The sequence below is a fragment of the Onthophagus taurus genome, unplaced genomic scaffold, assembly GCF_036711975.1.
Source record: "Onthophagus taurus isolate NC unplaced genomic scaffold, IU_Otau_3.0 ScKx7SY_16, whole genome shotgun sequence".
Classification (NCBI taxonomy): domain Eukaryota; kingdom Metazoa; phylum Arthropoda; class Insecta; order Coleoptera; family Scarabaeidae; genus Onthophagus; species Onthophagus taurus.
In genome coordinates this window covers 1,411,464-2,381,242 of record NW_027248941.1, presented here as the reverse complement: position 1 = coordinate 2,381,242, position 969,779 = coordinate 1,411,464, and the positions used below count along the sequence as shown (strand labels likewise).

The 969,779-nt window shown below is 30.3% G+C and overlaps 77 protein-coding genes, 4 long non-coding RNA genes, 2 other non-coding genes and 2 pseudogenes across 132 annotated transcripts; 47 read left to right on the top strand and 38 right to left on the bottom strand.

Moving 5' to 3' along the window:
- Positions 1 to 7,185: 7,185 nt before the first annotated feature.
- Positions 7,186 to 24,202, bottom strand: LOC111418680 (Ubiquitin specific protease 2). Of its 2 annotated transcripts, none has more exons than XM_023051314.2 (8): positions 24,035 to 24,202; positions 23,603 to 23,899; positions 17,276 to 18,407; positions 14,569 to 14,902; positions 14,285 to 14,513; positions 8,565 to 8,811; positions 8,203 to 8,510; positions 7,186 to 8,150 (listed from the first exon to the last, which is right to left on the bottom strand). In XM_023051314.2, the coding sequence occupies exons 2-8, from the start codon at positions 23,770 to 23,772 to the stop codon at positions 8,063 to 8,065; spliced, it is 2,508 nt and encodes an 835-aa protein (XP_022907082.2). In that variant the 5' UTR covers positions 23,773 to 23,899; positions 24,035 to 24,202; the 3' UTR covers positions 7,186 to 8,062. The 2 variants fall into 2 exon arrangements, with proteins under 2 accessions (XP_022907082.2, XP_022907083.2); XM_023051315.2 differs by having other exon boundaries at positions 17,978 to 18,407; positions 24,035 to 24,201.
- On the top strand, positions 16,420 to 17,434 carry LOC139432483 (uncharacterized). 2 transcript variants are annotated; one of them, XR_011642245.1, is made up of 4 exons: positions 16,420 to 16,516; positions 16,618 to 16,707; positions 16,826 to 16,907; positions 17,128 to 17,434. It is a non-coding gene; the product is annotated as an uncharacterized lncRNA (long non-coding RNA). The 2 variants fall into 2 exon arrangements; XR_011642246.1 differs by having other exon boundaries at positions 16,826 to 16,911.
- Positions 24,203 to 24,557: 355 nt separating the features above from the next.
- On the bottom strand, positions 24,558 to 65,386 carry LOC111418665 (alpha-tocopherol transfer protein-like). Of its 2 annotated transcripts, none has more exons than XM_023051289.2 (5): positions 65,301 to 65,386; positions 29,423 to 29,734; positions 28,940 to 29,195; positions 24,851 to 25,064; positions 24,558 to 24,788 (listed from the first exon to the last, which is right to left on the bottom strand). In XM_023051289.2, exons 2-5 carry the CDS (start codon positions 29,719 to 29,721, stop codon positions 24,637 to 24,639), a joined length of 921 nt encoding a protein of 306 aa, XP_022907057.1. In that variant the 5' UTR covers positions 29,722 to 29,734; positions 65,301 to 65,386; the 3' UTR covers positions 24,558 to 24,636. The 2 variants fall into 2 exon arrangements, with proteins under 2 accessions (XP_022907057.1, XP_022907056.1); XM_023051288.2 differs by lacking the exon at positions 65,301 to 65,386 and adding an exon at positions 30,044 to 30,192.
- LOC111418720 (Zinc finger protein swm) lies at positions 36,130 to 98,186 on the bottom strand. 3 transcript variants are annotated; one of them, XM_071201073.1, is made up of 14 exons: positions 98,102 to 98,186; positions 96,693 to 97,878; positions 92,272 to 92,749; positions 88,052 to 88,920; positions 87,057 to 88,001; positions 86,863 to 86,982; positions 86,419 to 86,571; positions 85,824 to 85,978; positions 85,274 to 85,428; positions 84,745 to 84,889; positions 84,372 to 84,438; positions 65,831 to 66,290; positions 65,301 to 65,611; positions 36,130 to 36,311 (listed from the first exon to the last, which is right to left on the bottom strand). In XM_071201073.1, the coding sequence occupies exons 1-5, from the start codon at positions 98,158 to 98,160 to the stop codon at positions 87,915 to 87,917; spliced, it is 2,679 nt and encodes an 892-aa protein (XP_071057174.1). In that variant the 5' UTR covers positions 98,161 to 98,186; the 3' UTR covers positions 36,130 to 36,311; positions 65,301 to 65,611; positions 65,831 to 66,290; positions 84,372 to 84,438; positions 84,745 to 84,889; positions 85,274 to 85,428; positions 85,824 to 85,978; positions 86,419 to 86,571; positions 86,863 to 86,982; positions 87,057 to 87,914. The 3 variants fall into 3 exon arrangements, with proteins under 3 accessions (XP_071057174.1, XP_071057172.1, XP_071057173.1); XM_071201071.1 differs by lacking the exon at positions 36,130 to 36,311 and adding an exon at positions 64,301 to 65,245; XM_071201072.1 differs by lacking the exons at positions 36,130 to 36,311; positions 84,745 to 84,889 and adding an exon at positions 64,301 to 65,245.
- LOC111418663 (odorant receptor co-receptor) lies at positions 43,693 to 63,601 on the top strand. Its single transcript, XM_023051286.2, has 9 exons — positions 43,693 to 43,933; positions 44,479 to 44,818; positions 44,886 to 45,058; positions 45,114 to 45,248; positions 45,309 to 45,445; positions 56,845 to 57,439; positions 57,492 to 57,591; positions 57,647 to 57,907; positions 57,970 to 63,601. The coding sequence occupies exons 3-9, from the start codon at positions 44,886 to 44,888 to the stop codon at positions 58,018 to 58,020; spliced, it is 1,452 nt and encodes a 483-aa protein (XP_022907054.2). The 5' UTR covers positions 43,693 to 43,933; positions 44,479 to 44,818; the 3' UTR covers positions 58,021 to 63,601.
- Positions 75,735 to 84,343, top strand: LOC111418666 (ras-like protein family member 10B). The gene is made up of 4 exons (XM_071201059.1): positions 75,735 to 75,909; positions 78,575 to 78,664; positions 83,345 to 83,526; positions 83,575 to 84,343. The coding sequence occupies exons 1-4, from the start codon at positions 75,735 to 75,737 to the stop codon at positions 84,169 to 84,171; spliced, it is 1,044 nt and encodes a 347-aa protein (XP_071057160.1). The 3' UTR covers positions 84,172 to 84,343.
- On the top strand, positions 78,707 to 80,252 carry LOC111418664 (uncharacterized). Its single transcript, XM_023051287.2, has 2 exons — positions 78,707 to 78,822; positions 78,879 to 80,252. The coding sequence occupies exons 1-2, from the start codon at positions 78,768 to 78,770 to the stop codon at positions 80,117 to 80,119; spliced, it is 1,296 nt and encodes a 431-aa protein (XP_022907055.1). The 5' UTR covers positions 78,707 to 78,767; the 3' UTR covers positions 80,120 to 80,252.
- Positions 91,294 to 92,270, top strand: LOC111418724 (uncharacterized). Its single transcript, XM_023051375.2, has 2 exons — positions 91,294 to 91,845; positions 91,894 to 92,270. Exons 1-2 carry the CDS (start codon positions 91,378 to 91,380, stop codon positions 92,248 to 92,250), a joined length of 825 nt encoding a protein of 274 aa, XP_022907143.2. The 5' UTR covers positions 91,294 to 91,377; the 3' UTR covers positions 92,251 to 92,270.
- A 51-nt stretch (positions 98,187 to 98,237) lies between the features above and the next one.
- Positions 98,238 to 110,090, bottom strand: LOC111418669 (uncharacterized). Of its 2 annotated transcripts, none has more exons than XM_071201075.1 (4): positions 109,962 to 110,090; positions 108,526 to 108,716; positions 108,356 to 108,472; positions 98,238 to 98,328 (listed from the first exon to the last, which is right to left on the bottom strand). In XM_071201075.1, exons 1-4 carry the CDS (start codon positions 110,073 to 110,075, stop codon positions 98,271 to 98,273), a joined length of 480 nt encoding a protein of 159 aa, XP_071057176.1. In that variant the 5' UTR covers positions 110,076 to 110,090; the 3' UTR covers positions 98,238 to 98,270. The 2 variants fall into 2 exon arrangements, with proteins under 2 accessions (XP_071057176.1, XP_022907060.2); XM_023051292.2 differs by lacking the exon at positions 98,238 to 98,328 and adding an exon at positions 107,737 to 108,305.
- LOC111418722 (sorting and assembly machinery component 50 homolog B) lies at positions 98,505 to 105,877 on the top strand. Its single transcript, XM_023051374.2, has 6 exons — positions 98,505 to 98,800; positions 98,869 to 98,967; positions 99,032 to 99,154; positions 99,209 to 99,304; positions 99,356 to 99,953; positions 105,343 to 105,877. Exons 1-6 carry the CDS (start codon positions 98,780 to 98,782, stop codon positions 105,798 to 105,800), a joined length of 1,395 nt encoding a protein of 464 aa, XP_022907142.2. The 5' UTR covers positions 98,505 to 98,779; the 3' UTR covers positions 105,801 to 105,877.
- LOC111418723 (cytochrome c1, heme protein, mitochondrial pseudogene) lies at positions 108,910 to 109,946 on the top strand (annotated as a pseudogene).
- Positions 110,091 to 114,839: 4,749 nt separating the features above from the next.
- On the top strand, positions 114,840 to 122,139 carry LOC111418721 (fatty acyl-CoA reductase wat-like). Its single transcript, XM_023051372.2, has 6 exons — positions 114,840 to 115,162; positions 115,609 to 115,931; positions 120,776 to 121,047; positions 121,098 to 121,207; positions 121,258 to 121,957; positions 122,010 to 122,139. Exons 2-6 carry the CDS (start codon positions 115,611 to 115,613, stop codon positions 122,083 to 122,085), a joined length of 1,479 nt encoding a protein of 492 aa, XP_022907140.2. The 5' UTR covers positions 114,840 to 115,162; positions 115,609 to 115,610; the 3' UTR covers positions 122,086 to 122,139.
- A 973-nt stretch (positions 122,140 to 123,112) lies between these two features.
- Positions 123,113 to 128,122, bottom strand: LOC111418695 (uncharacterized). Its single transcript, XM_023051338.2, has 10 exons — positions 127,932 to 128,122; positions 127,725 to 127,875; positions 125,243 to 125,495; positions 125,075 to 125,185; positions 124,782 to 125,027; positions 124,246 to 124,384; positions 124,038 to 124,194; positions 123,731 to 123,980; positions 123,446 to 123,659; positions 123,113 to 123,396 (listed from the first exon to the last, which is right to left on the bottom strand). The coding sequence occupies exons 1-10, from the start codon at positions 128,050 to 128,052 to the stop codon at positions 123,245 to 123,247; spliced, it is 1,794 nt and encodes a 597-aa protein (XP_022907106.2). The 5' UTR covers positions 128,053 to 128,122; the 3' UTR covers positions 123,113 to 123,244.
- A 232-nt stretch (positions 128,123 to 128,354) lies between these two features.
- LOC111418694 (alpha-tocopherol transfer protein-like) lies at positions 128,355 to 132,984 on the top strand. The gene is made up of 4 exons (XM_023051337.2): positions 128,355 to 128,756; positions 128,808 to 129,328; positions 132,627 to 132,729; positions 132,785 to 132,984. The coding sequence occupies exons 1-4, from the start codon at positions 128,648 to 128,650 to the stop codon at positions 132,934 to 132,936; spliced, it is 885 nt and encodes a 294-aa protein (XP_022907105.2). The 5' UTR covers positions 128,355 to 128,647; the 3' UTR covers positions 132,937 to 132,984.
- Positions 132,985 to 133,048: 64 nt separating this feature from the next.
- Positions 133,049 to 134,482, top strand: LOC111418693 (alpha-tocopherol transfer protein-like). Its single transcript, XM_023051336.2, has 4 exons — positions 133,049 to 133,488; positions 133,546 to 133,949; positions 134,030 to 134,140; positions 134,195 to 134,482. The coding sequence occupies exons 1-4, from the start codon at positions 133,371 to 133,373 to the stop codon at positions 134,450 to 134,452; spliced, it is 891 nt and encodes a 296-aa protein (XP_022907104.1). The 5' UTR covers positions 133,049 to 133,370; the 3' UTR covers positions 134,453 to 134,482.
- A 261-nt stretch (positions 134,483 to 134,743) lies between these two features.
- On the top strand, positions 134,744 to 154,098 carry LOC111418670 (Leucine-rich repeat-containing G protein-coupled receptor 4). The gene is made up of 20 exons (XM_071201074.1): positions 134,744 to 135,336; positions 141,052 to 141,180; positions 143,150 to 143,339; positions 143,390 to 143,464; positions 143,516 to 143,587; positions 143,637 to 143,708; positions 143,757 to 143,828; positions 147,267 to 147,338; positions 147,391 to 147,531; positions 148,051 to 148,122; positions 148,184 to 148,255; positions 148,313 to 148,384; positions 148,446 to 148,562; positions 151,668 to 151,900; positions 151,953 to 152,215; positions 152,270 to 152,614; positions 152,665 to 152,799; positions 152,849 to 153,753; positions 153,823 to 153,906; positions 153,961 to 154,098. Exons 1-18 carry the CDS (start codon positions 135,249 to 135,251, stop codon positions 152,909 to 152,911), a joined length of 2,283 nt encoding a protein of 760 aa, XP_071057175.1. The 5' UTR covers positions 134,744 to 135,248; the 3' UTR covers positions 152,912 to 153,753; positions 153,823 to 153,906; positions 153,961 to 154,098.
- A 1,018-nt stretch (positions 154,099 to 155,116) lies between these two features.
- Positions 155,117 to 156,714, top strand: LOC111418690 (Alg3, alpha-1,3- mannosyltransferase). Its single transcript, XM_023051334.2, has 2 exons — positions 155,117 to 155,462; positions 155,514 to 156,714. The coding sequence occupies exons 1-2, from the start codon at positions 155,186 to 155,188 to the stop codon at positions 156,683 to 156,685; spliced, it is 1,449 nt and encodes a 482-aa protein (XP_022907102.2). The 5' UTR covers positions 155,117 to 155,185; the 3' UTR covers positions 156,686 to 156,714.
- Positions 156,715 to 157,027: 313 nt separating this feature from the next.
- On the top strand, positions 157,028 to 174,060 carry LOC111418662 (uncharacterized). 2 transcript variants are annotated; one of them, XM_023051282.2, is made up of 5 exons: positions 157,028 to 157,154; positions 167,847 to 167,985; positions 168,044 to 168,107; positions 168,572 to 168,945; positions 172,712 to 174,060. In XM_023051282.2, exons 2-5 carry the CDS (start codon positions 167,854 to 167,856, stop codon positions 173,741 to 173,743), a joined length of 1,602 nt encoding a protein of 533 aa, XP_022907050.1. In that variant the 5' UTR covers positions 157,028 to 157,154; positions 167,847 to 167,853; the 3' UTR covers positions 173,744 to 174,060. The 2 variants fall into 2 exon arrangements, with proteins under 2 accessions (XP_022907050.1, XP_022907052.1); XM_023051284.2 differs by lacking the exon at positions 157,028 to 157,154 and adding an exon at positions 163,090 to 163,160.
- LOC111418661 (gamma-aminobutyric acid type B receptor subunit 2) lies at positions 157,244 to 164,143 on the bottom strand. Its single transcript, XM_023051281.2, has 10 exons — positions 163,780 to 164,143; positions 163,617 to 163,720; positions 163,266 to 163,403; positions 162,911 to 163,205; positions 162,207 to 162,439; positions 161,756 to 162,129; positions 161,452 to 161,708; positions 161,146 to 161,399; positions 158,930 to 159,040; positions 157,244 to 158,875 (listed from the first exon to the last, which is right to left on the bottom strand). Exons 1-10 carry the CDS (start codon positions 163,916 to 163,918, stop codon positions 157,451 to 157,453), a joined length of 3,330 nt encoding a protein of 1,109 aa, XP_022907049.1. The 5' UTR covers positions 163,919 to 164,143; the 3' UTR covers positions 157,244 to 157,450.
- Positions 174,061 to 174,122: 62 nt separating the features above from the next.
- Positions 174,123 to 175,259, bottom strand: LOC111418739 (uncharacterized). The gene is made up of 3 exons (XR_002706860.2): positions 175,097 to 175,259; positions 174,892 to 175,037; positions 174,123 to 174,481 (listed from the first exon to the last, which is right to left on the bottom strand). It is a non-coding gene; the product is annotated as an uncharacterized lncRNA (long non-coding RNA).
- A 2,548-nt stretch (positions 175,260 to 177,807) lies between these two features.
- On the bottom strand, positions 177,808 to 204,468 carry LOC111418675 (Ubiquitin specific protease 32). 3 transcript variants are annotated; one of them, XM_023051299.2, is made up of 13 exons: positions 204,299 to 204,468; positions 203,113 to 203,344; positions 196,559 to 197,088; positions 196,086 to 196,502; positions 195,738 to 196,020; positions 195,529 to 195,674; positions 190,787 to 191,889; positions 186,465 to 186,567; positions 186,147 to 186,413; positions 185,949 to 186,040; positions 185,033 to 185,394; positions 181,188 to 182,010; positions 177,808 to 178,953 (listed from the first exon to the last, which is right to left on the bottom strand). In XM_023051299.2, exons 1-13 carry the CDS (start codon positions 204,354 to 204,356, stop codon positions 178,303 to 178,305), a joined length of 5,067 nt encoding a protein of 1,688 aa, XP_022907067.1. In that variant the 5' UTR covers positions 204,357 to 204,468; the 3' UTR covers positions 177,808 to 178,302. The 3 variants fall into 3 exon arrangements, with proteins under 3 accessions (XP_022907067.1, XP_022907068.1, XP_022907069.1); XM_023051300.2 differs by having other exon boundaries at positions 185,994 to 186,040; XM_023051301.2 differs by lacking the exon at positions 204,299 to 204,468 and adding an exon at positions 203,962 to 204,123.
- A 1,358-nt stretch (positions 204,469 to 205,826) lies between these two features.
- Positions 205,827 to 206,181, top strand: LOC111418715 (ubiquinol-cytochrome C reductase complex subunit oxen). Its single transcript, XM_023051364.2, has 2 exons — positions 205,827 to 206,018; positions 206,083 to 206,181. The coding sequence occupies exons 1-2, from the start codon at positions 205,878 to 205,880 to the stop codon at positions 206,119 to 206,121; spliced, it is 180 nt and encodes a 59-aa protein (XP_022907132.1). The 5' UTR covers positions 205,827 to 205,877; the 3' UTR covers positions 206,122 to 206,181.
- Positions 206,152 to 206,818, bottom strand: LOC111418714 (mitochondrial ribosomal protein L18). The gene is made up of 2 exons (XM_023051363.2): positions 206,590 to 206,818; positions 206,152 to 206,538 (listed from the first exon to the last, which is right to left on the bottom strand). The coding sequence occupies exons 1-2, from the start codon at positions 206,766 to 206,768 to the stop codon at positions 206,187 to 206,189; spliced, it is 531 nt and encodes a 176-aa protein (XP_022907131.2). The 5' UTR covers positions 206,769 to 206,818; the 3' UTR covers positions 206,152 to 206,186.
- Positions 206,819 to 206,822: 4 nt separating this feature from the next.
- On the bottom strand, positions 206,823 to 207,593 carry LOC111418713 (COMM domain-containing protein 3). The gene is made up of 3 exons (XM_023051361.2): positions 207,417 to 207,593; positions 207,089 to 207,363; positions 206,823 to 207,036 (listed from the first exon to the last, which is right to left on the bottom strand). Exons 1-3 carry the CDS (start codon positions 207,544 to 207,546, stop codon positions 206,845 to 206,847), a joined length of 597 nt encoding a protein of 198 aa, XP_022907129.1. The 5' UTR covers positions 207,547 to 207,593; the 3' UTR covers positions 206,823 to 206,844.
- A 165-nt stretch (positions 207,594 to 207,758) lies between these two features.
- Positions 207,759 to 208,537, top strand: LOC111418681 (ribosomal protein L17). The gene is made up of 2 exons (XM_023051316.2): positions 207,759 to 207,842; positions 207,918 to 208,537. The coding sequence occupies exon 2, from the start codon at positions 207,938 to 207,940 to the stop codon at positions 208,472 to 208,474; it is 537 nt and encodes a 178-aa protein (XP_022907084.1). The 5' UTR covers positions 207,759 to 207,842; positions 207,918 to 207,937; the 3' UTR covers positions 208,475 to 208,537.
- LOC111418673 (cholesterol transporter ABCA5-like) lies at positions 208,533 to 222,066 on the bottom strand. The gene is made up of 18 exons (XM_023051297.2): positions 221,808 to 222,066; positions 221,119 to 221,498; positions 220,332 to 221,069; positions 220,047 to 220,276; positions 219,813 to 219,999; positions 219,616 to 219,759; positions 219,410 to 219,560; positions 219,168 to 219,358; positions 215,081 to 215,939; positions 214,780 to 215,028; positions 213,637 to 214,644; positions 212,552 to 212,826; positions 212,365 to 212,502; positions 211,952 to 212,310; positions 211,689 to 211,896; positions 209,322 to 209,413; positions 209,022 to 209,263; positions 208,533 to 208,969 (listed from the first exon to the last, which is right to left on the bottom strand). Exons 3-18 carry the CDS (start codon positions 220,986 to 220,988, stop codon positions 208,866 to 208,868), a joined length of 5,094 nt encoding a protein of 1,697 aa, XP_022907065.1. The 5' UTR covers positions 220,989 to 221,069; positions 221,119 to 221,498; positions 221,808 to 222,066; the 3' UTR covers positions 208,533 to 208,865.
- A 185-nt stretch (positions 222,067 to 222,251) lies between these two features.
- LOC111418684 (uncharacterized) lies at positions 222,252 to 226,498 on the top strand. Its single transcript, XM_023051324.2, has 5 exons — positions 222,252 to 222,876; positions 222,931 to 223,083; positions 223,138 to 223,294; positions 223,345 to 223,510; positions 223,560 to 226,498. Exons 1-5 carry the CDS (start codon positions 222,711 to 222,713, stop codon positions 226,227 to 226,229), a joined length of 3,312 nt encoding a protein of 1,103 aa, XP_022907092.2. The 5' UTR covers positions 222,252 to 222,710; the 3' UTR covers positions 226,230 to 226,498.
- A 1,530-nt stretch (positions 226,499 to 228,028) lies between these two features.
- Positions 228,029 to 229,097, bottom strand: LOC111418660 (GILT-like protein 1). The gene is made up of 4 exons (XM_023051280.2): positions 228,865 to 229,097; positions 228,675 to 228,809; positions 228,372 to 228,624; positions 228,029 to 228,321 (listed from the first exon to the last, which is right to left on the bottom strand). Exons 1-4 carry the CDS (start codon positions 228,931 to 228,933, stop codon positions 228,140 to 228,142), a joined length of 639 nt encoding a protein of 212 aa, XP_022907048.1. The 5' UTR covers positions 228,934 to 229,097; the 3' UTR covers positions 228,029 to 228,139.
- Positions 229,098 to 229,199: 102 nt separating this feature from the next.
- On the top strand, positions 229,200 to 236,851 carry LOC111418657 (Transcription elongation factor subunit Spt5). Its single transcript, XM_023051279.2, has 5 exons — positions 229,200 to 229,710; positions 229,834 to 229,971; positions 230,025 to 231,202; positions 235,328 to 236,290; positions 236,345 to 236,851. Exons 1-5 carry the CDS (start codon positions 229,283 to 229,285, stop codon positions 236,794 to 236,796), a joined length of 3,159 nt encoding a protein of 1,052 aa, XP_022907047.1. The 5' UTR covers positions 229,200 to 229,282; the 3' UTR covers positions 236,797 to 236,851.
- A 1,039-nt stretch (positions 236,852 to 237,890) lies between these two features.
- Positions 237,891 to 243,865, bottom strand: LOC111418674 (CCR4-NOT transcription complex subunit 4). 2 transcript variants are annotated; one of them, XM_023051298.2, is made up of 7 exons: positions 243,663 to 243,865; positions 243,087 to 243,278; positions 242,830 to 243,026; positions 240,569 to 240,735; positions 240,339 to 240,515; positions 238,702 to 240,285; positions 237,891 to 238,648 (listed from the first exon to the last, which is right to left on the bottom strand). In XM_023051298.2, exons 2-7 carry the CDS (start codon positions 243,192 to 243,194, stop codon positions 238,296 to 238,298), a joined length of 2,586 nt encoding a protein of 861 aa, XP_022907066.1. In that variant the 5' UTR covers positions 243,195 to 243,278; positions 243,663 to 243,865; the 3' UTR covers positions 237,891 to 238,295. The 2 variants fall into 2 exon arrangements, with proteins under 2 accessions (XP_022907066.1, XP_071057248.1); XM_071201147.1 differs by lacking the exon at positions 243,663 to 243,865 and adding an exon at positions 243,459 to 243,652.
- A 601-nt stretch (positions 243,866 to 244,466) lies between these two features.
- LOC111418708 (uncharacterized) lies at positions 244,467 to 246,766 on the bottom strand. The gene is made up of 7 exons (XM_023051357.2): positions 246,174 to 246,766; positions 245,544 to 246,121; positions 245,228 to 245,481; positions 245,092 to 245,166; positions 244,841 to 245,011; positions 244,629 to 244,789; positions 244,467 to 244,579 (listed from the first exon to the last, which is right to left on the bottom strand). Exons 1-7 carry the CDS (start codon positions 246,739 to 246,741, stop codon positions 244,530 to 244,532), a joined length of 1,857 nt encoding a protein of 618 aa, XP_022907125.2. The 5' UTR covers positions 246,742 to 246,766; the 3' UTR covers positions 244,467 to 244,529.
- An 18-nt stretch (positions 246,767 to 246,784) lies between these two features.
- On the bottom strand, positions 246,785 to 247,384 carry LOC111418709 (U6 snRNA-associated Sm-like protein LSm8). The gene is made up of 4 exons (XM_023051358.2): positions 247,259 to 247,384; positions 247,154 to 247,194; positions 246,964 to 247,091; positions 246,785 to 246,902 (listed from the first exon to the last, which is right to left on the bottom strand). The coding sequence occupies exons 1-4, from the start codon at positions 247,287 to 247,289 to the stop codon at positions 246,812 to 246,814; spliced, it is 291 nt and encodes a 96-aa protein (XP_022907126.1). The 5' UTR covers positions 247,290 to 247,384; the 3' UTR covers positions 246,785 to 246,811.
- A 355-nt stretch (positions 247,385 to 247,739) lies between these two features.
- LOC111418685 (myelin regulatory factor) lies at positions 247,740 to 261,559 on the top strand. 2 transcript variants are annotated; one of them, XM_023051326.2, is made up of 10 exons: positions 247,740 to 247,830; positions 252,861 to 253,032; positions 253,086 to 254,006; positions 254,074 to 254,194; positions 256,795 to 256,938; positions 256,999 to 257,651; positions 260,066 to 260,241; positions 260,297 to 260,409; positions 260,468 to 261,064; positions 261,124 to 261,559. In XM_023051326.2, exons 1-10 carry the CDS (start codon positions 247,788 to 247,790, stop codon positions 261,205 to 261,207), a joined length of 3,024 nt encoding a protein of 1,007 aa, XP_022907094.1. In that variant the 5' UTR covers positions 247,740 to 247,787; the 3' UTR covers positions 261,208 to 261,559. The 2 variants fall into 2 exon arrangements, with proteins under 2 accessions (XP_022907094.1, XP_071057121.1); XM_071201020.1 differs by lacking the exon at positions 247,740 to 247,830 and adding an exon at positions 248,718 to 248,855.
- Positions 261,560 to 262,173: 614 nt separating this feature from the next.
- Positions 262,174 to 270,079, top strand: LOC111418689 (bromodomain-containing protein 140). Of its 3 annotated transcripts, none has more exons than XM_071201178.1 (5): positions 262,174 to 262,249; positions 262,904 to 262,969; positions 263,284 to 265,275; positions 268,751 to 269,251; positions 269,305 to 270,079. In XM_071201178.1, the coding sequence occupies exons 3-5, from the start codon at positions 263,318 to 263,320 to the stop codon at positions 269,945 to 269,947; spliced, it is 3,102 nt and encodes a 1,033-aa protein (XP_071057279.1). In that variant the 5' UTR covers positions 262,174 to 262,249; positions 262,904 to 262,969; positions 263,284 to 263,317; the 3' UTR covers positions 269,948 to 270,079. The 3 variants fall into 3 exon arrangements, with proteins under 3 accessions (XP_071057279.1, XP_071057280.1, XP_022907101.1); XM_071201179.1 differs by lacking the exon at positions 262,174 to 262,249 and adding an exon at positions 262,540 to 262,596; XM_023051333.2 differs by lacking the exon at positions 262,174 to 262,249 and having other exon boundaries at positions 262,854 to 262,969.
- A 1,364-nt stretch (positions 270,080 to 271,443) lies between these two features.
- LOC111418687 (Rev1 DNA directed polymerase) lies at positions 271,444 to 277,304 on the top strand. Its single transcript, XM_071201180.1, has 5 exons — positions 271,444 to 272,151; positions 272,209 to 273,474; positions 276,025 to 276,306; positions 276,364 to 277,031; positions 277,087 to 277,304. Exons 1-5 carry the CDS (start codon positions 272,098 to 272,100, stop codon positions 277,223 to 277,225), a joined length of 2,409 nt encoding a protein of 802 aa, XP_071057281.1. The 5' UTR covers positions 271,444 to 272,097; the 3' UTR covers positions 277,226 to 277,304.
- Positions 277,305 to 280,445: 3,141 nt separating this feature from the next.
- LOC111418677 (vinculin) lies at positions 280,446 to 292,261 on the bottom strand. 7 transcript variants are annotated; one of them, XM_023051305.2, is made up of 12 exons: positions 291,967 to 292,261; positions 289,193 to 290,298; positions 288,681 to 289,141; positions 288,561 to 288,587; positions 284,357 to 284,880; positions 284,227 to 284,308; positions 284,102 to 284,134; positions 283,695 to 283,805; positions 281,743 to 281,793; positions 281,517 to 281,555; positions 281,308 to 281,432; positions 280,446 to 281,256 (listed from the first exon to the last, which is right to left on the bottom strand). In XM_023051305.2, the coding sequence occupies exons 1-12, from the start codon at positions 292,021 to 292,023 to the stop codon at positions 280,753 to 280,755; spliced, it is 3,120 nt and encodes a 1,039-aa protein (XP_022907073.2). In that variant the 5' UTR covers positions 292,024 to 292,261; the 3' UTR covers positions 280,446 to 280,752. The 7 variants fall into 7 exon arrangements, with proteins under 7 accessions (XP_022907073.2, XP_022907075.2, XP_071057137.1 ...); XM_023051307.2 differs by lacking the exon at positions 281,517 to 281,555; XM_071201036.1 differs by lacking the exon at positions 284,102 to 284,134.
- A 1,407-nt stretch (positions 292,262 to 293,668) lies between these two features.
- LOC111418678 (MAM domain-containing glycosylphosphatidylinositol anchor protein 1-like) lies at positions 293,669 to 294,939 on the top strand. The gene is made up of 5 exons (XM_071201058.1): positions 293,669 to 293,753; positions 293,811 to 294,128; positions 294,264 to 294,434; positions 294,490 to 294,767; positions 294,829 to 294,939. Exons 1-5 carry the CDS (start codon positions 293,669 to 293,671, stop codon positions 294,937 to 294,939), a joined length of 963 nt encoding a protein of 320 aa, XP_071057159.1.
- On the top strand, positions 294,844 to 312,513 carry LOC111418676 (GTPase-activating protein CdGAPr). 3 transcript variants are annotated; one of them, XM_071201035.1, is made up of 9 exons: positions 294,844 to 294,935; positions 294,984 to 295,150; positions 298,391 to 298,580; positions 298,637 to 299,201; positions 302,101 to 303,122; positions 304,884 to 305,160; positions 305,214 to 305,905; positions 308,303 to 310,127; positions 312,155 to 312,513. In XM_071201035.1, exons 2-9 carry the CDS (start codon positions 295,046 to 295,048, stop codon positions 312,225 to 312,227), a joined length of 4,749 nt encoding a protein of 1,582 aa, XP_071057136.1. In that variant the 5' UTR covers positions 294,844 to 294,935; positions 294,984 to 295,045; the 3' UTR covers positions 312,228 to 312,513. The 3 variants fall into 3 exon arrangements, with proteins under 3 accessions (XP_071057136.1, XP_022907071.2, XP_022907070.2); XM_023051303.2 differs by lacking the exons at positions 294,844 to 294,935; positions 294,984 to 295,150 and adding an exon at positions 297,005 to 297,285; XM_023051302.2 differs by lacking the exons at positions 294,844 to 294,935; positions 294,984 to 295,150 and adding an exon at positions 298,021 to 298,206.
- Positions 312,514 to 314,545: 2,032 nt separating this feature from the next.
- LOC111418718 (uncharacterized) lies at positions 314,546 to 341,264 on the bottom strand. Of its 4 annotated transcripts, XM_071201158.1 has the most exons (8): positions 340,936 to 341,264; positions 338,442 to 340,885; positions 325,707 to 325,810; positions 325,406 to 325,648; positions 323,663 to 324,041; positions 316,401 to 316,731; positions 316,103 to 316,348; positions 314,546 to 316,039 (listed from the first exon to the last, which is right to left on the bottom strand). In XM_071201158.1, the coding sequence occupies exons 1-2, from the start codon at positions 341,191 to 341,193 to the stop codon at positions 340,655 to 340,657; spliced, it is 489 nt and encodes a 162-aa protein (XP_071057259.1). In that variant the 5' UTR covers positions 341,194 to 341,264; the 3' UTR covers positions 314,546 to 316,039; positions 316,103 to 316,348; positions 316,401 to 316,731; positions 323,663 to 324,041; positions 325,406 to 325,648; positions 325,707 to 325,810; positions 338,442 to 340,654. The 4 variants fall into 4 exon arrangements, with proteins under 4 accessions (XP_071057259.1, XP_071057261.1, XP_071057262.1 ...); XM_071201160.1 differs by lacking the exons at positions 325,406 to 325,648; positions 325,707 to 325,810 and adding an exon at positions 324,617 to 324,969; XM_071201161.1 differs by lacking the exons at positions 325,406 to 325,648; positions 325,707 to 325,810 and adding an exon at positions 324,617 to 324,843.
- LOC111418717 (uncharacterized) lies at positions 315,885 to 321,157 on the top strand. Its single transcript, XM_023051368.2, has 3 exons — positions 315,885 to 315,999; positions 320,503 to 320,691; positions 320,747 to 321,157. Exons 1-3 carry the CDS (start codon positions 315,885 to 315,887, stop codon positions 320,893 to 320,895), a joined length of 453 nt encoding a protein of 150 aa, XP_022907136.2. The 3' UTR covers positions 320,896 to 321,157.
- Positions 324,035 to 338,106, top strand: LOC111418716 (inactivation no afterpotential E). 4 transcript variants are annotated; one of them, XM_023051365.2, is made up of 9 exons: positions 324,035 to 324,311; positions 327,176 to 327,664; positions 331,296 to 331,515; positions 331,609 to 332,034; positions 332,088 to 332,531; positions 335,639 to 335,862; positions 335,914 to 335,937; positions 336,043 to 336,175; positions 336,794 to 338,106. In XM_023051365.2, exons 1-9 carry the CDS (start codon positions 324,217 to 324,219, stop codon positions 337,982 to 337,984), a joined length of 3,246 nt encoding a protein of 1,081 aa, XP_022907133.2. In that variant the 5' UTR covers positions 324,035 to 324,216; the 3' UTR covers positions 337,985 to 338,106. The 4 variants fall into 4 exon arrangements, with proteins under 4 accessions (XP_022907133.2, XP_022907134.2, XP_071057250.1 ...); XM_023051366.2 differs by lacking the exon at positions 335,914 to 335,937; XM_071201149.1 differs by lacking the exon at positions 324,035 to 324,311 and having other exon boundaries at positions 326,696 to 327,664.
- Positions 341,265 to 343,217: 1,953 nt separating the features above from the next.
- Positions 343,218 to 344,275, top strand: LOC111418711 (golgi SNAP receptor complex member Gos28). Its single transcript, XM_023051359.2, has 3 exons — positions 343,218 to 343,308; positions 343,473 to 343,896; positions 343,943 to 344,275. The coding sequence occupies exons 1-3, from the start codon at positions 343,281 to 343,283 to the stop codon at positions 344,178 to 344,180; spliced, it is 690 nt and encodes a 229-aa protein (XP_022907127.1). The 5' UTR covers positions 343,218 to 343,280; the 3' UTR covers positions 344,181 to 344,275.
- Positions 344,276 to 348,645: 4,370 nt separating this feature from the next.
- On the top strand, positions 348,646 to 364,115 carry LOC111418702 (uncharacterized protein CG3556). Its single transcript, XM_023051345.2, has 8 exons — positions 348,646 to 348,804; positions 349,104 to 349,213; positions 349,266 to 349,530; positions 349,581 to 349,828; positions 357,507 to 357,667; positions 357,723 to 357,924; positions 362,960 to 363,307; positions 363,358 to 364,115. Exons 2-8 carry the CDS (start codon positions 349,105 to 349,107, stop codon positions 363,417 to 363,419), a joined length of 1,395 nt encoding a protein of 464 aa, XP_022907113.1. The 5' UTR covers positions 348,646 to 348,804; position 349,104; the 3' UTR covers positions 363,420 to 364,115.
- A 4,769-nt stretch (positions 364,116 to 368,884) lies between these two features.
- On the top strand, positions 368,885 to 378,338 carry LOC111418701 (uncharacterized). 3 transcript variants are annotated; one of them, XM_023051344.2, is made up of 6 exons: positions 368,885 to 369,332; positions 369,664 to 369,967; positions 370,295 to 370,598; positions 376,576 to 377,631; positions 377,682 to 377,867; positions 377,917 to 378,338. In XM_023051344.2, the coding sequence occupies exons 2-5, from the start codon at positions 369,705 to 369,707 to the stop codon at positions 377,865 to 377,867; spliced, it is 1,809 nt and encodes a 602-aa protein (XP_022907112.1). In that variant the 5' UTR covers positions 368,885 to 369,332; positions 369,664 to 369,704; the 3' UTR covers positions 377,917 to 378,338. The 3 variants fall into 3 exon arrangements, with proteins under 3 accessions (XP_022907112.1, XP_071057253.1, XP_071057252.1); XM_071201151.1 differs by lacking the exon at positions 368,885 to 369,332 and adding an exon at positions 369,428 to 369,601; XM_071201152.1 differs by lacking the exon at positions 368,885 to 369,332 and adding an exon at positions 369,426 to 369,601 and having other exon boundaries at positions 377,682 to 378,338.
- Positions 378,339 to 378,579: 241 nt separating this feature from the next.
- LOC111418698 (uncharacterized) lies at positions 378,580 to 390,749 on the top strand. 4 transcript variants are annotated; one of them, XM_071201156.1, is made up of 16 exons: positions 378,580 to 378,662; positions 378,734 to 378,828; positions 379,169 to 379,607; positions 379,659 to 379,933; positions 379,985 to 380,259; positions 380,311 to 380,585; positions 380,637 to 380,911; positions 380,963 to 381,246; positions 381,298 to 381,583; positions 381,635 to 381,921; positions 381,973 to 382,259; positions 382,311 to 382,587; positions 382,821 to 383,079; positions 383,181 to 384,044; positions 389,820 to 390,280; positions 390,341 to 390,749. In XM_071201156.1, exons 14-16 carry the CDS (start codon positions 383,245 to 383,247, stop codon positions 390,619 to 390,621), a joined length of 1,542 nt encoding a protein of 513 aa, XP_071057257.1. In that variant the 5' UTR covers positions 378,580 to 378,662; positions 378,734 to 378,828; positions 379,169 to 379,607; positions 379,659 to 379,933; positions 379,985 to 380,259; positions 380,311 to 380,585; positions 380,637 to 380,911; positions 380,963 to 381,246; positions 381,298 to 381,583; positions 381,635 to 381,921; positions 381,973 to 382,259; positions 382,311 to 382,587; positions 382,821 to 383,079; positions 383,181 to 383,244; the 3' UTR covers positions 390,622 to 390,749. The 4 variants fall into 4 exon arrangements, with proteins under 4 accessions (XP_071057257.1, XP_071057256.1, XP_071057254.1 ...); XM_071201155.1 differs by having other exon boundaries at positions 383,006 to 384,044; XM_071201153.1 differs by having other exon boundaries at positions 382,821 to 384,044.
- A 3,098-nt stretch (positions 390,750 to 393,847) lies between these two features.
- LOC111418726 (putative fatty acyl-CoA reductase CG5065) lies at positions 393,848 to 426,913 on the bottom strand. Of its 5 annotated transcripts, none has more exons than XM_023051378.2 (6): positions 426,824 to 426,913; positions 403,437 to 403,469; positions 399,112 to 399,442; positions 398,371 to 398,875; positions 394,348 to 394,780; positions 393,848 to 394,275 (listed from the first exon to the last, which is right to left on the bottom strand). In XM_023051378.2, the coding sequence occupies exons 3-6, from the start codon at positions 399,379 to 399,381 to the stop codon at positions 393,936 to 393,938; spliced, it is 1,548 nt and encodes a 515-aa protein (XP_022907146.1). In that variant the 5' UTR covers positions 399,382 to 399,442; positions 403,437 to 403,469; positions 426,824 to 426,913; the 3' UTR covers positions 393,848 to 393,935. The 5 variants fall into 5 exon arrangements, with proteins under 5 accessions (XP_022907146.1, XP_022907149.1, XP_022907147.1 ...); XM_023051381.2 differs by lacking the exon at positions 426,824 to 426,913 and adding an exon at positions 406,821 to 406,995; XM_023051379.2 differs by lacking the exon at positions 426,824 to 426,913 and adding an exon at positions 406,457 to 406,574.
- LOC111418725 (uncharacterized) lies at positions 408,515 to 409,666 on the bottom strand. The gene is made up of 4 exons (XM_071201162.1): positions 409,368 to 409,666; positions 409,179 to 409,311; positions 408,973 to 409,127; positions 408,515 to 408,898 (listed from the first exon to the last, which is right to left on the bottom strand). Exons 1-4 carry the CDS (start codon positions 409,476 to 409,478, stop codon positions 408,845 to 408,847), a joined length of 453 nt encoding a protein of 150 aa, XP_071057263.1. The 5' UTR covers positions 409,479 to 409,666; the 3' UTR covers positions 408,515 to 408,844.
- On the bottom strand, positions 412,650 to 425,484 carry LOC111418730 (fatty acid binding protein). 2 transcript variants are annotated; one of them, XM_023051391.2, is made up of 4 exons: positions 425,373 to 425,484; positions 424,973 to 425,062; positions 412,928 to 413,205; positions 412,652 to 412,872 (listed from the first exon to the last, which is right to left on the bottom strand). In XM_023051391.2, exons 2-4 carry the CDS (start codon positions 425,046 to 425,048, stop codon positions 412,819 to 412,821), a joined length of 408 nt encoding a protein of 135 aa, XP_022907159.1. In that variant the 5' UTR covers positions 425,049 to 425,062; positions 425,373 to 425,484; the 3' UTR covers positions 412,652 to 412,818. The 2 variants fall into 2 exon arrangements, with proteins under 2 accessions (XP_022907160.1, XP_022907159.1); XM_023051392.2 differs by lacking the exons at positions 424,973 to 425,062; positions 425,373 to 425,484 and adding an exon at positions 424,499 to 424,708 and having other exon boundaries at positions 412,650 to 412,872.
- Positions 425,777 to 427,786, top strand: LOC111418728 (calmodulin-like). 2 transcript variants are annotated; one of them, XM_023051387.2, is made up of 8 exons: positions 425,777 to 425,915; positions 426,037 to 426,130; positions 426,391 to 426,559; positions 426,613 to 426,756; positions 426,836 to 427,048; positions 427,118 to 427,174; positions 427,235 to 427,317; positions 427,619 to 427,786. In XM_023051387.2, the coding sequence occupies exons 2-7, from the start codon at positions 426,107 to 426,109 to the stop codon at positions 427,309 to 427,311; spliced, it is 684 nt and encodes a 227-aa protein (XP_022907155.1). In that variant the 5' UTR covers positions 425,777 to 425,915; positions 426,037 to 426,106; the 3' UTR covers positions 427,312 to 427,317; positions 427,619 to 427,786. The 2 variants fall into 2 exon arrangements, with proteins under 2 accessions (XP_022907155.1, XP_071057258.1); XM_071201157.1 differs by lacking the exons at positions 425,777 to 425,915; positions 426,037 to 426,130 and adding an exon at positions 426,187 to 426,340.
- Positions 427,787 to 430,923: 3,137 nt separating this feature from the next.
- On the top strand, positions 430,924 to 433,215 carry LOC111418671 (uncharacterized). The gene is made up of 3 exons (XM_023051294.2): positions 430,924 to 431,733; positions 432,801 to 432,956; positions 433,016 to 433,215. Exons 1-3 carry the CDS (start codon positions 430,977 to 430,979, stop codon positions 433,180 to 433,182), a joined length of 1,080 nt encoding a protein of 359 aa, XP_022907062.2. The 5' UTR covers positions 430,924 to 430,976; the 3' UTR covers positions 433,183 to 433,215.
- A 50-nt stretch (positions 433,216 to 433,265) lies between these two features.
- On the top strand, positions 433,266 to 433,337 carry TRNAC-GCA (transfer RNA cysteine (anticodon GCA)). Its single transcript has one exon. It is a non-coding gene; the product is annotated as a tRNA-Cys (tRNA).
- A 65-nt stretch (positions 433,338 to 433,402) lies between these two features.
- Positions 433,403 to 433,474, top strand: TRNAC-GCA (transfer RNA cysteine (anticodon GCA)). Its single transcript has one exon. It is a non-coding gene; the product is annotated as a tRNA-Cys (tRNA).
- Positions 433,475 to 433,584: 110 nt separating this feature from the next.
- On the bottom strand, positions 433,585 to 434,685 carry LOC111418729 (NADH dehydrogenase (ubiquinone) 23 kDa subunit). Its single transcript, XM_023051390.2, has 4 exons — positions 434,481 to 434,685; positions 434,302 to 434,418; positions 433,964 to 434,178; positions 433,585 to 433,907 (listed from the first exon to the last, which is right to left on the bottom strand). Exons 1-4 carry the CDS (start codon positions 434,515 to 434,517, stop codon positions 433,647 to 433,649), a joined length of 630 nt encoding a protein of 209 aa, XP_022907158.1. The 5' UTR covers positions 434,518 to 434,685; the 3' UTR covers positions 433,585 to 433,646.
- Positions 434,686 to 435,635: 950 nt separating this feature from the next.
- LOC111418704 (uncharacterized) lies at positions 435,636 to 438,047 on the top strand. Its single transcript, XM_071201194.1, has 3 exons — positions 435,636 to 435,790; positions 435,841 to 436,185; positions 437,784 to 438,047. The coding sequence occupies exons 1-3, from the start codon at positions 435,646 to 435,648 to the stop codon at positions 437,993 to 437,995; spliced, it is 702 nt and encodes a 233-aa protein (XP_071057295.1). The 5' UTR covers positions 435,636 to 435,645; the 3' UTR covers positions 437,996 to 438,047.
- Positions 438,048 to 439,249: 1,202 nt separating this feature from the next.
- LOC111418672 (golgin subfamily A member 4-like) lies at positions 439,250 to 461,633 on the bottom strand. 6 transcript variants are annotated; one of them, XM_071201192.1, is made up of 7 exons: positions 459,805 to 459,990; positions 459,533 to 459,624; positions 458,410 to 458,597; positions 457,043 to 458,259; positions 456,782 to 456,977; positions 444,407 to 452,355; positions 439,250 to 439,374 (listed from the first exon to the last, which is right to left on the bottom strand). In XM_071201192.1, the coding sequence occupies exons 1-7, from the start codon at positions 459,835 to 459,837 to the stop codon at positions 439,336 to 439,338; spliced, it is 9,714 nt and encodes a 3,237-aa protein (XP_071057293.1). In that variant the 5' UTR covers positions 459,838 to 459,990; the 3' UTR covers positions 439,250 to 439,335. The 6 variants fall into 6 exon arrangements, with proteins under 6 accessions (XP_071057293.1, XP_071057294.1, XP_071057289.1 ...); XM_071201193.1 differs by lacking the exons at positions 439,250 to 439,374; positions 459,805 to 459,990 and adding an exon at positions 461,484 to 461,633 and having other exon boundaries at positions 444,161 to 452,355; XM_071201188.1 differs by lacking the exon at positions 439,250 to 439,374 and having other exon boundaries at positions 444,161 to 452,355.
- An 87-nt stretch (positions 461,634 to 461,720) lies between these two features.
- Positions 461,721 to 480,285, bottom strand: LOC111418707 (zonadhesin-like). Its single transcript, XM_071201052.1, has 7 exons — positions 480,116 to 480,285; positions 475,163 to 475,751; positions 467,943 to 472,855; positions 464,918 to 466,808; positions 464,713 to 464,867; positions 462,271 to 462,542; positions 461,721 to 462,214 (listed from the first exon to the last, which is right to left on the bottom strand). The coding sequence occupies exons 2-7, from the start codon at positions 475,742 to 475,744 to the stop codon at positions 461,871 to 461,873; spliced, it is 8,157 nt and encodes a 2,718-aa protein (XP_071057153.1). The 5' UTR covers positions 475,745 to 475,751; positions 480,116 to 480,285; the 3' UTR covers positions 461,721 to 461,870.
- An 18,796-nt stretch (positions 480,286 to 499,081) lies between these two features.
- LOC111422590 (uncharacterized) lies at positions 499,082 to 593,987 on the bottom strand. Its single transcript, XR_011642240.1, has 12 exons — positions 593,891 to 593,987; positions 593,517 to 593,846; positions 593,242 to 593,424; positions 592,774 to 592,848; positions 592,570 to 592,721; positions 592,480 to 592,516; positions 591,204 to 591,290; positions 591,059 to 591,142; positions 499,763 to 499,807; positions 499,639 to 499,701; positions 499,513 to 499,584; positions 499,082 to 499,456 (listed from the first exon to the last, which is right to left on the bottom strand). It is a non-coding gene; the product is annotated as an uncharacterized lncRNA (long non-coding RNA).
- On the bottom strand, positions 505,841 to 507,365 carry LOC111420990 (uncharacterized). Its single transcript, XM_023054094.2, has 9 exons — positions 507,232 to 507,365; positions 507,101 to 507,169; positions 506,985 to 507,038; positions 506,840 to 506,908; positions 506,743 to 506,784; positions 506,573 to 506,662; positions 506,449 to 506,511; positions 506,323 to 506,394; positions 505,841 to 506,266 (listed from the first exon to the last, which is right to left on the bottom strand). Exons 1-9 carry the CDS (start codon positions 507,290 to 507,292, stop codon positions 506,085 to 506,087), a joined length of 702 nt encoding a protein of 233 aa, XP_022909862.2. The 5' UTR covers positions 507,293 to 507,365; the 3' UTR covers positions 505,841 to 506,084.
- Positions 514,743 to 515,609, top strand: LOC111420986 (uncharacterized). The gene is made up of 7 exons (XM_023054091.2): positions 514,743 to 514,874; positions 514,924 to 515,016; positions 515,078 to 515,200; positions 515,253 to 515,291; positions 515,346 to 515,420; positions 515,475 to 515,490; positions 515,552 to 515,609. The coding sequence occupies exons 1-7, from the start codon at positions 514,811 to 514,813 to the stop codon at positions 515,565 to 515,567; spliced, it is 426 nt and encodes a 141-aa protein (XP_022909859.2). The 5' UTR covers positions 514,743 to 514,810; the 3' UTR covers positions 515,568 to 515,609.
- On the bottom strand, positions 523,818 to 525,216 carry LOC111420989 (uncharacterized). The gene is made up of 7 exons (XM_023054093.2): positions 524,818 to 525,216; positions 524,717 to 524,764; positions 524,611 to 524,664; positions 524,441 to 524,551; positions 524,285 to 524,374; positions 524,105 to 524,230; positions 523,818 to 524,047 (listed from the first exon to the last, which is right to left on the bottom strand). Exons 1-7 carry the CDS (start codon positions 524,897 to 524,899, stop codon positions 523,950 to 523,952), a joined length of 609 nt encoding a protein of 202 aa, XP_022909861.2. The 5' UTR covers positions 524,900 to 525,216; the 3' UTR covers positions 523,818 to 523,949.
- LOC139432474 (uncharacterized) lies at positions 526,497 to 529,831 on the top strand. The gene is made up of 8 exons (XM_071201049.1): positions 526,497 to 526,610; positions 526,665 to 526,754; positions 526,821 to 526,874; positions 529,200 to 529,256; positions 529,311 to 529,355; positions 529,417 to 529,506; positions 529,556 to 529,681; positions 529,737 to 529,831. The coding sequence occupies exons 1-8, from the start codon at positions 526,550 to 526,552 to the stop codon at positions 529,796 to 529,798; spliced, it is 585 nt and encodes a 194-aa protein (XP_071057150.1). The 5' UTR covers positions 526,497 to 526,549; the 3' UTR covers positions 529,799 to 529,831.
- LOC111422081 (uncharacterized) lies at positions 537,827 to 540,632 on the bottom strand. The gene is made up of 9 exons (XM_071201051.1): positions 540,530 to 540,632; positions 540,415 to 540,480; positions 540,299 to 540,352; positions 538,476 to 538,532; positions 538,383 to 538,424; positions 538,241 to 538,327; positions 538,129 to 538,191; positions 538,008 to 538,070; positions 537,827 to 537,946 (listed from the first exon to the last, which is right to left on the bottom strand). The coding sequence occupies exons 1-9, from the start codon at positions 540,588 to 540,590 to the stop codon at positions 537,876 to 537,878; spliced, it is 564 nt and encodes a 187-aa protein (XP_071057152.1). The 5' UTR covers positions 540,591 to 540,632; the 3' UTR covers positions 537,827 to 537,875.
- Positions 543,962 to 545,419, top strand: LOC111422082 (uncharacterized protein PF3D7_1120000-like). Its single transcript, XM_023055287.2, has 8 exons — positions 543,962 to 544,286; positions 544,342 to 544,440; positions 544,491 to 544,610; positions 544,666 to 544,716; positions 544,770 to 544,910; positions 544,974 to 545,093; positions 545,145 to 545,219; positions 545,287 to 545,419. Exons 1-8 carry the CDS (start codon positions 544,031 to 544,033, stop codon positions 545,313 to 545,315), a joined length of 891 nt encoding a protein of 296 aa, XP_022911055.1. The 5' UTR covers positions 543,962 to 544,030; the 3' UTR covers positions 545,316 to 545,419.
- On the bottom strand, positions 548,150 to 549,749 carry LOC111422084 (transcription factor Ken-like). Of its 2 annotated transcripts, XM_023055290.2 has the most exons (3): positions 549,642 to 549,749; positions 548,688 to 549,587; positions 548,150 to 548,633 (listed from the first exon to the last, which is right to left on the bottom strand). In XM_023055290.2, the coding sequence occupies exons 1-2, from the start codon at positions 549,685 to 549,687 to the stop codon at positions 549,256 to 549,258; spliced, it is 378 nt and encodes a 125-aa protein (XP_022911058.2). In that variant the 5' UTR covers positions 549,688 to 549,749; the 3' UTR covers positions 548,150 to 548,633; positions 548,688 to 549,255. The 2 variants fall into 2 exon arrangements, with proteins under 2 accessions (XP_022911058.2, XP_022911057.2); XM_023055289.2 differs by lacking the exon at positions 549,642 to 549,749 and having other exon boundaries at positions 548,688 to 548,798.
- Positions 552,586 to 553,252, top strand: LOC111415466 (uncharacterized). Its single transcript, XM_023047163.2, has 3 exons — positions 552,586 to 552,693; positions 552,752 to 552,880; positions 552,931 to 553,252. Exons 1-3 carry the CDS (start codon positions 552,624 to 552,626, stop codon positions 553,032 to 553,034), a joined length of 303 nt encoding a protein of 100 aa, XP_022902931.2. The 5' UTR covers positions 552,586 to 552,623; the 3' UTR covers positions 553,035 to 553,252.
- On the bottom strand, positions 558,899 to 561,075 carry LOC111415484 (uncharacterized). The gene is made up of 4 exons (XM_023047186.2): positions 560,965 to 561,075; positions 560,301 to 560,909; positions 559,796 to 560,242; positions 558,899 to 559,732 (listed from the first exon to the last, which is right to left on the bottom strand). Exons 1-4 carry the CDS (start codon positions 561,020 to 561,022, stop codon positions 559,056 to 559,058), a joined length of 1,791 nt encoding a protein of 596 aa, XP_022902954.2. The 5' UTR covers positions 561,023 to 561,075; the 3' UTR covers positions 558,899 to 559,055.
- On the bottom strand, positions 565,801 to 566,865 carry LOC111415481 (uncharacterized). The gene is made up of 4 exons (XM_023047182.2): positions 566,751 to 566,865; positions 566,506 to 566,676; positions 566,339 to 566,356; positions 565,801 to 566,266 (listed from the first exon to the last, which is right to left on the bottom strand). Exons 1-4 carry the CDS (start codon positions 566,794 to 566,796, stop codon positions 565,890 to 565,892), a joined length of 612 nt encoding a protein of 203 aa, XP_022902950.2. The 5' UTR covers positions 566,797 to 566,865; the 3' UTR covers positions 565,801 to 565,889.
- LOC111415472 (coiled-coil domain-containing protein 42 like-2-like) lies at positions 571,375 to 572,540 on the bottom strand. The gene has a single exon (XM_023047172.2). The coding sequence runs from the start codon at positions 572,439 to 572,441 to the stop codon at positions 571,446 to 571,448; it is 996 nt and encodes a 331-aa protein (XP_022902940.2). The 5' UTR covers positions 572,442 to 572,540; the 3' UTR covers positions 571,375 to 571,445.
- On the top strand, positions 583,057 to 583,681 carry LOC111415482 (uncharacterized). The gene is made up of 3 exons (XR_011642247.1): positions 583,057 to 583,126; positions 583,178 to 583,333; positions 583,392 to 583,681. It is a non-coding gene; the product is annotated as an uncharacterized lncRNA (long non-coding RNA).
- Positions 583,884 to 589,762, top strand: LOC111415483 (putative odorant receptor 85e). The gene is made up of 6 exons (XM_071201053.1): positions 583,884 to 583,947; positions 584,001 to 584,244; positions 586,299 to 586,773; positions 586,830 to 586,931; positions 589,507 to 589,662; positions 589,709 to 589,762. The coding sequence occupies exons 1-6, from the start codon at positions 583,884 to 583,886 to the stop codon at positions 589,760 to 589,762; spliced, it is 1,095 nt and encodes a 364-aa protein (XP_071057154.1).
- LOC111422587 (odorant receptor 83a-like) lies at positions 589,837 to 594,985 on the top strand. The gene is made up of 4 exons (XM_071201048.1): positions 589,837 to 590,372; positions 590,421 to 590,982; positions 594,400 to 594,555; positions 594,608 to 594,985. The coding sequence occupies exons 1-4, from the start codon at positions 589,900 to 589,902 to the stop codon at positions 594,674 to 594,676; spliced, it is 1,260 nt and encodes a 419-aa protein (XP_071057149.1). The 5' UTR covers positions 589,837 to 589,899; the 3' UTR covers positions 594,677 to 594,985.
- Positions 594,899 to 604,996, top strand: LOC111415468 (glucose dehydrogenase [FAD, quinone]-like). The gene is made up of 4 exons (XM_023047165.2): positions 594,899 to 595,004; positions 602,957 to 603,218; positions 603,274 to 604,685; positions 604,736 to 604,996. The coding sequence occupies exons 2-4, from the start codon at positions 602,957 to 602,959 to the stop codon at positions 604,937 to 604,939; spliced, it is 1,878 nt and encodes a 625-aa protein (XP_022902933.1). The 5' UTR covers positions 594,899 to 595,004; the 3' UTR covers positions 604,940 to 604,996.
- A 5,867-nt stretch (positions 604,997 to 610,863) lies between these two features.
- On the top strand, positions 610,864 to 629,844 carry LOC111415476 (prestin-like). 2 transcript variants are annotated; one of them, XM_023047175.2, is made up of 11 exons: positions 610,864 to 611,047; positions 612,060 to 612,152; positions 616,227 to 616,330; positions 616,493 to 616,653; positions 622,163 to 622,477; positions 622,532 to 622,696; positions 622,748 to 622,852; positions 622,911 to 623,044; positions 623,178 to 623,340; positions 628,536 to 628,712; positions 628,771 to 629,844. In XM_023047175.2, exons 2-11 carry the CDS (start codon positions 612,109 to 612,111, stop codon positions 629,512 to 629,514), a joined length of 2,112 nt encoding a protein of 703 aa, XP_022902943.2. In that variant the 5' UTR covers positions 610,864 to 611,047; positions 612,060 to 612,108; the 3' UTR covers positions 629,515 to 629,844. The 2 variants fall into 2 exon arrangements, with proteins under 2 accessions (XP_022902943.2, XP_022902942.2); XM_023047174.2 differs by lacking the exons at positions 610,864 to 611,047; positions 612,060 to 612,152 and adding an exon at positions 615,749 to 615,975.
- Positions 629,845 to 633,150: 3,306 nt separating this feature from the next.
- Positions 633,151 to 634,986, top strand: LOC139432476 (uncharacterized). Its single transcript, XM_071201057.1, has one exon. The coding sequence runs from the start codon at positions 633,151 to 633,153 to the stop codon at positions 634,984 to 634,986; it is 1,836 nt and encodes a 611-aa protein (XP_071057158.1).
- Positions 634,987 to 639,575: 4,589 nt separating this feature from the next.
- On the bottom strand, positions 639,576 to 657,013 carry LOC111415479 (cilia- and flagella-associated protein 61-like). Its single transcript, XM_071201044.1, has 8 exons — positions 656,922 to 657,013; positions 652,514 to 652,754; positions 650,569 to 652,458; positions 644,321 to 645,100; positions 643,805 to 644,273; positions 640,226 to 640,336; positions 639,978 to 640,172; positions 639,576 to 639,911 (listed from the first exon to the last, which is right to left on the bottom strand). Exons 2-8 carry the CDS (start codon positions 652,705 to 652,707, stop codon positions 639,657 to 639,659), a joined length of 3,894 nt encoding a protein of 1,297 aa, XP_071057145.1. The 5' UTR covers positions 652,708 to 652,754; positions 656,922 to 657,013; the 3' UTR covers positions 639,576 to 639,656.
- On the bottom strand, positions 655,845 to 656,666 carry LOC111415473 (uncharacterized). The gene is made up of 4 exons (XM_071201045.1): positions 656,519 to 656,666; positions 656,280 to 656,459; positions 656,068 to 656,220; positions 655,845 to 656,004 (listed from the first exon to the last, which is right to left on the bottom strand). Exons 1-4 carry the CDS (start codon positions 656,624 to 656,626, stop codon positions 655,891 to 655,893), a joined length of 555 nt encoding a protein of 184 aa, XP_071057146.1. The 5' UTR covers positions 656,627 to 656,666; the 3' UTR covers positions 655,845 to 655,890.
- A 379-nt stretch (positions 657,014 to 657,392) lies between the features above and the next one.
- LOC111415478 (solute carrier family 35 member G1) lies at positions 657,393 to 658,727 on the top strand. Its single transcript, XM_023047178.2, has 2 exons — positions 657,393 to 657,480; positions 657,542 to 658,727. Exon 2 carries the CDS (start codon positions 657,545 to 657,547, stop codon positions 658,595 to 658,597), a length of 1,053 nt encoding a protein of 350 aa, XP_022902946.1. The 5' UTR covers positions 657,393 to 657,480; positions 657,542 to 657,544; the 3' UTR covers positions 658,598 to 658,727.
- A 5,446-nt stretch (positions 658,728 to 664,173) lies between these two features.
- Positions 664,174 to 674,891, bottom strand: LOC111415471 (ATP-dependent DNA helicase Q5-like). Its single transcript, XM_023047171.2, has 4 exons — positions 674,770 to 674,891; positions 672,867 to 674,709; positions 664,452 to 665,379; positions 664,174 to 664,400 (listed from the first exon to the last, which is right to left on the bottom strand). Exons 2-4 carry the CDS (start codon positions 674,667 to 674,669, stop codon positions 664,324 to 664,326), a joined length of 2,808 nt encoding a protein of 935 aa, XP_022902939.2. The 5' UTR covers positions 674,670 to 674,709; positions 674,770 to 674,891; the 3' UTR covers positions 664,174 to 664,323.
- A 4,133-nt stretch (positions 674,892 to 679,024) lies between these two features.
- On the top strand, positions 679,025 to 680,499 carry LOC111415467 (ubiquitin conjugating enzyme 10). Its single transcript, XM_023047164.2, has 4 exons — positions 679,025 to 679,269; positions 679,592 to 679,687; positions 679,737 to 679,923; positions 679,986 to 680,499. The coding sequence occupies exons 1-4, from the start codon at positions 679,243 to 679,245 to the stop codon at positions 680,138 to 680,140; spliced, it is 465 nt and encodes a 154-aa protein (XP_022902932.2). The 5' UTR covers positions 679,025 to 679,242; the 3' UTR covers positions 680,141 to 680,499.
- Positions 680,500 to 682,538: 2,039 nt separating this feature from the next.
- Positions 682,539 to 684,350, bottom strand: LOC111415477 (leucine-rich repeat-containing protein 47-like). The gene is made up of 3 exons (XM_071201034.1): positions 684,257 to 684,350; positions 683,146 to 684,203; positions 682,539 to 683,091 (listed from the first exon to the last, which is right to left on the bottom strand). The coding sequence occupies exons 2-3, from the start codon at positions 684,154 to 684,156 to the stop codon at positions 682,579 to 682,581; spliced, it is 1,524 nt and encodes a 507-aa protein (XP_071057135.1). The 5' UTR covers positions 684,157 to 684,203; positions 684,257 to 684,350; the 3' UTR covers positions 682,539 to 682,578.
- A 49,359-nt stretch (positions 684,351 to 733,709) lies between these two features.
- Positions 733,710 to 830,949, bottom strand: LOC111415470 (optomotor-blind protein-like). Of its 4 annotated transcripts, none has more exons than XM_071201027.1 (8): positions 830,536 to 830,949; positions 808,559 to 809,253; positions 776,088 to 776,201; positions 775,449 to 775,602; positions 744,259 to 744,405; positions 736,409 to 736,485; positions 736,045 to 736,101; positions 733,710 to 735,983 (listed from the first exon to the last, which is right to left on the bottom strand). In XM_071201027.1, the coding sequence occupies exons 2-8, from the start codon at positions 809,122 to 809,124 to the stop codon at positions 734,999 to 735,001; spliced, it is 2,100 nt and encodes a 699-aa protein (XP_071057128.1). In that variant the 5' UTR covers positions 809,125 to 809,253; positions 830,536 to 830,949; the 3' UTR covers positions 733,710 to 734,998. The 4 variants fall into 4 exon arrangements, with proteins under 4 accessions (XP_071057128.1, XP_022902937.1, XP_022902936.1 ...); XM_023047169.2 differs by lacking the exons at positions 776,088 to 776,201; positions 830,536 to 830,949 and adding exons at positions 776,253 to 776,366; positions 815,390 to 815,853; XM_023047168.2 differs by lacking the exon at positions 830,536 to 830,949 and adding an exon at positions 815,390 to 815,853.
- On the top strand, positions 758,785 to 759,853 carry LOC139432471 (piggyBac transposable element-derived protein 4-like; annotated as a pseudogene).
- Positions 830,950 to 912,470: 81,521 nt separating the features above from the next.
- LOC111416140 (peroxiredoxin 2-like) lies at positions 912,471 to 913,374 on the bottom strand. Its single transcript, XM_023048098.2, has one exon. It carries the CDS (start codon positions 913,251 to 913,253, stop codon positions 912,519 to 912,521), a length of 735 nt encoding a protein of 244 aa, XP_022903866.1. The 5' UTR covers positions 913,254 to 913,374; the 3' UTR covers positions 912,471 to 912,518.
- Positions 913,375 to 923,324: 9,950 nt separating this feature from the next.
- Positions 923,325 to 935,170, top strand: LOC111416246 (integral membrane protein GPR155 homolog anchor). Its single transcript, XM_023048217.2, has 9 exons — positions 923,325 to 923,496; positions 923,548 to 923,657; positions 923,709 to 923,998; positions 924,060 to 924,397; positions 924,457 to 924,578; positions 924,636 to 924,801; positions 933,232 to 933,820; positions 933,871 to 934,304; positions 934,358 to 935,170. Exons 2-9 carry the CDS (start codon positions 923,584 to 923,586, stop codon positions 934,850 to 934,852), a joined length of 2,508 nt encoding a protein of 835 aa, XP_022903985.2. The 5' UTR covers positions 923,325 to 923,496; positions 923,548 to 923,583; the 3' UTR covers positions 934,853 to 935,170.
- A 7,708-nt stretch (positions 935,171 to 942,878) lies between these two features.
- LOC111416256 (sugar-free frosting) lies at positions 942,879 to 962,235 on the bottom strand. 2 transcript variants are annotated; one of them, XM_071201112.1, is made up of 14 exons: positions 960,968 to 962,235; positions 960,670 to 960,918; positions 960,433 to 960,613; positions 954,923 to 955,063; positions 954,712 to 954,862; positions 954,438 to 954,653; positions 954,188 to 954,387; positions 953,913 to 954,131; positions 953,518 to 953,855; positions 949,351 to 949,488; positions 948,946 to 949,296; positions 948,728 to 948,891; positions 943,009 to 943,229; positions 942,879 to 942,950 (listed from the first exon to the last, which is right to left on the bottom strand). In XM_071201112.1, exons 2-14 carry the CDS (start codon positions 960,758 to 960,760, stop codon positions 942,941 to 942,943), a joined length of 2,421 nt encoding a protein of 806 aa, XP_071057213.1. In that variant the 5' UTR covers positions 960,761 to 960,918; positions 960,968 to 962,235; the 3' UTR covers positions 942,879 to 942,940. The 2 variants fall into 2 exon arrangements, with proteins under 2 accessions (XP_071057213.1, XP_071057214.1); XM_071201113.1 differs by having other exon boundaries at positions 942,879 to 943,229.
- Between the last annotated feature and the right edge of the window lie 7,544 nt (positions 962,236 to 969,779).

Below are 969,779 nucleotides of genomic sequence, written 5' to 3'. Positions count from 1 at the left end.
GGCGTAACCCCAGACGGAAGAGGCGTAAGTCATCGTAGGTCTGATAACCGCTTTGTAGAGTCGAATCTTCCGTAGAGGATCCAACTTACTTCGGCGATTTATCGGTTCGCCATCGACTCGATGTGACTTTTCCAAGTTAGTTTAGAGTCCAGAATGACACCCAAATACTTCGCTTCAGAACGTTCAGTACCAGCGCATCGGGAGGCATAATAATGTATAACCGAATAATCAGCTTTCCAAACCAACCCAACCTTTCTTTTTGTAGAGGGAAAAAGATCTTTTAGTCTAAGGACAGTTAGCACTTGATATGTGAGGCATCTTTGGAATCGCCTTTTAGCATACTTCAGAACGCTGACTGAAATAGGCCGTTCACAAAATCGTCATGGATCTTTGTCTCCTCGACAGGATATCCGAAGTCTTCCAGGTGACTTTGTGCTTGGTGTAAGGGAGAGAATCTCGCGATAAAACTGCAAAAGACGAAAAGACGTTGGGTGGACTAATAATAATCCTGTCATTATAATCCTAGATAAAATCCTGACATGGAATGGACATTTGTAAGGAGTTTTACACAAAGCTAGACTATCCTTGTGGATTTGTCGTACATTTTGTGAAAAAAATTGGGGTCTTACCCCTGAAAGACTTTACTGGCTCTATGTGACTGGTTAGACCTGTAATAAAATTACATACGAAGCAGCAGCTTGGTATACGAAAGTCCGATAGACTTCAGTTATCACTAAACTTTAGCAATGAATGTTATGCTTGGTTTATCTCTTTTGGATTTACATATAGAGAAAGTGGCTAGAACTACCATTTACAGATTTAAGCAATATATTCAAAACTGTTCCGACATGTCCTACCAATGGGCTGCGGAAAATATAAGCAGTGATCTTGTGCTATCAATCCCGTCTGATTTGGCGGAATCACTATCAGTGATTAATGCTCGATACACGATTTTAATGCCTGGACCAAAAACGCCGGAAGGTGTCGGGGCAGGATTATACAGCCAGACACTTCGGATTAAGCAAGCTTACAGTCTGGTTACGTACTGTACTGTATTCCAGGCGGAAGTATTTGCTCTTGACATGGATGCTAAAATCCTTCTTGAGAGAGGGGTGAACACCATGAGAGTACGATTTTTCTCAGGCAGTCAAGCCGCTCTCCTTGCTTGACTTTGGTAAAAGAACTTTAAACACACTGTGTTGTGATAACAGAGTTTCTCTGATCTGGGTCCCCGCTCACTTTGGGGTTGCTGGCAATGAAGCAGCAGGTGCGATAGAGAGGGCAGCAAATAAATGATAAGATAAGTTAGAAATTATGAAATGAAAGAAAAATTTTTGGTGATTTAAATAAGGTAAATACAACATCACATTAATGTGTAATTTGTAGATAAATTTGAAAAGATAATGATGATTTTTCAAATATATTGGAACAATAACTCAAAATTATGGATATGGTTGATGAATGAAGTATCACCATGCCATCGTATGACATATTCACGAAGATAAGGAGCTGCTACTTCGAGAATACAATCCTCACAGCCACTATAACCCCAATTAGAAATTAATCAGTTTAAAAGAACCAATCTCGCTCTCCTCTTAATATCTGCTGGAATACCTTTTTTATTAAGGTAGACCATCCTGCACGTTATTCCAAAATCGTGTCATCAATACTAATCTCTGCGGACATAATAATTAACCTTCTGCACTTCTTGAGTAATCGAAAACCTACGATTTGGGTGGACACGTTGTTTGGATGACACAATATTTCGGCTATTCAGGATTGTTTTGTCATGATATAGCGTGAATGCGAGGTCATCCAGCCCCAACAGTTTATAATTGGTGGTACAAATAAAAAAATTAATAAAAGTAATACGTTTCTGTTGAGTGCGTGTGGTTTGTAACAGAATTAATGTCAGATACTTGTAAACTCCTAATTCAGGTCATCAGAGTCTCGTTTATGCGAGGTTGATTTGAACACAAGAAGCACATGCTCTTCACTCAAGTTGATGCAGGGTAACCTCAGAGGACACACTTGATTGAAATTAAAACGAACCTTATACTGACAGAATACAATTTCGACCAGCCGTATAAGGTCATATTTAGAAGCAGGGATGATTTGACAAAAAAATCCTTCTTGGGAGAGGGGTGAAGACCATGACAGTACGATTTTTCTCATACAGTCAAGCCGCTATCCAGACGCTGCAGGCCGTGAAAATGGTGTCGGCTCTGGTTAATAACTGTAAAACAACTTTGAGTTGTGATAACACAGTTTCTATGATCTGGGTCCCTGATCACTCTGGGGTTGCTGGTAATGAAGCAGCAGGTGAGCTAAAGAGGTTGTGACGCCAAAGCCACCAGTTGGTGTATCATTTGAGTTGGCCAAGCATAGGATTGGATTGTGGAATGAAGAGGGATTTCGCCTCCTGAGGACCAGATCTCCTGGAATGAGACACGCTAACTTGTTTGTTAACATCGCCACCCGGTTAAACCCGGGAATATTTTAGGACTTGCTCGTAGCAACATTAAAGTTCTAATGGGTGTCTTTACTAAGACTAGCTAGTAGTATTTATGAGTAGATCTGAGACTTGTAGTATTTATTACATGAAACTTAAAATCGTAATTAATGTATGAAATGAAAGAGCAACTCAAACAGTTCCGTTTGTAGGTACACGTATGCTAGAAAGCGGTGGTAGCAAAAATGGCGAATAGAGAACAGAGAAAGCTTTTTGTGTTCTGCAGTTTGCAAAACACGAATATGTAGTTATTGTGCAACTTCATTTGGCAGCAAGATAGTACACGCGATTAGTTGAACGTCATGTATCGACTTGAAGTGTGTCGTGTGACGAATGGGGCTCACATTGAACACTTGTAAGCTTTCATTTCATGTATTAATTATGATTTTGATAATATCTACAAAGCGTAGTTATTAGTATCCGTTTGCTAAACCGTTTGAGACAGAAAAAAATGTTTTCTACAAAAGCTGTTTGACTCATCACTTTCTATTACGTAAAATTATTTTGACTTATACAGGGTGTTCCATTTCGGCGTAACGGAGAGTATGTAACTTTTTTTTAATGGAATACCCTATATATTTTATCATATTATGAATAGAATTAAATTTGTTTATACAATCGTATATGTTACTAACTCATAGCGTTCATAGTTCCTGAGATATTCAATTGTTTTTCCAAAATGTGTCAATTGCAGGATCTTTTTAAAAATTTTGCCTTGAATCTATGTCAGACAATAGTCAAAGCCAGTAGGTAGATGATAGTATTCAAAGATATTAGATGCACTATACAGGGTGTTTATAAAGCTTAGTTACTTTTGATGTTTTTCAAATGGCTTTTTCTTAAGTTTTTTAAATGGGACACCCTGTATATTGTGTGCTGGTTGAATTGGCCATCAAATTACCTTTAATTAATGATAAGTATGTCATATATCTAGCTTTAGTAGTTCTCCTGATATTTAGAATAGACTGCCTATGTATGACGTCACGTTAGTCGGTATAAGCTCCGCCCATCTCTATGACGTAAGGCTTAGGTTGTCTATTAAATTTAAAGAATAATGTGTCAACGGCTTCGACTAAATTCAGTTTTTGTGCTTCATTAATTCTTGTTGTTTGATTCTTTTCTAGTCATATTGCACTTCCATCAAATCCAAGATTCCAAGATCCATGAGATTGTTGATTTCCAATTGAAAATTAAGTAATATTATTATTCTTCTTCTTTTATTCAGGTTGTAACCTGTTTTTTACGCATCATTCATGGTGTTTCATTAGAGCTGGAAATCTAACTTCCTTGTCTCCCGGGATCTCTTAGCTAATCTTTGGTCTCTTGCTGTCTTAATCAGCCAGGTTTCTTCCATTCTTTGGAAGTATTCATTAAATTTTTTTATTTTTCCCCTAGCAAATCTCATGAGATCTCCGAGTCCACAAAATTCTTTTACAATTTTGTTCCTTACTCTATCTCTTCTTGTCTTTTCCACTATTATTCTTAAAGTACTCATCTCTGTTGGTTCGCATCGCAGCCATATATCTTGGCCATGAGGTTCGTGTATCGAGAGATAATAATCAAACAGAAGGATGATACTCGCATGGGCTGCCTACAGGAAACTTAGAGACATCTTCATGAGCGATATTCCTGTATATTTGAAAAGAAAGGTTTTCAATCAATGCGTGCTTCCTTTGGTTATGACATACGGTTCCGCAACTTTAACATTAACGGTGGCCATTACCAGGAGGCTCAAAGTAACGCAAAGAAAGATGGAGACGTCGACCACATACAAAATGAAGACCTTCGAAGAACTGGCGTAAATGATGCGGTCAACATTGTGGCAAAGGGCGGATCATCGTCGCAAGAATGTAGAATGAGCAGTGGTTACCTGATAATAATACGTCTTCAATCGTTGACAATTCCTCGTCTTCAACGCTCATTTCGTCATGTTCCTCTACATTTTTGTCCGAATCTGTTATATTTTTACTTGTATCACTTTTATATGTACAGGGTGTCCAAATTTCGATGGGTTTGCAGGGTATCTCAGTTATTATGAAAGATAGAAAGTTGCGGTTTTCGCGAGCCTGAGCTACTTTTTTGTGAAACTTACAATGCCGAAAACCAAATTTTCATAGACCTCTTCGTTTTTGATATACAGGGAGTATTTCAAAATTTACGATTTTCAGACTCCCCCCGTATCTCGGCTATCCGGAAACTTAGTAAAAAAGTAAAAACGGGTTCTAATAGATTTTTTCACGTAGAATCCAATGATGCACGTAGAATTTTTCTAGACATTACAGTTTTTGAGTTATAAACACTACTTAGGTTTTTTTAAATGGAACCACCTATATTTTATTTTTTTATTGAACTAGAATTTTTTCAAGCTTTTCAATGATATATAATACTCTATACTTACCTTTATAATTAACCTCGAAATTAAAAAAACCACATTATTTTATAAGTAGGCTATGATAAATTAAGTGATCGCGTTGCTAGGATACCAGGATAAACAAAGAATTTTGAAAATACTATAATATTAATTATTGACTTATTAAAAAAATGTATCTATTAAATTTTGTTTGCTAAAAACTAAACATTATGCAAATATGGCTTCAAGTTGCAAGAATTGTTCAAAGTTGTTACCATTTTGATGCACACATTGTTCACAAAGTTTAGTAATGCGTTTAATTGCATTTAGAATAGTTATGGGATGTTGCTGTAAATGTGAAAAAGCATCAGTTACAGCAATTTTCAATTCCAATTTTGTTCGATTCTGGGTGCTATATACCCGATTCTTGATATATCCCCATAAAAAGAAGTCCAAAATAGATAAATCAGGTGATCTTGCTGGCCATCGTGTTGGACCATGTGTGCCTATCCACCTACCAGGAAATTCTGCAGTTAGGTAGCGACTCACTAACTGCGCATCATCCAAAATCTCTGGCAAAGCCTCTTGCACGATGGCCAAATAGCGATTAGCGCAAAGGTTTCCTTCAAATATTTTGTAAACAATTATTGGCCCAATAATTTTGAATTTGGTTGCGCTCTTTCTGGATATCTGAAGTGAAACAATCTGCTAATAAAATGTTATTGCTGATAAATGTTGCATTCTACCTATTTATGTATAATTCAGCAGCTTGATTTATATTTTCATTTGCATGAATGTAACATGCTAGCATGTCATATTTTTCATAATTTTCATAGCGCTCCATTTCAAGAAAAAGATAATTAAGTTAAGTTAATTAAAGGTAATTAAGTAACACACGACTTATTGTTAGCACAAAATTCAAAATTAAGTTTGACAGTAATTAACTATATTTATTCCGGTATCCTAGCAACGCGATCACTTAATAGACAACCTAAGCCTTGACGTAACAGAGATGGGCGGAGCGTATATCGACTCCAAACATTTTCATAGCTAAGTGTGTTGCTAACGGTAAATCATCATATGCAATTTTTCAATTAGTGTTAAAATAAAATAAACTAAGTGACTTTTTATGACATTTTTATTACGGTTTATCATTAGCAACTGTGGTTAGCAACGAAATTGTTTGGAGTCGATATAAGCTCCGCCCATCTCTGTGACGTCAGGTTAGGCAGTCTGTTTATCATTGCCTACTTATAAAATAATGTATTTTATTCAATTTCGAGGTTAATAAATTATAAAGGTAAGTATAGAGTATTATATATCATTGAAAAGCTTGAAAAAAATCCAGTTCAATAAAAAAATAAAGTATAGGTGGTTCCATTTAAAAAAACCTAGGTTGTGTTTATAACTCAAAAACCGTGATGACTAGAAAAATTCTACGTGCACCATTGGATTCTCCGTGAAAAAATCTATTAGAACCCGTTTTTACTTTTTTATTAAGTTTCCGGATAGCCGAGATACGGGGGGTGTCTGAAAATCGTAAATTTTGAAATACTCCCTGTATATCAAAAACGAAGAGGTCTATGAAAATATGGTTTGCGGCATTATAAGTTTCACAAAAAAGTAGCTCAGGTTCGCGAAAACCGCAACTTTCTATCTTTCATAATAACTGAGATATCCGAAATTTGGACACCCTGTACTGTTTGGGTATTTACCCTGAGCCGGGGTAAGTACCCAGATAAATACCTACCCGCCGGGTATTTACCCAGCGCCCATCACTGGTTTTAGGACATAAAACATATTACTGCCAAGTATTTTGAAAGTAGTATCTATAGTGTGGCTAAAAAAATAAGGCGCTTACTCTGAAACAGGCTGTATAGCGCAATAAATGTATACACCCAAACCCTCTACTCTCCTATCTAGCCATCTAGATATCTCTTCATCATCCCCCTCCATCAACAGATACTTTGGCAGTTCCTCTGTCACTATCTCCCCATACCTTACATTATATTTTCCTTCCTGTATCTGTACCCTCCTCTCCTGCCATTTCACCTCTCTCCACCCTTTTATCGCCGATCCTAGTTACTGAATATTCCACTCTCCTATAATATCCTTCGCTATCTCCCTGCCCATATATCAACCTCCTCTCCTTATTCTCTCAGGATCCCGACCTTCCTAGTATACTCTTTGATTTCCTCTCCTTCTTCTCCTCCCTTTGCAGAACTTCATGATCTTTGTCTTTTACAATTAATTAAGAAGTTGTTAAGGGTGGGAAGTGAAGTGACGTGTATTGATAGAGCGAATTGGAATAAAAATCAAAGAATTTTTAATTTTTTGCAAACAATTTTAATAAGTTAGTGCTTATTTAAACAAATCTTTAGGTCAACCTCTTTACAAGATTTTTTCTCTTAATTTTACATTTGTTTTAATAATTTAATTCTTTAAACGTACAAAGCCTTGAACTCTGAAAATCTCAAAATTGATTAATTAATTAAAAATTTACGAATTTTATTAACTAAGCTGTACCATCACTTACAATTAAAATTAATTTTTGATCAATTTTTTTTGGTACAAATAAATTAATTAAGTTCATCCTCCTCAGAGATATATTTTTTTTAATAATTATATGCACAATAATTGAAATTATTTTAACTTTTAATTAAATCTATTTTTCTTTTATTATTAATTATTGTACAAGAATTATTAAAATCTCTTCCGATTTAAGAAAATATATTTTTGCAGACTAGATTTTCTTTATTACTTAATTATATTGACCTAGAATTGTTATTTTTTAATTAATTTGTTCATTTCTATAATTTTATCTCAAAATCTGGACGTTTTTCAACAAAAAAAAGTTTTAATTAATAAATAGGACGCAATAAATAGTAATAATTAAAAAAAAAAGATAAAACACTCAATAAAATATAAACTGTACTTTTTATGTACAAAAACACACAAGATTTTTTTTTCAAATTTTTTTGAAATAATTCTCTTTAATAAATCGTTTTTTAAATAATCATCTCATCTAAACAACCGTTTTCTTCTCTTTTATACAATAAAATTCATTTATATTCGTTTCGAATTCGATATTTAAAAATAAAAACGCCATGGCGTCTCCTTTTGGGCCAAATTAAAAATGTTCATCTCTTTAAAAATGAAAGAAAAAATTATAATCCAAGTAAATGGTATCCTCCTTTACTTTACAAATGAGATTTTTGACCATCCAGCTCGTAGAAAAGCACATAAGCTTCCCCACTTATTATATTTTTCGGAGAAATCAAACAAACCCTAAAAAATAAAATTTAAAAATCAATTAATTTTATGAAAAACGTTTAATTACCTAGAATCATTATATTCATGCCACGATTGCGAATATGGATGTCTACAATACGCCGTGTAATGCCCGCTGTAAGTTGTACCACTATGATTCGAAATTGCGTATAAATTATATCTTGATTGGCTGCGATTATCCGCCGCGTAATTACTCATATCCAATCCTTCCAACGGGAAATCAACGGTCACCGAGAGTTTCCCTCGAAAACGCTCCATCGGCGAAAATCGTTTTAAATGTATCACCAATATTTTCGGAAACTTTTGTATCGTAAACGATTTCGTACATTTTCTTCTTTCTTTACATTTAGAACATGTCTAAAAATCAATTTAATCTTATTTTTAAGAGTTAACGTTAATTCATTATCTTACGGGTTTTTCATCTCCATCTAAAGTTTCTTCCCGTGTAAAACTATCGAGACACTGTTGCAATCGAATAGGGCCTACTTTTTGAGGAATCGGCAACGAAAGATCCCAAAACGGGTCGAACGTAACCGAACAATGCCCGCAATGGGTGCATTTTAACGTTGATTTTAATTGACCGACGAAAATATCGACTATTTTTGAATTATCCATTCGAAGATATCTTTGCCAAGATTCCGCAGATTTTTCACTATCACTAAAAAAATTTTTATATATTTATTTATTTATTTATACAGTGAATCGCACTTAAGATGCAATAAAAAAAATATATTTGCATAGAAACCAGGACGCACCTACTTAGCCCCACATAAAATGCAATATGTCAATACATATATGAAGACGCATGATATTTTCTAGGTCTAGTGTTAGTTCTTGTTTTAAACTATCACTAGAACTAACACAAGATCTAGAACTAGAACCATTCGGGTTTAGTCTCTTAAATGCAACATAGCTTAATAGTACAGGTTAACAAGTAACAGGTTTGTTAATTGTTAATTAATTATTTAAATTACAAAAAAGAAAAGAGGTAGGCAACCCAAAGTGTACTGATGCATATATGGTTGCATAACTTTGGAATGATTATTTTGGCGGGAAAATGATAGATGGCGCTGTAAACATAACTAAAGTCCCTAGATTTACAAAGCTGCGCATTTTGGCTCGAAAGTCAAGCGGGAAATTTAAAACTATGTCGATCTATTGATAACATTACGCCAAAATTCCTTTTTTTTCGAAGAGTCGAAAGCCCTTCTTACTGCTAGTTTTGCAACTCCAAAGGCAATAAGCTGTCAAACCGCCATTTTGGCTCGAAAACAGGCGTCATGATCCGCGGTACTTTGTAAATCTAGGGACTTTAAACTAAAGCATGTTTGAAATAATTATAAAGCATTAATAAGCAGTAACCATAGTTACTAAACTACTATGTACTTGCATTGTCCCACATAAAATGCAACATAGCTAATAGTACAGGCATTGGGGAGTTTTGCAAAAGAAAAGTTGTGCTTGTAAAAGGTGACTCTGACATTCCATCTTAAGAAACGCACTAATTTTCTAGTTTTACACTAGCACTGTTATTATGTTGAATTAATTAACACTATACCTAGAAGTAGAATCATTTGGGTTTAGCCACACGTTTCTAAAAACGGCTAAACCCAAATGATTCTAGTTCTAGGTATAGCATTAGTTCTAGTTTTACACTAGCACTATTACACTATGTGGAACTAACCTCAAAATTTGGTTTTATTTTTGGGTTGGGTTGGTATTACTGATCGATGGGTTAAAATAACTTATTGCATATATTTTACGGGTTAATTATACACCTTTTTTGTATGAAACGTTTTTTTTCCATCACTTATAAATAACGAGTTATAGGAGAAAATTGTTTAAAATGTCAAAATTTCTATTTTTCTTAGGTTGCGTATCAATAAAAATATGCAACATATTGATATTTTATGCTAATTGACATTACCTACCACCTACCAGTGTCTTAAAAAGGATCAATTCAGAAATTTTTTAGTTATATACGTGCTCTTTTTTTAACATAAATGGATAGAAAATTAAAAATCCTTTAAAATGAACTCAAACTCGGCACATTTATCTCCAACCGTTATCGAGATATCTTAATTTTTTGCAAAAAAGATGGCGATTATTTGACATTTGACTGATTATAACCTAACTTTTTTTTATTTTAAACGTAAACATCAAGTTTGGTATCAAAGTAAAGCATTTTTGATTCTTATTAAGGTCATTTCAATATTTATCAAAAAATCGTTATATTTAATTTTGACATTTGACAGTTTATAACCTAACTTTTTATTTTTTAACCCAAACATATCGTGTTTGGTATCAAATTAAAGCATTTTTGATTCTGATTAAGATCGTTTTAATATTTATCAAAAAATCGTTATTTAATTTTGACAGTTTCTAACCTAACTTTTTTATTTTTTAACCCAAATATATCGTGTTTGGTATCAAATTAAAGCATTTTTGATTGTTATTAAGATTATTTCAATATTTATCAAGAAATCGTTATATTTAATTTTGACATTTGACAGTTTATAACCTAACTTTTTATTTTTTAACCCAAACATATCGTGTTTGGTATCAAATTAAAGCATTTTTGATTCTGATTAAGATCGTTTTAATATTTATCAAAAAATCGTTATTTAATTTTGACAGTTTCTAACCTAACTTTTTTATTTTTTAACCTAAATATATCGTGTTTGGTATCAAATTAAAGCATTTTTGATTGTTATTAAGATCATTTCAATATTTATCAAGAAATCGTTATATTTAATTTTTACATTTGACAGTTTCTAACCTAACTTTTTTATTTTTTAACCCAAATATATCGTGTTTGGTATCAAATGAAAGCATTTTTGATTCTTATTAAGATCATTTCAATATTTATCAAAAAATTGTTATATTTAATTTTGACATTTGACAGATAATAACCTACCTTTTTTATTTTTTAACCCAAACATAGTTTCGGGTTTAGCCGTGCGTCTGAAGACGCACGGCTAAACCCGAATGTTTCTAGTTCTAGGTCTAGTGTTAGTTCTAGTTTTCCACGAATACTATCACTAGAACTAACATAAGACCTAGAACTAGAATCATTCGGGTTTAGCCGTCTTGAGAGACGTGCGGCTAAATCCGAATGTTTCTAGTTCTAGCTGAAATGTTGGTTTTAGTGACAGTGCTAGGTAGCTCTAGTTAGCATTAGATACCACTGTGTTGCATATTTTTATTGAATTAAAACTAAAAGTAACACAAGACTTAATTTTATTATTATATTCGTAATCTTTATAAAATAACCTTTAAAATGAGTCCAAACATGATGCACTTATCTCAAAAAACAAAAAAGTTAGAATAAAAAAAAACATTAAACCCGAAGTTAGCAACCATAAAGATAGCAATTTAATTATTAAATATTAATACCAACCTTAATTTTAGATTTTTTTTATTATATTTTTGTTTTTGTGAGAAATTTTATAGACATTTTATAAAAATTAAGGATATGTCAAAATGACATTGACATTTCAAACCGGAAGTTGCTTATATCTCGAGTAATATTGGAATTAAACGTATCATATTTGAGCTCAAGGATTTTTAATGAAGATTACAAATATGTCAAAAATGAGGTTGACACTTTAAACCTGAAGTTAGTTATCATATAATAGATAAATGGACAACTTTATGGTGTACTTTCATGATGTATTCTTTATTAAAAAAATTTTAAAATGAGTCCAAACATGATGCATTCATCTCAAAAAGCAAAAACGATAGAAATGTACTTAATAAGAATCAAAAATGCTTTCGTTTGATACCAAACACGATATATTTGGATTAAAAAATAAAAAAGTTAGGTTAGAAACTGTCAAATGTCAAAATTATATATAACAATTTTCGATAAATATTGAAATGATCTTAATAAGAATAAAAAATGCTTTAATTTGATACCAAACACGATATGTTTAGGTTAAAAAATAAAAAAGTTAGGTTATAAACTGTCAAATGTCAAAATTAAATATAACGATTTCTTGATAAATATTGAAATAATCTTAATAACAATCAAAAATGCTTTAATTTGATACCAAACACGATATATTTGGGTTAAAAAATAAAAAAGTTAGGTTAGAAACTGTCAAAATTAAATAACGATTTTTTGATAAATATTAAAACGATCTTAATAACAATCAAAAATGCTTTAATTTGATACCAAACACGATATATTTGGGTTAAAAATAAAAAGTTAGGTTATAAACTGTCAAATGTCAAAATTAAATATAACGATTTTTTGATAAATATTGAAATGATCTTAATAAGGGTCAAAAATGCTTTCATTTGATACCAAACTTGATATGTTTACGTTTACAATAAAAAAGTTAGGTTATAATCTGTCAAATGTCAAATAATCGCAATAATTTGCAAAAAATTAAGATATCTCGATAACGGTTGGAGATAAATGTGCCGAGTTTGAGTTCATTTTAAAGGATTTTTAATTTTCTATCCATTTATGTTAAAAAAAGAGCACGTACATAACTAAAAAATTTCTGAATTGATCCTTTTTAAGACGCTGGTAGGTGGTAGGTAATGTTAATTAGCATAAAATATCAATATGTTGCATATTTTTATTAATACGCAACCTAAGAAAAATAGAAATTTTGACATTTTAAACAATTTTCTCCTATAACTCGTTATTTATAAGTGATGGAAAAAAACGTTTCATACAAAAAAGGTGTATAATTAACCCATAAAATATATGCAATAAGTTATTTTAACCCATCGATCAGTATTACCAACTCAACCCAAAAATAGATCCAAATTTTGAAAAATTAAGCCTTAATTTTAGCCTAACACGGCTAAACCTTAATGTAAGTTCTAGTGACAGTGCAAGTGTAAAACTAGAACTAACACTATACCTAGAACTAAAATCATTTGGGTTTAGCCGTCTTTAGAGACGTGTGGCTAAACCCAAATGATTCTAGTTCTTGGTCTAGCGTTGTATAACAATTAAAACTAGAACTAACACTATACCTAGAATTAGAATCATTCGAGTTTAGCCGTCTTTAGAGACGTGCGGCTAAACCCGAATGATTCTAGTTCTAGGTATAGTGTTAATTCTGCATAGTAGCAGTGCTAGTGTAAAACTAGAACTAACACTAGACCTAGAAGTAGAAAGTTTCGGGTTTAGCCGTGCGTCTGAAGACGCACGGCTAATCCCGAATGTTTCTAAGTTCTAGGTCTAGTGTTAGTTCTAGTTTTAATTGTTATACAACGCTAGACCAAGAACTAGAATCATTCGGGTTTAGCCGTCTTAAGAGACGTAGGGCTAAACAGAAATGTTTCTAAGTCTAATGTTAGTTCCAGTAACAGTACAAGAGTAAAACTGGAACTAACACTATATCTAGAACTAGAATCATTTGGGTTTAGCCGTCTTTAGAAACGTGTGGCTAAACCCAAATGATTCTACTTCTAGGTATAGTGTTAATTAATTCTACATAATAACAGTGCTAGTGTAAAACTAGAAAATTAGTGCGTTTCTTAAGATGGAATCTCAGAGTCACCTTTTACAAGCAAAATATTTCTTTTGCAAAACTCCCCAATGCCTACTATTAAGCTATATTGCATTTTATGTGGGACAACGCAAGTACATAGTAGTTTAGTAACTATGGTTACTGCTTATTAATGCTTTATAATTATTTCAAACATGCTTTAGTTTAAAGTCCTTAGATTTACAAAGTACCGCGGTTCATGACGCCTATTTTCGAGCCAAAATGGCGGTTTGACAGCTTATTGCCTTTGGAGTTGCAAAACTAGCAGTAAGAAGGGCTTTCGCCTCTTCGAAAAAAAAAGGAATTTTGGCGTAATGTTATCAATAGATCGACATAGTTTTAAATTTCCCGCTTGACTTTCGAGCCAAAATGCGCAGCTCTTTGAAAACCTAGGGACTTTAGTTATGTTTACAGCGCCATCTATCATTTTCCCGTCAAAATAATCATTCCAAAGTTATGCAACCAAATATGCATCAGTACATTTTGGGTTGCCTACTTTTTTTTATAATTTAAATAATTAATTAACAGTTAAGCTATGTTGCATTTGATGTGGAACAGTGCAAGTGCATAGTAGTTTCATAACTATGGTTATACTGTTATATTCAATCAAAATCTAACCTCAATTTTTCATCGATTTCGGTATGAATCGGAGCCGGTTTAGACGTAACCCTATTTACGTCTTCGTGGAGCCCCTCAAGAAGATATCTTAAAAATTCTTGGGCATCTTGTTGCGCATACCCCATAAAACGAGGCGCAAACCTTTGAATTTGCGATTTTAAAGACACGGTGTTAACCACTCGATCCATGCTATCTTCAGACCAAAGTTCTTTTGTAACTTGAGCGAACGCTAACAAACAAAATCAATTAATTTATTACCTAAACTCAATTAATTAATTAATTACCTTTAATCAAAGCCCCTTTCATACTCGAAATCGAGGTGTTAATTTCATTCGCGTATTGATCTTTCCTTAGGTACTCAAGTAAAGGTTTCGTGTTTGATAGGCACTGAATGACGGAGTTCATAAAACAAGTATTCCCGATATTTTTTAATCCGTTGAGACCCCCACCTTGGGAGGCTCCTCCCAATAACGTTTGTTTTCGGTCGTAAATCTTCTCTTCGTCACGTTCTAAAGACACCCGATTGTTATTTGCGGATGACGACGACGATGATGTACTAGCCGTGGCATTATTCCGAGTTAGGGTTCTGCTGTTTAAGGGTTGCGAGGTGGATAAATCCTGAAAATGAATAAATTAACACTAAATTAATAATTTGACGTAACCTCACTTTTTGATTTTTTTGTATTTTCGTTATAATCAAATCGAAACGGGAACGTTTCGCGCTATCTAAAAACCCGAGAATAAACCCGTAAAGGAGGCAACACAGGATTGTGCCCCAAAGTGTGTATAAAATGATCGGTGCGAATTTTTGAAACATTTTTGGCGGTGTTTTGGGGACTCATCAAAGATTTATTTCTTTCTTCTTTTGCGATAAATGCTAAATTTCTTTATTATTATAAAATTAAACGATTAAAAGTAATTCGCGAGGTAAAAATAAAACGTTTTAGGTTAGGTTGTTTTAATTAGATTTAGTTAAAGCGCCATCTATCAATGAATGTACCAATTTATGGGCCATCTATGAGTCAAACAATAGAATTACCACAATATTTTTTAAATTATTTAAATAATATAAAGCAATAAAAAGTACTCACTGTTAAATAATAATGTCTAATAGACATGTTTCGCGAAAAAATAGCTCGTTTGGTGAATTTGGCACGAAAACTTTGACACGTGCTCGGGGTTTTGCGCTTAAATTAGCGCCAATTTTTTTTTGTTGATTTTTCTACATGTTCGCCAAAGAAAAAGCGTCCGGGGGACGACGATCCACCTCGGACAACCACTTTTTCCTCAACTTTAATCTTGACATGTTTTTCAAAAATCGCATCAAAAACACCCAATTCGTATTAAAACAAAACAACGTCGCCAAATAATTCATAGCAACTTCGATAACTATAAAATCACCTACATTTTTTTTATTAATTTTTTAAATTCCACCACGTTTTCGTAAACGATTTCTTTAAATGTTTATTTAAAGCACCATTTGTAACAAATTGTCTTATTTAAATCGCAATTACGATTAAATAATTAAAAATTTACTTAATACCCAAGATTACAAGATATCTTGGTTGCTAAGTAACCAAGTAAACTTAACCTCAAATTCTTAAATTATCTTTGTTACTCACTGGTAGAGATACCTCGTAATCGAAAAGTCGCGTGTAATATCTCAATTTGTACTCCAATTTATGTAGACGAGAACAAACAGTCTCGAGATCCCTGTAAAACTGTCTCACAGCGTTCACGTATTGAGTTCTTAAACGTTTCAATCGAATCACTTTCCATTCGGCGCGTTTTTGACGTCTCATTAAAAATTATTTTTTGACTTTTAATGTCAACAAACAAAAATTAACATCAAAAATAATTAATTGAGGTTAAAAGAGGCATAATCTAAATAATTTTAATAATATGGGCATAATAATTTAATAATAAAAATAATTTTAGTGACTTTTATAAAGTTGGGGATTTTTTGTTTCTTAAAGTTTAATGCAGAACGTAAAATTAAATCGTTTTAATTTAATTAATTCATTCATGGAGCCAAAACACAACTACGCATTTAAACTAAATTAAATTATTAATCTCTTAATTACGTTATTTTAACCCAAATAATTAAATAAATTAATTCTATTTAAGGTTAATTTTTCAAAAACAAATGAGCGCAGATGACGCCACCATGAAGAAGTGTGGACGACTTTGCACGAAACGCTTACAAAGATTGCCCTAAAACATCATAATTAAGTACGTATTTAAATTATTTTAATTAATTAATCTTTTTATCAAAAAAATAATCATTTTTAATCGACATAACCCCCAAAATAATTTTAATTTATTCATTTCAGATTAATTTTTTAAAAACAAACGAGCGCACATGACGCGACCACGGAAGTGTGGACGACCTTGCACGAAACGCTTATGCAGATCATAATTAAGTACGTATTTAAACCGTTTTAATTAATTAATTTGGTTGTTAAGGCGATAATTAATTAATAATTATCGTTTTTGTCGAAATAATCCCCAAAATAACTTTTAATTAATTATTTATTTAAGATTAAATTTTGAAAAACAAATGAATGCACATGACGCCGACTCAAGTGACTCAAAGTGTGGACGACCTTGCACGAAATCAAATGTAAGTAAGTAATTAAATCGTTTTATTTTATTTTTTCTTAATTATTAAAAAGAATGCTAAAAAGAAGCTTTTGGGGCATTCTCTACCCGAAAAATTGCTTTTTATTTCATCGCGATATCCCAATTAGTTCCTAAGATACGAGACTTTTTAAAATCGTCCTTATCAACATAACCTCAAAAATTTATAAAAAATTATTAATTAATTTCTTTTTAATTTTCAGACTCAATCACTTCATCATTTAGGACTCCTTAATAATTAAAAATGGTAAGTTTTTACGAATTATTATAATGTAGCGATAACAAATTTAACCTCACTTTTTCAAATTCAAATTCAACCCTTATCTCTAATAAAAATAAATAAAAACTTACATGAATTTCACCATTTTTAACATCACCACCATTTAAATCACCTTTTTCGTACGTTTTAACAGGAATATAGGATGAAAAATTACTAACTCGACTCGAACCGGGTAACACAACGGACGTTGAGCTGGATGATATTCCCGGCGGGGCCGTTGCTACACTATTATAATCGTCGTTTATCGAAATGGTAATCGAAGTTTGAGCACTTTCTTCGGTTGCCGTCGTTCCATTTGACTCTGTAACATAATCGTCGTCCTCCGGGTCCACAATTGTTTGCGATTCTTTTAATGTTGCCGGTACCCCATTAACGATCACTTTAATTTGTGACGATTTCGATAACGGTTTTAATTGAGAATTAATTGTTGTCGATGATGATGATGGTAAGGTGTTATCATTATTTTTTTCGGATTTTTTTTTGACAATTTTTATGTCATTTTTTTTGACAGATTGAGTGTCATTTTTAGCAATGTCATTATTTTTAGTGTTATTTTTTAACAATAATCGATTTTGATTTTCATTTTTATTATCTTGTTGTAAAAATTTGGATTCGAATTTTTTTCTCAACTCGGAAACTGGTTTCGGCGGGGATTCCTCTCGATTAATCGTGGTTTCGTTACCATTCGAATCGTTATTTAAATTAATATTGTTAGAATTCACACCAATCACTCCGTTATGACCGTTATTGTAAAGCCCACTTGTTTTTATTACCTTATTTTGTGTTGTTTTCGATTTCACCCCGGTTCTAACTTCCAAATCTTTTTCAGATCTCTCCGAAGATTTCTCTTGGTTCGTTGTGGGCGGTGGCGGTTTTCCGATATCATTGATGCTTTTCGAGCGGGAGATCCGGTCCTGGTTGGTTGTGGTGTGTTTGTTTCTATGGATCGCAGGGACGTAATTTGCGGGTGAGTATTTACTACGTAAATCTGATAACGAATCGACGACGTTGACCTGGGTGTAACGATTCGAGGGGTCTCGGGTTAAAGAATTTTCACGCCGACTTTCTAGTATTGAATTTTCGCGAATCGAGCCGATTCCTGAATCGCGAGAAAGTGATTCGCGCCTGCTCGTGCTTAAATTTCCATCACAAGATTCTTCGTAAAAACGAGTCGTTTTACCATCTTCTGTTATACTTCCGGATCTAAAATAAGAATAAAAAACTCAAAATAATTAGTCAATTTGACAAATTAAAAACTTATTTTTGGTGGTATAACTGTAAAAATGACAGGTAGAATGACATAATTGACAGATAGGGCCAATTTGACTGATTAAAAATTTATTCTTGGTGGTCTCTTTAAAACTTATATTGAATTTAATTAAGTATAATGTTGTGGGAGGTCAGAGATGGTATTAATTGTGGTTGGGAAATTCTTCAATTTTCTAAAAGTTTATCAATTTTTGTTTTGCAAATGGTCATTGAACAGAAATTTTCATTTCTGCATACATTGATAATAATAAATACTTCTTTGGTCTTATACTTGTCACTTATGTTACACTGTAATATGTCAAAAAAATAAAAATAATAAACTCATAAGTGTCATTAAAATATTTAACATTTTTGATGACAGCTTCGTATGCCCAATGAGTTATTTCTTTGCAAACTATATTTAGCCCACTTCTAGTAGGTATTTAGTCTCCTCTAAGCAGTAATTAGTCTTCTGGTAGCAGCAGCTAGTCTTCTAGTGACAGTAGGTAGTTCTTTGCCAGTAGTACTAACCAGTATTAGCAGTTCTCTTCAAGCAGTAACTAATCTTCCAGAAATACAGCAGTATCTAGTCTTCTGGAAATATTACCTAGTATAAAATACTCTGCAAGCAGTAAGTATTCTTTTGCAAGCAATAACTTCTTTGCCAGTAGTACCAAGTTTTTCGAGGAGTAGATAGTCTTCTGCAAACAGTAGTCTTCTATTAGCAGTGTCTATTTTTCTGCCATTGCTATTGACGAGTAGTAACTAGTCCTCTGCAAGCAATAACGAGTGTTCAGAAAGCAATATCTAGTTGTGTAGTACTAAGATTTTCAAGGAGTAGATAGTCTTCTATTAGCAATATCTATTTTTCTGCCAGTAGTGTCTACTCTTCTGTCAGTGTTATTTAATCTTCTTGAAGCAGTATCTAGCTTTTTCAAGTAGGTAGTGTTCTGTAAACAGCAGTCTTCTATTACCAATGTCTAGTCCTCCATTCGCGATGTCTATTCTTCTACAAGCAGTAACTAGTCTTCTGGTAACAGTAGCTGGTTCTTTACCAGTAGTATCAAGTTTTTTGAAGGAGTAGATAGTCTTTTACAAACAGTAGTCTTCTATTAGCAGTATCTATTCTTTTTCCAGTACTGTCTAGTCTTCTGCCAGTGGTATTTAGTCTTCTTCAAGCAGTAACTAGTCTTCTGTAGGCAATATCTAGTTTTCTGCAAGCAAAATGTAGTCTTGTGGTAACAGTAACAGGTTTTTATCTAGTAGTACTAACTTTTTTGAAAGAGTAGGTAATATTTTGCAAACAGTAGTCTTCTATTACAAGTGTCTAGTCCTCCATTAACAATATTTGGTCATTCACGATGATTGTTTACTTTTAAATTCGGTACTACAATGTTTCGTTCATCATAAACAATCATTGTGGATCGACCTGTGTCCTCTTTTCTATTAATCTCCATTAGCAATATGTTCGTTCTGCACGCAGTCAGTCCATTTTTTTGCAAGCAATATCTGATCTTCTGGTAACACTCTAGTTCTTTGTCGGTAGTATCAAATTTTTCAAGGAGTAGATAGTCTTCTGCAAACAGTAGTCTTTTATTAGCAGTGTGTATTCTTCTACCATTGGTATTGGCAAGTAGTAATTAGTCTTCTGCAGGCAATAACGAGTGTTCATAAAGCAATATCTGGTCTTCTTGTAACAGTATCTAGTTCTTTGCCAGTAATACAAAATTTTTTCAAGGAGTAGATAGTTTTCTGAAAACAGAAATGTTCTATTAGCAGTATCTATTCTTCTGCCAGTAGTGTCTAGTCTTCTGGAAACAGTACTTAGAGTATCTAGTTTTTTTTTCAGAAATAGGTAGTCTTCTGCAAACAGTAGTCTCCTATTAGCAGTGTCTAGTCTTCTCCAAGGAGTAACTAGTCTTCTGCAAGTAATATCTAGTTTTCTGCAAGCAATATGTAGTCTTCTGGTAACAATAACTGGTTTTTATCCAGTAGTATTAAGTTTTTTGACGGTGTAGATTGTCTTCTGCAAACAGTGGTCTTCTATTAGCAATATCTAGTCCTTCATTAGCAATGTCTATTCTTCTGCAAGCAGCAACTAATCTTCTGCAACCAATATCTCGTCTTTTGGTAACAGTAGCTAGTTATTTTCCAGTAGTACCAAGTTTTTTCAAGGAGTAGATAGTTTTCTGAAAACAGGAATGTTCTATTAGCAGTATCTATTCTTCTGCCAGTAGTGTCTAGTCTTCTGGAAACAGTACTTAGAGTCGTCTGCAAGCGAATAATATCTAGTTTTTTTTTCAGAAATAGGTAGTCTTCTGCAAACAGTAGTCTCCTATTGGTAGTGTCTAGTCTTCTCCAAACAGTAACTAGACTTCTGCAAGTAATATCTAGTTTTCTGCAAGCAATATGTAGTCTTCTGGTAACAATAACTGGTTTTTATCCAGTAGTATTAAGTTTTTTGAAGGTGTAGATTGTCTTCTGCAAACAGTGATCTTCTATTAGCAATATCTAGTCCTTCATTAGCAATGTCTATTCTTCTGCAAGCAGCAACTAATCTTCTGCAACCAATATCTCGTCTTTTGGTAACAGTAGCTAGTTATTTTCCAGTAGTACCAAGTTTTTTCAAGGAGTAGATAGTTTTCTGAAAACAGGAATGTTCTATTAGCAGTATCTATTCTTCTGCCAGTAGTGTCTAGTCTTCTGGAAACAGTACTTAGAGTCGTCTGCAAGCGAATAATATCTAGTTTTTTTTTCAGAAATAGGTAGTCTTCTGCAAACAGTAGTCTCCTATTGGTAGTGTCTAGTCTTCTCCAAACAGTAACTAGACTTCTGCAAGTAATATCTAGTTTTCTGCAAGCAATATGTAGTCTTCTGGTAACAATAACTGGTTTTTATCCAGTAGTATTAAGTTTTTTGAAGGTGTAGATTGTCTTCTGCAAACAGTGATCTTCTATTAGCAATATCTAGTCCTTCATTAGCAATGTCTATTCTTCTGCAAGCAGCAACTAATCTTCTGCAACCAATATCTCGTCTTTTGGTAACAGTAGCTAGTTATTTTCCAGTAGTACCAAGTTTTTTCAAGGAGTAGATAGTTTTCTGAAAACAGGAATGTTCTATTAGCAGTATCTATTCTTCTGCCAGTAGTGTCTAGTCTTCTGGAAACAGTACTTAGAGTCGTCTGCAAGCGAATAATATCTAGTTTTTTTTTTCAGAAATAGGTAGTCTTCTGCAAACAGTAGTCTCCTATTGGTAGTGTCTAGTCTTCTCCAAACAGTAACTAGACTTCTGCAAGTAATATCTAGTTTTCTGCAAGCAATATGTAGTCTTCTGGTAACAATAACTGGTTTTTATCCAGTAGTATTAAGTTTTTTGAAGGTGTAGATTGTCTTCTGCAAACAGTGATCTTCTATTAGCAATATCTAGTCCTTCATTAGCAATGTCTATTCTTCTGCAAGCAGCAACTAATCTTCTGCAACCAATATCTCGTCTTTTGGTAACAGTAGCTAGTTATTTTCCAGTAGTACCAAGTTTTTTCAAGGAGTAGATAGTTTTCTGAAAACAGGAATGTTCTATTAGCAGTATCTATTCTTCTGCCAGTAGTGTCTAGTCTTCTGGAAACAGTACTTAGAGTCGTCTGCAAGCGAATAATATCTAGTTTTTTTTTCAGAAATAGGTAGTCTTCTGCAAACAGTAGTCTCCTATTAGCAGTGTCTAGTCTTCTCCAAGCAGTAACTAGTCTTCTGCAAGTAATATCTAGTTTTCTGCAAGCAATATGTAGTCTTCTGGTAACAATAACTGGTTTTTATCCAGTAGTATTAAGTTTTTTGAAGGTGTAGATTGTCTTTTGCAAACAGTGGTCTTCTATTAGCAATATCTAGTCCTTCATTAGCAATGTCTATTCTTCTGCAAGCAGCAACTAATCTTCTGCAACCAATATCTCGTCTTTTGGTAACAGTAGCAAGTTATTTTCCAGTAGTACCAAGTTTTTTCAAGGAGTAGATAGTTTTCTGAAAACAGGAATGTTCTATTAGCAGTATCTATTCTTCTGCCAGTAGTGTCTAGTCTTCTGGAAACAGTACTTAGAGTCGTCTGCAAGCGAATAATATCTAGTTTTTTTTTCAGAAATAGGTAGTCTTCTGCAAACAGTAGTCTCCTATTAGCAGTGTCTAGTCTTCTCCAAACAGTAACTAGTCTTCTGCAAGTAATATCTAGTTTTCTGCAAGCAATATGTAGTCTTCTGGTAACAATAACTGGTTTTTATCCAGTAGTATTAAGTTTTTTGAAGGTGTAGATTGTCTTCTGCAAACAGTGGTCTTCTATTAGCAATATCTAGTCCTTCATTAGCAATGTCTATTCTTCTGCAAGCAGCAACTAATCTTCTGCAACCAATATCTCGTCTTTTGGTAACAGTAGCTAGTTATTTTCCAGTAGTACCAAGTTTTTTCAAGGAGTAGATAGTCTTCTATTAGCAGTACTATTCTTCTGTCAGTAGTATTTAATGTTCTGCCAGCAGTATCTATTCGTCTACAAGCAATTAGACTTCTAATTAGTCTTCTGCAAGCTCTAACTACTCTTCTGCAAGCAGTAACTAATCTTCTGCAAGCAGTAATTAGTTTTCTGCAAGCATTAACTAGTCTTCTACAAGTAGAAACTAATCGTCTGGGAGCAGTATCTAATTTTTACCAGGAGTATATTGACTTTTGCAAGCAGTGTCTTGTTGTTCATTAGCAATATCTCTTCTTTTTTCAGCAGTACCAAGTCTTCTAAGAGCAGCAGGTAGATTTCTGCCAATAGTGTCTTGACTTTCACAAGCAATATTTAGTCTTTTGTAGAACTTTTAGAGTTTCCAAGGGTATAGACTACCCAATTTAATTTTCAAACGCATAGTTTTTGGTTCCTACTCTAACTCATCAATGATGTGTTGAATCTTGAAATGAATGAAGGGAGTAATTTTTGTAAAAATGCAGTTGTCTTGGTGTTCTTGCAGTTGTAAAATTGAGTACTACTTCATATAGACATAACCTACATTTTCAAATAAACGTCAAAATGACAGATAAACTGTCAAAATAAATATAATAAAAAGACAACAATTGGTATTGATGAAAATTCGAAAATGATTGATGAAATGTTAAAAATAGATTTTTTACCTTGAAAAAATTCTTCTACCATCTGTATCCGTATAACTTCTAGTGGAATACCTTTCGTAATAAAAATTAGGTGTATAAGTTGATGAGGGGTACCTATTTAAAGATGATGACCCCAAAGATGATCTGTACGCTCCGGTGACGCTGTTACGATGCGGTGAAAGTACAGGCATTTTTATTTTCCTTATATTCGACACAAAAAGAATTTTTAATTATTTTTTTCCATCAAGTTTTCGTTTTCCGTCCGTATTTCCCCCCCTTAGTTTCCTTATAATTCCAATTTTTTTTGCCTTATTAAATCTATAAAATAATAATAAAATTAAAAATCTATTTTTAAAATGGGAAATAAAATAGATCGCGATTTCTTTTTTACGAAGCGCGTTAAAATGACTCATCATCTAGTTGGTTTAGATTACATTTTTATCTCAAACTTACCGGTTTTGTTTCAAAATTTTTTTTTGCGGCGTTCTTTTCGGTGTCGGGTTACGTTCGATTCGGGTTAATATTCGAACTGAAAACGATCAATTTCGGTCAGAAAAACGGATGAAAAACCCAGTAGACCTCGCGTCGGCCATTTTGTCGTGACGTCATGGTTTAAAAACGGTCATCGCGGACGGCCTTGAGAGGAAATTTCACCTCCTTTTAATTTTTTTTCGAATCAATTTTTTTTATTTTTAAATCGTATGCATTTTATCTCCGGTTATATTTAAGTTAATTGGCACAATGAGGTTGAAATAAGTTAGGTTATATTTAACTTGGTATTTTAGGAGCATTTTAAATAAAAGAAAAAAAATAATCATAATAATAATAATAAGCGCCATCTCTTTTGCGATAGTCTAATTAAATTAATTTATTTTAAAATAAATAGATGGCGCGCTTTTTAAGAAAAATAAATTTATTTTATAAAATTGTGCTACAAAGCTATTAATTAAGTATAAAAAACTTGTACAATATAAAGTTTGAGCAAAAAGAAATTTTACTAACAACCATTAAGAAAAGCGAAATATGATATAAAAGGATTTTTTATTAAGATTGATCTAATCGATCGATAACTGCCTAAAACTTCCATCAACGCCGAATAAATCGTCGTAATTGGTTGGTTTTCCCGGTCTTTTTGATTCATCGGCTTTAATATTTTCTTGCTCTTTGAACCAGGCGGTGTTTTCATCTAATCTCTTAATCCAATCGTCTAAAAATTTTAATTTTGTTTATTAAGTTGTCTATTAATGTTGTAAAAATGAAAGAAATCACCATGGAATTGTTGAATTTTCCCAGCCGATCCGCCATACTCTTCCGGAAGAATGTCTTTCGGGACAAATTTATACAAACTTTCCATGTCGGAATGAACATGAATACGATTCCTAATTTTTTCTTTTAAGAAGGGTTTCACCCACTCGATTATTGTGTTTACTAAAGGAGATACGTTTACGACGTGGACTTCTTTTAATTTAACTGGGTATGCTTCCTAAAAAGAAATAATTTTAAGATTAATCCATTTGCATCATTTGGAGGAAATGACGAAGTAAATTATAATTATAATATAATCATCGTTCTATCTAAGGGAATGACAAGAAACAATACGGCGACAAGATATACGCAGCAATTTGTTAATTATCGCTTGAAATAGAAGATGGCGTTGGAAAGAATTTATTTGTAACATGAATCATAGTATTTTTAAAACCATTTCATATGATACCTGGGTCATGAAAATCGGAATGTAAATAACAAAGTTACAGTTTGGGACATTTTTTGTGTGCTTTTCTAATTTTGACAGCTTTTTAACTGATGTTTAAAGTTATTTTCATCTTAATTTAGAATTTAATTACACAAATTTGACTTAACTTGCAATTTCATTTTGAAGAATTAATTCAAAATCACTTTTTAAGATGATTTTGTCAAATTTTGACAGTTTGACAAATGTTTAAAATTACAAGTTGTAAGTTTTCGTCTTAATTTGGAAGTTAAATAACAAATTCGACTTAATTTACGGTTTTACTTGGAAGAGCTAATTCAAAGTAGCCTATTTAAGATAAATTTGTCAAATCTTGACAGTATGACAGCTTTTTGACGGATGTTTAAAGTTATTTTCGTCTTAATTTGGAATTTAAATAATAAATTCGACTTAATTCGAGACTTCATTTAGAAGAATTAATTCAAAACAGCCTATTTAAGAGAAATCTGTCAAATTTTGACAGCTTTTAAATTGATTCTGTAAAATTTTGACAGTTTGACAGCGTTTTGACGGATGTATAAAGTTAGTTTCGTCTTAATTTGGAATTTAAATAACAAATCCTACTTAATTCGCGACTTAATTTAGAAGAATTAGTTCAAAACAGCCTATTTAAGATAAATTTGTCAAATTTTGACAGCTTTTTGACTGATGTTTAAAATTATTTTCATCTTAATTTGGAATTTAAATCACAAATTCGACTTAATTTGCAATTTCATTTTGAAGAATTAATTCAAAATCACTTTTTAAGATGATTTTGTCAAATTTTGACAGTTTGACAGATCTGTGACGGATGCTTAAAGTTATTTTCGTCTTAATTTGGAATTTAAATAACAAACCCTACATAATTCGCGACTTCATTTAGAAGAATTATTTGAAAACAGCCTATTTAAGAGAAATCTGTCAAATTTTGACAGCTTTTAAGTTGATTCTGTAAAATTTTGACAGCTTGACAGCGTTTTGACTGATGTTTAAAGTTATTTTCATCTTAATTTGGAATTTAATTACACAAATTCGTCTTAATTTGCAATTTCATTTTGAAGAATTAATTCAAAATCACTTTTTTAAGATGATTTTGTCAAATTTTGACACTTTGACAGATCTGTGACGGATGCTTAAAGTTATTTTCGTCTTAATTTGGAATTTAAATAACAAATTCGACTTAATTCGCTACTTCATTTAGAAGAATTAATTTAAAACAGCCTATTTAAGATAAATCTGTCAAATTTTTACAGCTTTTAAGTTGATTCTGTAAAATTTTGACAGCTTGACAGCTTTTTGACTGATGTTTAAAGTTATTTTCATCTTAATTTGGAATTTAATTACACAAATTCGACTTAATTTGCAATTTCATTTTGAAGAATTAATTCAAAATCACTTTTTTAAGATGATTTTGTCAAATTTTGACAGTTTGACAGATCTGTGACGGATGCTTAAAGTTATTTTCGTCTTAATTTGGAATTTAAATAACAAATTCGACTTAATTCGCGACTTTATTTAGAAGAATTAATTCAAAACAGCCTATTTAAGACAAATCTGTTAAATTTTGACAGTTTGACAGATCTGTGACGGATGCTTACAGTTATTTGCGTCTTAATTTGGAATTTAAATAACAAATTCGACTTAATTCGCTACTTCATTTAGAAGAATTAATTTAAAACAGCATATTTAAGAGAAATCTGTCAAATTTTGACAGCTTTTAAGTTGATTCTGTAAAATTTTGACAGCTTGACAGCTTTTTGACTGATGTTTAAAGTTATTTTCATCTTAATTTGGAATTTAAATCACAAATTCGACTTAATTTGCAATTTCATTTTGAAGAATTAATTCAAAATCACTTTTAAGATGATTTTGTCAAATTTTGACAGTTTGACAGATTTGTGACAGATGCTTAAAGCTATTTTCGTCTTAATTTGGAATTTAAATAACAAATTCGACTTAATTCGCTACTTCATTTAGAAGAATTAATTCAAAACAGCCTATTTAAGATAAATCTGTCAAATTTTGATAGCTTTTATGTTGATTCTGTCAAATTTTGACAATTTCACAACGTTTTGACGGATGTTTAAAGTCATTTTCATATTAATTTGGAATTTAAATAACAAATTCGACTTAATTCGCTACTTCATTTAGAAGTATTAATTCAAAACAGCCTATTTAAGATAAATCTGTCAAATTTTGACAGCTTTTATGTTGATTCTGTCAAATTTTGACAATTTCACAACGTTTTGACGGATGTTTAAAGTCATTTTCATCTTAATTTGGAATTTAAATAACAAAATCGACTTAATTCGCCACTTCATTTAGAAGAATTAATTCAAAATAGCGTATTTAAGATAAATCTGTCAAATTTTGACAGCTTGACAGCTTTTTGACTGATGTTTCAAGTTATTTTCATCTTAATTTGGAATTTAATTACACAAATTCGACTTAATTTGCAATTTCATTTTGAAGAATTAATTCAAAATCATTTTTTTAAGATGATTTTCTCAAATTTTGACAGTTTGACAGATTTGTGACGGATGCTCAAAGTTATTTTCGTCTTAATTTGGAATTTAAATAACAGAATCGACTTAATTCGCCATTTCATTTAGAAGAATTATTTCAAAACAGCGTATTTAAGATAAATCTGTTAAATTTTGACAGCTTTTAAGTTGATTCTGTCAAATTTTGACAGTTTGACAGCGTTTTGACGGATGTATAAAGTTAGTTTCGTCTTAATTTGGAATTTAAATAACAAATCCTACTTAATTCGCGACTTCATTTAGAAGAATTAATTCAAAATCACTTTTTTAAGATGATTTTGTCAAATTTTGACAGTTTGACACCTTTTTGACGGATGTTTAAAGTTATTTTTGTCTTAATTTGGAATTTAAATAACAAATTCGACTTAATTTGCGGTTTTACTTAGAAGAACTAATTCATAATAGCGTATTTAAGATAAATCTGTCAAATTTTGACAGTTTGACACCTTTTTGACGGATGTTTAAAGTTACTTTTCGTCTTAATTTGGAAGTTAAATAACAAATTTGACTTAATTCGCGGTTTTACTTAGAAGAATTAATTCATAATAGCGTATTTAAGATAAATCTGTCAAATTTTGACAGTTTGACAGCAGAAAAAATGTGTTTTGCCTGAAAAGTAACATTACTGTAAGGAATAGGTTTATATTTCAAGTTATTTATAGTTTTAACATAAAGAGGGTCTCTTTGTTGCTGTATTTTGTAAAATAGTCTATTAATGATGTGTCTTGGGAATTTATTATTATATGCAAGCTCAAACACATAGTCAATTTTGTCTGTTCTTGTTAAATTTAAGTCTAGAAAATTATATTACATATTCCCTAGATACAAAAAACGTCGTCGACATATCTCACCCGTTTATTAATATTTTTCTTATGAGGATTAATGTTATTTATAATAAAGTTTTGTTCAATGTGGTCCAAAAAGATATCTGCCAGGTTTTTTTAAACTGTCTTATTTTAATATTTTAATGTGTTTTTCGTTCTGCTAGAGTCGACTGAAGATGAGGGTGTACCCTCGAAACTAGTCTCGATATAAATTTATTAATATATTCAACTTATAATGCAAATTGGGTTAATTAATATTTACCTGAACAATAACAAGGAACTTTTTGACCATAGCCGGGGTAAATTTCGCGAAATGAGTGGGGGTTGCAACTGAAGCATCTAAAATATAAACATCCCCTGCAACCCCAGTTTCTTCAGCTTCCAATCGAACATCCCCAATCATAAGAACAATTTTCATGGCATCCGCAACACTTAAAGCGCTGTAATTCCTTTCTAGCCCACGCAAAACGATTACTCGTTTGCCATCGGGAGTTAAGCCGGGTAAAGGTGGAATATTTCTAAAGTGACAAAAAATGTTGTTAATTAAATGATTGTTGTAATTGTAGGAATTTTTGTGGAGATAACAACATAGTTTGACGATAAAAATTAATAATTATTTCCGATGAATCGTTTTGTTCTTGACGCACACCTTTTATTATTGTTTACAAAGTAATTTTGTTATTATCTCCCTTTTTTTATTTTTAATTATCGGCAATTACGAGACAATTATTTAAAAAAAACGTACACAACTTTCATAAGATCCATCAATTCGGGTAATTTAATATCTCTATTCGTAAATAATTCCGGACAAGCAGTTCTCATCGTAAAATACATATCCAATTTCCTTTTACATTTCTCCAAAGAAAATTTGCATCCTCTCAAAAAGGTCATAATTCTTTGCTCATCCCAAGTATCAGGAAGATGAGGTTGCTTCGCCAACCATTCCTTCATCGTTTGAAGGTCAGCGTCCCTCGTATTAACATCTTCATTCAATTCCTTCCTGATTAAAACTTGCATATCGGCGTCGGGTTGAATTAAAGCCATTTTAATTTATTTCCTAAAACACGAAAAATTGATTTTATTAATCAATAAAAAAAGTGTTTCATGTTTAAAGAGAAAGTAGGGCTACTTTGTCTTAATAAAAAGTAGTTTTGAGCTTTAAATTACGTGCGAGGTGTATTAACAATGAAATTTTATGAAAATAATTGCTAAACCGTAACAATTTCTGGTTAACTTTCTAAAATTTTCAATCCAAACAATAAAAAAGATAAACCCACAAAAGAAATTTCACTTAAAAATCCTTCCGATTTAATTCTAACACAAAAACTTCGGCTTAATAAGGATAATTTTAGTTTTAATCACTCACAAAATTTGAAATAGATGAAATTAATAAAACTTATTAATCAAGTTAGATTACGTGGAACACAAAATTTCTTCAACTCGACTCAAACTCAACTTGACTGAGCGCTACTTGCTCGCGCACCTGTTTTATACATCTCATGATATACTCAGAAATTGTTGAGAGCCAATAGGAAGAGATTTTGAGGTGTCCGAAACGCGCCACCAATCGGGGAAAACGAAAACACGCTTTCACCCGGTAATTTCAAACGCTCCGTTGACTTGTGTATTTAAAACTTACACTTTGAAATAAACTTTTTTAATGATAAGATTAATTTAATTGTAATGGGTGCGTTTATAACGGTTAAAATTGTTATTTTGTCTTTTTTGTTGTATTTTTTTTAATTTAAATTCGTCACGGTTATTATTTTTTTTTGTTTTTAATTTAAAAGCACGTGTTTAATTGATACACGTAAAGATGTTCAATTAAAACGTTAGATTGTGTTATAAACGTTGGATTTTCATACCAAAATTATATGTAAAAGTTAATAAAATGAAAATTCACAAAGTTTTCACAATAAAAGGTATCGTTGTGAATGATTAAGTTGGTAATAAAGTTAGAAACGATTTTTTTGTGCTATAAATGTTCGATTTTGATATCAAAAATAATGTATCAATGTTAAAAAATGAAAATTCTTCATTATAAATTAAAAATACAGTTTTTTTTTGTTAGAAATGTTCTATTTTAATACCAAACGCTATTATGATGATGATATATTTGACTACAAAATAAAAATTCACAATATTTTCACAATAAAAGTTATTGTTGTAGATGATTAAGTTGGTAATAAAGTCAGAAACGCATTTTTTGTGTTATAAATGTTTGCTTTTGATATCAAAAATGATACATAAATGTTAAAAAATGAAAATTTTCACAAATTTGTGATTGTTGTGAATCACTATTTTCATTATAAATTAAATAATACAGTTTTTTTGGTTAGAAATATTCTATTTTAATACCAAACGCGATTATGATGATGATATATTTGATTAAAAAATTACAATTCACAAAGTTTTCACAATAAAGTTATCGTTGTGAATGATTAAGTTGGTAATAAAATCAGAAACGCATTTTTTGTGCTATAAATGGTCGATTTTGATATCAAAAATGATACATGAATGTTAAAAAAATGTAAGTTCACAAATTTGTGATTATTGTGAATCACTATTTTCATTATAAATTAAATAATACAGTTTTTTTGGTTAGAAATGTTCTATTTTAATACCAAACGCGATTATGATGATGATATATTTGATTAAAAAATTAAAATTCACAAATTTTTCACAATAAAGTTATCGTTGTGAATAATATGAGTTGGTAATAAAGTCAGAAACGCATTTTTTTGTGTTATAAATGGTCGATTTTGATATCAAAAATGATATATGAATGTTAAAAAAATGTAAGTTCACAAATTTGTGATTATTGTGAATCACTATCTTTACTATAAATTAAATAATGCAGTTCTTTTGGTTAGAAATGATCTATTTTAATACCAAACGCGATGATGATGATGATATATTTGATTAAAAAATTAATATTCACAAAGTTTTCACAATAAAGTTATCGTTGTGAATGATTAAGGTTGTAATAAAGTCAGAAACGCATTTTTTTTGTTATAAATGTTCGATGTTGATATCAAAAATGATATATGAATGTTAAAAAAATGTAAGTTCACAAATTTGTGATTATTGTGAATCACTATCTTTATTATAAATTAAATAATGGAGTTCTTTTGGTTAGAAATGATTTATTTTAATACCAAACGCGATGATGATGATGATATATTTGATTAAAAAATTAATATTCACAAAGTTTTCACAATAAAGTTATCGTTGTGAATGATTAAGGTGATAAATAAAGTTAGAAACGCATTTTTTTGTGTTATAAACAGAGCCCGGACAGTTTAGGAAAAGTGCGCCCCTCTACACGACACGAATTCCATGACAACGACGTAAGTACGTTGTTGTCACTTTTGACACCTTTTAAGTTACTCTTCAAAATTGAATTTCGAAGAGCGATGAGCGTACCTTAGCAAAGAACTTGCAGTGCAACATTAATTAATGAATTAATAAAAATACGCACTGAATTATTCATTTTTGGTTTTATTAAATTTATAATTAATAAATTAATTATAAATTATAATTTATTTTGTGACATAAGGTATGACGTATCCGACAGCTTCGCACGCTTCGATTGAATATTGAGACTAGAGTGGGAGGCGTTTTAGGATAATTTTCCTAAACTGTCCGGGCTCTGGTTATAAATGTTCGATTTTGATATCAAAAATGATACATGAATGTTAAAAAATGAAAATTTTCACAAATTTGTGATTGTTGTGAATCACTATTTTCATTATAAATTAAATAATACAGTATTTTTGGTTAGAAATGTTCTATTTTAATACCAAACGCGATTATGATTATGATATATTTGATTAAAAAATTAAAATTCACAAATTTTTCACAATAAAGTTGTCGTTGTGAATGATTAAGTTGGTAATAAAGTCATAAACGCATTTTTTGTGTTATAAATGGTCGATTTTGATATCAAAAATGATACATGAACGTTAAAAAAATTTAAGTTCACAAATTTGTGATTATTGTGAATCACTATCTTTATTTATTATAAATTAAATACTGCAGTTCTTTTGGTTAGAAATGTTCTATTTTAATACCAAACGCGATGATGATGATGATATATTTGATTAAAAAATTAATATTCACAAATTTTTCACAATAAAGGTATCGTTGTGAATGATTAAGTTGGTAATAAAGTCAGAAACGCATTTTTTGTGTTATAAATGGTCGATTTTGATATCAAAAATGATACATGAATGTTAAAAAAATGTAAGTTCACAAATTTGTGATTATTGTGAATCACTATCTTTATTATAAATTAAATAATGGAGTTCTTTTGGTTAGAAATGATTTATTTTAATACCAAACGCGATGATGACGATGATATATTTGATTAAAAAATTAATATTCACAAAGGTTTCACAATAAAGTTATCGTTGTGAATGATTAAGGTGATAAATAAAGCCAGAAACACATTTTTTGTGCTATAAATGGTCGATGTTGATATCAAAAATGATACATGAATGTTAAAAAAATGTAAGTTCACAAATTTGTGATTATTGTGAATCACTATCTTTATTATAAATTAAATAATGCAGTTCTTTTGGTTAGAAATGATCTATTTTAATACCAAACGCGATGATGATGATGATATATTTGATTAAAAAATTAATATTCACAAAGTTTTCACAATAATGGTATTGTTGTGAATGATTAAGTTGGTAATAAAGTCAGAAATGAAATTTTTGTGTTATAAATGTTCGATTTTGATATCAAAAATGACACATAAAAACGTTAAAAGAATTAAATTTCATAAAATTTTTACAAATTTGTGATTGTTGCGTCACTATCATCATTATAAATTAAATAATACAGTTTTTTTGGGTAGAAATGTTCTATTTTAATACCAAAGGCTATGATGATGATGATGATATATGTAATAAAAAAATAATTTTGACAAAAATAGTGATTATTCATGATGTATCTGCAAAAAATAAGCGTTATTTTTCAATTCTAAAATATTAAAGATTAAAATTCAAATTTTTAATTATAGTAGGCGAGGAAAACGCTAAATGTTACTTAGTTACTATAGCAACGTGGATTTACTTGTCATTTCATTCATGAATTTTACGAAACGAGTTTCTCGTTTAAGAAGTTCCGCATTACACAGTAAACATTTTTCAGGTGATTGATTAGGGACTCAATTCTGATAATTGTTTATGAAAGTAGCCCCAAAAAGAAGAACTTCTGCATCATTCGTATGGTCATGGTACATCAAATAATAATTTAAAAATTAATTTGAAGCTAGTAAGTATCGTATATTTTTAATTTAATTTAATTTTTCTCCAGTTTTTAAAAGTGAATAACAACAAAACATATAATAGGTATTCTCAATCGACCGGATATACGAAAATTAATGAAAAGTGAATCTTTCACAAATATGCTTTCGAACCATTATAACCACCTATGTGCATGGGACGCATTGAAACAAGTCATCGAAGGGGTTTAGGAAAGAACCGTGTACAGCAAGATGACATACAGACACGAGTGGACAACCCGAAATTATTTTGAAAAAATGCATCCATGACGTTAAAATTACATTTCCTGCATTTCCACCTTGATACCTTTTTGGCACAATTACCTCAGGAATCGGACGAACAAGGAGAGAGGTTCCACCAGGTGACCATGCCAATGGAAAAGCGATTCAAAGGCAAAAAATTGGATGCATTGCTTGCGGAGGTTTGTTGGTGGAGTTTTAAAATTGTGCAGTTTGAAGATGAACGCACCGAAGATGAAGATGACACTGAAATTTGTGGACACACTGAACAAAACATGCCCTTGAATATTATGTGTAACTCGGATGATGATGCAGACTCAGAACATGAATATGAACAACCTACTAAGAAAATAAGGTCATCAGAACCACAAGCGTCAACTTCAACGAGGATGAATAGTGACACTAATTGAAAATGTTTTAAATTTTGTTTCCATGCATAGATAACATATAAAAATCTTCATACATTTATTTATAACTGCGAAACTGTTGCTTATGTAGCGAAACGTTGTATGAACAGATTAAAGGAATTGTAATTCTTAATTTTTTTAAATTTGTTTCAGCTTATTCGGACTAGTGGTTCTCCAGTTATGACAAACAAAAGAGCCTAAAACGTGACAAATTCCCCTATACGATACTTACTAACTTCAAATTAATTTTTAAATTATTATTTGATGTACCATGACCATACGAATGATGCAGAAGTTCTTCTTTTTGGGGCTACTTTCATAAACAATTATCAGAATTGAGTCCCGAAATCATGTGTTGTACTGTGTTATCTTTAAATAAAACGGTAAAATTAAATATAGAATATATTGGAGTCCGTTTTGAAGATGAACGGTGTTTCAATGGAAAGTCCGTTCCCAGTTTATGATCCCTAATTTTCCTCTATTTCACCCAATTTCAAAAGAAAAGATTGCTGATGTCAAAAAACTTCTACATCTTATGTTTAGGGAAAATACTACCGAAGATTTCATTTATTGATACCGAACTGTTCTAATCTTACAACCAGTAAGTTGAGTAGAAGAAGATGACAGTTTATGACTGTTTAGTTCCTGAAGTTGTCCATATTTAATTATATTAATTAATACATTTCTTGTATTTTTAATAAACAAACTTTACTTGCTAATCATTTTTTATTGGTAAACAAAGTCAGGGATAAGATGCTGAGAAATTTAAATAAACTATTCAAAGTTTTTATTCGTTGGTACAAAACCAACTTATCCTGAATGGTACAAAACCAACATTATTCTGTCATATTCGTGCAAAACCATATATTATAGCCACTAGGTATTTACTGTCCGGATCCGCTTACTATAATCAAAATTTTGAACATTAGCGCTTACTATTTTCGAATTGAAAATTAACGCTTATTTTCTGCAAATACACCATACATGCGATACATCATTGGAAAGCTAAAAGTATGCTCTTTTCAGTAACATCATAATCAACTATAGTTTGTATTTAAAAAAACACAACTTTGTGTTGTATCTCAAAAATCATCAAGTATGTTTAAAATTTTTCAACGGCAGTATATTCTACTTAAAAAAGTGTCTTAAGAACGTATCAACCCCATTTCTCTAATTTGAAAAATAAACGAAATATGAGCATTTTTTGAAATCACGAAAATTTGACTTTTTGGCTATAACTTAAAAACAAAAGAAGATAGAGGTTTGGTGTTTGCGGGATTGGATTAGTCTCGAAAAAAGAGACCGGGACATGGCACCTACTTTTTTCGTATCTCTTATAGTTTCTGAGATAGCCTATAATAACACCCAAATTTGCCGACCTGTACATTCTAGGTAGTATACAGGGGTAACGTAGAAGCAAATTTTGTGAACCTACGATATGACTTTGTGTGTTTGATTTCACTTTATTAAAGATAATAACTTAATTAATTTAATAAAATCATTCGAACCTGACCTTTGCCAACCTCCGAATCGGCCTTTTAGTATGCTGACCCATACGGTCTTCGATCGCCGCAGTCATATGATAGTCATGTCGTTGTGTGCGCTCGAGGAATTCCCGCGGTTGGCATAATTTCAGCGATTAGAATATCGTGGAATCCCCGCGACCTCGAAATTTGGTGTTGATAAACTGAACTCTATAACAATTTATTGCTTTGTGAGTCAGTTTTAAAGTAAACTTATTAGTTGTCATAAGCAGTTTTGTTTTTATTCACCTCATTGAACTTTTTGTTTTGACAATTGTATTTAAAAGTTAATGTTGCTATGGTGCTAATGTTCTTAAGTCATTAACTCATTACAAAAACATATCGAAAAATTTACTTTATTTTAAAAATTAAAACTACTGCCTCGGTTTCTGAATAATATGTTATTAAAGATCTTGGACCACTGCCTCGGTTTTTAAATAATAACATTATTGTAAATTTTAAACTACTGCCTCAGCAGCACGACTACTTCGAATTCCAATTAATATGTTGTTATTAAAAAACTTAAACTACTGCCTCGGCAGCATAGCTGCCTCGGGTTCTCATTAATATATTTGAATTTCTATTTCTAGTTTATTTAAATGAAGGTAAATTTGCGTTTGTAATAATAGAAATAAAACAAAGTTTTTAGAAAACATAAAATAATATTTGTTTAAAACTTGTTTGAGCGAAAAAAATATCAATTACTTAGTTAATAAATTAAATTAAAAAAGAAAAATGGTTGAGGGAGCAACAAAATGAATTTAAAAGAAAATTATAGATGAGAAATAATGAGAAAAAAATGATCCTCTTTGAAAATTGTCTTAAACTAATTGTCCTTATAAAAAATGCATAAAACCGTTTCATTAAAAATTAAAATTTACCAATACGGATATTCATCGATTCCTTTTCAATGAAATTCAAGATGTTTTTTTTTCTTTTATTTAAAAGATCTCGCAAAGAAAATGTGTAATATATATGCAAGGATAAACTTGAAATTAACATAGACGTAATAACATAAATGAATTAATTAAAAAAATCTTTTAAATCGAAAATTATAAAAAAAAAATTATTTTATTAGTTTCTTCCAAATGAATAATTTTTGAAATTGAATAAAAATATTTAATAAAAAAAAATACTAAACTTGATTATTGGTAAACGCTGCGAAACAATATGTTATAATTCCCACTATGTAATATTAAGTAAGTTTCATCCTCATGGGTTAAAACCGATAATCGATAAAAAGAGATGTCGAAATACGAATAGTTTCTTAAAATTTGTTTTTAATTTTAATGCGCAAACAGTTTTAATGAATCGAATTTGAATCAAGGGAAAATGTAACAAAAAGGACACGTCATGCAGCGTTTAAACGTTGAAATGGGAAAAGTTCTTCCATCAAAAATTGTATTTAATAAATGGGTTCGGGAATAAATTGGCTTACGTGAATACATATTTAGAGAGAAATGAAATGGGGTTTATTATTTAACTTGGGAATAAATTATTTAGGTTAACAAAGAATACTAAAATCAATTTCTATAAAAATAAAAAGTAATAATTTGTGTCGATAACGTCGATGTTTGTTTTTACCTACATTTTCTGTTATTAAGTTGGTAATAAAAAAAAACTGTCAAAGTGACAGATGTCATTAAACATAGACAAATATTATTTTGTCATCTTATTCTTGATTATTTAAACTTTATATAACGGATTTCGGATATAACAAAATATTTTTAAGTCATATTATCAGTATATTTAAATATAAATGTTTCTTAAGACTTAGCCTAAGAATATAGCCAACAACTTCGCCATTTGTGGTTTTAAAGAAAAATGTTTCAAATAAAAGTTTCTTGGCGCATATTTTCGCGATATTTGCTTGTTTGTATTGTTTTTTGTTTCGTTGCTATGGCAACCAACGTTGTTATTTTAAATGGGATGCATATGTTTTTTTTGCACACTTTGATAGAATTGTCTCTATGTGATGAACATATCAAATCATATGGTTTTATAACAAAAAAACCGAGAAAAATACGTTTTTTGAAGATATTATCAGCAAATTACCATCAAAGTAGGCGCCGAAATAACGCCGTTGACAGCTTTAAATGTCAAAAAAATGACAGTTTCAACAATTATGAATACTAATAATGTATTAGGGTACACACATTTAATGTAGTTTCATAATTGGTAGCCGTTCACTTTTGGAAGATTTTTAACACTTCCGGTATTAAAGAATTTTTTTAATATTTTGGATAGTGTGGATTGTTTCTCCGGGTAAATATTATTGAACAGTGTACAAACTTCACTTTGAGTGCGTTTTCTATCACCGTACCCATACATCATTAATATTTGGATTCTTTGTTCGCTTAATTGCGCCATATTTGTTTAAATTGTAATTTTTTTGACATTTAAAGCTGTCAACGGGGCTATTTCGGCGCCTAAATTTTTCTTATACAACCATGGACTCACCCTCACTTGAGTGCAAGACGGACTGCTTGTCAGCAAAATACGTTTTCTCAAGAAATTACCTCACCTACATCAGTCCCACTGATGGCTCAAAAAGACGGAACGGGGCGGGAGCGGGGGTCTTTTCCCATCATCCTCGAATAGGCCTCTCAGAACCTCTAGGTAAAGGTACCTCCGTCATACAAGCGGAACTGACCGCTATCAAACTTGCTGCTGATTATATTGTTGACTCGAACAAACGCGGTAAGTGTTATACTATTTATACAGACAGTAGGCAATCTGTTTTAGCGTTAAGATAACGTCTGCACTAATAATGGACTACCATCTAGCACTGGAAGAAGCCACGGAACACAATCGTGTCACTATCCAATGGATCACGGGGCACTCCGGCTCTACGGGTAACAAACATGCGGATAGGCTGACAAAGCGTGCTGCCAGCAGAGTTCCCTGTGCACCCGAGCCGATAATTACCCCTTCATTAACTACTCATATCAACATGATTAAGCACATTACCCACAAACAAATCCTAAACGCGTGGGACAAAACTCCGGGCTGCTATCTTGCCAAGGATTTGTTAAAATGTCCTTCGAAATCTACAGCTCAGTTTTTCGTAGGGCTTGGGAAAAACGCCCTTCGATTAGCCACAGGTCTCCTCACGGGACACTGTAAGGTAAACAAGCACCTTCACAATATGAGCCTGTGAACAGGACGACGAGACCGCTAGACACATCTTGTGTGATTGCCCCTCGCTAGTAGACCTCAGAATGAGGACCCTCGGAGAGGCATGGCCGACCACAGATGATATCAGGAACTTACCTCTGAGTAATATCCTGGCCTTCGGTAATTCCCTAGGCTGGTTGATGTGAAAAGAGGTTATGCTGGGAGTATGCACAAGGGGTCCAATGGGGCCTAAGTGCGGTGTGCGGGAACGCATGCACTCCCGTTTCCTTACATTACTTTACATATACAACCATATGATTTGATATGTTCATCGCGTAGAGGGAGTTATCCCCTATCAAAATATGCAAAAAAACATATACATCCCATTTCAAATAACAATGTTGGTTGCCATAGCAACGAAACACAAAAAAGAATGTAAACAAGCAAGTATCGCCGTAAAATGCGCCACAATTAATAATAGTATTCAAGTTGAAAAACGAGTGGCGAAGCCACGAGTTTTTTAATGAATGAGTGCTTTAAGTCTTATGAAACGTGTTTTTTATGCTATTTTTTGTAATTCGCGTTTTTATTTTATTTTTTTTAACAAAAATAAAATAAATTTTGACAATGTAGGGAAATAGGTATGCAGTAGTTGGTAACACCAGTAACACTTGAAAATAGAAATTTGAATTGTCAATTAGAAACTGTCAAAACACAAAATGTATTCACCTGAAAAAATGTTTCATGTACAGGGTGTCCCAATTTCGATGTCCGCATAGGCTATCTCCGAAACTAAAAGAGAAGGAAAAGAAGTAGCTTACATGTGATGATCTCGTTTTTCGAGGAAATGCTAATGCCGAAAACTCCGAACAGCTATCGTCTTTTGTTTTCGCCCTATCGGCAAAATCTGAAAATTTTGCGAAAACGACAATAGCGAATATCTCACTTATTATCATAGATGGAGTATTATAAATAAAACATTATATGGGCAACTTTTTACGAAGAATGCAGTGGCGTAGGTAGAATTTTTTTCCCATCTTTTATTTTCGAGATTTTAGACGTAACTTTATTTTTTTAAATGGAAACCATAGTTGGCTATGACTTAAAATAATTTGTTATTTTCTTCTGATAACAAATATATATAGTTTGTGGGGTATATTTCTTATAGTTATTGAATAATTAACAAAAATTCATTTTGTTCCATCTAAATCTAATGTATGTATTTAAATGTTAATGTTGCTATGGTGATAACTATACATACTATGAGGGAATATAATGTATCAATTTTTTTTGTTCTTTCTAAAACTATTGTATGTATTTAAAAGTTAATGTTGTTATGGTGATAACCATACCATGAGGGAAAGCATTGTTTCCAATTATTGGCAAAGTTTGTAGCAAGGACAGTAGAATCTAACAGGACTGCTACACCGCAGTCTACGTTACACTATTTACCACGCCTGGTAGATAACTGTCTATGTTTTTAGAGGTTATATGATAGACATTAATACGTCTAAAAACATAAAACTTCAAAACTAATATAAATACGTCTAGGATATAACCTCTAAAAACACACAGCAAACGCATAGACCATAACAACAGCTGGGCGTGGAAAATGTTGTGACGTAGTTTGCGGGTAGGCTGTCACAACAATGGATGTAGCAGTCCTGTTAGATTCTATTGTCCTTGAGTTTGTAGTAGTATTTAAAAATTCACTAACAACTCTGGCATTATGTGCTGGTGTTCCGTCATATTGAAAATATATCATTTGAGACATATTTAGTGGCAAATTGTCGACCAAAGGCTCAATGTGCTGCCTTAATATATTGAGGTATTTCCCTGAGTTTAAGTTTTTATGGTAGATACTATATGTCAAAATTCTATTATCTAAAAGGGCACACCATACATTGAACCCCAATCTTCTTTGAACACTCAGAGACTTCATCGGTCCAGAAAACATTTTGAACAAACAGCAGATTATTTAATTTTTTTAAATATCATCTACAAAATTCTAATCTTCGATTGACATCTCCGGCACGTAAATAATGAGTTAGTCCCGCTTTGGATGGTTTATACTTATTTTTCTTTCATATTCGGGAGCAGCGGCTTTTGGGTCAAACGTCTTGTTGCAATTTCTCTTGCAGGTCATTTTGGTATGTTTTTGTATGTGGTTTGGGGAAGGACCAAATATCTATTAAATTTTCTGCTAACCGGCTGAAGGTTCTTACGTGCGGTTGTCTTCTTTCCGGATATCTTGTGAAATACAATTCTGCGGCTAACGTCGCATTCTTATCTGATAACATATAACATTCCATTATGTTACATTTTTCATAATTTTCGAAATTCATTGTAAAGTTTTATTCAGTTTTGTTATACTTTGACACTTAACATGCTGGTGCATCGTACCAGCACATAATGCCAGAGTTGTTATCGAATTTTTAAATACAAACTTTGACAATTATTTGATACATTATGTTCCATCATAGTATGCATGGTAATCACCATAGCAACATTAACTTTTAAATACATACATTAGTTTTAGATAGAACAAAATGAACTTTTGTTAATTATTCAATAAGTATAAGAAATATACCCCACAAACTATATATATTTGTTATCAGAAGAAAATAACAAATTATTTTAAGTCATAGCCAACTATGGTTTCCATTTAAAAAAATAAGGTTACGTCTAAAATCTCGAAAATAAATGATGGGAAAAAAATTCTACCAACGCCACTGAATTCTTCGTAAAAAGTTGCCCATATAATGTTTTATTTATAATACTCCATCTATGATAATAAGTGAGATATTCGCGATTGTCGTTTTTGCAAAATTTTCAGTTTTTGCCGATAGGGCGAAAACAAAAGACGATAGCTGTTCGGAGTTTTCGGCATTAGCATTTTCTCGAAAAACGAGATCATGACATGTAAGCTACTTTTTTTCTACCCCTTTTAGTTTCGGAGATAGCCTATGCGGACATCGAAATTGGGACACCCTGTACACCTCCCAAAATAAGAGAAATTGCTCAGTGTTCAATGACCTCATCATTGTGGACCTTGTATTCGATGCTAAGAACGTGTTTAAATATCCATAGACAAAAATTGGCACATTGACAACTAGCAAAATTAATGACGCAATGTCACCAACTTGAACTGGCTCCATAAAATGTTACTAAAATCTCATTACAGCATCGGATGCTGTAAGGAGTCTCATTACAGCACCCGTTTGAGTACTGTAATAGCTTTTATTACCGTCGCGAATTACAAAAAGAATTTTTTATTTGAAACATTTTTCTTTAAAACCTCAAATGGCTAAGTTATTGGCTATATTCCAGATATTTGACACACCCTGTATATTATTATTATTATGAGACGCACGGTTAAACCCGATACTTTCTAGTTCTAGATCTAGTGTTAGTTCTAGTTTTACACTAGCACTATCACTAGAACTAACACAAGAACTAGAACCATTCGGGTTTAGCCACACGTCTCTCTCAATGTTAGTTCTAGTGACAGTAGAAGTATAAACTAGAACTAACACTAGACCTAGAACTAGAAAGTTTCGGGTTTAGCCGTGCGTCTACAGACGCACGGCTAAACCCGAATGTTTCTAGTTCTAGATCTAGTGTTAGTTCTAGTTTTGCACTAACACTATTACTATGTAGAACTAACACTATACCTAGAACTAGAATCATTCGGGTTTAGCCACACGTCTCTAAAGACGGCTAAACCCAAATGATTCTAGTTCTAGATCTACTATTAGTTCTAGTTTTATACTAGTACTGTTACTATGTAGAACTAACACTATACCTAGAACTTGAATCATTTGGGTTTTGCCGCACGTCGCTAAAGACGGCTAAACCCGAATGTCTCTAGTTCTAGATCTAGTAAAACTACTCTTAGTTCAACAACAATCTAGCGCTGAATAACAAAACTAGAACTAACACTAGACCAAGAACTAGAATCATTCGCGTTTAGCCGTCTTAACAGATGTACGGCTAAACCCGAATGATTCTAGTTCTAGATCTAGTGTTGGTTCTAGGATTTTTTTCAATAAAAATGCAACGTAGTGCTACCTACCATAATCACTAGAACTAAAATTAGACCTACTACTAGAAACATTATGGTCTTTAGACGCATTTTTAGAATTAGTGTTAGTTCTACTTTTAATTCAATAAAAATATACAAATAACATTTAATATTACCTAGATAGATTTATCATCTATAATTTTCTTTTAACTCAATTTTTAGCAATGTTTCTTTTTTAATTTAATTTATTAACCATGTAATTAATAATTTTTCGCTCAAACAAGTTTTAAACAAATATTACCTTACGTTTTGTAACAACTTTGCTTTATTTCTATTATTACAACCGCAAATATGATATTACCTTGATTTAAATAAGCACGAAATAATTTATGTATTGACACATTTTTTTATTGCAACTTTTTTAATTGTATAAATTATTTAATTTCAGTTCGGACTAACGAAGAAATTGTTACATAAAGGAAGTAACGAACCAAAAAAGAATTCTTTCGGAATGGGAGAAGAAAGCACAACAACATCTGGTTTATATTGTAAATTCTACACTCACCGCGTTTTCTTTATACGCGAGCGGAGAAGTTTTTATTTTACGTAACGGTGAACAACGATTTTATTCTCGATGACTCATTCGAAACAGGTAATAATCTAATTTAGGCCAAAATATTTTTTTATTGTTTAAAACAAATTATTTCATTTTTAACAAACACAAGAAGTTAATCGTTTACAACAATCGTAATCCTCGACGGTTGGGGGCATTTTCGCCAAAGATAAATACGGGATGTTCATGTAACGGTATTTGTAGATTTGGAAAGGTGAAAAACTTTCTTCGTCATCAATCGATCGGTGATGAGGCGAGCGGAACTTGCAAATTGGTGATTGGGGGCGACGATGTGGGGGAACACAACAACACTAATAATAATAATTAAATAATTATTAATTAATTAAAACAAAGATAAAAAAAAATGACTTACTTGAGATAGTGTAATTAACCCAAAAATAACCAAAACCACAAAAAATTTCATTTTTACTACTTGTTGTATTGTTAAAAGATTTTTTTGATTGATTAAACGACTTCGTTAACCTGCTTTTATACGAATTAAAAAAATTTGTTTATAAACGAAAAATCACGTTTAAACAAACTAAAATTTATTTATTTTTTAATTTTATTATTGTCTGTTGAAGGTTAGATAAGGTTAAAAAGGATGAAAAAGTCATTAGAAAAAAAAATACTTAAGAAAATACGTTGTAAAATGAAACGAAACGAAACGGCCAGATGGAAATCCAGGAGAAAAGTTCTCATGGAATGGAAAGACGGGGTGGCAATCGTTTGGTTTCCGAGTTTCCCATTGGTACACGCTCGTCTCCTATTAATAAGTAAAAAGATAGTTGAAACGGACCTTAAATCGAATAAAAGGACCTTTCACTGACGTCCAGGTCCTTGATATTGAAGGATGTTGGTGGTGCGGCGTGGTGCGTGAGCAACTCATTTTAAAAAGACGATCTTAAAAAAAATCTTATCAAGGTAAAATAATAAAACTTATTTAAAAATTAAAATTTATTTAAACAAAAAATTTTTTATAAAATTTCAGATGATGAACTTTAAAGTTACGGGCCTTGTGGCCGATTTGATGCCCAACATCCGTTTGATGCAAGCATCGGGGCACTTCATGTTGAATTATTACGCCGACAACAGCGGTGCGTTGCATACTTTGCGTCTTGGTTATTGTTTTATGCATCTCTTCTTGGTTTTGCTTCAATACGGGTAATTATGGCAACAAATTTTGGATTAAAAAAATTTTAATTATTATTTTGCGCAGATTCACCTTTGGAAATCTCGTCCAAGAAAGCGACGACGTCAACGATTTGGCTGCGAATACAATCACGGTGTTGTTTTTCACCCATTGTTTGACCAAGTTCGTTTACTTCGCGTTGAGATCGAAATTGTTTTATCGGTGAGTTTGTGATAATTTTAAATTTATTTTTATGGTTACGTTTTTCGTTTTGTTCCAAAGAACTTTGGGGATTTGGAACCAAGCCAACAGTCATCCTTTATTCGCTGAATCCAACAACAGATATCATGCTTTGGCTTTGACGAAAATGAGGAGAGTTTTGGCTATTGTCGTCATTGGAACTTTAGCAAGTTGGATTGGTGAGTAATAAAACTGTTTATAATAATCTAAGTGTCAAAAAAATACTTAAATATTTTGCATTTGTTAGTAAAATTAAAAATTGAAGCCTAAATACTGCTTCTAGACGATTTTATATTAGTTAGTGTTTGTGCTGGTTAAGGTTGGCCGTGTATTATCTCAAAAAATACTCAGATTCATGTGATTAAGTCACTTAAGCTATATCATTTTAGAGTCTAGGAATCTCAAATATAAAGACTTGGAAGTTGAAAATGTCTGTGATTATTTTTTTAATATATTCAGAGCTTTACCAACTGTCTCGAAGTTTTCGTCCTCGTTCTTCAACACATTGTGAATATCTTCATTATTATGAAAGTCATACGAATATTTAAACATAACATGTTCGTGCTTGCTCAACTGCCGTTTCATTTTCATCCAGGTTGGGGAGTGTTAGAATGTAGAATATGTACAGGGTGTCCCGTTAAGCGTACGGAGCGGCTGTATCTCTAGAACGTTAAGGCCTAGAGGTTTGGGAAAAGAATCCTTATAAGCAAAGTGACCAAGAAAAATAGCTGGAAATTATTTTGAAGTTCGTAATTCGACCGCTAGGAGGCGTAACTGCCATTGAGAAACAAAGTTCCCGCTATCTCAGAAACTTAGACGATGAGCTACAACTTTGACAACATCATTTAATAGCTTGGATAATACCGCATCGCTTTTGTTTTGCGATATTTCTCATATCTGTCATAATAAGAGAGATGCGTTTTCATATGTTTACATTTTAATATCTCCTAGACCATTCAACCGATTTGAATATTTTCGGTGTTGTTTGAAAGAGCATTTTATGCTCTTTTTAAAGATATTTTCAGTAAGACCGTTTGCTTTAAAACAAATGAGCTAGAGGGCGTTATCTGCAGCGATTACATATTTTTGTGATTTTTGAAGAAAAGTTAAATGGAACGATACTATTTACTTCACAGACCCTTAGTCACCTTAAAATTTGCTAAATTTTAGTGAAAACCGCATCTCGATATCGCCACCCGTTCTCGAATTATAGAAGAAAATGTTAAAAACTCGAGTGCCATCAATCGGATCCAGCTACTTCATCGAGAAAAACAAATCACATAACCATGGTAACTGTAAACATGTCATTTACTAACGCAGAAGCGTATGATAGAGCGTATGATGATTTTGTCTTTTTAAGATTACGAAAAACTGGCAACGTGTAGCCCATTCAGACATCTCTATGAATTCGTAAATCACATTGGTGCGCAATCTCCGAAAACAATTGTCCACAAGATTTCTCAAGAGAATAATATCTCCACCACGTTGTTTTACATCAGGCCTTAACAGATACCGATTGTCTTATGTTCATTAATTAAAACACTACCGTTTTATTATACTATATAACTTTTTATTCAGTGTCATTCAGCGTCCATTACATTTTTCTATTCTCTTCACAGTCTCGTCTTTATCTACCTTACCACTAACGCCATCTACCTAACACCGTATACAACATCCCCCTTTTTTTATCTATTTCTACATTATATAATCCTTAAATCTACTTGGTCTTCTTATTTCTCTTCTTGTCCTTGTTTGTTGTATTTGTTGATTTGCTTGCTCTCCCTGGTCTTTATTCTTTACATTCAAGTCTATGTCCAAATCATTGTCAACCCTAATTTCAGGCTCCAACTCTGTCTTCTTTAGCTGCACTCTATTTCTTCTAATCACCTCTCCATTTTCCTTTTGCACCCAATATGAACGTGGTGACCTGTCCTTTTCTATTATCAATCCTTTTCCCCATCGTACATCTTTATTTTCAGTCTTCACTAACACCTTGTCATCCTTCTTTAACTCTCCATAATCTCTCGCTGTTTTGTCATAATATGATTTATAATATTCCTGTTTTAATCTTAGTTGTTGTTTAATTTTGTCGTTACTTATTTGTTTTGATTGTAATTGTTTGCCAGAAATTGGCAATCTTGTACGAATTTGTCTCCCAAATAATATTTCTGCTGGTGCTAGATTTAACTCTTTCAATTTTGTACTTCTATACATCATTAACGCACTATTAATATCTTCATTTTTTCTCAAAATATTTCTTGCCGTTTGAACAGCGCGCTCGGCCATTCCATTCGCTTGATGATGATATGGACTTGTTGTTACTATATTTATATCCCACTCTTTGCCAAATCTTTTGAATTCAAATGATCCAAATGGCATATTATCTGCCACTATTTTCCTCGGAATACCATGTATCGCGAATAATTCCTTTAGCTTTTCGATAATTCCCATTGCCGTTTTTCTTTCCAACTTTATAATATCTAACCATTTTGAAAACTGATCTATTACAATTAAGTAATCTTTTCCGTGATAGTATAATACATCCATTGATAATGCTTCAAACGGTCCATTCGGGATTTCTAAAGGTTTTAGTTTTTGTTTTGTATTAGCTTTCTGTGCTAATTCGCATTTTTCACATTTCCTAATATGATTTTTAACATCTTTCGTCATATTTGGCCAATAAATTGTTTCTTTAGCCTTTTCCAACATTCTACTAATTCCAAAATGACCTTCATGCAATCTTACTATCATTTCATTTCTCAATTTTTTAGGTATAATCAATCTTTCATTAAAAATAAATAGCAACTCATCGTTTTCATATATTTTGTTTCTAACAGCAAAGTATTGTTGTAGTTCTGTTGAAAATTGTTTTTGTTCCTTTGGCCAACCAAATCTATTAAAACTTTTAACTTGATTCAATGTTTCTTCGTCTTTAATCAATTGTCTAATTAACTCTTTTCGTTCATCGGATATACTAATATTATGAATTCTGTGAACTATATTTTTTACCTCATCTAATTCCTCTTTACCTTTGTGTTTCAAATAATTTCTCGATAAATAATCTGCAATTAACAACTCTTTTCCAGGAACATACTTTACAGTTATACTATATTTCAATAATTTAAGTCTCAAACGTTGAATTCTGATCGATTTTATTTTGTCAATATTTTGGTTTATAATCACTTCGAGAGGTTTATGGTCACTGATCACTTCCACCTGTCTGCCATATATGTATTGATGAAATTTTATACAAGCAAAAACGATGGCTAAGAATTCTTTCTCTATTTGAGGATACTTCCTCTCTGCTTCCGTCAGTGCTCTAGAAGCAAACGCAACAGGTTTTTTCTCCTGTAACAATACGCAACCTAACCCATCCTGCGACGCATCTGTTTGAATTTGTATATCCAGTTTTTCATCAAAAGTTTTCAATATTGGAGCATTTGTTATTTTTTCTTTTATTTTATTTAAAGTTTCTGTGTGTCTGTCACTCCACTTAAATTCTACTCCCTTTTTTAGCAAATTTCTTAAATTTGAAGTTAATTCTGATAAATTTGGAATAAAAGACCTATGATATCCCACTAATCCTAACAGCCCCTGTAACTGTTTTTTATTGTTTGGAATGTCTAACTTAGATATTGCTTCTATTTTATCTTTATCGATGCTCATACCATCTTTATTAAAATGATGTCCTAAATATTTCACATTTGTCTGTTTAAACTGAATTTTATTTTTATTGAATTTAATCTCATTTTCAGTAGCTATTTTCATTACTTTATTTAAAATTTCATCGTGTTCTTTTTCATTTTCCGCCATTATCAACAAATCGTCAAAATAAACCACAACACCTTCTATTTGTCCAAAAAGCTTATAATTAATTTTTTGAAAAATTTCCGGTGCACATGCCAAACCAAAAGGCAATCTTTTAAATTTATAAGTTCCAAATGGCGTATTGAATGCACAGACATTACTACATTCATCGTTTAATTCCAACTGATAGTATCCATCTTTAAAATCTAATACAGTATATATGTTTTTACCGGACAATTTAGCAGTAATTTCATCTAATGTTGGAATTAAGAAATGCTCTCTTACTATAGCTTTATTTAGATCCATTGGATCAATACACAATCTAATTGTACCATCAGGTTTTTCAACGATTACTAAGTTGCTTACCCAATCACAATTGTTTTCTTCAACTTCTTGTATAATTTCTCTTTTACACAGTTCATCTAGCTTGTTCTTCAATGGTTTTCTTATTGCTAACGGTACTCTTCGTGGTGGTCTTATTACTTTTGGAACCTCTGGATTAATCTTGAATCCTACTTTTGATTTAATTCTTCCCAACCCTTCAAACAACTTAGGATATGTCTTTACAAACATTTCTTTTGATTTAATCTCATCTATTATGTTTATACTAGCTAACTTAACTAATTCGAACAACTCACAAGCCTCCAATCCTAATATTGGTTTACTTTTTATATCTACTATTACAAAGCTAATATTTTTAACAATGTGTTTAAATCTACAGTTCATGTTTACAATTCCGAATATAATACCTGTTTTTTCCATTTTTTGTTTTTTCCAGCTTTTTATTCCTTCTTTTGGCAATATATTGACTTCTGCCCCTGTGTCAATTTTAAATTCTACTGGATTATTTTCAACTTCTATTGTTTCTATCCATTCCTTTCTTTCTCCTTTTTGTCTCACTTGCCCAATTTTTTCTAGTCCCACAGTATATTCTTCTTCACTACCCTCTATGTCGGTTTTTACAGTATAAACACTTTTTGCTTTGCACGCAATCGTAAAATGATTATATTTTTTACAATTATTGCATACTTTTCCATAGGCTGGGCATTCTTTATACTTATGTCTCTTCAAACATCTTTTGCATTTGAATTCTTCTTTTCTAAACACATCTTTATTTTTGTTTGTGTGTTTTTCATCATTCTTCTTCTGAAACCCAAACTTTTTTCTTACTACTTCTACTTTTTTATCCACTGATTCTTGAACATCTTTACATCGTGTTTTTGTCGCTTCAAACGCTCTACAAATTTCCATAGACCTTTCCATTGTTAATTCCTCTTGACTTAACAATTTTTCTTGCAATCCTTTATCATATATTCCTAATACAACTCTATCTCTTACCATTTCATCAGCATCTGTAAAGTTGCATGTTTTCACTAGTTTTCGTAGCTCTTGTAGGAAATTGTCAAATGGTTCTCCTTCTAATTGTTTTTTCTTATAAAATTTGAACCTTTCATAGACCACATTTGCCTTTGGATTGAAATACTTCTCAAACTCTTCCATCACTTTATTATATCTCTTTTTTTCTTCATCCGACAATTTAAAATTATTATAAATTTGAACTGCCTCTTCTCCAATCGAATTTAATAACAATGCTATTTTAATTTCATCTTTTTTGTTGTCTTTCTCTGCCGCTACTAAATAAATTTCAAATGCCTGTTTAAATCTTTTGAAATTTTCTGATACATTTCCGTCCAAGCTTAACGGTTGTGGTAACCTTGCAGCATCCATTTTGTGATATCTTATTTACCTTCTTTTCTTTGTCTTACTTTTCTTCGACGTTCAAGGATCTTGGCTATTTTCTTAATAAAAAAGTAGCGTACCAGTTACTTTCCTGACTGCGCCATGTCTTATGTTCATTAATTAAAACACTACCGTTTTATTATACTATATAACTTTTTATTCAGTGTCATTCAGCGTCCATTACATTTTTCTATTCTCTTCACAGTCTCGTCTTTATCTACCTTACCACTAACGCCATCTACCTAACACCGTATACAACACCGATTATGATAACAGACTGAACTATTACCATTGACTTTTAAATATGATTTGGGCAAATCCAAACCTTTTATCACAAATGCTATGTAAAGCAAGCTGATGTAAACTTGCAATAATATGCATTCTTGGTTCGAGCAAAACCCACATTGCTTTCACCCCTTTATCTATTGGGTAGACTAAACGACCGGACTTTTCAAGAAAAACCAATAACCAGGGAAAATATGACAAAACATTAAATACCAGTAGAAACGTGTCCAGGGCCGAGACTTAAGCTGCGCTTTTTTTTCGTCGAAACTAGATTAAATAAATGCATCGAGGTTTATGGAAGGCATTTCGTACATTAGCAAGTTATTTTTGCCAAAAATCTAAGTTATTCTAAGTGTTTTGGTTTATTTTGTTTTATTATTTCTAGCCTTCTGCAAGCATTTTTTAGTATTTTGGAAGCAGCTTTTGTGTTTTGAAAACAGTTTCTGTCTTTTGGTAACAGTTTCTAGACTTCTGCAAGCACTTTTCAGTATTTTGCACGCAGTTTTTGTCTTTTAATAGCAGTTCCTAGTCTTCCACAAGCACTTTTCAGTATTTTGGAAGCAGTTTTTGTCTTTTAGAAACAGTTTTTGTCTTTTGGTAACAGTTTCTAAACTTTTGCAGGCACTTTTCAGTATTTTAGAAGCAGTTTTTGTTTTTTAGTAGTAGGTTCTAACCTTCTGTAAGCACTATTCAGTATTTTGGGGTCAGTTCTTGTCTTTTGGAAACAGTTTCTGTCTTTTGGTAGTAGTTTCTAGCCTTCTGCAAGCACATTTCAGTATTTTGAAAGCAGTTTCTATCTTTTGGTAGCAGTTTCTAGTCTTCTGCAGGCACTTCGCAATATTTTGGAATCAGTTTCTGTCTTTTGGTAGAAATTTCTAGTCTTCTGTAGGTACTTTTCAATACCTTGGAAGCAGTTTTTGTCTTTTGTTAGCAGTTTCTAGCCTTCTGCAAGCACTTTTCAATATTTTGGAAATAGTTTCTGTCTTTTGGTAGCAATTTCTAGTCTTCTGCAGGCACTTCTCAGTATTTTAGAAGCAGTTACTGTCTTTTGCTAACAGTTTCTAAACTTCTGCAAGTACTTTTCAGTATTTTGAAAGCAGTTTTTGTCCTTTAGTAGTAGTTTCTAGCCTTCTGGAAGCATATTTCAGTATTTTGGAAGCAGTTTTTTTCTTTTGGTAGCAGTTTCTAGCTTTCTGCAAACACTTTTCAATATTTTGGAAGCAGTTTTTGTCGTTTGAAAACAGTTTTGTCTTTTGGTAACAGTTTCTAGACTTCTGCAAGCACTTTTCAGTATTTTAGAAGCAGTTTTTGTTTTTTGGTAGCAGTTTCCAGCCTTCTGCAAGCAATTTTCAGTATTTTGGATTTTTTATTCTCTCTTATTTATTTCCTAAGGTAACTTGATCCAATTAAGATATACGAATTTTTAACATTTTCTTTTATAATTCGTGAATGGATGGAGATATCGAGATGCGGTTTTCACTAATATTTAGCAAATTTTATGGTGATTAATGGTCTGTGAAGTAAATAGTACCGTTCTATTTAACTTTTTGTCAAAAATCACAAAAATTTGTAACCGCTGCAGATAGCGCCCTCTAGCTTATTTGTTTTAAACCAAGCGGTCTTACTGAATGTATCTTTTAAAATAGCATAAAATGCTCTTTCAAACAAGACCAAAAATATTCAAATCGGTTGAATGGTCTCCCTTATTATGACAGATATGAGAAATATCGCAAAACAAAAGCGATTATCCAAGCTACTAAATGATGTTGTCAAAATAGCTCATCGTCTAACTTTTTGAGATAGCGGGAATTTTATGTTTCTCTATGGCAGTTACGCCCCCTAGCGGTCGAATTACGAACTTCAAAATAATTTCCAGGTATTTCTCTTGCCCATTTTGCTTATAAGGATTTTTTTCCCAAATCTCTAGACCTTACCGTTGTTGAGATACAGCCGCTCCGTACGCTTAACGGGACACCCTGTATATTCAGAGCTTTAGCAACTATCTCGAAGTTTTCGTCCTCGTTCTTTAGCACATTGTGAATATCTCCATTATTATGAAAGTCATACGAATATTTAAACATAACATGTCCGTGCTTGCTCAACTGCCGTTTCATTTTCATCCAGGTTGGGGAGTTTTAGAATGTAGAATATGTATAATCGTTCTTGGCAGACTTCCAATTAGCATGAACACCAACGCCAGGTAGTAAATAAAACTTAGACGTTTGATGGCAACTAAATTTGAGTTGTTATAATTTAGGATATAGATCATGATAACTGATAACAGCTGTTTTCAAAGATTTTGACCAAATATTGATATAGTAGAAACCACGAGAGCTGGCAGTGACAGATCGCTTAAAAATGGTATGAATCAAGATATGGACGTACGACTTAGATTATTTCACCATATACATTTAAATGTAGGTTATGTTAGTAGGTTATGGAGGTTATATGTCAAACATTGTCAAAGATATTATTTAATGATTTTCCTTTCAAAGAAAATATTTTCGGCTTCAGATTCATGACAACGCTCACAAGACGTTTCGATTTGAGGTTATAATTATAGAGTTACATCCCTTAGAAGAACAGACGTACTTTTTCGACGTGGCCATTTGAATTGTACAGCAGACATATTAAACTAATGTTATCTCTTTCTAACACACATTACTCACTAGCGGTTTATCAACTACGTATGGCATTTGTAAGAGCGGAAAACGATGATTTATTGCCACCTCTCGTGGCGTCTACTATATATCTACTACAAATATTAAATGAGTTTGGAACCAAAGATTACATAAAAGTCACCAAATGCTTGGAAGTATGCTGACAACTTCGTAGTGATCGCGAGGGAAGTGGGTGAGATGAGGACAATGAGCGATGTGAAAAAAAGAAGAATAATGTTTGAGAGTTTAATAAAAAGTGTTATAATGTTTGGGTTTGGTTTGGGTTGGAATGGAAGAAGCAAAGATGTAAAGACCAAGTACTGGGGTGAGTTATTAGTAGCCCGGCGAACGATGGTTGCTAAATTGTTTGAGAAAGAAAAAATATTTATAACAAAAGTCATGTAAAGACTTCACGGAGTAACTGATAGTATGTTATTGAAGACATTAGGCGCACTTATCAGTTTCTAGGTATGTGGTGGCTTTCATGAAATGTTAATATATTTGTCTTTGGGTCCGAATTTACATAATCTATGCCTCGGGTCGGCCGACGTCTTCGAAGACGGCCGTGATCAGGTGTTTTTGTTTTGGGATGATTGACATTTATAGACAAAACTAACCTTACTCAATTTATTAAACCGGAACTAATGGCATAACAAAAGAAAACTGACCTAGATCCTCTTCAAGTACTACCAAGTCTTTTTGGCTGTATAGTTATGTATGTAATTTCAAATGGGGGTGAATTCCTTGATAGTACTTAATTCATAGTGCTTTATGTTCAAAATTTGGGGCCAATGGCACACCAAAAATGGATTCCCTTAAGTAGGCGAGGTTTGCTTACGTAACCTGCAGCCTTCTTTGATCCATCAGTGTGGTCTAAGTCACCAAAATAAAAATATATCTTGGTTAAATCTTAACCCTTTGCACACTCGTATGTCGCAAGATGCGTTTTACCGTTGCGCTCGTATGCCGCCGTATAATCGCCACAATACGTTTAAGCTTTGCACTCATATGTCGCCGTATAGGCGGCACACCATGTTAAACCACTTCAGTTCACATGTGCACCATTTTTGCGTTTTGTATATTACTCAGTTTTATAACTAACACGATTGGGTAAAGTTCGGTGTATTTTTTCGTTATATTTCGAAAAAAAAACATTTGAAATGCCCAAGAAATTTTTACAAGATGAAATTGAAAATGAGTTGCAAAGTAGTGACGAGGAATTTTATATTGACGCGCCTGAAAATGATAGATTGGATAGTGATAATATTAGTGAAGAAAGTGACTCTAGTAGTGGTAGTGATATTATAGTTACTAAAAGACAGGGAACCATACCTTTACCATCAAGTTCAAGCAGCAGTACAGAAGACGAGAATATAACACAACCTGGCAATTTTGGTCCATGGCAGGATGTCACATGCCACGATCAAGTACCAGACAGGATTCTGTTTACTTCTGGGGATAAAATGGTAGGACCACAAATTCTAGATACTTGTACAAAACCCATAGATTTTTTCAAGCTCTTTTTTACCGATGAGCTAATAATAAAAATAGTGGAACAAACAAATAACTACGCTAGACATAAAATAGCACAGAAGAGGTTGTCAAAACGTTCTACATGGCACACGTGGGTAGAGTTTACCGCATTTATTGGGGTTGTCCTAAATATGGGTCCGATAACCGTATCTAATATCCAAGAGTATTGGTCACAACAGTTTAATGCCAAAATACCTTTTTTTAGTAGCATATTTAGAAGTTTAGTGAGACCTGATTTACCTGTAAGTACAAGGATAGTGTTACATCTTTGTCAAAAATTATTAGACAATAACCCAGGATGTAAAGGATATCATTTTTACACCGATAGATACTATACTAGCTTGCCACTTGCAGAAGAGTTGTTAAAACTAAATGTTCATTTGACAGGCACTATTCAAATAAACCGCAAATTTATACCTGATTCTATCAAAAAACCAACATTTGCATGCAGATCAGGCAATTTGATGTTATTGGCATGGAAAGATAAAAGGGTCGTCACCATACTTACTTCGTGGGATATTTCAGGAACACAGCCTATCAACAGAAGAGTACGTGGAGGCAACTTACAAGTTGTAAATAAGCCAAATGTAGTGGTCAATTACAATAAATTTATGGGAGGTGTCGACCGCGAGACTCTTATTCAGCGTCATACTGTTTCCTGAGGAAGTCTTTGAAGTAGTGGCGAAAGTTATTTTTCTGGGGACTCGAAATGTCCAGTGTCAATGCATATTTATTATATCAAATTTCACAACGGGGCCAAAACAAAAAACCAATGACACATCTAAAGTTTGTTCGGGAATTGGTTAACGAGATGACAAAAAACTTTTGGCAGGGGTCCAAAACTTCTGGCAGACCATCATCTGTAGATACAGAAGAACGGCTAAATGGTAAATTACATATTTTACGCCAAAATGATGGGAAGTAAAAGACTGTGCGGTATGTTCTAACCCTAAAGTACAAGGCGGCAGGCGAGAAACTAGGTATATTTGTGACACTTGCACACGTAAGCCTGGACTACATATTGGTGACTGCTTCGAACGGTACCATACACTACAACATTATAAAACATAATTTTTTGTAAATTGTGTATAAATTTATTTAATGATAATGGTAGTGATTATGATAACGTTAGGTTTTATTTGTGTTTCTCTATCCTCAAAATTTATTATTTTTGTAATCCATTATTTTCTATTTAGTGTTTTTCAAGTTTTTTTTATTTAGTTATTTTTCATGTTATAATTGTAATAAATTATTGTGTTTAATTTGAATAAACATCTGTGTAAAAAAATATTTTTTAAAAAACATCCCATAGTTTTTAACATTAAGCGATTTTTTTTTTAATTTTCCCAAATTTTTATTTGGTTTTTACACTAAGTGTATTCACCAAGCAATATTAGCGCATTTAAAAAAAAATCCCATATAAAAAAAATTCCGAGTAGACAGAGATAAGTAGATAAAATAATAGTCCGAGTACAGTGTACTCACAAAAGGACATATATACGAGTGCAAAGGTTAATAACCATACCAATTTTTTTTTTTTTTTATTTATTTAGCATGGACTACAATAACATTTTTCGGGGACAGCACCCACACTCGCAAAGACCCCAACAACGAAAACGAAACGATAACCGAAGAGATCCCCCGCTTACTAATAAAATCATTTTACCCATGGAACGCAATGTCCGGAATGAAATACTACATCTCCTTATCCTACCAAGTCTACTACGTTTTATTCTCGATGCTTCACTCCAACCTCCTCGACGTCCTATTCTGCTGTTGGTTAATATTCGCGTGCGAACAACTCCAACACTTAAAAGAAATCATGAAACCCCTGATGGAACTCTCCGCCACCTTGGATACTTACGTCCCGAAGAGCGCCGATTTGTTCCGCGCGCCGAGCGTTAATTCTCAGGATAATTTAATTGATAACGACGCCTTGGATTATAACAATATGAAGAACGACGAGCTAAATTTGAAAGGGATTTATAGTACTCATCAGGAGATGGGGATTAATTACCGTGGGGGTAATTTGCAACAATTCGATAGCGGCGGTGGGGGAATTGGACCAAATGGATTAACTAAAAAGCAGGAGTTGTTGGTTCGATCTGCGATTAAGTATTGGGTTGAACGACATAAACACGTCGTTAGGTAAATTTATTTTTTTTAATTTTAATTAAGTCAAATTGATTTATTTTTTTAGATTGGTAACTGCAATTGGAGATGCGTACGGAATCGCGCTTCTCCTTCACATGTTGACAGCTACTATCACTTTGACTTTGTTGGCTTATCAAGCCACTAAGGTAATTTTATCATTTATGTCTAAGAATTATATTAATGATTTTTTTTAAATTTTAGATTGATAGTGTTTCAAAGTATGCCTTAACCGTTTTGGGGTACTTATTTTACGCCTTGGCCCAAGTGTTTCTATTTTGTATCTTTGGAAACCGGTTAATTGAGGAGAGCTCCTCAGTTATGGAGGCGGCGTATAGCTGTCATTGGTACGATGGATCTGAGGAGGCAAAAACTTTCGTGCAAATCGTTTGCCAACAGTGTCAAAAGGCCATGTCGATTTCCGGGGCGAAATTCTTCACGATTTCGTTGGATTTATTCGCTTCGGTAACAACCTTAATCAATTTAATCAATTTTTTTTGATAATAATTCGTTTTCGGTTGTTTTAGGTGTTAGGAGCGACCGTTACCTACTTCATGGTGTTGGTGCAACTCAAATAAATCATTAATGGTAAGCGACAAAAATTAATTAATACAAAAAAAAGGGATTTTTGTCTCTTAAATTGGTTTTGAGAGCATTCAATTGTGTCTTATTAGAGTTAATTTAAAAACAATTTAAATTTGCCACTTAACACAGTACCTGATTCAAACAAAGATAACCTCTTAAATTTTTAAATAAAAAAAATAAATAAATTAATAAAATATTAAAAAGAATTAATATTAATTATAAGATGAAAAAATTGCACTAATTTGAATGAAAATCACGAAAAATAGTTAATTTAATATTAATTATACGAATTTTAATGAAATAAGTTAACCGTTAATTATTTAAAGTACAAAAAAAAGTTAGGCAACTCAAATTGCATTGATGCATATTTGGTTGCATAACCTTGGAGTGATTATTTTGGGGGGGGAAATAATAGATGGCGCTGTAAAACGTGTTTGAAATAACTATAAGGCATTAATAATTATACAGGGAATTTCATAACTCGCAATATATGAACGGCAGTACTCATAGTTACGAAACTACTATGTATTTGCACATTGTCTCACATAAAATGCAACTAGATAGCACTAGTTTGTACTTAGATATCACTATGTTATATATTTGTATTGAACTAAAACTAGAACTAACACTGTTACGTATGGTACGTGTGCGTATGCTGTTGTCCCCACCACGCCTAAAATGAAGCCAGAAAGGTCGCCATGTTAGATGTACCAACTTAGCGGGAAATTCGAAATTCTTATACAGTTGACCCGTTTGAAAGCGGAACACCCTCGTAAAATTTGTATTTATTATCCGATTTCGATAATTTTTTTTTTAATTGTAGAGCGTAAAAAACTGTACCTTAGGACAAAGAGTGATATTTTTCTTAAAAAAACCAAGGCCTACTATTTCACTTTTTAGGTGCTAAAAATGAAGAAATCATATTAGGAAATTTTTTACAAAAAATCTGAGTACACCACTGCATTAAGCACCTTTTGAAATGGGCATATACCAAATTTCATCAAAAATGGTTACAAATTAACACCGTTACAGATAATTGAAAAATACAATATTTTATGAATTTATTTGATCAGATGGAGTAAACCATGACAAAAAAGGAAATAAAATACAGCCAATAATACAAAAACTATTTACATTTGTAACCATGGAAATAAAAAAATAGTTATCTAGTAAACCATGGAAATAAAAAAAAAGAATTGAATTCTATGAAAGTGATTTAAAGCATTACTTCTGTCAGTTTTGTGCTTATAAAAATTTTATAAAAAGTGTGCAATTTAGTGGTGTAATTATGGAACGACTAAGTGTTAGACACAAAGTTGAAATTGTACGCCTTGTTGGCGATAATATTCTTTCGAAAAGAAAAGCGGCTATAGAATTTAATAACAGGCATCCAGATATGCCTCCGGTTAGTGCTAGCACCGTTCACCGGGTAAATAAGGTATTCAACGATACAGGCAGTGTATCAAAACAAATTCTAAAAGTTCAAAATCCACGTCGGGAAATTAGAAATAATAATCAAATAGTGGAATATTTTCATAATAACCCTCATTCGAGTTTGAGAACGGCTGCCATAGATTTAAATATTCCATGAGAATGTATTAGAAGGTGCCTTACAAAAAATAAAATTAAACCCTATAAACCAAAATTTCTACACACTCTTGAACCAAGAGACGAAGAGAGAAGACTAGAATTCTGTTTATGGGCTCAAGGTGAATACTTGGAAAACAGAAACTTTTTAAGGGAAATTTTGTTTAGCGATGAGACCACGTTTACAACAAATGGCGTGGTGTCATCGCAAAATTCAAGGTATTGGTGCACAGAAAATCCAGAATGGATCATCAACGCAAGGCGACAGTATTCGCATAAAATAAATGTGTGGTGCGGAATACTTGGCAACATAATTATTGGTCCATTTTTCTTTGAGGGCAATTTAAATTCAACAAAATTTTTGTATTTCTTAAGAAATGAGTTTTCGAATGCGCTAAACAATTTACCACCTCTGGTATGTGCGAATATAAAATTTCAATTAGATGGGTCTCCCGTGCATAACGCAGTAGTGGTAAAGCGTTGGTTAAATGAAAATTTTGAAAATCGATGGATAGGAAGAAATAGTCATCTTATTGAATGGCCGCCAAGATCTCCTGATTTGACACCACTCGACTTTTTTCTTTGGGGAATCCTTAAACAGAAAGTTTACAGGTCAAGGACACAGTCGCTAGATGAACTGCGTGCTACAATAGTTCAGGCATGTGCAGACATTACCCCAGAGCAACTGAGAAATGTAACAATGAATGCACGAAGAAGGTACAATAAATGTATCGAACTTAACGGTGGATTGGTGGAAGCAACAGACATTTAACTAGTTTTTATTTTCTATTAATACCTTGAATGTTGTTTTTTTCTTCAATTTTTTGAATTTCTGTTAAATATTGTTAAATAGTTTTGTATTATTCTCTGTATTTTATTTCCTTTTTTGTCATGGTTTACTCCATCTGATCAAATAAATTCATAAAATATTGTATTTTTCAATTATCTGTAACGGTGTTGATTTGTAACCATTTTTGATGAGATTTGGTATATGCCCATTCCAAAAGGCGCTTAATGCAGTGGTGTACTCAGATTTTTTGTAAAAAATTTCCTAATATGATTTCTTTATTTTTAGCACCTAAAAAGTGAAATAGTAGGCCTTGTTTTTTTAAGAAAAATATCACTCTTTGTCCCAAGATACAGTTTTTTACGCTCTACAATTAAAAAAAAAATTATCGAAATCGGATAATAAATACAAATTTTACGAGGGTGTTCCGCTTTCAAACGGGTCACACTGTATATACTTATACAAGAATTTACATTATTATAAACTGGAAAGACAGAAAATAATAAACATTAATTTTTTTTTGATAAATAATTATTAATTATATGATATTTTAAAAGAACTTAATAATTTTTAGCCATAACCCTTATAATTAATATAAACTAAGAAGAAAATATTTAAAGCAATTCTGATTGATCACGTTAACCTATGCTTATAAATAATTGTTAGTTTATTAAAAAAAAACTGAACAGTCCTTAATAATAAACTTTACTTGAACTTCAATTGAAGACCTCGGTGTAAGAAGGGAGTAGCTCCATTTATCAAGACAAGGAGTTGTCCCCTTCTTACAGCGAGGTCTTTAATTGTTAATTCTAAGTCAAGTAACCAGAAACATTTTATGGACTGTTGTAAATAATCGTCCAACCTACCAAATTATAAAAAACATGTGTGAAACGAAAAGAATTCGAAAACTTTCAACAAAAATCAAATTTTAATAAAAATAACAATATGTTTATGAGAATTGTGAGGTTATAATTGTAGGTACAATAGAGACTTGAAACTATAGCTAAGTTCAGGTCGGTACATCCAACATGTCTGACTTTCTGATTACCCCCACCACCACCACATACGCCCTCTAGATTATATATAAGACCTCAATGACTAAATTTGAATGTTTCTATAGTTCATTTTTTTTTATAATACTTGTCAAATTGTTGTAAAGTTGGCAAAATTAACAAGGAATTTTGTTTTATCATGTTTTGAAATAGATACGTCACACTGACGTTTGAGCTTTCGTTATTCCGTGCATAAAAAATGTTGTGGGGTGTTTATTTGTCATTTACTTACCTAGAAAAGGTGTTTTGTTCTATTTAATTACTTTTTAGCACGTTTTTACAATAAATATGTACTTCCTTAAAATCGTATTTATCTACAAATTTATTAGTATTTTAATCTCAACTGTTTAGTTACTGAAAATGTTACTAAAAATCAGGAAAATAACGTAAATTTTATAAGGGTCCTAGATAATACCAACAGAAACCCTAAAAAAATTACATTGACAAGTATTATAGAAAAAAAACGAACTATAGTTCTAGGCCTAATGTCATTGACAGTACTAGATAACGCTAGTTAGTACTAGATATCAGTATTTTATACAGGGTGGTTCAGTTTTTAATCGGGAAACTTTACTAGGATGTAGTACTTGCTAAAATAACACAATTTTTTTTATATAAACATAGGGTCGCAACTCTTTTGTTTTCGAGCTATGAGCAATCAAAGTTGAGCCAAAAATTTACATTTTGTTTTGTATTTCGCTTGTAAATATAAACCGTAGAATTTCTCTAAGGGGATAAAATTCACCACCCCCTTGATTTTTTTTATAATAACTTTTTAACGCTATAGAATATTAACATTAAAAAATATGGGTTGTAAAGCTCATTCTTTAATGGTACTTTTTTCTCTCTTTAGTATTTTCCTTAAAGTTAATAGTTTCCATGTAAAAAATAAAATATCGTGCTATGTACTGCTATATGTCGCCATGTTTATCTAAAAGTTGCCTCATAATTGTTGATGATAATTAATAATTTTTGACTGTTATTAAGCAACAGTATCAATTTTTTAATATTGTTAAAAACAACGTAATTTGTTCAGACAGACATTAATCTTATTTATGATTTTTCTTATGCAAATCACAATTAATTGGTGTTATTTAATTAGTACTAGATCCTAGTAAGTGCACTACTTCCATAGCCAGCTATAAAGAGAATTTTTTTTAATAATAGCAGCACTTTACAGTAACTAAAGAGACAAAAAAGTACCAATAATGAATAAGCTTTACAACCCATATTTTTTTATGTTAATATTCCATGGTGTTAAAAAGTTGTTATAAAAAAATCAAAGGGGTTGTGAATTTCATCCCCTTAGAGGGCGCTAGGGAAGTTTAAGGTATTGTTGAAAATAAGATATTAACCAGCAGTACATGCATACAAAATTTCAAATTCTATGGTTTACTTATACCCGAAATAAAAGATAAAGTGTAAATTTTTGGCTCAATTTTGACAGCTCATAGCTCGAAAACAAAAGAGTTGCGACCCTATGTTTATATAAAAAACTTGTGTCATTTTGGCAAGTACTACGTTTTAGTAAAGTTTCCCGATTAAAAACTGAACCACCTGTATATTTGTATTGAACTAAAACTAGAACTAACACTAGACCTAGAACTAGAAAGTTTCGGGTTTAGCCGTGCGTCTTCAGACGCACGGCTAAACCCGAATGTTTCTAGTTCTAGGTCTAGTGTTAGTTCTAGTTTTACACTTGCACTGTCACTAGAACTAACATTAGACCTAGACCTAGAAACATTCAGGTTTAGCCGTCTTAAAAGATGCACGCCTAAACAGAATATTTATAGTTCTAGTATTAGTTGTAGTGCTAGTCTACTTTTATTTGTCATTCAAGATTGTTAATAGATTGTTGTAATATCAAATTATATTGAAATATTGCGTTTTATGTAGGACAAACAAAGTACGTATGTAGGTAGGTACGCGCCCTGGTTTCTATGGAAATATATTTTTATATATTGCATCTTAAGTAAAATTCACACTGTAATTATTAATAAAATTGTAGTTCCTTATAAAACACTATTGGTGTAAAAAAATAGATTTAGTTTTTATTTTCATTAATAAATAATAGATGACCCTAAACATCAAAAAAAATGTTTAAAATTATAATTTATTATGTTTATGAATAAATTGAATTAAAAAGCTTGGAAATGTTTCTTTGAAGTTAACCTTAATTTCCTTAAAATTGAAAATACTTCTCGAAATTTGAAAATGTCTCCTTGAGTTACCCTTGATTGACCTCTAATCAACCTTGACCTACTTAAAATTGAAAATTTGTCTCGAAATTTTGAGGTAGTCACCTTGAATTACCCTTGAATGACCTCTAATCGACCTTGACCTACTTAAAAATTGAAAATATTTCTCGAAATTTTGAGGTAGTCACCTTGAATTACCCTTGAATGACCTCTAATCGACCTTGACCTACTTAAAATTGAAAATTTGTCTCGAAATTTTGAGGTAGTCACCTTGAATTACCCTTGAATGACCTCTAATCGACCTTGACCTACTTAAAATTGAAAATTTGTCTCGAAATTTTGAGGTAGTCACCTTGAATTACCCTTGAATGACCTCTAATCGACCTTGACCTACTAAGTTTAAAATTTTCTTCGAAATTTTGAAGTATGTATTAGGAGGTATAATTTTAGGCGGCTTATCCGGTGACATCTATGGTTGAGTAGCTGAACTAACAATAAAGAAGGAAGAGAAATCTTTTTTCTCTTGATTAATGTCTAATCGACCTTGAGCTACTTAAAATATAGATCAGACGAAATTTAAATGACTAAAAAGCTACTCCGTTTAAATAAAAAATCGTTTTGTCAAAAAGGTAATAAATAAAAACGCAGATTTAAAATTAAATAGATTTTTTTTTATTAAACAAATAGATATCTACTATTTATTTGGATTATGATGCCAATGGAATGCTGGAGGAAGGCGCTTTAAGGTTGGATCTCATAGAATTAGTAAAAACAAAGGAGAAAAATAACAATTTCAAATTGGTACAAGGTCGGGAGTCAAAAGGAAGCCAAAATATTGAGGAACATTAAAACTAAGTGATAGTCACAATGTTACAAAAACTTAATTACAAAAAGATATAAATAAAAACTTTTCACTTATCAACTTTACGAATAGTGGAACCTAAAAAAAGTTCTAACGAACCAGTTACGAAAAACACCCTGTAGATTCAAGTACAAAAAAAAAATCTAGCTAAACAATACCAAGTTTTAGTTCAATAAAATATGAAACAATCTAATAATAACTAAAACTAGAACTAACATTGACATTAGAACTAGAAACATTCGGGCTTAACCACCTTTAGAGACAAAAATAGAAACAAAAATTAAATTTTTTAAATCAAATTAACTCAAAATAAACGAATCACTTCATTGATCCATTTTTGCCAACTTCACTAGCGCCATCTATACCCGCAACTAATTTTGGCAATAAAAAATCGTTGGCGGAAACCGCGTTAAAAACAAATTCGGCAATAAATCTCATTAAAAACAACCCTCAAATAAGTTGTTCTTAATAATAATAATCGTTGTGATAAATTAAAACAAATAAATCGGTGAATCAATAAAAATTAGTGAGTTAAACGTCTCCTTAAAAGGTAAGTTTTTTTACATCCCATTTAAACTCGACTTTTGGACCATCATTTTTTATTTAAACGACATCTTTAATTAATTTAATTTAAATCTCCCGCTCCAATCACTTCTCTACAGTCCAAAAGCAACTGTGCGTTAAAACTCACCGCTAACGGAGATTTTTTCGCCAAATCCGGAACACCAAAACCTTATTTAATTTATTTATTTAAATCCTATTAATTAATTAATCGGAATCGACTCACCGATAAGGAATCCTCCGATAAACGATGCGAAATAGCTCGTGTTGCTCCGGGCGTATTTCAATCCTCCAGAAACCAATTTAGTCCCCGGTAAAAGCGATAAAAACCCGCAGAAATCATCCATTATTTGGGTTAATTCATTATGGGCTTCGGCGTTGGAATTTTTCGCGTGTGAGGCCAATTCGTATATGAGTATTGTTGACCCCACTATAATCGCTAAAGCTCCGCTAATTGATTTTACGACATAACCTCCAAGAAATCCCGTTATACTTCCTTGTAGAATAACGTGAGTTTGTTTTGGTCTTGAATCATCACTAAATTAAAAAAAAAAAATTTAAATTTAATTTAAAAAAAAATTTTTTTGAGGTTATCTTTATCACTAATAAGATCGATAAAGGAAACTGTAAAATTTCATTTACGCCATCTATCGAGATTTTTTAAAATTATTTTTTTTTTTAAATTTTAACCAATAATATAAATTAATTCTAATTAACGATTGAATTAATTACAAATTAAATAAATTAATTACTCACTTCATTTAGAATAAATTTTGTGGTCCAAAAAATTTTTCACTCTTTCTCATTCTTGTCAACGTCATAAACATAAAAAAAATTGACTAATTTCATTGTCAATTAATTTTTTTAGTACTCAAAAACCCCCAATTTATTGAACGTATCCTCGATGGTCATCCCAATAAGAAAACCACCGAGGAAACTCACGCTAAACGTAGGGTTACATTTGGTGAAATCGATGTTACTCTGCGTGGACGTTTTCAAAAACGTTCCCAAAACGTCGAAAAATGCGAAAATCGGTAAAACCATCATCGATATTAAAATGTACTCTCTGCTAAACACTTCCAGGACTTCGAACAGTATTATTACAAGTCCCATAAGAAACGTGCTTGTTCTTGGTAGTTGTTCGGTGACGAATCCCGTGAAAATTCCGGAGATTAAACCGGAAGTTACTGAAGTTGCGTTTGGGTCCTTGAGATAACTGAAATGAAAGTAATTATTATTACAAATTTATTTAAAACAAATTTTATTACATCATTTTGTAGCAATTTTCACAAAGAATTTTTAAACACTCAAAATAATTACGTTGACATTTAAACGTCAAATTTTGTCAATTAATCCATTTCAAATGATAGTTTATATGAATACAAATATTTGATATTATTGACAGGTAATAATAATATAATAAAATAAATGTAGGCAATGAATGTTGTGTATATTATACAGATCTTTGATTATATATAATATGGATTGAGCTAACTGAATATATCTACTAACAAAAATGTGGCTCAAGGTGAATCGACGCAGATGGAAAGCGATAATGTGAAAGTGTAACAAAGATAGACATAAAACGGTACTAAACAGACAGGCGCATGCGCACAAAAGTGTCAAACCTCTTCCATTTGACGTTTATCGTTTTGTTATGTCACAGCCAGTCACACCGTTATGTTTAAAAATGTATTGTTTCGTGTGCAAAGTTCGCGATAATACAGTTTCACATCACCTGTAAGTATTATAAATAAATTAAAATTATTATAAATTTTCTATTATTTATTTAAAATCCAAGCCGAAATTATGGTACTTATATTTTTCTTCATTTATTTCCTAATTTAAACCAAATCAACAATTTACCGCCTATATGGGAACTGCGTAGCCTTTGTGCGTAGCAAAGTCTAACGGACTATAGTCATTAATTTTGTTTTAAATTTACCGCCAAAATTAACGCACGCCCATTATATGTCAGTACGCTTCTATGTCTATCTCGGTTCGATCACCTTGCGCAAGCTATCTCTCTCGTTGGCTCAATCCATATTATACAGCGTGTCCCGTATCTTCCGTATCAGAGCATTATACGGTTGTAGGATACATTATTCTGAAGCGATCTTTCTAATAAAATTTTTTCGAAATGTTTATAATAACCGCACGGGAACTGTTTAAAGGAATTGTTTTTCGTCCAATCAGCAGATCGCAAATCAGACTCAGGTAATCGGTGCCACCCTCGGCCGGTCCGCTACGCCGATGATAACTCGTTTCCCACGTGTACTCACCAATAGATTCGTCATGGAAAGAGAAATAAACTTTTTCGATGAATCAAAGTTGTCCGTTATTGGTCGTCGTTAAACAGTTCCCGTGCGATTATTATAAACATTTCGAAAAAAATTTATTAGAAAGATCGCTTCAGAATAATGTATTCTACAACCGTATAATGCTCTGATGCGGAAGATACGGGACACGCTGTATATAATCAAAGATACAGATAAATAAAAACCTGCCTAATAAAAACGCACGTTTAAAGCCGAAACTTCCAACTTTTGATTGCTATTCAGCGCTAGAGATTGTTGTATAATTTTATTGAACTAAAACTAGAACTAACACTAGACCTAGAACTAGAAAGTATCTGAAGACGGCTGAAGTCTGAGGACGCATGGCTAAACCCGAATGTTTCCAGTTCTAGGTCTTGTGTTAGTTCTAGTTTTACACTAGCACTATCACTAGAACTAACACAAGACCTACAACTAGAATAATTCGGTTTTAGCCGTCTTTAGAGACGTACGGCTAAACCCGAATGATTCTAGTTCTAGGTATAGTGTTAGTTCAACATAGTAACAGTGCTAGTGCAACCATGTGCAACCCCACGGGTTTAGCCCCACGTCTCTAAAGACGGCTAAACCCGAATGATTCTAGTTCTAGGTATAGTGTTAGTTCAACATAGTAACAGTGCTAGTGCAAAACTAGAACTAACACTAGATCTAGAACTAGAAACATTCGGGTTTAGCCGTGCGTCTACAGACGCACGGCTAAACCCGAAACTTTCTAGTTCTAGGTCTAGTGTTAGTTCTAGTTTTGTTATTCAGAGCTAGATTGTTGTATATTTTTGTTGAACTAAGAGTAATTCTACTAGATCTAGAAACATTCGGGTTTAGCCGTCTTTAACGACGTGCGGCTACCAAATGATTCTAGTTCTAGGTATAGTGTTACTTCAACATAGTAACAGTGCTAGAGTAAAACTAGAACTAATACTAGACCAAGAACTAGAATCATTCGGGTTTAGCCGTCTTTAGAGACGTGGGGCTAAACCCGAATGATTCTAGTTCTAGGTATAGTGTTAGTTCTACATAGTGATAGTGTTAGTGCAAAACTAGAACTAACACTAGATCTAGAACTAGAAACATTCGGGTTTAGCCGTGCGTCTAACTTTCTAGTTCTAGGTCTAGTGTTAGTTCTAGTTTTGTTATTCAGCGCTAGATTGTTGTATATTTTTGTTGAACTAAGAGTAATTCATCTAGAACTAGAAACATTCGGGTTTAGTCGTCTTTAACGACATGCGGCTACACCCAAATGATTCTAGTTCTAGGTATAGTGTTAGTTCAACATAGTAACAATGCTAGTGTAAAACTAGAACTAATACTAGACCTAGAACTAGAAAAAATCCGGTTTAGCTGTCTTTAGAGACGTGCGGCTAAACCCGAATGTTTCTAGTTCTAGGTTTAATGTTAGTTCTAGTGACAGTACAAGTATAAACTAGAACTAACACTATACCTAGAACTAGAATCATTCGGGTTTAGCCGTCTTTAGAGACGTGCGGCTAAACCCAAATGATTCTAGTTCATGGTTTAGTGTTAGTTCTAGTGATAGTGCAAGTGTAAAACTGGAATTAACATTAAACCAAGAACTAGAATCATTTGGGTTTAGCCACACGTCTCTAAAGACGGCTAAACCCAAATGTTTCTAGTTCTAGTTTTAATGTTAGTTCTAGTGACAGTACAAATGTAAAACTAGAATCATTCGTATTAATAAAACGACAAAAACTACTTCCTTTCTTTTTATTAATATATATGAGACTAGTTTCGGGCGAAATGCCCATCTTCAGCCAAATCTATAGAAACCTGAATTTACTGTAAGAAAGGTAAAAACTAATGGTAAAACTATCCTGGTTAAAATTTTACTATAATAACATCAACATTTATGTTTATCTCGATCGATCTTATAAATTAACACTTTAAATGTAAATTTCGCGCCACCACTTTGAGTATTTTTGAAATGTAGGAAACATAACCTCAAAATTTCGACAAGTACTCAACACGCTGAATGTTTATGTTTTAACTTTTCGAGGTTCTTTATCGATGGATTTAAATTGTTAATTTATAAGGTAAACATAAATAATAAATATAATATAAAATACATTATTATTATTGAAAACCTTGAACCACGACCTCAGCAGCACAGCTAAAAAAAGATTACTTTATATTATACTAGAATCACTGCCTCGGCAGCACAGCTGCCTCGGTTTTTAAATAATATATTATGATTATTGAAAATCTTGACCCATTGCCTCGGCAGCATGGCTGCCTCGGCTTTTTAGTAAAATATTTGTATTAAAGAAAAGTTTACTTTATATTAAGTACTAAAATCACTGCCTCGGCAGCAAAGCTGCCTCGGGTTTTAAATAATATATTATAATTATTGAAAATCTTGACCCATTGCCTCGGCAGCATGGCTGCCTCGGCTTTTTAGTGAAATATTTGTATTAAAGAAAAGTTTACTTTATATTAAGTACCGGAATTACTGCCTCGGCAGCAAAGCTGCCTCGGTTTCTAAATAATATATTATTATTATTGAAAATCTTGATCCACAGCCTCGGCTTTTAACTAAAGTATTTGTATTAAAGGAAAGTTTACTTATATTAAGTACTAGAATTACTGCCTCGGCAGCAAAGCTGTCTCGGTTTATAAATAATATATTATTATTATTGAAAATCTTGACCTATTGCCTCGGCAGCATGACTACCTCGGTTTTTAAGTAAAGTATTTGTATTAAAGAAAAGTTTACTTTATATTAAGTACTAGAATCACTGCCTCGGCAGCAAAGCTGCCTCGGTTTTTAAATAATATATTATGATTATTGAAAATCTTGACCCATTGCCTCGGCAGCATGGCTGCCTCGGCTTTTTAGTAAAATATTTGTATTAAAGAAAAGTTTACTTTATATTAAGTACTAAAATCACTGCCTCGGCAGCAAAGCTGCCTCGGCTTCTAAATAATATATTATGATTATTGAAAATCTTGGCCTATTGCCTCGGCAGCATGGCTGCCTCGGCTTTTTTGTAAAGTATTTGTATTAAAGAAAAGTTTACTTTATATTAAGTACCGGAATTACTGCTTCGGCAGCAAAGCTGCCTCGGTTTCTAAATAATATATTATTATTATTGAAAATCTTGATCCACAGCCTCGGCTTTTAAGTAAAGTATATGTATTAAAGGAAAGTTTACTTATATTAAGTACTAGAATTACTGCCTCGGCAGCAAAGCTGTCTCGGTTTCTAAATAATATATTATTATTATTGAAAATCTTGACCTATTGCCTCGGCAGCATGACTACCTCGGTTTTTAAGTAAAGTATTTGTATTAAAGAAAAGTTTACTTTATATTAAGTACTAGAATCACTGCCTCGGCAGCAAAGCTGCCTCGGTTTTTAAATAATATATTATGATTATTGAAAATCTTGACCCATTGCCTCGGCAGCATGGCTGCCTCGGCTTTTTAGTAAAATATTTGTATTAAAGAAAAGTTTACTTTATATTAAGTACTAAAATCACTGCCTCGGCAGCAAAGCTGCCTCGGTTTCTAAATAATATATTATGATTATTGAAAATCTTGGCCCATTGCCTCGGCAGCATGGCTGCCTCGGCTTTTTAGTAAAATATTTGTATTAAAGAAAAGTTTACTTTATATTAAGTACTAAAATCACTGCCTCGGCAGCAAAGCTGCCTCGGTTTCTAAATAATATATTATGATTATTAAAAATCTTGGCCCATTGCCTCGGCAGTATGGCTGCCTCGGCTTTTTTGTAAAGTATTTGTATTAAAGAAACGTTTACTTTATATTAAGTACTAAAATCACTGCCTTCGTTTCTAAATAATATGTTAGTACTGAAAATCTAAAACTATTGCCTCGGCAGCTCAGCTGCCTCGGTTTCCAATTCCGAAGAATTTGAATAAAATAAACGTAATTTTAAAATTTTTTTATTCATTGCCTCAGTGAGATAGCTAAAAGACATCCGCCGATAAAACAGATGGGATTTTTTTTTACGTGCCACTTTAAGTAATTTATTTCGGCGTGGGCGTGGTGTTTCAACGTGTCAACCAGGTCAATTTGAAATCGGTAACCCATGGCCGGAAGTAGATCGTACACGATTAACGTGACTGCCAGCATCTTGATCGTTATGTGATTGCCGATCGATGCGATACAAAATCCAGCCAAAAAACCAAACGTCGTCACTTTTAACACGAAAATTAAATCTGAAGAACTAAAAAAAAGTTTAAAAATCTTTTCATTTCAACTGTCAAAAATTTAAATGTCAAAAGTGACATTTAACCTCAAAATTTGTTTGCATCAAAATAATTTTTACTTACTTTTCGTCCATATTACACCCGAGAATACCAATTTTGAAAAGTAATTAAAATGATTGAGAAACTTCGTTTCGCCGGGAAGTTTTGGCAGAAAAAATCTTGTAACTTTCCCGGCGCGATTTCAGTTTTCTATTTTTTTTTTTATTTCTATTTCGTTTCCATTAAGCCCAAGAGAACCTTTTTCTCGGTTTTAGTTTTTAGTTCGACGCGCGTGTGACAGCCCCTCTAAGCCAGACTTTTCCACGTTGATTTTTGTTTACTCTTTTAGTACCAAACCACAATTTCCACTCCGGAAAGAAGCAACATCCGTAACGCGTCGTCGTGAATAATTTAAAAATCACGAAGAGTTCTCGAATCCACTTACAAAAGTGACGTTTTTATATAAAAAAAGTAAAATAAATATTAAATTTACCCCCAATAAAGTTGAGCTTTATTAAGCGTTTGAATGTAAACATCCCGGAAATTCATATTATATTCATATTTTAGCGCTTATTAAGAGCTTTTATCGAACGAGCATCCCCCCCGAATCCCCTTCTATAACCTAAAAGTCAAGTTTTAGAGGAGGGAGAAGTTTCGCTTTTCGTTTTCGCCGTGGACATAGTTTCAGTTCGGTTCGGAATTTTACACGGAAAAGTGATTCAAAAAATTAAATTTGTAACTAACTTCATTATGTTATTTTAGTCACCATTAAAATCGATAGATGGAGGTGTAATTGATTAATAAATTTTCGTGGAAAATCGTTAAAAAAAATTTTCAAAGTGGCTCAAAACACATCGAACCCAATTTTATCACCAACTACGAAACGAAATCTCGGTAAATAATTATTATTATTTCTTATTAAATCATAAGATAAGATAAAGATATTCCCGTTAATGCGAAATGTTATGTATATTAGATAAAAAATAAAAAGATGCCTGAAGACGCATGGTTAAAGCCGAAACTTTCTAGTTTTAATGTTAGTTCTAGTTTTAATTGCTATTAAGTGCTAGATTGTTGTATAATTTTATTGAACTAAAAATCGAACTAGCACTCGATCTAGAACTAGAAACATTCGGGTTTAGCCGCACGTCTCTCAAGACGGCTAAACCCGAATGATTCTAGTTCTAGATCGAATCTTAGTTCTAGTGACAATGCTAGATAGCGCTAGTTAGTACTAAATATCACTATTTTAATATTTTTATCGAACTAAAACTAGAACTAACACTAGACCTAGAACTAGAAAGTTTCGGGTTTAGCCGTGCGTCTGAAGACGCACGGCTAAACCCAAATGTTTCTAGTTCTAGTGTTAGTTCTAGTTTTACATTAACACAATCACTAGAACTAACACAAGACCTAGAACTAGAAGCATTCTGGTTTAGCCGTCTTGAGAGACGTGCGGCTAAACCCGAATGTTTCTAGTTTTAGGTCTAATGTTAGTTCTATTGACAATGATAGATAACGCTAGTTAGTACTAGATATCACTATATATATACAGGGTGTCTCAGCGAGACCGGTCATTAGACGTTTCTGGGGTTCTGGCCAAACAAAAAATTTGAGAATGCAGACTTAAGTATTATCAATTACATTCTCTTCATCTAAAATATTTTCAGATTTCTAGCACTTCCGATTATACCGGAAGTCGCCACCTACTTTATTTTTTTAAATGGAACACCCTGTATATTTTTACATATTTGGATTTGTCGGTTTTGAAGGTTTATAAATAACTTTACTTTCTGCAATTTGATTCTGCTGTTCTCGAGTTATTCGATTTTTTCTAGAAAAATCTGCTCCAGCGGACATTTGTTCAAAAAATCATAAAACACTCAATTTTTGAGATATCAATTTAGGATTCAGAACATGCTTAAACAACATGATGGAGTATGTTTTGGTGCCGAGAATGGCTGTCTAGATCGTTTGGTCACTTTACTATGACACGTTATCTTTTCGAAGTTTGGAAGCACCATAACTTAATTTTTTTAAATGGCACCCCCCATATTTTATTACTTAGTCGTCTTCGGCGACTCATTTTACATCTTTTATATTCCATAAGTCCTATGCCTAACATTAATAGTTTGGGAAATAATTAGGGTTTTTTGAAAAATGCTCACATATATCGATATTAACCTAGTGTGCCATGGAAAACAAATGTTTAATGACTTATTAATAAACGTCAAAGTCTGATTTACGTTGTTTGATGCTTTTGAGTCTAAAACCAGTTAAAATGAATATTAATAACGTAAATAATGAAGAAATCCATAATTTATTTTTTGTGCACGAAAAGTGCGACAAAGTTCTTAGTAGAACTTGCAGAATGTTTAATGAAAATTATCCACATTTATCTCCGATGACAAAAGGTAAATTTAGAAGAATAGAAGCAAATTTTTTGCATTTTGGACGAGTTAATCACGTGTTAAACTGACCAAAAAATGTAGTAGATAATGCAACGGAAGAGGTGAATACCTTGGCTTATTTCGAGCCCAGTCCCACACCTCAATTCGAGCTGCCAAAGAAGATCTGGGAATCATACTACGAACTTTGTCGCTCTTTTCATGCAAAAAAAATAAATTAAGAATTTCTTGATTTGTGTAAATATTACTTTCGTTATTGTTATCGATTTTAACTCTTTTCAGTACTAATATTAAGGGACATAACAGATAATTATTAGCTCACATGCATCAAGTGACGTAAACAAGTGAGTCTTTGACAAGAACTCATTGAGAAGGCTTGTTTTTCATGGCACACTAGGCTAAATATCCATATGATATGTGTGCATTTTTCAAAAAACCCTAATTATCTCCCAAACTATTAATATTAGGTATGGGTCCCATGGGATATAAAAGATGTAGAATGAGACACCGAAGACGACTAAAAAATAAAATATGGGGGGTGCCATTTAAAAAAATGAAGTTATGGTACTTCCAAATTTTGAAAAGTTAACGTGTCATAGTAAAGTGATCAAACGTTCTAGACCGCAGTTCTCGGCACCAAAACATACTCCATCATGTTGCTTCAGCATGTTCTCAATCCTAAATTGATATCCCAAAAATTGAGTGTTTTCTGATTTTTTGAACAAATGTCTGCTGGAGCAGATTTTTCTAGAAAAATTCGAATAACTCGAGAATTGCTGGTTCAAATTGCAAAAAGTAAAGTTATTTATAAACCTTCAAAACAGACAAACCCAAATATGTAAAAATATACAGGGTGTACCATTTAAAAAAATAAAGTAGGCGGCGACTTCCGGCATAAAAGAAGTGCTAGAAATCTGAAAATATTTTAGATGAAGGGAACGTAATTGATAATACTTAAGTCTGCATTCTCAAATTTTTTGTTTGGCCAAAACCCCAGAAACGTCTAATGACCGGTCTCGCTGAGACACCTGTATATACTATATATATATATTTATTGAACTAAAACTAACACTAGATCTAGACCTAGAAAGTTTCAGGTTTAGTCGTCTTTAGATACGTGCGACTAAACCCAAATGATCCTAGTTCTAGGTATAGTGTTAGTTCTGCATAGAAACAGTGCTAGTGTAAAACTAGAACTAACACTAGACCTAGAACTAGAAAGTTTCGGGTTTAGTCGTGCGTCTAAAAACGTGAAAAATGTGAAGTTGACAGAAATTTTCTTTTGAACGTTGTTTTCTCTGATAAAGCTACTTTCTACTTGAATGGTAAAGGTTAATTAATAGGCACAATTGTCGTTATTAGAGTGACGAAATAGCACGTTTAATAAGAGAAGGTCATACTCAGAGACCGCAGAAATATAATGTATGGGCTGGTATTATGGGAGAGAATGTAATTGGTCCATTTTTTATTAATGGAAATTTGGATGAAGATATCTGCATCTGTTAGAAAATCAAGTGTACGTGCCGTATGCCCTAATGGTATTGACAATAAATAACTCCATCAAGATGGTAGTCCTCCACATTTTAGTCCCGCAGTCCGAGACTTTTTAAGCTGTACGTTTCCAAACCGTTGGATTGGTAGTAGAGGCGACATTGAGTGGCCACCACGATCTCCTGATCTAACATCGCTCGATGTACGTGTATACAACAAAACCAGAATCAATCAATGATTTCGAAAATCGCATACTTGAAGAACCACCAATATCACTTGGGATATGCCCCCGATGGTTCAAAATTCCATCTATGAGCGTTTGGGTTATTGCGAGACCGAAGAAGGTTGACAATTTGAACATTTGCTATAAAAATCGTAATAAAACTGCAAAAAAGCATGAAAACATTTTATTTTCCCATTTGGTAGTCAACCCCTCATAATTCTTGAAACAATTAAGATATCGGGTTTTGGTTTATGGGGTTGTGTTTCTTTTTTCATTACCTTTAAAATAAGGTAAAACTCTACAGGGGTTGCTATTTAAAAATGTAGGGGTGGTCATCCCCTAAAAATTCCACATTGCATGGAACTTCTAAACTATCTAAGAATGTAGAACTCTTTAGTGATTCCCAAATTTAGTTCTTCACTCGTTCAAAACTTATAGCTCCGTCCCGGGAGTTTTGGGAAACCCTGTATATTATTATTGAAAACCTTTACCCACTACCTCGGCTTCTAAGTAATCCATTTGTACTAAAGAAAAATTTACTTTATTTTAAGAACTACAACTAACTACTGCCTTGGTAACACGACTGTTTCGGTTTCTAAATAATATACAGGTGTCCGGGAATGACGTGTATAACGGAAGACCACAAGGAACCTTGACCAAAAGTATGATGATTTAACTCAACTTATCTATATATAAAATTGCTTAGTTTAGTCGCTAGAGGTCTTTAAAAATTCATGATGAATAAAAGATAAAACGCAAAACAAACTGTTTTTGTTTCTAAAATTAATTATACCTAGCCAACTATTAAAAAAAAAGTTATTAACTACCTTAATCACTCATTCACGCTTGTGAGGATTTAGAAAATATTTTTTTGTGGCTAAACCGTTCACCCAACTAAAATTTTGTAAGAGAGAAAATAGTTTCTAAATAAAAGTAGCTATTCAGAAAAGAAAGATGGTAGTGTTTGTACAGGGTGTTAAAAAGATATGGATGCATAAATTATTGTGACAAAGTTTTTAAACACCCTATAATTTTCGAAATTAGAGTTTATTCCACAAATAGCTGTAGTCTACTGATACAAACACATGGCCAAAAAATCCATCGAGGATTTTTCGACTTATTTAAAAAAATTTTAAAAAATATATTATTTTTAAAGTGTTCTAGACGCTAAACTAAGCAATTTTATATATACAGGATGTTTCGGTGACTCGGGGAACAAATTTAACCATATATACTAGAGTGAAAATGATGACGATTCATGTAAAAAAAAATTAGTAAAAGTCATCAAATTTCAAAGATACAGGCCATAAAAGTTAGGAAATTTTAACACATTTTTCCAAATATCTTAAACACTATTTACAGTAAAGCGTTGAAATTTGGTACAGTGTAAATCAATGTCATGTAAAATCGTTAGGCAATTTATGAATTGGATCGGTCATCGGGAACAATGCAATACAGGATGTTCCTAAAGTTTGTTTGTTCAGAACTTTTTTATTTTATCATAACCGTACATTTATGTTTGCAGTTTCTAATAGCAAATTTAATTTAGAAACTTTTATTACTCTTAGATAATATTGATAAAAGTCATCGTTTTCGTGTTAAATGCAAAAATGTTGGGTTCCGATTTCATTAATAGCACTAAAAAAAAGAAATCTAAGTTTTTGAACATTTCCTTTAGTATTTTTTATTACTTGTCTTGTTATTTTATGTATGTTTTTATTATTCCTGTTAGTGTTGTCGTTTTTTTGTTTATTTTTTGTTGATTTTTAATTTATTGTTTTCAAATTCTTTTATTAAATCAACTAAAACAAATTAAAAATGTGATTTAGCTAAATCTACACTTGGACATGTTGCATACATAATAGTTATGACAGTTCGATTTTCACTTGTCATTGCCAAATCAGATTATTTATTTATTTATTTTTTTTTTAGTGTTATTGAATTCGGAGCCTAACATTTTTGCATTTAATACGAAAACGGTGGTTTTTATCAATATTCTCTAAGAGTGATAAAAGATTCTAAACTAAATTTACTATTAGAAACTGCAAAAATAAATGTAGGGTTATGATAGAATAAAAAAGTTCTGAGCAAACAAAATTTAGGAACAGCCTGTATAGCACTGTTCCCGCGTACCGATCCAACTCAAAAATTGCCTAATGATTTTACGTGATATTAGTTTACACTGTACCAAATTTCAACGCTTTACCATAAATAGTGTTTAAGATATTTAGAAAAATGTGTTAAAATTTCATAACTTTGATGGCCTGTATCTTTGCAATTTGAGGACTTTTACTAATTTTTTTTACATGAATCGTCATCATTTTCACTCTAGTATACTAGGTTACATTTGTTCCCCGAGTCACCGAAACACCCTGTAGATAAGTTGAGTTAAATCATCATATTTTTTGTCAAGGTACTTGTGGTCTTGCGTTGTACACGTCATTTCCGGACACCCTGTATTATTACTGGAAACCTTGACCTTGATTAATGAAAAGTTTACTTTATATTAAATACTAGAATCACTGCCTCGGCAGCACAGCTGCCTCGGTTTCTAAATAATATATTATTATTGAAAACCTTGGCCCACTGCCTTGGCAGCATGACTGCCTCGGCTTTTAAGTAAACTATTTGTATTAAATTAAAAAAGTTTACTTTATATTAAGTACTGGAATCACTGCCTCGGCAGCTTAGCTGCCTCGGTTTCTAAACGATATATTATTATTAAAAACCTTGAACTACTGCCTCAGCAGCAGAGCTGCCTCGGTTTCTGAGTAAAATATTTGTATTAAAGAAAATTTACTTTATTTTAATTATTAGAGACTGCCAAAAATCGTAATAAAAAATTTTTCCAAATCGCTCAAAACACATCGAACCCAATTTTATCACCAACTACGAAACGAAATCTCGGTAAATAATTATTATTTTTATCTCACACTAAATCGATAAGATAAACTATATATTATATTCCCATTAAAACCACCATTTAGTTTCTACCCATCTCAATTTCACCATGTTCATTAAAACATTCATTCTAAATTTAATAATTTCCGTTATTTATACCCGAGGTAAGTACCCAAAAATAATTTAAATCAATTCCACATTAAACAAATTTTCCTAAAAGCAAAATGCGTTATCGATATAACAACGGACATCGGATTTCCACAACCAATTCTATTAAACCGACAAAACAAATTTTATTTACCATCAACGGACGGGTTAATAACTTTAGAAGATGGTGATTACATCGGGGTTGGTTGCCCCGGATCGACACTAACGATTAATTTGGTTCCGTTTAACGACGATTTCGCAAAGTTTCTTTGCAAAGGTGGAAAATATTTACTCGAAGGAGGTTCCATCACCAATTTCGAAAGCATATCGTGCCAAAAATCAGTCCAGGCAACCGCAAAAATCCCCCAAGATGATAATAAATGCACTAAATCGTCCCCGATAAATCATATAAAAATCCTAATCGGGTTTCAATTCACTTCGGAATTATTTAAAAAATTTATAACTTTAATAACAACCTGCTTTGATACAATTGAAGAAAAAACGATTTATTCCAGTTTTAATTTAACCAAAAGCAACTTAATGCGACAATTGAACGTGAATCGACCGCTTAAATGGGGCAAAGATTATTTTACGATTCAAAATTTGGACGATTTATACACGCGGAATACTCAAAGAAAAATTATCAACACATTAATCGGATTGGACGAGAATGATCTTCAATACATAAACAACGTTACTTATATAAACCGTGGTCATTTAACGGCGATGGCCGATTTTATTTACGCCACACAACAAAAATCAACGTTCTTCTACGTCAATTCAGCCCCTCAATGGTCTACCTTCAACGGGGGAAATTGGAAAAACCTCGAAGAAGAAATCCGAGATTTCTCTGCAAATAACAAAGATTTAATTATTCACACCGGAACTTACGAAACCTTAACATTACCTTACACCATCGAATTAAAACCCATCAATATATATTTATCGTCTACAATAAACGGTTTTGAGAAAAAAATACCGGTTCCTAAAACATTTTGGAAAATAATTCACGACCCCGATACAGAAACATCTTTAGCATTTATCGGAATTAACAACCCACATCTCACAACAATCGAAGAATCGGATATTTTTTGTAACGATATTTGCGACAAAGTGAATTTCGCTCGATTCGACCGCAAAAACATCACAAACGGTTACATTTTTTGTTGCGAATTGGAGGATTTTAGGAATACGGTGAAGGATTTACCTGATCTTGGGGTTACGGGGCTGTTGAGTAACGGTTGCGAATGTTGTTCTTTAATTAAAACGGGATTTATCGTTTTAATTGCTTCATTTGTAACCGTAACGTTTTAAATTTCCAATTAAAATCTATTTACAACGCATTTTCATTATTAACATAACCTTTAAATTTAAATTGAACTGTCAAAAAAGAAAAAATAAACAGAAACAAACTGAGTTGGTCAAAATAAATACTTTTTTATTAAAATTTATTTAATTAAAATTGTTATTATTATTATTAAATTAATTTAGGTTTATTTAATTTATATTTGATTAATTTTTATTAAAAAAATTAAAAAAAATTTTATTTGGAAGCTAATTTGATTAAGTTGGTATTTCTTTTTCCCCTAAAACGACATAACCTAAAAAAAATCTAACCTCAAACAAATTGGATATAATTCAAGAATCATCATGTCGCTTAAAAATCGATAATTTTTTTCTAATCGACGGGAAATGACTCAAGTTTTATTATTATTAAATTAATTTAGATTTATTTAATTTATATTTGATTAATTTTTATTAAAAATAATAGAAAAAAAATTTTATTTGGAAGCTGATTTGATTAAGTTGGTATTTCTTTTTCCCCTAAAACGACATAACCTAAAAAAATCTAACCTCAAACAAATTGGATATAATTCAAGAATCATCATGTCGCTTAAAAATCGATAATTTTTTTCTAATCGACGGGAAATGACTCAAGTTTTATTATTATTAAATTAATTTAGATTTATTTAATTTATATTTGATTAATTTTTATTAAAAATAATAGAAAAAAAATTTTATTTGGAAGCTGATTTGATTAAGTTGGTATTTCTTTTTCCCCTAAAACGACATAACCTAAAAAAAATCTAACCTCAAACAAATTGGATATAATTCAAGAATCATCATGTCGCTTAAAAATCGATAATTTTTTTTTAATCGACGGGAAATGACTCAAGTTATTATTATTATTAAATTAATTTAGATTTATTTAATTTATATTTGATTAATTTTTATTAAAAAAATAGAAAAAAAATTGTATTTGGAAGGTGATTTGATTAAGTTGGTATTTCTTTTTCCCCTAAAACGACATAACCTAAAAAAAATCTAACCTCAAATTGGATATAATTCAAGAATCATCATGTCGCTTAAAAATCGATAATTTTTTTTTAATCGACGGGAAATGACTCAAGTTAGCCGTTACAAAGAAAAAATGTGGAAAAGTGTAAAACTTTGCGAAAAATCACTTTAAAGTTTCGACGTGACGTCATCGACCGCACTAACCATATATTTTTGCAGCACATTTGGTTAAAACGCATATTTTCTATAAAACTTTAACTTATTGTTTCCTGAATGGCAGATACTGTTGGCAAAAGACTAATTATTGCTATCAAAAGATTAAATACTGCTAGTAAAAGACTAAAAACTGCTTGGAAAGAGAAAATACTATTTCGAAAAGTTACCTACTGCTTCTAAAATGCTAGATACTGCAGAAAAAGATCACAACTTACTTAGAAAAGACTAGATACTGTTTTCAAAATAATACCTATTGCTTCCAGAAAGCTAAACACTGCTGTTAAAGGTTTTGACCTCTTTGGATAGCCGGAATACTGCTTCCAAGACAGTAGTATTGCTTTCAAAGACTTTAATAATTATTTAGAAAAGAGATATGTTTTCCAGAAAGCTACCTACTGCTTCCAGAATGTTAGATACTGCTGGAAAAGACTAATAACTGCTTGGAAAGAAGAGATATGCTTCCCAAAAAGCTGCCTGATGCTGCCATAATGCTAAATACTATTGGAAAAGATTAATAACTGCTTGGAAAGAAGAGATATGCTTCCAAAAAAGCTACCTGATGCTGCCATAATGCTAAATACTATTGGAAATGATTAATAACTGCTTGGAAAGAAGAGATATGCTTTCCAAAAAGATACCTAATGCTGCCAGAATGCTAAATACTACTGAAAAAGAGTAATAACTACTTGGAAAGAAGAGATATGCTGCTTCCACAAGACTACTTCCTGCTTTCAGAGCGCTATATACTACTAGAAAAGATTACGACCTGCTTGGAGAAGAAGATATTGTTTGCAGACGCACGGCTAAACCCGAATGTTTCTAGTTCTAGTGTTAGTTCTAGTTTTGCAGTAATATAGTTACTATGTAGAACTAACACTATACCTAGAACTAGAATCATTCGGGTATAGCCGCACGTCTCTAAAGACGGCTAAACCCGAATTTTTCTAGTTATAGTGTTGGTTCTAGTTTTAAATGTATTTAGCGTTAGATTGTGGTAAATTTTTATTGAAAGAAAAGTAAAACTAACACACAACATAACTTGTATAACTTTGTTAGGTTAGAATCTGTCAAATGTCAAAATCAGATTTAATTATTTTATGGTAAATGTTGAAATAACCATAATAAGAATCAAAAAGCATTTAATTTGATATCAAACATGACCTATTTAGGTTAAAAAATGAAAACGTTAGGTTAGAAACTGTCAAATGTCAAAATCGAATTTAATTATTTTTTGATAAAAGTTGAAATGGTCGTAATAAGAATCAAAAAGCTTCTAATTTAATACCAAAGATGATCTATTTAGGTTAAAAAATGAATAAGTTAGGTTAGAATCTGTCAAATGTCAAAATCGAATTTAATTATTTTATGATAAATGTTGAAATAATCGTAATAAGAAACAAAAATCTTTTAATTTGATACCAAACATGACCTATTTGGGTTAAAAAATAAAATGTTAGGTTAAGAATTCAACAAAAAACCCGCCATTTTGTTTTTCTTGACGTAATTTCAATATTTTCGTAAATATGTCGAGTTTGGATTCATTTTAAACGATTTTTAATTTCCTTTATGATGCAATTAATTAGAAACGATTTTAAAATATTAAAAAATTAACAACAAACTTTTTTTTATTAAAAAAGAATGTTATTTTTTCTATTAAATTCTTAATCTTTATTAAAATCCCTTTAATTTGATACCGAACACAACTAATTTCCGATAAAAATAAAAAAGGTTAGGTTAGGAATCAACAAAAAATCCGCCATTTTGTTTTATTTTGACGTAATTTTTATATTATCGTAAATAGGTAGAGTTTGGACTCATTTTAAAGGATTTTAAATTTCCTTTACGATGTAATAGGTTAGAAACGAAAATTTGTTAGGTTAAGAACCAACAAAGCTGTCAAACGTCAAAATATGACACTTTAAACATTAAATTTCGAACTGATTTGATTAAGTTGGTACTTTTTTCCCCTAAAACTACAAAACCAAAAAAAAAAAAATCTAACCTCAACCAAATTTGAAATTTTAGAATTGGACCTGGATTTCTTTGAAAGACGCCAACAAGATGCCCCAACGACTAAATCATCATCAACAGCAACGGAAAATCAAGAAAATCCTCAAAGCCCCATCGAAATTAGCCCTGAATCGGTGGATAGAATCAAAGTGATATTGTTAGGGGCCCCGATGGTGGGAAAAAGCAGCATAATCCAAGTAAGACAAATTAATGTAATTGAATAAAAATTAATTAATTATTTTTAGCAATTTGTTTGGAATGATTTTACTGAAGAATACATCCCAACGGATAAAAAACTCACTTATTATCCATCTGTGATAACAAACAATCGTCTCTACGAAATAAAAATAACCGATTTACCGGTAATACCGTATTTTCCGGTGAATTCGTTCTACGAATGGACCGATTACAGGTTTTTCGGCTTAAGAAACGCCTCGGCTTACATTTTAGTTTTCGACCTATCAAACCCCGAATCCTTCCAATACGTAAAAACAATTCGAGAACAAATAATGGAAAGTCGGAACGTTTCCAACGTCCCCGTATTAATCGTAGGCAATAAACAAGACCTCATAGTTAATAGCGAAGGGGTTGCTGCTGGTGGTGGTGGGAAACCACCTGCAATTACGAGCGGATCGGACGAGAGGCGTCGAGAAATTGTTAACGTTGTCAAGAAACAGTGGAAATGCACTTACGTTGAGTGTAGCGCCAAATATAATTGGAGAATCGTTACCGTGTTTAAAGAGTTAATTTCGATGATTGATAATTTGGATAGTCGTGATCAAAGCCCAATGTTGGATAACATACAAGATGCTTTAGATAGAAATAAATGTGTTATTATTTGAGGTTAATAATAATGAATGAAGTAATAAAACGCAATAAATTTCGTAAATAACGTTACGGACAATCTAAAAGAATCGATTACTTCTTTTAATCGTTTAAATCATTAAATAAAAGCTGTGCCATTTAGTATTAAGAAAGTTTTTGTGATGACTCAATAAAAATTTCTCCGCAATATATTCATTTTTAATAAATTTGCACCTACCTTTATGTAACCTCGAAACTTGAGCCAATTAATGAGGTTAAGCAGCACACAAGACGATTTAGCAAACCTTAAACAAACAAGATACCTAAATTAATAATAATCATTATCTTTTATTAATAAATTTAGTGTTATTACTATAAAATCCAACATTAATTAATTGTTTAAAAACACTTTATGAATAGCAACAACTTAAATCTGCAAATGGCGACTAAATAACAAATGAAAATCGCTTAATTACACCAACTATAAAATTTTTAAAAAAAATAACATAACCTATAAAATTATTTAAGTTGGTATCACTTTTATAATAAATTAATTATTAATTAAAATTGATCATTTTTAATGAATTAATGCAAATAAAAATGACACTAACCTTGATTGGGATCCACACGATAAATGAGCCGATTTATCTTTTTAGCGGAGATAACCTCTTATTTTATAATATTATGATTAATATTGTTGATTTCATCAAGATGAGTCTGAGATAAAGCAGCACACGAGAGGATTTTGCACAAACCCTAAACACAACAAGAAATCTTAACTATTAAGTGAGGTTAACACCAAAATTTTTAGTGCTACATTTACAATTTTATCTTTTATCGATAAAGTTATTATTTTATAACTTTCTTACCATTAAATCCCAAATTAATTAATCATTTAAAAAGCATTGTTTAAAACACTTTGTGAATAGCAACAACTTAAATCTGCAAATGGCGGCAAAATAACAAATGAAAATCACTAATTACACCAACTTTAAAATTTAAAAAAATAACAACCTATAAAATTATTTAAGTTGGTATCACTTTTATAATAAATTATTAATTATTTTTTGGAAAATTATAAAGCAAAATGTTTTAAATTGATCATTTTTAATGATTTAATACAAAAAAAATAACACTAACCTTGATCGGGATCCACACGAAAAATGAGTTGATTTGTTTCCGATTCATCTTTTTACCGGAGATAACCTCTTACTTTCTAATATTATGATTAATATTGTTGATTTCATTGAGATGAGTCCAACATAAAGCAGCACACGAGAGGGTTCAGTACAAACCTTAAACACAACAACAAACAGTAACTATTAAGTGAGGTTAAGACCAACATTTTTAGTACTACAATTACAATTTTATCTTTTATCAATAAAGTTATTATTTTGCGACTTTCTTACCATTAAATCGCAAATTAATTAATCATTTAATTGTTTAAAAATCATTGTTTAAAACACTTTGTGCATAGCAACAACTTAAAAGTGCAAATGGCGGCAAAATAACAAATGAAAATCGCTAATGACACCAACTTTAAAATTTAAAAAAATAACATAACCTATAAAATTATTTAAGTTGGTATCACTTTTATAATAAATTATTAATTATTTTTTGGAAAATTATAAAGCAAAATGTTTTAAATTGATCATTTTTAATGATTTAATGCAAAAAAAATAACACTAACCTTGATCGGGATCCACACGAAAAATGAGTTGACTTGTTTCCGATTCATCTTTTTACCGGAGATAACCTCTTACTTTCTAATATTATGATTAATATTGTTGATTTCATTGAGATGAGTCCAACATAAAGCAGCACACGAGAGGGTTCAGTACAAACCTTAAACACAACAACAAACAGTAACTATTAAGTGAGGTTAAGACCAACATTTTTAGTACTACAATTACAATTTTATCTTTTATCAATAAAGTTATTATTTTGCGACTTTCTTACCATTAAATCGCAAATTAATTAATCATTTAATTGTTTAAAAATCATTGTTTAAAACACTTTGTGCATAGCAACAACTTAAAAGTACAAATGGCGACAAAAAAACAAATGAAAATCGCTTAATTATGCCAACAGAAAAATTTAAAATGAAATGAAGCAATACGATTGGTCGAAAAAAATAACATAACCTATAAAAAATTTTGTGTTGTTTTTATGAAATAAATTACCACAAAAAATTATTTATTTATTAATTTGTTGTAAAATTATAAACCAAAATGTTTCAAATTGATCATTTTTAATGATTTAATGCAAAAAAAAATAACACTAACCTTGATTGGGATCCACACTAAAAATGAGCCGATTTGTTTCCGATTCACCTTTTTATGGAGAACCTCTAACTTTCTAATATTATAATTAATATTGTTGATTTAATCGAGATGAGTCCGAAATGAAGCAGCACACCAGAGGATTCATCACAAACCCTAAACACAACAAAAAACCATAACTATTAAGTGAGGTTAACATAAAAATTGTTAGTGCTACAATCACAATTTTATCTTTTATCAATAAAGTTATTATTTTTGCGACTTTCTTACCATAAAATCCTAAATGAATTAATCATTTAATTGTTTAAAAATCATTGTTTAAAACACTTTGTGCATAGCAACAACTTAAAACTGCAAATGGCGACAAAATAACAAACGAAAATCGCTTAATTATGCCAACATAAAATTTAATTTGTAAAATTAAGTCAGTATTAAAAAATAACTCACTTTGCAACAATTTCCCGTTATCTTCAAAATTGCAATTTCTCCTGCCTTGGTCGTAATAAAGACATATTATCCAAAAACGTCTTCCAATTTCTTTCGAAGAATCTTTTGAGGTTATGTTTTCTTTTGTGTAAATAAAACGTAATTGGAGTAAAATTAGATATAAAAATGAATTAATTAAGTTGTGTTTGACTCACCCACATCCATTTTTCCGTCTTCTGTTATTGAAACCCCTAAAATGTTGGAGAAAAACTCCTCAAATTGAAAAAAACCTCAAATTTGAGTTGGTTATAAATTGATGGGGTAGATGGCGCTATATTATAACCTAAAAAAATTAATTTTTTAAATAAATAAATTTGGATAAATGTTCTTAAAAGAACAATTATTCTTTTTTTGGCTTGTAATTATGCGTAAGTTCTCTCTCTTAACGTTTCTTTTATTTTTGTTGCCCCTTTTTTGTTATATCAACATAGTAAAATATACTATTTCCATTCAATTTTGCCTCATTATTTTTTTTAACTTATCTTTTCTTTCATATCATTCGATTTATCACTACTTCTATTTTTGTAATTTTTGCAAATCGCTTTTTTTTGAAAAATTTTTTGTTTTAACTTTTGCAAAATTCTTTTCCTCTTTTTTTTTAATTCTATTATTTGCGGGGCATTATTTTTTTTATGTCATTTCAACTCATCGTTACAATTATAAAAAAGGAAAAAATCAATCGGAAACATAATTCAATTATAATTACATTAATCGCTAATAAATTCCCAAAAAATCACATCAAAAAGACTTTTAAAAATTAATCGTAACTTTCATGAATAAGAATTAAGTGAGTTTTTGGTTTACAATTAACAAAAACATTTAACTATAACACCAAAACTAGAAATATTTGCTTCCTCGATCTTTTTTTATACAACTTTTACTCTATATTTTATTTTATTTTATATAATTATAGTTATTTTTTTAAATCATTAACACACCTTAACTCTTTTTTATCAAGTTTATCGAATCTTATCGTTAAACGATACCCTTAAGTGTAATAAAAAAAGAAAAAACTATCGTTTCCACGGTCGATCCTCATTTTCGTCATCCTCATCTTCATCATCTTGAAGAAGAGCTTCCTCCGACATTTCTTGAGCGAGCTAAAATCAAAGCAATCAATAAAAATTACTCAAACACAATTCAAACTCACCGAAAAATGTGATAAAACATTTTTTTGCTCATCACTTTCAAACCGAGACACCAAAATCTTCGTGGGCCGATGATCCACCGACATATTTTTAAATCGATTCACTTTTTTCGTAACACTTTGCTGATCGACCAAATTATTCTTCGATAATAAATGTCGACTCACAATCGGAGCTGCGAATCTCCTCCCACGAACACCTCCAGGCCCCCTCATCAATTGAGTTTTCGCCTTTAACTCTTGAATCCGCTTTTGCAACTCCGACGTATCAGCCCCTTCTTGTTGCTTCGTTATCAAATCTAACTCAGCGTCCAACATTTCTTTTTGCGCCTCCTCTTTACTCTTTTTAATCGGAGCCGGTGATTTGTGTGAGCCCCCGGTTGTCGATGAATTTGATATCGCTAAAATCGCTTTTCGTATCTCCTCGATGGCTTCTTGCGATTTTTTAATCGTTTCCATTAATTGTTCGCGATGCGGCCCCGCCGGGGTCTTTTCTAACTTACTTATCAACAATTTTTGTTGTTCCAGTTGTTTTTTTAATAATTCTTGTTGGCGTTTTCGGAGATCTTGAGAAAATTTCATCGCCTCTTTACGTTTCTCTTCTTGATTCTTTTTTAACTTCTCTTTGGTCGCTAAAAGTTCTTGATTCTTTTTAATCGCCCCCGTTACCAAAGCTTTCCTTTCTTCTTTAGCTGCAACCAACGCTGCGGAATCAACCGGTTTCTTCGGAGATTGATCCTCAATTTGATGATCATCCTTCACTTCCGCTTTCGGTTGAACCAAATTTAAGACTTTATTCGAATTTGGCGCTACAATTTGTGGGATTCCTAAACGGTCTTTTATCGAGGATCTCGGAGGCACATTTTCTTGTTTACCTACGTTTATTTATAACAATTAGATTAATAAAAAAGGTAACAACAAAAATTTTGAGGTTAGTTTACGAATTTTTAGTGACTTTTTTGACGCATAACCTCAAAATATTAATTTATTTATAATTAATAATAGAATGGATGAAATAATAAAGAAACGTACGCGTTAAATTTATTTATAACAATTAGATTAATAAAAAAGAACAAACATTTTGAGATTAGTTTACGAATTTTTGAGTGATTTTTTGTTTTGGTGGGTTTCCTATCCTTTTTTCCCCCAAAAAATAAATGTCTCATTTGACACGTAACCTCAAAACATTAATTTGATAAAAAAATTATTAAAAGAATGAATGAAATAATTAAAGAAACGCACGCGTTCGATTTATTTATAACAATTCGATTAATAAAAAAGAACAACAAACATTTTGAGGTTAGTTTATACATTTTTAGTGATTTTTCTTATTTGAAGAATTTTCTATCCTTTTTTTCCCTCAAAAATAAATGTCTCATTTGACACATAACCTCAAAATAGTAATTTAATAAAAAAAATTATTAAAATGGATGAAATAATGCACGCGTTCGATTTATTTATAACAATTTCATTAATAAAAATTAGCAACAAAAATTTAGAGGTTAGTTTAAGAATTTTGAGTGATTTTTTGTTTTGGTGGGTTTCCTATCCTTTTTCCCCCAAAAAATAAATGTCTCATTTGACACGTAACCTCAAAATATTAATTTAATAAAAAAATTATTAAAAGAATGGATGAAATAATAAAAGAAACGCACGAGTTAGATTTATTTATAATAATTCGATTAATAAAAAAGAACAACAAACATTTTGAGGTTAGTTTACGAATTTTTAGTGATTTTTCTTATTTGAAGAATTTTCTATCCTTTTTCCCTCAAAAATAAATGTCTCATTTGACACATAACCTCAAAATATGAATTTAATAAAAAAATTTAAATTTAGAATAGAATTATTAAAAGAATGGATGACATAATAAAAGAAATGTACCCGCGTTCGATTTATTTATAACAATTCGATTAATAAAAAAGAACAATACAAGTTTTGAGGTTAGTTTAAGATTTTTGAGTGATTTTTTGTTTTGGTGGGTTTCCTATCCTTTTTTCCCCCAAAAATAAATGTCTCATTTGACATATAACCTCAAAATATTAATTTAACAAAAAAAATTATTAAAATGGATGAAATAATGCACGTGTTCGATTTATTTATAACAATTCGATTAATAAAAAAGAACTAAAAATTTTAAGGATAGTTTAAAAATTTTGAGTGATTTTTTGTTTTGTTGGGTTTCCTATCCTTTTTTCCCCCAAAAAATAAATGTCTCATTTGACAAGTAACCTCAAAACATTAATTTAATAAAAAAATTATTAAAAGAATGGATGAAATAATAAAAGAAATGCACGCGTTCGATTTATTTATAACAAATCAATTAATAAAAAAGAACAACACACATTTTGAGGTTAGTTTACGAATTTTTAGTGATTTTTCTTATTTGAAGAATTTCCTATCATTTTTCCCTCAAAAATAAATGTCTCATTTGACACATAACCTCAAAATATGAATTTAATAAAAAGAATTATTAAAATGGATGAAATAATGCACGCGTTCGATTTATTTATAACAATTTCATTAATAAAAAATAGCAACAAAAATTTTGAGGTTAGTTTAAGAATTTTGAGTGATTTTTTGTTTTGGTGGGTTTCCTACCCTTTTTTCCCCCAAAAAATAAATGTCTCATTTGACACGTAACCTGAAAATATTAATTTAATAAAAAAATTATTAAAAGAATGGATGAAATAATAAAAGAAACGCACGCGTTCGATTTATTTATAACAATTCGATTAATAAAAAAGAACAACAAACATTTTGAGGTTAGTTTACGAATTTTTAGTGATTTTTCTTATTTGAAGAATTTTCTATCCCTTTTTCCCTCAAAAATAAATGTCTCATTTGACACATAACCTCAAAATATTAATTTAATAAAAAAAATTATTAAAATGGATGAAATAATGCACGCGTTCGATTTATTTATAACAATTCGGTTAATAAAAAAGAATAAAACAAATTTTGAGGTTAGTTTAAGAATTTTGAGTGATTTCTTGTTTTGTTGGGTTTCCTATCCTTTTTTCCCCCAAAAAATAAATGGCAAAATTTGACATATAACCTCAAAATGTTAATTTAATAAAAAAAATTATTAAAAGAATGGATCAAATAATAAAAGAACTACACGCGTTCGATTTATTTATAACAAATCGATTATTATAATAAGAAAAAACAGCATCAATTTTGAAGTTAGTTTAAAAATTTTGAGTAATTTTTTGTTTTGTTGGGTTTCCTATCCTTTTTCCCCCAAAAAAAATAAATGTCTCATTTGACAGATAACCTCAAAATATTAATTTAATAAATATATTCAAATTTAAAATAGAATTATTAAAAGAATGGATGAAATACTAAAAGAAATGTCGACGTTAAATATGGAAGAATCAACTGAAGAAGACAAAATCGTGAAAACAGCCCTAAAAATTTTAAAGAAAACCACGGAGATGATCGAAAAGAATTACACAGACCCAAAACAATTATTTAACGACTTAATCGAGGCTGATTTGAGATATTTCCTAACAACAGACATTGAAATTAATAGGATGGACCTAAAAGGCGTGTTAGAAATGAACGATTTATTTCCGATAGTCACAAAATGCGTTACAAAACTCTTCGAGCATACCAAAAACGAGTTGGGAAAAAAGGATTTGAGCCAAAACGAAATTATCGAGGTTGTAGGAACCATCGCAAACCTCACCTTAATCATGGAAATCTCCAATTTTAAAACCAAAGACATTCAAAAAGAAATCGAAAAATTTTTAGTGTTTTTGTTCAGATTCTTTTTCAATTTCGACGAAATAAATAAGGTAACAAAAATAATTTCGTAATAACTTAATCTAATTAATTTGTTTTAGTTTAATTTGTTAATTTTATGTGAAGAGTTGATTTTGGAGTTTACAAACCGCCACGAATCGCGCTTATTCATCCTAATTGAAATTAAAAATCGTTTCGAAACCATCAAAAACACCCAAATTTTAACGAATTTTAACATCAGCGATGTATTAAGTGGGATCGAAATTGAGTGTTTTATGCATTACGCGAACATCTTGCGGGAGGTGCTCGAAAAAAATTGGTTCACCCCCAATGGAAACAACAAAAAAATTCCAAAAGAAATTTTAAACGATTTAAATAAAATTTTGATCGAATTAAAACCGTATTTAACGAGATCGCTTAAATTTGTTTTTGATAATTGTTCAATGTACTTAATTTAATTAATAAATAAATAAACGTACCTTCGTTATTGGCCGAATGCCAAAATACTTTAATAAAGCGGTTATTTAAAACCGCTTCGGTGCTCCGATAGGCGGCGTTGGCTTCTGCATGACTTGAAAACGTCACAATTGCAGCTTCGGGATCGTTTTCGTACCCAACTTGAATATTGAGAATTTTCCCAAACTTGGAAAAATGATTGTTGAGGTGAGTAATGTTGTTTAGACCAGGAGGGACTTTTTTTAATTCCAACGAGCAATTCGCCGGGTTTTTTTGCCGTGGTCCTAAACGGTTGAAATCGAACCCCCTCTTTTTAAACATGCCATCTTGATCGTGTTCCGGGGGAATTCCAACGTTTCCGCCTCCCATAAAACCGGGTTGTTGGCGCCCGGGGAAATTCCCTTGGAATTGGTGATGATCGTTTTGTTGGTTATCGAGGACCGGAACGGGGATTAATTCGCGCTGCATGTTGGGTTGAGGCGGAAAAGGGTTCATTGGTATCTAAAAAATTAATTTTATTTAGATTGGATATGTTTTACCCGATTTAATTACAACGCGTTAAAGTTAGTAGCTAAAATTAAGCAATTTTGACACCAAAAAGTATCCACAACGCGATGTGGATATTTAATGATTGCCCACAATCGATTGCTTTCAAACATAGAATGTAGAAAACGAAAACACAAATGAAAATTTGGTGGCGATATTAAAAAACCTAATAGGAAGAGAAGCATTAATCAAATATGAATCAATTAAAACTGTGAAACCGGAAGAGGAGTCTGTAGTTCCTATAGTCTGCCTATATACTGCTTCATATAGTCTAAAAACTGCTTGTAGAAGGCTAAATACTGTTTGTAAAAGACTAAAAACTGATTACAGAAGATAGATACTGCCTAAAGAAGCCTAATTATTGCTTGAGATAGTATAGAAACTGCTTGCAAAAGATTAAATATTGTTGGCAGAAGATACGCACTGCCCATAGAAAGCTATGTGCTGCTTGAAATAGTCTCAAAATTTCTTGCAGAAGTTTAAATATTGTTGGCAGAAGACAGATACCACATATGGATAACTAAACAGTATTTTTAGAAGAGTAAAAATTAATTGCAGAAGACAGATACTGCTTATAGAAGAATAGATATTGCTTCAAATGGACTAAAAACTGATTATGTCTTCAGGTTCAATACTGCTACAGAAAAATAGGCATTGTTGTAAATAATCAAACTATACTTGAAAGAGAATAACCACTATTTTCAGAAATCTAGCAGCGTTATAACTCTTTCAGGTTTAAAATGTCAACGTCAATTTTAACACATTTGTAATCTTCATTAAAAATCCTTTAAAATGAGTACAAACACGACACATTTATCTTCAATGTTAATGAAGTTATGGTCAACTTCCGGTTAGAAATGTCAACGTCAATTTTGACATATTCTTAATTTTTATAAAATGTCTTAAAATTTGTCAAAAACAAAAATATAATAAAATAAAATCTAAAATTAAGGTTGGTATTAATATTTAAAACTTAAACTGCTATCTTCATTGTTGCTAACTTCGGGTTTAATGTTTTTTTATTCTAACTTTTTTGTTTTTTCAGATAAGTGTTTGGACTCATTTTAAAGGTTATTTTATAAAGATTACGATTTTATTATTATATTTGTAATTTTAACCTCAAAAAACAAAAAAATTAGAATAAAAAATATTAAACACGATGTTGGCAACAATGAAGCTAGAACATAATTTTTAAATATTAATACCAACCTTAATTTTTGACATTTTTTCTTATACTTTCGGTTTTTATGAATAATATTTATTTTAAAAGACATTTTGTTAAAATTACGAATATATCTAAATTGACGTTGACATTTCTTAATGATGATGACATATTCGTCAAAATTGGGGTTGACATTTCAAATCTAAGGTTGAAAACTTCATGGTGATAATTTCAACTTTAATTTTGATATATATGTACTCGTAATCCTTGTTAAATAACCATTCAAATCAGTTGGAATAAAAAGTATTAAACCAGAAGTTGGTAACAATGAAGTTAGCAACATAATTTTTAAATATTAATACCAACCTTAATTTTTGACATTTTTTCTTATATTTTCGGTTTTTATGAATAATATTTATTTTAAAAGACATTTTGTTAAAATTACGAATATATCTAAATTGACGTTGACATTTCTTAATGATGATGACATATACGTCAAAATTGGGGTTGACACTTCAAATCTAAGGTTGAAAACTTCATGGTGATAATTTCAACTTTAATTTTGATATATATGTACTCGTAATCCTTGTTAAATAACCATTCAAATCAGTTGGAATAAAAAGTATTAAACCAGAAGTTGGTAACAATGAAGTTAGCAACATAATTTTTAAATATTAATACCAACCTTAATTTTTGACATTTTTTCTTATATTTTCGGTTTTTATGAATAATATTTATTTTAAAAGACATTTTGTTAAAATTACGAATATATCTAAATTGACGTTGACATTTCTTAATGATGATGACATATACGTCAAAATTGGGGTTGACATTTCAAATCTAAGGTTGAAAACTTCATGATGATAATTTCAACTTTAATTTTGATATATATGTACTCGTAATCCTTGTTAAATAACCATTCAAATCAGTTGGAATAAAAAGTATTAAACCAGAAGTTGGTAACAATGAAGTTAGCAACATAATTTTTAAATATTAATACCAACCTTAATTATTGACATTTTTTCTTATATTTTCGGTTTTTATGAATAATATTTATTTTAAAAGACATTTTGTTAAAATTACGAATATATCTAAATTGACGTTGACATTTCTTAATGATGATGACATATACGTCAAAATTGGGGTTGACATTTCAAATCTAAGGTTGAAAACTTCATGGTGATAATTTCAACTTTAATTTTGATATATATGTACTCGTAATCCTTGTTAAATAACCATTCAAATCAGTTGGAATAAAAAGTATTAAACCAGAAGTTGGCAACAATGAAGTTAGCAACATAATTTTTAAATATTAATTACCAACCTTAATTTTTGACATTTTTTCTTATATTTTCGGTTTTTATGAATAATATTTATTTTAAAAGACATTTTGTTAAAATTACGAATATATCTAAATTGACGTTGACATTTCTTAATGATGATGACATATACGTCAAAATTGGGGTTGACATTTCAAATCTAAGGTTGAAAACTTCATGGTGATAATTTCAACTTTAATTTTGATATATATGTACTCGTAATCCTTGTTAAATAACCATTCAAATCAGTTGGAATAAAAAGTATTAAACCAGAAGTTGGCAACAATGAAGTTAGCAACATAATTTTTAAATATTAATTACCAACCTTAATTTTTGACATTTTTTCTTATATTTTCGGTTTTTATGAATAATATTTATTTTAAAAGACATTTTGTTAAAATTACGAATATATCTAAATTGACGTTGACATTTCTTAATGATGATGACATATTCGTCAAAATTGGGGTTGACATTTCAAATCTAAGGTTGAAAACTTCATGGTGATAATTTCAACTTTAATTTTGATATATATGTACTCGTAATCCTTGTTAAATAACCATTCAAATCAGTTGGAATAAAAAGTATTAAACCAGAAGTTGGCAACAATGAAGTTAGCAACATAATTTTTAAATATTAATACCAACCTTAATTTTTGACATTTTTTCTTATATTTTCGGTTTTTATGAATAATTATATTTATTTTAAAAGACATTTTGTTAAAATTACGAATATATCTAAATTGACGTTGACATTTCTTAATGATGATGACATATACGTCAAAATTGGGGTTGACATTTCAAATCTAAGGTTGAAAACTTCATGGTGATAATTTCAACTTTAATTTTGATATATATGTACTCGTAATCCTTGTTAAATAACCATTCAAATCAGTTGGAATAAAAAGTATTAAACCAGAAGTTGGCAACAATGAAGTTAGCAACATAATTTTTAAATATTAATACCAACCTTAATTTTTGACATTTTTTCTTATATTTTCATTTATGTGATAAATTTTAAAACATTTTATAAATATTAACAATATGTCAAAATGACATTGACATTTCAAACCGGAAGTTAACTTCATTAATATTAAAGATAAATATGTCGTGTTTGTACTCATTTTAAAGCATTTTTAATGTAGATTACAAATATGTCAAAATTGAGGTTGACATTTTAAACCTGAAGTTAGTTACCATATAATAAAGAACTTCATGGTGTTCTTTCATGCTTAAAAACACTACTACTACACTTTTTGGGTTCCACAACGCGTTTTAGTTACTTTTTGGTGTTGCTAAAATTGCTATTAAGTAAACCTAAATACCCTCAATGTGTTGTAAGTAATAATTAATAAGTTGTAGGTAAAAAGGAATTTGGATTTTGGGGGTAATAAACATAATAAATTGATTAAATTACGTACTCTTGGTCCTAACATGGGGCGAGGTCCTCGAAATCCACGATGAAAAATTTGTGGGGCTTGTGGATTATATTCCGAGGGTAAATGCCCCCCTCTTGGCGGCATTCCATGCATCATAGGATGCGAAGGTGGCATAACCGGGGGTAATAACCCCCCCGGGGCGACATCGACAGGTACAGGAGCCCCATTAGGGGCGTAAGTTGTTAAAACTGAAGATAAGGTGCTATCCTCGAGCACTACGGGGTCAACCCCGTGATCAAAGGGGCACATTTCCCCCCGCATACAATACCCTTTCTCATCATAATCCCTACATCGTCTTTTTCGCTCAACCCCGCCTTGTTGCACCACCACCGATTGAATACTTTGCGTGGTGCTATTTAATCGCAAATCCATATCGCCATGATTCGAATCTTGAGTCGGGGTCCCCGCCCCTGAATGCGAATCTTTTAGATTTAAAACGGTCTCTTTGCGATCTTTCGATCTCGATCTGCTGCGACTGTTTGATCTGGGGGGTGATCGATTTCGATATCGACCTCGATAATTATGACGAGGGCTCCTCGATCGCGAGCGAATTCGCCCCCCTAAAGACATAGAGCGAGATCTTCGCCTATCGTAGCGTCTTGGAGGCGATTTATTCCTCCATGGACGCGCTCTGTCGCGTTTTTCTCGGTCTCTATCGCGGGATTTATCCCTAGAACGAGATCGACGCACTCTATCCCAAGATCGCGATCTCGAGCGGTTCCTCGATAAACTCCGATGCCTCGAACGCCGCCTCGGCTTCTCTTCTTTCTCCGATTCGCTTTTTCTTTTTAAATCGGAAGGTCTCGCGGGGGGTTTCTCAATTATATTCGTCGTCGATCCGTTTATCGTTTCGTTTAAATTCGGGAGCTCACTCACTGGGATGATCGGCTTGATTTCTTTAATCGGCTGGATCTTTAGGGGGGAATTTCCCGACTCGGGTTTCGCCGCGATTATGTTTGGATTGGGGGGGTTCGCGTTCGGAATCACCGACTCCATGTATTCGCGATTATCGAGCGTTTTAAATAGGAGATTTACGAAATTTATCGTCTCACCTTGAAGAAACACTTCTAATTGAGATATCATACTGTCTCGGAGGGCTTCTAAGCTTTTATCTTTCTTCACTAAGGCGATTACGTAATTTGCCAATGCACTCGGATCCGCCTCGCACCTTATAAATCAAAAATTTGATCAAAAAAATGATTTTTAAAAATTAGTGAGGTTATGTTTGATGACCTCAATTAAAAACGAAAAATGATTTAAACAAAAAATGTGGTTAATTAATGATTATAATAAATAAAGTGATTATTGCCGATTTAAATGATTTTTGATAAAAATTTGGGTTTAAATCCGAAATTTTAAGAAAATAATGCTAAAATATGGAGATGGCTTACATTGGCTTCAGGACAGCGGTTAACCATGTTTTGAAAGCGTCCGGGTCCTGTATAAACATATTTTCTTGTTCGTTTCGGTTCTTAATCGCCTTGTGAAGGAGTTTCGAGCGATTTCCACGGGAAATTAGAAGAAAATCCACTCAAAATAACGCGGAAAATACGCAATTGATCACGCATTTACTGGATATGGTAATGGCAGCGGTACCAACATCGCGGGAGTTAACCCACTAAAAATAGAAAGAACCAACGTGAAGATGTCTATTTATAAATAAATAAAATAAATAAATTAATTAATTAAAAACGATTTTACCATTATTAATAAATCAAATCGATTAAAACAATTATTTTTTAATAAAAATTGACATTAAAAAAATAAATTAATTTAAAACTGTCACGTTACCAACATAGAAAAAAATTAAATGATAATTATGTAATTGCAAAATCGAATTAATTTCTATTAATTATTCATTAAAAAATCCCTCATTAATCATTACGGATATAAAAACCTTGAATGTTTGTAAATAAAGTTGGTGAAATCGCGATAATCGAGGAGGCATCACATCACAACATTAAAAAAATATATATGTGTACATCACTGTCACGCGAAAATCACATTTTAGCCATGAAAAATTAGCTCAAATTTGTTGTATATGTGTGTAATTTGTCTGTATCAATAAAATGGGTATCGTTCACGCCAAGGTAAGCCCCCAACTTCAAAAATTCCATTAAAGTCTCCACCCGGTTTATGACATAACCTCACTTTTTAGGATAACTCGGACCTTAAAATGCCCCAATTCGGCATTCCAAAAGCCGAAATTAATTACGATGAAATCGAAGAGTCGCGATCTATACCATTAGATGTACCTGTAAGATATTTTTTATTATAACCATAAATTTAAAAAAAAAAATTGATTCTAACCTCACTTTTAGGTCCGTGTGGACACAATAAGTATTAATGGATTAAGTAGAACTAAAGATGATATTGTAGAGGACGCAACGAAAGATATATTTAAATCAAAAAATTTCCGGGAGGTTCTTTATAATGCGCATAAAGTAATAATTTAAAAATAAAATTAAGTGAGGTTATGTTTCAAATTTATTTTTTAGGCGAGGCTTAAATTGGAAACTTTAAGTTGTTTTCGCAACATCGCGGTACATATTGATGTTAGTCGAGGTCCCAAAGCAACACCAGAAGGATTAGATGTAAATAAATCAAAAATTAATTCTTAATTATTTAAAAAAAAAATTTTTTAGGTTACGTTTCAAGTAAAAGAATTAAAACGAGTCGTTGGGGGTGTTAACACCGAAGTGGGTAACAACGAAGGATCCGTAGTTGTTGGATTACGCGTCCCGAACGCGTTTGGACGCGGGGAAAGAGTCTTCGTTGAGTACAGTTATGGTTCCCGGAAATCAAATAATTTTAGTGTGGGGGCTGTAAAACCGTTAATGGGGAAATACGAGCCGAAAATTTCAGCGAGTGTTTTTCAAAACGTCGCGGAGGTCGCCGCTTCGGGTTATAAAGAGCTTGAACGAGGATTTGCAGTTGATTTTGGGCTCTTATCGTTTGCTAATGTTCGTCATAACTTTCAATATAAGGGTTCGACGAGGGAATTGGGGGTTTTGTCGAAATCTTCGTCGTTTGAAGTTCGAGAGAATTCTGGTCCAACTTTAAAATCGGCCCTCGCGCATATTCTTACGGTGGATTTGAGGGATGATTTAATTTTCCCAGCTTGTGGAACTCTGTTTCAGTTAAATACGGAATTCGCTGGGATTGGGGGAAATATTGGGTTTTTAAAAAACGATCTTTACGTTCAATCGAATATCAGTGTTTTGAAGGATGTTGTAATTCAAGGTAATATTTTTTTTTTAGTTTGTTTAAAATTAATTTCAAAAAAAATATGACGTTTCATAAAATTGACATTTAATTTTGACATATTGATGTGAAGTTGGCTACAGTTGGTAACAATGAATTTGTGTCACTTTGACGTTTAAATTTTATTCAAAAATTGATTTAAAAAAATAAATTTATTGAATCAATTTTAATACTAGTCATGGACAAAGTACTCACATATAATGGACTATTATTCATTCAGCCCTCATTATACTCATATCTCGTCGTTGTAACTATGCAACCAATATCACACTATTTGTTTTATAATACGCAATTTACGTATTGCAATACTAGTACTGTGATGTTGGTTGCATACTTGTAATGATGACGTCGGGTACGATAATTAATTAACACACTGTATGCTCCTACAGTGATACAATAAAGTCTACATACAGCCCGGAAAATGATAATATGTCAGCTCCCAAAATGTAATGCAATGAAATTTTTTAACAAAACATGTAAGAAGTCCATATTATTTCCATATTTTACATAAAAACTATATAAATTTTAGCCGTCTTTAGAGACTGGTGGCTAAACCCAAATGTTTCTAGGTCTAGTGACAGTGCAAATGTAAAACTAGAACTAACTCTAGACCTAGAACTAGAAAGTATCTAAGTTGTAGGTTGCTCAGAACGATTGAAAACTGCACCAATACTGTGCAAAATTGCTTTATAAGGTAGCAAAATTTTTCAAAATGTTTCGAAATAGGTTCATAGCCATCTCATGTTATTCAAAATCATTGAAAACTGGCTGAGCATAATTTTATACTTGTCTAAATCATTAACAATTAGTTTTTAAACAATCCATGTTGCTCAAAATGACTGAAAACTAGTTAATAATCATGAAAAAGTTGTCTAAATGTATAAGGACTAATTTATAGCAAGTCCAGGTTGCTCAGAACGTTTGAAAACTGCACCAACATTGTGCAAAATTGCTTTATAAGGTAGCAACATTTTTCAAAATGTTTCGAAATAGGTTCATAGCCATCTCATGTTATTCAAAATCATTGAAAATTGGTTGAGCATAATTTTATACTTGTCTAAATGATTAACAACTAGTTTTTAAACAATCCATGTTGCTCAAAATGACTGAAAACTAGTTAATAATCATGAAAAAGTTGTCTAAATGTATAAGGACTAGTTTATAGCAAATCTGGGTTGCTCAGAACGATTGAAAACTGCACCAACATTGTCTAAAATTGGTTTATAAGGTAGCAAAATTGTTCAAAATGATTGGAAATAACTTCATAGCCATCTTATGTTATTCAAAATCATTGAAAAGTGGCTGAGCATAATTTTATATTTGTCTAAATCATTAACAACTAGTTTTTAGACAATCAGTGTTGCTCAAAATGACTAAAAACTAGTTAATAGTCATTAAAAACTTGTCTAAATGTATAAGGACTAATTTATAGCAAGTCCAGGTTGCTCAGAATGACTGAAAATTGCATCAACATTGTCTAAAATTGGTTTGTAAGGTAGCAAAATTGTTCAAAATGATTGGAAATAAGTTGACAGCCATCTCATGTTATTCCAAATCATTAAAAACTGGTTGAGCATAATTTTATAATTGTCTAAATGATTAACAACTAGTTTTTAGACAATCCATGTTGCTCAAAATGATTGAAAACTACTTGATAGTCATTAAAAACTTGTCTAAATGTATAAGGACTAGTTTATAGTAAATCTGGGTTGCTCAGAACGATTGAAAACTGCACCAACATTGTCTAAAATTGGTTTATAAGGTAGCAAAATTGTTCAAAATGATTGGAAATAACTTCATAGCCATCTTATGTTATTCAAAATCATTGAAAAGTGGCTGAGCATAATTTTATACTTGTCTAAATCATTAACAACTAGTTTTTAGACAATCAGTGTTGCTCAAAATGACTAAAAACTAGTTAATAGTCATTAAAAACTTGTCTAAATGTATAAGGACTAGTTTATAGTAAGTCCAGGTTGCTCAGAATGACTGAAAATTGCACCAACATTGTCCAAAATTGCTTTATAAGGTAGCAAAATGTTTAAAAATAGGTTTATAGCTATCTCATGTTATTTAAAATCATTGAAAATTGATTGAGCATAATTTTATACTTGTCTAAATGATTAACAACTAGTTTTTAAACAATCCATGTTGCCCAAAATGACTGAAAATTAGTTGATAGTCATTAAAAACTTATCTAAATGTATAAGGACTAGTTTATAGCAAGTCCAGGTTGCTCAGAATGATTGAAAACTGCACCAACATTGTCTAAAATTGGTTTATAAGGTAGCAAAATTGTTCAAAATGATTGGAAATAACTTCATAGCCATCTCATGTTATTCACAATCATTGAAAAGTGGCTGAGCATAATTTTATACTTGTCTAAATCATTAACAACTAGTTTTTACACAATCAGTGTTGCTCAAAATGATTAAAAACTAGTTAATAGTCATTAAAAACTTGTCTAAATGTATAAGGACTAGTTTATAGCAAGTCCAGGTTGCTCAGAATGATTGAAAACTGCATCAACATTGTCTAAAATTGGTTTATAAGGTAGCAAAATTGTTCAAAATGATTGGAAATATGTTGATAGCCATCTCATGTTATTCAAAATCATTGAAAAATGGCTGAGCATAATTTTATACTTGTCTAAATGATTAACAACTAGTTTTTAAACAATCTATGTTGCTCAAAATGACTGAAAATTAGTTGATAGTCATTAAAAACTTGTCTAAATGTATAAGGACTAGTTTATAGCAAGTCCAGGTTGCTCAGAATGACTGAAAATTGCACCAACATTGTCCAAAATTGCTTTATAAGGTAGCAAAATGTTTAAAAATAAATTTATAGCTATCTCATGTTATTTAAAATCATTGAAAATTGATTGAGCATAATTTTATACTTTTCTAAATGATTAACAACTAGTTTTTAGACAATCCATGTTGCTCAAAATGATTGAAAACTACTTGATAGTCATTAAAAACTTGTCTAAATGTATAAGGACTAGTTTATAGCAAATCTGGGTTGCTCAGAACGATTGAAAACTGCACCAACATTGTCTAAAATTGGTTTATAAGGTAGCAAAATTGTTCAAAATGATTGGAAATAACTTCATAGCCATCTCATGTTATTCAAAATCATTGAAAACTGGTTGAGCATAATTTTATACTTGTCTAAATCATTAACAACTAGTTTTTACACAATCAGTGTTGCTCAAAATGATTAAAAACCAGTTAATAGTCATTAAAAACTTGTCTAAATGTATAAGGACTAGTTTATAGCAAGTCCAGGTTGCTCAGAATGACTGAAAATTGCACCAACATTGTCCAAAATTGCTTTATAAGGTAGCAAAATGTTTAAAAATAGGTTTATAGCTATCTCATGTTATTTAAAATCATTGAAAATTGATTGAGCATAATTTTATACTTGTCTAAATGATTAACAACTAGTTTTTAGACAATCCATGTTGCTCAAAATGATTGAAAACTACTTGATAGTCATTAAAAACTTGTCTAAATGTATAAGGACTAGTTTATAGCAAATCTGGGTTGCTCAGAACGATTGAAAACTGCACCAACATTGTCTAAAATTGGTTTATAAGGTAGCAAAATTGTTCAAAATGATTGGAAATATGTTGATAGCTATCTCATGTTATTCAAAATCATTGAAAAGTGGCTGAGCATAATTTTATACTTGTCTAAATCATTAACAACTAGTTTTTACACAATCAGTGTTGCTCAAAATGATTAAAAACCAGTTAATAGTCATTAAAAACTTGTCTAAATGTATAAGGACTAGTTTATAGCAAGTCCAGGTTGCTCAGAATGACTGAAAATTGCACCAACATTGTCCAAAATTGCTTTATAAGGTAGCAAAATGTTTAAAAATAGGTTTATAGCTATCTCATGTTATTTAAAATCATTGAAAATTGATTGAGCATAATTTTATACTTGTCTAAATGATTAACAACTAGTTTTTAAACAATCTATGTTGCTCAAAATGACTGAAAATTAGTTGATAGTCATTAAAAACTTGTCTAAATGTATAAGGACTAGTTTATAGCAAGTCCAGGTTGCTCAGAATGATTGAAAACTGCATCAACATTGTCTAAAATTGGTTTATAAGGTAGCAAAATTGTTCAAAATGATTGGAAATATGTTGATAGCCATCTCATGTTATTCAAAATCATTGAAAAGTGGCTGAGCATAATTTTATACTTGTCTAAATCATTAACAACTAATTTTTACACAATCAGTGTTGCTCAAAATGATTAAAAACTAGTTAATAGTCATTAAAAACTTGTCTAAATGTATAGGGACTAGTTTATAGCAAGTCCAGGTTGCTCAGAATGACTGAAAATTGCACCAACATTGTCCAAAATTGCTTTATAAGGTAGCAAAATGTTTAAAAATAAATTTATAGCTATCTCATGTTATTTAAAATCATTGAAAATTGATTGAGCATAATTTTATACTTTTCTAAATGATTAACAACTAGTTTTTAGACAATCCATGTTGCTCAAAATGATTGAAAACTACTTGATAGTCATTAAAAACTTGTCTAAATGTATAAGGACTAGTTTATAGCAAATCTGGGTTGCTCAGAACGATTGAAAACTGCACCAACATTGTCTAAAATTGGTTTATAAGGTAGCAAAATTGTTCAAAATGATTGGAAATATGTTGATAGCCATCTCATGTTATTCAAAATCATTGAAAAATGGCTGAGCATAATTTTATACTTGTCTAAATGATTAACAACTAGTTTTTAAACAATCTATGTTGCTCAAAATGACTGAAAATTAGTTGATAGTCATTAAAAACTTGTCTAAATGTATAAGGACTAGTTTATAGCAAGTCCAGGTTGCTCAGAATGACTGAAAATTGCACCAACATTGTCCAAAATTGGTTTATAAGGTAGCAAAATTGTTCAAAATGATTAGAAATAAGTTGTAAGTAACGCTAGTTAGCATAAAATATCACTATGTTGTATATTTGTATTGCACTAAAACTAGAACTAACACAAGACCTAGAACTAGAATCATTCGGGTTTAGCCGTCTTGAGAGACTTGCGGCTAAATCCGAATGTTTCTAGTTCTAGATCTAGTGTTAGTTCTATTTTTGCACTGTCACTAGAACTAACACAAGACCTAGAACTAGAATAATTCAGGTTTAGCAGTCTTGAGAGAGGTGCGGCTAAATCCGAATGTTTCTAATTCTAGATCTAGTGTTAGTTCTAGTTATGCACTAACACTCGTTTAAAAAATTCATTAAATCACATTTCAGGAGCTGAGATATTATCATTTTCTGGAATGTATATAGACTTTATTTTAAATAATAATATACTATTATTAATTATTTAATTTTAGGAACTCTTGGTGGTGGATTTTTAAAAGGAATTGGTAATGATATGCAAATAGGAATGAGCGATATGTTCTTTTTGGGGGGACCTTTGGATTTGCGAGGATTTCAAATGAGAGGAATTGGTCCGAGAGCTGATGGGGATGCTTTAGGAGCCGAGATGTATTGGTCCGCCGGGTTGCATTTGTTCACTCCATTACCTTTCCGGCCGGGTAAAGGTGGATTTGGAGACATTTTCCGCACGCATTTCTTCGTGAATGCGGGAAATGTGGCGACTGAGAAATCCGAGGAGAAATATGTCGATCAAATGAGCAAAAACGTCCGATTATCGACTGGATTGGGAATCGCGGTCCGCTTGGGGCAGATGGCCCGAGTTGAAATCAACTATTGTTTTCCAATTAAGTTTAGCGATGGGGACCAAACCCAACCGGGGGTACAATTCGGTATCGGATTGCAATTTTCTTAAAATGAAAAAATAAGTGCTGTTATGTAGTTAGAAACTTGTTTTAAATAATATAAACCAATAAATTAAAATAAAAATAAGCTGGAGTTTAAATTTATTAACTAATTGTAAATCCCACATTTATTTAGATTTTTAAATTAATTTGTAATGAATGTGAACTCTTGGAAGTGAACCAGTTTCTTGGAGAGCGTGAAAAGTTGTACTAAAAGTTTGGAAAGGTTAGAAACTGGTGCTAAAAGATTACTAATTGCTTCCAGAATACTAGATACTGCAGGAAAAGACTACTATCTACTTGGAAACGCGATATACTGCCTCTAAAAGATTACTTACTGCTTTTAGAAAACAAGATATTGCTGGCAAAAGACTAATAACTGCTTAAAAAGAAGAGATACTCCTTCCAGGACTACTTACTGCATTCAGAAGACTAGATACTGTTTCCAAAAGTTGCTTAATGCTTCCAGAATGCTAGAAACTGCTTGCAGAGACTATGGGCTGCTTGGACAAGGCTAAATGCTACTAGAAAAAACTAATAACTGTTTGGAAAGAGGAAATACTGTTTCCAAAAGTTACCTATTGCTTCCAGAATGCAAGATACTGCTTAAAAAGACTATAGGCTGCTTGCAGAAGACTGGAAAGAGGAGATATTGTATCGAAATAATTATCTACAGCTTGCAGAATGCTAGATACTGCTGGAAAAGCCTAATATCTACTAGGAAATGCGATATGCTGCCTCTAAAAGACTACTTACTGCTTTCAGAAGGCAAAATAGTGCTGGCAAAAGACTAATAACTGCTTGAAAAGAGGAGATATTGAATCCAAATGAATACCTACTGCTTGCAGAATGCTAGAAACTACTAGAAAACACTACTACCTGCTTGGAGACGCGGGATAATGCTTCCCAAAGTCTACTTACTGGCTGAGATTACTAAAAAATACCCACAAAGTCCTTGGAGGTTACAAAAAATGGCGACCGACGTCTTCGAAGTCGGCCGAGATTACTAAAAGATAGCCACAAAGTTTTTGAAATACAGAAATACCTTCCAATAGTTAGATACTGCTGACAAAAGACTAACAATTGCTGGGAAAGAGGAGATACTGATTCTAAAAAATTACCTACTGCTTCCAGAAGGCTAAATACTGCTGGAATAGACTACTTACTGCTTTCAGAAGGCAATATATTGCTAGCAAAAGACTAATAACTGCTTGAATAAAGTAGATACTACTTCCAAAATGCTAGATACTGCTTAAAAAGACTATGGGCTGTTAGGTGGAGACTAGATATTGCTGATAAAAGACCAATAACTGCTTGTAAAGAAGAGATATTGTATCCTACTGCTTGCAGAATACTAGATGCTACTAGAAAACATTACTATCTACTTGGAAAGGCGAGATAATGCTTCCCACAGACTACTTACTGCTTTCAGAAGATATATACTGCTGGCAGAGCACTACTAATCGCTTAGAAAGAGGATATACTGTTTCCCAAAGGTATTTACTGCTTCCAAAATGCTAGATACCGTTGGAAAAAACTACTGCTTACTTGCAAAATCAAAATAATGCTTCCAAAAGAGTACTTATTACTTCTAGAACGCTACATACTATTGGAAAAAGACTAATAACTCTTTAACAAGAGAATATACTATTTCTAAACGTTACCTACTGCTTCCAAAATGCTATATGCTGCTGCTAAAAGACTATTAAATGTTTGGAGAAGATTCCACATTGGTACTAAACAACTACTAAGTACTTGAAGGATACTTACTGTATGCACAAGGCTTGATATTGCATTTAAAAAATTACTTATTGGTTGCAGAACATTACACTACAACTTCCCAGATGGGGTTCTACTAAAGTTTGAAGAAAATTCTAAATTTTATTAAAAATACATCGTCGGCGATGAACCTCATTTTTGGCTTAATGGCTTTATTAATAAGCAAAATACGCGTTGTATTGATATTTATTTTATTGTATTCCTTGTATGGTCAGCAACCTCGTTAAAGATTCCCCATTAAGGCACTGTGTTAAGTATAACTGGATAAAACGTATATTCGAAAATCTGCTTCCAAGTGTTTATATACAGTTGGCAAGACTGCTAACTCCTTAAAGAAGCCTAATTACTAATGGAAAAGTAGATATTGCTGTTAAAAACGAGTTATTACTTGCACAAGACTATATATTATTGCTAATAGACTACTTATTGCTTGTTTTTAATTGTTTTGAAGTCGCCCAAAGGTTAAAAAATAGCCACAAAGTCCTTGAAGGAATGATTTTGGAAGAGGAATATTTTTTTTATAATTAAATCCTTAAATTTTTTTTTTGAGGTTATGTTATAATTATAAAAATAGCGACGAAAACAAATCAACTATTGAAAGTAAACATCCAGTGTAAACACTCGCACACTTTTTCCCCATCCTTCCAATTTCCTCTGCTAATAAAAGCTTATCTTGGAAATTTAAAGTTGGATCGAATTCATTTAACACAGAAACGTTTTTGTACTCGATCGACGGTCTATTAAAGAAAAAATCTTTAATAAATACCTTAATTTGAAGAAAACTTACGTCAAAATATGATGCGCAATCCGTTCTAAAACACTTTCTTGATCTTCGATATGAAACGGGGTCCGAGATACCTCACAAATTGATCTTAACAAACATTCTTCTCCGTTTAATCCAACACTAAAACGATTTAATGAATTATTACGATAATTATTTGATAAAAAATTAATTACTTTTCAAGTATCCCTATGATGTATCCATACATTGTATCTCGAGATATATCGAAGCCTTGGTTCGATCTTGCGTAAGTTACCACTTGAAAATTGGTTAAATTATAAGGCAAATCGAAGTTGTTTTGGATTCCGGGGCTGATTACGATCGTTCTGTTTGGTAAAATAACAGGAACGGACATTCCGATTGTTAACTAGAAAGAAAAATTAAATTTATTAATAAAAATAAGTTTAGTTCGCGTCAAAAAATAAAATTGACAGGTTTACTTAACCTCAAAAAAAAATTGACATGTTATACAACCTCAAAAAAAAAAATTGAGAAGTTACTTAACCTCAAAAAATAAAATTAATTTTTGGAATTTAATGTAAATTAATTAATTAATTATTAATAAAAGATGAATTAAGTTTAATATTGGAAGATTAAGAAGAAAATTAAATGATTATTGACAATAAAAAACATAACCTCAAAAAAAAATGTCAAAATCGGTAAGTTTAAACAAAATCCTTTGACATTAATTAATTGGCAGATTAAAAAATGTCACAAACGCTACAAAAGCTGTTAAAAAATTCATCTCGAAAACGATGGTTAACAACAATCGGAGCAATCTCAGGAGTATTAGGGACCGCAATATACATTTTAGATAAATCGGTGAAAGCTGCCGATTTAGAACTCCACCCGGCTCATTACCCCTGGTACCACAACGGATTATTACGATCCTTAGACCACGCGAGCATACGAAGAGGTTACCAAGTGTACAAACAAGTATGTGCTTCTTGTCATTCGTTAAAACACGTCGCTTATCGCGATTTAATTAACGTATCGCACACGGAGCACGAAGCGAAAGAAGAAGCGGAAGCTGTTACGATTAAAGATGGCCCCGATGAAACCGGGGAGATGTTCGAGCGCCCCGGAAAGCTCTCCGATTACATCCCCGGCCCATACAGAAACGAAGAAGAAGCTAGATTTGCAAATAACGGAGCGTTCCCCCCCGATTTAAGTTACATAATCCCCGGAAGACACAACGGGGAGAATTACGTGTTTTCGTTACTTTTGGGATACATGGATCCCCCAGCTGGAATTGTTTTACGAGAGGGCCAAAATTATAACCCTTATTTCACCGGGGGAGCTTTATCGATGGCACAAACGATTTTCGACGAAGTCGTTGATTACGAAGATGGCACCCCAGCCACTGCCAGTCAAGTCGCTAAGGATGTTGTTACCTTTTTAAAATGGACCTCGGAACCCGAACACGATGATCGTAAAAGGATGTTGATACGAACCGTTGCGATTTTTGGGGTGCTAATCGCCTCTTTTTATTATATTTTGAAGTTTAAGTGGTCCACGTTAAAGACGAGAACGATTTTTTTTAACCCGAAAAACCCCAAAAGGAAATGTAAATAAATAAAGATTTGGAAAATAAAAATTTGGTTTTTTTTACCTGTAACACGGTGTATCTGGGAAATAATAGCAAAAATTTATCGAATCCTAAATTGTAATCGCACGAAATGCTTTGAATTATTGTTAATAAAAGGAGTTGATGTAACGGGTTCATTTTGGTAACTAAATTTTTTTTGGAGAAACAAACCTAACGGTTTTTTTATTGACTTTAATGGTTATATAGATTAAAAATAGTCTCACCTGGAGAAACGTTCCCTCGGGGAACAATAAATAACCGTTTAATCGCTTAAAACACATTAAAATGAATAAAATGAGTTTTTGCATTTTGTACGATGCAAATTCGAGTTGAGCGCAACATAACGGATGAGATGCACAAAGAAAGACGTTTTGACCTTAATTTGCTATCCGTTAAGCTTTTGTAATAGTTTATTTGCTCTAAAATGAGTTTTAAAAAATTCTAACAAAAAAAATTTTTTTTTTGAGGTTATGTGTCAAAAAATTTGACATCTGTCACTTTGTAAATTAATATAATTTATTTTAATTAATATTTAAGATTTGAAGAATTTAGGCAAAGAGAAGGTTAAAGTGTAAATAAATAACTAAGATGATTATTGTGTTACCATAAAAGCAGTAAATTAAAAAAAGGAACCAAATGTCAGGCGTACCAACCCAAACAAAATCGAAGTTTTCGGGTAGAAATTCGTAATATTCGCCCTTCCTTTGACATTAACGATATTAAATCTGCGATTGAGGTCCTTGGACATAAAGTTAATGGCGAATCAAATATACGTTGTGGAAGCACTAAAAATTGCCCAAAATTGTCCAAAAAATGGACATCACAAGTAATAACACCTATTGCTTCTAGAATGCTAGAAACTTCTTAAAAATACTATGGGCTGCTTGGAGAAGACCAGATACTACTGGAAAAAACTAAGATACTGTTGGAAAAGACTACTATCTACTTGAAAAGGCGATATGTTACCTCTAAAAGACTATTTACTGCTTTTAAGTGACAACATACTGCTGCCAAAAGACTGATAACTGCTTGAAATGAAGAAATACTGTTTCCAAAAGTTGCTTAATGCTTCCAGAAAGCTAGAAACTGCTTAAAAAGGCTATAGGTTGCTTGGACAAGACTAGATATTACTGGAAAAACTGAAAACACTGATTCCAAAAATTATCTACTACTTTCTGAACGCTAGATACTGTTGGAAAAGACTACTATCTACTTGGAAAGGCAATATACTGCCTCTAAAAGACTACTTACTGATGTCAAATGACAAGATACTGCTGCCAAAAGACTAATAACTGCTTGAAAAGAGAAGATACTGTTTCCAAAAGTTATCTATTGCATCCAGAATGATAGATACTGGTTAAATAGACTATGAGCTGCTTGAAGAAGACTAAATACTGCTGGTACAAGATTAATAACTGCTTTGAAAGAGGAGATATTGTAGCCAAATGAATGCCTACTGCTTGCAGAATACTAGATACTGCTGGAAAAGACTGCTATCTACTAGGAAATACTATTTGCTGCCTCTAAAATACTACTTACTATTTTCAGAAGACAAGATATTGCTGACAAGACACTAATAACTGCTTGAAAAGAGGAACACTGTATTCAAAAGTTACCTCTTGCTTCCAAAATGCTAGATATTGGTTAATAAGACTATAGACTGCTTGAAAAAGACTACATACTGCTGGCAAAAGACTAACAATTGCTTGGAAAGAGGAGATAGATTCTAAAAAATTATCTACTGCTTCCAGAACGGTATATACTGCTGTAAAACACTACTATCTACTTGCAAAGGAGAGATAATGCTTGCCAAAGACTTAAAAAAGGGACGGCCAACGTCTTCGAAGTCGGCCGAGATTACTAAAAGATAGCCACAAGTTCTTGAGATTCAGAAATATCTTGCAATAGCTAGATACTGCTGGCAAAAGATACTATCTACTTGAAAAGGCGATATACTGCCTCGAAAAGACTACTTACTGCTTTCAAAAGACAATATATTGTTGGCAAAAGACTAATAACTGCTTGAATAGAGTAGATACTATTTCTAAAAGGTATCTACTGCTTCTAAAATGCTAGATACTGCTTAAAAAGACCATGAACTGCTTGGGGAAGACTAGATACTGCTGGTAATAGACTAATAACTGCTTAAAAAGAGAAGATATTGTATTTAAATGAATAGGTACTGCTTGCAGAATGCTACATACTACTGGAAAACACTACTATCTACTTGGAAAGGCAAGATAATGCTTCTCAAAGACTACTTACTGCTTTCAGAAGACTAAATACTGCTGGAAGAAGACTACTAATAGCCTGAAAAGAGGATATACTGTTTCCAAAAGTTACCTATTTGTCGTCAGACTGCTAGATACTGCAGGAAAATACTACTATCTACTTGGAAAGGCGAGATAATGCTTCCCAAAAACTACTTATCTCTACTCGTCTTCGAAGTCGGCCGAGATTATTAAAAAATAGCCACAAAGTCCTTAAAGGTTAAAAAAAAAGGCGGCCGACGTCTTCGAAGTCGACCGAGATTACTAACAGAGTCCTTAAAGGTTTAAAAAAGAGCGGCCGACGTCTTCGAAGTCGGCCGAGATTACTAAAAGATAGCCACAAAGTTCTTGAAATTCAGAAATATCTTCCAATAGCTAGATACTGTTGGTAAAAGACTAACAATTGCTTGGAAAGAGGAGATAGATTCTAAAAAATTATCTACTGCTTCCAGAACGCTAAATGCTGCTAGAAAAGACTACTATCGACTTGGAAAGGCGATATACTGCCTCTAAAAGACCACTTACTGCTTTCAACAGACAATATATTGTTGGCAAAAGACTAATAACTGCTTGAATAGAGTAGATACTATTTCCAAAAGGTATCTACTGCTTCCAAAATGCTAGATACTGCTTAAAAAGACTACGGGCTGCTTGGGGAAGACTAGATACTGCTGGTAATAGACTAATAACTGCTTAAAAAGAGAAGATATTGTATTCAAATGAATAGCTACTGCTTGCAGAATGCTGCATATTACTGGAAAACACTACTATCTACTTGGAAAGGCGAGATAATGCTTCTCAAAGACTACTTACTGCTTTCAAAAGACTAAATACTGCTGGAAGAAGACTACTAATAGCCTGAAAAGAGGATATACTGTTTCCAAAAGTTACCTATTTGTCGTCAGACTGCTAGATACTGCAGGAAAATACTACTATCTACTTGGAAAGGCGAGATAATGCTTCCCAAAGACTACTTATCGGCCAAGATTTCTAATAGAGTCCTTAAAGGTTAAAAAAGGGCGGTCAACGTCTTCGAAGTCGGCCGAGATTATTAAAAAATAGCCACAAAGTCTTTGAAGGTTAAAAAAAAGGCGGCCGACGTCTTCGAAGTCGACCGAGATTACTAACAGAGTCCTTAAAGGTTTAAAAAAGAGCGGCCGACGTCTTCGAAGTCGGACGAGATTACTAAAAGATAGCCACAAAGTTCTTGAAATTCAGAAATATCTTCCAATAGCTAGATACTGTTGAGAAAAGACTAACAATTGCTTGGAAAGAGGAGATAGATTCTAAAAAATTATCTACTGTTTCCAGAACGCTAAATGCTGCTAGAAAAGACTACTATCGACTTGGAAAGGCGATATACTGCCTCTAAAAGACCACTTACTGCTTTCAACAGACAATATATTGTTGGCAAAAGACTAATAACTGCTTGAATAGAGTAGATACTATTTCCAAAAGGTATCTACTGCTTCCAAAATGCTAGATACTGCTTAAAAAGACTACGGGCTGCTTGGGGAAGACTAGATACTGCTGGTAATAGACTAATAACTGCTTAAAAAGAGAAGATATTGTATTCAAATGAATAGCTACTGCTTGCAGAATGCTGCATATTACTGGAACACACTACTATCTACTTGGAAAGGCGAGATAATGCTTCTCAAAGACTATTTACCGCTTTCAGAAGACTAAATACTGCAGGAAGAAGACTACTAATATCCTGAAAAGAGGATATACTGTTTCCAAAAGTTACCTATTTTACTATCTACTTGGAAAGACGATATACTGCCTCTAAAAGACTACTTACTGATGTCAAGTGACAAGATACTGCTGGCAAAAGACTAATAACTGCTTGAAAAGAGGAGATACTGTTTCCAAAAGATTAACTATTGCTTCCAGAATGCTAGATATTGCAGGAAAATACTACTATCTACTTGGAAAAGCGTTCGAAAAGCTTCGAAGACTACCTACTGCATTCTGAAGATTAGATACTGCTGCGAAAAAACTAATAACTGCTTGGAAAGATTAGATACGGTTTCCAAAAGTTACCTATTTGCTTTCAGAATGCTAGATACTGCTTAAAAAGGTTATGGCCTGCTTGGAAAAAACTAAAAAGAGATGATTGTGAGAATGATTGGATCATATCAGAAAGGAAGATATAAGAGAGGAATTGGAAATTTTCGCAGTTAACGATAAAATCAAAGAATATAAAGAGAACTGGATGGACCACGTGCAGAAAATGCAGGATACTTTCTAGGTCTAGTGTTGGTTCTAGTTTTATTTCAATAAAAAAATTAAAATAAATTAATCCTTAAAAAAATTGGAATAAAAAATATTAAGTTGGCAACAACCAAGTTAGCAACATAATTCGGCGTCAAACAGTTTATAACCAAAAAAATGTTTTGTTTTGGGGTTATGTGTCAAAAAATTTGACATCTGTCACTTTATAAATTAATATATATATATTGTTATTAATACATATTAATTATTTAAAAAATCTTTTATCCATGGTAAAACCTAACATGTCCATAAATATAGGTTTTTCCCCACGTGTTCATGCACAAAACAGAAAATCTACGTGATTTCAATTATGTATCAAAATTAGCGATTTATTTATGCAAAATGTAAAATAATCAGTATAAAACGGCGTACGCCATAAACAAATTAGCCATTTACAAGTATTTTCAATCGATTTAAGTGTACATAAAATAATTTTAAGTGTTTTAAAAATAATAAAAGAAATAATTCGTTTAAGAAGGGGGAGAGCCTCTTTTCAATTTTAAATCGCGCTCTTTCACTTCCATTGTTATATTTGTTTATAACTTTCACGTCGAGAACACGCTAACACTATTCCTTTATCATTAGTTTTCATTCGAGCAAGAAATTTGAAACTTAATCGACTCATTTTATGTTTATACCCGCAAAATACTTTGAAAAGAATAAAATTTATTTAAATAGGTAAGTTTTTTTTAAATTTATTGTTTTTATCTTAAAGAGAATCAAAAATCCTAAAAATCTAATTTTTAGGTTATGTTTTAAACCGGAAGTGAGATATCTCGGTTATTATTTGAGATAACTTAAGGGTGTTTGGGCTCGTTTTAAAGGATTTTTTACCCCCTTCAAGATAAAACGAATAAAAACTGCCAAAAAAGAATTAATTTTAATCGATTAAATTAACATTCAAATCACGTAGTTTTCGCGAATCTTTTTTTAAGGTGTAGAAACAAATAGAAAACTTTATGTAACTCATTTAAGATTCGATTTTCGAATACAAATTAGATTGCGCAATTCAAAACGCTTCCTTTTAACTTTTTCTTTTTTTCAAATCTCTATTTGAACTAAAATCGATTTCAATTTTGACAACAAACTTTCACTTCTTTAATAATTATCTTAATTATTTTTAGAAATGGAATCAAAATCGGAAATTCAAAATTTTTATTCCGGCGCTAACGTTTTTATAACGGGGGCTACGGGTTTTTTGGGGCGAGTTCTCGTCGAAAAACTGTTGAGATCATGCCCGGATGTTGGGAATATTTATTTGTTGGTGAGGACGAAAAAAGGAAAGAATCTGCACGAACGCGTCGAGAATCTGTTGGAAGATGTGATTTTTGATGGGTTAAAAGAGAACGATCCTAAATTTAGGCATAAAATAACCCCGATTGAGGGTGATGTTGCGCTAAAAGATTTAGGAATTAATGAGCAAGATAGAAAACTTTTAACTACTGAGGTAATTATTAAAAAAAAATAAATTAATTGGTTATGTTTTTGCTGAATTTATTATTTTTGTGCTTAATCAAGCATTTTTACTTGATTAATATTAATTAAATTGATATTCAACGAACGCCATCTATTATTTAATAGATGAAGTTAAAATTGATTCATAAACTACCGCCATCTATTGGTTTAAAATAGAACTATATTTAAATTTAATACCCCTTAGCACTTTTAACTTGTTCATTATTGTTAAATTACAAAATGTTTAATCAATTATTACCTTTTTTACCAAATAATAGAGATAATAATAACCTAATAAAGAAACATTCAAAACTTCCACAACACTCGCTTATTAATATCGTCAAAAGTCGAATAACTATCACTCCTTCAAGTTATTCTTCAAGCTTGTGTTATGATCATTGGAGTCATTGGATCTCAGTATCTGTTAGATGTTTTTGAAAATCAATATGTACTCTTGGAAATTAAAGCTTGCGGTCTTTATCCAATTGAGGTTGGTACTACTGAGGTTGTCGTGAGTCTCTAAGTATCTTTGTCAGGTCTCTTACTTGATTTGCTATCTATTAGGGGTCGTTAAAAACCAAACTTTAATACCAAAATAACTTGGAACCTCAATATCGAAATACTGGTATTTTATGGCAACATTGATTAAAGATAGAGATCCTAGAATATCAGTTTTGCCACCACTTCGAGAGCAATTTTGTAAATATCTTTGTCAGGTTTCTGGAACTATTGGATTAACTATCAAATGTTGGAAGGTTTCAAATTGCGGGAATACTTGGATTATCAGCAGTGACCTAATCTGTTCTAATCTTTCGGCTTTTATAGTTTCCACATTAAAAATGAGCACAAAAGCCAACTCGGCCGACTTCGAAGACGTCGGCCGCCCAGAATTTCACACTATAGAGATCCAAATCATGCAGAATGAAGATTTTCTTACAGCTATTAACTAGGACTACTAACTATCTCGAATACCAGGACGAAGAAAGACTTTGGGTGTTTAAATCACACAGTGTTAGTGTTCACTTTCCAGTTTTTCTCTTCTATATCCAATCTCCTCTTCTTGTGTTAGTCGCCGTACATTTTTTTCCTTTAGCTACCAGTCTGCTTTTTATCTCTGCAATCTTGTCTTTCTTATGAATATAGTCTCTATTCACGGACTCTTTGAAGATACAGTTCATTCAGATCATGCATTACTTGTACCATGCTAAGTCCATAGAATAAGAGTTATTCTGAGGCTGGGTCATTACTTATCAACTGCCTACAAGTGACTTAATAATGACAGAATATGAAAATGACAAATAACTTAATAATGACAGATGATTTAACAATGATACAATATAAAAATGACATATAACTGTTGCTGTCTTTCAATACGGCGCTTCATAGGACGCTATCAGGGGTTTGTTTCTATCTCTTTTAGTTTCGGAGATAGCCTATGCGTACAACGAATTTGGGACACCCTGTACATCACCAAGTGTATTTCTTTCATTATTGAATTTTTATTTCAATTATGAATCACGGCCGTCTTCGAAGACGTCGGCCGCCCCGGGGAATCCCCAATTCAAGGATTATGCGCATCAAGAAATAAAAAATAAGCGTCCGGAGGATTTTTGTCAATCCCAAACTTGTTGAGAGTCGAAAAAGTCGTCCAATGTCTTCGTGGTCACTTCAAATCCATCAGATTTTATATGATGTTGGTGTTTGTATTAATTGTGGTTGCTTTCTCCATCAGTTGTAATCTTCTTCTGGTTAATTTTGTACATAATCTGCATTCTAAACCGTTCCAACCTAAATGAAAATTAATTAAATGGCAGATCATCTAGCACAAACATTTCTGATTTTTTTGACAAAATACAACCTCGGCCGACTTCGAAGACGTCGGCCGCCCTGAAATATCTCTTATTCTTAAATCCAGAGATTTTATGTCAATTCCCAAGTTCTTGAGAGTTAAAAATCCAGCAGATTTCATATGAGGTTGTTGTTTGTATTAATTGGGGTTGCTTTCTCCATCAGTTGCAATCCGTATAAACTCGGTTTTTTGACGGCCAACATCTTCTGGTTAATTTTGTACGTAATCTGCTTTCTAAAACGTATCAACCTCAAGGAAAATTAAATGGCGGATGGGCTAGCACATGCTGTGTTAAGATATTAACTTAATTAATTTCCCCCCATCATCATGTTGAGATGTGCTGAGGAGAAGTGGTGAAGACTTCATTTCTTGGCAAAAATATAACCTCGGCCGACTTCGAAGACGTCGGCCGCCCTGAAATATCTCTTATTCTTAAATCCAGAGATTTCATGTCAATTCCCAAGTTCTTAAGAGTCAAAAATCCTGCAGATTTCATCTGAGGTTGGTGTTTGTATTAATAGGGGCGGCCGTCGTCTTCGAAGACGGCCGAGGTTGCTTTCTCAATCAGATGCAATCCGGATAAACTCGGTTTTTTGACGGCCAATATCTTCTGGTTAATTTTGTATATAATCTGCTTTCTAAAACGTACCAACCTCAATGAAAGTTAAATGGCAGATCATTTAGCACAAACATTTCTGATTTTCTTGGCAAAATACAACCTCGGCCGACTTCGAAGACGTCGGCCGCCCAGAAATATCTCTTATTCTCAAATCCAGAGATTTTATGTCAATTCCCAAGTTCTTGAGAGTCAAAAATCCTGCAGATTTCATCTGAGGTTGGTGTTTCTTTTAATTGGGGCGGCCGTCGTCTTCGAAGACGGCCGAGGTTCCTTTCTCAATCAGTTGCAATCCAGATAAACTCGGTTTTTTGACGGCCAACATCTTCTGGTTAATTTTGTATATAATCTGCTTTCTAAAACGTACCAACCTCAATGAAAATTAAACAGCAGATCATCTAGCACAAACATTTCTGATTTTCTTGGCAAAATACAACCTCGGCCGACTTTGAAGACGTCGGCCGCCCTGAAATATCTCTTATTCTTAAATCCAGAGATTTCATGTCAATTCCCAAGTTCTTAAGAGTCAAAAATCCAGCAGATTTCATATGATGTTGGTGTTTGTATTAATTGGGGCGGCCGTCGTCTTCGAAGACGACGGCCGAGGTTGCTTTCTCCATCCAGATAAACTCGGTTTTTTGTCGGCCAACGTCTTTTGGTCAATTTTCTACATAATCTGCTTTCTAAAACGTACCAACCTCAATGAAAATGAAATGGCAGATCATTTAGCACAAACATTTCTGATTTTCTTGGCAAAATACAACCTCGGCCGACTTCGAAGACGTCGGCCGCCCTGAAATATCTCTTATTCTTAAATCCAGAGATTTCATGTCAATTCCCAAATTCTTGAGAGTCAAAAATCCATCAGATTTCATATGATGTTGATGTTTGTATTAATTGGGGCGGCCGTCGTCTTCGAAGACGGCCGAGATTGCTTTCTCCATCAGTTGCAATCCGGATAAACTCGGTTTTTTGACGGCCAACATCTTCTGGTTAATTTTCTACATAATCTGCATTCTAAAACGTACCAACCTCAATGAAAGTTAAATGGCAGATCATTTAGCACAAACATTTCTGATTTTCTTGGCAAAATACAACCTCGGCCGACTTCGAAGACGTCGGCCGCCCTGAAACATATCTTATTCTCAAATCCAGAGATTTCATGTCAATTCTCAAGTTCTTGAGAGTCAAAAATCTAGCAGATTTCATATGAGGTTGGTGTTTGTATTAATTGGGGCGGCCTTCGTCTTCGAAGACGGCCGAGGTTGCTTCCTCCATCAATTGCAATCCAGATAATCTCGGTTTTTTTGTCGGCCGACGTCTTTTGATCAATTTTCTACATAATCTGCTTTCTAAAACGTACCAACCTCAATGAAAATGAAATGGCAGATCATCTAGCACAAACATTACTGATTTTCTTGGCAAAATACAACCTCGGCCGACTTCGAAGACGTCGGCCGCCCTGAAACATATCTTATTCTCAAATCCAGAGGATTCATGTCAATTCTCAAGTTCTTGATAGTCTAAAATCCAGCAGATTTTATATGATGTTGGTGTTTGTATTAATTGGAGCGGCCGTCGTCTTCGAAGACGGCCGAGGTTGCTTTCTCCAAAAGTTGCAATCCGGATAAACTCGGTTTTTTGACGGCCAAAATCTTCTGGTTAATTTTGTACATAATCTGCATTTTAAAACGTACCAACCTCAATGAAAATTAAACAGCAGATCATCTAGCATAAACATTTCTGATTTTCTTGGCAAAATACAACCTCGGCCGACTTCGAAGACGTCGGCCGCCCTGAAATATCTCTTATTCTTAAATCCAGAGATGTCATGTCAATTCCCAAGTTCTTGAGGGTCAAAAATCCAGCAGATTTCATCTGAGGTTGGTGTTTCTTTTAATTGGGGCGGCCGTCGTCTTCGAAGACGGCCGAGGTTGCTTTCTACATCAGTTGCAATCCGGATAAACTCGGTTTTTTGACGGCCAAAATCTTCTGGTTAATTTTGTATATAATCTGCATTCTAGAACGTACCAACCTCAATGAAAATTAAATGGCAGATCATCTAGCGCAAAGATTTCTGATCTTCTTGGCAAAATACAACCTCGGCCGACTTCGAAGACGTCGGCCGCCCTGAAATATCTCTTATTCTCAAATCCAAAGATTTCATGTCAATTCCCACGTTCTTAAAAGTCAAAAATCCGTCAGATTTAATATGAGGTTGTAATCTAGATACTTGGTTTTATGTCTGGCAAAATACAGTCTACTCCGAGATAGAATTAGTTTTATGGTCTAAAATAATACAAAATGTCCTAAATTTGTCCTTGGTTATCAGAATTATCCAACATAAAAAGTAATTAACTTATAATTTTAGGTTTCGATTGTTTTTCATGCAGCAGCAACCGTAAATTTCAACGAAAAATTAAAAATCGCCGTCCCCATAAACGTTTGTGGCACCCGAGACGTCTTAAAATTATGCCATGAAATGTCCAATTTAAAAGCAGTGATTCACGTCTCAACAGCTTACAGCAATTGCAACCAAAACGTTACGGAGGAAAAATTTTATCCAACTCCAATCCCTCCAACTAAGCTAATCGAGTTGGTTGAGGTGTTACCGGATGAGTTGCAAGAAAAAATTACTAAAGGGTTTGATTAAATCAACATAATTTGTATTAATTATAATAAATTTTTTTTAGTATTTTAAAAGATTTTCCAAATACTTATGCCTACACCAAAGCAATTGCTGAAAATGTTGTTTTAGAAGAAAGTTCTGGGCTTCCAATTGCGATTTTTCGCCCAGCGATTGGTAAATTAATTTATATTTTAACTCAAAAAATTATAATTTAATTATTTTAGTTACCTCGACGTATAAAGAACCAATAAAAGCGTGGATAAATAATTTATATGGCGCAACAGGGGTTATTGCTGGAGCTTATACTGGAGTTTTAAGGGTTTTGCAATGCAATGGAGATAATTTCGCAAATATAGTCCCAGCAGATATGACCGTAAACGCAATGATCTCAATTGCTTGGGACATTCAAAACGTAAAAAATGACTCTAATTCTAACATTCCGATTTATAATTTTGATTTAACATCGCAACAACCATTAACTTGGAACAGATTTATGACCGACACAGAGAAATATGGGCTTAATTACCCAACAATTCATGCAATGTGGTATTATTCGTTCTTTTTAACCACCAACAAATTAATTTATTTGGTATCATTCTTCTTCTTGCATTATTTACCGGCAATCTTTGGTGATTTATTTTTAATGATCACCATGAAAAAACCCCGCCTTGTTAAATTTTACAAAAAAGTCCAAACATTTTCAAGCGTACTCATTCATTTTTGTATCATCCATTTCCAATTTAAATCTTATAAAGTACGAGAGATGATTGAGAGGATGTCTGTTGAAGATCGGACTCTGTTTTTTTGTGACTTAAAAAAATTAGATATTGAGGAGTACCTAAAAAGTTTAATCCCAGGGATTCGAGTTTATTTATTAAAGGATTCTTTGAACACTTTACCACAAGCCTTAAAAAAATGGAAACGGTAAATTTAACGGTTAAGTGAGGTTAATTCTGTTTTAATTAATTTGTTTTAGGTTGTATTGGTGCCATCAATTCATGAAAATCGTAGCTTTATTGATTATTGTAAGGATAATTTTTTGGTTTTATTAAGTTATTTTTGTAACCTAAAAGTTTTTAAATAAATTTTGTTGTATTTACCTGAAATTCTCGTTGTTCTTGAGCTCATTTTTAAAGTTGGATTATAAGAATCTGGAATTATTTAAGAAAATTAAAGTTTTTTGAGGTTATGTTAAAAAAAAAATTATTAAATTTAATAATCAAGGGGGATTTTATTATAAAAAGGATTTTAATGATTAAAACTCACTTTTTTTGAGTCTAAAACATTTTTATAACTTAAATAATCGCTAAAAACATTAATTTTAAGCGATAAATTACGAAACGTCATTTTTGTTTGTTGTGATCGACTTTAATGCCAACCAATGCCAACCTCAAAAAAATTAATTTACTACAATTATTTTGAGGTTCTTTTCAAAAACAAAATTATTAAATTTAATAATAACGACGAGTTTAATAATAATAATAAGGAAGTTAATGATAAAATCTCACCTTTTTTGAGCCTTAGTTTGTTGTGATTTGACTTTAACACCAACCTCAAAAAAATTAATTTAATAAAAATTTTTTGAGGTTATGTACAATTTAATAATAGAGTTGAGTTTAACAATAATAAGGAATTTAATAATAAAAACTCACCTTTTTTTTAAGTAAATATCTTTTAGAATATTTATAAAACTTAAATAATCGTTAAAAAGATTAATTTTAAGCGAAAAATTAAGACGCGTCACTTTTGTTTGTTGCGATTGACTTTAACACCAACCTCAAAAAAATTAATTTAATAACATTTTTTAAAAAACTTATTAAATTTAATAATAAAGATGATTTTAATTATAATAAGGAAGTTAATGATAAAAACTCACCATTTTTGAGTCTAAAACCTCTTTATAAACTAAATAATCGTTAAAAACTTTAATTTTAAGCCATAAATTAAGATATGTCATTTTAGTTTGTTGTGGTTGATTTAATACCAACCTCAAAAAAATTAATTTTTAATTTATTTATTATTTTTTAACAATTAATGGATTTCATTTTAATTATGATTTAGGTTTAATTAAAAAAATGGTTTAAATTAATCCCCGGCAAATTTATTTAAATTGATTAATTTATAATTTAATTATTGTTTTAAGGTGTCAATTAACCAACATGAAGTTGGCTCCTTTTTAGTAATTTAATTTATTTATTTATTTTTAATATTTTAATCAATATCTAACTTTTTAAACGTTCCTTCAACCCCGTAAATATCAGCCATCGTTTTCGGCTTACCAACTCGTTTCGTCTCATCGGTAAACTCGGTATTTTCTTGATCGAAAAACTCTTGGCATTCAAACATTCGCTTTTTAAATGTAACTAAAAGCCGAAATTAGCACAAATTATTAACTTAATTAATTAAAATTACCTTGTAATTCTTTCCACGATGGATTTTTGCCCCCATATTCGCTCGGCATCAAATCCTTATCGATGTGATTATACAAAGTCTCGATTTTTGGGTGGAAATGGATCAAATCGACGTATTCCTTTTTAATAAACGGCTTAACGAACATAAATAACTTTTCGGTAACCGCCGAAACGTTTATTATATGAATTCCTTTAACGCGATGAGGAAAACAATCCTAAAATTAAAAAAAAAAAATTGGGAAAATGGTTAAGAGATGGCGCTGATTTAAACGTCAAAAATAATAACCTGCAAATAATAAGCCAATTTTTTCGTTGATGTTAAACTAACTTTCATAACATGCGATAAATTTAACCCTTCTGAGTCGAGGATTAAAACTTGATTGGGGACAACTCCTTCTTGGAGTTGAAATAGATTAATTGCCATGTCAAAGCCTTTTATGGCTATGTTGTAGTTGAATAAATCGGGGTTTGGGTCTGCGAATCTGAAGAAAAGATGAGTGTCCCCGTAAGTTTTTGTTGGGAGAATCGCCATACATCTAAATCAATAAATTAATTAATTTATGTTTAAAAGGATATTTAATTTAATAACTTACAATGAATCTGCTTGTTTATCAAGCGCTTTATCATTTAAATTCCTGTTAAGGAATAATTCTGGGGCGTGAGTTCTTGCAGTGTAAAAGTTTTCGATCAATACCTTCGCCTTTTCGATGTTGTTGTAAGCGCAGTGCAAAAAAATGATGAGTTTTAAATCTGAAACAAATCAAAATTAATCCAAAAATTAATTCGTTAATTAATTAATACCGTGAATTTTGGGTAAATGCGCTTGTTTTTGAAGCCATTCCTTCAAAATCCTTAAATCGTCCTTTTTTAATTCAGGATCCCTCTTAAATTGTTCCTCAACATCGGGTAAATTTGCAGGCATTTTGATAATAAATTCAAAATGTTATAATTTTAGGACCCAACAACGAAAAGTGTGATGACTTTGCAATAAACGTCCACTTTTATTGCTATTCATTGAGATTTTTATTTAAAATTAATTTCTTGAGGATCGATTTTTGATTAGATAAAACGAATCGAGGTCGTTGTTTTTTAGTTGGGTCACTATAAATGAGATGTATCAAATGGTGTCAAACACGATATCAATCAAAAAAGTCCCCTAAAATACCACGTAGAGAACTGCTTAAACAAATATAAAAGTTTTACTCAAGGTCAAGAATACTTTGTTATGAGATTTTAATAACTAATCTGATTATTGTTGATTATCATACAAAGATAAATGAGGTGTTGTCAATAAAATGAGATAATCATTAATTTATTACACAAAATAAAACATTTTAATCAATGTTTAATTGTTTGAATGACCCATCAAAACCAAATAAAGCATTTTCGGTTAATGAAATCCTTTTTGATTCATCCACGATTTCTTTAGCTTCCAATTTGAAATAATCGGCGTTTTCTCGCAAAGTTTTCTCCACACCCTCCTTTAATTCTTTTATTGAAACATCATTTCCCCCGTATTCTTTCGGCAAGATATCTTTTGGGACGTAATCATATAAAGAATCGACTTTGGGATGAACTTGGACCTCAAAAAATCGTTACAACAAATTTTTTTTAAATACTTTAAACTTACAACCTCCAATAACCCCGCTGTAATTAATGGTTTAATGATTGTGATTAATTTTTCGGTTAAAGACGAGGTATTTATGATATGAATCGCTCTTATTTTCGCACGAACACCTTCCTTAAACATTTATTTAAGTAAATAAATAATTAGTTAATCGAATTAATTAAAAATTACTTGGAGATAAGCGCCGTATTTTTGCACGACCATTAAATTCAATCTTAATAAGTGCCCTAAATGCGTTCCTTCCATGTCCAAAATTAATATTTGATCGTTTTGAGTTCCGTTTAGCATCAAATTTAATGTAAGTATCATATCGCCCATTTTAACCCAATTTGCGAATTGAAACACTTCCAAATTTGTATCTAATAGCTTAAATAACGAAACGGTGCAATCGTCTGGGGTCCGTTTTGGTAACATAGCTATTAAACTTTAAATAAAAAAAAATTTGTTATAAATAATGATTTAAAATTATTTTAGATCGATTTAAAATTAAAAATCGAGTTATTTGAGTCCAAACACGATGAGTTTATCTTAAAAATTGACAATGATACGAAAAAAATAAAAAAAAATAAATTAAAGATGGCGGATGTCAATGTCATTTTTTTAGGTTATGTTATTTAAAATAAAATATAGGTTGTTACGTATCAAATTAAAGGATTTTTAATTATCTTTTTGATTTTCAATAAATTTCCATGATTTTGTTTCAAATTTAATTTTTTAATTCTCAAAATAATGATTTAAAATTGTTTTCAATCGATTTAAAATTAAAAATTGAGTTATTTGAGTCCAAACACGACCACTTTATCTTAAATATTCGTTAAGTTACGCAAAAAAATAAAATTAAAGATGGCGGCTGTCAATGTCATTTTTAAGGTTATGTTATTTAATACAAAATGTAGATTGTGGGGTATCAAATTAAAGGATTTTGTATGCTTATCACGATTTCGACAAATTAATGATTTAAAATGTCATCTGATGATTCAAATGACATCTGTCAATGTCATATGTCAAAATTTCAAGAAACTTAATATAAGTATTAAAGAATTCTTTACGTTTCAAACAGAATCGTAAAATCAAAAGGGCGGATATGACATCTGTCAATGTCAAAATTTAACTTTTATTAATAAATAGTAACCTAGTCATGTTGGGTATTAAATTAAAAGATTTTTTGCGCTTAATCGAGTAACCGCAAAATCAAAATGGCGTACATAACATCTGTCAATGTCATATGTCAAAATATTAACTTTTATTAACAAGAAGTAACCTAGTCATGTTGGGTATCAAATTAAAGGATTTTTTGTGCTTAATACGATTTTGACGTTTTTAAAATAAAAAAAATAATTAGAAAAACAAAATGGCGGATTTTTATGTATTTTTTTTCGTAAATATGGGATGTTGGGTATCAAATTAAAGGATTTTTTACGATTTTGACGTTTTACAGTTAAAACAAAATAATTTAAAAATCAAAATGGCGGATTTATATATATCTTTGTTCGTAAATATGGGTTGTTGGGTATCAAATTAAAGGATTCTTTGTGTTTATTACGATTTTGACATTTTTAAAATAAAAAGAAATAATTCGAAAAACAAAATGGCGGATTTTTATGTATTTTTTTCCGTAAATATGGGATGTTGGGTGTCAAATTAAAGGATTTTTTGTGTTTATTACGACTTTGGCGTTTTTTACAGTTAAAAAAAATAATTAAAAAATCAAAATGGCGGATTTTTATGTTTTTTTTCCGTAAATATGGGTTGTTGGGTATCAAATTAAAGGATTTTTTGTGCTTATTATGATTTTGACGTTTTTAAAATAAAAAAAATAATTAGAAAAACAAAATGGCGGATTTTTATGTATTTTTTTCCGTAAATATGGGATGTTGGATGTCAAATTAAAGGATTTTTTGTATTTATTACGACTTTGGCGTTTTTTACAATTAAAAAAAATAATTAAAAAATTAAAATGGCGGATTTTTATGTTTTTTTTTCCGTAAATATGGGTTGTTAGGTATCAAATTAAAGGATTTTTTGTGCTTATTATGATTTTGACGTTTTTAAAATAAAAAAAATAATTAGAAAAACAAAATGGCGGATTTTTATGTATTTTTTTCCGTAAATATGGGATGTTGGGTATCAAATTAAAGGATTTTTTACGATTTTGACGTTTTACAGTTAAAAAAAATAATTTAAAAATCAAAATGGCGGATTTATATATATCTTTGTTCGTAAATATGGGTTGTTGGGTATCAAATTAAAGGATTCTTTGTGTTTATTACGATTTTGACATTTTTAAAATAAAAAGAAATAATTAGAAAAACAAAATGGCGGATTTTTATGTATTTTTTTCCGTAAATATGGGATGTTGGGTATCAAATTAAAGGATTTTTTACGATTTTGACGTTTTACAGTTAAAAAAAAATTAAAAAATCAAAATGGCGGATTTTTATGTAATTTTTTTCCGTAAATATGTGTTGTTGGGTATCAAATTAAAGGATTTTTTGTGTTTATTACGATTTTGATGTTTTTACAATTTTTAAAATAATCAAAAAAACAAAATGGCGGATTTTTATGTATTTTTTTCCGTAAATATGGGATGTTGGGTATCAAATTAAAGCATTTTAAGTTATCTTTTTGATTTTAAACTCATTTAAAGACTTACACGTGGTCTAAGCAATGTTTAATCGCATCGTAACTTCGATTAGCGAAAATTTCCGGGCACTTTGCCCGTATTTGGTAATAATTTTCGATGCATACTTTAGTTTGTTCCAAATTATAATCGCAACTTTGCAAAAAAAAGATTAATTTTAGTTCTAAAAATAGGAATCTGTTAAGTAATTTGTTATAAGTGCGAATTTATTATACTTGCCGTTTATTTTTGGTAAGTGTTGTTGCTTATTATACCATTGTTCTAGCCGATTAACATCTTCCTTTTTTAATAAATCTAATTTTTTGTACTCGTTATCGACGACAGCGAATTTGAAACCCATCACGCAAGTTTTAGAAAAAATTTAACTCGAAATCTGATGCATTCATGCAATACGTAATCGATAATTTTTTTGAGTGCTTTTAAGATTAGATATAAAGTAAACAATAAATAACAAAAATAATTTCATTATCTGCTATTTAAAACAAAAAAATTATTTAATTTAAGAAATTAAATCAAAAAATAGAAAAATAATAATTAATTCAATTCGCGTTCACTTAATCATCCCAAATTAAATTCTAATTAAGGCTTAAATTGAGCATTTTTAACTTCTAAATTGACTAACAATAAAAATCGCATTGTCACCGAAGGAATAAGCCATTTGTAAAGCGAATCTAACCGGATTAGCTTCGTTGAAAAGAAGACTTAGAAAATTTAATTTGGCTTAAAATAAAGAAATTAAATAAAAAAAAAAGTCGTAAACAGCACGAAATAGAGAATAGCGTGATTGAAAAGAGTTAAATTCCTGACATTGAATTGAACAGGTCGTAACTAAAATTATATATGCATTGTGTTCCGATTCGAGAGAGGTAAAATAGTAGCGAACAAACAACTTTATCACAAAAGAATTTTATTTCAACGGAAAATAATTTTCAAGTATGGCTTCAACTTTAAATGAATACGAAAAAAATAAAGAACTAAATAAGGATGATGTTAAATATTTAACGGAGTGGATTAATAAGCAACCGCATTTACCCAAAATTAACGGTAATTCTTAATTAATTTAATTAATTAATTTAATTTAATTTTTTATTTTAGAGCTCCAATTAATTTTATTCCTCCACAGCTGTTATTACAAATTAGAACCAACAAAAACATGCATCGAAAACTTTTACACCGTTCGAGGCCATTGCCCAGAATTTTTTTCGAAACGCAACCCAAAAGAAAATCATAAAGAAGTAATCGATTTGGTACTTTACCGCCCTTTGGAACTTTTAACACCCAACGAGGGCTACAAAGTGATTTACGCCCGACTTATAAACACCGACGTGGATAAATACTCTTTTCCGACCCAAGTCAAAGCTTTCGATATGGCCTCGATGTTAATGTTACACCTGGAGGGAACCCATAAAGGGTTAATTATCGTCACCGATATGCAAGGGGCGACTTTCGCCCATTTAACCAAGTTGAATCCGCTTCACTTAAAAAAATTCTTTTTTTATTTACAAGATTGCATGCCTGTGAGGATGAAAGGGTTGCATTTTATTAATATTCCATCGTGGATTGATAAATTAATGGCCCTTATTAAACCGTTTATGAAAAAAGAGTTATTAGAAGTGGTAAGTTTAAAAAAAAAATTAAATAAAGTATTTAAATTTTGATTCCATTCGATAAAGCGTAAAAAATCCTTTAATTTGATACCAAACACGACTAGGTTATCTCTTATTATATAAAAGTTACATTTGACATTGACATATGTCAAATACGCCATCTTAAATTTTACAAATTCGATTTAGTTCGGCTTGAAAAATCATTTAATTTGATACCAAACACGACTAGGTTATCTCTTATTATATAAAAGTTACATTTGACATTGACATATGTCAAATACGCCATCTTAAATTTTACGAATTCGATTTAGTTCGGCTTGAAAAATCATTTAATTTGATACCAAACACGACTAGGTTATCTCTTATTATATAAAAGTTACATCTGACATTGACATATGTCAAATACGCCATCTTAAATTGTTCAAATTCGATTTAGTTCGTCTTGAAAAATCATTTAATTTGATACCAAACACGACTAGGTTATCTCTTATTATATAAAAGTGACATTTGACATTGACAGATGTCAAATACGCCATTTTTAATTTTAAGACTCCTATTTAATTGTGATTAAAAAATCCTTTAATTTGATATCAAACACGATTATATATTGTAATATTTGATAAAAGTTCAAATTTGACATTTGACATTGACAGACGCCATTTTGATTTTGACAAATTTGTTATTATTATTCATAAAAAAACTGTAATTGAATGCCAAAGAGAAGCAGCTTAGTTCTCTCTTATTTCATGAAAGATTTTATGTGACATTTGACATTGACAGTTGTTAATTTGACAAGCGCCATATTGAATAAGAGCACAATTTATTATAAAAAATCGTTTAACTTCAACTAAGTATTACATAGAAATAAAATGCTTAGTGAAAAATAAAATTTGACATTTAAGATTGACAGATGTCACTTACGCCATCTTGAAAATGACATATTCTACTCGGTTAAATTTAAAAATTATTTAATTTTACACCAATTAGGATAATTAAGGAACAATTGAATAAATTTAATTTTTTTTTTAATTGACAGATGTCAAAATTACAACATACTATTTTGAAATGTCAAAGTTAATTTTTATCCGAGATTAATAATTTTAAATATGCTCTGATCACGTTTGGTATCAAAATGAAAGTTTTTTATTAAAATTTTTCAATATCAAAATGGCGTGACAGCTGTCAATGTCAAATGTCAAAATTTTTATTTTTATTGATAAGAAATAACCTAATCATGTTGGGTATCAAATTAAATGATTTTTTACGCTCAATTTAAGAGAATTAAAAAATCAAAATGGCGGATATGACATCTCTCAATGTCAAAATTAATTTTAATCAAATAAAAAGTAACCGATCATAACCCAATTACGAATTGACAAAGATACGCAAAAAATTAGAAAAAAAAAAAGATGGCGGATGTGAATGTCATTTTTTTAGGTTATGATATTTGAAATAAAATATAGTATAATTTTTAAAATTGTTTTCAATCGATTTAAAATTAAAAATCGAGTTATTTAAGTCCAAACACGGCCACTTTATCTTAAATATTCGTTAAGTTACCCAAAAAAATAAAATTAAAGATGGCGGCTGTCAATGTCATTTTTAAGGTTATGTTATTTAATACAAAAAGGCATCAAATTAAAGGATTTTTTATACTTATTATGATTTTGACAATTTAATGATTTTAAAATGTCATCTGATCATTCAAGTAACATCTGTCAATGTCATATGTCAAAATTTAAACTTTTATTAATAAGAAACTCGATTAGGTTGAGTTTGGTACCAAATTAAATTATTTTTTATACATAATTGATTAAAATGTATCAATATAAATAAAATGGTTAAAGTGACATCTGTCAATGTCATATGTCAAAATTTAAACTTTTTTAATAAGAAATAATCTAGTCATGTTTGGTATCAAATTATAGGATTTTTTATGCTTAATCAAAAAAAATCACAGAATCAAAATGGCCGGTATGACATCTGTCAATGTCAAAATTAATTTGAATCAAATAAAAAGTAACCCAATTAGGGTTGATATTAAAATAAAAGGATTCTTTATGCATAATTGATTAAAATTTATCAATATAAAAATTGTCAAGGTGACATCTGTCAATGTCATATGTCAAAATTTAAACTTTTATTAATAACCTAGTCATGTTGGGTATCAAATTAAAAGATTTTTTGCGCTTAATCGATTAACCACAAAATCAAAATGGCGTACATGACATCTGTCAATGTTATTTGTCAAAATTTTAGCTTTATTAATAAGAAATAACCTAGTCATGTTGGGTATCAAATTAAAGGATTATTTATGCTTATTACGATTTTGAAAATTTAATGGTTTTAAAATGTCATCTGATCATTCAAGTAACATCTGTCAATGTCATATGTCAAAATTTAAACTTTTATTAATAAGAAACTCGATTAGGTTGAGTTTGGTACCAAATTAAATTATTTTTTATACATAATTGATTAAAATGTATCAATATAAATAAAATGGTTAAAGTGACATCTGTCAATGTCGTATGTCAAAATTTAAACTTTTTTAATAAGAAATAATCTAGTCATGTTTGGTATCAAATTATAGCATTTTTTATGCTTAATCGAATAAAATCACAAAATCAAAATGGCAGGTATGACATCTGTCAATGTCGAAATTAATTTGAATCAAATAAAAAGTAACCCAATTAGGGTTGATATTAAAATAAAACGATTTTTTATGCATAATTGGTTAAAAATTATCAATATAAAAAAGGTGAAGGTGACATCTGTCAATGTCATGTGTCAAAATTTCAACATTTATTAATAAATAGTAACCTAGTCATGTTGGGTATCAAATTAAAAGATTTTTTGCGCTTAATCGATTAACCACAAAATCAAAATGGCGTACATGACATCTGTCAATGTTATTTGTCAAAATTTTAGCTTTATTAATAAGAAATAACCTAGTCATGTTGGGTATCAAATTAAAGGATTTTTTGTGCTTATTACGATTTTGACGTTTTTAAAATAAAAAAAATAATTAGAAAAACAAAATGGCGGATTTTTATGTATTTTTTTCCGTAAATATGGGATGTTGGGTATCAAATTAAAGGATTTTTTACGATTTTGACGTTTTACAGTTAAAAAAAATAATTTAAAAATCAAAATGGCGGATTTATATATATCTTTGTTCGTAAATATGGGTTGTTGGGTATCAAATTAAAGCATTTTTGACGCTTAATCTAATAGAGTCAAAATGGCGGATGTGACATCTGTCAATGTCAAAATTGACGTTAATACACTAAAAAACAATTAATTTTAGCTACAACTTCACTCCGATTTGGAAACTTTATACAAATACGTCCCTCAATCGTGTTTACCGAAAGATTATGGTGGAAATGCCGAGAGTTTTCAAGAATTAGCAAGTAAATTGATTAAAAATAAAATAATTTTTGACGTTTATTTCGAATTTTTTTGCAGAAAAACAAAGAGAGCTGCTTTTAGAGAATGCAGATTACTTTATCGAAGAAGAAAAATTAATAACCGATGAATCAAAGCGCCCGGGGAAGCCAAAAAACGCTGGAGATATTTTCGGTGTTGAGGGATCATTCAAAAAATTAAACATCGATTAAAATACCTTCCTTTCAAATAATGTCGCAATAAACAATTAATGAGACTTATTAATGCAAATTTATTCCCTTTCCACCTTTACTCACTCTATTAATACAAAATTATCACCGAATTGTAACCCGTTTCAAAGTGAACGTGCAAGAAATATCAATGCAATTTAATCTCGCTTAAAAAAAAAGAAAGAAACAATAAATTTCGATTACTTAAACTTTAAAGATTGTTTGTTGGGTGGGGGCGAAAAAATATCGAGAGAATTTTTGAACGTTGGACCCCTCTCTTTAAACAATCGCGTATTATATTCGTTTTTCTACTGTATTGTGTATCTTATCTTTATATTAAAATTTAAAAGCCGAAAAAGTGGATAATACCTCGACTCAAGCTTCGAATATCGATCATTGTTCAAATCGATTCGATTCGAGTTCGACGACTTCTCAAAATGACACAATTCGCAACCGCCGAAAGCGAATATAATAAAGACAAAAAGATCCGTAAGGAAGATGTCGAGGCTTTGGAGGAGTGGGCTAAAAAACAACCTCATTTACCCAAAATTTCCGGTAAGAAAAGATTTATTTTAATTTAAAATAAAATAAAGTTATTTAAAATAATTTTAGAGGTAAAATTGATCCAATTTTTGCAAAGTAATTATTATCGCTTGGAGGCAACCAAGACTTGCATCGATAAATATTACACGATTAAAGCCCAATGCCCCGATATTTTTGCAAACAGAACCGTTGATTCGGTTAAAGACATCATGAGCATCGTAACTGCCACGTTATTGCCTAAAAAGAGCAAAAATGGGTACACCGTTTTATTCTGCAAATTGATGGACAAAAACAGCGATAACTTCAGCAACTTGGAGGTTATTAAATACTTCGATATGGTCCTAAGCGTGCTTTTGGCCCAATTAGGAACTTGCGAGGGGCACGTTTTGGTCATCGATATGGAAGGGCTCAGTTTGAGCCATATCGCTAAAGTTAACATCAACGTGACCAGAAAATACATGTATTTCCTTCAGGTGAGATAATCTTTCCGATTTTAATCTTAAGATAAGACACAAAAGTGTTAACTCATTATATAACGCAACTCAATCAACAGGAAGCCCTCCCAATCAGGACCAAAGAGATCCACATCGTCAATGTAAGCGCTTTGGCCCAAAAACTTCTAAATTTAGTGAAATCTTTCATCAACAAAGACATTTTAGACGCGGTAAGTTAAAATTATTTCAAATTAATAAAATATTTAATTAAAAAATTTATTTAGCTTCACCTCCACACTTCGGTTGATGGATTATTCGAGTTCATCCCTAAAGATGCTTTACCAAGCGAGTATTCGGGACAAAATGAATCTTTGGTGGCGATGCAAAAAGAGGTGAACAAATCCTTGGTGGATAACCAACAATTTTTGCGCGAAGATGAGAAAGAAATCGCAGATGAAACTAAACGCGTCGGGGGGAAAGCTAAATATTTAGATGAAGAACCCGAAATGGCCGGAAGCTTCAAGAAATTGGATGTTTTTTAAAATTAATTCATTAAAAATTTTGACTTAAAACGATTTTTATTTGTACCCTTTAATTTTGGTTTGAAACTCGGCTAAAAATAAGTCTATTAAATCATAGATGTCGCCCTAATTTTTTTAATTTTAATTAATTTTTTTAAATAATTAAAATTTTTTTAATTTAATTAAAATAAACTTAAAAAATCTTACCTTTAATAAATCTAATCTTCTCCGCATCATCTTGAAACTTAGATCATGCGCATTTTGATCAGCATCAACAAGAACTTTTCGCTTCTCCCCAGTCTGCTTTTAGCATGCTTTTAGTAAGCAATCAACTCTAAAAATGATAAAAAAATCTATTAAAATCCTCATTAAAAAAAAGTTTCATCTAAATATTTACACAAACTTTTAAAATCGATTTTATTACCCAATCGAAATCGAAATTAAATTCGAAAAAGTTTTAAAATCGTCTTTTAGTTGCGTCGTAATAATAATAGTTAAATTAAATAGTTAAACAATCGCGATTATTAAACGAGATTTTAAATAAACATCAACCTTGAGTAATAATCTATAATCCTAATGTTAATATTTTCGGTAAATTTCTTAGCCCTACTTTTTATTGAAAACGAAAATCGTTTTGGTTGTTTTCGTGCGTGGTTTATAAACGCCGCCAGTCAAGTTCGAACGTGTTTCGTGGAACCACTTCTTCGCGAAGCTAAACTAAATAGGAGCCGTTAATGAACTTCGCTTCAAAGTAAATTTTAATTATTAATAATTACTATTAAATTAAATCGTTATCGTATTAAAATGAGTTTGTAAAATGACAAAAAACATGGTTAATAACTTTCTTGTAAAATTAATTTTGTGTGGGTTTTTAATTTGTAAAGAAAATTTCGTTGTGGGAGATGGTAAGTTGTTTGTAATATTTGTTATTTGCAAACTTAATTCCGAAATAATTGGATGAAAAAAGGACAACGTCCTTTGATTAGTATTCCCTAAGGAGGATTTACTTGGAGGAAGAACGCAGTTAATTAAGACCATTTAATAATATCGAACAAACAAATGTACTAAAACAAATAAAAATTAATTTTTCTAAAATATTAAAAATCAAACTCTGTATTAAAAGTTGTTGAGTCCTCAACTTATCTTAAGAATCTTTTAGAAATGTGATAATATCGACAGAAATATGGTCAAGACTATAATAAAGTATCATATATATGCAAAACGCCGAGGCGCTGGAAGTTGATATGACAATGACACAAACGTGATTAACACTATAAAAAAAACATTACATATATTGAAAACGCCGAGGTCGCTTGCGGCCGAGGCGCTAGAGTTGATATGTTGTCGACATAAAAATGGTCAGTACTGTAATAAAGCATCATATATACCCAAAACGCCGAGGTCGCTTGCGGCCGAGGCACTGGAGTTGATATGATATTATCACAAACTTTGTCAATACTAGAATAAAGCGTCCTATAATTAAAAAAAGCCGAGGTCGCTTGCGGCCGAAGCGCTAGAGTTGATACATTGTCGATATAAAGATGGTCAATACTGTAATAAAGCATCATATACAGTGTGTCCCCGGATAGGTGAAACGACTCTTATAAAATGTAAATTTTTTTCGATATTAATTGTCATCTTTTGGGGTTCATCCCTGCTTGGTTAAAGACTAATTTTGAACATATTTTCAAATTTTAAAAGACAAATGTTTGTTGACACTGAAGCGAAAACTTCTTGTGCATTAGGTAAAGTGCCTTTTCTCTTTACAGTATGGTAAAATATTACTAAGAAATTTTATTCAGAATGAAAAGTTAGGGCCATATGCAAATTTTCGGAATCATCGGCCTACTTTGATAAAACCCATTTTTGGTTATTTTCGTCAATAGTAAAACAAAAAAATAGTAAACTTTTGATTAAACGCCAACAAGTTGCCACATTTATCGGTTTTTCCCCGATTCCATAACACTGAATCACGTAAACTTTTTCCTCTAATGTTAACATTCTATTAAAAAATCACTTTAAATTTACTAAATTACAGTTTGACAGATTACTAGTGACAGGAAAGCAATTTTGTTTTATCCATGGCAGTCTTTGTTAGAAATAAAATTGTTTGATATGGATATTTTCAAAGTAGGCCGATCAATCCGAAAATTTGCATATGGCCATAGTTTTTCATTCTGAACAAAACTTCTTAGTAACACTTTCACGTACTGTAAACAGAAAAGATACTTTACCTGCCACAAAAAGAGTTTTTCTTTCACTGTCAAGGCTCACTTGTTTTTTAAAAATTGAAAATATGTTTAAAATTAGGCTTTAATCAAGCAGGGCTAAACCTCAAAAAATAAGAATTAATATCGAAAAAAATTTACCTTTTATAAGAGTCGTTTCACCTATCCGGGGACACACTGTATACCCAAAATGTAGTAGTTTAGAAGGGTAGGATGAAAGTACAAATAGGGTCAAAACGTGCCCTATTATGAATTAAACATATTCCCCAAATTTCATTTTTCTAGCATTTATAGTTTTTGAGAAATAAAAATAAATAAAATCTAATAAAAGTTTCTAAATTAAATTTGCTATTAGAAACTGCAAACATAAATGTACGGTTATGATAGAATAACAAAGTTCTGAACAAACAAACTTTAGGAACATCCTGTATAGCATTGATCCCGATGACCGATCCAATTCATAAATTGCCTAACGATTTTACATGACATTGATTTACACTGTACAGGGTGTCCCAATTTCGATGTCCGCATAGGCTATCTCCGAAACTAAAAGAGATAGAAAAAAAGTAGCTTACATGTCATGATCTCGTTTTTCGAGAAAATGCTAATACCGAAAACTCCGAACAGCTATCGTCTTTTGTTTTCGCCTTATCGGCAAAAACTGAAAATTTTGCGAAAACGACATTCGCGAATATCTCACTTATTATCAAAGATGGAGTATTATAAATAAAACATTATATGGGCAACTTTTTACGAAGAATTCAGTGGCGTAGGTAGAATTTTTTTCCCATCTTTTATTTTCGAGATTTTAGACGTAACTTTATTTTTTTAAATGGAAATCATAGTTGGCTATGGCTTAAAATAATTTGTTATTTTCTTCTGATAACAAATATATATAGTTTGTGGGGTATATTTCTTATAGTTATTGAATAATTAACAAAAATTCATTTTGTTCTATCTAAAACTAATGTATGTATTTAAAAGTTAATGTTGCTATGGTGATAACCATACATACTATGATGCAACATAATGTATCAAATAATTGCCAAAGTTTGTATTTAAAAATTCGATAACAACTCTGGCATTATGTGCTGGTACGATGCACCAGCATGTTAAGTGTCAAAATATAACAAAACTGAATAAAACTTTACAATGAATTTCGAAAATTATGAAAAATGTAACATGATGGAATGCTATATGTTATCAGATAAGAATGCGACGTTAGCCGCGGAATTTTATTTCACAAGATATCCAGAAAGAAGACAACCGCACGTAAGAACCTTCAGCCGGTTAGCAGAAAATTTAATAGATATTTGGTCCTTCCCCAAACCACATACAAAAACATACCAAAATGACCTGCAAGAGAAATTGCAACAAGACGTCTGACCCAAAAGCCGTTGCTCCCGAATATGAAAGAAAAATAAGTATAAACCATACAAAGCGGGGCTAACTCCTTATTTACGTGCCGGAGATGTCAATCGAAGATTAGAATTTTGTAGATGATATTTAGAAAAATTAAATAGTCTGCTGTTTGTTCAAACTGTTATCTGGACCGAAGAAGTCTCTGAGTGTTCAAAGAAGCTTGGGGTTCAATGTATGGTGTGCCCTTTTAGATAATAGAATTTTGCCATATAGTATCTACCATAAAACCTTAAACTCAGAGAAATACCTCAATATATTAAGGCAGCCTTTGGTCGACAATTTGGAACTAAATATGTCTCAAATGATATATTTTCAATATGACGGAGCACCAGCACATAATGCCAGAGTTGTTAGTGAATTTTTAAATACTACTACAAACTCCTTGCTACAAACTTTGACAATAATTGGAAACAATGCTTTCCCTCATGGTATGGTTATCACCATAACAAAATTAAGTTTTAAATACATACAATAGTTTTAAAAAGAACAAAAAAAATTGATACATTATATTCCATCATAGTATGTATGGTTATCACTAAGGCACGAAACTTTTGTAACAAAACGATACGATTTCCCCCCTCCACTTGTTCTCATTGGCTAGTTTTCTAGGAAGCCACTGAGAACAAGTGGAGGGGGGAAATCGTATTCTTTTGTTACAAAAGTTCCGTGCCTTAGTTATCACCATAGCAACAATAACTTTTAAATACATACATTAGATTTAGACGGAACAAAATGAATTTTTGTTAATTATTCAATAACTATAAGAAATATACCCCACAAACTATATATATTTGTTATCAGAAGAAAATAACAAATTATTTTAAGTCATAGCCAACTATGGTTTCCATTTAAAAAAATAAAGTTACGTCTAAAATCTCGAAAATAAAAGATGGGAAAAAAATTCTACCTACGCCACTGAATTCTTCGTAAAAAATTGCCCATATAATGTTGTATTTATAATTCTCCATCTTTGATAATAAGTGAGATATTCGCGATTGTCGTTTTTGCAAAATTTTCAGTTTTTGCCGATAGGGCGAAAACAAAAGACGATAGCTGTTCGGAGTTTTCGGCATTAGCATTTTCTCGAAAAACGAGATCATGACATGTAAGCTACTTTTTTTCTATCTCTTTTAGTTTCGGAGATAGCCTATGCGGACATCGAAATTGGGACACCCTGTACAAAATTTCAACGCTTTACTGTAAATAGTGTTTAAGATGTTTGGAAAAATGTGTTAAAATTTCCTAACTTTTATGGCCTGTATCTTTGAAATTTGAAGACGTTTACTAATTTTTTTTACATGAATCGTCATCATTTTCACTCTAGTATATATGGTTAAATTTGTTCCCCGAGTCACCGAAACACCTGTATATGATACTTCATTATAGTGCTGGTCATCTTTATGTCGATATCATATCAACTCTAGCGCCTCGGCCGCAAGCGACCTCGGCGTTTTTAGCATATAGTACGCCTTATTATAATATTGACAAAATTTGTGTTAGTATCATATCAACTCCAGTGCCTCGGCCGCAAGCGACCTCGGCTTTATGAGTATATATGATACTTCATTATAGTGCTGGTCGTCTTTATGTCGACATCATATCAACTCTAGCGCCTCGGCCGCAAGCGACCTCGGCGTTTTTAGCATATAGTACGCCTTATTATAATATTGACAAAATTTGTGTTAGTATCATATCAACTCCAGTGCCTCGGCCGCAAGCGACCTCGGCTTTTTGAGTATATATGATACTTCATTATAGTGCTGGTCATCTTTATGTCGACATCATATCAACTCTAGCGCCTCGGCCGCAAGCGACCTCGGCGTTTTTAGCATATAGTACGCCTTATTATAATATTGACAAAGTTTGTGTTAGTATCATATCAACTCCAGTGCCTCGGCCGCAAGCGACCTCGGCTTTTTGAGTATATATGATACTTCATTATAGTGCTGGTCATCTTTATGTCGACATCATATCAACTCTAGCGCCTCGGCCGCAAGCGACCTCGGCGTTTTTAGCATATAGTACGCCTTATTATAATATTGACAAAGTTTGTGTCAGTATCATATCAACTCCAGTGCCTCGGTCGCAAGCGACCTCGGCATTTTGAATCTATCATCTTTTATATAAATCACCATTTTAAATAAAATTAAGCATAAAACTATTAGTATAGCAAAAAATGGCCAATTTGTGTTTTGTGAATGAAGTTGGGGTTGATTTCGTGTAAATGTTAAAGCAGTCTTAAAATTGAATTATTAAAAATGATTAAAATCGAAACGTCACATTTTAAATTTACTAATAATAATGTTCGACAAGTTCAAGCTTGTCCGAAACTTTGGACATGTCGATTTCCAACTTCCAACGTCATATTTAACGTTCGAATCTATCGTCACGCTAAATAAACCGCAAAATCGATAAACTAATTGACTCGGCCAACTTTGAATGATCCCAATTAAGGACGGGCTTCATATGCAAATTTTTCTAATCAAACATTGCACAATTTAATACAACATTTTCAAAGAACTTTATTATATTTCGGGAAATATTTAACGTTTAAGAATCTTCCGCTTAAACGGTCAAAGAAAACCCGATTCTAAACTCAACTTCAAACTAAAATAAATAACGTAAATGCGATTTAACTCAAGTTTTAACACAATTTATATTTGTGTAAGTTTATGTTAGTGCGATTTTTGTTTTTTCAGGTGAAAACCGTTAAATTTTTTTTTACGGTTCGAAGCCTTATAACAAAATTAAAGAGAACTTACAAAATACTTTATATTTTCTCCACCATTTTCGCCCATTTTGAATCAAAATGTGCCATTAATTTATTAAAATGACAGTTTAAGAAGGGGAAACCTTTATTTATCGTCGTTAAACGAGCGAAAATTAACTCTAGATAGGCATCAATTACGCAAAACGGTCAATTTTGATCGATTACGACGATTCAGGAAGTTTAATTACGTTTCTTTCCAGAAAGTTCGATAAATTGCACCGTTGGTGAGCTTTTATGTCCGAATTCAACGATTTGTATCCCACAACATAAATTTTGTAACGTTTTAATCGATTGTCCGTATGGGGCGGATGAAAATCCGAGTTATTGCGGTTTGTTTAATATTTTATTAATTGGCAATTTCATATAACTCGCAATATATGAATGGTGTAACCATAGTTACAAAACTACTATGTACTTGCACTGTACCACATAAAATGTAACATAGCTTAATGGTACAGGAATTGGGGAGTTTTGCAAAGGAAAAATTTTGCTTTTGACATATTTGTAATCTTCATTAAAAATCCTTTAAAATGAGTACAAACACGACATATTTATCTTTAATATTAATGAGCTTATGATCAACTTCCGGTTAGAAATGTCATCGTCAATTTTGACATATTTGTAATCTTCATTAAAAATCCTTTAAAATGAGTACAAACACGACATATTTATCTTGAATATTAATGAAGTTATGGTCAACTTCCGGTTAGAAATGTTAACGTCAATTTTGACATATTTGTAATCTTCATTAAAAATCCTTTAAAATAAGCCCCAACATGATACGTTTAATTCCAATATTACTCGAGATATAAGCAACTTCCGGTTTGAAATGTCAATGTCACTTTGACATATTCTTAATTTTTATAAAATGTCTTAAAATTTATCACAAAACAAAAATATCAAAAAATTTAAAATTAAGGTTGGTATTAATATTTAAGAATTACGTTGGTAATTTCAATGTTGCCAACTTTAATATTTTTTATTATAACTTTGTTGTTTTTCGAGATAAATGTAGCATGTTTGGACTAATTTTGAAGGTTTTTTAATAAAAAATACATCGTGAAAGGACACCATGAAGTTGTCTATTTATCTATTATATGATATCTAACTTCAGGCTTAAAATGTCAACCTCAATTTTGACATATTTATAATCTCCATTAAAAATCCTTTAAAATGAGTACAAACACGACATATTTATCTCGAATATTAATGAAGTTATGGTCAACTTCCGGTTAGAAATGTCAACGTCAATTTTGACATATTTGTAATCTTCATTAAAAATCCTTTAAAATAAGCCCCAACATGATACGTTTAATTCCAATATTACTCGAGATATAAGCAACTTCCGGTTTGAAATGTCAATGTCACTTTGACATATTCTTAATTTTTATAAAATGTCCTCAAATTTATCACAAAAACAAAAATATAATCAAAAAAAATCAAAATTAAGGTTGGTATTAATATTTAAGAATTATGTTATTTATTTCAATGTTGCCAACTTTAATATTTTTTATTATAACTTCGTTGTTTTTTGAGATAAATGTATCATGTTGGGACTGATTTTAAAGATTTATTAATAAAAAATACATCGTGAAAGGACACCATAACGTTGTTTATTTATCTATATATGATATCTAACTTCAGGCTTAAAATGTCAACCTCAATTTTGACATATTTATAATCTCCATTAAAAATCCTTTAAAATGAGTACAAACACGACATATTTATCTCGAATATTAATGAAGTTATGGTCAACTTCCGGTTAGAAATGTCAACGTCAATTTTGACATATTCTTAATTTTTATAAAATGTCTTAAAATTTGTCACAAAAACAAAAGTATAATAAAAAAAATCAAAAATTAAGGTTGGTATTAATATTTAAAAGTTAAATTGCTATCTTCATTGTTGCCAACTTCAGATTTAACGTTTTTTCATTCTAACTTTTTTGTTTTTCGAGATAAATGCATCATGTTTGGGCTCATTTTAAAGGATTTTTCACGGCGATTACAAATATCTCAAAATTGACGTTGACATTTCTAACCGGAAGTTAATCTTAATTTCATTAATATTGAAAATAAATATGTCATGTTTGTACTCATTTTAAAGGATTTTTAATGAAGATTATAAATATGTCAAAATTGAGGTTGACATTTTATTTCAAAAACTAGAAATATTCAGACATGTTGCATTTTATGTGGGACAAATTAACCCTGGTTTCTATGGAAATATATTTTTGTGTATTGCATCTTATGTGAAATTCACTGAAAATTAAAAATGATTTTAGAATGATTATTTTAGATGATTACCATTTGGATGCGTTTTGGGATCGGATATTTTCCAAAAACCCCAAAGCGGTTAACGACGATTTGGATGAGAGGTGCAAATTGGAGTACGAAGGAAAATGTTTGTGTCGCCATCGCGATTTGTTGTGCAAAAATTTGGAATTAATCGAAATCCCGGATATAAAAGATTTTGAAATTGATATATTGTAAGTTTGGCGGAGTGGGGGGAAAAAAATTGTTTGTTTTTAATTTCCAGGGATTTATCCGGGAACACTTTCAAAGTTTTAAACAAAAAATTATTCGATGAGGTCCCCAACAACGTTCAAAAAATGTATTGTAACAAAAAAAAATTAATTAATTTTTTTAATTTATTAACTTTTAGGGTTATGAAGCACTGCGAAATCAACGAAATTAAAAGTTCCGCGTTTTTCGGGTTAACCCATCTCAAAGAGATGTAAGGTTTCGATTATTTTGTGGAACAAAAACTAAAATTTCGTTTCTAGATATCTAGATAATAACCGGATACAAAGCCTGATTGATTGCAGTTTCGGCGAAAACAACATCTTAAACACCCTGTAAGTGCCACGTACGTTAATTAATTAATTTAAACCGTTTCTCAACAGGGTTTTAAGCTACAATAGAATCGCCGACGTCCATGCGGACTTCTTTTGTAACTTAACTCGACTACTTAAGCTGTAAGCAAACTTAATCATCTTATAATATACGGTAAAACCTCGATATAACTTAATAATTAGACCTAAAAGTAGAAAGATTCAAAAAATAGATAGAATTCCGCATAGAAACCAGTAGTGTCGCCTGCGGTTTGCGGTTTGCAGTCTGTCGCCTGTCACAGAATTGTACCTTAACGTTGAATAGGGACGTTAGATATGAAATTGGAGCTCTTTTTGCGTAGATTAAAAAACAATTGAAATTCAAACGCAAAACAAACCAACCTAACTGTCAACTGTCATTTTTCATTTCTTAAAAATTAAATTTCTTTCAAAATATGGGTTGTTGGGTATCAAATTGAAGCCCTTTTAACGTAGATTAAGAAACAATTGCAATTCAACCTTAAAATAAATAGAGTCAACTGTCAGCTGTCATTTTTCATTTCTTAAAAATTAAATTTCTTTCAAACTATGGGTTATTGGGTATCAAATTGAAGCCCTTTTAACGTAGATTAAGAAACAATGGCAATTCAACCTTAAAATCAATCGAGTCAACTGTCAGCTGTCATTTTTCATTTCTTAAAAATTATATTTCTTTCAAAATATAGGTTGTTGGGTATCAAATTGAAGCCCTCTTTACGTAGATTAAAAAACAATTGAAATTCAAACGCAAAATAAACCAACCAAACTGTCAACTGTCATTTTTCATTTCTTAAAAATTAAATTTGTTTCAAAATATAGGTTGTTGGGTATCAAATTGAAGCCCTTTTAACGTAGATTAAGAAACAATTGCAATTCAACCTTAAAATAAATCGAGTCAACTGTCAGTTGTCATTTTTCATTTCTTAAAAATTAAATTTCTTTCAAAATATGGGTTATTGGGTATCAAATTGAAGCCCTTTTAACGTAGATTAAGAAACAATTGCAATTCAACCTTAAAATAAATCGAGTCAACTGTCAGCTGTCATTTTTCATTTCTTAAAAATTAAATTTCTTTCAAAATATAAGTTGTGGGGTATCAAATTGAAGCTCTTTTAACGTAGATTAAGAAACAATTGCAATTTAACTTTAAAATAAATCGAGTCAACTGTCAGCTGTCATTTTTCATTTCTTAAAAATTAAATTTCTTTCAAAATATGGGTTGTTGGGTATCAAATTGAAGCCCTCATTACGTATATTAAGAAACAATTACAATTCAACCTCAAAATAAAACCAGTCAACTGTCAGCTGTCATTTTTCATTTCTTAAAAATTAAATTTCTTTCAAAATATGGGTTGTTGGGTATCAAATTGAAGCCCTCATTACGTATATTAAGAAACAATTACAATTCAACCTCAAAATAAAACCAGTCAACTGTCAGCTGTCATTTTTCATTTCTTAAAAATTATATTTCTTTCAAAATATAGGTTGTTGGGTGTCAAATTGAAGCCCTCTTTACGTAGATTAAAAAACAAATGAAATTCAAACGCAAAATAAACCACCAGACTGTCAACTGTCATTTTTCATTTCTTAAAAAATTAAATTTGTTTTAAAACATGGATTGTTGGGTATCAAATTGAAGGTCTTTCTACGTAGATTAAGAAACGATTGCAATTTAACCTCAAATCCACCCACTTCAGCTGTCAAATGTAATTTTTTATTTTTTAAAATTAAATTTGTTTAAAAAGATGGGTTGTTAGGTATCAAATTAAAGCCCTTTCTACGTAGATTAAGAAACAATTGCAATTCAACCTCAAAATAAAACAAGTCAGCTGTCATTTTTCATTTCTGAAATATTAATTTGTTTGAAAACATGGGTTGCTAGGTGTTAAATTGAAGCCCATTTTATGTAGACTAAAAAGTCATATTTTCTATATCTCCACCAGATGGCGTCATATACGGTCATAAAAATCAAGATTTTTGAGGTTATGTTTTTAATTATAGATTAAATCAAAAAATTTTATGAACAAGATTTGTTTAGAATCAAATCAGCAATAACTTTTCTTAATAAAATTTTTTTCGATCGTTTAAATTTAATTTCCCACTGAATAGTACGGTATACATCATTCAATACATAGGTATATCATAATGTAGTGGTTTTATCGAAAAATATCTACATATTTATTTAATATATCATTCAAAATTGATCTTTTAAAAGATATTTTCGACATCTTCACCAGATGGCGATATAAACGGGTATAAAAATCAAGGTTTTTGAGGTTATCTCAATAATCATCATTTTTATCAAAAAAATTTTCTAATAAAAGTTGTTAAAAATTGAATTCTAAAACCATTTTATTAATGAAAAAAATCGATATCTCATATAGATGTCGCTGTTTTGATATAAAAAAATTATTTTTTGAGGTTATGTTTTTAATTATTGGTTAAATCAAAAAAATTTATGAACAAGATTTGTTTAAAAATAACTCAGCAATAATTTTTCTTAATAAAATTTTTTTCTATCGTTAAAATTTAATTTCCCACTGAATAGTACGGTTTATGTCATTTAACTCATTTAATACATAACAAAAAGAATTTTTTAACAAAAGTTGTTAAAAATTGAATTCTAAAACGATTTTATTAATGAAAAAAATCGATATCTCAATTAGGTGTCGCTGTTTTGATACAAAAAAGTTATTTTTTGAGGTTATGTTTTTAATTATTGGTTAAATCAAAAAAATTTATGAACAAGATTTGTTTAAAAATAACTCAGCAATAATTTTTCTTAATAAAATTTTTTTCTATCGTTGAAATTTAATTTCCCACTGAATAGTACGGTTTATGTCATTTAATACATATCAAAAAAAATTTTTAACAAAAGTTGTTAAAAATTGCATTCTAAAACGATTTTATTAATGAAAAAAATCGATATCTCAATTAGGTGTCGCTGTTTTGGTACAAAAAAATTATTTTTTGAGGTTATATTTTTAATTATTGATTAAATCAAAAAATTTTATGAACAAGATTTGTTTAGAATTAAATCAGCAATAATTTTTCTTAATAAAATTTTTTTCTATCGTTGAAATTTAATTTCCCACTGAATAGTACGGTTTATGTCATTTAATATATATCAAAAAAATTTTTTAACAAAAGTTGTTAAAAATTGAATTCTAAAACGATTTTATTAATGAAAAAAATCGATATCTCAATTAGGTGTCGCTGTTTTGATACAAAAAAATTATTTTTTGAGGTTATGTTTTTAATTATTGGTTAAATCAAAAAAATTTATGAACAAGATTTGTTTAGAATTAAACCAGCAATAATTTTTCTTAATAAAATTTTCTTGTATCGTTGAAATTTAATTTCCCACTGAATAGTACGGTTTATGTCATTTAATACGTACCAAAAAAAAAGTTGTTAAAAATAAAATTCTAAAACGATATCTCAATTAGCTATAGAACTAGAAACATTCGGATTTAGATGTACGGTTATATCGAGGTTATATCTAAGTTTTACTGTAAAAACTTTATTTATTCAACCTTTTAGCGACTTAAGTTTCAATAAAATCGAAATAATCCAAGAAGAAACGTTTATAAATCTACAAAATTTAAACGAATTGTGAGTATTAAACAATTTTTTAATTAAATTAAATTTAAAAAAAATTTTTTAGATACATTCGAGGAAATAAAATAATTAAAATCGCAAAAAACACATTCTCCGAGCTCCCATTAAGCGTTTTATCTTTAATCGGGAACAAAATCGTGTCAATTGAGAGATTGAGTTTCTCAAAATTACCTCAATTAACAACATTGTAAGGGTTAAATAACTCAAAGTGATTTTATGAATCAAAAAAAAAACATTTCCCCCATTATAAAAGCCATAAAAAGCTCTCACGTTCCCTATTTCATAAATCGTATCGCTTTTATTGCACTTCCATCACGCTATCTAATGTTTAACCACTTCAACCACGACAATTTAACTTTTTTATAACTCGCGTGACGCGAATCAACCAAAAATAATAAATTAATAAAAAAAAGTACTCAAATTTATATGAAAACAAAAAAAATCAAATAAAATATAATAAAGTTTTTCTAAAAGTTCGAATAAACGCGTGCCTCTTGGGTTTAATAAAACATTTCGTTTCGAAATTGTGAAGGAAACTTCCGGGATTATACTTTATTCGGGATTATACGAGTTCTTTTATGAGACTAGTTGTAAAAGAGCCACCATAACATAACAAGGTTGTTTGGTTAAAATCGCTTTGAGTTTAACTTCAAAAAATTTTTTTATTTATTTAATTAAAAATTTATTTATTTATTTATGTATGAAGAGATCTAGGTGAGAATAATTTAGAAAATTTATATAAAGGAACATTTCGGAATCTCTCGAAATTAACATCTTTGTAAGTTACTTAAAGTGTTGAATAAGAATTCGGAGCTAAAAACTCGATTCTGTTGTTGCAGAACTTTAAACGGAAATTCGTTGCGAAACTTCGAATCGGGGGTATTCGAAGACCTCGAAGCTTTAGTTTCATTGTAAGACGTTATTAATTAATATTTTAATAAAAGAAAATTTTTTTTTAATGATTTTAGGAATTTGGAGGGAAATTTTTATGAAAACCTCAACCAAAAATTATTTGCCCCGTTAAAAAAACTAGAACACGTGTAAATAAAAAAAAATAAATTAATAAAATTAATTAAATTAATTAAAAAATTTTTTTTAAAGATATTTTAGGAGATTTGAAATGTGCAAGGCAGTTCCTTTATTAAAAGATTGCAACCCGAAAGATGATGGTATCTCGAGTAGTAAACATTTGTTGCATAATCCCGTTTTGAGGACGAGGTAAATAAAAATTAATTTGAATTCATCAAATTTCCCGCTAAAATAATATGAGCCAATCACATCACTTTAATCCAAAATGGCCGTGGTAACTAAGGGTAACTAACGGGTAACTAAGCAACGCATATCATATTGACATTTTGCGTGAATTTTTAAACTTAAGTTTTTCAAAAAAATTTTTGGTTATAAAGGTGTTTCTTTTTTAACATAAATAAACAGAAAATTAAAAATGCTTTAAAATGAACCCAAACTCGACTTATTTATCTCTAACCGTTATCGAGATATCGTAATTTTTACAAAAAAGAAAATGGCGATTATTTGACAGTTTCTAACCTAACTTTTTTTATCTTTTAACCTAAATATATCATGTTTAGTATCAAATCAAAGCATTTTTGATCCTGATTAAGATCATTTTAATATTTATCAAAAAATCGTTATATTTAATTTTGACATTTGACAGTTCCCAACCTAACTTTTTTAATTTTTAACACAAATATATCATGTTTGGTATTAAATGAAAGCATTTTTGATTCTTATTAAGATCATTTCAATATTTATCAAAAAATCGTTATATTTAATTTTGACATTTGACAGTTCCTAACTTTTTTATTTTTTAACCCAAATATATCTTGTTTGGTATCAAATTAAAGCATTTTTGATTCTTATTAAGATCATTTCAATGTTTCAGCATGATATTTGGGTTAAAAAATAAAAAGTTATAAAGTAAGCTCAAATTTTAAATAATCGCCATTTTTTTTGCTAAATGTTAAGATATCTCGATATGGGTTGGAGATAAATAAATTGAGTTTGGGTTCAACTCCGAGCATAAAAAAGTTAGGTTAGAAACTGTCAAATGTCAAAATTAATATGAAGTTTCTAGTTTTAATTTTATTTCTACTAACAATCCCCGTATAACACGTCAAAATTGTTTTCATTTGATATCAAACACGATATATTTGGGTTAAAGTTAGGTTATAAACTGTCAAATGTCAAAATTAAATATAAACGAAAAATTTTTTTGGCTATAAAGGTGTTCTTTTTTAACATAAATGGACAGAAAATTAAAAATGCTTTAAAATGAACCCAAACATGACTTATTTATCTCTAACCGTTATCGAGATATCTTAATTTTTACAAAAAAAAAAGATGGCGATTATTTGACAGTTTATAACCTAACTTTTTTAATTTTTAACACAAATATATCATGTTTGGTATCAAATGAAAGCATTTTTGATTCTTATTAAGATCATTTCAATATTTATCAAAAAATCGTTATATTTAATTTTGACATTTGACAGTTCCTAACTTTTTTATTTTTTAACCCAAATATATCATGTTTGGTATCAAATTAAAGCATTTTTGATTCTTATTAAGATCATTTCAAAGTTTCAGCATGATATATTTGGGTTAAAAAATAAAATTAAAAAGTTAGTTTAGAAACTGTCAAATTTTAAATTATCGCCTTTTTTTTTGCTAAATGTTAAAATATCTCGATAAGGGTTGGAGATAAATAAGTTGGGTTTGGGTTCAACTCTGAGTATAAAAAAGTTAGGTTAGAAACTGTCAAATGTCAAAATTAATATGTTTTCTCCTATATTACATAATGCAACTCTAGGAATGTTATTTCCACTAACAATCACCGTAAAACACGTCAAAATTGTTTTCATTTGATATCAAACACGATATATTTGGGTTAAAGTTAGGTTATAAACTGTCAAATGTCAAAATTAAATATAAACGAAAAAAATTTTTGGTTATAAAGGTGTTCTTTTTTAACATAAATGGACAGAAAATTAAAAATGCTTTAAAATGAACCCAAACTTGACTTATTTATCTCTAACCGTTATCGAGATATCTTAATTTCTACAAAAAAAAAGATGGCGATTATTTGACAGTTTATAACCTAACTTTTTTAATTTTTAACATAAATATATCATGTTTGGTATCAAATGAAAGCATTTTTGATTCTTATTAAGATCATTTCAATATTTATCAAAAAATCGTTATATTTAATTTTGACATTTGACAGTTCCTAACTTTTTTATTTTTTAACCCAAATATATCATGTTTGGTATCAAATTAAAGCATTTTTGATTCTTATTAAGATCATTTCAATGTTTCAGCATGATATATTTGGGTTAAAAAATAAAATTAAAAAGTTAGTTTAGAAACTGTCAAATTTTAAATAATCGCCTTTTTTTTTTTGCTAAATGTTAAAATATCTCGATAAGGGTTGGAGATAAATAAGTTGGGTTTGGGTTCAACTCTGAGTATAAAAAAGTTAGGTTAGAAACTGTCAAATGTCAAAATTAATATGTTTTCTCCTATATTACATAATGCAACTCTAGGAATGTTATTTCCACTAACAATCACCGTAAAACACGTCAAAATTGTTTTCATTTGATATCAAACACGATATATTTGGGTTAAAGTTAGGTTATAAACTGTCAAATGTCAAAATTAAATATAAACGAAAATTTTTTTGGCTATGAAGGTGTTCTTTTTTAACATAAATGGACAGAAAATTAAAAATGCTTTAAAATGAACCCAAACTTGACTTATTTATCTCTAACCGTTATCGAGATATCTTAATTTTTACAAAAAAAAAAGATGGCGATTATTTGACAGTTTATAACCTAACTTTTTTAATTTTTAACACAAATATATCATATTTGGTATCAAATGAAAGCATTTTTGATTCTTATTAAGATCATTTCAATATTTATCAAAAAATCGTTATATTTAAATTTGACATTTGACAGTTCCTAACTTTTTTATTTTTTAACCCAAATATATCATGTTTGGTATCAAATGAAAGCATTTTTGATTCTTATTAAGATCATTTCAATATTTATCAAAAAATCGTTATATTTAATTTTGACATTTGACAGTTCCTAACTAACTTTTTTATTTTTTAACCCAAATATATCATGTTTGGTATCAAATGAAAGCATTTTTGATTCTTATTAAGATCATTTTAATATCTATCAAAAAATCGTTTTCTATATTTTCTACATCCTTTTAATCCTGTGTATTTGAGCATTTATTGTAGTAATTAGTTATTGGACTACCACCATTTTTTGAGTTATTATTATTATTATTTTCTAGCGTTTGGATAATAGCAACAGTAGGTTGTTTCGGAAACCTTTTAGTCCTAATCGGTAGATTCTTAGCAAAAACCAACAACGTCGTCCACTCACTTTACATAAAAAACTTAGCCCTCTCCGACTTATTAATGGGCTTATATTTATTCATAATCGCAATTGTCGATATGAAATACCGCGGCGTTTACGTCCAGCACGAATCCGCTTGGAGGCACAGCAAAACTTGCAACATTTGCGGTTAATAATCAGCATCTCAATACAATCACATATAATTTTAAAAAATTTCCAGGATTCTTAAGCACTTTATCGTCAGTTTCATCAGTATTCATCCTCTCACTAGTGACGTGGGATCGATTCATCTCAATCACAAAACCTTTAGCAAGGAAACAAGTTTCAGCGAAAACCGCAACGCTACAATTATTAATTTTATGGTTTATAGCGGGATTAATCGCATTTTTACCACTATCAAAAATCGATCCAGATTATTTTAAAGATTTTTATAACACCAATGGAGTTTGTTTACCTTTACACGTCCATGAACCTTTTCAACAGGTAATTTTAATTTTTTATTTAGTATTAATCTAATTAATTTTTGTTTTCTTGCAGGGTTGGATTTATTCAACGGTTATGTTTGTAATCATTAACTCATTGGCTTTAGTTTTCATCATTTACGCTTACGCCAGGATGATCCATGAAATTGAAACAAGCGGATTAGCTTGTAGATCAACCCAACAAAGCAAAGACAGAGATAAAGTGGCGAAACGTTTCGGAATAATCGTATTAACCGATTGTTTATGTTGGGTCCCCATTATCATCGTTAAAATAGCCGCGTTATTAGGGGCCGATATTTCGAAATATTTGTACGCTTGGTTGGCGATTTTTGTGTTACCGATTAATTCGGCGCTAAATCCAGTACTTTACACCTTAACAACATCAATTTTTCAAAAACAAGTAATTTTTTTCTATGGTGTTATAAAATAGATTTATTTCGACTATTTTAGATGAGAAAATCGTGCGCTTTTTGTGTTAAGAGGCGCAAAAAACGCGAACATCCTTCAGGGTATGATTCAGCGTCGAGTTTAAGTCTGGGTTTGTTTTCTTTGGGTGGAAATAACCGCAGAGGATTAAATTATCGGGTAAAAAAATGTTTAATTTAATTAAATTTATTTAATTCCCATTTTTTAGGGGACCCAATCCAGCTTAATGACAAGCAAAGAAAATTCGAGCAAAAAACCAACAGCTGTTTGATTAATTCATTAATTAATTAACATTTATCAGTGTTAAATGTTTCAAAAAATAAATTTAATGTTGTTAATTAATTCAAATACACAAATTTTCCCGCCACAAACAACGCCATCTATCAATAACCAACCCCACTATCTTAATTAATTAAAAATTAAATCATTTTCTTATTAATTTCAGGTTTTGTAATCGGAAAAGGTTTATAAATCCTTTTATACGATGATTTCCGCTTAGATTTTTCTAAATCTTGATACGGATCGACTTCCAAGTCATTTTTAATCTGATTAATATGATGTTTAACATCATTATTTGAAGCTGCGATTAATTTATCGCCCTCAATATAAAAGATATTCGGCGTGGAATCATCTAAAAACAAAAATTTTAGTTAATTTCATCAATTTTATTTCATACTTACTCCGAATTTTGTGCCGATGACTCTTATTGTCCCGAATTTTGTGATTACAAGCACAAAAAGTGATCAAAACCGCCAACACCGTCAACTTAAACATCATTTTTAACGAAACAACTAAAACAAAGCGTTGTTTATCGAGTAAAACTCGGCAAATATTGTTGTTATCTAAACAATTCCGCTTTAAAAGCCTTAAAACATTTTTCTTTGGAAAAAATAACATTTCCCGACATTTTTCGAGATAATAAAATAATTTATTACAAAATTCCACTTAAAAAGGAATTCCAAATTGAGCAAAAACATAATTAATTAATATTTAAGCGTATTTAAGAAGCCCCTCACAAATAAAACTTTAATTTTCCTCTCACGTTGGACAAAATGAACTTCAAATTCACCTTTTTCATAGTTTTCGCGTTAATTTTTGCTTACTCCATGGAAGGTGAGTATAAAATCGATTTAAAACTTGTCATAACCGAAATAGATTACCCAATTAATAATTTTTTTTTAGCAAAAACCCATAAAAAATCGCAGGAAAAGAGTTTAACGGGAAAATCGCTCCAATTTAAGCGGAATTTAAACCAACGCGATGCTTGTAAGTTAATTTTTTATCAAAAATTGGCATTAATAATCAAAAAATTGATTTTAGACTCAAAATATGACGGAAATGAGGAGAAATTTTTGATTAACGCCCCTGGACACGTTCAGCGGAGAGCTCATCATTAAAAAACGACCCTAATTTGTTGCATTAAAATGGTTTATTAATAAAAAATTTAATTTGAAAAAATTTTAGTTTTAAATTTCCCGCTGAAACACCGCCATCTATGGGGACTAATTAATACTTAATTAATTAATTTTGATTAAATTAACTAAAAAGTTACATTTCGTGATTAAAATTGAATTAAAAAAGCAAAAATAATTATTAAATTAAAAATAACTCACCAAAATAAGTCAACATAACCTCAATTTTTGTTTAATAAAAATTTGGGGGAAAATTGTTCGAAATTAGCACTAAAATCAACAATTTAACTCATAAATCATGTTAAACCACGCTCAAAGGTGATAATTAAGAATCTTTTAAAAGTTTTTAATCAACAAAAAACATAACCTTAATCACCAGAATTTTTTTTTTAAATTTGTTTGTACTTACCGAAGATACACCAAGATTACAATGATCCATAGCAAAAAGGGGCCCCCGCATCCACCTAGAACGCATTATTTTAATTCAATTTAACATTTTAAAAGTTATAAGTTTAATTTTTAAGGAATCGGAAAGATTCTTACCGCATTGAAAACAGCGCCATCTCACCACCACTAACTATAATAATGATGGTGGAATTAAATTTTTCTTCCCCCTTTATTCATTTAATTAATAAATCGCCTCTAAACCAATTTTCCCCATCGAAATCATCTTAATACACCTATAAATAACAATTATTTGCATTAAAAACTTAAATTAAATTTTCCGGTTAAAACACCGCCATCTATTGACAACTAATTAAACTAATAATTTTTAAATTATTGAATTTAAAATTAAATGATTAATTTAAATTCGCATTCCAAACACGCTAATTACCTAAATCAATTATTATTATTAATTAATACTTCAGAGGAAATAACAAAATTAATGAATAAAAAAATAACAAGATAGAAGCGCCATCTTTTATGTATTAATTAAAACACACAATTTTTTTAAATTAATTTAACTCTAAATTAATTAAACCCCCTTTTTAAACTTGAATAACTCCAATTTCCTTATTTCATTTCTTATAAATAAATCATTACATATTAATCTTATAAAAAATAATATTAAAAAAATGACAACTTAACCTCACTTTTTGAAGTAGTGAATTTTTTGGCAAAACCCTTCGAAAATGGCTCAAACTAAAAATAAAACTTCCGTTAATCGGGTCAGGAAAGCTTCGCCGATGTCGTTCGACCTAAAACGCTACTTAACCATGGATTTTATCAAAGATTTACTTTATAACCCCAAAAAATTGTACATAACGTGTTGGGCTTTGTTAATATTCGAGGTATTTCTAAATATCTTTATAATCCAAAGGATTAAATACACAGAAATCGATTGGATTGCTTATATGCAAGAAGTTGGAGGGGTTTTAAATGGAACGTTAGATTATAGCGAATTAAAAGGTAAATTTAGTGCCCGATTTAAGGTTTTAACTCCTTTTTTGATTTTTTTAGGTGATACAGGCCCATTGGTGTACCCGGCTGGTTTTGTTTACGTTTATTCGTTACTTTATTACATAACGAACCAAGGGGAGAACATCCGATTAGCTCAATATATTTTTTTATCGCTTTATATCCTACAAAGTTACATAACATTTGAAATTTACAAGAAAACTCAAAAAATTCCTCCGTATGCATTAATTTTATCTACAATTACATCATACCGGATACATTCCATTTACGTTTTGCGTTTATTCAACGATCCTTTCGCCGTATTCTTTTTTTACTTATCCTTAACGTTATTTTTAAGGAATCAATGGATTTTGGGGAGCATTTTGTACTCATTCGCGGTTTCCATAAAAATGAACATCTTATTGTACGCCCCATCTTTATTAATAGCTTATTTAACCAACTTAACGTATCTCCAAACCATCTTAAACCTCTTTATTTGTGGGGTGGTCCAATTAATTTTGGGCGCCCCATTTTTATGGGCGAATTTTTGGGGCTACATCAAAGGAAGTTTCGATTTGGGGCGAATTTTCGAGCACAAATGGACGGTTAATTACCGATTTTTACCGCGGGATTTGTTCGAAAATAAAAATTTCCACGTCGCGTTGTTAGTGGTACACGTCTCGTTGTTAATTCTGTTTTATTCGAGCGTTAAGAAATATTTTAGCGCTTATTTTACGATAAAATCGACGTTGGATGAGATAAAAACGAACACAAAGGGTGCTCGAAAAGGGAAAAAATTAAAACAAAGTAAAAGTGTTAATAAAGAGGAAGAAAAATTGAGTAAGGATCAACAAAAATTCATCGATAACTTTGAGAGGCAAATAAAATCAAGGAATAAAATTAAAAAAGATGAAGTTAAACCAGAAATTAAAGAAACAATGGAAGTCGATTTTTCTAGTGTAACTAGATTATTCGTTTTGCCGTTTTTTGTGGCGAATTTAATCGGGATTACTTGCGCTAGATCTTTGCATTACCAATTTTATAGCTGGTACTTTCATAGTTTGTTGTACCTCGTTCATTCGACTCCTTATCGGAAGCCGATTATATTTTTGTTGTTAGCGGTTGTTGAATTTTGTTGGAATACTTACCCCAGCACAAACATATCGAGCGCTTTATTGCATATTTGCCACTTTTCCATCCTATATGGTGTCTACAAAGTTATGAACCAAAAATGAGTTTTTATGAATAAAAATTTTTTGTTACATACCTTCGTTTTTCTTGGGTAACAACAATTTACGATGTTTTAGATGTTAACACAAATTATGCCTAAAAAAACGGCAAAAAATGATTTAAGTTGAATTTGAGCGTTTGACGTTTTACTTTTTAACGAAATGAAGTTAGTTGGGGAAAAGTTAAAACATTAAATTATAAAATAATTTAATTTTAATTGATTAAATTCATTATTTAACTTTATTTTAATTAATTAAATCATCACAACATTAATTATCGATAAATATAAAAGAATAATCATTAAAATCGGATTAATAAAAAAAAAGTTAAGTTGGTACCTCTGATTGTCAACAGTGTCAATTTAAAGTGCGTATAAAAAAGTTTTTCATATTAAAAAATCGTTTAAAACTTCAATAAAAGTATAAGTGATTGTGGGAAGAAGAAATTCTCGTCGAAAAATCGGTTTCCAAACGGGTGAGTTAACTTGTTTTTTAATAATTTTAATTTTTACTCTTAATCGGGTTAAATCTATCTTTTTTGGTAAATTATAAGAAAACGCTTAATTTATTTGATGTGAGAATGTGTATATTTCATCTAATAATCGTTTACTAAATGGAAATAATCTACAGGGTTGTATTTATTAATTAATTTTTTTTTTGAGGTTAGGAAAACAAAAATTTTTCTAATAACATTTTTCGTAAAAACTTAAAACGATTTAATTAATTTAATTTAATAAAATTGACAGATCGTAGTTCGTTTAGGTTCTTTTTTCACAAATATTCCACAATATCGCACTTTATCGATATATTCGGACAAGATCGTCCAAACGAATAGTCTATGTTATGTTGGGATTTATTCCTTTCTGTTAATAATTTTTGAAAAATCGGCAAAATCTCGCGATCTAACAATTCACTTTCAGAGGTTGCGTTATACATCGATTTCTCCTTTTTAATAGCACTGGGTAATGTTCTTGTACTCTTTATTGCAGCCACATTGGGGGTCGATTGAAAATACCCCAACTTATTACACTGTTGATTACAAATATTTGAACTCGCCTCTTTTTTGGGACTTTTCTCGTTTCGTTTTTGAATGTGTTTATTCCTTTCTGAGACGGATCTATGCATCGTCGTATCATCTTCTTCTTGATTAACACTCCGACTCGTTTTTTGGTGGCTTTTAACGCATCGATGTTGATTCCCGGTGTCCCAAAGTTCACTTTTCGCAACAACGTGAGTTCCGCATTCATTTTTTTTCTTCGCCGGAGTCGCCCGATTCACCGGAACGCTCACTCGGCGATAACAAACGTTCTCCTCGTGATCTTGGGCGTCGTTTTTGAGGCTACATCTCCGTCTTAGTTGACTTTGAGGTGTTTTTTCTTCTTGTTTCGTTTCGAAATAATCGTTTTTTTTTGTAAAACTGACCTCTTCGTAGATTTGGGATCCGTTACAAATCGTTTCGGTTTTAATTTCGGGTTGTTTCACTTCCGGTTTGATCTCGATTAAGTTTTGGGGTGATAAATTTCCGTTTAATTTTGGTTCTTCGAGTTTGGGAATCTCGAAACTGTCTTTGGAGTGTGATTTTCTTCGTTTTTGGCTATCTGAGCGGTGAAATGAGGTACAATCTTGCGAGCTAATGCTACAAAGTGATGTTAAATCGGTCGTTTCGGTTCCGGAAGCGGGGTCTTTTCGTAATAGCGGAACGGAAAGCCGATTTGTGTCGCTGGAATCCAACGTTTTCGATTCTAAAAGTTCTCGCGCCTCGTTTCCGAGGCGTTTTATGAGGAGTTGGAGTTCGTTTTCTTTGTCGAGGAGGGTTTTTCGAAATTTCGAATTGATCGCTTTCACCTCTTTCATCTTCGATTCTAATTCGGAAGCGCTCGAGTCTCTTCTACCCGTTTTTGACATTGGTCTAAGGGTTGGTCGGAATCTTTTGTCGATTGATCCCCCTGGGTTTCGCTTTAATTCCACCATTTTCGGTACAAAAACTAACCATAACGTTGCTGTTGTGCAGAAAATTACGAAAACTCCAATAATCAAAAACATAGCATCTTGGTGATCGACCAAGACCAAAGCAACCGCAGCGCCGCAAATACACATAATCGCAACATTATAAACCGATAATCCAACGTGTCTGCTATCGTTTAACGCAGGGATTGAGACATGCCGGGTTTCCCAGGCTAGGAAAGCACCAAAAATCTACACAAAAATCATTAAATTAGGTTTTTAAATATTAATTGATTCATTATTAACCATTAATAATCCTTTGTAGGCGTAAATCGACCCGATAAAAATCGTCATCTTTTCACTCGCACAATATTCATTCTCTGGGATGATTACAATATCTTCACTCGATGGATGGGGCTAAAAAACATTAAAAAAAAACATATTTTTAATCTAATTATTTAGATTTTAAGCCTAAAAGTGAAAAAATTTTTGACATATTTGTAATCGTCGTGGAAAATCCTTTAAAATGAGCCCAAACATGATACATTTAATTCCAATATTACTCGAGATATAAGCAACTTCCGGTTTGAAATGTCAATGTCATTTTGAAATATTCGTAATTTTTATAAAATTATCACAAAAACAAAAATATAATCAACAACAAAATGAAAAATTGGGGTTGGTATTAATATTTAAAAGTTATGTTGCTAATTTCATTGTTGCCAACTTTGAAGACTACTTTAGAAACTATCTAGACCCTTTTGGACATCTTTTAAAATCTTCTGGCTATCTTTATAATTATCCAGAAAGCGTTTATACACTTTTTGATATTCATGGCAATCATTAGAAAGCTTCTGAACTACTGTAGAAATCATTAAATACCTTCTGGACAAGTTTTGACGATTATACAAATCATTAGAAAGCTTCCGGACACTGTTTAACTACTATAGATGTCATTAAATATCTTCTGGACACCTTTTGGCGACTATAGATATCATTACACACCTTCTGGACACTTTTCGACTACTATAGATGTCATCAGACACAATTTGAACAGTTTTTAACGACTATAGAAATAATTAGAAAGCTTCTGGACACTTTTTGATAACTATAGGAATCATTAGAAAGCTTCTGGACAATTTTTAACTACTATAGAAATCATTAAATTCCTTCTGGACACCTTTTGATGGTTATAGAAATCATTTGAAAGCTTGAGGACACTTTTTCACGACTATAGAAATCTATCTAATGATTTCTATAGTCGTAGCTTCTAGAATTGTCCAGAAAGCTTTTAGACACTTTTTGATAATCATAGCAATCATTAGATAGTGTCTGGACACTTTTTAACATCTTTAAAAACCCACTGAATGTCTTCATAAATGTCCAGAAAACGTTTAGACAGTTTTTAGTAATTTTGCAATTCCCTAGATGTGCCTGGTCAACTTGGGAGACTTTTTGTCATCTTTAAAAACCTTTTTAAAACAGTTTTTTTAATAAAGAATACATCATGAATTTGTCTATTATATGATAATTAACTTCAGGTTTAAAAAGCAACCTCAATTTTGACGTATTTGTAATCGTCATTAAAAATCCTTTAAAATGAGTACAAACACGACATATTTATCTTCAATATTAATGAAGTTATGGTCAATTTCCGGTTAGAAATGTCAACGTCAATTTTGACATATTCTTAATTTTTATTTAAATGTCTTAAAATTTGTTGCAAAAACAAAAATATAATAAAAAAAATCAAAAATTAAGGTTGGTATTAATATTTAAAAATTAAATTGCTATCTTCATTGTTGCTAACTTCGGGTTGAATGTTTTTTTATTCTAACTTTTTTGTTTTTTGAGATAAATGCTTCATGTTTGGGCTCATTTTAAAGGATTCTTCACGACGATTACAAATATCTCAAAATTGACGTTGACATTTCTATCCGGAAGTTAACTTCGTTAATATTGAAGATAAATATGTCATGTTTGGACTCATTTTAAAGGTTATTTTATAAAGATTACCAATATAATAATAAAATTAAAGTTGACATGCTTCGAAACTCTTTCAAAAAACACCAAAATCATTTTTATTGAAATAAAACTAGAACTAACACTAGACCTAGTTAGCATAAAATATAAGTATGTTGCATATTTTTATTGAACTAAAAGTAGAGCTAACACTAGATCTAGAAGTAGAAACATTATTAATGATTTAATATACGTCAAATTTGGGTTTGTCATTTCAACAATTTCAACAATGAAGTTAGGGATATTGCATTTTAACTCCAAATTTTTTCTTTGGAGCCTCCAATTTCATTATATAGAGGTCTTACTGTATTTATCTCCAAAATCAGCAACTATAAGCTAACTTTTTATAAACGTCAAACTTGGTGGCGCCATCTCTATTTAGTTACAATAACTTCGCTTTAATTGATTAACACAATTTTTAGTTTTTTTTTAATTAATCGATACTAAAACACTTAACTAATAAAAAAATAAAGTCTACATTTATTTTTATACAAACTTACATGCGATTCTAAACGTTTAGTTTCCCGGTAAAAAGGATCAGCAACTTGCCAAGTTGTCATAATCACCAAATCAATGAATAAAAGCACCCCGACCACCATAAATAATTGGTAATCTTTAATAACTTTCTTGTTCAATTTAACGTCGGTAAAAATAGAATGAACCCTCCACGTTTTCGAGAACATCGCCCCAAAAGCCAGCGAAAATCCGGCCATTAAAGTCCAAGCCCTCGCCGTGCAAATATACGGGAAAGCTTCTAAAAATAAAATTTTAACACTTTAATAATCATTTTTTTCAAAAATAATTACCAACACTCGAAAGGCCAGAGTCTAATCCAAGGAAAACAATGCTCGTATATGTTAACATACACCCAATAATAATTAAATTATTTAATTGGGGGCTAGACATCTTTATGTATCTTTGATTTCGATACTTTATGTTAAACGCCAAAAACACAGCTGCCATTATAATCCCACAAACAGCTAAAGTAGCTAAAATTGCATAAACTGTCTTATTAACTCTTGTATGTTCGATTATCCGCAATGTTCTATCTTTTGGGGGGTGCCTAAAAAATCAAAAATTAATTAAAATCAAGTAAAATTAAATACATACTTTCCAATCCAACTCAATGGATCCCCCAGCGTTAAATCTAAATGATTCGTAACCGCGTTATATTCCCCAACTTTAATCTCAGAACCTTTTTGAAACTGTTTTAATAAAATGCTCGCTTTTCTTTCGTTATCGTAGAATCGTACTGGTCCCGTTACTCCTTCGAAACTCGTATTTGCCAAAGCGTTGAGAAACAATTGTTCCCAATTTGCGTCGCGATACCGGAAATCAACCACACTTTCGTTCTTTTTAATCCGTTGCGCTACGTTTTGTATCGCTAAAGCGACCGCCCAAATTCCGTCGTATGTGTAACCGTGAAATCGGGAGTATTCGCGACCTCGGCGCGAATTGTATTCTAAAAGATATTCTTCTGCGGTCTAAAAATAAAATTAAAGAAAAAAGTGAGGTTATGTTTTTTTTTTTGAGGTTATAAACTTTAAAATTGGTTTATTACGATTCCGGAAACGGTGATTTCTCCGCTAGTTGATAAAGGTAATAAATCGGTTAATAAAGTTTGTTCTAGCGCAATTTCCATCTCTTCGGCGGTACAATTAAAGTTTTCGGGAAGGTTTTTCCACCAACCGAGTGAATATGTCCCCATTATGATCCATTGGTACCGTCTCCCATACATTTCTAAGTGATAGGCTTCGCAAAATATCTCCCTCGCGTAATATTCATTGAAATTTCCTTAAATAATAAATTAATTATTTAAATAATTAATTTTTTTCGATCACAACAATAATTATTTTGACATTTTAATACCAACTGCTTAAAAAAAAATTAATTTTATTTTATTTATATTTCATTAATTATTGTTTAATTAATTAATTAATTATTTGTTTCATTTTATATTAATTAATTATAATTTTGATTAATTTCAATTATAATTATTTAAATAATTAATTTTTTAATAAAAATAATTGTTTTGACATTGTAACACCAACTGCTTAAAAAGAAAAATTTAATTTTATTTTATTTATCTTTCATTAATTGATTAATTATTTTAATTAATTAATTAATTATTTGTTTCATTTTATATTAATTAATTATAATTTAGATTGAATTTTAATTAAAATGATTTAAATAATTATTTAATTTATCGCGTTGCTTAGCAACCCAAAAATGTCAAATTATATAATCACAACAAACAAATCTAACCTAAAATAACTCTCGTATCTTCTTTCTTTAATTTGCTTAAAGCTGCGTTAACTTCGTTCGTAAAGCTTTGAGTTTCAACGACGATGTACCCCAAACTATCCAATTCAGCGACCAATCTGTTATGGGCCAAAGAATATCTCGGTTCGTTTTGGTAAATAGTCCCAACTCGGGTCCAATTGAATTTATCTAATAATGATAATCTCGGGGGGTTAAAAGCCATATCGGAGGGGACTATCCGAAAAAAATTGGGGTAATTCTTTTTCGTAAACATAGGATGAGTATCAGCGTATGATAACTAAAAAATTAACAAAGAAAAATTAATTTTTAGATTTTGAGGTTATGTTATGTTAATTACTTGCGTTAAATGCCACCTTTTTGATGCTTTAGCAATGGGATCGGTTACGTGAGTACAAGCGGCCCCAAAAAGCATTAATTTATGAGGTCCACTGTGCATCATATCGAAAAAAGCTTTAACTCCAACGGCTGCATTACACTAAAAATATGAAAAATGATTAAAAAATATAACAAATTGGTTTAAATGAATGGAAATGAAGGTGATTTTGAGGAAATTTGAATTGGGAATCCAGAGAACGGACTCAGTTTATGTCACAATCCGCCGCAACTGTCTTCCCGATCCAAAAAACCCGATTTATTTTAAATGATTAAAAAACATAACCTAAAATTTTTGAAAAGAGTCTTATCTTACTTTTGTATCGTTCCACCACATATGAAGTCTGTAGTTTCGTAACACAGATGAGGCCTCATTTACATGGTCCAAAGCTAATTTAACACTTGGCATAACTCCTCTACCTATTATTTAATTATTTTATTTATTTAAAAAATTAAAAATTATTTTTTTAAATTTTTACCAGTATCTGCATGTTCGGATTCTTTCCCATAAGGAAAAAAACCTGCAATATAAACATCGTGCCTCCTATTATCCATGTTAGGTTTCTGCGAGGCACAAAATTTAATCACAACGAGCACTAACAAGTTTTTGAGCCACATTTTTCTTATTATTTGAGGATAATACTAATTTTTTATTTTTACTTTTACTCAATTAAACTTGAATCGTTACTTTTGGCGATTAAAACAAAACATTTTAACGCGAACACTTCGGAAATGATTGATGTTTTGAATTGATTTCGGCTGATTAGTCCGCATTTTGAAGGTATTTTCGACCGAACCGCCCCCTGACCGACATAATAACGTTCGTTCTATTTAAAGTTTCGCGAACCGCCGTGTCCCCGCTATATCGATCGTTTAAAAGGGGTGGAAATCCAAGGGCGCATGTTCGTTTTATTATTTGAATGCGTTGTCGGTCAAAAATTAATCAAGAAATTAAGATTGTTTTAAAGCCGAGGCCGCTTGAGGCCGAAGCACTTCAATTTACTCCATTAAAAAGATATTAGCTGATTTATTACAATGTTATAGAGGCAGAAGCCGAGGTCGCTTGCGGCCGAGGCCTGTGATTTTCTTCGTTAAAGAGATATCAGCTGATTTACTACAATATTATAGAGGCAGAAGCCGAGGTCGCTTGCGGCCGAGGCCTGTGTATTTCTTCGTTAAAGAGATATCAGCTGATTTACTACAATATTATAGAGGCAGAAGCCGAGGTCGCTTGCGGCCGAGGCCTGTGTTTTTCTTCGTTAAAGAGATATCAGCTGATTTACTACAATATTATAGAGGCAGAAGCCGAGGTCGCTTGCGGCCGAGGCCTGTGTATTTCTTGGTTAAAGAGATATCAGCTGATTTACTACAATATTATAGAGGCAGAAGCCGAGGTCGCTTGCGGCCGAGGCCTGTGTTTTTCTTCGTTAAAGAGATATCAGCTGATTTACTACAATATTATAGAGGCAGAAGCCGAGGTCGCTTGCGGCCGAGGCCTGTGTATTTCTTGGTTAAAGAGATATCAGCTGATTTACTACAATATTATAGAGGCAGAAGCCGAGGTCGCTTGCGGCTGAGGCCTGTGATACTGTGATCTTCTTGGTTAAAGAGATATCAGCTGATTTACTACAATATTATAGAGGTAGAAGCCGAGGTCGCTTGCGGCCGAGGCTCTACATTTACTCCCTTAAACGGATATTAGCTAATTTATTACAATGTTATAGGGATAGGAGCCGAGATCGCTTGCGGGCGAGGCTCTAGGTTTACATCGTTAAAGAGATATTAGTTGCTTTACTACCATATTATAGAGGCAGAAGCCGAGGTCGCTTGCGGGCGAGGCTCTGGGTTTACTCCCTTAAACGGATATTAAAGCGTGGAAAAAATATATAACACAAATAAAATAAAAGTTGTCAACATCCTTGTATTGCCTGAAAGTGCTGTTAAGGATTTTACTGATCAAAGAAACAAAAAGTGTGTATCTTGCATACTTTCACAGTATAGCAACATATGGTATTCTTACATGGGGTGCTTTAAACGATATTGAGGTAATCTTGAAAGCTCAAAAAGAGCCGTAGAATACTTGCAAATGAGAGTTGTCGAACGATTTTCAAGGCACTAAAAATACTAACAATACCATCATGTTTTATTCTATCATGTTTGAATTACATACACACAGAAAAAGAACACGTACCGAAGAACGCAGATACACACAACTATCACACACGTCATGGATGTGACATATTGGTATCACTACATAGAGTTTGAAAGTCACAAAATAATGTCCATTATCAATCAGTTGAACTGTACAATGTACTCTCACCAAAATTAAACCTTTGAATATTGAAAAGTTCAAAAAAATACTGAAAGAAAAATTGAATATTATGAAAAAATACAAAATATTAATGTAATGTTAAATTTTTTTTGTGGACGATTTAAATGTAGTAAGGTTACGTTTTTGAATAAAGTATTATTATTATTATTAGTTAATTTATTACAATGTTATAAGGGTAGAAGCCGAGGTCGCTTGCGGGCGAGGCTCTGGGTTTACGTCATTAAAGAGATATTAGTTGTTTTACTACAATGTTATAGAGGTAGGAGTCGAGGCTGCCTGTTGTCGGGGCTCTACATTTACTCCGTTAAAGAAATATTAGTTGATTTATTACTACAGGTTTCCCAAAAGTAACGGTTAAAAACAATTTTTGGAGAAATCGCTGAAACAGGCCTAAAGATTTAAATTATTTGCAATTTTTTTGGTATAAATTTTAAATTGTTTTCGCTAATTTTAAACAAGTTAGTAGAGTTAGTATTTAGTACAGTCAAAATTAATATTTGGTAGGTACATAAGAAAATTTCCCATTCATTCGAGTAAGAAAGATAGCAGTAGCCATGCGTAACCGTGGCAACCAAAAGTTTCAGATGTCAAAAATTAATCAGTCTTTAATAAAATATCTGAAGCAATTGGTTGCCATGGTTACGCATAGCCACTGCTATCTTTCTATTTAAAAGATATCCTGTAAAAATCCTATAGACATCTTGTATACAGGGTGTTTCTGTAAGTCGTGGCTAATTTTAATCACAAATACTAGAGTTAAAATGATGACGATTCGTGTAAAAATTTTTGGTCTAAACCCATAAAGGGTTAAAGCTAGGTGTCCACTGAGAGTGTTTTATCTCTCCGAGAGCTTTCTCTCTAACAGTTCTCTCAGGACCGTGTCCACTAGTGAAATGGGTCCGTGCTATGAAAAGTAAAATTTATTTTCTTTTAGTGTTTGGTGTGTGTAAACATGGATGTAAAAAAAATTGCAAGTGCAATAGTGTTGTACAAAATTAAAAAAAAACAAACGGAAAAAATAAAAAGAAGCTGTTGGGTGAAACCATGGATTGGGCGTAGATTAGAGCTGGGTGTCAACAAATATCAAATTAAAAAGGCATTAAAAAGAAAGACTAGATGTTGCAGATGAAGCAGATTCTTCTTACTGAAGACTTCACACTACCACCAGAAGACGAAATGCTGTTGGTAGAAGACTAGATATTGCTGCAAAAGACTAGATATTGCTGGCAGAAGACTTAATTTTACTGTCAGAAGACCAAATTTGTTGTCAGAAGACTAGATATTACCAATTACAAATCCCGTTTAATTTTCTGTCCAATACTTGTTAAAATTGCATCCCTCACTTCCCGATTCTATGTTCTTTAGATGTGGTATTCCAAAGAACACATCTAACTTTTTTTAACGTTTTCTTTGTCATTAAAATCACCTTTGGATTTAACTTTTTAATTTTAATACAATCTAAAATGTGGAAACTCTTCTTCATGACATCGACTCTAGTAGATGAATCGATAAATGAAAATCTTAATCAAGAAGATTTTATGAATAACCTTGAAATAATCCATGAAGTTAGCAACGATGACAAATAACTGCCACACTTGACATAATATACAGCCCCATAATATTCGGTTACACAACACTTTTTTCGCATTTCTTCTTCATTTCTAATTCATAAAGGAGGTAAAATTTTTGGTAGATTTATTTTTAAGTCTACCTGTTACTTAATGTGTGTCCTACCTAAACCCTACCTAAAAAGAGAGTGATGTTTTCGTGCTAAAATACACCCAAATAAACCTTTCTAGACTTCCAACTACACAAAACAGAATAAACCCCATTGATTTTAAGGCGTTTCCGTTGTTGTTTTCTTTGGAACAGAAAGAAAAAACGGTTTTTAAATCGACCGAAACGCCTGGAATGAATTTGGGCGTAGAAAATTGTTTGAAAAAAGATTATTAATAAAAATTATCATAAAAAAATTTGGTTTTATTTAGATTTGAACTTGGATTATTTAGGTTAAAAAAAAATTAATTAAGCAATGTTACCAAATCATCTAATAAGGGGTTGTTTTTTTTTTATTAATTTTGCTTTTATATTTATAACATTTTTTTTTATATTGGATTTATTAAAAATGTATTAACTAAATTAATTAAATATTATTAATTTAATTCCTTTCTTATTAATTTAAATAATCAAATAAAAATCAGATGATTTTGACAGATTAGAGATGGTTGGAAATTCCTTCGCAACGAAGCGGAATTCATCCCGAAATCGGAAATGTATTTACGAGAAGAACGTTAAAGAGCCCCAAAACATGGAGTTGAGGAGGAGCAAAAGAGTCGCCGCGAAGAGAGTAACGGTATTTAATTTTTTTTTGAATTTATTTTAAATCAAATTTATTTTCGTTTTATTTTTAGATTCCAATTGGGTTTTTTTCGAGCGGACTTAAATCAACTTCGACTCGAAACAACAATAAAACAGGTTAGTTTTATTTAAAAATTATTAATGTAAAAATAATCAAGTTTGAAATAATCATTTAGGTGTCAAAACATTTAAACGCACCAATAAGACGGCGACTTCCTATTGGTGTCTTTGTTGTTTAGGCGTTTCATCTCTTTCTATTCTTAGTAATAAGTCTATGATTGGGTGGGGGTAAAAAAATCTTTTTTACCGACCGCTCTTGCGATCAGCAGTTGAGAGAAGGAAATCAGCGGAAATCAGTTGGTTTTCAAACTTCTAACGGTAATGTTACTTAACCTCGAAAATAAAAATAATAAATCAATTCCAAAATTAGTAAGTTTTTATTAAATTTTTAATTAATATTAACTAAACAAAAATTTACACAATTAATTTAACCCAAATAATTTGACACTTCTTAACGATATAACCTAAAAAAATGTAATTGTCAAAAAAAATTTTTTTAAATTATTCCTTATTTAAATTAGATTTTGGTCACGGTAGGCTCGTATTAAGCGAAGATTTACACGCGTTATTAAACAACTTTAACGCAACACCGAAATCGTCGTCTTCGTTCGACGAGGAGGGCAACGAACGTTTTGGGCGGGCAAATTCGGACGTGGTGTTTCCCGCCGGAATTTTGCCCGAAAAGAAATTGGTGGGCCGCCAGAAAACTTACGCGGACATCGCCGATTATTTCCGCGAGGTTTCCACCAAAAATCCAACCCCAAAAGCGGCCAAACAAGACGGAGAAGTTCGTTTTAGCAACGAGGAAAACGAAGTTGGACTTTGCAGTCTTTGGGGGGTTTCACCGAAAAGGGCTGAAATTAGGGGGGAATCACAATCGATTTATGAAAGAAAGGTAAGAATATTTCATAATTTAAAAGAATTTTTAACCCCCGATTAATTATTTGGGAGATATTGACGTTTTTAGTTGTCATTTTTTTTTTGAGGTTAGTTTCATTTTTTTAGCGCCTTTATTTATTATCTTTTTTGATGTTTTTTTTGATTATTCGATTTAAATAAGCTTGTTTAAGCGATTTTAATTGGGTTTGGTGGAAAACGCAACATTCATTTTGATTCATTTTATGTAAAAGATTAATTTATCCCCAATTCTTTCAAACTTGGAGTTTTCTAAGTGAGTTAATTACAAAAAGGTGAGTCTTAACGCCTTATTAAACCCCATTCGGGATTAAAATCATACTTTTACACAGAGATATCGATCTAAAACTTTAAAATTTTTAGGTTATGTTCGATTTTTACCGCCTATTTCTTATGTTTTGGGTTAATTCATTTAATTAATTCGCTTTTTTTAATGATTTTGATTACTTCCTTCCAAAATTTTTCGATTTCCATACTTTACAAAAAATTTTCAATGAAATTTTTTGTTTTTTCATGGTTGGTAATAAATAATTTGACGTTTACTAAAAAAAATAAGTCAATAAATACAAACAAAAACAAAACGTTGCGTTAAAATGGCGGATAAGCTCGAATAAAATTAATTTGACGTTTGCAAGGTGAGGTTAGGTTTCATCTTTCTACATAGTCGCGTGGGAAATTAAAAATACTTTAATTTGAGTCCAAACACGACCCAATTATCTCTAAAAACAGCGGAGATATCCCACGTTTTATTTTGACATAACCTCAAAAAAGTGACAACCGGAAGTTTGTTCTTTTTTAAGATAACTCGACCGAGTTTGGGCTCATTTTAAAGGGAATTTAATGTAAGTTACGAATACGATATGGTATTAATTAGATTCTGTCTAAATAAATACAAAATGGCGGATAATTCAATAAAAAATGATGCAATTTTAACGAAATTGAATCGCAGGGGGCTTTTAAGTAAAAATAAAGGATTTAGTTATTATTAAGATGGCGGAATATGTCAAATAATATTAATTTGACGTTTATAAAGTGAGGTTGGGATTTTTATTTATTCACCATCGTGTGGGGAATTAAAAATGTTTCAAATTGAGTCCAAACTCGACTCGATTATTTCAAAAAACACCTGAGATATTCAAAAATTTAATTTTGACATAACCTCAAAAAAGTGACAACCGGAAGTTCGTGGTTTTTTAAGATAACCCCATCGAGTTTGGGCTCATTTTAAAGGGAGTTTAATGTAGATTACGAATACGTTGTTGTATTAATTAGATTCTGTCAAAATAAAGACAAAATGGCGGATAATTCAATCAAAAATGAAGCAATTTTAACGAAATTGAATTCGCGGGGGACTTTTAAGTAAAAATGAAGGATTTAGTTATTATTAAGATGGCGAAAAATGTCAAATAATATTAATTTGACGTTTATAAAGTGAGGTTAGGTTTTTTTTTGATTCACCATCGTGTGGGGAATTAAAAATGCTTCAAATTGAGTCCAAACTCGACTCGATTATTTCAAAAAACACCTGAGATATTCAAAAATTTAATTTTGACATAACCTCAAAAAAGTGACAACCGGAAGTTCGTGGTTTTTTAAGATAACCCCATCGAGTTTGGGCTCATTTTAAAGGGAGTTTAATGTAGATTACGAATACGTTGTTGTATTAATTAGATTCTGTCAAAATAAAGACAAAATGGCGGATAATTCAATCAAAAATGAAGCAATTTTAACGAAATTGAATTCGCGGGGGACTTTTAAGTAAAAATGAAGGATTTAGTTATTATTAAGATGGCGAAAAATGTCAAATAATATTAATTTGACGTTTATAAAGTGAGGTTAGGTTTTTTTTTGATTCACCATCGTGTGGGGAATTAAAAATGCTTCAAATTGAGTCCAAACTCGACTCGATTATCTCAAAAAACACCTGAGATATTCAAAAATTTAATTTTGACATAACCTCAAAAAAGTGATAACCGGAAGTTTGTTGTTTTTTAAGATAACCCCATCGAGTTTGGGCTCATTTTAAAGGGAGTTTCATGTAGATTACGAATACGTTGTTGTATTAATTAGATTCTGTCAAAATAAAGACAAAATGGCGGATAATTCAATCAAAAATGAAGCAATTTTAACGAAATTGAATTCGCGGGGGACTTTTAAGTAAAAATGAAGGATTCAGTTATTATTAAGATGGCGGAAAATGTCAAATAATATTAATTTGACGTTTATAAAGTGAGGTTAGGATTTTTATTTATTAACCATCGTGTGGGGAATTAAAAATGCTTCAAATTGAGTCCAAACTCGACTCGATTATCTCAAAAAACAGCCGAAATATTCAAAAATTTAATTTTGACATAACCTCAAAAATGTGACAACGGGAAGTTTGTTGTTTTTTGAGATAACCCCATCGAGTTTGGGCTCATTTTAAAGGGAATTTAATGTAGATTGCGAATACGCAGTTGGATTAATCAAATTCGATAATAATAAAAACAAAATGGCGGATTATTTAATAAAAATGATTCGATTTTAACGAAATTACATTCGCGGTGTACTTTTAGATCGAAAAATAAAGATTTTCGTTATTATTCAATTAAAATTATTGATCAAGATGGCGGAAAATATCAAATAATATTGATTTGACGTTTATAAAGTGAGGTTAGGTTTTTTTTTGATTCACCATCGTGTGGGGAATTAAAAATGCTTCAAATTGAGTCCTAACTCGACTCGATTATCTCAAAAAACAGCCGAAATATTCAAAAATTTAATTTTAGACATAACCTCAAAAAAGTGACAACCGGAAGTTTGTTGTTTTTTGACATAACCCCATCGAGTTTGGGCTCATTTTAAAGGGATTTTAATGTAGATTGCGAATACGCTGTTGGATTAATCAAATTCGATAATAATGAAAACAAAATGGCGGATTATTTAATAAAAATGATTCGATTTTAACGAAATTACATTCGCGGTGTACTTTTAGATCGAAAAATAAAGATTTTCGTTATTATTCAATTAAAATTATTGATCAAGATGGCGGAAAATATCAAATAATATTGATTTGACGTTTATAAAGTGAGGTTACGTTTTTTATTTATTCACCATCGCGCGGGGAATTAAAAATGCTTCGAATTGAGTCCAAATTCGACCCGATTATCTCATAAAACAAGCGAGATATTCAAAAATTTAATTTTGACATAACCTCAAAAAAGTGACAAGCGGAAGTTTGTTGTTTTTTGAGATAACCCCATCGAGTTTGGGCTCATTTTAAAGGGAATTTAATCTAGATTACGAATATGATGTTGGATTAATTCAATTTTGTCAAAATAAAAACAAAATGGCGGATGATTAAAAGAAAATTATTCGATTTTAACGAAATTAAATTCGCGGGTTGCTATTAGATCTAAAAATAAAACTTCGTTATTATGTATTAATCAAGATGGTTCAAAATATCAAATAATATTGATTTGGCGTTTATAAAGTGAGGTTATTTATTTTTTTTGATTTACTATCGTGTGGGGAATTAAAAATGCTTCAAATTGAGTCCAAACTCGACTCGATTATCTCATAAAACAAGCGAGATATTCAAAAATTTAATTTTGACATAACCTCAAAAAAGTGACAACCGGAAGTTGATTTTCTTAGTTGTTTTTTGAGATAACCCCATCGAGTTTGGGCTCATTTTAACGGGAATTTCGTGTAGATTATGATTCCGATTAAATTTGATCATAATTTTTACTTTTTTTTTGTTTTAGTTAACTCAAAACAAAGATTTAACTCCAATTAACATCTCATTTTGCGCCAACCTCCTTCTTGATATCAACCCATCTCGAAGCAACTCAAAAAAATCGTATTTATTGAAAGTTCGTCAAACCACGCAAAGTTTCAACGAAATCCTCGACGGGAAATCCCCCTCTTTACCTTTATTAACATCAAAAATGAGTACGAAGCGATCCCTTCCTGATGATTACGATGATAATAATTTGGCCGCTTCGGCCGCTGTGGCATTGGTGCCTCAATCGCAGTGGGTTTACAGCACTCCGGATAAATGTGGCATGAAAAAATTCGTTTTTGAGGATCGCAACAAAGAAAAAATGGTCCCCGCTGTAATCCAAACGACGAAAAAGAATAAAGTTTTATACGACATCAAAAATGAGTTGATTCAAAACGTTAATTTGAACCGATTTGTTAAAGATGACGCGGTTCCCATCGATAAGCGATTTTTAAACCCCATCTACCAAGAAGATATTTCGGTAAAACGCGTTAAATTAGACGAAAAAGAGAATTTTTTTAACTTTAAGGAGCCGCTATCGAAAAAAGTTAGCGATTTTAATGTTTTTTTATCGAATAACGAAGAGAAAACGATCGATATTGAAGCCCCATCGAGTTCCCCCATGGATATTTCGCTACCGTTAAGCGAAGAATCCTTCGATATGAACTTATTGGTGGAAGATCCGTACGAAAAGGCGCCCATTGATTACCAACATCAATTATTATTAGCCACTCAAAGACCCTCAAAGACAACAAAAAAGATTCCTAAGCGACACATGTTAAAAGCGAAAAGTTTGAGTTTTGAGGCAACTCCACCTCGAGGGCGTCCTTTGGGGTTCGAACCGAAAAAGTTGGAGTGTTTGGATGAGTTCGAAGCGCAATTTAATCGATTAGGTGAAAAAAATGATAATAAAGATGAAAAAAGTGATAATAATAAAGCGGAAATTAACATCGCGAATTTCGTCGTTCCGGCTTTTAAGTTTTATCCGCGAATAAATTACGATTGTAATAAATAATAAATAAATGTAAGCTTAAGTTTTGAGTTAAGTTTAAGAGTGCAATTAAAAGGTTCTTCCGAATGATTAGTTTTTTTTTATGGAAGAAAAGTGCAGTTATAGCAATTAAGGTTGGTTTTCTCTGTATCAAATAAATTTAAATAAAAAAAAACTTAATATTTTTTTAGGTTATCATAATAATGAGTTTATTTTGTGATTATATTGATTTAATTAATAATAAAAGAGTTTCTATGAGATAATTTATCGCAAATAATTGTATATATACTATATAAAGTTTTATTTTTTAAGAGATTAAATAAAACTACGAATAACTATCATTATTTTGTTTCATTTTGTAATGATATAACCAAACCAAGTTATTTATTATTTAAATTTTGAATAATCGTAGGTGAAGTTACGAATAATAATTATAAAAATTTGATTTTGTATTAATAAAATGTTGTAAATAAGTTAGAATTCATTATCTATTATTGCCCATTTACGTTTATTATTGTATTTAATCCATGTAAAGTTAATACGAATTAATTTTGTAAAATTTTGACAGTGACATAACCTCAAATTTCATTTTTCATTAATTTCTTATTACATTTCATATTTCTCCGGTAGAAACGATTGAAAACGATAATCTTAGCATGTCAAGAACGAAAATCATCTATCATATGGGAGTTTTGATGCAAAATTTGACGAAAATCTGTAGATTAAATATTTGAAAGTATTTTTGAAGCTGGATGTTGAAATCTAAAAGAAAATGTTTCGAAATTAGCACAAACAAAGTTAAAGCAACAAAACTACAACATTTCATACATAAATATAGTTAAAATAGAAATTTTAATAATTTTTGATTAAATTTAATTGGTGATATTTGACATTTCAAAGTTGGCTATACCGGAGAAATTTTAAATACGAATTTCAAGTTGAAAAATTAACCAATCAGAATACGTTATTTGAAACGTTCTTGCAAGAAACAAACGAAACTGGTACATTTTAGTGTGATTTCGAACGTGATGAGGAGTGCACGCTAATTTTATCCGCGATCAACTTAAAAAACAAAAGTTAGGTTACTTGTCAATCATCATAATGGCATAACCTCAAAAATAGTAAACTTATTTACTAAGTTAATTAAGATTATTAGAATTAAAATTATTCACCTTAATAATAAACAAGAAAATTAAGTGGTTCCTGATCCAATTAACCCAGTTTACTATTCCGAAGAGTTATTCCAATCCAATCAAGAATCATAGTTACCGATTCCTTTTGAAGAGTCCAAGTTTCCTTATCCAAGAACTTCAATAATCTACAAGATAAGCTAAGTTATAATTTTCAATTTCATTATTATTCGTTTATTATTTATACGATTAATTTGGGGTATTTTTTTTTGTTTGGTTATGTTATTACAATTTCATTACGTATAATTCAATTACAAAAACTGGTTAATTAATTTATTTCGTATTAACTACAAGTTAAAAGATAATTTTACTAATTATTTCACTGAGAGTTTTGTCAAACTTTATTTATTTATTTTTGTGTTTACTCAAGCCAGGGTTGCCGAAATCGTGAGATTTGTTTAAAAATCACTCAATTTTAATAATACGTGTTACATATAGGCATATGATTCTAGTAAAACAGTTTAGACAACGTTTGTACATAAAAGTGATATAATTAAAAGGAAAAGAAATATTAGTTTAAGTAATTTCTTAGCGCCATCTAGCGGCGAATAGATGTAACTAACAGAGAAATTTACAGTAACCTACAATTTGGATTGAAAATGCTATGATTTTATTAACACCAATTATTATATTATTTTTGTAATAAAATCGTGGTAATAGGTAATATAAATAATAAATTGTTAAAAAAATAAAGGTAATATCTTGAGACCTCACGATAAATCGTGAAACTTTCACTCAAGCGTTGAAATCATCCACTTTTCCAGAGTTTAGACATTTTTTGATATTCATGGCAATCACTAGAATGTTTCAGGACAATTTTTAACTACAAAAAAATCATTAAATACCTTCTGGACGCCTTTCGACGATTATATAAATCATTAGAAAGCTTATGGACACTTTTTGACGACTATAGAAATTATCAGAATCCACCTGGATAGTTTTTAACGACTATAGCAATAATTAGAAAGCTTCTGGACACTTTTTGACTACTATAGAGATCATTAGAAACCTTCTGGACACTGTTTAAAGACTATAGATATCATTAGACACATTCAGGAGACGTTTTAACTACTAAAGAAATAATTAGACAGCTTCTGGACACTTTTTGAGAACTATAGGAATCATTAAAAGCTATCTACACACTTTTGGACATCTTTTAAAACCTTCTGGTAATCTTTATAATTATCTAGAAAGCGTTTAGATACCTTTTGATATTCATGGCAATCATTAGATAGATATTATAGAAATCATTAAATATCTTCTGGACACTTTTTGACTACTAGAGATGTCATCAGACACCATCTGGACAGTTTTTAACGACTATAGAAATAATTAGAAAGTTTCTAGACACATTTTAACAACTATAGGAATCATTAAAAACCTTCTGGATACCTTCTGACGATTATAGAAATCATTAGAAAGCTTTTGGACACTTTTTGATAACTATAGGAATCATTAAAAACTATGTAGACACTTTTAGACATCCTTTAAGGTCTTCTGGCAATCTTTATAATTATCTAGAAAACGTTTAGATACTTTTTGATGTTTATGCCAATCAGTAGAAAGTTTCAGGACACGTTTTAACTACTATAGAAATCATTAAGTACCTTCTGGACACCTTTTGAGTACTATAGATGTCATCAGACACCATCTGGACAGTTTTTAACGATTACAGAAATAATTAGAAAGCTTCTAGGCACTTTTTGACAACTGTAGGAATCATTAATATCTATCTAGACACTTTTGGACATCTTTTAAAACCTTCTGGTAATCTTTATAATTATCTAGAAAGCGTTTAGATACTTTTTGATGTTTATGACAATCAGTAGAAAGTTTCAGGACACTTTTTAACTACTATAGAAGCCATTAAATACCTTCTGGACATTTTTTGACGACTATAAAAAGCATTAGAAAGGTTCTGGGCACTTTTAGACAACTATAGGATTCATTAAAAAGTATCCAGACACTTTTAAAATCTCCTGGCAATCTTTATAATTGTACAGAGAGCATTTAAACACCTTTTGATATTCATGGCAATCATTAGATAGATATTATAGAAATCATTAAATATCTTCTGGACACTGTTTGACTACTAGAGATGTCATGAGACACCATCTGGACAGTTTTTAACGACTATAGAAATAATTAGAAAGTTTCTAGACACATTTTAACAACTATAGGAATCATTAAAAACCTTCTGGATACCTTCTGACGATTATAGAAATCATTAGAAAGCTTTTGGACACTTTTTGATAACTATAGGTATCATTAAAAACTATGTAGACACTTTTAGACATCTTTTAAAGTCTTCTGGCAATCTTTATAATTATCTAGAAAGCGTTTAGATACTTTTTGATGTTTATGACAACCAGTAGAAAGTTTCAGGACACTTATAGAAATCATTAAGTACCTTCTGGACACCTTTTGAGTACTATAGATGTCATCAGACACCATCTGGACAGTTTTTAATGACTACAGAAATAATTAGAAAGCTTCTAGGCACTTTTTGACAACTATAGGAATCATTAGAAACTGTCTAGACACTTTTGGATATCTCTTAAAATCTTCTGGTAATTTTTATAATTATTCAGGACACTTTTTCACAACTATATAAATCATTACAAACTTCTAGAATTGTTCAGAAAGGTTTTAGACACTTTTTAATAATCATGGCAATCATTAGATAGCGCCTGAACACTTTTTGACATCTTTAAAAACTCTCTGGATGTCTTCATAAATGTCCAGAAAGCGTTTAAATGCGTTTTGACTTTAGACAAACTTTATACCTGTCCAGAAAGCGTTTAGACACTTTTTAATGGTTATAGATATAATTAGAAATTTTTTGGACAGTTTTGGATATAATTAAAGAGTTTCTTAGAGATGAAATAAAACTAGGAATAACAAATCAAAAAGCTCTCTTTATTTTGTTTCATTTATAATCGATTTAATGGCACCAATAAATTCAACCAAAAAGTTAATAACAAAACGAAATGAATTTACCAAAATAATAATAATATCAGACTAGGTTTAATTAAAATCTAAATTAACCCAAAAAAAGAAAATGAAGATGTACAACTAGATAACATCAATAACTAACTAACTATTTATTACATCATTTTTATGTACAAAATAAAATCGAAGTGCGGGAATCTAACTAAGCGATATCTAACAACAATTTCTTTGGTATTGCATTACTTTAAAATGATTAAAAATGATTTACTTTTAGGCACATTCAAACTTAATTAAATTTACAAACTTTACTATTTATTTACGTTTATAAAAAGCTATAATTTACAAAAATATACAAAAATACTGGCAACTCATTATCGTTATTACCGTAACCTCAAAATAAAACAACGTAATCCTCAAAAACGATAAAAAACCAGATTAATCTTATTGAATAACACAATTCTTCCTCAACTCCGTCTCACTCTCCTCCAATTCCACTTCGGCCGCTTGACCCGGACTATTCGAAGCAACTTCCGGCAAATATGGCCGATAATCCAACCCCGATCTCTCATAAAACAAGATATACGCCGAGCTTGTATCGATTTTTGGAACTTTCACGTCGGTGTAAGCGCATTTAAACGAATTCAACGAATTTTCAGATCCATCGAAAATCTTTTTCATTAACTTCCGTTCTTGGAAACACGGCGAGTTCTTTGGGGAATTAATTTTTGAATTCACTAACGTGTGAGTTTCCGATGATGAATTATTCTCATCGCTTAAATTGTTCGTCAATTTTTGATCGTTATTATTATTATTGTTATTATTGTTGTTATTGCATAAAGTGTCGGTGGAAATTTGGGACAAACTCGAATTACTTCCGTTTCTTCTCCGCATTAAAGGCGTTTGTAGCGGGGAATTAATCCGTGGGTTAATATGGGTCGTCGAATAATTTAGTTGCGCCTTATCGTTGTTGTTATTTTCGTTCGAATCGGTTAAAACTTCTCGACAAGAACTATCGTTGTAGCAGTACCAATGTCCGTTTGGGTTACAAGCGTACGAGATGTAATGGCCCCCGTTTAATAACCCGGAATGACTCTAAAAATTAAAATTAATCAAATTAGAATTAAATGAAATATTTTGACGATTATAGATATCATTAGACACCTTCTGGACAGTTTTTAACGACTATAGAAATCATTAGAAAGGTTCTGGACAATTTTTGACGACTGAAGATATCATTAGACATCCACTGGACACTTTTTAACTACTACAGAAACCATTAAATACGTTCTGGACACCTTTTGACAACTATAGAAATGATTACAAAGCTTTTGGTCACTTTTTGACAACTATAGGAATCATTAGGAACTATCTAGACACTTTTGGACATCTTTTAAAATCTTCTGACAACCTTTATAATTATCCAGAAAGCGTTTAGACACGTTTTGATATTCATGGCAATCATTAGAAAGATTCTGGATACTTCTTAACTACTATAGAAATCATTAAATACCTTCTGGACACTTTTTGACGACTATAGATATGATTAGACACCTTCTGGGCACTTTTTGACTACTATAGATATCATTAGACACCTTCTGGGCACTTTTTAACGACTATAGAAATAATTAGCAAGCTTCTGGACACTTTTTGACAACTATAGGAATCATTAGAAACTTTCTAGACACTTTTGGACATCTTTTAAAATCGTCTGGCACTCTTTATAAGTATCCAGAAAGCGTTTAGATACTTCTTGATAATCATGACAATCATTAGAAAGCTTCATTACCCTTTTTAATGACTATAGATATCATTAGACACCTTCTGGGCACTTTTTAACGACTATAGAAATAATTAGCAAGCTTCTGGACACTTTTTGACAACTATAGGAATCATTAGAAACTTTCTAGACACTTATGGACATCTTTTAAAATCGTCTAGCACTCTTTATAAGTATCCAGAAAGCGTTTAGATACTTCTTGATAATCATGACAATCATTAGAAAGCTTCAGGACCCTTTTTAACGACTATAGACATCATTAGACACCTTCTGGACACATTTTGACGACTATAGAAATCATTAAGAAGCTTTTGGACACTTTTAGACAACTATAAAAATCATTAGAGAGGTTCTAGAATTGTCCAGAATTCTTTTAGACACTTTTTGATAATCATGACAATCATTAGAAAGCTTCAGGACACTTTTTGACGACTATAGAAATCATTAGAGAGCTTCTGGACACTTTTTGATAACTATAAGAATCATTAGAAACTTTCTAGACACTTTCGGAGATCTTTTAAAATTTTCTAGCAACCTTTATAATTGTACATCTTTTGATATTCATGGCAATCATTAAAAAGTTTCGGTACACTTTCCAAAGACTGTAGAAATCGATAGTAGCCTTCTAGACATATTTTGACAACTATAGTAATCATTAGGAAGCTTTTGGACACTTTTTCACGACTAAAGAAATCATTAGGGAGCTTCTAGAATTGTCCGGAAAGCTTTTAGACACTTTTTGATAAACACAGTAATCATTAGATAGCGCCTGGACACTTTTTGACATCTTTAAAAACCCTCTCGTTGTCTTCATAAATGTCCAGGAAGCGTTTAAATACGTTTTGACGACTTTAAAAAAACTTTAGACAAACTTTATAACTGTCCAGAAAGCATTTAGACACTTTTTAGTAATTTTGCAATAAAATGTCAACCTCAATTTTGACATATTTGTAATCGTCATTAAAAATGCTTTAAAATGAGTACAAACACGACATATTTATCTTTAATATTAATGAAGTTATGATCAACTTCCGGTTAGAAATGTCAACGTCAATTTTGACATATTTGTAATCTTCATTAAAAATCCTTTAAAATAAGCCCCAACATGATGCGTTTAATTCCAATATTACTCGAGATATAAGCAACTTCCGGTTTGAAATGTCAATGTAATTTTGACATATTCTTAATTTTTATAAAATGTTTTAAAATTTATCACAAAAATACAATCAAAAAAAAAATTTAAAATTAAAGGTTGGTATTAATATTTAAAAATTATGTTGTTAATTTCAATGTTGCCAACTTAAATAATTTTTTTTTGTTATAACTTTCTTGTTTTTCGAGATAAATGCATCATGTTTGGGCTCATTTTAAGGGATTTTTCACGCCGATTACAAATATGTCAAAATTGACGTTGACATTTCTAACCGGAAGTTGACCATAACTTCATTAATATTGAAGATAAATATGTCGTGTTTGTACTCATTTTAAAGCATTTTTAATGAAGATTATAAATATCTCAAAATAAATTAATATTAATTAATTAACTTACAACAACAGCGTATAATTGATACTTCAAATCGAACAAATCTTGCCCCTTAATTAATTTATGCTCGTGGAAATCTTTTAAATCCTCGTCAACAACCGGGGTTTTAATCAAACTCGTCGATTCTAATCGTTCCCGCTTTTTCGGGGCAACTCTCTCCTTCCTAACTTTAACACTTTTGAAATCGACTTCATCGACATCGACTAATTTCTCAACTTCCTCCTCGTCGATCTTCTCTTCGCACGAATTCTCCAAATTCCTCTTCTTCTCCATCAACGATTGGTGCCTCAAAATCGTTTCTTGCGGGATCGACGCTAAATAAGCGGTGGGGTCGAAATTTTTAAACGGAAAATTCACCACTTTTTGCGTTTTCACCCACTTGTTGTTGACGTAATCGAATCGTTTTAAATGTACGATTAAAATAGGGGGTAATCTCCAAATTTGTAACTTTTTCGTCGCGGGTTGTTTATCTTGACATTTCGAGCAGTGATATTTCGTTTCTAAGCGTTCCTCGCTGGTGAAAGCGCGTAAACAGTAATCTAAATCGATGGGTTCCGTGTGTAATTTGCGACAAGTTGAGACGGATTCGTGTTCGATGAGGATTCGCTCTCGACTGCTTTGGTAGCGGAGGTGAAGAGCTGTGGGGTCCCAATCGATCGCGATGCACATCACGTTTTGGCCACCTTGGCAGAAATCGAAGAGGGATTCTTCGCTGCAAGGGATTTTGCATCCTCGGCAAAATTGCGTCCAATGGCATAAAGCGCAGATTTGACCACCTTGTAATATTGCTTTTAGTGTAAATGGAAATTCGTATCCTAATGAATCGTCACTAAAACAGAAATTAATTAAAATAAATTTAAAAAATTGTCAGAATAGCGAAACGTCAATGTGACAAGTTAATTTCAATGATACCAACTTAATTTTTTTTCCATACTACCAACTTAATTTTTTTTTGATAAATTTATGTAAATAAAATAATTAATCAATTAAATTATATATTAATATTACTCTTGATTTAATCAATTTATTTACTCAAAAAGTGTTGTTTATGTCTCAAATTGTTTTTGACAATCATTTTATGAAAACGTCAAAGATAACCTTGTAAATAATGTTTTTCTTATTGTTTAACTAAATTTCGAGACTGTCAAATCACATTTAAACCGTGTAAACAACCAAAATGAGTAAATTTTGGATAAGATTGCTCTGAAAATGTTTATAAATGTCCAGAAAGCGTTTAGACACTTTTTGATGATTATGGAAATCATTAGCGAGCTTCTGGACATTTTTTTACATCTTTAGAATCCCCTAGGAATCTTAATTAATGTCTAAAACGCATTCGGATACTTTTTGGTGTTAAGAAAAATAATCTATCAATAAAAATAAATGTCCAGGAGGCGTTTAGACACCTTTTGACAATTATTGATACCATTAGAAAGCTTCTAAACAGTTTGTGACTACTATAGAGATCAGTAGAAACCTTCTGGACACTCTTGGACGATTATAGATACCATTAGGCACCTTCTGGACACTTTTTGACAACTATAGAAATAATTAGAAAGCTTCTAGGCACTTTTTGCCAACTATAGGAATCATTAGAAACTATCTAGACACTTTTGGACATCTTTTAAAATCCTCTGGCAATTTTTATAATTATCCAGAAAGCGTTTAGATACTTTTTGATATTCATGACAATCATTAGAAAGTTTCAGGACAATTTTTAACCTCTATAAAAATCATTAACAAGCGTCAGGACACTTTTTCGCAACTATATAAATCATTACAAACTTCTAGAATTGTCCAGAAAGGTTTTAGACACTTTTTAATAATCATGGCAATCATTAGATAGCGCCTGAATACTTTTTGACATCTTTAAAAACTCTCTGGATGTCTTCATAAATGTCCAGAAAGCGTTTAAATGCATTTTGACGACTTTAGACAAACTTTATACCTGTCCAGAAAGCGTTTAGACACTTTTTGATGATTATGGAATCTTAATTAATGTCCAAAAAGCATTCTGATACTTTTTGGTGTTAAGAAAAATCCTCCATCAATAAAAATAAATGTCCAGGAGGCGTTTAAACACTTTTTGATAATTATTGATACCATTAAAAAGCTTCTAGACAGTTTGTGACTACTATAGAGATCAGTAGAAACCTTCTGGATACTCTTGGACGATTATAGATACCATTAGGCACCTTCTGGACACTTTTTGACAACTATAGAAATAATTAGAAAGCTTCTGGACACTTTTTGACAGCAACAAAAATCCTAAAAAACATTTTTTTAACAACTATTAATAACATTAGATAGCTTCTAAACAGTTTTTGACTACTATAGAGATCATTAGACACTTTCTGGACATATTTTGACTATTACAGATATCATTAGACACCTCCTGAGCACTTTTTGACGATTATAGATATCATTAAACACCTTCTGGGCACTTTTTGACGACTATATTAATCACTAGAAACTTTCTAGACACTTTTAGACATCTTTTAAAATCTCCTAGGAATATTTATAATTGTCCAGAAAGCATTTAGACACCTTTTGATATCCATGGCGATCATTAGAAAGCTTTAGGACGCTTTCTAACATTATTAGAATCCTTGTGGATTCTGTTTAACGACTATAATAATCATTAAAAAGCTTCAGGACACTTTTTCACGACTATAGAAATCATTAGAGAGCTTCGAGAATTGTCCAGAAAGTTTTTAGACACCTTTTGATAATCATGGCACTCATTAGATAGCGTCTCTACGCTTTTTGACATCTTTAAAAACCCTCTGTATGTCTTCATAAATATCTAGAAAGCGCTTAAATACTTTTTGACGACTTTAAGAAACTTTAGATAAACTTTGTTACTGTCCTGAAAGTGTTTAGACACATTTTAATAATTATGGGCCTCCTTAGAAATGCCTGGTTAACTTGGGATATCATTAAAAAATCTTCTAGAGACTTTTTGACGTCTTTAAAAGCCCTATGACAAACTTTATAATTGTCCAGACATCGATTAGATGGTTTTTAATAATTATATAGTTCATTAGATAGTTTCTAGACACTTCTGGACATCTTTTAAATCTTATGACAATCGTTATCACTGCCCAGAAAGCGTTTAGACATTATTTGATAATTACGGAAATTATTAAAATGATTCTGGACACTTTTGGGATTCTTTAAAAATCTTTACAGTTGTCCAGAAACGTTAACATACTTTTTAATAAATATACAGTTGATTAAGACCTTCTGGCAACCTTCATAACTGCTCAAAAAGCGTTTAGACACTATTTGGTATCTATGGGAATTATGAAAAAGCTCCGAGACCGTTTTGGACATCTTCAAAAACCCTCTGGAAATCTTTATAGCTGCCCAGAAAATGTTTAGACATAAGTTGATAATTACAGTAATCATTAAAAAGCTTTTGGACACTTTTGGGAACCTTGAAAAATCTTCTAGAAGTCTTTATAACTGTCCAGAAAACCTTAAGATACTTTTTAATAATTATATAGTTCATTAGAAAGCTTTTGGACACTTTTTGACATCTTTTAAAAACTTCTGGAAATCTTTATAACTGCCCAGAAAGTGTTTAATCACTATTTGGGTCTATCAAAATCATTAAAAAGCTTCTAGACACTTTTTGGACATCTTCAAAAATCTTTTTAGATGCCCAGAAAACATTTAAACACTTTTTAACAATTATCTAGATCGTAATAAAGGTTCTGGACACTTTTTGACATCTTTAAAAATCCTCTGGAAGTCTTTATAAATGTCTAAAACACGTTTAGACAACTGTGGAAATTCTTAAAAAGGTTTTGGACGCTTTTTGACATCTTAATTAATAAGTTTCTCACCAATCCGTAGCATGATTCGTTTGATCGCTTTGAGGTAACGGACTCAACAACCGCGTCACTTGATTCCAAACGATCTCATACAAGTTTTGACAGGTGCTGTTGGAGTTGCAACCCAACAGCAACGGAACTCCAAACAAACTCGGCTTCGATTTGTGCTGCGACAAAAAATATGTCTCCTGACGCACGCACTTCCGGTGCACCGCAACCAAGTAAGTCGGGCTCTTCACCGGGTCATCCGTGTACACAGATGGCGCCACAGAATGCACGGAAACGCGTTTCGGCGGCGATTGCAAAGAGATCCCCGCCGGAAGTCGCGTTGATTTCACAATTGTTTCGGTGTCGCAAGCTCTTAAACTGAGATTCTAAAAAAGAATTAATTTAATTAAAAATATTAATGTAAATAAGATTATTTATATATATGTACATATTTCTTTATTTACAAAAAAAAATCTACACACAATACAACGAAAAATAACTCTATTTCCGGTTAGTAATAATTATTTTTTTTTGTGCAAACTACAAAAACATTTTAACCCTTTTTCCGTAATCAACACCCTTTAAAATGAGCCCAAAAACGATGTTGTACCATCAAAAATAACCGAGATATTGCAACTTCCGGTTATTCATTTCCGGTTGGTAAATTTCAATATCACAATCAAAATATAGCGAGTTTGGTATCAAATTAATCAGCGTAAAATGAGGATTAATACGATATTATCAAAAAAATTAATTAACCGGAAGTGCTTAACCGGAAGTAGCGATATCTCGGTTATTTTTGATGATACGAAATCGTTTTTGGGCTCATTTTACTCGGGGTTTAATACGTGGCAACATCAATATAAAATAATTGACTCAAATTTGAATAAAATCGCACAAAGTTGTATTTTTTGATACATCTAATTCTTAACGTGCATACCTTAAAGCATAAAATGTTGGACATGCATAGCGCTGAACTCCTTACCTCGGGGCTCCGGGCCAGAGGTGTCTGCACGAGAGCCTGGTCGAGATCTGCGCCCAACAAACGGTAACAGAAACGGAGACAGAAACAAAAAATAAAATTTGGGTTAGGTGAGTAAAAAAGAAGCAACTAAAAACGAATTAAAAATAAATTTACCCGCGTCATCCTCGATTTTAGCGAGATGGTCGTCTTTTCCGCACCGGGGTAACTCGTACGCGTATAATTCGGTCGCCGTACTCGGGTTAATTCGGGCTTCGTCGTTAAGGAACTGTTTAATTTGCGAGTAAGCCACCTCGGCCAATAAAATCCGATTTGGGGGGATCTCGCAGAGGTTTTCTAATTGTTCTTTCAGTTCGAGGTATTTCGCTTCGGAATTTAAACGCATCCCGTACTTAATTGGGACTTCCCCCGTTAGTCTTATCACTAAAAACAATAATGTTAACATTTATTTTGATTTTATTAAAATTAATTTACCCAAAACTTCGCATAACGTGTAACTCTCCATTGGTAAAGGCAAACTAAGCAAATTAAACGGATCGAACCTCACTGATTCATGCCCACAAGTTTGACAGGTAACCTAAAAAAAAAATTAAATCAATCTTATTGATAATCTTAATTGATAACTTGCACAAAAATTCTTTTTCCATTAGTTATAATTAACAAGGTATAGGAGAAAATTGATGAAAACGTCAAAATTTCAATATTTTTTAAATTGGGTTGGTACTATTGATCGATGGATTAAAATAATTTATTGGATATGTTTTATGGGTTAATTTTAAACCTTTTTTGTATGAAACATTTGTTTCCACCAGTTAATATTAAAGAGTTATAAAAGAAAATTGTTGATAAATGTCAAAGTTTCTATTTGTCATAGGTTGGGTTGGTAATACTGATTGATGGAGTAAATATCTTTGTTCAATACGTTTTACGAGTTAATTCTAAACGTTTTTTGTTTAAAAACTAATTCTTCATCATTCATAATTAATAAGTTATATCCGAAAATGATCAAAAACCCCAAAATTTAGTTTTATTTTTGGGTTGGGTTGGCACTAACTGGTCGATGGGTTAAAATAACTTATTGGATATGTTTTATGGGTTCATTCTAAACCTTTTTTGTACGAAACATTTTTTTCCATCAGTTATAATCATTGAGTTATCAAAAAAAAATGTTGAAAACGTCAAAATCTCCAATTTTCTTAGGTTGAGTTGGTAATACTGATTGATGGAGTAAATATCTTTGCTCAATATGAGACTTGAGTTAATTCTAAAGGTTTTTTGTGTAAAAAGTAATTCTCTATCATTCATAATTAATAAGTTATATCCGAAAATGATCAAAAACCCCAAAATTTAGTTGTATTTTTGGGTTGGGTTGGTACTAACTGATCGATGGGTTAAAATAACTTATTGGATATGTTTTATGGGTTCATTTTAAACCTTTTTTATACGAAACATTTTTTCCATCAGTTATAATTATTGAGTTATCAAAAAAAAAGTTGAAAACGTCAAAATCTCCAATTTTCTTAGGTTGAGTTGGTGATACTGATTGATGGAGTAAATATCTTTGCTCAATATGAGACTTGAGTTAATTCTAAAGGTTGTTTGTGTAAAAAGTAATTCTCTATCATTCACAATTAATAAGTTATAACCGAAAATGGTTAAAAACATCAAAATTTTTTGTGATTTTTGGGTTGGGTTGGTACTATTGATCGATGGATTAAAATAATTTATTGGATATGTTTTATGGGTTAATTTTAAACCTTTTTTGTATGAAACATTTGTTTCCAATCAGTTAATATTAAAGAGTTATAAAAGAAAATTGTTGATAAATGTCAAAATTTCTATTTTTCTTAGGTTGGGTTGGTAATATTGATTGATGGAGTAAATATCTTTGTTCAATCCGCTTTACGAGTTAATTCTAAACGTTTTTTGTTTAAAAAGTAATTCTTCATCATTCATAATTAATAAGTTATATCCGAAAATGATCAAAAACCCCAAAATTTAGTTTTATTTTTGGGTTGGGTTGGTACTAACTGATCGATGGGTTAAAATAACTTATTGGATATGTTTTATGGGTTCATTCTAAACCTTTTTTGTACGAAACATTTTTTTCCAGCAGTTATAATTATTGAGTTATCAAAAAACATTGTTAAGAATGTCAAAATCTCCAATTTTCTTAGGTTGAGTTGGTAATACTGATTGATGGAGTAAATATCTTTGCTCAATATGAGACTTGAGTTAATTCTAAAGGTTTTTTGTGTAAAAAGTAATTCTCTATCATTCATAATTAATAAGTTATATCCGAAAATGATCAAAAACCCCAAAATTTTGTTTTATCTTTGTACTGTGTTGGTACTAACTGATCGATGGGTTAAAATAATTAATTGGACATGTTTTATGGGTTCATTCTAAACCTTTTTTGTACGAAATATTTTTTTCCATCAGTTATAATTATTGAGTTATCAAAAAAAAATTGATGAAAACATCAAAATCTCCAATTTTCTTAGGTTGAGTTGGTAATACTGATTGATGGAGTAAATATCTTTGTTCAATACGATACTTGAGTTAATTCTAAACGTTTTTTGTGTAAAAAGTAATTCTCTATCATTCATAATTAATAAGTTATATCCGAAAATGATCAAAAACCCCAAAATTTAGTTTTATTTTTGGGTTGGGTTGGTACTAACTGATCGGTGGATTAAAATAACTTATTAGATATGTTTTATGGGTTCATTCTAAGCCTTTTTTGCACGAAACATTTTTTTCCATCAGTTATAATTATTGAGTTATCAAAAAAAAAATGTTGAAAACGTCAAAATCTCCAATTTTCTTAGGTTGAGTTGGTAATACTGATTGATGGAGTAAATATCTTTATTCAATGCGATAGTTGAGTTAATTCTAAACGTTTTTTATGTAAAAAGTAATTCTCTATCATTCATAATTAATAAGTTATATCCGAAAATGATCAAAAACCCCAAAATTTAGTTTTATTTTTGGGTTGGGTTGGTACTAACTGATCGATGGGTTAAAATAACTTATTGGATATGTTTTATGGGTTCATTCTAAACCTTTTTTGTACGAAACATTTTTTTCCATCAGTTATAATTATTGAGTTATCAAAAAAAAAATGTTGAAAACGTCAAAATCTCCAATTTTCTTAGGTTGAGTTGGTAATACTGATTGATGGAGTAAATATCTTTGCTCAATATGAGACTTGAGTTAATTCTAAAGGTTTTTTGTGTAAAAAGTAATTCTCTATCATTCATAATTAATAAGTTATAACCGAAAGTGGTTAAAAACATCAAAATTTGGTGTTATTTTTGGGTTGGGTTGGTACTATTGATCGATGGATTAAAATAACTTATTGGATATGTTTGATGGGTTAATTTTAAACCTTTTTTGTATGAAACATTTGTTTCCATCAGTTAATATTAAAGAGTTATAAAAGAAAATTGTTGATAAATGTCAAAATTACTATTGTTCATAGGTTGGGTTGGTAATATTGATTGATGGAGTAAATATCTTTGTTCAATGCGTTTTACGAGTTAATTCTAAACGTTTTTTGTTTAAAAAGTAATTCTTCATCATTCATAATTAATAAGTTATATCCGAAAATGATTAAAAACCCCAAAATTTAGTTTTATTTTTGGGTTGGGTTGGTACTAACTGATCGATGGGTTAAAATAACTTATTGGATATGTTTTATGGGTTCATTCTAAACCTTTTTTGTACGAAACATTTTTTTCCATCAGTTATAATTATTGAGTTATCAAAAAAAAATATTGGAAACGTCAAAATCTCCAATTTTCTTAGGTTGAGTTGGTAATACTGATTGATTGAGTAAATATCTTTGCTCAATATGAGACTTGAGTTAATTCTAAAGCTTTTTTGTGTAAAAAGTAATTCTCCATCATTTATAATTAATAAGTTATAACCGTAAATCGTCAAAAACATCAAAATTTGGTGTTATTTTTGGTTTGGGTTGGTACTATTGATCGGTGGATTAAAATAACTTATTGGATATGCTTTATGGGTTAATTCTAAACCTTTTTTTGTACGAAAAATTTTTTTCTATCAATTATAATTAATGAGTTATAGGAGAAAATTGATGAAAACGTCAAAATTTCTATTTATCATAAGTTGGGTTGGTAATACTGATTGATGGAGAAAATATCTATATTCAATACGTTTTATGAGTTAATTCTAAACGTTTTTTCTTTAAAAAGTAATTCTCCATCATTCATAATTAATAAGTTATAACCGAAAATCGTTAAAAACATCAAAATTTGGTGTTATTTTTGGTTTGGGTTGGTACTATTAATCGATGGATTAAAATAACTTATTTGATATGTTATAGGGGTTAATTCTAAACCTTTTTTGTATGAAACATTTTATTCCATCGCTCATAATTATTGAGTTATAAAAGAAAATTGTTGAGAAACGTCAAAATTTCAATATTTCTTAAATTGGGTTGGTAATACTGATTGATGGAGTAAATATCTTTATTCAGTACGTTTTATGAGTTAATTCTAAACGTTTTTTCTTTAAAAATTAATTCTCCATCATTCATAATTAATAAGTTATAACCAAAAATCGTTAAAAACATCAAAATTTGGTGTTATTTTTGGTTTGGTTTGGTACTATTGATTGGTGGATTAAAATAACTTATTTGTATAAAACCTTTTTGTATAAAACATTACAAAATTATTTTTAAGTTTCTGTTTTTCTTAGATTGGGTTGGTAATCCTGACTTCATTCAACACATTTTATGAATTAATTCTATTTTTTTTTAAACTAACCTTACTCTTTAATTGCCCATAAAACAAATCGGTAATTATAGAATGATCCCGCGCTAAATGTTGGCTCCAGGCTTCTTGTGCCACAACCTCATCAGGTCTTCCATCAGAATCCCTCAACTCGGAATATTGCTTTTTTGGGACGCGATTTAAATCCTCATGCAACGAATCCAACAACCAAGCTAATAATTCTTGAGAATCGTGTTGTCCCCCTCCACCCAAATGCGGAGCATGTTTAGTTACGCAATATCTTAATTTTAAAGGGGCCACGCTGCGAGTTGAGCCCGCCCATAAATCCCTGCACAACTCGGCGTATCTCTTCGCGACTTGTCCTTTAGTTCCGAGGGGATTCACCGAGTTTAACTCGCAAAGTTGCAGATCTCTTTGGAAATATAACGTTAATGGGCGCGTGTTTGATACGGCTTGTAACGCAGCGTTCATAAAACACGTGTTTCCTAAGTTGTGTAAACCCGTAGCGCCGGGTGGGAGTGTTATCGTGGGTCTTCGCTCGGATGAAATTAATGATTGAACGGCTGTGTTGCCACTAACCAACGCGCCTAACTCTTCGGGCCATGTTAAATCTTTATTTCGAACCTCCAAAAGGATTTGTTCGTTATCTCCGATTCCCAAATCTTGTAACGTCGATGTTTCGTCTTCTAAAAGTATCGTTGATCCCTCCTTAACGTGCCATAATCGGATATCTTCGGTTCGAAATAATAAGCGTGCGCCTAAAAATTCAATAACCTGTCTGACGTTTGATAATCGGGAGAAAGCGGCTGTATGGGCGAGATATCGCCTTGGGGGAGCCACTGGGGTGCTCGTAATTCCCGCTGTACTCAAAGCGGCCGCACCATAACCCCCGACGATGCTATTCCAAGTCGCTGGAGAACCGGATGTTGATGAGGATTGATTGTGATGTTGGAGTATTCGTAAATTTAATGGGTAAAGTTCGAGTTCGACGTCCGGGGAGTTTGGGGGTTTGATTACTTGCCGCGGGAGGGGGAGAGAACACCCGTACCAGAGTTGGAGGGCTTTCCAAAGAGATTCCGGGACGAGTTCGAAATCGTTTCCTTGACTTAGTGTTGTGTCTCTACGTAAACGGCCACCTAAAACAAAAAAAATTTTTAAAAATAAATTTAAAAAATTTGGTTAAGTTGGTAGTATTGATCGATGGATTAAAATTGGAACAGATATATTTATTAAATACGCTTTATGAGTTAATTCGCATCATTTTTTGTTTAAAACATAACGCATAATTAATAAATTATAACAGAAAATGATAAAAAAAACATTAAAATTTTGTGTTATTTTTGGGTTGGGTTGGTAATACTGATCATGGAGTAAATATCTTTATTCAATACGTTTTATGAGCTAATTCTAAATTCCCCATCATTTATTATTAATAAGTTATAACCAAAAATCGTTAAAAACCTCAAAATTCGGTTTTACTGTTGGGATAGGTTGGTACTACTGATCGATGGATTAAATTAACTTATTAGATATGTTTTATAGGTTAATTCTAAACTTTTTTTGTTTGAAATATTTTTTTTTTAATTATAATTAATGAGTTATAGAGAGAAATTGATGAAAATGTCAAATATTCTACTTTTCTTAGGTTGGCAATGATGATGATTTGGAGTAAATATCTTTACTTAATACGTTTTACGAGTTCATTCTAAACATTTTTTGTTTAAAAAGTAATTCTCCATCATTCATAAACAATAAGTTATATCCGAAAATGATCAAAAACCTCAAAATTTAGTTTTATTTTCGAGTTGGGTTGGTACTAACTGATCGGTGGATTAAAATAACTTAATGCATATGTTTTATGGGTTAATTGTAAACCTTTTTTGTATGAAAAGTTTTTTTCTAAAACTTATAATTAATGAGTTATTGAAGAAAATTGATGGAAACGTCAAAATTTCTATTTTTCTTAAGTTGGGTTGGTTATACCGATTGATCGACTAAATATCTTTATTCAATACGTTTTATGAGACAATTATAAACATTTTTTGTTTAAAAAGTGATTCTCCATCAATCATTATTAATAAGTTATAACCTAAAATTGTTAAAAACCTCAAAATTTGGATTTATTTATGGGTTGGGTTGGTACTAACTGATCGATGGATTAAAATAACTTACTGGATCTATTTTATGGGTTAATTCTAACCCTTTTTTGTACGAAACATTTTTTTCCATCAGCTATAATCATTGAGTTATAAAAGGAAATTGTTGAAAACGTCAAAATTTCTATTTTTCTTAGGTTGAGTTGGTAATCCTGATTGATGGGGTAAATATTTGTATTCAATACGTCTTATAAGGTAATTCTAAACGTTTTTTGTTTAAAAAGTAATTCTCCATCACTCATAATTAATAAGTTATAACCGAAAATCGTCAAAAACATCAAAATTTAGTTTTATTATTGGGTTCGGTTGGTACTACTGATCGGTGGATTAATATAACTTATTAGATATGTTTTATGGGTTAATTCTAAACCTTTTTTGTACGAAACATTTTCTTCCATCAGTTATAATTATTGAGTTATCAAAAAAAAAATTGCTGAAAACGTCAAAATCTTCAATTTTCTTAGGTTGAGTTGGTAATACTGATTGATGGAGTAAATATCTTTGTTCAATACGACACTTAAGTTAATTCTAAACGTTTTTTGTATAAAAAGTAATTCTCTATCATTCATAATTAATAAGTTATATCCGAAAATGATCAAAAACCCCAAAATTTAGTTTTATTTTTGTGTTGTGTTGGTACTAACTGATCGATGGGTTAAAATAACTAATTTGACATGTTTTATGGGTTCATTCTAAACCTTTTTTGTACGAAACATTTTCTTCCATCAGTTATAATTATTGAGTTATTAAAAAAAAATTTATTGAAAACGTCAAAATCTCCAATTTTCTTAGGTTGAGTTGGTAATACTGATTGATGGAGTAAATATCTTTGTTCATTATGTTACTTGAGTTAATTCTAAACGTTTTTTGTGTAAAAAGTAATTCTCTATCATTCATAATTAATAAGTTATATCCGAAAATGATCAAAAACCCCAAAATTTTGTTTTATTTTTGGGTTGGGTTGGTACTAACTGATCGATGGGTTAAAATAACTAATTTGACATGTTTTATGGGTTCATTCTAAACCTTTTTTGTACGAAACATTTTTTTACATCAGTTATAGTTATTGAGTTATTAAAAAAAAATTGTTGAAAACGTCAAAATCTCCAATTTTCTTAGGTTGAGTTGGTAATACTGATTGTTGGAGTAAATATCTTTGTTCATTATGTTACTTGAGTTAATTCTAAACGTTTTTTGTGTAAATAGTAATTCTCTATCATTCATAATTAATAAGTTATATCCGAAAATGATCAAAAATTCCAAAATTTTGTTTTATTTTTGGGTTGGGTTGGTACTAACTGATCGATGGGTTAAAATAACTTTTTGGATATGTTTTATGGGTTAATTTTAAACCTTTTTTGTACGAATCATTTTTTTCCATCAGTTATAATTATTGAGTTATGAAAAAAAAATTGTTGAAAACGTCAAAATCTCCAATTTTCTTAGGTTGAGTTGGTAATACTGATTGATGGAGTAAATATCTTTGTTCAATGCGATAGTTGAGTTAATTCTAAACGTTTTTTGTGTAAAAAGTAATTCTCTATCATTTATAATTAATAAGTTATATCCGAAAATGATCAAAAACCCCAAAATTTAGTTTTATTTTTGGGTTGGGTTGGTACTAACTGATCGATGGGTTAAAATAACTAATTTGACATGTTTTATGGGCTCATTCTAAACCTTTTTTGTACGAAACATCTTTTTCCATCAGTTATAATTATTGAGTTATGAAAAAAATATTGTTGAAAACATCAAAATCTCCAATTTTCTTAGGTTGAGTTGGTAATACTGATTGATGGAGTAAATATCTTTGTTCGATACGATACTTGAGTTAATTCTAAACATTTTTTGTATAAAAAGTAATTCTCTATCATTCATAATTAATAAGTTATATCCGAAAATGATCAAAAACCCCAAAATTTAGTTTTCTTTTTGTGTTGGGTTGGTACTAACTGATTGATGGGTTAAAATAACTAATTTGACATGTTTTATGGGTTCATTCTAAACCTTTTTTGTACGAAACATTTTTTTACATCAGTTATAGTTACTGAGTTATTAAAAAAAAATTGTTGAAAACGTCAAAATCTCCAATTTTCTTAGGTTGAGTTGGTAATACTGATTGATGGAGTAAATATCTTTGTTCAATACGATACTTGAGTTAATTCTAAACGTTTTTTGTCTAAATAGTAATTCTCTATCATTCATAATTAATAAGTTATATCCGAAAATTATCAAAAACCCAAAAATTTAGTTTTATTTTTGGGTTGGGTTGGTACTAACTGATCGATGGGTTAAAATAACTTATTGGATATGTTTTATGGGTTAATTTTAAACCTTTTTTGTACGAAACATTTTTGTCCATCAATTATAATTAATGAGTTATAGAAGAAAATTGATGAAAACGTCAAAATTTCTAATTTTCTTAGGTTAAGTTGGTAATCCTGATTGATGGAACAATTATGTTTATTAAATACGTCTTATGAGTTAATTCCCAACATTTTTTGTTTAAAACGTAATTCTCCATCATTCATAATTAATAAGTTATAACCGAAAATCATCAAAATTTGGTTTTATTTTTGCGTTGGGTTGGTACTACTGATCGATGGATAATTCATTTACCTTCTCCAGTTAAAGTTCCAACTTTAGTTTGGGCCACCTCAACCACCAAATTCGAATTATTAATCGGCCCAGGCATCCCATTTTGGGCCCGCTTCATCCCCGTTCCAGAACTGCTCGAAACTCCCGAACTCGAAGCAATGCTACAACTGTAAAAAAATTAATTAATTTTTTTTAAACACACCAATTCAATTAAATCATTAATTTCTAACCTATCTCCTTTACTCAACAAATCCCCCATCGAATCCGTACTATTAGAATTAAACTCATTCGAATGCGACGTAAAATCAGTTCCATTACTGGGAAAGCTTTCGTCGCACACGATTCCTTCCTCGACCGGAACCCGATTATCCGGGCGACAATTACAATAATCATAATTATTTCGAGGTCCCGTCGTGTAATTTAACCACATTTGCCACCACTCGGACGAGATTAAATACCAAAATTGGCCGACGCGGTATCCTCGGCGTCCCTCACGATCTAACCAACCTCTAACTATAAAAGAAATAATCATAACCTCAATTTTTAATTAATAATTAAAACAAATAAATTAATTTAACCTATTTCGTGTTCGTGATGTCTACATAAAGGTTTTAATCCAAGCGAAACGTGACAAACTTGAAAAAGGAGCTCCAAAAATGGGTCAACTAAAGGATTCGTAACATTTTCGTTACTCCAAACTAAAAAATCTTCTTGCGAGACGTTCCCTTCGGGGTTAATTTGACCCCGTAACGAATTCAAACTTTTCGCGTACAACTCATTGAGCACCTCCCCGTTTGAAAATGGAGTTGATTCCGGGGTATTAATGGAGCTATTGCTGTTTTTTCGGTTACTTTTCCTGAAATAATTTCGATCGATCGTGTTCATTTTGGTGGTTTCGTTCTCCCTGGCTACGTATAAAAGCACTTCAATCATGTGTTGGAGCTCAAATTGGTTCAAGAAACCATCTCGGTCCATATCGAAGACTTTAAAACAAACTAAAACAACAAATTTAAGTTATTAATCTTGTAATTATTAAGTTTGAGCGATTTACATTTCATTCTTTCAACGGTTGGTCCTCTACAAGCGGCGGAAACCCCGCAACACAACTCTTTAAAATCAACGTGACCATCTCGGTTAACATCCAAAGCTAAAAACAATCCTTGACACGCACTCGCCGGAATGGGGGGGCTAATTAAAGCGGTTACACACGTTGAATCTAATTGACCGGACGTAGCGGCGCTTTGAAGCGACCAAAAACATTTTTCTAACTCGCAAATGTCTTGCTCTTCGAGATGTGTGACGCCCGCGAGGGTTTGATAAAACGTCGGGGTCTCTAATTCCGAACTTAGGGTGACGCACGATGAGGCTAAAAGCCATTTTGAGAGGACCGTGGCGTCGTGTTTGATTAAAATCCACGATCGGAATTGTTCGAAACTAACCCGATCTTGTCCGGGTGAGAATAATGAGAGGTTATTTTTGGTGTCATCCGATGGTAAGCTGCCTTCCAGGCGCAAAGAGGCTAAGAATTCGGGTTTTACGATGTAAGCACCCGAATCGTTGGAATAAAGCGTCCAAAGAAACCTAAAAATTGACAATAATTAATAAGTTATGTACAAAAATTGGGGAAATTTTAATTTATTAGATTTTGGGTTGGTACTATTGATCGATGGATTAAAATAACTGATTGGATATGTTTTATGGATTAATTATAAATCTTTTTTGTATGAAAAGAAACTTAAGAAACTAAAGTTATAACCAAAAATTGTTGAAAACGTCAAAATCTCCAATTTTCTTAGGTTGAGTTGGTAATACTGATTGATGGAGTAAATATCTTTGTTCACTACAACACTTAAGTTAATTCTAAACGTTTTTTGTTTAAAAAATAATTCTCTATCATTCATAATTAATAAGTTATATCCGAAGATGATCAAAAACCCCAAAATTTAATTTTATTTTTGTGTTGGGTTGGTACTAACTGATCGATGGGTTAAAATAACTAATTTGACATGTTTTATGGGTTCATTCTAAACCTTTTTTGTACGAAACATTTTCTTCCATCAGTTATAATTATTGAGTTATCAAAAAAAAATTGTTGAAAACGTCAAAATCTCCAATTTTCTTAGGTTGAGTTGGTAATACTGATTGATGGAGTAAATATCTTTGTTCAATGCAATAGTTGAGTTAATTCTAAACGTTTTTTGTTTAAAAAATAATTCTCTATCATTCATAATTAATAAGTTATATCCGAAAATGATCAAAAACCCCAAAATTTAGTTTTATTTTTGTGTTGGGTTGGTACTAACTGATCGATGGGTTAAAATAACTAATTTGACATGTTTTATGGGTTCATTCTAAACCTTTTTTGTACGAAACATTTTCTTCCATCAGTTATAATTATTGAGTTATCAAAAAAAAAATTGTTGAAAACGTCAAAATCTCCAATTTTCTTAGGTTGAGTTGGTAATACTGATTGATGGAGTAAATATCTTTGTTCAATGCGATAGTTGAGTTAATTCTAAACGTTTTTTGTTTAAAAAATAATTCTCTATCATTCATAATTAATAAGTTATATCCGAAGATGATCAAAAACCCCAAAATTTAGTTTTATTTTTGTGTTGGGTTGGTACTAACTGATCGATGGGTTAAAATAACTAATTTGACATGTTTTATGGGTTCATTCTAAACCTTTTTTGTACGAAACATTTTCTTCCATCAGTTATAATTATTGAGTTATCAAAAAAAAATTGTTGAAAACGTCAAAATCTCCAATTTTCTTAGGTTGAGTTGGTAATACTGATTGATGGAGTAAATATCTTTGTTCAATGCTATAGTTGAGTTAATTCTAAACGTTTTTTGTGTAAAAAGTAATTCTCTATCATTCATAATTAATAAGTTATAAGCGAAAATCATCAAAAATAACAAAATTTGGTTTTATTTTTGGATTGAGTTGGTACTACTGATCGATGGATTAAAATAGCTTATTGGATATGTTTTATGAGTTAATTCTAAACCTTTTTGAATGAAACATTTTTTTCCTTCAGTTATAATTATTAAGTTATAAAAGAAAATTGTTGGAAACGTCAACGTTTCTATTTTTCTTAATTTGGGTTGGTAGTACTGATTGATGGTGTAAATATCTTTATTCAGTATGTTTTATGAGTTAAATCTAAACGTTTTTTGCTTAAAAAGTAATTCCCCATCATTCATAATTAATAAGTTATAACTGAAAATCGTCAAATACCCCAAAATTAGGCTTTTAAAATCTGGTCTGTTAAAAAAAATTGATTTGTTATGATCGTTTCAATATTCAATGAGATTTGAGTTGTATAAAGGAGAAAGCAATAAATAGAAAAGTAATTTTCTTATAACAAATAAATTTGACAGTAATTATTGACAGTTTAAATGTCAAAAATTTTAGAAATAACAGATTCTTGATATTAAACTGACAAGAAATATCAAATTTGACAGTTTAAGCGTCAAAAGATCTGGAAATAATAAATTTCTTGATATTAAAGTGTAAAATTTGACAGTTTAAATCTCAAAAATACTAGTAATAAAAGATTTCTTCATATCAAAATGTCTAGAAATGTCGAATTTGACAGTTAAATGTCAAACATTTTAAAGGAAAAAGATTTTTTTGATTATAAAATTAGAAAATATGTCATATTTGACAGATTAAATGTCAAAAATCTGTAAATAATAAATTTTTTTATATTAAAATGTCATATTTGACAGTTTAAATGTTAAAAACATAAGAAATAAAAGATGTCTTGATACTAAAATATCTAGAATGTCAAATTTGACAGTTTAATGTCAAAAATTTTAAAGGAAAAAGATTTTCTGATTATAAAATTTGAAAATATGTCATATTTGATAGATTAAATGTCAAAAGTTCTGGAAATAACAAATTTCTTGATATTAAAATGCCAAATCTGACAATTTAAAATGTCAAAAATACTAGTAATAAAAGATTTCTTGATATTAAAATGTCTAGAAATGTCAAATTTGACATAAAACAAGACATCATTCATTAATTATAATCAAAAATCGTCAAAAACTTTAAAATTTGGTTTTATTTTTGGGTTGAGTTAGTACTGCTGATTGAAGAATTAAAATAACTTATTGGATAAGTTTTATGGGTTAATTCTAAACCTTTTTTGTATAAAACATTTCTTTCCATCACTTATAATTATTAAGTTATAAAAGAAAATTGTTGAAAACGTCAAAATTTCTAATTTACTTAGGTTGGGTTGGTAATACTGATTGGTGAAGTAAATATCTTTATTCAATACGTTTTATGAGTTAATTCTTAACGTTTTTTGTTTAAAAAGTAATTCTCCATCAATCATTATTAATAAGTTATAACCGAAAATTGTCAAAAACCTCAAAATTTGGTTTTGTTTTTGGGTTGGTTGGTACTACTGATTGGGTGGATTAAAATAACTTATTGGATATGTTTTATGGGTTAATTATAAACCTTTTTTGTACGAAAAATTGTTTTTCATCAGTTATAATTAATGAATTATAGGAGAAAATTGATGAAAACGTCAAAATTTTTATTTTTCTTAAGTTGGATTGGTAGGACTGATTGATGGAGTAAATATCTTTATTCGATACGTTCTATGGGTTAATTCTAAACATTTTTTGTTTAAAAAGTAATTCTCTATCATGCATAATTAATAAGTTATAACCGAAAATTGTTAAAAACCTCAAAATTTGGTTTTGTTTTTAGGTTGGGTTGGTACTATGATGGGTGGATTAAAATAACTTATTGGATATGTTTTATGAGGTAATTCTAAATATTTCTGTACGAAACATTTTTTTCCATCAGTTATAATTATTAAGTTATAAAAGAAAATTGTTGATAACGTCAAAATTTCTATTTTACTTCGGCTGGGTTGGTAATACTCTTTGCCAAAGAAAACTTCAAGGTATAATTAATGTTTGTAAACAAAACTAACCTTACCTAACATTCCTTCACGCTATAATTAACATTACAAAAGAAAACTTCACGCTATAATTGCCATTACTAATTGCCAAAGAAAACTTCATGGTATAATTAATGTTTGTAAACAAAACTAACCTTACCTAACATTCCTTCACGCTATAATTAACATTACAAAAGAAAACTTCACGGTATAATTGCCATTACTAATTGCCAAAGAATACTTCATGGTATAATTAATGTTTGTAAACAAAACTAACCTTACTGAACATTCGTTCACGCTATAATTGACATTACAAAAGAAAACTTCACGCTATAATTGCCATTACTAATTGCAAAGAATACTTCATGGTATAATTAATGTTTGTAAACAAAACTAACCTTACCTAACATTCAGCGTCTGAAGACACAGGGTTAAATCCGAAACTTAAAAATATACAACTTAGCGCTGAATAACAATTAAAACTAGAACTAACACTTACACTAGAACTATACTCTGTTTTTAAACCAGGAGGAGTAAACGCGAAAGTCAGATTTATCAATTACCTAACCTTCAAATTCAAAATCAAAATTGCCTGTGTGTGAACCTTCCTCGCATTCAACCAATCACGTGCAAGGTCAATCTGGTGACAAATTTAAAATACTCGTCCTGGTTTAAAAACAGAGTATAATTGATGAAGAAAATATCTATTTTGATATTAAAATGTCTAGAAGCATCAAATATGACTCATTAAGGTAAAATTGTTAAAGGAAAAAATTTTCTGATTTTAAAATTTGAAAATGTCATACTTGACAGTTTAAATGTCAAAAGTTCTGGAAATAATAAATTTTTTGATATTAAAATGTCAAATTTGACAGTTTAAATCTCAAAAATACTAGTAATAAAAGATTTCTTCATGTCAAAATGTCTAGAAATGTCGAATTTGACAGTTAAATGTAAAACATTTTAAAGCAAAAGGATTTTTTGATTATAAAATTAGAAAATATGTCATATTTGACAGTTTAAATGTCAAAAATCTGTAAATAATAAATTTTTTGATATAAAAATGTCAACTTTGACAGTTTAATGTCAAAAATTTTAAAGAGAAAAGATTTTCTGATTATAAAATTTGAAAATATGTCATATTTGATAGATTAAATGTCAAAAGTTCTGGAAATAACAAATTTCTTGATATTAAAATGTCAAATCTGACAGTTTAAATGTCAAAAATACTAGTAATAAAATATTTCTTGATATTAAAATGTCTAGAAATGTCAAATTTGACATAAAACAAGACATCATTCATTAATTATAATCAAAAATCTTCAAAAACCTTAAAATTTGGTTTTATTTTTGGGTTGAGTTAGTACTGCTGATTGAAGAATTAAAATAACTTATCCATATGTTTTATGGGTTAATTCTAAACCTTTTTTGTATAAAACATTTCTTTCCATCACTTATAATTATTAAGTTATAAAAGAAAATTGTTGAAAACGTCAAAATTTCTATTTTACTTAGGTTGGGTTGGTAATACTGATTGATGGAGTAAATATCTTTATTCAATACGTTTTATGAGTTCATTCTAAACGTTTTTTGTTTGAAAAGTAATTCTCCATCATTTATAATTAATAAGTTATATCCGAAAATGATCAAAAACCCCAAAATTTAGTTTTATTTTTGCGTTGGGTTGGTACTACCGATCAATGGATTAAAATACCTTATTGGATATGTTTTATGGGTTAATGATAAACATTTTTTGTATGAAACGTTTCTATCCATCATTTATAATTAACAAATTATGAAAGAAAATTGTTGAAAACGTCAAAATTTCTATTTTACTTAGGTTAGGTTGGTAGTACTGATTGGTGGATTAAAATAACTTATTGCATATGCTTTTTGAGTTAATTCTAAACCTTTTTTGTACGAAACATTGCTCCCCATCAGTTATAATTATTAAGTTATATAAAAATTCTTGAAAACGTCAAAATTTCTAATTTACTTAGGTTGGGTTGGTAATACTGATTGATGGAGTAAATATCTTTATTCAATACGTTTTATGAGTTAATTCTAAACGTTTTTTGTTTGAAAAGTAATTCTCCATCATTTATAATTAATAAGTTATAACTGAAAATCGTCAAAAACCCCAAAATTTAGTTTTATTTTTGGGTTGGGTTGGTACTAACTGATCGATGGGTTAAAATAACTTGTTGCATATGCTTTATGGGTTAATTATAAACCTTTTTTATATGAAATGTTTCTTTCCATCATTTATAATTAACAAATTATAAAAGAAAATTGTTGAAAACGTCAAAATTTCTATTTTACTTAGACTGGGTTGGTAATACTGATTGATGGAGTAAAATAACTTATTGGATACGTTTTATGGATTAATTCTAAACCTTTTTTATGCAAAACATTTCTTTCCATCAGTTATAATTATTAAGTTATAAAAGAAAATTGTTGAAAACGTCAAAATTTCAATGTTTCTTAAATTGGGTTGGTAATACTGCTTGATGGAGTACATATCTTTATTAAATACGTTTTATGAGTTAATCCTAAACGTTTTTTGTTTAAAAAGTAATTCTCCATCACTCATAACTAATAAGTTATAACCGAAATTATCAAAAACCTCAAAATTTGGTTTTATTTTTGGGTTGGGTTGGTACTGATTGATTATTACTTGATTTTTTCTTCTTGTGTTCCTTTCGTGAGGAGAACTAATCCGCAGATGAGATCCCTTAGTCCGATTCCTCGAATTGTCCCTCCACAGGCGTTGTAAAGAGCCTCGGCTATCGTGACGGGGACTCCTTCTCCAAGAACGTTTTGGATAAACGCTTGTCGGCTGAGGAGGGTGCCTCCCCCAGACAATCGTTTAAACGCTTCGCAAACCCTCTTATATTCAGGATCGGACACTAAAAAATCCAAAAAAAAATTAATATCCATGAATTGAAAAGATTAGGATCAAAATAAAGTGGCGTAAAACATCGAAATCTTTAGATTACTACGCTTAAAATAATCCCAAATAAAAACGTTTTGATTCAAATCGAATATTTGATAAAATCAACATTATTTAGATGACGTCAGAGAGTTGTTAATTGAAATTCACGCCAGGTAAACATTATATAGTCCCACATTATTTGCTTAAATTCATTATTTTGCGATAAGATTACGGTTTATTTTCGCCTTGCTCTAAAAAAAAAGAAATTTTAATAAAAAAAAGTAAAAATAAATAATTTAAAACGCCATAAAAATAGCATAACAATGATTCACAAAGTTTTTCTTAATTAAAATGACGTCAAAACGACTCAAATTAATGTTTGTTCAAAGAAAAATCATTAAAACAATAAGTAAATAATAAAAAATGGAAATAAATCGAAAGAAGTCTTGGAGTTATGCGAAAATATGCGCCAAGGTCGTACGCGTTAATGAGACAACAAAAACAAAAAGAAAAAAAAACACAAAACCCAACATTAAAAAGGAAAAACGACATGTTTTTACGTAATCGAATTTTTAATTCACTCAAACTTACTTTCTTTGACTCAATTCGGTTATTAACTTCATTCAAAATCGAAAAGGGGGCTTTAAATTCCGACTCGGTTTTGTTTTGATTTCATTTTTTTACTTAACTTTTACGTTATCAATAATTTAATTGTAATCTTATTATCCATAATTGGATGACACACAATTACCCAATGCGAGAACAAAACGACGACACAAAAACAACGTTTCCAAATCATTTTATTTCCGTCACATGATAGGAAATCGTTTGAATCGCAAAAAAAATACGTTAAGTTACGATCCAAATCTTTTTTCCTGCGTTTATTTTGCGCTCTCGACAAGGGGGAGAGGTGCTGGAGGGTACTCACTTCGTTTCTGGGCCTCCTCGTAGCTGAGACAGCTCCGTTTAGAGTCTTTCGCACCCATTTTCACACCGATCGCTTTTCAATCACATTTTACACGTCCGATTTTTTTGAAAAAAGGCGAAAAAACTTTTATTTGATGGCGAAACGTCAACCGATTCACTATTTACTGATTGACCATCGTGAAGTTTGTGCGTTACTAACTTCATTTTGTTGGTAACTCGTTTCATTACGAACAAGCAGCGCCATCTAAAATTTTTTTAATTATTATAAAAATAAATAAATTAAAAATAATAAATAAATAATTTTATACCATTAAAAATAAATAAATTAATTAATAATTACCTTAATTTGATTTAATTCTAATTAAATCGTTAATAAGTGCCACCTACCAAAAGGAGGAATTGGTTTAAAAAAAAAGGAATCTATTTTTTCGTTTTTCCTTTCATATTGAATTTTTACATTAAATTAACGTAAATAAACGAATTAATAACAATTACCTAGTGATAATTAAGCAAAAAATTCATTATTTCATTTAAACATAGCTTTTATAACAACAAGAAACAAGAATTATGACATAACCTCAATGTTCGTTTCGTTTTCGGGGAATTTTATTTTATTTTTAAATTTATGTTTAATTGGGTTGAACTAAAAGAAATTTAATTACAATTTATTTTTATTAATGAAATAATTAAAATTAAAAACGAAAAACATTAAAAAATATTATTTTATTGTAAACGTCAATTTGTTAAAGTGACGTTTGACATAACCTCGACATTTTTTATGATTTTTATTTTAAATAAACAATTAATTTAGGGAATGGGTTAATAAATACCTTCTTATAATGCCTTAAATATCAATTTCCATCTTTTTGAATCAATCTTTACGTTAATTATGCATTCTAAAAAGATTAAAAATATTATAACAACAAGAATAGTGACATAACCTCAATGTTCGTTTCCTTTGTGGGGGAAATTAGGGAAATTTTATTTTATTTTTAAATTTATGTTTAAATGGGTTAAATTAAAAGAAATATAATTAAAATTTATTTTAATTTGTGAAATAATTAAAATTAAAAACGAAAATCATTAAAAACGATTATTATCAATACATATTTATTTGTCAATATGACGTTTGACATAACCCCGAAATTTTTTATGATTTTTCTTATAGATAAACAATTAATTAAGGGAATGGGTTAATAAATGCCTTAAATATCAATTTCCATCTTTTTGAATCAATTTTTTCGTTAATTATGCATTCTAAAAAGATTAAAGATATTATAACAACAAGAATAGTGACATAACCTCAAGGTTCGTTTCGTTTTGGAGGGGAAAATAGAGAAATTTTATTTCATTTTTAAATTTATGTTTAAACAAGTTGAATTAAAAGAAATTTAATTAAAATTAATGTTTTTAATCAAAATCATTTATAAATCATGATTTGAATACAAATGAAATGTGTATATTCTGTGTAAAAACGCACCAATTCGTTACCAACCTAAGAATTAAACGAAACTAAATTTAACCAAATAATTTTTTGACATTTCCATCTGTCAAATTAATTTTCGTGGAAAAGCCGAAAAATGAGTTTCCAATCGACTCTTTATAACTCGATTTTTAAAAGGACCTCCACTTTGGTGGCTGTGGCCGTTGTTGGGGCGTTTTTCTTCGAAAGAACGCTCGATTTAGGCGCCGAATCCATATTTAATTCGATCAATAAAGGGGTACGTTACATAACATAACCTAAAAATTTTTTTTAATCCGAATTAATAAATCATTTTGTTGCAGAAATTATGGAAAGATATTAAAGATAATTATTCCCAATGAGATGTTTTAGTTAAATTAAAAAGAATGTAGTTATTTATAATAAAATTTATTTCAAACTAATTTTTTTATTCGTTGATTTCCCAAGGTTTTTCTGGTCGGTGTTGATCCCATGGTTTACTGGGTTTATATTGATCCGGCTCTTTTAAAACGACCCCGTTATCACTCAAAGTCTTTAAAAACCCCGCTAATTTCTCCTGATTATCCCTCGGCTCGTAATCGCAATAAAACTCGATTATTCCACACTCCAAGCATCGTTGAGCTAAAACTCGGGCTAAATTAACGTAAGCTGAGTAATCAGTGAGGCTATAAAGCTGTTTTTGTAAAGCCCATTCTTTAGTGGTGGCTTTTAAAACGACTCCGTTTGTGAAATGAGATATTGTTGCTGTTATATGTCTCCGATTAACCGAAATTTCCAATCTAAAATTAAATAATTATTACAATTAATTGAGAGGTGTGTAATCGAGTTACTTGTGCCAGAAATTTCGCCCCTTTTTATCGACATGATATCCATCCGGTTTATAACCGATTCGAAGTTTTTCTAAATTTCTCGGGTTCCGGTTCGTTAAAATTGGTGAAATTGAAGTTGAATAATGTTTAATTCGCTGTAATTGTGGGAAAAATCGGTTAAAATTGCTCGAAAATGCCATCTTTTAATCTTGTTTGATTTGAAAAGTGAGGTTATGTTGATTAAAAAAGTGGGGTTAATTTTTTTTAAATTTATTTTTATCGTTCATTTCCAATTTTAATACAATGTCTCATCACCTCTAATAACTTATAAACTAAATCTTGCAATTCTTGGGTTGTGCATAAAAAATCGATCGAATCTCGTTTATTTGATTCCGATTCTTTATCCCAAGTCTCAGTGATTAAATTAATACTAAAAATGGGTCCTTCCTGTAATCTTACATCACTCGACTACAACAAAAGTTATTATAATTTAATTAATTAATGATGAATTGATTAATACTTTAACAACAAAATCCATTTTCCATTTAACATCAACGATGTTGGGTAAATGAGTCCCAATGTTTCCTAAAATAATTTGTAACTTAATCCGGTTCTTTTCATACAAATCGGATAAATATTTAGCGCGATTTGAGCTAAATCCGCATTCGTTAGAAAGGATATTAATGAGAGTATCCGATCGGAGATCATTTCGAGCTGCTTTTGCTATTAAAGTTAAAAAGGCAGCGTGAATTTCTTTAGCTACATCGGGTTTTGATATGTTTAAGCTACTTATATCTAAAAAAGAAGTTGTTTTAATTAAGTTTATTTCTAATTAAGTGTTGAGTTACTTGGAACGTCTGTGACCCTGCAAAGTTCGTTGAAACAAATTTCAACGAGATTTTTATAAACCTGATCGTTTATTGTGTTAATATTGTTTGAAAGCGACAAAGATTTCTTTAAATCTTCGCTTAAAATCATTTTTCTTAATAAAAATACTTGTTAACCTCAAAAAGAAATTTTGACGTTTATGTCAAGGTCATTTTAAATTAAGTTTTAGAAATAATTAATTTATTTTATGTTTTGAGCTTAATTATTTCGTTAAATTATATATTAATAAACATAATTTAATAATTTTTTTGTTATAAAATAAAATTTAACGTTTTAAATTATAATCAATAGATGTCGCAATTAAATAAACGGAAATAGATTTGTTAAGTTGGTACTAACGGGAAGTTAACCTCTTTTCTGTTCGTCACATTGCTGTGTTGACGTTGGTGAGTATAAATATCGCATTTTTAATCAATTTTGACCGTTTAAGCGCTAATTTCGCATATTTTCCACGATTTTAGTCATAATCAAGTAATAAAAAATGGGTAGATACGCTCGAGAACCAGATACTCCGGCGAAATCCTGCAAAGCGAGGGGCTCGAATCTCCGCGTTCACTTCAAGAACACCGCGGAAACCGCAAATGCAATCAAAAAGATGCCGTTAAAACGCGCCGTTGCGTATTTAAAGAACGTAATTGGTCAAAAAGAATGCGTCCCATTCCGTCGTTTTAACGGGGGCGTTGGGAGATGCGCCCAAGCTAAACAATGGGGTACAACTCAAGGTCGTTGGCCGAAAAAATCAGCTGAATTTTTACTCCAGCTTTTGCGTAACGCAGAAAGTAACGCGGATTATTCCGGATTGGATGTTGATCGCTTAGTTGTTGAGCATATCCAAGTAAATCGTGCCCCGTGTTTGAGAAGGAGAACTTACAGAGCTCACGGTAGGATTAATCCGTACATGTCTTCGCCGTGTCACGTTGAGTTATGGTTACACGAAGGTGAAGTGGCCCCAGCGAATGCTGCAAAAACTAAAAAGACCACCGAGAAGACCACGAAGAGGGTTAAAACAGCTGTTTAATTGTATTTAAAGGGGTGTTTTAATTTGTAAGGGACTTTAAATAATAAAAAAAGTTAAATTAAATTAATTTTTTTATTTAAAAAGAAATTTTTATAAAGCTCAAGTGGTAACGGAAATTAAATTAAGATATAAACACAGCCATTGCAGAACAAAAAACGTTTTTGGTTATTTTTATTTTTGATTTCCTTTTTAAAATGAATCGTAGCGAACAACGTGCTTAAAACGGTGCTTAGCAAAAACCACCCGAGCTAAATTTACCCGTTTAAGCTAAAACAAAATTAACCAAGCACAATTAGAATCTCAACAGATTTCAACATTTCTATAATTTCGACTAGAAAAAATTATAAATATCGATATAAATTTTTATTTTAATTAATTTTATTACTTAAAATTATTCCTCTTCGTTCACTTCATCGTATTGGGCGAATTTTAGAAAAACCTGTTCTAAAGTGGTTTGGCTAAAACTGTACTCTTCGATTTCAAACTCCATTTTAGCTAAAAATTTTAAATTATTTCCTAAATAAAATTAATCTAAGATGAAATTTACCTCTCTCCAATTCCATAAAAGCCTTAGCGAGCGATTTAACACTTTTTTGGGGCACGCTAAACACCAATCGGTCCGCAAAACTTTCCTCGAGGGTCGCATCGACGAAAAGGTTATTCACAAAATTTTGCACCGATTGTAACCGATCTTTTTGACCAGGAGATGAATCTGAAGCTTTTAATTTAATCTCTAAGGTGTATCCGGCTCCGTATAAATTTTTTAGGTGTTGCGTTGACCCCAAACAACTAAAACCACAAATTTTTTAGGTTAAAAAATTGAATTAATTGTAATTAATTAAATTACCGTAATTCTCCTTTTACCATTATCCCAACTCTCGAACATAAAGCGTCGGCTTCTTCCATTGAGTGCGTTGTTAAAATCGCACCTCTTTTTCCCTGTTAAATAAGATTTTAAATTCAAATTAATTTTGAGGTTAAGTAAAAAACGTCAATGAGTAAATTTATGTTGGTAGTATTACTTAAAAATTATGTTGGTAATTCTGTCAAAATAAACTGTTGTAATAAATTTATTAAAAAATAATTTGTTGAAGCAGGATTAACAATAAAGTTAATAATAAATTGTGGTAAAGTGTATATTTAACGTCTTTGGAGGGGTTAGAACCGTAACAAAGTCTTTAATAAGTAATAATATTGGGAAGAAACAACATAACCTAAAAATGGGGTCGAATCCTACCGTAAGATGGCATTAGCGTCTACACTGAAATTATTTAATTAAACTAACAATTTTATTATTAATAGTGGGAATGATGAGAAACAGCAATAACAATTATTACCAGTATCATTCTTTTAATTTAAAAAGTATTGATTCCAATTCGTGTTATATTTTTTAATTTGCCGCTAACTTCAAGTTTTAAAAGTTGAAGTTTGTTCAGAATGACAGATTGTAACGCTTTTTTTATGATAAATTCATTAAAAACAATCTGGTGATGCAGTATTAACAACAAAGTTAATAATAAATTGTGTTAAAGTGTATAATTAACGTCGTTAGTGGGATTAGAACCATAACGAAGTCTGTAATAAGTAATAACATTGGGAAAAAAACAACATAACCTAAAAATGGGGGAAAATGTAAACACAAAAATTAATTTTTTGAGGAAAATGTATCAAAATTGGAGGTAATTTAATTAAAATTATCTCAAACAAGGAAATCTAACGATATTATTTAATCCAACACAATGTTGTTCGAGAATCGGAAGAGTTAGATTCTCTCAACGGCTTCCTACAAACGCCTGCATATATTTGAGACTTATTTTTTGATAAAAATGAGTTAATTTAATGCATTTTAATACTTTTAAAACTTAAATATTAATAAATTAGGGTTAAAAACGTTCAAAATTAATTTTGAGGTTAAATAAACGTCAATGAATAAATTTATGTTGGTAACTTTACTTAAAAGTTATGTTGGTAGTTCTGTCAAAATAAACTTTGACGAGGTTATGACGCTTTTTTTTATAATAAATTCATTAAAATTAATCTGTTGAAGCAGAATTAACAACATAGTTAATAATAAATTGTGTTAAAGTGTATAATTAACGTCTTTAGTGGGGTTAGAACCATAACAAAGTCTTTAATAAGTAATAACATTGGGAAAAAACAACATAACCTAAAAATTGGGGAAAATGTAAACACAAAAATTAATTTTTTGAGGAAAATGTATCAAAATTGGAGCTAATTTAAATCCAACGTTATTATTAAATCCAACAAGTTGTTGTTCAAGAATTGGAAGAGTTAAAAAAATAGTTATACATCATTTTAAAGAAAAAGCTTTGAGCTTTAATTTAGAATAAGTTTCATTCCTTAATTTCAATAAATACGGCTTCCAGGAATTTTTAAATTAACATCTTTTTTGACACTTTTAGGTTATACGAAAATGTAAGTTTTATTTCAACATTTCTTTTCTCAATATTTTTCCAACCCAACAATTATTATACATCATATTAAAGAGAAAGCTTTGAGCTTTAATTTAAAATAAAATTCATTCCTTAATTTCTATAAATACGGCTTCCAGGAATTTTTAAATTAGCATCTTTTTTGACATTTTTAGGTTATATGAAAATGTTAGTTTTACGTCAATGAGTAAATTTATGTTGGTAGCATTACTTAAAAGTTATGTTGGTCATTCTGTCAAAATAAAGTTTGACGAAGTTATGACGCTTTTTTTATAATAAATTAATTAAAAATAGTTTGTTGAAGCATGATTAGCAACAAAGTTAATAATAAATTGTGTTAAAGTGTATAATTAACGTCTTTAGTGAAATTAGAACCATAACAAAGTCTTTAATAAGTAATAATATTGGGAAAAAACAACATAACCTTAAAATGGGGGAGAATGTAGACACAAAAGCAATTTTTTGAGGAAAATGCATCAAAATTGGAGCTAATTTGATTAAAATTTAATTCAAAGCGTTTTAACACTTTTAAAACATAAATATTAATAAATTAAAGTTAAAAACGCTCATTTTTAGATTGACACCTCAATTATGACATAACCTCACTTATTATTTTGACTGACATTGTCTTATTTGACAAAAATAAGTTAATTTAATGCGTTTTAAAACTTAAATATTAATAAATTAAAGTTAAAAACGCTCATTTTTAGATTGACAGGTCGATACATAACCTCACTTATTATTTTACATAGTTTACTTACTTGAAAACTCGCCAAAATCGTATCCCATAAAAACCGTTTACTTTTCGGATCCATCCCGGTGCTTGGTTCATCCAATAAAACGACTTTGGGGTTTCCGATCATAGCCATGGCATAAGACAACTTCCGTTTAGTTCCCCCGGAACATTGGTGCGCCTTTTTATCGGCGTGCTCGTTAATTTGCAAGCCGGTAAGATACAAATCGATCATCCTGTTTTAAAATAAATCGATTAGATTTAAAATAATTTAGTTTTAAGGTTATTTACGTTGGGATAAATTTTTTTGGAACCCCCCGAATCGAAGCGTAACATTCCAAGTGTTCCTTAACGGTTATATTTTTCCATAAAGCGTCGTGTTGGGGGCAATATCCTAGGAGTTTAAATATCCTATCGGTGTTTTGTTGGATGTTGTGGCCGTCTATTTGAACGCGGCCTCTCGTAGGGACTTCCTCCGCGATTATAATCTTCATCGTGGTCGTTTTCCCCGCCCCGTTGTGCCCCAATAACCCAAAAACTTCCCCGGCGTCCACCGCTAAAGATAAACTTTGAATCGCCGTTTTTATTAGGTTATTTTCATCGTCGGGTTTTCGACACGAATAATTTCTTTTGTATTCCTTATGCAAATTCTAAAAAAAAACTCAATTATCGTTTAATAATCACCAAATTAAAACGCTCATTACATGTACAAGAACTACCGGAGGCTCTGCAACCACCGTATTTAAAATATTCGAGACTTTGGTTCGTTCCGATTTCACATCGGCGTCTTCGTTCAACCCAACGTCTACGTCATCGGTGTTTGTTAACTCATCAGGGGTTATCTAAAAGATTAGAATTAAATTTGAGCTAAAAATTGGTTCTTTAACTTACGAAGAAGCATTTAAACACTTCCGAGATGTGACCCCCGCTTTTTAAAACGTCAATTACGACCAAAATGATTGAATAAATCGGGATTTGAACGATTATCCCGATTAAAATTACGTAAATCTCCGTGGTCATGTAATTCGATATTGTTAAAGTGTTGCAAATATCTGGAACTCCGCAAATCATGTAGGTTCTTTGTACGTAGTAAAAAATTGCGTATGGGATGTACATCGTGTTTAATAAAGAAAAAACGGTGTGTAGAGCCATCACTACGCTTCTACCTAAAACAATAAAGTAATTTTAATTGGATTAATGAATAAAATTAAGAAAAAAACGTAAAGTGAGGTTAGAACGGTTATTGTTTTGACAGATTGGTGTGTACTTAACCTCACTTATTGTTTAAATTATGAAATGTTATTTAATAATGATTTTTTTTTGGTAAAAATTAATTATTATTTAATAATATTGTTGCAATATCATTTTGTAATAATAATTTTGTATTAAAAAAACGTTTTTACTACGATTAGTTATTAAAAGTTATGTTGGTACCGCTTAAAAGGTGACAACCTAAAATGACGCGGATTTTACAATAAACAAATTAAAGATAAATCGTTAATAAATAAATAAATATCATAATAAAATTAATAATAAAGTAAAAAACATTAATAATAAAGTGTGGTGTGAAATATAACGTTGTAAAATTAATTTAAAAAATTAATTTCGAGGAGAAATCGCAACATAACCTATAAATGTCAAATTAAAATAAAATTGTTGAACGTTTTTTGTATTGACAGATTACTATGTACATAACCTCACTTATTATTAAATGGAAAATTTTGTTTAAATTATGAAATATCATTTAATAATGTTTTTTTAAATAAAAATTAATTATTATTTAATAATATTGTTGCAATATCATTTTGTAATAATAATTTAGTATAAAAAAAACGTTTTTATTACGATTAGTTATTAAAAGTTATGTTGGTACCACTTAAAATTTGACAATTTGAAATAAATAGATTAAAATTCGATTAAAATAGGCAAACTAACAAGATAAAGCAATAAATAAACTATTAAAATTATTATCTTACTTATTCCAAGCATATCCAACATTCCAACAACGATAAATGGAATTAATCCAATGCAAGTGACAGCGTTTGGCATGATGGATTGGGCCGAGTCGGTTTTATCGAACATATAAGTTAAGCAGGTGCTGAATAAAATCCCCGGGATGCAATAAAAAATGATTAATCCCCCAAGAACGATTAACGCAGGCCATTGTTGTAGTGACGAAACATTCTCAATGAGAATAATCAACAATAAAGCAGCACTAATCAACACCATCAACACAATTTGCACAAAGAAAAACGTCAAAAAATACATCCCAAGCGATAACCCATTAACTCGAAGTTGATTTTTCGCTTTAATCTCTCGATCGTAAACGATATCGATCGCCAATCCAATCGGAACCAAAACAAACAACATCCCCAAAAAACACGCCAACACAAACGTTGTGAAATTAACACCCGGTGGTTGAGTCGTTAATTGAAACGGCTCAGTACTCACAACAATCGGTTTCCAATCATCGTCGAAACTTTGCATCTTATACAGCGCGTTTGTAATGAAATTAATCAAAACTGGTAAACTGTGCTGCATGGTATCGTTGTAAATGGCGGTTATATTAAATTCGGGGTCATCGAAAACCGTGATATTAAGCGCGGCCATCTTCGGGGCGACGTCTAATAAGCTCGAAAAGTTTCCCGAGTAAAACGTTAAAGATTCCGCCCCCAATTCCTGCTTAAACGGCGCCACGAAATAATCTAAATCTTTCTCCGTGCGGTTTTGAACGAGGAAGGTTGTTAAAAATCCGTAAGTTGAACCGTTTAATATCAAAGAATTCGATTTTGGGTGATGCGATTGCATCGTTCTTGGCAAAAAAATAACCCCAACTGCAGCAATAAGAAGAGGTAATCCAATTGTGATGTATAATTTTCGAAAATCGCGTAAAAGGCGTAAAACTCGAAGTTTAATTAAAGCCGATAACGTTTGGGTGAAGTTCGGGGTCACATCGCAATGAAGTTCTAATCCTTTTATTTGAGCTAAAAATAAAAATTACGAATTAATTTAACCTAAAAAAATTAAACGTCAAAATTGACGTTTATACATAAACGTCAAAAGTGACGTTTATACATAACCTATTTTGAGGTTAATTATTTCAAATAAAAAGATATTACTATCATTTAGCATCCTATCCCGATCCAAAGAATTAGTTCCCTCATTTTGTAACGAATGATAACTTGTACTTTTACTTTGCAAGCTTAAACTTCGGCTTAAAGCGCGATCTCGCACCATTTTTTTCGATAAATCATCGACGGTTTCGTCGTTTTCTTCTTCGTTTCGTTCCAAGTGGAGAAAAACTTCCTCTAAGGTTGTCATTGATATTCCATAACTCGTTATTCCCAACGTTTTTGAATCGCCACTTTCTAAAAATTTTAAATAATTAATTTTTAATTAAAATTATTGTTTTAAAATCACCGAATCGTCCTTGTTTCGATATTTCAGCTTCAATCGCAGAAAATAACGATGCAAAACTATCGACGTCGTTGTAAGGTAAAATAAAGCTAAGTTCTTTTCCGTGTCTCCGCGCCTTTTCGGCTTTCGGCACAAAACTTGATACCAACCCAACGATTCCATCCTCTCGATACCCGTTTCCGAGTACTAAAGTTAAATGGTACCCAATTCCGAATTTATTTTTTAAAAATAACGAGCTTCCGCAACAACGTAATCGTCCTTTTGACACGACAGCTTTCCTTTCTGATAAAATATCAGCTTCGTCCATAAAATGGGTTGTTAAAACGATGACTTTTCCATGCCGGATGTTTTGTAAAACCGACCACATATGACGCCTTGAGTAGGGGTCAACCCCCGCGGTGGGTTCGTCGAGAAAAATAATTTTTGGATCACCAATAATCGCAATACCAATCGATAATTTCCGTTTTTGCCCCCCGCTTAAGTACTTCGAGAAGGCATCGGCTTTATCCCCCAAATCGATGTCTTTGAGAATTTTTGCGATTTCTAATTTTCGTTTGGCCGAAGGGATCCCTTTGATTGATGCGAAAAAATCGAGGTGTTCCCGAACTGTTAAGTTATCAAAAAGGATGTCGTGTTGGGGACAAACTCCGGTCATCCGGCGGATTTGATCCATATCGTTTTGGTTGCGGATGTCGTAGCCAAAAATGAAGGCTGTGCCGGATGTTGGTTGAGTTAGGCCGGTTAACATGTTGATTAGGGTGGTTTTTCCGGCGCCGTTGTGGCCCAAAATGGCCGTTATTTGGCCCTCGTATATTGTTAGGTTGATTCCGTTTACTGCTCTTAATTCGGGTTTACGGCAACTCTGAAACAATTTTAAAAATTAGATTATTTGGATAATTAATCCATAAAATATATGGAATAAACGATTTTATCCCATCAAAGGATGTTACCAAGTTATAGGGGAAAAATTAAAAAAATTGAAATATCGAGATTTTGATTAAATGAGGTTATATCTCAAAAACTAAAAGAGATGGGGAGAAAATTTATGGATGAAAAATGATCCTAATTAATCCATAAAATATATGGAATAAACGATTTTATCCCATCGATCAATTCTACCAACTTAATTTAGTCGAAACGTGAAAGTTCAAAATTGCGACGTTTTTGGACATGAAAAAAGGTTATAACTCAAGAAGTAAAGGAGATGGAAAGATGTTTTATGCACTAAAATGATCGCAATTAACCCTAAAAATATATAGAATTACCAATTTGATCCCATCGAAAAATATTACCAAGTTATATGGGGAAAACTAAAAAAATGGGAAAATCGAGATTTTGATTAAATTAGGTTATATCTCAAAAACTAAAAGAGATGGGGAAAAAATTTATGGATGAAAAGTGATCCTAATTAATCTATAAAATATATGGAATAAACGATTTTATCCCATCGATCAATTTTACGAACCTAATCTAGTCGAAAAGTAAAAGTCCCAAATTTTGACGTTTTTGGACATGAAAAAAGGTTATAACTCGAGAAGTAAAAGAGATGGAAAGATGTTTTATGCACTAAAATGATCCTAATTAAGCCATAAGATATATGGAATAAACGATTTTATCCCATCGATCAATTTTACGAACCTAACCTAGTCGAAAAGTAAAAGTTCCAAATTTTGACGTTTTTGGACATGAAAAAAGGTTATAACTCAAGAATTAAAAGAGATGGAAAGATGTTTTTGCACTAAAATAATCCTAATTAACCTTAAAAATATATGGAATTAATAATTTAATCTCATTAAAAAATATTATCAAGTTATATGAAGAAAACTAAAAAAATTGAAGAATAGAGGTTTTGATTAAATGAGGTTATATCTCAAAAATTAAAAGAGATAGAGAAAAAGTTTACGGATGAAAAATGATCTTAATTAATCCATAAAATATATGGAATAAACGATTTTATCCCATCGATCAATTTTACGAAAATAATCTAGTCGAAAAGTAAAAGTTCCAAATTTTGACGTTTTTGGACATGAAAAAAGGTTATAACTCGAGAAGTAAAAGAGATGGAAAGATGTTTTATGCACTAAAATGATTGTAATTAACCCTAAAAATATATGGAATAAACAATTTCATCCCATCAAAGAATGTTACTAAGTTATATGGGGAAAATTAAAAACATTGAAATATCGATATTTTGATTAAATGAGGTTATATCTCAAAAACTAAAACAGATGGGGAGAAAATTTATGGATGAAAAATGATCTTAATTAACCCAAATAATATATGGAACAAACGATCTTATCCCATCGATCAATTCTACCAACTTAACTTAGCCGAAAAGTAAAAGTTCCAAATTTTGAAGTTTTCGAATATGAAAAAAGGTTCTAATTCAAGAATTAAAAGAGATAGAACGATGTTTTATGCACTAAAATGATCCTAATTAACCCTAAAAATGTATGGAATTAACAATTTGATCCCATCAAAAAATATTACCAAGCTATAAGGGGAAACGTAAAAAAATGGAAAAATCGATATTTTGATTAAATGAGGTTATATCTCAAAAACTAAAAGAGATGGGGGAAATGTTTATGGATGAAAAATGATCTTAATTAACCCAAATAATATATGGAACAAACGATTTTATCCCATCGATCAATTCTACCAACTTAACTTAGCCGAAAAGTAAAAGTTCCAAATTTTGACGTTTTCGAATATGAAAAAAGGTTCTAATTCAAGAATTAAAAGAGATAAAAAGATGTTTTATGCACTAAAATGATCCTAATTAACCCTAAAAATGTATGGAATTAACAATTTGATCCCATCAAAAAATATTACCAAGCTATAAGGGGAAACCTAAAAAAATTGAAAAATCGATATTTTGATTAAATGAGGTTATATCTCAAAAACTAAAAGAGATGGGGAAAATGTTTATGGATGAAAAATGATCTTAATTAACCCAAATAATATATGGAACAAACGATCTTACCCTATCGATCAATTCTACCAACTTAACTTAGCCGAAAAGTAAAAGTTACAAATTTTGACGTTTTCGAATATGAAAAAGGGTTCTAATTTAAAAATTAAAAGAGATAGAAAGATGTTTTATGCACTAAAATGATCCTAATTTACCCTAAAAATGTATGGAATTAACAATTTGATCCCATCAAAAAATATTACCAAGCTATAAGGGGAAACCCAAAAAAATGAAAAATCGATATTTTGATTAAATGAGGTTATATCTCAAAAACTAAAAGAGATGGGAAAAATGTTTATGGATAAAAAATGATCTTAATTAACCCAAATAATATATGGAACAAACGATTTTATCCCATCGATCAATTCTACTAACTTAACTTAGCCAAAAAGTAAAAGTTCCAAATTTTGAAGTTTTTGGACATGAAAAAAGGTTATAACTCGAGAAGTAAAAGAGATGGAAAGATGTTTTATGCACTAAAATGATCGTAATTAACCCTAAAAATATATGGAATTAACAATTTAATCCCATCAAAAAATATTACCAAGTTATATGGGGAAAACCAAAAAAATTGAAAAATGGAGATTTTGATTAAAAGAGGTTATATCTCAAAAACTAAAAGAGATGGGGAAAAAATTTATGGATGAAAAATGATCTTAATCAATCCATAAAATATATAGAATAAACGATTTTATCCTATCCATCAATTCTACCAACTTAACTTAGTCGAAACGTAAAAGATCCAAATTTTGACATTTTTGAATATGAAAAAGGTTATAACTCAAGAAGTAAAAGAGATGGAAAAATGTTTTATGCACTAAAATGATCATAATTAACCCTAAAAATATAAGGAATTAACAATTTAATCCCATCAAAAAATATTACCAAGTTATATAGTGAAAACTAAAAAATGATGAAATGAGGTTATATCTCAAAAATGAAGAGATGGGGAAAAAATTTATAGATGAAAAAGAATTCTAATTGACCCAAAAAATATATGGAATAAGCTATTTTATCCTACCAACTTAATTTAGTCGAAACGTAAAAGTCCTAAATTTTTGAGTATGAAAAACTTATGAATAAATAAAAATTAAAGATATTTAGTGTAAATAAAATTACTTTAAAAACTTTAACTATATCAGAAATACGAATCGCTTCTTTTCCTTTCATTTCCGACGAAACCATTTCAACATCGGGGTTATTTTCCTCATCGTGGGAAATTCCAGTTGGAATTTTTTTCCTTATATCCTTGGGGAACCAATACGATTTCGACAAGAAAAAGAAAACCGGTCTGCGAGTTCCGTGTTCGGCTAAAATCATTTTTTATTAGTTATTTATTAAAAATTAAATAAATGACTTACTTGGAATTATACTATCTAAGTAATACGCTAGTAAGGCATACAAAAAAATATCTAAGATCATCATTATTAAACTTCCACCGAAAGGAATTCCAGGGCCGGACCACATATTGTCCAAATTTAAACCGATTCCGGCCATATCTTGAACTAAAGCCTTTAATATAACATTAATATTAAATTAAGTGTAAAAGTTAAAGTTAAAAATAAACCTTATCCATTGCCAAGGCAAATCCGGACGAACTGATCAATGATAACAGCCAAAATAGGCACGTTTGGGATTTATCAACAAACACTTGGATGTAATATAAAAAGCTCATTATTGTTACAGCGAAACTTCCAATAACACCGGCAGTCTAAAAATTAAATAAATAAATATTTCACAATAATAAATTTACGTAAAATTTACTCTTGATTTATCGAAAAATGGTGTTATCATAAATCCAAACATAATTATAGTATAAGAATACAATGTTATTAAAAGAAACAACAGCCAATGATTAGTGTGCGCAAACACTTTCAATCCGTACAAAATGAAGCAGCAAATAGCTGAGAGTATTGTTACGAAAATTGCGTAAATTACAAACCAAGATAACCTAAAATACAACATTAAAAGTAGTGTAATGTAATTAAAAGTAATTACCAAAAAGCTGAATCTCTTAATCCCATAATTTTCATCCCCTCTTTAATCTTTTTTTCTTTTTCCCCAACGATTAAAATCAAAAGGTACGTTATAAATTGCGAAACGGCCATAACCATGTATAAAGGGATTACAATTCGAACTGCCAATAACCAATCGGCTGTATAAGCAGCTTTAGGCATGATTTCCAAGGATATGTGAGGAACATGGATGTCGTTTCTTCCGGTATCATACTAAAAATTAATTAATTTTATTAATTAGATTAAATTCACAAAAACTAACTCATACCCTTATTTTTGTATAATCTAATAAAGCTTGTAACGCAACAAATCCCGAATAATAATATTGATTAACCGTACAACTTTCCCCAGACTCAATAGGAAGTAATTTCGACCAATGACTCTCGACTTGCCGACAATTCGCGGGTGATGTAAATAACTCCGTAGTTGATGGGCTTTGCGAAACGGCGGGGTTAATTTTAATTTCATAAATTAATTGCCCATTGAGAGGACCCGGTTCCTCGAAAATCACCGCTAACGGTATCGATAGAGGATCCTGCCAATAATTCGTAACCAAATCTTGTTTCGTCGCAAATAAACTCCAATCGATCGGGTACGATCCCGGATCTTGATGCATCGTTTGCCACAGCTCGTTAACGAGGTTCAAAAATCTCTGAACGTCCGTTGTGTTCGGAACGACGGCAACCGTGTGGTTACGCAAGTTTTGGAAATATTCGAAAATGTTTGCCTCGCCTCTCGGGGTTTGTATCGACGGGAAATGCGGATTTGGGATCACCAATTTAAGTAGGATTAAAATGCTTAGTGTGTAGAGGGGCAAAACGATTTCTGCGGTTGTTTTTCGTTTTTCGCGCTTTTTTAACAAATAGTTCCTCCATACCATCGCTTTTAACTGTTTAAAGAACGTGGCTTCCTTAAAATCCGTCATTTCGTATCTTTATTTACGATTTAAACCAAATTAATTTATTTTTTTACTATTATAATCGTTTCTATCACTTCCAGGCGGGGACTAAAACATAAATTAAAGAAATTTGAATTTTATAAAAACATTTTTTTACCACTAAATCGGCCATGTTGCGTCAATTACAAAAAAAATTGACACAAACCACCAAGATTTAACACCACACCCCGAAAATCACCGAGTGTATCACTAAGTAACTTTTTATTTGGGATAAAAGGCGATTTTAGTGTTATTTTGAAGTGTTTTTTTTAAAGGATTTTTCGAAAGGGACGCACTCTTAGGGTCACTTTGGGGCTAACTGGAACACATGCGCGCCACCGGAACACAACGACGACGACCCCTACGTTTTGCGGAAGTCCTCCAAATCGATAATTCGACCCAAAGTTTTCTCATATACAGGAGGGGGTGACGTTTAAACGTTAAGGGTTGCAATTTTTTTTAAAAATTTAATTTAATTTCGCCGCTTTAATCGCAAATCTGAAATAAAGCATAAAAATGATGTTAATTATTAAAAATAAAAACAATTTATCGAGGAAATAACATAAAAAAAAAATTTTAGATACGTTCTTTTAGACCACCTTTATATGGAGTCCCCCTTTTTTAATATAAATAATTAAGGGATCGTTTTCCGCGATTCTAACGATTCTAACGCATTATTTATGAATAAAAGGGTGGCTTATAACTTATAACGGATTGATGAGTAATAAATTTAATGATTCATCGATTTTTTTGCAACAAATTTTTTTTTTATTTTTTATATAAATAAAAGGATGTTTAGGAACTTACCCGGTTTAAAGCGAAATAAAATGGGGCGAATCGTTTTCGGGGGATTGCTTCGATAAGAAACGTAGGGAAAGAAATAATTTCTTGGGAATTGAGGTTATGTTTACAACGTTTACAACAACGTCATATTTAATACATTTTTGTTGTAACGAGATTTTTTTTCGCATCAATTAGGATTCTTTTAATTTCTTGAATTAACACAATCATTTCGATTAAATTTGCTTTATAAAAAAGCGTAATAATCAATTTGAAAGGTTATGTGCGAAATTAATTAACGTCATAGATGGCGCTAAAATCTAATCATAAAATCGATTTGATTTAAAAATTAATTAATTTTTATTTTATTTAAATTAAATAATTATTAATTAAATTTAATTAGTTTATTATTAATTATTTTTATTTAAATAATGATATTGATAAGTTAGTGATTTTTATTTTTTTAATGTTGGTAGCGATAAATGCGTTTCAGTCAGTCTGTGTTTACATGATTGCGCGTTTAAAAGATTTTCGCCCCAAAACCACCTCGTAAACTAAAACAAATCGATTTATCCCCCCAAAATAAAGCTTAAAGTGTATTAAAATTGATCATAAATAAATTAATCGCGTTAAAAGCTCGTATTTTAGCCGCGAAGTCGCCATCTTGGTTAAGAGTTCTGTCAAAACTTTGGCTGACACACACACACATTCTCAATACAGTTCCGAACTGTCAAATCGCGCTTTTTTTGTAAGTAAACAATAACAAGTTTGGAGTAAAAAAGCGTCGCGGAGCCTCCGCCGAAAGGTCCCCATGTGACTGTACCTTTTAAGGGACTCGAAACGCGTCCTCAAAGCTCCCGAAGATGTCGCGAATATTTAGTGGGTCAGCGCTTACCAATATGGGCATAATAACGTTGCTGCGTTGAATAAATGGTTTTTAAACGGGGCCACGATGTGATTGGCGCCGATGAGGACCGCCCGATGATGCCATCAGTTAAAAAGGTCCCGCTTAATTCCATCAAGGACCAAATTACTTGCAGCCTGTGCAAAGGATACTTTATTGATGCAACCACGATCATAGAATGTCTCCACACCTGTAAGGAGTTAATTTAGGGATTAAAATCAGTGTGATTTATTGATTTTGTTGTAGTTTGTCGGTCTTGTATCGTCCGATATTTGGAGACTCACAAATATTGCCCCGTTTGCGATGTTCTTGTTCACAAAACGCGGCCCCTCACGAATATACGACCTGATAAAACCATGCAGGATATTGTGTATAAATTAGTTCCAAGGCTTTATCAAGGTAAAAGTGATTTTTTGAGGTTATGTGTTATAAAAATGATTTTTTTTGGTTTAGAGGAGATGTGTCGAAGAAGAGATTTTTATATCTCGCACCCCGAAGCGACCCCAACCGTTTTGGAAGAAAAAAATGAAACATTGTATGATTATATCTTATCCCCGGAAGATAATGTGTGCGTTTCGTTGAATTATTATGGCTCGAAAGTCTTACCAAGGTTCGTTTTGTTAAATTAGACTTGATTTGTTATGATGATTAAAATTTTAGGTATTTGAAGTGCCCAGTTGCTGTTACGGTGGGGCATTTGAGGAGATTAATCGCTGGGAAATATGATCTAACTGATAAACACCATGTTGATGTTTATTTTAATGAAGATTGTCTTTATTCGTACCTGACTTTGATGGAGGTTGCTTATATTTATAATTGGAGGAGGGTAAGTACTTGAAAAGATTGGAATTTTATGTAATAATGATTAATATTAGTTTGCCCCCTTGAAATTAACCTACCGGATATTCGAGAACCGTTCGAAGCGACCAAAACTTGATTCTGATGACCCCAATTCGATGAATAACAATAATTGGAAGGAGGTGCAGTTGAGAATTAGTGAAAATGGGGAGATAAGCGTCACAGGGATTGATGATGATAACTTTAATGAACAAAATGTTACGAAAAATGCGCTTAAAGTCAAAACAAAAGTGAAAATTCGAAATTTATCAAAGAAAAATAATAAGAATGTTGAAGTTAGGAACGTTTTGGACGAGAGGAACGAGCATCAAAGAGTTTCTGGAGATAATGATGTTGAAATGGATTCGATTCCTGCAAAAAGTGACAAAGAAAATGGGAGAAATGAGAAAAAAATTAGATTGAATCGACTAAAACGGTTAAATGATGGTGAAAATAGTGAAGGTGGGCGTAAATTAAATCGAAACTTAAATCGGGCGGGTAAAAAACATCACCGCGTGAAATCAAATTCAAATCAGGAAGAGAAAAACGATTGTGTTGTTAAAAGTGACGAAAAAGGTGACGAAAAAAGTGTTAAAAGTGAAGAATTACGGACTGAGGAGCTAAATGTTGTTGATAAAAAAGGTTTGGAGGAGAAAGAAAGAACTGAAACGTCAAAAAAGGCAAGTTTGAGTGAAAAAGTGAGGTTAAGTGGTGATGAAATTAATAAAATGGATGTTGAAAAAGTACAAAGCGAATGTTTTAATGTTGATTTAAGTAAAAAAGATGGGTTGGGGAAAAAAGATGTTGTAAATAATAGGGAAATAATGAGCGATAATCAAATAATTAATGATGAGAAAGTGGGTGAGGTTGATAAGGATGAAATTAAAAGGGATGATGAGAATGTGAAGGTAATAGAGGAGAGTAAAGATGTGGTTGGAAATGAAAGTGTGGAGGTTGATAAAGGTGTAAAAAAAGATGAAATTGATAAAAAAGATGTTAAAAATGATGTAAAAGATGATGTTGATAAAAATGTTGATCAAAATATAAAGAAAGGAGTAGATAATGTGAGAAAAGATGTTGATGATATAAAAAAAGATAAAATTGTAGATGATAAATCTCTGAAGGAAATAAAAAATTCTAAAGAATTCGATAAATTTTCAAATTTATCAAAAGAAATTGATAAAAATTCAAAAGAAATCGATAAAAACTTAAAAGAAACTGATAAAAACCCACAAGAAATCTCAAAAGTATTAAAAATACAAAAACTAACCTCAAAAGACGAACATAACCTCAACCTGTCAAATCAAAATCAATTAAAACCGCCGATAAATCTACAAAATCAATCTCAAAACAAACGCAAAATCGACGAAAAATCCGATTTCGAGCCCCAATCGAAACAACCAACGATTTTAAATCACACCCTAGGATTACAAAATCTATCAAATAATCACCCGTTAAAAAAACACTCGATGATAACATCTCAAACGAGTTCAAAATGGTCGGAGAAACCAAATCCTCCATGTTATAGCCCGCGCACCACCACATTTGGACCAATCATTAATGTACCGAAGCCCCAAACGAGTGTTAAAGCGAATAAGCCCCAAACGACGATTTTAAACAGTAAAGTTCCGATTAAAAATAAACCATCGACTCCGATTGGTTATAAAACGTTGCGGGACCCCCCAAGGAGTTGGAATCCGCAGTTATCGAGGCCCGTTTTGAATCGAGGGGTCGCCGGGGGGAGTCAAGGTGATGGGTTAAAAAACGTGCGCCCCCCTAAATTTTTTAAAATCCGCAATAATATGCCGAGGTATTTAGGAAACCCCGCCTCGGGGGTTAAACCGATGTATCAGGTTCACGATAAAGTCGAAAAAGATGATAAAAAAATAGGAAAAGAGAAAATTGAGAATATTAAAAAACATTCGATCGTTAAAATTGACCCAAAAACGTTAAAACCGATTTCGGAGAGGGCCCCCGAAACTTCGAACTTAACGAGGAATTTAAATTTGGTTCAAGATTCAAATTTAGATTTAAAAATTAATACCAGTTCGGTTTCGATTTTTAATCCGTTGAAGTTGCAACAAACGAGTTCGAGTGGGAGTCCGAAAAGTTCTGATCGAAAATCGCCGAAAAGTCCCAATAAAATCCTTAATTTCACCCCCCCAAATCCTTTCGTTCCAAATTTGCAATCACCGACGATTTCGCCGAATCAATTTTTATTCCCCGGGCCGTTTAATTCGTACGATCCTCGCATGATGGCGGCTTATCACAGCTTTTTATACGGACAAACGCGACTTCCGTTTCATTTAACGACAACGACCACCACGACAACCTCAACGGCGGCTAAATCAAATTTCGAGGTTAAAAATAATTACGAGCTGTCAAAGTTAACGCCATCTACGAGTGCGAAATCGAATTTAAATCAAGGTTCGATTAAAAAGGGTAAGGAAAAGGAAAAAAGCTTACAAAACGCCGTTGAGAAGTTAACGCAAAGTAAATTGTTGTTGAAGGAGAAAGAGAGTTGTTTGGTTGAGGGGAAAAGTGGCGAAAAAAGCGGGGTTATTAATAATTGTGAAAGTGAGGTTAAGGATAAGGAGGTTGTCAAAAATGGGGAGAATAAGGACGATGAGAAGAATAAAGATGAGGAAAAAATTAGTAAAGATGATGTGGATAAAAGCTTAAAAGTATCCAAAGAGGAAGAAAAATAAATGTTTAAATAAAAAAAGTGCCTAAAATAATAATGTTAAAGAAATCATCCCAAAAAAAAAGCACCAAATTCAATTTGAAAAGGAAAAACCTTTGGATTGTGCCTTTAATTTTAATTTTCGAATAATGAAGTAAAAGGGATGTTAAAGAAAGGGTCTTAAATCTTAAAAGGAACAAGTTTTCTGTCTACGTAGCAATTTGTGATAGAACTAACTAAAAAATATTTATAACTACTTAGTTACATGACAACGTTGTACAGTGGCGGAGAAAAGTCTACGTACAGCATATTATGTAAACTTACGTCCGTCACTGTATTTCTTTTTGTTTTTAAGTTATCTTGCTGTAAATTCGAAATTGCTCAAAACGAACACCCAAAAATTAAATTAAAACAAAAAAAGATCCCAAATAAATCTTAATTTTGATTTGTAAATAACGAAAATTATCTTTTTAAAAGTGGTGGTTTGATTTTTTTCTTAAATAATTCGGTTCTTTTTATGATTTTTGTATAGAATCTTTGTTTTTTTTTCTTTGTATTACATGAATGTATAAATATAGAAATAGTTTATATCAAAGTAGAAAGGTTTCACTGTTTTTCTTTTTTATGTTTTAAAAAAAATAATTATCTCTCGTGTAGTGAAAATAAAAATAACTCGTAGGTTATTTAAGAAATATGTAAAAAAGGATTAATCAATTAAACGAAATAAAAAAAAAACAACAAACAATAAATCTTATCTTGTACATTGTAAATAGATCGAGCACAGATTTTAATAAAAAATATTGTATTTATAGTTTTTTGATCAAAATGTTGTTTCATTTTTAACCCAACCCTTAATTAATCAAGCAAAAATCAAAAATTGTTTATAATTAAAAAAAAATTAAAAGTGGCGACATCTATTATTCGTTAAGTTAATTTAAAATAAACTTACCTTTATTAAAATAAAATTATAATTTGCAACATAACCTCACTTTTAATGATTTAAATGTTATTTAAACAAATTATGACTTACCTCGTATTTTTATATTAAATGATGATGAATGTAAGGGAATCATGCCAAAAAAGGAGATTTAAGTACTTTAAAATCGTGAAAATCACTTAAATTAACCTTATAATTTAAAATAAATCGGGTTTCTTCACAATGACACATAATAAGTGGCGCCATCTATTATCTAATTCACAAAAAAGTGGAACGATTAAAAAATAATTATTTAATTATGATAATTAAAGTTTTTTATCACTAATTGATTAAGGATTTAGTGAAATCAATGAATAACGATAATTTTATTAAATAATTTTAAAAGAAACATATTTATACATATTTTGACAGTGACATCTATTATCATTTAAAAATAAAATTTATTATTTATAAATAAATAATTGCTTAATTATGTAAATCGGAGAAATAAAACTAATAAAATAATGTTTACAATCTAAAAATACATAATGATTGAATAAAGAAAAACTTACCCATGCAATAACATCACTTTTAAATTAATAACCTTGATTTTTATTTAAAAAAAACACATCTAAAACCTTTTTTATCCTAAATGATTAAATATTTGATTAAATTCTCAATAAATAACAACAAATTAATTATTTAACTACCAATTAATTTAAGTACCAACTATAAAAAAAAATATTAAACATGAGAGTTTTTAAATGTTTATGTTTATTGTTAGTATTTCAATTAATATTAATTGCATTATAAAAAATTATGTAATCGGAATTAAACTTAAATTTAGATATTTTCCTTTTAATAATCAATAAATTAAATACTTAAATTAATACCAACACAAAAAAAAATTTAAATTATTAACCCAATCTTTTTATTTAATTCTTTTTAATATAACCCATTACCACCAAAACATCATCAATTAAAAAACTTTTATTACTAAATCTAAATTTTAAACTTAATTAAAGACAATCTTTAGGTTTATTCTCCCCAAACTTCCCACATAAAACCTTCAAAAAATCATTATAAGCATCTTGGCTTTCACTCGGCTCATATTTTCCGTTAAAAACAACCGTAGGAACCGATTTAAGCGGTTTTTGGAAATCCCCGGTCAATTTTCCGTATTCCGCCAAAAATTCTTCACCTAAAATCACAACATAACCAAAAAAAAATTTTTGACGTTTCGATTCTAACCTTGATTATTTTTGGCGCATTCCTCAACTTTTTCGTTATCTTTCCCCAAAACGTCTTTACATTTATCGATAGGGGCTCGTCTTAATTTATTTTCATCGAAATAAATATTCTCCATCATGCAATTAACGTATTTTAACGAATCGGTTTCGTTTTCGACCAATTTTAACGCACAACCGTGATATTTATTCCCAACGCATTCAAATTCGCCGTGGTGACAAGTAAATTCGAATTTCCCATCTTCGATCTCTTTAGTCTTTAAAATAAAACGTGAGTATTTAAAATTTTAAACTTAAAAAGTCTTACTGTTGATTTTCCGTAGGGGTAAACGTTTAATTTGATGTTTTTTGCGATTTCTTTGCTTAAAGTTGGGTATAATTGTTTGGTTATGAATTGTTTTGAGTCTGGGCATAAAGATTCGTAATACACATCGATTGTAATCTGAAAATAGGTGATTTAAGGCTAATTTTTATTTTATTTTTTTTTTTTAGGTTACCTTATCTGGATTTTTTGTGTTTTCGCAATTAGCGATTGCAATAAATGCAAGAAGCGCGTAAAAATACATGTTGTCTCGTGAATTGATGAACAAAGAATAACCTTTAGCGTTTGGGTTATAAAGAACGAGTTTTGTGCAACTTTCTTAAATTGGTAGGGATAATTAACATATTCTTTTGTAATCGGGAAAAACAATCAAATAAAAGGCTTAAACGTAGTGAATGAAACAACTTTGGCCTATTTCGAGTTTAATTATAAACAATTAACGCAACAAATTAAATTTAAATTAGTAATAAATTAATTAATTTCGTCTTTTGAATCATAGATGTCGCCGCGATTAAATCGAACGAGAAAATGGCGTCGTGTTGATATAACGCGTCACAATTTTTCGCGTTTTAACCTAAAAAAAATCTTTAAGAATGTCCGATTCCGAGGCGAGTAACTTTTCGGATGCCGAATCCGACCAAGGCTCGAATAAATCGTCGCGGGGGAGCGCAAGGAGCCGTTCGAGGAGCGGATCCCGCTCGCGCTCCGCATCGGAAGCCCGAGAAGGAAGCGGCCACGAAGACGTCGAGGACGAACAAGAACCCGATGGAGATTCGTTAAGGTCCGACGATTACGATAGCGAAGAAGATGATAGTGACGAGGATCACGCGAGGAAGCGTAAGAAAAAAGATCGGATTCACGATTTTATTATCGATGAGGCGGAGGTTGATGATGAGGTGGAGGATGAGGACGATTGGGAAGATGGGGCCCAAGAAATTGGGATTGTTTCAAACGAAGTCGATGAATTGGGGCCCACCGCTAGGGATATCGAAGGAAGGAGGAGGGTTACTAATTTGTGGGAGTAAGTTAAAAAATACAAAAATTGAGGTTATGTTGATTAAATTTTTTGTTGACATTGACATTTAAAAAAGTGGTGCCAACTTATTTTTTTATTTTAATTAAATTAATTTATTTAATTAATTAGTGTACAAAAAGAGCATGAAATTGAGGAATATTTACGAAAAAAATACGCGGATGATGGCCCGGCCGCGCGGCATTTCGGAGATGGGGGCGAAGAAATGTCGGATGAGATCACCCAACAAACTTTATTACCCGGAGTGAAGTAAGTTTATCTTATTTATTTGTTTAATAAATTTAAAATGATTATTAATTTAGAGATCCAAACTTATGGATGGTAAAATGTCGAATTGGCGAAGAAAAATCCACCGTTTTATTATTAATGCGAAAATTCCTCGCATTCCAAAACACCAACGAACCCCTCCAAATCAAATCAGTGGTAGCCCCCGAAGGTGTAAAAGGTTACATTTACATCGAAGCTTACAAACAGCCCCACGTAAAAGCGGCAATCGAAAACGTCGGAAACTTACGAATGGGAATTTGGAAACAACACATGGTTCCAATCAAAGAAATGACCGACGTTTTGCGCGTCGTTAAAGAACAAACGGGATTAAAATCGAAACAATGGGTGCGATTAAAACGGGGCCTCTACAAAGACGATATCGCTCAAGTCGATTATTTCGATATGGCCCAAAATCAAGTTCATTTAAAGTTATTACCTAGGATTGATTATACGCGGTTAAGAGGCGCTTTAAAAACGACCCATTCGGAGAATGAAGCTGAAAAGAGGAAAAAAAAGCGTCGCCCCACTTCGAAACCTTTCGATCCGGAAGCGATTCGAGCTATAGGAGGTGAAGTAACGTCGGATGGTGATTTTTTGATTTTTGAAGGAAATCGGTATTCAAGGAAAGGATTTTTGTATAAAAATTTTACTTTAAGCGCTGTAATAATAGATGGGGTTAAACCGACTTTGGCGGAGTTAGAACGATTCGAAGAACAACCCGAAGGAATCGATTTGGAATTGTCGACTGAAAAAGATGAGAAAACTGTGACTCATTCTTTTAGCGCTGGAGATAACGTTGAAGTCTCCGAAGGGGAATTAATCAATTTGCAGGGGAAAATTATCTCGATTGATGGCACCATGATTACGGTTATGCCGCGACATAACGATTTAAAAGATCCTTTGGTGTTCCAAGCGAGCGAGTTGAGGAAATATTTTAAGATGGGCGATCACGTTAAAGTGTTAGCTGGGAGATACGAGGGAGACACTGGGTTGATTGTGCGAGTTGAGAATAATCGGGTTGTGCTTATTTCTGATTTAACAATGCATGAGATGGAAATTTTACCCAAAGATTTGCAATTATGCACGGATATGGCGAGTGGAGTCGATAGCTTGGGGAAATTCGAATGGGGGGATTTGGTTAATTTGGATTCTGAGACTGTTGGGGTTATTGTAAGATTGGAACGAGAGAATTTCCATGTTTTGAATATGCACGGTTGGTATATTTTAATTTATTGATTTCAAAAATTGCCGTTTTTTAGATAAGAATCGATTATAACTTGAGAATTAAAAGAGGTGGGGGGAAATGTTTGGGACTAAAAAAGTTCCTTATTAAGTTAATTAACATGATACATAAACAATTATATCCCATCGATTAATTATATTGAGATAAATTTGTAAGAAAACGAATATTTTAATTTTGACATAAAAATTGGTTATAACTTTTTAATAAAAGGAGGTGGGGGAAAATGTTTGGGACAAAAAAAGTTCCTTATTAACTTAATTAACATGCTACATAAACAATTACATCCCATCGATTAATTATATTGAGATAAATTTGTAAGAAAACGAATATTTTAATTTTGACATAAAAATTGGTTATAACTTTTTAATAAAAGGAGGTGGGGGAAAATGTTTGGGACAAAAAAAGTTCCTTATTAACTTAATTAACATCCTACATAAACAATTATATCCCATCAATTAATTATATTGAAATAAATTTGTTAGAAAATGAATATTTTAATTTTGACATAAGAATTGGTTATAACTTTTTAATAAAAGGAGGTGGGGGAAAATGTTTGGGACAAAAAAAGTTCCTTATTAACTTAATTAACATGCTACATAAATAATTATATCCCATCGATTAATTATATTGAGATAAATTTGTTAGAAAATGAATATTTTAATTTTGACATAAAAATTGGTTATAACTTTTTAATAAAAGGAGGTGGGGGAAAATGTTTGGGACAATAAAAGTTCCTTATTAACTTAATTAACATGTTACTTAAACAATTATATCCCATCGATTAATTATATTGAGATAAATTCGTTAGAAAATGAATATTTTAATTTTGACATAAAAATTGGTTATAACTTTTTAATAAAAGGAGGTGGGGGAAAATGTGTGGGACAAAAAAAGTTCCTTATTAACTTAATTAACATCCTACTTCAACAATTATATCCCATCGATTAATTATATTGAGATAAATTTGTTAGAAAATGAATATTTTAATTTTGACTTAAGAATTGGGTATAATTTTTTAATAAAAGGTGGTGGGGGAAAATGTTTGGGACAAAAAAAGTTCCTTATTAACTTAATTAACATGCTACATAAACAATTATATCCCATCGATTAATTATATTGAGATAAATTTGTTAGAAAATGAATATTTTAATTTTGACATAAAAATTGATTATAACTTTGTAATAAAAGGAGGTGGGGGAAAATGTTTGAAACAAAAAATGTTCCTTATTAACTTAATTAACATCCTATTTAAACAATTATATCCCATCGATTAATTATATTGAGATAAATTTGTTAGAAAATGAATATTTTAATTTTGACATAAGAATTGGTTATAATTTTTTAATAAAAGGAGGTGGGGGAAAATGTTTGGGACAAAAAATGTTCCTTATTAACTTAATTAACATGCTACTTAAACAATTATATCCCATCGATTAATTATATTGAGATAAATGTGTTAGAAAATGAATCTTTTAATTTTGACATAAGAATTGGTTATAATTTTTTAATAAAAGGAGGTGGGGGAAAATGTTTGGGACAAAAAATGTTCCTTATTAACTTAATTAACATGCTACTTAAACAATTATATCCCATCGATTAATTATATTGAGATAAATTTGTTAGAAAATGAATATTTTAATTTTGACATAAGAATTGGTTATAATTTTTTAATAAAAGGAGGTGGGGGAAAATGTTTGGGACAAAAAAAGTTCCTTATTAACTTAATTAAGATGCTGTGTAAACAATTATATCCCATCGATTAATTGTATTGAGATAAATTTGTTAGAAAATGAATTTTTTAATTTTGACATAAGAATTGGTTATAACTTTTTAATAAAAGGAGGTGGGGGAAAATGTTTGGGACAAAAAAAGTTCCTTATTAACTTAATTAACATGCTACTTAAACAATTATATCCTATCGATTAATTATATTGAGATAAATTTGTAAGAAAATGAATATTTTAATTTTGACATAAGAATTGGGTATAACTTTTTAATAAAAGGAGGTGGGGGAAAATGTTTGGGACAAAAAAAGTTCCTTATTAACTTAATTAACATGCTATATAAACAATTATATCCCATCGATTAATTATACTGAGATAAATGTGTTAGAAAATGAATATTTTAATTTTGACATAAGAATTGGTTATAACTTTTTAATAAAAGGAGGTGGGGGAAAATGTTTGGGACAAAAAAAGTTCCTTATTAACTTAATTAACATGCTATATAAACAATTATATCCCATCGATTAATTATACTGAGATAAATGTGTTAGAAAATGAATATTTTAATTTTGACATAAGAATTGGTTATAACTTTTTAATAAAAGGAGGTGGGGGAAAATGTTTGGGACAAAAAAAGTTCCTTATTAACTTAATTAACATCCCACTTAAACAATTATATCCCATCGATTAATTATATTGAGATAAATTTGTTAGAAAATGACTATTTTAATTTTGACATAAGAATTGGTTATAACTTTTTAATAAAAGGAGGTGGGGGAAAATGTTTGGGACAAAAAAAGTTCCTTATTAACTTAATTAACATCCTACATAAACAATTATATCCCATCGATTAATTATACTGAGATAAATGTGTTAGAAAATGAATATTTTAATTTTGACATAAGAATTGGTTGTAACTTTTTAATAAAAGGAGGTGGGGGAAAATGTTTGGTACAAAAAAAGTTCCTTGTTAATTTAATTAACATCCTACATAAACAATTATATCCCATCGATTAATTATATTGAGATAAATTTGTTAGAAAATGACTATTTTAATTTTGACATAAGAATTGGTTATAACTTTTTAATAAAAGGAGGTGGGGGAAAATGTTTGGGACAAAAAAAGTTCCTTATTAACTTAATTAACATGCTACTTAAACAATTATATCCTATCGATTAATTATATTGAGATAAATTTGTAAGAAAATGAATATTTTAATTTTGACATAAGAATTGGGTATAACTTTTTAATAAAAGGAGGTGGGGGAAAATGTTTGGGACAAAAAAAGTTCCTTATTAACTTAATTAACATGCTATATAAACAATTATATCCCATCGATTAATTATACTGAGATAAATGTGTTAGAAAATGAATATTTTAATTTTGACATAAGAATTGGTTATAACTTTTTAATAAAAGGAGGTGGGGGAAAATGTTTGGGACAAAAAAAGTTCCTTATTAACTTAATTAACATCCCACTTAAACAATTATATCCCATCGATTAATTATATTGAGATAAATTTGTTAGAAAATGACTATTTTAATTTTGACATAAGAATTGGTTATAACTTTTTAATAAAAGGAGGTGGGGGAAAATGTTTGGGACAAAAAAAGTTCCTTATTAACTTAATTAACATCCTACATAAACAATTATATCCCATCGATTAATTATACTGAGATAAATGTGTTAGAAAATGAATATTTTAATTTTGACATAAGAATTGGTTGTAACTTTTTAATAAAAGGAGGTGGGGGAAAATGTTTGGTACAAAAAAAGTTCCTTGTTAATTTAATTAACATCCTACATAAACAATTATATCCCATCGATTAATTATATTGAGATAAATTTGTTAGAAAATGAATATTTTAATTTTGACATAAAAATTGGTTATAATTTTTTAATAAAAGGAAGTGGGGGAAAATGTTTGGGACATAAAACGTTCCTTATTAACTTAATTAACATGCTACATAAACAATTATATCCCATCTATTAATTATAATGAAATAAATTCGTTAGAAAATGAGTAATTAAGAAATTGGCTTTTTTGACATAAAAATCGATGATAACTTTTGAACAAAAGGAGGTGGGGGAAAATGTTTGGGACAAAAAAAGTTCCTTATTAACTTAATTAACGTACTACATAAACAATTATATCCCATCGATTAATTGTATTGAGATAAATTTGTTAAAAAATGAATATTTTAAAAATGGCGTTTATGACATAAAAATCGATGATAATTTTTTAATAAAAAGAAGTGGGGGAAAATGTTTGAGACTAAAAATATTCCTTATTAACTCAATTAACATATCTATCCCATTAATTAATTATATCATCATTAAAAAAAATTTTATCATTACTTTTTTTTTAGGAAAAATCGTTGAATGTCGCCCCTCATCGCTTCAAAAGCGCCGTTTAAGCAGATTTACCGCCGCCCTCGACTCCTACCGTAACAACCTCCACCGTAAAGACATGGTAAAAGTAATCGACGGCCCCCACTCTGGATTCTCAGGCGAAATTAAGCACCTTTACCGAAATTTCGCCTTCCTCTACTCAGTCGAGTTCTTACAAAACGGCGGAATCTTCGTTTGCAAAACGAAACATCTCCAATTAGCCGGAGGAAGTAAAAGTTTACCCCTCTCCGATATGTCCGGGGGGATGGAATTTATGTCCCCACGTCGTAGTTCCCCGATGCATCCTTCAAGTGGAGTAGGAGGAGGCGGTGGGGGAGGAGGAGGAGGAGGTGGAGGTGGGTTCGGGGGTCACCGTGGAGGTGGAGGAGGCGGGCGAGGAAGAGTAACTCGCGATCGCGATTTGATAGGAACAACAATCAAAATAATTAAAGGCCCTTACAAAGGAAACATTGGAATCGTTAAAGACGCGACTCATAACACAGCGAGAATCGAGCTACACACGGCGTGTCAAACAATTTCGGTCGATAAGAAACACATCGCGGATGTAGTCCAAACTAGCCGTGATGGGAGCGCTTCGAGTTATGCGAGAACTCCAGCTTATGGAGGGAATCAAACTCCACTTTATCGCGATACCGGGAATAAAACTCCAATGTGCGATTCGGGATCGAGGACTCCATTACATTATGGGTCTATGACCCCGATGCATGATGGATCAAGAACTCCTAATGCTTCATCAGAGTGGGATCCAACAGTTTCTAATTCGTATCCATCTCCGGGGTATAATCCAAGCACTCCAGGGTACCAAATGAATGGGCCTTTTACCCCACAAACTCCAGGGACTATGTATGATACTGGATTTAGTCCATTTCAACCAAGCCCGGGGTATCAAAGTGTTGTTTCAACTCCAAGTCCCGCTACGGGTAAATACAACATTTTTTGAATAATTAAATTTAATTAATAAAATTTTTTTTTAGGTTATGAACAATCCCCGGGAAGTAGCCACCCATACAACACTCCAAGTTCTAGTTATAGCCCTAACATGCCGTATCACCCCCAAACCCCCGGTTCAAACATCGACTCACTTCCTTTAGTTGATTGGCACACGGTTGATATTGAAGTGCACATCCGAGACACCCACGAAGACCAAGGCCTCGCGGGGCAAACCGGGGTTATCCGCAGCATAAACGGCGCGATGTGCTCGGTTTTCTTACCGGAGGAGGATCGCGTCGTTAATATATTGAGCGATCATTTAGAACCGGTTCGGCCGCAACGCGGCGATTTCTTCAAGGTTATCGTTGGTGAAGAGCGCGAAGCCACCGGGGAGTTATTATCGATTGATCAACAAGAGGGGGTTGTTAAAATTAAAACGGATATTAAGATGCTTCCGTTGCATAAGTTGTGTAAAATGAGGAAACCCGAACATTAATTGTATGTTTTAATTTTTGATGTTAATAAAGAGTTAGAGGAGGAGAATAAGAAAATTTTTGTTTTTTCGTTGTATATTTCCACCTTGCTATGTTGTTTGATACAAATCTTGTAACTGTAGTGTATTAAGCCGCAATGGTTTGTTTGACAGCAGCCTTGTGTTCATATGATATTCACTTTAGCACCTCGACCGCAAGTGATCTTAATTTAATACTATGACATCGTGTATTAAGCCGAGGTCGCTTGCGGCCGAGGCAGTAGTTTGTTTAACATCAGTCTTGTATGGTATTAATTGTAGCGCCTCGCCTGCAAGCGACATTGGCTTCATACACGATGTCAGTGTGTTAAGCCGAGGTCGCTTGCGGCCGAGGCAGTGGTTTGTTTGACACCAGCATTGTGTTTATATGGATGGTATCAACACAAGGGTGGTGTCAAACAACCATAGCCTCGCCCACAAGCGACCTCGGCTTAATACAGTGACATCGAGTCTTAAGCCGAGGTCGCTTGCGGCCGAGGCAGTGGTTTGTTTGATACCAATCTTGTGTTCATATGGTATTAACTTTAGCACCTCGGCCGCAAGTGACCGGCAACAAACCAAGACACAAGACTGGTGTCCAACAAACCACTGCCTCGCCCGCAAGCGATCTCGGCTTAATACTGTATTAACGTATTTTACAATCCACTGCCTCGGCCGCAAGCGACCTCGGCTTTATACAGCGACAACGTATATTAAGACGAGATCGCTTGCTGTCGAGGCACTGGTTTGTTTGACATCAACCTTGTGTTGACTTCGGCTTAATACTGTATTAACGTGCTAAACGATGTTCTGCCTCGGTCGCAAGCGACCTCGGCTTAATACACTGAAGTACACGATATCATTGTAATTAATTTAAGATTACTTACGGCCGAGGTGATAGAGTTGATGCCATACGAATACAGGACTGATGTCCAACAAACCACTGCCTCGGCCGCAAGCGGCCTCGGCATTATATTATATCGAGTCGAGGCGTTATTGTTAATACCATATGATTTCTTCAAAGTAATTAGATTATTAATTTTGGGTGTTAATGAAGAGGTAAAAAAAGGAGAAATAAGAAAATGTAAATTTTTCTCATCGTATATTTCCATCTCGATCAAAAAAAAAAAAAAAATTAATAACGCAGCCGTTTTTTCTTTAAATTTATTTAATATTTTGAATATTTAAAGTGTATACGCATAATTCCCCCCCAATCCCCATCAATTTCACTTCGAACAAAACGAAACAAATTTAACCTTTCAATTCGCAATAATCAATTTTATTTTTTTTTTTGGTGTAATATATCATTTTTCACGGATTTCGTATTACTCGTTTATTAAACAAAAATCATAATAATAATAATAATAGTATGAAGATGTAGGGGATGTTCTTCTTTTTATTTTTTTCTCGTTTATTAATTCACTTTCGAAGAAGAAGAAGCAAAGAATCAGGAAAGGGAAAGGAACCGGCCCCCTCTCTCTTCTTTAGCACTCCTGTTGTTGTTTTGTCGCTTGACCCTGGCTGCGAAACCCGGGGGGCGTCGAAATTTGCGATCCGAGCTCGGCCCCTAACCAATGCAAGTTTTGCTGTGCGAAATTGTATCCTTGCGATGGCTGTTGTTGTTGTTGCATTTGTCCGATGAGACCCCCGTTTGGGTGGTAACCACTTTGTTGGCCACCTCCAAACTCGAATTGGCGGGATGGACCGTTTTGTTGTTGTTGTGTCATTCCGTAGTGGTCGCGTAACGGCTGTGGGACCGACGATAAAGAGAAATAACGGCTTGATGATGATACTATCGCGGGATCTAGCACCTTCCAATCATTACATGCTCCCATTCCTTAATTAAAATAAATTAATTAATTTAATTTAATTATTTTTTAATTCATTTACCTTTATGTTGTTGTTGTTGTTGCTGTTGAGGTTGATGTAATACATTATTATAGCTACTGGGCCAATTATTTTGTGTCGAATTTAATTGTTGACTGTTCATATTTAAATAAGGTAAAATTTTGCTACCGAAGGAGTTCATGTGGGGCTGTACAAACCCCGGTGGGGGCGGCGGCAACATCCCATTACCCCCTTGACTATGTAATAACCCATTCATTTGACTCGTTTGTCCATTACTATTCGCTAAATGTAATTTTAAACTTTGATCGTTCTCTATTAACTCGGCCAATCCCTTTTGGGTCTCTTGAAACGGGTCAAAATCTAAATCATCTTCCGATCGTTGTTGTTTATTAACGCTAGGTGGAGCCACCGCCGTCCGATTACTCCCAAATTGATTTTGATACGAAAACCTTTGCTCCCCGTTTAAATAATGATTCCCTCCCGCACCGTGTTGTTGCATAAATTGGGGCCCTTGTTTCAAATTAAGCAATAAAAGCTGATCTTCAAGGTGACGATGACGCTGTTGATGCTGCTGTTGTTGTTGTTGGACCAACCGAACATGGGAATCGATTAACGACGAATTCCCATACCCGTTAATAACCCCGTTATGATTTTGATTCTGATAAAACCCATTTAAATGTTCTTTCGATGTCGTTTTAACGAAATCGTTAAAGAATTTCGAATCGACAAAGTTATCTTGGTAATAATTGTACGTTGATGGGGTGGTGGTCGTCGTGGAGCAACATTTTTGCCGGGCCAATTCCTCGAGGTGATTCGAATGCTTTGAAAATCCAAACGCCGCCTCCCAATCTTCGGCGGTGCTAATATCCGGGAACGAATCGTTTAAAATTTGTGATGGAAAGAGGGGGGTCGTCGATGAGGATGTTTCCGAGTCGTCCTCGCTGGGGGCCCTCTCCGTCGGTGGGATCAACAACTTTTGATACGAATTTTGATGCGAAAAAAAACTCGAATTATCATCTAATAATTGAACTACAACTTTAGATAACGTTGAAAGGTCCTGCTCTGAACTTTTTTGTTGTAACTCCGAAGAGGGCGCTTCTGAATCGTTTAAATCGGATTGGCGGGGAATCGTGGGACTTGGGGGTTGCTTTTTTTCCTTTTTGTTATTAATTTTGTTGTTGTTATTGTTCCGATTATTACTATTTCCGTTATTAATGATTTTTTTTAGATTATTATCGACTTTTAATTCCCTTTTTTCTTCCTTTTTGTTATTATCGTTATTTATTAATTGGGGCCAACCCTCTTTTACACCGTTATGAGGTCCCCCCGCCACGGTTAACGAGGTCTGCCCACCCACACTACTCGTGTTTACATTTATATTCACATTAACATTCACCGTTGTTCCATTATTAGAGCTATTCGTTATTGATGTGCCGTTCGTTTGATTCGTTGGGGCGCTATTAGGACTCGATTCTTTCCCATTTGAAACTTTTTCACCCCTTTTCTCATTCACTTCTATTTTTGATTGAGTTGTACGATTTAATAACGCCTCGTGTAATTTTTTTTCATATTCTTGATGTTTTCCCGCGTGCATTTGCTCTTTTGTAAAACTAGCTTCAGGATCGCCTTAAAAAAGATGATTAAATTAAGTAACGCCATCTCTTAATCGATTAACTCACCGAAATCATGAAGGTACATACAATCGGGTTTCGGACACGGTTGATTTTTCATAAAGTGCGAGCAATATTTTGTCGTGCCGAGACTCGATTTAATGTGCCGCCCGTCCAACGGGATGTTATTAACACTTTGTATGGCTCTTAACGCATCATCGTTCTTCATATACGTCACGTACGCGCCTAAAATTGATTTATTATTAAATAAAAAGATTCAAAAAGCAATAAAAGCTTACTGGCGCTGGGTCCCTGAGAGCCTGCGTACGCCGTCGACTGATTTATCACCACTTTGTGTATTTTCCCAAACTTCCCAAAGTACTCGTGCCGTTTAAGAATCTCCGGGTCGGCTAGCCGCATCGGTAATCCAACCACAAACACCAAATTGCGCTGAACAACCCTTACACTACGTTAAAATGGAAACAAATCAACAAAAATTATTTAATTATAACAAAAATTGAAGGAGAAATCAATAAAAAATGATATAAAAAATTATAACCTCAAAATTTTTTTTTAAACGTCAAAAATTTTCTGTCTGTAGGATACTGTAATTGTCGATAATAAAGTAAGCTAGAATCATATCGTGTTGTAGCGTGAAAATAAACTGTAATACGTATTTAAAATAAGAGTCTGTCTGTTTTATTTAATACACAATACCGTCTTCGCGTTAAAATTGATTAATTCGATTTAAAATAGATAATAAATTAATTAAAAAAAGTACCAACCTCAAAATTTTTTTTAAACGTCAAGAATTTTCTGTCTTCAGATTAAAATTAATTAATTTAATCAAAATTGTAACGAAAAAACATTAAATCGCGTTAAAAAAACTCAAATTACACTACAAAAGTAATAATAAATTGGCTAAAAAAAATCCTAACCTCAAAATTTTTTTTAAACGTCAAAAATTTTGCATTAAAATTGATTTAATTTAAAATTGTAACAAAAAAACATTAAATCGCGTTAAAAATCTCAAATTACACTACGAATGTAATAATAATTAATAATAAAACGGTTAAAAAAAATCCTAACCTCAACATTTTTTTATAAACGTCAAAAATTTTGCATTAAAACCGATTAATTTAATTTAAAATTGTAATAAAAAGCATTAAATTGCGTTAAAAACTCAAATTATACGAAGAAAATAATAATAAATTAGTTAAAAAAAAGTCCTAACCTCAAAATTTTTTTTTAAACTGTCAAAAATTTGTTGTCTTCGCATTAAAATTGATTAATTTAATTTAAAATTATAATAAAAAAACATTAAATTGCGTTAAAAACTCAAATTATACTAAGAAAATAATAAAGATTTAGTTTAAAAAAAGTACTAACCTCAAAATTTTTTTTTAAATGTCAAAAATGTTCTTTTTTTGCATTAAAATTGATTAATTTAATTTAAAATTACAACAAAAAAACATTAAATTGCGTTAAAAGCTTAAATTAGACTAAGAAAATAATAATAAATTGGTTAAAAAGAAATCCTAACCTTAAAATTTTTTTTAAACTGTCAAAAATTTTCTGTCTTCGCATTATATTTATTAATTTAATCAAAAAAAAACATTAAATCGCGGTCAAAATCAAATTATAATAAGATAATAATAATAAATTAAATTTAAAAAAAGTACTAACCTCAACATTTTTTTCTAAACGTCAAAAATTTTCTTTTTTCGCATTAAAATTGATTCATTTAATTTAAAATTATAATAAAAAACATTTAATTGCGTTAAAAACTCAAATTTTACTAAGAAAATAATAATAAATTAGTTAAAAAAAAGTACTAACCTCAAAATTTTTTTTAAACGTCAAAAATTTTCTTTTAAAATTGATTCATTTAATTTAAAATTATAATGAAAAGCATTAAGTTGGGATAAAAACTTAAATTGTACTAAGAAAATAATAATAAATTAGTTAAAAAAAAGTGCTAACCTCAAAAAAATTTTTTTAAACGTCAAAAATTGTCTTTTTTCGCATTAAAATTGATTAATTTAATTTAAAATTATAATGGAAAGCTTTAGGTTGCGTTAAAAAGTCAAATTATACCAAAAAAGTTATTAACAAAGTGGTTAAAAAAAATCCTAACCTCAAAATTTTTTTTAAACGTCAAATATTTTTTGTTTTCGCATTAAAATTAATTAATTTAATCAAAATTGTAACAAAAAAAAAACATTAAATCGCGTTAAAAACTCAAATTATACTAAGAAAATACTAATAAATTGGTTAAATAGAAATCCTAACCTCAAAATTTTTTTTAAACATCAAACATTTTCTGTCTTCACGTTAAAATTGATTAATTTAATCAAAATTGTAACACAAAAAGATTAATCGCGTTAAAAACGCAAATTATACCGAGAAAATAATAATAAATTGCTTAAAAAAAATCCTAACCTCACAATTTTTGACATTTCAAAAAAATTTTAAGGTTAGGGTTCTTTTTTCACATTAAAATTAATGAATTTAATCAAAATTATGATAGGTTAGGATTTTTAAAAACTAATTTAATTACCTAGCAAGATGCTTTCTACTTTCAGTTTGTTTAGCTTTCCGTTGTTGATCCCTTTGCCTTTTTTCGGCTTTTAACTGAGCGACCTGCTCTTTAGATAAAGGAGTAAAATCGGCCGGATTTTCCGAATAAGCCTTCCGACAAGCGGGGCACAACCCATTCTCATCGGTGCGAATTCTATGCCAACAAAACCTGCAAATCTAACCCCAAATTTAATTAAGTAATCTAACGTCGAAAATTGATTTGATTAAAAAATTTACCTGGTACCCACAAGTGCACGGATAGAAGTTGAGATCGTCCACCTCCAAAGGTTCCATGCACAACGGGCACTCAACCTGTTCTTCACCACTTTGATTCAATACAGACATCTCCTCGGTGGTTGATTTATAACGTTTTAATAAATTCTTTTCCAGTTACAATCGCTTCGAAAATAATTATTTAGATTAATTCACCTGTTAAAGCAAGAAAAATTAAATTATTTGCTTCTCGATAAACGTTTAAAGATGAAAAAATGTTAAAAACGTCAAATGTGGCAACTGTCAAAAATGATTTGTCAAGATTAAAACGTCGCGTAAATAAATAAGAGGGCCCCAAAAAACGAATTAATTAATTAATATCAATTAATTACGAACATATTGCATAAAAAAGACCAGGTAAAAACTCAACACTCTCGATTTTTTTTCCTACGTCAGGTGTTTCGCGATGATTTAAACGTGTCGTTGGGTTCGGTTGGAATTTAACGGCGACGTGATCCGGGAACGTCCGGGAATCGATTCCTGGACGTTCCCGACCGAAAATCCATCGAAAAACCCAAGAAAATCCGAATATTTACTTACAAAATTTTCTGATAGGTAGATTTCAATATGGCGACTGATAATACGTGCGCAATAGAGGTGCGCACTCGCTCAAATGATCACAGCGCCACGTTCACACCGTTCGAAATCGGAACATTCGACCTAAAAACCACCGCGGAATTGGGGGCTTCGCCGAAACGAAATTCACCTCCCGTCACTTTTAATACGGCTTAATTTGTTTAAAACGGTCACCGAAAAGACAACAACAAAAAAGAAAGTTTTAATTTTGACGAATTAAAAAAATTATGACAAGTCGTACATTTCCTCTAATTTACGTTTTAACTAATATGTCAATTCGTATCATAACATAACCTTAATTTGGAAAGTGAAGAAAGAGAAAGCTCAAAGTGATAATTATTATAGATAATTGAGATCTTAAATAGATCGTAATAAATAAAATCGTATGGGATTGAATTGAAATGAAAAAGCTGACGAATTGGATAAAACTGGGAATAACAGGAGTTTATAATAAAAATCTATACAAAAGAATTATATCGCCAAGATATTGATGGCATAAACCATCAATGGGAACTAAACGCTTAAATTTGGAATTAAAGATACCCCACAATGAGGAAATTAAACATTTTTCTTTGACATTTCAAAAAATTTATAGGTTAGGATTTTTTTAAACCAATTTATTATTAATTTCTTAATAATAATTTGAGTTTATTAACACTATTTATTGAAATTTTTAATTAAATCAATTAAAAACCTCAAAATATTTGACATTTCAAAAAAAATTTGAGGTTAGGATTTTTTTAAAACTAATTTATTATTTTCGTAGTGTAAAAAATGATATTTTATTAAAAAAGTTAAATAAAAATAAATATAAAATTACTTCGTTTTAATTTATTTCGATAAATTCCCCATTTCCGTTTCACCTTCTTGATCGGAATGATCTAAAAAATTAATTGAAGCAATTTTAAAAAGTATTATTATAAAACGAACCTCTAGGAGACGATTCTTCGGAGGTAGTTTGAAAATCGTATCCAAAAACGAACGGTTTTTTTATAGTCGATTTCGAGGAAAACTCCTCGGAGCTTGACCCAACCTTATATTTCCCGGCGATGCTCGAATGGCACGCAAACGAAGCGGGGTAATAATGCATCCTAACTTAACTTAATAAATAAATCAACTTAATCGATTTTAATTAAATTTACGTTTGAACTTGAGTCGGAACTTGAGATCTCGGCGATTCCGACTCTTCCGATGTCTTGCTTTCAGCCGTAGTCGACGCGGACGTCACATTGCTAGAACCCCCACTTTTCGGGGTTGTGTGTTTCGAGGACGATTTAGAACTCGAACTAGAAGCGCGATGAGAACCTTGCGATCTAAATTTAATTCAAAAAAATATTAAAGTGAGGTTATGATTATATAAAAGTGAGGTTATAATCAATTAAAATAAATTTACGGGTGTCCGCTTGTTGTAGATGAAGCAGCTACGTAATGCCCGCAACTTTGTTTCGTACAAGTAGCGGCTTTTCCACTAAAACAATTTAATTAATCAATTAATAATAATAATAATAATGGGGTTATGTTATAAAAACCTTGCGGTTGAGCATTTCGTTTTTGTGGACCCCGTCCCGGACATGCATTTCGATCTGACGCTTGTGGAGGCTTTCGAGCTGGGCCCCCCGCCGCCTCCTCCCTCGATTAATTTCATTTGCTCGTCCTTTTTGATGCGTGCGGAGCGAATTCTGCAACATACGAAGCAAGCCCCCAAAAAGAACCAAATTATAATTGTAGCCAAAGCGGCCAATAAAATTAAATTCGATCGATTTTTCTTCGTTTTTGATTCGACCTAAATCAAAAAAAAATTAATTTATTTATTAATTATGTTGATTTTGATAAAAAAATATTAACCGGGGTCCCTCCTTCGTCGCTTCTTTGGCTTTGCCCCCCGCTAACATCTCCAGCATTTCGATTCTCATTTCCGCTCGATTTTTCGCTATTAACTGGGATTCCTTCTAATTGGGATTTCTCATCGTCCTCCTCATTCCCTGAGTTGGATGATTCGGCCATGCTTTCTTTATCTTCCACCTCGGGCATGATGTTGTAGCTTCCGATCACGTTTAAATTCTTCACAAAACCCGATTGTTTCATCGTCTCTAAAATGCGGAGAACCCCGCCGAAGGCGGCGTAAAATTTCTCATCACAGAGATGGGGCAAAACTTTTTGTGTGATGAACCCGAAAAGTTTCGAGTTAAAATCGCTGATTGAAGTCGTTGAAGCGGCCGTATTATTCGTGTCTTTGCACCCCAAACATTTGGACGCAGCTATGTAGTACTTAACAAGGATATAAGCTGAGCTTCTTGCCTCGACGTTCCTTAAAGAATACGCTTTAAACGGGACTGCAATAGCTGAGGGGTGCGATTTTGAGTCAAAATAAGGCATCGGGATTTCAATTGATCCCGATTGAGCGGTATGCCCCGAAGCTACAACTAAAAAATTGAAATAAATAAAATTTATAACCTCACTTTTTAAAAAATTAACCTTCTTGGAAGATTAACCCAGCACAAGGGTCGTTATTACTCGCAATTTTGCGGTCTTTTAAGTTAATCGGTTGCGCACAAACCCTTTTTCCGATATCTTTCGGGGGTTTCGACCACCCAGCCCCGTTCGTTCTCAAATAAGTTTTTAATTCATCGTACAATTGGTGCACTTTAATCACGCTGTTGTAATCGACGTTGCCGGCGTAATAAGAATACTTCGCTAAAGGTAAAAAGAAATGCGTCATGTAGCCCCCTAAGGCGTCCGTGACTGCTAAAAGCATTAAATGTTTTATTTTCCCGCTCGTGTTTTTTCGCACCACCTCTAAAATCATCCGAAAATACTCCACAATATCGCTAATCATATCGTTATCGTTCACATTGAGGCTATTTCGACTCGGTAAAATCGCCTCCACCACCATCCTCGAGGTTAATAGGGCGAGTTGTTCGGAAGTCCAACAATCTTTGTGAGCATCCGATGGCGCAAAAAGCACCGTACCGATGTTAATGCCACGCTCAGAGGTTGATAAGCACGAATAAATTAATGCAAAAAAGCAAATTAATCGAATCATGATTAATTTTTTTGACAACTTAATGTCAGAATTAAAAAAAAAATTTGTAATTAGTTTTTATTTGAGATAATTAATGAACTACAGGGTTTAAAGGCTCTGCTTTTATGCTTGATAAGTTCAGGCGGTTATCCAATTCTTCTTCAACTAATCCGATTATCGCACTAAAAATTAACCAAAATTAATTTCATTATTAATTAATTAATTAAGATGATTAATAAGTACACGTTATCCCCTCTGATGATGTGTAACCCAAGCATGACTTGTTCTATACCCGTAGTTGTGGAATAAACCCTCTCGTGGGACTCATCGATGATGATATTGATGGTTTGATCGAACCCTTTTAGCGTCCCCTATCAAAAAAGGATAAAAACGATTCAATTATAACGAATAAAAAGGTTTATTAATTAATTACAATGAAATTACGCCCATCCGAAGTAATAATAGAAACGGTATCTAAAAAAGTGAGGTTAAGTCCAACACAAAAATTTAATTAAAATTCTATTGAATCAAAGGATACGATTAACGAAATTATCTAAATCTGTAGCCATTTTCGACGATTCTAATAATTAATTATAATTACAACAATAATTATTATATAAATAATAATTACAATCTCAACTTAACCTCAACTCTATTAAGTTGATATAGCGACATCTTTGATTGAATAAAAATATTTTTTTTAATAATTAATTGATTTAAACGATTTTTTTGATTTAATTTTTATGTTTTAATTCGATTTTTCATAAAAAAATGTTTTATATAAAATAAGAAATAAATTAATATAAATCAAGAAGGAATTATTAAAATAAAACAGATACCTGTAATTTTTTTAACTGTCAAGTGATGGAAAAGAAAGTCGGAGGAAACGGGGGGCCCCCATCTGTCAAAAAAGAAAAAAAATCAGCTTCCATCTTGTTAGAAGAGCACTAAAAGGGTACTGCTATTAGTTTTAGTTAAAAGAAAAACTTTACGAAAAAATGGTGTGAAAAAAATGGTGTCGGGGAACCTCGTTTGAGATGATCCGCGTTGTTTAGGAAGTTGACGAGATGGATTCCGCGTCGGTGGATTTCACGTTGCAGGATGTTTTGGGTACGTAAAATTAGTTAAGAAAAGTAACCCCGATTTGAAAATTGAGCAGAAACTTTCTGCGCACAACCCCGATAAGGTTATGACGTTTCGCCCGAATTTCACCCTTAAAGAATCGAATTCGAATCAAATTCCTCAAACAGTTCGGTTTTAAATTTCGTGTGTATATCGAAAGGTCATAAAATTAGTTTGTAATAATTTAATTTTTATTTATTTAGGTCGATAGAAACAGAGAGAGAGAGAATTCCGTCTCTTTTTTCCCCTCGCCTATAATTCAATGTATTCGCCTTGTTGGTATTAAATTACTTGTGGCGATAAAAGAAATTAATTGGTAAATAAATCCATAAAAATAATGATCAAGGCTAAATTTTCGCTCAAAAAGATTAGTTAGGTTAAATAGTTGTCAAAATTGACAATTTGAAGGAAAATATTTGGTTGCTAAGAAACGGAATCAATGAGATGTTTGTGGTGACCTTGAATTTTTGCTATTTTACCGGTTTTATTACGTAATTTAGATTTAATCTGAGATTTTTCGCAAAATTAATCGTCTCGTTAAGAACTGGAATAAAAGATTTATAAAAATTAAGGAAAAGTATTTAAATAATAAAAAATAATGATTTAAATGTTCCACCCCCATCTAGCGGGAATCGCCTATATTAACCATTTTTGACGTTTATTAAATATAAATTTTCAAAAAAAAAGGTTAATTGGACCGAAATATCGCTCAAAATACGTTTTATAACACCCAAATTGTTTATTTATAATCATTGTGGGGTTCATGAAGCGATATTTTCTCCTTATTAATCGGGTGAATTTCGATCAACCCCATCTAGGGGTGATTATTTGTATTAAATAAATTTTTGACGTTTTAACCTCTCCGATTATGTCACCCTAAAATTGTGTTTTTACGAAAAAAGAAGTTTGTTTGAGTCCAAATTCTCATCAAAATCCGTTTTTGGAGGCGCAAATTATGTGTTTAAAGTGATTTTGGGTTCCACGAAACACTTTCCCCCCCTCAAATTAATCAAGTAAGTTTTCGTTGAAAACATAACCTAACTTTATTGTGTCAAAATTATTTTTTTTGAGATTTAAGATATTTTTGGTGGTTTATTGAGATAAAAAGTGAGTTACTTGGTTTCAAACTCTCAAAATGTTCAATATACTACATATAATTAATTATATGATAATACTTTATTTCAGCTTAAGTCTTAAATGTAGCACCTCGGCTTGTATCTCTGCTTTTAATGTTAAGAGATTCAAGTTATATCTAAGATGTGATCACGACAAAAACTCGAAAGACTCATAGAAAAATTATTTATTATCCACAAATTCAGAAAACTCTCATGGTGGCAAAAGGTGGCTTGGAAAAATGGTCAAAAAGTGTCTAAACGCTTGTTGGGTGTTTTTGAAGACTCCCTGAAGGTTTTTAAAGATGTCAAAATATCACCAAACGATTTTCAATGATTTCTTGCATTACCTAAACATTTGTAAGGCAATGATTATCAAAATATGTGATTGTAAGAAGTGTCTAAACACTTTTTGGACACTTTTGGAGATTTTTAGATGATATATATAGATGTCAGAAAGGGTTTAGACACTTTATAATCATTTCCTTAGTTACCTAGATGTTTTTATATCTTTTCAAAGTTATCGCAAAGTGTCTAAATGCTTTCTATGTGTTTTAGATGAGATCTGGAGGATATTCATAGATGTCGAAAAGTCCCCAGAAGCTTTCTAAACATTTACTTAGTTTTCTAAGACGTTTATATGAATTTCCAAAATTGTCAAAAACTGTCTAAACGCTTTCTGGGTACTTTTAGAGAGTCCCAGATGATGATTATAGATGTCAGAAAGTCTATAGGCACTTTTTAAACGTTTCTTTAATTGCTCAGAGGTTTCTATGAATTGCCAAAATTATCAAAAAGTGTCTAAACGCTTTCTATCTATTTTTGGAGACTCCCAGGTGACACTTATAGGTATAAAAATACTTTTTTTTACTTTATAGAACCACCTGCTCCCCCTTTTAGCTACCTAAACGGTTGAGATCGTCAAAAAAATTACACACTCCGTTGATTTTGGGGTTAGAATTTGAACAAAAATTACCATAAACGCAGGGGTGTTTTTTTGTTCTTTTATCACCTTATTAAACTGTATATCCGCTTTATTTAATCATATACAGCTGTACATAAAGATTGTTTATATCATAAATAACTTAAAATATAAAAAAAAATTATTTTGTGATTTTTTAAAAATCTTTTTTTGTAAGTTCTTGTAAGTTTGAAGAAATAATAACATCGTTATGGTAAAGGGGTCAATATAGAGACAATTTTTTCGTTTCCGCCGTTGCTCCGGGTAACGAAACTTGTAAAGTGGGGATGAATTTGTTACAGAAAATCAGTTATTTGTGCGCGGTTTATTCGATTAGGTGCTAAATCTATTCTAATTTAAACAAAAAAAAAAGTTGTTAAAGTTAATTTCTTTTTTAACCATGTAAAATTTAAATAAATCGTTTTATAACAATTAAGTTCATAAAAAAAATGGATTTAAAATTTTTTTTGGTTGTTTAAAAAAATAACAAAATGGGGGAAATTAATTCTCCTTAAACAAATTTTTTTTAATTTGATTTCACAAAATTATGGAATATTCTTGGAATATGGAGGAAGAGAGGCAAAATAGGTCTAAATCGCAAACTGGTATGATTTTTGATTTTAACCTAACATTTTTTTTGATATTGTTGAGTTAATTAATTAATTTTTTTTTAAATTTTAATTAAAATCAATCTTAAATGAATTAATTTAGGAGGAAAATCTTTAAAGTATTAATCACGCATTAAATCGCCATGGTTACATCAACAAAGTAATACGTAAATCCCTTATTGACAAAACTTTGTCGAGATTTAGCACGGAATTTTTCCCTTTCGATATAGATTTTATTTTAAATTCTAAACCAAATCAAAATTACTCAAAAAAATATTAATAATTAATTAAAAAATTATATTTTTAATTTTTTAACCTCACTTTTTTTGACGTTTTAATTTTTATACTTTTATATACATGGTGTTTATAAAAATCGTTTAGAATCACCCAAATTTAAGTTACTTCCGGTTATAAACTTCCAGGAAAATCCACTTTATTAAAAATTTTTGCTCTATTTTGAATCGTCTTTAAAAATCGTTTAAGATTATGCGAAACCCCACGTTTCTATCTTTTTAAATCACCCAAATTGGGGTTACTTCCGGTTACCAACTTCCGGAAAAATAATTTTTTTTACAAATTTTTAAGAAAATCGTAATTATCGTTGAAAATATTGTGGTATGACACCATCAACGACGTTTCAATGTTTAAAAATAACCTATATATGGGTTACTTCCGGTTATCAAATTCCGGGAAAATTAATATTATTAAAATTTTTTGAAAAATTCGTGATCCCCTTCAAAAATCATTTAATATGACCTTTTTTGTATATTAAAACAACCGATATTAGGGTTACTTCCGGTTATCAACTTCCGGAAAAATAATTTTTTCTATAAAATTCTAAGAAAATCGTAATCTTTATTAAAAATGCTGTCATATAACACCATTAACGACGTTTCAATGTTTAAAATTAAGCGAAAATGGGTTACTTCCGGTTATGAACTTCCGGAAAAATTAAAATTTTTTAAGATATTTGTTATTTTCATTACAAATACTGCATTTTCACACAAAGCACAACATTTTGCTACTTGAAAATTATGCGATAAAGGGTTACTTCCGGTCATTAATTTTGAAAAAAATTAAATTTATTAAACAATTTCAAGAAATTCGTCATCGTCATTAAAATCCCTTTAAAACCATCCCAAACTCGATGTTGTATCACTAAAAATAACCGAGATATCGTTACTTCCGGTTACCAACTTCCGGTATATCAACTTTGAGGTAACCCCATCGAGTTTGGGCTCATTTCAAAGCAATTTTAATTTCCTATCATACAGCAACCATAAAAATTAAATTTAATCCCATTTATAACCTAAAAAATCTTTTTTTCGCAATTTGGCAGCTATAACGACGTTGTATTTGATCGAAACGGTACACAAGCACCATTTTTTTTAACAAATTCGTTATTTTTTTTACAAATACTGCTTTATAACATCAAACCCAACATTTTTCTATTTAAAAATTACGCGATAAAGGGTTACTTCCGGTCATTAATTTTGAAAAAAATAAATTTTATTAAACAATTTCAAGAAATTCGCCATCGCCATTAAAATCCCTTTAAAACCATCCCAAACTCGATGTTGTATCGCTAAAAATAACCGAGATATCGTTACTTCCGGTTACCAACTTCCGGTTTATTAACTTTGTGGTAACCCCATCGAGTTTGGGCTCATTTCAAAGCATTTTTAATTTCCTGTCATACAGCAACCATAAAAATTAAATTTAATCCCATTTATAACCTAAAAAATCTTTTTTTCGCAATTTGACAGCTATAACGACGTTGTATTTGATCGAAACGGTACATAAGCACCATTTTTTTAACAAATTCGGTATTTTTTTACAAATACTGCTTTATAACACCAAACGCAACCTTTTTCTGTTTAAAAATTACGCGGTAAAGGGTTACTTCCGGTCATTAATTTTGAAAAAAATTAATTTTATTAAAGAATTTCAAGAAATTCGTCATCGTCATTAAAATCCCTTTAAAACCATCCCAAACTCGATGTTGTATCGCTAAAAATAACCGAGATATCGTTACTTCCGGTTACCAACTTCCGGTTTATTTACTTTGAGGTAACCCCATCGAGTTTGGGCTCATTTCAAAGCATTTTTAATTTCCTATCATATAGCAACCATAAAAAATAAATTTAATACCATTTATAACCTAAAAAATCTTTTTTTCGTAGTTTTACATCTATAACAATTAATTTCTTTTAACAAATTCGTTCTCTTTCTTACAAATAGTACTTTTTAACCTCATTTTGTTTGTGACGTTTCAATTCCAATACTTTTATATACAGGGTGTTTATAAAAATTAATTTTTTTTTATTCTATTTTTAGAAAGAAGTTCCGAATTTATAGGAATCGACAACGAAGGATTAGATTTCGATCAATTAGAAGCCTTCATCAACAGCGACGCATCCCAAAATAACCCCGGAAATTATTTTGGTGAAACCCTCCCAAACCCGGCGGGAAAAATCTTAAACGTCATCGTCGAATCGAAACGAAACGGGTAAATAATCCCAATAAAATCAAAATCATTTCATTAATTAAAACATTTTTTAGGCATTCCCTCCCGGAATCCCCCCCAGATTCGAGCTCTGAGCACCCATACAGCCCGCAAGAAACGTGCGAGCAAATCTCAACCCCATCTGATGCGATTTACTCGACATTAGGGCACCAACAAATTTATAAACCGACACTTTTAAACCCGATTTTAAGCAACAACTTAATAATCGACTCCCACATCGTCGTTTCGGACTCAAACCCCGAAGGATTGTTAGAAAATGGGGCCCTCCTACAGGATATTAACCGCGCTATGTTACAAAGCGACGAAAACTACGTCGAAAGGAACCGAAATAACGATTTATTATTGGTTAAGAACCCCGATTTGGTTCATATCGGGGGTTACAACGACTTAAATTGCGACCCAACCCCCCCAAACATCGTGGAAGGAATCCAACAAACCGTTTATACAAATTTACAAAACGCCCCTAAGAAAAGGAAGTTATCCCAGCAACAAGATGTTCCTTTAGTTAAAAGCGAACCGGAACATTGCTCCCAAAGCCCTCCAAGTAATCTAAATGGGTCCATTGATGATGAATTTAGCGCATCAGAAAGCTGTTTGAATGATTCTCAATATCAATGTATTCGGTTTACTCCGTTCCAACAAAACGTTTGGCACGCGCTTTGTGATCAAAATTTAAGCGAATTGCCGGTTCCTCATTACCGGGTTGATGCTGATAAAGGATTTAACTTTTCGAACGCCGATGACGCCTTCGTTTGCCAAAAGAAGAATCATTTCCAAATAACTTGCCACGTCCAGTTATTGGGGGACGCCCAATTCGTGAAAACGTCGAAAGGGTTCCAAAAAATTACAAGTTTTCATTTGCACTTTTATGGAGTTAAGCACGATTGTCCGACGCAAACGATCCGCGTTGAGCAGAGTCAAAGCGATCGGAGTAAAAAGCCGTTCCATCCTGTATTGTAAGTTATAATTACGTTAATTAAGAATTAAAATAACGTTCTATTTTCCCTCTAATATGTTCAACAGGGTTGAGTTGGTTGGAACGCAAGTTACTAAAGTAACCGTTGGGAGGTTACATTTCAGTGAGACTACCAGTAATAATATGAGGAAGAAGGGGAAACCCAATCCGGAACAAAGATATTTTCAGGTTAAAATGATTTATAAGTTATTTTAGTTAAATAGTTTCATAAATAAGCGTACTTCCGGTTATTAACTTCCGGGAAAATTAACTTTATTAACATTTTTTGTTATATTTTTAATCTTACATAAAAATTGTTTAATATTATGCGAAATTCCGCATTTCTATCTTTTTAAATAACCCAAAATTTGGGGTACTTCCGGTTATCAACTTCCGGAAAAATGAATTTTATTAAAATTTTTTTTTTATATTTTTAATCTTCTATAAAAATAGTTTTAAATTATGCAAATTCCCACGTTTCTATCTCTTTAAATCACCGAAATTTGGGTTACTTCCGGTTATCAATTACCAAAAAAATTAACTTTATTAAAATTTTTTGTTATATTTTTAATTTTGACTAGAAATCATTTCAAATTATGCGAAGTACTATGGCTCTATCTTTATAAATAACCGTGTTACGGGTTACTTCCGGTTATTAACTTCCTGGAAAATGAATTTTATTAAAATTTTTTGTTATATTTTTAATTTTCTATAAAAATAGTTTAAAATTACGCAAATTTCCACGTTTCTATATCTTTAAATCACCCAAATTTGGGTTACTTCCGGTTATTAACTTCCGGGAAAATGATTTTTATTAAAATTTTTTGTTATATTTTTAATCTTCTATAAAAATCGTTAAAGATTATGCGAAACTCGATGTTTTTATCTTTTTAAATCACCCAAATTTGGGTTACTTCCGGTTATCAGCTTCCGGAAAAATTAACTTTATAAATTTTTTTTATTATAGTTTTAATCTTTACTAGAAAACCTTTGAAATTATGCGAAGCACTATGGTTCTATCTTTATAAATAACCGTTATCCGGGTTACTTCCGGTTATGAATTTCCGGAAAAATATTTTTTTTTTACAAATTTATGAGAAAATCGTTGTTTTCATTAAAAACCATTTGATACTGCATCATCAACCGCGTTTAAATGTAAAAAATAACCTATATATGGGTTACTTCCGGTTATCAACTTCCGGGAAAATGAATATTTTTAACAATTTATATCAAATTCTTAATCTCCATGATAAATACTCCATTTTGACACGAAAGATAACATTTTTATATGTAATAATTAATTGATAAACGGTTACTTCCGGTTATCAACTTCCGGAAAAATAAGTTTTATTAAAACTTTTTAAATATATCGTTATCTTCGTTGAATATCATGTAATTTGAGACCATTACGATTGATTTTATATCTACAAATAACCGTTAAAGGGTTATTTCCGGTTATCAACTTGCGGGGAAATTAATATTATTAAATTTTTTTAACAAATTCGTTATCTTCACCACAAATAATGCATTATAACTCCAAAAATTACATTTTTCTATTTAAAAATGAAGCGATAAAGGGTTACTTCCGGTTATCAACTTCCGGGGAAATTAAATTTAATAATTTTTTTTAATAAATTCGTCAACTTCACCACGAATAATGCATTATATGTCCAAAAATTACATTTTTCTATTTAAAAATGAAGTGATAAAGGGTTACTTCCGGTTATCAACTTCCGGGGAAATTAATTTTAATAATTTTTTTTAATAAATTCGTCAACTTCACCACGAATAATGCATTATATGCCCAAAAATTACATTTTTCTATTTAAAAATGAAGTGATAACGGGTTACTTCCGGTTATCAACTTCCGGGGAAATTAATATTATTAATTTTTTTTAACAAATTCGTTATCTTCATTACAAATATTGCATTTTGACACAAAACTCAACATTTTTTCGTTTTAAAATGATACAAGAAAGGGTTACTTCCGGTCATCAACCATTAAAATAATAAATTTTCTTAAATAATTTCAAGAAATTCCTCATCTTCATTAAAATCCCTTTAATACCATCCCAAACTCGATGCTGTATCACTAAAAATAACCGAGATATCGTTACTTCCGGTTACCAACTTCCGGTTTATCAACTTTAAGATAACCCCGTCGAGTTTGGGCTCATTTCAAAGCATTTTTCATTTCCTATCATACAGGAACCATAAAAATTAAATTTATTCCAAATTGTAACCTAAAAAGTCTCTTTTTCGCAGTTTGGCAGCTATAAGAGCGTTATATTTGATCGAAATGGTACACAAGCACAATTTTTTTAACAAATTTGTTATTTTTTTTACAAATACTGCATTATAACACAAAGCGCAACATATTCCACTTTAGAATGATGCAATAAAGGGTTACTTCCGGTCATCAACTTAAAAAAAAATAAATTTTATTAAACAATTTCAAGAAATTCCTCATCTTCATTAAAATCCCTTTAATACCATCCCAAACTCGATGCTGTATCACTAAAAATAACCGAGATATCGTTACTTCCGGTTACCAACTTCCGGTTTATCAACTTTGAGATAACCCCGTCGAGTTTGGGCTCATTTCAAAGCATTTTTAATTTCCTATCATACAGCAACGATAAAAATTAAATTTAATCCAATTTATAACCTAAAATCTCTTTATTTGCGGTTATCAACTTCCGGAAAAAATTTTTTTTTACAAATTTATATCAAATAAACAACATTTTTACACTTATAATAATAATCTTCTAATATTAACTTTATTTTAGTTAGTTGTAGGTTTGCACGCGCACACAACTCACGGGGATTTCCCCGTAATAAGCCACGCAAGTCAAAAAATAATAGTTAGAGCCTCAAATCCCGGTCAATTTGAAAACGACGTTGAGTTAATATGGCAAAAAGGACAAACACAAGTAAGTTTAAATCAAATTAATGAATCTAATTAATTTTAATAAAATCTTTGTATTAATTAGGACTCAGTTTTCCACGCGGGAAAAGTTGGAATCAACACCGACCGCCCAGATGAAGCCTTAGTGGTCCACGGGAACCTAAAAATAACCGGCCACATCATCCAACCCAGTGACATCCGCGCAAAAAAGAACATAGTCGATTGCGATACCCGACAACAACTCCAAAACGTTCAAAAATTACGCGTTGTCCGCTACGAATACGACTCGGAAATCGCGTCAAAACTCGAAAGATCGTCAGGAAACATGATCGACACCGGAGTTATAGCCCAAGAAGTAGCCGAGATTTTACCCGAGGCTGTTAGCCCGGCGGGAAATTTAATCCTCCACGATGGGACGTCGATTGATAACTTTTTAGTCGTGAATAAAGAGAGGATTTTTATGGAGAACATCGGGGCGGTGAAGGAGTTGTGTAAAGTCACCGATAATTTGGAGAATCGAATCGATCAGTTAGAAAAGATTAATCGCAGGTTGAACAAGTTGAAACGAGGCGATAGTTTGAAATCGAACAGTACAATTGGAAGTGGAAATACGATGAAGCACGTGCAACATTCGAAGAAATGTTTTAAACATCATAAATGTATCGAGGAGAATGAGTTGTGCTCCACGAAGTTTATACAGGTTATAATCGTCGTTTTGATCTTGATTATGGCGTTTTGGTAAGAAAAAGAAAATTTTTTACTCATAAATTATCAAAAAAAGTTAGTTTTTTGTTATATTTTTAATCCTCTATACAAATTATTTAAGATTATGTGAATCCCCACGTTTCTATCTTTATAAATGACTCAAAAATGGGCTACTTCCGGTTATTAACTTCCGGGAAAATGAATTTTATTAAAATTTTTTGTTATATTTTTAATTTTCTATACAAATTATTTAAGATTATGCGAAACCCCACGTTTCTATCTTTATAAATGACCCAAAAAAGGGGTACTTCCGGTTATCAACTTCGCGGAAAATTAATATTATTATTTTTTGTTGACAAATTCGTTATCTGTATTAAGAATCTTGTCATATAATACCATTAACGACGTTTCAATGATTAAAATCAAGCTAAAATGGGTTACTTCCGGTTATCAACTTCCGGAAAAATTGGTATTATTAAATTTTTTTGACAAATTCGTTATCTTTATCAAATATCTTTTAATACTACACCATTAATAGCGTTTTTATTTATTAAAACAACCGTTAAAAGAGTTACTTCCGGTTATTAACTTCCGGAAAATGAATTTTTTCTATAAATTTCTAAAAAAATCGTAATCTTTATTAAAAATCTTGTCATATGATGTCATTAACGACGTTCCAATGATTAAAATCGAGCTAAAATGGGTTACTTCCGGTTATCAACTTCGCGGAAAATTAATATTATTGTTTTTTTATGACAAATTCGTTATCTTTATTAAGAATCTTGTCATATAATACCATTAACGACGTTTCAATGATTAAAATCGAGCTAAAATGGGTTACTTCCGGTTATCAACTTCCGGAAAAATTGGTATTATTAAATTTTTTTGTCAAATTCGTTATCTTTATCAAATATCCTTTAATACGACACCATTAATAGCCTTTTTATTAATTAAAACATCCGATAAAAGAGTTACTTCCGGTTATCAACTTCCGGAAATTAAATTTTTTCTATAAATTTCTAAAAAAATCGTAATCTTTATTAAAAATTTTGTCATATGATGTCATTAACGACTTTCCAATGATTAAAATCAAGCTAAAATGGGTTACTTCCGGTTATCAACTTCCGGAAAAATTGGTATTATTAAATTTTTTTGTCAAATTCGTTATCTTTATCAAATATCCTTTAATACGACACCATTAATAGCCTTTTTATTAATTAAAACATCCGATAAAAGAGTTACTTCCGGTTATTAACTTCCGGAAAATAAAGTTTTTCTATAAATTTCTAAAAAAGTCGTAATAATCATTAAAAATCTTGTCATATGATGTCATTAACGACGTTCCAATGATTAAAATCAAGCTAAAATGGGTTACTTCCGGTTATCAACTTCCGGAAAAATTGGTATTATTAAATTTTTTTGTCAAATTCGTTATCTTTATCAAATATCCTTTAATACGACACCATTAATAGCCTTTTTATTAATTAAAACATCCGATAAAAGAGTTACTTCCGGTTATCAACTTCCGGAAATTAAATTTTTTGTACAAATTTCTAAGAAAATCGTAATCTTCATTAAAAATGTTATTATATAATGTCATTAACGACGTTTCAATGATAAAAATCGAGCTAAAATGGGTTACTTCCGGTTATCAACTTCCGGAAAAATTGGTATTATTAAAATTTTTTGACAAATTCGTTATCTGTATCAAATATCTTGTAATACCACACCATTAATAGCCTTTTTATTTATTAAAACAACCGAAAAAAGGGTTACTTCCGGTTATTAACTTCCGGAAAATATTTTTTTTGTACAAATTTCTAAGAAAATCGTAATCTTCATTAAAAATCTTGTTATATAACGTCATTAACGACGTTTTAAAGTTTAAAAGTAACCCATTTATCGGTTACTTCCGGTTGTCAACTTCCGGAAATATAAGTTTCGTTAAAAATTTTTAAATGTATCGTTACCTTCGTTGAATATCCTGTAATTTGAGGCTATTAAGATTGATTTTATACTTACAAATAACCGGTAAAGGGTTACTTCCGGTAATCAACTTCCGGGAAAATTAACATTATTAAATTTTTTTAATAAATTCGTTGTTTTCATCGCAAATACAGCATTATGAGGCCAAACGCAACATTTTTCTATTTAAAAATCAACCAAAAAGGGTTACTTCCGGTTATCAACTTTCGGGAAAATTAAATTTGTTTAACAAATTCTTCATCTTCATTAAAATCCATTTAAAACCATCCAAAACTCGATGTTGTATCACCAAAAATAAGCGAGATATCGTTACTTCCGGTTACTAACTTCCGGTTTATCAACTTTGAGATAATCCCATCGAGTTTGGGCTCATTTCAAAGCATTTTTTATTTCCTATCATATAGTAACCATGAAAATTAAATTTGTTCCAATTTATAACCTAAAAACTCCTTTTTTCGCAGTTTGGCAGCTATAACAACGTTGTATTTGATCGAAACGGGACACAAGCAACTTCCCCAACCAAATTTGCATTTGAAACATTATTATAGTACAAATAAACCGATCCAAACCACCAAAAATCATCAAAGATGGGATTTACCTTTCAACATTCCAACAGAAATTCCATATAAAGATAACGGTAAAATCAAAATTATTTAATTTTTTATGATTTTGTATGATTTTCGTTTTATTAGGAGTAGAAAAAGCAATAGAAATAACCCCAATTGATAAAGAATTTTCAAAAATAATAGGTAAACCCATCGATTGCGCAAACTTCGATGATTTGGACCCAATTAATTCTTGCACTGTAAGTAAATTTAATATTATTGATTAATTAATTGAATTAAATAATTATTTCTTTTTAGTCATTCTGTTGTACCACAATCATTGAAAAATCAATTGGATCACACCTCACATTCAAAGAGAAATCGTCTAAACCGACCAAAAATAAAACATTAACCTCCCAATTAGAAAAAACAAACAAAATAACGAAACTTCCTCACAAAACGCGTCAAAAAAGAGACGTTGATGACATCAACGATAAAGAAAACACCTACGATGGGACCCCAGATGAAACGAACCCCCTTCGAATTACAATTCAAGGCAAAAACTTCAGTACCGACATCACGCGTGATTATTTATTGGAAGAGGATGGATTGGGGATGTCCAATTTTACGTACGACGTTCCAATTTCGAAGTATATGCCCGATTCGTATGTGAGAGTCGTGTTTAGGGCGCATCAAAGGAACGTGGTGGTCGAGCAGTGTCACTCGACGCGGTTAAGGCCGTGTTCATCCCCAATGATGAGTCCAAATGAAAATAAGACGCAAAACGGGGGATATACGGTGGATGAGAACGTTCCTGTTCAAATGATTAATGATCATGTTTTCGTTTTTGAGGTCGATATGACGGATTCGCAAGCTAAAATTATGACTTATAGGCATACACAACGACAGAATCAAGTAAATTAAATCAATTTATTAATTATTAATTAATTAATTCCTTTTTTTTTGTGTTTTAGAATATTTGTAAGATTTCTCCTTCGAAGCTCGGACTTGAATTCACAGAGTACAACTTTAAATTTTACCGACCTTGCGATGAATAACTTTTAAACGATAAATTTAGTTTTATTATGTGATTATTTTCGTGTAGATATTTTTTTAATTACGTTGAGGTGCATTACGATTTAATTAAATTTAGGGTGCAATATAAGATGTTTTAAGTAAGCCGATCTCTCTCCTTTCATTGTAATTAATTTCCGTTTTTATTTAATACGAATTAATTAAGTTAAGATGTACTTAATTAAAATAAAAATAAATTCCGTCCGATTTAGAAAGTAAGGTTAGATACAAATAGGAATTAGAGTTATTAGTAATTTCTAGTCTAATTTTGTTTAAATAAAAACATCACTTATTATTATAAAATATTATTTTAAAAATAAATATTTTAGAAATTAATTTAAACTTTTTTAGTAAAAATCATTAAAAATTTCTAGGTTATGTCAAACGTCACTTTGACGTTTTAATAAAATAATCTTTTTTAACGATTTTCTTTTTTAATTTTAATTATTTCATTAATTAAAATAAATTTTAATTTAACCTAATTGAACATAAATTTAAAAAGGAAATTAAATTTGCCTCCTAAACGAAACGAACATTGAGGTTATGTCACTATTCTTGTTGGTATTAAATCTTTAATCTTTTTAGAATGGATTATTAACGAAAAGATTGATTTAAAAAGATGAAATTTGATATTTAAAGCATTATAAGAAGGTATTTATTAACCCAATCCCTAAATTAATTGCTTATTTAAAATAAAAATCATAAAAGATATTGAGGTTATGTCAAATGTCACGTTGACATATAAATATTGATGTTATAATAAAATAATAATCGTTTTTAATTATTTTCCTTTTTAATTTTAATTATTTCATTAATATAAATAAATTTTAATTAATTTTTTTTTAATTCAACCCAATTAAACATAAATTTAAAAATAAAATCTAATTTCCCTCACAAAAGGAAACGAAATTTGAGGTTATGTCACTATTCTTGTTGTTATAAAATCTTTAATCTTTTTAGAATTCATAATTAACGCATAAATTGATTCAAAAAGATGGAAATTGATATTTAAAGCATTATAAGAAGGTATTTATTAACCCATTCCCTAAATTAATCGTTTATTTAAAATAAAAATCATAAAAAATTACGAGGTTATGTAAAACGTCACTTTGACAAATAAATATTGACGTTTCAATAAAATAATAATCGTTTTTAATGATTTTCCTTTTTAATTTTAATTATTTCATTAATATAAATACATTTTAATTACATTTCTTTTAATTCAACCCAATTAAACACAAATTTAAAAATAAAATAAAATTTCTCTAATTTCCCCCCCAAATCAAAACGAACATTAACGTTATGTTGTTCTTTTCAGAATGGATAATTAACGAGAAAATTGATTTAAAAAGTTGGAAATTAATAATAAAAAGGTATTTATTAACCCATTCCGTAAATTAATTGTTTATTTATAAGAAAAATCATAAAAAATTTCAGGGTTATGTCAAACGTCACTTTGACAAATAAATATGTATTGAAGTTTAAAATAAAATAATAATCGTTTTTAATTTTAATTATTTCATAAATTAAAATAAATTTTAATTAAATTTCTTTTAATTTAACCCATTTAAACATAAATTTAAAAATAAAATAAAATTTCCCTAATTTCCCCCACAAAATGAAACGAACATTGAGATTATGTCACTATTCTTGTTGTTGTAATATCTTTATTCTTTTTAGAATGCATAATTAACGAAAAGATTGATTCAAAAAGATGGAAATTGATATTTAAGGCATTATAAGAAGGTATTTATTAACCCATTCTCTTAATTAATTGTTTATTTATAAGAAAAATCATAAAAAATTTCGGGGTTATGTCAAACGTCACTTTGATAAATAAATATGTATTGACGTTTAAAATAAAATAATAATCGTTTTTAATGATTTTCCTTTTTAATTTTAATTATTTCATAAATTAAAATAAATTTTAATTATATTTCTTTTAATTTAACCCATTTAAACATAAATTTAAAAATAAAATAAAATTTCCCTAATTCCCCCTCCAAAACAATCGGAACATTGAGGTTATGTTCTTCTTGTTATTATTTAATTCTTTTTAGAATGGAAAATTAAAGAAAATATTGATTAAAAAAGATGGGAATTGATATATTAGAGCACTGCAAGAAAGTTCGTGCGGAGCACGGCCCCCCTTATTCATGCCCAATCGAGAAATGCGGAAGAACTTACAAATCAGTGTGCGGGCTTCAATATCATTTAAAAAGTTATGATCACGATAATCCCACGCCTCAAGTCGCGCCTCCTACGACACCTAAAAGCAATAAAAAGGGTCGAGGGAATCGGGGTACCCCCTCAACGAGTAAATTACCCGAAAAAAATCTTATCCCGGAGCCGTTAACGCAAGATGAGGCCCAAAAAATGGTGCAATTCCAATTAAATAACAACCAAGTGTTTCGTGTAAACATCAATGAGGTTCTTGAAGTTTGTTCTTTGGAAGATTTCCCTCGAAATAACGATGTGGAAGAGGTTAAACCAACGGAGCATATCCCACTTCCAGAAGCGACTTACAAAGAGCTTGATTCTTATAATATTTGCGACGCCCCACCTCGCCCCAACGCCTACATAAGATTCATCGAGAAAAGTGCTGAAGAACTCGACGGTGAGGTTGAATATGACGTCGATGAAGAAGATACAGCTTGGTTATCGATTATGAACGAAAAACGCGAAGAACAAGGACTTCCCCCTGTTTCGGTGGATTCTTTGGAGTTATTAATGGATCGATTCGAAAAAGAATCGTATTTCCAAGCCGCGGTTAACGGCCAAACGGGGGCTGTCGTCGACGACGACGCTGTGTGTTGTATTTGCATGGACGGGGAGTGTCAAAACACAAATGTGATTTTATTTTGTGATATGTGTAACTTGGCGGTGCATCAAGACTGCTATGGGGTCCCCTATATCCCTGAAGGACAGTGGTTATGTCGAAGGTGTTTGCAATCACCATCTCGAGCGGTCGATTGCGTGCTTTGCCCCAATCAGGGGGGCGCTTTCAAACAAACAGATCGTAGCCAATGGGCCCACGTTGTTTGCGCGCTTTGGATACCTGAGGTGAGGTTCGCAAATACGGTTTTTTTGGAGCCGATAGATTCAATTGAGACGATCCCTCAAGCGCGGTGGAAATTAACTTGCTACGTTTGTAAGCAAAAAGGAATCGGGGCGTGTATTCAATGCCACAAAACTAATTGTTACTCGGCTTTCCACGTAACTTGCGCCCAACAAGCTGGGTTATACATGAAAATGGACACTGTCACTAAAGATGGTTGCGAAACGCAACCTTTATTAGTCCAAAAAATCGCATTTTGCGACGTTCACGCCCCCCCCGATTTTAGCGACACAAAAAAAGAAGATGTTAAATTAAAAATGAAACAAGCGAGGAAATTACTCGCGAAAAAACGCTCCTCCGTCCCCGTAATTCTAATCCCTACAATCCCCCCAGAACGAATCCAAGAAATCGGATCGTTGGTTACAATCCAAAAAAAATCTCAATTCATTCAACGCTTAATCGCTTATTGGACGTTAAAGCGTCAATTTCGAAATGGGGTTCCCCTTTTACGCCGCCTACAAAGTAGCCAAGACGTCGCTAATGTCTATCCCGGGAATGTTCGGGATTCGGGAACTTGGAATGTTGATACGATGGAGTTAATTCGGCAATTAAAATATTGGCAGTGTTTGAGGCAAGATTTGGAACGCGCGAGGTTGTTGTGCGAGTTGGTTCGGAAGCGGGAAAAGTTAAAGGTGGAGTTGATGAAAGCGAAACAACGGTGTTTAAATGTTGAGTTAAAACCGTTGGAGGCGAGTTTGAGGAAAGTTTTGGATCTGATCGCGGCGAAAGATGTGAATGAAATATTTTTGGAGCCGGTTGATTTGGAGGAGGTGCCCGATTATACCACGGTCGTCACCGAGCCCATGGATTTGAGCACGATGACTAAGAAATTAGACGACGGGTTGTACCCCAATTTGAAATCGATCGAAATCGATTTTGAGTTGATGATTTCGAACTGTTTGGCTTATAATAATAAGGATACGGTGTTTTATAAGTAAGTAAAAAAGATAACCTCACTTTTTATTTATTAATTTATTTTTTTTAAGGTTATGTTTTATAGGGATGTACTTAATTCCCTATTATTTTCCTAATTGTTATTTGAATCAAAATATTTTTCAAATAAAACTTGTTAAGAATTAAACAAGGAACAACTTTTATAGGAACCATTTTTCAAAATTATCAATTTTTTAATTTCCCTCTGAACAGTATAGAAATGAAATTTGAAATTATTTTCCTAATCATTATTTGTATCAAAATATTTTTCAAATAAAACTTGTTAAGAATTAAACAAGGAACAACTTTTATAGGGACCATTTTTTAAAATTATCAATTTTTGCATTTCCCTGTGAATAGTATAATAAATGAAATTCAAGGTTATTTTCCTAAATATTGTTGATATCAAAATATTTTTCAAATAAAACTTGTTAAGAACTAAACAAGGAACAACTTTTATAGGAACCATTTTTCAAAATTATCAATTTTTTAATTTCCCTCTGAACAGTATAGAAATGAAATTTGAAATTATTTTCCTAATCATTATTTGTATCAAAATATTTTTCAAATAAAACTTGTTAAGAATTAAACAAGGAACAACTTTTATAGGGACCATTTTTTTAAATTATCAATTTTTGCATTTCCCTGCGAATAGTATAATAAATGAAAATCAAGGTTATTTTCCTAAATATTGTTGGTATCAAAATATTTTTCAAATAAAACTTGTTAAGAATTAAACAAGGAACAACTTTTATAGGGACCATTTTTTAAAATGATCAATTTTTGCATTTCCCTGTGAATAGTATAATAAATGAAATTCAAGGTTATTTTCCTAAATATTGTTGGTATCAAAATATTTTTCAAATAAAACTTGTTAAGAACTAAACAAGGAACAACTTTTATAGGAACCATTTTTCAAAATTATCAATTTTTTAATATCCCTCTGAACAGTATAGAAATAAAATTTGAAATTATTTTCCTAATTATTATTTGTATCAAAATATTTTTCAAATAAAACTTGTTAAGAATTAAACAAGGAACAACTTTTATAGGGACCATTTTTTAAAATTATCAATTTTTGCATTTCCCTGTGAATAGTATAATAAATGAAAATCAAGGTTATTTTCCTAAATATTGTTGGTATCAAAATATTTTTCAAATAAAACTTGCTAAGAATTAAGCAAGGAACAACTTTTATAGGGACCATTTTTCAAAATTATCAATTTTTGCATTTCACTGTGAATAGTATAATAAATGAAATTCAAGGTTATTTTCCTAAATATTGTTGGTATCAAAATATTTTTCATATAAAACTTGTCAAGAATTAAACAAGGAACAACGTTTGTAGGAACCATTTTTCAAAATTATCAATTTTTGCATTTTGCTCTGAATAGTACAGAAATAAAATTCATGGTTATCTTCCTAAATATTATTTGTACCAAAATATTTTTCAAATAAAACTTGTTAAGAATTAAACAAGGAACAACTTTTATAGGGACCATTTTTTAAAATTATCAATTTTTGCATTTCCCTGTGAATAGTATAATAAATGAAATTCAAGGTTATTTTCCTAAATATTGTTGGTATCAAAATATTTTTCAAATAAAACTTGTTAAGAATTAAACAAGGAACAACTTTTATAGGGACCATTTTTTAAAATTATCAGTTTCTGCATTTCCCTGTGAATAGTATAATAAATGAAATTCAAGGTTATTTTCCTAAATATTGTTGGTATCAAAATATTTTTCAAATAAAACTTGTTAAGAATTAAACAAGGAACAACTTTTATAGGGACCATTTTTTAAAATTATCAATTTTTGCATTTCCCTGTGAATAGTATAATAAATGAAATTCAAGGTTATTTTCCTAAATATTGTTGGTATCAAAATATTTTTCAAATAAAACTTGTTAAGAATTAAACAAGGAACAACTTTTATAGGGACCATTTTTTAAAATTATCAATTTTTGCATTTCCCTGTGAATAGTATAATAAATGAAATTCGAGGTTATTTTCCTAAATATTGTTGGTATCAAAATATTTTTCAAACAAAACATGTTAAGAATTAAACAAGGAACAACTTTTATAGGGACCATTTTTTAAAATTATCAATTTTTGCATTTCCCTGTGAATAGTATAATAAATGAAATTCAAGGTTATTTTCCTAAATATTGTTTCTATCAAAATATTTTTCAAATAAAACTTGTTAAGAATTAAACAAGGAACAACTTTTATAGGGACCATTTTTCAAAATTATCAATTTTTGCATTTCCCTGTGAATAGTATAATAAATGAAATTCGAGGTTATTTTCCTAAATATTGTTGGTATCAAAATATTTTTCAAATAAAACTTGTTAAGAATTAAACAAAGAACAACTTTTATAGGGACCATTTTTCAAAATTATCAATTTTTGCATTTCCCTGTGAATAGTACAGGGTGGTTCAAATTCGATGTCCGAATAGGCTATCTCGGAAACTATAAGAGTTAGAAAAAAAGTAGGTTACATGTCATGATCTCGTTTTTCGAGAAACTGCTAATGCTAAAAACCTCAAAGCGCTATCGTCTTTTGTTTCACCCCTAGAGGCCAAAATTGAAAATATCGTAAAACCAGCAAATGCAATTATCTTGGTTTTTATTATAGGTGGAGTATTATAACTAAGACATTATATGGACACATTTTTACATAGAATTCGCCGACGTAATCAAAAAAATTTTTTCGGGTTTAGATTTTGAGATATGACAGTTTTCGTTTTTTTAAATGGAAACAACCACTGATTATTCGCTTATTAAATTAGTTATTTTTTTCTGATTACAAAAATATGGGGTTAGATAGGTCTATTTCTTATTTTTTTTAGAATAAAGCTAAAAATAAACTTTCTTTTAGTATCGTCAAAGAAATTAAATTTACAGTTTCCTGTAAATTACGGTACTGTAACTAAAAATTATTTTACTAAAAATTTATTTAAAATTTACTTTATTTTCTAATATGTAACATTCTAATATGTTAAACTTTTTGTAATTTTCGTAATCCATCTTAAAAAACAGGATTTTTAATTTGACACTTCAGAAATTTTTTTTAAATATATATTAAAAAAATATATATGAGCGCCATCTATCATAATTCACACATAATATTAAGTCATTTAATAACAATATTAAATATTAATAAAAAATGTGAAATAATGCAATCTATTCCAACTTTTGTGTAAAACAAATATAAATTAAATAATTCAACAAGTGTTTTTGTTTCAAATATCAGAAATATGTTTTTTTTAATTTTTAGTTGTAATTTACAGGAAACTGCAAATTTAATTTCTTTGACGACACTAAAAAAAAAAGTTTTTCATTTCTTCCTAATTATTGTTTGTATCAAAATATTTTTCAAATAAAACTTGTTAAGAATTAGAAAAGAACCAACTTTCGTTGGAACAATTTTTTAAAATTATCAGTTTTTATTTTAAATTTTATTATAATTAGGGCTGGAATAAAAATGCGAGATCAATGTTCGATCATATTTAAACAAGCCCGCGAAGAACTCGAAAACGCGGGGCTTTTAGATGAAACGAAATCGTCGAAATCACCGATAATCGAGGAGATAACTCCGGCGGATATCGACAAAGAATTTGAGTCACTCCAAGGAAAAACCGGACAAGATATAATTTCGAAATTGGAGAATTTACTGGGGAGAAGCCACGGATTAAAACATGGAACTTCGCGGATTAAACGCGTTAAATTAATAAAAGCCGAGTTATTAAAAGCGCGGAGAGCTCTCATTGACAATAATAGTTCGCAATCGGATGATGTTGAGTTAGAATTGAATACAAATAAGATTAATAAGAACGTCGGGTCCCCTCAAAGTCATGGGGGATCCCCAACGGGGATTAATCGGAGAAACGCGGTTCTTTTCACGAAGAAGGCGGCCCAAGCTGCGTTTAAGAAACCTGAGGAGGAGAAAGATGAAGTTATAAGCCCAAAAATGTAATTATTTCATTTAAAATGTTTAAAATTAAACTAATTAAGATAATTTTTAGGAAAAAAAAGGGTAGGCCCCGCAGGGTTCAAGAACCAACATTAATCGAGCCTAATGTAACAATATCAGAGAACGTCCCCGATAGTTTTCGCGTTTACCGCCCGGGGCATCAACCATCCGACGACGAATTCGACTCAGATACAAGTACAAGCCTCTCAACTTGTTACTCACACGATTTATCCGAAATTGAATCAGACGAAGAAGACGATGAAAACGATTCCGATGCGTCATCAACGAGTAATAATCAAGCCGCAACCTCCAAGTTATCCGAATTAAAACCTTTACAATTAGTTTGGGCGAAATGCCGCGGATATCCTTGGTACCCCGCTTTGATTATTGACCCGGAAATGCCGAGTGGATACATTCACAACGGAGTCCCAATTCCTTCACCCCCTCACGATGTTTTAGCTTTAAAGGCGAGTCATAACGAACAAGTTTATTTGGTGTTATTCTTCGATGCGAAACGAACGTGGCAGTGGCTACCTGTTGAGAAATTAGAGATTTTGGGGTTGGATACGGAAAGGGATGAGGCGAAAGTGAATGAGCCAAGGAAGGCTACCGATCGAAAAGCGGTTAAGAAAGCTTACGAACACGCTTTGCAGTATCAAACGGATACTCAATCGATGGACGTTGATGCGAATTAATTTATAATAATAAAAATTTAAAGGTTATGTCAAACGTCATTTTGACAAGTAAATATTGACGTTTATATAAAATATTATGATTTTCGTTTTTAATTTTAATGATTTTGATTAAATAAATTAATTTTGATTAAATTTCTTTTAATTCAACTCATTTATACATAAATTTAAAAATGAAATAAAATTTTTGTCCAAAATGAAACGAACTTTGAGGTTATGTCACTGTTCTTGCTGTCATAAAGTCTTTAATCTTTTTAGAATGGATTATTAACGAAAAGATTGATTTAAAAAGATGGAAATTGATATTGAAAGCATTATAAGAAGGTATTTATTAACGCATATCCTAAATTAATTGCATATTTAAAATAAAAATCATAAAAAATTTTAAGGTTATGTCAAATAAAATATTATGATTTTTAAATGATTTTCCTTTTTAATTTTAATTATTTCATTAAAAAAATTAATTTTTATTACATTTCTTTTAGTTCACCCCAATTAAACATTAATGTAAGAATGAAATAAAATTTTCGTCTAAAACGAAACGAACTTTGAGGTTATGTCACTGTTCTTGTTGTCATAAAATCTTTAACCTTTTCAGAATGGATTATTAACGAAAAGATTGATTTAAAAAGATGGAAATTGATATTGAAAGCATTATAAGAAGGTATTTATTAACGCATATCCTAAATTAATTGCATATTTAAAATAAATATCATAAAAAGAATTTGAGGTTATGTCAAACGTCACTTTGACAAATAAATATTTTAATTATTTCTTTAATAAACATTATTTTTGAATTATTTATTAATAGAAACGTTATTTACGCACCTCCGATATCGTTTTGCATTAATTTGAGATTGATTTACAATAACAATTAGAAAGAGTCTTCGGAGATACCTCTTGGAACTTCCGAGAGCTAAATTTCATCTTTCGATACATCTAAATTAAGCATTAATTCGTGTTTTTCTGATATATTCTCTAAATTAAGCTTAAATAAGTAATCTAAAATGTATATGTAATATAAAACGTATTGAACGGAAGAGAATGTTATATGAATAATAATATTAATAAATTTATTTTTGTAATACAAAATATTATTTACCGATGAATTCAGTTATGTATTATTGGCCGTTGATGTTTTCTATTGTATATAATCCATGTAAAGTCGATACGAAGTAATTTTAAAGACCCCCTTGACAGATAGATAACCTCAATTTGATTTTTTTTTCAATTTCTTATTCAAATCCTTATTTATTCGGTTAAAGCTATCGATAATGATAATTTTAGCATAATAAGAATGGAAAATAGTCGTCGTTTATGTGAATTAATGAAATTTTAAATGAAAATTCATAATCTCTTCAATAATTTTGCTGTTGAATATAGAAGAAAATGATCAGATATCTGAAAAACAAATTAAAAAAGCATTAAAACTACAAGATTTCATACATAAATATAGTTATTAAACAAAAAAAATTAAATAATTAATCAAATTAAATTAGTGACATTTCAAATGTTAAAGTTGGTAACATCGGAAAATTTTAAAAACGAATTTCAAGTTAATGGAATTGACCAATCAGGAAACGCTATTTTTCAATTACAACATTAAACAAAGGAAAATTAAAAATTTTAGTGTGATTTTGAACTTGAGGGAGAGCACACGCAAATTTTGTCTCCTAACGTTAAGATAAATGTTCCCGTCCTATGATCTTCATTATCCTACAACCCTGGTGAAGAAACATCATTTTGGTTTCCTGAATCCCGTACCGTCGACTTATTTGTCCTACAACCAACAGACTAAGCTAAGTGTTATTTTCTTTAGATTTATTCTTATTAATTTAGTTTACCTTCAATACGAAAGCCTCATTACATTATTTTTTTAGGTTAAATATAAATTATAATTCAAATTAGCGCCATCTACATTACAAAGGCTTAATCTAATAATTAAGTAATAATTTAGACTTCGATAGACGGCGCTTTAAAATAAATTTGTTTAAACAATTTTGGAGAAAAAAAGCTAATTCAACATAATTAATTATTAAACATAGATATTTCGATGATCAACCTCCAAAACGAAACGAGCTTTGAGGTTATGTCATGTTTATTTGTCAAAGTGACGTTTAAGTTAACCTCGAAATTTTTAATTTTTGTATTAAATGAGCAAAAAGAGGCAGAAAAATCGAGATGAAGACAACGGATTTGGAGAATGGGTTGATAAACACAACATAATTGATTGTGTTTTATTATTTTTAATTAATTAATTGTAGGGTGGATACATGGAGGCGAAAAAAGCGAAACTTTCGGAGCAATTTGATGTTATTTCATCTAATATTGAGAAAAAATCGTTAATTTTCGAGGGAATTTCAATTTTAGTTAACGGTTATACCCAGCCGAGTGCTGATGAGTTAAAATTTTTGATGGCCGAGCACGGAGGGAGGTTTCATTTGTATCCGAATCAAAAAGGGGTTACAACTCACATTATTGCAACTAATTTACCCAACATAAAGATTAACCAAGGAAACATCCCTGTTGTTAATCCCAAATGGATCACAGACTCAATTGATGCTAAAAAATTGGTCGATTTTAAAAAATATTTGTTATATAGCAACGAATCAAAAACACAACCTAAATTAAACCTAAATAAAAACACAAAAACAGCTAATGACCCAGAATTTCTCGCCGAGTTCTACAACAACTCTCGTTTACATTTAATTTCAACCCTGGGAGCTGAATTTAAGCAATTTGTGAACGAATTACGCGAAAAATCCATTGGAAACTTTCCCGGGTTAAATAAATTAATGAATTCAACTAAATTACCACGAAATTACGAAAATTGCGTTATAATGCACATCGATATGGATTGTTTCTTTGTTTCTGTTGGGTTAAGATCTCGCCCGGAACTAAAAGGTCGCCCCGTAGCTGTGACCCATTCGAAAACGGGCCAAATTAATCGCAAAAACGATATTAAAAAAGAACTAGAAATGTGGGGGGAAAAAAATTCGAAATTAATCAACATCGATAATAAATCGTCAATGTCGGAAATTGCGAGTTGTAGTTACGAGGCGAGAAAATCGGGCGTTCGAAACGGGATGTTGATGGGGGCCGCGTTAAAACTTTGCCCCGATTTAACTCCGATCCCCTACGATTTCGACGAATACAAAAAAGTTTCGAAAATTCTTTACGAAACGATCTCCGAGTACACCGTTGATATCGAAGCGGTGAGTTGCGATGAGATGTACGTCGATGTGACCGGGATTTTAAAGAAAACGGGGGTTTGTGTCGATGAGTTCGCGAAACATATTCGGGGCGAGATTAGTTTAAGAACTGGGTGTCCGTGCTCTGCGGGGTTTGGGGAAAATCGACTTCAAGCTAGAATGGCTACGAAAAAAGCTAAACCAAACGGGCAACATCATTTAAAAGACGGGGTTTTGAGTTATTTCGAAAGTGTTAAATTGGAGGATTTACCCGGAGTTGGGTGGAGCACTTTGAAGAAGTTAAAAAATTTGAGGTTAGAAACTTGTGGGGACGTCCAAGTAAGTAATTAATTTACAATAAATTATGAAACGTATTAATTATGTTATATTAAACGGAGTTTAATATTGAAATGTACTTTTATTAGATAAACAACGTTCTTACATCGTGTAAAAACGAGTATTTAGTTTTACGAGTTTAGGTTGGCAACAAACAAAAATGACATGAAACTTAATGCAAGATTTATATATAAAAATGACATTGAAAGTGTCACTCTATTGACTTGTAACTCTATGAATGTCTATGAACAATCACCGTAAAACCCGAAAAAAAAATTTTTGGTTATAAAGGTGTTCTTTTTTTAACATAAATAGATAGAAAATTAAAAATGCTTTAAAATGAACCCAAACTCGACTTATTTATCTCTAACCGCTATTAAGATATCTTAATTTTTATAAAAAAAAATGGCGCTTATTTGACAGTTTATAACCTAACTTTTTTTATTTTTTAACCAAAACATGTCATGTTTGGTATCAAATGAAAGCATTTTTTATTCTTATTAAGTCTATTTAGTCTTTATTTTGACATTTGACTATTTCTAACCTAACTTTTTTATTTTAAAACCTAACATGTCGTATTTGGTATCAAATTATAGCATTTTTGATTCTTATTAAAACCATTTCAATATTAATCAAAAAATCGTTATATTTAATTTTGACATTTGACAGTTTCTAACCTAACTTTTTTATTTTTAAACCCAAATATGTTATGTTTGATATCAAATGAAAGCATTTTTCATTTTTATTAAGACCATTTCAATATTAATCAAAAATCGTTATCTTTAATTTTGACATTTGACAGTTTCTAACCTAACTTTTTTACTTTTTAACCCAAATATACCTCAAAGTGATGTTTTATTAAATTTGTACCAACCCAAAAAAAAAAAAAAATATCAAGTGCGTCACTTGTCACTTTATAAACGTCACTTGTTAAAAGAAATTTAAGGTTATCTACCGCGAGGCGGCCGATGTCTTCGAAAACGGCCGTGTTAGGTTTATGCAAAACGTCAAATATTTGGGGAAAAAATAAAAAAAAATGTTGAGTAAGGGTAGTTTTGTTTACAAACTGTCAATCATCTCGGGAAAGAATGTTAGGTAAGGTTGGTTTCCTTTTGTTATATCATTTGTTTTAGTTATTCGTTTTAACCTAACTTTAATTTTATAACGAAAAAAATTTTTTTGGCTATAAAGGTGTTCTTTTTTTAACATAAATAGATAGAAAATTAAAAATGCTTTAAAATGAACCCAAACTCGACTTATTTATCTCTAACCGTTATTGAGATATCTTAATTTTTATAAAAAAAAAATGGCGCTTATTTGACAGTTTATAACCTAACTTTTTTTATTTTTTAACCAAAACATATCATGTTTGGTATCAAATGAAAGCATTTTTGATTCTTATTAAGATCATTTCAATATTAATCAAAAAATCGTTTTATTTAATTTTGACATTTGACAGTTATTAACCTAACTTTTTATTTCTTAACCTAAATATATCATGTTTGGTATCAAATGAAAGCATTTTTGATTCTTATTAAGATCATTTCAATATTTATCAAAAAATCATTGTATTTAATTTTGACATTTGACAGTTCCTAACCTAACTTTTTTATATTTTAACCCACATATATCATGTTTGGTATCAAATGAAAGCATTTTTGATTCTTATTAAGATCATTTCAATATTAATCAAAAAATCGTTTTATTTAATTTTGACCTTTGACAGTTATTAACCTAACTTTTTATTTCTTAACCTAAGTATATCATGTTTGGTATCAAATGAAAGCATTTTTGATTCTTATTAAGATCATTTCAATATTAATCAAAAAATCGTTTTATTTAATTTTGACATTTGACAGTTATTAACCTAACTTTTTATTTCTTAACCTAAATATATCATGTTTGGTATCAAATGAAAGCATTTTTGATTCCTATTTAGATCATTTCAATATTTATCAAAAACTCATTGTATTTAATTTTGACATTTGACAGTTCCTAACCTAACTTTTTTATATTTTAACCCACATATATCATGTTTGGTATCAAATGAAAGCATTTTTGATTCTTATTACGATCATTTCAATATTAATCAAAAAATCGTTTTATTTAATTTTGACCTTTGACAGTTATTAACCTAACTTTTTATTTCTTATCCTAAGTATATCATGTTTTGTATCAAATGAAAGCATTTTTGATTCTTATTAAGATCATTTCAATATTTATCAAAAAATCATTGTATTTAATTTTGACATTTGACAGTTCCTTACCTAATTTTTTTTATTTTTTCACCCGCATGTATCATGTTTGGTATCAAATGAAAGCATTTTTGATTCATATTAAGATCATTTCAATATTTATAAAAAAATCGTTGTATTTAATTTTGACATTTAACAGTTTCTAACCTAACTTTTTTATTTTTTAACCCAAATGTATAGTGTTTGGTATCAAATTAAAGCATTTTTGATTCTTATTAAGACCATTTCAATATTAACTCTAACTCAAGTATATAAATATAACAAATTATTATTTAAATTCGTTTCATTTTAATTGTAGGGGATAAATTTGAATACATTACAATCAGAATTAGGCGAAAAATTGTCAAAATTAATCCAAGATTATTCCCGGGGAATTGACCCAAAACCTTTGCAATACGAACATGAACGAAAATCAGTTTCGGCCGATGTTAATTACGGAATTCGATTTAAAAACCATGAAGAATCATTAAAATTCTTAGAGTCCCTCTCAAAAGAAGTATTTTTTAGATTATCCGAGATCAAAATGAAATCGAAATGTGTTACGTTAAAGCTGTTAATTCGAGCTAAAGACGCCCCAATTGTAATTAAATTAATCTTTTTGTCTTAATTTGGTTATTATTAATCTTGTTATGTTTAGGAGACTGCTAAATATTTAGGTTGTGGAGTTTGCGATGCTTTATCGAGGAGCACAACGACTAATTTTTATTTAGACTCATCCGAAACGATTTTTAAAGAGGCGAAAAGTTTGTATCAAAAATTGGGGGTTATCCCGGAAGATTTAAGAGGCGTTGGAATCCAATTATCGAGGTTGGAGAAGGTTAATAAAGTTGTGAATAATGCGATGAGGAATTTTTTAACCAAAAAGTTAGAAGATAATGAAATTAAAATTAAAAGAAAAGATGTTAATGTAGAAAAACCAGAGAAAAAGAAAGTTTTAACTAATTATTTTAAAGTGGAAAAGTTAGATTTTAATAGAGAAGTGAAAAAAAAGGGGTTAAGTGTCGATATGGACGTTTTAAAAGCTCTCCCGGAGGAGATTCAAAAAGAAATCATCGACGAGTACGATTTAAAACCTTTAAAAGTTAATACAGAGTTGAATAAACCAAAATTGATTGATACAAACAAGGCGAAAAAGACAAAAAGTTTTAGTGACTTATCCCTGGAGAGTTTAAGAGTTTTATTAAAAAATTGGATTAACACCGAACCGAAAGAAATCGACGTCGAAATGCTTGGGGGTTACTTAAAAAGCTTGGCGATTAAGCGGGATTTAAACACTTTGTATCCAATTATTAGATTTATTTATAGGTAAATGTTTTGAGGAAAAAATTGAAGTTATGTTGGTTTTTTTTAATAATTTTAGGATCATTAACGAAAAATCTTGCGTTTGGCACGAAATTTACGCAAAATTAATCGATTTTACTCAAAAGGGGATGAAAGAATCTTTCGGGAAACTTCTCCACGTCGAAAAAAAATTTTATTGTGGAATTTTACATTTTTAATTAAAAATTAAGGTAAATCAACAATTACATTTAATCCACAATTACGATTTTTTATTAAAATACTCATTTTTAATTTTAATTATATTTCTTTTAATTCAACCCAATTTAACATAAATTTAAAAATGAAATAAAATTTTCTAATAAAATCTTAAATCTTGTTAGAATGGATTATTAACGAAAAGATTGATTTAAAAAGATGTAAATTGATATTTAAGGCATTATAAGATGAGAAGGTATTTATTAACAAATTTCCTAAATTAATTGCTTATTTAAAATAAAAATTTCGAGGTTATGTCAAACGTCACATTGACATATAAATATTGATTAAACGTCAATATAAAATAAAATAATCTTTAATGATTTTCCTTTTTAATTTTAATTATTTCATTAATTGCAATAAGTTTTAATTTAATTTATTTTAATTTAACCTAATTCTAACCTTATTAAATATTTAAATCATTATTATTTAATGCGGTATTTAGTTATTACACTCATAGATGGCACCAATTGTCTTAGTTATTTTTAAGCTGTCAAAAAGTGATTTTGTGTCAAAACATTTTTTGGTTATAAATCGATTAAAAATCGCGTTTTAATTAATTAGAACCTTACAATATAGTGAGATTACAATGTTTATTATGTGTTTTTTAATAGTTTCGTGCGCGATTCAATTGCATGATGAAAAAGGTAAGAATTCAATTTTTTATCAATTTTTTTTAACCCAACATGAAACTCAATTTTTAAGAAAGATTTTTTATAAATAATTCAAAATCAGGATTAATTAATAAATTTGGGATATAAGTTTTTAATTAAAAAAAATAATTATTTAAATTTAATTATGTAATGAAGTGCGTCATTTAAGTCATAGATGGCGTGACGTAATTATTTTTTTTGATCTGTCAAAAAATGGTTTTGTGTCAAAACTTATCTGGTTATAAATCGACTAAAAATCACGTTTTAATTAATTAGAACCTTACAATATAGTGAGATTACAATGTTTATTATGTGTTTTTTAATAGTTTCGTGCGCGATTCAATTGCATGATGAAAAAGGTAAGAATTCAATATTTTTTAACCCAACAAAAGTTAATTTTTAAGAAAGATTTTTTATAAATAATTTAAAATCAGGATTGATTCATAAATTTGGGATGTAAATAGCGTGTTTAATTAAAAAAATTAATTATTTAAATTTAATTATGTAATGAATTGCGTCATTTAGGTCATAGATGGCGTGACGTAATTATTTTTTTTGATCTGACAAAAAATGATTTTGTGTCAAAACTTGTTTGGTTATAAATCGAGTAAAAATTGCGTTTTAATTAATTAGAACCTACAAAATAGTGATATTACAATGTTTATTATGTGATTTTAATAGTTTCATGCGCGGTTCAATTGCATGATGAAAAAGGTAAGAATTCAATATTTTTTAACCCAACAAAACTTAATTTTTAAGAAAGATTTTTTATAAATAATTCAAAATCAGTATTAATTAGTAAATTTGGGATATAAATAGCGTTTTTAATTAAAAAAAAATAATTATTTAAATTTAATTATGTAATGAAGTGCGTCATTTAAATCATAGATGGCGTGACGTAACTATTTTTTTTGATCTGTCAAAAAATGATTTTGTGTCATAACTTATCTGGTTATAAATCGAGTAAAAATCGCGTTTTAATTAATTAGAACATACAATATAGTGATATTACAATGTTTATTATGTACTTCTAATAGTTTCACGTGCGGTTCAATTGCTAAAAAAGTAAGAATTCAATTTTTAATATTTTCTTTTTAACCAAACAAAACTTAATTTTTAAGAAAGATTTTTTTATAAATAATTCAAAATCAGGATTGATTCATAAATTTGAGATATAAATAGCGTGTTTAATTAAAAAAATTAATTATTTAAATTTAATTATGTAATGAAGTGCGTCATTTAAATCATAGATGGCGTGACGTAACTATTTTTTTTGATCTGTCAAAAAATGATTTTGTGTCATAACTTATCTGGTTATAAATCGAGTAAAAATCGCGTTTTAATTAATTAGAACATACAATATAGTGATATTACAATGTTTATTATGTGCTTCTAATAGTTTCACGTGCGGTTCAATTGCTAAAAAAGTAAGAATTCAATTTTTAATATTTTCTTTTTAACCAAACAAAACTTAATTTTTAAGAAAGATTTTTTTATAAATAATTCAAAATCAGGATTAATTCATAAATTTGGGATATAAATAGCGTTTTTAATTAAAAAAAATAATTATTTAAATTTAATTATGCAACGAATTGCGTCATTTAGGTCATAGATGGCGTGACGTAATTATTTTTTTTGTTCTGTCAAAAAATGATTTTGTGTCAAAACTTGTTTGGTTATAAATCGAGTAAAAATCGCGTTTTAATTAATTAGAACCTACAATATAGTGAGATTACAATGTTTATTATGTGTTTTTTAATAGTTTCGTGTGCGGTTCAATTGCATGATGAAAAAGGTAAGAATTCAATTTTTAATCAATTTTTTTTAACCCAACATAAAACTTAATTTTTACGAAAGATTTTTTTATAAATAATTTCCTTTTTAATTTTAATGATTACAAATTTATGAAACATAAATTTAACATGTAACTTACGTGACATTGAAAGTGTCATTTTACAAATGTCATTTCTACTCTATTGACTTGTAAAGCAATAAAGGTTAGAAATAAAATTAAAACTAGAAACTTTGAGGTTATGTCGCGCGTCTCGACGATAATTTTATTTCTGCTAACAATCGGCGTAAAACCCGTCAAAATTGCTTTTATTTGATTCAAACAAGATATATTTGGGTTAAAGTTAGGTTATAAACTGTCAAATGTCAAAATTAAATATAACGAAAAAAAATTTTATTGTGGAATTTAACATTTTTAATCAAAAATTAAGGTAAATCAACGAAAATAATCATTTATTATTATTAAATTTTGCTTAAATTTAATTTATAATAAAGATTTTTTTATTAAAATAAGAATTTTAGTTTTTCGATTAAAAAAATTGAGGTTATGTCAGTTGTCAAAATAATTTTTTTACATTTTTAATAAAAAATGAGGACAATTAACGAAGATAATCATTTATTATTATTAAATCTTGCTTATTAAATTTAATTTATAATAAATTTTTTTTATTAAAATAATTTTTAGGTTTTTCGATTAAAAATAATTGAGGTTATGTCAGTTGTCAAAAAATTAGGTAAATTAACGAAGATAATCATTTATTATTAAAAGTTACAATAATTCAATCCACAATAAAGTTGTATATTAAAAAAAACGAATTAACTCTATTTTTAGCAAAATAATTTCATTATCGTTAAGAAAATAGCTTTGGCACTACATCATTGTAGCTTAATTTAATAACTTATTATAAAAATATCATCTAATTTTACTTCATTAGTACGATTACATAGGCAAGGATTAATTTAATTAGCTATATCACTAACAATTAAGGCAATTCTAATTTCGGAGAATTCTTTGTGCGATTCTTTAAATTAAGATTGTCACAAAATTAATAATGGTACCAAGGTTGGCGTCGCACCCAGCGTAATCTCCCTTGGGTTTGCGAATGAATCTTAATGCTGGCCCCTTCGGCGGCTCGAACAGTTTCTTTGACACTTTGCATTAAATTTTGGGCGTTCCCTTCGAGCATTTCGGTCGCTTCTCTGTCCTCTTCTGATCCTTGGGCCCCTAACATTGTGGCTTTAACGGTGCTTAATATTTTTAGTTGGGTGGCAATCGTGGGGATTCGCTCACAAACTTGTAACAAATTGGTTCGGATTCTTTTGTCGGTGCATTCGCGCGCTAATTGTTTGGCGATGCGCGTTACTTCAGCTGAGGAATCAGCGATCGCTTTCGCCGTGTCAATTAATTGCCGTTTACTTCCTTTATCATCGTTGTGGACTAAATCTGATAATTTAGCCATTAATAAAGCCATCTTACGAGCGGCTGCGATTAATTCGTTGTCTTTTGCCGACCATTGTCGGACTTCCCTATGCAAATTATGAGCCGCAACCTAAAATAAAATCAATTTTATTCACTAATTAATCAAAAATTAATTATTTACCATGATGGGTTGAGTCGAACTCGGAGCGTTCCTAAAAACATCATCTTCATCATCAGTTTCTGGGGGTGGTGGCCTCATTGGGGCTGCTTCTCCCATCGGAAGAGGTGGTCTAGGAGGCGCCATTTCTTTTAAATCAACAAAAAAACATTAATTTTGACGAAACAAAACAATTAAAAACACAAAATCATGCCCAATGCTAAAATAATTACCATCTTCCGACAAATACTGAGGAATGAATCGGCAAATTCCTTTAATTTTTTTTAATGCGTGTAAAAAAACGATTATTAATTAAACTATGTTAAAACTAAATAAACAAGCCAAGCTAATCAAGCGTTAAGCGCGGTTAAAACGGTCTAAATCGAGACATATCAGGGGTTATATCGATTAGTTCATTAATCAAATAAAAAGAAACGATTTTAATCCGTGTTAAATTACCTTCGTGGTGGTTCGAAATCAATTCCTTACAGAGATTGTCCGAGTTATCACCTTATTTTGCAAAGGTTTAATCGAAAGAAAAGAAAAATGTGTTAATTCAGTAAAAAAATTAAAAATTGACGTTTATTTTTGACGTTTCGCGTCATTTTGACGTTTCAAACAATTAATTTTTGATTTTTAAGGTTACATTCGGAATCTGTGTTGAAAATCCTTTAAAATGATACCAAACACGATGTATTTATCTTTAAAAAAAAATCCAAGATGGCGGCTTAAATTTTAAGGTTAATTTTGTCATTTTTAAGGTTAACCCCATCGAGTTTGGGCTCATTTTAGCAGATTTTTTTATAACCAACAATAATCTATCAAAAAAAAAATGTAATTAAAAAATGTCATTAAATAAGGTTATATAACCTTAAAAAGTACTTTTTTTAAATTTTTTACTTTAAATTCGGAATCTATATTGAAAATCCTTTAAGATGACACCAAACACGCCATCTTTATTTTAAACCGCATTATCCAAGATGGCGGCCCAATCCGGTTAAATTTTAAGGTTAACTTTGTCATTTTTGAAGTGAACCCCATCGAGTTAGGGCTTATTTTAAAGGATTTTCCATAGCCAATAATAATTTATTATAAAAAACAATCTTACTTCAAAAGGTTTAGTTAAATTAGGTTATATAACCTTAAAAATGATTTCTGTTTAATTTGTAATCTACATCAAAAACCCTTTAAAATGACACCAAACACGCCATCTTTATCCTAAATTGCATTTTTCCAAGATGGCGTCTCCATTAATTTAGGTATTAAGGTTAACTTTTTTATTTTTAAAGATAACCCCATTGTGTTTGGACTTAATTTAAAGGATTTTCAATAGCCAATAATAATTTGTTATAAAAAAAACATTATTTCAAAAGATTTAGCTAAATTTGGTTATATAACCTTAAAAATTATTTTTAAAAAAAATTTTAAGTTAAATTCGTGATCTACATCAAAAATCCTTTAAAATGACACCAAACACGCCATCTTTATCCTAAAATGCATTTTCCAAGATGGCGTCTCCATTAATTTAGGTATTAAGGTTAACTTTTTTATTTTTAAAGATAACCCCATCGAGTTTGGACTTGTTTGAAAGGATTTTTCATAACGAATAATAATTCATCACCAAAACAATTTTACTTAAAATTTTTTTATTAAATTAGGTTAAATCACCTTAAAAATTAATTTAAAAATTTTTTTTAGCTAAAATTCGTAAGTTACATTAAAAATCCTTTAAAATGATACCAAACACGCCATCTTTATCCTAAATTGCATTTTTCCAAGATGGCGTCTCCATTAATTTAGGTATTAAGGTTAACTTTTTTATTTTTAAAGATAACCCCATCGAGTTTGGACTTGTTTGAAAGGATTTTTCATAACGAATAATAATTCATCACCAAAACAATTTTACTTAAAATTTTTTTATTAAATTAGGTTAAATCACCTTAAAAATTAATTTAAAAATTTTTTTTAGCTAAAATTCGTAAGTAACATTAAAAATCCTTTAAAATGATACCAAACACGCCATCTTTATCCTAAATTGCATTTTTCCAAGATGGCGTCTCCATTAATTTAGGTATTAAGGTTAACTTTTTTATTTTTAAAGATAACCCCATCGAGTTTGGACTTGTTTCAAAGGATTTTTCATAACGAATAATAATTCATCACCTTGGAAAAAATATTTTCCAAGATGGCGGCTTATAACATTTAAACTTTAAGGTTATCTTTTTCATTTTTAAAGATAACCCCATCGAGTTTGGACTCATTTTAAAGCATTTTTAATTCCTATTACTATTATTTAAACGATTAGTTTTATGTTTGGAGTCATTTTAAGGCATTTTTCATTTCTAAAACGTTAACCCAACAAATTTTAATTTTTAAAACGTCAAAATGGATGTCAAATAAATTAGTAGTACCTCTTGCCCATTTAGGAGTAGGACTGACCCGCCCCGTTTGAGGTGAAATCGGCCTAAGTGAGTCGCTAGCGTCTGCTCGAGGCAGCGGTATGTTACGCACAGGTTCGCCAACTAAATACATACATACGTACAAGAAAAACAAATTAAGAAAAAAAAGTTTCGTTACTTTCTCGTCGATTGAGTGTGTGTGTCCACGCCTTCACATCCGATCAAAAAGAAAAAATCAAAAATCCCCAACTGTCAATTTTGACAGTTAGGTTAATCTTGTTTGTGTTGGTAGAAGTGTTAAGATTAATCTTTTTTTATCTACAGAAGTTAAAATGTGATTTTAATCAAATGATTTTTTAAAAAAATGTTAATTCTTTTTGTTGATTTTAAGCTAAATGAAGCAGAGAACCCATAGCTACCTTTGTCAATGAAATAAGTTTGTTGCGGTGGAACTGTAACGAAAGAAGAAAAACACCAAAATTGGGGTTATGTACAAAGATATTAACCCTAAAATTATTAAAACGGCTTTGATTGATTTTCTCACCAATATTTAGTTGCTTTATATCGGGTAATGGAGGCAAATCCGGTTGAACGGCGCTTCGAACATGACCGACGGCACTCAATAACTAAATAAATTAAATAAGTTTCAAATAAATAAATTAATTAAAACATACAGTTTTATTTGATTCTCTCCATCTCGATACCGCCGAATGATCCGATGGATTAACAGCGACAAATTTGGCATCTTGCACCATTTGGGGCAACGAATTTTGCACCTCCTCCGTGGCGCCGTTAATTTCGTCGATAAAACCGGGATCCTCGGAATTATCACTTTCTTGTTTCGCAACTAAAAGCACTCGATTAGCTAACCGAGCGATCGCCGATGTGTTATCGACCATTTTTTGGGGCTGCTTATTTTTGATCGCTTCCTCGCAAAGAAAAGTGTGCTTCTTCATTTGATCTTCCGAAGCTTTTATAAAATCGCCCGAATCGGTCGCTTCATCACACAGATTTCTCGTCCGCACTAAAAGATCGCTGTATTGTTGTTTTAAGTTCTCAAAGTGTTCATCGGCAGCTTTCGATTCGGGGTAATTCATTCGGATACTCCCCGCGGATATTAATTGCGGGGTGATGCTTTCAACTTGATTTGCGGTGCTTTGTAAGGATTCGGCTAATTTTTTGTTACCACCAGATCCGCCTAAAAATAATCACAAATTAATGATAAATAAATTTTTTTTAGGTTATGTCTCAAAAATTAAATTAAATTAAAACATGCAACTCATTTAAAAACGGGGGGAAATGAATAAACGATGTTTTTTTATTAAAATTAAAGGAAATAAAACGTTTATTTATTTAATTATCAATAAAAATGATTTAATTAATTTTTTTGAGGTTAGGTTGAATTTATGACGCTTAAAATTAAAACAAAAAAGTATGTTGGCAACACTTTTTTACTAAGCTGTCAAAATGAATTTATCGAATTAATTCGATTTAAATTAAAAAATTTATTAATTTGATATGATAAAAAAAAAATTTTATAAAAATTGATTTAGATGAAAATAAATTTTAATTGGAGAAGATTGATTATTAATTATTAAGATTCAGATTAGAATGACATAACCTCAATGCGAGATGGATTTGTGACTTAAAATTAAATCATGCAAGAATTTTCAGGGATTACTTTAATTTAAAAAATTATTTGAACTATCTATAATAAATAAAACCCATCAATTTTTTAATCAAAAAGTTATAACCTAACTATAACCTTAAATTTTTTTTTAAATTTTTGAGTTAAAATTCGTAATCTACATCAAAAATCCTTTAAAATGACACCAAACACGACATGTTTATCTTAAACCGCATTTTCCAAGATGGCGGCTACATTAATTAAGATATTAAGGTTAACTTTTTCATTTTTAAAGATAACCGTATCGAGTTTGGGCTTATTTTAAAGGATTTTTCATAGCCAATAATAATTTATTATAAAAAACAACCTTACTTCAAAAGGTTTGGTTAAATTAGATTATATAACCTTAAAAATTTTTTTTTTTAAATTTTTGAGTTAAAATTCTAAATCTACGTCAAAAATCCTTTAAAATGACACCAAACACGACATGTTTATCTGAAACCGCATTTTCAAAGATGGCGGCTACATTAATTAAGATATTAAGGTTAACTTTTTCATTTTTAAAGATAACCCTATCGAGTTTGGGCTTATTTTAAAGGATTTTCCATAGCCAATAATAATTTATTATAAAAAACAACCTTACTTCAAAAGGTTTGGTTAAATTAGATTATATAACCTTAAAAATTATTTTTTTTTAATTTTTGAGTTAAAATTCGTAATCTACGTCAAAAATCCTTTAAAATGACACCAAACACGACAAGTTTATCTTAAACCGCATTTTCCAAGATGGCGGCTACATTAATTGAGATATTAAGGTTAACTCTTTCATTTTTCAAGATAACCCTATCGAGTTTGGGCTTATTTTAAAGGATTTTTCATAGCCAATAATAATTTATTATAAAAAACAACCTTACTTCAAAAGGTTTGGTTAAATTAGATTATACACCTTAAAAATTATTTTTTTTTAAATTTTTGAGTTAAAATTCGTAATCTACATCAAAAATCCTTTAAAATGACACCAAACACGACATGTTTATCTTAAACCGCATTTTCCAAGATGGCGGCTACATTAATTAAGATTTAAGGTTAACTTTTTCATTTTTCAAGATAACCCTATCGAGTTTGGGTTTATTTTAAAGGATTTTTCATAGCCAATAATAATTTATTATAAAAAACAACCTTACTTCAAAAGGTTTGGTTAAGTTAGATTACATAACCTTAAAATTTTTTTTTTAAATTTTTGAGTTAAAATTCGTCATCTACGTCAAGAATCCTTTAAAATGACACCAAACACGACATGTTTATCTTAAACCGCATTTTCCAAGATGGCGGCTACATTAATTAAGATATTAAGGTTAACTTTTTCATTTTTAAAGATAACCCCATCAAGTTTGGGCTTATTTTAAAGGATTTTTCATAGCCAATAATAATTTATTATAAAAAACAACCTTACTTCAAAAGGTTTAGCTAAATAAGGTTATATAACCTTAACATTTTTTTAATTTACGACTTAAAATTCGTAATCTACATCAAAAATCCTTTAAAATGACATCAAACACGCCATCTTTATCTTAAACCGCAATTTCCAAGATGGCCGCTCCATTAATATAGGTATTAAGGTTAACTCTTTCATTTTTAAAGATAATCCCATCGAGTTTGGACTTATTTTAAACGATTTTTCATAACGAGTAATAATTCATCGCAAAAAAAAAATTTTACTTAAAAAACTTAATAAATTAGGTTAAACCACCACAAAATTTAATTTTAAAATCGTCATTTACATTAAAAGTCATTTAAAATGACACCAAACACGACATGTTTATCTTAAACCGCATTTTCCAAGATGGCGGCTACATTAATTAAGATATTAAGGTTAACTTTTTCATTTTTAAAGATAACCCCATCAAGTTTGGGCTTATTTTAAAGGATTTTTCATAGCCAATAATAATTTATTATAAAAAACAACCTTACTTCAAAAGGTTTGGTTAAATTAGGTTATATAACCTTAAAATTTTTTTAATTTACGACTTAAAATTCGTAATCTACATCAAAAATCCTTTAAAATGACACCAAACACGCCATCTTTATCTTAAACCGCAATTTTCAAGATGGCGGCTCCATTAATATAGGTATTAAGGTTAACTCTTTCATTTTTAAAGATAACCCCATCGAGTTTGGACTTATTTTAAACGATTTTTCATAACGAATAATAATTCATCGCAAAAAAAAATTTTACTTAAAAAACTTAATAAATTAGGTTAAACCAAAACAAAATTTAATTTTAAAATCGTCATTTACATTAAAAATCGTTTAAAATGACACCAAACACGCCATTTTTATATTAAAAAACATTTTCCAAGATGACGACTTATCCCATTTAAATTTTAAGGTTATCTTTTTCATTTTTAAAGATAACCCCATCGAGTTTGGGCTCATTTTAAAGCAGGGCATTTTGTAGGGACTACTTTTGTTTAAAAAATTATTAAACCCATCAATTTTTGAAATTAAAAAGAAATCTACCTTTTTTTGTAATCCGTAAAAATTCCGATTTAATTAATTTTTTGAGGTTAGGTTGAATTTATGACGCTTAAAATTAAAACAAAAAAGTCTGTTGGCAACACTTTTTTAGTAACCTGTCAAGATGAATGTGTCGAATAAATTATTTCGATTTAAATTAAAAAACTAATTAATTTGGCGTAAATAATCTTAATCAATTTCAATTAATTTAGGTAATTTTAATTGGGGATTATTAATTATTAAGATTGAGGTTAGAATGACATAACCTCAATCCGAGATGGTTGTGTGTCAAGAAATTATATCATGCAAAATTATTTGAACTACTTACAATAAATAAAACCCATCAATTTTTTTAAATTAAAAATAAATCTACTTTTTTTTCTAATCCGTAAAAATTCCGATTTAATTAATTTTTTGAGGTTAGGTTGAATTTGACGCTTAAAATTAAAACAAAAAAGTCTGTTGGCAACACTTTTTACTAAGCTGTCAAGATGAATGTATCGAATTAATTAATTTGATTTAAATGAAAAAAACTAATTAATTTGGTGTAAATAATCTTAATTCATTTTAATTAACTCCTTTTTTAGGTAAAAATTGATTTAGATGAAAATAAGTTTTAATTGGTGATGATTATTAAGATTGAGGTTAAGATGACATAACCTCAATCCGAATCTGAGATGTTTTGTGTCAAGAAATTAAATCATGCAAGAATTCTCAGGGAAAACCCAACTTACTTTTGTTTAAAAAATTATTTGAACTACCTACAATAAATAAAACCCATCAATTTTTTAAAATTAAAAATAAATCTACCTTTTTTTTCTAATTAAAAGTAAAAATTAATCGGACTTATTTACCTGCAGCGACCATTCTCGCCGTTTTAACCGCCCGGTTTGAGAAATTTTGTAACCCGCCGGCTTTTTCGAGGAAAGTTTGATCGCGATGCGGGGTTCCTTCCGGCAGTAAAACCGCCTCGGTGAATTGTTTTAGTGGCGTTACGATATCGATGAAATCTTCAACTACGCGGTTAACGACGGCTTGGTTAATGCGTTCTTTTAATTCGTGGAGTTTTTGGGATAATTTCCTTGCGACTTCTTGCGCGTGGGCTGTATCGCCTTTCCCCTGTTGGCATAAATCGGATAATTGGCGAGAGAACCCATCGACTTCATCGCATAACTGCAAAATCTCGGATTTTTGAACTCCGGGTAATCCATCGGCTACTTTACGACCTTCCTCAACGATTAAAGCAATGGCTCGTCTTCCTAAACCTTTATCGTCTTGACCTGGGTTTGATAACCACTTTCTTGCTTGTTCTAACCTAAAAATTGCTTTGATTAGTATTAAATTAAACTAATTTGAGTGAATTTACCTTCCTTGAACTGTATGAGCGGTTTGTTGTAACCCTGCTTTATCGACGGCGACAACCGCGTTCATTATACCTTGTTGTAAATCCCCTAATTTATCTTTAATCCCTCTTGCTAAAGCTTCAGCTTGAGGGGTAGCCCCTTTTCCTTCTTGTCTTAACTCGCAAAGGGCGTCTGTCATTGTTGCTAATTCCGAGCATAAACGATCGATGCGATTTGCATCTGCAGGAAGGCATCTTTCCGCGACTTTTTGCCCCGCTTCGATGATTTGTCTCAACGATTTCTCCCCAATTCCTCCTTTTAAAGCTTTGGGGTCATTTAACCAATCGTTGGCTGTTGTGACCTTATTTTGAATTGCACTTTGTAACTTTTTAAGCACCGTTAAATTGTCTAAATCTGATTGTTCCTCATCGTAACTCGTTAATTGTAACACTCGGATGATCTCGTTGATTTCATCGCTCATTCTTAAAGCGAGGTAATTCCGATTTTCGGCGGCCTCTTCGATTCCTTTCCCGCCTTGGGATGCTATGTGGATGTAAATCTTCATGGAACATATTAAAATTGGGGCCAAAGTTTTGACTTGTTCTAAACATCTCAATAAAATTTCGGCATGAACTTGATGTGTCAATTCTTTCTCGCGAGCAGAGACCTCTCTTGACACTTTGCTTAAACACGGACTTAAATCTCTCAAAAATTGCACCAATTCTTCCATAGTTTCGATCACTTCGGCTACAGCTAAGTAATCTAAAACCCTTTTGCATTCTCGAATTATTTTTCGAACCTCGGATTCGTCGAAACACAATAATAAAGCGGAAGTTGCTTGTAAAATACCACCACTGCCCTCTATGAGACGTTTTCTCGCCGGACCCGAAAAAGGGTCGTGTTTTAACATTCCACTAGCTTCTTCGAGGAGTTTTGATGATCTTTCGACTCGAATTAAAGCCGATGGCATGTCTTGGCGGAGAATTGGGTCATCTGAACTGTTTATTGTTTCTTTTCCAACTTTAACGAGGTTTAAAACTGCGTTACTAACCACTTTAACGGGTTGTTCTAAGTCAGGCATTGCGTTCCCATCTTCAGCTTCTTCGTGCAGAATCACCAAGCGGGAAACCTTTATTAAAAAAGAAACCAAATATTAATTAAATTAAAAAATTAATTTTTATAGTTACTCCATCTATCAGTGAGTAGCTGTACTAAATTGTTTTTGACGTTTAATTTAAAATTTATTAATTTAATAATAAAAATAAACTTAATTAAAGCTAATTTATAAATTAAACGATATTATTTGATTGAAATTATTTAATTTTAATTAAAAAAAACTTTTTCATAAAGAGTTATTACGCCATCTAGCGGAAAATAAAAACTTTATGTGTCTTCACCTGAATTTAACGAATTTTACCAAAAACTAAGATTAATTGAAGCGAAAAATGACTCAAAATGCATCTTTGAATACCCAAACTATCTCATTTTAGTGATTTAAGTATTCGAAAACTGATTTTATTGCTCGAAATAAATCATTTCAATTTTGACAGAAAACATAACCTAACTTTTTAACCTGTTGGTTTTCAAGAATTTGAGCGATTTATTTAACAAAAAGTGAGTAATTTGATTGAATTTATTAATTTTAAATTGTATAATCATTAATTACAATTAGTAGTGTAGGAGTATTTCAAACTTTCAAAAAAAAAACTTATTTTTAGTGAGTTATTTGCGCCACCTAGCGGAAAATAAAAGCCGTTTGTTAATCGTAACGTTCTCTCCAAATTTAACGAATTTTACCAAAAAATAAGATTAATTGAAACGAAAAGTCAGTCAAAATACGTTTATGAGTACCCAAACTATCAATTATTGAAAGTTAAGTGAATTATTGCTCCAAAAAATTAATAACAAAAATTTTGACAGAAAACATAACCTCACTTTTTAACCTGTCGATTTTTAATTTGTGGATTTTCAAGAATTTGAGATTAAAACTAAGTTTATTAATTTTAAAATAGATTTCAATTTATTACTAGTCTTATAATAATTCATCAAAAATTATTTATTTTATCAAATAACTTTTTATAATTTTATTTATTTGAGGTTGGTGGAATTGAAAATCACCAACATAACCTAAAAAAAGTGACACAAATGTCATTATTTATTAATTCTTTAACATTTTTCGTGGAAATATTATTTTTAGAAGGTAAGAAATTAGTTTTTATTATGTTTAATAAAATAATTTATCGCTATTTTAATAAATAATCGTATTTTCTAAGATTTATCAAAAAAATTTTAACCGCAACTTAACCTAAATTCGGGAAACGTCAAATTTAATCAATTAAATTTATTTTTTCCACAACAATCTCCTTTAAAAACGATAAAACTCTTTCGCAATCGTGTTTTAAAACGTGTGGGCGTGTTACGGAACGTTCTTTAACATAACGTAGGTTGCCGTAGGTTAAAAAACCGTAAACCGAATTCCTCGAGCCATTTTTGGTTTCAAGATCGAATAACACAACCAAAAACAATTAACAACAACTTTCCGCGTTGTTATACATCGCCTAAAAAAATTTAAGCGCTCTTAAAACACTTGGAAAAGGCTTTAAAAATGTTCAATTGGGATTAGGTGCGGTTGATCTAAATTTAAAATCGCTTCGTTTCACTTTAACACACATCCCCATCCTTGTTTTATTTTTCGTGAACTTTATTTACGACGCGATGACTAAGAAAGAGGAAAAAACAGGGAAAAAGTAAAAATTGTTGATATTTTTTAGGTTAATTAATTTTTTAGGTTAATTACCTGCTGAGCGACCGGCTCGAGTATCGATTCAATTGTTTTCGTATGGAAGACCGGCATTTTTAAAGGGCACTCACAAAAAATCAAAAGTTAAAAAAATCAAAAACCTCACTTAAACTAATTCGCGAATTAAACAAATTAAACGCCAATAAGTCACGGTTAACACAAACGCGGAGTTGCGCCGCTTTTAAGGTGATTAAAATAAATTAAATTTTTCTATTTGGTAGGCGGTGAAAACAAAAAAGACGCGAAACACCCGAAAAGAAGAAGACGATCGTCTCAACTGATATGCGATGGTGATTTATAAATAGAACTACTTGGGTGAAGAGGTTGGTAATCAACGTAGCGACATCTGTTGGGTGAGTTTTTGACATAAAAAACATTTTTTATTAAGTTTTAGTTAATTTTTTAATTAATTTGCGTTATTTAATTAAATAAATATTAATCATAATTAAGTTTAATCAATTTAAGAAAAAAATAATTAATTTATGATGAAGTGTGCGTTTCTACTAAAAGATGGCGCTAGTATATATTAATTTTTTTTTTAATTTTAAATAATACAAAGAATCGTTTAATTAATTTATAATCATTAAATAATTAGGTGATTTAATTAACCCCAATTTGAACTTAAATATTAGTTTGTTAATAAAAAATTTGATAATAAATTAATTTGTGATAAAGTGCGGGGTTTTCATAAAAGATGTCGCTACTTATTAAATTTTTTCAAATTTATTAATATTAAATTAATTTAAACAAAATTATTTAATTAATTTATGACCCTTAAATAATGAGATGGTTTAATTAATCGCTATTAGTACTTAAATATTAATTTGTTAATAAAAGAGCGTTAAAAAATATTTTTTTTAGGTTATGTCGATCCAAGTATAACCAAAACAAATCGTTAATAATTAATTTCTCCGTAATTATCGAAACAATAAAAAGGATTTATTGGGCGAAGAATCCTTAAAAGTGACCGTAAGTACACAGTGATTAAATATAATAATATTATAAAAGTATTTATTTAAATAAAATTTTTTTTAGGTTAGGTTTTCTTGGATTTCGAAATTTTACTAATATCTAAACAAAAACTTCTTAGTTAGGATCGAAAGATTTAATTATTACCGATTCATTTCTCCCTTTTTAACCCTCAAAATGTTTAAATTAAAATTGGGGTTGCGAAAATCGTATTTGGTAATCTTGGATGCTAAATTGGAAGAGCCGAATTATACAATCCTACAGATTAATGCAATGTTAGTTATTTGATGATCATGTTAAGTTGTAATTTAACAAAAACGATATTTGTAATAATTAAAAAAATTTAAACGCAACATAACCTCAAATTATAAAATTTCGAATTAATTTTTTATTCTTTTGCAGGATAAAACCCACTCCTAGATATCACCGAGTGATGAACATGATTTTTAAGGTGGGTTAAATTGATTTCTATTAAAAATTAATATTTAATAATAATATATTTACTTACAATACAAAAGCAATTTAATGAGTACAAATTTTTAAACTAAAACACATTTTTTGTCCTTCAATTTTTTTCTCGAACCATTCCAAACTGATAAAATTCTCAAACAGGAAGTGGCCAGAGATGGACGGCCAGGAAACTGTTGTGCATTTGTGATAAGACAAATCACATTCATTTCAAGTTCGAAACAGACTCCAATTAGATCTCGCTTTATTTTTCTCAAAAATAATGAAAAAATTTGTTATTTTGTTTACGGTGATTACAATCGGGGTGGGATTATCTCAATATGGAACCATTAGGGAAAGGAGACGATGTAAATAAGATTAATTAGTTTATTTATTAATAAAATTTAGTTCTTTTTTTGTTGTAGCATGCCCAAGGTTGTATTTAACGAATGGGAGGGTGCGAAATAAGCCAAGAATTTTCGCACAATTTTCGTGCAACTCTGGTTATTTATTGATGGGAGAGCGTTACAGGAAATGTACCGATGGGAGATGGGACGGGAAGCTTCCGGTTTGCGTTAAACCTAGTTGCAAAAAACCACAATCATTTCAATTTGGAACGTTTTTCGAATCTTACAATGGGGCTGTTTTAACATTCTTTTGCATCCAAAATTACGTTTTACACGGGGCTAATTTTACTTATTGTGATGGAAAATCATGGAGTAGCTCTTTACCCGCTTGCGTTCGTAAGTAATTTTAAATTTATTAATAATTTTAAACAAATTTAAAATTAATGACATTTAATTCATATCAAAATGTCATTAAGAGATGGCGCTGACACATTAAAATTTTTAAACGTCAACTGTCAAAATTTTTTTTAGATGAAAATTCAAACGTTTCCGTTTCTTGCGATTTCGAAAAGCCGGATTTATGCGGATGGAGTCACAGTTTAAATCACGATTTTACTTGGGAACGTATTAATTTGAAAACGCCGAGTGGTCACGTGGGTACGGGGCCGAAACACGACCACACAAAAGGCGAAGGGGAATCAGGTAATTTTTTTTTCTAAATTAAATAGCTTTGTGTTTATTTTGTTGTTATTTTTAGGATATTACATGTATATTGAGTCGTCTTATAGAAACGAGAACGATACAGCAACCTTAATATCGCCCCTCCATGAGAAGCAATTCCAAAAAAAAACTTGTTTGGAGTTTTATTACCACATGTACGGAAGCGGGATAGGCCAATTAAAGTTATTTGTTAAATTTATAAATCAAGCGGGGTACTCGTTCGCTTGGAACCAAATTTTTGCAATCTCTGGAAATCAAGGTGATGTCTGGCATAGGGGGTTCGTCGATTTAGGGAATTTATATGATGATTTCCAAGTAATTATTTTATTCTTATTAATTTTTAATTATTTAATTGTTTAAAATTTGAAAATTTTAGGTTATATTCCAAGGAATTCGAGGAATTAACTATGTGAGCGACATTGCTATAGATGATGTTAAATTAATCGAAGATTGTATAATTGATGAATTAACCACAGCCACAACGTAATTAATTTTAACCTTTTCATCACCAAATTAACATTATTTTTGTAGGGAGACCATTGATACATCTACAATAGCTTTCGAATCATGCGAAAATCGCTGTTTTAAATCAAATGAGACTGCTACAGTGCCCCCATCGACCACGTCGTGTGATTGCGACGAAAATTGCCAAGATAGAAGCAGTTGTTGCCCCGACTTTGCTGTTTATTGCATTTCAGGTAATTTTTTTAGTTAATTTTTGGGGTTAATTCATTAATCTGATTTTAAAACGTAGAGTACACAACAGACAACGTCGAAGATGATGAAACAACCTCATCATCAATTATTGTCACCACTTTTAAACCTAATATTACACAAAAACCAATCGTTGAGCCAACAACTTGGAGTTTTACAAAAAAATCGTCGATAATTACAACAAGAAAGACGACGACACCTTTAAGTACAACTATAACTACTTTTAAAACATCAACTTTTAAACCAAAATTGATTTCTTCAACTTATTCACCAACTTATTCATATATGTCTTCATCAACTACTTCATCAACCTCATCAACTTCTACACCAACGTCCTCATCTACTTCTACATCAACTTCTTCATCAACTTCCTCATCTACTTCTTCATCAACTTATTCAACAGAATCAGAGAAAAAGTTTAAATATATTGATGATATAGCAACATTTCCAACAACTCAAAAAACCGGTATAAAAGAATTTGAAATCGAAAAATCGAAACCGTCGATTACGAAACCGGATAACACGTTAACCGTTAAAGTCGTTATCGTTTGTACCGCTGTTATTTTCGTCGTGTTAATTCTAATTTTTGTGTCAAGGAAGGTTTCTGTTGTTTCTTGCTTGAAAATGAAAAGAATGCGCAGTTCCAACGGCGATAGCCAAAGTGATGTGCGGTTTTTAACGGGCGATGAGGTTTTAGATTTTACATTGGCGACGCCGTCAAGTAGCAGAAATTATTAGGTTTTTAAAAAAATAAAAATTATTATATAAAGTTGAGGTGGGTGTTACGAGATGGCGCTTTTAAGTTTGAATTTTTTTGTAGTTTTTAATTATAATCGTGTTTTAATCATTAAATTAATATAAACGTAATTAATTCAATTAATTAATTTCATTTAATCCTAAAATTTAATATTTAAATAAGATATAAAATAAAATAAATTTTTTTTTAGGTTATGTCACATAAATTTGACAGTTTAATTTGCGTAAACTCAAGGTTTGTAAAGCGTATTGTAAAAGCGTAAACTTAAATAATTTAAATCGTTTAAAATAATAATTAAATTAAACTGTTGTGTGTATCGTGATTAAATAACATATTCTTTTAATTTAATATTTATAAAATCAATTTAATAATTATAGTGCAGGTTTTGATTAAGAGATGGCGCTGATGTAAGTATTTATTTAAATTATTCCTTTTTAATTGTTAATTAATTAAATAAACGTAATTATTAATTTAAATCTTTCAATAAATCGATACGAGTTAAATTATTTAAGAAAAATTAATTAATAAGTGTCAAATTGGAAATAAAATTGTTTGAGGTTATGTTAACCCACGTCAAAACAAACCGACGTTAATCGATTAATTTATCTTAAAACCACATTAATTGATTCAAAAATCGTTTTTATTACAACGAGTAACTTCATAAATCGTTCCGTAAGTATATTTACAATTAAAATTAACTAAAATAATAAAATAATTTTTTTTTAGGTTATGTCACTTTTTAAGAAACTTTTTCCTTTATTATTGGCCCCGAAATTGGTCGGAAATGCATCGAGGGGGTTCCACGGTTTAACAAGTACAATTAACGATACATTTTTTGGTTCGAAAGTGAATTTTTTGGTTCCGACGGTGGTGAATTTGCAACAATCATGTGGGTTTAAAATGAAGGGTCGCTTGAGGAAGCGCTGTAAAGATTGTTACTTTGTAATGCGAGAAGAACGCCTTTTCGTTATTTGCAACACCCATCGGAGACACAAACAGATGTCGATGGTTAAAGACCCGAAAAATACTTGGATTTTGTCGCACGCGACTCAAAGCAAAATTAGACCGTGGTGAAAAACAATTCATTTGTCATTATAATTAATTAGTTATTAATTAGATTTGATAATTATAAATAAATAAAATTAATTTTGAGTTTTAAATTAACACGGATAGATGGCGCGTCATTTTCGTAACCTCTCGGGTAATTTCGTTTTAAACGTCAAAACTCGTTGTAATGGCGGCTTGGTTTCGTGTTTCCGATGTAAATGTGTGTTAGTTTCGTTTTTTGGGTTAAATTGGGGCGTTTTCGGGGCGAAAATGCGACGGATTTTTAACCGGGGGATGTTCGCTTTGGTGTAACAAGTAAGTTTTGTTCCGTTTTAATCGTTTGAGGGGCGCAATTTTTTCGTTTGTTTTTTTGAGGGGGTCAAACAGCGTTTTTATTTTCCTAAATAATTCGTTGATTTAATTATTTTTTTGATAATCCGTTTCGATTTATCGCGTTTTGACGCGATTTATCTTATTTTGTGAATTAATTTGATGCTTTTGGGGTTAATTTTGATTTCGGGTCGTTGTCTGCGTGTTAAAATTTTTTTTTGAGGTTATGTTGACTCTTCTCATGAATATTCAGTTCCAATTAAAATAAAACGAGTAAACAGGAAATGTAATGACGTTTTGGATGTAGGAAAATAAAACGGCTTTAATTTAATGCGTCTTTATTATTTGGTAAAAAAAAATTAAAAAAATGAGACATAACCTAAAATGTTTTTTAATTTTTTTGAGGTTATTTTTTTTCGTTGTATTTTTATTTCGGTTCACTTCGGGTATTCTTTGGCACATTGCCCGCGGAATTTTAGACGTTCCCAGACCCGCGGACGTCGTCCACTCCTCTTTTTTAGGGGGCCTTCGTTAAAACGCGAAATGAAACTAAGAAATTTATGCTGCGTAAGTTTTTCTTTTTTGAATTTCCCGCCGGGGCGAAACCGCCCCATATCGATTTCCCCCACTTTATCCCTTAAAAATAATCGAGGCGCCTCTGACGCATCAGCTGATTTTCACTAAAACAAATGGTGATTAAAAAAAAAAATGAATCACGCTTTTTTAGCGTCCTTTTTGAGTCGTTTGAATGAAACTAACGCAATGTTGGGTTGAGTAATTCGTTTTCGTAACGTTTTTGGGGTGATTAAGAGAAATTTTGGGTTTGGTGGGGAAGAAATCGTTAAATAAATGTGTATAGCTGTGATGAGGCGAGTTTTTAGCGGATTTGAATCTTTGGTTTGCGCTGTAAGTTCTTTTCGAATCGAATTTTTATTTATTTTTGGTGTATCGGGAGGGTTTTTGACCTAAATTTGCAACGCGAATCGTTTACGAGCCACTAAAACACATGTTTATTATACAATTTGAAGCTAAATTTAATCCTACAACATAACCTATTTATACTTTATCCATTTAAATATCATTTTTTTAGGCGTTATGCAGTGAGGTTTACGAAATGCAGATATCGGAGACGGCTTCCGGAGTTCCGGATGTGGGATCCGAGCAATGCCGGTTCCCGAAACTCGAAGAATGCGCCCATTTCCACTATGAAAAAGTCCAATTACCTCCTTTAGAAGTTTCCCTTCACTCACCGATGGATAAAAGCTTGCATTCGCATAATAGTAAGCAAAAAGTTTTTATTGTATCATCTTTTAATAACAATTAAATTAATTTTTAGGTTCTGATCACCAAGAAAACGAAGAATATTACACCCTCCAAGTAACCTCAGGCGACGAATGTTGGTTATTACAACGCACCGTTGAGAATTTTCGTTTATTCGACGCCCAACTCCACCAGTGCATTTACGACAGGAAAATTTCTCATCTTCCCAACCTCTCGGAGCCTCAAAGTCTGGAGCGAGACCCCGAACACGTCCTCGATTCTTATTTAAGGGAGTTTTGTTCGATCGCTAACAACTCATTAAATTGTGGCCCCGTTTTGAATTGGCTTCAAATGGATAATCGAGGGCACCGATTGTTGGTGCCGAGCGAGGAGAGTCGGTCGATTAATACTCCGGCGGTTGCGGCTGCTTATAGCGTTAGAAGATACGTGTCCCAAGCGAGAGATGAACTCGATTTGGAGGTGGGGGATATGATTTCGGTGATTGATATGGCGAGTCCTGGCGAATCGGTTTGGTGGAGAGGAAAGAGGGGGTTTAAAGTTGGATTTTTTCCGCAACATTGTGTTCATATCATCGGGGAGAAAGTGCCCAGGAATATGCCGTTACCACCACCTGTAGTTGGGTGAGTCGTTTTATTATGTATTTTTAATCTAGATGAAAAAAAAATTATTTTTGAGGTTATTTCCGATAATAATTAATTGATTTTTGATCTAGATTAAAATCCTTTAACATATATTGCGATTATATTTAGAAATTACTGTAATTTGGGTTACTTCCGGTTGTTAAGTTCCGGTTTTATTACTCTTCTGCGATCTAATAACGAATACAGAGGTCGAACAAATCCGAACTAATCCGAGCAATTCCGAACAAACCCGAGCGAACCCGAACGATCTTTACTTCGTAATACTACCTTATGTATACAAAATCAAGGGTCATTTTCACTAATTTATACAAAATAAATAATAATAGGCGGATTTTACTGGTAGGAATTTTTTATCTAGAAGAAAAAAAAAGAAGATCGGTTGAAAATTGGTCTAAATAGTTACATTTTACTTTACTTGAGAATAGCTTAAAAACGGCTTAAAATTGGGGTTACTGCTATAGAAATTGCAAATCTGTAATGGTGACTATTCATAAAAACACTTTTTGGATTATTTAAGAAATTGTCCTTCATATAAACACTTTTGGATATTATTTTTGAATAGTCAAGAAAGTACTTAAGCCAATAAAGAATTACAAGGTGGTATAACACCCTTTAAAAAGGTGTTAAAAGGATTTTGGCAGCAATATTTCGTCTTCTATAAGAAGGAACTGCCTCATTGACAATATCTAGTCTTCTGCCAACAATATTTCGTGTTCTGCTAGTAGTATTTAGTCTTCTGGCAGAAGTATTTCGTCTTCTGGTAGCAGTATTTTGTCTTCTATAAGAAGGAACTGCCCCATTGATAATATCTAGTCTTCTGCCAAAAGATTTAAGCTTCTGGCAGCAGTATTTAGACTTCTGTCGACAATATTTAAATTTCTATCAGCAGTATTTAGTCTTCTGCCAACAGTAATTTGTCTTCTGATAGCAGTGTTTTCTTCTATAAAAAGGAACTTAACCATATCTTCTTTCAGCACTATCTAGTGGTTTGACTTCTGTTGGCAGTATTTAGATTTCTACCAGCATTATTTAGTTCTTTTCCAGCAGTATTTCGTTTTTTGGAAGCAATGTTTCCTTCTATAAAAAAGAATTGTACCTTTCGCCATATCTACTCTTCTTTCAGTACTATCTAGTCTTTTGCCAACACTATTTCGACATCTAGTAGCAGTATTTAGTCTTCTGTCAGCAATATTTAATCTTCTTCCAGCCGTATTTAATTTTCTGGTAACTGCGTGTAGTCTTTTACAAGGAGGATCTGCTCCATTAACAATGTCTAGTCTTCTGACAGCAGTACACGGTCTTCTGCCAACAATATTTAGTGTTCTGTCAGCAGTATATCGTCCTCTTGCAGCAATATTTCGTCCATTTTCAGCCGTATTTAGACTTTTGGAAACTGTGTGTAGTCTTCTATAACAGGGATCTGCGCTATTAACAATATCTAGCGTTCTGGCAGCAGTAAATGGTCTTCTGCCAGCAGTTTTTCGTCTTCTGCCAATAGTATTTAGTGTTCTATAGGCTATATCTAGTTTTCCAGCGGTATTTTTCGTCTTCTGAGAGCAATATTTCGTGTTCTGCCAGCAGTATTTCGTATTTTGTTTTCTGGAAACCGTGTGTAGTTTTCTATAAGGAGGATCTGCCCTATTAACAATATCTAATCTTTTGCCAGCCGTGTTTAGTCTTTTTCCAGCAATATTTAGTCTCTCTAGCAGTATTTAAGCTTTTGTCAGCAGTATTTATGCTTTTGGTAGCAGTATTTAGTGTTGTGGCGGCAGTATTTAGTCTTTCAGCAGTATTTCAATTTCTGGCAGTCATATTTAGTCTTCTGGTAACTGTGTGTAGTCATCTGTAAGAAGGATCTGCCCCATTAACAATATCTAATCTTGTGCCAGCAGTGTTTAGTCTTTTTCCAGCAGTATTTAGGCTTTTGCCAGCAGTATTTATGCTTCTGGTAGCAGTATTCAGTGTTGTGTCGGCAGTATTTAGTTTTTCAGCAGTATTTTATCTTCTGGCAGTGATATTTAGTCTTCTGGTAACTGTGTATAGTCATTTGTAAGAAGGATCTACCCCATTAACAATATCTAATTTTCTGCCAGCAGTGTTTAGTCTTTTTCCAGCAGTATTTAGTCTTTTTCCAGCAGTATTTAGTCTTTTTTCAGCAGTATTTAATCTTTTTCCAGCAGTATTTAGGCTTCTGCCAGCGATATTTCCGTTTCTACCAGCAGTATTGCGTTTTCTGCCAGTAGTATTTCGTCTCTTGCTAGCAATATTTAGTCCATTAGCAATATCTAGTATCTGCCAGCAGAAATTAGGCATATGGCGTAACAACCAAAACTTTTCTACCTCTAGCCACCCTCCTCCATACTTGAACACCCAAAAGATCACGTGTATTTCATTCTATCCAAGGTTCTTTTTGACAACCTCTCTCTCTCTATTCTCGCCGCAATTAATTTACCAAGATAAAGGTTACTTCCGGTTACTAACTTCCGCTTTTAATTAAATTTTAATAATTTAGATTTGATAAAGTATCGATTAATATTAAATAAACCTAAATTCCGCAAATTATTTTTAAGAATAACTCATATTTGGGTTACTTCCGGTTATCAATTTCCGGTTATCAAAAATTAATTATTCAAATTCAACGAACTTTTAATTCTTACAATAAAATTATTCTCGCTCAAATGATTTTTTTTAATTTTAAAAATAACAAAAATTAAGGGTACTTCCGGTAACTAATTTCCGGTTATTAACTTCCGGTTTCTATTTTTGAAGATAAACCCGCCGTGTTTGGGCTCATTTTAATCAGCTTTTAATTTTAAGCAACATTACTTTTATAAAAATCACATTTAATTAATTTTTTTAAATTTATTTATTTTTTTAGATCTTTGGTTGTGAGCCCCATGAAACCCGTTCTCCGCAAACACGGCAAATTAATCGCATTCTTTCGAAGTTTCATTTTAAACCGGCCATCCCGCCGCCGATTAAAGCAATCGGGAATTCTAAAGGAGCGCGTTTTCGGTTGCGATCTCGGCGAACATCTATCGAACAGCGGAAATAACGTTCCGACAGTTTTGAGATGTTGCGCCGAGTTCATCGAAAAAAACGGCATCGTAGACGGCATCTATCGACTCTCCGGGGTAACTTCGAACATCCAAAAGCTACGCAACGCCTTCGACGAGGATCGAATCCCTAATTTATACACGGAAGAAATTTTACAAGACATCCATTCGGTTGCTTCGCTTCTTAAAATGTATTTCCGGGAGCTTCCAAACCCTCTTTGCACTTATCAGTTGTACCAAAGCTTCGTTAACGCCGTTCAAGGTTGTAACCCGGCTGTTAGAAGTTCCGATACCGATCACGAGAGGTTGTTAAAAATGAGAGAGGCGGTCCAAAAATTACCCCCACCTCATTACCGGACGTTAGAGTATTTAATGCGACATCTCGCGAGAGTTGCAAAACATGGAAATCGAACCGGGATGACCACGAGGAACGTTGCGATCGTTTGGGCGCCGAATTTGTTACGATCCGAAGAGTTGGAAGGAGGCGGAGTCGCCGCGCTTCAAGGAGTTGGGGTCCAAGCCGTCGTCACGGAATATTTAATTTGTTACACTGACTTAATATTTTGCGATCGACTCCCCGCTTCAGTTACAACAGCTTTAAATTTGAACAAATCTCATCAAATTCATCACCAATTCCCGATTGAGAATGTGATTTCTTCCCCGAAACGGGGAAGACCCAAAAGCTTAGCGATTTCCACCCCCACTAAATTAATCACTTTGGAGGAGGCGCGAAATAAACATCACCAATTAAATCGAGGGGATGATTGTGGGGGGTACATCGAGGTTGGAGGAGGCCCCAAGAATTTGCCGAAGAAGTATCATACGATTATTGAGTTACCAAGTGGTGAGGATTTAAATTTAATTAATTTAATTTTTCCTCAAAGACTGCGATATTTTTTTTATAACGTAGAATTTTGAGCTGATTCTGAAACTGTCTTCAGTTTTTCTTCATCACGTCCAGTTTTCACATTAATAATTTTTAATTATATTAATTATTGAGGTTATGATTTAGTAGTTTTTTAATGAACGTAGCCTAATCCGTTAAAATTTAATTTTTTCGAGGTTGGCACTAATTTATTCACTAATGTCAAAGTAAAAAAAGCTAACCTCAAAATTATGTTTACGCGTTTTTCGTTAATAATATTTAATTTATTCTTATTATAAACGATTTTAAAATGTTTTAAGGGTTTATTAATCAATTTAATCGTACTTAGCTTCAATTTAATCAATAAAATGAAGTTTTAATTTGAGGAAAAACAAGAAAAATTAATTGTTGTAGCCTGTATAACTACAAAATGTCACTTGTAAACAAATATAAACAAAATGACGTTTTAATATGTCACCTGTCATGTTCTTGAAGACGTCGGTCGACTCCTACAATAAAAAGTTAGGTTAGAAACTGTCAAATGTCAAAATTAATATGTATTCCCTTATATCACATTATGCAACTCTATGAATGTTGGAAATAATTTTATTTCTACTAATAATTATCGTAAAACCCATGAAAAATGCTTTAATTTGATACCAAACATGATATATTTGGGTTAAAACTAAAAAAAGATAGGTTAGAAACTGTCAAATGTCAAAATTAAATATAACGATTTTATAACGAAAAAGAAATTTACTTACTTTTTTAGCATAAATGGACAGAAAATTAAAAATGCTTTAAAATGAGCCCAAACTCGACTTATTTATCTCAAACCGTTATCAAGATATCTTAATTTTTACCAAAAAAAAATGGTGGTTATTTGACATTTGACACTTTCTAACCTAGCTTTTTTATTTTTTAACCCAACATATCATGTTTGGTATCAAATTAAAGCATTTTTGGTTCTTATTAAAATCATGTTAATATTTATCAAAAAAATCGTTGTTTAATTTTGACATTTGACAGTTATTAACCCAACTTTTTTATTTTTTAACCCAAATATATCGTGTTTGGTATCAAATTAAAGCATTTTTGATTCTTATTAAGACCATCACAATATTTATCAAAAATCATTATATTTAATTTTGACATTTTACACTTTCTAACCTAGCTTTTTTATTTTTTAACCTAAGTATATCGTGTTTGGTATCAAATGAAAGCATTTTTGATTCTTATTAAGATCATTTCGATACTTATTAAAAATCGTTATATTTAATTTTGACATTTAACAGTTTCTAACCTAACTTTTTTATGTTTTAACCTAAATGTGTCATGTTTGGTATCAAATGAAAGCATTTTTGATTCTTATTATGATCATTTCAATATTTACGAAAAAATCGTTATATATAATTTTGACATTTGACAGTTATTAACCCAACTTTTTTATTTTTTAACCCAAATATATCGTGTTTGGTGTCAAATGAAAGAATTTTTGATTCTTATTAAGATCATTTCAATATTTATCAAATTTCATCATCAAAAATTGTTATATATTGGTAAAATAATATTGATTTCAGTGAATTTAATGTTTATACTTATACTTGGTATCATACTTTTGGCGATTTCTCTAAAACTGAAGAAAAACTTAACACAGTTTCAGAATCAGCTTAAGATCAATCTTCGAGTTTTTTCTTATAAACTAGTATTATTAATTTAATTTAACTAATTTCGTTTTAGGGAGAAAGAGACACTCTTCCGGGTGGAGATCTTTTTTCTCAAAGAGCCGATACAGCTCTCAAAATACTTTGCCAAAAAGCCGGAAAGCTTCAACTCCGGGTGTTATAACAGCAGAAAAAAATTTGACCGATGCCACGTTATTAGAAGCCAAAAGGAAGTTGAGATCGGTTAAATCAGCTGAAAGTTTAACATCCGGTGTCTCAGAAATCCCCCAAAACAACGAAATTGATAGTTTAGGCCCTTTACAAAGTTTACAAAAAGCTCCAGGACATAATAGGTTAAATTAATTAATTAAATTAATTAAAACAAAATTAACTGAATTAATTTTAGGTCTGTTTCTCATGATTCATATTTCGACCTCCTCCAAACTTCGTCTCAAAACAACTCTGAAGGATCTTTACTCGATTTGAGCGAGATCCAATTAAATTTCGATCTGGAAGAATCGGAAATGAGGATCTTCTCAGAAGACGAAAGCTTGGTTAGTTCCCCACGGATCGTCCAAAAAGACCCATCATACCGTCGTTATTTATCCCGCCCCATCAACCCGACATCGTCATCCCCGAAAAAGCAACCCCGCGTCGTCGTCTCCCCCGAATCGATATCATCGCGGAAACGAACCCGCCTCGAAGACCAATTATCCGACATCCAATACATCGATTGTGGCACCCCCGACAACAACATCCCCCAATCGAATTCGTGCTTAATTGAGCCTACCATCACGACGGCCGTTGTGCATCAAATTCCGGAGATTGAGAAAGTTGAGCCGAAAAGTAAGAGTCCTCGGAGTTGCCCCGATTTAGAAAGTAAGGTTAAAAGGCAAAGTTTGAATTTGGACGAGAGGAAATTGATGGTTGCCGGGGAAGGAATGGTAAAGTCTTCCACCGATATCGATTTGGGGGCCAAATTATTAACGCCAACCCCGCAATCTCCGGGTTATAAACGCTTGAATGAGTCGAATGGAAGCAGTCCGATCGATTTTAACCCCGCGGAGTTGTTTTATCAACAATTAAAAGCTAGTTTTGGTGAGTACAATTTTTATTTTGACGTTAATTTTTGAGGTTACGATTTGGTAATTTTTTAATGAACGTAGCCTAATTCGTTAAAGTTTAATTTTTTCGAAGTTGGCACTAATTTATTCATTAATGTTTAACTAATATTTAATTTATTTTTATTATAAACTATTTTAAAACGTTTTAAGCGTTTATTAATCAATTTAATCAAACTTAGCTTCAATTTAAACAAAATGAAGTTTTAATTTATCAAATTTGTCACATTAGAAAATGAGAAAATGTCACTTGTAAAGCTAGAAATGTCAGAAATAGAAACTTAAAATATGTTAATAAAAAATGACATTGATGTGTCACTTCACAAATGTCACTTGTCAATGTCATGTTCTCGAAGTCGTCGGTCGACTCTGAGCATAAAATGTCAAAATTAATAAGTATATCACATTATGCAGCTCTATGAATGTTAGAAATAAAATTAAAACTAGAAACTTGGGAGTTCTCGCCGCGTGGCATAACCTCAAAGTTTCTAGTTTTAATTTTATTTCAACTAACAGTCGCCGTAAAACCCGTTAAAATTGCTTTCATTTGATATCAAACACGATATATTTGGGTTAAAGTTAGGTTATAAACTATCAAATGTTAAAATTAAATATAACGAAAAAAAAATTTTGGTTACAAAGATGTTCTTTTTTTAACATAAATGAATAGAAAACTAAAAATGCTTTAAAATGAACCCAAACTCGATTTATTTATCTCTAACCGTTATCGAGATATGTGAATTTTTACCAAAAACAAAATGGTGGTCATTTGACATTTGACAGTTTCTAACCTAACTTTCTATTTTTTGATCCAAACATATTGTGTTTGGTATCAAATGACAGCATTTTTGAGTCTTATTAAGATGATTTCAATATTTATCAAAGAATCGCTATATTTAATTTTGAAATTTGACAGTTCCTAACCTAACTTTTTTATTTTTTAACCTAAATATGTCATGTTTAGTATCAAATGACAGAATTTTTGATTCTTATTAAGATCATTTCAATATTTGTCAAAAATCTTTATATATTATTTTGACATTTGACAGTTTTTAACCTAACTTTTTTATGTTTTAACCAAAGTATATCGTGTTTGGTATCAAATGAATGCATTTTTGATCCTTATTAAGATCATTTCAATATTTTTCCAAAATCGTTATATTTAATTTTGACATTTGGCAGTTTCTAACCTAACTTTTTTATTTTTTAACCTAAATATGTCATGTTTAGTATCAAATGAAAGCATTTTTGATACTTATTAAGATCATTTCAATATTTGTCAAAAATCGTTATATATAATTTTGACATTTGACAGTTTTTAACCTAACTTTTTTAACACAAATATGTTATTATATATGTTTAGTATCAAATGAAAGCATTTTTGATTTTTATTATGATCATTTCAACTTAGGTTAGAAACTGTCAAATCTCAAAATTAAATATAATGATTTTATAACGAAAAAAAATTTTTTTTGCTTATAAAGGTGTTCTTTTTTTATTTTAACATAAATGGATTAAGAACTAAAAATGCTTTAAAACGAACCCAAACTCGACTTATTTATCTTTAACCGTTATCGAGATATCTTAATTTTTACCAAAAACATGGCGATTATTTGACATTTGACAGTTTCTAACCTAACTTTTTATTTTGAAATCCAAATATAATATGGTGTTTGGTATCAAATGAAAGCATTTTTGATTTTTATTAAAATCATTTTAATATTTATCAAAAATCGTTATTTTTAATTTTGACATTTAACAGTTTCTAACCAAATTTTTTCATTTTTTAACCCAAATATATCATTTTCTGTAAGTTGTAATTTTTTAATGACCGTAGCCTAATGCGTTAAAGTTTAATTTTTTCGAGGTTGGCATTAATTTACTTACTAATGTCAAAGTAAAAAAAGTTAACCTCAAAATTAATATTAAATTTTTGTCTTATAAACGATTTTAAAATGTTTTAAGCGTTTATTAATCAATTTAATGGAATAATTCAAGAATAACAAGATCTCCTAAAAATCGGCGATTTTTTTTTAATTAATAAAAAATAACCTAAAAAAGACGTTTATAAAAAAAAAAAATGTGAGGTTACGATTTAGTAATTTTTTAATGAACGTAGCCTAATCCGTTCAAATTTAATTTTTTCGAGATTGGCACTAATTTATTTACTAATGTCAAAGTAAAAAAAGCTAACCTCAAAATTATTTTTACGCTTTTTTCGTTAATAATATTTAATTTATTCTTATTATAAACGATTTTAAAACGTTTTAAGCGTCTATTAATCAATTTAATCAAACTTCGGATCAATTTAAACAGTAAAATGAAGTTTGAATTTGTCAAAATCTAAGTGTTTACGTCAATTTTTCTTTTTTAGAGGAAAAACACCAAGAAAACGTATACGAAAACTTCTCCCCCGTGTTAATATCGAAGCCTGCGAAATCTCCGACGTACGAAAACGTTTTAACAACAATCAGCATAACCTATAAGTCCCCCACGAAGCGATTCTCGAACACCCCGCTGCTACAACCCCAATTAACTCAAAGCAATCAAAGTTGTAGCAGCTCAACAAACGATCTTTCTATTTATGAGGACGTTTCGGTGAATATAACGGAAAAAGCTCCAGTTCCGATTGAGCCGTTAGCGGTTCTTCCGACTCAAGAAGCGAATCAGCCGGAAATAGAAATCGAGAAGGATCGGAAAAGCGAGCAAAGACCGAAAAGTTTGAGCGCTCTCGAAGATTTAAAAGGAAATTTAAGCACCTCCGCCGTTTGTAACTCACGAAGCGAAGCTAGGACTTTAAGTTCAAACAACGAAACTTTATTAAAGAGTTCCGAAACGACTCTAAACTCGAATTCTTCAGTTTCTTCTTCGGAATTTAACGCAAACATGACGAATTCAACGACGAGTTCGAGCTTATTCCAACAAAAGGATGCTTCTGAGTTGAGTATGAGCGAGGTTGGGGCGAGTTCTTCCGAAAATTTAACTGGAAATCAATTTAGTTGCCCCATAACGCCCACCCAAAACAGTTTAAGCCCTAATGTGAGCCAAAATGAGTCATCAGAAATCGAAGGGAGGATGGATAAAAGGAAATCAAGCGAAACTTTGGACGAAGAAAACGTTATTTATCAACAAGTTAAATATTTTAGGAGATCAATTCACGAAATTAACGCTTTATTGGAGCTTGGGGGTAACAAAAACGATTTAGATGGGCACATTTACGAGAATGTCGATGATAAAGTTGATTTAATCGAGGTTAAAGATGATCAAGATGTCCAAATGGAGTTAAAAGAGGAAATTGAAGAGGATGTTTTGGAGAAAGTCGACGTGAAGTTGTTAAAAAAAAATTTTGAGGTTAATTCGACTCAAAATTTGAATCAAAATTCGAAATTGAATCCGCCGTGTGTTCGATTAAGGAATTTAAAGCATACAGTTAAAACGAGATCGTTGGATGAAAACGATTTTAATAAAGAGGTGTTTGAAAAAAACCCGGATGACGATGATTCGTCGTCGGTGCCACGAAGGAAATCGTTGGACGAAGAGAATTTGTCGTTTTCAACGTTGAAAAGTGAAGAAATTGAGGAGGATAAAAAAATTGGATTGGTTAAGGTTGAGCAAAAATTGAATCGCGAAAGAATCGAAAAGTACAAAGAGGAACGCAGGAAAGTGTTGCATGAGAAGTATCGTTCGGAAAGTTTTAAAGAGGATAAAGATGTGTTATTGAGCAGGTTAAAATTGAAAAGGAATTCGGAAAAAAATCGATTTCCTTTCGATGAGATGGAAGAAATTGAAACTAATTTGGAAAAGAAAATTGATAACGAAAGGATAGAATCTCCACCAATTAATTTAGAAACGAAAAGTTGTGGATTAAAAAGTTTGACGGCGAAATTTGAGTCTCAAATTTTAGATTCTCCGCGAAGGAAAGTTAATGTTTCTGATGGATGTCTTGGAGATGGGAGTGGGGGTAGTTGTGATAATAATAGTGGTGGTGAGACGACGACATCGACAAAGTTGGATGTGTCAGAAGAAATTTTAAGGAATCGTAGGAATGGGAATGAATTTTTGGGTGGTTTGGTGAGGTGTTCGAGACGAAGACACACGTTCGATGCCAGGGAAAGGGAGGGGACGGCTCCACCGGAAATTGGAGATGAAAAAGCGGGGTTGGTTGGATCGAGGAGGAGTGTTGATGCGAAATCTCCAAGGTAAGATTTCAAAATCATTGGAACGGGCGTTAAATTCCCTTCAATTTAATACCAAACTCGATCAATTTATTTTAAATACTTTAAAAGATAACCTTAATTTTGTTAAAATCCAAGATGGCGGGTTGTCAAATTATTTTTTTTGTGTCATCAATTGAAAGGTGTCGTTTCTAACAAATTACAAACGTCATTTGAAAGGTGTAAATGTAAAAAATATTATTTTTGAAATGTGATGACGTTTTAATATGTCACCTGTCATGTTATGTTAGAAACTGTCAAATATACTGTCAATATTAATATGTATTTCCTTATATCACATTATGCAACTGTATGAATGTTAGAAATAAAATTAAAACTAGAAACTTGTGGGTTATGCCGCGCGTCGAGACGCGCGGCATAACCTCAAAGTTTCTAGTTTCAATTTTATTTCTACTAACAGTCGCCGTAAAACCCGTCAAAATTGCTTTCATTTGATATCAAACACGATATATTTGGGTTAAAATTAGGTTATAAACTGTCATATGTCAAAATTAAATATAACGAGAAAAAAATTTTGGTTACAAAGATGTTCTTTTTTTAATATAAATGAATAGAAAACTCAAAATGCTTTAAAATGAACCCAAACTCGATTTATTTATCTCTAACCGTTATCGAGATATGTTAATTTTTACCAAAAACAAAATGGCGGTTATTTGACATTTGACAGTTTCTAACCTAACTTTCTATTTTTTGTTCCAAACATATTGTGTTTGGTATCAAATGACAGCATTTTTGAGTCTTATTAAGATGATTTCAATATTTACTAACAATCATCGTAAAACCCGTCAAAAATGCTTTAATTTGATACCAAACATGATATATTTGAGTTAAAACTAAAAAAAGTTAGGTTAGATACTGTCAAATGTCAAAATTAAATATAACGAAAAAGAAATTTAATTACTTTTTTAACATAAATGAACAGAAAATTAAAAATGCTTTAAAATGAACCCAAACTCGACTTATTTATCTCTAACCGTTATCAAGATATCTTAATTTTTATCAAAAAAAAATGGCGATTTGACATTTGACAGTTATTAACCCAACTTTTTTATTTTTTAACCTAAGTATATCGTGTTTGGTATCAAATGAAAGCATTTTTGATTCTTATTAAGATCATTTCAATATTTATTAAAAATCATTATATTTAATTTTGACGTTTGACAGTTTCTAACCTAACTTTTGGTATCAAATGAAAGTTCATTTTTGAAATGAACATAATAAGAATCAAAAATGCCTTAATTTGATACCAAACATGATATGTTGGGTTAAAAAATTAAAAAGTTAGGTTAGAAACTGTCAAATGTCAAATAACCACCATTTTTTTGCAAAAATTAATATATCTCGATAACGGTTAGAGATAAGTAAGTCGAGTTTGGGTTTATTTTAAAGCATTTTTAATTTTCTGTCCATTTATGTTAAAAAATAATATCCTTTATGACCAAAAAATTTTGTTCTTGACGATATAATTGACATTTCAAAAGGATACTGACCTTACCTAACATTCTTTCCCGAGATGATTGACAATTTGTAAACAAAACTACCCTTCCATAATATTTTTTTCCCGAATGATTGACGTTTTGTATAATTGTGCAGGCCGTTTTCGAAGACATCGGCCGCCCCGCGATAGATTAACCTTAAACGTCTTTTAACAAGTGACGCAATTGGTTTTTTTTGGTTGGTACAAATGTAATACAACTTCACTTTGACTTTAATTTTTTTAACCGTAAATATATTTGATTAGTGACATTTATAAATTGACAAGTGACTCAATTGGTATTTTTTTTTATTTTTGGGTTGGTACAAACTTAATAAAACGTCACTTTGACTTTAATTTTTTTTAACCCTAAATATCTTTTGACAAATGACGTTTATAAAGTGACAAATGGCACAATTGGTGACTTTTTTTTGGGGGGCTGGTACAAATTTAATACGTCACTTTGAGGTTAATTTTTTTTTTCTTTTTTAATAATTAATTTGATTTAATTTTGTAGGAAAGAAAAGACTTCACCGTCTCTCTGCATTAAAGACATGAAGGCAATCTTCGAATCTAAGTCCCAACAGTGATCTACAGCGTAAGATATTATGACCAAATCATTAATATATAACATTAATTATAAAATAAAGTAATTAAAAAAAAATAGTTAGGAGTTTCATCAGACCGACAAATATTTATCTTTAATTTTTAATAACATTTTTTATTTTATTTAAACATTTCTCTTCACCGAGTTTATCTGTTGTTTTTTTTTTTTCTTTTTTTCCATTTTTTTACTCATCCAATCATAATTTTGTTTTATTATTTTATTATTATTATTATTATAGTTATTATCTATTAAAGACTGTTATACATTTCTTTCTTTTTTGCTATTAATTAATTAATGAATTAACGACAAGTTGTGCGTGGTAGTATTATTTGAAATTAAAATAAAAAAGAGATGATATAAAAATATAAATAATAAATATATTTTTTCTCTTTACACCAAAAAAGTTTGGTTGCTTTAGAAAAATGGCAGCGATCGTAAAAAGAAAATAATTAAAATAATTAAATATATAGCTAAAAGAAGAATTAGAATTTTTGAATATTGTTATTAAATATTATTAAAAAATGGAGTGAATCTATATATTAATATTATATATTTGAAAAAATAAAAAAAAATAAATTTTAATATTTAAAATAATAGACAATAACATAAATAAATCAGTTTTCCGTTTTTTATACCATTTTTTATATACAATTTTTTTCTTTTTCGCTTTGGAGTATAGCTTTAAAACAAAATGAAATATTTATTTGAATTAATTAATTAATCACCTTAAAAAGTGTAAATATAGTTTTCTTTTTTGTTGTAATTTTTTTCGGACTTTGTATCACAAAAATTAATTTTTTTATTAAAAAAAAAATGTAAATATGTAACTACGCTTTATATATATATATTTGAAAAAGTATATTAATTTTCAGTTTTGTTAAATAAATTTCGTGTAAAGCAAAAAGTTCGTTTTCATTTTAACTTTCTTTTTTGTATAATTGGTGTTTACTGTTTTGAAATCGTAAGTTTTACGGGTTTTACATTAGCCGAGTTTCGAACCATCATTTGTTTATCAAGTAGCGCCATCTATTATTCACACGTTGAATTATTGCCAAAATAGGATTGGTTGGAAACTCGGCTAATGAAAAAAGTATACCGGGTGTCTCAAATAAATATTGAAAATTCGATTTTTCGGGACGAAATTTTTTAAAATTTATATTCTATTTGAATCACCCGGTATAATTTTCTCATTAGCCGAGTTTCGAACCATCGTTTGTTTATGAATTAGCGCCATCTATTATTCACACACTGAATTATTGCCGATATTAAATTGGTTCGAAACTCGGCTAAGGAAAAAAGTATACCGAGTGGCTCAAACAAAACTTGAAAATTTGATTTTTCGGGACGAAATTTTTTAAAATTTATATTCTATTTGAATCACCCGGTATAATTTTTTCATTAGTCGAGTTTCGAACCATCGTTTGTTTATAAATTAGCGCCATCTATTATTCACACGCTGAATTATTGCCAATATTGGATTGGTTCGAAACTCGGCTAAGGAAAAAAGTATACCGGGTGGCTCAAACAAAAATTGAAAATTCGATTTTTCGGGACGAAATTTTTTGAAATCCATATTCTATTTGAATCACCCGGTATACTTTTTTCATTAGCCGAGTTTCGAACCATCGTTTGTTTATAATGTAGCGCCATCTATTATTCACACGCTGAATTATTGCCAAAATTGGATTGGTTCGAAACTCGGCTAATAAAAAAAGTATACCGGGTGGTTCAAATAAAAATTGAAAATTCGATTTTTCGGGGCGAAATTTTTTTAAAATAGAACTTTAATTTGAATCATCCGGTATAACTTTTTCATTAGCCGAGTTTCAAACCATCAATACCGTCTAATGTGGCGCCATCTATTTTTAAGATTTCAAACTATCGGTAAACTTAGGTTGGTTTGAAACTGGGCTAATAAAAAAATTATACCGGGTGGTTCATACGAAAATTGAAAAATTAATTTTTCGAAACGAAATTTTGCAAAATCGATCATTTATTTGAGCCACCCGGTATAATTTTTTCTTTAGCCGAGTTGCAAACCATCTGTGTTGTATAAAGTGGCGCCATCCGTTATTTAATTGCGGAACTAAGCGAAATTAATTTTGAAATAGGGCCGGTTTGAAACATGGCTAATGAAAAAAATTATACCGGACGATTTTTTATTTTCAGTTTTAAAGTTAATTTTATGGTGTTATTATTTTCCTGGCTTAATTTGGACTGGGATAAGGAAAAATTAAAACCAACTAGTGCGAAATTAAATTATATTTATAGCATAAAAATTAAAAAAATAAATAAAAAATCAAATTAATTATGATCAGCTATCTAGATCAGCTATCAACCATCATCTTTCCATTGATATCTATGTAACTGGGCACAATATCCTTGGTGGATTCTTATTAAACTTTTAATACTTCGCATTGGACTCAATATCTACAAAAAAAATATATTTTTATTATTAAAGTTTGAGGAGTACAGTTTCTTTAAAAAGCTTTGTTATCGTCAAAAAAATTTAATTTTGATCATAGTTTAGCAATTGTTTGTTAGGATGAGCGCCACCTGCGGGTGAGTAGCTAAATTAATTAATGTCAAAAAAAAATTATTTTTCTTTCATTATTTTTTGATAATAAATTTAGATTAGATCTAAAAAATCGAATCGATTAACATTTAGATTTAGAAATTTCGGACCAGTTTTTATTGTATTTTTAATGTCACACGGAATGACTCAAACAAAACCTTAATTAATTCAAAGAACCTTGAATCTCTAAGCGTTATAATCATCGCGCTTAGATCTTTAGAAAGACGTGGAATATTTTCAAATATCAATATTCCCATAAATCGCGTGCATAAATCGAGTCAATTACTCGTTAAATTCGAAAAAATGAAAAGAAAGTTGTCCCAAATGCTAAATCATCCACATAATTAGCGACTTCTTCGGTTTTAACTTATAATTTTGCGATTATGATGACGGCTTTCTTTTTTATAACAACAGGATGTTAAGAATTGTTGTATAAGAATTAAAAATAGTTAAAATAATTAAGCCTTTTGTGTAATCCTAGGTAATAATGAATTTGTGGAATCAGTGTCAATGATACAAAAGCAAGAATTAGGTTCATTGTCTGCTTGGGCTTTTTTTTAAACACAATGGGATTGTTTTGTTGGAACCTTCGTGGTTCATTATTTTAGTTTCGCATAGATTTGTTAAAAAGTTTGATGATTCATTCGATTAATTGATGCTGATTGATTTTATCCTTGAATTAAATCAGGAAAAAACCATCCAAAAACGTTTAAAAAAAAAGATTTTCTTAAATAAAATTGCTTAACAAATCTAGGTCAAAAAATCGCGTTACAAAACACCCCTTGTTTTAAAATAAAACAACCTTTGTTCCCAAAGAGCTTTCTAAATCTCTTAGAATTTAACGAAAACTATAAAATCTGATTTCTTTTAAACACATCTACATATTTATCATCTTCTTTAGGAAAAAAATGATTTCCTGCAACCATAAAAAGAACAACACGCCTCGAATTCCCCACCATAAACGAAACAACACTCGAGGAGGTTTCGAAAGCTATAAAAGACTGGTTGTAAACGCGAAAGCGACAGTCAGTTATAAAAAGTGCGAGTGATAACGTCCAAATTAAAATGAAGATTCTCCTTTTAATCACTTTCATCTCCGCCTTCGCTTTGGGCCAAGAAACCAAAGAAGCCGAAGCCCCCAAAACTTACAAACGATTAATCCCCGCCGATGTTTTAAGAGGTAATTCTTTTCCACTTTAATTAGAAAGGAAATAACGGTTCTAAAAAGAATTTTTAGGTGCGGTTCAAATTTAAATTAATCTAAAACAATATAAATAACTCACCAATTTCGTATTTCGCCTCTCGAGTAGGTGAAATCTCCGCCTCGATATTTGTCCCCTTTATTTCGATGCGATCTCGTCCTGCAACTTTCACTTTAACTCCTTTCTCACCTCCAAATTCGTACAACGAAACTTTTCTTTTCATTTTTGACATTTTCTTATGTTATAATCGCCGTTACCTAGCAACCAAGTAAATTTGAATTTCGATTTTTAGGGGTGCCAACTTAATTGTATCAATCGAAATAGTCCCTAAATAAACGTCAAAATGAATTTAATTCAAAATTCTTCTTAAACAACCCACCTTCAATTAAAATGATTTTCTTAATTCCGTTTAATGATAAATTTCCTCTTTTTAAAGCGAGAAAGAGGAGGAGATTGGGTTGGGTTTTAATAAAAGGAGGTTGCGTTTTAAAAGGTCGGTAATTTGCCGGAAACCTTGTATAATAGGGTCGCGTTTCTTTCTTGCACAACATCCCGCTTAACGACAACTACAACACGACTAATCTCGTTTCTCAACTCGTAAATTATTACACACATAACCCCACATCTCTTTTTTATCGCTTACTTATATAATTGTAATTATTAAATGAGATTTCCTCGGAATTTATTTCAAAAGAAACGTCGATAAAGATCTGTAATAAAAAAAAAACTATGTTTATAATCAAAGAAATTAATTCAAAATCAAAAACATAACCTCACTTTCTAATTTTCGCGTTTTAAATTTATTCCGTAATCGAAATTGATTCAATTTCATTTAAATCGTTCCAATATCGCTTTATTTAACAATTTTATAAACAAATTTCGTTTAAATAATCGATTAAAAATAAACTAATTTTTGACAACAATCACAATAATGAAGTTAGCACCACTAATAAAATTGAGGTTACATTAATTATCGATTAATTATAATTAATTTGAGTTAATTAAAATAAAATTGAATTAATGATCATTTAAAACGTAAATAATCGTTTAGAATTAAATAATTTAATAAGAAATTATTAATAAATAAATTAAAATGACAATAATGAAGTTGGCGTTAATAAAATTGAGGTTATGTCAAAAATTACTTTTAATTAGTGTTTATTAAAAGAAATTGAAACAAAATTGGATGAAAATGTGTTAATTTATTAATAAAAGATGATGATGAAACGAATCATTAATAAATTACCTTATTAAAAATGATAAATTTTGATAGAATGATTTCCGATACAACCAAAAATTTACTCGATACAACAAATCTCATTTCCCAACTCTTAAATCGTTACGTAGATAACCCCACATTTCTTTCTTATCACTCATCAATGTGTTATCACAAAAGAAATTAATTCGAAATAAAAAAACCAACCTCACTTTATAATTTTTGCGTTTTAAATTTATTCCATCATCGAAATTGATTCAATTTCATTTAAATCGTTCCAATATCGCTTTATTTAACAATTTTATAAACAAATTTCGAATAAATAATCGATTAAAAATAAACTAATTTTTGACAACAATCACAATAATGAAGTTAGCACCACTAATAAAATTGAGGTTACATTAATTATCGATTAATTATAATTAATTTGAGTTAATTAAAATAAAATTGAATTAATGAACATTTAAAACGTAAATAATCGTTTAGAATTAAATAATTTAATAAAAAATTATTAATAAAAAAATTAAATTGACAATAATGAAGTTGGCGTTAATAAAATTGAGGTTATGTTAAAAATTACTTTTAATTAGTGTTTATTAAAAGAAATTGAAACAAGATTGGATGAAAATGTGTTAATTTATTAATAAAAGATGATGATGAAACGAATCATTAATAAATTACCTTAATAAAAGTGATAAATTTTGATAAAATGATTTCCGATACAACCAAAAATCTACTCGATACGACAAATCTCATTTCCCAACTCTTAAATCGTTAGATAGATAACTCCACATTTCTTTCTTATCACTCATCAATGTGTTATCACAAAAGAAATTAATTCGAAACAAAAAAACCAACCTCACTTTCTAATTTTTGCGTTTTAAATTTATTCCATCATCGAAATTGATTCAATTTTATTTAAATCGTTCCAATATCGCTTTATTTAACAATTTTATAAACAAATTTCGTTTAAATAATCGATTAAAAATAAACTAATTTTTGACAACAATCATAATAATGAAGTTAGCACCACTAATAAAATTGAGGTTACATTAATTATCGATTAATTATAATTAATTTGAGTTAATTAAAATAAAATTGAATTAATGATCATTTAAAACGTAAATAATCGTTTAGAATTAAATAATTTAATAAAAAATTATTAATAAAAAAATTAAAATAACAATAATGAAGTTGGCGTTAATAAAATTGAGGTTATGTTGAAAATTAATTTTAATGTGTTTATTAAAAGAAATTGAAACAAAATTGGATGAAAATGTGTTAATTTATTAATAAAAGATGATGATGAAACGAATCATTAATAAATTACCTTAATAAAAGTGATAAATTTTGATAAAATGATTTCCGATACAACCAAAAATCTACTCGATACGACAAATCTCATTTCCCAACTCTTAAATCGTTACATAGATAACTCCACATTTCTTTCTTATCACTCATCAATGTGTTATCACAAAAGAAATTAATTCGAAACAAAAAAACCAACCTCACTTTCTAATTTTTGCGTTTTAAATTTATTCCATCATCGAAATTGATTCAATTTCATTTAAATCGTTCCAATATCGCTTTATAACCAATTTTATAAACAAATTTCGTTTAAATAATCGATTAAAAATAAATAAATTTTTGACAACAATCACAATAATGAAGTTAGCACCACTAATAAAATTGAGGTTACATTAATTATCGATTAATTATAATTAATTAGAGTTAATTAAAATAAAATTGAATTAATGATCATTTAAAACGTAAATAATCGTTTAGAATTAAATAATTTAATAAGAAATTATTAATAAAAAAATTAAATTGACAATAATGAAGTTGGCGTTAATAAAATTGAGGTTATGTTAAAAATTACTTTTAATTAGTGTTTATTAAAAGAAATTGAAACAAGATTGGATGAAAATGTGTTAATTTATTAATAAAAGATGATGATGAAACGAATCATTAATAAATTACCTTAATAAAAGTGATAAATTTTGATAAAATGATTTCCGATACAACCAAAAATCTACTCGATACGACAAATCTCATTTCCCAACTCTTAAATCGTTACATAGATAACCTCACATTACTTTCTTATCACTCATCAATGTGTTATCATAAAAGAAATTAATTCGAAATAAAAAAACCAACCTCACTTTATAATTTTTGCGTTTTAAATTTATTCCATCATCGAAATTGATTCAATTTCATTTAAATCGTTCCAATATCGCTTTATTTAACAATTTTATAAACAAATTTCGTTTAAATAATCGATTAAAAATAAACTAATTTTTGACAACAATCACAATAATGAAGTTAGCACCACTAATAAAATTGAGGTTACATTAATTATCGATTAATTATAATTAATTTGAGTTAATTAAAATAAAATTGAATTAATGATCATTTAAAACGTAAATAATCGTTTAGAATTAAATAATTTAATAAAAAATTATTAATAAAAAAATTAAATTGACAATAATGAAGTTGGCGTTAATAAAATTGAGGTTATGTTGAAAATTAGTTTTAATGTGTTTATTAAAAGAAATTGAAACAAAATTGGATGAAAATGTGTTAATTTATTAATAAAAGATGATGATGAAACGAATCATTAATAAATTACCTTAATAAAAGTGATAAATTTTGATAAAGTGATTTCCGATACAACCAAAAATTTACTCGATACAACAAATCTCATTTCCCAACTCTTAAATCGTTACATAGATAACTCCACATTTCTTTCTTATCACTCATCAATGTGTTATCACAAAAGAAATTAATTCGAAATAAAAAAACCAACCTCACTTTATAATTTTTGCGTTTTAAATTTATTCCATCATCGAAATTGATTCAATTTCATTTAAATCGTTCCAATATCGCTTTATTTAACAATTTTATAAACAAATTTCGTTTAAATAATCGATTAAAAATAAACTAATTTTTGACAACAATCACAATAATGAAGTTAGCACCACTAATAAAATTGAGGTTACATTAATTATCGATTAATTATAATTAATTTGAGTTAATTAAAATAAAATTGAATTAATGATCATTTAAAACGTAAATAATCGTTTAGAATTAAATAATTTAATAAAAAATTATTAATAAAAAAATTAAAATAACAACAATGAAGTTGGCGTTAATAAAATTGAGGTTATGTTAAAAATTAGTTTTAATTATTTGAAACAAAATTGGATGAAAATGTGTTAATTTATTAATAAAAATCAATTAATTATAATAATTATTATTAAATTAGATTTCCCTGGGATGTGTTTTGCAAGTACTAAATGCGCCACCGTTGAGCCGGGTAAAAATTGGGATTTATTCCCGTTCTGCGGCCGATCAACTTGCGTTTTAAGCGAGGATCAACCACCAAGATTATTGGAATTGGTCGAAGATTGTGGGCCTTTACCTTTAGCGAATCCGAAATGTAAATTGGATGAAGGTAATTTATACCCCTTTTTTTAATTATAACTTATTAATCGATTAATTCATTTTAGAAAAAACCAATAAAACGGCTCCATTCCCCGGATGTTGTCCGAAATTTGCTTGTGAAGAAGGCGTTAAATTAGAATACCCTGAAATCCCAACGGTCGCCCCCGTTCCGGAGGAAGTATCCACTAAACCCAGTGCAGAAAAAACATCTTAAATGCTTCTTTCTTTTATTTTTCCCCTTTATTTTCTTAATCTTCACTATTTCAAATACGATAATTAATTTAACACACCCCCGATGATTAATTTAGCTTATTATTAACTCCTTTTTTTTTTAATTTTCGATTAGAATCGTTTTTGATTTATTTTTTGTACGTTGGTCTTGTAGATAAATGTGTCCAGAGAGAACTATAATAAAATACAATGTGATATCATCAAGGAAATTCCTTCAAAATAAACAACCTAACCTCACTTTTCAATTTTTGTGTTTTACATTTATTGTCTCATCCAAATTAACTAAATCTTATTTAAATCGATAAAATATCCTTTTATAATAATCTCCGTTAATATTATAAACAAATTTCGTTTAAATAATCGATTAAAAATAAACTAATTTTTGACAACCATCACAATAATATAATGAAGTTAGCTCCATATGTCAATAAAATTGAGATTGTATCAATTTTTTGGGTTTATTTCAAGAAATTTGAATGAAAATGTATTAATTTATTGAGAAAAGATGATGAAACGAATCTTTAAAAGATTATTTTAATAAAACTCATTCCATTCAATCGATTCTTATCACCAATGACTTAATTCAACAAATTTTTTGCTCCATAATAAATATAAATTGATTCGTAACAATCTTTTCTTCATTTTTCATAATCAACGAGACAAAGATACTTTAAAATAACATAAATGGAGTAGACAAATCTAACAAAAATTGTGTTTAATACAATAACAAACATAACCTAACTTCTTAATTTCACTTTTATGCTTTTCAAATACATGGAAATCGTGTTAACTTCACCGAAATTAATTCTAAACGATTATTGAGCCATTTCGATACCATTTATAATCATTTATAAGTAATTATTAGTTGTTTCGAATAAATTTCTTCAAACTACATTTGTTGTGTTGTCAAATGTCAATTAACTCAATAAGTAATACCAACCTAAATATTTTTTTTTAATTCGTTCCAACGATTAAAACGAATCAAATAATTAATTTATATAACTTAAGGACATATTGGTAATTAATTAATGTTTTCAATGATAAATTCATTAAAAAACTTAATTAATTAATTTTATTTAATTTTTTAACGAAAAATTGTGATCGTTGCGCCATCTATTATCGTAGTACCACACTATAGTAAAATAAACATCTTTAAGGTTTCTTTTATTGTTTTTAGTATAACAAAAAAGATAATAATAATTGAATGAAAATGTATTAATTTATTGAGAAAAGATGATGATGAAACGAATCTTTAAAAGATTATTTTAATAAAAGTTATCTGATTTAATCGATTCTTATCACCGATGACTCCGTTCAAGACATTTTTAGCTCCGTAATGAATTGATTCCTAATAATCCTTTCTTCACTTCTCATAATCAAGGAGACAAAGATACTCTAAAATAATATCAATGAAGTACACAAATCTAACAAAAATTGTGTTTAAATTATTATCACAATAACAAACATAACCTAACTTCTTAATTTCACTTAAATGCATTTCAAATTCATGGAAATCGTGTTATCTTCACCCAAATTAATTCTAAACGATTATTAAGTCGTTTCGATACCATTTTATAATCATTTATCGATAATTATTAACTTTTTCGAATAAATTTCTTCTTCTATTTATTGTGTTGTCAAATGTCAACTAACTCAATAAGCAATACCAACCTAAATTATTTTTTTTTTCTAATTCGTTTCAATGATTAAAACAAATCAAATAAGTAATTTATGTAACTTAAGGATTATATTGGAATATATTGGTAATTAATTAATGTTTTTAATGATAAATTCAATAAAAAACTTAATTAATTTTATTTAATTTTTTAACGAAAAATTTTGATCGTTGCGCCATCTATTATCGTAATACCACACTATAGTAAAATAAACATTTTTAAGTTTTTTTAATTGTTTTTCGTATAACTAATAATATAATAATAAATTTATTATTATACGATTCAATTTATTGCCTAATCCATTTTATTTATTAAATTAATTAATTTAATAAATTAAATTTTTATTTGACAATTTAGCCACCTAGCGGGTTAAGTGCGCATTATCTTTCCTGTCAGATTTCTTCAAATTTTAGGTTATGAAGTAAGTTCTTAATAATTTCATTTATAAACGATTTAATATCATCTAATTCGTTTTATTTTACAGAAATTCACTTTTTAGTGAGATTAATTTGTAACAGGGAATAAAACTTCATATCCGAAGATGTGATTGTCGTTTGAGATAAGAAGATGTTAATGTGGAAGTTTTAAACGACTTTGAGGTTGTATTTGGATTGAAAAAAAATTAAAGATGGGATTAATTAAAGTGAGGTTATGATTTTATTTAAGATTTCTTAATAAAAGGTGTATTTAAAACCCGAAGAATCTAAACATAATTTTATTTAGAAAAGAATTAAATAATTTCGAGGTTATGTTTCATTAAATTGTGTCAAACTCATTTTAAACCTTTCCCAACTAAAAATTTTTTTATATATTTCTTACCAATTTTTAATTAATTTATTATTTTTTTTCATAAAATATAAATAATAAATTGGTGTTTTTATTTATTCCACGTTGGTACCACTTTTTTTTCAATTTGTAACCATGGAAACGAGATCAAAACGTCATTTTTGACAATTCATTTTGAATTTTTAGGTTAATTCTTAAAATAAATTGATTTATAATTAGAAATCAATAAATAAAATGGGTTATTTGACGATTAATTAAATTAAATAAAAAATTTTTAGTAAATCAAACCTTTCTTAAATTGATCTTTGTCCTCAACATCATTGAATCGGCGTCGTCTCCGTCGTTTGCGTTATCGATTTTGAGCATTTCGTGTCGTCGTTCTCCTTTGGTCACTTTAGAGTCGGCGCGCGTGCGGGGCCCCCCTCTTCTTTCAACGCGAACGACTGAATCCAAACCAGAGCAGAACCCGAAAATACACACAGAAAACCCGCCGGCTCAAATCGAATACTTTTCCGCACGGTATTCGCCTCGCGTTTTCAAACACAAAAAATCGTTGTGATGTTTTAACGAGATTTCCAGTGATTTTTTTTGATTCAAATCGAAACTTTAATCCTTTATTAATCCAATCGGGTCGATTACAGCCATGTGTTTTCGGATTTGAGTGAAACTGAAAATAAAAAAGATTTATTAATATATTTTTAAGAAATTAAATTAAAATATGGTTACTTAAATGAGAATAATTTTGATTTATTAACGAAAAGAAATTTTTTTTGGGGGGGGAATTATGACGAAACGTTTGTGTTAAGTGTTATTGACGAAAATTAAGGATTAAAAATTGGAAAATGCCGGGAATTGTGGTTTTTAACAGACGATGGGGGGTCGGATCCGACGATTTAGTTGTTCCCGGGGTGTTTTTATTCATCGTTCACGCAATATGGTAAGAAAATTTCAAATATTCTAAATTAAGCGAAATTGATTGATTTACGTAGATGTTTTCGAAAAGGTGTTTTAAAATAAGTTGAGAAATTTCAATCTTAATCAATTTATGACGAGACTAAATTTGCAATCGCAACAAATCATAATAAGGATAAAAAAATAAACTTATCATCAATCAATAATAAATATTTGATCATTTAGTTTACAAGAATTCAAAGATAGTGAAAAAAAAAAGTGAGGTTAAGTTAACGTCAAATTTTAATAAACGTCATTTTTGACATTTAAAAAATTAAATTTTTTTCTAACCTCAATTTTTCTCCTTTTTAAACTGGGGTGGTCCATTTTATGTCGATTTCGATTGCACCCTCCCCCATAAAACACAAACTCTCCTCCTCCTCCTCCTCCAGCATCCACATCTCATTGCGATTGGGATTAGGGTGACTCACACAATCGGGAATCCCTTAAACACCTCAAGCTCAAGCAGACACCGCGGCGAAAGTCACTATTTCACCCCCATCTCGAAAACGTTATTACTTAAAGGGAAAAGGGACCCGATTATTATTGCGTCGAGGGTTTTTCGAAGACGAGTGCTGCAACGTTTAGGGGGAGCACGTTGTTTCATTCCAGAGGGGTTGTATATGCGATTTGTTAGAAGGGTTCTAAATAAATAACGTTACAAAAGAACTAAAACGATCCACTTCACATAATCAAATTTAAACAAAAATTTTTTTTTAGGTTATGTTACCATGGCAACCAATTTTTTGACACAAACTTAACCTCACTTTAAAATAATTTTTTTTAATTAAATTTGCATTTTAATTTAAAAAAATTCAACCCCGGAGAGTTTAATATGCAAATTAGTGCTGAAACTCTTTCGGGAGGGTCATTAAATGCCCCCGAGGGTCATCACAAATCATTGAAAGGTTATGGAAACTATTTCAGTATTAAGTGAATGTTTTCATGAAAAAAAATCAAGGTAAAGGTAAACACTCATTATCCGGGTAATAATTGTTTCAATTCCCATAGATAATAACGGTTAGTTATTAAAACCGTTAATGATAAAAACCAACGGTAGTAAAAATACTGTTTAATTACCGCTTAAACTGGAGTTATCACGCTTATTCGTAATTGAAAGCGATAAAAAAGGATCAATACCACCCTTAAAGTTGGCAAATAACGGGAAATCGCCAGATGTTCGATTTCTAACCCAATTCTGTCATAAAAATACGATGAAGTAGAATTTGTACTTGCAACAAATTAATTTTAAATCTCCTCTCTATTAATCATAGTTAACTCATTTATCTAACCCATCCGAGGATCTTTTAACGAACTCCAGCACTAAAATAAACAAAAATCTCCACCTAAATCAACCACTTTTGGTGTTTTATTACTTTACCTTCACAAAATTTTTTTTTGGTGATATCTAAAACTCCCCACATGTTCTTCTAACTGTTTAAAACAACTTTCTAGCATCTCTTTCTTTTATAAAAGCAATTAACGCTTAAATTATCAAAAAATAAAAATAAATTGTTGCATTAGTTTTGACATATAAACATAACGAACAGAAATCTACTTTATCGGCTTTAATTAATTTTATTTATCTAATCATTATAATTAAATTAATTAAGGTATAATTTTAAAATCCCCTTTTAAATCTTTATTAAATTCCCTGTTTTAATTTAATTTAAAAATAAAGTAACTTTTGGTGTTTTATAACTTTACCTCGACAAAAAATTATTTTTGATGATATCTAAAACTCCCCATTTGTTCTTCTAAATGTTCAAAACGCCTTTTTTACATCTCTTTCTTTTATAAAGCCAATTAACGCATAAATTATCAAAAAATAAAAATAAATTGTTGCATTAGTTTTGACATAATGAACAGAAATCTACTTTATCGGCTTTAATTAATTTTATTTATTTAATCATTGTAACTAAATTAATTAAGTTATAATTTCAAAATCCCCCTTTTTTAAAACTTTATTAAATTCCCTGTTTTAATTTAATTTAAAAATAAAGTAACTTTTGGTGTTTTATAACTTTACCTCGACAAAAAATTATTTTTGATGATATCTAAAACTCCCCATTTGTTCTTCTAAATGTTCAAAACGCTTTTTTTACATCTCTTTCTTTTATAAAGCCAATTAACGCATAAATTATCAAAAAATAAAAATAAATTGTATTAATTTTGACATATAAACATAATGAAGAGAAATCTACTTTATCGGCATCAATTAATTTTATTTAATCATTATATTATCTAAATTAATTAAGTTATAATTTCAAAATCCCTTTTTAAATCTTTATTAAATTCCTTGTTTTAATTTAATTATTTAAATAATAATTAATTTTTTTTTTGAAGTTGCTCAACCTGATTTTGACATAACCTCAAAAAGTTCATACAACACAACTAAAATGTTTTAACTAATTAAAAAGAATTTTTAATATTTAAACAAAGGATAAGGAAATAAATACAATAAAGACATTGTATGGTGTTGGCGAATAAAACGAAGTGCGATAAGGGGAGTTATTTCAACAGCATTCAATGTATATAAAGGTGCCCCGTAAACGGGGGGGAGTTTACGTGAGAACTTACTCGAGAAATCTGCACGTTTCCACCTGAAAATTTAATGCGAAATACGATCCTTACGGAGCACGGAATAAGATTTTCAGTACATTTAAAGCAATTCCGTTGATATGGCTTCGGAAATCCCTAAAGGAATGTTGAAACGATGATTAAAACTGGGTTAAATCAATACGTTGAGACGATATTAATTAGATTAAAATTATTAGAACGTACCCTAACGCTAACTTGTCACTTGTCATGTTGTCATATTTACATAACCTTACTTTTTTTAAATTTTAGGTTAATAATTTTGTGTGTTCTACTTGGTTTGACTCATTTTGACATCACGCAAGACTCGATTAAATATCTTTTCGGATTTTTAATCGGATATCTCGCCGTGTTAATTATCTCGATGGTGTCGGAAATTTGCATCATAGTCGTGTCGTTACGAGGAAACATCTTGGACACAAAACCGAGGGCCCCAATGCAATACATCCTGTACGTGCGAGTCGTACTTTTGATAATCGAAGCTGGGTGGTTAGCGGCGGGAATCGTTTGGAGCGTTTACTTTTACCAAGATTGCCCGATGGAAATTACGAAACAATTCACTTTGGGGTTGGTCGTGTGCAATTGGTGCATTATAGTTTCGATTTTAGCGACGGTTTGGTGCACTTACGACGCCGCCGGCCGATCTTGGGTTAAAATGAAAAATTATCAACGATCGATGAGGGAATCGGAATCGAAGTTTCAATATAAACGGTCGGGGAGTAATCGGAATTGGAGACAAAGGTGATGATTCATCAAGAATCATCGTGTCGCTTAAAAATCGACATTTTTTTTTATTCGGCGGGAAATTACTCAAATAAGCCGCTAGAAATTAAAAAAAAGTGCGGAAAAGTGTAAAACTTACTGAAAAATCACTTTAAAGTTTCGACGTGACGTCATCGAGCGTGCTAACTATATACAGCGTGTTTATTAATTATCGTACCCGACGTTATCATCGAAAGTATGCAACCAATATCACAGTATTGGAATTGCAACGCGATGAAAATACCTAAAAAATTAAGGCGAGACCTAGAACTAAAAGTATCGGGTTTAGCCGTGTGTCTGAAGACTAGTTCTAGTTTTGCACTATCATCAGACTTAGAAATATTCAACCAAACAATGCTTATTTTTATTAAATTTCATATGAAAAATCCTTTAAAATGAGCCCAAACACGATGGGGTTATCTTTAAAAACAATTTTTTCCAAAATGGCGGATTCTCGAAGAGCGCCATCTACAAAATATTCACTTTTGAAAATAACCCCGTCGAGTTTGGACTCATTTTAAAGGATTTTTCATTTCTAATCTCATCAAAATAATTAAATCTAAAATAACTCGTCTTAAGAATTAGCCATTTTGAAAATATTTTGATTAAATTTTTTTAAATAATTACTTTTATTAAATTGGATTTGAAAAATCCTTTAAAATGAGCCCAAACATCATGGGGTTATCTTTAAAAATAATTTTTTCCAAAATGGCGGGTTCTCAACGAGCGCCATCTACAAAATATTCGTTTTTGAAAATAACCCCGTCGAGTTTGGACTCATTTTAAAGGATTTTTCATGTCTAATCTCATCAAAATGATTAAATTTAAAATAATCCGTCTTAAGTATTAGCCATTTTGAAAATATTTTAGTTAAATTTTTTTTAAAATAATTACTATTATTAAATTGGATTTGAAAAATCCTTTAAAATGAGCCCAAACTCGATGGGATTATCTTTAAAGATAATTTTTTCCAAGATGGCGGATTCTCAAAGAGCGCCATCTACAAAATATTCGTTTTTGAAATTAACCCCGTCGAGTTTGGACTCATTTTAAAGGATTTTTCATTTCTAATCTCATCAAAATGATTAAATTTAAAATAATCCGTCTTAAATATTAGCCATTTTGAAAATATTTTAGTTAAATTTTTTTTAAAATAATTACTATTATTAAATTGGATTTGAAAAATAGTTTAAAATGAGCCCAAACTCGATGGGATTATCTTTAAAAATAATTTTTTCCAAAATGGCGGATTCTCAACGAGCGCCATCTACAAAATATTCGTTTTTGAAATTAACCCCGTCGAGTTTGAACTCATTTTAAAGGATTTTTCATTTCTAATCTCATCAAAATAATTAAATCTAAAATAACTCGTCTTAAGAATTAGCCATTTTGAAAATATTTTGATTAAATTTTTTTAAATAATTACTTTTATTAAATTGGATTTAAAAAATCCTTTAAAATGAGCCCAAACTCGATGGGATTATCTTTAAAGATAATTTTTTCCAAGATGGCGGATTCTCAAAGAGCGCCATCTACAAAATATTCATTTTTGAAACTAACCCCGTCGAGTTTGGACTCATTTTAAAGGATTTTTCATTTCTAATCTCATCAAAATAATTAAATCTAAAATAACCCGTCCTAAAAATTAGCCATTTTGAAAATATTTTAAATAATTTTTTTTAAATAACCACTTTTATTAAATTGGATTTGAAAAATCCTTTAAAATGAGCCCAAACATCATGGGGTTATCTTTAAAAATAATTTTTTCCAAAATGTCGGATTCTCAACGAGCGCCATCTACAAAATATTCATTTTTGAAAATAACCCCGTCGAGTTTGGACTCATTTTAAAGGATTTTTCATTTCTAATCTCATCAAAATAATTAAATCTAAAATAACTCGTCTTAAGAATTAGTCATTTTGAAAATATTTTGATTAAATTTTTTTAAATAACCACTTTTATTAAATTGGATTTGAAAAATCCTTTAAAATGAGCCCAAACACGATGGGGTTATCTTTAAAAACAATTTTTTCCAAAATGGCGGATTCTCAACGAGCGCCATCTACAAAATATTTGTTTTTGAAATTAACCCCGTCGAGTTTGGACTCATTTTAAAGGATTTTTCATTTCTAATCTCATCAAAATGATTAAATTTAAAATAATCCGTCTTAAATATTAGCCATTTTGAAAACATTTTAGTTAAATTTTTTTTAAAATAATTACTATTATTAAATTGGATTTGAAAAATCCTTTAAAATGAGCCCAAACTCGATAGGATTATCTTTAAAGATAATTTTTTCCAAGATGGCGGATTCTCAAAGAGCGCCATCTACAAAATATTCGTTTTTGAAATTAACCCCGTCGAGTTTGGACTCATTTTAAAGGATTTTTCATTTCTAATCTCATCAAAATGATTAAATTTAAAATAATCCGTCTTAAATATTAGCCATTTTGAAAATATTTTAGTTAAATTTTTTTTAAAATAATTACTATTATTAAATTGGATTTGAAAAATAGTTTAAAATGAGCCCAAACTCGATGGGATTATCTTTAAAGATATTTTTTTCCAAGATGGCGGATTCTCAACGAGCGCCATCTACAAAATATTCGTTTTTGAAAATAACCCCATCGAGTTTGGACTCATTTTAAAGCATTTTTTATTTCTAATCTCATCAAAACAATTAAATCTAAAATAACCAGTCTTAAATATTAGCCATTTTGAAAAAAAAAATTTTAAATAACCACTTTTATTAAATTAGATTTGAAAAATCCTTTAAAATGAGCCCAAACACGATGGGGTTATCTTTAAAAACAATTTTTTCCAAAATGGCGGATTCTCAACGAGCGCCATCTACAAAATATTCGTTTTTGAAAATAACCCCGTCGAGTTTGGACTCATTTTAAAGGATTTTTCATTTCTAATCTCATCAAAACAATTAAATTTAAAATAATAAAAATAATTTTGATGTTTTTTGAAAGAGTTTCGAAGAAAAAAACTTTCAGGTGTTAATGTCAACTTAAATTTTATTGTCATATTCGTAATCTTTATAAAATAACCTTTAAAATGAGTCCAAACATGACGTATTTATCTTAAAAAACAAAAAAGTTAGAATAAAAAACGTTACACCTACAGTTGGCAACAGTGAAGTTAGTAACAATATTAATACCAACCTTAATTTTTGATTTTTTTTATTATATTTTTGTTTTTGTGTCAAATTTTAAGACATTTCATAAAAATTAAAAATTTATCAAAATTGACGTTGACATTTCTAACCGGAAGTTGACTATAACTTCATTAATATTGAAGATAAATATGTCGTGTTTGTATTCATTTTAAAGGTTTTTTAATGAAGATTACAAATATGTCAAAATTGACATTGACATTTCTAACCGGAAGTTGACCATAACTTCGTTAATATTGATGATAAATATGTCGTGTTTGTACTCATTTTAAAGGTTTTTTAATGAAGATTACAAATATGTCAAAATTGACAATTGGTTCTACACTTTTCCGAACTTTCTTTTTATTTTTAACGTGATTTTAAGCCACACGATTCTTGAATTTTTCCTTAATTTTTATGATATTAATTAAAATTGATTCAATTTTTAGAAAGGTGTTGAGGGCGTATCAAGACAGTTGGCACCAAAGGTGTCGATTTTTGTTTTGTTGTATGCGAGGATCCGATAGAAATCGCAACTCATTCACCGACATCGCCCGATTATTATCCGATTTTTTTCGCGATTTAGACGTCGTTCCTTCGGATGTGATCGCGGGGTTAGTACTTTTGAGGAAGTTTCAAAAAATCGAAAGGAGATCGATTATCGAACAGGTAATTAATTTTTACTAAGTTACCTAACCTTAATCAATTAATTGTCAAAAATTGACATATAAACATAAAATAACCTCAAAATAATTTTTTTAGCGTAAAAACGAAACTTACGAGTTTTTATCAGGAGTTCCGGTTACACCCCGCACGCAATTTCTCGCGTTACACGAAGGGGGCGATTTGGAGCTGTTCCAAACGGTGATACATTACGCGTATTTCGCGGTCGGAGCTTATGGTTGGCCGATATATGTGATGACGGAGAAATTGGGGGCTTGCAAATTATGCAGCAACTTCGGATGTTGTTGCGTCCCGTGTCAAAAACGAGATAATATCGAAATAATCGAGGATAATTGTTGCGCGTGTAATTACGCGGCTTTGGAAAAGATAATTTCGAAGCGGGGAAATATCGAAGTGATTTATGCGACTTATCATGTTGATGTGGGTGAAACCCCTTTTTATGTGGCTTTGGATTTCGATAGGAAGAAGGTGGTTGTTAGTATTCGGGGTACTTTGAGTATGAAGGTGATTAAATAAAATTTCATTTTAATTTCATTTTGAGGTTATGATTTTTTTAGGATATTTTAACTGATTTAAACGCGGAATCTGAGACTTTACCATTGGATCCCCCCCAAGAGGAGTGGTTGGGGCATAAAGGGATGGTCCAAGCTGCTCAATATATTTTGGATAAATTACGCGGGGAGAATTTGTTGGAGAAGGCGTTCGATTATTCTGTGGAGAGAGGAACGAAGGAGTTCCAATTGGTGTTGGTTGGGCACTCTTTAGGGGCGGGGACTGCGTGTATATTGGGGATTTTGTTGCGACAAGAGTACCAAGATCTTTTATGTTATTGTTATTCCCCCCCTGGGGGGTTATTAAGCATGCCGGCGGTGGAGTACACGAAATCTTTTATTATTTCTGTTGTGATTGGGAAAGATGTCGTCCCCAGGATTGGGTTGCATCAAATGGAAGCGTTGAGATCCGACTTAATTAATGCGATTAAACGGAGCGTTGATCCAAAAGTAATTTAATATAATATTAAAGTACTATAAGCAACTTCCGGTTTGAAATGTCAACGTCATTTTGATATATTCGTAATCTTTATAAAATTACCTTTAAAATGAGTCCAAACACGACGTACTTATCTCAAAAAACAAAAAAGTTAGAATAAAAAACGTTTCACCCGAAGTTAGCAACAATATTAATACCAACCTTAATTTTTGATTTTTTTTTATTACAAATATGTCAAAATTGATTTTGACATTTCTAACCGGAAGTTGTAATGCTGAAGATAAACATGTCGTGTTTGTATTCATTTTGAAGGTTTTTTAATGAAGATTACAAATATGTCAAAATTGACGTTGACATTTCTAACCGGAAGTTGACCATAATTTCATTAATATTGAAGATAAATATGTCGTGTTTGTACTCATTTTAAAAGATTTTTAATGCAGATTACAAATATGTCAAAATTGACGTTGACGTTTCTAACCGGAAGTTGACCATAATTTCATTAATATTGAAGATAAATATGTCGTGTTTGTACTCATTTTAAAGGTTTTTTAATGAAGATTGCAAATATGTCAAAATTGAGGTTGACATTTTAATCTAAAGTTAGTTATCATATAATAGACAAATGGACAACTTCCTTATTAAAAAAACTTTCTTAAAAAGATTTTTAAAGATGTCAAAAAGTCTCCTAAGATGACCAGGCATTTCTTGGATATTGAAAAATTACTAAAAAGTGTCTAAAGGCTTTCTGGACAGTTATAAAGTTTGTCTAAAGTATTTTAAAGTCGTCAAAACGTATTTAAACACTTTCTGGACATTTATGAAGGCACCCAGAGGGTTTTTAAAGATGTTAAAAAGTGTCTAAAAGCTTTCTGGACAATTCTAGAAGCATTCTAATGATTACTATAGTTGTCAAAAAGTGACCAGAAGCTCTCTACTGGTTTCTATAATCGTCAAAAGGTATCTAGAAGGTATTTAATGATGTCTATTGTAGTTAAAAATTGTCCTGAAACTTTCTAATGATTGCCATAAATATCAAAAAGTATCTAAATGATTGCCAGAAGATTTAAAAGATGTCCAAAAGAGTCTAGCTAGTTTCTAATGATTCCTATAGTTGTCAAAAAGTGTCTAAAAGCTTTCTAATTATTTCTGTAGTCGTTAAAAACTGCCCAGATAGTGTCTGATGATATCTATAGTCGTCAAAAGGTGTCCTGAAGATATTTAATGATTTCTATAGTGGTCAAAAAGTGTCCAGAAACTTTCTAATGATTTCTATCATCGTTAAAAGGTATCCAGAAGTGTTTAATGATTTCTATAGTAGCTAAAAATTGTCCTGAAACTTTCTAATGATTGCCATGAATATCAAAAAGTATCTAAACGCTTTTTGGATAATTATAAAGACTGCCAGAAGGTTTTAAAAGTTGTCCAAAAGTGTCTAGATAGTTTCTAATAGTTCCTATAGTTGTCAAAAAGTGTCCAGAAGCATTATAATTATTTCTATAGTCGTTAGAAACTGTTCAGATGATGTCTGATGACATCTATGGTGGTCAAAAAGTGTCCAGAAAGTATTTAATGATTTCTATAGTAGTTAAAAATTGTCCTGGAACTTTCTAATGATTGCCATGAATAACAAAAAGTATGTAAACGCATTCTGGATAATAATAAGGATTGCCAGAAGATTTTAAAAGATGTCCAAAAGTGTCTAGATAGTTTCTAATGATTCCTAAAGTTGTCGAAAAGTGTCTAGAAGGTGTCTAATGATATCTACAATCGACAGAAACCGTCCAAATGGTGTTTGATGATATCTATAGTCGTCAAAAAGTGTTCAGAAGGTGTCTAATGATATCTACAATCGTTAAATATTGTCCAAATGTTGTCTAATGATATCTAAAGTCGTCAAAAGGTGTCCAGAAAATATTTAATGATTTCTATGGTAGTTAAAAATTTTCTGGAAGCTTTCTAATTATTTCTATAGTCGTTAAAAACTGTCCAAATGGTGTATAATGATATCTATAGCCGTCAAAAAGTGTCCAAAACTTGTCTAATGATATCTACAATCGATAAAAACTGTCCAAATGGTGTTTAATCATATTTATAGCCGTCAAAAAGTGTTCAGAAGGTGTCTAATGATATCTACAATCGGTAGAAACTGTCCAAATGGTGTCTAATGATATTTATAACCGTCAAAAAGTGTTTAGAAGATATTTAATGATATCTACAATCGTTAAAAATTGTCTAAATGGTGTCTAATGATATCTACAGTCGTCAAAAGGTGTCCAGAAAATATTTAATGATTTCTATGGTAGTTAAAAATTTTCTGGAAGCCCTCTAATTATTTCTATAGTCGTTAAAAACTGTCCAAATGGTGTATAATGATATCTATAGCCGTCAAAAAGTGTCCAGAACTTGTCTAATGATATCTACAATCGATAAAGACTGTCCAGAAAATATTTAATGATTTCTATGGTAGTTAAAAATTTTCTGAAAGCTTTCTAATTATTTCTATAGTCGTTAAAAACTGCCCAAATGGTGTATAATGATATCTATAGCCGTCACAAAGTGTCCAGAACTTGTCTAATGATATCTACAATCGATAAAAACTGTCCAAATGGTGTTTAATCATATTTATAGCCGTCAAAAAGTGTTCAGAAGGTGTCTAATGATATCTACAATCGTTAAAAATTGTCTAAATGGTGTCTAATGATATCTACAGTCATCAAAAGGTGTCCAGAAGATATTTAATGATTTCTATAGTAGTTAAAAAGTGTCCAGAAGCTTTCTAATTATTTCTATAGTCATTAAAAATTGTCCAGATGGTGTCTGATGATATCTATAGTAGTCAAAAAGTGTCCAGAAAGTGTCTAATGATATCTATAATCGTCAAAATGTTTCAAAATATTTTTATTGAACTAAAACTAGAACTAAAAACATTCAAGGTTAATGCTTTTTATTATCTTTTCTGATTTTATTGACGACATCGACTACTTTAAATCATTGTGCCAGTAAGTTTTCTTTGATTTCTTCCATTTTAGTGGAATAATGATAAAAAACATAAATTTTTTGGTATTAATTTTTCTATTTGTTTTGCATTCTACTTAACTAATAAATTAATTTTTAGTGGAAAACGATATCTTGCAGCATTTGTTGCAATTACGAGCCAACCTCGGCCGTTCAACTTTCAACAGACGAGCTCCACGTCCAAGAATACATGACATCGAAGAATCACGCGAGGAATTTGGGGCTACACCCTTCCGATAGCAGTATAGCTTTGACCTCGCATAATCCCTTGTACCCCCCTGGAAGGATTATTCACGTCGTGAGGCACCACCCAACAAAAGGAGAGTAAGTAATGAATTAATTAATTAATTTGGATTAATTTAATTAATTTTTTAGACAAAAGTATGAAAATCAATGGAGGTAATTTGTAGATTCATAGATTTTTGCATGTACTTAGTGCATTTTCAGTACTTTTGTTCCAATAATCCCTCGAATTTAGATAACAATCTTATTTTTGTGATTTAGGCAGAAATTATCGAAGAAAGAACCCGTTTATCAGGCGTTATGGGCCCAAAATACCGATTTTGATGAAGTTTTAATCTCCCCGGTGATGATACAGGATCATATGCCCGATAAGGTCGTCGACGCGCTTAATAAGGTACAAAATATCGTTGGGTCAAGACAATACTTGCTCAGTACCAGTAGAGATTAGTTAAATTAGATAGAACTCGACTCTTAAAAATACTTACGACGATAAATACGATGACGTTTAGAGCAAGAAAGAATATTCAGGTATCGATTTAATCCAGATGTTCCTATTAATTTGTTACCAAACCTTGATTTTAATTTATTTTTATTTATGATTAAACCCAATTTATTTCGTTAGAAATAGTTTTATTTCAATCCTAACCTCACTTTTTTTTGACATTTCTTATAAATTTTAATACAACCTCAAAATAAAAAAAATTTGAATTAAAAAAGTGTTCCGGGACCATCTTTCCCTTATTTTCTTTCTTTTTGCATTTTCCGAGGTGGACATCTCCATTTGGTACGGTCAGGAGCCCCCCAATTCACCGCTTCGGACCGTCCCGAGAGACGTGAGGTACAAATTAAAAAAATAACCTCAAAAAAAAAAGTAATCTACTTTATCTTGCATGCGCATTTTTCATTTCACCACCACGAGATGGCGCAACAAATCAATAAATTTAACCTAATTTTATCCTAACCCTTAAAAGGTCGTTTTGTGATTTAAAAACAGAAAAAAATTGATTTTAAGGTTGTAACAACGATGGGGCCAAGAAAACCGAGTCGGATCGCGTCGATTTCGCAAGAAATCGACACCCAAAAAGAGGAGGAATTTTTAGCACCAACAACGACGAAGATCTACTTGGAAACATCTTTCGCGGCGAGTTCCTCATCAAGTTTAACAAACGGGTTGTGTTCAACGAGCGAATCTTCCCCTTTACCGCTAGCGAACGTTATTTCGTTGCTGAATCAACGAAAAAGTTTCGAAATAATCAAAAAATCGAAATCGAGGTTAAGTTTAAACGTGATTAGGACGCTAAATAACGAAAACAATAAAAGAATCGATTTTATCCACGACGATTGGTACGGATTAGCCCCTTTAGCAAGTCCTGAGAGTTTATCGGAAGTCTCGAGTATCGCCTCATCGAAAGCAAGCTTCCAAATTAACATGGAAAAGGCCGAGATGTTGCTAAAAACACCTCTGGTTATGAGGAGGACTCCAAAAATTATTAATAATTTAAGTACGTGTGCTGACGATATCAGAAATGTGAGGTATTTCCAAAAATTGGGGCAATTATCGCGACATTTGAGGAGACCGAGCCAAAACGGGAGTCCAATCACAAATTCGAGTAGTAGCAATTTAAGTTTTCAATCAGCGAATAGTAATAAATCAGAAAAATCGGAAACTGTGGATGTAATTGCCAAAAAAATGAGTTCGGATGAGTATCAAAGCGCTGAAGAAATCTTAGAACAAGTTATTGAAACGGCGGGGTGCTCAGAATTCTTTTCGGGGGCCCCAAAAATTAACCTCGAAGATACAGACGTGCTCCCAAACTTTGCAATCGATTTAAATTTGTCCATTGAGAATCGTTCGGAACAATTCCTTCAAATTTCGAGTAAATTGGCGACGACGCAAACTTTTCTAACCGAACCTAAACCGATTTTAGAAGTGAAAAACGTTACGTTTAACCCGGAAGTCGTTAATATCGAATCGAGCCCGAAGAAACCGAAAAAACCCGACAAATGGAATTTGAAGTTGCCGACTAAATCGAAAAAGATTAAAGCCGAAATTTTGACTCTACCGACCAGTTCGAAATCAAATTTAGAACCCAAAACGATTTTGTGCGTGAAAAAACAAGATTCGCCCAATTTTGTACGGAGGAAAAAGTACGTTTATCCAACCGTCGATTTACCATTGGCCAAAGACGAGAGTAGTTTATAACGATCGATTCGAATAATAATTAAGATAATAACGTTTTGTTATTATTAGTCGATTCGATTTTAATATAGCGCTCGTCGTGTAATTGTGATAATAATAAAAAATGAGGTTATGATTTAATTTAATTTTGATTTAATTTGATTTAAATTGTTAATAGGGTCCAAAAATTTGTTTATTTCGATTTAATTCTTTATCTGTGTTTAAATTTAATTAAAAAAACTTGTAATAATAATAATAATATTAATAATTTAATAAAAAAATAACATTTTGAGGTTATGTGAAGAGATCTGTCAAACGTCATTTAAATAAATTTTAAAGAATTATTATTGATAACGATAAAATGGATTAAAAATAAATAATTCGTTAATAAATTAAGGATTTTTAATCGATTCCAATAAATTGATTTCAATGAAATTCGAAAAAATTAATAAATAAATAAAATAAAGGTTCAAAAACTTACTTATTAAACGGGGATGTTCTAATTTTGGGATTTAATCACTGGGAACTTAAACAAATAGAGAAAAAACTATAAAAAATAATAAAAATGTGCTTAATTAAATTGAGGTTATGTACGATGTGGTTAATAAACACGATTATGGCGACATCTCTTGACAACAGAAAAAAATTATCATTTTTTAAATTAAAATTAACGTACCAATAAAAAATATAAATAATCTTCTACCTCCAATATTAGCTCTAGTGGAAACTAGAACTAACCCTAGAACTAGAAAATTCCGGGTTTAAAAAATTATTTCTGTAATTTCATTAATGAACGTATCCTAAAGGATACGTTCTAAATCTATTGGACTTAAATATATTTCCTACTTGCCCCACATAAAATACAACATGTCTGAATGTTTCTTGAATCATTTGAACTAACTTAAACTTTAATTTTATTATTATATTCGTAATCTTTATAAAATAACCATCAAAATGAGTCCAAACATGACGCACTTATCTCGAAAAACAAAAAAGTTAGAATAAAAAACATTAAACCCGAAGTTAGCAACAATGAAGATTTTCAAATATTAATACCAACCTTAATATTTATTTTTTTTTATTATATTTTCGTTTTTGTGACAAATTTTAAAACATTTTATAAAAATTGAGAATATATCAAAATGACCTTGACATTTCAAACCGGAAGTTGACCATAACTTCATTAATATTGAATTCATTTTAAAAGTTTTTTAATGAAGACTACAAATATGTCAAAATTGAGGTTGACATTTCAAACATTCACGGTGTCCTTTTATCATGTATTCTTTATTAAAAAACATTCTTAAAAAGATTTTTAAAGATGTCAAAAAGTTTCCCAAGTACTAAAAAGTGTCTAAAGGCTTTCTGGACAGTTATAAAGTTTGTCTAATGTCGTCAAAACGCTTTCTGGACATTTATGAAGACATCCAGAGAGTTTTTAAAGATGTCAAAAAGTGTAGAGACGCTATCTAATGAATGCCATGAATATCAAAAGGTGTCTAAATCCTTTCTGAACAATTATAAAGAATCTCCGAAGATTTTAAAAGATGTCTAAAAGTGTTTGGAATGTTCCTAATGATTAATATAGTCGTTAAAAAGTGTCCAGAAGGATCCTAATAAACTCTAACTAATTAAAAGTTGTCTAAAGGTTTTCTAACGTTACCAATAATTATCAAAAAGTGTTTAAACGCCTCCTTTTTATTAATGGAGGATTTTTGTTGATGTCACAAAGGGTTCAGAACCTTTCTAACGATTTTGCCTAACACCAAAAAGTATTTAAATGCTTTCTGGACGTTTATTTTTATTATTGGGAGATTTTTGTTGATGTCATAAAGGGTCCAAAATCTTTCTAGCGATTTTTCTTAACACCAAAAAGTATCTAAACGGTTTTTGGATAATTATAACTATTGCCAGAAGATTTTAAAAGATGTCTTAAGTGTCTAGATAGTTTCTAATTATTTCTATAGTCGTTAAAAACTGTTCAAATGGTATCTATAGCTGTCAAAAAGAGTCCAGAAGGTGTCTAATGATATCTACAATCGATAAAAACTGTCCAAATGGTGTCTAATTTTAAAGTTTTTTTAATGAAGACTACAAATATGTCAAAATTGAGGTTGACATTTAAACCTGAAGTTAGTTGTGATATAATAGACAACTTCAAGGTGTTATTTCATGATTAACTCTCTCTGCTTTCCTATTATATGTGGACTCTAGAGATCCTTGGAGAGTAAAGTTCCTTTATTGACCTTTTTAGTGACTTTTTTGTTTGCCTTGTTGAACCAACTGATTGCACCAAGTCCAACTTTTGCAAAAGACAACATGTAAACTGATCTTAGTATGACTCTGATTATCTCAATATCAGAATAAGGTGATTTATCAGAATTTCGAGCGTTTGAGTTATAGAAAGTTGTGCAAATTTCATATAAAAAAATAAAGTTGTTAAAAATTATAGTACATTTGGCAACACTGCTTGACACTTTCTTAAAATTATTTTTTTAGGTTATGTTAATTAAATAAATAACTTAATTATTTTATTTAGTGTATTAATAAAAGTAATAAAAGAACAGAAAATAGCTACCCTAAATAAATAAATAATAATAAAAAAGATGATGTGTCAATTAAAATTACAAAAAAAGATCCCTTTCATTCTTATAAAAGTACAAAATTGTGAGTTATAATATCAATAAAATGATTTTAGCAATCATCGAGAATTCCTTTTTTTCTAGGCCAATCAATTTTTTTCGGATTAACATTTTCTTTATCTCCTAAATTTACATCTCCGGTTTTTGGAGTTTCAATTCCAAACGGGCTATACAACTTAGTCGGAGTCCTCCCCAAAATCGACCTAACCCTAGGAGTGGAACAATTCGGAGTCATCGGACCCTCCTCCAAAATTTGTCTACGCCTCGTAGAACTTTTAAACCTCTAAAAACAATCAATTAAACACCTTTTTGGATTACCACATCTAAACTTACTTGAGAAAAGTTTCCAATACTAATCCTAACGTTACTAAACGTTTTCGAAATCTTTTCGGCACTCGTTCTTAACACCTTTCGAGTATCGTTCAAGGTGAGAACGGATAAAACACTTTTATCGCCACTTTTCGATCCCATTTCCGGATCTTTCTCGAATTTATCTTGCAATTTCTTTCTACAGTTTAATTTCGAGTGACCGTTTGATGAAAAAACGTTCTTGTGGAACGTGAATGACTCACTTTTATTATCCGGACGCATTTTTATTATGCTTTTGTATTTTTTTATTTAATTGCGTACGTCAAATCACCTCGAAGAACCGTTATGACGTTTAAATAACCTTTAAAAACATGTTTTGTGTTGTCGTCGTAGTTACCTTGACACTAACGACATCTATTGACATAAAATTTTTATTGTATAAAAATTAATATTTAATGATTTAAATAAATCCTTTTTTAATAAATCAAATTTATTTAAAAAAATAAATTTGTGTTAATGTTTAAATAACTTTTTAAAACATGTTTTGTGTCACACTTTGACACTAGCGACATCTATTGAGAAATTCTTTTTATCCCAAAACAATAAATATTAATATTTATTTAATTGTATTTGGTGATTATTAATTAATTAATTTTGTTACTAATTAAACCCTTTTGTAATAAATCAAATTTATTTAAACAAATAAATTTGTGATGAAGTTTAAATAACCTTTAAAAATATACTTTGTGCTGTCGTCGTTATTTTGACACTAGCGACATCTATTGAGAAAAATTCTTTATCCCAAAACAATAAATATTAATATTTATTTAATTGTATTTGGTGATTTTTAATTAATTAATTTTGTTACTAATTAAACCCTTTTGTAATAAATCAAATTTATTTAAACAAATAAATTTGTGATAACGTTTAAATAACCCTTAAAAATATCCTCTCTGCTGTCGTCGTTATCTTGACACTAGCGACATCTATTGAGAAAATTTTGTTATCCCAAAACAATAAATATTAATATTTATTTAATAATTGTATTTGGTAATTTTTAATTAATTTTGTAACTAATTAAATCCTTTTTTAATAAATCAAATTTATTTAAACAAATAAATTTGTGATAACGTTTAAATAATCTTTAAAAATATGCTTTGTGCTGACGTCGTTACCTTGACACTAGCGACATCTATTAAAAAAAATTGATTGACCCAAATCAATAAATATTAATACTGATTTAGTTATATTTGGTGATTGTATTATTAATTAACTGCTTTTTTAATAAATCAAAAGTATTTAAAAAAATAAATTTGTATTAACGTTTAAATAACCTTTAAAAATATGCTTTTGTCATGTCTTCGTGACACTAACGACATCTATCGAGAAAATCTTTTTATCCCAAAACAATAAATATTAATATTTATTTAATTGAATTTGGCGATTTTTAATCAATTAATTTTGTTATTAATTAAATCCTTTTTTAATAAATCAAATTTATTTTGAAAAATAAAATGACGTTTAAATAACCTTTTAAAACATATTTTGTGATGTTTCGTTACCTTGACACTAGCGACATCTATTGAGAAAATTTTGTTATCCCAAAACAATAAATATTAATATTTAATTGTATTTGATGATTATTAATTAATCAATTTTGTTATTAATTAAATCCTTTTTTAATAAATCAAAAGTATTTAAAAAAATAAATTTGTATTAACGTTTAAATAACCTTTAAAAATATGTTTTTGTCATGTCTTCGTCACCTTGACACTAACGACATCTATCGAGAAATTTTTTTTATCCCAAAACAATAAATATTAATATTTATTTAATTGAATTTGTTATTAATCAATCATTAATTTTGTTATTAATTAAATCCTTTTTTAATAACTCAAATTTATTTTAAAAAATAACTTTGTGATGACGTTTAAATAACCTTTTAAAACATATTTTGTGATGTCTCGTTACCTTGACACTAGCGACATCTATTGAGAAATTTTTTTATCCCAAAACAATAAATGTTAATATTTATTTAATTGTATTTGGTGATTTTTAATTAATTAATTTTGTTACTAATTAAATCTCTTTTTAATAAATAAAATTTATTTAAACAAATAAATTTGTGATAACGTTTAAATAACAATTCAAAATATGCCGTCGTTACCTTGACACTAGCGACATCTATCGAAAAAAAATTTATTGTCCCAAAACAATAAATATTAATACTGATTTAATTATATTTGGTGATTTTTAATTAATTAATTGTATTATTAATTAAATCCGTTTTTAATAAATCAAATTTATTTAAATAAATAAATTTGTAATGATGACGTTTAAATGACAGTTCATGTTAATTAATTACCGACATGTCAGCGACAGCTCTAACCTATGAGGGTAATAAAAATAAGCCCAATTTTAATAATTTCGCCCCTAATTCCTATTAATTAACCCTTACTTTATCGCCCCATCTAATTTTTATCTAAAATTACCATAAGATTTCCCTAAAAATCGCCTAAAACAAAAACATAACCTCAATCAAAATTTTCTTTCCTTTTTAGATCTTCGCAAGCAAGCGAGACACTTAGAAAACGATATCGATTTAAAATTAGTGGCTTTTAGTAAATTAGGCGCTGGAATAAACACTCCTCATGCCCACAACACGGCCGATACAGTCCCGTTATTATCTGGGGAAGATACTTTTGAGGCTATGTCATTGGAAATCGAGCAATTACTCAAAAAATTGACCCAAATTAATGAGAGGATGTCGGAACAGCCCGTTTCGGGGGCTGGGATGCTTCACACGTTGCATCGGCACAAAGATATCCTCACGGATTTATCGAGAGATTACCGAAAAATCAATTCGCAACACGAAACGAGAAGGGAAAGAGAGGATTTATTAAGAACTTCCAAAAACGATAGTTTTCGAACTGAGGGGGTTAATCGAAGGGATTTATACACGAAAGAAAACACCCATTTATATAAGTAAGTTGTTATTTTTGTGCGATTTTTGTTAATAAATTAGTTTTAGCTCCGATCGGTTGGTTAATGATCAAATATCGATAGCGATGGAGACTCGGGAACACCTTTCCGGTCAACGGCAAACTTTAAAGCGGTTGCAAACGAGGTTTAATGACGTCTCAAATCGGTTTCCGATGATTAACAGTTTGATTCAACGGATTAATATGAGGAAAAAGAGGGATTCGGTTATCGTTGGGTTGGTCGTTGGTGTTTGTACCTTGTTGATTTTATTTTATGCGTTTCATTAATTAAGTTTTAAACGATTTATTATTAATTATACTTTATTTTTTAATGCGGAGGAGCTAAATGAAAAGTTACGTTTAAATAAAATATCACCAAGTTGCATATTTTTATTGAATTAAAACTAAAACTAACACTAGACTAGAAAAAAATTTTCAGGGGTTAATGTTAACTTTAATTTTATTATTATATTCGTAATCTTTATAAAATAAGCTTTAAAATGAGTCCAAACACGACGTATTTATCTTAAAAAACAAAAGAGTTACAATAAAAAACGTTACACCTAAAGTTGGCAACAATGAAGATAGTAACAAATTAATACCAACCTTAATTTTCGATTTTTTTTTATTAGATTTTAGTTTTTGTGGCAAATTTTAAGACATTTCATAAAAATTAAGAATATGTCAAAATTGACGTTGACATTTCTAACCGGAAGTGGACCATAACTTCATTAATATTGAAGATATATATGTTGTGTTTGTATTCATTTTAAAGGATTTTTCATGTCTAATCTCATCAAAACAATTAAATCTAAAATAACCCGTTTTAAATATTAATTAGCCATTTTGAAAATATTTTAATTAATTTTTTTTTAAATAACCACTTTTATTAAATTGGATTTGAAAAATCCTTTAAAATGAGCCCAAACATCATGGGGTTATCTTTAAAAATATTTTTTTCCAAAATGGCGAATTCTCAACGAGCGCCATCTACGAAATATTCGTTTTTGAAAATAACCCCGTCGAGTTTGGACTCATTTTAAAGGATTTTTCATTTCTAATCTCATCAAAACAATTAAATTTAAATTAATCCGCCTAAAAATAATTTTGGTGTTTTTTGAAACAGTTTCGAAGAAAGGAACTTTCAGGTGATAATGTCAACTTTAATTTTATTGTTATATTCGTAATCTTTATAAAATAACCTTTAAAATGAGTCCAAACACGACGCATTTATCTTAAAAAACAAAAAATTAGGTTAAAAAACGTTACACCTAAAGTTGGCAACAATGAAGATAGTAACTATTAAACCAACCCTAATTTTTGATTTTTTTTATTAGATTTTAGTTTTTGTGGAAAATTTTAAGACATTTCATAAAAATTAAGAATATGTCAAAATTGACGTTGACATTTCGAACCGGAAGTTGACCATAACTTCATTAATATTGAAGATAAATATGTCGTGTTTGTATTCATTTTAAAGGTTTTTTAAGGAAGATTACAAATATGTCAAAATTGAGGTTGACGTTTCTAACCGGAAGTGGACCATAACTTCATTAATATTGAAGATATATATGTTGTGTTTGTATTCATTTTAAAGGATTTTTCATTTGTAATCTCATCAAAACAATTAAATTTAAAATAATCCGCCTAAAAATAATTTTGGTGTTTTTTGAAACAGTTTCGAAGAAAGGAACTTTCAGGTGATAATGTCAACTTTAATTTTATTGTTATATTCGTAATCTTTATAAAATAAGCTTTAAAATGAGTCCAAACACGACGCATTTATCTTAAAAAACAAAAAAGTTAGGTTAAAAAACGTTACACCTAAAGTTGGCAACAATGAAGATAGTAACTATTAATACCAACCTTAATTTTTGATTTTTTTTTATTAGATTTTAGTTTTTGTGGAAAATTTTAAGACATTTCATAAAAATTAAGAATATGTCAAAATTGACGTTGACATTTCTAACCGGAAGTTGACCATAACTTCATTAATATTGAAGATAAATATGTCGTGTTTGTATTCGTTTTAAAGGTTTTTTAATGAAGATTACAAATATGTCAAAATTGAGGTTGACGTTTCTAACCGGAAGTGGACCACAACTTCATTAATATTGAAGATATATATGTTGTGTTTGTATTCATTTTAAAGGATTTTTCATTTGTAATCTCATCAAAACAATTAAATCTAAAATAACCCATCTTAAATATTAGTTAGCCATTTTGAAAATATTTTAATTAATTTTTTTTAAAATAATTACTTTTATTAAATTGGATTTGAAAAATCCTTTAAAATGAGCCCAAACATCATGGGGTTATCTGTAAAAATAATGTTTTCCAAAATGGCGGTTTCTCAACGAGCGCCATCTATAAAATATTCGTTTTTGAAAATAACCCCGTCGAGTTTGGACTCATTTTAAAAGATTTTTCATTTCTAATCTCATTAAAACAATTAAATTTAAAATAATCCGCCTAAAAATAATTTTGGTGTTTTTTGAAACAGTTTCGAAGAAAAAAACTTTCAGGTGTTAATGTCAACTTTAATTTTATTGTTATATTCGTAATCTTTATAAAATAAGCTTTAAAATGAGTCCAAACACGACGTATTTATCTTAAAAAACAAAAAAGTTAGGTTAAAAAACGTTACATCTAAAGTTGGCAACAATGAATATAGTAACAATATTAATACCAACCTTAATTTTTGATTTTTTTTATTAGATTTTAGTTTTTGTGGCAAATTTTAAGACATTTCATAAAAATTAAGAATATGTCAAAATTGACGTTGACATTTCTAACCGGAAGTTGACCATAACTTCATTAATATTGAAGATAAATATGTCGTGTTTGTATTCATTTTAAAGGATTTTTAATGAAGATTACAAATATGTCAAAATTGAGATTGACATTTCTAACCGGAAGTGGACCTTAACTTCATTAATATTGAAGATATATATGTCGTGTTTGTATTCATTTTAAAGGATTTTTCATTTGTAATCTCATCAAAACAATTAAATCTAAAATAACCCGTTTTAAATAGTAGTTAGCCATTTTGAAAATATTTTAATTAATTTTTTTTTAAATAATTGCTTTTATTAAATTGGATTTGAAAAATCGTTTAAAATGAGCCTAAACATCATGGGGTTATCTTTAAAAATATTTTTTTCCAAAATGGCGGATTTTCAACGAGCGCCATCTACAAAATATTCGTTTTTGAAAATAACCCCGTCGAGTTTGGACTCATTTTAAAGGATTTTTCATTTCTAATCTCATCAAAACAATTAAATTTAAAATAATGCCTCTTCAAAATAATATTGCTGTTTTTTGAAAATTTTGACACATGACTAAGAAAAAAACTTTCAGGTGTTAATGTCAACTTTAATTTTATTATTATATTCGTAATCTTTATAAAATAACCTTTAAAATGAATCCAAACATGACACACTTATCTCGAAAAACAAAAAAGTTACAACAAAAAAACATTAAACACGAAGTTAGCAATAATGAAAATACCAACAATATTAATACCAACCTAAATTTTTGATTTTTTTTTATTATAATTTCGTTTTTGTGACAAATTTTAAGACATTTTATAAAAATTAAGAATGTATTAAAATGACGTTGACATTTCAAACCGGAAGTTGCTTGTATCTCGAGTAATATCGGAATTAAACGTATCATGTTTGGGCTCATTTTAAAGGATATTTCACGACGATTACAAATATGTCAAAATTGACGTTGACATTTCTAACCGGAAGTCGACGTAACTTCATTAATATTGAAGATAAATGTGTCGTGTTTGTACTCATTTTAAAGGTTTTTTAATGAACATTGCAAATATGTCAAAATTGAGGTTGACATTTTAAATCTGAAGTTAATTTTCATAAAATATACAACTTCGTGATGTATTCTTTATTAAAAAACCTTTAAAATGAGTCCAAACATGACACACTTATCTCGAAAAACATTAAACACGAAGTTAGCAATAATGAAGATACCAACAGTATTAATACCAACCTAAATTTTTGATTTTTTTTTTATTATAATTTCGTTTTTGTGACAAATTTTAAGAAATTTTATAAAAATTAAAAATGTATTAAAATGACGTTGACATTTCAAACCGGAAGTTGCTTACATCTCGAGTAATATCGGAATTAAACGTATCATGTTTGGGCTCATTTTAAAGGATATTTCACGACGATTACAAATATGTCAAAATTGACGTTGACATTTCTAACCGGAAGTCGACGTAACTTCATTAATATTGAAGATAAATATGTCGTGTTTGTACTCATTTTAAAGGTTTTTTAGTGAAGATTACAAATATGTCAAAACATTTTTATTGAAGTAAAACTGATCAATAGCAACCCTTTTTTGGCGTTTCAATTCAACTCCTCCGAATTAAAAAGTAGAATATAATAGATTAATATGTATTTATTAATGTGTAATTATAGCAACTAAAACGTATTTTCAAATAAAAAGTTAATTTTGACATTTAAATGTCAACTTGACATTTAATTTTTTGACATTTCCTACTTTTAAAATTAACCGACGTTTCAACCTACATTTGGGGTTATTTTCGAATCTAGATGAATTATTTTTAATAAAGTTAATTATGAGTCATCTTTTTTTCCATTCACGGATTACGTCTGGTGGCGGTACCAGTTGAATGAACGTCCTTTTCCTAGACGAATCAATACCGCGGAAAAGGGACGTTTTGCGCAACCGCGAGCGAGCTTTTTGGTCGGGCCGCGTACAAAAAGCTCGCCCAACGACGAAAGCTCCGTACAGTTGAAGCTTCGCAGTTTATCGCCGGAAACGGAAGGCGACTTATACATTTCGCGTTTCGAATTTTTCGTAGTTACGGTCTCGAATTTAATTAGGTTGAAAATTAAAGAAATCGCCTCGAGTAAAGGTAAGATTTTATGCAATTTCGATTCGATCGATTTTTTATTTCGGATTTAATCCGCAAAAATTGTTAAATAAAAATTAATTAATCGTTAAAAACACCACCTTGAATATAGCCATTATTAATTGAGGTTATGTCAAATTCGAATCTGTCAAAAAAATGTCATTAAACGGGGTTAAAGTGGAAAAAGTCCCATTTAACAAAAAATCGATTCCAAAAATCTATTTTTACTTCATACAAAGAAGCTAACCTCAAAAAAAAATGAGTCATAAAGGATGAATCATACTAATTCGCTTTATATACAGGATGTTTCGTTTAATCATCTCCGGGATTGGATTTTTATTAATAATAACATTCTCTGTGGTGATCTGCGAAGATTTACTCCTTCAAACGGTGGCCTCATCATCACTTAAACGTAATTTTGAACTATTTTCTCAATTTTATTAACAAAATTAAACAAATTTTAGCCTCAACATCAACAACAGAATTATCCCCATTCTCTTTATCGGCGAATACGTGTTTAGAATGCGAAACGAGTGTTCAAAAAGCGCTCGCTTGGTTGGTTTCGCAACGAGAACCCGATTATGGGTGGAGAAATGATACCCCAAAAGTAATCACAACGTTACAATTAATCCAATCGAACGATGATCTCAAAGGATTACTCCCTTCGAGCGTTGAGATGCAACTTTCATCCAAACAAATGGAGGTTGAAATCGTTGTGTTGTTGTGGAGGTAATTTTTGGGGATAAAATGTTGTTTTATCTTAATTAATTTGATTTAAGGCACCACGAAATTCCGGTCACCCCACCGAAATTAGCGCAATATTCGTTAGCTTTGAGTGCTTTATGCGAGGATCCAAGACAATTCCATGGACACGATTTAATCGGCACTTTGCAACATCATGAATCAACCCACGATTTAGATTTTGCTTACGCAAGTTTGGCAGTTTGCAGCGCAAAAGCCCATTTGAGAAAGAAACAAATAAGGAGGCTACTAGATATCGCCAGTAACGCGAAAGATCATAACATTGGTGAGTTGGTTTTGTGAGGTTATGTTGTGATTAATACCAACTTAAATTAATTTTGATTTAAAAAATTATTTTAATTCAAAATTTGGTTTAAATTAATTAATTCGTTTTTAATTTATTATTTAGTTAATAAATAAATTAACCCTTTGTGTCCCAACAAGTAAAAAATGTGGCAAAAATGGCTTTGGAATCAATTTTAGCAAAATATGCAATCCCCCTATTTTCGCATAATTCCAAATTTTCTGGAAGCCGTGTTTATTGAAATTAAGGAATGAGACTTATTTTAAATTAAAGCTCAAAGCTTTCTCTTTAAAATGATGTATAATAATTGTAGGGTTCGATTGGAAAAATATAGAGAAAATAAATGTTGAAATAAAACTTACATTTTCGTATAACCTAAAAGTGTCAAAAAAGATGCTAATTTAAAAGTTCCTGGAAGCCGTATTTATTGAAATTAAGGAATGAGACTTATTCTAAATTAAAGCTCAAAGCTTTCTCTTTAAAATGATGTATAATAATTTTAGGGTTCGATTGGAAAAATATAGAGAAAATAAATGTTGAAATAAAACTTACATTTTCGTATAACCTAAAAGTGTCAAAAAAGATGCTACTTTAAAAGTTCCTGGAAGTCGTATTTATTGAAATTAAGGAATGAGACTTATTCTAAATTAAAGCTCAAAGCTTTCTCTTTAAAATGATGTATAATAATTGTAGGGTTCGATTGGAAAAATATAGAGAAAATAAATGTTGAAATAAAACTTACATTTTCGTATAACCTAAAAGTGTCAAAAAAGATGCTATTTTAAAAGTTCCTGGAAGCCGTATTTATTGAAATTAAGGAATGAGACTTATTCTAAATTAAAGTTCAAAGCTTTCTCTTTAAAATGATGTATAATAATTGTTGGGTTCGATTGGAAAAATATAGAGAAAATAAATGTTGAAATAAAACTTACATTTTCGTATAACCTAAAAGTGTCAAAAAAGATGCTACTTTAAAAGTTCCTGGAAGCCGTATTTATTGAAATTAAGGAATGAGACTTATTTTAAATTAAAGCTCAAAGCTTTCCTTTTAAAATGATGTATAATAATTGATGGGTTGGATTGGAAAAATATTGAGAAAAAAAAAGTTGAAATAAAACTTACATTTTCGTATAACCTAAAAGTGTCAAAAAAGATGCTACTTTAAAAGTTCCTGGAAGTCGTATTTATTGAAATTAAGGAATAAGACTTATTCTAAATTAAAGCTTAAAGCTTTCTCTTTAAAATGATGTATAATAATTGTTGGGTTGGATTGGAAAAATATTGAGAAAAAAAAAGTTGAAATAAAACTTACATTTTCGTATAACCTAAAAGTGTCAAAAAAGATGCTACTTTAAAAGTTCCTGGAAGCCGTATTTATTGAAATTAAGGAATGAGACTTATTCTAAATTAAAGCTCAAAGCTTTCTCTTTAAAATGATGTATAATAATCGTCGGGTTGGATTGGAAAAATATTGAGAAAAAAAAAGTTGAAATAAAACTTACATTTTCGTATAACCTAAAAGTGTCAAAAAAGATGCTACTTTAAAAGTTCCTGGAAGTCGTATTTATTGAAATTAAGGAATGAGACTTATTCTAAATTAAAGCTCAAAGCTTTCTCTTTAGAATGATATATAATAATCGTCGGGTTGGATTGGAAAAATATTGAGAAAAAAAAAGTTGAAATAAAACTTACATTTTCGTATAACCTAAAAGTGTCAAAAAAGATGCTACTTTAAAAGTTCCTGGAAGCCGTATTTATTGAAATTAAGGAATGAGACTTATTCTAAATTAAAGCTCAAAGCTTTCTCTTTAAAATGATGTATAATAATCGTCGGGTTGGATTGGAAAAATATTGAGAAAAAAAAAGTTGAAATAAAACTTACATTTTCGTATAACCTAAAAGTGTCAAAAAAGATGCTACTTTAAAAGTTCCTGGAAGCCGTATTTATTGAAATTAAGGAATGAGACTTATTCTAAATTAAAGCTCAAAGCTTTCTCTTTAGAATGATATATAATAATCGTCGGGTTGGATTGGAAAAATATTGAGAAAAAAAAAGTTGAAATAAAACTTACATTTTCGTATAACCTAAAAGTGTCAAAAATGATGCTAATTTAAAAGTTCCTGGAAGCCGTATTTATTGAAATTAAGGAATGAGACTTATTCTAAATTAAAGCTCAAAGCTTTCTCTTTAGAATGATATATAATAATCGTCGGGTTGGATTGGAAAAATATTGAGAAAAAAAAAGTTGAAATAAAACTTACATTTTCGTATAACCTAAAAGTGTCAAAAATGATGCTAATTTAAAAGTTCCTGGAAGCCGTATTTATTGAAATTAAGGAATGAGACTTATTCTAAATTAAAGCTCAAAGCTTTCTCTTTAGAATGATATATAATAATCGTCGGGTTGGATTGGAAAAATATTGAGAAAAAAAAAGTTGAAATAAAACTTACATTTTCGTATAACCTAAAAGTGTCAAAAAAGATGCTACTTTAAAAGTTCCTGGAAGCCGTATTTATTGAAATTAAGGAATAAGACTAATTCTAAATTAAAGCTCAAAGCTTTCTCTTTAAAATGATGTATAATAATTGTAGGGTTCGATTGGAAAAATATAGAGAAAATAAATGTTGAAATAAAACTTACATTTTCGTATAACCTAAAAGTGTCAAAAAAGATGCTACTTTAAAAGTTCCTGGAAGTCGTATTTATTGAAATTAAGGAATGAGACTTATTCTAAATTAAAGCTCAAAGCTTTCTCTTTAAAATGATGTATAATAATTGTAGGGTTCGATTGGAAAAATACAGAGAAAAAAAAAGTTGAAATAAAACTTACATTTTCGTATAACCTAAAAGTGTCAAAAAAGATGCTACTTTAAAAGTTCCTGGAAGCCGTATTTATTGAAATTAAGGAATGAGACTTATTCTAAATTAAAGCTCAAAGCTTTCTCTTTAAAATGATGTATAATAATCGTCGGGTTGGATTGGAAAAATATTGAGAAAAAAAAAGTTGAAATAAAACTTACATTTTCGTATAACCTAAAAGTGTCAAAAAAGATGCTACTTTAAAAGTTCCTGGAAGCCGTATTTATTGAAATTAAGGAATGAGACTTATTCTAAATTAAAGCTCAAAGCTTTCTCTTTAGAATGATATATAATAATCGTCGGGTTGGATTGGAAAAATATTGAGAAAAAAAAAGTTGAAATAAAACTTACATTTTCGTATAACCTAAAAGTGTCAAAAATGATGCTAATTTAAAAGTTCCTGGAAGCCGTATTTATTGAAATTAAGGAATGAGACTTATTCTAAATTAAAGCTCAAAGCTTTCTCTTTAGAATGATATATAATAATCGTCGGGTTGGATTGGAAAAATATTGAGAAAAAAAAAGTTGAAATAAAACTTACATTTTCGTATAACCTAAAAGTGTCAAAAATGATGCTACTTTAAAAGTTCCTGGAAGCCGTATTTATTGAAATTAAGGAATGAGACTTATTCTAAATTAAAGCTCAAAGCTTTCTCTTTAAAATGATGTATAATAATTGTAGGGTTCGATTGGAAAAATATAGAGAAAATAAATGTTGAAATAAAACTTACATTTTCGTATAACCTAAAAGTGTCAAAAAAGATGCTACTTTAAAAATTCCTGGAAGTCGTATTGATTGAAATTAAGGAATGAGACTTATTTTAAATTAAAGCTCAAAGCTTTCTCTTTAAAATGATGTATAATAATTGTAGGGTTCGATTGGAAAAATATAGAGAAAATAAATGTTGAAATAAAACTTACATTTTCGTATAACCTAAAAGTGTCAAAAAAGATGCTAATTTAAAAGTTCCTGGAAGCCGTATTTATTGAAATTAAGGACTGAGACTTATTCTAAATTAAAGCTCAAAGCTTTCTCTTTAGAATGATATATAATAATCGTCGGGTTGGATTGGAAAAATATTGAGAAAAAAAAAGTTGAAATAAAACTTACATTTTCGTATAACCTAAAAGTGTCAAAAAGATGCTACTTTAAAAGTTCCTGGAAGTCGTATTTATTGAAATTAAGGAATGAGACTTATTCTAAATTAAAGCTCAAAGCTTTCTCTTTAAAATGATGTATAATAATTGTAGGGTTCGATTGGAAAAATATAGAGAAAATAAATGTTGAAATAAAACTTACATTTTCGTATAACCTAAAAGTGTCAAAAAAGATGCTACTTTAAAAGTTCCTGGAAGCCGTATTGATTGAAATTAAGGAATGAGACTTATTCTAAATTAAAGCTCAAAGCTTTCTCTTTAAAATGATGTATAATAATTGTAGGGTTCGATTGGAAAAATATAGAGAAAATAAATGTTGAAATAAAACTTACATTTTCGTATAACCTAAAAGTGTCAAAAAAGATGCTACTTTAAAAGTTCCTGGAAGCCGTATTTATTGAAATTAAGGAATGAGACTTATTCTAAATTAAAGCTCAAAGCTTTCTCTTTAAAATGATGTATAATAATTGTAGGGTTCGATTGGAAAAATATAGAGAAAATAAATGTTGAAATAAAACTTACATTTTCGTATAACCTAAAAGTGTCAAAAAAGATGCTACTTTAAAAGTTCCTGGAAGCCGTATTTATTGAAATTAAGGAATGAGACTTATTCTAAATTAAAGTTCAAAGCTTTCTCTTTAAAATGATGTATAATAATTGTAGAGTTCGATTGGAAAAATATAGAGAAAATAAATGTTGAAATAAAACTTACATTTTCGTATAACCTAAAAGTGTCAAAAAAGATGCTAATTTAAAAGTTCCTGGAAGCCGTATTTATTGAAATGAAGGAATAAGACTTATTCTAAATTAAAGCTCAAAGCTTTTTCTTTAAAATGATGTATAATAATTGTAGGGTTCGATTGGAAAAATATAGAGAAAATAAATGTTGAAATAAAACTTACATTTTCGTATAACCTAAAAGTGTCAAAAAAGATGCTAATTTAAAAGTTCCTGGAAGCCGTATTTATTGAAATTAAGGAATAAGACTTATTCTAAATTAAAGCTCAAAGCTTTCTCTTTAAAATGATGTATAATAATTGTAGGGTTCGATTGGAAAAATATAGAGAAAATAAATGTTGAAATAAAACTTACATTTTCGTATAACCTAAAAGTGTCAAAAGAGATGCTAATTTAAAAGTTCCTGGAAGCCGTATTTATTGAAATTAAGGAATAAGACTTATTCTAAATTAAAGCTCAAAGCTTTCTCTTTAAAATGATGTATAATAATTGTTGGGTTAGATTCGAAAAATACAGAGAAAAAAAATGTTGAAATAAACTTACATTTTCGTCTAACCTAAAAGTGTCAAAAAAGATGCTACTTTAAAAGTTCCTGGAAGCCGTATTTATTGAAATTAAGGAATGAGACTTATTCTAAATTAAAGCTCAAAGCTTTCTCTTTAAAATGATGTATAATAATTGTCGGGTTAGATTGGAAAAATATAGAGAAAAAAAAAGTTGAAACAAAACTTACATTTTCGTATAACCTAAAAGTGTCAAAAAAGATGTTAATTTAAAAATTCTACAGTTTAAAATGAGTGTTTAAAACTACCGGTACTTTAAAGTACCGTCGGGACACAAAGGGTTAGAAACGAAAAAAAAAATAGTTTTTTAGTTACAAAAAAATTCCCCCAAAAACTTAACCTCAAAAAAATTTTTTTAATCAATCCGATAAACTTAAAAGTAATGTTATTATCACTAAACTAGGTGAGATTACAACGTATAAAGTCAAACCGTAAGAAAATTGTATATTAAAATCGTCCTGTGATGCAAAATAATCAAATTTGACAGTTAAAATGTCAATTGATATCAAAAAATGAGGTAGAGATGTCACAGAGGATGTCAAAATCTAAGAAATTTGTAAATTTTATCTTTAAATTGCTACTCAAATATCACTTTTGATATTAAAATCTTCGTGCGATACAAAACGATCAAATTTGATTCTTTTAGGCTGTCATTTAGACGTCACTATTAATATCAAAAGTTTCATGTTAAGAAAAATTACCAAATTTAACGGATAAAATGACATTTAGCTGTCATTTAAGATGTCAAATTGTAAATTTAATCTATAAGATGTCACTTTTGACATTAAAATCCTCGTATGATTCTAATTAATCATTTTTGACAGTTACAATATCAATTGGTGTCTAAAAATGAGGTATAGATGTCAAACTTTAAGAAAATTATGAATTTAATCTAGTATAAGATGTCATTCAAATGTCATTTTTGACATTAATATCTTCTTGTGATGCAAAATGATAAAATTTGACAGTTAGAATGTCAATTCGTTGCAAAAATTGACGTTGACATATATCATTTAAACGTCATTGTTGACATTAATATCTTTTTTATAATGAAAAATGATGAAATTTGACAGTTAGAATGTCACTTGGTAGCTGAAAATAAGGTAAATATGTCATTTAGAATGTCAAATTGTCAATTTTGTCTTTAAGCTATCATTTAGATGTCACTTTTGATGTTAAAATTTTCGTGTGATGCCAAATAATCAAATTTGACAGTTAGAACGTCAATTCGTAGCAAAAATTGAGGTTCACATGTCAATTAGAATGTCAAACTGTTAGAAAATTCTAAATTTAGTCTTTAAGATGTCTTTTAAATGTCATTTTTGACATTAATATCTTTTTGTGATGAAAAATGATCAAATTTGATATTTAGAATGTCAATTGGTAACAGAAAACTTAAAAGCAAAGTTATTTTCACCAAAAAGTTGTTTTTTGAAAGAAGTGCATCATGTTTCTGGCAATCTTTATAATTATCCAGAAAGCGTTTAGATACTTTTTGATGTCCATGGCAATCATTAGAACGTTTAAGAACAATTTTTAACTACTATTGAAATCATTAAATATCTTCTGAATACCTTTTGAAGATTATAGAAATCATTAGAAAGCTTCTGGACACTTTTTGACGACTATATAAATCATTAGAGGGCTTCTAGAATTGTCCAGAAAGCTTTTAGACACTTTTTGACATCTTTAAAATCCCTCTGGATGCCTTCGTAAATGTCCAGAAAGAGTTTAAATACGTTTTGACGACTTTAAAACACTTTAGATAAGCTTTATAACTGTCCAAAAAGCCTTTAGACACTTTTTATGACAGCTAACTTCAGATTTAAAATATCAATTTCAATTTTGACATATTTGTAATCTTCATTAAAAAACCTTTAAAATGAATACAAACACGACATATTTATCTTCAATATTAATGAAGTTATGGTCAACTTCCGGTTTATAATGTTAACCTCAATTTTGACATATTTGTAATCTTCATTAAAAAACCTTTAAAATGAATACAAACACGACATATTTATCTTCAATATTAATGAAGTTGTGGTCAACTTCCGGTTAGAAATGTCAACGTCAATTTTGATATTTTTAATTTTTATAAAATGTCTTAAAATTTGTCACAAAAATGAAAATAAAATAAAAAAAAATCAAAAATTAAGGTTGGTATTAATATTGTTGGTATCTTCATTGTTGCTAACTTCGGGTTTAATGTTTTTTGTTCTAACTTTTTTGTTTTTCGAGATAAATGCGTCATGTTTGGACTCATTTTAGAGGTTATTTTATAAAGATTACGAATATACAACTTGATGATTCTTGAATTACACCAAAAATCATTTTTAGATACTTTGGCGATGACAATTTTGGCTCTAAGATGCATAGTTCGCGATCACCGCCACAGAAATCTCCAACATTCGTTAAAACGCCCCGGAATGAGCTTAGCGAGGCAACAATTACCCGATGGAAGTTTCGGGAACTTATACAACACGGCTTTAACAATTTTGGTAGTACTAATTTCACCCAATTTAACAACTTTAAAAACTAAACGAAACATTTTAGGCTTTACAAGATGCACCGGAAGCGAATAATTACTGGAATAAATCCGCCGCTATCGGTTATATCGAAAGCAAACAAGACCCCGATGGGGCTTTCACCGATCCGGGATTAACGGCGGAAGTTATTTTGGCGTTATCTTCAAAGGGGTTAAGCGCCATTCGAGGATTTGATTGTGGAAAGATCGATCAAGAAGATGAGAATCATGGTAAAATTGATTTAACCTCACTTTTTATTTGTTTGGGTGATTCTAACCTCACTTTTTATTTGTTTGGGGTGATTCTAACCTAACTTTTTATTTGTTTGGGTGATTCTAACCTCACTAAAAAGTGTTAGAATCAGCCAAACAAATAAAAAATTGTTTGGGGGTGATTGTAACCTCACTTTTTATTTATTTATAGTTCGTTTTTTTTCTATAATACTTGTCAATGTACAGGGTGTCCCAATTTCGATGTCCGCATAGGCTATCTCCGAAACTAAAAGAGATAGAAAAAAAGTAGTTTACATGTCATGATCTCGTTTTTCGAGAAAATGCTAATGCCGAAAACTCCGAACAGCTATCGTCTTTTGTTTTCGCCCTATCGGCAAAAACTGAAAATTTTGCGAAAACGACAATCGCGAATATCTCACTTATTATCAAAGATGGAGTATTATAAATAAAACATTATATGGGCAACTTTTTACGAAGAATTCAGTGGCGTAGGTAGAATTTTTTTCCCATCTTTTATTTTCGAGATTTTAGACGTAACTTCTAGACGTAACGTCGCATTCTTATCTGATAACATATAGCATTCCATCATGTTACATTTTTCATAATTTTCCAAATTCATTGTAAAGTTTTATTTAGTTTTGTTATACTTTGACACCTAAAATGCTGGTGCATCGTACCAGCACATAATGCCAGAGTTGTTATCGAATTTTTAAATACAAACTTTGGCATTTATTTGATACATTATGTTCCATCATAGTATGTATGGTTATCACCATAGCAACATTAACTTTTAAATACATACATTAGTTTTAGATAGATCAAAATGAATTTTTGTTAATTATTCAATAACTATAAGAAATATACCCGACAAACTATATATATTTGTTATCAAAAGAAAATAACAAATTATTTTAAGACATAGCCAACTACGGTTTCCATTTAAAAAATAAAGTTACGTCTAAAATCTCGAAAATAAAAGATGGGAAAAAAATTCTACCTACGCCACTGAATTCTTCGTAAAAAGTTGCCCATATAATGTTTTATTTATAATACTCCATCTTTGATAATAAGTGAGATATTCGCGATTGTCGTTTTCGCAAAATTTTCAGTTTTTGCCGATAGGGCGAAAACAAAAGACGATAGCTGTTCGGAGTTTTCGGCATTAGCATTTTCTCGAAAAACGAGATCATGACATGTAAGCTACTTTTTTTCTATCTCTTTTAGTTTCGGAGATAGCCTATGCGGACATCGAAATTGGGACACCCTGTACAGGGTGGTTCAAATTCGATGTCCGAATAGACTAACTCGGAAACTATAAGAGTTAGAAAAAAAAGTAGCTTACATGTCATGATCTCGTTTTTCGAGAAACTGCTAATGCCGAAAACATTAAAGCGCTATCGTCTTTTGTTTTTCACCTAGAGGCCAAAATTGAAAATATCGTAAAACCAGCAAGTGCAATTATCTTGGTTATTATTATAGGTGGAGTATTATAACTAAGACATTATATGGACACTTTTTTACAGAAAATTTCATGACGTAGTCAAAGAGAATTGTTCGGGTTTAGATTTTGAGATATCATGACAATTTTGGTTTTTTTAAATGGAAACAACCACCGATTATTCGGTTATTAAATCCGTTATTTTTTTCTGATTACAAAAACATAGGGTTTAACAGGTCTATTTCTTATTGTTTTAGAATAAACCTAAAAAAACTTATTTTTAGTGTCGTCAAAGAAATTAAACTTACAGTTTCCTGTAAATTATAACTAAAAATTAAACAAAACATATTTCTGATGTTTGAAACAAATACATTTGTTGAACTATTTAATTTATATTTGTTTTACACAAAAGTTGGAATAGATTGCATTATTTCACATTTTTTATTAATATTTAATATTATTATTAAACGACTTAATAAATCATTGATAGATGGCGCTCATATAAATATTTTTTTTAATTCAAATAAACATAGCAACATGTGTTTGTATTCAAAAATTTTCTGAAGTGTCAAATTAAAAATCCTGCTTTTTAAGATGGATTACGAAAATTACGAAAAATTTAACATGTTAGAATGTTACATATTAGAAAATAAAGTAAATTTTATATAAATTTTTAGTAGAATAATTTTTAGTTATAGTACCGTAATTTACAGGAAACTGTAAATTTAATTTCTTTGACGACTCTAAAAAAAAAGTTTATTTTTAGCTTTATTCTAAAACAATAAGAAATAGACCTATCTAACCCTATATTTTTGTAATCAGAAAAAAATAACGAATTTAATAAGCGAATAATCAGTGGTTGCTTTCATTTAAAAAAACGAAAATTGACATAATATCTCAAAATCTAAAACCGAAAATTTTTTTTTGACTACGTCATCAAATTCTCTGTAAAAAAGTGTCCATATAATGTCTTAGTTATAATACTCCACCTATAATAATAACCAAGATAATTACACTTGCTACTTTTACGATATTTTCAATTTTGGCCTCTAGGGGAAAAACAAAAGACGATAGCGCTTTGAGGTTTTTGGCATTAGCAGTTTCTCGAAAAATGAGTTCATGACATGTAAGCTATTTTTTTTCTAACTCTTATAGTTTCCGAGATAGCCTATTCGGACATCGAATTTGAACCACCCTGTACATTGTAAAAACGTGCTACAAAGTAAATAAATAGAACAAAACACCTTTTCTAGGCAAATAAACACCCCACAACATTTTTTATGCACCTTTTCTTTTTGAATAACGAAAGTTCAAACGTCCGTGTGACATATTTATTTCAAAACATGATAAAACAAAACTCCCTGTTAATTTTACCAACTTTAGAACAATTTGGCAGGTATTATAGAAAAAAAATGAGCTATAGGTGATTCTAACCTCACTTTTTCTTTGTTTAGGGTGATTCTAACCTCACTTTTTCTTTGTTTGGAGTGATTCTAACCTCACTTTTTATTTATTTAGGTTTTTCTAACCTAACTTTTTATTTATTTAGGTTTTTCTAACCTAACTTTTTATTTGTTTGAGTGATTCTAACCTCACTTTTTATTTATTTAGGTGATTCTAACCTCATTTTTTCTTTGTTTGGGGTGACTCTAACCTCACTTTTTATTTATTTAGGTGATTCTAACCTCACTTTTTATCTATTTAGGTGATTCTAACCTAACTTTTTATTTGTTTGGGTGATTCTAACTTAACTTTTTATTTGTTTGGGTGATTCTAACCTCACTTTTTCTTTGTTTGAGGTGATTCTAACCTCACTTTTTATTTATTTAGGTGATGCTAACCTCACTTTTTCTTTGTTTGGGGTGGTTCTAACCTCACTTTTTATTTATTTAGGTGATTCTAATCTAACTTTTTATTTGTTTGGGTGATTCTTACCTCACTAAAAAGTGTTAGAATCACCCAAACAAATAAAAATTTGTTTGAGGGTGATTCTAACCTCACTTTTTATTTATTTAGGTGATTCTAACCTCACTTTTTCTTTGTTTGGGGTGATTCTAACCTCACTTTTTATTTATTTGGGTGATTCTAATCACCCAAACAAACAAAAATTTGTTTGGGGGTGATTCTAACCTCACTTTTTATTTATTTAGGTGATTCTAACCTCACTTTTTCTTTGTTTGGGGTGATTCTAACCTCACTTTTTATTTATTTAGGTGATTTTAACCTAACTTTTTATTTGTTTGGGTGATTCTAACCTCACTTTTATTTATTTAGGTGATTCTAACCTAACTTTTTATTTGTTTGGGTGATTCTAACCTCACTAAAAGTGTTAGAATCACCCAAACAAATAAAAATTTGTTTGGGGGTGATTCTAACCTCACTTTTTATTTATTTAGGTGATTCTAACCTCACTTTTTATTTATTTAGGTGATTCTAACCTCACTTTTTCTTTGTTTGTGGTGATTCTAACCTCACTTTTTATTTATTTAGGTGATTCTAACCTCACTAAAAAGTGTTAGAATCGCCGAAACAAATAAAAATTTGTTTTTGGGTGATTCTAACCTCACTTTTTATTTATTTAGGTGATTCTAACCTCACTTTTTCTTTGTTTGGGGTGATTCTAACCTCACTTTTTATTTATTTAGGTGATTCTAACCTAACTTTTTATTTGTTTGGGTGATTCTAACCTCACTAAAAAGTGTTAGAATCACTCAAACAAATAAAAATTTGTTTGGGGTGATTCTAACCTCACTTTTTATTTATTTAGGTGATTCTAACCTAACTTTTTATATGTTTGGGTGATTCTAACCTAACTTTTTATACAGTGTGTCCCAGGATAGATGTTACAAGAGGTATAATGACTTAAAAATGTTTGAATTTTATTTCAAGGCTGAGGAATTAAGCCCTGCTTGGTGTGGAGAGAATTTTAAGTATATTTTCATATTTTCAAAACCAACTCGGCCTTGATAGTGAAGCGAAAACTATTTTGAGTTCAGGTAAAGTAAGCTTTTTGTTCATGATACGGCAAAATACCATCAAGAAAAGTTATTCAGAATGTAAAATTATGGCACTATGCAAAATTTCAGAAAGATCTACCTAGATTAATTAAACCACCATATTTTAGATTAGATCAGAGTGAAGAAAAAAAAAAACAATGAAAAATGCCATGAAAAAAAATGACTTAAGTAGTCGCAAATATTGACAAATAAATTGTATTATCCCTCAGTTTTAGTTCACATTTCAATTACTATACAATATTTATGTTATTTAAACTAAAATGTGATGGTTCAACCAAAGTAGATAGATCCTTCTGAAATTTTGTATAGGACCATAATTTCTCATTTTGAACAACTTTTCTTAATAAAATTTTTCAGTATCATGAACAAAAAGATTACTTTACCTAAACCTTTGTTTTCAAAATATGAAAATACTCTTAAAATTCTCTTCACACCAAGCAGGGCTTAATTCCTTAGCCTTAAAATAAATTTCAAAAATTTTTAAGTCATTACACCTCTTGTAACATCTATCCTGGGACACACTGTATGTTTGGGGTGATTCTAATCTCATTTTTAATTTTTTTTTTAATGTTTTTAGTGGAATATGATGGTTTAACGAAAAATCAACAATACCACGGAAATGATTCCGATGCGAGGAATGTAACCATAACATACACGCTTTGGGTTGGTACGAATATCACGGAGAATTACACGATTTCTTTGGTGGCCCCCAGAAACTCATCGTTTTACTCGGTGATGCAAATGGCGATGGAGGCCGACCCCCGATTTGCTTTCGAAGCGTCCGAGTGGCCAAACGGTCATTATGTGCACACTTTGGCCGGGTTTAAAGAGGAGCCAATGGGGTACCATTATTGGTTGTTGTATCGGTTACCCGAAGTACCTGACCCTTTAGTTCCCCCAGCTAATCATATGGTTGCGCCAGTTGGTAAGGTTATGTTTAAACGTGAAGTTACAAAATTAAAATTTTTGTTTTAGGAGTTGACGATTTATTGATAGAGGAGGGTGATCATTTTCTGTTTTGGTACAAAAAGCTCTAAGTGATTCTAAATTAAAATTAGCGAGGAGGAAATTAAAACTAAAAAAAGGAACGATAAATACGGCACAACACTCTATTTAGGTGTACGAGCGGAGTTAAAAAAAAATAAATCAGTATTTGCTTATCGTCTCTAAGTATATCAAGAATAATAATAAAAAAAATCTAAAAAGAAATACTCATATAAGAAAAAATTAAGGAATTAAAACAAAAAAAAACGTTTTGTAATGTTCGATGTGTTCAAAAATTAATCTAAAACCCAAAAAACAACTTTTTTAAAAACACACTTTGCCTCTTTCTAGTATTAAATCGCACACAACCGTAAAAAATTAAATCGCACCCTTTCTACTTTACGTTAACGTTAAAAACTTTTAAAAAAGCTGTTTTTATTTTTACCCCTCTTAGTATTTAATCGAAAAAATATGTAATAAACGTTTTTTGAAGGATGTAATAATTATTAATTAATTGATAAAAATAATAATTGTAATAATAATACTAATAATAACGTTTCTACGCGACAATATGTGTGTTTCGAAGGTTTCGATGTAGCTTAGACTTATAATTTCAAATGAATTAAACCACAAATAACAAATCTATGTGGGGATTAAAAATAATGAATCGCGCGAAAGGAAGTTGTTGAAAATTGATTATTTTTGTTAAGATTCGGCTTGGATTTGGTACAATAAAGTATTAACATAAATTTTTGCGGCTTATTTCAAGAAATCGAAACGATTCATATAAATCATTCATTAATAAACAAAGTAAATTAAAACTTACCAAACAAATAATTACACAAAAATTAATTTTTGAGGTTATGTTGTTTTTAGGTTGACAGATAACAACGCCGGTAAAGTAGCGTTCTTTATCGGCGTTGTTATCGCAATTAAAATTGAATGAATTAATTTTTACTAAACAAATCAATCTAAATCTAAACAAATTTAATTATTTATTATAAAAATTAATTATTTCAATTAAAAGAAATTATTTACTTAAATTTTAAAACGTGGAAATTAGCAATGAAATTAGCGTCTTAATCGCGATCTATTTTCAAATGTTTTTTGTCAGACATCTTGCGTTTTAATGAAAGCGTTTGAAGAAAATCGTGAAAATTGGAGGAAATCGTCGCAAATTTCAGGTAAAATCTTTAAAAAAGTATTAATTAATGTGTGCTTAACGTATTTTAGGTGAATTTATAACTAAAGAGATAATTCTCAATCATTTAGAAAAAATTACCAACGATTAACGAGGTGATTTTGAAGCGTTTTAATCTTATAAATCCATTTTAGATGCAGTTTTGGATCAATTTTTAATCAGAAATGAATGCTTGGAGCAGCTCAAGGTCTTAATTAACAGTTTGTCGAAGTACTTTATGCGAAATATGGAGACGTGAGGTAAAGAGGCAGAAACAAAGAGATTCTCTTCCTTGATTGTATTAGAATTAAAGGAACGAAAGGATAATAAAGGTAAATTAATTTTTGAGGTTATCTTGTTTTGGGTTGACAGATAAACTGCCGATAAAGTAGGGTTCTTATTCGTAATTAAAATTGATTTAATTAATTTTTAATAAAAAAATCAATCTAAATCTAAACAAATTTAATGAACAATAGAGTTAGCGATTGATTTTCAAATGTTTTTTGTCAGACATTTTGCATTTTAATCAACGCCTTTGGAGAAAATCGTGAAAATTCGAGGAAATCGTTTTAAATTACAGGTAAAATCTTTAAAAAAATGTTAATTAATGTGTTTCTAACGTATTTTAGGTGAATTTATAACTAAAGAGATAATTCTCAATCATTTAGAGAAATTATTAAGGATTTGAAGTTATAATTCCATTCTAGATGCAGTTTTGAATCAATGTTTAATCAATTTGAAGAATGGGGAATAGAAATTAACCAATTCTGTTGCTCGGAGCAGTTTCAAGATCAACGAAAAGAGATAATAAAGGTAAATTAATTGTTGAGGTTATGTTGTTTTGGGTTGACAGATAAAATTGTCGATAAAGTAGGGTTCTCAAAAAAATGTTAATTAATATGTGTTTAACGTTTTTTTTTCTATATAGTCAAGACCAGCTATCCAGACCCCAGTAATAATCAGACTCGTGGTCACCTATATTTGGTTTGACAATAAGACCTTGATCAATGGTTGCTCTAGAAGTCCTAATCACTTCATTTATACATGTCATAATATGTCATCATAATATGTTAACCTCAATTTTGACATATTTGCAATATTCATTAAAAAACCTTTAAAATGAATACAAACACGACATATTTATCTTCAATATTAATGAAGTTAGTCAACTTCCGGTTAGAAATGTCAACGTCAATTTTGACATATTTGTAATCGCCGTGAAAAATCCTTTGTAATCAGCCCAAACATGAAATGTTTAATTTCAATGTTACTCGAGATATAAGCAACTTCCGGTTTGAAATGTCAACGTCATTTTGATAAATTTTTAATTTTTATGAAATGTCTTAAAATTTGTGACAAACAAAAATATAATAAAAAAAATCAAAAATTAAGGTTGGTATTAATATTTAAAAATTAAATTGCTATCTTCATTGTTGCTAACTTCGCGCGTAATGTTTTTTATTCTAACTTTTTTGTTTTTTGATAGAATTGCATCATGTTTGGACTCATTTTAAAGGTTTTTTAATAAAGAATACATCACGAAGTTGTCCATTTGTCTATTTTATGAAAATTAACTTCAGATTTAAAATGTCAACCTCAATTTTGACATATTTGCAATGTTCATTAAAAAACCTTTAAAATGAATACAAACACGACATATTTATCTACAATATTAATGAAGTTATGGTCAACTTCCGGTTAGAAATGTCAACGTCAATTTTGATAAATTTTTAATTTTTATGAAATGTCTTAAAATTTGTGACAAACAAAAATATAATAAAAAAAATCAAAAATTAAGGTTGGTATTAATATTTAAAAATTAAATTGCTATCTTCATTGTTGCTAATTTCGGGTTTAATGTTTTTTTTATTCTAACTTTTTTGTTTTTTGAGAGAAATGCATCATGTTTGGACTCATTTTAAAGGTTTTTTAATAAAGAATACATCACGAAGTTGTCCATTTGTCTATTTTATGAAAATAAACTTCAGATTTAAAATGTCAACCTCAATTTTGACATATTTGCAATATTCATTAAAAAACCTTTAAAATGAATACAAACACGACGTATTTATCTTCAATATTAATCAAGTTATAGTCAACTTCCGGTTAGAAATGTCAACGTCAATTTTGATAAATTTTTAATTTTTAATGAAATGTCTTAAAATTTGTGACAAAAACAAAAATATAATAAAAAAAATCAAAAATTAAGGTTGGTATTAATATTTAAAAATTAAATTGCTATCTTCATTGTTGCTAATTTCGGGTTTAATGTTTTTTTTATTCTAACTTTTTTTGTTTTTTGAGAGAAATGCATCATGTTTGGACTCATTTTAAAGGTTTTTTAATAATGAATACATCACGAAGTTGTCCATTTGTCTATTTTATGAAAATTAACTTCAGATTTAAAATGTCAACCTCAATTTTGACATATTTGCAATATTCATTAAAAAACCTTTAAAATGAATACAAACACGACATATTTATCTACAATATTAATGAAGTTATAGTCAACTTCCGGTTAGAAATGTCAACGTCAATTTTGATAAATTTTTAATTTTTAATGAAATGTCTTAAAATTTGTGACAAAAACAAAAATATAATAAAAAAAATCAAAAATTAAGGTTGGTATTAATATTTAAAAATTAAATTGCTATCTTCATTGTTGCTAACTTCGCGCGTAATGTTTTTTATTCTAACTTTTTTGTTTTTTGAGAGAATTGCATCATGTTTGGACTCATTTTAAAGGTTTTTTGATAAAGAATACATCACGAAGTTGTCCATTTGTCTATTTTATGAAAATTAACTTCAGATTTAAAATGTCAACCTCAATTTTGACATATTTGCAATATTCATTAAAAAACCTTTAAAATGAATACAAACACGACATATTTATCTTCAATATTAATGAAGTTATAGTCAACTTCCGGTTAGAAATGTCAACGTCAATTTTGATAAATTTTTAATTTTTATGAAATGTCTTAAAATTTGTGACAAAAACAAAAATATAATAAAAAAAATTAAAAATTAAGGTTGGTATTAATATTTAAAAATTAAATTGCTATCTTCATTGTTGCTAACTTCGCGCGTAATGTTTTTTATTCTAACTTTTTTGTTTTTTGAGAGAATTGCATCATGTTTGGACTCATTTTAAAGGTTTTTTAATAATGAATACATCACGAAGTTGTCCATTTGTCTATTTTATGAAAATTAACTTCAGATTTAAAATGTCAACCTCAATTTTGACATATTTGCAATATTCATTAAAAAACCTTTAAAATGAATACAAACACGACATATTTATCTTCAATATTAATCAAGTTATGGTCAACTTCCGGTTAGAAATGTCAACTTCAATTTTGACATATTTGTAATCGTCGTGAAAAATCCTTTGTAATCAGCCCAAACATGATATGTTTAATTCCGATATTATTCGAGATACAAGCAACTTCCGGTTTGAAATGTCAAATGTCTTAAAATTTGTCATAAAAACAAAAATATAATAAAAAAAATCAAAAATTAAGGTTGGTATTAATATTTAAAAATTAAATTGTTGCTAACTTCGGGTTTAATGTTTTTTATTCTAACTTTTTTGTTTTTCGAGATAAGTGCGTCATGTTTGGACTCATTTTAATGGTTATTAATAAAATTAAAGTTTAAGTTAGTTCAAGTGATAAAACTAGAACTAACACTAGCCCTAGAACTAGGAAGTTTCAGACATGTTGCATTTTATGTGGGACAAGTAGGAAATATATTTGAGTACGATAGATTTAGAACGTATCCTTTAGGATACGTTCTTTAATGAAATTATTCATTTTTTATGTCATTTAATAACAGATGTCACTTTTAAACGAATCATTTTTTCGATTTAATTTCGAATTAATAATTAATTATAAACTAAATTAAAAAGAGAAATAAATTAATTAATTAAAGGCACGCGGCCCGTTCCAAAAACGGGGTAACAAAAAGAAATCGGTTTCTGTTTGCGAAAAGAGCGAGAGAAAAAACTTTCACATATTTCTTCCAATTCGGATGCGTTACGTTTTAGAAATTTTTTTTTTAATCAACGTACTCAATTTTGTATTTACGTCAATTTTGACGTTTACGATTTTGACGTAAACGTCAAAAAGAAATTCTTTTTTAGGAATTTGTGTTAATTTAACCTATTGGCACAGATTTTTTAGTGTGTGTGTGTTGGTTAAAGTTAAACGCAGGTGTTTGATGATTAATTTTTTTAGGTGTGGTTGTGCTATATCATTCTTGGGATTCTTCCGAGTCAAATTGGGCGATAACCTCACTTTTTTGACGTTTTAATTTTATTTTTTTTTAATTTTATCCCTTTAAAACCGAATTCTAAGAGGCAAGAAGAATTTCTTCTTCTACCTGGTATGCCAATATCCCCACCAAGCCCAATCCCGCCCGTTCATACACACCGGGACATTCTCCAAGGTGGAACACCTTGTGTCGGCCGTTTACGTGGACAGTCAACAGTTTCTGAGCCATCGCGTAACCTAACCACATTTTTTCCGCGGATCTCGCTTTAAAACCCCCCAAACGGAGTTAATTTCGCCCCAACGAATCGATCCGTTCGCTTCGAATTCGGGAAACCCCGAAAGTTATTCGCAAAAACGGCTGTGAGGAATTTAAGGTGTGCCTAGGACCATAAGTGACCTCGCAAGTTGGGGGAAACTATTTAGCTCCAACTAAACTATCAACTACGACTTATCAACACAATTTAGTGCGGATTTACTCGAGGATTTAAATTTTTTTTTGGGATTTAGGTGAAAAGGTGAGTTTTTTTTTGAAACTTTTCCGGGTTTGTTTTTACGATGTGGTGGGAAAACGGATTGTCGTCGTCTCAGCGCGGAAATATAACGGAATGTTGCATATCTGTTGTACACGATTCTGCGCCGTTCGTTCTCGCAAACAGAAAATGTCAAGTTAAGTTGCGTTATGTGGCTTCTAATTAATTGAAGCGCTAAAAACTAAAAATATTAACTCCCAATAATAAGCGTCGTTCAAGGAGTCCTTGAAGCAAATTTATGCGAACTCTAAGTCGTAAATCACGAATTAGCAATTAAGATGGTCATCAATAAAACATAGTTATTTGGATTTTTTAGATGAAGAAACTTTAAACTTAAGAAATCAAATCAAATTCAAAATGTCGGAGTCAACCCCAATTTGTCGCTGCAGAGTTTTATATTTAGGAAGTTCCGTTCCCCAACAAACTAAAGATGGGTTACAAGGAATCCAAGAGCCCCTCCAGGAATTGTACCCAGATCAAGGAGCAACGGGGGCGCGGGGGATCGATAGCTGGTTAAGCGTCTGGTCAAACGGGATTTTGTTGGAAAACGTCGACGAAAACCACAAGAAAATAACCCGGTTTTTCCCAATTGAAAGCCTACATTATTGCGCGGCCGTTAGGTGAGTTAAAAAAACAAATATACTTTCTACATATTACATAATCATTTCAATTCGGTTGTAAAATAAACGATGGAGAAGAACTGGTTTTTTATAATTTATAACAACTCGTTTATTAAAACAAAAATTTTGTTATTAAGAAGAACTTTCTCACACTCCCAACGCATAACATGATTTGTAACACAATAAGAGGATTCATTCTTTGAGAATCACCTTTGTGTTTGGAATTGTTTTACCACGAAACCCAGCGGACCTTGACTCCTCATCCTGAGGAAGTCTTCTTTTCATTCATGCGATTTCGCCTTATTTATTATTATTATTTTTTTTTAGATACGTTTTGGTGCCGGAAAAAAACACGCTCCACACCCCATCGCCGCGTTTTTTACCACTAGATTCGCCGTTTGCGAGGACCCCGAATCCCGTACATCCTCCGTTATTCGCGGCGATCCTCCGAAGGACGACCGGAATAAAAGTATTGGAATGTCACGCGTTCATATGCAAACGAGAGGTGGCCGCTAACGCTTTGGTTCGATGTTGTTTTCATGCTTACGCCGATTCGTCCTATGCGAAACAGGTCGATACGGCCGGGAGTATTTACGGAACTTTGGCTTCCGATAGAATGTCAAAAGAAAAAGTAAGAAAATTTTGAATCGAAATTGACGTTTTCGTAAAGAAAATGAAAAATCCTTTGAAATGAGTACAAACTCGATGGGGTTATCTTCAAAAATGAAAAAGATAACCTAAATAGCTTAGACGCCATTTTGAAAAAAATAATTTTCATTGACACATATCAAAAAGAAATAAAAAATCCTTTAATTTGAGTCCAAACACGATGGGGTTATCTCTAAAAACGAAAAAGATAACCTAAATAACTCATCCGCCATTTTGAAAACAATTTTCATTGACATATATCAATAGGAAATAAAAAATCCTTTAATTTGAGTCCAAACACGATGGGGTTATCTAAAAAAATCATTTATACTTTAATGATATCAATGATATATGGAGATCCGCCATTTTGAAAGAAATCAAAAAGTTGATTTTTGAATTACCCCATCGTGTTTGGTGTCATTGTAAAGGATTTTTGATGTGGATTATGAATTCTAATATAAAAAAATGTTTCAACATCATCCTAATTGAACATAACCTAACTTATAAAAGTATAAAATATGAAATTAAATTTTTTGTTAACATTTTCGTAAAGATAATGAAAAATCCTCTAAAATGAGTCTAAACTCGATGGAGTTATCTTCAAAAATAAAAAAGATAACCTAAATAACTTAGCCGCCATTTTGAAAACACAATTTTCATTGACATATATCAATAGGAAATAAAAAATCCTTTAATTTGAGCCCAAACACGATGGGGTTATCTCAAAAAATCATTTATACTTTAATGATATCAATGATATATGGAGATCCGCCATTTTGAAAGAAATCAAAAAGTTGATTTTTGAATAACCCCATCGTGTTTGGTGTCATTGTAAAAGATTTTTGATGTGGATTACGAATTTTGATATAAAAAAGATTTCCAACATCATTTAAATTGAGCATAACCTAACCTATAAAAGTTTAAAACTTAAAATTTTAATTTTTTGTTGATATTTTCGTAAAGATAATGAAAAATCCTCTAAAATGAGTCTAAACTCGATGGAGTTATCTTCAAAAATAAAAAAGATAACCTAAATAACTTAGCCGACATTTTGAAAAAACAATTTCCATTAACATATATCAATAGGAAATGAAAAATCCTTTAATTTGAGTCCAAACACGATGGGTTTATCTCAAAAAATCATTTATACTTAAATGATATCAATGATATGGAGATCCGCCATTTTGAAAGAAATCAAAAAGTTGATTTTTGAATAACCCCATCGTGTTTGGTGTCATTATAAAGGATTTTTGATGTGGATTATGAATTGCAATATAAAAAAATGTTTCAACATCATCCTAATTGAACATAACCTAACTTATAAAAGTATAAAATATGAAATTAAATTTTTTGTTAACATTTTCGTAAAGATAATGAAAAATCCTCTAAAATGAGTCTAAACTCGATGGAGTTATCTTCAAAACTAAAAAAGGTAACCTAAATAACTTAGCCGCCATTTTGAAAGAAGTCGAAATTTTGATTTTTGAATAACCCCATCGTGTTTGGTATCATTTTTAAGGATTTTTGATGTAGATTATGAATTTTAATATAAAAAAATGTTTCAGCATCATCTAAATTGAGCATAACCTAACTTATAAAAGTATAAAATTTCTAATTTAATTTTTTGTTGATGTTTTCGTAAAGATAATGAAAAATCCGCTGAAATGAGTCCAAACTCAATGGGGTTATCTTTAAAAATAAAAAAGATAACCTAAATAACTTAGCCGACATTTTGAAAAAACAATTTCCATTAACATATATCAATAGGAAATGAAAAATCCTTTAATTTGAGTCCAAACACGATGGGTTTATCTCAAAAAATCATTTATACTTAAATGATATCAATGATATGGAGATCCGCCATTTTGAAAGAAATCAAAAAGTTGATTTTTGAATAACCCCATCGTGTTTGGTGTCATTATAAAGGATTTTTGATGTGGATTATGAATTGCAATATAAAAAAATGTTTCAACATCATCCTAATTGAACATAACCTAACTTATAAAAGTATAAAATATGAAATTAAATTTTTTGTTAACATTTTCGTAAAGATAATGAAAAATCCTCTAAAATGAGTCTAAACTCGATGGAGTTATCTTCAAAACTAAAAAAGGTAACCTAAATAACTTAGCCGCCATTTTGAAAGAAGTCGAAATTTTGATTTTTGAATAACCCCATCGTGTTTGGTATCATTTTTAAGGATTTTTGATGTAGATTATGAATTTTAATATAAAAAAATGTTTCAGCATCATCTAAATTGAGCATAACCTAACTTATAAAAGTATAAAATTTCTAATTTAATTTTTTGTTGATGTTTTCGTAAAGATAATGAAAAATCCGCTGAAATGAGTCCAAACTCAATGGGGTTATCTTTAAAAATAAAAAAGATAACCTAAATAACTTAGCCGACATTTTGAAAAAACAATTTCCATTAACATATATCAATAGGAAATGAAAAATCCTTTAATTTGAGTCCAAACACGATGGGTTTATCTCAAAAAATCATTTATACTTAAATGATATCAATGATATGGAGATCCGCCATTTTGAAAGAAATCAAAAAGTTGATTTTTGAATAACCCCATCGTGTTTGGTGTCATTATAAAGGATTTTTGATGTGGATTATGAATTGCAATATAAAAAAATGTTTCAACATCATCCTAATTGAACATAACCTAACTTATAAAAGTATAAAATATGAAATTAAATTTTTTGTTAACATTTTCGTAAAGATAATGAAAAATCCTCTAAAATGAGTCTAAACTCGATGGAGTTATCTTCAAAACTAAAAAAGGTAACCTAAATAACTTAGCCGCCATTTTGAAAGAAGTCGAAATTTTGATTTTTGAATAACCCCATCGTGTTTGGTATCATTTTTAAGGATTTTTGATGTAGATTATGAATTTTAATATAAAAAAATGTTTCAGCATCATCTAAATTGAGCATAACCTAACTTATAAAAGTATAAAATTTCTAATTTAATTTTTTGTTGATGTTTTCGTAAAGATAATGAAAAATCCGCTGAAATGAGTCCAAACTCAATGGGGTTATCTTTAAAAATAAAAAAGATAACCTAAATAACTTAGCCGACATTTTGAAAAAACAATTTCCATTAACATATATCAATAGGAAATGAAAAATCCTTTAATTTGAGCCCAAACACGATGGGTTTATCTCAAAAAATCATTTATACTTAAATGATATCAATGATATGGAGATCCGCCATTTTGAAAGAAATCAAAAAGTTGATTTTTGAATAACCCCATCGTGTTTGGTGTCATTATAAAGGATTTTTGATGTGGATTATGAATTGCAATATAAAAAAATGTTTCAACATCATCCTAATTGAACATAACCTAACTTATAAAAGTATAAAATATGAAATTAAATTTTTTGTTAACATTTTCGTAAAGATAATGAAAAATCCTCTAAAATGAGTCTAAACTCGATGGAGTTATCTTCAAAACTAAAAAAGGTAACCTAAATAACTTAGCCGCCATTTTGAAAGAAGTCGAAATTTTGATTTTTGAATAACCCCATCGTGTTTGGTATCATTTTTAAGGATTTTTGATGTAGATTATGAATTTTAATATAAAAAAATGTTTCAGCATCATCTAAATTGAGCATAACCTAACTTATAAAAGTATAAAATTTCTAATTTAATTTTTTGTTGATGTTTTCGTAAAGATAACGAAAAATCCTGTAAAATGAGTCTAAACTCGATGGGGGTATCTTCAAAAATGAAAAAGATAACCTAGATAACATAACCGCCATTTTGAAAAAATAATTTTCGTTGACATATATCAATAGGTAATAAAAAATCCTTTAATTTGAGAGCAAACACGATGGGGTTATCTTAAAAAATCATTTATACTTTAATGATATCGATGATATGGAAATCCGCCATTTTGAAAATTATGAATAAGTTGATTTTTGAATAACCCCATCGTGTTTGGTATCATTTTTAAGGATTTTTGATGTGGATTATGAATTTTAATATAAAAAAATGTTTCAACATCATCTAAATTGAGCATAACCTAACTTATAAAAGTATAAAATTTCTAATTTAATTTTTTGCTGATGTTTTCGTAAATATAAAGAAAAATCCTCTAAAATGAGTCCAAACTCGATGGAGTTATCTTCAAAAATAAAAAAGATAACCTAGATAACATAACCGCCATTTTGAAAAAATAATTTTCGTTGACATATATCAATAGGTAATAAAAAATCCTTTAATTTGAGCCCAAACACGATGGGGTTATCTCAAAAAATCATTTATACTTTAATGATATCGATGATATGGAAATCCGCCATTTTGAAAATTATGAATAAGTTGATTTTTGAATAACCTCATCGTGTTTGGTATCATTTTTAAGGATCTTTGATGTAGATTATGAATTTTAATATAAAAAAATGTTTCAACATCATCCTAATTGAACATAACCTAACTTATAAAAGTATAAAATTTCTAATTTAATTTTTTGTTGATGTTTTCGTAAAGATAACGAAAAATCCTCTAAAATGAGTCTAAACTCGATGGGGGTATCTTCAAAAATGAAAAAGATAACCTAGATAACTTAGCCGCCATTTTGAAAAAAACAATTTTCATTGACATATATTAATAGGAAATAAAAAATCTTTTAATTTGAGTATAAACACGACGGGGATATCTCTAAAAATCATTTATACTTTAATGATATCGATGATATGGGAATCCGCCATTTTGAAAATAATCAATAAGTTGATTTTTGAATAACCCCATCGTGTTTGGTATCATTTTAAAGGATTTTTGATGTGGATTATGAATATTTATATAAAAATTTTTTTCAACATCATCTAAATCGTGCATAACCTAATTTATAAAGATATAAAACTGTAAATTTAATTTTTTACTGATGCTTTTGTAAAGATAATGAAAAAATCCTTTAAAATGAGTCCAAACTCGATGGGGTGATCTTCAAAAATGAAAAAGATAACCTAAATAACTTAGCCGCCATTTTGAAAAAAAAAATTAAGGTAACCCCACCTTGTTGGTACTCATTTTAAAGGATTTTTAATGAGGATGACATTTTTTTAAATTAAAAAGTAATCCAACCCAACCCAATTCAACTTAATCAAGCATAACCTAACCTAGTAAAATAGAAAAGAATTTTCGGTGATATTTTCTGACAGGAAATAAAAAATCTTTTACTTTGAACCCAAACACGACGGGGTTATCTCAAAAAATCGTTTAAATCCGAATGACATCGATGATATAAAAATCCGCCATTTTGAAAAAAAAAAATTGAAATAACAGGGTCGTGTTGGTACTCATTTTAAAGGATTTTTAATGGAGATTACGATTTTTTAAATGAAAAATTGAAAAGTAATCATTTTTAAACCCAACCTAATCGAACCTAACCTCTCCTCACAAAATAAATGAAGATTTTTGTTGATATTTTTTGTTAGGAAATAAAAAATCCTTTAATTTGAGTCCAAACTCGATGGGGTTATCTTCAAAAATTAAAAAGATAACCTAAAAACCTAACCTAAAATCTTAGCCGCCATTTTGAAAGAAAGATTTAAGATAACCCCATGGTGTTGGTAGTTATTTTAAAGGATTTTTAATGTTGATTACGAATTTTTACATTAAAGTAGTCATTTTAAAACCCAACCTAATCGAACCTAACCTAATCTAATAATAATTAAAACATTTTTGTTTGATATTTTTTAAGAGGAAATAAAAAATCCATTAATTTGAGACCAAACTCGACGGGGTTATCTTCAAAAATAAAAAAGATAACCTAAAATGTTAGCCGCCATTTTGAAAAAAAAAATTGAAATAACCCTATCATGTTGGTACTCATTTCAAAGGATTTTTAATGACGATTACGAATTTTGATGTTACATTTTAAACAAAAATGATTTTATACTACAATTTAACCTAAAATAAGAAATAAAAAACTTTTTTGACATTTTAGGTGGAAGATTGGAAAATGAACCGATCACAATCAGGTTCAACGATGACAATAAACACAATCGGAAAATCGAACGACGAAATAAGTATTTACAACGGAGATGAAAACCATAAAGTTTGGGCCGGTTCGCAAGACAACATCGATCAAATTTACGATGTTTACTCTTCATCAACGATAAGCAGGCCATCAAGACCGCGCCAAATCACGGCTCCGGTTACAGTTCCACCCCCGCCTCCACCCCCATCATCAAAAGAAAAAACAAATTCAAACAAAAAACAACAACGACCAAAAAATCGAATGTCCAACGGGAATCACCACCAAAAAGAGGAACTTTACTCATCGGGATTAATGAACGGAAAAGCTAATAGTGTTTCTGGGACGATGTTAAAACAAGGGCGAATTCCCCAACATTTCCAACAACAACAAAATATTCAACAACAACCGATTTACATCATGGCACCGCATCACCATCCCCACCAAACATTACCAAACCCAAAATTTATGAAACACGGAAACACATTTTCCCATCGACCCAGAGGGAAAATGTTAATCCCAGCACGCCCAATCCCGCCACCTTTAGTCCCAGTCCCGGCCTCGGTGATTTTACCCCCCACAACGATGACCAACAAAAAAAACAAAAACAAATCGAAACAACGCGGCGTCGAAGAACCGATTTATATGCCAAGTAATCGCGCGATGTCCCCCGTCGCCAGTTATCAACCGGTTAATTTCCCGCACGAAGCCTATTTAATGCAACATTACGCAACGATGGAATCCCCGAAACACAAACAAAAACAACGAGAGAAATCCCAAGAAAAACAACAAGTACCATCGGCGAAAATGAATAAGAAATTAACCCAAAGTATGAATGGATTGGATGATCCTAATTTAATTAGGGACGATGAGGGTGGGAGTCCTTTTAACACGGGGATTTACAGGAAGAAGGGCCACTTAAACGAGCGGGCTTTTAGTTATTCAATTCGACAAGAACACAGATCGAGAAGTTATGGATCTTTGGCTAATTTAAAATTTGCAACTCCAATTCCTAATGGGGTCGATGTAAGATGATTTAATTTAATTAATTTAATTGATTTAAAATTGAATTTTAGGTTGAAGATAGAGAAGATATAAAAAAGGAGAGGGAAATAATGCAAATGGTGCATGATTTAGACTTATCTGGAGATGAAATTGAGCGCTCGGAGGTGCCTCGGGCTATTTACGAGGCAAGGGGGCCCCCTCCCGGTTCCGTTATTGTCACTCCAGCTCAAATTAACGGAAAGGGATATCGGAGATAGGTAAAAAATGTTGATCATCGAAATATCTATGTTTAACGATCGTTTTTAGGTGCTAAATTAATGAGGGATAGCAATTATTGTAAATAACTACCAAAAAAAAAGCAAGCAAGGAGTTGTAAATAAAGTAGATTTTAACAATTTTTGCTCAAATCATCACGGAAATTAATCAAAATTGAGGTTTTTAGATATTTCATAAATTTAATTTTATTTGAAGGTATCGGATCTATTATTATATTTTTACGTACCGATTTTTTTTTAAGTAATTTTACCAAATAATAACAATTAATTAGTTATAATAAAGGAATCATTTTAATTTTTGTGTAAATATTAAGGTTATATTACTCATGATTATTAGATTATCGCTATTTTATTCCATTTCTTTGTTTAGTTATCACCGGTAATCATAAGAAATTATAATTAATTCAAAAATATATATGTATAGTGCCATTTAAATAAACGTTTATGATTTAATTCGCTTTTTCATCTTCAATATTGTTTAAATAAATTTAAAGTCCCTAGATATTTACAAAGTACCGCGGTTTGACGCCATTAAATTTATTTTAAAGCGCCATCTATCAAAAATCTAAATTATTACTTATTAAATTAAAGCTTTGTAATATAGATGGCGCTAGTTTAATCGTGATTAATATGACAAACGTCTAATAACATAACCTAAAAAAATAAATTTATAACAAATTTTAGTAAAATTAATTAATCTATCAAATTGAGGAAAATCACTTGTTTAAATAGTAACAACATAACCACAAAAAAAAATAAATTAATAATGAGTTATAAGTAAGTTAACTAAATCAACAAGAATAAAATTAAAGAAAATAACAACACTTAGCTTGGTCTGTTGGTTGTAGGATAAAGAAGTCCACGGTACGGGATTCAAGGATTATCAGGAACGGGAACCACAATGATGTTTCTTCACCAGGGTTGTAGGATAATGAAGTCCATGGTATGGGATTTTTTTTTATTTTGAGGTTATGTCAACATTTATCTTTTCACATAACCTAAAACGTTCGACGAGACAAAATTTGCGTGCGTTCTCCCTCAAGTTCAAAACCACACTAAAATTTTTAATTTTCCTTTGTTTAATGTTGAAATTGAAAAATAACGTTTCCTGATTGGTCAATTCCATTAACTTGAAATTCGTTTTTAAAATTTTCCAATATTACCAACTTTAACATTTGAAATGTCACTAATTTAATTTGATTAATAATTTAATTTTTTTTGTTTAATAACTATATTTATGTATGAAATTTTGTATTTTAATGCTTTTTTAAATTGCTTTTCAGATATCTGATCATTTTCTTCTACATACAAGGGCAAAATTCCAAAAATCTGGAGGTTATGAATTTTCGTCTAAAATTTCATTAATTCACACAAAAGACGGCTGTTTTTCATTCTTACTATGCTAAGATCATCATTTTTAATAACTTTAACTGGATGAATAAGGATTTGAATAAGAAATTGAGAAAAAAATCAAATTGAGGTTATGTATCTGTCAAGGGGGCTTTTAAAATACTTCGTATGGACTTTACATGGGTTATATACAATAAAAAACACCAACGGCCAATAATACATAACTGAATTCGTCAGTAAATAATGTTTTATATTATAAAGTGAAATTACAAGTGAAATTTAGCTCTCGGAAGTTCCAAGAGGTCTCTCGGAAGACTATTTCTACTTTTGTTATTGTAAATCCATCTCAATTTAATGCAAAACGATATCGAGGTGGGTAAATAACGTTTTTATTAATAAATAATTCAAAATTAATGTTTTTAGGTGCTAATTAAACCTCAACTTGAAATGTCAAAGTTGAAACATAACCTCAAAAAAGTAAATTGGGATTATTTTTTAATATTTTTCGAATTAGAATGACTTAAAATCGATTTAGATTATTTATTTAAGTTAAAAATAGAGAATATATCAGAAAAACGCGAAATAATGCATATTTTGGATGAAATTTTGCTCTCGGAAGTTCCAAGAGGTATCCCCAAGGACTTTTTCTAATTTTATTATTGTAAATGCATCTCAAATTAATGCAAAACGATATCGAGGTGGGTAAATAACGTTTTTATTAATAAATAATTCAAAATTAATGTTTTTAGGTGCTAATTAAACGTCAAATTGAAATGTCAAAGTCGAAATATAACCTCAAAAAAATAAATTGGGATTATTTTTTAATATTTTTCGAATTAGAATGGCTTAAAATCGATTTAGATTATTTATTTAAGTTAAAAATAGAGAATATATCAGAAAAACACGAAATAATGCTTAATTTGAATGAAATTTAGCTCTCGAAAGTTCTGAGAGGTGTCTCGGAGGACTTTTTCTAATTTTATTGTTGTAAATGCATCTCAAATTAATGTAAAACGATATCGAGGTGAGAAAATAACGTTTTTATTAATAAATAATTCAAAATTAATGTTTTTAGGTGTTAATTAAACGTCAAATTGAAATGTCAAAGTTGAAACATAACCTCAAAAAAATAAATTGGGATTATTTTTTAATATTTTTCGAATTAGAATGGCTTAAAATCGATTTAGATTATTTATTTAAGTTAAAAATAGAGAATATATCAGAAAAACGCGAAATAATACTTAATTTGGATGAAATTTAGCTCTCGGAAGTTCTAAGAGGTGTCTCGGAGGATTTTTTCTAATTTTATTTTTGTAAATGCATCTCAAATTAATGCAAAACGATATCGAGGTGGGTAAATAACGTTTTTATTAATAAATAATTCAAAATTGATGTTTTTAGGTGCTAATTAAACGTCAAATTGAAATGTCAAAGTCGAAACATAACCTCAAAAAAATAAATTGGGATTATTTTTTAATATTTTTCGAATTAGAATGGCTTAAAATCGATTTAGATTATTTATTTAAGTTAAAAATAGAGAATATATCAGAAAAACACGAAATAATGCTTAATTTGAATGAAATTTAGCTCTCGAAAGTTCTGAGAGGTGTCTCGGAGGACTTTTTCTAATTTTATTGTTGTAAATGCATCTCAAATTAATGTAAAACGATATCGAGGTGAGAAAATAACGTTTTTATTAATAAATAATTCAAAATTAATGTTTTTAGGTGTTAATTAAACGTCAAATTGAAATGTCAAAATCGAAACATAACCTAAAAAAAATGAATTTGAACTATTTTTTAATATTAAGAATTAAAATGAGTTCAAATGGATTGGAATACATTTTAGATTATTTATTTAAGTTGCAAATACAGAATATATCAGAAAAACGCGAAATAATGCTTAATTTGAATGAAATTTAGCTCTCGGAAGTTTTAAGAGGTGTCTCGGAGGACTTTTTCTAATTTTATTGTTGTAAATGCATCTCAAATTAATGCAAAACGATATCGAGGTGGGTAAATAACGTTTTTATTAATAAATAATTCAAAATTAATGTTTTTAGGTGCTAATTAAACGTCAAATTGAAATGTCAATGTCGAAACATAACCTAAAAAAAATGAATTTGAAGTATTTTTTAATATTTTTCGGATTAAAATGAGTTAAAATCGATTGGAACACATTTTAGATTCTTTGTTTAAGTGAAAGGTAGAGAATATATCAGAAAAACACGAAATAATGCTTAATTTGGATGAAATTTTGCTCTCGGAAGTTCCAAGAGTTATCACCAAGGACTTTTTTCAATTTTATTATTGTAAATCCATCTCAAATTAATGCAAAACGATATCGAGGTGGGTAAATAACGTTTTTATTAATAAATAATTCAAAATTAATGTTTTTAGGTGCTAATTAAACGTCAAAATTGAAATGTCAAAGTCGAAACATAACCTCAAAAAAATAAATTGGGATTATTTTTTAATATTTTTCCAATTAAAATGAGTTAAAATGGATTGGAATACATTTTAGATTATTTGTTTAAGTTAAAGATAGAGAATATATCAGAAAAACGCGAAATAATGCTTAATTTGGATGAAATTTAGCTCTCGGAAGTTCCAAGAGTTATCTCCAAGGACTTTTTTCAATTTTATTATTGTAAATCCATCTCAAATTAATGCAAAACGATATCGAGGTGGGTAAATAACGTTTTTATTAATAAATAATTCAAAATTAATGTTTTTAGGTGCTAATTAAACGTCAAAATTGAAATGTCAAAGTCGAAACATAACCTCAAAAAAATAAATTGGGATTATTTTTTAATATTTTTCGGATTAAAATGAGTTAAAATCGATTGGAACACATTTTAGATTCTTTGTTTAAGTTAAAGGTAGAGAATATATCAGAAAAACACGAAATAATGCTTAATTTGGATGAAATTTTGCTCTCGGAAGTTCCAAGAGTTATCTCCAAGGACTTTTTTCAATTTTATTATTGTAAATCCATCTCAAATTAATGCAAAACGATATCGAGGTGGGTAAATAACGTTTTTATTAATAAATAAATCAAAATTAATGTTTTTAGGTGCTAATTAAACGTCAAAATTGAAATGTCAAAGTCGAAACATAACCTCAAAAAAATAAATTGGGATTATTTTTTAATATTTTTCCAATTAAAATGAGTTAAAATGGATTGGAATACATTTTAAATGATTAATTTAAGTTGCAAATAGAGAATATATCAGAAAAACGCAAAATAATGCTTAAATTTAACTCTCGGAAGTTCCAAGAGGTATCTCCAAGGACTTTTTCTAATTTTATTATTGTAAATGCGTCTCAAATTAATGCAAAACGATATCGAGGTGGGTAAATAACCTTTTTATTAATAAATAATTCAAAATTAATGTTTTTAGGTGTTAATTAAACGTCAAAATTGAAATGTCAAAGTCGAAACATAACCTAAAAATATAATTTTGACTTATTTTTTAATGTTAAGAATTAAAATGGGTTTAAATTGATTAATGGTTAATATTATTTAATAAAATGTTTAAATAAATTATTAAAAATTAATTTAATTTAAATCATTGTAATATAGATGGCGCAAATGTATATCGATTTGGTTGATGAAATTTATGTTGGTACTACTTAAATAAAATCGTTAAACGTCAAACATCTAAAAGTCTAAAAATAACCTAAAAAACTTAAATCATTTCTATTTTTATATATTTTTGGGATTAAAACGAGATAAAACCGCTTTAAAATCGATCGAAAATATTTTAGATTATTGATTAAAGTCGGAGTAGAAACGCTTGATATCGCCATCTGTTGCGTTTAACCCTCATTAATTGAGTCGCGTAAGTACACAAGCACCGTAAACACGAGGTTACACGCAGGGGAAGAACCTGTCTACGTAATTATACTGGAAAGTACCGTAATCGCGGTTATTCGTAATCAGTTTCAGTAGAAAAATCGAATTCCCCTCAAACAAATAGCTGGGTTTCCCCAAAAAAGTCTTTGTCATGGATATAATGGATCAGTTTCGAAACGAAACCGAGCTAATCGGGTTCAAAAATAACCAACCCGTTACGAGAAAACGAAATTTAGGCTTGGGAGTGGAAGGAAAAAGCGTCGTTTTAACCGGAAATAACAAAGTAATCATATTACAAAACAATAAAAGTGTCCGAATCCCAATGAGATTGTGCACAATGGTCCCGGAAAACGTAAGAAAAGCAGTTTTAGAACAACTTCCAAACATCAAAGATAAGAAACATGTGGAGGCCAAACCTTATCGCAACGGAGATAACGAAAATAATCAAAAAAGTGGGACTTCACACGAATTAGTCGCAGTTAAAACTGAGCCGGAAGAAGTCGAATTAATTAAACGTAAAATGGATGTTAATGAAGTGAAACCAAATCGAATTCGGGCGAAAAAAAAGATTGTTAGGAGATCGAACCAACAAAAAACGTTACAAAACATCGTCAAGTTATTAAAAAGGAATCAAAAGGGTAAATTAAAAAGGAATTTAACGAAACGTTCGATTTCATGCCAAACGGAAGCGTTTACGAACGATATTTCTTGCCAAACCGATGAATTAATTGGAAATGAGATTTTGAGTTTGTTTGAGAATATAGATAAAGATTCGATTTTGGGCTCACCTTCTGATTTTATGACGATTGATTATCCATCTCCAGGGAATTATTTTGTGAACAATCAAAATAATCAATTACAAAGTGATTATGGAAATCATTTGGATGTTAGGAAGGTTAGGTTTTATGAGAATTTAAAGAATTGTGATTGTCCTGATGCTGCTGGGCACATGTAAGTAGAAAAAAATTTAAAAATTGATCATTTTAAAAAATGGTGCCTACAAAAGTTGTTCCTTTTTTAATTCTGAACAAGTTTTATTTGAAAAATATTTTGATAAAAACAATAATTGGGAAGATATTCTTGAATTTCGTTTCTATACTATTCAGAGGGAAATTTAAAAATTGATAATTTTAAAAAATGATGTCTACAAAAGTTGTTCCTTTTCTAATTCTAAACAAGTTTTATTTGAAAAATATTTTGATACAAACAATAATTAGGAAGATATTCTTGAATTTAATTTCTATACTATTCAGAGGGAAATTAAAAAATTGATAATTTTAAAAAATGGTTCCAACAAATGTTGTTCCTTTTCTAATTCTAAACAAGTTTTATTTGAAAAATATTTTGATAAAAACAATAATTGGGAAGATAACCTTGAATTTCTTTTCTATACTATTCAGAGGGAAATTTAAAAATTGATAATTTTAAAAAATGATGCCTACAAAAGTTGTTCCTTTTCTAATTCTAAACAAGTTTTATTTGAAAAATATTTTGATAAAAACAATAAACAGGAAGATATTCTTGAATTTAATTTCTATACTATTCAGAGAGAAATTTAAAAATTGGTAATTTTAAAAAATGATGCCTACAAAAGTTGTTCCTTTTCTAATTCTAAACAAGTTTTATTTGAAAAATATTTTGATACAAACAATAATTGGGAAGATAATTTTGAATTTAATTTCTATACTATTCAGAGGGAAATTTAAAAATTGATAATTTTAAAAAATGGTCTCAATAAAAGTTGTTCCTTTTCTAATTCTAAACAAATTTTATTTGAAAAATATTTTGATAAAAACAATAATTGGGAAGATAACCTTGAATTTCTTTTCTATACTATTCAGAGGGAAATTTAAAAATTGATAATTTTAAAAAATGATGCCTACAAAAGTTGTTCCTTTTCTAATTCTAAACAAGTTTTATTTGAAAAATATTTTGATACAAACAATAATTAGGAAGATATTTTTGAATTTAATTTCTATAAGTACTATTCAGAGGGAAATTAAAAAATTGATAATTTTTAAAAATGGTTCCAACAAAAACTGTTCCTTTTCTAATTTTAAACAAGTTTTATTTGAAAAATATTTTGATAAAAACAATAATTGGGAGGATAATTTTGAATTTCTTTTCTATACTATTCAGAGGGAAATTTAAAAATTGATAATTTTAAAAAATGATGCCTACAAAAGTTGTTCCTTTTCTAATTCTAAACAAGTTTTATTTGAAAAATATTTTGATACAAACAATAATTAGGAAGATATTTTTGAATTTAATTTCTATACTATTCAGAGGGAAATTTAAAAATTGGTAATTTTAAAAAATAATGCCTACAAAAGTTGTTCCTTTTCTAATTTTAAACAAGTTTTATTTGAAAAATATTTTGATAAAAACAATAATTGGGAAGATAATCATGAATTTCGTTTATATACTATTCACAGGGAAATTAAAAATTGATAATTTTAAAAAATGGTCCCAACAAAAGTTGTTCCTTTTCTAATTCTAAACAAGTTTTATTTGAAAAATATTTTGATAAAAACAATAATTGGGAAGATATTCTTGAATTTAATTTCTATACTATTCAGAGGGAAATTAAAAAATTGGTAATTTTAAAAAATGATGCCTACAAAAGTTGTTCCTTTTTTAATTCTTAACAAGTTTTATTAATAACATTTTTCAAAATAACCAAATTTTAATTTCCCTCTGAATAGTATAGTACAGAGCTGTCAATGCAAATAACGTGATCTCGAAAAAGATTTTTGTCAAAAAATGTTTCGTATAATATTTGTTTAAAATTTAATTCTAAATCGATTATTTTAATAAATTTTTTCAACATCTCCACCAGATCGGGCTCTACACTCGTATAAAAATTAATATTTTTGAGGTTATCTCAACAATTATTGATCGAATCAAAATTTTTTATAAACAATATTTGTTTAGGACCTAATTACAAACAATTTTTATTAACAACATTTTTCAAAATAAACAAATTTTAATTTCCCTCTGAATAGTATAGTACAGAGCTGTCAATGCTAATAAAAGAATTTAGAAAAAGATTTTTATCAAAAAATGTTTCGTATAGTATTTGTTTAAAATTTAATTCTAAATCGATTATTTTAATAAATTTTTTCAACATCTCCACCAGGTGGGGCTCTATACTCGTATAAAAATTAATATTTTTGAGGTTATGTCAACAATTATTGATCGTATCAAAGTATTTTATAAACAATATTTGTTTAGGACCAAATTATAAACAATTTTTATTAACAACATTTTTCAAAATAACCAAGTTTTAATTTCCCTCTGAATAGTATAGTACAAAGCTGTCAATGCAAATAAATAGATTTCGAGAACAATATTATCAACAAATTTTTCGTATAATATTTGTTTAAAATTTAATTCTAAATCGATTACTTTAATAAATTTTTTCAATATCTCCACCAGATCGGGCTCTACACTCGTATAAAAATTAATATTTTTGAGGTTATCTCAACAATTATTGATCGAATCAAAATTTTTTATAAACAATATTTGTTTAGGACCAAATTACAAACAAATTTTATTAATAAAATTTTTCAAAATAACCAAATTTTGATTTCCCTCTGAATAGTATAGTACAGAGCTGTCAATGCTAATAAAGGAATTTAGAAAAAGATTTTTATCAAAAAATGTTTCGTATAATATTTGTTTAAAATTTAATTCTAAATCGATTATTTTAATAAATTTTTTCAATATCTCCACCAGATCGGGCTCTACACTCGTATAAAAATTAATATTTTTGAGGTTATCTCAACAATTATTGATCGAATCAAAATTTTTTATAAACAATATTTGTTTAGGACCGAATTACAAACAATTTTTATTAACAACATTTTTCAAAATAAACAAATTTTAATTTCCCTCTGAATAGTATAGTACAGAGCTGTCAATGCTAATAAAGGAATTTAGAAAAAGATTTTTATCAAAAAATGTTTCGTATAATATTTGTTTAAAATTTAATTCTAAATCGATTATTTTAATAAATTTTTTCAACATCTCCACCAGGTGGGGCTCTATACTCGTATAAAAATTAATATTTTTGGGGTTATCTCAACAATTATTGATCGAATCAAAATTTTTTATAAACAATATTTGTTTAGGACCTAATTACAAACAATTTTTATTAACAACATTTTTCAAAATAAACAAATTTTAATTTCCCTCTGAATAGTATAGTACAGAGCTGTCAATGCAAATAAAGAGATTTCGAAAACGATTTTTATCAAAAAATGTTTCGTATAATATTTGTTTAAAATTTAATTCTAAATCGATTACTTTAATCAATTTTTTCAATATCTCCACCAGGTGGGGCTCTACACTCGTATAAAAATTAATATTTTTGAGGTTATCTCAACAATTATTGATCGAATCAAAATTTTTTATAAACAATATTTGTTCAGGACCAAATTACAAACAATTTTTATTAACAACATTTTTCAAAATAACCAAGTTTTAATTTCCCTCTGAATAGTATAGTACAAAGCTGTCAATGCAAATAAATAGATTTCGAGAACAATATTATCAACAAATTTTTCGTATAATATTTGTTTAAAATTTAATTCTAAATCGATTACTTTAATAAATTTTTTCAATATCTCCACCAGATCGGGCTCTACACTCGTATAAAAATTAATATTTTTGAGGTTATCTCAACAATTATTGATCGAATCAAAATTTTTTATAAACAATATTTGTTTAGGACCAAATTACAAACAAATTTTATTAATAAAATTTTTCAAAATAACCAAATTTTGATTTCCCTCTGAATAGTATAGTACAGAGCTGTCAATGCTAATAAAGGAATTTAGAAAAAGATTTTTATCAAAAAATGTTTCGTATAATATTTGTTTAAAATTTAATTCTAAATCGATTATTTTAATAAATTTTTTCAATATCTCCACCAGATCGGGCTCTACACTCGTATAAAAATTAATATTTTTGAGGTTATCTCAACAATTATTGATCGAATCAAAATTTTTTATAAACAATATTTGTTTAGGACCGAATTACAAACAATTTTTATTAACAACATTTTTCAAAATAAATAAATTTTAATTTCCCTCTGAATAGTATAGTACAGAGCTGTCAATGCTAATAAAGGAATTTAGAAAAAGATTTTTATCAAAAAATGTTTCGTATAATATTTGTTTAAAATTTAATTCTAAATCGATTATTTTAATAAATTTTTTCAACATCTCCACCAGGTGGGGCTCTATACTCGTATAAAAATTAATATTTTTGAGGTTATCTCAACAATTATTGATCGAATCAAAATTTTTTATAAACAATATTTGTTCAGGACCAAATTACAAACAATTTTTATTAACAACATTTTTCAAAATAAACAAATTTTAATTTCCCTCTGAATAGTATAGTACAGAGCTGTCAATGCTAATAAAGGAATTTAGAAAAAGATTTTTATCAAAAAATGTTTCGTATAATATTTGTTTAAAATTTAATTCTAAATCGATTATTTTAATAAATTTTTTCAATATCTCCACCAGGTGGGGCTCTACACTCGTATAAAAATTAATATTTTTGAGGTTATCTCAACAATTATTGATCGAATCAAAATTTTTTATAAACAATATTTGTTTAGGACCAAATTACAAACAATTTTTATTAACATCATTTTTCAAAATAACCAAATTTTAATTTCCCTCTGAATAGTATAGTACAGAGCTGTCAATGCAAATAAAGAGATTTCGAAAACGATTTTTATCAAAAAATGTTTCGTATAATATTTGTTTAAAATTTAATTCTAAATCGATTATTTTAATAAATTTTTTCAACATCTCCACCAGGTGGGGCTCTATACTCGTATAAAAATTAATATTTTTGGGGTTATCTCAACAATTATTGATCGAATCAAAATTTTTTATAAACAATATTTGTTTAGGACCTAATTACAAACAATTTTTATTAACAACATTTTTCAAAATAACCAAATTTTAATTTCCCTCTGAATAGTACAAGTACAGAGCTGTCAATGCAAATAAAGGAATTTCGGAAAAGATTTTTATCAAAAAATGTTTTGTATAATATTTGTTTAAAATTTAATTCTAAATCGATTATTTTAATAAATTTTGTCAACATCTCCACCAGGTGGGGCTCTACACTCCTATAAAAATTAATATTTTTGAGGTTATATCAACAATTATTGATCGAATCAAAATTTTTTATAACCAATATTTGTTTAGGACCAAATTACAAACAATTTTTATTAACATCATTTTTCAAAATAACCAAATTTTAATTTCCCTCTGAATAGTATAGTACAGAACTGTCAATGCAAATAAAGGGATTTAGAAAAAGATTTTTATCAAAAAATGTTTCGTATAATATTTGTTTAAAATTTAATTTTAAATCGATTATTTTAATAAATTTTTTCAACATCTCCACCAGGTGGGGCTCTACACTCGTATAAAAATTAATATTTTTGAGGTTATCTCAACAATTATTGATCATATCAAAATTTTTTATAAACAATATATGTTTAGGACCAAATTACAAACAATTTTTATTAACAACATTTCTCAAAATAACCAAATTTTAATTTCCCTCTGAATAGTACAGTGCTGTCAATACAAATAAAGAGATTTTTCGATATCTCCACCATTTTCATGTTATCCTTTATATTAATAATTTTAATTAAGATAAAAAAAAATTGATTATGATTATTTTTTTTTGTAGTCCGTTACATATAGCCGTTTTACATAATAACAAAGCCGAAGTACACAATCAATGTTTGTTATTAAAAGCGAGAAAATTTTCGGTGGATGTCCCGAATAACCAAGGAAACACCCCGTTGCATTTAGCCGTTTTAAACGAATCCGATATCGAGATAATTAAAGTGTTATTAGCGAACGGGGCCGATCCTTTAATGAAAGACGGAAACGGAAATACATCGTTGCACAACGCGATTCATTCAAACGAAGACGAACAAATCCTTCAAATCCTTTTAAACCATTTAAAAAAGACCGAGGAAAACGTCGATGTCTTTAATTACGAGGGATTCACCCCGTTGATGTTGTGCGTTATCGAGGATAAACATAAAATGGCCATGAATTGCATCGCAGCGGGGGCTAATCCGAATACGAAGGATCAAAAATCGGGGAGGACCTCGTTATTTCATGCGGTTGAAAATAATAATCGTAAGTTGTATTAATTTAGTTTAATTAAAAAAAAATTAAGTTGATTTTTGATGTTTTTAGTGCAAATGGTGAAATTGTTTATGAGAACGGGGGCTAATACTAAAATAAAGAACTTTTTTGGGACGAGTACTCACGAGGCAACTTTCGAACTTGAAAGTATTAACCCAGAAATAAAAACTTTAATCATAGGAAAAGAAATAAACGGAAATCGGACTCGAATCGCCATCGCAAAGAAGAAAAAGAAAGTCCAACAAACCAAGTCAATCGAGTTACCGACGTTTAAAAATAAATTAAAGACCGTGAGGATATTGAAAATCATCGAGAAAGATATTCGAAAATAAAAATCAAATTTTAATTGATTAAAACTATGGTACATTAATAAAATTATTATTTAGGTTGGTTGTAATGAATTAAAAATATTAAAATAAAATTTATTTCACAAATAAATAAAACCACAAAAGGTTTGAAATAGATTTTTGATCAATTATAACCAAAAAATTTCAAATATCCCAAAAATCCAACAAAATATTTTTATGGTTTTAACATTAAATTCGTAATTATGATTAAAAATGCTTTAATTTGATACCAAACATGATATATTTGGGTTTAAAAATAAAAAAGTTAGGTTAATAACTGTCAAATGTCAAAATTATATATAACGACTTTTTGATAAATACTAAAATGATCTTAATAAGAATCAAAAATGCTTTAATTTGATACCAAACATGATATATTTCGATTTAAAAATAAAAAAGTTAGGTTAATAACTGTCAAATGTCAAAATTAAATACAACGATTTTTGATGAATATTGAAACTATCTTAATAAGAATCAAAAATGCTTTAATTTGATACCAAACACGATATATTTGAGTTTAAAAATAAAAAAGTTAGGTTATAAACTGTCAAATGTCAAATAATCGCCATTTTGTTTTGGTAAAAATTAAGATATCTCGACATCGGTTAGAGATAAACAAGTCGAGTTTGGGTTCATTTTAAAGCATTTTTAATTTTCTGTCCATTATTATTATCGTTGTTTTTAATTTTGACATTTGACAGTTTCTAACCTAACTTTTCTATACTCGGAGCCGAACCCTAGCTCAACTTATTTATCTCCAACCTATATCGAGATATCTTAACTTTTAACAAAAAAAATGGCGATTATTTGAAATTTGACAGTTTCTAACCTAACTTTATTTCTTAACCCAAATATACAATGTTGAAACATTGAAATTATTGTAATAAGAATCAAAAATGCTTTCATTTGATACCAAACACAACATACTTGGGTTAAAAAATAAAACAATTGGGTTAATAACTGTCAAATGTCAAAATTAAATATAACAATGTTTTGACAAATATTGAAATGATCATAATAAGAATCAAAAATGTTTTAATTTGATACCAAACACGATATATTTGGGTTAAAAAATAAAAAAGTTAGGTTAATAACTGTCAAATGTCAAAATTAAACAACAATTTTTTGATAAATATTAAAATGATCTTAATAAGAATCAAAAATGCTTTAATTTGATACCAAACATGATATATTTGGGTTTAAAAATAAAAAAGTTAGGTTAATAACTGTCAAATGTCAAAATTAAATATAACGATTTTTTGATAAATATTAAAATGATCTTAATAAAAATCAAAAATGCTTTAATTTGATACCAAACATGATATATTTGGGTTTAAAAATAAAAAAGTTAGGTTACAAACTGTCAAATAATCGCCATTTTGTTTTGGTAAAAATTAAGATATCTCGACATCGGTTAGAGTAAAACAAGTCGAGTTTGGGTTCATTTTAAAGCATTTTTAATTTTCTAGCTATTTATGTTAAAAAAAGAACATGTTTATAACCAAAAAAATTTTTTTTCATTGTTTTTAATTTTGACATTTGACAGTTTCTAACCTAACTTTTCTATGGTCGGAGCCGAACCCCAGCTCAACTTATTTATCTTCAACCTTTATCGAGATATCTTAAGTTTTAGCAAAAAAAATGGCGATTATTTGAAATTTGACAATTTCTATCTATTCTTTTTATTTCTTAACCCAAATATACAATGTTGAAACATTGAAAATATCTTAATAAGAATCAAAAATGCTTTCATTTGATACCAAACACATCATACTTGGGTTAAAAAATAAAACAATTGGGTTAATAACTGTCAAATGTCAAAATTAAATATAACAATCTTTGACAAATATTGAAATGATCATAATAAGAATCAAAAATGCTTTAATTTGATACCAAACATGATATATTTGGATTTAAGAATTAAAAAGTTAGGTTAATAACCTGTCAAATGTCAAAATTAAATATAACGACTTTTGATGAATATTGAAACGATCTTAATAAGAATCAAAAATGCTTTAATTTGATACCAAACACGATATATTTGGATTTAAAAATAAAAAAGTTAGGTTACAAACTGTCAAATAATCGCCATTTTGTTTTGGTAAAAATTAAGATATCTCGACATCGGTTAGAGATAAACAAGGCGCGTCTCGACGCGCGGCATAACCTCACAATTTCTAGTTTTAATTTTATTTCTAACATTTATAGAGTTGCATAATGTAATATAGGAGAATATATATTAATTTTGACGTTTGACAGTTTCTAACCTAACTTTTTTATTTTTTAACCCAAAAAATATATTATGTTGAAATGATCTTAATAAGAATCAAAAATGCTTTCATTTGATACCAAACACGTCATACTTGGGTTAAAAAATAAAAAAGTTAGGTTAATAACTGTCAAATGTCAAAATGAAATATAACGATTTTTTGATAAACATTGAAACGATCTTAATAAGAATGAAAAATGCTTTAATTTGATACCAAACACGATATATTTGGGTTTAAAAATAAAAAAGTTAGGTTACAAACTGTCAAATGTCAAATAATCGCCATTTTGTTTTGGTAAAAATTAAGATATCTCGATATCGGTTAGAGATAAACAAGTCGAGTTTGGGTTCATTTTAAAGCATTTTTAATTTTCTGTCCATTTATGTTAAAAAAGAACATGTTTATAACCAAAAAATTCGATTTCTGATAAACTTTAACCAAAATATTTTAAATATCTCAAAAACCCAACAATTTTTTTTACGATTTTAACTTTAAATTCGTTTTCCCGATTAAAAACGCTTTAATTTAACACCAAACTCGTTATATTTAGCAAAAATTAAGATACATATCTCAATTTTTTGAGATAAATCCACAAATTTAATCAGAAACATATCGTGTTTGGTATCAAATTAAAGCATTTTCAATCCCGATTACGAATTTTGAAATTGTTTTCCAAAAAAAGGACAGATATAAAAACTTTAATCATAGGAAAAGAAATAAATGGAAACCGGGCTCGAATCGCCATCGCTGAGAAGAAAAAGGAACTCCAACAAACCAAATCAACCGAGTTACCAACGTTTAAAAATAAATTAAAGACCATGAGGATATTGAAAAGCATCGAGAAAGATATTCGAAACTAAAAATCAAATTTTAATTGACTAAAACTATGATACATTAATAAAATTAGTATTATTTTTAGGTTGGTTGTAATGAATTACAAATATTAAAATAAAATTTATTTCACAAATAAATAAAACCACAAAACCAAATTAATTCTAACCACAACAAAACAAAACAAAAAAGTCATTATTACAAAATAATTAATTTTAAAAAGAAATAAACGGCGCTTAACTGTATAAACCGATTGGCCCAATAAAACCAATTCAATTTAACCCTGGCTTTGGGTAAACTCGACAAATCATCCTTTAAAACATACTGTCGTATCCCCAACATAAAATCTTTTATATACGGGTCCCAATTAAATCCATTTTCGCGTCTTATATCAATATTGAATCGATTCCCATCCTCCGCGCTATCCACGGCTCCAACTAAATCCTTTATGTTCGAGGTGTGGAAATTCCATTCGTGTAATGCGAAAAATTCGCCTGTTTTGCAAGCTCGTTCGAACTTTTTTGAAATCTTATACATTCTAATAAATAATTAAATATTATTTGATTAATACATCTTTGTTTATCGTTTGTTAATCAATTAATTAACTTACATCGGTTTCCTTTTGGTGCAATAAAGGATTAAATCGAAAATACACGCTGGAACCCGTTGTAATAAAACGGCGTAAATCCAATGTACGATTCGATTGGTTCGGTATGAAAATCCGGGGTACCAGCTTAAATATTTCGTGGGGTATTGTCTGGCGTAAGTTTGCGTCAAGTGCCCGATTTCTTTCCATAAAACTTTGTTGATTTGGCCGCTTGTGCAGTTGTAAACGCGCATTGAATTCGAGCGATACGCCACGGTGTGCCAAGCCGCTGTCACCAAAGTATTCGCCACGACGTCCACCGGGATCAAATCCATCACGTTCTTTTCGTCGGCGATTATGCTTTTTATGCTTCCACGCCCGATTTCCATCATGATTCCGGTTATTCCTGATATGTTATCGACCCAACCTGGAAAAGGTTCCTGCCAGGCGGCGGTAACTAAAAAAAATTGATTTAAATTGTAATCTACATCAAATTTGCTTTAATTTGATACCAAACACGATATATTTACAACAAAATTAAACAAAAGTATCTCAAATTCTTGAGATATTATTGATTCGAAATTAAATTCTTAATCGGGATTAAAAATGCTTTAATTTGATACCAAACACGATATAGTTCCGATAAAAATTAAAATTGAGATATATTTTTTAATTTTTTGAGATAAATCCATAAATTTTGACATAAATACATCGAGTTTGGTACCGTTTTAAAGCATTTTTAATGTTAATTGACATAAATTTGATTGAAATCGATTTTTGATAAAATTTAATTAAAAAGTGTCGAATATCTCAAAAACCCAACAAAAAAATTTTATGGTTTTAACATTAAATTCGTAATTATGATTAAAAATGCTTTAATTTGATACCAAACACCGTATATTTAAGACATAAATGAAAATTGAGATACATCAAGATATATATCATACTTTTTTGAGATACAAGCCCAATAATTAACAGAAATGCATCGAGTTTGGTATCATTTTAAAGCATTTTTAATTTTCTGATTAATTTCAATCAAAAAATTTCAAATATCTCAAAAACCTAACGAAAATTTGTTATGGTTTTAACATTAAATACGTAATCGGGATTATAAGTGCTTGAATTTGATACCAAACTCGATATATATCCGACAAAAAAATAAAAATTGAGATATATATCTTAATATTTTGAGATACAACCTTAATAATTAACAGAAATACACCGAGTTTGGTATCGTCTTAACGCAGTTTTAATTTTAATTATCATAAATGTGGGTTGAAAACGATTTTTGATCAAATTTGATTCAAAAGTTTCAAATATCTCAAAAATCCAATGAATTTTTTTACAATTTTAACGCTAAATTCGTAATCGTGGTGAAAAATCCTTTAATTTGACACCAAACACGATATATTTCTGACAAAAAATAATAAATTGAGATATATCAAGATATATATCATATTTTTTGAGATACATTAATCAAAATTAACAGAAATATATCGAGTTTGGTATCATTTTAAAGCATTATTAATTTTAATGACCTTAAATTAAGGTTGAAATCGATTTCTGATAAATTTTAACTAAAAAATTTCAAATATCTCTAAAACCTAACCAAATTTTTTTACGACTTTAACATCAACTTCGTAATCGGGGTTAAAAATGCTTTAATTTGATACCAAACATGATATATTTGTGTTAAAAACTAAAAAAGTTGGATTAATAACTGTCAAATGTCAAAATTAAATATAACGATTTTTGATAAATATTGAAATAATCTTAATAAGAATCAAAAATGCTTTAATTTGATACCAAACACGATATATTTAGGTTTAAAAATAAAAAAGTTAGGTTAGGAACTGTCAAATGTCAACATTAAATATAACGTTTTTTGATAAATATTGAAATGATCTTAATAGCAATCAAAAATGCTTTAATTTGATACCAAACATGATATATTTAGGTTTAAAAATAAAAAAGTAAGGTTAATAACTGTCAAATGTCAAAATTAAGTATAAGGATTTTTGATAAATATTGAAATGATCTTAATAAGAATCAAAAATGCTTTAATTTGATACCAAACATGATATATTTGGGTTTAAAAATAAAAAAGTTAGGTTACAAACTGTCATATGTCAAATAATCGCCATTTTTTTTGGTAAAAATTAAGATATCTCGACAACGGTTAGAGATAAATAACTCGAGTTTGGGTTCATTTTAAAACATTTTTAATTTTGTGTCCATTTTTTAAAAAAGTTGGATTAATAACTGTCAAATGTCAAAATTAAATATAACGATTTTTGATAAATATTGAAATAATCTTAATAAGAATCAAAAATGCTTTAATTTGATACCAAACACGATATATTTAGGTTTAAAAATAAAAAAGTTAGGTTAGGAACTGTCAAATGTCAACATTAAATATAACGTTTTTTGATAAATATTGAAATGATCTTAATAGGAATCAAAAATGCTTTAATTTGATACCAAACATGATATATTTAGGTTTAAAAATAAAAAAGTAAGGTTAATAACTGTCAAATGTCAAAATTAAGTATAAGGATTTTTGATAAATATTAAAATGATCTTAATAAGAATCAAAAATGCTTTAATTTGATACCAAACATGATATATTTGGGTTTAAAAATAAAAAAGTTGAATTAATAACTGTCAAATGTCAAAATTATATATAACAACTTTTTGATAAATACTAAAATGATCTTAATAAGAATTAAAAATGCTTTAATTTGATACCAAACATGATATATTTGGGCTAAAAACTAAAAAAGTTATGGTAGAAACTGTCAAATGTCAAAAATAAATATAACGATTTTAGTAAATATTGAAACGATCTTAATAAGAATCAAAAATGCTTTAATTTGATACCAAACACGATATATTTGGGTTTAAAAATAAAAAAGTTAGGTTACAAACTGTCATATGTCAAATAATCGCCATTTTGTTTTGGTAAAAATTAAGATATCTCGACATCGGTTAGAGATAAACAAGTCGAGTTTGGGTTCATTTTAAAGCATTTTTAATTTTCTGTCCATTTATGTTAAAAAAAGAACATGTTTATAACCAAAAAATTTTTTTTTCGTTGTTTTTAATTTTGACATTTGACAGTTTCTAACGTTTAACCCAAATATATCGTGTTTGATATGAAATGAAAGCAATTTTGACGGGTTTTACGGTGATTATTAGTAGAAATAAAAAAGTTAGGTTAATAACTGTTAAATGTCAAAATGAAATATAACGATTTTTTGATAAATATTGAAATGATCTTAATAAGAATCAAAAATGCTTTAATTTGATACTAAACATGATATATTTGGGTTTAAAAATAAAAAAGTTAGGTTAATAATTGTCAAATGTCAAATAATCGCCATTTTTTTTGGTAAAAATTAAGATATCTCGACAACGGTTAAAGATAAATAAGTCGAGTTTGGGTTCATTTTAAAGCATTTTTAATTTTGTGTCCATTTTTTAAAAAAGAACACGTTTACAACCAAAAAATTTTTTTCATTGTATTTAATTTTGACATTTGACAGTTTCTAACATAAGTTTAACCCAAATATATCGTGTTTGATATGAAATGAAAGCAATTTTGACGGATTTTACGATGATTGTTAGTAGAAATAAAAAAGTTAGGTTAATAACTGTCAAATGTCAAATAATCGCCATTTTTTTTTGTAAAAATTAAGATATCTCGACAACGGTTAGAGATAAACAAGTCGAGTTTGGGTTCATTTTGAAGCATTTTTAATTTTGATTCTATTAAATTAAGGTTAAAATCGATTTTTGATAAATTTTAATCAAAAAAATTTGTTATGGTTTTAACATTAAATTCGTTATCTGGATAAAAATGCTTTAATTCAACACCAAACTCGATATATTTCCAACAAAAATAAAAATTGAGATACATATCTTAATTTTTTGAGATAAATCCACAAATTTAATCAGAAACATGTCGTGTTTGGTATCAAATTAAAGCATTTTCAACCCCGATTACGAATTTTGAATCAAACTTAGCTTCAATTTAAGTTTTCTCACCTATAGATGGCCTAACGATCGCAATAGGAAGTTTGGCCGAATATTCCCAAACGATAAATTCCGCCATCGCTTTCGTAAAGGTGTAGGTATTCGGATGATCGCCCATAACCTCCTTTTCTAGCGTTTTCAAAGCGGCTTCGGGTAAAAATTCAATGCAATTAATCAACGATCTAGGATCGAAGGGCGGTTTATAAACGGTTTCTTCCACGTCGTTTTTATCCGCGTTACTGTACGCGGTCGAAACGTGTACGAAACTTTGCAAATTTTTTATTTCGGCTCCAAACTCCAAGACGCGCTTCGTGCCCAAAGTGTTCAAAACGACGGCCGTTTTAAAATCTTCGTTAAAACGGACCGTTGCGGCCGAATGGAAAATCATCGTTAATTTTTCGGCGAGTTTTTCACGGTCGATCTCGGATATTCCGAGATTGTGCTGAGATACGTCGCCCTCGATGATTTTTATTTTATTTAAGACTTCCGGATTTGTTTCTTTGATTTTATTAAAAACCTTTTTTGGAAATAAAAGTTGTTTTAATAATTATTTGGGATGTTAAGTGTTAGATAAAAGCCGGATTAGCATAGATTTCACTTCGAGAGAAATTCTCCGTCTCGTTTTCTAAAGATAAATTTTCTAATTTACTTTCATTTAGGTATTTTTTTATTTCTTTTTTTTGGAAAAATGATTTTTAATTTTTACTGTTACGTTTTAATAACTTAATAAATATTCATTGGATATTAACTCACCGGGTTTTTGAGGAGCTCTTTCAATCTTTGTTCACACCCCATCCCCCTTTTAGGCCTAATTAATAAATAAACGCTATCGATATCGTCGCAAGACCTCAATAATTTCTCTAAAAGGGCTTTCCCAACGAACCCCGTCGAGCCGGTTATAAAAATAGAGGCGTCTTTATAAAAATGTCCAATGTTATTTGTTATTACGTCCCTGATGATGGTGTTGTTGTTTTTTAATTTAGCACCGGTGAAATAAATGTCTTCTTTGATGTTTAACCCCATCGTTGAATTTGATTCTTAAGAATTTCGTGAAAGGTTTTAAACTCCAACAAGAACGCCAACCCTGGAAAACCCAACAACATCTACTGAAACATGGCTTTTCCGTTTCGATCGGCGACGACGTCGACGGAGAAAGTGGCAGATGCACTTTCAATATTGTATGAGAGGAAAGGGTCAATTTAACGCACGCCATAAAACAAAATAGATAAAAATCGATTCAAAAATAATCTTTTTTTCAATTTAATTTGCTTGATTCAAAAAGAAAATCGAATTTGGTTAATTTTAACACCAAACACGACGAATTTCCGATAAAAATTAAAATTGAGATATATATCTTAATTTTTTGAGATACAACCTTAATAATTAACAAAAATTCACCGATTTTTAATCTTAATTGTTATAAATTTGAGTTAAAATCGGTTTTTTTAAATTTCAACAACAAAATTTATCTCAAAATTTTGAGATATTATTGATTTGATATTAAATTCGTAATCACGATTAAAAATGCTTTAATTTGATACCAAACACGACATATTTCCGATAAAAATCAAAATTGAGATAAATAGAGATCTATCTTTTAATTTTTTGAGATAAATCCACAAATTTTTGCAGAAATATATCGTGTTTGGTATCGTTTTAAAGCATTTTTAATTTTGATTGCACTAAATTAAGGTTGAAATCGAAATCTGATCAATTTTAGCAACAAAATTTAAAAAATGTATCCCAAATTTCTGTGATATTATTGACTTGATATTAAATTCGTAATCGTTATTAAAAATGCTTTAATTTGATACCAAACACGACATATTTCTGACAAAAAATAATAAATTGAGATATATCAAGATATATATCATATATTTTTAAGATACATTAATCGTAATTAACAGAAATATATCGAGTTTGGTATCATTTTAAAGCATTTTAAATTTTGATTACATTAAATTAAGGTTAAAATCGATTTGATAAAATTTAATCGTAAAGTTTTGAGATATCTCAAAAATTCAACGAAAATCTTTACGTTTTTAACTCTAAATTCGTAATCGTGATTAAAAATGCTTTAATTTAATACCAAACACGATATATTTCCGCTAAAAAATAAACATCGAGATATATATCTTAATTTTTTGAGATACAACCTTAATAATTACCAGAAATACTCCAAGTTTGGTATCGTTTTAAAGCATTTTTAATTTTAATTGTCATAAATTCGGGTTAAAATCGATATTTGATAAAATTTAACAAAAAAATTTGAAATATCTCAAAGATACAACGAATTTTTTTACGATTTTCACATTAAATTCGTAATCGTGATTAAAAATACTTCAATTTGATACCAAACATGATATATTTCCGATGAAAATGAAAATTGAGATACATCAAGATATATATCATGATTATTTGAGATACAATAATCAAAATTAACAGAAATATATCGAGTTTGGTATCATTTTAAAGCATTTTTAATTTTGATTACATTAAATTGAGGCTGAAATCGATTTCTGATCAATTTTAATTAAAGAGTTACAAATATCTCAAAAATTCAACCAAATTTTTTTATGAGTTTCTCTTTAAATTCGTAATAAGAGTTAAAAATGCTTTAATTTGACACCAAACTCAATATATTTTAGACAAAAATCAAAATTGAGATACATCAAGATATATATCATGATTATTTGAGATACAATAATTAAAATTAACAGAAATACATCGAGTTTGGTATCATTTTAAAGCATTTTTAATTTTGATTACATTAAATTAAGGTTGAAATCGATTTCTGATCAATTTTAATCGTAAAGTTTCAAATATTTCAAAAATCCAACAATAATTATTTACGATTTTAACATTAAATTCGTAATCGTGATTAAAAATGCTTTAATTTGATACCAAACTCGATATATTTCCGACAAAAACAAAGAAATGGTGAAAAATTAAAAAAAAAATGAAATTCGAAAAAAAGATGGCGGCCGAAAAACTGTAAAGTGATATACCCAGGTTGTTTTTTAAGATAAATACGTCGAGTTTGGTGTCAAATTTTAAGTTTTTCAAAAATCTAATTGAAAATAATAAAATTTGTTTAAAAAAATGAATTTTAATTTTTCTTAATTAATTAAAAAATAAAAAAATCGATTTATCTTAATTGATTCAAAAATAAAATCAAATTTGGATCAGTTTGACACCAAACACGATGTGTTTATGTTTAAAAACAAAAAAGTTGGGGAAAAAGTTAAGAAAAAAAAATGAAAATCGAAAAAAAATGGCGGCCGAAAAACTGTAAAGTGATATATCCGGGTTGTTTTTTAAGATAAATACGTCGAGTTTGGTATTAAATTTTAAGTTTTTCAAAAATCTAATTGAAAATAATAAAATTTGTTTAAAAAAATTAATTTTAATTTTTCTAATTAATTAAAAAATAAAAAAAATCGATTTATTTTAATTGATTCAAAAATAAAATCAAATTTGGATCATTTTGACACCAAACACGATGTGTTTATGTTTAAAAACAAAAAAGTTAGGGTAAAATTAAAAAAAAAAAATGAAAATCGAAAAAAAGATGGCGGCTGAAAAACTGTAAAGTGATATACCCAGGTTGTTTTTTAAGATAAATACGTCGAGTTTGGTATCAAACTTTAAGTTTTTCAAAAATTTAATTGAAAATAATAAAATTTGTTTAAAAAAAATCATTTTGAAAAAAAAAAGAAACTAAAAAATCGATTTAACGAGATTAATGTAACGCGGAAGATGTTAATTAATCAATTTTTAATCGTTTTTGTGCTCTAGGAAAGTTTTTGAACATAAACTTAGTATCTGGGACAACGTACTCGAGGCGTTTTGACATTCACCTTTCCTCTTTTCTTAGTGTTATGGTGTGCGATCGTGAACTTTCTTCGTTATATTTTACGGGTGATGACCCAAATAAAGATTGACCAAATTTTTTCATTCAACACATAAATAACAAACGAGAGCATAAAGATTAAATTAGACTTTAAAGTTATTTCCTTCTACATCATTTACCTCGTTCGCAACTAGAGCAAGAAAACCAGAGGCAATGATAATTATTTAAAAAAAAAATCAACTATTCGAACGCCATAACCTTGTTCTTGACTATTTCTGCACGTTCTGATCGCCTTTTACCAACAACTACACGCAAATAAATGCTAATTTTCATTGTATTTAGATTTTTCTGGTTCAATTAGAACCGATTAAAAAATTGAATGAATTAAAAATTAATAAAAACGTAAATACTTACCTAAAATTAATTAATTAAAAGAATTTTCTTCGATTAAAAATTAAATATAACCTCACTGATTTAAAAATAATCCATTTTTTTTTATCTTGACAAATCTTAACCCGACAACTTAAACACTTTAAATGAGACTAAAACCAAGTTTTCCAAGTTGAGTCTCTCGGGGGCCGGCAAAGTCGAGAAAGTAGGAAGTCTCTCAACAGTTTCGATTGCATAATGTACGTTCGATCCTTTTTATTTATTCCTCAAAAAGGAGATTCAACCCCCACCTCCCCCCTCCAACCCCCCCGATTAATTCTTTTTACACCGCCGAACATACAATAAAAAATAAATTAAACAACGTCTATTATTTATTTAATTTAAAATTAATTTTTGCGGTTTTGCTCAAAAAAAATGATGTCAAATTTTATTGCCTTAACGTTATTAAATAATGTAATTAAAAGAATAATTTTTTTTTATTGGTTTTAGTAAATTGAGGGGTTATTAATTTTTGGGTGATTTGTTACGTAATTTTGTGAAGAAAACACTCAAAAAGAAATGGGAACAACAATTTCGTAAGATTCAGGTTTCTCTTTATGGTGATATAATAATGTAAATATCAATTTTCCTCCTAATTGTTTTTATCATTTTTTTAAATAATTAATTGATAAACCGCAAACGGTTAATCGTAAATAATAAATTGATGGGTTTTAGATTAAAACCGTTGAAACGATCAATAGCGAAGGTAAACGTTAAATACATCATCAATGTCTCATCGTTGTTTTTAACCAGATGTATAACTTATAAGTATTTGTGAGTAAAATTGAATTCTTACCTTTGGTGGTGATTGATTCGGAATGAACGGCATCTGAAACAAATTAAAATCTCAATCAATTAAACGTCACAACGACTAAGAATCAAAAATGCTTTAATTTGATACCAAACATGACGTATATGGGTAAAAAAATAAAAAAATTGGGTTAATAACTGTCAAATGTCAAAATTATATATAACGATTTTTTTAAATCATCTTAATAAGAAACAAAAATGCTTTAATTTGATACCAAACACGATATATTTGGGTTAAAACATGAAAAAGTTAGGTTAAAAACTAAATGTCAAAATTATATATATAACGATTTTTTGATAAATATGAAATGATGTTAATAAGAATCAAAAAATGCTTTAATTTGATACCAAACACGATATATTTGGGTTAAAAAATAAAAAAGTAAGGTTAATAACTGTCAAATGTCAAAATTAAATATAACGATTTTTGATAAATAGTGAAATGGTCTTAATGAGAATCAAAAATGCTTTAATTTGATACCAAACATGATATATTTGGGTTAAAAAATAAAAAAGTTAGGTTAATAACTGTCAAATGTCAAAATTAAATATAACGATTTTTGATAAATAGTGAAATGGTCTTAATGAGAATCAAAAATGCTTTAATTTGATACCAAACACGATATACTTGGGTTAAAAACTAAAAAAGTTAGGTTAATAACTGTCAAAATTAAATAACGATTTTTTGATTAAATGATCTTAATAAGAATCAAAAATGCTTTAATTTAATACCAAACATGATATATTTGGGTTAAAAATAAAAAAAGTTAGGTTATGAACTGTCAAATTACCGCCATTTTTATTTTTTGGTAAAAATGAAGATATCTCGATAACGGTTAGAGATAAATAAGTCGAGTTTGGGTTCATTTTAAAGCATTTTTAATGTTCTGTCTACTTATGTTAAAAAAAGAACACCTTTATAACCACACATTTTTTTTTCGTTATATTTAATTTTGACATTTGACAGTTTATTTAGGTTATAAACTGTCAAATGTTTAACCCAAATATATACCTTCAAATTTGTAGTTTTAATTTTATTTCTAACATTCATAGAGTTACATAATGTGATATGGAAGAATATATATTAATTTTGACATTTGACAGTTTCTAACCTCACTTTTTTATTTTTTAACCCAAATGTATCATGTTGAAACATTGAAATGATCTTAATAAGAATCAAAAATGCTTTAATTTGATACCAAACATGATATATTTAGGTTAAAAAATTAAAAAGTTAGGTTAGAAACTGTCAAATGTCAAAACTAAACATAACGATTTTTTGATAAATATTGAAATGATCTTAATAAGAATCAAAAAAGCTTTAATTTGATACCAAACACGATATACTTAGGTTAAAAATAAAAAAAGTTAGGTTATGAACTGTCAAATTACCGCCATTTTTATTTTTTGGTAAAAATGAAGATATCTCGATAACGGTTAGAGATAAATAAGTCGAGTTTGGGTTCATTTTAAAGCATTTTTAATGTTCTGTCCACTTATATTAAAAAAAGAACACCTTTATAACCACACATTTTTTATTCGTTATATTTAATTTTGACATTTGACAGTTTATAACCTAACTTTAACCCACATATATACCTTCAAATTTGTAGTTTTAATTTTATTTCTAACATTCATAGAGTTACATAATGTGATATGGAAGAATATATATTAATTTTGACATTTGACAGTTTCTAACCTCACTTTTTTATTTTTTAACCCAAATGTATCATGTTGAAACATTGAAATGATCTTAATAAGAATCAAAAATGCTTTAATTTGATACCAAACATGATATATTTAGGTTAAAAATTAAAAAGTTAGGTTAGAAACTGTCAAATGTCAAAACTAAACATAACGATTTTTTGATAAATATTGAAACGATCTTAATAAGAATGAAAAATGTTTTCATTTGATACCAAACATGATATATTTAGGTTAAAAAATTAAAAAGTTAGGTTAGAAACTGTCAAATAATCGCCATTTTTATTTTTGGGTAAAAATAAAAATATCTCGATAACGGTTAGAGGTAAATAAGTCAAGTTTGGGTTCATTTTAAAGTATTTTTAATTTTCTGTCTACTTATGTAAAAAAAAAAACATCTTTATAACCAACAATTTTTTTTCGTTACATTTAATTTTGACATTTGACAGTTTATAACCTAACTTTAACCCAAATATATCGTGTTTGATATCAAATGAAAGCAATTTTGACGGGTTTTACGACCAAATGTGTGTTTTGTTAAACATAATGTAGTTTTTATATACGATATGATCTCAATGTAGCACCTCGGCCACAACATGAGTAAATAACATTTGCTTATATCTTGACTATATTTATACATTTCTTGTGAGATTTCGTCACTTTATGTAGTTGGTAATTAAAAGATTGAGTAAAAATTTAACAACAAAGTGCAAAAACTTTAGCACACACTATATTTATCATAAATCATAAACATAGAGTCCTCTAAAGGGTAGTAGTTAAACGTTTCTTTCTTACTAAATCCTTCTCGTGCGGGATTTTTGCTTACGTCACACACTTTCTTTCGAAACATTTCATCACTCCGGTAATCCCCAATGATAGAATTTCTTTTTTGTTTCATTCAGTGATTCCTAATTATGATTAAAAATTTAATTCTTACCTTTTTCGCATTCGAACCGAGCATTAAACTATTAAATACACATAATAAACACTGTAATCTCACTATATTGTATGTTCTAATTAGTTAAATCGCGATTTTTAATCGATTTATAACCAAATAAATTTTGACACAAAATTATTTTTTGACAGATCAAAAAAAATAATTACATGTCACGCCATCTATGGGTTAAATGACGTAATTCATTACATAATTAAATTTAAATAATTAATTTTTTTTGTTAAAAACGTTACTTATATACCAAATTTATTAATTAATCGTGATTTTGAATTATTTATTAAAATTCTTTTTTAGAAATTAAGTTTTATGTTGGATTAAGAAAAATTAATTAAAAATTGAAATCGTACCTTTTTCGCAGTCGATCCACGCATGAAACTATTAAACACACATAATAAACACTGTAACCTCACTATATTGTATGTTCTAATTAATTAAAACGCGATTTTTAATCGATTTGTAACCAAATAAGTTTTGACACAAAATCACTTTTTGACAGCTCAAAAAAATAATTACACGTCGCGCCATCTATGGGTTAAATGACGCAATTCATTACATAATTAAATTTAAATAATTAAAATTTTTAATTAAAAACGCTATTTAGATCTCAAAGTCATTAATAAATCCTCATTTAGAATGATTTATAAAAAATCTTTGTTAAAAATTAAGTTTTATGTTGGGTTAAAAAAAATTGATTAAAAATCGAATTTTTACCTTTCTCGCAACCGAACCGCGCATGAAACTATTAAAAACACATAATAAACAGTGTAACCTCACTATATTGTATGTTCTAATTAATTAAATCGCGATTTTTAATCGATTTATAACCAAACAAGTTTTGACACACTCATTTTTTGACAGCTCAAAAAAAATAAATACATGTCACGCCATCTATGAGTTAAATGACGTAATTCATTACATAATTAAATTTAAATAATTAATATTTTTAATTAAAAACGCTATTTAGATCTCAAATTCATTAATAAATCCTCATTTAGAATGATTTATAAAAAATCTTTGTTAAAAATTAAGTTTTATATGGGGTGAAAAAAAATTGATTAAAAATTGAATTCTTACTTTTTTCACAATTGATCCACGCATGAAACTATTAAAAACACATAATAACACTGTAACCTCACTATATTGTATGTTCTAATTAATTAAATCGCGATTTTTAATCGATTTATAATCAAAAAAAGTTTGGACACAAAATCAGTTTTTGACAGGTTAAAAATAACAACAACAACTGGTGGCATCTATGAGTAAAACGGCGTATTAAATAATTCATTAATAATCAAATTTTTATCTTCTTCGTCATCAAATCTTCTCGAAAATCGTTAAAGATTCTAAAATTATTTAAAATTGTGTACTATTTTATTAATATTCCTTTTAGAAATGCTAAAAATCATTAAAAACTGTCAATAAATTTTTGACAACTAAAAATAACAGCGCCATCTAACAACGAAACTCTAAAATAACGAAAAATATTAAAAAAATGGTTTTAATTATTTGTTAAAACACTTTAAAGTCCTTAAATTAATACATAAATCTGTATAAATTAATCTTACATAAAAAAATTAATGATAAATACAATAATAAATCTCACTTAACTTTTACCGACATGATTTTGTACAATATGCCTGGTTAAAGAACTAACAAATTTATAACTCGACCCACAAATCGTACAATTATACAAATTCCCCTCTCCATTATGAATAACTTCGTGCCGAATTAAATTAGAATGTCTTGAAAATTGCCTCCCGCAAGTTTCGCAATAAAAAAATTTATCACTTCCCGACCCATGAACCCTCTTTTTATGCTCATTCAACTCAGAAATCGATTTAAAATTCATCGTGCATTGAAAACAAACAAAAAACAAATCGCTCTTTTCATTCCCCGACTTCATTTTACCGTTTAAATCAAACGGAAATTGTTCCAAATGGTCATTAGAGGCATGCTTTAACAACAAATTTTGATTTTTAAAACTTTTCGAGCAAATCCCGCACACAAACGGCGAAGATTTCTCAATCTTTTCATCCAAAAACGTAACTTTCGTCGACACCTTTTCTTTATCACCCAATTTCGTTATATTTAACGCAATAATTAGCGAAGTTTTTTGATCAAACCCCAAATTAGTTCCTAAATTAAACCGATAAAACTTTTCGTTATTCTCATTTACATATTCGATTAAAACGCCGTAAAATTCGTTCTTTTTGATCGTTTTTTTTTGATTATCGACGATTTTCTCGATTAATTTAACCTGTAAATTCGTGTTTAACAATTTTTTTTGTAACGTGGGTAATTCGGCGAGACCGTTTAACGTTTTTGAAATAAAATCAATTTGATTTTGATTAATTTCGGCTTCGTTGAGAACATTTTCGATATCGCCCGTATTAAAATCGATTCTAAAATGATCCGGTTGATTTTGAGGGGTTTGAATGTTTAAAATTCGCCCAACGAGACATTTTCCATTGGGTTTTCGCCCGATTGTGAATTTTTGGTTCAAAAAGTTATTTGATTCTTCCTTTGGGATGATTTCTTCTTGGTTGATTAAATTTTGATCCCCTTTTAATAAATCATCATCGAAAATCACTTGGATGTTATCATCCGGTTTAATAAAATTGATTTGATTTTCAGTGTTAAAGATAACTGATGGCGATTCGATCAAATTAAAATAACTTTTTGGCTTTTTTAGCGCTTTGAAATCATTTTCGTTCAAAATTTCAACTGAGTCATCTTCAGAAAGTTGCAAATGAAGTTGCCCATCTTTTATTACAGCATATTGAACGGAACTAAATCAAAAAAACAAAAAAATAATTAAAAATCACTTTTTTGTGTTATTTTTTAACCTTTCCCTTCCACTAACTTGGTTTAAAATCCCCAATTCATCAGTGAATTGCTGTATTCCCTCCAAATTAAATATCTTCCCATTTTCTAGCTTTAATCGTTTACCTCCAACAGAATAAATGAGGTTAGAATTACTTTCAATCTCCTCTTGGACGAATTGAATCGGTTCTTCCTCTAAAAAACGTTACATAACCTCCAAAAACCCCACATTTTACTCATTATTACCGTTATCTTTGATATAAACATCTTGAATCGCGTTATTTCCCTCATCAGGATTCAAAATAACCGCTTCAACTTCATTGGAATGAATATAGTATTGATTTCCGTCCAACAAAACAGTGTTGCCACCACAAATTATCTTAAAAAAGAAATCGTTTTAATCATTTTCCTCCAACGATTTATTTTTTCACTTACATTTTGCAAATCGACTTGTAAATCGTCTTTCTCACCGATTAATGATTCGTTTTCGTTTAACACCAATTCGAAACTGTTCGTTTCCGATTTATTCCGCCGGGTTGAAGTCATCACCTCCTTCGCATAACCTCAAATTGTCGAATCTTAATTTCGCGATTAAATCGCGATAGCGAGCTTTTGAAGCGAAATTGAGTCGATCGCGAGCTTTAAGTTGAAATTTTGAACTGTTCAATCGGTAAATCTTTTAATCGAAAACGTCGTAGTCGTTTCGTCGGTAAGTCAAAACACGAACTGGTTCGAGGTTAGGATTGTAAGAATAAAATTGGGTTTGTTGATAATAGATGGCGCTTAATCTGACAGTTTTTTTTTAATCAACTAATAAAATTAATTTTTGATTATAAACAAATTAAAATAAATATAAATAAAAAAGAAGTATTTTTAAATGAAATTAATACCACCTAATCGATATTAAGTAATTAAAAGGGGATAAAAATTCATTTTGAAGTTTTTTTGTATACAGCGCCAACACATCAATATGGTACAGGTGCGATCAAAACAAATTAATTTTTTAATTAATTAAATATAACCATTTTTTGATAAATATTAAAATGATGTTTATAAGAATCAAAAATGCTTTCATTTGATACCAAACACGACATACTTAGGTTAGAAAATAAAAAAGTTGGGTTAATAACTGTCAAAATTAAACAACGATTTTTGATAAATATTAACATGATCTTAATAAGAATCAAAAATGCTTTAATTTGATACCAAACATGATATATTTGGGTTTGAAAATAAAAAAGTTAGGTTAGAAACTGTCAAATAACCGCCATTTTTTTTTGGTAAAAATGAAGATATCTCGATAACGGTTAGAGATAAATAAGTCGAGTTTGGGTTCATTTTAAAGCATTTTTAATTTTCTGTCTATTTATGTTAAAAAAGAAAACCTTTATAACCAAAAATTTTATTTCGTTATTTTTAATTTTGACATTTGACAGTTTATAACCTAACTTTAACCCAAATATCCAAATATGTCGTGTTTGGTGAAAGCAATTTTGACGGGTTTTACGGTGATTGTTTTTCTTAGGAAAATACATATTAATTTTGACATTTGACAGTCTCTAACCTAACTATTTTATGCTCGGAACAAAACCCAACCTCAACTTATTTACTTCCAACTCTTATTGAGATATCTTAACTTTTAGCAAAAAAAGTGGCGATTATTTGAAATATGACAGTTTCTAAGCTAACTTTATAACTTTTTATTTTTTAACCCAAATATATCATGATGAAACATTGAAATGATCTTAATAAGAATCAAAAATGCTTTCATTTGATACCAAACATGATATACTTGCGTCAAAAAATGTAAAAGTTGGGTTAATAACTGTCAAATGTCAAAATTAAACATAACGACTTTTTGATAAATATTAATATGATCTTAATAAGAATCCAAGAAGCTCTTATTTGATACCAAACACGATATACTTGGATTAAAAAATGAAAAAGTTAGCTTAATAACTGTCAAATGTCAAAATTAAATATAATGATTTTTGATAAATATTTAAACGATTGTAATAAGAATCAAAAATGCTCTAATTTGATACCAAACACGATATATTTGGGTTAAAAAACGAAAAAGTTAGGTTAATAACTGTCAAATGTCAAAAATAAATACAACAATTTTTTGATAAATATTGAAACGATTTTAATAAGAATCAAAAATGCTTTAATTTGATACCAAACACGATATATTTGGATTAAAAAATGAAAAAGTTAGGTTACAAACTGTCATGTCAAATAATCGCCATTTTTTTTTAGTAAAAATTAAGATATCTCGATAACGGTTAGAGATAAATAAGTCGAGTTTGGGTTCATTTTAAAGCATTTTTAATTTTCTGTCTATTTATGTTAAAAAAGAGCACTTTTATTACCAAAAATTTTATTTCGTTATTTTTAATTTTGACATTTGACAGTTTATAACCTAACTTTAACCCAAATATGTCGTGTTTGATATCAAATGAAAGCAATTTTGACGGGTTTTACGGTGATTGTTTTCCTTAGGAAAATACATATTAATTTTGACATTTGACAGTTTTTAACCTAACTATTTTATGATCGGAGCAGGACGCAACCTCAATTTATTTATCTCTAACTCTTATTGAGATATCTTAACTTTTAGCAAAAAAAATTTAATAACTGTCAAATGTCAAAATTAAATATAACGATTTTTTGATAAATATTGAAATGATTTTAATAAGAATCAACAATGCTTTCATTTGATACCAAACATGATATATTTGGGTTTGAAAATAAAAAAGTTGGGTTAATAACTGTCAAATGTCAAAATTAAATATAACGATTTTTGATAAATATTCAAACGATTTTAATAAGAATCAAAAATGCTTTAATTTGATACCAAACACGATATATTTGAGTTAAAAAATGAAAAGTTAGGTTAATAACTGTCAAATGTCAAAAATAAATACAACGATTTTTTGATAAATATTGAAACCATTTTAATAAGAATCAAAAATGCTTTAATTTGATACCAAACATGATATATTTGGGTTTAAAAATAAAAAAGTTAGGTTACAAACTGTCATGTCAAAAAATCGCCATTTTTTTTTTTGTAAAAATTAAGATATCTCGACAACGGTTAGAGATAAACAAGTCGAGTTTGGGTTCATTTTAAAGCATTTTTAATTTTCTGTCCATTTATGTTAAAAAGAACATGTTTATAACCAAAAAATTTTTTTTTCATTGTTTTTAATTTTGACATTTGACAGTTTCTAACCTAAGTTTACCAAAATATATCGTGTTTGATATGAAATGAAAGCAATTTTGACGGGTTTTACGGTGATTGTTAGTAGAAATAAAATTAAAATTAGAAATTTTGAGGTTATGCCGCGCGTCTTGACGATATTTTTAATATTCATAGAGTTGCATAATGTAATATAGAAGAATACATATCAATTTTGACAAATATAAAAAAAGTTGCGTTAATAGCTGTCAAATGTCAAAATTAAATATAACGATTTTTGATAAATATTGAAACGATCTTAATAAGAATCAAAAATGCTTTAATTTGATACCAAACATGATATATTTGGGTTTAAAAATAAAAAAGTTAGGTTACAAACTGTCATATGTCAAATAACCGCCATTTTTTTTGGTAAAGATTAAGATATCTCGACAACGGTTAGAGATAAATAAGTCGAGTTTGGGTTCATTTTAAAGCATTTTTAATTTCCTATCCATTTATGTAAAAAAAGGTGCGATAAAAACAAATTAATTTTTTTTTAAACGTTTTTATTGAGAAAATGCAAAGTGATGTTTATAAATGAAACAAAAAAATAGTAAATAAAATAAATCCCAGTACTTTTTTTAACTTATCATCAATAATATCAATCTTTTTATCATCACTTCTAATCAATCAATGACCTTTTTAACCTTGCAACTTATAAACCCTCGTGCAAATGACATCATCGACCTTCAAAACCTTGAATCAAAAAAATAAAGTTAATTTTTAAAATTTCTTTGATTAATTTATTTACCATTTTGATCTCTTGATCGGAAAATGTGCGTTCAATGGTGGAAACTTTCCCGTTTTGATCGGTTTGAACTTCAGTTATGGTATCGCCGGCGATGGTGATGATGCTTTTGACTTTGCGGCCGTCGGCGGTTTCGTCGTCGAATTCAACTCCGGGTTGGAATTTGGTGGTCATGTTTTTGAAGGTGGATGTTGAGGTTAAAACGTAGGTGTCGCCCTCTTTTTTCAATTCGACAACGGGGGAGACGGTCGCTCCGACTTTTCTAGTCATTAACCCGACACCTTAAAAACGATTTATTTATTCAAATATTATTTATAGGTTTAAACGGTATTTATAGCATAAAAAAAATCGTTTTGGAACGCTCATCTAGGTCAGTTTTATGAATAGACTCCTCTAAATTCGTATTTTAAGTGTATTATTTTTTTAAATAATTTAATGTTGTAATTAAATCGATAAACACGTTGTGTTTGTAAAAAAAAGGTGATAAAAGTTTATTTTTGTAGCGTCAAGGTTAATGTTTAACATTTTTTTATACTTTAACGTTTTTAAAGTTTATTCATTAAAATTCTAAAAGAATTTTACTCCTTTCCTGTCATTAATATTAATAGGATTGGGTATTAATAGTTGTTGTCGATAATTTCAAGGAATCTTCAATATCGACTGTTTCATTCATATTTAATATATTGTGTGTTGTATTTCTTAGATTAAGTATTCCTTGATATTTAAAGATATAGATTAAAAGAAAGAAAATTCAATAGAAATTGTCTCTTATTATCTTTATAAGTATATAAAACAATATAAGTATATTGTTTTTATCTCTTAAAATTCACAGATTAGCATCTAAGATGAGAATACGTAGCCTGACACATCTTAGAGGAGACTTGTTTTTCGGTTGGTTTGCTATGGAGTTGGGTTGGTTCACTTTACAGTTAGATTACGTTAGATTGAAGTCGTTTTAGGTTGTAAAGCATACATTATAATGGTTGCCACATCAATACAAACTTGGACATTACTATTTGATTGCCTCAATCGCAAGCGACCTTGACTGAATTTATGACGGCCGAGACTCTGCATTACGTGTTTCAACCTCGCTGGCTGAAAATGTACGATTCCATCTAGTTATAAGCCGAGGTCGCTTGCGGCCGAGGCATTAGTTTGATACCACTTCAATATGGAATTTAAGAATATACAGGGTGTCCCGTTAAGGGTACGCAGTGGCTGTATCTCGACAACGGTAAAGCCTAGAGGTTTGGGAAAAAAATCCTTATAGGCCATTTCCATTGAGAAACATAAAATTCCCGCTATCTCAGAAAGTTAGGCGATGAGCTATAATTTTGACATCATTTAATAGGTTAGATAATACCGCATCGCTTTTGTTTTGCGATATTTCTCATATCTGTCATAATAAGGGAGGGGGAGGCCAATGCGTTTTTTTCCCAAACCTATAGGCCTTACCGTTGTCGAGATACAGCCGCTCCGTACCCTTAACGGGACACCTGTATAGGTTGAGAATCACCCTGTATATTGTAGCACCTCGCCGGCAGTCTTTTATGGGTTTATATTACATTATTTATTTTGACTCTAGTATTTGTGATTAAAATTATGCCACGGTTTACAGAAACACCCTGCATAATATCAACTGTAGCGCCTCGGCCGCAAGCGACCTGGACTTGAGTATTACTGAGAGGGACTAATTTGAAGCGCTGGGCGCTGTAATGTGCCATTTTATTCATCTAATGTCAATTCTAGGGCCTCGCCCGCAAGCGACCTCGGCTTATGTAAAAATGACAAGGTGTGATATTGCATAATTCAGTTGAATAACTGTAATATACAGGGTCAGTTATTAGTATCCCGGCGGTCGATAGTTTTGAAAAAAAAATTTTTATACAAAAGTTGTTTAACTCATTCCTTTCTATTACGTACAATTACTTTCACTTATACAGCGTGTTCCTTTTAAACGTAACGGAGAGTACGTAAATTTATTTAAATGGAACACCCTGTATGCTTTATCATATTATGAATACAACTAAATTTGTTTATACAACCATATATGTTACTAACTCATAGCGTTCATAATTCCTGAGATATTCAACTGTTCTTCCAAAATGTGCCCATTACAGGATCTTTTTAAAAACGATGTAAAAGCGACATTCTTTCCGATTTTGCCTTGAAACTACGTCAGACAGTAGGTAAATGATAGTACCCAAAGATATTAGATACACTATACAGGCTGTTTATACAGCTTAGTTAATTTTGATGTTTTTCAAATAGCTTTTTCTTAAATTCTTTAAATGGAGCACCCTGTATATTATGTGCTAATTGAATTTCGAATCAAGTTCCCTTTAATTAATGATAAGTATGTCATATGTCTAACTAATAGTTTTCCTGATATTTAGAATTTAAAGAAAAATGTGTAATAAAATGTCATTATTGTACTTAAAAAAGTAACAGAATGTAATATATTCTGTCTTTTTTTTGTTTGTCATTTGTAGATCAGTAACATTATATTAAAATACAATTAAAAAAAACTTTTAATAAATAAATAATCAAAACGTGATAAATATACAATTAAATGGCAGAACAATAAATCCCTTTTTTAATTACTAAATTATTCGAAGGAAATGCAGCAACACACTATAAACAATTACTAAACGTGCTCAACAAGTAGATATTAATTTAATTAATATTTAGAAATTGTTCAAAATGCCATCCATTTTCGCGCTGTATAAAATATCTTGAGATATCTCTTAACATGTGCATCTTATTTTCTCTAAAGTTGTAAATTATATGGCAGAACAATTGCATATTTTATTACTTACAACTTTTTAAATCTCATAAAGTACCAAGTCGCAATAAAATTTGGTATACAGGGTGTTTCGGTCGATTCATGTAAAAAAAATTAGTAAAAGTCTTCAAATTTCAAAGATACAGGTCATCAAAGTTAAGAAATTTTAACAAATTTTTCCAAATATCTTAAACACTATTTACAGTAGAACGCTGAAATTTGGTACAGTGTAATTTAATGTAATGTAAAATCGTTCCAATCATAAATTGCCTTATGATTTGGATCGGTCCGCGGGAACAATGCTATACAGGCTGTTCCTAAAGTTTGTTTGCTCAGAACTTTTTTATTCTATCATAACCCTACATTTATTTTTAATAATAGCACTAAAAAAAAAAAGAAATTTAAGTTTTTGAACATTCCTTTTAGTATTTTTTTATTATTTGTCTTGTTATTTTATGTACTTTTTTTTATTATTCCTGTTAGTGTTGTCGTTTTTTGTTTATTTTTTGTTGTTTTTTAATTTATTGTTTTTGGATTCTTTTATTAAACCAACTAAAGAAATTAAAAATGTGATTTAGCTAAATCTACACTTGGATATGTTGCATACATAATAGTTACACAGACAGCTTAGTTCGATTTTCACTTGTCATTGCCAATTCAGATTATTTATTTATATATACTTTTTAGTGTTATTGAATTCGGAGCCTAACATTTTTGCATTTAATACGAAAACGGTGGTTTTTATCAATATTCTCTGAGTAATAAAAATTTCTAAACTAAATTTACTATTAGAAACTGTAAAAATAAATGTAGGGTTATGATAGAATAAAAAAGTTCTGAGCAAACAAACATTAGGAACAACCTGTATAACATTGTTCCCGCGTACCGATCTAACTCAAAAATTGCTTAATGATTTTACGTGATATTAGTTTACACTGCACCAAATTTCAACGCTTTACCATAAATAGAGTTTAAGATATTTAGAAAAATGTGTTAAAATTTCATCTTTGCATTTTGCGGGCTTTTACAAATTTTTTTTTTACATGAATCGTCATCATTTTCACTCTAGTATATGTGGTTACATTTGTTCCCCGAGTCACCGAAACACCCTGTATAGCAGCAAAATTATTTTACATTATAAAATATTAATCAAATAATAAAAGGGAGAACAAAAAAAACTAGAACATAATATTAAGTACAATAACGCATATTTTATTACACATTATTCTTTAAATTCTAAATATTAGGAAAACTACTAAAGTTAGATATATGACATACTTATCATTAATTAAAGGTAACTTGATCGGCAATTCAACCAGTACACAATATACAGGGTGTTCCATTTAAAAAACTTATGAAATAGCCATTTGAAAAACATCAAAAGTAACTAAGTTTTATGAAGACGCTGTATAGCGTGTCTTTGGATACTATCATTTACCTACTGGCTTTGACTATTATCTGACATAGTTTCAAAGTAAAATTGGAAAAAACGTCGTTTTTCATCGTTTTTGAAAAGGTTCTGCAATGGACACATTTTGGAAAAACAATTGAATATCTCAGAAACTATGAACGCTATGAGTTAGTCGCTATTCATATATGATAAAATATACAGGTTGTTAATTTTAAGTCTATCTTTATTAAAAGAACCGATTTGTTTATTCTGTCTTTATATTTTGTAATTCATATTCAGTTTTCTTGTATTGTGTTCCCTCTCTAGACGAGTTTCTTTTTTGTGTACAAGTTCAAGAATTTTCTGGTTTTGTTAAAAAGAAAAAGATGAACATTTGTAACATTGTAAAACTGAGCCGTGTTAAACTTCGTTCGTAATGTTCTTCTCTAGCATTATTTCTTAAATGTTATTAATTAACTCCAAATAGTAAAATAAAGTTCAGTTTAATTCAAGTAAGTGTTTATCATTCAATTAACTTACGTACTCTCCGCCTAAATGGAACATCCTGTATAAGTAAAAATAATTTTACGTGAGTCAAACAACTTTTATAGAAAAAAAATTTTCTGTCTTAAACGGTTTAGCAACTATCGTCCGCCGAGATACTAATAACTCACCCTGTATGATATTGTACAGGGTGGGCAAATTTGGGTGTTATTATAGGCTATCTCAGAAACTATAAGAGATACGAAAAAAGTAGGTGCCATGTCCCGGTCTCTTTTTCCGAAACTAATCCAATCCCGTAAAGACCAAATCTCTATCTTCTTTTGTTTTTAAATTATAGCCAAAAAGTCAAATTTTAGTGATTTCAAAAAATGCTCATATTTCGTTTATTTTTGAAATGAGAGAAATGGGGTTAATACATTCTTAAGACACTTTTTTGAGTAGAATATACTGCCGTTGAAAAATTTTTAACATAGCTGATAATTTTTGAGATATAACAAAGTTGTATTTTTTTAAATACAAACTATACTTTATTATGATGTTACTGAAAAGAGTATATTTTTAGCTTTCCAATGATGTATCGCACGCATGATGTTTTTGCGGAAAATAAGCGTTATTTTTGAATTTTTAAAATATTAAAGATTAAAATTCAAATTTTTAATTATAGTAGGCGAGGAAAACGCTAAATACTACTTACAAGGGAAGTGTCACAACTGTGTCTCACCGATTTCGATGCAATTTGGTACAGTCATAGAATGGGCCAAAATAAGGTTCGCACATTTTTTTATACGTGCGGTAAAAGCCCCTGGGGCGAGTTATAGGGGTTGAAAGTTTGGAGAAAAAGTACGTTTTCACTTATATTTTGAAAACGAAAAGTGCTATCAAAATTTGGTAAATTGTAACTGATATTCATTTTAAAAGAGCTTTCTTTTGATGTGTCACACATATAGCAGAGGGTTAAAAAGGGCGAACTACCCCTATTTTTTTGGAATTATTTAAAAACCACCCTATCGATTTTGGCGGCATTAAGTATACTTCTAGTGCGTTCAAAAATATTAGTTAAGGGTTTTTTCCCATTCGCCCTAGATCAACCCCAGCGAAGTTACGGGGGTTAACATGTAAGCACTTTTCGTAAGAATGATGTGATAAAATTGTCAGGTATTTTGAAAATACTTTAAACAAAACCGTAAATTAGTCGCACAATAAAATGTTTAGTGTAAAATAAGGCATAATACACCATATAGGGGTTGTTGGGGTTATCCACCCCCTTAAAAATTAATTCTATCCCGGGCGTTATTTGTCGATTACGGCGAAATTTGGTACTGTGTTTGTTTTATATTTGAAGTAAAAATTTTTGAAAATGGTTATAAGGGTTACAAATTAGGGGTAGTTTTTTGTTTATACCTCGAAGATGAAAACTGCCATCGTAACTGTGGTATTGTTTTTTAAAAATCTATCTATCGATGTTCCACGAGGTAAACTACCCTCATTTTCTTTAAATAATAAATATAAAACTACTAGATAAATAAGATATTTTATTTATTTATGAGTTAAAAAGCAACTGACAAAAAAAATAGTTCAATATACCAAAGAAGTTTATTCTACATTACTAATTGACGTTTTTTATGTATTATATTAATTTTCAATATTAAATTTATTTTTATTCTACGTAGTGTTGGCAAAAATGAAAGTCGTGGAAAAAATGTTTTAAACATAAGGATTTTTTACACCATGCACATGTTATGACCGCTATATCCCCACAGATATCACACGTTGGCTTCTCACTCGAAAAGCAAACTTCCACGGGATTTTCAAAATGGTCTGGTCTCTCCTCTATATAGCCACTTGCAAACCATGCGTATTTAAAAACATTTATAAACCGAGGGGAAGCCAACTGGTTATGCGTCAACGATTGCAATTTTAATATGTTATCCCTCTGATGTAAATTGACATCATACTGGTAAAGAATAATCTGATCAGAGAATCTTCTAATAAAATTTTTCCATATTCTGAAACCAAATACATCTAGGGGCTGTATTTGACCTGTTGTCCCTGCAGGTATAGATAAATGTTTAAAATTAGTACCTGATGGAGTTATTTCACTAATAACTTCAGGACAATGGCCACTCCAAGAATCTAATAATAATAATGATTTAGAACCAGTATTTGGAAAATATACATTTTGGAGCCAATTTTTCATGTGTTCTGAAGTTAACTTTCCAGATTTTGATGCCAAAACGTATATATTGTCTGCTTTAAACATTGTATTTGCTACCCTCGGTCCAAAGCTGCCAGAGGGTTCTTTTAAAACAATAAAAAGTGGAGAAAGAAGTTTCCCATCAGCAGATATTACGGGTTGAATTGTGTAACTGTGCGTTGTAGATGACACCGACTGGACCACACTTTCTACGGTTTTAACTCCTAAATCGCTTAATGTTCTTCCCGAATGGAATTCCAAGTTAAAACCGCTCTGATCCGAATTGTAGGTGTTTTCAGGTCCATATATTTGGATTTGTAGCTTTGCCTCTTTAACGAAATCTTTTGCTAAAGTTTTTACTCGATCAACATTTCCAATTTGTTTTTGGGATAGAAATTTTGTTATTTTTCGGCTTACTAACCGATTTGCTTTCTTAAAACGTTGCACCCAGCTATGAGATGCTTTGAACAGTTGAGGAGATAAATTCTTTTCATTTCTAGCTTGTATAGCCCATCTGCGTATATCAATATCATGTAGTGGCAATTTATTATCTACGGCGGCTCTCGCTTGATTAATTACAAATTCGGTAATTTCTGCTAATTTTTCTTTGTATGTCCCTCTTTCTTCAATATATTTAGACCATCTGTGCAATTGGGTCTTTGACGTTACTTTTCGGTATTTGTTTTTTACGGTTTCTAGTTTCAAATAACCTTTCTTCCCACTTGTCCAGTAATTTACCGCCTCTAATTTGTACTCGTAGTCGATGTCATCCTTCAATGGACAATGAGCATCAGTATCTTCTACAAACCTGTCAGTTGTATCCTGGTCTTCAATAATTTGCTGACCGTCATTGATGCCATTGGATGAATCGAAAATTAATACAGTTTCGTCTTCAATTTGCATATTGTAGTCTTCCATACTTTCCATTAAAATACGCTGTATATTTTCTTTTAAACTAACTTCTGCTTCATTTACAGGAGTCTGGGGAATATTCATAACAGTAAAAACTGTCATTAGCAAATTTAAAACGTTTATTGGGTTTATTGTAACCATTGCTTCTGTCAGTTGCTCTGAAACTAAAATCTACCCACTGGGCACACGTTCTTTTATACTAGAAAAAACTATTTTGAGAAATGACCTTTAGCAAGCGGCACTAAAAAAACAAATATTGTGCCAAAATTTTTTTGGTAGGTGTATTTTTGGCAACATTATGTAGAATAAAAATAAACTAATAAACTATATAAAACAAACACAGTACCAAATTTCGCCGTAATCAACAAGTAATGCCCGGGATAGAATTAATTTTTAAGGGGGTGGTTAACCCCAACCACCCCTAAATGGTGTATTATGCCTTATTTTACATTAAACATTTTATTGTGCGACTAATTTACGGTTTTGTTAAAGTATTTTCAAAATACCTGACAATTTTATCACATCATTCTTACGAAAAGTGGTTACATGTTAACCCCCGTAACTTCGCTGGGGATGATCTAGAGCGAATGGGAAAAAACCCTTAACTAATATTTTTGAACGTGCTGGAAGTATACTTAATGCCGCCAAAATCGATAGGGTGGTTTTTAAATAATTCCAAAAAAATAGGGGTAGTTCGCCCTTCTTAACCCTCTGGTATATGTGTGATACATCAAAAGAAAGCTCTTTTAAAATGAATATCAGTTACAATTTACCAAATTTTGATAGCACTTTTCATTTTTAAAATATAAGTGAAAACGTACTTTTTCTCCAAACTTTCAACCCCTATAACTCGCCCCAGGGGCTTTTACCGCACGTATAAAAAAATGTACGAACCTTATTTTGGCCCATTCTATGACTGTACCAAATTGCATCGAAATCGGTGAGACACAGTTGTGACACTTCCCTTGTTAGTTACTATAGCAACGTGAGTTTACTTGTCATTTCATTCATGAATTTTGCGAAACAAGTTTCCCGTTTAAGAAGTTCCGCATTATCTTTAAATAAAACGATAAAATTAAATACAGAATATATTGGAGTTCCCTTTGAAGATATCCCCATTCAAACGGTGTTTCAATGGAAAGTCCGCTCCCAGTTTATGATTCCTAATTTTCCTCTATCTCAACCAATTTCATAAGAAAAGATTGCTGATATCAAAAAACTTCTACATCTTATGTTGTGGGGAAAACTGGGAAAATACTACCGAAGATTTCATTCGTTGATACCGAACTGTTCTAATCTTACAACCAGTAAGTTGAGTAGAAGAAGATGACAGTTTATGACTCCTTAGTTCCTGAAGTTGTCCATATTTAATTATTCATTAATGAATACATTTCTTATATTTTTAATAAACAAACTTTACTTGCTAATCATTTCTTATTGCTGAACAAAGTCAGGGATAAGATGCTGAGAAATTTAAATTAACTATTCAAAGTTTTTATTCGTTGGTACCAAACCAACTTATCCTGAATAATGGTACAAAACCAACTTTATTCTGTCCTATTCGCGCAAAACCATATATTATAGCCACTAGGTAGTATTTACTGTCCGGAGCCGCCTACTATAATCAAAATTTTGAACATTAGCGCTTACTATTTTCGAATTGAAAATTAACGCTTATTTTCTGCAAATACACCATACATGCGATACATCATTGGAAAGCTAAAAATATGCTCTTTTCTTTAACATCATAATTAAGTATAGTTTGTATTTAAAAAAACACAACTTTGTGTTGTATCTCAAAAATCATCAAGTATATTTAAAACTTTTCAACGGCAGTATATTCCGCTTAAAAAAGTGCCTTAAGAACGTATCAACCCCATTTCTCTAATTTCAAAAATAAACGAAATATGAGCATTTTTTAAAATCACAAAAATTTGACTTTTTGGCTATAACTTAAAAACAAAAGAAGATAGAGGTTTGGTGTTTGCGGGATTGGCTTAGTCTCGAAAAAAGAGACCGGGACATGGCACCTACTTTTTTCGTATCTCTTATAGTTTCTGAGATAGCCTATAATAACACCCAAATTTGCCCACCCTGTACGTCAAACTTGACAAATAGGTTATAAAACCGTGTTGTCAAATAACTTTATAACCTATTTGTCAAGTTTGACGTACAATTTCATAGCCGACTACAGAATTTTCGCTTATTTTAAGTAAAATTACGGAATAAGTGTCTTTAGTTATTTAAGTTTTTTAAAAAATAATAAGAGTAAAAAAAATTTTAGAATTAAATTCCACATGAAATGAAGTAGTAATTTATTAAATCCGCCAAAAAGTTAAAAAAATCTATCAAAATTTATGGTACCATCACCCTTAATCAACCCTTTGAAATCAATTGAGTTCAATTTGCTACCAATTAATACCCCTGGTACACTTATAACGTATATCAAATTTGGTTCTTCTAGCTTAATTTATTATGAAGATATTGAACTTTTTAAAAATTTAAGAGCCAACTTTGAAGGACCATAACTCCTCAGGTGTTACAGGTAAGTTACTTTAAATCATCTTAATTTATTGTCCTCTACATGTCCCTGCTCTGTGTCGGTTCTTATGTGAATCACCCTGTATTTATGTAATATCAACTTTAGGGAGTCGGCCTCAAGCAACCTCGGCTTGTACAAAAATGACAAGCATGACATTCATCTAATATCAACTCTAGGGCCTCGCCCGCAAGTGACCTCGGCTTAAGTAATGGTAACGTGATATGATATTGCATAATAAAGTCAAATCGACGTAACATGTGATATTGTATTTATCTAATGTCAACTAATAGGGCCTCGCCCGCAAGCGACCTCGGCTTATGTAAAAATGAGAAGCTGTGATATTACATAATTAAGTCAAATCGTTATAATGTGATATTGTATTCATTTAATATCAACTCTAGGGCCTCGCCCGCAAGCGACCTCGGCTTGAGTAAAGATGACAAGGTGTGATATTGTATAATTAAGTCGAATCGTTAAAATGTGATATTGTATTCAACTCTAGGGCCTCGCCCGCAAGCGATCTCGGCTTGAGTGAAGATGACGTGCTGTCATATTGCGTAATTAACCCCAAAAGCTGTAATATGTATTGCCTCGGCCGCAAGCGACCTCGGTTTGATTAAAGATGACAAGGTGTGACATAGAAGGTCTTATGACGTGTAATATCAATCAAGCAACCTCAGTTTGAGTAAAATTGAGAAGATGTATGAAAAATGTAATAAGTATTGTTTAATATTGTATCTTTGTGATGATATAAAGTGTGATATATGACAACAGAGGCAGTCAAAAACATTTCGGATTCTTGTAACGACGTCTTATTTCATTTCCATGTAATATTCACTCTGTTTAAAGAGAATATTGTATATAAAGACTTGCATTGTTGCTGATATTGAAGAAATTTTTAATCAGTTTAACAACCAGATGATTCATCGGATTTTTTGAGACTTAATAGACTTTTTTGATCCTCTTAAGCATCAAATCCAGACGCTAACTTTATTTTAGGAAAAGTTATGATTCTAAGATTACTTATTTATTAAAGGCTTTTATTAAGTTCCAGATCAAATTCCATTGAATCATAGCAGAAAGTCCAAAGTTCAATTAATTCCCTTTATTACATATTATTTTCTTATTTTTGCATGTTATCAATTTAAAACACAAATATTATTACAAATAATGATAAAACATGAAACCACATCCAAAGAGGCAAATTTGATTGTATAATAAACAATTATTTAAACAAAAAAACTCACCCATAGCCTTCATATAATTATCAAAATTATCACTAGACTCCAATTTATACTTCAACCCCAAAAAACGATTCATTTTCAACTTGAACCAACCGTTCACCACAACGAAAAGATGCAAATAAATCGTTTAAAACCTTTTCGGTGTGTTATCGACAGAAATTCAAAGTCCGAAACCCGATCGAATCGTCTTTTTAATCAACCCGTACTTTGCACCCAAAGCAAACAACGAAAATAAACACCTTCCTATCGTTATTTACTTAAATGAGGTAACATAATCCTCTTTTTAGAAAGCCGTTTCAAATCGGAATTATTAATTTGAGTAATCGAAACAAATTTAGACCAATTTAAACCAATTTAAGAGCAATTTTAATCAATTTATAAGTCGGGTTTTAATCGTCTCAATGAATCCAAACAACCAACATCCTTTTCTTTTATTCCCTTTTTTGTATTTTAATATTTTAACATTTTTTAACTCACCTAACGCCTTCATAAATTCATCGAAATTATCGCTCGAAGCGAGTTTGTATTTTTTATTCAAGTAAGCATCGACCATTTTGATTTTTGAAGCTATAAAATAAAATTAATTAATTAAAATAATTAATAAAGAATTGATTTAATGTTGATTAAAAAAAACTAACCTAAAAAAAAATTTTTTTTTAACAAAATTTTAACCTTTATCCCCCACTAATCAATTAAACAACCTTTTAAACACTCCAATTTACCACTTAAACCCCTTTTATTTACTTAAAAACCGCGATAAATCACTTAATAAATCGAACTTAACCTCAAAAACCACTTCAACATTAAATCAAAACAACTTAAAATAAAACTATCTAATCGGCGTTTTTTTATAATTGATTTAGGTGATATAACTTACCTTTTTGAAGCGTAACTTGAAAAATCGGGCTTAAAATCACGATAAAACCGCAAAAACACGACTGAAACTTGCGAACCGGCGTTTGACGTTTTTATTTTCGCCGGCAAGATGGCGCGTGCGCGTCGCGACATAACCACAAAGAAAAAACACCGACGGGATCAATACAACGTCTTCAAACGAATTTAATTCGTTCGATTAAAATTAATTTACGCACTTAATTAACGAATTCAATGCGGTTTTGTGAACCGGTTAACCGTTTAATTTGATTTATTAATGTGGGAAGATTTCAAAATGAAAAAATATGTCACAAAAAGAAACGTCAAAAATGTTGCTGATTTGACTTTAATTTGACGTTTAATGATTTTAATTATTATTAAATTAATTAATTAGTTTTAATCGAAAATAAAATTTCATGCTTGAATCACCCTGTATGAAACGCCCCGCATAAATCGATAATTCCGCGCAAATCCCTGCATCACCTCCCCATTTCGTAAAATTTTCCATGATTTTTAAAGATTTTCACCAATTTTAACACGTTTTTTGGTAAGATTAACCATTTGGGGCACATCTGGACCATATTTACTTTATATAAAATATAAACCTCGGTGTCAGCCCCCTCATCTAAACGTTTACGTCATAAATTCCTTATTTATTTTCTTTTAAGGAAACATTTTAGCAAACTGGAGGGAAAATTATTCTCCGCCGTTAATAATTTTTTTAGTTCTTCGCCGATCATGAATCAAATCAAAGATTTAATGGTAAGTTCCGCAACGATTTATGGAAAATCCACCCACAACGCGGTTATGTAAAATAAACCGCAACACCATGTCAAAAAAGTATTTAAACAGCGAAAAATACTTGCTAAATGACTCATTCGGTTAAAAATGAAGCAAACGCCGTTTACAAAAGGTTTTTTAAAAAGTTACTTTTTGTGTTTGTGCGTTAAAAAATCACAAAAATTAAATTTTGTAAGTAAATTAATCACAAAAATAATTAAATCTTAATTTTTAACTTAAAGACTCGCCAAACCAACCAAGTCGAAGCGGTACAAAGCGGTTCGTATCAAAAAAACAACGATTTAGAATGTTTTCGGAGAGAAAACAACATAGAAAAGGACCAATTTTTATCAATCGGGGCTCGCCAAAACAAACCAAGACACTCGATCGTCTCAAAAAGCCAAATGAAAGGTGATAAAATCAATTTCATTAATTTTTTGATAATTATTTTCGATTTAAAATAGAATTCCGCGAAGCTTTTCGCCTCTTTGATAAAGACGGAGATGGGAGCATCACCAAAGAGGAGTTAGGGCGTGTTATGCGATCTTTGGGGCAATTCGCACGCACCGAGGAGCTTCAACAAATGCTTCAAGAAGTCGATATTGACGGTACTTACCTAAAAAAACAAAAATTTCATCAAAATAATTATAAAAAAAATGAATTGAGTTAATTAACCTGTTTTTAAAGGCGATGGGAACGTGAGTTTCGAAGAATTCGTCGATATCGCATGGTCGGCCGGGGCTGGATCCGATCCCGATCATTGCCAATCCCGCGAAGAGGAAGAAAAGGAGCTTCGAGATGCGTTCCGAGTCTTCGATAAACATAATCGGGGTTATATCACAGCGAGTGATCTTCGTGCTGTTTTGCAATGCTTGGGGGAGGATTTAAACGAAGAAGAAAGTCAGTTGGAACTAAAAAATACAAAAAAAATATTATTAAAAATAATTAATTAAACAATTTTTGTTGTAGTCGAAGATATGATTAAAGAAGTCGATGTAGACGGCGATGGGAGGATCGATTTTTATGGTAATTAAAATCAAAATTAAAAAAAGTGAGGTTATAACCCCAAAAAAAATTTTATTATAGAGTTTGTAAACGCTTTGGGCGAACCCGGAAATGATGATAGCTTAGACGATGAAGACGAGGAAGTTTTAGGGTTTTAAAACGAGGTAAATAAAGGAATTAGAGCAAAAAAATAAATAAACATAACCTAAAAATAACGAAAATTGAAACAAACCTTATTTAACCCTTATAAACGATGAGGCACAACAAAATTAATTCAAAACCACCTTTAGATCACGTTTTGGGTTAATTTAACTCGATAAAATGAGACATTTTTGAATAAAATCTTAAATTAAATCGAAATAAATCAAAGCTGTCAATTGAATGATTTTCAGGGGTACCACATCACTTTTTTTTTAATTTAATCCAAATATAAATAATTTTAATTAAATAATTAATTAATTTTAGGTTAAATGAGGAGAAATGAACCCAAAATTGAAGCTTATTATTATTACGAATTAATTAATTAATTAACAAATTTTATTATTGATGTGAAAAAAAAACTATTTTAAAGAATTATTAATAATTATCAATGTTAGAGCTTAACACGTATTAAAAAGTGTATAAAAAGTGAAATTTCGTTTTATTTCAATTAGATTTTAAGTAAAAATTAATAAAAATTAAAAATAGATATAACCTAAAAATGAAAAAATTTAAAACGAACCTTATTTAACCCTTTTAAACGATGAGGCACAACAAAATTAATTCAAAAACACCTTTAGATCACGTTTTGGGTTAATTTAACTCGATAAAATGAGACTTTTTTGAATAAAATCTTAAATTAAATCGAAATAAATCAAGCTGTCAATTGAAAGATTTTCAGGGGTACCACAACACTTTTTTTTTAATTTAATCCAAATATAAATAATTTTAACTAAATAATTAATTAATTTTAGGTTAAATGAGGAGAAATGAACCCAAAATTGAAGCTTATTATTACGAATTAATTAATTAATTAACAAATTTTATTATTGATGTCAAAAAAAAAACTATTTTAAACATTAATTATTAATAATTATCGATGTTAGAGCTTAATATGTATTAAAAAGTCTATAAAAAGTGAAATTTCGTTTTATTTCAATTAGATTTTAAGCAAAAAAGAATAAAAATTAACTCACTCAGTGTTACCAACACATTTTTGATTTACTAAAAGCGATTTTGGCGCTAAATTTGAATTATAACAAACAAAAATTAATTTTTAAAATACCTTTAGAGCACGTATTGGGTTAATTTACTTGATAAAATGAGTTATTTTTGAATAAAATCTTAAATTAAACCGAAATAAATCAAAGCTGTCAATTGAATTATTTTCGGGGGTACCACAACACTTTTTTTTTTAATTTAATCCAAATATAAATAATTTTAATTAAATAATTAATATACCAATAGAAATAAAACGGCGGATAATAACGAATAAAATTAATTTGACGTTTACAAAGTGAGGTTAGGTTTTATCTTTGTGCATAATCACGTGGGAAATTAAAAATCCTTTAATTTGAGTCCAAACACGCCCCAATTATCTTAAAAAACACCCGAGATATACCACATTTAATTTTGACATAACCTCAAAAAAGTGACAACCGGAAGTTAGTGGTATTTGTTGTTTTTTAAGATAACTCGACCGAGTTTGAGCTCATTTTAAAGGGAATTTAATGTAGATTACGAATACGATGTTAGATTAATCAAATTCGATAGTAATAAAAACAAAATGGAGGATGATTTAAGAAAAACGATTCTATTTCAACGAAATTAAATTCGCCGCGTATTTTTAGATCTAAAAATAAAGAATTTTATTATTATTTAACTAAAATTATTAATCAAGATGGCGAAAAATATCAAACAATATCAATTTGACGTTTACAAAGTGAGGTTAGGTTCTTTTTTTATTCATAATCGGGTGGGGAATTAAAAATCCTTTAAATCGAGTCCAAACTCGACCCGATTATCTTAAAAAACAGCCAAGATATCCCACATTTAATTTTGACATAACCTCAAAAAAGTGACAATCGGAAGTTTGTTGTCTTTTAAGATAACCCCATCGAGTTTGGGCTCGTTTTAAAGAGAATTTAATGTAGATCGCGAATACGATGTTGGATTAATCAAATTCGATAATAATAAAAACAAAATGGCGGATTATTTAATAAAAATAATTCGATTTTAACGAAATTACATTCGCGGGGTACTTTTAGATATAAAAATAAAGATTTTCCTTGTTATTAAATTAAAATTATTAATAAAAATAGCGGAAAATATCAAATAATATTGATTTGACGTTTATAAAGTGAGGTTGGATTTTTTATTTATTCACCATCGCGTGGGGAATTAAAAATGCTTCAAATTGAGTCCAAACTCGACTCGATTATCTCATAAAACACGCGAGATATTCAAAAATTTAATTGTAACATAACCTCAAAAAAGTGACAACCGTAAGTTTGTTGGTTTTTAAGATAACCCCATCGAGTTTGGGCTCATTTTAAAGAGAATTTAATGTAGATCGCGAATACGATGTTGGATTAATCAAATTCGATAATAATAAAAACAAAATGGCGGATTATTTAATAAAAATAATTCGATTTTAACGAAATTACATTCGCGGGGTACTTTTAGATATAAAAATAAAGATTTTCCTTGTTATTAAATTAAAATTATTAATAAAAATAGCGGAAAATATCAAATAATATTGATTTGACGTTTATAAAGTGAGGTTGGATTTTTTATTTATTCACCATCGCGTGGGGAATTAAAAATGCTTCAAATTGAGTCCAAACTCGACTCGATTATCTCATAAAACACGCGAGATATTCAAAAATTTAATTGTAACATAACCTCAAAAAAGTGACAACCGTAAGTTTGTTGGTTTTTAAGATAACCCCATCGAGTTTGGGCTCATTTTAAAGAGAATTTAATGTAGATCACGAATACGATGTTGGATTAATCAAATTCGATAATAATAAAAACAAAATGGCGGATTATTTAATAAAAATGATTCGATTTTAACGAAATTACATTCGCGGGGTACTTTTAGATATAAAAATAAAGATTTTCCTTGTTATTAAATTAAAATTATTAATAAAAATAGCGGAAAATATCAAATAATATTGATTTGACGTTTATAAAGTGAGGTTGGATTTTTTATTTATTCACCATCGCGTGGGGAATTAAAAATGCTTCAAATTGAGTCCAAACTCGACTCGATTATCTCATAAAACACGCGAAATATTCAAAAATTTAATTTTAACATAACCTCAAAAAAGTGACAATCGGAAGTTTGTTGTCTTTTAAGATAACCCCATCGAGTTTGGGCTCGTTTTAAAGAGAATTTAATGTAGATCGCGAATACGATGTTGGATTAATCGAATTCGATAATAATAAAAACAAAATGGCGGATTATTTAATAAAAATGATTCGATCTTAACGAAATAAGTTTTTTAGAAGTTTAATTAAGCTTTTAGATCTAAAAATAAAGTTTTATTTCAATTAGATTTTAGGTAAAAATTAACGCACTCAGTGTTACCAATACATTTTTGATTTATTTAAAGTAATTGTGGCGGGAAATTTAAATTATAACAAAAAAAAATTAATTTTTAAATCGATTACGCCCACAATTTAATGTAATAAATCGTTATCTTTTATTGCTTTATTAACAATTGAATACAATTGATAACATTTAAACAAAAAATAATAAATTAAATAATTAAAAAATTATTAATGACTCGTTAACAAAGACGAAAAAGAACCAGAAGTCATTTCTCCGTGGAAAAACAACATGGAGAAATCGAAATTTTTAATTATATTTTTAATTTTTTTAGTGGGCCTTAATCCAGATTTAACAAATGCGGGCAATCGGATTGCGATGTTCGATGATGGCGATGATATGGGGATAAAAATGGATGGAATTGATATGTTTTCGGGGCCTACATCGCAACAAAACGACGAATATGTGGGTAACGATAACAGTTATCTACCTTACCAACAAAATCAAGACCCAATCAGCAATAATTTCGCCTTAAACGATCAATACCCCTACATACAACCCCCTGCGAATATTTACGAGTCTCCGGGATCCCCCGATTACGACTCCAACCAAATGAGCTTCCAAATCAACGACAACCAAAACGAAATTCAACCCGATCCCAACTTCGATCTTTACCAAAACCCTCAAGATGTCGCCACCGTCAACGATGAGTCATCCGCGGAAGAAATTAATTCGAATTTCCCGCCGATTTCTTGCCCGACCGTTTTTAAATACAATTACGACCCGAAATACGGAGGGTATTATGGGTTCGTGCAAATTCCCCGTCCAAGCGGCGATATTAAATACGACGCCGAAATCAACATGACGATTAACCGGCCGGTTTCGCAACAAGACAACATTAAATTGCAATTAATGTCGACGGCGAACGAAATTTATTACGGACAAACGTTAGAGTGGGCCGTCAAATTTCCGTATCAAGATTTATTGCCAAAATTAACCCAAATTAAATTCAACGGAATGGTGATTTGCTCGAATTATCCCGATCCATGTAAGAAATTTAATGAATTTTATTAAAATTCGTAATCAACATTAAAAAACGATCAAAATGAGTCCAAACACGCCCTATTTATCTTCAAAAACAACCGAGATACGATTATTTTAAAAATAGCGATCGTCGATTGTTTTTTTTGAAATTTGTGTTATCTCGGTTGCTTTTAAAGATAAATATGGAGTGTTTGGGCTCGTTTTAACCGGAATTTAACGGAGATTAAGAATTAATTAAAAAAATCGATTTGAAGTGATCCCGGGGATTTTTATATATATTATTATTATAATTTTTGTTAAAATTCGTAATCTACATCAAAAAACGATCAAAACGAGCCCAAACACGCCATATGTATCTTCAAAAGCAACCGAGATACGATTATTTTAAAAATAGCGATCGTCGATTGTTTTTTTTGGAAATTTTGGGTTATCTCGGTTGTTTTTAAAGATAAATATGGAGTGTTTGGGTTCGTTTTAAAAGGAATTTAATAGAGATTTCAAATTAATTAAAAAAAACGGTTTGAAGTAATCCCGGGGATTTTTATAAATATTATTATCATAGTGATTGTTAAAATTCATAATCTACATTAAAAAACGATCAAAATGAGTCCAAACACGCCATATTTATCTTCAAAAACAACCGAGATACGATTATTTTAAAAATAGCGATCGTCGATTGTTTTTTTTGGAAATTTTGGGTTATCTCGGTTGTTTTTAAAGATAAATATGGAGTGTTTGGGCTCGTTTTAACCGGAATTTAACGGAGATTTCAAATTAATTAAAAAAATCGATTTGAAGCGATCCCGGGGATTTTTATATATATTATTATTATAATTTTTGTTAAAATTCGTAATCTACATAAAAAATCGATCAAAACGAGCCCAAACACGCCATATGTATCTTCAAAAACAACCGAGATACGATTATTTTACCACAAACGATCGTCAATTGTTTTTTGGGATATTTTTCGGTTATCTCGGTCGTTTTTAAAGATAAATATGGCATGTTTGGGTTCGTTTTAACCGGAATTCAACGAAGATTTCAAATTAATTAAAAAAAATCGATTTGAAGTGATCCCGGGGGTTACCCAATCATCAATGTGGGCGAAATCGTCGATTTCGTCCGGAAAAAAAGATACCGAACCCGAATCGCCGCAAACGGACTTGAGGAAAAAGCGCAGAAAGAAATCTAAGAAGCGCAGGAAGAATCGCAAGAATCAAAAAGGACGTAAGTGTCGATTTTGCGGGTGTAATAACGTTTTGGTGTATTTTTTTTTTGTAAAATAGGAAGAAAAGTACCTTATGGCGTCCCAGCACCGGTTTACACGGCGAGTTTGAATCCGTACGCGGGGTTGGAACATCCCGACGAATCCATCGGGTTTAACGAGATGCCCGGGGGTCCGATTCAACCGACTCGATCAGGAAGTCCTTATTTACCATACGGATTGCTGTAAAAAAGGATTAATAAAGAAATTAAATTGAAGTCTTAATTTTTGTTATTATTGTGAAGTTGTCATGGTAACTTCGAAAATGTCGTGGGGGTATAGCTCAGTGGTAGAGCATTCGACTGCAGATCGAGAGGTCCCCGGTTCAAACCCGGGTGCCCCCTAATTTTTTTTTTTATTATTAAATTTAATTTTTTTTGAATTATAACGAAAATAATCTTAAATAAGTGGGGGTATAGCTCAGTGGTAGAGCATTCGACTGCAGATCGAGAGGTCCCCGGTTCAAACCCGGGTGCCCCCTATTTTTATTAAAATAATTCCTTACCGCTTTTATTTTGCTGATCGATTCTAACTTAATTAATGGTAATAAATGGAAATTGGAGAGGAGATTCGGATCATTTCATTCATAACTTTCTCTAAGTTCCAAATTTATTTATCCTCATACACTTTTAACATTAAATAATTAAATATTTTCAACGATACACATGATCGGCGTATATATTCGCCGCTATCTCGCTCTCCCATTTATCCCCATTATCCAGTAACTTCTCTTTATTATAAAGCAACTCTTCATGAGTTTCTGTTGAATACTCAAAATTAGGCCCCTCAACAATTGCATCAACCGGACAGGCTTCTTGGCAAAACCCACAATAAATACATTTCGTCATATCGATATCATAACGAGTTGTTCTCCTTGACCCATCAGCTCTTTCTTCAGCTTCAATCGTTATAGCCTAAAAAAATCAATTATTAAGTATTACTTAGTTTAAAATAAAAATTAAGTGCTTACTTGAGCCGGGCAAATTGCTTCGCATAATTTACACGCGATACAACGTTCTTCTCCAGAGGGGTACCGCCGTAAAGCATGTTCACCTCGAAATCGGGGACTAAGGGGCCCTTTTTCGAAAGGATAATTAATCGTGGCTGGTTCTTTGAAGATGTGGGCCAAAGTCACAGCAAAACCACGAACTAATTCAGTCCAAAACATCGTTTGCGCAGCCCTATCTATAAAAAAATTAAAATTAAAAAAATTTTGAGGTTAATTTTAGACATTTAAAAATGTCATTTAGAAATGTCAAAATTTTTTTCTTAATTATTTAATAATAATCATAATTTTAATCTTATTACCGGTCATTTCGGTCATATCTAACGTAGGTTCTGGTTTGCTGATATTAATATAACTCCCTTTCGACATTCTGTTACATTTTTGCACCAAAACCGCGGTGGGTTGCACGAACTTGTACGCTAAAAGGAAACGTTTAGAATTGATTATTAAGGTGTTTTAAGACGATTTTGATGCGATTTACCCGATTTTACGGCGGAAAAAAGTTGTAAACTCGACATGGTGTCGTTACACAACGACCATAATACACGTGAAGTTGGTTGTTTTTGTTATTATTATAAAATCGTCGTTTTAAACTTTATTTATGAAACAATTACTTTAAATTAAGTTGATTAGATCATTTTTAATCCAAATCAATTTGATTTATCTAAATTTAGAAAGGAATTTTGAAATAAATCAAAAAAATTAAGACGTTGATGTCAAAAAGCGCCATCTTTTGGTTAAAATAAATTAATTAAATAATAATTATTGATTTAGGCGATTATTTTAGCTTAATTAATTAAAATTCGAATCAATTACTAATCAATTTAACGCCAAAATTGTTTTGAATAAATAAAATTAATTAGTACATTAAAAATTAAAGAAAAAGAAATTACGAATTAGTTAGTGGCGCCATCTCTTGATACAAATTTTAACATTAATTATTTATTTAAATTACTTAAATAATTCTCTTTTAAACTCAATTTATTAAAAAATTACTTTAAATTAAGTTAATTATTTCATTTTTAATCCAAATTAATTTGATTTATCTAAATTTAGAAAGAAATTTTGAAATAAATCAAAAAAATTAAGACGTTTATGTCATAAAGCGCCATCTTTTGGTTAAAATGAATTAATTAAATAATAATTATTGATTTAGGCGATTATTTTAGCTTAATTAATTAAAATTCGATTCAATTATTAATTAATTTAATGCCAAAATTGTTTTGAATAAATAAAATTAATTAGTACATTAAAAATTAAAAAGAAAATAATAATAAATTAGTTAGTGGCGCCATCTTTTGATAGAAATTTTAAAATTAATTATTTATTGAAATTATTTAAATAATTCTCTTTTAAACTCAATTTTCTTTAAAACGTTATAAATAAATAAGAAAAAATAAAAAAATCTTTTTAATGGAACATAAATAAAACAATAACCAATAAATAATTTTTATTGTTCTTCTTGTTCTTTTACCATGTTAAACGTTGCGTTGCATTAATAATAATAAAAAATAATAAACGTAGGTAGCATATATAAGGATTTACGGCCATAAAAAAACGAGTCATTTAGTTTTGGGTTTTTTTATTGGGTAAGAATCATCATTTTTTTAAATTTAAATTATTTTTTAACTTTTAGAAGGAACAAAATGGTCAATTCATCCCAAAAGCCCCTAATTTTATTAATTTTCAACATTTTCCAATTAATTTTTGCCCAAATCGACCAAAATGCCTATATAAATCAGCCAATGCCTCCGCAAGGTGGCGGTTTTAACCCATACGCACCCCCTGGTGGTAAATATTTCAATTAAAAAACTTAACTCAAACTCAAAATCATTTTTTAGGATATCCAGGGAATAATAATTACGGAGCGTCTCAATTTCCGGTTATTTCTTGCCCTAACTTGTTTAGTTATCAACACGATCCGAGTTTGGGCGGATACTACGGGCTTATCATAACCCCAAAAAGTCGATTAGACACCGAATTCGACGTTGAAGTGAATATGACCATAAATAAAGCGGTGGCTCAAAGCGATAACATCAAATTGAACGTGTTATCGAGTCAAGACGAGATATTCCACGGCGAAGCAATAAAATGGTCCGTTAAATTTCCGTACCAAGATGTTCTCCCGAAATTGACCCAAATTAAGTTTAATAGGATCGTTATTTGTTCGAATCATCCGGATCCGTGTAAGAATTTAATGATTTTCTTTGTAATCTACATCAAAAATCGATTAAAATGAGCCCAAACACGCCATATTTATCTTTAAAAACAACCGAGATACGATTATTTTAAAAATAGCGATCGTCGATTGTTTTTTTAATGAAATTTTGGGTTATCTCGGTTGTTTTTAAAGATAAATATGGAGTGTTTGGGCTCGTTTTAATGGGAATTTGATGGAGATTTCAAATTAATTAAAAAAATCGATTTGAAGTGATCCCGGGGATTTTTATATATATTATTATTATATTTTTTGTTAAAATTCGTAATCTACATCAAAAAACGATTAAAATGAGCCCAAACACGCCATATGTATCTTTAAAAACAAGCGAGATACGATTATTTTAAAAATGGCGATCGTCGATTGTTTTTTTTGGAAAATTTTGTTATCTCGGTTGTTTTTAAAGATAAATATGGAGTGTTTGGGTTCGTTTTAATGGGAATTTGATGGAGATTTCAAATTAATTAAAAAAATCGATTTGAAGTAATCCCGGGGATTTTTATATATATTATTATTATATTTTTTGTTAAAATTCGTAATCTACATCAAAAAACGATTAAAATGAGCCCAAACACGCCATATGTATCTTTAAAAACAAGCGAGATACGGTTATTTTAAAAATAGCGATCGTCGATTGTTTTTTTTGGAAATTTTGGGTTATCTCGGTTGTTTTTAAAGATAAATATGGAGTGTTTGGGCTCATTTTAACCGGAATTTAATGGAGATTAAGAATTAATTAAAAAAATCGATTTGAAGTGATCCCGGGGATTTTTATATATGTTATTATTATATTTTTTGTTAAAATTTATAATCTACATCAAAAAACGATCAAAATAAGCCCAAACACGCCATATGTATCTTTAAAAACAACCGAGATACGATTATTTTAAAAATAACGATCGTCGATTGTTTTTTTTTTAAATTTGTGTTATCTCGGTTGTTTTTAAAGATAAATATGGAGTGTTTGGGCTCATTTTAACCGGAATTTAATGGAGATTAAGAATTAATTAAAAAAATCGATTTGAAGTGATCCCGGGGATTTTTATATATATTATTATTATATTTTTTGTTAAAATTTATAATCTACATCAAAAAACGATCAAAATGAGTCCAAACACGCCATATGTATCTTTAAGAACAACCAAGATACGATTATTTTAAAAATAACGATCGTCGATTGTTTTTTTTATGAAATTTTGGGTTATCTCGGTTGTTTTTAAAGATAAATATTTAGTGTTTGGGCTCATTTTAACCGGAATTTAATGGAGATTAAGAATTAATTAAAAAAATCGATTTGAAGTGATCTCGGGGATTTTTATATATATTATTATTATATTTTTTTGTTAAAATTTATAATCTACATCAAAAAACGATCAAAACGAGTCCAAACATGCCATATATAACTTCAAAAACAACCGAGATACGATTATTTTAAAAATATCGATCGTCGTTTGTTTTTTAATGAAATTTTGGGTTATCTCGGTTGTTATTAAAGATAAATATGGAGTGTTTGGGCTCTTTTTAACCGGAATTTGACGGAGATTTTGTTTAATAATTTATTTTAAGTGGTAAGCGGGATAACTCAAACATCGATGTGGGCTAAGGCTACGATTAGGACGTCTGCGGGGGCGAGTGAATCTAATCCGGCGGTTCCTGGTGGTCAGATGCCGCCACAATATCCGGAAATGGGTTATGCTGGGATGCAACAAGCTCCGGTTTATCAACAACCTTATGGTGGATATGGGCCTCAACCTGGAGGTCCAATCCTTCAAAATTGAGATAAAATCGTGTAAATAAAAAGATTGAGATTAAAAAAAAATGTATTAATGATACAACCATGTTTTTATTTATTTAAATAACAAAAATTATTAATTATCGATTCTAATCAACGTTTTCGGTGCGTAATTTCTCGATTACACAAGAAATTGCGACACCAAAAGAAAAAATAATGTAACGGTTTTTTTTAATAATACATTTTGCGCGAAAACCTCGTCAAAAAGTTTCAAAAACTTCGTAAAAGCTTCCGAAATGTTGTTAAAAGCCTCAAAAAATCTTTTTTTCTCATTTATATCACAGAATATTATCTCAAACTTACTCGCTATAAAAAAAAAAAAAAAAACAAAAAAATCTTAACTTTATATCGTTAAATAAAAATAAACTTAATCGAGTCCTATTTTTTTAAACAAATTCATAATCTTCATTAAAATCCCTTTAAAATGAGCCCAAACACCATATAATTATCTTAAAAAATAACCAAGATGTCAATTAAAACGTCAAATGTCAACTGTCAAAATAATTTTTGAATAACCACATCTCGCTTGTTTTTAAAGATAATAACACGGTGTTTGGGCTCAAAATAAAGGATTTTTAATTCTCTAAACGATGGAATCGATTAAAATCTTAAATTAATTAAGTCTCAAAATGTTTATAAATAGCTGTGACGTAACTCATAACTTGTTGCCAATCTGGACGTTCCAATTGGACCATATCGTTAATATTCTTTAAAAAAATCAAAATTAATTTAAATAAACCACAAAAAAAAAAATTCTCACCAAAGTTGTTGGAATCCCGACGCTTTCCGCAGCTTTAAAAGCTAAATTAAAATTTTTCTTCTTATCTTTCGGTTGGAGCTCCTCGTAAACGATCATATCCGGTAAATAAGTCGATAATAAAGCGCACAGCGCCAAACCGTCGTTCCACGAACTACTAAAATTCGTAATTTCGATGTTCTTAAATCCAAATGTTTTCGTTTGCACCCATTTCAACAACGCATTCCTTTTCGAACCGCCATTTTTAATCAAACCATTTAACGGATCCTTCCGTTCGCTCAAATCCGAGTAAGAATTCCTCAAAGTTTTCTGAATTTTCTGCTGATTTTGGTTGTTTAAATTCAAATTTTGAACCACGATTAAATTCTTTTCGATTTGCTGTTGCTCGTTTTGACTCAAAATCGACGTCGAATCACTGTTTTCGGTTTCGATCGAGTCCAAGGAATTCGTAGAACTGCTTTTTGAGTCATCTATTAAGGTTGAAGTCAGTGGTTTTTTCGCGTTCGCGTTCTCGATCGTTTCTATTAATGATTTAACACTTTGGCGGTTTATTTGATGATTTTGGCGAGTTAAATAGGCTTTTTGTCGACGAGTTTGAAGTTCGTCAACTAAAATTGAAAAAAAAAAATTATATTTTAATTAAAATTCGTAATCTACGTGAAAAATGCTTTAAAATGAGTCCAAACACGATTAGATTATCTTAAAAAACAACGGAGATATCATTATAACAAAAAAAATTTGACAAGTGACATTTGACATTTTTAGGTTATGTTAAAAGTTGGTGTTAAAGATTTATAGGCCGTGTTTGGATTCATTTTAAAGGATTTTTTACGCTTAATAAACTGGTTAAGAAAAAAAAAATGAAAATTAAAAAAATTTCATCAAAATTATTAATCTCCATTAAATTTCCTTTAAAATAAACCCAAACACGACTAAATTATCTTCAAAAACAACCAAGATATGATTAAAATAAAATTATTTTGACAGTTGACATTTGACATTTTAGGTCAATTTTAATAAAAATGGTATTTTTAAAGATAAATAGGCCGTGTTTGGGCTCATTTTAAACGATTTTTCACTCTTAATGTATTGGTAGCGATAAAAATTGGAAATTAAAAAAAATTTAGTACTTCCGGTTTTCAAAACTTGACGTCTTTTCATCAAAATTCTTAATCTCCATTAAATTTCCATCAAAATAAACCCAAACACGACTAAGTTATCATCAAAAACAACCAAGATATGATTAAAATAAAATTATTTTGACAGTTGACGTTTGACATTTTAGGTTAATTTTAATAAAAATTGTGGTTTTAAAGATAAATAAGTCGTGTTTGGGCTCATTTTAAAGGGTTTTTCATCCTTAATGCATTGACATCGATAAAAATCGAAAATTAAAAAAAAACTAGTACTTCCGGTTTTCTAAATTTAAAGTTCTTTCATCAAAATTCTTAATCTCCATTAAATTTTCTTTAAAATAAGCCCAAACACGACCATATTATCATCAAAATGTTAAAATAAAATTATTTTGACAGATGACGTTTGACATTTTAGGTTAATTTTAACAAAAATTGTGTTTTTAAAGATAAATAGGTCGTGTTTGAGCTCATTTTAAAGGATTTTTCATCCTTAATGTATTGGTAACGATAAAAATTGGAATTTAAAAAAAATGAGTACTTCCGGTTTTCAAAATTTAAAGTTTTTTCATCAAAATTCTTAATTTCCATTAAATATCCTTTAAAATAAGCCCAAACACGACCATATTATTATCAAAATGTTAAAATAAAATTATTTTGACAGTTGACGTTTGACATTTTAGGTTAATTTTAATAAAAATTGTGGTTTTAAAGATAAATAAGTCGTGTTTGGGCTCATTGTAAAGGATTTTTCATCCTTAATGCATTGACATCGATAAAAATCGAAAATTAAAAAAAAACTAGTACTTCCGGTTTTCAAAATTTAACATTTTTTCATCAAAATTCTTAATCTCCATTAAATTTTCTTTAAAATAAGCCCAAACACAACCATATTATCAGCAAAATGTTAAAATAAAATTATTTTGACAGTTGACGTTTGACATTTTGGGTTAATTTTAATAAAAATGGTATTTTTAAAGATAAATAGGTCGTGTTTGGGCTCATTTTAAAGGATTCTTCATCCTTGATGCATTGCCATCGATAAGAGTCGAAAATTGAAAAAAAATGAGTACTTCCGGTTTTCAAAATTTAAAGTTTTTTCATCAAAATTCTTAATCTCCATTAAATTTCCTATAAAATAAGCCCAAACACGACCATATTATCATCAAAATGTTAAAATAAAATTATTTTGACAGTTGACGTTTGACATTTTTGGTTAATTTTAATACAAATGGTATTTTTAAAGATAAATAGGTGATGTTTTGGGCTCATTTTAAACGATTTTTCATCCTTAATGCATTGGCATCGATAAAAATCGAAAATTAAAAAAAAACGAGTACTTCCGGTTTTCAAAATTTAAAGTTTTTTCATCAAAATTCTTAATCTCCATTAAATTTTCTTTAAAATAAGCCCAAACACGACCACATTACCATCAAAATGTTAAAATAAAATTATTTTGACAGTTGACGTTTGACATTATAGGTTAATTTTAATAAAAATGGTATTTTTAAAGATAAATAGGTCGAGTTTGGGCTCATTTTAAAGGATTTTTCACCCTTAATGCATTGGCATCGATAAAAATCGAAAATTAAAAAAAAACGAGTACTTCCGGTTTTCAAAATTTAAAGTTTTTTCATCAAAATTCTTAATCTCCATTAAATTTTCTTTAAAATAAGCCCAAACACGACCACATTACCATCAAAATGTTAAAATAAAATTATTTTGACAGTTGACGTTTGACATTATAGGTTAATTTTAATAAAAATGGTATTTTTAAAGATAAATAGGTCGAGTTTGGGCTCATTTTAAAGGATTTTTCACCCTTAATGCATTGGTAACGATAAAAACAAAAAATTAGTACTTCCGGTTATCGAAATTTAAAATTTTTTAATAAAAATTTGTCAATGTCGTGTTTGGGCTCATTTTAAAGGATTTTTCATCCTTAATGCATTGGCATCGATAAGAATCGAAAATTGAAAAAAAATGAGTACTTAAGGTTTTCAAAATTTAAAGTTTTTCATCAAAATTCTTAATCTTCATTAAACTTCCTTCAAAATAAACCCAAACACGACTAAATTATCATCAAAAACAACCAAGATATGATTAAAACAGAATTATTTTGACAGTTGACGTTTGACATTTTAGGTTAATTTTAATAAAAATTGTACTTTTAAAGATAAATAGGTCATGTTTTGGGCTCATTTTAAACGATTTTTCATCCTTAATGCATTGGCATCGATAAAAATCGAAAATTAAAAAAAAAAGAGTACTTCCGGTTTTCAAAATTTAAAGTTTTTTCATCAAAATTCTTAATCTCCATTAAATTTTCTTTAAAATAAGCCCAAACACGACCACATTACCATCAAAATGTTAAAATAAAATTATTTTGACAGTTGACGTTTGACATTATAGGTTAATTTTAATAAAAATGGTATTTTTAAAGATAAATAGGTCGAATTTGGGCTCATTTTAAACGATTTTTCATCCTTAATGCATTGGTAGCAATAAAAATTGGAAATTAAAAAAAAATTGAGAACTTCCGGTTTTCAAAATTTAAAGTTTTTCATCAAAATTCTTAATCTCCATTAAATTTCCTTTAAAATAAGCCCAAACACGACCATATTATCATCAAAATGTTAAAATAAAATTATTTTGACAGTTGACGTTTGACATTTTAGGTTAATTTTAATAAAAATTGTATTTTTAAAGATAAATAAGTCGTGTTTGGGCTCATTTTAAAGGATTTTTCACCCTTAATGCATTGGTAACGATAAAAACAAAAAATTAGTACTTCCGGTTATCGAAATTTAAAATTTTTTAATAAAAATTTGTAATCTTCATTAAATTTCCTTCAAAATAAACCCAAACACGACTAAATTATGATCAAAAACGACCAAGATATGATTAAAATAAAATTATTTTGACAGTTGACGTTTGACATTTTAGGTTAATTTTAATAAAAATGGTATTTTTAAAGATAAATAGGTCGAGTTTTGGCTCATTTTAAACGATTTTTCATCCTTAGTGCATTGGTAGCAATAAAAATTGGAAATTAAAAAAAATTGAGTACTTCCGGTTTTCAAAATTTAAAGTTTTTCATGAAAATTCTTAATCTCCATTAAATTTCCTTTAAAATAAGCCCAAACACGACCATCAAAATGTTAAAATCAAATTATTTTGACAGTTGACGTTTGACATTTTAGGTTAATTTTAATAAAAATTGTATTTTTAAAGATAAATAGATCGTGTTTGGGCTCATTTTAAAGGATTTTTCACCCTTAATGCATTGGTAACGATAAAAACAAAAAATTAGTACTTCCGGTTATCGAAATTTAAAATTTTTTAATAAAAATTTGTAATCTTCATTAAATTTCCTTCAAAATAAACCCAAACACGACTAAATTATGATCAAAAACGACCAAGATATGATTAAAATAAAATTATTTTGACAGTTGACGTTTGACATTTTAGGTTAATTTTAATAAAAATGGTATTTTTAAAGATAAATAGGTCGAGTTTTGGCTCATTTTAAACGATTTTTCATCCTTAGTGCATTGGTAGCAATAAAAATTGGAAATTAAAAAAAATTGAGTACTTCCGGTTTTCAAAATTTAAAGTTTTTCATGAAAATTCTTAATCTCCATTAAATTTCCTTTAAAATAAGCCCAAACACGACCATCAAAATGTTAAAATCAAATTATTTTGACAGTTGACGTTTGACATTTTAGGTTAATTTTAATAAAAATTGTATTTTTAAAGATAAATAGATCGTGTTTGGGCTCATTTTAAAGGATTTTTCACCCTTAATGCATTGGTAACGATAAAAACAAAAAATTAGTACTTCCGGTTATCGAAATTTAAAATTTTTTAATAAAAATTTTTAATCTCCATGAATTTCCTTTAAAATAAACCCAAATACGACTAAATTATCATCAAAAACGACCAAGATATGATTTAAATAAAATTATTTTGACAGAATGTTAAACGTCAATGACATTTTAGGTTAATTTTAATTAAAATTGTATTTTTAAAGATAAATAGGTCGTGTTTGGGCTCATTTTAAAGGATTTTTCACCCTTAATGCATTAATAACGACAAAAATTGGCACCAAACACGACTTTACATCATCAAAAATACCCGAAAAAAAACAATAATTTTTAATTTGACATTAAAATTTTGAGGTTAACTTTTTTTTTATTTTAAAAGTTAACCACGTCGTGTTTGGGCTCATTTCAAACCAAATTTAAGAAAATGCACCAAAAAAAATTAACTTTTTATTACAAATTTATCTTAATCATTTATTTTTATCGTTTCCTTCGAAAACATTTCGAGCGCTTTCAAAATTAATTCGCGAGGAGTTCCTTAAATTTTCTAAACTCTCGTAGTTTTTCGCCTCTAAATTTGGGTCAATCGACTGAGAATTAGCACAAACGATATTCGGGTCATTTTTCGCGTAATTCAAAAGTTTCGCCGAATCGTGTTTCGATTCAAATTTATTTAAAATAACCTTTTCTTTTTGATGTTTATCTGAATTGGAGTCGTTGTCATCGGATTTTCCTTCAAATTTTTGACGCAACAGTGACACCCTGTCTTTGGTTATGTTTTTGTTTGGGGATTTTGATGCGCGAATTTCTTTCACCGGGGGGGTTAATATTTTTTCTTCCGATTTTCTTAACATTACTACTTCAGTTTTGGGGGGTTCTTCAATTTTATTTTCGATATTTTCACTTAAATTTTCCTCAACAATTTCTTGATCCTTTTTGTTAGCCTTTCTCCTCATCTCCTTTAATTTCTCCAAATTCTCCAACAAATTGTCTAAATGATCAAATTTATCTCCATCATCACTTTTCGTATTCGCCTCAACTTTAATTTCGTCCATTTTCGTATTAATTTCTTCATTTTTCTCAATCCCATCATCGTCATCATCATCGATCATTTCCACATCGAATTTCCCCTCATTTTCTTCTTGATTAACACTCATTTTCCGAGATTCTTCTCGAATTAAATCTTTCTCGATCGATTTGACATCGTCAAATGTCGTTTTCTCCAACGATAACTCGTCAAATACTTCAACATCATTTTTTTCGTTATCTTTGGATAAATCTTTTCTCGGTTGGGGAACCGGAGTTTTTGATAAATTTGAGTCGAAATTTACCGAATTTGGTCTTTTTTGTTGGAAAATTGAGAAATTCTCATAAATCGGTTCGTAAAAATTACTCGTATCTAAAGAAATTTGTTGAAAACTGTAACGATTCGGAGAAATTGGTTTTGAAATTTTCTTCTTTTCGAGGATTTCCCCGGTTTTTTGATTTCTCCACGTTGAATTCAAGTTTTCAAATGATCTTCTTTGATACGGTTTTGGTTGGTAAAGTTCTAAATTAATTTTGTGATCAGATTTACCGATATTACCACGGTAATCAACATCAATTTCGAGAAATTCATTTGATTGTTTACTTTTGTCCATATCCCCCGGTAGTTGGCTAAAATCCTTCGGTAGTTTTCCCACTTTTCCGAAATAATCATCATGTTTTTGTGGATTTTGTTTCATTTCGTCCTCTTTATTATCAATTTTTAATTCAAAACTTTTAATTTCGCTTATTTGCCGCGGTAGTTGATTGACATCCGGCGGTAGTCGGCCATTTTCTCCTTGATAATCATCGGCTGGTTCGACAAATTGAATAATTTCGTGCTCTCTATCATCAACATCTCCTTCAAAACTTTCAATTTTGTTTATTTCCCGCGGTAGTTGGTTGACACCCGGCGGTAGTCGGCCGAGATCCGGAGGTACTTCTCCAATTTCTTCAAAATTCTCATCAGAATCATCATGAAATGTGCTGCTTACTTGTTTATCATCAACATTCCGTTTAAAAATTTCATTTTCGTTATTTTGCACCGGTAGTCGATTGACATTCCGCGGTAGCTTTCCGATTTTTTCATCAAAATCATCATAAAACTCACTCTTTTCACCTCCTTTATCATCAAGATCTCGTTTAAAATCTTCAATTTCATTCATTTCCGACGGTAGTTGACTAACATTTTCCGGTAGTCGGCCAAGATCCTGCGGTAGTTTCCCGGTATTTTCGATTTTTTCATCAAAATCATCATAAAATTGACTCTTTTCACCTCCTTTATCATCAAGATCCCGTTTAAAATCTTCAATTTCATTAATTTCCGACGATAGTTGACTAACATTTTCCGGTAGTCGGCCAAGATCCTGCGGTAGTTTACCGATTTCTTCGCGGTAATCATCACGATTATCGGGAAATTGGCTATTTTCGTTTCCTTTATCAAGAGTTTTTTGTTTGACACTTTCATTTTCGTCAATTTGCCGCGGTAGTTCATTGACAACTGGCGGTGGTTCGCCGGTTTTTTCTAAATAATCAGCGGGATTTTCGACAATTTGGTTAATTTCTTGTCCTTTATCAACAATATCATTAAAATTATCACTTTTATTCATTTGTGGCGATAATTGGTTGACAGCTACCGGTAGTCGGCCGACATTCTGCGATAGTTTCCCGGTGTTTTCATCCAAATCCTCATAAAACTGACTCTTTTCATCTCCTTTATCATCAACATCTCGCTTAAAACCTTCAATTTCCTTCATTTGCTGCGGTAGTCGGTTGATAGCTATCGGTAGTTCGCGGATTTTTTCGTGATTTTCGAAGAATTGGTTGATTTCTTGTCCTTTATCTACAACTTTTTCTTTAAAATCTTCGTTTTCGGTCATTTGTCCCGGTAGTTGATTGACAGCTACCGGTAGTCGGCCGAGATCCCGCGGTAGTTTCCCGGTTTTTTCGAGGTTCGCATCAAAATCCTCATAACACTGCCTCTTTTCATCTCGTTTAAACCCTTCAATCTTCTTCATTTGCTGCGGTAGTCGGCTAACAATTTTCGGTAGTCCGTCGGTTTTTTCTAAATAATCATCGGGATTTTCGAGAAATTGGTTAATTTCTTGTCCTTTATGAACATCTTTTATAAAATTCTCATTTTCGTTCATTTGCCGCGGTAGTCGGTTGACATTCGAGGGTAGTCGGTTGACATTCGGCGGTAGTCGGCCGACATTTTGCGGTAGTTTTCCAAATTTTTCGAGGTTTTCATCCAAATCATCGTAAAAGTGACTCTTTTCATCTCCTTTATCATCAACATTTCGTTTAAAACCTTCAATATCCTTCATTTGCTGCGGTAGTTGACTAACAGTTTCCGGTAGTTCGCAGGTTTTTTCCAAATAATCGACGGGATTTTCGACAATTTGGTTAATTTCTTGTCCTTTATCAACAAAATCATTAAAATTATCATTTTCATTCACTTGTCGCGATAATTGGTTGACAGCTACCGGTAGTCGGCCGAGATCCAGCGGTAGTTTTCCGGTTTTTTCGAGGTTCTCATCCAAATCATCGTAAAAGTGACTCCTTTCATCTCCTTTATCATCAACATTTCGTTTAAAACCTTCAATCTCCTTTTTTTGCTGCGGTAGTTGACTAACAGTTTCCGGTAGTTCGCAGGTTTTTTCCAAATAATCAGCGGGATTTTCGACAATTTGATTAATTTCTTGTCCATTATCAACAATATCATTAAAACTATCATTTGTATTCACTTGTCGCGATAATTGGTTGACAGCTACCGGTAGTCGGCCGAGATCCAGCGGTAGTTTTCCAATTTTTTCGAGGTTTTTATGCAAATCATCACAAAAGTGACTCTTTTCATCTCCTTTATCATCAACATTTCGTTTAAAACCTTCAATCTCCTTTTTTTGCTGCGGTAGTTGGCTAACAGTTTCCGGTAGTTCGCAGGTTTTTTCCAAATAATCGGCGGGATTTTCGACAATTTGGTTGATTTCTTGTCCATTATCAACAATATCATTAAAACTATCATTTGTATTCACTTGTCGCGATAATTGGTTGACAGCTACCGGTAGTCGGCCGACATTCTGCGGTAGTTTTCCAATTTTTTCGAGGTTTTTATCCAAATCATCACAAAAGTGACTCTTTTCATCTCCTTTATCATCAACATTTCGTTTAAAACCTTCAATCTCCTTCATTTGCTGCGGTAGTTGACTAACATTTTCCGGTAGTTCGCCGGTTTTTCCTAAATAATCAGCGGGATTTTCGACAATTTGATTAATTTCTTGTCCTTTATCAACAATATCATTAAAACTATCATTTATATTCATTTGTCGCGATAATTGGTTGACAGCTACCGGTAGTCGCCCGACATTCTGCGATAGTTTCCCGGTGTTTTCATCCAAATCATCACAAAAGTGACTCTTTTCATCTCCTTTATCATCAACATCTCGTTTAAGACCTCCAATTTTATTAATTTCCCTCGGTAGTTGACTAACATTTTCCGGTAGTTCGCCGGTTTTTTCGAAATTATCAGCGGGATTTTCGACAATTTGGTTAATTTCTTGTCCTTTATCAACAATATCATTAAAATTATCATCTATATTCATTTGTCGCGATAATTGGTTGACAGCTACCGGTAGTCGGCCGACATTCTGCGGTAGTTTTCCAATTTTTTCGAGGTTTTCATCCAAATCATCACAAAAGTGACTCCTTTCATCTCCTTTATCATCAACATCTCGTTTAAGACCTCCAATTTTATTAATTTCCCTCGGTAGTTGACTAACATTTTCCGGTAGTTCGCCGGTTTTTTCGAAATTATCAGTGGGATTTTCGACAATTTGGTTAATTTCTTGTCCTTTATCAACAATATCATTAAAATTATCATTTTTATTAATTTGTCGCGATAATTGGTTGACAGCTACCGGTAGTCGGCCGAGATCCCGCGGTAGTTTTCCAATTTTTTCGAGGTCTTCATCTAAATCATCACAAAACTGACTCTTCTCATCTCCTTTATCATCAATATCTCGTTTAAAACCTCCAATTTTATTCATTTCCCACGGTAGTTGACTAACATTTTCCGGTAGTCGGCCGACATTTTGCGGTAGTTTCCCGGTTTTTTTGAGGTTCTCATCAAAATCATCATAAAACTGACTCTTTTCATCTCCTTTATCATTAACATCTCGTTTAAAACCTTCAATTTCATTAAAATTCCACGCTAATTGACTAACATTTTCCGGTAGTCGGCCGAGATCCCGCGGTAGTTTTCCAATTTTTTCGAGGTCTTCATCTAAATCATCACAAAACTGACTCTTCTCATCTCCTTTATCATCAATATCTCGTTTAAAACCTCCAATTTTATTCATTTCCCACGGTAGTTGACTAACATTTTCCGGTAGTCGGCCGACATTTTGCGGTAGTTTCCCGGTTTTTTTGAGGTTCTCATCAAAATCATCATAAAACTGACTCTTTTCATCTCCTTTATCATTAACATCTCGTTTAAAACCTTCAATTTCATTAAAATTCCACGCTAATTGACTAACATTTTCCGGTAGTCGGCCGAGATCCCGCGGTAGTTTTCCAATTTTTTCGAGGTCTTCATCTAAATCATCACAAAACTGACTCTTCTCATCTCCTTTATCATCAATATCTCGTTTAAAACCTCCAATTTTATTCATTTCCCACGGTAGTTGACTAACATTTTCCGGTAGTCGGCCGACATTTTGCGGTAGTTTCCCGGTTTTTTTGAGGTTCTCATCAAAATCATCATAAAACTGACTCTTTTCATCTCCTTTATCATTAACATCTCGTTTAAAACCTTCAATTTCATTAAAATTCCACGCTAATTGACTAACATTTTCCGGTAGTCGGCCGAGATCCCGCGGTAGTTTTCCAATTTTTTCATCAAAATCGTCATAAAACTCACTACTTTCATCTCCTTTATCATCAACATCTCGTTTAAACCCTTTAATTTCCTTCATTTGCTGCGGTAGTCGGTCGACAGATGGCGGTAGTTCGCGGATTTTTTCGCGATTTTCTTCAAATTCCTTGATTTCTTGTCCTTTTTCTTTAAAATTTTCGTTTTCGGTCATTTCTCCCGGTAGTTGATTGACAGTTACCGGTAGTTTTCCGAGATCCCGCGGTAGTTTTCCCATTTTTTCATCATAAAAGTGACTCTTTTCATCTCCTTTATTAACATCCCGTTTAAAACCTTCAATTTCATTAAATTCCCACACTAATTGACTAACATTTTCCGGTAGTCGGCCGATATCCCGCGGTAGTTCACCGAAATCATCATAATTTTCTTCAAAACATTCATTTTTATTGTTTTTCCCCCAAACCTCCTCCTCATCTTGATACTCAGGACTCAAACATTTCTTTTTAGCCTCCTCAATCAACTTCAAATCATCCTCGTTAATCTCCGATTTAGGCCTCTCTCGTACCTTGTATTTCCTCCGCAACGTTTTTACCACCTCAACTTCGTCATCGTCTAATTTCGCGGAGATATTTTTGATAATTTCGTCTTCGTTCGAATCTTGAGAAATCGTCGATTTAAACGATGAATTCCTCGACAATTTTACATCGTTTTCGTCCGGCTCAAAATCGAATTCAAGATCGATTCCGGTCGGTTTTCGGAGATTTCGAGTCCGTCGTTTCGACAAAATCGACGATGAATAATTGATTTGGGGCGAATTTTTGCGATACATCAAATTTTGATTCGAACATTTTCTTTCTTCGTTTAAAAATTCGTTTAAAATCGATTTGATAGTAATAAAATTAAAAATAAAAGATGGTCCCATGACCATCGGACTCTCCACGTTTTTTGAACCGATTTTTTTCACCTCATCAACAATTTTTAGTTCATCATCATTAATTAATTCAATTTTAACACCATCATTTTCGATTTTTTCTTCATAAACGTCAATTTTTACATTCATTTTATTAAAATCTTCTTCAATTTTAACACCATTTTCAACCAATTTTTCACTCTTCGTGATTTGACCTTGACCCGACCTTGACGATTTTTCTGAAGGGCGCATTAACTGGTACATTATTTCGAGTTCTTCTTTGCGTTTTAACGAGTTTAATCGCCCCGATTTTTCAATTAACGATTTTATTTTGACTTGGTCCTCAAATTCATCATTTTTATCGATTTCTTCATGAATCGTAGTTTTTAAATCGTCTAAAAAATTCTTTTTTAAATCAATCCCTTTCGATAACAAATTCTCATCAGTTTGAACCTCAACGCTTTTTCTTGTATCCAATTCATTTTCTAACTTATTCTTCAAATAAGTATTAAAAGTTTCGGTTGGAGGGATCGAATCGTTCTTATTAATCGACTTCCCATCAATAACCGAGACCTCATCATGATCATAAACATAACACCTCTCAATTTCGATCTTTTTAGGAAGCTTCGATTTAATTTTAACAAACATCGAAGATTTTTTCGGCGGGGAAAGACTTTTTATTGACTCATCTTGCGCGATTTTCAACAATTTCTCATCATTTAAGATCGATTCTTGAATCGGAGCGCTTATAATCAAATTCTTTTTAACACTTTTCTTAACCAAAACTTTATTTTGCAACAAATCCTCATTTTTTTTCTCAATTTCCTTCTTCTTCTCCTCAAACACCCCCTCATCCTTCTTCTGCATCTTTATTTCTTTATAAATCTCATCCAAATCCTCACCCTCATCATTAAACGACGAAAAAGAGTCCTCATCATCACTCCGACTCAAAACCGACTCAGAAAGTTGCCTTTTAATCCCAAATTCTTCATTTTTAACAGTTAAATCGTTCAAACTTTTACTTTTACTCAAAAAAGAATCGCTTTTAAAAGTAGTCAAAACTTTCTTTTGGTTCTTATCCTCATTATAATACTTAAATTCGATGTTGTTTCGATACACATCGTCGAAATTCGTCGGATAAAACACATTGGGGGCCCCAAATAAGATATTTTCACCATCATCGACGCTCTTCATCGTGGGATCATCAATAACCTCCTTTAACTTCCTATTTTGAAACACCGAGTTCAAAAGTGGCCTTGAAATCACCAAATTTGACCTTGAACCTCCCAAATTGATCTTTTTCTTGTTTTTTTGATTCGAATTTAAATCATAACTCCGCTTTAATTGGATGATAACTCTTTGTTCTTGTGTTAAATCCTCCTCGGGGATCGTCGGATCAATCTCTCGATACAAATTGTTTAATGTGATTAAATTCTTATCGTTTTGATCGATTTTTCGCCCTATTTTTGGGACGGAAAACATTTTCTTTTTGTTTTCTTGAGATTCTTTAGCTTCTTGCAACACCTCTCTAACAGGGAAACTTTTCGCTGCAACTACCTCTTTAACAACAACATCTTTTTGTGGTTTTTCGTCGTCTTGGACGAAATGGTATCCTTTTGAGGCGCGAAAAATCTTAGGTTTTTTAATAAAATGCTTGTTAATCTTCGGTTTAGACTCGTTCGATTCTTTAATTTCATCGTTAAGCGAATTATCTTGTTTTAACTGGATGATTTCTTCGGGTTGGGGAAACCCCGATTCGCTAAAATCCTCGATTTTCGACGAACTCCGAGCGATTTCTTCGTTTTCGTTAACATTTTCCACGAAATTTCCTATTTATAATAACATTTTTATTTTAAACAACAAAAAATTTAATTTTTTTTTTAATTTTCTTCATTTTTGGTCTTCGTTTTTTAACCTTGCCTTCATTCTTGTTTATTATTAAATTAAATTTAAAACTTTTTTGGGTTAAAATTACTATTTTTATAAATTTAGAGTGTTTATTTTTAAGATTTTCATTTAAAATAACTTATTATTGAAAAAGCGCCCTCTATAATTTCGAAAATTTTCATCAAATATTAATAAATTCGTATTCCTGAGATGGAGACCTTTAATTTAAGTCCAAACACGACGTATTTATCTCAAAAATTACGAAAACTGTCAATGAAATACAATCGTTAGACGCCATCTTGATTTTTTTTTTAAATCAACATAACCTAACAGAGTGACATATCAAATTAAAGGATTTTTAATAAAAATTAAGAAAAATTAATACAAAAAATTGTTATAACAATCTAAATCGGTTATTATTAAAAAGCGCCATCTATAATTAAATAATTTTCTTTAAATATTCATCAATTTGAATTCTTGACAAAAAGACCTTTAATTTAAGTCCAAACACGACGTATTTATTTTAAAAATTAGAAAAACTGTCAAAAAAAATAATTGTTAATCGCCATCTTGAATTCTTTTTTTAATAATCGTATCATAATCGAGTGAGGTACCAAATTAAACGATTTTTAATGAATATTAAGGAAATTAACAAAAAAAATTGTTATAAAATGAGATAAATCGATTATTATTAAAAAGCGCCATCTATAATAAAAAAATTCTTTAAATATTAATAGATTTGTATTCCTGAGATGGAGACCTTTAATTTAAGTCCAAACACGACGTATTTATTTTAAAAATTATCTAAAACTGTCAAAAAATATATAACTGTTAAGCGCCATCTTGAATTTTTTTTTAAATGATCGTAACATAATCGAGTGATATATCAAAGTAAAGGATTTTTCATGAGTATTGAGAAAATAATATAAAAACAAATTAATTGTTATAACATAACCTGTATCAATTATTATTAGGAAACGTCACTTATTAGTAAATAATGAGTTTTATCTTCATATTTTAGAGAAGTAGACATTTAATTTAAGCCCAAACACGACGTATTTATCTCAAAAAATGTCAAAATGATGAAATGTCATTACAGGCGCCATCTTGAATTTTACTAAAAATCGTCATAACCTAGCCGAGTGACATATCAAATTAAAGGATTTTTAATAAATATTAAGAAAATGATATTAACAAAAAAATTTGATTTTTATAACATAACCTATGTCAACTATTATTAGGAAACGTCATTTATAAATAAATAATGAGTGTAATTTTCATCTTTTAGAGAAATAGCCGTTTAATTTAAGCCCAAACACGACGTATTTACCTCAAAAAATGTCAAAATGATGAAATGTCATTTCAGGCGCCATCTTGAATTTAAGAAAAGTCGTCATAACCTAATCGAGTGATATATCAAATTAAAGGATTTTTAATAAATGTTAAGAAAATGATATTAACAAAAAAAATTAATTGTTATAACATAACCTATATCAATGATTATTAGGAAACGTCACTTATTAATAAAGAATGAGATTAATTTTCATCTTTTAGAGAAATAGACGTTTAATTTAAGCCCAAACACGACGTATTTACCTCAAAAACTGTCAAAATGATAAAATGTCATTTCAGACGCCATCTTGAATTTAACGAAAAGTCGTCATAACCTAGCCGAGTGACATATCAAATTAAAGGATTTTTAATAAATGTTAAGAAAATGATATTAACAAAAAAATTTAATTATTATAAAATAACCTATATCAATTATTATTACGAAACGTCATTTATTAATAAAGAATGAGATTAATTTTCATCTTTTAGAGAAATAGACGTTTAATTTAAGCCCAAACACGACGTATTTACCTCAAAAAATGTCAAAATGCTGAAATGTCATTTTAGGCGCCATCTTGAATTTTACTAAAAATCGTCATAACCTAGCCGAGTGACATATCAAATTAAAGGATTTTTAATAAATATTAAGAAAATGATATAAACAAAAAAATTTAATTGTTATGCCATAACCTATATTAATTAATATTAGAAAACGTCACTTATTAATAAGAAAATGAGTTTAATTTTCATCTTTTAGAGATATAGACGTTTAATTTAAGCCCAAACACGACGTATTTACCTCAAAAAATGTCAAAATGATGAAATGTCATTTTAGGCGCCATCTTGAATTTGTCTAAAAATCGTCATAACATAATCGAGTGACATATCAAATTAAAGGATTTTTAATAAATATTAAGAAAATAATATAAACAAAAAAATTTAATTGTTATAACATAACCTATATCAATTATTTTTGGGAAACATCATTTATTAATAAAGAATGAGTTTAAGTTTCATCTTTTAGAGAAATAGACGTTTAATTTAAGCCCAAACACGACGTATTTATCTCAAAAATTGTCAAAATGATGAAGTGTCATTTCAGGCGCCATCTTGAATTTTACTAAAAATCGTCATAACCTAGCCGAGTGACATATCAAATTAAAGGATTTTTAATAAATATTAAGAAAATGATATTAACAAAAAAAATTAATTGTTATAACATAACCTATATTAATTAATATTGGGAAACGTCATTTATTAATAAAGAATGAGTTTAATTTTTATCTTTTAGAGAAATAGACGTTTAATTTAAGCCCAAACACGACGTATTTACCTCAAAAAATGTTAAAATGATGAAATGTCATTTTAGGCGCCATCTTGAATTTTACTAAAAATCGTCATAACCTAATCGAGTGACATATCAAATTAAAGGATTTTTAATAAAAGTTAAGAAAATGATATTAACAAAAAAATTTAATTGTTATAAAATAGTTTATATTAATGATTATTAGGAAACGTCATTTATTAATAAAGAATGAGTTTAACTTTCATCTTTTAGAGAAATAGACGTTTAATTTAAGCCCAAACACGACGTATTTATCTCAAAAATTGTCAAAATTATGAAATGTTATTTCAGGCGCCATCTTGAATTTTACTAAAAATCGTCATAACCGAGCCGAGTGACATATCAAATTAAAGGATTTTTAATAAATATTAAGAAAATGATACTAACAAAAAAATGTAATTGTTATAATATAAACTATATCAATTAATATTAGGAAACGTCATTTATTAATAAATAATGAGTGTAATTTTCATCTTTTAGAGAAATAGACGTTTAATTTAAGCCCAAACACGACGTATTTATCTCAAAAATTATCAAAATAATGAAATGTCATTACAGGCGCCATCTTGAATTTTACTAAAAATTGTCATAACCTAGCCGAGTGACATATCAAATTAAAGGATTTTTAATAAATATTAAGAAAATGATATTAACAAAAAAATTTAATTGTTATAACATAACCTATATCGAGCATTATTACAAAACGTCATTTATTAATAAAAAATGAGTTTAATTTTCATCTTTTAAACAAGTAAACGTTTAATTTAAGCCCAAACACGACGTATTTATCTCAAAAATTGTCAAAATGATGAAATGTCATTATAGGCGCCATCTTGAATTTTACTAAAAATCGTCATAACCTAGCCGAATGACATATCAAATTAAAGGATTTTTAATAAATATTAAGAAAATGATATTTAAATTTTTTTTTTGATTGTTATAACATAACCTAAATCGATTATTAAGTAAAAATAATAAATACGTTTTCATGTTTCATGTTTAATTTAAGTCAAAACACGATGTATTTATAACAAAAAGGTACAAAATGGTGGATGACATGTCAAAACTGTCAAACGCCATCTTGAATTTGTTTAAAAATCAACATAACCTATTCGAGTGACGTATCAAATTAAAGCATTTTTAATAAATATTAACAAAATGATTAAAAACATTTCAAAAAATGCTTATAACATAACCTAATTCGATTATTAGTAAAAAAATAAGAAATTATATACACTTTTTATTATATATATTTAAATTTTTTTGTAAATGTAGATTAATTTCAACACAAATTTAATTCGATTATGAAAAAAATACGAATAAATTTGTTAAAAATCTCAATTTAACCTCACTTTTAAAAAAAAATAATTATTAGTAACTAAGATAGCATGCATTTAACCCAAAAAGTATAAATATACACATTACTTTTTAATAGTAATAAGTGTTTTGTACAGCCGATCATGCAAAATGTTACAGAAACGAGTTTTAGGTTAAAATTAAAATAAGAATTAGTTAGAATAAAAAAAATGAAAGCAGTAGATAAAAAAAGAAGCCCAATTTAATACAAAGTATGTCAAATTAATTCATAATTTGGAACACCCTGTATATAAAATTTTACTAATTGATACATAAAGAAGAAAATCTAAAAAAAAATTAAGATCTAAAAGCTTAATCATGCCAAAAAAACTCACCGGAACTCGTCGAATTCGCCAAACTCGGATCACCGCTCAATTTTTCAACCATAACCTCCAATTGACACACTTTCTCTCGGTAGGCTTTATTCTCGGACACGATTTTTTGCAAATCTTGTTGAGCTTCCGTTTTAAAATCGTTAGCAACCCGAACGGACGTTAAAAGATCATTTTGAAACCTCTCCCATTCTTCATTCTATTAAATAAAAAAAAATTAATTTATTAACATAACCTCAAAAAAAAATAAATAAAAAAATTAACCTCATCTTTTCGAATCTTCTTCAAATCATCCAACTCAATAGTAATTTTCTCATTCCTCAACTCCAAATCGTTCAACATCCTTTTAGTTTCATTTAAATCGATCGAAACGCGATTTTTTTCCTCCATTTCTTTCTCCAATTCGTTCCGTAACAATTTCATTTCGGACTTAATCGATCTCAATTCATCGGATAACTCATTCCTTTCAATTTTTAAATTACCCAACTCAATTTGCAACTCATTTTGGGTCAATTTAGAATTATTTTGTAACTTTTCCAACTGACTTTGTAAATTCCCGATTTGATTTTTCAACTTTTCATTTTCAATCGAATTCTCGATCGATTTCTTTTCAATTTCCGTTTGATTCTGTTGCTGTAATTCGTCGATTTTCGTCGAGTACGTCGTTAAAAGATGTTTTAATTGAACGATTTCGTTCGATTTTCGCTCGATTTCTTCTAATTTGAGGTTATGTTGTAGTTTTAAGTTTAAATTGTCGATTTCTTTCGATTTTAATTCGTTTTCTAATAATTTTAATTGATTTTGTAATTCGTTTTGGTACGTTTTGTTGTTTTCGAGTTCTTTTTGGTTTAATTCGAATTTTTCCGTTAATTTTTCTAATTTTGAGGTTAGGTCGTCGTTTTTGATTTCTTTTTCGTGTTTTTGATTGATTTTTTGATTAAAAACCGTTTTAATACCTTCCAATTCGTTTTTAGTTTCGTTTAAACGCTCCGTTTGACGACATAATGAGTCAAACATTAAATTTTTTTCATCAATTAATTGATCGTTGTCTTGTTGGAGATCCGTTAATTGTTTTTGAAGGTCGTTAAGCTCTTGTAGCGTCGCTTGAAGCTCCTCATTTGTACAAAAAAGAGTTTCCTGCATTTTCTTTTGCGTCTCCTTCAAAGAAAATATTTCATTTTGATCCATCGATTTTTCTTCAGACTTAAGCAAATTCAAACCATCATTTAAAGTCAACAATTGTTGTTTTTCATTATCCGACAACGGCGAATGACTCACATCTTTTAATCGAGTCCTTAAAACTAAATTTTCATCGCTTATTTTATTAAAATTCTCTTTCAACACTTTTAATTCATTCTCCAAAGTATCCAAAATCGGTTTTTGATCCATTTTGACACCTTCCAACGGTTTATTAACGCTTTCTTGATGATTCTGATTAATTTCTTGATCGTTTTCATTCAAATTCATCTCATTTTTTGGAACTAAAACTAATAAAACTATAATTAAAATCATTTCAAAAATCAAACATAACCAACAAATTTCACCAACACGAAGTTGGCTACCAACCGACGTGAAGTTGGCTAAAAACATGAAGTTGGCTACAAAATCATTTTAAAACATTTTTTAATTACTTTTCTTTTTAATTTCACTTTGGGCCTTCTCCAAACGATCCTTCGACCCACTCCTCTTCGATTTACTTAAATTTCCACCTCCAGAAGCAGTTTTCGACCCTTTCGTCTCAGCCAAATTCGTCACGGAAGACGTTCTTGAAACATTTTCTTCCGAATTTTGATGTTTTTGGGCGTTTTGTTGCCCCCCTCTGCGGAAAATCGCTTTTATGCTCTTCATTTTTAACTAAACTCAACTCAAACTTATCTTTAAAAAGTGTCTTTCGAATTAAAACGCATTATATTATGTTTTTAAGTGTTTATCTTGCTTATTATCTATAATTGGAACGCGTTATCTGGAATTTATAGCGGATTTAGGAGGAGATTAAGGTGAATCATTACCAGATAAGACGTTTTTGATTCATTAGCATTAAAAAAAAAACTATTCATCATCAAAACTTCAAACTCGCCCCAATCCAACCTCAAACATTCCTTAATAAATTAAAAAAAGATTCGTGCCTTAACTCCAAACCGTTTCGAAGATACGAATTTTTTCCTTTAACCCCGTTTTCATTGAGAAAGTTAAGTTTAACGGTCAAATCATCGCTCCATCTCTCTCCATCCCACACAAATCAACATAAATCCATCTCTCTCGTTTCATTTCACACCGGTTCATTGACTCAAGAACACCGAATTAATCGTTATCACAAATTAGCGATCAAAAATCAATTTAAAATCAATCAAAAACGTCTTATCTCTTCAACATTGTTTTGAATAAATCAAACAAAATTAAGAACAACAAAACAATCAATTTTTCACCACCTAACCTCAAACACCACTTCATTTTAATCACGTTAAACTCAATAATTCGATTTTAATCTCCAAAAACACACAATTTGAGCTAATTTTTAGGTTAGAAAAATAAAAACAAAACTAAAACAAGCCAGTAGGCGTTAATTTGACGTTTTTAAATGACGTTTTATTGTTGTTTACGTGAAGTTCGGCCGCGAACTGAACTGAAATTGGTTTCATATCGAAACGATTTAATTCGATTTAGTTCCGCTTCTCAATCATAGATGGGGCTTTTATTATTTAAATCGTTTAAAATCAAAAAAACACTTTTTAAAATATCCAAAATTAAACTTACCGAAAATCCTGGCGCTTTCTCACCTCTTTGTGGTCGTTTTCGAGTCGTCTTTTTCTCCGTTTCGGCCTTTCCGGTTCTTTCGAGGTCTCCTTCTAGAGTAAGAATAAAATGAAATAAAAAAAAACAGATAAAGTTATTCGATACGTTTTGATGTAATCCAAGTGTTTTGCGTTTAAAATAAGTCGAGCGTTGCGGGAGAAAAGTTTTGAGTCGTTGAAACGGAAATAAATCGTGTTAAAAAGTTTTAGGTTATGATTTTGACGTTTCGTTACCTTTTTTTTGAAAACTTCGTCTAAAAAATTCATTTTGGGTGGATGTTGTAATGCTAAATGGTGTTACACCGATAATAAACTGAATTAAAGAAATAAAATCCGTTTAAAACTTTGATAACAAACTGATAAGAAATTATCTAGGTAGATAAAATTGTTAAAACATTAATGACACATTTCTTACTTTTAGTGGGGTTCGATTGAGTGTGTTGACGTTTAGTTAGGGTGCGTTCTTAATTGATTTTTTAATGTCAGTGTCAAAAAAGAAAATTTAATTTTAAAAAAACTATATCATCTTTTGATTTATGTAGTAAATTAAAGCTTAAAACGTATTCTTTAAAATGATGTATAATAATCAATATGTTAATATTAAAACTTTTGGAAAAAAATAATTTTGTAGCTAAAATTGTAAAAAAAAGATGAAATTCATAAACATCGATTTAAAAAAAATCATATCTCGCTTATTTTTGGGAATGAAACAATGATTTATATCTTAAATTAAAGGTTGAAATGTTCTCTTTAAAATGATGTATAATAATTAATATGTTAATATTAAAATTTTTGGAGAAAACTAATTTTTTAGCTAAAATTGTAGAAAAAAATGAAATTCATAAACAACGATTTAAAAAAAATTATATCTCGCTTATTTTTGGGAATGAAACAATGATTTATATCTCAAATTAAAGGTTGAAATGTCTTCTTTAAAATGATGTATAATAATCAATATGTTAATATTAAAATTTTTTGAGAAAAATAATTTTTTAGCTAAAATTGTAAAAAAAATGAAATTCATAAACAACGATTTTAAAAAAATCATATCTCGCTTATTTTTGCGAATGAAACAATGATTTATATCTCAAATTAAAGGTTGAAATGTCTTCTTTAAAATGATATATAATAATCAATATGTTAATATTAAAAATTTTGGAGAAAAATAATTTTTTAGCTAAAATTGTAAAAAAATGAAATTCATAAACAACGATTTTAAAAAAATCATATCTCGCTTATTTTTGGGAATGGAAAAATGATTTATGTCTTAAATTAAAGGTTGAAATGTCTTCTTTAAAATGATATATAATAATCAATATGTTAATATTAAAAATTTTGGAGAAAAATAATTTTTTAGCTAAAATTGTAAAAAAAATGAAATTCATCAACAACGATTTAAAAAAAATCATATCTCGCTTATTTTTGGGAATGAAACAATGATTTATATCTCAAATTAAAGGTTGAAATGTCTTCTTTAAAACGATGTATAATAAGTATTATGTTAATACTAAAATTTTTGGAGAAAACAGTTTTTTAAGGTTAAATTATGAAAAAAGGATGAAATTCATAAACTTCGATTTTAAAAAAATCATATCTCGCTTATTTTTGGGAATGAAACAATGATTTATATCTCAAATTAAAGGTTGAAATGTCTTCTTTAAAATGATGTATAATAATCAATATGTTAATATTAAAATTTTTGGAGTAAAATAATTTTTTAGCTAAAATTGTAAAAAAAAGATGAAATTCATAAACATCGATTTTAAAAAAATCATATCTCGCTTATTTTTGGGAATGAAACAATGATTTATATCTTAAATTAAAGGTTGAAATGTCTTCTTTAAAATGATATATAATAATCAATATGTTAATACTAAAATTTTTTGAGAAAATTAATTATTTGAATAACTCACCTTCAAAAAATTAAGAAGCAACTTTACAATCAATACAAAAATTAAATTAATGTATCAAATAACCAAAGTAAATTGGCGTTCTAATGTTTCTGCGTCACTGTCAACAATATATTTGACGTTTGAGCGTCGTTTGTTTCGGGTCGATATCCCCGCGCATGCGTCCTTAATATTTTAAACCCCCTTTATAAAACACCCCTTATTTCCATATTTATTCCCTTCAATTAAAAAAAAAACTACTTTTTATTCAAAAAAACATAAGATAAACGTTTATTTACACTTTACAAGGCAGTTTTACAGTTTCTTATAGTAATTATTGACAGATTTTTTCTTAAAAAGTATCATTTTCTTGTTTATCGGCAGTATTCCTCTTAACAATACGGATAAATTTCAAACGTTCGCCGCTAAAAACGCCCGCTCGATTTTTCTCAAAGCTTTATGCGGTTTCGAAACCATCTCTTCGACCCATCCGACTTCCGGTTTGGTGTAAACCCCAACTTGCCGATCGTTTTTGCATCCCGAATCGTAACTGAAGATTCCTTTTAACGCGTATTGACCCGATTTTGATTTACAGGCTAAAGCACTTCCATAATCGACCTCGCAATGATTCGATTTTGATATGGTGCACAAATTTTTCGCCCCAATCTCAGTTTCTGGTCCTAATTTTTCGGCGCATTCCTCGTTATTGATGATATTAACGTCGATTGAGTGCATTATCGCGTTTTTAAGGTGAACTAAAAAGATTTTAACATCAAATTTAATAATAATGAATAATTAAATTAAGTATTACCTTGTAATATTCTTTTCCCCCACCCTGTAACGATACAACTCTCATCATCAACATCATTTTGATTCTCGTCTAAACATAAAGTTCCAACATTTCCAGTTAGACGCAATTTTTCGGTTAAAACTAAGACGGCTAAGTCGTTTGTTAGGTTGGCAACGCGGTATTGCGGGTGACGCACCGCCGCGGCCACTTTGACGATTTGGAACGGTTGCGGTTCTTCGTCGACTCCCAATTTCCATTCGCCACCTTTCACCAAAATATCTTTAGATTCGATTCTAAAAAAAAAAAATAAAAAAATATTGTTTTTAATTAATTTGATTAAGCGCATCGTGTAGGAAATTAAAAATCCTTTAAAATGAGCCCAAACACGATGGGGTTATCTCAAAAAACAACGGAGATATCAACAAAAAAGGAATCGAAACATAACCTAATTTTGAAATGTCAACTGTCAAATTAATTTTTAATCGTTTATATCTCGGTTGATTTTGAAGATAATGTAGTCGTGTTTGGTATTATTTTGAAGGGAATTTTAAGGTGATTAAGAATTTATTAATAAAATTAAAAAATTTTTTTTACTTGATTTTGTTAATCGTATCGTGTAGGAAATTAAAAATGCTTTAAAATGAGTCCAAACACGATGGGGTTATCTCAAAAAACAAAGGAGATATCAACAAATAAAAATAAAAACTTAACCTAAAAAAATTAAACGTCAGCTGTCACATTAATTTTTAATCGTTTATATCTCAGTTGTTTTTGAAGATAATATAGTCGAGTTTGGTATTATTTTGAAGGGAATTTTAAGGTGATTACGAATTTTTTAACAAAATTAAAAAAAAAATTTTGCTTAATTTTGTTAATCGTATCGTGTAGGAAATTAAAAATACTTTAAAATGAGTCCAAACACGATGGGGTTATTCCAAAAAACAACGGAGATATCAACAAATAAAAATAAAAACTTAACCTAAAAATTAAATGTCAGCTGTCAAATTAATTTTTAATCGTTTATATCTCGGTTGATTTTGAAGATAATGTAGTCGTGTTTGGTATTATTTTGAAGGGAATTTTAAGGTGATTAAGAATTTATTAATAAAATTTAAAAAATTTTTTTACTTGATTTTGTTAATCGTATCGTGTAGGAAATTAAAAATCCTTTAAAATGAGTCGAAACACGATGGGGTTATCTCAAAAAACAACGGAGATATCAACAAATAAAAATAAAAACATAACCTAAAAATTAAACGTCAGCTGTCAAATTAATTTTTAATCGTTAATATCTCGGTTGTTTTTGAAGATGATATAGTCGAGTTTGGTATTATTTTGAAGGGAATTTCAAGGTGATTAAGAATTTATTAACAATAATTAAAAAAAAATTTTGCTTAATTTTGTTAATTGTATCGTGTAGGAAATTAAAAATACTTTAAAATGAGTCCAAACACGATGGGGTTATTTCAAAAAACAACGGAGATATCAACAAATAAAAATAAAAACATAACCTAAAAATTAAACGTCAGCTGTCAAATTAATTTTTAATCGTTAATATCTCGGTTGTTTTTGAAGATGATATAGTCGAGTTTGGTATTATTTTGAAGGGAATTTCAAGGTGATTAAGAATTTATTAACAATAATTAAAAAAAAAATTGCTTAATTTTGTTAATCGTATCGTGTAGGAAATTAAAAATCCTTTAAAATGAGTCGAAACACGATGGGGTTATCTCAAAAAACAACGGAGATATCAACAAATAAAAATAAAAACATAACCTAAAAAGTAAACGTCAGCTGTCAAATTAATTTTTAATCGTTAATATCTCGGTTGTTTTTGAAGATGATATAGTCGAGTTTGGTATTATTTTGAAGGGAATTTCAAGGTGATTAAGAATTTATTAACAATAATTAAAAAAAAATTTTGCTTAATTTTGTTAATCGTATCGTGTAGGAAATTAAAAATCCATTAAAATGAGTCCAAACACGATGGGGTTATTTCAAAAAACAACGGAGATATCAACAAATAAAAATAAAAACATAACCTAAAAATTAAACGTCAGCTGTCAAATTAATTTTTAATCGTTAATATCTCGGTTGTTTTTGAAGATGATATAGTCGAGTTTGGTATTATTTTGAAGGGAATTTCAAGGTGATTAAGAATTTATTAACAATAATTAAAAAAAAAATTGCTTAATTTTGTTAATCGTATCGTGTAGGAAATTAAAAATCCTTTAAAATGAGTCGAAACACGATGGGGTTATCTCAAAAAACAACGGAGATATCAACAAATAAAAATAAAAACATAACCTAAAAATTAAACGTCAGCTGTCAAATTAATTTTTAATCGTTAATATCTCGGTTGTTTTTAAAGATAATATAGTCGAGTTTGGTATCAATTTAAAGGGAATTTCACGCAGATTACGAATTTTTAGATAAAATTTGAAAAATGTAAAAAATTTTTACCCATCGATGCATTTAGCGGTTGTTAAAACGGCATCTGGGCGAATAATGACTCCACCGCACAACAAAGTTCGCGTGGAATCTCTTAAAATCATAGCTTGCCACGGGATTTCACCGAAATTAACCTCTAAAGGTCCGTTAGATGTTAATTTCGAGTCCTGAAACGATTTTTATTAAATAAAATAATTAATTAACGCCGATTTCTTACTAAATTTCTAATTCCACAAGATGGGGTATTAAGTTGAGATCCTTCAAGATTTCGCGGAAAATTCCCCGACCTCACCGCTCTTAATTTATTATTAGATTCCCTCTTTTTAACCTGATATTGCCCCAAAGTGTTATCTTCGCGATAAGTCCCATCATCGACTCCATCGATTAAATTCGCCGACGGCCAGGGATCCTTATAATTAGGATCGCGACAACATTTCCCTTCCCCACCAGTTTCCAAAAGGGTACAAACCGCCAATGGGACTCGATTCTCTTGCTGCTCTTTACTCAAAACAACGGGAACCCCCGAAATCGTACCTTCACTCGTACAATAAATTTCTTGGACACATTTTAACGCCGCCGCACACCCCGAATAAACCGGAAGATTATTTTGATTCGGATTAAAAGGTGTTTGTGGTGTCGTCGGTCTCAAATGAGTCGTGATTTGTTTGTCACCTTCGGGGATGTTATCAAGGTCATTTGTTGGTTTATCTCTTCCTCCGTTATCGGGTGGGATATAACTAGGGGGGTAATCGTTGGAGCTGTCGAAATTGGTGTCTGGTTTGTCGTAGTTATAACTTCCATCGGGGTTGACGGGTTGTTTTGGGACGCATTTTCCGTTTAGAACGTATTCGTTTAAGCGGCAGAATGGTTTAGTTGGGGTTGGATAAGTATAGCCGGGTCTTTCTGTTGTTGTTATTTGACAACGTCCATTAATCAAAACGTATCCATTTTGACATTGACACCTTCCATTAACATAAATTTGTCCCCCTTCACACTCTTGTTTTGCAATTTGACACCTTCCATTAATCAAAACGTATCCATTTTGACATTGACACCTTCCATTAACATAAATTTGTCCCCCTTCACACTCTTGTTTTGCAATTTGACACCTTCCATTAATCAAAACGTATCCATTTTGACATTGACACCTTCCATTAACATAGATTTGTCCCCCTTCACACTCTGGTTTTGGAGTTTGACATCTTCCATTAATCAAAACGTATCCATTTTGACATTGACACCTTCCATTAACATAAATTTGTCCCCCTTCACACTCTTGTTTTGCAATTTGACACCTTCCATTAATCAAAACGTATCCATTTTGACATTGACACCTTCCATTAACATAAATTTGTCCCGATTCGCAATCCGGAATTGGAGTTTGACATCTTCCATTAATAAACTGTTGTCCAAACGAACATTGACACTTTCCATTGATGTAAGTTTGCCCGCCTTCGCAGCGTGGTGGGGGAGTTGTAGGAACTCGGCAAACTCCATTAATTAAAACTTCGTTTGCTAAACATCTCGCGGGGGGAGGAGTTGTTTGACACCTTCCATTAATTAAAACATATCCATTTTGACATTGACATCTTCCATTGATGTAGGTTTGTCCATAATCGCATCGTGGCGGCGGGGTTGTGGTGGTTTGGCACCTTCCATTGATGTATTGGAGACCAGACGGACAAGAACACACTCCATTAATTAATTGTTGACCCGGATAACATAATTGTTTTGGCGGAACCGTGCTTGTATAACCACTTTGACATCTTCCATTAATAAATTCTTGATCCGGTGGACACGAAGGCGGAGGAGTCGTTTTAATTTGACATCTTCCATTAATCAAAACATACCCACTTTGACATTGACACCTTCCATTAACATAAATTTGCCCCCCATCACAATCCGGTTTCGGAGTTTGACACCTTCCATTAATCAAAACATATCCATTTTGACACTGACACCTTCCATTAACATAAATTTGCCCCCCTTCGCAATCTGGTTTTGGACTTTGGCACCTTCCATTAATAAACTGTTGTCCATACGAACATTGACACCTTCCATTGACGTAAGTTTGACCGCCTTCGCAACGCGTTGGAGGCACTTGGCATCTTCCATTGATGTATTCTTGTCCAATCGGGCAAGCGCATCGTCCATTAATGACTTGTTGACCTGGTAAGCACAAAGATGTCGGCGGAACTGTGCTCGTGTATCCGGTTTCACACTTTCCATTAATGAATTCTTGACCAAATGGACACTGACACCTTCCATTGATGTAAGTTTGACTTCCTTCGCAGCTTGGAGCTGGAGTTGTTGTGATTTGACATCTTCCATTAACAAAAGTGTACCCAAATTGACATTGACACCTTCCATTGATATAAGTTTGACCTCCTTCGCAGCTTGGAGCTGGAGTTGTTGTGATTTGACATCTTCCATTAACGAAAGTATACCCAAATTGACATTGACACCTTCCATTAATGTATTGTTGACCTCCATCGCAGCTTGGAGCTGGAGTTGTTGTGATTTGACATCTTCCATTAACAAAAGTGTACCCAAATTGACATTGACACCTTCCATTGATGTATTGTTGACCTCCTTCGCAGCTTGGAGTTGGAGTTGTGGTGATTTGACACCTTCCATTAACGAATCTATATCCGCTTTGGCATTGACACCTTCCATTGATGTAAACTTGCCCTCCTTCGCAGCTTGGAGCCGGGGTTGTAGTAACTTGACATCTTCCATTAACGAAAGTATACCCAAATTGACATTGACACCTTCCATTAATGTATTGTTGACCTCCTTCGCAGCTTGGAGCTGGAGTTGTGGTGATTTGACACCTTCCATTAACGAATCTATATCCGCTTTGACATTGACACCTTCCATTGATGTAAATTTGGCCTCCTTCGCAACTTGGTGATGGAGTCGTCGTGGTTTGACACCTTCCATTAATAAATTGTTGTCCAAATGAGCATTGACACCTTCCATTGACATAAACTTGGCCCCCTTCGCAACTTGGAGCTGGGGTTGTTGTAGTTTGACATCTTCCATTAACGAAAGTGTACCCAAATTGACATTGGCACCTTCCATTGATGTAAATTTGGCCTCCTTCGCAACTTGGAGCTGGGGTTGTTGTAGTTTGACATCTTCCATTAATAAATGTGTATCCAAATTGACATTGACACCTTCCATTTATGTAAGTTTGACCTCCTTCGCAACTCGGAGATGGAGTTGTGGTGATTTGGCACCTTCCATTAACGTAAGTGTATCCATTTTGACATTGGCACCTTCCATTGATATAAACTTGACCTCCTTCGCAAGATGGAGATGGAGTTGTTGTAGTTTGACATCTTCCATTAATAAATGTATATCCAAATTGACATTGACACCTTCCATTAATGTATTGTTGGCCTCCTTCGCAACTTGGAGCTGGGGTTGTCGTAGTTTGACACCTTCCATTAATAAATGTATATCCAAATTGGCATTGACACCTTCCATTGATGTAAGTTTGACCTCCTTCGCAGCTAGGAGCTGGAATTTGTCTACATCTTCCATTGATGTATTCTTGTCCAACTGCACATGTGCATTGTCCATTAATTAATTGTTGACCAGGCAGACACAAGGGTGTTGGTGGGACTGTACTTGTATATCCTTTTTCACATTCTCCATTTATAAAGGTGTACCCACTTGGGCATTGACATCTTCCATTAATGTAAATTTGACCTCCTTCGCAACGTGGAGCTGGGGTTGTTGTAGTTTGACATCTTCCATTGACGAAAGTATATCCAAATTGACATTGACACCTTCCATTAATGTATTGTTGACCTCCTTCGCAACTTGGAGCTGGAGTTGTTGTAATTTGACATCTTCCATTAACGTAAGTGTATCCATTTTGACATTGGCACCTTCCATTAATGTAAATTTGCCCTCCTTCGCAAGATGGAGATGGAGTTGTTGTAGTTTGACACCTTCCATTAATAAATGTATATCCAAATTGACATTGGCACCTTCCATTGATGTAAGTTTGACCTCCTTCGCAACTTGGGGCTGGAGTTGTTGTAGTTTGACATCTTCCATTAACGAAAGTGTACCCAAATTGACATTGGCACCTTCCATTGATGTAAACTTGACCTCCCTCGCAAGATGGAGGCGGAGTCGTCGTGCTTTGACACCTTCCATTAATAAATTGTTGTCCATATGAGCATTGACACCTTCCATTGATGTAAACTTGACCCCCATCGCAGCTTGGAGCTGGAGTTGTTGTAATTTGACACCTTCCATTAACAAAAGTGTATCCATTTTGACATTGACACCTTCCATTGATGTAAATTTGACCTCCTTCGCAACTTGGAGCTGGGGTTGTTGTGCTTTGACACCTTCCATTAATAAATTGTTGTCCATATGAGCATTGACACCTTCCATTGATGTAAACTTGACCTCCATCGCAGCTTGGAGCTGGAGTTGTTGTAATTTGACACCTTCCATTAACAAAAGTGTATCCATTTTGACATTGACACCTTCCATTGATGTAAATTTGACCTCCTTCGCAACTAGGAGCTGGGGTTGTTGTGGTTTGACACCTTCCATTAATAAATGTATATCCAAATTGACATTGACACCTTCCATTAATGTAAGTTTGACCTCCTTCGCAACTTGGAGCTGGGGTTGTTGTGATTTGACACCTTCCATTTACAAAAGTGTATCCAAATTGACATCGACACCTTCCATTAATGTAAGTTTGACCTCCTTCGCAACTTGGAGCCGGAGTTGTGGTAATTTGACATCTTCCATTGACATAAGTGTATCCATTTTGACATTGACACCTTCCATTGATGTAAATTTGGCCTCCTTCGCAAGATGGAGTTGTAATTTGTCTGCATCTTCCATTGATATACTCTTGTCCAACTGCACATGTACATTGTCCATTAATTAATTGTTGACCGGGCAGACACAAGGGTGTTGGTGGAACTGTACTTGTATATCCTTTTTCACATTCTCCATTTATAAAGGTGTACCCACTTGGGCATTGACATCTTCCATTAATATAAATTTGACCTCCATCGCAACGTGGAGCTGGGGTTGTTGTGCTTTGACACCTTCCATTAATAAATTGTTGTCCAAATGAGCATTGACATCTTCCATTAATGTAAGTTTGACCTCCTTCGCAGCTTGGAGCTGGAGTTGTTGTGATTTGACACCTTCCATTAACAAAAGTGTATCCATTTTGACATTGACACCTTCCATTGATGTAAATTTGACCTCCTTCGCAACTAGGAGCTGGGGTTGTTGTGCTTTGACACCTTCCATTAATAAATGTATATCCAAATTGACATTGACACCTTCCATTGATGTAAGTTTGACCTCCTTCGCAACTTGGAGCTGGGGTTGTTGTGATTTGACACCTTCCATTTACAAAAGTGTATCCAAATTGACATTGACATCTTCCATTGATGTAAGATTGACCTCCTTCGCAGCTGGGGGCTGGAATTTGTCTGCATCTTCCATTGATATACTCTTGTCCAACTGCACATGTGCATTCTCCATTAATTAATTGTTGACCAGGCAGACACAAGGGTGTTGGTGGAACTGTACTTGTATATCCTTTTTCACATTCTCCATTTATAAAGGTATACCCACTTGGGCATTGACATCTTCCATTAATGTAAATTTGACCTCCTTCGCAACGTGGAGCTGGGGTTGTTGTGCTTTGACATCTTCCATTAATAAATTGTTGTCCAAATGAGCATTGACATCTTCCATTAATGTAAGTTTGACCTCCTTCGCAACTAGGAGCTGGGGTTGTTGTGATTTGACACCTTCCATTAATATAACTATATCCATTTTGACATTGACACCTTCCATTGATGTAAATTTGACCTCCTTCGCAACTTGGAGCTGGAGTTGTTGTGCTTTGACACCTTCCATTAATAAATTGTTGTCCAAATGAGCATTGACACCTTCCATTGATGTAAACTTGACCCCCTTCGCAGCTTGGAGCTGGAGTTGTTGTAATTTGACACCTTCCATTTACAAAAGTGTATCCAAATTGACATTGACACCTTCCATTGATGTAAACTTGGCCTCCCTCGCATGATGGAGGAGGTGTTGTTGTAGTTTGACATCTTCCATTAATAAATGTGTACCCAAATTGACACTGACACCTTCCATTGATGTAAGTTTGACCTCCTTCGCAGCTGGGAGATGGAATTTGTCTACATCTTCCATTGATATATTCTTGTCCAACTCCACATGTGCATTGTCCATTAATTAATTGTTGACCAGGTAGGCACAAGGGTGTTGGTGGAACTGTACTTGTATATCCTTTTTCACATTCTCCATTTATAAAGGTATACCCACTTGGGCATTGACATCTTCCATTAATGTAAATTTGACCTCCTTCGCATCTTGGAGCTGGGGTTGTTGTGGTTTGACACCTTCCATTAATATATGTATATCCAAATTGACATTGACACCTTCCATTGATGTAAGTTTGACCTCCTTCGCAACTTGGAGCTGGAGTTGTTGTAGTTTGACACCTTCCATTAACGAAGCTGTATCCAAATTGACATTGGCACCTTCCATTGATGTAGACTTGGCCTCCCTCGCAAGATGGAGGAGGCGTTGTTGTAGTTTGACATCTTCCATTAATAAATGTGTACCCAAATTGACATTGACACCTTCCATTGATGTAAGATTGACCTCCTTCGCAACTCGGAGCTGGAGTTGTTGTAATTTGACATCTTCCATTAACATAACTGTATCCATTTTGACATTGACACCTTCCATTGATGTAAACTTGACCCCCTTCGCAACTTGGAGCTGGAGTTGTTGTGATTTGACATCTTCCATTAACGAAGGTGTACCCAAATTGACATTGGCACCTTCCATTGATGTAAACTTGCCCTCCCTCGCAAGATGGAGGTGGTGTTGTGGTAATTTGACATCTTCCATTAACAAAAGTGTATCCATTTTGACATTGACACCTTCCATTGATGTAAATTTGGCCTCCTTCGCAAGATGGAGTTGTAATTTGTCTACATCTTCCATTGATGAACTCTTGACCAACTGCGCATGTACATTGTCCATTAACTAATTGTTGGCCGGGCAGACACAAAGGCGTTGGAGGAACAGTGCTCGTGTATCCAATTTGACAGATTCCATCAACGAATTGTTGACCTGGTGGACACGCTGGTGGAGGTGTAGTTTTAATTTGACATCTTCCATTGATCAAAACATATCCGCTTTGACACTGGCACCTTCCATTAATATAAATTTGTCCTCTTTCGCAACTCGGAGCTGGAGTTGTCGTAATTTGACATCTTCCATTAATAAATTGTTGTCCAAATGAGCATTGACACCTTCCATTAATATAAATTTGCCCCCCTTCGCAACTCGGAGCCGGAGTTGTGGTAATTTGACACCTTCCATTAACAAAAACATACCCAAAACTACATTGACACCTTCCATTAACGTATTGTTGGCCACCCTCACAACTCGTTGTTGGAGTTGTTGGAACTTTACAAACTCCATCGATTAAAATTTCCGGTGCATAACATCTTGGACGTGGAGTAGTCACCCTTTGACATCTTCCATTAACCAAGACTTCGTTCTCGCCGCATTGAACGCATCTTCCCGCGATTAAAACTTGATTAGCGGGGCAAACGCATCTTCCATTAACGATGATTTGGCCTCCTTTACAAGTTTCTTTAACTTTTTCGCACTTTCCATTAATTTTAATCTCATTTTCTCCGCAAATTATCCCCGGTTGAGTTGTTGTTTCATACGGGGGTAAATAATCGGGGCCTTTTATTGTTGATCCGAATCGAACTTCCGATCCGAAATGAGTATCGCTGTAATCAACGGTTGACCCAAAAATCGGGTTAAAAGTGACGTCTCGTTGAGGTTTTGAAGTCGTTGAGATTACATTAAATCCAAGTCCCGCTCCATGACCAGATTCGCCAGCGTTTCGAATATCCGGCGTGAGGCTGATGCTGTTCGAAAATGTGCCGAAATTTTTGATTCCGAACGATGATTTTCCCGATGATGAAAATGCTTGGGATGATGAGAAAGCTTGCGACGATGAAAATCCTTGAATCGACGATGAGGAGGATGAATAATTCGGTAAGCGGCAACAAATGTTTTCGAATTCTTTGCAATCCGGCTAAAAATAATAAACAGAAATGAATAAAATTTGAATATTCAAATTCGTAACGAAATTCCCGTTAATTTGAGTATAAACACGGTGCGGTTTGATTAAATTTGCATTTTTTAAGATGGCGGATTGACGTAAAAATTAAGATGGACGCTTAAAATCGAAATTAATTAAAATGTATCGTGTTGGGTGTCATTTCGAAATGATTTAAGACGGGGATTTTAATAGAATTAAAAAAATCGGTTAAATAAACCGATTTTTATTAATTAATTTTTTAATAAGACGATTTTTGGTATTAAAAAGGTTATTTTTGAATTCCTTATGAAATTTCCGTTAATTTGAGTACCAACATGATGGGGTTTACTTCAATTTTAATTTTTTTAAGATGGCGGATTGACGTAAAAATTAAAATGGAGGGTTAAAACCGAAATATAGCTTGTGGGGTATCATTTCGAGCTTATTTGAGATGGAGGTTTCAATAAAATTAAAAAAAATTGTTTCGAGGTTAATTTAAATCGATTTTTTTAAATTAATTCTCTTAATATCAATTTTTTGATGTTAATTTCAACATTATTGAATTCCTCATCAAATTTGCGTTAATTTGAGTATAAACACGATGGGGTTTGCTTAAAATTAAATTTTTTCAAGATGGCGAATTGACGTAAAAATTAAGATGGAGGGTTAAAACCAAAATATATCGTGTTGGGTATCATTTCGAGCTTATTTAAGACGGAGATTTCAATAAAGTTAAAAAAAATATTTTGAGGTTAAATTAAATTGATTTTTTTTAATTATTTATCTTAATATAAAAGTTCTTGATATTAATTTTATCATTTTTAGATTCCTCATCAAATTTGCGTTAATTTGAGTACCAACATGATAGGGTTTGCATCAATTTTAATTTTTTTAAGATGGCGGATTGACGTAAAAATTAAAATAGAGGATTAAAACCAAAATATATCGAGTTGGGTATCATTTCGAGCTTATTTGAGATGGGGATTTCAATAAAATCAAAAAAAAATGTTTTGAGATGATTTTTTTTTAATTAATTTTTTAAATAACAATTTTTTGATATTAATTTCATCATTTTTGAATTCCTCGTCAAATTTGCGTTAATTTGAGTACCAACATGATAGGGTTTGCTTCAATTTTAATTTTTTTAAGATGGCGGATTGACGTAAAAATTAAGATGGAGGGTTAAAATCAAAATATATCGAGTTGGGTATCATTTCGAGCTTATTTAAGACGGAGATTTCAATAAAATCAAAAAAAAATGTTTTGAGATGATTTTTTTTAATTAATTTTTTAAATAACAATTTTTTGATATTAATTTCATCATGTTTGAATTCCCCATCAAATTTGCGTTAATTTGAGTACAAACACGATGGGGTTTGCTTAAATTTAATTATTTCAAGATGGCGGATTGACGTAAAAATTAAGATGGAGGATTAAAACCAAAATATATCGAGTTGGGTATCATTTCGAGCTTATTTAAGACGGAGATTTCAATAAAATCAAAAAAAAAATTTTTGAGGTTAAATAAATCGATTTTTTTTAAATTAATTTTTTTAATAATAAATTTTTTGATATTAATTTCATCATTTTTGAATTCTTCATCAAATTTGCGTTAATTTGAGTATAAACACGATGGGGTTTGCTTAAATTTAATTATTTCAAGATGGCGGATTGACGTAAAAATTAAGATGGAGGGTTAAAACCGAAATATATCGAGTTGGGTGTCATTTCGAGCTTATTTGATATGAGGATTTCAATAAAATCAAAAAAAAAATTTTTTGAGATAATTTTTTTAATATGGCGCTTAAAAATTGGATCTAAATATATCGTGTGGGGTATCATTTCAAGCTAATTTTTTCCGAGGAATTCAAATATGTTATTAAAAATACGTTTTGAGAAAAAATTTCGTTAATTTCCTTTAATCGTGAGTATTTTATTGCATTCCTCTTACATAATCAATTCGATTCGGCTCCTTTTACGGTTAGGATCTAAGCGAAGATGTCAAGGATATAATTCTGAATGTATCTAGTTAACTCGTAATTTATTTTTTATGATAATTGTTTTATAACAATTTCCTTTTTAGAAAACGAAATCTTTCTTAATTACTACTTCATTAAACAATTAACACATTTTCGTTAAATACTTTTACTTTTGACACTTTTCGGTTATAAAATGTTAATTATTGGTATATAATATTCAAAGTGATAATAATATGAAGTTTCCTTATTCGCCTTTTACTCATCTTTTAGAAAAGATCAAGGATTTCTTTAAAGTTTAAATTCTTTATATAAAAAAACTCACCTTTTCTGCATTAAATCCATCTTTTGGGTCGATTAAGACGCCATCGGGACCGCATTTTTCCTTCAACACGCACACATATCCATTTCCACCACATTTTCCATTAATAGGAACCGTCGAAAACGGTTTTGGATGACTGAACTTAACCTCAACGGGTTGGACACCCAAAAATCCATTTCCGGAGTCTTTAACAATTTTACCGTGCCCATTAAAATAATTTTTTTGGTTTAATCTCGCATCGTTTCCATTAAATTCTCCATTAAAAAATACGTTTTGAGTCAAATCCACCTTTAAATCGTCATCGTTTTCGTTAACACCCCGTTTTGAGGTTAAATCGTTGACTTCTTCGGCGGTTTTAAAACAGCTTTTCGATTTCGAACACGCCGTGAAATGATTTTGAGCCTTTTTCAACGGCGAGTTATCGCTTTGCCACCAAAAATCGGTTTTCGAATTCGATTTTAACGTTAACTCATTGATTTCTACAGGTTTTGGATGTTGCTGAACGGTTTTTATTGCGTGGATAACGTCTCCCTTGACGTTGAACGTGGTGATTATGTATAAAGACACTAAAATTAGTGTCTTCATTGTTTAGCTAAAAAAAAAATTAAAAAAATTCGTTATTTTAAAAGTGAGGTTAAAATTAATTAATTTTTCGATTAAATAAATATTATTTTTGAATTCCTTATGAAATTTCCGTTAATTTGAGTACCAACATGATGGGGTTTGCTTCAATTTTAATTTTTTTAAGATGGCGGTTTGACGTAAAAATTAAGATGGAGGGTCAAAACCAAAATATATCGTGTTGGGTATCATTTCGAGCTTATTTAAGACGGGGATTTCAATGAAATCAAAAAAAAATGTTTTAAGATGATTTTTTTAAATTAATTTTCTAAATAAAAATTTTTTTATATTAATTAAATCATTTTTGAATTCCTCATAAAATTTCCGTTAATTTGAGTACCAACATGATGGGGTTTGCTTCAATTTTAATTTTTTTAAGATGGCGGATTGACATAAAAATTAAGATGGAGGGTCAAAACCAAAATATATCGTGTTGAGTATCATTTCGAGCTTATTTAAGACGGGGATTTCAATGAAATCAAAAAAAAATGTTTTAAGATGATTTTCTTAAATTAATTTCTTAAATAAATTTTTTTTTATATTAATTTAATCATTTTTGAATTCCCCATTAAATTTGCATTAATTTGAGTACCAACACGATGGGGTTTGCTTAAATTTAATTTTTTAAGATGGCGGATTGACGTAAAAATTAAGATGGAGGGTCAAAACCAAAATATATCGTGTTGGGTATCATTTCGAGCTTATTTAAGACGGGGATTTCAATGAAATCAAAAAAAAATGTTTTAAGTTGATTTTTTTCAATGAATTTTTTTAAATAAAATTTTTTTTTATTAATTAAATCATTTTCGAATTCCCCATCAAATTTGTAACAATTTGAGTATAAACACGACATGTTTCGATTATATTGTATTAATTCAAAATGGCGGATTGACGTAACAATTAAGATGGTGGTCAAAAAAGTCAATTAAATAGTGCGATGTGGGGCATCGTTTCAAGCTGATTTTTCCCGGAGAATTCAAAAACGCTGTTTTTATCATCACAAAGTTAATGAAATCGTTTCAAAGTGATAAAAACGACACTTTCGCTGTCAAAAAAAATACTTTCCCCACATTTTTCTCGCGATTGTTGTGGTTACGTTACCGTTACGTAAAGTTGCGCATCTATAACTTAACCTCTATAACCTCATCCTCTATTATGGTGATTAATAGCGAAAAGAAAGTGTTACTCTCACATCGTTTCATATGAGATTTTGTTTCTTTTTCTTCATCTTCGTCCTTTTTTAAGCCGCGCGGCCTACTACTACCTGTGTTTGTTTCGGTGACCTCGTTACGTCACCGTATCGTGTAGAGGTCGTTCGGTTCGATTCGAAATGAAGAGGTTGTGTTAAAAGGTTAAAAGACGATGAAAACGACGAGTGGGAAAATTTTAGAAAGCAACTTGTGCAATCTTTTCTTCTTCTTTTTCTTGTTTATCGTCTTCTATTGAACTTTAAAGTTGTAGGTTAGAAAAATTAAAAAAGAAAAAAATAAATAAATAAATAAGATTATCTAATTCAATCTTTTTTTATTGAGGTCGCTTCTTAATTAACATGAAAAAATATCTAGCTATCTGGTTATCTTTTGTGGTTAGATGAGAATCTAGACACCGAAGATTCTCACAAATCTCGTTAAAAGATTACTTCCTTTGTGAGATGTTAAGTAATTTTAATTGTTTAAGCGTTGATTTTTTATAATTTATTTCATTAGATTCGAATTCCTCGTAAAATTTCCGTTAATTTGAGTACCAACATGATGGGGTTTGCTTAATTTGATGTTTTAAGATGGCGGAATGACGTAAAAATTAAGATGGAGGGTTGAAATCAAAATATATCGTGTTGGGTATCATTTCGCGATTATTTTAGACGGGGATTTTAATAAAATCAAAAAAAAATATTTTGAGGTTCAAATTAATCGATTTTTATTGATTTATATTTTTATACAAAAAAATTTTGAAATAATTATATCATTTTTGAATTCCCCATCGAATTTGCGTTAATTTGAGTATAAACACGATGGGGTTCGCTTAAATTTAATTTTTTAAGATGGCGGAATGACGTAAAAATTAAGATGGAGGGTTAAAATCGAAATATACTGAGTTGGGTATCATTTCGAGCTTATTTAAGACGGGGATTTTAATAACATCAAACAAGATATATGAAATGAGGTTATATAAATTGATTTTTTTTAATAAGGGGATTTTTTTATTAATTCAGTTGTTTTTGAATTCCTTATGAAATTTCCGTTAATTTGAGTACCAACATGATGGGGTTTGCTTCAATTTTAATTTTTTTAAGATGGCGGGTTGACGTAAAAATTAAGATGGAGGGTTAAAATCGAAATATACCGAGTTGGGTATCATTTCGAGCTTATTTAAGACGGGGATTTTAATAAAATCAAAAAAAAAATGTTTTGAGATGATTTTTTTTAAATTAATTTTTTAAATAAAATTTTTTTGACATTAATTTAATCATTTTTGAATTCTCCATCAAATTTGCGTTAATTTGAGTACCAACATGATGGGGTTTGCTTCAATTTTAATTTTTTTAAGATGGCGGATTGACGTAAAAATTAAAATGGAGGGTTAAAACCGAAATATATCGAGTTGGGTGTCATTTCGAGTTTATTTAAGATGGGGAATTCGATAAAACCAAAAAAAATTGTTTTGAGGTTAAGTTAAATCGATTTTTTTTAATTAATTTGTTTAATATAAAACTTTTTGATATTAATTTAATCATTTTTGAATTCCCCATCGAATTTGCGTTAATTTAAGTATAAACACGATGGGGTTCGCTTAAATTTAATTTTTTAAGATGGCGGATTGACGTAAAAATTAAGATGGAGGGTTAAAACCGAAATATATCGAGTTGGGTGTCATTTCGAGCTTATTTAAGATGGGGAATTCGATAAAACCAAAAAAAATTGTTTTGAGGTTAAGTTAAATCGATTTTCTTTAACTAATTTGTTTAATATAAAACTTTTTGATATTAATTTAATCATTTTTGAATCCCCTATCGAATTTGCGTTAATTTGAGTATAAACACGATGGGGTTCGCTTAAATTTAATTTTTTTAAGATGGCGGATTGACGTAAAAATTAAAATGGAGGGTTAAAATCGAAATGTGTCGAGTTGGGTGTCATTTCGAGCTTATTTAAGATGGGGAATTCGATAAAATCAAAAAAAAATTGTTTTGAGGTTACCAAATCAATTTTTTTTTAAATTAATTTTGTCATAACAATTTTTTTTATATTAATTTAATTATTTTTGAATCCCCCATCAAATTTGCGTTAATTTAAGTACCAACATGATAGGGTTTGCTTCAATTTTAATTTTTTTAAGATGGCGGATTGACGTAAAAACTAAGATGGAGGGTTAAAACCGAAATATATCGAGTTGGGTGTCATTTCGAGCTTATTTAAGACGGGAATTTCAATAAAATCGAAAAAAAATGTTTTGAGATGATTTTTTTAAATTAATTTTTTAAATAAAATTTTTTTGATATTAATTTAATCATTTTTGAATCCCCCATCGAATTTGCGTTAATTTGAGTATAAACACGATGGGGTTCGCTTAAATTTATTTTTTTTAAGATGGCGGATTGACGTAAAAATTAAGATGGAGGGTTAAAACCGAAATATATCGAGTTGGGTGTCATTTCGAGCTTATTTAAGACGGGGATTTCAATAAAATCAAAAAAAAAATGATTTTATTAAATTAAATTTTTTTTGATTAATTAAATCATTTTTGAATCCCCGATAAAATTTGCAACAATTTGAGTACAAACACATCGTGGTTGTAATGATTTTGAAATTTGACATTGACATATAAATAAAGATGGCGGGGTGAAATCAAAATCGCCCGAAATATGCGGTGTTGGGGGTCACGTCAAGGTGATTTTTGCCGGAGATTTCGAAAATGGCACTTTTAACTCTGTAAAGTCGAGTTGGTCTTAAAAAAAAAGGAAATAAATTAGCATCTCGCCAAGGTTTGAGAGGATGACCGACCAGGATGTATCTGAGCATCTTGGACGGCCGAAAACGCGCGTTAAAAGTCAACAAACACGTGTTGTGTAACCCGATTGGAATTAACCCGGATCCGAGTTACCTCGGATTTGAAAAACGAATTTTGTTTTAGCGTTTTTTTGAGTCGGATCCGGGTAATTTTAATAAATTCTCATCTTTAGTAATAATAAAAAGTCTAATTTTACATTCCGATTGTCACTCAATAAACTTTAAGGTCGTTTTCTATTATATTATAGGCCTTACGTAATCTTCGCGACATTTACGCACTTTAAAATTGTGAGATCATAAAATCAATATTTAAAATGAAATAACTTACTTGGTCGATTAAAATTTCTTGAATAAATTAAATTGGTTTTTCCAAAAATGAATGATTCACCACATTTAAGAAAAAGGAATAAACTTTATTTAAAAAATTTCAAAAAAACTCTTTCGATAGATGTTTAAAACTAAACTCTAAAATCGCACGATATCTTCCTTTTATAACCCAACACTCACGAGTAACATCCTGGTGTTTCACGTCTTCTTCTAAGAGCACCTTTTGGAGGTGGGGGAGAAGAAGAAGTCTTCGTTATTTTTATAATTTATTTAATTTAAAACCGTTTCCTTGGAAACATCGAAAGAATTTCGCGACGATCTTTGAGAATTGGGTTATTTTAATAAAAAGAGATAAATAATAATAATAATAAAGCTCGGTTACAAATTGTTGTTAAAAAAAATGCGTAATAAAGAAAGTTTTTCTCACGTTGTTGATAGAAGAGACGTTTAAAATTGAAATTGAATAATTTTCGATTTCCCACTGAATAGGATGGTTCCATAATTTTTTATATATAAAAAAAATTTGAGTAATTACTCGCTAATATCGCAAAGATGAGTCGAATCTATAATTTCCATTCGAGTTAATCGAAAATTTCGCAATCCACGTTTTCATATATTACACAAATTACCACAAATTATCTTTTTAGTACTTCGGCTCAAAAAGAACCCGGATTTGAGAAGTTCAATTTTTTTTTTAATGCCTTTTTAAAAATCCCACCATAAAATTCGTAAAAAACTCGTTATGCAATGTCAAAGGTATTTCTTTATTGTTATTGATTTTTATTATTATTAATCACTACCGCCGTGTCCTCCTGAGCAACAGAAAAGTGTGAGGATCGCCGTCCCTGCCGCAATGCCGATAACCTCTAATGTTGTCAAGTGGACTCCGTTTAAACTTAAAGATGATTCTCTGTTATCCGTTGACGAAGTCATTTTCTTCCAATTTTCTTTTTTGTGTTGCTTTTAACGTTTGTTTGTTGAACGGGAATTTTTCTATATTTTTTTTAAATAAATTTTGACGTAACTGTCAATTTCAATTAATTTTTTTAATATGCAGAGGTTACTAATAAAATTATGTAGAAAAAAAATTTATGGTTATAAAAAAACGATTTTCTCAGAAACTGATAAGATTGGAACAACGAAACTTTTTGAGGTTATTAAGGAACGCTTGGGATTCATTTATACCAAATTATAATATTTCAAAGTGAACGATTCGCTTGTTATTAATTTTTAAAAATCCCCTATTAAATTTGACGTTTCTTAAAAGTGTGGTTATAAAAAAATCGTTTTCTCCGAAATGGTTAAGATTGGAAGAATGAAATTTTTTGAGGTTATAAAGGAACGTTTGGGATTAATTTATACCAAATTATAATATTTCAAAGTGAACGATTCGATTGATATTAATTTTTAAAAATCACCTATCAAATTTGACGTTTCTTAAAAGTGTGGTTATAAAAAAATTATTTTTTTGAAAATGGTTAAGATTGAAACAATGAAACTTTTTGAGGTTATAACACAATGTTTGGGATTAATTTATACCAAATTATTATGTTCCAAAGTAAAGGATTCGTTTGATATTAATTTTTAAAAATCACCTATCAAATTTGACGTTTTTTAAAAGTGTGGTTATAAAAAAATTATTTTCTCGGAAATGGTTAAGATTAAAAGAATGAAACTTTTTGAGGTTATAACACAATGTTTGGGATTAATTTATACCAAATTATTATGTTCCAAAGTAAAGGATTCATTTGATATTAATTTTTAAAAATCACCTATCAAATTTGACGTTTCTTAAAAGTGTGATTATAAAAAAATTATTTTCTTGAAAATGGTTAGGATTGAAAGAATGAAACTTTTTGAGGTTATAAAGGAACATTTTGGATTAATTTATGCCAAATTATTATGTTCCAAAGTAAAGGATTCATTTGATATTAATTTTTAAAAATCTCCTACTTAATTTGACGTTTTTTAGAAGTGTTGTTATAAAAAAATTATTTTCTCGAAAACAGTTAGGATTGAAATAACGAAACTTTTTGAGGTTATAAAGGAACATTTTGGATTAATTTATACCAAATTATTATGTTCCAAAGTAAAGGATTCGTTTGATATTAATTTTTAAAGATCACTTATCAAATTTGACGTTTCTTAAAAGTGTGGTTATAAAAAAATTATTTTCTCGAAAATGGTTAAGATTAAAACAACGAAACTTTTTGAGGTTATAAAGGAACGTTTGAGATTATTTTATACCAAATTATAACCTTTCAAAGTAAAAGATTCGTTTGATATTAATTTTTAAAAATCACCTATCAAATTTGACGTTTCTAAAAAGTGTGGTTATAAAAAAATTATTTTCTCGAAAATGGTTAAGATTGAAACAATGAAATTTTTTGAGGTTATAACATAATGTTAGGGATTAATTTATACCGAATTATTATGTTCCAAAGTAAAGGATTCGTTTGATATTAATTTTTAAAAATCTCCTACTTAATATGATGTTTCTTAAAAGTGTGGTTATAAAAAAATTATTTTCTCCGAAACGGTTAAGATTGAAATAACGAAACTTTTTGAGGTTATAAAGGAACGCTTGAGATTATTTTATACCAAATTATAACCTTTCAAAGTGAACGATTCGTTTGATATTAATTTTTAAAAATCACCTATCAAATCTGACGTTTCTTAAAAGTGTGGTTATAAAAAAATTATTTTCTCCGAAACGGTTAAGATTGAAATAACGAAACTTTTTGAGGTTATAAAGGAACGCTTGAGATTATTTTATACCAAATTATAACCTTTCAAAGTGAACGATTCGTTTGATATTAATTTTTAAAAATCACCTATCAAATCTGACGTTTCTTAAAAGTGTGGTTATAAAAAAATTATTTTCTCCGAAATGGTTAAGATTGAAACAACGCAACTTTTTGAGGTTATAAAGGAACGTTTGAGATTATTTTATACCAAATTATAACCTTTCAAAGTGAAAGATTCGTTTGATATTAATTTTTAAAAATCACCTATCAAATTTGACGTTTCTTAAAAGTGTGGTTATAAAAAAATTATTTTCTCGAAATTGCTTAAGATTGAAACAACGAAACTTTTTGAGGTTATAACACAATGTTTGGGATTAATTTATACCAAATTATTATGTTCCAAAGTAAAGGATTCGTTTGATATTAATTTTTAAAAATCACCTATCAAATTTGACGTTTCCTAAAAGTGTGATTATAAAAAAATTATTTTCTTGAAAATGGTTAGGATTGAAAGAATGAAACTTTTTGAGGTTATAAAGGAACATTTTGGATTTATGTATGCCAAATTATTATGTTCCAAAGTGAAAGATTCGTTTGATATTAATTTTTAAAAATCACCTATCAAATTTGACGTTTCTTAAAAGTGTGGTTATAAAAAAATTATTTTCTCGAAATTGCTTAAGATTGAAACAACGAAACTTTTTGAGGTTATAACACAATGTTTGGGATTAATTTATACCAAATTATTATGTTCCAAAGTAAAGGATTCGTTTGATATTAATTTTTAAAAATCACCTATCAAATTTGACGTTTCCTAAAAGTGTGATTATAAAAAAATTATTTTCTTGAAAATGGTTAGGATTGAAAGAATGAAACTTTTTGAGGTTATAAAGGAACATTTTGGATTTATGTATGCCAAATTATTATGTTCCAAAGTAAAGGATTCGTTTGATATTAATTTTTAAAAATCACTTATCAAATTTGACATTTCTTAAAAGTGTGGTTATAAAAAAATTATTTTCTCGAAAATGGTTAAGATTAAAAGAATGAAACTTTTTGAGGTTATAACACAATGTTTGGGATTAATTTATACCAAATTATTATGTTCCAAAGTAAAGGATTCGTTTGATATTAATTTTTCAAAATCACCTATTCAATTTGACGTTTCTTAAAAGTGTGGTTATAAAAAAATTATTTTCTCGAAAACAGTTAGGATTGAAATAACGAAACTTTTTGAGGTTATAAAGGAACATTTTGGATTAATTTATACCAAATTATTATGTTCCAAAGTAAAGGATTCGTTTGATATTAATTTTTAAAAATCACTTATCAAATTTGACATTTCTTAAAAGTGTGGTTATAAAAAAATTATTTTCTCGAAAATGGTTAAGATTAAAAGAATGAAACTTTTTGAGGTTATAACACAATGTTTGGGATTAATTTATACCAAATTATTATGTTCCAAAGTAAAGGATTCGTTTGATATTAATTTTTCAAAATCACCTATTCAATTTGACGTTTCTTAAAAGTGTGGTTATAAAAAAATTATTTTCTCGAAAACAGTTAGGATTGAAATAACGAAACTTTTTGAGGTTATAAAGGAACATTTTGGATTAATTTATACCAAATTATTATGTTCCAAAGTAAAGGATTCGTTTGATATTAATTTTTAAAAATCACTTATCAAATTTGACATTTCTTAAAAGTGTGGTTATAAAAAAATTATTTTCTCGAAAATGGTTAAGATTAAAAGAATGAAACTTTTTGAGGTTATAACACAATGTTTGGGATTAATTTATACCAAATTATTATGTTCCAAAGTAAAGGATTCGTTTGATATTAATTTTTCAAAATCACCTATTCAATTTGACGTTTCTTAAAAGTGTGGTTATAAAAAAATTATTTTCTCGAAAACAGTTAGGATTGAAATAACGAAACTTTTTGAGGTTATAAAGGAACATTTTGGATTAATTTATACCAAATTATTATGTTCCAAAGTAAAGGATTCGTTTGATATTAATTTTTAAAAATCACTTATCAAATTTGACATTTCTTAAAAGTGTGGTTATAAAAAAATTATTTTCTCGAAAATGGTTAAGATTGAAATAACGAAACTTTTTGAGGTTATCAAGGAACATTTTGGATTATTGTATACCAAATTATTATGTTCCAAAGTAAAGGATTAGTTTGATATTAATTTTTAAAAATCTCCTATGTAATTTGACATTTCTTAATAGTGTGGTTATAAAAAAATTATTTTCTCGAAAATGGTTAAGATCGAAATAACGAAACTTTTTGAGGTTATAAAGGAACATTTTGGATCAATTTACACCAAATTATTATGTTCCAAAGTAAAGGATTCGTTTGATATTAACTTTTAAAAATCACTTATCAAATTTTACATTTCTTAAAAGTGTGGTTATAAAAAAATTATTTTTTCGAAAATGGTTAAGATTGAAACAACGAAACTTTTTGAGGTTATAAAGGAACGTTTGGGATTAATTTATACCAAATTATAACCTTTCAAAGTAAACGATTCGTTTGATATTAATTTTTAAAAATCTCATACTCAATTTGACGTTTCTTAAAAGTGGTGTTATAAAAAAATCGTTTTTTCGAAAACGATTAAGATTGAAACAACGAAACTTTTTGAGCTTATAAAGGAAGCTTTGAGATTAATTTGTACCAAATTATAATCTTTCAAGGTGAGCGATTCGTTTGATATTAATTTTTAAAAATGACCTATCAAATTTGACGTTTCTTAAAAGTGCGGTTATAAAAAAATTATTTTCTCCGAAACGGTTAATATTGAAACAACGAAACTTTTTGAGGTTATAAAGGAACGTTTGATCTTAACTCACCCCAAATTATTAGCTTCTAGAGTAAACGATTAATTTGAAATAAATTTCAAAAGATCATTAATTAGCATTAAATGGTAAAATTAAATTAATTAAATCGAATAAAAATGTGTGTTCCCAATGGAAACATCGAACATAATAAACTATAAATCAAAGGTTAACTCGTTCAATTCTTCTTTACAAATTCAACGTTTAATCTTGAGCAGGGATGAGAACCCGGTGATATTTACTCATTTTTGAAAAAAAATCGTCACTGAATGGAGAGTATCTAAAGATCTAAAACCTCCTCTTTCTTGTCAATTAACTTCTCGATGTTGAAATCACATTTATTTGTCGGACGTCCACATAGAAATCTAAATAATCAAAAAAGCCTCACAACAAACTATAATAAAGAGATAACAAAGAAGTGTTGGATGAAAACGGTGATGTTGAATAAGAAGAAACGTGATCTAAAGCGGTTAGGCAATAACGCGTGTCTTTTCGGGTTTAAATGTCGCGTGTTCGTTTCTATACAGTATAATCGATTTAATATTAACGTTCGTGAAGAGTTTTTGTGGATTGTTGAAGAGGTTATTAGTGCTATTTAAGTTGGAAAAGGTCAAGAATAAAGAAGAAAGAGTTCGGGGCTTCGTTTATATGTATTTTTAAGACTTGTCACACATTTTTTGGTTGTTTGGTTAAATCGAAAATAATTAATCTATCGGATATCTTCTTCTGCAAGGTGGGAGATTTTGGTCTTCCTCTTCTTCTTGCTGCCGTTCCTTTACACCCATGAAACTTATCCCGTAATATAGCGCAGAAAGTAAAAGTAATACAATGGCGATTTCAATTACATAAACTGGTATACACTCTATTTTAATATTTTTCAGCATTTCACTGAAACCACCAAAACCTCCTTTCTTTTCACCATCCACTTGGTTTTGGTTGTCAGCTTCTTGATTTGGATGAGCACTTTGTGTTGGGCTTTTGGGTGGAGTTTGAGCTTGAGCAGATCCTGCCTCACTTTGCGCTCGAGGAGATTTTGCCGGACTTTGCTGTTGAGGAGATCTTGACGGGGTTTGAGATTGAGGGGTTCTTGGGGGAGTAGATTCAATTGCAGTTCGATATGGTGTACCTGGATCTGTAGCGTTCGTTTGACTCATTTTATTTGTAAGCTAAAAACGAGCCCCTTTTTGAGTTTATTTCGTGACTTTTTTTGATTTTGACGTGTTTGACGTTGAAATGATTGATTTTTAACGATTTGTTTTGTTGTTGAGTGCGAAAGGGTATTTACGATATGAAGAAAGTTAAAAAATCATGAATTGAATCAGAAACTCTTTCATTCTTTTAAACGTAACTGTTTTAGAGAAAATAATTGTTTTTGAAAATTGTTTAAGATTTTTAAAAACTAATAAAAAGTGAATCGTTCACTTTGAAAGGGTATAATTTGGTACAAATTAATCCCAAACGTTACTTTATAACCTCAAAAAGTTTCATTCTTTCAATCTTAACCGTTTCGGAGAAAATAATTTTTTTATAACCACACTTTTAAGAAACGTCAAATTAAGTAGGAGATTTTTAAAAATTAATATCAAATGAATCCTTTACTTTGGAACATAATAATTTGGCATAAATTAATCCAAAATGTTCCTTTATAACCTCAAAAAGTTTCATTCTTTCAATCCTAACCATTTTCAAGAAAATAATTTTTTTATAATCACACTTTTAAGAAACGTCAAATTTGATAGGTGATTTTTAAAAATTAATATCAAACCAATCGTTTATTTTGGAAGATTATAACTTGGTATAAATTGAGTCCAAACCTTCCTTTACAACCTCAAAAAATTTTATTCTTTCAATCTTAACCGTTTCGGAGAAAACGATTTTTTTATAACCACACTTTTAAGAAACGTCAAATTTTATAGGAGATTTTAAAAAATTAATATCAAACGAATCGTTTACTTTGGAAGATTATAATTAGGTATAAATTGAACCCAAACGTTCCTTTATAACCTCAAAAAGTTTCATTCTTTCAATCTTAACCGCTTCGGAGAAAATAATTTTTTTATAACCACACTTTCAAGAAATGTCAAATTTAATAGAAGATTTTTAAAAATTAATATCAAACGAATCGCTCACTTTGGAAGATTATAATTTGGCATAAATTGAACCCAAACGTTGCTTTATAACCTCAAAAAGTTTCATTCTTTCAATCTTAATCGTTTCGGAGAAAATAATTTTTTTATAATCACACTTTTAAGAAACGTCAAATTTAGTAGAAGATTTTCAAAAATTAAAATCAAACGAATCGTTTATCTTGAAAGGTTATAATTTGGTATAAATTGAACCCAAACCTTACTTTATAACCTCAAAAAGTTTCATTCCTTCAATTTTAACCATTTCGATTAAATTTTATCCATTTCAAAGTCAAATATGTCAAAATCAAACAAAGTTGCATCATATATTTCAAAAAAGGGGCTCGCTTTTATTTTTTTGTAATAAAATGAGTCAAGCGAACTCTGCAGATAGCGGAAGTAGGTCGTTCAATCCTCCAGCATCAAGTACACCACAAAGAACACCACCTCGAACTTCACCACGGGATGAGCAGCAAACACGAACTAATCAAAATCAATTGAATGATGCACTTCATGAAGATCAGGATGGAAGTAACAGGTTTGATTTGATGGAAATGTTGGCAAATTTTAAACCGGAACAGTTACCGCTATACACACTTAAATTCTCTGCTGTTTTTGCGGTGCTCTTTGCTATATATTACGTGTTACGATTAATGTGTAAAAATGTAGACAACGAATACGTTGACGATGATGATGATGATGATGATGATGACGATGATGACGAAGATGAAGATCAATCTGGATCCCTTTTCAGGAGAAGATCAACAAGATTTCGGCGATTACTTTCTTGAAGTACATTAAAATCAGTTTTAAAAATAAAAACTCAGCCCCATATTTGAGCTTTTAATTGGATTCGAAAACTCTATTTTTATAAATCTCCGATTCAATTTGATTGTCTTAAAAGTGTGGTTATAAAAAAATTGTTATCTCCGAAACGGTTAAGATTGAAAGAATGAAACTTTTTGAGGTTATAAAGGAACATTTGGGATTAATTTATACCAAATTATAACCTTTCAAAATAAACGATTCGTTTGATATTAATTTTTGAAAATCTCCTACTAAATTTGACGTTTCTTAAAAGTGTGGTTATAAAAACAACATTTTCTCCGAAACGATTAAGATTGAAAGAATGAAACTTTTTGAGGTTATAAAGCAACGTTTGGGTTCAATTTATGCCAAATTATAATCTTCCAAAGTGAGCGATTCGTTTGATATTAATTTTTAAAAATATCCTATTAAATTTGACGTTTCTTGAAAGTTTGGTTATAAAAAAATTATTTTCTCCTAAACTGTCAAGATTGAAAGAATGAAACTTTTTGAGGTTATAAAGGAACATTTGGGATTAATTTATACCAAATTATAACCTTTCAAAGTGAACGATTCGCTTGATATTAATTTATAAAGATCTCCTATTAAATTTGACGTTTCTTAAAAGTGTGGTTATAAAAAAATTGTTATCTCCGAAACGGTTAAGATTGAAAGAATGAAACTTTTTGAGGTTATAAAGCAACGTTCGGGATTAATTTATACCGAATTATAATCTTTCAAAGTGAACGATTCGTTTGATATTAATTTTTAAAAACCTCCTATTAAATTTGACGTTTCTAAAAGTGTAGTTATAAAAAAATTGTTATCTCCGAAACGGTTAAGATTGAAAGAACGAAACTTTTTGAGGTTATAAAGGAAGGTTTGGGTTCAATTTATACCAAATTATAATCTTCCAAACTGAGCGATTCGTTTGATATTAATTTTTAAAAATCTCCTACTTATTTTGCTATTTCTAAAAGTGTAGTTATAAAAAAATTGTTATCTCCGAAACGGTTAAAATTGAAAGAATGAAACTTTTTGAGGTTATAAAGGAATATTTGGGATTAATTTATACCAAATTATAATCTTCCAAAGTGAGTGATTTGTCTGATATTAATTTTTAAAAATCTCCTACATAATTTGACGTTTCTAAAACTGCAGTTATAAAAAAATTGTTATCTTCGAAACCATTAAGATTGAAAGAATGAAATTTTTTGAGGTTATAAAGCAACGTTTGGGTTCAATTTATGCCAAATTATAATCTTCCAAAGTGACCGATTCGTTTGATATTAATTTTTAAAAATCTATTAAATTTGATTTGTTTCTTGAAAGTTTGGTTATAAAAAAATTATTTTTTCCTAAACTGTCAAGATTGAAAGAATGAAACTTTTTGAGGTTATAAAGGAACATTTGGGATTAATTTACACCGAATTATAATCTTTCGAAATGAGCGATTCGTTTGATATTAATTTTTAAAAATCTCCTACATAATTTGACGTTTCTAAAAGTGTAGTTATAAAAAAATTGTTATTTCCGAAACGGTTAAGATTGAAAGAATGAAACTTTTTGAGGTTATAAAAGAACGTTTGGGTTCAATTTTCACCAAATTATAATCTTCCAAAGTGAACGATTCGTGTGATATTAATTTTTAAAAATCTCCTACATAATTTGACGTTTCTTAAAAGTGTGGTTATAAAAAAATCGTTTTCTCAAAATCGGTAAAGATTGAAAGAATGAAACTTTTTGAGGTTATAAAGTAACGTTTGAGATTAATTTGTGCCAAATTATAATCTTCCAAAGTGAACGATTCGTTTGATATCAATTTTTAAAAATCTCCTATTAAATTTGACGTTTCTAAAAGTATACTTATAAAAAAATTGTTATCTCCGAAACGGTTAAGATTGAAAGAATGAAACTTTTTGAGCTTATAAAAGAACGTTTGGGTTCAATTTGCACCAAATTATAATCTTCCAAAGTGAGCGATTCGTTTGATATTAATTTTTAAAAATCTCCTATTAAATTTGACGTTTCTAAAAATGTGGTTATAAAAAAATCGTTTTCTCCGAAACGGTTAAAATTGGAGGAATGAAACTTTTCGAGGTTATAAAGGAACGTTTGGGGTTAATTTACACCGAATTATAATCTTTCGAAGTGAACGATTCACTTTTTATTAATATTTAAAAACCACCTATTAAATTTGACGTTTCTAAAAATGTTGTTATAAAAAAATCGTTTTCTCCGAAACGGTTAAAATTGAAACAATAAAACTTTTTGAGCTTATAAAGCAACCTTTGACATCACTTTATACCAAATTATTCCCTTTCAAAGATTCAAATAAAAATAATTCGGGGCTTCGCTTATATTTCTAAAACTTGTCACACATTTCTTCAATTACAAACAGATTTTCTTGCAAGTTAAAAAAATAATCTTCGACGTCTTCTTAGTCTTCTCCTGCCACGGGTTCGAGACTGTAGTGTATATGCCACGTCGTCTTCTACGTCATCATTTTCCACGTCATCTTCGTCTATGGCATGGTCATGCATAAACCGTATCGAGTAATATACAATATAGAGCACCACAAAAAAAATAAAGGTTTTGAATGTATACAAGGGTAAATACTCCAGTTTAAAGTTTGATATTATATCCGTGATGTTAAAGTTATTATTTCCTTCATTCTTAACTTGTCCTGATTGAACACTCGATTCTGAATCTAATTCGGTGAGTTGTAGCGGCCTTTTAGGTGGAGTATTATATGGTTTAGGTTGAGCTTGAGGTGGTGGCTTTGGTGGTGGTTGTTGACCATGTCGTACTGGAGTTTGAGGTGGTGCACTTGGTTGTGGATGATTATTTCCTGGATGTGGTGGAGATTCAGGTGGTGCACTTGGTTGAGGATGACTCCTTTCTTGTGGTGGAGATTCAGCTGGTGCACTTGGTTGAGGATGACTCCTTTCTTGTGGTCTAGATTCAGATGGTGCACTTTGTTGCGAGTGATTTTCATGATGTGGTGGAGTTTCGGGTAAAGATCTTGGTTCAGGACTTTGAAGAATTGCCAATCTCGAATCTCGAGACCTCGCACTCGTATCACTCATTTTTGTGTAAATAAAAAGCGAGCCCCTTTTTAATTAAGTAATTTTTGACATTTTTAATAGAAAATGATTGACGTTTCAATCATTTTTGTCAAATCTCCGATTATATAAGTAATACAAAAAACATATTTCTTCTTTAAATCGTCGTAATAAAAAGTTATTTTTTCCTCGGCGCTAAAAAACCTGCTAATTCTTTTTATCCTTATTAAATTAAGAGAGGAAAAAATTTAAATACCAACATGTATCAAATGTCTCGGCTAATTCAATGCTTATTTACACTCGAAAAAAATCCGTCTTTGTAATTAACGAGACGCTAAATTAGACGATAATTACCTAAGGAAATAGTGGAAATGAAGAAGTTATTTTCACATCATTAAAAATTAATTGAATTTGCTTTTAAACGTGATTTGTTTCATGGCGATATCTCAATTCGTTCTTGAGATATGATTTTTTAAATTACATTTGTATTAATTTAACTTTTTAACTAAAAAAAATCATATCTCAGCGATTTATAGAATCGAAATAAATATCATCAGGGTCTTAAATCTAGATTAAATTTGCTACAAAATGGTGATTAAATCATTTTGATATCTCAATTAGTTTTTGAGATACGATTTTTTAAATTGCATTTGTATTAATTTAACTTCTTAACTAAAAAAAATCATATCTCAGCGATTTATAGAATCGAAATAAATATCATCAGGGTCTTAAATCTAGATTAAATTTGCTACAAAATGGTGATTAAATCATTTTGATATCTCAATTAGTTTTTGAGATACGATTTTTTAAATTGCATTTGTATTAATTTAACTTCTTAACTAAAAAAAATCATATCTCAGCGATTTATAGAATCGAAATAAATATCATCAGGGTCTTAAATCTAGATTAAATTTGCTACAAAATGGTGATTAAATCATTTTGATATCTCAATTAGTTTTTGAGATACGATTTTTTAAATTGCATTTGTATTAATTTAACTTTTTAACTAAAAAAAATCATATCTCAGCGATTTGTAGAATCGAAATAAATATCATTGGGGTCTTAAATCTAGATTAAATTTGCTACAAAATGGTGATTAAATCATTTTGATATCTCAATTAGTTTTTGAGATACGATTTTTTAAATTGCATTTGTATTAATTTAACTTTTTAACTAAAAAAAATCATATCTCAGCGATTTATAGAATCGAAATAAATATCATCGGGGTCTTAAATCTAGATTAAATTTGCTACAAAATGGTGATTAAATCATTTCGATATCTCAATTAGTTTTTGAGATACGATTTTTTAAATTGCATTTGTATTAATTTAACTTTTTAACTAAAAAAAATCATATCTCAGCGATTTATAGAATCGAAATAAATATCATCGGGGTCTTAAATCTAGATTAAATTTGCTACAAAATGGTGATTAAATCATTTCGATATCTCATTTAGTTTTTGAGATACGATTTTTTAAATTGCATTTGTATTAATTTAACTTCTTAACTAAAAAAATCATATCTCAGCGATTTATAGAATCGAAATAAATATCATCAGGGTCTTAAATCTAGATTAAATTTGCTACAAAATGGTGATTAAATCATTTTGATATCTCAATTAGTTTTTGAGATACGATTTTTTAAATTGCATTTGTATTAATTTAACTTCTTAACTAAAAAAAATCATATCTCAGCGATTTATAGAATCGAAATAAATATCATCGGGGTCTTAAATCTAGATTAAATTTGCTACAAAATGGTGATTAAATCATTTCGATATCTCAATTAGTTTTTGAGATACGATTTTTTAAATTGCATTTGTATTAATTTTACTTCTTAACTAAAAAAAATCATATCTCAGCGATTTATAGAATCGAAATAAATATCATCGGGGTCTTAAATCTAGATTAAATTTGCTACAAAATGGTGATTAAATCATTTCGATATCTCAATTAGTTTTTGAGATACGATTTTTTAAATTGCATTTGTATTAATTTTACTTCTTAACTAAAAAAAATCATATCTCAGCGATTTATAGAATCGAAATAAATATCATCGGGGTCTTAAATCTAGATTAAATTTGCTACAAAATGGTGATTAAATCATTTCGATATCTCAATTAGTTTTTGAGATACGATTTTTTAAATTGCATTTGTATTAATTTAACTTTTTAACTAAAAAAAGTCATATTTCAACGATTTATAGAATCGAAATAAATATCATCGGGGTCTTAAATCTAGATTAAATTTGCTACAAAATGGTGATTAAATCATTTCGATATCTCAATTAGTTTTTGAGATACGATTTTTTAAATTGCATTTGTATTAATTTTACTTCTTAACTAAAAAAAATCATATCTCAGCGATTTATAGAATCAAAATAAATATCATCGGGGTCTTAAATCTAGATTAAATTTGCTACAAAATGGTGATTAAATCATTTCGATATCTCAATTAGTTTTTGAGATACGATTTTCTAAATTGCATTTGTATTAATTTTACTTCTTAACTAAAAAAAATCATATCTCAGCGATTTATAGAATCGAAATAAATATCATCGGGGTCTTAAATCTAGATTAAATTTGCTACAAAATGGTGATTAAATCATTTCGATATCTCAATTAGTTTTTGAGATACGATTTTTTAAATTGCATTTGTATTAATTTTACTTCTTAACTAAAAAAAATCATATCTCAGCGATTTATAGAATCGAAATAAATATCATCGGGGTCTTAAATCTAGATTAAATTTGCTACAAAATGGTGATTAAATCATTTTGATATCTCAATTAGTTTTTGAGATACGATTTTTTAAATTGCATTTGTATTAATTTAACTTTTTAACTAAAAAAAGTCATATTTCAACGATTTATAGAATCGAAATAAATATCATCGGGGTCTTAAATCTAGATTAAATTTGCTACAAAATGGTGATTAAATCATTTCGATATCTCAATTAGTTTTTGAGATACGATTTTTTTAATTTTAACGTTTTTTAACTTAATTTGTAACGAGTAAAGATATTGAAAAAATCATTTCACCGAAATTTGTGGGATTAAAAAAATTATTTTAATCTCATTAATTCTTGATTAAATTTGCTTTAAAATGCATTTTATTTCATGGCGATATCTCAATTCGTTCTTGAGATACGATTTTTTAAATTACATTTGTATTAATTTAACTTCTTAACTAAAAAAAATCATATCTCAGCGATTTATAGAATCGAAATAAATATCATCGGGGTCTTAAATCTAGATTAAATTTGCTACAAAATGGTGATTAAATCATTTCGATATCTCAATTAGTTTTTGAGATACGATTTTTTTAATTTTAACGTTTTTTAACTTAATTTGTAACGAGTAAAGATATTGAAAAAATCATTTCACCGAAATTTGTGGGATTAAAAAAATTGTTTTAATCTCATTAATTCTTGATTAAATTTGCTTTAAAATGCATTTTATTTCATGGCGATATCTCAATTCGTTCTTGAGATACGATTTTTTAAATTATATTTGTATTAATTTAACTTCTTAACTAAAAAAAATCATATCTCAGCGATTTATAGAATCGAAATAAATATCATCGGGGTCTTAAATCTAGATTAAATTTGCTACAAAATGGTGACTAAATCATTTCGATATCTCAATTAGTTTTTGAGATACGATTTTTTTAATTTTAACGTTTTTTAACTTAATTTGTAACGAGTAAAGATATTGAAAAAATCATTTCACCGAAATTTGTGGGATTAAAAAAATTATTTTAATCTCATTAATTCTTGATTAAATTTGCTTTAAAATGCATTTTATTTCATGGTGATATCTCAATTCGTTTTTGAGATACGAGATTTTAAACTCCCTTTTTATTGAGTTAATCTAAATTATTGAGTTGAATTAAAAAAATCGTACCTCCGTTATTTATAGAATCGAAATAAATATTTTTTGGATATCAAATCTAGATTAAATTTGCTACAAAATGGTGATTAAATCATTTCGATATCTCAATTAGTTTTTGAGATACGATTTTTTTAACTAACTTAATTTGTAACGAATAAAAGTGTTTCGTTGTGCAACGCTCTTCAAAGCGATGAAGAAGAGTGTGAAAATGTTACAACCGAAATGAGTGATTCGATAAGAATTTTTACGACTACCGATGTTCTTGGGCTACTTTTATTAAATTCTTTTGGTAATTTTCGTTTTAAACGCCTTTTCAAGTTCAAAATCGTCATCCTAACACCGTTTTTACACAATCGTATTCAAAATTATTCTAATAATTAATTTTAAGCTTATTTAGATACTCATTCGAAATATTAAATTTAAACTAAATCAATTTAGATTAAATTTTAATGAAATCGTGGTTGTTTTAGCGCCATCTTTCGGTGCAAAAAGGGAATGTTTCGATTTAATTACAGATATCTGTAATTTTTGAATAAATTAATTGAATAAAAAGTCGCTTCTTTCTCCATATTGAGGCATCTGACAGCAAAAGTGAGAGAGAGCAATATTATTAACAATAAAATTTGCTACAACTTTTCTTCCAAAAGTTTTTTTATAACATTTTCCAATTTTCAAATATTACCATTAACAACTTGTAAAATAACGTTATTCATCAAATTTTCATATTTTTATACTTTTCTCAAAATTGACGCATCTACGAGCAAAAATGTAAGGGAGCAATATTGTTAAGAATAAAATTTGCTACAAATTTTGTTCGAAAAGTTTCTTTGTAACATGCTTCGATTCTCAAATGTTACCATTACCTAACAGTAAAACAAAGAAATTCATCAAATTTTCATATTTTCATGTTTTTCTCAAAATTAACGCATCTAAGAACAAAAATGTAAGAGAGCAATATTGTTAAGAATAAAATTTGCTACAAATTTTGTTCTAAAAGTTTCTTTGTAACATGCTTCGATTCTCAAATGTTACCATTAGCTAATAGTATAACAACGAAATTCATCAAATTTTCATATTTTCATGTTTTTCTCAAAATTGACGCATCTAAGAGCAAAAATGTAAGGGAGCAATATTGTTAAGAATAATATTTGCTACATATTTTGTTCTAAAAGTTTTTTTGTAACATGCTTCAATTCTCAAATGTTACCATTAGCTAATAGTATAACAAGGAAATTCATCAAATTTTCATATTTTCATATTTTTCTCAAAATTGACGCATCTAAGAGCAAAAATGTAAGAGAGCAATATTATTAAGAATAAAATTTGCTACAACTTTTGTTCTAAAAGTTTTTTTGTAATATGCTTCGATTCTCAAATATTACCATTAGCTAATAGTAAAACAAGGAAATTCATCAAATTTTTAAATTTTCTTACTTTTTTCGTTTTTGATGCATCTGACAGCAAAAATGAAAGAGAGCAATATTGTTAAGAACAAGATGGGCTACAACTTTCGTACTAAAAGTTTTTTTGTAACATGCTTCGATTCTTAAATGTTACCATTAGCTAATAGTAAAATAAGGAAATTCATCAAATTTTTTAATTTTCTTACTTTTCTCATTTTTGACGCATCTAAGAGCAAAAATGAAAGAGAGCAATATTGTTAAGAACAAGATGAGCTACAACTTTCGTACTAAAAGTTTTTTTGTAACATGCTTCGATTCTTAAATGTTACCATTAGCTAATAGTAGAACAAGGAAATTCATCAAATTTTTAAATTTTCTAATTTTTCTCGTTTTTGATGCATCTGACAGCAAAAATGAAAGAGGGCAATATTGTTAAGAATAAGATTAGCTACAACTTTCATTTTAAAAGTTTTTTTGTAACATGCTTCGATTCTTAAATGTTACCATTAGCTAATAGTAGAACAAGGAAATTCATCAAATTTTTAAATTTTCTAACTTTTCTCGTTTTTGATGCATCTGACAGCAAAAGTGAAAGAGAGCAATATTGTTAACAATAAAATTAGCTACAACTTTTGTTTAAAAAGTTTTTTTGTAACATGCTCCGATTCCCGAATGTTACCATTAGCTAATAGTAAAACAAGGAAATTCATCAAATTTTTAAATTTTCTTACTTTTTTCGTTTTTGATGCATCTGACAGCAAAAATGAAAGAGAGCAATATTGTTAAGAACAAAATGAGCTACAACTTTCGTTCTAAAAGTTTTTTTGTAACATGCTTCGATTCTTAAATGTTACCATTAGCTAATAGTAAAATAAGGAAATTCATCAAATTTTTTAATTTTCTTACTTTTCTCATTTTTGACGCATCTAAGAGCAAAAATGAAAGAGAGCAATATTGTTAAGAACAAGATGAGCTACAACTTTCGTACTAAAAGTTTTTTTGTAACATGCTTCGATTCTTAAATGTTACCATTAGCTAATAGTAGAACAAGGAAATTCATCAAATTTTTAAATTTTCTAATTTTTCTCGTTTTTGATGCATCTGACAGCAAAAATGAAAGAGGGCAATATTGTTAAGAATAAGATTAGCTACAACTTTCATTTTAAAAGTTTTTTTGTAACATGCTTCGATTCTTAAATGTTACCATTAGCTAATAGTAGAACAAGGAAATTCATCAAATTTTTAAATTTTCTAACTTTTCTCGTTTTTGATGCATCTGACAGCAAAAGTGAAAGAGAGCAATATTGTTAACAATAAAATTAGCTACAACTTTTGTTTAAAAAGTTTTTTTGTAACATGCTCCGATTCCCGAATGTTACCATTAGCTAATAGTAAAACAAGGAAATTCATCAAATTTTTAAATTTTCTTACTTTTTTCGTTTTTGATGCATCTGACAGCAAAAATGAAAGAGAGCAATATTGTTAAGAACAAAATGAGCTACAACTTTCGTTCTAAAAGTTTTTTTGTAACATGCTTCGATTCTTAAATGTTACCATTAGCTAATAGTAGAACAAGGAAATTCATCAAATTTTTTAATTTTCTTACTTTTCTCGTTTTTGATGCATCTGACAGCAAAAATGAAAGAGAGCAATATTGTTAACAATAAAATTAGCTACAACTTTTGTTTAAAAAGTTTTTTTGTAACATGCTTCGATTCTTAAATGTTACCATTAGCTAATAGTAGAACAAGGAAATTCATCAAATTTTTAAATTTTCTTACTTTTCTCATTTTTGACGCATCTAAGAACAAAAATGAAAGAGAGCAATATTGTTAAGAACAAGATTAGCTACAACTTTCATTCTAAAAATTTTTTTGTAGCATGCTTCGATTCCCGAATACTACCATTACGAAGTAGTAAAACAACAAATTAATCAAATTTCATATTTTCGCTTCTTTCTCCATATCGATGCATCCGACAGCAAAAATGAAAGAGAGCAATATTGTTAAGAACAAGATGAGCTACAACTTTCGTTTAAAAAGTTTTTTTGTAACATGCTTCGAAATAAAAAAAAGTCGTCGATTAATTTGAAATTAAAATTTTATTATTTTTTTTGCCTTTTGGGATGCGCTTACATTCTAATTCGCAATTCAACGCGAAAAGATGAAACGGCAACGAACAATATAACAAATTTACAAGAATATCATAAACGACACGTTTCATTTAGTTATTTTCGGTAAAATGTTGTGTTGTTGTTGCGGCATCTTTTCGGTGAAGGCGTCTGATCGTCGTGAAGCGAACGTCGACGCTCCTTTTATTGTTGCTTTTAGTTTTGGTGGTGGTGGTGGCTGCGAGCAGCGTGGTGGAATTTCTTGTGGACGATATGGTGACGTTTAGCTCCAGCGGTGGTGGTGGATTCACTTGTTGTACTGTCGGATGAGGTGGTGCTTGTCAAGCCTTTGTAATAAACAGAAATTAATTCGTACTCTAATTAAATCAATACAGTTACTCACCACTCAAAACGCCTTGTAAAGAGTCAATAATTTGATTCACAATTGTTCGGACTGTTTCCAAAAGATTGTTGACTGAAAATGTGTGTTATTAGTATTACTCTTATTTTTAGAGCAATAGATGCTTACCTATTTCACCAATTGTCGACAATATTCCGCTAAGTAAGGATACTACACTATTAAGAATTGGTGCTAAAGTGAAATAAATGTTAAAAATTATTAAGAATTAATTACAAAAATATTTTTTACGTACTTATTGCGGAAAGTAATCCATCAACTAAACCTAGAGAGGAAAAACCTGAGAGGAAGAATGAAACAGAGCGATAGTGTTGAGAATAAGATTAACTACTAGTAAAGGCTTAATTAATAATAATAATAATAAGGCTTCAATTTCCGAATACTACCATGACGAAGTAGTAAAATAACACAATTCATCAAATTTTTATATTTTCGTATCTTTCTCGATATTGACGCATCTGAGAGCAAAAATTAAAGAGAGCAATAGTGTTGAGAATAAGATTAGCTACAAGTTTTGTTCTAACTGTTTTTTTGTATAATGCTTTGATTTCCAAATACTACCATGACGAAATAGTAAAATAACGTTATTCATCAAATTTTCATATTTTCGTATCTTTCTCGATATTGACGCATCTGAGAGCAAAAATGAAAGAGAGCAATAGTGATGAGAATAAGATGAGCTACAAGTTTTGTTCTAAAAGTTTTTTTGTATAATGCTTTGATTTCCAAATACTACCATGACGAAATAGTAAAATAACGTTATTCATCAAATTTTCATATTTTCGTATCTTTCTCGATATTGACGCATCTGAGAGCAAAAATTAAAGAGTGCAACAGTGTTGAGAATAAGATTAGCTACAAGTTTTGTTCTAGAAGTTTTTTTGTAAAATGCTTCTATTTCCGAATGCTACCATTAAGCAATAGTAAAATAGCGAAATTCATCAAATTTTCATATTTTCGTGTCTTTCTCGATATTGACGCATCTGAGAGCAAAAATGAAAGAGAGCAATAGTGATGAGAATAAGATTAGCTACAAGTCTTGTTCTAACAGTTTTTTTGTATAATGCTTTGATTTCCAAATACTACCATGACGAAATAGTAAAATAACGTTATTCATCAAATTTTCATATTTTCGTATCTTTCTCGATATTGACGCATCTGAGAGCAAAAATGAAAGAGAGCAATAGTGATGAGAATAAGATTAGCTACAAGTTTTGTTCTAAAAGTTTTTTTATATAAGGCTTCAATTTCCGAATACTACCATGACGAAGTAGTAAAATAACATAATTCATCAAATTTTCATATTTTCGTATCATTCTCGATATTGACGCATCTGAGAGCAAAAATGAAAGAGAGCAATAGTGATGAGAATAAGATTAGCTACAAGTTTTGTTCTAAAAGTTTTTTTGTAAAATGCTTCTATTTCCGAATGCTACCATTAAGCATTAGTAAAATAGCGAAATTCATCAAATTTTCATATTTTCGTATCTTTCTCGATATTGACGCATCTTAGAGCAAAAATGAAAGAGAGCAGTAGTGTTGCGAATAAGATTAGCTACAAGTTTTGTTCTAAAAGTTTTTTTGTATAATGCTTTGATTTCCAAATACTACCATGATGAAATAGTAAAATAACGTTATTCATCAAATTTTCATATTTTCGTATCTTTCTCGATATTGACGTATCTGAGAGCAAAAATGAAAGAGAGCAATAGTGATGAGAATAAGATTAGCTACAAGTTTTGTTCTAACAGTTTTTTTGTATAATGCTTTGATTTCCAAATACTACCATGACGAAATAGTAAAATAACGTTATTCATCAAATTTTCATATTATCGTATCTTTCTCCATATCGATACATCTGAGAGTAAAAATGAAAGAGAGCAATATTGTTAACAATAAAATTTGCTACAATTTTTGTTCTAAAAGTTTCTTTGTAACATGCTTCTATTTCCGAATGATACCATTAAGCAATAGTAAAATAGCGAAATTCATCAAATTTTCATATTTTCGTATCTTTCTCGATATTGACGCATCTTAGAGCAAAAATGAAAGAGAGCAATAGTGATGAGAATAAGATTAGCTACAAGTCTTGTTCTAAAAGTTTTTTTATATAAGGCTTCAATTTACGAATACTACCATGACGAAGTGGTAAAATAACACAATTCATCAAATTTTCATATCTTCGTATCTTTCTCGATATTGACGCATCTTAGAGCAAAAATGAAAGAGAGCAATAGTGTTGAGAATAAGATTAGCTACAAGTTTTGTTCTAAAAGTTTTTTTGTATAATGCTTTGATTTCCAAATACTACCATGACGAAATAGTAAAATAACGTTATTCATCAAATTTTCATATTTTCGTATCTTTCTCGATATTGACGCATCTGAGAGCAAAAATGAAAGAGAGCAATAGTGATGAGAATAAGATTAGCTACAAGTTTTGTTCTAAAAGTTTTTTTGTATAATGCTTTGATTTCCAAACACTACCATGACGAAATAGTAAAATAACGTTATTCATCAAATTTTCATATTTTCGTATCTTTCTCGATATTGACGCATCTGAGAGCAAAAATGAAAGAGAGCAATAGTGTTGAGAATAAGATTAGCTACAAGTTTTGTTCTAAAAGTTTTTTTGTATAATGCTTTGATTTCCAAATACTACCATGACGAAGTAGTAAAATAACACAATTCATCAAATTTTCATATTTTCGTATCTTTCTCGATATTGACGCATCTGAGAGCAAAAATGAAAGAGAGCAATAGTGATGAGAATAAGATGAGCTACAAGTTTTGTTCTAAAAGTTTTTTTGTATAATGCTTTGATTTCCAAATACTACCATGACGAAATAGTAAAATAACGTTATTCATCAAATTTTCATATTTTCGTATCTTTCTCGATATTGACGCATCTGAGAGCAAAAATGAAAGAGAGCAATAATGTTGAGAATAAGATTAGCTACAAGTTATGTTCTAACTGTTTTTTTGTATAATGCTTTGATTTCCAAATACTACCATGACGAAATAGTAAAATAACGTTATTCATCAAATTTTCATATTTTCGTATCTTTCTCGATATTGACGCATCTGAGAGCAAAAATGAAAGAGAGCAATAGTGTTGAGAATAAGATTAGCTACAAGTTTTGTTCTAAAAGTTTCTTTGTAACATGCTTCTATTTCCGAATGCTACCATTAAGCAATAGTAAAATAGCGAAATTCATCAAATTTTCATATTTTCGTATCTTTCTCGATATTGACGCATCTTAGAGCAAAAATGAAAGAGAGCAATAGTGTTGAGAATAAGATTAGCTACAAGTTTTGTTCTAAAAGTTTTTTTGTATAATGCTTTGATTTCCAAATACTACCATGACGAAGTAGTAAAATAACGTTATTAATCAAATTTTCATATTTTCGTATCTTTCTCGATATTGACGCATCTTAGAGCAAAAATGAAAGAGAGCAGTAGTGTTGCGAATAAGATTAGCTACAAGTTTTGTTCTAAAAGTTTTTTTGTATAATGCTTTGATTTCCAAATACTACCATGACGAAATAGTAAAATAACGTTATTCATCAAATTTTCATATTTTCGTATCTTTCTCGATATTGACGCATCTTAGAGCAAAAATGAAAGAGAGCAGTAGTGTTGCGAATAAGATTAGCTACAAGTTTTGTTCTAAAAGTTTTTTTGTACAATGCTTTGATTTCCAAATACTACCATGACGAAATAGTAAAATAACGTTATTCATCAAATTTTCATATTTTCGTATCTTTCTCGATATTGACGCATCTTAGAGCAAAAATGAAAGAGAGCAATAGTGTTGAGAATAAGATTAGCTACAAGTTTTGTTCTAAAAGTTTTTTTGTATAATGCTTTGATTTCCAAATACTACCATGACGAAATAGTAAAATAACGTTATTCATCAAATTTTCATATTTTCGTATCTTTCTCCATATCGATACATCTGAGAGTAAAAATGAAAGAGAGCAATATTGTTAACAATAAAATTTGCTACAATTTTTGTTCTAAAAGTTTCTTTGTAACATGCTTCTATTTCCGAATGATACCATTAAGCAATAGTAAAATAGCGAAATTCATCAAGTTTTCATATTTTCGTATCTTTCTCCATATCGATACATCTGAGAGTAAAAATGAAAGAGAGCAATATTGTTAACAATAAAATTTGCTACAATTTTTGTTCTAAAAGTTTCTTTGTAACATGCTTCTATTTCCGAATGATACCATTAAGCAATAGTAAAATAGCGAAATTCATCAAGTTTTCATATTTTCGTATCTTTCTCGATATTGACGCATCTGAGAGCAAAAATGAAAGAGAGCAATAGTGATGAGAATAAGATTAGCTACAAGTTTTGTTCTAAAAGTTTTTTTGTATAATGCTTTGATTTCCAAATACTACCATGACGAAATAGTAAAATAACGTTATTCATCAAATTTTCATATTTTCGTATCTTTCTCGATATTGACGCATCTGAGAGCAAAAATGAAAGAGAGCAATAGTGATGAGAATAAGATTAGCTACAAGTTTTGTTCTAAAAGTTTTTTTATATAAGGCTTCAATTTCCGAATACTACCATGACAAAGTAGTAAAATAACATAATTCATCAAATTTTCATATTTTCCTAACTTTCTCGATATTGACGCATCTGAGAGCAAAAATGAAAGAGAGCAATAGTGTTGAGAATAAGATTAGCTACAAGTTTTGTTCTAAAAGTTTTTTTGTATAATGCTTTGATTTCCAAATACTACCATGACGAAATAGTAAAATAACGTTATTCATCAAATTTTCATATTTTCGTATCTTTCTCGATATTGACGCATCTGAGAGCAAAAATGAAAGAGAGCAATAATGTTGAGAATAAGATTAGCTACAACTTTTGTTCTAAAAGTTTTTTTATAATATGCTCCGATTCCCGAGTGTTACCAAAAGCTAATAGTAAAACAAGGAAATTGATTAAATTTTTAAATTTTCTTACTTTTCTTGTTTTTGACGCATCTAAAAGCAAAAATGAAAGAGAGCAATAATGTTGAGAACAAGATAAGCTACAACTTTCGTTCTAAAAGTATTTTTGTGAAACGTTTCGATTTCTAAATGCTACTTGATGACAAATTCATCAAATTTTATATTATCGCTTCTTTCTCCATATAGATACATCTGAGCGTAAAAGTGAAACAGAGCAATATTATTAAGAATAAAATTTGCTACAACTTTTGTTCTAAAAGTTTTTTTGTAACATGCTTCGATTCTCAAATATTACCATTAGCTAATAGTAAAACAAGGAAATTCATCAAATTTTTAAATGTTCTTACTTTTCTCGTTTTTGACGCATCTAAGAGCAACACTGAAAGAGAGCAATATTGTTAAGAATAAGATGAGCTACAACTTTCGTTTTAAAAGTTTTTTTGTAAAACGTTTCGATTTCTGAATGCCACCATTACGAAGTAGTAAAATGACAAATTCATCAAATTTCATATTTTCGCTTCTTTCTCCATATCGATGCATCTGACAGCAAAAGTGAAAGAGAGCAATATTGTTAACAATAAAATTAGCTACAACTTTTGTTTAAAAAGTTTTTTTGTAACATGCTCCGATTCCCGAATGTTACCATTAGCTAATAGTAGAACAAGGAAATTGATCAAATTTTTAAATTTTCTTACTTTTCTTGTTTTTGATGCATCTGACAGCAAAAATGAAAGAGAGCAATATTGTTAAGAATAAGATTAGCTACAACTTTCATTCTAAAAGCTTTTTTGTAACATGCTTCGATTCTCAAATATTACCATTAGCTAATAGTAAAATAAGGAAATTCATCAAATTTTCATATTTTCATATTTTTCTCGAAATTGACGCATCCAAGAGCAAAAATATAAGGGAGCAATATTGTTAAGAATAAAATTTGCTACAACTTTTGTTCTAAAAGTTTTTTTGTAACATGCTGCGATTCTCAAATGTTACCATTAGCTAATAGAAAAACAAGGAAAATCATCAAATTTTCATATTTTTCTCGAAATTGACGCATTCAAGAGCAAAAATGTAAGGGAGCAATATTGTTAAGAACAAAATGAGCTACAACTTTCATTCTAAAAGTTTTTTTGTAACATGCTTCGATTCCCGAATACTACCATTACGAAGTAGTAAAACAACAAATTAATCAAATTTCATATTTTCGCTTCTTTCTCCATATCGATGCATCCGACAGCAAAAATGCAAGAGAGCAATATTGTTAAGAACAAGATTAGCTACAACTTTCGTTCTAAAAAATTTTTTGTAACATGCTTCGAAATAAAAAAAAGTCGTCGATTAATTTGAAATTAAAATTTTATTATTTTTTTTGCCTTTTGGGATGCGCTTACATTCTAATTCGCAATTCAACGCGAAAAGATGAAACGGCAACGAACAATATAACAAATTTACAAGAATATCATAAACGACACGTTTCATTTAGTTATTTTCGGTAAAATGTTGTGTTGTTGTTGCGGCATCTTTTCGGTGAAGGCGTCTGATCGTCGTGAAGCGAACGTCGACGCTCCTTTTATTGTTGCTTTTAGTTTTGGTGGTGGTGGTGGCTGCGAGCAGCGTGGTGGAATTTCTTGTGAACGATGTGGTGACGTTTAGCTGAAGGGAGAACTGTTGATTCTTCAATCATTGTGCCTGCAGTGGTTGCATCTGCAGCGGTGGTGGTGGATGCACTTGTTGTACTGTCGGATGAGGTGGTGCTTGTCAAGCCTTTGTAATAAACAGAAATTAATTCGTACTCTAATTAAATCAATACTGTTACTCACCACTCAAAACGCCTTGTAAAGAGTCAATAATTTTATTCACAATTGTTCGGACTGTTTCCAAAAGATTGTGGACTGAAAATGTGTGTTATTAGTATTACTCTTATTTTTAGAGCAATAGATGCTTACCTATTTCACCAATTGTCGACAATATTCCGCTAAGTAAGGATACTACACTATTAAGAATTGGTGCTAAAGTGAAATAAATGTTAAAAATTATTAAGAATTAATTACAAAAATATTTTTTACGTACTTATTGCGGCAACTATTCCACTAACTAAATCTATTAAATTCTGAATTATAGGCACAGTTAGTTTCATGACACCACTCAATAACTGGTTAACTGAAATTAAATGAAGTTAAGTAATTGATTTTTTTGTTATCTACACATTAACAATTTGTGAACAATTTATTAATACTTACCAATATCTGTAATAGCTTTAACCAAACCTTCAACTATAGGTTCTGAAAAGAAAAGTATGTGTAACATTATGGTTAAAAATACTAATGCTATACTTACGAAGCGTACTAAGTAACGGTGCTAGTAAGATTGATGATAATTTGGATACTTGATTCAACAAATCACGCACTAGATAAAAGAATAATAAATACACATAAAAATGGAATAAAGATTTGATTAATGAATTTTCCAATTTATTACTTACCAAATTCCTTAATAGCGCTAGTAATTGTGTCTAGTAAGGTAACCACACTACCGACTAAAATGTAAATATATTTATAATTATTTTTGAATAAACAGCATTTTCATAATAATATTTACGTAAATTTGTAGTGGATTCAGGAATAACATTAGGGGTTGTTGAACTAGCTACAGTAGTATCAGAGGTTTCTTCAAAAAAAATAACCACAATGAAAAAGATCAGAAAAATAAATAACAATAAAAAAACTTACGAGAAACGGTGAAGCCAAGAAGACAACCGAAAACGGCTAAAACAACAAAAGTAGCTTTCATTTTGGTTGGTTTTTAAGGAAGCAATTTGAAGCGTCGACAATAAGCTGACTGATCAAATGGGTGCCGATTGGTTCCCAAACGAGCCCTTTTATACGAAAAATCGAGCGGGAAAAATTTTAAGTGAAAACATTCCTCACGAAAAAATCACCTTATCACTGTTATTATCACTGCAATGTTAAGTTAAGTGCAAAGCGATTACGAAAAAATGAAAATTGGACCACCTAATGGAAAACGAAAATTTTTCAGTAAAAGCTTTTCCACGAAAGGCAAAATTTTTATTTCGATTCTATAAATCGTGGAGATACGATTTTTTTAATTCAACTCAATAAAAATGGAATTTAAAATCTCGTATCGCTTCTTTCTCCATATTGAGATATCTGAGAGCAAAAGTGAAAGAGAGCAATATTGTTAATAATAAAATTTAATATAAAGGATAAATAGGATAAATTTAATATAAATTTAATAATAAAGGATAATAAAATAAGGATCAAATTTTCATATTTTCATATTTTTCTCAAAATTGACGCATCTAAGAACAAAAATGTAAAGGAGCAATATTGTTAAGAATAAAATTTGCTACAACTTTTGTTCTAAAAGTTTTTTTGTAACATGCTTCGATTCTCAAATGTTACCATTAGCTAATAATAAAACAAAGAAATTAATCAATTTTTCATATTTTCATACTTTTCTCAAAATTAACGCATCCAAGAGCAAAAATGTAAGGGAGCAATATTGTTAAGAATAAAATTTGCTACAACTTTTGTTGCAACAGTTTTTTTGTAACATGCTTCGATTCTCAAATATTACCATTAACTAATAGTAAAACAAAGAAATTCATCAAATTTTCATATTTTCTTACTTTTCTCAAAATTGACGCATCTAAGAGCAAAAATGTAAGAGAGCAATATTGTTAAGAATAAAATTTGCTACAAATTTTGTTCTAAAAGTTTTTTTGTAACATGCTTCGTTTCTCAAATATTACCATTAGCTAATAGTAAAACAAAGAAATTCATCAAATTTTCATATTTTCATACTTTTCTCAAAATTGACGCATCTAAGAGCAAAAATGTAAGAGAGCAATATTGTTAAGAATAAAATTTGCTACAACTTTTGTTCTAAAAGTTTTTTTGTAACTCTCTCCGATTTCCAAATGTTATCATTAGCTACAAGTAAAACAAGAAATTCATAAAATTATCATATTTTCGTGTTTTTCTCGATATTGACGCATTTGAGAGTAAAAATGCAAGAGAGCAATATTGTTAAGAATAAAATTTGCTACAACTTTTGTTCCAACAGTTTTTTTGTAACATAACTCGATTTTCAAATATTACCATTAGCTAATAGTAAAACAAGGAAAATCATCAAATTTTCATATTTTTCTCGAAATTGACGCATCCAAGAACAAAAATGTAAGGGAGCAATATTGTTAAGAATAAAATTTGCTACAACTTTTGTTCTAAAAGTTTTTTTGTAACATGCTTCGATTCTCAAATGTTACCATTAGCTAATAGAAAAACAAGGAAAATCATCAAATTTTCATATTTTTCTCGAAATTGACGCATTCAAGAGCAAAAATGTAAGGGAGCAATATTGTTAAGAATAAAATTTGCTACAACTTTTGTTCTAAAAGTTTTTTTGTAACATGCTTCGATTCTCAAATGTTACCATTAGCTAATAGAAAAACAAGGAAAATTATCAAATTTTCAAATTTTCATATTTTTCTCGAAATTGACGCATTCAAGAGCAAAAATGTAAGGGAGCAATATTGTTAAGAATAAAATTTGCTACAACTTTTGTTCCAACAGTTTTTTTGTAACATGCTTCGATTCTCAAATGTTACCATTAGATAACAATAAAACAAAGAAATTAATCAATTTTTCATATTTTCATACTTTTCTCAAAATTGACGCATCCAAGAGCAAAAATGTAAGGGAGCAATATTGTTAAGAACAAAATTTGCTACAACTTTTGTTTCAACAGTTTTTTTGTAACATGCTTCGATTCTCAAATGTTACCATTAGCTAATAGAAAAACAAGGAAAATCATCAAATTTTCAAATTTTCATATTTTTCTCGAAATTGACGCATTCAAGAGCAAAAATGTAAGGGAGCAATATTGTTAAGAATAAAATTTGCTACAACTTTTGTTCCAACAGTTTTTTTGTAACATGCTTCGATTCTCAAATGTTACCATTAGATAACAATAAAACAAAGAAATTAATCAATTTTTCATATTTTCATACTTTTCTCAAAATTGACGCATCCAAGAGCAAAAATGTAAGGGAGCAATATTGTTAAGAATAAAATTTGCTACAAATTTTGTTCTAAAAGTTTCTTTATAACATGCTTCGATTCTCAAATGTTACCATTACTTAATAGTAAAATAAGAAAATTCATCAAATTTTCATATTCTCATATTTTTCCCAAAACTGAAGCATCTAAGAGCAAAAATGTAAAGGAGCAATATTGTTAAGAATAAAATTTGCTACAACTTTTGTTGCAACAGTTTTTTTGTAACATGCTTCGATTCTCAAATATTACCATTAGCTAATAGTAAAACAAAGAAATTCATCAAATTTTCATATTTTCATACTTTTCTCAAAATTGACGCATCTAAGAGCAAAAATGTAAGAGAGCAATATTGTTGAGAATAAAATTTGCTACAAATTTTGTTCTAAAAGTTTTTTTGTAACATGCTTCGATTCCTGAATGTTACATTAGCTAATAGTAAAAAAAGAAAATTCATCAAATTCTCATATGTCATATTTTTCTCAAAATTGACGCATCTAAAAACAAAAATGTAAGGGAGCAATATTGTTAAGAATAAAATTTGCTACAACTTTTGTTCTAAAAGTTTTTTTGTAACATGCTGCGATTCTCAAATGTTACCATTAGTTAATAGTAAAATAAAGAAATTCATCAAATTTTCATATTTTCATATTTTTCTCAAAACTGAAGCATCTAAGAGCAAAAATGTAAAGGAGCAATATTGTTAAGAATAAAATTTGCTACAACTTTTGTTGCAACAGTTTTTTTGTAACATGCTTCGATTCTCAAATATTACCATTAGCTAATAGTAAAACAAAGAAATTCATCAAATTTTCATATTTTCATACTTTTCTCAAAATTGACGCATCTAAGAGCAAAAATGTAAGAGAGCAATATTGTTGAGAATAAAATTTGCTACAAATTTTGTTCTAAAAGTTTTTTTGTAACATGCTTCGATTCCCGAATGTTACATTAGCTAATAGTAAAAAAAGAAAATTCATCAAATTCTCATATGTCATATTTTTCTCAAAATTGACGCATCTAAAAACAAAAATGTAAGGGAGCAATATTGTTAAGAATAAAATTTGCTACAACTTTTGTTGCAACAGTTTTTTTGTAACATGCTTCGATTCTCAAATATTACCATTAGCTAATAGTAAAACAAAGAAATTAATCAAATTTTCATATTTTCATACTTTTCTCAAAATTGACGCATCTAAGAGCAAAAATGGAAGGGAGCAATATTGTTAAGAATAAAATTTGCTACAACTTTTGTTCGAAAAGTTTTTTTGTAACATGCTTCGATTTCCGAATACTACCATGACGAAGTAGAAAAACAACGAAATTCATCAAATTTTCATATCTTTCTCGATATTGACGCATCTGAGAGCAAAAATGAAAGAGAGCAATATTGTTAAGAATAAGATTAGCTACATCTTCCGTTCCACAAGTTGAAATGATTTTTTTAATTCATCTCTACATCTTTACTCGTTACAAATTAAGTTAAAAACCATCAAAATTAAAAAAATCGTATCTCAAAAACTAATTGAGATATCAAAATGATTTAATCACCATTTTATAGGAAATTTAATCTAGATTTAGGTCCCCGAAAATTTTTATTTCGATTCTATAAATCGCGGAGATACGATTTTTTTAATTCAACTCAATAATTTAGGTTAACTCAACAAAAATGGAATTTAAAATCTCGTATCTCAAAAACGAATTGAGATATCACCATGAAATAAAATGCATTTTAAAGCAAATTTAATCAAGAATTAATGAGATTAAAACAATTTTTTTAATCCCACAAATTTCGGTGAAATGATTTTTTCAATATCTTTACTCGTTACAAATTAAGTTAAAAAACATCAAAATTAAAAAAATCGTATCTCAAAAACTAATTGAGATATCAAAATGATTTAATCACCATTTTATAGGAAATTTAATTTAGATTTAGGTCCCCGAAAATTTTTACTTCGATTCTATAAATGGCGGAGATACGATTTTTTTAATTCAACTCAATAATTAAGGTGAAATTAGTAAAAATTGGATTTAAAGAAGCATATCTTAAAAACGAATTGAGATATCACCATGAAATAAAATGCGTTTTAAAGCAAATTTAACCAAGAATTAATGAGATTAAAACAATTTTTTTAATCCCACAAGTTTCGGTGAAATGATTTTTTCAATATCTTTACTCGTTACAAATTAAGTTAAAAAACACCAAAATTAAAATAATCGTATCTCAAAAACTAATTGAGATATCAAAATGATTTAATCGCCATTTTGTAGTAAATTTAATCTAGATTTAAGACCCCGAACATTTTTATTTCGGTTCTATAAATCGCGGAGATACGATTTTTTTAATTCATCTCTAACCGATTAATCATAACAAGTTAAATAAATAAATGCCAAATTTAAAAGGTTATCAAAATCAATTAATTTTTAACAATAATTAAAGGAGAATTCGCTGAAAATTCCTATGAAAAAGCAACCACTCCAAAACAATTACATAAGCATTCAAAAACCACTTAAAAGCACTACGCAAGTAAGTTTTTTATCTGCTTTGGCAATTTTCATTCCAAATAATGGAAACTGCGTAGAAAAAAGGACTATTTTTAATTATCTTTTAAGATTGTTGCTACTCAACATTTAGAGGCGAAGAGAGTTGCAGGAAAAATGGTGAATATAAAATAATTTTTTTACAGAATTTCGATTGCGTTAAAAAAATTCTATCTCACGAACTAATTGAGATTTTTCAAAGCGGTTTTTACTATCTTAAAGATCACACTTTTCTTTATAAGTGGTAGTAATTTCAGAAAAATTTATTAATAAATCGATTTTTCGTGAATTTTTAAAATTAATGAAACAAAACTTGCTATCTTAGTAATTATTAGAAATTACAATTGTGTTTAAAACATTCTATCTCAAAAACTAATTGAGATTTTCCAAATCGGTTTTTACCATCTTAAAGATCACACTTTTCTTTATAACTGGGGGTAATTTCATAAAAATTTATTAATAAATCGATTTTTCGCGATTTTTTAAAGTTAATGAAACAAAACTTGATTTCTTAGGAATTATTAGAAATTACAATTGTGTTTAAAACGTTCTATCTCAAAAACTAATTGAAATTTTCCAAATTGGTTTTTATTATCTTAAAGATCACACTTTTCTTTATAAGTGGTAGTAATTTCAGAAAAATTTATTAATAAATCGATTTTTCGTGAATTTTTAAAATTAATGAAACAAAACTTGCTATCTTAGTAATTATTAGAAATTACAATTGTGTTTAAAACATTCTATCTCAAAAACTAATTGAGATTTTCCAAATCGGTTTTTACCATCTTAAAGATCACACTTTTCTTTATAACTGGGGGTAATTTCATAAAAATTTATTAATAAATCGATTTTTCGCGATTTTTTAAAGTTAATGAAACAAAACTTGATTTCTTAGGAATTATTAGAAATTACAATTGTGTTTAAAACGTTCTATCTCAAAAACTAATTGAAATTTTCCAAATTGGTTTTTATTATCTTAAAGATCACACTTTTCTTTATAAGTGGAGGTGATTTCAGAAAAATGTATTAATAAATCAATTTTTCGCGAATTTTTAAAGTTAATGAAACAAAACTTGGTATCTTAATAATTATCAGAAATTACAATTGTGTTTAAAACATTCTATCTCAAAAACTAATTGAGATTTTCCAAATTGGTTTTTATTATCTTAAAGATCACACTTTTCTTTATAAGTGGAGGTGATTTCAGAAAAATGTATTAATAAATCAATTTTTCGCGAATTTTTAAAGTTAATGAAACAAAACTTGGTATCTTAATAATTATCAGAAATTACAATTGTGTTTAAAACATTCTATCTCAAAAACTAATTGAGATTTTCCAAATCGGTTTTTATTATCTTAAAGATCACACTTTTCTTTATAAGTGGAGGTGATTTCAGAAAAATGTATTAATAAATCAATTTTTCGCGAATTTTTAAAGTTAATGAAACAAAACTTGGTATCTTAATAATTATCAGAAATTACAATTGTGTTTAAAACATTCTATCTCAAAAACTAATTGAGATTTTCCAAATCGGTTTTTACTATCTTAAAGATCACACTTTTCTTTATAAGTGGTAATAATTTCAGAAAAATTTATTAATAAATCGATTTTTCGCGAATTTTTAAAGTTAATGAAACAAAATTTGCTATCTCAGTAATTATTAAAATTTACAATTGTATTTAAAACATTCTGTCTCAAAAACTAATTGAGATTTTTCAAATCGGTTTTTACTATCTTAAAGATCACACTTTTGTTTATAAGTGGGGGTAATTTCAGAAAAATTTATTAATAAATCGATTTTTCGCGAATTTTTAAAGTTAATGAAACAAAACTTGGTATCTTAGTAATTATTAGAAATTACAAATGTGTTTAAAACATTCTATCTCAAAAACTAATTGAGACTTTCCAAATCGGTTTTTACTATCTTAAAGATCACACTTTACTTTATAAGTGGTAGTAATTTCAGAAAAATTCATTAATAAATCGATTTTTCGCGAATTTTTAAAGTTAATGAAACAAAACTTGCTATCTTAGGAATTATTAGAAATTACAATTGTGTTTAAAATATTCTATCTCAAAAACTAATTGAGATTTTCTAAATCGGTTTTTACTATCTTAAAGATCACACTTTTCTTTATAGGTGGTAATAATTTCAGAAAAATTTATTAATAAATCGATTTTTCGCGAATTTTTAAAGTTAATGAAACAAAACTTGCTATCTTTGTATTTATTAGAAATTACTATTGCGTTTAAAACATTCTATCTCAAAAACTAATTGAGATTTTCCAAATCGGTTTTTACTATCTTAAAGATCACACTTTTCTTTATAGGTGGTAATAATTTCAGAAAAATTTATTAATAAATCGATTTTTCGCGAATTTTTAAAATTAATGAAACAAAACTTGCTATCTTTGTATTTATTAGAAATTACTATTGCGTTTAAAACATTCTATCTCAAAAACTAATTGAGATTTTCCAAATCGGTTTTTACCATCTTAAAGATCACACTTTTCTTTATAAGTGGTAATAATTTCAGAAAAATTTATTAATAAATCGATTTTTCACGAATTTTTAAATTAATCAAAGAAAACTAATAAAATCGTTTTTTTTTATTTACATCAAATTCTTGTCAACGTCCCTTTTCAAATTAAAATCATAACAAAAGTCACCAAAAAAACACCGTAAAAAATGAATTTCCTTTTACTCTCGATGATTTTTGTTTTGCCTTTAACATTTTTTTCAATGACCACAGGTAAGAAGGTTATTTTTTCTTAAATTCAAATAATAAATTTTTCTTTAAGCTCAAAACGTTCAAGATCTTATCTACAACTTTTACAATAATATTCCGAATGTTTTTCACGAAAGCATTAAAGAACCTCCTAATAATTCTCTAAGTGACTAATTAAGCCAATAAATTAATCAAAAATTAATTAATTAATAAAATTTACTTTTTAGGTGACACTTTGATTGAATTCCTTTTAAAAGTATTAATAATTCCTGCTACTATTCACAATTTCTTTTGTAATTTAATCCGAAATGTTTTTTTTTCGATCTTTTTTATCCCGTATTATTTTGCAAGTGAGTTTAAATCAAATTTTACAATTTTAAATTAACTAAATTTAATTTTTAGAGCCAATAATAGGATTTTTGGTTTTAATTCAGGTTTTATGTAAGTTAAAATAATTTTAAAATTAATTGTTTAAACTGATTCATTATTTTTAAGTTGGACAAGCTTTCGAAGCCTTGGGAACACTCGTCATCGACACCGGAACTGGAATAAGAAACACTGGGCAACATAGTAAGATTAAAATGATTTAAAAATAAAAATAAAATTAAAAATGTCTATTTTTAGTAAGTAAAATGGAATAGTAAGTATTTTATAACGATATAATCGTTTTCAAGGTTTAAAAATTCTTTAATTTGTTATAGTTGTTTACCTAAATAATGAAAAGTCGATTTTATCAATAAAAGAATCATCAATGTTGAATTATTTTTACTATTACACCAGAAATATTAGATTAATCAAAAAAATTATTAAACAATATTTGTTTAGAATTGAATTAGCAACAAGTTTTATTAATACAATTTTTTTAAATTTCCACTTTTTAATTTCCCACTGAATAGTACGTTTAATACAATTATTAATTTTATCGAAAAATTTTGTAAGGAATAGTTATTTAGAATTAAAAAAGCAATAATTTTTATTAACAACATTTTTTGATATTGTAATATTTTAATTTCCCACTGAATAGTACGTAAAATGATACTCAATACAACTCAGTGTATCTCGAAGCACATCGTTTTTATCGAAAAATGTTTTATATGATATTTGTTTATAAAATCATTTAAAATCAATTTTTTAACTAAAAAATTTTAAATCTCCTCTAGGGGGCGCTATACACTGGTATAAAAATGATATTTTTGAGGTTATCTCAAAAATTATTAATTTAATTAAAAAATGTTATAAGGAATAGTTATTTAGAATTAAAAAAGCAATAATTTTTATTAACACCATTTTTCGATATTGCAATATTTTAATTTCCCACTGAATAGTACGTAAAATGATACTCAATGTATCTCTAAGTACATCGTTTTTATCGAAAAATGTTTTATATGATATTTGTTTATAAAATCATTTAAAATCAATTTTGTAACTAAAAAATTTTAAATCTCCTCTAGGTGGCGCTGTACACTGTTATGAAAATGATATTTTTGAGGTTATCTCAAGAATTATTAATTTAATCAAAAAATGTTATAAGGAATAATTATTTAGAATTAAGAAAGCAATAATTTTTATTACCACCATTTTACGATATTGTAATATTTTAATTTCCCACTGAATAGTACGTAAAATGATACTCAATACAACTTAGTGTATCTCTAAGCACATCGTTTTAATCGAAAAATGTTTTATATGATATTTGTTTATAAAATCATTTAAAATCAATTTTGTAACTAAAAAATTTTAAATCTCCTCTAGATGGCGCTGTACACTGTTATGAAAATGATATTTTTGAGGTTATCTCAAGAATTATTAATTTAATCAAAAAATGTTATAAGGAATAATTATTTAGAATTAAAAAAGCAATAATTTTTATTACCACCATTTTACGATATTGTAATATTTTAATTTCCCACTGAATAGTACGTAAAATGATACTCAATACAACTTAGTGTATCTCTAAGCACATCGTTTTAATCGAAAAATGTTTTATATGATATTTGTTTATAAAATCATTTAAAATCAATTTTGTAACTAAAAAATTTTAAATCTCCTCTAGATGGCGCTGTACACTGTTATGAAAATGATATTTTTGAGGTTATCTCAAGAATTATTAATTTAATCAAAAAATGTTATAAGGAATAATTATTTAGAATTAAAAAAGCAATAATTTTTATTAACACCATTTTTCGATATTGTAATATTTTAATTTCCCACTGAATAGTACGAAAAATGATACTCGATGTATCTCGAAGAACATCGCTTTTATCGAAAAATGTTTTATATAATATTTATTTATAAAATCATTTAAAATCAATTTTTTAACTAAAAAATTTTAAATCTCCTCTAGGTGGCGCTGTACACTGCTATAAAAATGATATTTTTGAGGTTATCTCAAGAATCATTAATTTTATTACAAAATTTTATAAGGAATAATTATTTAGAATTAAAAAAGTAATTATTTTTGTTAATATCATTTTTTGATATTGTATAATTTTTTAAATTTCCCACTGAATAGTACGAAAAATGATACTAATATATCTCGAAAAACATCGCTTTTATCGAAAAATGTTTTATATAATATTTATTTATAAAACGATTTAAAATCAATTTTTTAACTAAAAAATTTTAAATCTCCTCTAGGGGGCGCTATACACTGGTACAAAATCGATATTTTTGAGGTTATCTCAACAATAATTAATTTAATCAAAAAATGTTATAAGAATTATTTATTTAGAATTAAAAAAGCAATAATTTTTATTAACACCATTTTTCGATATTGTAATATTTTAATTTCCCACTGAATAGTACGTAAAATGATACTCAATGTATCTCAATGCACATCATTTTTATCGAAAAATGTTTTATATAATATTTATTTATAAAATCATTTAAAATCAATTTATTAATTAAAAAATTTTAAATCTCCTCCAGGTGGCGCTATACACTGGTATGAAAATAATATTTTTGAGGTTATCTCATCAATTATTAATTTAATCAAAAAATTTTATAAGAATTATTTATTTAGAATTAAAAAAGCAATAATTTTTATTAATACAATTTTTCGATATTGTGATATTTTTGAAATTTCCCACTGAACAGTACGTAAATAAAATTCAATGTATTTCGAAGCACATCGTTTTTATCGAAGAATGTTTTATATAATACTTATTTATAATGTTATTTAAAATCGATTCACCGATTAAAAATTTCGAAATTTCTATCAGGTGGGGCTGCACACTGGTATAAAAACGATATTTTTGAGGTTATCTCAAGAATTAATAATTTAATCAAAAAATTTTATAAGAATTATTTATTTAGAATTAAAAAAGCAATAATTTTTATTAACACCATTTTTCGATATTGTAATATTTTTGAAATTTCCCACTGAACAGTACGTAAATAAAATTCAATGTATCTCGAAGCACATCGTTTTTATCCAAAAATGTTTTATATAATACTTATTTATAATGTTATTTAAAATCGATTCACCGATTAAAAATTTCGAAATTTCTATCAGGTGGGGCTGCACACTGGTATAAAAACGATATTTTTGAGGTTATCTCAAGAATTAATAATTTAATCAAAAAATTTTATAAGAATTATTTATTTAGAATTAAAAAAGCAATAATTTTTATTAATACAATTTTTCGATATTGTGATATTTTTGAAATTTCCCACTGAACAGTACGTAAATAAAATTCAATGTATTTCGAAGCACATCGTTTTTATCGAAGAATGTTTTATATAATACTTATTTATAATGTTATTTAAAATCGATTCACCGATTAAAAATTTCGAAATTTCTATCAGGTGGGGCTGCACACTGGTATAAAAACGATATTTTTGAGATTATCTCAAGAATTAATAATTTAATCAAAAAATTTTATAAGAATTATTTATTTAGAATTAAAAAAGCAATAATTTTTATTAATACAATTTTTCGATATTGTAATATTTCAATTTCCCACTGAATAGTACGTAAAATGATACTCAATGTATCTCGATGCACATTATTTTTATCGAAAAATGTTTTATATAATATTTATTTATAAAATCATTTAAAATCAATTTATTAATTAAAAAATTTTAAATCTCCTCCAGGTGGCGCTATACACTGGTATGAAAATAATATTTTTGAGGTTATCTCATCAATTATTAATTTAATCAAAAAATTTTATAAGAATTATTTATTTAGAATTAAAAAAGCAATAATTTTTATTAACACCATTTTTCGATGTTGTGATATTTTTGAAATTTCCCACTGAACAGTACGTAAATAAAATACAATGTATCTCGAAGCACATCGTTTTTATCCAAAAATGTTTTATATAATACTTATTTATAATGTTATTTAAAATCGATTCACCGATTAAAAATTTCGAAATTTCTATCAGGTGGGGCTGCACACTGGTATAAAAACGATATTTTTGAGGTTATCTCAAGAATTAATAATTTAATCAAAAAATTTTATAAGAATTATTTATTTAGAATTAAAAAAGCAATAATTTTTATTAACACCATTTTTCGATATTGTAATATTTTAATTTCCCACTGAATAGTACGTAAAATGATACTCAATGTATCTCGATGCACATTATTTGTATCGAAAAATGTTTTATATAATATTTATTTATAAAATCATTTAAAATCAATTTATTAATTAAAAAATTTTAAATCTCCTCCAGGTGGCGCTATACACTGGTATGAAAATAATATTTTTGAGGTTATCTCATCAATTATTAATTTAATCAAAAAATTTTATAAGAATTATTTATTTAGAATTAAAAAAGCAATAATTTTTATTAACACCATTTTTCGATATTGTAATATTTTTTAAATTTCCCACTGAACAGTACGTAAATAAAATTCAATGTATCTCGAAGCACATCGTTTTTATCCAAAAATGTTTTATATAATACTTATTTATAATATTATTTGAAATCGATTCACCGATTAAAAATTTCGAAATTTCTATCAGGTGGGGCTGCACACTGGTATAAAAACGATATTTTTGAGGTTATCTCAGGAATTAATAATTTAATCAAAAAATTTTATAAGAATTATTTATTTAGAATTAAAAAAGCAAAAATTTTTATTAACACCATTTTTCGATATTGCAATATTTTAATTTCCCACTGAATAGTACGTAAAATGATACTCAATGTATCTCGAAGCACATCATCTTTATCGAAAAATGTTTTATATAATATTTATTTATAAAATCATTTAAAATCAATTTATTAATTAAAAAATTTTAAATCTCCTCCAGGTGGCGCTATACACTGGTATGAAAATAATATTTTTGAGGTTATCTCATCAATTATTAATTTAATCAAAACATTTTATAAGAATTATTTATTTAGAATTAAAAAAGCAATAATTTTTATTAACACCATTTTTCGATATTGTAATATTTTTTAAATTTCCCACTGAACAGTACGTAAATAAAATTCAATGTATCTCGAAGCACATCGTTTTTATCCAAAAATGTTTTATATAATACTTATTTATAATATTATTTGAAATCGATTCACCGATTAAAAATTTCGAAATTTCTATCAGGTGGGGCTGCACACTGGTATAAAAACGATATTTTTGAGGTTATCTCAGGAATTAATAATTTAATCAAAAAATTTTATAAGAATTATTTATTTAGAATTAAAAAAGCAAAAATTTTTATTAACACCATTTTTCGATATTGCAATATTTTAATTTCCCACTGAATAGTACGTAAAATGATACTCAATGTATCTCGAAGCACATCATCTTTATCGAAAAATGTTTTATATAATATTTATTTATAAAATCATTTAAAATCAATTTATTAATTAAAAAATTTTAAATCTCCTCCAGGTGGCGCTATACACTGGTATGAAAATAATATTTTTGAGGTTATCTCATCAATTATTAATTTAATCAAAAAATTTTATAAGAATTATTTATTTAGAATTAAAAAAGCAATAATTTTTATTAACACCATTTTTCGATATTGTAATATTTTTTAAATTTCCCACTGAACAGTACGTAAATAAAATTCAATGTATCTCGAAGCACATCGTTTTTATCCAAAAATGTTTTATATAATACTTATTTATAATATTATTTGAAATCGATTCACCGATTAAAAATTTCGAAATTTCTATCAGGTGGGGCTGCACACTGGTATAAAAACGATATTTTTGAGGTTATCTCAGGAATTAATAATTTAATCAAAAAATTTTATAAGAATTATTTATTTAGAATTAAAAAAGCAAAAATTTTTATTAACACCATTTTTCGATATTGCAATATTTTAATTTCCCACTGAATAGTACGTAAAATGATACTCAATGTATCTCGAAGCACATCATCTTTATCGAAAAATGTTTTATATAATATTTATTTATAAAACGATTTAAAATCAATTTTTTAATTAAAAAATTTTAAATCTCCTCCAGGTGGCGCTATACACTGGTATGAAAATAATATTTTTGAGGTTATCTCATCAATTATTAATTTAATCAAAAAATTTTATAAAAATTATTTATTTAGAATTAAAAAAGCAATAATTTTTATTAATACAATTTTTCGATATTGTGATATTTTTGAAATTTCCCACTGAACAGTACGTAAATAAAATTCAATGTATCTCGAAGCACATCGTTTTTATCCAAAAATGTTTTATATAATACTTATTTATAATGTTATTTAAAATCGATTCACCGATTAAAAATTTCGAAATTTCTATCAGGTGGGGCTGCACACTGGTATAAAAACGATATTTTTGAGGTTATCTCAAGAATTATTAATTTTATTAAAAAATTTTATAAGGAATACTTATTCAGAATTAAAAAAGCAATGATTTTTAATAACATCATTTTTTGAAATTCTAATATTTTAATTTCCCACTGAATAGTACGTAAAATGATACCCAATACAACTCGGTGTATCTCGAAGCACATCGTTTTTATCGAAAAATGTTTCATATAATATTTATTTATAAAATCATTCAAAATCAATTTTTTAACTAAAAAATTTTAAATTTCCTCTAGGTGGCGCTTTACACTGGTATGAAAAGTAATATTTTTGAGGTTATCTCAAGAATTGTTAATTTTATCAAAAAATTATATAAGGAATAATTATTTAGAATTAAAAAAGCAATTATTTTTGTTAATGTCATTTTTTGAAATTCTAACATTTTAATTTCCCACTGAATAGTACGTAAAATGATACTCAATACAACTCGGTGTATCTCGAAGCACATCGTTTTTATCGAAAAATGTTTTATATAATATTTATTTATAAAATTAATTAAAATCAATTTTTTAATTAAAAAATTTTAAATCTCCTCTAGGTGGCGCTTTACACTGGTATGAAAAGTAATATTTTTGAGGTTATCTCAAGAATTGTTAATTTTATCAAAAAATTTTATAAGGAATAGTTATTTAGAATTAAAAAAGCAATAATTTTTATTAACACCATTTTTCGATATTGCAATATTTTAATTTCCCACTGAATAGTACGTAAAATGATACTCAATGTATCTCGAAGCACATCATCTTTATCGAAAAATGTTTTATATAATATTTATTTATAAAACGATTTAAAATCAATTTTTTAATTAAAATATTTTAAATCTCCTCCAGGTGGCGCTATACACTGGTATGAAAATAATATTTTTGAGGTTATCTCATCAATTATTAATTTAATCAAAAAAATTTATAAGAATTATTTATTTAGAATTAAATAGGCAATAATTTCTATTAACACCATTTTTCGATATTGTAATATTTTTTAAATTTCCCACAACAGTACGTAAATAAAATTCAATGTATCTCGAAGCACATCGTCTTTATCCAAAAATGTTTTATATAATACTTATTTATAATGTTATTTAAAATCGATTCACCGATTAAAAATTTCGAAATTTCTATCAGATGGGGCTGCACACTGGTATAAAAGCGATATTTTTGAGGTTATCTCAAGAATTAATAATTTAATCAAAAAATTTTATAAGAATTATTTATTTAGAATTAAAAAAGCAATAATTTTTATTAATACAATTTTTCGATATTGTAATATTTTAATTTCCCACTGAATAGTACGTAAAATGATACTCAATGTATCTCGAAGCACATCATTTTTATCGAAAAATGTTTTATATAATATTTATTTATAAAATCATTTAAAATCAATTTATTAATTCAAAAATTTTAAATCTCCTCTAGTTGGCGCTGTACACTGGTATGAAAATGATATTTTTGAGGTTATCTCAAGAATTATTAATTTTATCAAAAAATTTTATAAGAAATACTTATTTAGAATTAAAAAAGCAATAATTTTTATTAACACCATTTTTCGATATTGTAATATTTTAATTTCCCACTGAATAGTACGTAAAATGATACTCAATGTATCTCGAAGCACATCATTTTTATCGAAAAATGTTTTATATAATATTTATTTATAAAATCATTTAAAATCAATTTATTAATTCAAAAATTTTAAATCTCCTCTAGGGGGCGCTGTACACTGGTACAAAATCGATATTTTTGAGGTTATCTCAACAATAATTAATTTAATCAAAAAATTTTATAAGAAGTATTTATTTAGAATTAAAAAAGCAATAATTTTTATTAATACAATTTTTCGATATTGTAATATTTTAATTTCCCACTGAATAGTACGTAAAATGATACTCAATGTATCTCGAAGCACATCATTTTTATCCAAAAATGTTTTATATAATACTTACTTATAATGTTATTTAAAATCGATTCACCGATTAAAAATTTCGAAATTTCTATCAGGTGGGGCTGCACACTGGTACAAAAACGATATTTTTGAGGTTATCTTAATAATCATTACTTTTATTAGATTTTTGTTTAAACAAAATTTGTTTATAATCGAATCAGCAACAATTTTTATTAACACATTTTTTTTAAATTTCATCATTTTAATTTTCCATTGGTTTTTTTTGAATAAAACAGCTTTATTTTTAATGCTCTCATTTTATTTTTGCCAAATTCACATTTAATTAATTCAATATTATTATTTTTTTATTCCGTGCACAGATTAATTTTATTTTATCTAGATAATTATGAATTTGATTTTCTTCCCAGTTCAATTTATCAAATTTTTCCTTTTATTAACTAAATCCGCCACTGCTAGCTTCTTGTGAACAATATGATGGTGACGTTTTACCTCAAAACATTCAGCAACTGAAAATGAAAACGTTTTTAATCGATATTAAACAAAGTTAAACTGTTTAAACTTACTTATATCTACAGCAGCACTCATTGCATTAGATTCGTCGATTACATTTTTCATGAAAGTGTTAACAACGTTTATAATACCCTTTGCTGCCGATCCGACAAGTGCCAAAATGATGGAAACCAATTTTTCTAACATTGTTTATATTATAATTTAATTCTGTAATATTTTATAAATCAACTTACGCAATACTTCCAGTATTTTGGAGATGAAGTTTTTAAGTAATTCAGTAATTTTATCAACAAACGTAACAGCTCCAGTTAAGAGTTTAGTAACTAATTGTAAATAAACAAAAATTAATTTTTTATACTCAATTATCTGTTTAAAAAAAACTATTTTACCTATATCTTTGAATTCAGTTATAATAGGGAAGAAAGCAAATAAACTATTATTAATAATTGAATCAAGCATCGTTTTAACAAAAGCATTTGCTTCCTCCAAAACCTCTTGAACTAGAAAAAATGATTAATTTATTAACAAAATTACTTCGACATTAACAGCAATGATTTACCTAAACGCATGGTTAAATTGACCACGTTATCGACTGAGGTAAGGAGAACGGCGCCTAAAATAAGGTAGTTGTTAAAAGATTATTAATTGTAAAAAAAATTACTTACAGGTTTCATTCAACTTCGTACCAAACTCACATTTACCCTCGGTTAATTCTAAAAGACAACAAAAAGATACACATATCAATATAATTAATAAAAACATTTACCTTGAGCTTTCAAAGATTGGATGTTGCAGTTAAAAGCGACAAAAGCCATCATCAAGATGGATGCGAAAGTTTTTGACATCATTTTTCTGCCAAATCACTTTTTAAAATGAATTTACTTTACTTTAGTTGTTGGGAATACAACGAGAGTGAAGAACATTGCAAAATTCGCCATCTTTTATACCAAAAAAAATAACGCCTAATTACATTTTAATCGATTTCTTATCACAACATTAGTTAGGAATGAAAATGAACTAAAAAAATGGAAAATATGAAAAATAGAGTGCTTTTCGCGCGTTTCCTTAATTACTTCGCTAATTTGTTCTAGTTCGCGAAAATTTCGTACTAAAATCGATCAAAAAATCGCAAAGGGGATTAAAAATCCTTTAAAATGAGTCCAAACACGACCTATTTATCTCGAACCGTTTCGGAGATATCGAATTTTAATTAAAAAAACAATTGAATTTTTTTCACCGCCATTTTGAATTAAAAAAAACATAGATAACTTTGTTATTTTTTAAGATAAAGTGGTCGTGTTTGGACTTATTTTAAAGGATTTTTAATCGCGGTTTTACCGCCATTTTGAAATAATCGAAAAAAAATTAATTTATATAAAAAAAATTTTTTTTTGAATTTTTTTAACTCCATCTTATAGTAAATGAAAAACCCTTTAAAATGAACCCGAACACGACCTATTTATCTCAAACCGTTTCGGAGATATCGAATTTTAATTAAAAAAACAATCGATTTCTATTCTCCACCATCTTGAATTAAGAAAAACATAGATAACTTTGTTATTTTTAAAGATAAAGTGGTCGTGTTTGGACTAATTTTAAAGGATTTTTAATCGCCATTACGAATTTGCGGTCCGCCATTTTGAATTAATGATGCATCAATTGTTTTTTATTATTTTTAAAGATAAATAGGTCGTGTTTGGGCTCATTTTAAAGTATTTTTAATCGCGATTATAATTTGCGATCCGCCATTTTAAAATAATCGAAAACGAAATTAATTCATATAAAAAATTTGTCAAAATTTTTAACACCACCTTATAGCAATTAAAAAGAGATTTAAAATGAACCCAAACACGACCTATTTATCTCTAACCGTTTCGGAGATATCAATTTTTAATTAAAAAAACAATTGATTTATCTCCGCCATCTTGAATTTATAAAAACATAGATAACTTTGTTATTTTTTAAGATAAAGTAGTCGTGTTTGGACTCATTTTAAAGGATTTTTAATCGCGATTACGAATTTGCGGTCCGCCATTTTGAATTAATCACACATCAATTGTTTTTTTTATTTTTACAGGTATTTTTAAAGACAAATAGGTCGTGTTTGGGCTCATTTTAAAGGTTTTTTATCCGAGATTAAAAATGTTGACTTAAAATGATCATTTGTTATGATTTCAAAAACGATTTGTTAAAAAAATCCATTTTACGCACAAACATCGAGCGATTTTTTCATAAATAATTTTATGGAATGACAAATTGTTCATGATAGTTATTTCTTTTAATTTTCCTTCAATTGCTTCATCAACCATGTTTAATAAATCGTTTAAATTGTTTCTTTCAATTCTTTAATGAACATTCCTGATTATATTGATTTACTTTTATTAATTTTTTATTGCTATTATTTATTAACGTGCTTTTAACATAGGCGAAATTCTTTTATAGAGAGTTTGTTATAAAAACTTGGATTTATCAGCAATTTAACGACTCAGAGAACCAAAATGAGAGCCATTTTCTTTGTTTTAACAATTTTTGGGTGTCTCCTTCCCTTAATAATTGCTCGTAAGTACAAATTATTATTTTTTTCTTATTAAACAATCCTATTTTATTTGATAGAGGATGATGAAGACACAACGTTTTCATCCCCAACATCGTCATCCACAACATTGTCAACAACCACTTCTTCCAGCACACTCCAAAAGATTGGTAAAGCATTATTTTTCAACATTAAAGCATAAAAAGACATCAAAAGTAATTATTTTTGTGTTTTAGAGAATACAATCCTTGAACTTTTACACAACATAGTGGTGCAGCTTCAACAATTTGGTGCGTATCTAAAAAACAAAGAGTTATTTTCGAACGCGGTATTTTTTATTCAATTCTGCATACTTTGCTTAATAATTAGGTAAAAGATTTATTTCGATATCTCAATAACTCAATTTATTACGATTTTTTGAAAATTACTCTAAAATATTAAAAAGTTAAAACACCCCATTTCATTTAAACGATATTATCTCAAAAATAAATCGAGATACGCAAAATCTTTTTGCTTTATTAGAAAGGTGAGAATTTACTTAATAATTAGGTGAAAGATTCATTTTGATATCTTAATAATTCGATTTATTACGATTTTTTGAAAATTACTCCAAAATATTAAAAAGTTAAAACACCCCATTTCATTTAAAAGATGTTATCTCAAAAAGTAATCGAGATACGCAAAATCTTTTTGCTTTATTAGAAAGGTGAGAATTTACTTAATAATTAGGTAAAAGATTTATTTTGATATCTTAATAACTCGATTTATTACGATTTTTTGAAAACTACTCTAAAATATTAAAAAGTTAAAACACCCCATTTCATTTAAAAGATATTATCTCAAAAAGTAATCGAGATACGCAAAATCTTTTTACTTTATTAGAAAGGTGAGAATTTACTTAATAAAGAGATAAAAGTTTCATTTTGATATCTTAATAATTCGATTTATTACGATTTTTTGATAATTACTCCAAAATATTAAAAAGTTAAAACACCCCATTTCATTTAAAAGATATTATCTCAAAAAGTAATCGAGATACGCAAAATCTTTTTACTTTATTAGAAAGGTGAGAATTTACTTAATAAAGAGATAAAAGTTTCATTTTGATATCTTAATAATTCGATTTATTACGATTTTTTGAAAATTACTCCAAAATATTAAAAAGTTAAAATACCCGATTTCATTTAAAAGAGATTATCTCAAAAAGTAATCGAGATACGCAAAATCTTTTTACTTTATTAGAAAGGTGAGAATTTACTTAATAATTAGATAAAAGTTTCATTTTGATATCTTAATAATTCGATTTATTAAGATTTTTTGAAAATTACTCTAAAATATTAAAAAGTTAAAACACCCAATTTCATTTAAAAGATGTTATCTCAAAAAGTAATCGAGATACGCTAAATCTTTTTGCTTTATTAGAAAGGTGAGAATTTACTTAATAATTAGATAAAAATTTCATTTTGATATCTCAATAACTAGATTTATTACGATTTTTTGAAAATTACTCTAAAATATTAAAAAGTGAAAACACCCCATTTCATTTAAAAGATATTATCTCAAAAAGTAATCGAGATACGCAAAATCTTTTTGTTTTATTAGAAAGGTGAGAATTTACTTAATAATTAGATAAAAGTTTCATTTTGATATCTCAATAACTCGATTTATTACGATTTTTTGAAAATTACTCCAAAATATTAAAAAGTTAAAACACCCAATTTCATTTAAAAGATGTTATCTCAAAAAGTAATCGAGATACGCAAAATCTTTTTGTTTTATTAGAAAGGTGAGAATTTACTTAATAATTAGATAAAAGTTTCATTTTGATATCTCAATAACTCGATTTATTACGATTTTTTGAAAATTACTCCAAAATATTAAAAAGTGAAAACACCCCATTTCATTTAAAAGATATTATCTCAAAAAGTAATCGAGATACGCAAAATCTTTTTGCTTTATTCGAAAGGTGAGAATTGACTTAATAATTAGATAAAAGTTTCATTTTGATATCTCAATAACTCGATTTATTACGATTTTTTGAAAATTACTCCAAAATATTAAAAAGTGAAAACACCCCATTTCATTTAAAAGATATTATCTCAAAAAGTAATCGAGATACGCAAAATCTTTTTGCTTTATTCGAAAGGTGAGAATTGACTTAATAATTAGATAAAAATTTCATTTTGATATCTCAATAACTCGATTTATTACGATTTTTTGAAAATTACTCCAAAATATTAAAAAGTTAAAACACCCAATTTCATTTAAAAGATGTTATCTCAAAAAGTAATCGAGATACGCTAAATCTTTTTGCTTTATTAGAAAGGTGAGAATTTACTTAATAATTAGATAAAAATTTCATTTTGATATCTCAATAACTAGATTTATTACGATTTTTTGAAAATTACTCTAAAATATTAAAAAGTGAAAACACCCCATTTCATTTAAAAGATATTATCTCAAAAAGTAATCGAGATACGCAAAATCTTTTTGCTTTATTGGAAAGGTGAGACTTGGTTTAATAATTAGGTATAGGTTTTATTTTGATATCTTAACAACTCGATTTTTTACGAATTTTTTAAAACGATGGAAATTATTGATATTGCTATTTTTAGTAAAATCGCTACAAAAGAATGTATTACCGCTAGTGGAGCCGTTATTAAATAATTTATGTAAGTATTAAATCTTATTTTGTATACAACATTTTCTAATCGTTGATATTTTAGTGGATATTGTCGACAATGGACTCTTAAAGCAACTAATAAATCTCGGTACTTAAAATTATAAGATAAATATTCTCAGCTTTTTAACATTTTATGTTTTATGTTTTAGTAAGCAGTTTAGGATCTGCGCTCAGTGGTAATTTAGGTCCCCTTGTAAGCTCAATTTTAGGTCTTCTTAAAGAATTAGTTACCGTTTTGAGTAAGTGGTCATAAAACGATATAATTTATATTAATTAACATTATTTTAGCAACTATTCTTGAAGACATTGTAACTCTTCTCGGAGGATTAGTACCAGGTATTAGTGACTTAGTTTCCGCACTTCTTGAATCTATCAATAATACTGTGGGGGAAATCGTCAGTATTCTTCAAAGTGGTAAGAAAAATATTATTTTGTCAGATTTGATTTATTATTTTTTTCTATTTTCTAGTGCTTAAACGCCACCATATCGCCCAGAAGAAACATTACATCCATCATCGAAAACATTCATAAATAAAAAGTTATATCTTAAGAAATAAATAATATTTTCAAAAATCAACATCGTTGTGATTAAAATTTTGTATCTCAAAAACTAAAAGATATTTTCAAAATCGGTTTGATTCATTGAAAAGGTGACACTTAATTCTATAATTTTTAAAAATTACGTTGCGATATCTTTAATGCTCGATTTTTGGCGATTTTTTAAAAATTGAGGTGACTAATTTTATTATGAAAAATCAGCTCAATTTAAAAATGTTTTATCTCAAAAACTAAATGATATTTTCAAAAACGGTCTTTTTCGTTAAAAAGGTTATGATTTTGGGAAAAAGTGGTAATAATTTCATTTCGATTCATTAAAAATTCGATTTTATACGATTTTTTGAAAATAACCCTAACTAATTGTTTTTCCATAAAAATGAGAAATAACATCGTTGTGATTAAAAATTTTTATCTCAAAAACTAAAAGATATTTTCAAAATCGGTTTGATTCATTGAAAAGGTGACACTTGATTCTATAATTTTTGAAAATTACGTTGCGATATCTTTAATGCTCGATTTTTAGCGATTTTTTAAAAATTGAGGTGACTAATTTTGTTATGAAAAATCGGCTCAATTTAAAAATGCTTCATCTCAAAAACTAAATGATATTTTCAAAAACGGTCTTTTTCGTTAAAAAGGTTATGATTTTAGGTAAAAGTGGTGATAATTTCATTTCGATTCATTAAAAATTCGATTTTATACGATTTTTTGAAAATAACCCTAACTAATTTTTTTCCATAAAAATGAGAAATAACATCGTTGTGATTAAAAATTTTTATCTCAAAAACTAAAAGATATTTTCAAAATCGGTTTGATTCATTGAAAAGGTAACACTTGATTCTATAATTTTTGAAAATTGCGTTGCGATATCTTAAATGCTCGATTTTTGGCGATTTTTTAAAAATTGAGGTGACTAATTTTGTTATGAAAAATCGGTTCAATTTAAAAATGCTTTATCTCAAAAACTAAATGATATTTTCAAAAACGGTCTTTTTCGTTAAAAAGGTTATGATTTTGGGTAAAAGTGGTGATAATTTCATTTCGATTCATTAAAAATTCGATTTTATACGATTTTTTGAAAATAACCCTAACTAATTTTTTTCCATAAAAATGAGAAATAACATCGTTGTGATTAAAAATTTTTATCTCAAAAACTAAAAGATATTTTCAAAATCGGTTTGATTCATTGAAAAGGTGACACTTGATTCTATAATTTTTGAAAATTACGTTGCGATATCTTTAATGCTCGATTTTTAGCGATTTTTTAAAAATTGAGGTGACTAATTTTGTTATGAAAAATCGGCTCAATTTAAAAATGTTTTATCTCAAAAACTAAATGATATTTTCAAAAACGGTCTTTTTCGTTAAAAAGGTTATGATTTTGGGAAAAAGTGGTAATAATTTCATTTCGATTCATTAAAAATTCGATTTTATACGATTTTTTGAAAATAACCCTAACTAATTGTTTTTCCATAAAAATGAGAAATAACATCGTTGTGATTAAAAATTTTTATCTCAAAAACTAAAAGATATTTTCAAAATCGGTTTTATTCATTGAAAAGGTGACACTTGATTCTATAATTTTTGAAAATTGCGTTGCGATATCTTAAATGCTCGATTTTTAGCGATTTTTTAAAAATTGAGGTGACTAATTTTGTTATGAAAAATCGGCTCAATTTAAAAATGCTTTATCTCAGAAACTAAATGATATTTTCAAAAATGGTCTTTTTCGTTAAAAAGGTTATTATTTTGGGTAAAAGTGGTGATAATTTCATTTTGATTCATTAAAAATTCGATTTTATACGATTTTTTGAAAATAACCCTAACTAATTTTTTTCCATAAAAATGAGAAATAACATCGTTGTGATTAAAAATTTTTATCTCAAAAACTAAACGATATTTTCAAAATCGGTTTGATTCATTGAAAAGGTGACACTTGATTCTATAATTTTTGAAAATTGTGTTGCGATATCTTAAATGCTCGATTTTTGGCGATTTTTTAAAAATTGAGGTGACTAATTTTTTTATGAAAAATCGGCTCAATTTAAAAATGCTTTATCTCAAAAACTAAATGATATTTTCAAAAACGATCTGTTTCGTTAAAAAGGTTATTATTTTGGATAAAAGTTGTGATAATTTCATTTCGATTCATTAAAAATTTGATTTTATACGATTTTTTGAAAATAACCCTAACTAATTTTTTTTCATAAAAATGAGAAATAACATCGTTGTGATTAAAAATTTTTATCTCAAAAACTAAAAGATATTTTCAAAATCGGTTTGATTCATTGAAAAGGTGACACTTGATTCTATAATTTTTGAAAATTGTGTTGCGATATCTTAAATGCTCGATCTTTGGCGATTTTTTAAAAATTGAGGTGACTAATTTTTTTATGAAAAATCGGCTCAATTTAAAAATGCTTTATCTCAAAAACTAAATGATATTTTCAAAAACGATCTGTTTCGTTAAAAAGGTTATTATTTTGGATAAAAGTGGTGATAATTTCATTTCGATTCATTAAAAATTTGATTTTATACGATTTTTTGAAAATAACCCTAACTAATTTTTTTTCATAAAAATGAGAAATAACATCGTTGTGATTAAAAATTTTTATCTCAAAAACTAAAAGATATTTTCAAAATCGGTTTGATTCATTGAAAAGGTGACACTTGATTCTATAATTTTTGAAAATTGTGTTGCGATATCTTAAATGCTCGATTTTTGGCGATTTTTTAAAAATTGAGGTGACTAATTTTTTTATGAAAAATCGGCTCAATTTAGTCTTCTCAAGACATTTGCACGAGTCACGCATGCTCTTGCTTTTCTCGGCTTTAGCGTGTTTAATAGCAGTGGTTTAATTAAATTTTAGTTTACTACCTACGTGAACAATTTTCCTATCTGTGGGGGTGTGATCACAACTATGGAAACGCAAGGTTCGGGGGCTTCGGCCTCGGAATCCGACCAGGACCCGGACGGTGAGTTCAGACTCCCTAACAAAAAACGCGGCCGCCCGAAAAAATACACACACACGGATCGTCCTCACAAAAAACAAAACACTAGCGGCAGTGATTCCGCATTTAAAGTTCCGCATCCACCTAAAAATAAAAATTATCCACCGCAAACACCAACAATTTTTCGAACTCCACGTGCTCCAGCCGCTAACCGGTTCTCTGATCGCCCGCTTACGTACCAACAACAGACAAAAATCTACAACTCGGTGTTCTTCATAAAAACAAGTCTTCCGCTAAGCAGGATTCAGTTGTCCGAAATTTGGACGAAACACTCACTTAATCCACGTGACATTATAATAAAAACAAAAGAGGGCTTTATTATTAAATCGGAAAATTCCAAACCACAACAAACCATCAATTTAAATCTACTAAAAAATCAAAACATCATCTCAGAGTTTTCTGAATCAAGAAATTTTACACCATCTATTAAAAAAATTCCATCGGCCTCATACTCTGCAGTTATTGCTTCCGTTGATCTTGAAATTACAGATCAAGAAATTAGCGAACATCTGAACTCGCTTAATATATCACACAGATACTGTAAAAGAATTATCTCTAAAGCCACAGATAAGCCCACCTATAAAATTAGGATAATTTCCGGGTGTGTCGACTCCTATCAAAAGCTTCTGCAAGCAGGAGTATTCTTCAAAAACAACCACTTTCCTGTGTTTGAAAGCCGCGCTCCACCGCCAATGCCGATCCCGTGTAGTAGATGCGACGAATTTTCTCATACCTCAGACAAATGCACTGCCACAGTGCAGTGCTCAAAATGCCTCGGCCCACACAGTACCACTAAATGCACCTCACAGCTACCTGAGAAATGTAAATCCTGCGGCCTAGAGGGACACAGTGCCTGGTCACTAAAATGCAAGAACCGCCCCACAGCTCCCATTCGAGGAGTCCCTAACGTTAGAATAAAATCGGCTAATAAAAAATCTGACCAAATTTCTACAAAAACAAAAGAAACACGCATACATAAACCAATCACCATTCACGACCACATTATTGATACCTACCTCTCAAAAATTAACTCACCCAAACCACGCGATCGTCAAGAGCTTATCAATTCCCTCAAACGGAAATTTGTAGAAAACTACCAAATCGATACGATTGTCGCATTTTCTGGAAGTTACATGTACGTTATCATGATTGATCTTCAGGACACCTCTAAGCCATCTCCTACAGAACCTATCCACGGCTACCAATCCTCGATTCCGCAAGATCAACAATGACCAGCATAAAATTATTGTACGCAAACATTAACAGCTACCACCCGAAATCACACCTGATCGGAAACTACATCATTGACAATCATATCCGTTGCGCAATGTTTGTGGAAACAAAATCGAAGTCTTCCATCACATTTAGAAACTGGACGTCAATCCAAAATCACGGCAATATTATAAATAGAGGAGTCAGAGGAGGAGCGGTGGCTATGGGCCACCCCGCGATACAATTGAGAAAATCCAACCCCCCCGCAATCAACTCTCCATTAAATAATGCACTTCATTTTTGTATCACTATCGGGACAGACTTAATACATGTTTTCTTAATTTATATCCACCCGTTTAGTAAAATTGAAGAATCCATATTTAACATGGCCTCACTGCACGACAAATGTCTCATAATTGGTGACTTCAATCCGAATCCAACCAAAAGGAAACACATAAGACATTTCCTGAATATGTCCAATTTCGTACAAATCACGACTCCCCCCACGTACGTTATGGAAAACAATCCGAACTCTACTCCTGATCTACTGTTCTGTACAAGAAACATCCGCGGTCTAATTACACAGGTAGAAGTTGTTCCGGATTTATGCTCCGATCACTTGGGCATTTTAGTTTATGTCAACGTCACAACCAACATACCTAAACCTGTTCCGACTTTAATTAAAAACTATAAGCTTTGCGACATGGAGACAGTTAACTCAATAATGAAAGACTTCATAGAAGCACATCAGACAATCACAGTTGACACGATCTCAAGGTTTAACAAATGTCTTAAGGAGTCAATAGACAAAGCGAGCCCATCCAGAACCACCAAACACTACAGTTTTCCGCTACCTCCATTTATTATCAGACTCATCAAGGAGAAAAGACGCCTATATCGAGACTTCAGGGTATATGAAGTGCCTGAGTTGAAAAAGAAGTTTAATGAGTTCAACAAAAAGATACAGAAACTAATTCAGCAATACAGAACGGAAAAGTACATGGAAGCCTGTGACAAAATAAAACTGTGTAAAGGAAGAAACTATTGGCACGAAATTCGAAAACTATCAAGATACCAAAAGACACCTGGAACGGAGGAGCTCATTGATCCTACCGATGGCGGTGTGCACTCCAACCCTGAAGAGATTGTCAACATACACGCTGACTACCTAGAAGGTGTATTCACCTTTACCGAGGATGTTTCGTTTTGTCCCCACAATAAAAACATTATAGATAATTGGTACGAATCCGCATTTTTGACACCGTTCGAGACACCCGAAGATGCTCTCATGTTGGAAGACGAATATTTTACTCTTCTTGGACAGGGAAAAGATACTGCTCCCGGTTATGATAACATCACAAGGAAACTGCTTAGAAGTCTAGATCTTAACATCCATGGCTTTATCAGAAAAATAATTAACTTTTGCCTTACGACTCAGCATTTCCCGCGCGACTGGAAGACGTCTATTATAACTTGTATTCCCAAGAAGGATTCTTCTCTATCTGATCCAGCCAACTATCGCCCCATCTCACTGCTCCCCGTAATTGGAAAACTCTTCGAGACGCACTTGAAGAACAAGCTCCTGGCTGCGGTATCAAAGAAAATTCCGCCTTACCAATTTGGCTTCCAATCCGGCAAATCAACATCCCAGCCACTAACTATTCTGGTTTCCAACTTCCAGGCGGCACGTTTTATAAAACTGAAATCTGCAGCAGTTTTTCTGGACGTCCGAAAGGCCTTTGACTCCGTGTGGCACAAAGGATTGCTATTTAAACTGGATAAGCTAAAAACGCCATACTATCTTCTAACCCTGATAAACCAATTCCTGTCGAATCGCTCCTCCATCGTGAAGTTGAAAAATCACTTCTCCCACAGCTTCTCCGCTCAGCAAGGCCTTCCTCAGGGTTCGCCTATCTCTCCCTCTCTATACAATCTTTTCTGCCACAATCTTTACAACGACAACCCAGACGCCTTTAACCTCACTGCATACGCACTACTTTATGCCGACGACACAGCATTGGTCTCGCACAGTAGGGATATCACTTCCTCGGTCCGTAAGCTGCAGACGCTCATAAACGAAACGGAAAATTGGTACCGAAAATGGCGCATCCTACTCAATCCCACAAAAACACAATTTTTTGTCCCATTCCTCTCACCTCGCTCTCCCTCTCCCACAATTACAATCCAATCAACGGCAATCTCCGTCTCACCAACCTGTAAGTATCTTGGCATAATACTTGACAGAACGCTTAAGTTTTCCACGCATGCAACCAAGGTGAAGATGAAAGTAAAGACACGCGCCAAACACTTTAAATCTCTTTCGTTCAGCGGTCGCGGAATCTCTACCTCATGTGCCTCGCACATCTACAAGACCATATGCAGGCCCATCATAGAATATGGATCAATACTGCTAAGCAACGCACCAAGAAGAACGAAGTACCACCTGGAAGTAGCGGAAAGATCTGCACTGAGATCCATCACCCGAATTAGGAACCCCCGTAATCCCCTCTTTAACCCTAGCAATGATCTGCTATACCAACTTACCGATATACCCCCTATCCATACCCGTCTTCAATCTTTGTCCGATAAATCCATTCTAAATTTTCCTACCAACGCCTTGCAACACACGCTTATAACGCCTCGATTACTCCACCCTCGCAACAACCCACCTCTTCTCTTCCAAAAACTCCTGGCCGTCAGAGAAGACTGAAACAAGCCGCCGACTACAAAAATCACGGGCAGAAAGACCCTGGTCGGTAGCCCTATTCTCACCCCTTCACTTTTTTATTTTTGTTATATACACATATTATAGATATTTATATTGTTATTCTTATTTTTTTTTTTTATGTAGTGGGTACTGAATAAAATTTGTTTTCTTCTTCGGCTCAATTTAAAAATGCTTTATCTCAAAAACTAAATGATATTTTCAAAAACGATCTGTTTCGTTAAAAAGGTTATTATTTTGGATAAAAGTGGTGATAATTTCATTTCGATTCATTAAAAATTTGATTTTATACGATTTTTTGAAAATAACCCTAACTAATTTTTTTTCATAAAAATGAGAAATAACATCGTTGTGATTAAAAATTTTTATCTCAAAAACTAAAAGATATTTTCAAAATCGGTTTGATTCATTGAAAAGGTAACACTTGATTCTATAATTTTTGAAAATTGCGTTGCGATATCTTAAATGCTCGATTTTTGGCGATTTTTTAAAAATTGAGGTGACTAATTTTATTATGAAAAATCAGCTCAATTTAAAAATGTTTTATCTCAAAAACTAAATGATATTTTCAAAAACGGTCTTTTTCGTTAAAATGGTTATTATTTTGGGTAAAAGTGGTGATAATTTCATTTGGATTCATTAAAAATTCGATTTTATACGATTTTTTGAAAATAACCCTAACTAATTTTTTTCCATAAAAATGAGAAATAACATCGTTGTGATTAAAAATTTTTATCTCAAAAACTAAAAGATATTTTCAAAATCGGTTTGATTCATTGAAAAGGTAACACTTGATTCTATAATTTTTGAAAATTGCGTTGCGATATCTTAAATGCTCGATTTTTGGCGATTTTTTAAAAATTGAGGTGACTAATTTTATTATGAAAAATCAGCTCAATTTAAAAATGTTTTATCTCAAAAACTAAATGATATTTTCAAAAACGGTCTTTTTCGTTAAAAAGGTTATTATTTTGGGTAAAAGTGGTGCTAATTTCATTTTGATTCATTAAAAATTCGATTTTATACGATTTTTTGAAATGAGAAGAAGCATATTAGGTTTAAAAATTTATTTAATTGTTATTAAACATAATTGACATCTTTTTAACGATGATGGACTTTCTTGTGGATGTTATGGACGTAGTGGTGATGTTTAGTATGTTGATCCTTAATAACTTTAATTAAAAAAAAATAATTAATAAAATCTTAAAATTTAAGGGAGGTGTTTTAATTTACGTTTTTGATTTTCTCCCTCAATCTGGGTAAGATAACTCTGAACGGTAGAATTAAGATTATCATCTAGAAATGATTTTCATGTTTTTTAAAAATTGTTTATGCTCCCAAAAAAAAAACTTACATAAGCTGTTAATATCTAACGATCTCTTAGAAACAGCAGAACCAATCGCTTTAATTACATTCGCTGAAATTAAAATTTTATAATAATGTTTTATAAATTTATCATATCTTACATATGAGTGTTAATACAGTTGAAATAATCGATACAATGGTATCTATGGCGTTGAAAACAACATCGCCATTAATACCACCTAAACCAACTGAAAAGAAATAAAATTAAATTGATTAAATCAAATTTCTTTATTTATTTCTTACCAAATATTTTTACGAGGCTTGAAATTTGTTTAACAAGTGTCACTAAAAAATAATAACAATTATGAAGAATATTTATAACCATTAATAACTTACAAATGTTTTGGAAAAATTCTATTACCGGTGGTGCCACCTGATTTGCTAGAAAGCTCACTAAAAAATCAAAATATTTTCAAAAAATCGTAAAAAATCCATTTTTAAAGATATCGTTATAAAACTTTCAAAAATTATTCAAGAAAAGAGTCCTCTTTTAAATAAAAAAAGCTGCATTTAAAAATCTCGTTTCATTTTCGAGATACGACTTTTTTAAGCTGACTTAGTTTTTTGAGAAAAACGTCTTATTCAATTTTAGTTTAAAAAATCGTAAAAAATCGGGTTTTAAAGATATCGCGATAAAACTTTCATGAATTATTCAAGAAAAGAGTACTCTTTTAAATAAAAAAAGCCGCTTTTAAAAATCTCGTTTCATTTTTGAGATACGACCTTTTTAAGCTGACTTAGTTTTTTGAGAAAAACGTCTTATTCAAGTAAACTTTAAAAAATCGTAAAAAATCGGGTTTTAATTATATCGTTATAAAACTTTCGAAAATTATTCAAGAAAAGAGTCCCCTTTTAAATAAAAAAAGCTACATTTAAAAATCTCGTTTCGTTTTTGAGATACGACCTTTTTAAGCTGACTTAGTTTTTTGAGAAAAACGTCTTATTCTAGTAAACTTTAAAAAATCGTAAAAAATCGGGTTTTAAAGATATCGCCATAAAACATTCGAAAATTATTCAAGAAAAGAGTCGTCTTTTAAATAAAAAAAGCCCCTTTTAAAAATCTCGTTTCGTTTTTGAGATACGACCTTTTTAAGCTGACTTAGTTTTTTGAGAAAAACGTCTTATTCAAGTTAACTTTAAAAAATCGTAAAAAATCGGGTTTTAAAGATATCGCGATAAAACTGTCGAAAATTATTCAAGAAAAGAGTCCTCTTTTAAATAAAAAAAGCTGCATTTAAAAATCTCGTTTCATTTTTGAAATACAACTTTTTTAAGCTGACTTAGTTTTTTGAGAAAAACGTCTTATTCAAGTAAACTTTAAAAAATCGTGAAAAATCGGGTTTTAAAGATATCGCGATAAAACTTTCGAAAATTATTCAAGAAAAGAGTCCTCTTTTAAATAAAAAAAGCCGCTTTTAAAAATCTCGTTTCGTTTTTGAGATACGACTTTTTTAAGCTGACTTAGTTTTTTGAGAAAAACGTCTTATTCAGGTTAAGTTTAAAAAAATCGTGAAAAATCGGGTTTTAAAGATATCGCGATAAAACTTTCGAAAATTATTCAAGAAAAGAGTCCTCTTTTAAATAAAAAAAGCCGCTTTTAAAAATCTCGTTTCATTTTTGAGATACGACCTTTTTAAGCTGACTTAGTTTTTTGAGAAAAACGTCTTATTCAAGTTAAGTTTAAAAAATCGTAAAAAATCGGGTTTTAATTATATCGTTATAAAACTTTCGAAAATTATTCAAGAAAAGAGTCCCCTTTTAAATAAAAAAAGCCGCTTTTAAAAATCTCGTTTCGTTTTTGAGATACGACCTTTTTAAGTTGACTTAGTTTTTTGAGAAAAACGTCTTATTCAAGTTAAGTTTAAAAAATCGTGAAAAATCGGGTTTTAATGATATCGTTATAAAACTTTCGAAAATTATTCAAGAAAAGAGTACTCTTTTAAATAAAAAAAGCCGCTTTTAAAAATTTCGTTTCGTTTTTGAGATACAACTTTTTTAAGCTGACTTGGTTTTTTGAGAAAAACGTCTTATTCAAGTTAACTTTAAAAAATCGTAAAAAATCGATTTCTTCATCGATCGTTCTGAAAATTTGTCCATTTATAAAAGAAAGTGTCCCTAATTTAATGGTGAACTCGGTTTTTAAAAATTCCTTTTCTTACCAAAATTTCTAATTGCTGTAATTATGCCTTCAAAAAGATTCGCAATTGTATCCACTAAAAACACGAAATTAATTAATATAATTTCAATTTTAAGCGATTTATAAACAATATCTTACGAGATTGTTGGCTTAGAGTGTTATTAGATCCACCAACGGTGGTTGGCGCAGGAGATGTTGAATTTTCTATAAAATATGACGTAAACATTAAAATTAAAATGAGAAATTAACTTACGTGATGCAATTAGCGCAAAGAGGTAACTAAAAATGGTTAATGCAACGAAAATAACTTTCATTTTAAATGTGAGAAAGCAACTTTTAACTATTAACTATTAATCAATGCATCGATTATATATATAGTGAGACGCAGATGATAAAAAAAAATACCGTGGAATGTTTTCAAAGAAATAAGTATTTAAAAAAACTATATTATCATTGTTTTAAATACCAGGAAAATGTTTATAACATATATCAACAAATTTTTTTTTTATTAAACTTAAAAAATCGTGTAAAATCGTTTTTGAAAAGATCATTTCGTATTTGATATAAATAACTTAACGATTTTCGTAATCTACGCGAAAAACCGAAAAATTTGAGTCCAAACACGACCAAGTTATCTCAAATAGTTCCCGAGATATCACCATTTCAATTTTGACGTTTAACTAAAAAAAAAAGACGATCGATTAATTAAAAATCGCGATATCTCGGGAACTAATTAAGATAACTATGTGGTGTTTGAACTCATTTTAAAGGATTTTTTAATCCGCGTCGATTAAAATCATCAAAAATAACTAAAAATTAAGTTTTAAAAAGAAGTTGTATTGAGCGAAACCGAAATCGACTTTCCTATAAAATATGCTTCAAAATGAGTTCAAACACGACCTAATTATTTTTATTAATTCCTGAGATATCCCCATTTATAACCTAAAAACAAATTCGAAACAATCGACGATCGACAATTTTGATTTTAATCGACGCGGGTTAAAAAATGCTTTAAAATGAACCCAAACACCACATAGTTATTTTAATTAGTTCCCGAGATATCGCGATTTTTAATTAATCGATCGTCTTTTTTTTAGTTAAACGTCAAAATTGAAATGGGGATATCTCGGGAACTATTTAAGATAACTTGGTCGTGTTTGGACTCAAATTAATCAGATTTTTACGTAGATTAAGAAAATTATAATAATTTTTATAAATTATTAATTTTTAATTAATTAATTCCGATTTTTCCTTTTTTGTAGAACTTTTTAAATCATTAAAAACCAATTTTTTTCGTTTTAGGGGAACAAAATCCCCCTTGCAATTACGATATGCAAGTTTCGACAATTTATTTTCGATTTCACTCAATACAACTTCACCTAAAACTTCATTTTTGGTTATTTTTGATGGTTTTAATCGATGCGGGACAAAAAATGCTTTAAAATGAGTCCAAACACCACATAGTTATTTTAATTAGTTCCCGAGATATCGCGATTTTTAATTAATCGATCGTCTTTTTTTTAGTTAAACGTCAAAATTGAAATGGCGATATCTCGGGAACTATTTAAGATAACTTGGTCGTGTTTGGACTCAAATTCTTTGATTTTTCGCGTAGATTAAGAAAATTATAATAATTTTTAAAAATTATTACTTTTTAATTAATTAATTCCGACTTTTCCTTTTTTGTAGAACTTTTTAAATCATTAAAAACAAATTTTTTTCGTTTTAAGGGAACAAAATCCCACTTGCAATTACGATATGGAAGTTTCGACAATTTATTTTCGATTTCACTTAATACAACTTCACCTAAAACTTCATTTTTGGTTATTTTTGATGTTTTTAATCGATGCGGGTTAAAAAATCCTTTAAAATGAGTCCAAACACCACATAGTTATTTTAATTAGTTCCCGAGATATCGCGATTTTTAATTAATCGATCGTCTTTTTTTTAGTTAAACGTCAAAATTGAAATGGGGGTATCTCGAGAACTATTTAAGATAACTTGGTCGTGTTTGGACTCAAATTAATCAGATTTTTATGTAGATTAAGAAAATTATAATAATTTTTATAAATTATTAATTTTTAATTAATTAATTCCGATTTTACCTTTTTTGTAGAACTTTTTAAATCATTAAAAACCAATTTTTTTCGTTTTAAGGGAACATAATCCCACTTGCAATTACGACATGGAAGTTTCGACAATTTATTTTCGATTTCACTTAATACAACTTCACCTAAAACTTCATTTTTGGTTATTTTTGATGTTTTTAATCGACGCGGATTAAAAAATGCTTTAAAATGAGTCCAAACACCACATAGTTATTTTAATTAGTTCCCGAGATATCGCAATTTTTAATTAATCGATCGTCTTTTTTTTAGTTAAACGTCAAAATTGAAATGGCGATATCTCGGGAACTATTTAAGATAACTTGGTCGTGTTTGGACTCAAATTCTTTGATTTTTCGCGTAGATTAAGAAAATTATAATAATTTTTAAAAATTATTACTTTTTAATTAATTAATTCCGTCTTTTCCTTTTTTGTAGAACTTTTTAAATCATTAAAAACCAATTTTTTTCGTTTTAAGGGAACAAAATCCCACTTGCAATTACGATATGGAAGTTTCGACAATTTATTTTCGATTTCACTTAATACAACTTCACCTAAAATATCATTTTTGATGATTTTAATCGACGCGGATTAAAAAACCCTTTAAAATGAGTCCAAACACCACATAGTTATTTTAATTAGTTCCCGAGATATCGCAATTTTTAATTAATCGATCGTCTTTTTTTTAGTTAAACGTCAAAATTGAAATGGCGATATCTCGGGAACTATTTAAGATAACTTGGTCGTGTTTGGACTCAAATTCTTCGTTTTTTCGCGTAGATTACGAAAATGATAATAATTTTTTAAAATTATTGATTTTTAATTAATTAATTTTTTATTACCAATTATAATTAACAAATTTTTATGGCATTATTTTTAATTTTTAACAAGCACAAGGTGGGCACAAAAATAAATCATTTTGTTCCGATTTCTCCTTCTCCGTGGAACTTCTCAAATCATCAAAAACCAACTTTTCCTCTTTTAACGGAACAAAATCCCACTCGGAACTACGATATGGCGGTTTCAAAAATTTATCTTCGGTTTCGCTCAATACAACTTCACCTAAAACTTCATTTTTGGTTATTTTTGATGGTTTTAATCGACGCGGGTTCAAAAATGCTTTAAAATGAGCCCAAACACCACATAGTTATCTTAATTAGTTCCCGAGATATCGCGATTTTTAATTAATCGATCGTCTTTTTTTTAGTTAAACGTCAAAATTGAAATGGGGATATCTCGGGAACTATTTGAGATAACTTGGTCGTGTTTGGACTCAAATTCTTCGGTTTTTCGCGTAGATTACGAATTATTTACCTGATTTTAAATTTGTTATAACGAAAATTAAAAAAATTAATTTAACACTTTTTTTAAGAAACATTTTCGTCGCGATTAGCCGAATTGAATGGGCCGAATTAAAAATAGTTCGCGTTTTATACCAATTTGATTCCGATAACGAAATTATTTTAATTTGTGACTAAAAAAGGAATAATTTTTTTGCAACTATTTCTTTATCAAGGCAACCTTGCAATCTTGGGATTTTAAAAGATAATTTTACATTTTTTTTTTAACTAAAAGCTTACGTGGAGCAAGCAAACGTGTTTAAGCGTGTTTAAAAGTAAGTTATTCCGAGATTATTTTAAAACAAAACATGAAGATTTTCGCTTTTTTGGTTTTCGCGGCGATTTTTATTAATTTGGCGCTCTCTGAGTGCGAATCTTGCAAAAAATCGAGCAAGAAAGAGAAAAATATTTACTCGAAAGAAGCGAATGAAGGCGATTTTAAGCACGATGACGCCAAAAAGCTCAATCAAGAAGACGAAATAATTAATGAGGAAGAAATTGGGGAGAATTCAGATGAAAAAAAGGATGTTGAGGTTGAGCAAAAGAAAATTGACCCCAAAAAAGGTTTTAATCGATTAATTAATTAACACCTTTATGATTTAATTAATTAAATTTTTAGCAAAAGAAGTTTTGGCGGCAATCAAACAGCTTGGGGGTCAATTAAACGACATGTTTTCGAAATCTTTTAAAACACTCCACGACGCGGTTCCGGAAATACGTAATTAATAAAACAAATTAAATTAATTAATTAAATTAACGTTATTGTAGAGGGGGTAATTCAAAACATGACCGATGAGGCTATAAAGGTGGTCAAAAAGACGTCGATAGAGTCCGGAAAGAACCTCGATATCGTTTCAAAGACGATTAAAAACGTTATGAAAGAAGCAAGTGAGTCTTTTTAATTTTTTAATTAATTAAAAAATATTTTAAAACAATTTTTTAGAAGCCGAAGTTGGGGAATATAAAAAATTTTTGACGGAGAAGCAAAAATTGAGTAATTAAAAAGTTTTTGTTACTAAAAAAAATTAAAAGAATTAATTATTTTAGCCGAAATCCCCGAATCATCTCTAGAAATAAAATCGGATGATTCTAACGAAGTTGTTAAAAAGATTACGGAAGAAATTGAACGAATGATGGGTGGAGGAAACATCATTAGTGATATCATGAACGATATCCCAGACAAAATTGGTGATTAACCCCAAAAAAAACAATAAATAAATCAAATTAATTAATTAATTCATTCATTTTTAGGTGTTATTCTTGGAAAAGCCAATAAAAAGTTAAAAGAGAAATTAATAAAACACGAAAAAGACTTAAACGTTGATTTGACAGACGTTAAAGTTTACTGCGATAACCAAATAAGTGAAATAAGTAAGAAAAATTAATTAATTAATTTTTTTTTTAATTAATGTTTTTTTGCAGCTACTTCTTTGAGCTCAAGTTTAAAGCAAACCGGGGGGTTGTTATCGATGACGATGAACACGATTTTAACGCTGGGTAAAAAATTAATTAAAATTAATTAAAAAAATTAATAATTAATTAATAAAAATGTTTTTTTTTTTAGTTTCAACGCTTAAATCGCAAATTAAATGATCGTATTTTTAGTAAAAATAACTTTAATTAATGGTAATTATCATGTTATGAAAGATAAATGTTAAAAATTATGTTTAAAAAAAATCAATTTATTTTTTTTTAACTTTATTTTCATTTTTATTGAATTCCCCATGAGAATAGCTTCAAAATGAGTCCAAACACCACATAGTTATCTTTATTAGTTCCCGAGATATCGCGATTTTTAATTAATCGATCGTCTTTTTTTTAGTTAAACGTCAAAATTGAAATGGCGATATCTCGGGAACTATTTAAGATAACTTGGTCGTGTTTGGAATCAAATTAATCGGATTTTTATGTAGATTACGAAAATTATAATAATTTTTAAAATTTATTAATTTTTAATTAATTAATTCCGATTTTTCCTTCTCTGTAGATCTTCTTAAATCATTAAAACCTAAATTTTCCTCTTTTAAGTGAATAAAATCTCATTCGGAATTACGATATAGAAGTTTCCCTTAATACAACTTCACCTAAAACTTCATTTTTGGTTATTTTTGATCGTTTTAATCGACGCGGGTTAAAAAATGCTGTAAAATGAGTCCAAACACCACATAGTTATCTTTATTAGTTCCCGAGATATCGCGATTTTTAATTAATCGATCGTCTTTTTTTTAATTAAACGTCAAAATTGAAATGGCGACATCTCGGGAAATATTTAAGATAACTATGTGGTGTTTAGACTCAAATTAATCGGATTTTGATGTAGATTACGAAAATTATAATAATTTTTAAAAATTATTAATTTTAATTAATTAATTCCGATTTTTCCTTCCCTGTAGATCTTCTTAAATCATTAAAACCTAAATTTTCCTTTTTTAAGAGAATAAAATCCCACTCGGAATTACAATATGGAGGTTTCGCTTAATACAACTTCACCTAAAACTTCATTTTTGGTTATTTTTGATGATTTTAATCGACGCGGATTAAAAAATGCTTTAAAATGAGTCCAAACACCACATAGTTATCTTAATTAGTTCCAGAGATATTGCGATTTTTAATTAATCGATCGTCTTTTTTTTTAGTTAAACGTCAAAATTGAAATGGCGATATCTCGGGAACTATTTAAGATAACTATGTGGTGTTTGGACTCAAATTAATCGGATTTTTATGTAGATTACGAAAATTTAATAATTTTTAATTTATTAATTGCGATTTTTTCTAATCTATAGAATGAATTAATTTCGTTTTCGATTAATTCAAAATGGCGGATCGCAAATTCTTAATCGCGATTAAAAATACTTTAAAATGAGCCCAAGCACGACCTATTTATCTTTAAAAATAATAAAAAAACAATTGATGTATCATTAATTCAAAATGGCGGACCGCAAATTCGTAATGGCGATAAAAAATCCTTTAAAATGAGTCCAAACACGACCACTTTATCTTAAAAAATAACAAAGTTATCTATGCTTTTATAAATTCAAGATGGCGGAGATTAATCAATTGTTTTTTTAATTAAAAATTGATATCTCCGAAACGGTTAGAGGTAAGTAGGTCGTGTTTGGGTTCATTTTAAATCTCTTTTTAATTACTATAAGGTGGTGTTAAAAATTATGACAAACATTTTTTTCTTTATATGAATTAATTTCGTTTTCGATTATTTTAAAATGGCGGATCGCAAATTCTTAATCGCGGTTAAAAATACTTTAAAATGAGCCCAAACACGACCTATTTATCTTTAAAAGTAAAAAAAAAAAACAATTGATGTGTGATTAATTCAAAATGGCGGATCGCAAATTCGTAATCGCGATTAAAAATCCTTTAAAATGAGACCAAACACCACATAGCTATCTTAATTAGTTCCCGAGATATCGCGATTTTTAATTAATCGATCGTCTTTTTTTTTAGTTAAACGTCAAAATTGAAATGCGGATATCTCAGGAACTATTTAAGATAACTTGGTCGTGTTTGGACTCAAATTAATCGGATTTTTGCGTAGATTAAGAAAATTATAATAATTTTTATGAATTATTAATTTTTAATTAATTAATTCCGATTTTTCCTTTTTTGTAGAACTTTTTAAATCATTAAAAACCAACTTTTCTCCTTTTAAGGGAGCAAAATCCCACTTGCAATTACGATATGGAAGTTTCGACAATTTATTTTCGCTTTCACTTAATACAACTTCACCTAAAACTTCATTTTTGGTTATTTTTGATGATTTTAATCGACGCGGGTTAAAAAATGCTTTAAAATGAGACCAAACACCACATAGCTATCTTAATTAGTTCCCGAGATATCGCGATTTTTAATTAATCGATCGTCTTTTTTTTTAGTTAAACGTCAAAATTGAAATGCGGATATCTCAGGAACTATTTAAGATAACTTGGTCGTGTTTGGACTCAAATTAATCGGATTTTTGCGTAGATTAAGAAAATTATAATAATTTTTATGAATTATTAATTTTTAATTAATTAATTCCGATTTTTCCTTTTTTGTAGAACTTTTTAAATCATTAAAAACCAATTTTTTTCGTTTTAAGGGAACAAAATCCCACTTGCAATTACGATATGGAAGTTTCGACAATTTATTTTCGATTTCACTTAATACAACTTCACCTAAAACTTCATTTTTGGTTATTTTTGATGATTTTAATCGACGCGGGTTAAAAAATGCTTTAAAATGAGTCCAAACACCACATAGTTATCTTAATTAGTTCCCGAGATATCGCAATTTTTAATTAATCGATCGTCTTTTTTTTAGTTAAACGTCAAAATTGAAATGCGGATATCTCGGAAACTATTTAAGATAACTATGTGGTGTTTGGACTCAAATTAATCGGATTTTTATGTAGATTACGAAAATTATAATAATTCTTTGAAAATCATTTATTTATCAATTAACCAATCGTTAACAAGGTAAAAGATTCGATTAATAAGTTTTAATGATGATTTTTGGTTTGGTGCTTTTTGGTGTGATGGTGTTTTTTCAAGGAATGGCGTTTCGATTCATTTGATGGTGTTGGATCTGATTCTGGTATTTGATTGGAGACCGGAGTCGATTCGTCCTTACGCTCGCATTGACAACAATTACGAGAATCACGTTTAGATTCATTTATGCCCCTAGTTTCTTCCCCTTCTTGGTCAACATCATCCCCATCAGCTTCCCCACCATCGTCACCGCCGGTCCCAATATCACCGCTGTCATTACATTCTGGAATTTCGTAAGTTATTGTATCCCCAGGGTTGCAATTTTCGCAAACTGTACATGATTGAGATAAGTTATCTCCATCTCTCTTCAAATGATGTTTTTTGTTGCTAGAATGGTGCTTCTTTTTATGGTGTTGATGTGATGCGCCTAAATTTATTGCGTTATTATTATTCAAAAAGAAATTAATAAAAATTAATTTACCTGAAACGACGCAAACCACAAAAAATAAAATTAAAATCGAAGCTAATTTCATTTTCTTTCTTGTTTTTAAACAATTTAACTTGTTTTAGTTTACATTTACTGAAGCAACCTAAATCCGCCAACTCATTTATATACAAACGTTTGCGAAACCTCCACATTCCAAACGTTATTTTAACATTTTTCTCCTTGAAATTTTTCAGTCAATGTCGCAATGACTCATTTTTTTTTTTTTTTAATAAATTTCAATAAAATCATTAACGTAATCGTAATCAGCGTGGAAAAACGAAAAATTTAAGTCCAAACACGACATATTTATCTTGAATAGTTCCCGAGATAACCCTATTTCAATTTTGACGTTTAATTAAAAAAATGACGATCGATTAATTAAAAATCGCGATATCTCGGGAACTAATTAAGATAACTATGTCGTGTTTGGACTCATTTTAAAGGATTTTTGGCGGGGAATTCAATAAGATTAAATTTAAATTAAAAAAATTAAATTTGTTGTTAAGATTTATTTTATTTCATTATTTCGTTGGGTTTTTCTTAACAACGTTAAAAATTGTAATTAATTGTGAATTTTGGTTTCGTGTTGATTGTGTTTTTTGGCGTGGTGGTGTTTTTTAGCGGGGTGGTGTTTCGCACGTTTCACCGTGACATCATCAGGAATTGGAGTTGTTGTTGTGTCGTCTTGATATGAGGTTTGAGTGGTGTCGTCACATTCACAATCACAATAATTGTAATAACCTGAGTCATCATTGGATCTTTTGTTGTTTGGGTTGGGGCAACTTGGATATGATATAGTACATCCCTCATAACAACCATCTCCAATTACACAAGTATCATAAGAACCACCATCTCGTTTAAAATGATGTTTTTTGTTACGGTGATGAGTTGCAGCTAAAAAAATTATTAATTAATTAATTAATTAATAGTTAAAAAAACAATTTTTACCTGATGCAACGCAAACTACAACCAACAACATCAAAATCGACTTCATTTTAAAGCAATTTTATTCAATGATAACGCATAACACAATCAACTCGTATTTATATAAAAACCTTCGCGAAACCTTTAAATTCCAAAGAATATTTAATAGGAATTCCTCCTCAAATCCATGTTTTGCACTTTGGAATTTCCCCGTCAATGTCGAACACAATAAAAAATTCAATAACAATTTTTTTTAATTTCATTAATTTTTCAACCAAACCAAATCAATGAATCATCTCGATTTTCATAATCCTCGTGAAAAAAGCTTTAAAATGAGCCCAAACACGACTAAGTTATCTTAAATAGTTCCCGAGATATCCCAATTTTAATTTTGACGTTTAATTAAAAAAAAGACGATCGATTAATTAAAAATCGCGATATCTCGGGAACTAATTAAGATAACTATGTGGTGTTTGGACTCATTTTAAAGCATTTTTTAATCCGCGTCGATTAAAACCATCAAAAATAACCAAAAATGAAGTTTTAGGTGAAGTTGTATTAAGTGAAATCGAAAATAAATTGTCGAAACTTCCATATCGTAATTGCAAGTGGGATATTGTTCCCTTAAAACGAAAAAAATTGGTTTTGATGATTTAAAAAGTTCTACAAAAAAGGAAAAATCGGAATTAATTAATTAAAAATTAATAATTTATAAAAATTATTATAATTTTCTTAATCTACATAAAAATCTGATTAATTTGAGTCCAAATACGACCAAGTTATCTTAAATAGTTCCCGAGATATCCCCATTTCAATTTTGACGTTTAACTAAAAAAAAGACAATCGATTAATTAAAAATCGCGATATCTCGGGAACTAATTAAGATAACTATGTGGTGTTTGGGCTCATTTTAAAACATTTTTTAATCCGCGTCGATTAAAATCATCAAAAATAACCAAAAATGAAGTTTTAGGTGAAGTTGTATTAAGTGAAATCGAAAATAAATTGTCGAAACTTCCATATCGTAATTGCAAGTGGGATTTTGTTCTCTTAAAAGAGCAAATGTTGGTTTTTAATGATTTAAAACATTCTACAGAGAAGAAGAAATCGGAATTAATTAATAATTTATAAAAATTATTACAATTTTCTTAATCTACGTAAAAATCTGATTAATTCGAGTCCAAACACGACCAAGTTATCTTAAATAGTTCCCGAGATATCCCCATTTCAATTTTGACGTTTAACTAAAAAAAAGACGATCGATTAATTAAAAATCGCGATATCTCGGGAACTAATTAAGATAGCTATGTGGTGTTTGGACTCATTTTAAAGCATTTTTTAATCCGCGTCGATTAAAATCATCAAAAATAACAAAAAATGAAGTTTTAGGTGAAGTTGTATTAAGTGAAATCGAAAATAAATTGTCGAAACTTCCATATCGTAATTGCAAATGGGATTTTGTTCCCTTAAAACGAAAAAAATTGGTTTTTAATGATTTAAAAAGTTCTACAAAAAAGGAAAAATCGGAATTAATTAATTAAAAATTAATAATTTCTAAAAATTATTATAATTTTCTTAATCTACATAAAAATCCGATTAATTTGAGTCCAAACACGACCAAGTTATCTTAAATAGTTCCCGAGATATCGCCATTTCAATTTTGACGTTTAACTAAAAAAAAGACGATCGATTAATTAAAAATCGCGATATCTCGGAAACTAATTAAGATAGCTACGTGGTGTTTGGACTCATTTTAAAGGATTTTTTAATCCGCGTCGATTAAAATCATCAAAAATAACCAAAAATGAAGTTTTAGGTGAAGGTGTATTAAGTGAAATCGAAAATAAATTGTCGAAACTTCCATATCGTAATTACAAGTGGGATTTTGTTCCCTTAAAAAGAGAAAACTTGGTTTTTAATGATTTAAAAAGTTCTACAAAAAAGGAAAAATCGGAATTAATTAATTAAAAATTAATAATTTCTAAAAATTATTATAATTCTCTTAATCTACATAAAAATCCGATTAATTTGATTCCAAACACGATCAAGTTATCTTAAATAGTTTCCGAGATATCCCCATTTCAATTTTGACGTTTAACTAAAAAAATGACGATCGATTAATTAAAAATTGCGATATCTCAGGAACTAATTAAGATAGCTATGTGGTGTTTGAACTCATTTTAAAGGATTTTTTAATCCGCGTCGATTAAAATCATCAAAAATAATCAAAAATGAAGTTTTAGGTGAAGTTGTATTAAGTGAAATCGAAAATAAATTGTCGAAACTTCCATATCGTAATTACAAGTGGGATTTTGTTTCCTTAAAAAGAGAAAAGTTGGATTTTAATGATTTAAAAAGTTCTACAAACAAGGAAAAATCGGAATTAATTAATTAAAAATTAATAATTTCTAAAAATTATTATAATTTTCTTAATCTACATAAAAATCCGATTAATTTGAGTCCAAACACGACCAAGTTATCTTAAATACTTTCCGAGATATCCCAATTTTAATTTTGACGTTTAATTAAAAAAAAGACGATCGATTAATTAAAAATCGCGATATCTCGGGAACTAATTAAGATAACTATGTGGTGTTTGGGCTCATTTTAAAGGATTTTTAATGCTCTATTAATTAAAATGACAAAATTAACCCGTTAATGAGGAAAGAAAAGAAAAATTTTTTGTTGATGAGTCATAAAGAAATTTTTTTTTTATAAATATTTCTAAAATATGTTTCAAAGTATTTTTAAAATAATTTTTTTATCGCCAACCCGTGTCATTAAAAAACTATGACTAACAACCCATAGGAACGCAAAAAAATAAGTTTTATCAAGAAACGAAAAATAAATTACGTTCCTAGAACAAAAATAAAACAATTTTTGCGATTGTCGGTAAACAATAAACGAAAGATATTTCGCAATTAGTTCATTTTAAAAAGTATTAACTGCTTTATTATTAAACCAGACTCGAAACGTTTAAGACGCACTTAATTAATTAACAAGATTATGTTTGATTTAAAATTATGCAAGTTGCTAATCGTTTTATTAAACGTCATGATGATAATGAACGTTAACGGTGAGTTAATAATTAAATTAAAAAGGAAATAATGATTTAATTAATTGCTTCATTGAAGGAAAACCCCACGAAAAATCTTCAACGCATGATAAACGAGCTGTGAATAACCCGAATGGGCCGGTTCTTTTCCCGGGGGAACCCCGAGCGCAACCAACAACGACCCCAATAGTTTTTCTTTACAATACAAGTGAATATATTAATTAATTAATTAATTTATTTTTAATTTTTTTATTTTAGCCGCGCCCTCTGTTGATAACCACACCGATGCTAAAAGACGAGATGGAAATCATGAACACGGAAAGAAGAAACATAAAAAACATCATGTTAACAAAAAAAATTAATTAATTAATTAAATTGGTTGAAAATGTAATGAAATAAATTGATATAATTTAATTAAAAAAAAATAATTAATTATAATTGGCGACATCTCTTATTCGGTAGTCGCATTAAATTAGAATTAGTTGAGATTTAAACCAAAACTTTAAATTAATCTTTTCCTTAATATATCTCAAGAACTAATTGAGATATAATCATGAAATAAAGAACGTTTTGAAGCAAATTTGATGAAGATTTAATGTGCCATAAATAATTTCTTAATTTCCATAAACATGGTTAATATGATTTTTTTTAACCCAACCCTGAATTTTTGATTATTATTGATATGAAATGTGAATTTTAGAAAGTCGTATCTCAAGAACTAATTGAGATATCATCATGAAATAAAGAACATTTTGAAGCAAATTTGATGAAGATTTAATGTGCCATAAATAATTTCTTAATTTCCATAAACATGGTTGTTATGATTTTTTAAACTCAACTCTGTACATTTGAGTGTTTTGTAAAAACCTCAAAATTTCTATTTTTCTTAAATTAGGTTGGTAATGCTGATTGATAGAGTAAATATCTTTATTCAATACGTCTTATGAGTTAATTCTAAACATTTTTTGTTAAAAAAATAATTCTCCATCAAGCACAATTAATGAGTTATCACCGAAAATGATTAAAAACATCAAAATTTGGTTTTATTTTTGGGTTGGGTTGGTACTACTGATCGATGGATTAAAATAACTTATTGGATAAGTTTTATGGGTTAATTCTAAATCTTTTTTGTATGAAAACTTTTTTTCCATCAGATATAATTAATGAGATATAAAAGAAAATTGATAAAAACGTCAAAATTTCAATTTTTTTAAATTTGGGTTGGTAATACTGATTGATGGAGTTAATATATTTATTCAATACGTCTTAGGAGTTAATTCTAAACATTATTTGTTAAAAAAATAATTCTCCATCATGCACAATTAATGAGTTATCACCGAAAATGATTAAAAACATCAAAATTTGGTTTTATTTTTGGGTTGGGTTGGTACTATTGAATTGATGGATTAAAATAATTTATTGGATATGTTTTATGGGTTAATTCTAAATCTTTTTTGTATGAAAACTTTTTTTCCATCAGATATAATTAATGAGATATAAAAGAAAATTTATAAAAACGTCAAAATTTCAATCTTTTTAAAGTTGGGTTGGTAATACTGATTGATGGAGTTAATATATTTATTCAATACGTCTTATGAGTTAATTCTAAACATTTTTTGTTAAAAAAATAATTCTCCATCAAGCACAATTAATGAGTTATCACCGAAAATGATCAAAAACATCAAAATTTGGTTTTATTTTTGAGCTGGGTTGGTATTACTGATCGATAGATTAAAATAACTCATTGGATAAGTTTTATGGGTTAATTCTAAATCTTTTTTGTATCAAAACTTTTTTTCCATCAGATATAATTAATGAGATATAAAAGAAAATTGATAAAAACATCAAAATTTCAATCTTTTTAAAGTTGGGTTGGTAATACTGATTGATGGAGTAAATATATTTATTCAATACGTCTTATGAGTTAATTCTAAACATTTTTTGTTAAAAAAATAATTCTCCATCATGCACAATTAATGAGTTATCACCGAAAATGATTAAAAACATCAAAATTTGGTTTTATTTTTGGGTTGGGTTGGTACTACTGATCGATGGATTAAAATAACTTATTGGATATGTTTTATGGGTTAATTCTAAATCTTTTTTGTATGAAAACTTTTTTTCCATCAGATATAATTAATGAGATATAAAAGAAAATTGATGAAAACGTCAAAATTTAATTTTTTTTAAATTTGGGTTGGTAATGCTGATTGATGGAGTAAATATATTTATTCAGTACGTCTTATGAGTTAATTCTAAACAATTTTTATTAAAAAAATAATTCTCCATCATGCACAATTAATAAGTTATAATTATCAAAAACTTCAAAATGTGGTTTTATTATTGGGTTGGGTTGGTACTATAGCAAAATGTCGTCCATAATCGTCTTTCTCATGCCAGAAAACCACCGTATATCAAATTTGAATAGAATCGGTTGAAAAACATAAAAAAAATTAATTTGAACACCCTGTATATCAAATATCTGGAATATAGTCAATAACTTCGCGATTTGTGGTTTTAAAGAAAAATGTTTCAAATACAAGTTTCTTTATTAATCGTGGCGCATTTTTTTGCGATATTCACTTGTTTGTATTGTTTTTTGTTTCGTTGCTATGGCAACCAAAGTTGTTGTTTTAAATGGGATGCATCTATTTTTTTTGCATACCTTGATAGCGGATAAGTCCCTCTATGCGATGAGCATATCAAATCATATGGTTGTATAAGAAAAAAATGCATTTTTTTAAAATGTTAAATCTGCAAATTACAATGAAAGTAGGCGGCCGAAATAACGCCGTCGTTAACAGCTTTAAATGTCAAAAAAATGACACTTTTAGAAATAATTTTAATCGTAATATATGATGACAAATGGATTGTAATTTATTGTGTCAGAGTATCTTATACAGGTTGGTCTAAAATTGCTAATCAGTATATGTAAAAATATACGTAGGGTTCTCTTTAAAAAAATTAAGTTGAGTACGGTCCTGGAATAGTGAAACACCCTGTATAGAAGAAAATAATTTTAATCGATGCAGCTTTGATGGTAATATATGATGACATTTTATTTTCAACAGTAAAGCCACTATCTTCCGTCCCCGCGCTATTGACTCACCCTGTATATATATATAAAGGTGTTTATTTTGACGTTTTCATCAATTTTCTTCTATAACTCGTTAATTATGTCTGATAGAAAAAAAGTTTTCATACAAAAAACTTTTAGAATTAACCCATAAAACAATACCCAATAAGTTATATTAATCCATCGATCAATAGTACCAACCCAACCCAAAAATAAAACCAAATTTTGATGTTTTTGATCATTTTCGGTTATAACTCATTAATTGTTCATGAGGGAGAATTATTTTTTTAACAAAAAATGTTTAGAATTAACTCATAAGACGTACTAAACAAAAATATTTACTCCATCAATCAACATTACCCACTCAACTTAAGATAAATTGAAATTTTGACGTTTTCATCAATTTTCTTTTATAACTCATTAATTATATGTGATGGAAAAAAAGTTTTCATACAAAAAAGATTTAGAATTAACCCATAAAACTTATCCAATAAGTTATTTTAATCCACCGGTTAATAGTACCAACCCAACCCAAAAATAAAACCAAATTTTGATGTTTTTGATCATTTTTGGTTATAACTCATTAATTGTTCATGAGGGGGATTTTTTTTTTTAACAAAAAATGTTTAGAATTAACTCATAAGACGTATTAAACAAAGATATTTACTCCATCAATCAGCGTTACCAACCCAAGTTAAGAAAAATAGAAATTTTGACGTTTTCATCAATTTTCTTTTATAACTCATTAATTATATGTGATGGAAAAAAAGTTTTCATACAAAAAAGATTTAGAATTAACCCATAAAACTTGTCCAATAAGTTATTTTAATCCATCGATCAATAGTACCAACCCAGCTTAAAAATAAAACCAAATTTTGATGTTTTTGATCATTTTCGGTTATAACTCATTAATTGTGCATGAGGGAGAATTATTTTTTTAACAAAAAATGTTTAGAATTAACTCATAAGACGTATTAAACAAAGATATTTACTCTATCAATCAGTGTTACCAACCCAACTTAAAAAAATAGAAATTTTGACGTTTTCATCAATTTTCTTTTATAACTCATTAATTATATGTGATGGAAAAAAAGTTTTCATACAAAAAAGATTTAGAATTAACCCATAAAACTTCTCCAATAAGTTATTTTAATCCACCGATCAATAGTACCAATCCAGCTCAAAAATAAAACCAAATTTTGATGTTTTTGATCATTTTCGGTTATAACTCATTAATTGTTCATGAGGGAGAATTATTTTTGTAACAAAAAATGTTTAGAATTAACTCATAAGACGTATTAAACAAAGACATTTACTCCATCAATCAGCGTTACCAACCCAACTTAAAAAAATAGAAATTTTGACGTTTTCATCAATTTTCTTTTATATCTCATTAATTATATGTGATGGAAAAAAAGTTTTCATACAAAAAAGATTTATAATTAACCCATAAAACGTATCAAATAAGTTATTTTAATCCACCGATCAATAGTACCAACCCAGCTCAAAAATAAAACCAAATTTTGATGTTTTTAATCATTTTCGGTTATAACTCATTAATTGTGCATGAGGGAGAATTATTTTTTTAACAAAAAATGTTTAGAATTAACTCATAAGACGTATTGAATAAAGATATTTACTCCATCAATCAGCATTACCAACCCAACTTAAGATAAATTGAAATTTTGACGTTTTCATCAATTTTCTTTTATAACTCATTAATTATATGTGATGGAAAAAAAGTTTTCATACAAAAAAGATTTATAATTAACCCATAAAACGTATCAAATAAGTTATTTTAATCCACCGATCAATAGTACCAACCCAGCTCAAAATAAAACCAAATTTTGATGTTTTTAATCATTTTCGGTTATAACTCATTAATTGTTCATGAGGGAGAATTATTTTTTTAACAAAAAATGTTTAGAATTAACTCATAAGGCGTATTAAATAAAGATATTTACTCCATCAATCAGTATTACCAACCCAACTTAAGATAAATTGAAATTTTGACGTTTTCATCAATTTTCTTTTATAACTTATTAATTATATGTGATGGAAAAAAAGTTTTCATACAAAATAGATTTATAATTAACCCATAAAACTTATCCAATAAGTTATTTTAATCCACCGATCAATAGTGCCAACCCAGCTCAAAAATAAAACCAAATTTTGATGTTTTTGATCATTTTCGGTTATAACTTATTAATTATGAATGATGGAGAATTATTTTTTTAACAAAAAATGTTTAGAATTAACTCATAAGACGTATTAAATAAAGATATTTACTCCATCAATCAGCATTACCAACCCAACTTAAGAAAAATTGAAATTTTGACGTTTTCATCAATTTTCTTTTATAACTTATTAATTATATGTGATGGAAAAAAAGTTTTCATACAAAAAAGATTTAGAATTAACCCTTAAAACGTATCAAATAAGTTATTTTAATCCATCGATCAATAATACCAACCCAGCTCGAAAATAAAACCAAATTTTGATGTTTTTGATCATTTTCGGTTATAATATATGTATATATATATATATATGTATAGAAATGTTTATAGATAATTTGTAGAGAATTAAATTCCCTTTCTGATAGGTTAAAAAAATTTTCTACTTTCTCGCCATTGAATATACAGAAACGGTAATTCAATTATTGACCACCCTGTATAAGATACTCTGATACAACAAATGAGAATCTATTTGATAGTATCTGAGCAGTAATCTTGCCAATTTATAGCTTTTTTGAATGAACGTTGGCTGAGATATGGTATTTTAAAGAGCATGGTGAAATTTATGAAAAAAAGCTTAAAACGAAAATAACTCGAAAACGAAAAAAGCTAGGTACCAATAAGTTTTATCAAAGTCAACTTATTTTTTGACGTACAATTAGAAGATGTAACAAAAACTATAGCATTCCATTTAAAATAACGAAGTTATGGTCTACTTCCGGTAGACCGGAAGTGGCGACCATCTTGAAAATATTCTAGATCGAAAATTTCGGATGAATAATTCCTAGTATCAAAATTTCAAATCTCTACGAATAATTTAACCTGAAAAACCAGTTACGCAAGACCCCTGTATACAGGGTGTTTTTTTGAACAAAAAAGAGTCGAACCGTTTTCAAGACAAAAAAAAAACAACAAATTCATTTTTGGAATGTTCGTCGTGCATTTATTATAAATTAGAAGCAACCTTACGATTAGGAATACAGAATTCGGGTTAAGACATATGTTTTAGTTAGCTAAATCCGTGGTCATCGCCAAGTTCGTCATCGAAGTTTCGGTCGTTGTAATTTTTCTTTTTATTCTTGTTGTTTTTCGTGTTGTCCTCTATGTGCTTTTTTGTGATGATGACGGGCTTGGTGTTGATGGTGTTTATTCTGATGGTGATGTTTCTTAGCCTCGTTGTGTTTCTTTTCGTGATGGTGGTGTTTTTTGTTGTGTTCTTGCTTGTGATGGTGTTTTTTATTAGCGGTGTGATGGTGCTTTTTATTGTGATGGTGTCTGTTATCTGATACAATATGTTGGCCAAAACCACTGGTAACGCCACCTCCAATGCTACCGCTACCTCCAAAGCTACCGCCACCTCCAATGCCACCGCTACCTTCAATGCTACCGCCACTTCCAATGCTACCGCCACCTCCAATGCTACTGCCACCTTCAATGGTACCGCCACCTCCAATGCTACCGTCACCTCCAATGCTACCGTCACCTCCACTGCTACCGCCACCTCCAATGCTACCGTCACCTCCAATGCTACCGTCACCTCCACTGCTACCGCCACCTCCAATGCTACCGTCACCTCCAATGCTACCGTCACCTCCACTGCTACCGTCACCTCCACTGCTACCGCCACCTCCAATGCTACCGTCACCTCCAATGCTACCGTCACCTCCACTGCTACCGCCACCTCCAACAATGACACCACCACTACCACCAAAGATACCTAAAGTCTTATTCAGTGCGGAAGTCAGTACACCTGAAGATTTAATTGAATTTTAGTAAGTATTCCTAAAAAAAAAATTACAGTTTTCATATTTACTTGATAGATCAGAAGGAGTGATTTGTTTGAAAGAATTTATAGCATTGCAAATGCATGGAATAGAGCTACTTCCAGAACTTCGAGAAAAGAAACCGAAAAATTGAGAAATAGTAATAGAAACGTCTTTATTTTCGTTTAATCCCGCGGCAAGTTTATTCGCAAAATCAAGTCCACTTGATACTCCAGACGTAAGTATAGACTTCAAACTAGAGGTGACATTAAATCTTGCTCCAAGAATCACCGTCAATGCTGCTTTCAATTGTATTACGGGTAAAGTTGTTAGTCCTGTATATCCGTTGACCAACACATTTCTAATAGCTACTAATGCTTTGATTTTAGAAGTGAAGACCACAGTGAAGAAAGATCTTAGGGTATTGCCTATGTCACATTGCATATTTTGTGTTATTTGCACCCATATCAATATAACATTTTTTTCATTCTCACAATCTATCAAAAAATTGAACGGAAAGTTTGTGAATTAATGTTGATATTTATGTTTACTTACCTGTGGCGTTCGAGTCAGCTGATGGGGTACATTCAGTAGGTGTTGTAGGTACTGAAGGTTCTGTATTTACAGAAGGTGTTGTTCCTTCAGAAGGTGTTGTTTCTTCAGAAGGTGTTGTTTCTTCAGAAGGTGTTGTTTCTTCAGAAGGTGTTGTTTCAGAAGGTGTTGTTTCTTCATAAGGTGTTGTTTCTTCAGAAGATGTTGTTTCTTCAGAAGATGTTGTTTCTTCAGAAGGTGTTGTTTCTTCAGAAGATGTTGTTTCTCCAGAAGGTGTTGTTTCTTCAGAAGGTGTTGTTTCTTCAGAAGATGTTGTTTCTCCAGAAGGTGTTGTTTCTTCAGAAGGTATTGTTTCTTCAGGTGTTGTTCCTTGAGAAGGTGTTGTTCCTTGAGAAGGTGTTGTTCCTTCAGAAGGTGTTGTTCCTTTAGAAGGTGTTGTTCCTTCAGAAGGTGTTGTTCCTTCAGAAGATTCTGTATTTGCAGAAGGTTCTGTTACTATAGAAGGTTGTGTAGATTGAGAAGGATTAGTAGATACAGTATTTTCCTTTCCATCACAGTCAAGACGACATGCATAAATGGCATACTTAAGTGAGGCTCTTTTCAATCGACGCCCTAAAAAAAAATTACACCCAATTATTTCAAAAAACAACTAAAACAATGAACTTACCCTGAATGGAAGCAACGATAAAAAGACACACAACGGCTATTTGCAGAATTTTCGTCATTATCCTCGGTTTGTATTAGCTAACGAGTTGTAGGTTAGCCCGAATTGATGGTCGTAAAACCGCGTCGAACTTTTATACCCCTTTCTTATCACTTGAGTAACGTTAAGATATTTTCGAGGAATCCCAACAACCGGAGAACGCGAAAAACTCGGCAATCATCTTGCGCAATAAAAAGCGCCTTGGAATTGTTGGTTATTGATAACGAGCAACCCCACGAATATTATTGCTCAACCGTTGTTACTTGAGCAATCTTAAACATTTTCGTGTCCTCCCGATTGCGAAACGGATAAATACCGAAGTCCGTTTTGCAATTGAAACGGTTTCCCAACGAGAATTGTTCGGGCGGTTATCATACGCACGTTTTAGATTAAAAGGAAATGTAAAAAAATAACTTGGAAAATTTTTTGTTTCGTAATCCGGGTTAAATTCGCTTTAATTCGATGCTAAACGCGATATGTTTCGATTTATTATAAAAGAAAATATTTTTTAACATCTACATTAAATTCCCTTTAATTTGATACCAAACATGAAATATTTCGGATAAAATTAACTAAAAAAAGTGAGGTTGAAATCATACAAAATGGCCGCCATTTAAAATTTTAACTTTATATTCGTAATCTACGTTAAATTTCCTTTAATTCGATACCAAACACGGGATATTTCGGTTAAAACTAAAAAAAAAGTGAGGTTAAATCATTCAAAATGGCCGCCATTTAAATTTTTTTTGTACATTCCTTAGTTTTGAAGATAAATACATCGAGTTTGGACTCATTTTGAAGCATTTTCATTCTCCCGCTTAATAAAAGCCTCAATATTACAAAATTATTGTTTAATTATTACAAATAATAAAATTTTAACTTTATATTCGTAATCTACGTTAAATTCCCTTTAATTTGATACCAAACACTTGATATTTCGGTTAAAATTAAGAAAAAAGTGAGGTTAAATCATTCAAAATGGCCGCCATTTCATTTTTTTTTGTACATTCCTTAGTTTTAGAGATAAATACATCGAGTTTGGACTCATTTTGAAGCATTTTCAATCTCTCGCATTCTAAAAGTATCAAAATTACAAATTTTTCGATTAATTATTACATGTAAAAAATTTGTATTAAAATTTTAACTTTATATTCGTAATCTACGTTTAATTTCCTTTAATTTGATACCAAACATGATATATATCGGGTAAAATTAAAAAAAAAAGTGACGTTAAAATCATTCAAAATGGCCGCCAATTAAATACTTTCTGTAATTTTCTTACTTTTGGAGATAAACACATCGAGTTTGGACTCATTTTGAAGCATTTTCAATATCCCGCTTAATAAAAACATCAAAATTTACATTATTTTCGATTAATTACTACAAGCAAAAAATGTAATTAAAATTTTAACTTTACATTCGCAATCTACATTAAATTCCCTTTAATTTGATACCAAACACGGAATATTTAGGTTAAAATTAAAAAAAAAAGTGACGTTAAAATCATTCAAAATGGCCGCCAATTATATTTTTTGTTGTATTTATGTTAGTTTTAAAGATAAATACATCAAGTTTGGACTCATTTTGAAGCATTTTCAATTTCCCGCTTAATAAAAGCCTCAAAATTAAAATTATTTTCATTTAATTACTACAAGCAAAAAAATGTAACTACAATTTTAACTTTATATTCGTAATCTACATTAAATTCCCTTTAATTTGATACCAAACACAGAATATTTAGGTTAAAATTAAAAAAAAAGTGAGGTTAAAATCATTCAAAATGGCCGCCAATTATATTTTTTGTTGTATTTATGTTAGTTTTAAAGATAAATACATCGAGTTTGGACTCATTTTGAAGCATTTTCAATTTCCCGCTTAATAAAAGCCTCAAAATTAAAATTATTTTCATTTAATTACTACAAGCAAAAAAATGTAACTACAATTTTAACTTTATATTCGTAATCTACATTAAATTCCCTTTAATTTGATACTAAACACGGGATATTTCGGTTAAAATTAAGAAAAAAAGTGAGGTGAAAATCATTCAAAATGGCCGCCATTTCAATTTTTTTGTATATTCCTTAATTTTGAAGATAAATACATCGAGTTTGGACTCATTTTGAAACATTTTCAATTTCCTGCTTAATAAAAGCCTCAAAATTAAAATTATTTTCATTTAATTACTACAAGCAAAAAAATTTAATTACAATTTTAACTTTATATTCGTAATCTACATTAAATTCCCTTTAATTTGATACTAAACACGGGATATTTCGGTTAAAATTAAGAAAAAAGTGAGGTTAAAATCATTCAAAATGGCCGCCAATTATATTTTTTGTTGTATTTATGTTAGTTTTAAAGATAAACACACCGAGTTTGGACTCGTTTTGAAGCATTTTCAATATCCCGTTTAATAAAAGCTTCAAAATTACAAAATTTTCGTTTATTTATTACAATTAAAAAAATTTTATTAAAATTTTAACTTTATATTCGTAATCTACATTAAATTCCCTTTAATTTGATACCAAACACGGAATATTTCGGTTAAAATTAAGAAAAAAGTGAGGTTAAATCATTAAAAATGGCCGCCATTTCAATTGCTTTTGTATATTCCTTAATTTTGAAGATAAATACATCGAGTTTGGACTCATTTTGAAGCATTTTCAATTTTCTGCTTAATAAAAACCTCAAAATTAAAATTATTTTCATTTAATTACTACAAGCAAAAAAATGTAATTGTAATTTTAACTTTATATTCGTAATCTACATTAAATTCTCTTTAATTTGATACCAAACACAGGATATTTCGGTTAAAATTAAGAAAAAAGTGAGGTTAAATCATTCAAAATGGCCGCCATTTAAATTTTTTTTGTATATTCCTTAGTTTTGAAGATAAATACATCGAATTTGGACTCATTTTGAAGCATTTTCAATTTCCCGCTTAATAATAGCCTCAAAATTAAAATTATTTTCATTTAATTACTACAAGCAAAAAAATTTAATTACAATTTTAACTTTATATTCGTAATCTACATTAAATTCCCTTTAATTTGATACTAAACACGGGATATTTCGGTTAAAATTAAGAAAAAAGTGAGGTTAAAATCATTCAAAATGGCCGCCAATTATATTTTTTGTTGTATTTATGTTAGTTTTAAAGATAAACACACCGAGTTTGGACTCGTTTTGAAGCATTTTCAATATCCCGTTTAATAAAAGCTTCAAAATTACAAAATTTTCGTTTATTTATTACAATTAAAAAAATTTTATTAAAATTTTAACTTTATATTCGTAATCTACATTAAATTCCCTTTAATTTGATACCAAACACGGAATATTTCGGTTAAAATTAAGAAAAAAGTGAGGTTAAATCATTAAAAATGGCCGCCATTTCAATTGCTTTTGTATATTCCTTAATTTTGAAGATAAATACATCGAGTTTGGACTCATTTTGAAGCATTTTCAATTTTCTGCTTAATAAAAACCTCAAAATTAAAATTATTTTCATTTAATTACTACAAGCAAAAAATGTAATTGTAATTTTAACTTTATATTCGTAATCTACATTAAATTCTCTTTAATTTGATATCAAACACAGGATATTTCGGTTAAAATTAAGAAAAAAGTGAGGTTAAATCATTCAAAATGGCCGCCATTTCATTTTTTTTTGTATATTCCTTAGTTTTAAAAATAAATACATCGACTTTGGACTCATTTTAAAGCATTTTCAATTTCCCGCTTAATAAAAGCCTCAAAATTAAAATAATTTTCATTTAATTACTACAAGCAAAAAAATTTAATTACAATTTTAACTTTATATTCGTAATCTACGTTAAATTCCCTTTGATTTGATACCAAACACGGAATATTTCGGTTAAAATGAAGAAAAAAGTGAGGTTAAATCATTCAAAATGGCCGCCATTTCAATTTTTTTGTATATTCCTTAATTTTGAAGATAAACACATCGAGTTTGGACTCATTTTGAAGCATTTTCAATTTCCCGCTTAATAAAAGCCTCAAAATTAAAATAATTTTCATTTAATTACTACAAGCAAAAAAATTTAATTACAATTTTAACTTTATATTCGTAATCTACGTTAAATTCCCTTTGATTTGATACCAAACACGCGATATTTCGATTAAAATGAAGAAAAAAGTGAGGTTAAATCATTCAAAATGGCCGCCATTTCAATTTTTTTGTATATTCCTTAGTTTTGAAGATAAATACATCGAGTTTGGACTCATTTTGAAGCATTTTCAATTTCCTGCTTAATAAAAGCCCCAAAATTAAAATTATTTTCATTTAATTACTACAAGCAAAAAAATTTAATTAACTTTTTAACTTTATATTAGTCATCTACGTTAAATTCCTTTTAATTTGATACCAAACACGGGATATTTCGGTTAAAATTAAGAAAAAAGTGAGGTTAAATCATTCAAAATGGCCGCCATTTCATTTTTTTTTGTATATTCCTTAGTTTTAAAAATAAATACATCGAGTTTGGACTCATTTTAAAGCATTTTCAATTTCCCGCTTAATAAAAGCCTCAAAATTAAAATTATTTTCATTTAATTACTACAAGCAAAAAAATTTAATTACAATTTTAACTTTATATTCGTAATCTAGCTTAAATTCCCTACAATTTGATACCAAACTTGGGATATTTCGGTTAAAATCAAGAAAAAAGTGAGGTTAAAATCATTCAAAATGGCCGCCATTTGAAATTTAAAATTCTTTTTCTCAATTTTTATCGCAAATACGTCGTGTTTGGTATCAAAATTCATGAAATTTTCTACTGGTTTTAATTGTGCCAATATATTTTTATTAGGGTCAAATTATTTTTTTACATTTCAATTTAAATTTACAATAATAATTTTTTTTAGCATATTTAATGCGCATCTCTTCTTGCATGATGTCTTTTATCTTCAAAATTTTCTTTTTCACCTTTCAACTTTTCGATAAGGTTCATTGCTTTTTTAGAATCGAAATGATGTTGTCCGTGATGATGTCTTTTACTTCCATTTGAACCAGTTCCTTTTGAACCATTTCTAGTCCCTCCTTGAATAGTTCCGTTATAAATCGGTACTCCATCAACACTAATCGAGAAAGTTTTCCCAGCGAAATCATCAAGTCTTAATAGTTGATTAGTTCCAGAATCAATTGCAAAACAAAATGTTTTTCCTACAGCTTCAATTGGTTGTGCAAATCCTTTGATAAAATCACCAATTCCATTAGATACACCTTGAAGAAAACTTCCAATATCCGCTACATTGACGTAAAAGAGTTTAGATTAATTAAAAAAAGATTAATAATGGAATAATTAATAATTTTACTTACCCCCACCTCCATTTTGAGCTAGAAATAATTACAGAAACAAAAATTAATAAACTTCCACTAAAAAAATTGATTTAATTTCTTTTTAATGATATATATACACGATTTTAGACATTTAATGGGCTATTTACAAGATTTTGATTCAAGACGATTTAGAAATTAATTTTTACCGGCTCCTGGCCGTGGAGGTCCGTTTATAATAACTCCACCGGAAACTTGTGCTCCACCTTTATTTTGACCTTGTTCTGAATTTTGGGTGCTATTTTCACCTTGTATTTGAATTTGACTTGAATTTGCCCCAACGGAAGCACTCCCATTTATTTGAAACGGAGGAGCTTGTGCTTAATTTTTTAATTAATTAAATGTTTAATTTTTCCTTAATTTCATTAAAAATAAGAAATAATTTGATACAAACCGTTAGCGATGGTCATCAACGCAAAAAGAGCCAAGAAAGCTTTCATTTTAGCTTTATTTAATTAATTAATTATTCATAAACGACGAGTTTATAGGGAAATTATGAACTGAAGCGATTATGCGTCTCAGTTTCTGTTTTATATGGAGCTATGCCAAGAACGTTTCGCATTCTTAACTATTTCTTTGGAGGTCTCTTTTTTTCCAAACGCTATCGGAATGGAATTTTAAAAATCTACTTGAAACGCAACCAATACTTGTTGTTTGTTCACGCTGCATAGAAAAATATTTTGTAATCAAAAGCAATTTTGCTAGTCATAATTTTATTTAGAACCAAGTAAAAAATAAAAAAGAATTTTTGTGACAATGCAAAAATGCAAAACAAAATTATTAAAATTTTAACTTTATATTCGTAATCTACGTTAAATTCCCTTTAATTTGATACCAAACACGGAATATTTCGGTTAAATTACGCAAAAAGTGACGTTTAAGTAATTCAAAATGGCCGCCATTTAAATTTTTCTTGCATATTCCTTAGTTTTAAAAATAAACACGTCGAGTTTGGACTCATTTTGAAGCATTTTCAATATCCCGTTTAATAAAAGCTTCAAAATTACAAAATTTTCGTTTATTTATTAAAATTAAAAAAATTTAATTAAAATTTTAACTTTATATTCGTAATCTACTTCAAATTCCCTTTAATTTGATACCAAACACGCGATATTTCGGCTAAAATTAAGAAAAAAGTTAGGTTAAAATCATTCAAAATGGCCGCCAATTAAATTTTTGTTGCATTTATTTAACTTTTAGAGATAAACAAATCGAGTTTGGATTCATTTTGAAGCATTTTCAATATCCCGTTTAATAAAAGCTTCAAAATTACAAAATTTTCGTTTATTTATTAAAATTTAAAAAATTTAATTAAAATTTTAACTTTATATTCGTAATCTACATTAAATTCCTTTTAATTTGATACCAAACACGCGATATTTCGGCTAAAATTAAGAAAAAAGTTAGGTTAAAATCATTCAAAATGGCCGCCAATTATATTTTTTGTTGTATTTATCTTAGTTTTAAAGATAAACACATCGAGTTTGGACTCATTTTGAAGCATTTTTAATATCCCGTTTAATAAAAGCTTCAAAATTACAAAATTTTCGTTTATTTATTACAATTAAAAAAATTTAATTAAAATTTTAACTTTATATTCGTAATCTACTTTAAATTCCCTTTAATTTGATACCAAACACGCTATATTTCGGCTAAAATTAAGAAAAAAGTGAGGTTAAAATCGTTCAAAATGGCCGCCAATTATATTTTTTGTTGTATTTATCTTAGTTTTAAAGATAAATACATCGAGTTTGGACCCATTTTGAAGCATTTTCAATATCCCGTTTAATAAAAGCTTCAAAATTACAAAATTTTCGTTTATTTATTACAATTAAAAAAATGTAATTAAAATTTTAACTTTATATTCGTAATCTACATTAAATTCCCTTTAATTTGATACCAAACACGCGATATTTCGGCTAAAATTATGAAAAAAGTGAGGTTAAAATCATTCAAAATGGCCGCCAATTATATTTTTTGTTGTACTTATCTTAGTTTTAAAGATAAACACATCGAGTTTGGACTCATTTTGAAGCATTTTCAATATCCCGTTTAATAAAAGCTTCAAAATTACAAAATTTTCGTTTATTTATTACAATTAAAAAAATTCAATTAAAATTTTAACTTTATATTCGTAATCTACATTAAATTCCCTTTAATTTGATACCAAACACGTGATATTTCGGCTAAAATTATGAAAAAAGTGAGGTTAAAATCATTCAAAATGGCCGCCAATTATATTTTTTGTTGTACTTATCTTAGTTTTAAAGATAAACAGATCGAGTTTGGACTCATTTTGAAGCATTTTCAATATCCCGTTTAATAAAAGCTTCAAAATTACAAAATTTTCGTTTATTTATTACAATTAAAAAAATTTAATTAAAATTTTAACTTTATATTCGTAATCTACTTTAAATTCCCTTTAATTTGATACCAAACACGCGATATTTCGGCTAAAATTAAGAAAAAAGTGAGGTTAAAATCAGTCAAAATGGCCGCCATTTCATGTTTTTTTGTATCTTTCTTACTTTTAGAGATAAATACATCGAGTTTGGACTCATTTTGAAGCATTTTTAATTTCTCGCTTAATAAATACATTAAAGTTACAAATTTTTCATTTAATTATTACAAGTAAGAAACTTTAATAAAAATTTTAACTTTATATTCGCAATCTACATTAAATTCCCTTTAATTTGATACCAAACACGCTATATTTCGGTTGAAATTAAGGAAAAAGTGAGGTTAAAATCAGTCAAAATGGCCGCCATTTCAGGTTTTTTTGTATGTTTCTTATTTTTAGAGATAAATACATCGAGTTTGGACTCATTTTGAAGCATTTTTAATTTCTCGCTTAATAAATCCATTAAAGTTACAAATTTTTCATTTAATTATTACAAGTAAGAAACTTTAATAAAAATTTTAACTTTATATTCGCAATCCACATTAAATTCCCTTTAATTTGATACCAAACACGCTATATTTCGGTCGAAATTAAGGAAAAAGTGAGGTTAACATCAGTCAAAATGGCCGCCATTTAATGTTTTTTTGTATCTTTCTTAGTTTTAGAGATAAATACATCGAGTTTGGACTCATTTTGAAGTATTTTTAATTTTTCGCTTAATAAATCCATTAATGTTACAAATTTTTCATTTAATTATTACAAGTAAGAAACTTTAATAAAAATTTTAACTTTATATTCGTAATCTACATTAAATTTCCTTTAATTTGATACCAAACACGCTATATTTCGGTTGAAATTAAAGAAAAAGTGAGGTTAAAATCAGTCAAAATGGCCGCCATTTCATGTTTTTTTGTATCTTTCTTAGTTTTAGAGATAAATACATCGAGTTTGGACTCATTTTGAAGCATTTTCAATATCCCGTTTAATAAAAGCTTCAAAATTACAAAATTTTCGTTTATTTATTACAATTAAAACAATTTAATTAAAATTTTAACTTTAAATTCGTAATCTACTTTAAATTCCCTTTAATTTGATACCAAACACGCTATATTTCGGTTGAAATTAAGGAAAAAGTGAGGTTAAAATCAGTCAAAATGGCCGCCATTTCATGTTTTTTGTATCTTTCTTAGTTTTAGAGATAAATACATCGAGTTTGGACTCATTTTGAAGTATTTTAATTTCTCGCTTAATAAATCCATTAAAGTTACAAATATTTCATTTAATTACTACAAGTAAGAAACTTTAATAAAAATTTTAACTTTATATTCGCAATCTACATTAAATTCCCTTTAATTTGATACCAAACACGTTATATTTCGGTTGAAATTAAGGAAAAAGTAAGGTTAAAATCAGTCAAAATGGCCGCCATTTCATGTTTTTCTGTATCTTCCTTAGTTTTAGAGATAAATACATCGAGTTTAGACACATTTTGAAGTATTTTTAATTTCTCGCTTAATAAATCCATTAAAGTTACAAATTTTTCATTTAATTATTACAAGTAAGAAACTTTAATAAAAATTTTAACTTTATGTTCGCAATCTACATTAAATTCCCTTTAATTTGATACCAAACACGCTATATTTCGGTTGAAATTAAGGAAAAAGTGAGGTTAAAATCAGTCAAAATGGCCGCCATTTCATGTTTTTCTGTATCTTCCTTAGTTTTAGAGATAAATACATCGAGTTTAGACACATTTTGAAGTATTTTTAATTTCTCGCTTAATAAATCCATTAAAGTTACAAATTTTTCATTTAATTATTACAAGTAAGAAACTTTAATAAAAATTTTAACTTTATGTTCGCAATCTACATTAAATTCCCTTTAATTTGATACCAAACACGCTATATTTCGGTTGAAATTAAGGAAAAAGTGAGGTTAAAATCAGTCAAAATGGCCGCCATTTCATGTTTTTTTGTATCTTTCTTAGTTTTAGAGATAAATACATCGAGTTTGGACTCATTTTGAAGCATTTTTAATTCCTCGCTTAATAAATCCATTAAAGTTACAAATTTTTCATTTAATTATAACAAGTAAGAAACTTTAATAAAAATTTTAACTTTATATTCGTGATCTACTTTAAATTCCCTTTAATTTGATACCAAACACGCGATATTTTAGCTAAAATTAAGAAAAAAGTGAGGTTAAAATCAATCAAAATGGCCGCCATTTAAATTTTTTTTTATATCTCTCAGTTTTAAAGATAAACATGTCGAGTTTGGACTCATTTTGAAGCATTTTCAATTTCCCGCTTAATAAAAGCGTCAAAATTACAAATTTTCCGTTTAATTATTACACGTAAAAAGATTTAATTAAAATTTTTACTTTATATTCGTAATCTACTTTAAATTCCTTTTAATTTGATACCAAACACGCGATATTTCGGCTAAAATTAAGAAAAAAGTGAGGTTAAAATCATTCAAAATGGCCGCTATTTCATTTTTTTTTGTATTTGTCTTAGTTTTAAAGATAAACACATCGAGTTTGGACTCATTTCAAATCATTTTCGATTTCGCACATCACAAAAACCTTATTTACGCTTAATTAATTTAAAAAAAAATTATTTTTGAATTATTTATTTATTGAATCGATTTTATACAAACAAAAACCCTACTTTATTAACAAATCAAATCAAATAAACTTCGTTTGTTTTCTTTCACGTTGCAAAAACTTATTAATCACCGCCAATTCACCAAATTTAGAACCTATATACTCCAATTGAGCCTCGATATCCCATTCTTTCACTTTAATCTCGTCCCCCCTCATTTGGCACACTTTCTGGTACCAACTCCAGATAGCCTTTTTCAACCCAATGTGTTCGGCGCGTTTCCTCACACAAACCTTTTGAATTTTCGCCACGAGTCCCTCCAAACGGAGCGAATTCGCTCTCGCATTTTCATAAGTTTGGTAAGTTAGCCCCAAATGATGCGAAATCCCGTTTAATTTCGTCCGTTTTTCCTCGAGCAATTTCGCAAAATCCCCTTTTAACGTGAATAAATTCTCGTCGTATTCAATGATTTTTTTCGAAAGAGCGTCTTTCGTCGATAATAAATCGTAAAATCTTATTAAGATGTTATTGATGTTTCTGAAGTTGTCTTTTTTGGCGACTTCCTCGAGATAATCTTCGTACATTTTAAGCGATTTTAATTTGTTTTCCATTAAACATTTGATTTGCGATAAACTGTTGTAATCGGTTTGTAATTTTTCGATGTCCGCGTCGCGTTTTTCTTGGATATTGAGTTCGTTTAAGATTTTTATGCGCGTTCTAGCGCGTTTTTCCGCATTTCCCATTACGAATTTGTTGGATTTTTTGATTAATTTTTTGAAATCGTTAGCTTTTTGTATCCAACGGTAGGCTACGTGGTCCAGTTTCGATCGGAATTCTATCGCTGATTGTCGCTTCCACGTTAAAGTGTTTTCTTTGATGCGTTTTTGGTCCCAGGCTAATCTTTTGTACATTTGGGGGGTGTCCCGGATGTAATTGGAGTCTGGGTGAATGTCTTTGTATGATTTTAGGATTTTTTTTGAAAGTAGAAATCGCCCCGCTTCGTTTTCGGGGCGAAATTTCGGGAAATCCATTTTTAGCTTTTTGTCGGGTATCTTGCATTTTCTTTTAATTCTCCCCATAATGAGAAAATAATTAAAAAAAAATAAAAAAAAATTAACCCAAATTTTCTTTCTTGAAAAAATTAAAACTGCAAAGTCATTTTTGACTTTGACACAAGAATTCTTTGTTATTTTCCTTTGTTCTAATTAAAATTAAAGGGTATTTGATGCAGACTACGATTACAAAGTTAGAATTTTAATTAAAATCTTTTGCTTGTTGCAATTAAACAAAAAAATTTTGTAATTTCGACGCCTTTATTAAGCGGCAAATTAAAAATGCTTTAAAATGAGTCCAAACTCGATGTGCTTATCTTCAAAACTAAGAGAAATACAAAAAAAATTAAGTGGCGGCCATTTTGAATGATTTTAACCTCACTTTTTTCTTAATTTTAGCCGAAATATCGCGTGTTTGGTATCAAATTAAAGGGAATTTAATGTAGATTACGAATATAAAGTTAAAATTTTAATTAAATTTTTTTAACTGTAATAAATAAACGAAAATTTTGTAATTTTGAAGCTTTTATTAAACGGGATATTGAAAATGCTTCAAAACGAGTCCAAACTCGACATGTTTATCTTTAAAACTGAGAGAGATACAAAAAAAAATTTAAATGGCGGCCATTTTGAATGATTTTAACCTCACTTTTTTCTTAATTTTAGCCGAAATATCGCGTGTTTGATATCAAATTAAAGGGAATTTAATGTAGATTACGAATACAAAGTTAAAATTTTAATTCAATTTTTTTAATTGTAATAAATAAACGAAAATTTTGTAATTCTGAAGCTTTTATTAAACGGGATATTGAAAATACTTCAAAATGAGTCCAAACTCGACATGTGTATCTTTAAAACTGAGAGAGATACAACAAAAAATGTAATTGGCGGCCATTTTGAATGATTTTAACCTCACTTTTTTCTTAATTTTAGCCGAAATATCGCGTGTTTGGTATCAAATTAAAGGGAATTTTACGTAGATCACGAATACAAAGTTAAAATTTTAATTCAATTTTTTTAATTGTAATAAATAAACGAAAATTTTGTAATTTTGAAGCTTTTATTAAACGGGATATTGAAAATGCTTCAAAACGAGTCCAAACTCGATGTGTTTATCTCTAAAACTAAGATAAATGCAACAAAAAATATAATTGGCGGCCATTTTGAATGATTTTAACCTCACTTTTTTCTTAATTTTAGCCGAAATATCGTGTGTTTGGTATCAAATTAAAAGGAATTTAAAGTAGATTACGAATATGTAGTTAAAATTTTAATAGAATTTTTTTAATTGTAATAAATAAACGAAAATTTTGTAGTTTTGAAGCTTTTATTAAACGGGATATTGAAAATGCTTCAAAACGAGTCCAAACTCGACATGTTTATCTTTAAAACTGAGAGAGATACAAAAAAAAATTTAAATGGCGGCCATTTTGAATGATTTTAACCTCACTTTTTTCTTAATTTTAGCCGAAATATCGCGTGTTTGGTATCAAATTAAAGGGAATTTAACGTAGATTACGAATATAAAGTTAAAATTTTAAATCAATTTTTTTAATTGTAATAACTAAACGAAAATTTTGTAATTTTGAAGCTCTTATTAAACGGGATATTGAAAATGCTTCAAAATGAGTCCAAACTCGATGTGTTTATCTTTAAAACTAAGATAAATGCAACAAAAAATATAATTGGCGGCCATTTTGAATGATTTTAACCTCACTTTTTTCTTAATTTTAGCCGAAATATCACGTGTTTGGTATCAAATTAAAGGAAATTTAACGTAGATCACGAATACAAAGTTAAAATATTAATTCAATTTTTTTAATTGTAATAAATAAACGAAAATTTTGTAATTTTGAAGCTTTTATTAAACGGGATATTGAAAATGCTTCAAAATGAGTCCAAACTCGGCGTGTTTATCTTTAAAACTAACATAAATACAACAAAAAATATAATTGTCGGCCATTTTGAATGATTTTAACCTCACTTTTTTCTTAATTTTAGCCGAAATATCGCGTGTTTGGTATCAAATTAAAGGGAATTTAACGTAGATCACGAATACAAAGTTAAAATTTTAATTCAATTTTTTTTAATTGTAATAAATAAACGAAAATTTTGTAATTTTGAGGCCTTTATTAAACGGGATATTGAAAATGCTTCAAAATGAGTCCAAACTCGATGTATTTATCTTTAAAACTAAGATAAATACAACAAAAAATATAATTGACGGCCATTTTGAATGATTTTAACCTCACTTTTTTCTTAATTTTAGCCGAAATATCGCGTGTTTGGTATCAAATTAAAGGGAATTTAATGTAGATTACGAATATAAAGTTAAAATTTTAATAAAATTTTTTGAATTGTAATAAATAAACAAAAATTTTGTAATTTTAAAGCTTTTATTAAACGGGATATTGAAAATGCTTCAAAATGAGTCCAAACTCGGCGTGTTTATCTTTAAAACTAACATAAATACAACAAAAAATATAATTGTCGGCCATTTTGAATGATTTTAACCTCACTTTTTTCTTAATTTTAGCCGAAATATCGCGTGTTTGGTATCAAATTAAAGGGAATTTAAAGTAGATTACGAATATAAAGTTAAAATTGTAATTGAATTTTTTTAGTTGTAATAAATAAAGGAAAATTTTCTAATTTTGAAGCTTTTATTAAACGGGATATTAAAAATGCTTCAAAACGAGTCCAAACTCGATGTGTTTATCTTTAAAACTAACGATAAGATAAATACAACAAAAAATATAATTGGCGGCCATTTTGAATGATTTTAACCTCACTTTTTTCTTAATTTTAGCCGAAATATCGCGTGTTTGGTATCAAATTAAAGGGAATTTAATGTAGATTACGAATATAAAGTTAAAATTTTAATTAAATTTTTTTAATTGTAATAAATAAACGAAAATTTTGTAATTTTGAAGCTTTTATTAAACGGGATATTGAAAATGCTTCAAAACGAGTCCAAACTCGATGTGTTTATCTTTAAAACTAAGATAAATACAACAAAAAATATAATTGGCGGCCATTTTGAATGATTTTAACCTCACTTTTTTCTTAATTTTATCCGAAATATCGCGTGTTTGGTATCAAATTAAAGGGAATTGAACGTAGATTACGAATATAAAGCCACCTTCTTTTTGTTGGTTCATAATTTTATTTAGATACAAAATAAAAGAAAAAAAAACATTTTATCGTTTAAACAAAATCGATTTCTTCCTTAAATATTCGTTTCCAAAGAACCCTTCGAATCTGGCCGTTTTCGTAAAGACCATATTAATGTACCAACATAAGCAAGAAAAGACAACCAAAAACGTAAAGATACAGATTAAATTCAACGTCTTAGGCGTCGCGCACTTTAAGTTCGATTCATTTTTATCGCCGCTAAAAATGAACGAGTTCAGGTTGATCTCTTCGTTGCGAAAATTACAGCTATCGTTTTCGTCGTTATCGTCGTAATCGATGACGTTTATTTGTGATTTATGGGTGAAAATGGTTTTCTTTCTGGGCGATTTTCTCGTCGACGCCGATGACAGTATCTCGGAACCAGAGGAATCCATAGAAAACACAGGAAATTGTCGCGTTTGTTGAACGTAACGGATTGATCGGGAAAGTATTCGTGGTTTTGCGGTTCTTGATGATGATTTTGATGAGACGGAACCATATTATTGGGAATTTTTTTAACGGAAATTTTTTTGTGCTTAATTTTTGACAAAACAAACTTCAAAAATCATTTTGTGACAATTCATTTTCCCTTTAATAACTTATTCATTATCTAATGTTGCGAATTTCAATCGATTCGAGCAAATTAATAAGAAGAATTAATAAGAATTCGTTTCGTAATAAAGAGAATAAGATATTACTTAAATGACCGGATAATTAATATTTTTTAATGCTGTATACATATATAAGTTATGTGGTAGCAGGTGGCCCGTCATAAACAAATAATAATAATAGACGTAGAATAGTCTTTAAATAATAAATACATTTCTCATATTACTTCTTTTTTGGAAACATATAACAAGAGTATAAATAAGGTTCGTTTCCGAATAATTAGAATGATTGTTCATTCAATAGTCATTAAGGTAACTTCGTAATACTTTTGGTGTAACTCCGACACTTCCAGCTGTAACTCATAACTCTTATAACTTATAACATAACATACTGGAAATGACCAAAATGAATTTCTTACATTATAATTACAAATTGATGAAGGTGGGGAATTTAATTCCTCTTTCAAGAAATTGCGGGTTTCCAAAAAAATTATTGTTTCATTTATTGAGAATCGTTTGCTTGGCTTTCGCGACTTGGTACCTTTTGATGTCGATCTTTTATTTCGCTTACGTCGATCGATCCACCACCGAAGCCCTTTTAAAGTTCACGAATGGCGGTGAGTTAACTAATTAAAATCGCTTAAAATTATGAAATTCCCTTTAATTTGATTCCAAATTTTGTTTTTTTATTGATATTTTCGTAAAGATAAGGAAAAATCCTTTAAAATGAGCCCAAACTCGATGGGGTTATATTTAAAAATAAAAAAGATAACCTAAAAACCTAACGGCCATTTTGAAAATAAATCGAAAAATTGGTTTTGAGATAACCCCATCGAGTTTGGTATTATTTTTAAGGATTTTTGATGTAGATTACGAATTTTAACATAAAAAAATTTTAAAATCATTCAAATTGAACATAACCTAACCTCTAGACATATAATATTTTCTTTTTTTATTGATATTTTCGTAAAGATAAGGAAAAATCCTTTAAAATGAGCCCAAACTCGATGGGGTTATGTTTAAAAATAAAAAAGATAACCTAACAACCTAACGGCCATTTTGAAAATAAATCGAAAAATCGGTTTTGAGATAACCCCATCGAGTTTGGTGTTATTTTAAAGGAATTTTGATGTGGGATACGAATTTTAACATAAAAAATTTCAAAATCATCCAATTTGAACGTAACCTAACCTCTAGAAATATAAAATTTTATTTTTTTATTGATATTTTCGTAAAGATAACGAAAAATCCTTTAAAATGAGCCCAAACTCGATGGGGTTATGTTTAAAAATAAAAAAGATAACCTAACAACCTAACGGCCATTTTGAAAATAAATCGAAAAATTGGTTTTGAGATAACCCCATCGAGTTTGGTGTTATTTTTAAGGATTTTTGATGTAGATTACGAATTTTAACATAAAAAAATTTTAAAATCATTCAAATTGAGCATAACCTAACCTCTAGAAATATAAAATTTTACTTTTTTATTGATTATTTCGTAAAGATAACGAAAAATCCTTTAAAATGAGCCCAAACTCGATGGGGTTATGTTTAAAAATCAAAAAGATAACCTAAAAACCTAACCGCCATTTTGAAAATAAATCGAAAATTTGGGATTGAAACAACACCACCGTGTTTGGTATCATTTTAAAGGATTTTTGATGTAGATTACGAATTTTAACAAAAAAAAATTCAAAATCATTCACATTGAACATAACCTAACCTCTAGAAATATAAAATTTTATTTTTTTATTGATATTTTCGTAAGGATCACGAAAAATCCTTTAAAATGAGCCCAAACTCGATGGGGTTATATTTAAAAATAAAAAAGATAACCTAAAAACCTAACGGCCATTTTGAAAATAAATCGAAAAATTGGTTTTGAGATAACCCCATCGAGTTTGGTGTTATTTTTAAGGATTTTTGATGTAGATTACGAATTTTAACATAAAAAAATTTCAAAATCATTTAAATTGAGCATAACCTAACCTCTAGAAATATAAAATTTTCTTTTTTTATTGATATTTTCGTAAAGATAACGAAAAATCCTTTAAAATGAGCCCAAACTCGATGGGGTTATGTTTAAAAATAAAAAAGATAACCTAAAAACCTAACCGCCATTGTGAAAAGAAATCGGAAAATTGGTTTTGAGATAACCCCATCGTGTTGGGTATCATTTTTAAGGATTTTTGATGTAGATTACGAATTTTAACACAAAAACAGGTTTTAAATCATCCAAAATCAACATAACCTAACCAACAAAACAATAAACTTTGAAATTTGGGTTTCCCATTGATATTTTCGTAAAGACAATGAAAAATCCTTTAAAATAAGCCTAAAGTCGATGGGGTTATCTTCGAAAATAGCAAAGATAACCTAATTAAGACGCCATCTTGAAAGAAAAATCGATACGTTGGTTTTGAGATAACCCCATCGTGTTTGGTGTCATTTTAAAGGATTTTTGATGTAGATTACGAATTTTACTACAAAAAAATTTTTAAATCATCCAAATTGTACACAACCTAACCTACAAAGATATAAAATTTTAAATTTTAACTTCTTATTGATATTTTCGTAAAGATAACGAAAAATCCTTTAAAATAAGTCCAAACTCGATGGGGTTATCTTCAAAAATAGCAAAGATAACCTAATTAAGACGCCATTTTGAAAGAAAAATCGATAAGTTGGTTTTGAGATAACCCCATCGTGTTTGGTGTCATTTTAAAAGATTTTTGATGTAGATTACGAATTTTAATATAAAAAAGTTTTAAATCATCCATATTCAACATAACCTAACCTACAAAAGAATAAAATTTGGGCTTCCCATTGATATTTTGATAAGGATAATAAAAAATCCTTTAAAATAAGTACAAACTCGATGGGCTTATCTTCAAAAACAGCAAAGATAACCTAACAATTAAGACGCCATTTTGAAAGAAAAATCGATAAGTTGGTTTTGAGATAACCCCATCGTGTTTGGTGTCATTTTAAAGGATTTTTAATATAGATTACGAATTTTAATATAAAAAACCAATTTTTCCGTTTTTTTTTTTCAAAATGGCGGTTTTGTTAGGTTATCTTTTCCATTTTTAAAGATAACCCCATCGAGTTTGGACTCATTTTAAAGGATTTTCGATACAGATTACGAATTTAGCATAAAAATTAATTATTCAATTTCTTTGCAGTCGTCTACATTGGAATTGTAATCCGAATGGTGTTATATTACAGGTACGATTACGAAACGATCAAAATAATCAACTACGTAAACGAACATTTCAAAAAATCCTCCAACACCGGACTTAAAGAAATTTCAATAAACAATTTATTAAACGCCGCAAATTTTGTGTCAATAACCCAAACGGTTGTGTCGTTTATAGCCGGGATCGTTTTCGCTTTTGTTCCCGTGATTTACAGGTGTTTTTAATTAATTAATTTTAATTATTCTTAATTAATTTGTTTTTTAGGAAAGAACCGATTTCTTTATGGTATCCATACGACCCTAATTCATCGCCTTATTACGAATTATCCCACATTTACCAAATAATATGTCAATTTATAATTTGTTATTATTACAACATAACCGACGCATTTTATATTTGCGTCGTTCTCGCGACGGCTGGGCAATTCCAAATTTTATCTTGGGAAATGGAAAATGTGTGTTACTCAGCTTTGATTTCGTCGGGATTTGACGCAAAAACAATCCAATCGTTTAAACACCACATCCCGAATTCAAATGAAATCGAAAATGGGGGAGATTTTTACGAAATTTTCGATTTTATGCAAACTCAGCAATTTCGAGATGTTTTAAAAATGAAAATCGTCCAGATTATTGAGTATCACAAGAACGTTTTGACTTTGTGCGATTTTCTCGAAAATTTCCTCTCCGTTGGGTTGCTTTTAATGTTTTTGAGCATTTTGGGGAATTCGGTGTTTATCATGTTCGGGTTGAGCGTGGTAAATTAATTAATTAAATCAATTACGTCAATTTTGAGATAACCCCATCGAGTTTGGTGTCATATTAAAGGATTTTTGATGTAAATTACGAATTTTAATATTAAAAAATTTTTAAATCATCGTAATTGAGCATAACCTAACCTACAAAAAGCATAAAGTTTTAAATTTTAATTTTTTATTCATATTTTCGTAAAGATAATGAAAAATCCTTTAAAATGAGTCCAAACTCGATGGGGTTGTCTTCATAAATAGCAAAGATAACCTAAAAATTTAGCCGCCATCTTGAAAATAATCGAATGTGTCAATTTTGAGGTACCCCCTCGAGGTTGGGTTCATTTTAAAGGATTTTTAACCAAGCTTACGAATTTGACCATAAAAAATAAATAAAATTATTTTTCTAATATCATCTTCATTAAGCATAACCTAACTAATAACAAAATTGATTTTTATTGGTTATTTATTAAAGGAAATTAAAAATCCTTTGAAACGAGTCCAAACTCGATGGGGTTATCTTTAAAAATAGCAAAGTTAACCTAAAAATTTAGCCGCCATGTTGAAAAAATCGAATGTGTCAATTTTGAGGTAACCCCATCGAGTTTGGTATCATTTTAAATGATTTTTAATCAAGATTGCGGATTTGTCCATAACAAATAAAAAATTTTTTTTAATGTCATCTTAATTAAACATAACCTAACTAATAAAAAAATTGAATTTTTATTAGTTATTTATTAAAGAAAATTAAAAATTCTTTAAAATGAGTCCAAACTCGATGGGGTTATCTTTAAAAATAGCAAAGTTAACCTAACAATTTAGCCGCCATCTTGAAAATAATCGAATGTGTCAATTTTGAGGTAACCCCATCGAGTTTGGTATCATTTTAAATGATTTTTAATCAAGATTGCGAATTTCAACATAATATATAAAAATATTTTTTTAATGTCATCTTAATTAAACATAACCTAACTAATAAAAAAATTGAATTTTTATTAATTATTTATTAAAGAAAATTAAAAATCCTTTAAAATGAGTCCAAACTCGATGGGGTTATCTTTAAAAATAGCAAAATTAACCTAACAATTTAGCCGTCATCTTGAAAATAATCGAATGTGTCAATTTTGAGGTAACCCCATCGAGTTTGGTATCATTTTAAATGATTTTTAATCAAGATTGCGAATTTCAACATAAAATATAAAAATATTTTTTTAATGTCATCTTAATTAAACATAACCTAACTAATAAAAAAATTGAATTTTTATTAATTATTTATTAAAGAAAATTAAAAATCCTTTAAAATGAGTCCAAAGTCGATGGGGTTATCTTTAAAAATAGCAAAATTAACCTAACAATTTAGCCGCCATCTTGAAAATAATCGAATGTGTCAATTTTGAGGTAACCCCATCGAGTTTGGTATCATTTTAAAGGATTTTTAATCAAGATTGCGGATTTGATCATAACAAATAAAAAATTTTTTTTAATGTCATCTTAATTAAACATAACCTAACTAATAAAAAAATTGAATTTCTATTAGTTATTTATTAAAGAAAATTAAAAATCCTTTAAAATGAGTCTAAACTCGATAGGATTATCTTTAAAAACAAAAAAGATAACCTAAAAAATTACCCGCCATCTTGAAAAAATCGGATACGTCAATTTTGAGATAACCCCATCGTGTTTGGTGTCATTTTAAAGGATTTTTAATCAAGATTCCGAATTTGACCATAAAAATTTTTTTTTAATGTCATTTTAATTAAACATAACCTAACTAATAAAAAAATTGAATTTTTATTAGTTATTTATTAAAGAAAATTAAAAATCCTTTAAAATGAGCCCAAATTCAATGGGGTTATCTTGAAAAACAGCAAAATTAACCTACAAAATCATCCGCCATCTTGAAAATAATCGGATAAGTCAATTTTGAGATAACCCCATCATGTTGGGTGTCATTTTAAAGCATTTTTAATCAAGATTCCGAATTTGACCATAAAAAATTTTTTTTAATGTCATTTTAATTAAACATAACCTAACTAATAAAAAAATTGAATTTTTATTAGTTATTTATTAAAGAAAATTAAAAATCCTTTAAAATGACTCCAAACTCGATAGGATTATCTTTAAAAACAAAAAAGATAACCTAAAAAATTACCCGCCATCTTGAAAAATCGGATACGTCAATTTTGAGATAACCCCATCGTGTTTGGTGTCATTTTAAAGGATTTTTAATCAAGATTCCGAATTTGATCATAAAAAATAAATAAAAATTTTTTTTTAATGTCACCTTAATTAAACATAACCTAACTAATAAAAAAATTTAATTTTTATTAGTTATTTATTAAAGAAAACTAAAAATCCTTTAAAATGAGTCCAAACTCGATGGGTTTATCTTGAAAAACAGCCAAATTAATATACAAAATCATCCGCCATCTTGAAAATAATCGGATAAGTCAATTTTGAGATAACCCCATCATGTTGGGTGTCATTTTAAAGCATTTTTAATCAAGATTCCGAATTTGATCATAAAAAATAAATAAAAAATTTTTTTTAATGTCATCTTAATTAAACATAACCTAACTAATAAAAAAAATAAATTTTTATTAGTTATTTATTAAAGAAAATTAAAAATCCTTTAAAATTAGTAAAAACTCGATGAGATTATCTTGAAAAACAGCAAAATTAACCTACAAAATCATCCGCCATCTTGAAAATAATCGGATATGTCAATTTTGAGATAACCCCATCATGTTGGGTGTCATTTTAAAGGATTTTTAATCAAGATTGCGAATTTGACCGTAAAAAATAAATACAAATTTTTTCTTTAATGTTTTATTGGTTATTTCGTATTAATTACTTAATTAGATTTAAAATTAACTTTTTTTAGACGGAATCTTTGGCGAATCGCTCCCAAATGGTGACTTATTTTTTAGCCTCGGCCATTCAAAGCTTTTTGGCGGCCTTCACCTCCGATTATCTCCTCCAAGAAGTAATTAATTAACGTTTAATTAATCAGTTTTGATTTAATTTGTTGTTTAAGAGCCGAAAATTGCAATTTTCGCTTTATTCGACGCCTTGGTATCTTTGCCCGAGGGAAACTAAAGCTTTATTTCTCCTGGTTCATCTAAATTTGCAGAGAGATATTGGAATTTCGCTCGGAAAATTTGTAATGTTCGATTTGGGGGCTTATAGCTGGGTAGAAAATCCAAGAAAATGAATTTAAAATCAACATTAACTTTTTTTCTCACTTTTAGGTGATAAAAACTTCGTTTAGCTTCTTTACTTTGCTTAGAAACCGACGTCAAGGAGCAATTTAAGCACATTCTTACACTTCTAATAAAGTAAAAGTAATCAAAACGCCATATGTGGCCAATTGTTGTGATTTCAATGGCAAAGAGAAAGCTTTAAACGTTTTTCTTTCAGAAAAAATTAGTTTAGGAAAGTGATTTAACTTTATTAATATTTAAATTGAAAACGTTTAGAAACTAAAACTGGATCAAACTTGAATCTGAACTCCCCCAATTAATTAATTAATAATTTAAAGCATCTAGATATATAAATAGGGATTAATTGTTTCGATTAATATTGTTAAAATGATTAAGTTGTTGAGATACAACGTCCTAATTTGTGGGACGATGTCCATGTTTAAGCTAAATAAAAAATTTGGGTTATTAATCAAAATTTTGTTCTATTTTTGGAGATTAACTTGCAATTTTGGGTTAATTTCTGGGATTATTCTAAGCCTGATGGAGATTTATAACAAAAAAGAAAAAGAAATCGATAAAATCGCTGTTGAGGTCATGAATTCAGGTAAATTCTTAATTAATTTAATTAATTAAATCAAAAAAAACAATTTTTTCCAGTAATTTTCCTCTCGTCAGTAATCAGAATAAATTATTTTTATTTCCGCGAAGATAACCTCAAAAACTTGGTGAAATTGATAAACGACAACTTCAAACGGACGACGAACACCGGATTTAGCGAAAAAACCATCACTTTTTACGATAAATTAAACAGAAACATCGTTTTAATTTGGTCGATTGCCGTATTTTTCACAGGACAATTCATGGCGTTGTTACCGATCTTTTTTATTTCAAAAACGGGGAGGTAAATTCACTTAATTTCGAAATCTACAAGAAAAATCCGTTAAAATACGTAACTTAACCTACAAAAATACGAAATTTCAAATTTTATTAATATATTCGTAAAAGTAATGAAAAATCCTTTAAAATGAGTCCAAACTCGATGGGGTTATCTTTCAAAATGGCAAAGTTAATGGCGACTTAGACGCCATTTTGAAAAAAAAATTGAGAAAACAATGTTTTCTGATAGGAAATAAAAAATCCTTTAAAATGAGCCCAAACACGCTGGGGTTATCTTCAAAAATGAAAAAGATAACCTAAAAACGCAGCCGCCATCTTGAAAATACGAAATTAGTTGATTTTAAATTAACCCCATCGTGTTTGGTGTTATTTTAAAGAATTTTTAATGTGGAATACGAATTTTAATATAAAAAACAATTTTTAAATTATCCAAATTGGACATAACGTAACCTACAAAAAAATACAAAATTTTTAAAAAAAATTACAAAGAGATTACAAAAAATCCTTTAAAACGAGTCCAAACTCGACGGGGTTATCTTTAAAAATAGCAAAGTTAACCTAAAAATTTAGCCGCCATCTTGAAAATAATCGAATGTGTCAATTTTGAGATAACCACATCGAGTTTGGTGTCATATTAAAGGATTTTTGATGTAGATTACAAATTTTAATACTAAAAAAAATGAGAATCATCGTAATTGAGTATAACCTAACCTACAAAAAGCATAAAATTTCAAATTTTAATTTCTTATTGATACTTTCGTAAAGATAATAAAAAATCCTTTAAAATGAGTCCAAACTCGATAGGGTTATCTTTAAAAATAGCAAAGTTAACCTAAAAATTTAGCCGCAATCTTGAAAATAATCGAATGTGTCAATTTTGAGGTAACCACATCGAGTTTGGTGTCATATTAAAGGATTTTTGATGTAGATTACAAATTTTAATACTCAAAAAAATGAGAATCATCGTAATTGAGTATAACCTAACCTACAAAAAGCATAAAATTTCAAATTTTAATTTCTTATTGATACTTTCGTAAAGATAATAAAAAATCCTTTAAAATGAGTCCAAACTCGATAGGGTTATCTTTAAAAATAGCAAAGTTAACCTAAAAATTTAGCCGCCATCTTGAAAATAATCGAATGTGTCAATGTTGAGGTAACCCCATCGAGTTTGGTATCATTTTAAAGGATTTTTAATCAAGATTACGAATTTGCCCATAAAAAAGTAAATAAAATTTTTTTTTTTAATGTCATCTTAATTAAACATAACCTATCTATTAAATAAATTGATTTTTTATTAGTTATTTATTAAAGAAAATTAAAAATGCTTTAAAATGAGTCCAAACTCGATGGGGTTGTCTTCAAAAATAGCAAAGTTAACCTAAAAATTTAGCCGCCATCTTGAAAATAATTGAATATGTCAATTTTGAGATAACCCCATCGAGTTTGGTATCATTTTAAAGGATTTTTAATCAAGATTACGAATTTGCCCATAATAAAGTAAACAAAATTTTTTTCTTTAATGTCATCGTAATTAAACATAACCTAACTATTAAAGAAATTGATTTTTTATTAGTTATTCATTAAAGAAAATTAAAAATGTTTTAAAATGAGTCCAAACTCGATAGGATTATCTTTAAAAACAAAAAAGATAACCTACAAAATAATCCGCCATCTTGAAAATAATCGGATACGTCAATTTTGAGATAACCCCATCGTGTTTGGTGTCATTTTAAAGGATTTTTCATGAAGATTACGAATTTTAATCCAAAAAAGAAATAAAAATTATTTTTTTAATGTCATCATAATTAAACATAACCCAATTAATAACAAATTTGATTTTTTATTGGTTATTTCATATATATAATAAAAAATACTTTAAAATGAACCCAAACTCGATGATATTATCTTTAAAAGCAACATAATTAACCTAAAAAATTATCCGCCATCTTGAAAAAAAATCGAATACGTCAATTTTGAGATAACCCCATCGTGTTTGGTATCATTTTAAAGGATTTTTAATCACGATTACGAATCTATTATTAATTTTAATTTTAGAGTTCTCCCTTTACCTTTATGGTACCCGTACGATTGGAAATCATCCCCAAAGTATGAACTAACATATTTCACACAAAGCTTAACGCAATACTTTATGGGATTTTCTTACGGCGCCTCCGACATGTTCTTCGTTTGCGTCGGATTTATGATCGGGTCACAATTCGAATTTTTAAGTTTCGAACTGGAAAACGTCGTTTTTACGGCGCTGTTGCAACAAAACGTTTCGAAGCAAGACGTGGTTAGGTTCAAAAACGATTTATTCGATAAACAAATTAACCTGGGGATGCTAAAAATCATCGAGACGGAGAAATTTAAATCCGATTTGAACGAAATTTTGAAAAATTGGGTTCGAAATCATCAAGTTTTGATGAAAATTTGTGAGGAAACTGAAAATTTTTTTGCACCTTTGCATCTACCCAACGTGATGTTGGGTATTTCTTATAACATTTTTATTATGTACTCGATTGTGGTTTCGGTAATTAATTATAATTAAGTTATTAATTAATTAATTAAGTTAAAATATTGTTTTAGAAATCGTTTAATTCAACGACGTATTCTTTGATTGAGTACATTATGATCTCGCACACCCAACTTTTTTGTTTAACTTTCATCGGGCAAAAATTAACCACTTCGGTGAGTTAAAAAAATGATTTTTTAATCTTTTATAAAATCAAAAATATGAAACTTCAAATTTTATTAATATTTTCGTAAAGGTAATGAAAAATCCTGTAAAATGAGTCCAAACTCGATGGGGTTATCTTCAAAAATGAAAAAGATAACCTAAAAAAATATCCGCCATCTTGAAAATACGATATTTGTTGATTTTAAATTAATTCCATCGTGTTTGGTGCTATTTTTGATGTGGATTACAAATTTCAATGTAAAAAATGATTTTAAAATCATTTAAAACATAACCTAACCTACAAAAAATACGAAATTTCTAAAAAACAAAATTCTTATTGACATTTTCGTATAGAGTACAAAAAATCCTTTAAAACGAGTTCAAACTCGATGGGGTTATCTTTAAAAATAACAAAGTTAACCTAAAAAATTATCCGCCATCTTGAAAAACAATCGAATGTGTCAATTTTGAGATAACCCCATCGAGTTTGGTGTCATTTTAAAGGATTTTTGATGTGGATTACAAATTTTAATATTAAAAAGATTGAAAATAATCGTAATTGAGGATTAACCTAACCTACAAAAAGCATAAAGTTTCAAATTTAATTTCTTATTGATACTTTCGTAAAGATAATGAAAAATCCTTTAAAATGAGTCCAAACTCGATGTAGTTATCTTTAAAAATAGCAAAGATAACCTAAATAACTTAGGCGCCATTTTGAAAAAAACCGATGTGTTAATTTTAAGATAACCCCATCGTGTTTATACTCAAATAAAAGGATTTTTAATTTTGAATGCATTAGAAACAACTTTTGTTGATAAAAAATCAATTGTTAAAGAGAAAATCGGTTTACTTCCGGTTTTATCTTAAGAAATCGTATCAAACGAAAAGAAATTAACTCTTTTTATTGATAATTTCATGTAAGAAATTAAATATCCTTTAAAACGAGTCCAAACTCGACGGGGTTATCTTTAAAAATAGCAAAGTTAACCTAAACGTTTAGACGCCATCTTGAAAATAATCGAATGTGTCAATTTTGAGATAACCCCATCGAGTTTGGTATCATTTTAAAGGATTTTTAATCAAGATTACGAATTTGACCATAAAAAATAAATAAAAATTATTTTTTTAATGTCATCTTAATTAAACATAACCTAACGAATAAAAAAATTGATTTTTTATTAGTTATTTATTAGAGAAAATTAAAAATCCTTTAAAATGAGTCCAAACTCGATGAGATTATCTTTAAAATTAACATAATTAACCTAAAAAAGTATCCGCCATCTTGAAAAAAAATCGAATACGTCAATTTTGAGATAACCCCATCGTGTTTGGTGTCATTTTAAAGGATTTTTAATCAAGATTACGAATTTGAACATAAAAAACAAATAAAAATTATTTTTTTAATATCATCTTCATTGAACATAACCTAACTAATAAAAAAAATGATTTTTTATTAGTTATTTATTAGAGAAAATTAAAAATGCTTTAAAATGAGTCCAAACTCGATAGGATTATCTTTAAAAACAAAAATTAACCTAAAAAAGTATCCGCCATCTTGAAAAAAAATCGAATACGTCAATTTTGAGACAACCCCATCGTGTTTGGTGTCATTTTAAAGGATTTTTAATCGAAATTACGAATATGACCATAAAAAATAAATAAAAATTATTTTTTTAATGTTATCCTAATTAAACATAACCTAACTAATAAAAATTTGATTTTTTATTAGTTATTTATTAAAGAAAATTAAAAATCCTTTAAAATGAGGCCAAACTCGATGATGTTATCTTTAAAAACAAAAATTAACCTAAAAAAGTATCCGCCATCTTGAAAAAAAATCGAATACGTCAATCCTGAGATAACCCCATCGTGTTTGGTGTCATTTTAAAGGATTTTTAATCGAAATTACGAATATGACCATAAGAAAGAAATAAAAATTATTTTTTTAATGTCATCTTATTGTTAATTAAACATAACCTAACTAATAAAAAAATTGATTTTTTATTAGTTATTTATTAGAGAAAATTAAAAATCCTTTAAAATGAGACCAAACTCGATGATGTTATCTTTAAAAACAAAAAAATTAACCTAAAAAATTATCCGCCATCTTAAAAAAAAAAATCGAATACGTCAATTTTGAGACAACCCCATCGTGTTTGGTGTCATTTTAAAGGATTTTTAATCAAGAATACGAATTTGACCATAAAAAATAAATAAAAATTATTTTTTTAATGTCATCTTAATTAAACATAACCTAACTAATAAAAAAAATGATTTTTTTATTAGTTATTTATTAAAGAAAATTAAAAATGCTTTAAAATGAGTCCAAACTCGATGATGTTATCTTTAAAAATAGCAAAGTTAACCTAAAAATTTAGCCGCCATCTTGAAAATAATCAAATTTTGAGGTAACCCCATCGAGTTTGGTATCATTTTAAAGGATTTTTAATCAAGATTACGAATTTGAACATAAAAAATAAATAAAAATTATTTTTTTAATGTCATCTTAATTAAATATAACCTAACCAATAAAAAATTTGATTTTTTATCCTTTAAAATAATAAATTTAGTATTTATTTTTAGTCTGAGATGGTTTTGGATTCATTTTGGAAATCCCCTTGGTATTTGTGCGACAAAAAGATCCAAAAAACCCTTTTAATCATCCAAATTAAACTGAAAAAACCGATTTTATTAACAGCTTGGAAATTTTTCCCGATGGCCTTATCAACATTTCTCTTTGTAAGTTAATTAATTCAACAATTTTTGTCTTATTTTGTTATTGCAGGCAATTAAAACTTCGTTTTCTTATCTAACTTTTCTCCGCCAAGTCTCCGAATAAATTATTAAAAAGATTTCTCCACCCACTTAATTATAACCTAATCCGAGTAATTATAAGCCAAGTTTTTTAATTAATTCAATCATTTATAACCTCAAAAATGTATAAAATCGAACTCGAACTCTTTTGAAGCATCAAAAATGCCTCGATACTTAAAGTTTAACTTAATCGTTTCAAAATGCACCATGGCAATGTACAAAATCGACGAAAACGCCTCAAAAACAACCAAAATTCTTTATAAATTATTAAGGGTCGTAATAAACATTGTGTTATTCTCTGGATTAATCTTAACGGCGATTAATGTGGTCTTAATCAACTTTGAGAAGGGGAAATTAGAAATCGATAAAATGGCTGTTGAGATTATGACGATTATAATATTTTTTTCTGCGATTTTTAGAACAAATTATTTCTATTTCTGCGAAAATAAACTAGAAAGAGTCGTTAAAACGATTAATAAGTTTAAACACAAAACAACAACTGGTTTTGAAGAAAAAAACTTAAATAATTGCGTTAAAATAACGAAAATGTTCGTGGTGCTTTGGAGTTTTAGCGTTTTTTTCACGGGGCAATTCATGGCTTTGCTCCCGTTGTTTGAAATTCACAAAGTTGGAAGGTATTATTATTTATTTTGTTAAATAATGATTTATTTAGTTATTTTTAGAGTTCTCCCATTGCCTTTGTGGTACCCTTTCGATTCGAAACAAACTCCTTATTACCAAATCATTTATTTAACACAAATCGTAACCCAACACTTCATGGTTTTCTCGTACGGCAACTCGGATATGTTTTTTTCATGCACCACGATATTTATAACAGAGCAATTCACTTTATTGGGGTGGACTTTAAAAAATTTGATTCACACCGTCCTTTTAAAACACGGAATCGATAAAAAATCGATCGAAACGTTCACAGAATCTACAAAAAATAACGAGATTTTAGAAGTTTTTGCGAAAAATTCGTTTAAAAATGATTTAAAAAAAGGATTAATCGATTGCGTTGAAGATTATCAAGTCTTATTGGACGTTTGCGATGAGATGCAAACTTTCTTTTCGCCTCTATTACTCCCGGAAATGCTTCTAGGAATTTTTTATTGCATTTTTATCATGTACGCGATCGCCGTTACCTCGGAAGTTTCCACTTTGATGCGATTAGTCGAGTATTTGGCGATGTGTTACGCAGAAATTTTTTGCTTAACGTATTTGGGACAAAAATTATTCGACGAGGTGAGTTAAAAATCGTTCTTACCTAAAAAAATACAAATTAATAATCAAAAATTAATTTATTTTAAATAAAACTAACCTTAAAATGATGACGTTGATGGTAATGATGACGTTTCATAATAGATGGCGCTACCTCCATATCTTAATTTTTTACGATTTAATCCTAAAACATGTTATATGATTAAAATGTTGAAATAAACATTAAAAAAGTTAATTAGAATTACCTTGAGGACATCTTAATCGATTTTTGATGAGAAAATCGCGAAAATCTTCAACAATAACACTCAATGTTGTAGAGACGCTGTCAACAACTAAAACAAACAAACCATAATTAATGTGAAGTTAGTAACGAAAAAAAATTAAAATTTATTTAGAATTATTTAATTATTTTGATTTATTTTATTTATTAAGCGCTAAATTAACGATTTTTTATTGATTTATTAATATTCAAACATAATTTATTAATAAAAATTCATTTTAACTTTATCAATTTGACCTTGTCAAAAAAAAATTTTATTTACTTCTAATTATTAATAAAAGCGAGTTTAATCCAATTAATTATTATTAAATTAGCGTTTAATAACTTTTTTATTTATATTTAAAAACAAATTAGACCTTAAATTGAGTCAAAAAAAAAGTGAGGTGTCAACATCAAATACAATTAAAAAATTAATTTGAATTAACTAAATTAACAACTCCACAATAATCCAGGAGAGTTTTTCGTTAAAAAATTTGATTTATCTAAAAATATTAATTAATAACAAAGAAAATCAATATTTAATAATTAAAATTTTAATGATGACATCTTTTAATAGATGGCGCTATCTCCTTACTTTTTTTAATCTCAAAATTTGCACGAATTGGGAACCTAAAATACATTATAAAGTTGAAATAAACATTAAAAAAGTTAATTAGAATCAACTTGAGGACATCTTAATGGGTTTTTGGTGAGAAAATGGAAAAAATTTCGAAAGACAACCTCAATGTTGTGCAACTACTAACATAAACCTAAATTAATCTGAATTATTGATAAAATAGGGTTTAACCCAATTAATTAACGTTAAATTAGCGTTTAATAACATTTTTGTTTATATTTAGAAATAAATTAAGTTTTAAATTGAGTCCATGTCAGATAAATGTCAAAAAAAAGTGAGGTTATATCAACATCAAATTCATTTAAAAATTAATTTTAATCAATTTTAAGATTTATATCACCTAATTATGTATAAAGGGGAGCCTTATTGAATGATATTTATGAAATCCTATGCTATTTATGCAATTTGATTGCTATTATATGTAACGAAGCCATCTAAACTGGTTATAATCACATCTCGGAGACTTTATAACAAGAAATGAACTAATTCACAATAATCTAGGAGAGTTTATCGTTATATAATTTGATTCTTACCTAAAAATATAAATTAATAACAACGATAATTAATATTTAATAATTAAAATTTTGATTATGACATTTCCTAATAGATGGCGCTATCTCCTTACCTTTTTTTTTAATCTTAAAATTTGCACTATTTGGGACCTAAAATACATTATAAATTTGAGATAAACGTTAAAAAAGTTAATTAGACTCACCTTGAGGACATCTTAATGGGTTCTTAGGGAGAAAATATATATCTTAGGGTTTTAAATTGAGTCGATAAGTCAGATAAACGTCAAAAAAAAAAGTGAGGTTATGTCAACGTAAACAAAGTCATCCAACAATGAATTTTTTGCGATTTAGGGCCCTAAAACATATTATAAGATTGAAATGAACATTAAATGGTTAATTAGAACTACCTTGATGACATTTTAATGGGTTTTTGGTGAGAAAATCGCAAAAATCGTACTCAATGATGTGAACACTGTCAACTACTAAGATAAACAAACCGTAATTAATATGAAGTTGACCGCGAAAGAAAAATTAAAATTTGTTTATAATTATTTAATTATTTTAATTTGTTTTGTGGATTAAGCGCTAAATTAACGATTTTTTATTGATTTATTAATATTTAAATATAATTTATTAATAAAAAATGGTTTTAATTTGATCAAGTTGTCAAACAAAATGTTTTATTTACATCTAATTATTAATAAAAGCGGGTTTAATCCAATTAATCATTATTAAATTAGCGTTTAATAACGTTTTTATTTATATTTAAAAACAAATTCGATTTTAAATTGTATAAACGTAAAAAAAAAAGTGAGGTTATATCAACATCAAATTCATTTAAAAATTAATTTAATCAATTTTAAGATTTATATCACCTAATTATGTATAAAGGGAAGTTTTATTGATGAAATCCGATTCTATTTAGACAATTTAATTGCGATTAAACGTAACGAAGCCATCTAAATTAGTTACGATCACACTTCGGAGACTTTATAACATGAAATTAATAAATCCACAATAATCTAGGAGGGTTTTTCGTTAAAACATTTGATTTTTACCTAAAAATATAAATTAATAACAAAGATAACTAATATTTAATAATTAAAATTTTGATTATGACATCTCTTAATAGATGGCGCTATCTCCTCACCTTTTTTTTAAATCTTCAAATTTGCACGATTTGGGGAACTAAAATACATTATAACGTTGAACTAAACATTAATATAGTTAATTAGAATTACTTTGAGGAGAAAATCGCAAAAATTCTTAATGTTATCAACTACTAACATAAACAAACCTAAATTAATCTGAATTATTAATAAAATCAAATTAGTTAATATTAAATTAGCGTTTAATAACATTTTCGTTTATATTTAGAAATAAATTAAGTTTTAAATTGAGTCGATAAGTCAGATAAACGTCAAAAAAAAAAGTGAGGTTATGTCAACGTCAACAAAGATTTTTTTTGCGATTTAGTGCCCTAAAACATGTTATAAGATTGAAATGAACATTAAATGGTACTACCTTGAAGACATTTTAATGGGTTTTTGGTGAGGAAATCGCAAAAATCTTCAACAAACACTCAATGACGTGTCAACTGCTAAGATAAATAAGTCGTGATTAATATGAAGTTGAGCGCGAAAGAAAAATTAAAATTTGTTTGTAATTATTTAATTATTTTAATTTGTTTTGTGGATTAAGCGCTAAATTAATGATTTTTTATTGATTTATTAATATTTAGATGTAATTTATTAATAAAAAATGGTTTTAATTTGATTAAGTTGTCAAACAAAATTTTTTATTTACATCTAATTATTAATAAAAGCGGGTTTAATCGAATTAATCATTATTAAATTAGCGTTTAATAAGATTTTTGTTAATATTTAGAAATAAATTAAGTTTTAAATTGAGTCGGTAAGTCAGATAAACGTCAAAAAAAAAAAGTGAGGTTATGTTAACGTCAACAAATACATTTTAATAAATTTGAAGTGTTTTTTAGATTAATACGATTAATACGATAAATTTATTTATAGAGTGAGGTTCTACTGAATGATATTTACGAAATCCCATGGTATTTATGCGATGACACTTTCAAGAAAATGTTTAATATCCTCCAAACGAAGTTATCGAAACCGATTACAGTAACAGCTTGGAAATTTTTCGATATGAAATTAACAACGTTTTTATTCGTAATTAACGAAGTTAATAAAGCGTTTAATTAATTAAATTAATCGATTTTAGGCGATAAAAACGTCGTTTTCGTTCCTGGCTTTTCTACGACAAGTTACTGAAGAAGAATCTAAAATTTAAATAATCCTCAATAATTCACAATAATGATGGGAATATCATTAACCCCGATTTCGTTTAACACAATGCTGCAAAAAAAGTTCTTTTTATTCTTTCTGTTTCGTTCGCAAGGCTTGAAATGTAGTTAAATAGATGGAAAAAAATGTTGATGGCAAAAAGGGGGGAGAAGAAATTGAGTTCTCAGTGTTTGAAGAACAAGAAGACAAAGATGAAAATCTCTCAGTCGATTTTAAACTCTGAAACGGGCAACATCTTAATAAATTAATGTGTTTGTTTTAAGTTATTTGATTGTAATTAAAGTTTATGATAAAATAGTTGGTTTTTTTTTGAGGTAAGTATTATGTGATTAAAAATTTAATCATTATTAAGAAGTTATTTAAAAAGTGAAAGTCTATTTAAGGTTTAAATAGATGGAGATGAGTTTCTTTTTGTTGGATTAAAACATTTATTTAAAAATCTAAATCAAGTTTAAAATAGGAAAGTCCCTTTTACTCAACTTAACCATTCTTTAATTAACCCAATATAACACCAATATAATATGTTATTGCGGTTTTAAATAAAGTGAATGTATTGGATCGATGAATTAATTACATAATTTAATATAACCAAGAAAATTAAAAATCCTAATAAGAATTTATTATTATTTTTCGAATTATCCATTCGAAAATGTTTTCTTTCAAATATTTTCCCAACTGGAGAATTACACAAATCCAATTCGCAACAAAAATCTTCGTCGGATTCGGGAAAATCCAAACAAGATCCATGAATGCAACTCGCGTGCACCATTTTTGTCGTTTTTACAAGGATACAAATCGATGGGGAAACGTTGCAGTCGAAAACTTCCGGTTTCGAGCAATTTGAAAGCGATTTCGTCTCGGATTCGGAGTCGGAACAATGATAACATTTCAACGATTCGACGGTTTTTAAATTAAAATTAACCAAAAAAAAATACAAGAAAAATTTCGATGACATTTTGAAACTTCAAGTTCAATGTTGTTTTTAATAAATTTATTTTATGGTCGAGTAAGTAGTGTTTTCATTGATAAATCTAATTATTTAAACGCGTTAAATGAAACGCCAACGCAACGAGAATTAAAATCAAGTTCATGTACTGTTTAAGAAGTGATTATTCGCGCTTGAATGGGTTTTCGGTTTTTGTTGTGCAACAAATCTCGACACTTTACATCGAGACATAATCAAAATGTCAGTTGGTTAAAAGAAATTGGGTAATAACGCGTTTTGATCGGGACATTTCTATTTTTTTATGAGAATGTGTCGAAATTAATTGATTAATCGAAAAAATAAATGGTTGCATTGAAAAGAGGAGAAAATTTCGCGAATTTTGATACCAAACACGACGTATTTACGATAATAAATTCTTTTTTTAATAATTTAAAAAAATCAAAATGGCGGGTTAACCTTACTTTTTTTATTTTTTTGGATTTAACTAAAATACATCGAGTTTGGTATCAAATTGAAGCAAATTTAATTTTTTAAACGATTCTACTAATAATTTTGTTTCAATTAAATTTGTTTTGGTAGAATTAATTAATAAATTCCAAAAAAAATGGGTTAAAAATAATTTTATGTGAAAGAGGAGGAAATTTCGCGAATTTTGATACCAAACACGACGTATTTACCGTTATAAACAAAAATGTTGCTAATTCTTAAAATAAAAACAAAATGGCGGCTTTAAAATCAACAATTAACCGTTTTTGGGGATAAATATGGCGTGTTTGGTATCAAATTAAAGCAAATTTAATTTCCTAAACGATTTTGATAAAAAGGAATTAATTTTGCTTAAATTAAAAATTTTTATTGAAATTAATTGATCAATAAACTTGAAAAAATCAATCAAATAGTGTGTTAACGTGAAAGAGGAGAAAATTTCGTGAATTTTGATACCAAACACGACATATTTACGAAACTGTCAAAATTAAACAATAAAAAAACAAAATGGCGGCCATTTTGTTGATTTTAACCTAACTTTTTTGGTTTATAACGCAAATACGTCGAGTTTGGTATCAAATTAAAGCAAATTTAATTTCCTAAACGATTTTGATAATGAATACATTAATTATGTCTTAAATTGTGACATTAATTATGTAATAATCAATCAGAAAGTGCTTTAACATGAAAGAGGAGAAAATTTCATGAATTTTGATACCAAACACTATATATTTCTGAGTACGTCAAAATTAAATCAAGATGGCGTCGTTTTTGTTGATTTATAACCTAACTTTTTTGATTTTTATCGTAAATACGTCGAGTTTGGTGTCAAATTAAAGCAAATTTAATTTCCTAAACGATTTTGATAAAAAGGAATTAATTTTGCTTAAATTAAAAAATTTTGGTGAAATTAATTGATTAATAAACTTGAAAAAAATCAATCAAATAATGTTTTAACGTGAAAGAGGAGAAAATTTCGTGAATTTTGATACCAAACACGACATATTTACGAAATTGTCAAAATTAAGCAATAAAAAAACAAAATGGCGGGTATTTTGTTGATTTTAACCTAACTTTTTTGATTTTTAACGCAAATACATCGAGTTTGGTATCAAATTAAAGCAAATTTAATTTCCTAAACGATTTTGATAATGAAAACATTAATTATGCCTCAAATTGTGACATTAATTATATAATAAAGTTGAGATAATCAATCAGAAAAGTGCTTTAACGTGAAAGAGGAAAAAATTTCACGAATTTTGATACCAAACACGACATATTTACGAGTACGACAAAATTAAATCAACAATTCAAGATGGCGTCGTTTTGGTTGATTGTTAACCTAACTTTTTTTGTTTTTAACATAAATACGTCGAGTTTGGTATCAAATTAAAGCAAATTTAATTTCCTAAACGATTTTGATAATGAAAACATTAATTATGTGTCAAATTGTGACATTAATTATTTAATAAAGTTGAGAAAATCAATCAAAAAGTGCTTTAACGTGAAAGAGGAGAAAATTTCACGAATTTTGATACCAAACACGACATATTTACGAGTACGTCAAAATTAAATCAACAATTCAAGATGGCGTCGTTCTTGTTGATTTTTAACCTAACTTTTTTGATTTTTAATGTAAATACCTCGACTTTGGTATCAAATTAAAGGAAATTTAATTTCCTAAATGATTTTGATAATGAAAACATTAATTATGTCTCAAATTGTGACATTAATTACTTAATAAAGTTAAGAAAATCAATCAAAAAGTGCTTTAGCGTGAAAGAGGAGAAAATTTCGTGAATTTTGATACCAAACACGATATATTTATGAATCTGTCAAAATTGAGCAATAAAAAACAAAATGGCGACGTTTTTGTTGATTTTAACCTAACTTTTCTGATTTTTAACGTAAATACATCGAGTTTGGTATCAAATTAAAGCAAATTTAGTTTCCTAAACGATTTTGATAATGAAAACATTAATTATGTCTCAAATTGTGACATTAATTACTTAATAAAGTTAAGAAAATCAATCAAAAAGTGCTTTAGCGTGAAAGAGGAGAAAATTTCGTGAATTTTGATACCAAACACGACATATTTATGACAATATTATTTTTTAGCAAAATGGCGGCGTTTTTGTTGATTTTAACCTAACTTTTTTTTAATTTTTAACGGAAATATATCGTGTTTGGTATCAAATGAAAGGAAATTAAATCTAGATTACGAATTTGATGTCAAAATCAAATTATTTTTTAAATTTCGTTGTTCACAATTGTTTTTAAAAAATTTTTTTAAGTGATTTCGTCGTAATTAATGATTAATAATCCGTTAAAATAAGATATCCCGATAAATTTAGGTTGATACAAGAATTTTTAAGTATAATTCAAGATGGCGGCGTTTTCGTTGATTTTAACCTAACTTTTTCAATTTTTATCGGAAATATGTCGTGTTTGGTATCAAATTAAAGCAAATTTGATCTAGAATACAAATCTGATCTAATATACAAAAATGATATGATTGGATTATAAAAATGTTGATAATAAATCGAAAATAAACATTAAAGTTGAAGAAAATCGGTTTTAAATGCGACGAAGTCGATGTGACAAGATCAAGTTCAAACAACAGTGTTAAATTACACGGTACAATGCACTTAAAGGCTGCTGTTACTCCTTTCAGAGTTTGGTATGCAAATCGAAACGGCGATTAGGAAATAATAAATTTCAATTTTGATAAATCTCGAAATAAAGTTAAACGAAACTTTATTTAGGTATTTATTTTTTTAAGAATGAGAGTGATTTTTCCCCTATCTTTTAGTAGAATGAAAATTTCGCAATCGCGGTGGTTACGAATGCACCTGCAAAAGTCGAAAGTATGTCACGTTTACCGTTTCGTGTGCGATTACGAAAGGGTATTAGAGTAATAGATAAAACGAAAGAGCACAGAATGAAATTTAAAAAAGGTTGAGAGAAAAAGAAATAGAACTAAATCCCAAACGTAATTTATATCGTAATACTTTCCCTGTGGTGCTGTTACAAACTGAATCGAATCAAACCAAAAAAAAAAAGATATGGGCAAACCCATAAAATTCTTTACTTAACTGTAACCAAACTAAAATCTTTTTGATTACATTTAAAACATTATTTTTCATCTTGAGGTCGTTTAACTCGCGAAGACCTCGACCTCGAGTGCGTTCACATTAAGAAACCGCTTCTTAAATGGTCGATTCGTCGTTTTGCAATTTTTATTGCACTTCAAGTCACCTTTAATTCCGTCCTCGAGTTCTCCTTTGCGACTTTTCGTTGATATTTTTTATACAATTAACGAAAAAAAGTAAGAAATGATTGAAAACGAGGTCTTACGTTACCCATTGTGTCTAAATACTGTGTCTAAAACGAAGGAAATAACGATTTTTACGATTTCACAACGCTTCATCTAAGAGGCCATCTCATTGTTTTTCAAAAAACAATCAAATTTAAAAAAAAAATCCTTTCACTTCATTATTTAACTCAAAATTTGTAATTAAATATGTTATAATTAATAATAATCATCCAAATAAATGACTTGGAACAATCGAATTTTCTTTTTGATTACTTAACAAGGGTAATTCTAAAAAATCTTCGATTTCCACTTTCACCAAGAAGAACTAACATAGCGAGACTTGTAAACGCATCTAGTTTAAAAAGATAAATATCAAGGTGAGTGAAGAAGCGAAGTCGTGATCGAATGTAGAACTTAATAAAACCGTCGTGACCTGAAATGTCACGAAAAGGAATCAAAAAACTCAATGAAGAAATACGTTGATGAATATTGATGGGTTAAAAATAAAGTTATAAAGTTCTTTTTTGCATACAATTAGTGGGTCGCACGAAAATTGCTTAAGTGTGTTAAATGTTTAAGTTATTATACAAGATGTTACCTAAGATTCTCAAGATTACGTTTTAAATTCTCGGAAATTGTTTAAAACTTCTCAGGTTTATTACAAAATTGTAACTCTTTTCCATTTTCATTGCGAAAATCGACTCAGAAATTAAAATTGCTTTAATTTGGTACCAAACACGCGGTATTTACGTTAAAAAAATTTCTAAAAATCTTAAAGTTAGGTTAAAATTTAAAAAAGTCGCCTCGAAGAAAGTTACTTTGACATCAAATTAATAATCTAGATTAAATTCCCTTTCATTTGATACCAAACGCGGTATATTTGCGGTAAAAATCAAAAAAATTCAGTTAAAATCAACGAAAACACCGCCATCTTGAATTTTTGTACAAAATTTAAATATCAACCTAAATATATCGAGATTATTACGGATTGTTAATTACCTTTACGATGAAATCGCTTAAAAAAGTTTTTTTTAAATAATCGTAGAAAAGAAATTGTTTGTAATAAAGAAATTTTAAAAAATAATTTGATTTCGACATCAAATTCGTAATCTAGATTTAATTTCCTTTAATTTGATACCAAACACGATACATTTCTGTTAAAATTAAAAAAAGTTAGGTTAAAATCAACAAAAACGCCGCCATTTTGATAAATATTAATATTATCGTAAATATGTCGTGTTTGGTATCAAAATTCTCGAAATTTTCTTCCCAACTATGTTAAAGTGCTTTTTGATCGATTTTTTAAAGTTTATTAATTAATTAATTGCACGGATATTTTTTAATTGAACCAAATTAACGTTTTTTTTATCGAAATCGTTTAGTAAATTAAATTTGCTTTAATTTGATACCAAACTCGACGTATTTACCTTAAAAATCAAAAAAATTAGGTTAAAATCAACAAAAACGACGCCATCTTGAATTATTGATTTAATTTTGACGTATTCGTAAATATGTCGTGTTTGGTATCAAAATTCATGAAATTTTCTCCTCTTTCACGTTAAAACACCTTTATTACATAATTAATGTCACAATTTGAGGCATAATTAATGTTTTCATTATCAAAATCGTTTAGGAAATTAAATTTGCTTTAATTTGATACCAAACTCGACGTATTTACATTAACAATCAAAAAAGTTAGGTTAAAATCAACAAAAACGACGCCATCTTGAATTGTTGATTTAATTTTGACGTAGTCGTAAATATGTCGTGTTTGGTATCAAAATTCGTGAAATTTTCTCCTCTTTCACGCTAAAGCACTTTTTGATTGATTTTCTCAACTTTATTAAATAATTAATGTCACAATTTGAGACATAATTAATGTTTTCATTTTCAAAATCGTTTAGGAAACAAAATTTGCTTTAATTTGATACCAAACTCGACGTATTTATGTTAAAAACAAAAAAAGTTAGGTTAACAATCAACAAAAACGACGCCATCTTGAATTGTTGATTTAATTTTGACGTAGTCGTAAATATGTCGTGTTTGGTATCAAAATTCGTGAAATTTTCTCCTCTTTCACGCTAAAGCACTTTTTGATTGATTTTCTCAACTTTATTAAATAATTAATGTCACAATTTGAGACATAATTAATGTTTTCATTTTCAAAATCGTTTAGGAAACAAAATTTGCTTTAATTTGATACCAAACTCGACGTATTTATGTTAAAAACAAAAAAAGTTAGGTTAACAATCAACAAAAACGACGCCATCTTGAATTGTTGATTTAATTTTGTCGTACTCGTAAATATATCGTGTTTGGTATCAAAATTCGTGAAATTTTCTCCTCTTTCACGCTAAAGCACTTTTTGTTTGATTTTCTTAACTTTATTACATAATTAACGTAACAATTTGGTACATAATTAATGTTTTCATTATCAAAATCGTTAAGGAAACAAAATTTGCTTTAATTTGATACCAAACTCGACGTATTTACCTTAAAAATCTAAAAAGTTAGGTTAAAAGTCAACAAAATAGCCGCCATTTTGTTTTTTATTGATTAATGTTGACATTTTCGTAATTACGTTGTGTTTGGTATCAAAATCCATGAAATTTTCTCCTCTTTCATGTTGAAGCACTTTTAGATCGATTTTCTCAAATTTATTGATTAATTAATTCCCAGAATATTTTTTAATTGTAACAAAATTATCCAAAATCATTTAGAAAATTAAATTTGCTTTAATTTGATACCAAACTCGACGTATTTGCGTTAAAAATCAAAAAAGTTAGGTTAAAATCAACAAAAACGTCGCCATCTTGAATTGTTGATTTAATTTTGACGTATTCGTAAATACGTCGTGTTTGGTATCAAAATTCACGAAATTTTCTCCTCTTTCATGTTAAAACACTTTTAGATCGATTTTCTCAAATTTATTAATTAATTAATTCCCAGAATATTTTTTAATCGTAACAAAATTAACCAAAATCATTTAGGAAATTAAATTTGCTTTAATTTGATACCAAACTCGATATATTTGCATTAAAAATCAAAAAAGTTAGGTTAAAATCAACAAAAACGACGCCATCTTGATTTAATTTTGACGTATTCGTAAATATGTCGTGTTTGGTATCAAAATTCACGAAATTTTCTCCTCTTTCATGTTAAAACAGTTTTAGATCGATTTTCTCAAATTTATTAATTAATTAATTCCCAGAATATTTTTTAATCGCAACAAAATTAACCAAAATCATTTAGAAAATTAAATTTGCTTTAATTTGATACCAAACTCGATATATTTGCGTTAAAAATCAAAAAAGTTAGGTTAAAATCAACAAAAACGACGCCATCTTGATTTAATTTTGACGTATTCGTAAATATGTCGTGTTTGGTATCAAAATTCACGAAATTTTCTCCTCTTTCACGTTAAAGCAGTTTTAGATCGATTTTCTCAAATTTATTAATTAATTAATTCCCAGAATATTTTTTAATTGTTACAAAATTAATTTGATTTATTGTTTTAGATGACTTGTAATTGTCCGATAACCCAGCCGGGTCCCACGTTAGCCTCGACGTGCGGCGGGGCACCTTTTATGCTTTTCATGGGCCTCCTCGAGGTCTTTTTGCGATCTCAATGCGACCTTGAGGATCCTTGTGGCCGCCTCAACCAAACTCCGCTCCTCCAAGAGTACGATTTTATCATCGTTGGGGGTGGATCTGCCGGGTCGGTTGTTGCGAGTCGGTTATCTGAGATTCCTGAGTGGAGGGTTTTATTAATTGAAGCGGGTAAATTTATTTGTATATGTATATTTATGGATAAGTAATTTTTTAACATAATTAGGAATGGATGAACCAACTGGGACTCAAGTCCCCTCGATGTTTTTAAATTTTTTGGGTTCCTCGATCGATTGGGGGTTCCAAACCGAGCCGGAGGAGGAAGCTTGCCTCAACGAGCACGAGGCGCGTTGTTATTGGCCTCGAGGTAAAGTTCTCGGTGGGACTTCCGTGATGAATGGGATGATGTATGTACGGGGTGCTCGAAAAGACTTCGACGATTGGGCGAGGATGGGAAATCAAGGTTGGGGCTTTAACGACATCCTTCCTTATTTCCTTAAAAGCGAGGATAACCAACAAATCGATAAGATGGACCAAGGGTTCCATTCTTCCGGCGGGTTATTAACGGTTTCTCAATTTCCTTATCACCCCCCTTTATCCAAAGCGATTCTTAAAGCCGGGGAGGAATTAGGGTTTAAAATTCGCGATTTAAATGGGATGAACCACATTGGATTTGCGATCCAACAAACGACGAATAAAAACGGGTCGAGGATAAGCACGGCGAGGGCCTTTTTGAGGCCTTTTAAGCATAGGAGGAACCTCCAGATTTTATTAAACACGACGGTTTCGCGGGTTTTGGTTAATTCGAACACTAAGGAGGCTTACGGTGTTGAGATACTCAAAGAAGATGGTTCTCGGCAGGTTATTTACGCAACGAAAGAGATTGTTGTGAGTGGAGGCGCGGTGAATTCGCCCCAAATCTTATTATTATCCGGAATAGGGAATTCTGAGCATCTTCGTAACTTAAATATACCAACGACGCATCATTTACCAGGTGTGGGGCAAAATCTACATAATCATGTCGCGTTTTTCTTAAACTTTAACATCAACGACACCAATAGTGCCCCATTAAATTGGGCGACAGCCATGGAATATTTGTTATTTAGAGATGGGTTAATGAGCGGAACTGGAGTGTCTGAAGTAACCGCTATGATTAATTCGAAATATTCAAGCTCAATCGATAATCAACCCGATCTTCAATTCTTCTTCGGCGGTTTTTTGGCTAATTGTGCCAAAACGGGGCAAGTCGGGGAAAAACTCGATAATAGCAGCAGGCAAATTCAAATAATCCCTGCGGTTCTTCACCCAAAAAGTCGCGGGTACATCGAGTTAAAAGACTCAGATCCTAGTTCGTATCCTTTAATTTTTGCGAGGTATTACACTCACCCAGATGATGTTAAAGTAATGATCGAAGGGATTAAATTTGCTATCAAATTAAGCGAAACTGACGCTTTAAAAAAGTATGGTTTCGAATTGGATCGGACGAAAGTTGAGGGGTGCGAGAAATTCGAATTTGGCTCCGATGAGTATTGGGAGTGCGCCGCTAAGAGGCAAACCGGGCCGGAGAATCATCAAGCTGGAAGTTGCAAAATGGGGCCAGAATCGGATCAAATGGCGGTGGTCAATCCGTATTTACAAGTAATTAATTAGCATAAATTAAGGAATTATTTCAAAAATTAATTTTCCAGGTTTATGGCGTTGATAGATTACGAGTCATCGACGCTAGCATAATGCCTAAAGTCACTTCAGGAAACACGAACGCCCCCACGATTATGATTGCGGAAAAAGGAAGCGATATGATCAAACAGAGATGGTTAACTCCCCAAGCGGGGTTTTTTTACTCCCCAATGATGCCGAATCAACGAATTGACAGGCAATGGGGATCGTGGTGAAAAGAAATTTCGGGGTTAATTTATTCGGATTGTAAATTAATAAATTTTTTAAACTAATTTGTTGTTTGTTTTTTTAAATTCGTAATCCTCACAAAAAATCCTTTAAAATGAGCCCAAACACGATGGGGTTATCTCGGAGATAACCTAAATGATTTAGCCGCCATTTTGAAAATATCATATTTGTTGATTTTAAGATAACCCCATCGAGTTTGGGTTCATTTTAAAGCATTTTTGATTAAGATTACGAATTTTATCATGAAATTAATTTAGTAAAATCGAGTATAACCTAACAATAGCAAAAAATAAATCAAATTTTGATATTTTCTTGTCACAAATTAAAAATGCTTTAAAATGACTCCAAACACGGCGGGGTTATCTTTAAAAATGGCAAAGATAACCTAAATGACTTATCCGCCATTTTGAAAATATCATATTTGTTGATTTTAAGTTAACCCCATCGAGTTTGGGTTCATTTTAAAGGATTTTTGATTAAGATTACGAATTTTATCATAAAATTAATTTAGTAAAATCGAGTATAACCTAACAATAACAAAAAATAAATAAAAAAATATTTTTTAATAATATTTTCTTGTAGGAAATTAAAAATGCTTTAAAATGACTCCAAACTCGACTGAGTTATCTTTAAAAATGGCAAAGATAACCTAAATGACTTATCCGCCATTTTGAAAATATCATATTTGTTGATTTTAAGATAACCCCATCGAGTTTGGGTTCATTTTAAAGGATTTTTGATTAAAATTACGAATTTTATCACAAAATTAATTTTAATTTTAATTTAATAAATTCAAGTATAACCTAATTATAATAAAAAAGTTAAAAATTATTTTTTTGTGATATTTTCTTGTAAAAAATTAAAAATGTTTTAAAATGACTCCAAACACGACCGGATTATCTTTAAAAATGGCAAAGATAACCTAAATGACTTATCCGCCATCTTGAAAATACCATATTTGTTGATTTTAATATAACCCCATCGAGTTTGGGTTCATTTTAAAGGATTTTTTATGAAGATTACGAATTTTATCATAAAATTAATTTTAATTTTAATTTGGTAAATTCAAGTATAACCTAATCATAATAAAAAAGTTAAAAAATATCTTTTTATGATATTTTCTTGTAACAAATTAAAAATGCTTTAAAATGACTCCAAACTTGACTGAGTTATCTTTAAAAATGGCAAAGATAACCTAAATGACTTTTCCGCCATCTTGAAAATATCATATTTGTTGATTTTAAGATAACCCCATCGAGTTTGGGTTCATTTTAAAGGATTTTTGATTAAAATTACGAATATTATCACAAAATTAATTTTAATTTTAATTTAATAAATTCAAGTATAACCTAATTATAATAAAAAAGTTAAAAATTATTTTTTTGTGATATTTTCTTGTAAAAAATTAAAAATGTTTTAAAATGACTCCAAACACGACCGGATTATCTTTAAAAATGGCAAAGATAACCTAAATGACTTATCCGCCATCTTGAAAATACCATATTTGTTGATTTTAATATAACCCCATCGAGTTTGGGTTCATTTTAAAGGATTTTTTATGAAGATTACGAATTTTATCATAAAATTAATTTTAATTTTAATTTGGTAAATTCAAGTATAACCTAATCATAATAAAAAAGTTAAAAAATATCTTTTTATGATATTTTCTTGTAACAAATTAAAAATGCTTTAAAATGACTCCAAACTTGACTGAGTTATCTTTAAAAATGGCAAAGATAACCTAAATGACTTTTCCGCCATCTTGAAAATATCATATTTGTTGATTTTAATATAACCCCATCGAGTTTGGGTTCATTTTAAAGGATTTTTTATGAAGATTACGAATTTTATCATAAAATTAATTTTAATTTTAATTTACTAAATTCAAGTATAACTTAATCGTAATAAAAAAGTTAAAAAATATCTTTTTATGATATTTTCTTGTAACAAATTAAAAATGCTTTAAAATGAATCCAAACACGACTATGTCATCGTTAAAAATAGCAAAAATAACCTAAATGACTTATCCGCCATCTTGAAATATGATATTTGTTGATTTTAAGATAACCCCATCGAGTTTGGGTTCATTTTAAAGGATTTTTGATCAAGATTACAAATTTTATCATAAAATTGATTTTAGTTTAATTTATTAAAATCGAATATAACCTAACCATAGTAAAAAAATTAAAAATTATTTTTTTATGGTATTTCCTTGTAACAAATTAAAAATACTTTAAAATGAATCCAAACTCGACTGAGTTATCTTTAAAAATAGCAAAGATAACCTAAATGACTTAGCCGCCATCTTGAAAATATGATATTTGTTGATTTTAAGATAACCCCATCGAGTTTGGGTTCATTTTAAAGGATTTTTGATCAAGATTACGAATTTTATCATAAAATTGATTTTTAGTTTAATTGAGTAAAATCGAATATAATCTAACCATAACAAAAAAATTAAAAAATATCTTTTTATGATATTTTCTTGTAACAAATTAAAAATGCTTTAAAATGACTCCAAACTTGACTGAGTTATCTTTAAAAATGGCAAAGATAACCTAAATGACTTAGCCGCCATCTTGAAAATATCATATTTGTTGATTTTAAGATAACCCCATCGTGTTTGGGTTCATTTTAAAGGATTTTTGATCAAGATTACGTATCTGCACATAAAAAGTAAATAAAAATTATATTTTTAACATCATCCTAATTAAACATAACCTAAATAAACAAAAATTGATGTTCTTGATTGATGTGACTTAAAGAACGTTAAAATTTCCCTAAAATTAGTCCAAACACGATGTTATCTTTAAATATAATGTAGATAACCTAAATTACATAGCCGCCATCTTGAAATAAATCATATATGTCAATTTTAAAGATAAACCCATCGTGTTTGGGCTCATTTTAAATGATTTTTCATGAAGATTAAGAATTTTTAGGATAAAATTAATATAACTTTAAAATTAAGTCAACATCTTGAAAAATAAAGATTTAAAAAAAAATATTAAAAAAAAATTATGTCAAAGTTTACTTTAAATTAATTATAATGTAGGCAACCCAAGTTACATACATAAAAGATATTCTAAATAATCTCAACATATAAGCTGAAATTAACAACAAACCAATAACGGTGGATGAAAACGATATTAACAAAAATTGTTCGTAATAAGTAACAGAATGATAATCCGTAACCGATTTCGTTCCAATTCTTTCGCATTTTTAATTATAAAACCTAAAATCCCCAGATCTCTAAATTGACGTTTTTCGATCCCATTTTCATATTTTCGTATTTTTCTCGATATTGACGCATTTGAGAGTAAAAATGAAAGAGAGCAATATTGTTAAGAATAAAATTTGCTACAACTTTTGTTCTAAAAGTTTTTTTGTAACACACCCCGATTCCAAACGTTATCATTAGTTGCTAGTAAAACAAGAAATTCATCAAATTTTCATATTTTCGTGCTTTTCTCCATATTGACGCATTTGAGAGTAAAAATGAAAGAGAGCAATATTGTTAACAATAAAATTTGCTACAACTTTCGTTCTAAAAGTTTTTTTGTAACACATTCCGTTTTTCAATTATTACCATTAGCTACTAGTAAAACAAAAAATTCATCAAAAATTCATATTTTTGTGTTTTTCTCGATATTGACACATCTGAGAGTAAAAATGAAAGAGAGCAATATTGTTAAGAATAAAATTTGCTACAACTTTCGTTCTAAAAGTTTTTTTGTAACACATTCCGTTTTTCAATTATTACCATTAGCTACTAGTAAAACAAAAAATTCATCAAAAATTCATATTTTTGTGTTCTTCTCGATATTGACACATCTGAGAGTAAAAATGAAAGAGAGCAATATTGTTAAGAATAAAATTTGCTACAACTTTCGTTCTAAAAGTTTTTTTGTAACACATTCCGTTTTTCAATTATTACCATTAGCTACTAGTAAAACAAAAAATTCATCAAAAATTCATATTTTTGTGTTTTTCTCGATATTGACACATCTGAGAGTAAAAGTGAAAGAGAGCAATATTGTTAGGAATGAAATTTGCTACAACTTTCGTTCCAAAAATTTTTTTATAACATGATCCGTTTGCCGATTGTTACCATCAAGTTGTAAAACAGCGAAATTAATCAAATTTTCATATTTTTGCATTTTTCTCAATATTGACGCATCTGAGATTAAAAGTGAAAGAGAGCAATATTGTTAAGAATAAAATTTGCTACAACTTTTGTTCCAAAAGTTTTTTTATAACATGATCCGTTTGCCGATTACTACCATCAAGTTGTAAAACAAGAAAATTCATCAAATTTTCATATTTTTGCATTTTTCTCAATATTGACGCATCTGAGAGTAAAAGTGAAAGAGAGCAATATTGTTAGGAATAAAATTTGCTACAACATTCGTTCCAAAAATTTTTTCATAACATGATCCGTTTGCCGATTGCTACCATCAAGTTGTAAAACAACGAAATTCATCAAATTTCATATTTTTACATTTTTCTCAATATTGACGCATCTGAGAGTAAAAGTGAAAGAGAGCAATATTGTTAGTAATAAAATTTGCTACAACTTTTGTTCCAAAAGTTTTTTTATAACATGATCCGTTTGCCGATTGTTACCATCAAGGTATAAAACAACGAAATTCATCAAATTTTCGTATTTTTACATTTTTCTCAATATTGACGCATCTGAGAGTAAAAGTGAAAGAGAGCAATATTGTTAGGAATGAAATTTGCTACAACTTTCGTTCCAAAAGTTTTTTCATAACATGATCCGTTTGCCGATTGTTACCATCAAGTTGTAAAACAACGAAATTCATCAAATTTTCATATTTTTACATTTTTCTCAATATTGACGCATCTGAGAGTAAAAGTGAAAGAGAGCAATATTGTTAGGAATAAAATTTGCTACAATTTTTGTTCCAAAAGTTTTTTCATAACATGATCCGTTTGCCGATTGTTACCATCATGTTGTAAAACAACGAAATTCATCAAATTTTCATATTTTTACGTTTTTTCCTATATTGACGCATCTGAGAGTAAAAGTGAAAGAGAGCAATAGTGTTAAGAATAAGATTTGCTACAACTTTCGTTCCAAAAGTTTTTTTGTAACATGCTCCGATTTCCGATTGTTACCATAAAGTTGTAAAGCAACGAAATTCATCAAATTTTCATATTTTTACATTTTTCTCAATATTGACGCATCTGAGAGTAAAAGTGAAAGAGAGCAATATTGTTAAGAATAAAATTTGCTACAACTTTTGTTCCAAAAGTTTTTTTATAACATGATCCGTTTGCCGATTACTACCATCAAGTTGTAAAACAAGAAAATTCATCAAATTTTCATATTTTTGCATTTTTCTCAATATTGACGCATCTGAGAGTAAAAGTGAAAGAGAGCAATATTGTTAGTAATAAAATTTGCTACAACTTTCGTTCCAAAAGTTTTTTCATAACATGATCCGTTTGCCGATTGTTACCATCAAGTTGTAAAACAACGAAATTCATCAAATTTTTATATTTTTACATTTTTCTCAATATTGACGCATCTGAGAGTAAAAGTGAAAGAGAGCAATATTGTTAGTAATAAAATTTGCTACAACTTTCGTTCCAAAAGTTTTTTCATAACATGATCCGTTCCCCGATTGTTATCATCAAGTTGTAAAGCAACGAAATTCATCAAATTTTTCCATTTTTCTCAATATTGACGAATCTGAGAGTAAAAATGAAAGAGGGCAATATTGTTAAGAATAAAATTGGTGCTTATCAATAATGTAATAATTATTATTTTTATAATTTGGACAAGTCGAACCCATAATAAAAATAATCAGCGCAAAACACGCAGTCTCACGTGTTCAAAACGTCGAAAGTCGGGTATCGCGGCTCGTTTTGGCTTCAATCGATCAGTATCCAAGCAACCTTGGCGCGCGTTCGTTGTTTATATTGTTTTTTTTATTTTCCGCCATGCTATTGTTTCGGTTTTCGGTTGTTTCGACCTCCACGAAGTGATATAAACGACTTTACCATTTCATTTTAACCAAACTACCTCTATTTTATTTGAAATAAATTAGAAATTAATTAAATTAAGGGTAAGTTTTTTTTTATTATTAGTTAAGCAATGATTAATTAATCAAATCAATTTGTTTTCGATTAAGTTTGAACCAAGAAACAAAATTTCGAAACACTTCTCCACGTGGCTCTTTTTTATTTATAAAGGTTTAACTGACGTAAAAGCATATTGGGGTATTTTTAGATGGTTTTTTGGTCGTTTCGGAGTGAAATTTCTTTCTACCTTGCCAAGAAGGTAAAAATAGAAAATTTCGGTCTTCATTGAAAGTGGAAATCCCCGTTTCGTTGTAATAAATTATTTATTTTAACATTTATTCACAACAAACAGTCCTTGATTTAAAAATTTCTCGATAAAGCGACCTTCGCACCTCAACTTGCAGTTAGATTTAGTTGCGTAAGATGTTTTCTTTCTTTTTTAATGATATATATATTATATTGTTATCAATATAATCAAACAGCCTCAAGTTAAGGTGTTGATTGAATTGTTACAGTCGATAAGATTAAAAGCGAGGAAATATTTGTTGTAATAAATCAATAAAAATAATAAATTATAATAAAATTTCTTTAATTTATTAATTAAAGCGTCACTCTAATTAAAACCATCTGTTCGATTAAAACACTACGCGTTTGATTAAGGTTTATTGAGAAAGTGATGAACTCTACTCGTGTTATACACACATTGACAAAGTTTAGTTAGTCATTGTGTTGTAATGTTATCGCATTCGATGGTGTAAACTAAACCTATCTATATCAACATATAAAGCGGTTTTGGTTAAAACAATCCGTGATATCAATTTCAAATTGAAATATTAAATAATAACGTGAGTTTTTTCTTCAAAAACGTGATAAATACAATTAGATTATCGTTAACACTTGATATAAAATACGTGTGAGATCGATACTGGGACTCAAGGTTAATTTTATCTTATTTTGCGTGACCGAACGATATAAAAAAGGGAATTGTAGAGAAAAAGTTTCATTTTGAGGTGGTCTTCTTATTGATAATTTCTAAAAATATATTTTTTATTTCAGTTTTTACAAAAAAACAAATCGTTATCTCCTATTTAAAAAGTTAGAGGAAATGGTAGCTGATAAAATTATTATTGAAGACACACAGTTAACCAAGTAAGTATTTTTTGTATCCTTAAAAGTGTGGTTATAAAAAAGTTATCTCCGAAACGGTTAAGATTGAAATAATGAAACCTTTTGAGGTTATAAAGGGATTAATTTGTAACGTTTCAAAGTGAAAAAAATTGACGAGATTAATTTTTTTAAACAAATTTTATTATTTTCAATTAGATTTTCGAAAAACTTAAAGTTTGACACCAAACTCGACGTATTTATCTTCAAAAACGGGCCGGATATATAAATTTTAAGTTTTTCGGCCGCCATTTTTGTTTGGATTTTCATTTTTTCTTTTTAATTTTTCCGCAACTTTTTTGTTTTTAAACATAAACACATCGTGTTTGGTGTTAAAATGATCCGAATTTGATTTTCTTTTCGAATCAATTAAGATAAATCGATTCTTTTATTTTTTAATTAATTAAGAAAAAATAAAATTAATTTTTTTAAACAAATTTTATTATTTTCAATTAGATTTTCGAAAAACTTAAAGTTTGACACCAAACTCGACGTATTTATCTTCAAAAACGGGCCGGATATATAAATTTTAAGTTTTTCGGCCGCCATTTTTGTTTGGATTTTCATTTTTTCTTTTTAATTTTTCCGCAACTTTTTTGTTTTTAAACATAAACACATCGTGTTTGGTGTTAAAATGATCCGAATTTGATTTTCTTTTCGAATCAATTAAGATAAATCGATTCTTTTATTTTTTAATTAATTAAGAAAAAATAAAATTAATTTTTTTAAACAAATTTTATTATTTTCAATTAGATTTTTGAAAAACTTAAAGTTTGATACCAAACTCGACGTATTTATCTTCAAAAACGGGCCGGATATATAAATTTTAAGTTTTTCGGCCGCCATTTTTGTTTCGATTTTCATTTTTTCTTTTTAATTTTTCCGCAACTTTTTTGTTTTTAAACATAAACACATCGTGTTTGGTGTTAAAATGATCCGAATTTGATTTTCTTTTCGAATCAATTAAGATAACTCGATTCTTTTATTTTTTAATTAATTAAGAAAAAATAAAATTAATTTTTTTAAACAAATTTTATTATTTTCAATTAGATTTTTGAAAAACTCAAAATTTGACACCAAACTCGACGTATTTATCTTAAAAAACAACCCGGAAGTATTAATTTAAAGATTATCAGCCGCCATCTTTTTTCGATTTTCACTTTTTTTTAAAATTTTTCCCAATTTCTTTATTTTTGTTGGAAATATATCGAGTTTGGTATCAAATTAAAGTATTTTTAACTCGTATTACGAATTTAATGTTAAAATCGTAAAAAAATCAGTTTGGTTTTTGAGATATTTGAAATTTTTTAATTAAAATTGATCAAAAATCGATTTCAACCTCAATTTAATGTAATCAAAATTAAAAATGCTTTAAAATAATACCAAACTCGATGTATTTCTGTTAATTTTGATTAATGTATCTCAAATAATCATGATATATATCTTGATGTATCTCAATTTTGATTTTTGTCTCAAATATATCGAGTTTGGTATCAAATTAAAGCATTCTTAATCACGATTACGAATTTAGTGTTAAATCGTAAAAAATTTTCGTTGGATTTTTGAAACTTTTCAATTAAAATTAATCAGAAATCGGCTTCAACCTAAAAAATTGTTTTCTCCGAAACGATTAAGATTGAAAGAATGAAACTTTTTAAGGTTATAAAGGAACGTTCGATATTAATTTATACCAAATTATAACATTTCAAAGTGAGCGATTCGCTTTATATTAACATTTAAAGATCTCCTATTGAATTTGACGTTTCTTAAAAGTGTGGTTATAAAAAAATTGTTTTTTCCGAAATGGTTAAAATTGAAAGAATGAAACTTTTTGAGGTTATAAAGGAACGTTTGGGATTAATTTGTACCAAATTATAACCTTTCAAAGTAAACGATTCGCTTGATATTAATTTTTAAAAATCTCCTATTAAATTTGACGTTTCTTAAAAGTGTGGTTATAAAAGAATTGATTTCTCTGAAACGGTTAAAATTGAAAGAATGAAACTTTTTGAGGTTATAAAGGAAGCTTTGAGATTAATTTATACCAAATTGTAACCTTTCAAAGTGAACGATTCGAGTGATATTAATTTTTAAAAATTTGCTACTTAATTTGACGTTTCTTAAAAGTGAGGTTATAAAAAAATTATTTTCTCCGAAACGGTTAAAATTGAAAGAATGAAACTTTTTGAGGTTATAAAGGAATCTTTGAGATTAATTTATACCAAATTATTATCTTCCAAAGTAAATGTTTCGCTTGATATTAATTTTTAAGGATTTCCTGTTGAATTTGACGTTTCTTAAAAGTGTGGTTATAAAAAAATTATTTTCTCCGAAACGGTTAAAATCGAAAGAATGAAACTTTTTGAGGTTATAAAGGAAGCTTTGAGATTAATTTATACCAAATTATAACCTTTCAAAGTGAACGATTCGACTGATATTAATTTTTAAAAATTTGCTACTTAATTTGACGTTTCTTAAAAGTGAGGTTATAAAAAAATTATTTTCTCCGAAACGGTTAAAATTGAAAGAATGAAACTTTTTGAGGTTATAAAGAAAGCTTTGAGATTAATTTATACCAAATTATAACCTTTCAAAGTGAACGATTCGAGTGATATTAATTTTTAAAAATTTGCTACTTAATTTGACGTTTCTTAAAAGTAAGGTTATAAAAAAATTATTTTCTCCGAAACGGTTAAAATTGAAAGAATGAAACTTTTTGAGGTTATAAAGGAAGCTTTGAGATTAATTTATACCAAATTATAACCTTTCAAAGTGAACGATTCGAGTGATATTAATTTTTAAAAATTTGCTGCTTAATTTGACGTTTCTTAAAAGTGAGATTATAAAAAAATTAATTTCTCCGAATTGGTTAAAATTGAAAGAATGAAACTTTTTGAGGTTATAAAGGAAGCTTTGAGATTAATTTATACCAAATTATAACCTTTCAAAGTGAACGATTCGAGTGATATTAATTTTTAAAAATTTGCTACTTAATTTGACGTTTCTTAAAAGTGAGGTTATAAAAAAATTATTTTCTCCGAAACGGTTAAAATTGAAAGAATGAAACTTTTTGAGGTTATAAAGGAAGCTTTGAGATTAATTTATACCAAATTATAACCTTTCAAAGTGAACGATTCAAGTGATATTAATTTTTAAAAATTAGCTACTTAATTTGACGTTTCTTAAAAGTGAGGTTATAAAAAAATTATTTTCTCCGAAACGGTTAACATTGAAAGATTCAAACTTTTTGAGGTTATAATGGAACGTTTGAAGTTTAGCTGTACCAACTTTAAAGCTTTCAAGATGACCAATTCATTTTCTACATACTTTTAAAGTAACGTATCTTCTCCAAAATATCTAGAAGATTTGGGGAGCGATATAAATCTCAAAATATGTTACACCGAATTGTTAAACATTCAAAGAATATTGTTAGTCGTATCTTAAAATGTTTTAAATATGTTATTAAAATTTAAATTTAATATCAATTTAATCCCAGCTAAATACAAAACTGATAAACTCAACCCCGATTTCTGTTTATCGTGTTATTTTGCGATTATAACCGCATAGAATTACGAGTCTCGTCCGCATTCTAACAAAAACATTCATTAAAGCAACTTAACGCAGCATAAACCACTAATTTTGCTTATAAACCACAAAAATAAAATCGTTTCAAACTGTGTACTTTTACAATAATAACCATATTGTCGTGGGTTTTTTATAAAAAACGCGACAAACAAGTTGTTAAAAGCAAAATGGACGAGGAAAGAAAGCCGCTTTTAATGCGAACGAGTACTTACAACGTTTTCAGGTAAAATTAGTTAATTTTGACGTTTAAAATGACTTAGATTTAAACGTCAGAATTGACGTTTAAAATTAATTAGAATTAAACGTCAAAATTGACGTCTACATAACCTAATTTTTTTATTTTAAAACTAATTATGATTATTAAAAAATTGTTTTGAATAATGAAGAAGAATTTAAATAAACGCGAACGGTAAAACCCCAAAAATTATCTTTTTATTTTATTTAATAAACAAATTCTTTGTTTACGTTTTACAGTTTGGCAAATGGAAATCTTCCGAACGATCTTCACGTCGAAAGACCAGTTTACGGGCAAGAAGAGTTACATTTAGCATCGGAATATGAAAAACCGACCGTTTCAAGTAAATAATATTAATAATTAAGTAATAAAAACTAAATAATTACAAAAAAATTAAATTAATTTAATTGACGTTTATATAACCTAAAAAAAATGAAGTGTCAAAGTTGACGTTTACGGATATTTTTATTTTTTAATTAATTTCTTTTAATAAAAATTGTTGTAGTTGGAGAAGCCGTTCGTGATAAATACAATTCGTGCAGTTGCAAAACGTTTTTGCAACAATTAATTCCCGTTTTGAAATGGTTACCGGAATACAATTGGAAACAAGATATCACCGGTGATATAATCAGTGGGATAACTGTTGCAATTATGCATATTCCTCAGGTAAATTTATTTATTTATACCAATTTTAATTTGGGAAAAATTTAAGAATCATCATGTGGCTTAAAAATCGACCCAAAAAGAACATACCGCAAAATCACATTAAAATTTCGATGTGACGTCACGTTTTAATAAAGAATACATCATGAAATAAGACCATGAAGTTGTCTATTTTATGACAACTAACTTCAGATTTAAAATGTCGTGAAAAATACTTTAAAATCAGCCCAAACATGATACGTTTAATTACACTGAAATCATTATAGATATTATTAGACACCTTTTGGATACTTTTTGACTACTATAGATATCATCAGACACCATCTGGACAGCTTTTAACAACTATAGAAATAATTAGAAAGCTTTTGGACACTTTTTAACTACTATAGAAATCATTAAATATCTTTTGGACACCTTTTTACGTCTGTAGATATCATTAGACACCATTTGGACAATTTTTATCGATTCTAGATATCATTAGACACCTTCTGGACACTTTTTGACTCCTATAGATATCATTAGACACCTTCTGGACACATTTTGACTACTATAGATATCATCACACACTATCTGGACAGCTTTTAACAACTATAGAAATAATTAGAAAGCTTCTGGACACTTTTTAACTACTATAGAAATCATTAAATATCTTTTGGACACCTTTTGACGACTGTAGACACCATTTGAACAATTTTTATCGATTCTAGATATCATTAGACACCTTCTGGACACTTTTTGACTCCTATAGATATCATTAGACACCTTCTGGACACTTTTTGACTACTATAGATATCATCAGACACCATCTGGACAGCTTTTAACAACTATAGAAATAATTAGAAAGCTTTTGGACACTTTTTAACTACTATAGAAATCATTAAATATCTTTTGGACACCTTTTTACGACTGTAGATATCATTAGACACCATTTGGACAATTTTTATCGATTCTAGATATCATTAGACACCTTCTGGACACTTTTTGACTTCTATAGATATCATTAGACACCTTCTGGACACTTTTTGACTACTATAGATATCATCAGACACCATCTGGACAGCTTTTAACAACTATAGAAATAATTAGAAAGCTTTTGGACACTTTTTAACTACTATAGAAATCATTAAATATCTTTTGGACACCTTTTTACGACTGTAGATATCATTAGACACCATTTGGACAATTTTTATCGATTCTAGATATCATTAGACACCTTCTGGACACTTTTTGACTTCTATAGATATCATTAGACACCTTCTGGACACTTTTTGACTACTATAGATATCATCAGACACCATCTGGACAGCTTTTAACAACTACAGAAATAATTAGAAAGCTTCTGGACACTTTTTAACTACTATAGAAATCATTAAATATCTTTTGGACACCTTTTGACGACTGTAGACACCATTTGAACAATTTTTATCGATTCTAGATATCATTAGACACCTTCTGGACACTTTTTGACTCATATAGATATCATTAGACACCTTCTGGACACTTTTTGACTACTATAGATATCATCAGACACCATCTGGACAGCTTTTAATAACTATAGAAATAATTAGAAAGCTTTTGGACACTTTTTAACTACTATAGAAATCATTAAATATCTTTTGGACACCTTTTTACGACTGTAGGTATCATTAGACACTATTTGGACAATTTTTATCGATTCTAGATATCATTAGACACCTTCTGGACACTTTTTGACTCCTATAGATATCATTAGACACCTTCTGGACACTTTTTGACTACTATAGATATCATCAGACACCATCTGGACAGCTTTTAACAACTACAGAAATAATTAGAAAGCTTCTGGACACTTTTTAACTACAATAGAAATCATTAAATATCTTTTGGACACCTTTTGACGACTGTAGACACCATTTGGACAATTTTTATCGATTCTAGATATCATTAGACACCTTCTGGACACTTTTTGACTCCTATAGATATCATTAGACACCTTCTGGACACTTTTTGACTACTATAGATATCATCAGACACCATCTGGACAGCTTTTAATAACTATAGAAATAATTAGAAAGCTTTTGGACACTTTTTAACTACTATAGAAATCATTAAATATCTTTTGGACACCTTTTGACGACTGTAGACACCATTTGAACAATTTTTATCGATTCTAGATATCATTAGACACCTTCTGGACACTTTTTGACTCCTATAGATATCATTAGACACCTTCTGGACACTTTTTGACTACTATAGATATCATCACACACCATCTGGACAGCTTTTAACAACTATAGATATAATTAGAAAGCTTTTGGACATTTTTTAACTGCTATAGAAATCATTAAATATCTTTTGGACACCTTTTTACGACTGTAGATATCATTAGACACCATTTGGGCAATTTTTAAAGATTGTAGATGTCATTAGACACCTTCTGAGCACTTTTTGACGCCTATAGATATCATTAGACACCATTTGTACAGTTTTTATCGATTCTAGATATCATTAGACATCTTCTGGACACTTCTTGATGGCTATAGTAATCATTAAGAAGCTTGAGGATACTTCTGCACGGCTATATAAATCATTAGACAGCTTCTAGAACTGTCCAGAAAGCTTTTAGACACTTTTTGACATCTTTAAAAACCCTCTGCATACCTTCATAAATGTCCAGGATGCGTATAAATACGTTTTGACGACTTTAAAATACTTTAGACAAACTTTATAACTGTCCAGAAAGCCTTTAGACACTTTTTAGTAATTTTTCAATTCCTTAGGAAGGTCTGGTCAACTTGAGAGACTTTTTGACATCTTTAAAAATCTTTTTAAGAAAGTTTTTTTAATAAAAAATACATCATGAAAGAACACCATTTGTCTATTATATGACAACTAACTTCAGGTTTAAAATCTCGACCTCAATTTTGACAGATTTGTAATCTTCATTAAAAAACCTTTAAAATGAATACAAACACGACGTATTTATCTTCAATATTAAGGAAGTTATGGTCAACTTCCGGTTAGAAATGTCAACGTCAATTTTGACATATTTGTAATCTTCATTAAAAAACCTTTGAAATGAGCCCAAACATGACGTATTTATCTTCAATATTAACGAAGTTATGGTCAACTTCCGGTTTGAAATGTCAACGTCATTTTGATATATTCTTAATTTTTATAAAATGTCTTAAAATTTGTCACAAAAACGAAAATATAATAAAAAAAATCGAAAATTAAGGTTGGTATTAATATTTTAAAATTAAATTGCTATCTTCATTGTTGCCAACTTCGCGTTTAATGATTTTTTGTTCTAACTTTTTTGTTTTTTGAGATAAATACGTCATGTTTGGGCTCATTTTAAAGGTTATTTTATAAAGATTACAAGTATAATAACAAAATTAAAATTAACGTTAACACATGAAAATGTTTTTCTTAGTCGTGCGTCGAAATTCTTTCAAAAAACATCAAAATTATTTTTAAGCGCACGGCTAAACCTGAATATTTCTAGTTCTAGGTTTAGTGTTAGTTCTAGTGATAGTGCTAGTGTAAAACTTCAATATTAACGAAGTTATGGTCAACTTCCGGTTAGAAATGTCAACGTCAATTTTGACATATTTGTAATCGTCGTGAAAAATCCTTTAAAATGAATACAAACACGACGTATTTATCTTCGATATTAACGAAGTTATGGTCAACTTCCGGTTAAAAATATCAACGTCAATTTTGATATATTCTCAATTTTTATAAAATGTCTTAAAATTTGACACAAAAACGAAAATATAATAAAAAAATCGAAAATTAAGGTTGGTATTAATATTTTAAAATTAAATTGCTATCTTCATTGTTGCCAACTTCGTATTTAATGATTTTTTGTTCTAACTTTTTTGTCTTTTGAGATAAATACGTCATGTTTGGGCTCATTTTAAAGGTAATTTTATAAAGATTACGAATATAACAATAAAATTAAAATTAACGTTAACACCTGAAAATTTTTTTCTTAACCGTGCGTCGAAATTCTTTCAAAAAAGTTATGGTCAACTTCCGGTTAGAAATGTCAACGTCAATTTTGACATATTTGTAATCGTCGTGAAAAATCCTTTAAAATGAATATAAACACGACGTATTTATCTTCAATATTAACGAAGTTATGGTCAACTTCCGGTTAGAAATGTCAACGTCAATTTTGATATATTCTTAATTTTTATAAAATGTCTTAAAATTTGACACAAAAACGAAAATTTAATTAAAAAAAGTCGAAAATTAAGGTTGGTATTAATATTTAAAAATCTTCATTGCTGCCAACTTCGTGTTTAATGACTTTTTGTTCTAACTTTTTTGTTTTTTGAGATAAATACGTCATGTTTGGACTCATTTTAAAGGTTATTTTATCAAGATTACGAATATAATAATAAAATTAAAGTTAACGTTAACCCCTGAAAATTTTTTTCTTAGCCGTGCGTCGAAATTCTTTCAAAAAAGTTATGGTCAACTTCCGGTTAGAAATGTCAACGTCAATTTTGACATATTTGTAATCGTCGTGAAAAATCCTTTAAAATAAATACAAACACGACGTATTTATCTTCAATATTAACGAAGTTATGGTCAACTTCCGGTTTGAAACGTCAACGTCATTTTGATACATTCTTAATTTTTATAAAATGTCTTAAAATTTGCCACAAAAATGAAAATATAATAAAAAAAATCGAAAATTAAGGTTGGTATTAATATTTTAAAATCTTCATTGCTGCCAACTTCGTGTTTAATGACTTTTTGTTCTAACTTTTTTGTTTTTTGAGATAAATACGTCATGTTTGGGCTCATTTTAAAGGTTATTTTATAAAGATTACGAATATAATAATAAAATTAAAGTTAACGTTAACCCCTGAAAATTTTTTTCTTAGCCGTGCGTCGAAATTCTTTCAAAAAAGTTATGGTCAACTTCCGGTTAGAAATGTCAACGTCAATTTTGACATATTTGTAATCGTCGTGGAAAATCCTTTAAAATGAATACAAACACGACGTATTTATCTTCAATATTAACGAAGTTATGGTCAACTTCCGGTTTGAAACGTCAACGTCATTTTGATACATTCTTAATTTTTATAAAATGTCTTAAAATTTGACACAAAAACGAAAATTTAATTAAAAAAAGTCGAAAATTAAGGTTGGTATTAATATTTAAAAATCTTCATTGCTGCCAACTTCGTGTTTAATGACTTTTTGTTCTAACTTTTTTGTTTTTTGAGATAAATACGTCATGTTTGGGCTCATTTTAAAGGTTATTTTATCAAGATTACGAATATAATAATAAAATTAAAGTAAAAAAAAAAAAATTTTTAATTTACTTTTAGTTCGATAAAAATATGCAACACAGTGATATCTTAAGTTTTGGACTTTTCCGCACTTTTTTTTAATTTGCAACGGATAACTTGATTGATTTCGCGTCGATTAAAACGAAAATTGTCGATTTTTAAGCGACTTGATGATTCTTAAACTATATCTTAATTTCATTTCTATTATTTCTAATTTTTAGGGTATAGCGTATTCGTTGTTAGGAAACGTCCCCCCAGCTGTCGGTATATACATGGCATTTTTCCCCGTGATCATATACTTTTTTTTCGGCACATCGCGGCACGTCTCAATGGGCACTTTTGCTATCGTCTGTTTGATGACGGGAAAAGTTGTGTCTCAATACAGCACGGAAGAAAAACCTCCGGAAAGTGTCGATCAAGCGAATTGGATGGAGATGTTAACTCATAATCAAACCGATAATGGAGTAATTGAGCACCAACAATATCCCCCAATAGCCGTTGCAATAACCGTTACTTTTGCTGTAGCAGCTTGGCAAGTACGATTTAATACAAATTTAATTAATATTTATTAATATAAATCATTTTTTTAGTTGATTATGTACGTTTTGAGATTGGGGGTGATTTCAAATTTATTATCGGACGTTTTGGTGAATGGATTTACTTGCGCTGCGGCTTGTTACGTTGTTGTTTCGCAAATGAAGGATCTTTTCGGGTTACCCCTGAAGAAACGGAGAGGATTTTTTAGTTTACCATTGGTTAGTTATTAATCTAACATTAAAAAAAATGTTTAATCAATTATTTTTTAGTCAATTTATGATATAGTTATGGCAATACCCTTAGCGAACCACACAGCGGTCTCAATATCAATGACAGCAATCGTTATTATGGTTATAAATAACGAAATATTTAAAGTAATCATTATTACTTAATTTAATTATTAAATTTGCGATTAATATATTATTTTTATAGCCTTGGTTGGCGCAAAGAACGAGGATACCGTTTCCTATAGAATTAGCCGCCGTTTTAATCGGAACGGCTTCGAGTTATTTCGGGGATTTTAACGCTAAATACAACGTGACGATCGTCGGGGAGATTCCTACAGGGTAAGAACGATGTAAGTTTTATTTTTTTGATTTATCACTTTCAAAACGCTATTTTATAACACTATTTTAATTGGTTAATTAATATAATCTTATCTGAATAAAAATTGATTTTTATAGAAACGTTTTTTCGTAGACTTCCGGCTCCTACACTACCGATTTTTTCGCTTCTACCGGAAATCGCTTTGGATTCGTTGATAATCTGCATCGTTTCGTACTCGATTTCGATGTCGATGGCGATTATTTTCGCCTCGAAACTCCATTATGATGTGAATCCTAATCAAGAACTCTTTGCGATGGTTTGTATCAATTTTTAATTTTTTTTTTTATAAGGTAAAAGACTTCTTCGATTTGTGACTATTCTGTATAAGGTTTTAAAAAACACGTTCTTATTTTGATAATCTATTTTTATATAAAGAATTTGAATGTCTGATAAAAACTATAGCATTCCACTTAAAATAATAATTTCGTATTGTTCGTGATATAAGAATTAATCTCCAAGTATCACGAAATTAAGGTTCTAACATAATTCGTTTAAGGTAGGGTTGGCACGCATATTTTCGTATTTTTCTCGATATTGACGCATCTGAGAGCAAAAGTGAAAGAGAGCAATATTGTTAAGAATAAAATTTGCCACAACTTTCGTTCAAAAAGTTTTTTCATAACATGATCCGTTTGTCGTTTGTTACCATCAAGTTGTAAAACAACGAAATTCATCAAATTTTCATATTTTTACATTTTTCTCAATATTGACGCATCTGAGAGTAAAAGTGAAAGAGAACAATATTGTTAGGAATAAAATTTGCTACAACTTTTGTTCCAAAAGTTTTTTTATAACATGATCCGTTTGGCGATTGTTACCATCAAGTTGTAAAACAGCAAAATTCATCAAATTTTCATATTTTTACATTTTTCTCAATATTGACGCATCTGAGAGCATAAGTGAAAGAGAGCAATATTATTAAGAATAAAATTTGCCACAACTTTCGTTCAAAAAGTTTTTTCATAACACGATCCGTTTGTCGTTTGTTACCATCAAGTTGTAAAACAACGAAATTCATCAAATTTTTATATTTTTACATTTTTCTCAATATTGACGCATCTGAGAGTAAAAATGAGAGAGAGCAATATTGTTAGGAATAAAATTTGCTACAACTTTTGTTCCAAAAGTCTTTTTATAACATGATCCGTTTGCCGATTGCTACCATCAAGTTGTAAAACAAGGAAATTCATCAAATTTTCATATTTTTGCATTTTTCTCAATATTGACGCATGTGAGAGTAAAAGTGAAAGAGAGCAATATTGTTAAGAATAAAATTTGCTACAACTTTCGTTCCAAAAGTTTTTTTATAACATAATCCGTTTGCCGATTGTTACCATCAAGTTGTAAAACAACGAAATTCATCAAATTTTCATATTTTTACATTTTTCTCAATATTGACGCATCTGAGAGTAAAAGTGAAAGAGAACAATATTGTTAGGAATAAAATTTGCTACAACTTTTGTTCCAAAAGTTTTTTTATAACATGATCCGTTTGCCGATTGTTACCATCAAATTGTAAAACAAGGAAATTCATCCATTTTTCATATTTTTACATTTTTCTCAATATTGACGCATCTGAGAGTAAAAGCGAAAGAGAGCAATATTGTTAGGAATGAAATTTGCTACAACTTTCGTTCCAAAAGTTTTTTCATAACATGATCCGTTTGCCGATTGCTACCATCAAGTTGTAAAACAAGGAAATTCATCAAATTTTCATATTTTTACATTTTTCTCAATATTGACGCATCTGAGAGTAAACGTGAAACAGAGCAATATTGTTAAGAATAAAATTTGCTACAACTTTCGTTCCAAAAGTTTTTTTATAACATGATCCGTTTGCCGATTGCTACCATCAAGTTGTAAAACAAGGAAATTCATCAAATTTTCATATTTTTGCATTTTTCTCAATATTGACGCATCTGAGAGTAAAAGTGAAAGAGAGCAATATTGTTAAGAATGAAATTTGCTACAACTTTCGTTCCAAAAGTTTTTTTATAACATGATCCGTTTGCCGATTGCTACCATCAAGTTGTAAAACAAGGAAATTCATCAAATTTACATATTTTTGCATTTTTCTCAATATTGACGCATCTGAGAGCAAAAGTAAAAGAGAGCAATATTGTTAGGAATGAAATTTGCTACAACTTTCGTTCCAAAATTTTTTTCATAACATGATCCGTTTGCCGATTGTTACCATCAAGTTACAAAAGCAACGAAATTCATCAAATTTTCACATTTTTGCATTTTTCTCAATATTAACGCATCTGAGAGTAAAAGTGAAAGAGAGCAATATTGTTAGAAATAAAATTTGCTACAACTTTCGTTCCAAAAGTTTTTTCATAACATGATCCGTTTGCCGATTGCTACCATCAAGTTGTAAAACAAGGAAATTCATCAAATTTTCATATTTTTGCATTTTTCTCAATATTGACGCATCTGATAGCAAAAGTGAAAGAGAGCAATATTGTTAGTAATAAAATTTCCTACAACTTTCGTTCTAAAAGTTTTTTCATAACATGATCCGTTTGCCGATTGCTACCATCAAGTTGTAAAACAAGGAAATTCATCAAATTTTCATATTTTTGCATTTTTCTCAATATTGACGCATCTGAGATTAAAAGTGAAAGAGAGCAATATTGTTAGTAATTAAATTTCCTACAACTTTCGTTCCAAAAGTTTTTTCATAACATGATCCGTTTGCCGATTGCTACCATCAAGTTGTAAAACAAGGAAATTCATCAAATTTTCATATTTTTGCATTTTTCTCAATATTGACGCATCTGAGATTAAAAGTGAAAGAGAGCAATATTGTTAGTAATTAAATTTCCTACAACTTTCGTTCCAAAAGTTTTTTCATAACATGATCCGTTTGCCGATTGCTACCATCAAGTTGTAAAACAAGGAAATTCATCAAATTTTCATATTTTTGCATTTTTCTCAATATTGACGCATCTGAGATTAAAAGTGAAAGAGAGCAATATTGTTAGTAATTAAATTTCCTACAACTTTCGTTCCAAAAGTTTTTTCATAACATGATCCGTTTGCCGATTGCTACCATCAAGTTGTAAAACAAGGAAATTCATCAAATTTTCATATTTTTGCATTTTTCTCAATATTGACGCATCTGAGATTAAAAGTGAAAGAGAGCAATATTGTTAGTAATTAAATTTCCTACAACTTTCGTTCCAAAAGTTTTTTCATAACATGATCCGTTTGCCGATTGCTACCATCAAGTTGTAAAACAAGGAAATTCATCAAATTTTCATATTTTTGCATTTTTCTCAATATTGACGCATCTGAGATTAAAAGTGAAAGAGAGCAATATTGTTAGTAATTAAATTTCCTACAACTTTCGTTCCAAAAGTTTTTTCATAACATGATCCGTTTGCCGATTGCTACCATCAAGTTGTAAAACAAGGAAATTCATCAAATTTTCATATTTTTGCATTTTTCTCAATATTGACGCATCTGAGAGTAAAAGTGAAAGAGAGCAATATTGTTAGGAATGAAATTTGCTACAACTTTCGTTCCAAAAGTTTTTTTATAACATGATCCGTTTGCCGATTGTTACCATCAAGTTGTAAAACAAGGAAATTCATCAAATTTTCATATTTTTGCATTTTTCTCAATATTGACGCATCTGAGATTAAAAGTGAAAGAGAGCAATATTGTTAGTAATAAAATTTCCTACAACTTTCGTTCCAAAAGTTTTTTCATAACATGATCCGTTTGCCGATTGCTACCATCAAGTTGTAAAACAAGGAAATTCATCAAATTTTCATATTTTTGCATTTTTCTCAATATTGACGCATCTGAGAGTAAAAGTGAAAGAGAGCAATATTGTTAGGAATGAAATTTGCTACAACTTTCGTTCCAAAAGTTTTTTTATAACATGATCCGTTTGCCGATTGTTACCATCAAGTTGTAAAACAAGGAAATTCATCAAATTTTCATATTTTTGCATTTTTCTCAATATTGACGCATCTGAGATTAAAAGTGAAAGAGAGCAATATTGTTAGTAATAAAATTTCCTACAACTTTCGTTCCAAAAGTTTTTTCATAACATGATCCGTTTGCCGATTGCTACCATCAAGTTGTAAAACAAGGAAATTCATCAAATTTTCATATTTTTGCATTTTTCTCAATATTGACGCATCTGAGAGTAAAAGTGAAAGAGAGCAATATTGTTAGAAATAAAATTTGCTACAACTTTCGTTCCAAAAGTTTTTTTATAACATGATCCATTTGCAGATTGCTACCATCAAGTTGTAAAACAAGGAAATTCATCAAATTTTGATATTTTCACATTTTTCTCAATATTGACGCATCTGATAGCAAAAGTGCAAGAGAGCAATATTGTTAAGAATAAAATTTGCTACAACTTTCGTTCCAAAAGTTTTTTCATAACATGATCCGTTTGCCGATTGTTACCATCAAGTTACAAAAGCAACGAAATTCATTAAATTTTCATATTTTCGTATATTTCTGGATATTGACGCATCTGAGAGCAAAAGTGAAAGAGAGCAATAATGTTAAGAATAAAATTTGCTACGACTTTCGTTCCAAAAATTTTTTCATAACATGATCCGTTTGCCGATTGTTACCATCAAGTTGTAAAACAAGGAAATTCATCAAATTTTCATATTTTTGCATTTTTCTCAATATTGACGCATCTGAGAGTAAAAGTGAAAGAGAGCAATATTGTTAGAAATAAAATTTGCTACAACTTTCGTTCCAAAAGTTTTTTCATAACATGATCCGTTTGCCGATTGTTACCATCAAGTTGTAAAACAAGGAAATTCATCAAATTTACATATTTTTGCATTTTTCTCAATATTGACGCATCTGAGAGCAAAAGTGAAAGAGAGCAATATTGTTAGGAATAAAATTTGCTACAGCTTTCGTTCCAAAAGTTTTTTCATAACATGATCCGTTTGCCGATTGTTACCATCAAGTTGTAAAACAAGGAAATTCATCAAATTTACATATTTTTGCATTTTTCTCAATATTGACGCATCTGAGATTAAAAGTGAAAGAGAGCAATATTGTTAGAAATAAAATTTGCTACAACTTTCGTTCCAAAAATTTTTTCATAACATGATCCGTTTGCCGATTATTACCATCAAGTTACAAAAGCAACGAAATTCATCAAATTTTCACATTTTTGCATTTTTCTCAATATTAACGCATCTGAGAGTAAAAGTGAAAGAGAGCAATATTGTTAGTAATCAAATTTCCTACAACTTTCGTTCCAAAAGTTTTTTCATAACATGATCCGTTCCCCGATTGTTACCATCAAGTTGTAAAGCAACGAAATTCATCAAATTTTTGCATTTTTCTCAACATTGACGCAACTGAGAGTAAAAGTGAAAGAGCAAATTTGCTACAACTTTCATTGTTTATAACATATTTAAATTTTTTAATACATTGTGCCTTTCTTTAATTTTATAGAGTTTAAGCAACTTTTTCGGATCATTCTTTTCATCAATGCCGATAACAGCGTCATTATCCCGCTCGATGATCCAACAATCAGTCGGAGGAGTCAGCCAAATCGCGTCAATCATTTCCTGCACGTTACTTTTAATCGTTCTTTTATGGATCGCCCCAGTTTTCGAACACTTACCAAGGGTAATTATTAACTATAACATAAATCATCGTTAATTAAATTAATTTCTGTTTGTTTTAGGCGATTTTAGCGAGCATAATCGTCGTGGCACTAAAAGGAATGCTAATGCAATGTACGAAACTAAAACTTTATTATAAACTTTCAAAATGGGATGCTTTCGTTTGGTTATTAACGTTTGTTTCGACGGTAACGATCGGGATCGATGTCGGATTGGGAATCGGAGTTTTAGCCTCGTTTTTTTCGATTTTTACGCAAAGTCATGTTCCTTACACGTGTTTGTTGGGTGTCGTTCCAAACACCGATTTGTATTTAGATTCGAAACGTTACAAAGGGGTTAAGGAAATTGAAAAGATTAAAATTTTCCATTATTGCGGGTCGTTAAATTTCGCGACTAAACATACTTTTAAAAATCATTTAAGTAGGAAAATTGGTTTTAATCCGAACGAGCTTTTAACGAAATTAGAACAAAATAAGAATGCGCTCCCATTAATTGTTATTAAGTGTATTATTATCGATTGTTCGGCGATTACTTACGTTGATCCGAGTGGGGGTGATTTATTAAGAGATTTAAGTAAAACTTACGAAAAATTAGGGATTCGGTTTTATGTGGCGACTTGTTCCGGCCCGATTTATGAGACGTTAAAGAAATGCGAAAAGTACGATGAAAAGGAAGGAAGTTTAGAGCTGTTTCCGACGATTCATGACGCTGTTTTGTACGCGCAAATGAATGAGAATATTCAAAATAACGTTGATACTGTTAGCAATGATAATATTGGAAGTGTTGAAGAAAATAGGAGAATATAATTAATTATTATTGTGAAAAGAAATTGTAGAGATTATTTAAGGATTAAAAAAAATGTTATAAAAATTAGAATTTAAGAAAAAATTTAAAATTTAAAAACTTGTAAAGAAAATTGTGAGATTTTTTAAATTCTCGCAGTTTTTTAAACCAAAACGTAATTTTGTTTGTGATAAGACCTAAAACTTAGAATCAATTTTCTAAATGTGTTCATCCTCAAATTACCTCCTACAACAAATATATTTTTTTATAAATTATTTTTGTACATTTTGCAAAACGATAATGTCCGTAAGAAACGTTCAATCAGTAAAATCAATAAAATCGTAAATTTTAAAGAAATATTTAGTCGTTTTACTTACAATTTAATGAAAATTTGATGAATTTCGTTATTTTATTAGTGTATGGTAAGACTTTAAAATCGAGGCATGTTATCAAGAAACTTTTTAGACCAAATTTGTAGCAAATTTTATTCTTAACAATATTGCTGTCTTGCACTTTTGCGCTCAGATGCATAGATATCGAGAAAAATACGAAAATTTGATGAATTTCGTTATTTTATAAGTGTATGGTAACATCTTAAAGTCGAGGCATGTTATCAAAAAACTTTTGAAACAAAAGTGATAGCAAATTTTATTCTTAACAATATTGCTCTCTTGCACTTTTGCTATCAGATGCATAAATATCGAGAAAAATACGAAAATTTGATGAATTTCGTTATCTTATAAGCGTATGGTAATATTTTGAAATCGAGGCATGTTATCAAAAAACTTTTTAAACAAAAGTTGAAGCAAATTTTATTCTTAGCAATATTGCTCTCTTGCACTTTTGCTCTCAAATGCATAGATATCGAGAAAAATACGAAAATTTGATGAATTTCGTTATTTTATAAGTGTATGGTAATATTTTGAAATCAAGGCATGTTATCAAAAAACTTTTTTAACAAAAGATGTAGCAAATTTTATTCTTAACAATATTTCTCTCTTACACTTTTGCTCTCAGATGCATAGATATCGAGAAAAATACGAAAATTTGATGAATTTCGCTATTTTACTAGTGTATGGTAACATTTTGAAATCGAAGCATGTTATCAAAAAACTTTTGAAACAAAAGTGATAGCAAATTTTATTCTTAACAATATTGCTCTCTTGCACTTTTGCTATCAGATGCATAAATATCGAGAAAAATACGAAAATTTGATGAATTTCGTTATTTTATAAGTGTATGGTAACATCTTAAAATCGAGGCATGTTACCAAAAAACTTTTTAGACAAAAGTTGTAGCAAATTTTATTCTTAACAATATTGCTCTCTTGTACTTTTGCTCTCAGATGCATAAATATCGAGAAAAATACGAAAATTTGATGAATTTCGTTATTTTATAAGTGTATGGTAACATCTTAAAATCGAGGCATGTTACCAAAAAACTTTTTAGACAAAATTTATAGCAAATTGTATTCTTAACAATATTGCTCTCTTGCACTTTTGCTCTCAGATGCATAGATATCGAGAAAAATACGAAAATTTGATGAATTTCGTTATTTTATAAGTGTATGGTAACATCTTAAAGTCGAGGCATGTTACCAAAAAACTTTTTAGACCAAATTTGTAGCAAATTTTATTCCTAACAATATTGCTCTCTTGTACTTTTGCTATCAGATGCATGAATATCGAGAAAAATACGAAAATTTGATGAATTTCGTTATTTTATAAGTGTATGGTAACATCTTAAAGTCGAGGCATGTTACCAAAAAACTTTTTTAATAAAAGATGTAGCAAATTTTATTCTTAACAATATTGCTGTCTTGCCTTTTGCTCTCAGATGCATAAATATCGAGAAAAATACGAAAATTTGATGAATTTCGTTATTTTATAAGTGTATGGTAACATCTTAAAGTCGAGGCATGTTACCAAAAAACTTTTTTAATAAAAGATGTAGCAAATTTTATTCTTAACAATATTGCTGTCTTGCCTTTTGCTCTCAGATGCATAAATATCGAGAAAAATACGAAAATTTGATGAATTTCGTTATTTTATAAGTGTATGGTAACATCTTAAAGTCGAGGCATGTTACCAAAAAACTTTTTAGACCAAATTTGTAGCAAATTTTATTCCTAACAATATTGCTCTCTTACACTTTTGCTCTCAGATGCATAGATATCGAGAAAAATACGAAAATTTGATGAATTTCGCTATTTTACAAGTGTATGGTAACATTTTAAAATCGGAGCATGTTATCAAACAACTTTTTTAACAAAAGATGTAGCAAATTTTATTCTTAACAATATTTCTCTCTTGCACTTTTGCTCTCAGATGCATAAATATCGAGAAAAATACGAAAATTTGATGAATTTCGTTATTTTATAAGTGTATGGTAACATTTTAAAATCCAGGCATGTTATCAAAAAACTTTTTTAATAAAAGATGTAGCAAATTTTATTCTTAACAATATTGCTGTCTTGCACTTTTGCGCTCAGATGCATAGATATCGAGAAAAATACGAAAATTTGATGAATTTCACTATTTTACAAGTGTATGGTAACATTTTAAAATCCAGGCATGTTATCAAAAAACTTTTTGAACAAAAGTTGTAGCTAATTTTATTCCTAACAATATTGTTCTCTTGCACTTTTGCTCTCAGGTGCATAGATATCGAGAAAAATACGAAAATATGAAAATTTGATGAATTTCGCTATTTTACAAGTGTATGGTAACATTTTAAAATTCGGACATGTTATCAAAAAGCTTTTTAAATAAAAGTTGTAGCAAATTTTATTCTTAACAATATTTCTCTCTTGCACTTTTGCTCTCAGATGCATAGATATCGAGAAAAATACGAAAATATGAAGATTTGATGAATTTCGCCATTTTACAAGTGTATGGTAACATTTTAAAATCCAGGCATGTTATCAAAAAACTTTTTTAATAAAAGATGTAGCAAATTTTATTCTTAACAATATTTCTCTCTTGCACTTTTGCTCTCAGATGCATAGATATCGAGAAAAATACGAAAATATGAAGATTTGATGAATTTCGCCATTTTACAAGTGTATGGTAACATTTTAAAATCCAGGCATGTTATCAAAAAACTTTTTTAATAAAAGATGTAGCAAATTTTATTCTTAACAATATTGCTGTCTTGCACTTTTGCGCTCAGATGCATAGATATCGAGAAAAATACGAAAATTTGATGAATTTCGCTATTTTACAAGTGTATGGTAACATTTTAAAATCCAGGCATGTTATCAAAAAACTTTTTGAACAAAAGTTGTAGCTAATTTTATTCCTAACAATATTGTTTTCTTGCACTTTTGCTCTCAGGTGCATAGATATCGAGAAAAATACGAAAATATGAAAATTTGATGAATTTCGCTATTTTACAAGTGTATGGTAACATTTTAAAATCGGGGCATGTTATCAAAAAGCTTTTTAAACAAAAGTTGTAGCAAATTTTATTCTTAACACTATTGTTCTCTTTCACTTTTGCTCCTACATACCTCAATATCGAGAAATAAACGAAAATTTGATTAATTACGATCACTAATTGCAAGCATGTATCATTAAAACGTTTCCGATGTACCATTAAAACCACCAAAAACAATTAATATTAACATTTACTCGAAACATTTCAGTACACCCAAAAAAATGCAACACTCAACACCCCTTTATTTACTCCTTTTAATTCCCCCCTTAACATTTTTCACCCAAATTAATTGCGATAAAACCCGATCAAGCACAACTCAATGTTTATCGGAAATAATAAACAAAAATTTTAGAAACGGACGTCTTCTAACAGTTTTAGTTGAAGTTGAAAAGTTCGTTCATAAAGCGATCATCGACGATATAATGGGGATGGTTTTTGATGGAGAAAAACGATTCGTTCACGTAACGAATGGAACGTGGGTAACAAAAAATATGTTTGAAAGTTTTACAAGATGCAAAATAAATTGTTGGACGAATTCTTCGGTGTTGGGTTACGTTTTTAAAGCGAAATATCGAAGTTATTCTTATTTGATTATCGTCGATACCACAAATTCGTTCCGTAGGTTATTAATGGGGATGAAACGTTTGGAATCGTTTAATCGAAACGCAAAAATTTTGGTTTATTTGGAACTCGATCAAGATGAAAGCATTTTTTATGTATTAAATGATTTTTATAACGATAACATTTACAACGTCGTTATTTTCGCTCACAATTCTAATTACACCCGAATTTATTCTTTGGATATTTTCGATTTTAAATCGGGTGAGAAATGCGGTGGGGATCCAAATTTAAAAATGATCGACGAATGCAAAGATGGGGAATTAACCAAAAAATCGCAATTATTCAATTTATTTTTAAAACCAAATTATAATGATTGTATAATTAAAGGATTAACGATGATTTATCCCCCGTTTGTAATCGATTTAAACAACGGATTTGAAATTGAATTGATTCGAGAAATCGTTAAAAGAATTCACGCTAAAATCGTGATTGATATTGAGGATGTTGAAGATTGGGGGGAAATTAATTTAAATCGCACGTATGATTTAGCCTTCGGAAATATTCAAACCACCCCGGAGATATATGAAGATTTTGAGTTAACCGAGAGCTATTATAACGAGCAAATGATTTGGGTGGTTCCCAAAGCCCAAAAAATCGATCAATTTAATTGTTTGTTTTTGATGTTTTCGCCGAACGTTTGGTTATTAAACGGGATTATTTTGGTGTTATTTTCGTCCCTTTTTTATTTCACATCTTTATCTTATAACTTAACCATCATCGAATCGATTTTGTTATCGATCCAAACATTCATTGGGGCACCAGTTCCAAAAAAGCCAACTAAAAACGTAATTTGCACCATTTTTATATCATTCGCTTTATACAGCATAATCATAAACGTTCTATATAATAGCTCGTTAATAAATATTTTAACAAACCCCGTTTATGAAAGACAAATTTTAAGTGAAGACGATTTATTACAACCATCGATTCAAATCGGGGGTCCATCAATTTACAAAGAATTTTTTAACGAATCCCACGAAAAATCGTCAGATTTAATTTATAAAAAGTATTTGATCGAAAACAAAAAGAAAGATACCTTAAATTATTGGATAAAAAAAGTGGGAAATAACAAAAACGTTGCGACGATTTCAACGAAAATGTTTGCTAATTATTTATTAAAAAATACAGAGGATTTTAAAATTTTTATTTTACCAAAAATCTTGTTTAGTTTTCACGTTAAAATCGCTATGAGCAAAGGGAATTTTCTTTTGTACAAGTTCGACCAACAAATTAAGCGGTTTCAACGCGCCGGGTTGATCGAAAAGTGGAGATTGAAATATTCTAAAATTGAAGTAAAGGTTAAAAGCGATGATAAAGTTGTGTTGAAAATGAATCATTTAAGCGGGGCGTTTTATGTTTTATGCGTTGGGTATGTCCTCGGTGGGATTGTTTTTGTAATTGAGCGAATTTATTGGATTAAACGATGCAAAAAGTGATGTAAGTTTTAATACACTGTTGGAAATAATTCACGAGCACACCCTGTATAATCTGAACGCGTATGTCTAGCGGAATAAAATTTGGAATACTAAAGTAGTGTAACTTACTCTCACATGGAGAGCGGCACAACTCTGCTGGGAGATGAAACATCAATAGCGAGAGTATCCCCCGTGGCTTCGCGTACCATCGCTACACGACGTGGCATGGAGTCTATAAGTTGCTGTATTGTAGCGAGAGGGATGGCCAACTATGCCACCTCAACTCGAATCCATAACTCCAAAACGTAAGCCGGGGAAACCGGATAACGTTGAAGTCTCCGACCAGTCATTTCCCAAACATGTTCGATTGGAGTCAGATCCGGAAAACGAGCTGACCTAGGAAGCATTCGTATACGGTGCTCTTCCACAAAGGTCTGTACAATACGCCCAATGTGCGTTCGGACATTGTCGTGCATGTATAGGAGACCTGAACGCCGCCGAACGTAGGGAAGCACAACATCTACGTATCGTTGACCCGTCATGGCCTGCTATACACGAAGCAGACATGTACGTCCACCATGTGTAATAGCACCCCATACCATAATGCTCGGTTGTCGGTGGATAGGGCATTCTTGCACGCACTGCTCGAGTAGACGATCACCACGTCTCCGACGAACTAAAATTCGCGCATCACCGGTGCAAAACAAAATGTCCCTCTACTCGGCAACCCACTAATGCCTAGCGTCCACCTACTCGTGACGTATGCTGCGGTGCTCGGGTGTTACTGGAATCCGCTGTATCGCACGACGCGCGCGCAGTCCACTATCTACCAAACGCCGCCATACAGTTCGCGTAGTGAGTGAGCCTTCCCCTGCTGGTGGCCAAACAGCTCCAAGTTGCCTTGAGGAGGACGCACACGACGCTAAAGCGCTGAGCACAAGAGCGCGACCATTCTCGCTATGCCCGTTGCACTGCCGATAACGATCGCTCGAGACGACGCGCAATTTCACGGAACGATACACCCTCAATGTACATACCCACAAACATTCCTCGCCCAAACTCGCTTAAGTAACGCGATCGCTCATCCATTGCGCACAGAGTACGATAACAATGTGGTCCCTCACACCACACTAAAAACGACCGGTATTTTCCATCCACTTCGGTCTCCATAGCGACGGAATGTTCCACTTGGAAGGGCGGCTCAGTCAACAATGCCGCGACGGAACAACTCGAAACTCGTTGAATAAACTCGTCTACAGTAAAGCTTTGTGCTCCGCAAATATTATGGATTTATCTTCACGCGTTCAGATTATATAGGGTGTGCTCGTGAATTATTTCCAACAGTGTACCTCCTAAACCTAATATCGTAACTTCTTCGACCTCGGCTAAATTCTATCAATAACTAGCAAAAATACGAGCCAAGGTCACTTGTAGCCGAGGCGCTGCCTTGATTACACTTAATTTTAATAATCTCGGCCGCAATGTATTTGGTTAGGTTCTTTGAATTCATTGTCACAGCTTTTGATCTAAAGGATTTTTTGTAACATGCTTCGATTTTAGAATGTTACCCTTAGCTAATAGAAAACTAGAAAATTCATCAATTTTTCGTACTTTTCTCCATATTGATACATTTGAGAGGAAAGTGAAATAGAGCAATATTATTAACCCTTTAGGTTTTGAGTGTCTTACGACCTATTGCCATTCAAATACGTACTGCTTTTAAACGGTACAAAATTTTGTACTGCACAGACGAGCGCCGTATATAAGCGTTGTTTTTACACACATGGCCAATGTTCAAAAGCACCACCATGTTCTATATTTTTTTATAAGTGATATATTTTCCGTAATAAGTGAAACGGATGATTAGTATTGTGTACAATGTCCAACAGAATGGATTTTTACGTGGACAGCGGCGATGAAGAGCCATTTGAAGACAGAGGAAGCGAATATTTACCAAGTGAAGATGAAGAGTCTGAAGAAGATGATATGTTAATTGATGAATATCAAGATGTAATGTTAGTAGAAAGTGTAAATGACGACAGTAATCATGAACCAGAAATAATTTGGGGAGACAGCCTTGCTTCGAAATTTACCACACTAAAAACCAATACTGAAAGAAATAAAAGTTGCTGTTGTTCATATGTACAATAAATAATTTTCTGATTTCTCTTTTCATTATTTCTCAATAGATAAACAATTAAATCGGCTATAAACATAGCAAACATTTGTTGCCATACATATACAGCGGGCGTCTGTGCGGCAATAACATCAGTGCCGTCTGAGAGGTAAGTGAATAAATTTTGGAGCTATCCTTAAAGGGTTAAGAACAAAATTTGCTACAACTTTTGTTCTAAAAGTTTTTTTGTAACATGCTCCGATTCCAAATTGTTACCATTAACTACTTGAAAAAGCAACAAGTTCACGTTCTGATACTATTCTTACATTTCCCGTTCATAACACTGAACGGGTCAGTCGATTGCGCTGTGGAATGGACTGCCTTCTGAAATTCGTAATATTTCTAGAATTACTAATTTTAGACATGTTTTAAAGCGCCACTTGCTTGCCCTTCAGCTGGCTGTTTCCTGATTCTTTGTTCTTTGTCTTTCTCTCTTTTCCTATCTCCAACTGCTCTCACTTGTTGGCAATTGATATCCCGCAGATTCTCTCTTTTCGTGTCTTTTCTATATTTTTCTCTTTGTTTTTCCTTTCTTGCTTAATCTTATTTGGTGATGTAAATAATATCTAATTATCACTACTTGCTATATTCAGTAAATATTATTTTTATTTTTGTTTGTTCTGTTGGGTCATTTGGCAGAGATCGCTTGTGCGATAAAATGATCCATTTGCTGATACTGCTTACTGTTTAAGTGTATCTTATGTAATTTTGTACTTTTATCTGTGCATCAGTGACATCATATAGTGCCTCGGCCGCAAGCGACCTCGGCTTAGTTCCTTGAATCCACTGTTTCTTCTGATTAAGCCGAGGCGCTGCTATATGTTGTTCGGATTTGGCTTGATATGACATTAATTATAGAGCCTCGGCCGCAAGCGACCTCGGCTTAGTTCTTTTATTCCATAGGTGATTAACACCATATAGTGCCTCGGCCGCAAGCGACCTCGGCTTAGTTCCTTGATTCGAAAAATGTTTAACTCTATACAGCGTATCCCGTATCTTCCGCATCAGAGCATTATACGGTTGTAGGATACATTATTCTGAAGCGATCTTTCTAATAAAATTTTTTCGAAATGTTTATAATAACCGCACGGGAACTGTTTAAAGGAACTGTTTTTCGTCCAATCAGCAGATCGCAAATCAGACTCAAGTAATCGGTGCCACCCTCGGCCGGTTCGCTACGCCGATGATAACTCGTTTCCCACGTGTACTCACCAATAGATTTGTCATGGAAAGAGAAATAAACTTTTTCGATGAATCAAAGTCGTCCGTTATTGGTCGTCGTTAAACAGTTCCTGTGCGGTTATTATAAACATTTCGAAAAAATTTTATTAGAAAGATCGCTTCAGAATAATGTATTCTACAACCGTATAATGCTCTGATGCGGAAGATACGGGACACGCTGTATAGTGCCTCGGCCGCAAGCGACCTCGGCTTAGTTCTTTCATTCTAAAGGTGATTAACACCATATAGTACCTCGGCCGCAAGCGACCTCGGCTTGGTTCCTTTAATCCACGGTTCCTTCTGATTAAGCCGAGGCACTGCTATATGTTGTTCGGATTTGGCTTAATATGACATTAATTATAAAGCCTCGGCCGCAAGCGACCTCGGCTTGGTTCTTTCATTTCAAAGGTAATCAACACAATATAGTGCCTTGGCCGCAAGCGACCTCGGCTTAGTTCCTTGAATGCACTGTTTCTTCTGATTAAGCCGAGACATTGCTATATGTTGTTCGGATTTGGCTTGATATGACATTAATTATAGAGCCTCGGCCGCAAGCGACCTCGGCTTAGTTCCTTGATTCGAAAGATGATTAACTCTATATAGTGCCTCGACCGCAAGCGACCTCGGCTTGGTTCTTTTATTCCAAAAGTGATTAACACCATATAGTGCCTCGGCCGCAAGCGACCTCGGCTTGGTTCCTTCAATTTACGGTTCCTTCTGATTAAGCCGAGGCGCTGCTATATGTTGTTCGGATTTGGCTTGATATGACATTAATTATAAAGCCTCGGCCGCAAGCGACCTCGGCTTGGTTCTTTCATTTCAAAGGTAATCAACACAATATAGTGCCTCGGCCGCAAGCGACCTCGGCTTGGTTCTTTTATTCCAAAGGTGATTAACACCATATAATGCCTCGGCCGCAAGCGACCTCGGCTTAGTTCCTTGAATCCACTGCTTCTTCTGATTAAGCCGAGGCGCTACTATATGTTGTTCGGATTTGGCTTAATATGACATTAATTATAAAGCCTCGGCCGCAAGCGACCTCGGCTTGGTTCTTTCATTCCAAAGGTGATTAAGCCGAGGCACTGCTATATATTGTTCGGATTTGACTTGATATGACATTAATTGTAGTGCCTCGGCCGCAAGCAACACAACATCGGCTAGGTTTTTCTGCAGTACAGTCAATTCCAATAAAATGTCGGTTTTAATGATAATAAAAATAAATTAAATATTATTGTTTTTGTACATAAATAAAATTAAATAAATAAATATAATAAAATAAATTAAAAAAATGATTTTATAAAGCAGTGAATAAGGGGCTATCCTCAAACGCCCCCAAAATCATCGTAATCGCCCCCGGAGTAGCATACATCGGCAATTGAGATTGTCTTTCCGCCAAAAACTCCATAACCATCTTTTCCAATTCGCGTTGATACTCAGAATCCTCAAATTTATCGAAAATCTCATCGTACTGCTCCGGCGTTACATTATCGTTGTGGTTTTGCTCAATTTTCGCGACAACGTCTTCGATTATCGATCGACGAGGTTCAATCTAATCTCAAAAATCATTCAAAATTTATTTAAATTGAAATCAAGTTGGTTTACGATTAAAACGAACCGATGTTTGTAATAAAATATCATTAAGATTTTTCTCCAAGACTTCGAATCCATCGTCGAATAAAGCTTGAATCCACGGTTGTGAGAAGAATTTAAAAAAATCTTTGATTAAACCGATTTTAAAGCGGTGTTCTAAGTTATTGAATAACGCCTCGTGTTTTCCCCATAATAACGTTAAGTTATTTCGTTGTATTGGCTAAACTTTGATTAAATTAATTTGGTCTGTAATATAATAAATGTGTTTTTTACCTTTTTGGATACCGCAATGATTGTTTCGATCGAGTGGAATTTGTTTAAGTGGAGTAAGAAGTAACCTTTTTTGTCTAAATCGTTGCAATCTCCCGTTGTCATAACATGGCCCTAAAAGAAATCAATTAGTAACATTTTAAAAGTCGCCAAATCAACAATTTTCGTATTTATTTCGATATTGACGCATCTGAGAGCAAAAGTGAAAGAAATATTGTTAAGTTTTTTGAAAAATTTGAAAACTACCACGAGATTTCGGCCGACTACCGGAAAATGTTAGTCAACTACCATGGGATTTTAATGAAATTGAAGGTTTTAAACGAGATGTTGATGATGAAGGAGATGGAAAGAGTCAGTTTTATGATGATTTTGATGAGAACCTTGAAAAAATTGGAAAACTACCACGAAATTTCGGTCGACTACCGGAAACTGTTAGTCAACTACCGTGGGAGCTTAATGACATTGGAGGTTTTAAACGTGATGTTGATGATGAAGGGGATTAAAAGAGTCAGTTTTATGATGATTTTGATGAGAACCTTGAAAAAATTTGGAAACTACCACGAGATTTCGGCCGACTACCGGAAAATGTTAGTCAACTACCGTGGGATTTTAATGAAATTGAAGGATTTAAACGAGATGTTGATGATGAAGGAGATTAAAAGAGTCAGTTTTATGATGGTTTTGATGAGAACCTTGAAAAAATTTGAAAACTACCACGAGATTTCGGCCGACTACCGGAAAATGTAGTCAACTACCGTGGGAGTTTATTGACATTGGAGGTTTTAAACGAGATGTTGATGATGAAGGAGATTAAAAGAGTCAGTTTTATGATGATTTTGTGAGAACCTTGAAAAAATTTGAAAAGTACCACGAGATTTCGGCCGACTACCGGAAAATGTTAGTCAACTACCGTGGGAGTTTATTGACATTGGAGGTTTTAAACGAGATGTTGATGATGAAGGAGATTAAAAGAGTCAGTTTTATGATGATTTTGTGAGAACCTTGAAAAAATTTGAAAAGTACCACGAGATTTCGGCCGACTACCGGAAAATGTTAGTCAACTACCGTGGGAGTTTAATGACATTGGAGGTTTTAAACGTGATGTTGATGATGAAGGGGATCAAAAGAGTCAGTTTTATGATGATTTTGATGAGAACCTTGAAAAAATTGGAAAACTACCACGAAATTTCGATCGACTACCGCAAACTGTTAGTCAACTACCGTGGGAGTTTAATGACATTGGAGGTTTTAAACGTGATGTTGATGATGAAGGGGATTAAAAGAGTCAGTTATATGATGATTTTGATGAGAACCTTGAAAAAATTGGAAAACTACCACGAAATTTCGGTCGACTACCGGAAACTGTTAGTCAACTACCGTGGGAGTTTAATGACATTGGAGGTTTTAAACGTAATGTTGATGATGAAGGGGATTAAAAGAGTCAATTATATGATGATTTTGATGAGAACCTTGAAAAAAATTGAAAACTACCACGAGATTTCGGTCGACTACCGGAAACTGTTAGTCAACTACCGTGGGAGTTTAATGACATTGGAGGTTTTAAACGTGATGTTGATGATGAAGGGGATAAAAAGAGTCAGTTATATGATGATTTTGATGAGAACCTTGAAAAAATTGGAAAACTACCACGAAATTTCGGTCGGCTACCGGAAACTGTTAGTCAACTACCGTGGGAGTTTAATGTCATTGGAGGTTTTAAAGGTAATGTTGATGATGAAGGGGATTAAAAGAGTCAGTTATATGATGATTTTGATGAGAACCTTGAAAAAATTGGAAAACTACCACGAAATTTCGGTCGACTACCGGAAACTGTTAGTCAACTACCGTGGGAGTTTAATGACATTGGAGGTTTTAAACATAATGTTGATGATGAAGGGGATTAAAAGAGTCAATTATATGATGATATTGATGAGAACCTTGAAAAAATTGGAAAACTACCACGAGTTTTCGGTCGACTACCGGAAAATATTAGTCAACTACCATGGGTATTTAATGATACTGAAGGTTTTAAATGAGATGCTGGTGATAAAGGAGATGAAAAGAGTCAGTTTTATGATGATTTTGATGAGAACCTTGATAAAATTTGAAAACTAAGACGAGATTTTGGCCGACTACCGGAAAATGTTAGTCAACTACCGTAGGAAATTAATGAAGTTGAAGGTTATAAGTAGAATAGAATAATTTATTAATTTATTCGTGCAATTACAAATTTGTTTTACACCCAGCAAGTTGAAACAATCAATACATACGGTACCGATACACTACAATCAACATTCATTACAGCCGATACTACCATGTCTGACAAAATAGGTTATATATTAAAATCTTCCTCTGAGAGGTCGCGGTCCAGAAATTCCGAAGAGGAATAAAAAACCCGTGGTCAGCAAGAACGGCTCGACAGCCACCTTAAAGGCTCCCACCGAGAGCAGCGTTACCACGGCAAGAATCTCTGTAACTCAGACCACAGACTACCCGCACAGCACGTCGCAGTAATCGGAAAACTCTGTGCCACCCAGCACAACCTCCCAACGCCAATAACGCCTAAGACATAAGCGACTGGCACAAGACATGAGATGCCGACCTCAGCACAGCCCTCGACACATTATTGCTTAGAATTCGCAACACAAAGATGTTGCTAGTCAAACATCCACCCAACCTATCTATGTGGGGTTCTAACCTACCACGAGATTTCGGTCGACTACCGGTAACTGTCAATCAACTACCAAGGCAAATGACCGAAAACGAAACTTTAAAGAAGTTGTTGATAAAGGACAAAAAATCAACCAATTTTTCGAAAATCGCGAAAAATCCGCAAACTACTGCCAGCTGTTAGCCTAGTTTTGTAAGAACTTTGATGAGAACCTCGAAAAAACCAAGAAACTACCTCAGGATCTCGGTCGACTACCGCTAACTGTCAATCAATTATCGCAACAAATGAATAAAAATGATCATTTTATTGATATTGTTGATAGAGGACAAGAAATCAACCAATTTCTCGAGAATTCCACTGATTATTTGAAAAAAACCGACGGACTACCGCGGAAAATTGACGAAAATGAAAATGTTAAACAAGATACGATCGATAAAGGACAAGAAATACACCAACTTCTCAAAAATTCTATTGACTGTTTGGTAATAACTGGGGAACTACCGCCAGTTGTCAATCGACTACCGCGGCAAAATAACGAAATTGAAAGTTTTAAACGGGATCTTGATGATAAACTACAAGAAAGCAGCTAATTTATTGAAAATGCTGATTACTTTGAAAAACCGGAGAACTACCGCAAAATCTCAGCCAACTACCAGAAAAATTTAGTGAACTACCGTGGGAAATTAATGAAATTGAAGATTTTAAAGGAACTGTTGATGATAAAGGAGATGAAAAGAGTCAATTTTATGATGATTTTGATGAGAACCTCGAAAAAATCTGAAAACTACCGCGGGATGTCAACCGACTACCGTTGCAAAATAACGAAAATGTAAGTTTTGAACAGGATGTTGATGATAAACGACAAACAAGGAGTTATTTAAGTTATTTTTAATAAATTAACTATTACTTACAAATCGCTCATCCATACTTGCAATATCCATCGGAACAGGAACCCCCGGTTTCCGAATTAATAAGTACTGAATTTTCGTGGGGACTTGAGCAAAAACTTCAACTGGTTTTCCAAACCACGGCACCAACATTTTCCCTTCACTCGTCGAGCACTCCTTAAACAACACATTATCGTCGTCTTCTTCATGCCCACTACTCGGAACCAATTTTTTTAAGATCATCCGGGCCAATCTCCTCCCGATTTCGCCCTGATTAAACAAATTGTGACGCATATGATCCGCGTAATACCTCCGGGGATACTTAGTTATCCTCCCCGCTGCGAAAATATTAGGATCGTTCGTTTCATAATTGGGACTGATCACCAACGCCCCATCAAAAATTAAATTCGCCTTGTTAAAAGCGGTGAAGGTAACTTTGCTAATTGATTTCCTTTGGTACATAAACGCGGCTTTCACGTTCATCGAGTAAGTCCTAAAAACTATAATGATTTAAACGGCAACAAAGATGATTTTAATTACCTCGTGTTTGTTTGAAACATTATCGATGTGACCATAAGATTATTTTTATCGAACGTCCAATCGCAAAATGAATAATTCTTATAAATTTCAATCCCTAAATTTTTAATTTCATTTTGAACCACCTCCTCAATTGAATTTTCGAACGCTTCGAACGTTCCTGAATCTTCGGAATATGGTGGGATTATAAAAATAAGATCTTCGGGGTTTATCCCACTTTTTAATAAACCTTCTAAGCAGCAATAAGCTTCAATACAATTTCCGTACACAATAAAATTACCCTTTCTTTTTCTATCTTCCGAAATCATTTCTATTCGACTCATAGCCCACATCGCATCAACCGTCGTATTAATAACAAAAACGTTCTCGGGACACTCTTGAATCGTCGCTTCCGGATTCTGCTTAATCTCAAATTCTCTTCGAACAGGTTGGAATTGAGTTCCGCACGTTAGAAATAACATATCATACGGTAGCTGGGTTGAGTTAACGGTTATCGTTTTTGCTTTTCTATCGATTTCGCTCATAACGCCCGAAACTACGTTAACATAAGTCGCCAATGAAAGCAACGATAAATAATGTCCAGACGTTTTATCCGACGTCACCGGAAACATCGATTCGTACGTTGCGTTCGTTTCGAATTTGGGCAAGCCATGCGTTGAAACTAAGGTTACGTTGTTGAAGATTGTGTGAAGATTCGGGTTTCCGTTAAAAATTAGTTCTATTAAAAACGATAATCCGATTTCGCTTGCTCCGACGACGACTATTTTGGTGTTTATTTCAAATCTAAAATGGAAATATTAAAATGATTTCAATTTATTGTGTAGTAGAAAAGTTGAAAAAGAAGGATGCCGAAAACTGTGTATCGCAGAGCATAGTCGCAATATGGTAAGAAAAATTTGTGTGATAGGAGCCGAAGAAAGAGAACGCCAAGATGTTTGAGAGTGTTGGAGAGACTTCACACAGTGAACAAATCGGGGCAATGTTTTGCTGTTATCGGCATATAAAAGAAAGATGTGACAAATACATCAGCTAACTTAAACTTAGGAACTGATTAACCAAGGTTAAGAAGATGCTAAGATACTAATATATAATAAGAAGTTGCCAAGCTTACTGATTTGATGCATCTGAGAGTAAAAGTGAAAGAGAGCAATATTGTTAAGAGTAAAATTTGCTACAACTTTAAAGAAAGAAATTAGGTTGGTATTCGAAAAGTTACTAGATCTGGTGACTTTTTAAAAAAGATAACTAGAAAAATCTTAAAAATCGCGCCACCTAGGGGCGAAAGGGGCGCGTGAGTTGTTGGTTGCCTAAAAGTGACAATTTTTAAGTTTGTCTGATGAACGATAGATGACGTTGTGTTATATTTTTAAATTTAAAACTTAATTTTTAACCTAATTTTTTTTCCCCCAAGTTTAAGTTGGCACCACTCCCTATGCTTATAACATGGGAGCGTGACGTCACAGCGGGATAAGGGGGATTAACTTAAGGTCCAGAACGCTCATTATCTACTGATTTCAAGGTGTTACCATTAACAACGAAATTCATCAAATTTCAATATTTTCGTATTTTTCTCGATATTGACGTATCTGAGAGCAAAAATACAAGAGAGCAATATTGTTCAGAACAAAATTTGCTACAACTTCTGTTCTAAAAATTATTTTGTAACATGCTTTGATTCCCGAATGCTACCATTAGCTAATAGTAAAACAAGCAAATTCAATAAATTTTCATATATTTGTATTTTTCTCAATATTGACGCATCTGAGAGCAAAAATATAAGAGAGCAATATTGTTCAGAACAAAATTTGCTACAACTTTTGTTCTATAAGTTTTTTTATAACATGCTTTGATCCCGGAATGCTACCATTAGCTAATAGTAAAACAAGGAAATTCAATAAATTTTCAAATTTTCATATTTTTCTCGATATTGACGCATCTGAGAGCAAAAATACAAGAGAGCAATATTGTTCAGAACAAAATTTGCTACAACTTTTGTTCTAAAAGTTTTCTTATAACATACTCCGATTTCCAAGTGTTACCATCAATAACTTGTAAAACAACGAAATTTATCAAATTTGGTAGGTAGGTTGGCAACGTTGCGTCTAGTATTTATTTATCATTATCATTAGAATACCAAATTTTAGACTAAATCTAGCAATAGTCTGGGAGGCGAGTCGCTGACTATAAAGACGCTAAGAGGATGTCCCCAAGGGGGCTGCTATCACCTCTATTATGGTGCCTGGTAGTTGATGACTTGATGAACACCCTAACTAAAAACGCATTTAAGATTCAAGGGTATGCTAATGACCTGGTAATCACTATCCGAGGTAAATATGATTCAATCATAACTCAGCTAATGCAGAAAGCTCTACTACTCACCAGTACTTGGTGTAGAAGGAATGGGGTCAGCATCAATCTCAATAAAATCGAAATAATCCCTTTCACTCGGAGAAGGAAGCTACAAATAAAAGCACCCTCCATTGAAGCTCAAAACAGAAGTTAAATACTTGACAGTAAAACTCACACTTAGATAAGGCGAGGAAAAAGGCCATCATGGCAAACCAGATCTGCCGCAGGCTCCTAGGAAGGAACTGGGGTCTCAAACCACGAATAGCTCACTGGACCTACGTAGCAATAATCAGACCCATAGTCGCCTACGCCTCATTGGTTTGGTGGCCAAAAATAAAACATAAGACAGCTCTCACAAAGCGGTTAGCATGTCTTAACATACCGGGTGCAAGGAGATCCTGTCCGACGACTGCTTTGGAAGCCCAACTCGGCCTCACACCGCTCCATTTATATATACAAAAAGGAGGCAGTCTCAAGTGCCTTATCATTGAAAACAGTTTCTTCACTCAAGTTGATGCAGGGTAACCTCAGAGGACACCTCGAGATCCTCAAGGTTGAAATTAAAGCAGATCTTATACCGACAGAATACAATTTCAACCAGCCGTATAAGGTCATGTTTGGAAGCAGGGATGATTGGCCCTCAACTAAAAAGAGGAGCCCTAGCCTGGTATACCGATGCTTCAAAGACAGTTAGATCCGGAGTAGGCATGGGCATCAGTGGACCAAATAGCCACATTAAATTGCCCCTCATCTCGGACATAACAATTATCCAAGCAGAGGTTCTTGCTATAAACTTCTGCACCGCTATGAACCTACAGAAGGGACAGAAAGGTGCATCCATAAACATTTTCACAGACAGTCGGGCCGCCTTAAAGGCAATTCAGGTTTACACGTGTGACTCCGCACTGATTAGAGAATGTACCAGCAACCGACAGAACTCGCTAGGGGCAATGATGTTACCCTATGGTGGGTAACATCAACCGGGTCATAGCAACATTGAGGGCAATGGAAGGCGGACAAGCTGGCCAAAGAGGCAGCGAACCTGGTTGTGGACCACAAAAAAGCCACCTAAAACAAATAATCAACAACTAGGAGGTCTCAAAGGTAGTCTTAAGCTGGAAAGAACTTCCCGGTCGCAGACAAGCGAAGAGTATGATAACTCCGTCGCAAAACAAAACCAAAGAGGTTTTATGCCTCAGCAAAGGGGATCTAAGGACGCTCCTCAAGCTACCTGACCGGCCATGCACCTCTAAATTACCACCTCTTCCACATTGGACAAGCTGAGAATTAAACTTGTGTAATAATTCGGAAATTATTTAATGGTTTTGGGAATAAACCATACGAATTGTATATTCCTGGCGTGCAGCCTTTTTCTTCTAAAAACCAAAAATCACGTCTCGCGTTTACGACCGACGTCCGGGGTGGTGACCAGACGTCGAAATAAATTTTGAGAAAGATTAATGTACAAGCAAATTTATGGGAAAACGTAGATAACGAAAAAGTCGTTAAAAATACAATAGACGTTAGAAAACGTAAAGGTTTGATGGCTCCCACAGTTTGGGATTTACGTGATGATTTTTGGGATTAGCTAGTGGCGGATGTTATCTTCTGGCCCCGTGGTCAAAAATTGTTCCCTTCCCCAAATTTCCTCATTGGCTCAGAAAATTATTGTAAAACATCCGCCCCGTATTTTGGATTGGCCCAGGTGTCGGGAACATCCAGGCGATAGGAACGCCTCAAGAAGGTTTTTGCACCCCTCCAATACCCGAGGTTACTTAAGGGCTTGTAAGACCTTTTTCAGGGGATTACGAATTACGATCACAATCATAATCAGAATAATAATACCAATCACAAGAGGTTTTTGAGTCGAAACGTCGTCAGCGCTCCGTTAGATAGCAACTTAGAATTCGCTTTAACGCCAATTCTAAGTGTCGTCGTATATCGAGAACTGTGACTTAGTTTCATTTGCGAACATTCTTTGTACTTCGGGCATCCGTGTCGGTAATTGTGTTTCCACTGAGGATTTGGTGCAAGAGTGGTGTTGGAACCTTCCCGGTTAACTTCCGAGAAGCCACCAAAAAGGATCCAGGGTTGCGATCCATCGGCGTACCACCAAATCGGAATACAAGTCCTGAGTAAGTCTGTTTGCCAGTTTTCGTTATCACCTATCTGTCAACGAGTATTAGCTGTCGAGGTTGGATTCGGAAATATCTCTTTTTTTAAGTAACGTCGGGTCATAGATAATCGTAGGTAGATTATAAGGTTCATTTTTGTTCATTGTCTATTTTTACTTGTTATTTTGTTAATATAGTTTAAGTGTGGTTAGAACACTTGTTTTTTGATTTTCCCCTTTTCCTGGCAGAGCCTTAGTGCAAGAACCCACAGTTCTGAAATAGTGACCGCGCGCTTGTCATTTAGTTTTGATTGATTCGCTAGGATCAATTAGGGGTCCTTCAGACTAAGAATTAGGAAGCGCGAAATACTGTTTCTGGTGGCAGCGGTATTACCAAAGGTCGAGACCGTTCAAAGGCGGCCTCACCACACTTGTCGACTATGCAACGACGAGTCAGAAACTGCTGAACATATACTGTGCAAATGCGTCGCCAGAGGCCGTCTAAGACACAACATTTTCGGTAAAACTCCCTACTTACCTACCGACATAAAGGTGCAAGACCTCAGGACAATACTAAGGTCCATCAAGGACCTACATTTGCCCTAAACCTTTAGAGGGCTAAAGTTACAATAGATCATATAGGTCGCGGTAACGAGAGGGACTGTTCTCTTCAGCCCGGAAGGAATAATATTAATAATAAAACCTAGCAATTTAACCCCCTAAACCAATTTAAAAAAAAATTAAAAATTAAAATTTGGCAATAAATACATGCAAAGGTAATTAATAACTAATTAGTGTCTAATTGTCAACTAAGTTGTTTTTGTCAAATCGCCAGAAACTCATCCCAGAGGATTTGCCAAGTATGTCCCAGGACTATCGTCGACATACTTCAGCTGGAAGGGGCAGCCATGGGATCACCTCTGTCTCCTATGATAGCCAATTTTTTACATGGAGGTATTTGAAGAGAAAGCATTAAAGAAGAGTCCTTGGAAACCGAAGTTATGGCTCCGTTACGTCGATGACACTTTCGTGATCTGGCAACATGGAAAAGAGCAACTCAGGAATTTCTAGACCACCTCAATTCACAGCACCCCATGATAAAATTTACCATGGAAACAGAAACTGCAAAACAGTTGCCATTCCTGGATGTGTTAGTCACTAGGAAGACAGATGGGAGCATGGAACTGGGAGTATATCGGAAGAAAACGCATACGAATAGGTACTTGCAGGCTTCATCCCACCACCACCCACAACAGAAGAGGTCCGGTTTTATCTGCCTTCCTTATATTTCAGGTGTGACGGAGTGAATTGCGAGGCGTCTGAAGAAGAATAATATCGTGGTACGATACGGTACGGTCAGCAAAATACAAAACGCTGTACCGATAGCCAAAGACAAGCTAACCCCAGTAAAGGTAGGCTATCGTGCAGTTTCGGGAAATATTACGTTGGCCAAACTGGACGTAACATCGAGTGCCGCATCAAGGAACACAAGACTAAGGAAGATCCAACAATCTGCAGTCGCAGAGCATTGCCACAAAGGAGAACACAGCATGGAGTTCGAGAAAACCATAGTGCTAGCAAGAAACGGACATTACTTCCAAAGATTGACGAGAGAGGCGATAGAGATTCATCGACGTGGGAATAATATGTATAGAGAAGATAGCTGGGAACTCTCCACCCGGATTTGACAAAAACAACTTAGTTGACAATTAGACTTAATTAGTCTAGTGTTAGTTCTAGTGATACTGTTAGTTCTAGTTTTAGTTTAATTAATTAATATTATTTTTACCTGGATAATCCGCAATACATCGGCGTCGACATATAAACAGCATACGGTCGTTCATCGTGCATCATAACCGGCATAAATTCGCAATTTTCTTTATCGCTTGTATCAAATTCGGGGACCCTCGCAGGAAGCACCGGCATTAACTCATTCAAAACGCACGCCAACGGATCGAAGCGAAACATGGTGGTCCCTTCATCGGGCTCAACGAGATGTATCAACAAACTATAATCGGTTAAGCGATGCAACTCCAACAACAACCATCGCGAGTGTCTTTGAAAAATCGGAGACAACGCGAAATGTTTAATTCTCCCAAAACAACACGGTTTGTGTTTCGACAAATCGGTCATTCGCGACACTTGGTACCTATTGAATATATAAGCCGAATTATTTAAATCTTTTACATTAACGACACCCACAATCTCGTTATTCGCTAAAACAACGAACGTTTGGTGGTTATCGTAATGACTTGTTAGGTATTTGTGGAAAGTTTGAAACACTTTTAGCCCACTTCTCATCCTCGACAACAATTTTTTCACGTTTTTAACATCGTACAAAGTAGCTTTACGAATCAAAATCCTGCAATACAACGAGTTACGATGAACCACGTATAGTTCGTGCGCAAAGTTTGATCCCCCCGTCGGGGTGACCCTGATAAACATCTTCGTTAGTAATTGAAAAAACGGCGCTGTACTTGGGATGCATAAAACGCAATAATCTTTATTCGGAAACAATTCAAACCCCGCTTGGAGCAATTCAACCAAAGATTTTTCATGCTCGGGCCACGCGGCCAACAACTCCAAAGTAAACGCGTTAATCGGCCCGTTATATCTCTGGTCTTCCGCTAACTTATTCAAAGTTGCGTAATAAGAAACCGATTTTATTTGGTCGTCGTCGAATTTGTCTTGATTTCGCACCCTTTGTAATTCGTTATCGTTAAAGTGCAATAAATTGGAGCTAAATTTGCCTTCAACGACGCCTTTAAAAACGATTTCTGATGGGTTAGGAGAGGTTTCGCTCGAACACGTCGTTTGGGGGATCAATATTGAGTATGATTCCGATGATGATGGTGATGAAAAGATGCTAAATGAAAGTGTTTGATTTGATATCGATCGGTGTCTTGATACCGTTTCGACTGAATCCGAGTGAATGAAGTCGTAATCTTCTTCGTTTAAGTAATCGTAGTCCTCGTAGTTGTCGGAATCGTAGTGCTCTTTATCGTATTTGTCGTCGAAATGAACGTGTTTTCTTAATCCGTAGAAACATTCGAGTTGGAAATAATTTTTTAAAATCTCTAAATTAACGATTTCGTTGTAAATTATTATCCCGACGGCTAATCCTTCGTATTCCGTCACGATCGTGTGTCGGTTTGATTTTCCGTCGGATATTATTTCGGCCATATAAAATTCGCCGTACATTTTTTTCAATCTCTCACTATGCGTGTCGATTAAAGGAATTAAATCGTCGTTGTCTTCGATGACGGCTTGGCGAAGTTTGTAGTGTTTATCGTAATCTTGTCTTAGATAAAGCATGATTTTTTGGGAGTTTGGGCAATTTGAGGTGCTTGGTAAGTTTAGGCCGTTTAACGGTAAGAAGTCGACGAATTTTTTTTGGGCTGGGATTATAACGATTACGTATTGGACGAGAAGGAATTTTTTAAAAACTTTTTCTAAAACGGGTTCCAAAAATAATTTCAAATATCGTTGGTTGTAAACGGCTAAATGAACGAAAAGCGTGTTCGAACTGTTGGCGTTGTTTAAATTGTACGAGTATATGATCCATGGTACCCAATCGTCCGGTGGGATCGATCTTAAATTGGGGAAATTGTTAAAAAACACTCCAGCCACTATTTCACCTTGCCTTGTTTCGGCCACCAAAGTTATATAACTCAATTCGCTTAAACCGTAAAATAAATTATTAATTAAAATAAAATAATTAATTTTTTGCTTACTAAGCTGCTTTGATATCGTCCATTCCGAAGTGTGAGTCTGTTGTTTTATCGACTAATTCGTTGAGGATTGGGAGATCAGAGAGAAGCGCTGCGCGACATCGCGTTATGGGCCATATTTTTTGTTGGTTGAAAAATGATGATGATCGGATTGAGGAATTAACGTTCGTCTCAAAAAATGATATGTTTCTAAGCATTTTAACAACAAGCTGGTTCTTGTTTAAATTATTTCTGGTTTTTTATGCTAAAAGAATGTAAAAATTATTAAAAAAGTGACAAGTTTGTAAACATTTTTTTGACATTGAACGCAACATTTTTTTTTACACAGTTGTCACCTCTGAATGTTTTCGATCTAACTCGCGAGATTATTAAACATTATTATACTTTAAGTACGAAGGGTTTCACGGCGATTCACACCGATTGAACTAAAACTAACACTAGAAACTTTCGGGTTTTGCTATTAGCTATAACTGGTGATAATGGAGATCCCATGACTACCCCTTCGTACTGTTCGTAAAATTCACTAGATCTGGTACGTATCTGGTAATCCCTCGGGAATAAGCTTTTGGCGGAGGCCATCCACAGCATCCTTAACTGGTGCCCTGGTAAAAAGAGACTCAACATCGAAACTTACCAAAATATCCTCAAGATCTAGCTTTATACCCGATTCTACAAAAAGTGTTGAATGCCTGACATGTATGTATGTAGTTTCACGTGGGGGTGAGTTACTCACAGCACTTAGGCCCCAACGGACCCTTTGTACGTCCCCACAATTTACTGTTCATTCAAGGGTCAGAAAACCAGCCCAATCTTTTCATGAACGTTAATATAGAACAGAAAAGTATGTTCCTTATATCCGAAATTTGGAGCCATGGTACTCCGAAAATAGATTCCCTTAAGTACGCGAGGTTTGGACAGTCACAAACAATATGACTTACCGTCTCGTCTTCCATTTCACACCCTCCACAGAGGGGTGTATTCGCCAGCTTCATGTAAAACATGTGCTTACGTAACCTGCAGTGTCCGGTCAGGAAGTGGGTGAGAAGCCTCAAGTCACTTTTCGATTTTCCCAGAAACTGAGTAGATGTCTTCTGGTCAGGGTAGAGCAGAGTTTTCTTAGCAAAGGCACCTACTGCTGTCCCAGGTTTATAGAACATAAGGTTACCTCATTCCCTATGCCTCTGTAGTATCGATTATTACCCCGCAAATTGACGTCACTGGTTCGATACAGTCAGAATAAAAGATAGCCTATACGTGCCTATACTGTGGTACAGTCTATATAAAATATTTAAACCTCGCATCGTGTTGTGTTGTTCATAGAACCAGCTACGTCACTGACCCACCTTGCCTCTCAGAGGAGGAGAATCGGTATTGGGTAACCTTATGTTCTATAGACCTTGGTGGGAGATGGAGTTTATCAGTTTTGATGCTGTATTAACAGATAGTGGTACAAACGGTTCAGGGGAGATCGGTGACTTGTTAGCCGCCCGTTTCGCCAACCTGTCCGCATGATCATGTCCTTTTCGCCATTTTACCGTGACGTTGTTGTATACGTTTGCCTCTTTAAGTGATTGCCGACAGGACTTCACCAACGATGATGCAGTATGATGCCTGCCAACCGCCAGCATAGCCTGTCTGCTATCAGTACAGATTACAACGTTTCTGCCGACTTTTTGGAGTCGATAATCGCATCGGCTACTGTGTTTATAGCAATTATCGCAATACGATCCTAACGAAGTGGAAACGTGCAGCAAAGAAAATTCCCGCTCCGGAACCTCTAGCCTTCTTTGATCCATCAGTGTAGATGGTCAGCGTTTTGCCCGAGGTTGAGTTGTTCTGGGGTATCGTTTCAATGCCAAAGTGTGGCTTCCCTAAGAAAGTAGGTGTAATGTAGTCTGTGCGAGCTTTAAGGAGGGGTTGTTTACTAACAGCCCCACTCCAGAGCTTGCTCCGGACTATTCCCATTTTATGCTTTTCATTTACTGATCGCAATCGAAGCAATGCTATCACGGCCACCTCCCTGATAAAAATATCTAGGGGCAGCACGTTTAGCAGAGTTTCCATTGCAATCGTAGGTGTAGATCTCATAGCGCCTGTGATTAGCAGGCAGGCCAGTCGTTGCAATTGACGCATGATGCATGTTTTAGTGCTGAGCACCAAACTATGGCTCCGTGAGCTACCATGGGTCTTATCACAGAAGTGTAGATCCACATTGTAACTTTCGGATTTAATCCCCTGCCTGACATATGATTCTGTGTTCCCTGTAAAAGGAGACAGAATCTTTGCGAGATATTTGGCCAACTAGTATGTTGGAGAGAAGTTTATGAATCTTCGGTAGTCCATAAATTCTTGGTGGGACCGGCACCTGCACAAACAATCCTTTCTGCTGTTCTACTGGAATTCCTGTGGATTTGATCAGGTCCTTCATTTTCCTTACGATTCTGTCTGTGAGGTCCTTCTTAATCTTCCTGTAGGTGGCTGGGTCCAGTAGGTTTATCATTTTGTCGTCATATTCTTTCAGGCCCTTGTCTGCTGGTAATACGACGATTTCTGACTTTTCTTCAATAAACCGGAGTGCCTTCTTTTCACGAACCGTCAAGTTGGATTTCGGTTTTTTGCTGACTTCAGTACTCTCGCAACTTCTTGTTGGGTCTCTTCGGCTTTTAGTGCGGGCATCCCTCGAACAACCGCTTCGACTGCGCAGATGATTTCTCTTTTGGGACCTTCCTCGGGGCGATTGCGTAGTTCAATCCTTTGGCGAGTATAATAATTTATAAGTGGGCACTCGATCTGTTGATGACGATTGTGTCTACTGGTAAACTATTACTTTTCTTCTTTTATATCCGGCGTTCCAGGGATTCAAACCTCTTGATGTGCGTGTCACGTGTCTTCTGGAATTCACGATCAATCTTCTCCATTGTTAGTCTGCCCACTTGAAGTCGTAGTAACCACTCACTTATTTTTTGTAGATCATTGAAGGTCTTGTGGATTCTTTCTCGTAGTAGTGCTTGTTTTGTCCTAATCAAGATTCTACGTGCTGCAGCGGAGTCGATGTGGTGCTTCACCTTCAAGAAGGTTGGCGTTACTTTCTTCTTTCTGCATCTTCATAGGATGGTAAAACTGCTCCACAGCTTGCGTTGTCTAATTCGTGAGTTATCCAAATCCTTGATTTGTTTGTTGATATCATCCCCATAAAGGTTAATAATATAAGTACGAAGGCTTTCACGGCCGGTGTGAATTTTTGTTTACAAATGCTAATCAACCCAAGAAAGGATAATACCGTGAAGGAATGTTGAGTAAGGTTTTCTTTTGTAATGTCAATTATACTATGAAGTTGGATGAAATACAATATAAATTTAATCGTAAAATATTCAAATATATTAAGCATCTTGCGTTAATAAACGCGTATGTTCTGTAATGTTGGTGTTTCTGTTATTGTGTATCACATAGGAAAAAAGAAGTGAAAATAATATCGTTACACTCAGTGCCACCATCTAAAAAAATAATCAAAAGTATTATCATAAAAATTGAGTAAAATTTTTTTTATCACATTTTACCTCAACGCCTAATACACTTATAAAAACGATGGCGATTACTTTAATATTTTCATCGTTTATAATAATTATAGAATCATCATTTTTGGTACGTAAGAAAAGCATAACGCCTCCAATTACTTGACTTACAATGATCATCACGGCACTAATTGCATACTGTTAAAATTTTAAAAAATATTATGATTGTAAAAAAGCGATTATTACAGATGTCTAACAGCGTTAAGGACGAGTTTTCGTTCTAGTTTTAATCCCATCCAGCCTAATGCTGTTAAAAACATAACTACACATGCGTTGACAAATAGGTATTCCATAAGAGGTGTAACTTTATTGATGGCATCATTATTAAACATTCCGCCCATTACGCAGGCCAATATTACCATTGATAAGCAGTTTAACTGCAAAAAAAAATTGGGATATTAAATGAATTTAATAAAAAATAATAAATCATACTTACCAGGGAAATTAATAGAGAACCGTGGAAGGCTTTTTTAACCATACCAAATTCACAACACATTTTTTTATAAAAGAATAGAATAAACCATAACATAAAATCCAAGCTCATGCAATGTTTGTAATAAAAATAACTTTAATATCATATCTTATCATTAAAGTACTCATTCATGAGAACACCACTAGATGGCGCCCCGAAACAGAATACTTCTTTATCATTATTGATAAATTTAATTATAATTTTATATTTATTTCTTATACACAGAAAAGAAATAATCTGTACTTACTTGGATTAAATCTTCCCGGAAAAATCGTTGAAATTCGTGAAATGGTGAAAAAGCAACGAATTATAATAAAATCATAAAAATCTCGAACTTGATTGTATTTTAGGATAAATAAGTACTTACTGCGATATCGGGAACATTTCCTCGTTAAAATTCCAAGATACAAGCGAATTTCCCTGGAAAAATTCGGAAAATTCGGGAGCGATGTAAACCACAACAAACTTTTTAACCACTTTTTACAACATGGCGTCAAAAAAACAATTGAAAATCAAAATCTTTTGACGTCACATTTTAATTATTGCATTAATTTAAATAATTAAACAAGTAGGATTAATTAAAAAAGCATAAAAAATCACCTAAATGAATCGTTTATATTAACCAAATAAAATAGTTTTAATAAATAAGAAGTATTAAAAATTAATTTTCAAAATAAATCGGATTTAATTAAATTTTTAACTCAAAATCGATTCGTTTCATCAATCCAAATTAAAATAAATCGTTAAAATATTTTTTTAAAAACGAAATTTAATAAAAATTAATTTATTTTAAACGAAATTTTTTTTTTTACACGGTTGTCACCTCTGAATGTTTTCGATCTAACTGGCGAGATTATTTTTAACAAAAAAATGGATTAAAACCTTTAATATAACCGATAATCAAACGTTTACCTAGTTTTTTAACGGTATAAATCACTTTTATTGCGTAAATGATACAATTAAAATTATAAACAAATTTTTTTTTAGGTTATGTCAAAGATGATCAACGAAAACGTCGAATTACAACAATTAGTTGAAGAAGATATCGATGAAGAACCAAAAATACATAATCCCAAGACAAAATTGGATAAGAAATGGTGTCGTTGCCCTTATTTAGGCTTAATCTTAGCTATGTTAAGCTCGTTATTCTTTTCGTTGTGTTCTGTCATTGTAAAATGGTTAACGGATATAGATCCAATGGCTTTAGCGGCTTATAGATACTTAGGAGTGTTACTTCCTGCCATACCAATCGTTATTTATAAACAAGAAGCTTTATTTCCCGATGGAAAACGCGTCATTTTATTGTTACGATCGTTTACGGGGACGGCCGCTTTAATGCTAAGTTTTTACGCATTTCGGCATATGCCTTTAGCGGATGCCTCTGTTATTGTATTTTCAGTTCCAGTTTTTACAGGAATTTTTGCAAGGATTTTTTTGAAAGAACCGTGTGGATTATTTAGTATTTTCTCGATTATTTTAACATTAATCGGAGTCGTTTTAATAACAAGACCGTCGTTTTTATTCTACGACACGATCGATTCGTTGGGAAATTCGCAAGAAACATCAACGATTTGGGGGGCCGTAGCCGCTTTTTCAGCCACTTTATTCGGAGCGAATGCTTACGTTTTATTGAGAGCTTTAAAAGGGATTCACTTTGCGGTTATAATGACGAATTTTGGTGCTTTCGCTTTAACTTTGTGCGTTATTGTAACGTATTTAATTGGGGGATTGTGTTTGCCGATGTGCGGGATGGATCGTTATTTAATTGTGGCGTTGGCTTTTTTTAGTTTTTTGGGGCAAATTTTATTAACCATCGCGCTCCAAATAGAACAAGCTGGCCCTGTTGCTATCGCGAGAAGTAGCGATATCGTTTTTGCGTTTATTTGGCAGGTTTTATTTTTTGAGGAGATTCCCAATAGGTTCTCAATAGCCGGGGCTTTTTTGGTTTTAAGTTCCGTTGTTTTAACGGGATTAAGAAAATGGATTTTAGCTTTACCCGAAAACGCTACGTTGAGGCACAAATTTCGAATTTTAGTGAAATGAATTTCTTTGTAAAGTGAGGTTAGTTTTTTTTTCTAGTCAGTTTTTAAACGTCAAATATGACAACTGTCATTTTTGACGTTTAATTTTCCTTTAATTTTTCTAGTCGTTTTATTTAATTTAATGAGAAATAAATAAATTAACAACTGCCTTAAGTATTACCGATCTGTAATGGTTAAAAAAGTGACACAAAAATTATTAATTAAAGTTTGAAGAGCCTTAAAGAAAATTCGAAATGATAAAATCGCGTTCTACTTTACCGTTCACTTTTTAAGACCAAGAATAACAATAATTACTTGTAGATTTAATAAAATTATAGTGAATTTCATTCGAAAACACTGCTATAATCCTGTTTAAACGGTGTTTATCCTATTATTTAATAAAAAAAAAGTATCAATAAATTTTTAATACACAAAAATGAGGTTGATTTTTTACTTCATTTGACATTTATACTTTGACGTTTTGGTTTTTGAAGTTATAATTCCTATTTTTTCCTTATAATTACTGTTTAAAATCAATTTTATTATTAGGGCGAAATATGACAACTGTCATTTTTGACGTTTAATTTTCCTTTAATTTTTCTAGTCGTTTTATTTAATTTAATGAGAATAAATAAATTAACAACTGCCTTAAGTATTACCGATGTGTAATGGTTAAAAAAAGTGACACAAAAATTATTAATTAAAGTTTGAAGAGCCTTAAAGAAAATTCGAAATGATAAAATCGCGTTCTACTTTACCGTTCACTTTTTAAGACCAAAAATAACAATAATTACTTGTAGATTTAATAAAATTATAGTAAATTTCATTCGAAAACACTGCTATAATCCTGTTTAAACGGTATTTATCCTATTATTTAATAAAAAAAGTATCAATAAATTTTTAATACACAAAAATGAGGTTGATTTTTTACTTCATTTGATGTTTAAACGTCATTTTTGACATTATACTTTGACGTTTTGATTTTTGAGGTTATAATTCCTATTTTTTTCCTTATAATTACTGTTTAAAATCAATTTTATTATTATTAGGGCGAAATATGACAACTGTCATTTTTGACGTTTAAGTTTCCTTTAATTTTTCTAGTCGTTTTATTTAATTTAATGAGAATAAATAAATAAATTAACAACTGCCTTATGTATTACCGATCTGTAATGGTTAAAAAAAGTGACACAAAAATAATTAATTAAAGTTTGAAGAGCCTTAAAGAAAATTCGAAATGATAAAATCGCGTTCTACTTTACCGTTCACTTTTTAAGACCAAAAATAACAATAATTACTTGTAGATTTAATAAAATTATAGTGAATTTCATTCGAAAACACCGCTATAATCCTGTTTAAACGGTGTTTATCCTATTATTTAATAAAAAAAGTATCAATAAATTTTTAATACACAAAAACGAGGTTGATTTTTTACTTCATTTGATGTTTAAACGTCATTTTTGACAACTACACTTTGACGTTTTGATTTTTGAGGTTATAATTCCTATTTTTTCCTTATAATCACTGTTTAAAATCAATTTTATTATTATTAGGGCGAAATATGACAACTGTCATTTTTGACGTTTAAGTTTCCTTTAATTTTTCTAGTCGTTTTATTTAATTTAATGAGAATAAATAAATAAATTAACAACTGCCTTATGTATTACCGATCTGTAATGGTTAAAAAAGTGACACAAAAATAATTAATTAAAGTTTGAAGAGCCTTAAAGAAAATTCGAAATGATAAAATCGCGTTCTACTTTACCGTTCACTTTTTAAGACCAAAAATAACAATAATTACTTGTAGATTTAATAAAATTATAGTGAATTTCATTCGAAAACACCGCTATAATCCTGTTTAAACGGTGTTTATCCTATTAATTAATAAAAAAAGTATCAATAAATTTTTAATACACAAAAATAAGGTTGATTTTTTACTTCATTTAATGTTTAAACGTCATTTTTGACATTTATACTTCGACGTTTTGATTTTTGAGGTTATAATTCCTATTTTTTCCTTATAATTACTGTTTAAAATCAATTTTATTATTATTAGGGCGAAATATGACAACTGTCATTTTTGACGTTTAAGTTTCCTTTAATTTTTCTAGTCGTTTTATTTAATTTAATGGGAATAAATAAATAAATTAACAACTGCCTTAAGTATTACCGATCTGTAATGGTTAAAAAAAGTGACACAAAAATAATTAATTAAAGTTTGAAGAGCCTTAAAGAAAATTCGAAATGATAAAATCGCGTTCTACTTTACCGTTCACTTTTTAAGACCAAAAATAACAATAATTACTTGTAGATTTAATAAAATTATAGTGAATTTCATTCGAAAACACCGCTATAATCCTGTTTAAACGGTGTTTATCCTATTATTTAATAAAAAAAGTATCAATAAATTTTTAATACACAAAAATGAGGTTAATTTTTTACTTCATTTGATGTTTAAACGTCATTTTTGACATTTATACTTTGACGTTTTGATTTTTGAGGTTATAATTCCTATTTTTTCCTTATAATTACTGTTTAAAATCAATTTTATTATTATTAGGGCGAAATATGACAACTGTCATTTTTGACGTTTAATTTTCCTTTAATTTTTCTAGTCGTTTTATTTAATTTAATGAGAATAAATAAATTAACAACTGCCTTAAGTATTACCGATCTGTAATGGTTAAAAAAAGTGACACAAAAATAATTAATTAAACTTTTAAGAGCCTTAAAGAAAATTCGAAATGATAAAATCGCGTTCTACTTTACCGTTCACTTTTTAAGACCAAAAATAACAATAATTACTTGTAGATTTAATAAAATTATAGTGAATTTCATTCGAAAACACCGCTATAATCCTGTTTAAACGGTGTTTATCCTATTATTTAATAAAAAAAAGTATCAATAAATTTTTAATACACAAAAATGAGGTTAATTTTTTACTTCATTTGATGTTTATACGTCATTTTTGACATTATACTTTGACGTTTTGATTTTTGAGGTTATAATTCCTATTTTTTCCTTATAATTACTGTTTAAAATCAATTTTATTATTATTAGGGCGAAATATGATAACTGTCATTTTTGACGTTTAATTTTCCTTTAATTTTTCTAGTCGTTTTATTTAATTTAATGAGAATAAATAAATAAATTAACAACTGCCTTATGTATTACCGATCTGTAATGGTTAAAAAAGTGACACAAAAATAATTAATTAAAGTTTGAAGAGCCTTAAAGAAAATTCGAAATGATAAAATCGCGTTCTACTTTACCGTTCACTTTTTAAGACCAAAAATAACAATAATTACTTGTAGATTTAATAAAATTATAGTGAATTTCATTCGAAAACACCGCTATAATCCTGTTTAAACGGTGTTTATCCTATTAATTAATAAAAAAAGTATCAATAAATTTTTAATACACAAAAATAAGGTTGATTTTTTACTTCATTTAATGTTTAAACGTCATTTTTGACATTTATACTTCGACGTTTTGATTTTTGAGGTTATAATTCCTATTTTTTCCTTATAATTACTGTTTAAAATCAATTTTATTATTATTAGGGCGAAATATGACAACTGTCATTTTTGACGTTTAAGTTTCCTTTAATTTTTCTAGTCGTTTTATTTAATTTAATGGGAATAAATAAATAAATTAACAACTGCCTTAAGTATTACCGATCTGTAATGGTTAAAAAAAGTGACACAAAAATAATTAATTAAAGTTTGAAGAGCCTTAAAGAAAATTCGAAATGATAAAATCGCGTTCTACTTTACCGTTCACTTTTTAAGACCAAAAATAACAATAATTACTTGTAGATTTAATAAAATTATAGTGAATTTCATTCGAAAACACCGCTATAATCCTGTTTAAACGGTGTTTATCCTATTATTTAATAAAAAAAGTATCAATAAATTTTTAATACACAAAAATGAGGTTAATTTTTTACTTCATTTGATGTTTAAACGTCATTTTTGACATTTATACTTTGACGTTTTGATTTTTGAGGTTATAATTCCTATTTTTTCCTTATAATTACTGTTTAAAATCAATTTTATTATTATTAGGGCGAAATATGACAACTGTCATTTTTGACGTTTAATTTTCCTTTAATTTTTCTAGTCGTTTTATTTAATTTAATGAGAATAAATAAATTAACAACTGCCTTAAGTATTACCGATCTGTAATGGTTAAAAAAAGTGACACAAAAATAATTAATTAAACTTTTAAGAGCCTTAAAGAAAATTCGAAATGATAAAATCGCGTTCTACTTTACCGTTCACTTTTTAAGACCAAAAATAACAATAATTACTTGTAGATTTAATAAAATTATAGTGAATTTCATTCGAAAACACCGCTATAATCCTGTTTAAACGGTGTTTATCCTATTATTTAATAAAAAAAAGTATCAATAAATTTTTAATACACAAAAATGAGGTTAATTTTTTACTTCATTTGATGTTTATACGTCATTTTTGACATTATACTTTGACGTTTTGATTTTTGAGGTTATAATTCCTATTTTTTCCTTATAATTACTGTTTAAAATCAATTTTATTATTATTAGGGCGAAATATGATAACTGTCATTTTTGACGTTTAATTTTCCTTTAATTTTTCTAGTCGTTTTATTTAATTTAATGAGAATAAATAAATAAATTAACAACTGCCTTAAGTATTACCGATCTGTAATGGTTAAAAAAAGTGACACAAAAATAATTAATTAAACTTTTAAGAGCCTTAAAGCAAATTCGAAATGATAAAATCGCGTTCTACTTTACCGTTCACTTTTTAAGACCAAAAATAACAATAATTACTTGTAGATTTAATAAAATTATAGTGAATTTCATTCGAAAACACTGCTATAATCCTGTTTAAACGGTGTTTATCCTATTATTTAATAAAAAAAAGTATCAATAAATTTTTAATACACAAAAATGAGGTTAATTTTTTACTTCATTTGACATTTATACTTTGACGTTTTGATTTTTGAAGTTATTATTCCTATTTTTTTCCTTATAATTACTGTTTAAAATCAATTTTATTATTATTAGGGCGAAATATGACAACTGTCATTTTTGACGTTTAATTTTCCTTTAATTTTTCTAGTCGTTTTATTTAATTTAATGAAAATAAATAAATAAATTAACAACTGCCTTAAGTATTACCGATCTGTAATGGTTAAAAATGTGACACAAAAATAATTAATTAAACTTTGAAGAGCTTTAAAGAAAATTCGAAATGATAAAATCGCGTTCTACTTTACCGTTCACTTTTTAAGACCAAAAATAACAATAATTACTTGTAGATTTAATAAAATTATAGTAAATTTCATTCGAAAACACCGTTATAATCCTGTTTAAACGGTATTTATCCCATTATTTAATAAAAAAAGTATCAATAAATTTTTTACTTCATTTAAAATTTAAACGTCATTTTTGACATTTCTACTTTGACGTTTTGATTTTTGAGGTTATATTCTCATTTTCTTCCTTATAATTAGTTTAAAATCAATTTTATTATATTCTCAACATATATATCAATAGGATTTAGGACTTGAAGGAATAAAATGTAAATGAGTAATTACATTAAATGAATATTTAAGTTTTAAACGTAGCTAGATGCTAGCTTAATGCTATTTTAATCTTAATAATGTACAATGTTGACTCAAGATTAACAAATCAATTAATAGATGAGAATATTAATAATATGATTTAAAAGAAAGAAGAAATAATTACGATCTATTGTATTATAAAGTTGTTGCTGTTGTGATTTCCTCGTTTTTCGAAAGAAAATCGGCGACGAATCGTTTTATTTCCGATTCATCTATAAAAATAAAACGATTACGAAAATCTTGTTTAAATAAATAATACGTACCTTTATCTAAAAGCGAATGAGATATTGTTCGAGCCATACTTTTAAACGTTTCTTTCGAATCGAATCGTTTCTCCGTATACGCCGGTGTTAATAATTTAACGACCAACAGCCCGATTTCGTTCTTTTTTAATTTCCCAGATTTATTTTCTCCGTCTTTTTTAATATCGTCGTTTCGTTTCAATTTTTTTCTTTTTCCTTTTTCATCGTCATCGAGTTCCACTTTTCTTTTCACAACATCTTTATTAACACCCTCCTCCTCCTCGCTATCATCACCGAATAACTTTGAAATTGATTTGTTACTTTTCTCCGGCTGTTTATGATCTTTAACCCTCCCTTTTTTCTTCGCCCCATCGTCTTTTTTAACGTTATTTTTATCGACCATTCTTTCACTCATCTCGTCCATCATTCGTTTAGAATCGCGAATGATTTGTTCGAAATTCTCGTAACGTTCCTCAATAACTTGTCTTGTATTATCGGAGATCACCATTTTACCACCATCATCATTTTTAATTTTATTTTTATCCATTTCTTGATTTTCTTTTACACGTTCCGTTTCATCGTCGACTTTTATCGATGAATTTAACACATTTTCATTCGATTTTACTTTAAATAGTTCACTAGCTCGTTTAAATCCATCGAAAGTTGACTTAACCTCAATTTTATCAACCCTAACCAAATCTGTTTTATCGACATCTTTAATAACGCCAACTTCATTATTGACGTTTATATTTTCGCATTTTAAATCATTTTTTATTTCCTTTATATTTTTAGTTTTATTTAAATCTAGCTCATTTAGTTTTAATAAATTCATTTTGGAACTATTTCGAAAAAAATCAGATAAAGTTTCAAGTTTTTTTGGTTGCGGTTGGAAATTTTCAAAGACATCGTAAAGGAGATTTTCTTGAGTACAACATTTTATGTTTGAAATCTAAAAATAGCTCTAAATGTATTAACATTTAATTAATATACAAAACACAAACAGAATTGAACTAATTTAAAGTGACCTTGAAAGTAGATAACTTCATTACCGACTAGTTGACAAAAATTAATTATTAATCGATTTATTTTAGGATAATAAAGCGAAACCAACGTAGATCTAATTATTATTAACAATTAAAATTTCCCTTTTATTAATTAGAAACAAAAAAAAATCATAGAAACGTGGCTTTTATGAATTTGAAAAATGTTGAGGTTATATCTAACATTTACCGAATCGGATCATGTTACAAAAAAACTTTTCGAACGAAAGTTGTAGCTAATCTTATTCTTAGCAATATTGCTCTCTTTCATTTTTGCTCTCAGATGCGTCAATATCGAGATAGTTACGAAAATATGAAAATTTGATGAATTTCGTTATTTTACTACTTCGTAATGGTAGTATTCGGGAATCTAATCATGTTACAAAAAAACTTTTCCAACGAAAGTTGTAGCTAATCTTATTCTTAGCAATATTGCTCTCTTTCATTTTTGCTCTCAGATGCGTCAATATCGAGATAGATACGAAAATATACAAATTTGATGAATTTCGTTATTTTGCTACTTCGTAATGGTAATATTCGGGAATCTAATCATGTTACAAAAAAACTTTTCGAACGAAAGTTGTAGCTAATCTTATTCTTAACAATATTGCTCTCTTTCATTTTTGCTCTCAGATGCGTCAATATCGAGATAGATACGAAAATATAAAAATTTGATGAATTTCGTTATTTTACTACTTCGTTATGGTAATATTCGGGAATCTAATCATGTTACAAAAAAACTTTTCGAACGAAAGTTGTAGCTAATCTTATTCTTGGCAATATTGCTCTCTTTCATTTTTGTTCTCAGATGCGTCAATATCGAGATAGTTACGAAAATATGAAAATTTGATGAATTTCGTTATTTTACTACTTCGTAATGGTAGCATTCGGGAATCTAATCATGTTACAAAAAAACTTTTCGAACGAAAGTTGTAGCTAATCTTATCCTTAGCAATATTGCTCTCTTTAATTTTTGCTCTCACATGCGTCAATTTCGAGATAGATACGAAAATATGAAAATTTGATGAATTTCGTTATTTTACTACTTCGTAATGGTAGTATTCGGGAATTTAATTATTTTACAAAAAAACTTTTCGAACGAAAGTTGTAGCTAATCTTATTCTTAGCAATATTGCTCTTTTTCATTTTTGCTTTCAGATGCGTCAATATCGAGATAGTTACGAAAATTTGATGAATTTCGTTATTTTACTACTTCGTAATGGTAATATTCGGGAATCTAATCATGTTACAAAAAAACTTTTTGAACGAAAGTTGTAGCTAATCTTATTCTTAGCAATATTGCTCTCTTTCATTTTTGCTCTCAGATGCGTCAATATCGAGATAGATACGAAAATATAAAAATTTGATGAATTTCGTTATTTTACTACTTCGTAATGGTAGTATTCGGGAATCTAATCATTTTACAAAAAAACTTTTCGAACGAAAGTTGTAGCTAATCTTATTCTTAGCAATATTGCTCTCTTTCATTTTTGTTCTCAGATGCGTCAATATCGAGATAGTTACGAAAATATGAAAATTTGATGAATTTCGTTATTTTACTACTTCGTAATGGTAGTATTCGGGAATCTAATCATTTTACAAAAAAACTTTTACAACGAAAGTTGTAGCTAATCTTATTCTTAGCAATATTGCTCTCTTTCATTTTTGCTCTCAGATGCGTCAATATCGAGAAAAATACGAAAATATGAAAATTTGATGAATTTCGTTATTTTACTACTTCGTAATGGTAGTATTCGGGAATCTAATCATTTTACAAAAAAACTTTTACAACGAAAGTTGTAGCTAATCTTATTCTTAGCAATATTGCTCTCTTTCATTTTTGCTCTCAGATGCGTCAATATCGAGATAGTTACGAAAATATTAAAATTTGATGAATTTCGTTATTTTACTACTTCGTAATGGTAGTATTCGGGAATCTAATCATGTTACAAAAAAACTTTTCGAACGAAAGTTGTAGCTAATCTTATTCTTAGCAATATTGCTCTCTTTCATTTTTGCTCTCAGATGCGTCAATATCGAGATAGTTACCAAAATATGAAAATTTGATGAATTTCGTTATTTTACTACTTCGTAATGGTAGTATTCGAGAATCTAATCATGTTACAAAAAAACTTTTCGAACGAAAGTTGTAGCTAATCTTATTCTTAACAATATTGCTCTCTTTCATTTTTGCTCTCAGATGCGTCAATATTGAAATAGTTACGAAAATACGAAAATTTGATGAATTTTGTTATTTTACTACTTCGTAATGGTAGTATTCGGGAATCTAATCATGTTACAAAAAAACTTTTCGAACGAAAGTTGTAGCTAATTTCATTCTTAACAATATTGCTCTCTTTCATTTTTGCTTTCAGATGCGTCAATATCGAAATAGTTGCGAAAATATGAAAATTTGATGAATTTCGTTATTTTACTACTTCGTAATGGTAGTACTCGAGAATCTAATAATGTTACAAAAAAACTTTTCGAACGAAAGTTGTAGCTAATCTTATTCTTAGCAATATTACTCTCTTTCATTTTTGCTCTCAGATGCGTCAATATCGAGATAGATACGAAAATATAAAAATTTGATGAATTTCGTTATTTTACTACTTCGTAATGGTAGTATTCGAGAATCTAATCATGTTACAAAAAAACTTTTCGAACGAAAGTTGTAGCTAATCTTATTCTTAACAATATTGCTCTCTTTCATTTTTGCTCTCAGATGCGTCAATATTGAAATAGTTACGAAAATACGAAAATTTGATGAATTTTGTTATTTTACTACTTCGTAATGGTAGTATTCGGGAATCTAATCATGTTACAAAAAAACTTTTCGAACGAAAGTTGTAGCTAATTTCATTCTTAACAATATTGCTCTCTTTCATTTTTGCTTTCAGATGCGTCAATATCGAAATAGTTGCGAAAATATGAAAATTTGATGAATTTCGTTATTTTACTACTTCGTAATGGTAGTACTCGAGAATCTAATAATGTTACAAAAAAACTTTTCGAACGAAAGTTGTAGCTAATCTTATTCTTAGCAATATTACTCTCTTTCATTTTTGCTCTCAGATGCGTCAATATCGAGATAGATACGAAAATATAAAAATTTGATGAATTTCGTTATTTTACTACTTCGTAATGGTAATATTCGGGAATCTAATCATGTTACAAAAAAACTTTTCGAACGAAAGTTGTAGCTAATCTTATTCTTAGCAATATTGCTCTCTTTCATTTTTACTCTCCGATGCGTCAATATCGAGATAGTTACGAAAATTTGATGAATTTCGTTATTTTACTACTTCGTAATGGTAGTATTCGGGAATCTAATCATGTTACAAAAAAACTTTTCGAACGAAAGTTGTAGCTAATCTTATTCTTAGCAATATTGCTCTCTTTCATTTTTGCTCTCAGATGCGTCAATATCGAGATAGTTACGAAAATTTGATGAATTTCGTTATTTTACTACTTCGTAATGGTAGTATTCGGGAATCTAATCATGTTACAAAAAAACTTTTCGAACGAAAGTTGTAGCTAATCTTATTCTTAGCAATATTGCTCTCTTTCATTTTTACTCTCAGATGCGTCAATATCGAGATAGTTACGAAAATATGAAAATTTGATGAATTTCGTTATTTTACTACTACGTAATGGTAGTATTTGGAAATCGAAGGATATTACAAAAAAACTTTTAGAACAAAAGTTGTAGCTAATCTTATTCTTAGCAATATTGCTCTGTCTCATTTTTGCTCTCAGATGCGTCAATTTTGAGAAAGATACGAAAATATGAAAATTTGATGAATTTCGTTATTTTATTACTTCGTAATGGTAGTATTCGGGAATCTAATCATGTTACAAAAAAACTTTTCGAACGAAAGTTGTAGCTAATCTTATTCTTAGCAATATTGCTCTCTTTCATTTTTGCTCTCAGATGCGTCAATTTTGAGAAAGATACGAAAATATGAAAATTTGATGAATTTCGTTATTTTATTACTTCGTAATGGTAGTATTCTGGAATCGGATCATGTTACAAAAAAACTTTTCGAACGAAAGTTGTAGCTAATCTTATTCTTAGCAATATTGCTCTCTTTCATTTTTGCTCTCAGATGCGTCAATTTTGAGAAAGATACGAAAATATGAAAATTTGATGAATTTCGTTATTTTATTACTTCGTAATGGTAGTATTCTGGAATCGGATCATGTTACAAAAAAACTTTTCGAACGAAAGTTGTAGCTAATCTTATTCTTAGCAATATTGCTCTCTTTCATTTTTGCTCTCAGATGCGTCAATATCGAGATAGATACGAAAATATAAAAATTTGATAAATTTCGTTATTTTACTACTTCGTAATGGTAGTATTCGGGAATCTAATCATGTTACAAAAAAACTTTTCGAACGAAAGTTGTAGCTAATCTTATTCTTAGCAATATTGCTCTCTTCCATTTTTGCTCTCAGATGCGTCAATATCGAGATAGATACGAAAATATAAAAATTTGATGAATTTCGTTATTTTACTACTTCGTAATGGTAGTATTCGGGAATCTAATCATGTTACAAAAAAACTTTTCGAACGAAAGTTGTAGCTAATCTTATTCTTAGCAATATTGCTCTCTTTCATTTTTGCTCTCAGATGCGTCAATATCGAGATAGATACGAAAATATAAAAATTTGATGAATTTCGTTATTTTATTACTTCGTAATGGTAGCATTCAGGAATCTAATCATGTTACAAAAAAACTTTTCGAACGAAAGTTGTAGCCAATCTTATTCTTAGCAATATTACTCTCTTTCATTTTTGCTCTTAGATGCGTCAATATCGAGATAGTTACGAAAATTTGATGAATTTCGTTATTTTACTACTTCGTAATGGTAGTATTCGGGAATCTAATCATTTTACAAAAAAACTTTTCGAACGAAAGTTGTAGCTAATCTTATTCTTAGCAATATTGCTCTCTTTCATTTTTGCTCTCAGATGCGTCAATATCGAGATAGATACGAAAATATAAAAATTTGATGAATTTCGTTATTTTACTACTTCATAATGGTAGTATTCGGGAATCTAATCATGTTACAAAAAAACTTTTCGAACGAAAGTTGTAGCTAATCTTATTCTTAGCAATATTGCTCTCTTTCATTTTTACTCTCCGATGCGTCAATATCGAGATAGTTACGAAAATTTGATGAATTTCGTTATTTTACTACTTCGTAATGGTAGTATTCGGGAATCTAATCATGTTACAAAAAAACTTTTCGAACGAAAGTTGTAGCTAATCTTATCCTTAGCAATATTGCTCTCTTTAATTTTTGCTCTCAGATGCGTCAATATCGAGATAGTTACGAAAATTTGATGAATTTCGTTATTTTACTACTTCGTAATGGTAGTATTCGGGAATCTAATCATGTTACAAAAAAACTTTTCGAACGAAAGTTGTAGCTAATCTTATTCTTAGCAATATTGCTCTCTTTCATTTTTGCTCTCAGATGCGTCAATATTGAGATAGTTACGAAAATATGAAAATTTGATGAATTTCGTTATTTTATTACTTCGTAATGGTAGTATTCTGGAATCGGATCATGTTACAAAAAAACTTTTCGAACGAAAGTTGTAGCTAATCTTATTCTTAGCAATATTGCTCTCTTTCATTTTTGCTCTCAGATGCGTCAATATCGAGATAGATACGAAAATATAAAAATTTGATAAATTTCGTTATTTTACTACTTCGTAATGGTAGTATTCGGGAATCTAATCATGTTACAAAAAAACTTTTCGAACGAAAGTTGTAGCTAATCTTATTCTTAGCAATATTGCTCTCTTCCATTTTTGCTCTCAGATGCGTCAATATCGAGATAGATACGAAAATATAAAAATTTGATGAATTTCGTTATTTTACTACTTCGTAATGGTAGTATTCGGGAATCTAATCATGTTACAAAAAAACTTTTCGAACGAAAGTTGTAGCTAATCTTATTCTTAGCAATATTGCTCTCTTTCATTTTTGCTCTCAGATGCGTCAATATCGAGATAGATACGAAAATATAAAAATTTGATGAATTTCGTTATTTTATTACTTCGTAATGGTAGCATTCAGGAATCTAATCATGTTACAAAAAAACTTTTCGAACGAAAGTTGTAGCCAATCTTATTCTTAGCAATATTACTCTCTTTCATTTTTGCTCTTAGATGCGTCAATATCGAGATAGTTACGAAAATTTGATGAATTTCGTTATTTTACTACTTCGTAATGGTAGTATTCGGGAATCTAATCATTTTACAAAAAAACTTTTCGAACGAAAGTTGTAGCTAATCTTATTCTTAGCAATATTGCTCTCTTTCATTTTTGCTCTCAGATGCGTCAATATCGAGATAGATACGAAAATATAAAAATTTGATGAATTTCGTTATTTTACTACTTCATAATGGTAGTATTCGGGAATCTAATCATGTTACAAAAAAACTTTTCGAACGAAAGTTGTAGCTAATCTTATTCTTAGCAATATTGCTCTCTTTCATTTTTACTCTCCGATGCGTCAATATCGAGATAGTTACGAAAATTTGATGAATTTCGTTATTTTACTACTTCGTAATGGTAGTATTCGGGAATCTAATCATGTTACAAAAAAACTTTTCGAACGAAAGTTGTAGCTAATCTTATCCTTAGCAATATTGCTCTCTTTAATTTTTGCTCTCAGATGCGTCAATATCGAGATAGTTACGAAAATTTGATGAATTTCGTTATTTTACTACTTCGTAATGGTAGTATTCGGGAATCTAATCATGTTACAAAAAAACTTTTCGAACGAAAGTTGTAGCTAATCTTATTCTTAGCAATATTGCTCTCTTTCATTTTTGCTCTCAGATGCGTCAATATTGAGATAGTTACGAAAATATGAAAATTTGATGAATTTCGTTATTTTACTACTTCGTAATGGTAGTATTCGGGAATCTAATCATGTTACAAAAAAACTTTTTGAACGAAAGTTGTAGCTAATCTTATTCTTAGCAATATTGCTCTCTTTCATTTTTACTCTCAGATGCGTCAATATCGAGATAGTTACGAAAATATGAAAATTTGATGAATTTCGTTATTTTACTACTTCGTAATGGTAATATTCGGGAATCTAATCATTTTACAAAAAAACTTTTAGAACAAAAGTTGTAGCTAATTTCATTCTTAACAATATTGCTCTCTTTCATTTTTGCTCTCAGATGCGTCAATATCGAGATAGATACGAAAATATGACAATTTGATGAATTTCGTTATTTTACTACTTCGTCGTGGTAGTATTCGGGAATCTAATGATGTTACAAAAAAACTTTTCGAACGAAAGTTGTACCTAATCTTATCATTTTTGCTCTCAAATGCGTCAATTTCGAGAAAAGCATTTACTTACCAATTTAGCTGAAGCGTTTCGATACATCATTAGCGTCGTAACCGAGGTAAAAGTAGAGTATTCTAATTCCTTGGTACATTCCTCAATATCGATTGCATCAAGAACTTTCTCCTCAACGCATTGATTATAATTTTCGATCAAAACCTCGGTCATTTTCGAAAAGTATTGCTCCCTAGCTGCGATTGTGAGCCCTTTAACTTTAGTTTTCGTCGACCCGGCCGCTTTAACTTTAGAATTTTTCGCGAATAACTTATCTATGGTGTCTTTTGATACTTCTTGAGCACTCCGCCTTAGTTGAAATTGTTTCCTAATTAGCTCGGTAGTTTCTTTTTTGGCTTTTTCTTCGTAAATGTTACGTTCATCGTTTTCGTTATTATCGTAATTATCAGCAGCTTTTCGCCCGCCCTCATAAAGGTCGTCATAATTCATATCATTAATGTCTTGGGGGAGCGAATTAAATTGAATGCTTTTGGTTAGATATAACTCAACCATTTTTTCGACCTTTTTAGGATCAACGCAAACGTCGCATTTAGTTTTACATCGTTTAAAATCATCCCCAAAGTGTTTTGCAAATAATTTATGGCGACACTCGTTTGGGGATTCGCAAAATTCTACGATTTTTGCGAACGATTTCATCGCGTTTTTGGCTTTATTCTCGCGTTGTTTTTTATCTTTGGATCTCCCGAGTTCTTGGGTTATTAAGAATTCGACGGCTTTTCGATCGGAGCGGTTATAATATAATCGACAGAACGAGTTTTTTCCATCGCGTCCAGCTCTCCCGGATTCTTGGTAATAAGACGCGGGATCCTTTGGGACCCCCCAATGAACCACGAAACGCACCGACGCTTTATCAACTCCCATCCCAAAACTAATTGTGGCGCAAATAACTTGAACGCAACCGCTTTGCCACGATTCTTGGCACTCAATTCGATTCTTATGGTTTAACCCAGCGTGATAAACCGTCGATTTCACCCCTAAAGAATTTAATTTCGTCGATAAAACCTCGGTTTGATCGCGAGTTCTGCAATAAATGATCCCGCAAGATTTTTTTTTATTCTCCACGTCAATTTCTTTATCAAAATATAAATGTTTTTCGATAAATTGTTTTAAATGCAAGTAAGGATCGTCGAGGATGTTGATAAAAAAGACGTCGTAAAATAAATTTTCGCGAAACGACGACGATTTAAATATTTTTAAATTCTTTGATAACTTTAGGTTATAAATAATGTCTTTTGTGACTTCCGCCCCGGCCGTCGCGGTTAAAGCAACAAAAGGGATCTCATTCCCCTTCCTTAATTCGCCTAATTTGAGATAATCCGGCCGAAAATCGTGCCCCCATTCGCTCACACAATGCGCTTCATCAACTACAATATACGCAATTTTATCAAATTTAACCAAATTTTGAAATAACTCCTTAAAAGTTTGAGTTGAAGCCTGCTCAGGGGTTATATACAATAACTTAATGTTAGGTGAGACACTTTTTAGATCAGTTAAAATCGTTTCGCGCTCTCCTTTTAAAGTTTTTGAGTTTAAAGACGCCGCTCGGATTTTAATCGCTTTTAAATGATCGATTTGGTCTTTTATTAACGCTAAAAGCGGCGAAAACACCAACGTTGTTTGCCTCTCTTTTAACACGGCGGGGAGTTGGTAACAAAGCGATTTTCCCGAGCCCGTAGGCATCGAAACCAAAACGTCCGCTTTTTCTTGAACGATTTTAATGATTGCATCTTTTTGGAGGTTGGATTTGAAGGTGTTGAAATTGAAACGACTTTTTAAAACATCCTTTAATTGATTCTCATCCATTTCTTGCTTCAAATGTTATTATTTTCGCTTAAAACGATATCTAAAAAAAGTGAGGTTATGTTTTTTTTTTTAATTTTTATAAATCACACTCGATTTTTACCATGCCTAAAATGATGAGTTACACCATGTTAAAATTGGATTAATTAATAAAAAAGTCGGATTTAAACGACTTTATTTGCGTTAATAAAAATAACAACAAATACCTGTCAAAGTCAAAAATGAAGTTAGCACCAACCAGCGTTGCCAACCTATGTCGACTAAATGGTAAAAAATCGGTGGGTTTAAATACAAAGTGAGAAATTGTTGCAAATTTTATTGTTAACAATATTGCTCTCTTGCACTTTTGCTCTTAGATACGTCAATATCGAGATAAATATGAAAATTGTCTGAATTTGTTGCTCTTTCATTTATTAAAAGTAACACTTGAGAATCTGAACTTGCTATAAGAAAATTGTTATAACAAAAATTGTTGCAAATTTTATTATTAACAATATTGCTCTCTTGCACTTTTGCTCTTAGATGCGTCAATATCGAGATAAATATGAAAATTGTATGAAGTTATTGCTCTTTTAAGTTATTAAAGGTAACACTTGAGAATCGGAACTTGTTATAAGAAAACTTTTATAACAAAAATTGTTGCAAATTTTATTATCAACAATATTGCTCTCTTACAATTTTGCTCTTAGATACGTCAATATCGAGATAAATATGAAAATTGTATGAATTTGTTGCTCTTTCATTTATTAAAAGTAACACTTGAGAATCTGAACTTGCTATAAGAAAATTGTTATAACAAAAATTGTTGCAAATTCTATTATTAACAATATTGCTCTCTTACACTTTTGCTCTTAGATGCGTCAATATCGAGATAAATATGAAAATTGTATGAATTTGTTGCTCTTTCATTTATTAAAAGTAACACTTGAGAATCGGAACTTGCTATAAGAAAACTTTTATAACAAAAATTGTTGCAAATTTTATTATCAACAATATTGCTCTCTTGCAATTTTGCTCTTAGATACGTCAATATCGAGATAAATATGAAAATTGTATGAATTTGTTGCGCTTTCATTTATTAAAAGTAACACTTGAGAATCGGAACTTGTTATAAGAAAATTTTTATAACAAAAATTGTTGCAAATTTTATTATCAACAATATTGCTCTCTTACAATTTTGCTCTTAGATGCGTCAATATCGAGATAAATATGAAAATTGTATGAATTTGTTGCTTTTTCATTTATTAAAAGTAACACTTCAGAATCGGAACTTGCTATAAGAAAATTGTTATAACAAAAATTGTTGCAAATTTTATTGTTAACAATATTGCTCTCTTACAATTTTGCTCTTAGATACGTCAATATCGAGATAAATATGAAAATTGTATGAATTTGTTGCTCTTTCATTTATTAAAAGTAACAGTTGAGAATCGGAACTTGTTATAAGAAAACTTTTATAACAAAAATTGTTGCAAATTTTATTCTTAACAATATTGCTCTCTTATACTTTTGTTCTTAGATACCTCAATATCGAGATAAATATGAAAATTGTATGAATTTGTTGCTCTTTCATTTATTAAAAGTAACAGTTGAGAATCGGAATTTGTTATAAGAAAACTTTTATAACAAAAATTGTTGCAAATTTTATTCTTAACAATATTGCTCTCTTACACTTTTGTTCTTAGATACGTCAATATCGAGATAAATATGAAAATTGTATGAATTTGTTGCTCTTTCATTTATTAAAAGTAACAGTTGAGAATCGGAACTTGTTATAAGAAAACTTTTATAACAAAAATTGTTGCAAATTTTATTCTTAACAATATTGCTCTCTTACACTTTTGTTCTTAGATACGTCAATATCGAGATAAATATGAAAATTGTATGAATTTGTTGCTCTTTCATTTATTAAAAGTAACAGTTGAGAATCGGAACTTGTTATAAGAAAACTTTTATAACAAAAATTGTTGCAAATTTTATTCTTAACAATATTGCTCTCTTACACTTTTGTTCTTAGATACGTCAATATCGAGATAAATATGAAAATTGTATGAATTTGTTGCTCTTTCATTTATTAAAAGTAACAGTTGAGAATCGGAATTTGTTATAAGAAAACTTTTATAACAAAAATTGTTGCAAATTTTATTATCAACAATATTGCTCTCTTACAATTTTGCTCTTAGATACGTCAATATCGAGATAAATATGAAAATTGTATGAATTTGGTGCTCTTTCATTTATTAAAAGTAACAGTTGAGAATCGGAACTTGTTATAAGAAAACTTTTATAACAAAAATTGTTGCAAATTTTATTGTTAATAATATTGCTCTCTTGTAATTTTGCTCTTAGATACGTCAATATCGAGATAAATATGAAAATTGTATAAATTTGTTGCTCTTTCATTTATTAAAGGTAACACTTGAAAATCGGAACTTGTTATAAGAAAACTTTTATAACAAAAATTGTTGCAAATTTTATTATCAACAATATTGCTCTCTTACAATTTTGCTCTTAGATACGTCAATATCGAGATAAATATGAAAATTGTACGAATTTGTTGCTCTTTCATTTATTAAAAGTAACACTTGAGAATCGGAACTTGTTATAAGAAAACTTTTATAACAAAAATTGTTGCAAATTTTATTATCAACAATATTGTTCTCTTACACTTTTGTTCTTAGATACGTCAATATCGAGATAAATATGAAAATTGCATGAATTTGTTGCTCTTTGATTTATTAAAAGTAACACTTGAGAATCGGAACTTGCTATAAGAAAACTTTTGTAACAAAAATTGTTGCAAATTTTATTCTTAACAATATTGCTCTCTTGCACTTTTGCTCTTAGATACGTCAATTTCGAGATAGATATGAAAATTGTATGAATTTGTTGCTCTTTCATTTATTAAAGGTAACACTTGAGAATCGGAACTTGTTATAAGAAAACTTTTGTAACAAAAATTGTTGCAAATTTTATTCTTAACAATATTGCTCTCTTGCACTTTTGCTCTTAGATACGTCAATTTCGAGATAGATATGAAAATTGTATGAATTTGTTGCTCTTTCATTTATTAAAGGTAACACTTGAGAATCGGAACTTGTTATAAGAAAACTTTTATAACAAAAATTGTTGCAAATTTTATTCTTAACAATATTGCTCTCTTGCACTTTTGCTCTTAAATACGTCAATATCGAGATAAATAAGAAAATTGTATAAATTTGTTGCTCTTTCATTTATTAAAAGTAATACCTGAGAATCGGAACTTGTTATAAGAAAACTTTTATAACAAAAATTGTTGCAAATTTTATTATCAACAATATTGCTCTTTTACATTTTTGCTCTTAGATACGTCAATATCGAGATAAATATGAAAATTATATGAATTTGTTGCTCTTTCATTTATTAAAAGTAACAGTTGAGAATCGGAACTTGTTATAAGAAAACTTTTATAACAAAAATTGTTGCAAATTTTATTCTTAACAATATTACTCTCTTGCACTTTTGCTCTTAGATGCGTCAATATCGAGATAAATATGAAAATTGTATGAATTTGTTGCTTTTTAATTTATTAAACGTAACACTTGAGAATCGGAACTTGCTATAAGAAAACTTTTATAACAAAAATTGTTGCAAATTTTATTATCAACAATATTGCTCTCTTGCACTATTGCTCTTAGATACGTCAATATCGAGATAAATATGAAAATTATATGAATTTGTTGCTCTTTTAAGTTATTAAAGGTACCACTTGAGAATTGGAGCTTGTTATAAGAAAACTTTTATAACAAAAATTGTTGCAAATTTTATTATTAACAATATTGCTCTCTTGCACTTTTGCTCTTAAATACGTCAATATCGAGATATATACGAAAATATAAAAATTTGATGTATTTGTTGCTCTTTCAAGTTATTAAAGATAACACTTGAGAATCAATATCGATTGATCAATATCTATTTTGACAATATTATATTTTGAACTGTTTTCAAATTAGGCACTTATGACGCGTACTGTATATACCAACGATCTGGCAACGTTGCTTGAGCGACATTGCCATATCGTTGGTATGTGCTTTTATGCAATATAAGTAAAATAATAATATAAGTCGCAATTGTATTGATTTTAAGTACGATGTGTTTCATAATACTTTATTAAAATTTTTAAATTCCGTAAATTAAGTGGTATATCGGTAGACTATCTTTTATATCGGTAGGGTTGGCAACTCTGGCACCAAACTTCCTAAATTTTTTTTTATTAATCCTAATTAATTTAATAAATTTATTTTAATTTTTATCTCTTTTAAAGCGATAAACCAAAAAAAAATTAAAATAAGATTATTTTTATAAAAATAAAGATAAAAGATGAATCACCCATAACCTCCCACCAGGTGGGGTATGTGTCAAAATAGTTGTCAAATCTACTATAGAAAACCTCCAATAAAGCTTATAAATTAGCGGATTGCGCGTTTATTTCGAACAAATTGTTAGTATAGCGTTTAGTGTAGCGCGAAACTCTTTCCCGTTAGAATTTCCCCGCGAAAAACGGCTTTTCGCTTCGATATCATCATTAATTTTCAAAATGGCCGCCACGAGACGATTGCAAAAGGTGAGTTTTCTGCGTGATAATAACCGTTTATTTCACTCCGAACCGTTTCTGATTGAAAAAGAAGGTTTTCTGCATCGGGGGGTGAAAAAATCGCGTTTAAATCGCGCTTAGTTTGGTTGGGATCGACAAAAATTACATCGCGAAAAGCGATTGTCATCGTTTATTATTTTTTTTTATGATTAAAACGAGGTTTTTTCGTGGTGACACGTTTTAATTAAGATATTTCGAGTTAAATTGTTGATTAAGAACGTTTTGTTTTGGTGTAATTAAGTTTGGAGGAAAATTTTTTGAGGTTATGTCAACTAATTTTTTATTATTTTAGGAGTTGTGCGATATTCGGAACTCTGGTTTGAAATCGTTCAGGGATATTCAAGTCGACGAGAGCAATATACTTACTTGGCAAGGACTTATTGTACCAGTAAGTGTTGATTAATTGAGGTAATTTGGGTTAAATGGTTTGATTTTAGGATAACGCACCGTATAATAAAGGAGCATTTAAAATCGAAATCAATTTTCCTGCTGAATATCCTTTTAAGCCACCTAAAATTAGTTTTAAAACGAAAATTTATCACCCAAATATCGATGAGAAGGGGCAAGTTTGTTTGCCAATAATCAGTGCGGAAAATTGGAAACCTGCTACAAAAACCGAACAAGGTTAATCCCTAATTAATTGGAGTTAATCCCCACTTAATTAATTATTTTATTTATTTTAATAGTGGTTCAAGCATTAGTAGCTTTAGTGAATGAACCGGAACCCGAACACCCACTCAGAGCGGATTTAGCAGAAGAATATTTGAAAGACAAAAAGAAATTTTCAAAGAACGCCGAAGAATATACAAAGAAACACGGTGAGAGAAGACCGGCGGATTAAAATCGGGTTTCTTTCCGGGGAGTTACAGTTAAAAAAAAAATAATAAACACCGCAATCCACTGCTGCTAGCGAATAAAAAAAAACTTACAATATTAGTCTCTTTTTTTAATTTGAACGCTAAACAGTTTGGGGAAGAAAATTTTTTGTGCCTTTCTACTTAAAACAAAAAAAAATGTAATTTTTAAACGTTATTATTTAATCTTTATTGATCTTTAATGATGGGTTCATTTGTTGTTGTGAAAAAAGGAGAAAACTTTGTGATAACACGAATAAAGCTGCAGTCGAGTGGGGAAAAATGTTGTAAATCCTATAAATAATTTTTTTAGAATTGTAAGGTAAATAAATATCAATTAAATACACGTTATTGTACACTTTCTTTTTTTAAAAATCGACGATTTTGCAACAATTTTAGTAATTTTAACAAAAAATTAAAATTTATTTTGATTTAACCTCAAAAGTTGACATTTCTTAAACGTCAATAGATGACTAACAACGTTTATTTTTTTTAATTATAATAATTTATTAATAACAATTAAATTTAATCAATAATTATAAAACAATTATAGTAATTTTAATAAAAAAATTAAATTTATTTTAATTTAACACCTAAAAGTTGAGTTCTTCTTAACGCCAATAGATGGCGCTAACAACATTCATTTAATTTTTACTTTCTTTTCTAAAACTTTCTTTAATTATAATAAATTATTAATAACAATTCAGTTTAATCAATAATTATAAAACAATAATAGTAATTTTAACAAAAAAGTTAAATTTATTTTAATTTAACACCTAAAAGTTGAATTTTTTGAAACGTCAATAGATGGCGCTAACAACATTCATTTAATTTTTACTTTCTTCTCTAAAACTTTCTTTAATTATAATAAATTATTAATAACAATTAAGTTTAATCAATAATTATAAAACAATTATAGTAATTTTAAGATAAAATTAAATTTATTTTGATTTAACCCCTAAAAGTAGATATTATTTTGAAACATCAATAGATTTTTGCTTTTCTTTTCAAAACTTAATGTAATTTTAACAATTTAATAATAACAATTGTGTTTAATCAATAATTATAAAACAATTATAGTAATTTTAATAAAAAAAAATTAATTTATTTTAATTTAACACCTAAAAGTTAAAGTTTTTGAAACGTCAATAGATGGCGCTAGCAACATTCATTTAATTTTTACTTTCTTCTCTAAAACTTTCTTTAATTATAATAAATTATTAATAACAATTAAGTTTAATCAACAATTATAAAACAATTAATTATAATTATTATAAGAATAAAATTAAATCTATTTTGATTTAACCCCTAAAAGTTGAAATTTTTTGAAACGTCAATAGATGGCGCTAATAACGTTTATTTTTTTAAAACTTATTTTAATTATAATAATTTATTAACAACAATTAAGTTTAATCAATAGTTATAAAACAATTATAGTAATTTTAAGAAAAAAGTTAAATTTATTTTGATTTAAACCTAAAAGTAAATATTTTTTTTGAAACGTCACTAGATTTTTGCTTTCTTTTTCAAAACTTAATCTAATTTTAACAATTTAATAATAACAATTGCGTTCAAGCAATAATTATAAAACAATTATAGTGATTTTAATAAAGAAATTAAATTTATTTTTATTTAACACCTAAAAGTTGAGTTTTTTGAAACGTCAATAGATGGCGCTAACATCATTCATTTAATTTTTACTTTCTTTTCTAAAACTTTCTGTAATTATAATAAATTATTAATAATAATTAAGTTTAATCAATAATTATAAAACAATTAATTATAATTATTTCAAGTAAAAAATTAAATCTGTTTTGATTTAACCCCTAAAAGAAGAATATTTTGAAGCGTCAATAGATGGGGCTAACAACGTTCATTTAATTTATCATAATTATTTAGAATTATTAAAATAAATAAAAAATATTAATAATAATTATTAAATAACACGTTATTAACAAAAAATTAATTTAATTTCCTACAGAAATATCGATTAATTTGGATTAAAATTAAAAATCACCACCAGATGGCGCTAATCGACTTCTTCATTCCAGGTTAGTTTCTTTTTTAAAACTTATTTTAATTATAACAATTAAGTTTAATCAATAATCATAAAAAAATTATAGTAATTATAAGAAAAAATTATTATATTTATATTTAACTACTAAAAGTACAAATTTTTGGAGCGTCAATAGATGGCGCAACAACGTTCATTTAATTTTTGATATTTATTTAAAATCATTACAATAAATAACAAATAGAAATAATAATTGTTAAATAACACGTTATTGCCAAAAAGGTAATTTAATTTCCTACAGAAATAAGTAAATAAATATTTAAATTAAAAAAAAAAATTTTTAGGTTATGTGATTATGTCAAAAAAAAAAATTTTTTACAAAAATCAAACTTTATTCTTAATTTATAAAAATTAATCTCTCACAACTTCAATAAAACTCTCCGAAAATTTCAAATCCGTCCTCGATGGATAAACACTTTTCAAGTTCCCTTCGACATCGACGATTTTAACCTGTTCTACGGTAAGCGAGTTTAATTCGAAAAATTGTACGAATTCCTTAATACAATCGTCAAGAACATCGCAACACATTTGTAATGATTTATTACTGGTTACTTCTAAGAAAATAGCGGTGGTTTTAACCGAGATTTTAGTTGTTTCTGAATTAGTTATTGGAGGAAAAGAAATGATGGTTTCGTTTACTTTTAAAAAAGGATATTCAGGTTTTCCTTTTAATAAATACAAATATTTATGAATCCCTGAATAATTATTTCGTTTCTTTTCTTTGCGGAGTGTTTCAGCTTCTGCTTGGAGTTTTTCGAATAATTCTTTCCCTGTCATTAAAGATTTTCGATTAAGTGGGATTATTTTTAAGTCTTTTGATGGACATGATGAATAAATTAATGTGTTGTTGGTTATTTGTTGATTCTGTAACAATTAATGCTTATTATTTAAAAAAAATTAAGCGCTATTTTGACTTACAATTAAAGTTAAATCATGAGTTGCAATCGTTGCGTTATTTCTTTGATCGCAAATCCCTTGGTGCAATTTATTTTGTAATTGGATGAATTTCCTGAAGCTTTCTGGGGTGAATTCAACGTTATGTACGATACAACACAAAATATACCCCCTAACATTCCTTACTTTCTCTTCTGATACGATTTTAATTCCATCATTAAAATGTTTTATAACAATTTTATATTTTTTTCTGTTGTCGTCTTCCTCGAGCACCTCCTCAACGTTTTTTTCTTCAACATTAACCTCTAAAGTGCGTTCTGAATGTTGTTTAACATAATCGAGGATTTGTTTTGTGCGGCATTGATCAATTAATTTTTGTAATCTCCTATCGGAAATTGGGTTACTCTTTAATTGGATCTCTTTGATTTTGTTGCAATCAATGATTTCCCCAGGGACGATTTTTATTTTATTTAAACTCAAATCTAAGTTTTTTAACGAAATTAATCCATTAATTTTATTTGGGATAACCTCAATTTGATTTCCATGAAGTTTTAATTCCGATAATAAACCCAATTCTTTACAACAAACGCTTTTAAAACACTTCAATTTATTATTTGAAACGTCTAAACTCGATAATTTAACGTTTTTAGCCAAATCCGGTAAATTCTCCAACTTATTCATCGAAAGATTAAGAGTCGTTAAATGAGTTAAGTTAGAAATTGCTTCCGAAATCTCCAATATAACGTTATTCGATAAATCCAGCATCTTTAACTTATCTAATTTGAATACATTTTCGTTTATTTTCGATAATTTATTGGTGTGTAACACCAAAGTTTGCAAATTTAGCAAATTTCCAACATCATCGGGGAGGTTTTCTAGAATTGTCTCGCTGATATTGAGGTAATTCAAAGTTGTCACATTAAAAATGTTAGTATCAAGGCCACTTTTTTTTATTCTCTCGGTAATTCCGCTTCCAGTTAACACCAATTCGCGTCTTTTTTCGCTTAAAGCGATTTGGACTTCCTCCCAAACCATTGCGAAAAAAGTGAGGTTACGTTTCTGTCAAATGTCAAATTCACCGCCTAAAAAAAAGGATTACAATCAAATTTATGAATCACTCATTTCGCAATATTACTTAATAAAAAAATTAGTAAATTGGTAAAAAGATAAATAATAGAAATAAATTATTAAATAATAAATAATTTTTTAAGTAACCCAGCGAGTTTAGATCGAAAACATTCAAAGGTGCCAACCGTGTAAAAAAAAATGTTGCGTTTAAAATAAATTAATTTTTATTAAATTTCGTTTTTAAAAAATTATTTTAACGATTTATTTTAGTTTGGATTGATGAAACGAATCGATTTTGAGTTAAAAATTTAATTAAATCCGATTTATTTTGAAAATTAATTTTTAATTTTTTTTAATACTTTTTATTTATTAAAACCATTTTGTTTGGTTAATATAAACGAAGCGTTTAGGTGATTTTTTATGCTTTTTTAATTAATCTTACATGTTTAATTATTTAAATTAATGCAATAATTAAAATGTGACGTCAAAAGATTTTGATTTTCAATTGTTTTTTTGACGCCATGTTGTAAAAAGTGGTTAAAAAGTTTGTTGTGGTTTACATCGCTCCCGAATTTCCCGAAATTTTCCAAGAAAATTCGCTTGTATCCCCGAATTTTAACAAGGAATTGTTCCCGATATCGCAGTAAGTACTTATTTATCCTAAAATACAATCGAGTTCGAGATTTTTTATGAATTTATTATAATTCGTGTCTTTTTCACCGTTTCACGAATTTCAACAATTTTTCCGGGAATATTTAATGGTCCAGATATCGAAGTAAGCACAGATTATTTCTTTTCTGTGTATAAGAAATAAATATAAAATTATAATTAAATTTATCGATAATGATAAAGAAGTATTCTATTTCGGGCCATCTAGTAGTGAGTCGTTTGTGATATGGCAAGGTGGTCACTTGAACTCTCAACATCCTATGATTAAGTTTACCATGGAAACAGAAACTGCCGAAAAATTACCATTCCTAGATCTGTTGGTCACAAGGACGACAAATGGAGATTTGGATCTTGGTGTGTATCGGAAGAAGACCCATACCACATCATCATCCCCAACAGAAGAGGGGGTCATCCGTACTTTATTTCAGCGAGCAGCGAGAATATGTGAAAAGATAACTTGAAGAAAGAGCAACACTTTCTACGAGGCGTGCTGCAGAAGAACGGATACACTTCGAAGGACATCAACCGGGCTATCAAGCAGCGAAAGCAGGGAGGACACGGTAAGTACAAAACCACTTGGATACGTTGGCCAAATTAGACATAATGTTGAGTGCTGCATCAAGGAGCATGAAAGGGATGTAAGGTTGAAGAAGATCATTGGCAGAACATTGCCATGCAGAGGGACACCGAATAGATTTCGATCAAACATAGGTGCTGGCTAGGGACAAAACATACTACCAAAGACTGACAAAAGAAGCCATAGAGATCCATCGACATAGAAATAACATCAACAAAGAAGATGGCTGGGAGCTAAGCAGAACATGGAAGATGGTGGTGAACACGAAGACCTCCTCCTGCCTCACACCGGACGCGATGCAATTAGTTAATAGTTAGCTTTAATGGATTATAAATTAGTTTTCCGACTTATATATTGTTTCCGATTTCGTCACTTCGAACCTCGTCAAACCATTTCTTAAAAGACGCACGGCAAAACCCGAAAGATTCTAGTGGTAGTTCTAGTTTTAGTTCAACGGTAATATTAGCTTACGTAATGGCCGGAATGTTTAATAACTCTAATAATGATGCCTTCAATAAAGTGCATGTGTAGTTATGCTTAATATATTTTATGATTAAATTGAGATTGTATTTTATCCAACTTCAGGGTATAATTGACATTACAAAACAAACCTGACTCGACACTCCTTCACAGTATTATTGATATTACAAAAGAAAACTAACCATACCCAACATTCTTTTTTGGGTGGTTGGAATTTGTAAACATAGCGCTCTGGATATGACAGGGCGTCATAAACGGTTCATAGCATATTTAAAAAATAAAATTCCAGGCGTAGTCGCTGTACATTGCGTTATCCATCGGCAACATTTGGTTGCGAGGGATTTGAGTAAACGCCTCTCTTAATCATTGCAACATGTCATCAAAACAGTCAATAAAATCCGATACAGCTCTTTAAATGACAGATTTAAATTGGAATATTTGTTTTAATTTGAACAAAAGTTCATTACTAGAATATAATGTACTAATAATATTTTATCTAACTTCACGGTATAATTGACATTACAAGAGAAAACTAACCTAACCCAACATTCAAAATGTCCTTGCCTAATTTAGTTTGGCCACTTAACTTGTAAATAGTATGGTATGGAAGGTCATAGTAAATAGTGACTCTGGCTATCGTCAAGTCCGAAAAGGAAGTTGATTTATAAGATGTAGAAGAATACAGAGGGTGTATGTGAATGAGTAGAGGACATTTTGAGACACTGCTAGAGATGGTAACTCCAAAAATTGAACTGATGTCATTTCGAGGAAATCAAATGTCATAGTAAATGGTAAATAGTGACTCTGGCTATCGTCAAGTCCGAAAAGGAAGTTGATTTATAAGATGTAGAAGAATACAGAGGGTGTATGTGAATGACTCGAGGACATTTTGAGACACTGCTAGAAATGGTAATTCCAAAAATTGAACTGATGTCATTTTGAGGAAATCAAGTGTCATAGTAAATGGTAAATAGTGACTCTGGCTATCGTCAAGTCCGAAAAGGAAGTTGATTTATAAGATGTAGAAGAATACAGAGGGTGTATGTGAATGACTAGAGGAGATTTTGAGACACTGCTAAAGATGGTAACTCCAAAAATTGAACTAATATCATTTCGAGTAAATCAAATGTCATAGTAAATGGTAAATAGTGACTCTAGCTATCGTCAAGTCCGAAAACTAAGTTGATTTATAAGATGTAAACGAATACAGAGGCTGTATGTGAATGACTCGAGGACATTTTGAGACACTGCAAGAGATGGTAACTCCGAAAATTGAACTAATGTCATTTCGAGGAAATCAAATGTCATAGTAAATGGTAAATAGTGACTCTGGCTATCGTCAAGTCCCAAAAGGAAGTTGATTTATAAGATGTAGAAGAATCCAGAGGGTGTATGTGAATGACTCGAGGAGATTTTGAGACACTGCTAGAGATGGTAACTCCAAAAATTGAACTAATATCATTTCGAGTAAATCAAATGTCATAGTAAATGGTAAATAGTGACTCTGGCTATCGTCAAGTTCGAAAACTAAGTTAATTTATAAGATGTAAACGCATACAGAGGCTGTATGTGAATGACTCGAGGACATTTTGGGACACTGCTAGAAATGGTAATTCCAAAAATTGAACTGATGTCATGTTGAGGAAATCAAATGTCATAGTAAATGGTAAATAGTGACTCTGGCTATCGTCAAGTCCGAAAAGGAAGTTGATTTATAAGATGTAGAAGAATACAGAGGGTGTATGTAAATGACTAGAGGACATTTTGAGACACTGCTAGAAATGGTAACTCCAAAAATTGAATTAATGTCATTTCGAGGAAATAAAATGTCATAGTAAATGGTAAATAGTGACTCTGGCTATCGTCAAGTCCGAAAAGGAAGTTGATTTATAAGATGTAGAAGAATACAGAGGGTATATGTGAATGACTCGAGGACATTTCGAGACACTGCTAGAGATGGCAACTCTAAAAATTGAACTGTCATTTCAAGGAAATCAAATGTCATAGTAAATGGTAAATAGTGACTCTGGCTATCGTCAAGTCCGAAAAGGAAGTTGATTTATAAGATGTAGAAGAATACAGAGGGTGTATGTAAATGACTAGAGGACATTTTGAGACACTGCTAGAAATGGTAACTCCAAAAATTGAATTAATGTCATTTCGAGGAAATAAAATGTCATAGTAAATGGTAAATAGTGACTCTGGCTATCGTCAAGTCCGAAAAGGAAGTTGATTTATAAGATGTAGAAGAATACAGAGGGTATATGTGAATGACTCGAGGACATTTCGAGACACTGCTAGAGATGGCAACTCTAAAAATTGAACTGTCATTTCAAGGAAATCAAATGTCATAGTAAATGGTAAATAGTGACTCTGGCTATCGTCAAGTCCGAAAAGGAAGTTGATTTATAAGATGTAGAAGAATACAGAGGGTATATGTGAATGACTCGAGGACATTTCGAGACACTGCTAGAGATGGCAACTCTAAAAATTGAACTGTCATTTCAAGGAAATCAAATGTCATAGTAAATGGTAAATAGTGACTCTGGCTATCGTCAAGTCCGAAAAGGAAGTTGATTTATAAGATGTAGAAGAATACAGAGGGTGTATGTAAATGACTAGAGGACATTTTGAGACACTGCTAGAAATGGTAACTCCAAAAATTGAATTAATGTCATTTCGAGGAAATAAAATGTCATAGTAAATGGTAAATAGTGACTCTGGCTATCGTCAAGTCCGAAAAGGAAGTTGATTTATAAGATGTAGAAGAATACAGAGGGTATATGTGAATGACTCGAGGACATTTCGAGACACTGCTAGAGATGGCAACTCTAAAAATTGAACTGTCATTTCAAGGAAATCAAATGTCATAGTAAATGGTAAATAGTGACTCTGGCTATCGTCAAGTCCGAAAAGGAAGTTGATTTATAAGATGTAAAAGAATACAGAGGGTGTATGTGAATGACTAGAGGACCTTTTGAGACACTGCTAGAGATGATAACCTCAAAAATTGAACTGACGTCATTTTGAGGAAATCAAATGTCATAGTAAATGGTAAATTGGGACTCTGGCTATCGTCAAGTCCGAAAAGGAAGTTGATTTATAAGATGTAAAAGAATATACAGGGTGTATGTGAATGACTCGAGGACATTTTGAGACACTGCTAGAGATGGTAACTCCAAAAATTGAACTGATGTCATTTCGAGGAAATCAAATGTCATAGTAAATAGTGACTCTGGCTATCGTCAAGTCCGAAAAGGAAGTTGATTTATAAGATGTAGAAGAATACAGAGGGTGTATGTGAATGACTCGAGTCTTTGATTATATATAATATGGATTGAGCCAACGAGAGAGATAGCTTGCGCAAGGTGATCGAACCGAGATAAACATAGAAGCGTACTGACATATAATGGGCGTGCGTTAATTTATAAGATAAAAAACTATCAATTAGAAGTAACATTTATAATACTTACAGGTGATGTGAAACTGTATTATCGCGAACTTTGCACACGAAACAATACATTTTTAAACATAACGGTGTGACTGGCTGTGACACAACAAAACGATAAACGTCAAATGGAAGAGGTTTGACACTTTTGTGCGCATGCGCCCGTCTGTTTAGTACCGTTTTATGTCTATCTTTGTTACACTTTCACATTATCGCTTTCCATCTGCTTCTATTCACCTTGAGCCACATTTTTGTTAGTAGATATATTCAGTTAGCTCAATCCATATTATATGTAATCAAAGACTCGAGTACATTTTGAGACTCTGCTAGAGATGGTAACTCCAAAAATTGAATTAATGTCATTTTGAGGAAATCAAATGTCATAGTAAATGGTAAATAGTGACTCTGGCTATCGTCAAGTCCGAAAAGAAAGTTGATTCATAAGATGTAGAAGAATCCAGAGGGCGTATGTGAATGACTCGAGGACATTTTGAGACATTGCTAGAGATGGTAACTCTAAAAATTGAACTAATGTCATTTTGAAGAAATCAAATGTCATAGTAAATGATAAATAGTGACTCTGGCTATCGTCAAGTCCGAAAAGGAAGTTGATTTATAAGATGTATAAGAATACAGAGGGTGTATGTGAATGACTAGAGGAGATTTTGTGGCACTGTTAGAGATGGTAACTCTAAAAATTGAACTAATGTCATTTTGAAGAAATCAAATGTCATAGTAAATGGTAAATAGTGACTCTGGCTATGATCAAGTCTGAAAAGGAAGTTGATTTATAAGATGTAGAAGAATACAGAGGGTGTATGTGAATACCTAGAGGAGATTTTGAGACACTGCTAGAGATGATAACCCCAAAAATTGAACTGGTGTCATTTTGAGGAAATCAAATGATCTGGCGCCGCCTATTGGCCAAAAGACAAAGTTAATTCGTTTCAAATAAAGGTCGCTGCAATACAAAAAATTGCAAACATTAAAAAACTTACTTTATACACATACTCTACACAAAGTAACAACTTAGATTACACCAAAGTTCATCGTAGTTTATTATATACAATATATTTACTATACGAATTGGATTTTAAATAATTTATTCAATTCATTATATCATCGTAACTAGAAAACAATTCTAATTATTTTCATTTTAAACACAACTTTATACAAAATATCACACAATTATAATCGGGTGATCGGATTAAGTGGCGCTTTCGCATTCGCAATTCGATTAAAAGGTTTATTTATGAACGTTTTTAATGATTATAAACGATTATACCATTTAATTAAAGGATTAACATTTGAATCGTGACTGTTTTGACGAAAAAACCAGTGATTGCGTTCGGATAAAGTACCACTTCTCTTTACGTGATTTAACTGGAATTTTTTTATTTACATGTTTATCGTGATTATAAAGGTTTATTCAAGTTTTGATTAACTTGTCACAATTTAAAGAGATTTCTGCGGAAAACGCGTTCAGATAAAGTACCATTTTCGGTTACGCAATTTCATTCAAATTTGTATATAAACTGCTTAATATTTATAATGTTGTTTTAATTCAATTATAATGTTTAAATGAATTTTTGAATTCATTCAACGTTTAAAACAAAATTGTAGCATCAATACAATTCTAATTTTGTATGAAAAATTGTGGGAAAAAATTCAAAGTGAGTTAATTTAACAATTACAACAATTTAACAATAAAATTTAGTGCAACACTCAAAAACCTTAGTTTAGTCATCACTTTATTCAACCCCTATTTACACCCAAAAACATCCCCTTTTTTAATTTTTTTAAACAACCATAATTCTTTTGTGTCCGCGTGCGTTTAACGTTTGCGTCCTCCTCTTTCCACCCCTTAAACCCCCGAAGCCCTTAGGGTGGGTGAAGCAACGTATTTTTTTTCGGCCCCCGGGTTGGTTTCGAAAAAGGGTCTCTACGGGTTTGGGGTTACTCGACGAGAAGGGAAAAGACGAAGGGGGCGAACGAGAAGTGAGCGGGAGAGGGTAAAAAAATGTCATTTGTCATCCGTTGGCGGACCAATCGGGAGTGCGATCGTAGGGGCAACATGGCGTTGGACGTGGCGCCCCGTCGTGTGGGGAACGGCGCGTCCCCGGGGGTTTCATTAGCCGTATCTGTGCGGCTGTGTGGTGGTGGTGGCGTTCTGCACACCCCACCCTCCCCCTTGCGATGGCTCGAATAACCCCCGTCGTTCAGGGGGTGGAAAAGCGAAGCTGTTTCGAAACCCTCTTCTCTCAACTGTGTGCTTCGCTCCCCCGAAATTAATTGCGAATTTTTCCTAGGTGGATTACGATGGGGTGGAAGACGGGCGCGATATTGATCCGAAAAGGAGTTTTCAAAGGGAGTGAGAAGCAGGATAAAATGGGGGTGGTTTCGATGAGATTGAGAACGATATGAATGATATGAACGCGTGTTTTATTATCTTTATTAAAAAGGGAGATAAATAAAAAGAGATTTTTTTGAATCATAATTTTTTATTATACGTCACAAAAATCGTATGTTTAATGTTATTTTCCTTCGGCTATATTGTTTAATTAACTATAGGTTGAGGAGGTGTTTTAACCATCAATTAATTTTTATAAAATTTTGGTTGATTTTATTTTTTTTTCTGGGTGAAATTTGTGGGAAATTTTTGTTGTTGACTGTACCAGGGGTGGCCTCGGGGGGCCGCACCAACTGACGTATGTACACTGAAGAGTGGGAACTCTGACACGGACGGGGTTCGATCCCGCAGCGGTGCCACCGTAACCATGACGACGCAAGCTGAATTTTCCCATGTCCACTGCGTCCAAACATTCATGACGTTGAAAATTCGAAAATCGCAATAATAAAATTGATATTGTGAGAAAATCGTTTTTTTATCACATACAAAAATGCCAAAACTATTTTTTTTTCTCCTAACACTTTTTATAAGCACCTTATGATTGGTTGAATAGGCGGGACTTATTTTCTTTTTCTTATCTCAAAATAATATAAATTTTTTGAAAATTCAACTCGCGTTATTCCCCGAGATGTCTATACGACGTATAAATCAAGCACGGTAGTTCTACTTTTAATTGTTATTCAGCGCTAGATTTTTATTAAACTCGCACTGCATAACAATTAAAACTAGAACTAACACTAGACTGAGAACTAGAATCATTCGGGTTTAGCCGCACGTCTCTCAAGACGGCTAAACCCGAATGATTCTAGTTCTAGGTCTAGTGTTAGTTCTAATTTTACTTCAATAAAAATATATACCATTTTATGCTAACTAGCGCTACCTACCACAATCACTAGAACTAACACTAGACCGAGAACTAGAATCATTCGGGTTTAGCCGCACGTCTCTCAAGACGGCTAAACCCGAATGATTCTAGTTCTAGGTCTAGTGTTAGTTCTAATTTTACTTCAATAAAAATATATACCATTTTATACTAACTAACACTACCTACCACTGCCACTAGAACTAACACTAGACCGAGAACTGGAATCATTCGGGTTTAGCCGCACGTCTCTCAAGACGGCTAAACCCGAATGATTCTAGTTCTAGGTCTAGTGTTAGTTCTAATTTTACTTCAATAAAAATATATACCATTCTATGCTAACTAGCGCTACCTACCACTATCACTAGAACTAACACTAGACCGAGAACTGGAATCATTCGGGTTTAGCCGCACGTCTCTCAAGACTGCTAAACCCGAATGATTCTAGTTCTAGGTCTAGTGTTAGTTCTAATTTTACTTCAATAAAAATATATACCATTTTATGCTAACTAGCGCTACCTACCACTATCACTAGAACTAAGACTAGACCGAGAACTAGAATCATTCGGGTTTAGCCGCACGTCTGTCAAGACGGCTAAACCCGAATGATTCTAGTTCTAGGTCTAGTGTTAGTTCTAGTGATAGTGCACTCTAAAGACGCACGGCTAACTAGACCTAGAACTAGAAGTTTTGGGTTTAGCCCTGAACCTAAAACAGTCATACAACCTAAGTAGTGAAGTGTGCATCGATGTAGAAAGTGATTTTTTTTGTCCAGTTTTTAATTTGATGTCGTACGCTAAAGTAATTTTATTCAAAATCATCCACTCCATGTGATCCAAACGTGGACACCATGCCACAGAACTAAAAGTAGTTTAATAAGACGTTTTTCCAAGCAATTAGTATTGTTAGGCCGAGAGTGGCTTCTTAGACATTTCATCACATCTGCTCTACAGGAATTTAGTGTTTTATAAGATAAAATGATCTTGGATAATCATTTGAAATATGCACAGATTGCTAGATAAGACTCCAAAAAGGTGTTATGTAGACAATTTCAAATTGTAACAAGAACCTCCCGAACTTTCAATTTCTAGGGTACTTGTTAAGAGTGATAAACTATGTGTAGCTAAGTCATGCATATTATAATACCAAGTTATGTTTAGCAAATTATCTACCTACATGTGGGTTGGATAAATCCTTAATTTTCAATTACCGAGATTGAATAATTATTAAAAATCATATTATAACTTATTTAAGGGGTTTCTAACATATGGTAGTCAATGTGTTAACAAAAAATCGAAGACTATATTAATTTTTTTTATTAATATAACTTAAATGAGTTAAATTTTGGAAATTTTGATATTGTAAAATCGTTACTAAAATAAATTTGGACACAATTCTCATAGTTGGTAGTTAAAGTGTTAAGTAATTTATCATTAACTCTTTATAAATTCAAAATAGATTAATTTTTGGAAATATTGTGAGAAAAATTTGAGATATTTTAAAAGTTTCTATCTAAATCTCATATTATATTGATTCAGTAGTCAATGTGTTAAGAAAATATTCATAAATAATAGTAATTTACAACTCTTACACTTTATAGTTAATGTGTTAAGCAATACACAAATAAATCTTAATAATTTAAAAATAGATGATTTTCTAGTTAAATTTTGAGAAACATTTTTGGAATATCGCAAAAATTTCAATCTAACACTTATATTATATTGATTAAGTAATCAATGTGTTAAGAAAATATGCATAGATAATAATAATTTATCGTTTACTAAATTTGTATAGATATAGATATCGTATTTGCTTCAAATTTAATTGATTATTGCTGATATTAGATCTTAACATTCAATGGGTAGTTAATGTGTTAAAATAAAATTGAAGATTTTACTTTTTTTCATTAATATAGGCGTAAATGAGTTAAATTTTATAAATTTTGACATTGTAAAATCATTACTAAAATAAATTTATGCATAACTCTCATGTTTAGCAGTTAATGTGTTACGTGCTATATCAATAATTTTTGATGATTTCAAAATAGATCAATTTTTGGAAATATCGTGAGAAAAATTTATGAGATATTTTAAAAATTTCTATCTAAATCTTATATTATATTGATTAAGTAGTCAATGTGTTAAGAGAATATTCATAAATAATAGTAATTTATGGTTTACTAATTTTTATAGATATAAATATTACATTAGTTTCAAATTGTTTCCTTTTTTTGCATTAATATAAGCATAAATAAGTTTAATTTTGGAAATTCCGACATTATAGAACTGTTATTAAAAGAAATTTGGTTATAACTATCACACTTTATAGTTAATGTGTTAAGCAATATACATAAATCTTTATAATATGAAAATAGATGATTTTTTAGTTAAAATTTGGGAAATATTTTTGAAATATCGCAGGAATTTCAATCTAATACTTATATTATATTGATTAAGTAATCAATGTGTTAATATATAACATATGCTAACTAGCGCTACCTACCACTGCTACTAGAACTAACACTAGACCGCGAACTAGAATCATTCGGGTTTAGCCGCACGTCTCTCAAGACGGCTAAACCCGAATGATTCTAGTTCTAGGTCTAGTGTTAGTTCTAGTTTTACACTTGCATTGTCACTAGAACTAACACTAGACCAAGAACTAGAAACATTCAGGTTTAGCGTTCGTCTCATAAGACGGCTAAACCCGAATGATTCTAGTTCTAGGTATAGTGTGTTAGTTCTACTTTTACTTCAATAAAAATATACAACAATCTAGTGTTAAATAACAAATAAAACTAGAACTAGAAAGTTTCGGGTTTAGCCGTGCGTCATCAGACGCAAAAATTCCCTATTTTGATGAAATAGGAAATCCCAAGTAAGTTTGAATGCAGTTGAAAAGGGTCCCCCGAGGCGGCTGGGATGTCGCATCCCAAGCGTCGCGTCCGGAAAATACAAAATCGTGTATTTGCTGTGAAAGCTTCCCGGAATTGAATTTAAGGCCGTAGTAGCAGCGTGCCTTTCATTGCAAAAGGGTGGCAATCCGGGGTTTGGGGAATTCACCCCCAAGCGGGGCGAAACGAGGAAACAAGAGAATTCAGGATTCGGTCGGAAAATCATACCTTTTTCCGCATAACCCCCGTTTAAATTAACGCTTTCCATGCTAATAACTCTTTATTCAAATTCCTCAATAACCTTTTTTTCACTTTTTTTTTTAAATACGTCTTTATTAAGTATTATTATATTGATATAAAGAAAAGAAAGAGATTACTTATATTTATGAGCCGGAATATGACGTGAGTTGATGTGACGTTTCCTTCTTCGATTAAAAAAAAAGGAGGCCCAACAAAAGGCCCCGGCAAAAATCGAGTAGGCTTATAATCGACAGTTGCCTAGTTACGGCATGGCCTACTCCGTATGGAGCCTTTTGTTCCGTTTTTGTTATTCCAACCCTGAAAATAAAAAAAAAACAACTACAACATGAATGTGAAACGAAAGAATAAAAAAGAGAAAGAGAGAAACGTTTGGAAAATAGAATAATAATTATCGTTTGAAGCGTTTCGGGAGGTGATTTCCGGTCGATTATTTTCGTATTGATGTGAAAAAGTTGGTTTCGATTCAAATGGTGATGTGACGTCGAAAGTGAAATTAATTTCATCAAAATGTCGATATTTATGGTTTAGTGATGTTTAATAACCACAACAGTTAAATACTAAACTCTAAATTATTTTGCATAACAAAATCATGTTGTATTGATTATTTTTGCGAAAAGACGTTACTTTACAAATAATACCGTAGTACAACGAATTTTGGAAATTTTGGAAGAGGGAGTATCTTATTTTTTCAAGCTAATTATGGAAGAATGTAGGAAAGATTTTTTTGTCTTTGTAGCCGATACACAAAATATTTTTTTATTTGGACACCAATTCTGCGAGAATCTCTTTAAATAGGAGAAAGGATTTTAATCTAAGACAATGTGCAGCGACAAAGAGGGATGAATTTGAAAGTCTCGGACATGTTGGTGATGTGACGACTCTAATTCGTGTTTGTCCGGCAGAAGTCTGCAGAAAATATTGCCGCCTTAGTTGACAGTGTGTATTTTGTATAAAGATTTTGCATTAAATGCTTACAAAGTGCAGCTAATACAAAAATTAAACCCACATCTTGTGGGACTACGTGCATAACGCTGTATATTCGCTGATTGGGTACTATCTGATTATGTCAACAAGCAAAATTGTCAGATTTGTAGCTCCTAAACCCCAAGATAAGTGGTCAAGCTACTCAGTAAGTACTTCATCAACAATGAGTGACAGTTTAGTGCGATGTTTAGGTTGGCGGAGTAATTCGAAATAAAGCTGCTGGTGCGCCCGTCCACAATAATAATAGATTTTCGAAATTATGGATATGGAGGACGTTTATATTTAACAGGATGGCGCAACATCTATTACGTGATAAATTTCATGGACGTGCAAAAAAAAATAAAAATGTTGGTTGCCATAGCAACGAAACAAAAAACAATGCAAACAAGCAAATATCGCCAATAAATGTGCAGTATTAGATAGTATTGAACATCATTCTGGAACATCTCAATATCGTTCTGGGTATCCTTCAATATCAATTTAGACAATTTTTCATAATATCTAGATATTCTGCAACATGTCTAGATATATCTCCCTATAATTATTGTTATTGTTCCAAATATTCATCAATATCATCCTCCATTGCAAATATAATAATTTCGAAACTTGCTGAAGTGTTTGGAATTTTTCAAAAATACTTGAATATCGATGAAGTATCCGTTTGGTTTTAAATATGGATGTGTGTGTGAAATCGATGGTTATCCAAATAACATGGATAAATCTATTATGGGAAATTACTTTTACTACACACACAAAGTATTTCGTTATCTGTCGGAGATAAATATTCGGGCTTGTAGAACTGTACGTGAAAATAGAACAAATAAGCATCCTTTTACACATTCCAAAGCGTTAAAGAACATGAACGATTTAAGGAACGACAATGCAATAGTGACCGTACAAAGTTACAACACCTCTTCGGAAGGTTTCTAGAATAGTAAAAGGAGCAAATAAGAAATACGTGATACAACCATGTCATAAAGAAATATAATGAAAGAATGATGAGTGCAGAAAGTGTTGAAAATGTGGCCAAACATTGCTCCGAATCTCCGAAATCTATATGTTATGATTTTTTTGATGAGTTGGGTTGGGTCTAAATCATTCCAACTCACTTACAAAGCGAATGTACTTTAAATTAAGTTAACCCCACCCTAATTAAACATAACCATAAAATAATCCAAATCCAATCCATCTCAAAAGTGAATCAAATGCAAATAACTTAATCTACGTTGATGTAGTTCAATTTTGATGCATAATTGGGTTGAGCCAACCTGTTTGATGCCAACCTAACCACGCCAATTTCAACTCTACTTCATCTAATAACTGTAAAATGATTAAACTTGAAATGCAGTTAACCACACTGTAATTGAGCACAAGATGTATTTGATATTTCAACAAAAAATTGTTAGTTTCAAGATAAACGACATCAACCAACATCCGAGGTCGTTTGCGGGCGAGACGCTGCATTTGATAAATCAACAAAAAGTCGTCAGTTTTGGAAAATACTACTATTTATTATTATTGTTATTTATTACTTATTCTTACAAGTATTTTAAGTTTGGTTCATTTTTCAAGATATCAAATGAACCATATTAACCAACATCGCCAAGGTCGCTTACGGGCGAGGCGCTAGATTCAACATAAAACGTTGACGATTTTATATTGATGTATCAAAACCAGCGGCTCGGCCGCAAGCAACCTCGGCGATTTGAGGGTAAATGTTTTTTTATTACAGACTTTGTATCTATACTAAGATATATGTATAAGGAACGATTTTGTCTTAAATCGCCGAGGTCGCTTGCGAGTGAGACGCTGCATTTAATAAATCAACAAAAAATCGTTAGTTTTGAAAGATCTAACGCCTCGCCCGCAAGCGACCTCGGCGAAGTGTGACGATAAATGGTTTCTTGTGCAAGTATTTTCCGTTTAGTTCATTTTCCAAGATAAACAATGTCATCCAACATCGCCAAGGTCGCTTACCGGCGAGGCACTAGAATCATGCAACATTGACGATTTTATATTGATGTATCAAAACCAGCGCCTCGGCCGCAAGCGACCTCGGCGATTTGAGGGTAAATATTTTCTTATAAGAGACTTTGTATCTATACTAAGATATATGTATAAGGAACGATTTTGTCTTAAATCGCTGCATTTAATAAATCAACAAAAAATCGTTAGTTTTGAAAGATCTAGGGCTTCGCTCGCAAGCGACCTCGGCGAAGTGCGACGATAAATGGTTTCTTGTGCAGATTTTCTGCTTAGTTTATTTTCAAAAAATATAGCCCATAACTTCGCCATTTGTGGTTGTAAAGAAAAATGTTTCAAATAAAAGTTTGTTTATAAACTGTCTACTAACTACTTGTGTTTATAACTACTTCATCGATATTCAAGTATTTTTGAAAAATTCCAAACACTTCAGCAAGTTTTGAAGTTATTATATTTGCAATGGAGGATATTGACGGATATTTGGAACGATGACAATAATTATAGGGAGATATATCTAGACATGTTGTAGAATATCTAGATATTATGAAAAATTGTCTTAATTGATATTGAAGGATACCCAGAACGATATTGAGATGTTCCAGAATGATGTTCAATATTATCTAATACTATCTTAGATTATATTGGGAGAGACGAGCAATGACGTTGAAAAGTGATAGAGGTAATAGGAAGCTTAGTTTTATAACTATGTAAAGTTTATACATACAACAAAATTTGATGTCTTAATCTACTTCACGACATGGTAAAATTAGTCTCTGAAGATGGCACATAGCCGAAACTAGTAAGACTCATTAATTATATGTATTTCCTGAGATCCTCAAACTCACCCATTATTATTAATAATAATAAAGTCCATTATATCGAGTGACATCCGGGACAATGTTAATAGCTATCTGGGATGATATTGTATAATATCCGAGACAATATTGAGATTGTCGGAGACGATGATGTCAAGTGAAATGAAAGTGGTTGAGTTACGGCATAATCGATTTTGTGCGAGATCTTATAGGATGTCAGATGCAACGTAAAAGAACTTTGAGAAACATATTTTATAAACTAACAGACTATTAAGTTTCTATTAGTTACCCTGAAGATGACCAAATCATCTCGAAACCGGTAATCTTTGTTTCAATTCTCCTTCGTAATACAAGCATATTTACAGAATTAATACAACTCGAGACTTTATCGATTACGATATAAGTTGGATTACCTACGGTTTATATACGTGATATAAAAAATTGTTTTTAAACCTTCCAAGTTGAAATCGATTCAAAATGGTGGACGATGACGACAATTTAGGGTTCCACCCTATCCTACTTAATTAGAACGACGAATATAAGGGAGAGGGTCTTCCCCGACCATGATTTGTCATCATCGAATTCATCCCGCGCGTCTAATCATGACGGGGATAATCGCGATTTTCTCTATAATTAAATGCTCGGGGGAAAAGGAAGAGTGAAACCCCGGGGGTTTCGTTGAAATCATCCCCCTCGGGGGATGATGCTGTGCAATACATCCCCCTAAGGCAACCTTCGAATGAATGAATTATAAACATTTCGCTTGGGTCCGCGAAATATTGATTTAAATTAAAAAAAAATTTGTTTTCTGAAACCGAACCCTCTAATCTCGAAATCAACAATCGAACAAAAAAAGGGACTTTACAAAATGTTCCCCCTTAATTAGCGATTTAGATTCGCCGAGATAGCTTATTCCGAAAAGATTCCGTTGAGGAGATGAAGAGATCGCGGTAAAAGAACACGAAAGAAAGAGCTAGTACACAGTGCGGCGTATATTAGCCGTCGCGGCGGCACCTTTTCATGGCGTTGTGGGGTGCTTAACAAAGCGACCGGTCGCGGTGTAGATTACACAAAAACCGATGCCGTCGAAAACGAAGTACCGCACCGACAAAGGGAAACCGACGACGCGGGGTTCGTATCGCCATTTTGTGTACAAAAGGGGGCCACTCTGAGGGTAATTCGCGAATCCGGTCCCCGGGATATTATACCACAACGGCTGTTGACTGAACTGTGTGTATGCTTTTTTTTTGTAATACGGTCAGTCAAAAACTGTTGTATGTGAAATCGAACCCTTTATGAATAGGAAAAATTAAATACATTGATTTATAATAGAACTCATAAATGAAAAACTTTAAATGAAAAGTGGTGAAAAATGAAGCATCAAAATCAATGATGGCACCAACCGCCTGATGATGGCACCAATCGAAACACGTAAAATAACGTAACGTAAATCGAAACGTATTCTTGCTATTAAATAGTAAAGTGGAATCATCTCTGTAGCTATTTACACCGAGTTGCTTCACTATCTTATAATGCCTAATGGTACATAGAGAAACTTCGCAACCAATACGACGGAATATTGATATTTTGTCACAGAAACGAAGAAAGTAACAAAGATATTACAAAATATATCACGAGTAGATATAGATACAGCCTCCCAAATGATATAAGTTCTCATGCTGAAGAAGGCAAAGAATATATTAATCCTAATAAACGTATAGGATATGTAATTATATAGACTACTTTCTTTGCTACCAGTAATCTCAAAAGAAGCATCTTATTATTTGATCCAGAGTGTATTGGGCGAAATTGTTACGTAAGCCAAAACAAAACTAGTCGGACGAATTTTTGTTTATCACTATCTAAAAGCTTAAAACTATAACCCAGTCGTGGCAGCACTGTAGGAAATAAGATGGAATTGTGTACTAGAAAAAACTTGATACAATGTTTATTAAAGCTGTTACAACATGCTACACAACTACACACCTTTGGTGTTAGTGTTATTATAGACTTGGTAATTGCTTCGAAGCGGTTGACCCCAGGATCTGCGTGATCAGAATAATTCTTCAATTACTTCATTATTAATATATGTACATGCACCCATAAAAGGAAGCAGCTATGAAGGAAAAAGGGATTTTATGGACAATGTACAGCCTGATTCAGAGTAAGCGCCTTATTTTCTTTTAGCCACACTATGGGTACTACTTTCAAAATATTTGGCAGTAATATGTTTTGGGTCATTCTCTACACGATGGTGATGCCACATTTTCAATTGGAAAAATTATTTCAAAATGGCGACTGTCAACTTTTTTTTTTAAATGGAATGCTAAAATTTTTTTTTTATTATTGAGGTCCTAAAAACATTCTTTATACGATAGTAAACTGACCGGCAAAAAAAACCGGCCACTATAAATTTGCCACAACTTCAAAGCTGGCTTTCTCGCGAACCGCGCATTCTATTTTGATGATTCTTTTTTTGATGGAAAGGTTGATTCTTCTGTAATAATCCTGCTATAGAAATTTTCGTTCAGATTTATTTTGAGCATATACGGGGTGAGAAAAATGAGAAAAACTTTTATTCTCGAAATTTGTAACACCCTGTGGGGTGCAGCTGCTACAGCAGAGGGTATTACCTGAAATCAAACAGTAGCCCAATCTTTTCTGAGCATTTTCTTTTTTTATTCACTCTATTATCTCTGTTACTAACGAAGATGCAGTATTTTAAAGCCATCGCCTGTGAAAACAAGATGAGTGACAATAGTAGCTGATGACCGTTTTATTGTTCTAAGCAATCGTAGAACGACAGCTGTAGAGGCTCAGCATCGTTTTCAAATGATGCGTGCTGTTGATGTCAGTGAGAGAACCATTCGCTGAAACCTTGCTAGAACTGGTCTGGCTGCAAGAAGGCTACCAAAGGGCCGAGGCTGCTTCCTAGATATCGACGTGCGCGTCTTCAATCTGCGCGCTTACATGTGAATTAGGAGATCGAGCAATGGAGGTCCTTTTTACGGATGAGTAGTGGTTTTGTCTACTATCACCCGATAGTCAGGAGCGAATATGAAGACGTTGAAATGAAAGATTTGTGGACTATACAATAATTATGAAACGCGAAAGTTTCGATGGTGGTTCTGTGATGGTGTGGCCGGATATTTCCAAAGAAGCCTATACAGATTTTTAATCATTGTTAAAAGTGGCGCCTTAAATCACTGACCTTGAAAAGTAAAACTGGGCACCCGAAACAGTTTTGCAGAAGCACTTACATTTTCTTAGAATTACAGAATTGCGTACGTCCTTCATTATTGTAAACATCTGTTCTCAGTTCTAATATGCGGTAAAAACAAAGACAAATAAACAAGAAAACAAATTTAATTTAATGTAATAATTAATAATAACACGAAAATTAATAGCGTGTGTGCCCCTCACGAGCCAAAGTAACGTCATGTAGTCGGCATCGAACTGATTAGGTTCGGAATTGCGGTAAACTCTTTTTCAAGAGCAATTCGTAACTCCTGAAGGTTGTCCGGTAGGACAGGACGACGACGAATGCGTCTCTGAAGTTGGCCCCAAAGATGCTCGATAGGGTTAAGGTCCGGGCTGCACGCTGGCCACTCCATCCGTTCAATACCCACCTCATCAAGATATTCGCGAATCACACGTGCTACGTGCGGTTGAGCATTGTCATGCATTAGCATGAATCCGTCACCAATAAAATGGGAATAGGGCACGACAGCTTCTTGCAGAATATCTTGGATATAACGGTGTGCATTTAGCGTGCCATTTTCAACAAAGATGACCATCAGGTGACCGGAGACAAAATCGGGACTCGTCAGTGAAGAGCACCTTACCCCATTGTTCCATTTTCCAATTCGTATGTAGGCGCCCAAATTGAAAACGTGCTCGCCGATGTCTCTGGGGCAGCCGCTGTCTTTTCGCAGGTCTTCTTGCAGTTTGATCAGTTTCAGCAAGTCTTCGACGAATGGTTCTTTCACTTACGTCAACCCCACGCACCATTTGAAGACGATGCCGAGTTTTTACAGCAGTCGTTCTACGATTCCTCAGAGTGTTTAGCACAATAAATCGATCATCAACTGCTGTTGTCACTCGTCTTCTACCGGAACCTTGCCGCCTAGTAAAATTTAATCAACGTACCGCTGACTTTTGCCATCTTCAATTAAACTAATAATACGCGCAACATCAGTTATTGACAACGGCATCTTTGACAACTGTCAATTTACTATTCGAAACAACTGACATACGCTACCTAGAGCGCCACCTTAGATTTTGTATGCTTGTTTGTCTTGTTTTCACAGGCATTCGGTTTAAAACAGTGCATCTTCGTTAGTAACAGAGATAATAGAGTGAATAAAAAAACAAAATGTTCAGAAAAGATTGGGTTACCGTTTGATTCCAGTTAACACCCTCTGCTGTAGCATCTGCACCCCACAGGGTATTTCAAATTTCGAGAAAAAATGCATTTCTCATTCTTGCACCCCGTATATGTTCAAATTAATATCCGAATACAAATTTCTATAGCAGGATTATTACAGAAGAATCAACCTTTCGATCAAAAAAGGAATCATCAAAATCGAATGAGTGGTTCGCGAGAAACCCAGCTTTGAAATTGTGGCAAAATTTTAGTGGCCGGTTTTTTTTGCCGGTCAGTTTATAATAAAGAAGGGTTTAAGAACACAAAATTTACAATAATGACACAAAACTGCCGAATTGTCAATAACCTAACCTTCAAATTCAAAATTGCCTGTGTGTGAACCTTCCTCGCATTCAACCAATCACGTGCAAGGTCAATCTGGTGACAAATTTAAAATACTCCTCCTGGTTTAAAAACAGAGTATAATTGCCAAAGAAAACTTCAAGGTATAATTAATGTTTGTAAACAAAACTAACCTTACCTAACATTCCTTCACGCTATAATTGACATTACAAAAGAAAACTTCACGCTATAATTGCCATTACTAATTTCCAAAGAAAACTTCATGGTATAATTAATGTTTGTAAACAAAACTAACCTTACCGAACATTCCTTCACGCTATAATTGACATTACAAAAGAAAACTTCACGCTATAATTGCCATTACTAATTGCCAAAGAAAACTTCATGGTATAATTAATGTTTGTAAACAAAACTAACCTTACCTCACATTCCTTCACGCTATAATTGACATTACAAAAGAAAACTTCACGCTATAATTGCCATTACAAATTGGCAAAAAATACTTCATGGTATAATTAATGTTTGTAAACAAAACTAACCTTACCTCACATTCCTTCACGCTATAATTGACATTACAAAAGAAAACTTCACGCTATAATTGCCATTACAAATTGCCAAAGAATACTTCATGGTATAATTAATGTTTGTAAACAAAACTAACCTTACCTAACATTCAGCGTCTGAAGACACAGGGCTAAACCCGAAACTTAAAAATATACAACTTAGCGCTGAATAACAATTAAAACTAGAACTAACACTTGCACTAGAACTATACTCTGTTTTTAAACCAGGAGGAGTAAACGCGAAAGTCAGATTTATCAATTACCTAACCTTCAAATTCAAAATCAAAATTCAAAATTGCCTGTGTGTGAACCTTCCTCGCATTCAACCAATCACGTGCAAGGTCAATCTGGTGACAAATTTAAAATACTCCTCCTGGTTTAAAAACAGAGTATAGATTAAAATATTAGGTTCCTTTTGGATGGGGAAAGAAATGAATTTTTAAGAAAAACAAAATACTGTCGTAAAAAGAATGCTTTTAAGATCTCAATAATAAAAAAAAAATTTTGGCATTCCATTTAAAAAAAAAAGTTGACAGTCGCCATTTTGAAATAATTCGTCCAATTGAAAATATGATATCACCATCGTGTAGAGAGTGTCCTAAAACATATTACTGCCAAATATTTTGAAAGTAGTACCCATAGTGTGGCTAAAAAAAAATAAGGCGCTTACTCTGAATCAGGCTGTATAACAAATGCCAAAATCATGATATAAAAATAATTGTAGGGGTATGAAATCAAAAGCCGGCATAACAATGATATAACTGGACACATCTTATAGAATGCGCCGCAGCACCAGGGATATCAGTTGTAACCAGTTATTTCCATCATAAAATTACTTGGCAATCTCCGGATATTGAACTTTTAGCCAAATTGAGCATATTCTGATAGACGGAAGATGTTCCACCAATATTATGGATTGGATTATAGAGGGGCGAACATCGATTCCGACCACTTCCTTAGTGGTCGCGAAAATAAAAAAAGGAAAGGTAAGACAATAAAATACAACATAAAGGCACTGAAACAGCATGACATAAAAGAAACATTCACACAATTTGTCACACAAGAGTTTTTTTTTACACGTTACACTTATGTGTGGCGATTTCAACGCCAAGATGGAACTAAACACTACTACGCAATTTTTACTCAAACGGTAAGAACACACTTTTGAAAAAACATTTATCTTTCATCATGAATTTGGGTAGAACATGGACATGATGGCAATACAAACAACGAAATAGATTTTGTATTTACTGACAAAAGCCACTTAGTTAAAGATGTGATGTTATTAAATAAGTTCGTCGCTAATAATGACACGAGCTAAGATAAAAATAAATCTAAAGTAACGATGGTTAAGGATATCTTCAAAGGTAATTTGCCAACTTGCCAAAAACGAAAAACATTTAATCAATGCGTATTAGCAGATATGACATGCAAAAATGGATACTTCAGTGCTTGGTGTTTTGATGTTTCGAGTGTTTTTCAGATGAAATTGGATAGGAGAAGTAAACGTTGGAGTAACAATATCAAAAGAGTAACAAATTGGATACAGAGTGCTTAGAATAAAGAGAACAAAACAACAATGCCCTCATTGATTGATGATAGTCTCTGAGCTCTGACTTTGTTGACTTGTTGGCATAATCCAATGACTTAACGTCTAAAAATAAATCTAATAATTATAATCACTTATTTAACCAGCTATGTTTCATGAGACACCATCTTGTTGGAACCATATATCGTCAAATTCATCCAACTCTGAAAAAATTTAGTCCAATCCCATCTGAAATCCACACCATACGGTCACTTTTTGTGATTATAATGAAGTCTTTTGAAGTACAAATGGGTTTGTTGCTGTTGAATTACGCATATTTAACTGGTTTACACACCCATTAGGAGTTAAGTGATCATTGAAGATAATTTTTAGATCAAATACAGGATCAATGTGAAGATAATGGTTCTTAATATCACTACGGATGATAATAAATAATAAACACATAGGCCGCTTATATGCTTTCGCATATAAACAACCAGTACGGTGTCAAAATAATGGTACATAATATCATTAGAAATGATATAGAATTCATTAAACTAATTTTTTGGGAAGAACAAAGATTTTGGTAGCCAAAAGAAACCAGATGTTGCGAACTCAAGTTGCTACCGTGGTTTGAGCTCCTCGTCCATCTATCATCTATCTATCTATCCTCGTTCTCAAGCCGCGGTAGCAACTTGAGTTTGCAACATCTGGTTTCCTTTGGTTACCAAAATCCTTGTTCTTCCCAAAAAATCGTTCAACATTTCTTTCTCCCCTACACTATACCACAACCCCCTTTTATTGTACTTTTCTAACATTTTTAATAGTTTCAATCTGTTCAAAAATTTTTTAAAGTTTAAAATTTAATTGACACGTTAATAGAGCAAGTGAACATTTAATATGATACCAAGGTTTCTAGTTCATAATTGACGTAAGTTTAAGTTATTTCATTATAAATTTACAACCTAACCTATAAATTTAAGTAAACACGTGTACTTGAAGTTCTCGATTTTTGTTTAAATGTTAAAAGCTGATTCAGAGTTTTTCGTTTCCAACTGCAGGTGTTCCTGAAGATGACTTAAGTCGAAACCGGTAGAACAAAATTAATAAACATCCCTTACTAGGGATGATATCGGGTTCAGGAAATTGTCCTTTTTGTAAAACAAGAGCCTCGGCCGCAAGCAACCTCGCTTTATTATGAATTATAAATGCCTTGGTATGTACAGTCATGTTCACGGGAAATGCACATTCAAGATCAAGCGCTGTTGTGAGATCCGACATGCCGCTGGTTAAACGGGCTAAGCCAAACGCCCACGAGTCATGAGCTTCGGGCTCAACCCGTTTAGCCAACGGCATGTCGGATCTCACAACAGCGCTTGGCCTTGAATGTGCATTTCCCGTGAACAGGACTGTACGGTATCATGATATTGATATTTAACATCATTAAGAATGATGTAAGACTCAGTAAACTGTTTTTTTTTGTAAATCTAAGGCCTCGGCTGCAAACGACCTCGGTTTATAACAAATTATTAATGCTTTCGCACATAAATACGGTCTCAAAATAGTGGTATATAACATCATTAGAAATGATATAGGGTTCATTAAACTGTTCTTTTTATCAATCTAGAGCCTCGGCCGCAAGCAACCTCGGCTTATAACAAATTATGAATTATTTGGCACATAAAAAACCAGTATGGTATCAAAATAATGATATTTAATATCACTAGGGATGAATCGGGTTAACCAAACTGTTTTTTTTCTTGTTTTTTCGCGCAGCCAAATCCGAGCAGTATTGGAACTTCGAATGATCCAAAAACTTTTCAGTTTTTGACTTAATTTGATTATGTAGACAATGTAATTTAAGACATTTCCAATTCCTGCATTGTCATATTGATAGATATTAAAGTTTTTGATTGATGTTTAATACATTTTAGGAGTTTTTTATGTTTTTTAGGTGGGGTGTCGATTTTTTAAAAAATAGTTTCATGATGGTTGCTACATTTCCAAGGGGAGGATTCGTTTTGTGTTTCTAAATTGATCTGGTTTTGGTTATTATATGTGGGATAGTGCGTACGATAAGTTAGGGTTAATTAAATGAAGTGGTGAGGGTTCCCGTTGAACGTACTTGTTTTGTCTAACATATCGTGGGATTCTCTGTTGCATATACTAGTATTACACCCTCTATATTTGTGTTAGTGGGCTTCTCTGGGATAAACAAATTTAGATGAGTCGCTCTTCATCTTTTTGCATCGATCGTGATTTTGCTCAAAACCATTTTTTGATATCTCCATTAGTATCAGTTTATGTAGCAACTCAGACAAAAAATAAATCTAGAATCATTTATTTCAAAATATAAATAATGAAAAAAAAAAAAAAGAAAAAAGTTGGTGAAAACCTCTTCTCTTATTCTCGACCTCTTTCCGCAACTCATCTCCACGTAACTGTAGAAAGAACGGTTGATGAAAACAAAGGATCCCGATGGGGATGATGAGGTGGTACCGTTGGAGTACGAGGGGGTTGTAGAAAAAAAAAGAATAAGAGAAAAGGGTAGTAGGAGGATCCTCCTGAAACACACAGATATCAGAAGGCTTTGTACGAACCCCGGGATTTTTTCCTCTCTTCTCTCCTTTTCACCGCCGGTACTGTTCCAGCGTGCCCGAGAGATGCGTTTTTCGCCCCCCATTCACCGACGGAACTTTTTTTTTGTCGAGTGGGACATCATTCGAAAGAATATTTTCATCCCACTCAGGATGGATGGACGGAGGGCCCCCTTTTGTGTCCCCTGGGACCCTTTCACCGGGTTCGGATTGTACACTCTCAAAACCGTCTCCACAGTTAGTATCTATCCCCAAATGGGGTCCTCCACCTCTTTTCCACCACCCGGGATACTCGGAATCATTTTTTTTTTGTTTGCTACCATTGTTCTAGGTTATCCGGGACGAGTGGGAAAAATGGTGAAAAAGTAGTAAAAGTAGCTTTCAACGGAATTCTCTTTTTTTATTTGATATGTATCAAACGATAAAATAAAAAAAGGTAGGAGTGAGTAAAAGTATTCTTTTTCGCACGCTTATCTTATTATTAAACGAGTGACTTAAATTTTTATTATAATACTCGTTTTAATATACATATATGTGTATAAAATCATTTTATTTTTTGTTGGTCGTTGTATTTAAAATGGATGAGAATCGTTTCGAGTTGAGAGAGACCGAAATGAAAGAGCGAGTTGGAAAGATACGATCGTGAGAAAGCTGGCGACCGGGGTGATGAAATCCGGGAGACGGGGTGGCATAAAACGGGGCGGCGAGACGGCCGGGGAGGGTGGTAGATGGTCGTGCAGAGAGGGTCGCCACCCCCCCGACGGTAAACATTGATCTTGAAATTCCGGGGTGTTGATTGGGTGTCGCGACACCTGGCGTCGCCTGGCAACGGCGCGGCCGAGCCCCGCGCGTTGCCTAGCGACGGCCGGGGTTGGTCGCGCTGGCGTCGTCCCCCGCCGGGGTGCGACAAAGGGACACTTCGATCTTTGACGACAGGAGAGAGAGCGAGAAAAAGGGATAAATAAAGAGAGTGAATAACAAAAATTTTGAATAACAAATAAGGGTTGGATTCATATTATTATGTTTATAACCTCGTTAGGCTGGACTTATACATTTACACTCATAGTTAAAGTCGCTGATAGCGTTATCTATCGGATAGCTTAAAAATTGGTTACTACCACTGTATTTATCTTATAGATACCGCTATCCAAGGAATAACTTTTGAAATATTTGTAACTCGTGGATTGGGTGTCGGATAAGTTGCTATCTAAGGGATACCTAACCTCAAATAGAATTTATACTGATGTATAAAATTCGAGCATTTTACTATTTCTGTTGAAATAAGAAAAGTAGTATAAGTAAAGTATTAATAATTAACATTAGATAAAATCATCATGGATAATTTCTTTGAGATTGGGGATGAAGAACAAATTTTTGCAGAAATCAATGAATTATTTCCTATAAGAAGTTGACCATTTAAATATTCATTCAGATGTTTAATGTAAAATTCATCAAAATTTTAGTAACCGTTTGTTGCTGACTCTTCGGTTTTATGCAATAGGTAACATGTTGCTATCCATAGCAGATTTTGCAGGAGTGAGTGTACAATTGGCATCTTCAGTCGTTCATCATGTTAATTGTGCCATTATTGTTTACCATCACATTTTAACATACAATAATACGAGATTCTTCTTTGATGAAATTGGTGTTTCGTCGCATTTTCTCAGTCTCCATTTCCAAATTTTAATTTTAAGGTTAGAATATCGTCAAAATACCTAATAGTAGGTCTTTTGACCACATAGAGCTGTCAATTGAATATAATAGATCAAAAAATCCCTAGATTCCTTGATTATCTCAAGGATTTCTTAACTATTAGATAAATGGAGGTGGTACGGACGACCCTGTTATCTACGAGATAAATTGTATCTTATAGATAGCTTAACTAATAGATAGCATTTTATTACAAATAACTCAGCTTATTGACAATGTTGCTCAGCCTGTAGAACAAGAGAATTATCTTCTGGAAGAGGCTTTAAATTTAGGTTTTTTTAGTTTTTATGCTTTTCATCACCATTAATGGCCCAACAACCCTCTGTGGGTGTTGTCCTGTTAAAGCATCTTCCACCATTTTGATCTGTTATAAGACATCGTCACCAATCGACGATGCCAAAGAATTTGGTGTCGCTCTCCAGCTGGTGCAGTTATTTTGTAACTTATTGCCCCCGTTGCCGTGTTCCGACGGGCGACTGATCTTTATAAAGCTAACTACATCAAGCTCTCTGTATGTTGAATAGAGCTCGAAATTATATTTCCTGTTTCACTCTCTATCTCTCAAAGATATTACTTGCAAATGACTTTATACTGTTTCCAGAAGACCAAAAACTGTTTATTCTAGACTATATATTGCTGGCAGAAAATTAAATTATAATTGTAGAAGACTAGAGAGTGCTAATAGAGAATTAAATACTACTTCCAGAACCTGGATACTGCTGGAATCATCCTCATGCGGTTAAAACCCGGAATCCGAGATATTCCTATAATATAATAAAACATGGTAACTCCAACAGAAGGATTTTTCGGCCCTCCATTTTGGGAATTGGGCCTAATGATACTCCCTATCTTTTCGAAACCTACCTCAGCAACAAAACAAAACTGCGAGTTTGTATTTGCGATTTGATACGACTATATGATCAATATAGCCGAAGAGTTCAAGAAGAGATACGGGATTGATATTCTAGCAATTCAGGAGATAAGATGGAAAGTACAAAGAAGAACAAAGATAAGGAGAATGCGAAGTTAATAAAATAACCCGCGTGAATCCAATATCTAGTAGACTATGCGTTAGAAGTATCGTGTGGGAGAAAATTCCTAAACATAACACCATTGTGATCCACGGATATCTTAGTCCTAAACTTAGCAGAGAGAAGAAATGTAAAAAATGGGTTACTTCCATCTAGAATATCAGATCATACCAAACAGCGATCTGTAATTCAAATCACTCTTGGTGGGAGTTAAAATTAAACATTGAAACGAAATATTATTATTATTAATGTAATGATAGGTCAAAGACGAAATAATACAAAATGGAATACAGCAAGACTTGAGATTGGAAATCAGAAGCCATTAGACTGTAAGAGAAGTAAAATTGATACTAACATTGTAATCGGCCACACTATTCAATTTGGTACTGGAGGCAGCCATAAGAATGTCAGATATCGCTGGGTATATTGGTACTAAACCAGCGCAAGTATACATCAAGGACAATAAGGAGAGTTGCTGATTGGAAACGAATGGTTCGAGGAATAGACTGAGAAAACGATATATAGAAAGATTTGAGAAGAATAGGAGTTAGGAGGTGAAAGGATAGAATGGAAGATGGCCTAAAATCGATCCCAGGCTCTACTTGTCATAAGCTAGGATAAATGGGAAGTGATGGAGAAAATAGCTGAAGTTGATTTGGGTTAGGTCAAATTGCTCGACTTATAGCACCCCGTAAGGGTATCTTTGTCGTTGGGCTAATCATCCACACGGAGTATATAGATTCAGAGCTATCGGAACAGGAACCGACTAGCAAGAAATAGGATAAGATTTGAAACATGAAATATCAGAGGGCGAAGTGTAAGATATAGCTTTTGGGTATATCGGAAGCCATGAAGAAGGGAAACAGAATAAAATATATGGAAAAGTTTCTAGGGTAACAGAAAGAGTAGGCATATAATCTTAGACGAAGCACTAGAAACAATGGTGACAGGATGGATATTTAAGCTACAAGATAGAAGTAGACATATATTGATATTAGGAGACTGGACATGGAATATAGGGAGAGATAAATGACAATGGGGAGAAGCTGCTGGATATTACTGGTATAGTAGACTCAAAAATACTCCGTCACAAAAAATAAGAAATATCAAATACAGTATAAGCTAGATAATCCGATACCATCAAATTTTTCACACTGACTGATTACCGAATGTGTCATACACTACTGCATATTATCGAGAAAAAAGTTTGACTATAAAAGAAAAGAAACAAAATAATGATCAATACTGTAATAAAAACTGTTATTTACATGTTATTTGTTAATGACGTATCAAGGAATTTGTCAATTGTTGACTGTTTTTTTACATTAATAGATTTTATGGAGTATATTGTCTCAATTTTCTCAGTGTTAATAAAATATCTACAGATTATTTATTGTCTTCGTCCCAAATGATATTGAGATCAATTGCCTTTAATGCGTCCTCAGAGTTCACTTGAAGTTTGGAGGCAACCTCTACATTGCCATTGTCATCATTGGTTCGTTGCCCGGTTCTTCTCAAACCACTCGTCTATATCTTCCTCTGTGAAGTTTGACTTTTCTTCTTGATTTTTTAGCATACTCTTCAACTCTGCAATTGAGAGCTCGTCTTTTAAATTTCATTCATCTTCTACTTTATTGTTATTTAATGATGGCCATAACTTCTTCCAAGATGAGTGCATATTATTCCAAGTCTCAGTCACGGTCATTTTCTCGCAAAACAGCATTGACCAGGATTTTTTTTTGTTATTTGTCTTTATTATTTGGATCATTCTTCAATCTTCTTACAGCAACGTACGTCAAGAAACCAAGAATATAAAGAATCTTCCATAAGTGGGTATTCTCCTCTTTTCATTTAAATTGTCACACGACCCACATTTTATTCACCAGCCAACTTCACCTGACTTTCATCGGAATGCAATTTTCTTAAAATTTCCATTTTGGAATTAGAGTTATCGTTTCGTGCTTTCGTTTTCGTGTTTTACCTTCCATTTTGATATGGGTGCATAAAAATCATGTAACAGAAACTTGTGGGAATCCCCTATTACTGACTATTTTAACCTTGTGACGAAATAATAAACGTGCCGGACTATAGCATGTAGAATTTTATGAGTGCCAGATTATAGAGTTGATTATAAGAGTTTCAAAATACCGGATTACTGAACGTGTCGGATTAGTGAATTAGTGCAAACAATTTTGAAACAACAACACAAGCAATCCTAGAAGAATGAGAAGAACATTTTGCAAATATTTTGGGAAAAACAGAGGAGGAAAACATAGAAGAAGTACAGGAGCAATAAATTCAAATGATAATAGATAAGACACTGAGTAGTGACAAAAAACTCAGCTTAGTCAAGCATTACAAGTGACAAATAAACTAATATAAGTGATTAAGAGTCTGTACAGAAAGGCAGAAAGAATTCTATATAGATAATGGATTAAAACATGGCGATAGCCAAATTCTCCTTTTATTTATCATACACATGAATGAGGTGAGCATCAAATGTCAACACGAACCAATATTTGCCCAAAGCCAACGTCAGTTGCAAGGACACATAGAAATATGGAAAAACAGCTTTAAAACAGAAATGACCTTGATGTGGAGAAAAGCAAAATGAAACAGCTACAGAAATGAGAATTGATGGAAGCACAATAGGAAAGGTGGAAAGATATAATATACAAATTGCTAATGGGGAAAAAGCAATAGCAGATATTCAAAAAAAATCATGGAGATTTAGTATACAGGGTGTTCCTTGTTGGATGCAATACTCTGTGCACAACAAATTTTATAAGCTAATAAACAACACCAATCTTATAATAATCTGTACTTATAACTTTTCACATCTGGATTGCTTTTAGAAACAAAGCAGACATTTTGAAATGTCAAGCGTTGTAATACATATTACTTTACTATATGGTGGAGTATTATTGCGGAGTTAGAAGTGAAGTTTTAGAGTGAATCACAAGGGGTTTCCATGTCGGGTTAATGTCACCCCTCTTTTTCAACCGTCAATACTCGACGAGGGGAAACAAAAGCCCTGGGAAAATGGCCGAAAACATGGCCGACTGAATCAAATTGATTACTTTTTCCATTCGAAATCGAAAAATAAATCGAGACGTAATAAAAAATTACTTACTTGCGATTAGGTTCGAAAACCAACCATTTACTTTTTTTTGTAACCTATCCGAGTTGAACTTAGAAACGAAACTAAAAAGTATTCCCAAAAATATTTCTTTCGTTCCCCACTTTTATCGAAACAATTATATTATCTGATGTTGTAGCATTCTTTTTCTGATCATTGTTCAAATCTTTTTCTTTCTTTCATTTCGGCAATGGTTCGTTTTGTTCAAATAGACAGATGCGCTTTGTGCCCTCCGGTTATGGTATTGTTTGTTATAAAGGTTCATCCCACAAAGATTCTTCTTCATACCGTACAAAAGAACTCTTCAGGGTTATTATTGCGTCTGTTTGTGTACGCGTATTACGTTACGAAAACGGATTAAAACACTTCTTCACGCTTGATTTAAACTCAAAAGAAATTATTTTTTTTGTGTTGAATTAATTTTTGATTCGAACATTTATTTTAATTAAATTTATTAAAATAAAACAATTTTAATTTTAAATCAAAGAATTAAATTAATTTTCGTTTTTACCGACTGCTTATTAATTAGAGTGTTGTTGAAGTTCCGCCACCGCTTAATAGATGGCGCATGAAGTCGCGATTTTGTGATCGTTTTTGTTTTGTTCGGTAATCGATCGGGGTAGGTCGAGAGAGATTCGGTTTCAATTTGCATTTCTTGGGGATTTTCGTGTCGAAACAATGCAAATCATTTTGTATTAACATGACTGAACGACGTTTTGATGATTACACATTTGATTTAGTGGTTTTTTATGAAATCATCTGGTGTAATATTGTGTATTTGTTGAAATAAAGTAATTTGATTATAAAGTTTTGCTGGGGGGTGAAATTTATGGTTGCGCCACTATGCGCCAATAATATCAAATAGAGTCGAACATGCACCGCTCTTATTCTTCGTTATTTCAATAAGGAGGGAAGTTTTAACCCCTAACTCACCCTCTCGAAGTAACCTCGAGTTACCTGGGGAGTTTGTGGTGACATTTCTCCGTTATTATTAAAATATTTAAGTTGCCGGTACTGATCACGCAATTGTCTCCGATCGTCGCTCTTTTTACCCCAACCCCCTTTGTTATTTAATTCCACCCACATCCCCCCTCAACCAAACCAACCCGACTAAACTAAATGGGGATGAAGTGAATTATATTATAAGGGGTGATCACGAAAACGCCGCGTCACTTTTTAATTTTCGGTTTTTGCGATTATTCAAATCGAAACGAAAAATATTCCACCCCTTATCTCGCATCCTAAATTTTCCAACCCCATCCTGCGATAACAACAACAGATGGTGTAGTCGCTTGAAGTTGAAAGTTTTGTGAGGCGCAAATTTTCCGTAACCCACTTATAAACCGAAAGAAAACTTTAGCAAAGTTAAGGGGGTGGTGTTAAATCGTCCGTCTTGGTGAAATTTCCTGTAACGTCTCGTCGGGGGGTCATTTTATTGTCGCGTTAATAAAACCGGGAGCCCGCGGGGTGCGGAAACCCAAAAATCCACCCTCCCGCTGTTCGACTCACCCCCGAAACAAGAAGACAAGATCGTTCCGGAGACGTATCGATTACTTCGGCGGAGGACGCGTTACGCTGATTGAGATTGAGGGGGTTGGTGGTGGTGGTTCAACCAAAGGGGGAGGTGGATTTCGACCGGTCTCTATTAGGGGCGACTTGTTAAAACTCAATGTGACGAGAAATCACTTGTTACGTCCTCGGAATACGGAATAAACAGCGTGTTCTGGGGGTTGGAGGACGAAAAAGAATGATAGAAAAGGGAAAACGTTAAACTGTGCGATTTATTAGAGAGTTGAGTTAGAGTTTGGGGTTGAGTTGGATTACAGGCTTTTTCTTTATCTTTTCCACCCCCACTATGATGTAACGTGATGTAAAAATATTTCATAAAAAGATTGTTACCTACTTATTCGGTAGTTAAGCCGCGCCCTCTATCAAATAGAATTAAAAAAAAACTATCCGGTCGAGTACCCCTATAATAAATTCACTAAAACACATCCTGCTTTCGTTCGGTCGGTCCACACCTTTTCCTCACTTTGTTTCGTGTTCTGGGGGTCCGATTTAAACGGCGAATGGAAAAAGGGTCGCCACCTGTGCGCACCCATTCAAACGACGATAAACAACGAAACGAACGCAAAGACCAAATGCACCGAAAAAAAAAACAAAGAATAAATAAAGAGAAATAGACAGAGTTAAACGGTTCGATCGGAACGCCGTCGTAAATATCGGCGCTAATGCGCCGCTTCCCCTTCCGGCGGCGCTTAATTGCGCGTGTCGCTTTCATCAAACTGTGTTAAAAGCGACATTTGGACGGCGGCGAGGAATAGTTTTGGTTCGAAGTTTTTAACCCGCCCAATTTGCATGCTTCCGACGCGCCCGAAGAGTTACAGAAAAACGTCCCGTTCTGTCGTCGATAAATCATTCGCGCTACGACGTCTCGCTGACACCGCGGCCCCACTTAGGCATTGGGAGTACCGCCATGAGATGGAATGGGGCCGTCGTCGGTATGTTCTCGTCATTAGCGTCGTTCGTTTTGCCATACTCTGTTGTTACCCGTTGGTATTATCCGTTGAAGAAAAAGATGTATACCTTGAGTATGTTGATTGTAAGGGAGAATCTTTTTCATTCACACCTTTTAACTTTCTTTTGACACAAGTTTTTTCCTCATCATCATAGTGGTACTTTACTTAGCATGTATATACCAGGAATTTTATATAACTCGCAATATATGAATGCAGTAACCATAGTTACGAAACTACTATGCACTTGTATTAGTATGTATTAGTTCTAGTGATAGTGCTAGTGTAAAAAAAACTAGAACTAACACTAGACCGAGAACTAAAATCATTCGGATTTAGCCGCACGTCTTTCAAGACGGCTAAACCCGAATGATTCTAGTTCTAGGTCTAGTGTTAGTTCTAGTATTAGTTCTAGTTTTACTTCAATAAAAATATATACCATAGTAATATCTTATGCTGACTAGCACTACTATGCACTTGCATTAGTATGTATTAGTTCTAGTGATAGTGCTAGTGTAAAAAAAACTAGAACTAACACTAGACCTAGAACTAGAATCATTCGGGTTTAGCCGCACGTCTCTCAAGACGGCTAAACCCGAATGGTTCTAGTTCTAGGTCTTGTGTTAGTTCTAGTTTTAGTTCAATAAAAATATCCAATATACATATATGATATATACATATAAAATGATATTTTATGCTAACTAACGTTACCTACCATCTATTAGCCATCTTAAGAGAGGTACGGCTAAACGGAATGTTTCGTATTAGCCTAGTTTTATTTATTATTCTAGATTGTTGTATATTTTTCCCTTTTTTTGACACTGCGTTCCCCGTATTGAACCGTTATATCGAGGTTTTACTGTAATATCAAATTATATTGACAAAGTAAATAGGTACGTCCTGGTTTTTTTTATAAATATATTTTTGTATATTGCATCTTAAATGAAATTCACAATAATTAGATTACATGTAGAGATCTTAATTCATATACAGTAACATCAATTTGATCAAAAAACGGAAAAATAAAAACTTAAGTGAAAACGCCATCTGTGAAAATCTATTACAACTAATATAACATCAAAAAACCACACAAAATTACGATTCTCTTCACAAATATTAAAAGTTAATTGAGGAAACGAAAATAAGAGGACAACCTGGATGTCTCAAAAATCATCCAATACTACATATCTACTTACTACTCAACAAGAACAATCTCTTATACAGGGTGTGTCAAATGTCTGGAATATGATGTCTGTTTGCATTGTTTTTTGTTTCGTTGCTATGGCAACCAACATTGTTATTTTAAATGGGACACATGTTTACTTTGATAGAGGATAAATCCCTCTATGCGATGAACATATCAAATTATATGGTTTAATAAGAAAAAAACGACGGTTTCAACAATTATGAATAACTAATAATGTATGGGTACCCACATTTAATGTAGTTTCATCATTGGTAGCTGTCTTCGGCCGTTCACTTTTGGAAGATTTTTAACATTTCCGGTATTAAAGCTACTAGAATCATTCGGGAACCTTAGGGAACACAAAAAACAATGGAAATTGCAGTGTTATTACACTGGCAAAACTATAGACTTCATTGAAAAGCTCGTCACTAGCAGGACGAGCTTTAGACTGCAAGTAAATGTTTTATTACACTGGTAAGACTCCAGGATTTAATAAAATAGCTGTAATTGCATTAATGGGACTCCAGGGTTTATGAAAATTTCTGGAATTGAATTATCACGATTTAGATTTCAAGATAATCACATAAGAAAGACTAGATAGAGACTCTAGACTTTATGGAAATGTCACAAATTACGCAAATCAAATCGAAAAGCGCTAAATTGGGTTGGCAGGATTCTATATTGCAAAAAGACGTTTGTAAGTAAATTGACTAGATCGTAGATTTAAAAAAAAAGTATGGAATTCCGGCGAGAAGAGTCTAAATTGATTTTAAGAGCAAGCTGGCGAGGAATGGCATAAAGAAAAACTCTGTCTTTATATTAGATACACAATTTGACAGGATTCTATACTGCAAAAGAATATCTATAATGCAAAGTATAATTTCAGACTGGAGCAAACGTATACCAGGAATTTCATATAATTTGCAATATATGAATGAAGTAACCAACCTTGTACTGTCTCACATAAAATACAACATAGTTTAGTAGTACACAACATATCAAATTATATTGACAAAGTAAGTACGCCCTGGTTTTTATGAAAATATATTAATTCATATATAACAACATCAATTTGATCAAAAAAGGAAAAAATAAAAACTTATGTGAAAACGCCATCTGTTGAGATCTATTACAACTAATATAAAATCAAAAACCACACAAAATTACGATTTCCTTCACAAATTTTAATATTAAAAGTTAATTGAGAAAAATATTTGTTTATGACAGCATTTGGATTTTAAACGCAACGTTTATTTTTGGTTTTACACAAATCAATTTATTTGTTTAATTAATGGTAAGTGTTTAAAGTGTATTTAAAACTCCATTTAATTGGATGGTTTTTTATATTTAACTAATATCGTTATTTGATTATTGTTGTGATGGTGAGGTGAAAATCCTTATATTCGCTTGAAAGTTTCCAGACTTATTCTTCATATCTGAAGTTCTGCTAATGTAATTACAGATTTCTTCTTACAGTATAGAATCATATTAGTACAATTTCAAACTTTTCCTTCATGTATGGAGTCTTGCCAGTGTATTTCTGTACATTGATATTACTTCTTCATGCTGCCTTGAACCTGTGACGTCTTCTTACAGCCTATAACCCTCTCGGTATATATTTTTAGCAATTCGGCATCTACTCAATACAGTTTCTAAGCCCAGATGTTGAAATGAACCCTACCAGTTGGTATTAATATCTTTCTTCCATCAAAGTTGACCGATCACAGCTTACAAAGAAAGATGAAAACACTGAATCATTCGGATTATCAATAAACTTATTTGAGAGTCATTTAATTTTTCGTTAAGTCTGTAGTTTGGCATACAAGTGTCAGTCAAAATCCATAATGTTTCTCAAAACCTGGTGTTTTCAAAACTCACAGTTTTGCTGCAATTAAGTCACTCCATTAAAGCCTGGAGTCTTCCTAATATAATTGAAAATAATTTTTGCAGTCTAGAATCCTGCCAGTCCAAATCCAGATTATTCACACTACATTTATTAGCCGGCAGTCACTGTGTTAATTAATCATTGCAAGTATGCAACCAATATCACATTATTCGTATGGCAATACGCAAATCGCGTTATTGGTTGCATACTTGTAATGATGATGTCGGGTACGATTATTAATTAATACACTGTATTTCTTAGATATGTAGTATTGGATGATTTCTGAGACATCATCCAAGTTGTCCTCTTATTTTCGTTTCCGTTTCGGGGAATCTCTTGTCTTCTACCTGCCGGGGTCCGCGTTTCGGGGTCGGCTGCCGTAACTATGCTAAGTCGACGATACAATCGCGCGATAACGCTGCCGCAGCTACCGAAGTTTAACGGTCCTTCGGGGACGGCGCGTTATCTGCGCGACATTCTTGAGATTCGGCCGGTAACCGTGGCCGGGGCCGACAGAGAAATCAAGGCGAGTGGAAGCGTCGCCCGGGCAATAAAAGGCCAGTTGTGAAGAACGCAGGGCCCATAATCGGCCCCGGCTACCGAATTGCCCGCGATAGGGTTGCTCAAAGAACGAAAAAGACGACCTTCCTCGTTTTCATCGAGAGAGAGGTTTTATTACCTTACCTTTTTACCTCGCCGCCAAGAAGACCTCCCTCTTAAAACACAAATAACCGTTTGACAGGTCGCATTGTCCCGGTTAATATGGCGGTTAACAGCCCGACCCACCCGCATTAGTTCCGCCAAGGCGTTTAGTACTTACACACATAGAAGGAAGATAACGATCTTTTCCGCGTCTGCCTCGAACGGAAGCGAACGAGTTTTGTTAATAGTCGATGATTGGACGACGACGTTTACAACCCAAAGAGACGATGCAGCAATACGACGTTGAGTGTGTGTGACTAAGGCATTTGGGTCATCTTCGAATAAGGCGATGGCGCAATTTTCGCTCGTCGCCCAGTGATTTATCGGCTTTTTGTATTCAAAGGCGACCGCGGAACGTGGGAAAGCGACCGCGTAATGCCTAATGACCAATTACTACGTTATATCCCTAGAACGTGTGGGTTTTAATTGGCACCCCCATACTAATCACTCTAAACGACATGATACTTTTATATAATCCTCAAGATGTATTTGGTGCAAAAATTTTTTTATAATGATATGATTTATTGTCTCAAAAACAAATGTTTACAAATATAGACATCAAGACAACCGGATCAATTTATCCTAATAAGCGATATCTTCCAAGAGACCTAACTGGTAAAACAGTGTATATGTAATTTTAAATAAATAATTATGCTAGACTATCTTTGTGGACTTGTCGAAGTGGAAAAAATTAGAGTGTTACCCCTGAAAGGCTGTACTGGCTCTATGTGACTATGTAGCTGGATTGGCAATCTCTGGTGCGATAAGCACAACGCCAACTCTAGCAATGGAGGTTCTGCTTGGCCTATCTCCTCTGCATTTGCATATAGAGAAAGTGGCTAGAACAACCATTTACAGATTTAAGCAATATGCTCAAAACTGTTCCGACATGTCCTGCCAATGAGCTGCAGGAGACATTATGATACTGTGCTATCAATGTCGTCAGATTTGGCGGGATTACTATCAGTTATTAATGCTCGATACCAAATTGTACTGCCTGAGCGGCAGTTCTGGATCGAAAATAAAAATTTTCTGGTTTAGGCAGATATTTGCATGTTCATAGAAGAAAGAGTCGGAGCAGGAATGTACTGCCAGACATCTCGAATTAAGCAAGCCTATACCCTGGGTACGTACTGTACTGTATTCCAGGCGGAAGTATTTGCTATTGACATGGGTGCTAAAATCCTTCTTGAGAGAGGGGCGAAGAACATGACAGTACGAATTTTCTCAGATAGTCAGCTCTGGTTAATGATTGTAATGTATGTAGTCTATGTAATGTAATGTAATGGCTACCGAAAAAGTAATACTAAATGATGTGGTAATAAAACTGAGCGAAATTATGTAACGGATCGACAGTCAATTACTACAAGGAACGAAATAGACACAAAAAAGTACAGCAAAAGATAGATAAAAGCAGATTAGAGATGAAAACAAACACGTATAAACACGAAATTTTAATGTTTAATCGATTTAGAGCTTATAAATAAATAATGGTAATAATTGGGTTCAATCTTTTTTTAGATCTAGTCTTTATGGTCCATTACTAAGATTTTATGTATAAAAAGTTATTCTCCATCGCTTTTAATTTTTGAGTTATGATTGAGTTAATTTTCAACAATTTTGATGTTTAATCGATTTAGAGCTTATAATTAAAAAATAGTAATAATTGGATTCAATCTTTTTATGGATCTAGTCTTTATGGTCCATTACTAAGGTTTTATGTATAAAAAGTTTTTCTCCATCGCTTTTAGTTTTTGAGTTATGATTGAGTTAATTTTCAACAATTTTGATGTTTAATCGATTTAGAGCTTATAAATAAAAAATGGTAATAATTGGGTTCAATATTTTTATGGATCTAGTCTTTATGGTCCATTACTAATATTTTATGTATAAAAAGTTATTCTCCATCGCTTTTAGTTTTTGAGTTATGATTGAGTTAATTTTCAACAATTTTGATGTTTAATCGATTTAGAGGTTATAAATAAAAAATGGTAATAATTGGGATCAATCTTTTTATGGATCTAGTCTTTATGGTCCATTACTAAGGTTTTATGTATAAAAAATATTTCCCCATCGCTTTTAGTTTATGAGTTATGATTGAGTTAATTTTCAACGATTTTGATGTTTAATCGATTTAAAGGTTATAAATAAAAAATGGTAATAATTGGGTTCAATCTTTTTATGGATCTAGTCTTTATGGCCCATTACTAAGATTTTATGTATAAAAAGTTATTCTCCATCGCTTTTAGTTTTTGAGTTATGATTGAGTTAATTTTCAACAATTTTGATGTTTAATCGATTTAGAGGTTATAATTAAAAAATGGTAATAATTGGGTTCAATCTTGTTATGGATCTAGTCTTTATGGTCCATTACTAAGGTTTTATGTATAAAAAATATTTCCCCATCGCTTTTAGTTTTTGAGTTACGATTGAGTTAATTTTCACCAATTTTGATGTTTAATCGATTTAGAGGTTATAAATAAAAAATGGTAATAATTGGGTTCAATCTTTTTATGGATCTAGTCTTTATGGTCCATTACTAAGGTTTTATGTATAAAAAATATTTCCCCATCGCTTTTAGTTTTTGAGTTACGATTGAGTTAATTTTCACCAATTTTGATGTTTAATCGATTTAGAGGTTATAAATAAAAAATGGTAATAATTGGGTTCAATCTTTTTATGGATCTAGTCTTTATGGTCCATTACTAAGGTTTTATGTATAAAAAATATTTCCCCATCGCTTGTAGTTTTTGAGTTATGATTGAGTTAATTTTCAACAATTTTGATGTTTAATCGATTTAGAGCTTATGAATAAAAAATGGTAATAATTGGGTTCAATTTTTTTATGGATCTAGTCTTTATCGTCCATTACTAAGGTTTTATGTATAAAAAGTTTTTCTCCATCGCTTTTAGTTTTTGAGTTATGTTCCTTTTTTCTTGTTCTGAGGCCCAGATATAGATATTTCAGATTAATGATTTTCTTGCCGATTGACTCAAAACTGCTTTGCGATCGACGTTATGGACACCAGTAAGAGTTAGATGCAACAAAGCATCTGCGAGGTTATTAACAATTGACGAAATATTAAGTTGAAGGTCATCTGCATACAAACGATAGTTACACGAGATACCCTCACTAATACTATTTACAAAAATTGAGAGGTGCAAAGGATTTTTTTGATATTGATACAACAATGGCGTGTTTGGTCGTATGGTTGAGGAGGTGCGAACAAAACGGAATGAAACGCGAGTCTTCGCGATATGTGGAAACCAAGAGAGTAAGAGAAATTAAACGCAGCGGGCCGGTGTCGCGGCTATCGCGATCGCCGACGTCGCGTCCATCACCTGTCTATCACGATCACGGATAACTGGATTCCGAGCGGGTCCCCGGGACAGACGGACTGCGCATTTTTGCTTTCGGATTCCTCGCTTGCTGCTTTTATAAAACCCTCTCTCGCCCTCGGTCCAACTCGGTCCAACGTTCTCCTCACGTCGCTTTGGTCGCTCGCTCCCGGCTACTAAACTACTAATGTGGAAGACGTACGACCGATCCGGGTCGTAACTCCAACCGGGGGACCGACGCCGATTAGCAGAGTCGTTTTCTAATGGCTTTGTTTCGGTTGTTCCGATATAGATAGAGAGAGGATCGAAGAAAATTTTTGGAGACATCACCAACTGACTTATTATATTAAAAGAAATAAAAATTTTTCATTTATATGCGTACAACGTACAACGCAGTCATCAATTTTAACAGTGATTGATTACCCCTAAGTTGGTTTTTGGTAAATTCGAAAATAACCCACCCCCATTTCCGTTATTAATAGCCCATAAATACGATAATAAAAATTATCCCCAGAAACGCGACTCGTTTCATTGTCATCATTTCGGTGAGTTTTTACGTTAATATTTTTTTATTCGTTTCGCCCCCGTCACGGGTATCCACGAAGCGAGTTCGTTTTTCGAGGTCCCATAAATTGCCCCCCTTAAATTGATTCACGTCGATTTACGTCCTTCCTCCGCGGGTCGTCTCTAATTATCCTTTTTAGGTCGCGTGCTGCTACCTCGCCGACTTTGGTGCCTTCTACCGGTACCTAAACCGCGTAAAATACCCCTCCGTCCTATCTATGCGATGGTCGTGTTGTCGCGACGTTCTAAATTCTGCTTGGAAATAATAAAATTAATCGCGCACTTATCCGGCGCACTTAATTACCGATCGACAATGGCCGCGGTCGGATCTTTGAAGTCGCCGACGCGGAGAAAAATGCGCTTAACGCTATTTCAACGCTCAACGACGAGGAGAAGAGAAGGAGGGATTATGCGAAAACGAGATGGGAATAGAAACCCGAAAGAGACGTGGTAATCCGTTTCGATTCTACTTCTTATTTTCACCTGGAGGTGGGTTAAACCTTGATTGGGCAATTGATAACAAAGATTTTTTTGATTTAATTCCTTAATGTCTCCGAGTGTCTTTCCGGTCAGCGACCCCATCTCGAAAAATCCACTCCTTGTTGCGAAATCTCACAAAAGACCCAAAAAGTGTCGTCGCCCTTTGTGGAGAGCGGCGTCTCTCATTACCACATCGGGTTGCGGTTGTCTTCGTTGCTGCTCGCCCGAAAAACAAAAGATGTAGCTGCCGCCTGTGACGAATTACCATTTCGACACCAGACGTGTAAACGCGGTTAGTTATTTTCTCACCACCGGCCGAGCGGCGATTGTTTCGACGATTGACGGGCGACATCCGGCGGCGTCGCGGACTGCTTCTTCGCGAGAGACCGGAGTCCGGCTCTAAATCGCCGCCTCCGGGGGCCGTGGACCGCCGCGCCAGCGGTACCAAATCGGGGTACGAGGCATGTTATTGTTCAACCGTCGGCGACACGCTTTTATTGCTCCGCTCTAAAACCCACAACGGAACGACGAATACCGACGTAATCACTTCTCAGATTCTATACTACTTTTACTCAACTACTATCTTCACAAGAAATACCTACTCTTTCAGTCATTTAAATACTTTTTGTTATATATATTTACCATCAATAGGATTATACTCGAATAAGTAATTATAATTCTTGTATTCTTCAATGCAGCGCCTCGCCCGCAAGCGACCTCGGCTACAACTTGAATTCGAAACTTGACTACAACAACTATTTGTATTATAATTACCAAGTTTCAAGCCTTTGTGCAACTGTTTTTTATTTTTAATTAAGTCCCATTTGTGACTGTATACAGGGTCTGTCACGACGAGCTGAGTCTATATGAGAGGGCCACCCTGTATGTACATTTCTGACCACACTGTATGACTTTAAAAAAAATTTCAAAGATTATGTAAGCTATGCGTTATTAATAATTGTTATTAAATTAAATTATATAATTATTAAAAGTCAGCATTAGAAAGAGCAGAAAATTTTCCCCTCGAAATTGTTGCCATCATCATTAGATCAGTGGAAACATATTTTGTGTATGGCAAATTCTGAATATGGCGTTAACATGGTTAAATGCATTTCGGCAAGTAAATTTCGAGGTTCATGTTAATCTCAACGCCAATACACAATTTTTGACAACAATGTGCTTCCTACGTTATGACAGTTTTACGGAGTGAACCCTTATTACTGTTGGGAAGACAACGTTAGGTGCTACATTGCCAAAATATGTTAATTTTGATAAGATATGTTGATACTTAAGGTATTTTAATTAGAAGCCTTTTTTAATAATCAACACTGCTTTCTTTAAATCTGAATTTCTTAACGACTTATCGAGCTAGAAAGTCAAAATTTGTAATAGTTGCTGCTTGGGTATCATTAAATAGAGTGCCATTGGTTACATCGGTCTATCTTACAGAGGTGCTCAAAAATGTGACTACTGTTTTTCCATATTCACTTGTAAAAAAATCGAAAGTTGCTTATCAGATAGAGAATTTAATTCTCTACATATCTTTAGTACACGTCCCTATACCTATCAGTTGGAGTTTTTGAGATATTGTGGAATTAATCAAAATTATGCAAAAATAGCAGATTTTGTTCATTTTTTCATTAATAGATATAACTTTTGTCTAAGGAAGAACTGTGTATCTCGGCTTCTTAATGCCATTTTGCCATTTTGTAATAGTTGCTGCTTGGATATCTTTAAATAGAGTGCCAATGGTTACATCGGTCTATCTTATAGAGGTGCTCAAAAATGTGACTACAGTTTTACCATATTCACTTGTTAAAAAATCGAAAGTTGCTTATCAGATAGAGAATTTAATTCTCTACATATATTTAGTACATGTCCCTATACCTATCAGTTGGAGTTTTTGAGATATTGTCGAATTAATCAAAATCATGCAAAGAATGGCAAATCTTGTTAATTTTTTTATTAATAGATATAACTTTTGTCTAAGGAAGAACTGTGTAACTCGGTTTCTTAATGCCATTTCGCCATTTTGTAATAGTTGTTGCTTGGACATCGTTAAATAGAGTGCCATTGGTTACATCGGTCTATCTTATAGAGGTGCTCAAAAATGTGACTACTGTTTTACCATATTCAATTGCAAAAAAGTCGAAAGTTGCTTATCAGATAGAGAATTTAATTCTCTACATATATTTAGTACATGTCCCTATACCTATCAGTTGAAGTTTTTGAGATATTGTGAAATTAATCAAAATCATGCAAAGAATGGCAGATCTTGTTCATTTTTTCATTAATAGATATAACTTTTATCTAAAGAAGAACTGTGTATCTCGGCTTCTTAATGTCATTTCGCCATTTTGTAATAGTTGCTGCTGGGATATCTTTAAATAGAGTGCCATTGGTTACATCGGTCTATTTTATAGAGGTGCTCAAAAATGTGACTACTGTTTTACCATATTCACTTGTAAAAAAATCGAAAGTTGCTTATCAGATAGAGAATTTAATTCTCTACATATCTTTAGTACATGTCCCTATACCTATCAGTTGGAGTTTTTGAGATATTGTGGAATTAATCAAAATCATGCAAAAAATGGTAGATCTTATTCATTTTTTCATTAGTAGATATAACTTTTGTCTAAGGAATAACTGTATATCTCGGCTTCTTAATGCCATTTTACCATTTTGTAATAGTTGCTGCTTGGATATCATTAAATAGAGTGCCATTGGTTACAGCGGCCTATCTTATAGAGGTGCTCAAAAATGTGACTACTGTTTTACCATATTCAATTGCAAAAAAGTCGAAAGTTGCTTATCAGATAGACAATTTAATTCTCTACATATCTTTAGTACATGTCCCTATACCTATCAGTTGGAGTTTTTGAGATATTGTCGAATTAATCAAAATCATGCAAAGAATGGCAGATCTTGTTCATTTTTTCATTAATAGATACAACTTTTGTCTAACGAAGAACTATGTATCTCGGCTCCTTAATGCCATTTATGTATTCAAAATTGTATCAATATGTTCTAAACTATGTTATAGTTGCCTCAGACCGAGGCGTTGTAGTATGTGTTGCCGAATATTGTGCGAACCTCAATTACAAACGATTTTAGATTTCAAAAATTTCTATTCTAAATCAATTGTAGTTCAATTGTAGCGCCTCGGCCGCAAACGACCTTGACACAATTAATCAATATCATATATTCTTGACAACGTTCTAAGATTTTATTTATTTTCGAATTATTTTTAATCCAATCTTTGTAATATTTTTTTGGTAAAAATTTCTTGTTTTATATTCCGAGGTTTATATCAATATTTCCATTAGAATTGGTGATAAAACGTGTCCTTCGTGTAGGACAAAAGGGCAGGACGACTAACAAACGACTGGCCGGGACAGGACGCAGTCTAGTGTAAATCCAATTTATCGTTACAAATTCGCCGATTCTGCCCTTCCGATTCATCTAACTAACGTCGTCGTCGTCGTCGGTGCTGCTGCGGAGAGTATCCTGCGGGAACGGCCTCCCGACCCTTCCAGAAAACGTTTGGTCGACTGTCCGTTGCCCCGGCTATCCTTCAAGCGAACAAATTTCTCCCGGACGACGACGACGACCGATGGTCACTTGCCATTTCCAGGCGGGCAAAAAAGGAAAAGAAAAAACCAACAACCACCCTTCGCCGGCTTTCAGATCGATTATTATCCCATTCCTTTTATTCTCTCGGACTTAATTAGAATCGAGGCGACCGAGTTCGTTTCGTGACCGACCTGATTGTTTACCGCAAATGAATTTGTCATTCGAATGTCATAAAGCGGAATCGTTTGCATGCCGTGATTTCATCGATAAGATTCTCGTCTTGTCCTTTTTAACAGAACCGCGTCACGAGAACTTACATTCTATGCTTAGCAACCTTTTATATTTCTTACTTTTTATATCTGCATTACAAGTATATACAAGTAAATACGTAATAGTATTAGACCCTTTTTGGAAAATAACAATTCGATTTAAGGGTGGTGGTGAATGAAGACGAGTCGAGGTCGTTGTTGTTGGCACCATATGGCGTGGACATCTAAAAGCTGCAGTATTTTTATGTATCAATTGGCTCGGGGGTAATTGAGACTTGGGGATAGGGCGAAAACTGTGCGGAGAGGGTGCAAATGTCACGGTCCGATGTCGTCGTCGGTCAAGTCGAAAACAGTTAGATAGATATCGAAGGGGTGGAGGGTTAGATAATACAACTAATAGAGGCGTAACAGTCGAGTGGAAATACGTTAGATCGATTGGTCCTTTTTCGATTAAATTAATTAAAAAAAAAATAAATGATTGTAACAAAGATAAATAATAAGGTGTGCTCATAAAGTTAGGTTACTTTAAACGTTTAAATTGTATCAAAAGGTTAAACAATGGGGGGCACCCCATCATAATAATATAATATAATGAGGAGGAAACGTAAAACGCGCGGAGACCCCGTGTCGGCGGCGACGACGTCGGACATAATGAGGGGACGATGAAGAGTAGAGGTCGTAAAAGCGGAACATGCCGGTTAATAAGTATAAAGTCGGAGGGCTTTAAATTCGCGCGCCAGCTACACCTTTTATCGACACTTTTAGCGGCCAGTCTGCTCGTAATTAGACGATTTGTATGAAAATATTCGCGAAACGTTAGAAAATAAAAACCTTCAAATGCAGAACACCCATATCGGATGGAACGAGTGTAATGCAATTAATGTGGGTATTTTTAAAAGTAAATTAATGTAAGGAATTCCTCTTTGTTTTTTTTTACTTTTAATTATATATTGTTTTAATCATAGCTTAAAATATGATCTTTTAGCTTCCATTATGTAAAAAATAAAGTTGGTGCGCCTGAAGATGAACAAAATCAACAAAAATCTGTCAATTTTGACTAATTTTTCAATTTTTCGTTTGTGTTTGGGTTGCATTGGAGTCAAGTTGGCTTATTTGTTTACGGGCTTGATTAGGTGACTTGAGAGTTGCATAACTTATTTGTTATGATCCAATGAGGTTGGGTTACCTAAAATTGTTTTGTGGTTCCGTTGCTGAAGGTTGGTTTTGGTTTTTTAGACTTAGGTTGGATTACTTTGGCGTTATATTTAATTTCTTAGGTTGTGTGGCGTTGTAGTTATGTGACTGTGTTAGAATATTTGAACCCACCCCAAGCACGCGCTAAATTTGAACTATAATAAGTTGCTTATTAAAATACTTTAGAGCTGAGTTACATTATGATTGATACATCAATATAAAATCGTCAACGTTGCATGATTTTAGCGCCTCGTCCGCAAGCGACCTTGACGATGTTCGATAACATAGTTCATATGATATCTTGGAAAATGAACTAATCGTTTATCCTCACTTCGCCGAGGTCGCTTGCGGGCGAGGCGCAAAATTTTCCAAATTTAACGACTTTTTGTTGATTTATTTAAATGCAGTGCCTCGCCCGCAAGCGACCTCGGCGGTTTAAGGCGAAATCGTTCCTTATATATCAGATACAAAGTCTCTTAAGAAAACATTTACCCTCAAATCGCCGAGGTCGCTTGCGGCCGAGGCGCTGGTTTTGATACATCAATATAAAATTGTCATCGTTGCATGATTCTAGCGCCACGTCTGCAATTAAGAAGCCGAGATACACAGTTCTTCCTTAGACAAAAGTTATATCTATTAATAAAAAAATGAACAAGATCTGCTATTCTTTGCATAATTTTGATTAATTCTACAATATCTCAAAAAGTCGAAGTGATAGGTATAGGGACATGTACTAAAGATATGTAGAGAATTAAATTCTTTATCTGATAAGCTACTTTCGATTTTTTTACAATTGAATATGGTAAAACAGTAGTCACATTTTTGAGCACCTCTATAAGATAGGCCGATGTAACCATTGGCACTCTATTTAAAGATATCCAAGCAGGAACTATTACAAAATGGCAAAATGGCATTAAGAAGCCGAGATACACAGTTCTTCCTTAGACAAAAGTTATATCTATTAATGAAAAAATGAACTAGATCTGCCATTTTTTGCATGATTTGGATTAATTCCACAATATCTCAAAAACTCGAACTGATAGGTATAGGGACATGTACTAAAGATATGTAGAGAATTAAATTCTCTATTTGATAAGCAATTTTCGATTTTTTTACAAGTGAATATGGTAAAACAGTAGTCACATTTTTGAGCACCTCTATAACATAGACCGATGTAACCAATGACACTCTATTTAAAGATATCCAAGCAGGAACTATTACAAAATGGCAAAATGGCATTAAGAAGCCGAGATACACAGTTCTTCCTTAGACAAAAGTTATATCTATTAATGAAAAAATGAACTAGATCTGCCATTTTTTGCATGATTTGGATTAATTCCACAATATCTCAAAAACTCGAACTGATAGGTATAGGGACATGTACTAAAGATATGTAGAGGATTAAATTCTTTATCTGATAAGCAACTTTCGATTTTTTTGCAATTGAATATGGTAAAACAGTAGTCACATTTTTGAGCACCTCTATAAGATAGACCGATGTAACCATTGGCACTCTATTTAAAGATATTCAAACAGCAACTATTACAAAATGGCATTAAGAAGCCGAGATACACAGTTCTTCCTTAGACAAAAGTTATATCTATTAATAAAAAAATGAATAAGATCTGCCATTTTTTCCATGATTTTGATTAATTCCACAATATCTCAAAAACTCGGACTGATAGGTATAGGGACATGTACTAAAGATATGTAGAGAATTAAATTCTTTATCTAATAAGCAACTTTCGATTTTTTTACAATTGAATATGGTAAAACAGTAGTCACATTTTTGAGCACCTCTATAACATAGACCGGTGTAACCAATAACACTCTATTTAAAGATATCCAAGCAGGAACTATTACAAAATGGCAAAATGGCATTAAGAAGCCGAGATACACAGTTCTTCCTTAGACAAAAGTTATATCTATTAATGAAAAAATGAACTAGATCTGCCATTTTTTGCATGATTTGGATTAATTCCACAATATCTCAAAAACTCGAACTGATAGGTATAGGGACATGTACTAAAGATATGTAGAGAATTAAATTCTCTATCTGATAAGCAACTTTCGATTTTTTAACAAGTGAATATGGTAAAACTGTAGTCACATTTTTGAGCACCTCTATAAGATAGACCGATGTAACCATTGGCACTCTATTTAACGATATCCAAGCAACAAATAGTACAAATTTGGACTTTCTAGCTAAATCAGTCGTTAAGAAATTCAGATTTAAAGAACACAGTGTTAATTACTAAAAAAGCTTCTAATTAACATACCTTAAGTATCAACATATTTTGGTGTGTAAAATCAGAACACGCAATAAAAACGATATTATTCCGTTTAAAATAATATATGTTAATGTTGTATATATAAAAATATTTTCCGTTTATAGTGTGGTAAATTTCATAAAATTTTTGTCTAAGGAAGGCTTCTTAACGACATTTATGTACTTTGCCACTTACATGGGACACCCTATATAATAAGATTGCCATATAATAAGAGTTCTATTAAGAGACCTCGGCTATAACCCGTTATAACTAGCAAAAATACACCTTTCTTGCCTCAGTATCCGTAGCTATTTATATAAGAACGTTGCAATGTCCAAGCCGAGGTCGCTTGCGACCGAGGCAGTACTTTTTTAACGTCTCATCTTTATGAAGCTTCATTATAGAACCTCGTTCATAATCCTCCACGGTAATAAACTTTCATAAAAAGCAAAACTGCATCTGCCATGTCTAATATAACAATTTGTATAAGAAGTTAAATAAAAGCAAAATAAGTTAATAATTTAGAAGTTGATTTAGATTGGATAGAAATTCCTTAGGAGTTAGCTTGACTTACTTTGTACATGAGTTTAAGCTTTGTGGCTATATTGACATATTTTGTAGATTGTAGTCTTAGTTACGTTATTATAGGGTTAAATATGAACCCAATAACATCTCAACTTTAAATTACAATAAATTGGGGCCAATTAATACTTTATATTTTAAAAAAATTATATCATACAGATTTCGGAGATTCATCATCTTCAGGTTTTTCTTAATTATTTCATTTTTATTGCTAATTTAATACTTACCTTCATTATTTATTACTCAAAGTTGTGTTAGGATAAAAATAAAAAAAAAATTAATAAAACTCATAGTTTTTTTTTTATTTTCTATAGGAATTTTCAGTTTGTATTTCGTTTTGAAATTTTTAATATTCACAGATACAAGTTTAAATTGTACAATTTTGTATTTGCGGCCGTTGTTTTTCTTATTCCTTTTTCTTCGTCATCATCGTCGTCATCTTCGTCGCCTATTTTTATTTTATTTTATTTTAATCATTTTTTTTTTGTAATTTTCGTGTACAAACTACGCGCATATAAAAAAGGGAACAGAGAAGTAGTGGATCTACGTTTATTACCACAGCAAGCAGTTTTTTTTTTGTTTCTTTGTTATTATTTATTAGTATTCATCAAATATTTCCGTTTTTTCATTTTTAATTTATTTATTGCTTGGATCATCTCAAAAAACTTTCTTTTCTCAATTTATTGATTTTCTTATTCGTTTTATTATTACATAAATAAATTCCTATTGTACAGTTTATCTCTCGCGGAAATATACAGGGTGTTTTATTTTTATTTTTACTTTAATTTTTTTTACTTTTTACAAACGGCGCACACCTACAACGTCTACGAGAACTAAAACGAAACGTTTTCATCATTTCATTTCCATTTTTTTTTGTTTATTTACAAAACGTTATTTATAATATTTATACTTTATATAAAGTTATTTTATTTATAATTTTTAATCTTTTTCGTCGCCTTCCAACGATCTTTTTTTATCGATTAATTCATTTTTAATCCTAAATATTTACATGCGACTTTATTTTACTTTTATTAAATTAAATCGTTACGAATTAAACGAACAGGAACTTTTGCGGCGCGCTGTACATCCCTTACATCTTTACATAACCGTGTACAGGACGCGCAAAAAGAAATCGTACAGTCTCTCGGAAATCAATTTTTTTTTATTAATTATGAGTCTAAGTTTCTACTTTTTTGCTGCTTTCCTTAAGAAACAAAAAGGAGGAATACAAGCGCTGGGATGTAGCACCAACAAAATAAAAACGAAAAAATTCGCTCTCACGATTTGTACTTCTAGAAAAAGCACTTTTTTACGCGATTAAATACATATTTTTGATTTTGGGGGGAATTTCGGTATTTATGAACTTTCGGAATTTATATTGCACATTTAAAATTTTTTTTTGTGATTTCAATTTTACTGATTTCGAATTTTTTCTCATCTTCAGGCAAGTTTTTTTATTATATTGCACTTTTAATCGATTTTTTTTTCAATTCCCCTCCAATCTCAATTTTTTAATCTTTTCATTACTTCTCTTAACTTTAATTTTTAGTCAATCTTAATCATTTTTGCACTATTTAGCGTCACAAACTTCCTCAGTCACTGAGTTTCCACCACCACCAACATTAATCTGCGTCTGTTTCACATCCAAACCGTTCACCATTTTCTCTATGCTTTTCAAATCGCTCGGCGACATCGACACTTCGTTATTCTTCGGGGATTCGCTTCCCTCGCGCGTTGTTCTTTGAGGTTGAGGCGACAACGAATCGCTCCTCCCCAATCTCGACCCGGAAATCGGCGAATTCGACAAGCTCCTATTCAAGTTATGTGAGGATGGCGTAACCGTTTCAAAAGCTGAGTTGCTATTACTCGTATTCGGCAAAGTGTACGGCGTAAACCGGTGGTGACTACTTTTTAGGTGATGATGATTCGTCGAGTGCATAGATGGCGATGTCGGCGACAAATGATGCGGATTCGGGTGCGCTAAGTTTGAGTAATGGGAGAATAAAGCCGGATGTTGCGCGGCCAACGCTAATTGGGCGTTAAATAACAAACTGGGATTAACCGGATTTGGGGATCCGGTGAAAAGGCTTAAAGGAGGGCCGAAAGGGGGCGCTCCATGTTGATACATCCCGGGGGGGTACAAATACGGTAATAAGTGGGGCGGGGGATGAATCGGGGGGCCAACACTTATATTCGGCGATGGATACTCCCCACTTTGCGTCGTCGACGGCCCCGCGGAGCTTTCTTTGGGGCTACTCGAGCGGGGTTTAAACGCGGTCGAATTCGGGGATTCACAGCTGCTATCGCTTCCGGAATCGTCGTGGAGACGTTTTCGCACCTCATCGTCTTGCGAATGAACCCCGATTGATGAGGAGATGGGGTGGTTTAGCCCACCGGGGCGCGGGCTATCCGCGGTCCCCACCACGTCTAATTCTGAATCATCGTTTTTGCTCACTGTGGTGCTGCTATCTGCTGACATCCTCGCGGGGAGGGGATGCGATGACGGGGGTTTTTCCAATTCCCCATGGCGAGTTGTACTGGCAAGCATCGATTGTCTGCAAAAAAAAATTTAATCAAACCAAACATTTCGAGATTTTACAATTTTTTGTTAACTACCTTAAGGCATGGTTGTAGGGGACTCTTGAGGTGACCGTACTACTACTATGCGAAAAACTGTGAACAAAAATTAAATTATTTCAAAATTAATTGGTATCAAAAGACCCCTACATTAAGGATTTTAGTAACCTTTAAATTTAGTGGTCGGATTCTATATGGGGTTTGAGTTATCCGCGATTTAAAATTTAAAGTGACCCTAAACGGTCCCTTTCGGGGGAATCGAAAATTAGAGGGCAAAATTCGCCCCATTTGTTTAAGGTCGCGGCCGATGAAGTCATCCTTTTTAATTTACACCCCCGATGTTGGCACCCCGCGGTTACTTTTAAATCCCCCTTTTTAGATTACTTATTTTTTTTTTACTTACTTTTTTTCCCGTTTACCAGCTCCGGTATCCCGAAATCCCTTGGCGAACGGGTTGTTGTCGATTTTCAACTGAGTGATCTGCAACAAAAAACCAAAATCAATAATTTTCGTTGTTTTACGCAACACGTTAAAGAAGAAGAAGAAAAAGTCGAAACTTCTTGTTGTGATGATATGGTGAGTTCTTGAAGGGGTCGTTAATTAGGCTAATTATCTTGAGTCTACGTGCGCTTGGCTAATTGGAAGAAGGCGGCCGTATTCGTATTTCGATTTCTTTTTTTGTTGTTGTTTCTGTTTGGTGTGCGCGCGGTCTACTCTCAACGTTTAATATTCATAAGTCGGTAATTAAACGAGTAATTAACGTGCGGCCGCGTTGTACCGCTGTCGGATTAAATTAAATACCCAGTGCGTCAGCGCCTGCTTGAATAATTCCATAATTAATCGTTACATGCGTTTTGATAATTATTTAATAACTATCATAAAAATGTTAAAATATGTAACACATTTTGTGCGTCGCTTTTCACACACATTATAAAACGTTTAGGGTAACATTAGAAATTGTTAAAAGCCATTAGGAACCATTCCCAAGTGGTATTAGGAGTAATTGCGAATTAGAGAGCCATTCGGAGCAAGTATTGTAATTAAAATATGTTACACATTTTATGTGTCGCTTTTCATACATATTATAAAACGTTTAAAAACGCAAAAGGTAACATTAGAAATTATTAAAAGCCATTGGGAGTAATTCGGAGCTATTCGGAACCATTCCAAAGTGATATTAGGAGTAATTATGAAGAATGATATGATATATATGTCTAACCTAGATGATATCAAGGGTTGATGATATTAAAAAATGTCTAAAAACTTATATATCATTAATGCTGTTTAAATTGGGTTGATATTATAAAAAAGTGTCACATTTTTACACACATTATAAAACGTTTAGGAACACAAAGGGTAATATTGGAAATCGTTAAAAGCCATTAGGAGCAATTCGGAGCTATTCCGAACCATTTCAAAGTGATATTAGGAGTAATTGCGAATTAGAGAGCCATTCGGAGCAAGTATTGTAATTCCAAAATTGCTTTTAAACTCAATTATTATCATCTCAGCTTGAAGTACGATGATATGATGTATATGATGTATAATATGTCTAACCTTGATGATATTAAGGGTTGATGATATCAAAAAGTGTCTAAAAACTTATATATCATTAATGCTGTTTAAATTGGGTTGATATTATAAAAAAGTGTCAAGTGTCAAAAAGTGTCAGAAGTGCCAAAAAATGTTTAAAACGTTAGATATCATTAAATATTGTTTAAATTGTCGAAAATATTAAAAACTGCTAGATATTGCTTAAAATTGTTTCAAAAGTTAAAGATTTAAAGTGTCAAAAGTATCAAAAAAAAAAGGGGTTGGGTTCAAAAACTGTTTCAAAAGATGTCAGAAATGTTAGAGAGTCAGGAAAGCTTAAATTATTTAAAAAAAAACTGTCAAAAATGTCAGATAACAACAAAAATTGCTCAAAGTATCAAAAATAATAAAAAAAAGTTGAAAAAGTGAGATATGTTAGAGAAAGTCAGTAATGTTAAAAATTATTGAAAGGTATTAAAAGTGCCAGAAATTTTGAAATTATCAAAAATTCCAAAAATTTGATCAACAAAAGCATCAAAAAATGATTGTGTTGAATTGGCAATATCAAAAATATCAGATCAGACTGAATGGAGTTCTTAAATTGAAAAGATATCAGAAGTATAAAAAAGAATCAGGTGAAATTAAAAAATGATCAAAGATGATTGTGTTGGGTTCAAAGTATCAAAAATGTCAAAAACAGTTTGATAAGTATAAAAATGTCAGGTTGAGTTGAGTTCTCAAATTCAATAAATTGTCAGAATTATCAAAAACTTAAATATTCTTGGAAATGTCCAATTTGTGTAGACATCAAAGATGATTGTGTTGGGTTCAGAATGTCAAAAATGCCAAAAAACAGTTAGGTAGGTGTAAATATTGCTATAAAATATCAAAAAGAGTCATGTGAAGGTAAAAAGTAACAGAAAGCATCAAAAATTTACAATAATTTACATTTACTAATAATTGTGTTGGGTTGATAGTCAAAAAGTGTCAAAAATGTCTAAAAGAGTTAGGTAAGCATAAAAACTGCCAAAAAGCATCAAAAATATCAGATTGGGTTGAGTTTATAAATTCAAAAACTGTCAGTTGCAAATTCTTACAAATATAAAACTTGTCAAGACATCAGAGTTGATTGTGTAGGATTGGCAATGTTAAAAAAGTGTCAGAAATGTCAAAAAACTTACAAATCCTTGAAAATAACAAATTTGTGAAGACATTAAAGATGAGTGTGTTGGGCTAATAGTGGCTGTATTGGGTTTAAAGTGTCAAAAATGTCAAAAACAATTAGGTAAGTGTAGACACTGCTAAAAACTATCAACAGTTGAGTTATTAAATTTAAAAAATGTGTCAGTTGTCAAAAGGTATCTGGTGTAGTTAAAAAGTGACAGAAAACATCAATTATTTACAAATCCTTGAAAAAAATCAAAATTGTGAGGATATCAAAGCTGATTGTGTTGGGTCGACAATGTCATAAAGTGTCAGAAACGTCAAAAACAGTTAGGTAAGCATAAAAACTACTGAAAATTGTCAGAAGTGTCAAGTTGAGTTGAGTTCTTAAGTTCAAAAAGTATAAGAAATGTCAAAAAGAACCCAGTGAAGTTAAAAAGTGGCAATAACATTAAAAACTTCAAAAATCTTGGAAATATAGAAATAGTGAAGACATCAAAGATGATTGTGTTGGGTTAATGGTGTCATAAATGTCAAAAAGGTCAAGGTAAGCATAAAAACTACTGGATATTGTCAAAAGTGTCAAGTTGAGTTGAGTTCTTAAGTATAAAAAGTATCAGAAATGTCAAAAAGAACTCGGTGATGTTAAAAAGTGGCAAGAAACATCAAAAACTTAAAAAAATGGTTGGTGGTGTTGGGTTGATAGTGTCAAAAAAAATCAGGCATACTTAAAAAGTGTCGAAGATGGTCATATATAACTAACAAGTTCCAGAAACCATTAAAACCATAACAAATCTTGGAAATATTAGAAATGTCAAAAAGGTACAGTTAAAAAGTGCCTATGCAATAGAGCACCTTTAAGATAAAACGTAATTGAAGCACTGCCTCGGCCGCAAGCGACCTCGGCTTAAAGCTAAAAATCGTCATTTTAGTAAAGAAAGAGATTTTATATAAAAACGGAAAAAATTTAATAAAATATAAAATATTCGTCATAATACGTTCTACTTGGTATCAAAATGTGCAGAATGGCCTACTGAATACGGCGAGTGTATACAATCCAATTTTGGCAATGGAATAAAAATATTACGGGTTTTAGAAAAATGATAAATTTTTAAATTAATAAATATTATAATAAATTATTATTTTCTATAAATATTTTTTTGTTAACTTATTGTGTTTTGGTCCAATTTTGTTACCCTCTACGCCACTGGAAAAAAAAGTGACATAAATATCTGAATTTATTATTTAAGAATATTTTTGATAAAAATTTTATTTATTTTATATTACTAATATTAATTAATTTAATTCACAACAAATATTAATTTAAGGGTACAACTTTTTTTTTATTATTAACCCCCTCCGCCACTGGCAGTGTTTCATTTTTAGTCCAAATACGGCCATGTCGGGTGTCGATTCGAACAACTAGGAGGCGCCGATCGCGAAACTATTACTATTTCTAACGTGAACGAGGTCGTTAAGCGATCACGTACGGAAAACGCGGTCGTAAAAAAAAACGGTACGCCGAGAAACGTGCGCACGCGCGTCTCTTTTTAGCGAGCCGCCGACACAAGCGGCGTCCTTTGACAGGACGTTTAGCGGCTGATTATAATAATTGCGGAGAGCGGTAAGCATTTATCAGAGACACTCGCGGCCTTCACGAAAAGACGTCCCATCTCTTTCCCACTTCGCCGTTCAATTCCAGTTTCTTCTTCTTTCTTGCGCTTTCTCGCCGCTTTCAGATACGTTAATTATTTAGGGGGGCTAATTACGACGCCGCGCAGTTTAAAGTCTGATTAATTTCATCGCATCTTAGGATTATGAGGGAACATGCTCGAGCATGTTTAATAACCAAATCATTTATTTTCATTCTTTTTTTTTTTAAGTTTTAGCTATAATCTATTTTTAGCTATAAAATTACACTAGAAAAATTCTAGATGTTGTTAGCCGTTTAGAAACATTTGGGTTTAGACATACGTCTTTCAGTATTGCTAAACACGAATGATTCTAGTTGTAGGTCTTGTGTTCCTTCTAGTGATAATGTTAGTGTAAAACTAGAACTAACACTAGACCGAGAACTAGAATCATTCGGATTTAGCCGCACGTCTTTTAAGACGGCTAAACCCGAATGATTCTAGTTGTAGGTCTTGTGTTAGTTCTAGTGATAGTGCTAGTGTAAAACAAGAACTAACACTAGACCAAGAAGTAGAAGTTTTGGGTTTAGCCCTGAACCTAAAACAGTCATACAACCTAAGGACTGAAGTGTGCATCGATGTAGAAAGTGATTTTTTTTTGTCCAGTTATCAATTTGATGTCGTCTATTGAAGTAATTTTATTCAAAATAATCCACTCCATGTGATCCCAACGTGGACACCATGTCACAGAACTAAAAGTCGTTTAAATAAGACGTTTTTCCAAGCGATTAGTATTGTTAGGCCGAGAGTGGCTTCTTAGACATTTCATTACATCTGCACTATAGGAACTTAATGTTTTGTAAGATAAAATGATCTTGGATATCATTTGAAATATGCACAGATTGCTAGATAAGACTCCAAAAAGGTGTTATGTAGACAATTTCAAATTGTAATAAGAAAATCTCGAACTTTCAGCTTCTAGGGTGCTTGTTAAGAGTGATAATCTATGTGTAGCTAAGTCATGCGTATTATCATACCAATTTATGTTTAGCAAATTATCTACCTGCATATGGGATGGATAAATACTTAATTTTTAATTACCGAGATTGATTAATTATTAAAAATCATATTATAACTTATTTAAGCGATTTCTAACATATGGTAGTCAATGTGTTAACAAAAAGCCAAGGACTATATTTATTTTTTAATTAATATAACTTAAATGACTTAAATTTTAGAAATTTTGATATCGTAAAATCGTTACTAAAATAAATTTGGAACAATTCTTATAGTTGGTAGTTAAAGTGTTAAGTAATTTATCAATAACTTTTTATAAATTCAAAATAGATCAATTTTTGGAAATATTGTGAGAAGAATTTATGACAAATTTTAAAAATTTCTATCTAAATCTTGGAATATCACAAAAATTTTAATCTAACACTTACATTATATTGATTAAGTAATCAATGTGTTAAGAAAATATGCATAGATAATAATAATTTATCGTTTACTAAATTTGTATAGAGATAGATATCGTATTTGCTTCAAATTTAATTGATTATTGCTTATATTAGATCTTAATATTCAACGGGTAGTTAATGTGTTAAAATAAAATTGAAGATTTTACTTTTTTTCATTAATATAGGCGGAAATGATTTAAATTTTATAAATTTTGACATTGTAAAATCATTACTAAAATAAATTTATGCATAACTCTCATATTTAGCAGTTAATGTGTTACGTGATATATCAATAATTCTTGATAATTTCAAAATAGATCAATTTTTGGAAATATTGTGAGAAAAATTTTTGAGATATTTTAAAAATTTCTATCTAAATCTTATATTATATTGATTAAGTAGTCAATGCGTTAAGAAAATATTCGGGGGTAAATACACAAGAGCTTGACTTTTAATCGGATAATTTTATTTTTACACGAAAGTTTTGTTACCATGGAAATAACTCGAAATCAAAAGCATGATAAAATCGCGACAGCTTTAGCTGGAGCGATTTTATCTTTTGATTTTGATTGAGAGTTATTTCCAAAGGGTAACAAAACTTGAGTGAATTAAAAATAAAATTATCCTGATTTAAAATCAAGCTCGAGCGTATTTTAGGGAGATTAATACACGACAATTGCACAATTTATCAACAATTTTTAATTATTTATTAACTATTTTTGACTTAATTATAGTTGTCAAAAATGTGACGTAAACAAAAGTATATATATGGTAGTCGCGTTTTTATCAGTTATAGTTATAAAATATCACGTGTGATTTATTCAGTTGAAAAACCTAGGTAACTTTTATCCACTTAGAAATTCACGTTATTGGTCGAAATTTTAAACGATCGTTACTCTGATTGGTTGTATATTATTGGAGTGCATTAATCATAAATAATAGCAATTTATGGTTTACTGAATTTTATAGATATAAATATTACATTAATTTCAAATTATTTCTTTTTCTTCGTTAATATCAGCATAAATAAGCTTAATTTTGGAAATTCCGACATCATAGAACTGTTATTAAAAGAAATTTGGTTATAATTTTCACACTTTATAGTTAATGTGTTAAGTAATATACAAATAAATCTCTATAATTTGAAAATAGATGATTTTTTAGATAAATTTTGAGAAATATTTTTGGAATATCGTAAAAATTTCAATCAAACAGTTATATTATATTAATTAAGTAATCAATGTGTTAAGAAAATATATCCATGTCTTCAGACGTACGGCTAAACCCGAAATTTCTAGTTCTAGGTAGAGTGTTAGTTCTAGTTTTACTGTAATAAGAATTATCATAGTAATATCTTATGCTAACTAGCACTACCTACCACTGTCACTAGAACTAACACTAGACCTAGAACTAGAATCATTCGGATTTAGCCGCACGTCTCTCAAGACGGCTAAACCCGAATGATTCTAGTTCTAGGTCTTGTGTTAGTCCTAGTAATAATGCTAGAGTAAAACTACAACTATCACTAGACCTAGAACTAGAATCATTCGGATTTAGCCGCAACGTCTTTTAAGACGGCTAAACCCGAATGATTCTAGTTCTAGGTCTTGTGTTAGTTCTAGTGATAGTGCAAATCTAGAACTAACACTAGATTTAGAACTAGAATCATTCGGATTTAGCCGCACGTCTCATAAGACGGCTAAACCCGAATGATTCTAGTTCTAGGTCTTGTGTTAGTCCTAGTGATAATGCTAGAGTAAAACTAGAACTATCACTAGACCTAGAACTAGAATCATTCGGATTTAGCCGCACGTCTTTTAAGACCGGCTAAACCCGAATGATTCTAGTTCTAGGTCTTGTGTTAGTTCTAGTGATAATGATTCGGATTTAACGATAGCGATAGTTCTAGTGATAATACTAATGTAAAACTAGAACTATCACTAGACCTAGAACTAGAATCATTCGGATTTAGCCGCACGTCTTTTAAGACGGCTAAATCCGAATGATTCTAGTTCTAGGTCTTGTGTTAGTTCTAGTGATAATGATTCGGATTTAACGATAGCGATAGTTCTAGTGATAATACTAATGTAAAACTAGAACTATCACTAGACCTAGAACTAGAATCATTCGGATTTAGCCGCAAGTCTTTCAAGACGGCTAAACCCGAATGATTCTAGTTCTAGGTCTTGTGTTAATTCTAGTGATAATGTAAAACTAGAACTAACACTAGATCTAGAACTAGAATCATTCGGATTTAGCCGCACGTCTCTTAAGACGGCTAAACCCGAATGATTCTAGTTCTCGATCTTGTGTTAATTCTACAGTGTGTTAATTAATAATCGTACCCGACTTTATCATTACAAGTATGCAACCAACATGACAATAGTCGTATTGCAATACGCATATTGTAATATTGGTTGCATACTTGCATCAAAAAAAAATTGAAAGTGATTTTTTCTACTTACTTTTTCGTTTTGGTACGCTGTCACTGCGATAAATTCGGTTTCCTTGAAGACGTACGTCCGAAACGTTGAGTATGGTAGTTTTAGGATGTCGTTTGCTCTGACGAGGTGGAACCGAGGTTGGTATTTGTGCATTGAGTTTAATATCGTCTGGAACATAAGAATAAGTAAATCTTATTAAAAAAAATCTTTTTTTTATTGATCTTTTTGATTAATGTTGAAATATGTAAAAAAAGGGGGGCGATATCTAAATTTTTGCGATATTTTGAGTCGAAGAAAAAAAAATTAAAGCGGGCGAGACGGAAACTGACAGCTTTATGCAATATTCATGCCCGTGAAGGACTTGTCCGTCTCTTCTTTCTCTTTGTGCTTATACGGCGTGTGCTTTTTAGAATAACGAGGTCTCGCGGATTTTTTTAAAAAACGTCGTTTTTGATACTTATTGCGATTTCTGTCGAATCGCTCCGATTTGAATGAACGAGCGAGCGAAATCTTTCTTTTTTTGAAAGGATAAAAAAAGATAGAAAGCGTGTCAGACCTCGGTTTTTGGGGCTCCTCGGTTCCTCACGGTTTACTTACTTGCATCTTAAACAAAAGAGAAAATACTTTAAAATTCATAATCAAAATCGTTTTAATTTTTATTAAATTTAAAAAAAAAATAATAATAATTACGAGAAGACCGTCTTGGATGATTTGGGAGGAAAAGAAAGGGAAAAAAGACGCGAAATGAAATGCGTGTTGCGTGATCTCCTCTTTTTCAGTTTTTACGACCGAAAGGCATCGTTTTCGCCGTAATCCAGAGGTGGTCCGCTAATTAATAAGCCGCGGGATGGCGCGACGGTCGCGACGGTTGCGGCATCCGGTCGGTCGGCTTTGATCGCGAAAATATAATCAACATAAACAAGTCGCGCCGATATTAAAATCGTCGTCTTCGTCGTCTTCGGCGCAACACACACTCATATTTATATTCCTCGCCGGTTTTGTGCATCGCAATTATCAAGTCATCTCTTGTTGGGGGCCCGAAACCGCGGTCTCTCTGCATAATTCGAACATTTGGATGCCGCGACGCGCCTCACCCCACCCAACCAACTTACTTAGACTCTTCTTTCGCCTCCTCTTACTTATATTCCTTCAACGAAGGAAAACTGGATGAATTGCTCTATTTGAAGCGACCCGCCGACGACAAACTTCTCTCCTTCTCTCACGTAGCGAAGAAGGAGGACTCGCGTACCAAAGAGTCGAGGATGAGGTGTGATCCGAATGTTAAGGCCGCTTTTGATTTAGTGCTTGCGTCGTTAGCGCGCAAGTGATTTTTGACACGATACGTGACGGCGTTCGTTATTGTCCAATTACGCCCCTCTCCACTTTAAAGTGGACTTTCAAACTCCCGAGAAGAACTACATCCGTGAGAAACTTACTTACGATCCATAACTGCGATTAACTCGGAATTTTCGGCACATTTAACACCCTGAAGATGTCACAACCCAACCGAAACTCTGTACTCTGTACAGGGTGGTTCAAATTCGATGTCCGAATAACTTAGCTGATATCTTCCTTATTATTAGAGATAGCCAAAAACTAAACGCACCACTTGAAAGCTTCAATCTTTCTCTATCTAAAAGCACCGCGCTGCACTTAAAATAGCTCAAAATTACCAAACTTCAAGGAATTGTGCGATTGTTATGAAACCGAATTTTAAAAAACTGTTATCACAGTCAGAAAAGGCGCTCCTTCAGCTATCTTAATCCGGGATTTCGTCGGTCAATATCTATCGGCGTCATGCTTAAATCACCCTTAATGTCCACCCCTACACGCAGAAACGCTTAAATACTCTTCCTCTAAACAACTTTTTTATTTGATAGGGAAAAAACTCTAGAACCATATCTATCTTATCGAAAATTTCCTGCTCTTTCTAGTGGTGTATAATACGTATAATGCATTTTTGGCCAAAAACTGCGAAATTCACATTCTATTCTTAAGCCCTCCAGCAGAAAAACAAAAGACGATAGCGCTATGAGGTTTTCGGCATTAGCAGTTTCTCGAAAAACGAGATCATGACATGTCAGCTACTTTTCTTCTAACTCTTATAGTTTTCGAGTTAGCCTATTCGGACATCGAATTTGAACCACCCTGTACAGGGTGTCCCAATTTCGATGTCCACATAGGCTATCTCCGAAACTAAAAGAGATAGAAAAAAACTAGCTTACATGTCATGATCTCGTTTTTCGAGAAAATGCTAATGCCGAAAACTCCGAACAGCTATCGTCTTTTGTTTTCGCCCTATCAGCAAAAACTAAAAATTTTGCGAAAACGACAATCGCGAATATTTCACTTATTATCAAAGATGGTGTATTATAAATAAAACATTATATGGGCAACTTTTTACGAAGAATTCAGTGGCGTAGGTAGAATTTTTTTTCCCATATTTTATTTTCGAGATTTTAGACGTAACTTTATTTTTTTAAATGGAAACCATAGTTGGCTATGACTTAAAATAATTCGTTATTTTCTTCTGATAACAAATATATATAGTTTGTGGGGTATATTTCTTATGGTTATTGAATAATTAACAAAAATTCATTTTGTTCCATCTAAATCTAATGTATGTATTTAAAAGTTAATGTTGCTATGGTGATAACCATACATACTATGATGGAATATAATGTATCAATTTGTTTGTTCTTTCTAAAACTATTGTATGTATTTAAAACTTAATGTTGTTATGGTGATAACCATACCATGAGGGAAAGCATTGTTTCCAATTATTGCCAAAGTTTGTAGCAAGGACAGTAGAATCTAACAGGACTGCTACATCCATTGTATTTTTGTAGTCGACTACGGGTTGGTTGCCCGCACTCTACGTCACACTATTTGCCACGCCTGATAACTGTCTATGTTTTTAGAGGTTATATGACAGACATTAATACGTCTAAAAACATAAAACTTCAAAACTAATATGAATACGTCTAGGATATAACCTCTAAAAACACACAGCAAACGCATAGACTATAACAACAGCTAGGCGTGGAAAATGATGTGACGTAGTAGGCTGTCACAACAATGGATGTAGCAGTCCTGTTAGATTCTACTGTCCTTGAGTTTGTAGTAGTATTTAAAAATTCACTAACAACTCTGGCATTATGTGCTGGTGCTCCGTCATATTGAAAATATATCATTTGAGACATATTTAGTGGCAAATTGTCGTTCAAAGGCTCAATGTGCTGCCTTAATATATTGAGGTATTTCCCTGAGTTTAAGTTTTTATGGTAGATACTATATGCCAAAATTCTATTATCTAAAAGGGCACACCATACATTGAACCCCAATCTTCTTTGAACACTCAGAGACTTCATCGGTCCAGATTACATTTTGAACAAACAGCAGATTATTTAATTTTTTTAAATATCATCTACAAAATTCTTATGTTCGATTGACATCTCCGGCACGTAAATAATGAGTTAGCCCCGCTTTGTATGGTTTATACTTATTTTTCTTTCATATTCGGGAGCAGCGGCTTTTGTTCAGACGTCTTGTAGCAATTTCTCTTGCAGGTCATTTTGGTATGTTTTTGTATGTAGTTTGGGAAAGGACCAAATATCTAAAAATATCTAAAAATCTCTTAAATTTTCTGCATATCGTGTGAAATAAAATTCCGCGGCTAACGTCGCATTCTTATCTGATAACATAACATATAGCATTCCATCATGTTACATTTTTCATAATTTTCGAAATTCATTGTAAAGTTTTATTCAGTTTTGTTATACTTTGACACTTAACATGCTGGTGCATCGTACCAGCACATAATGCCAGAGTTGTTATCGAATTTTTAAATACAAACTATGGTAATTATTTGATACATTATGTTCCATCATAGTATGTATGGTTATCACCATAGCAACATTAACTTTTAAATACATACATTAGTTTTAGACAGAACAAAATGAATTTTTGTTAATTATTCAATAACCATAAGAAATATACCCCACAAACTATATATATTTGTTATCAGAAGAAAATAACAAATTATTTTAAGTCATAGCCAACTATGGTTTCCATTTAAAAAAATAAAGTTACATCTAAAATCTCGAAAATAAATGATGGGAAAAAAATTCTACCTACGCCACTGAATTCTTCGTAAAAAGTTGCCCATATAATGTTTTATTTATAATACTCCATCTTTGATAATAAGTAAGATATTCGCGATTGTCGTTTTTGTAAAATTTTCACTTTTTGCCGATAGGGCAAAAGCTGTTCGGAGTTTTCGGCATTAGCATTTTCTCGAAAAACGAGATCATGACATGTAAGTTACTTTTTGTCTATCTCTTTTAGTTTCGGAGATAGCCTATGCGGACATCGAAATTGGGACACCCTGGATAGAGCTGTTTGAATTTCCCGCTTTTTGATTTAATTTTTTATGTTGATATGAGAAAACTAATAACCATAGGCGTTGAAATTTATCCAATTTTAATAATAAAATTAAAAAATATGTACAGGGTCATTCACGACGACCGTCCATTAGAACTTTACAGGGTTCTGGCCAAAATTAAAATTTAAAAATTCAGATTTCAGATTTAACACTTCCGATTATACCGGAAGTCGCGACCTACTTAATTTTATTAGTATTAGTTCTAGTGATAGTGCAAAACTAGAATTAACACTAGACCGAGAACTAGAATCATTCGGATTTAGCCGCACGTCTCTTAAGACGGCTAAACCCGAATGATTCTAGTTCTAGGTCTTGTGTTAGTTCTAGTGATAATGATTCGGATTTAGCGATAGTTCTAGTGATAATGCTAGTGTAAAACTAGAACTATCACTAGACCTAGAACTAGAATCATTCGGATTTAGCCGCACGTCTCTCAAGACGGCTAAACCCGAATGATTCTAGTTCTAGGTCTTGTATTAGTTCTAGTGATAATAATTCGGATTTAGCGATAGTTCTAGTGATAATACTAGTGTAAAATTAGAACTAACACTAGACCGTGAACTAGAATCATTCGGATTTAGCCGCACGTCTTTCAAGACGGCTAAACCCGAATGATTCTAGTTCTAGGTCTTGTGTTAGTTCTAGTGATAGTACAAAACTAGAACTAACACTAGATCTAGAACTAGAATCATTCGGATTTATCCGCACGTCTTTCAAGACGGCTAAACCCGAACGATTCTAGTTCTAGGTCTTGTGTTAGTTCTAGTGATAGTGCAAAACTAGAACTAACACTAGATCTAGAACTAGAATCATTCGGATTTAGCCGCACGTCTTTCAAGGCGGCTAAACCCGAATGGTGGTCCATTAGAACTTTACAAGTTCTGGCCAAAATTAAAATTTGAAAATTCAGATTCGACTAAAATATTTTGAGATATCTAACACTTCCGGTTATACCGGAAGTCGCGACCTACTTAATTTTATTAAATGGAACACCCTGTATATTTTTACATATTTGGATTTGTCTGTTTCAAGTCAAGCTTGTTTGTGCAAAAGCACGGCTAAACCCGAATATTTCTAGTTCTAGGTCTAGTGTTAGTTCTAGTTTTAGTTCAATAACAACATAGATAGTACTAGATTGCACCATCTAGTGCTTAATAGCACTACTTGACACTGTCACTAGAACTAACACTATACCTAGAACTAGAATCATTCGGGTTTAGCCGCACGTCTCTCAAGACGGCTATTAGACGGCGATTAAGTAGTAAACGTGTTAAGAAAATTTCACTAAATAATAATAATTTATCATTTACTTAATTCTTATAGATACAAATACTCAATTCGCTTCAAATTTAATTAATTATCGCTGGTATATTAAATCTTAACACATAATGGGTAATCGAAGTGTTAAGTTATATATGAATACATCTTTATAATTACTAAGTGTATACATTTTCGGTTATTTTTTAAGAAATATTTTTGGGGTATTACAAAAATTTTAATCAAACACTCAATATATTAATTAAATAGTCAATGTGTTAAGAAAATATCAATAAATAATGATACTTTATCGTTCGCTAATTATTATAGATATAATAGATCGTCTATTAGTTTAAAATTTAATTATTATTATCGCTATATGAGATCTTAGCACGCAATAGGTAGTCAAAGTGTTAAAAAAAATTGAGGGTTCATCTTTGCTTCAATAATATAGTGTAAATGAGATAAATTCAATAAAATTAAATGAATTATTACTAAAAGATATTTGATCATATTTGGTAGTTAATGTGTTAAGTAATGTATGAATAAATTGTTATAATTTCAAAATAGATCATTATATTTTGTTGATATTCAAAAATTTTCGATTTAACGCTTATAATATATGAATTAAGTAGTCAATGCGAATTACTTTACATTACCGTACTGTTCAGAGGGAAATTAAGATATCTTTGTACTAATATATTGGGTAAACGCGCGAAAATTTTGAAAAATTTTTCAAACGAAATTTGTTTCTGATTCGATTCTAAACAAAATTGATTTAATAAATTTCTTGATGGAACCTTTGATTATGAAAATATAAATAAAAACGATATGACCGATTATATCGGATATACAAAATATAAAAATCTATGGTCGTCCGAAACACATTAACCGTAAATCTAGCCCGTAGAACAAACGAACATCGATCAAACAAACGAGCGCGGCGAAACTAAAAGCGACGCGATGGTGCCGCGACCAAATATTGTCCCAAGTATTAGCCGGGAGGGCTCCCGAGAGCGCGCCCCCTCGTTTTGTTTACTCGAAACAAAGATAAAAAACGCGGAGAGGACAGCCGAACTTAATCGAATTTTCGTGTTACTACTGCATAACCAAACTTATTTCTTTTTTTTTTTTGTTCAACTTTTTTTAGTTGAAGTTTTTTTAACACCATATAGATAGTAGGTCAGACGAAAGGATGGATGAATTAATCCCCAGCTGCGATTTTTATTAGAGTAATGTTTTAAAAGTGACGTTAAAGCTAAACTATAGAGACCATCAGAAAGCTTCCGGACATCTTTAAAGTCCCCTAGTTTATTACTAGAAGTAGAACTAACACTATACCTAGAACTAGAAACATTCGGGTTTAGCCGTCTTGAGAGACGAACGGCTAAACCCGAATGATTCTAGTTCTAGGTATAGTGTTAGTTCTAGTGACAGTATCAAGTAGTGCTAGTAAGCACTAGATGGTGCTAGATTGTATGTTGTTATTGTACTAAAACTAGAATTAACACTAGACCTAGAACTAGAAAGTTTCGGGTTTAGCGTGCGTCTTCAGAAACTTTCTAGTTCTAGGTCTAGTGTTAGTTCTAGTTTTGTTTGTTATTCGGCGCCACATTGTTGTATATCTTTATTAAACTGACACACTAGACTTAGAACTAGAACTAGAACTCTCACACTTTATAGTTAATGTGTTAAGTAATATGCAAATAAATCTTTATAATTTGAAAATAGATGATAAATTTAAGAAAAAATCATCTATTTTCAAATTATAAAGATTTATTTGTATTTTACTTAACACATTAACTATAAAGTGTGTTATAACCAAATTTCTTTTAATAATAGTTCTATGATGTCGAAATTTCCAAAATTAAACTTATTTATGCTTATATGTAATATTTATATCTATAAAAATTAGTAAACGATAAATTATTATTATTTATGAATATTTTCTTAACACATTGACTACTTAATTAATATAATATAAGATTTAGATTGAAATTTATAAAATATCTCAAATATTTTTCTCACAATATTTCCAAAAATTGATCTATTTTGAAATTATCAAGAATTATTGATATATCACATAACACATTAACTGCTAAATATGAGTGTTATGCATAAATTTATTTTAATAATGATTTTACAATGTTAAAATTTATAAAATTTAACTCAATTACGCCTATATTAATGAAAAAAAGTAAAATCTTCAATTTTATTTTAACACATTAACTACCAATTGAATGTTAAGATCTAATATAAGCAATAATCAATTAAATTTGAAGCAAATGCGATATCTATATCTATATAAATTTAGTAAACGATAAATTATTATTATCTATACATTTTTTTCTTAACACATTGATTACTCAATCAATATAAGTGTTAGATTGAAATTTTTGTGATGTTCCAAATATATGACTCAAAATTTAACTAAAAAATGATCTATTTTCAAATTATAAAGATTTATTTGTATATTACTTAACACATTAACTATAAAGTGTGAGAGTATCACCAAATTTCTTTTAATAACAGTTCTATGATGTCGAAATTTCCAAAATTAAACTTATTTATGCTTATATTAACGAAAAAAAAGGAAATAATTTGAAACTAATGTAATATTTATATCTATAAAAATTAGTAAACGATAAATTATTATTATTTATGAATATTTTCTTAACACATTGACTACTTAATCAATATAATATAAGATTTAGATTGAAATTTATAAAATATCTCAAACATAATACAATATTTCCAAAAATGGATCTATTTTGAAATTATCAAGAATTATTGATATATCACATAACACATTAACTGCTAAATATGAGTGTTATGCATAAATTTATTTTAATAATGATTTTACAATGTTAAAATTTATAAAATTTAACTCAATTACGCCTATATTAATGAAAAAAAGTAAAATCTTCAATTTTATTTTAACACATTAACTACCCATTGAATGTTAAAATATAATATAAGCAATAATCAATTAAATTTGAAGCAAATATGATATCTGTATCTATACAAATTTAGTAAACGATAAATTATTATTATCTATACATTTTTTTCTTAACACATTGATTACTCAATCAATATAATATAAGTGTTAAATTGAAATTTTTGTGATGTTCCAAATATATGACTCAAAATTTAACTAAAAAATGATCTATTTTCAAATTATAAAGATTTATTTGTATATTACTTAACACATTAACTATAAAGTGTGAGAGTATCACCAAATTTCTTTTAATAATAGTTCTATGATGTCGAAATTTTCAAAATTAAAGTTATTTATGCTTATTTTAATGAAAAATAGGAAACAATTTGAAACTAATGTAATATTTATATCTATAAGAATTAGTAAACCATAAATTACTATTATTTATGAATATTTTCTTAACACATTGACTACTTAATCAATATAATATAAGATTTAGATAGAAATTTATAAAATATCTCAAAATTTTTTCTCAGAATATTTCCAAAAATTGATCTATTTTGAAATTATCCAAAATTATTGATATATCACGTAACACATTAACTGCTAAATATGAGTGTTATGCATAAATTTATTTTAATAATGGTTTTCCAATGTCAAAATTTATAAAATTTAACTGATTTACGCTTATATTAATGAAAAAAAGTAAAATCTTCAATTTTATTTTAACACATTAACTACCCATTGAATGTTAAGATCTAATATAAGCAATAATCAATTAAATTTGAAGCTAATACGATATTTATCTCTATACAAATTTAGTAAACGATAAATTATTATTATCTATGCATATTTTCTTAACACATTGATTACTTAATCAATATACTATAAGTATTAGATTGAAATTTTTGTGATATTTCAAAAATATGACTCAAAATTTAACTAAAAAATCATCTATTTTCAAATTATAAAGATTTATTTGTATATTACTTAACACATTAACTATAAAGTGTGAGAGTTATAACCAAATTTCTTTTAATTTCCAAAATTAAAATTATTTATGCTTATATTAATGAAAAAAAAGGAAACAATTTGAAACGAATGTAATATTTATATCTATAATAATTAGTAAATCATAAATTATTATTATTTATGAATATTTTCTTAACACATTGTAAGTAGTCAATATGTTAAGATATCAATAGAATATAAGATTTAGATTGAAATTTATAAAATATCTCAAATATTTTTCTCACAATATTTCCAAAAATTGATCTATTATGAAATTATCAAGAATTATTGATATGTCACGTAACACATTAACTGCTAAATATGAGCGTTATGCATAAATTTATTTTAATAATGATTTTACAATGTCAAAATTTATAAAATTTAACTCATTTACGCCTATATTAATAAAAAAAAGTAAAATCCTCAATTTTATTTTAACTCATTAACTACCCATTGAATGTTAAGATCTAATATAAGCAATAATCAATTAAATTTGAAGCAAATACAATATTGAAGCAAAATATTTCTCAAAATTTAACTAAAAAATCATCTATTTTTAAATTATTATAAAGATTTATTTGTATTTTACTTAACACATTAACTATAAAATGTGAGATAACGTTCTATGATATCGAAATTTTCAAAATTAAACATATTTATGTTTATATTATATTAATATTTATATCTATAAAAATTAGTAAATCATAAATTACCATTATTTATGAATATTTTCTTAACACATTGACTAATTAATCAATATAATATGAGATTTAATTAGAAATTTTTAAAATATCTCAACAATTTTTCTCACAATATTTCCAAAAATTGATCTATTTTGAATTTATAAAGAGTTATTGATAGATTATTTAACACTTTAACTACCAACTATGAGAATTGTATCTAAATTTATTTTAGTAACGATTTTACAATATCAAAATTTAACTCATTTAAGTTATATTAATAAATGTAGTCCTCGATTTTATGTTAACACATTGATTACCATATGTTAGAAACCCCTTAAATAAGTTATAATATGATTTTTAATAATTAATTTAATAATTACAAAGTACTAAGCTCATGTAGAGGAGATGTGAGAAATATCTAAGAAGCCACTCTCGACCTAACTATACTAATTGCTTGGAAAAACGTCTTATTTGAACGACTTTTAGTTCTATGACATGGTGTCGACGTTGGGATCACATCGAATGTGTGATTTTGAATAAAGTTACTAAAAATCACTTTCTACATCGATGTACACTTCACTACTTAGGTTGTATGCCAGTTTTAGGTTCTATGAGAAACATTGTTAAATTGCTTTCTAAATCATTTAATCACTGCCTCGGCAAGGAATACATACTTTTTTGTGTCTGAGCTTTTTGAGTTTAGAAAACCTCAAAATTCAAATTTTTGCCTCGGCAGCATTACTGAAGTTGAAAAATAACTTCTGAATAACTCATTGGTATAAAGAAAAGTTCTGATGTTTATTTTTAAACAAGTACTCTTCATTGCCTTAACAACACTGTGTATATTTTTCATCTCGAACTAGAAGCCTCGATTTTTAATTGATTCATTAATAGTATTGGAAAATCTTTACTGATCGATTTCAAAATACTTGAGCCACCGCCTCGGCAAAGAAATGACACAATCACTACCTCGACAATATAGCAAAAAAGTGAAAATAGGATAAAGGAAATTGTGAAAGTAAGAAATAATTAGTTGATTGTCACGGTTCAACATCCTCCCCATTTCTTCTTCAGTAATTTCGCAATAAATTTCCTCAATTAAGAATCAGTTAATCTTAAGATAATCGGCGATATCTTGATTTTACCCCTATTTATCAAAGAACAATCTTAAAACCAAAAACTTTCTTTTCGAAGAGTTCATAAAAGGTCGTAAAACAGGGTGGGTGTAAATATTTGTCGGTCCAGTCCTTTTTTTTTTGTTGTTGAACTTTCGGCGACCCCCACGTGAGATGCGACCACGCTCCTGCTCATCCACAATGTTCTGTGGACAGATCAATCAAGAATTAGGGCGACGCACCGGTTACTTCTGTAGCATCCTCGGCCTTTCGGGGCCTTTTGTAATCCATCAGCCGTGAAAATATTAGGCCCGTCTTGTTCTCGGGGGGTAGGCGAGTTTTTTTTTGTTTCTCCACAAGGACCCCGATAACTCCGTTCAGATCTGGACCACTGGCCCGGAAGGTCAAAGGAGACCGCGTCAAGAGCAGATTCTCCTCTCGTTTTGTATTATACTAAGTGGGTCCGATCCCGGGGATTAAACCCCTTCTTCTTTAAGATTAACTTAATCTAAAGGGAGATACACTTTTTTCATCTTTTTTATTTTTGTGTTAAGTTAAAAAATTCCTATTGTTCTTGGAAACGCTAAAACTACGGCGTTCCCGATAGGGGGTCGGGTTCACGAACAGAAATAAAAATCAACCCCCCGCCGAAAGGTTTCACCCCCGGGGGACATCAAAGAAACAGTTAAACCCGCAATTTATAGACTCTAACTGTCGAAGGATTTAACACCTGCGAAATAAAAGTATTATATATATTTTATGTATGTATAATGTAAGAAAAATAAATTCCCCCTCCCCCTCCCCTTAAAACTTTGGCGTCATCTCTTCATCACGGCAACCGCGATTATTTACCATCGGACCACCCAAACGATGCGCAATGCGCGATTATCTCCGAACGGGTGACGGTGCGGGTTGAAGGGGATTAGAAATAGTTGGTGGGGGAATAAATAGGCGGGGTCGATGGCGTGGCTAAAACGGAGCTTCGGCAACGTCGCGATTTTCCCTCTCCGTCCAACGAGGCATGCGCCTTCGAAGCGGAGAGTTCGGAGCGACGATATCGTCTTTTTTGTTTTAATTTTGTTTTTTTTTTTTTTGTGTTGTGTGTGGTGTTCTCTCTCTGACGCGCGCTTAATTTGTAAAACAAATAGGCGACCTCTCGAGGGGGGCCGGGCGAAATCGGCGCGCTTTTGTTTTCTCTTCTTCTCCGATGATCGAGACGACCGGCGTCAGCGTCCTCGTGCTCGTTTTTCGGCGGACGTGGCGGCACCGCGGCGGGGCGCCCCCTCTCGCTTATACGTCCAAAGTCAATCGTGATTTAATTTTTTTTTTGTCTCCCGAAAGGTTTTGAATGAAATTTGTTGATAATTCTTGGTGGAGAGAGAGGGAAGGATTTGCGTAGGTTGCCTTCTAGATTCGGCGGGTCGCGTTTCGATTAATGTCGGACAAATGCCGATCGGGCATTAACATACACAGGCACAGACGCGCCGATTTGTAACAATTGCCGGATTTGCATACGCCGGCGGTTGGCGGCACTGCGGTCACCCGACACAACACACACACACTCTCTCACGGCAAATTAAATTACACGACACGGGTGGCGAGTTATTTGCATAAACGGCAACCAGCCGCCGGGGACTCCCCACCGATTTTCGACAAATCAACCCAGATTTCCGAAACAACGTATGTCTTTTCGCCATTTTCATTAATTTCTTAATACCCTCGGTGGTGTCCTCGTTACATTATGTTCCTTTTATCTTTAAGGGTGATCAGCAGCGCCAACATCAAAGAAGCCATAACGTTTTTACGAGTGACCCGTTTCGTATATAAGTATGTATAGTGGATGCATAGTAATGCGGCGTGTCGGTGTGGTCATCGGCCCGCCTCGATCTGGGTGGTTATCTGCCGGTCGAGTGGCAAACTAAAGACACCGGTTTTACATTAAGACCGTCCCGCTATCTACCCGGCTACTGTGTAGATTAAATTCGTATCCCCCCAGTTCGTTTTAACACCCCGACTATACCTTTAAATCGCCTCCACAACTAAACGCGGTCCAACCAAAGTGTTTCTCTTTAATCTTTTTTGAAATTCTTTTTTTGTTACGAGGCGATAAAACGGCACTCACCCGACGAATGAGAGAAAAAAATGGAAATTGTTTTAAGAAACAACAAACGAAAGTGTTTTATGGCCGAGGCGCCATCTTCGCGAAGGGCGGCAATTAGAGAAGACGCGCTAAACGGCACCGTAAATACGGTACAAAAGAAATGGGAAAAAAGGTCTCTTTCGGTGACCAAGAACCAATCTTGGCGCCGGCGGCGCGCGTGTAATGCGCCCGGATGAGCCGCTGCTAATCCTGCGGGAAAGAAGTGTTAAGTAAACTGGATTTGCGTGCCGACCTCACTCACGTAGGGATTGCCCGTAGTAAGCCCTTTAACTCAATTATAAGCTCTCCGTTGCACGCTATTATGTCGAACTACTGTTTTGTAAAGGGACTTACATCTCTCGCTATGTATTTATAGAAATAACTTTGAAAAAAAATTATATTGCGCTAAAGATCAAGAAACTAGTAGCTGCATCATGGATTCCAAATATTTGTTCTGGTTCATCACAACATCGACAAATTCCATATGTTCAGCGACTTCAAGTCCATTTAATACAAGTCAAACTATATCATGTCCTGTATAGGTACTACATCCCATAGTTACAATGAAGAAGTGTATAAAAATACACTACTCTCCAAAATTATCGCACCACCTAAATTATGCATTAAGTTTAAAGATATTTTTTTTTTAATCAACGGATGGACTTTGATGATTCTTTCTTCACGGTATAGGTTGATTTTTATGGAAGAAATGGTTTCTGACAATTGTCAACGTTTTACCCATATACGGGGTGTAAAAAGAAATTTATGTCTTTTCTTCTAATTTTGCAACACCCTGTGGAATTTATCAGAAAGAACCGCTACATTCCATTTACATTACGTTAGAATGGCAACCCTTCTCTACATTTTCGTTCAAGAATCATCTGGATATCTCTTTTATCAAGGAAGATACACATTTTTTAACCCTTTGCACTCGTATGTCGCCGTACAGGCGGCACACCATGTTAAACGCGCCTGAAAATGATAGTTTGGATAGTGATAATATTAGTGAAGAAAGTGACTCTAGTAGTGGTAGTGATATTATAGTTACTAAAAGACAGAAAACCATACCTTTACCATCAAGTTCAAGCAGCAGTGTAGAAGACGAGAATATAACACAACGTGGTAATTTTGGTCCATGGCAGGACATCACATGTCACGATTAGGTACCAGACAGGATTCTATTTACTTCTGGGGATAAAATGGTAGGACCACAAATTCCAGATACTTGTACAAAACTCATAGATTTTTTCAAGCTCTTTTTTACCGATGAGCTAATAATAAAAACGCTAGACATAAAATAGCACAGAAGAGGTTGTCAAAACGTTCTACATGGCACACGTGGGTAGATTACAGTAGAAGAGTTTACCGCATTTAATGGGGTTGTCCTAAATATGGGTCCGATAACCGTATCTAATATCCATGAGTATTGGTCACAACAGTTTAATGCCAAAATACCTTTTTTAATAGTATATTTAGAAGAGAACGATTTTTACAATTAGGGCTCGAACTCAGAAAGTCAATCACTATTTAGATTATTTGGACAAACAATTCAAAGAACATTTTGTTCCATCAAGAGAGATATCGGTAGACGAATCTGTTGTTGGATTAAAGGGTAAAATTAGTTTTTTAACTTACAACCCTAACGAGCCTACGAAATGGGGGATAAGAATTTATGTAATGGCGGATGCTAACACCAGGTATGTTTATTCAATATTATTTTATTCATTTCCGATAGATACTATACGAGCTTGCCACTTGTAGAAGAGTTGTTAAAACTAAATGTTCAATTGACAAATAAACCGCAAATTTATACCTGATTCTATCAAAAAACCAACATTTGCCGAAGATAACACATTTGCATGCAGATCAGGTAATTTGATGTTATTGGCATGGAAAGATAAAAGGGTCGTCACCACACTTACTTCGTGGGATATTTCAGGAACACAGCCTATCAACAGAAGAGTACGTGGAGGTAACTTACAAGTTGTAAATAAGCCAATTATGGGAGGTGTCGACCGCGCAGACTCTTATTCAGTTTTTTGTTTCCTGAGGAAGTCTTTGAAGTGGTGGCGAAAGTTATTTTTCTGGGGACTCGAAATGTCCAGTGTCAATGCATATTTATTATATAAAATTTCACAACGGGGCCAAAACAAAAAACCAATGACACATCTAAAGTTTGTTCGGGAAACTTTCGGCAGGGGTTCAAAACTTCTGGCAGACCATCATCTGTAGATACAAAACAGCGGCTAAATGGTAAATTACATATTTTACGCCAAAATGATGGGAAGAAAAAAAGACTGTGCGGTATGTTCTAAGAATAAGTTATCGTGAAATAGGCTTGAGATTAGGAGTTTCTCCTACAGCAATATCACGTGCCGTTCAACGATTCATCAAGAGACAAATGATCATACAAGACGACCTGGACAAGGAAGAAGGAGAGTCACAACACTACACCAAGATCGTTTTATTAGACTTCGTGCTTTAAGGGAACGTTTTGTTACAATGAGAAACTTACAGATACATTTCATAATATTCGAATTAGTACTAACACTGTACAAAGGCGTCTCGCCGAAGGTGATTTGCATGCCAGGATTCCTGCCAGAGCACCAAATTTAAACGCAAATCATCGTAGAAGGAAATTCCAATTTGCCAGAGAACATCTTGACTGGAATGCTGATGACTGGGAACAAGTACTGTTCACAGATGAATCAAGGTTTTGTTTATACAGCTCAGATAGTGCAATATACGACCGACAACTTTATTTAATGGAGGATCTGTAATGGTTTGGGGTGGAATTTCGCTTACAGCACGAACAGACCTTGTTTCTTTGCGAAGAGGTTCATTAACAGGTATATTACATTTTATCGGAACACGTGGTACCCTTTGCTCCTTACATAGGAAATAATTTTTTATTAATGCATGATAATGCAAGACCTCATGTTGCCTATACGGTCCGTGACTATTTGGTACACGAACCATGGACTGGCCACCCTGTAGCCCTGATTTCAATCCAATAGAGAATTTATGGGATAATATTGATCGTCAGTTAAGGGGCCGACATCCACCACCTATCGTTTTGGACGACGTTGAGAGGATGGTAAGAGAGGTTTGGGATGCAATTGATCAAGATCAAATTCGACGCTTGATTTTAACTATGCCTCGTCGCTGTGAAGAACTGATACGGAAATACACGTTATTAGGTGATTTTGAGAGAATTGATTAAGAATTATGTAGTGTTTTTTAGTTTTCACTTACTTGTTTAAAATGTAAATAAAAATTCGTTACATTTAAACTTCACTACGTCACTTCAACATATGCCTGGAAAAGAATAAACCTACACAACTGCTTTAATAAGTGATCCAAGATATTGCAGCAACAATGATCCTTCCCTTCAGAAATAGCATAAAGTAGCATTTATTCACATATTTTCTTAGCAAACTTAGGTTGTGACACTTTTTTATACCGGGTATTGTAGTGATGTAGTGATAAGTTATAAGCTTGAATATAAATAACTTCCGGACATCCAAAATTCCAAATCCTACGCTGTAATACATACTGTAGTAAATTCCATAGCGTAGCCACGACTCTACCAAACAATGCTACAATGTCTTCTACAATCCATCAAAGCTAATCAAATATTTTTATTATGTCACTTTCTGCCTTAGCCTTCACCCCTTCCTATGTTGAATCTGAGTATACAACAACTATAACAGCTGTTCATACAGGGTGTGTCAACAAAACTTCCTTTTTTTTTTAATTGTGCGCCATTTAATCAGTTGATGTCGTAGCGGAGCGCTAGTGGTCACGTTCAAGAGGATGCACTATAAAGTTTTGTTCCGACATAGTTCAGGCGCCATAATTATGGCGCCTGAACATACATGCTATTGCCGAGACAGTCGCTAAAGTGTATATGGTATTAATATTATTAAAAACTGAGACAGCAAAACTGCCGAGGCAGTAGTTAAAGTGTATAAGTATTAATAGTATTAAGAACCGAGGCAGCAAAGCTGCCGAGGCAGTAGCTAAAGTGTATATAGTATTAATATTATTGAAAACCGAGGCAGCAAAGCTGCCGAGGCAGGAACTGTATTTTTTAGATATGTAAGTATATTACTATATAGAATATTAACAATATTATTAAAAACCGAGGCAGGAACGTGGCCGAAGCAGTAGCTAAAGTGTATATAGTATTAATATTATTAAAAACCGAGGCAGGAACGTGGCCGAAGCAGTAGCTAAAGTGTATATAGTATTAATATTATTGAAAACCGAGGCAGCAAAGCTGCCGAGGCAGGAGCTGTATTTTTTTGATATGTGAGTATATTACTATATATAATATTAATAATATTATTAAAAACCGAGGCAGGAACGCTGCCGAGGCAGTAGCTAAAGTGCATATTGTATTAATATTATTGAAAACCGAGGCAGCAAAGCTGCCGAGGCAGGAGCTATATTTTTTTTATATGTGAGTATATTACTATATATAATATTAACAATGTTATTAAAAACCGAGGCAGGAACGCTGCCGAGGCAGTAGCTAAAGTGTATATAGTATTAATATCATTAAAAACCGAGGCAGGAGCTGTATTTTTTTTGATATGTGAGTATATTACTATATATAATATTAACAATATTATTAAAAACCGAGGCAGGAACGCTGCCGAGGCAGTAACTAAAGTGTATATAGTATTAATATTATTGAAAACTGAGGCGGCAAAGCTGCCGAGGCAGGAGCTGTATTTTTTAGATATGTGAGTATATTACTATACAGGGTAATTCAAATTCGACCCCCACCATTGGAATCTCAGAAACCATAAGAGATACAAAAATGGTTAAATGGGGGCAAAGTTGCGTATCTTCGAGCTCATCATTTTTCAACTAAATTTGTGGATCTAGCAGTTTTAGTTTTTAAAATATGGCCGAAAAACAAAAATCGTTTTTTGCCTATAACTCCTTTATTTTTAATTTTTTCGAGAATCTGAAAAAAACATTCTTAAGGCAACTTTTTATAAAAAATGTCATGACATAACTAGAAATTTTTTCCGACGTTTCGTTTTCGTGAAACTATCATCGGGTTTATTTTTTCTTATGATTTCAATGATATGTCACATAATGTATTTCATTTAAAAAAACATTGAATTATTCAAAAAAAAAAAAAAGAATAAACCTGATGATAGTTTCAGACGTCGGAGAAAATTTTTAGTTGTGTCATGACATTTTTCATAAAAAGTTGCCTTAAGAATGTTTTTTCAGATTTAGGAAAAAAGAAAAATAAAGGAGTTATAGGTAAAAAACGATTTTTGTTTTTCGGCCATATTTTAAAAACTAAAACGGCTAGATCCAAAAACTTTCTTGAAAAATGATGAGCTCTAAGATACGCAACTTTGCCGCTATTTAACCATTTCTGTATCTCTTATGGTTTCTGAGATCCCAACGGTGGGGGTCGAATTTGAATTACCCTGTATATAATATTAACAATATTATTAAAAACCGAGGCAGGAACGTAGCCGAGGCAGTAGCTAAAGTGTATATAGTATTAATATTATTGAAAACCGAGGCAGCAAAGCTGCCGAGGCAGGAGCTGTATTTTTTTGATATGTGAGTATATTATTATATATAATATTAACAATATTATTAAAAACCGAGACAGGAACGCTGCCGAGGCAGTAGCTAAAGTGTATATAGTATTAATATTATTGAAAACCGAGGCAGCAAAGCTGCCGAGGCAAGAGCTGTATTTTTTTGATATGTGAGTATATTACTATATATAATATTGACAATATTATTAAAAACCGAGGCAGGAACGCTGCCGAGGCAGTAGCTAAAATGTATATAGTATTAGTATTATTGAAAACCGAGGCAGCAAAGCTGCCGAGGCAGGAGCTGTATTTGTTTGATATGTGAGTATATTACTATATATAATATTAACAATATTATTAAAAACTGAGGCAGGAACGCTGCCGAGGCAGTAGCTAAAGTGTATATAGTATTAATATTATTGAAAACCGAGGCAGCAAAGCTACCGAGGCAGGAGCTGTATTTTTTTGATATGTGAGTATATTACTATATATAATATTAACAATATTATTAAAAACCGAGGCAGGAACGCTGCCGAGGCAGTAGCTAAAGTGTATATAGTATTAGTATTATTAAAAACCGAGGCAGGAACGCTGCCGAGGCAGTAGCTAAAGTGTATATAGTATTAATATTATTGAAAACCGAGGCAGCAAAGCTGCCGAGGCAAGAGCTGTATTTTTTTGATATGTGAGTATATTACTATATATAATATTGACAATATTATTAAAAACCGAGGCAGGAACGCTGCCGAGGCAGTAGCTAAAATGTATATAGTATTAGTATTATTGAAAACCGAGGCAGCAAAGCTGCCGAGGCAGGAGCTGTATTTGTTTGATATGTGAGTATATTACTATATATAATATTAACAATATTATTAAAAACTGAGGCAGGAACGCTGCCGAGGCAGTAGCTAAAGTGTATATAGTATTAATATTATTGAAAACCGAGGCAGCAAAGCTACCGAGGCAGGAGCTGTATTTTTTTGATATGTGAGTATATTACTATATATAATATTGACAATATTATTAAAAACCGAGGCAGGAACGCTGCCGAGGCAGTAGCTAAAGTGTATATAGTATTAGTATTATTAAAAATCGAGGTAGGAACGCTGCCGAGGCAGTAGCTAAAGTGTATATAGTATTAATATTATTGAAAACCGAGGCAGCAAAGCTGCCGAGGCAGGAGCTATATTTTTTTGATATGTGAGTATATTACTATATATAATATTAACAATATTATTAAAAACCGAGGCAGGAACGCTGCCGAGGCAGTAGCTAAAGTGTATATAGTATTAATATTATTAAAAATCGAGGCAGGAACTGAATTCTTTATACATTTGAGTATATTAATATACAGGTGTCCCGTTAAGGGTACGAAGTGGCTGTATCTCGACAATGGTAAGGCCTATAAGTTTGAGAAAAAAGTCCTTATAAGCAAAGAGATAGCTGGAAATTATTTTGAAGTTCATAATTCGACCGCTAGGGGGTGTAACTGCCATAGAGAAACATAAAATTCCCGCTATCTCAAAAAGTTAGACGATGAGTTATAACTTTAACAACATCATTTAGTAGCTTGGATATATTTCTCATATCTGTAATAATAAAGGCCAATGCGTTTTCAAATGTTTACATTTTAATATTTCCTGGACCATTCAACCGATTTGATTATTTTTGGTCTTGTTGTGAAGATAGTGAAACGTTTTTACTTGGTCTGTTTCATTCACAACTAATTTTCATCGATGTGGTTTTCGAAAAAATTCTCCGAAACAATTAAGATTTAGGAAGCAAAACTTTTTGAGGCAAAATTTGCATAAAAATGATATTTCATTAAAAACAAAACCATCTGTTTCGTTTTCCCTCTTTTCCTTTCGCATTATATCATCATCCCCTTAACTATTGTTCACTTTATTATCAAAAAAAAAAGAAATTCTCGTCTTTCACCCTTCTTTGTTGATTCCGTCCTTTTCCTCCCTCGTGTCGTTTCGGGTGGTTCGCTACTTAAAGTAACTGGACGCGCGTTGAATGGCCGGATCGCGTGCCTATTCGTGAAGAACGCGCCTATTCGGGAACATTAGCGGTCGCTTGCTTGTATTAACACTACGAAATTACAACCCGAAGTATGCCAAATTCGCCCTAACGGTAGATCGCGGTTAAGGAATATTTTCGGGTGAACGAAAGCTAGTAACGGCGACGCTATGGGCGAGAGAACTTTATGAAACGACACACGAAACATTTGAACCGCGTGCCATTTTTCCGGGAACCACCACCTCTCGTCACGGAAAGTTAAAGGGAAAATATTTTCGGTTTTCTTATTTATTTGTTGTTCTTTGCCTCGAAATGGGTTGGAGTGAGATGAAAAGGAGGAGGATGCAAGAGAGAAGCTGGCGCCATCAATCATGCGCCCGAGACACCGCCCAAAGCTGTCAGCAAAACAAACATATAATTATGTATATGAACCCCCGGTTGTGTTCGGACGGCGACGATTAGCATTGAGCGGTTCTCCTTCGGGACTATAGAGATACTGACTTTGCGATAATAGTCCAACCCATAAAAAAAAATCAACCAATAAATAAAAAATATCAATAAAAAAGAATACTCGATACGATAACGTCTACTAATAGCGTTTCGGTTTAATTCGAAAAACGGGTGTAAATATTTAACGCGAGTAAACATATTAAAAGCGCCATCCATCGGCGGATTCATTATTCAAAAAAAACATGGACTGTATTAATTCGAATTCCCATTTGCGACGAATACTAAATGATGCACGATCGCTCACCAAGCGCGAGACTCTAATAACCCGATCGTTTCAGACAAATGATAACCGACGTTGTCATCGTCCTCGATACCATTAGCAACGACTAATCATTTTCACATATTTTAAACAAAAACGATCCGCGGTTATAAATAATTAAACGATTTCAAATCTTCAATAAAAATCCTTTAAAACGAGTACAAACACGGTTGCACAATTTACGAGATATTTTATATTTTACAAAATCAAGATGGCCGAAATTTTTTTCATTTTATCATATCGTGTAAGATATATATTGTTACTATCAAAACGATTACTTATGCAATATCAACATAACTCCTGGTTATGGATTAAGAACTCCAAGATTAGAGACGAATGCAGGATATTCTGAGATGAGGAGAAGATTTTGACAAAATCACTAGATTGCAAAATTGTGCTTACAAATAATTTGCCCGGAAATGATTCAACTTCTTAGGAGATATATCAAAAGCAGACTAAAAGAAAAGCAGGGCACGGAACTTTTGTAACAAAACGATTTCCCCCCTCCACTCGTACTCAGAGAAAATCTTAATTAAAAGACCATACTGTTCAGTAGGAAATTAAAATTTCAAGTTAGGAAAAAATTGTTTTAACAAAAATTGTTCCTGAAACAATTCTAAACAAACTTTGTTAACAAAATTTTTTGATTTAATCAATAATTAAGGAGATAATCTCAAAATAATAATTTTTCCATTTTTATACATAATTGTACTTAGATGCTTAATTAATAGAGATGTCAAATTTTTTTATTAAGATATACGATTCAAAATCGAAATTGAAACAAATTTTATTTAAAACATTTTTTGATAAAAACAATAATTATTGAGATAATTAATTTTGATACCATACTATTCAGAGGGAAATTAAAATTTCAAGTTAGCAAAAAATTTTATTAACAAACACTGTTCCTGAAGTGATTCTAAACAAATTTTGTTAACAACATTTTTTGATTAAATCAACAATAAGGATATAACCTCAAAAATATTCATTTTTGTAGCATACTATTCAGAGGGAAATTAAAATTTCAAGTCAGCAAAAAATTTTATTAACAAACACTGTTTCTGAAGTAATTCTAAACAAATATTGTTAACAAAATTTTTTGATTTAATCAATAATTAAGGAGATAACCTCAAAATAATAATTTTTCCGCTTTTACACATAATTACACTTAGACGCTTAATTAATAGAGATGCAAAAATTTTTTATTAAGATAATTGATTCAAAATTGAAATTGAAACGAATTTTATTTAAAACATTTTTTGATAAAAACAATAATTATCGAGATAATTAATTTTGATACCATACTATTCAGAGGGAAATTAAAATTTCAAGTTAGCAAAAAATTTTATTAACAAACACTGTTCCTGAAGTAATTCTAAACGAATTTTGTTAACAACATTTTTTGATTAAATCAACAATAAGGATATAACCTCAAAAATATTCATTTTTGTGGCATACTATTCAGAGGGAAATTAAAATTTCAAATTAGCAAAAAATTTTATTAACAAACACTGTTCCTGAAGTAATTTTAAACAAATATTGTTAACAAAATTTTTTGATTTAATCAATAATTAAGGAGATAACCTCAAAATAATAATTTTTCCATTTTTATACATAATTACACTTAGATCCTTAATTAATAGAGTTGCAAAAATTTTTTATTAAGATAATTGATTCAAAATCGAAATTGAAACAAATTTTATTTAAAACATTTTTTGATAGAAACAATAATTATCGAGATAATTAATTTTGATACCATACTATTCAGAGGGAAATTAAAATTTCAAGTCAGCAAAAAATTTTATTAACAAACACTGTTCTTGAAGTGATTCTAAACAAATTTTGTTAACAACATTTTTTGATTAAATCAACAATAAGGATATAACCTCAAAAATATTCATTTTTGTAGCATACTATTCAGAGGGAAATTAAAATTTCAAGTCAGCAAAAAATTTTATTAACAAACACTGTTTCTGAAGTAATTCTAAACAAATATTGTTAACAAAATTTTTTGATTTAATCAATAATTAAGGAGATAACCTCAAAATAATAATTTTTCCGTTTTTACACATAATTACACTTAGACGCTTAATTAATAGATATGCAAAAATTTTTTATTAAGATAATTGATTCAAAATCGAAATTGAAACAAATTTTATTTAAAACATTTTTTGATAAAAACAATAATTATTGAGATAATTAATTTTGATACCATACTATTCAGAGGGAAATTAAAATTTCAAGTTAGCAAAAAATGTTATTAACAAACACTGTTCCTGAAGTGATTCTAAACAAATTTTGTTAACAACATTTTTTGATTAAATCAACAATAAGGATATAACCTCAAAAATATTCATTTTTGTAGCATACTATTCAGAGGGAAATTAAAATTGCAAGTTAGCAAAAAATTTTATTAACAAACACTGTTCCTGAAGTAATTCTAAACAAATATTGTTAACAAAATTTTTTGATTTAATCAATAATTAAGGAGATAACCTCAAAATAATAATTTTTCCGTTTTTACACATAATTACACTTAGACGCTTAATTAATAGAGATGCAAAATTTTTTTATTAAGATATACGATTCAAAATCGAAATTGAAACAAATTTTATTTATAACATTTTTTGATAAAAACAATAATTATCGAGATAATTAATTTTGATACCATACTATTCAGAGGGAAATTAAAATTTCAAATTAGCAAAAAATTTTATTAACAAACACTGTTCCTGAAGTAATTCTAAACAAATATTGTTAATAAAAATTTTTGATTTGATCAATAATTAAGAACATAACCTCAAAAAAAATTTTATATATATATTTTTGTATGAAATTTTCTGCTGAGAACGAGTGGAGGGGGAAAATCGTTTTGTTACAAAAGTTCCGTGCCCTATATATAATATACCAATATGGATGAAAACCTATTTACCTAATATTTATTTAGTTATAAATTATTTACATAAAAATTTTTAGGTTTAATCCGATTAGTAAACCCCAAAAGGAAAGAAAAAAAAATAAAGAAGGGATCGTTAACATGATGATATCCATCCTATTGTCCCAAAAAAAAGGGACGGGTCTATTTAGTTAAGTAGAGCAGAGTTAGAAAGAGATGTTTTGTACCTCCCTTTGTATGCCTTGGACAGATGTGGCTCTTCGGATGGATAGTTTGGAGAGTATGAAATAGAGACATGTGGCCGGCGACCGACGATGGGCAATTTATTTTACTGTGGTTACGTATTTGGGTCGGAAAATGCCCGTCGTTCTCACCTGGAACGCGTCGCGGCCCCGTAATTGGCGACGGCGACGCCGCCCGTTTAGAAAGCGGTGTCTCGGCAATCGGGCCTTATAAGTGCGTAAAATGGTGTCGCGGTTCTCTTAATTGGTGGAAAAAATCCGTCGATGTACGATCCGCGGTGTGCGCGACAGAAAATTCTTATCGAAAATGTCTATATTTGGCTTTTATAAGGGAAAATCTGATTTTTCAAGTTTTACTACTACAAATTTACGTTTAAATTAGTTATGACCAACATCATTATTATATATATAGTTATCCATAAAGTGTTTCACAATGGGAATGTCAAAAGTTAATACTTGCCATTCCCATCAATACTTGCGAAGACCATCAAAAACTCCAAATTTAGAGTTCTTTTAGTATTTAGTCTATTGCATTGGTCTTAAAAGACATTCGGAAGCAGAGAAACTTGTCAAAGATGTTTTCAGAAAATTATTAGTTACTAGATAATTTTTTGTTAAGAATAACCAGAATTGCAAAATCAGTGGGAAAGTTGATTTATCTATTTGAATTTTTGTTCAAAACGACCTTTGGGCTCAAAGTCGAAAAATGGTCTAAAATGCAGAATGCTGTGTCTTTTCCACTTTTCGAGGTAGGTACTAAATGACAAAGGTGCTCCGAGCCTGGTTCCTTAATTACTTCTTCTTTTTGTACACATTGGTATCGTTTGCCTCCTTTATCAACCAAGACTAAAGTGTCATCCATTCTACCATCGAAGTACACGCACATCGCATCAGTAATATCATCAACGATAAGAGATGTATTACTATCAGTAATAAGACCTAGGTCTTTGAGTACGCTAAAAGTAACAGCAACTGTTGCTCTCAGACATACCAAATCGATCACTTGTCAACGCAGTTGCAGGAAGTGACAATCGCATCTATGAAGTTTTTGAACAACCTGATTGCAACGACAATGCGGACTGAAAGTTGGAATCATACTTATCATTATCAACTTTAAAAGTTATCTCTGGTTCAGGATCAATACTACTCGACTACAAGAGGGTTGTCTGATTTAGCTGACGAGCTAAGTCTATCTGTCTCTGCAACCTTAGTGTAAGCTTTTGCGATTCTTTTCGTCCCAATCTTACCTTGCCTGAGGTGTCTCTAAGAGTAAAGAAATCTTATTTGTAATTGAGGTACCTTTTTCTACAAAAAGAAATAAAAACGCGACAACACACATATCAGCCGGATTAGATAGAACCCTCCTCTCCCTGCATGGTTATTTCTGCTTCCTTTGAATTTATATATAATTCGTTTAAAGAGTTTTTGAGAAAAAAAATCGCAAAGGGTACTTAAAAGTTGACTTTTAGTACGGATAGTACATGAAGAAAAGAACGTATTTAATCTCAAACCGCCGAGGTCGCTTGCGGGCGAGGCGCTACAATCCCCCAGAGGTGACCATTTGGTATCAAATTAAAATCAGCGCCTCGCCCGCAAGCGACCTCGGCGATTTGAGAAAAAATCGTTTTTTACATCTTGATAAAGATACAAAGTCTATTATAAGAAAACGTTTACCTCAAATCCGTCGAGGTTACTTGCAAACGAGGCGCTACAACCCCCAGAGGTGGCTATTTGATGTCAATAGATCAAAACCAGCGCCTCGCCCGCAAGCGAACTCGGCGATTTGAGATGAAATCATTTCTTTACATCTAAATGAAGATATAAAGTCTCTTACAAGAATACATTTACCTTTAAACCGCCGAGGTCGCTTATGGGCGAGGCGCTACAATCCCTAGAGATGACTATTTCGTGTTGATGCATCAAAACCAGCACCTCGCCCGCAAGCGACCTCGGCGATTTGATACAAAGTCTTTTATAAAAAAACGTTCAACCTCAATACCGCCGAGGTCGCTTGCGGGCGAGGCGCTACAATCCCTAGAGATGACTATTTCGTGTTGTTGCATCAAAACCAGCACCTCGCCCGCAAGCGATCTCGGCGATTTGATACAAAGTCTCTTATAAAAAAACGTTCAACCTCAATACCGCCGAGGTCGCTTGCGGGCGAGGCGCTACAATCTGCCAGAGCTGACTATTTCGTGTTAGTTCAAAACCAACGCCTCGCCCGCAAGCGACCTCGGCGATTTGATACAAAGTCTTTTATAAAAAAACGTTCAACCTCAATACCGCCGAGGACGCTTGCGGGCGAGAAGCTACATTCCTCCAAAGGTGATTATTTCGCGTCAGATCAAAACTAGCGCCTCGCCCGCAAGCGACCTCGGCGATTTAAGACGAAATCGTTTTTTTATATCTTGATAAAGATACAAAGTTTCTTATAAAAAAACGTTCAACCTCAATACCGCCAAGATCGCTTGCGGGCGAGGAGCTACATTCCTCCAAAGGTGATTATTTCGCGTCAGATCAAAACCAGCGCCTCGCCCGCAAGCGACCTCGGCGATTTGAGATGAAATAGTTTTTTTATATCTTGATAAAGATACAAAGTTTATAAAAAAGCGTTCAACCTCAATACCGCCGAGGTCGCTTGCGGGCGAGGAGCTACATTCCTCCAAAGGTGATTATTTCGCGTCAGATCAAAACCAGTGCCTCGCCCGCAAGCGACCTCGGCGATTTGAGACGAAATCGTTTTTTACATCTTGGTAAAGATACAAACTCTCTTTTACAAAGAATACGTTTACCTTCAAATCGCCGAGGTCGCTTGTGGGAGAGGCGCTACAATCTGTCAGAGCTGACTATTTCGTGTTAGTTCAAAACCAACGCCTCGCCCGCAAGCGAACTCGGCGATTTGAGATGAAATCATTTTTTTACATCTATGTGAAGATATAAAGTCTCTTACAAGAATACATTAACCTTTAACCCGCCAAGGTCGCTTATGGGCAAGGCGCTACAATCCCTAGAGATGACTATTTCGTGTTGATGTATCAAAACCAACATCTCGCCTGCAAGCGACCTCGGCGATTTGATACAAAGTCTTTTATAAAAAAACGTTCAACCTCAATACCGCCGAGATCATTTGCGGGCGAGGAGCTACATTTCTCCAAAGGTGATTATTTCGCGTCAGATCAAAACCAGTGCCTCGCCCGCAAGCAACCTCGGCGATTTGAGATGAAATAGTTTTTTTTATATCTTGATAAAGATACAAAGTCTCTTATAAAAAAACGTTCAACCTCAATACCGCCAAGATCGCTTGCGGGCGAGGAGCTACAATCTGTCAGAGCTGACTATTACGTGATGATTTATCAAAAGTAGCGCCTCGCCCGCAAGCGACCTCGGCGATTTGAGACGAAATCGTTCCTTTTACACCTTAGAAAGTTACAAAGTCTTTTATAGGAAAACGTTTACCCTCAAAACCGCCAAGGTCGCTTGCGGGCGAAGCGCTACAATATCTAGAGATGACTATTTTGTGTTGCTAAATCGTTTCTTATATATTTTAGTAAAGACACAAAATCTAATAGAAGGAAACATTTACATTAAAGCTGCCGAGGTCGCTTGCGGGCGAGGCGCTACAATTCCTCAGAACTGACTATTTCCTCTTATCATACCGAGTGTATCAACTAGCGATGCCATCACAAAGTTGACAAAACGCTTATACTTTCTGTTACTGCAACATTAGCAATATGAGCATTTGACTCAGTAAATCATTAGCGATTGTTGAATGCTCTTGAGGCCATAGTCAAAGTTGATGTGCATAGTACTGTTCAAACAGTTTTGGGACTCTTGCTATTTAATATTTATACGAACAGTAGGGAGGGGTGAGGCTAAGGCAGAGAGTAACGTAATTAAAATATGTGATTAGCTTTCTTATAATCGTGGAGAAAACATTTTTCATGCCATTCACACGATGAATTGTCTGTTTACTTGACTACAAATAAATAGCCACAATTGACAAAGACAATGTAGCATCGTTTGGTAGAGTCGAGGCTATACTATGGAATTCAATACAGTATGTACTACAGCGTAGGATTTGGAGTTTACGATGTCCGGAAGTTATTTATACTCAAGGTTATAACTTATACATGCCAAAATTGATTTGCTAAGGAATGTGGACCATCACTACAATACCCGATATATAAAAGGGGCACAACGTAAGTTTGTTAAGAAAATATTCATTAAAAATTTTCATCAAGCGTACTAGCTTATGCGGATGATCTGAAACTATTCCGACCTATTTTTGCGGACCGTGATGTTGTCAGTCTTCAGTCGGATTTGGACGTCTTGGTGGAATGGTGTAACCGTTATCAGCTAAAGATTAATGCCAATAAGTGCGGTGCAGTTAGTTTTACACGCAAGCTGTCTCCTCTTCCATCTTCTTATTATATAGAAGGTGTTCTTCTTGAGAAATTATCTACAATCAAGGATCTGGGAGACCGCAAATTGTCTTTTGTATCTCACATCGAAAATATTGCATCTTCTGCTGCGAGGATGCTTGGTTTCGTTTTGTGCTTTTTCTGATATCGGTGTGTACAAGACCCTATTTTCGACCTTTGTATTGTCCAAATTGGAATATGGCTCTGTAATTTGGTCGCCACATTATGTGTGTCATAGACTTATATTGGAGAGAATTCAGAGGAGATTTCTCAAATATTTGTCTCTACGCCTGGACGGATCATACCCGGATCGTGGAATGGATTACGCATCCCTGCTGCGGCGTCACAGTTTTTCTGCACTAGACGTAGGAAGAGATGACCAGTGCATCAAGTTTTTGCAGAAGTTAGTGCAAGGTGAATTGGATTGTGGTTGGTTGTTACAACACGTAGTACAAATCAGTTTTATTTGAGGAATTGCAGATCCAATGTTTTAGCCAACTCCCCGGTGCAGAGGATGTGTAAACTAACTAACAATCAATAATAGTGTAAGAGTGTTTATGTGAATTATATTTGTTTTATGGCATGTGTTATTTCTTATTTTCTTTTTCTTGTAATATTGTCCTGTAATTGATCTTTGTTGGGCAATAAAGTGAATTATTATTATTATTATTATTAAAATATGTGAACAATGCTACTCGGTTTTTCTACACAAAATTTTTCACAGACTCTTACATGAAATGTATAAAATATATCTATTGATTGAAGTCATTCTTGCTGCAATTAGATCACTTATTGAAGTATTCTTTTACATGCATATGTTGAACTGACATAGTCAGTTATAAATTCTACCGGTTTCGGCTTATTTAAAACAAAACTATCTTCAGGAACCTCGTCAATTTATTTTAAAGCTGTCGTGAAAATTAGCATCTTGAAATTTCTATTAAACGTTTTTTATTTATTGAAATGCGTCCGTGTCTTCTTTATTATTGGTAGATTGCGTATTAAGTTTAAACTATCAAACAGGATTATGTGCACACGTGTTTGTCATAATTATTTAAAATAAAATGGAAAGAAATAATGTTTACAACAATTTTCAAATCCAATATATTTTATTTAATTTATTAACTCTACCGGTTTCGGCCTAGACCATCATCAGGAGTCTCGTTGTATAAGGTTGAGATTAAAATTTGAATGTGTTTTCTAACCTCAACCTTATACAACGAGACTCCTGACGATGGTCTAGGCCGAAACCGGTTTTATGAAATATATTTTTATTTAAAAAAAAACACAATTTTGTGTGTAAGAATCGATATTTTAGTTCGCGAACTTCTCGCGGACCCGTGCATCTTTGATGGGAGTGAATTTTTTATGGTGGTTCCCCCTTTTCGCCGAATGAATAAAACATCTCGCGCGAGATCATGTCTTATTCAGGGTATCAGCCGGGCTGGACACGCCCCGAGGCGTGACGTGATCTACTTAGGGGTGGAATACACCACCACACCGAAACCCCCCTTCTTCCTACTTCTTCGACGCCATAAAACTTCCCCCTTTGAATCATTCACAACCCGAGCCACTACACTACTTTCTAACTCTGGGGGTTGCAGAGAGAAAAAAGAAAGAAAAATTCGCAATTTCACGATTATATATAATTTTTTTTATATTCGCGAAGAAATATGAGGAAATAAAGTACTTACAAATCCGTGTTTATCCGAAATGTTATTGGTTAGCTTCAATTTGTGGAATGAAACGACTTTTTGCATCCATTGTTCGCCCGTTGAGGGTGAATCTGGGTGGATGTACATCCGCTTTGGCATTTCCGGGTCTGCTTTTCCCGCCACCATCCATCGACTAAAAAAACAACATTTAAAAAAAATAAAACATTAAAAAAAAATTTTAAATTAAGAGATTTAAAAGATTTTTTTTTCGATCGCAAAAACATTAATTAATTAATTAATTAATATATTAAAAAAAACAAACATGCTTTCGATCGAAAAAAATTAATATACATATTTTAAGAAAAGGTGGGGGTAAATCGAGTAAACTATGACGTATAAAAAACGTATAGTACGCATGCTTCGTGCATTTGTTTTTTTTTTTAATCACCCGATCGTCGCTTTTTTTATTTTTTGGTCGCGAAAGGATTTTGTTTTGGATATACACAGATAGAAGAACACATCAAGGTCAAGGGGTGAAAACATCTTATTTATTTTTTTTTAATTTTTGATGATTATTGATTATTTTGAAGATTTTAGATTGTCAAAAAAAATTTTTTTTGATGGTCGCACCCCGCGACCAAAAAAAAAATGAAAAACGAAGCGAGAAACGGTTCTAACCTGTTGTGAAACTTGTATCGACAATCGTCAGCCGCAACAATGTCCATGAGCAAGATGTATTTTGATTTTTTGTCTAATCCAAGTACACGGACTTTGTATGCAGGAAACATGCGCCTATAAAAAACAACAAGTTTCAAAAATTTGTATCGGTCCAACGTTTCGTACCTGTTGTGGAATTTGTAACGGTAATCGTCTGCCGCGACAATATCCAACAGCAGGATGTATTTCGCCTTCAAATCCAAACCGGAAACCCGGAACTTCATCTGAGGAAACATTTGCCTGAAAATCATTTTTTTCTCTATATTCTAAATCGCACAAAATTGACACAAATAAGTTGTAATAAATTCATCTCCGGGTTAAACTAAAAATTATATCTTGGAAAAATCTTATACAACTATTTCCAATTGTATTTTATACCAGATTAGTTGAAAATAAAAATTGCTTTAGTTTAAATATGATCAAAATATGACAAACAATGTATCCAATTTAAGACAACAATGTTGGTTGCCATAGCAACGAAACTAAGAATAATACAAACAAACTAATATAGCCAAAATATGTGCCATAATTAATCAAGAAACATTTTTCATTTGAGCCACAAATAGCGCATTTACTAGATATATTCCATACTTTTGTTCCACCCTGTATATATATTAATTAAGAAATACATATTAATCAATATATTTCATTATCTGTTCAATGTTTAGCCGAGATCGCATTAGTTTTGGGTTCACAACAATTAACATTAATAAAAAACACACATATTCACCATTTTAACATTAGCCAATATCATTTATAACTGAGGAGTTGTAATATGTTTCATTATCTCTTTTAAATTTAGTCGAGATCGTAGCGCTATTATTAATATTATGTTAATAAAAAACTGATGTCGACAACGTACTGCCTCGGCCGGAAACGGCCTCGACTTAATATACAATATTATAGTATTAAGTTGAGGTCGCTTGCGGCCGAAACAGTAGAGTTGATACCATAACAACACAAAGAGAGTATAAACAACATATTCCCTCGACAATAAGCGGCCTCGACTTGATACACGATGTTACAATATTAAGCCGAGGTCGCTTGCGGCCGAGGCAGTAGAGTTAATATGATATTAACACAAGGCTAATGTCAAACAACGTACTGCCTCGGCCGCAAGCGACCTCGGCTTAATACTGTAATATTGTATATTAAGCCGAGGTCGCTTGCGGACGAGGTAGTAGAGTTAATATTATATTAACACAAGGCTACTATCAAACAACGTACTGCCTCGGCCGCAAGCGACCTCGGCTTAATATACAATATTGCAGTATTAAGCCGAGGTCGCTTGCGGCCGAGGCAGTAAAGTTAATATTATATTAACACAAGGGTAGTGTTAAAAAACGTACTGCCTCGGCCGCAAGCGACCTCGGCTTAATACTGTAATATTGTGTATTAAGCCAAATTCGCTTGCGGCCGAAGCAGTAAAGTTAATACCGTATAAACACAAAGCTAGTGTAAACAACGTACTGCCTCGGCCGCAAGCGACCTCGGCTTAATACTGTAATATTGTATATTAAGCCGAGGTCGCTTGTGGCCGAGGCAGTAAAGTTAATATTATATTAAGACAAAACTAGTGTCAAAAAACGTACTGCCTCGGCCGCAAGCGACCTCGGCTTAATACTGTAATATTGTGTATTAAGCCAAGGTTGCTTGCGGCTGAGGAGATAAAGTTAATATCATATCAACACAAAGCTAGTGTAAACAACGTACTGCCTCGGCCGCAAGCGACCTCGGCTTAATACTGTAATATTGTATATTAAGCCGAGGTCGCTTGCGACCGAGGCAGTAAAGTTAATACCGTATAAACACAAAGCTAGTGTAAATAACGTACTGCCTCGGCCGCAAGCGACCTCGGCTTAATACACAAGATTACAGTTTTAAGCCAAAGTCGCTTGCCGCCGAGGCATTACAGTTAATACTATATCAACACAAACTTAGAGTCAAACAACGTACTGCCTCGGTCGCAAGCGACCTCGGCTTGATTCACGATGTCACAATATTAAGCCGAGATCGCTTACGACCGAGGCAGTAGAGTTAATACTAGTTTTTACTACTATTTATTAATCAGTTTTTGGGTTAATATAGTATTAACTCTACTGCCTCGGCCTCGGCTTAACCAAACGACATCAAACATGAATCTTTTTAATCATAGCCGATATATATACATGTAATCCAAAAATTAAGTAAACTGATGGAGGAAAGTAGTTTGGTGGGTTGGTATCCACTGAGTTTGGTTAGGTTGGGTTGGTTAACAACCTGATTAATAAACCAAATCAATACTTTTATCCAGGTTGTTAACCGAACCAACCCAACCTAATCAGCAAAAAACCAAGTGAAACCAAGTCGACACTGCTTGAAATTTATAGAAACAATAATCTCAAATATCACGACAATGCTTAGGTAGGTAGTATTATTCGTGATACTTAGAGCGATTTATTTCTTATATCACGAACAATAAGACACCACGTATACAAGAATATTGTCAGAAAAACTCTAGTCATCTATAGAAACTATCTTGTTTTGTATCAATATCATTTATATACATATATCACCACAGTAGTTAGTTAGGATGGTTTCCGCTGGCTTGGGTTGGTTAACAACCTGATTAAAAGATCAAATTACATCTCCCATCCAGGTTATTAATCAACCTAACCTAGCGAGAACCAACCCACATGTTATATTAACCAAGTTTAGGTACATGTGAAATTAATTAATTAATACAAGAGCATACAGTCTAAATTCTAAGATTATCCACTGTTACTTATGGTCGATGTGTTACAATTTATGTTACCCAATCTTGATCCCCCATTCTCTTTATCGATGTTTTTATGCCGAAACACTTCAATATATGTTAATATAGCATTAATTGTAGCGCCTCGGCCGTAATATCATTCTGGGTCTTAAATCGTCTTCAGCCGACGTTCCACTACGTATTAACAAGTATTAGAATAATATTACGTTAAATATGTGATGTTGCTTCGATCACAAGCAACCTCGTTTTCGACTTTAGCCGAGGTCGCAAAAAAATATTTTAATTATTCTAATCGTAGCGGTATCTCCACCGGTTTCATTCCATTGGTATCATCATCAGGGTAATAAAAATATATAGATATGTATATAGGTTAGGATTTAAGAAATGGAACTTTTTGAAGTTATAAACGAACGCTTCTAACATTATTAAGTCAGTTTATATATATATATATTTTTATAATATGCTCTGTTTCCAAAATGTTACCATTAACACTAGTAAAACAATATTCATATTTTTCTCGATATTGACGCATCTGAGAGCAAAAGTGAAAAAGAGCAATACTGTTAAGAACACAATTTGTTACAACTTTTATTCTAAAAGTTTTTTTATAACATTCTTCGATTCCCGAATATTACCATTATCACTTGAAAAAGCAACAAATTTGTCAAATATTCATATTTTTGTATTTTTTTCGATATTGACGCATCTGAGAGCAAAAATACAAGAGACCAATATTATTAAGTACAAAATTTGCTACAACTTTTGTTCTAAAAGTTTTTTTGTAACATGCTTCGATTCCCAAATGTTACCATTAACTAATAGCAAAACAAAGAAATTCATCAAATTTTCATATTTTCGTATTTTTTTTTGATATTGACGCATCTGAGAGCAAAAATACAAGAGAGCAATATTGTTAAGAATAAAGTTTGCTACAACTTTTATTCTAAAAGTTTTTTTGTAACATGTTTCGATTCCCAAATGTTACCATAAGCTAGAATAAAACAAGGAAATTTATCAAATTCTCATATTTTTGTATTTTTCTCAATATTGACGCATCTGAGAACAAAAATAACACAGGGCAATATTGTTAAGAATAAAATTTGCTACAACTTTCGTTCCAAATACTTTTTTATAACATGCTCCGTTTCCAAAATGTTACCATTAATACTAGTAGAACAAAGAAATTCATAGAATATTCATATTTTCGTATTTTTTTCGATATTGATGCATCTGAGAGCAAAAGTGAAAGAGACCAGTATTGTTAAGAATAAAATTTGCTACAACTTTTGTTCTAAAAGTTTTTTTGTAACATGCCTCGATTCTCAAATGTTACCATTAGCTAATAGTAAAACAAGAAAATTCATCAGATTTTCATATTTTCATACTTTTCTCAAAAATAACGCATCTAACAGCAAAAATGTAAGGGAGCAATATTGTTAAGAATAAAATTTGCCACAACTTTTGTTCTAAAAGTTTTTTTGTAACAGGTTTCGATTCCCAAATGTTACCATTAGCTAATAATAAAACAAGGAAATTTATTAAATTTTAAAATTTTTGTATTTTTCTCAATATTGACGCATCTGAGAGCAAAAATAACAGAGAGCAATATTGTTAAGAATAAAATTTGCTACAATTTTCGATCCAAACACTTTTTTATAACATACTCCGTTTCCAAAATGTTACCATTAATACTAGTAAAACAAAGAAATTCATAAAATATTCATATTTTCGTATTTTTTTCGATATTGATGCATCTGAGAGCAAAAGTGAAAGAGACCAGTATTGTTAAGAATAAAATTTGCTACAACTTTCGTTCTAAAAGTTTTTTTGTAACATGTTTCGATTCCCAAATGTTACCATTAGCTAATAGCAAAACAAGGAAATTCATCAAATTTTCATATTTACGTATTTTTTTTGATATTGACGCATCTGAGAGCAAAAATACAAGAGAGCAATATTGTTAAGAATAAAGTTTGCTACAACTTTTATTTTAAAAGTTTTTTTGTAACATGTTTCGATTCCCAAATGTTACTATTAGCTAATAGTAAAACAAAGAAATTCATCAAATTTTCATATTTTCGTATTTTCTTTAATATTGACGCTTCTGAGAGCAAAAATACAAGAGAGCAATATTGTTAAGAACAAAATTTGCTACAACTTTCGTTGTAAAAGTTTTTTTGTCACATGTCTCGGATCCCAAATGTTATCATTAGCTAATAGTAATACAAAGAAATTCATCAAATTTTCATATTTTCGAATTTTTTTTGATATTGACGCATCTGAGAGGAAAAGTGAAAGAGAGCAATATTGTTAACTACAAAATTTGCTACAAGTTTTGTTCTAAAAGTTTTTTTGTAACATGTTTCGATTCCCAAATGTTACCATTAGCTAATAGTAAAACAAGGAAATTCATAAAATATTCATATTTTCGTATTTTTTTCGATATTGACGCATCTGAGACCAAAAATACAAGAGAGCAATATTGTTTAGAACAAAATTTGCTACAACTTTCGTTCTAAAAGTTTTTTTGTAATAGGTTTCGATTCCCAAATGTTACCATCAGCTAATAGTAATACAAAGAAATTCATCAAATTTTCATATTTTCGAATTTTTTTTTGTTATTGACGTATCTGAGAACAAAAGTGAAAGAGAGCAATATTGTTAAATACAAAATTTGCTACAATATTCGATCAAAAGTTTTTTTTGTAACATGCTTCGATTCCCAAATATTACCATTAGCTATCAGTAAAACAAGGAAATTCATCGAATTTTCATATTTTCGTATTTTTCTCGATATTGACGCATCTGCGAGCAAAAGTGAAAGAGAGCAATATTATTAAATACAAAATTTGCTACAACTTTCGTTGTAACATTTTTTTTTTACATGTTTCGATTCCCAAATGTTACCATTAGCTAATAATAAAACAAGGAAATTTATTAAATTTTAAAATTTTTGTATTTTTCTCAATATTGACGCATCTGAGAGCAAAAATAACAGAGAGCAATATTGTTAAGAATAAAATTTGCTACAACTTTCGTTCCAAACACTTTTTTATAACATACTCCGTTTCCAAAATGTTACCATTAATACTAGTAAAACAAAGAAATTCATAAAATATTCATATTTTCGTATTTTTTTCGATATTGATGCATCTGAGAGCAAAAGTGAAAGAGACCAGTATTGTTAAGAATAAAATTTGCTACAACTTTTGTTCTAAAAGTTTTTTTGTAACATGTTTCGATTCCCTAATGTTACCATTAGCTAATAGCAAAACAAGGAAATTCATCAAATTTTCATATTTTCGTATTTTTCTTGATATTGACGCATCTGAGAGCAAAAATACAAGAGAGCAATATTGTTAAGAATAAAATTTGCTACAACTTTTGTTCTAAAAGTTCTTTTGTAACATACTTCGATTTCCAAATGTTACCATTAGCTAATAGCAAAACAAGGAAATTCATCAAATTTTCATATTTTCGTATTTTTTTTTGATATTGACGCATCTGAGAGCAAAAATACAAGAGAGCAATATTGTTAAGAATAAAATTTGCTACAACTTTCGTTCTAAAAGTTTTTTTGTAACAGGTTTCGATTCTCAAATGTTACCATTAGCTAATAGTAATATAAAGAAATTCATCAATTTTCATATTTTCGTATTTTTCTCGATATTGAAGCATCTGAGAGCAAAAATACAAGAGAGCAATATTGTTAAGAACAAAATTTGCTACAACTTTCGTTCTAAAAGTTTTTTTGTAACATACTTCGATTCCCAAATGTTACCATTAGCTAGCAGTAAAACAAAGAAATTTATCAAATTTTCGTATATTTCTCGATGTTGGCGCATCTGAGAGCAAAAATACAAGAGAGCAATATTGTTAAGAACAAAATTTGCTACAACTTTCGTTCTAAAAGTTTTTTGTCTGCTCCCGAAGATGGTTAAACACCGAAATGATATTTAGTAATTAATAATATAAAGAAAAAAGACTTGAAAATACTTAATAAAAAAAAAATAAAACAGATATCGTCACTGTTTCCATTTTCAAAGCCACTAAGGAGATAAATCGAGACAAAAAAACATTCAACCGTAATAAATTACCATATAGATAAACAAGAAGATTAGTCGAGTTCGTGTCGTTTTTTTTTAATTTTATATATTCCGACTTTGATGTCATCGGGAGTGACAATCCCGGCGTATAACTTCTTAACATCGACTAGTAACGCGACACCGACATAAATCACTTGTTTAAACGATTATCTATCCGCGTTGACCCTCGGGATCTTTCTTTCCCTCTTTCTCCCGGCGTTATCGACGCGAAGAACACAATAAATTCTTGTACTCGGTAGTGTTAAAATTTGTTACGTTTTCGAGATAAAAACAATATCTCGTTTCCGAGAAAGCGAAGAATGAAAAAGGAGACGGTTTTATTGCCAAAGAAGCCGCTCTCGAGTGTGTATAAAATGATTTATTATAATCTCGATCGTTTATTTTTACCCTCGTTAGTCGCTGTCTTTCTTAATGTATAAACTATAATTTTTTACTGTGGTGTTGTGGATAACAGCTGGGTTGTTGGGTATCATTAGGTCATCTTCCTTCTGTTTCATTTTTTTTGCTTTATTTATTTTAAGTAAGCAGGTAGGAATTGACGCTTCAAATCAAATTTAAACCACCCTCTAAGCTCTAAAGGTACATATATGCAAACGAAGCTATTTCAACGCTAAATTTCCCCAAGGTTTTAAGGCTTTGGTGGGTGTGAGACGAATTTTCACCCTACTCCATTTAAATTGCTCGCCATTTCCAACCCCCTAGCTACTCTATATTTTGGCCCTTAATTCCCAAATTTAAACGAAAAGGTTTAAATCATGAAGAGAGGATTTTAAGATAACGATTTTCAACGACCATGTTCTCCCAAAAAGTTAACTTACCATAAAACGCGCAAAAACCGAGAGGACAAAGACGAAAAAGATCCGAAACGCAGATAAGCCGCGATGGATAACAACCCCGAAAGAGATAAGCAACGGGGACCTTCAACTCCAGGGGGCCCACCCTAGATGGAGAAGGTAATAATTGGTAACGGGCGCCACAAAGTTAGAGGAAACCCGAAAAAATGTTAAAGACTTCTTAGAGAGACAAGAAGAAGAAACGAGAAATAGAAAAAGAGGAAAAGAAAAAAAGCGGTAATTGACTTAATGTTAACCGGCGCTGGTTGGACACACGCTGTGAAGGGGTCCCGACGACGGGCGCCACTGAAAAACTTAACACAAAAAAGAACAAAGGTAAAAATGACGAAAATACATAAATCCCGCAAATATAAATATGATTAAAAATGATCCTCAACAGTTGTTTGATCCCAGACTTTAATTCGTTTAAAAGGCGCCGTTGTTCTTTCGATGTGGTGGTTCATAACGAGGTCTCAATCACCGCACGCCAGAAAAACAAACATCCCACCTCTCGGGGCCCTCGTAAGGCAAGCTAATAACGCGGTTAAGACTTCGGATATCATAATAACAGCTCTAAGCCGTCGCCCGGCTCGTTATTCGACGAGCCCACGATCTTATAGATTTTCTAAAAGCACGACGAGAATTGGCCGACTGTGCCACACCGAACATCGGGTAACTGCAAAATTATAGGGTATCGCTTCGGCCGCGTCTCGAGCGCCTCGCCAGAGAGCTTTTGGGGTTTCACCATAAAGTTAACTTTTAGTTTAGACTCCAGAACGACTTTCCCACAATATTCGCACAAAGATCGAATTAAAAAAAAAATCATTTCGATTAAATATTCGTATTCTACACAAAAAATCCTTTAAAATAAGTCCAAACACGACGTAGTTATCTTTAAAAACGCCCAAGATATATAATTTTAAAGCTAATTTGATCAAAAATTAATTTCGATTTGTTCGGAATCACAATTTAGATCTTATTTTTATATCCTACACAAAAAATCCTTTAAAATGAGCCCAAACTCGACGTGGTTGTCTCAAAAGATACTTAACAGCTCATATTTTGACATAACCTCAAAAAATGACAACCGGAAGTAACCAAAAATGACATTTTTTGAAATAAATAAATCGAGTTTGGGCTCATTTTATCGCATTTTTTATATAGATTATAAAAATAAAGCTTATTTCATCAAAAATTTATTTTATAAAAAAAATTAATTTTGTTCGGAATCATAATTTAGATTTTATTTTTATATTCCATACAAAAAATCCTTTAAAATGAGCCCAAACTCGACGTGGTTATCTCAAAAGATACCTAACAGCTCATATTTTGACATAACCTCAAAAAATGACAACCGGAAGTAACCAAAAATCACATTTTTTAAGAGAAATAGATCGAGTTTGGGCTCATTTTATCGCATTTTTTATGTAGATTATAAAAATAAAGCTTATTTCATCAAAAATTTATTTAATAAAAAAAATCGTTTTGTTAGGAATCATAATTTAGATCTTATTTTTATACTCTATACAAAAAATCCTTTAAAATGAGCCCAAACTCGACGTGGTTGTCTCAAAAGATACTTAACAGTTCATATTTTGACATAACCTCAAAAAATGACAACCGGAAGTAACCAAAAATGACATTTTTTGAGATAAATAAATCGAGTTTGGGCTCATTTTATCGCATTTTTTATATAGATTATAAAAATAAAGCTTATTTTACCAAAAATTTATTTAATAAAAAAATCGTTTTGTTAAGAATCATAATTTAGATCTTATTTTTATATTCCATACAAAAAATCCTTTAAAATGAGCCCAAACTCGACGTAGTTATCTCAAAAGATACTTAACAGCTCATATTTTGACATAACCTCAAAAAATGACAACCGGAAGTAATCAAAAATGTTATTTTTTAAGATAAATATATCGTGTTTGGGCTCATTTTATCGCATTTTTTATATTCTATACAAAAAACCCTTTAAAATGAGTCCAAACTCGACGTAGTTATCTCAAAAGATACTTAACAGCTCATATTTTGACATAACCTCAAAAAATGACAACCGGAAGTAATCAAAAATGTTATTTTTTAAGATAAATATATCGTGTTTGGGCTCATTTTATCGCATTTTTTATATTCTATACAAAAAACCCTTTAAAATGAGTCCAAACTCGACGTGGTTATCTCAAAATATACTTAACAGCTCATATTTTGACATAACCTCAAAAAATGACAACCGGAAGTAACCAAAAATGTTATTTTTTGAGATAAATAAATCGAGTTTGGGCTCATTTTATCGCACTTTTTATATAGATTATAAAAATAAAGCCTATTTTATCAAAAATTAATTTAATAAAAAAATTCGTTTTGTTAAGAATCATAATTTAGATCTTATTTTTATATACTACACAAAAAATCCTTTAAAATGAGCCCAAACTCGACGTGGTTATCTCAAAAGATACTTAACAGCTCATATTTTGACATAACCTCAAAAAATGACAACCGGAAGTAATCAAAAATGTTATTTTTTAAGATAAATATATCGTATTTGGGCTCATTCTATCGCATTTTTTATATTCTATACAAAAAATCCTTTAAAATGAGCCCAAACTCGACGTGGTTGTCTCAAAAGATACTTAACACTTCATATTTTGACATAACCTCAAAAAATGACAACCGGAAGTAACCAAAAATGTTATTTTTTAAGATAAATAAATCGAGTTTGGGCTCATTTTATCGCATTTTCTATATAGATTATAAAAATAAAGCCTATTTTATCAAAAATTTATTTAATAAAAAAATTTCGTTTCGTTCGGAATCATAATTTAGATCTTATTTTTATATTCTATACAAAAAATCCTTTAAAATGAGCCCAAACTCGACGTGGTAGTCTCAAAAGATACTTAACTGCTCATATTTTGACATAACCTCAAAAAATGACAACCGGAAGTAACCAAAAATGACATTTTTTGAAATAAATAGATCGAGTTTGGGCTCATTTTATCGCATTTTTTATATAGATTATAAAAATAAAGCTTATTTCATCAAAAATTTATTTTATAAAAAAAATTAATTTTGTTCGGAATCATAATTTAGATTTTATTTTTATATTCCATACAAAAAATCCTTTAAAATGAGCCCAAACTCGACATGGTTGCCTCAAAAGATACTTAACAGTTCATATTTTGACATAACCTCAAAAAATGACAACCGGAAGTAACCAAAAATGACATTTTTTGAAATAAATAAATCGAGTTTGGGCTCATTTGATCGCATTTTTTATATAGATTATAAAAATAAAGCTTATTTCATCAAAAATTTATTTAATAAAAAAATTTCGTTTCGTTCGGAATCATAATTTAGATCTTATTATTATATTCTATACAAAAAATCCTTTAAAATGAGCCCAAACTCGACGTGGTTATCTCAAAAGATACTTAACAGCTCATATTTTGACATAACCTCAAAAAATGACAACCGGAAGTAATCAAAAATGTTATTTTTTAAGATAAATATATCGTGTTTGGGCTCATTTTATCGCATTTTTTATATTCTATACAAAAAACCCTTTAAAATGAGTCCAAACTCGACGTGGTTATCTCAAAATATACTTAACAGCTCATATTTTGACATAACCTCAAAAAATGACAACCGGAAGTAACCAAAAATGTTATTTTTTGAGATAAATAAATCGAGTTTGGGCTCATTTTATCGCACTTTTTATATAGATTATAAAAATAAAGCCTATTTTATCAAAAATTAATTTAATAAAAAAATTCGTTTTGTTAAGAATCATAATTTAGATCTTATTTTTATATACTACACAAAAAATCCTTTAAAATGAGCCCAAACTCGACGTGGTTATCTCAAAAGATACTTAACAGCTCATATTTTGACATAACCTCAAAAAATGACAACCGGAAGTAATCAAAAATGTTATTTTTTAAGATAAATATATCGTATTTGGGCTCATTCTATCGCATTTTTTATATTCTATACAAAAAATCCTTTAAAATGAGCCCAAACTCGACGTGGTTGTCTCAAAAGATACTTAACACTTCATATTTTGACATAACCTCAAAAAATGACAACCGGAAGTAACCAAAAATGTTATTTTTTAAGATAAATAGGTCGTGTTTGGGCTCATTTTATCGCATTTTTTATGTAGATTATAAAAATAAAGTTTATATAAACAAAATTTAATTTAATAAAAATATTTTGTTTCGTTTCAAATCTTAATTTAGATTGTATTTTCATAATATACACAAAAAATCGTTTAAAACAACACCAAACTCGACGTGGTTATCTCAAAAAACACCAAAGATACTTAACAATTCATATTTTGACATAACCTCAAAAAATGACAACCGGAAGTAACCAAAAATCGTATTTTAAAAGATAAATAGGTCGTGTTTGGGCTCATTTTATCGCATTTTTTATGTAGATTATAAAAATAAAGTTTATATAAACAAAATTTAATTTAATAAAAATATTTTGTTTCGTTTCAAATCTTAATTTAGATTGTATTTTCATAATATACACAAAAAATCGTTTAAAACAACACCAAACTCGACGTGGTTATCTCAAAAAACACCAAAGATACTTAACAATTCATATTTTGACATAACCTCAAAAAATGACAACCGGAAGTAACCAAAAATCGTATTTTAAAAGATAAATAGGTCGTGTTTGGGCTCATTTTATCGCATTTTTTATGTAGATTATAAAAATAAAGTTTATTTCATCAAAATTTAATTTAACAAAAATATTTTGTTTCGTTTAAAATCTTAATTTAGATTGTATTTTCATAATTAACATAAAAAAACGTTTAAAACAACACCAAACTCGACGTGGTTATCTCAAAAAGCACCAAAGATACTTAACAGTTCATATTTTGACATAACCTCAAAAAATGACAACTGGAAGTAACCAAAAATGTTATTTTTTAAGATAAATAGGTCGTGTTTGGGCTCATTTTATCGCATTTTTTATGTAGATTATAAAATTAAAGCTTATTTCATCAAAAATTTATTTAATAAAAAATTTTGTTTCGTTTAAAATCTTAATTTAGATTGTATTTTCATAATATACACAAAAAATCGTTTAAAACAACCCCAAACTCGACGTAGTTATCTCAAAAAACTCCAAAGATACGTAACAATTCATATTTTGACATAACCTCAAAAAATGACAACCGGAAGTAATCAAAAATGTTATTTTTTAAGATAAATAGATCGAGTTTGGGCTCATTTTATCGCATTTTTTATATAGATTATAAAAATAAAGTTTATTTCATCAAAATTGAATTTAACAAAAATATTTTGTTTCGTTTAAAATCTTAATTTAGATTATATTTTCATAATTAACATAAAAAATCATTTAAAACAACCCCAAACTCGACGTGGTTATCTCAAAAAACACCAAAGATACATAACAATTCATATTTTGACATAACCTCAAAAAATGACAACCGGAAGTAATCAAAAATGTTATTTTTTAAGATAAATAGATCGAGTTTGGGCTCATTTTATCGCATTTTTTATATAGATTATAAAAATAAAGTTTATTTCATCAAAATTGAATTTAACAAAAATATTTTGTTTCGTTTAAAATCTTAATTTAGATTATATTTTCATAATTAACATAAAAAATCATTTAAAACAACCCCAAACTCGACGTGGTTATCTCAAAAAACACCAAAGATACATAACAATTCATATTTTGACATAACCTCAAAAAATGACAACCGGAAGTAATCAAAAATGTTATTTTTTAAGATAAATAGATCGAGTTTGGGCTCATTTTATCGCATTTTTTATATAGATTATAAAAATAAAGTTTATTTCATCAAAATTGAATTTAACAAAAATATTTTGTTTCGTTTCAAATCTTAATTTAGATTATATTTTCATAATTAACATAAAAAAACGTTTAAAACAACACCAAACTCGACGTGGTTATCTCAAAAAACACGAAAGATACTTAACAATTCATATTTTGACATAACCTCAAAAAATGACAACCGGAAGTAACCAAAAATCGTATTTTACAAGATAAATATGTCGTGTTTGGGCTCATTTTATCGCATTTTTTTGTGTAGATTATAAAAATAAAGCTTATTTCATCAAAAATTAATTTAACAAAAATATTTTGTTTCGTTTAAAATCTTAATTTAGATTGTATTTTCATAATTAACATAAAAAAACGTTTAAAACAACACCAAACTCGACGTGGTTATCTCAAAAAACACCAAAGATACTTAACAATTAATATTTTGACATAACCTCAAAAAATGACAACCGGAAGTAATCAAAAATGTTATTTTTTAAGATAAATAGATCGAGTTTGGGCTCATTTTATCGCATTTTTTATATAGATTATAAAAATAAAGTTTATTTCATCAAAATTGAATTTAACAAAAATATTTTGTTTCGTTTAAAATCTTAATTTAGATTATATTTTCATAATTAACATAAAAAATCATTTAAAACAACCCCAAACTCGACGTGGTTATCTCAAAAAACACCAAAGATACATAACAATTCATATTTTGACATAACCTCAAAAAATGACAACCGGAAGTAATCAAAAATGTTATTTTTTAAGATAAATAGATCGAGTTTGGGCTCATTTTATCGCATTTTTTATATAGATTATAAAAATAAAGTTTATTTCATCAAAATTGAATTTAACAAAAATATTTTGTTTCGTTTAAAATCTTAATTTAGATTATATTTTCATAATTAACATAAAAAATCATTTAAAACAACCCCAAACTCGACGTGGTTATCTCAAAAAACACCAAAGATACATAACAATTCATATTTTGACATAACCTCAAAAAATGACAACCGGAAGTAACCAAAAATCGTATTTTACCAGATAAATAGGTCGTGTTTGGGCTCATTTTATTGCATTTTTTATGTAGGTTATAAATATAAAGTTTATATAATTAAAATTTAATTTAATAAAAAAATTTTGTTTCGTTTAAAATCTTAATTTAGATTGTATTTTCATAATTAACATAAAAAAACGTTTAAAACAACACCAAACTCGACGTGGTTATCTCAAAAAACACCAAAGATACTTAACAATTCATATTTTGACATAACCTCAAAAAATGACAACCGGAAGTAACCAAAAATCGTATTTTACAAGATAAATAGGTTGTGTTTGGGCTCATTTTATCGCATTTTTTATGTAGATTATAAAAATAAAGCTTATTTTACCAAAAATGTATTTAATAAAAAAATCGTTTTGTTAGGAATCATAATTTAGGTCTTATTTTTATATCCTACACAAAAAATCCTTTAAAATGAGCCCAAACTCGACGTGGTTATCTCAAAATATACTTAACAGTTCATATTTTGACATAACCTCAAAAAATGACAACCGGAAGTAACCAAAAATGTTATTTTTTAAGATAAATAAATCGTGTTTGGGCTCATTTTATCGCATTTTTTATGTAGATTATAAATATAACGTTTATATAATCAAAATTTAATTTAACAAAAATATTTTGTTTCGTTTAAAATCTTAATTTAGATTGTATTTTCATAATTAACATAAAAAAACGTTTAAAACAACACCAAACTCGACGTGGTTATCTCAAAAAACACCAAAGATAATTAACAATTCATATTTTGACATAACCTCAAAAGATGACAACCGGAAGTAATCAAAAATGTTATTTTTTAAGATAAATAGATCGAGTTTGGGCTCATTTTATCGCATTTTTTATGTAGATTATAAAAATAAAGTTTATTTCATCAAAATTTAATGTAATAAAAATATTTTGTTTTGTTTCAAATCTTAATTTAGATTGTATTTTCATAATTAACATAAAAAATCGTTTAAAACAACACCAAACTCGATGTGGTTATCTCAAAAAATTCCAAAGATACGTAACAGTTTATATTTTGACATAACCTCAAAAAATGACAACCGGAAGTAACCAAAAATCGTATTTTACAAGATAAATATATCGAGTTTGGGCTCATTTTATCGCATTTTTTATATAGATTATAAAAATAAATCTTATTTCATCAAAAATTTATTTAATAAAAAAATTTTGTTTCGTTTAAAATCTTAATTTAGATCGTATTTTCATAATTAACATAAAAAAACGTTTAAAACAACACCAAACTCGACGTGGTTATCTCAAAAAACACCAAAGATACTTAACAGTTCATATTTTGACATAACCTCAAAAAATGTCAACCGGAAGTAACCAAAAATCGTATTTTACAAGATAAATAGGTCGTGTTTGGGCTCATTTTATTGGATTTTTTGCGTAGATTATGAAAATGAACTTTATTTCAACCTAACCTAAAATAATATATATTTTATCATATTAATATTAATTTTTTTAAGTTATTACCTCAATATTTTGTAAGATGTTTAACATATAGGTCTTTTTGCGATTGTTTTTTTGCGGGTGGCGCCCCCGCGTGGGTGTTTGGTTAGCGTACCGCTGGCGCTAACGGGGTCCCCGCAATAAATCAGCGATAGCGTCCCGAACACGCTTATTTGCCGGGTAACGTGTTATTAGAGGAGCCCTCCTTCTCCATCCCTCTCAATCATCCCGTCTCTCTCTCGCAACGTTTGGTTAGTAATACGATCGGAGCGATAATGGGCGCCTGTGGTACTACGACGACGACGACGACGGATAGCCGCCGGCCATGGACGCGAACAGTAATGCAGGGTTACCAACCAGAAGGAGGCGAAACGAATAAAAAATTAACCGAAAAAGAAAAAAGAAGAAGAAGAAGAACAAGACAAAGATGTTTGCGTTATTTCTATTGTAATTTTTATTATTTGTTTAAAATTAAGTTTAAATCTTGAAATTCCGTTGATTTCTTTCTTTTATCTCCGTGTTTCCTTGGAATAATGTCTATGGTTAAGTTGAAAAGCGAAATGGTAATTATCCGGGTGGATTTATAGCTCGCCGCGATGAAATTCAACGTGTAATAACGCGTCACGGTCCACCTGGTTCGGGACCACACCGCGTTTCCGATGGACTCTGATGAAATTATCGTTGACGTCGTGTTGTGTGTTTTAAGGTTGGCAATAATTATTATGTATCCGCAAATCGCATCGAAAACTAGTCACAAAAATATCCATAAACTATTACTTTACGAACCATTAATTTTAACTGTCAATTTTGTGACTTTTATATCTGTCAATATTGACAGGTTTCAGTTCAAAATTTATGAACAATATTTTCTGGGATTCTAATTTGTCAAAATTTCAATTTGAAAATGATGAATTGTTACAAAATTAAACTGCAAAAGTTTTCAAGAGGCTATAATCTATTATTATAGCTTTGGCATCAATACCAAATTGACACAAAAGTTTTTAATTTAAAGGGATTAAAGATAATTAATTCTGCATTGAGCTACTATTTTATTCGATTTTGCCGAGGTCGCTTGCGGCCGAGGCATGGGCTCAATACCACAATAAACACAAAAGTGGTTAATTTTAAAGGATTTTTTAGACATTATCAGGCAGCATTTTAAGATCAATAATTTTGCATTAAGTTACTATGAGCTTAATTTACGTTGCAAAATGAACGATTTTATTCGATTTTGCCGAGGTCGCTTGCGGCCGAGGCATGGGCTCAATACCACAATAAACACAAAAGTGGTTAATTTTTTAACGATTTTTCATCTGATAGCATTTTAAGATAAATAATGTTGCGTTGGGTTACTACTGGGATAATTTACATTGCAAAATGAGTGATTGAATTAGATTTTGCCGAGGTCGCTTGCGGCCGAGGCATGGGCATCAATACCACAATGACACAAAAGTTGTTAATATCAAGGGATTTTTGATACTCAATATGGCAGCATTTTAAGATTAATAATTTTGCATTAAGTTACTATGGGCTTAATTTGCATTGGAAAATGAGCGATTTAATTAGATTTCGCCGAGGTCGCTTGCGGCCGAGGCATGGGCATTAATACCACGATGACACAAAAGTAGTTAATTTTTTAAAGATTTTTTACACTTATTCTGACAACATTTTAAGATAAATAGTTTTGCATTAAGTTACTATGGGCTTAATTTGCATTGGAAAATGAGCGATTTAATCAGATTTTGCTGAGGTTGCTTCTGGTCGAGGCATGGGCATCAATACCACGATGACACAAAAGTGGTTAATTTTTTAACGATTTTTTACACTTATTCTAACAACATTTTAAGATAAATAGTTTTGCATTAAGTTACTATGGGCTTAATTTGCATTGGAAAATGAGCGATTTAATCAGATTTCGCCGAGGTCGCTTGCGGCCGAGGCATGGGCATCAATACCACAATGACACAAAAGTGGTTAATTTTGTAATGCTTTTTTACACTTATTCTGACAACATTTTAAGATAAATAGTTTTGCATTAAATTACTATGGGCTTAATTTACATTGGAAAATGAGCGATTTAATCAGATTTTGCTGAGGTTGCTTCTGGTCGAGGCATGGACATCAATACTAAATTGACACAAAAGTAGTTAATATCAAGGGATTTTTGATACTTAATCTGGCAGCATTTTAAGATTAATAATTTTGCATTAAGTTACTATGGGCTTAATTTGCATTGGAAAATGAGCGATTTAATCAGATTTCGCCGAGGTCGCTTGCGGCCGAGGCATGGGCATCAATACCACAATGACACAAAAGTAGTTAATATCAAGGGATTTTTGATACTTAATCCGGCAGCATTTTAAGATTAATAATTTTGCATTAAGTTACTATGAGCTTAATTTACATTGGAAAATGAGCGATTTAATCAGATTTCGCCGAGGTCGCTTGCGGCCGAGGCATGGGCATCAATACCACAATGACACAAAAGTGGTTAATTTTTTAATGCTTTTTTACACTTATTCTGACAACATTTTAAGATAAATAGTTTTGCATTAAGTTACTACGGGCTTAATTTATATTGGAAAATGAGCGATTTAATCAGATTTTGCTGAGGTTGCTTCTGGTCGAGGCATGGACATCAATACTACAATGACACAAAAGTAGTTAATATCAAGAGATTTTTGATACTCAATCTGGCAGCATTTTAAGATTAATAATTTTGCATTAAGTTACTATGGGCTTAATTTACATTGCAAAATGAGCGATTTAATCAAATTTCGCCGAGGTATGGGCATCAATACCACAATGACACAAAAGTAGTTAATATCAAGGGATTTTTGATACTTAATCCGGCAGCATTTTAAGATTAATAATTTTGCATTAAGTTACTATGAGCTTAATTTACATTGGAAAATGAGCGATTTAATCAGATTTCGCCGAGGTCGCTTGCGGCCGAGGCATGGGCATCAATACCACAATGACACAAAAGTGGTTAATTTTTTAATGCTTTTTTACACTTATTCTGACAACATTTTAAGATAAATAGTTTTGCATTAAGTTACTACGGGCTTAATTTATATTGGAAAATGAGCGATTTAATCAGATTTTGCTGAGGTTGCTTCTGGTCGAGGCATGGACATCAATACTACAATGACACAAAAGTAGTTAATATCAAGAGATTTTTGATACTCAATCTGGCAGCATTTTAAGATTAATAATTTTGCATTAAGTTACTATGGGCTTAATTTACATTGCAAAATGAGCGATTTAATCAAATTTCGCCGAGGTATGGGCATCAATACCACAATGACACAAAAGTAGTTAATATCAAGGGATTTTTGATACTTAATCCGGCAGCATTTTAAGATTAATAATTTTGCATTAAGTTACTATGAGCTTAATTTACATTGGAAAATGAGCGATTTAATCAGATTTTGCCGAGGTCGCTTGCGGCCGAGGCATGGGCATCAATACCACAATGACACAAAAGTGGTTAATTTTTTAATGCTTTTTTACATTTATTCTGACAACATTTTAAGATAAATAGTTTAGCATTAAGTTACTATGGGCTTAATTTATATTGGAAAATGAGCGATTTAATCAGATTTTGCCGAGGTTGCTTCTGGTCGAGGCATGGACATCAATACTACAATGACACAAAAGTAGTTAATATCAAGAGATTTTTGATACTCAATCTGGCAGCATTTTAAGATTAATAATTTTGCATTAAGTTACTATGGGCTTAATTTACATTGCAAAATGAGCGATTTAATCAAATTTCGCCGAGGTCGCTTGCGGCCGAGGCATGGGCATCAATACCACAATAACACAAAAGTTGTTAATATCAAGGATGTCTTGATACTTAATCTGGCAGCATTTTAAGATTAATAATTTTACATTAAGTTACCATAGGCTTAATTTATATTGCAAAATGAGCGATTTAACCAGATTTCGCCGAGGTCGCTTGCGGCCGAGGCATGAGCATCAATACCACAATGACACAAAAGTGGTTAAATTTTTAACGATTTTTGATACTTCTTCTGATAGCATTTTAAGATAAATAATGTCGCATTGAGTTACCGCTGGGATAATTGTAAATTTAAAGATTTAGATTTAAGGATTTTATTTAGCTTTAAGAAAAAAATTGATTTATACAGAATTTAAGATTTACAGAATCGCAACCTCAAGAAACAAAATATTACTGGTTTTTGTGTTGTCATTTTCTACCAATATCTTATCTTTATGTTCAGAATATTTTTATCGTAAATATATCGGTAGTTCTCAACAATTTTAATTAATTTTCCATCGAATTCACTCATTTTGTTGGCACCGAAATAAACAACAGTTGAGGTTAGGTTAGAACGCGCTATTTACACTAGCCGATCATTGGATACAGCTGATTGAAGCCGTTTTGCGCATGTGTGACGCTGTAAATTTAGAAAAGTTGACCAACTTTATGTTTACAGCTAAATCTTACAGCTTTGTATAAACGATACATGGGGTTTCAATACATTTAACTCTTACAGCTAAATTTTTAAATTTAAATTTACAGCTGAATCGTCTGTATAAACCCGGCTTTACATTGCAAAATGAACGATTCAATTAGATTTCGCCGAGGTCGCTTGCGGCCGAGGCATGGGCATCAATATCACAATGACACAAAAGTGGTTAATTTCAAAGGACTTTTGACACTTTATCTGGTTGCATGTTAAGATAAATAATGTTGCATTAAGTTATCAGGGATCTAATTTACGTTGTAAAAAGAACGATTTTATCCGATTTTGCCGAGGTCGCTTGCGGCCGAGGCATGGGCATCAATGACACAAAAGTGATTAATTTTAAACGATTTTTCACACTTCTTCTGACAGCATTTTAAGATAAGTAATGTTGCGTTGAGTTACTACGGGTATAATTTATGTTGCAACATGAACGATTTAATGAGATTTTGCCGAGGTCGCTTGCGGCCGAGGCATGGGCATCAATATCGCAATGACATAAAAGTTGTTAATTTTAACGGATTTTTGATACTTTATCTGACAATATTTTAAGACAAATAATGTTATATTAAGTTACCGTGAGTTTAATTTACGTTGCAAAATGTACGATTTTATCCGATTTTTCCAACGTCGCTTGCAGGCGAGGCATGGGCATCAATACCACGATGACATAAAAGTAGTTAATTTCAAGGGATTTGCGATTCTTTATCTGGCAACATTTTAACATTAATAATTTTGCATTAAGTTACTATGAGCTTAATTTACATTGAAAAATGAGCGATTTAATCAGATTTTGCCGAGGTCGCTTGCGGCCGAGGCATGTGCATCAATACCACGATGACACAAAAGTGGTTAATTTTAAACTATTTTTTACACTTGTTCTGATAGCATTTTAAGATTAATAATGTTGCATTGAGTTACCACGGGCATAATTTACGTTGTAAAATGAACGATTTTATCTGATTTGGCCGAGGTCGCTTGCGGCCGAGGCATGGGCATCAATACCACGATGACACAAAAGTGGTTAATTTTTTAACGATTTTTCACACTTCTTTTGATAACATTTTATGATAAATAATGTTGCATTAAGTTACTATGAGCTTAATTTACATTGCAAAATGAGCGATTTAATTAGATTGCGCCGAGGTCGCTTGCGGCCGAGGCATGAGCATCAATACCATAATGACACAAAAGTGGATAATTCCAAAAGACTTTTGACACTTTATTTGGTTACATTTTAAGATAAACAATGTTGCTTTGAGTTACTACGGGTATAATTTATGGTTCAATATGAACGATTTTATCCAATTTCGCCGAGGTCGTTTACAGCCGAGGCATGGACGTCAATTCCGTAATCACACAAAAGTTAATTTTAAAGGATTTTTGATACTTTATCTCGCAGCATTTAAAGGTAAATAATGTTGCATTAAGTTACCATGGATATAATTTATGTTGCAAAATGAACGATTTTATCCGATTTCACCAAGGTCGCTTGTGTCCGAGGCATCAATACCACAATAACACAAAAGTGGTTAATTTTAAACAATTTTTTAAACTTGTTCTGTCACACTTTTAATATATAAAATGTCGCATTGACCATAATTTATGTTGCAAAATGAACGATTTAATCAGATTTCGCAGAGGTCGCTTGCGGCCGAGGCATGGGCATCAATACCACAATGACACAAAAGTGATTAACTTCAAAGGACTTTTGACACTTTATCTGGTTGCATTTTACGGTAAATAATGTTGCATTAAGTTACCACGAGCCTAATTTACCTTGCAAAATGAACGATTTAAATCCGATTTCGCCGAGGTCGCTTGCGGCCGAGGCATGGGCGGGTATCAATACCACAATGACACAAAAATGAAACCATATTACACAATTCATTTGTAAAGAAATCGGCTAACTCAACAGACCATCTCATAAATTTTGAAAAAATTTGTAATCTAAAAAGTATCACGTTGTTTGATGTAAATCGGAACGGTTTTTATCATTGAATGATGTAGCAAGATTTGCAAAAATATGTCGATTGATAGGTAGATATTAAATTTTAAAAATTAATACAGGACTTGTTAAAAGCAGAATATAAAGAGATAATGAATTGTAATTAAACACAAAGATTCACCTAAAACAAGTAAAACAAGGTGTCGTGAATGTTATAAAAGAATTTAGGACTAGAATTAAAATCTTTTAATGTAAAATACTAGGCCCAAAAATGATTTACAGGTTTTGTATATATCTATATTATAGAATGAATATGACTTCATTCTCATTTCAGTAAAAGTGCGACATTCTAATGGAAAATCATTTATATTAGAATAGGGGCAAAATGTCAAACTTCCTTAATGTTTGTCCAACTTTGTATCAATTGCAGCTATAATCAGTAACTTACGACTAAGTTATTGCAATATTTTTCAATACTGAATAATGTTTGATTTTTTATTTGGCAGCAAGATGTGCCCAATTTTGTAATGGTTGTGTTCAAAATATAGCGTCTCAGCTGCAATGAAGAATCAGTTTTGGGTTGATATGCTATTAACTGTACATGCTAGTTATGACAAATTATAGATTCTGAGTCCTAAGGCTGTGTGCACATGGAGCTGCTTGTCTTAGACGCAAATTAGAGTATTCTGTAAAAAGTGTGAAACTTAGAGTCATCTACTGATAGCTCATTGCCGGCAACAAATAATGTTTTGTCGATATTTCTACGAATATAAGGATGGACCCAAAATGTTCTCGTGGTAACAAAGATAACTTAAGATTAGATGACTTGAGATATTGGCAACTACTGGCAATAAGCCTAATAAGTTTAGGCAAAGTTGCTTGCAGACGAATTTTGAAATAATTTGGTGTCAATGTACTGCCTCGGCATTATCACGCATTTTGTGTCAAAAAATCAATAATTCAAAACAATAAATTACTTTTCAACAAAAAAAAAATCATTTTGAACAACTCTTATTTGTACAGACATAAATAAATTTTTGATACACACTCACAAAGTAATACGTAGGCTTATTAACTTCCCTCTCCCAGCTTTTTTTTTTCTTTTCTCCCTTTACCACTCCCCGCAACCGTTAGAGAGGCCCTTTTCCCCCCTTAGGTACTACGTTAAATAGCCGGGATTCAGATCCTGTCAAAGGTACAGGAAGCGAGTATGTGTGAATTTTTGAACGGGACGGGGTGTTAGTAATTGGACCACTTATGCAAAAGGGGGCGAGAGGACGTGGGGGGGATTCTGTAGGAAAAAACTCGGCGGCTAGGAGACGCAAAATCAGGAAAAAGAAGGACGAAGAGAGTTCTTTGTGTACTCTCATCCCTTTTTATTCCTTACAAAATATTATTCGGCGTCTTTTTCTAATCGATTTTAAAGATTTTTTCGAAATTAGAATATTTCAAAAAATTTATTGACAAGTAGTTTGTGATGACGCAAGTGAAAAGTCCTTTGAGCTCTTTTCAGTAACCCCTCCGATGAGAGGTCAGGTCGGAGGGGTAGCCAGATGGGGATGAAAGGAAAAAAGTTGAAGTGTTCTCGTCGTAGGTGAGATAGAAAGGCGTTAGTAGCCGTTTTCAGCGGCTGAAACGGCGAATATTCATTAGCGGCGCGACGTCGAGTGACCCAATCATAAGCCCCACTCGAACGGGATTTATAAAGATAAGGGGTACCACCACAACCACCCCCAAAGCAAAAAAAAATGCTTTCTCCGTTTCAATTTGTATCTTTATGATTTTTTTTTGAGGTTATGTTTAAATTTGGGGGGTGCTTAAATTTTATTCCTTTTTCGTAGAGGGGAGAGAGATATTAAATAAAAATACGAGGGAGGCAACATTCGTGTGTTATTGCGAATTCTTCTTGTTTTCGATATTAAATAACAGAAATTCGAAACGTGATATGATTCTTTTTGTTACCAAAAACGTTTTTTAAAGGTTATAATTTGATAATTTCCGTAAAAATCGAATTAGCCTAATTAGCGTTCCCAAACAAGCGTCTATTTCGAGAAGGAGAAGGTTTTCTTGGGTGGCCCTGATTTGATGCGCTATCTTTTTCTATCCGCCCGCGTTTTCTCTTTTTGTTCCCCTCTGCACTCTTTTGAGAGTGTTTTGTTTTACGGCGAAAAAAAAGAAAAAAAAAGACTACGCTCGGTCGATAAGTACATAACCTATACTCGCCCTTCTTTACACCTTTATTTCTCGGCGAAATCGCAACGCCGTCGGTAAAATAATTTCGCCTTCTACGATGATGAATGTTGTTAAAGCGTATAACCTCAAATTTGACACGCTTGCTTTGAATTTAACCTCAAACTATTTATGGATGAATTATTTATGGGAGATAAAGAAATAAAAGGAAGAAAATGCGTGTTAATGCATTTTTTTAATTTTATGGAAATGAAATTCAAGATTATTTTCCTAAATATTGTTTGTATCAAAAAATTTTTCAAATAAAACTTGTTCAGAATTAAACAAGGAACAGTGTTTGTAGGCAACATTTTTTCAAATTATCGATTTTTTAATTTCCCTCTGAATAGTACAAAAAATCGAATTCACGATTATCTTCCTAATTATTGTTTGTATCAAAAAAATTTTCAAATAAAACTTGTTCAGAATGAAACAAGGAACAGTGTTTGTAGGCAACATTTTTTCAAATTATCGATTTTTTATTTTCCCTGTGAATAGTACAAAAATGAAATTCACGATTATCTTCCAAATTATTGTTTGTATCAAAATATTTTTCAAATAAAACTTGTTCAGAATTAAACAAGGAACAACGTTTGTAGGCAACATTTTTTCAAATTATCGATTTTTTTTATTTTCCCTGTGAATAGTACAAAAATTAAATTCACGATTATCTTCCAAATTATTGTTTGTATCAAAAAATTTTTCAAATAAAACTTGCTCAGAATTAAACAAGGAACAACGTTTGTAGGCAACATTTTTTCAAATTATCGATTTTTTTTATTTTCCCTGTGAATAGTACAAAAATTAAATTCACGATTATCTTCCAAATTATTGTTTGTATCAAAAAATTTTTCAAATAAAACTTGCTCAGAATTAAACAAGGAACAACGTTTGTAGGCAACATTTTTTCAAATTATCGATTTTTTTTATTTTCCCTGTGAATAGTACAAAAATTAAATTCACGATTATCTTCCAAATTATTGTTTGTATCAAAAAATTTTTCAAATAAAACTTGCTCAGAATTAAACAAGGAACAACGTTTGTAGGCAACATTTTTTCAAATTATCGATTTTTTAATTTCCCTGTGAATAGTACAAAAATTAAATTCACGATTATCTTCCAAATTATTGTTTGTATTAAAAAATTTATCAAATAAAACTTGTTCAGAATTAAACAAGGAACAGTGTTTGTAAGCACCATTTTTTAAAATTATTGATTTTTTAATTTCCCTGTGAATAGTATAAAAAATCGAATTCACGATTATCTTCCTAATTATTGTTTGTATCAAAATATTTTTCAAATAAAACTTGTTCAGAATTAAACAAGGAACAACGTTTGTAGGCAACATTTTTTCAAATTATTGATTTTTTAATTTCCCTGTGAATAGTACAAAAATAAAATTCACGATTATCTTCCAAATTATTGTATGAATCAAAAAATTTTTCAAATAAAACTTGCTCAGAATTAAACAAGGAACAATGTTTGTAGGCAACATTTTTTCAAATTATCGATTTTTTATTTTCCCTGTGAATAGTACAAAAAATCGAATTCACGATTATCTTCCTAATTATTGTTTGTATCAAAAAGTTTTTCAAATAAAACTTGCTCAGAATTAAACAAGGAACAACGTTTGTAGGCAACATTTTTTCAAATTATCGATTTTTTATTTTCCCTGTGAATAGTACAGAAATGAAAATCAAGATTATCTTCCTAATTATTATTTGTATCAAAATATTTTTCAAATAAAACTTGTTCAAAATTAAACAAGGAACTACTTTTATAAGCACCATTATTTAAAATTATCAATTTTTTAAATTCCCTTTGAACAGTATATACAGGGTGATTCAAAAAACCGCTGACAGACTTCTAGGGCAGGTAATACATCAAAAATTAAGATGAAAAGTCTACATTATCTGCAATAAAAAGCCCTTTTTTAAAAATATTTTCAACTCCACTGCTAATTTTGTCAAACGGGCAGTATTTTCATGTAAACTGATCAATTATCTATCAATTGGTCTCTTACAAAACTTTGATTAAAGCAACAGTTTTTGATTGAATTAACAAATTTTCTACAAACGTAGAAATGTCCAATTGATAGATAATTGATCACTTTACACGCGTAGAGAGCAATGGCGTAGACAATATTTCTAAAAAAGTGTTTTTTTATTGCAGATAATGTTTAATTTTAAAGAAACTTTAATCTGCTATATCTCGCCAACGAGGCATTTCCGACCCCATGTATATTAAGACTATTCATCGTAATTTTTTTTGTATTATCTACTCTAGAAGTCTGTCAGCGGTTTTTTGAATCACCCTGTAAATAGAATTCAAGATTATCTTCCTAATTATTGTTTATATCAAAATATTTTTCAAATAAAATTTGTTCATAATTAAACAAGGAACAGTGTTTGTAGGCAACATTTTTGAAAATTATCAATTTTTAGTTTTCCTGTGAATAGTATAAAAAATCGAATTCACGATTATCTTCCTAATTATTGTTTGTATCAAAAAATTTTTCAAATAAAACTTGCTCAGAATTAAACAAGGAACAACGTTTGTAGGCAACATTTTTTCAAATTATCGATTTTTTTATTTTCCCTGTGAATAGTACAAAAATTAAATTCACGATTATCTTCCAAATTATTGTTTGTATCAAAAAATTTTTCAAATAAAACTTGCTCAGAATTAAACAAGGAACAACGTTTGTAGGCAACATTTTTTCAAATTATCGATTTTTTAATTTCCCTGTGAATAGTACAAAAAATCGAATTCACGATTATCTTCCTAATTATTGTTTGTATCAAAATATTTTTCAAATAAAACTTGCTCAGAATTAAACAAGGAACAATGTTTGTTGGCAACATTTTTTCAAATTATCGATTTTTTTTATTTTCCCTGTGAATAGTACAAAAATGAAATTCACGGTTATCTTCCAAATTATTGTTTGTATCAAAAAATTTTTCAAATAAAACTTGCTCAGAATTAAACAAGGAACAACGTTTGTAGGCAAAATTTTTTCAAATTATCGATTTTTTATTTTCCCTGTGAATAGTACAAAAACGAAATTCACGATTATCTTCCAAATTATTGTTTGTATCAAAAATTTTTTCAAATAAAACTTGTTCAGAATTAAACAAGAAACAACGTTTGTAGGCAACATTTTTGAAAATTATGACTTTTTTAATTTCCCTGTGAATAGTACAAAAAATCTAATTCACGATTATCTTCCAAATTATTGTTCGTATCAAAAAATTTTTCAAATAAAACTTGCTCAGAATTAAACAAGGAACAGTGTTTGTAGACATCATTTTTGAAAATTATGACTTTTTTAATTTCCCTGTGAATAGTACAAAAAATCGAATTCACAATTATCTTCCAAATTATTGTTTGTATCAAAAAAATTTTCAAATAAAACTTGTTCAGAATTAAACAAGGAACAACGTTTGTAGGCAACATTTTTTCAAATTATCGATTTTTTATTTTCCCTGTGAATAGTACAAAAATTAAATTCACGATTATCTTCCAAATTATTGTTTGTATCAAAAAAATTTTTAAGTAAAACTTGTTCAGAATTAAATAGGGAACAACGTTTGTAGGCAACATTTTTTCAAATTATTGATTTTTTAATTTCCCTGTGAATAGTACAAAAATTAAATTCACGATTATCTTCCAAATTATTGTTTGTATCAAAATATTTTTCAAATAAAACTTGTTCAGAATTAAACAAGGAACAACGTTTGTAGGCAACATTTTTTCAAATTATCGATTTTTTTTATTTTCCCTGTGAATAGTACAAAAATTAAATTCAAAATTATCTTCCAAATTATTGTTTGTATTAAAAAATTTATCAAATAAAACTTGTTCAGAATTAAACAAGGAACAGTGTTTGTAAGCACCATTTTTTAAAATTATTGATTTTTTAATTTCCCTGTGAATAGTATAAAAAATCGAATTCACGATTATCTTCCTAATTATTGTTTGTATCAAAATATTTTTCAAATAAAACTTGTTCAGAATTAAACAAGGAACAACGTTTGTAGGCAACATTTTTTCAAATTATTGATTTTTTAATTTCCCTGTGAATAGTACAAAAATAAAATTCACGATTATCTTCCAAATTATTGTATGAATCAAAAAATTTTTCAAATAAAACTTGCTCAGAATTAAACAAGGAACAATGTTTGTAGGCAACATTTTTTCAAATTATCGATTTTTTATTTTCCCTGTGAATAGTACAAAAAATCGAATTCACGATTATCTTCCTAATTATTGTTTGTATCAAAAAGTTTTTCAAATAAAACTTGCTCAGAATTAAACAAGGAACAACGTTTGTAGGCAACATTTTTTCAAATTATCGATTTTTTATTTTCCCTGTGAATAGTACAGAAATGAAAATCAAGATTATCTTCCTAATTATTATTTGTATCAAAATATTTTTCAAATAAAACTTGTTCAAAATTAAACAAGGAACTACTTTTATAAGCACCATTATTTAAAATTATCAATTTTTTAAATTCCCTTTGAACAGTATATACAGGGTGATTCAAAAAACCGCTGACAGACTTCTAGGGCAGGTAATACATCAAAAATTAAGATGAAAAGTCTACATTATCTGCAATAAAAAGCCCTTTTTTAAAAATATTTTCAACTCCACTGCTAATTTTGTCAAACGGGCAGTATTTTCATGTAAACTGATCAATTATCTATCAATTGGTCTCTTACAAAACTTTGATTAAAGCAACAGTTTTTGATTGAATTAACAAATTTTCTACAAACGTAGAAATGTCCAATTGATAGATAATTGATCACTTTACACGCGTAGAGAGTAATGGCGTAGACAATATTTCTAAAAAAGTGTTTTTTTATTGCAGATAATGTTTAATTTTAAAGAAACTTTGATCTGCTATATCTCGCCAACGAGGCATTTCCGACCCCATGTATATTAAGACTATTCATCGTAATTTTTTTTGTATTATCTACTCTAGAAGTCTGTCAGCGGTTTTTTGAATCACCCTGTAAATAGAATTCAAGATTATCTTCCTAATTATTGTTTATATCAAAATATTTTTCAAATAAAACTTGTTCAGAATTAAACAAGGAACAACGTTTGTAGGCATCATTTTTGAAAATTATGACTTTTTTAATTTCCCTGTGAATAGTACAAAAAATCGAATTCACGATTATCTTCCAAATTATTGTTTGTATCAAAAAATTTTTCAAATAAAACTTGCTCAGAATTAAACAAGGAACAACGTTTGTAGGCAACATTTTTTCAAATTATCGATTTTTTTATTTTCCCTGTGAATAGTACAAAAATAAAATTCACGATTATCTTCCAAATTATTGTTTGTATCAAAAAATTTTTCAAATAAAACTTGCTCAGAATTAAACAAGGAACAACGTTTGTAGGCAACATTTTTTCAAATTATCGATTTTTTAATTTCCCTGTGAATAGTACAAAAAATCGAATTCACGATTATCTTCCAAATTATTATTTGTATCAAAAAATTTTTTAAGTAAAACTTGTTCAGAATTAAACAAGGAATAACGTTTGTAGGCAACATTTTTTCAAATTATCGATTTTTTTTATTTTCCCTGTGAATAGTACAAAAATGAAATTCACGATTATCTTCCAAATTATTGTTTGTATCAAAAAATTTTTCAAATAAAACTTGCTCAGAATTAAACAAGGAACAACGTTTGTAGGCAACATTTTTTCAAATTATCGATTTTTTAATTTCCCTGTGAATAGTACAAAAAATCGAATTCACGATTATCTTCCAAATTATTATTTGTATCAAAAAATTTTTTAAGTAAAACTTGTTCAGAATTAAACAAGGAATAACGTTTGTAGGCAACATTTTTTCAAATTATCGATTTTTTATTTTCCCTGTGAATAGTACAAAAATTAAATTCACGATTATCTTCCAAATTATTGTTTGTATCAAAAAATTTTTCAAATAAAACTTGCTCAAAATTAAACAAGGAACAACGTTTGTAGGCAACATTTTTTCAAATTATCGATTTTTTAATTTCCCTGTGAATAGTACAAAAATGAAATTCACGATTATCTTCCAAATTATTGTTTGTATCAAAAAATTTTTCAAATAAAACTTGCTCAGAATTAAACAAGGAACAACGTTTGTAGGCAACATTTTTTCAAATTATCGATTTTTTTATTTTCCCTGTGAATAGTACAAAAATTAAATTCACGATTATCTTCCAAATTATTGTTTGTATCAAAAAATTTTTCAAATAAAACTTGCTCAGAATTAAACAAGGAACAACGTTTGTAGGCAACATTTTTTCAAATTATCGATTTTTTTTTATTTTCCCTGTGAATAGTACAAAAATGAAATTCACGATTATCTTCCAAATTATTGTTTGTATCAAAAAATTTTTCAAATAAAACTTGCTCAGAATTAAACAAGGAACAACGTTTGTAGGCAACATTTTTTCAAATTATCGATTTTTTTATTTTCCCTGTGAATAGTACAAAAATTAAATTCACGATTATCTTCCAAATTATTGTTTGTATAAAAAAATTTTTCAAATAAAACTTGTTCAGAATTAAACAAGGAACAACGTTTGTAGGCAACATTTTTTCAAATTATCGATTTTTTGTTTTCCCTGTGAATAGTACAAAAATGAAAGATTATCTTCCTAATTATTGTTTGTATTAAAAAATTTTTCAAATAAAACTTGTTCAGAATTAAACAAGGAACAGTGTTTGTAGGCAACATTTTTTCAAATTATCGATTTTTTATTTTCCCTGTGAATAGTACAAAAATGAAATTCACGATTATCTTCCAAATTATTGTTTGTATCAAAAAATTTTTTAAGTAAAACTTGTTCAGAATTAAACAAGGAACAACGTTTGTAGGCAACATTTTTTCAAATTATCGATTTTTTATTTTCCCTGTGAATAGTACAAAAATGAAATTCACGATTATCTTCCAAATTATTGTTTGTATCAAAAAATTTTTCAAATAAAACTTGCTCAGAATTAAACAAGGAACAACGTTTGTAGGCAACATTTTTTCAAATTATCGATTTTTTAATTTCCCTCTGAATAGTATAAAAATAGAATATCAGATTATCTTCCAAATTATTGTTTGTATCAAAAAATTTTTCAAATAAAACTTGTTCAGAATTAAACAAGGAACAACGTTTGTAGGCAACATTTTTTCAAATTATTGATTTTTTAATTTCCCTGTGAATAGTACAAAAATGAAATTCAAGATTATCTTCCTAATTATTGTTTGTATCAAAATATTTTTCAAATAAAACTTGTTTAGAATTACAAGAGCAACAACTTTTATAAGCACCATTTTTTAAAATTACCAACTTTATAATCTCCCTGTGAACAGCATAAAAATCGAATTCAAAATTATCTTCCTAATTATTGTTTGTATCAAAATATTTTTCAAATAAAACTTGTTAAAAATTAAAAAAGGAACAACTTTTGTCACAACAATTTTTTTAAATCATTAATTTTTTAGTTTCAAATGTTGTTAAAGCGTATAACATCAAATTTGACCTCAAACTGTTTATGAATAAATTATTTATGGGAAATTAAAAAAAAATAAAAGGAAGAAAATGCGTGTTAACGTATTTCCTTTGCCGACATGTGGGTTAAAAATAGTAAAAAAAATGTTTATTTGATATTGTTTAAAAATCGTGTTAATTTTTCGAATAGTTGTAATTCTTACCTTCCGCTTTTTGTGATAACCATCTCCGTCCCCAGTTTATGAAACTTCTCCCATAAATCCTTCCCTTCCAACGTCACCTTCGGATCGTCCACAACACCATCTTCCTCGGGTTGAACTGCTCTTAACGGTCTCACCATAGCCGGATGATGATTATGGGCGGCGACCGCCGCCGCTAAAACGACGTCTTCGGCGGTGGTGTAAGGATGAGCACCTAGAGCCGCTGCATGTGGGTTGTGTGGTCCGCCGATTTTTGGAATTAAAGTTCCCGGGTAACAACCGTGACCTTGTCCGAAAGCGGCTAAAGCTGCAGCGGGAAAATATGCAGCTGGAGTTGCGGGGGCCGCTGCTGGCGCCGGCGCCTGCTGCGCCCCCGAGGCCGCCGTCAGCAAACTGCTGACACTAAAATCTGTCTGCCTGGGTAACTGCAGGAATGGGTGGTAGGCCATCGATGACGTGGCCGTCGTGGCCGTTGCTGGATCGCTGATGCCGTCGACGACGTCGCTGTCGTCGTCGCCGCCGTCTCCTCTTCTCAATTTGTCGGGGGCGGCGCCCGTCTCGAAACGCATTTGGCGGCGATCAGTTGTGACAACGGCCACAGCATATGATTCCAAGTTTTTTTAAAAAAAGGGTCAAACTTAACTTCTTAAAGTTAATAATTACTTCTTCTTTATTACACTTTTTTCGTTTTCAATAATCTGAAATTAAAACGAACACTAAATTAAACGTTTTTATCTTTTTAACCTCACATTTTTACATTTCAAAGATTTGACAGTTATAAATTTAGTTTTAAATTACTACCAACTTAGAAAATTAAAAAGTCACTATTACAATATAAATAATAATACATTTTTATTAAAATTAAATTATTAAAATAATTTTAATTTAATCATCAATTAAACGTTATTAAACGTTTTTATTTTATTTAAAAACAATTTTATTCCGATTTCGAACCAACCTCGGAGACAAACGTGAAGTTAACCGCATTAATGTCGCTGTCAAAAAATTTGACGTCCACGTTAGTGAGTTTAAATTGAAGAAATAACAGTTTTCTCTGTTAATATAGCAAAAGTATTCGTTATCTTCGCCTAAGTTGAAGTTATTAAGAGTGTGTTGCTTCCAAAGTTGATATTGAGTAAGGTTAGTGTACAAATAATCATGATTAATCTTATAATGCTATAATTTTAGCCCTATATGCTTATTACATTTGAAAGGAATCGAGATATTTGTGTACAATTAATAATTGTGTACTTAAGAAACGAATTATTAACCAAGGCGAGTTTGAGGTTGATGAAAATCTTGATTATTGTGATATTTAAATCAAATACTGTAAATAGATTCTTGTAGATAGAAGATATGTACAAAAATGCTTCAATTTGAGCCATATAAGTTAAACAACGAATCACAAGATGAGGATTAAAACAAATTTGGCTAAAAACATGAAATATTCAATCAGCTAGAGTAAGTATTCAAAATTTCTTTCGTTTTTGAGGTTATTAAAGTGACGTTTAATTCTGTCTTGCAACTGTTGAGGTGAATATAAATTAAAAAATGTATAAATTATTTTTCAACACCTTGTATCTTGAATACGGATGCATTTTTTGCTAAAAGTACGTCATTATAGCTGATGTCGCTTGCGGCCGAGGCGCTACAAATATTTTATATACCGGGTGTCCGATTAGTGTGATATCGGACGATATCTCCTTACAGGGTGTCGCTAGAAGAAAATGTTTATATATAAAGTTGTTTGGTGCTCGAAGGTGCATAACCTAAAAATATTTTTGTTTATACAAGGTGTTCCAAAAACAAAGTACAAGGTACAACTTCGTACATTTAAATGGACCACCCCATATTTTATTATATTTTTGAATTACCCTTAAAATTCGACATACTTTTTGTTAAGCATTACCTATACCAAAATTTTACCGTTTTTGAAATATTCAACATTTTGTATATACACATTTGTACATAAACTACAGGGTGTTCGTAATATTGTACTCAATACCAGAAACTTGAAATAGCTATATCTCATTTTTTTTAAATGGAATGCCTCATATTTTTTTGTCTTAAATTATTCACCAAGTAATAAGGCTTCTTTTTTATAAAGCATGTCCTATACCTATTTGCAATAGTTATCAAGTTATTTATAGGACAATAGGTACGAAGTTACGAATATTACGAAGTTCTACCTTGTACTTTGTTTTTGCAACAACCTGTATAAACAAAAATATTTTTGGGTTATGCACCTTCGAGCACCAAACAACTTTATATATAAACATTTTCTTCTAGCGACACTCTGTAAGGAAATATCGTCCGATATCGCACTAATTGGACACCTGTATATATAGCAACCTCATTTTATGATTAAGACTTGGGTTGGGTTAGCGGAGATATTTTTTGATGACAGCATGTCATTGTAGATGATGTCGCTTGCGGTCGAGGCGCTACTAACACTTTATATATATACAGTGTGTCCCAGGATAGATGCTGCAAGAGGTATAATGACTTAAAAATTTATGATACGGAAAAATTTTATTAAGAAAAGTTGTTCAAAATGAGAAATTATGGTCTTATACAAAATTTCAGAAGGATCTATCTACTTTGGTTGAACTACCACATTTTAATTTAAATACATAAATATTATATAGTAATTGAAATGTGAACTATGGAGGAGAAGGGAAGAGGGGACAAATAGTATTTTAATTGATGTAAAAATTGCAAAATTAATACAATAAAACTCTTAGTTGTGGTAGTGCAATGGTGAAATGTGAACTAAAACTGAGGGATAGTGCAATTTATTTGTATTATCTCTTAGTAATTAAATATGGTGGTTTAATCAATGTAGGTAGATATTTTGCCGTATCATGAACAAAAAGCTTACTTTACCTGAACTCAAAATAGATTTCGTTTCACTATCAAGTGCGAGTTGATTTTCAAAATATGAAAATATACTTAAAATTCTCTCCACACCAAGCAGGGCTTAATTCCTCAGCATTAAATTAAAATTCAGAAATTTTTAAATCATTATACCTCTTGTAACATCTTTCCTGGGACACACTGTATATATATATATATATATAAACCTCACTTTATGATTAAGACTTGGGTTGGGTTGGATTACCAAGTGGTTTGCGGCTGAGGCGCTACAAACACTTTATATATATCAACCTCATTTTATATATATATATATATATATATAGATAGATAGACTCGCTTGCGGGGCTATCTATATTGTCTATATTAATGTCTATATTACTGTTGATTTCTATGTTACCGATGATAATGATAAAGTTGTAAGTGGAATTGGGCAAATAAAAGTTAAGGAAATGCTACTAGACGATTAAATGTGTTCTATGGAGCTAACAAATAATCAAGCGAACTAAAATCCGAATATATAAGACAGTGTCAATCATAAAATGAGGTTGAGGCATAAAAAGTATATAAGAAAACCGATTCTGATACATTAATTTTATAAATAATATAAATATGACACTTAATAATAAATATATAAAGTATTAATTGTAGCGCCTCGCCCGCAAGCGACCTCGACTACAATATTTACCCATCAGCTAATAAATATATATATTATATATATATTATATATATATATATATATATATATATATAGTATATATTAATCTCATTTTACGATTAACAGCTTTGATTGCAGAGCCTCGCCCGCAAGCGACCTCGGCTTTTGTATTTAAATCGGCAAAGATAAAACATTGGTATACAATTAACAATTAAGATAGCAAACACATTTATTAGTTGATGGGTAGATATTGTAGCCGAGGCGCAACAAACACTTTATATGTATCAACCTCATTTTACAATTAACAATGTTGATTGCAGAGCCTCGCCCGCAAGCGACCTCGGCTTTTGTATTAAAATTGGCGAAGATGAGACATTGCCATTTGGATATACAACTAACAATTAAGATAGCAAAGACATTTTTTGCTGAAAGTACGTCATTATAGCTGATGTCGCTTGCGGCCGAGGCGCTACAAATATTTTATATATATATAGCAACCTCATTTTATGATTAAGACTTGGGTTGGTTTGAGTTGAGTTGAGTTAGCCAAGATATTTTTTGATGACAGCATATCATTGTAGATGATGTCGCTTGCGGCCGAGGTGCTACCAACACTTTATATATATATACAATATATATATCAATCTTATTTTACGATTAACAGTTTTGACTCCAAAATTTTTATATTTATTAGATATATATTAGCTAAATATGTAGACATTTATTAGCTGATGGGTAGATATTGTAGCCGAGGCGCTACAAACACTTTATATATATCAACCTCATTTTACAATTAATAATTTTGATTGCAGAGCCTCGCCCGCAAGCGACCTCGGCTTTTGTATTAAAATTGGCGAAGATGAGACATTCCCATTTTGGTATACAACTAACAATTAAGATAGCAAAGACATTTTTTACTAAAAGTACGTCATTATAGCTTTGCGGCCGAGGCGCTACAAATATTTTATATATATAGCAACCTCATTGTATGATTAAGACTTGGGTTGGCTTGAGTTGAGTTAGCGAAGATATTTTTTGATGACAGCATATCATTGTAGATGATGTCGCTTGCGGCCGAGGCGCTACCAACACTTTATATATATATATATCAATCTTATTTTACGATTAACAGTTTTTACTCCAAAATTTTTATATTTATTAGAAATATATTAGCTAAATATGTAGACATTTATATATTTAGATATTGTAGCCGAGGCGCTACAAACACTTTATATATATCAACCTCATTTTACGATTAACAATTTTGATTACAGAGCCTCGCCCGCAAGCGACCTCGGCTTTTGTATTAAAATTGACGAAGATGAGACATTCCCATTTTGGTATACAACTAACAATTAAGATAGTAAAGACATTTTTTGCTAAAGGTACGTCATTATAGCTAATGTCGTTTGCGGCCGAGGCGCTACAAATATTTTATATATATAGCAACCTCATTTTATTATTAAGACTTGGGTTGGCTTGAGTTGAGTTAGCGAAGATATTTTTTGATGACAGCATATCATTGTAGATGATGTCGCTTGCGGCCGAGGTGCTACCAACACTTTATATATATCAACCTCATTTTACAGTTAACAATTTTGATTGCAGAGCCTCGCCCGCAAGCGACCTCGGCTTTTGTATTAAAATTGGCGAAGATGAGACATTGCCATTTTGGAATACAACTAACAATTAAGATATCAAAGACATTTTTTACTAAAAGTACGGCGTTATAGCTAATGTCGCTTGCGGCCGAGGCGCTACAAATATTATATATATATATATATATATATATATATATATATATCAATCTCATTTTACAATTAACAGTTTTGGCTCCAAAATTTTTATATTTTTAGAAATATATTAGCTAGATATGTAGCTACAATTAACACTTTATATATTTATTATTAAGTGTCATATTTATATTATTTATAAAATTAATGAATCAGAATCGGTTTTCTTATATACTTTTTATGCCTCAACCTCATTTTATGGTTGACACCGTCTTATATATTCGGATTTTAGTTCGCTTGATTATTTGTTAGCTCACAACACATTTAATCATCTGGTAGCATTTCTTTAGCTTTTAATTGCCCAATTCCACTTATAACTTTATCATTATCATCCCCGGCATTCGATATTTTAATTCCACCATGTATTATTGATATAGTTTGATATAGTTTTGAGTCCAGAGATATACAAGTAACAATTGCGTTCTAACATAGCAAAGAAATCGAAATTTTAATTTCCCTGTGAATAGTACAAAAATGGAATATAGTATTATTTTCTTAATTATTGTTTGTATCAAAATATTTTTTAAATAAAACTTGTTCAGAATTAAACAAGGAACAGGGTTTGTAGGCATCATTTTTGAAAATTATCAATTTTTTAATTTCCCTGTGAATAGTACAAAAAATCGAATTCGCGATTATTTTCATAATTATTGTTCGTATCAAAAAATTTTTTAAATAAAACTTGTTCAGAATTAAACAAGGAACAGTGTTTGTAGGCATCATTTTTTTAAATTACCGATTTTTCAATTTCCCTGTGAATAGTACAAAAAATCGAATTCGCGATTATTTTCATAATTATTGTTTGTATCAAAAAATTTTTCAAATAAAACTTGTTCAGAATTAAACAAGGAACAGTGTTTAAGGAAATGCTATCAGATATATATATATATATATATATTTTATCAATCATATATATAATTTTGTGAAGATATTGCAATTTTAGTATAGAATTAAAAATTAAACAAAGCAATCTCAGTTTATATATATAATTCGACGTTATTAACATTATTAGCGTATTGAAGTTAACTCAAACATTTCGTTTCGCCTCAAGCTTTTATATCTAAACCTACAAAGATAAAACACCACAAAAAATTCTTAGCGAAATTCGCAGTCGATATTCAAAAACATAGGGGTTTTTAATTGAGGATACTTTCAATTTCAAATTATATATATATATCGAAATGATAAAAAAAAATAACATGAGACTTGATTAGCACCACGCTAAATCTAATCATGATGTACAAGCGAAGCTAAAATAGTTAATTCATTTTGGATTAGCTTTGAAGATACTTTTTCAAAGTTAAAAGAACCCAATTAAACCAAACTATTTTTATATCACGATTTAATACAATCAATTTTTGATTAATTACAACTTTAACCCGGAGTTAACGCTCGATTAACGCTTAGTTAAGCATTTCTAAGCTAACTAAGTGATGATGTAACCTCATTTTATATATATGTATGTTCAAGTTTCCGTCGCCTTAGTTTAAATTAAAAAAAAAATCCTACCTTATTCTTTTCCCCCACAAAAATTATCCTCAAATAATTTTCTGATCACACAAAATAAAAAATCACAAATTTTAAGTCAAATCACTTCATTTTCAGTTTATTTGTTTCAATTCATTTTTGTTTTTTCAGACCCCGTCGCTTAACTTTCCATTATTTTCTTTTTTTTTTTTTGATAAGAATCAAAAAAAAATCTCCTCGGGTTAAATTGTTGTTGTTATTTATTTATTTATTAATTTTTTTCGTCAAATTAAAATAATCACATCAAGTTCTTTTTTCTTCTTCTTATATTATTCTCGGTGTGTCATCAGATTCAAAATGAAAACATAAAAAAAAAAAACCCACAAAAACGCACGCACGATTTTGGTTTTTTCGGTTAAAAAATATTATCGAATAAAAAGGCCGGAATCGCGTCGAGAAAAGAAATCGTTTAGCACCTCCGGTCGCGTACGGTGGCGACGGCGAACTGCCTTCTGCGCGGGCTTCCAGTGGCGGCGGGTTGGAAAGGGGCCCCAGACGAGCGCCGACGCGACCCCAGCTCATTATTGGACGGAAGGCGGGTCGTCGTTTTAGGCCCACGGGTCGCAATTGGCGACCGAGACGTTGAGAAGGTTGGCTCTTTTACAACTCCGGTGTTGTTATCCGGGGAGCGGGGAAATTTTACACCAGAAGGAGGGGAACACCGAACAAATCCAACTATGTACTACAACGAACGCCAAGGATTCAGATCAGATCACAAATTTATTCCAAAAATATTCAAAATTTCATCACTAAAAACTCTATATTATTAAACTTACAAGTTGAGGCACAGCGTATTAGTAACTTTGATTAAAATTTCTTTGAGATATTCGATTTTAAGAGATTAAGCCGAGGCAACCGCGGCTGAGGCGATCTAACATGAAAAATTTTTGACATTTCGATATCAACAGTTGTTTTTATTGGAATGTTGTAACGTATTTAATGTACGCTTAGCAGATGACGCCGAGGCAATCCTCGGGCGATGCGTAATATCGTTATTAAATTCGTAACGTCTTATTTGAAAAAAAAAAGATTTTCTGATTAATAGTATATTTGGACAAATTTTGAATTAATTTCTAGTAATATAATTAATGAAGTAGTAATGCCGAGGCAAAATGTAGAAAGATAATTATATCATAATGCCTCAGCCGGAGGCAACCTCTCCTTCCGATTAAATATAAGTAATCTGTATAATCCGGTATTCTATATACAATACCTAGGCAATTTATAGAATACCTAAAACGTTTAGGTAATATATGAAATATTATTAATTTTATACTTTGCTTTAAAAATTGATAAATACAGACCGAAATCTTTTTATTTTACACATTGCCGGTCGAGCAATAGGTACTCTATGTAATCCCTAGAGTAGGCATATATATATATAGACGGTAACATATATATATATAATATAAACCGGCTTAATTTGGCTAAACAAAATTTTCAACTGTTTAGCTGTCAAACTGTTTAAAATTTACAGCATTTTGATTTTTTAAAATACTCAAAAAAATATTAAAAAAAAAGTATTAAAATACTTTTAAATAACTAGTAAAAATTGACATCAAAGAAAGCGGATTCTGCATTCGAGATTGTAATTACTTTTAACAAAACATTTTTGAAAATTATCATTTTTTTAATTTCCCTGTGAATAGTACAGAAATGAAATTTAAGATTATTTTTCTAATTATTGTTTGTATCAAAATATTTTTCAAACAAAACTTGTTCAGAATTAAAAAAGGAACAAAGTTTGTAGGCATCATTTTTTAAAATTATCAATTTTTTAATTTCCCTGTGAATAGTATAGAAATGAAATTTAAGATTATCTTCCTAATTATTGTTTGCATCAAAATATTTTTCAAATAAAAATTGTTTAGAATTAAACAAGGAACAAAGTTTGTAGGCATCATTTTTGAAAATTATCAATTTTATAATTTCCCTGTGAACAGTACAAAAAATCGAATTCACGATTATCTTCCTAATTATTGCTTGTATCAAAATATTTTTCAAATAAAACTTGTCCAGAATTAAGAAAGGAACAACGTTTATAGGCACTATTTTTTAAAATTATCAATTTTTTAATTTCCCTGTGAATAGTATAGAAATGAAATTTAAGATTATTTCCCTAATTATTGTTTGTATCAAAGTATCTTTTAAATAAATCTTGTTCAGAATTAAAAAAGGAACAAAGTTTGTAGGCATCATTTTTTAAAATTATCAATTTTTTAATTTCCCTGTGAATAGTACAGTACAAAAATGGAATTACGATTATCTTCCAAATTATTGTTTGTATCAAAATATTTTTCAAATAAAACTTGTTTAGAATTAGAAAAGGAACAACTTTTGTTGGAACCATTTTTTAAAATAATCAATTTTTTAATTTCCCTGTGAATAGTATAAAAATGGAATTTAAGATTATCTTTCTAATTATTGCTTGTATCAAAATATTTTTTAAATAAATCTTGTTCAGAATTAAAAAAGGAACAAAGTTTGTAGGCATCATTTCTTAAAATTATGATTTTTTTAATTTCCCTGTGAATAGTACAAAAAATCGAATTCACGATTATCTTCCTAATTATTGTTTGTATCAAAATATTTTTTAAATAAAACTTGTTCAGAATTAAGAAAGGAACAACGTTTGTAGGCAAAATTTTTTCAAATTATCGATTTTTTATTTTCCCTGTGAATAGTACAAAAATGAAATTCACGATTATCTTCCAAATTATTGTTTGTATCAAAAAATTTTTCAAATAAAACTTGCTCAGAATTAAACAAGGAACAACGTTTGTAGGCAAAATTTTTTCAAATTATCGATTTTTTATTTTCTCTGTGAATAGTAAAAAATAGAATATCAGATTATCTTCCCAATTATTGTTTGTATCAAAAAATTTTTTAAATAAAACTTGTTCAGAATTAAACAAGGAACAGTGTTTGTAGGCAACATTTTTTCAAATTATTGATTTTTTATTTTCCCTGTGAATAGTACAAAAATGAAATTCACGATTATCTTCCAAATTATTGTTTGTATCAAAATATTTTTCAAATAAAACTTGTTTAGAATTAGAAAAGGAACAACTTTTGTTGGAACCATTTTTTAAAATAATCAATTTTTTAATTTCCCTGTGAATAGTATAAAAATGGAATTTAAGATTATCTTTCTAATTATTGCTTGTATCAAAATATTTTTCAAATAAAATTTGTTCAGAATTAAAAAAGGAACAACGTTTGTAGGCATCATTTTTTAAAATTATCAATTTTTTAATTTCCCTGTGAATAGTACAAAAAATCGAATTCACGATTATTTTCCTAATTATTGTTTGTATCAAAATATTTTTTAAATAAAACTTGTTCAGAATTAAAAAAGGAACAAAGTTTGTAGGCATCATTTTTTAAAATTATCAATTTTTTAATTTCCCTGTGAATAGTATAAAAATGGAATTCACGATTATCTACCTAATTATTGTTTGTATCCAAAAATTTTTTAAATAAAACTTGTTCAAAATTAAACAAGGAACAGTGTTTGTAGGCATCATTTTTGAAAATTATCAATTTTTTAATTTCTCTGTGAACAGTATACAGGGTGTTCCAGTGACTCGGGGAATAAAATTAACCTCATATACTAGAGCAAAAATGATGACGATCGGTGATAAAAATTTATTATAAAAGTCTTCAAATGGCCAAGATATGGGCCATCAAAGTTCAAAAATGTTAACACATTTTTCTAAATATTTTCAATACCATTTATGGTAGAGCGTTGAAATTTGGTACAGGGTAAACAAATATCAAGCAAAATCATTGAACCAATTTTGACTTTGATCGGGCGGCGGCAACCATGCTATACAGGGAGTCCCTACATTTATTTTTGCAGTTTCTAATAGAAAATTTATTTTAGAAGCTTTTATCACTCTTAGATAATATTGATAAAAATCACCGTTTTCGTGTTAAATGCAAAAATGGTAGGCTCCCATTTCAATAACACTAAAAAAAAGTCTAAGTCTGCCATGACAATTAACAAACGAATTCATTGACAGTTGTAAACACGCTTAGTCGTTTAAACAAATACTAAAAATCTTGTAGTGTTCGAAATGGAAAATTACACGTTTGGAGAACAAACCGATATGCTTTTAACATTGGGTGAATTGATTAAGAGAAAATGGATCACTAAAACATATCTTTCTGAACAACGGCAACCCTAGATCTGTTCGAACTGCTCAATTGGAAGAGTTAATTTTAGAACATGCAGAAGAAAATAGTACCACTAGTATTTCGGACATGGCTTGGCGATTTGGGACGTCAAAAACGACTGTGTGTATTCTTCGAGAACAGCAGCTTTACCCATTTCACTGCTGTAAGGTTCAGGAAGTACAGCTTACCGATTATCCAATTAGATTGGAATATTGCCAGAAAATGCAACAAAAAATACATATAATTTACATAGTTGGGTTGAAGAAAATCCAAAATTTTTCAAAACTTGGAAATCTCAATGGAGATTTTCTCTCAATGTTTGGGCAGGGATTGTTGGTCCCGTTTTCTTGCCGTCAAGACTTGGCCCTACATACCATCAACATTTGGAAGGATTGGACGAGTTCTTAGTGACGTTCCGTTAAATACCAGAAGGGACATGTGGTCTTTTTGAACATTTCCTATAGTATTTTTTATTACTTGTCTTGTTATTTTATGTATTTGTTTTATTTTTTCTGTTAGCGTTGTCGTTAAAATTAAATTTATTGTTTTGTATTATCTTTTATTAAATCAACTAAAACAAATTAAAAAGGGATTTACCTAATCTACACTTGGAAATGTTACATATATAATATTTATGACGGCTCAGTTCGATTTGCACTTGTCATGGCCGACTTAGATTTTTTTTTTAGTGTTATTGAAATCGGAATCTAACATTTTAATATTATCCAAGAGTAATAAAAGTTTCTAAAATAAATTTTCTATTAGAAACTGTAAAAATAAATGTAGGGTTACGATCGAATAAAAAAGTTCTGAGCAAACAAATTTTAGGAACATCCTGTATAGCATTGTTCCCGCGGACCGATCCAACTTATAAATTACCCAATGGTTTTACGTGATATTAGTACCAAATTTCAGCACATTACCATAAATAGTGTTTAAGATATTTAGAAAAATGTGTTAAAATTTCATAATTTTGATGGCCTGTATCTTCGAAATTTTAGGACTTTTACTAATTTTTTTTACATGAATCGTCATCATTTTCACTCTAGTATATGTGGTTAAATTTGTTTCCCGAGTCACCGAAACACCCTGTAGAAATGAAATTTAAGATTATCTTCCTAATTATTGTTTGTATCAAAATATTATTCAAATAAAACTTGTTCAGAATTAAGCAAGGAACAAAGTTTGTAGGCATCATTTTTTAAAATTATCAATTTTTTAATTTCCCTGTGAATAGTACAGTACAAAAATGGAATTACGATTATTTTCCTAATTATTGTTTGTATCAAAATATTTTTCAAATAAAACTTGTTCAAAATTAAACAAGGAACAATGTTTGTAGGCATCATTTTTTAAAATTATCAATTTTTTAATTTCCCTGTGAACAGTGTAGAAATGAAATTTAAGATTATTTTTCTAATTATTGTTTGTATCAAAATATTATTCAAATAAAACTTGTTCAGAATTAAGCAAGGAACAAAGTTTGTAGGCATCATTTTTTAAAATTATCAATTTTTTAATTTCCCTGTGAATAGTACAGTACAAAAATGGAATTACGATTATTTTCCTAATTATTGTTTGTATCAAAATATTTTTCAAATAAAACTTGTTCAAAATTAAACAAGGAACAATGTTTGTAGGCATCATTTTTTAAAATTATCAATTTTTTAATTTCCCTGTGAACAGTGTAGAAATGAAATTTAAGATTATTTTTCTAATTATTGTTTGTATCAAAATATTATTCAAATAAAACTTGTTCAGAATTAAGCAAGGAACAAAGTTTGTAGGCATCATTTTTTAAAATTATCAATTTTTTAATTTCCCTGTGAATAGTACAGTACAAAAATGGAATTACGATTATTTTCCTAATTATTGTTTGTATCAAAATATTTTTCAAATAAAACTTGTTCAAAATTAAACAAGGAACAAAGTTTGTAGGCATCATTTTTTAAAATTATCAATTTTTTAATTTCCCTGTGAACAGTGTAGAAATGAAATTTAAGATTATTTTTCTAATTATTGTTTGTATCAAAATATTTTTCAAATAAAACTTGTTCAAAATTAGGAAAGGAACAACGTTTATAGGCACTATTTTTTAAAATTATCAATTTTTTAATTTCCCTGTGAATAGTATAGAAATGAAATTTAAGATTATCTTCCTAATTATTGTTTACATCAAAATATTTTTTATATAAAACTTGTTCAGAATTAAAAAAGGAACAAAGTTTGTAGGCATCATTTTTTAAAATTATCAATTTTTTAATTTCCCTGTGAATAGTACAAAAAATCGAATTCGCGATTATTTTCTTAATTATTCTTTGCATCAAAATATTTTTTAAATAAAACTTGTTTAGAATTAAGAAGTTTGTAGGCACAATTTTTCAAAATTATAATTTTTTTAATTTCCCTGTGAACAGTATAGAAACGAAATTCAAGATTATTTTCCTAAATATTGTTTGTATCAAAATATTTTTCAAATAAAACCTGTTAAGAATTAAACAAGGAACAACGTTTGTAGGCACCATTTTTTAAAATTATCGTAGATTAAATATATATATACAGTGTGTCCCCGGATAGGTGAAACGACTCATATAAAATGTAAATTTTTTTCGATATTAATTGTCAAACTTTGTGTGTCAGGTAAAGTACCTTTTCTGTTTACAGTATGGTAAAATGTTACTAAGAAATTTTATTCAGAATGAAAAGTTATGGCCATATACAAAGTTTCGGAATATTCGGCCTAGTTTGATAAAACCCATTGTTTATTATTCTCGTCAATAGTACTTTATTACGATTTTTTGTTTTTAGGTTTAGATTATTTGGAAGAAATAAACAAACCGTTCTAAAAATGTTCACAAAAAATTAAGTGTGTGTTCGCCCACAAAAGAAAACAGTTGATCATAGTTAACAGGCCGAAATAGGCCGATCAATCCGAAAATTTGCATATGGCCATAGTTTTTCATTCTGAACAAAACTTCTTAGTGACACTTTCACGTACTGTAAACAGAAAAGCTACTTTATCTGTCACAAAAAGAGTTTTTCTTTCACTGTCAAGGCTTACTTACTTTTAAAAAATTGGGCTAAACCCCAAAAAATGACAATTCATATCGAAACCAACATCGTGCATTCAACATTTTATAACGCATAGTGTTCCAGTAACAAAGATTTATCATAAAATATTGTCAAACAAAATGATAGAAACTTTTCAAAGTTATTATTAAACAACTTTGAATAAAATTAGTCGTTTTTAAAAGTATTTTATACTAAAAAAATATTTACTCAGGTGCTGCGTATTTAATTTGAGCCATAGGATGAAGAATCTACAATTTCTAGATAATCATAATAATTATTAATGATTGTCGGATATTCATCGATTCGTCTAAATATAGCTTAAAAGCATTATTACTTCACAATGATAACAAAAAACCGTCTTTACCAATTGGTCATGCTGTGTAGTAGCAAAAAAATCTTATAACACGATGGCTAAAATGTGTGGAGATTTCAAAATGGTTTATAAAGCGGATATATCAAGTATGATTGCTTCAAAGAAATATTTTGATGACATAGATTTCTTTTCAGGTCATTGTTTGCAGAAATGGCAGAACCTATGCTTCTGCGATTTAATTGTATTGAATCTTGTCTGGCATTAATGTGACCATGAATTATATACAGTATCATTATATTCAGCAAGTCAAAAATAATTTGGTTGTGATTTGGCCAAAGCTCACATCATAGCAGCATATCAGAACAAATTGAGAGGTATTAAAAATTTTTCATAAATTTGATATGATTTGGTCAAATTATATAAAGCACGATTTTGAACCAATTTAGATATAAATTTAGCCCCTCATTTAATTCTTTTTAAACATCTGTTTACCGAATCGAAAAACGACCATTTCCTGTATTACATTCTCTATGTCTTTATATGACGTGTAAACCGCGCTCGCAAACGCACACCAATACATTTCAAAAACCAATAGAAACACATGTTTCAACGCTAACGCTCATTTCCGTTAAAAACCGTTCCCAAACAAGCTTACGTTTTCACCTTTCGATTTTATTATAATAGAATGTTTTAAAACCGATTTAAAATTTTAATTAGAACTAAACGTTAAGCTCGTTTGTCATTTATAATAACCCGTATGTTAAAAATACTTGCTGTCTGCAATTTATGTTGGGTGAAAAAAACGAATTAATTATTTAATTTGTTTGGTTTTAATCCGATTTAGAAATAATTTTGGTTTTAAAAGGGTACATTTTTTTATTTTGCTTCTCGTTGCTCGATGAATATTCATAAGGAAAAATTTAATGAGATTAATGATCCGTGCGGGGTGATTTTTTTAAATAAAACGCCGCGCCGCGTAAAATATTCCACCTTTTTTTAATTAGAAAAACGTCCAACCAAGTTATTTTTTATTTATTAACTTATTATATTAAACTTTACCGACACGTCTTTGTGATTTATAATGTTAAGTTATAATGTGTTTTAAAACTATTACTGCATCTGATGTGAAGTTAGTTCTGTCAAAAGTGACATTTTAATGACATCTTAAAGACAAAATTTACAATTTAACCTTATTTTTGCTACTAATTGACATTCTAATTATCAAATTTGATTATTTTCCATCACATGATGATTTTAATGTCAAAAGTGACACTTAACTGACATCTTAAACATTAAATTTACAATTTTCATTGAGTTTGACATTCTAAATGACATCTCTACCTCATTTTTGACCACCAATTGATATTCTAACTGTCAAATTTGATTATTTTGCATCATATGATGATTTTAATGTCAAAAGTGACACTTAACTGACATCTTAAACATTAAATTTACAATTTTCATAGAGTTTGACATTCTAAATGACATCTCTACCTCATTTTTGACCACCAATTGATATTCCAACTGTCAAAAATGATCATTTTGCACCACATGATGATTTTAATGTCAAAAGTGACATTTAAATGACATCTTATACATTAAATTTACAATTTTCTTACATTTTGACATCTTAAATGACAGTTACACGTCAAGTTGAATCGATAAATGTCATTTTGTCCGTTACATTTGGTAATTTTGCTAATCGTGTAGCTTTTAATATCAATAGTGACGTCTAAATGACAGCTTAAAAACAAATTTCGACTATTTGACATTTTAAATGACATCTTTACCTTATTTTTTTTGCTATCAATTGACATTTTAACTATCAAATTTTATTATTTTGCATCATACGAAGATTTTAATGTCAAAAATGACATTTAAATGACAACTTAAACATTAAATTTACAATTTTCTTAAAATTTGACATTCTAAATGACATCTCTACCTTATTTGTTACTACTAATTGACATTCTAACCGTCAAATTTGATTATTTTGCATCATACGAAGATTTTAATGTTAAAAATGACATTTAAATGACATCTTATACATTAAATTTATAATTTTCTTACAATTTGACATCTTTAATGACAGCTACACGTCAAGTTGAATCGATAAATGTCATTTTATCCGTTAAATTTGGTAATTTTGCTTAACGTGTAGCTTTTAATATCAATAACGACGTCTAAATGACAGCTTAAATACAAAATTCGACTATTTGACATTCTAAATGACATCTTTACCTTACTTTTTTGCTATCAATTGACATTTTAACTATCAAATTTTATTATTTTGCATCATACGAAGATTTTAATGTCAAAAGTGACATTTGAATGACATCTTATACATTAAATTTATAATTTTCTTACAATTTGACATCTTTAATGACAGCTACACGTCAAGTTGAATCGATAAATGTCATTTTATCCGTTAAATTTGGTAATTTTGCTTAACGTGTAGCTTTTAATATCAATAGTGACGTCTAAATGACAGCTTAAAAACAAATTTCGACTATTTGACATTCTAAATGACATCTACCTTATATTTTTTACTATCAATTGACATTCTAAATGTTAAATTTTATTATTTTGCATCATACGAAGATTTTAATGTCAAAAGTGACATTTAAATGACATCTTTTACATTAAATTTACAATTTTCATAGAGTTTGACATTCTAAATGACATCTCCACCTTATTTTTTGCTACTAATTGACATTCTAATTATCAAATTTGATTATTTTGCATCACATGATGATTTTAATGTCAAAAGTGACATTTGAATGACATCTTATACATTAAATTTATAATTTTCTTACAATTTGACATCTTAAATGACAGCTACACGTCAAGTTGAATCGATAAATGTCATTTTATCCGTTAAATTTGGTAATTTTGCTTAACGTATATCTTTTATCATCAATAGTGACGTCCAAATGACAGCTTAAAGACAAAATTCGATTATTTGACATTCTAAATGACATCTTTACCTTATTTTTTTGCTATCAATTGACATTTTAACTATCAAATTTTATTATTTTGCATCATACGAAGATTTTAATGTCAAAAGTGACATTTAACTGACATCTTAAACATTAAATTTACAATTTTCATAGAGTTTGACATTCTAAATGACATCTTTACCTTATTTTTTGCTACTAGTTGATATTCTAACTGTCAAATTTGATTATTTTACATCACATGATGATTTTAATGTCAAAAGTGACATTTGAATGACATCTTTAACATTAAATTTACAATTTTCTTTCATTTTGACATCTTAAATGACAGCTACACGTCAAGTTAAATCGATAAATGTCATTTAACCATTAAATTTGGTAATTTTGCCAAACGTGTATCTTTTAATATCAATAGTGACGTCTAAATGACAGCTTAAAGACAAAATTCGACTATTTCACATTCTAAATGACACCTTTACCTTATTTTTTAATACTAATTGAAATTCTAACTGTCAAATTTGACTATTTTGGATCATATGAAGATGATTAATGTTAAAAGTGACATTTAAATGACATCTTAAACATTAAATTTACAATCTTCATAGAGTTTGACATTCTAAATGACATCTCTACCTCATTTTTGGCCACCAATTAATATTCTAACTGTCAAAAATGATCATTTTGGATCACACGAGGATTTTAATGTCAAAAGTGACATTTGAGTAACAACTTAAAGATTAAATTTAAAATTTTCTTAAAATTTGACATCCTAAATGACATTTTTACCTCATTTCTTGATATCAATTGACATTTTAACTGTCAAATTTGATTATTTTGCATCATACGAAGATGATTAATGTTAAAAGTGACATTTAAATGACATCTTAAATATTAAATTTACAATTTTTTTTAAATTTGACATTCTAAATGACATCTACACCTCATTTTTGACCACCCATTGATATTCTAACTGTCAAAAATGATCATTTTGGATCACACGAGGATTTTAATGTCAAAAGTGATATTTGAGTAACAACTTAAAGATTAAATTTATAATTTTCTTAAAATTTGACATCCTAAATGACATTTTTACCTCATTTTTTGATATCAATTGACATTTTAACTGTCAAATTTGATTATTTTGCATCATACGAAGATTTTAATGTTAAAAGTGACATTTAAATGACATTTTAAATATTAAATTTACAATTTTTTTTTAAATTTGACATTCATTTAATGTCATTAAATGACATCTATACCTCATTTTTGGCCACCAATTAATATTCTAACTGTCAAAAATGATCATTTTGGATCACACGAGGATTTTAATGTCAAAAGTGACATTTGAGTAACAACTTAAAGATTAAATTTAAAATTTTCTTAAAATTTGACATCCTAAATGACATTTCTACCTCATTTTTTGATATCAATTGACATTTTAACTGTCAAATTTGATTATTTTGCATCATACGAAGATTTTAATGTTAAAAGTGACGTTTAAATGACATCTTAAAGATTAAATTTACAATTTTCTTGTATTTTGACATTCTAAATGAAGGCTGCACATCATTTTTGCGAAAAATTGACATTGTAACTGTCAAATTTGGTCATTTTATGTCATAACAAGTACTTTAATGTCAAAAGTGACATTTTTGGGACATCTCAAAGATTAAATTTGTAATTTTCTTATATTTTGACATTCTAAATGAAGGCTGTATATCATTTTTGTGAAAAATTGACATTGTAACTGTCAAATTTAGTCATTTTATGTCATAACAAGAACTTTAATGTCAAAAGTGACATTTTTGTGACATCTCAAAGATTCAATTTGCAATTTTCTTATATTTTGACGTTCTAAATGAAGGCTGCACATAATTTTTGTGAAAAATTGACATTGTAACTGTCAAATTTGGTCATTTTATGCCATAACAAGCACTTTAATGTCAAAAGTGACATTTTTGTGACATCTTAAAGATTAAATTTTCAATTTTCTTGTATTTTGACATTCTAAATGAAGGCTGCACATCATTTTTGTGACAACTTGTCATTGTAACTGTCAAATTTGGTAATTTTGTGCCATAACAAGTACTTTAATGTCAAAAGTGACATTTTTGTGACATCTCAAAGATTCAATTTGCAATTTTCTTGTATTTTGATGTTCTAAATGAAGGCTGCACATAATTTTTGTGAAAAATTGACATTGTAACTGTCAAATTTGGTAATTTTATGCCATAATAAGCACTTTAATGTCAAAAGTGACATTTTTGTGAAATCTTACAGATTAAATTTACAATTTTCTTGTATTTTGACAGTCTAAATGAAGGCTGCACATCATTTTTGTGACAAATTGACATTGTAACTGTCAAATTTGGTCATTTTATGCCATAATAAGCACTTTAATGTCAAAAGTGACATTTTTGGGACATCTCAAATATTAAATTTGCAATTTTCTTCTATTTTGACATTCTAAATGACAGTTGTACATCATTTTTGTAACAAACTGACTCAAATTTTACCATTTTGTATTACGCCAAGTCCTTTAATGTCAAAGATGACACTTGAATGACATCTTATGGACTACATTTGTATTTTTTTTACAGTTTGACATTCTAAATGACAGCTACACATCATTTTTATGACAAATTGACACTGTAACTGTCAAATTTAGTCATTTTATGCCATAATAAGCACTTTAATGTCAAAAGTGACATTTTTGGGACATCTCAAATATTAAATTTGCAATTTTCTTCTATTTTGACATTCTAAATGACAGTTGTACATCATTTTTGTAACAAACTGACTCAAATTTTACCATTTTGTATTACGCCAAGTCCTTTAATGTCAAAGATGACACTTGAATGACATCTTATGTACTACATTTGTATTTTTTTTACAGTTTGACATTCTAAATGACAGCTACACATCACTTTTGTGACAAATTGACATTGTAACTGTCAAATTTAGTCATTTTATGCCATAACAAGCACTTTAATGTCAAAAGTTTTTGTAATTTGTAATTTTCTTCTATTTTGACAGTCTAAATGAAGGCGGCACATCATTTTTGTGACAAATTGACATTGTAACTGTCAAATTTGGTCATTTTATGCCATAACAAGCACTTTAATGTCAGAAGTGACATTTTTGTGACATCTCATAGATTAAATTTGCAATTTTCTTGTGTTTTGACATTCTAAATGAAGGCTGCAAATCATTCTTTTGACAAATTGACGTTATAACTGTCAAAATTGGTCATTTTATGCCATAACTAACATTTAAATATCAAAAACGACATTTGTCTGACATCCTAAAGATTAAATTTGTAATATTCTTGTATTTTGACATTCTAAATGAAGGCTGCACATAATTTTTGTGACAACTTGACATTGTAACTGTCAAATTTGGACATTTTATGCCACAACAAGAACTTTAATGTCAAAAGTGACATTTATCTGACATCTCAAATATTAAATTTGCACTTTTTTTCTATTTTGACATTCTAAATGACACTTGCACATCGTTTTTGTAACAAACTAACTCAAATTTTACCATTTTGTATCACACCAAGTCCTTTAATGTCAAAAATGACATTTGAATGACATCTTAAAGACTAGTTTGACATTCTAAATGACAGCTATACGTCAATTGTCACTATTAATTGACATTTTTCTCATCAAATTTAATAATTTTATTAAAAGTGAAGCTTTTAATATCAAAAATGACCTTTGAATAGCTTCGCAAGGACGAAATTTACAATTTTCTTTTATATGTCAAAAGTGACGTTTGAATTACATTTAAAGACTATTATAATTTCTGGAATGTTTTTTTTTCGAATTTGAATACTACGAGTTTGAGGTTAATCCATTATTTCACAGATATTATCTCCACAACAGGTATCTCATCAATTAAGAGTATCTAGTCCTCTTACTGCAGTAGGTAGACTTCTGTTAGCAGTATCTAGTCTTCTGCCAGCAGCATATAGTCTTCTGCATTCAATAAGTAGTCTTATAAAACTAGTATTTAGTCTTTTGCAACCAGTAGGCAGTATCTATATAACAATTAATAGTTTTTAATCTTCTGCCAGCAGTATTTAGTCTTCTGCCAACAATATCTAGTCTTCTACATGCAATGGGTTGTCTTTTAGAAGCAACATTTAGACCTCTACAATCAATATCTAGTCTTAGGCAGCAGTATCTTTTGAAACAAGTAAGTGGTCTTCCCCAATTAGTACTTATTAATCTTCTAAGTAGTATTTAGTCTTTATTAGCAGCTTTTAACTTTATGCCAGAATTGAGTAGTCTTCTGCAAGCAGTTTCTAGTCATCTGCAGGTAATATCTAAGCAGTATCTAAATGGTTTATGACGTTTTGGCTAAGTGATGCATAAAAAAAATCGAAACAACCGGTTTCTCAACCGCTACTTCTAAATGGCTTTACATCGTTGCTCAGTTAGCAAGTATAAATCGATATTACCACTCGAACAACGCTGTATGTGTCACTTATAATTCGCGACATCATTTATGACGGAAAGTTATCGAAACTTAATGTTAGGTTTGTCAAATTTTTGACAACTATCTGTCATTTAAACGTCAAATTGGAGTGAATTACTTACATAATTAATTTTTCGATTATCACATTTTTAATATCATGTTTTTTATTTCACTTTTAATGTTACACATAAATCACACAAATCCACCACAATTTCGAAACGATCATTTTTGGCACAAAATTAAAATCGCGAAAAAAATTTCGACCCCGCTTCGAAACGAACCGTCACAGATCGACGTCAGCCGTGGAACTGAGACGCCCTGCGTCGAAGTTGGCGTCGTTTTTATTCGAAAACGGCGTCGTCGCCGTCCTCGATTTGCGCGTAAATCAATTAATTATCAAAACAATATAAAATTGTTATTTGAAACAAAAAAAATCCTCCTTCCCCTTAACAAGCACAAAAACACATACACCAAGTCAAGTTGAGATAAAAGCACGAAACATTTTGATATAAACGCAGCGAAAACAAACGAGCAGCGAGTAAATTGATAAAAGCTCGGGAAAACCACCATTTAATGCCAGCACGTTGTAGCCACGCCCATCTCTTTTCAAAATTCAATCCCCACCACCAACACTAGAGGACCATCATCGTCGCGTCGCCGGCAAAGCCGACTTTTCGACCGTGTGTTTTGGACTTGACGGTGACTCGAGGGTGGTGGGGGAAACGATACGCCTCCTTCTCTTTTCCGTTGTGATATGATTGTGATAATTCTGAATCGAACACAACTCGATCGGATCGGATCGGATCGGATCGTTTCGGTTCGAATCGGAAAAGATCGGGTATAAACTAAATTAATTCTTAGATTTAAATTAAACGACAACAAAAAATATAAGATAATTGGATTAAGAAAGATTTGGAGTTGAAAGGGGGGAATGATGGTGAGATAGGTGGGGGGATGTGGGAGGAGGTTTTTTTATTGGGTTCGATTGGATGTGGGTGTTTTTATGGTTAGTAATTTTTGTAATGTTGGGAATTATCTAGTTAACGAGATGGCACATGTCAAAATAATTTTCTTGGATTGCTTTTTTACGACTCTCTTCACGTTCTCTCTCTTTCTTCTTTTAATGATCGATATAAATTTTTGTGTTATTCTTCTCTTTATTTCTTTTTAGTGCTGATAAGAAACGATGCAAAAGTAGACAAGATTCCAGATTAATAGGGATAATATTGAGAGAATCCAAGAGATATCGAAGCTGATGTTGATACATGATAAAGAAGAGTTGAGGGATTACAAGGAGGATGCCTAAACATATCAAGGATGATGTTGAGCGAAAAAGACATGTCAAGAAGAATGTTAGAAACGACGTTGGGAAGTATAAAGCATGTTATTTAAGGATAAGAAACAATATTTAGAGATATTAAGTACAATATTGAGAAGAGCTGACTGACGATAAAGGTGTTATGAAAGGTAAGTGATGGAATGTGTTAGGATATTGATTGGTGATAAAGATATTAAGAAAGTTAGTAGAATTATTGCACGATTTATTAAATTTTACAAAAAAAAATAATGTTTTTCTGGTTTATTATGGTTAATATGTTGAATAATTGAGTAGTTGAGATGTTCAAATTAAGAAATTTGTTTTTTGTAATCAACCCTATATTTACAATAGTAAGCAATGACGCACGAGAGCCAATTAAAACTAAAAACGCATAACTGATTAACGATATAACTATATGTGTACATAACTGTATCGCATAATTCGTTAAAAATGCATAAGATGTATATTTAAAATGTAATATGTTCCCAATTGGGAACAAAATGCGAAGGAAATTTTAGAAATTGTGTTTAATATATTAAGGACTGTTTGCCTTATTTCTTAGTTGATCCTCTTGCTACTGTTAAGGTTCTCTTATGACTTCTTTCCTGCTATATGTCATAAATGAACTAACCTCAAAGTGCCAAAAATTAACTTAAAAGTTACTTTAAAGCTGTTTTTCAACAAAATTTGAAAATCCGGATTGTACGATTTTTTAAACATTTCATTAACCTCAAAATTATTGATAAACTTAAACAATCATTTCAATTTTATTTTTAGGAATTAAGGTGTTATTTTTGCACCAAATTAAAGATAAAGTCGTCCTCTTTCCTGCTATATATCATAATTGATGAGGTTATTAAGGAAAAAAATAAGATTTCTTCTTATTTAAACCAACCTCAAAGTGTCAAAAATGAACATGTTGCTTTAAAGCTATTTTTCAAAAAAATTTGATTATTAACACTAATATTTTTATGAATTGCCTTAAAATAGACAATATTAGCTTCAATTTGCGATATTAATCACTAATTAATCCCAACAAATACAGATAATACGATTTTTTTAATATTTTTTTAACCTCAAAATGACTGATAATCTCAAAAAGATTATTTCAACTTTATTTTTAACTATTAAGGTGTTATTTTTGCACCAAATTAATGATAAAAGCATCCTCTTTTGTGCTATATATCATAATCGATGAGGTTATAAAGCAAAAATTGAGATTTTTCCTTATTTAAGTTAACCTCAAAGTATTAAAAATGAACAAGTTACTTTAAAGCAATTTTTCAAAAAAATTTGATTATTAACTATAACATTTTTATGAATTACCTTAAAATAGGCGATTTTAGCTTCAATTTGCGATATTAATCACCAATTAATTCCAACAAATACAGATTGTACGATTTTTTTAAACATTTTATTAACCTCAAAATGATTGATAATTTCAAAATGTCATTTCAACTTTATTTTTAGGAATTATAGTGTTATTTTTGCACCAAATTAAAGATAAAAGCGCCATCTTTCCTGATATATATCATAATTGATGAGGTTGTTAAGGAAAAAAATAAGATTTCTTCTTATTTAAACCAACCTCAAAGTGTCAAAAATGAACAAGTTACTTTAAAGTAATTTTTCAAAAAAATTCGATTATTAAGTATAATATTTTTATGAATTGCCTTAAAATAGACAATATTAGCTTCAATTTGCGATATTAATCACCAATTAATCTCAACAAATACGGATTATACGATTTTTTAAATATTTTATTAACCTCAAAATGACTGATAATATCAAAAAAATTATTTCAACTTTATTTTTAAATATTAAGGTGTTATTTTTGCACCAAATTAAAGATAAAAGCATCCTCTTTTGTGCTATATATCATAATCGATGAGGTTATAAAGCAAAAAATTGAGATTTCTCCTTATTTAAGTTAACCTCAAAGTATCAAAAATGAACAAGTTACTTTAAAGCTATTTTTGAAAAAATTTTTATCATCAACTATTATATTTTTATGAATTTACTTAAAATAGATGATCTTAGCTTCCATTTGTGATATTAATCACCAATTAATTCCAACAAATACGGATTTTATGATTTTTCAAACATTTCATTAACCTCAAAATGATTGATAATTTCATAAGATCATTTCAACTTTATTTTTAGGGATTAAGTTGTTATTCTTGCACTAAATTAAAGATAAAAGCGTCCTCTTTTGTGCTATATATCATAATCGATGAGGTTATTAAGGAAAAAATTGAGATTTCTCCTTATTTAAGTCGACATCAAACTATCAAAAATGAACAAGTTACTTTAAAGCTATTTTTGAAAAAATTTTTATCATCAACTATTATATTTTTATGAATTTACTTAAAATAGATGATCTTAGCTTCCATTTGTGATATTAATCACCAATTAATTCCAACAAATACGGATTTTATGATTTTTCAAACATTTCATTAACCTCAAAATGATTGATAATTTCATAAGATCATTTCAACTTTATTTTTAGGGATTAAGTTGTTATTCTTGCACTAAATTAAAGATAAAAGCATCCTCTTTTGTGCTATATATCATAATCGATGAGGTTATAAAGCAAAAATTGAGATTTTTCCTTATTTAAGTTAACCTCAAAGTATTAAAAATGAACAAGTTACTTTAAAGCAATTTTTCAAAAAAATTTGATTATTAACTATAACATTTTTATGAATTACCTTAAAATAGGCGATTTTAGCTTCAATTTGCGATATTAATCACCAATTAATTCCAACAAATACGGATTGTACGATTTTTTAAACATTTCATTAACCTCAAAATAATTGATAATTTCAAAAAATCATTTCAATTTTATTTTTAGAGATTAAGGTGTTATTTTTGCACCAAATTAAAGATAAAAGCGCCCTCTTTTCTGATATATATTATAATTGATGAGGTTATTAAAGAAAAAAATAAGATTTCTTCTTATTTAAACCAACCTCAAAGTATCAAAAATGAACAAGTTACTTTAAAGCTATTTTTCAACAAAATTTGATTATTAACTATAATATTTTTATGAATTACCTTAAAATAGATAATATTAGCGTCAATTTGTGATATTAATCACCAATTAATTCCAACGAATACAGATTGCACGACTTTTCAAATATTGCATTAACCTCAAAATGATTGATAATTTCAAAAAATCATTTCAACTTTATTTTTAGAGATTAAGGTGTTATTTTTGCACCAAATTAAAGATGAAATCGTCCTCTTTCCTGCTTTATATCATAATTGATGAGGTTATTAAGCAAAAATATAAAATATCTCCTTATTTAAACCAACCTTAAAATATCAAAAATGAACAAGTTATTGCCTATTTAATAAGTTTAATTATTCTTTACTGAATATCAGCGGTTCACAAAAATGGACGATACGTTATTTAAAAAATTAACATGCGATATCTGTGTAACTATTAAGTTTTTAACAAAACATTATTAAGAAAATCTCTTCAGTTTGACCTCAAGTACCTACCCTTTTAGTCTGCTCCGTATGTTATAAATCACCCTGTATATCATAATTAATTAGGTTATTAATGAAAAAATTCAGATCCCTTCTCATTTAAACTAACCTCAATATATTAAACATGCACCAGTTACTTCAAGCCATCTTTCAAAAAAATTTGATTATTAACTATAATATTTTTATGAATTAACATAAAATAGGCTATCTTAGCTTCAATTTGCGATATTAATCCCCAATGAATTCCAACAAATACAGATTATACGATTTTTTTAAACATTTTATTAACCTCAAAATGATTAATAATTTCAAAAAGTCATTTCAACTTTATTTTTAGGAGGTTATTTTTGCACCAAATTAAAGATAAAAACGTCCTGTTTTATGCTATATATCATAATCGATCAGATTATAAAGCAAAAATTGAGATTTCTTCTTATTTAAGTTAACCTCAAAGTATCAAAAATGAACAAGTTACTTTAAAGCTATTTTTCAGAAAAATTTGATTATTAACTACAATATTTTTATGAATTATCTTAAAATAGGCAATTTTAGCTTCAATTTGTGATAATAATCACCAATTAATTTCAACAAATACAAATAGTATGACTTTTTAAACATTTCATTAACCTCAAAATTATTGATAAACTCAAAGAATCATTTCAACTTTATTTTTAGGGATTAAGGTGTTATTTTTGCACCAAATTAAAGATAAAAGCGTCCTCTTTTGTGCTATATATCGTAATTGATGAAGTTATTAAGGAAAAAATTGAGATTTCTTCTTATTTAAACCAACCTCAAAATATCAAAAATGAACAAGTTACTTTAAAGCTACTTTTCAAAAAAAATTGAGTATTAACTACAACTTTTTTATGATTCACCTTAAAATAGAGAATATTACCTTTAATTTGCGATATTAATCATCAATTAATTCCAACAAATGTGAATTGTACGATTTTTTAAACATTTTATTGTAACTTCAAAATGATTGATAATCTCAAAAAATCATTTCAACTTTATTTTTGGTGATTAAGGTGTTATTTTTGCACCAAATTAAAGATAAAAGCGTCCTCTTTCGTGCTATATATCATAATTGATGAGGTTATTAAGGAAAAAATTAAGATTTCTTCTTATTTAAACAAACCTCAAAATATCAAAAATGAACAAGTTACTCTAAAGCAATTTTTTAAAAAAATTCGATTATTAACCATAATATTTTTATGAATTATCGTAAAATAGGCAATTTTAGCTTCAATTTGTGATATTAATCACTAATTAATTCCAACTAATATGAATTTTATGATTTTTTAAACATTTCATTAACCTCAAAATGATAGATAATTTTAAAAAATCATATCAACTTTATTTTTAGAGATTAAGATGTTATTTTTGCACCAAATTAAAGATAAAATCGTCCTCTTTCCTGATATATATCATAATTGATGAGGTTATTAAAGAAAAAAATAAGATTTCTTCTTATTTAAATCAACCTCAAAGTGTCAAAAATAAACAAGTTGTTTTAAAGCTATTTTTCAAAAAAATTTGATTATTAACTACAACATTTTTATGAATTACCTTAAAATAGACAATATTAGCTTCAATTTGCGATATTAATCACCAATTAGTTCCAACAAATACGGATTTTACGATTTTTTTTAAACATTTTAACCTCAAAATGATTGATAATTTCAAAAAATCATTTCAATTTTACTTTTCCGGATTAAGTTGTTATTCTTGCACTAAATTAAAGATAAAAGCGTCCTCTTTTGTGCTATATATCATAATCGATGAGGTTATTAAGGAAAAATTTGAGATTTCTTCTTATTTAAACCAACCTCAAAGTATCAAAAATGAACAAGTTACTTTAAAGCCATTTTTCAAAAAAATTTTATTATTAACTACAATATTTTTATTAATTACCATAAAATAGGAGATTTTAGCTTCAATTTGCGATATTAATCATCAACTAATTCCAACAAATACAGATTGTACGATTTTTTAAACATTTTATTAACCTCAAAATGATTGATAATTTCAAAAAGTCATTTCAACTTTATTTTTAGGAATTAAAGTGTTATTTTTGCACCAAATTAAAGATAAAATCGTCCTCTTTTCTGCTATATATCATTATTGATGAGGTTATTAAGCAAAAATATAAAATATCTCCTTATTTAAACCAACCTTAAAGTATCAAAAATGAACAAGTTACTTTAAAGTAATTTTTCAAAAAATTTCGATTATTAACTATAATATTTTTATGAATTGCCTTAAAATAGACAATATTAGCTTCAATTTGCGATATTAACCACCAATTAATCTCAACAAATACGGATTATAGGATTTTTTTAATATTTTATTAACCTCAAAATGACTGCTAATCTCAAAAAAATTATTTCAATTTTATTTTTAGATATTAAGGTGTAATTTTCGCACCAAATTAAAGATAAAAGCATCCTCTTTTATGCTATATATCATAATCGATGAGGTTATAAAGCAAAAAATTGAGATTTCTTCTTATTTAAGTCAAAAAACGAACAAGTTAAATAATAAAAATAGGAAAAAGTAAAAACTTTTTGTGAGAAATATTAAAATACTTAATTTATTTCAAAAAGTAAACATGTTTTGAAACAAATGTTTCATCTTCAGTATTTGAAATAATTACAAAATGATGCAAAAATTTTAAATAATATGTTGGAAATAGGAATGAGTTTTGGTTTTCTTTGTTAAAATACAAAATATTTTCAAAAAATATCAAGTTAATTTCCAAGAAATTTAAAGGATTTTATTTATTTTGATTTTGTATAAAAAAATTTTTTGGAAATATTTTATATTTTAACAAAGAAAACCAAAACTCATTCCTATTTCCAACATATTTAAAATTTTTCCATCATTTTGTAATTATTTCAACTACTGAAGATGAAATATGTTTACTTTTTGAAATAAATTAAGTATTTTTAATATTTCTCACAAAAAGTTTTTACTTTTTCCTATTTTTATTATTTAATTTTTGAGAAATATGGAGAATTTCATCCCTTTTATACGTACAAGTTATTTTAAAGCTATTTTTCAAAAAAAATTGACTATTAACTATAATATTTTTATGAATTAACTTAAAATAGATGATATTAGCATCAATTTGCGATATTAATCAACAATTAATTCCAAAAAATATAGATTGTACAATTTCTTAAACATTTTATTAACCTCAAAATGATTGATAATTTCAAAAAATCATTTCAACTTTGTTTTTAGGAATTAAGGTGTAATTTTTGCACCAAATTAAAGATAAAAACGTCCTGTTTTATGCTATATATCATAATCGATGAGGTTATAAAGCAAAAATTGAGATTTCTTCTTATTTAAGTTAACCTCAAAGTATCAAAAATGAACAAATTACTTTAAAGTTATTTTTCAAAAAAAATTGACTATTAATTATAATATTTTTATGAATTAACTTAAAATAGATGATCTTAGCTTCAATTTGTGATATTAATCACCAATTAATTCCAACAAATACGGATTATACGATTGTTTAAACATTTCATTAATCTCAAAATGATTGGTAATCTCAAAAAATCATTTCAACTTTATTTTTAGGGATTAAGTTGTTATTTTTGCACCAAATTAAAGATAAAAGCGTCCTCTTTCGTGCTATATATCATAATTGGTGAGGTTATTAAGGAAAAAATGAGATTTCTTCTTATTTAAGTTAACCTCAAAGTATCAAAAATAAACAAGTTATTTTAAAGCTATTTTTCAAAAAAATTCGATTATTAACTATAATATTTTTATGAATCACCTTAAAATAGACAATATTAGCTTCAATTTGTGATATTAATCACCAATTAATTCTAACAAATACAGATTATACGATTGTTTAAACATTTCATTAATCTCAAAATGATTGATAATCTCTAAAAAATCATATCAACTTTATTTTTAGGAATTAAGGAGCTATTTTTACACCAAATTAAAGCCAAAAGCGTCCTCTTTTATGCTATATATCATAATCGATGAGGTTATAAAGCAAAACATTGAGATTTCTCCTTATTTAAGTTAACCTCAAAGTATCAAAAATAAGCAAGTTATTTTAAAGCTATTTTTCAAAAAAATTCTATTATTAACTATAATATTTTTATGAATCACCTTAAAATACACAATATTAGCTTGAATTTGCGATATTAGTCACCAATTAATTCCAATAAATACGGATTATATGACTTTTTAAACATTTCATTAACCTCAAAATGACTGATAATCTCAAAAAAATCATTTCAACTTTATTTTTAGAGATTAAGGTGTAATTTTTGCACCAAATTAAAGATAAAAATGTCCTTTTTTATGCTGTATATCATAATTAACGAGGTTATTAAGGAAAAAATTGAGATTTCTCCTTATTTAAGTCGACCTCAAACTATCAAAAATGAACAAGTTACTTTAAATATATTTTTCAAAAAAAATTGATTATTAAGTACAACATTTTTATGAATTACTTTAAAATAGACAATATTAGCTTCAATTTGCAATATTAACCACCAATTAATTCCAACAAATACGGATTGTACGATTTTTTAAACATTTCATTAACCTCAAAATGATCAATAATCTCAAAAAAATCATTTCAATTTTATTTTTAGAGATTAAGATATAATTTTTGCACTAAATTAAAGATAAAAACATCCTCTTTCCTGTTATATATCATAATTGACAAGGTTATTAAGGAAAAAATTGAGATTTCTCCTTATTTAAGTCGACCTCAAACTATCAAAAATGAACAGGTTACTTAAAGCTATTTTTCAAAAAAAATTTGATTATTAACTAAAACATTTTTATGAATTACCTTAAAATAGACAATATTAGCTTCAATTTGCGATATTAATTCCAACAAATACAGATTTTACGATTTTTTAAACATTTCATTATCCTCAAAACGATTGAAAATCTCAAAATTTTCATTTTTAAGGATTAAGGTATTATTTTTGCACCAAATTAAAGATATTTTTTGCTATATCTCATAATTGACGAGATTATTAAGGAAAAAATTGAGATTTCTCCTTATTTAAGTTTAAGTTTTGGATGATATGAAGGAGGAGGAAGAACCAGATAGGACGAAGATTGCAAAGAATTGGATAATTTCGGGCACAGGATATTTTAATTTAAGCGATAATCTAGTGGTACACTTTAAGCATTCTCTAAATTTAGCCTCCTCCTTCAATACGTTCCATAAAAAAAAACTTTTTATATCTTCATTAATAATAACATACGATTAAAACCTTTTTGTTAAAAAAATCACCACCATATGTTCGAAATCGAAAGATATAATTACCACCGAGTCCCATTCGTTCCCATCAGTCAGCAATATGACCATCAATTGCAGCCTTCTTGTATTTTCCGTATTCTCCTCACCTTAATAATAGATACTTAAAAACGCGGCGATTTTTGTTTCCGGCAAGAAGAACAATAATATCCAGAATAATAATTTTCTTCCCTTTTCACTTTGTTGTTATTGAAAAAATCACGTTTAAAATTACATGGTATCGTAGTGTATCGTATGGTACAGATTTTTTGTCTCTTGCAATTATTTTTTGCGCAACATGTGTGTAAAAGAAATTTAAAGGTAACAAAACGTTTCCAGAAATGCTAATAAATACAATTACTAAAGCTGCAATCAAGCATATGGCAGATTTGAACAGATTTCACCTCCTTTATTTTCTTCTATTACTATCAATACTTGATAGAGTTGGATTTATAAAACCATACATTTAGAAAAACCTACATCGTGGTATTATGCGTGATGTCAGAATAGTGCTGAATTTGTGGGCAAATTGATAATAAATGACAATAACGAAGTGCTGGGCGGGGCGTGACGAGCGCGCGAACGCCGGAAGCAACCTCGCCATGGTGTTCCAAGCAAAAATCGACCATACACCATACAATATATGGTCGAGAATGGCTCAAAACGAACCCACTTGACGTGAGCGTATGTCATTCCTGCGGATATTACAGCCGTAATTATCGTGTAGGTGGCGTTTTGTCGCCGAAACGAATCGAACCGTGAATTTGGGATGGAGGAAAGCGTGAAAATGTGTGTAACGCGAAAAAATCAATTAATTTGTAGCAGAAAACTTGAACCAGCACTACATATTGATACGAATCGTTTTGAAAAGTCGAACAATAGAACCCCCACATAACATCGTAGTCTCCTCTCTTTCTCTTCGCCTAATTGCACCCTCTTCCCGGATCTCGAATCCATTCGTAAAGAACTAGACTGGAATCGGTCGGGGTTTTTATTCGTTGAACTTTGAGGGTTTTGATTTCGCAAAAAACTGAGTCCAGGTGGTCGCTTCGATAAACCGCATTCGCCCTCGACGTTTTATTTTTATTGTCGTCATCATCGTCAGTTTGAAAATTCTAAAACTTGAGTATAAAAGAGGTCACGCGATACTTTTTTTTTTTTCAAAAAACCACCCCTTAAGTATTATTGTCATCGTTGTCTTAAAATTATTAAGAGGTGGATAAGATTTAAAATTTTAAAGGCCGCAATCCACCCTCGACTCAACCGAACCCCCTTCGCTTTGATGTTACGTCGCGTCGAAATCATCTCGAATGATCCGTATTATCACCGGGGCAACTACCGGCAAATACCCGAAGTACTAATTATATTGGGCGATGTCAAAGAAGATTTCGATTCGTTTATGTTTCTGGGAATACCCCGATCAATATGTGTGCGAGAAAAATTGTTTTAATTAAAATAATTTATCGATTGCGGTGCCGGTTTCGGTTCGTTGTGCCATCATTTAATCAAATTGTCTATTTTAAGGTAAATCATACAAATATTATAGTTAATAATCAATTAAAAAAAAAATAGCTTTAAAATAATTTGTTCATTTTTGGTACTTTGAGGTTGGCTTAAATAAGAAAAAATCTCATTTTTTTCCTTAATAACCTTATTAATTATGATACATAACTCAAAAGAGGATGCTTTTAGCTTTAATTTGGTGCTAAAATAATAACTTAATACTTAAAAATAAAGTTGAAATGATTTTTTTGAGTTTACTAATCATTTTGAGGTTAATGCAATGTTTAAAAAGTCATATAATCCGTATTTGTTGGAATTAATTGGTGATTAATATCGCATATTGAAGCTAAAATCTCCTATTTTAAGGTAATTCATAAAAATATTGTAGTTAATAATCAATTTTTTTTGAAAAATAGCTTAAAAGTAACTTGTTCATTTTTGATAGCTTGAGGTCGACTTAAATAAGGAGAAATTTTAATTTTTTCCTTAATAACCTCATCAATTATGATATATAGCAGGAAAGAGGATGTTTTTATCTTTAATTTGGTGCAAAAATTACATCTTAATCTCTAAAAATAAAGTTGAAATGATTTTTTTGAAATTATCAATCATTTTGAGGTTAATAAAATGTTTAAAAAAATCGTAAAATCCGTATTTGTTGGAATTAATTGGTGATTAATATCACAAATTGAAGCTAATATTGTCTATTTTAAGGTAATTCATAAAAATGTTGTAGTTAATAATCAATTTTTTTTGAAAGATAGCTTTAAAGTTCATTTTTGATACTTTGAGGTTAGCTTAAAAAAGAAGAAATCTCAATTTTTTTCTTAATAACCTCATCAATTATGATATATAGCATAAAAAAGGACGTTTTTATCTTTAATTTTGTGCAAAAATTACATCTTAATCTCTAAAAATAATGTTGAAATGACTTCTTTAAGATTATCAATCATTTTGAGGTTAATTAAATGTTTAAAATGTCATATAATCCGTATTTGTTGGAATTAATTTGTGATTAATATCGCAAATTGAAGCTAATATTGTCTATTTTAAGATAATTCATAAAAATGTTGTAGTTAATAATCAAATTTTTTTGAAAAATAGCTGTAAAGTAACTTGTTCATTTTTGATAGTTTGATGTCGACTTAAATAAGGAGAAATCTCAATTTTTTTCTTAATAACCTCGTCAATTATGATATATAGCAGAAAAGAGGATGTTTTTATCTTTAATTTGGTGCAAAAATTACATCTTAATCCCTAAAAATAAAGTTGAAATGATTTTTTTGAAATTATCAATCATTTTGAGGTTAATAAAATGTTTAAAAAAATCGTAAAATCCGTATTTGTTGGAATTAATTGGTGATTAATATCGCAAATTGAAGCTAATATTGTCTATTTTAAGGTAATTCATAAAAATGTTGTAGTTAATAATCAAATTTTTTTTTAAATAGCTTTAAAATAACTTGTTCATTTTTGATACTTTGAGGTTAACTTAAATAAGGAGAAATCTCAATTTTTTCCTTAATAACCTCTTCAATTATGATATATAGCAGGAAAGAGGATATTTTTATCTTTAATTTGGTGCAAAAATTACACCTTAATCTCTAAAAATAAAGTAAAAATGATTTTTTTGAGATTATCAATCATTTTGAGGTTAATAAAATGTTTAAAAAAATCGTAAAATCCGTATTTGTTGGAACTAATTGGTGATTAATATCGCAAATTGAAGCTAATATTGTCTATTTTAAGGTAATTCATAAAAATGTTGTAGTTAATAATCAATTTTTTTGAAAAATAGCTTTAAAGTAACTTGATCATTTTTGATACTTTGAGGTCGACTTAAATAAGGAGAAATCTCAATTTTTTCCTTAATAATCTCATCAATTATGATATATAGCAGGAAAGAGGATGTTTTTATCTTTAATTTGGTGCAAAAATTACATCTTAATCTTTAAAAATAAAGTTGAAATGATTTTTTTGAAATTATCAATCATTTTGAGGTTAATAAAATGTTTAAAAAAATCGTAAAATCCGTATTTGTTGGAATTAATTGGTGATTAATATCACAAATTGAAGCTAATATTCTCTATTTTAAGGTAATTCATAAAAATGTTGTAGTTAATAATCAATTTTTTTGAAAAATAGCTTTAAAGTAACTTGTTCATTTTTGATAGTTTGAGGTCGACTTAAATAAGGAGAAATCTCAATTTTTTTCTTAATAACCTTGTCAATTATGATATATAACAGTAAAGAGGATGTTTTTATCTTTAATTTGGTGCAAAAATTACACCTTAATCTCTAAAAATAACGTTAAAATGATTTTTTTGAGAATATCAATTATTTTGAGGTTAATAAAATGTTTAAAATGTCATATAATCCGTATTTGTTGGAATTAATTGATGATTAATATTGCAAATTGAAGCTAAAATCTCCTATTTTAAGGTAATTCATAAAAATATTATAGTTAATAATCAAATTTTTTTGAAAAATAGCTTTAAATTAACTTGTTCATTTTTGATACTTTGAGGTTGACTTAAATAAGGAGAAATCTCAATTTGTTCCTTAATAACCTCGTCAATTATGATGTATAGCAAGAAAGAGGATGTTTTTATCTTTAATTTGGTGCAAAAATTACATCTTAATCTCTAAAAATAAAGTTGAAATGATTTTTTTGAAATTATCAATCATTTTGAGGTTAATAAAATGTTTAAAAAAAATCGTAAAATCCGTATTTGTTGGAATTAATTGGTGATTAATATCGCAAATTGAAGCTAAAATCTCTTATTTTAACGTAATTCATAAAAATATTATAGTTAATAATCAAATTTTTTTTGAAAAATAGCTTTAAAATAACTTGTTCATTTTTGATACTTTGAGGTCAACTTAAATAAGGAGAAATCTCAATTTTTTCCTTAATAACCTCGTCAATTATGATATATAGCAGGAAAGAGGATGTTTTTATCTTTAATTTGGTGCAAAAATTACATCTTAATCTCTAAAAATAAAGTTGAAATGATTTTTTTGAAATTATCAATCATTTTGAGGTTAATAAAATGTTTAAAAAAGTCGTAAAATCCGTATTTGTTGGAATTAATTGGTGATTAATATCGCAAATTGAAGTTAAAATCTCCTATTTTAAGGTAATTCATAAAAATATTATAGTTAATAATCAAATTTTTTTAAAAAATAGCTTTAAAGTAACTTGTTCATTTTTTATACTTTGAGGTTGGTTTAAATAAGGAGAAATCTCAAGTTTTTCCTTAATAACCTTATCAATTATGATATATAACAGGAAAGAGGATGTTTTTATCTTTAATTTGGTACAAAAATTACACCTTAATTTCTAAAAATTAAGTTGAAATGATTTTTTGAGATTATCGATCATTTTGAGGTTAATGAAATGTTTAAAAAGTCATATAATCCGTACTTGTTGGAATTAATTGGTGATTAATATCGCAAATTGAAGCTAATATTCTCTATTTTAAGATAATTCATAAAAATTTTTTTGAAAAATAGCTTTAATTCATTTTTGATACTTTGAGGTTAGCATAAATAAGATATAGAATCGATAAGAAAATTTTTGACAAATCATAACCCTAGCAAATGGCTTATTTTGTTTATGATGTGTTGTGACTTGTCTTGCGGAGGGAGAGCGAGCAGTGTACTTTCCGCACCAGCCGATACGATACGTAGGTTTATAGATGAAATTAAACAATCGTTGACTTTCTTGACTATACATATAATGCTTGATAATACTTTACACGTTATTCTTAGCTTCTACTCTAAATCTTAACTAATCTTACTAACTTAATTCTAGATATATACATCAGTCTTAATCTATTGACGATATAATTAAAGAGTTATTAAGAATAATGACGTGGATATTATTTAACATTTAACTTATTCTTAATGAACTCTTTATGGACATAATATAAACAAATAGAGATAAAATCAAAATAATATTGTTTATGAAAAGAGGTTCATAACAGATGTTACATTGGATTTAGACATCTTTTCGAATGACGAGTTCAATTTGCCTTCAAGCATTCCCAAATACTCCAAACTTATCTTTTTCTCGTCACTTGAACATGTCGTGCATTGAGATTAACGCTTTTTTTAAATTACGCGTTGGTTACTGTCTTAAATTTGATGACGTCACATTATAGAAGAAAATTTGAAACGAAATTTATCTTTATTATGATTTTATGCAATAAATTTCTTTTTGATTGATCAAATTGAATGAAGAAGATGGAAAAGAGTATGAAGAAGAAGAAGAAGGGAAGATGGACCGAAAAAGAACTAAAACGATACCGGAGGGCGATCGGATCTTTAATTTATTCCACGTGTATACATATGTAGAAAAGGTCGGCTCGTTTTAATTGTCGGCGGTTCAAAGGATCGCAGCGGGCCGCCCGACGCTGGCGCCACCGACGAAAAAAGACGGCAGATCCACACACACACCAACATCACCATCCTACGCGTTCTTGGATCATATAAAAATTTTTCGCAAAAAGATTTTATTTTCTTTTCTTTGTTTAGAAAAACAAAAAGGAAAAAAAGGGAACGCTTCCATGGTCATTAGATGGCAGAGTGCGTTTCGCCTTTTGTCCCCGCATAATTGACGGGTAATTTTTGGGTTACGGGTTACGCCCGGCGAAAATCGTGCGTGCGTGACGTTCCACTACAACGCAAGAAGCCGATTGTCACTTTGCGTTCCATTTTCCATTGTTACGACGATACCAACTTGCACGCAAAACGACATTTGTCTTCTAACGTTTTTCTCATCACTTATTACTTTGCGATGAATATCATCGCTTCGGATCTTTCGAGTGATTTTTAAATTTTTCATTGTTGGTCTGGATTAAAAAATAAATATCTCTGTATCTCACCCACACAGAGATATATTTATATGTACTATACATATATTTATATACTCTGTTCAAAAAGATTAGAGGAACGCAAAACAAAGTGGAAAAATGTCAAGTATGCTTTGATTAGAAGCGTAGCTTAGTGAAGTACAAGTTGCTCGTGCTGTCGCCCTTATTCAGCATGGCCACTATGTTCGAAATGTTAGCTGGGATCTTCCAGTTTCCCCTTCTGTTATTCAGCGTTTATGGAATCGCTTTCTGGAGACTGGCCAATATGTTAGAAGAGCTGGACAAGGTCGAAATTGAAAAACTACTCAAAATCAAGACCAATTTCTTGTCCTTTCCTGTCTACGTACGCGTACTGCTACAACACAAGACCTCCTAAAAGCGCAGTAGCGCGAATGAGGTTTGTTCTGGATCATAGTGATTGACAAATTCGTCACTGTTTGCAGACGAGTCCAGATTTCGTTCAGATATTCGTTAATTAATTATCGTAGTATGCAACCAATATCACAGTATTGGTATTATAAAACGCGATTTGTGTATTTGGTTGCATACTTGTAATGATGACGTCGGGTACGATAATTAATTAACACAGTGTAGACGTCCTGGTGAACGTTACGCAGCCGCTACTATACAAGAAGTGGATAGATTTGGTCGGGGATCTGTTATGGTTTGGGTTGGAATCATTATAAACAACAAAACTGCCATGAATTACATCGAAAATATCTTGGAGAACCATGTGGTGCCTGCTTCATATGGGGTCGCTCAACATTTCATCCTACTGCATCCGAATTCAGATCATGGAATGTCCTGACCTAAATTCTATTGAACATGTCCTATTCGATTGAGATGGCGAAATAGCTAACCATGACAACCAACAGTTTCAGATATCAAAAATTAATCATTGTCTTAATAAAATATCTGGTTGCCATGGTTACGTATGGCTACTGCTATTTTTCCATCTCAAATGAATGGAAAATCATGACAATACTTCTCGAAAATTGAATAGAAAAACCAAAAGTACTCAATTTTGACATTTTGGTGATTTTTTCTTTATCACTAGAAAATCATTATACCTAAACTAAATTTGTTTATGGATGATGTTTTTTTAGTTCATAATAAACAATTTATTCCTAAAAAACTTTTCGTCATCACCTTTCATCCTTGAGTTATGATCAATTTTAATACCAAAAGTACTCAATTTTGACATTTTGGTGATTTTTTCTTTATCACTAGAAAATCATTATAACTAAACCAAATCGGTTTATGAGTAATGTCCTTTTAGTTCATAATAAACAATTTATTTCAAATAAACTTTTCTCCATCACCTTTAATTTTTGAGTTATGATCAATTTTAATACCGAAAGTACTCAATTTTGACATTTTGGTGATTTTTTCTTTATCACTAGAAAATCATTATAACTAAACCAAATCTGTTTATGAGTAATGTCCTTTTAGTTCATAATAAACAATTTATTTCAAATACACTTTTCTCCATCACCTTTAATTTTTGAGTTATGATCTATTTTAATACCAAAAGTACTCAATTTTGACATTTTGGTGATTTTTTCTTTATCACTAGAAAATCATTATAACTAAACCAAATCTGTTTATGAGTAATGTCCTTTTAGTTCATAATAAACAATTTATTTCAAATACACTTTTCTCCATCACCTTTAATTTTTGAGTTATGATCTATTTTAATACCAAAAGTACTCAATTTTGACATTTTGGTGATTTTTTCTTTATCACTAGAAAATCATTATAACTAAACCAAATCTGTTTATGAGTAATGTCCTTTTAGTTCATAATAAACAATTTATTTCAAATACACTTTTCTCCATCACCTTTAATTTTTGAGTTATGATCTATTTTAATACCAAAAGTACTCAATTTTGACATTTTGGTGATTTTTTCTTTATCACTAGAAAATCATTATAACTAAACCAAATCGGTTTATGAGTAATGTCCTTTTAGTTCATAATAAACAATTTATTTCAAATAAACTTTTCTCCATCACCTTTAATTTTTGAGTTATGATCAATTTTAATACCGAAAGTACTCAATTTTGACATTTTGGTGATTTTTTCTTTATCACTAGAAAATCATTATAACTAAACCAAATCTGTTTATGAGTAATGTCCTTTTAGTTCATAATAAACAATTTATTTCAAATACACTTTTCTCCATCACCTTTAATTTTTGAGTTATGATCTATTTTAATACCAAAAGTACTCAATTTTGACATTTTGGTGATTTTTTCTTTATCACTAGAAAATCATTATAACTAAACCAAATCTGTTTATGAGTAATGTCCTTTTAGTTCATAATAAACAATTTATTTCAAATACACTTTTCTCCATCACCTTTAATTTTTGAGTTATGATCTATTTTAATACCAAAAGTACTCAATTTTGACATTTTGGTGATTTTTTCTTTATCACTAGAAAATCATTATAACTAAACCAAATCTGTTTATGAGTAATGTCCTTTTAGTTCATAATAAACAATTTATTTCAAATAAACTTTTCTCCATCACCTTTAATTTTTGAGTTATGATCAATTTTAATACCGAAAGTACTCAATTTTGACATTTTGGTGATTTTTTCTTTATCACTAGAAAATCATTATAACTAAACCAAATCTGTTTATGAGTAATGTCCTTTTAGTTCATAATAAACAATTTATTTCAAATACACTTTTCTCCATCACCTTTAATTTTTGAGTTATGATCTATTTTAATACCAAAAGTACTCAATTTTGACATTTTGGTGATTTTTTCTTTATCACTAGAAAATCATTATAACTAAACCAAATCTGTTTATGAGTAATGTCCTTTTAGTTCATAATAAACAATTTATTTCAAATACACTTTTCTCCATCACCTTTAATTTTTGAGTTATGATCTATTTTAATACCAAAAGTACTCAATTTTGACATTTTGGTGATTTTTTCTTTATCACTAGAAAATCATTATAACTAAACCAAATCTGTTTATGAGTAATGTCCTTTTAGTTCATAATAAACAATTTATTTCAAATACACTTTTCTCCATCACCTTTAATTTTTGAGTTATGATCTATTTTAATACCAAAAGTACTCAATTTTGACATTTTGGTGATTTTTTCTTTATCACTAGAAAATCATTATAACTAAACCAAATCGGTTTATGAGTAATGTCCTTTTAGTTCATAATAAACAATTTATTTCAAATAAACTTTTCTCCATCACCTTTAATTTTTGAGTTATGATCAATTTTAATACCGAAAGTACTCAATTTTGACATTTTGGTGATTTTTTCTTTATCACTAGAAAATCATTATAACTAAACCAAATCTGTTTATGAGTAATGTCCTTTTAGTTCATAATAAACAATTTATTTCAAATACACTTTTCTCCATCACCTTTAATTTTTGAGTTATGATCTATTTTAATACCAAAAGTACTCAATTTTGACATTTTGGTGATTTTTTCTTTATCACTAGAAAATCATTATAACTAAACCAAATCTGTTTATGAGTAATGTCCTTTTAGTTCATAATAAACAATTTATTTCAAATACACTTTTCTCCATCACCTTTAATTTTTGAGTTATGATCTATTTTAATACCAAAAGTACTCAATTTTGACATTTTGGTGATTTTTTCTTTATCACTAGAAAATCATTATAACTAAACCAAATCTGTTTATGAGTAATGTCCTTTTAGTTCATAATAAACAATTTATTTCAAATAAACTTTTCTCCATCACCTTTAATTTTTGAGTTATGATCAATTTTAATACCGAAAGTACTCAATTTTGACATTTTGGTGATTTTTTCTTTATCACTAGAAAATCATTATAACTAAACCAAATCTGTTTATGAGTAATGTCCTTTTAGTTCATAATAAACAATTTATTTCAAATACACTTTTCTCCATCACCTTTAATTTTTGAGTTATGATCTATTTTAATACCAAAAGTACTCAATTTTGACATTTTGGTGATTTTTTCTTTATCACTAGAAAATCATTATAACTAAACCAAATCTGTTTATGAGTAATGTCCTTTTAGTTCATAATAAACAATTTATTTCAAATACACTTTTCTCCATCACCTTTAATTTTTGAGTTATGATCTATTTTAATACCAAAAGTACTCAATTTTGACATTTTGGTGATTTTTTCTTTATCACTAGAAAATCATTATAACTAAACCAAATCTGTTTATGAGTAATGTCCTTTTAGTTCATAATAAACAATTTATTTCAAATACACTTTTCTCCATCACCTTTAATTTTTGAGTTATGATCTATTTTAATACCAAAAGTACTCAATTTTGACATTTTGGTGATTTTTTCTTTATCACTAGAAAATCATTATAACTAAACCAAATCGGTTTATGAGTAATGTCCTTTTAGTTCATAATAAACAATTTATTTCAAATAAACTTTTCTCCATCACCTTTAATTTTTGAGTTATGATCAATTTTAATACCGAAAGTACTCAATTTTGACATTTTGGTGATTTTTTCTTTATCACTAGAAAATCATTATAACTAAACCAAATCTGTTTATGAGTAATGTCCTTTTAGTTCATAATAAACAATTTATTTCAAATACACTTTTCTCCATCACCTTTAATTTTTGAGTTATGATCTATTTTAATACCAAAAGTACTCAATTTTGACATTTTGGTGATTTTTTCTTTATCACTAGAAAATCATTATAACTAAACCAAATCTGTTTATGAGTAATGTCCTTTTAGTTCATAATAAACAATTTATTTCAAATACACTTTTCTCCATCACCTTTAATTTTTGAGTTATGATCTATTTTAATACCAAAAGTACTCAATTTTGACATTTTGGTGATTTTTTCTTTATCACTAGAAAATCATTATAACTAAACCAAATCTGTTTATGAGTAATGTCCTTTTAGTTCATAATAAACAATTTATTTCAAATAAACTTTTCTCCATCACCTTTAATTTTTGAGTTATGATCAATTTTAATACCGAAAGTACTCAATTTTGACATTTTGGTGATTTTTTCTTTATCACTAGAAAATCATTATAACTAAACCAAATCTGTTTATGAGTAATGTCCTTTTAGTTCATAATAAACAATTTATTTCAAATACACTTTTCTCCATCACCTTTAATTTTTGAGTTATGATCTATTTTAATACCAAAAGTACTCAATTTTGACATTTTGGTGATTTTTTCTTTATCACTAGAAAATCATTATAACTAAACCAAATCTGTTTATGAGTAATGTCCTTTTAGTTCATAATAAACAATTTATTTCAAATACACTTTTCTCCATCACCTTTAATTTTTGAGTTATGATCTATTTTAATACCAAAAGTACTCAATTTTGACATTTTGGTGATTTTTTCTTTATCACTAGAAAATCATTATAACTAAACCAAATCTGTTTATGAGTAATGTCCTTTTAGTTCATAATAAACAATTTATTTCAAATACACTTTTCTCCATCACCTTTAATTTTTGAGTTATGATCTATTTTAATACCAAAAGTACTCAATTTTGACATTTTGGTGATTTTTTCTTTATCACTAGAAAATCATTATAACTAAACCAAATCGGTTTATGAGTAATGTCCTTTTAGTTCATAATAAACAATTTATTTCAAATAAACTTTTCTCCATCACCTTTAATTTTTGAGTTATGATCAATTTTAATACCGAAAGTACTCAATTTTGACATTTTGGTGATTTTTTCTTTATCACTAGAAAATCATTATAACTAAACCAAATCTGTTTATGAGTAATGTCCTTTTAGTTCATAATAAACAATTTATTTCAAATACACTTTTCTCCATCACCTTTAATTTTTGAGTTATGATCTATTTTAATACCAAAAGTACTCAATTTTGACATTTTGGTGATTTTTTCTTTATCACTAGAAAATCATTATAACTAAACCAAATCTGTTTATGAGTAATGTCCTTTTAGTTCATAATAAACAATTTATTTCAAATACACTTTTCTCCATCACCTTTAATTTTTGAGTTATGATCTATTTTAATACCAAAAGTACTCAATTTTGACATTTTGGTGATTTTTTCTTTATCACTAGAAAATCATTATAACTAAACCAAATCTGTTTATGAGTAATGTCCTTTTAGTTCATAATAAACAATTTATTTCAAATAAACTTTTCTCCATCACCTTTAATTTTTGAGTTATGATCAATTTTAATACCGAAAGTACTCAATTTTGACATTTTGGTGATTTTTTCTTTATCACTAGAAAATCATTATAACTAAACCAAATCTGTTTATGAGTAATGTCCTTTTAGTTCATAATAAACAATTTATTTCAAATACACTTTTCTCCATCACCTTTAATTTTTGAGTTATGATCTATTTTAATACCAAAAGTACTCAATTTTGACATTTTGGTGATTTTTTCTTTATCACTAGAAAATCATTATAACTAAACCAAATCTGTTTATGAGTAATGTCCTTTTAGTTCATAATAAACAATTTATTTCAAATACACTTTTCTCCATCACCTTTAATTTTTGAGTTATGATCTATTTTAATACCAAAAGTACTCAATTTTGACATTTTGGTGATTTTTTCTTTATCACTAGAAAATCATTATAACTAAACCAAATCTGTTTATGAGTAATGTCCTTTTAGTTCATAATAAACAATTTATTTCAAATACACTTTTCTCCATCACCTTTAATTTTTGAGTTATGATCTATTTTAATACCAAAAGTACTCAATTTTGACATTTTGGTGATTTTTTCTTTATCACTAGAAAATCATTATAACTAAACCAAATCTGTTTATGAGTAATGTCCTTTTAGTTCATAATAAACAATTTATTTCAAATAAACTTTTCTCCATCACCTTTAATTTTTGAGTTATGATCTATTTTAATACCAAAAGTACTCAATTTTGACATTTTGGTGATTTTTTCTTTATCACTAGAAAATCATTATAACTAAACCAAATCTGTTTATGAGTAATGTCCTTTTAGTTCATAATAAACAATTTATTTCAAATACACTTTTCTCCATCACCTTTAATTTTTGAGTTATGATCTATTTTAATACCAAAAGTACTCAATTTTGACATTTTGGTGATTTTTTCTTTATCACTAGAAAATCATTATAACTAAACCAAATCGGTTTATGAGTAATGTCCCTTTAGTTCATAATAAACAATTTATGTCAAATAAACTTTTCTCCATCACCTTTAATTTTTGAGTTATGATCTATTTTAATACCAAAAGTACTCAATTTTGACATTTTGGTGATTTTTTCTTTATCACTAGAAAATCATTATAACTAAACCAAATCTGTTTATGAGTAATGTCCTTTTAGTTCATAATAAACAATTTATTTCAAATAAACTTTTCTCCATCACCTTTAATTTTTGAGTTATGATCTATTTTAATACCAAAAGTACTCAATTTTGACATTTTGGTGATTTTTTCTTTATCACTAGAAAATCATTATACCTAAACTAAATTTGTTTATGGATGATGTTTTTTTAGTTCATAATAAACAATTTATTGGTAAAAAACTTTTCTCCATCACTTTTCATCCTTGAGTTATGATCAATTTTAATACCAAAAGTACTCAATTTTGACATTTTGGTGATTTTTTCTTTATCACTAGAAAATCATTATAACTAAACCAAATCGGTTTATGAGTAATGTCCCTTTAGTTCATAATAAACAATTTATGTCAAATAAACTTTTCTCCATCACCTTTAATTTTTGAGTTATGATCTATTTTAATACCAAAAGTACTCAATTTTGACATTTTGGTGATTTTTTCTTTATCACTAGAAAATCATTATACCTAAACTAAATTTGTTTATGGATGATGTTTCTTTAGTTCATAATAAACAATTTATTTCAAATAAACTTTTCTCCATCACCTTTAATTTTTGAGTTATGATCTATTTTAATACCAAAAGTACTCAATTTTGACATTTTGGTGATTTTTTCTTTATTACTAGAAAATCATTATAATTAAACCAAATCTGTTTATGAGTAATGTCCTTTTAGTTCATAATAAACAATTTATTTCAAATAAACTTTTCTCCATCACCTTTAATTTTTGAGTTATGATCAATTTTAATACCAAAAGTACTCAATTTTGACATTATGGGGATTTTCTCTTTACCACTCGAAAATCATTACATCTAAACAAAATCTGTTTATCAATAATATCTTTTTAGTTCATAATAAACAATTTATTCCTAAAAAACTTTTCGTCATCACCTTTCATTCTTGAGTTATGATCGATTTTAAAACCAAAAGTACTTAATTTTGACATTTTGGGAATTTTCTCTTTATCACTAGAAAATTATTATGCCTAAACTAAATTTGTTTATGGATGATGTCTTTTTAGCTCATAATAAACAGTTTGTTCCTCAAATTATGTACAATTTATATACAGGGTGTATCTAAATGACTGCAATGCATTCAAAAAATAAATGACTGCATTCAGAAATGTTTAGAAGTGATTTTGAGCATTTAATCGATGTATAAAGGTAACTTTAAAGTTTACTTGAAACTTTTTTCGATTCGAGATATAATCATATGTCATTTTAAATGAAACACCTGTATATCTCTGTTTTTAGTTTTTAATACATAATGTATTTTTGTTTGCTGATCGAATAGTTGGATTATTCATTTATTGATTTATTATTTTTCTTGTTAGGTCTGCATTTTGCTGTATTTAAGAAGCAAAATTAATGTCCGTGTAGCCAAAAAAACATTTTCTTCCTATTTTAAACGTAAAACACATCTAGAACAATTTGAATCAGCAAAGTTTGAGTTATTTTAGATTGTACTATGTGTATTAACTCTAAAAGCGAGGGGCTAACTCCACTTATTACTCGTATTCATCGCAAAATCATGTTCTTGTTCTTGATTCTTGATTGTATCTTGCGTTCTGGTTGAGAGAAAGAGATTTATTCGCGCAAAGCGTTATTGTTCGGGCGGCCCAGAGGGCGCCTTATACGTCGTCTTCGAGCAGGAACGTCGTCCTGCCGAAGGACCACCGGGTCGGCGCTGCAAACAGCGCCTCGCCCGTCAATTACTCGCCCATTTGCGGCGTTTCTCTCGACTTTCCCGTACGTGACCGCTTTTTTCCCGCCACCAAGCCCGTGGGAATCGATCTGGATTACAAGACCACCCTTGTGTCTTTACATTCAATAATCATTTCGATCAAAATCAAAAGACTCTTCTTCGTCTTTTATTTTTCACCCTCATCATAACCGGAAGTTGAAACAGTCACGGTGGCTGGGGACCCACTACAAGTTGTGTGTGACAAATTTTTATTACCCCGAAGAGAAGCAACCAGAAAAAAAAGATATAAGTCTCCGGGAGTAAACGTTCCAGAACCGTCGCTAATTGCACCACGGGTTCCCTAACGTTGGCACGTGCCACCGACGGGGAAGATTAATCGTTCCTGGTGATATGACGAGTACGATCGAAACTTACTAAAATCTTCACCAGCTTTAAATTTAGCATATCTATGTCCGTCGAGGTGAAACAAACGCCATCATTGTACCTGAAATAAATACGTTTTGGATTGAATCCAATTTTGATCTGGCAAATTTTAAGCTCTCGATCTAACCATGTTTATAATATAGCCTATAAACGGACAGATTTGATTTGTTTTAACTCAAAATGAACATCTTCTTGGAGACGCCGCTTACCCATTAATTCCGTTTTTATTAAAACCTTATAGAGATAATGGGCATTTAATAAATGCTCACGTTGTCAACTTGCGATTACTACTTTGCGAAACTATCGTACGAAAATATTTCAATTTTGAACAGGTTGTACTCTGATATGTTCTTAATAAGGGCAATATTTTATTTTTACGATATAGTTTCGTGGAAAATCGCGATTTAGTTGGACGCCGTTATGTCGAAAACGGGATTTCAACGCGGTTTTAACCAAAATGTGTGAAATAATTGCGTTTAATTGCGAAAAAGGAACAGAAATAAGCCATGCGGGGAGAGGAGAGTTTTGTCCAATCGGAAAAGATGGTCTTGGTGTGTGTTCTGGAGAGAGCGCGACGCGCCTTATTTCTTTGTGTAGGTAAAATAAAGGCGCGACGTACTGTATGGAATGCACCATCTTTTCCGATTAGACCCTCTCCCCGCAGAGATTGTTACTGTTTCTTTTTAATTTATAATTCGCTTAAATCGCTCTAAAAATATTAAAAAGACATAACTTTGAAAAACTGATAATGGTATCCGATAAACGCAATTACTTGACATATTTTATAACTATATGGAATATCGATAAAATAAAATATTCCTCACATTAAGAACATATCGGTTTACCACCAGTTCAAATTTAAAAATTTTTCGTCAAATAGTTTTGGAAAAAAAAATCGCAAGTAGGGAAAAATCAAAAATCGCGATAAAAGAAAAACCGCGAGCCCGAAAATTTCCAAATTAACATGAGATACGCAGAAATGTTCACTGATTACAATAAACTTAATCTCAATTTTTTTCATCGCGCGGTTACAAAGATATCGATCTCTAAAACGGTAGTAGTACCTATTATACAGGGTGTTCCGTTAAGGGTTGCAGCGATTACATATTTTTGCGATTTTTGAAGAAAAATTAAATGGAACGGTACCATTTACTTCACAGACTCTTAGTCACCTTAAGATTTGCTAAATTTTAGTGAAAACCGCATCTCAAAAATTTAAGTTATTGTAAATGTTTTGGTCTATTTCGCTTCAAAAGTAGTTTTCAAGCAGTTCTAAGCTTGGATAAAGAGTCTAGGTAATAAAATTTTTGTGCTCTCTTATTTGTTTCCTAAGGTAATTTGATCCGATTAAGATTTTAACATTTTCTGCTGTAATTCGAGAATGGATGGAGATATCGATATGCGGTTTTCACTAATATTTAGCAAATTTTATGGTTATTAAGGATCTGTGAAGTAAATAGTACCGTTCCGTTTAACTTTTTATCAAAAATCGCAAAAATATGTAACCGCTGCAGAAAACGCCCTCTAGCTTATTTGTTTTAAACCAAGCAGTCTTACTGAAAATATCTTTTAAAAGAACTCTTTTAAACAGGAAATATTAAAATGTATTATTATGACAGATATGAAAAATATTGCAAAATAAAAGCGATGCGGTATTATCCAAGCTACTAAATGATGTTGTCAAAATTATAGCTCATCGACTAATTTTCTGAAATAGCGGGAATTTTATGTTTCTCTATGTGGAACTAATTCAAAATAATTTCCAGCTATTTCTCTTGCCCACTTTGCTTGTAAGGATTTTTTTCTCATACAGCCGCTTCGTACCCTTAATGGGACACCCTGTATTGCTCATTAGGCAATACAGGGTGTTTTTGTTGCTGGATTTTATTATTTTCTTATACACATTTTCTCAATTTTTTTAGTTCTTCTATTTTTTTCCTCTTCGATCTCAAGTTGTCGCATCCTACACATATCTAGCTGTTTTACTTTCGCTTTTTTGTGCTTATTGGCGTTTCTGGATCTGAAGTAATAAGGGAAAGCAATGCAAGACTTAGTAGTTCTGAATGAGATAGATCATCAACATTTGATGGAATTGTCATTACTGGTAATTTAGAAGGTCCAGCCGATTCTTGTGTGGTGGTATTTCTAGATATGGATGACATTAATGGTGTAGAATTAACAGTTTTGTCATGAAGGCGACATCAAGCCTAAGTTCGTCGGCACCACATTTAAGGCAGGATAACTGGTAGTCAACTGCGAAAACCAGGAAACAGCGGACTGGATAAAGTCCGTAACTCCAACCCTACAACCATGGGAGGGCGCATCCCTAATGGCTATCGATGAAAAGGAGCTACCTAGAGCGACTATCATGAACGCCTATTTCCCCAACAGTGCGGATGAGAAATCAGACCGCATTTTAAAAATTGTTAAAGGCCAAAACGAAGGCCTGAACACCAACGAATGGAGGGTGCTCAAAAGGACGACCGAAGGCAGCAGTGCCTTTCTTACGTTGTCCGTTGACCATCCCTCTGTAGAGAACCTTAAAAGAACAAACTACAAGGTTAGCTACAAGTTCGGGCAAATCACCTTGAGGCAAAAGAGCGGCAAGCCTACGCCACAGAAGGAAGAACCCGAACCAACACCTGGAACTTCCGGAACCGCCAAGGACCCCAAGAAGGATAAAGGTAAGGTTAGTTCCGAAAAAAAGGGTAAGGGCAAAACTGCCGCTCCCAAAATTGCACCTGCCAAACAATAATGGCGGGAGTAGGCTTCATCCAGGCCAACATCCAGCACTGTAAAAGCGCCTCCGACGTGCTGGTCAAGGGCTTCCACAGCCCCAACATACATGTTGCGCTGATTCAGGAGCCATACGTATATGGAGGAATAGTCAGAAGACTATCAACAAAAGCAGGTAAGTTATTTTATCACAGAGGAGAGTGCCCTGCGCGAGCAGCGATACTCGCTAAATCCTCTTTAAACTGCCTACCTTTAACCCAGTTTATCTCTAGGGATTTGGTTGCAATGTCAGCGGTATTGCCGACGCCGGGAGGTAAGCAAGAGGCGATTATAGCCTCGGCATACTTCCCCGGTGAATCGGACGATCCACCGCCACAAGAGGTGAAAGACATCATCATTGCAATAAGAGGAGGAAACAACTCCTCCTGGGCTGCGATGCGAACGCACATCATCTCGCATGGAACAGCTCAGACATAAACAAAAGGAGTGAGTATCTTTACCAATACCTTCAAACTACAAATTTAGATATCCTCAACAGAGGTAACGAACCGACTTTTGTTACCAAGACAAAGATTGAAAGCAGAGAGGATCTCGAAATAGCCTCTTTTCAACTAAACAATCTCATACATAGTACGTATGAATCAAGCTGTCCAATAAAACACAAAAGCCTACGTAGCAATAATCAGACCCATGGTCGCCTACGCCTCATTGGATTGGTGGCCAAAAACAAAACATAAGACAGCTCAATAACAGCTGGCACAAATCCAGCGGTTAGCATGTCTTAACATAACGGGTGCAATGAGATCCTGTCCGACGGCTGCTTTGGAAGCCCTATTCGGTCTCACACCGCTCCACATATATATACAAAAGGAGGCAGCCTTAAGTGCCTTATCACTGAAAACAGTTTCTTCACTCAAGTTGATGCAGGGTAACCTCAGAGGACACCTCGAGATCCTCAAAGACCCATGTCTAAATCACCTGATTGAAATTAAAACGGACCTTATACCGACGGAATACAATTTCAACCAACCGTATAAGGTCATATTTAGTAGCAGGGATGACTGGGCGAAAGGAGGGCCTCAACTAAAAAGAGGAGCCCTAGCCTGGTACACCGATGCTTCAAAGACAGTAAGATCTCAGAGTAAAACAGAGCATGGGCATCAGTGGACCAAATAGCCACATCAAATTGCCCCTCAGCTTGGACTTAACAATTTTCCAAGCAGAAGTTCTTGCTATAAACTTCTGTACCGCTTTGAACCTACAGAAGGGACAAAAAGGTGCATCCATAAACATTTTCACAGACAGTCGGGCCGCCTTAAAGGCAATTCAGGCCTTTGTGATGATTCATGACCTAACCGGCCATGTGCCCCTAAAATACCACCTCTTCCACATTGGACAAGCTGAGGATCAAACTTGTCGACTATGCAACGACGAGTCAGAAACTGCTGAACATATACTGTGCAATTGCGTCGCCAGAGGCACAACGTCTTCGGTAAAACTCCCCTGTTACCTACCGACATAAAGGTTCAAGACCTCAGGACAATACTAAGGTTCATTAAGGACCTACATTTGCCCTAAACCTTTGGAGGGCTAAAGTTACAATAGATCTTATAGGTCGCGGTAACGAGAGGGGCCGCCCTCCTCAGCCCGGCAGCAATAATAATAATAATAATAACAGTTTTGTCATCTTGCAGAATATCTCTCTCTGTTTTTTTTTTGTTATTATTGTCTAATATGGTTCTGCACATATTTTTCATTTTTTTATCTAACACATCTGCATCAACAACATAGCCTCTGCTTTTTATGACTGCTACAATTTTTCCTCGTAGTGTTTTCTTTTTAATTTTTGGGATTCTTTTTAATTCATCCAGCATTATGTTGCATCTTGTGCTGCAACATAAATTTTTCCTCTAAGAATTAGTAGTATTAGAATCAATTGTTGTGTCTAACTTCTATTACTGCAGAATTGTTTCTGCATTAACAATATTCATTTTTGTAGTTCTGTCAGTTTCTAACAAAAAATGTTAATCCTAACATTTTAAGGGTAAAAATCTGCTTCTAGGAGAAGATGAGGATAAAATGAAATAGTTAATTATTATTGAGTTAAGATTTAAAACAAAATTGAAGATGGAAGAAGTGAGTGGAAGGTGGGAGGAAAGGAGAGAGCGAAGATAAAGCGAGACGGATTCGCCGCCGCCGCCACCGGCGGATATCGTGTAGTGTGATTTATTTCCGAGATGCGCGCCGTTGTCGTGACGCGGCCGCGCCGAGTAGCGGCTTGTAACGAGGTCCTCGGGTGGTCCTCGGACTCAACTGTCGCGACCTCTACAGACTTGGAAACGGTTGGAGGAAATCGAACTCTCTCTCCGCTTTGCGAGAGAGTCGGACGACCAAATGGAAAAGGAATAAAGACCGGATAGATTATAGAGATGGATGCGTGTATTTTCGATTTCGCCCGGCAGGTAGCGGCCAAAATTAAGAAACGTCTCATCTCAATTCGATAAGGAGGTGTACGTTACCTCTCTTTCAAAAAAGGGATTATCCTTTAAACGCTCCCGGTTACAAATGGTTTTACAAATGGTTTAAGAACGTTTCGAGTTTTAGGTTTTCACAATAACTGTTTGCAATTTCTCAACTGTTCTTATTGTCGAATGATTTCGGGGCCAATTTCGTTCGCTTGAAACTCAGTTGCGCTTGAAATCCTGTTACGACACACCCGAACAAGAAGAGGAGGAAGAGGAGGAGGAGGAGGATGAAGAAGAAGAAGAAGACGCCGATGCCGGGGGTTTTTAACAGTCTGTTGGGTCGTTTAAAATAAAATCGGTTTTTAAAACTGCCCCGGCTTTTCTTATCGAACGACTCGATCTATTCTCCCGATAAATTGAGCCTGCAGTAATTTTTTGCCGCTGCCGCATGATGATAAGTTTGAGTTGTGAAATTTATGTATTAAGGAGCGATAACCCCTCGAATGGGAATGGGAATGGGAATTGGGGGGATGCAAAATTAAAACCGGATATATGCAACGTGATTTAACCCCCAGGTGTTTCTTATTTCTTAGTTTAAGAGGGCGCCGGCGCTTCACCACCAGACCATCTCATCCTAATTAGTACTTCATCGGGGCGTCGAGATTCACTCACCCTCTATCTCTCTCTTCTTTGCAAAAAGAGGCCGCCTTTGCAAAAGAAGAAGACAAGGGGGTCCGTTGTGTTTGGTTGTATCGTGTTTAGATGTAGCAGTTTGGGAAGGTGGGTGCGAGCGAGATGGGGATATAGAATTTTGGTGGAGTGAGGCGGAGGAACGCCGCCGAGGCGCCGCCGCCGTCCGCAGCTGGCGCCAGCCAGCGGCCGAAAAGTAATGGGCCTGCGATGACCGAACAGACAGCAGTCGGGCAGATACGGAGAGCAGCGCGGCCACACGGTCGAGCGCCGAACTAAATGGCCCATTGTTAGCAGAGGGCGCGCGCGATCCTCCCGCTGCCGCCGCCGCCGCCGCCGCCCGAACGATACGATCTTGTTTTTAATTTTTTTCCTCCTCTCCCGGGACCGATCCGCCGAACGAACTTTTATTTCGGCTCAAATCGAAAGATAGATTTTTAAGTACTGGAAGTTAGCCCCCTATTTTTTAATTTTTCAATATTGTTCTAGATTGTTCAACATTGTTCTAGATTGTTCAACATTGTTCTAGATTGTTCTAGAGTTGTTCTGCATTGTTCCAAAACGGCAAATAAAAAAAATAAAAACTCGGCGAGAAAATTTTTGTAAAAATCTGATTTTCTTTGTTATTTTGGGTTGTTCTAGTTGTTCTAGTTATTGTTCTAGATTGTTCTACATTGTTCTAGATTGTTCTAGATTGTTCTAGATTATTCTAGATTGTTCTAGATCGAGAAATGTTACATCCGTTTCATTACCAAAATGTTCAAGCATTACATCCTGGAGATACTGAGCAACGTTTAGCTAGATTGTTCTAAATTGTTCTACATTGTTCTACATTGTTCTAGATTGTTCTAGATTGTTCTAGATTATTCTAGATTGTTCTAGATTGATCTAGATCGAGAAATGTTACATCCGTTTCATTACCAAAATGTTCAAGCATTACATCCTGGAGATACTGAGCAACGCTTAGCTAGATTGTTCTAGATTGTTCTACATTATTCTACATTGTTCTACATTGTCCTAGATTGTTCTACATTGTTGTAGATTGTTCTACATTGTTCTAGATTGTTTTAGATTGTTCTAGATTGTTCTAGAATTGTTCTGCATTGTTCCAAAACGGCAAATAAAAAAAAATAAAAACTCGGCGAGAAAATTTTTGGAAAAATCAGATTTTCTTTGTTGTTTTGGGTTGTTCTAGTTATTGTTCTAGATTGTTCTACATTGTTCTACATTGTTCTACATTGTTCTACATTGTTCTAGATTGTTCTACACTGTTCTAGATTGATCTACATTGTTCTACATTGTTCTAGATTGTTCTAAATTGTTCTAGAGCTATTCTGTATTATTCTAGATTGTTCTAGAATTATTCTGTATTGTTCTAAAGCGACAAATAGAAAAAATAAAAACTCGGCGAGAAAATTTTTGGAAAAATCAGATTTTCTTTGTTGTTTTGGGTTGTTCTAGTTGTTCTAGTTATTGTTCTAGATTGTTCTACATTGTTCTAGATTGTTCTACATTGTTGTAGATTGTTCTAGATTGTTTTAGATTGTTCTAGATTGTTCTAAAGTTGTTCTGCATTGTTCCAAAACGGCAAATAAAAAAAATAAAAACTCGGCGAGAAAATTTTTGGAAAAATCAGATTTTCTTTGTTATTTTGGGTTGTTCTAGTTGTTCTAGTTATTGTTCTAGATTGTTCTACATTATTCTACATTGTTCTACATTGTTCTAGATTGTTCTAGAGTTGTTCTGCATTGTTCCAAAACGGTAAATAAAAAAAATAAAAACTTGGCGAGAAAATTTTTGGAAAAATCTGATTTTCTTTGTTATTTTGGGTTGTTCTAGTTATTGTTCTAGATTGTTCTACATTGTTCTAAATTGTTCTAGATTATTCTAGATTGTTCTAGATCGAGAAATGTTACATCCGTTTCATCGCCAAAATGTTCAAGCATTACATCCTGGAGATACTGAGCAACGCTTAGCATTTTGCCACTGGATTATTCAGCAACATGCTCAAAATAATAACTTCATTTCCCAAGTTCTGTGGTCTGATGAAGCGTGTTTCACTAGGGACGGCATAAATAATTATCATAACGAACATGTGTGGTCCTTGCAAAATCCACATGCAATTAGACCAAGAAGATTTCAGCAACGGTTTAGTGTAAACGTTTGGGGTGGCATTTTTAACAATTCTTTGCTACCTGTATGGGTGATAAATGAACGCTTAAATGCAAATATGTACAGAAATTTCTTGGGACATAACCTTTTCGATTTTATCGACGACGTACCACTTAACACCGTTCAAAATATGTGGTATCAGCACGATGGTGCACCACCACATCGAGGAAGAGAAGTCATCGCTTGGTTACATGAACATTTTCCAAACAAATGGATTGGCAAGATCTAAATACTACTGGACTCTATCCGTCAGCAACTACTGGACAGAATTCAAGATGCAGCTAATAGCATACGGAATGATCCAAATATCATACGTCGTGTGATAGAATCTTTACTTCGTCGATGTGAGGCGTGCATTCAAGCTGAAGGCGGACATTTCGAACAATTTTTGTAATTTTTAAACTTATTTTTTATGTTACATTTTCATTTGCCTATTAAACTGTGTACAATTTTCAAAGGCTTGTACCTCTTTAACCAAAATGAATCGGACCCATATTCATATAACATTTTTTCCTTAGAATCGCATCACCTTTCATCTGCCAAAGTTTGTCATAGAGCTAATGAATCACCCTGTATATAAGTCGGAAAAACTAATTAATAATCAGTTAACGCTAATTACAAGCTAATTAATAACTAATGAGAGTGTTGAAGTCAGCAAAACCACCAAAATCCAACTTGACGGTTGGAACTCCAGCAGAACAGCAGAAAAGTTTGTTTGTGCAGGCGCCGGTACCACCAAGAATCTACGGACTACCAAAGATTCACAAACCAGACGTACCCCTCCGCCCTATCGTCAGCGAACTCCCCAACATACCACCTGGCCAAACATCTTGCAAAGATTCTGTCTCCCTTTACAGGTAACACGGAATCGTATGTCAGGGATTCTACACATTTTGTGGAATCGGTAAAAGGTGTAAAGCTAGATGCTGGAGATATGTTGGTAAGTTTCGATGTCGAATCCCTTTTTACTAAGGGTACCAGTTAAGGATGCTGTAGAGGGTGTTCGCCGAAAACTCATTCCGGAGGGTTTACCAGGATACGTGCCAGATCTGGTGGAGTATTGCTTATCATCGACGTATTTCAGCTGGAAAGGAGAATTTTACGAGCAGTTCGAAGGGGCGGCCATGGGTTCTCCACTATCGCCAGTTATAGCTAATTTCTACATGGAATTATTCGAAGAGAACGCTTTGAAGAAGAGCCAGTTACTCCGATATGTGGATGACACGTTTGTGATATGGCAACATGGTCAAAAACGGCTTCAAGAGTTCTTGGATCACTTGAACTCTCAACATCCTATGATTAAGTTCACCATGGAAACAGAAACTGCCAAAAAACTACCTTTCCTAGATGTGTTGGTCACCAGGACGACAAATGGAGATATAGAACTTGGTGTATACCGAAAGAGGACCCATACCAACAGGTATTTACAGGCATGTTCACATCATCATCCCCAACAGAAGAGGTCCGTGATCCGTACATTATTTCAGCGAGACTATGTGAAGGAGAGAACTTGAAGAAGGAGCAACACTTTCTACGAGGCTTGCTGCAGAAGAATGGATACACTTCGAGGGACATCAACCAGGCCATCAAGCAGCGAAAGCAGAAAGAGTCTGTCTTCCCTATGTTTCAGGTGTAACGGAACGAATTGCTAGGCACCTCAAGAAGAACGACATCGTAGGAACACACTCCCGATAGCCAAGGACAAACTAACTCCATTAAAAGGAGCGGGAGTCTATCGACTATCGTGTAGTTGTGGGAAGGTTTATGTTGGCCAAACTGGACGCAACGTCGAGTGCCGCATCAAGGAGCATAAGAGGGATGGCGATCCCTCTTATGCTCCTTGATGCGGCAGTTGATCAGAAGATCTGAAGATCCAGCAGTTGGCGGTTGCGGAACATTGCCATGCAGAGGGGCACCGAATAGACTTCGAACAAACAAAGGTGCTGGCTAGGGACAACAGATACTACCAAAGACTGACAAGAGAAGCCATAGAGATTCACCGACATAAAAATAACGTCAACAGAGAGGATGGCTGGGAGCTTAGCAGAACATGGAAGATGGTGATGAACACGAAGACCTCTTCCCGCCTCACACCGGACGCGACGCAATTAGTTATTAATTAGTTTGTAATTAGCGTTAACTGATTATTAATTAGTTTCTCCACACAAGTTGTTTTCCTTTAATGCCGAAGATGCAAAATTTACTCTCATCTGTAAAAAGAACCTTTCCCAGAACTCTATAGGCTTATTTAGGTGTTCTTTAGCAAAGGCGATCCGCTTCTTTCGATTGACATCTGATACAACTGGTTTTTTTATTGCAACGTGACTGGTAGTTGGCCTTTGATAATATTCTTCTCACTGTATCTTTGCTGATTGTCTTATGATACTGCTGTTGTACATTTTCTGCTATTTTTGTTGCTGTCAGCCTAGGTTCTTTTCGTACCTGCTGCACAATGCTATGTTAGAAGGGATGGTTGATCCGTTCGCGGTTTTGAGACGTAGTCTTATTATATTAATGACTCTCTGAATAGAGGAATGTGATCTGCCTACAGTTGCTAATATTTTCTTTCTCCAACTTCAATTTCTTTTCCTTTCGTCTCCATTCTAACTTTTAGCTTCCAATTCTCTACTAATGCAATTGAAATCAACTATTTTGTTGTTAAAACCGGAAACACCTATTTACAAAACCGGTTTACACTAGTCGCTTTGCTCTGTACATATATTTTTCCATAGGCATTGTTTGAAGTATTTTTAGATCAGGTTCTAACAGTTCAAAAACCAAAAACCCTAGTACTGATGTTTACTATGGTGTAAAATACAGCTAATGTATTATATAAAATTAGCGCATTTCAGTAGTGTAAGAATGCCGGTTCTAGAGCGGAAGTCACGTCACGTCTCAATGTATTAAGTATAGGGAGAGGTACCAACCAAAGTTTGGGGGAAAAAAATTAGGTTGGTATTAAAAGTAACTAGATCTAGGGATATCGAGAACATCAACAAATTTCTGGCTTTCCAATCTCATTATCTTTAGAATGGTGCATAGTTTAAACTAATAGACTTGCTCTATTACACCTTACCGAAATTTAACCTAAATAATCTTTTAGAAATCATTCACATCGATTAGAATCACCCGGAAAAGATTTTTTTTAACGTTTTCATCATCTTTTATCATTGCCAAGTATCACGGAGGTGTTTCCAATCGATTAGAATCATTTTGACACACACCATCTCACTCAAACTAATTTTCTGGTAACTTTGAAACATTGCCAAAACAATTTCAAAACATCTTTTTTTATTCTATCACCTATTTTGAGTGCTATTGAGACGTTTTTAGCCTACTAGAGCAATTTTGATTCACACCAATCACCATTTAGCATTTGCCCAAGTTTTTGAAACAACTTTTTTTTACATTTGCATCATTTTTTGTCCTTGTCAAGTATTACGGAGGTGTTTCCAATCGATTAGAATCATTTTTTTTCTGGTATAGTTGTAATTATTTCTGGCTTTCCAAGTTCATTATCTTTATAAATGCGACTTTAGAAGTAGACATCCACTGAAAACCATTTTTGCCACAATATATGACTTCGTCTAAAATATAATCAGGATCTTGGTCCAATTTCATCAGGTTCTTCGTTCGATAAATATAAACTTGTTCCGTTAGCCAACATTTCGTGTACCTTATTTTCAAAATCATGTATCATGTCTACTAGGACTTGGTTCATCCATAGTTGCAACTTTTGTTTAGTATATATATGGAACTAGAAACATTGGCCTATAGGACCTCCTTACAAAAAGAAAATAATCTGAGAGTGGTCGATTTTCCGCAACGCGCGTCATCGTCGCCGACTTTGATGGGAAACGAAACCGTCGTCATCCTTCCACTTGTTCTTATTCTTTTCTGAAACGAAACGAAACGAAACGAAACCGGGAGAGCGACGAAAAGGGGGAATAGATCCGTGGTCGCGTTTTCTTGTCAGATGTCCGGTCGATTACGATCTGGTCCGGGGGACTACCGGTGACAGGGACGGGGCTTCAATTAAAGCAAGAGAAAAGGTAAGCGATACGGTTGGGCTGAGGCGGCGGCGGCCGCGACGGTAGATGTCGGCCCGAGATGAAAGCCGTCCGGATTTGGGGACCCCGTCTTTTGTTTTGGCCGATTGAGCTGCCGCCGCCGCCGGACGTGATAATTAGCGCGCATGCAAAGCGGCGCGGGCGCCTTTCGACGAACCGCCAAACTATGTCGTTTCCGATCCCTACCCTCTTATTGCCTCGCTTTTCAACATCTCTCTTACTTCACCAACCATAAACTTTAATTATCATTCAAAAACAAACGCAACTTTGTTCAATTTACCCAAATTCTTACCTAAAATAATCTTTTAGAGATAATTCAAATCGATTAAAATCATTTTGACACACACCTAGTAACTTTGAAACATTGCCAAAACAATTTCAAAACATCTTTCCTTATTCTATCACCTATTTTGAGTGTTATTAAGATGTTTTTAACCTATTAGAGCATATTTTAGCATTTCCCCAAGTTTTTGAAACGACTTTTTTTTACATTTTCATCATCTTTTGTCCTTGCCAAGTATCACGGAGGTGTTTCCAATCGATTAGAATCATTTTGACACATTTTGGTAACTTTGAAACATTGCCAAAATAATTTCAAAACATCTTTTTTTATTCTATCACCTATTCCGAGTGTTATTAAGATGTTTTTAGCCTATTAGAGCAATTTTGATTCACACCAATCACCTTTTAGCATTTTCCCAAGTTTTTGAAATACTCGAAAAAGATTTTTTTAACGTTTTCATCCTCTCTTGTCCTTGTCAAGTATCACCGAGATGTTTCCAATCGATTAGAATCATTTTGACACGCACCAATTAATTCTTTCTAATCTATACTAACTTTGATTTCAACCACTTGATTCACATCTCTATTTTCTGGAACTTAGATATACTTTAAAAAAACTTTAAAATCATTTCCTTCTAATTCTACCGTTATCATTAAGTATAATTGAAATGTTTTTAATAAATTAAAATCATTTTGATTCACACCAATTTTATCGTTTGATCAAATTTTTGATATAACTCAAAAACTACAAGTTATTTTCAAAAAGGGTTTTCACCATTAAAAAGATTACCCTTTTCTTTATAAAGCATTCTAAATTCAAAGTGATTGCGTTAAAAATAGATTTTTGGCGATTTTTTCAAAAATACTCAATAACTGTCAATGTCTAAATGTGGGGTTGTGATTAAAAGTTTATATCTCCGGAATTAGATGAAATTTTCAAAATCGGATTTCACCACGATAAAATACACAATTACCTTTATACATCCTGAAAATATCGTAATTATATTTCAAGAAATCGATTTTTCGCGAATTTTTAAACGTAATGAAAAAAAACTGTTAAAATTGCTAATCCCCAAAATTAGGGTTAATTTGAAAAGTGTATAACTCAAGAAGTATAAGATATTTTCAAAAACGGTTTGCACCATTAAAAAGGTGCTTCTTTTCTTTATAAATGGTCTTAAATTCAAAGTGATTGCGTTAGAAATAGATTTTTGGCGATTTTTTCAAAAATACTCAATAACTGTTAATCTCTAAATGTAGGGTTGCGATTAAAAGTTTATATCTCCGAAATTAGATGAAATTTTCAAAATCGGATTTCACCACGATAAAATACACAATTACCTTTATATATCCTGAAAATGTCGTAATAATATTTCAAGAAATCGATTTTTCGCGAATTTTTAAACGTAATGAAAAAAAACTGTTAAAATTGCTAATCCCCAAAATTAGGGTTAATTTGAAAAGTGTATAACTCAAGAAGTATAAGATATTTTCAAAAACGGTTTGCACCATTAAAAAGGTGCTTCTTTTCTTTATAAATGGTCTTAAATTCAAAGTGATTGCGTTAAAAATAGATTTTTGGCGATTTTTTCAAAAATACTCAATAACTGTTAATCTCTAAATGTGAGGTTGTGATTAAAAGTTTATATCTCCGAAATTAGATCAAATTTTCAAAATCGGATTTCACCACGATAAAATACACAATTACCTTTATATATCCTGAAAATATTGTAATAATATTTCAAGAAATCGATTTTTCGCGAATTTTTAAACGTAATGAAAAAAAATGTTAAAATTGCTAATCCCCAAAATTAGGGTTAATTTGAAAAGTGTATAACTCAAGAAGTATAAGATATTTTCAAAAACGGTTTGCACCATTAAAAAGGTGCTTCTTTTCTTTATAAATGGTCTTAAATTCAAAGTGATTGCGTTAGAAATAGATTTTTGGCGATTTTTTCAAAAATACTCAATAACTGTTAATCTCTAAATGTAGGGTTGCGATTAAAAGTTTATATCTCCGAAATTAGATGAAATTTTCAAAATCGGATTTCACCACGATAAAATACACAATCACCTTTATACATCCTGAAAATTTCGTAATAATATTTCAAGAAATCGATTTTTCGCGAATTTTTAAACGTAATGAAAAAAAGTGTTAAAATTGCTAATCCCCAAAATTAGGGTTAATTTGAAAAGTGTATAACTCAAGAAGTATAAGATATTTTGAAAAGCGGTTTGCACCATTAAAAAGGTGATTCTTTTCTTTATAAATCACCTTAAATTCAAAATGATTGCGTTAGAAATAGATTTTTGGCGATTTTTTCAAAAATACTCAATAACTGTTAATCTCTAAATGTGAGGTTGTGATTAAAAGTTTATATTTCCGAAATTAGATGGAATTTTCAAAATCGAATGTCAACACGATAAAATACACAATTACCTTTATACATCCTGAAAATTTCGTAATAATATTTCAAGAAATCAATTTTTCGCGAATTTTTTAATATAATGAAGAAAATTGTAACATAGGTTCAATTTAAAAAGTGTATAACACAAAAACTACAAGTTATTTTCAAAAACGGTTTTTACCATTAAAAAGGTGATTCTTTTCTTTATAACTCACCTTAAATTCAAAATGATTGCGTTAGAAATAGATTTTTGGCGATTTTTGCAAAAATACTCAATAATTGTTAATCTCTAAATGTGGGGTTGCGATTAAAAGTTTATATCTCCGAAATTAGATGGAATTTTCAAAATCGGATTTCACCACGATAAAATACACAATTATCTTTATATATCCTGAAAATATCGTAATAATATTTCAAGAAATGGATTTTTCGCGAATTTTTAAACGTAATAAAAAAAAACTGTTAAAATTGCTAATCCTCAAAATTAGGGTTAATTTGAAAAGTGTATAACTCAAGAAGTATAAGATATTTTCAAAAACGGTTTTTACCATTAAAAAGGCGATTCTTTTCTTTATAAATCGTCTTAAATTCAAAGTGATTGCGTTAGAAATAGATTTTTGGCGATTTTTTCAAAAATACTCAATAACTGTTAATCTCTAAATATGGGGTTGTGATTAAAAGATTATATCTCCGAAATTAGATGAAATTTTCAAAATCGGATTTCACCACGATAAAATACACAATTACCTTTATATATCCTTAAAATTTCGTAATAATATTTCAAGAAATCGATTTTTCGCGAATTTTTAAACGTAATGAAAAAAAATTGATTCCAAAAATTAGGGTGAATTTAAAAAGTGTATAACTCAAAAAGTATAAGTTTTTTTCAAAAGCGGTTTTTACCATTAAAAAGGAAATTCTTTTCTTTATAAATCGCCTTAAATTCAAAGTGATTGCGTTAGAAATAGATTTTTGGCGATTTTTTCAAAAATACTCAATAACTGTTAATCTCTAAATGTGGGGTTGTGATTAAAACATTATATCTCCGAAATTAGATAAAATTTTCAAAATCGGATTTCACCACGATAAAATACACAATTACCTTTATATATCCTGAAAATATCGTAATAATATTTCAAGAAATCGATTTTTCGCGAATTTTTAAACGTAATGAAAAAAAACTGTTAAAATTGCTAATCCCCAAAATTAGGGTTAATTTGAAAAGTGTATAACTCAAGAAGTATAAGATATTTTCAAAAACGGTTTGCACCATTAAAAAGGTGCTTCTTTTCTTTATAAATGGCCTTAAATTCAAAGTGATTGCGTTAGAAATAGATTTTTGGCGATTTTTTCAAAAATACTCAATAACTGTCAATGTCTAAATGTGGGGTTGTGATTAAAAGGTTATATCTCCGAAATTAGATGAAATTTTCAAAATCGAATTTCACCACGATAAAATACACAATTACCTTTATATATCCTGAAAATATTGTAATAATATTTCAAGAAATCGATTTTTCGCGAATTTTTAAACGTAATGAAAAAAAACTGTTAAAATTGCTAATCCCCAAAATTAGGGTTAATTTGAAAAGTGTATAACTCAAGAAGTATAAGATATTTTCAAAAACGGTTTGCACCATTAAAAAGGTGCTTCTTTTCTTTATAAATGGTCTTAAATTCAAAGTGATTGCGTTAGAAATAGATTTTTGGCGATTTTTTCAAAAATACTCAATAACTGTCAATGTCTAAATGTGGGGTTGTGATTAAAAGTTTATATCTCCGAAATTAGATGAAATTTTCAAAATCGGATTTCACCACGATAAAATACACAATTACCTTTATATATCCTGAAAATATTGTAATAATATTTCAAGAAATCGATTTTTCGCGAATTTTTAAACGTAATGAAAAAAAATGTTAAAATTGCTAATCCCCAAAATTAGGGTTAATTTGAAAAGTGTATAACTCAAGAAGTATAAGATATTTTCAAAAACGGTTTGCACCATTAAAAAGGTGCTTCTTTTCTTTATAAATGGTCTTAAATTCAAAGTGATTGCGTTAAAAATAGATTTTTGGCGATTTTTTCAAAAATACTCAATAACTGTTAATCTCTAAATATGGGGTTGTGATTAAAAGATTATATCTCCGAAATTAGATGAAATTTTCAAAATCGGATTTCACCACGATAAAATACACAATTACCTTTATATATCCTTAAAATTTCGTAATAATATTTCAAGAAATCGATTTTTCGCGAATTTTTAAACGTAATGAAAAAAAATTGATTCCAAAAATTAGGGTGAATTTAAAAAGTGTATAACTCAAAAAGTATAAGTTTTTTTCAAAAGCGGTTTTTACCATTAAAAAGGAAATTCTTTTCTTTATAAATCGCCTTAAATTCAAAGTGATTGCGTTAGAAATAGATTTTTGGCGATTTTTTCAAAAATACTCAATAACTGTTAATCTCTAAATGTGGGGTTGTGATTAAAACATTATATCTCCGAAATTAGATAAAATTTTCAAAATCGGATTTCACCACGATAAAATACACAATTACCTTTATATATCCTGAAAATATTGTAATAATATTTCAAGAAATCGATTTTTCGCGAATTTTTAAACGTAATGAAAAAAAACTGTTAAAATTGCTAATCCCCAAAATTAGGGTTAATTTGAAAAGTGTATAACTCAAGAAGTATAAGATATTTTCAAAAACGGTTTGCACCATTAAAAAGGTGCTTCTTTTCTTTATAAATGGTCTTAAATTCAAAGTGATTGCATTAGAAATAGATTTTTGGCGATTTTTTCAAAAATACTTAATAACTGTCAATGTCTAAATGTGGGGTTGTGATTAAAAGGTTATATCTCCGAAATTAGATGGAATTTTCAAAATCGGATTTCACCACGATAAAATACACAATTACCTTTATATATCCTGAAAATGTTGTAATAATATTTCAAGAAATCGATTTTTCGCGAATTTTTAAACGTAATGAAAAAAAACTGTTAAAATTGCTAATCCCCAAAATTAGGGTTAATTTGAAAAGTGTATAACTCAAGAAGTATAAGTTGTTTTGAAAAACGGTTTGCACCATTAAAAAGGTGCTTCTTTTCTTTATAAATCGCCTTAAATTCAAAGTGATTGCGTTAGAAATAGATTTTTGGCGATTTTTTCAAAAATACTCAATAACTGTTAATCTCTAAATGTGGGGTTGCGATTAAAAGGTTATATCTCCGAAATTAGCTGAAATTTTCAAAATCGGATTTCACCACGATAAAATACACAATTACCTTTATATATCCTGAAAATATCATAATGAATGTGAATTTCTAAACGTAATGAAAAAAAATTGTTAATCCCAAAAATTAGGGTGAATTTAAAAAGTGAAGATTATAATCAAAATTTTTTCGTAAATTATCCATAAACGGTACGAAAATAATCGTTAAAATTGAATTAAACGAAATTAAGTACATCATCAGGCGCACAACGTCCAACGCAAAATTACGTTCCATTGAAATACAGAGGGGATCTCATCATAATGGATTTCTGCATCATCCGAAGTGATCACGTGACCCACCGGAAGTGCATAAGTTCGCCGCCGTGCGACGTCGTACTTCCGGAGCCGCAAAGAATGAGGGAGATGGCGAGGAAGGGAATCGTCCCAAATGGGATTTTTATGTTAATGCGGCGCGGTTACGCAATTTGCTCGTATTAGGGGCGCTCGTACTTTTTTTTATTTTACGTAGTTACGGATTTTCGATCAATCTTTCTTTAAAAATGATTTTTAACAATTTTAACTAATCAATTAATCCCCCCAAGAAATCCAAAACAATCCCTCGTAACAGGATGCGCGTCTGAAATGCTCGGATGACCACGTTTACTCCCATCCGTATTGTTGACTTTGACAATTGTCCGTTTTGTATACAAGCGGAGATTTAGGTTGCACGGAGGGTGGCTGCGCGTGGCGCCCCCCTACGGAGTTGTAACGCTAATAGAATTCGCCCCGGTCGATATCTCCCTTCTCTAAATCGAAAATTTCCTCAATTTTACGAGATCGAAATGAAATGAAAGTAAAAAAAAACGTTTTGGGTGATGAACGATTCTTGGCGAAAACAAGTGGGATGCCGAGGCGTTCTTCACTTGTCCCGGTCGGTGAGCAACGAGGACATCGGAGGGCGCCTTGTAGATATTAACATTTTTTGGAAATAAAGCGAAAATGTTCAAAATGTCAAAATATATGATTCATATTATCAAAATTGATCATAACTCAAAGACTGTAATTGATAGAAGAAAATGTTTTGCATGAAATTTGTTGATAATATATTAATAAAGAATAAATTATAACAAAATTTTCTCCTAAATATCAAGATTTTTTAGAAACAAAGTGAAAATCGTCAAAATGTCAAAATATATGATTTATATTATGAAAATTGATAATAACTCAAAGACTATAACCGATAGAAGAAAATGTTTTGCATGAAATTTGTTGATAATATATTAATTAAGAATAATTTATAACAAAGTTTTCTCGTAGCTGTTAAAATTTTGTAGAAACAAAGCGAATATCTTGAAAATGTCAAAATATATGATGCATATTATGAAAATTGATCATAACTCAAAGACTATAATCGATAGAAGAAAATGTTTTGCATGAAATTTGTTGATAATATATTAATTAAGAATAATTTATAACAAAGTTTTCTCCTAGCTATTAAAATTTTTTAGAAACAAAGCGAGTATCTTGAAAATGTCAAAATATATGATCCATATTATGAAAAGTGATCATAACTCAAAGACTATAATCGATAGAAGAAAATGTTTTGCATGAAAATTGTTGATATTTAGTTAATAAAGAATAATTTATAACAAAGTTTTCTCCTAAATATTAACATTTTTTAGAAACAAAGCGAAAATCGTCAAAATGTCAAATTATATGATTCATGTTATGAAAATTGATCATAACTCAAAGACTATAATCGATAGAAGAAAATGTTTTGCATGAAAATTGTTGATATTAGATTAATAAAGAATAAATTATAACAAAGTTTTCTCCTAGCTGTTAACATTTTTTAAAAATAAAGCAAAAATCGTCAAAATGTCAAAATATATGACTCATATTATGAAAATTGATCATTACGCAAAGACTATAATCGATAGAAGAAAATGTTTTGCATGAAAATTGTTGATATTAAATTAATAAAGAATAAATTATAACAAAATTTTCTCCTAGATATTAACATTTTTTAGAAATAAAGCGAAACTCGTCAAAATGTCAAAATATATGATCCATATTATGAAAATTGATCATAACTCAAAGACTATAATCGATGGAAGAAAATGTTTTGCATGAAAATTATTGATATTAAACTAATAAAGAATAATTGATAACAAAATTTTCTCCTAGTTGTTAAAATTTTTTAGAAATAAAGCGAAAATCGTCAAAATGTCAAAATATGTGATTTATATTATGAAAATTGATCATAACTCAAAGACTATAATCGATAGAAGAAAATGTTTTGCATGAAAATTGTTGATATTTAATTAATAAAGATTAATTTATAACAAAGTTTTCTCCTAGTTGTTAAATTTTTTTAGAAATAAAGCGAAAATCATCAAAGTGTCAAATTATATGATTCATATTATGAAAATTGATCATAATTCAAAGACTATAATCGATAGAAGAAAATGTTTTGCATAAAAATTGTTGATATTAAACTAATAAAGAATAATTTATAACAAAGTTTTCTCCTAGTTGTTAACATTTTTTAGAAATAAAGCGAAAATATTCAAAATGTCAAAATATATGATTCATATTATGAAAATTGATTATAACTCAAAGACTATAATCGATAGAAGAAAATGTTTTGCATAAAAATTGTTGGTATTACATTAATAAAGAATAAATTATAACAAAATTTTCTCCTAGATATTAACATTTTTTAGAAATAAAGCGAAAATCATCAAAATGTCAAATTATATGATTCATATTATGAAAATTGATCATAACTCAAAGACTATAATTGATAGAAGAAAATGTTTTGCATGAAAATTGTTGATATTAAATTAATAAAGATTAATTTATAACAAAGTTTTCTCCTAGCTGTTAAAATTTTTTAGAAACAAAGCGAAAATCATCAAAATGTCAAAATATGTGATTTATATTATGAAAATTGATTATAACTCAAAGACTATAATCGATAGAAGAAAATGTTTTGCATGAAAATTGTTGATATTAAATTAATAAAGATTAATTTATAACAAAGTTTTCTCCTAGTTGTTAAAATTTTTTAGAAATAAAGCGAAAATCATCAAAGTGTCAAATTATATGATTCATATTATGAAAATTGATCATAACTCAAAGACTATAACCGATGGAAGAAAATATTTTACATAAAAATTGTTGATATTAAATTAATAAAGAATAAATTATAACAAAATTTTCTCCTAAATATTAAGATTTTTTAGAAACAAAGTGAAAATCGTCAAAATGTCAAAATATATGATTCATATTATGAAAATTGATAATAACTCAAAGACTATAATCGATGGAAGAAAATGTTTTACATAAAAATTGTTGATATTAAATTAATAAAGAATAAATTATAACAAAATTTTCTCCTAGATATTAAGATTTTTTAGAAACAAAGTGAAAATCGTCAAAATGTCAAAATATATGATTCATATTATGAAAATTGATCATAACTCAAAGACTATAATCGATAGGAGAAAATGTTTTGCATGAAAATTGTTGATATTAAATTAATAAAGATTAATTTATAACAAAGTTTTTTCCTAACTATTAATATTTTTTAGAAATAATGCGAAAATCTTCAAAATGTCAAATTATATGATTCATATTATGAAAATTGATCATAACTCAAAGACTATAACCGATGGAAGAAAATATTTTACATAAAAATTGTTGATATTAAATTAATAAAGAATAAATTATAACAAAATTTTCTCCTAAATATTAAGATTTTTTAGAAACAAAGTGAAAATCGTCAAAATGTCAAAATATATGATTCATATTATGAAAATTGATAATAACTCAAAGACTATAATCGATGGAAGAAAATGTTTTACATAAAAATTGTTGATATTAAATTAATAAAGAATAAATTATAACAAAATTTTCTCCTAGATATTAAGATTTTTTAGAAACAAAGTGAAAATCGTCAAAATGTCAAAATATATGATTCATATTATGAAAATTGATCATAACTCAAAGACTATAATCGATAGGAGAAAATGTTTTGCATGAAAATTGTTGATATTAAATTAATAAAGATTAATTTATAACAAAGTTTTTTCCTAACTATTAATATTTTTTAGAAATAATGCGAAAATCTTCAAAATGTCAAATTATATGATTCATATTATGAAAATTGATCATAACTCAAAGACTATAACCGATGGAAGAAAATATTTTACATAAAAATTGTTGATATTAAATTAATAAAGAATAAATTATAACAAAATTTTCTCCTAAATATTAAGATTTTTTAGAAACAAAGTGAAAATCGTCAAAATGTCAAAATATATGATTCATATTATGAAAATTGATAATAACTCAAAGACTATAATCGATGGAAGAAAATGTTTTACATAAAAATTGTTGATATTAAATTAATAAAGAATAAATTATAACAAAATTTTCTCCTAGATATTAAGATTTTTTAGAAACAAAGTGAAAATCGTCAAAATGTCAAAATATATGATTCATATTATGAAAATTGATCATAACTCAAAGACTATAATCGATAGGAGAAAATGTTTTGCATGAAAATTGTTGATATTAAATTAATAAAGATTAATTTATAACAAAGTTTTTTCCTAACTATTAATATTTTTTAGAAATAATGCGAAAATCTTCAAAATGTCAAATTATATGATTCATATTATGAAAATTGATCATAACTCAAAGACTATAATCGATGGAAGAAAATGTTTTTCATGAAAATTGTTGATATTAAATTAATAAAGATTAATTTATAACAAAGTTTTCTCCTAGTTGTTAAAATTTTTTAAAAATAAAGCGAAAATCGTCAAAATGTTAAAACATATGATTCATATTATGAGAATTGGTCATAACTCAAAGACTATAATCAATAGAAGAAAATGTTTTGCATGAAAACTGTTGATAATATATTAATTAAGAATAATTTATAACAAAGTTTTTTCCAAGCTGTTAAAATTTTTTAGAAATAAAGCAAAAATGTTGAAAATGTCAAAATATATGATTCATCTTATGAAAATTGATCATAACTCAAAGACTATAATCGATAGGAGAAAATGTTTTGTATGAAAATTGTTGATATTAGATTAATAAAGAATAAATTATAACAAAGTTTTCTCCTAGCTGTCAAAATTTTTTAGAAATAAAGCGAAACTCGTCAAAATGTCAAAATATATGATACATATTATGAAAATTGATCATAACTCAAAGACTATAATTGATAGAAGAAAATGTTTTGCATAAAAATTGTTGATATTAAAGTAATAAAGAATAATTTATAACAAAGTTTTCTCCTAACTATTAATATTTTTTAGAAACAAAGTGAAAATCATCAAAATGTCAAAATATATGATTTATATTATGAAAATTGATAATAACTCAAAGACTATAATCGATAGAAGAAAATGTTTTACATAAAAATTGTTGATATTAAATTAATAAAGAATAAATTATAACAAAGTTTTCTCCTAACTGTCAAAATTTTTTAGAAATAAAGCGAAAATCTTCAAAATGTCAAAATATATGATTCATATTATCAAAATTGATCATAACTCAAAGACTATAACCGATGGAAGAAAATGTTTTGCATAAAAATTGTTGATATTAAATTAATAAAGAATAAATTATAGCAAAATTTTCTCCTAGATATTAACATTTTTTAGAAATAAAGCGAAACTCGTCAAAATGTCAAAATATATGATACATATTATGAAAATTGATCATAACTCAAAGACTATAATTGATAGAAGAAAATGTTTCACATAAAAATTGTTGATATTAAATTAATAAAGAATAAATTATAACAAAATTTTCTCCTAGATATTAACATTTTTTAGAAATAAAGCGAAAATCATCAAAGTGTCAAATTATATGATTCATATTATGAAAATTGATCATAACTCTAAGAATATAATCGACAGAAGACAATGTTTTGTATGAAAATTGTTAATATTAAAGTAATAAATAATTGAAAACAAAGTTTTCTCGTAGCTATTAAAAACGTTTTGGGTGATGAACGATTCTTGGCGAAAACAAGTGGGATGCCGAGGCGTTCTTCACTTGTCCCGGTCCGTGAGTAACGAGGACATCGGAGGGCGCCTTGTAGGCCATAACGTATGAACAACACCTCGCATGTTGTCCGGGCTTTAATTGCGCCGTCGCGGCCCCTTTTTAAGTATTTCTTGCACGTCCTCCGTGCTTCTCAATAAATTCGATCCCCTTCGCGTTCAATTCACCTCTTTCGAAACGGCATAAATTTTTTTTGCCATTTACCCCAATTATATGCAATCCATCCCGAGATATTCGGCTAACAGAATTCAAGCTCGGATAATCAAGATACCTCGGGGTCCGAATTCCAAGGATGCCCCGATCGGATATTTGTTAATATTAAAAATTAGACGACGACGACGAAGAGGACGGTCCATCTAGACACAAAAAAAGGGGCCCAACCTTTAACTCCCTTGCCCCCGCGGCCGCCGCGGATCTAATCAACCCAGAAACAAAAGACGACCGCGTAGTAGTAGAGACAACAGCGCTATCTGTGTCGGGCATCTCGCCCAGAGCATCGGTCCCACAGCACCGTCCGTTTTGGCCCCTTTTTATCTTGTCGGGGGTGTCACATGGCGGCGGAGGCAATCGATGAGTGTCCCGATACGTCTTTACACGGGTTTTCGGTTGTCGCGAGACACTTTTTATTCTCGAGCAACAGCAGCAAAAAAGACACGGGAAAGAAATGAGACGAGAAATAGCGTGGTGTAGATTTAGGGATGGAGATAGTGCTGAACAGGAAAAAATTGGGAACGTATCACGATTAATGACCTCAAATATGTGGAAAATGAGATAAGAAATGTTAACCAGAAAAAATTTAATCATTTTTTAAATATCATCATGATATCTACAGGGTAATTCCAATTCGACCCCCACCATATGTGTATTAAGCTTTTTTTTAAAAAATCGATTTCTAACGCAAAAACTTTGAATCTATGACGGTTTATAAAGAAAAGAATCGCCTTTTTAATGGTAAAAACCGCTTTTGAAAAAAACTTGTACTTTTTGAGTTATACACTTTTTAAATTCACCCTAATTTTTGGGATTAATCCATTTTTTTGGGATTTTCGCTTTATTTTTAAAAAATGTTAATGGTTAGGAGTAAATTTTGTTATAAATTATTATTTATTAGTTTAATATCAACAATTTTTATGCAAAACATTTTCTTCTATCGATTATGATCTTTGAGTTATGATCAATTTTCATGATATGAATCATATATTTTAACATTTTGACGATTTTCGCTTTGTTTCTAAAAAATGTTAATATTTAGGAGAAAACTTTGTTGTAATTTATTCTTTATTAATTTAATATCAACAATTTTCATGTAAAACATTTTCATCCATCGATTATAGTCTTAGAGTTATGATCAATTTTCATAATATGAATCATATAATTTGACATTTTGACGATTTTCGCATTGTTTCTAAAAAATGTTAATATCTAGGAGAAAACTTTGTTATAATTTATTCTTTATTAATTTAATATCAACAATTTTCATGCAAAACATTTTCTTCCATCGATTATAGTCTTTGAATTATGATCAATTTTCATAATATGAATCATATATTTTGACATTTTGAAAATTATAGCTTTTTTTAAAAAAAATGTTAACAGCTAGGGAAAAGCTTTGTTATAATTTATTCTTCATTAATTTAATATCAACAATTTTCATGTAAAACATTTTCTTCTATCGATTATAGTCTTTGAGTTATGATCAATTTTCATAATATGAATCATATAATTTGACATTTTGACGATTTTCACTTAGTTTCTAAAAAATCTTAATATTTAAGAAAAAAATTTGTTATAATTTATTCTTTATTACCGTAATATCAACAATTTTCATGTAAAACATTTTCTTCTACCGATTACAGTCTTTGAGGTATGATCAATTTTCATAATATGAATCATATATTTTGACATTTTGACGATTTTCGCTTTATTTCTAAAAAAATTTAACAGCTAGGAAAAAACTTTGTTATAAATTATTCTTTATTAATTCAACATTAACAATTTTCATGTATAACATTTTCTTCTATCGATTAGAGTCTTTGAGTTATGATCAATTTTCATAATATGAATCATATATTTTGACATTTTGACGATTTTCGCTTTGTTTCTAAAAAATGTTAATTTTAGGAAAAAATTTTGTTATAATTTATTCTTTATTAATATATTATCAACAATTTTCATGCAAAAAATTTTCTTCCATCGATTATAGTCTTAGAGTTATGATCAATTTTCATAACAGGAATCATATAATTTGACATTTTGACGATTTTCGCTTTATTTCTAAAAAATGTTAACAACTAGGAGAAAACTTTGTTATAATTTATTCTTTATTAATTAATTATCAACAATTTTCATGCAAAAAATTTTCTTCCATCGATTATAGTCTTAGAGTTATGATCAATTTTCATAACATGAATCATATAATTTGACATTTTGACGATTTTCGCTTTGTTTCTAAAAAATGTTAACAGCTAGGAGAAAACTTTGTTATAATTTATTCTTTGTTAATTAATTATCAACAATTTTCATGCAAAACATTTTTTTCCATCGATTATAGTCTTAGAGTTATGATCAATTTTCATAACATGAATCATATAATTTGACATTTTGACGATTTTCGCTTTATTTCTAAAAAATGTTAACAGCTAGGAGAAGACTTTGTTATAATTTATTCTTTATTAATTAATTATCAACAATTTTCATGCAAAACATTTTCTTCCATCGATTATAGTCTTAGAGTTATGATCAATTTTCATAACATGAATCATATAATTTGACATTTTGACGATTTTCGCTTTATTTCTAAAAAATGTTAACAGCTAGGAGAAAACTTTGTTATAATTTATTCTTTATTAATTAATTATCAACAATTTTCATGTAAAACATTTTCTTCCATCGATTATAGTCTTAGAGTTATGATCAATTTTCATAACATGAATCATATAATTTGACATTTTGACGATTTTCGCTTTATTTCTAAAAAATGTTAACAGCTAGGAGAAAACTTTGTTATAATTTATTCTTTATTAATTAATTATCAACAATTTTCATGCAAAACATTTTCTTCCATCGATTATAGTCTTAGAGTTATGATCAATTTTCATAATATGAATCATATATTTTGACATTTTGACGATTTTCGCTTTATTTCTAAAAAATTTTAACAGCTAGGAGAAAACTTTGTTATAAATTATTCTTTATTAATTCAACATCAACAATTTTCATGTATAACATTTTCTTCCATCGATTATAGTCTTAGAGTTATGATCAATTTTCATAACATGAATCATATAATTTGACATTTTGACGATTTTCGCTTTATTTCTAAAAAATGTTAACAGCTAGGAGAAAACTTTGTTATAATTTATTCTTTATTAATTAATTATCAACAATTTTCATGCAAAACATTTTCTTCCATCGATTATAGTCTTAGAGTTATGATCAATTTTCATAACATGAATCATATAATTTGACATTTTGACGATTTTCGCTTTATTTCTAAAAAATGTTAACAGCTAGGAGAAAACTTTGTTATAATTTATTCTTTATTAATTAATTATCAACAATTTTCATGCAAAACATTTTCTTCCATCGATTATAGTCTTAGAGTTATGATCAATTTTCATAACAGGAATCATATAATTTGACATTTTGACGATTTTCGCTTTATTTCTAAAAAATGTTAACAACTAGGAGAAAACTTTGTTATAATTTATTCTTTATTAATTAATTATCAACAATTTTCATGCAAAAAATTTTCTTCCATCGATTATAGTCTTAGAGTTATGATCAATTTTCATAACATGAATCATATAATTTGACATTTTGACGATTTTCGCTTTATTTCTAAAAAATGTTAACAGCTAGGAGAAAACTTTGTTATAATTTATTCTTTATTAATTAATTATCAACAATTTTCATGCAAAACATTTTCTTCCATCGATTATAGTCTTAGAGTTATGATCAATTTTCATAACATGAATCATATAATTTGACATTTTGACGATTTTCGCGTTATTTCTAAAAAATGTTAACAGCTAGGAGAAAACTTTGTTATAATTTATTCTTTATTAATTAATTATCAACAATTTTCATGCAAAACATTTTTTTCCATCGATTATTGTCTTAGAGTTATGATCAATTTTCATAACATGAATCATATAATTTGACATTTTGACGATTTTCGCGTTATTTCTAAAAAATGTTAACAGCTAGGAGAAAACTTTGTTATAATTTATTCTTTATTAATTAATTATCAACAATTTTCATGCAAAACATTTTCTTCCATCGATTATAGTCTTAGAGTTATGATCAATTTTCATAACATGAATCATATAATTTGACATTTTGACGATTTTCGCGTTATTTCTAAAAAATGTTAACAGCTAGGAGAAAACTTTGTTATAATTTATTCTTTATTAATTAATTATCAACAATTTTCATGCAAAACATTTTTTTCCATCGATTATAGTCTTAGAGTTATGATCAATTTTCATAACATGAATCATATAATTTGACATTTTGACGATTTTCGCTTTATTTCTAAAAAATGTTAACAGCTAGGAGAAAACTTTGTTATAATTTATTCTTTATTAATTAATTATCAACAATTTTCATGCAAAACATTTTCTTCCATCGATTATAGTCTTAGAGTTATGATCAATTTTCATAACATGAATCATATAATTTGACATTTTGACGATTTTCGCTTTATTTCTAAAAAATGTTAACAGCTAGGAGAAAACTTTGTTATAATTTATTCTTTATTAATTAATTATCAACAATTTTCATGCAAAACATTTTCTTCCATCGATTATAGTCTTAGAGTTATGATCAATTTTCATAACATGAATCATATAATTTGACATTTTGACGATTTTCGCTTTATTTCTAAAAAATGTTAACAGCTAGGAGAAAACTTTGTTATAATTTATTCTTTATTAATTAATTATCAACAATTTTCATGCAAAACATTTTCTTCCATCGATTATAGTCTTAGAGTTATGATCAATTTTCATAACATGAATCATATAATTTGACATTTTGACGATTTTCGCTTTATTTCTAAAAAATGTTAACAGCTAGGAGAAAACTTTGTTATAATTTATTCTTTATTAATTAATTATCAACAATTTTCATGCAAAACATTTTCTTCCATCGATTATAGTCTTAGAGTTATGATCAATTTTCATAACATGAATCGTATAATTTGACATTTTGACGATTTTCGCTTTATTTCTAAAAAATGTTAACAGCTAGGAGAAAACTTTGTTATAATTTATTCTTTATTAATTAATTATCAACAAATTTCACACAAAACATTTTCTTCTATCGATTATAGTCTTAGAGTTATGATCAATTTTCATAACATGAATCATATAATTTGACATTTTGACGATTTTCGCTTTCTTTCTTCAAAATGTTATAAATTATTCTTTATTAATTTAATATCAACAATTTTCATGCACAACGATTATTTCCGTGCCGTTTATGGATGGCGAACAATTTCCGAACGGGCGAGACTCGCCTAATTACCGACATAAACGTGCGCATAATACGTCAATCGAGTTCCGAGATTGTTGGGCGATCGAAAAAAACGGCGACCACTACGAAAACGGGAAAAGAAAAACGAGAATGAGACGAAGACTAAAAGAAAAACGAAAAGAAAAACGACGGTAGCGCCATCGGCGGCCGCTCCGGCATTAATTATGTATACTTCCAGCTCCGACCCCGTTCAACGCGCACATAACTTTCGGCCGAGAGTGTGCTGCAGATGTCGTCGTAGTCGCCGTCGAACGGCCGACCGCAGCGCGATCTCGCGGACCACCCAAAATCTACTGAAACTACGTTTCTTTCTTTTCACGCAATTTTTTTGCTTTCATTCTTATCAAAAAATCGATTTTAAACATTAAACATTTAAAGGAAAACTTTGAAATTATCTCAAATTAGTTAATTCGAATTCAATTTACATAATAAACTTTGGGAAACGCACCCTCTGTTTACTTGGTCCACTTAATTCTCTTATTATTTATACCATTACTTGTATCGAAAAAGAAAAATTGGACAACTTGCGTGTCTTTAACTGTTAAGTGGAAGTGGTTCTTTTCGGTTAGACCGCAACTTGGAAGTTATAATACACGGACGTGCATTAACGCGCGCACTCGTACATAAAGCAATGAGCCGGTTATTATAGTGGTTAAGCCGTGGTCTGATGACGATGGTATACGATAGACGATGTTAACCCGGGGTTCTTGGGGCTACTACAACCGTCATCTGGCCCACGTCAGGGTTTATTAGCTGGAGTGGAAGGTGAAAATTTGCGGTTTCAAAACCAGGAAAAACGTTATGTTGGAACTCAATAACAGACGTAAAAACACTAACAGACAGACAGATAACGGTGGTTGTGGCCAATTTTTTTTCGGGCTAACCTGGAATTATATTCGGAGTTTGATGGTTTTTCTACATTTTTTTTGTTTTGCTAAATGGGTTTTATTTAACGAGGAGGTAATGCGTGTTAAATTATATTTAATGGATTGTGAAGGGCTTTAATAGACTAATAGGGTGGTTCGGACATTTTTTATCACTGTTTAATGGAATGATGTATTAAGTAAAGACATATCAAGATACTTCAAAACTTTCAAAACTCTTTTTTATTAATCAGATAAAATCCTTTTTGACATTTCGATGACTTGTCGTTTGAAAATTGTTGGTATTAATTTAATAAAGAATAATTTATAACAATATTTTCTGCTAGCTGTCAAAATTTTTTGGTATTAAAGCGAAAATCATCGAATTGTCAAAATATATGATTCATATTATGAAAATTGATCATAAATCAAAGACTATAATCGATAGAAGAAAATGTTTTGCATGAAAATTGTTGATATTAAATTAATAAAGAATAATTTATAACAAAATTTTCTCCTAAATATTAACATTTTTTAGAAACAAAGCGAAAATCGTCAAAATGTCAAATTATATGATTCATGTTATGAAAATTGATCATAACTCAAAGACTATAATCGATAGAAGAAAATGTTTTGCATGAAAATTGTTGATATTTAATTAATAAAGAATAAATTATAACAAAGTTTTCTCCTAGCTGTCAAAATTCTTTAGAAATAATGCGAAAATCGTCAAAATGTCAAATTATATGATTCATGTTATGAAAATTGATCATAACTCAAAAACTATAATCGATAGAAGAAAATGTTTTGCATGAAAATTGTTGATATTAAATTAATAAAGAATAAATTATAACAAAGTTTTCTCCTAGCTGTTAACATTTTTTAGAAATAAAGCGAAAATCGTCAAAATGTCAAATTATATGATTCATATTATGAAAATTGATCATAACTCAAAGATTATAATCGATAGAAGAAAATGTTTTGCATAAAAATTGTTGATATTTAATTAATAAAGAATAAATTATAACAAAATTTTCTCCTAAATATTAACATTTTTTAGAAGTAAGGCGAAAATCGTCAAAATGTCAAATTATATGATTCATGTTATGAACATTGATCATAACTCAAAGACTATAATCGATAGAAGAAAATGTTTTGCATGAAAATTGTTGATATTAAATTAATAAAGAATAAATTATAACAAAATTTTCTCCTAAATATTAACATTTTTTAGAAACAAAGCGAAAATCGTCAAAATGTCAAATTATATGATTCATATTATGAAAATTGATCATAACTCAAAGATTATAATCGATAGAAGAAAATGTTTTGCATGAAAATTGTTGATATTAAATTAATAAAGAATAAATTATAACAAAATTTTCTCCTAAATATTAACATTTTTTAGAAGTAAGGCGAAAATCGTCAAAATGTCAAATTATATGATTCATGTTATGAACATTGATCATAACTCAAAGACTATAATCGATAGAAGAAAATGTTTTGCATGAAAATTGTTGATATTTAATTAATAAAGAATAAATTATAACAAAATTTTCTCCTAATTATTAACATTTTTTAGAAACAAAGCGAAAATCGTCAAAATGTCAAAATATTTGATTCATATTATGAAAATTGATCATAACTCAAAGATTATAATCAATAGAAGAAAATGTTTTACATAAAAATTGTTGATATTTAATTGATAAAGAATAAATTATAACAAAGTTTTCTCCTAGCTGTCAAAATTTTTTAGAAACAAAGTGAAAATCGTCAAAATGTCAAATTATATGATTCACAGTATGAAAATTGGTCACAACTCAAAGACTATAATCAATAGGAGAAAATGTTTTGCATAAAAATTGTTGATATATAATTAATAAAGAATAAATTATAACAACATTTTCTCCTACCTATAAACATTTTTTAAAAACAAAGCGAAAATCGTCAAAATGTCAAATTATGTGATTCATGTTATGAAAATTGATCATAACTCAAAGACTATAATCGATAGAAGAAAATGTTTTGCATGAAAATTGTTGATATTTAATTAATAAAGAATAAATTATAACAAAATTTTCTCCTAAATATTAACATTTTTTAGAAACAAAGCGAAAATCGTCAAAATGTCAAATTATATGATTCATATTATGAAAATTGATCATAACTCAAAGACTATAATTGATAGAAGAAAATGTTTTACATAAAAATTGTTGATATTAAATTAATAAAGAATAAATTATAACAAAGTTTTCTCCTAGCTGTTAACATTTTTTAGAAATAAAGCGAAAATCGTCAAAATGTCAAAATATATGATTCATATTATGAAAATTGATCATAACTCAAACACTATAATCGATAGAAGAAAATGTTTTACATAAAAATTGTTGATATTAAATTAATAAAAAATAAATTATAACAAAATTTTCTCCTAAATATTAACATTTTTTAGAAACAAAGCGAAAATCGTCAAAACGTCAAATTATATGATTCATATTATGAAAATTGATCATAACTCAAAGACTATAATCGATAGAAGAAAATGTTTTGCATGAAAATTGTTGATATTAAATTAATAAAGAATAAATTATAACAAAGTTTTCTCCTAGCTGTTAACATTTTTTAGAAATAAAGCGAAAATCGTCAAAATGTCAAATTATATGATTCATATTATGAAAATTCATCATAACTCAGAGACTATAATCGATAGAAGAAAATGTTTTGCATGAAAATTGTTGATATTAGATTAATAAAGAATAAATTATAAGAAAGTTTTCTCCTAACTGTCAAAATTTTTTAGAAATAAAGCGAAAATCGTCGAAATGTCAAATTATATGATTCATATTATGAAAATTGATCATAACTCAAAGACTATAATTGATAGAAGAAAATGTTTTACATAAAAATTGTTGATATTAAATTAATAAAGAATAAATTATAACAAAGTTTTCTCCTAGCTGTTAACATTTTTTAGAAATAAAGCGAAAATCGTCAAAATGTCAAAATATATGATTCATATTATGAAAATTGATCATAACTCAAAGACTATAATCGATAGAAGAAAATGTTTTACATAAAAATTGTTGATATTAAATTAATAAAAAATAAATTATAACAAAATTTTCTCCTAAATATTAACATTTTTTAGAAACAAAGCGAAAATCGTCAAAACGTCAAATTATATGATTCATATTATGAAAATTGATCATAACTCAAAGACTATAATCGATAGAAGAAAATGTTTTGCATGAAAATTGTTGATATTAAATTAATAAAGAATAAATTATAACAAAGTTTTCTCCTAGCTGTTAACATTTTTTAGAAATAAAGCGAAAATCGTCAAAATGTCAAAATATATGATGCATATTATGAAAATTGATCATAACTCAAAGACTATAATCGATAGAAGAAAATGTTTTACATAAAAATTGTTGCTATTAAATTAATAAAGAATAATTTATAACAAAATTTTCTCCTAAATATTAACATTTTTTAGAAACAAAGCGAAAATCGTCAAAATGTCAAATTATATGATTCATATTATGAAAATTGATCATAACTCAAAAACTATAACCGATAGAAGAAAATGTTTTACATAAAGATTGTTGATATTTAATTAATAAAGAATAAATTATAACAAAATTTTCTCCTAGATATTAACATTTTTTAGAAACAAAGCGAAAATCGTCAAAATGCTAATTATGGGATTCATATTAACTTTGAGAAGAGATTTCTCCGAAACTATTCGAAATATCACAAAATGGTTTACATAACTCGACTTATTGCTCAATTTAGTATTAGACCACCAAATTTGATTCCTTCATTTTTATAAATAATTAAAAAAAAAGATTTGAATTCACCCCAAGAAAAAATTTATAGAAATAATCAAACCTTAACTTTGAGAAGCGATATCTCCGAAACTAATCGAGATATCATAAAATGGTTTACATAACTCGATTTATTGATCAATTTTGTATTAATTCACCAAATTTGGTTCCTTCGTTTTTATAAATAATATAAAAATAAGTTTGAATTCATCCTTACAAATAATCGGTCTAAATTTTCTCCAAAACTAATCGAGATATCACATGTATATCATTTTAAAAGAGCACCGTTAGCGTTAATTTAATGCCAAACTCGTTTGACCGATTTCGGGTAAAAACCATCATCAGAGATCGATTTTAAAAATTCCTATTTATAATATTTATTATATTTCTCCGTATTTCGAGATCCCCTAAACCCACAAAAACGTTTTCCTTAATCCTTATCCCCACAAAAATATGACCGCAAGGGAGCGGACCCGATTTTAGATACGAAGCCGAATTCCTAAATTCCCAAATTCCCGCCGGGTTTCAAGCGATGTCATCTCGCCCTTTCTCTGCCGTCCGTTTCCACCCCACACGACATTTTTCCGGGGAGGAGGGCATAAATTGCCCGCAATAAAACGCAATATTCGAGTCCCCGAGATAAATTAATACCGTTTACGTTTGATTTACGGACGTCGCGACGCCGATTCGACGCGGTTTTGACCCTCATCGTATTTACCAGATACCAATCCAAATAAGTCCGTTATCTTGCAAATTCGTTTCGGGTTTTGGGGTTATAAGCGAAAATTGGAATTCTTTGGACGAGAAATTGTTGTTAAGAGTTACAATTGGGGCAATTGTGAATATTAATTAGAACAGTTTGTTGTTAATTGGTCGGGCGGGCTTTGACAATTCATCTGATTATTACTTTGACCTTTTTTTTTTTGAGTAAGCATGTTACAAAAAACTTAACAATATTGCCTCCTTGCATTTTTGCTCTTAGATGCGTCTATTTTGAGAAAAATTTGAAAATTTGATGAATTTCCTTGTTTTACTATTAGCTAATGGTAGCTTTTGAGAATCGAAGCATGTTACAAAAAAACTTTTAGAACAAAAGTTGTAGCAAATTTTATTCTTAACAATATTGCTCTCTTACATTTTTGCTCTTAGATGCGTCTATTTTGAGAAAAATATGAAAATATGAAAACTTGATGAATTTCCTTGTTTTCCTATTAACTAATGGTAATATTTGAGAATGGAAGTATGTTACAAAAAAACTTTTAAAACAAAAGTTGTAGTAAATTTTATTCTTAACAATATTGCTCCTTTACATTTTTGCTCTTAGATGCGTCAATTTTGAGAAAAATATGAAAATTTGATGAATTTCCGTTTTACTATTAGCTAATGGTAACATTTGAGAATCGAAGCATGTTACAAAAAAACTTTTAGAACAAAATTTGTAGTAAATTTTATTCTTAACAATATTGCTCCTTTACATTTTTGCTCTTAGATGCGTCTAATTTGAGAAAAATATGAAAATATGCAAATTTGATGAATTTGCTTGTTTTACTATTAGCTAATTTAACATAACATTTAAGAATCGAAGCATGTTACAAAAAAACTTTTAGAACAAAAGCTGTAGCAAATTTCATTCTTAACAATATTGCCCCCTTACATTTTTACTCTTAGACGCGTCAATTTTAAGAAAAATGTGAAAATTTGATGAATTTCCTTGTTTTACTATTAGTTAATGGTAATATTTGAGAATCGAAGTATGTTACAGAAAAACTTTTAGAACAAAAGTTGTAGCAAATTTTATTCTTAACAATATTGTTCTCTTACATTTTTGCTCTTAGGTGCGTCAATTTTGAGAAAAATATGAAAGTATGAAAATTTGACGAATTTCCTTTATTTATTATTAGCTAATGGTAACATTTGAGAATCGAAGCATGTTACAACAAAACTTTTAGAACAAAATTTGTAGCAAATTTTATTCTTAACAATATTGTTCTCTTACATTCTTGCTCCTAGATGCGTCAATTTTGAGAAAAATATGGAAATATGAAAATTTGATGAATTTCCTTGTTTTATTATTAGCTAATGGTAACATTTGAGAATCGAAGATGTTACAAAAAAACTTTTAGAACAAAATTTGTAGCAAATTTTATTCTTAACAATATTGCTCCCTTACATTTTTACTCCTAGATGCGTCAATTTTGAGAAAAATATGGAAATATGAAAATTTGATGAATTTCCTTGTTTTATTATTAGCTAATGGTAACATTTGAGAATCGAAGCATGTTACAAAAAAACTTTTAGAACAAAAGTTGTAGCAAATTTTATTCTTAACAATATTGTTCTCTTACATTTTTTCTCTTAGATGCGTCAATTTTGAGAAAAATATGAAAATATTAAAATTTGACGAATTTCCTTAATTTATTATTAGCTAATGGTAATATTTGAGAATCGAAGCATGTTACAACAAACATTTAGAACAAAATTTGTAGCAAATTTTATTCTTAACAATATTGTTCTCTTACATTTTTGCTCCTAGATGCGTCAATTTTGAGAAAAATATGGAAATATGAAAATTTTATGAATTTCCTTGTTTTATTATTAGCTAATGGTAACATTTGAGAATCGAAGCATGTTACAACAGAACTTTTAGAACAAAAGTTGTAGCAAATTTTATTCTTAACAATATTGCTCCCTTACATTTTTGCTCTTAGATGCGTCAATTTTGAGAAAAATATGAAAGTATGAGAATTAGACGAATTTCCTTAATTTATTATTAGCTAATGGCAACATTTGAGAATCGAAGCTTGTTACAACAAAACTTTTAGAACAAAAGTTGTAGCAAATTTTATTCTTAACAATATTGTTCTCTTACATTTTTGCTCTTAAATGCGTCAATTTTGAGAAAAATATGAAAATTTAATGAATTTCCTTGATATACTATTAGCTAATGGTAACATTTGAGAATCGAAGCATGTTATAAAAAAACTTTTAGAACAAAAGTTGTAGCAAATTTTATTCTCAACAATATTGTTCCCTTACATTTTTGCTCTTAGATGCGTCTATTTTGGGAAAAATATGAAAATATGAAAATTTGATAAATTTCCTTGTTTTACTATTAGCTAATGGTAACATTTGAGAATCGAATCATGTTATAAAAAAACTTTTAGAACAAAATTTGTAGCAAATTTAATTCTTAACAATATTGCTCCTTTACATTTTTGTTCTTAGATGCGTCTATTTTGAGAAAACTATGAAAATATGAAAATTTTATGAATTTCCTTGTCTTACTATTAGCTAATGGTACCATTTGAGAATCGAAGCATGTTACAACAAAACTTTTAGAACAAGAGTTGTAGCAAATTTTATTCTTAACAATATTGTTCTCTTACATTTTTGCTCTTAGATGCGTCAATTTTGAGAAAAATATGAAAGTATGAGAATTTGACGAATTTCCTTAATTTATTATTAGCTAATGGTAACATTTGAGAATCGAAGCTTGTTACAAAAAAACTTTTAGATCAAAATTTGTAGCAAATTTTATTCTTAACAATATTGCTCCCTTACATTTTTGCTCTTAGATGCGTCAATTTTGAAAAAAAATATGAAAATTTGATGAATTTCCTTGTTTTATTATTAGTTAATGGTAACATTTGAGAATCGAAGCATGTTACAAAAAAACTTTTAGAACAAAATTTGTAGCAAATTTTATTCTTAACAATATTGCTCCCTTACATTTTTGCTCTTAGATGCGTCAATTTTGAAAAAAAATATGAAAATTTGATGAATTTCCTTGTTTTACTATCAGCTAATGGTAACATTTGAGAATCGAAGTATGTTACAGAAAAACTTTTAGAACAAAATTTGTAGTAAATTTTATTCTTAACAATATTGCTCCCTTACATTTTTGTTCTTAGATGCGTCAATTTTGAAAAAAAATATGAAAATTTGATGAATTTCCTTGTTTTATTATTAGTTAATGGTAACATTTGAGAATCGAAGCATGTTACAAAAAAACTTTTAGAACAAAAGTTGTAGCAAATTTTATTCTTAACAATATTGCTCCCTTACATTTTTGCTCTTAGATGCGTCAATTTTGAAAAAAAATATGAAAATTTGATGAATTTCCTTGTTTTATTATTAGCTAATGGTAACATTTAAGAATCGAAGCATGTTACAACAAAACTTTTAGAACAAAATTTGTAGCAAATTTAATTCTTAACAATATTGCTGCCTTACCTTTTTGCTCTTAGACGCGTCAATTTTAAGAAAAATTGAAAATATGAAAATTTGATGAATTTCCTTGTTTTGCTATTAGCTAATGGTAACATTTGAGAATCGAAGCATGTTACAAAAAAACTTTTAGAACAAAATTTGTAGCAAATTTTATTCTTAACAATATTGCTCCCTTACATTTTTGCTCTTAGATGCGTCAATTTTAAGAAAAATATGAAAATATAAAAATTTGATGAATTTTTTTTGAGTAAGACTTAAATTAAAATTAGAATGTTGTGGAGAAAAGAAAATCTCGGTAAATTTCTTCAGGGATTCCTCAGTGACCGGTTTGGTGCGTGACGGCGCGAAAATGGCGTCTAACGTCGAAATCGCGACATTCCACCGTGTTGACGTGCGCCGTTTTCTCGATCGATGAGTTGACGCCATTTTGCATTGCACCTCTTATCCTATCTAGAGCGACTCATATTCACTTATACAAAGGAAATTATTGTATATAAAACTTTTTATTTGCTTGTATTTAAGTATTTATGGCACCGGTTTCGAGATTTAAGTCATCATCAGGCGAAATCTACGTAAGTGTATTATATAGTTAGTAATGGAAATCGGTTATGTATAAAGATGACGAAAACCATTAAGAAAGAAGTGGTATAAGAGCGAACGGAGACAAACCGTCCATCAAACAAAAACCCACCGGATCGTTCCGAAGACGTGTCTCGAAGACATCTCGAGAGTACCAAATCGTAACAAGACGTCAAACGGCGCGACGACGGCAGCGGCAACGCCATCCTCATCGTCATCCTCATCATCGTCTTCTGCCGTAGCAAAAACCATCCGAAATCCGAACAAAGATACATAAATTTGTCACCCGGCCGGCCTCCAGACGCCATTCTCGGAACGGGGGGCGACCAAAACACGACCAAAACGATGGTTTGAAGCGGCGACGATCGGCGGCCGCCGCCGTACCAAAAACGACCAAACGCCGCCTTCTCCTCCAACCAAACGTCGAGAACGAGTACCAGAAAAAAACGGCAATGAGGCGGTCTCGCGATCAAAGCGGCCGCTGCCGAGGAGGCCTCCCATGGAGCGCACCGCGTCGGCCAATCGACGACGACGGCGCGGCTTTTGTTTTATATCAAAAAGAAAAAAAGCGATACGAATGGCGGGCGGAGAGAGAGCGCCGCGGCGCGGTTACGAAGAGACCTCTCTACGGATGGTACACGATGAACGAACGGGTTAATTGATGGCGAGAGAAGGACGCCACGACCTCTATCGGGTACTTTTCAAATATGCCAAACCAACAAGACGGTTTTTCAGTTTCTGCAAACTGTAAACGATTGATATCGTTTGATATGTATGTGGGAAAAACGCGAAGAATTTCAGAATAAATGAAATCTTTTAGATGATATCTACAAGAGTTATTACAAGACTTTGAAAAATCATCATGGGATATACTCCAATTAAATTATTTCACGAGAACACTAAGTAGATCACAAGTTCTTGGATAAAAATCAAGGTGTTTTGCTAAATCAGTTCCAAATAACAAGAAAAGTCTGAAATATTACAGGCAGAAATTCCAAAATCGCAAGAAAAAGTCTGGAATGACACTAACATGAGTATATATATATTTGGGAATCGGAGCTTATTACCAAAAACCTTTTAGAACAAAAGTTGTAGCAAATTTCATTCTTAACAATATTACTCCTTTACACTTTTGCTCTCAAATGCATCAATTTTGAGGAAAATATGAAAATATGAAAATTTGATGAATTTCTTTGTTTTACTATTAGCTAATGGTAACATTTGAGAATCGAAGCATGTTACAAAAAAACTTTTAGAACAAAAGTTGTAGCAAATTTAATTCTAAACAATATTGCTCCCTTACATTTTTGCTCTTAGATGCGTCTATTTTGAGAAAAATATGAAAATATAAAAATTTGATGAATTTCCTTATTTTACTATTAGCTAATGGTAACATTTGAGAATCGAAGCATGTTACAAAAAAACTTTTAGAACAAAAGTTGTAGCAAATTTAATTCTTAACAATGTTGCTCCCTTACATTTTTGCTCTTAGATGCGTCAATTTTGAGAAAAATATGAAAATATTAAAATTTGATGAATTTGCTTGATTTACTATTAGCTAATGGTAACATTTGAGAATCGAAGCATGTTACAAAAAAACTTTTAGAACAAAAGTTGTAGCAAATTTAATTCTAAACAATATTGCTCCCTTACATTTTTGCTCTTAGATGCGTCTATTTTGAGAAAAATATGAAAATATGAAAATTTGATGAATTTCCTTGCTTTAGTATTAACTAATGGTAACATTTCAAAATCGAAGCATGTTACAAAAAAACTTTTAGAACAAAAGTTGTAGCAAATTTAATTCTAAACAATATTGCTCCCTTACATTTTTGCTCTTAGATGCGTCTATTTTGAGAAAAATATGAAAATATGAACATTTCCTTGTTTTACTATTAGCTGATGGTAACATCTTGGAATCGAAGCATGTTACAAAAAAACTTTTAGAACAAAAGTTGTAGCAAATTTAATTCTAAACAATATTGCTCCCTTACGTTTTTGCTCTTAGATGCGTCTATTTTGAGAAACATATGAAAATATGAACATTTTCTTGTTTTACTATTAGGTAATGGTAACATTGGAGAATCGAAGCATGTTACAAAAAAACTTTTAGAACAAAAGTTGTAGCAAATTTTATTCCTAACAATATTGCTCCCTTACATTTTTGCTCTTAAATGCGTCAATTTTGAGAAAATTTTAAAATATGAAAATTTTATGAATTTCCTTATTTTACTATTAGCTAATGGTAACATTTGAAAATCGAAGCATGTTACAAAAAAACTTTTAGAACAAAAGTTGTAGCAAATTTCATACGTAACAATATATCTCTCTTTCACTTTTGCTTTCAAATTCATAGATATCGAGAAAAATACGAAAATATACTGGTAAGAACCCAGGCTTTCAGAATATGGCACTAATCATGCTAATTAAATATCGAACTGCAAGAAAAAGTCTGGAATGGTACTGACATGATTAAAGACTGCTAAAGGATGCCGGGAATTAAAATCGCAAGATTATCTAGTTTAGTTCTTGAGATATAAATTTTTAAATTTTTTGAAATTTGTTAAAATTAGCATTATTACATGAAAATTCGTGAAAATCCCAATTTTAAGGGAATTACTATCAAATTGTGAGAGATTATAAAAGAAAGTGTCTACTTTTTAATAAAATCATCCGTTTTTAAATATCTAGCTTAGTTCTTGAGATATCAATTTTTAAAGATTTTCGAAATTTGTTAAAATTAACATTAATACATAAAACTTCGTAAAAACTTCAATTTTTGGAGAATTTTCATCAAACTATCACATATTATAAAACAAAGTATCTACTTTTAAATGAACTTTTTCGTTTTTAAATATCTAGTTGAGTTCTTGAGATATAAACTTTTTTAATTTTTCGAAATTTTCAGTAATTAAAATTCACAATCGGTGATTTTAGGATTCTATTTAGGAGTAAAGATTAGAGAATCGGAAAAAAGGATTGAAAAAGAAGACGTATCCTAGTAGGAGGACATTGGTCAATCGAATAAAGTAGTAGTCCTGGGGTTAGTTCGGTTCGGTCCGAAATGGTAGGGTTGTTATCCTGGTAAACACTCGTTAGCGTCCGGTCGGGGTAAGTTATAAATTACGGTCCGGGCCGGACCTGGCAGGACCTCCAGGAACAAACCGATCCCGACCGTTTCTGTCGGTTTCTGCACGCAGGACCTTAACACAGTTACCGTACGTTAAGGGTTAATCGTACATTCAGCCCGCGGTACCAACCAGGAAAGGGTTTGATGCAATTTTCAAAAGGATCCTGATTGGAACTGGACTAATTCCAATTTACTTCGTCTTTCAATTTACCTTTTTTCATTCATTTCCTTTTTTTATTATATTACATAAATCTTTTGATATATAATCTTTGTTAGCTATGGTAATATTTGGGAATCGGAGCGTGTTATAAAAAAACTTTTAGAATAAAAGATATAGCGAATTTTATTCTAAACAATATTGCTCTCTTACATTTTTGCTCTTGGATGCGTCTATTTTGAGAAAAATATGAAAATTTGATGAATTTCTTTGTTTTACTATTAGCTAATGGTAACATTTGAGAATCGAAGCATGTTACAAAAAAACTTTTAGAACAAAACTTGTAGCAAATTTTGTTCTAAACAATATTGCTCCCTTACATTTTTGTTCCTAAATGCGTCAATTTTGAGAAAAACATGGAAATATGAAAATTTGATGAATTTGCTTGTTTTACTATTAGCTAATGGTAATAATTGAGAATCGAAGCATGTTACAAAAAAACTTTTAGAACAAAAGTTGTAGCAAATTTTATTCTAAACAATATTGCTCCCTTACATTTTTGCTCTTAGATGCGTCAATTTTGAGAAAAACATGAAAATATGAAAATTTGATGCATTTCCTTGTTTTACTGTTAACTAATGGTAACATTTAAGAATCGAAGCATGTTACAAAAAAACTTTTAGAATAAAAGTTGTAGCAAATTTTATTCTTAACAATATTACTTCCTTACATTTTTGTTCTTAGATGCGTCAATTTTGAGAAAAACATGAAAATATGAAAATTTGATGAATTTCCTTGCTTTACTATTGGCTAATGGTAACATTTGAGAATCGAAGCATGTTACAAACAAACTTTTAGAACAAAAGTTGTAGCAAATTTTATTCTTAACAATATTGCTCCCTTACATTTTTGTTCTTAAATGCGTCAATTTTGAGAAAAACATGAAAATATGAAAATTTTAAGCATTTCCTTGTTTTACTATTAGGTAATGGTAACATTTGAGAATCGAAGCATGTTACAAAAAAACTTTTAGAACAAAAGTTGTAGCAAATTTTATTCTTAACAATATTGCTTCCTTACATTTTTGTTCTTAGATGCGTCAATTTTGAGAAAAACATGAAAATATGAAAATTTGATGAATTTCCTTGCTTTACTATTGGCTAATGGTAACATTTGAGAATCGAAGCATGTTACAAACAAACTTTTAGAACAAAAGTTGTAGCAAATTTTATTCTTAACAATATTGCTCCCTTACATTTTTGTTCTTAAATGCGTCAATTTTGAGAAAAACATGAAAATATGAAAATTTTAAGCATTTCCTTGTTTTACTATTAGGTAATGGTAACATTTGAGAATCGAAGCATATTACAAAAAAACTTTTAGAACAAAAGTTGTAGCAAATTTTATTCTTAACAATATTGCTCCCTTATATTTTTGCTGTTAGATGCGTCTATTTTGAGAAAAATATAAAAATTTGATGAATTTCCTTGTTTTACTATTAGCTAATGGTAACATTTAAGAATCGAAGCATGTTACAAAAAAACTTTTAGAACAAAATTTATAGGAAATTTTATTCTTAACAATATTACTCTCTTATATTTTTGCTCTTAGATGCGTCTATTTTGAGAAAAACATGAAAATTTGATGAATTTCCTTGTTTTACTATTAGCTAATGGTAACATTTGAGAATCGAAGCATGTAACAAAAAAACTTTTAGTACAAAAGTTGTAGCAAATTTTATTCTTAACAATATTGCTTCCTTACATTTTTGTTCTTAGATGCGTCAATTTTGAGAAAAACATGAAAATATGAAAATTTGATGAATTTCCTTGCTTTACTATTGGCTAATGGTAACATTTAAGAATCGAAGCATGTTACAAAAAAACTTTTAGAACAAAAGTTGTAGCAAATTTTATTCTTAACAATATTGCTCCCTTACATTTTTGTTTTTAAATGCGTCAATTTTGAAAAAAACATGAAAATATGAAAATTTTAAGCATTTCCTTGTTTTACTATTAGGTAATGGTAACATTTGAGAATCGAAGCATGTTACAAAAAAACTTTTAGAACAAAAGTTGTAGCAAATTTTATTCTTAACAATATTGCTTCCTTACATTTTTGTTCTTAGATGCGTCAATTTTGAGAAAAACATGAAAATATGAAAATTTGATGAATTTCCTTGTTTTACTATTAGGTAATGGTAACATTTGAGAATCGAAGCATGTTACAAAAAAACTTTTAGAACAAAAGTTGTAGCAAATTTTATTCTTAACAATATTGCTCCCTTATATTTTTGCTGTTAGATGCGTCTATTTTGAGAAAAATATAAAAATTTGATGAATTTCCTTGTTTTACTATTAGCTAATGGTAACATTTAAGAATCGAAGCATGTTACAAAAAAACTTTTAGAACAAAATTTATAGGAAATTTTATTCTTAACAATATTACTCTCTTATATTTTTGCTCTTAGATGCGTCTATTTTGAGAAAAACATGAAAATTTGATGAATTTCCTTGTTTTACTATTAGCTAATGGTAACATTTGAGAATCGAAGCATGTAACAAAAAAACTTTTAGAACAAAAGTTGTAGCAAATTTTATTCTAAACAATATTGCTCCCTTACATTTTTGTTCTTAAATGCGTCAATTTTGAGAAAAACATGATAATATGAAAATTTGATGCATTTCCTTGTTTTACTATTAGGTAATGGTAACATTTGAGAATCGAAGCATGTTACAAAAAAACTTTTAGAACAAAAGTTGTAGCAAATTTTATTCTTAATAATATTGCTCTCTTACATTTTTGCTCTTAGATGCGTCAATTTTGAGAAAAATATGAAAATATCAAAATTTGATAAATTTCCTTGTTTTACTATTAGCTAATGGTAACATTTAAGAATCGAAGCACGTTACAAAAAAACTTTTAGAACAAAAGTTGTAGCAAATTTTATTCTAAACAATATTGCTCCATTACATTTTTGCTCTTAGATGCGTCAATTTTGAGAAAAGTATAAAAATATGAAAATTTGATGGATTTCCTTGTTTTACTATTAGCTAATGGTAACATTTGAGAATCGAAGCATGTTACAAAAAAACTTTTAGAACAAAAGTTGTAGCAAATTTTATTCTTAACAATATTGCTCCCTTACATTTTTGTTCTTAAATGCGTCAATTTTAAGAAATATTAGAAAATATGAAAATTTGATGAATTTCCTTGTTTTACTATTAGCTAATGGTAATATTTGAGAATCGAAGCATGTTACAAAAAAACTTTTAGAACAAAAGTTGTAGCAAATTTTATTCTTAACAATATTGCTCCTTACATTTTTACTCTTAGATGCGTCAATTTTGAGAAAAATATGAAAATATGAAAATTTGATGAATTTCCTTGTTTTACTATTAGGTAATGGTAACATTTGAGAATCGAAGCATGTTACAAAAAAACTTTTAGAACAAAAGTTGTAGCAAATTTTATTCTTAACAATATTGCTCCCTTATATTTTTGCTGTTAGATGCGTCTATTTTGAGAAAAATATAAAAATTTGATGAATTTCCTTGTTTTACTATTAGCTAATGGTAACATTTAAGAATCGAAGCATGTTACAAAAAAACTTTTAGAACAAAAGTTGTAGCAAATTTTATTCTAAACAATATTGCTCCATTACATTTTTGCTCTTAGATGCGTCAATTTTGAGAAAAGTATAAAAATATGAAAATTTGATGGATTTCCTTGTTTTACTATTAGCTAATGGTAACATTTGAGAATCGAAGCATGTTACAAAAAAACTTTTAGAACAAAAGTTGTAGCAAATTTTATTCTTAACAATATTGCTCCCTTACATTTTTGTTCTTAAATGCGTCAATTTTAAGAAATATTAGAAAATATGAAAATTTGATGAATTTCCTTGTTTTACTATTAGCTAATGGTAATATTTGAGAATCGAAGCATGTTACAAAAAAACTTTTAGAACAAAAGTTGTAGCAAATTTTATTCTTAACAATATTGCTCCTTACATTTTTACTCTTAGATGCGTCAATTTTGAGAAAAATATGAAAATATGAAAATTTGATGAATTTCCTTGTTTTACTGTTAGCTAATGGTAACATTTGAGAATCGAAGCATTTTACAAAAAAACTTTTAGAACAAAAGTTGTAGCAAATTTTATTCTTAATAATATTGCTCCCTTACATTTTTGCTCTTAGATGCGTCAATTTTGAGAAAAATACAAAAATATAGTAATTTGATGAATTTTTCAAATTCTATATTTCCTACATCTTTAGGGTTAGCAACGGTGGATAAAAGTATTACTTCTTTAGTACCTTTGCATATCCTTATTTTAAATAAGAATTATCCGCGCGCAAGATCGCCCACAAGAGAACGAGAACGAGAGCTTGGTTGCAACGCGCGATATGAATCTCTTTTCCGCCGAGAGACGACCACGTTCGATCTCTATGAGACGCAGAGGAGTCTCATAAAAGCACGTCCGTATTCAAATTTCGACGAGATTATCTGGCCGCTTCTTCTTCTCCTTGGGAACCCCCCAACAGGATATGACCAACAATAAATTCGGAACGTTGCTTGAACATCTAAACGAGTAAGGATATTTTTAAAATATCAATTCTCTCTCTGCGGCTAAACCGGGGTCAACCACTCATCGACGGTTATTCATTCCTCTAAATCCACATTAATTCGCCCCCCGACGCGATATCGTATTCGCATTAATTCAATAAAGTCGTAACTTGTTCAAACAGAACGAGATTCTCTCTCTATCTATTTTCCCTTTCTGCTGGGATCCGCACAGATTGTCGACCGTGAAGCCCCCTTCTTTTTCGGGTAAATAAAACGGGGTGGCTTAAAGTATTAGCAACCCTCTGATTGTAACGAATATTATTGAATTACACCCGATTTTCAACTACTTACAATCAAAGCTTCGTATTTTCACAAACAATTTGTAAGCAAGCCGGAATTTTAATTTTTATTTAAAAATAAGACTGCGAAAAAGGACAATCTCTTAAAAGTATCCTTTTTTGCCGCCCTTTTAGGAAAAAGGGACGCCGCGCCTGCCAAAAGTCGATACACACGAACCCCCTCTTAGCTTCTTCTCTTTTCGTTTGGCTCTGTCGAGATCTCAAGACTAAATAAAAGAGGAAAATGCAATAAAAGTAATGTTGAGATGTCCTGAGAAAGTGTCGTTCCCTCAAATAGTTTCCCCAACGTTAAGGGAGCCACCCCTCTAGTTGACCCTTATTCACCATGCTTTTACCCCAAAAAGTATTCGTTAATACATCTACAATATTTTTTTTAGGAAATAAAACTAATTTTTATATTTTTTAATAAGATTAAGATTTAATTAATTACTTTAAACTTAATGAGAATGTCTGGAAATGTGTTTGGCAAATTAAAAAGTGCAAGAAAATGTATGAAATGGTATTGGTCATGCTTTTGACTTCATAAAAATGTGTTAAATCACATTGGGCAGACTTTAGACTTAATGAGAATGTTTGGAAATGTTTCTGGCAAATTCAAAACTGCAAGAAAATGTGTAAAATGATATTGGTCATGTTTTTGAGCTGATAAAAATGTGTTGAATCACATTGGGCAGACTTTAGACTTAATGAGAATGTTTGGAAATGTTTTTGGCAAACTCAAAAATGCAAGAAAATGTCTAAAATGGTATTGGTGATACTTCTGACTTAATGAAAATGTCTGAAATCATATTGGGCAGACTTTAGACATAATAAGAATGTCTGGAAATGTTTTTGGCAAACTCAAAAATGCAAGAAAATGTATAAAATGGTATTGGGCATGCTTTTGACTTCATAAAAATGTGATGAATCACATTGGGCAGACTTTAGACTTAATGAGAATGTCTGGAAATGTGTTTGGTAAATTAAAAAGTACAAGAAAATGTGTAAAATAGTATTGGTTATGCTTTTGACTTAATAAAAATGTGTTGAATCACATTGGGCAGACTTTAGACTTAATGAGAATGTCTGGAAATGTTTTTGGCAAACTCAAAAATGCAAGAAAATGTGTAAAATAGTATTGGTTATGCTTTTGACTTAATAAAAATGTGTTGAATCACATTGGGCAAACTTTAGACGTAATGAGAGTGTTTAGAAATGTTTTTGGCAAACTCAAAAATGCAAGAAAATGTCTGAAATGGTATTGGTGATGCTTCTGACTTCATAAAAATGTGTTGAATCACATTGGGCAAACTTTAGACTTAATGAGAATGTCTGGAAATGTTTTTGGCAAACTCAAAAATGCAAGAAAATGTGTAAAATAGTATTGGTTATGCTTTTGACTTAATAAAAATGTGTTGAATCACATTGGGCAAACTTTAGACGTAATGAGAGTGTTTAGAAATGTTTTTGGCAAACTCAAAAATGCAAGAAAATGTCTGAAATGGTATTGGTGATGCTTCTGACTTCATAAAAATGTGTTGAATCACATTGGGCAAACTTTAGACTTAATGAGAATGTCTGGAAATGTTTTTGGCAAACTCAAAAATGTAAGAAAATGTGTAAAATAGTATTGGTTATGCTTTTGACTTAATAAAAATGTGTTGAATCATATTAGGCAGACTTTAAACTTAATGAGAATGTCTGGAAATGTTTTTGGCAAACGCAAAAATGCAAGAAAATGTGTAAAATAGTATTGGTTATGCTTTTGACTTAATAAAAATGTGTTGAATCGCATTGGGCAAACTTTAGATTTAATGAGAGTGTTTGGAAATGTTTTTGGCAAACTCAAAAATGCAAGAAAATGTCTGAAATGGTATTGGTGATGCTTCTGACTTCATAAAAATGTGTTGAATCACATTGGGCAGATTTTAGACTTAATGAGAATGTCTGGAAATGTTTTTGGCAAATTAAAAAGTGCAAGAAAATGTATGAAATGGTATTGGTCATGCTTTTGACTTCATAAAAATGTGTTAAATCACATTGGGCAAACTTTAGACTTAATGAGAGTGTTTGGAAATGTTTTTGGCAAACTCAAAAATGCAAGAAAATGTCTGAAATGGTGTTGGTGATGCTTCTGACTTCATAAAAATGTGTTGAATCACATTAGGCAGATTTTAGACTTAATGAGAATGTCTGGAAATGCTTTTGGAAAACTCAAAAATGCAAGAAAATGTTTGAAATAGTATTGGTGATGCTTCTGGTTTCATAAAAATGTCTGGAATTATACTGGGCAAACTTTAGACTTAATGAGAATGTGTGGAAATGTTTTTGGCAAACTCAAAAATGCAAGAAAATGTCTGAAATGGTATTGGTGATGCTTTTGACTTCATAAAACTGTCTGGAATCACATTGGGCAGACTTTAGACTTAATAAGAATGTCTGGAAATGTTTTTGGCAAATTCAAAAATGCAAGAAAATGTCTAAAATGGTATTGGTGATGTTTCTGACTTCATAAAAATGTCTGGAATCATATTGGGCAGACTTTAGACTTAATGAGAATGTCTGGAAATGTTTTTGGAAAATTCAAAACTGCAAGAAAATGTATAAAATGGTATTGGTCATGCTTCTGACTTGATAAAAATGTGTTGAATCACATTGGGATGACTTTAGACTTAATGAGAATGTCTGAAAATGTTTTTGGCAAACTCAAAAATGCAAGAAAATGTTTGAAATGGTATTGGTGATGCTTCTGACTTCATAAAAATATCTGGAATCACATTGGGCAGACTTTAGACTTAATGGAAATGTCTGGAAATGTTTTTGGCAAATTCAAAAATGCAAGAAAATGTCTAAAATGGTATTGGTGATGCTTCTGACTTCATAAAAATGTCTGGAATCACATTGGGCAGACTTTAGACTTAATGAGAATGTCTGGAAATGTTTTTGGCAAACTCAAAAATGCAAGAAAATGTCTAAAATGCTATTTGGAATGCTTCTGACTTCATGAAAAAGTGTGGAAAAGCAATGGCGCAACTCTAAATTACAAGAAGAAGCTTGTAGTTAAACCACGCAGATTCCTCAGTGCAATAAAATATCTGGAACTACATTGGGCAAACTACAAACTGCAGGAGAGACTGCTGAAATCTCACTGACCAGAACATAGGTTGAAAGACAACATTATGAATGAGGCTGGCCAAACTTCAAATTGCAAAACAAAGTGTGGAATTGTTTTGAGGCAGATCTAAATTGTTTGAAGGAAAATGTTTGGAATCAATCCAATCTAACCAAATCCAACCCAACCCAACATTTTTTGGGTATATGCGGTTTTTATTTATTTATTATCGTAATCCTCATTAAAAATCGGTTAAAACGAGCCCAAACACGACTAGGTTATCTCAATAAACAACCGAGATATTTAAAAAAAGATTATTTGAAACAATCGAAAATCGCCTGTCAAATTTATTTTTAATCAGTTATATCTCGGTTGTTTTTGAAAATAAATGTATCGAGTTTGGGCTCATTTTAAAGGATTTTTGATGTAGATTTTAAATATTTATTAATTAATACAATTTGTTATTAAAAAATTTTTTGAAAACCGAATAATTAAATTTTTTTAATGAAAATTTTTAAGTTAATATATTTTTTGAGTACCCTTGTCGGTTTTAATCAGAAAATCGCGTTTTTATTTATTCAAAATAAATGAGTTATTATAAAAAAAAAATAGTTGTTGAAATTTTAGGTTAGATTTGATTAAAAAATCGTGATCCTCATTAAAAATCGGTTAAAACGAGCCCAAACACGACTAGGTTATCTTAATAAACAACCGAGATATTTAAAAAAAGATTATTTGAAACAATCGAAAATCGCCTGTCAAATTATTTTTTAATCAGTCATATCTCGGTTGTTTTTGGAAATAAATATATCGAGTTTGGACTCATTTTGAAGGATTTTTAACGTAGATTTTAAATATTTATTAATTATTAATACAATTTGTTATTAAAATTTTTTTTGGAAACCGAATAATTATTTTTAATAAAAATTTTTAAGTTAATATATTTTTTGAGTACCCCGGTCCTTTTTAATCAGAAAATCGCGCTTTATTTATTCAAAATAAATGAGGTTTTATAAAAAAAATTTGTTGTTGAAATTTTAGGTTAGAATTGATTAAAAATTCGTAATCCTCATTAAAAATCGGTTAAAATGAGCCCAAACACGACTAGGTTATCTTAATAAACAACCGAGATAGTTAAAAAAAGATTATTTGAAACAATCGAAAATCGCCTGTCAAATTATTTTTTAATCACTCATATCTCGGTTGTTTTTGGAAATAAATATATCGAGTTTGGGCTCATTTTAAAGGATTTTTGATGTAGATTTTAAATGTTTATGAATTAATACGAAATGTTTTTAAAAGATTATTATCACTTTCCAGTCAACGTTTCTTCAAGTCAATTTGCAATGATTATCTCGTGTCTTTTTGATGAAATAGCTGATAACTTTGAATAAAAGTTGTTATTAAAATAATAAATGATAGTATGTTTTTGCAATATTCAGTCAGAACTACTGGGTGGTACCGTCTAGTCGAAGTCGGGTACCGTCCCACGGACAGGTCCTATAGCCGCGGTTGATTTATGCCGCGTTCAGAGGGCGCTGCGCGACTCCCACGCCGCCGGCGCCTTTGATCTCCTTCTTCTTCGTCTTCCCGCGCGAGCCTCGCTTCTTCTTCTTGGGCCGCCGAGATAAATGGGGGCCCGGGGCCCCATCGACGGGGGGCCGCGATGGCGCCGACCGCCAACGACAACCTCGGCAACACTGGTAGCTATCCGAGCACGGAATCGAAAAACCGTGGGGGTCACTCAACAATTAAAAAAAATCGGAATGAATTGTTTCGATGTAAATTCATCCTTTTAGGGCTTTTATTATTATATATATCATTCGAATGATTCCCTTAAAAGCCACCAGAAATAAGCGGAAAATCCTCCTCTCGTGCACAAATCTCCCCTTTTCCCTTCACCCTGTCCCCGGGATTCCGGATTCGGGGTCTTTTCCCCCCTTTCCGCATCGAGGAGAGAAAAATCCGATATTCCCACCCTCGGTCGCCAAAAACACCCTTAGAAAAGACACGTCGTTCGAACCGCACCCTTAAATCGCGGGGTATTACGGTCGAGAATCGTTCGGGGTACGACGTCGCGACGCTGGGCGTCACTTGCAGGCGCCGGGCGTCGCGCCGGCCAACGACGCCAACGCTGTCGCCTTCAGCGCCTCCGCAGAAACTGCCGTCACCTCCAGAAAAGGCACATCGCAGCCAGCCGAGCAAAACAAATATACATCTCTCTCCGTTTTCCTACGGTATTTCCATCTTTCTCGCAACCCCCGTTTCTAAGAAGGTGGGGGAAAGGGTGGTTGGGAGATTTCCTCTTCGCGAAGGTGGAATGAGACTTGGTTTCGATCTCTTCTCTTTCCCTCGGTCATTTCCTCGAAACGAAAAATGACCGGGGTGGTTTTCCTAAAGGTGGGTGTCGTTGGGGGGTGGCGATATCGTTTATGGAAGGATCTTTATGACTTCGAGTTAGGTATCAGAGGGATTTTATTTTATTTTCTTAACTAAAAGAGATTCAACCCTCTCATTCTAATATCTTAAATTTACGTTTTAAATAGAGATTTTTAATAGCAATCTTCGCGTATAAATCCCCCACCCCCATCAGGCAAAGGGGGTAATGCACCCCCCGTACAAAGTAAGATGCAAAACAGGAGCGCAAACATTGTAAAGTCAAATGCCGGCTGTAAATTCGCGGCCGCCACGCCCACTTGCTTTGTGCGACATGGGGAAAATTAAATTTCCCTTTCTGCACCCTCAACCCTTGTGTTTGTTTCTGCCTTTGCCAAACCTCCCCGAACCCTTCAAATTCACCACCACCCATTTAGAACTTTAACCCGACCCGATTTATTATTATTTTCGAGGATATTTCAGACTTAATTTCGTTTAAGATGCTTTTAAATTTAATCCTACACTGTCAAAATATCTTTGAAGTTATCTTAATAATTAACGATTTTAACGAAAAATTTTTCAAATAACATTTGTTTAGAATTTAATCGGGCGTAATTTTCGTTTGAAAAATTTTTCAAAATTTTTATTAGATGGCGATATATATTAAAATCAAGTGATGTCGGTTTCCCTGTGAATAGTACAACTTAAAACATTATTTTTTGAAGTTATCTCAATAATTAATAATTTTATCGAAAAAGTTTTCAAACAAAACTTGTTAAAAATTAGATCAGAAATAATTTTTGTTTGAAACATTTTTCAAAATTTTTATTAGATGACGATATATATTAAAATTAAATGATATCGGTTTCCCTGTGAATAGTACAACTTAAAATATTATTTTTTGAGGTTATCTCAATAATTAATGATTTTATCGAAAAAGTTTTCAAACAAAACTTGTTAAAAATTAGATCAGAAATAATTTTTGTTTGAAACATTTTTCAAAATTTTTATTAGATGACGATATATATTAAAATTAAATGATATCGGTTTCCCTGTGAATAGTACAACTTAAAATATTATTTTTTGAGGTTATCTCAATAATTAATGATTTTATCGAAAAAGTTTTCAAACAAAACTTGTGAAAAATTAGATCACAAACAATTTTTGTTTGAAACATTTTTCAAAATTCTCGCTAGATAATTAAATAACAGCTATTTTCAAAACAAACATATCTGAGGCAGGCTGAGGCACTCACATTGCAATGAGATGATGAAGTGTTGAGTGTAAAAAAGACACTACGTTTGTTTTTTATCGCAAATATGTTATCCAATTGCCTCAGCAGCGAAGCCTCAGTGCCTCAAAGCTTAAAAATCGAGAAATAACGTTCTTTTTAATATTAATGTGCCATTTAAAGCCGAGACAGTTGTGGTGGCGAGATTAAAATTGCAGAAAAGACTTTACATACGTTATAAAGTTGCCGAGGCAGCTTTATTGCTGAGGCAGTGGTTCATATATTACCAAAAAGCAAATATTAATGCATTTTAATACAAATTTTAAGCTATTGAGGTTGTGGAGGGTGTAGATTGCAATTTAAACATATTGTTTAGTTGCCGAGGCAACTTTCTTGCTGAGGCAGTGACTCATATATTAAAAAAAAAACAAAGATTAATACTTGTTTAATACAAATTTTATGCTACTAAGGTTGTGGAAGATGTAGATTTCAATTTAAACATATTATTTTATTGCCGAGGCAGCTTTGCTGCTGAGGCAGTAATTCATATATTAAAAAAAACAAAAATTAATACTTTTTTAATACAAATTTTATGCTACTAAGGTTGTGGAAGATGTAGATTTCAATTTAAACATATTATTTTATTGCCGAGGCAGCTTTGCTGCTGAGGCAGTGGTTCATATATTAAAAAAACAAAGATTAATACTTGTTTAATACAAATTTTATGCTACTAACGTTGTGGAGAGTGTAGATTTCAATTTAAACATATTATTTTATTGCCGAGGCAGCTTTGCTGCTGAGGCAGTAGTTCATATATTAAAAAAAACAAAAATTAATACCATTTTAATACAAATTTTATGCTATTAAGGTTGCGGAGGGTGCAGATTTCAATATAAAAGCATTATTTAGATGCCGAGGCAGCTTTGCTGCTGAGGCAGTGCTTCATATATTAAAAAAAACAAAGATTAATACTTTTTTAATACAAATTTTATGCTACTAAGGTTGCGGAGGGTACATATTTCAATATAGAAGCATTATTTAGATGCCGAGGCAGCTTTGCTGCTGAGGCAGTGATTCATATATTTAAAAAAAACAAGAATTAATACTTTTTTTAACCAAATTTTATGCTGTTGATGTTGCAGAGAGTGTAAATTTCAATTTATCCATAATATTTCGTTGCTGAGGCAGCAAATCTGTCAATTTAAAAAAATATATTTTTTTTAATGAAAATTGTTAAGTATTAATACATTTTTTGAGTCCACCCGGTCTTTTTTAATCAATAAATCGCACTTTTATTTATTCAAAATAAATAGGTTATCGCAAAAAAAATTAGTAGTGGAAATTTTAGGTTAGATTTGATTAAAAATTCGTAATCCCCATTAAAAATCGGTTAAAACGAGCCCAAACACGACTAGATTATCTCAAAAAACAACCGAGATATTCAAAAAACATTATTGGAAACAATCGAAAATCGCCTGTCAAATTTCCTTTTAATCACTCATATCTCGGTTGTCTTTAGAAATAAATATATCGAGTTTAAGCTCATTTTGAAGGATTTTTAACGTAGATTTTAAATATTTATTAATTAATATGAATTGTTGTTAAAATTTTTTTTTTTAAATAAATATTAAAATTTTTAAGTTTGAATATATTTCTTGTGTCCCTCAGTCTTTATTAATCGAAAAATCGCACTTTTATTTATTCAAAATAAATAAATTATCATAAAAAAAATAATAATTGAAATTTTAGGTTAAAATTGATTAAAAATTCGTAATCCTCATTGAAAATCGATTAAAACGAGCCCAAACACGACTAGGTTACCTTAAAAAACAACGGAGATATTCAAAAAAAATTTTGAAAACAATCGAAAATCGCCTGTCAAATTATTTTTTAAACGCTCATATCTGGGGTGTTTTTGAAAATAAATATATCGAGTTTGGGCTCATTTTGTAGGATTTTTAACGTAGATTTCAAATATTTATGAATCAACACAAATAATTAATAAATTTTTTTATAAATCAAGCACTTTAATCATCAAATTAATTTTATGAATATTTTAATTAAGTATTAACAAATTTTTTGAGTCCATCGGCTGTCGGTTGAAGAGTTTTAGCACCCGGTTTCCAATTAACGGGGCAAACCTCCCCATTTTCATCGGTAAACTTAATCGCTTGTACCAACCGTAAAACTTCGTCCACGTCTCTCCCAATCGGCAAATCGTTTACGATAATTTGCCTCAAATGGGCTCTTTTATCGATAATGAAAAGGCCGCGAAACGCAATTCCGGTATCCTCGTCCAAAACGCCATAATCCCTGCTGATTTGCATATTTTTGTCGGCTAATAGCGGGATCTTCATGTCGCCCAATCCACCTTCTTTCCGCGGCTGCTGACACCAAGCAAAATGGGAATACACACTGTCCGTGCTGCAACCTATCACGTCCGTGTACAAAGCTTCAAAATCGGCAATGCGGTCGCTAAATGCGATTATCTCCGTCGGACAAACAAAGGTAAAATCCATCGGGTAAAAAAACAACACCAAATAACGTCCTTTGTAGAGATCGAGTGAGATATCTTTGAACTCACCTTTCACCAAAGCTTGACCTTTAAAGAAAGGCGCGGGTTTTTGTAATTTCGGCACAACATTACGGATATAATCTTCTGCTACGCTCGAAATCATATCGTCACACTGACAGCCGTTTTGACGTTCTTGAAATTTTTGATTTTTCGATATTTCTTTTTTGTTTTTTAGTTTCGTTAACGCTGTTCTTAGGTTTCTTAGGCTCCTTCCGGTCATTACGGTGCGGATCAAAGAGGTCCGAACCGAGCGAGTCGCCGATAAAACAGAGAGCAATTAAACCGGGCGATCGTCGTTTATCAGCCGATTAACGGGGCCGGCGGATTTACGTGCGCGCACCGGGCCGGGTGCTAGTTGCCGAGGCGAACGCGGGGCGGCGTCTTTGTCGGCACCGGCGAGGCCAATTAGATAATATGATGAACGGCCAAACCAGAGCCCTCACGCAAAACCCACCATCTCGCTACAACAAGAACAACTCGAAATAATACCAACTCAATAAAATCGAATCTTTTCAATTTGTTAATTACGCTCATCTCTAATCTAAATAATCCATTTCGAATGGTCATTAATCGTCGTTTTGGTCCTGCTGTTTGGTTTGTCCGGTTTCGCGTATTGTCGTCCGTTTACAATGGCATCCGTGGCGTCGTCGGCGTCAACGGTGCTAATCCATTGTTTGCCAACATGGGTCACGCGTCGTTTAACCGATTGCCGCTACGTGGCATTCTCCGTTTCGGACGACAGTTGTTCAATCGTCGAAATCGAATCGTTGTTATTATTGCCTCTCCGACCAACCACCCCCTAGTTACCCTTCGAGCGGTGAAAGCTGGGGAAACATAACGGAATTCGAACCGTGTGTGTATCTGTCAAATTTGCGCAACGATTTTAGCCTCATTTTTGCTAGAAATCGCGATTTATAATAAAAATCCTATAATATAAAGCCAAACACGGTGTTTATTTCAAAAATTAACCGAGATATGACTGTTTTTAAGAAAAAATTGACAGCTATATCAATTAATTTGTATTAATTAATAAATATTTAAAATCTATGTTAAAAATCCTTTAAAATGAGCCCAAACTCGATATATTTATTTCTAAAAACAACCGAGATATGAGTGATTAAAAATAAATTTGACAGGCGATTTTCGATTGTTTCCAATAATGTTTTTTGAATATCTCGGTTGTTTTTTGAGATAACCAAGTCGTGTTTGGGCTCGTTTTAATCGATTTTGAATGGGGATTACGAATTTTTAATCAATTTTAACCTAAAATTTCTACAACACATTTTTTATGATAACTTATTTATGTTGAATAAATAAAAGCGCGATTTTTCGATTAATAAAGACTGAGGGACTCAAAAAACATATCAAAATTTAAAAATTTTCATTAAAAAAAATTTAAATATTTGATTTTCAAAAAAATTTTTAATAACAATTCGTATTAATTAATAAATATTGAAAATCTACGTTAAAAATCCTTCAAAATGAGCCCAAACTCGATATATTTATTTTCAAAAACAACCGAGATATGAGTGATTAAAAATAAATTTGACAGGCGATTTTCGATTGTTTCCAATGATGTTTTTTGAATATCTCGGTTGTTTTTTAAGATAACCTGGTCGTGTTTGGACTCGTTTTAACCGATTTTCAATGAGGATTACGAATTTTCAATCAATTTTAACCTAAAATTTCAATTATTATTTTTTTTATGATAATTTATTTATTTTGAAAAAATAAAAGTGCGATTTTTCGATTAATAAAGACTGAGGGACACAAAAAATGTATTAAAACTTAAAAATTTTCATTAAAAAAAATTTAAATATTCAATTTAAAAAATTTTTTTTAATAACATTTCGTATTAATTAATAAATATTTAAAATCTACGTTAAAAATCCTTCAAAATGAGCCCAAACTCGATATATTTATTTTCAAAAACAACCGAGATATGGGTGATTAAAAAATAATTTGACAGGCGATTTTCGATTGTTTCCAATGATGTTTTTTGAATATCTCGGTTGTTTATTGAGATAACCTAGTCGTGTTTGGGCTCGTTTTAATCGATTTTTAATGAGGATTACGAATTTTTAATCAAATCTAACCTAAAATTTCAATAACACATTTTTTATGATAACTTATTTATCTTAAATAACTAAAAGTGCGATTTTTCGATTAAAAAAGACTGGGGGACTCAAAAAGTATATTAAAACTTAAAATTTTCATTAAAAGAAATTTTAATATTCGATTTCCAAAAAATTTTTTAATAACAATTTATATTAATTAATACATATTTAAAATCTATGTTAAAAATCGTTCAAAATGAACCCAAACTCGATATATTTATTTTCAAAAACAACAGAGATATGAGTGATTAAAAATAAATTTGACAGGCGATTTTCGATTGTTTCTAATAATGTTTCTTGAATATCTCGGTTGTTTTTTGAGATAACCTAGTCGTGTTTGGGCTCGTTTTAACCGATTTTTGATGGAGATTACAAATTTTTAATCAAACCTAACCTAAAATTTCAACAACAAATTTTTATATGATAACTTATTCATTTTGAATAAATAAAAGCGCGATTTCCCTATTAAAAAAGACTAGGGGACTTAAAAAGTATATTAAAACTTAAAAATTTTCATTAAAAAAAATTTTAATATCCGATTTTCAAAAATTTTTTTAATAACAATTCGTATTAATTAATAAATATTTAAAATCTACGTTAAAAATCCTTCAAAATGAGCCCAAACTCGATATATTTATTTTCAAAAACAACCGAGATATGGGTGATTAAAAATAAATTTGACAGGCGATTTTCGATTGTTTCCAATAATGTTTTTTGAATATCTCGGTTGTTTTTTGAGATAACTTGGTCGTGTTTGGGCTCGTTTTGACGGATTTTTCACGTAGATTACGATTTTTCACATTTCAATCAATTCTAACCTAAAATTTTAACTCAAAATTTTTTAAAGTTAATTTTTTTTTATTTTAAACGAATAAACGTCCGACTGGGAAGCGTAATTTAAGGAGGATTAATTATCGGACCCACCACGGAGCCAACGGTCAAAGGTGACCGTGACCACTGGCCCTCTCTTCCCCTCCTTCTCCTTGGTCCGCGTCTAAATTGAGCGGTTAATGCGCAATATCTATGCAGTCATTTGTCAGATCGTTATTAATTTCGTTTTTTTCTTCTTTTCGTATTTAAAGAAAAAATAATGTATAAATGAGTGATTTTACTCACTACATTTTTGTTTTTATTTTTGTTTTATTTTTTTGTGTTCGTTTTAAACGAGAAGAAAAAGAAGACAAATAAAAATAAATAACCCGGGCATAGTTATGATAATGGGGGGCGCAGGAAGGCGGTACCTGTCCGGGTCCTGCGGATGGCGCCACCGTCGTTCGGCCCCCGTAAAGTCTACATTTTCGGACGTTATTTATGACCTCACGTCTTCGGACGTCTGTAGTACGACTTTCAGGTATTCTGTACGAAATTTCGGGAATCTGCGCGTCTAGGTCCCTTCGACGACAAAAAAAATCAACCCGACCTAACCTCAATCATACCAAAAATGTTTTTTAAATCATTTTGAGATTTCTTTTAACGACCTGGAAAGTCGTTAAAACGCGAAATTTGCATGAAACGGTGCCCGCTTTTGTCCGCGCCCGTAGGTGGCGCTTAAAGCGTGAAAACGCCATATATCACACGGCAAAATCTCGACGTTTACACGCTTTATAACGATTTATTTTACAACTACTTCTTTATATCAAAAAAAAAATCAATATACAATGACGATCAAAAGTTCAATTCATTAATTTTCTTTTTATAGGGGATTAAAAGTTTATTCCCGAATAGTCCCCAAGGTCCAGTGGCGTGTTACACAAAAAAGACGTTGGGGTGGCAATACCATTAAGGAGATTAAACCGCAAGAAAAACATCGACGTTTGATGAAAAAATTGCGATTTTTGATTTCTTTTCGGCCGCCATCATAACTCATCGTAAAAAGGATCAATGTTAAGCATCGAAAAGGAAGGGAATTAATAAAAAAAATGTTAAAAAGCGCCTACCTGTATCTTTTGTTTCAACCAAGTAAGGAAACAAAAGCACAGCGGGTGATGAGGACCCCCCTATCACTTTAAAAATAATGGTGGAGTTTTCGGTCACGTGGTGACAGCTGGTGGTGAGTTTTTAATGATTTTTCGACTTTTATTTAGTAATGTTGACTCTAAGAATTCAGCTATAATAACTCATTTTCTATTTTTGGTTTATCTTAGTTTTTGTATCCATGTAAAGTGTAGAGTAGCAGTGAACCAAACATTCAGAATATGCTCGGAAATATTTAGTTAATGGGCATTCAAATAAGTTATTCTAATCTTTTAAATTCACTTCTGCCTTATCCGCTGCATACTGGGGAGTATTTATGTTTAATGGGGTTATTACAACCATTATTAATGTCGATTAACGGTAATTGTTCAAATTAAAGGTTGGATTTGATTAAAAATTCGTAATCTACATTAAAAATCGATTAAAATGAGCCCAAACACGACTAGGTTATCTCAAAAAACAACCGAGATATTCAAAAAAACATTATTGGAAACAATCGAAAATCGCCTGTCAAATTTATTTTTAATCACTCATATCTCGGTTGTTTTTGAAAATAAATATATCGAGTTTGGGCTCATTTTGAAGGATTTTTAACGTAGATTTTAAATATTTATTAATTAATATGATTTGTTATTAAAAAATTTTTTGAAATCGAATATTAAAATTTTTTTTAATGAAAATTTTTAAGTTTTAATATATTTTTTGAGTCCCCCGTTTTTTTTAATAGGGAAATCGCGCTTTTATTTATTCAAAATAAATAAGTTATCATAGAAAATGTGTTGTTGAAATTTTAGGTTAAAATTGATTAAAAATTCGTAATCTACATTAAAAATCGATTAAAACGAGCCCAAACACGACTAGATTATCTCAAAAAACAACCGAGATATTCAAAAAAATCATTGGAAACAATCGAAAATCGCCTGTCAAATTTATTTTTAATCACCCATATCTCGGTTGTTTTTGAAAATAAATACATCGAGTTTGGGCTCATTTTGAAGGATTTTTAACGTAGATTTTAAATATTTATTAATTAATACGATTTGTTGTTAAAAAAAATTTTTAAATCGAATATTAAAATTTTTTTTAATGAAAATTTTTAAATTTTATTATACTTTTTGAATCCCCCAGTCTTTTTTAATAGGGAAATCGCGCTTTTATTTATTCAAAATGAATAAATTATCATATAAAAATTAGTTATTTAATTTTAGGTTAGATTTGATTAAAAATTCGTAATCTACATTAAAAATCGATTAAAACGAGCCCAAACACGACTAGGTTATCTCAAAAAACAACCGAGATATTCAAAAAAACATTATTGGAAACAATCGAAAATCGCCTGTCAAATTTATTTTTAATCCTCCATATCTCGGTTGTTTTTGAAAATAAATATATCGAGTTTGGGCTCATTTTGAAGGATTTTTAACGTAGATTTTAAATATTTATTAATTAATATGATTTGTTATTAAAAAATTTTTTGAAATCGAATATTAAAATTTTTTTTAATGAAAATTTTTAAGTTTTAATATATTTTTTGAGTCCCCCAGTCTTTTTTAATAGGGAAATCGCGCTTTTATTTATTCAAAATGAATAAATTATCATATAAAAATTAGTTATTGAAAGTTTAGGTTAGATTTGATTAAAAATTCGTAATCTATATTAAAAATGGATTAAAACGAGCCCAAACACGACTAGGTTATCTCAAAAAACAACCGAGATATTCAAAAAAACATTATTGGAAACAATCGAAAATCGCCTGTCAAATTTATTTTTAATTACTCATATCTCGGTTGTTTTTAAAAATAAATTTATCGAGTTTGGGCTCATTTTGAAGGATTTTTAACGTAGATTTTAAATATTTATTAATTAATACGATTTGTTATTAAAAAAAATTTTTAAATCGAATATTAAAATTTTTTTTAATGAAAATTTTTAAGTTTTAATATATTTTTTGAGTCCCCCAGTCTTTTTTAATAGGGAAATCGCGCTTTTATTTATTCAAAATAAATAAGTTATCATAAAAGATGTGTTGTTGAAATTTTAGGTTAAAATTGATTAAAAATTCGTAATCCCCATTAAAAATCGATTAAAACGAGCCCAAACACGACTAGGTTATCTCAAAAAACAACCGAGATATTCAAAAAAATCATTGGAAACAATCGAAAATCGCCTGTCAAATTTATTTTTAATCCCCCACATCTCGGTTGTTTTTTAAAATAAATATATCGAGTTTGGGCTCATTTTGAAGGATTTTTAACGTAGATTTTAAATATTTATTAATTAGTACAATTTGTTATTAAAAATTTTTTTGAAAATCGAAAAATTAAATTTTTTTAGAGAAAATTTTTAAGTTTTAATACATTTTTTGAGTCCCCCGATCTTTCACACTTATTTATTGAAAACAAATAACGTATCAAAAAAAAAACTTGTTGAAATTTTAGGTTAGAATTGATTAAAAATTCGTAATCCCCATTAAAAATCGATTAAAACGAGCCCAAACACGACTAGATTATCTCAAAAAACAACCGAGATATTAAAAAAAATCATTGGAAACAATCGAAAATCGCCTGTCAAATTTTTTTTGATCACCCATATCTCGGTTGTTTTTGAAAATAAATATATCGAGTTTGGGCTCATTTTGAAGGATTTTCAACGTAGATTTTAAATATTCATTAAAATTATTAATTATTAAAAATATTTTCCCATAACATTATCATTCCCTTTATCGATTTTAATTTATTTTATCGGTGTGAACCGCCTTACCTTTTTTCCCATTTCAACCCGAAAGACATAAATATGGGTCTTTTCCGAGTCGGTTCATTTTAAAGAGGAGAGAAAACGGTTTCGGTTAATTCCACCAAAAGATAGCGCATCATATCGGCCCGATCGACACGTTTTTAAGCGTTGAAAGTGACCTGTTCTAACTCGTAAACCGTCCCGGGCTAATCATTAATTATATTATACGAGCCTCCGAGCCCTCTTCTTCGTTCTCATCTTCTTCTTCAACTTTTCCTTCTTCAATCCGTCCTTCGTCCTCCTTCTTCGTCTCTACATACCATCGCTACGACGACGTCTTCGGAATCCCAAATATTCCATCACTGGCGCCGCTACAAGCAAGAAAAAAATTAATTTTTTTTGGTTTTATTTTAGGTTAATTTTTTTTAATAATTTATTAATTTTTTTTTGTAGGTTATTAAAAGTGCTTTAAAATGAGTCCAAACTCGAGGGGGTTATCTTAAAAAATAACCGAGATATTTAAAAAAAATCGTTTTTGAAACAATCGAGAATCGGGTGTCAAATTTTTTTTTAAATCGGTTTATCTCGCGTGTTTTTTGAGATAACCCCATCGAGTTTGGGTTCGTTTTGAAGGTTTTTTCGTCTATTTTTCGATTTTTGAATTCTAATTTAAATTTTTTTTAAAAAGGATATACATAGTTGTTTTGATCTTGTTGTCGGTGAGGTTCCGGGCGATCGCCCCGAGGGGCTCATCGCTTATAATAGGTACGGTAACGAAAATGATGATGGGTGTCGTCCCTAACAAGGTGATCGCGCTTGGGAGGAGGAGCTGTCGTAATGACGGCCTTCGGAGGGCCCCGGGCACGATCTGGGGGGTCTTCGGTTGCCCCCCGGCCACCAATTCCACCTGAAACCCCATCGATATCTCTTCGTCTTCGTTTTCCTCGGAACATTTTTATGATTTTTACCACACACAAAAATTTATTTCAATAATTATTGTTGGTTTAAAATTAAATAGTAATAAAAAAACGATTATTAGGATAAAAAAAAGGTTTTGAGTGACCTTCTCGTTTCGTGTTGTACCAACTGCCCGGGGAAGTCGTAAACTACGGTTGGCAGGACCTGTTATTACCAAAACACACATTGCCAACGTTACACGCCCTTTTCGCCACAGGAGGCACCAAAATGTCCAGCGAAGCCCCGAAATTATGGATATTTAGACCTGGATAGGTGTCCCGTCTATGATTTCGCCTCCGGTTCGGCCTAGTTTCGAGGCCAAACGTGATTATAACCTAAAATCGCAGTGGTGCCAAAACAATTATTTCCCCCAACCTTATTTATTAAAATCACACTCACATTTATACCTTTTTTTGTTTGGGAATCCCTGATATGTCGTTCTTTAGATAATAAAATGGCAATTTTAGGGTTTTGGGAGCATCCTGCTTTTAAATTGGGCAGGTGTCGACGTCGAAATGTCAACGAAGATTGATTGATTATCGCCTTTTAAAAACAATATTAAAAGTTATTTATTAAATTTTCATGACAAAATTGTTTTTAATCATCGAATTTATCCCAAAATTTAACAATATTAATTAATTAATAATTAATTAGTTGTAAATATAATTTTGAATCAAATCAAAAGATGGCGCTTAATTTATTACACTTAAAATTTTTTTAATAAACTTTAATTATCTCATTTTAAAAATACAAATAATTAGATTTTCATAAATAATTTGTTATTAATCACCAAATTTATCTCAAGAATTAACTATATTACTTAATTAATAATAAATTAATGTTAAATATAACTTCAAATACAATTAAAAGATGGCGCTTAACACTTAAAAAATTTATTAAACTTTAAATTATCTCATTTTAAAAACAAAAATAATTAAATTTTGACGAATAATTTGTTATTAATCTCCGAATTTATTGCAAAAATTAACTATATTACTTAATAATAAATTAATGTTAAATATAACTTCAAATACAATCAAAAGATGGCGCTTAACACTTAAATTTTTTTAATAAACTTTAACTTATCTCATTTTAAAAACACAAATAATTAAATTTTCATAAATAATTTGTTATTAATCTCCGAATTTATTGCAAAAATTAACAATATTACTTAATTAATAATAAATTAATGTTAAATATAACTTCAAATACAATTAAAAGATGGCGCTTAACACTCAAAATGTTTTCAATAAACTTTAAATTATCTCATTTTAAATACATAATTAATTAAATTTTCATAAATAATTTGTTATTAATCACCAAATTTATTGCAAAAATTAATAATATTACTTAATTAATAATAAATTAATGTTAAATGTAACTTCAAATACAATCAAGAGATGGCGCTGATCACCATTTAAAAATTTTACAATAAACCTCAAATTATCTCATTTTAAAAACGCAAATAATTAAATTTTCACAAATAATTTGTTAGTAATCACCAAATTTATTGCAAAAATTAACAATATTACGTAATTAATAATAAATTAATGTTAAATATAACTTCAAATACAATCAAAAGATGGAGCTTAACACTTAAATTTTTTTAATAAACTTTAACTTATCTCATTTTAAAAACACAAATAATTAAATTTTCACGAATAATTCGTTATTAATCTCCGAATTTATTGCAAAAATTAACAATATTACTTAATTAATAATAAATTAATGTTAAATGTAACTTCAAATACAATCAAGAGATGGCGCTGTTCACCATTTAAAAATTTTACAATAAACCTCAAATTATCTCATTTTAAAAACACAAATAATTCAATTTTCACAAATAATTTGTTAGTAATCACCAAACTTATTGCAAAAATTAACAATATTACGTAATTAATAATAAATTAATGTTAAATAAAACTTCAAATACAATTAAAAGATGGCGCTTAACACTTAAAAAATTTTTAATAAACTTTAAATTATCTCATTTTAAAAACACAATTAATTAAATTTTCATAAATAATTTTTTATTAATCTCCGAATTTATTGCAAAAATTAACAATATTACTTAATCAATAATAAATTAATGTTAAATATAACTTCAAATACAATCAAAAGATGGCGCTGCTCACCACTTAAAAATTTTTGCAAACTTCAAATTATTTAATTTAAAAAACACAATTAATTATATTTTCACAAATAATTAATCACCAAATTTATTGCAAAAATTAACAATATTACTTAATTAATAATAAATTAATAATAAATACAATTTAAATACAACTTCAAATACAATCAAAAGATGGCGCCCTCATCGTAATATTTTTTTCAATAAACTTCAAATTATTTAATTTTAAAAGCACAAATAATTAAATTTTCCCAAATAATTTGTTATTAATCACGAAATTTTTGTTAAAAATCACCGATTATAATTAATTAATTAAAAATTTCCTACAAACCCTAAATTAAATCACCCATCAATAGATGGCGCTAAAAATCTTTCATAACCTCCGATTTCATAACAAACTGAAAAAAAAAAGCTTATTCATTACTTGCAAAGTAAATAGAGCAAAAAAAATCGTCAATATGGCACGTATCGATAATAATTAAACGATAAAAGATAATAATAATAAGTATTAAAAGTGATTTAGACCAACAATGAAAATCCTTGATTAATTTGTAGGTTAAGTTCTCTGTCAATCTTATTTTATTAATTAATTAATTTTTTAGTGTTTAAAGTCCAATATTATAACAAATTAAACTACAATGTCGGAAAGTGGGGCCGAAATCGACAATTTATACCCGGCTTTAACGCAATGTTTCGTTATAATATCTTGCGGGTAAATCTAACCTCACTTATTTCCCTACATCTAATTCGTTCTTAATTTTAGGTATTTAGCTGGAAGGATGAATTTGATATCGGAAACTGAAGCGAAAGGGATTAATACATTCGTGGGGACGTTCGCTTTGCCATCATTGATTTTTATGTCCCTCGCCGAGCTAGATTTAACGTCGGTGAATTGGCTCTTTCTACTAAGTGTCTTAATTTCAAAAGGAATCGTATTTTTTGCTGTGATTATCGTAACTTTATTAATTAGTAGACCTCTTAATTTTGGAAGGGCTGGTATTTTCGCTATTTTTTGTACGCAAAGTAATGATTTCGCTATCGGGTATCCAATCGGTGAATTAAAACGAAAATTATTGTTGTTGTTGAGTTAATTTGGTGTTTTAATTGGTTTTAGTGGTTGCGCTTTATAGTTTATCTCACCCGGAGTATGCTTCTTATTTGTATTTGATGGCCCCGATCAGTTTGGCGATTTTAAACCCGATTGGATTTGTTTTGATGGAAATTCATAAACGAAGGAATTATGGGGAATTATCTCCTGTTAGTATTAATAGTGAAAGTAATGGTGAAACGGGTTTGTTATTATCGGTTGAGAATAGGAAAAAATTTAAATTAACTGTTTCTGTAATGAAAAGTATTTTTTTAAATCCAATTATTTTGATGACTTTGTTAGGGATAATTGGAAATTTAATGTTTAAGCACAAAGTTCCTGTTTATTTGAGTGAGATTTTAAAGGTTAATCAAACAACATTGAATTAATTTAATTTATTAACTTTTTATTTGGTTAAATGAAGGCTTTGGGATCGGCGTTTTCTGCATCAGCTTTATTTTTATTGGGATTACGGATGGTTGGGAAAGTTCATAAATTACGAGGCGCTACGTTGGTCGTTCCTGGGATTTTAATTATTTGCAAATTGTAAATTAACATAACCTCAAAATTTAAAAAAATGACGTTTTAATATTTTTTTTTTAGGTTAGTTTTGCCGATTGTGACGCGGCAAGTTATAAATATTTTTAAACCAGGATCGAATGAAACTGAAACCACGGATTTGAGCACGTATGGGTTTTTATATGGGACGTTTCCGGCTGCTCCAACGGTTTTTGTGTTTGCCACCCAATATACTATCGATATCGATCTGGTGAGTGAAAAATTTTACTAAAAACTTTAAATTATCACGTTTTAAAAACACAATTAATTAAATTTTTACAAATAATTTGTTATTAATCACCAAATTTATTGCAGAAATTAACAATATTACTTAATTAATAATAAATTAATGTTAAATATAACTTCAAATACAATCAAAAGATGGCGCCGCCACCACTTAAAAATTTTGAAATAAACTTCAAATTATATCGTTTTAAAAACACAATTAATTAAATTTTTACAAATAATTTGTTATTAATCACCAAATTTATTGCAAAAATTAATAATATTACTTAATTATTAATAAATTATTGTTAAATATAATTTCAAATACAATCAAAAGATGGCGCTCACCATTCAAAAATTTTTAATAAACTTCAAATTATCTCATTTTTTACAAATAATTAAATTTTTACAAATAATTTGTTATTAATCACCAAATTTATTGCAAAAATTAACAACATTACTTAATTAATAATAATTTAATCAAAAATTAATTTTTAATATAATTTCTAATACAATCAAAAGATGGCGCTTAACACTTAAACATTTTTCTAGAAACTTCAAATTATCTCATTTTAAAACTTAAATTTTTTTCTATAATCACTGATTTGCAGTCTTACCTTCATCCATTCTCTTCTCATCTTTCCTTGCAACCTTGTGTCTTCTGTAGCCATAAGGTTGCGATGTAGCATCTTCTAGCCGAGGCAGTAGTTCTATTGCGTTTTACCTTTATTGGGCTTCGTTGTAGATATTTGGCCGTTAGCAACGTTGGCTACTACTCTTCATAGGTAGCAGTAGTATACTTTCAGTGCGTTAGTATACCATCACTATTTGTATAACTATTGCGTAAAACATCTCAGTACGCAAAAACCATATTAATTGTAGTATAGTTATACAGGGTGTCTCACGTAACTGGTTCGTTAACCCCATATCTCAGTCAATGTTCATTCAAAAACGCTCTAAATTTGCACGATTACTCTTCAGATGCTGTTAAGTTGTCAAGATGCTGTACATTGATTTATAGCATAATTATATAATCAATGAATCAGAACTGTGTCATATATGTCAGAAATAATAATAATACAGGTGTCTCAAATGTTAGGTACCAGTAACTTTTATCAAAGTCAACATATTTTTTCGCATACAATTAAAAGGTGTAATAAAAACTATAGCATTCCATTTAAAATAACGAAATTATAGTCTACTTCCGGTAGACCGAAAGTGGCAGCCATCTTGAAAATATTTTAAATCAAAAGTTCGAAATGAACAATCCATGCTACTAAAATTTCAAATCTCTACGAGTAGTGGAACCTGGAAAAGTTCTAACGAAAAAGTTACGTGATACACCCTGTATAATTAGTGTATGAGAACTATGTCATATACAGGGTGATTTTAAAATACTAAATGATTTTTTTTTTAGTTTGTGAGAAAAAAAAATTAAACCAAAATTTTCCGCCATTTTTGGAGGGGTGTAGCTCTTTAAGGGGGCCGAAGTCGCCCATGGTTCATATATCAAAGTACCCTTAAAATTCATTAAAGAATCACCCCTTGAAGTTTGTTGCAGTCATTCAGATACAGCCTGTATATCAGTATACAGCATCATCTAGTAGAGATATCGAAAATTGTTATTAAAATAATCGATTTAAAATCACATTTTAAGCATATGTTGTTCCAAAAATTAAACACAATTAAAATTTCCCTGTGAATAGTACGTTTTTAAAATTATTGATTTTTCAAAAAATGTTTCGAATAGTATATGTTTAAAATGTAATTTCAAATCGATTATTTTAATAAAAATTTTCGATATCTCTATTAGGTGGCGCTGTATACTGATATATATAACATATATATGACATTTTTGAGGTTATCTCAATAATTATTGATCGTATAAAAAAATTTTATAAACAATATTTGTACAGAATCCAATTATAAACAACTTTTAATAAGAATTTTTTTTTAAAATAACCTAATTAAAATTTCCCTGTGAATAGTACGTTTTTAAAATTATTAATTTTTCGAAAAATTTTTGGAACAATATTTGTTTAAAATGTGATTTTAAATCGATTGTTTTAATAAAAATTTTCGATATCTCTATTAGGTGGCGCTGTATACTGATATATATAACATATATATGACATTTTTGAGGTTATCTCAATAATTATTGATCGTATAAAAAAATTTTATAAACAATATTTGTACAGAATCCAATTATAAACAACTTTTAATAAGAAATTTTTTTTAAAATAACCTAATTAAAATTTCCCTGTGAATAGTACGTTTTTAAAATTATTAATTTTTCGAAAAATTTTTGGAACAATATTTGTTTAAAATGTGATTTTAAATCGATTATTTTAATAAAAATTTTCGATATCTCTATTAGGTGGCGCTGTATACTGATATATATAACATATATATGACATTTTTGAGGTTATCTCAACAATTATTGATCGTATAAAAAAATTTTATAAACAATATTTTTACAGAATCCAATTATAAACAACTTTTAATAAGAAAATTTTTTTAAAATAACCTAATTAAAATTTCCCTGTGAATAGTACGTTTTTAAAATTATTGATTTTTCAAAAAATGTTTCGAACAATATATGTCTAAAATGTAATTTCAAATCGATTATTTTAATAAAAATTTTCGATATCTCTATTAGGTGGCGCTGTATACTGATATATATAACATATATATGACATTTTTGAGGTTATCTCAATAATTATTGATCGTATAAAAAGATTTTATAAACAATATTTGTACAGAATCCAATTATAAACAACTTTTTTAAGAAATTTTTTTTAAAATAACCTAATTAAAATTTCCCTGTGAATAGTACGTTTTTAAAATTATTAATTTTTCGAAAAATTTTTGGAACAATATTTGTTTAAAATGTGATTTTAAATCGATTATTTTAATAAAAATTTTCGATATCTCTATTAGGTGGCGCTGTATACTGATATATATAACATATATATGACATTTTTGAGGTTATCTCAACAATTATTGATCGTATAAAAAAATTTTATAAACAATATTTTTACAGAATCCAATTATAAACAACTTTTAATAAGAAAATTTTTTTAAAATAACCTAATTAAAATTTCCCTGTGAATAGTACGTTTTTAAAATTATTGATTTTTCAAAAAATGTTTCGAACAATATATGTTTAAAATGTAATTTCAAATCGATTATTTTAATAAAAATTTTCGATATCTCTATTAGGCGGCGCTGTATACTGATATATATAACATATATATGACATTTTTGAGGTTATCTCAATAATTATTGATCGTATAAAAAGATTTTATAAACAATATTTGTACAGAATCCAATTATAAACAACTTTTTTAAGAAAATTTTTTTAAAATAACCTAATTAAAATTTCCCTGTGAATAGTACGTTTTTAAAATTATTAATTTTTCGAAAAATTTTTGGAACAATATTTGTTTAAAATGTGATTTTAAATCGATTGTTTTAATAAAAATTTTCGATATCTCTATTAGGTGGCGCTGTATACTGATATATATAACATATATATGACATTTTTGAGGTTATCTCAATAATTATTGATCGTATAAAAAGATTTTATAAACAATATTTGTACAGAATCCAATTATAAACAACTTTTTTAAGAAAATTTTTTTAAAATAACCTAATTAAAATTTCCCTGTGAATAGTACGTTTTTAAAATTATTAATTTTTCGAAAAATTTTTGGAACAATATTTGTTTAAAATGTGATTTTAAATCGATTGTTTTAATAAAAATTTTCGATATCTCTATTAGGTGGCGCTGTATACTGATATATATAACATATATATGACATTTTTGAGGTTATCTCAATAATTATTGATCGTATAAAAAAATTTTATAAACAATATTTGTACAGAATCCAATTATAAACAACTTTTAATAAGAAAATTTTTTTAAAATAACCTAATTAAAATCTCCCTGTGAATAGTACGTTTTTAAAATTATTAATTTTTCGAAAAATTTTTGGAACAATATTTGTTTAAAATGTAATTTCAAATCGATTATTTTAATACAAATTTTCGATATCTCTATTAGGTGGCGCTGTATACTGATATATATAACATATATATGACATTTTTGAGGTTATCTCAACAATTATTGATCGTATAAAAAAATTTTATAAACAATATTTTTACAGAATCCAATTATAAACAACTTTTAATAAGAAAATTTTTTTAAAATAACCTAATTAAAATTTCCCTGTGAATAGTACGTTTTTAAAATTATTAATTTTTCGAAAAATTTTTGGAACAATATTTGTTTAAAATGTAATTTCAAATCGATTATTTTAATAAAAATTTTCGATATCTCTATTAGGTGGCGCTGTATACTGATATATATAACATATATATGACATTTTTGAGGTTATCTCAATAATTATTGATCGTATAAAAAAATTTTATAAACAATATTTGTACAGAATCCAATTATAAACAACTTTTAATAAGAAAATTTTTTTAAAATAACCTAATTAAAATTTCCCTGTGAATAGTACGTTTTTAAAATTATTGATTTTTCAAAAAATGTTTCGAACAATATATGTTTAAAATGTAATTTCAAATCGATTATTTTAATAAAAATTTTCGATATCTCTATTAGGTGGCGCTGTATACTGATATATATAACATATATATGACATTTTTGAGGTTATCTCAATAATTATTGATCGTATAAAAAATTTTATAAACAATATTTGTACAGAATCCAATTATAAACAACTTTTAATAAGAAAATTTTTTTAAAATAACCTAATTAAAATTTCCCTGTGAATAGTACGTTTTCAAAAATATTGATTTTTCAAAAAATGTTTCGAACAATACATGTTTAAAATGTAATTTCAAATCGATTATTTTAATAAAAATTTTCGATATCTCTATTAGGCGGCGCTGTATACTGATATATATAACATATATATGACATTTTTGAGGTTATCTCAATAATTATTGATCGTATAAAAAGATTTTATAAACAATATTTGTACAGAATCCAATTATAAACAACTTTTAATAAGAAAAATTTTTTAAAATAACCTAATTAAAATTTCCCTGTGAATAGTACGTTTTTAAAATTATTAATTTTTCGAAAAATTTTTGGAACAATATTTGTTTAAAATGTGATTTTAAATCGATTATTTTAATAAAAATTTTCGATATCTCTATTAGGTGGCGCTGTATACTGATATATATAACATATATATGACATTTTTGAGGTTATCTCAATAATTATTGATCGTATAAAAAAATTTTATAAACAATATTTGTACAGAATCCAATTATAAACAACTTTTAATAAGAAAATTTTTTTAAAATGACCTAATTAAAATTTCCCTGTGAATAGTACGTTTTTAAAATTATTGATTTTTCAAAAAATGTTTCGAACAATATATGTTTAAAATGTAATTTCAAATCGATTATTTTAATAAAAATTTTCGATATCTCTATTAGGTGGCGCTGTATACTGATATATATAACATATATATGACATTTTTGAGGTTATCTCAATAATTATTGATCGTATAAAAAAATTTTATAAACAATATTTGTACAGAATCCAATTATAAACAACTTTTAATAAGAAATTTTTTTTAAAATAACCTAATTAAAATTTCCCTGTGAATAGTACGTTTTTAAAATTATTGATTTTTCAAAAAATGTTTCGAACAGTACATGTTTAAAATGTAATTTCAAATCGATTATTTTAATAAAAATTTTCGATATCTCTATTAGGTGGCGCTGTATACTGATATATATAACATATATATGACATTTTTGAGGTTATCTCAATAATTATTGATCGTATAAAAAAATTTTATAAACAATATTTGTACAGAATCCAATTATAAACAACTTTTAATAAGAAATTTTTTTTAAAATAACCTAATTAAAATTTCCCTGTGAATAGTACGTTTTTAAAATTATTGATTTTTCAAAAAATGTTTCGAACAATACATGTTTAAAATGTAATTTCAAATGGATTATTTTAATAAAAATTTTCGATATCTCTATTAGGTGGCGCTGTATACTGATATATATAACATATATATGACATTTTTGAGGTTATCTCAATAATTATTGATCGTATAAAAAAATTTTATAAACAATATTTGTACAGTATCCAATTATAAACAACTTTTAATAAGAAAATTTTTTTAAAATAACCTAATTAAAATTTCCCTGTGAATAGTACGTTTTCAAAAATATTGATTTTTCAAAAAATGTTTCGAACAATACATGTTTAAAATGTGATTTCAAATCGATTATTTTAATAAAAATTTTCGATATCTCTATTAGGTGGCGCTGTATACTGATATATATAACATATATATGACATTTTTGAGGTTATCTCAATAATTATTGATCGTATAAAAAATTTTATAAACAATATTTGTACAGAATCCAATTATAAACAACTTTTAATAAGAAAATTTTTTTAAAATAACCTAATTAAAATTTCCCTGTGAATAGTACGTTTTCAAAAATATTGATTTTTCAAAAAATGTTTCGAACAATACATGTTTAAAATGTAATTTCAAATCGATTATTTTAATAAAAATTTTCGATATCTCTATTAGGCGGCGCTGTATACTGATATATATAACATATATATGACATTTTTGAGGTTATCTCAATAATTATTGATCGTATAAAAAGATTTTATAAACAATATTTGTACAGAATCCAATTATAAACAACTTTTAATAAGAAAATTTTTTTAAAATAACCTAATTAAAATTTCCCTGTGAATAGTACGTTTTTAAAATTATTAATTTTTCGAAAAATTTTTGGAACAATATTTGTTTAAAATGTGATTTTAAATCGATTATTTTAATAAAAATTTTCGATATCTCTATTAGGTGGCGCTGTATACTGATATATATAACATATATATGACATTTTTGAGGTTATCTCAATAATTATTGATCGTATAAAAAAATTTTATAAACAATATTTGTACAGAATCCAATTATAAACAACTTTTAATAAGAAAATTTTTTTAAAATAACCTAATTAAAATTTCCCTGTGAATAGTACGTTTTTAAAATTATTAATTTTTCGAAAAATTTTTGGAACAATATTTGTTTAAAATGTGATTTTAAATCGATTATTTTAATAAAAATTTTCGATATCTCTATTAGGTGGCGCTGTATACTGATATATATAACATATATATGACATTTTTGAGGTTATCTCAATAATTATTGATCGTATAAAAAAATTTTATAAACAATATTTGTACAGAATCCAATTATAAACAACTTTTAATAAGAAAATTTTTTTAAAATGACCTAATTAAAATTTCCCTGTGAATAGTACGTTTTTAAAATTATTGATTTTTCAAAAAATGTTTCGAACAATATATGTTTAAAATGTAATTTCAAATCGATTATTTTAATAAAAATTTTCGATATCTCTATTAGGTGGCGCTGTATACTGATATATATAACATATATATGACATTTTTGAGGTTATCTCAATAATTATTGATCGTATAAAAAAATTTTATAAACAATATTTGTACAGAATCCAATTATAAACAACTTTTAATAAGAAAATTTTTTTAAAATGACCTAATTAAAATTTCCCTGTGAATAGTACGTTTTTAAAATTATTGATTTTTCAAAAAATGTTTCGAACAATACATGTTTAAAATGTAATTTCAAATCGATTATTTTAATAAAAATTTTCGATATCTCTATTAGGTGGCGCTGTATACTGATATATATAACATATATATGACATTTTTGAGGTTATCTCAATAATTATTGATCGTATAAAAAAATGTTATAAACAATATTTGTACAGAATCCAATTATAAACAACTTTTAATAAGAAATTTTTTTAAAAATAACCTAATTAAAATTTCCCTGTGAATAGTACGTTTTCAAAATTATTGATTTCTCAAAAAATTTTTGGAACAATATGCTTAAAATGTGATTTTAAATCGATTATTTTAATAACAATTTTCGATATCTCTACTAGATGATGCTGTATACTGATATACAGGGTGTATCTGAATGACTGCAACAAACTTCAAAGGGTGATTCTTTAGTGAATTTTAAGGGTACTTTGATATAACATAATTTAAAAAAATGCATTTTCCATACTTTAGTATACATCTTCAATTTTAAGCGATTATTAGCTTTTGTTTTTCAAATTGCTCTATATATTTTTCTTCACGTCAACTTGATTACAAATGTTCACAACGAGCAAAAATATATCTCCCTTGCCTTAGCATACAATAGCTATTTTTACATAATAAAGTCGCGATGTAAATACTACTTCTAGTACAAGTACTTCTTTGCTTTAACTTTCTTTGTTAGTATCAAAATTCATTTTTAAACCTTAATTTCAATTCATTATCAAACTAAATCAACATTTTTTTCAGATTGCAAGCGCAATGGTCGCCTGCACATTCATCAGCGCCCCACTAATGTTCGTTTCCGCGAAAATGATCAGCCTTCCGAACGGCGATTCGCAAGACTACGTCAAACAATTAGAATCGTTTATGTTCGACGTGAGCATTTTGGGCGTGATCTGTTCGATTTGGGTACTTTTAGTCTTCACTTTAACCAAAAAATTATCAAAAGTACCCCACAAAGTGACCGGATGTTTAGTCGGAGCTCAATTAACGTCGTGTTTGGGGGCGATTTTATGGAAAACAATCGGCGAAAACAACACCGTCTGGGTCCAGTATTTACAATTTATGATTTTTAGCGTGGGAGTGTTTTCTAGTCGGCTGTGGACGGCCATTTTATCGATGGTCTTGTTGTTTTTGCAATGTCGAAGTTTGTGTTTCGTGGTTAAGTTGTTGCCGTGGTGTTATTTTATCGGGTTTGGATTTCCCGTCGCGTTATCTGGATTGCTTTTAGCTTATGATAAAAGTAGTTTGCCCTTTGAGGAGCATAACCCGAATTTCGCCTACGGGGTTTATCAAGCTATCGTGGCTGTTAGCTTGTTGGTGTTTTGTTTTATCGGTATGTTGGTTTAAATTTCTTTTTTTTTTGGTTAATTTTTAATTTTTTAGCAACCGTTGGGTGCTTAATTCTTCATCAACGATATAGGAGGCGTCACGAGCGGTATTTAACTTTAGCTAATGATGTCGCGGAAACTTTTGAGTCGAATCCTACGTTATGCGAAGCGGGGAGTTCTTTGGAGGGTGGTGGATGTTGTGGGGGAAACACTTCAACCCCTGTGGTGGTCGATATAGAAGATATCGACAAAAAATTTAAACCCAAAATTAATTCCCAACGCAAACGAAATAATTCAATTTCTTGCGCCACCCCGTCTTCGGGATGTGGTGGGGGAACCCCACAAAATGAATGCCAAAATATTTTGAGGCGATACCAAGAACCCATCGATGAAGATATCGAAATGATCGAAGAAGAACCCGATACCCACGACGCACAAATTTTGAGACACGTCGTTTTATTAATTTTATTGTTATGTTCGATGTTTGTGGTAAATTAAATCCATCTTATTCTAATATCATCTTAATTTTTGATTAATTTTAGGGTTTATCTTTATGTATTTGGACTTTAATAATGGATCGAATTTCGGGGATTTACATCGAGCTCTCATTTTTAGACACAACGTTAAATTTCGGACAAAGCATCATAGTTTTCGCCGTTTTCGGCACCGACACCAAAGACATCGTGCTCCCGTTACTAAAATATTGGCGAAAATTATGGTACGGGGCTAACACCTTAATCTTACCCAGCTGGGACGAGCTCAGCGCCGACACGAAACACATCTGCGACCAATTCGTGACGCATCACCTCGTTAGATGTCGCGATGATATCGCCGAGGATAAACGGTGGAGATTAAAAGTTTATCGGAAAGTTTTTTCGGGGGCGAGATTCGTCGATTGGCTGCTTGAGTATGGTTTGGCTCGAGATCGAGGGGAAGCGGTGAATTACGCGCGACATTTGGTGGAGGGGAAAGTGCTTAGACATATTAATGGGGTTTATCATTTTTATGATCGAAATTTGTTGTATACCTTCAATTAAAGGGAATTCGGTTATTATTTAACCCCATTATTTATTATTGCGTTTTAATTTTGTTCAAATCTAGAATGGAGGAGTTAATTTTGGGTGTCATTTCGAACAAATTAATGATCTTTTCGAATTTTTTGTTGTTTCGCTAATCGATTGATTTAGATTGGTCAAAATCGGGTGATTTGTCCAAATTTGATGATTATTTCGGGTTTGGAGGTGATTCTGGCGCGTTTTGTACATATAAGCAGTCATTATGTACAAAATGAATCTTCGCGGAGAATGATTATTAAATGTTATAAGTATTTATTGATTAAAGCAGTATTATTATCACGTTTGATTTTTATTTGAAAAATGTGAATTCGATTTTTGTACTATTCATATTGAAATTAAAAAATTGATAATTTTAAAAAATGTTGCCTATAAACGTTGTTCCTTGTTTAATTCTGAACAAGTTTTATTTGAAAAATATTTTGATACAATCACTATTTAGGAAGATAATTTTGAATTTAATTTTTGTACTATTCAGAGGGAAATTAAAAAATTGATAATTTTAAAAAATGTTGCCTATAAACGTTGTTCCTTGTTTAATTTTGAACAAGTTTTATTTGAAAAATTTTTTGATACTAATAATAATTAGGAAAATAATTTTGAATTTAATTTCTATACTATTCACAGGGAAATTAAAAAATTGATAATTTTAAAAAATGGCGCCTACAAACGTTGTTCCTTGTTTAATTCTGAACAAATTTTATTTGAAAAATTTTTTGATACAATCAATAATTAGGAAGATAATCTTAAATTTTTATTTTTATATTATTCAGAGGGAAATTAAAAAATTGATAATTTTAAAAAATATTGCCTATAAACGTTGTTCCTTGTTTAATTCTAAACAAGTTTTATTTAAAAAATATTTTGATACAATCAATAATTAGGAAGATAATTTTGAATTTAATTTTTGTACTATTCACAGGGAAATTAAAAAATTAATAATTTTAAAAAATGTTGCCTATAAACGTTGTTCCTTGTTTAATTTTGAACAAGTTTTATTTGAAAAATATTTTGATACAATCACTCTTTAGGAAGATAATTTTGAATTTAATTTTTGTACTATTCACAGGGAAATTAAAAAAATTGATAATTTTAAAAAATGTTGCCTATAAACGTTGTTCCTTGTTTAATTCTGAACAAGTTTTATTTAAAAAATATTTTGATACAAACAATAATTAGGAAGATAATTTTGAATTTAATTTCTATACTATTCAGAGGGAAATTAAAAAATTGATAATTTTAAAAAATGTTGCCTATAAACGTTGTTCCTTGTTTAATTCTGAACAAGTTTTATTTGAAAAATATTTTGATACAATCAATAATTAGGAAGATAATCTTAAATTTTCATTTTTATACTATTCAGAGGGAAATTAAAAAATTGATAATTTAAAAAAATGTTGCCTATAAACGTTGTTCCTTGTTTAATTTTGAACAAGTTTTATTTAAAAAATATTTTGATACAATCAATAATTAGGAAGATAATTTTGAAATTAATTTTTGTACTATTCACAGGGAAATTAAAAAATTGATAATTTTAAAAAATGTTGCCTACAAACGTTATTCCTTGTTTAATTTTGAACAAGTTTTATTTAAAAAATATTTTGATACAATCAATAATTAGGAAGATAATTTTGAAATTAATTTTTGTACTATTCACAGGGAAATTAAAAAATTGATAATTTTAAAAAATGTTGCCTACAAACGTTGTTCCTTGTTTAATTTTGAACAAGTTTTATTTAAAAAATATTTTGATACAAGCAATAATTAGGAAGATAATCTTAAATTTTCATTTTTATACTATTCAGAGGGAAATTAAAAAATTGATAATTTTAAAAAATGTTGCCTATAAACGTTGTTCCTTGTTTAATTCTGAACAAGTTTTATTTGAAAAATATTTTGATACAAACAATAATTAGGAAGATAATTTTGAATTTAATTTTTGTACTATTCACAGGGAAATTAAAAAATTAATAATTTTAAAAAATGTTGCCTATAAACGTTGTTCCTTGTTTAATTCTTAACAAGTTTTATTTGAAAAATATTTTGATACAAACAATAATTAGGAAGATAATTTTGAATTTAATTTTTGTACTATTCACAGGGAAATTAAAAAATTGATAATTTTAAAAAATGGTGCCTATAAACGTTGTTCCTTTTTTAATTTTGAACAAGTTTTATTTGAAAAATATTTTGATACAATCAATAATTAGGAAGATAATCGTGAATTTAATTTTTGTACTATTCACAGGGAAATTAAAAAAATGATAATTTTAGAAAATGATGCCTATAAATGTTGTTCCTTGTTTAATTCTGAACAAGTTTTATTTGAAACATATTTTGATACAATCAATATTTAGGAAGATAATTTTGAATTTAATTTTTGTACTATTCACAGGGAAATTAAAAAATTGATAATTTTAAAAAATGGTAACTATAAACGTTATTCCTTGTTTAATTCTGAACAAGTTTTATTTGAAAAATTTTTTGATACAAACAATAATTAGGATGATAATCTTAAATTTTCATTTCTATATTATTCAGAGGGAAATTAAAAAATCGATAATTTTAAAAAATGGTGTCTACAAACGTTGTTCCTTGTTTAATTCTGAACAAGTTTTATTTGATAAATATTTTGATAAAAACAATAATTAGGAAGATAATTTTGAATTTAATTTTTGTACTATTCACAGGGAAATTAAAAAAATGATAATTTTAGAAAATGATGCCTATAAATGTTGTTCCTTGTTTAATTCTGAACAAGTTTTATTTGAAGAATATTTTGATACAAACAATAATTAGGAAGATAATTTCAAATTTTCATTTCTATACTATTCACAGGGAAATTAAAAAATGGATATTTTAAAAAATGGTGCCTATAAACGTTGTTCCTTGTTTAATTCTGAACAAGTTTTGTTTATAATATTTTGATACAAACAATAATTAGAAAGATAATCGTGAATTTCATTTTTATATTTTTTATTTTATATAGTGTCTCAGCGAGACCGGTCATTAGACGATTCTGGGGTTATGGCCAAAATAAAAATTTGAGAATTCAGACTTAAGCATTATCAATTACGTTCTCTTCGTCTAAAATATTTTCAGATTTCTAGCACTTCTGGTTATGCCGGAAGTTGCCATCTACTTTATTTTTTTAAATGAAACACCCTGTATTTTTTTACATATTTGGAATTGTGTGTTTTCAAGGGTTATAAATAACTTTACTTTTTGCAATTTGATTCGGCCGTTGTCGAGTTATTCGAAATTTTCTAGAAAAATCTGCTCCAGCAGACATTTGTTCAAAAAATCAGAAAACACTCAATTTTTGGGATATTAATTTAGGATTGAGGACATGCTTAAGCAACATGATGGAGTATGTTTTGGTGCCGAGAACGGCTGTCTAGAACGTTTGGTCACTTTACTATGGCACGTTAACTTTTCAAAATTTGAAAGTACCATAACTTAATTTTTTTAAATGGCACTCCCTATATTTTATTACTTAGTCGTCTTTGATATCTTATTCTACATCTTTTATATCTCATCTGTCCTATACCTAACATTAATAGTTTGGGAGATAATTAGGGCTTTTTGAAAAATGCACACATAATTAAGTCTGAATTCTCAAATTTTTATTTTGGCCAGAACCCCAGAAACGTCTAATGACCGGTCTCGCTGAGACACCCTGTATATATAATTTTTATATTCGGTGCTACATACAGTGCGCGGCAAAATTATGGAACATATTCAATAAATTGATAAGAAATTTTTTTTTCAAAAATGACGAAAAGGGTCAACTTTGGTTAATCATCACTTCATTCACTTTCTGACCATATGCATTTGTTTACAGAATCTGAAAGTATATATTTTTCTGCGACCAACGATGTAAATATCGATATGGATTACATAAGGAAAATTTTTAGAAAATTAGCTTTAAAGGTACAAATTTTATTTTTTTTTAACGTAAAAATAGCATTACCCCATGGGTAACCATGGAAACGCTTTGTTTGGTTTTAATAATGTCTATTCAAAAACGTCAAAATTAGTTTAGTGAGTGTTTAATTGAATTGAAACAATTTTTATAGCGATTAATTCGTGTATTTTTGGATTGTTGTCTGTGTTGTAATTGTTTGTATTTTTTTCTGTTTTATGTTACAATTTTGTCTAATATCAAGCTTTTTGATTTTTACCGTATCATATTATTTTGATCTGTATTTAGTCGTGCCAGATGAAGATCGCATAGTTCGATCGCAAAACATATGTAGCACCGAATATAAAAATTAAATACTTTTTCATCAAACAATAATTAGAAAGATAATCTTAAATTTTCATTTCTATACTATTCACAGGGAAATTAAAAAATTGATAATTTTAAAAAATGTTGCCTATAAACGTTGTTCCTTGTTTAATTCTGAACAAGTTTTATTTAAAAAATATTTTGATACAAACTATAATTAGGAAGATAATTTTGAATTTAATTTTTGTACTATTCACAGGGAAATTAAAAAATTGATAATTTTAGAAAATGGTGCCTACAAACGTTGTTCCTTGTTTAATTCTTAAGTAGTTTTATTTGAAAAATTTTTTGATTCAAACAATAATTAGGAAAATAATCTTAAATTTTCATTTCTATACTATTCAGAGGGAAATTAAAAAATCGATAATTTTAAAAAATGATGCCTACAAAAGTTGTTCCTTATTTAATTCTGAACAAGTTTTATTTGAAAAATATTTTGATACAAACAATAGTTAGGAAGATAATCTTAAATTTTCATTTCTATACTATTCACAGGGAAATTAAAAAATTGATAATTTTCAAAAATGTTGCCTATAAACATTGTTCCTTGTTTAATTCTGAACAAGTTTTATTTGAAAAATATTTTGATACAAACAATAATTAGAAAAATAATCGTGAATTTTATTTTTGTACTATTCACAGGGAAATTAAAAAATCCGTAATTTTAAAAAATGGTGCTTACAAAAGTTGTTCCTTGTTTAATTCTGAACAAGTTTTATTTAAAAAATATTTTGATACAAACAATAATTAGGAAGATAATTTTAAATTTTCATTTCTATACTATTCACAGGGAAATTAAAAAATTAATAATTTTAGAAAATAGTGCCTACAAAAGTTGTTCCTTTTTTAATTATAAACAAATTTTATTTGAAAAATATTTTGATTCAAACAATAATTAGGAAAATAATCGTGAATTTCATTTTTTGTACTATTCACAGGGAAATTAAAAAATTAATAATTTTAGAAAATAGTGCCTGTAAAAGTTGTTCCTTTTTTAATTATAAACAAGTTTTATTTGAAAAATATTTTGATACAAACAATAATTAGAAAGATAATTTTAAATTTTCATTTCTATACTATTCAGAGGGAAATTAAAAAATTGATAATTTTAAAAAATGTTGCCTATAAACGTTGTTGCTTATTTAATTTTGAACAAGTTTTATTTAAAAATTTTTTTGATACAAACAATAATTATGAAGATAATCTTAAATTTTCATTTTTATACTATTCAGAGGGAAATTAAAAAATTGATAATTTTCAAAAATGTTGCCTATAAACGTTGTTCCTTGTTTAATTCTGAACAAGTTTTATTTAAAAAATATTTGGATACAATCACTATTTACGAAGATAATTTTGAATTTAATTTTTGTACTATTCACAGGGAAATTAAAAAATTGATAATTTTAAAAAATGGTGCCTACAAACGTTGTTCCTTGTTTAATTCTGAACAACTTTTATTTAAAAAATATTTGGATACAAACAATAATTAGGAAAATAATCTTAAATTTTCATTTCTATACTATTCAGAGGGAAATTAAAAAATTGATAATTTTAAAAAATGTTGCCTATAAACGTTGTTGCTTATTTAATTTTGAACAAGTTTTATTTAAAAATTTTTTTGATACAAACAATAATTATGAAGATAATCTTAAATTTTCATTTTTATACTATTCAGAGGGAAATTAAAAAATTGATAATTTTCAAAAATGTTGCCTATAAACGTTGTTCCTTGTTTAATTCTGAACAAGTTTTATTTAAAAAATATTTGGATACAATCACTATTTACGAAGATAATTTTGAATTTAATTTTTGTACTATTCACAGGGAAATTAAAAAATTGATAATTTTAAAAAATGGTGCCTACAAACGTTGTTCCTTGTTTAATTCTGAACAACTTTTATTTAAAAAATATTTGGATACAAACAATAATTAGGAAAATAATCTTAAATTTTCATTTCTATACTATTCACAGGGAAATTAAAAAATTGATAATTTTAAAAAATGTTGCCTATAAACGTTGTTCCTTGTTTAATTCTGAACAAGTTTTATTTGAAAAATATTTTGATACAATCAATAATTAGGAAGATAATTTTGAATTTAATTTTTGTACTATTCACAGGGAAATTAGAAAATTGATAATTTTAAAAATTTTGCCTATAAACGTTGTTCCTTGTTTAATTCTGAACAAGTTTTATTTAAAAAATATTTTGATACAAACAATAATTAGGAAGATAATTTTGAATTTAATTTTTTTACTATTCACAGGGAAATTAAAAAATTAATAATTTTCGAAAATAGTGCCTACAAAACTTGTTCCTTTTTTAATACTTAACAAGTTTTATTTGAAAAGTTTTTTGATACAAACAATAATTAAGAAAATAGCCTTAAATTCATTTCTATACTATTCACAGGGAAATCACAAATTTTGATAAAAGTCAATTTTGAGTAGTGGGATAAAATCAAGGATATTTCAGAAATATAGGTTGCAAAAAAAAGACTTTGGGGTTAATTAAAAAAACCAACAAACCAATTTTCTTTTTTTAAACACGACAATTTTTTAATGTGCAAATATTTTAGTTTATCACAATTTTTATATACAAGCGCCTTACAACGTTAACGTTTAAAATACAATAATATAATAAGGTAGTTTTTATCGTGCAAAGAAACAAAATTTCCCGCCGTTTTTTTTTTTTTTTTATTTTTCGAAATCATCCTTTGACTCGAGTACAAAATAACGCTTACCCCTTAAATAGTTTTTTTTTTTTAATTAATTAATTTAATTTAATTTAAATAGTAAGTAGTTCATTAACAGTGCACAAAATGAAAAAGGCAAAAATTATTTCTTATTTATATCATTTTTTTTTTTAAGTTTTTGGTTTTATAAAGAATATCTTTTTGACTATTCATTTTTTAATTTATTATTTATACATTTTCAGTATTTATTTTAGTGTCTCTTTAGAATTTTATTATTAAAATTGGGTCATTTTGGGTAAGAAAGAAAATCGAAACGAATCATAATCATAGCGAATTGAGCCCTTAAATTGATATGTTATCGAAAAAATCGATAAATTTGAATTATTATTATTATTATTATTTCTTTATCATACTTAATTTTTAGTCAGCGATTTTCTTCATCTTTTTTTGCGATATACAAGGTAAACATCGTCAATTGATTCGTTAATTAATCTAGCTAGCTAAAATTTTTATTAACCTTTCTCAAAAAGGTATAGGTCTACGTATGGCCGGTTCTCACTTTGAATAATTTCAATTAATTATCAATAAATGCGATTAAATCACCTTTTTTTTAACAATTGTCGAAGAAAAATCTCTCAAGTTGGTACCAAAACGCTAATTGACAGGTGACGGCTGTCAAAATTCGAAGTGAGTTTGACGTTTGACAATTGTAAAAAAGTTTAAATTAATTTCGATACCAAAATAGAAAGCGAATTGGCACTACGATTACATCTCAGGTATTAATTTTTTCTCGTTTCGTTTATTGTGATTCTTTTTTGATGGGGGGGAACAATCAAAGCGGATTGAGCATCGTTTAAAAAGAAAAATCCCCTGGAAATAAGGATCCAAACGAATCTAGGCCTACTTTTGCGAAATTTCCCTCTTTTCTCCTAACCAAAAAAAAAAAGATCCAACCTAAAAGATGAACAAGAACAGCCACAGAAGCTTTACACAATCATTAAGAAGTACTTTTACGTTATATAATTGGCGGAATATTTACATAATTTCCCAATATACTTTTCAAAAATTTAAATTACCCTAAAAACAAAAAGAAAATCAAAACGAAATAATCACCTCGACATCACGGCGATATTACGCAATAGAACTACCCGACATCGTAGTAATACACGTTTTCTCGCAGGAATCTGTATTCTCGGAGCTCGAACGAACCGCCTTGGCGCTAGATGGCGCCACCTCGATCGTCTCGGTGTTGTTATTCGTACTCGCGCGGCGGCTAACCTCCCGCGTCGCCGTTCTCACGTCGAAAACGGAACACTCACTCTCCAAATCGCTATTTTCCAATTGCAAAACGTTTAGCTGCAAAATCGAATCGATTAATTTATTGGATCAAAAAATTTGTGTCGATAAAGTAGGTGCCAACTATTATTTTTTTGTAGCTGTCAAACGTCAAATTAGAATTAACCCCATTTGTTATGCGTTTATAAATAAATAAGAAAATGAAAAGAAAATAAAGGTGTTGGTGTTAAAATTCGTGTAAAAAAGTAAGGAAAATTACGAGAATCATCGTGTTGCTTAAAAATCGACGAAGAAAGTGCGGAAAAGAAGTAAAAATATTTAAGGTTAACTTTTTTTATTCTACTTTTTTGTTTCTCAACCTCGATTTCGACCTATTTGTAATCTTCATTAAAAATCCTTTAAAATAAGTACAAATTTATCTTCAATATTAATGAAGTCAAGTTCCGGTTAGAAATGTCAACGTCAATTTTGACATATTCTTAATTTTTTCTAAAATGTCTCAAAATTTATCATAAAAACTAAAATTAAGGTTGGTATTCATATTTACAAAATTAAATTGCTATCTTCGTTGTTGCTAAGTTCGGGTTTAATGTTGTTTTGGTCTAAATTTTTTGTTTCTTGAGATAACTGCGTCATGTTTGAACTCATTTTAAAGGTTATTTTATAAATGCTAACTAGCGCTATCTAGCACTGTTACTAGAACTAACATTTGACCTAGAACTAGAAACATTCGGATTTAGCCGCACGTCTCTCAAGACGGCTAAACCCGAATGATTCTAGTTCTAGGTCAAATGTTAGTTCTAGTGATAGTGCTAGATAGCGCTAGTTTTAGTGTAATAAAAATATGCAACATTTGCAACAACACTGTCATTAACATTAGACCTAGAACTAGAAAGTATCGGGTTTAATGTAATCTCAAGACATCACTCAACAAAAGAATAGGTTCAGTAAATAGTCTTCAGCCAACAGTACTGTAATCTCCAAGCACTTAGTAGTGTTTTGGCAGCTGTATATAGTCTTCTGAATGCATTAAATTGTCTTTGCCAACAATATCTAGCTTTCTCCAAGCAATTAGTAGTCTTTCCAATAATATTCAGAATTCTAAAAGTAATTAATAGTCTTTTAGAAATAGTATCTTGTCTTTCTAAGCAGATAATAGTTTCTTCCAGAAATATTTAGACTTCTCCAAGTAGGTCCTAATCTTTTGTAGCAGTATATATAGCTGCTCTGAAAGCAGTAAGTAGTCTTGTGGAAGCAGTATTTTGTCTTTCCAATCAGTTTATAATTGTTTGTTAGCACTATTTAGTCTTCTCCAAGCAGATTGTAATCTTTTCCACCAAATTCTAGCATTTTGGAAGCAGTAGGTACCTTTTTTGGAGAGCATATCTCTTCTTTCCAAGTAATTGTTAGTCTTTTCCAGTAGTATTTAGAATTCTGGCAGCATTCGGTAGCTTTTTGGGAAGCATATCTCTTTTTTTCAAGCAGTTATTAGTCTTTTCCAGCAGTATCTAACATTCTGGAAACATTAGATAATTTTTTGGGAAGCATATCTCTTCTTTCCAAGCATTTATTAGCCTTTTCCAGCAGTTTCTAACATTCTGGAAGCAGTAGGTACTTTTTTTGGAGAGCATATCTTTTCTTTTCAAGAAATTATTAATCTTTTCCAGCAGTATCTAACATTCTGGAAACATTAGATAGTTTTTTGGGAAAGATATCTCTTCTTTCCAAGCATTTATTAGTCTTTTCCAGCAGTTTCTAACATTCTGGAAGCAGTAGGTACTTTTTTTGGAAAGCATATCTTTTCTTTTCAAGAAATTATTAGTCTTTTCCAGTAGTATCTAACATTCTAGAAGCATTAGGTAGCTTTTTGAGAAGCATATCTCTTCTTTTCAAGCAGTTATTAGTCATTTCCAGCAGTATCTAACATTCTGGAAGCCTTTCTGGGAAGCATATCTCTTCTTTTCAAGCAGTTATTAGTCTTTTCCGGCAGTATCTAACATTCTGGAAGCAGTAGGTAGCTTTTTGGGATGCATATTTCTTCTTTCCAAGCAGTTATTAGACTTTTTCAGCAGTATCTAACATTCTGGAAACAGTAGGTAGCATTTTGGGAAGCATATCTCTTCTTTCCAAGCAGTTATTAGTCTTTTTCAGCAGTATCTAACATTCTGGAAGTAGTAGGTACTCTATTTGGAGAGCATATCTCTTCATTTCAAGTAGTTATTAGTCTTTTCCAGCAGTATCTAACATTCTGGAAGCATTAGATTGCTTTTTAGGAAGCATATCTCTTCTTTCCAAGCATTTACTAGTCTTTTGCAGCAGTATCTAACAATCTAGAAGCAGTAGGTACCTTTTTTGGAAAGCATATTTCTTCTTTCCAAGCAGTTATTAGCCTTTTCCAGCAGTATCTAATAGTCTGGAAGCATTAGGTAACTTTTTGAGAAGCATATCTCTTCTTTCCAAGCAGTTATTAGTCTTTTCCAGCAGCATCTAACATTCTGGAAGCATTAGATAGCTTTAAGAAGCATATCTCTTTTTTCCAAGGATTTATTAGTTTTTTCCAGCAGTATCGAACATTCTGAAAGCAGTAGGTACTTTTTTGAAGAGCATATCTCTTCTTTCCAAGCAGTTATTGGTCTTTTCCTGCAGTATTTAACATTCTGGAAGCATTAAATAGCTTTTTGGGAAGCATATCTCATCTTTCCAAGCATTTATTAATCTTTTGCAGCAGTGTCTAACATTTTGTAAGCAGTAGGTGCCTTTACTAGAGAGCATATCTCTTCATTCCAAGTAGTATTTAGCATTCTGGCAGCATTAGGTAGCTTTTTGGGAAGCATATCTCTTCTTTCCAAGCATTTATTAGTCTTTTCCAGCAGTATCTAACATTCTGTAAGCAGTAGGTGCTTTTACTAGAGAGCATATCTCTTCATTCCAAGTAGTATTTAGCAATCTGGCAGCATTAGGTAGCTTTTTGAGAAGCATATCTCTTCTTTCCAAGCATTTATTAATCTTTTCCAGCAGTATCTAACATTCTGGAAGCAGTAGGTACCTTTTTTGGAGAACATATCTTTCTTTTTCAAGTAATTATTAGTCTTTTCCAGTAGTGTCTAACATTCTGGAAACATTAGGTAGCTTCTTGAGAAGCATATCACTTGTTTCCAAGCATTTATTAGTCTTTTCCAGCAGTATCTAACATTCTGGAAGCATTACATAGCTTTCTGGGAAGCATATCTCTTCTTTTCAAGCAGTTATTAGTCTTTTCAAGCAGTATCTAACATTCTGGAAGCAGTAGGTATCTTTTTTGGAGAGCATATCTCTTCTTTCCACGCAGTTATTAGTCTTTTCCAGCACTATTTAACATTCTAGAAGCAGTAGTTAGCTTTTTGGAAAGCATATCTCTTTTTCAAACAATTATTAAAGTCTTTGAAAGCAATAAGTAGTCTTGGAAGCACTATTCCACCTGTTCAAGTAGGTCAAAACTTTTAACAGCAATCTTTAGCGTTCTGGAAGCAATAGGTATTATTTCCAAGTTCTTTTCCAAGTAAGTTGTGGTCTTTTTCTGCAGTATCTAGCATTTCAGAAGCAATAGGTAACTTTCTGAAACAGTATTTCCTCTATCCAAGTAGTTTTTAGTCTTTTACTAACAGTATTTAATCTTCTGATAGCAATAATTAGTCTTTTGCCAAAAATATTTAACTTCCTCCAAGCAATTAGTAGCCTTTCCAACAATATTTAGCATTCTGGAAGTAGTTAATAGTATTTTGGAAACAGTATCTTGTCTTTCCAAGCAGATAGTAGTTGCTCCCAGCAATATTTAGTCTTCTCCAAGCAGGTCATAACCTTTTCTAGTAGTATATAGCGCTCTGAAAATAGTAAGTAGTCTTATGGAAGCAGTATCTCATCTTTCCAATAAGTTTGTAGTTGCTTGTTAGTACTATCTAGTCTTCTCCAAGCAGATTGTAATCTTTTCCACCAGTATCTAGCATTTTGGAAACAGTAGGTACCTTTTTTGGAGAGCATATCTCTTTTCCAAACAATTATTAAACTCTTTGAAAGCAATAAGTAGTCTTGGAAGCACTATTCCGCCTGTCCAAGTAGGTCAAAACTTTTAACAGCAATGTTTAGCGTTCTGGAAACCATAGGTATTATTTCCAAGTTCTTTCCCAACTAAGTTGTGGTCTTTTTCTGCAGTATCTAGCATTTTAGGAGCAGTAGGTAACTTTTTCAAACAATATTTTCTTTCTGCAAGCAGTTTTTAGTCTTTTACTAGCAGTATTTAATCTTCTGATAGCAACAATTAGTCTTTTGCCAACAATATCTAACCTCCTCCAAGCAATTAGTAGCCTTTCCAACAATATTTAGCATTCTGGAAGTAGTTAATAGTATTTTGGAAACAGTATTTTGTCTTTCCAAGCAGATAGTAGTTGCTCCCAGCAATATTTAGTCTTCTCCAAGCAGGTCATAATCTTTTCTAGTAGTATATAGCGCTCTGAAAGCAGTAAGTAGTCTTATGGAAGCAGTATCTCATCTTTCTAATAAGTTTGTAGTTGCTTGTTAGTACTATCTAGTCTTCTCCAAGCAGATTGTAATCTTTTCCAGCAGTATCTAGCATTTTGGAAGCAGTAGGTAGCTTTTTGAAAAACATATCTCTTTTCCAAACAATTATTAAAGTCTTTGAAAGCAATAAGTAGCCTTGGAAGCAGTATTCCACCTGTCCAAGTAGGTCAAAACCTTTAACAGCAATCTTTAGCGTTCTGGAAGCAATAGGTATTATTTCCAAGTTCTTTTCCAAGTAAGTTGTGGTCTTTTTCTGCAGTATCTAGCATTTCAGAAGCAATAGGTAACTTTCTGAAATAGTATTTCCTCTATCCAAGTAGTTTTTAGTCTTTTACTAGCAGTATTTAATCTTCTGATAGCAATAATTAGTCTTTTGCCAACAATATCTAACTTCCTCCAAGCAATTAGTAGCCTTTCCAACAATATTTAGCATTTTGGAAGTAGTTAACAGTCTTTTGCAAACAGTATCTTATCTTTCCAAGCACATAATAGTTCCTCCCAGCAATATTTAGTCTTCTCCAAGCAGATTGTAATCTTTTCCACTAATATCTAGCATTTTGGAAGCAGTAGGAATCTTTTTTGCTCTACTTTTCAAGTAGTTATTAGTCTTTTCCAGTAGTATTTAGCATTCTGGCAGTATTAGGTAGCTTTTTGGGCAGCATATCTCTTCTTTCCAAACAGTTATTAGTCTTTTCTAGCAGTATCTAATACTTTTGCCAACAATATCTAGCATTCAAGAACCAATAAGTTAAAGAATATGGATTTTAGGTTATCTTTAGTTAATTTCTTTATATTTTAATCTTACTCGATTTTTAAGCAACATAATGATTCTTGAATTATACCAAAAGTAATAAAAAGAATTAGAAAAGTGGGAAGAAGCGAATTTCCCTTTTAAATTGGGTTTCAAATTGAGTCAACGCACTTACTTGAAATGAATTAATCGTAATTTACTGGAAAATTGGGGTTAATAATAAATTAATAAACAACGATGCAAAGAAACTAACCTGTCGAGTGTTCAAATACAATTCGCTCGAATCCGAGCCGCAACTAGAACTTTCGCTCAACTCGGTTGTAAATTTTCTTTGGGCTCGAGGACTCGGAGGAGGTCGCCTCGTGCAAACCTGCGCTTGAATGTGCTCGCAAACGCGCCTAAATCGACGAATATTCCCTAAAAATAATCCACCGTCAATAAAATAAATCAAAAATTGATTCGAATTCGTACCCGATAACAAAGTGAAAGTAATCGCGTATAACGGGTCCTTATTTTCGGTGGATTTATTCGTAATCGTTGAAACATCAACTTGGAATCTAACGTGTCTTTGAAACATTGCAGGTCCTGTTGTGCCGCGTTTGTACTCGACTCGGAAACTCATCGGGCTTGAAACTGAGTGGCTCAATTCGGCGATTGATAAAAAGGCGTGGATTAAATCGGCTTTAACGGTCGCTAATGGTTTTCCTTTGACTAAGATGGTGAATGTTTCGTCTTTTTCCGTCGTCATTAAACTTCCGAACCAAGATTTTTTGGTTAATTCCGGAGAAGATTCCGGAGTTAAATGGACTTCTTCTGAAGATGCTAAAAAGTAGTGAGATTAATAATGATTAAGATTAATAATTATTTAGATTTTACTTTGCATTTTTCTTCGATGAAATCTCGGTGATCCGAGAAAACTGTTTTTAATCGTCGTTAATCGCGAACGCCAATGATGGCTGGTGGTGCTTGAGTGTGGCGATCCGGGTGGGGTCATTGGAGTTAAAATTTGAGGACCTAAAATGTAAAAAAAAATAATTTAAATTTTTTTATAATTTAACATCGTTAATTGAATCCAGCGTAAAAAGAGCTTTAATTTAATACCAAACACGACTAGTTTATGTTAATCCGTTCGTGAGTTAATTCGATTTTTCCATAAATGACGAAAAACAAAATGGCCGCCTGTCAGTGTTGACAACCTAACCTAATTTTTATTTTTTTCACTATAATTAAGTCATTTTTGGGATATTTATTGGAACCAATCCGATTTTTTTATTCAAATTTATTAAAATGGTTCAAATTATGTCAAAAAATTCAAAATGGCTGCCAATATATGTCAAAAATGTGTCATGTTGGGTGTCATTTCAAATCATGTGACGTCGAGCTTTTCGAATTTGACACTATTGACTTAATACTCATGAATTAAAAAATCCAAGATGGCCGCTTTTTAGTTTTTTTTATTTTTTTGACAAGAAATGTCAAAAATATGTCATGTTCGGTGTCATTTCAAATGATTTGAAGTCGACTTTTTTGAATTTGACACTATTGACTTAATACTCATGAATTAAAAAATCCAAGATGGCCGCTTTTTAGGTTATAAATTTTTTTGACAAGAAATGTCAAAAATAAGTCATGTTGGGTGTCATTTCAAATGATTTCAAGTCGATTTTTTTTAATTTCACACTATTGGCTTAATACTCATGAATTAAAAAATCAAAGATGGCCGCTTTTTAGTTTTTATATATTTTTTTTTGATAAGAAATGTCAAAAATATGTCATATTGGGTGTCATTTCAAATTATGTGACGTCGAGCTTTTCGAATTTGACACTATTGACTTAATACTAATGAATTAAAAAATCCAAGATGGCCGCTTTTTAGTTTTTATATATTTTTTTGACAAGAAATGTCAAAAATATGTCATGTTGGATGTCAATTCAAATGATTTGGAGCCGATCTTAACGAATTTTACAAGATTGACTCAATACAAATAAGTCAAAAATTCCAAGATGGCCGCTTTTTAATTTTTATATATTTTTTTGATAAGAAATGTCAAAAATATGTCATGTTGGGTGTCATTTCAAATAATTTGAAGTCGATTTTTTTGAATTTGACACTATTGACGTAGTACTCATGAATTAAAAAATCCAAGATGGCCGCTTTTTAGGTTATATATATTTCTTTGACAAGAAATGTCAAAAATATGTCATGTTGGGTGTCATTTCAAATAATTTGAAGTCGATTTTTTTGAATTTGACACTATTGACTTAGTACTCATGAATTAAAAAATCCAAGATGGCCGCTTTTTAGTTTTTTTTATTTTTTTGACAAGAAATGTCAAAAATATGTCATGTTGGGTGTCATTTCAAATGATTTGGAGTCGTTTTTCTGAATTTGACACTATTGCCTAAATACTCATGAATTAAAAAATCCAAGATGGCCGCTTTTTAGTTTATATATTTTTGTGACAAGAAATGTCAAAAATATGTCATGTTGGGTGTCATTTCAAATTATGTGACGTCGAGCTTTTCGAATTTGACACTATTGACTTAATACTCATGAATTAAAAAATCCAAAATGGCCGCTTTTTAGGTTTTATAAATTTTTTGACAAGAAATGTCAAAAATATGTCATGTTGGGTGTCATTTCAAATGATCTGAAGTCGATTTTTTTGAATTTGACCTAATACTCAAGAATTTAAAAATCCAAGATGGCCGCTATTTAGTTTTTACATATTTTTTTGACAAGAAATGTCAAAAATATGTCATGTTGGGTGTCACTTCAAATGATTTGAAGTCGATTTTTTTGAATTTGACACTACTGACTTAATACTTATGAATTAAAAAATCCAAGATGGCCACTTTTTAGTTTTTATATATTTTTTTGACAAGAAATGTCAAAAATATGTCATGTTGAGTGTCATTTCAAATAATTTCAAGTCGATTTTTTCGAATTTGACACTATTGACTTAATACTCATGAATTAAAAAATCCAAGATGGCCGCTTTTTAGTTTTTATATATTTTTTGACAAGAAATGTCAAAAATATGTCATGTTGGGTGTCAATTCAAATGATTTGAATCGATTTTTTTGAATTTGACACTATTGACTTAATACTTATGAATTAAAAAATCCAAGATGGTCGCTTTTTAGTTTTTACATATTTTTTTGACAAGAAATGTCAAAAATATGTCATGTTGGGTGTCATTTCAAATAATTTCAAGTCGATTTTTTTGAATTTGACCTAATACTCAAGAATTAAAAAATCCAAAATGGCCGCTTTTTAGGTTATATATATTTTTTTGACAAGAAATGTCAAAAATATGTCATGTTGGGTGTCAATTCAAAAAATCGACTTGGGTGTCATTTCAAATGATTTGATTCGATTTTTTTGAATTAGACACTATTGACTTAATATACTCATGAATTAAAAAATCCAAGATGGCCGCTTTTTAGGTTATATATATTTTTTTGACAAGAAATGTCAAAAATATGTCATGTTGGGTGTCACTTCAAATGATTTGAAGTCGATTTTTTTGAATTTGACACTACTGACTTAATACTTATGAATTAAAAAATCCAAGATGGCCACTTTTTAGTTTTTATATATTTTTTTGACAAGAAATGTCAAAAATATGTCATGTTGAGTGTCATTTCAAATAATTTCAAGTCGATTTTTTCGAATTTGACACTATTGACTTAATACTCATGAATTAAAAAATCCAAGATGGCCGCTTTTTAGTTTTTATATATTTTTTGACAAGAAATGTCAAAAATATGTCATGTTGGGTGTCATTTCAAATGATTAGAAGTCGATCTTTACGAATTTGACACTATTGACATAATACAAATAAATCAAAAATTCAAAAATGGCCGCATTTTAATTTTTATCTATATTTTTTGACAAGAAATATAAAAAACGTATTATATTGGGTGCCATTTAAAATCACCTTTTTGAATTTGACACTTTTGACATAATTGTCATAAGTTAAAAATTCCAAAATGGCGGATTTTTAATTTTTACATATATTTTTAACAAGAAATAACAAAAATATGTCATGTTGGGTGTCAATTCAAATGATTTGAAGTCGATCTTTACGAATTTGACACTATTGACTTAACAAAAATAAGTCAAAAATTTCAAAATGGTTGCTTTTTAATTTTTATATATATTTTTTGACAAAAAATATCAAAAATATGTCATATTGGGTGTTATTTCTAATCACCGTTTTGAATTTGACACTTTTGACATAATTGTCATAAGTTAAAAATTCCAAAATGGCGGATTTTTAATTTTTATATATATTTTTAATAAAAAATATCAAAAATATGTCATGTTGGGAGTCATTTCAAATGATTTGAAGCCAATCTTTTCGAATTTGACGCTATTGACTTAATAAGTTAACAATTCCAAGATGGCCGCTTTTTAATTTTTATATATATTTTTTGCAAGAAATATCAAAAATATGTCATGTTGGATGTCAATTCAAATGATTTGGAGCCGATCTTAACGAATTTTACACTATTGACTTGATACAAATAAGTCAAAAATTCCAAAATGGCCGCTCTTTAATTTTTATACATATTTTTTCACAAGAAATATCAAAAATATGTCATATTTTATGTCATTTCAAATCACCTTTTTGAATTTGACACTTTTGACATAATTGTCATAAGTTAAAAATTCCAAAATGGCCGCTTTTTAAGTTTTATATTTTTTTTTGACAAGAATTATCAAAACCATGTCATGTTTGGTATCATTTCAAACGATATAAAGCTGATTTATTCGATTTTGACATTATTAACACAAAACTCATTAATTAAAAATTCCAAGATGGCCGATTTTTAATTCCTAACAACTTTTTTAATAGGAAATATCAAAAACATATTATGTTTGGTATCATTTCAAACGATTCAAAGCCGATTTATTCGATTTTGACACTATTACCTTAATTCTAATAAGTCAAAAATTTCAAGATGGCCGAAAATTCGTCATCTTGTACCAAAATCAATCATTTCTTAAACATATATTAATAAAAAGAGACAAACCTGTAACCAATTGACTAGAATCGTTTTCGGGCGATGTTAAAGTGGCTAAAAGAGAACTTCCGGTTGTCCCACCCCCACTACTATTAGCGCGATGATGCGTTGGTGTGGCGGGTGGTGGCGTAACAGTCACATGGGTGTTTGATGAGACGTGAGTGGAGCTTCTATGAGTGGCCGAGCTACCGTGGTGCGATCTTGCGGTGTTTACCGGAGACGACAACGTCCCTGATGTATTATTGAACAAAATCGGGCTCGAAGCGCCCGAAGATCGCGTCGGTGAGTGTACGCTAAGAGTGCTGTGGGTGCTTCCGGTCGATGGGCTTCTTCTTGCGTGAGGTCTCCTTAAAAAAAATTAACACAAATTATTATTTTTTTAAAAAACGGGTTAAATTAAATACTTGTAATGCGATCTTCTCGGTGTTAAAGGAGATCCTTCGCTGATTTGCCCAAATTGTAAAGTATTTTGCCCGTTGACCCGACAAGTATCGATGCGTTTCCGGGGGGGATCATTGACATCGGTTCTTATTCGTAATAACGAATCGGATTCGTCTTCGTAAGCCGGCCGTCGACGTTTCCGGTCCAATAATAGGAAGTAAATGACTTTTTCCGTGTTGTGGCTGCCAAAAATGTTCTTTTTTAATACAAATTTATTAAAACGAATTGTTTTAATTACTTCGGGCTTAACAGGTGTTGGATTAGCTTCTCGCGTTCTTTGAAACACCCCAAACTGCAAATTGCTTGTAATACATCGGGATCGACGGCGTCTATCGATGGTAAAACGTGGGTTTGGACGACTTCCATCATGGGGAGTTCGAGTTCTAATTCTCCTTTTCCACCGGCTGTCACCCAAGGGTGTTTGTTAATATCGGAGAGCTAAAAAATTGTTTTTAATCTTAATTTTTGATGGAAAGAAAATTTTTTACGGTTAATCTCTTTTCGGGGTTAACTTCGATCATCCCGCGTAATAAACTTTGACAATCCGGTGGGACGAAATGAGGGATGTGAAAAACGCCTCTTTTAACCTTCTCTAAGAGTTGCCTTAAATTATCGTCGTCGAAAGGAAGCGCCCCAACTAACAAAGCGTACAAAATAACACCACAAGACCAAACATCCGCTTTTCTCCCATCATATTTTTCACCCTAAATTATAATTATATTAATTATTATTAAAAGAAAAGAAATGAATTAATTAATATACCCGAATAACTTCCGGACAAGCGTAATGTGGCGACCCACAACTAGTTTCTAACATCGATCCGATCGGTTGGAGCGAGGCCATTCCGAAATCGGCCACTTTTATGTTGTTCTTTTCGTCCAAAAGGAGGTTTTCCGGTTTCAAATCGCGATGGCTAAAAAAATAATTAATGTTTAAGCGGTAATTTTAGTAATTTAAGTTGTGGGTGAATTACCATATTGAGTGGCTGTGGCAAAAATCTAAAGCTGAAATGATCTGGCGGAAAAATCTTCGGGCTTCCTTCGGGGTTAATCTGCCTTTTTTCACCAAGTAGTCGAAAAGTTCTCCCCCGGAAACGTGCTCGAGGACTAAATAACTGAAAAGAGCGTTTAAAAAGCTTTAATTTGATACCAAACACGACCGAGTTATCTTTGAGGGTTCGCGAGATATTTTAATTTAAAAAATTCAAGATGGCGTCGAAAAGTGGGGTTATATTTATTTATTTATGAAATCAAAAATTAATTAAAAATTTTGATTTTACCCAAATTAGGTTATGTTGGGTGTCATTTCAAGCAAATCAATGATGTGCTTTACGAATTTAATGTTTATTTTATATTTTGGAAATCCAAAATGGCCGCTTGTCATTTATATATATATATATATATCGATTTTACTTAAAATACGTTATGTTGGGTGTCATTTCAAACAAATCAAAGATGATTTTTACGAATTTGATGTTTATTACATTTTTGGGAAAATCAAGATGGCGGCTTGTCACTTATATATTTCGATTTTACCTAAAATAAATCGTGTTCGGTGTCATTTCAAGCAAATCAAAGATGATCTTTACGAATTTAATGTGTATTTTATTTTTTGGAAATTCAAGATGGCCGCTTGTCACTTATATATTTCGATTTTACCCAAAATAGGTTATGTTGGGTGTCATTTCAAGCAAATCAGAGATGATCTTTACGAATTTAATGTTTATTTTAATTTTTGGAAATTCAAGATGGCCGCTTGTCACTTATATATTTCGATTTTACCCAAAATAGGTTATGTTGGGTGTCATTTCAAGCAAATCAAAGATGATCTTTACGAATTTAATGCTTATTTCACCGAGCTGTTTTGTCATCAACTGACATGTCATGATCTCGTTTTTCGAGAAACTGCTAATGCCGAAAACCTCAAAACTATCGTCTTTTGTTTTTCTCCTAGAGGTCAAAATTGAAAATATCGTGAAACCAACAAGTGCAATTATCTTGGTTATTATTATAGGTGAAGTATTATAACTAAGACATTGAATGAACACTTTTTTACACAGAATATAATGTAATATGTCCTATTCGGACATCGAATTTGAACCACCCTATACACGATGTCATTGTATTAATTTAAAGTCGTTTGCGACTGAGGTAGTGCAGTTAATATTATATTAATACAAGAATGATTGAATTCATATATATACTATCTCCTATATCGCTGACTCCCTATCTAAGCAATGAGTTGCGAGCGTTTCCATCAAAAGCAGACGGAATGATATATGTTTTGTCTTTGTCGTGCCCCATGTCGTGAAGGTGCTTGCGCGAATCGTAAATTTTAAAGAGTTTGAAGTGTTTCGCGCGTATTTTATGCAGCTTTGAAATGCAATTATTGTAGATAATTGACTTTAATTATAAATTATCGTAGATGCATCAAATAAATTAGAATATATGTACTTTTGTGTGAAATTGACGTTGAATATTGCTTTAAATATCAACTTTATGTAGGTTGTTCATTAAACATTATATTCTTTAAAATTAAATTAATACATATATACATAGTAATTATTAAAAATGTGTACCAAAATATAGTTATTAATTTTTAACATAATTTGTGAGCATACGCCCTTTAATGAAGTTGTTACATTAATTAAAGATATAAAATATGTACTTAGGGTACTTACTATTTAATGTACATAATATTCTATCATAAAATTTTCATCATATCGATGTAATTATTAATTAAATTTTTAAGAAAAATGTTTCAAGAAAAGGAGGGCTTTGAATTCTTTTTTATTACACTGAGATCTTTCCTTCTACCTTTATTTTACTTTTAACAAATTTTCTTCACTTTCTTAACAAATAATAATTACATTTTAAATTGCTTAGTCCTAAAATATGTTAATAATTATGTTGTTATACACATGAAACCTATAATATACATAACTAAATATTTAGATTTTAGGTTATGTTTATGTCAAACATTTATTTGGTGTTTTATAAACATCAAGGTCATCAGCTGCTATTAATTTTTAATTCACCGTCCAATAAGATAAAAGCGTACTCACCACGTTCACGCATGTCTCTTGAGTAGACGGGGGCACGACAGAGACAGATATATATATATATATCTGCACTCTAGTGTTTACACTCTTTTGCTGCCTTAGTCAGCGATATAGGAGATAGTATATATATGATTGAATTGGTATTGGTATGCAACCAATATCACAGATTGGTATTGCAACGCGGCGAAAGTTCCTCAAAACGATGGCGACAATTCATTCTTTCTGTCCTTTTATTTAAAATAATTCTTAGTGTACGCATAGATTGAAATTAATGTTGAAAGTAGTGCTCATTTTGATTTGTTTATTAACTTACCGCTTAAAGCAACCGCTAGAAACAACGATAGTTCGAAAAATATAAAGGCAGCTAAAAACGGTTAAAGAACAAAAAACTGACAAAGCGGCGTCAACATCTGGTTCAATCTGGTTACTAATTTAAAATTATCTAAGCTACCACTACATATTGACATATGCAGCCAATATTACACAGGTCACGTGGGTTACGATAATTAATTAACACAGTGTATGTGATGAAATTGTATTAATTTAAGGTCACTTGCGGCTGAGGCAGTACAGTTAATACCATATCAAATCAAGACTGGTGTCACACAACCTACTGCCTCGGCTGCAAGCGACCTCGGCTTAATACATTGAAGTATACGATGTCATTCTATTAACACAAAAATTATATCAACACAAAAATGGTATGAAACAACTTACTGCCTCGGCCGCAAGCGACTTCGGCTTAATATATTAAAGTATATGATGTCATTGTATTAATTTAAGGTCACTTGCGGCTGAGGCAGTACAATTAATACTTTATCAATACAAAAATGGTATGAAACAACCTACTGCCTCGGCCGCAAGCGACCTCTGCTTAATCCACTGAAGTATACAACGTCGTTGTATTAATTTAAGGTCACTTGCGACTGAGGCAGTACAGTTAATACCATATCAACTCAAGACTGGTGTTACACAACCTACTGCCTCGGTCGCAAGCGACCTCGGCTTAATACATTGAAATATACGATGTCATTCTATCAACACAAAAATGGTATGAAACAACTTACTGCCTCGGCCGCAAGCGACTTCGGGTTAATATATTGAAGTATATGATGTCATTGTATTAATTTAAGGTCACTTGCGGCTGAGGCAGTACAGTTAATACCATATCAATACAAGAATGATATGAAACAACCTACTGCCTCGGCCGCAAGCGACCTCGGCTTAATCCACTGAAGTATACAACGTCGTTGTATTAATTTAAGGTCACTTGTGGCTGAGACAGTACAATTAATACTATATCAATACAAAAATGGTATGAAACAACCTACTGCCTCGGCCGCAAGCGACCTCGGCTTAATACAGTGAAGTACAGGATGTCATTGTATTAATACTATATCAACACAAAAATGGTATGAAATAACCTACTGCCTCGGCCGCAAGCGACCTCGGCTTAATACATTGAAGTACACGATGTCATCATATTAATTTAAGATCGTTTGCGATTGAGGCAGTATAGTTAATATAATATCAACGCAGGAATGGTGTAAAACAACCTACTGCCTCGGCCGCAAGCGACCTCGGCTTAATACACTGAAGTATACGATGTAATTGTATTAATTTAAGGTAACTTGCGATTGATGCAATACAGTTAATACCATATCAATACAAGAATGGTATGAAACAACCTACTGCCTCGGCCGCAAGCGACCTCGGCTTGATACAGTGAAGTACACGATGTCATTGTATTAATTTAAGGTCACTTGTGGCTGAGGCAGTACAGTTAATACTATATCAACACAGGAATGGTATGAAACAACCTACTGCCTCAGCCGCAAGCGAGTTCGGCTTAATATATTGAAGTATATGATGTCATTGTATTAATTTAAGGTCACTTGCGGCTGAGGCAGTACAGTTAATACTATATCAATAGAGGAATGGTATGAAACAACCTACTGCCTCGGTCGCAAGCGACTTCGGCTTAATACAGTGAAGTACACGATGTCATTGTATTAATTTAAGATAACTTGCGGCTCAGGCAGTACAGTTAATACTATATCAACACAGGAATGGTATGAAACAACCTACTGCCTCAGCCGCAAGCGAGTTCGGCTTAATATATTGAAGTATATGATGTCATTGTATTAATTTAAGGTCACTTGCGGCTGAGGCAGTACAGTTAATACCATATTAACACAAAACTGGTGTTAAACAAACTACTGCCTCGGCCGCAAGCGACCTCGGCTTAATACAGTGAAGTACACGATGTCATTGTATTAATTTAAGATAACTTGCGGCTCAGGCAGTACAATTAATACTATATCAATACAGGAATGGTATGAAACAACCTACAGCCTCAGCCGCAAGCGACTTCGGCTTAATATATTGAAGTATATGATATCATTGTATTAATTTAAGGTCACTTGCGGCTGAGGCAGTACAGTTAATACTATATCAATAGAGGAATGGTATGAAACAACCTACTGCCTCGGTCGCAAGCGACCTCGGCTTAATCCACTGAAATATACAACGTCGTTGTATTAATTTAAGATAACTTGCGGCTCAGGCAGTACAATTAATACTATATCAATACAAAAATGGTATGAAACAACCTACTGCCTCGGCCGCAAGCGACCTCGGCTTAATACACTGAAGTATACGATGTAATTGTATTAATTTAAGGTCACTTGCAGCTGAGGCAGTACAGTTAATACTATATCAACACAAAAATGGTATGAAACAACCTATTGCCTCGGCCGCAAGCGACCTCGGCTTAATACACTAAAGTATACGATGTCATTGTATTAATTTAAGGTCACTTGCGGCTGAGGCAGTACAGTTAATACTATATCAATAGAGGAATGGTATGAAACAACCTACTGCCTCGGTCGCAAGCGACTTCGGCTTAATACAGTGAAGTACACGATGTCATTGTATTAATTTAAGATAACTTGCGGCTCAGGCAGTACAGTTAATACTATATCAACACAGGAATGGTATGAAACAACCTACTGCCTCAGCCGCAAGCGAGTTCGGCTTAATATATTGAAGTATATGATGTCATTGTATTAATTTAAGGTCACTTGCGGCTGAGGCAGTACAGTTAATACCATATTAACACAAAACTGGTGTTAAACAAACTACTGCCTCGGCCGCAAGCGACCTCGGCTTAATACAGTGAAGTACACGATGTCATTGTGTTAATACTATATCAACACAAAAATGGTATGAAACAACCTACTGCCTCGGCCGCAAGCGGCCTCGGATCGAGGCACAATTAAGACAAAATCAAGTTGTTTTTTCAAATCGTTTAGTTCAGTATCCATTTGTTATCGAATGTAGCACAGAGTAAAAAATGAACCAAAAAAATAATTAATGAAGAAGATAAAATTTTTAAGTCGGGGTCACATTGAGGTACTTACAGATATTTTTTGTTTTCGTAAACATCGCTCAGTCCTAAAACGTGGGGATGATCGATGAGTTTCATAATCGCTATTTCTCGCTCAACTTTCATTAAGACACTTTCGCTTAATTTCTCCCTATTTATGATCTTTATGGCGACCTTTTTTCCCGTTACACAATGAACCCCCAATTTAACGAGACCTAGAAGTTAAATGATTAAAATTAATAAAAAAAATGTATAGAATTTTTTTGTTTACCTGTTTGTCCTTTCCCCAAGGTTTTTTCTAACCTATAAGGTCCGACGTATTGGTGGATTTCCGGCGAATGATTCGTTCCTTCCTTTTGCATTTTATCCAATTTCGTTAACTGTTCGAGTTAATCAAAAATTTTGTTCGTCACGAAAAAAACTCCATCTTATTTGCAATTTTCTTTATTTCGAACCCACACATTTTCGTTTTTTCATTTCTTTAAGACGATTTTTCGTTTTTGTAATCATCATTTTTTACCTTTAAATTTTTATTAATTTAAAACTTGATTATCTATTTCGTATCTTACCTAATATTGTTGATGATAATGTTATTTCTCGGAATTAACTCGATGACATTAACGCTATTGGGATCGAATTCGAGTAAAAAAAAAGTAATCGTCGTCCTCCTCAAACCTTTTTTTTAATTCCTCCCCAACGTTCGGGTCGTCCCCCTTAATATTTTTGGATTGTTTAAAAAAAATTGCACTTAAAAATCGCGTGAAGTCATTTTAAAACGTTCGGGGTGGGATTCTCGAATTTAACTTCACCACTTTCGTTGGATTGTGGGGGACATACTATGCCACAGGGGTGTACTGTGTCCAGAAGCAAAATCAATATTTTCAGTGCTTTAAAGCTGGGATACCCCGTCGCGATAAAATCCCTACATAAACTCGATTTCAAATTATTAATTCATTTGCATCATTTCTCAAACGCTTTCTAACATATCGAATTTGTTGCAAAACTTGTTAATAATCAAAATTATTTAAAAAAATATATGTAAAGACATTCAGCGCCATCTCTCGGATATTATCGCGATTACTTTGTGTCAATTCAAATTTTATTTATAAAATTATATGAAATCGAATATGGATAAAAGGACTGAGAAATCTTTTATTCCTTTGGTATCCAAAATATGTCACCTAACTCAGGCTATATCAATTAAAATTGATATTTGAATACTAATATTCTACTCAGACAACATTCATTTCAGTGTATTAAGCCGAGGTTGCTTGCGGCCGAGGCGGTAGGTTGTTTTACACCATTCCTGCGTTAATATCATATTAACTGTACTGCCTCAGTCGTAAACGATATTAAATTAGTATAATGACATCGTGTACTTCAATGTATTAAGCCGAGGTCGCTTGCGGCCGAGGCAATAGGTTGTTTTACACCATTCCTGTGTTAATATCAATATTAACTGTACTGCCTCAGTTGCAAGTGATCTCAAAATAATACAATGACATAGTGTATTTCAGTGTATTAAGCCGAGGTCGCTTGCGGCCGAGGCAGTAGGTTGTTTCATACCATTTTTTTGTTGATGTGGTATTAACTGTATTGCCTCAGCCGCAAGTGACCTTAAATTAATACAATGACATCGTATACTTTAGTATATTAAGCCGAGGTCGCTTGCGGCCGAGGCAGTAGGTTGTTTCATTCCATTTTTGTGTTGATGTATGTATGTATGTATGTAGAGAGGGGTGCGTAATTTTTACGCGCACTTAGGCCCCAGTGGGCCCCTTGTGCATACTCCCTTGGAGGCTCGAGATGGTAGAGAAGATCTCGTTAGGTTTTTTTTTTGTGTTGATATAGTATTAACTGTACTGCCTCAGCCGCAAGTTACCTTAAATTGATACAATGACATCGTGTACTTCACTGTATTAAGCCGAGGTCGCTTGCGGCCGAGGCAGTAGGTTATTTCATATCATTCTTGTGTTGATGTGGTATTAACTGTATTGCCTCAATCGCAAGTGACCCTAAATTAATACAATGACATCGTGTACTTCACTGTATTAAGCCGAGGTCGCTTGCGGCCGAGGCAGTAGGTTGTTTTACACCATTCCTGCGTTGATATGATATTAACCGTACTGCCTCAGTCGCAAACAATCTTAAATTAATGTGATGACATAGTGTACTTCAATGTATTAAGTCGAGGTCGCTTGCGGCCGAGGCAGTAGGTTGTTTCATTCCATTTTTGTGTTGATATAGTATTAACTGTACTGCCTCAGCCGCAAGTTACCTTAATTTAATACAATGACATCGTGTACTTCAGTGTATTAAGCCGAGGTCGCTTGCGGCCGAGGCAGTACGTTGTTTGACACCAGTCTTGTTGATAAGATATTAACAGTAACGCTTCGCCTGCAACCGACCTCGACTTCGTGTACTTCAGTGTATTAAACCGAGGCCTTTGGTTTGGCCTTTGGATTAATGCAATGACATCATGTATTTTAGTGTATACTTTTCAGTGTATTAATTAATTATTTGTTTGTGTTGACATGGTATTAACTCATCTGCCAACCACCTAGGCTTGATTGTGTGTCATTGTGAATTGCAGTTGATTTAGCCTCTGTTGTTTGCGGCCGAAGCGTTTTGTTTTATATCAGTTTCGTGCTGACATGGTATTAATTGTAGGGCCTAATGGAGGCCATACACCATACGGTTTAAAACTGTACAGTTATCGCCGCATATACAGGGTGGGCAAATTTGGGGGTTATTATAGGCCATCTCAGAAACTATAAGAAATACTATAGTATAGTCTCGAAAAAAGAGACCGGACATGGCATCTACTTTTTTCGTATTTCTTATAGTTTCTGAGATAGCCTATAATAACACCATAATTTGCCCATCCTGTACATGCAACCAAGCAAATACCAAATTTGACTCGTTACATTTGCGCGCATGCATACTTTTTATGAAAAATGTCATGACACAACTTGAAATTTTCTCCGACGTTTCGTTTTCGTGGAACTATCATCAGGTGTATTTTTTCTTATCAACGCCTTATTTGATTTTCACACAAAAAAATAGGATAATTAATTTTGATTTTAATTATATGTCACACAATGTATTTCATTTAAAAAAAACATTGAATTATTCAAAGAAAAAAGAGTTTCTAGGATCCCAATGGTGGGGGTCGAATTTGAATTACCCCCTGTATAAATAAAGATAGTTACGAAGACTTGGGTGGCGTAATTTTTTCCTTTTATACAGGGTGTATCTGAATGACGTGCCCAAACTTCAGGGGGTGATTCTTTAGGCAATTTTAAGGGTACTTTGATATATGAACCATGGGCGACTTCGGCTCCCATAAGGAGCTACACCCCTCCAAAAATGGTGGAAAATTTTGGTTAAATTTGCTTTTCTCAAAAACCATAAACGCTAGGAAAATGAAATTTGGGGAATATGTTTAACTCATAATAGGGCACGTTTTAACCCTATTTGTACTTTCAACCTGCCCTTGTTCCTAGTTTTAGGTCTAGCACTGCATAACAATTAAAACTAGAACTAACACTAAACCCGAACGTTTCTAGTTCTAGGTCTAGTGTTAGTTCTAGTTTTATACTAACACAGTTACTATGTAGAACTAACACTACATACACCTAGAATTAGAATCATTTCATTTTGTAATGGCAATTATAGCGTGAAGTTTTCTTTTGTAATGTCAATTATAGCGTGAAGGAATGTTCGGTAAGGTTAGTTATGTTTACAAACATTAATTATACCATGAAGTTTTCTTTGGTAATTATAGCGTGAAGTTTTCTTTTGTAATGGCAATTATAGCGTGAAGGAATGTGAGGTAAGGTTAGTTTTGTTTACAAACATTAATTATACCATGAAGTATTCTTTGACAATTAGTAATGGCAATTATAGCGTGAAGTTTTCTTTTGTAATGTCAATTATAGCGTGAAGGAATGTTCGGTAAGGTTAGTTATGTTTACAAACATTAATTATACCATGAAGTTTTCTTTGGTAATTATAGCGTGAAGTTTTCTTTTGTAATGGCAATTATAGCGTGAAGGAATGTGAAGTAAGGTTAGTTTTGTTTACAAACATTAATTATACCATGAAGTATTCTTTGACAATTAGTAATGGCAATTATAGCGTGAAGTTTTCTTTTGTAATGTCAATTATAGCGTGAAGGAATGTTCGGTAAGGTTAGTTATGTTTACAAACATTAATTATACCATGAAGTTTTCTTTTGTAATGGCAATTATAGCGTGAAGGAATGTGAGGTAAGGTTAGTTTTGTTTACAAACATTAATTATACCATGAAGTATTCTTTGACAATTAGTAATGGCAATTATAGCGTGAAGTTTTCTTTTGTAATGGCAATTATAGCGTGAAGGAATGTGAGGTAAGGTTAGTTTTGTTTACAAACATTAATTATACCATGAAGTATTCTTTGGCAATTAGTAATGGCAATTATAGCGTGAAGTTTTCTTTTGTAATGTCAATTATAGCGTGAAGGAATATTCGGTAAGGTTAGTTTTGTTTACAAACATTAATTATACCATGAAGTTTTCTTTGGCAATTAGTAATGACAATTATAGCGTGAAGTTTTCTTTTGTAATGTCAATTGTAGCGTGAAGGAATGTTCGGTAAGGTTAGTTTTGTTTACAAACATTAATTATACCTTGAAGTTTTCTTTGGCAATTAAACCAGGAGGAGTATTTTAAATTTGTCACCAGATTGACCTTGCACGTGATTGGTTGAATGCGAGGAAGTTCACACACAGGCAATTTTGAATTTGAAGGTTAGGTTATTGACAATTCGACAGTTTCGTGTCATTATTGTAAATTTTTTGTTCTTAAACCCTTCTTTATTATATTTTGAAGTGACACTACCGGTATCCCGCCAAATTTTTACCACCAATAGCAACATACCTTGATAACTTGCTATAATATGGCGTCAGATTTGGCGGAATACTGCCACCATGCACTAGTCACTCGTATTAATGAAGTGGGGAACATACGTTTAATTCCGGATACTGTCGCTTATAGCGTTGCTTTCGAACCCATTTTTACCATTTTTTGACTTGTCAGTTTGACTGATTTGATTTACTTTATAATAAGTACTTCGATTAACCCTGTACCAAATAATAATTTAATACCTGGTCATGTTTTTTTTAGATTTTTTTTTGTAAAACAATGTAAACGACAAAATTTAATGTGTATAAAATTTTGTACAGTTTGTAAAGTTTTGTAAATTAAATAACAAATTTAATTTATATTTCCCGCCTGCCGATGATTTCAGCGCTGTTTCAATCAAACGTTTATAGTTGCCTATCTACAGGGTGTCCCGCAAAGATTGTACAATACTGCATCAGCGTATTCTCTGATTGAAAACAGACAAGAAAAGTCTAATAAACATAGGTCCGAAAATGGACCAATTTCGAGATATTCAAAGTTTTAGTTTCATAAGCTGACCTATAATTTGTTTTTTATTTAAATCAATTGTCATTGCCAAATTTTTATAAAAAAACGGTCTGTACCACCCTAGATACCATGTTCTATGACCACGCTTTATAATATTTTCCACTAAATAATAAGTAAGGTTGTGTATATTCTAAACGAAGTTGTCACTGATTGTCACTTTAAAGACGAAGCCACTAATCTCTCGTCACTTGGCTAATATCTACGTTTTGAAATTAAAACTCGTGAGCAATATATTAAGATAACATAATTAAGTGCTATAATTAAAATTTGAATATTGTTTAAAAATCAGAATTACTGGAAGAATCTGAGTCTTCCGCTAGTTGGATGATGACAGGAGGTAAATCAGTTATTAATGAATTTCCCATTAATGTTGTCCAATCTTTTTTAATTAGTTCTTCACAGTGGCGAACACTATTTGCCCACATCTCCGGAGTGTAATGACCAAGAGCTTTTTGCCAAGTCTCCTTGACACGACAGATCTTTTTCTCCGAGCTGGACTGAACATGTTTATTGTAATAAGTTTTTAAGAACGCCGAATCTTTCATTTTCATTTACCCATTGATAAACTTGGGTGCCATTTTCGTAAATCCAAGTTTCGTCAAGAAAAACAAAAGTATACTCTCCGGATTTTAGGTATTGCAAGTATGTCTTTAAAAATGTAATTCTTTTTGAAACTATATGTGGTTGTTCAATTAACACTTTTCTATTGCTAATCTTTTTATATCTATATCCCATAGATTTTATGTAATTTTGATCTACCATTAGTAAAATCATATTCATTTCTTGCAAAATTAAGTAAATCATTAAGATTAAAATACTATTTCTTTTCATGCAATTTTTGTATTTGTCTTCCTAACTCTTCTTTAATAAAATATAAATTATTATCCGTTTTGTAGTTCATTTTACAACGCCCTTGTGTTTTTGGTTTTTTTACAGTTTGATATTTTTTGTAGGTTTGAATAATTTTAAAAACCGTCGTGCTGTGAACCTAATACAATTATGTTGAATATAAATTTAATTTTAAAACTCAAGTGCAATACACATACATCAAAAATACGTGAAGCTTTATCACATATATATTTTAAATTCGTATTTGGTGTCTCCGTCTCACAGTGGTCCACAAGCGGTAAAATGTGAACGAAAATCAAATTTTTTTTTTGTTTCTTTTTTACATGTTACATGTACTTTAGGTCCTAACGACTGAGAGGTGAAAGGAATAAAGTCTTATGTACTTTCTAGTGCCAACTGTACGCAATAAAACAGTACCACAATTCTTGTGTATTAAATATCATAAAATGCTACAACTTTAGATGAAGAAAATATATTGTGTTTTACTTTTTCAAGACAATGCGTTGTTGCTATCTTGAACAGTATAGAAAGGTCTTCATTTGGCACTTTTCTAATTTTTAAAATATTTTTGCAGAAATACGTAATAAGCACTTCTTTTAAAGCTAATTAACACCTACTTGAAGTTACAACCAAATGTTTTAACATATATATCTCGCAGAAAATGCAAGAAGAACTTTTATCGCTAGAATATTCTTATTCTTTGAGATGTGCTCTATATAACATGATAACCACATCTTGCTTTAACTTGCTCCTTACCAAGATATTAGTGATCAAAGATGATCAGTGCCTGAGTGTGTTATTTGACTGTTTTCATATAAAATGCTTATATTCTTTTTCTTAAAAGATAAATCTCGTATATTTGGTGTAAACCCGCATAACATAATAGAATACCAGACTTAAAGTTTCAGGCATATCTAACAACCGGAAGTGGTTGTTAGATAAAGTGCGGCAAAAAACTGGAACACTTGAAATATCTACTTTTGTTATAATTAGAACTAAAACTAGAACTAACTCTTAACTAACTAAACTAGTTCGAAGTGTTTCTGAAGAAGGTTGCTACATGGCATCCGAAACGTCAAACCTTTTCTTAAAAGACGCACGTCAAAACCCGAAAGTTTCTAGTGTTAGCTGACGAACGGTAGAGCTAGAAGGTTTTAAGTTTAGTTTGTCTGTTCTCCATGCATACATTCGATTTTTTGATTGTCTGCTTCACATTTCATATAGATTAAAAATTAAAACTTGGAAGGTGACTGGTTCATACGTACTTTTACTAAATTATCATCAGAGTTTTCATTAAACGGTGAGTACAATATTAATTGCAATGAATTTGATAAATACTGTTTCAAAACTGCCGAAAAGTACGTCCATTTTACATGGATCTGCAGTCACTAAAGAACCTCTACTACGTATTGGAGAGTAGTCGGAAGAAGCGCAAGAAGCTAATAACAAAAAAATCTGAAAATTTAGAAAGAGCCACACAAGGAAATGTAGTAGACTGGATACGAATGAAGATCTATTTAAAAGGCTGCTAGTCAGCTCAGATCCATTTATAAGTAATTTTCAACAGCACATTTCTAGAAAACATAAAAGATGAGTATGGAGACTAAAAGATTACTTATAATAGATAATGTAGAAGACCAGGAAGAAGAAGATGAATATGACGAAGAACAAGAATCAGAACAAGAGCTATATGAGGCAGGATGCAACGAAGATGCAGATGACGAAGAATGGTCTGAAACAGAACAAGAAGAAACACATTGTTAAGCAACATAGATAATTTATAGAGAATTAAATACCCTTTCTGATAGGCTAAAAAAGCATGGTGCGTTCCATTTAAAATTTTGACCATTTTTTGACCAGCCTGTATAAGATACTCCGATACAACAAATGACAATCTATTTGACAGCATCTGAAGAATAATCGTACCAATTTAGACCTTTTTTGAATTAACGTTGGCTGAGATATGAGGTTTTAAAGAGCATGGTGAAATTTACCAAAAAAAAGTTTAGAACCAAAATAACTCGAAAATGAAAAACGCTAGGTACCAATAACTTTTATCAAAGTTAACCTATTTTTTTACGTACAATTAAATGGTGTAATAAAAACTATAGCATTCCATTTAAAATAACGAAGTTATGGTCTACTTCCGGTAGACCGGAAGTGGCAGCCATCTTGAAAATATTTTAGATTGAAAGTTCCGAATGAACAACCCATGCTACCAATCCTTCACGATTTAATAGCGTTGTATAAAATTTTGTATTTATCCAATTCTAAGGACCTAAATTATATGAAAAAAATAGAATGTGGCCTCAAGTAAATTAGTACTTCCGGTTGCCATATTTGATCCAAAAGTTCACAAAGTCTTTAGCATATAGTCCTATAGCCACATACCAAGTTTTAAAAAATTATCTCAACCCAAACTGCGTTAAAATATTTTTGTTCGGGTTTTTTCGAATTTAGACCACTGTGCGTCTGTACAGGGTGGTTCAAATTCGATGTCCGAATAGGCTAACTCGGAAACTATAAGAGTTAGAAAAAAAGTAGCTTACATGTCATGATCTCGTTTTTCGAGAAACTGCTAATGCCGAAAACCTCATAGCGCTATCGTCTTTTGTTTTTCCGCTAGAGGCTAAAATTGAAAATATTGTAAAACCAGCAAGCGCAATTATCTTGGTTATTATTATAGCTGGAGTATTATAACTAAAACATTATATGGACACTTTTTTACAGAGAATTTGATGACGTAGTCAAAAAAAAATTTTCGGTTTTAGATTTTGAGATATTATCACAATGTTCGTTTTTTTAAATGGAAACAACCACTGATTACTCGCTTATTAAATTCGTTATTTTTTTCTGATTACAAAAATATAGGGTTTGACAGGTCTATTTCTTATTGTTTTAGAATAAAGCTAAAAATTAACTTTTCTTTTAGTGTCTTCCAAGAAATTAAATTTACAGTTTCCTGTAAATTACGGTACTATAATTAAAAATTAAAAAAACATATTTCTGATATTTGAAACAAATATATTTGTTGAACTATTTAATTTATATATGTAAT

Excerpts from the sequence above, each read along its gene's own strand:
- LOC111418680 (XM_023051314.2), bottom strand. The coding sequence starts at position 23,772 with ATGCCTGTACTTTCACCGCATCGTAACAGCGTCACCGGAGCGTACAGA. Across the intron at positions 14,903-17,275 it reads TTAAAAATGGTGAAATTCAT|GATTTATCCACCTCGCAACC; the intron begins GTAAGTTTTTAT and ends ATTCATTTTCAG. Across the intron at positions 8,151-8,202 it reads CATGAATATAATGATTCTAG|GGTTTGTTTGATTTCTCCGA; the intron begins GTAATTAAACGT and ends TTTATTTTTTAG.
- LOC111418665 (XM_023051289.2), bottom strand. The coding sequence starts at position 29,721 with ATGGCTTTAATTCAACCCGACGCCGATATGCAAGTTTTAATCAGGAAG. Across the intron at positions 25,065-28,939 it reads AGTTCCTTGTTATTGTTCAG|GAAGCATACCCAGTTAAATT; the intron begins GTAAATATTAAT and ends ATTTCTTTTTAG. Across the intron at positions 24,789-24,850 it reads GAAAATTCAACAATTCCATG|ACGATTGGATTAAGAGATTA; the intron begins GTGATTTCTTTC and ends TAAAATTTTTAG.
- LOC111418663 (XM_023051286.2), top strand. The coding sequence starts at position 44,886 with ATGATGAACTTTAAAGTTACGGGCCTTGTGGCCGATTTGATGCCCAAC. Across the intron at positions 45,249-45,308 it reads AGATCGAAATTGTTTTATCG|AACTTTGGGGATTTGGAACC; the intron begins GTGAGTTTGTGA and ends TTTGTTCCAAAG. Across the intron at positions 57,440-57,491 it reads CGACATAAACACGTCGTTAG|ATTGGTAACTGCAATTGGAG; the intron begins GTAAATTTATTT and ends TTATTTTTTTAG.
- LOC111418666 (XM_071201059.1), top strand. The coding sequence starts at position 75,735 with ATGTACGTGTATACAACAAAACCAGAATCAATCAATGATTTCGAAAAT. Across the intron at positions 75,910-78,574 it reads GAACATTTGCTATAAAAATC|AGACTGCCAAAAATCGTAAT; the intron begins GTAATAAAACTG and ends TTTAATTATTAG. Across the intron at positions 78,665-83,344 it reads AACTACGAAACGAAATCTCG|AATTGGACCTGGATTTCTTT; the intron begins GTAAATAATTAT and ends TTGAAATTTTAG.
- LOC111418664 (XM_023051287.2), top strand. The coding sequence starts at position 78,768 with ATGTTCATTAAAACATTCATTCTAAATTTAATAATTTCCGTTATTTAT. Across the intron at positions 78,823-78,878 it reads TTCCGTTATTTATACCCGAG|CAAAATGCGTTATCGATATA; the intron begins GTAAGTACCCAA and ends TTTTCCTAAAAG.
- LOC111418724 (XM_023051375.2), top strand. The coding sequence starts at position 91,378 with ATGGATGAAATACTAAAAGAAATGTCGACGTTAAATATGGAAGAATCA. Across the intron at positions 91,846-91,893 it reads ATTTCGACGAAATAAATAAG|TTTAATTTGTTAATTTTATG; the intron begins GTAACAAAAATA and ends AATTTGTTTTAG.
- LOC111418720 (XM_071201073.1), bottom strand. The coding sequence starts at position 98,160 with ATGTTTATACAGGACCCGGACGCTTTCAAAACATGGTTAACCGCTGTC. Across the intron at positions 92,750-96,692 it reads GCCCCATGTTAGGACCAAGA|ATACCAATGAACCCTTTTCC; the intron begins GTACGTAATTTA and ends TTAATTTTTTAG. Across the intron at positions 88,921-92,271 it reads GCATTCGGCCAATAACGAAG|GTAAACAAGAAAATGTGCCT; the intron begins GTACGTTTATTT and ends AAATAAACGTAG.
- LOC111418722 (XM_023051374.2), top strand. The coding sequence starts at position 98,780 with ATGGGTATCGTTCACGCCAAG. Across the intron at positions 98,801-98,868 it reads TGGGTATCGTTCACGCCAAG|GATAACTCGGACCTTAAAAT; the intron begins GTAAGCCCCCAA and ends CTCACTTTTTAG. Across the intron at positions 99,305-99,355 it reads CAACACCAGAAGGATTAGAT|GTTACGTTTCAAGTAAAAGA; the intron begins GTAAATAAATCA and ends AAAATTTTTTAG.
- LOC111418669 (XM_023051292.2), bottom strand. The coding sequence starts at position 110,075 with ATGAACCCGTTACATCAACTCCTTTTATTAACAATAATTCAAAGCATT. Across the intron at positions 108,473-108,525 it reads ATCATAGGGATACTTGAAAA|TGTTGGATTAAACGGAGAAG; the intron begins GTAATTAATTTT and ends AAATCGTTTTAG. Across the intron at positions 108,306-108,355 it reads ATTGCGCATCATATTTTGAC|ACCGTCGATCGAGTACAAAA; the intron begins GTAAGTTTTCTT and ends TTTCTTTAATAG.
- LOC111418721 (XM_023051372.2), top strand. The coding sequence starts at position 115,611 with ATGGAATCAAAATCGGAAATTCAAAATTTTTATTCCGGCGCTAACGTT. Across the intron at positions 115,932-120,775 it reads GAAAACTTTTAACTACTGAG|GTTTCGATTGTTTTTCATGC; the intron begins GTAATTATTAAA and ends TTATAATTTTAG. Across the intron at positions 121,048-121,097 it reads CAAGAAAAAATTACTAAAGG|TATTTTAAAAGATTTTCCAA; the intron begins GTTTGATTAAAT and ends AATTTTTTTTAG.
- LOC111418695 (XM_023051338.2), bottom strand. The coding sequence starts at position 128,052 with ATGGGTTTCAAATTCGCTGTCGTCGATAACGAGTACAAAAAATTAGAT. Across the intron at positions 127,876-127,931 it reads ACACTTACCAAAAATAAACG|AACTAAAATTAATCTTTTTT; the intron begins GCAAGTATAATA and ends TCCTATTTTTAG. Across the intron at positions 123,981-124,037 it reads GATAAACAAGCAGATTCATT|ATGTATGGCGATTCTCCCAA; the intron begins GTAAGTTATTAA and ends TTATTGATTTAG.
- LOC111418694 (XM_023051337.2), top strand. The coding sequence starts at position 128,648 with ATGGCTTCAACTTTAAATGAATACGAAAAAAATAAAGAACTAAATAAG. Across the intron at positions 128,757-128,807 it reads GCATTTACCCAAAATTAACG|AGCTCCAATTAATTTTATTC; the intron begins GTAATTCTTAAT and ends TTTTTATTTTAG. Across the intron at positions 129,329-132,626 it reads AAAAAGAGTTATTAGAAGTG|CTACAACTTCACTCCGATTT; the intron begins GTAAGTTTAAAA and ends AATTAATTTTAG.
- LOC111418693 (XM_023051336.2), top strand. The coding sequence starts at position 133,371 with ATGACACAATTCGCAACCGCCGAAAGCGAATATAATAAAGACAAAAAG. Across the intron at positions 133,950-134,029 it reads AATACATGTATTTCCTTCAG|GAAGCCCTCCCAATCAGGAC; the intron begins GTGAGATAATCT and ends CTCAATCAACAG. Across the intron at positions 134,141-134,194 it reads ACAAAGACATTTTAGACGCG|CTTCACCTCCACACTTCGGT; the intron begins GTAAGTTAAAAT and ends AAATTTATTTAG.
- LOC111418670 (XM_071201074.1), top strand. The coding sequence starts at position 135,249 with ATGACAAAAAACATGGTTAATAACTTTCTTGTAAAATTAATTTTGTGT. Across the intron at positions 143,588-143,636 it reads TTAACCCATCTCAAAGAGAT|ATATCTAGATAATAACCGGA; the intron begins GTAAGGTTTCGA and ends TTTCGTTTCTAG. Across the intron at positions 148,385-148,445 it reads TTAAAAAAACTAGAACACGT|ATATTTTAGGAGATTTGAAA; the intron begins GTAAATAAAAAA and ends TTTTTTTTAAAG.
- LOC111418690 (XM_023051334.2), top strand. The coding sequence starts at position 155,186 with ATGGCTCAAACTAAAAATAAAACTTCCGTTAATCGGGTCAGGAAAGCT. Across the intron at positions 155,463-155,513 it reads AGATTATAGCGAATTAAAAG|GTGATACAGGCCCATTGGTG; the intron begins GTAAATTTAGTG and ends TGATTTTTTTAG.
- LOC111418661 (XM_023051281.2), bottom strand. The coding sequence starts at position 163,918 with ATGTGGCTCAAAAACTTGTTAGTGCTCGTTGTGATTAAATTTTGTGCC. Across the intron at positions 163,721-163,779 it reads ATCCGAACATGCAGATACTG|GTAGAGGAGTTATGCCAAGT; the intron begins GTAAAAATTTAA and ends ATTAAATAATAG. Across the intron at positions 159,041-161,145 it reads CTAAACGTTTAGAATCGCAT|CCCCATCCATCGAGTGAAGA; the intron begins GTAAGTTTGTAT and ends AATGTTTTTTAG.
- LOC111418662 (XM_023051282.2), top strand. The coding sequence starts at position 167,854 with ATGGTTGGAAATTCCTTCGCAACGAAGCGGAATTCATCCCGAAATCGG. Across the intron at positions 167,986-168,043 it reads TCGCCGCGAAGAGAGTAACG|ATTCCAATTGGGTTTTTTTC; the intron begins GTATTTAATTTT and ends TTTTATTTTTAG. Across the intron at positions 168,946-172,711 it reads AATCGATTTATGAAAGAAAG|TTAACTCAAAACAAAGATTT; the intron begins GTAAGAATATTT and ends TTTTTGTTTTAG.
- LOC111418675 (XM_023051299.2), bottom strand. The coding sequence starts at position 204,356 with ATGGGTGCGAAAGACTCTAAACGGAGCTGTCTCAGCTACGAGGAGGCC. Across the intron at positions 203,345-204,298 it reads CGAGGAGGCCCAGAAACGAA|TGTCCGATCCTGAATATAAG; the intron begins GTGAGTACCCTC and ends TGGATTTTTTAG. Across the intron at positions 191,890-195,528 it reads TGGAACTTTAACTGGAGAAG|GTGGCCGTTTACGTAGAGAC; the intron begins GTAAATGAATTA and ends TTTTTGTTTTAG.
- LOC111418715 (XM_023051364.2), top strand. The coding sequence starts at position 205,878 with ATGAGTTTCCAATCGACTCTTTATAACTCGATTTTTAAAAGGACCTCC. Across the intron at positions 206,019-206,082 it reads TTAATTCGATCAATAAAGGG|AAATTATGGAAAGATATTAA; the intron begins GTACGTTACATA and ends ATTTTGTTGCAG.
- LOC111418714 (XM_023051363.2), bottom strand. The coding sequence starts at position 206,768 with ATGGCATTTTCGAGCAATTTTAACCGATTTTTCCCACAATTACAGCGA. Across the intron at positions 206,539-206,589 it reads GGGCGAAATTTCTGGCACAA|ATTGGAAATTTCGGTTAATC; the intron begins GTAACTCGATTA and ends ATTTAATTTTAG.
- LOC111418713 (XM_023051361.2), bottom strand. The coding sequence starts at position 207,546 with ATGATTTTAAGCGAAGATTTAAAGAAATCTTTGTCGCTTTCAAACAAT. Across the intron at positions 207,364-207,416 it reads CAGGGTCACAGACGTTCCAA|ATATAAGTAGCTTAAACATA; the intron begins GTAACTCAACAC and ends CTTCTTTTTTAG. Across the intron at positions 207,037-207,088 it reads AAATGGATTTTGTTGTTAAA|TCGAGTGATGTAAGATTACA; the intron begins GTATTAATCAAT and ends CTTTTGTTGTAG.
- LOC111418681 (XM_023051316.2), top strand. The coding sequence starts at position 207,938 with ATGGGTAGATACGCTCGAGAACCAGATACTCCGGCGAAATCCTGCAAA.
- LOC111418673 (XM_023051297.2), bottom strand. The coding sequence starts at position 220,988 with ATGACGGATTTTAAGGAAGCCACGTTCTTTAAACAGTTAAAAGCGATG. Across the intron at positions 215,940-219,167 it reads ATATAGTTAAAGTTTTTAAA|AGTTGCCGTAAACCCGAATT; the intron begins GTAATTTTATTT and ends AAATTGTTTCAG. Across the intron at positions 209,414-211,688 it reads CGATTTTGGCGAGTTTTCAA|GGAAAAAGAGGTGCGATTTT; the intron begins GTAAGTAAACTA and ends CTTATTTAACAG.
- LOC111418684 (XM_023051324.2), top strand. The coding sequence starts at position 222,711 with ATGGTTTTTAAACGGGGCCACGATGTGATTGGCGCCGATGAGGACCGC. Across the intron at positions 223,084-223,137 it reads AGTTCCAAGGCTTTATCAAG|AGGAGATGTGTCGAAGAAGA; the intron begins GTAAAAGTGATT and ends TTTTTGGTTTAG. Across the intron at positions 223,511-223,559 it reads ATATTTATAATTGGAGGAGG|TTTGCCCCCTTGAAATTAAC; the intron begins GTAAGTACTTGA and ends GATTAATATTAG.
- LOC111418660 (XM_023051280.2), bottom strand. The coding sequence starts at position 228,933 with ATGTATTTTTACGCGCTTCTTGCATTTATTGCAATCGCTAATTGCGAA. Across the intron at positions 228,810-228,864 it reads ACACAAAAAATCCAGATAAG|ATTACAATCGATGTGTATTA; the intron begins GTAACCTAAAAA and ends ACCTATTTTCAG. Across the intron at positions 228,625-228,674 it reads ACCCCTACGGAAAATCAACA|ACTAAAGAGATCGAAGATGG; the intron begins GTAAGACTTTTT and ends TTTATTTTAAAG.
- LOC111418657 (XM_023051279.2), top strand. The coding sequence starts at position 229,283 with ATGTCCGATTCCGAGGCGAGTAACTTTTCGGATGCCGAATCCGACCAA. Across the intron at positions 229,711-229,833 it reads AGGGTTACTAATTTGTGGGA|TGTACAAAAAGAGCATGAAA; the intron begins GTAAGTTAAAAA and ends TTAATTAATTAG. Across the intron at positions 236,291-236,344 it reads AACTCCAAGTCCCGCTACGG|GTTATGAACAATCCCCGGGA; the intron begins GTAAATACAACA and ends ATTTTTTTTTAG.
- LOC111418674 (XM_023051298.2), bottom strand. The coding sequence starts at position 243,194 with ATGTCTGTATTGAATCAAAGTGGTGAAGAACAGGTTGAGTGCCCGTTG. Across the intron at positions 243,027-243,086 it reads CGTGCACTTGTGGGTACCAG|ATTTGCAGGTTTTGTTGGCA; the intron begins GTAAATTTTTTA and ends ATTTGGGGTTAG. Across the intron at positions 240,736-242,829 it reads AGTAGAAAGCATCTTGCTAG|TGTAAGGGTTGTTCAGCGCA; the intron begins GTAATTAAATTA and ends ATTTTAACGTAG.
- LOC111418708 (XM_023051357.2), bottom strand. The coding sequence starts at position 246,741 with ATGATTCGATTAATTTGCTTTTTTGCATTAATTTATTCGTGCTTATCA. Across the intron at positions 245,167-245,227 it reads ACGAAATGCTCAACCGCAAG|TGGAAAAGCCGCTACTTGTA; the intron begins GTTTTTATAACA and ends AAATTGTTTTAG. Across the intron at positions 245,012-245,091 it reads TCTACAACAAGCGGACACCC|ATCGCAAGGTTCTCATCGCG; the intron begins GTAAATTTATTT and ends AATTAAATTTAG.
- LOC111418709 (XM_023051358.2), bottom strand. The coding sequence starts at position 247,289 with ATGGCTACAGATTTAGATAATTTCGTTAATC. Across the intron at positions 247,092-247,153 it reads CGGATGGGCGTAATTTCATT|GGGACGCTAAAAGGGTTCGA; the intron begins GTAATTAATTAA and ends CTTTTTTGATAG. Across the intron at positions 246,903-246,963 it reads ATCATCAGAGGGGATAACGT|TGCGATAATCGGATTAGTTG; the intron begins GTACTTATTAAT and ends GTTAATTTTTAG.
- LOC111418685 (XM_023051326.2), top strand. The coding sequence starts at position 247,788 with ATGGATTCCGCGTCGGTGGATTTCACGTTGCAGGATGTTTTGG. Across the intron at positions 256,939-256,998 it reads GGCAAAAAGGACAAACACAA|GACTCAGTTTTCCACGCGGG; the intron begins GTAAGTTTAAAT and ends TGTATTAATTAG. Across the intron at positions 261,065-261,123 it reads ATACACAACGACAGAATCAA|AATATTTGTAAGATTTCTCC; the intron begins GTAAATTAAATC and ends TTTGTGTTTTAG.
- LOC111418689 (XM_071201178.1), top strand. The coding sequence starts at position 263,318 with ATGGGAATTGATATATTAGAGCACTGCAAGAAAGTTCGTGCGGAGCAC. Across the intron at positions 265,276-268,750 it reads AAGGATACGGTGTTTTATAA|GGCTGGAATAAAAATGCGAG; the intron begins GTAAGTAAAAAA and ends TATTATAATTAG. Across the intron at positions 269,252-269,304 it reads GAAGTTATAAGCCCAAAAAT|GAAAAAAAAGGGTAGGCCCC; the intron begins GTAATTATTTCA and ends GATAATTTTTAG.
- LOC111418687 (XM_071201180.1), top strand. The coding sequence starts at position 272,098 with ATGAGCAAAAAGAGGCAGAAAAATCGAGATGAAGACAACGGATTTGGA. Across the intron at positions 272,152-272,208 it reads ACAACGGATTTGGAGAATGG|GGTGGATACATGGAGGCGAA; the intron begins GTTGATAAACAC and ends AATTAATTGTAG. Across the intron at positions 276,307-276,363 it reads GAGCTAAAGACGCCCCAATT|GAGACTGCTAAATATTTAGG; the intron begins GTAATTAAATTA and ends TGTTATGTTTAG.
- LOC111418677 (XM_023051305.2), bottom strand. The coding sequence starts at position 292,023 with ATGCCGGTCTTCCATACGAAAACAATTGAATCGATACTCGAGCCGGTC. Across the intron at positions 281,433-281,516 it reads TCAGTATTTGTCGGAAGATG|AAATGGCGCCTCCTAGACCA; the intron begins GTAATTATTTTA and ends TTGATTTAAAAG. Across the intron at positions 281,257-281,307 it reads GTTCGACTCAACCCATCATG|GTTGCGGCTCATAATTTGCA; the intron begins GTAAATAATTAA and ends ATTTTATTTTAG.
- LOC111418678 (XM_071201058.1), top strand. The coding sequence starts at position 293,669 with ATGAAAAAATTTGTTATTTTGTTTACGGTGATTACAATCGGGGTGGGA. Across the intron at positions 293,754-293,810 it reads CATTAGGGAAAGGAGACGAT|CATGCCCAAGGTTGTATTTA; the intron begins GTAAATAAGATT and ends TTTTTGTTGTAG. Across the intron at positions 294,435-294,489 it reads AAAAGGCGAAGGGGAATCAG|GATATTACATGTATATTGAG; the intron begins GTAATTTTTTTT and ends TGTTATTTTTAG.
- LOC111418676 (XM_071201035.1), top strand. The coding sequence starts at position 295,046 with ATGAGACTGCTACAGTGCCCCCATCGACCACGTCGTGTGATTGCGACG. Across the intron at positions 295,151-298,390 it reads TGCTGTTTATTGCATTTCAG|GCGTTATGCAGTGAGGTTTA; the intron begins GTAATTTTTTTA and ends TCATTTTTTTAG. Across the intron at positions 310,128-312,154 it reads GTTGATGCGAAATCTCCAAG|GAAAGAAAAGACTTCACCGT; the intron begins GTAAGATTTCAA and ends TTAATTTTGTAG.
- LOC111418717 (XM_023051368.2), top strand. The coding sequence starts at position 315,885 with ATGAAGATTCTCCTTTTAATCACTTTCATCTCCGCCTTCGCTTTGGGC. Across the intron at positions 316,000-320,502 it reads CCCCGCCGATGTTTTAAGAG|ATTTCCCTGGGATGTGTTTT; the intron begins GTAATTCTTTTC and ends TTATTAAATTAG. Across the intron at positions 320,692-320,746 it reads GAAATGTAAATTGGATGAAG|AAAAAACCAATAAAACGGCT; the intron begins GTAATTTATACC and ends AATTCATTTTAG.
- LOC111418716 (XM_071201149.1), top strand. The coding sequence starts at position 327,042 with ATGATTAAAACTGGGTTAAATCAATACGTTGAGACGATATTAATTAGA. Across the intron at positions 327,665-331,295 it reads AATCGGAATTGGAGACAAAG|AAAGGTGTTGAGGGCGTATC; the intron begins GTGATGATTCAT and ends TTCAATTTTTAG. Across the intron at positions 335,938-336,042 it reads AAGTATGAAAATCAATGGAG|GCAGAAATTATCGAAGAAAG; the intron begins GTAATTTGTAGA and ends TTTGTGATTTAG.
- LOC111418718 (XM_071201158.1), bottom strand. The coding sequence starts at position 341,193 with ATGCGTCCGGATAATAAAAGTGAGTCATTCACGTTCCACAAGAACGTT. Across the intron at positions 340,886-340,935 it reads GTATTGGAAACTTTTCTCAA|AGGTTTAAAAGTTCTACGAG; the intron begins GTAAGTTTAGAT and ends GATTGTTTTTAG.
- LOC111418711 (XM_023051359.2), top strand. The coding sequence starts at position 343,281 with ATGTCAGCGACAGCTCTAACCTATGAGG. Across the intron at positions 343,309-343,472 it reads GACAGCTCTAACCTATGAGG|ATCTTCGCAAGCAAGCGAGA; the intron begins GTAATAAAAATA and ends TTTCCTTTTTAG. Across the intron at positions 343,897-343,942 it reads GAAAACACCCATTTATATAA|CTCCGATCGGTTGGTTAATG; the intron begins GTAAGTTGTTAT and ends AATTAGTTTTAG.
- LOC111418702 (XM_023051345.2), top strand. The coding sequence starts at position 349,105 with ATGTTTCGTTTAATCATCTCCGGGATTGGATTTTTATTAATAATAACA. Across the intron at positions 349,829-357,506 it reads CGCGAAAGATCATAACATTG|ATACTTTGGCGATGACAATT; the intron begins GTGAGTTGGTTT and ends AATCATTTTTAG. Across the intron at positions 357,668-357,722 it reads ACACGGCTTTAACAATTTTG|GCTTTACAAGATGCACCGGA; the intron begins GTAGTACTAATT and ends GAAACATTTTAG.
- LOC111418701 (XM_071201152.1), top strand. Across the intron at positions 369,968-370,294 it reads CATTATTGCGCGGCCGTTAG|ATACGTTTTGGTGCCGGAAA; the intron begins GTGAGTTAAAAA and ends ATTTTTTTTTAG. Across the intron at positions 370,599-376,575 it reads ATAGAATGTCAAAAGAAAAA|GTGGAAGATTGGAAAATGAA; the intron begins GTAAGAAAATTT and ends TTGACATTTTAG.
- LOC111418698 (XM_071201154.1), top strand. The coding sequence starts at position 383,245 with ATGGATATAATGGATCAGTTTCGAAACGAAACCGAGCTAATCGGGTTC. Across the intron at positions 384,045-389,819 it reads CCTGATGCTGCTGGGCACAT|TCCGTTACATATAGCCGTTT; the intron begins GTAAGTAGAAAA and ends TTTTTTTTGTAG. Across the intron at positions 390,281-390,340 it reads TGCGGTTGAAAATAATAATC|TGCAAATGGTGAAATTGTTT; the intron begins GTAAGTTGTATT and ends TGATGTTTTTAG.
- LOC111418726 (XM_023051378.2), bottom strand. The coding sequence starts at position 399,381 with ATGGGGTTAAACATCAAAGAAGACATTTATTTCACCGGTGCTAAATTA. Across the intron at positions 394,781-398,370 it reads GATCGTTAGGCCATCTATAG|TTACCGCCGCCTGGCAGGAA; the intron begins GTGAGAAAACTT and ends AATTTTTTTTAG. Across the intron at positions 394,276-394,347 it reads TGCACCAAAAGGAAACCGAT|AATGTATAAGATTTCAAAAA; the intron begins GTAAGTTAATTA and ends ATTATTTATTAG.
- LOC111418725 (XM_071201162.1), bottom strand. The coding sequence starts at position 409,478 with ATGACTTCAACCCGGCGGAATAAATCGGAAACGAACAGTTTCGAATTG. Across the intron at positions 409,312-409,367 it reads TACAAGTCGATTTGCAAAAT|ATAATTTGTGGTGGCAACAC; the intron begins GTAAGTGAAAAA and ends TTCTTTTTTAAG. Across the intron at positions 409,128-409,178 it reads TGTTTATATCAAAGATAACG|AGGAAGAACCGATTCAATTC; the intron begins GTAATAATGAGT and ends AACGTTTTTTAG.
- LOC111418730 (XM_023051391.2), bottom strand. The coding sequence starts at position 425,048 with ATGGTCGATGCTTACTTGAATAAAAAATACAAACTCGCTTCGAGCGAT. Across the intron at positions 413,206-424,972 it reads TGAATTTATGAAGGCGTTAG|GTGTCGGGTTAATGACTAGA; the intron begins GTGAGTTAAAAA and ends ATCGTTTTTAAG. Across the intron at positions 412,873-412,927 it reads CCGATCAAGAGATCAAAATG|GTTTTGAAGGTCGATGATGT; the intron begins GTAAATAAATTA and ends TTTTGATTCAAG.
- LOC111418728 (XM_071201157.1), top strand. The coding sequence starts at position 426,257 with ATGAAGCAAACGCCGTTTACAAAAGGTTTTTTAAAAAGTTACTTTTTG. Across the intron at positions 426,560-426,612 it reads CTCAAAAAGCCAAATGAAAG|AATTCCGCGAAGCTTTTCGC; the intron begins GTGATAAAATCA and ends GATTTAAAATAG. Across the intron at positions 427,049-427,117 it reads GGATTTAAACGAAGAAGAAA|TCGAAGATATGATTAAAGAA; the intron begins GTCAGTTGGAAC and ends TTTTTGTTGTAG.
- LOC111418671 (XM_023051294.2), top strand. The coding sequence starts at position 430,977 with ATGGAGAAATCGAAATTTTTAATTATATTTTTAATTTTTTTAGTGGGC. Across the intron at positions 431,734-432,800 it reads CTCGAATTATCCCGATCCAT|TGATCCCGGGGGTTACCCAA; the intron begins GTAAGAAATTTA and ends ATCGATTTGAAG. Across the intron at positions 432,957-433,015 it reads TCGCAAGAATCAAAAAGGAC|GAAGAAAAGTACCTTATGGC; the intron begins GTAAGTGTCGAT and ends TTTGTAAAATAG.
- LOC111418729 (XM_023051390.2), bottom strand. The coding sequence starts at position 434,517 with ATGTCGAGTTTACAACTTTTTTCCGCCGTAAAATCGG. Across the intron at positions 434,179-434,301 it reads AGATATGACCGAAATGACCG|ATAGGGCTGCGCAAACGATG; the intron begins GTAATAAGATTA and ends ATTTTTTTATAG. Across the intron at positions 433,908-433,963 it reads AAGCAATTTGCCCGGCTCAA|GCTATAACGATTGAAGCTGA; the intron begins GTAAGCACTTAA and ends TGATTTTTTTAG.
- LOC111418704 (XM_071201194.1), top strand. The coding sequence starts at position 435,646 with ATGGTCAATTCATCCCAAAAGCCCCTAATTTTATTAATTTTCAACATT. Across the intron at positions 435,791-435,840 it reads CCCATACGCACCCCCTGGTG|GATATCCAGGGAATAATAAT; the intron begins GTAAATATTTCA and ends ATCATTTTTTAG. Across the intron at positions 436,186-437,783 it reads TTCGAATCATCCGGATCCGT|TGGTAAGCGGGATAACTCAA; the intron begins GTAAGAATTTAA and ends ATTTATTTTAAG.
- LOC111418672 (XM_071201188.1), bottom strand. The coding sequence starts at position 459,837 with ATGAATTTTTTAGACGAAGTTTTCAAAAAAAAG. Across the intron at positions 456,978-457,042 it reads AGAAGATTCGAAAAGATGAG|AATGAAGAATGGGAGAGGTT; the intron begins GTTAATTTTTTT and ends TTTATTTAATAG. Across the intron at positions 452,356-456,781 it reads GGCGAATTCGACGAGTTCCG|GAAATTTCGTGGAAAATGTT; the intron begins GTGAGTTTTTTT and ends TATTATAAATAG.
- LOC111418707 (XM_071201052.1), bottom strand. The coding sequence starts at position 475,744 with ATGAAGACACTAATTTTAGTGTCTTTATACATAATCACCACGTTCAAC. Across the intron at positions 464,868-464,917 it reads CTTGTGGAATTAGAAATTTA|GACTCGAAATTAACATCTAA; the intron begins GTAAGAAATCGG and ends AAATCGTTTCAG. Across the intron at positions 462,543-464,712 it reads ACCGCTAAATGCATCGATGG|AATCGAATCTAAAGATATTT; the intron begins GTAAAAATTTTT and ends TTTTTTTTTTAG.
- LOC111420990 (XM_023054094.2), bottom strand. The coding sequence starts at position 507,292 with ATGAAAGCTACTTTTGTTGTTTTAGCCGTTTTCGGTTGTCTTCTTGGC. Across the intron at positions 506,512-506,572 it reads TGGAATAGTTGCCGCAATAA|CACCAATTCTTAATAGTGTA; the intron begins GTACGTAAAAAA and ends ATTTCACTTTAG. Across the intron at positions 506,267-506,322 it reads TTTACAAGGCGTTTTGAGTG|GCTTGACAAGCACCACCTCA; the intron begins GTGAGTAACAGT and ends TTTATTACAAAG.
- LOC111420986 (XM_023054091.2), top strand. The coding sequence starts at position 514,811 with ATGAATTTCCTTTTACTCTCGATGATTTTTGTTTTGCCTTTAACATTT. Across the intron at positions 515,017-515,077 it reads ACCTCCTAATAATTCTCTAA|GTGACACTTTGATTGAATTC; the intron begins GTGACTAATTAA and ends TTTACTTTTTAG. Across the intron at positions 515,201-515,252 it reads TATCCCGTATTATTTTGCAA|AGCCAATAATAGGATTTTTG; the intron begins GTGAGTTTAAAT and ends TTTAATTTTTAG.
- LOC111420989 (XM_023054093.2), bottom strand. The coding sequence starts at position 524,899 with ATGATGTCAAAAACTTTCGCATCCATCTTGATGATGGCTTTTGTCGCT. Across the intron at positions 524,231-524,284 it reads CAAAATACTGGAAGTATTGC|AAAAATTGGTTTCCATCATT; the intron begins GTAAGTTGATTT and ends AAACAATGTTAG. Across the intron at positions 524,048-524,104 it reads GAGTGCTGCTGTAGATATAA|TTGCTGAATGTTTTGAGGTA; the intron begins GTAAGTTTAAAC and ends TTTCATTTTCAG.
- LOC139432474 (XM_071201049.1), top strand. The coding sequence starts at position 526,550 with ATGAGAGCCATTTTCTTTGTTTTAACAATTTTTGGGTGTCTCCTTCCC. Across the intron at positions 526,611-526,664 it reads CCTTCCCTTAATAATTGCTC|AGGATGATGAAGACACAACG; the intron begins GTAAGTACAAAT and ends TTTATTTGATAG. Across the intron at positions 529,507-529,555 it reads AGAATTAGTTACCGTTTTGA|CAACTATTCTTGAAGACATT; the intron begins GTAAGTGGTCAT and ends ACATTATTTTAG.
- LOC111422081 (XM_071201051.1), bottom strand. The coding sequence starts at position 540,590 with ATGAAAGTTATTTTCGTTGCATTAACCATTTTTAGTTACCTCTTTGCG. Across the intron at positions 538,192-538,240 it reads AACTGTATTAACACTCATAT|CGAATGTAATTAAAGCGATT; the intron begins GTAAGATATGAT and ends TTTTAATTTCAG. Across the intron at positions 537,947-538,007 it reads TGAGGGAGAAAATCAAAAAC|TTATTAAGGATCAACATACT; the intron begins GTAAATTAAAAC and ends TTTTAATTAAAG.
- LOC111422082 (XM_023055287.2), top strand. The coding sequence starts at position 544,031 with ATGAAGATTTTCGCTTTTTTGGTTTTCGCGGCGATTTTTATTAATTTG. Across the intron at positions 544,717-544,769 it reads GACGGAGAAGCAAAAATTGA|CCGAAATCCCCGAATCATCT; the intron begins GTAATTAAAAAG and ends TAATTATTTTAG. Across the intron at positions 544,911-544,973 it reads CGATATCCCAGACAAAATTG|GTGTTATTCTTGGAAAAGCC; the intron begins GTGATTAACCCC and ends ATTCATTTTTAG.
- LOC111422084 (XM_023055289.2), bottom strand. The coding sequence starts at position 548,739 with ATGAAATTAGCTTCGATTTTAATTTTATTTTTTGTGGTTTGCGTCGTT. Across the intron at positions 548,634-548,687 it reads TGTGGTTTGCGTCGTTTCAG|GCGCATCACATCAACACCAT; the intron begins GTAAATTAATTT and ends CAATAAATTTAG.
- LOC111415466 (XM_023047163.2), top strand. The coding sequence starts at position 552,624 with ATGTTTGATTTAAAATTATGCAAGTTGCTAATCGTTTTATTAAACGTC. Across the intron at positions 552,694-552,751 it reads GATGATAATGAACGTTAACG|GAAAACCCCACGAAAAATCT; the intron begins GTGAGTTAATAA and ends GCTTCATTGAAG. Across the intron at positions 552,881-552,930 it reads AGTTTTTCTTTACAATACAA|CCGCGCCCTCTGTTGATAAC; the intron begins GTGAATATATTA and ends TTTTTATTTTAG.
- LOC111415484 (XM_023047186.2), bottom strand. The coding sequence starts at position 561,022 with ATGACGAAAATTCTGCAAATAGCCGTTGTGTGTCTTTTTATCGTTGCT. Across the intron at positions 560,243-560,300 it reads AGCTGACTCGAACGCCACAG|ATTGTGAGAATGAAAAAAAT; the intron begins GTAAGTAAACAT and ends ATTTTTTGATAG. Across the intron at positions 559,733-559,795 it reads CACTCCTTCTGATCTATCAA|GTGTACTGACTTCCGCACTG; the intron begins GTAAATATGAAA and ends TTAAATCTTCAG.
- LOC111415481 (XM_023047182.2), bottom strand. The coding sequence starts at position 566,796 with ATGAAAGCTTTCTTGGCTCTTTTTGCGTTGATGACCATCGCTAACG. Across the intron at positions 566,677-566,750 it reads GTTGATGACCATCGCTAACG|CACAAGCTCCTCCGTTTCAA; the intron begins GTTTGTATCAAA and ends TAAAAAATTAAG.
- LOC111415472 (XM_023047172.2), bottom strand. The coding sequence starts at position 572,441 with ATGGGGAGAATTAAAAGAAAATGCAAGATACCCGACAAAAAGCTAAAA.
- LOC111415483 (XM_071201053.1), top strand. The coding sequence starts at position 583,884 with ATGGAGATTTATAACAAAAAAGAAAAAGAAATCGATAAAATCGCTGTT. Across the intron at positions 586,774-586,829 it reads TGTACTCGATTGTGGTTTCG|AAATCGTTTAATTCAACGAC; the intron begins GTAATTAATTAT and ends ATATTGTTTTAG. Across the intron at positions 589,663-589,708 it reads CCTTATCAACATTTCTCTTT|GCAATTAAAACTTCGTTTTC; the intron begins GTAAGTTAATTA and ends TTGTTATTGCAG.
- LOC111422587 (XM_071201048.1), top strand. The coding sequence starts at position 589,900 with ATGCCTCGATACTTAAAGTTTAACTTAATCGTTTCAAAATGCACCATG. Across the intron at positions 590,373-590,420 it reads GAAATTCACAAAGTTGGAAG|AGTTCTCCCATTGCCTTTGT; the intron begins GTATTATTATTT and ends AGTTATTTTTAG. Across the intron at positions 594,556-594,607 it reads AATTAACAACGTTTTTATTC|GCGATAAAAACGTCGTTTTC; the intron begins GTAATTAACGAA and ends AATCGATTTTAG.
- LOC111415468 (XM_023047165.2), top strand. The coding sequence starts at position 602,957 with ATGACTTGTAATTGTCCGATAACCCAGCCGGGTCCCACGTTAGCCTCG. Across the intron at positions 603,219-603,273 it reads GGTTTTATTAATTGAAGCGG|GAATGGATGAACCAACTGGG; the intron begins GTAAATTTATTT and ends TAACATAATTAG. Across the intron at positions 604,686-604,735 it reads TGGTCAATCCGTATTTACAA|GTTTATGGCGTTGATAGATT; the intron begins GTAATTAATTAG and ends TTAATTTTCCAG.
- LOC111415476 (XM_023047174.2), top strand. The coding sequence starts at position 615,920 with ATGGACGAGGAAAGAAAGCCGCTTTTAATGCGAACGAGTACTTACAAC. Across the intron at positions 616,654-622,162 it reads CAATTATGCATATTCCTCAG|GGTATAGCGTATTCGTTGTT; the intron begins GTAAATTTATTT and ends TCTAATTTTTAG. Across the intron at positions 623,341-628,535 it reads ATCAAGAACTCTTTGCGATG|AGTTTAAGCAACTTTTTCGG; the intron begins GTTTGTATCAAT and ends TTAATTTTATAG.
- LOC139432476 (XM_071201057.1), top strand. The coding sequence starts at position 633,151 with ATGCAACACTCAACACCCCTTTATTTACTCCTTTTAATTCCCCCCTTA.
- LOC111415479 (XM_071201044.1), bottom strand. The coding sequence starts at position 652,707 with ATGCTTAGAAACATATCATTTTTTGAGACGAACGTTAATTCCTCAATC. Across the intron at positions 645,101-650,568 it reads ATGTATTGCGGATTATCCAG|ATTTGAAATAAACACCAAAA; the intron begins GTAAAAATAATA and ends TTTCCATTTTAG. Across the intron at positions 640,337-643,804 it reads CAAGTATGGATGAGCGATTT|GGCCATGTTATGACAACGGG; the intron begins GTAAGTAATAGT and ends GATTTCTTTTAG.
- LOC111415473 (XM_071201045.1), bottom strand. The coding sequence starts at position 656,626 with ATGAGCTTGGATTTTATGTTATGGTTTATTCTATTCTTTTATAAAAAA. Across the intron at positions 656,460-656,518 it reads GTTCTCTATTAATTTCCCTG|TTAAACTGCTTATCAATGGT; the intron begins GTAAGTATGATT and ends TTTTTTTTGCAG. Across the intron at positions 656,005-656,067 it reads TAAGTGTATTAGGCGTTGAG|ATGGTGGCACTGAGTGTAAC; the intron begins GTAAAATGTGAT and ends TTATTTTTTTAG.
- LOC111415478 (XM_023047178.2), top strand. The coding sequence starts at position 657,545 with ATGTCAAAGATGATCAACGAAAACGTCGAATTACAACAATTAGTTGAA.
- LOC111415471 (XM_023047171.2), bottom strand. The coding sequence starts at position 674,669 with ATGGATGAGAATCAATTAAAGGATGTTTTAAAAAGTCGTTTCAATTTC. Across the intron at positions 665,380-672,866 it reads GAAACGCTTCAGCTAAATTG|ATTTCAAACATAAAATGTTG; the intron begins GTAAGTAAATGC and ends AGCTATTTTTAG. Across the intron at positions 664,401-664,451 it reads TCATTCGCTTTTAGATAAAG|ATGAATCGGAAATAAAACGA; the intron begins GTACGTATTATT and ends TTATTTTTATAG.
- LOC111415467 (XM_023047164.2), top strand. The coding sequence starts at position 679,243 with ATGGCCGCCACGAGACGATTGCAAAAG. Across the intron at positions 679,688-679,736 it reads GGCAAGGACTTATTGTACCA|GATAACGCACCGTATAATAA; the intron begins GTAAGTGTTGAT and ends GTTTGATTTTAG. Across the intron at positions 679,924-679,985 it reads TGCTACAAAAACCGAACAAG|TGGTTCAAGCATTAGTAGCT; the intron begins GTTAATCCCTAA and ends TTATTTTAATAG.
- LOC111415477 (XM_071201034.1), bottom strand. The coding sequence starts at position 684,156 with ATGGTTTGGGAGGAAGTCCAAATCGCTTTAAGCGAAAAAAGACGCGAA. Across the intron at positions 683,092-683,145 it reads CTCATGATTTAACTTTAATT|AATCAACAAATAACCAACAA; the intron begins GTAAGTCAAAAT and ends TAATTGTTACAG.
- LOC111415470 (XM_071201027.1), bottom strand. The coding sequence starts at position 809,124 with ATGCGTTTCGAGACGGGCGCCGCCCCCGACAAATTGAGAAGAGGAGAC. Across the intron at positions 775,603-776,087 it reads CGATACAAGTTTCACAACAG|TCGATGGATGGTGGCGGGAA; the intron begins GTTAGAACCGTT and ends TTGTTTTTTTAG. Across the intron at positions 735,984-736,044 it reads CCCTACAACCATGCCTTAAG|ACAATCGATGCTTGCCAGTA; the intron begins GTAGTTAACAAA and ends TTTTTTTTGCAG.
- LOC111416140 (XM_023048098.2), bottom strand. The coding sequence starts at position 913,253 with ATGACCGGAAGGAGCCTAAGAAACCTAAGAACAGCGTTAACGAAACTA.
- LOC111416246 (XM_023048217.2), top strand. The coding sequence starts at position 923,584 with ATGTCGGAAAGTGGGGCCGAAATCGACAATTTATACCCGGCTTTAACG. Across the intron at positions 924,579-924,635 it reads ATTTTAATTATTTGCAAATT|GTTAGTTTTGCCGATTGTGA; the intron begins GTAAATTAACAT and ends TTTTTTTTTTAG. Across the intron at positions 924,802-933,231 it reads ATACTATCGATATCGATCTG|ATTGCAAGCGCAATGGTCGC; the intron begins GTGAGTGAAAAA and ends CATTTTTTTCAG.
- LOC111416256 (XM_071201112.1), bottom strand. The coding sequence starts at position 960,760 with ATGCAAAAGGAAGGAACGAATCATTCGCCGGAAATCCACCAATACGTC. Across the intron at positions 954,132-954,187 it reads CAACACCTGTTAAGCCCGAA|CCACAACACGGAAAAAGTCA; the intron begins GTAATTAAAACA and ends CATTTTTGGCAG. Across the intron at positions 949,489-953,517 it reads TTCTAGTCAATTGGTTACAG|GTCCTCAAATTTTAACTCCA; the intron begins GTTTGTCTCTTT and ends TTTACATTTTAG.